The sequence below is a fragment of the Bombus fervidus genome, chromosome 6, assembly GCF_041682495.2.
Source record: "Bombus fervidus isolate BK054 chromosome 6, iyBomFerv1, whole genome shotgun sequence".
Classification (NCBI taxonomy): domain Eukaryota; kingdom Metazoa; phylum Arthropoda; class Insecta; order Hymenoptera; family Apidae; genus Bombus; species Bombus fervidus.
The window spans coordinates 17,212,841-18,115,424 of NC_091522.1; the positions used below are offsets into that span (position 1 = coordinate 17,212,841).

The window sequence follows — 902,584 nt, forward strand, 5'->3', positions numbered from 1 at the left end:
ACTCTATTTTTCATTATTCCATACTTGGGCTTTCTTATTTTTAAAAGTTTTCTTTCCTCCAGCACGCTTCGTTTAACCTTTGATCGCGCCACATTCTTCCCACGTAGCGACCAAAAATAGTCAACGTCATTTTTATACAGAACAATTTGCAGGCAGAATTGAAAGCAGATGTTAAACTTAAAGAGACAAAATTTTAATCGACCGGTGCATATTTCAGAAGATATTTCTAACGTTTTATGCGAACAAATTGTATTTAAATAAATTGCCAAATTATTATTTCGTAGAGTTGGTAGGGCGAGAACGGAGCGCGAAAACGAGGCAACTCGATACGCAGCTACAATCATGCTAATAGAGACGAAACCTGAAAAAGACGTGGTTGCGCAAGCAGGCGTGCGTTTCTTTGCTTTTACCGCGAAAAGGTTTCAACGTAGAGAAGCAGTAGGAAAGAAAGAATGTCGGCCCACCAGAAATTCACGTTCGTTTGCTTCTTTCGTGCCGTAAAATAAGTCACGGCATTTGCCTCGTGAAATATCCACGAAACAGCTTTCCACCCTCGCGTGTCCACGAAATATCAACTTTTTAAGGAGCGAACAGAAGTTAGAGAAGCGCGACTTTGGACACAGAGAAATATTCCGTTCTAACGTTATCTTCGTTCTAAAGTTAGTTAGTCCATGCAAATTGAAAAAAAGAAGAACGTTAATTTCGTAAACACAGTCGTTGAATCTGTCGCATTCAAGAAATCTTTCCTTTCTCAATGAATTATACGTATTATTATCCTTATAATATAACATAATTCTAAACGTAGAAATTTTATTCGATGAAACAATTCACGCGATTTAATCTTCTAATTATTGCAATTCTCTACCATCAAAACTCCTGCTCGTAATTTATATCAATATATGGATCCACAAAGTCGCTACGTGGTTACCGAGATTCCTTATTTTCTTAAAGGATTAAAATCTCTACCGGGGGAAATTATGTTCGGGATTTTCGGTGTTGAAACAGCGCATTTCCTTGCCCGTTCCAACTTTAATCTTACCGGCTACTGAGCAAGCCGATCCTCCTAATACATAATGGATCCCTAAGGCCTAAGGGTGAAGGTTCGTCCAATCGGATTAATGGCGTCGGCAGCACTTTTCCCGGCTAAATAATGCTACCGGGATTCGATGCATGCTGGCCCCTTCGTGGCCCGTTTCTCCGTCGAGTACACACAGATCAGTAGCATTCTCGAACACGTACACACCATCCCGCAATATCTCGAATTGCTCGTGATCGACCATCTTGCGGGTACCTTCGGTTGCTTCAACTTGCGTTTCCATGCTGATAGAGTAATCGTAGGAACTAGAAGTTCCTGGGTAAACCGAGGGAAACAGGGAATAGAAATGTATTTAATTCCTATCCGATTCGTCCTACAAGCAACTTCATACTTATTGTATATAAATAAATGTTTTAATTATCAAAAGCTATCTACGAGACGATGCTCCGCGGATAATATTTTATTTCGTCGTACATTACGTTTACAGAAGAACGTTGTCAACGAATCTGCAAGAGAGTCACGTCGTTTCAGAGGAAACGTTAACGTACAGGTACTTAATGCAATTGTCATGAAAACGAATATCAAATTTCTCAAGGTTAATACGTATAATACGAACAAGATATATGGAGCTTAATTTCTATAACACAACCACTTCCGTTTGTTCCGACCCATTGTTCGTACAAGAGAAACTCGTTTTCATCAGCTCGTTTCCAAGTTCTTTCGCCCATTATTACCGACAAACAAAGAAAAGACGATTCAACGAGTTGGGGGATGAGACCCCTGGGGACGTCTACTCGTGGCTCCGAAAAGAAGTAACTACCTATTTTCGTAACGATATTACTAACATTTATCTCAAGCCTGCCGGTTAGCAGTTTCGCGGGAAGATCGAGCTCATCCACGGCAGACAATTAACAAGGGCCAAGGATCTTCGATGTAGCTATTTCACGGGGCAGCGTAAGAGGCGTACACGGAGGGGTGGGTCGAGTCGAATAACGCCTACGCGGAGCCAGTAAATTACTCTTAACTTTTCCGAGGGTAAAAATTACAGAGTTATAAGGCCAGAAACCGAGAGGAGGGCTTAAAATTGCCCCGCGCACCCCTGCTGCCGCCTACCTTCATCACAGCCCCCGTGAGGAACCATAATTCTCGCGCTATCTACACCGAAACCGCTCCTTCTTGCCGGCTCACCAGGCTCACGGGAATCGCTCGTCATTTATTTATTTTCTCGTCCCTGCGGGACGCGACTATCAGAGAAATCCACCTAAGATAGACCTACCGGAAACGTGCAGCCTCAGTTCCGTCGAAATCTTAGAAACGATATCGGTACGGTTGATTCTGTCCAAGAGGCGAACCATGAATTTGTATAACATGAAACGACACGTGAAAAGGAAACAGAAATAGTATCTTCGAGATGTTGATGAGCGTATTATAAACATTTTTGATCCTCGAAGGCTATCATCGATGAGACTTTCCCCTAATATTACAGTTGCATGCTAATACGTAAGCATCGCAAACGGTAACTTTTGTACTTTTCATCTGATATACAGCAACAGTAAAATATTCATTGCATTGAGAAAATAAAACAATCGTACCTTTTTGGATAATTGTTGGAGAGATCCGGCGAAGATAAACTTACCGGAGATTATGTAAGTTGGATGTTCCAGCAAAGTCTCGGAAACGATGTCCCTGAAGTGGGAACGATATTGCGAAAGAGAAAGAAGAAGAGTATTCTTCAGGTGTCGTGTGCAACGTTTTCGGAAATTTTATAAACCGATTGATCTCGTACTTCTTTGTGCGTCTAGATTAATACGCGAAAGAGATTACTATGATCCTGGGGAAAGGGAAATTTAATCGGGAAAAGTTCGTAAGTTACGATATCGCGAGATAAAGGATGCTTCGTTTAGAGACTTTGTTTGGAAGCGTTAATAAATTTGTTAATTTCGCGGAATGAGAGCTCGCGACGCTAAGTAAGAAAAATGAGCCTGGCTATTCGCGGTACAGCGAACGCTCGAACGCACGCTAGAAAAAGGAAAAGAGTTGCTTGATTGTAGATTTTTGTAACTGGCATTTTTCGATTAGATAGTTAAACAGTATAATCAAAAGTTAATACATCTTTTTCAGGAAAGGTGTGAAAAAACACAACGATGAGATTAAAGGTTGTCCACTAATAAATAGAGATCTTTCATTTGGAAAAAGAAAACGCCTTCTATTGTCTCCAATTTCCTTGCTAAATGTTGAGATTGACTGATAGAAGAACGAGTGGATGAATTTGTAATAGAAAAATCTATATTGAAATAAGTAAAGGTATAAGTATAAGTACAGGTATAGTGTATGCTAATTCAGATCCTCACTCTTATAGTATTTATAATACAACAGGAACAAGAGTGATAGGGAGCATCTTCATATATTTATGGCAAAGGACATTACCAAAAAGTTAACCTTGTAGCTTTAGCGGAAGGCTACAAAAAACAGCAGTAGAAATCTACTTATAGCTCTTTTGTTTCTCAACCTTGTAATCCAAAATACAATTTATATTGAAGGGCACAATAACATGGACCTACAAAAAACAGCAATAGAAATCAACTGATAGCTTTTTTGTTTCTAGACCTTGTGATCCAAAACAAAATTTATATTGAAGGGCACAAAAAATAGATAAGAAATAGCAATAGAAATCTACTGATAGCTCTTTTGTTTCTCAACCTTGTGATCCAAAACAAAATTTGCATTGAAGGGCACAATAATATATAAGAAATAGCAATAGAGATCTACTGATAGCTTTTTTGTTTCTAGACCTTGTGATCCAAAACAAAATCTATATTGAAGGGCACAATAATATATAAGAAATAGCAATAGAAATCAACTGATAGCTTTTTTGTTTCTCAACCTTGTAATCCAAAACAAAATTTGCATTGAAGGGCACAATAATATATAAGAAATAGCAATAGAAATCTACTGATAGCTCTTTTATTTCTAGACCTTGTGATCCAAAACAAAATTTGTATTGAAGGGCACAATAATATATAGAAAATAGCAATAGAAATCTACTGATAGCTCTTTTGTTTCTAGACCTTGTAATCCAAAACAAAATTTGCATTGAAGGGCACAATAATATATAGGAAATAGCAATAGAAATCTACTGATAGCTCTTTTGTTTCTAGACCTTGTGATCCAGAACAAAATTTATATTGAAGGGCACAATAATATATAAGAAATAGCAATAGAAATCTACTGATAGCTCTTTTGTTTCTAGACCTTGTAATCCAAAACAAAATTTGTATTGAAGGGCACAATAATATGGACCTCTCCTTATTTCCAATTTTTTGTTTCACTAAATTCTATTCTCTTCGTAACAGCGGTCTCCAGGTCACAGATATACGAAAGAAAAAATGTAGACTTTTTCTTCAAGTAATTACTTCGACACTAAATAAACATATAAAAATAATACGAGGCAGAGTATAAAAATTGGTTTATAGATATTCAGTATTTATGGCTATATTTTTAAATTCGACAATTATAGTTAATTTTCCTATGCTTGTTTCGAAGAATTTCCCTGTGACGTGCGTTGTCATTTGTCGACCAAGTTGACGGTTTCCCTGCCGATAACTCTTTTTAATATTCGTGCGCCCATCCTCGAATGAAGTGTATTATTTCGCGATCGCCTAACGCGATATCGTATTATCACCATACACCTCACTGAATTGGCGATGAGTTTCAATGGAGTTACACTTTTTTGCCCGCAGGAAAACCGAATCGCTACGCCGGCTTCCAATTTGTATTCAACTTTCAACCGACAACGCACCCTTCACCACTGAAAACAAATGAAATGTTCCTGTTAATAAAACTTTAGAAAGAAAGTAATAACCATTGAAGCCACCAATCTTCATCCTGAAATCTCCTACGAATAGAAATCTCTAAGGGAATGTAACTAACTTTTCCACTCTGCCTCGTAGCTAATGGTAATTCTTTATTAAAGACCTCAATTATGTCATCGGACTATTTTTCTCGTCTCATAATACGTCTTTCAAAGACCATGCACGGCATATAAGTTAACCAACGCTAAAAAATGAACGAGGTTAAGTATTCACGAAATAGCGAACACTCAACTTCGCGAAGAAAGGACATTTTTTTCAAAACGCTTAACTCTACATAGAAATAGGGAGAAGGACATTTCTTAAAACTGTATGTTCAAATATCAAACAGCTAACTATGTTTCAAATTCATCAATGTGATAGAATTATCCATAATCTCGCGAAAGACATCAATTACTCAAAGTTTTTTCCCATCTCTGTGTACTCAACTGATCCAACGATACACCCTCCAAAGACTACGCAATAATAGAGCAACGCAACGCCTCTAATTGAATTTAGAAACATACGTTTCAGCCACGTCGTCGTACGTGCATTGAGTTTTCGTTCGCCCCATTGCATCTTCATTACATTCACGTTGAAAACTTTTTTCTTTTATTATTCAAGACCGGTTGGAAACTCGAGGATTCCCCGAGCGTTCAACCGCTGAACGTTCACGTCGCGCAAACTGCTCGTTTCCTCCCAGTTACGATTACAAACGTTTCATTAGCCCTCCGTTTCCAAGAAAGCTCAGCCGATCAGCCCCTCTAATCAGGAAAATCTCTATTCTTCGCGTACCGGCGGCCATCGTCGTGCACCCATCGCGTTACCAGTTTCTGGTCCACGTGTTTCCTACGGACTTCTCATCTTCGCGGAGAGAGACGAATATCGCTGGATATTCACAGAGAAAAAGCAGCCAGAGATAAAAAAAGGGCAGGTTTTACACGGCTAAAATCGTCCTTTAAATGTTAATTCGTCCATTTTCCTGGCTTGCCTGTTAGAATCCACGAAGAACCTTCGTCGAGCTGGTGTTGTTCCGAATAGTTTGCATGTCGAGCGAACAGGTTGAAGCAGGAGGCGGAAGTGAAACAGTGTCGCGAAGGATATCGAATTATACCTCGGCAATCTCGTAGGGTAAATTGCGGCCGTTCAAACTTAGAAACTTTACTAATTTACTCGAACTGTGCGAAAAGAATGATTTCTCTACGGAACAGGGGACAACTGTGGGAGATTGTTTGCATTGGGTGCACGAAAAATTTTCCAACAGATGACTGCTTTACATTGGGTCTTTCGGTCAAAGATTTTAGAAGGTGGGCTGCTCGTGACACAAATCCGACAGGAACTTTTACGAGAGAAATGACAATATTATTATTTTTTTTTCTTTTTTTTTCCTGGGGAAATACGCAAAGTATTTTCCCATGTTCTCTGGCGAATTATTAAAGAAGTAAAATGCTCTACACGATTTCTTTCCGAATATATCGTACGACCGTCGGATTAGAAATGCCATCTGCCTCTTTGGATTAAAGTAACTTTCTTAAGCTGTAATTGTTAACCGATGAACAGGAACGTAATGGCACTTTTTACCGTAACGTGTATATTGATCGCGTTGCGTAGGAAACTTCGTGTTCCCTAGCGTATTTTTCAAAGCGTACAAATCGATGAGAGAATTAATTGAACACTGCACGGTTTTTCTCGTTACTCGCATCCACTCTTTATCCCACGAAAAACGAGCTGATCCTACAAACAATTTCTACCTAAGGCGAGAGTGTCATCGGCAGATCGGCATGTAATCTGCTTGTAGAGAAAGAGACACAGAGCTCGGAGCTGCTATTACTCGTAAATATACGAGTCGCCGAACAAAATTGGTGAAAACGATTGTAATGGAAGGCGTGCGTACGCGAGTGAAAAGGGTGAACGAGCGACGATTCGAACGGAGAAAGAGGGACAAGCCGAAAGAAAAAAAGCAAACGGACAACCAAAAGGTAGGATGAAACAAAATGGACAAAAAAACGAAGGAAAGAGGAGTTGAAAAAAGGTAAAACAAAACAGGGCAGGGGGTGGGATATGTGCGTCGCTACCCTGTCCTTGTCGTGGCCGTGTTCGTTTAATTTCGATTCGATTTCCCAGCGTGGCGATGGTAAACGTGATGCAGAAGTGAAAAAAAAAAAAAAATTCTCGACATGGTTGCGTCGATGTCGATGAATGAACGAAAGGTACGAGTGTTGGTGCTTTATTCGGTCGCGATAAATGTCATAGCCGAGCGATGACGGTAACTAAACCGCGCAACTATTACTTTCGATATGGCTGCGTGTCGCCGTTTGAAAGGGTGGCTGTGCGATCGCAATTTGCTGGCCCGGAAACGTGACGATTTTCGATCGTTTCGTACTCGCGATGGACACGGAAGAAATTTGAAATTTCACGCGTCGATGCGGTACTTTTGGTTTAGGCAATCGTAGAACAGCGTGATTCGTCATTTGTAATAATAACGGTGTCAATCGGTATTGTACAAGAATCACGGAACCTAATGCTATAACGAACGTATTACAAACCAAGTGAATTGCATCTAAATACAGCACAAAGTACGAAAGCGATTTTTATATAAAGATCTTTTAATATAATGTAAAATAATCTATAAGGAGCGATATGAGAAAAGAGCGGTTCCGTGAAAGAATGTAAAGTCTCAAATTGCAAGATCCTTTTTTTTTTTTTTCAAATCGATCTCGTACGTAGAGGGTGAAACGAGGCCTCGAAGATTGAAAATTCTTCCGCTTTTACCTTCATAAATTTTAAACATCTCATGCATGAAGTACATCTTTTGAAGAAATTCATATTACCGAGCGAATCCACCGAACCTTCAAATTTCCCTGCTCTTCCGTCAATGTTCCAACCTTTGAATCAGGAATATTCAAACGATAACAATAGATCTGACCCCTCAGACCCATCGGTCGCAAACGGTAGATACATTTCATAGCTTCGGGTCTAATAACATAACTCACCGAAGACAGCATCGATTTCGGATACTTGGATAATGTGCGCCAGTAAGAAGAATCAATCGTCGGCGATGGCGTATCCAATCCGATCATCTCGATCGATTTCGCTCGTGCCCATAATTCTCTCGGAGTAGTCTTCGTATCTGTCGAAGAACTAGTAACAAACTTTTCTTCCCCTTAATTCACAGAAATAGATGCTACAATCTGCGACGAAGTAAGAGTATTATTAACGAATTTCTGATATAAGCCTCGCTCGATAAACGAAACGATCGAAAGTTTGAAAAGCTAATTTCTCGTCAGATAGCGATAAATCTTACGCTTTACAAAATTATTCCATTCTATTTAACAATATCCGAACGCAACAGAAAATACTAGAAAATAATCACGAGTGTCTTCACTGGTACCAAATGAAAAACAAAACACTGGCAAACGAAGAAATCGAGAAAGATTCTAACCGGTACGAAGAGGCTGTGCGAAAGAAAACAGCATAAATCTCTGTCTGAGTAAAGACGAGCTCGAAATGTTCAACGATCTTCGATTTATTTATTCGTGTCTCGTTAAAGTTATTCGACAAAGTTGCACGACTCGTTTCTATATAACTGATACCACGTAACCCGACCGAGGCGGCGACCACTTCGACACTTGGACGCGTTCGATGACCGAACAATGAAGCCGAGCACAAAGAGACTTCCCGTTCGAATTGACGGAATAGCACGATTCGATGGAGACCAGCGAGCGTGAATGAATTCCTTTCGAGTTCCGTGCCAAGGAGATAGTTCGCTCCGTTTCGATATCCGTTTCTTCAATCCGCGCTGCGAGGAAGACGCCACCCCGCGTTGTACTATTGGAAACCGGGACGTCCGCGACAGGATTCTTTGCCTCCTGGAATTTAACGGACACGGACGTGTCGATAGGGTACGCCGGCTGGGCTCGAAAGTAAAAGTTCAAAGCGAATAGGAATATGAAAGAGGAATTACCATACAGTATGATGTATCTTTCATAGCTTTGATCCTATGATGAATTTGCATATACACGAGTGATTATTTTGTAATAGTTTTTAATTCGTTGAAGATAGAATTTGTCGGAAGAGTGGGAGAATCTTCTAATTGAAGATGTCTGTAACAGAGAAACGTCATTAATTGGGAAGGATTTTGAGATAAATGATAGAATCGAGGAAGATTATTTGTAGATCTCGTACAGAATGCGACGATGGTTAAGGAACCAGTAAGAAAGTGTAATCACAAATCCTCTTTGATCTAATCATAATATTTCTTCTCTATGGAGAGGTGATCTTAAAGATACGTCTCGTCTAAAACCGTGATAAACTCGTTTCATTGTCTTCGCGTCTAGAATCGATTTTCCTAACTGTACCTACGTATTTATAAACACTGTGTGTAATTAATTACCCTCGTAATTAAAGAATCTTCGGAAAAGGACAATTCCCGAAAACAGTTACCAAAGCGAATCTCGATCTCGTAGTTGAAGCAAATCACCGTCATCGTTTTTATATTTTCCATTGACTATCCGCTAAAGCCTTCTATACATCTGTATACGCAGGGGTATCTGAAAGGTGTAATAAATTGGCCGACGATATAATCGGGAAATACATTGCTCGTGATAGATTAAGTACACGTTTCCACGGTCTCGACTCGCTATTGGCTTTCGTGCTGATAACACGCCGCAGACAACGATGATACGAACACCTTTCCAGGGCAGGAGGACTAGGTCGTGTTTAAACCAGGTTGCCAGTTTATTCCGACAATATATCGAAGTCGTAATCACGTCGATGCAGCAATGTCACGTTATCATTCGTATGCAATGATTCGTCACCAGTCACTCTGTCACATGGGACATTTCGTGCACATGACATTGCGAGTCGTTTCACGAAGAACGACGCCGATACAACCAACATCTAGCACGCAAACTCCCACATGGGTTTCATGATAATAAGAATCGTAATCTCACAATATTGACGCGAGTATGATCTATGACGATATTTCTCGAATTATGGTAACTGTACCCTTTGTCAACCTAATTTATTTTATCGATGACAATTATCGTTACAACACGGACCATTTTTTCCATTTTTTCTTCCATTTGATCGTCACCGTTTTCTATTTCCTTTGTAACAACTGATTTTTCCTCGCTTCCGACTTATTTGTTTATATGCAGATGAAGCTGCACGTGCGCAAATAAATGAATAAATAAATAAATAAATAAAATAAATTACGCTTTAACTTTTAGGTTGTTATTTTTCGATGATAAATATAATACGCGGAGAATTCTGCTGGTCTTTTCCATAGAATTTGTTGATACCATAGTTATCGATGATTTATGTATATTTATGTAAATTTTGAAATGTTGAAAAGAAACTACGTGATAAAATGGAAACGATATTGTGTCACATGATTTAGCGCGCGAAATATTTTCATTGGCAAGCATTTTTACGAGTTATATAGAAAATAGAAGTAGAAAGGAACGAGGGGAAACGATCGCAAAAATTCGAACTCGATCGATAACAAGCTTAACGGATGTGTAAACCGGTTAGCGAGAGAACAAAACACGTCTGAAAATGCGACAAGATTTAATGAAATCCGCGAAATAAAATAGCGCGCGCGTCCATCACCGAGGACAATCAAATTATATGCACACCGAATAGATGCTATAGATAATATATCACGAACGAAGCTGCAAGCTGTATCTTAAAATGTCGCGCGCGAACTTTATTTTCGTGTCTATCTCGTTCTCGTATGGTTTATAATTATCGTATGGTTAATGAAGGCTTATAATTGGATGATAATGTCTTTCATTTTCAGAGAAGACAAGTCGAAAAATAAGGTTACGCCATTGACGGTCAAGATCGTTCAAGGTCCACATGAGATCAGCAAACTTGAGTCATAGAAAGTCAAGATCATTTGATAGTCGCAGCGGTCATTGAGGTCGTGTTACTGATAGTGAAAGACATTCGAAAGTTGAAGGCATTGAAAGGACAGGAACGTTTGAACATCATAAAAGTCATTAAGATTGTCGTTTGGGAAAGTCAGAGTCGTTTGAAATCGATAGAGAATCGAGACTCTAATTGAAAAATCTGAACTGAGGGACGAAAAACTAGCCTAAAAGTGAAAATATTTTGCAGATTTATCCGATGCGACATTACGATATCGTTGCACGCTCGGCATCAACAAAATTTGATTTTCTTTCCCATGAATCGGCCAGTGATTGGCTAGCCAAGCAAGTTGTACTCGCTATTTCCCACACCGTGTGTAATTTGATTCGCAACATTCTATGCGGTCCATTGATAGTCTGTAGTTGAGGCCTCGCAGGCTTTCGACTTCTATACAATTCGATTCTCGTCGCGAGAGGCGATTCCCGGCGGCGTTTTGACGCCATTTCTGCCGGAACACCGTTTGACCCAAGACTCCCTCTCTCTTTCTCTCTCTCTCTCTCACACACCACACACACACACACACACTGTCTCTCTCTTTCTCTCTCCCTCTCTCTCTCTGCTCGTGTGTGTTCCGGTAACCGTAACAAACAACGTTAAGGGAAAGTGAAATTTCCTGGCTACAGAAATACCCGTGAACAAGCCGAAAATTTCATATAACTGGAGACTTTGATCGTTTTAAAGTTTGTTCACCAATACTCGATAGAAATTGCTGTATAACAGATACAAAATTGAAACAAAATAAATCAGTAGAGTATAATTTGTTTGTTTCCAAAAGAATTGCATTGTGTGGTGCAACGTAGCTACGTTACAATAAAAAATTTCTTTATAGTCAAAATAAGAATATTCATCAATGAGTACGACTTCGGAATAACTATTTATTTTCAGTGGAACGAATGATTAAACATAGGATAGTGACTTAGTGTGAGGGGCTGCGAAGGTCGTTTCTATCTCAAGTGCACCGAACTAAATTTCGTTTTCGTCGACCTCAGGATGTCAGTGACTCCTCGTCTAGAGACAGGGTTTCGACCTCACCGCGTGTATAGGCGAAGCGATGCCATGAACTAAAATTACAACCGCTCAGATATTTCATTGTCCTTCTATTAGTTAGCACTGAACGCCAAAAACGTCGTTCGAGCGAACATTGGACACGTACGCACCGTATAAAAACAAATATGATCTCAGATATTGCTATCGTATTTGACTATTTTAGCACTTGAATCCGGCTTCTTCTAGAATCACGTAATAATTCTTTAACATAAGAAATAAATATGTATGTTTCTCGAATCTTGAAAAAGTAAAAAAGCTGAGAACGAAACAATTTCTTGTAAGAATTGCAGAAGCCAAAAAAAAAAAAAAAAGACAAAGAACAACGAAGCTTCGTATATAGATTTCCTTCCTTTCGAGGAGACCATAAATTTTGAAAAACTCCTAGAAAGACACGGTCGGAATTCTGAGATTGGCAAATTCACGAGTGCTACGATTTAAAAATCGAATTAGCTTCGTCAGTTGATCGATCAACCTATTTCAACCCCTACAGATTCACCGTAGAACCGCCGTTAAAAGTGCTAAAAAACAATTAGCCCAAGTACTACAGCATTTACATGGAAGCAAGGAGACAAAGATAAACGAAGAAAAATGATTCATAGAACCGGTATGATAGCGGTGTAAACCAGAAGAGACGATAAGTCTCTGGCGAAGAGGAGCGACTCGTTATCAGTTCCGCGTCCGTGGGGAATGGTCGGATCCGATCTCCGGCGTCTGAAAACGAACTTGACCCGGTTAAAACCAGCTGCAGGAATATTTCGTGATGTACCTGTCGGGCGCAGGTAGAGCTCGAGCGGCTGCTCGCGACGAAGGTGAGGCCCGGCTAAAGTGCCGACGAGTGGGAAAGAGGGACGGCGACGTTACGTCGTAGGCGCGACTGAAACACGTTACTCCGCGAGAGACAAAGAGTGGGTCAAGTTCAGAGGAACGTGGATGGAGTAACAGTCGAGTGACTCTCGCTTTCATATTCCCCGTGGCGTACCGGCTGCTGTATGCACGTGTGCATGCGTGACCGCACACGCAGCGGATTTCGTCTGTATGCTCCGTGGTGAAACCAACCCTGAGAAGTGACTACCGAGCCAACGAAAAAGGATTGTTCTAGACCAAGGGCTGTTTTAGAAATTTCTCATTTTTTACCTTCCGTGACGATGATTTTACGATTTTTCCAACTGCGGATGGAAATGTGACGCATTTTTGATGGCTGGAAATATTCGGAATATTTTAAGACAATAATTTAAGGGCGAATAAGTTTGGAGATAAAATTTTCATAATTTCTAGTGGAATTTTAGGATGAATAGAGTATGGAAAACGTTAGGAAGTGTTTGAAAAATGTACTAGAGAAATTTGGTAAATTTGGAGAATAAATTAAACGAAAATAAAAAGAGACCACCGCTATTGTGAAAAATGGAATTACGCTCGATAAATTACTTTTCCAACGATTTACGTCGATATTCGTCGATAAATCGAAGAAAGATTATCTTCTAACTTCCTCTATCGCGAAGCTTCGTTATATCAAAAAGTTGTCAAATTCGTCTTAGTTAATCAGCAAAATTCCCTTAAGGAGTAATCAATTTCTCTGGCGATCGATTAAAACCGATTGGTGAGCGAAAGAAACGGTAGTTTGAAATCTCTTTTACCTCCTTATCTAACAAAAGACTTGCACTAGTTCACGGTGTAACTGCAACCATTAAAATATTAATCGCGACTAATTATCAAATATATTTGATTAAATTTTCAATTGTGAATCGTTGTGCGATTCGATCGTCCGGAATGGAACATACGTTATCGTTTGTACAAGCATGACAAGAAATGGTCCAAATTTTGCTTGGATCTAACGACGAGATTGTATCTACTAATGTTGCATCGTTCTACAGCGAAACGCACGCGGTCAACAGCTTCCATGCCCCCGATTATCCTGACCACCTGTCACAGTGATTATTCGTAGGCACATAATCCGATTGTCGTTTGTCGGCGATAACAACGTCGTGGAGAACGTATGCGTGCACGAAATACGATTACCCGCCATGAACAGCTTTAATTTTGATGTGATTACGTGAACGTTAGGACAACATAATGCTGGTATTATGTTGTTTGAACACGGAGGCTAGAAAATGTTTAACAAGGGCAAATAAATGGCAGAAGAAAAGGGACAAAGGCATTTTTGATATCTAAATATTCATCTAGTGGTACAACGGGTAATTAGTTAATTTTATCTAAGAATAAGCTAAGATTATGGAAAAGATTGTATTCTGTCATATAACGAGGTCGTGTCGATGTAGTAACAGATCTTAAAACATTAAGATTGGCATCATTTTCGAGAGTAGCGGAAAATTAAAAGAAACACGGACAAAAGCACTAGTTTGCCGACTTTGTTTCAAATATGAGACTCGTAGATCTTAATATTTCACATCGATCTTAATCTCGTTTCTCGAGTCTTGAGAGAAGGTATTTTCTACGTAATTACCTATTAAAGCGATGAATTATTTGTGGAATAATTTCATTATAGTATAAAAGTAAATAAACCACTATTTATAACACATATATATATATATGTAATGCATAACTTGAGGGGTAACCCTCAGGCCATTCATAATCTTTAAAGCTCATGTTTAAATACAAAGACTTCAAGACGCGTTTCTCTGTTTACTTACTACATATTAAAACACACGCCAGTCAAGTGTCATAAACCTTGACTCACAATCAGTATATCACTAGAATTTTCCTCGTTTTATGTCATCCTACGGATCCCACATACCGTAATAGAAAAATGTACCAAAAATCACTACGAATTTTACGATCGATTGTACGTTCAATTATACACCCGCAACTTTCGTAACTGCAAAAAGCTTTCATTCGTAACAATCAATGATACATCCTCTACTCATAAATTCATCGTGTCATTCGTTACTTTGCGGCTCAGAGAGAAACACAAATTTCCTATTCCGGGGAAAAAAATTCACAAACACGTATACTAAAAATATACGGACGCGCGTCAACTTTTTCCACGCGAAACAGATACCATTCTGAAAAATCTATATATATATATATATATATATGTGTGTGTATAAATGATAGTGCGCGTGAAAAATATATAGCGGGATGGCGAGTCCTTGACGGATGATAAAATCGCGGACTCAATGGCATCGTGATCGATACGCATCTGTCCCTTGGCCCTTGACCGACCAGTCGCCGAAAGACACACGTCGCCAGGCGTATTAAGTGTGAAGAAATCACCTTGAAAATCACATCGGGGCCGACTCGGCTTCGTACTCGCATTATCATTGGATTTCCGCCGCGACAATCGTATCGATAGACGGCCACGAGTCTCGGCTGCTCGATGTTCGAGCCTCCGAAAGGCGGGTGACGAGCAAAGGGGTGGTGGAAGGCGAGACAAAGAACGAAACTGAACGACGAGAAAGATGCAACCGTAACGAACCACGTATAAAGAAGCCCCGATACCCGGACACTGTGACACTTTTTCATTGTGCACCGGCAAACGATCACCGAAAATCGGAACAGACATGGTCCCGCGCAACGTTTCCGTCATTTTTTCGTCTCTCGTGTTCCTCGTCGCCGTTGTCGACTGTATCTCCAAGGAATACAATAATTGTGAGTAGTTTATGTTTGTTGCTACCGCGAAATTTTTTTTTTTTTTTTTTTTTCGAGCAACTAACTTAGGTTTATTTATGGTATAGTTAGGTTGATTTTAACAGAGGTATGTTACGAGGGAGCGAGATTGTTATCAATTTATTGGTTCGAATTTCAATGTTGAAAATTGATATCTAATCGTTAGAACTAATTGGGCGTTAAATGAGTTCTGTTCGTTAATTATCGGCTGAATATTCCGGTGATATTTGAAAGATATAAATATTAAGCAAAAATATAAAAGTAGGTAAATATAAAAAGTAGTTGGCAAGGTTTCTAAACACGGTATTAAATAAGAAACAGAAGCGAATAGGAAGCAAAAGAAAACGCTTGCGAATTACGACAGAACGCGGGAAGTTAATAAACCGAATTCAACGTCCGCCGTTGCTATATCGACTTTTTAAGTATTTGGAAACCACTATTTGAAAACCATTGACCGAGAAACACAGGCACCGTAACCCATAAAAGTAAATACATTTGTAAAAAGAAAAGCACATATGTAAAAGTTCAAATCAGACAACATAAAGTCCATTTAAATCTGTTTGCTCGATTTCATGCGCTGTTTACATTTTTATCGGGCATGTTTCACGAGCACCAAATATACAATACAATATTCGAATCAAGTTCTATGCAAACATGAAATTGCGATTGACTTCGTCAAGTTGCACACATCGAAAATAACCGAGGCTCCGAAAATCCGTATCGATCCGAGCGATATTTATTAAACGTAACAATTTTCCGCGACATTAGCCCCCGATCGGTAACCTATGCGTGAACGAAGGGGCAGGGCAGCGTAAATTGCAGTTACACGAAATGACAAGCTTAACATTGGATTTTCAGAGTCATTCATTACCAAATGGATGCAACGATGCACTTGTGCCGTTGCAACCCGGTCACGCGCGACTGCTCCTTAAAACGAATCGAATTCTAATTTAAATCCATTCGCCTTGAAATATTGCCGCCATGGAACTCTTTGAAAGACGGGGATTTCCATAATCTCGGACGTTCATAACCAGAACCGCGCCAACCATTGAAACACACTCTGTTCCGAATAATTTGAATCCTACGCGATAATCTTCGATAAACTATTCTCTCGGATACACGTAAATTAAAATGACTGTATTTACTTTGTAATTTTCAATACATAACAGTCCACAAGGAATCTATAATTTTACTTATAATCTCTAATTTCGATCATTCGTGATAACCGATAAGTTTACAATATTGATATTTCTCGCGATGTTTTGTTATTTTCCATGAAAGATAGCAGAAAAAGATGGGCATAGAACGCGGATATTTTGCCTGCTAACGTCGCTTATTCGCGACTTACGTATGCGGAAGGCAGGCACACACGGGCTGAATAGAAAAATGGGTGTATAACCTGGACGAAGGCCGACTGACTTAGACGGTGTACGACCTCGACCAGTTCGCTAGTTCGACAAATTTTCAACGGGCCAATGTATCCTCAACGATCGTTCGCGAGGTTCTTAACCTGACGAAGGTTGCGCCCGGGGCAACGCCGTTCGAAATTCAATTATTATCACGCGGGCCTACAATTTTCCAATTTCTCGCGACACACTGGCAACGTCAGGTTTATGCATTCGATGCATAACATTCGATGTACAGCCAGGGACAAATTAATGGCCCGTACGCACAGAAAGGTAATCACGTTAATGGGCACACGTGTAATTGCCGATAAATTAGAGAAACGAAAATTCATCGATTTTTGATTCGAACAATGGTATTATCGTGATGTAATGGCGAATAGTTGGGGGAGGTGAATAGTATGTCAAATGGCGTGCGTCATCTTGAAATTTTTCCTGAAATCAATCTCGAACGATCGTAGACGGTAATTAGGAAGCGCGTATGATTAATGGGCCCCGTGGCGCCTTGACCGCGAGATATCGAGTTGAAAATTGCTCTCTGACTCGTTGCCAACGTTCGTCATCTTATCACCATGGGGAATCAGATTTCGTTAGTACATACTTTTGCTACGTGAGGCAATGATAGAGAATTTGAAAATGCTCGCGGTATTTTTTGAGGAGAAGTTATTTTAATGACGAGCAATAGTATGTATCGAGTCGGTGTATGTGAGATGTACTTTCTTTGAAGTTTAGATTTGATAAGAGTTGATTAGCGTTGAAAAGAGTTTGTAACGAAGACATAAAAACCTCATTATCGGATACCATGAATAATTAGAATTCGTATGACATGTTATATGAACTCAAAGGCATTTCATACATTCCAATCTAATACAAATTGGAGATTAGAAGATGTAATTAAACATTTACTTAGATATTTAGGTATTTAAATAATAACAGATGTTTAAAAACATCGTACGATAGTATTTAAATTTACACGGACACAAGTATAATCACCTGTGTTCGATTATGAACTTCGATTACGCATTGTAGCGTTATTAAGAATAATAGTGCGGAATTTGGTTGCATATCGAAACGAGAATGATCCATTACGATGTAGAATCATAGCAACTTTCGCGATTCGAAATTCCGAAGATTCTCTCGATTTGCGGATCGGGAATAATATTAGCGAAATATTTCCATTGCGACTACGTAAATCATTTTCATAACCGTCCGGTTATAATGTCGACATGTATCGAGTGGCAAGATAAATTAATTATCAAGATAAATTGCCATCGATCTAGACAGCCTCGATTAATCCTTTACATTGCCATATATCTCATGCGACTCGACATTCGCGTTTTCTAGATACTATTGAATTTCGTGATCAGCGGAACAACGCGAGCCACAGGATCCCATGAAAATTTCGTATAACGTTGATAAAAATATTCCGATCGATTAAAATATCGGTCGTCACGTGACAAGTTCTAATCAGCCTGTTAAACGACGATCTCTTTCATCTTTTTTACACTCCTTTTTTTATGTAGCCAATTTTAACACGCCCGAGTTCACCATCGTGATACACGTCATTTACGTCACGAGCACGTTTTTCCATATTTATGGGACAAATAAAATACGTTATATGGACAGGACGCGGATAAAGTGGTAAACGGAATAACCATCGAGCGTAGTCTGAAAAAGTACCAAAGAAGCATCAAATATATTTTTGAAAGCTATTCTATCCGTTGGATACGTAATAAATAATCGTTAAAACCATAAAATTGTTCATTTCGTTTATTTGCCTTAAAATAACTTTTCAACGTTAATATATGTATATATGTATTCGATTTGTAGATAATCGTAAGTATACCATATCACGTAGTATTGTTCTAAGTATTACGATATTCTCCTAATCAACCCTATTCGTCGGAACCGCGCCGCATTTACCGAAAGAATGGCTGTCAAACTCACTCGAGCCATTCAAAACGCATTGGCAACAATTTAAATCGGCATGAAACCACTTGAAAGGGAAACCGGAAAAAAGAATCGAATCAAAGCAAACCGAAAGGGTTCCCTTTCTTCCCACGAGCCTCCGCGCCGCGATCCGGGTTTTTCCAGCCGTTAAAATAACCCCATCCGCTGCCACCTGCAGCCGCCGGAATCCACACAAAAGACTCGAGAAAGAATCTCCAACCTGTCCATTCGACCATCGTCGGATAGAAAGGGCAGAAGAGGAAGAGAAAAAAAAAAGAGGCCTAGCCCAAACTGTGAACGAAATCAGCGACAGGGAAGAGGAGGAGGTGGATAAACGAGCCGAAGGGGAAGTCGCCAATGGCGGGGGCGAAGGCATCAGCATATTATCATGACCATGTTCATAGCCTGCTTTTGACATATCTATTACGCGTTTCCGAATAGAGGTGACTTCGAATTCTATGCCTGTTCTCTGCCCACCGCCACCCCAACCCACCCCCTCCCTCTGTGCAACCTTCGTTCTCTGTCTTCTTCCCGTAATTCGGCTGACATCGAGGCGCACAGAGAAGAGAAGAGACATCGCGAGAGAGGGAGCGGAAGTAGAGAAAGGGGCTGGAAACTGCAGTGTCGAAGGGAGACCCCGAAACCAGAGTGGGTGGGATCGGTGGTGCAGACGTAGAGGTCCAATTAATCAGCCGAGGCGTGAAACGAGAGGGGAAACGCGAAGGGTAGGGAGTGATTCTGGTGGAGGGAGCGGAGGGATGTCGCAGGGATTGCGGTGACAGATCCGCCGTATCTATCCCTATCTGCTCGGGGCATTAAATTCGCGCGATGCCAGTAACGGTGCCGTCAACGGCTGGTTCCTCTTGAATCGGTTAACATTCCGCTGTACGCGCTGCTTCAGCTTTCAATTAAACGCTTGTACATCACTAGATGGACACGTCTCGTTCGCGGTTTTAACCCGACCCTCCCGCCGTCCAAATCCTGTCAGAGGATTTGAAGATGTTGCTCGTTTTATAGATTAGTTTTAGGAGAAAAGAGCGCATAGAAACAGATCGCTAGAGCGTACGAAGATTGAGATCCAGAATTTCTAGCGGAATTTTCGTTTCATGCGTGATTATCCGTTACTGCTATTACCATCGCTGTTGAAGGAAACTTTGGATACGAGTCTCGGACCATCCCTTATAGAGATTTTACGACGACAGCTATATCGTATCGCGAGGAGATATTTTCATACGGTGTTATATATGAAAAGAGGTATTTAAATATTCTCTTCGTGGTACTGCTCATTTGTGTCTTTTTTTTTTAGCTCGTAAATTTTTCAGGAATATTTCAGTAAATACAGTCCTGAATTAAGTGGTATAGAACACTTATTAGAATGATTTAAAACGAACAGAATCAATACACGGTGGATTTTCATCAAATTCAAAGAAACGAGATTTATAAATTCTCGACTCGCTTAATTGCTAAAATTATTTAGATTCGAATGACCATCCAACGATCCAATTAAACGATTTTTTTTTTTCTTCTTCCTACATACTATGTAAACGCATCCCATTTTCATAAAAGATGCGACCGAAACAGGATTTGGTTCGGCGTTAATGAACACCTCGCTTACCGGGTGATTATTTTTGATAAAAGTCGAAACGAACTTTCCTGGCGCTCTCGTGTACGAGCACGATTAATGAAAAAACCGGAGAAACCGTGAACTCGGGTTCTTCGATGGTCGCAACTTTTTCAGACCATTTTCCCTTTAATTGTAAATTGTTCTCGTAATTCCACTTAATTGCGACGAAGATGAGGTTTAGACTTTTTGATCCTTTTCTAATTTCGCGAATTATACGCACTCGGACGAAATATAGAAAGATGGAACGATCAAAAAAGACTTTTATCACTGAAATAAAAGAATGTCACCGAATGTTCACCGTGTTCTTGGATTTTGAAATATCAAAGAATAGCTTTTAAATCGTTCGTTAACTTTTGACAAAAATTCAAGAAATCAAGATGACTAAATTATTAATCACCATTTCATAGAAAATTTACCGAACTTCCCGTTCCATGTTCTTCTTTTTTCCATCCGACTGCAGTTGTTTTCTATCGGATGTTAACGAAGCAATACGATGTTTGCGATAACAGTCGCCGATGTCCCTTGCGGTCAAGGAAACATTGCCACACGCACGGCGAGACTCGTTGGAGGACAAAATGCAATTCCTCACGAATTCCCTTGGATGGTGAGCATAAGCAGAAAAGGCGGACACTTTTGCGGCGGTACCATACTTAATTCAAGATTCGTCCTGACTGCAGCCCATTGCCTGTGCTCGTGAGTATACTACGCATCCTTTATTCTACATACATACGCGAGTTTATTAATTAATCGACAATTTAATAAATAATTTAATGGGTTCGATATTTAGTTAATTATTAATTATGAAATTGTGAGATATTATGCAACAGGGTTTGTATATCACTGTTTCCACTGACTGAAATGTATGACTTAAATACAAATGCGCAGCAAATATACGCTGCATTTCATTCCACCATTTCGTGGCGTTATATTTGTTTTCAAACAATCACTTATTTATAGATAAATTGTCAATGAAACAAGCTTCGTTGTTATATTCAAATATTATGTCAAGTATTTCACACATATACCTAATGTTAAATGTACGAGTAAATGAAGTTTATTTCGCACTATATAAACTTGGCATTTTTAAATTAGAACAAACGAATATTTTCTACGTAAGAATTAATTTCTTTGAACGATACATCGATCGTTCGGAAATTCTGCGTTCGTCAGATTCCTTAAGATTTCTCGATATTATCGTCAGATTGGCTTCTTTTTAAATGATACAAATATTAAAACACAGAGAAAGAAAAAAGCACGAAGAATTATCGAGGAAGAAGATGATTATAGAAATAAAAATTCCATTCTTTTCAAACATGGAATTTTACTTTTAAAAGAACACTGTTGCCTAGAAGACTACCCAATATTCAATACCCTGAATATTTTTACAATATGGCTCGATTATTTATAAATTCAAAATAAATCGCTCGGTCCATTCGATTTAGAAACTCGTTTCCCCGACAGTTCGTAAAAAACAACGAAAAAAGGAGTACCTAAATTTCAAAGCATTACAATATCGATCGGCCGGATAGTTTATACCCCCATTCTTTGCAATAATGCCGGTGTACGCGGTGTTCGCGTAATCAATATGCAGGTTGCCATCGAAAATATTCATGGCAGAAAACCGACTGTTTCTTCATGGAAAGCTGCCCATTGTTCCCTGTAATCGAATCTACGAGCACCGCTATAGGGTGGAAGAGAAAAAGAGAGAGAGAGAGAGAGAGAGGGAGGGAGAAAAGAGAGAGAAAGAGAGATCTTATCGCGGAACGATATTCACAGTAGCGCCCGTGTGTGCCAAAATTTTCTACCGTTTTTGATATCGCTACTAAAATGTCAGCGAAACACAAGCAACCATCTTGTCCAACAAACCGTAGCTGTAATTATTCCGATCCGATCTCGACGATTGAATGGTGGTATTCGATAGCCGCGCGGTTAAACCTCGTCCACCGGAAACAGTATTCATTTTTCAGCATGCAAATGTATCGTTACGAATGCATTCGCCACGAGTATCGTAAAAACGGATATTCCGTAATACATAAATACGATAAAGTGCGATTCGTTCCTCAAATTTGCAGAATAATTAATGAAAGATAACGAGAACGAAGTAATAATTATTCGCGATTTCAATAAGAGCAACGGACAATTTTTTAACATAGTCCTTCGTGTTTCAATGTACTCGTACGAAAAACTTGTAAACCTTGGTTCGTGCCTTTCATACGAAATAAATCTCTGTGCTGATAAAGTCACGATAGTGAGCTTTGCGACCTCTAAAAAGCTGTAAGAGATGTAAGAGATCCTTCCTGATCGGTGGAAAACGTTTTTTCTGAGAACATAAAAACGCTTGTGCGACTTGGAACAAGTGCGTTGAAACGGAAGAAACTATGTTAAAAAATTATGTTATCGTAAGACGTCAGTTTTTATCAAGATAAAATTTTATAGCTCCATTTTGGATAATCTTTCATTCATCCTCGTAAGAACATTGGCCAACGACGAATAATCGGATTTGGAGCAATTGGAAAATGATTATAGAGGAAAATGTGTATGACAGAAAATCGTCTCGTTTGTATGTTTCTGTGAGTAACGAGTCGTACAAGCGAAAAATACCTCTATATTTCCAGGCGCGAAACTAAAGAGAAATTGAAGGGAAATATCACTCGAAAGTTCGACCCGAGTGGTTCAATTTTTTAAGAACGAAGTTGCCTCAAAAAAGCGCCGCAAGTTATTGCGTCATAATCCACTTAATCCATCCGTGCAATCTATGCAAATCTGTGCCAGATTTAAAAACCTAGAAATCCGCGTGTTGCGCGCGGCGGCGATTACGCTGTGTAGTTTGCAAAAATCATCACGCTCGGCGAAAGGATAAAAAGTTTAATGCGCGCCTCTCTAGAAATTACGTAACGTGTCAGGAAAAAGGAAAACAAAAAGAGGGGAATAAAAAGGAAGAAAAGAGAAAAGGGAATACTACGAAATTCCAACGTCGCGCTACACCTATTTTTATCGTGTCACTTTCCCGTGAAACATTCTCTCGTAGAAAAAAGATTACAAACGTTCAGAATCATCGTAACATAAAACGGATAAGATCGAACGAATTAAAGATAAATCGGAGTCGAACACGAAGGGAAATTTTCACCCAATTACGTATCGTAGTGACGTTTTACCAATGCGTACAAATTGACATAACGAATTAGTAATTAGCAACACTTGCTACTTTTATGACTGTAAATCTAAATAACGTACTTTACTCTTCGCTAGAAATACTATTACACGCGTTTGCTATTTAAATATCATTGACTGTACCAACGTCGAAAGTCTCTCCATCGATTTAATAGAATCTTCTGAATCTGCCTTATACTTTAAACAGCGAACAGTCTGAGAATAAAGAATTTGTTAATAATATAGATAATGAAATTAGATCTCGCGAAGAGCAAGCAGATATCCGAATACTTTCAAACCGCAATGTACATTTGTACGTGCATATAGATGCGTATAGAGGAATAATGAGTACGTGGTGAAATATCGAGGACCGTTAACAGGACAAACGTGTTTCTCTGACTTGCTGTCTGGCTTTGTGATTATCGAATGGCCGGATAAACGGCCAATCACTTCGTTAAAATTATATAAAACGACGGGACCGTGTGTCGTTTGCCGGTGTCCCGTCGTTCCCTGCGGTCGTATATGCACGCGGGACACGATATCGATGTTAATTGGAGCAACGATTACATTTTAAATGAAACCTCGAGCGTATTTTTCCGGCGAACGAGCGAGTCGAATGGAAACGCAAAGAGCGTTGTGTCAAGTTAAAAACTGCTGTGCCGCTATTTACTCGCGTAAACACTGTCGCCAAATAGAGTCAAGAGGCGGCCTTTTATTAAATGCCAGAGTGAAAAACGTTTCTGTCCTGGCTGGAGATGTGTGTTTGTGCGTGTTTGTGTGGATACGCGAATCAATCCTTCAACGGTTGCATAACACGACGTTCCTATCGTTTATACGAACGATTAACGGGACACGTTTAAAGGAAAATAATAACGTTACGAAGAATCGTTTCGATGGTGTACACTTATACGATTCAATAGAATTCTTGTCGAACGATTAACAAACTGATCGGCCAAACGAGATTATTTAAACGATCGATCGAATCGCTCGCGTTGTTAACAACGACCTTTTCCCCATATTCGCGGAATTGTCTGCGATTAATTATGCAATGGGTTATCGATGATATACCGCTCTTCGTTTGATCGGCACGTTGAATATATTTTGGTCTACATTTCGCGAATTATCGTTTTCGCGGAAAATACGTATTATATCGCGACGAGAATTTATCATAGAATTTGAAATATCAGCCGGTAAAATACAAAGAATAGAATTATAGCGACTATACGCGTAGATTGTAAATGTCGATATCGATTCGATCGGATTTTAAGAATCGATGTTTAAAGCACGGTATTATATGTTAAAATGAAAAGAAAAAAGGGTCGCGAAAAGGGGCAGAATGTGTCAGTGGTTCAATTTAAAAGTAATTTCCACGCTTCTCATTTAAAGGGAATCGCGCACGAAGCATCGTAATAGGATCCTGCAAACTCTTCCAATCACTGGCTAAAATCGAGAGAGGATTTCGAAAATATTCGTAATTCTTTTTTCTCACGGATACAGCGCGGAGATTTATGTGGAACAGCGTCCATGCAGGTGTAATTAAACGTCGAGACAGTGGTGTTGCGCGATGAAACGTGTAGGCGTTCTCTATCTTTGTCTTCGTCGAGTACATAACAGAAACAGAACGATACAGGGAGACACGGAGAAACAGACAGAGAGAGAGAGAGAGAGAGAGAGGGAGGGAGGGGAATGGAAAGAGAAAGAGAGAGAGAGAGGAGATGACGGAGGAAGGGGTTGAAACTGGACAGGGTGGCCATAGAGAGAATCCAACGGAGCTTCGGCGTTGTAAACCATGATTGCGTGTAGATTACAGACCACTCGGTAATTGCTAGCGGCCATGCAAAACGCATGACAAAATGTTACCAGCTAGCGCGAGATCGTGAAAATATATCCGACTCCGACCATTGTCCGCGTTTTCTTTATCGTTCACGGAAACGGCCGAAATAAATTTCGTTAATGCGGTTCTACGCGCGAAAGAGAATTATTTGTTAAGTTATCGCGAGAGAGAGAGAGAGAGAGAGAGAGAGAGAGAAAAGCAAGAAATAGGAAAAAATGGCCACAGACAGACCACAGAAGAATTTCAGATATGTAACGATACAAAGATCTGTTCGTCGTTATTTTTCATCGGAACATCGTGCAACAATATTTCGACGACGCTTCAAATAAAACTGTAAAAAAGTAAATAAATGGTAAGTTCGGTATTATCGACTAAATCGATACGAACAGAAACAAAGTTCACCGCGAAATACTCGGCAACCGTTCTCCTCGCGCACACCGGTTTACAAGCGAATTAACGGTACGATTAATGGCCGAGTTGCCAGTTAAAAAGGCCACTTCCCTTAACCGGTGGCGCGATTCAGCATTTAGCCAGCGGTGCATTTTAATTGGAAGGGGTGCGATGATAAGGGCAGGGAGTAACTACGATGATGCATCCGTGCTAAATCGTATAATCCGCAACGGGTGCCGGAACAATGGGACTGCCTCGACGAAGATGGAAGGGTCCATTAAAACAGAGGGTTGTCTTTGTAAAAAGAGACGAACCTTGAAACTTGCGAAACGACTCGAATGTGATTGCACCATCCGCGAGTCGGTGGAATCAAGGCAACGAAGAAACTGGGACGAGACATCTTCTCGTGCTCTCTCTCTCTCGTTTGTAGCAGAGGGTGGCGCGAAAACTGTTATAATTTCATTAATTATTCGGAAGCCGCATTGACCAATTAATTAAGCGAAACCGCTACGTTCGGAGGCCGTTCGAATACCAATATCGAAACGTTGCTACAGCGAGAAGCAAAACTTTCGGTTAAATAATCGCGAGCAAAGGCTACGAAGGAGTTGCTTCGTTACTTTAGAAACATCGAGAGGAATGAAAGAAATAGAAGAAACGTTAGTGGAAAAGAACGTAAAACGAAGAATATAGAATGCTGCCTTTATCTCGCACATTTATACCTCCTGGTTTCTCGCGCACTTAACTTTCACGATGATTACTTGCCGGCATCGTTACTGGACTTTGACTCCTTGCGGTCCGGAAACGGGCAGAATACCCAGCTATTTGTCCTACTTGGCCTACATGTATCCGTAATGCGTGTAAAGTGGAAGTTATAACTCGTCGTTTTTCAAAGGGGCGTTCTTTGGAAGCTTTAAAGCGTAAGGATTTACAGGATGCGAGTTTAAGGAAGTAGCGCGTAACGTGTACGTTTTGGTATAAGATATGGGACAAAATGGAAAACGTGCTTCCTTGGAACGCTTGGCAGTTATCATCGCGTTAAAGAGATTAAGAACAGTTAGGAAATAATTTACTAAGTATCGCGAGTATTTCGAATAATTTAAATAATTTTTGTGAATAGAACGAAGGAAATGGAACCGAAGCAAAGATTTATTTCACCTATTTGTTTCTCCGTTAAGAAATATCGTAACAAGCACTAGGCCGTTGCATCTACAATTTTTCATAGAAGCATCGTTTTCTCAGACCTCCGTGAAATTTCCCTTTTTCCTAAATAAAATATACTATATAAATATTACTCTCAAGGCAGTCTGTATCGACCATTCAACGGACGACAAATATCTTTTGCTTTTGATACAGAGGGAGTTCTATAATCCCCACCGGTCAATTAAGGATCAGTCTCGGCGAGTACAATCTGAAGGGGCCGGAAGTGCCAGCGTCGAAGGAAGAGAGAGTGACGAACGTTATCCTGCACCCTGGCCACAAGTGCGGAAAATACGTGGACGATATTGCCCTTCTGGAACTTGCAAGGCCAATCGCTTGGTCGGAGAGCGTGAAACCCGCCTGTTTACCTGTGGCCACAGGGAAACCAGGGTATAGCGCCTTCGGCGGGGAACTCGCCAAGGCTGCTGGATGGGGTTGGTTCGGCGAAGACAGGTCCAAATGTAAGTAAATAATTCCACTTCATCCCCTCTTTCTCGCCTCTTCCTTTTGCTCGGTAATTCGCTCGAGAACTGAGAGTCGTTGACGTTAATTACTTGGCGTTTCATCGGATTAATGGGATATAAAATCGACTGTAACTTGGCGAGAAAATCGCTGCTTCTGCTACCAGGCTGTTACAAAGTAGATTTTCCAGCGAACCAATGATTTTATCGGCGCATTAAATACGAACAAAGGGAGCAAAAATTTGTTACGTTGCTATAGTCTATTTGTTTTCGATAATGATATTGTAAGGGGCGCGGAAGTAGAACAGGTGTGCCACCGAAGTTTTCCACGAACGACTAAGTAAGCGAATTCTACCTTGGTCGAAATCGCGTTTCACCAAAGTTCCTGCTCGCTGCCCTAAATTAATGGCGCTAAGAGATCGAGTCGAACTTTCACCTAAAAGCGCCCTCGGTGAAATTTGCTCGATTCCGAACGCTTCCATGTTCGCGATACGCGTTCCAGAGCAATGGAAATTTTCTAAAGGGAACGCGGAAAAATATACCGATGGTTTGCTTGGTATTTTTATTGATATTGAAACTTGCTACGTTAAAACTTAGAGAATGAACAAAATTGATTTCAATCCCTTGCCTCGTAATATAAGATTACGGTCGTGACGTAGATTACGTCTAATTTAGTTTCTTAATTTTAGTTGTAATTTATCCAAGACCATTAACTACCCTTTAAATATGAAAATGTGTTATTATTTAATCGTTCTACGTACTTTTGGTTACTTTTATTATTTCTGAGATATCTATCGATATTACCACACCTCGTTTATAGAAAACTTGCTACGCTGATTACGTGTCATTTCAGTAAACTAACATTTTTAAATACGCGATGTTTTTTAAACTCTGACGCCAGTCTCGTGTCACTGAGAGTTTTCCTATCCTTCGATCTTCAAATATAGCTTCGCAATATTAAATATACGATCGATATGATACGTATGGCGACCAATGTAGCTTCTGCCAAGCAATAAATTTCCAATGATTAAAGCAATAAATAGTAAACTATGTCATATACATGTAGTCCAAAGACAAAAGAGCCAACCGAAAGCAAAGAGATAAACGTAGATTTCAAGCACTCGACGATCGTGTCCGATTAAAACCGATTCCACGTAGCCGCTTTATCAAAAGCTCGTTCTATTTTGTCTTGCAGATAAACGAGCGGACGTGTTGCAGAAAGTGGAGGTTCGCGTGATCGAGAACAACGTATGTCGCGAATGGTACGCGAGTCAAGGAAAGTCGACCCGCGTCGAGTCGAATCAAATGTGCGCTGGCCACGAAGAAGGTGGCCGCGACTCTTGCTGGGTAAGTGAAATCGTCTCGTATCGTCTCCTTATCGTCTCGTATCTATCCCTAGTTTATACGTAGAAAACTAGCTGCGTGTATCGATTTTTCGGCCATTCATGTGCAACTAGTTAAACAGAGGGTCGCGTGTCACTCGTTCGTATACGAAATTCACGCCCTGTCCAACAACCACGACACGAATTTCGATAAATATCCGGCTGCTCGCATAGATGCGTACGCAGGTTGAATTAACAGGCAGAGATTGGGCCGAGTCTCCGCCACCGGGCTGAATCGTTCGACCACAAAACAGCCAGAGGGACAGCGAAAAAGGAGAGCGGGAGAGATTGAAAACCGTCAAAAAATATGTTGACAAAATATTGCGGTCTGGTATGACGTAATTATCAGAACGGGTAACTGCGGGAAAAGTGGTACGCGCCGCTATTTCCAACTCGATACGTTTCATCGCGGATTTACGATTCTGTTCGCGGGTCATTTGACGGCCGCCTTCTACTTCGTTGAACAGGACCCTGTTATCGCGCTGCTTTACGTTTGGTCGGCCGTGATTATGCAATCGATGATTATCGTATGCTAAGACGACGCATTAAAATTACTCGTGCGACACGTAATTGTTAAACATAACGATTAAAAGATTTTCTGTATTGAACACACTGTGTCTATATCGAGGACATAGGCAAACGTTATCCTGACATGATAGAACGACATTGGGAAGAGAGAAATATTGTATTTCCTCTAGACATATGTAAATATAATTGTGTTTTCTCGTAGGCTGATAGTGGCGGACCTTTGATGATCGGAAGTCAAGCCGGTGGTAACATAATGGTGGTGGGGGTGGTCTCATCAGGAGTGGGTTGCGCTCGACCACGACTTCCGGGTGTATACACTAGAGTCTCGGAATACATACCCTGGATCACGCAACACGTACTACGATGAAACGAAACTCGAAGCTTTCCATTCGCTTCACTTTCCGCGAAACTGTCCGTATACACTTCGAAACGCATTTTCTCTTCGTGTATTTAAAGAGAAAGAACGAAGTATCATAAGATGATCGATCTTGTCAAATATGTAAAGTATTCTTTTCGTTGAAGAATTTTCGAAGCTAGAAACCAATGCTTGAATTAGTCTTAATGGAGATTCTTAAATTATTAAAAACTTACTTTAAAAGATAGATGTAGAAAACTAATATAAAGTATAAGACGTGATTTGTAATACAAATTTCGTTCATTGCAACAAGACTATAGATTTATAGAATAAAGTTGTTAATTAAATTTAGCGAAGCCATTGCTGTAAGCATAAATAATTTATGAAATTCGTCGCTTTATCTAGTCAATACTTGTATTACAATTATATCAGATAAGATATTATATATTATAATCAAACTGCCACGAGAGTATTGTAATTTAATAATATAATTAACACGTAATTATGTACAACATTTACATTTTAATACGAATTAATCTTCCAAATACATCATAATATATGTCATAAATTATATTCTTCTTTGTTTCCTTGGTCTTGGAGGGTTCCACGATACTCTAGTGTCGTCTGTGATAGAAGCAACTTGTAAGTTTGTTAGCTGAAGACCTTTTAGGGCACCCTGAATGGATGTAAAAATAATCATTGAAAGAATATACACGCAAAATGTTCAAAAGATTTGGGACAGGCCATTTTGCTTTTTTTGGAGGATACTGTACATTGTTAAAGGTTGACCTTACCTTTTTAAAACATTCTGTATATTTTGACAAAAAGATTTAATTTATGCATTTCACCTACCATTCTGCCGGGTCCAATTCCCTGTACTCTTAATCTGACTACTTTGATACCACTACTAAGAATACGCTATGAAAATATAAAGCACGTTAAAAGGACATAAAAAGTTACAAAAATTTGAGTAAACATAATATCAAGAAATTTTTCTTACCGTTCCAAATGTAACTGCAGCTTGTTGCGCCGCGATGTTAGTACCCTTCTTTGTATTTTTAAAACCTTCTATTCCAGCCGAATGTAACATCTTTCCCTTTCCTATAAAAATATCATTGATTACGATAGAATTATACAAATGATATCGATGAAACAATATTCCTATAATAAAACTTTCCTTTATAATCGGTAAGGGACATTATTGTGTTGTTAGGAGTTGACTTAATATTAATAATATGTAACTGATCGTATCTTATACCATCGAAAAGCTTATACGGTGTAGAAGTATCAGGAAATAACAAGTTTCTGAAATGGACATTTTGTAAACATTATATTAAACTGATATGCATAGCTATCTACAAGAAGATACAACATATTACGCAAAGCTATGATATAAATGTGGTGCTTATGCGGTATGAAATTAAATATTTACAATTCACTTGTACTAGTTATATCGGTTGTTTTTTCTCCTTCCATAATTACATGTTTCCCTCCATCATCAGATCTTACTTTTTTACTTCCAGCTCGAAATTCCCTCATAATATTTGAGGTTATGTGAACATCTCGAACATTAGTGAATTTCAAATACGATAATACCGTAAATTTCTCATTAGACAATATCGTACTTCTTGTTAAGGATCTTACTGCAAATTGCAAAGTGGACAGAATCATTTTTGTTTATGTATATACTCGCAATCCGAAACAAAACCAAACAATTGGCAAACTCTTCCTATCGGAGTAGTACATGCTATGCTACTGCTTACACTCTGTAGCTCGTTTCAACAAACTTAAAACTGAAATTATTTTAGAAAAACATTTATTCATATTTGGACATTAATTGAATATTTAACAAGAACAATTAATTCAACTGAATTTAATTGTTTTCAATGTAATCGATTCGTAAGAATTGATAAGCTCTTCAAAGTTACCAATAGAGCAATAAGATAAACAGGTTCGTTTTCTCTGACAGAGATAGCGCTTACATTAGGTTCGATGTATTTTAAGTAAAATAATATACAACTTTAATTTTGAATCCTACAGAAATGCTAAAAATGAAATTTGAAATTATTGAAATTCATATAGTCATTTGCTAATTGCTAAATATTTTTACATTTTCGATTACACCTGTTCCAAATTTATATCTTAAGACAAAATTTGAATTTTATAATTAGTAACTGTTATGAAATTATCTTAACTGATTACTGCTTAACTATTAAATACGATTGCTATAAAACTATATTACTATAACAAGCAAAATACCCAGACTGTCTAATTTTTATAAATTCAGTCGTAACATTTTCCTATACGCCTTCGACTAAATAACGGTTACTATTTCATATCTTTAAAAAGTAAGAAATCAATATTGAAAATCAATATTAGAGAAAAAATTTGTTAGCTATTCATATATCATAATCCTACCGGAAATATTAAGCATCGTTATAGTGGCATTCTTTATTTTATTAGTAAGTATTATTAAACTCTTTACATATTTTTGTCGTTATAATGAATAACTGATAGAACTCTTAACTTATGCATCCACTCATTCAAACACGCGTGATGGACCATTCCGTAATTACGTACTCAGTACTCACAACTATGTCACATGATCCTTGACAACTTATAAGATTAATGTCATCGTACAACAGCTTACAAAATTTAGTTTTAAATTCCTCTTCAGGTCAAATGAAATTCTAGAGAGAGAACAAGAGACTTGTCTTGCAATCCATTACTTTCTGATATAAAATTGTGTTATCTCTATACTGTAATGATAAACATAAGTTTTTTTTTTTTTTAAATTACTTCTATTTGTGGTGTATTAACACAAAAAGAAACATATCTTCTCAAACATTTCGAGCACTTAAAAAACCCTTATTACAGAATTCTTATATTTAAAACTTTGAATGATAAATTTGTATAGCACACACAATAAAACTTCATACTATATAGTTCTTACAATTGTCTAATTCATCCTTCAAATATTATTCACGAATTCTTAATTTTATTGTGACTAATTTAGAAAGATAACGAATTGTTCTTTTTGTTTATTCTTGTCTGAAATTACCTTTCTTAATCGACCGAATATTGTGATATATAACAGAAAAGATATATCATTTTTTCAACCTTAGCTGTACTTATTTACGTCGAAAATTACTTATACTGTAAAAACTTGTTAAATTTAGGATTCTCGTATAACAAACGAACAGTTTATAAAACATTGAGTTGCAGCTTTATTTTAGATACCATTATTACTTTGATATCTTACGACTTTTAAGCACTTTCCTTATTACACGTAATCTTATCACATACAACTATGTATGACTAAATACAATCTGTAACTTATTACATCTATCCATACAAATAATTTCTTTTGTGATAAATCTTTACAAGGTATATCACAAATTGTTTAAAAATGCCGTTAAACTTTTTTTGTTTGTTTCCTTGCAATACCGGTTGCAAATAAATACAGCCTACTAACAAAGGATGACATCAAGTGGCATTGATTTTCTTTCCCCGATCCTTCTGCTGGAGTAATAGTGGCTTATCTTGAGACCCGAGTCGCATAGTATCAAATGTAATGGCTTCAGGGTTCCAAGTAGAGCTACCGTTCGATTCATTCATATGATACAAATCGTTTACGTTTTTATTCAAATGCAGTAACGGTATATGTATTTATTATATTCTTGCCATGACGCTCTTTTATCATTTCCTCGCTCATTTCAGAGAAAAGCGCGGCATGAGCAGTAAATATATTCATAATGATCGTGTTATCCTCGACAAAAAACAATTTTGTAATAAAAATTTGAAATCGTATATCATAAGAAATAATTCTTAATTCGCGAACAGAATCAAACGTTTTACATACTCTTTTGTATCATATTCTCACATAAACGGTTTTTTCTATTTTTGTATTTTTTTTTTTTACGAAATTTATTTAGAATTTTTATCTACCTTCACAGTTTCTATAGGTCATGTACCAATTTTTACATTATTAGTTGTTACCATGCATTATGATTATTTATGATTTGTAAGACCAAGCACCTGTAGCATTTATTGTGGTGGAGGCAAGCTCGAACGCGTGTACGCGCGCGCGATACGAAAATTTCTCTCTTTTTTCCTCGAGAATTTTATTCGATCTTTTAATAAATTTAAAAATGATCATTTATCCCAATCGTTCACTACTACGATATGGTAACAATCGGTTATATTTGTAAGTAAATAATTCATTTCAAGAACTTTTCTTGGTGCAACATTATATGTATAAGAAAAATACTTTATATTATTCGTTATTTAAGTCTGAACAAAAATGTAATGTTTTCAATTTTATATAATACTATCAATAGTTAACATTTTTTTAAAGAAGTTGCATTTTAAAATTTGTTAATGTAACAGCCGTGAAGTAGAAGTAGACCCATAAATAAAATTTTGTATAAACAAAACATAAATGTTAGAAACCTTTCCCCCAGACAATGTTATTTAAACTACCTATAAACTATTTTCATTGCTAAAGTACTAGAACAAAAAAAAAAAAAAAAGAAAAGAAAAGTATTTATGTACTGAGAGAAAATTTTTAAATATACACATATGTGTATATACATACATACATATACACACACATATATATACATATATGTATATTTTTCATTTACTTATCATAGTTAAATACAACAAAAATTAATTAGTTTATCCAAAACTTATTTATCATTGAAGAGTAGGGAATATCAGAAAAGTGAAATTTAAACAAATGCTATATACGACATGTAGTTTTTAATTTACAAAATTTCTCTGTATGATTTGCAGATCATATATATTTATATACTATGAACCTATATATCTATATATGGTAATATTAATAGCATTATCATACAACTTTATGCAAACACACACATATACGTGTAACATCCTCTAAATTTGCTTAAACAATACTATTTCATGTATAATATGAATTAAACATCATATCTCGAATCCAGTTTAGTTTAGGAAATGATTTTACTTACATGTATACCTTAGAATATAGCGCACTCGCCAATATCAAATATAGCATGGTTGTTCCTTGTTATTATAAGATTATTTAATTCTGTTAAATGTTATCATATACTTAACATTAAAATTTATGTAATGATATCGATAAAAAACATATATAGAAATAAATGAAATTCTTTAATTCCTTTATATAGGACGTATTTTAACGTAAATCAAAATTTTAGCATACGCGTTATTACTGTATCAGTACCAAATAACACGTTTGGGAAACATCGTTATTAAAGAAATATTCGTTAAAACCACTGAATATCAATGTATAAATGTTATTTTATTCACTACATAAAATAGTATTGCTCAGCATGCATTCACCTGTTACTCATAACAGAAGTTTCAATTATTTTAAAATTGTATAACAGACAATCAGCGCGTTTCGGGCTTACCTCCTTTACAAGAATGTTATATTGTAAACTTGGCTTTAAAAAGTATATAATGTATATCCATCTTGATGGCAGCTGTGGTACATGTGGGAAACATCGCAGATCAAAGGATAGAATAGTCTGTGTAACAGAATGTTTCTTATTGAGATGTACAGAAAGCAGTTAACGAAGATGACTGGTAAATTCAGTCCTGCATCTCTTCTGGTATTTCGTGAGGATTAAGTATTCCTGGTACTGCCATTTGCTGTAACCTTTTTTCTTCTTGTGCCAATCTTAATGCAGTTTCTCTCTCTTCGAGATACAGATCTGAGTCGTCTTCTCCGGTGTATTCCTTTAGAAAACAATTTATTTATCTAATTATATATTTCTACTCAATTATTGTATGAATATAAACAAGCAATCATAAACAGGAAATATCACGCATAAAATAGCAACACTCACTCTAATTTCAACGAGGAAATCTCTAAGATGTTCTTTGAATGCTGGGATATCTTGATTAAGATTAAATAAACCTTGTACAGTTATTTTAATCTGATTATCAGTTAAATGTGGAAATGCTGTTTTAAGCAATCTTGCAACAAATTCTTGAACGTATAATGTGTTATCTGGTACAGGTCCCAATGGAACTTTGATTCGCCCAAGTTCAACCAATGAAAACATGTATGCCAGAATTGTAGCATGCATATTAAGGCCTAAATGATTATAACAAAAACGAAATTAATTATATCAAAATAAACTTTAATGATCATATTGGTATTGTTTGTATGTACATACCTGCTATGTGTGATGAATCTGTAACTACACTGAATATATGTTGCAGAATATCTGTAAAGTATGTCTGATAGAAGTTTTGAGCATCGGGAGCAGAAATTTCAATATTTTGTAAAAGTTGATACAATATTTGTAACCCTATATCTGCGACATTCCTCATTGTATGTTTGAATGCCCAGATTATAGAATCAAGTACAAGCTTAAATTGTGCTGGTGGAATTATAAGAAATGCAGAGAAACAAGAAACGTTCACTTCCTAAATTATAAAAATGTTCAAACTGTAATATTTAAATTACATAACAAAACGATTCGTGAGTAATGAATATTACATATAGTTACCTGTAAAAGTAAAAAGAAATTCGTTCTGTGTTCCGGAAATTCTTCAAAATCCTTATTTATCATTTCTAAAGTACATTCAAACACAGCATCAAATATTTTGGGTATTTCACTGGTAATGTAACATTCCAATTTATTTACGATAGTGGCTATAGCACTTAGCACCTCTGGTTCTCGAGCACAATGAACATTTGTTTTTTGATAATCCAATAAGACTGCATCCAATAAAGGTGGTAAAAAGCTATCTAAGACCTGATCATGATGTATACAATAAATTCAATTGTTTTGATGATACTAACAATCTTTAGAAGATATAACCATTAGATTAATAAAATTTTACCATTTGACGATCAGTTGTTCTGCTGACCCATTCTGAGATCAATTTTAGTGTTTCCTTCTTCACTACTCTCATACTTTTAATTAAAGATTGCTCCATTACTACCTCACCATTCAAAGCTATCGCTGCACTTATATTCTCACTCATAACCTGAAAAAGATGGTTAAACGCTAATATATATATATTTAAGTGTTCAATAAATTATTAAACAGTATTAATATACCTTATAAACGTTCAACATATCTAAATATATTCTTCCTAACTGTATCACGTATGGATGACCAAGTGCTTTACAAGCCCTTACATTTGTTTTCAAAATACTAGTAAGTTGTTTGATAGCTTCTTGATCTTTTAATACATCTACATTCTTAAATAAAATATTTTTTATTAAGTTAAGCAAGAATTGATTAGAAGAACATTAAGTTATAAAGTGTTTCTGATTTTTTAATACTTACTTTAGATGCTTGACTTATTATGTCATCCCACACTTGATTTGGTAAAAGCATATATCGTTCTATTAATTCTTCTTGCATTACTGTGTCTGTCTGTGCAAATATCATATACCCAACTGCTTCATAAAATGTATGTACCTATATTATAGCATGAACGTGTAAATAAAGAGAAAGTTGTATTCAATATACGTATCATCAATAAATATATTACAAATTTTTGCATGTAACATATATAACATAACTATTTCGTATGTTTTCGGTGATTTTACCTGCTGTGTTTGAAGATCACAAATGATACTACTAATAGTAGAAAGGATTTCTTCAATAAATGGTACCAATTCTCCTGTTTGCGGTGTAACGAAATGTCGCCTACATTTCAATGCTATTTTTATAAATGTATCACAGGCCATATCTTGTACACCATCATGAGTTTCTGTAAGAATATTTAAATTACTTAATATATTTTTGCATTGAATCTATAATGTTGTGGAATCGTTATACGATGTAGTATCCTTACCATGCATAAATTCAAATAGTTTATTTACAACAGTCTTTAAAAATTTCCAATGCGCTCTGAGAAATCTTGGATATTGCCCAACTACATACATAATATTACTAGCAATAATAGCTTTATTATCTTTCCCTTTCTTTTGCTCACAAAGACCAAGAAGATCTTTGATAACAGTTACCAAAAATCGTTTTTCATCCTCTTCATGCATTGCACCAGAAATGCTGCCTATTGCCCAGCATAACTAATAAAAAAATTGAAACTGTTAGTATACCTTGGTATTTTTATTATAAATGCTATAATAACATCTTAAACATATGTTTACCGCATTGAGATTTTTCCAAGACCATTCTGTTCCATTTACTTGGTTTTGTAGCTTCTCTGTCATTATTCTTTCAGTATCCATATAGTCAAGATGAGTAAGATACACAAGAGTTTCTCTCATATTTTTATATAAATTAATAGAATCAGTGTCTTTCATAAATTCTCTAACAACTTCCCCATTCTCATTTTCTACAACAAGAACTTCTTCTGGTTTAGCCATTCTGCTGATCATGATATATCGTACTTTAGTTAAAACCGGGCAATAGAATAATCTCCTAGATGGGAGAGTCATATTTTTAACCATAAATAACGGCGTTGGGGGAGCAAAAGGATTTGCTCTATATAAATCCATTGCTAGTGCATTCCAATATTCCAAACAGATCTTAAATATTTCAACTTCTTCAACCTCAGAAATTAAAACAAGGTAGTGCAATGCTTTGAGTAGTAATTCATTTAATTGCTTTTTTTCTATAAATTGCCCATGTTCTTTTAGGTATGTGCAAAGGAATATAGCTAAATTCTGAATGAAATTTTGTTCTTGATCTCCACCAGCTGCATATGCTTCGCGTATATTTGTATCAAGGGGTAGAATCTGTTCTAACTGTCGCATTACATTAACAAACAACATTACGAATACGTCGTCATAAGTTGTTACTGTAACACCAGCGATTTCAGTCAAGCATTTCAATGTTATGTTTCTGAATATTGGTACATTTAAGAACTGTGAAGAAAATAATAAAAATACTATAATATTAAATAACAAAAATTAATAGAAAAATATGTTATATTTACCTTGAATACTAAAGTACTGATTAATTTTGTTTCAAAAATATATCCCAAAGGAATCCAATTTAAAAACCTTAAAAGAGTTTCTAATGTAACTGCCACCAATTGGACATTCTGAGAATTATCCAATACAAACTGACAGAGATGAAAAATATGTGAGAATTCACTACACATTGTATCTTTCAAATGTTTTGCTTTTGTTTGTGTCATTTGTCCACTAGAAAAGTCAAATACTTCTTCCGATAATAATTTTAAAATTGCCATATTGTTTTGACAAAGACTTTCATTTGTTTTACTTGCTCCAACAATGTCACCAATGAAGGATTCCCAATTTTTTGGCCATTCACGTTTTAAAACCTGTAATAAATGTGATTTATTAAAATGAAATTTAAATAGTTTCTATATTCTTGTAACTTTAATTACTTACCTGAACTAAAATCATATTAAGTTTATTAAGATAAACTTTTGAAGCCTCCATTGTTTCTGGATCACTACTTGTCTTTATGATAAGACCTACAATATATTTTTTTATACCCTCGCACTGATTTCGTGGTAATACTTTCCATCGTGTCTTTATAACTTGTTCCAATATTTGTAGAGCATAATACTTTGTTTGTTGGTTCTGTACACATATAATTATACATAAATTAAATAACTTTCTACATATTTTTAAGAAATATTAGCTTTAATTAAAGAAATCCTTGCCTGTGAATATTCTAGAATAGTATCTACACGGGTCCATGCGTTTGGATGTTCTTTAAGTGTAGTTAATACTTCTTGTGCAACTCTTTGTTGCTCACCTATCCCAGTGTACATACAACCTACTATGTTATCAAGAAGTGTTATATCTAGCTTTTGATTGAAATCCAAAAGCTTAGATGCCTGTTCTGCTAGCGTTGCCATTATTTACTGTAATTATCCAATTTTCATACACTCTATCTGAAAATAATTAAATTTGATATATTTATTTGACTCATTAAAACTAGATATATACCGCATCAATAAAACACAAATATTACAAGACATCACGTTTCCAAAAAGGGGCTATTCCACAAATTAATGAATAGTTAAAGAAGCATAACTTAGTACAAAGTAAAAAAATAATTTTAGTATTAAGTTTAAAAGTATACTTAGCAACATAAACAATATTAACATTTACTGTTAATAGACAATGTACATCAAAAGACAGTGTGTTTCTTTCTTTAATATTTAATTATTTTTAACAAAATGCTTGTCATATGTTGTTACAATTTTACAAGCAGGAGTATTAGAATCCTATAGAAGATTGTATTATTAAGTACAATTGTTCTGCTTCTATGTGAAAACCAGTTATTTCTATTTATAAACAAGTCAAGTATATTGAAAGAATAGAACGTAATGTAAATAACGAAACTAAACAGAAGCAATAATAAAAAGGAAATCATTGTTAACGTGTAGCGAGGGAGGTCACCGCACTGCGACCGCTCGACCTAACCTACATTTGACAATCGCAAATAAGGTTATGTGAAAATTTATTGTGCGTAATGTTTGAAAATTTAGTGTAAAATGTATTTCATTTAATATATTCAATCAAGCGGAAATAAATGGTGACAGAGGTGTAAAATATTAATAGCAGATCATAGGAATTTGTAGATTTTTGTTATCCGGGTGCACTTTACTCATTGCGTCGTTGTTCAACGAATAAAGTTATCGTAAACGACGTTTGCACATACCGTATCAACTCCCACACATAGATTCTCAATTCGTAGGTAAAAAACACACGTTTCACACGAGTAATCACAATCTCTCGCAGTAAATCACAATCAGAAAAAGGCCAAACACACAACCGCTGATTCCCGCGCGCGACCAATTTCGTTCCTCGTTTCACAGACTCGCTGTTCCTCACCGTCTCTTTCTCTCTCTATCTTTCGCACGTTCTCTCGCTCGTCACTACTGCCTCTGCTCCGTTTGCGACGATCGCCAGTGAAGAGAGCTCCACTCATAAATGTACAATACCCACCGAGGCCGTTCTTCGTCGTAACTTTGTTTCTTAAATCTCATACAGAATTTCTTCGTTTTCCCCCCACATTCAATGAGAAATGTGTAAAATGGCAGCTTTACGTTGTCCTTAAATCCAACCTACAGATTTTCGAAAATAATAACAAAATGGCTGAACACGTTACGCGGACCATTGCGGAGAAACGAACATTTTCATTGGTCCCAACGATCTGTTTTGTCCAATCAGAAAAACTCTAGCGACTGTTTCTAAACGTCACAAATTACGTCACGTGATGTCATGCAACACGTGTTCTCCATTTTGACTTAAAATTTGGTATGAATAATGTTTCATATGAATGGTTAATGCGCATCTACATTTTGCTTCTTAGCTAAAGTTGTCAATACATGTTGACGTTTATGTATTTTCAATTTTTTGATATTCATAACGCATTATTAATGCAATAAGAACGGTGACATTTTATTGAATGTTTATTTACCACGAAATGTGAAGTCTTAGATGAAGAATCTCTGCGATTACTATCCTATTCACAAGCATATGACAGTTTGTGGTTTATTATCTTATTGTGAAGTGTCTCTTTCAAAATTTCAATATTCTAATCACCTGAGTAGCATTTGTAATATTAGAGTGATCAAAGTTTGAAATTATTCAAAACAAGCATATTAATGTAATTGATTAGATATGTCTTGTCAAATAAAGGGAATTGCAAATCTAACCAATACAAGCAATATTAAAGAATTACTTTTTGGAGATTCTATTAGAAGACGTGAGTTATTGTATTCTTTTGTTTTGTCTCCTAAAGGAATGGTAAATGTCAGTGTCAACATTTTTTAGATGACATTCCACAAGATGAATTACCACTACAAGACTGTTTTATATCATTATCATCAACTGGAGATGTTCTTGCTATGGCAAATAATACAAAGATGATTATATTAATTTGTACGTCTCATATTATTGAATTTTAAATAGTATATTTCTACTATGTAATATATACATAACTTGTTTAATAATGACAGTATATTGAACCTAGAATATTTAATTATTTATAATTAATATAATAATTTAATATTAGCAAGGTGGGATTCATTAGAACCAGATGAGGCAAAAAATAAATTTCATATGATATGGTATGGTGAAGTTGCAAAAAAAGATAAGTAAGTCTTTGTTATAATAATGTTATGTTAATTTTTATATCTTTTTAATATGATAAATTTCTTTGAAAATATGTCCATATATTGAAAGTGTTTTTTAGTGAATGGATAACATCCATAATCTGTTTACCATTATTGTCATTGGGAAAAGCTAGCAGCGGCACTAATCCAGATTGGACATGTATTATAGTTGGTTTTAATACTGGTTTTATCAAGTTTTACACAGAAGTAAGTCAAGTTTAACTACATGTGTGATAATCATTCAGAAAATGTAATCCTTACAGTTAGACTAAATTATAATAGAGATAAATATAAAGTTATTTATTTTTTATTTAGACAGGTGCATTATTATTTGGAGAACAATTGCATAATGAACCAGTTGTAGGATTAAAATGTCAATCTTTTCGTTCACCTAAACACGTAGGTGATATTGGTTTGGCTGAAGAAGTTCATGTGACATATAATAGCGTTGTGTGTGTCTTGCAAGGTTTTCCCTTGTTTTCCACATTAAGAGCATGTAGAAATTATTTAGCTAGAGGTATAGAAATTAAAATTATGCTATTATTCTATTGAAATTTAATATTTATAATAATACGTTTTTTTTTTTTTTTACTTAAAGTTCAAGCAAACTGTGATGACTTACCACCTATTACAAATTTATCATATAAGAAATGGGGTTATAAAAGCCAAGATATTGTAAATGATTCAGAAGTAATTGGTACTACTTCTGTAAATAGCTTTGATCATCTAATGACAGCTTCAATTTGTGGTGGATATAACGCATCTTATAGATCTAGTGCACCACAGCATAATTTAGTTCTTGTAACTGGTAAACGTCCATTTGTTGGTTTTCATTATGCCTTAGAAGGTGGTTCAGCTCCAGTTCTATCAGATGTTGCAATAGCAATGGCCAGCAAACTAGCAAATGCTATTGGAACTGCTGTTCCGTAAGTGTTGCATAATAAATTCATGTTATGCATTTATTGTCAAAAGGATATATCATCTGCAAAAAGAGATATAGTTAAACTACATTAATTGAATGTCACATACAATGTTTTAATAATTGAAATTTTAATTGTTAACCATGTCATTATAGATAGAGAGAGTTTTGCAATTATATATCATTTCTTTACTATTCTTTCTGTTTAGTTGGCTTCCTCTCAATTGGGGAAATTCAAAACATCAGGCATCGCTCGAAGCATCAAAAACTAGTACTCATGAACCAGTTGAACCAATGACTTGTAGGTTTGGCTTAAGTGATGTTATGAGAGAGGGTTATTCGATAATATCCAGTCCAAATAAAGCACTGTCAGTAATATTAGATGCAATGGGCAGAGTATTATTAGTAGATAACAGATATTGCATAGCTACAAGAATGTGGAAAGGTTATAGAGATGCACAATGTGGTTGGATTGAAGTGGAGGAAGAAAAACATTCTGGAATGCACAAAGCATTTACTAAGTTTAAACAGACTCCGCAATTACGTTCTGCTTTCTTTTTAGTTATTTATGCTCCAAAGAAAGGTGTAATAGACATATGGAGTACTCAACAAGGTCCTAAAATTACTACATTTACTGCTAGTAAACATGGACGGTGAGTAACTTTCTTTCTTAGACATTTCTATTGGCGACTGATGTAAAATTATTGGTTTAAGTGAGTGTTATTGTATAGATTACTTTATATCAATTATGGTCTTCTTGGTGTAAATGATAATGTACATCTATCAAAAAATAAACCACAATATTCGTGTGTATTTATGGATCCACTTGGAGGTCTGAAGGAAATTACAGTACCATTTCATTTTGCTCTTAATAGTAAAAATGGGAAGAGAGCGCGTGATATACATATACTTAAAAAATTGAAAACATTTTTACGAGAAGAAGACTTTGAACGTGAGAAATTAATATCAGAAATTGAGAGTGTATGTTCAGATTTGAAGAGTAATGAAATAAAAGTACAAACATTGGAAATGTTAATGTCAAATAAAAATATTATTCCCGATGCTTTACTCGCAGCTACAAATTGTTTTATCAAAAAACTAGATGAATATGGTACGTACATATTTATTATTAATACATAGTTCTATATAAGGTTTTATTCCGCCAAACTGTTATTTGAAATAATAAACACAATAAGTTTTATATTACAGAAAAAGAAGAAATGGAACCTACGACAAAAACACTTTATTTATTAACAACACAGTTACAGCAAATAATTAACTTTTATAAGCATATTAAATCTCAGTATGATACACCAGAGTATAATGTTTCTATAGATGATAATAATACGAGTTTACCTTTGACTTTGTTAACTACTGAAAAAGAAGTGCACAGAATTTTTGAATTGTTTAATAAAGTAAATAGTTACACGTGTTCAGATTCTAACACAGAATGTAGAGTAAAATTTAAAGAGGATGGAAGAATATTTTTAGATTTTTTATCTTGTTTCGAGTTTGGAACATCAGGATTTATAGATATTAAAAAAGATATAAAACCAGAAAAAGAACATCAGATTTGTAAGTATTTTAGTATATAATTTTAGGAATATATATTTTATTATTAATAATTAGGCTTTTTCTTTAGCTCAATTAATGTATAAAGGCTGCGTATATTCTTACGATAGAATTGAGACATGGAAAGAAGTCGCTAAGAGTAGTAACATTCAACCATTTGTTTTCATGAAATTTGCTTTAGTATACTGGCTCAATAAGAAACGGGACGTATCTTTAGAACTAGAGCTAAAACAATTTACGCAGCTCTTAAATGCTATTTGCTCAATAGCCAGTAAGTTCGGAGAATATATATCGTTAATAAGTCTAAATTCATGTTGTTATAAAATAAAGCTTATTTCTATACCTATATAGGTGTTAAAGAGATATGTGCAGAATATAATGAAATATCTTTGTGGTGGAAAAAGGTTCGTAATATTCTTTTGGATTCAACAAATCCATTTAATGCACTGACTGCTGCTTTGATGTGCAGAGCTGTTGCAATGTCTGTAGAAAAGTATAGAGAAAAGTGCAATAACAAAACTGAGGATAATAATGTTCAAGAAGAAAAAGGTATCAAAAATGAGAATGATTTGAAAGAGATAAAGCAGCATCAAGATTCTGTTAACAATTTAAAATCAGACGATGAAGCGTATAACTTGACAAATGAATGGGAAGATATTACTAAAGATACTTGTCAATTTACGTTGCTTATTGGAAATCTTGAGGATATTGCGATTTTAGATGCTATTGTAAGGTAATTAGTAATGAAATTTGTTTTTAAGTATCACAATGCTTATAAGATTTTAATTTCAGCCAAGAACCTCTATCAGATACTACAACGCAATTTTTTGCACTACCATTTGTAAAATTTGATATATCTTTAGGATCTGTTCTCTCAAAAGGGAAAGGTATTGTACCGTTGTAGTTACATGTTATAGTATCGTCAAAGAACGTATTTTTTATCTTATATCATTATAATTAGGTTCTGTATCGGAGATAGTTGCAAAATGGATTACTTCTACGGGTATTGATCCTTCTCAATTAGTAGATACAACAGATACGGAATTCGATCACACACGTTCAACAAATGATTCTTTAGAAGTACTGAATTCTTCAGACGAAGTTTGTAACGTCGATGATGTTTCACAACCTAATGTAGAAAAGCCTCTTTCAGAGTCTCTTGATACAGAAAGTGAAGAGAAAGATATTACAAATGCTAATAAATGTATTTTAGGTAAAGAAAAATAGCATCTTTGTATTAACATTTCTTAATGGTCTTTTGGATTGTATTATGTATTTTTCTTTTCGATTTTCAGAAAGAATTAAATTATTAAAAGGTCATTTTCCATACAGTTTGACAACTAGTGTTCTGCTAGCTAATATCTGTTGGGAATTTGCTATGTCGTGGAATAAAGATATTTCGCAATTGAAGTCGCTCGAAGCTGCATTATGTGTTTTACGACAAATACCAATGAAACGTATGAGGCATGGTGAGAGAGGATTCTGGAAATTATTCGTTTTATATATTATACGTTTTTGTTATTTTGTAAGTAAATTACTTCTTTGTTAGGTGTTTGTTGCTTATTATGGTCAGTTCATATAAAAAAACGAATGGAAGCAGTTGCAAAATTAATTAATAAGCTTGGAAAACTGCCAAAAGAGAGATTATGTATGCAGGAAATCGGTTTATCTGATGCTCAAGCAGTTATATTTCTACAAGATTGTGTCACATTTTTAGAAATATTCATCGATGTAAGTTTTTGATAGATCAATGCTTTGTATAATAGAAAGTTAACTAAAGCGATATAAATATATTTTATGTCATATTAGTCTGAAATGCTCGAAGTAGGACAGAATATTGTAATTAAATCGGAAGAACTATGGGAAGTATGCACTTCCGGCCCACAACCCTTTGCTGCATTAGCTATTTCTCAAGCACCTGCTTGGTACGATCTAATCATGTTACATCTACAATTAGCTAATGTCTTACATATGATAGCGCATTTTAATTTGAAAGTTCTAAAACCATTAAATAATTTGTTTGATTCTGTGGTGAGTAAATCAAAAGTATTGTTTATGAAATTTACATCTATATTTATAATTCTTATTCACGCTGAATTCTAAATATATAGGTACAGCCATACTTCTTTCAATCAATGGCAGACAAAGTAATGCTAACATGGTACAGAGACGATAAAAGAGATAATTTAAGAACCACATTTTTATGCCGAATAATTAATGCATCGATGGATTTTATCCATCAAGAAACAACAGATGGTAAAATGAGTAGTTCGATGCAAGCTATTCAATGGATGAATAAATGTCATACGTTAGCATCTATTTGGAAAATAAGTAACGATGAACTAAGGATACATCAAGTTTGTCAATTATATGTGATTGGTCTTGACCGACTAGCAGAGGAAGTAGGTATAAGCGGAATTACAATTTAATATATTCAATAGCATACTACAGAATAGAAAACATTTGTCATTTTGAGATAGGTTGTTACAGCTGTAAACGATGTTGAGAAATTAGCAGAAGATCTTTTACCGATTGCTGGAAGAAGATTGATGGCATATCTTTCAAAATCACCTGATCTTTTAGAGGAAGTTTCTCGTATAAGTCCAGCTCTTACTAAATACTTGGAAAGTCTTGTGAGTTCTACGTACCATAAAATTTATTTCGAACATTTTATTCCTAATAAATTTTAATATTAGTACAAATGAGATTACTATTTTTAGGATGTGCCGGACGTAATTTACACGAATTGTTCGAACGATGACACTATCGAATTGATACGACGAGTCTCAAGACATTTGCCCGAAACACACTCTAATTATCATCTTGCGCAATTAATGTTAGATGCGGTGTTTATTTACGAGGGAACGACATGATACTCAGATACTTAAGTAAAATTAAGATATTTAAGTAAATTAATTTGTTGTAGGGAATGAGTATAATAAATTTATCTGTGCTTTCTGTTTTTAATCCGTTGTATTGAATTTGATGTTTTAAGTAAATATAAAATATATTTGACATGTATCATTAACATCCCGTTACATCAGAGGTGCTTGAAACATTGAGATATAACACAGAGATATTTGACCACAACGAACTGTGACATAAATATGCATGTATGTTTATATGTCACATATAATGAATTAAAGAACAAATATTCTATAACTCTATGTATTTTTATTTAATTTGTTTTTCGTTAAAAATAACTGGATATTTAATTATTTCGAATGATACATCTTACAATTATTAAAATATCTTGTAATTTATATACACTAATGTTGCGTAGCTTTTTTCTATGAACAATTTCAGTACTTTGAACTATATGTTTTCATAAAGAATCATTTAATTATTTAAGCTTTTTAATTGTTCAAAATATACCGGTGCTTGTTACTTTTCGTGCCTTTAAGTACATTTTTCCGATTTAACTTCCAAAGAAACGTGACATTGAAAAGAAACAGTTTAATTAAAAACGTATTGCAAATCCCTTGTATTGTAGCCTACTAATGCCTTCCCAATTTGTAAATTCACAGCGATCAATCTGACTACCTGGACTTCCAACATTCGTTAGCCATTGTGACCTGAAATAAGAAAACTGATTATTAGTAGGAAAACGGTTTATCATGTATTTACATAATTTCTGATACAATTAGAAACTATTGTTTAAATTACTAATAAGGAGATTTATGTAATTTCTTCTCTTAACATTTGCAATCTGACAATTCTGGCTGCAACTTATTTACAAACAGGTGACAGATATCCGATTGTATTTCCGCTTGACATTTTCGTTTTTATTGTCTATTATTAGTTTTATGATGTTTGCGTATTTTATGATGATATTACGATTTTATCGCTATGCAATTCTTCTCGTCAAAGGAGAAGAGAAAAGCGAGTCTCGCTCTACTATTTTCGAGACAAAAGTTTATGTGAAAATTAAATTTTTTAATTAAAAACGTTAAATTGAATTAAGTTTACGACAACTGAATTTAACTTCTATATTTATCGTACAAAGTATTTAAGAAATATCAGTGTACGCAAGCTTAGATTAATCATTAATAAAGCCGTTAATATCGTCCGTTCTCTACACGCGTTGAAATCACTACAGTGTTCATTTCCGCGTCTGTTTCATAGAATGTTGAATTTGCAAAATTTCATCAAGCTATTTTAGGTCGACAAAATAGTAGAGCAAATTTCTTATAAATGATGTCTGTCAAATTAACGATCGCGTAAAATTGATTAGTAAATTAATTGTCGAATAGGAGGGAATTAAATGTGCAAATTGTATACGCAACTATCTTCGATAGTGACGAGTACAGTTTCGCACACTTCGCAATTATAATTAGCGGCTAATCAGACCGAGTTCAGATATTTTAAGCGGCTCTATCGAAGTAGGATCTTTAAAGTCGATCAGCTGTCCCGTGACAACAACAGTGACGAGCCATTGGCGCATTGACGATCCGATTTATCATCGATATTCTGAATTCAGCATTTCGTTTGTGAAACATTTACAAAGATTTAGACGAATTCTCGAACTGAACAAAAATTTGTTTCATTAAAAAAAAAAAAAACAGCTTTATGTTTTTGTTTTCGATTAAAATACGAGCGCACGACGATGTCAATTCAGTGAGATTTTATTACTCGAATCGATTTTCTTTTCCTTCTTGGCAAAAGAATTTCCCTATTATATAAATAACATTTGCGGCATACGAAGATAACGACAAACGAAGAAACAACGTATTTGAAACGAAGTTGCTGGACGAATTCCTTCTGGGGAGAAGCCAGAAATCAATGTTTCGTCCTCGACCGAGCTATTTTCTTTGACTTCAGGTTCACGAGCAGCGGAAATTCGACCGCGAAATCAGTCTCATGACATGTCTCTTAAAGTATATAAGTGCTTCGTGTCTACGTTCAAGTTTATATTTATTCGTACGACAACGGCAATGTTGTTCGTCCAAGAGAAATAATTTATCTTTCTAGTATCTAGTTCCTTCTCTCTCTCTCTACGCAATTGGCAAAATATATGGATCAGTAGGTCTGGCTCACTTCTCTAAATAACGATTACATCCTTCTCATCTTATTCTTTCTCTGGCGTTCCTTACGAAGAATTCGTTGCTCTTCTTTTATATCCTTATTAAGATGAACGATATCATCGCTGATATAACTTCTCGTTGGTCATCGTTGGTCTAATTTGTAAGTGAATTGCAAGTATCATTCAGTTATGATCGTTTCGGTGAAATCAACAGAATCAAACGATTAATACGTCCAATTTTGAGTGTTCTGAGAGAACATACTTCGCATCTGAGTCAGCATGTACTTTTACGGTATGTGCGTGATATCGAATTGAACGTGGGATGTCAATTAAAAATCCCCAAAGTTTGATCAAATAGCTTGCAGAATAATTCATGTATCTTTGCCTCGTGTTTTCCATATAACGAAAATATATTATTTGCCGAAGAATCTAACGCGATAGAAGCGGTTGGTTGACAATAGTCGGAAACCAGAGCGATTCGGCGATAACTCGCGAAGGAAAGAGACAACGACGCGGTCCGCGCTATTATTTCATTAGATCATTATTAAAGTCAGGCCCAACTACCTAATGACCGTTACTCGGCAATTTGCGGCTAAGGTCACGCGATTTTACGGGAGCACTGAATTCGTGAGCTTACGTTAGCGCGCGTGTGTCATCAATTCGCGGAACGAAGGAGAAGACGAAAGGAAGGTGAAAGGAAGAAAAAGACGAAAGAAAGGAAGATCGAGAGTTCGTATTCCTCTACACCTGATGCACAAAACGTTCTACGGAAGGAAGTTTAATCCAAACACTCACGAATTTCTTTCCATGTTTACCCCATGTCTTTCCATATAATTTCATTCTTTCGAAAATTTAAACTTTAAACTTGCGATTTAAATTGAACGTATGATATTATAACGAAGCTTTTGCATAACATTCGATTGTCATTATTCGTTCGTAACTGCAACTATTTAAACAAAAAAATACTAAAGATTCATTATTTCGAATAACAAGCATATCTGGGTTAATTCGATGAATTTATTCAGTCGTTCGAACGAACAAACGAACAAACGAGAGGAACGAAGCTCGGTTTTCCCTTCTTTCTACTTGTTTTCTTTCCGAGCGCAACGAAGAAAGCTAAGAGGGGGAATATGTTCTCTGCAAATTTGCCTTATTTTATCTCTCTTTCTTGATAATCAGAGGAACAGATAAATTCGAACAAAAATGAACTTTCACATTGTTTACCGATCGGCGCCACCGACGGTTTGTGCAAAAGCTTCGTGACAAGGAATCGCAACTTACATCTGATCGATGAGCGCACGTGGTCCCTGCATTTTTCCGAGTATCGTGCCGGACTTGGTGTTCTTCACCCAGCCGCAAATCCCCAGTTGCTGACATATGTCCCTCACGTACTTTGGGAAATAGACACCTGACGAAAAGTACGCACAGTTTAAATTATGTAACACGATGCGAAAGAAAGAAAATACAAAAAACAGATTCCATTATTTTTAGCTCTATTATACCGTCGACCCACTAATGTTCCTCATTTGCCGATGTCTCATCGACAATTATTCAATTGAAACCGAATTAGGCAGTGACAAGTCAAATTTTACAAGAATCTAGATATAACCTTGAACTTCCTTAAGAATATTAACAGCAAAGTAATGAACAAAATTGTCACCGTTCGAAGCAACAGAGATCTTTCGGATTCGTTTGTTAGTCGTCTCATTGAACCGAAGAGTACGAAGAAAATTCACGAATTTTCTCTCCTCTCCATATTAATTATCCATTGTTCCAGCGTCTGCTGTCTTACAATTGACATATCACTGCGTCCAACGCACATTTCTTTCGACCTTGACGTTCTATTCGTCGCAAGCCGTGGTCCCCGTAATCGTAGTAAAACAACGCGAGAAATATTCGACGAAAGTTTGGTTTTAAATGAAACAACATTAACCGAATACTCGTCGACCTGCTGGCCAATAAAACTACACTCTTACCCTGCACTTTGCCAAAGACCTCGAATTCAACGGAAAGTAAAGGTTCGTTGCAGAGAGGGTCGTCCGCTGCCATTTTACCAGGCGAAGGGGAAAAGTCGGGTCACCTTAGCTCCACTTCTTCGATTTGTGAAAATTCGAAACGTTCCCGGTACGCGATCAGCATACAGAAGACGCTCGTTGCTTGGCGAAGATTTCTTTTCGTTCTCTTTGACGGGCACTCTCTTCACCTTTCGCTGTGATACGACCTACCGACTGATTCTGATCATTGCACCACGGCGTCGCGACGCCTCAAATAGACTCCCCACCCTGTCGAGTAGAATCCAATTGCGATCGATCGAAAATCGATCAACCACGACCACTGATCATTGTTGTTACCGATGTGTATCGTCCTTCGACCGTCCACATCTTTTCTCGGGGACCCTTTTCTATATTTTTAATCGCCCTTCGCGTATTTTCTTTTTTAGTCGCTCATTCATAGTAGTACGCATAGTCTTCTTGGCAGATCGGCTCACGACTTGCTGGCGTTGTGATTTCATTTGAAAACGATTGAAAGAGGTGGAATTGTTCTATCACTTTTTCTCGTTACGATCAGTGTATCGTTATTTACCATTATTTATCAATAAAAATTTGTATTTCTCTCTGTATATGTGGTACCGCAATTAATTATATAGTATGGGTAAAGTAAGCGTCGTAAAAGTGTCTTCAGTTTAAAGGATACCATAACGGATGGGTCAAAGTCTGTTATAATAATGATATAAATAATATAAAGCCGAAGCTTTCGTAAGCTTAATTCTTTCTTTTTTATTTCAACGAATGTGGTAAAAGTCGCGTATACGAGCGTATAAATATATATGTGTATATCGTTGCTCCTGTCATATGAAACAGCCTGCAGAATCTTGCGATGGCAATATGCGTGTTTAGAGAACGATGTTCGAACGTTCGAGCGATAATTAACATTCCGATTCGTTGGCTTTTTTAATCGACCGCGATCGATTCCGATTTTCAGCGGGACGTCGGACTTCCGGTGCAACGGCTGGCACATTGTTCATTGTGAAAATATTAAATGTAGGCCAGGAGGGCAGCCGCTTATCGTCGAACTAGCCACTTCCCATCGATGTGCCAGCCGCCCATTGTCCCGTCATTATTCCAGTTAATTAATTATTAGTACGCCATGACGTCGTAATTGATGTACAAGAGCAAAATCTGCGGGGTGTACAGGATGCGGGGGAGAAGGTTATAACCCATTTATAATGATCGTATCCAGTCTATTACCATTGTCATCATCAAGGTCTCATCTAACGCTAGGATCACAAGCGTACGCTCTTGATAATCATTAGCGTTCGGACAAAGGTTAAATTCGATAATGCTCGATCGAATGGAGCATCGACGATGAGAGTGGCGACTAACGATGACTAGAAATCCTATGGAATCGACGCTGACGAACACTTTTCATCTTGTGATATTCTCTCGTTATTTATTTCAAATAATCACGAGTCCTTATTAACTAATCGTTTCACGTGAAATAAATCGGTTGAGTAAATTAATCGGGTCACGGATAGTTGAAACATTCGCTGATCAAAAACACGTTCGTTTAATCGTCCATCGATCTTTCATATTTCACTGTGTCATATCGATTTCACAATTACATTGTCACGAAAAAACGCACGATGGTTCGATCTCCGAACCAGCGTTCCAATCAAAGCGCACGGATTCGTTCCACGAAATCGTTCTAAATTTTTAATGAACCGTCGAGTAGTAATCACCGTGTACATGTTTCTATACGTGTGTATACACGTACCTTCTATCGCGTAAAACTTACGTTTAACGACACGCCTGTGTGTACGCTGTCGCGAACAAAGCAAGTTCAGTTTCGTCTCGTCGACGTCTCCGGATGCAGTCGCAGAGATCCGCGCTCGAAACATGCACGAAGTCAGAATTATATACGTTCGGTTTCTTGTACTTACACACCCACCTACCCACATACACATACACACACACATACACATGCATGTACATAGTCCCTTATATACATTAATCGTCACTCTTTCACAGTCATTCGCTGAATTCATTGCGCGAACTTGCCTGATTCCATTCTCTTTTCTTCCATATCGATTTACCTATTCGATTAACTTAAATCGCTGTTCTAAGCATCTATCTGCGTGTCTACCTACGTTTATCTGTCGAGCTATACGGCTATTTCACTACTCCTTGTGTTTATTCCATCGTCTACCTGTCTACTCGTTGATGCTTTACAAACCTCTCGACGACTTCAATACGAAGCCCGTGTATTCTGTTTGTGTTGGAAAAGTTTCCGTGACCCTGAACTTATCACTTAATACGATCACTGGCCGAGAGCACAAAATAGTATAAACCGATTCCTCTCAAAGTATGTTCCTTCCATAGCCGGTTTTTCTTTCTGTCTTTAGACATTGCACGAGGATCGGCGAGAGTATCTGAAAGGGAATTCAGTCGAATTCTTGGAGTCTTGTTTCCTCGGTGTTTATATTAGACGAGAGATTCAGGATTCGTTGGTAGAATAGTCGTGGCGGTGCTGTTCGATAGAAGCGCGCCATTTTCGGTGTCTTTGGTGTTTCCATCTGGTCGAGGCCGAAAGTCCTTCGAGGCAACCAGCAGGTTTCGTCGTCTCGCTTCCTTCTTCTCGCGTTCGACCTGCAAACAGACGATCGTTGTTCATTTAGACCGATGTATTGAAATCTATATATCTCAAGTGAACAATATATATAAGACTTTTGATTCTAAGTAAGTGGAAATGAAAGATAGTTGATCATTAATGCATCAGGAATGTAAATTGCAATTTTTTTCATTAATAAAATTGAAGTCTAAATAAAATCAAAACTAAGCGGACTCCATCTATGGGCTAACCTTGAAGAATAATCGAAGATAGTGGCAAGGAAATACGACGCATTTTCCGTCGTCCTCCTCGGCGTCGATGTAAACGCCGCGAACGAGGATGGAATTGCTGCAGTTGAGAAGTACGAGGAATACGAAGCACCCAACGTGGGTGATCCAGCAGGACAATTCTCGGTTGTCCGGGACCAGCCACAGATCCAATACGTTCCAGATGCCACGCCAAACATTCACCGTGCCCAGGAAGCTGAGCAGCAGGAAACCATCGGCAGCTATTAAACGGGCCCAGCCTTGAAGACGAGAACACGCGTACCGCATCAATGGTTGCAAGGAAAACGTCACCGTCACTATCACGTATCCGATGGCCTGCAATTGCACCCGACAATTGTTCAAATATATAATAAACAGAGAGAACCATTGGCAGTTGCAAATTATTCATTTTAGGTGTCCCGATTTACCAATTTGATAATATCCTTGATCAAAGTGACTCAGAATTATTTTAGATGAAACAATTGCCGAATGTTGTCTTTTATATTTTCAGCTCTTCCATTTGTATTACTTTTTTTATTTCATTGTTACGTCTTTGAAACCCATTTTTATATCTTTTCTTCACTTTGTGAATATTTTTTAGCGTATTCGATTTCTCTTCTCTTCGGCATGTTTCTTATTTCTTATTTCTTGCAATTCTGTATATAGAAATATAATGGTACAGTGAGAAGCGAATGAAATAAGATTTACGTTACTCGCAAGACGATATTCTTGTACAGGATTAGCTTGATCTTTCTCTGTTTCAATATATCTATCTTTTTATAAGGAAAAATTACAATTCGTCTTTTGACAAATCCTACGGTCGATTTTGTTCTGTTTGTCCGATGCGCTCGATCGACTTTGCCGAGAAAAGAGCTCGTCAATGACGTTTTCGTTCTCGTTGATCGGAGTTTTCAGCGAATCAACCGACGACAAATAGTTGGCCGCTGTTTCACGGTTTCGAAGCGGCATTACGAGCGAGTAAATGCGTGAATTGGATGACCCTCGCGCAATCATCGACCCTCTTGAGGATTTACATTATCGCCATCATCGTGCAAATCGTATCTGGTAGATTTCTCGTAAGGATTTCAAACGCGAATCGAGAATTTCACATTATTCGAAAAATTCTGCCAAATTTTTCAAATGGACTTCACCTACTCAAACTTTCATCCTACAATGTTTGGAAGGTTCATTGAATCAGTCATCAAACCGATATCGAGCATCGTCGAGTAAATACCATCGTGGTATTATCAATGATCGCGCACAAGCGTTTTTAAAAATAACAATAAGCTACTCTTATCTTTGTATTTTAAGCCGATGCGTTAACCTTCGATAAGCGTAACAAAACGGTTTATTTTCCTGTTCAGATTTGTTTCTCAAACTTCCTAAGAAATAGTTGCATCAGGAGAATAATCGTATCGAACGAACATCGATCGATCAACGAATATTTACATTCGAGGGCATTTTCACATTGTCCGGTTGAAAATAAATTTTTGCCGATTACCGGCCGGTATAACGCTCGTTTTCTATTTACCACCGTGCTATTTTATTATTTTGTTTTTATTATATAATTTTATTGCCACTCGACTACACGCGTAATCGGCACGATGGTGTAGAACAAGAGCGTCATACTGGTTGGCAATCAGCCAACGTTCATTTTCAATCGGACGATGAAAATCGAACGGCGAGAACCGGGCAATGTGAAAATACCCTAATGTTGATTTCGTACCGCAGATATTGATCTACTTTGAAATCGATCATTCATCCAGTAGCAGCAGTATCGATAAAGAAGAAGACTGGCGCCGTGGAATTTATTTATTTTTTTGCACGAATCTGGAATTACCGAAATCGATAAATTAAAAGCCAAAGTATTGCAATTCGATTTTATTTATTCCAAGTTATCCTACATCGTCAATCTTTCTCTCGATAACTCGAATTCATCGATGCCATACTATACATTGAACTGGTACAATTACCTGATTTCTAGACAAATCTTATCGTTCGCATCGGCCAGACGTATGTCGCGTCAGATTTCTTTCGAACACGTCGCGATCGCGTTTTTTATTCTCCGCCAATCATCCAGCGGGGAAAAGGTGGCAACAGTCGAATGTTATTGTTGTCGCGGAGGATACATGGCGCCAATTGAATATCATTTTGCAACCGAATAATTCCACGGGTTGTGAGCTTGTGCTCACAATGTCGAAATATTTATGTGGGCTCATCTGTGTTTGCCAACGTTGTAGAAAGAATTTCACGATCGTCGGTGTAGAAGAACAACGAAACTTAAACGACGAGTGATCGATGAACAATATGGCACGCGACACGATTGCGCAAAATCAAAGAGTAAGACTATGTCTACAGTGGACGCGTCTTCTGACTGTTGTCCTGGAGAAGTTTCTTACAGAATTGAACTATTACGAATGAAATTTTACAGGTCACAAATTAGTAATATCGATAGATTCTTTTCTATTTGATTCTTTCGTATCATTAAATTTACCTAATTACTTTGTTTAACGTAAAATTATAGAATCATAACTGAGAAATCTATAACCCACAATTTGTCACCTATCAATCTACTAATATTATTAGTTAGTAAACTATTGTACAAGAGGATTCAGAGTAATCAAATATACGCATTCCGATCTTCAGATGTTTCTTTCGTCGGAACACGCATCCACCTACTAGAGAGATACTACGAGGGTGCGCTCACACTATCGTTACATATCGTTAATACTTATTGATAAACTATATTTTCGTTGAGAATCTTGAAATATTGATAATATTGTTGATTGTCCGAAGGCACCCTGACAGAACCATTTCAATGGAGAATTTCGATAGGAATTTCGATGGGTACAGAACGGTTTAATCGCATCGAGTATAGGTCTCCGGCTGGAGATCAACGATCGTCATTATTGAAAAATTAAACAAATCCTCTCGTTGACCGCGTTCTCTCCGCAACGTATTCAGACAAGTAAATGCAGCCCGTAATAAAGTGTCTTTGCGAACACATACATACGTGAACAGTTTTGTCATGTGCCCTCGCAATCATACAATTGGCGAATATTCAATTATACAATCGGACCAACGGCGTGCCGCTCACCGCGCTCTGCGTAGGTGGCACGTTTCAAAATGTCGTTCAACACGTGATTGCTAATGACACCCGATGACACGCGTTCGTTCGATAGGACACTGCTTTATCGAATGTTTGTACGCGCACTGCATTTTCGCGGATTCACGCGATCCGAGGTGAATAGACTATCGTAACGCGGACAATCTTCAAGATGAGATCGAGTTTTCTTCGATTTCTTTTCAAGTCTTTGTTAACGGGCCATGTCGATTGATGTTTTGTGTTAAATAATCGCACTGAGATTTGTAAACATCAAGAGCTTTTTCACTTTCGTCAATTTAAGAAAAAGCGATTGACTTTTCGAATTAGTTTTCGAGAATGATTGCGCTAAGAAATTATTGTTCGTAATAAAAATGCTACGTTTCTATCGTTAAGAAGTTTCTTAAGTTCTAGGACCATATGAAAATATCGTTGTTTATACGTATGCGCAATGTGCAAAATTTGTTTGTTTCTTGATATAAAAATTCGAGAACCGTAACAGAGTTAAGATCACTTGTTATTTGTTAAAATAAAAAAGAGAGAAGAAGCAATAATAATACTCACGAGGGACCCGATCGCGGAATATTCTCGATCTTTGGGGAAAAGATAGAGGTCGAAAAGTATCCAGACACCTCTCCAAACGAACACAACCAACGTACCAACCACTCCAACGCTGAAGGCACAATCCAATAAGTACAACGACCAGTCTCTCGTGTTCTGCAATCAGACAACATAAATAATAGATAAACATCATTTGCAGGTGAAAAATCGGGAAATGTTTGAAGAGAGCGGGAACTATGATAAACAACGCATAGCTATTGCTAATCGCGTATCGTTTACGTCAAAGATTATTTATGGCAAAAATAGACTTCGTAGTTTATCCTACGAGATAAATATATAAGATTTTTGCGAAAATACTATATTTTTGAATTGAGTATCTTTTTCTAACAATAAACAAAATAATATGTAAAACTTCGTCTTTTGAAAATTTCATAATTTTGGTCCTACGACATACGATTATGAGATGTCTGATTTTTCAAAAACATATTCATATAGTCGTACTTCTAACGGAGTCATTTGTTTTAAGAAGTCTTAATTCTGAGAGGGAAAATTATAACAATTCGGCGAAGTTTGTGTAAAAATTACCTAATTAACTTGAGACGTATTATCTCCCTCTCGAGAGGGTTGTGATTCCATTTCCAAGCGCGAATGCGAACGAAATTTATTTGATGAAAGCTTATTATTATTTTATTCCCGATGTTTCTAGATTTTCCCGCCTATTTCCTTTAATCTTCCAAAATTATTCTAACGTTGTGTCAGTCGTCGTAAGATGAACTAGAAACATCGTTCGTACATGATTTCTTCACGCGGATCGCTAACTCACGCTTCCCTAAATTCACTGATTCATTGAACATTAAATTGCTGACACGTCGAAAAGGGATGGGGATATTGCTATGACATTGCAGTATTACGAGAAGTGAAAATTGTGGAAGGAGACGTTTAAAACAATATAAACTCAAGCATCAAAAACGATGTCTATCGAAATAATATCAGATAAAGGTGTAAAACAATGTCTATCTGAAAACGTCCAGCTTGATTTCTTAACGCGATGTATTTTAACTAAACCGTTCTTTGCTCGAACACTCTGCAATCTATCGTTCGATCCACGGTTCATTTTTGAGAAAGAGAATCATTTCGATAAATCGAAAGTACAAGAATTTTCCGGTCGACGAACCATTTGTGAGGTAAACTTTCATCGGAATGTATTATCGCCCGTCGACTTTTCGCGACACCCTTCTGTCCTCGATTTTTAAGTGACGGAGAGGATTCAACCGAGTGATAATTAATTCAAGATCATCCCGCTGTGTCTCTTCTTCGTTATCATCTTCGATAAATTATTTCTAGACATCGATAGAATAAAACAACGATCGATCAAAAGCCAAATCTAAGAAGAACTGTCTAACTAAAAAGAACTATCAGAATGTTTAAAAATTCCTCTCAAATCTTTAGAATATAAATACATAATATGCAACATATAGTATCGCTTAAAAATTCCAAGTTATAAAATCAGTTGCGTTCTATTCTCATTCTTTCATCCTCCATTCATCATTCGGCAAACTTTAGATAAATATTCCTTTAGAAAAATTTAGATAAAGAAAGACTCGTGTCAAAGATATGAAGTACAGACAGAAGCGTGTAATTCGTGTATCTTATCGTTTGATTCTCCATTCGAGTTTCGTTCGATCGAAGGAGAAAGGCTAAAACATCGAAAATTGCGGTTGCAGGCCGTGCTCGTGCGTGTGCAAACTGCACGGACGCGATGCTGTTCGAGTATTGGGAGAGTCAGCCGGAAACTGTGCTTATACCTTGCACATCGCATCGATGCCGTGCATCGCACGGCTCCAGCTTCACCGATGCGTCAAAACACGCTGTCTAGACCTCTTACGTTTCCTACTTAACATTTAGCCCCCTTTCGTTTTCAATGAAAAGCATCGGTGTTCGTGATCATTTTTGCCGAGACGAGGCGATTATTTGACAATTTTTGCGATCTTTTTAATTCGTTTATAAAACCGTAAGACATAACCGACTTAAGATTCAATCGATGAATATCTGAAGGATTGAGAATCGTACTAGTGTAAGACAGTCCATTGTTATTTTCCATAAAATAGTATTGTGCGTTTATCGTTTTAAAAGGTTCATTACATTTTTTTCAATGGAAGCGTGTCGAAGCAGAAAATAAAGTTATGACCAAAGCAGTGATTTTTATACGTTTATAGGTAACTCGAAAGTGAGGAAATGTTCAGAATGAACATAATATGCAAGAATAAAATGTTCAAAGTTTAATATTCGCTATAACATTTAGCGAGTAAAACAATGGTCTATATTTTAAATTATATTCTTAAAAATTTAGTTACATTACTATGATTTTCCAGCTTATCATAAGGAAAAACCATGTGTATGATGGCGTTTTATAACATTTACGTTAATCTCGATAGCGTAGCTATGAATATTCATATTTTCAAAAGACACGAATGATTCACGAGATTTCGTAGCCTTGCGGGTAATTTCATTCGGTCGCGTTACTCGTCACCCACAATAATATCGGTGAAACAGAATGATAGAATATGAAGATAATCGAAACAAAGCCAGAAGGGTATATAGCGTTCTCGTAACAAGAATAGAAAATTTAGAAATTGAACGCTCTGAGAATTCGAGAAATCAGAAAGACACATCGGGTCTTGTTTGTATCCTTATCGTAATTGATAGCGGTTTAAATTATCATTTGTATCATTTGTTCATACAAAAAGAATTGGAGGAAGCAATTGATACGTGAAAAACGAAAGAAGAATTGTCAGAAAGTATAATTTGTTTGCCTCGTAATTTCCGATAATTACTCTGCATCGCTTATTACATAAAGGATTGAAAGATAACGATCAGACTGCGGATTTTTTTGCATTTATAAGAAATTTGAAGATGCAAAATTGCACAGAGTGCACGTAGTACGGAAAAATACATGAAATATCCAAAGTATACTGCTTTTTATAATGCTTGGAAAGTTAAACAGTTTTCTCCCAGAGTTTTACCTTCTTAATCGTATTCTCAGAAATATAAATTTGCGTAAAAGTCCGTAGTCTACTAATAATCGAGAAAGATATCGCTACACGGAATGCGAAATCGAGTTTGTCTTTCGTGAGACGATATTTCATCAAAGTTCTATCGTAAAAGCTTCCTACAAACTTGATTCGAACTTTGCGTGAATTTCCGAGCGATCTATCGGACTCTTCCTCTTTCAGCTTCACGTTTCTACTTTACGTTTCTACGGTGTACGGACGATCAGTTACTTACGTTCACGCGAAACATGGTTTGCACTTCGAAGTATCCGGGACACGAGTCCAAGCAAAGGGTGAACGGTGGCGCGGAAATGTTCCTGATGGCACGCATGATCGCCAATGCTAGAAGACTAACGGCGGTGGTGGCGAAAACGGTGCTCGCTGTGTGTTCCGTGTACAGGTCGAGGGCCTGCCAGGCGCCACGCCATGCATTTACGCAGCAAAACCCGAATACGGCCGTGTAAAGTCTGGACCCGACGTAATACGACAATCTGTGTTTGTCCGGGTGTAAAAGCTCGTTCAGGACATTCTGAGAAACGTTGAACGCGAACAACCCTATGAAACCGATCACTATCGAGGTCAAGCTACTGAGAACCGGATCCTCCGGATAGACGTAGACGTCGCTCAAGCCCCAGGTACCTCTCCAGTAACCAACCACCGCCGGGGCGGCCACGGTAGCCGAGAACACAGTGTCCAAAATAGTGAGTATCGTGTAATGAAAACGACTCGATGACCGACCGCTTAGCCCGCTCGTCATACCGGTGCCACCGCGTAACTCGACCATTCTCATCCAATCCTGATCGAGCCTAGTCGCACCGCTCATCATGCATGATTCGAGGCTGTGATGGTACGCTCTCTTTGGTGGTGCACGCCTTCGGGTCGAGCTTTCGAAGAATTCCACCGAGAGCCTCTCATTATTCGACGAGAAAAGCTGTTCTTTGGTCTTCCAATTGAGCCTCGTTCAATCACGATCGTTGTCAAGTTCAATTCAAAACGGCGGCGACTACTCCCCGCGACGAGTCTCCAGACGGTGCTCAACGATCTCGAACGAACTCAGACAAACAACGATCACGTCTTCGACGTTGACGATTCCTTACCGACCGGTGTTCGGGTTTAATCTCACTGTTGATCCTTCGTCTCGGGTCGAGTCGACTATCTTAGCCATAACTCCACATTATTGCTTCTAACTACACGAGTATTCGAGGTTAGTCGAGATTCTGCTGTACGATTTCCGGCTTGACGATCAAGCTTTGCAGCGGATCTTTTTAAAGTAATACTGTCTCTGGATCGCAGTGATCATCCTATCGAAGAAGCTTCGTTTGTTGCTTGCACGAAATTCTCTAGGGAACGATTTTCTCGTACAGTAGATACAAAGTCGAAATAGATGTCGTAGTTTCCTCTCGACATTTTCAGACTTCCAGAAACTTTGACATCGCACAGAAACGCACCTGGTCTATTCCGAGATCGATGCCTATCGTAAATGATAAAAAAGAAACGGTAATTTTGGCAATATTCTCGATTCTCCACAATCTCGTTCGCGTAAAACGTCTCGCTTGCGTCTTCAAGCTTTCGTGTTATCGTTCACTTTCTCGAGGATCGCAATCGCAAGAGCGTAATACTTAGCCGTGGATGATGCACGGATGCACACGGGGCGAGATACGTGAGACCGTCAACCGACAGGTCGGGCTGCGGGTGAGTACTGACATCTGTTCAGTCACCGCTATCTTTTATCAAGTGCTAAGCACAGACCAACACTATCGCATTATCATGAACAGCTTCGTCACACGGGCCATGGCATAGAGAATAGTACGGTGCTCTGCTCTGCTCTCTTCCCTTCCTTCCTCCATCTCTCTCACAACCCCCCACCCATAGGTCGCTAAAGCTACGTGCACGCTTGATGAACGAACGCGGGTACGAGCTTTCGACACCCACCATCGACCAGTTCTAAGAAAGTTCAAAGGCATCGTTTCCTTTCCAAGGTCTCCCAGTGGGAAGAATCATTACGAAAATGTAAAAAATAACGCAAAGGTGAAAAAATATGGTACTAAATAGCTTGCATCGTATCAAATACCTTGTAATCGCAGATATCATCCTGCGTTATTTTGGATATCATGCATTTAACATAAATAAATGTATTCACTGTTCATTGTCTAACTATTCATATTCTGCCAGGTTATGTGATATAAAATATCATAGATCATCCCTTGCATTGTGACTACATTCGATCCTAATCTGCGATCAGAATGCAAAGGAAATGTTAGAAACTATGTACATAATTATCAACGATGATGTTTCTTCAACTGCTCTCTAGACTTTCATACGCTTGAAAATAGCGTCTTTTAAATGAAAAACGAGAAAGTTCGTTTGTTCTGGCCTGATCATCGTCTGGGTCCAATTTAGTATTCGTTTGTCAAGTACACGAGCTGCTTAATGACTCTCCCTATGCAGACACGAGTACACTCCATTATGAGATAAATTGAGAGCACCTCAACCAGTCTTCTTCCTTTTTTCTACGTGATTTGAAGATCATTTATGATTTTTTAAATCAAATGACATTCGATTTAAGCATCGACTTAAGATCGTCTTACTTTACTCGCCTTCTATTCGTAATTATTAATAACGCTTTACTAAAACATTTCATATACATGTTTATCCCTCGACCAAGTATCTTGAACGGCAATTAGCGGCTGTTAGTGTCATCAGACGATATCGCGGACTGGTAGCAAGGAGGAAATTTTAATTGAACCTGAACCGGTGTACTTTATCAGCCTACAGTATGGCAGTCACGTAAATCGTGATCGACGTATACGCGACAGTCAGGCGCTAATTAACAAATCCGGGAAACCCGGTGTTAACTGATAAGAAACAAGATAGTAGCCGAAGAGAAGAGCCCTGAACCACCTTGAAGCCTCATTTTTCTGAGTGGCGTTTCCTGTCTGCCAGTTTCATCGGGCTTTTGTCGAACGCATCGCTAATCGGCACCTTTTTGTACACCAATCAAGCTTGGATTACGACCATCTACCTTGACCTGTCATGTTCTTTTTTTTTTCCTTCGTGACAGCCTTTTGTCGAACGTTGAGAAAAAAATATTTCAGCGTCTACTCGGATCTCAGGCACCTACGACTCTGTATATCGATCGCCATTGTGATTCACAGAGATACGTTAGGATCGTCGTGCTTTTAATGGTCATTGCACAAGTAAGATCCTTATTTTTTAAATTGCCAATTAGCTCTTGTTCTCTGCCTTATTTTATTTTTCCTCTTGTTTCATTCAATGGATAGAATTATATTTTCTCTTGGAACGTAACACGTAAGAATGTTGTTCTTCAAACTGTTAATTGATTCTTTGTTTTGTGAAAAATGGCTATGGGTGCTCCTAGACTATCAATACATATATTTATAACATATATTGTCAATATTCTCAACTACAATTTCAGGATCTAATGTTAAAACCAACGTTGCTCTTCGTGTTTAATTAAGTTGTAAAATATCAGTCTAAAGTTCATGGGACGGGAACATTAGTCGATAGTATTTAATAACTTTCATGCTGATAATATTTTGCCTTGATTATTACAAGTCTTACTCCTCCATTTCAAGCCTATGAGATTCTTTGTTGCAATTCTTTCGTTCTACAAAGAAAAGCACACGATTTTCACGATTCAGAGGCGTCAATGAATAGATAACGTGCCTGTTAGATAACATGATAACTCTTATAGTCTAATAATATCTTTCTTTCGCCATATTAAAAGTTTGTACGTTGTGATACAAAGCTTAATACAAACCCGATAAGTGGGGCAATTTTTTTAATAGTAAATTTCATATTATCACGACTTATTTTTCTGTATCGTTATGTGATCGGTCAGTAGATAATCGAATCGAATCGGATCAGATCATTTATCATCGTTAATATAATAATCAAACACATCTTATATATTTGAATAATTAAAATACGTGTTTTATTCATACGTATTTTTGTATGATTCTTACAATTCACGAATCTTATCGTACGAATGATATTCACGGAATATTCCTAATGAAAATTCGGCTTTAGAACCGTTTGACAATCGATTGCGATACGAATTGCATACTTAAATGATACGGCATCGCAGATTTTGTTCGATCACTTTACCAATTGATAAGGTCTCTTCTCGTGAGGAGATATACAATCTGTGAAATAGAACTCTTGATGAACATTTATTTTTCTCATCGACTCTTGTACCGATATCCGTATCTAACAGCGATTGAAATATTTCCCAAAGTGCCAAGAAAAATCGTGAAATCTCTGCGATTCGGATTCCTCATCAAAATTTTTATTTACATAACTGGTCATCTATTACAATCTTTTTTATTTTCTTTGTACACATGTAACGATTGCTAGATCTTTCGTGTATCCTATCACGAGATATATCAATAATTCTACAATTTAAGTATATTTTTAATTAACTTACCAGCTTATACCTCGTTGGAAAACGAAAGACGAAGGCGAGTATGTCGACATTGATCACCGAAGGGATGGCTATAACATTACGAATTGATCGAAAGATCGCCAAAATTATCATTGGCACCAAAGTAGCGGTTACAGTTACCCTAAAGGAAATTGATAAAATTAACGAATATTAATAAAAAGAAATCAGGAATATTACTTTATTGTAAAAATATTAGGTCGTCCCAAAAGTTAGTTTCCTTTTATAAGAAGATAATAGATGCGCAAGATTTTTTATTTTATACTATTTTATTGAATCACGTATGATCCATTTTGTAGTAATAAGAACTAGAAGAAACTTTTGGGACAACCTAGTCAGTTCGATTAAATGGTTACGGTTTAGAAATAAGTCGTAATAATTAGAAGTTACAATATAGCTTCGATTAATCATATCTGGAAAATTAGCATGCTATCGTTAATGCTTTAACATCAATTTTGAGACATTACTCTTTATCATCATATTTCTACTTGCACGAGATGCACACTATCTTTAAAAGCGTTCACGATGAACATAAAGATTAGCATAGGAAATGAAAGTATCAAACACGATTAACAGACTATTTTTGTCGCGTCTCAATATACCCCAGCTACTTGCTAGTGATAAGATGCTCCATGTGATCCTCTAAAATGTAAATAAATTATTTTATCCTTCTCTGTACAGATCTACAATGTATAATGTCATTTCTTTTACTAATCTATCTTTATCTCCGTTGCTATCTTTTATTGATTAATTAATTTTTATCTATTTGAGAGACCGATTTGCCGAACTCGACTTTTAGAATTATCTTTTAAAATAAAATACGAGTTACCGATCTTACCAAATATCGTAAAAGAAGAAGTGGTCGAAAATAATCCAAGCACCCCTCCAGTGCATATTGCAGGAAATACCGAAGACGTATGTGTATAAAATTTGGATGATCTTGCAAAAGGTTCTATTCAGGCAATTTTTCCTTTTTGATATATCGAGCACACGATCGTGCAGAAAATTCTTCGTAATTGCAAAACACGTGTGTACCAGAATACCCAAGAGGAACGTGAACAATTCCGGGAACCTTAGAACATTTCAAAATCATAATTCTATACGTGCACTTTATTGTTATTTTTCTTTCAATTTTATTTCCGCGTGATTTAGACTATTACAGCGAGTCGTTTTAATTGAGAAAAATTGCTAACAGTTCTTCTGATCTATTCATAGATTTTTCGCATCGTTTATCACCGCAATAGTTAATAAGTATGTCTAGACGGAGCATAAATAAACTTACATATTCGCATAGATATCCATCAAGGTCCACGTTCCTCTCCAAAAACTGATGGTCATCGGAGTAATTAGAACGAGCGACAGAAAACTATCAATTATCGATAGAATTCGTTTCTGTTTGCTCAAACTTACATTTGAAAAATCGAGCTGACCGGAAAGGAATGAAATAAAAAAATCTGACAGGAATCAGAAGATGCAATAAGGAATTACCTTAAAAGTATTTTTTATTTCATCCTCGGCGTCCATTTTCGGCACTTCTGGCTTTTTCAATTCTTTCTCCTCGTTCGCTTCATCCTCGGTGTTACTCGATTCATCGTCGTCACTTTGCTTTATGATTTCGAGCTTTGGGACAGTAAAAGGAGAAGAGTCCTTTCGTCTCTCATTTAAAATCTTAAATCGTTCGCTGGTTACGTTTTCCAAAGAAACTTTCGATAAAACTTTCGACTCATCGTGATCGCGCCGTTTGAACACTTCAGGGATGTTGTTCAAGCTTTTTGTTTTTCTTCCATCCAAATTCGACATACCTACTATTCGGATTTTATTTTATCCGATTGTTTCTTCTACCTGACGACCAAAGATCAAAACGATTCGGAGGATGCGACGATTGAACCGCTTCTGCTCGCTTGTCGTATAACGATAAGTAAGCTAAGTGTAAAAGTATTCTTACGCAAACTAACGTTCCGTCAACACTAAAAGTGCCGTCGCCTTCGTTATCACTGGACACGACCTGAATGATAGCGTTCGCAAAATGTTGTCCAGTCTTTTTGCATTTTTCTCTCTCTCCCGAGCCTGTCAGCATTCGACGCAGCTGCGGATAGACTTCATTAGATTGATCCTGAGACGCAGATATCATCTAGCGAGAATTATCTCGATCTCGACTACAACTTTTTATAACGCACAGGCATACGTTGGTACATATGCAAACAGGAGAGGTAGAGAAATTAGTATCAAGAATGACAAAATTGTCCAAAATAGTCATAAGGATACAATTTCGTTTACGAGATATTCCAATTATTAATTTATTTTGTCACTTTTTTCTTATATTTATGTATATAAAATAAATGAAAACTAAGGAATTGAAATTAGGATGATAGTAATTATTTAAGAATATTTTTCTTAGCAATAAGTATAGCCAAACCTATGATCGATAGCGTACAAAGAAGCTTTTCTTTTTGTACGAGGATGTCAATGTTTAAAGGAAATCATTCACAGTATATAATTTATTTCTTTAAATGTTACAAAACATTAGACACCTTATTTCTTCTACCCTTGCGGCTAAACAAAGTGTCATTAACTTGAACGATTGCAAATGATCGAGGTATGTATGCATAAGATGCCCAATGAGATTAAGATCTTATTATACTTATTTCTATACATAATCGCGATGGAGAAAATATGGAATAATTTTTACAGACGGCGAGTATTGTAAGCGAGTGTACGTGATCTACTCGATCCTTAAATCATAGATGCATCGCGAATACGTCACTTGACTCGATCGCCTTGAAAAATTTTCGAAAGTTACTGACGGAAAGAAGGAATTTTCAAACTACTATAACGTTGCGTATTTTATTTATCGGTGGAAGAGAAAAATTTGTACGACGTTGCGAAACGTTTGAGCCATTTCTGTTGCAGTATAAACGCGTCTTGAGTATAATGAACTTGCAGGGTAGTTAACGCTGAGCGTCAACAGCAGACTTAAGCGGAGCTCGTATTCCAATTTATGCTCCTTTTAACGGCGCTTCTTCAGGCGCCACTGATAAAGTTAATTGTGGCGCCCGCGAGACTCGCGCTTTCTTTCAATCGTGATAATTTCATCCCAGAGATCATTGTTAATTACCGCGATGCCTTCGAACAAACTGCACTTGAATTCACGCGAAGGATACACGTGATCGCGAATGTTTGCTCTGTTACTTAGGCTCGTCGCTGGTTCAAGGTGAGTCAGGTGATAATCGGAGTGTTAATAAATGCGTGTTATAAATATCATGTAATCATTAATGAATCACGAAGCACATGACTTTGTTCCTTCTTTCGAGCAGAAATTAATTCTTTACATGAACGAATGGCTATTATTATTGGTTCCTCTCTTCATTTTCTTTTCCTTTTTATTTTTTTTTTTTGGAATTATTCATTGACCGTGATCTCAAAGAAGAAGCATTGATGCGTACAACGTCTTTATCTATGGATAATAACATCCCTGCGGTATTTGCAGAGGTTTCTTTATAAGTTGACGATGTTTTCGATTCGACAGACTTTAATTTTACGCACTCTTCTGACAATCTTAATCTTAAACGTCATGTGTGTAGCTGCATGGTAAGCGAGGATACAAATAGTTAGTTGTTTATAGTTAAATAATTCTTCGCTATAGTAAATTTCCTCGCAAGCTTTATTCGCGAATGCGTAAAATTGTATAGTATACGGTTAACAACGTAGTATTCTTTCTAGACATTGAAAATGGATTAATCCCATCGGAAGATAAATAGTGTTTGTAAAAGAAGGAGGAAAGAAATGAAGTCTCTATAGGTTTTAATTTATTATAATTATATTACATCGACAGATGTACACCGTCTTCGGAAAGCTCTGTCCTTATAAAAATACATAACAAAGCTCGGTCGCGCAGCAAGCAAGATATCGATAAATTAGGAAGCGAAACTAGCGGGCCGTTAAATACAGTCGTTCTCTTATTTTGTACCTCGAATAATAAACTCATGATCCTTTTGTGCGTATCCAAAAGTGTGTCGTTCTCGTTCGAAAAAGATACACCTCGTCTGAAGTGTCGTCAGTAATTTCATTATGCGATTTCGGTTATTATGCGATACGTCTGTTTCTTTTTTTTTCTTTTTCATTTTTCTTTTTATTCTATCCTTCCCTTCTTCGCTTTTTCCCTTATCCATTGTTTACCCTAAGAAATCGTAGAAAAAAGAACGGAAAGAAGAACAATTCGAAAACACCTCGATGATAATAATATATTATAATTAATTATTATGTTTGTCTCTATAGCGGTCGAGCTAGCACCAATGACTAATCGCGTTAATCGCGATCACGCTCTGAAATATCGGTCAGTGGACGTTTCGTTCTCGATATACAAAATCGAGCTTCGCTCTTTGCCTACTTTCCTTCGAGTTATAAATGCAACGTATAAAAAATAAAGTCGAACTGGTATTGTATGTAATATCACGCTATCATGGAATATATTCGTTAAGTAACATTTTTAACGTATGTCGACATCAATATGTTAAATAGTATTTAACGTAAGTATTACTTCAATACAATCTATACAATTTTAGAAGCGAGAGATGGAAATCAAGTTTTAAAAAAATTACAATTTGTTATTTAAAGTTTGTCTACGAGAAGGTCCAATTATATTACAAATTTTATACAAACGGAGAATATACAAATTTGTACGTCTAATACCAACGATGAATAAACGAATGAAAATCATCGAATTTTATATTAAGAGCAAATAAAAAGATCCAACGAAAGAACAACTGAATTATTCGTTAAATTTTCGAATAGCAAGCATCGTTGCTCGTACTGTCTTTAAACGTAGTCTTTCATTGGGACGTGGTCAGATCAAAGGCGCTATACTTGCTTTAATCCAACTAGATTTAAGGCCAAGAAATTTGGATTTCAGTTTAGTATATCCCAGCATGAGCCCTTTCAGTCTAGATTAGTTTATTACGTGTAAAATCATCGTCTATAGAAGAATGTGTAATTTTTTTTTTCTTTTTTCTCATCAAGATAGTCGAACATTATAGTTCTGCTTAAACGTTCGACCATCTCGAGGAGAATTGTGACGTACGAAAAAAAACAGATCTATTATTGATCTCTCTTATCGATTGCATCAATGGATCGCCATATGACAGACTAGTTAAGTAGGTACATATGTACGCAAATCGTGCGCGATCTCGCGTTTCCGCTTCCCGCGACTTCTTTGAATATTTCGGTTGAACATTCTTCTGGGCCCTACGAAATCGGTGTGTCCGAGATTAGGTTTCTTTATCATTAGATAGGAGGTGGCCCGTTCGGATAGACGACCATTGGCGTGAAGCTTCTGGCGAGGTTGTTCGACAGCATGCAGTTGTAGTCTTCTTCGGCGGATGGTACCAACGAGGCGACGCCGAGGAGCAGCAGCATCAGCGCCTGGATCGGCAAGGATACTCGCAATACTCGGCCCAGGAAACGGTATCCCCGAGATAATACCGTACGTTCGCCATCGTCACCACTGGAACACGCGCGTTTATTTCATATTTATTAGGATCTCAGTCGTGAGTTTTGGAAATGATACTTTATTTAAACAGACCATCGTTCGTGGCTGAAGAGTTGGCTAGTTAAAGGAATGCAGATTTCATTGATTCATAGCGTAATCTTAAAAATAGCGTAAGCGTATTTTTATCATCGAGATAGTGTCGTCTATGTCATTTACATTTATAGATTAAAAGGGAAGCACAAAAGATCGCAAGTCATCTTTTCAGCCACGAATAGTATCGGAAGTTAAATCTGTCTGAGCTTACGTTCTCCAAGTTTTCTGTTCGATGTCGACATATTAAGGTAACTTTATGGTTATTTGAATTTATTTTATATATGAATTTATGTATTACATGTAAATGCATAGAAATCGTGTTGGAGAACACAGCTCAGAATTTCAAACAGAAAATGAAGAAAACATACTTTGTGCCAGGTGCGTCGTGGGGCTGACGGGTTCCAGAGGCAGCTTCGTCGAGTAGCTACAATACAGTAAAAGAGAAAACACAAACAATAAGGTACTGTGCGTGTGAATGCTACTGTCACGGGACATGGAATAATAAAATTCCAACCAGGAACAACGTTACGTGATTTTAGGATATCTATTTTAATTTGCCTTGTATATCTTACACGATAAATATCATTGACAGTCTTCATCGTGTAAAATACAAATTGCGAATTAAAATGAAGTACGAAGAGAAGAACGTAGAATCATGTTTGATTCTTTCATCGCATCTATTTTTATCCAATCGGAAAAGATATGAAAGACATCATCAACGATGCTTTCATACATCAACTATTCATAGAACTGTTTCAGATGGTTCTATCATTTCGTATTCGATATTCGTTGGATCTTTATTGCAATCCGTGCCCCGTGTTTCAAGTATCGATTAACGTGATCCTACGACGTAAGTGCACATATAGCTACACTGAGGTCTAACATTTAAGAAGCGAGAACCATCGAGTTCCAGCAAGTAGCCTCAGAGTATCGACGTTCCCTGGAAATTTTTTTAACAAACTACTTCGTTTTTACAGAAATTAAATATCAAGAGTCTTCTATAGCAAGGACTTTGTTTCGTTTCGAATATTCAATTAAGGAAAGTGAGAAAGATACAAGACGAGGCTTACATCGTGAGAGAGGGAAGCAAGAGAAGATGTTGTGGCTGCGAGTCCAATATCTCGTGGGTCCATTCCCAAAGCTGCTCCTAATTTCAAGGCGTATATACCAGTCAGTCGGCGAAGGGACTGCAATCTGAGTCGCAATTCCTGTAGACGTGCTCTGGTTTCGCCTTTCTCGTCTAGTAATTGATTAGCCGAATCTTGAAGCGACAGAACTCGGGGCTCGCACCGCTCCAGATCGCTCCTTAATTCTCTGAAAAAAAAATTTTGTTTTAACTGCAGTCTCTTCTCGGATAGAATACGCGAAATAGTTACGTCTCTAATTATTCCGATATAGACGTTAATAGTTTGCAACAGTTTGTAATTATTGAAAAATATTTGTTTGATTAATTTGGTAGATGCTGGAACAATTGTAAATAAAGATGATAAGTGATAATACGAAGCAAAGAAAATCTGAAAAAATGAAAGGAACGTGACAAAATTTAGGTGTGCTATTTACTACTTTTTATCCATTTACTATATATACCATCTTACAGTTACGTAATCTTTTACGGGTATTGGAATGTAACATTCTTGAAACATACCTGAATTTATTGTACTTGGCGGTCATAATTTCCGGTGACTCGGTCAAGTCGACCGGTTCGCTGGCTCGTATACTAACTTCCGTTTTCTCCAACCAGGTAAGCAGTTCCTCTATAATACGATGGAATTGCTGGTTCGACATCAACGCAACTTGCAGCTGTTCCTGCCAATGTACAGTCACGTTGCACACCTTGTCCCATTTCGTGTTTGCGACGGTTAATCTGTCTCTGAGTTGCATCGCTCGACACAGTTGTTCCTCCGTGTGATCGGCTAAATGAGCGCCGACAGTGTTCAGACTGGCTAGAATACGCTTATGACTGTCCAAATTGAGTACAAATTCTTTGTGATCTTTTATGACATCCTCCAATTGTTCTATGTTGCTTGGTGGCGAATGTTGTTCACTTTGCGTGCCTTCTGCGAATTCCAGCCACTTTTCTAATCTCCAGAGATCGTTCTCCAATTGAGCCCAGTTACGACGCGAACATAAGGGACAGGTTAATCTACCATTATCGCTGTAATATACAAAATTTCATATTTTTTGCTGTCATATCTATATTTATATTTTCTTACGATTAGACGAAATTTTTGGAAAGTGAATTTTTTTGGCATGCTAATGTTCAGAGTTTACTATGAGAAAAACAGGTATGGAATGAGCGGAGATCGTTAACAACTGTTAATGAGAAACTGTTAGTGCGAAATGGGAACACTCACTGATCACAGGGAAAGGTGTAAACGTCAGAATTAGGTGACCTGCGCGCGAAAAATTTCCGGTTTAACATTCAATTGGTTTTGTTGAAACAGGTACAATAACGTCTAATGACAATGTCTATTATAGTAAAAGCAATTAGGTAGTTAATTATACGTGTTAAAGTAAATGATCTTACCTGAGTTCTCTGATTTGTTGTTCTCGTGTTCTCGCCAGGATTAACAGATTTTCGTATCTATTCGTCAACGCCGCTACTTCGTTCGCCTTGGCAACCTGCGCGTTTAATTTTCCATCCTCAATCAGCAACCCGTGCAAATGACGAACCAATTCGATCAACGATTGGCAGCTTCCAATTAGTTTACTCTGTTAAATAAAAAATATTTCAAACGTGATATTTCAGCAATTATATAGGTATAGCATGAATCAATTGCTACGATGTCTAGATTCTAGTTCTAACAATTAATCAACAAATATTTCAAACGAAATTTATTAATATTAAGCATCTAACAGCGTAGAGAAGCTTTTGGAATCTTTCTTACATAAAAAACTGGAGTCATCTTGTATTTTTTAAATGGCAATAATTTCAAGTTTGCCAATAATCAATAGATTCTTCACTAAACATCACTGAACTTTCATTTGAAACACTTTGTTATAAATTATTAATTGAATATCAATGGATATTTATTATTCTATCTATTACAGACGCTGGAATAATATCCAAACTTACGATATTCTTAGCAGTTGTGTTCAATCCAGGTCCAGCGACAGGATCCGACGTAACTGTTATTTCCAGCGTATCCAGTGCATCGTTGCACTCAATCAGAGCAGCTTCCAATTCTATCAGATAGGCATCGCTAGACGTCATCCTCACTATCCTTGGCAAAGTGTCCACTTGAACAGCAGTGTCCTGTTCGAATTTCAACGTCTCCACCTGCACAGCTTCGTCAACCTCCAACTTCTCCTGTCCCTCGATTTCCGCTCTCAACGAAGCCACTCTCTTCTTTATGTCTTTCCATAGCAGTTGATACTCGTCCACCAGGTCTTGGATAGTCGCCACGTCATCCGGATGACATTCTTGCATAAGCTTCAACGCCAACTCATCCGCTTTCTGCAATGTGAGGTTCTGCGTACGAAGCTCCTCCTCGATCTCGTTCAACTGCTGTAGTCTTCGACGTGTCGAGGATTTTTGTTCAAACGTAGCTAAATGTTGCGTCGTGGTCAGTCGAACGTCGACTTGCGTTAATCCGACGACCACCGCGCCGTGTACCGTGATGAAATCTTGATAAGTCTTGTGTCCCTGTTGGATCGCCAGTAGAATAGCGTTCGTTCGAGGTTTCAACGTTTTCCACTTATCGATAAGCCGTCTAGTCTCGCTGATAAGCGACTTTAGATTATCTGGTTCCAGACCTGTCCTAGCTAAACGACTAAAGTTTCGTTCGACTATCTTGATCACCGATTCGTGCGCCTGTATATCATCAAAAATGCTTCTAGCTCTCTCAATGGCTTTCTTCGGTTCTTCCTTGGAAACTTCATCCAGGTTGTTCTCTAATTCTGAAAGGGCCATGTCGATTTCTTCGAGCCAGTTCTCGTGTTCCGCTCTGATCTTCTCCAGTTCTTGAAGAATTTTCCATGCGAGAACGATCTTCCCTTTCCTCTCTGCAGATTTCACGCAGGTCGCTGTCCACCTACGCTCCAAATTTTCCATTCCATTCCTTACCGCGTCCGTGTCGAAGAAAGTCGTCCAACCGTCGCAATCGCTCAACAGAATTTCGCAGAGATTCAACACTTCGCCGATGTTTCCGCTTTCTGCCTCGATCGTCTTTTGAAGATGTTCGTGATCGTCGAGCTTATTGTCGATGCAGTCCTGAGTGATCTCCTCGATCACGAACGTCTCTGATAATTGAGACTCCACGTTGGCCAACCAGCTCCTTAACTCGTTTATCCTCTTCTCCAACGTATCTATAGTTCTCATCAAATCAACCAATTTACTGGCTTTAGATTTGCCCATAACCAGCAACCGTTCCCATCTCTCGATCACTTCATTTAGAGTTCGCTGTAGCCTTTCCTTTTCCTCTTCCTCGGCTACCTCTATCAGGTCCTGGCCAGTGTTCTGTATCCAGAAACGTTCTAGCTGTTTCAACGCGATATCCGCTTGCAGATCACACTCCAGTCTCTTCAGAATATCCCGAGGTTCGTTCGGCATCATTGTGTCACAGTTTTGAATTCTGATCTCAGTCTCGTCTATCCACGTAAGTAACCTGGCCGATCTATCCTTCCAACGATCGTAAAGGTCGCAACGTTCGTCCAGCCTACAAATAAGCAACGCGATCTGGTGTTCGAGGTCTCCGTGCTGCAACCGAAGGAGCGCCTGTTGTTGATTCAACGATTTCATATCGATAGGACTCAGACACTCTCTCAGCTGTTCTGTGATCGCAGACAGCGACTCTAAATCCGTGGTCATGCCAGCTAGTCTGTTTTGCAGTTGTTGAATAGATTCCAGCTGTTGCTTGGTATTCGACAAACTGGCAGGCTTCGCGTGGAACGCTGTGCTGAGAGTTTGACCAATTTCATAAAACGTTGTCTTGACGTGCTTCGCCTGTTCTTCGTATTCCGCATACAACTTTTGTATCCTCGGTATGTAGTCTCTCCAGATTTCGAGACTAGAACTAAGATTGGCGATCCTTTGAACGTGAGCTGTAAGTTCCATTCGAATGGACGTGGCTAGTGTCTGGTCACAGTTCACGAGCAAAGTTTCTTGTTGTTCTTGCAGAGACTCCAGTTGAGATTTGCCTTGCTCTATTTTATCCAGCAGCGCCTGTATCCTCTGAAGAATTTCGTTTAGCCTTTGTAGTTGGATGAATCGAAGGTGTAACTGGCTTCGTTCCCTTTCTATTTCCTTCAGCCAGGACAGCAATTTAGTTTGGTCCGATTTGTACCTGTCCCACGCAGCCAATCTGTTACCCACCGCCGTGTGTCTTTCCATAATTGCAGCCAACGTTTCATTGTGCAAATTCGTTAGGATGTTGAATTGTTCCGTTGTTGATAAGTTACTGCTCTCTTCCGATCGAACGCTGAGAATGAGATTCTGTTGGTCGGTCAGGAGATTTCGATGCACCTCGCACAGGTTTCTGTATTTCGATAAACCGTTGTAGTCCCCGGACACGTCGTTAGATAGGAAATCTTGCACGTCGGACAGATACTCCTGCCAGAGTTTCAGGGCAGTAGCACCATCCTGCGTTTTGACTAGATGAGCCGATAAACGGTGATACTGTTGGAAGGTTTCTCTGAAGACGTTCTGCCATCGTTGCAGTACCTCGACTACGGATAGTTCCTGCGTCGATACCTCCAGAGTGCGTTCTTTGATCGACTGTAGCTGTGGTTCTGTGCACGTGAGCGCGAGAAGATGGTTACGAAGGAGCTTCAACTGTTCCTTCGACTCGCCTTGGCTCACCGAAGTGAGGCTCTGCAAAAAGATAATAAATCTTGTTAAACACGTGATCGCTTCAGATAGGAGATTTATTTTGGCTAAAGAACCTTTTCTTCGAATACCAAATAATTGATTATCTTAGACAAAGAATAACTAACGTAGCAGAAGCTAAAACTTCCTAATATTTAGTCTCTTTACAACCATGTATTTGCTAAAAAGCAATAAACAATAACTTTAACCTTTATTCGGATACTTAACATGATCGATTTACTTTAGAACAAAACACCTAACGTACACAAAAGGCGACTAAATCTGACATATTAAAAAAAATAACGAGAGACGTTACTCCTCTTCCATTTAAACCTATCCATTTATTTTAAACGAAAGATAATTAGCGTAGGAAAAAGTAAATCTGCCTTCGATACACGAAATTCCGTAAATCTAAGCGAAACTGATTAAAAAAGCAGTCTTTCCGGTATAAGACGATCTCCCTCCCTAAATCAAGTGTGCTTCGCATCGTTGCTTGCTATTTTCCGATACCGCTTTTCCGGCTCTATTTCCTCGCGTCCTTGGGAATTTCCACCGACGAACGAAGAATCAGTATAAACTATCCAGAGTGAAATTCGATCGGAAACACAATCGAAGTCGCATACTCCTTGTACGTTAGGGGCAAAAGTTTCGCGTCGAGAGGGTGCACGTCCGGATTCAGCTGTTGCGGATTTCGTGACTGATGTAATTGCCACCCCGGGCTCAAGCCCTTCGGCCTTGACACAACAAAGTGTTTCGGAACTACCGCGATTAAAATATAAACGCGCGTGCGAGGTATAATGATCGAGGCCTGTGCCAAGCACCCGATAGCACGCCGGAAACTGACGGACGCGTATACAACGATATACGCCATTGACGCAGCCAGAGAAATCACCTTGACAGGCAGCCGCAGTTGCGATTCGTGGGTTCCTTTCAAAAAATTCCAAGCGAATTCAAATTACTCGAGACACAGGAGAATCGGCCAAGGTTCGTTCGAGAACTCGCTTCCTCTATCTATTAGGTTAGCCTTGTACGATAATAAAAATAGCCATCAGCAATATATTTTGTAACCAGTGTGCTCAAGTGTATTTTCGAGCCACTTGAAACATCGAGGGTTACATTGCCGTAAAATGTTACGTCGCAGGATTAACCGAAGAAAAAGATCGATATTTATCATTTTTTCTACTGGTTACCACGAGATAAATAGTTTTACTACGCATGGAAGAAAGTGGAATTTATAAGGTTTCGCTTGTACGTTCGAGCCGCGGTATCTTGTACTTCCATAAGAATCTGCAAAGGCCAGAATAAGAAGAGCATACGCTGCTCTTCAACGAGTACGAAGCTTACTACTTTAGAAACCTCGCTTCTCAGAAACGCGCCCCTGTGGAATTCAGACGGCGCGCCGCGATGCGCTGATTCACTTTCTGCGCGATCCATTGATCCCAAATTAACTGTTATTCGTAATATCAAGTCTATCGCTTCGGCATAATTCAATCTTCCGCTCTGATCATAAATTTCAAATTTTAACGAATTTTATGAATTTGAAACCTTAATTAATTGTCATAGTTGGAAACTCTTACAGACTTTTTAAATTTCAAATGCCGACAGACTCTTTAGACTTACAAATTTTTCATCGTCTTGAAGACTTGAAACATTGATTTGGTTTTGAAGATTTGATTGGAAACTGCAGCAAAATGTCTTACAAACTTACAACCAGCGCACTTACGAAGGAAAAGAAAAAGAAAAAGTCTGCAAATTGAAAGTGTTTATACTCGTTCTCCGATAAGATTCCGGCCGATTCGATTTCTGTTCGAATTCTAACGTTGTATCGAACAATGACCTCCGTTGAGGAAGAGTAGTTATGTCCCTAGCAGCGTCTGGCGCTAATTTAAATAAACACGTACTCGCTCACCGTACGATGTTAAGCGCACGTGTCAAGACGTTTTCCACCGATAACTATACCACGGGTTCAAAATATTTACAAATCTCGGATACCGAGCAAAGTCCCAAAAGTGATAATCGCATAAAAGGAATTTCACGGTTTAATCCAATCCATAACTTTTCATCTGTTTTGCAAACGCGTTTGAAGCGACAGATAAATTCAAAGCGTCTAATACTTCATGAATTATTCAGAGAGGTAATAGAACTTTAACCTGTCATCGTTAGATCATTTACATTCACGCAGCAGCTAAGCTTCAATTACATTGTAACGTATAACTTCATCAATTCGAACTTGATGGAGGAGAAAGTGTTCGATATATTTCAAGTTCGTGTAATAAGAATCCATCGATTTTTCTCGTCATGTGCTTCTAATTTTTCATTAAGATAATTTCCACGTTTAGTTCACAATCAAATAAGTGAATTCAGTCGGGTAAATAATCGTTTAATTGAGAATTAATTAAATATTTGATTCGAATGAATTAAACTCGTTAACCGAGGAAGATGAGTTAACTCCTTATTCGAATTCTCCATTTCCTAGCTATTACAATTTCTCTATTCATAGACCTCCGATGTTTAATACCTTCATCTCTGCCAGTAATAAATTATGTCGTATTTATATTTACGATTAATGCATGCTCCGACTGAAAGCGTTTTCTATGCGAAAAGGAGCTTGAAAGGTCCTCCTGATATCGCCATATTATAAAAATAAAACACTCGTTACGCTCTATCGATCGCGTTATGCAATCAAAGTGAGATTTACCTTGCAGTCTGCCATGAAACTAGGAAGCAAAGGACGAAACGAGTAAAAAAAAAAAAAAGAGAGGAGAAGATAGAAAACGTTTAGTCGAAGCAGGAAGTATATCACGAAAAAAAATAAATGCTTCACGAAAGGATTACGTAACAACTTGCCTGTTGGACCGAGTCCAGGAAATTTTTCGTCTGACATAAATCGCCACATGTGAGCTCCTGGTTGAGGGCACGGGCGTCTGCCGCATCCGCTAGACACGACAAAGTTTCACGGATGTCATCCAGACGCTGTCCGAGTGCCTCCACTTCGCAGTTCAACGGTCCACTCGCGTCCAGACCGACGTTCGACGCGATCTGCGCCACCAGCCCTTGAAGCTCCGCCAATCTCTCCTTGTGTTCCGCCATCGTTTCCTCGCAAATCTGTCAAAAAGTGAATAATACTCTTAGGTTGATATTTAGTTTCGATCGACAATCTTTAAATCAAAATTAAGGTTTCCTCCCCTCGGAGATGATTAACCCTTCTTTACCCATAGACAAGAGAGTACTGTTGCTTATTCCACGTTATCATTAAGATACCTCACGTGTTTGAACATGTACAACGTATTATGTAAAAGGAAAATAAAACGAAGTTCGTATGTGTTTTTAAGAGTGTAGTGACGTTCTGCGCTAGGGCATTCTAATCCCTATGCATCCTCGGGTGAGATACCACACGGTGTAATGTGCTTTGTGTAACGTTATAGAAGAAACATCTCGCGTTTAATATTCACAGTCAAATGTCATTTCATGTAAAGGAGGTATAAAAGAAAAAAAATTTGTGTTTTTAAAAGGTTAAAATATTCTGCATTTATCACTACGAATCCATTTGCATTCACGTACGAAATGTCTCATAACTCAATGTCATTGATGCAATTCTATAAACAAGATATCTCGCAAACTTATCGATGTACGCATGATATTTTTTAAGCATCACGTATCACAATGAGACGACACGTGATCCATTTCGTCAAGAGATAGTTGTAGAGTTATACGTACATTTGACAGATGCATTTCAGTTTCAGCGGAACAGCTCTGAGTGTTCGATGCTCTCGTTCGAGTTTCAAACGATCTTTTCTATATTTTTTTTTTCTTTTCTTACCGGCACGGTGAAGGAAAAGGTTTAAAGAAAACGACACTTCCGTACTGATTTTATTTAAATTTATCTCGTCGAGTTAGCGCTAATTGTAAACATGGTGATTAAAGTGTTTTAGTATCGAGCTGTTATGATAGTTTCGTGGTCGCAGCAGGATTCCAGAAACCTGTTAAATACGCGTCAAAGATAGGGGAGTTGTCTGTATGCTAGAAATAAACGCGTGTTATTGTTTGAGAAACGGAACCGGAGATAGCAAGCTGCGAGCGAACGCTTTTTGAAATTCATGGCAGCCATGAACACGCAGACATGTGTGAACGAGAATACGTGAATGGGGCGCGCAGAAATGAATGATTCGAATTAATAAACGAGAATAAGAGAAAAGAAAGGTATTGTGGAGAAATAAAAGGAGAAAAATCGACTTGCAATGACAAATGCGTGAAATAGTAGATGCGTTTCGGTCGAGTTTCCAGTCTGCGTTCAGTTTATTTTTGCCTACGTGCATTTTAAGTTAACGAAACGCGCATTCAGTTTCGCGTGTTACCTTCCTCGGATTATGAAAGCATTTTTTTACTTCGGTATCATTCGCGATTCTTCTTTATCCTTTTCTATATCAAAAACGTAAAAATAACGGTACACGATCGCTCGATAATAGCCGCACAACTGCATCTTTTGATAAGGAATAGTCAGAGTAGTAGGGACGTCGAATGCAAACTACAATTTACTAGATTAGCGCACAGTGTCATGCACGAAGACTCCGCAGAAATTCTATTCCAGTTCGTTGCATCACACGTGCGCCGGATTACACAGTTCCAACACAAAATTATCCCACGCCTCGAACCACGAACGTCATATATCGATGTCGATATAGACTGTATACTATAATTGAATCACGCTGAAACAACATATCTATATATATATATATATATATATAATTCAAGTAACGAATACAATGCATTATCTTCGTCTATCATCGTGTAAATTCTAATCAAATAAAAACAACTAAAATCTACGTATAAATTCAAGTATGCAATAGAAGCCAACGCTATAAGAACGATAAATTGCCGAAATTACGTAAATTTTATTCGAATAAGAACAACTAAAACGATTGTGTAAAATTTAATTAATAAAACCACCTGTATCACCATATAAATTCTTTAAACACGGTAAGACGTAAAAAATCGATAAACCGCACAGATTTATAAGAGAGCAGAACCGTCCTTCAACGAAGCCGGGCACGTCTGATATCGCAGAATCCCAATTCGATCGTACCTTTATCTCCTCGGGTGTGCACATGCTTCTTAATTTAGGTCACTGTTCATCGTTCCTATTTTTCACAGCACGTCACGCACAATTCACCCGCGGAGGGACAAGCCGACGGTAGAAGGAGCAAATCGGGCACGTGTCGTCGCGACATCGAGTATGCGGTTCGAATTTTCGATTAGCCGGAAACTGGACACGGTTCTTGGCCACCGTCGATGGTACGCGCATAATCGCGCGAATTGCTATGCTTGCGAAACGTGTTTACGAGCGATGTACGCTTATCGGTCGGTCTCTTGAAGAAACGATAATAATACACAGAGAAACGAGACGGATAGTGAACACACACAGAGACACGTCGACGATTATAGAATAGATGTGTGAAGAAACAAGCGTCTCGACGCTCTGGACCAGACTGGCGTCCTCGCTTCTTCGGGGATCGATGCGCATACCCTGAGACTCGAGTGGGGAGAGACTCTGTTGCCCCGTATTTCAACGACCTACCCTCGCAGCCACGTTTCGGCGCACTTGCGTAGGGTGAATCGTGCCTTCTACGTGCCGTTGTGCCGCACTAGGCGTGGTGGGGACGATGACACTACCCCGAGGCTCCCATTCAAGGGACGATGACGTTTTGGTCGCACTATCGCTTTGTCTGAAGTGTTTTTTTTTTTTTTTTTCATGGACGATGCAGGAGTAGAGTCATGGTTCTCCGGTTTCACTGTACTAAAGGGCAGATACCGACTTTGTCGGCGGCGGGAAGATGCTTTTTTATGATTTTAAGTGGATGAGATGATTGCTTGGTTATTGATCTTGTGTTTAGCGAGAGTAGATACCAGGTTCGGTATTGACTTTTGTATCAAACGGGTACCTATAAATACTCGACTGGGTACAGTAATAGAAATAATTAATAGATGTTTTTTCGTAGCTAAAGTGCGGTCAGAATAATTATTAATCATCCGAAGGAAAACAAAATAATAAGCGAAACGGAGGATAACAGAAAAAAAGCGTAATGTCGATGGGTGAAGATAGGTTAACAAATTTTAGCGGATACAGCATTTTCGGCTTATCTAGACCCAACAGATAGTTTGTCTTGTTCGACAGTGTGTACAAATGTTACCGTGTTTTGCTGATAAATATTATGTCATCGATATATGACGTGATAACGTTAATGGCCACTGCCAGCATAAATTGTCAAGCCTTTAAAGTAATAATATACGGGAGTAAACTGAGGATTCTACCGTTTAGTTTACTAACGTTCAAACGAAAAAAAAAAAAAAAAAAAAATATAAAGACGTTCGAAGACGTCCAAACATTTGCTCGGCTGTCTTTCTACATTCGTATTCGTCTAACAGCCTAATCCAACATTACGATAGATACGACCAGCTTTATCACATTTACCTTGCCAGTTGATTCCTCGTGGTTACTTGCGTTACCGGCAAAATTCATTAGCCGATGCCCATCGATGAGTCACAGAGATAAAAACAGTTTAACTCTCTGAATCGTTCTAAAGACAATAGAATCCCCAGTATAGAAATCGCAACAAAGGCTACATAAAATTTCGGTGGTGTTATCTGACAGTTTGAGCCAATTACGATTCCAAATTCGATGACTCGGACGCTAAATATAGATTTACAGAAACTTTCCACTTTCAGCTACTCTCTTTCTTTCTCTTCTAATCTCTTCGCGCTCCAATTTTTCATTTTCATGATAACGCTGTATCTCGTGTTTCCTCTCCTTTCAGATAAAATCCAAAGTATCATAAAATTCGAAAGAGTCGAGGCATGTGCCAATCGCGCGTGAACCGACCAATAAACTAACCAACCAGCTGTGCAAATTTCGTAAATAAAGAGACGTTCGCGCGTACCTTGATGTGTTTGACGGCCTCTTCAGGTGGCAGGTTGGCGACGCTGTCCATCTGTGTGTCCACCCAGGCCTTAACAGCGGCACTCGAGTCTTTGTACTGCTGCCACAATCTGCACGCGTGCTGATACTTGGTGCAAAGGGCATCTAATTCGGCCCTGGTGTCCTCCCAGGCTTGTACGGCCTCATTTACCGCTGCTTCGACCTTCTCGCGGACCTCTGCAGCGCAACCCTCCCGCAGAGGTTCGGCAGCCTCTCGCAATTCGCCAATGAGAACTTCTCGCGCGCCCAAATCACCGCTCAGACCCTGCAATAAGATAAAATATTTCCGTTCGTACACAACCCACGCATACACAAGTTTTTGCGTCCCGTTTCTCTTCCTCTCCTGTGCTCCTCCCGACGTGAATTCGGACATTGTCGGAGGAAGTTGCAAAAAGTCGACGAAAGATTTAGGAGAATTCTTTGATAACAAGTTCGGTGTAATTAGAACAGTTCATGAAATTCTAGCATTGCTTAGCTCAATGCTTTTTTACTTACAGAAGGTATGTACGTTTGTGTATGTAACTATTTTAAACAAACGTAATAATGTAATAACGTTCGAATATATAAAAATTGGAAATATTTTAGTTTCCTAATAAGTAAAATCTATCTTCTATGAGAGATCAATTACCAAGAATTATAGGACCCCTGTGTCCTCTTTTATTGTGCGATACACAATACGATTAAGCGCATTTGGTCGAGTTCCTTTAATCGATTTGTTTATCCGCGTTTCGCTCTACGGATCAAAGAAGCAAACTCGCGCAGAAAGGCTTCTTTTATCGGGCCGCTGGGGTTCAATGAAACTTTAATTGATTTTGTACGAACGATTAACTGTCTCTTTGTTGACTCTTACTCCTTACTTCTTCTTATAATGACCTCTATTTTCGATTTCCATATGTTAATATATCACGATGTAGCCAAGGATAACCGCGTTCGGTTAGTGATTTCATCGTATACGGGTTCTTCATATAAGATAAACATTCTAAGCAGGGAAAATACACTTTGCACGCGTTTCATGTATATTACTAATGATTAAAATTATCTTTGACGTACGTTCCGCGATATTTTACATCGATACGAGAAGGTTCGGTTTTATTCCTTTGCACCGCGTGGAATCGTGAAGTCGTTATATAACCTCGAGCACAGGAAGAGACTTTGCATATTGTTCCATTGTTTCTTGAGACGATTAATCGAACGATGAATGTATTGCTCTATGATCTCTTGGTTAATTGCGACCGTCGTAGCTATTAACTCGAGAGGCCTTTCAAACACGTTTCCTAATTCTCTTCGTCCACATAAAGTTATCCCTATTAGCATATTTTAGTCTCTTGGATATTTACAAAGAGATATTTGCAAAGAAAATAGTTGGAATTATCTAATTTACTGTATTAGAAATATTTTACCCTCTTTAAGTAAGTAAGTGTCCTATCTACTATTTCAAAACTGAAGAAGATCAAAGTTTTATAATTTTCTTTCCATCGTCCGTGTTTTTTAAAATTCAATTTCAAATATTTAATCATTACTTCCTAACAATCTATATGATATAACAATACTTAAAAGGTAGAAAACACAAAGACATTTTAATATTTCAACATAATACCTTGAAAAATGGAGTAACGCTAAATTGGACATCTAAACTAAGGATGGTAGGTTCTATAGGCTCAAGCCGGCTCCACAGAAGTTTCAACTCGTTAGAAAATTCTGGTTGCCCCAGTGCTCGTATTTCTCGAACGCAAAGAATACTACTGAGAGCGCGGGATATTCGCACGATCGTGGGATATCATTGGAATCGTTATAATATTCGAGCATATAACAATGTGTATATCGCCGTTGCTACTCAAAGAATGCACGTGCCAATTTCCTTTAAATATGCACTATAAATAATTTTGAGTCACGAGACTACGAGCACGTTTCGAAGCCTGTGTGGCTCGAATTCGGTCAGAACGTGGTTGGACTAATTTTGTGTCGTGTACTCGAGTTCGTTCACCTGGCTGACGGTTTTCCGGCGAAACCTTTTGGCGGAAATCGAATAGCCGCCAGTACATTTCTAGCGAAACCTCGTTTTACACCAGGCAACTTTTTCTTCGAATTCGTTCAACCAATTCTATAATTTTCTTCGCTTCATGTTCAACGAGGAATTTATTTTAAACTGTTACTTAAGTGAAGTAAAATTACCATAAGTTTTATTTAGCTGAGAATCTATGAGTTTCGTGAACAAATCGCATGAAACTGTAACGAAGGGGAATTTGTTCCAATTTAACGCTCGTAAAAACTTTTACTTTAGAATGTTTTGTCCTGGAATAATTTTAAGTCGTATGTTTCTACTTAGGAACTGGTATATGCCAATTTTTTTTTTTAATTGAAAAATGAAATGGAATTTCGTGACAGGAAAATAGCATCCCGAAACTCGTGTAACGTGCGATTAATTCGGATAATCGTGACTCGCTTCGTGTCTATTTCAAGCCGTCAAGTGCCACGGTGGCAGCCGATGGTGCACTTGTCGATTTTAACGAAGCTGATCGGTCGATTTTTCGCGAGCCGGAAGTTACTAAAATGCACCGGCCTGCTCTTGTGGGCGCGGTATTGCGATAACTAACGGAACAGGAAGTTGCGACTGGCCTGGAGCTTCCGCTTTATATGATATAGCCGACAAGAATAAAATTCCTCGAGTGTTTTATGACGTTATCAGCCGAGCGTCAAAAATAAAAGCGATCGAAGGAACATTGCATAACGAAAACGTAGTCGTGTTGAAACGCGAAGAAGACGATTTTTTATTAAAAATATCCGAAAGAAATATGAATTTTAAGCGGAGAAGATTTTTCGCGTGTCGTTTATTGGATAAAGAATCACAGTATCCTTCATTTGTAAAACTCCTTTCTCATATGTGAATATATTAATAATAATTATCTGCTTTTGTAGGACAAGCATCTCGAGATTAATCTCTGTATAAATAATTAACAAACAAACCGAGCTATTGCAAAAATATTCGCTTCCCCAATTAAAAAATTAATGAAAAAGGAAGAGAATCTTATCTAAAACGACTCATCTATAGCAAACAAAGCCATATGTGTGCCGTACGCGGAATAACAAACAGGAGGTCAAAAATGCGTGGTTGGGTGCGGTCGCTTGTTGTCGTTCTATTCGAATTTTGTAAATTCGTGGTAAAAATTTTGAAAGACAAACCTAATCGGAAACAAAAGTTAACGTACTGAGATCGTAAACATCGATTCCTTTACAAGCTAGGTAAATCCGCGCTTTTCCACATGGCATAGTTTACATACCGTATCACTGCGTCATACATCCTGGCCATCGTGCTCGTCTGTGTCATCCCTCGTATATAATTATATCAATGTGGATCAGCGAGCGTCTGCTGCATGCTCGTTTCCTTCATTTTTACTTCGACGTGCATCGCGTTTATTATGATTCACATCATGTTTATTACTTATAGCATTGCCATGGCAGAATTTTATTCTTACGTTGTTTCGGAGTATTACTGCACTTTCTTCTTTGATATTTGAATATTCGATAAGTGCAAGTTATAATTTACATTGCGAGTAAATATTTTAGGTCATCGATTATAATGTTCAAGTATAAAGAAGGAGTAGCAAAGAATCATTGATTCTTTCTATTAAATACTTCGTTCCTTTTCATTGTTTTTCAGAAAATATTAAACTTCTAATTAGACTATTGTAATTCACAATTCTAGTGTAAGAAAAATAATAAAAAAGATTTTAATTGAATTTTATAAACATTTCTCTCTTTTCGTTTGTCCTTCTTTATTTCTTGAATTGATTTTCTTTTATTCTTTGTAATTCAAATAATGTCACGTGGAATCGAAGAATTTCAGGCCGCGTCACCGTCGCACATGAAAAATGTAAATGAGAGATTTTACTCGCGATGACTCGATATCTGTTGTTCGTCAAGGACAATTCATTTGGCCGGACCTGTTGCCAATTAGCATTTAATCGTCAACGGACTTCTATCTGCGACTAATCGTTTCTAATTATTCAGACACGAAACATAAGCATTACACTGTTTGTTTCGACGAAACTAAAAATGACTTTCGAACACAGCTGTTAATTATGTTCCTTCTATAACGAGTCATCTCCGTTTTTTTGCATATTTGTATATACATTCTTCGACCTGGTTCGGTTTGTTTGTACAGGGAATTACGACACACGGGACACCACGAAGTGACAAAACATTACGAGTTCGCTGCTATCGTTTCACCGTTACGGTTCATCCCTCATCTTCAAAAATATCAAATACCGAAGAAAAATAAACAACAAAGAACTAACAACATACAAATAAAAAATATCCGTATGTTCTGAAGCGATAGTCGAACTCTACATTCCAACGTATTCGTACATATTCTAACGTAATAGTGAAACGAAGTTGAAGAAGAATTCGATGCGTCCTCGAGTTTTAATTGTTCCGATACTTTGCATTTTTATAAATATTCAATGCTTACTTCCGCTCAATCAACTCGACGTGTCCAGGCACAAGTATGCTCGACGGTTTCTTACGATCATCCGCGTCGATCGTTTCACCAATTTCTCACATGATTCGCGTTGCCACATTTTTAATATTTCTTACGTTTCATTTCGCGAACGTTAACGAAATTGTGGCGTTCGATGTTCGAGGACCTTCATAACGAGGAAGATCGTTTAATAAGAAAGAAAAAATGCACTCGCGTGTCACTTATGTCGCCAGTCACTGTACGAAGGAACGAGAACGTTTAAATACGCGCGCTCGACACGACCGCATCCACGGAACTCGTGTCACTGATACACGACCTCCGATAACACCGATCCCAGGCTTGTTACGCGCCTGCGCGCTCTGTGAATCGCGCCGCTTTCCTCGCACGTGGCGAAGGTTATCGGAGAGGAAAGTGCGTCTTCCGGTGAGAGCATCGATCGAAATGCTTCCGTACATCGTTTCATTTTAATCTCTAGAAACGCGTGCTTTTAATTTTCAGCCTGTTATAATTTGGAACATTTGAAGAATGGAACATTCGAAGTTTGACGTACAGCGAGAGCGTCAATCGATCGATAATCCGCGTTGGATAAGTGGATTTTAATTTTTGCGAATTCTCGCTTTATTTTTAAAAGTTTTACGTTTGAAATATTTGAAAGTCGATTGTCCGAATATTGGAATATTCGAAGATTGACTATCTATGTAGCAAATATATTTTAAGTAACTTTATCTTCAGCTTTTAAATCTTCCATATTTATTACGCCTTCCAGAATATCTTTTAATTTCTTCTTTTTTTTATTTTTGGAAATATCATATAGTAATCGATCAAAAGTGGATTACATAGATATATATTTTGCAACGAACAAAGTTTCCAATATTAGGTTTCCAGCCTTTATGCGAAACTTATTTTAGAATATTCATAGAAATGCTGTCTATATAGCAGAGTTACATACTAGTTTCTTCAATTGCGAACGATTGGAGGTGTCGAGGGCGCGCAAAAGCAGGCCGGTCGATACCATTCGGTTAGTTATTCAAACTTCTGCAAGTTTTAACGCATTCCGAGGCGCGAGAGACTTTCAAGGAATGTTCGAGCATACGAGCACCGGGGGCGTGTTATTGTAAATCTTGGATGCCTCGAAACGTTACATCGGGGGCCGTGAATCGACTCACGGTTTCGATTAGTATTCTTCCTTGATTAACGACAATTAGCTCGCGTGACGTAAGTACCCAACCCAGAACAACGTACTTACACAACGTACGATTACCTTTGGACGATCGACATAGAAGTTCAAACTTACCTCTAGCCTTTCGGTAGCTTTCAGTAGTCTTTCATAATCGACAGATCCTTGCACGGTTAACAATTCCATCATGTAGTCAGCCTCTTGAACCGATTGCTGTACCATCTCCAACTGTTTCTCAAATCTTTTCCATAGAGCGAGCCTGTTCTTCAACAACGTTAATAATCGCGAACATCTGGCTTCTAAGTCCGTATGAGTGTCTTGAAGGTTGGAAATGTCTCGTTCGACGCTGACTGGCGATACCGAGACTCTCATTACTGTGGGTAACGTGTGTAATAATTGTCTGAGGCCCATGATATCCTGCCATAAAATCGCCAGTTCGTCGGTGACAGTTTGACATCGATCCACAGCAGCTGCGACCACTTCGCTTCCCTGTTGTTCGCTTCCCTCGCATTGATCCAATATAGACGATTGCCGTTGATGGGCTTTTCTAACGCGACTAAGGCCACGCTGGATCGCCTGAAGCCTTTCTCTCAGCAACTGCGCTGCGTCTAACTCTTCGCTAATTTGGCTCTCTATTCTGCGAGCCGAAGACAGTAAAACACCGACCTTCTCGCTCTCCGCTACGGGAAGCAAGCCTAGGCGACCTAGCTCGTCTTGGATCAAGCAGATTCTATCGAATAAGACTGTCAAACGTTCGATGTATAGATCTAGTTCTTCTTCTGTCTTTAGAACACCGTGAAAACCATCGACGGTTATTCGTAATTCGTTTAGTTCTCGCTCGAGGAGTTTTAGTTTCTCGTTGGACGAAATGTCTTCGGAGGAAATGTTCCGAGTTACTTGTTCTTGAATGTCGTTTATTTTCTGCGAGACGTCGCTCCAACGATCTTGAACCTCACGATGGAACTGCCTTTGCAACATCTCGTCTGATAAGGGAATTATTCTCAGAGCTTTCTCGAAGCTATTGTTAGCTTCTTCGCGAATGTTGTTGTGCACCTCATATTGCGCCTTCAATTCCTAATAAGATGGAAACATTCGACGTGTAAAGAATTTCGACGTTTCAACTTTGGTTGTAGGAATTTGTAACAATTTTTTTAACTCAATTCTTGAAATATATTAATCGTTCGAACGATGTTTGATTATTACTTACCCAGAATTGGCGTATATGGCCTCCTGAAGGATCGCGGATACTGACCAATTCCTTCTCCACCGAGTTCATCCAATTCTCCAAACGGTTCATTAGTGCTTCCTGATTGCACCAACTTTCTCTAAATGCCAACAATTTCCTCAGCGACGATTCTACGTTATCCTGAAGCTTCACGATAACGTCCAAGGCTTCGCCATAACGATCTTCGGGATCTTCGATGTTCACCAATTCTTGAAGATTGCGTGCCACGTTCAGAAGCTGAATAAGCCGAGCGTGGTGTGTCGCAACGTCCATTGCCAGAGACTAGAAAAAAATTAAGTACGTATGTATCCGCCGTATCCTCTTCTCTCAGTGAAAATCGATACACGCTAAATATCCAATATCCGATACCATTATATAAAAAGTAGCTCAAATTAATTCATACAAGACTAAACTAAAATACGTGATATTTTTTATATCTGTGATTCTTTAAAAAGAAAATATTAATTTACCTGATATAAGGAGATGTACTGGTCATAATCAGACGACGTCACAGTCTGGAGATCAGGAACTCGTTGATGAGCAACTTGGAGCCATCCTCTCTCCTCTTTCACCCCTTGTTCCAGAAGAATCCACCTAGACGCAGCCAGAGCCATTTGCTGAGCTCTAGATGCAGCCTGATCTAGCAACGATATAGCTCTGCTATGCAGTTCTTCGTGAAGATCCGAATATTTAGTTCTGGTTTCTGGGTCCAAATTTCCTTCCAGCGACTCCAGAATTGCTCGACAATGGTTTAGATTCACGAAGAACTTCCTGTGCTTCTGCATCTCTTCTTGTAAATGTTCTAAACTCATCACCGAGATAGGACTCTCTAATAGATTCTCCGCGATTTCGGTGATCTGAGCGAATTCTCGAAGAGTTTGCTCGTACTCTTCAGCCAAGGCTAATAATTGGAGGAGACGTTCACGTTCGATGCATATTCCATGCTCGATTATTTTGGTCATCTCGTGAGCCGCATAGGTCTCTTCTGGAATATGTTTTCCAGGATAATCGCGCAGTAATTCGTGTGAAGTGGTAAGTAATGTTGCGGTCTTCCACATGTGACACCGGTTCATATTTTCCAGTTTGTCCAGCTCTTGTAGCTTCCATTTTGTGGATGCTTCGAGCTCGATGATTTCGTTCAGCAGTTTTCGTTGTTCCTCGATTAATCTATTAAAATAAAAGAAAAAGAAAAGAGAAGAACTTTAAACTTTGGATAAAAATTTAAAAGGAGGAAAGGTACTATTAACTTTGAATAAACATCTCACCTGTACATATTGTTCACTCCATTTACAAATTCATCCCACCTAGCGAGCTCACTCGTAAGGTGTTTCTCTCCATCATCGGTCGCGTCTTCGATCATTTTAACCTGAGTCATGAGAGCATTCAAACATTCCTGCAAGTTTTTCCTATCTTCCCCTGGATAACTGGTCTCCACTAATTTCCAAATATTATTAAGCTCCTGAATATTCTCTTCCACATTTTCCACTTCGTCCTTCAGTTCAACGTAAGTTTTATCATCGTGAGAGGGACCAGTAGGACACTCTTTGCTCAAGAAAATTCTGTATTCGATGGTCTCCAACCAAGTGGAAATCGTATCTACGATGACAACCAGAGTTTCTTCAACGGTGATCGCGTCTTTCTCTTGAGCAGCGTCCCTCAAGTGGGACAGTTCCTTCCTCACGTCTGCAGCTCGTTCTTCAGCTAGTTTCTCATTTGCCACTTTGTCCAGATGAGCTATATGAAGAATGTTTCCTAGATGACTCGGTTGTTTAGCGTTTCGAAGGCTCTGCATTCGATCAGAGATCGCTCTGGTTGTTTGATTGCTCTGAGTAATCTGATGTTGAGGTTCATATTCTGCTGTTTCAGCTAACAAGAAAGCTTTCGAACTCGCGCCCTTCTGTGGTATCGCGTGATGGGACAATTCCCACGAAGGTTGTTCCCTTCCTGGTGTTTTCGAAGATTCACTGATGATATCCGCGTAAGTTTTGATTCGTGGCCGGTCATCTTCCTGCAAAATTTCTACTGATTCTACAGGAGAAAATGGTTCTTCGGTCGTGTCCATTGGTTCAGGGGAAGGCATGTGTGAAACAATTGGCGCTTGTTGACCTTCTGCTTCATCTTTGACTACCGTCCATACATCTTGCGCGTCTTTAATTGCTATTGGTTCGACCATTGTCAATGATGTGCTTTGTATACTTTCTTCATCTACCTTTTCGTCCGGGACAATTTTAGTATCATCTTCGTCAAAGCCTCTTTCGAAGATACCAGGTTCGCCAGAGGCAGACTTTTCTTCACCCACGTTTCTCTTGGTAATATCGGAATAAGACAATCTTAGAGACACATCTCGCGATTCTACAGATTGTCCAAATATGGATTCCAGATCCTTTTCAGTCGTTGCGGACGTTTCGTTGGTCGTGTGTCTCCTCTTCCGTTTTTGCCTCCTGCTAACGCTGTCGTCTATCTTTCCTGCAGAGCTTAGATCCTCTGTAATAGTCGTATCTTGCGAACTATCAGTGAATTTACTCGCAGTATCGGTAGTAGTGTCGCTAGTTGGGAATTCTATGGTTGCCTGCAAACGGATTTTAAATTCAGCATCCGTAGTTTCGGTATCTTCCTTCGAAGGTGCTACCGATTCCTCAATTTCTGATTTCTCTATCTTTTCGGAGAGATTCTGTTCGTCCTTGAATTCCTCTTGAATAGTTTCTTTCATAACAGGTTCCGGTTCTGTTACTTCCTCGATCTTCGTATCCAGGTATGCTTTATATTCTTGTACTTGTACATCAGGTGCTACTGGAATTTCTGTAAGTTTTAGAGGCATCTTTACCTCTGCATCTACCACGTCCATCGTGGCTTCTATCACATTGCCTTCCTCGTCTTTAACCACTTCCTTTTCTTCTCGAGGTACTAGTAATACATCATTTGTTTGCTGTGAAACCGTCACCAACAACGGTTTCTCTTCTTCGACGCTCGTTTGCGCGCCATCTTCGCGAGTTTCGGGAATGATTTGTACACTTTCCTCGACTTGTGCCATCAATTCGCACGTCTTTATTTGTACTGAGGTGTCCAACGTCTTTATCTTTTCCGGTGTGACAGTCTGAGACTGTTCGTCCATCGATTGTTTCTTCTCTTCTAAACTAGTCTGAGAAGATAGTTCGCAAACCTCGACTTTTTCAGGGGAAAATGTAACTGGACTGGTCTGTATCATGATTTCTTGAGTTGGCTCGGCCAACATCGTCTGTGATTCAGTTTCTTGAGTGTCTGCCTGTCGCGGACTCTCTCCTGGGGTCGTTTGCGTTTCCATTATCTCGACGGAAGGATGCTCTATCAAATCCGCTTGGATATTAAAGTCCAACGTAACTATTTCTGGACTGGTTGGCTTGCTAGTTTGTGCTTCTGTTTCTATGGTCTTAGGTGCTTCGGGAGTCACAGTTTGAGTAGCTATTCCAGCTGAAATCTTCTCTTCAATTGGTGGTGGAGTGGTCTGCTGTTCGACAGCGACAACCATTTTGTCTGCTGTTTGTGTCTCTATCTCCATTGATGGCGCAGTTGGCGACGTTTGTGCCTCGATAGAAACTACATCCGTTCCTACGGTTTGAACCTGAATTTCTACAGTTTCGATTGGAACCGTGGCTTCTGTAATATCTTCGATCGGACTAGTTTGAACAGCATACTCTTCCATTCTCTTCTCAGGAGTTTCTATCGTTTGAGTGCTCGTTTCTTCTATCTGAGGTGGCTCTTCGGTAACAGCCTGAGCGCCAAAATCTGAAGCGGGTAACGGAGACGTTTGCATTTCAGAGTGTTGCGTAATCGATTTTTCAGGTTCCTTTTCTGGTATAGTTTGCATGCTAAAGTCCAAAACAGACAGCGGAGACGTTTGCATCTCTGCGTGAATTTCCGCCACTTTCGGTGTTTCAATCTTTTCCGAATCTTCGAGCGAAATTGAAGAAGTTTGCGCTTCTTCGTGAACTTTTACGATTTCTGGTGTCTTGGTCTCCTCTAATAAATGAGGCGAGGTTTGAATATAAATTTCTGATATCTCTTTTTCCTTTGGCGATGTAGCAACAGAAACGTTGGACGCTTGAGGAAGAGTCTGTGTGTCTGCCTCGTTCGATGTGACGACTGGAGCTTTGTCTTTATCTACGTCAACGTCTGCACGCTTCTTTTTCTTCTTTTTCTTCTTCGTAGCTTTCGCATACTCGCTCTCCATCGGCGTCAAATCATCCGTGAATTCTTCATCGTCAGAGCTAGTCTCTGGAAATTCCGTTTGCTCTTCGTCCTTGAAGCTTCGTATTCTCTGCTTCCTCTTCTTCTTCTTTTTCATCTTCATCATACTCTCGTCGTCCGGTGTTGTCGTCGATATCATCGTTCTGTCCGCCTCATAACCGTCTTCCCCTTCCGATGTTTCGTCTTTCGACAACATCTTTAGCTCCTTGGATTCGAACATCTTCGTGATATCAGGCTGTGGCGCTTCGCTGATATGTTTCGAAGAATCAGATAACGCGACGTCGATCTCTATGGACTCTGCAATATTGGATACCAGAGAAGCGCTCGATTTCGTCTCCATGGACGACATAGGTGACTTAACCTCTTCTTCGATCTTCTCAGCCAACGGTACAAATGTTTCTTCTTCAGGTTCTATCGCAGGTTCAGTCTGGTACTCGTCTTCTTTCTCTGACGTAATCACATTGTCGGAAGTTACTTCTTTTTCCGAACAGATAACAGACTTGTCAGTCTCCTCTTTCTCTGATGTAATAGTAAACTTATCCGAGGTAATCATTGTTCTTTCCGAGAGACCGACATACTTGTCCAAGCTGACAATCGTAGGCTCAGCAACCGGTGGAGAAGTTTGTACAATCTTGTCGTGAATAACTAATTTGCTCTCCTTGTCTGCAGGTAAACTGATGTTGACGTCTTCTTTCACCATACGATGAGGAGCTGCTTCCGGTTCAGCCTGACTCTTCACCTCCACCGTAGGCTGCATCTCTTCACCGTCCTTCTTCACAGCCAGAGATATCTCCACTTTATGGAAGATCGGTTTGTATTCCGGTTTCAGCGCTTCGTCCATGTAGTCGTCGACCGAATAATCGATCTCCGGAATGAACGAGTTCTTCACTATCTGCTGTTTCACGTGTATAGGTAAAATTTCCGATTCGTCGTGCCTCTCGCACTCCGTCGATGGAATCGTGGAAATTGCCCCTTCGATCTGTGTAGGTTGCACTTCTGAAACGTCAACTATCTTTTGTAGTTCCGTTGATGCAAATTCTAGCGACGATTCTGGTGCTCCTGTCGTCGCCGTTTCGATCGATGGCTTTTCCTCTAGTACATCTACGGTGCCTATAGTGTCATCGTGCTTTTCTACATCTACCGTGCGACCTTCTAGCTCGATACCGGGTGTTTCTCTGCTTACTGGTGCATCGACAGACTTACAGGTCGCTTTAGTGATGTCGTCCGATACGATCGACTCGATCGAAGACTTCGCTAACTCTTGCTGTACCTGTGTCTCGTGTATCTTGATCTCTCCGATTGGACTCTGCAATACAGCAGACACTTCAGCATCGATGAACGCCTGGCTGGCGGACGGAAGCAACTTTTTGTCTTTTACCTCGACCAGGAAGTGCTCCTGCTCGTACTTGTCCACTGGTTCAGGTTTCCTTTCAACGAATTCCAATTTTGAGCTCTTGTCATCAAGGTGAATTTGCGATAAAGATTCTTCAGGAGTTCGCGGAGATTGTTCCCTTCGAATATCCACTATCGAAGGTTCCACTTGACTCTTCAAAGTCTTCTCTCTTGGAATAGTTACGTCTACAACTTTTTCTTCCTTCTTCTCGGTTACTGGAATATCTTTTTTAATATCAATTAATGGCTTTTCTTCTGCTTCTATATATCCCGTGCTGGGGTGCATGTCTTTAGCAAATGCTCCAAAGAACGGTCCTTGCATGGGTGTGTCATCGGTTACGATCTCCAAATCTTTCTCTTCCACTTTCAAATCTTTCTCTTCTTTATCAGTGATTTCTTCAACCAAAACGCGTTCTGGTGTCTTCTCTTCACCTGTTGCTCCATCACTTCGAAACTGTCTCTGTTCCTCTTGTTTAATAACGTTGATGCTAATATGCGGAATATTCTTCTCATCGATCTCCACTTCTTCGGGCTCTTCTATGATCTCCTCGGTAGCAGTCTCTTTACCATCCACAATCGTAACTTTCCTAATAATCCTCCTAGTCTTTCTAATCACTCTTCTAGTAACTTGCTGTACCACAGCGTGCACGCTCGACGTTTGCGCCCGATATTCTCCACTTTCCATCAGCAGTCCCTCCTCGAAAGGTTGTGGACTGATGTCTCGAACGTGACCTTGGGTCACCATGTGCGTATACTGCGGCGCTAATTCGTATTCCTCCACCTTTACATCTTTATAAGGAGTGCCAGTAGTTACTTTTCCGCCATGGATCTGTTTCGTCGTGGTTTCTATCGTACCATCTGGCTTCGTAGTAGTCACCGTGACCTGTTGATCCTTCATGGTGGCCTCTGAGAAAGCTTGCACCACGGATGGCGCGTCTCCGATCGCCGTGGACGTGGATGACAAATGTTGTTGAGTGGTTTGTCTACTAGTCATCGTGGTTCGTCTCAATTTTCTTACAATTATTCTCTTCGAACCATCTTCGTCTACTACCACTTCGGTGGTCACGTCATCTGGTTCGACCAGGACAGTTTCGAATGATTGTGGAGCAGCGTGAACGATGTTCAACTCACTGGTGGTATTGTCAGTGTTCGTGGGATCTTGATATTTCATATCAACGACGATGTCCTCTGCCGTCGCTTCGGTATGTTCCTGATCGATTTCCTGAGTGGAAGCGGAAGGTACGTTCTTCGTGGCTATCTCGATCACATCGTGATCACCTTCTGTGGTTTTTAGAATCTTTATCGTTTCTTGGGTTTGAATGTTTTCGATGTTAGGGTGTGCTGTGTCCATGGTTTGCGTGGTCAAAGAATGACATTCTGTTGAAACTGGCATTTTATTTGTTGACGTTTGTTTGGTCAGTTGTTGTGGTTTCTCGACGATGTTCGCTAGTAGACTTTGTCCTGTTTGCAGGGAAACGTCGGCTAGGGATGGCATACTAGTTTCGAGGGACGAATGAATGGAGGGTGCCTGATCGAGGGTGGCATCATCTCGGTCTGACGTTTCGTCCGCTTGCGCCTCTTCATCGCAAACCTCCTGGAAAATTTAAGAAACGATTCTGGTTCAAGATACCTGTGTGATCATCCTGGACGCTGGTTCTTCGACTGCTGCAATGTTTTTCTAAATAATCTTTCACCGTAAATTTTATTTACTTTTCCTCGTATAATGATAGAACTATCTTTCAACCCTTAACTATATTACGAGCATTATTCTGCTAGATATTTGAAAAATGTTTAATTATGTGATGTAACGTACAATTTCACATTTAAATATTTTATTAGGAGCCACAGTAAAAAATTAACATATTTCTAATTGTATTATCTAGCAGTATTATATTTTTAATCGCACTCTAGCAATTAAGTGTTAAATATACGTTGATCATTGTATGTATGTAGTTTATTTTTATGGATGATGTGACTAAAGCGCTAACAATAAAGCTATTAAATTTTGCTACTTTGTTACTGCATATCTTGACATTTAGATTTCAAGTGTGAACCAGATATAATGGCAGATTTTATTGCGTCGTATTGTCCGAAAAGCCTATTGCACAACAGGACTGAAAGCAATGGCGTAAGTAACAGTGGATTCCACTGTGTCGTGGTAGCAAAATTTAACGCGCCTGTGTTAATGATGGCACTACGTTAATCACTGGCTTTTTACGCGGAAGACCACATTGATTATCCGATGATTGGATATCATTCGATTTATTCGATTTCGGTATAGCTGCACCTGCATGATGTCGGTGGAAACGAGGACGAAAGAATTATTTAGAAAACATGATCATCGAGGAGTAAGAACGAGAATATCTGCAGACAAGAACACTCCGCGTAACACTGTCGTATTTTTAGCTCACGTCCGACTTTATTTTAACGCGTTTATTTTGGGTACGCCAAGTGGTCTACGTATATGTGATATAAAGAAAAAAAGGAACCGGCGATTTATCTATCAAGAGAGAATCAAAACTTACGGTCGAGCAATTAATTAAAAAAAAAAAAAAAAGAAAAGAAAATATAAGAAAATAAAATAGCGATGCTGAATAGCGAAACAATTACAATTTTCACGAGACACTATTTTGAATACTTTTCTAATAGCAATATTGCGAACGAAAGACGTTTCGTCGTTATTTTACATATACACATATACAAGTGTCTACATGTACATAGAACTCGTAGAATTTCTTGGTGATATCCAGGGATAAATAAAAAAGGGGGGAGATGGGAATTAATGAGAATACTTTAATTACAGCATGAAAAAAATTACAGAGTAACTGTATTAACATTCCATAAACAAATGCTGCACCTATACAATTACATTCATTACCTTAAGCTAAAAGAAACGTAAAAAGTGCTAGTTTTATATATAAATAAATACACCGTGAAGTTGTGAGAAGAGTGAACGATGACAGTGCGATGAGCGTAAAATGACGGTGTAATGGCGGGCTGACAATCATAGTCATTTTTCATAAATAATAAAAAATTCTATATATTTTTAGTGGTTCAAGTTATTACGTCGACTAACACGCCTATGATATTTAACCCGCCATATTCGTTGCATATGATGAGAAGCTCAGGTGAGAAATAAACGCAATGACATAACGATAAATAAAAGTAGATGAAACGACAAGTGTACTAGAACCTTATCCTGTCATAATTTACCCATTAATAAATATCGTGCAAAATGATACGTGATACAACAAACATGAATTACTACGTTAAGAAGCAGAAAGGAAACAAAAAGAATGTTACATGCTTGACTATATCTATCACCCTATTACCATTATGTATTTACTAAAGTATAAGATACAGGCAGTATTATATGTATATGTATACCATTTCTTAATATATAATACATACTCTGTACACATCCTTATTATTCTTGTAGCAGATCTCTTGCGTCGACAAGAGACTGAATAATTCCTTTTATTTTATTCCCAATCCCAAAATAGACTAGAACTTGACTAGAAATCGATTAGAAATTTGACCAAAGTTTACCTATCTTTAAATTTTTAATTAATCGATGGCGCTACATTTATATGTCCGTATAAATATAATAAATAAAAATAAATCGTATGTATAAATATATATATAATAAATATTTGCTAAATATTCCTTTTCAATTTTTAATTTCTAATTTCATATTTCTCGATTCTCTGCTTCGATAATCCTGTTGCACGAAATATGTTAAATTGAAAAGTCATTCATAACGTTACGTCTATTCGTATAAATGTAAATAAGTATTATGTAATATGTAACGAATATTTGTTAAATAATTCTATTCAACTCTAGTTTCGTTTCTTTTTTCGTTTCAATTCTCTTTCATACTCCTAGAACTCTCTGTTTCTGTATCATCGTGTATTTCACGAGACTGTTGCGCGAAGACCAGCGAAGTTTGCGAAAGCCCCCGTGCATTGGAAAACGTTGGATACCTGCTGCCTTTGCTGCAGTCGCGACATCACTTCCAACAGCGCATTCTTCAGGACCTTTGCCAGCGTGCTGATTTCTGGCAACGATTCAAGCTCCGACACCCGTTGCGCGTGACTGCTCAGCTCGTCCTGTAAAGCCTGTCCCGGCACAGAGACACACAGACAGACGTTTTATATGCGTGATTCCGCATATCGTGGTTTCGTTTAAAAATAAATCGTGCACGCCGCCATTCTAAAACGGGGGATTACGAGATCGTCGACCAGGTCCGTGCGTTGTAAAAATCGCGATCAACTATCGTGTCTGATATTTGCGAATTTTTCTTGCCAATAGGAATAAAAACGAAGAATCGTGATATGAACATTCTGAGTGTATGAGATGCAAGCGATTTCGATTTGCATGATTTTTGGAAAAGAACAGAGGATCGAGAAATATTAGAACGATATTTGCGTTCATTGAGAATCAATAGAATTTTTGTAAACGCTCGCAAACACCTGTCGAATATTCTTCGATTCTCTGTGTACAATTCGAAGTGTCATCGTACCATCACCCACGAAGGCTGAAAATAAATTTAATTTCATATAAACGCACCTTGTTCGTGGTAGTCGGTTGTTGTTGCTTCATACCGGCTACGATATTCTTCAGCCAGCTATCCGTTTCATCCAAGAATTTCTTGTATTCGTGGATATCGTGGCCGCGTTGTTCTTGTTGGCCACGCGCTCTTTCCAAAGTAGCGCGTCCTTGTTCCGCTTGCGATAAAAGGGTGGCGATGCGAGACTGAACCTCTTCTAGACTCGATAGAAGCTTTTGTGCTTCCAAATCGGCTGGAATTTTACGCAATTCTTCTTCTAAATGACCCACTTCCTCGTCGTATCCTTGGAGCTCCGTTAGTAAATTCTGAAAATTATTTCGATAGTTCAAGTCGCGGAATAAATGAAATATCCGAATATACATCTGTGAAAATTTGAAATAAATATATAATAAAATAATTTTCTAGAAAGGAAGATATTGAAAAATATTATAAGATCGTTTTTTGTGCATAATCTCACCGTAATTGCAGACAGCATAGAGTCTATGCTATCTCGTGGCAAGTAAGTTCCCTTTAGGTTCGAAAGACTCAACTGTAAAACCATTAGGCGCTCCTGTATGATATCCTGTAATGTATTAATTAATGTATTAATGAACGTGAAGATTGATCGTGGCGAAGAAAATATGCCGTGCACGTCCGATACCAGTCTGTTAATCGATGGATTAGAGGAACTCGTCGAATTTGTAGCAAATCGTAACACGGGGGCACAGACAGAAAACACATAAATGTATCAAAAAATGCTGCAATTTTTTTTTATTTTAATGATTAAACAAATTTAGAAGATATAGCTATATTCATGCAGATTTGATAAAAGAATCAAGAAATTGTTATAACGCTATAGGGCGCTCTAATAATCGTGTTTATTATAGTATCGTGTAACATCGATCTTTTACATTGGACAAACTCTAAGAAATACTCTCTTAGGACTATAAGAGGGACAGCTGGCTAAAATAAAAAGGTTTAAAGAAATACACCATGTTACGTAATATTTTAAAAGGGATTTCTGTTGATCAAATACGTCGACGTAACGTGTCGTGTGACTACAAACTGCTTCCTTGAACAAGAATAAAGTTAATCGGTATTACAAAGAATAATTTTCTGTCAATGTTCTTTTCTTCCAAGTCGAATTTATCGCGAGATAAATTTTGAAAAGTTCTCGTGAACCGCAACGCAACCAGAAAATCAAGTAACGTTACTCTCGTGCATTAATAAAAATCAAAAAACTATAGCATGCAAATGAAGGAAGGAAACAAAGATCTAATATATGGTGATAGAGAGAAGCAACAGCAATGTAGCAGCATTAACAGTGGTAATTAACTATTAACAGCGGCTGTCAAAGTGAAAACGTACAGAGTCAGCGAGTAGAAAGAAGTATAATACGTTCGATGTATACACACGTCGAGAGACAAGTGAAAAAATGAAAAAAGAGAGAGAGAAAGAAAAAAAGACGTTAAAAAATTGAAAAAAAAAAAAGAAGAATAAAACCAACAACGAACGAAGACATAAGAAAACAGTAAAAAACACTTTACCAAGCACACACGCGCGCACACACTCATACGCGAGCTCGCGTGTCCTACATATAATACATATAGCCACACGCGAGTTCGCATAACACAACGGTAACAAGAACAACAAGAAACATAATGAACTCGTTCAAGCTCGATTGGGTGATGATCGAGCACAGCTTGTATTGTGATCGCACCTTGATCCCTCGTATCCTCTTTTCAGCCTCATCTTCAGTTACCCCCATCTCTCTCTCCGTCTCCACGATTGGAGTGCGCCGCTGCATCGATCCTTTTTCTCTACCTAAATGTTTCTTGGGATCTGGATCATGGTCAGGGATGCCTGGTGTCGGGGATAACTCACGTGGATCGGAATAAGTGGACTCTGATAGTTGATCCGGGCTCACGGTCTTGTAATCGAGTTTTAGGGGTTGTTCGCCAGAAGCGGATACTTCGACGGTGGACAGTGACAACAATTTTACATCTTCAGAATTTTCTGACGTTGTAGGAACGTCACGCTCCAACGACAGTTCGTCGAATTTGGAAATAGACTGGTCGTCCTTGTGATGGACAGAGGATAACTCAGAAAGTAGATTATCGGAGGGATATATTGGGTCTGACATTGGATTCTCGATCTTTTCCTGAACCAGTTCGGTGCACTGGTCCGTTCTCTGCTCGTTCTCGCTCGACAAGTAAGTACTGTAATCGCTCCAGCTACCTATACCACCTGGGAGATCGGCGATCAGACGTTCGGTATGTGGTCCACCCATGAAATAAGAATTCAAGGTACCACCATTACCACCGCGTTCGTTCAAATTACCACCGCCCTGATCCCCGTCGAAATCATCTTTATCGTTAGAATCGCGTTTGACATCGTCGGAAAGACTTTCCATCGGATAGTTAGCCAAATTTTCGAACAGGTAGCGTTCAGCCTCGTGATAGGGGTGTTTGTCCGGCCAAAAGCCGCTATCAAGAGAAAGGAATTTGGATCTACTGAGTTCTGACAGGGTTTTTAAGATCAGGGGAGTTTGTACGGGTTTTTTCTTCTCCGGACTTAGGACCAGAATTTCGTCGGCTATGTAGAATTGTACTTTTGGTTTCACGGGTTCCACCACGATATCTACCGTTTCTATTTCTGGTTCACTGGATATACATTTTTCGAATTCTTCTTCGGTTTCTAGTTGAGACTGAATCGATTCTATGGTTATGGGAGACTCAATTTTATGTAGTAATTTTTCTGTTGATATATCTCGTTGCGGAAGTTGATCGGTTTCTTGAATTATACTTTCGAGTTCTTTTACAATTCCTGATTGTACCTTTTCGATATCTTCTGTCTTCTTTTCTGTTACTTCCTTCTCAGTTTTGTCATCTTCTTCTGTTAGTTTACCATTCACTATTATTTCAGCAGGTTTGATGGTTCCTTCCGGTTTTGCCTCGGGTGGAACGACTTTATCTGTTTTAACTTCAGAAACATTGACTGGAATTTCCTCTTTGGAAATTACTGGTTCCTCTTCAGATATCTTTTTCTCGACATTTTTAGTTGTCTCTTCCTGTCTCTTATCTTTAATTTTCTTCGTTTTAGATTTTTCTTCTTTCGTAGATTTCTCTTCTGGAGGCTGAGCTTCTGGAATTTCTTCGGTTTTCTGTAGACGATCGACTTCTTCTTGGCTTTTGCCAGATATTTCTGTCTTCTCTTGTATAATTGTTTCTTTCAAAGCAACTTGTTCCTGCAAGACATCCTTCGCTTCTTTCTCGTCTTTCTTAATAACCTCCTCGATCCTTGGTTCATCGATCTCCAACTTATTCAATTGTGCACCTGATTCTATTTTCTCTTCAGGTATCGTCGCGTCTTTCTCTTGATCGACTGCTTCTTTTGGAGTTTCTGGAGTTGATGGAATAGTAGAACCTGTGCTTAATATTTCAATTTCTTTCTCATTCTTTGGCGATTGAAGTTCTTCATCCGTAGACTTCGTTGCCGCTTCTTGTTCTTCGCGTCTACCTTTCTTCGCCTGTTTGTTCTTACGTTTCGATTTTTCTTTCGAAGCTGACGTTGGTTCTTCTTTCTGTTTTATGTCTTTTTCAGTTTCATCCGTCACTAGTCCGGGTGTTTCAGTTTTATCCGCTTTAAATGTTTCAGCTTTATCTGTCTCTGGTTTAGGTATTTCAGATTTATCTATGTCTGGTTTGGGCGTTTCAGATTTATTTGTAACTAGTTCAGGTGTCTCCATTTTATCTTCAGCAAAGTTTTCTATTTTTCCTGAAACTTTTTCCTTTTCTTCAATTGGTTTCAAAAGTTTTGCTTCCTCTTTAGTTGGTTTTGTCTTTTCCTTGATTATCGGTTTAAGCATAGTTTCTGGAACAAGCTTTATTTCATCAGGAATCACCTCAGGGGTGATCGCGCTCAATTTCTTAATTTCTTGTAGTTTTTCATTAAGTTCTTTTTCTTGATTGGTTTCATCAGGTGAAATAGTTACTTCTTCTGGTTTTATTTCTTCCAGGGTTGTTGTTTCTTCTTCCTTTTCTGGAACAAACGTCTCAGATGTTTCTTTTTCTAATTTTTCTTCGCTGGTTGCTCGTGTAGTTGATTTTTCTTTCCTCTTTTGCTTTCGTTTCTCCTTCTTCGAAAGTTTCAACTTTTTGTCTGCATGAGCTTCATCTGTTACCTCTGCTGTTTCTGTTTTAGTGTCTACAATCATTTCTGCAACAGGCGTTTGCGGAGACTTAATTGGTTCTTCTTTATGTTTCTCCTCTGTTTCTTCCTTTGCAGATACTTCTTTTTTCTCTTCAGTAACATCTGATTTAGAATCAACTTCTTTCTTTTGACTTGCTTCACTTTCTTTTACTTCTTCCTTTACTTTTTCTACCGACATTTCTTTGATCTCAAGTTCAGATACTTTCTTCTCATCAGTTGATGTTTCAGTGATTCGTTCTGGTACCGTTTCTACTTTCTTTTCTTCAGATTTTTCTTTATGCTTCTTTGTGGGCGTTGATTTTTCAGGTTTTGTAATTTTTACTTCTTCTTCAATTACTTTAATTTCTTGAACCTTTGTTTCTTTTGCTGGTATTTCTTCTTTAATTTTAGATTCAGGTACCTTCGTTTCTTCAATCGATGTTTCGCTAATTCCTGATACTGTCTCTGCTTTCTTTTCTTTAGATTTTCCTTTGCGTTTTCTTGGAGACGTTGATTTTTCAGATTTAATTTCTTCGACAATCTCAGGTTTACTTTCAGTTTCAGATTTTGCAATTGCTGATGCTTCTTGAATTTCTTTAACTTCTTTAGTTTCTGGATCTTTCACAACTTCGTCTTCCGATTTCAGTTGTATTTCTGTTACCTGAACAACACCCGGCTGTTTAATTTGTTCTTTATGTTCTAGTTCTTCTTTGGGTTGGTCCTTATCAGATTTTCCTCTCTTTGATTTCTTACTCTTCTTTGAAGCAGCGATAGATTGTTCCTTCGTTTCTGCTTTTCTCCACTTATCTGCTGATTTAGAATTCTGTTTATCCATTTCGATTACTTTATCTACTTCTGGAGTTTCAGGCTTCACAACCTCTACTTCTTTCACTTTCTCATCAAGCTTTTCTTCAACTTTCTCTCCTGCCTTTTCTTTGCTTTCTTGGCTCAAATTAACTTCTTTCGTCTTCGATTTGCCCTCATGTTGCTTAGTATCTTTCTTTTCTGCCTGTTTCTGTGTCTTCTCTTCGACTAATGGCTCTATTCTTTCTTTCTCCATCTTCTTCACATTCTTTTCTTCGGTTTTACTCGTCTTTTCTTTATCTTTTTCTTTTTGAAGGTTTTCTCTATCCTTTTCCTGTTCATCTTTTGTCACCTGATTGCGATCTGCACTGCTCGATTTTGCTTCACCTCTCTTTTTCTTCGATTTTCCCTCCTTTCCTTTGTTTCCATCCTTTTTCTTCTGTTCCTCCACTTTTTGCGCGCCCACCTGCTTCTGTTCTTCTGCTAAAATTTCTTCAGGAACTATAGGCTTATCACTCGACTGTCTCGAGCTTGGTTCGTCTCGTCTGATGCTTCTGGATCGCGATCTCGATCGTCTAGATCGCAGTTCTTTTCGATTTACGAATTCCATAAAACCTTGTTCGTCGATTTCAACCACTTCTTCAATCGATACCGGCTCTGGAGCTTCTTCCACATGGATTTGTATTTGGGGATTTGGATTTTGTTCGGCAGTTTGTTGTTTTTTCATTATAATCTTTTCGCTAGTGGGTGATGAGAGTGGTTCCAGCGGTTCCGTGTGTTTGCTAACAATAGTAGCCCACGAATCCTTCATTTTCTGTGGCGTCTCGACTACTATCGCGCTTGGAATTGGCGACATGGAACTAGTTTCTTCCACCATTGCTTCTTTTTCAATTTCTTCCACCCACGAAGGTGACTCCATTTTGAAAACGTCTTGTTCAGTAATTAATTCGTTGAGCTTTTTATTTGTTGCTATTTCCTCAGGTTTGGATGTTTCTTTTCCAGCCTCTGGAGTTTCTGTGATTATTAATGATTTTTCAGATGTAATTGTTTCGACTTCCATTAGTTTATCCAAGCTTTGATCAGGCATAACAGGAATCGGTTTAAGTAACACAATATCTTCTTGATTCGATTGTGGAGAAGTTCCTTTGCTAGAAGCTGCTACTTGAGCGTATGATTTGTTAGAATCTTTCATATTGAATTCTAGTTCTTCAACTTTCTCAGGAATAACAGACTTCATATTTTCCTTCTCAGTTTCAATATCGACAGAAGACACTTTCGCTTCGGTAACGATCTTTTCTTGTTTCGTATCTTTCTTCTTTTGGTGTTTCTTATGCTGCGTTTGTGGACTTTGTGGTTCTTCAGGCACAGTTTCTGTTATCTGTGCTACTTTTCCTAATTCTGATGTTCCAGTTATCGATTCTTGAGGAGTTACTGTCACAGTTTGTACATTTTCTGCAGGAAGATCGCTCGTTCCTTTCATACCAACAACAGATGCCCATGATTTGGTGCATACCGGTTGAATTTCTTCCTTAGATATTTCCTTTATTTCTGATTGAGATTCTTCTTTCTTAGTTTCTTCCAAAGGAGCTTTAGTCGGTGTTTCTTGAGGAACCACTGCTGGGACTTCATTTGCCTTTTTCGATTTTCCATCACGTTTCTTCTTCGAGTCTGGTGAAGCAATTTCCTGTTCTTCTTGTTTCTTTGCATCTTTCTCTGGGGTAGACGTAGCTTTAATATCAGACTTTTCTTTAGGCTGTTTCTGTTTTCCTGACTTTGCCCTTCCTTCTTCTCTCCTAGGCTTATCCAAGGGTTTAGTTTTGCTTTCTATCGCTGAAGATTCAGGTGCGTTCGAATCTTTTATCTCTGGTACTTTGTCACTTATTGATTTTTCAGTTGCTGTTGATCCAGTCACGACACTAATAGATTCTTGCGGCAAGGCTTTTTCTTCTGTGCTTAACTTTTCTTCTCTCGTTATCTCTTTAACATCTTTCTTTTTAGGTTCTTTAGAAACTTTCTTCTTTCCAGAAACAGGCTTTTCAACCTTCTCACTTTCCTTCTCAATTTTCTCTTCAATTAGGATCTGAGATTCTGGAACAATTTCTTTCTTTCCATCCCGTTTCTCATGTTCCTTCTTATCTTTTTCTAATTTCGTTTCTTCTTTTACTTTCTCTACTTGAGAAGATTCGATTGCAGGTTTTACTACTTCTTCAATTTTTGGTTCCAATGTGATTAATGGTTCTTCTTTTGTAACATTCTTTTCTGTCTTCTCTTCTTCTTTTCGATCGATAATTTGAACCGCCGAAGGTTCGTCTATTTTTGTGACAAGTTGTTCCGTTGTCTGTGCCAACTCTGTCCCCTGTACAATCGCAATATCTTTCTTCTCAACTTCTTCAGTTTGTTTGAATGCCAATGAAGCTTCTTTAGTTTCTTCATGGATAATCATAGTAAGTTGTTCTACAGCCTTGGTTAATTCTGTAATATCGTTCTTTTCGACTACCTCAGGTTCTTTTACCGGTGATGTTATTTCCTTCTTTTCTTCTTTCTTAGACTTTGACTTCTCATCTTTCGGCTGCTTTTCTTTCTTCGATTTCTCTTTCGGTTTCTTATCAGATACTTGCTGCTCCTTCTTCCGTATCTCAGGTTCTTTACCATCCTCTTTATCTTCTACTTTTCCCTCGGCTGTACTCTGCTCCTTCTCTTTTTTCATCATGTCAAGCTCTTTATTCACATCCTCGATAAGAGCTGCCGTTTGATCCAAAATCATGTCCGTAGATTTAATCTCCGTGGTAATTTCCGCGATAGTTTTCTCTTTGTCAATGTCATTTTCTGAAATGTTTCGAGCATCTAATACCTCGGAAAGTTTTTTGTCTTCTTGAATTTGCATTGTTTCCTCCACAACTTCAACGCCTGTAAGATTAGATTCCTCCAAAGGAATTGCCATATCTTCTTTCTCTTTAGTCTGCTTAGATTTCACCCACTCGGATTCTAATTTGTAAAATGTGCTAATAGGATATTTCAGAGTTTCTTTGATAAGTGAAAGTTTTCTGCTTTCAGCTTCAGATTGCTCCGTGTCTTCTGACTTTTCTTCTTCTTCTTTATGCTCTTTCATAATCGATTCTTGAGCAATTCTTTCGATACTCTCCAATTTTGGAGTTGCAGGAGCAGGCACATTTTCTTCTATTACCTTTACTACTTTGAAACACCGATGGAAATTGATCTCTGCCTCGATGTAAGGACGATAATTGAACCAGTAGGGTTTGACCAAGTCTGTAAAGTAACTTGGGTAAATTTCTTTTGTGATAGGTTCAGACTCTTTAACCTTAGTAGGAACTTCTACTTGTTTTATTGACTCTGCAACCTGTGTCTTAATCTGACTCGCTTCATCCTCAATCTTTTGCTTTTCAGGTTTAGAATCTTCACCTTTAACAGAAACTTCTACTTGTTTTTTAGACTCTTGAACCTCTGTTTCGATCTGGCTTGGTTTATCTTCAACCTTTTGCTTTTCAGGTTTAGAATCTTCACCTTTAACTTTTACTAGTTTTTTAGTCTCTGCAACCTGTGTTTCGATCTGGCTTGGTTTATCTTCAACCTTTTGCTTCTCAGGTTTAGAATCTTCAGCTTTAACAGAAACTTCTACTTGTTTTTTAGACTCTGCAACCTGTGTTTCAATCTGGCTTGGTTTATCTTCAACCTTTTGCTTTTCAGGTTTAGAATCTTCACCTTTAACTTTTACTTGTTTTTTAGACTCTGCAACCTGTGTTTCGATCTGGCTTGGTTTATCTTCAACCTTTTTCTTTTCAGGTTTAGAATCTTCACCTTTAACAGAAACTTCTACTTGTTTTTTAGACTCTACAACCTGTGTTTCAATCTGACTTGGTTTATCTTCAACCTTTTGCTTTTCAGGTTTAGAATCTTCACCTTTAACAGAAACTTCTACTTGTTTTTTAGACTCTGCAACCTGTGTTTCAATCTGGCTTGGTTTATCTTGAACCTTTTTCTTTTCAATCTTAGAATCTTCACCTTTAACTTTTACTTGTTTTTTAGTCTCTGCAACCTGTGTTTCAATCTGGCTTGGTTTATCTTCAACCTTCTGCTTCTCAGGTTTAGAATCTTCACCTTTAACGTCTACTTGTTGTTTAGACTCTGCAACCTGTGTTTCAATCTGGCTTGGTTTATCTTCAACCTTTTGCTTCTCAGGTTTAGAATCTTCACCTTTAACTTCTACTTGTTTTTTAGACTCTGCAACCTGTGTTTCAATCTGGCTTGGTTTATCTTCAACCTTTTGCTTCTCAGGTTTAGAATCTTCACCTTTAACTTCTACTTGTTTTTTAGACTCTGCAACCTGTGTTTCAATCTGGCTTGGTTTATCTTCAACCTTTTGCTTTTCAGGTTTAGAATCTTCACCTTTAACAGAAACTTCTACCTGATCTTTAGTCTTTGCAACTTGTGTTTTAATCTGACTTGGCTTATCTTCAACCTTTTGTTTTTCAGGTTTAGAATCTTCACCTTTAACAGAAACTTCTACTTGTTTTTTCGACTTTGCAACTTGTGTTTCAATCTGGCTTGGTTTATCTTCAACCTTTTGCTTCTCAGGTTTAGAATCTTCACCTTTAACGTCTACTTGTTGTTTAGACTCTGCAACCTGTGTTTCAATCTGGCTTGGTTTATCTTCAACCTTTTGCTTCTCAGGTTTAGAATCTTCACCTTTAACTTCTACTTGTTTTTTAGACTCTGCAACCTGTGTTTCAATCTGGCTTGGTTTATCTTCAACCTTTTGCTTTTCAGGTTTAGAATCTTCACCTTTAACAGAAACTTCTACTTGTTTTTTAGACTCTTGAACCTCTGTTTCGATCTGGCTTGGTTTATCTTCAACCTTTTGCTTTTCAGGTTTAGAATCTTCACCTTTAACTTTTACTAGTTTTTTAGTCTCTGCAACCTGTGTTTCGATCTGGCTTGGTTTATCTTCAACCTTTTGCTTCTCAGGTTTAGAATCTTCAGCTTTAACAGAAACTTCTACTTGTTTTTTAGACTCTGCAACCTGTGTTTCAATCTGGCTTGGTTTATCTTCAACCTTTTGCTTTTCAGGTTTAGAATCTTCACCTTTAACTTTTACTTGTTTTTTAGACTCTGCAACCTGTGTTTCGATCTGGCTTGGTTTATCTTCAACCTTTTGCTTTTCAGGTTTAGAATCTTCACCTTTAACAGAAACTTCTACTTGTTTTTTAGTCTCTGCAACCTGTGTCTTAATCTGGCTTGGTTTATCTTCAACCTTTTTCTTTTCAGGTTTAGAATCTTCAGCTTTAACTTTTACTTGTTTTTTAGTCTCTGCAACCTGTGTTTCAATCTGGCTTGGTTTATCTTCAACCTTTTGCTTTTCTGATTTAGAATCTTCACCTTTAACAGAAACTTCTACTTGTTTTTTAGTCTCTGCAACCTGTGTTTTAATCTGGTTTGGTTTATCTTCAACCTTTTTCTTTTCAGGTTTAGAATCTTCAGCTTTAACAGAAACTTCTACTTGTTTTTTAGTCTCTGCAACCTGTGTTTCAATCTGGCTTGGTTTATCTTGAACCTTTTTCTTTTCAGTCTTAGAATCTTCACCTTTAACGGAAACTTCTACTTGTTTTTTAGTCTCTGCAACTTGTGTTTTAATCTGACTTGGCTTATCTTCAACCTTTTGTTTTTCAGTCTTAGAATCTTCACCTTTAACAGAAACTTCCACTTGTTTTTTAGACTCTGCAACCTGTGTTTCAATCTGGCTTGGTTTATCTTCAACCTTTTGCTTTTCAGGTTTAGAATCTTCACCTTTAACAGAAACTTCGACTTGCTTTTTAGAGTCTGCAACTTGTGTCTTAATCTGACTTGGTTTATCTTCAACCTTTTTCTTTTCAGGTTTAGAATCTTCACCTTTAACAGAAACTTGTACTTGTTTTCTAGACTCTGCAACCTGTGTTTCGATCTGGCTTGGTTTATTTTTAACCTTTTGCTTTTCAGGTTTAGGATCTTTACCTTTAACAGAAATTTCTACTTGTTTTTTAGACTCTGCAATCTGTGTTTCGATCTGACTTTGTTTATCTTCAATCTTTTGTTTTTCAGGTTTAGAATCTTCATCCTTAATAGAGACTTCTTGTTTTTCAGAGTCTACTATCTTCTCTTCAAGTAGAGCTGCTTTTTCTTTAACTTCTTCCGTTCTAGGTTTAGAATCATAAACTTCACGATGTTCCTCAGCGTCTCCTACCTTCTTTTCAACCGTACTTGTTTTATCTTCAATATTTTCCGTTTCCGACTTAGAAGCGTCAACAGGAACAGTTACAAGTTCGGGAATATATCTTGTATCAGGTGTCATATGTCTTACATGTGTAGGAAGAATACTTACTTCACGAGTGTCTAATTCCAATTCTAACGACATCATGCCCGTTCCTATTCCCTGTCCCTGTTCAATATCAGAAGAAGACCCTTCCGGTCCCGTACCCATCCTTCCTTTCTCTTGCACAATTTCACCTTCACTCTCTATCACTAACTCACCTGAATCTTTCGATTCTACACTTGCAGCTTCTCCGACAATCTTAACTTCCTCCTTAACCCTCATACTATCCTTTTTACCCTCAACTTCGTGCTTAGATTTATCCTGCAAAACCTTCGCGTCCTGTTCTTTCTCGAAATTATCCAACTCCCTCTCGTCTCTCGCGCTTCCTACAGATTTCGGAGTTCCAGAACGACCTCTCCTCCTATCCTGAACGCTACCGAACAGAATCGGCTGATCGTCTTTAACAAGATCGTCAAGATATACCGTGTAATCGGAAATTGATTTGTCAACGTCTGCTAACGTATCTAACGCTTTCCAGGGGATACCAACAGCTGAATCATCCGATACCCTAGCATATTCGGTGGTTGTTAGGCTACTCTCTACTGTTTCAGGACGCAGGGTGATTAATTCGGTGGGTTTGGAGCCTACGACCTTGGATGAGGGAATACTTTCTAAGTTCTCTACGATTTTTTCGATCGATGGCTTAGCTTCGACAGGTTCAGGCACGTTGCTGGTCACCGTGGTAACCGTCTTCTCGACCAACGACGATTTCCCTAATGAAGATGATTCTGTGGTTGGTGAAACAGTGGCTGAAACGTTTGCAGTTTTCTCGTTCTTTGAAAGAAGAGAATCTTCTTCTGTACTTGGATTTTCGATCAGTTCTTGCGAGCGAGATTCTGAATCGTCAGACTTTGTCACTGAAATTTTCTCGATCTCAATTGGTTTTTTAACGTGGCCTTGCTTTTTATCCCGAGACTCTGTCAGTGGAGTTACGAGTTTTAACGATGGTGTTTCCGTTGATTTTTCAGATTCTTCGATTGGTTTCGCGTCTGTGCTAGGTTTCTCAGTGATTATCGTTTGTTCTAGTTGTGGAGGTTCGACCACGATTTTGTCTTTACTGTCCTGTTTCTTTTTCTTTCTCTTGTCAGACTTTGGTGTGCTTGGTTGACTGGATTTGGCTTCTTCTTTGGACTCGACCCCGGAAGTGGGTGTGGTATTTTCGGTGACAGCCTTTTCCTTTGATTTCCCTTTCTTGGACTTTGATGGTGTTCCTGGAATTTCTTGGATTTCGGGTCTATCGGTTTTCGGTAATTCAGGCAGAAGAATTCCTTCTTCCTTTTTCACGTCACTAGTTTCAACTATCTCAGGTTCTTCTGGTTTCTTTACAGTTTCCTCCATCTTTTTGTCTATAAATATTTCGACGCCTTCTGTAGATTTTTCTCCAGTAATACTCTTATCGATATTAGGTTGTGCTTCAATTTTCTCTGTTACGCTAACAATATTTTCTTCCTTCTGGATCGCAGTAATCTTTTCTTCAACTCCGGTAATTCTCGTTTCTTCTATGGATATCAGTTTGCCATCGTTATCAATTTTACCATTCTTTTCTTCTAATTTAGCCGCTTCTGCTACTTCATTTTCTTTAGGTTTCTCCTTTTCTTCCACAGGCAACGCAGACTTTGAATCTTCTTCTTTCTTTGCTTTTGTCGGTGACTTTGACTTCTTTTGTCTTTTCTTATCAGATTGTCCTTTACTTGGCGCGACAGGTTCAGTTTTTAAATATTCCTTTTTCGATTGTTCCGTCACAATTTCTTCCTCTTTAATTGATTTCTCTTCGATAATTTGCTTATCGATGATCTTCTTTTCTTCTTTCTCAGACATCTTTATCGCTTCAGGCGCAGGCTTCTGACTAACATCCGGTTCTTTCTTCGATTTCTTTCCCTTCGATTTCGTCTGTTTCTCTAATTCAACTACCTTTTTCGCTTCCTCCTTTTGTACAGAATCTGGCTTCGATTCTTTCTTCGAATCTTTACTCTCAACCATTTGTTCCTCGCCAGATTTATTCTGTTTCTTCTCTCGTTTATTCGTTGATTTTTCGTCCACATTTTCCTGCACCATTGTTTCTGGTTTCGACTTATCACCTTCGCTGATCTCCATCGTAGATTCTATGACGCGAATCAACGCGCTAATTACCGTTTTCTGTTCTTCTTTAATATCTGCTTTCGGTTCTACTTCCGATACCGTACCCTCCTTCTTCTGTTCTTTCGTATCATCCTCCTTCCCTTTCTCTTTCTCAGCCGCTTTCTTATCTTTCTCGTCTTTTGGAGTTTTTACATTAACTTCCGCTTCAACTTCTTCCTTTTCATCCAATTTCACATCTTTTGTCACTTCTGATTTCTCTTCAGATTTCTTTTGTTTCGACTGTTCCACTTTCTTGTCTTCTTTCTGTTGGCTCTGTTTCTTCGATGTCTGGACTTTAGAAGTCTCCTGGTCGTTGCCTTGTTTCTGTTTCTTATTCTTTTTCGACTTCTCCTGTTCTTTCATCGGCTCTTTCTCTTTAGGCTCGCTTTGCACTTTGCTCCTAGATTCAACTTTAGTTTCAGGCGTTTTATCCGGTTTTACAGGCTTCGTAGCCTTTGTGTCTTCTTTCTTTATCTGCTCCAAATTTTGAACACTTTCACCTACATCTGGTTTTACGTGTTTCTGTTTCGGAGTTTCTACTTTATCTTCATCGGTTGTCTTCTTGATTTGCTCCGACCCCGCGTCAACCTTCGCGGGTTTGGTATCTTTATTAGATTTGTCCTTCGCTGCACCAGCTTGTTCCTTACCCTTTTGCTTCTTTTTCCACGGTTTCTCTTCCTTCGCGTCCACTTTCTTCGTTTCACTCGAGTCGATCTTCACATCAGATCTCTTCTCAGGTTCGTTCTTTCGACTTTCAACCTTCGTTGCTTTCTCTTCAGAAGCTTTAACGTCATCCTTCGCGGTCCTTTTCCCAGAATCTTTCTCCTCCTTGTTCTCTTTCGCATCGTCCTTCGATTTAACCTGTTCTTTCGCGTTAGACTGACCTACTCCAGTCTCCGATTCATCTTTAATCTTCTCCATCTTCGATTTACCCTGTTTCTTCCTCTCATTAGATTTCACGTTCTTCTTTTCGCTCTCCTCTTTGGGTTTTTCCACCGCAGCTTGAACCGTATCTTTCTTAGCCTGTTCCCTCGACTTATCCCTCTTTTTATGCTTATCCATATCCTCGATCTCCTTCAGGGCCTTCTCTATCTCGTCGTCCACCTTCTCCGGCTTCTTCTTCTTCGCCTTTCGTTTCTTCTCCTGAGACCTGCTCCTCTGTTGAACATCAACCTCCTTCTCCTCCTGAACATCCTTTTCATCCTGCTTGTGATCTTCCATCTTTTTCGTTTCTTCAGCATCTATCCTCTTTTCTGCTTTAACATCGTCCACTTGTTCCTTTCTAATCTCAACCTTGACACTCTTCGGGGTTACCTTCGGAGAAACCGTCAAATCTTCCACAGTAATTTCATCTTTGAATTCCAATACCTGTTTCTGTTGTTCCGTATTGGTCCTGATTTTCTCTTTCTGAGCTTTCTGAAATACTTCTGAAGCCTTTGGTTGCTCTGGTCCTCTGCGAGCCCTCTTCTCAGGAATCTTCGTCTTTGGCGACTCCTGGTGAGTCTTTCTCGTCTCCCTTCTCCTCGATATATCCCACGTACTTCCTGGCTTGCTTACGGTCGATTCTCGAGTCTGTCTGGCTTCCTGAGGAGGACTCGACTCGTGCACAGAGGATGTCGCCGAGTTTACCGGCGAGCGTGAACGCTCTTTCGCCTGTTTTGAGATTAAAGTCGTCGTTGTCGAGGATTGACCACTTGTAGTCGATGTCGGTTTAGAACCGAGACCCTGTGATAAAATCTGGGCGTACGAGAATGTCTTGCTCTCGCTCGAGGTAGTACTTTTCGTCCTAATAGGCGTACTTTCTACAAGTGGCGTAGAAACTTGTTGCACAGGTTGCTCGATTGTCTGCTGCATAGGCTGTTCCGGTTCTACTGGTTTCTCTGGTTCAGAAACCTCTTCCGCTTGAACAGCAGGTTGAACAGCAGCTTGAATATTTGACTGAACGACAGGCTCAACATCCGCAGGTTGTTGAGCTCTTGAAGGTAAACACTTCTCTTCAACGTTCTGCACAACTACAGGAGCAGTCTTTGGAGGGATCTTGAATTTGCTTTGATGCGGATGCCTTTGCGGATGTTTCTGCAATTGATTTTGCTGATAAATCTCTGGTTCAGGGATGTAGCTAGCCTGTGCCACGTACGGCTCCGATGGAAAGGCTATCTGACTTTCGGTGTAATGAGGAAGAGCCATTTGCTGAGGCGGTGCGGCTGGCATGTAGACGTAGGAACTTACTGGATAGGCGATCTGAGACCCGATGAAGCCAACCAATTCAGGAATAGCCGGATGAATATAGTTGTAGACCTCTGGAACTTGTTGCGCTGCAACTGGCGGTCTTGCAACATTTTCGTAACTTTTCTCATTCAATAAAACGTACTCGTCCATGCTTTCGTCCGTCCAACTGGTTTGAGCTTCGCTCGGTTCCTCAGAAGTTTTTACAGGAGACTCGACTTCAGGTACAACTTCGTGCACGACCTCAGCAGGCTGCTGTTGATAGCTCTCCACTGCTACGTCTTCGCTTGGTTCTTCCATAAAAGCATTTTCAGCCGTTGCTCCTTCCTTTGCTTCGACTTTGGGCACCTCGAATTCCATCTTCTCCGTTCGAACAGTTTCTACGGAAGATTCCTCGACCACGGTCTCTCCGACTTCTCTACCAACTACGTGAGCATCTTTGCAAGTCTCCACCGAAGGGCTGCGAGAATTCTGCCTGTTTCCACGAAGAATATCCGCGTAGGTAGTTGATCCAGGCATCCAAATGGGACTGGCAGACCTTCCTCTTCTCTCCACCTTAGGGGCCAGTGTGTTCTTAAGTACAAACTGTTCCTTCCTCTGTTCCACTACCGATCTAGAAGTGTCTGATCCAGAAATTTCATTGTCAGCCTCCGCGGACGAATTTCTTTCAGGAGATTCCCTAATAGGTCCGCGAACGTCCTTTCGCACGGAACCAGATCTTCTAGACTGATTTTTCAATCTAGAGTCCACTGAATCTACTTTAGAGACGCGTCTTCTAACCTCGGTTCTTACTTCAGGCTCCTTCTGTTCGCTCTGCTCTTCAGGTCTTGCCTGTTCTTCTTTCATCTTCGTCTCCGCTATTGCAGCATTTGGTGGAGTATTGTCGCCAGTTGATTCGATAACAGGTTGCTTCTGGGCTTCCACTGTTCTTGACAGTTGCACGGTAGGTTTGAGCACTTGAATCGAGAGGGGAACCGAAGAAACCTCGTCTCGGGGATTTCTAAAGGGGCTAGAACCCCTGGAGCTCGGACTTGTCCGACCTGCGGCGATGTCCGCGTACGAGATCTGATTGACGATCCTCGTCTCGTTGCTCTGTACATAGTACGGGTCCACGGCGTATATTTGATCCAGCACTATCTTCACGCGTTGCTTCCAATCGTCCATCCTTTGCTGCAGGCTCTGCTTTATCCGCCACGGAGGAACAGCCAAGGCACAACAATGGAATACACATACGTCAATTTTTCTGGGAGATTTTTCTATTTTTTTTTTTTTTTTTTTGTGTTGTTTTGCATTTTTTTTTTGTTTGTTTGATGTTTGTGGCAGGGGTGAACCAGATAAGATGTTAAAGTCGGTATGGAAATAATGGGAGATCGGGGTGGTTCTTTGTTAAATAATGTGGTCAGGGGCGCGATTAAGGGGTTGTTGGAAGATTAGAATTCCCTTTTGTCGGAGAGTTTTAGTATTATATGCGTGTATGCTAGATTAACGTTATGATCAGCGGTGGTGTAGCTCGCGAAGAAATACAAGATTGCTTGGCGATAAAGAGGACTCTTTATTCTCTCTTTTAAAACAATATACTGGTAAATTGGTTTTGTTACTTTTTTTTTTTTTTTTCTTTTATATGAACGCAACTCTGCTCTCTATGCCTGAACGAATAACACGTTTTAGGAAAAGTTTGCTCGATATAATGTAATATAGACAATATACGTATACATACATACATTCATATATATAATATAAAGTTCGCTAAAAAAGATCCTGAGGTATTAAAAATCGATCGGTTTCCATTCCGTGGACGAGGACGAACGTCGACAGTTTTACACGATAGGTCGAAGACTTCAGGATTCTTTGAAACTCGAAGAATTCGAATCTCTTCGATTCTGTCGCCATTTTCGTGTCGACGTACTCTTCGCTTCGGATATAGTGCGCGGAATCGAACCGGGTGAGAAAAGAACGCGAGGAACGACACTAATGGCTGTCAAAATCGTGATCACGTAGAATCGCGAGAACGTTGGACGATCTCAATCGACTGTAAACGACCAAACGTCATGGTCATGGATCTAACGGTTCTGGATCAGGCTTGCCGCGTTGCACGAGGATCTTCGATCTCTCGGTACGCGCCTGGATTTTGCTCTGCAACGACTTGATCTTCTCCCGACAGATCTACACGAACGAACAGAGCAAACGAAGAAACAACAACACGCCGAGCGATCGAGCGAGATGGACGAAAAATCGTGAACAAAATTTCGATCGAAAGAGAAGAGAGACAGAGATCCGAGAAACGAAAGAAAGGTGAGAACAAAGGAGAAGTAATTGAGACGATTAATAATCGTGTAGACGCCGCAGAACCCCAAAAGACGACGATGGCGAAGCAGAAACGATGGTCAGAAACGAAACGAAGAAGGTGGGACGTGGGACGTGAAACGGTGGATGGATTTTTGTATTTTTATAGGAGAGGCGGGAAAAAAGGTACAGCAAAGAAAATGTTCGTAAATCAAATAGCCGATGCGATGGATTAAAGACAAGTTAAACAAGAAAAAAGAGCGAACACAATGTGAAGTTAAATGAAAAAGAACCAGAAAGAGAAATGAAACGAATGAACATAAGAGAAATTATTGAGGTAAGTTCGACTGGTCTTTCGGAGCGTTGACTTGTGTTCGCTGTGTTCTCACAAGTCTCGGCGCGCGTTTTGGAGGTCACTTGATTTTCTTGCGTAATACATCTTTTTTTTTTTTTTTTTTTTCGCGTATAGATCGTGTTCGTTGTCGATCTTCGCGTTTCTCGACACGACAGGACGAACGCTCGCGTTGCGTATACATTCAATTCGTAACGTACAAGTTCAGCTGAGCGCTACTTTCGTGAACGACAGAAACTCGATCGAAAAAGCCTACTGTGAAACGGTGTGTGAAACAGACATTTCTGTGTGTGGTGGACGAAACGTTGCAAGACAATCGTTCGTTTCGTTTTTTTTTTACACATACTGATGCGACTTTTACATATCTTTGTGCGACTATTACAATTTTTCCTTCATATTCTATTTACTCTATGGATATAAATATATATATATATATATATACATGTATATATATATGTAATATATATAGAGTGCGGTGCAATTCGAAAAGATTCAGAATTGCGTTATTCTTGTAACACTCATTGATACATAGATAGTATAGACAAGTGAGATACGGCGAGAAAAGAAAAGTACAAATAAGATAGAAACACGTGACGTTATACAAAGAAAAGAGAAAACAAGCAAAATCAAGTAAACCCCATCACGAAACAACATATAGGTGTGTCATTAAGAGTATGGTGATGTATACATGGATCATGAGATACGAATAGAAAGTAGAGAAACAGACGAATAAACGCAGAGACGTGCGTGAACAGTGATGTATGACCGATTGATCTCTCAGTTACAAAAAGAACAGGTGAGATAAAAGTTTAGTCAAGAGCATGATACCAACCAATACCGCGTAACAGATGTACCACCACGATGATCAAAAGCATGCGAATACGCGAAATCGATTTTGATCGTTCGATCGTTATCTTAACGAAAGGACGATCAATTTTGTTGTATTAAAATTTCAACGAGAGCGCGTGGATTATCTTTTTCTTTCTATAGAAATTCGCAATTTTTGTTACAATGGAATCAGCATGATGTTGTTACGGATTAACTTATTTTTTCGAGAAAGATGTAAAGAAGTAGTAAGAAGAGAGAGAGAGAGACAGAGACAGAGAGACAGAGTTAAAGAAAGTCAGAGAAAGATGTGAATAGATGTTTAGCGATTGTTATATATGTTTCATGTTATTAACAGATGTTATATCGTTAAGCATTGGTGAATTGTTTAAGAAAAGCTTTGGAGAGGAAGGAAATAGAATTCTAATGATGCGTATGAAATGAAAATAAGGATATTGGCATGGAGGAATTTAAACGGAAACACCTTGATTGAAATTATAATCAGAAAAAGGTACGTCGACCTCTGTCTCTTCAAAATGGATTATCAAAATGTTTCCAAATTCTGATATGGATGTTACAAATTTATATTGGCCACTTCGCGTTAATCTATCAACTATATTTCAATAACAGAAATGAAAATATACATGGAACTGTAAGTCTCTTCGCAAATATCCGTAGCCAATAAAAATCTTATTTTACCTTGACGCGGTTAAGGAATTAATGTTGGCTCGATCGACGGTTAATTGTTAGTCACTTGAGAAATTAATATTTTGAGAGCAGGCATGGTGTCTCGAGAGCAGATGCCACAAAGAAGTCCGTGATTTATCGATGAGAAAACTACCCCCGACCACGAATTTAATACATATACGAATAAAAAAAAAAAAAAAAAAAGTAAAGAAGAAACAACTCGTTTCAAGGGAGAGATTCGAAAAGTACGCGATTATTATCCTGGTGGTGGTCTTCAGTTGGTATCGAGCAGATGCAAAAAATCAACTTGCTGCTTTAGCGCACTTGTGCAGGTGGTAAAAAGGTGGGATCAAGACAAACCTACCTGTTGCTCCTGTAACGCCTTCTCCTTATCGGCGGACAGGTACGTCGGGCTCAGTATTGTCCTCAGTTGCTGCTCCACCTGCATAATCTGTTGCCTCAACTGTTGTATCTCCTAGAACGACAAACGGACGTCAGCCGTATTCTTTTGGACGTCATTGAAACGATTGCTGATCCTCTTTATTTCTAGAAAACCCGGTACTATGATTCTACGTATACAGGTAATCTTTTTTTTTTTATAATTTGTAGATGAGGGAATAGTGTTGAAGATAGTTCAATGGTATAGCACGTTTATTTCTTTGAAGTTTCACCTTCCTGTAGGATATATCCGAAGGAATTATACGCAATTCTTCATCGGCGCAACAACGCACCTGTAAAATGGGACCGCACAATCCTTTTATACACGTAATTACATTCTTCTGATAGCGATACGCTTGCAGAATGCAATTACATCTTTTTTCTACAAGAGCATCGATGCACCTGAACAGAGTGTAATCGAATTTTCCATAGTGCAACAAATGCAACTGTGCACCTCGAAGCACCATCTATGTAAGAAGGTAACGCGTTAGAAAAATAAGGTTTGCTATACCCTTTAACCGTTTCACCACCATTATTTCATTTTTTCCATTTATCCTATCCGTTCGACTTACTTCAAACCGTGACAAAACTCTCTATATTCCGATTAAACTTACAAAGCTAATTTCCCATTCCCTAAAATTCTAACCGGATCAGCAATCAAGTTTCAAAAGAATACAGCTCCAGTCTAGAGCAACGAAAAAAAAAAAAAAGAAAAAAAAAGGAAACAATCCTCTGAGCAATTCTAACCTGTTGATATTGATCAATCTGAGCTAGACAAGCCTCTAATGCCGTAGTCTGTTCTCTCACATTGGTATTGAGATTGTCTAGCTCGGCCAACAGCTCGTCAACCGTTTCGCCGATTCGACTATCGCCACCAATCCCAGATCGGAAGTGAACCTGAAGTTTCTCCATCGACATACCAATTTTCGTTTTCTGTATCGCGATATCGCTCAGCATTTTTTCCCTTATACTATGTTGATCCCGTAATGGTTTCTTTTTGTTCTGCGGCGACTCGAGACTCTGTTTCGCTTTCTCGATCCACGTTCTCACTTCCTTCATCTTTCGCTCGCACTGCTCCCATTCTTCGCTAGTTTCTTGCAGCAGCGCGTTCTGAAACGAACAGTTTGAAACGATGTTCATCTTACGCACGTTCTTTCCACCCCTAACTAAATAAGATTCGCTGATCGATCGAGAAAAACCAACCCTTTCCAACAGTTGACCCTCTACTTGGACTTTAGCTTCTTCAGCTTCGAGTAGTTTCTCGGGCAAATCGCCCACGCTGCAAACCTGACCGATACTCTCCAGCTCCTTACCCATATCACTGAGATTCTTGTTGATCTGTTTGCAGCTCTTTACGGCTGTCTGCAAACCCACCCCGAATACGAAGATTAATAGAACGAACGGTTGACAGAAAGATAGGTACGAATACTGAACCGTGATTTCTCTATTCGTGGAATGAAACGCAAGGGAACGTGTGTTTTCGAAGAACTCTGGGTCTGCATAGCACGTATAGTCTGCATCGCTGTTACGATCGAAGCTTTCCGGTTGTATATCCTGTTCAATGGCAATTACACTCTGAAGTTATAATTTTGAAATATTGCTTTTTCAAGAATTGAATATTACAGTAATATACCAGTGATTGTGGCCACTTACAATGACTACAAAAAGTATATTTTCCAACGAAGCGTATCTACATTTTATTTCCAGTGATATCAAACCTTTGTAGTTATGCGAAAGTACTACTAAATAATACGAAATTTAATATACTTGGATCTAATTAATTAATATGTAAATATACTAAATACAATGGTGTATCGACGTTCCTTGTAACCATCGTACGTATATCAACTGTTCGACGATAGATAGTAGAACATTTAAGGGACGCTTCTATACAACAAAACCAGACGAAGGAACCGAACAAAGGCCAATCCCAAGAAAGAACCGAAAATAAATTCTAACTTGAGAAACCCACGTTCTCCTGGCTTTCTCCACTAGTCGAGAGGATCACGGTTCGATAGACGTGTTTCGGACGTACCGAATACTCGTGCAGCCTCTGCCTAGCCTGCACAAGGGTACTGAGCTTCAATGGCTCGACTAGGAACTGTCTCTTTTCTTCGGTCCATGCCTTAACGGCCTCGTACAACGTCAAAAATCTCTGCCAAGCGTCAATGGTATCAGCTACCACTTGCTTCCTCTCGTCCAGCCAGTTCCTAACTTGGTTCAACTGTTCAGTGACATTGTGAACGGTGCTGTCGATCAACTGTTTCTCAGTATCGTCCCTCGTATTCTCCGCAATGGTACGGCCGTTTCTCGTTAATCGTTCGAGCTTGTCGGTGATCGTGCCCAACTCGTCTTGCACCTGTTTCAATTGTTCCTTTAGAGGGGCAGGCTCGATGGATCTGTCTTGCACCTTCAATTCAGCTTGTCTGATCCACGTTTGAACCTCGTCGAGATCGGTTAAGTAATCCGACCTGACGGTTCTAGCCCGTTTCTGTTCCCTCTGTTTCTCCTCCATCGCTTGCGCCGTCGCTTCAGCGCAAAGTTCAAGGGCTGTCAGGTGTTGAGCAAGATCACTAGGGACCAGCTGCTGGCTAGCTTGGTACCGCGCCTTAGTGCTTCCTGAGAACTTTTTCGTGCTGTCGAGGAGCTGCTCGACAGCCCAGCGTAGCTCGTCAAGCTCCTCCTCGATCGCGTCCTGATCCGGACCGAAGACGTAAAGGTTCGAGGCGCGTTCTCGCGCCTCGTTCAAACGCTTCCTCAGCTGCTCGATCTCACGTTCGGTGCCTTCGAACGCCTCCAAGTCCTCGTCCGCCTTCTTGGATTTCGTCTGCAGGGAGTCGATGAGCCTACAAGGAGCACCGAATTCTTTCATTCTCCGATGATATTCCTCGCGTAAAAGTAATTGTATGCAACGATGTTTTAAACGCAATGCGAGGCTTTATCGTTTTTCTCGACGTTCCTTCGAGGTCGAGATTTGAACCGCGATGATCCCATTCCATTTACAGGTTTATCACGAAAAGATAATAAAATTTGTCCAACAGATTCGGGAAAAAAATGATTCCAGGCGAAAAGATTCGAAACATAACGATCCGAGCTGTGAAGACTTGAAATGAGATTCGAAGTGAAAAAATCCGCGATGAAACGATTCGATAAAAATACTCGAAACGGAAAGTACGCGTTACAAAAGAAAAATCCGAATGAAGCGGCGTAGAAACCAAGAGACGCAGACGTAAACCGTGAAATATCCTGGCGTCAAAGTAGCCTCGAACGTAAATGGCACCTCTTCGAAGGTCAAAGCTCGAGCTTTTACAAGTTTGGTGGCATCCGCCACTGCTTACGAAACGAAGAGATAGAAATGTAAATTACGAAAGAGCCTGGCGCCAAAGGAGTTCCTAGGCGATAGTAGCGTGTCTTCTAGGACTAAAATTCGAAACTTCGCAGCTTCGATAGCTTTTAATATCGCGTTGCACGAAGCGAAACGAAGTTGTCTAGAATCAAAAGAAGAAGTAACAGTAAGAAAGTTTGAAATAGCATGCCGTCAAACAAGCTTCGAACAGCAACAACTTACGCGTGTTCTCCGCAAGATACCGAGCAACGTACACGTTTACAAATACGCGTGTATTTTGTACACGATCCAGTCGGAAGTTAGAAGTGTTTACAGAGCCAAGGGAATACCAAGGTGACCGTCGGCGAGCCTGTGGTCGCTACCTTACTAACGGAAAACGACTTGCCCCTTAGCAGCGTGCTTGTGCACGGAGGCCAGGCGTAAAAATAGATTTTAGCATATTTCTCGTGGCCTACGAGTCTCCAATAATGCGTGCCAATGCGCGATCATCGCGCTCCTGTTCAGCCTACTTGTAGGCTAGAGGTTGACGAAGGAGTCACGAGACGAAGAAGAAAAGAAGGCGGAGGATACGCCGGTTCGATCGGTCAGAAGGAATTGTCCGAGGCAGAGGTGCGACGAAATTAGAATCGGAAATGCGTGTCGCTGGTTCAACTATGGTTGGCTTCGTTCCAGCCAGAGCGGAGGACGCTTTGGCTAAAAGTAGACGAACGATCCATGTGTGGTTGTGAGAGGAGTCTGTTGGTTACATGTCGGAACCGGAATTATTCTTTTATTGGAATTTCACACTTCGTTTTAGAATTGCTCTATCGTTGGTCGTGATATTAGATTTGAATTTATATCAAATTCCGTGAAGTATGATTTCTTAATTTCTTATATAATTGTACACGAGTTCGTTATAAAGTAACAGAATCAAAGTATCTTCGAGTCCACGTTTCTACGTAAAGTTACGCTGCACTCTATTGAAAAGGATTGGGAACACGATTTATATAATTTCTATCAAACGACAAACAAACGAGATTGAAATCTTATTACAAATCTTGTTCCTTAATTCCGGTTGATCGATTCGAACATTTGATTTTGTTATTTTCTAACAATCCGTGTATATATAAGGATTCAATTAGCTACTTGTCTTTTTCATTTTTTGGAACGTTTTATTTAATTTAGAAATTATTCTATAGTTACTGATAATTTAAACGCGTGATATAATATTTAAAACATTTTGTGAACGGAGAAATTGTTGATAGAGAAACGCCGATATAACAAAGTAGAATAGAGCAGTTTATAGAAGAGCAGATTGTTTTATTAGATCGCGGTACGAATTGCTTGAATTTGCTTCATTGTAGCTAAGAAGATCAAAGAATGTTTTGATAGAGAGCGGTGCCAAGATTTTTCATAAAAGATGACGACATCACTATAGGTGTATCGTGCTACGAGAAATGTCGAAATCAGTCATCGTCTCGTTTGGATTCGCCTCATGTCCGATTACGAACCGGTGCATCGTGTTTTCGTGATGTTTCACGTTGATCAACAATGATGTCAGCGTTAAGGATGCAATTTTGATTAGTCATTCAGGTTACTGTAATTGCAAGATGAGGTCTAATAAGAAATAAAATATGACATAGAAGCCTCTAGAAATCAGTCAAATTCATCTCGACGATTTGAATCGAAGCCACGATTTAGTAAGATATTTTCTAAAAGAAGAGGAAGAACTGACGACGCCATTGTATAAGTTGTTGCCAAATTATTCTTTGCTTGTCTTATTAACGGTGTATATAACAATCGTTCCAGAAAGCCCTAACGTCTGCAAGTATCAGCCCGGAAGCGGAATTTCAGAATACGCGGAGGGCTCGTGATGTCAATGTCAAGTTTCGTACGCGCAACGCGTTTCTTTTCCCACGATGACATCATCGTAGCTAATAATGAACGGCGTTTAACACAAGGTGCAATCACCAGCCGGCGGTCGTGGTATTTTCAAAACGGAACAGAAATTTACGAAACACGTTGCGCTCTGTATCGTCGCTGACTAATACGAGATTAAATAAGAAAAGAATAACAGCTTAATTAATTATTTTCATTCGATCTTTTTCACTTTTAATACGATAAATCAATACGATACGAAATTTCAAATAATCGAGATTTCTCTACGAACGAAGGAAAAATCGCAATTTATGCAAATCTGGTCATTTGAATTTTCTGAATTTGCGCGGCGCGGCGTTACGTAGAAACTGCACTTTGAAATATTTTCAAGACGATCGTTATCGCTCTTGAAACATCGTGGCCGGTAGCAAGTTCCGGAAGTATCTCGTGCACGTGATGCAATCCTTATGCGGGCATGAGACTCGATCCAATGTGCTCCAGCACAGAGATATTTCCGTAACACCGATCAAGCGATCCACTCTTTGCAGGATCTATCCACCATATTCCAACGAAGCACTATCCTCTTGAAATATTCTAACACCAAAGGACACTCGGACGAATCAAATAAAAGTCCCTATCCAAACTATCTAACTTTCTTAGAACGAAAAAAGGGAAGAGAAAGATCAAACGAAAATAGCCATCCCTGAAGAAACGCGTGAACGAATATCTATCGGCGATGAGATTCAACAGCAAAAAGGTGGTACGTGTATACCAAGTTCAGTAACAGTGGTGGATCCTCGTGATCGAATCGATAAATTTGTCAATCTCTCGACAAATCTCGTTCTTCGGTTTATCCCTGCCTGGCACGACGATCAGTCGTTCCTCTTTAAAACCGACTTCTTTAAGACGACGTTCGAATCGCGTGAGATATTTGAAAATCCGCCGTGAAATTAAATTCGGACAACAGTATGGCGCGGCACGATCAAGCTAAACAGCAGCGTTCGCGGTTCGAAACGTTATTAGAAGGGCGTAATAGCGTTAGCTTTGAATTTTCCTTTTGGCGAGGCGCCGCGACGCATGCGGCTTACGTTTAAACGCTCGCCAAGCCGGACAGGAACGAAAATCGACGACAGCCGAAAAGCGGCGCACGCCGCGCTGTTCCTAAGAATAATATAGCTCTCTCTCTGACTTTTTCTTCTTCCCATCTTCGTCTGCTTCGTTTTCCTACGCTTATCCATCGTGTTCGTCTTTTGGGGAGCAAAGACGCCTCGGGAGCAAGGCGAGTTCATTGGCTCGAAGATCTTTGCCATCGCGCTTGTTTCCTACTCTTTTTGGCACGTTGAACGAACCTTGTATGATTACAATGCGAATCGAAAGGTTGCATCGGATGTTGCAACACGCGAGGGAACAAAGATTTCCATCCGAATCAGAGACCTTCGCGAATCCCGTATTTAGCCTTTGGATAGAATTTTTATTGGTAGACTGTGTCAATCTTCGTACGTACATGTAGAATAGGGAACATTAAGAACGTAGAAACGTACAGAAAATTCAGAAGAAAATGCTCGTATTTAGAGGAAAAATATTCAAGAATTTCTATTTGGATTCTATTTCCTTGGTTCTATTCATAAAAATATGAATCTGTGTAAGTAAACGTGAAGAGTCTACTTAGAACTATTGAATTTTAACTATTGATTTAAGTAAATGAAAATCGGATGACATGGCGTGCTTTGTCTAACACTGCAGTTTAAATGTATTGCCGTTATTCGCTTCATTCGGGTCATACCAATTTTAAGTTTCACGACACGGTTAAGTAATTCTTCAGATTTATAAGGACTTGATCACGTCGATACTGTATATGATACATATATACTGGAATCTCGTATATTTTTATTCGTAAGCACAACTTCCTTGACGATACGAAGCAAACGACAGAATAAAGTATCATAAAAAAAGGCAAAAAACGACGATGGAACTTGCGAACCCTTATTATCAACCCTCGAAGCCACGGTACGAATCTACGATAAAAATAGTACTGCCAGCATCTAAAAATCGATCTGAAGCGATCTTGGAATATCTACGTGAGTCTATTAAAGAAGCTTTGTATCTAGCAACAAAAGATTAAATAAATCAAGGAAGATAATCAAACTGCGTATCAGTCACCTCTACGTTCATGGTAGAAACTTTACTTCTATTTTAAAGGTTGTTACGTAGTATCCAGTGATCCATCGGTATCATCGTTCAGAAACGAAGAAACGAAAAGAGCAAAGTAAACAATCACTGCTACACAATTTTCTGTAACACGACCGACACTCGATTCAGGAATATTTCTTTGTTACATTGCAACGACGGCAACGCCGAACAGACACGTGCTGCACCGAAACACGTTTCGTCGTTCCGCTTCGGTATCGATTGCTGATAGAGAGGCTACGAGGGCTAACGGTCATAATATTTAAGCCAATAACCGCGTACAATCCGATTATCCCGATAGACGACCGTAAAAATTTCATTGTTACGTACTGTCAATCGACATGCCGTGCTCGTTCACCATCAACGTGCGTCTACGCACTTGCCGGTCTGTTCCACTCTTGCACAACTTGACAGCGATACTCGTCAGACACTTTTATATATCCTTTGATTCGCTGTTTATCGTATGATAAACTTCGAATAAAATCCTCGACAAATACAATTCAAATAGAACACAATAAATTCACGTGTAATCACTTTTTCAAATTAAACCCACGATCCGAGTGTAGACACCAAAGTTACTGATTCAATCTTGCGCAAAATTTTGCAATTCGATTTATAGGCTTTATCATAATCTTTGCTATCGCAGGAAATATCCTTGGAATCGCGATCGATTTATACACTTTACTATGTCCTTTATAATAATCCTTGATAATCCTTGAAATCACGATCTTCTTCGACACGGTCGTATAACCACGGAACGTCAGGTTCGCGTAAACGACTCGGTATAATTGAGACTATCTGAGACGATAATTTAATAAGCGGTTGGTTGAAAGGACACGCGGACCAACCTCGACTACTTAACAACCACAAACTCTCTCGTCATGCTTTATTTCCAGTGTGCGGCGCCGCGTACGAATGGTAACTGACGTGTGCAAACCGTGCCGCGGATATTACGCCATGAAATTCAGAAACGGGCCAACGTGCCACCACGGCGGTCGCTTCACTTTTCCTCGTCAAATCTATATTTAGTGCAAATTCGATCGACAACCAAGCAGTCTGAGGGAGCGAGGGCCACGATTCGGTGCGGGGTTGGCGAATGCAACCCCTTTTCGAAACGAGAACATACCGCGGTGGCGTGCAAGGTCTTCCGAGCCGTCTCCCTTCCCTTCTCTCTCTCTCTCTCTTTCTCTCTTTCTCTCTCTCTCTCTCTCTCTCTTTATTTCTTTCTCTTTCTCTCGTTTGTTCTCCTCACGTGCGATTCTCGAATCGATGGGAATGCAGAGAGTCACGGATTACCTAATGTCACTCGATTAATGACCCGACGACGACGTCGTGCGAATTACTCGGGAAACGCGTTGCGCAATCTATTGAAACATGTTTACAAACAGCATCAGTGGAAATAGAACTGTCGTAGGCGTGATGAATCGTGGGCGTTTGTGCGTTTATGGGAAATTTGAACGTGTAAAGATTTGCCATTTATGTATTTTCATATATTTGAACCAATTTGTTGTATACTATTGGATCGTATAGCGAGATTGGAGGAAATAATCCGTCTTTATGTTTATACAGATCGTTTCGTTAAATATTTGTATTTTAGTCAGCTCTATTCGTTCGTGGAAGAAATTATTGATCGAATTAGTTAATATTCAAAGGATGAAACAGATTCTACTTAAAAAGTTCCACTCATTTTTATTCCTTTTTAATTATTTTCGAAGATTGAATCAACAGTGAAATATCAGTGAAGAAATCTGATCAGTTGATAGATACGTTTCAATTAGAACAGAAAATGAGAGTTACCGGCTGATTGAGATTAACTTCAGCAGCGATGATAATCACGAACCACATCATTCATTATTAATCGAGAAAAACCAGTTTTTTTAAAAGTCTATGGACTGAATGAAATACGATTCGGATAAGATCGGCATCTCCGGTCGGCTTATTTTATATTCGTTTCTGGATATTAATTTTATGATGCAATGCATATCGCGACACGTAGTGCACAACTTTTTCCAAGGCCTAATTACGTCATGGGACTAATTTGGCTATGACACAACACAGTAGGACACGTCATACATGCTAAATCGATACGTGTCGTAATCCATAAAGAATCTGCCGCTATCGAGAAACCGCAACTCTTGTCCTTTCCCTTCTTTCGACATCGTTTCTTTATTTCTTCGATTTTTGCTATTCCTCGGCAAAAATTTCAACGATTCGATCGCCTTTCGAACGATCGCCTTCCCGGTTGAATCAACGTTTCGAAATCGACTTCTTGATTTTATTTATCTTGAAGAAAGAAAGATCAGCGTGCGTAAGATGAACGAGCTTTTAACGCAGAAACTCAAATTCGCTATTTATAGATTGGTATGATATGAATAATAAATGAATTCTAACGATCGGTGGCTATAAATAAATTATCCTGAAAAGAGTATTATGTCAGAAAAGAATCGCAAGAATGTACATATATGATTAAATAATATATTGATATTCGATGCGAAGATAGCCTGAAACAAAATATATGAAAGGGTGGGGGAAGCAGACATTACCTAGCCCTTTCAAAGGGATGGTAATATGCATAAGCAGACATACACACATACACACGCATGCACATGCGTCGAAATTGCACACAATCGCACCGCATGATTCCTTCGTTGATGGTTCCGCAGTTTGGCGGAACACTGGATAATGATTTTTTCGAAGAAAATAGATAAATATGTAATTTTAACAGAATAATGACTTTAACAGAATAATGATAATTGATAACAGAAATTAAAATCTAATAATAATAAAAGCGGAGTAAAAAACGTAACTGATAATCGATGAATAGTAGATCTGTGTGAAATTATATTCTAGCAGATATAAGATAGTCTTCTAATAAGAACGGAAAATTACGAGAAACGAATGGAATGTAAACCGTATATAATAATCAACGCTTTGTGGAATAAATTTTAATAAATAAAAAGTTTAATAAATAAATAAAAAGTCGACTTCGAAAGAAACGCGTTCGCGTATCAAGAAATATATGATCCTCTGGTGACACCGATACAGTGTCCTTGGCAGTGCTTCTGGAACATCGCAACAACAAAAGAGCAGTTTCGACTCACGATTCGACGGAATTCTGCAACTTATTCAGCTTTTTCTCGAGCGCGTGGGCTGGTGCCTCTGTGAAGGCTGCCAGATACGCTAGAACAGGTCCTGATAGATCTTTCACTTCCTCTGCCATCGGTTTCAATTTCTCCGCTTCCGCTACCAGCTCCTGTACACAGTAAAAAACAAGATTAATAAAATTCACAAAGTAATACATATTTATATTTGTTTTATTTAAGGTCTCTGTACATATAAAATATCTTTTTGCGTTTTACCACATCATATTTTTATTACGCATTTGATTTCTAATTGAATTACTTTTATTCTAAAGAAAGTAAATAAAATTTCAAGATAAAATTCTACGATATCAAAATAATTTTCTTTTTATCACCATCCAATTATTAGAGAGATGTTATGCTTACATGTAAAGCCTTGATAACGTCTTGCAAGTGTTGTTTGGACCGAACTACGGTATCCAAAAGTTTGCTCTTCTCTTCGATGACATTTACACGAGCTTCAATGACAGACCATTGCGCCTCAAGATCTTCCCAATGTTTGGAGAGCGCCTCGAGAGCGTCTCTGCGACCCTCTAACCCGGAAACCAATTCTTTCCATTCCGTACTGATTTCAGCGATTTGTGTTTCTATCGTCTTTTTGTTATTAGCATCGGCCAATCGAAGCACTTCTTGACTGCGTTCGTTCAGAAGGTCCAATTCGAACTGTTGATTCTATACCAAAAAATACAAATTTGTTTCTTTCTAGTTATACGTGATAATACGGTATTCCTTAGTAAATGACCAGAAACATCGTCTAATTATCTCGTAATTGTAATTAACGACAAACAGACAGTACGACGATCATCGACTAACCTGTATATCATTGAGCGCGTGCGTGATCTTCTGGATGTTAAATTGCAATCCAGCCAGAGTCGTGACAGGTTCGTCAGTGAATCTACTCCTCGCGATCACAGCTCGAACTCGCTCGAGGGTTTGCGTGTAGTCTCTCCAGGTTTCAGCTCCTTGTTCCAATCTGGCACGTTGAGATTTTGCGGTGTTCAGCGTGTTCTTCAGTAATTGAGTGTGCTGCTGTTGTTCCGCGCTCAATTCTTCTTGCTCGGACGTAGTCAACGATGGCCAAATTTTGTCACCGGCTTGTTGTATTTGCTGAGACACCAGCTCGCGAATCGTCGGCTCGCTACTGAAGTAAATCTGCAAGAACGATTCATCGAAATAATACAGTAAAGAAGCGTAGCGAATAATTCGAATCACTTTGAACGTGATCCGATATTAATTCAAAGGTTTTGACAAATCTTGAACCATACGTTTCAGATATGATTTTGAAAACTTTTAAGGCATCAAACTATTTCATTTTAATCAAATTGTTCGATATATACGAACCTTGTGCTCCTCGAGATCGCTCAGGATATTCTCAAAATCGAGTCCATCTTTGTCGCTTTCCAGTCTAACCTCTGCTTCGCGAACCCAACTTCGAAGTTTCTCAGTAAGAGCAGCATACTCTTGTCTGAGTTTCATGTTAGTCTTCAAATAATTTTCACGTTCCTCCATTTCTCTTGGCAAGGAGGTCAACAGAGACACTGCCTCGCTGAGCATTTCTTTCAACGAACCAGGCATTCCTTCCTCGTGAGGCACAGAATTTTTCAAGTTTCTGATTCTGTCGAGATATTCATTGACAGCCTCGCATAATACGTTGTGATTCTTCAGTTCAGCTTCCACGCTGGTTGGATCTCTCTCCAGAAGAGGCCTAGATTTCACTTCTTTCTCTTTATCTTCCAACCAATCGAGAATTTCGGCCAGTTCGTTCGCGAGTCTCTTGTGTTCCGCCGCAGCTAATTCGTGTTGCTCCCTCTGGGTTTCCACGGCTCTTCTTAAACCTTGCAGTTGTTGCTTCAATGATTGTAACTGTTCCGTTATGTTGTTTCTATCCGCGGTCGAACCTTCTGCTGCGATTTGCTGACCCTTGTCAGTTGCGCTTGCGAGGGTCGCTTCGCATTCTTGGACCTTTAGAATGGCATCGTCGTATCTGAATAAAAATCGGAAACAGTCATGTTTAATTACGAAGGATAATCGACGCTGAAATAAAAGTTAGTAACATTGTTAAATATTTCTATGATAGACACTTTACAGCAGCCTGATGCGCTAATCAGAAATAACAAAACATTCATCAATTTTATAAATGTTTCAATTTTTCAAAATGTATAAAGATCAAAATGTACAACATTCGTTTCAAATGGCTGGATAAATAATACGAAGCACAAAATTTCCTACCTCTTGATCTTTTCTTCCGTGGTTTGACCCGAGTTCTCGATGTCTCGAACGATCTCCGTGTACTTAGCAATGAACGTCGTAATATCAGTGATCAGAGCGATGAACTGCTGTCGTAACAGAAGTAACTGGCGAAGTTTCGCAATTTGCGATTCTATAGCCTTTATGAGGTCGTCCTGTTGAGTCAATACCCCGTGAAGATCAGATACATTGACCGATTGGAGATCGGATAGTTTCGCCTTGTTTGCTTTCAAGTCGTTTAAGATCTTCTCGTACGCATTCAGCATAGCTTCCACGTCTTCGACGCGGGAACCGATCGGTTTATTAAGCTCGTGAAGCTCTTTCTGCACGTCTGTCATGTATTGAACCGCTTCGGCAATCCTTGCCAGTGATTCTTCGGCTTCGTCGATGCTCTTTTGAAGAGCCAGAGCTCTTTCATTTATGATACCAGCTACTCTACCGTGAGCCTCTTTCATATTTTGCAACTGCTCGTTTAGCTCGAGTTTGTCAGCGTCGCTCACGGTTGGGAGAATCGATTTTCCTTGCTGTATTAGCTTCTCGATGTCGTCCGCGTATTCCTTTGCCTCTTTCTTTAGACGATCGTACTGGAGAAATACGCGAGAAGTAGGAATTAATGGATGATGAAAAATTAGTTGGATGAATGGAGAACGAAAGTGAGATTATAATCCGAACAGTAATATAATAGAATTGAATTAGAATAGTAATCTCACGATTAGAATTTTGATCCTGCTTTTTATTACGATACTTCTGAAATTGCAAGCAAAGTTTTCATATATAGTTCCCTTTATGCTTGAATATTTAGATACAATAAATGGAAATACAAACGATTCTACGTTACAGAAAACAATGCAATCTACTGTCATTGTACGTCTATTGTGACACAACTCGTTACAGAAAGCTGTATCTTACCTTAGCCAGCTGTTCCCTTAAAATATCGATGCTAGAAGACCTCAGATCCGAAGATGTGGCCACTTCAGCTTCGTTGATCCATCTCTTACACTTGTCTATTTCATTTTCGAAGGCTTTTCGTCCTTGAAGAAGATCCGCGAGTGCTGCCTGCTTCTCTTGCGCTTCGCTCTTCAGCTCTTCATAATCCTTGCTCATTTCGTCCAAGATTTTTCCTAATTTCGCGCGATCCTCCTCGTTACATTCCTTCAATAGATTGTGCCCCTGCTTCAAAATATCATTCAGGTCCTTTTCACTGAAGGAATCGATGTCAGCTTCCAATTCTCCGTGCTGAATGATATCCTGTTCGACTTTCGACGCCTTCAAAGGCAGATAGCCACTCAGCTTCTTCAAGTTATTGCTCTTCGACTTGATCCAAGCCCGTGCTCGTTCCAGATCACCTTCGAACTTGCGTCGAGCGTCGGCTGCAGCCGTTGCACTGGAAATTCCTTCAGTTAAGATCGTACACAGTTGAGATTGTTCGCCACGCAAAGCTTTCGTTTCGTTTTCCAATTGTTGCTGTTCATTGGCCTCTAATTCGTTCTGCATGTTACCGACTCGTTTCTCCAGGGTATCGATCACCATTTGCTTCCCTTCTGCTTCCTTCAGCATCGCCTGAAATTTATCAGAAACGTATCGCTATGTTTCTTTGTATACGTAATGTTTTATAAAGATCGAGGAAAATTTATTTATCCTAACAAATTTTAAGTAGTAGAAGTATTATAATCGAAGAACTTGTTGCGAAATAGTAAATCGAACCTTTAACTCTAGTTCTTTGATTTATAAAATAAATACAAAGTTTATAATAATTCAACTACTCGACTAAAAAATGTAAGCTCTTTCGAAGAAATAAATTCTTTGAAATCTTAATATTCTTTCTGATCGAATTACCTTCAAAGCAAGGAGCTTCTCCTCCACCTGCTTGCTGTCAAATCCAACTGGATCAGAGACCTGGGCTTGCTGTTTCCTTTGCTGAATCCAATCACGATTCTCTTCGATCTCCTGCCTAGTTGCCTCGATTCCTTGAGCAGTCATGTCCAATACCTGCGCTTTCCTCTGCAGCTTCTTCGCTATGTCGGCGTATCTTCTTTCCACAGACTTAATTTGTTCTTCTATCTGTTGCGAATCCAAGTTGCTCACAGAATCCATCACTTGATCGCTCAACGTCTTCACCTCGTTCAACTTTCCAGGTCCCTGAGACTCGAACTCCGTCGTGATCTCTTTCACGCTAGCGATCTTTTGCCCGATAGTTTGTCCATTTCCTTTCTCGATAACGTCAACTTTCTTCGATAGGACATCCAACCAGGCTTGAATACTCTGCACCTGTGTTCTGTACTTTTGAATCAGATCCTGAGCAGCTTGTTTTCCGGCGATAGCATCCGTCAACTCTGCTTCCAGTTTGTTCAATCCTTCCTCGATGTCCTGATCGTCATCGTTCAGCGATAGTTCAGTTAACGCGTGAGTTCGACGTTCGCCAACGTTTCCAAGTAAGTCGTTCATTGCTTGTAACTCGGCGTGTGCAGCCTCGGATCTTAATTTCGCTGGCCGAGACTTCCATTCGGCGCACAGAGCTCTTTGTTGGTTTATCCAAGATCGAAGCACGTTCTTCTGACGAGTTTGTTCTTCTAGTTCGTTCAGAGCTTTCGTCACGTTCATCAAGTGTCCCTGAGCCTGAAACCACGATGTCGATCATGCAGTGTGGCTATTTCAACGTTTTACCATCAAATAAATTTTCATGATTATTTTTATGACTGTAAAACGGTACGTTTCATCGTTTATTATCGTTAAATTGATAATAACGAGCATATTTAACAAAAGGACGCATATTATTTTATTTCGTTTTCGCTAATACAATTTTTTTAATAGAAATCCTTAATGCAGAGGAAAAGAAAGTTATCGTGCAAAAGTTCGAAAAGTTTGATACGAAAATATGTGCATAAAAAATTCTTGAAACGAAAAGATTTAAAGAATACGATACCTGGTCGATCAGTTCCTCCAGTTTGTTCCTAACTTCCACTTCTCTCGGCGGAATCTGCACAGGTGGCGCATCCAGAGGACTTCCGGGTCTCGAGACGCAAGCGACCGCAGCTTCGCAAGCTTCGACAGCCAGAGCAAGCCTCGTTTTCTCGCCTTGTAACTTATTATGCAACGTGCGCGCATTTTCGAATCTCTGCTTCGCAATATCGAGAGTATCCAAAGGTGCCTCCATCTCTTGCGCTATTTCCGGCTCATACGCATCCAGATTCTTCATAATACTCTCCAAAGTGTTCTCATATTCCTGGAATTTGACCAACGATTCCGCCAATCGTTTCTTAATCTGCAACGCGGTATTCAATAGAGAATTGTAGCTCTCTTGAACATTTTGAAGTTGCGTTTCGATGATTGTTTTTATCTCAGGATTGGCAGCCACGTATCGACCGATCTGTCCATTTCCTTTCAATTTCAAATCGTCCAGCACACTCGTGTAATTTTCGATATCTGCAAGCAGAGTTTCGTGCTGTTTAATTTGCGATACCGTTTGCTCTTTGTTCGTGATGTACAGCGAATTGTGGGCCATTAGTTGGAAAGATATTTGCAACAGCCATTTCTCAGTCTCTTGCAAGGCTGCATGATAAGCGTTGTATTCCTCGATTTCATTTTCGATCAATCTCTTTCTTTCATCGACGTTCTCACTCAGATTCTGCCAACGTTTCGATAATTCTCTCGTACGATCCAGAGGCGTGTTCTTTTTCGCCAGTTTGGACAGTTCGTCAGCTTCTTCCAGCAGATGATCTAATTCGGTTTTCTTGCCGCGAACTTCCTCTTGGATGTGCTTGTAACGTTCCAGCATGGTTTTCATGTCACCGAATTCTCCCTTCGTGTCTGGAAGTTCTTGCATACTGTTCTCGGTCTCTTCCAACCAACGTTTCATCTTCCCGTGAGCTTCCGTGTGATCATCCCAACGGTGTAACAGAGACTTAAGCTGAGCTTGAACCGTGTTCAAATCGATGCTCAGTTGCTCCCAGCTGGAAAGAAGTCCCGCCATGTCTGATCTTAGTTGGTCTTGTTGCTCTGGCACTGCCGTGTCTATGGCTTTCGCGTACGCGTTTTGTAATGTTGAAAGTAGATGTTGACCCTCCGTGATTCTTGTTGCGACGATCTACAGACACAGAAAAATCAGACACAGGAAAAAGAAAAACAATTTAATATTCTTAAAAATCTGTTCGATCCTCTGAATCTTTTCATTTTTTAAAAAATCAACAACGATAAATAACTATTTTAATACAACTAAGGAGAGATTTCTTCTATTAAAAACGAAAGAAACTTCTATGTAAGAATTACAATGACAATTTAGTTTTGGCTATTTAAATATTGCGCATTACCTGCATTCCGTGCATCTGTAAATTTTGAGCGCATAAAAATCTATCGATAACATACCTTGATGGTTTCCAATTTATCCTTGGCCCACTCAGCATCCCCAACACCCATGCAATCCTGCACGGATCCTCGAGCAATACGCAGCCAATCTTCCATTTCCTTCTTCGCCTTCAAGAACTCGGTGTGATCCGATAAATTCTTCTCCACCCTGGAAACCAGTCCTTGCATATCCGTCAACAAGGACGTGTAAGCCGACTGCAATTGCACAGTCTTGTCACGAGCCCAACTACAAGCACTCATTTCCAACAAAGCTTCGCACTTGTCGTTCAAATCTTCCAAAACAGGCTTCTGTTGAACGGCTTCTTCCACGAGACTTTTGCACCGAATTAAATCCTCCGGGGTTTTATTCTCTTTCGATTGTTCGTCGTTCACCTTCTTCTGGAAATGATCTATCCATCGTTTCATGCTGTCCAACGCGGTTGTAAATTGAGACCAGCTGGAAATACAGTTGGACAAAGTCTTCTGGGACTCGTGACACTGTGCTTGCAAAGATTTCCAATTTGCTTGCAGCTGTTTCACGTCCTGTTTGATAGCTTCTTGACCTTCGGGACCTGTGCTGGCGATCACTCCGTCGCTCAATTGAATAACTTTCGAGATCAAGTTTTCTCCTTTGGGAAGAGAAGCGATGATCTGATTCACTTTGTTCTCCCGTTCGATGATCCGCTCCTTTTCACCGTGGGTGTCGCAGTTTTGCTGAAGTTCCAGTTTCGTGTGACGAACCCAATCCGCGGCTTCGTTGTGAGCTTGTTGCAGCTTCTCGTGATCGTTCACCTGCTCTTCTAAATTCTAAAAGCAGAAACAGGAAAGTTTATGGTATATTTATACGCAGATATGTGTGAAAGATTAATTGTAATTTCGATTACGCGTTTATATTAATATTCTCCATCTGTTATTTACGAGATTCGATTAAATCGAGGAAAATTCTTGTATGTTTCCATTTAAACTTCGAATTAAGATCCAAGATTTCATCGATTCAATTAATATTTATAATAATAATTAATGTTTAACACATTTAATAAATACGTACTCGAATTTTTTCAGCGATCAGCTTGGTCAATTCGTCGTACTTTGCGATGGTAGATTGATAAGGGCCAACGGGTATGCTAGAATCTTCAGCCAAACGAGCTTTCAATCGATCTACGGTTTCACCATGACCTTGAATATCCCTCTGAACCGTCTTATACTTTTCCAGCACCGCTCGTTTTTCACTGAGATCGTTCTTGTACATTTCACCCGGCTGAATCTTGCCCTCGATCTCATCGATCCAATCCGTAGTGAGTCGATGAATTTTGTTCAATTCTTCCAAAGCGCTTGCTCTTGCGGCAAGTTTCTGTCTTATGTCTTCCACGTTGACTAACAATTTCTCGAATTCCGTCTTGAGGTTTTCTGTGTCTTCTTGAATCTTTGCCGCACCATTTTGCTCTGTGTTCATAATCACCTTCTCCTTTAGTTCGAGAGCGTAACGCAGCTTGTTCTGGCCTTGTTCCAAGGTTTGTCTGATGGCCTTGCAAGTATGCAGCTTATTGTTCACCTCGGTTAATGTGCTTGGAATCTCCTTACATTCGCTCAGTTTGTCACGAGTTCGTTCGATCCAATCTTGACATTCTTGGTACAGCGTATTGTGCTGTTGATGTTCCTGTAGACGAAAAGATACGGAGGATTATTTAGGAATTTTGATTGCACTATCCTTGCGGTTGTACGATAGCAGTTACAGTATCAAATAAGATCATAATTAATCCGTTGTGTTCTTGGAAAGATAGCATAGTGAATTTTAATATTCAGCTTGAATATTCATGTTGAAGTGGTCACCACTTCTAAGAAAACTCTACATCTGATCTTGTTAGTTTTCTCAAGCACCGAAGCCATCGACAGCGTATAGAGAAAAGACTGGGACGAAGGCAGGCCATAAACGGTAGACAGGCGACGATGGCTTCGGGGCTTTCAGTCAGAGGGTAACACTGCTAGCGTGCGGATCTGGACCAGCTCAAATTATATTCCTACTCGTATTAAAATATATTTTCTACCTTACAATTTATCCACGAGTTCCTTTGCTCGCACATCTAATAACCTCAGCAATTCAAGTTTCGATTTTTATTAAAAAATATTAAAAGAAATTGTTTTGATAATTAGCTTGAAAATCTATCGAATATCGAACCGTAGAAAAAATTGTCGTATGAGCAAATAGCTTCAAGATTACTATAGAAGCTTATATTAAAAAGTAACAGCGAAGAACGTAGACTGCAGTACAAGGTAATGCAGAATAAAATTATTTGAGAATGCGACACTAAACTGTGCAGATCCTAATCTTTTTCAGATCCTAATTCTTCTTTTATCCTAATCTTTTAAGCATCCCTAACACTCAAAGTTCAGTAATGGGATATACCTGATAATGTAATTCCAGACGTCTCATTATTTCTTTAGCCAAAGATAGAAGCGCGTTATACTTGGTCGTCAATTGGGTGATAGCGTTCGAGATTCTGGTGTCTGCACAAGTTTCCAATAACATCTGAGCCTTCATGTTCAGTCGATCAAGTTCTCTTTGCCAGTCGAACAACGTCTGTAAATGGATCTGGAATTGTTCAAGAACATTCTTCTTTTCTTCCAAACTATCCTGAAGTTTGTTGAACGATTGCACCAATTGCTCGGTCTGCGTGAGCCACTCGGTAGCTTCTGAAAATTGGTCCTCGTACTCCGTCCATTTCACTATTCCTACTTCCAGTAAACTCTTCGTGTTGTTCAGCGAGTCTCTGTTAACAGAGATATAGAACTTTGGTATTTAAATAATTAATTCTGTACCGAACATTTAATCGGAGAATTTCTGATTTCTGATTATTTAATTATCGAACTTGTTGTTTATTATCAGCGATGTCAACGATGTCGATAAAGATAAAAGGAAAAAAGAAAAATGCAAGAAATATATTGAGAAAATTATGGGATACATATGATGCGATTGAAAGTACGTCATAAAAATATAAAAAATTCTGACAGTTCGAAACAGATCACGAAACTTACACGTAGCTATCGTACTCTTCCTGCAGCATCGCAACTTCCTCCTCGATGATCTCCTTGTCCTCCTCGTCGGCGATCTGACACGCCGCGTTCCCTTGTTCCAAAGCATGTTGCAATTTCTTCTGGCCTTCTGGCAGCTCGCTTTGCAGTACTTTCAACTGTGTAATCTTATTCGCCAACGATTCCTTATCCCCAGTAGGTTCTGAACATTTTCCAAGTCTCTCCTTAGCCGCTCTTATCCACTGAATAAATTCGTTTCCACTATCGATAAACGCCTGATGCTGTTCCACGGTTTCTTTTTGTTTCGCGTACAACTCCTGCGCTTGTTTGCTCAAGGTTTCGTATTTTATTGAAATTTCCGTGGCTGGTGTGGCCTGTCGAAGATCCTCGGCCTTCGTGGTAACCGATTGAATCATCGGCTCGAACGCCACTATATCCTGAACTATACTGTTCGTCTGTCTAAGATTCGCCTTCCTTTCTCCAATTGCCAAGGAACTCAAGCCAGCCAGACCTTTTCTAGCTTTCGACACCTTTTGTTCACAGACTTGTTGCAATTTAGCTTCCCTGTCGTTGATCCATTGTTGCAATTGCAAATACGACGAACTATAATCCGCCCATTGAAGCAGACTCGTCTCTAAACGCACTTTGGTCGTCGAAATCTTCTTCACTAGTCTCTCCCACGCATTTTGAATCTCCTTTAATTGAATGTTTATCTCTTCGCGACCGTCTGATCGAGTATTTCTCATTACTTTCTCTCCGCAGTTTACCGTCAGATGCACCAAGTTTTGTCCTTCCTCGCGTTTTCTTAATAATTCTTGAATGTTGTCTAATCTGTTTTGTAATTCTTCTCGACTGCTAGTGGACGCTGCTTCGGTCCCTTTGCGAATGATTTGCTTCGCGTTTTCGATCCAGGCACAAGTCTTGGCCAAATTAGCTACGTATTCTTCGTGCTGAGCCAAGTTAGTTTCGACTTTGTTCAGAACGTCTTTGGCCAGATTCACTTGAACCTGATAGCGAGAGTTTAAGTGACGAAGTTGGTTGTTTATGTAGGTGTCCAGGTTAGACGAAAGAAGACTGGATGCAGTCTTGTTGAATTTATCGATTTGTTCCTGTCTCTTTAATAGGTTTTCCAGTATTTCTTTTACTTCTTGTACTTGTTTCTTTTTCCCTGCTACGTCTGACAAGAGAGAATTCTTCTGCGCCTTTATGAGGATGTCGAACTGCTGTAGCCAATCGCTTATTCGCTCGTATTCGTCCTTGTAGTCTCTCCATTGACTCACGGTTTGTTCCAATTGATCCTTTTGTTGCTTAATTTCTGTGGAATTGAAAAAAATAAATCGTCCTTAATGTAACATGGTCTTAGAATTCTTAATATTTCAATCTCGCTTTAGTTTCTAAAAAAAAAAATCATTGAAATATAATTGGAACAAGAATTAAATATGAAAAATGTTTTGGAATGTAAAAAATTGTCTAACGATAGAAAATATGATTCGATGGAAAAAGATTGAACGAATGTGATAGTTCTGACGATTCGTCAGCGTTGCAACTAGCTTCGTCAAAAATCAGTTGCTACACCAAAGCTTCGATTCTAAGATTAAACTCCAGTGATACCAAAGTGTGAAAATCTTCGAATCTTTTAAAAATCTCTTAATAGACTTACCTCTGAAAAGCTCTTCGAAACTCTGAGTTAGAGCTTTCACCTCGTTCATTATAATCTCCTGACCCTGAGGACTCGTACTCGCGCAGACGACCTTGCCAGTATGCTGAAGATGTTCCACCAAGAGTTCACCCTGAGCCTTCTTATTCAACAAACTCTCCAATGGAGCCACAGCATTTTCAATAGCCAATTTATCGCTTAATGGCCTCTGTTTCATCGATGGAATCTTTTCACGAGCTCGACTCAACCAATTGATAATATCGTCGTGCGCTTCTTTGTACAATCTGTGATCCTTATATTGTTCTTCTCGCTCGGTTAACAACGATTTAATCTTCTCGAACAACGTGTCGAATCTGTTCAAGATGCTCTGTGCCTGGGATGCGGCTAGACCTTGAGGACCACTGGCGATCATTTCAGCCACCTTGATCTTCAGACTATCCACTTCGATATTCTCGCATCGAACTTTCTCTTCCAAGGCCTTGATACGTTCCAACTGACATCTCTTTTCAGACATTGTCGTTTGGAATGGCAAGAATTCGTTCAAAGCAGACTGCATATAATCAACAGTTTTATTCATCGATTGTATCTGTTCTAGAAGACCAGCCCACTTATTGATAGAATCGTCTAAGTTGGTCTTGGTCTCCAACATCTTCGAGGCTAGTGCGCTCCATTGTTCCTGTAATTTTCCAACAGCATCGTTGATAGCCTTGTGTCCAGTTGGTGCTGTGTTTGCTAAGACAGCTTGAGCTAGTTCTACGATCCCTTGAACCTTGGCGAATCCATCTTCCTTGTACAACAATAGATCTTGAATCACCTCCATCTTGTTCTCTAAATCTTTCTGAGAGGATGCACCCAGGTCAGAGCAGTAAGCTAGCTTCTTCCTAATGTCATCCAACCATCTGGTGCACTCTGCCACTTGATTGTCGAATTCTTGATGAGTGGTCACGTATTGGTGCCAACGACTGTTCAGATCTTTCACTTTGTTCGATATCTGTTGGTACTTGATGCTTAACTCTGACATATGTGTGGTACGAGACGTGATATTCTTGTGAAGCTGTTGAGCTTTCTCGGAGACAGCATCTATTTCCAGTTCTTTCGCGCGAACCTGTCCTTGGAGTGTGCGCAGAAGCTCCAATTGGTCCTTCTTCTCTTGCAAGGTAGCCTTCAAGTCTACCGCGTGAAGTTTGGTATCAGTTTCTCTCATCCAGGCGAGACATCGTTCTTTCGATGTTTCAAACTCGTTCCACTGTTGAAGCTTGTTTTCTAGACTCTCTATAGTAGACTTGACAGCGGTGACCAAACTTTCCCATTCTTGCTGCGAGGAGTCTATCTGCGAACGAATGTTAATCTGACCAGATTCCAAGGTTCCTGGAATCACCTTTTCCCCTAGGATTCTTATCTGTTGAACTCTTGGTTTGTCCTCTGGTAAACTCTGCAATAGATTCTTCAGTCGATCCAGGTTCGTGTGAAGGGACACTCGTTCTAATTCCGTGTCACCCCAAAGAATAACTGCATTGTGCGTCGCGTCTAACCACTCGTGAGTGTCGAGCACAGCCTTGCTGTACTGTTGGTGATCACTGACTATGCCTTCGTACTTTTCAACGAACGCAACAGCTCGTTTCAACACTGTAGCGTGTCTGTCGTTCAGTTTCTTCAGCGTCTGATGTATTTTGTCAGTAGAATCTGGTAAATTATCAGCTTTATCGCGAAGATCGAGCAAATCTTGTTGATGAGACTGAATATCGTGCAAGAACGAACGATAGATTTGCAACTGAGCTCGTTTCTCGTCCAGTGTGGTTTTTAATTCGATTTCTGGCTTTAGTTGAGTCTCGACAGTCTTCAGCCAGTTGTCGAATGACTCGTTGGACTCGTCGAATCCGGACCAACGTGAGATCTTCGATTGTAACTCTCGTTCGGTCGACGCGATGCTGTCGTACAGTTCTTCGAAGGCTTGTTGAAGATCTAACAATTGTTGACGAACGATCTCTCTGCCGTCCATGCCTGTGGTGTAGTATAGACGTTCTCCAGCTTCCACGGTGTTGTTTATTAAAAGAGTTGCCGAAGATTGACGAGCTAGAAGATCCTTCAGCGTTGCTACGTTCGAGGTTAGCTCTTGAAGAGTGCCGCTGAGATCGTCTTTGATGGATTGATAAGTAGTTCTGGTGTTTGCTAGCCATTCTGAACACTGTTTGTAGCGCTCCAGATAGGCTGCGTGGTCTGCCACTGCTTGTTCGCATTTCTTTACCAATTCCTGTGATTTTTTAAAGAATTGCCAGCTTTAAATTTGAACGATATTAATTATCGTGGAGGCGTTAGAATATTCTTAGTAGAGTGAGAAATGTTTGGGAATAGAGTGAATGATAAATATATTTGACTAAATTAGATGACATTTTTTCTCGATAAATCAGAATTTCTAATTAAATAATTGCTTCAAGAATTTCTATGAAATTAGAATTTTTAAATTCTTCATAGATTATTCACAGAATTCTAATCGCACAGATTATGGAACTACTTGTCGAAATTATAAGCTCTATAAAATAATTATACGTCTCTTGCGTGAACTTGTAAAAGACTTAAAAATTTCTAACAAAATTATTGATCAATAATTGAATTATTGTTTGTATAATTAAAGATAAATGTTACCTTATAATTATGAGTCTTAACATGTAATTTTTCATACTCACCTTAGCAGTCGCTTGAATAGATTGGAAACGCGAGGTGATCTGCTGAACGTTGGCTGAGAACCTTGTTTCCCCACTGATTTGCATCAATTCGGAAGATTCGTCGCTCATCTTGTCGAACTCGGCCTCGTTCTGTCGGAGATTCACGATCAACATCTATGGAACAGAAATCTCATTGGAATCCCACGACATTTCATATAGAAAGCTTTTATCTTTAAATTTCGTGTACTTTATCGAACAAACTAATTAAAACGTGTGTACTGATTAGGTAGCTTGCCGTCTTTCTGAAACTACCTTTAACTCACAGAGGTAACACGCATGTTTGTTTGTATGTTTGGGTATGTTCATGTACAGATGGTTAATGTGAATTCAATCAACTAGTCATGGATTTTTTCGCGTGCCATGACAACGCAATGTAGGGGCTTGGAAACACGATTCTTCGATCAAACGTACTCAAAACAACACGTTTGCATGCATCGAAGTAAAACAGGAGATAAGAAGACGATAGAAAATTTATGTGTGTTAAAGTATCTACTCGTAAGACGTTTAAGAAAAGACAAGTGTAAGTATGATAGTGTGAAAAGTGAGTGTACAGTGTATCGAGTTCTTGAAACTTACCCCAATGCTCTTATAAAATCATTTTCAATATACATACATATATATGTATATATGTATGTAATATTTTCGATTTACATCACACTAAACTAAATCGTTGAGAAAAGAAGAGAAGAAAAAGAAAGAGAGAAAAAAAGCAAAAAGAACGATTAGAATATAGAGAGAAAGAAGAAGAAGAAAAAGAGAAGGAGACAGTAACGAGAGACCAATTGACAAAAAAGCGTTCACAACCCTGATCGAACAAATTTTTTCGATGTTTCTCTTACTTGGTCCAGGTGGTCTCCTAGGGCCACCAGTTCCGTCACATCCGTGTCCCACGATAAGGCGGTTTTTTGCAGTGCCTAAGAAAGTTTTCCAAAATACAATGCCTGATCCTGTATACCACTTCATCTCTCTCGTATCTTTTCCTCTTCTTGATTAAAAATCAAAAAATCTCCGCACCGTTCGCGCGTTATTCGTAAAAAGAAACAGATCGCGTTCGTAGTGTGACTTTGCGCGATGAAAGTTAATTTTTCAACGAAACGTTGAACTAATCTTTTAATTAAAATAATCTGCTCTTACAGATGTAACCCTGTATGGTGTACATACGTTGCAAGATACAACTGTGGTCTCTATTCTAGATTATAAAATATTACCTGGTATTTCTCGAGTTGTTCCTGTTTCTCTTCAAGAGAGTTCTTTAGGGAGTAATTCTTCAAAGAGGACTCCGCTTCCGCCAACCAAGCTAATAAACGTTCCAAAGAATTTTCGTACTCGCTCCATTGCTGGATCCTCTCCTCGATGCATCGTATAATGTCGTTTACTGTAATGGCGAATTTCTTATGCTCGAATCTGTAACATAAATATTCATTTTACCAAGAAATTTTAACTCGTTTCATCTCATTTGAATCGAATACAGTTTACGATAAACTAATAAAATAAATCTTGCCTCAACGAAGCCAGGTCTCTTTCCATAGATTCTAACGATCTAGGCGATAAGTTGGATGCACTCTGAGCCACGTGTTCGCTAAGAATATCCAGTTTTAATTCTCCTTCCCTCTGGCCATCTTGAAGCTCCATGATCTTGGCCAGCTGAGCTTGGAGGGCAGCTTTATTGCCCGTGTAGTCGCTGTAATTGGTCAATTGTTCCCATTGTTGTTTCTGATAGTCTTGATAGGATTTCTGGAGATCGTAAAATTGTTGGAACGTGTCTAGGAGAGTCTCTAGGTTGACTATATTCTTTTGTGACATTTCAACCAAGTCCTCGTATCTTCCAGAAACCGAAGCAGCTTTCTGTTGAGCGTCTGATGGCGCCTGGACTGCATACGTCAGTGCATTTGCCTTTTCAGAGACACCCTCGATGATGCGTTTGTATGCCAGAATTTCCTGGTGCATTCCCTATAAAAGATAACAATATTTTATTATCGATAACAAGGCTTACCTTTTTCGCTTCTAAAACAAAACGAGAAAACAATTAAAAGTACCTTGCTCTTCAACAACTTGGATTTAATTTCCTGAAGAGAAGACCACGTGATCGTCGAGTCCTGTTTCACAGATCTCTCCATAGTGTCTAACCAAGCCAAAATCTGTTGCAAAGTTTCCTGATAATTGGTCCATTGCAAAGACTGAGCATCCTGTTTCTTCTGTTGCTCATCTATGCCTTCTACAAACTTATCCCATCGTTCTCGAGCCTGCCTTAGTTCGTGACGAATAAGTTCCCTTCCCTGGGCAGATGTGTCGGCAAGGATCCTCTCCCCAAACGATATCAAGCTTCCCAATCGATGTTCACCTTGCTCTTTCTCAGCTAACAATATCTGTAAACGAGAGACTCTCTCTTCGAGATTTCCACCTGCCTCGTCTTTCTTCAGACTGGCTAAACTTTGTTCCAATTGAGTCAGCCACGCATCCACAACCTTCAGTTTCTCTTCGTAAGCCCGATGATCGTCTAGGATACTCTGACACCTTGTCACTACTTCTTTGCTAAGCCCGTGCAATAGTTGGTATCTGAAATTTCCATTTGAACAATTTCATTGAAAATCTCGATTTTATCTTTTCGTAAAAATAAATAAATATATATATATATACGCGAAGATCTAGATTTAGAGACATTGAAAGATTTCGATTCTTGTCTGAACAGTTTTACCTATTGCTAATTTGCGAGATCATGGGTTTGATACGTTCAACGCCGCTCGCATGTAGCAGACTATGAGACTTGTCAACGAACTCGTCTATATTCGATTCTTCCTTCAATATGGCGTCACGCTTCTCTTTCAAAGCTTTCAAACGAGCCTCCTTGTCCTGCAAAGTAGGTTGTAATTGTTGGTCTCTGAAGGCAGCTTCCATCGTGCTGAACCATTTTGTATGCGTTTCCAATTTGTCTTCAAAGTCTTGCCATTTCTGAAGAGCTGTCTTTTGCTTCTCTTCCACAGATTCTACACGGCAAAAAGAAGGAAATGGAACAATCGTTTAAATTATACAAATCGTAAGAGTAAATATTATGGATAGAAGCATTTTATTTAAATTGCAAATACCTATTTCGCTTAAATATTGACGAAGGTTGCTTTCCAAAACGGTGATCTCTTTATTAATGGCGTCCCATCCTTTCGGCGCGGTTCTTTTAACAACCGTATCACTAAGTTCCTTCAACTTTCCAAGCTGTTCCGTTCCTTGCATCTGATCGTCCTTCAACGTCGCCAAAGTAGCTAATCTTCTAGAAATATCTGTCCTTTCTCCAGTGACATCGTTGCATTCCGCGAGCTTGTCTCTTTCGCCATTCAACCAGTCAGAGAAGTTCTTCACTTGCAGGTTAAATCTATGATGTTTCTCCACGCAATCTTCCAAATTTTCCAACAAATCTTTCGATTTCGCTACGATGTTATGGAACAATTGTTTAATAGAAGGTAGAAAGACGTTTAGAGAAGTGTCTTTGGTCTGATCCACCAACTGTTGAGCTTTATCGCAAACGGACTCTACTAGGGACTGGTGAGACATAATTTCTTGGTGCATAATCTTATGATTCTGTAACTGTGCTCGTTTTTCTTCCAAGGTACACTTTAATTCTGTGTGTTGATGCATGGCACGTTCCACGTCTCGAAGCCAGGCAGTCAATTGCTCGTGAGACAGAGAGAACTCGGCGAATTGCATCAGGCATTGGTCCAATTTCTGCGTAGTGTTTTGCAAATCTTCAGTGAATCCATCCCACAGAGTTCTCAAGTTTCTCAATTGTTGTCTGATGATCTCTCTACCATCGGGGGACGTATGAATATATAATTTCTCTCCGAGATCTACGACAGACTCGAATCTAGCGTTCTCCTTCGTTCTAGTATCACCAAGGTCACGAATGAGCTTCTGTCTACTTTGCAACACGGATAAATCGCCCACGATTTCGCTGTGCTTCTTCAATTCCGATTGAATGTCCGTGATCCATTGCAATAATTGATTGTATTTCACATTGAAGGTATTGTGCTCCTTTACGAACTGTTCGTACCGCATCACGGTTTCTTTTATCTGGTTCTTGATAGCCTGATACTTGGTAGATTGTCTGGAAGCTCTGGTGGCCAGGTCTGCTTCAGCCTCGATACTTTGACTCTTCTCAATGGCAGCGTTAAATTCAGCTCCTTTCGCGATAATGCTCTCTTCCAAGGACTTTAGCTTCTGTAAATGAGCCCTCTTTGCCTCCTCTGTACTCTTCAAACTTTGATCCTTCAATTGTGTCTCCATCTGCTTGATCCAGGCCTCCAGGTCTTCCACGATCTTCTCAAATTCCGACCACTGGTCGAACATATGCCTCAACTTGTCTCTAGAGGCTATGGATCTCTTCAGGAAATCTTCCCATATCTTTTTCTGTTGCTCAAAGTTAGACAGCAAAGCTGGATGACCTGGTAAAGAAGTTTGTTCAAGAACGATATTCAATTGTTCGTTACAGTCAGCCAGAGTTCGATCCCCTTCCGCCTTCAGTTGAAGAAGATTCTCTATAGCAGTGATTTTAGTCTCTGCCGTGTCTCGTTCCACCGAAAAGTCCTCGATTATAGGCGTTCCCTCGTTGATTACCGTATTGATCCAATCCCGAGTCTTCTCGAACGTCTGAAGATACGCTTCGTGGTTAGAAACGTATTTCTCCGCTATATTAATTCGTCCTTCGACTTCGTTAGACAGTTTTTCATGGGCTTCGATCACGTTGCCCAACATTTCACTAGCATCGTCGTCCGGAGCTGAGCTTAGTCTATCCTGGAGTTGTTGAAGAATATTCTTGTGCACGCTAACATCTTGTGCTACAGCTCTGTATAGGTGAAGAGTCAGCTTCTTCTCTTGTAAGGTTGGTAATAATTCCTGTTTCTCTCCTAATTTATTCTGTGCATCTACCAGCCACTGTTTCACTTGAGAGAATTTATCCTCGAACGAAGACCTGTGCATCATGTCGCTCTCTATTCTTTTATAAATCACATTAGCACGGTCCGCCATTGCGTCCACGCGGTTACGGAAGTTCCTCAACTCGGTTCTGATCATTTCTCTCTGGTCCGGTGTGACCCTGGCGAACAAAGTTTCGCCAGCTTCCGCGGTTTTGTTTAATATGGCTTGTCCAACTTCACGTCCTTCGGCAAAAGCTTTCAGTTCTTTCAAACGCGACTGATAGAAAGTTATAGGCTTTGGTCCGGTGATTTCGTCGAAGGCTTTCAAAGTTTTCTCGGCATTTTCGATCCAAGCTTCGAGTTTCTTCTTATTAGCAACATACTGATCCCTGTTCTCTTTTAACTCTTTAAGCCTGTCCAAATGTTGCGCCAGGAACTTCAACACGTAATCGTAACGTGTATTAAGATGGCTGATGTATTGATTCACTCGGGATTCAGAACTAACTCTGGTGATGTCTTCAGCCAGAGCAGTCAGGTCTTTCAGTTCACTTTGATACTCCATCACTGCCTTCTGTACTTGACTCATTTCCGCAATTTTCTGTTCGATATCGTCTAAATTAAGTAACGCAGAAGCTTCAGCTCTGATTCTGTTCTCGTTCTCCTTCAACCAGGACAGGACATTCTCCGATGTAAGTTCGTAACGTTGCCATAGAGCGATGTTTCGTTCTAGATCATTTTTGATCTTATTGTAACTACCCTTCAGGGATTCCAAGTCACTCTCCACCTTGTCACGTTCCGTTTTTAAACCGGTCATCGTTTCGGCGCTTTCAACAGATGCTAAAAGCTTCAAGGAGTTATCAGTGTCTTCTTTTCTAGCGGTGCAATCGGCAATTCCAGCTTCCACGTCCATCAGGGACGCCATTTTCACTTCTAGATTATAACGATCGCTACTTTGTTCAGGTTCGCACCATGCTACTTTTTCTTTGAGCGTCGCTACCATACGTTGAAGAGCACTGAACTTTTCGTGGTATAATTTAGTTAAGAAGGCTACCAACGTTGCTATCACTTTATTAGCATGACTGGCCACACCATCTCTTCGAAGCTGAAGAGCCTGCAATTCCTTTGGCAAACTCGACTTGGAAATGCTAGGATACTCCGTAGACATCTTCGTCAGTGTTTCTTCAACTTTAGACAGAGCGTAATCACATTCTTCCAATTCTGTTTTTAATTCCTGGCATTTATTGATACGACCAAGAATCTTGGTGTTTTCGCCGGTCAAATCATCGCATTTGATAATGTCTTCGCGAATTTTCGATATGGCGTCACCACATCTCTTCAGCTCCTGTCTAATCGCTCTTTCTCTTTCGTTCAACGTACAAGTCAAAGATTCCAGTTTATCCGCCGAACTTTTAACCACCTTGAACTGATCGTCCAACAATTTATGAAGAGAACTCAAAGTAGGAATATCGGAATCGTTGTTCGATTTTACTAATTGTTCAATTTTCGTGACGATGTTCTGATACAATTGTTGATAACCAGGCAGCTCCTCTCTGTATCTGATTAACCTGGCTTGACAATTTTCTGCGTCCATTAAACGCTCAAACGCAGTGGTCAAAGCGTCGTTGGTATTATTGAGCCACTTGATAAGTTCAGATTTCGATTCTTCTATTTGTTTCCAGATGATTACCTGAGTCTCGTAGGTTTGTAGTTTTTCACTGATATCGTTGAAAGTATCTTGGTATCGTTGTCGAACATCGGTTAAGTCGTTTTCGATCAGTTCAGAATTGAATCTAGGCATTAAAGAAGCTTCCTTCGTCAACTGTTGCGCCTTAGAATCCATTTTGTCTAAGAAATGTCTGCCTTTCTTCAGCATTTCCAAAGCTTTCTTGTGCTTCTCTAACGTGATATTCGCTTGAGTAACGTCATAAGAAACTCCTTTCACTGATTGATACAAGCTGGTAGCTTCTTTGATAGATTTTTCCACTTTCTCTTTAGCTTCTTCGTAATCTTTCCAGTCGGTGTTCATGTCAGCGTATTTCTTCCTTTGCTCTCGAAGAAGCTCGTTAACCTTCTCCCAATTAGCATCCACAGAAGATAAAACAACTTGAATATTGGTCGTCGATCTCTGGTCCTCTTTCATCAAGGAACTTCCTTCAAAATGAAGAATATCTTTCTCCTGTTCTCTCTTCTGATGCTCTTCGATTAATCGATCAATCGTCTCCACGGCAGGAGCCAACTGTTTGCATGAGTCAACGTTGTAAACCGTCTCTTGAAGAGAAGTTTGAGTGTTCAATATCTTCTCCGTGATAGTTTGTTGAAGTGTTCTGAAATTGTTCCACCTGGCGCCAAGATTCTCTAGTCTGTCACGTTTCGCGGATATCTCGTTCTGTAGAGCTAAGGCTTTGTTCTCTAAATCGTTTAACAAACCCGATGCGGACAGAGGTTTGCCCTGTTTGTCTCTGATCTGAATTCCAATGGCAGTGTCAGGTAAAACATGTTGTTTCCAAGTGTCTATCTTCTCGTATATAGTCTGCAATTCCGAGGAGAATCTCTCCAAATCAGCAATGGTAGGTTTTCTAGCCTCAGCTTCGTATTTACAGTGACTTAACTGAGCATTGGCGTCATTCAACCAACTCAACATTTCTATCCATTTCTCCAATCCCTTCTTCTTCTGTTGCAAGTCGTCGCCTAATGCTTTATACTTCTTCTCTAGATCTACGTAAGTGTCAACCAAAGCAGCTTTAGCTTTTATGGATCCTTTAGGACATATCACCTTTACCTCTTCGCAGATAGCTTCCAAACTGGGCTGTTTCTCGGAGTGTTCCTGGATGTACGCGTGCACAGCCTGAAGATTGGTATCAACGGTATCAACAGTTGCGTCGCTGATCTCAGCGACGTTCGATCTGAGTCGTGACATCCAGTTCTCCAGATCGGTGATCTTCATCTGGAATTCCTGGCGGGCTAACAGAGAATCAGAGACGCGATTGATCTGCAATCTGACCGTGTCAGCCAGCTTACTGACTCTGGATTTGATGTCTGATACACGAGCTTTCAAGTTGGTCGCTCCTTCCAAAGATAAGCCGTGACTAATATGATCAGACACTTGGGTCAACGATATCAATTGAGCTTGATGATCGGATATAGTCTTGTTGAAATCCTTCAATCGAGTCAGCTCTTTTTCTAAGACCGATACCTCCGGTGTTTCGGTGTTTGGTTCTATGAGAACGGTTCTCTCGGATTTTTCTAACCATTCGTTAAATTCTTTGATCTCGGATTCAAAGCTGTTCCACGAAGTGACTAGCTTGTCTAATTTCGTGGTTGTTTGGACTGCTACATCGTGTACCGCGTTCCAACGAGTGTGAACAGCGTCCACTTCGTCGGAGGCTGATGTTTTCCCTGATATTCGCTGGCTGACCAACGATAAATCTTGAATTTGAGGGAAGTGCTGTTGACATCGTGTTTCGAATGCTCTGGCGGTTTCTAACATTTGAGCTGCTTGCGGCAGAGTCGTAGGTTTGCTGCCTATGGTGGCTGCTTTTGACTCAGCTTCTTCGATCCAAGGTTTCAATTCTTTGATTCCTTTCTCGTACTCTTTCCAAGTTTCCAGATTCTGTACAGCGGTTTGACGTTGGGCCACGATACTCTTTTGAAGAGTTTCGATGCTTTTCTCGAGGCTTATGATGTCAGCGCGCAGCTGCTTTCCTGGACCACCAGTTTCACCTGAAAATGCAAATAAATTATTTCTAAATTATTTGTGACTATCTATTTTATACATAAATTAGTTTTAGAAAGAAAAACAGGGAAAGTTTATACAGAGTGCTTCAATTTTTTGCTACCAAATTTTTCGACATACTCTACGAGTATAAATGAGACAGTTGTTTGAAACTTTATTGAAACATGATAAAAATACGAAACACTATCATGAAATTTGAAAGAAAAGATATACCAAAAAATAATGAAACTTTCGTTCGTACCTTTCACCAGTTTCTCTGATTCCTCTTCGAGGAATTTCAACGTCCTGCTTCTCTCCTGAATATCTTTCTGCAAGATCTCAGTTCTATAAACCATTTCTTCGGGAGTGGTGGCCAAGTTTTCCGCATCTGCAATCGATTGAGGAGCACTTTGTTGCGTCCATAATTGCAACTCGTTCAATTTCGCCTGGAACTTGTTCCACCTAGTACTATGCTCCTGCAGATAAACAACCTTCTCCTGCACGGTCTTCAGAGTAGTCTCCACTCGTTTCTCAGTTTGGGTGATCTCTTTCTTCAGTACTTCCCTTCTTTCAGGTGGTGCAATCTCTGTCAAATGACTGTACGTCTCTTTCAGCTTCTTCATCATCTCTTCGCTAGATTTTCTCAATGTGGAGCTAAAGTCCTGCTTACTCTGAAGGTCGGATGATACTTGGGACGCTTCGTAATAGGTAGTCGACTCGATTTTTCTCAATTCTTCCTCAGCTTGCTCGATTAATCTCATGATCTCCTCTTTCTGTTGCAGGTAAGTATTCCACAACTTCTGCGAGCTCTTCAGAGACTTCAAGGTCTCCACGCTCTGGCCATAAGTATCATTCCAGCTTGATTCTAATTGCTGAACCTCCAAGGACACAAATGGAGGCGCGTGTTGGTCTTTCAAAAGATCTTTACCACGTTGAAGCATGCTCACGATATTTGATCTCTGTTGTTCCAACTGGTTCAAACGGCTTTCCTGATGAGTAACCGCGGTCTGCAAGGTCTCCGGGATTTCAGACACTACGTCGACCTTCGATTGATCTTTCACCTTGTGCAAAAGAGTGCACACCTCGCGCACTTCTTTTCTGTACGTGTAGCTTTTTGAATAGATATCGGTTTTCGTCATGGTGATTTCTATGGTTGGTATGAGGTTCTTATAACGAGTAATCAACTGTTCCAGACGGTTCTGCTCTGAAAGGGCTTCGTGATCTGAACGATTGGAAGTCAGGCTATCCAAGGTTTGCACCAACCATTTCATCTCTTCCCGCTTGCTGTCTGCTTCTCTACATATTTTCTGTTGAATAATTTGAAGAAATTTATTCTAATATGATACATTTATCTTGAATATTGTAACGTGAGGTTTTTATATTGAATTTTCATGGTGGAGTGTACGTGATCGTACTTACCGTTAAAACTTGAACCTACGTCCAGTGTAAGCAATACAAGAAGAGAATGAAGAAGAAATGTTTAAATACAACGTGTGTGGTGAATAAAAAATTGCATGCTTCGCGTTAACAATGCCTTGTAATGCACATATCTAAATTTTTATTATTATTTAAGAGTAAGAACAGGGATAATCCTTACCTGGAATACCGTTTTTTCTGTTTCGAATTCCTCCAGCGTATTCACCTCGTGCAGAATAGTCGCCAGGTTACTGTCTACATGGTCCATCCATCGTACCATCTCGTCGAATCTGAATCAACAATTCGTATATGAATAAAAATTTACAAAGATAGCAGAAACTCGTAAAAAAAAAGAGATCTGAATAAAAAAGATTCGTAAAAAGATAATTCGAAGAATGGAAATTCTTCAAATTTACTAGACGTCAACGATAGATGATCCACAGCCTTCACGATACTTACTTTTTCTTATAGGCAGCCCACTGCTCAGGCACTTGTTTCAATTGTTCCCTCAAACGTTCCACTCTCCGAGCGGAATCCTCCCACAGGCGTTCAGCGTGTTGTGCAGCCTCGGACAAGCTAGTATCGTTAGGTATCAACTGGCTATAAGCATTGCTGATCTTCTTCAAAGTCTGCAGGCACTTCTCTACTTCCAGAACTGTACCACGGTTCACGAAGAACTCTTTGTTCCTCTGCAGTATATTCTCAACGTTGTCATTCTTCATCAAAGCCTGCTGTTCCGAATTCACCTCCACCTCGATCTCCTTCAGGTACTGCAGGAACGTGGTTTCATCCAGGCGAAACTCGAGTCTCATTAAATGAAGAGGAGCGAACGTCAACACCTCCTTCCAACGTTTCTGAAGCGATTCGACAGCTTCCAAAATAGGAGCTTGCTTCTCAACAGGCAGAATATTCTTCAAGTCTTGTCCAGCGTTCACAAAATCTTGGATCCATTTCTCGTTTACATTGCTGAAGAAGTTCTTGTGATACTCTATAGATCGTCTATTATCGGTATGTTTGTCATTCATCATGGTCTCGGCGACCGACAGCCACTCACAGACCTGTCGTTCGCATTCTTTGAACCTGGTCCAGCATCTAACAGCTTCCTGAAGCCGTTGTTCCAATGCCTGAGCTGCTTGAGACACTCGATTGAACCGTTCGTTCAATTCTCTCAAGGTTCTGCCACCTTCTGCAGTAGCTACATCCGCGTGACTGTCCACAGACTTCACTATACTGGAGAACACTTTGTTCTTAGACTCCAGCATGGATTTATAGTAGAGAGTTCTCGAGAAGAAGGCTTTATGCCGCTCTAACTGAGCCAAAATATGCTCTCTACCACCTGATAAGTCGACGTTGGTCAACATTCTCTCTGCTTCGTCCAACCAGGCAGCTATTTCCTTCTGGCCAGCTTCTAGAGACTCCTGCTGAACCAGAAGTTGATGGTACAGGTGCAACTGCATCGGTATCAAGGCTCGTACTTTAACCAGCGCCTCCTTCTCTTTCTTCAGGGTGTTCATCATTTTGTCTACTTCGTCTCGAGATAAATCTTGAATGAGCGACTGGAATTTTTTGCTGATACTCTTGAAAAGATCTTCGATCCCTTCTACTTCATTATGGAAGACTTGCAGCTTCTCACCGTAGGCCTTGATCTTCTCTGTTGTGGTTAAATCAGTAGCTGATAACGCCAATTCAACGTTCCTCAGCCACTTTTGTAAAGTTTCCACGCCCTGTCTGTAGTCTTTTCTATTTCGTATCACGTCTCCAGCGTGCATGTACTGTTTCGCTTCCTGGAACAGCGAGTCCCATCTAGAAGCGAGACTCGTGTAACGTTGCTTCAATTGCAAAGCGACTGGTTCGTCGGATGTGGCGATCAAGAACGTCACTGTGTCCGACAATTGTTGGTGTTTGTCTTTCCACACGCTTATATCTTGGAAGAATTCCATTTTGTCCTCTTCGGGAAGGTTCAAGGCAGGTTCAGCACGGTTCAACCAAGTCACGAACTCATCGGAGATTATGTTCCAGCGACGCCAATAAGCTACCACTTCCTCAAGCATGCTTTGCACGCAACGCAGATCCATGGACACGCTTTTCCACTTGTCGCTGGTCTCTCGCATGAAACGATCGATGCTCGCTCTTTCTTCAGTGTCTAGGGCATAGCAAAACAGATATTTGTAGAGTAAACGTTTGTCCACGATAGGAATTTATAACGCTCAATTGGTATCGTTGAACCGTAGATGATCAACGATAATTTAAGATAATTATTATTTAATCTTAAGGTACTCCGTATTAATTTTATATCGTGTGTTTTACCAAATAAAGACTATCAATCGTGGCGACTTACGATCTAACGATTCTTATTAATATCTCTATTTAAACTCAAAAAATTTTTTTTAATTTATAGCAGAGCCAATGGTAGTCATTTTCTCTACTCTTAATTACAGACGCTAAACATCGGATCAGTAAATAAAATTAATTGAAAAAATTGAGAATTTGTAAATTTTAATGGACAAATATCGTCGCCTAAATCAATAAAATTACAGAGATCACCACTCACCTACGTCACCTTCGCGTTTGTAGTCCTCGACGACTTGTTGCATGTCCAGGTAGGCTTTCTGGAACTCCTGGAAAATTCTGTTTCGCGATACGAAGTTTCTATATTGCTCCAGCATCTGGTGCACGCTCTCTTCAGTATCGTATTTCACGCTCCAACTCTTCAACTTCGTTTCAACTAGGAACAAGAAAGCAATAAGGCAGCACTTATGCTCCAGGAACTTTAGTCGGATTCTACGTTTGGCGGCGCGACTCGCCAGGCTATCCAATCGGGTCGCTATTTCGTTCAATTGTTGAGGATGTACTTTCAACGCGGCCTCGCTACTTCTCGCCGCTTGAAATCGTTCCGTCATGGACGGAAGATCGAGGAAGAACTTTTTGTGCTCCTCGAGCTTATTCGAGATTATGTTGGCGGTTTCTTCCGTCATTTCCTCGGGGATGTCGTTGTCGGATAGCAGAAGGTCCTCTGCGCGACACAACCATCGCCCTACGACCCCTAATTCACCTGGCAAATAGGAGTCTAGGAGCCAGAGCCAGCGTAACATCTGCGAAATTGGAATAGAAAATATCTTTATATACAAGTTACGTTTATTAGTTAATTCTTTATAGGCAAACATATTTTTTCACACTCCACACATACATCGAATCATTGATATTTAAATTTTACTGTTTCGGGTTCCTAAAAAGTTTGAAAATCTTCCATTTATGATTTTTATCCATTCATGGAACAATCATTTATCGAGTAAAACATTAAAAGTTTATTTCAATATTAATAGAGTTTCTGAGCGAAACTTCACTTGGATCGTCAACGATGCAATTTGCCTATCGAGCAATAAATGTTCATAAATAAACACAGCGTTCTAATTTGTACAACAGAACTGATAATTTGTTAATCTCAAACTTTGATGATCGAACATGGTACACAGATGAACGTCATCAGACTGAGAGCTGCCAGTCGAAATTTTCATTGTTTCAACTGTTAAATCATCCCAATAGATTATTTATTATTTCATAAAATTTCAACTCACGAGCATCTCCAGGGTCTTCCACAGATCCTGCACGTGCTTCCATGAGTCCCGCGTGATGCTGATCATGCTAGGCGTCTCGACGAGACGCTGTAGCTTATTGTACACAACCCTCTGTTGCTCGACTTCTGCTTTCAACGCGGCGTACTCCTTCGAATATAAAATTCAAACAAAAAAACATCATTAAAACCGCTGTTCCTCGATTACTAAAATAATCGTACAGACATTAAAACATACATCATAACTCAACGGGGAGCTACCCATCTGTTCCAGGTATTTCAGCCTTTCGTACAGCCAACCAAGCAGATTATCGTACTCCTGCTGTACAGCCGCGAACGAATCGGAAGCGGCGGATCCTGGTTCCGGATATTTGTGTAAAAACTGAGCCACGTATGTCATGATAGATTTTTCATCGGGTTGGGGAACGTCGACGTCCTCGGGATCGAGAAGTCTGGCGATACCCAGCTCGGATTCGGCCACGTCGAACGCCGTTGCTAGACGAGCTCTGTTCGTTGCTTCTCTCATGGCCGCGATGTTCACCAAGTTCGCCTTGATAGCATCGATGATGGCCAGGAAGGCGTTGCCGTCACGCCAGCTTTCGCCGAAATCGCGTACTTGGATGTCCCTGTGTTGAGAAAAGTAACATTTACCTTTTGTACATTAGGAAATTATCGGTGTTGCGATATTAGCTCTGGTTTAATGGTGTTTTCGACGCTTTAATTCTGATTTTCTTTTTAATGGTAAAACTTTCAATGACTAGAGCATTAAACTAGTACCAAAGAGATCAACGCGAAAGATATATAAAAGGATATACATATTTTTTATTTACGTTTTACAAAAGAATCGTTCGCGTGGCTAGAGATGCACCATAAACAGGATAAAATTTGGATGAAAAATAACGAATTGGTCAGTTTAAATACTCTGCTAGTTCCAGCGATACATTTTTTAATAGTGTGTTAAAAGCGGTGGATTTCCTCGCGTGTCCCGTCTTTTGCAAATGCACAAATTACAAGCAATCTTATTATACACCAGGACATTAAATGACAAATAGCCAAATATAAAGATTATGTATAAAATACTGACTTTGGCAGAGCATTGGTGACCCACTGAAGCAGAGTCTTCCTCGCTCCCTGCTTCCATTTCTCGCTACTGATGCGTTTCCTCTCGCTGGTCGCGGATCCTTGGGTACTAAGACTCTCTAAACTGCTCTGACTACCCCACGTATGTCCAAGGTATTCCAAAGCTCTGGTATTTTCCTCGATCTAGAAAAACGCGCGATCAGTGGACCGCGGAATATGGAGTTCGAACAACAACCAACAAGGTTGGGCTATCGAGGGTGAGAACAGAAAAATTCACAAAGGGAAGGACTAGCGTGCGTACTAGGGTGATGCGTAAGATCATGTAGGTGCGTGCTAACTTAATATTCTCCTCTGTACACACAGACTTTTTCTACGGCTTTACTGTTCATATAAACATCGTATCAGGTTAGATGACAATCTTTTTTCTTTTCTTTTTTTTTTTTTTTTTTTGGTTCAGTTCTTTTTTTTTTTTTTAATTAGCTACTCACCTTCCTTCGATCCTTCGATCGTAGCTTGTTTTCATGGAATAAATACGGTTAGCAGAATGGAATGTAATTTCTTACTTCGCTCTTAACGAGGATTAATTTCGTTAATAATAAAAATTATCAACTTTAGGTGAAAAAAAAATTTGTTAAAAAAAAAAGGAACAGTGTGCTCGTATAAAGAATTATTCCTCTAAGATTTCACGAAGCAATTCGGTAGAAAAAAAAAAGTGATCGAACAACTTCGTGACACAAGCAAATTAATCCCCGCTGCAAACGATCGTCGCAGTGCTGCCGCGCGGATATCGTAACGCGTTTATGTAATTCGATGTTACATGTGGCACGGGCGTCTTATTTAAGCAACTACCGCATTCTAGTAATACGTGTGCGATTTTTTCAATAGCTTCGATTGTATTCGACTGTACAAATGGAAGAACGTCTACCTGGAAGTAAAGAATGATGGTCCATATCAAGCCTAACACTACGGGCGGTCGTCCGTCTACCAAATCGGACGAATTTATGTTCACCAGCTTGATCTGCAACAGAGAGTGACAAACGTATATTATACTAAACGCTTTCCACGCCATAGAATAATTTTCAATTTGAATTTTTTCAATCTTATATTTCAAGTTTCAGAATTCTAGTTTTGGATTTTCGAACAATGCGATTTCTCACCTTTTTGCTCTGTAAGAATTGAAGCGCTGTGTTTGCGTTGCTAAGAAAATGCGGTCTCTTCAGGTTTCGGCCCCTTTCCACCGGCTGCGAACAGACAAACGCGTTCCATACGAGCGTATTTTATCGATCGAGAGTTACAGAACAAGCGTTGCTGAAACTTACCAGCTTCTCGCCGGACAGAACTTCAAGCAATGCGAGTAGGCGGGTACCATCTTTCAGGTCCTCGATCAAATCGTCCACTCGAAGCGGTGGACTTCTCTGAAAGCGATTTCGATCATCGATACTCTCCTTTCTTGCTTCTCGACACTCGCAACGAAACTTGTACACGACAATCGAGAATGCATATACAAAAAATTCGAAAAACATCGTAAAATATATGGTTGCGAAGCATCCCTAACTGTATGAAAGAAAACGAAGTCGTTGCAATTATTCACGAGAAATTTTGTCGTAACTATAAATTCGAACGAAACGAACGACAATGAAATTTTACAAATTCACGTCGCGTTTCTGATTGAATTGGATTTCATTTCGTGACGAACGAATCTTCCTTACGGTTTTCGTGCGTGTATTTTTGAATAAATTAAAAATAGCACGACAGGTGAATCTTCCCTATTTCGATCAGAGGACAGCATCGAACGCAATGTCGTGCCGGTTCTGGGGCATGCACGTCCTCGAGTTCCGGGATTTCTAATTCAAGTTTCGAAGTATCCGGAAGTGCGGAAGTAGGGGAGCGATATCGAGACTCGCGAGCCAGGTACGAGTTATTCCACCGAACTTCTGATATTCGTGATGAGCAGTAATTTCAACGATGCATTATTATATAGAAGGGACGATAAAAAACGAAAAAAAGGCAAGAAACTTTGCGTAACATTCGGTGTATGGGAATTATTTACAGAGAAAGGGATCGTTTGCGGAAGAGAAACAGCCGCAAGGTTTTCTAGAGTTCTTCGTCCTGTCGCTTGGTTCCGGAAAGCTGTTTCTACGAGTTTTATCTGAATTTTTGCGTGCTTGTCCTTACCTTAGAAAGATAAGAATTGATCCAGTTGACAAAAGTTTTCTTCTGTACGCGTTCTTGTTCGTCTGAAAAGAAAAGAAGAGAATTTTTAACAAATTGATCACACAATCGTATTAAATCTACGCTTATCTTAAAACCAATTTGATATTTTCGTAATAGCGATCTTAATCGTCTGCTCCTCGTATCGATTAAATTTACGAAAGAATATTTTCCACGTCTCTCTATTATTTGCGATATGACGCTAGTAAGCTTGCGTCTAACTGTACGAGAAATTTCAGTTTGTTTGTTTCTAGTGAAAGAGGAGCTTGTAAATTTAACTATTTATCTCGAGGTAGTAGCAACTTTGTAGCATTATGCGAATTCGTTCTCAAGATGCGAATTAAATTAGCATCACGAGGGATAAACAAGCTTTGTTTATCAAAATAAACGTTGTTTATTAAATTAAGTTCGCGGTTTCGTTAAGCGTTGTTTTACAAATAATTCGACCAACGAGTCTGTTAATTGTTGATACAAGCAAAACATTGAAAATACTTTTGAAGAGAAAACAAGTGTTTTCAGAAACTAAAAAGTCTTCGTAGATCTGTCGTCATTGATATTCGAAACGTGCCGATTGTCTGGCTTCTCATTATCGTCTACTTAATCCCCTTAATGCCTTCTAAGATAAAATGAAAATTCTTCGCACGATTACATAAACGAATCGCATTAATTCTCGCAATAAGCGAGCATATACGAAAAAACTGGTTTTATCAAGTTTGAAAAATATCCTTTATATGTATCGTGATCTAGGTATCGTGACTGTTGTGGAATTTGCAATTCGAATACCGTATCGTTAAATAATCGATATTGGCCTGTGAAATCCAAGAATAATTATGACACGATATTCGACGAAATTCGTGATGGAGATGGCGAGAAAACATAGGCGATAATATTCGTACGCAGCGTTCGAATAAATGCTACGTACAGTCTTGTCATTACGTCATCGACAATTGCGGAGCCTCGTGATCGTTGCGTTGTGTGAACTGTAAATCGAGTTAGAAATCACGCTCTCAGCTTGAAATCGGTATTGCTCCAAGTATCGCATATAAACTGATCGAATCTTCCGTTAAATGGTTAATCGAAGAATAAAAACTGGCGATCAGAGCGGTATAGAGAAAGTATCGCTACGAAGTAGCTGAAACCAGTTTCCCACGTAGTAAATTTAGCCATGCGCGTATGCCGCGTCGAATAGACTGCTTTTATTGGCAGTAAACGTTCACGCTCTTACGTGGGCCTTTAAAATATCTTTCCAGGTAGCCCGAATCATGTATACGATAGAGTTTCATTCATTTCTAACTGAAAGAACCAATGTGCCGTTTTATTTTTTGCCAACCATTTACGTATGTTCTTTTTCCTATTAACAGCTGAGAAAGCACACGTTCATTCTCAATTACGTTAACCTTTGTGTCATTCCATTCCCATTTACGACGCTACCGCTAGAACTTTTTTTATCCAGATAACCAACGATGTAATGCTTTTTACAAAATTTACATACGGAACGATATGCTTGGATTTGTCTTATTATCCTTCCGTGTTCTAGAAAACGTAGGTAAAAGTACTACCGCGCTACTTACTTCGCAACATTGACGTTAAAATACCTTCGTTAAGGAAACGTATGTAGCCTACACGTGACATTGATAGGCTCCGTCTAGTAATATCTTGATTATATCTCACGACGTCTATTAGTTCGTAATTTAACAGCATTCTCGATTGCTTCTAATACTCTGAAACGTATTTTATTCTATGGAATATAAAAAATATCCAAAATCGAAGAATTTTATTTTTCTTCCGAACTCGCCACTTTCTAAGGATAGTTGTGAGAATTAATTAGTCGGTTAATATGTTACACGTTAATATCGTAAGCGATCGTGAAAGTGCAGAGAACTGTTGCAGAGTGGCTCGGAACAAGCAAAATTCGCGAATTCCCAGGGTTTCTAATTTTATGCACCCTTCGTCTCCGCACGAAAAACGTTCAGACCAAACCTAATTACGGTGTTCCCGCGAAAAACACCGTAATCTCTATCGTGAATCGTATTATAAATCACGTTTCAAGGGATGTATGGCTCTTATTTTGGGAACGAGCACGCTGGACGATGGATCGTTGGCGTCGATAAGCTCGCAAGAGGAAAAGTCGCTAGGGACCGAGGGTCAATTAAAAAGTGCTCACGCTGCACGTGCGTGCAAGACGAAGAAGCTCGTGTGTAGTCGCTGTTGGCACGCATACGTGATCTGCATACACAGTGCGTTCTGTCACTTCTCGCGACAGACGTGCTTATTACACGCTGCTTTGTTCCCCTTTCGCGTGTTCGTGCTATAGTCCGAAGAAAAGACTTTAGACGTACGAAGTCGGAGAAATATTTTCCTTGTATCCGCTATTCTATGTCAATAAAAATCTATTATCACATTGTCGTCAAATGCTTTTTATTCTTTTATGGCTGCGTGTTAACAAGTTCACGACGCGGATTTCAGTTGGCCTGTACTTTCACGTTATACATACGCCACGAGCTTTTACGTGTTTATGAGCAATTTAAAGATACAAAAACACATATTGCGCGTCTAATATACATGTAGTATATAGTAGTCGACATGATATTTAGTTAGTCTATGTCCTGCTTCTCTAATTCTGTTCATAAACGTATGAATTTTCATCGTATACGTACAATGTGGTTTTGCGTAAAACGCGAACCAAATGGCACGAAATGACGAAACAATATTTCACAATAATTCGTATCAGACACGTACGTAAAATTTTATGGTATAAAGACGAGTATTGCACGGTATCATGTACAGCGTTAAAGATCACGAATCCGCAATAAACATGCTAATGCGATATTTTAACAGGTAAATAATCTGAATATTCATATGACGTTCGAGTTCCATACTTTTACATTGTTGGATTTATGGTGGGGAGACGACCTCGAGCATCAAGTTCTTCGATCGAGGCTATAGAAATGTAGATCATGGTGGCCACTCGTGGGAAGCTATCGCATTGTTTGCTAATAGCTATTTCTTGTATCTTAACGTGATAGATGAGTCAGGGCTTTTAAATATGGTTGAGAGCACTCGCATATACATAATTCGACACTCGAATATCTCTACTCGCGACTATATCAACGTCCTATTATTATCGCGCGAACGATATTCTCATTGATGACACTTCGAGAGAAAGATGTAACTAGCGTTAAATGAAAGACGCTGTTTATGAGACTAACGGTACAATATATATCGCACGGTAACTTAAGAAAATGGCTGGATTGAGATCTACTGGAACATAGGATTCTATTATACGACAAAAGGAGCTACGTACATGTCGTATTTAAAAAATTACGATCAACCTATATTTTGTCAAAGTTGAGTGTATTGTACAGTGCGTGTTATTGTATCGTTGCTATATATTTATTGTTAAAAGAAAAATCGATCTCGAAACGATTAAAGCTCTGGACTATCTATTAGCCACGGCTGCTTTATTAATTCACACAGCATTGGGAAATTACAAGAGCACGTGATTGATGCACGCGTAATGCACCGTAAAATTACACGTTTCGCGGGAACGATGTAATTTAACCGTTCACCGTGACGGCTAGTTGATCGGAGACGAGAGCAAAAACTCGAGGATGGACCGAAGCAAGGCATCTACCCGGTGAAAAGAAATTGAAAGTAGAAAAGGAAAAGAGAATGAGTCGTAAGACCGAGTGTAAACAGGGAATTACGTTATTAGTTGTAAATTACGGGGATTTGACATTTTATTGGCGGCTTAATGGAACGATAATGGGAGCCGTGGCCATTGGCAGACGTGCGATAAATTTTAAAGAAATACGATTCGTACACTGGTACGCTCGAATATAACGTTCCTGCAGAGAATAAAAAAGAATCGAGGCTGTGTTCGCGTGCATCGTAAAATGGCGGTGTTTCTGGACGACGAAAACACGATTAATCCCCTCGTATTTTCAGGTCAGCATTCGTGAGACTTTTACCGTTGGTTGTATCGTCCCTAAGGTGCGGTCGCTTTTCACGAAAGAAATAATTCAATAGGCTGTGTCTGACTGAGCAAGTCACTCATCTACTGTGCGTCGCATGACGGACGTACAGATGTACTTATATGCTAATGATCATTAGGCGTGCAAGTAGTTGTGTTAGAAATACTTGTGCATAGTTCACCTTTAACCTTTTCATCGTCAAATTATTTGTCTGCGAATTTTCCATTCTGCTTATTGTATCATGAATAAGCAGTGTTCGTAGATGCATCTTTGAATGGAATACAAATTATCTGTAATTTGTAATGTAACGCTACAAAGTGTTAAAACATAAAATATATAAAATACGAGATATGAAATTGCATCAGCAACGAGCAAATTCCGACCTATCTTAAACTTGCGAAGACTCGTCGAACGGAACGTTGCAATCTGCTCGTTAAGTCCCTATTTTACAAGGCGAACGTGTCTCGACGCTAGATAACGGATATCAGACGTGCAACCATGTCACGTTTTACCAAACGTAATTAAACAGAAACAATCGACACGATCACGCCGAAGTCCGACAGAGGTGGTCATTCGATGTTCGTGACATTTCTTGCGTATATCATAGTTCCACGAATTCGTTAATAATGCCAGCTTGAAACTTGAAATTTCGAGAATTTTAATCGATAACGTTGGTTCGATCGTTTACAAAGGATTCGAGTGTAAATCAAATGTGTCAAAGTATTCGTAACTGATTTGCATTCGATGGAGATACTGGAAATTTTCTCTGTTGATATTTACATAGAGTCCAACCAATTAACAAAGCACTAAATTAAGCAATTCTCTTTCCAGAAATTCTTCTGCCTTTGTATCCGTGCTATCTCTTCATCTCTTCTCCTTTGCATCGACGAACGGCAGGTCTGACATTTCAAAATGATCTCAGCTTTCTTCCCTCTTTCCCTTCCCTTTTTTTTTTTTTTTTTTTTTTGCTTGGGAAGAAGCACACGCATAAGACGAGTCGCGCATATAAATTCGTATTTTTAGCGCTTTCGTTCAGCCTGCACAACGCAGAGATGTTGAAAGCAGAAGGCGAGAAAAGGACGAAGCGAGATCGGTGAAATGAGACAAATTCTCGTGGATGACCTCATATGCTTGATAGCGTCTGTGTCTCTCTTACGAGAGAGGGGGAATCGATCGAGCTTCCTTTTCCTTTTCGTGCGAATCACCTTGTTCCTTTCCTTCATTTCGATTTCGTAAAATCGATGGAGATTGACGTAAACTGCGTAGTTAATGAGCCCGATTCGTAGGTGTCCTTGAGAAGGAAGATAATCGACCTTTTTCTTCCGATTATATTAACTTTTCTCTATCTTCCTCTCTTTTCTCTTACTAAAGTCCAATCCTTTCAACTCGACGATTCTTTTCTTCTTTTTTCGTTTTATTCTCTCTATTCTCTATAATTCTTTGTTTGAGTTCAATTTAGTAACACAGATGGGTATTCATGATGGAGTAAGAATTCTATTTCGTATACTAAATTATGTTTCATCCAACGAGGAAGATAATAGATAGTTCTCTTTATTTCTCGTTTTAGATCGTGGCCTCCATTCTCTTTACTTGACTCCAATCTCTTGAAATTGACGAAGGTTCTCCGGTGCCGATCATCCGGTAATCCCAGTCCGTGTAACAGAAAATGCTTTTTGAAAAAGGGAAAATCGAGCAAGGCTGCTTTTTCCCCTCCTCGTCTCACCTTGTTCTCTTTTCCCGACTTGATTTCACAAGGCTCGAGCTTCTCATCACTCCGTCCAACTGCAATCTTATGAACTTGTCCGTTTTCTTGATCCTTTCGAAGAAGGATGTCTGCTTCATCGATCACTTTGTCCCATTTTCCAGTCTCGCATCTACTCTAACAGCTCGAATCTTTGAAATACTTTGTCCGATCTCTATATAAAACGTATTCTATGCCGATTCTGTTACGTCGTTTCGTACATTTTATCTTCTTTCATATATTTTGCCTGGAGTTTTGCACGAAGTTAGGAAAAAACATTATGAATTTAATCATCAATGTATTTCTAATCTCCATCGTTGCTTCTAATTTAAAAGCTTAATTAAATCTACTAATCAGGTAAATAGAAACACAACGTGGTTTTGATAGAAACGAGTTAATGGTAAACTAAGGAAACTTCTATATCTTAGGGTTGATTTCGCGTGGCAAGCTACTGTTGGTCGATGAAAGGAATCATACAGCCACTCTGTGTTTCCTATTTGCAAAGGATATCGAATTCATCGCGACGTACAAACGATACCCGTGACGAATCTACGATTTCCTTTGGTTCATCAGCCGTGTATTTCTGCGTATTTTTATTACACCGCGTTACTCTATATTTACACGGTTCTATGTCCCAGCAGATCATAAGGAATGAAACATAATATCTGAAGATAAAGAGTAACATTTCAATTTTGCCTCTCTTCTCTTATCACTTTGTCAGTCGCGCTTTTGTATCACAGATAATTCTGGTATAGATAGCAATCGAAAGTAACAACTATGAAAGATCGCATCGTATAATAGAAACACCAAGAAATATCGTAGAACTTTCTCAGACTGTCTGGGAGCTTATAAAAGTAGAAGAATTAAACTTAAAAATGAAAAAGAACAATTAATTACAAACGGCAATCTAACGTTTGTTTTCGTCATATTAGCAAAAGAAATTCACGATCGTTGAACAAGCATAATCACAAGACGGTGGTTGAGATAACGAAGCAAGACCTTGACATTCCCAGCGCGATAAGAGGATTGATCTATTATACAACTGAAACTGCAATGTATAAAGCTTAACCTCCGCATCGTGATACGTTGCACGTCTGTCGATGCTCAAACTCTTGAAAACGTTTCAAAAATACATTACGAAGAGATAAGCATCAAGGTGAAGTACGCCTAGTGATTCTTAACTTCCGTTTCTAGAGATGATTACCGTGGAAAATGGCTCGCGAGCTCGTTTCAGCAACAAGTTTACACAACGGGATAATAATGTTCGCTGCAACGACTTTCCTAAAGAGCCGCATTCGTAAGAACGCGAAAGCCTAACTTCCAATTATCGAATGCAACTGCACGCCATTTACTATGCATGCAGTTGCACACACGATGTGAGAGGTGTTCGAGGGTCAAAGTTTTGAGAGTTCCAGCCAATAACACTTTCCATCAATTCGTTCCAACTATGATATTACGATTTTCGAAAGGTTTCGTCGATCGACGAAAGCAACAAAAACAATCAGGAGGAAATATTAAGAATCTGTTCTTTCGGTTTTCGATATTTTCCATTCTCGAACTATTAAAGTAAAAAATTAATTTTCAATAATCAAAAGAGTCGGCTAAGAGAAACTAATTTATTATCAAAATGGTGACTTACTAGAGTAGAGAAAATATCAAATATCGTTTTCGTATAAATTTTCTATAGATTTCCATAATTCGAGAAATCCTATTCTTCCTGCAGTTTTCAATATCCGCTGCTCGATTTGTAAAACATTATTTTCCCAAGTAATTTTCCAGGCAACAGAATATTCTTCGTGGAAATAATACATTAAAAAATGAAACGATACGAAAGAATGGAATTTATGCCGGGTCATCACGATCGCACTCCGTTAAAAAAGAACGACCGTGTGTTTGTACGCGTGATTGTTTGTTAATTACTTCCTAATGAGAGTGCAGAGGGGATGAGGTAAGATCGCATGCCGCCAGCCGACCATGGTTGCTCGTCAAGCAAATTGGAGAAAATTCGTGGCGTGCGTGCCGACCGTGCTTCCACCGCTGAAATCCTTGCCGAAGTTGTCTTTCTGCGATTAATCCTCGTATGAAATCGACGTTCGTCCTCGAATGGCCTGTAAACTCGCTCGTACGCCAGTCGATTGAGGTCGAGTAGTAAGGGGAGCATTCGTTTTTTCTAACGAGATTCGCAAGGTTGAGACAACAGACAAAAAGAGAGCGAAAGAAGAAGACAGAGAAGCGAATCGCGTAATCGTTCCTCTCTTTTCTTGAAACTAACAACGTGTTTGGAATAAAAGTATCACGACTATAAATAGAGAACACGAGGCTGGTGGTTTGCAACTCTTGCACTATGATGTTTACCGCATCGGTAATTTATTAAAGTCTCGAGTAAATGACGTTTAGGAGTCTGAGCAATGTCATCGACGCGACGTTTTCGATCAGTTCCCTGCGACCACTAGAATCTTTCAGTAGATTCGTTCGGTTCTTGGTCGGACATCGAAACTTTAGATTGACACAGTAATCATTTATAGGGCTTAAATTAAATTAAATTGCATTTAACCGTTCAGTTCTGTTACGAGGTTTGGCATATCTCAAACGTTTTCAACGTTATCATAACTTCATTCTCAAGTATCGCATGATACTAATTGCAAGCGTCTCAATCCAAAAAGCGATCTAGTTACGGCGTTAGCCTTGTAGTTACGACCTACGCGTATCGATTAAAACTTTTTATAAGAAAAAGAATATTCAGACCATCCATTAGAGGGTTGATTCTGAGGGTTTCATTTTTATTACGTCAATGTTTATTAAAATTGCAAATTGTGCTTCTTAAATTACTGTGACTTAATAGAATAAATAAAGTAAGAATGACGTCATTATTGACGTTACCTTCTACTTATTTTACTTCAAAAAAGTGGCAGAAATTTTGTTTTTATTTTTCGATGATATTCGCGTCCCTAGCACGACATTTTCAATGATCGAGGGACGAATATAGAATATAGAGGTTGCAAGCTGTCATAATGGCTTAACCCTGTCCATCACGTGTCTCAGGGATAGGTAATCGCTTAACAGGAGGTACTTGGTCTATGTTTGGTCTAGTAACGAATACTCCATTCAATTTCCAAGATGTTGCGAGCTCATCGACGATAATTGCCAGGCGTTTCTGAATGAGAACGCACCTGCACGCCATGTGCGCGCAAAAATGGCACATCGCGAGTGTTACACCTAAAGTATTACGTTCTAAATATAAACTATCAAAGGCGATACTGTCGAATATATGACGCTGTTTTAAATTACCGCAGCAAGCAAAAAAGAAATTGAGATTTCAAGCGACCAGACGTTGGATCGTCTTTCGTACGAGTAAGTCAAAGTTTTCGATTACTAAATATTATTTCATTAATTCTTCCCTGAGTTTTATTAATTTTTACCATTTTCATATCTGGCACCTTCCGTCTTTTATTTTCGATTAACTCGAACGAAACGATCTATCTCTATCGATTTCGACGTCTATCGGATCGTTATCAAACCTATGGATCATCCACGATAATACGCGAATGTAAAATATCACTTGTACGACTTTGGATAAAAGAAAAAAGAAGAAACGAAATCCGATTACCACGAAGCCTAGAGAAACACGTTGTTCGTAGCATCTTGGATCGAATTTGTCTTTCATTCGCGATTAAAGCCCCGTAATATGAACGCCGGCTCGCTAGCAGATTATCGATCGACCCAATTGGATTGGCAGGTTGCGCCGATTCCTCATCAGGAAGTCCTTCCCCCTTGTTAAATCGCGCGCTCTGCAATTTCGCGCTTCTCGTTCGCCCGGTTCGGACGACTAACCAGCCTGGCTAGACGAAGATAAAGTTAGCGGATCTAGCTGCAGATAGAACGAGATGGTTGGTGTCTGTAGCAGGTAGACGAGATAGAACCGGTATCGAGAGAAACCGGACGGAAGCAGATAGATACGCCAGACACGATGAAAAGCAAAATAACGTTGTGTTGTAATCTGTTTCTTTTATTTGAAGTATAGTTGGTAAATCGGTTATTCATTTTGTAAAGGGATAATAACCGTGACCGTGAGACGTAAAATATTTTCTATATGGATTTGTATGGTGTATGATGTTTTATAGACGCTATAGTCGTTAAAGAAAAGAACAATACCGTACAATACCGAGAGGAACAAATTGTTGCTGCCGTGACGCTTGTTACGGGTTTCGATACGATAAAAAGAAAAACAATGTAATCTACTGCTCTTGATTTACCGTGTGATTCGTGCAATTTCTATTCGACGATGGTAATCTTTAAAATTTGTATAGAGAAGATGTCTATCTGGACTCGGATCGTTGGAATTATTAGTTCTCGAGTTGCTATTAGTTCTTACACTCTCTTGAGCTCTCGAGTTCTCTATAAGCTCGAAGCAATAAATTTGGAATATGAATTATATACGAATTGAGCGTACGAACGAAGAAGCGGAATGAGTCGCTTGAAGGAAATGTAAAGGTAACTTTGACGCCATCTTCACGCCTCCGCCAAAAAAGATTCCAAGCAAATGTATATAATAATGCGCGTCAGACGTGATGATGAAAGATATCTCGATTAATTTTAGATATCTTCGATTGCATCCGTTACGATCGAAAGCGCGGATAAGGATCTGCGATAATTTCAACAGTAACAACGAATAACCAAGGAAATTTGAGTAACAGAAATATGGAAAATATGCAGAATCTCCCCTTTCATTGAGCAACGTAAGAAGAAGAAGGGGATCGTAAAACGAGAGAAGGGGAAGAAGAATCGTAAAACGGAAGATTGCCTTAAAAACCAGACGTGGAAGAAAGTCGAGAACAGTCAAAATATGGCTGACAGAGAGAGAAAATATAGGATTGGGAAAGGTTGGAGAAGGAAGGACGGAGCAAAAGGTTCCAGACAAAGCGGGGTACGCTCGGAGCGTAGCCTTGAACTGACGCCCAATAACGTCATCGTTTACTATTAATACGAGTTACTATATTACGTTTTATACGCAACACAATGCTACGTTCGATCGTGTCAGATTCTGAAACACACTGCCTCGACATGAATCCTAACAATCGTTACGTGCATTTTTCATCGCGGATGACAAACGATCGTTTGTTCTTCGACAGCGAACCTCGTCGCTTTTACGCAACTGTCATTCATTCCGTTGGCCCAATTTATTACACCTGGCTTAAGGTGTCTATCATGAAATCCAACGTATCACGTTATCGAGCATTTCGTTATATCGATTTTATCTCTTCCAAGAATCGACGATTTCATTTTCAGCTTTCTTCGTTTGCTTATTGCTTTCATTTAATATTCCATGATTGGAAGACTTTCATTAGTTCTAAGTCCATATACTTAATGTTTCATCGATTACTCCAGCGGTTATCTTCTAAAGTACTATGCCACTGTGCTTGCTTTTCGCTCCAATATCTTCGGTTCAAGTTCATGTGTATTACTTTAATTTTCTTTACTATTTTAATCACGTTATTCACATCTCTAAATAACGTACAATCATAAACATAAATTCCATTTATGCGAACTGTATTTATTCAAATTTATCGTATTATTTATTTATTTATCGTCGAAGCTTAAATTATTGCCCGATTAGTCCGACTACTCACGCTGAATCTACTCGTCTGTACATTACAAACCGTAGGCAGAACTCCAGCGATTGTAAAAAATTCTGAAAAACAAACTTGTTTTCCTCGATTCTTCCTACGAAATTCGTATGTCAGGACTCGGCAGTCGTATAACGAACGATCGTTTGTCAGCGTAATATCGTAGATGCTGACGCAACATATTTTTTCTTTTTAAAACGCTTAGTCAAGTGAGCCACGCGATACCTCTGAATTCCAACAAGAGACGAGACTGAGATTCCGATTACTCGAAGGCCGATTCGATGAATGTCCGATTCGTACGTTGGCCAACGTGACGTGACGTAAGGATTTAATAAGTTAGGGGACCAGAGAACCGCGGGAGACCTTGACCTCGCTCTCACCGTCGTTCTTTTCTTAACGTGGCCGCTGTTCGCGTTATCCGACCGCCTACGATTCGATTCCCTCCTGCCGATCAAGGAAGACTATGTTCAATTAAATCGAACACTGTCCCGCTGTTTTCGCGCTCTCTGTACTTCTGACACGTGCAAATGTCGCCGACTATTTATACTATATTAGCTCGACGAGAAAAATTTTGTTCTTAATCGAAGGCTGAACCCGATAAGGAGATAATTGCTATTAAGCTCGCATAGACGTAATTCTTTATTTTATTGATTTTAAACATTTATTTTAAATAACGCATGGATAACATTAAAAAGATCTTTAATGGATGTAGAAATCTTCGTACACCTTATGAAAAGATCATCTCCGTTAGCAAATAAATATGTTGCATATAGTTATATCGCGTACTTTATTTCAACAATAATTTTTTAATTTCAATAAGATTTTCTTAATGTGCCATTTATAAAACGGAAAGTTTTAAAAGCGACTGCGTATCACGGAAAGTTTGAAAATATTCAATCGCTTTCGTATAAAATTTCGAATATTTTCTGTCGAATAAAGAACGGTTTGAAAGATGACTATGCATATTATAACAATCTGTTTCGCCGAATATGATAGCATGTAGTTAGGAGTGAAATCAGCGAAACCTAAATGAAAATGTCGACGAGTGTGAATTAAAGTTGAGTAGACGGCCAGGAAAGTTGTAAAAAAGTAATTTAACATGCCTGAATGTTCTGCTTGAGAAAAACGAGGAAAAAAGTAGAGCGAAGTTATCAGAAAAGTTTAGACGCAAGGTGTTTAGTAGCCGAATCAAACGTGAATAAGCAAAGCAAAGTTGCCGAAAATTTGAAGAGACACGGATACATTTTGGCACCGATACCAGTAAACGTTAGTCGCGATAGTCGCCATACGCGAATCGTTTTCTGGTTGATCGAGAAACAGGGCAACGAACCGGTCTATTCCTCACGAATGCAAATAAAACGAAGCTTGTTAGGTCAAGATAACGACTAGCGTCTCGTAAACGGAGCACAACCAATCAATGGCTATTCGATACCGCGACCGCAAACATTTTGCGGTTTTTTAATATTCAACCTCTGTACGGGATCTCAAATTTTACTTCGAATCATCAGAACGATGTTTCACTAGTTTTATTAATTTCGTTGATATCGATTGGCATTTGTGCCAGCAGCATTGTCAAAACGATCGGTTCGTATTTTTTCATAGAAATTTTATAGATATAAATTTTGTGGGATTTTTCAATCGTTTACGATTTCGTACAATTAAAAGCATGTATTTGGTAGATACATATAGAGTTCTAAGAGTTCTTTTTCTCGCGTATTTACCATTTTGATTTGGACAAAACTAGTCTGGATAGATTTTATATTTTAGTAGTTTAGTTTTAATGTTTGAATTGCAGACATCCTGTTCTTTACTTGTCGTTTTACAAGAAGTTCTTTGGACACTTTGTTCGAATAATGAATATATAGTGTGGGAAAGTTACAGCGAAATAGCTTGTATTGTTCTATTCTACATATTACGTATTTCGAATACCGGCGATGTCGACCGTGGCCATGAAAATATCGTCGACTTGTCGACAACCGATCTTTCCGGTTTATCCCACGTAGTGCGTAGTGTCGAGCGTGGGCAATGCGATTATCGAGCGTAAACCGCAAATTAACGTTATCGATCAACGATGACAATCGAGAAACACGGAACATGAAGCCCAGTACAGACGAACGACGTAACTTCCAAATCATTTACCCAGCAAGAATAAAAATTTCAGATAAAAAATGTAAATCTATGAAATTTCTGTAAAGAATAAAAAATTCACTATATAGACAAATCCAGTAGTTTTAATACCACAAATATAAATTTTCCAAATTGCAAAAAATCGCATCACCGCAAAATGGCAACGATGTATCAGAACTTGTTCGTTACATCGAGTTTCAAACGACTGGTTTAACCAGGTCTGACCCTTATGACTGCGTTCCGCGTTATCTATTTTAGACGTAAAACCAGTTAAGAACGTCTTTGCCTTATCTAATCCTCGCCGATTATTTCAAGTTCTTGCGACGACGAGGACCCGTCCTCGTTCCGTGTTCGCCACGGTTTCGTAAGAGTCGATCCGGTTGGTCGTGAACGTGTGTCGCCACCGAGAAAAGTACCACGAGGTCCCCATGAGGGAATTGCTAATATGGTACTTAACGGCCGCGAATAACTTATTGATCGCTGAGAAAGCCAGGTTCTTCGTCCGCGTCCCTTCCTTTCTGTTAAGCGAGAAACTCCGACGTAATTTGAAAAGAGGGCAGAAAATGGAAATTAGAAACTGAGCGACTGGAATCTTATTTTTCATGTTGAAATATCAGTGCATAATACGCTTAATTGGAAATTGTGATTACGTGACATTATCTAAAACGATGAACAGTAAGAAAATGTTCTTTAGGGGGAATAATGCAAATTTGAGATAATACGAAGTAAACTGATTTCAATAGGATTCAGCGGGTATTATGGTAACATTGATCCATTTCCGTAGGTGTTATGGTATTACAGTAACATCGATTGGTATTATGCAATTTATCAGGTAAATATTATCTAACGCGAGCCACAGTGAATTCTTCGCGTTTGGAACTACCTTCAAGAAAGATACCAGAAAATGTAGCTTTACGAAAGAGATCCAAATTGAATTAGATTTGGATTAAGCATTGTATTTTCATTACAAAAATTGAGTTTGGGTTAGTATCGAATTAAGTACGAATTAAAATAGTCGAGTACGTAGTAAAAGTTTATATTCATTTAGGGGTGAGTCGCGTATATTGGTTACAAAAATTTGATTTAGCTTAAGATCGTTTCATGTTCTAGTTGAGCTACCATATGTATCTTGATAATTAGGATTTAACTTAAATTGATAAACTACATATAGAAACACGTGTATCGTTGACAATTTGGTTCGAGTCAGATACGAATTAAACCGATTTCATACATACAAAGGGCAGATAAAATTCGATCGAATAAAGTTGTAACAAGGAGATTCGTCGATTTTTATTGCCGCACGCCTGGTAACCGTCGATTGTCAACGTAAGAAAGAATAAAAAGGACCTAGGGCGTCCTTTCAGACTGATGAGTAACGAATCGTCATCGTGTGTCGTCGGTGAATCTAGGTCAATGCGTAATTTTATTTTAATTTCCACGACGGGCGATCGATCATCGTCACCGGAAGGTATCAACCGTAGCGTTCAACTATCGGAGAACCGACAAAACTCATTTAAGTGTAAATAGATCGATCGTGGACCTCGAAGAAGTCGTTGATCAATTGAATCAACGGCCAATTAAACGAAGGATAATTTATCGAATAATAAGACAAAATGAAGAACAAATGACGGATAATTATACTAGGAATGTGTAAGAAAATGTAAGAACCTTGATCTTTATACGTTTATATCTTTTTAAGCAATCTTATCGTCTTTTTCTTATTGTTACTGTTATCTGATGCAACGTTCCTAGTATTGACCGGTGCTAACACTGAGCTAGACAAAGTCGGAGTTCTTTCCAGTCGCGACAGTGGCTCGTAAAGTTGGTGAGAGGCGGTGGAAGTTGTTCTTCCACCGAATCAAAGCGATTCGTGAGAGTTGTTGCGAAGAAACTCGAAAACACATCTAGCGTAGGTTCCATTATTACAACAATTTGCATTGTATAAATCATAATGACACGTCATATTTAGCGGAACAGAGAATCACAGAGTTACGTAAATTCGATAAGAGCCTCTGTTTTCGTTTCTCTAGAACGTGCGTAATATCACGATATTTGGAATGATTCCGCTATCCTTGACCTTATATACTAAGAAAATTAATTTTTACTTTGTTCACGACTAATTTAAGATAAGAATTAATTTAATTCTAGAATCAGCGTCTACTAAATCGGTATCTGTCGAATACTTTTCACTATATCAGGAACGTCTTCCTTCCATGATATAATCCTCATGCAAATTGTTTAAAGATTCTTCATATAGTAACTGGAATTCCAACCAAATATATACCTAATTCTTACAACAACTATGAAAAGGTTCCTCTGTTCGAAAATAATTACAAGATGTAAGAAAATCATTAAAGACCAATTATCCAATCGCATCCGAAATCAAACACACCCCGAAGGTGTGTGAACACCGGCAACACCCTCTTTCCCGATCGGAGTCAGCAAGAACAAAGAGCGGATCGAAGAAACGAAATGAATACCTTTAATCTCGGCGATGTGTGCATCGTACTCGCTCTTACTGCGCACATATTCGATCCTGGTGGCGACGTTCTGGAAACTCTGAGTACGATATTCCGCGTACCACTCGGACGGCGTTCGATCGTCCAGGCCCAGATGATGCTGAGGGCTACTGCTCTTCTTATGCGACAAACTCTCTTCGGATGGAAATCTCGTGAACGACGTGACCGAGCTTGATTTACTTCCATAATTCGGAGCACCGTGGCTATGACTCTGATAAGCCGAGTCCTCGAGGGCGTGTTCCTCGCTCGGTGTTCTGCTCGATTCGGCGAGTAGACCTCGTTGTTGCGAGCTAGACACACCGCTGCCGATCTCTTTCACGCTCTTTCGCACCGTGATCTTCTCAAATTTTACCACCTTCGAACCGTTCAATTCACCTTCTTCCACCAATCGTTCGAAGCTCTCCTCGAACGACGAATCGCTGGTTCTGGAGGATGGTCGCGAAGAAGGTCCGGACGAAGGTCTGGGATTCGTCGGCGATCTAAATTGTCCGGCATTTCGTCTAGCCTCTTTATCCTCGAACAGTTCGATGAAGAAGTTGACCCTATCGCGGAGACGGCCTCCACGTGGCGTGCTCGGGCTGCTAGGGCTACCCCGGCTGCCGGCTGGACTCGAGCTCTTCGGTGGTGTATGTGACATGACTCGTCACCTCGCTAACCACCACCGTGTCTCAAAGAGCTTTCTCGCCGATGATGTTCATGCGAGTATGTTCCCTTTACGGGCTAGCCAGCCCGAAAATTCATCGTGACGCGCGAGCACCGGCCTCGTACGTTTCCGGTTTCTACTCGTTTCACGGTCGAGCTGCGCTTCTGGACACCTGTTCTCCGCACACCACACCCTGCTACGCGCACCACCACGTATGTACATCGGCAGCACCCGCTGCGCCTCCCGTCTTCGTCGTCTCGCCGGTCAAAGCGAAAAACCTCACTGTGACACCTTTTCTCCTACTTTCTTTCTGTTTCGTTTTGTCTTAGTGGCGCGTGGCCACGCTCGTGTTTCCCACACGATCCTCTCCGTTCCACAGAAACGGATTGAATAATACTTACAAATGATCGTTACCTAGCTGTTGTTACCTCGTATATACGAAGAACGACACACGCGCGCATATCTGCCTGTTCACGGCGACTGTCTGATGTGCGATACGCGTCTATCGCTCACGGAATGCACTCCGGCCGCGCACCACGGCCGCCGGTTCGATATTGGTGCCTCTCGCTGGTCCCGACCTCTCGCCGGGTCCCCACCTCGTTTCGTCGTGCTGTGTGCCCTCCGTGCCCTCCTATACCCCCGGTCGTAACATTCTCCCTGCCTACGTTCCGCATTGCACGCTCACGAGGACATCCACCACGACCACCGACTCTACCGACGCCACGGCCGCGACGTCCACCAGAGGAGGAGATCGCGCACGATGACGAGGTCCATGACGATGCCACGAACCCATGCGCCACAAACCGACGCGTCGTCGTCGACGCCCTACCGACTTCTCTTCCTCTTCCTCCTTTCCTCTCTCGCGTTGTTCGCCCTCTCTCGTCTAACCTTCCTGATGCCAACGTCGATCGATGCTTTTATCCTGCGTCCTTCTCCTCCGCAGCCAGTTAAATGTCACTTCTCGCGCCACCGTTTGAACGTATTCTTTGACAGAATCCTGGTATCTTCGGTATTCCGAGTATGACACGCATCGACATACGTTTTTCGATTTTTGTATCGGACGAGCCTCTTAAAAAGATCGCCACCGCTGGGAATTGCGGTGGGTCTCAGAGTGGGAAACAAAGTCGAGTGGTTTGAGGTACGAAGAGAAAGATTCTGCGTTAGACATTCGACCTAGTCCTGTCTGATAATTTTCGTTGTAAATGTATCGGGTGACTGTTAAGAAATTATCTCTAATTAAGCAATATTTTTAATATATTTCTAATATTTTAATAATAGCAAAAGGAAGATGAGACAAAGTGAAATATCGTTTTATACGTATGCTACTAACAGCGTTCATTTATGATTATTTTAATAGATACGTTGAAAGAATTTATAAAGTTAGTCGATGGTGAAGTAAAATACTTTTAACGAGAAAACTTTGCGATATTTTAAAGTGTAGAATATTTACATTATAAATTTCAGAGGATAAAAGTATATAAGACAAGTTTACGCGAGGTAACGACACAATTTTCACATCCTACACTGTACAAAATCGGACCAAGTTCTATCACTTGGTATTTTGAAACAATGGTTCCACTGTTTCGAAACAATTGCCATTCACAACGTCGACAGCTACTCTTCCTCTCAGAAAGCTTTTAACACTTTGTAACAGAATTTACAACAAGGCTAGGTATACGTTTAATCTTTGATTGGTATGACGATGAAGAGAGAAAAAGGACAAGTGACGTAACCGTGGGAACTTACGGAAGAGAGTGGTCGTCCCTCGAGGCATAAAGAGATTTTAATTACACGTATATTCTTATAAAAACCTAGTTATACTTTTTATGAAAAAAAAAGTTCCTCGTTTCAAGTACTCGGTTCTTACTGTCGATGAACGAAAACAGGTTTGTAATTAATCTAATAAGCAGACCTAAATTATTTAGATACACCGTGTCAACGAATAGTTTAATTAAATGGTCATCGATAATGAGCGGATGTTTTGAACGTGCTGTCACTTGCCAAGAAGCTGTTGGCACTTTTGCAAGGGACTATCGGTGAGTGTCGTTCGCGAAACATTGAAGCAGCACTCCGATGCTATTAACGAATCGCAACAAGAGGTCCGCGATTCTATTTCCTTCGGTGACGAGGCGTGCGACAGACAATTTACATCGACTCTTTTTTTATTTTCAGACAAACGAGCAAAACCGAATTACCGACGACGAGAGAGTCACGTTTTTCCAAAGGAAATCGACGGAACGCCTACGCGATGCTAACTGTTTCGAGACTATCATCGATCTATATCAAAATTTTGGAAGAACAGAAATCAGAGAAGTAATAAATATTCGAGGACATACATCGCTATAACCGAGAATAACATGTTTTATCGATAATCCGATTCGAACCGGTTTCTCTTTCGCGTCTCTATTAATCCACAATTATATCTGTGATATCTACTGATAGAAAATGAACGTGTCGTAAAGTTTATATATAGAAAACGACGTAAGAATTCATAGAATTTCACAGAGTTTAGCCGATCATGAAACTAGTTCGCTTGACAAAACCGCATAAAGAACGAGCGATATCGTTGGTAGAATGTCGTAAGAAATGTAGTACGCGTCTTATCGATAGTTCATACTGTTCTACGAAACACCGACGCGTTATCCACATGTCATTGTTGCGTAACGCACGTGATAATCGTAACTAATAAACAAAACAGCAGGAATCGCAGTCTCTGGCTAATGCTTTACAAGCTTGTCGTATCGTTTCGATTTGTTTCATGACACGTGTTTGCACGATTCTCCTCTTTTTATCTCAATTATATCCATTCGATACAACGCAGACGCTGTAAAAATTTACATTCTGTCGCATGCTTGCGTTTCAAATTTTTCAATATCGTTCATTCTTTCCTCGATGTTGGAATTGTTTTTCGTGTTTAAACTATTCAGCTTAATCGTTGCCTGAAATACATGCTTATCAGAAAGTAACATCGAGAATATCGGTACTTGGTATCTTAGGCCGTTATACAGGCTACGTTAAGCTGGAACATTTTAATTTATTATAAAACGATTGTTGTATTAATGAACGATTTAATTTGAGGAACATTTTTTCAAAACACGTGTCTGTAATTACGAGAGTCGTTTGCGATTACTATTTAATTGTGTATCAAACACTTTCTTAACAAATATTGGCTGATTATATCGTTTTATCGGTAACAAACAAACATCTGTTTGATAAGAGAACGCGTACATGTAAACATAAAGAACATATCGTTGATAAACTTTCTTCATTGCGCAGGTTGTCTGAGAAATAACTACGCTGACTAATGGACGAACTAGACGCAAGTCGGAATACAAATTAGGAGACCACGCATATGCTTCGTTTAAACATATGGCTACGAATACTATGACATGGCCTACTACAGGTCGTTTCAGAAGAAATTACTCTGACAGAGTGTAAGTTACTGCGGAGATCTTTGCATAAATCGTTGCTCTTACCCGCTAATATACGTAAAATCGAATAAAATAGTCCATTGTACACGTAAACGTACAAAATTTAACAGAATCTTAAACTTTTTTATGACAATCGTAAAATTGCGGACAAGAAAATATCGTCTAAAAATTAAGATCTACGCTTACGAACCAAAAAACTGTCTGCTTCAAAATTTAGATAAATAAAAAATAATTCAAAGCTACGATTAAAAATTAACTCACTGCTTAACCAACGTAAACGTATTCCAAAATAAACTGACCCAAACTGAAATAAATTGATAAACAGACCGATACAGTGCGTCACTGCTACGTAATATCGTCCAAACATCGCGTGCCAACATAAGACGAGAGTGTAGATTTCATTCACAAATCATCAAAGTACAGTGAAACAAATGTTTCTGACGAAAGCATCCAGAGTACTGCTCTATCGTGACATTTACCATTTGCCAAATGATAGATTTTTGCGATCTTCCGATTGATCTGAATTTTGAGACAGAAAAATGTCAGCAGTAGCAATCATGAACGACCCGCGGCAGGTGCTTCGTCACACTTATAAATAGGCTGGACATCGTCGTCTATTCCTCCTACACGGTTCAACGTAGAAGTATGCAGATCACACGCGTACAGGGGCACCTGTGCGTGAACGATCAATAAAGACTGATCCATAACCTTTGCACGATGAATTTCATGAATCTAGTGTGCTCCAAAAGAGTTTGTACGCAAACCGATTCATACGCAAATTGCATTCTTGCCAATTTTTTGCGGTAGGTCCGGCACATGGTTCGAAATAAGCGAGTTAAAAAAGAATTTCATGTTCCAGAAGATTAACACTTTTTAAATGGGTTTTTAAATGTTCCAGGGCAATTTTTATTGCGAAGCACTCGTAATATTCCAGTAACTCGTAAATCTCAGAACTCGGCTAAGATCGATAGTTTGTAATATTATAATAATTTATAATATTTCTATGTTGAGATTTTGCGGAAACTTACTGACTCTTGAGATGAATTTGAATTCGGTAGTCGACTTTTCCGATATTTAATATCCTAATATTTTCCTATTTCAGTGTTTTATTAATCTGCTATTTCCATTTCTTTTACGCTGCAGTGCGGTAAACTTAACTAAGTCGACTTAATCGATTGCCAGACACAAGCGTGGTTTCGTTAAAAACGATACAGTCGATGATATAACTAAGCAGTGATTATTCGAACATTTCTTAGAAGCTCATTAAATTCATATATTCAACGCGCGCATAAATTTTATGTATCTTTCGTAAACGTTGGCAAAGTATCCATCGTGTTTCGAGTTTAGAATCGTTTTAGAGACAGACGGAATATGATAACACGCGTAAACGAATATTTCCAACTTCATAAAACGTGCGGCTTACTTGTTCCACGCACTTATCCAACAAAAAAAGCCACAAAAGGATAACGCATCATATGGTGAAATACGCGATTCCATTTGCGCAAGACGCAATAATAAACACTGGAATTGTTCGAATGAATTAGCGGTTTCCTGATAATTATTGTATTTACAAGTAGAACCGCAAGTTTCTCTCGTGATCCGCAGTAACAAGTTCCTTATACCGCCGTATAAATATTATTTGCGATGGGAGAAAATCATAGGAAACATGGATTATCAATAATTCTTAATCAACTTTATAGATTTCACTTTCCACGAGCGTTTTCCAAGGGTAATAAATAATCCATAAAGTTTCTCAATTGGCAATGGAATGTTCATTGATTTCGTGCTTGCCAAAAATATCGCTGAACATCGGCATTGGAACATCGGTTTTTCGTTAGATCATTGTCAATGTCTATCTTGAACGTTACGTTGCACAGAAGTAACGTTTCTTAGAGATAGCTGCCAATAAAAACGAATTTTCTTCGACGTGTTCCGAAGCATTTAATCTTAATCTGGCACTCGTATCGTTTTGTAGGAAACGTAATTTTTATAAAATTTTTATAAAAATTGTCTCGTCCAATGAAAAACTTCGCACGCCATAATTCTTCAAAATTCACTGGTTATACACAGCTACGTGATTAATACTAATTATTACTTGTAATTTATTATTTGTAATTATTATCTTAAACTTATCAAGTAAGAAAAGAGATAAATTTGCCATCGTCAGGAATTATCCTTAAGAACCGCGTAGAAACGTGCAAATATATACACTGTTGCTAAGAAATACTCACTTTGAAGCTGTTGTATCGTAGCCTGATACTCGGCAAGCTTCTCATCCACGTAATCTTGACTTTGGTTCGCTATTATCTCCGCGGTACTGGGTCCGCTGGACTCTTCTTCCGTTTGCGAGTGATCCAATGGCACTCCAACATATTCGTATTCACCGGGTCTGTATGTTCCAATCATGTATTCTGGTGGTCCGCTGACTAAGGGCGGTGTTGCGCCACTTTCCAACGAACTCTGTTAAAACGCACCAAAAAATGAGAACAGGAAAATATATGTACGTTACTTTATTACAAATACTGCTAATAAAATATAACAAAATTTTGTACGACAGACGTTCCAATTTTAAATTGAGCATTTTCTTAACAACATTAAAAATTGCCAAAATGAGAGGAAGATTAAAATATCAAAATTCGAGGGTAGTTTTCTAATACTTTCTTTCAATTTTTCCTATCCCTTGTCATTCTTCCCCTCATCTTTTATTCCTTCCCATTTCTTTTCTCTTTTCTTGTTGTTCGGACGATAAGGAAATAATAGAATAATTCAGAAAAAATCATTTTCTACTTCGAATAAATTACCACATAATTATTTTACAATACATCGTGCCGTGTATCTCTACTATGCATGTTCCCATACGTATTACTTTTCTTTTTAATGCCTAATTTAAATTATATGTAAATCGCGTATCTCGTTATTTTATCATCTTCCATTTCCACGTATTGCCACACGATCCGTATTCATCTTCCCTGTTCATCCCCTCTACTCGAACGTGAGAAACAGCGAAACAAACAATAGCGAGTTGTACAACAATGTTCGCGAATCTTTATCGAAAGAATATACGTAAATTCTGCCATGTTAGCGGTGCATTCACACCTGGCGCGTGTTTGAGAAAACCGGTCGTTGGAACTCGCCGCGGCCTACATTTTATTTAGGTGTTCCTATTTCGTCGTGTTGCCTCGGCCAGTCAGACAAGCGTTCGCGTGGGCGTGAAAAACGAACGGTACACGTGGCGAATTTTCACTGTGAAGCAGCCCGGATCTTCTTCGATACGCCTGGATGTTTCTTTGAGAAGCATTCGTAATGTAGGAAAACAAATAATCATACACATTTAAAAAATCTAACAATTACGATCGCATTCGCGTTAATGTATATATATATATATTCGGACACCCTGTAGAACAAAATAATCTATTTAAAATTGGAACGAACGATTTGATTTTTCTATTGAAGAGTCACAAGGATTAATTTACTAGACGACGCGTAAACAAAATTTGAGAAAATTGCAATTGGTCGGAATGGCGAAAAAAATAGTAAAGATCGCTTTTTTACAAATTTTTTATCCGAGTCTACAATGAAAATTTAAACGATACATGTTGTAATTTTGTTTTGTTATAATGTCGTTTAATAACGTTTAAATACATGTTGAAAATTAACCTACCAACCAACCGCTTGAAACTTGTGCAATGTTATTTGTTAAACGAGTTTTCAAAGTTGATAAAATTGTAGAACGAAACGACGAGTTAGAAAAGGCATTTCACTTGTCACGAAAGAACATCTATTCTCGAGACTAAGATCCCTCGAGAAATGCCGGACTTCTCTTTCTCGAGGAAGTTGACACGTGTTTCGTGCCGTCAGTATGATTTAACATGCAACGTTTCCTGTTTCGCCGACAATTTTGTACGGTGGTCTGTGTTTAGAACCAGCCGGTTAGCAGCTATCTATATGTTAACTGATCGGTACTGCCTATCCCAATGACTAATGGATCCAAGAATACGATAAATCTCATTGCTTTACTTTTCACAGAATCTCACGTTTCGACGATTGTTCTCGATTGTACGTTACTCGGCATTACCTCAGAGCATGTTATTCAACCAGAATACTGGCGAGAGTACCGAAAATACCAAGAACAGTATTTCCCCTGTTACGCACTAAATTCAAGATCGGTTCTGAACATTTTGAATGCCTAAAGGAAATTATTTTGATTCTTTTAACAACTTTTAATTTATTAACAACTGTAATTCTTTTAATCAATTATTTTAATTAAAAAATTAGTAAGGAAAAAGTTTAGCAAATCCATGAATTTTTTATTAAGCTGGTTAACTGATAATATGTAATACCCATGGTGAAGAAATTAAAAAATAATTTAATTGATTAAAATAATTAATAAGTAATTGATTAAATTAATTTAATTACTTTTTAATTTCTTTACTATGGGTATTACGTATTATCAGTTAACCAGCTTAATAAAAAATTCACGGATTTACTAAATTTTTTCCTTACTAATTTTTCAAGAATTAAATTCCACCTAAAATCTTCTATATTACACGATCGATTTCATAACCAATTTCCATCCAAATTCTCAGTACCACGAAATAAACTCTATTATCAATTCTCAATAGGCATTCTCAGTAAAGATCAATTGGACACAATAAATCCCACTAACGATATCCCAAAAATCGGTTTCAATCTAAAATTCTCAGCATCGATAAATCTGAGTGAGTAAATTTCATGAACGATTCCTAATTGTCGATAAATCCGATTTTGATACGGAATATTATTATAGCTCGTGGCACCATTTCAAAGAACAACGTACCTGCATCGGTATAAAAGGTCTAGGCGCTTGACTTCCTACTGGAATCGGTGAAGGCCACCTAGGTCTAGGGCACTGTATGTATCCTGTGGGCGATCCAAAAACAGGCGACATTCCAGGAGAAATCGGCATTCCAATCGGCACTGGGCTCATCGGGTGCCTCATTCCAGTATACGTCAAGGGCGACGCAGGATGAGCATGATGAACCGGGGTAGGTGGTCCTCGAGCTCGCTGAGGATGCGGCGAACCCGTGGGACTGTAAGGAGAAGGAGGTCTGTACTGGCCAGACACGTTCGGTCTGGGTGTCCAGCTACCCCCTGGTCCGGGTTTTCCATGGGGTTTCGACGGCGGCTGCGACATCTCTGGCTATTTCGAAGCTCCACGCGTCGCGCTTCGATCACCTAGCATCGCTGTAATGTGGTACAATGTTTCGTGGATGAGTAAACCGAGCATGTGCGTCATATGCAAAAATATAAAAAGTATGAGAAGCAAAGTACTAGTTGTCAAACGAAGCGGATTTTATTTGGCTTTCGCTTGGGACCGCTACGAAATCTACGAATTTAGAAACATGTCATTTTTATATTAGGTTGTCCGAAAAGTTTCTTTCGTTTCATAAAGCGATAATAGAAGAACAATTTCTGTTTTATATTATTTTATCGAGTCACGTACGATCCATTTCGTTCTATTTCTATTATTATGTTCGTGCATAATTCGATAAACTAATATAAAACAAAAAGCATTGTGCGTCTATTATTTCCTTACAAAACGAAAGACACTTTTCGGACGACCTGATACTACTCTTACGTGAGAAAGCTCTTTCGTTAAAAATCCGTCGACGTAAAGAAGATTGCTAATTAATTTCAAAATTTCAAATTGATAGTAAAATTGAGAAAATGATTCCAAATTTTTGATCTGCATTTACGTGTAAAAATATACACTCGCATAGATATCAGCAGTCTATTAACGAGCTCTCTCTTAATTAGAATTTATGGTAAATTGCACGTAGATAATAGAGAACTGATGGTTTTACATAATATTTAAAGAGTACTCCGATTCGTAGAAAATGAATCATAATTTTATTTCAAGCCAAAGAATAGTAAACTATGAAAGAACGCAACATCTAGTAGATAATATAGGGTACATTAAATTTATAGAAAATTATGTAGAATATTTTCAAAATGTATTAAATCCTGTCGATATATCGATTAGAATTAAAGAGATATCGTATGGAAGTTGGAGTGTCTTGGACGTGTAACGAGCTCTGGGTCGCCTAGTGGCAGTGAGTAGGCAGATTAGAATGGGCAATCGTCCAAAAATCTCTCGAAATAGGTGCTTCGATTGTCTGCCTACTCGCTGACTTCTGCACGTTAGCGCGTGAAAAATGTGTAATAGACAACTTGCGGCGCCATGCGTGGCATTACACAATGTAAAGGAGCGCGAAGTAGAAACAATGAAATTAAACGAGACCATTATCATCCCCGCTTCGTTCTATCTTCCTGTCGATGTAATTTTGCGTTTGTTCAACAGCAGAAAATTCTTTTTAAACGTCTTTTCGAACGACGCCAAGATCAAAGACCATTTTTACGAAAAGTCTTTACGAAGTAAAAGATAAAAATTTACCTAAATATTTGTAACCATGTTTTCGTTGTTAAAAATATTTTAAAGGAAGAACGAAGGCCGTTTACGGGTTCCCGAACGATACGTCTGACACCAAGGAGAATCATAGAATCATATGTCGGTCAATTATCGAAATATAAGGAAGTTAGAGTAGCGTGGCTGTACGGGTCGAAGGTCTAAAGGTTTTTGGCTGGATATCGAGTGTAGGCCGACTAAATATAATCAGAAATCTATTTTAGAACGATTCGAGCACTGGCCACAGACGTGTACGACAAGGCAAGTATATTTGCAACGACTGCGTCAGATATTTCAGAAAGTGACGCGAATATTAACACCTACAATTAGCTTCGCCGTGACACATGGTGCATGGCGCCATGGTTACGAATGGCGCCTCGTGTTATTCTAACTTTTCATTTATCAAAGAAAAAACGATCGCGTTCGATACATAAATTATCTTTACCTTAAAACGAGAGAAATGAAAAGTCACGGTATACGCTAATCGGATATTAACGTTCCGATTCGTAGAAACGTTTCGAGATTTTCTACTTAAAGGAACGATGGTCGTGACCTAATTTCGAGAATTCTAGCTATCTTCCTTTTGACACTGGCTTCTTTTTACGCCGGTGCGCGCATTACTTTAAACGTGGATCCATTTTCGGCGTTGTGAAAACAAATGAGAACGAGGCACGAAAGAAATTTATCGAACGTGGCGAGTTTTCCCTCAAAAGAAATAAACGCGCCTGGTCAAAGACACACGTCCATTTTGTTCTTGTTAAAGTTCACGAGCGCCATTACAAGGGGGATGTTGGACGCTCGTTCGGACGACCATACGTTCGAGTTCGTTCCACCGATTTTAATAAAGCATCGACTGAGGCTGGAGGAATCGACTGACGGTCTATTTATAAAACCTACCACTCGACGACGATAAACTGTATAGGTAGGTACGTACGTACGATAGCTAGGTGCACACGGATTCTTTCTTCAAACTGGATAAAAATACACATCGGAGTTATGATGTCAAGGAAAGACGAGAGCCTGATATTTTATCCGCGATTCGCGTGAAATACGTAAAAGATCTAACGTATATCTGATAGATAAGTTGACATTGAAACGACGAAGCGAATAAACACGGACGAAGAAGATACGTGGAGGAAAATTCGGGTTGAGATATTCGAAAATTAAAGGAAGTTGTAGAAGGCAAGAGACGTCGTAGTTATAATACAATGTTAGCTTGCTGGATCCTGGACCTCGGATGCTGCGTCCAAAAATAAGATTACTGCCGAATTAACGAACAGAAATAGTTTTCGTTCTGAACCGATGCTCCTGACACAGGTTGCTCGTACCGGTTATCCTCGATCGACGATAATCCTCCAAACTTTCCATCCAGTCGCGTACAATAGGATTAACGTGAAACTCTAAACGTTGCGAACCGACGATGATGATCTAGACGGAACTCGTCCGGGATTTTGAGAAAATCTTGTAATTACAAATGCATACCTTCGGCTTACGACTAATCAATGAAAAGTTTTTCATTCTACCTACGTATAAATCCTTTCCTTTTTGTCGTTAGTCGAACGATCGATCCTGTTTCGATCGTAGAATTTGAAATTGAGGTGATAATATCTTACAAGAAATTTGTACTACAAAAAGAACTGGAGTAGCGGAATTCTTTAAATAATTCACTAAATTAGCACGCACGAAAGAAGATCATCGTCCTCTTTTACGTCGAGCTTCTCGACAAGAAAACCGATAACGTTAAATCCAAGATTCCAACGAAATCTCTTAAGTTTTCCTTTAACATGCAAACCAATTAATAGAATATTAATAAAAATGAAAACGATACCGAAAAGACGTCGCACCGCAGACACGAGCGATCAACGAAATCCAATGCGAGGATTGTAAATCTGCAAAGTAGGCAAAAAGCACACGGTAATCGCGACGGTTCCGATAATATCGGAACGTGTATATTCGATCGATTTTCGTTCAAATCTCGATTCCTCGGACTCTCATCCGGCACGAGTCTCGCGTTCCACGATCTCGGGTCTCGAAACAACACGAGCTGAGCCGCAATGATCGAAGAGGATCGTCGCGGAAAATATGGCGCGTGATCGACGGAGATCGATCGGGTTCGATTTTTCGTAGTTCGGTCCACGACGAAGATCACGAAGAGACTAGTCGATCCGCTGGTTCATCGGTCCAGGAGCCGCTTACCGCGACATTTATATTTAACTTTGGCGTCGTTCGAGCTTTCGGCTTGGGATTACCGCTCGCGCGATTCCGCTTAACGTTCCTGTTCTACATTTCCTCGTCCCTGTACCTCGCTTTATGCCCTCGATGACGATTATCTCTCTTGCTTCCTCCACTATCTGTCGGCCGCTTTTTCCGTCGAGCTTCCGTTTTATTATCGGCGCTGAGGTAAGACCGCGAGAATCGTTCTTCTTTCTCTTCCTTCCCTCATTTTCTTTTCTCTCGGAAGATTTGGATCAGCTTGGAAAGCTTCTTGGACCTTCGGAATTTTCTTCAGTTTTGAGAAATAATCTTGACACTTTGGTGCGGATATTGGGAAAATATGATCGATGGAAATGTGAGTTTCAGCGTTTTACTTTTTATTTTCTTAGGGAAAACTGTGTGGCATCTTGAACGATGTACGTACTTACATACTCGTGTACGCGCGATAGAGTCGGTAATGATGAGAATGATATTACCACAGACGAGTATACAGGATAGAACTCTTGCATCACCGACGAGGTGTAGAATAGACGTGACATTTATTGCTTTTTCGTTTTCCATGTTTTGGGGATCGTCTCGCTTCACATACCATTTTCGTGTCGCATGCGACGTTACCGATTCGTTGTAGTACTTGGTTTGAATAGAAACTAAAGTCTAGTATGAAATTATAAATAAAATATAGAACAGGATATGCTGTAGTCGCAGCAAAGTATAGAATTCTTTATATTTTTACGATGCTTCAGAAAGCATTACACAGTACCAAAACAATAATAATGAAATGAATCGTATAATTAGTTTCAAACAAAATTGTAATTTTATATATTTGAAAAACGAAAATGTGAATCTTTTGATCTTCCTTACTCTCATCTTTGTATTCTCAAGTCAATTATTAATTATATATTAAGTACACGTAGCCTGACTCACAAACTCCTAACACGATTTATCGATAATGCAGATAGATTACAGCCAACGAGAAGAGCAAAACCATCATCAAGATCATGTTTCTGTGGATGTTAAGGAGAATAGGGTACAGCATATAGTGACATCAAATAGTGTTATATTTGATTCTCGAGTAATTATGTTTTCATAATCAGAGAGTACTATAAACTGTAACAATAAATTGAAATTCATCTGCTGCATGCTGACAATAACCATTTTCCAAAGTATTTCCCCATTTTTACAATGTTTCTATCCCAAATACAATAGAATAGATGAAGGATTTCGCGACAATTTGATAGCATGGCGGAAATTTCTTTGTAACAGTCCTCACGTATTGCAAAAATATATCCACGTCGCCTGTATTTCTGTTTGTCTCGAAGCTAGAGTTGCATAGCACCGAAACTAACCGTAACAAATCGTGTTCCTCGTCGAAAGAGGACTTCTAAGAGACGGAATTTTATTCTTTTAATGCTGCAACGAAATAGCATAGCAACTGATACTTCCTTCAGGCATATTTATTTGTTAATTTGAACAATCTTCATCTTCCGATCTCCTGCTAGGAGGATATAAATAAATAATCACATAAGTAATTATAATAAATAAACGAATGAATAAACTAAAAGCAATCTGGAGACCAAAAATATTTCCACGATGAGTGCCATCCGTATGTTTGAACATTCAATTGAATTGAATTATGAAAAATTAATCCATCCGTGTACAATATCGAGAAAAATACCAGAGTCATTGGAATAGACTCAAAGAACGAACTACGAATGGGTTGGTGAATTTCAGCTATTCAAGACATTTCGCAGGAGATCTGGATCAGTTCAGCCAAAAAAATCCACCTACATAATGCGTCGCGGCGTTCGTCTGGTTGCCTATGATTCGGAACAAAAAATAGCTATAATAATCACGATTGCCACTTACTCTTACATATTAAATAAAATTTCATTTAAAATTGTACGATGGATCCAATAATCCAGAAAGAAAAAACCAACGAGTAAGACAAAAAGTGCTATGAAAAATAGTTGTCTTTGCTCACAATTGGTGTTTTGCGAAAACTGCCTCGGCTTCTTCAGTGCGACCCAAATTTTAGCTAACTTTGTTATAGAAGTAAACGTTGTATCCATATAGATATCTGCCATAACGACGTCCAACAGCTTCTTCGATTGTTACATGATGTACAGCTGACATCGGGCACACTAAAAGCAGTGCTACAAGAAATAGCGTATATCAATAAAACAACGCAAAAACGAAAATACATGAAAATAACATGGAGACAATGTGATAAGTTATACGATTACATGATTCTATAATTTTCATACTACATAATTCGTAGCCAAAGGAAAGTAAGGAATTTTGATTGTTGAAGAAAGAATAAGGAATACGAGAATAGTAAGAACAATCAAATTCGAAAGATCATTTTGGAAGCCACGATAGAAATATGACTATACTATACCGCAACGTTTAATTTTTGCAAAATGTTATATTATATTTGCGCACTTTCTTCTGACAATATCATAAATCATCCTAAAAAACTTAGTAACATGAGTCACCCATGGCTACCGGTGCCAATCAATGTGTTAACGAAGAAGTACGCAGGATTAGTAAGACTACGTTTTTGTTCGCAGTCAGCGCTACGAAAATTCCGACAAACAGTATCGCTGTCACTTAAAACAATTTAAAAAAGAGCAGAAAGAGGGAAGGGTGCACGTATATCGATCTTCTTAACGTACTTATTCCAAGATCCATCATAAGAACGACGATCAGGTTCCTTTGATCGACGTTGATGTGCTCCATTAAGAAATCAGCCGATAATTGTTCCCTATCACGTTCGATCATCGGCAAATTACCGTGGTATCTCCCGTGATTCGGCAATTCGGTGACAAGAGAGTCAATTTTTCCTTTGTAATTGCTTCGAGGTCGGTTGATCTCGTTAGACTTGATTATGTTAAATTTAGTTCATCGAATCGCCATGTTGACGAACGTCTTGCGGAGAGGCGATGAACCTAAATGTAAACGAATTAAAAAAATCAGGGATAAAACGTAGCCATCATAAAAGCACTGTTTAAAATGTTGAAAACAAACTCATATGTGTGTATACATGTGTATATGATATGTGCATGACATATAAATGCAAGGAAAATTATGTAGATTAAGCAAAGTACGTACATACTGGAAATATTTATTCGAAAATGAAAGTTCTGATGAAAGAACGTTAATCTGCATTTTCAACTTATTTTCTCGTGTAAATTAACCCACTCTCGGTTTGTACAACTCTGAAAACTAAAAAATTACAAAACTAAAAAAATTACCAAAACTGAAACTTCGTATTTTCGGATCATTAACACCAAGCTTCGTTTCCATTGGACCGATTGAAAAAAACCGCCTAACAGGCGTCTACCTTAACCTTAACCTTCACAGGTATTGTTTTTGGTGGCAGTAGCGACAAACCGTCGACAAGCGTTTTTCTAATCAGCGCTCTCTGTCCTTGCCTTCTCTTTGGCGAACTTCGTTATGTCAGTCGAAGCTTTCCTTCTGTCAGAAAAACAAACCATGAGTCCAAACAATGTCAAAGCGTGACCTACCAAAACAAGAGAAAGAAAAGACTCGCTTACCCGATCTTTTTCTGACCAACCTCGTCCCTTAATTATAAGGTCGAATAGTGTTTTCAACCGATTGAATTTCAATCGATCTCGATCCTCTTCTCTTTGAAGTCGCGCTCGTTTATTAACCGATCCCATTCCAAAACGATGTTTCTCGCGCGAATCGATCAAAGACTGCTCTATACACCACGTACGTGGATTTACACCGGCTGAACGATTCTAGGTCTTCTGTGACTCGTCTCGGATTTTACACGACGAAAGTATTGATTTTATCGATAAAAATTGTTTGCGTATCAGTCGATAAAGCTGTTCGATATTATTATAGACGAAACTTCTATAAATACTACGTTCATTGGAACAATAGAATTAAATAGTTTGTGGATCGTGCTGAATGGATAAGGAAGAATTCATAAAATAGCAACGATTAGTGGGGCGTTATGACTATATGCAACTGTATATGCAGTTTTATTTAATATGCAAGAATAAATTGTAATCGTGATTATAATAGCTACTTTTTATTTGTAGAATCTTAGAAAGCAAGAACCACTCCTCTTGCGCAAATTAGCCGAAGACAAACGTCGCAACGCATTATGTACATAGATTACATTCGGCTGGACTAATCTAGATTTCTTGCGATACAGTATTTTAAATTACAGAAATCGCCTATCCATTCGTAGTTGTTTCGGGTCTTCGTTTTTGGCTCTGATTTTTTTCTTGATCCTCTACTCAGATTTTCAATCTTTCATAATTCAAATTGGCGTACGAAACGGCACATATCTCACTTACGATTGTTGTTGTTCGCGATCGTTTCCTCCGGACATGGCTTTCCTCTCGATTGTGAAACACGATCCTCCTTTTAATCCGAGGTTCGTTCTTGAAGTAACATTTTTATCGCCACGTTGAACATGAAGCGACATCTTTTTGCCAGAAAAACATCGGTCAAACGTACGACTCACGCGATTATCTCTGCTTTTTAAAACTGTTCCCTTTCTTCGTTCTTTCGAGCTTAAAATGACATCTGTACTATCAGCGGACAGTACTTTTCCATTAGTAATTGCCCTGTTTTCCTATTCATTCGGTGACAAAAGTGCTTTAGGTCGGATCTTCGCTTTTGGGAAGCACGCGCAATAAATCTTCTGATTTTGTGTTAAATTTATAATTAAAACATAAGCTGTTCAGTCTCGTTTCCTGTTCGATGTTATTCGACTGTTACGGGGAGACGCGCGCAAGTGTGGCTTGCTCCCTCGACGTTTATTTATATTTGTGAAAAGCAGTCTATGAACTATATTCTATAGATGAACGTTTGAAAACGCGTCGACTTACGTAAGCGACTCGCGTGCGGTCCGATAGAGGCGCGTGACTAGTTCGCTGTAGATTCGTAAAACTAGTTAAATTGTCGATCGACGCGATGTGCAAGATCGGAGCGCGAAATTCAAACGTTACGAGCACTTATCCCATGAAACAGTTCGCTCTTGTATCCGGTGACCGAGTTCCTGAATATATCGCGATTATCGAAAACATATCTTTCGTTTTTATTGCCCGCCTTGATTTCCTTCGCCTCGCTAAATCGACCCAGCTGTAACTTATCAAGCTAACGAAAACAAGAAAATACCTGAATCCCTGAAAGGCTGTGTCGCGTCATTTTTAACGATCAACAAATGGATCTTCTCGAGAATATCCGTGACCGATTTTTACCAGAGCACACGCGAATGAGAACGAGCTGTTCAAGTGATGAAATTTAGTTTAACCGGAGATTAATATAGTGTAATTAGAGTTATTTGTTACGTAGCTACAACGATTCTGTGATTAGATGCTATTTGTAGTTGTTAGATACCGTTATTAACTAATACGTATCCATAATTTTTATTCTAGTAATTTGTTGTAAGTAAAGTTTGGCTACTTTGGCAAGTTCTAAGTATTAGTTCTAAGTTGTTAGTATTTGTAGTAATATAGTAAAATGGATCATATATAATTTGATAAAATAATATAAAACAAAAACTTGCACCTATTATTTCTTTATAAGATATATGATATAAGGAAATTTTCGGAATAATTTAATAAAATAATAATTACAAACTTTAATAATATCATTGAAAAGATAAAAATGCAACGATATTGTTCCGTCCGCTGACTTTACATCAATCAGAATCCATCCCTCGAAGACAAACCATAAATTGTAGACAGGCAACGTGGGCTTCAGCGTTTTTCAGTCATAGAATAACACTGCTAGCGTGAGGATCTGAATCAGCTCATATTATATTCCAAACTTTGTATTTACACTTTGTATTTATTATAGTATATTACATATATAATTTATCCACGCGTTCCTTTGTATTCGCATACATCTAATAACCTCAACACTTATTGTTACTGTTCCATCAGATAAAAGATGGGAAGGTCGGGTTTTCCCATGTTCAACGGTCATGTCCACCCACAAGCGACCGATGGCGAGGCGACCAACAGCCAGCAGTAGTTCTCCTCTGCGGCAGCATCGTCACCGAACTTTTCTGGTTCGTCGTCCTTAGATCAGTCAACATTAATTTTCATCCTTAAATCAGTCATCTGTTTAACTTATATCAATACGCACCGAGCGTAACTGTCTATGTCTACAAATTGTTGGAATAAAGTGCACATTGTAACCTCTTACCTCAGTGTTATAATCAGTTCAACCAACTCTAATATCCTAAACGAAATAGGGGATCGATTATTTCGTGGCGTCGATTGTCTAATCGTAACGGGAATTTACAACTCCCATTGGCGCGCTTTCTCGCGATCGCATCTCTCCGCGAACGGTCAAACAGATATTAAGTATAAAATATATGTTACAGCCCTACATGATAAACCTCTCGTCAATACCAAACTTCCACATAATGAAAAAAATAAATTAAACTTTGTTAAACAACGGGCAATAGATCGATTGCGACGAATGCTCCACTGGCGCTGTAGTCTTCTTCCACACTGAATCGATAACGTCGCATGTAATACGAAAATGACATAGCGGTTCAGGCAGGTGACTTTCAACAGATGATAGTGCCCTCTGCATGGACGAATGACGAAGCTCTCTACTACAAATGATAAGTTACCCTATGATGATAAAAGTGAATACCTGATCTTTCTTAAAAAATGAATTTTTTATTATACTCATATTCCTATTTTTACTTAACCGCTTTAGTTTATACACCTTCGAACTCTTAGTGTATTGTTTATAAATTGCTTTCGATGTAACTTGCTTTGAATGTATCAGTGATTATAACTCCAATTTATATACAATATCTTTATAACTTTCACATTTAAAACGAAAATGAAAATGAGATTGTTCAATTGATGTTCATATAAAGCCACAAAAAAAAGTTGAAAATTTTGAAACTAAGAGGTCTTTTATCTTATAAATATATTCCTGCTTCCGAACAATGACAGTAATGTTAGCTAACACTTACAATAAACGTAATTGGAACACAGTGATCTTATTTGTTATCTACTTGTCCTTCATGATGTATCGATATAACCTACAACCCATAATGTTAACACTATTTGACTCTTCTTGTAAGCAAAATAGCAGAGTCCAAACTATAAAAAAATTACTAACACTATATATAGACATTATCGATCAATTGTGTCTAATGTAACGACTTGCAAATAATCATTGTTCGACCGTTCGCGGAGAGACGCGATCGCGAGGAAACGCGCCAACAGAAGTCGTAAATTTCCGTTACGATTATATAACCGACGCCGCGATGTGATCAATCCCCTATTTTATATAGGATAATAGAAGTGGTTGAACTAACTATAACATTGGATTAACAAGTTACAGTATACACTTTATTCCATCAACTTTGTAGACATAAATAGTTATGCGACGTGCGTATAAACGCATTATCAAAGACGTGTAAATACAATAGTAAGTTACAACTCATAACTTATCAACGGATGAAATACCAGTCAAGAGATGGTGACTGATCTAAGGACAATGAATCAGAGAAGTTCGGTGACGATGCTAGCGCAGAGGAGAACTATTGCTGGGTATTGGTCGCCTTACCATCGGTCGCTTGCGGTTAGACATGACCGTTGAACATGGGAAAACTCGACTTTCCCATCTTTTATCTGATGGATAATCCTAGAAAATGTCTCGATTTGAATATATTTTATAACGAATAAAGATCCTAACGGTAAAATGCAAATGCTTAGTTTTATTACAGTCCCTCAGTCCGACTCAGTGCGGTCCGACTAATTATATTTGCGCGATGAGTGGCCGCCTCGATCGAGGGATAGTTTCCGGATTATGAAAACAGTTAGAAAAAATTATTGAAATTGTAATGTCTGGAATGATCGTCTGGGTTTGTCATCCTCCGGCTTAAAAAAAAGCAAAAACACTTAAGGATGCTAAAAATAACACCCTCTCCCTCATTACGTCATGGATTAACAAAATTTTACGATCGTTTTACAATTACAATGCCAAGCTTTGTAAGTACAATCGTCAACACGGACGAACACCAAACAGTATCCTATACGATTTCAACTGTGTCGAATCAGCGTAACGCTTTTTAAACGACCTTGTACTTGACTCACCTAGTTTTGACTTACATTTAAAAAATGATTTCCACTTACTATTTTATACAATCATTCGATATGTAAGAAATATTAAATTTTCTTAAAAATGGCTTAAACATGAATGGAAAATTTGTGAAATAAGAACATCCTTTCAACTGGCTCATTAGCTCAGTTGGTTAGAGCGTCGTGCTAATAACGCGAAGGTCGCGGGTTCGATCCCCTCATGAGCCAAAATTTTTTTATTCCGCATTTTCATATTTTATACAAAAGCTCTTTCTAATCGACCATTTCATCTTGTTTATCGTTTCAATTATTCGGTTAATATGCACGTTATCAGCACATGAAACATCACGTGGATTTCCTTCCCAATCCAATAAGCAACGATAATTATCGACTACGTTTAAAAGACACGCGTAAAAGGGATTGAACAAATGTTATATCATCCTTATCACACTGATAAGATAATCCTAAATTTGAAGTATTAGTACTCATGTGAAATTCAGAAGCATCCATGAAGGCCAGCTACATTGATCAAGAGCTATCGAGTTGCTATCATTTGTCCAAGTTCTATCTTAAATCAACGAAAAGAAAAAACACCCAAGCCAAACACAGGATTTATTTTAATGTTAATGATCAAAATAAATACGATAATAAACGATTCGTTAACAATTCTTCATCTACAAAATCGATTCGACAAAACGCATCGATTATTCTCTAAGTTACGTTCTTGGAAGATGTCCTTTCCTTCGATGCGTTATTTGTCCGTAGATCGAATACAGTTAGCTGTGCCATATACAGTTGGTTGATGCAAAAAGTTGCAATATATGCGGCAAAATAAATTTCCACGATGAGCTATGGCAATTTCCAATGGTTCAGGGTTGCACATTCCGCGACACGTAACCCTTCTTCATTGAAAGGGTGTCGACCGTAATGCGCCTGCCCTCCACCGATGCATATGTATACAGTACATGTATCCGTATGCAACTAAGAAAGCACTATACCAGCACATTCCTGGAACTTATCGATTTGGCCGCAAGCTGAGCTTTCTTTGGCCAAATCTGACGTCACAGACGGCAGCTGATAGGCAGAATTCAACTCTGCACGACTCCCATTGGTCGACGAGCCGGTATAAACGATGCCTTCACAGTAACCTGTTCCAGTTGTGTTGTTGTTCACTCACTGTACACTTGGTAAGTACATTTTGCTCAGAATTCCATTGTTTTTCATTACTCCAACGATATTTATTTACTATTCTTTAAAAGGCTATTAATCTTGTCGGTTTTTAATGTTTTAAATAATTCATGAAAATTTTCGCGAATTTTGCAAAATTACTTAACCTTCGACGTAGTTTACCAGGTGATGTGACCTATCGTTGGCGTTCCATTTTATTCAAACATAGTTCTAATCTTCATCATAAATATTCAAGATTCATATTTAATTCCTTTTACGTTAGTATTGTACTGACTGTAAAGTTAAAAAAAAATATTCGCGTTAATAAGACAATCACGAGTATATCGACAAAGTATCGTCAGTGTTCGTCGTTCTTAAATATTCTGTCGAATAATAACAAAATCGATGGTCGCTTTGACGCAAAACCATCGAAAGAACTTGCTTTCGCTAAACCAGTTTCTAAGAAATTGCAGTCGCAGTTATCAAACTCTATGGTCGTTTACATAATGTAAGAACGTACGTTCGAAGGACAGGTGTTTCAAATTCCACTCGTTCGTTCCAATGCTAACAGTAATACGAATTAAAATTTCAATCAATATGTCATTAAAACGGATATAGTCGATTCGTGTTTCTGCAGTCTGTAACTGCAATGCATATGCGCGAGTAGTCAAAAGCCGGCAACATCGATTTGTCAAACTCCCACAGAACCACCTGCCACGAATTAGTGCATTTCCAGGAAAACTTTGCCAGCCTGCTCGTTCAAAAATAACTCGCCACAAAGAAATTGCAAGCGATCGTCAACGAAGTATACGATATTGGTACGCGAAAATGTTATCGGGCGCCATATTTGTTTGGGTGGTTCTTCTTGAGAACATAAAAATAATTATTAAATTGACGTTTTTTCTATCAATTTTTATTCCTCATTACTCGTGTAACATCGAAAGAGTCATAAACTGCGAATTATATTTTTTTTAAATAATCTTCGCCAAAGAATTTTAATTTTAATATAATATCGTTAAAAATTAAAATAGCCATGACTATATATAGTTTCGTGTTCCACGATGTCGAGACGCAAAAATATAAACATACTAATTGCGAGCTATTTTTCAGGAAAACTGGATTAAAAATTATCGTAGTAAAAATTAAATTTTCTTCTGTGCCAATTTTCTGCTGGTATTTATCGCTGAACGTCGAAAGAATACCTAAGTACAGTGACTGTGTTGACTTGATTGTGTACCAACGATTGCTATACCGCAACCGCGTTCGCGTCCAGGATAATCGATATACCCGGACCTTTCCAGCACCGGTATCCTCGTGCGCAAGGATATCTCGGTACTTTGCCTCTTCAAGGCTCGAAATCGTTAGAAAGGAAGATAGCATACACGAGATAAATCTTGTTTACATACTTGTTTCACAATTTGCGCTTGTTTATCATGTGATCGACCTAAGATCTACATAGAAGACCTTTTGAAATATGGACATTTAATTATTCAATAACGCAAACAAAAGCTATTTCAATTATCTCAACAAACATTTGCTTCGATACGTTACAAATTGTAATACGATTCAGAATTAAAAATTGATTAAAATTAATTGATTTTATTCGATAATAAAAATCAAAAATAAATTTAATTTATTTAATAAATTACATATATATATGTGTGTATATTATTTAATAAATTATATGTATATGTGTGTATATATACACATATATATATATGTAAGTGTGGTATATGAAAAATATGGGTGCAGCAACGGGTGCAGGCGCATGGCCGAAGTTTACTATCGATCGCATTGTTTGCAAGCGCCTTGCGTGGCCTTTCGACACAATAGAACGCGTCGATAAGTCGCATTCGCGATGGAGAAATCGTGGAATCGAGGGAGTGGAAGGAATCGAAGTTCGTAATAGAAATCGATGGCTAAAGGTTACAAGTGATTGTCAGAATTTATGATTTTGAATTTTAAATTACAAAACTCGCTGAAATTATTTCGACACCAAGACGATCTACTCTTCGATCTTCCTCCAGTAATATTTACTTGTAAATAAAATAAAATTCATATTTAGCGTAGATTTTTTAATCGATCGCTTAGAGTTTAAAAATCGCGAATTAAACGAATCGTTGATTATATAAACCGAATAGATTATAAAAAGGAAATCGTACGAGAGGTTGAGGTCCTTGACATCGAACAAGAACGACGCGAATACGACGAGCAAAGTACAGACGGGACCGAGTTCGGCTTAACTCGAGTCACAACTCGCGGACTTTGCCCCACAACTCGCCTCAGCAACGGTACTCCTTTCGTTTTTTGCCGTTTGGAAGTTTTAGGTCTGGCTACGCGCGAATAATCGACGGAGCAAAAAAGCCATCGCTTTGTCCGATCGTGTCAGAACGTTGCGCACGATACCTGCGACAAAACGTTTCGCTTTGGCAAAAATAGCTTCACGGTCGCAATAACGCGTTACGGATATAACTGGTTTCAACGTTGAAAACCGCGATCGAGTAGAGTCTACTCTCGTTTCTTCCATCGAAGGAAACAAAGGCAGGCCAACGGTTATACTAAACAAGCTAGATATATATGCTTTGTTCTAAATACAAGATCTAAAAGGTTATTAAACGAGATAAAGATTCGCGGCTTGTTCGTGCATACACACGCTGGCCGTTTTCCAATAGTTTTCTAAGCCATCTATTTTCGTGTCATTCGCTGCAAGTTACGTTTCCACTGTTCACGCGTGAGAACACCGTCATTGAGTGCGGAGTAACGTTACATAAAATTGAGTTGTTGGAAAAAGAGTTGACGTTCTCCGGATAATTATGACACAGGTGTACCGATAGGCTACGTTTACAGAGACTAAACAATCGGTTGTCCCATTTGCGAAGTCACGACGCGCTCGACCGAGCCGCGCGACGCGATATTCTATCGTGTTCGTATCCCGATAACAACGAATTAGTAGTTTCTCTGGTGCGTCGATGTTCGTCGAACGATCGTAGCTTCGCTCTGCTCGACCACTTTGTCGGCCGATGAACTTTTCTTATTTTCGTTAAACTCGTGGAGCGGTTGAGCGTCGATCGATAGACGGATAAAGATAATTTAGATCGATGTGCGTTGACTATCGACAAATTAACGAATTTCATCAAAGACCAACTTATCGATCGTTGTTTCTGCTTTGGTGTTTGTTACAGAAGAATAGTATGTATAAAGTACTTCACAATCAAGACATAAAACACGAGTGCTCGCGGTCAGGGGGACTGCACGCGTATCCTGATCATTTCAGGGAACCTAAAAAGCTCTACCTCTAAACCACAGCCGTTTACTAAATGATCATCTAAAGGTTCCTGTCCTCTGGTAGGACTTTGTATATAGTGTACATATCGCTTTTCTAACAGAGGATCTCGCTCAGATAAGCCGAGCAGACTCGAAGGATCGAAGATACAGTCACGCGGTGATTTAAAGGAGTCGAAAGAATTTGAAAATTTGCACTACTCGAATCCCATACATCCGACGCATTCATCAACCTAGACCGCACTGATCAGACTAAATAGCTAAAACGCGATAAAAGAGAAAATATTGGTGGAGAGAAAGAGAACGAAGAGAAGAACGAGCACGATGAAGCAACAAACGTCGGACGAATTCCCTTTATGGATGAAATTACTTTCTGCAGGCACAGCAGCCTGTATCGCTGATTTAGCGACGTTTCCTTTGGACACCGCCAAAGTCAGAATGCAGGTAATTAAATACGTATCGCGTTATTCCACGTTACTATCTAATATCGAACCTTTCGACGAACCTTGTGTTATGTACGTAGTTTTTCTCAAAGCATCGTCCAGCTGGTTCTGTTTTGCTTTTGCGAACAGGATGAGTCGACGATCGTGTCGACTCGTAAAAATTCGGTAGTGGTTGGAGCGTAGTCGAAGGAAAACCTATCTATCCGATGATGGAAAACGTAAGTGATACCCGCACGATTTTTGCAGATTGCCGGAGAAAGTCGTCCTCTTCTGTTGGCAACAACGGACGGCTCCATGCTCGCGGTTCGAAATACACAGCCAGGATTATTGAGGACAGTAGGAAACATCATCAGAGTGGAAGGAGCAAGGTAGGTTATTCACGATCCTATCCGTAACTTAAGACGAACAAGGGGTAGGTAAAAGCCTGATTACGATTACGATATTGATATAAGTATTAAATATCGTTAGCGTATATACGATTCTTCCGATTCGAATCAAAGTTTATATACGCCGGGCGATTCTTTACGCCCGCTCGAATGACTATTTGATCGCTTAATTACTTAAACTTAAAAAAGCAAAAAAAAAAAAAAAAGAGAAAAAGAGAAAAAAATTTCCGTACTGGCTGATCGTAGGGGCTGTTCGTTCGAGTAACTTGATGCTATCGTTGAATCAGTAGACCGCACATTAACTCTCTCTAAAATAGCTTCTTGGCATTCCATGACTCGAGAATATTTCCAATTCTCTGCACATGGCCCCGCGATTCCATTGCTCTTCCGATCTCGTTCTTTGCTAATTACTGACTCGATCGACGCCGTCGTCGTTGTCGTGCACTTTGCAGATCTAATTAGTATCGTTAAATTAGCATCGTATTATCGTGCGATCCTATGGTCGTACAGCGTCGTTCAATTCGCTGTACTTGACGAGACGAGTGAACGAGATAAGTATAAAAAATAGTCGGACGTTGCGCGCTATGAATCGTAGAATTCGAATTTTCCAAGCGCATCGACAACGACGAACGGGGATCGAAATAACATAATGGAAGTAACGAAATCGCGATTATACAAGTTTGACTAACCGCTGACGCACTGGCATTTTACTCCTCAGTTATCTTTTCTTATTTCTAACGCTAATTAGGTTGTTACTCTTGTTTTTTTTTTTTCTTTTTCTTTTCTACGTAGTTTCTATCTTATCGAGTGCCATTGACTTGTTCCTTGAACTGACAATCGAACGTTAGATAAAGTACTTGAAATATTGCAATTACGTTTATTAGACAAAAGAACGCGTCCATGGTGCTCTCCCTTTTATCACTCTATTTATTTTCTCTTTCGAGCACGAAATGCCTTTCAGATTTTTGTACGAAAATAACAATAAAGAAGGATTTTCATTTATTCGCATAAATAGCGAACATTGCTTCGTTGTATTCTAAATATTCGATAAGTATGTTATTATAGTAATACCGATAATAATCGTTCTTTAATGGCGGAAGTTCGATACAAAGGAAGGCATCGCGTGATCACTTCAGACTCCCCCTCTATGCGAATATATTTTTCTTCTCTTATCTTTTATTCTTATTTTTCTCTGCTTTCGTTTCTTTTGCCTTTGCTCAGCCGCAGTTTTCCCTTTTTCAACGATTTTTGAAAAAAAAAAGAAAAAAAAAAAAAAAGCGGAGCGGCGCCTCGCATGGTTGCGCTTCCACCGCGAATACGATTTGTCATAACCGTGTCCAGCTCTCTCAGCGCAAGCTCTCTCCCGGTTCTTTTAACTGATCTTTTCTCTCGTGCTCCTCAAATGTTATTCGTGAGAGACTCTATTGGCTTCCCTTCGCACGTTTCTTAGAGATTTTAACCCTAGAAAGACCAGCCTGATCATTTTGACCCATTACGTAAATCGACAAAAATTTCCGGTCTCCGCTATCAAGTATAATCGTTCTATTGTTTAGCTTTTTAATAAAAATGAACATGTCTTTTGTGTGTTTTCTTTCGTTGAAATAACAACAGATTATTAGAGAATTTGCTAAGAAGGAACATTAGAAATAGGAAATTCTGGTATTTCTAGCGTTATTACCGCGATACGAAAATCAATCTTGTTCTTTATTCACTGAATAAACAAGAAAGAGAGAGAGAGAGAGACTAAATCAAGCATTCGAGAATTTTAAAGTCAATTTTTAAACGAAGGGAAGCAAATTAGAGAAAGAGAGAGCGAGAGAGAGAGAGAGAAAAAAGAAATCGAGAAAAGTAAATATATAATAAATACAAACTTGTAAAAATAAAAGCAGAAAAGAAATAAAAATAAAAAAAAAAAAAATATGACCCTGGGCTACGTTTGAGGGTAAATTGTGAGGGCGGTGAGCTTGAGCGAGGGTGGTTACAGGAGCCTGTACGGAGGTCTGTCCGCGGGACTCCAGAGACAGATGTGTTTCGCCAGCATACGGTTGGGCCTCTACGACGGGGTGAAGTCACGCTACGCTGGAATCATCGACGGTACATCCAACAAACTCCTAACTTTTTGATTACGTAATCCTCCTATATGATATATAATCGAGTAGACACGCGAGCGCGTGCGAACATACGCTGCGCACGTGCTCCATCTCTCTGTTACACGAATGAGTAACACACGCGTAAGTAATGGCTGGTTGGTTGATAATCAGCCACCATCGGCTGCCGCGTGCTTTTTCTAAGAGATTATACAAGACAAAACGAGATAATATATATATATATATATACATATATGATAATAAATAATAAGCTGTAGCAATGTACCATATCGACTTACCCAGATTTTAATCGCTGACCGCGAATCGAAATGCAGCGCCTCGGACGTGACGTTGTTTCGTTTACGTTTCCTTTTTACTTTCTTTCTTTTTTTTTTTTTGTCTTTTTTTTCATATTCGAATCCATCGAATATCGAGTCTCGTTCCATCGTTGACGCGCGTCGTTTCCATCGATCGAAAGTTAACTATCGAAAGGGAAGTATAAGAGAGAGAAGAAAGAAGATTTAACGATAATGGCTGGAGGAATCGCTGCCTCGGATTGCCGTTTGTTTTTTTTTTTTTGCTTCTGTGCAAATTGGATCACTCGTGAAATAATCGTAACTTTATTAAATCTGTACCCTCTATTATCGCGTACGCTCGAAAATGGATCGATTCTTGTATCAAAATTATTCTACAATTATCGAACGCTATCTTTTTTTTTTTTTTTTCTTTCATATTGTTTCCCGAAATTTGGAAAGATATTTAAAAAACGCACAGTTTGATCTCTCGTAACCATCATACGACTATCGTGTGTATTTTTGCAATTCTTCTTTGAAGTTTCTATCTGTCGCGTGTAAACGAACTTTTATATATTTATCGATAGAAAAAAGGAGCATGTATGTTCTCTGGATATTTTTCATGTGTATACGCGTGGATATTCGCGGAATTTTAATCATGACTACTATTTCTATTTAAAACTAATCTTTCCTTAATGATAAAATATCTTGATTAAAAGCCGAACGATCGTAGCGGGAATTTCGAGTTTCGTCTTTGCTCTTCGTTGTCGCATGTTGTAAACGTTTCCTTGCGTAACTCGTCGACGTTATTGTAATCTTTTCACGGATCGATTTTCCAATTACTCGCATCAAGAGATTTGCTAAAACCGTGTAAATCGATGGTACAAAGTACTCGCGATCAACAACACCTTTCTATCGATGTATGTATAGATATCTTTGCCGAGAATAGTCCTGGTAACTGGAATAAATTTAAAAAATAACTTTAAACTAAATATAATCCTCGGTAGCTATTGATAGTTGATCTCGAGTATCTGCCCTCGAACATCTCGCGTCAATAATCGTCCCGATTCTTGTCGCAACATATTGTACTCCCGTTAACAAACGAAATCGTGATAATCGTTGAGAAAAAAAAAAGACCTCGTGATTTAGAAGAGTTTACTGTAACGTGAATATAATCAATGAGCTAATAAACGTGCTGTACCGCGCAGAGCGCGATCTGTCCCACCCTGCATCCTACTTTTTTCGATCTAAAACCGTGACACAGAACGTAAATAACGTACTCGAAACAATCCAGACACCGACACCGAACCTGGACCGCCTTTTCACTGTACTTTTTTGTCTTGGCAGGTAATAACAGGAGCGGATCGAAGAGTATTTCCGTACGAATCGCCGCTGGAATCACGACAGGCGCCATGGCGGTGCTCCTTGCTCAACCGACCGATGTCGTCAAGGTCCGCCTACAGGCTGGAAGTATTGGACGATCGGTGAGATACAGCTCAACCCTGCAAGCATACAGGAATATCGCTGCCGAGGAAGGAACGCGAGGCCTTTGGAAAGGTACCATCAGTACTTACGCTGCAAGCCCGTACCGTTTACACGCAGAAATATGATCCTCTTGCTTCGGGCCAAGAGTACAGATCCGTCGCAAATTGCCGAGCTTCTGGAAAATCACCGTTCGATGTTTATAAATCTCGAACCCTTTGCCTTGTAATTTCGTGTCACACTCGTCCTACGAATTACGTTATAAACATTGTATTTACGACGAAATTTATCTCCGATTTTCGTCAAGGTTCTCTAAGAACACAGTACAGTGGCTACAAAGGGTAAATGCAAATCCTGATAAAATACGCCTCATTGGAAAATACGAGTATGTGCCGAATCCCTATTGTAGCCATCGTGTACGTAGTTTATTATAGCCATTACCCTCTAATCTGATCTACGCAACTCCGCCGAGCCTCTAATCCGTACAAAGTAGAATAGGTATTCTCATAAGCAGACTCGGTCGAAACGGGAATCGTTTGGGATTCGCATGGATTATCAAACGTAATCCTTTTAATACGATCGTATTAGGGTCTAAACGGAAGATCCGTAACCTATCGCAATATTGTACTATTATCGTAAGAGAATTAAGAATCGGCTTGGCTAAATTTAACCACGTTTTCACGTTTAGGAACCATGCCCAACATCTCGAGAAACGCAATTGTGAACGTGGCGGAGATCGTCTGCTATGATATCATCAAGGAGTTCATCTTGGAGCGCAATTACCTGCGCGATGGAATCCCTTGTCATATAACGGCCGCCGTGGCGGCAGGATTGTGCACCACCTTGGCTGCTAGTCCTGTAGACGTGGTGAAGACTCGTTACATGAACAGCGCTCCTGGCGAATACAAAGGCGTGAAGGATTGCGCTGTTCGTATGATGTTGAAGGAAGGCCCATCCGCGTTCTACAAAGGCTTCACGCCCAGCTTCACGCGTTTAGTATCCTGGAACATCGTTCTATGGATCACTTACGAGCAGTTCAAGGTCTACGCGAAGAAGATGAACGGCGACCAGTGAGCACCGTAGCTGTCGCGTTCTACGTGCTCGATCGACCGACGTATCCGTCGATTCACAAGATATACACATACGAGCCGTGTTTTAATCAACTGCAGCTTCATAATCTGTATTCCGATCATGTAGCTTAGAGATGGGAGGATGTATTATCGTGTATTGGTTAGATTTGGTCGTTTCGAATAGAACTTATTGCCTGCCGTCGTTTGCAGTTACACTTACTAATATTAAATACGTTAATACTAAATATCGATGCTTACATACATACGTATAAGTTTCTCTCTAAGTAACTTAGATGATGCACGTTATTGATTCATTGAAAGTTACAATTACTTACTTTCTATCGATCGTTGGAATTGCCGGGTTTTTTCGATGAATTCGATAACGCTTAAGCACCTGTCTGTACAGGACAGTTTCTATCGCTAGCTTTTCTACCTAATGCGTATTCGTATGTAACGACTACTTGAAAAAGATTTTCTTGCCTATGCATACGTAGAGGGTGTGTTTACGATAGAAAAGCTATTACGCTGTGCTCTTTCGTAGGATATAATTGTTAGCGCGATGACAGATATTAAACTTTCTTTCTCTTTACTAAAAAAAAAAAAAAAACGTTAAGCGTAAGAAAGTTTAAGACACAATTTCGTTGATAGCTTACCGATAGCTTCGTTTGCAAACGACGACAGCCAATTCTCCCATCTATCGTTGTATTTTCACTTTTCTTTCCGTAGATAAGACCGCGCGTGCACTCCATATCGACATTTGATCAAATTGAAATCAACTCAAGTTGGCGATTTGACAAAACGGAGAAAACTTGTCCGTCCAAAATTATTTATAAAGTAATATGAATACCACGCGTATCGCAATTGGTCTATCTTGATTCAATTAATTCTAAAAAAGAACAAAAAAGGAAAAGAAAGAGAAATGCTCATTTTTCGACAAAATTTCGTCTTTAAACGAAGTGCACGTACGATCGAGAAGATCTTAGAAATCTCTCAATAATCCATAACGAAACATTTTTGGCTACGTAAGTCAGCTTTAGAGACAGTAGAACGATAGAGGAAAAAGAAATTTCTCCCTTCCCCTCCCCCACCCCCCCAGTGAATATTAGTATAAAATCGCGCGCATTACGATACGCCAGACAGACAATAAGATATCAAAATTGATTTTAACGCGTTTGCGACGTCTGTTAACGAAAGCTACACACACGCGCATACATACGCAAAACGATTATTCGACTGATTTCCGTTTCTAGACTCCAGGTTAATTCTTCGAGGCACGAATTAAACAGAGATCCTTTGCTAATATCTATCTATGTAATTGTAATTCGTTCTTCTAATATTTGCGTTATGCGGGATAATTTGTCGCAATCGTTGCTAGATATTTAAAGAAAAAAGTAGGGGCGGATAATTCACAATCTCGTTTGGGGTCAATTAATATTATACAGGGCACAATTTTTATCGAATTTCGATCGACGACTTGTAGTCTATTTTAAAGGCTATGTTATCATCTATTGATGTACGTTTCACATTAAAAAGCAATTCTTATCTTATTAATTCCGACTGTCTCATCCATCTACATCTTTTTTTTTTTTCTTTTCTATCCTTTTTTTCTCTTTCTCTGTTTTTCGTCTTTTTCGATTCACACTTGTTAACAAGTCTTATTATCCAACGATGAAACTTGTTTCTTGCTTTCACTTTATCCGTAAGGTTCGATCGTCTTTTTAACGTCACATCGATCTTCGTGAAATCCGTAACTGTAGCTTCAGTACCATACAGTATTAGTTGTTATTGTTACACTTGAATCTCGACCGATATCAATTGGATCAGTTCGTTACAATGAAATCATTTGATGAAACCTTCGATTGATCGACATTTCTCTTTCTACTGTATTATTGTAACTGTGTAACGAGAAATTTTACTGCCCTTGTATCGCGTAAAAAAAGCTGCAGAGTAGAAAGAACCGTAAGAAGTTTACCGATTTCAAGAAGAACGTGTTATTATCTGTATCGTATATGTACTTTATTAACTTTGTGAGTGTCTTTAATTCTTAACAACGTAAGATGTCACGATTGAACGCTGCTTCGTCAAGTTTTTTGCGTATGGAATGTTCTATCGTCTTCTAGGTCTTCGTTACGCTTCTTTCAAAACGTAGAAAAAGCCGAGCGGAGATACGAATTGAATGGCGTGTTGTAGAATTCAACGCCTAGATGTTCGATTAATGTTAAATTGACATGGTTCTATAATTTCGATGTGGTAGGTCGCAGCAGGCCAAACTATCTTTTATCACGCCCAACAGAATTAAACGAATCGACTGAATATTTCTACCACAAACTTGGATTTTACACGTTTCTAGCACGCTGAAGAACTGTACGAAATAGAAAAAGCTGTCTCTATTAATTCTTCGATTACGATTCGACGATTTTCTGCGCTCTCTTTCCGTCTCTCGATTCTTTTCTATCGCAGAAACAATTCGCAGCTTTTTCCGCTTGGTTTCTCTATTTTTTTTTTTTTTTTTTAACTCTCGATACGATTCGATTCGTTGCATGGAGCTTCGATCGCACACGATGCACCGTCGACAGCAACGTCTTTCGCCGCGTTAGAAAAATACACCGCTAGCCACTTTTTGTCTTCGCGCTTTCCGCAATTACCAGATTTGTCTAGTCTAAATTGTGGTATACTTTTAAGCACCGATCACACAGTATGTATCGCTTGTAAGCAGCTTGTATTAAAGGTTGAGCAATACGAATTCTAGAGGCCCGAATTTGGCAAACTTCGTGCGAAGATGCGTAGCGATATATGCGATTAACGACCTTGTAGAAGACTGAATCGATTAATTAAGGATTAGTGTAAAATACGAGTAAGAATGGGAGGATTTTCAGATGCTTGCGAGTTTCGGGTGAATACTTTTTAGCGAAATATTTACCGTATTATAAGTAAGCTTTATTTTCTATGATCACAATCGATAAAGTATCACATACAATTAATGTAAACAGCGAGGTACAGCATGAAAAGAAAATGGACTTTGCCTTTTAGAACACTCGCTTGATTTTTCGCTCAACTACTAAATCAGTTTGTCGGCGTTCGTTGAAAAAAGGACAATTCGCTTCGAGGATCTTTTATCTTTGAAATTAATTCGAATCGCTTCTCTGTAGATCCGCTTTAAGTCTTCTACCGGATTGGTTGCTCGTGACCTTGATTTCTCGCGTTTTGATCTCACGTTTGATCACGTTTGCTTTAGCGAACGAAGTTCTCAAATTCTGGTTAAGCGAACGTACTTTCGGTATCGGTGATGTTTAAGATGCTCAAATTTAATAGAAGTTTCAATTTACAAATGGCGACGCGTTCATTTTCGAGATTGTATACATTAAAACGGGGCTTCAGTTTCTAGATAGGATCTCCGTAGAAATAGCTTGACATTTGTTACGAGTTTAAATAAAAATTCTTCAAAGTGTACAGAATCTTTCCCCGGTGTTCTTACTTCTTTTATTATTCGGCAACAAAGAAACCTGCGCAACTTTCCGATCGACGAACGAAGAAACACCCGATCGTCGATAATCCCTGTCGATTCCATGAAATTCGAAATTTCGAAATATTCCTAAGTTTCAAAGTCGGACTCGTCCGATTCGCAACTGGACGAAATCTCATCCTCCATGCATCCTGATTCCTCGGGAATGCCTTCTCCCATGGGGATCCTAGAGAATAAAAAAGAAACGTCTTGACGCAAAAATGAAATAACGATATTTCAAGAAACGATTCGTTAGCGCGTTAATCAACGTGTTAGTAAATCGATCAGGCAAGATTTAATTCGTTAAAATGGAAATGTTAGTAACACGGAGAATAAATATTTTAGTAGAACGATCGATCGACGTTAATCGTGCGACGATCGTACGAACAACATTTCTACACGAATCTTGCCTCGGATCGTCTACTCGATCGTTCGTTACGCGATCGCAGCGATGTGATGCACCGCAGTCTTATCCTGAATACATTTAGGGAGAACCTTTCTGGATTTCCGTAAAATGCATTTTCGCGGGCAACAGTCTTCCACCAATGACCTGCGTTCAGAAATCCTTCTCATTATCCTCCTCGTCTTTCTATCGAACTCTTACAAACTTCCTATCGACAAATCTTAATTTCTATCTCTGCCAACTTACTTCTCGACGCTCCAATCCTCGGCACAGTCCTTCATCATCGACAGAGCCTGACAGAAATCTTGGCCGATCGCCTTCAAGTGTTTGGTATCTAGATGCAAGCCTGCCAACGTTCCTTGATCACATCCGCAGAAGCTGCTCTCCATGGTGTAGCTTCTATAGAAAATGAAAAAGACGCAGCGTTACTGGCAAATCGAGTCGTTGTTTTGGCAAGGTAAATCGGTAACGGTCTGCGCGTATACCTCGAAACACCTAACTGCCGCCATATGGCTACCCTAGCCGTGGACTCCTTGTTCCTTTCGACCTTGAACGAGCACAGTGGCAACGCGAACGCCGGAGATATTCTTTGCATGAGGTGCGGCAACATCTGAAACGCGTATCGCGAGAATAATCAAAGTTATACGAGTGCTCGCTCGTTATCTCATTTTTCCTCGTTTCCAGCAACATTTTAATTAAAAATTAACTGTCACGCGATCGTGGAAATTTAACGAGATCGACGAATAAAGGTAAAAAGTTGCATCACCTTCGTACAAACTAGTTCCAGCGGAACCTATATTTTCATGCACTGTATCTAAAATTGGAACACGAACGGAATCGATGTACCGATCCTGTTCGCTGTAAATTACATCGGGCGAAACTCGTTTCGCACTGATATTTCCCCACTCGCGAGCTTCGGAAACTGCTCCGCTCGTAAATTCGCTTCGATAGATCGCGCTAGATTACCGTTCGTACTTCTCGGTGCATGTAACCCGTATCTAAAAATAATACCCTAGTCTTCGTTCCTCTTTCGTCCCCTTACCAAATACTGCGCCGGCTGGTCCGGTTTCGCCCTGTCCGCGGCGCTCCAAGAACCCGACCTTGAGCAACCGAACAGAAACACGTTCTTCCTCCGTGAATGGCCGTGATAGTCGACGAAAACATAGGGAGGTCTTTGCAACACCCTCGTGCAGTACTCCATCAGGCCCTTCGTGTGATAGATCACCGGATGTAGTACCCGATTCGGATTGCTCCATCGTCTGTTCAAGTCTTCGTTCGTCAGCCCATAGCGATTACTATAATCGATCGAAAATAAACTCTTCGACGAGTTCTTCGTCCATCTTCCAAACAAATAAATAAATACTATCGTCGATCGTTCTCGTTACTATCATCGTATCGTGCGCGAACAACGTTGAAAATATCGAAATTAGTCGATACGAAACCAATAAACGTCTATTTATAACGCGAAAGAAATTTCTAAGAAGCACGGTTTTAGAATTTCCTGTCAGTTTGCACGTCGATGGTGCACGTCGAACCGAGAAGAAGGAGAAGGGCTGTGTTGTCAGAGATCGTCTTCATTTAAGGATTCAGCCGCGGTTAGAAGGACGTTTCCGGCGGCCGGAAGTCGGGCCGGAGGAAGTGACGCCTCCGCGTCGCGCATAGCTAATAGTGGGGTTATACCGTGGACCCCTGGCTTTATACAACCGAGACCGCCATTTCGCTTTTACCTGTCATCCTGAGATTGTTTCAAGATGTACGCGATGTTAGGTACTTGGAATACCAAATACATTTGTTCGTCTTAGCGAGACGCGTCTAAATCTTTCTTCCGCGCTAAAACGAACTTAGAACCTGTCCCGTTAAAATCCTCCGCTATTTCCAACAATATTTAACGCTGTAAAATTTCTATATTGATTTAAATCCGTGACGTAACTAGCTCGAGAGTAAAATACAAGTTTCTCTTAATAATTGCTAATTATTCGTTTCACGATCTCGAGGTTAACCAACCGCCCTTCCAAGAACTTGAACCTCTGTAAGAAGGGTAATATACCATCGGAGGAACATTGACTGGCGATAGAAATAATTAACAGGTTGCCGGTCACGATTACAAGAAGTCGCTCACCGTGGGATTAACAATCGCTACACGCGTACCCACGGACAGGAATCTTCGACCGTTCTTCCGATCGAGACATCGACCACGTAATACAAACATTAGCAATTTGACGCCTCGTAATCGCTTCCGGTCTTTAAGGTAGTACAGACGCACGTGACACGGACCCAAGATAACCACGTAACGATCGATATCTGGCATCGAGGCAGATGGCGACGAATAATAAGAATAATGGACGAGCGGTGACCGTGCACCTGCGGGATGATGTACGCGAAGACACGTTCCGTCGTGATCGTCCTCGTCCTCTTTGTCTTCGTCTTTGTCTTCGTCGTCGTGGTCGCGATGTCGAGGACGTTCACCGTCGAGAACATTCGCAGAAATCGTCGAAAAACAACAGTCATCGGAGATAATAGATTTCGTCCGGCGTGGAACGAGAGGGAACGGGAAAGGGTAGAGTGAAAAAGAGACACGTCCGACGAAAAAACCGGCAAGAATTACTCTCGGACGTGTATTAAAATGAAATCATCACTGACGAACTTCACCGTCGATGTAACTCGTTCGTCGTTAAAAACACGGAACTCTAATGGCTGTCGATTTCCTTGATTCCGTTATCCTCGGCTCTATTTCGAGGAATTCGAATTAGAAGAACAGGTAACATTAACCGAACGCTTCTTTCTTCCATTTCTTCAGTCGCGATAACGATTATAAACACGTCATTTTTATTTCTTTTTTTTTTTTTCGTCGGTAGTAAATCAACCGCGTGCCAAGTTAATTTATTATAATCATAAGCAGCGACTTCCTGGTAATTACAAATACCTATTCTATCGAAAGAAGAAAACGATTTCACGATGGGACAACGATGAATGTACTTATGTAGGAACAATTCAACGGCACAATTGGCGAATGAAATGGCGCGCAGTGGCGGCAATGTGCGAGCGACAATGAAGCAATTGTACAACGAACTTCTTCGCAGTTTTATTAGCCGACCGATGTAATGGCCAACATCAGTCTGTCCGTGCTAGCAAGCGATGTCAATGACTTGAACGGAGGAGCCTTGACCGCGAACTTCTCTCACCTTCTCAGAGATCCTGTACAAATTACACTTAACCGGCCACTCGTCTCGAACTGGCTGCGCGCATGAGATTTTCAAAGGTACCGCCATCAGCTTCGTACACCTGGACCCGTAAAAATATCGATGAATTACCCGCTCGTTGGATTACGATTAACGAGCACCGATCGCACGATTTATCGTCATTATTTAATCGATCGTAAATCACACAGTGTATCAACATCGTTTCGACTTTACTGTCATCTTCGTTCGATCTTGCTGGCTTCGCGAGTACACGCGCTTACTCGATACTCTTCGGAAATCGTGAACCAGACGCCGATATCGGCAACGATGCTACTGAACTGCGTTACCGATGCGGCGTGTTGCAACCGCGTTCTCGAGGATTACATCGAAAGTGGTTGCACGTGTTCTCTTTGATTTCACTCTCGGCAGAGCCGAACCTATTATCGTATCGCTAAGAGATTCGAAATGCGCGCAAATCGAGAAATTCACGGATGATGGAAAAGGTCTTGTTTTACAGGTTCCGTCTCTGTTTCTCGGTTTCTTTGCCGGATATTATATTATCGAGTAATTTCGAACATGACGTCAGGCTTATTTGCGTATTAACGGTGTACGGACGCGAAGTAAGGTGAATCGTTAATCCCGTTACGAGTAACTTTTGCCATTTCATCGGTGAACGATTCACAATCTTGTTTATCTTCGAGATGGATATATACAGCGTGGCCGGATTACGTCGTTCTAAGGAAAATACAGCCAGAAGTCACGATACTTCGGCGAACGAGGCGTCCGAGAGGGAAGACGAAGAAACGGACGCGAGGAAGAAAAATTCGTAGATCGTTCTTGCAATCGTAAAGCGAAATCCTTGGGTACCTTGGGAACGTTCGTTTCTTCGTGGTCGTCTTCCACGTATCACGCGTTTCTTCCGTGAACTTTACTACCAGCCTGCCCGGCTTCCCCTCTATCTTTGTTTCTATCTCTTCTCGCCTCGCGGCATTTTCTTCGAGGTTATCCCGGTGTTCGATCGTGTAACCACGCTCGTGAACTCCTTTTTTTTCCTTTCCCCGCAACCCAGCAAGAAATCTATTTCCTGCGTCGTTGAAATATGACCGTAACCGAGCTCGAACGCGATCGAACGCCGTTTCAAATCGCGTATTCGTTTGTGCGCGACTCTTTTATAAATCCTCGGACGATCGATGCCTGTTGCGACTTTCCTGCGATGATCGTTTCCACGATAACGTTCTCTGAGAAAAATCAACCGATGAATATACATAAGAGAAATCATGATCACGAACGAATAATTTCCGTTGCAACGGAATGGTACACGGTAAACACAAGAATGTACGTGCTAATGTTAAATTTGTCATGTGATACATCGTCTTTTAAACGTGCAAATTACCACTTGGTGCACCTTGTAGCTGCCGCGGTTATCACGAATGCCTTCGCGGGCGAGAATCGAGGGTCGCCAAGCCGCCATACATCGTTTCGCCCGCGGCAACAGAGAAACACACGCAAGCAAACGATACCAAGCAACGGCAAGAAGCTCGCGAGTATCTTTATAGCGTCACTGATACGAAAGGGACGTGTGACGTTCGTTTCAGGATCCTGGCCGGCCGAAGGGCTAAAGCGATCGCGCATTAGAATACTCGTGACCAGTCTCCGATTTGCATTCCTTCGCGAAACCAAGGCCTCTATCACTCCATCTCTCTCTTTCTTTCTTTATTTCTCTCCCTCCCTCCCTCCCTTCCCCCTCCCACCCTTCTCGCTCTCTCTCTCTCTCTCTCTCTTTTTCTCTCATTCTCATACTCGGTCTCTCTTTCTCCGCCTCTGAATCTCCTTTTTTTTTTTTTTCTTTCCCTCCTCTCTTTTCGTACCTTTTCTTCTTCTTTTTTCTTTGCTGGCGCGAGTCGAAGAACGGTCGAGAAAAGGGCGAGCATTCGCTGATGAATTCTCGGCTCGCTGACGTTTCTTCTACGCCCTGACCGATCGTTTCTTCGAAGCTGATGCGGCAAAAGCAGCCCTTACGTCGCGACGACGCGTCGGTCCCTTCCACAGGGAACGAAACGGAGGAATGTCCGTGCAGGTTTTTACTATAATGCGATTCGTCGCGGTGAACCTCGTTCCGCGGACCTCGTAAAATTCGCGTTTCACAACGTGTCACTCGCGCCACATAAATACAACCGCGTAAATATACCAGACGGGACGATGGATTCAGCCTGGATTAATAAAAGTCGAACCGGTGCATCGATTCTGCTACATTATCGACATGTTGGATCGAGAGGAAGATACATAAGGAAAACGCGCGATTCGCGCGACTGGTTCTTCCAGAGTTCGATGCACCTTCGGTTACAAGGATCGCCGATAGATTTTGCTGAATATTATGCAAAACTTCTTTCTTTAAAATCTTCGATCGTATCGATTTTATCGTCGAGTGAGATAAATCGGCCAGCATAATAAGAAAACGAGGAGTAGTTAACGGTATTTATCGATTCGAAAACGTTTTAAGCATCAAGGACGAGCGAGCAGGAAATTACTTCTAAATGGATACTCGGTCCGTGAAGGAACGAACAGAGCGATTTTATGCCAACGTCATTCGTGTCCCGTCATCGGATACCGATTTATTCGATCTCTAACTGCTCCCTCGCCGATGAATTCGACGATACAGTGCGAAATATTCGTCTGCCGAGTTCTTGTAGCTGGTCCAATAAATCCCGAGATTTAATTTCGCGATTCCGTTCTCGTGAACGAATGTCTCTGCGCCAACAGGCAATAGAATTCTCGCCTATCCGAATCGAGATTTAATTTAGAGGCTTGGCTGGCTGGTCCACGGGCATAGTTCCCTGGAATGCTTTCCGGTAACTACACGCAATACCGAGAATCTATACGAACCGGCTAAACAGAACCGAGTCTCGAAATTGGCTACGAGAGAAAAAAAAAAGGAAAAGGTAACAGACTCCTAACGAAGCGAATCTTTGACAGATGCCTGAAAAATGGACCAAATTGATAGCTTCTAATATTCGGGACACCGTATAGAAAGCGTCCATTGTGCTTTTTCAAAATATTCGATAGAATATTTTATCGAGAAGATTTTCCCTCTCCGGTATAGCAGTAGACGGTAGACATCGGTCCCCCACTATGTTAATAACGTAAATCACAACGCAGTAGTCCACGAATATAAATGAATTGCCCATAATGAAGAAGGAATGTAAATTCAGTCGTTCGCGTTGCTGAATCCAAGATGAACTTTATTATTTCCACCTGTTGATTAATTGATCGAAGCTAGGCAAACAGAGACAAATAAATACTTGTTCGAGAATGATTTTATCCTCGCCAAGGAATCTCGAATATTTCGTTTCACAGCGACGAAGACTTTCTACGTTTAACGTAACTGATAACTAAATTTTCCTAAGGAATTAAATCTTCAACTTACTTGAGAAATAATAAACGTGAAATATCCGCGTTAAAAAGAATTAACTTTGTTACCCGAGGATTAAATTTCCACTGTATCGGGGTGAAAATTGGTCCGAAAAATCGTCACGTGATAAGACTGCTAAAGACAGAGACAGAGAGAGAGAGAGAGAGAGAGAGAGAGAGAGAGAGAGGAAGAAAAAGAAGGTACAAGTAGAATTAGTAAGGTAACAGTACGGAGCAAAAGGAGAAAAAGTAAAAGTACGTAGGTATACAAAAGTGAAATGCAACTGTGTCGAGTATGCAAAACTAACTGTAACGGTAATGCGCGGAAACGCGAGCAACTAAAAGTACAAGTGCAAAGAAAAGGACGCCTCGGGACAAGCAACATCTGGGAACGTAAAAATAGACGATAACTCTGGTTGAGCAATATAGGGGCTTAACGCCCCTGGAGCGCCGTCTCCGACGCGAAAGCGAAGCCAAGGCATCGCTCGGCGACCTCCAAACGGAAAAAAAAAATCAACTAACTAACTAACTAAAACGACGCGACGGCCAGGCTTGTTTCGAGAACGTGTAACCGCAAGCAGAAGCAGAGGTTCACGGTTTCAGGTTCTAGGTCAGTCCTTCGAGCCCGGGGCACGTAACAGCGGCAAGAACAGGGGCCCAAGTAAAACGGTGGGTAGCAAGAGAAGCATTTAATGATCGTACGCCGCCACGGCTGTTATTATCATCCATTTCTGCGTTCTATCGGCGATCACATGCGCCGCGAGTCGTGATTCGTTCGTGGTTTCGTCGGGGACCCAGACACGGGGACAGTAAGAAAGAAGAGAAAAGGAAAAGAGAAAGACAGAGTCGAAGACCGCTGGTCCCGATACCAGGATGATTTAGGGAACGCCGTGGGATTACGTGTGTTCAACGACGAGTTTCGCTGTTTCCTACGGCGATTCACGAGACCGTGTAATCACATTACATCCTGGGGGAACAACATTGTCTAAATATATATACGCGAGACATCGTATGCATAACAAGACGTAGGTACGTAATCGATGAGCCGTGTACCGAAGATATCCTCGATAACCCGGCTCTCAGCTGCGTTCTCAACCCTTGTCCGTTGGACGATGATCGAATTTGATGCTCGTTACTTGATGGAATTCGCCGAGGAAACTGTCTACTCGTATTTTAAGTGGAAATTTCACAGGCTTCCTGTATTACAAGATAATGATTTTGCTTGCGATCGATTCGATAACGAACGATACGAGAGAATCTATCGCTGGACTAAACGTTGAAAACGTTGAAAGAGAAGATACGACGCGATATACAGATTGTTCCGATTGGCAACTGAATCACGGCTCTGAAGAACGAATCGAAGGAAAGAGTGTGCAAGGACGCTCGTCCCTTTCGTAGTGCCAAGTCGCCTGACCACTTTGCGCCGCTTTAATTGGATTCTCTAGGAAACCAGGAGAATCCTGGATACCCTATAAATAATCGAGGATTCGTATTCTCTGCTCAGGTAACGCGGTGTCCGTAAATCTACAGGAAGCGAGTGAAAGAAGCGCGATAAACCGAGTGGGGCTCTCGTCAGGAATTGCGGTAGTCGCGATATCCTTAGATAGAAAGAATATTCACGACGAAACGACGTCTTGCACTCTGACGCTCACTTTGTATATACATGAACAAACACACCGATAGATTTATCTCGCAGGTAGGAGACAGGATGATGAGGATCACTGTCCTAGAAGTATCAAAATGGAAGGAATCGACGGCGTCGAAGCCTTCGGGGCAGTATGGCTCCTTGGATCGTCTCGAGCGTCGAGGCTATTCGCGGGCTAAAACGGAGTTCGTTCCATGCCCGTGGAACGAATGAACGAAGGAGAAAGAAAACCTCGGAAGAAAAGGGACGGGGGGCTAAGTAGAGGAGAAGAGAGGAACTACTCTTCTCCTTAAGAAGTAGAGAGGAAGATGGAAAGAACGGGGGCCTTACATAGCGATTGCTGGCAGGGCCTGAAATAGACTTGAAGAATCCCCCGTAGCATCCTCACCTCTCTTTCTTCGCCTCCTCCACCACCACCGGCACCTCCTTCTTATCCTCCTCCTCCTTCTCCTCCTCCTCCTCCTCCTCATCCTCATCCTCCTTATACTTCTTCTAGTTCTTCTTCTTCTTCTTCTTCTTCTTCTTCTCCTTCTTCTTCTTCTTCGTTCAACAACAAGCGTTGCCTACAGCTCTCGAGAGTCTTCCTTTTCTTTACTTTTATTTTCGCAAAAAAGGACCAAGAATCCCTCTCGGCTTGGCTGTGAGAAGTTGTTCCTAGCATCTCGTTCACGCAGATAGGGCCAACACGAGGGAGAAACGGAGACGAACAAGACGAAGGAGGTGGTGGAGGATCGCTTGTTTATCCAGGATCGAGCTTCTGCTTTCGTTTCACCCACCGATATATGGCCACGAACAGAAACCCCCGTAGGCATTGCCAGACCTAAGTGCACTCCACGGCACAACGACTGCATTCCCATGGGAATACGTCGCCGAGACTCCGACCTGTTAAACTGACCTGCGCCAATGCACCAGCAAAGCGTGACCCACGCAACCAAGCGACAGGGTCGCACATACTAGATTCGATTTTAGCCGCCTGCTTATCCCCCGGTGAACAACCAACGATTATTTTCTCTTTTTGCTTCGTCGAGTGTCTCCGAACGGATAGGCTCGATTGTTGTTAACAAATCGTGCGATCGTAATAAACTGGAACCTCGTGGATGCGAACGTGTTGCGATTTATGTAAAATATAATGATAGCTTAAAATAACAACCGCCGATATTTTATAATAATAGAGTGTACTCTAAGAATAGGGAGCACGAGAATAGTCGGTAGAACTCTAAAACTAAACGAGAGATATTTTAAGGATCCGTATAATTCTAACTGCTCCCTCGTGTAATTACTCGTCTCTGTTTACGATCGACCTGACATTGGCCTCTCGTAATAAACTATACCTTCGGCAATTCTGTTCCATGACGTTCCTACCTGACGCAACCATATCGAATCTTTAAATAGATGATACGCGGCTCGTTATAAACGAACTGAAATCGACTCGTGTATCGTTTAACATAGAGATCGCGGTGCTTTCGTGCCAGCCATGGAGACAACGAGAAGAGGAACGCAGATCGAAAGAGACGCGGTGGGTCTCGAATGTCACGCGAGTTCCTTTTTGCTGGACTGGTCGCACACCGCGTAACAGAAATAACACGTCGAGTATAATGATCATCGATCCAGAGACGTTACAGGATATCGAATCGATCGGATACGGTCTGGACAAAGAGCAACTAAAAAACGAAGACAAAGTAGGTAGCTAAAGAAGATAAAAGAAAGACGAAGGAGAAGAAGAAGAAGAAGAAAATTCTCTGGTCAGGATTTTGCACTCCTTGTTGGTTCTCCGGTACCGGTTGCATATCGTAATCGAAGTAACTGGGCCTCAGTGGCGCGCGATCGTTTTGACGCGAGAAAAGCATACGATACATACAGCACGTATTCCAGAAGCAAGTGATCTCTCGTGCGAGAGAAGACGCGGTCAGAAATGAAGCCTACCTTGAGACAAGAGCCTTTTTGCTGCCGCTGAGAATACGCTGATGCCGCGAGCGTGGATCCACGACGAAAGCAACGCTAGCAAGAAATCTCTCGGCCAGACGAGATACGACTTCACTGTGTTAAGGGGTTAATATCGGTCTGGTGCATTAAGATGGGCATCGTTCTCATAAGAGTTCTCGAATGTTTCATTCGTATCTACGCGCCGTGGTATCGTAATGGTTAGTCGCAGCGGAGGCCGAGCGCGTAGATCGAAATAATTAATGTGGCGCGAGCGCGTTCGCGAAACGCGTGGACGCTTTTAAAATGGAATCCTCTATCCTCGTGACCGTAGGTACGCATTAAACTCGATAAAAATACGGGACTGGATGTATTTAAACGATTGTAAAGCGATTATGCGTTTTTCAGACGTTGAAGATACTTCCCTTAATGGGGCCCGGTCAATGCCGGCGGAGAAAAAACTAAGCACGGAAAGACCGAAGAATAAGAATAGACGGCGCCAAAGGCTTAACAAGGGAACCGGTTCAAAACCTCCTGCGCCAGTGTACTCCGACTTTCATGGAGATTCCACCGAGTCACTTCGACCACCGTGTGCAATATATCGAACGCCTGTACGATTCCCGTAATACCTAGCAGGTTACAATCGCAATCGTACGCTAGCCTCGTCGAGCAATTAACATCCTACGTCATATCTCGATGCCGTTTATATATAATTCTGTTTATATATAACTTGCGATAGACGTTGAATCGAACGTCTGTCCTATGGAGCATCGAAAGAGGGAAAAATGAAAAAAGGTATTTCCAACGAGGAAACGTTGCCAACCGACGTTCTCTCAAGGTTCTTCCAAGCTGTGATTTACATCCAAGTTGACTGGAATGATAATATCGTTAACGCATCCCGATCGTCGACATCGTCGTTCACGATGGAAAACAGTGATTTTGAGGGATGGTATGTGGCGCGTTCTCGCGAACCACGCTCAGAAATGAAGTCTACCTTGAGGTCGGTGTCTTTTTGCGCCAGCTCGTCGATACAATTCCATTCAGGACGATGAACATCGTGAAGTGACGCTAAAGCGAAATTCCATCCGCTACAACTACCAACGTAAAACAAACTATACGATGGGACAACGTTATTAATAGCGTCCACCGTCGAACCATCTTCCCGCTGTCTGTTAGACAGCTTCACGCCTCGTTCTCCGTTTCCTTGACAATCCAGGCTTCGCTACTTCGTTCGTAGCTCTCCAATCTCGTAGCGATTTAATCTCGTTTCAATTCTTTCACTTTCGTTTCGTTTACCCTCTTCCTACGACGTGTAGGCGCACGTTGAAAAAGAAAAGAGAATACTAATCGTATCTTACGCGTTAGTTGGATCGACGTTCGTCAGATTCCAGATCGAACCAATCATCGATAATTTCCAGTACACCGAATCGCTCAGAAATCTTCGCACCATAATGCGAGAACGAACGAGAATCTACATTCGGTGCATTGGTGGGCTAAAAAGTTCGGCCGAGAGAGCAAAGTTCGTGAGAGAAGAAACGTACGAGAGAGCGAAGCCGTGTCAACGAACGCACCGCGTCATCCTCTCTAACCCTCCGGCACCGACATCTATCGTGGTACCTCGTATTTTTTTCTGACCTTGTCACCTCGCAGGCTTTTTGCGCGGCCAAGTCGATTACATTTCGGATCGGTTCGTATCCCCCGTCGACGTCTCGAGCTATCCCGCTCTCTCGTGCCCGCTCGTCCCTTCGTGGGCTCCGCTCGTCCTGCTCTAGGTTAGCCAGTGAATCATCTTCAACGACCCCCTCCTCTGGGATCCGGGCAGAAGACTCTTAAGGGGCCCCACAGCGCAGCGCGAGGCCAGTCCGAGAACGCGACCCTAACACTAACATCCGGTGTATTCCGAGAGTCGGAAACGGAAACGGCTGCTTGATCGATTAATCGACACACGCCACCATGAAGATCGCTCTACTGTTGCTGCTCGTCGCGGCCTTCGCCTCAGGTTCGTACACTTTCTCGACATATCAGTCGTTATCGCTCGATTCGTTGAAAATTTACGTTCGATCTGAAAAACTCGCTTTCGAGAATCGAGAGACTAGAGAGGAATCTAATCTGGCTGTTGGAATTCGCTAGGAACAAGGTACATTGGCAGCAAGTTTGCTCGAACTTTCCGCAGTTTGACATTCAGATTTCGAATTCTGGTAGTCTCTTAATGATTCGTATCGTTGGAATAACGCCAAGTTTTTGTCCGGAGAATACCTCGACCCGCATCGATTCGTTTTCCAACTTCTCCTCTTTGTTCGATGCTTTCGTCCTCGCATTGTCGTTCCCTTGGAGAAAACGTCGACTGCGACGTCCGGTGCATTCAAACGTTGAAGAGGAAACTCGCGGTCGCTGATCACGCACGCGACTTCAAGATCACTCGTTCGTCATTCTGACTCGTTTCTTCGCGGTTCGTTATTCATGCTACGTTCGCCCAACGATTCTTTTTGTGCTCAACGGACGATACCGTGCACTCCAGACTTTAATTAACGACAAAAAGTCCATCCAATGTCACGATTCTTTGCTTGTATTTTCTACATTTGAATTTTTTTCTTTGACAAATATCTTCTTTTTTTTTTTTTTTTAATCGTCCTGAATTTTTATTTCACGTAACGCGTAATGATACTTGGCAAATTTCCACGCTCTTAAACTATCGTCATCGCGATCGCGTTAATTACCATACGATCGACGTGTAATTCGTGAATGAAATCGCGGCTCGTAGCGTCTAGCAGGCGTCTTCTTTCTAGAGAGCACTGGCGGCAGACGTCTCAAGGTCTTCGGGTCGTTTACCACCACCTGCGCCGCGGGCTTCACGAACCGGAGCATTTTTACGCGAAACGCACCCTTTCAATTTATCACGCGTCTTCTTTCTCAAGGCGCTTCGAATCATTTGCTTGTTCGTCTATTTCGTAATATGTGCCGTCAAAAATACTACTCTCTGTTCTTCGTTAAATCTTTGAAAAATCCAACACATATTTAAACGTCCATCGTGATTTCGAATTGCAATAAGAAGTTTTATAATTTAACGGAAATATCGGGAACATTAAACGTGGTCTACGTTCCTAAAGGAATTTTAGTACAATCTCGAGATCATTTTTGTACGCAAAAAGAGGGAACAGCTAGGACGAAGCTCGAACGAAATTTCTAGGCTTTGTATTAGTCGTCTGCAAACTATTTGGTGGCCTGAACCGGTCATAATTTATAAGTACAGTTAACCAAATAGACGTAGAAGGTCAATGAACTCGCACGGCATGTATCGTGTGAACACGGCACTTCTCACAAACTACACCGTCATTCTGCGAGTCTGGCTACAACGAACGGCGTCAATGATGTATACATATCCCAGAGTTAATAAATTAAAATCGCGATAGTAAATGATTTACGACGAGCGGGAGTGTGAGTTAAGCCGAACACAATCGACCTGTTCGATGCGACGTTGTAAACCGATGCTATATTTTTTAATAGGAGTATTCGTAACAAATTTTACGAAGCTTAATTAACGGGAAGGGAAGGGAAGGAAACGGAAGACAATGGTAGTTGATAGATCTAGATGGTTAGAATAGGCTGATTTAAAATGCAGAAAGGCTATAGAATTCGATGTGAATGGGAATGACGTTCGTTGGATACGTCGAGTACATTTTTCTTCCGCTTCGCGACATGCATCTCCGAATTAAACGAATAAAAAGTATTTATAATTGCTAGCAGATGTAACGGTTCACGCGACGATGCTAAAATGGAACACCGAGTAGATTAGAATTCACAGGATGATTTTTCCCGCGTCTGGTGCTGCCATTTGTGGCCTGGTCGGAAGTCAATGGCGGAGACGTGCCTCGATGAGATAATATGAGAACAAGAAAGGAATTTCCTTTTTTATTCATCAGCTGGCTCTGTCGGGGATGGGGTCGATCGATAGCTTTCTAGCGTTTGAATTACTGAAACATATGTTGATTTTCGAAAATAAACAGCATGTATCAATACATAATTTTGAATTCATTTAAATAAATTTAGCCGATGTATTCAAACATAATGAAATGCTACACAATTGGACAATTGTTAGGAATAAATTGCAGGGGATTGTGTGACACTTGGTAAACATTTAGCAGAAATATGTACCTAATATACTTTCTTTCGATAATTAATGAATATCTCTAACGAATAATAATAAGTTAATCGAAATGAATTTACAGCTCAAAGGATCACAACGATCCAGTTAGACGGTGTGCAATACTTCGTGTCAAGGATGAATCCCTACAGTCCCGAACTGAATTACTTCTTGGCCTACCAGTACTGTCGTTCATTGGGCTTGCAGTTGGCCTCTTTCGAGACTAAGGAAAAAGCCGACACGATGACGCAGTACTTGAAAAACGCCGGCTACGTTAAATACGACTTCTGGACATCCGGCAACAAGTTGGGCACGGACATGTTCCTCTGGATGAGCACAGGTCTTCCGTTCAATGCCACCTTCGACTACATGTTGAGGCGACCTGGCAACAGACCCGCTGACGTTCCACCCGGCACCGAACCTCAACGAGTGGCACGCGAAAGGTAATCATCAACTTGCACGTCAAACTTCCACTAAAATCAATTCATAGATTACTTCGTAACGACCTTTGGAATTAAGAACCTTATCCCACCCTCTAACCTTTCGAGATAATAGTTTACCAGATTGGAACGAACCTTCCAATCCTTTTAACGATCCTTCGTTCAAAAATCTCATCGGAATCGGAAATCACATAGACGAGGGACACGCACACGTACAAAGTAGCAAGCGTGACTTTTCCATTATGAGCTTTATCTCGGCGTGTAACCTTGCGAAACAATGATTTATCGGATTGGAACAAACCTCGTAACGATCCTTCGTTAAAAAAAAAAAAAAAAAAAACCTCGTCAGAACCGGAAATTACATAGACAAAAGACACGCATCCAGAAGGAAGCAATCGTCACGTTCTGTCTACAGAACCAGGCAAATAGAAACACAGCGAAGATTCTTTCGCGTCAAGGAAGAAGACAATAGGTCGAAGATCGATTCGTCGTCACGAACGATAATTATCGGCGTCCCTTCCGCGGCGCGCACGCGTCTCCACCCGGAAACGCGTGCATCGAATCGATAAACGGGTGCTGGGTGATTTAAATTCTAATCCGGAACTTGTTCGGTTCCAGCGGTGACAGCGGCAGCGCGGACGGATGCGTCGCGATGGCAGCGCCTACGTTAGCATGGGAAGCCCAGGATTGCACCTTGGTTAAGGACTTCATCTGCGAGCAAACAAGATGCTACTACTACAACTACGGCAGCATTCCAGTCTCTGCGACTCAGGGGTAAGAGGTGAGATAATACTTGTCACAAAAATACACAAAACCGCCGAGAATAAGAGAGAGAAAATGAGATAGGCAGATAGGCTATCAGAAGAGTTCAACCTGTACCAAGGTGAATCTCGATGGCGCACGGACAAAAAAATAGAAAACGGTGGGACAAACCGATAAGATATCAGCGAAAGAGACACGATAATTGGTCGGCCCATAGGCGTTTCTTGTAATCATGTATTTACGCCAAAGGGTTTTCAACGGTGATGATTTTTCAAGCGCGAACGATTTTATGGTACGACGAGGCTCCTTCGTATTTCGTATGCAAATTAATCGAGCGAACGCTTCGATACGAGCGCGTATTAATCGCGGACAAGATGTCTTTGTCTCATACGTTAATTAAATAGGCGGTCGTAGAGAGCCAGCGAGTCCACGGTGGCTAACGGTCTGGCAGGTTTTTTTCTCCGTGCGGTTATGAGTTATGAGAACTGATAAAAGGAGAACTGATAAATAACGCTTCACTGCGATAATGTAGTCTGAATGATTGTTAAGATAGATGGTACTTGGGAAACTGTGCGACATCCTTTGCTGTCGTTCGGACGTAAACTGCTTATCACTCGTGACGTTCCCGAACACGAGAACACAGCTTATAATTAATAACACATTCTCTCGCTTCTCGCAAATGTCAGACACTCGACGCATAATACACACACGCACGCACATACAGACAGACACGCAGAAACACAAGTCAATTTGAAAAAGCATGGACACTACTGATTATAAATTGATATTATCAACATTTTTCAATTTCAATATTCGATCTTACTAATATTAGCCTAAGCAGTGGTGCCAGACTTTTTCTATGTACTTTTTATGCTTTTAACATCATAGACGATACTAATACGAATTATCGCTAATATACGAGATATCCTCTCTAAACCTATCGCTTTGCCCTCGTGAACGAGACGACAACGTTCTCCTGAAACTAGTGCGCGATTTCCAGAAATCGCAGACCCTACATAACAACCACCTCGGCGCCAGCCAGTGACGACCAGGTCGACGAGCATGAGGAAAGCAACGCCAGCAAGAACGACGAGCAGAATGAGAGCAGCATCGACGAGAAGTTAACACCGGAAGAAGAGAGCTCTGTCGACGAGAAATTACCTGAAGACCCGGTCGTTAGCAGGCTGATTACCACGGCCGTTCCCGCGTCTGACAAGCAACAGCAACCCGCCTTATCACCGTCCACGTCTTCGCCAGTAATCACCGAGGATCACGAACAACCTAGCAACGCTGAATTGGACAACACCAGACCAGATCATCTTCCTGACATCACGAGCCTCTTTACCGACACTCCAGGTCCACAGGCCAGAAAAGACAGCGTATTCGATGGTCTTAAGACTCGCGAAGTTCATCGTTCCTCCTTACGTTCGGCCTCCGACATGAAAGTCGAACATCGAGAGTCACCGGATTATTTCGAGATGCATGGCGAAACCGAGTCGCCGAATAACGGTTTAGAAGACGCACACACGGTCGGTCCATACGACAGCGTCCAAGATTACTACGTGAACGACCAACCAGAGGCGGCTGAATCGTCGATGATGAAGGATCAAGACGACGACAGCAGCACGATCCTGCCAGAGGCGGAACCGGCCTACAGGTACAACATCAAAGTGCGCACCAACGGCAAAGTATTAGACCCTCCGTCCAAGTAACGCTTTACAATTTAGGCATCGTCGCGTTGTTCGTTAATAAGTGAAGAGCATAGGAGATTCTCGAGGAACTAGATGTATTAATGTACGTTATTTTAATGTTTATACAACGGACATCAGGCACGCGTACACGCGTGCGATCGAGCGATCCCATCGCAATCACGATGGGGCCGGTCGTTGCCATTCATCGCTCATCCATTCGTTCTGATTTCAATGAAATTTCCGGTTAGCGCTCGTCGGATTCTTTCACGCCGTTCGCAATCGTCGGGGTCTTTAGATCGACAGAAGGAAAACTTTCGAGATCAGATCTCGTCTCAAACAGAGATGTCTTGATACCGAACGAGGTTTCAAGAATGTTCGATTTGCTTTGACACTTAAACTAAGTTAACAGTTAATTTGCTCGAATACATACGTAAATTTGGAAGCAAGTCTTTTCCTTCTGGCGTCGATCTCCGACGATAGCCGACATCGTTCTCGCAAGGGCATTCATTCCACCCATTTCAATTCGATCCTTAATCAGTGGCACCGGCGGACATATTGCGCATCCGCGTGACAGGATCGGTCGCGCTCGATTCTTCTCTATCTCTTCAGCAGTCTTTTTTTTTTTTTTTTTTTATCGGAGCACGTATCCATTTAGCGCTATTTGACTCGTAGACATGGTAGATGATAATAAACACGAACGTGAGGACTCATCTGCGTGGGATCTCAGGCATTAAGCTGGTACAGGAGGAAACGCACGGTGAACTACATTATCGTTGTTCTTAAGGCTAACCGAATCGTCATTGGTGTAGGGTTGGGAGTCCGCCCGTGCCACGAATCTTCATGCATATCGATGTGTAATCATCTTAGTTAACGTTATTCGTACGTCTGCAAGATGAAACGTTTCGTAGCCGATCGGTTTGACTCGGATTTTCTCCTTGATAACGGTTAGAACGTCGATCTTAACCGTAATTTTAACGTTTGAACTAAAATTAGAGTATTCAGAGTCTCGAAGGATGCTAAATGGAAAAAGGTTACTCGAGGAACACGTACGAATCGCAACGTTTCGGTCATCCAGACATATGACAATCGGCATACGCGTAGATCAACATTCACGAGATGATTTTTCTTACTGCTACGATAGGTCATCGACGCATGGATCTTGAATATCATTGCGTAAACACGGCGCGAATGTGCAACTTGTGTAATTGAATATTAATAAAGGTACGAAACACACTCTTGTTGGTATCGTGTCGATCTTTGTCAACCTTTAACATAATTACCTTCTTAGAAATCACTTACCAACCGTTTACCACACCCTCGATGTTCAGCATTGGCACTATTTTGAATACATAATCGTCTCGTAAACTCGCTACGTAAGGGTTGTTGCTCAACAGCGCCTCTAACGTACCATCCATCACCCATGAAGCATTGCTTTCACCCGGATGAACTCTCGACGTTAGAAATATCACTTTACGGTTCTGGAGAATAAAGAGGAAACATGTTCCAATATCATTCCATTGACCCTTTCGCAGTGTAACATAACAAATATAATACCATAAATTTCATATATTTTAGATGTTATTGTACGTAACGAAACTATTAAAATTGATTGTCCGTGAAAAGTTGAAAATAGGAATTTTTATCGAAAGAAATTTTGACGATAATTATACGTCGAAATAAATATTTCCTAAGTCGTTCGTTCTGAATTCATCTTCGTTGTATCAAACAGCCTGTCAAAGAGTTAAAATTTCTATGTAATAAAATCAACGCCATTCGTCATCCATCACCTAACAAAATATTCTTTTCGATTCTTAAATTGTATACATATTTCCTCTTCGAAACTCACCTGTATAGGATTGCTCTTAGAATCCAAAGACGTAATAGTCAACAGAGGATTGTTGTTTCCATTTAACGTTTCGCAAAGAGTCTCCGCTCTGAAATACGTATTCGAAGGAACCCTCCTGGTCCACTTCCAAATATTAGTCATTAACAAACTGTACGTATAAGGGAAATGGTACGCCAGATAACAAACATCGTACGCATGAGGAAAGGCGACAGTGAACGACGTAGTCAAATAATTTTTCCCTTTGGTTGGACGTTGGTAACAGTTCCGATAGTAGCAGATATCAGCGCCTGTTCTCACCCAACCTGGTCTGCCTAACTGAGCTTCCGTCACGCTGAAGAGAATCGGTTTCATACCGAAATTGAACTGCGAGTTCGCCTTCTCGCAGTTGATGATGTTAAACGTATACAGCAGGTTCGCCTCCATGTTTGACACCTCGAAATAGAACCACTGATGCCTGGAGCCGCTGTTCACATCCGGCGTCAAGATTAGATCGTACTCTCTCGGGCCTATCTGCAAGGAAGCGGATTGGAAAGAAATGATGCAGATTTACCGCGAAACGAGAACCAACGGAAGTATCATTTTTTGGAAAATTAAATACACATTATCAGCCATGAGTACTATCGTATTTACACGTTACATTTATTGGAAAATTCCAGCGCGTTTTATTTTATTTAGTATTATAACGTACTCACCACTCATAAATTTGGAGAATATTAAGATACTAAGGAATACTGACTTCCGTACGTAAATAAATGTTTTATTCGTATTTTATATTATCGAAACGTTAATTAATATTACTAATACCCTTATTTCGAAAAAATATTTAGAAAAAAAGATTGTTCCGTGCAAAAAACGAGGCGTAGATGGCAATCGAAACTTTTGAGAAAATAAATAAGGTGTCCTAGTCGACCGATGTCCACAATAACGTCATGATACTTATGGCTGGCAGTGCAATTAAGATTGAATAATATGAAATATTCATAGAGTTGTACCTGAATAACTTTTCTCAGATTCCCGCTCTCGAATCTGGACTCGAAGTGCAACTGTTTGGTGTCGGAGCAACGTTTCCCTATCCTGTTCTCATCCCAGTTGCACAAATGATTATCAGCCGGTGTTTGCTCGTCGCTATTATTAGAAGCTAAAGCGTCAAGATCATAGACTACTTCTTGAACCAAGGTGCCACCGTGAAGACCTCGTTCCACGCACGTAAGAAGTTTCGATCGACAGACCTTCCTGTCTTTGTTGTTCAAAGGCTCGTCCTTCCCAAGACCATCGCCACCGATTAGATCCGGGTAAGCCACCTTCACGAAACCTATCACGCTCTTCACTCTGCTTGCTATCACGCAATAGGCCTGTTGATCCGACAAATTCGAAGACATGTCGCTAAAGATTTTGATCGCCGTGTCATTATTTGACGTTTGATTCTTTGTTATCCCTTCTTTCGTCGGATCCTTCGTGAACGTTTTTGTTTTGCTATTACATATTCTCGTGTCTGTTGCATCGATCAATTTCTCGGTTGAAGACTTTGCTACGCAAACTTGGTTCTGTAGGTTGCCTAATTCTTTGAAGAAAACGCCGTATCTAAACAATCAAGAGACATACAGGTTAATTAAACTTTCTCTCGATGAAAGCTTATCCCGAAAAACTGACTGTTAAAAATATTGTCGACGTACTCAGCCAGATCCTCCTCTGATCTTTGAGAAGTGAACACACCAGCGAAGAATTTGCTCTCGTCCACTTCGTCGGCTGCATTCATATTTTTCGCGTTCGTCCTTGAATTCTGACTTTCTTCTTCGTCTCCGGAATCAAGGTCACTGTACAGTCTTCCAAGAGACGCCACGCTACATGCCTGCGTAGAGACATTTTGCTCGTTGTAGATTACAGATGCTCGCTAAGGTTCGGTACTTAACATTTGACCTAAGACAGTTTCTTAGAAACCATTCCCGCGTCAAAAGGCAATTATACGATGTTTTATGATCCCGTGTGGCGCCTCGCAACCTTACGTTTCACTCGTTGCATCATTGTGACCGACAAAAATACGCACCTGGCTGTCGATGTCGCTGCCACTCTCGGCGCTATTCGGTCTAACGTTTGCTTCAGGTAGCACAAATCTGCAAAAGAGTTCGACATAGATTTACAAGGTTATTTAGAATCATGCTGCCTGTTGCCGGAGGATATCTGCGCAGAAATGTACACAATGCACATGACACACTGGATATTCAAGATATCCAAAGTAAAATTCTCGTCTTAATATTTAGTAAATCGATACACGAATCTCTACTTCTCTTCCAATCGCTTATCTTCCAGCTATTATCGTAACAAATAACATGCTTCTTCTACTATTAATAATGGATAACGTCAGATAGTTGAACCGTTAGCCCAGATCGACAATAAGCTACCGTCGTGAAAAAACCATTCGAGCTACGATCGAGCGTTGATCGATTTCGTGCGTCCTTGAATGTTTCGTTCACCTTGCCGGAGACATTTCGGGCACCGGCAACTCCTTCTTCTCCAGACATTGATTGATTATTCCGCATATACGTGACAGCAACGAATCGTATGCCTTATCCTCCGGACAGTTGCTGCAAAACCGGTACAGTAGTTGCAGACCATTGTTCGTCTTGATAGCTTTTCTGCCGGCTTCTGAAACGGGCAAAAAGAAGTCCCAACGTGTAATGGCGACGTAAAACCACCGCTTGTGGATATAACGTGAACATAAATTTACATGCGATATGTTTGTACTACAAGAAATGGCAAATAAGTCGTAAGAAAAGATAACTAGAGCCATTCGATGTCCTAACTAAGCTATAACTAACCGGTTCAAAAATAATTACACAAGAAGAAACGACTCCATTTAACGAGCTTTTGGTTATTCGAACAATCTTTCAGTTAATACTCGATTAAGTTGTTAATTAAGGCTGACATAACTCTAGGATATAATTTTAATTCTTTGCTTGTAAATCTTCTATCTTCTAACGCATAGTAGCATTTCTCTCGAAAACGAATTATATATTTATGCTTGTAAAGAATATAACTGACTTATCTGGAAGTCATTTGTTTTTATTAATTCTTAATTCAATAATTGTAAAAGGTTTTGGTTAACAGATTAAACGAATGCCTGACGATCGAACCTATGTGTCGTGAACGTAAAATGCTTATATGCACGAGAAAGCATAGATAGTGGAAGATAATCAGCGAGGTCCTGTTATTTAAATTTCAATTTGTTCGATGAATTTAAATAAATGAAAATCTAATCTAAATGTTTTGTATTTTTATTTAGGAATAACCCAAGAACACGATGATCGATGCTGAAAAGCGAATCACGTTAAACCATCGCACACGACTATACGTTCTATGCCCTACAGACTCAACTTCCGGCCGGCTGTTCTCGTAATTCGCAACGCTTAAAGGTCGGCACGAATAAACTCACTTATGACGCATAAGTGCTGCAACGTGATCAAGGCGCAATTGCAAATCTTCAGTCTCATCGGGCCGTCGAATCGTTCCCATCTTTCGAAAATCCTCATCAACAGATGCACAAGGCCCACCTTCACGAATTTCGTGCAACAAAGTTCTACGAACAAAACACACATGCTCGTGTAAGTAAGTTGTATATCGGTACTCGTTTAAATTCCGGCTAATTGCTAAAGTTCGATTCGCTGATGGGATCAGCTCGCGCGTCGCTAACGATAAACGAAAATAGTCTACGTACTGCTGGTTGTGAAATATTTGAAACACTCCAACAGCAATCTGAGTTTCAGATGCGGCATGTAACCAACGCATACGAACGTTTTCTCCAGTGTGCTGGAGATCCCGTCCTTCACCAACACTTGAAGAGAGATTGCTGAAAACCAATCGGATTTAAACAACTATAAACATAAAACGTTCGACAAGTTATAGATATTTCTGTGTAGAAAATATAGAAATATCTGTAAACTCTGAATTATAGAAATCTATTCATCTAGAGACAATTTACTCACAGTTCCTGGCCAGACACTTGACAGTCAACAACAACGGTAGTAGCGTTTTGCTGTTGTTGTAATGTTGCTTCAGGAGCGTGTGAAACAATTTTATCGTATTAAGCATCTTTATCTTTGACACGAACTTTTGGTCCCTTTGGGCTATCTATAAGTTTTATTTACAAAATTGAAAGAAGTTGAACGAAATTGTAAAAGAAACGACGATGTATTACCTGGCCCAAAAGCCAAAGCACCTCCTGCGTGAGCACTTCGCTCGAAATAGTGTCCGCGTGTTGCAGGTTAACTAAAAGCTTAATTAGAACTTGCGTGATTCCTAAATTGATCAGCTGCATCACTGCCATTCGGCTGCTGGATCCTGTAAAGGACAGCCAATTATCGTTTCAATTAACCATACGTCTTCGATAGCAATTATACTAAGTTTCCAAACTTTCTACAAATCTCTACTGGCAGATTTCCTTCAGAAACAATAACACCAACTCGTCGAAACTTAGAAATTGCAATTACTTGTGGCACTTTTGTTCTTGTTCCCTTTGGTCTTCCCCTTCGCGACTCGGGGTGATATGCATTCGTGTAGTATGCTGGCGATACTGCAGTTTATCACGTGATCCTTGCAGTTCTGTAACAAACCAACTTTATAATTCTTCCACGATTTATACTTAATGCATCTGGACTCGTTGTAATAGTAAAGGAAACGATCGAGAGATATTCGATACGCGCAGCAGGCCATGCAGATAATTATTCCTGCGATGCGTGCGTGCAATACTTAACAGAAAATGGAACGAACGGATTTCCAGTTTTGCATGCCGCAGGAAGCCCTGTCGACAAGACAGACAATGGGGACCGAGCTGGCTGATGCGACCTAACCACGCCATATCGTGCAAAATGTTAATCGTGACATGGTTATCCGCACGCTTAATTGGATCCACAAAGTGTCGATTAAATGTCGGGTTTCGCAAAAGCCAGGGCGTTCGGTCACGCCCCTTGAAAATCAGAAACGCGATTTCAAGTAAAAGTTCGCGCCTTCATCTTTGATCTAAGTGACGATCTAACAATGGGGATTGACAAAGTTTCGCTCCATAAGATAGAAGCTTTGAGACAGCGATCAATTAATCCTCCGTAGATAGTGTGCGTCGTTTACGCCTCAAAAATTCATCGCACGTAAATTCTTTCGAAGCGAATTTTTGCGAACGAAAATATGTTTGAACGCAAAGAGTTAAAAAAGTTACCCACCTCCAACGTTGTGATGAATATTTCCATCGCGCCGGAATTCTTGCGCCATAATTTCTCCAACGTGCGCTCACGTACCCGCCGATCTGGAAGATACCGATTCTTTAAACGTTTCAATACAATAGCTATAATTAGAATTTTACGAAATTTTCACGAGGAAAATCAGACCGTCTGTATTCTAAGATATTAGTATTATATTAGTCGATTTCCTGTTAATGAAACGACAAAGTACGACATACGTAAACCATAGATAAATCAATGTCCGCAACCACAAATAATCGAAGGAACAGATGCGATACCAAGCATACTGGACATTGACAAAATACATGGCTCCTATTTCAGACTTGACACGAAGCCAATTGCGACCAATGCCATGAACACTATCCATAAAAAAGCTGGATGTTACACACTAAGCTGTTGGCCTGAGAAAATATTCAACAATTAGCACAACATCTTCTCGATATAATCGATCGCTATTACATTTTTAACGTCTTCTCTGATCGAAAGCATTGCCTAATCAGAGATTCTTCGATTGTAACGTTTATAAAGCACCGTTTACGTATTTTGGAATTGCAGGTCTCGTAAGAATGTAAATAGATACTTACATTAAACAAGTGCACGAGCGTTTAGAGAAAAGAAGTCAGTTGAACGCGAGCCAGCTGAAAGAACCTAAGCAAACCAATTCGCAACCAGATTCTGGAAGTCCGTGTTATATATTTTCTCAAATAAAAAATTGCCGTAATTCGCTCTATGGAACTACGTATTGGAAGCAACCGTGAAATGACGATGCAGAATGTTGCAATAACAACCGAAACTTTTTCCAATGGAAAGTGTCTCGTTAGCCAAACGATGACTCAGTGCAACGACACTGCTTCCACGAGCTTTCGAACGTAAAGAAATATCGATCAACGAGACAACGAGTCCTTATCAAATTGGCACGACCGCGATTCTCTCGGAGACAGTCTAACATTGTACCGTACGGTTTGGATTACGTCCAAACGATCTATCAGCATTAAAGAAAACTCTTATGTAATCTAAAGCCGGCTTTTCGAAAATAACGAGTGACGGTCAGTGTATGACGTATGACTCTGCTTGGCACACCTGTTCGCCAATCCGTGGAATCCTTATCGTCACATCGACGCAATCGTAATCGTTTAAAAAAGAAATGGCTGCACGTAGACGATGTCGGTCGCGTGTGATGGAAATTCGCATAGGTGAAACTGGGTCTAAATTCATGTACTAATGAAACGCAGCGTTGATCGTTTGATAATATCGTAGCATGCATGGGAATATAATTGTGAACGCAGCGTGTTTATCTGGAATACATCGCGAAAATGCTTCATCATCGTTCCTCACGATATTGTTTTCTATTTTACTCTTCGTTATTTATGGCTTTCTGTCAATTTCTGATGTGTTTTAGCAGAACGATTTATTTGCGAATATAAAAGAAAAACTTCGGAAACAAGGATGGCAGCTGAAAAAAAATTGTTAGATTTTTATTTAGGAGCTTTTGCTCTTGTTTAATATTAACGTTCGTAAGGTAGTTGAAAGTAAATGATTTTTAGTGCGAATAATGAAAGTTCTACCGTATATTCGAAAGAGGCCTGAATTTAAATTCGACAGCCGGGTTCTTTCGTCAAGAATATGGTAATGTTCTTCATGCATTTTTCTACTCTTTTTGACCCGATCTTTTGACACGAAGGTTGTTCGCTTTACATCGAAAGAGTTCGTGCGAACGGGAATTACCAGGGAGCCGTTTGTTAGCGACGTAAAAAGGAATTGAGGACGAAAATTCGTGAGACGGGAACGTGTCGAGTGTTCCCGCTACTGACGAAAGGGCGGCCGTGCAAGCACCCCGACACGGTACGAATAATAAATTGTGCAAGTTTCTGGTGATTAGCCCGATGAAATAGAAGCCAACGTTCGCGGTAAAAATAGCAATTTAACGGCACGAGGCTCCGTCTTAAAGTGTCCAATCTGTTTCGAGTCGTTTAAAACTTTGCTACCGCATTCGAAACTCATTGCTCGGTGATCGTTCGCAATTCCGAAACGAATAAAACGAGAAACTGGTTTACAGGAGAAACGTACTCGTTTCAAAAAAATTTTTCCCTAGAAAAAGAAAGAAAGTGCTGTCCTATTTATACGTCGTTTAAATCCGCACGAAATCTTATTGTCGGACTTGTTAACGATGCAAAAATGTAATTTCCTGAATTGTGAAAGTCGTGAAATAGAATAAAGAGAAAATAAGAAACAATAGGTACATGTATGTGTAAGCATGGTTACCTGAAGACGTGACACGAGCATGAATCTTAGCTGCGATGTGCCTGAACGTATCGGCCTCCTGCGGCTTGGACACGCAATTTCGCAGCTTCTCCAACAACGCTTCGTTTATAGCCTCGTCCGCGCTTTTGTTGCTCGGTGACATCACACTAAACCACAAACAGCCGACAATCAAAGCTCAATTATCGGTCAGAGTAAAAGAAGAGCTACGAGCGTGAAAGGATTGCAAGTCAAACAGCACGCTTTATCTTGGCAAACCGATGTCGAACATGCAATCTCGTGCTACCAAAATGCTACGCATAACAAAGGGGGGATTGCACACAGTAGCAAGCAGAACGATGCAGATCGCACTGATCGTTTCGTTTTGAAAGAAAAATATTTTATAACCATTCGACGAGTTTTTATTTTCTCACGTGTCAATCGATCGAAAAAACTTTCTCTGGGTCTGTCGTCTATTTTTATTCACACGAAATAAAATAAAACGTTGTGTCTATCGTTCGTGTATCGACGAAAGAGAATAAAATTCATTATTATCATACTTAACTAATAGAACGTAGCGGCTCGTCCTACCGACGTCTACAATGTCCTTCGTATATCTGCGATGTAGAAACAAAAGAATCACGATTCTCTTTTCTATAAGAAAAAGAAAGAAAATGGGACAGACAGGTACGCGAGAAACGTAGTCATTCACGGTATCATCAATCGACTGTCCATTGGCGTTGCGCCAATTTCTCGCGCGTAATGCGCATTAGTCTCCTTTCACGTACGCCACGCTGTTAGCCAATGTCACAGAAATGAAAATCGAACGTCGGAAAGCGTCACCTCGAATTCAAGGTTAATTAACACGGCCAAATAACAAACGATGTTCGAAATAAATCGCGTGGAACGCGAAAAAAAGAAAGGAAAACGTGCGAACCCCCGAAGTCGTTCGTTATCGTTATGTATCGATAATTAATTGACTGCAATGGCCAATATCTACTTCCTCTCAGAACTTCCGCGATACCTTCGATGACACGAACTCTATTCTTCCTTTCTTCTCGAGTGTTAATCGCGATAGCGAGCGCTGCGTGTTTCTCGGATCAATTATCGACAGTTTTAAAAGTGTCAGTTACAGGATGGTAAATTCGATCGATAAGGAAGATTCGAAAGACTGGAATCGCGAATGTTTGCATTGAAAGAAAGTCGAAAGTATCGTGGAACTGGCCAGATTCTATGATTCTATAAGCAACAAGATTTAAATAAAGCTACGATAGAAAATACAAGTAACGAATGGATAGCAAGTTGTAATTCAATTAATAAATTATTTGGAAAGACTCGTCGACCACCTGCGTTTTTTATGACAGCTATCCGTCCACGTTTAAGAATATACATTGTACAGGATAATTAATTTCCTACGATATATACGGACCAATTATTGTCAACGATTTTATTGGACATTCGCGACAACATTATAATTTATTTGGCCGGAATCGTATCGCTATCCATGCCAATATTTTGCAATTAACCTTGCGAGACCAGCCAACCGACAATGAATCGCATTCTACCGGAACGTTTCGCTATTGTTTCTATCAAACAACCATTCCTTCCTCTTTGAATAAGACGATATTTCTCAAGGAAAATTGGAACTTGCTACTAAACGATTGCCCGATGTAGTAGTAGTAGAAATAATACGTATGTGTAATGTACGGTGAATGTAGGAAATATTCGCATAAACAACAGTTTACGAAACTCTGGTTTCTCAAGCAATTTTTATAAAATAACGAGCTTCCATATTTTTGAACATCGCTAGAACAGATATCGTACAATAAATTTCTGATAACGCGTTTTTATTCCTATCCTTCGATTGTAATTTTCAATAACGCTACAATTTGTGCGAGAGCTATTTATTATTAGACCGATAATTTATTTCCCTCGCACGTCGATTTTACAGACTTCTGACAAGACATATACACGTATGAACTCATCCTCTTATACAAATTGACCAAAGAACCATAATTTTACGAAACACTTTAAAATCTATCGATACACAAATACTTCCTGCATCCATTGTACACGAACGAAAAGAAGCGTGTAGCGAGGTGTGCATCGAAGCGTCTGCAAATGTGCGTTCGGAACGGGAACCGGAAACCTGACGCAGAGCGACGAGCACACGCACGAAACGCGGGGACAGGCGTTTTTGTTAGTGTGATGGCGATTTTTACTCTTCGTCCTGGGCATCCTGCGCGTCTCCATCAGCCTCGTGGCTTCTCTCCATCGGCCGCTGATTCTCCTTGTCACACTTCTCCGATGCACTTTTCATTTCTTCCTCTCGACGAAGCTGCCCCCTCTTTTACCTCCCTTCAATCGGAAGATAAGGCAAGAAAAGAGTCGTCGAGACGCGACACAACAACCAACGAAATAAAACAGCTAATTTATTTAATCGACGAACGTTCAAAACGATATTGATCGTTCTCTTATCAAAAGGCGACTTTACGATGAAACTCGAACGAATTTTATTTTACTCGATCTTCTATTTCTTTATTTCCTTCTTGATACGAGTTAACCCAAGGGGTAAATGATTTTTTAAAAGATAGTAACACGCAGTCACATTTTATTCTCCAGACTCGAAGATGTCCGGTGCGGCTTGATTTGAACCAGGTATCGTAGAAAGGAACAAGGATTCCGGCCAATGTTTTCCGTGAAATTCGCGAAACGATCCACGCGCTTTGCCACTCCGAGGCGGTTTGACGTTTCGCGCTGCCAAAACTATGTTTAAAAGCATAGCACGCACGCACGAGGCGGCTCTATTTATAGCGACGACCGCTTTCCGAAAACCGCGCCCCTTTTCTCATATTTTCGATTCCACCCTCCTCGATCGCACCCCTCGATCATTAAGCGGTGCATCATTGAACCTCGTGTCCTGAAGCGTGGAACACAACACGTTTCTACACGGTCATCGAAGATCCAGTAAATAATAACGTTTTCTCGCTGATTCGAGATTCGATAGATTCACTTCACTTTTATACGCACGTTGTAATTCATAAAAATGCGAAGAATACAAAATTCGCTAAATTGTGTAATTCACTATGTTGTGTACATTGAAATGGAGAATATTTTCGGGATTTTTTCAAGGAGATCACAACGAGCATTGTTTCGAAATCGGCAGATTTCAACGCGCACATAATATGTGGAAAGAGGGTTTGCAGATGACGCGACGATGAAAGATGGCAGGAACGAAATTTGCTTGCCAAAAGATGGATAATGTCTCCAAGCTTCCATCAGTGTTTTGTAAAGATCATCAGTTTATTAAGACGTGAGACAGTAAATTATGAGCAGCAGGTGACTTTGTACTTCGAGGAGCGAAGTATTTACGGCGCAAATATATCGGAACGATACAAGAAAATTTTCAAACGCGATCGGAGATCCTTAAATAAATCGTTATAATATGCGTCAAGACGTAGTCACCGAAAATAATTATGAACAAGTTTCTCACAATTTCGTGGAGATATTTCCCGGCGAACACAACGAAGATCTGCTTGTCTGGCGAATTTTCATTTCGGACTAAAGTCTGTCGAAATCAAGTACATCTATCGTACATTCTATCGCTTGAAATTCAACGATGACAAAACGAATAAAAAAACACGAAGAAGCACAAATACAGTACGATGATTCGATAGACGATTCATTGACCTAACCTTTTATCCTCTCGGAACTAACCTTTACCTGTTAGAAACAAACCGTTAGAAATTTATTTTTCCCTTTTCACGATCTCGAATTTAATAAATCTACGACGACACAAAAAGAACGACACGAAAATTCTCGACAAAATGCCACTGTTCGTCGTCGAGAAAAAAAAATCCTTTGAAAAACAGCTGGTCAAGAGCAGCATCGTGCAACGACACCGTTGGGTTATTAATAGTATGTAATTTCAGTGAACTCACGCTCGACGAGAAAACCGGGAAAAACCAAGGAAACGAAGGAAACAAAAGCGGAAAACCAGAAGAGGAGGCAGAAGATTGGAGAAAGAGTCGGCGAGGACGATCTTCGTCGACGAGCAACACGCACGATTTATCACGCAGCAAGGTGGTGGTTGGTCGGGAACACGACTCGATGCTTTAACCTCGCCTTCGAACACGATTCGAAGAACCACCGGCAACGAAGAGGTTGCCACTGATCACGGTGGTTGCCGAACGACCGTCACGGAAGCTAACGCGAAAGCAGGTGTATGCGGCACTTGTTGATAAACACGATAGCTCCCGCGGATTGATTAGTGCCCGTGCGAACTTCCACGAGCGCAGTCGACGCCTCACGAGCTTCTCTTCCTATCGATTTCCGAAAAGGCGCTTTCGTTCAAACTGGTCCATCAGCTGCTTGCTCGTGGTTCGCGCTGACATCTTTTTAATGCTCAAAATATTTCTATATGTTTGTTCTTAGTCGTGTATTTTTATAGGATTTCGTTATCGGTTGAGTAATTTAGATGAAAGAAGAATTTTCATAAAGTATTATTAAAGATGTCCGAGTTTTTATGTCACTTTAGGTTCTTGTATTTATTACTTGCGTTCGTATTTATATTTATTTTTCTTAGCGATTGCATCGAGGCCAATTTTTATTGCTTAACTGCGGAGATTTATAGAAATTCATATTTTTATAAGCACCGCTGAAAATGTAAGATTTAGAAAGACACTTTCATAACAAATATTCCGACATTTTATTATATACTTCCATTGCGATACTGCGACAGTTTATCGCAGTATCGTTTGAATAACATATCAATCTGTCAAATTTTATTTCTGTTTACTTGACGTTGGCGCGATCAAAGCATTCACAAAAATCGCCTAGTCGTTCTCAGCGATATATTAGCCATATCTTTATAATACGTGTTTTAATTATAAAGCGTGTCGTTTTTATTGCCACGCGGAGTCGTCGCTTTAAGCTATTCGAATAAATAAAATAAGCGCTGTGTGACCGAAGGACGTCTATCGTGCGATAGATTGCATCTAACGATTTCGAATGAACGTTTCGATCGATTGAAACGCATGAAACGCCTGTTTTAAATAATGTAACCTATCGAAGCATGACTTCTAGATGGACGATACGTACCTCGAAACGTCAGCGTAACATTTATCCTCATCGTGTTTACTCCCTTGATTGTCAATGCTGCACTTCTCGCTTCTGAGCCTCACCATCGGAAGTTGTCTTTTGCATTTTCGGCTAACCACTCTCGAGAGCCATCCTTCGGGAGCCATACTAGGACCGAGTCACGGTGAAGTTAAGCACTTCCGATTTCGCAAGTTCCGTCGAACGACCATGATTAAGCGATGATGAATCCCAACTCACTCCACGATTTTCCTAACGAAATTGTCACGCGTAATTAAGAAACGAGGTTACTTGCCAACTTTAACGAAAATGTCAAAAATTCTTTCGGCACGAATACCATGAAGTGCATCTCGAATTTCACGTCGACGTATAATTATCGCCTTCTCTCTTTAAATAACGTACCACGTTACGTACATGCTTTCTCAGAGACTTTTATTTTCATTAATTATAGTTTTATTTATCCCGTAATTAATCGAATTTATGTATTGCAAGCATTGAATTCGCGCATAACCTTGGGAAGAAATTCGATGCAATGATCGAAATCGAAGAAACGGAACGGTGACTGACACGGGAACATTAGAAATGTAAATTTGGGTGTCAAAGTCGCCAGGCCACACCCTTCATTCATATTCTAAACGGCAATTTGCCAACGTTAACCGGTTCATGTATGACTATCCTTTCACGATCTCGTCTTAGTCCTTCTAATCGAAACAATAAATAAACCTCGCGTTATGATACATCCTGTGCTCGATGTATGCATGTATCATATAGAAACCTGTTACCAAACGTGATACGTTTCAATAAATTCGCTATTTTCGTTTGTAGCTTTCGGGCATGTTATTTATAAGTTCATATCTTAACCTCGATAAAACAACATTGTCATAACTCTACCTATCGTAATGACAAACTCGAGAAACACACGCGAGATCATTTCGTGGAAAATGAGATTTTCTCAAGATTTGGTCAGATCTTGCATTGTCCTGAGTTATTTGGCAAGCTAACTAACAAAGATCGTTCATAGCGTCGTATTAATCGGTTCATCGTAGATCCTCAGGCAACGTCGAAAATATTTTGATCATTATGGAGCGCTTACGTCGTCGAAAAAAAGAATCACGAGCAAGTATCCCGTTGATCGTGACGAAGGACCGAGGAGAAACGACAGAAGAGCTATGCGTAGGAGCAAAGGAAAAAAACAATCACGGATGATATTCGACAGGGTGGGGGAGTTTGCTCTCCATGAAGAATATATAAATCGCGGGTAGGGCTGAAATTCCGGTTAGTACAAATAGTTTTGCGAGTCTATTGCGCGAAGCTGTGATCACACTATGCAGGTGAGTCTATTTCTGATCGTTCGTTTAAACATCGTTTCTCCAACTTTCCAATTTGAAGCACACCTACTTTACTTTTCCACGTTTCCAATATGAACAGTTTCTCATAATTTGCATTTCGGTAAACGGGAACGACGACAAATAGAATATTTCGTTCGATATATTCTTGTTCTTTCATTCGTATAAAATAAATTTAAGACGAAAAGGGTTGGAAATGGTAATAACACCAATGGCAGAGGAGATCCACTGTTTTTATGAATAATTCTCAAGACGCGACTAACCGTTACATCTGCGGAAAAAATCAGTTTCCGCGTTGCCTGTGAATCAGAATCATTGATATGCGGGCCACGCGATGCTGCGCATCGAGCCAAAGCTCGTATTATCAAAAGCGTCGGACGAGCTGTTTCTTTATTCGACACAGGATTCGTACGATCAATCTGCAGCTAACTACCGCATTGTTTCTCGTGTCATACGATTCGATATATCATTCTATAAATAAAAGAAACAATCGTTCTTTTTGAATTCGTCATGATTTTTTCACCGTCGTTTTTCAAGGTCTACGCCACGTTGCTTGCCTTCGCAGTAATCCTGGTCGTATCGATAGAGTCGAAACCAATCGGACTAAACTTGTACGTCAACGATCATCAAAACCCTTCTGAAGTCATCAGCGTATATCCGCAACTTCTGCAATACCAGAACTCTCCGTTTTACTATCAAAATGTAACGTGTCTCTTAAAACTTTTTAAAATTTCATCATTTTTTCTTTATTTCTGTAGATTCTTTTTTATCGCTGCTTTGTTTCTATAGGTTCCCGTAGATGTGAATGGTATTCCAGCTGCTGTCATCGCTTATGGAAAGCCTTCGATCTCCCATTTGCCTGCTTATAACATTTATTATAGCACCCCTGTACATGACTTCCGATTCCCACTGAATCCGGTAAAAACTAAAATTGTTTGACCGTTTGATATCTCTATTTTTATAGAAAATCAATTGTTTCAATAATAATAGCTTTGTGCGTGCGTTAGGCATTGAAAAAGTACGATCCATCTGATTTTTCATAGGTGTATCCGCTGTTAAAACCCATTCAACCGGGAGAACCGCCTAAACCAAACCCACCATCGACAACCACTATGAAGCCAGAGGATGAAAGCAACGAGGATGGCATCGAAAAATTGGACACGAAGATTGAACCGGAAAAAGAAATGAAGAAATCGAACGAGAGCGGGGAAGACATCGACGATGATAGCATTACCATTGAGTCGATATAAACTGCCGTGTATTACGTTTCACGCTTCATGCTAATTAAATGAAATATTTACACCTTTACACGTTACTTCCTTGTACTTACACGTTCATTTAGAAATTTAATAATTCAAGTTTCGGAGCTACGTACACCAGCGATCAAAAATTTGGTATCGTTTTTCCAATTCTACTTATATCGAATCATCTGCTAACATTAATACGAAATTAACTCTACAAATATTAATAATAACATTTTTCACTTTCATCAAACTGAGCCAACAAGCTACTAACGTAGCAGAATTCTTAGCCAGCTGCGCCTTAAATTCTTCGATTCTATGGAATAGTAATTTTGTGATAATTTAATAGTAATTTAAATCTACCGGCAGTGTTTAACAAAATATGTTCACGTTGAGAGCTGTAATTGTGTTACACGATACGATGAAAGCTAATGAACGTTTTGCATCATTGGCGCCAAGATCATAGGGTAGTCTCGTCGGAAGATAATCAATTAGTCTGCTTTCATCGGTTTGCGATAAATTTTATAAACATATTGTTATAATTAGATATTATTTTTGAGGAATCGAAACAATCGCGCATCCAGCAACGGAAAGGTCTCTCACCCCACGAACGGTAGATAAACTGAGGTCAAAGATGCGAAACGCTCTTCGGATTCCTTCATTTGCCTCGTTGGTACTAGGATCGTTCGCATCGGTCGTGAATATGACTCCGAAAACTGTTTGGTTGGTCGGTGCTCTGACGTTGACGCTTTTTGTGATTATCGAGTCGTCTACCATCAAGGAGACGAAAATTACGGAAGGAGACTATCAGGGATTAAAAACGTACGACGTTAAGGGGAAAGAAAAGAAACTAAAGCTGTGGAGATTCATGCTTATTAGTAGAAAGGACGCTGGTGACGACCTCGAAACGAAGATTAAACCGATTTTCAAGAAATACAAGATCACTCGGCTGCGAGTGGAGCCCTTTGGCAAGGAACAGTCCATCGAGAATGGGGAACATCTTTTAATCGGAGACAAAAGTGACGAAACACACAAGGACAGAGTAAAAAGAAACGCGACTGCGTTGAATGAGTTCAAAAGCGCGAAGAAAAGCCATAAAAAGTTGAAGCTGGCTCACGTTCAGGCTGGTTACAAGAATTGGAAGAATAAAGAACGCTCGAGCGATTCGAACGACGATAAACCCGTGGACAAGACAAAGAAAATCAGTCGACGTTACGTGAATTATTTCCCCAATAATAAAACAAATAGATCAAAACGTTACGCGGTGACTAAGGATTCGAAGGATGATAAATCGGAATATTACGCGCAAAGGAAGGCGGTTATGGACAGATTTCACGCTCGTCAAAGAGAAATAGCGGACAAGTACGCGAAGAAAACGTCCACGACTTCGAAGTATATGTATAAATACAATTTGGAGAAGAAAAACAACGTATCTTTACCTTCGTACGTGAAGATCGCGATAAATAATACCAATAAAAGCGAACAAGCAGTCAATAAGGCGAACAACAGTCTCCAGACCAGTACTTCCACTTCTTCTACGACACCGATTCGAGAACAAATCATAGAAACTACGACAGCAGCCTATCGTATTAACCGATCAAACCAATTTCAAACTACAGAAAATTCTCTAGAACGAGATGTCGACGAGGACTACGACGAAGACTCTGACTATCTGGAAGATAATAATGACTATCAGAAGACTAATGACACGAAACCAGTAAGTTATGCAATACATGTATTTATCAAAATTGTATATATTATGCTACAAAGACTTAACAGACTAAACTTAACAGGTTTAATATCCTATGCAAATAAACTATAAAAAAAAGGAAATAAAAGATTATGAGTAAATGTCTATCGTATGGTAGAGCTCAATTTATCTGAACTCACAATGGAGGAACAAACAATTGGTACAATAGGAATTCACACGTTTCTTTTACTAATTTTTCTTACCAATTATTTTTCATTCTCTATGCAACAGAGTTGAGGTTCACATAAGTGAATTCGGTAGCCAGAAACTTTAGTTAATCTGTCAACTAGATCGTTACTTAATTACAAATTTCTATAATCACAGAATATAATCACGGAAACTTGGATTTGCTTTTACCGAATACGAAACGACACTTGAACAGGTGAGATTTTGTTAGATAATGAAATTATTATGTCCAAGAAATTGACAATCTCACTTAATCTTTAACCAATGTTTGGTTAAAATTTTGTTCCGATAAATGGGATTCAGGTAAACGGAGTTTTACTGTATTTCTACAAATTTCTAATCAAACAATGAAAAATGTGTTCAGGACGATGACAAAAGCGGCGCGAAGTGGGGTAGTTGTACCGGTAATTTAGTATATCAGCATAACATAATCATCAGTGTACGCCAAGCGTTACAAACTGTCGCGGATATAACTACGTTGGTGGATGGACATCTTTGCATTACATGCATCAGAGTGGAATCATTGAATCGTAACAAGAGCGTCACGGTGAAACTGGAAGTGAATCGTAGAGAGGACGGCAGCCTTATCAACGCGAAGCTCAAGTTCAACGGCATCCATCTCGAGCAATTATCATATTCCGTGAGGATGTGGGCCGTCAACAAAATACAAAACAGTTGCAGCCACGTACCGTAATTTTATATTAAAACAAATGACCCATATAATACCCTCGTACATCAAATTCGTTGTTTCTTCTTAACCCTTTCGCTCCTGATATTGCATTAATATTTCATTAATTAAGCCTATCAGAAGTCAAACTAATCAACTGCATTCTCTATCAATTTCTTAATTTTATTCCATTACTATTCGATTCTCAAGAACCAGATGGCTTCCTGTCGTAAGTTCATTCATTGCAAGAAGAGCGCACAGAAAATAATAAATTCCAAGATAAATTGAAAAAAACAGAATTTGTACTTTGTACATCTGTACTTTGCAATTGATGAAGTTGATCAGTGTGACTTCTGAACGGTTCAATTGACTAAACGACGAATGTATTTGTTCTCAGTAAAACTACTCTGTTTTGGTATATGTTGTTTTTACAAAACCACCGGAAAAAGATGTGTTTCTATGGTCAATAAATAATAAAGAAAGCTTTTCTCGCGAGTAAAAAAAATTCGGTTCCAAAAAGTTTAACGTCATTCATCGCCCGTAAAATACATCGTTTCGTCCAAACACTATGAAATAATCAGTCTGACCATGACGGCGAATAAACGTAACTCGAAGAATCTTGACGGACGGGTTCCACTTCAGGAACTTTTGGGCACAGCTGTCGGAAGGGGTGGCGGTGGTACATCTGGTATTTTCTCTTTCTGTTCCTTTGCAGCGAGCTTCTTCTCTTCGTGGTAAGCTGGAAGCAGATGTTCAGAGAACCCGTTCTTCGGTGTGGTTGCTGGAATAGGTTCTAAAGTGCCATAGGGTTGATAGTCGACGTAGTAGGTCCCTGGGACCAGGTGAGGGTTGAATCCACTGTACGTGTAAAAATAGGGATCGTAGTATAACGATTGATAATTGGGATAGAAGCTTAGAGGTTCTTGTTCCCCGTTCTTGCTCTTAGGTTCTGACTTTAAACCTTTATTCTCTTCCGCACTTGGATTCGTTGCTTCTATTTTATCCTTCGCATCAGTTGGTTTCGACTGTTCGATAGTAGCGGTGGGTTCAGCGTGTACGTCAGGCTGATTGTATGATTTTAAAGGATTTTGAGGAAGATGAACGACTTCTGGTCCGGCAAGATGAGGCGCTATTTGCGTGTAATAAACCGGTGGCACGTATCCAACCGCTGTTCGATGGATTATCGGTTGAATCACTGGATATGCTCTGGACGGCGACAAGTTTTGATTACTTGTAATCACGGCGTTATACACTTTAGGAACCCGAAGGAGTCCTGGATTTCCTGAAGCCACGGTTATCAACGCGAAGACGACCAACAAATTCATCTGAAAATTATTAAACAGAATTAAAAGAACGGAAATTAATATTTAGTACGATACAACGTGTCAAAATTGACGGTATAATCGAAACAAATACCAAGTCCCGTAAGCTATCGTGTCACGGAGAGAATGATATAGTTCAAAGTCCCTGTTCGAGCACAACGTCGATAAATCTAGTGCAAGCACGCGTGTATACGTACGGTAAAACGACCCCAAAGTGACGTACGTGATAGTTGCAATTATCAACCGCGTTGATGCAAGAACAAAGCTATGCGAGAATGTCAGAATGTTATGAGGTGTTTTATTAATTCTCTCGCGATATAATACCACTGTATTCGAAGCTATCCTGTTTATATACACATATAGTCTAATAGCTTTGAGAATATGAAAAGATATAATATATAAAAAAAAAAAAAAAAAAAATTGTAATTTATAGATCGTAGCTACGAAGAACTAGTTTTGTAAGTGAAAAGATATACGAGTTTCTTAAAATTTATCCAGATATCTAGAAAGCAAGACTGACGATTTAACCGCGTGTCAACCAGCTGTCCATTGTTTCTCGAGAAATAACAGACATCCATGGATAAGAATCTCGCGTGTGCTTGCTCGAACGATCGCATACAAAAGAGGCGAGCTACACGTGCACGGAATAAAATCTCGACTGTTTTCTTTGTAGGTGTGTGCTAACAGTCGAGTTGTCGCACCTAGCAAAATTCTTGCGTTCCGTGAAGTTCAAATAATCGAGAGAAAAATAGATTTCAACAAGGAAAGCGGTTAACTACGAAAAATGAAAATTAAATCATCCATTTAGTAACTTTTATAATTGCAATAATTGTACGAAGAATGTCTTTGTAAATTCTATCGGAATTATTGACAGAAGGAAAATGCATAGAACGTCGATACCACATTGTAGACACGCGCTTCGCTGCAATGATTCATCTTATTAACATACGCGAATTTCTTCGAATTTCTTCCTTCCACGACGCGTTCTTTCATTCTTCGTCATAAAACGTGACTTTGAAGAGTCATAAAGAAGAAGAATCGTCAAATTTTTGTCACATAAATTCGAGTGTAACCAAAGATCAGTTGTCGATAATAAAATGAACGACTCTTACCTTTTACTCGATCCGTCTCCCTCTTGGTATACCTTCCCTACAGAGCAGCAAGGATCGTCGAGAAGCTGACACTAAGTAGCAAGAGAACTGCATGGAACCGTAGTATATATGGCCCATGGGGTCTCACAATCAGGGTTCAAGTCCTACCTCCCCCACTACATACCACTTAGCGAAAGTACTCCGCGATCGGTACTGTAATGTTCAACATCAGGCCCGTCTACATCAACCAGCGAACTGCAGAAGGACAAGCATTTACCATGCACAGGACCGCGATGCATGGTGCACGATTGATGGACGAACTGTGAACGTGGACGTGCATCGAACACGAAACGTTTAAAGATGCTCGAAACGGGGAATATATATATGTTTGAGAGATAAAACATTTTAATATTTAAATATTTGAAAGTTTGAGAATTAGAAAATTTGTAAATTTGTATATTTGGATATTTAAAAATTGGAATTTCTAAATATGTGAAAATTTAAATATTCGAATATTAGAAAGTTCGAGAATTTGAATATTTAAATATTTCAAAGTTTGTGTATTTGAACGTTTAATATTTGAAAGCTTGAAAATTTGAAAGTTTGAAAGTTCAAATATTTGGAGATTTTGTAATTTTCGAATTCGAAAAGTTGACAGAATATTGTACTTAAAAGCATTCTTCAGGGGTTTGGAAATTTGAAAATTTAAAAGTTTGAAAGTTCAAATATTTGGAGATTTTATAATTTTCGAATTCGAAAAATTGAAAGAATATTGCATTTAAAAGCATTCTTCAGGGGTTTGGAAATTTGAAAATTTGAAAGTTTGAAAGTTTGAAAGTTCAAATATTTGGTGATTTTGTAATTTTCGAATTCGAATATTGCACTTAAAAACATTCTTCAGAGGTTTGGAAATTTGAAAATTTGGAAGTTTGAAAGTACAAATATTTGGAGATTTTGTAATTTTCGAATTCGAAAAGTTGAAAGAATATTGCACTTAAAAGCATTCTTCAGGGGTTTGGAAATTTGAAAATTTGAAAGTTCGAAAGTTCAAATATTTGGAGATTTTATAATTTTCGAATTCGAAAAGTTGAAAGAATATTGCACTTAAAAACATTCTTCAGGGGTTTGGAAATTTGAAAATTTGAAAGTTTGAAAGTTCAAATATTTGGTGATTTTGTAATTTTCGAATTCGAATATTGTACTTAAAAACATTCTTCAGAGGTTTGGAAATTTGAAAATTTGAAAGTTTGAAAGTACAAATATTTGGAGATTTTGTAATTTTCGAATTCGGAAAGTTGAAAGAATATTGCACTTAAAAGCATTCTTCAGGGGTTTGGAAATTTGAAAATTTGAAAGTTTGAAAGTTCAAATATTTGAAGATTTTGTAATTTTCGAATTCGAAAAGTTGAAAGAATATTGCACTTAAAAACATTCTTCAGAGGTAAATAGATAAGAGTAATACAAGTATTAATATGTGCCACCCTGCAAGAAGTAAAATTTGTATTTTATAGAACAATAAATCGTATTAACGAACGACGATGGTTACCGATGATAAAAATGCTAGCAGTGAAATATTTCCTTTGACCAAGGCAAACGATTTACAGTTTCTGATAAGGATAACCGGCGTAGAAGTAATTACTAGGGGGATAATGACCCAAACACGTCTCATGGAAAGGGTACGGTCGATCTTTTCGTAACTGCTTGATTAATGACGTACGTGCGGATACTTAATTGTAGCTATGAGTATTTTTTCTGTCGCGTGGCTACGTCTCGAATGTTTCTTTTCAACAAATACTAACGATAGTTAAAAATAATATTTCACGTTACATAGGCCATTCGTTACGGAACAACCCGTACATTACGAGCGAATTAAAATGTTTCAAGAAAGAAGAAAAAAGAAATAAACGTAAGGACCTCGATCGTTGTTAGACACATGGATTGCCCGATTTAATGACACACACATATCGATTCGTGACAGTGACCGTACACGCTCGCGTATCACGAAATCAGCAACGAACTGACACGCGCTAATCATTCAATCTCCAATCGATCGTAAATGTCATTTATGACGAATAAAGGAATAATTCGTTCTCAAAGTTCATGAAAAAAAAGAAAGAAACCGAATGACTAACAAGATAAATGGTGAACGTTCAATGACACACATACACACTCCCGTTTACATAATACTCTCATTAATGAAAGGAAAATTAAAGGACATTCGGTGAAAAATATCAACGCTCGAGAAAATCGAGGTAAATGCATTGGTTCGAATATCTTATCTATATAACGTCTTCTCGTTTTTCAAAATGTATCGAAACGTTAAGCTGTTGAGACAGTTCATAGCGAAATTTATTATTTAGTAAAATTTATGATAAAATAATCTTCTTTCAATTCTATTAGAATCTGTCACACGACATATTGGTTGTGAAAAACGCTATGAACCGTCCTTGATGAACAACCTTTCCTTTTGCGTTTGCCTAAGAATTTTATGCCCTTTACCTTTTCGTTACAGATGTACTGCTACGAAATAAGAATCGAATGTTTTAAATTGAATAGAGAAAGTCAAAGATGTGGTACAAAGATGGCAAAATTATTAGTCCAGCTTTCTCGAATGTTTCAAAATGATAATTTCAACTAAGAAAGGGTCAACACGTGCCTCTGGAGCTCCTCGATTCTCACGTAGGCCACATGTTTATGTATAAAAATGCTGGCTGTGCACACGAGACGAACGTATAAACCAGCTCAGTGACGTAAGAATCAACGACGCTACTGTTACCGGATTCGAAAACGCGCGGATCTCTCGAAATTTTCGTGTTGCTCGCACTTTGCGAAACGTTGTTCCCGTTATATCAGTTTTACATGTCGGTTATACTCGTTCTACACGCGACAGCTATGGCGAAATCTTGGCAACGGCAGCGAAAGAATCGTGACAGGAGAAGAACTGAGCGAAGAATCAAGTCGTGTTTAAATGTTGATTCAAATAAACAGAAATACCGGTGTTTCGATAGAGACTGCTTTGTATTTCATTCCTAATCAATTGTGCGTATACTTGGCAATTCCAAGGTACATCGTAATCGTCGTATAAAAAGGGAATGATAAATTATACGGTACGAATAATGGTCCTAATAATCTGTATACCTAAATGAAGAAGTAGATAGCTAATTAGAGCGCTTTAAATTAAGGTACATAATAGAGTATTAACTTTACGACTACTTTTGATTTGATTGAACAATGTACAAAAAGTAGATACGTTTGTTCTCAACCGCGACCATTTATTCCATGGTCATTGTCCCAGGTATCATATCTATGTACAGATATCTATTAGGGGACTATAATTTTTTTCTTTTTTCTTTTTTTTTTTTTTTTTGAATCTACAATCTCTCATTGAATGCTCGAAATTACAATCATAAAGCTAACTCTGTACTTTCATAGAATTATCAAAGACTATCGTAACTCTTTCCATGCTTTGAATTTTCGAGCACGATGATGCATTTTTCAACAGTCTTCTGCAATTCAACCATCGACTTACCGAACCGTTATACCGTAGGAAATTTTAACATTGAAACTCAGAAGGATTTAAAGAGGTACGATCTCTAAGAATCGACGATTCAATTTGTCAAATAGACTCGATCGGAATGTAACACATTCTTCTGAGCAACAATATCGGGAAGTTCGGTAGCAATACGATGAAGATCAGCACCAAGGGCGACAGCAGCAGCAGAATACTGGCGTACACCACCAACCACCATACCGTCGATATTCCAAGAATTGGTTCCAGCATCGTGAGTCCCAATTGGCGATGTCAGGCACGCAGAAATTCTGAAGCATCTGTGGTTCGTTCAAGTAATTCCATTCCACGAAGACAATGCGTACTTGGAATCATAATCGATCGATATTCCTCCATGTATGATCGATTAATTGAAGAACTCCTAAAAAAAAAGAAAATCGTTAGTCATGAATTCAATCGGACGTTCTATAACATTACGTAGCTTATGTTCTCACATATACTCCGGTATTTTCTTTCCGATTGCGTAAGAATAAACGGCATATAAAACGTAAACGTTTGATAGTGTTTCTTCCGCGTTATACATATGCTATGAAACAAATGCTTTGAAATACACGGAAATTTTGGAAAACTTAGTATAGAAAATAAAACGTGGGAAATTTTCGAAAATCTTATTGCCACTATTACGAGACACGATTATCGCGATTTTATTGGTAAAATTTGAAACGAACGTGAAAACTTCGTTAAAATAATAAAAAAAATAAAATAATAAAAAAATAAATTAAAATAAAATTATGAAACTAGCTGATATATAATTATATAATGCATAATTAATTCTTCAAATACTTTCGCGAATCACTATGGCTTCTAGAAATCAATCTTCTCGTAATATAAAACATAAAAAAGTCATATTCTATGTTCTTAAGAATAATAAATAAATAATAAATAACTAATTCGAATTTTGTAACTGTAACACGAAAGACGATCAGCTATTCGTCCTAACGATTAGGATATTTTAATTTTTCTTCCTACCTCGTACTATCGTTTCAAGCGCCTATTTCAAGGCTACACTTCTTTATCCGTTGCATCATGGCGACGACGGGTTTTACTGAAAAGGTGAGCCAGTCTTCCGTACGATATACGGAACAATGGACGCTGGATTGCGCAGTAAACCGTTGACGATAAAACGTTACGAACCAATCGTATCGGTTATTTTTCCGCGCGGTTATCGAACGCGGTATTTGAGAAATAAAAGAATGGTGTTCGTAGTTGCATTTAAGCCTTTCCGCGCGATCGAGCTAGTTTATAGATGGTCGTCGATTACGCAACCAAAGTTCGTAACTGTTGTGTAATTCTTTCATTGTAATACCTCGAATTTCATGCATAGTGTTAATGAAACATAGAAAGTGAAGACTTCGGAGAGAAACATTACTTACAATATATACAATTATTTTTGTTAAAGGTAGAAAGTTTATTTGATAAAAAATTTTTGAATAATCATCGACTTTGAAAATTTTGGAAAAACCATCGCGAGTTTTAAAAATTTTTATAAATTTATTATAATAAATATCTATTAAATTTCTTTTATGTTAGATACTCTTCGCAATAATAATATCATTTTCTTTCTAAATTGCATAATTTTTCTATTATAATCTATTATTATTCGTTTCTTGTTTCACCCATGCAAATAAAAGAAATAGTAAAATAGAACGCGATAAAATTTTCAGAGAAAATTGATTTAATAATAATAATATATAATAAGTAAATTATAATAATAGGTAAATAATATATAAAAGAAAAGTATATTCAACTCGAAAATCATAATCCATCGTCTATGGAACACGCGCGCGTCGATACGCTCGTCCTTGTACGACAGAGTACGCGCGCGTTTTGATAGAGAGACCGGTTGGACAAGCCATGGCGATCAAGTCAGACGGTGTAAAAAAGCTTCGAAAAGAGACAGGAGACGAGAGCGCGAACGAACGATAAAAAGCTGCGCCGGTATCCAAAGGTAACGCATACACGACGTGCAAACGGGTTCGCTATCTCGGGGCGCTTGTGCGAGTGACCGTACCGCGGAAAGTGAAATTTTCGCTATTGCGTAATGCTAACATAATACTATTATCCGGTGTAGATCGTGAATACGTGGTTACGGACTGTGTCGCCATTAACGAAGATACCATTAACCTCGTTGAGATATTCTAATTTAATACCGAAACAACTCTGTGACTTCGTTTTCTGTTTATCAAAAATATTTCTACGATATTTTTATGATTCTCTGTGCCTCGAATAATTATAAAATAATTTATCGAATTAGTACATAAATTATGCAACGTACTGTTAGATAATTTACGTAATTAATTTCAATTTAAGTAGTTAACTTATTATGTAAATAATTGATTAGTCAAAAACTTATCGAACGAAATAGATTTCAAATCAAAGATCAAAAACCAATTTATGTTCAAGGTCTTTCGTAATTTGCGCAATATAATGTTGCAATCGATACTTATTCGCTACGTCAGCAAGGTACAATTTGAATGTTTACATGCTATTTTAACGTGTTCAAATTCTGCGCTATTAGGAAACAAGAGATCCGATCGTTAGTTAATTCGGGTTGATTATTGGTTTATATTGATTATAGCAACAGTATGGATACGATGCACGAACGACTTTCAGATTTTCGATCTTTTCTCCGATATCGCGGTGTCCTTGCCCCGTAAAAAGTTCACGAGGTACATGCATATCGAACGGAATGCATTTACCTCGTGCGTTTAACGTTCCTCGAGGAACCTCGTAAACACATAAAAATGGCCTCCATCGAATTTTTCTCTCTGAATAACCGTTATAAAACGTTTCAACAGTCTGACTATCGTATATCAAAAAAGAATTTAAACTGCACACCAAATTCCAAGAAAAATTCAGCACAGAACACAACTTTAATCCTTTGGAATGTTTGATCTTCCACTGTCAAATGCTAACAATCGCAAACTGTTAAACGATCGTAAATACGTGTCTAAATACGTCCTAAATACACAAGAATTCCAAAGAGCAAGATGTCTACCACGCTAAAAAGAACGTCAACAAAGATTTATGCACATCGATCGTTCCTTACCATTTCTCGATCCAGTACGATCCGCGTCACAGAAAATCGCCACCGACCGCCACACGACGATCCAATCAACGATATTCCAACGGTCCACAATGTGTCACCACGAATCTCGATCGCGATCTCCACGAATGCGCGACAGAATCGATGCGAAGAATCGTTTCTCGTATGCGTTCAGTCGCTTTCCGCGGACTGAGAGCACGCCAGGCTCCCATGCTTCGATGTCCCGGGTACTTTCCCTTTCTTTCGGCGCTTTGAAATCGACGTACACGAGTATAGTTGAGTCACCTGGTAACGCTTCGTCTGCATCAGATAGACGCGATTTGCCGAGGCCCCTCCGTCTTCGAACGTTCACGCGATCGTCCACCATTTTCGATGGCATTGACAACTTCCAACCGTCGACCTCGTCTTGTTTGTCTCACGGACACTACACCAGAGAGAGATTTACTCGAGCAGAATGAAAATATTGCGTCGGGTCAGTGGAGGGGTCGAACAACCTTCAAATTTCGTTCCTTTCTATCGTTTGTACATGTTTTCGCAAGGAAACTTGGTTATTGTGAATTCTGGTCTTTGATCTTTGATTTTTTATCAATATCTTTGAAAGTTAATTCTATTCAATTATTAAGTATTAATTTATTTTTCAATGATGAAGATGAATAAAAAGGTGAAAGAAATATTCGAGTTAAACTTTCTTATTTACTTGATTTCTATTATATATTCAAGTTTTCTTTCTTCTTCTCATTAATCAAATCGTTTAGATCAAAGAATCGTAACTAACCACAATCAGGTTTTACAGTAGTTCACACGAAAAATAATGCATGTAGAATGTGATATTTGAAATTTTGTTAGTATTACATTTGATTCGATAAGTGCACAAGTATACTTTAACTGCGTATTATTCACGGAATATAGTTCAATGCTCTTACACAAAGGAGGTCTTTCAGAGATTATTTTCTTAAGATCTGTTTAGCTCGCTGTAAGCTCTCACGATACACTAGCGCCGTATAGTAAGATCGAATCGAAGCTTTAATCCGCGGTTTTGCTTATCCTTCGAGTAGACGCTATCTTATCGGAGTACTATCGATTTGTCATGCTATTGTAGACATTTGTAAAGAAACGGTAGGATGGGAAAGGTAATGTATGTGTTTAAGACCCGCATGTTGTAAAATCATGAAATATCCTTAAACAAATTTTGGATTATTGCCACTCATAATTCTATATAGTATTCGATATTATATACCTAACCTCTCCTATACTCTATTGCACTCCATGTCAGCATATCAACCATATTGCTCAAATATTACGTAAAATGACCGATATTATAGTTTACTCGAACAGAATCTACGATTTTAAAATGATCGATGTGAATAGTTTAGTTTGAGATTGTTCTTTGTAAGAACGATTGTTGGTCCTGAAAAGGACCGATTTGTAAGTTTTATGTGGTGAGAGAAAGCAGTTTATGCCTTTTTCTCAGTTTTCTTAGGTAACAGTACCGCTTGGATATTTGGCAAAACACCACCTTGGGCGATAGTTACTCCAGACAAGAGTTTATTTAACTCTTCGTCATTCCTGATGGCAAGTTGTAAGTGTCTTGGAATAATCCTAGTCTTCTTGTTGTCTCTAGCTGCGTTACCAGCCAATTCCAAAACTTCAGCAGCCAAATATTCCATTACGGCCGCCAAGTAAACAGGTGCACCAGCACCAACGCGTTCTGCGTAATTTCCTTTGCGAAGTAGTCTATGAATACGACCAACGGGGAACTGCAAGCCTGCTCTATTCGAACGAGACTTCGCCTTTCCCTTGATTTTTCCACCTTTTCCACGTCCAGACATCTCTTCTGTCAAAGATTGTTTACACGAAAAACGAAAACAACGAAGAGTTCTCTTCCACACGTTGGTAGAATATGATGCCAAGCGTCGGAACAGCAGCCCTTTTATACCCGTTAAACCAGTCCAGCGGCGCACCAATCACGAGCCACGCTGCGCTTCTCGTTCTCTGATTGGTGCGCTGCTGCTACTCAACGTATGCGTTTACTTGTCCTGAATCATATTGTCATTGTTAACAAAAATATGACAATTGTAAATTAAATAAAAAGCATTGGTTAAAACGTGATTTTGCTTGTTTGTAAATCATGCTTTGATTGTTAATATAAATATGACAATTGTAAATTGAATAAAAAGCATTGGTTGAAACGTGATTTTGCTTGTTTGTAAATCATGCTTTGATTGTTAATATAAATATGACAATTGTAAATTTAATAAAAAATATTGATTGAAACGTGATATTGCTCGTCGTAAATCATGTTTGGATTGTTAATAGAAATATAACAATTGTAAACATAATAGAAAGCATTATTTGAAACGTAATATTTTGAATAAGAAAAAATAACAATACATATCGCATAATACAGTTTAATAGTAAAGAAGAATGAAAAATACGCGGCTTGTTTTAGCAAACTCCAAGAACTCCAAATTTCCATTAATATACATTCATGTAATCAAACGTCGTTTCATTTGACCGATTAGAATATCTTGTCGAGAATTCGAAAATTCTTTGAGTGGCATTATCGTGAAGTCCAAAAAGGTCAATCGAGTCTAGGAATGTACAAGGTTTTCAAGTGTTCATCGTTTTCGGCATTCGAGCAGATATAAAAAAGCAACTGATCTTAACACGCGAGTAAATATCACTAAAATACATTTTATATTACCAAGACAATATTTTTTTAATTTTTATGAGCATAAGATCATTCTGGGTAGTGAGTACGTAGTTAGTATGATATAATCTGTGACGTAATAATCTCTGGAATAAGCGGACACGAACGATTTCGTATTGAATACTATGTAAATTTTTTACTTACAAAAGAAAAACATACGAAGTGCAAAAGAAAATGTTAATGAAAAAGAAGATGATAAAGAAAATCGTTTGCATATGTATGAGAAGTTCAATACTTACATAAAATATATATGCTACATAATTACGTTGAATAATTTTGTGAATATTTTCGAAAGAATTCTATTGTTCTCCGGAAAAATTGTTATTGTAGAATAACTATCATGAATGCTAGAAATGAGTTTACATATTTTGGTATGCAGTTTTATAAATGAATATTTCTAAAAGAATTACTTCCTCATTGAAGCATTAATGACAGTGTTCCAAATTGAAACATGGGAATGAATATTATTCTTAAATCTTTGATTAATTTAACGGGTATATAACATTGTACATATTTCCTTAAATATTGGAGTAAAATCGGTTCATAATTTATCTTCATGAAGACACAATGCAATAAATTATATTACATTACTAATAAGATACATATAAACACACACATACACACACTCACTCACTCGCTCGCTCACTCACTCACTCACTGACTCACTCACTGACTCACTCGCTCACTCACTCACTCACTCACTCGCTCACTCACTCACTCACTCACTTTCTATATTCACCCAGAGTTTTGAATGTTAATTTAAAAATATTTACTCAGTGATTTCTTGAGTGAACCTGTTATTTGCTTTAACGTTTGTCTTTATCATAGCTAACAATAACCACAATAACCATGATAAATTCGTCTTATTTTAGAGCTAGAAGTAAAGGATATCCCCATTGAAAATATACTTAACATCCATTGTGAACTTTTCGCCCGCATATTCAGGTTTTTATACATCTTCGAGAAATACAGAACATTTCGTGTCCATAGCAATATTAAAAATGCATATTTCTCTGTTAAAGTGTATTTTGTATCCCGTTTCCTCTATTAACGGCACATACATATATATTTTTTTATAAATTGACATATAAATATGTTTATATTCTGTAACTAAGAACAGTTCAATAGTGCATGAGTGAAACAGAAAAGTGATCTGTACACACAGTCTGTAAAGAAAACTTTCAATCTTTCTCAAACGTGAAATAGCGTAAATTTTGGGATTGACAAAATTTATTTTTTTTATTTGGAAGTAATTTACAATCAATTCTTATTAAGAATTATAAGTAAATTATTCTGACGTGATACTGTAACGTGAATAATAAATGATTATCGTATGTTTGATTCTAGCTGAATCTAACTAGCTGAATTCTAGAGGGTAATGTCTAGGGATTGAAAAATTACATAATTCTTCATTCTTAAATAATTTTTAAATTTCAATAAGCTTAGAAAACTATCAATCTGAAAAGTTGAATGTATGGAGAAGCTTTATAGGTTAGGTTTTTCATTACAAATATGCAAGTCCAAAGAAACATTTTTATTTCTTTCGCAACACAAGCATAGATTCCGAAAGATAATTCAATAAAACTATATATATCTCGGTGATACCGCCACTTCAAAAGAGTATTAAAGCTTGTGACAAATAAAATCGGCGCAAAATATGTAAAGGATGAGCGATTGGGAAATTCACCAGTGCTCTATCAAATTTCACAGCGAATTCTTTGAAACAGAAAATTCCATCGTCGTAAATATTGTTGGTCCTGATAAGGACCGTTTGATTGTAAAGAGGTGCCTGCGGCAGGAGAAATTAACCACCAAACCCGTAGAGAGTTCTTCCTTGACGTTTCAAGGCGTAGACTACGTCCATAGCCGTCACGGTTTTCCTCTTGGCGTGTTCAGTGTAAGTTACAGCGTCTCGGATAACGTTTTCCAAGAACACCTTCAATACACCACGCGTTTCTTCGTAAATCAATCCAGAAATACGCTTCACACCGCCACGACGAGCAAGACGACGGATGGCTGGCTTGGTGATACCTTGGATGTTATCACGCAAAACCTTTCTATGACGCTTTGCTCCCCCTTTTCCCAATCCTTTTCCTCCCTTACCGCGACCAGTCATTATGCAACTTGATCAGTATCAAAGAAACAGCGACCACTGAGTGGATGTTTCACGACGCTGGCACCGTGCTTTTATGCTCACGGTCGCACAGATCCCCTTCCAGACCGACACTCGACCAATCAAAAGCCAGCAGCCGGTTGTTGCATCACATAAAAGTGGGAACTTTCAAGCAGGGAGAGTATTCCACGCTTTATCATAACGGTGAGCGCATCGCTATATTCTCCCGCGACTTAAAAAAATGGCTCGTACCAAGCAGACTGCTCGTAAATCAACTGGTGGAAAGGCTCCACGTAAGCAGTTGGCCACCAAGGCTGCTCGTAAGAGTGCCCCGGCTACCGGTGGAGTGAAGAAACCTCATCGCTACAGGCCTGGAACTGTCGCTCTTCGTGAAATCCGAAGATACCAAAAGAGCACCGAACTGCTGATCAGAAAGTTGCCATTCCAACGTCTGGTTCGTGAAATCGCTCAAGATTTCAAGACCGATCTGAGATTCCAGAGCTCCGCTGTCATGGCTTTGCAAGAAGCTAGCGAAGCTTATCTCGTTGGTCTTTTCGAAGATACCAATCTGTGCGCAATCCATGCTAAACGTGTTACCATCATGCCAAAAGACATTCAGTTGGCCCGCCGTATTCGAGGAGAGAGAGCCTAAACAATTAACCTAACCATTTCTTATCTAAACAATCGGTCCTTTTTAGGACCAAAATTCTCTTCAATATAGGAACTTTTCCAGGCTGCTTCCAATTTTCCACCGTACTCGTAAAATTTTTTACTACTTTCTCTTTCTCTAAAAGTTTTATATTATTACCGTAAAATACCATGTCGGACTATTCTATTCATAAGTTATTGTCGGGAAAGTAAAAAATTTCATATGAATGTCTCTTAACAGATATATCTCGTCTTATCTTTTCTGTTTACCGCATCAGAAGTACGATTAGATATTGAGAAAAAAACAGTATTCAATTCTGTCGATGGTTGCATTAAGTTTGTTCGATAAGTAATATAAAGAGTAATAATACACTTATATAATTTAAAGTGCAGAAGCATTTAGAATTTAGTTCTTTCAATAGAATATTTCACAACTAGAATTTTGAATAGACATATAAATTGATGCTGAAGTATTCTACTATCAGAATTTGAAATAGGCACGGTTCCCTATAAAGAACAAAACATCTATCCCATCTGTCCATCCTTTGTGCACGAAACAAAGGCATTCATTGTATCTGTGACTACCACTCCTTGAGGGATAATTTACTACTCATCCTAAACTTTCTAAAATTTTTTAAAATTACAGTTAGGTTCAATTTTTCACGAATACAAAGTTATGTCTCGCTTCGCACAATTTTAACTACGGTACCTTCTTAAGATTCTATAAATATCCTAATTGGAATACTTCTCGTGCGTAGTTTATTATTGACTGATTTTGCGATTTTCTGTTCCTAAGCTTCACTTTCAGATGATACACTGTATCTCAAGCTTTTTTCTTTAGCTTTCTCGACGTGACTTATAATTTCTAGAAACGCCTAAGACATGATTTAAAATGTACAGTATAAAATAGAGAATGTACCAAACATATAGCTAGCGATGTAGTAAACTAGATTATTGAATGATAGCACGAACTGTTCTTGAACTGAAAATATTTTAGAATCGTAGTTTTTTAGTGAAATCTTTTAAAGTATTATAAGGATACACGAAAAGGTTTACAGTGTCCGTTAAAGTACCGTTTGGTTTTCTGTATTTGTACTATGAGTCTTAGAAAGATAAAATAGTATGATTTATGCCTTCAGCCTTAAGTTAAGGGTATTATAAAGTATGCCCTCTATTTTCTTGAAAATGTTCGTAGACAGAAATATTTTGTTTGTAATTTATAATTCATTTTCATATGTGGAATAACCTCTTATTGATTGTTTAGTCATATCCGATCGGTAATTAGCCAAGTTCAACTATATATGACAAGTTTTCAAAATTGACTTCGTGAACGCATTGTTAAATGAAAAAATTTTTCTTTTTATATCATTGTATATATGGATCACCTCGTTCCCGCTTGAACACAATTTTCGAACACATCTTACATAAATAGAATTCTCCAGCTGTTTCACAATATGTGTAGCAAAATTTATGGTAAAAAGTTTCTTCTAAACTATGTACTTTTACTGATTGCTTCATGCTAAGATTAAAAAAAATATTAAACATTAGACGCATTCTACTAAATTATGAACGCAAAAGAATTCCTTCGTAATGAAATATTTTGTGGTCCTGAAAAGGACCATTTATAATTATGAGTATATTATTAAGCCTTCTTTTCGGTCTTCTTAGGCAGCAAAACTGCCTGGATATTCGGTAAGACACCACCTTGAGCGATGGTAACACCAGAGAGCAATTTATTCAATTCTTCGTCATTACGGATGGCGAGTTGAAGATGTCGTGGAATAATTCTCGTCTTCTTGTTATCACGAGCGGCATTTCCCGCCAATTCCAGTACTTCAGCCGCCAAGTACTCCATAACGGCCGCCAAGTACACAGGTGCCCCAGCACCAACGCGCTCAGCGTAATTTCCTTTACGAAGAAGCCTATGAATACGACCAACAGGGAATTGCAGGCCAGCTCTGTTCGAACGAGATTTTGCCTTTCCCTTGGCTTTTCCACCTTTACCGCGGCCAGACATGTTTTACGTTAAACTTGGAGTATCACAAATGCACTCCAACAGATGTGAGAGAGAAATATTCCGTTTTCTTTACAGCTCTGCCTTTATTAGGCCGACCGTTACGAACTCAAGCGGACCAATGGCGTGCGAGCTCGCACGCCATTGGTGCGCTGGTGTCGGCGTGTTTCTGGATATATAAGAAGCCATGATCGGAGTTCGACATTCAGTCTCGAATAGTCACAACTGTCGAGTGTACTTCAAGTCTACGAAGCAAGTTCGAAGATGCCACCGAAAGCTAGTGGAAAAGCTGTGAAGAAAGCTGGTAAAGCTCAAAAAAATATCAGTAAGTCTGATAAGAAGAAGAAGAGGAGGAGGAAGGAAAGCTATGCTATCTACATCTATAAAGTGTTGAAGCAGGTCCATCCTGATACTGGTATTTCCAGTAAAGCCATGAGCATCATGAACAGTTTCGTAAATGATGTTTTTGAGCGCATCGCTGCCGAAGCTTCACGCTTAGCACATTACAACAAGAGATCTACGATCACGTCTCGGGAAATTCAAACTGCTGTCAGGCTTTTGTTACCTGGTGAATTGGCTAAGCACGCCGTTTCTGAAGGAACTAAAGCTGTCACTAAGTATACCAGCTCAAAGTAAGCGGTGTAGCGCCCTGCAAAAATATAATCATCGGCCCTTTTCAGGGCCAACAATTTTATAATAACGTTAAACAACTTGGTTCATAACTGCATTATTTTGATATACTTTTCATAATAGTTTCGAATCATTCTGTACACTGTAATACAACGTAGAATATGGTAGCACGAATACATTTTGTTTATAAATATTTTTGTTATCCAATAATTTAGTGAGAAACTATTTTACGATTGTGTAGTATTTAATTTATAATTTTTCAAATGCAAGATTGCATTCGTATTCCAACCATGTCGTTTTAATAATATAATAAAAAGTTTGTAGAAAATATGCAGGCTATTTTTCTAATTGTTTTCCGCGGTGTTTTGCGACTGTTTGACTTGCGCAGTTCATATCTGAGAAACATTCAATGTGGCGATCAATGATGTAAATTTACTAAATATTTTACTTCTGAATACTTTTATGTTTTTAAGAAAAATTAGAAAATTCCGGTCAATAACTTTGAGAATATAAAGGAGTTAGCAGAGATATAAAAGTACTAAATTGACTATAATAAAAATAAATTCAATGGCAGTATTACTAGTACAATCAGTATACTATAATACCGAATTTTAGGTTAGAATTCTATTTTCTTACTCTCAACTATTACATGTTACTTTGATATGATAAAAATTATAACATACATACATATGCATGCATTTTATTTACATCCGTTAACGGGATCATTACCTATGCTGTACGAAGTTTACAGCAAAAACTTTTTCAAATAATCATACGTAAGAATTATTTTAATGAAGAGGAAAGAGAAACGTTGATTAATTCGTCATTTAGAACAATATTATAAATTATTAGAAAAGACTATCTTTTCTGCGCTTTAATCGTAATAGTTATCTTCGGAAGCGAAAGACCGACCACACCGAACGTGTTAAAAGTATGAAAATCACATGATATTCGGAATTATTAATTTTATTACAGTTTCCTACGTAGGAAATTGTTATATTAGTAGATAATGCTACTTATTTATAAAAGAGACACGTGTAACAAATTTCTTAGTTAATGGATGACATTTATTTACTATTAATACTTATTTTGAAAACAACATTGATGAACCATTATAGAAATGGCTTCCGTATAGATGGAGTCACAGACGTTTGCCAATACGAAATTTGATTGGTTCACTTAAGAAAAGACTATTTCTGAGGGAAGAATATAGCAACAAAATATTTTTAAATAATATATATTGCTTGAGAAATTATACGGTAAATATATATTGTTTAACCTATATTACTAGTACACCTGCTGTTACGCGTTACTTGTTTTTCAAAATTTTGGCAACCAAAGTAGAAATTTCTTACACCAGATGTCATAACATACAACCTTTCGCGTGCCCTCCATACTTAAATTTTTTGATGAACGGGCAAACTGATGTGCAGAAAGATAATGCATAAATAATAAGAAATAATAACACTTAAATATTAAACACTGTTATTACTGTTATTTAACGCATGGATAAATACTCAAGTTAGGGTTGTATTATCTTTTCCCAAATGATAGAATGCAGAAAATTCTTCATGAAATGCAACAAACGAATCAATGATGACGTGTCTTGTCGTTTACATGTCTCCCTCAAGTTCTGACTCAGATCATAAACTTTCTTATCATGTTTTATAAATAAAATACTTTTGAAAACATCTTTATTGTTGTTCCGAGTTGTTTGTTAACGTAATAACATTTGTTAATGTTCAAAGTAAAACATACTATGATACAAATTGTAACTGATATACCATATTTTTCTCAATAATACACTAACAGTTGAAAGCATAGAGCAATGGATACCATATGAATATCACGTAGTTATTATTCGCATTTTTAACGAAATGTTAATAGCAAAAAAATCGTTAAGTTTATACAAAAGAACTTCAAGATTTTTGTATTCTGTATAATGTACTATGTATAGTACTCTGTGGTAGAGCAAAAGACAAGACTTGCTAAGTATGTTTAAAATACATATATATGTGTGTGTGTGTGTGTGTGTGTGTATATATATATATATGTATGCATAGAGTATACTTGAATAAATATTAATTGAACTATTACATAAGTAGAAATATTTTTATAGCAAATATACTATATAGAATATACAACATGAAACAATAATACTTATGCTTTTCTATAGGAAAAAAATGTTATTCCATATAGAGCCGTTACGTTTTCGTATAAAATTGTGATTAAATTTCTCAGATGAAACTTAATTTATAGTAAAATGAATTACAAATGCAAAGTAAACGATTTCATGAAAATATTTTGATATTAGTATTTGCAACTCACATATTGAATGGTAGATTCCTTATACACGCTATCGCGATTCTCATCAAGGCAAGAATACCAAATAAAACAAGTTAAATAAAGACAAATGTCGTGAATCCTCATTTGAGAATACTAAAATTATGAAAGACATAATAAAAATTCATTCTAGGCATATAAACCGAATATTTCACACATCCATGGGAATTGATATTAATCCAACGATAGAACATTCGTGGTTCACGTTGTACATCACTAAGCGATCGAATATCAAGCAAGTTTTTTAACGATCCATTACAGGTAGGATAAAAATAATTGAATATAAATTAGCAGCAGTCCTTTTTTTATGATTTTCTATATAAGTATTATGCCAATTTTCATGTAAATGTTTAGATTTTTAACTTTTTCTATACGATGTCCTATCGCACCGAAAAGACGGACTTCGTCGAACGGCGCAATATTTCCGTTGAACAAGTAAATACAGCCGAAAATCAATAAACAAATAAAACTACAAACACGTAGCTATATATTTGCGCAACTATTGTTCATTAACATGCGTATAATATGGAAAAACAAAGGTTGAAAGTGAAGGTATATTTACCGCTTCTTCGCTGTCACGGAATCGCGGCATCCGACATATTGGGTGAGACTCTCTCCATGGTCCGCGCTTAAGAAAGAACACGCGCTGCCACGAAAGCTAACTATCATACCAAGAGCATCATTGTTGGTTTAGATACCTTCAGGCACTTCGTATAACAATTCGGTTTGTGTTAAAGTATTTCCACAAAAATGGAAGATAAAGCGAATTCTAATAGTACCGCAGTTGAGGCTGCCGAGAATCCATCTACGCCGGCAAAGAAGTCGTCTAAAAGTAAGTCGAAAACGCAACGTGAAAAGGCGTCTCATCCACCAACTTCAGAAATGGTCAACGCTGCCATTAAGGAGTTGAAGGATCGTAAAGGATCGTCTCTCCAAGCTATCAAAAAATACATTGCCTCCACTTACAAAGTCGACGGAGAGAAATTTGCCCCGTTCATTAAGAGGTACTTGAAATCTGCCGTGACATCTGGAACTGTCGTCCAAACAAAAGGCAAAGGAGCGTCTGGATCTTTCAAGTTATCTACTGGAAAAAGTGAGACTTCTAAGACCAAGAAGGTTCCTCACCCAGCCAAGAAAGCCGCACCAAAAAAGGTACAATCTGTCGAGAAGAAGACCGTCTCGAAGAAAACTGCTCCTGCTAAGAAGCCGGCATCGCCTAAAAAAGCTGCAGTTGAAAAGAAACCGGCACCAGCGAAGAAGAGTGCATCCAAGGTGGCCGTTGCAAAACCAAAAGCTGCCAGCGAAGCCAAGAGCATGTCGAAAGCTAAGAAGACCGCCAAAGCACCAGCGGCCAAGACTAAAACACCTAAACCCAAGAAAGCAGCTGCACCAAAAGCAGTTAAATCCCCAGCAAAAAAATAATTATTTTCAAATTACATTGCCCTTTAAATCCAAATGGCCCTTTTCAGGGCCACTAAATATTTTTTACAAGGAACAATCCCCGTTTTCTATCCATTAGAAACAAAATACCCATAAATTCTCATCGAGGTTTTTATCACAGTTAAAAATTTTATTCTGTTTATTGGTTTAAATATGAAAAAGTACATAACGGTATATATGTTGATTGATATATATTGATTCTTGAAAACATTGTTCATATACTTGATTTCATATGATTTCATATACTTCGTATTTCATGAACTTCTATAGACAACTTATAGACGTAACTATAAGTTATGTTTAGACCTTTGTCCAGAAGTACAAAAAAGGCAGTGAGTTTTAAACCATTATGTTTCCAACCATGCTGTATGATTGGTCAAGGTACTAGGGAATCTAACAGGGAAGCGCTGCTGCATAACCTCTCTACCCTGCACTATCGACCGGTTCCCGCCAAAACAGCAGACGTGGACACACCATGTGCTGCATATTAAGGTAGAAGCCAGCAGGTTTTTTCATAAAAAATAACGCAGAATTAATCACAAAAGTATATTACTATAGGACGTTACGCTTTTGTCCATGGACAATGACATTTATAACAATCGAACATTTTAAAAATTTTCTAATCACGATGATTAAATGTTAGATACTCATAAGACACAGAAAAGTTCTTTTTATATATAAATGATGCACACTATTTATTACATATCTAATTCTCAGACATGATTCGGATAAGACTGATGTCAGTATTTTTTTCAGACAAATACAATCAACGTGGTGAATGAGTGTAATGTAACTGCACTCTGAAGGGATACATTATCTTATCTAGATTATGCTACAAGGAATTAGAGAAGTGGACGTTTTAGATTTATACAAATATTTTATTTGTATAATTTTAATCTTTTTACTGCATTTCAATGAGGCAAATATAAACGTATTTTCTAAAAATAAATATTTATCAGTATGTAGATTCTGTCTCTATGTTTTAGTTTTTAATATATATTCGATAATAAAGTTGTAGAAGTCGAAAGCTAATTCATAACTTTATAACCTATAACTGCATGTTAGATATGAATAATATACTACCCATTCTTTTTATATTTATTGATTATAAAAAATCTGAATGCATTTTGGATGGTGTGGACAGGGAATGTTTGTCATATCGTCACCTAGAAGTTCTCACACGATTTGTGAGTAAAAGAGACTTCCTCGGACTATATAATGAGTATAACATAAAACACGTTTATTGCATTGACAACTTAACATTCGAGTCATTCATAAATGAATCGCGTAGTGAATATAAAGTATTTAGGTTTGATTATTTACGTTATATATTAATTGTTAGCATCAAACTTTTCTTTAATTATGAAATGGAAATCGCATGTTATGAGGTTATTTCAATACCATGACTTTTCGTATAATTTATAATATACATGTTTTTGCTACCGTTACGGGTTTCATAAGTAATGCAGAATACAGTGCTACCTTTCCTCAATCATGTCTTGGTTTGTCTAGTCTAATGCAGTGATATCTCAAGTCAAGACCTTATCGCGAACATTATTTAAGAAGAAAGTCTTTAGCTATTGTATTTCTTTTTATAAATATTTTTCAATTATAATCTACTTTTCTTGCGATGTTAAGCAGTGGAGCTAATATTTAAGAATTGGAATGGGTATTTACATTATCTTCGATAATGTACTAAAATTGAAAGTTTATAAGTTAAAAAGAGCATTCTACAGATATATTTTGGAATTGAACTTAGGAATTCAATTCTTCTATATTTTCCTTCCATATTCATTTGACACTTTGATGTCGTTCAGGTTATATAGTTGAAGTTTGGTTAGCCTGCCTATACATTAAACTTTTTTCTACTATCGTATCCCTTACCAATTCCAAACTGTATCAAATGTGATGACTCATACTTAATCCTGGTCTATACATGAAAACCAGTCCTCATTTCCGAGAACAAGTACCTACATATTGTTATCTGTTCAAAACTTTCTAGTTTAAAAATGGTTCCAAATGGCTAGCTAAATATCGAAGCAAACTCATTGGAACACAAATAGTCTTTTTACAGATTACAAAACCTTTTCAAACGAAAGTACTTCGTAGCTGTACATAATACACATTGGAATCGATATATGTATTTCTGAGCCTAACATCATAATCTCTGACAAAAAACAAGCCATGGAAGTAATGCAAAGCAAAACTTAGTGTTTTTATTCATTTTATTTCACCTGAATTCATAAAAATTTCAGGAATCTGTAAAAAGGATAAAAGGTTATGTTAGATAGAGGAGCTATAGACAAACATCGACGGAGGGTCATGTTACCTAACGCAAAAGGGGGCAGAGGCCTAACACAGATGTTGCCCATTCTGTGTGGGAAACAGTAGTATGTCCGCCTAAAACCTTTGGTAGAAAATTTCACTAATAATAAATATCCATAAGTCCAGAATCTTAATTTTAAGAAAAGCAGAAGCAAACACCTGAAATCTTAAGCCACGTGTATTATATTTTATACCGTTAGTTTTAAGAATAACAGGTCAAAGTATCGGAAATTGTACGGGGACCTTTTTCACGATGAAATAAAGTAATGATTATCTTAAGAACGCAGTCGAAAACCTCAAGTTCCTATATTGAAGAAAATTTTGGCCCTAAAAAGGGCCGATTGTTTATAGTAAAAGAACAGATAGGCTGTTTAGGCTCTCTCTCCTCGAATACGGCGGGCCAACTGAATGTCTTTTGGCATGATGGTAACACGTTTAGCATGGATTGCGCACAGATTGGTATCTTCGAAAAGACCAACGAGATAAGCTTCGCTAGCTTCTTGCAAAGCCATGACAGCAGAGCTCTGGAATCTCAGATCGGTCTTGAAATCTTGAGCGATTTCACGAACCAGACGTTGGAATGGCAACTTTCTGATCAGCAGTTCGGTGCTCTTTTGGTATCTTCGGATTTCACGAAGAGCGACAGTTCCAGGCCTGTAGCGATGAGGTTTCTTCACTCCACCGGTAGCCGGGGCACTCTTACGAGCAGCCTTGGTGGCCAACTGCTTACGTGGAGCCTTTCCACCAGTTGATTTACGAGCAGTCTGCTTGGTACGAGCCATTTTTTTTAAGTCGCGGGAGAATACAGCGATGCGTTCAACGTTATGACAAAGCGTAGAATACTCTCCCTGCTTGAAAGTTCCCACTTTTATGTGATGCAACAACCGGCTGCCGGCGTTTGATTGGTCGAGTGTCGGTCTGGAAGGGGAACTGTGCGACCGTTAGCACAACAAAGCTTCTATTCTATTTCTGCCTGTTTTATTTTATTTATATTCAGGCAAATGTACTTGTGGCTGTGATGGATTAAAAATTTTAACAAATGAATCTAAGTTTGAAAATATTTAAGAATAGATAATACCATTAAGAGTTGGTATAAGATTGGTATAAATACCTAGTACAAAAGGAAATCGTGTGACTTAATCAAAATAGTTATATCCATTAATGGAAAAAGGTAGTCTAATTTCAATCAGACATAAAAATCTATGTATTTACATATACATATAAAATATACATATAAAAATAATTACGCGTGGTTACAGTATCTGCAATTATATATATGAAGAGGCAGATGGCAGCATCGTAAATATTAAGATATACGTACAAGAATTAACTAGAAATACTCTAACTAGAAATCAGGATAAACTGATCCACTGACAAACTTCATAGTAAATAATAATGTTCGAATTTTCGTTTGAAACAATCAAACATATTCCTTATCATAATCACTTCCATTTGATTCAGGCTTGCAGGTTTTTGAAACATTTTCTTGTCTTTACTCGTGCTAAATTTAAAAACCTACTGGTCAAGCAATATTTAAACAATAATCTTCCAGGCATAATGTGAGTTTTAAAGGAAATTACAAATATCTCGGGCACCGCATTAATAATAACTAGGAGAAAAAGCACAAAAAGAAAAAAAAGAGTGACTGATACGTGCACATCGTATACATTCATATATTCATAGAATTCATTCGATGCAGAGCAGTGATTCGCAAGGGACATTTGGTTCTCAGTGGAATGGCAAACGGTGTGTTCATTGAACACACACTCGATACCGTTTCGGCATTACTGTATAAATACAATAAATACAAAATTCTTAGTAGTCTTTGCACCCATTAAAGAACAGAAAATTAAGTATGTGAGTTTCAAAAAACCATACCTTCAAGAAGCCCCTCTACCACAACAGAGCGGAAATGCCATAATCAAGTAATACAACGTAGCAGACAAGATGGAGAGCCATATAGAAAAAATTCAAGAAGCGTTCTACGTCCTTTAGTAATTCAACAAGAACTAATATCATTTTAACTTCAATGCTTAAATTTATGATTATGGAGTTAGAGTATCCTTCTAATCCATTCCGGCTATTTAGCAATTGTTTTAATATGCCAAATGACGTTTAGTTTAAAGATACAATACCCACAGTCAACGATCACAGACGGAAGTCACAGCCTGTTCACTTTTTATTTATTGTTTCAAGCTTAAATGTTTCCTCTTTTACACGGTACATTTCTGCAGTTGACGATAAAGCAATGTTTTAAGTTTCGTTAAAAATTAAACCTAATTTCGAGACAAAAATTTTACCAGGGTTAGGATAGAAGTAAAGGATGATTTTTTTAGGAAAGAGTAAAAGTAACCGGACAAAAACCGGATTTTGCATATAAAGGACGTGGAGCAGATGTTTGACGCAGATGTTCTGTTCTCTGTAGGGGACCGAAGTAGGGGATTTCATAAAAAATAAAAATGAATCGTAAAATATATTTGATTTGAACTACCTAAATTTCGATTTTTAAACAGAACATTGATTTTTCCGCTGCGTAATCTGCGTGCTAGTGTTCTTTTACCGAAATATTTTACCGATGATCATAGCCGTGCGGTGAACAGTCCCTCAGAAATCTCTTAATCATCAGTAAGTTAACTAATGATCCGGGAAACCTATGGGTCTTTTTCCAGTCATTATGATGTGCCTATTGGGTTTATTTCCACTGGTATCATTGCTCAGCACTTCAGCGAGTTGAATCATAAAAAAAGTTACTGGCTTTGACACTGTCCCGGAAAACTTCTTGACACATGTTTCTCATTAGATGATATATGTTTATTATATTTACCGAGCCTCTCTAAGGAGGATGTATTTTTCAACCAGTTGGGATGCCACGACAATCATTCCGATCCCGAAGCCAGGTAAAGATAGGCTCCTTATTGGTAATTTACAGGCCTATCAATTACAGTCTTTTGTCTGACCTATTAGAACTATTTGAGGATAATGTTTGTAATCCTCATGGGTATTGTGAGTGCGTATTCTCTGATGTCTATCTCATTCTAGAGTTTCATAATTTTAGAGTGGTCACCTTACAACAAATCAATAAATTGAGGAGAAGTTTAATTCTAAAAAAATTCACATTCAATGTAATATATGCGGCTTTCGACCGAAGTAGCTCCCCCTTGTATGCGATGCTGTTACTAGAAGAAGGCTTTTGATTGGCCGAACGCGGACTGGCGGGGGAGTGCGCAACCGTAAGCATAAAAGCACGGTGCCAGGAGCATCAAACATCCACTCAGTGGTCGCTGTTTCTCTGATACTGTTCAAGTTTCGCAATGACTGGTCGCGGTAAGGGAGGAAAAGGATTGGGAAAAGGAGGAGCAAAGCGCCATAGAAAGGTTTTGCGTGATAACATCCAAGGTATCACCAAGCCAGCCATCCGTCGTCTTGCTCGTCGTGGCGGTGTGAAGCGTATTTCTGGATTGATTTACGAAGAAACGCGTGGTGTATTGAAGGTGTTCTTGGAAAACGTTATCCGAGACGCCGTAACTTACACTGAACACGCCAAGAGGAAAACCGTGACGGCTATGGACGTAGTTTACGCCTTGAAACGTCAAGGAAGAACTCTTTATGGTTTTGGTGGTTAATTTCTCTTACTGCAACACCTCGTCTACAAACAAACGGCCCTTTTCAGGGCCAACAATATTTTCAACGATGGAATTTTCTATTTCAAAGAACTTCCTAATAAGATGTGTAAATCGATAAAGTAATGGTGAAAGACACAGAACCCATCATATAAATCTATGTTTACACCAAGGTTTCACCAAGTCTTAGATGCTTATCAACCCTTCAGGGAGTTTGCTTTTTAGATATTAAATGCTTGTTTTTTTGTCTGAAGTTATACATAGAGCACAGTGAAAACGGTTGAATGAGGTTATAAAGTTGAATATTGTAGTTATTTCAAAAGACTAATCAGTATTTATAGAGAAATACGAATCTCGAATCATATTAAAATCCATGCAATGTCAATTCCGAATTGTGTCCTTTATAATACATTGAAAAAGGTTTTTGTAACATCTAGTTTAAAGACTATAGTAGGTTCTAGAACAATATAATTTTAGGAACCCTTTTAATAATACAATATAATTTACTATAGAATAGATATATTATATAATAAAATTTCATATATTAACTAATTTTATATATTTTATATACTAAACATTTATATATTTATAAATTAATGCCATCTCACAAATGTTCTTTATGAGATTCAAAGTGCATGTAAAATATGTGCAAAGAATGTAGTTTTGATTGGTTGTTTTTGATAGATTCTCTACAATCGTAAGTGTCACGTATACAAGTAAATACATAAATGTGTGTCGGTGAGCGATACGAGCGTTACTTCCCGCCGTTCCATCTTTTGTCCCGTGTTGTCCCAAGAGACATCCTTATATCTCCATTTATGTGTTCATTAGTTTGTGTCATTTAATACATATGTACTTTAATTTACGATCTCATTATACTACACAGAATTACTTAGGTAAGTATAAATATTTATAAATAAAGTATTCTTATAATTTTATATCCTACGCGTTCAACCAATCAGAATATTTGTCCTTAAATTTTAGGTTAGTTCAAAGATTCCCATTTATGTGTTATGTCCCGCTTATATTCCCATTATTCTCCATCAAGATTTTATATACATTTATGACTATTTGTGTATAAATTATATGTATAAATTTATAACTGACAATGTAAAATGAGATAGCTGCAGTCATTTGAATATCGATATCTCGATACAAGTCGATTTGAACGAAAAGAAATGTTATCGATTGTTGTTTTCTATCTTGGATATGTTAGTGTTTGAATTATTTGAAGTATACATGTTGCTTGCTTGACAGTTAATAGGTTCTAATAAGTTCTAGCTATTATTGCATTTATTTTGGTGTATAATTTCTGTTTAACCCACATAGAACATCATACCTTAGAAGCATAATTTCGTACACTTTCTATGTAATATAGATTATATTTAAATTATTTTACGAGGTTAAGAAACCATATAGTGTTATTAATTTTGTATTGTTTTCTACAGCTTCTGTCTATAATAAGTAATTGTCTAAAATGTCAGATGACGAGGATTTGGTTTATGTTAAGAAGCAAAAGACTGTTCATTATGGATCCCTCGAAGAAGCAGAGCGTGCTAGATTGGTTGCTGCGGCTGAATCTTCTGAAGAAGAAAAAAGTATCACAAATTTGGGAGATAATGCTAATAATGCTACAACTACTTTGGGAAACATTCATATATCAAATGAATATATGGAACTCGAAGATGAGATGTCTAAAGATAGACAAGCTCTCTTAGAAGAATTTGAACGTAGAAAGAAAGCTCGTCAAATCAACGTGTCCACTGATGATTCCGAAGTAAAGAAAAATTTGAGACAATTGGATGAGCCTATTTGTCTTTTTGGTGAAGGACCTGCAGATAGGAGAACAAGACTGAGGGAATTATTGGCCAATTTGGGTGAAGATGCAATTAAAAAGAAACACGAAGAGGAGGAGAAACCGTCCCATCCGATTGAGAGAGACACAGAAACAACATGGTATCACGAAGGGCCAGAGTCACTCCAAATAGCACGTTCTTGGATTGCTAGTGAGCCTAAAATATATTGTTTCTAGTCTTTTTGTCTTTTATTGTTTATCTGTGTGATATTTTTATTTATTCAATAGCGTATTCATTGCCCAGAGCAAAGGCGAGATTGGGTAAGGCAAGGCAGGATTTGGAGTTGCCTACAGCTACGCGTACAGCACGCCGTCAAGAGCTTCTGAAAAAGTTACAAGCTTTGACAATTTATTGTTCTCAAATTGGAGATACTAGGCCAATTTCTTTCTGTCAGTTCAGTCCAAATTCCAAATTGCTCGCTACAGCTTCATGGTCAGGCTTGTGTAAAATATGGTCTGTACCTGACTGTACTTTGTTAAGAACACTTAAAGGACACACTTGTAATGTTGGCTGCATTGTTTTTCATCCAAAAGCTACTATTACTGAAGAGGTGGTAGGAGAAAAATCTGGACAGACTTGTGTGTTAGCATCTTGCGCTTCGGATGGTATATTTATTGTACCAAAATTTTATGATATACATGGTAAATACTATTCTAACATTCACTATGTGTATAGGAACAGTAAAGTTGTGGAGTGGTGGATCTGGGGAGGAACCCTTAGCTGAAGTCGAAGGACACGAACCGCACAGAGTTTCAAGGCTAGCTTTTCATCCATCTGGTAGATTTCTTGGGACATGTTGCTATGATGCATCTTGGAGACTTTGGGATTTGGAACAGCAAGCAGAAGTCTTACATCAGGAAGGTCATGCCAGAGCTGTGCATTGTATTAGGTAACATACCTAAAATTGTATATGTTTTCAATGACAAAAAACAATGTGTTAAAAACAATGTTGGTCTATAGTTTTCAAGGTGATGGTAGTGTAAGCGCCACAGGCGGTCATGACTCTTTCGGTCGTGTGTGGGATCTTCGCACAGGACGGTGCATTATGTTTATGGAGGGTCATTTGAAATCTATCTTTGGTATCGATTTCTCCCCGAATGGATTTCACATAGCAACAGCGAGCGAAGATAATACTTCTAAGATATGGGATTTACGAAAGAGATCTTGCGTGTATACGATACCTGCGCACACAAATTTACTATCAGACGTGAAATACCAAAGGATAGAAGGACAATACCTAGTCACAGCATCGTACGACAATACTGCGAAAATATGGTCAAATAAGACCTGGCAACCACTTAAAACGTTACCAGGTCACGATGGTAAAGTTATGTCCGTCGATATTTCTCCCGATCATAAATTCATCGGGACTAGTTCGTACGATCGAACGTTCAAATTATGGGCTCCCGAAAACATGTAACAAGACTCGATAGAATAAAGAATAATTTAAAGACAAACGAATTCAGGAAGACTACTTTATCGGCGCATACAGGAAGACTTCATTTTTGCATTATAAGAGAAGTAATAAACATATATTTTTATTATTTGTTCCACAAGTAGTATCATATGATAATCACATTTAGAAAGTATTATTATAGTGGTCATTTAAATCAATATATTTCGTTTACGGCCCTCGCAGGTATTAAGTCATCATAAGGATTGATTGTTATGGAACTGTGTTCTAAAAGACAGTTATTCTTTGAAGCGTTGTCAACAAAGGCGAATTGTTCTTTTGTAATATTGCATTTTTACATTTTCCTAAAGTATAATCTTACAAAATATTTACTGCTGACAACAGAATACAAATTTATAGGTTCTTCAACTACTCGTAAAATTATTCTTGTAATTACTTAGATTGGACTTTGTACTTAGTTTGATGTGCGATTGTAGTTTTACGTCATTATCGATAAACACAATCATACGCAATTACTGAAAGATATTTCTCCTTATTTATGTCGAACGTTACATTCGAGAACGATTTTGTTTTACATGTTTTTATCGATTGAAATGTTTAAATTTCGGAAGTTGAGGAATTCTTAATTGGTGTCTTACGGTTATTAATGGTTGAGGTAACTTAAAACGAATAAATGCAAGTTTACCAGTTGATAGTCGGTCGAGGAGTTTCGAATACAACCGGACGACCTCACTTTCACAAACACCGAAGTAACTGAGGACAAGAGGGTCTCTCTTGAGTTTTTACTTTATTTAATAAGTTTCACGATAACTTTCCAGTGTAATCAAGTGGATGTTTCTTTTCCGATAAGAATTGATTATGTATTTCCTATCCTTTTTTGTACCTTTTAATTCTCTTATAATCAGAAGGAAGAGTTACGAGGTAATAAAATGTAGAATACAAATACAAATTGATTGACAATATTAGTTGTATGTGATACATTGCTTTTATTTGTCGCCAGGTATTAATAATCTTTGGTTCGTTGAGAAAAAGGACGAAAGCTATATTATGACGGACAGTAATATATTTTGTTACGGCAATAACTTTTGCGAATGATACTTGCTTCAAGACGAAACTAGACATTCGTCTAATAAATGCAGTACTTTATGACAACTATTCTATAAAGATTGCCGTGTTTCTATTCATTATTTTATTAAGTATTTTGACAGCGTTATAATTATGTTAAAATAACAATGATCTAACAATAATGATGCTTTTATCAAATAGGAAGATCTTCGTGGAAGACAGATACCATTATGACTTGCGGAACCTTCTACGTTTCCACTTTGTTAAATTTTTAACTATCTGTGAACATTTAGCGACGAGTGATTGAAGAGAGGAGAAAAAGATGTTAGTTGATGGCAATCTAAATTGTTTTGTGAATAAAAATATGCCGGTCCTCTGATCTTTCCCTGGCATTTCTCCTTGATGTAAAATCCTCCGTGTCGCAGAAGCGAAGATTCCGACATCTTCAGACTGTTCGGATTTAATTCATGCAGATTCGTTGATGGGTAAAGATTGATGCAACCAAACTTTGTCGCCACCCTCTGCAAAATCAGCAGCTGCGTGGCCATCACCATGTAACACCCACTTTGTGGTCAACAGCCCGTCCACTCCCACCGGGCCACGTGCATGAATTCGCGCGGTGGAAATACCGACCTTAAAATAGTAAGAAATTGATATTTTGTTGAAATTTCAAAGTTGAATTTTAAAGATTTCGAATCTTTTAAATGTTTGAATTATTAAATTTTTGTATATGCAAGCTTTGAAATTTTATAACTGTAAAATTTTTCCACGCGTAAATTTTTTAATTTCTGAAGTTTCAATGTCAACGGCTCACCTCGGCACCCAAGCCGAATCTGTACCCATCGGAGAACCGGGTACTGGCATTGTGGAAAACGCAGGCACTGTCGACTTCCCTTCCGAAGTGAGAGGCACTTTGGCTGTTCTCGGTAACGATGGTATCTGTGTGCCCGCTGCCGTATTTGTGAATATGATTTATAGCATCGTCGATGTCTGTCACGACCTCGATCGCGCATTCAAGGGCTCCATACTCGGTCTTCATGCTTTTCGCAGCTGGTGGCCCGAACGTCAGTTGCTCTCTCAGTCTCGGCCCGGAATTCACTTTCACCTAAAATGTCAAGTACTTAGGTAAATCCAATAACAACGATTCCTGTGTTCCAGTATCGCACTAATCTCCTTACTCCTTCCTTCTGTAGCATGTTGCATACATCCGTGAAGAAACTACTTTTCATGTGACTTTCATGAATAAGCAACGTCTCCATAGCGTTACAAGCGGCAGGGTAATCACATTTCGAGTCCCTAATAATCTTCATAGCTTTCATCAGATCCGCATCCTTGTCCACGTATACGTGGCATATACCTTCCGCGTGACCTAACACGGGGATATGCTTCGATTGTTCCTGAATGCTACGAACGAGGTCAGAGCTACCTCGAGGAATCACCAAGTCTATGTGCTTGCCCATCGACAGAAGATCACCAACGTCCTCTCTGGTTGAGATGAGGGATATCGCGTTTGCAGCGCCGACGGTACTCAGTGCCTCCTTTACCAGCTCCATTAAATACCGATTGCTGTTGGCTGCTTCCTTGCCTCCTTTCAGAAGAAGACCATTGGCGCTGGACATTGCCAATGCCGCCACCTGAGGTAGACTGTCGGGTCTCGATTCGAATATCACTAGCAATACACCGATGGGAACAGTGATTTGCTTCAGTTCGAGACCTTCGGCCAGTCTCGTCCTCCTGAGAACGCGGCCGACGTTCGTTAAGGAGTCGTTGGCAATTTGCCGCAAACCAGAGCTCAGAGACTTCAGTTTGGCAGGCGTCAAGGAAAGTCGGGAGAGCAAAGCTTTCGCCAAGCCACTCTTCTCCGCTGCCTCGAGGTCCTTCGCGTTAGCACTTAAAATTTCCCTTTGACGGGATTCCAGGAGATCAGCCAACGTGTTGATACAGCTTGCTCGTTCCGCTGGTTCAAGGGCTTGCAGAATTCGACTCCCGGCGCGAGCTGGAAATTGTTATTTTTGGGTTTGAGGAAGATTTTCTTCCATAAATTGCGGTTAATATTACAAATCCCACGTTGAGAATCTTTTAGATGCAATCGCGTCTTAAGTGGATCTGATTTATAGACGAAGTTTGGCGTCATCAAGTATTTGACGTAGTTCGGTAGTTTCTCCTTTTCAAATACCTCGATTCTCTGCACGTTTTGTTTTCCGAGATTTCTTTTTAAATGTCTTTTACATCCTTCGTAATTCCCTTTTTCCCTTAATTCAATATTGTAAAAGAAAAGAAAAGAAAGAAAGTACATAACTACGTCCGTTGAATGGATAAAATTGATTATTCTTGAAAGAAATACAAGGGTCGAACGCGTTGGCTATTCGCAATCGAACGGTCGAACCGCAAAGGATATATTAAATAAGTTTTAATGGAATCCGACGGTAAAAATTACCCCAACTAGTAACGAGGATAGAAGAGACTTTGCTCGGAAAAGCTCTCGAGTTAAAGGAATATTTAACTACTTTTCTTTTCACTTACTTTTTCAATGGCCGGCCATGTTAACTAAAAGTTGTTCGGTTTGAATATACTTCCCCGAATAATGTGATATTTTTCTATATCTTAGGGGAGTGCGGTACGTGTCGCGGATAATTGTACAATGGCCACGATACCAGCAGCCGTAAGCCGTTTCATTTCTACATTCGATAATCGATGACCTATATTGCTATAGTCGGTAGAACAAAATGACGCTACTAACCGATCTCTCCACGAAAAAACTATTGCGTGCATAAACGTAACGATCTTTCTTGAATTATTTTTCCTTGAGACAGACAAACACTTTTTCACGATCGATGCTTCGCCGATTAAGTATGTCAAAATTCCTTAAGCAAATTCGAAAGTAACATTTACGAGAGTTATCTAAGCTACCTAGACGACTACCTAGTTCCTTTTATTTCATAAAGCACTCGAAAGGCATAAAAGTTCGCTGGAAAGTAAAAAAGCTTTTACCTTCTTCGGCAACAACCTCTACAGGTGCGAAAGTTTCGGTCGTCTGTGTGAAGAATGTACCGATCTTTCTTCCGGACAGAATATTCTTTATAGCCTTCTCCTGAGTTCCGTTACAGATCACAACGGAGACACCTCGATCCAGAGCCCAAAGCGCTGCATTAACTTTCGCGTCCATGCCACCGGTACCGACCTTTGACTTTTGTCCAAACTTGATGGTGTCCCTAAGGTCCATGCTAAATGTATGCAGCATCTTAGCGCCATCATGCCACGGAGGCAGATTGTAAATGCCATCGACGTCGCTCATTAAGATTAATAAGTCTGCCTGAATTTCAGCGGCCAGCATAGCGGCCAAGGAATCGTTGTCTTTGATGGAAATACCTCTTCTTCCTCCACTACCGGCTACTTCTTCGTCAACATGCGGTGGAGGTGAGACAGCGTCGTTGGTATTGATTATGGGAACGATGTTCAAGCTAAGTAATTCGCTCAGGGTGCTGAACAAATTCTTACGAGTTTCCTCGTTGTAGAAATCCGGTTTGGTGACTAATACCTGGGCCAGTTTCACTCCATATTGGGCGAACATGGCGTCGTACAACGACATCAGGCCTGATTGTCCCACTGCGGCTGCTGCTCTAGGTTCCAAAGGGGTGCCTGCGCGAACGTTAGATCGAAATTACAATGTGCGGTTAGTAGATCGTGTGTGGTACAACAAACGGCACTGTTAGGCGAACGGTTTTTGCTCGTTCTCTTGTAGCTCTCTGGAGTCCGTCCAAAATCAGTTGACCGCTCATCCTCGCGTATCGATACATTACGATTCGATTGCAGCAATTTTTCTCTTTTTAGAAGTTGGTATGCGATACGATAAATTCTTTTTGACGAGTTGTTAATTGGTACGAAACGGTTAATTGATTTTGGGTGAACCGCGGTATTATTATGAATTTAGAAACGGGATAAAATAAGAGCGATATCTTGATAATTTACGATGCTTTTGCAATTATTTTTTAACGTGTTTTTCTTGCCAAAACGAATTAGAAATGCTAGAGAAGGTGGACAACCATTGAACACTCAAACGTTTCCGTAGAAGTAACAAGAAACAAGGCGGCGTTATTTTCCAAGCAATTTCTGTCTATCGCGTTCGATCGCTGCTTTCCTCAAAAGGAGGAATTACCGCGAATGTTTTCCCGAGCAAATAGAATCTCGAAGGTATTACCAGTAAAAGAATTGGGCGGTTCGCGGTTGTTAGTTTAACCTACATAGGAAGACCGGACATTGTCAAGTTGCCGAGGAGCCCCTGTATATCCGGAAGTACCTCGGGGATGTTCCGACGGGTCCCCATCGTCGATGGTCTACAATTCGTATTTGCTACGAAATTTACGATCCCCTGTATCGACCTCCTTCACACGGCAGTCACGTGAATGCTGACGAGAAAAGAAATATCTCTACTACACCGTTAATACAAGCAAATAACAAGCGGAATGTTTCCTCCTAATGTACATTGCAAACACGTCGTTCGTCCTCTAGAGGAAAGAAGGAAATAAGCTCGTTCTCGGGCAACGTAATTTATTTAGCATTTTATTCCTTTTGTTCGCAAAGTTCTTAACGTTCGTATGACAACCGTGCAATTTGCTTTAAATGTCCCTTGTATTCTTTTTGAATATTTGTTCTTATACGTGCGTGCGTCTGTACGATCCTTACCGGATTAATTGTCACAACTGTGCTCACGTGGAAAAGCATTCAGCAGTTCTTACCAAGCAAGGAGATTGTACGTTTTCACTCGAAGCAGAGAATTTACATTCAGGCAATTTAATCGTCATAACTCGTCGGTATTATTCGGTCGATCGATTCACCGTGTACGACTAAAACACGAGAGGGCATTATTATTCTCGCGTTTCGTGTGACTCACATCGGCGACTCGCGTAATTGAGATTAATTAATAAAGAACGAATTAAGCGCGGAGATGAGCTTAAAAATATGGTAACTTAAGCAAATCCGAATACATTTTTGCTATACTCGAGACTCATTAGCGCGCGAGATATAAAGGATTACGAATGGAGGAAAGTACAATCGCGGTGAACGTATACCCTCATTTGTAGTTGGTTGATAATATTCTCAGAAGAAAATTCACGTTGAAACGATCGGTCTCGGCTTGAATTACGGCCGGATATCCGATTTGTGGTATAATATTATCGTCGAACGGCATATATTGTCCTTTATTGTAACGAATCGTTCATGAAGTTTCTCCGTTTTGTGCAACTATACAGTGAATTAGAATGGTCGATGAATTCCACGATCGAACAAAAGTTAGTATCGATTTACTTCGTCTGAGAAACATCCAACGAGTCCATTACGTAGAAAAGCGTACTAAATTTACTATTGGGAAAAAAGCGCCTCTAACTTAAACTTCCGTTAGTATATATATATTAGTATATTATGTACAAAGAAAGATGGAAGATTGTCTCTCAATATGTGACCGTGTCTTTACTTTCACGCGCAACTCGATATTTTATTTCGCGGCAGATACGAACGCTTAAAGACAAACGCGTGCGAAAGAAAGATTCTTATCAAACTGTAAATATATTTTCCTCCGAAAAGAGATTTTTTTGTCATAAGCGTTCTTCCTTCGAGCATGATCGCGCGTTTATAAGTGCAAACGATCGACGTATCATTATGTAGAATTATACCTGAACGTTTTCTCATGTGTCCTCCAGGACTCAGCGTTTCCCTCATCGATAAGGACATCAACAGTTCTTGGGCGAGCTTCTGTTTGCCGAATGCAACCGCACCGCTGGTTACCATAATACATTCACGACCTCCGTTTTGACACTCGGCTACCTGTTCCACTATGGACGCTAAGCGACCCAGTGCCAGTCCGTGTTCATCCTCCCTCGTGATCACGGCGCTGCCCAATTTCACCACCAAACGTCTTGTATACGTCAGCTGGCTGCGTTCGTTGAACATCGTTGGTTTACGAGGTCCCTCTACCGCCTGCAACTCCGTGTGTAAGTCTACTCGATTTCCCTTACAATGTTGATTCATTTTTTTTGAATCTTTTTAACGATAAGATTTTGTTTACGTACGTTGTATCCGTTTCATTTGGTTACGTGTAACTCGTCAGACGAGATTTCAAGCAACAAGAACCAACGTTTTTTACGTATCGTTCTTTTTGAAACATACGATGTAATACGTGTATCTCAAGACGCGATATTCATCAAGGACAGTCATTAAAATCTAAAGCAGAGATCTGTCCATTTGCAAATGAAAAGCCTCGAACGATTTCTATACCTTTTCCCAGGTTCGTAGCTACGACGCGGCATCGAGTTAATTTGCATCTATACTTTACCTAATTCCTCGTTGCATGAAACGCGCTTCATTTTATTCTTTTTTACGCGTAACCAGATGAAATCTACGCAATTATATAAAAGATGCCGACGATCTTTCAATTTTTTCTTTAAGCTGTCCGCGTCATCCATAATCGCGTGTATTTAAAATCGTTCGAGTTCTTGGCTGTTATCTTTGTGTGCAACGCTTCGATCGAGAACGAAAAATTCTCGGCTACCAATTTCTATTCGATTGCCACTCGACACACTTCCACGCGTACACGCGTAACCTCTTCTTAGGCCGATTTCTATCTGTTACATAAAATTACAGTTCTGATTACTCGTGTACCACCGAATTAAACGTCGAAAGAATTTTTGCGCGTCTGCTCAGGGATTTTTTCGAATTACGATAGAAGATACGCAAATGCAAAAAATGCAAAGATTAAAACAAAGAAATGGGGCAATATGCGTAGGTAAATATGCAATTTGTTCTTTTTACATCTGTATACATTTATTCAGCCAGTCTGCCTTTCATTTTGAGATTTTATTTTCAGTCGGACATTTAAATTCTCTAAGATTATGCAAATTTTTCTTCTTTTCTTCAGTGACGCATTGTCGATTCCGGATTCGTTCCGACGCAGATTCCGTTGGTTTCGCAAGCCAGAGATTGCCGATTGTGCGTTATAAATCACATCGTGCTCTCTTATCTTCGCTTCCCAAGACGCAATTCATTTTCAACTATAATCAATTCGTAATTCCTTACGTCGAACGGGATCTATGATACTGCGTGATCTAATAAAATTACTACATTTTTTATTCGCTTCGTTTCAATATATTCAATAGAATCGTAATATGTAGGACTAAATACGATACTAAGGATTCTATCGATTAAAACAGTATCGTCTTAGTTTAAAACGTACATGCGCCCTAGACGTTGATCGGAATCGACGACTTCCAAACTAAACTAAAACTAAAACGATATTAATTGTTCTAGTCAATATACAATTCTTAAACGTTCATAAGGATCAATTACTTCACAAAGAGTGCCTATTCTCTGGGTCTCAGTCGTAAGACAGTTTATGATTCGAGCTCATTGTTGAAACTACCTCTCTACCCTAATTTACGACCCCTCGAGCGCTGGTAGTAAGGATTTTTCCTGAATAGAAAGCCGAACGACCGTACCACGTGCCCCAAGTTTTACGTTCTTTTAGAAATGTCATTGGATTTTGACGAATCGTCATCTTGCTCGACCTGTTGACTTAACGGTCCACTGAAAACATCGATTCTTATCGTGGGCGGCGATGGAATCGATCTTGTCTTTGAAATACAAAAGAATGTGCACGCCATCCGAATTATCGACGATCGTTTCCCATTACCAGGCTGTTTGTATCGTGGCTGTATCGTGATTCAGTGGCAATTGATAAAACGCGATTCTTATCGGCTACTAGATGTCGTAGAGGAGGAAAGATGGATAAGGATTCCCTTGGAAAGTCCATTTGAAATATCTTCTTGACTGTTTTGATGCGAAGTAAACACGCGGTACGGTTGATGGTTGGTCGTTTTTCGATAAATCGGTTCAATACGACGATCCATCGTTTCTAAAAACGTTTGCCGAAATTTCGATGAACAAGAGAACGTGAAAATATTCCACGATCGAACCGTATATTGGATACATAAGTCAGACAGGAAGAACGGGATGTTGGAACTCATACAACGAGCGCAAATGTGAACGATATTTATAATCCGGTGATTGCGTGGCGTGCATGTGTATACGGAGATATCATTCGTATTATGTATTCGTGATAACGTTGCCGTTACATTTATGGCACTATAGGCAATTAAACTGGCGATCTTTACAATCGAACAATGCATTTTGCGTTTAAAAGCTCGTTTAACAGGTCCGTTGCTATTTGCTGTCAAAAAATTATCGAAATGCGGTTTCCACGATATATACGACATTACGTAGCATCTAAACGCGTTATTTATGACTCTGTTTCGATTCTATACGCGGTAAATAATTTTCGTTATTATCTCGTCGCGAAAATTATTACCGAATGATATGACACAGTGGAAAGTTTTGATGCGAGGTGGTGATTTCTTAATAAGAAAATTACATATAAAATTAACGAATAACTTTTAAAGCTACCACTGGTTTTTGAAAATATTTGAACATTTACCAGTGAAAATGTAGCTTGTATTTTCAGACTTGTCTCAAAGTTTATCCATACAATAGCGGTAGTCGAGCCTCGTAATAATGCTAATGAAATTTCAAGTTTCGTATAACAAACACAATACGTATATTTCTAAAAGCTTTTCATAAGTTTTCGAAATATTTTCATCAGCTTGTGTACATCAATACATATATATTTTACTATCGTTCTGATTGCACGAGCGTTGCACGTGTCTCTTTCCCCTTTCCTACAACTTTTTTCAAGATTTCGAAAAAACAATTGCCGACGCGCACGCCAGGTAACTTCAGATTGGTTGTTTTATTAATTACACCGGCAGACGACACAAAAGCTTTCCTCGAGTGGCAACGTTCGATTAAAAACACGGACGGCCGAGCGCGTTAAAAATTGAATCGACGGCATAGAAGTTGGCCAATCGTTCTTCTGGTCGGTCCCGGCTCCGATCGATCGACTCGCCGCGAAGAAATGAAAGGTGAAAATAAGAAAAATTGCACGTACTGCTTGCTTGGGCACCCTCTGCCCCGAAGAGGACGAAGCCAATCTCCTTGGAATACATCCAAGTTTACTGGATCTCAATAGTAACAATCTCGCGTACATGGTTGCTTCTGCAACTTCTTCGCTCTTTTGCTCACGTTGTCACCAACGCGACACTATTACGATTTTTCTAATCCAACGAACGTCACCTGATCACCCGTGCACCCTTTTCTCGACCGAAGAAAGGAAGGTTACCGATATAAAGAGAGAGGAATAGAAAAGAAGCGTGGATTCGTATTAAATAACAATCGGAAGATCGTGTCTCGGAATAGGAAATCTGATAATCCGCGAAGGGAAAATCTTGCGAGCAGTTCTTTCAGCGAGTTTCGCTTCGGATAATTTTTATGGTAAAAGAAGAAGATGAGAAAAGGAAAGAAAGAAATCGACGGGAGAGGACTACACTCGAGCATAGACCTCGGTAGCGAGGTAGAGCGGTCGCCACGATGGTCAACGACACACTACTACTTGCCGCTGTTGGAAATCGCGGTAGAAAACGACGTCGTCGTTATCGCGAACGAAGATTAGAAGCTTATCTTCGTACAAAAATGTGACGCGATGAGCTGGTGGGAAATGGAGTTTCTTTCGCGGGGAACTTGACGTTTCAGACGATGATCGACGTCGTTGTATCTTGCTTCGGAAAACCTCGACTCAATGGTAGCTGGCAAAGGCCTCGAAAAGTCCGCCTGTTCGCGCACCCTTTGTCCAACCAATTCGTATATGTAAAACATGTAAGATGTGCAGCGATGGTAGCGCGAGTTGGCGAACTTTGACCTGGCAATCGAAGCAAACAGAATCGCTATCTAACTCGCGTTCGACTCATACTTTTCAGAGTCGCGTCTCGGCATCGTATGCGCGCGATAGATTCGTATACGATAAACGGACGCTCGTGGATCGCGGCACATATGTATACGCGTAAACGAGAAAGACCGATTGCGAGTTCGACGTTTGTTTTCGTAGCCGTGGTAGATAGCTTATTTGCATTTGCTATTCGATAGAAACTCGTAACTCGTGGAGGAGCACGTTATCAGCGTGGCGAGAGATCGCGTCCACTAGGGAATTACAGTTTCTTTTCGAGATGGATGATGCGTTTTTATCCGATGTGAAATATGAGTGGTTAAGGTTGGAAAAAGTATACGAGTACGGAATGGGTGGATATGAAAAGCTAGCGGCGCGACGCGGCGTGGCGTTAACTCCATCTGTCCCTTCGATCACGCTGGGTTATACGTCTTCGCGCGTATATACGCGTGTTACGTGAACGCGAGAGGAGACGAAACACGTTCGATAAGGAGATATTTTTCAAGTACTCTCGTCGCGGTATCGTCAGATAGTGGATGAAACGTCAAGCTGCTCGTTTTCAGGAAAAACGCGTACTAAAACGCGAACGAAAAATATCGCGCTGGCTGTTTGCCTTCTTTTATCTGCGCTGGATGGAAAATTCGCTGCTACATTCATCTCGATGACGGAGGAGAGATATCGGTTTTGATGGTGCAAGGAAAAACTATACGAGGCAACGTAATTATGAAAATCGTATCGGAAATGCGAGTCACGGTGGGTCGGTTTCGAGCGGAACAGCATGAAATATTCCGTAGCTGTTTACGCGAAGGTATACAGTTTCAGTCGGTTGTACAGCGCGTAATTAAAATTCGCGCGAACAGCTGGAACGTTAGCTCGAAGACAATCGTATTCGCCGAGTTTCTAACTGTTCGTAATCCAACGTGATCGCTACCGCGACATCGAACAGATCTGCAAGAGAAAGTGCACAAAGTAAACGGCTGATCCTACAGATTTTCCTAGAAAAAAAGAAAAAAAGAAAAAAAGGGGACAGATCCGTGAGATCGAAATTCATTTTATTTGTTCCGATACCTCTGTCCTCTTTTTGTTCTCGCAACCTGAGCTTCGGGTAAAACCCGAAGCTGATAGAAAAATGTTTCATGAGAAATAAAAGATTCATCAGAGCTCTCGAATTCCGTATATTTGCATGTCGTGGAATTTGAAACTTTTTGTTCGCGTAGCATTCGTTTATAGATTTCCAGCGAACGAGAAACGAAACGATGGTTTATCGATATTCGTCGCGAACTTCGAGGTTGCCATGGAATACGAAGATTTCCCTTGGAAAATAAGTTTCACCCAATGTCTGAGACACGATCGTACAATAGTGTTATTCGTTGGCAGCCGGGGCGCGGAATCCTTTCATGGAAAACGTGGCTCTGAAAGATTCTCGGGACGGCGATGAAGTGGGGTTGCGGGCTGGTGAAAAGGGGCGGCAATGGATGACGAGACACATCGTTGGATACCGTAGCTCGGCAAAGAATATATCTCCTTACAATTTGTCGATATATACATAGTTAAAGTTTATTTTCCACGCCACGATAAGAGATTTCGTGTACCTATATAGGTTTTCCATGGTTGCAAACAATTTCCGGTCCAACGATGTTTCAACGACGAAAGATATATATTTTCCACGCCATTTGATACGTTTCGATCACTGATATCTTCCACGTTTCCAACTCTTTAAAATACTTATTGCTTCCATCCGAATGCATGCTTTTAATATTAATACAACTCGAATTTAAAACGTCCGACATATTGAATATTCATCGCGTCATTCGAACGTTAATTCGATCGACATGATTCTTGTGTACATATATTAAAACAGAGAAATATCGTTATAGAGCCAATTTCCACAGTGATCCAGACAAATTTAATCTTCGATTTCCATCGATACCGAATCGTTTAATTTCGATAAAAATGTCAAAACTGAATGGAATTACGGAAATGCAAGGAGACGATAAATATGTATAGAGATTTGTGTTCTCACGTATAATGCTGCAACGACGCTATATCGCTATATGTGGTACGTTTTAACAGAACGTTCGGCTCGTGTTCTCTTTCGATTGTCGCTCGTAAGGATCGCCGGCAACCCTAAATCATGTCAGCGTGCAATGCCGATCGAATATTCGTAGCAACGGTGCGCGGCTGTTTATCATTCTCACTGTCAAATTCATTGTTCCCCGTGAAATACTTATCCGTCATTCCCGACTACCATTTGACTCGACGAATTGCTTATATTTGACAAGATCCTCGCGTGCCTGTCTTCGATAGAGAGAATCGATCAATGAAAAACGAATTTAATTAACCGAGAGATTAGTTAATTAGTTAACAGAGACGTTAATTAGTCCGTTTGATAATCCAACGATAAGTTAAGTATTTCCGTAAACAGTTTGACACGCACGTCGCTCGTGATTGTATTTGCCGATACGAATAATTGATATCGGTTTGCCAGCATTTACGTTCTCTCTCGGATGTTCAATGGAGATGGAAAAATGATTTACACAGCAGAATTCTACGATTTTCGCTGAAAGATAGCTTGTCAAAGATAGTTTTTATCTTGCCGGAGAAGATCAAAGTTTAATATAGAGCAGATGGTTGAAGGAGAATTGGAAAATGGTTGACACTTTTAGGGGAAAATCTTCTCACGTAAAGACGGTGACAGACGGGAAGAAGAATCGAAAGGCGCCTTTATTCCCTTTGCCTATGATTTATATCGCGCCTGAAATATTACACCGAAAGTTGCGTTCGACAACATTGGTGTGAAAATACCAGAATGGAATGACAAATCGGCGGAGAAGCACGGGAAAGGAAGCGAGCAATCGCGAAGATACGCCACCGTCAGAAGCTTTACGTTCGATTATAACATACGGAAACGGAGGGATAGGATAGACGACTGGTATATAGATGATTCCCTTACATTGTCCGGAGATAGCTATTGAACCATTCTACTCGATTATGGCGTACGAAAACTCGAAGCTGTAAAGGAAAACTACGGATTATGAACAGAACAAAGAGGAGGGGAAAAAAGAGGTAAATAAAACAAGGTCGAACAAAAAGGATACGAAAAGAGCGAACGAAGCGATGGTGAGCCAGAAGGCAGCCCTTTGTTCATCATTTAAAACAAAGTAATTCGTAGTGGCGGAGAGTTTTGAAAGCTATTTAAAGTTAGCCGGGTTCGTTCGTTGTTTCGTCGTCAATGGACCACCGGTGAATTCACTTAAAATCAAGGAAACGTTGCTCGCAAGGGATAGTGGCCTCGCGATGCGTTTCTCTCTTCTTTCCAGTCGTACGTTTCGGTCCAGGAGGCAAAAATTGGCGCGAGTTCGTGAAATGTTCGTACGAAACAAAGGAGAAACGGGCGAGCTCCATAGTAAATCCTATCTCGATCGCATTGTTTCGTATCTCGAGTTGCTAAGAGGAGATCGTCGGAAAGCGGTATTTGTTTAGACGAAATTCCGTAACACAAAGAACAGGCCGAATGATCACGAGCAAAAAAGTACGCACGGACGAGCTCTTCGAATAAAACTCTTTTCATCCCCTATCCCTTGTATTTTCGTAGCCGCGGTATTCATCTTGTGCGCGCCTTCGATTCACGTAACAATCACGAAAGAACGTGACTAATATTTATCAGCGAAAGCGACAAAAGCGATACTAAAAATTATAGTAACGCTTTGCTAAGACGATGGTATTAGAACGAACGTAGATCTAATTCAGAGGTTTATCTTTTAAAACTTTCTCCTTTAACGCCGCTTAAGTCGATATCAACGCGTATTAATACCGATTTATCGCTGCAATTATCTACGTTTTCTGTCATTTCTGATCAGGTTTTATCGTTAGATTATTCCACATAGAAAATTAGACAACGATCATTGCGTTATCGTTTCTGATAAAATACACGATCGTTTGTATCGTAAAACACGTAAACTACATCATGGTATTTTCTTACGGTGGGATTATTTTAAGAAATATAGTTGTTTGACAAGTGTCCCATTTTCTCAGCGTGACGATGAAAGACGTCAGAACGTAGATGGCGAGGAATAAACAGGCTAGACGCGACCGTTCTTAAGAAAAACCGCCAAGCCATTTAGGATTACCAAGTGTACCCAAAAGCCATGCTAAAAGTTATATTTCATAGCCGGTAGTGCGCGCGCGTAATCGTCAGGAGCAATAAAGAAAGCAGCGACGAGACGAGGAGAGAAGAAGGAAAAACGAGGAGGACTACAAGCGGGAAAACGGAAGCGGTAAAACTGCAGCGAATCTTCGCGGCCCCTCGGCACGCAACAAAAGCCTCCGGAAATCCCTGCCGGAGCCAGGAGCGCGAGTAAGCAGGAGATTCATCGAATTAAACTTAACGAGAAGCGAGAGAGAAAGAAGGGCGGTTTAGCCACGCGTTTTAGAGAGATGGACTTCGAGGCGAGCGTGACATCGGACAAAAAACGTCCGTTTGGGAAAACGGACACGAGGGGACGGACAATGCCGGACGAAAAAAGGAAACGAGCGAAGAGGTGGCGAGAACGAAGCGTGCCTCGCCAGACGAACCGAGGTGAATAATAATAGGAGGAACGATGATACCGAAAAAGAAGAGAACAGGAGAGAAGAATAGAAAAGGAAGAAGGGGGGAGATGAAGTTAAAACGAAGCGATAAGGGTGAATAGTAAAGAGGTTGGCAAAAGGAGAAAACGAGGTGGAAGAAGAGACAGAGAAGAAAGTAGCAGGAACGAAATAGGAATCGCGGCAGAGAAAGCAGGAGTGAAAGGGAAAAGTAAAAAGGAAGGGAACGTTTTTCAGAAAATACCACCCCTCGCGCATCTTTTCCCCCTTCCCCTATGGTCTCTTCGTTTTTCCTCGGCTCGTTTTTCCCAATTCTGGCAGCTCCAAGAGAAGAGTTTTGTTGGACAGGATTCTCCGCGCATGTGCCACGGGGGTGGCAGCCTCGAGGACGTAACACAGGCCGTAGACAACGGGAGGAAGTAGGAAAGAATGCAAGTGGATGCAAGCCTGTACGAGGAAGAAGGACAAAGAGAAGGGGTGTGCACGCGGGATAGAGAGGGGGGAGGGTAATACGTGTGAGAGTACCCTGAAGAGTGGCGTCGGTAGTACGTGGTGGGAGGAGGGTAAGCGCGAGGGGTGAGAGGCAACCGTTCACGTCTTTTCGACGTCGACGCAACCCCGTTGGCGCAGAATAGCTGCTCAGTGCTCGTCGAACGGCGCTGTGTTGCGACGGGACCATGCCGCCGCGCCCTGCAGCACCGATCAACCGATCTCAGGTACGCGAGACTCATTATCATTGCCGAGATATCGATACACATATTTTTAGTATGACGTTTCTTCGGTTACACGGTTGCCGGTGTTTCGTTGCCCTTAGCGTGGTTAGTGGTTTGCCGGACGAAAACGTGTTCCCCGAAGATAGATCGCGTCTCATGGGAACGAGATAAATCTGTTTCGCGTGGCTTCCTATCGCCAGTTGTTCGCTCATCGATGATCTGTGTGACTGCGTGTGCCCGTCCGAAATAGAAAAACGTTCGGTCATCGTGATCACAAGTGCGAAAAGCTGGCATTCGTCTGATAATCGTTCGTTGTTTCGCTCCACTTTCTTTTACGATTTTGTGCGGTTTAGTGGCGTGGAGAAGGAAGCACGCGTTGCCGGAATGGTTTTTTGGTGAAACTTGTTGTTCGTCACGCTCGCATATCCTCGTGTGTCCACGAGGATCGATCGACGAATCGATCCGATTCGTGCGTCGGTCGTGTACCAACCTCCCATTGGAAAATAGTAAAGTTTCAGCAAAGTTTGATCCAAACGCGATAACACGTCCGCTTCCATAATTCCGTGGGATTCGTTATGGGGGTATGCGCAATCATCGATCAGCTATCGATTAATTATAAAAAAAGAAAAAGAAAAATGCGGAAAACCGGGAATTCTAGAGAGGAAATTATTATCGTAGGAGCCAGATACGTCTTCAGTCGGTGTCCTCGTTTTTCAAAGAAAACCACCCTTTTGTACTCTTCTTACTCGACATTTGACATTCGTGATATAATTCTACCGCCTTTTATCGACTATGCTCCCATCGATTCCGATCGTACGCGCGTATCGTTCTCATTTCCCTCGCTCAATCGTTCAAGTAGTCCAACGAGAACCGAGAACCTGACGTCTTAATCTATCGAATCTTCGCGGTATCACCAAAGGCAATCAGATACTTTTTGCAGAATACGTATGATGTAGTTCCTTGGGCAGTTTGCGGTTTCCGCTTACTCTCGTCTCGTTAGAGGTGTTTTGTATGCACGTACGCCGGGGCTACGTGTAAAATGATTAAAATCGTTCTATGTGTAGGTGCTCTTTCTCCGTGCGTGTATGCGTGCGTGTATGGCGAAGATCAAAGAAACGTTGAAGGGATTGTATGACGGATTTCCAGCGAATTCAAAAAGGGATGCTTTTGACGAAGGTGTCGCTTAGACGAGAGACGGTTTACCTCGTTTTCTCGCCAGTGGGGACCGATCTTTTTTCCTCCTCGTTTAACGATTTCTATGGCTTCGCGTATACCGCGTGACTAACTCTGTATTAAAAGGGAGTTGTCTATTAATTAAGATATACATACAGACTCGTATATACGCGGCAGTTATTATTGAAATATTTGTCTCGAGTTTGCCGGAGAATGGTTACATTATTGGCAGAAAGTTTCGTTGCCCATCCCATCACAATTTGCCTGAAGTAGGCAGTTTGCGTCTCAGTGGCCTGCGTTCGACGCTCTTGGCTTCCGGCGAAAAGTTAAATTAATGGAAAATGAAGGGAACAGAACTCATCGAAAAGTTGAAGTATTTAGTCGATCGGTTAAAGGTATTGGTTTTTCTTCGATTGGCCCGTAGAAGAAAAGGGGCTCACCTCTCTTTGATCGGCCGCCTAACTTTCTTACGTGAACGTTCTTACTCTTATCGGTTATAAATACACGGTCGTAGAAAAAGAAATCGTAAATAGAGTTCAGGTTAGTTAACGCAGAGTTAGCAGTTTGTTTGGACGATGAAACGGTTTTCTGGAACCGATCGATCGAATTATCGCAGACTGATCAAAAAGTTTCTTAAACGTTGCAACCATTTAATTCTACGGGAATGGCACTTTCTTCCCCAAGAACGCGATCCATATTCACGACGCATCGACGCGATAAAACCGGTTTATTTCATTCCTTTTTATCAGTGAGACAAATAACGATACGACGTAATAGAAATCAGAAATGCATTTTGGTCAAAACGATGATCGCGATAAAAAGACGAGTGCCTCTTCTCTTCGAATAATATACCTAACGTTGAAACGAAACGTAAAAGAGCACATCGTGGAAGATACGCGAGCTTTCAATACGTTTCGATCGTCTAGTTTCTTGCTTCCTCGTAACGAAACTGCACGAAGAATTTAGACTCGTAACCTGTTCTAAATTCATCGTTACTTTCGCACGACGATCTTTTCACGATGACGAAATAAAAAGCGACTACACGAAGAGAAACGGTGAAAAAGGAACACATGGAAAAAAAAAAGAGAAAATAGAAGAAAAACGAGCTAACAGCTTGCCGTGTTTCTTTTTCGCTTCGTTATGCTTTAGGGATGATGCACACGGTCGTGAGTATCCCGAGCGCGACGCAGAATAGATATTTCATTGTTACGGGTTGGGATATTTTTCGCTGACAGGAAATAATGCTCGCCCCGTCTTGTCTCGTTAGGAGAATTCCTGTAGCCGACTATTCTTGCGTGTCGCTCGTGCGCTGTCTTCGTGCCGCGCGACCGGATTAACGGTACAGAAAGAGCAGGTACTTTTCGGTTGGCCGGTCGCGGGAGGCTGTATTCCGTTTCGCGACGAAACAAAGTTCAGCTTGGCGCGACGTGCCGTCGCTTCGCTGCAGAAAAAGGGAGATAACGGACAGAGAAAGAGAGACGAAGAGACTTTCAGCCGATACGAAACTTCTGCTGGTCATTTGCGTGCCGGTTTGTCTTTCCAAGTTTTGCCACGCGAGCCAGAAGAAGGCAGTCGTATCGGTGAAAGAACTATATAGCAGGGGCTGATGTTCGACGGAACAGGAATCGTTGTACCTTTCGTCTGCTTTCAGCTTTTTTTTTACGACTCTTCGCTTACGAGTTCGATGCTTTTAAAAAAAGCTACTCATCGTTCACCCAATATCACAGAAATATTATTAATCGGTGCTAGTTTCGCGTGTATGGAAATTTGGGATGATAAATTGACTCGTGATATGTGAATATTTTTCCCGTTAAACCGCGTTCGCCGCAATCAGAGCACGAAGTTTAAATCACCGTCCTCCCTTAATACCTTCAGGGTTGTTTAATAATCATTTCCCTCGACGGTATTTAAGCGTACCGTAGGAGAATTTCGCACGACGTGAAATTTTCAATAGGTTCCACGATGAACCGCCAGTGTTTCATATCGTGGTGCCGGATTGCGCGCGTCCGTCGCGTCGTTAGGCTTCGATAAATATGTATTCGTCACCCCTCGACTCTCTCATTCTCTCTCTCTCTCTCTCTCTCTCTTTCTCTCTAGCTCTTTTCCTTTTTCTCTTCACTCTCGTTTTTTCTCCTCTCTTCATGCGAGAGGAGGTTTTGCACAAGTGTTCCGAGGTGTTGGTGAATTTTCGCCTTGCAAGGGGAGAGAACGGCATAGGTTATTGATTATCGTGAATGGTTTTATAAATAACCGATCGTGTAGGAGCAAGCCGCCGGACGACGCGTAAATATCGCGCTCGTCGGAGTGATTCTTTAAAATCGCCGCGCCGCGCCATTGTGGAAAAAGCTGGCTATCGGGCTACGAGATGAAATCCGGCCATACGTTTGATCGATATCCTCGTAATTCGCCTTGAATCCTCATTTTGCTTCTATTATCTGGCGAACAGCCGCCTGGGTATAAATACGTCAGGCTGTCGAGCCCTCGATAGACACTAGGGAAAACCTAAAAACCTGTTTTTACGTTGCCTGTTGTTTGCGCAACATCGTGGACAATATACAGAGCAGAGACAACATTCCGCTGTTTACACGGCTTATTTTCTGCCCATTCTTTTAAACTCGATCTTTCGCATTAACCGGCATGGCCACGATATTAAATTCTTTTACAGCGGCTGTTTTCTTGCTCTACCCGTGGCAACTATGTTTCCTCGGCGTACATAAATAGCGGCTACAGATTAAAAAGCATATTTTCTCTCTCGTTTCGTTTTCTTTGTCACGGGATAAGCTGACTGAATCTTTCCATTCTAATTTAATCGAGAGAGTGAATATCAATTTTTTATCAATTAACGGGACTGAAAGCCGTGAGCGCTTGTCGCTCAGGTATCCGCTCTTATTTACGTAACGAGTCGCGCTCTGTTAAATTTCCTGAGAAATAAGGACGTAAATAGTGTCGTGTTTTGCGTCAGTTAAAATAGCTTTAATAAGGTAAGTGGCAAGTCGAGTGTTTCATCGGCCGTTGCTAGATCATCGTCGATTGCACTCGAGCACGACCACTTTCGTACCATTGATTTTCACTCGATCTTCGGATTTGTGAAACCATTTAAATGGTATCGGACAAACACGTACTGTGTCCATCCTCCGAGGGTACCGAAATTGTCACGTTCCGTGGACAAACGCGTTGACACGACCTTTCCTCCGACTTATCAAACATCGAATCGGAATTAGTATTTTTCTCTGGTTGCACGACGATTCAGAAATAATCGATGCGACGTTAACGTAAATATTTGCCATCCGACGAAACTCATTTTTATCAATTCATATCGTATCCTCTTTATTCCTTTTCTCGCAATCGGTAAATCTATCGAATCGTTTATCCAATCTTACGAGACTAATTTCCTTTCTACTTAATCGAAAGAACAATATAGCAAAAAGATATGATCAAAGAAATCAACAAAGAATTTATTATGACGTTCAAGTATATCGTATAATAATAGCGAGGAAGAAGAGACGCGACCGTGGCGCGGTGACCGATCAGACGCGATCGCAATAACTCGCTCGAAGCCCCGCATTTTTCTATCGAAAAGTCAAAGGTACAATAGAAAGTCAATGATTTACCAAACTTTCGAGAGATGTATAAGTTTGCGTGACATTTTACCCGGTTATAAATGAAACGGAGTATCTAACAATTTGTACTTGTAAGCATGTCGATGGAACCACTCTTGTGAGTTTCTCTTCCGCCACGACAGAATTTCCAATAACGTTCCTTGTAAAGATAGAGATTAATAGTCGACGGTTTTGATCATGTTTCGTCTTTGTAACGGTATAAGATCACAAAAGCTAGCGGCGTTCTTCCTTTTTTTTTTCTTTTTTTTTTTTTTCTTTCGATTGGTGGCGTGGGATATGCAAATGGCGGTCGACGTAACCTTCCCACCCTAATTCAACAAGCGGTCGCATAAATTTCACGTAATGGCAACCAATTACGGGGTAATAGTGTGATCGTACCTAACACCTACTCTCGTGGACAGGCCATAAAAGCGAAACACGTGATTACACGGTTAAAGAAAAATTTACTCACGAAAAAGGAGCTGTGTGTTAATCTTCTCGAGCGAGGCGTTCCTCCTCACCGGAAATTCATTTTCTCTTGAACAGAAAGCTCTTTGCTCGGCGAGTTTCTTATTTATTTTCACTTAAGAAATGAATACGCGTCATACGCGATGAATTCTTCGCGTAGATCGTCGGTACATATTTTAAAAAGCGCTCGGTTCTTCCTCATCGTATTTAATTTTCTGCAAGGTATCGCGTCGAAGTTTGGTCGATATTCGACTTTCAATGGACGTTCCTATTTTTCGTCTTCTACCTCTTTCTTGTCTTCTCTTTTCCTTCCACTCTTTCTTCCGATAATTTCGTTCGAATCGTAAATGCAACGCTGCATAAGATTCCCGGACACTCTTTACGCTGATAATTCAGTCGCTTTAGAGCACCAATCGACCATACTGAAAGCGTACGTAAAATGATTAATTAGAGTGCGAAGAACCGTGACAGAAGCATGGAAGAACTGTCCGTCCCATTTTGGAGAAAGTTCCTTTTAATTAAAACGCGCGCTTCCACTGCTTGGCTGTTACTCTTTTTCTCGTCGCGTTTTTCATAATCGTCCACCAACGCGTGCAGGATTGTCGTCAGTTCGAAGAAACGGTTTTTTATTCTACTACGTTAATCGAATGTTTATTATTTCACGCGTTAAACTCGCTGCCATCGACATACGTCATGCGTATTTTAAAAATGTCACAATTCGCGATCGATGTAATTCGGTTCGGTGGTAGAAGAACATCAGAATCGTGAAAGAGAAATTTCAGAGGCTAAAAATGAAACATTACGAAAATTATATTCCACCATTGTTACTCAAAGCCTATTCTTTCGGTCAATCGTGCCTGCACTAAATAAATAGTTTCTTGTATTTCGAATAGATTTTTGTAACTTCTGAACTTCTTCACACGTGCGATATCGTACATTTTCCTTGTTCCATCGTCAGCTGTTTGTCTTCGACGAAAATCACCTAGAGAGTAGAAAAGAGGTTGAATTTTCATCGGATTCTTTTTACCAAGCTGCACTTTACCTCGTGAGTAAGAAATTTCCAAGAACTTACGCAAACGGGCTTGAAGCGTGTGCTCAACCGGCGATAACGCGATCGTTTAAGTCACCAGATGTATCTATCGTCGTCGACCGATTCGTTGAAAGCGAGTCATCTATTGTAATCACACGACGCGTGAAAAATCTCTTGAATCTAGCGGCAGCTGTCTCGCCGTTGCCTTGAAACATTCTTCCTTTCGATCGTTGAAATGTTCTCTTTCAGCCGCGCCCCGTCTTTCTCTTCGACACGCGATGCTTTCAACCTTCGCTTCTGCAAGATATTCCCAGAATGTACCGGTGCTCGTGTCGCGAACTCTCGGACTTTTCTAGAGGTTGCAAGTTTTCCACGTGCCGTCCCATAAATTCCCCATGGAATCGGTAATGCAAACGGAAACGCGTACCTATTGCGAATGACGGCAACTTCGATTCCAATATCATCCCTTAACGACCACACGAGCGCCACGTCCTTACGTATTCCGTTCAAGATATCTCGGTCTTGAAACCGTTGATTTTCCAGTTTCACGAATTATTTTGGGTGAAATTTTGCGAGATAGACGCGCGCTCGAGAAATAGAGCAGCTTCTATGCAGCAGGGGACACACGTACGTACACGATTTACGCACGGCTGATGACAATACGATGGAAAATTCGTGGCACGAGTATGGAGTGAAAGGGGGCCGTTGAAAAATCGATGGGACCATGGGGAAGAAAGGCTGACAGGTTGGGTCGAAAATGTTGCGGACACACTCGATTTGCCATTATCTCGGCACGGGGAGAAAATGTCACGCTCGATGCTCCCGTTATTGACGCGAAAGCCGTTCTTAATCGCGAATTTAACTTGTAGGAGAGGCCGGAGACCGAATACCAATCGCGTTCCATTTCCGTAAGTGCTTAATCGGTCGGAAATGAATCGCGATGTTCAATCTGTATCGAGACATCGAATCCCTCAAATATGCCCAAAGTATACTTTGACGGCGAATAGGATAATGGAAGGACATTGAAATCGATCATTCGGCTATAGCGAATTTCAACGAATTTGTAAATAACCTATCTATTTCCACGAAATTTCCTTTCAAAATTCCCATTTCGAACGTCTATTCGAAAATTCATATTTAAATTTCAAAATAGATACAAATTGAACACGCCGTGATGCGTTAAAGCAAATGTCAAGGGAATATCGGTTTGGAGGGATGTTTGCGGAAAAATTCATCTCAATATAGTCGCTTATCTGTCAGTGAACAGCCCAACTTTACTTTACGTATGTTAAGGAAACATTAATTTGTCTGCAAAAGTTTGTCTTTCATCGACGTTGCAGTATCGTATCGCAGTTGTCGATGCGTGCACGTCACCTTTGTCCTCGTCGATGCTTGTCGCCTTCGTTTTCGCGGTTGTCGAAGGAGTGCGCACTGGTTTCGTTGGTTTCTTGTAGCAACGGATGCACGAACGGCAGACTGGGATCTGGTTAGGACGCTGTTACGACGTACGAAACTTGCGGAGAAATTGCTCGATACCATCAGACGCGTCAACTCTCCGTTAACTTAAATATCAAACTTTCCCTATGATAACTCGCTGCTTTAACCTGATCGACGTACGCGCACGTGGTCCAACGGTGGCACGCGTCCTTCCTGCTTAACTTGTGCGTTGCTGCTTCGTTTGTGTGGCTACGTCAATTTCATTCATTAGTACTCGAGCCGACGAGTTCATAATTGCCAAACAGCTGCTGACCCGAGCATAGTTTCCGCGATGATTTTCCATCGTGTTTACCTGCGTAATTGACTGCAACGCGTCCTCTGACATATCAAAAGATTCGATTAACTACGTTTACCCCGTTTGTCGAAGGTTTGCCAGCTATTTAGAACGGCAATTTATTCCTTGCCTTGTTCCCGGCGAAATTAATTACCGTAGAAATCGGACAGAATAATTTCGAGTGTCTAAAATTACGCATTGAATACGGGAGAATTTGAACGAGGAGGAGAATTTGAGACGATTCTTCGTTCTGCAAAGTCACGAAGCTTCGTATAAGCGCGCATTGAATTTGCATAACTCGTTTTTGAATCTTCTCTCCTACGTTTCACCCTGTTGGTGGTGCGCAGCGTAAGAGAAGCGTAGCCAGCTACTGCTCGCTTTGACTTTGCAATTTGTTCGAAACTTGCGTCGTTCGAATCCTCGATGAGTTCCTATTTTTGACACACGGACTGCTCCATCTTAGTTGCTTCTCTCCCTTACACCTGGCGAGTCAAAGTTAAATCGCATCTACCCTTCCAGCGATGGTTGTTTGTAAATCGACGCTTTGAACTTGAGGCCGGAGTCGCCAGCTCGCCGACACGATACCAAAAGGCCTTTACGTAATTAGAGAGCGACGAAAGGAGCATCGCCTCGTCGCTTATCCGTGACAAGAGTTCTTTTCACATTTTCTCCCGCAGACTTATTCGAACATGTTTCTACGTTGCAACTTTCCTTCTCACTTTTTTCTAGCTTTATTATTTGAAAAACGCAGGAAAAAGTCAGGGTAAGTCGCGCTTCTCGGCTTTTCTGACATTTAAAAAACACTCTATACAAGACTCGTATCTCTGGACGTAACAAATCATCCCTTTTTAATTGTATTAAGTCAAAGCGACTATCTTTGATCACCAAATATCGTATTAGAAAATTAACAAAACTGTTTTTTCAGTCTTCGTTCGCTACTGATTGCGATCGTGTAGCGACACACGAGCTAGAGGACAATTCGAATCATGTTGTTGCTTTGCCCTCGGAGTATCAATATCGTTAGGAAACACGTAACGCAATAACAAATAAACTCCGGGCAAAACAATGTCGCTGCTACGTGCAACCGTCGAACAAAGACGAATTTGAATTTTCCGACTCTCCCCCGACCAGTATAAATAAACGGACGCGATTCTAAGCAGTTCAGCGTCTATCAGTTATCAACGAGTTATCAGCGATCTTATTTTGCCACTTATAAACTGTCTTAGCGAATGCGTTAGTACGAGCGTTTTTACGAACATTATCTGTACTTATTTATTTAACGTTTTAAATATACTCGACGGTTTCAACAGCGAGCAGTCTCGTCTAATAAATCTCACGATCAACCATCCTACACAGGTCCTCAACGATCGTGATGTTTGTCATGCACTTGCAACCTTATTAGACTTCACTAGCCTCGTCGTATCCGCGATTCGTTGTTCTAGCATTTTTTAATAAAAGTAAATCGACGGGTGCGTGGTCGCAATTGTGAGTTCGATTTCGCGGCGAATTTGCGACCCCGGCAATTATGAGATGTTTACCGCGTGGAATTATGGAATACGAAATAGTTTGCGTGCGCATGAGATTACAAGGATACTTTGCAAAATTAATGGCATGGAAATTAATTATTTCGCTCGTCTCGGTGAAACGAGTGATAAATGTCGAGTTTCGTCGAGTAGGCACCGCTTGAAACGCGTATCGCAAAACGCCTGGCTATATAACGTTTCGCCAAGTTTTCCTTTCTTGTCGAACTTTCGTCTCTTAACTGCCGTATTCGACGATACAGTCGACGTACCGCCAAATTTTCATCAAAAATGAGCAGAGTCGAGAACCAATCCTTTTACTGCAAATTAAATTATCTTCGCGTTATATTGTTTGCCGTGCAAATAGCCAGGAGGCTGCTCATTTTTGGCAACCGAATTATCTGGGCTTATTTCGCGCCGCGCGCCAGCCAGACTCGATTTGCGTTCGCGAAAACCTTCAATTACTTCGTTTCTCGAATTCTTCCGCAAATTAACTGATACCAGCGACTGATAGAAACGAAACGATTCGAACTCAACGCGGATCGGTCAAAATTTTACCAGTCTCTCTTAGAATGTATTTTGTTGGCCAGAGTATGAGAACGAGAGTTCTTCAATTGAATTTTCTTACCGCAGCTAGTGAATTTGTTTTACGACACGGTCGGGGATGTGAGTTATTTTTGACCGAGAACAAGCTTTAGAAAACTAGTTTGAATTTGCATTCGGAAGGAGAGCCAGGTCACGAGTTTCGTCATTTCGTCGTAATTGGACGACAGATTTAATTGCTCATCGTTTTCAATGAGTTAAAGAAGTGTTATAAATAATAAACAATATAAACTTCAAATAAGTGACATTAACCAGAAGTCAGAATGAAATACTCGGCGATAAACGCTTGTTATTATCTCATCAGCTGTTGTATACTTCCATAGGAACGTCAACAATCGTGTCCAATACAAATAGGCCTGCGGTGCTTTAACCGAAGGAAAGAAGGAAAGAGAAGGATGGAAAGAGAGGATACAAATAGACAAGTGCAACTCGTCTTGGACCTACTGGTGACTTCATCGACTACCTAGCAGACCCGTGCCTTAAACAATGGGATACTGGAAGCCAGGTCGGAGAATGTATTTGTAGGAAGGGATAATGAAGCAGGAGCTTTCGAGGATCGTGTTTTGTGTATCCATTTCTCTAATGGCTGGTGTAAATCCACCGCCACAAGCGCTTACCTTACCTTCTATTGCCGTAGCAACGTGTCACCAACGATCAGGATCCTACTAGCATCGAATGCTCCAAACTAGTCTAAATCCTTATATCCTTGTTTCGTTTATTTTTTCCCAACTGTTTATCCAGACAACGTTTCTTTCCCCTTGACAAACTGCTCTCCGGTACTCTGACGATGTCGTACGTGTCAAATTAGCCAAGGAACAACCAAGGTTTGTTTACGCGGAATTGCTTCGCCTCCGCACTGAAACTGTCAACTTGTATCTTTCCTCGAGTTGCATAGTTCGTTCGTCGAAATACGTTTCACTTTATGATTCGTGATTTTGCGAACATTGCATCCGAGAGAGAGAGAGAGAGAGAGAGAGAGAGAGAGAGAGAGAGAGAGAGGCCGTGTTCATTCCAGCGACTATAAAAATAGTGAGGACGAGCGAGTTTCAAGGACGCTGAGTCTGCCCACTTCCCTATTCGCCATAAAAGCCATAAAACTGTAACACCGTGCATCGAAATGGGTATCTTGCGCCGTTTCGTTGATTATCGATGTTTTTCACTAAACGTTTTTCGAAACGGCCGCTCCAACTGTCCGTGAATTAGCGTCGCTTTACTTAAGTTTGCTCGAGCTCGTTGAATTAGTAACGATCGACGAATCGTTCAGAGATCGGCCAGCGAGTTTCCAGCTCGTAATCAGGATCGAGAATGTTTAAGGCGGTGCCCAGGATTTGTTCGAGATAAGCTTCGCGAATATAAAGAGGAGGAGTTTATTCCGTGTATGTTATACGAAAGAATCGGAGAGATCGGCGGATAACGAACGCTGTAACCGATGAGACGCGCTTAAAGAAGGAAACTCATTACCGAAATAATCGCTTTAATTACTGGAACGCGTCTCGTTTAAACGGATATGCACCTTTCAAAGCACTGCGTGATTACGTTGCTTGTCTGGTTTAGTTTTCGCGATCACCGTTCATCTCGTATTTCTTCCTTCTTTTTCTTTTTCTTTCTCCTTTCAAGTTTCTCGGGTAATTTATTACGCGTTATTGTTCTTCGCCATACTTGCCAGTAATGACGTTATTTCATAGATTGTAGATGGTGATTAATGTAGGTTTATCGATGAAGATGGAAACCAGGTACCTCCTGCATCATCGGAAGTTTTTAACGTTAGCGATGTCTCGTAGGACAGAAGGAACATGAATTAGATTTACTTCCAGGCAAATGGAGGTTCATTCGCAAACCATTTTTCATGCAGACAGTGTGCTTTGTACAGTTGGGTCGAGTGTTAAATGGCAGTGTAATATATTTCACGATGGAACGTGAGAAACGTCAGGTTAAGCTTTTTTCCACACGAATCGAAGTCTGTTCCTTATGTTAAATGCACTTCCGCCAGTGAGAAAGATTAAATATCCGTTTAACGTACGATGCGAATGGATGGAAAAAGTTACTCGTCCGCATCAAACGTTCACAGACCAGAAAGACAAATTCTATTTAACTCGAATTAACGTGTCGATTAATTCGTCTTTCGAGTATACCCTGCACGATTTCTTCTCTCCGTCGTTTACAAGGAAAATCGTAACGCAATACCCGCGACAATTTTTTTTTCCACGTAAAAATGATCGATCGATCGATCGTATCTGTCCTTTTTCTTCCAACCTTTGCTTCTTTCCGCTCGACGAATCACACGTGTTCCAGAGGAAATTGCGAGGAAGAAACACGTAAACTAGTATCGTCACACAGATACATTTTTAGGACTCTCGAAAGCTGGTTTCATCTGGATCCATTATCAGACATACCTTGCTTGGCCAGCAGCAATGGCATTGTCGTGACATAGCGGACACGAGATAAGTAGCGACTGATAATGCGTGTAATACGCACACTCGAGCGAGAATAACGCTGTCAGTTGTTTCGATAAATATTAATTCCTATCGTTCTAATTTCTATTTAAGTTTGACGTATCTTGCTCGTGGCGTGTACACAGAAACGTAACGAGGAAGCTTAGAAATACGATAGCCGATCGATAAATTATTAACACATATGCGATCTTTCGAAATGTAAATTTTCATTAGATGTCGCGTCGTCGACGTAACCGATTTAATGGTTGAACGTTAAAGTGTGAAATCGAGTACCTAATTACGGCTTAGCAAGACACGTATCGGACATTAAGTAGTCAGGGTATGGCACGAGGGATTTGTCAGACGCAAGTAGCAATGAATCGTCAATGTCAGCCGACCGGAGGTTATAACGCTGGGATTCGCCAGATGGCAAACAGTAACGAGGAACGTATCGTGGCCTGTCGTTTCTAGTTAGCGTTCGTTTGCCATTAAACGATACTTTTGCAGCCGCGTATCGAAAATCCCTCGTTCGTGTCTAGCCACGATGGAAATTCAGTGTCGCCGCGGCGACGTCCGACGGAAAAGACTACAGCGCCCGATGTAATTACAAGCTCGCATCCGGTAATTTAAATTTCACCGGACAGGATTAACTGCAATTTAATTCCGTTAAAAAAGTACTTTGACGTAGTTGGTACCCGTGAGCCTTTACGATGTATTAAAACGAAGCTTTCCAAGCTCGACAGAAAATATTCATTTCCTATTTTTCAATCTCTCTCCGGGTTCGACTTATCGATATACCTCTTGATACTCGAATTAACAACGATTAGCTCTTTTTTTCATTTATAGAAAATTTATAGAAAATAGTAGGACCGTAGTTTCTTCTTTCGAAACATGCTCGTTTAATAATCGAGCCATACGTTCGATAAACATTCAATTCTTATTTCCATATTCCGAAAATTCTTTCCTATTTCGATAATATAATCTTTCCGTTACTTTTTAAACAGCGATTTTTCAGCCTCTCTGTTGCTTCGTAAACGCCATTTCGTAACGACTAACGAAATAACGATGTTTCTTTCGTGCACATAGCGTATTCTTATTTCGCGAATGTAAACTAAACAAGAAATATACGAAAAATATATTTATACAGCGATACCAGAGTAGGATTACTCGAAAGAAATACACGAGCTTGGGAATTTTGATAGGATGATACCAGACAAAAATCTATAAACCGGTAACAGCGAGCCGTGAAACGGTCGTGCTACTATTTTACGGACCCTTTGCAAAGAAATACGAGAGGAAGGTCGGTGGTGCTGTGAACGTCTGTTTTCTTTGGACGCACGCTCTATCGAACGAAAAATTGTTCCATCGGACTGAGAAATTGTATCGACAGGTTCGCGGGTATGTTCTCGCGTCCTTTAGCGAATTTCGACGGAGTCGACAGACTAAATGGAAAAGGATTTCAAATGGAATCAATGATGATCCTCTTCTCTTCGACTCTCGGATTTCACCTTTTTTCCCTTTCTCGTCGTATCGTAACCGTTGTTAACGAAGACGAATGGAAATTACGAGAAGAGGATTAGTGTTTCGCTAATCTTTTTCATTCTGAAGTATCGCTACAATCCTATTTACGTTCGATACGCGCTCCATCGAGCGCACGTCATTTTCTATTTAGATTCTTCCATAAATCATGTTCCTTCTTTATACTTTCAACGATTGAAACTCACGTTGTTTTATAGAAAATCGATGTGGAATATCGTAGCAAGGTTGCTTCTGTTTATAGTCGAACCATCGAAATCGATCGGCAAGTCACGAAACGCGTAATAAGACTCTGATCAATCTGTCTTTCGATGGAATTTTTCAATGAAAATATTTGAGGATTTGCGGTGTCCCGAGGGCGCTGTTTCGTCGTGTCTCTGGGTTTTCGTCGTAGAATTTTGGTGAAGAGCATCGGTATCCGTCGATATTCGTTGTGTGTGTGTGTGTGTACATTTACCAGCAAATATGTTTGAGGAACGAGACCCGAGAGAGAGTTGCGAACCGAGACACGCGGGAGACGATTGCGCGCTTCGGGAACGATGTTCGAATAGTAAACATCGAGTGAATTTAACCCTGCTAAGATAGCTACCTCTTCTCGTATCAATCTTATGTTGACAGGACACTCTTTGTTCTGATCGATCATTTGATCTATCATTTTCTATATTTTCATATTTTGTATATACATATATACGTCGAGTTCTCATTAGGGTTAGGGGCGTGTAACGAATCTTTCTTTGGATTAGACATTGTTGTTATACAAGAGCGAAGATATTTACTGATACAATTATGATTATGACAGAATTTGACAAGTAACCGTGGTAATTAGATACTCGGAATGTGAATGACAATGATCTTAGGCTCGATAACGAATCCACGGGCAACTGGGTAGCAAATGTGCTTTCTTCCAAAGTCCAAGTCGAACTGAACTCACTGATCCACGATTCAAGTGCAACTCAACTTACTCGTCCACAAGTGGAACTCAATTAACTTCTTTTGTCCAAGTCAAACTGCACTTATATACTCTTCTCCGCACCTCTCTGTACTCCTCGGGTCAACTATATTTTTAAGGAGAGCTATATACAATTACTCCATATCTCTGTTTGGTAAAAACGTCCATCCCGTGACCGTGGCTACGTCCAGCGACCCGTTGTGTCACTTCGAGCACAAGCCTATTGTCATAAATCTCAAGCACGCATAATCGGATTAAAGCATAAACAACTTCTTCAAAGTTTTATTATTCAAGTACCACTGTAATGAAAGGTTTAGACTAAAGTATTGAGGGTCGTCCCAAAAATTCCAGAAGAAAGGCCCCGATGTCCTTTCATCCCCGATATTTATTTGTCGGATTATCATTAGGTTTAGGGGCGTGTAACGAATCTTTCTTTGGATTAGACATTGTTGTTATACAAAAGCGAAGATATTTACTGGTACAATTATGATTAAGACAGAATTTGACAAGTAACCGTGGTAATTAGATACTCGGAATGTGAATGGCAATGATCTTAGACTCGCTAACGGATTCACGGTCAACGGGATGACGAATGCGATTTCTTCCACGGTCTAAGTCGAACTCAACTTACTGATGCACGATTCGGGTGTGACTCAACGTACTTGTCCACGGTACAAGTAGAACTTATCCGACTGAATCTCAGTCCAAGTGAAACTGCCCTTATATACTCCTCTCCGTACCTCTCTGTAACCTTCGAGTCAATCTTTATTTTTAAGAGCTATTTAATTACTGCATACCTCTGTTAGGTACCCATACTCAGATTAAATCATAAACAACAATTTCTCAGTTTTATTATTTAAATACAGCTATAATAAAAAGTCTGGACTAAAGTATCGGGGGTCTTCCCAAAAATTCCAAAAGGAGGGCCCCGATGTCCTTTCATCTATGTGTAAAAAATATAAGGTAAGATTACAGAGAAGGGCACACCTCACGGATTTCAATGACCTTTAAATAAATATGTACAAAGGACAACATTCTGAGCAATTTTTTCCTGTGACGAGTTATTCATAAAGATAGTTTTTGTACTTTTTCGTTGGGTTTGGGATTATTCCCGTCGTCACGTGATACGATGCCTTTACACGTCTCATGTTTATTAAACTTAATTCATTGATGTTAATCATCTGTAATATAAATAAAATAAGATAAGTCAATGAATTATAGGTTGGGTTAAATTAATATCACTTTTCTCACGGCAACCGGTAACGCTAGAGTGATTTACTGTTTACTTCGTGCGATTTTGTAACTGTATCGTAAATTTGATTACTATCGTTTATTATGATTTATATCGATAACTTTTCTCTGTTCTTAAGCTCTTCCTCTATAATTACGAAATATGATATTGTATTAATATTTTATCATATAATTTTATATATTCAACGTTTCGTGTATTATTATTTTGTTGGTTCTGTGTATCTTGTAGAAGTTACTATACGAATCCATTAAGGACTAACGAAGGAAATTAGTAACGCATATAAGTTGCATGTACGTAAGAGGATTTCCCACGATTAACGAACGAATATTGATTCATCGTATTATAAATATTTGAGTATCTTCGAATTTCCTAAATTTGTATCGTTCAGATAAAGGAAGAAATACCGTGGGAAGAGATATTAATGAAATCCTGGGAATTTCCCTTCGTAATCACGATATTAAGAAAGAGAGCTCGATAATTAAAATTGTGCGGAAAAATTACAAATGAAATATCGCGTTAACGCATCGCTGCACTTTAACCAGTTAATTCTATTATTTTTAACCAGTTTTCTTTCCATTCGTTCGGAGTTTATCATTCTCGGTATAGCCCTGACTTTCCATGAAAAAAAGTGGAAAAGGATTCGATATCGGAGATCCGTTTAACGTGACGAGGCAACCGTGAATCTCCAGATATCCTCTACCGATACGCTTCTTATCGCGATAAAACCGAGCTTCTGTTCTCCGTGTAAAATCATATACCGTCAAGGGAGACAGACACGGATCTACACGAAAAAGGGGAAAAGACGTAAAGGTTTTGTTGTTTACAGACTTTCCGATACGTATCCCGGTTTCCGCGTACAAACTCCTTTAACGAAATCCCACGACTGAATTCCGCTCGTGGTTGGAAGTTTCGTTCTCTCGTCCCTCGATACTTTCTTTCTCTCTTCTCTATCTATCTGTGGTTTGGTCTGACAGTGGGTGACTCCGAGCTTTTGCTCCGCACGATAGAAACTAAGGTGGAACGGAGGAAAAAACGAAGGCGTATCTCAGGGACTCGTAAATGGACGTCTTAGCTGCGTCGTCTCTACATTCACCGGTTTCATACTGTAAATAATAGATGCGATGCGATGCGCGCCTCGCGCCGTTATACCTTAACTCTTAGTTTTCAGTCGACGTTTCGTCTTCTTTCCTTTCGTGATTCCTCGTTTCTCTCGCCTTCATTTATCGTGCAACGCGTTTATTATTTCGTTTCGTTATTATTTCGTTCTCCCTCGACCTCGTTGTTCAAGAATTTTAAATCTCCATTCGATTCTTTTCTATTCGGTCGAAAATATCTTTCTTCGCTCTTGTCGTCTAAGAGAGCAGCTGTCTATTTCCAAAGTGGCAAATTTAACGCTTGTTTGGACGTTAACGCAATTTTATAACTTTATCAAATATCGATTCAGGCGTATGTTTCTTTGCAGCTCTTAATCTCCGATTAACCAGTCTGCGGTGTATCTTTAATACTTAATGGTTTATCAATTTAAGCTTGATAGTAATCGATGGTTTAAAACCGAATAATACAATAACGATTTTGTTGGAGAATCGAGCCGCTCACAGGCTGCGTTCATTACTTTTATAAATTAAAACGAATAGGATACTTTTTTTCAGATATTAAATATTATCCGTATACCTGGCAATTGTGAAATCGATGAATTTATTAAAAGTGGTATTAATCAATTTAGAGTAGCAGAGAGAATCAGTTAATTCTGGGCAAGCGAACAAATGATATTTCGTCCTATAATTTCTTCCAAAAGAATTGTTATTTACGCCGACAGATATTTCGAATATTCGACTGCGCGAATGATTGTTCGATACAGCAGAAACTTCGATAAATATCCTGAGATTTTTCAATATTTTTTCTAAGCTTAGAATAGGAACGAAATTAATCTTCGATCTACACGATTCTCTTCGTCTGCAAAGCGTTAGATTGGCATCCATGAAAGTAAAAGGACCGCGTACGAGTCGGACAGTTACTTAACAGAACAAAAGATTTTTAGATCGACTTAGAGCAGCGCGAGTTTGACAAATGGCACGTTGTAGAAACACCCTGGAAGAGGACAGGCCGCGATTCGTTTTCGGCTTCCTCTGCTTCCCATTAGGGCTGGTTCGTTCAATATCGGCGAACTCCGGGCCGAGAATTTCATTTTCCGGTGGAAGCTTGCCAGCAACACTCCGCCGCTCAATGTCGTGTGGCTTAAATGCACCCTCCATATCGTCTTCCACAGGTTTCTATCTTCTCTCTGTTCGCCCCTCTTTTCTCTCTGAAATCGAATCATCGAGAATCGTGGTAAGAATGATGAACTCTGCGAAAGTTCACTCCTCGGAACTTGTATATCAGGTGTCGATTTCAACATCGATACTTTTATTACTCGTCGAACAGCGTTCGTGTTTTCATTTTCCACGATTATCAAGTAAAATCGTGACTTTTATATCATCTTTATTGGCCCGTTAAGGCCGCACGAACCTGACCTCCGCGAGGCAACGTAAATAATGCATCAGGTTGGAAGTTTTCTGCGCGAATTTATCGCCGGTGTTGTTTGTAATTTCTTCTAATAGAGTTTGAGTGGAGGAGTTATTGCGTTCGGCGGCGAAAGCGGAGCTGTAATTGCATTGTTATTAACGTAGGTTGCGCGCAAGGAAATTGTGACGCTAATTGTTGCAAGGAAGGAGGCTTCGCTGATTTTGTAACAGATGCGCTGTATTAAACAACCAAGTGTAAAAACGACCACTTCGTTACTAACGTTTCTCTTTTTCTTCTCTTCTTTAGAGCCGAAACTGTGAATTCTTAAAGACAAAAAGACGGGAACGAAGAGACAAAGGGAAGAAAAAGGAAGATGTTTGGAGGCGTTGAAACGTGTCGTGTCATCAGACGAGGGGTCGTTATTGTTTCCACGTTTACACTGAATTACACACGCTATTGGAAGGGATTTCACGTGCGTTTACTCGAACGCGAAATATGCTGCCTTTAAAATCGTCAAACCGATTCCGTTCGCTCGGATGATCCAAACGTTTGTGGATTAAGGAAATCGTGAAGCTCTCGCCAACACGATCGCGATCCGTGTCTCGCTTCGTGAATAGATATTTTAACAGTGCGATGTGTCTATGATTTAATCCTACATAGACGAACATCGAATCTATTCCGATTCTTGCAAATATTTCACGCTTATTACTTTCTAATTTGTATGTTTTTTATGTTTACGTATTAGTATTCTATCAAACTATACATCAACGATTTTATATTTTACATTTAGTTATCGTACACTGGTAAAAATCCTTTACAGTCGCTCCTTTCTTTTATCTCTGCAAAGTAAAATGTTTCGACTCTGTGGCAACAACGATGCAACTTCCACCGAATGAGAGTATAATTCGTTCTGGATTCTACATTCTGCCGTATTAATTTATCATTATCGAAAATCTCGTGACAAAATTGTTGATTCGCGCGTTTCGGGATTAATAAAGGCGAGTTTAAAGAAGGAAAAATCTATAAAAGCGATGTCACTTAGCGTAATGGTTTTATTATGTTAGCGGAACCTTTCTTCTGTAGTCTTTCCATTTACAGCGCCATTGAAATCGTTTAAGCCATGAACGTTAATTCACGGGTAAGAGAAAAACGTTTAACAGAGATCCACTTTGACAGAAAGTTAATTTAATTTCGAGTTTGCACATCGTTCCGCTGTTGTATCTGTAGAGTCTGTGTCTAGTTTTTTTTTATCAGCGATGGTCGATAGGTAATTCGAGTCGCACCGACGACAAAGTTAAAACTAGCTCCCTAGGTAGAGGAATTTCTTTGTGTCGGTCAGTCAAATAACGATGGTCGCTCGATTCATTACGTCGTGCTTGGCGCGCTGATATTTCAGATATCAAAGGGAATTTGGAAATAAGAGGAACGTCTTACGAGCGAAACCGCGATGCACCTTCGAGCAGAATGTCGGTGACTCCCAAAGAGGATTTGAAAAACTTGCGCGGAGCCTTTTGATCTGTCGCGTCCGGGGAACGTTTGACATCGAACGAGTTCTTTTCTGCCTGAGAACCTTGCGTGAAATTTACCGAACGTTTTAATGGCGCCTGAAACGCCGCAGCAATATTGTTTTATATTATTCGAACAAAAAAAATTCGGTTCGATATTCGTCGCTTTTTTAACGCGGTCGGTTTGTTACGAAGCGTAATAAAGCGTTACAAAGAGAAAGAAAAATCGAAACGGAGAATTTTCTTCGATGATCGACAATGTCGATCTCTTTCGTTATAAATTCTCCAGATAGTAGATTATCGAAGAAATGGCACGAATCTAAAAGTTTGGTATTCTGTTCGTGGGTTATCAACACTGCGATCGACACGGCGATCAGCGAAACTGCTGCAATTTCGTGTGTTCTACACGCGCCACAAATTCGACAATACCAACGTGTCTGCATTATCCGAAAAATGGTAGGAACACGTGCGCGGACCACTCGACACGTTGCAGAGGTCAATGATCGTGTACGGGATATCGACCCGATCATCGACAACTTTGCTTTTATAATATTCGATCGAGGCAATGGAAAAATAATTGTTGATGAGTGGTCCGTGGACAAGATCGATAAACCATAATATTGCCTTTATGTCCTCGTCCGTGATAGTTTATCGGAATGTCGGTGCAATACTTTTCGCTTATAAACGTGCAAATTATGCTCATTTTGTTTAATGGGCGGATTATGCATTAGTAATCGAATATGTAAATCAAATACGTCGGGATCATTCGCGAAATTATGTTATCGACGTTCACCGCATCGATGCTATTCGTTTGAGACGGCTGCGTATTAATTAATAGCTTTTGCATGGTAAATGGACGATGGTAAATGGAAAGCGTAGCTTTTCTCGGCCGAATTTTTACAACGCCAACGTGCTACGACGATTTCTTCGTGAATTCAGTCGACTCGACGATTTTACGATAATTCGATCGGCAGTTCCGTTGATATACGACTGGCCGTAAAGAGACGCAAAACCAGCGACTTGCACGTGGAAAAATGTCCTCGATGATCGGGATATATGATCCTGGAATACGTAATCCTGTACGTATTGACGGATGGTTTGTCGAAGAATTTGAAATACCGTGCGTTTGTTAAATCGCCACTTCGTTGACTTTCACCGTTGGATCTTCGATCACATCGCATATTATACGCAAGCGTGGCGTGTTAGGAATCAATCTTTTACATCGAACAATCGCTCCATCAACCTTCACCCATTCTGTAAACTCGACGACATCTGAGATCTTCATTTCTATTGGCGCCGGTGTTCTCGGAACGTGTAGGTAAAGTAACTTGCTAACTTGGACGATTTCTACAACCATGATAATAATTAGGGATTCTGCAGTTCAAACAAGAAAGCTCGTACAATGATATTAATTATACGACATGGAGTTTCGTGGACGATCAACAAAGGGGCCGATGTTAATACGTGCAACGTCGCCTGGGAATTTCCACGAATTCTAGTTTCGTCCGCAATTCGCGAGAAGAGGACTACACGCTCTCTCCTCTGGTTTGTAGAAGGATCGGACAGTAGAATTTTCTGTTTATACGGTATTTCTAGCTGTGTGTATTCGGTTTGTTGATTCGAGCTGCTTCGACGCGGTCTCGTGGCGCATGCAAAAGCGTATCGACGCTCGTTTCGAGGTCCTTCTTAGTGCGCATTCTTCCGGAACTGGGTTAAGACTGGAATTAAATTTTCCGTTTGCGAAGGCGCGGCGGCCACGGCGAAATCCTGTTCGTTCGTATCGAAGCCGAAGGAGAAGCGAAATTTCCGAATTACTGGCGTAGAAACGCGGCTGCGCTGCAAAATACCCTCTTTCACTATCGGAACGTGCTTCCGGCCGACAAACCTGCCGCGATTAATCCGACCAAAATCGGCTAAACTTGACCCTGCGTCGTTCGCGGGACTGCAACCAGACGAAATTACGAATCGATGTTCTCGAGCAACGTAACAGCAACGGAGATTGTCCTTCTTACGCATCCACGGAGAGCCTTCTTACGTGTTAGAGATACAAGGTGCGATAGTTTTATGGCGATAAAGTTACGATTAGTCGTTGATGGGAGTGTAACTTAAGCGTTGGAATCAGCATTTCGGATTCGGTTAGCAATCAGAGTTGGAAGCAATCAGTTAGTCTGTACTTGGCAATCAAGTAGTATTCAGAGTGGTGTTAGTCGTTAGTTACTGATCAAGCAGGATTAACCGACCTAAGGGGAGTTCGTTAAGGCTTTAAACAAGCCTGGCTGATCGATCGTTTCATAAGTTTTAGCGGTTAAAAGATTTATTTCAATTATTCCTATCGTTCGTTATGTTTCAATTTCGGGATTGAACGTAAAAGATGAGAATACCTGTCGAAGGAAAGGAGGATCGATGGTCTGGCTTAAATAGAATGTGTATTGGCTGGGAATTAGAAGTGGCGCGATTGGCCAGGCATAAATCACCGCGTGTCATTTATACGTTTATCGAGTCAGTTTTTCTTTTATTTCGTTGTTAGCTCGACAGAACGCGTAAATCTAGTCGGTCGTCCATTAGACGGTTACGTTCTTCGATCGTTGCACTCTCCCCAGAGAGAAATTCGATACTACCTTGTTGGTATGATTACAAATACAAGAAAAAAGTATAATTACATCACCATAGTTAAACCATTTTCTTCGCAACGAAGATCCTCCAACGTCTTAATTTCTTCTGTTTCTCTTCTACACAGACGATATAATCTACGATAGAAATTGACGAACCGCCGTGGCTCGACGAGCCAACCGATCGAAGAGCTGATTACCGGAAACTGACGACCAAAAATGTGACGCGCGGCGTGCATACGACGGCCGAGCCTCGAACAGAGAAGACTGGACGACTATTGGCAGCCTGACGTTGGATCGACGGTGAGCGTTATCATCAGCAGTTATCGTATTTTTCTCCCTGTGAAAGTTACAAACTTCGTTAAATTGTCCGTCGTTTCTCTCAAAATAGCCTTTTCAACCGGCTTTCCGTTTTTCTATTTTCTATTTACGATTTTCACATATAAAAAGCTATCGATTCTTTCTATCGAATGTATTTTAGCGTGACTGATTCGATAATATATCGTATACTCCGCGTTATCGGTATCATCGTTGATACGCGAAAATTCCTACGTTTAGTCACTCGATGGAATCGCACGTGGGTATTTTTGGGCCATTTCATCGACTTTTATTTGCATCTTTCAAGGAATTTTTCACGAGAAGCATCTGGGGCGAGTATTTATACGCAACAAACGAATATACGTACAGCGTCGCAGCGTACAGATATATTGGAAATACGGGCGATCCACGATGAACCGTACAATTTGAAGTCTCACGATGTTCAAACAGCTTCGTCACGATCGCCACGCGTACGAAGGTCTTTAAAATAATTTTCCAATCAGCAAATACGCGTCGTTATTTTGCTTTCGTTGCAAATAGCAGCTTGATGGATTGTGTAATTTATCGCCGATCACCGTGTCACTGAATCCATAAAATATCGCGACATCTACTTTCTATTAAGCCTGTGGCAAAGGTCATAAATTGTGCGATTCTATTATAACGTCTACGTTCTCCAACCGAGAAAAGGAAATAGAGAGGAAAATTACCGTAAAACAATCATTCCATTGAAAGTTATATCTCCGTTGAATTTCGAACAATTTCAAACCATAGTTCCGCATCGTTACCTTCCAATTGTTTCAACGAATCACTTAATGCCATTAAAATAGTCAAGATGCTTCGAGCCAGAATTCTGGACACGCGACGATAACCAGAAATACTCTACGTACATCTTTTTAACGTACACGTAACGGGAATTGGTGTATCGATACGAAAGGACGGACGCTCGGTGATGCTGGTCCATCGCGTGTGTTCAATCCCATGGCTGCAAGTTTTTTAACGAGATGATTAATCACCGGGAGTTATTTCATCTCGTTGCAGCGGAAAACGCAGCTACTAACACGATGAACGTTTCAAACAAAAAAAAATTCGTTTGCCGCTCGATGTTCGGTTTGAAAAATTCTGCTGTTATACGGTCACAACGGTGGTCATTAATCGAAGTTGTAATTGGAGGTTTAATTCGTCACTTGGAGCGTGTATAATGGGGGGGGGGCACGGGGGCGGTGCATATTGGATGATTTAAATCGCAAAACACTCTTCACGGTAACCCCTTTATCCAACCCATTGTGTAGTCAATCGTTTATCTATGTTTTACGTACAATGCTTTTCTTTCAACACCTCCGTGTCATTTCGATTATCTCGTTTTCGATATTACACAGCTTCTACCGAGTTTTTGTCAGTTACTTCGGCGAACGTATACACGTTAACATTAGAAATGGCAAAATAGCAGAAACCAGCAATTTCCTCGAATTGCGATTCGAGTTATTTCTTTTCTTTTCTTTACGTTAGTTCCACTCTTTTATCTTTATATTTGGTACAACGTACTTGTAATCGGTAGCGTAAATATTCAATTGCCAATTAAATTTATAGGAATAATTTACACGGGACAATAAGGTTAATCGGAAGGAGTAAGAACGACGAGCCGAAAATTTGTCGAGAGCTTTCAGCTTTCTTCAACGCTAACGATTGATTTCCTCTTGAAATATATATATTTTTTTGTACAAAGGGTGGACGAAATAGTAGCGGTAACCACACGATCGAGTTTCTCTTAACGTGGCTCGACTAACGGCCTTCGAAAATTTCGGAACAGTCGAAACCGTGACCCGATTCACCGACGGAGTCGATGTAACGTTGAACGTACGAATGCTCTCTCATGTTCGAGTCAATTAAGCTCTATCGATTGCCTCGGCGACAAAGACAAACCCAGGACTGCTCGAACGGCTGCCGGTGTACTCTCCGTGGTCCAGGTCCGACGTTTATTGTTACTTTATTAACGGGCCGATCCTTGTCGAATTACGATATCGCCGATGGAAAATGTAGCCGTGCGGTCGATTGTCCTCGTAAAGATTCCACCTTCGTAAAGGCGTCCATAAGTTTACGCTGGTTTCGATTTGTCTATACCAAATAACAGACATCTGCTTTAAACAGCATCCACGATGTGTATAGAGCCGTCGACGTCGACTTCGAAACAATGGCGATTCGCAAAATGGTTTATCGCGACTGTGACAAATGGCGACCGTATTAATTAGCCGTCAGGACGGGGAATTAGGATTAGAGGAATGGGCGAACCCTCCAGAGGATTTGCATCTTAAGTTATAGCAACCTCGAACGAGCACGAAAGAACAGGAAATTAATGTGTTTTACGAGTTTGTAGATCTTTCGATTTGCCGGTTTACGACTATAGCGACGTGCAAGTTATTCGAGCTACGCAAGATTCAACGTCTAAACAATTCACTTTTGAATTTCGTACCGAATAGACAAACTTGGTGTACATTACGAGACACCATTGGTCTTTGACGTAACAACGAAAAGGTGAGAAAATATCGTGTACCTTTCATGTTGCGCGAGAGAAAAATATCGAAAACAAGAAAATATTTTGGAATACAACGATATTACACGCATAGGCACAAATACTCTTACACAGACATCCGCACAGGCATTTGAACAGGACACTTACGCAGGTCATACTCGTTACTGTATAGAGAGTGGGGTTCGAAGTATTTAAGGGATCATGGGTCACTACCTACGTCTAGTCCGAGAGTAACTGGCCGACTGTCAACAATCCACAAATTCTTTACCTGCATACGTTGTTAATTACACCATATCAGTCGCTTATATACATTTGGTTCCGCAGTTCTGTTTAATAAATATCACTGAATATTATTTTAACGTAAACATTGTGTCTTCCACGGATTATTAATCTTAACTTGTCAATGTACGCGATATGTTTTATTTTTTATTACAACACTGATCACGAGCTCGATAGATCGTCTTCAAATATGGATCGTTTCGAAATTGTTGGTAATCTTTGGCGAATCGCGCGTCGAATTGCTTGAGCTCGACTCCAATAATCCTGTCTTAACCTAGCGAGAACGAACGATGGAATTTAACAAATCTTTTTTTACCGTCCGACGAACGTCGATCGCGTTATAATTCTTCTACTCGCGAGGACGAAGAACCGCTTTAAGGTTGATCTTTAGCGTGAGCTTTATCGCAAAAAGCAATAAAGAAACCACGAACGGGTCAACGTATACACCATCTTTCTTCGTTTCGCCTGTTATTTTACCTCTCTTTGTCTATTCGAGGGTCGAGAAAGGCCTCACGGTCCTCCTTTACGTGTACACGTACGCCTGCTCTGTGAATGAGCGTATGCTCACCCCTCAAGCCTTGCCCCATTTTTGTCCTCGATGCATTCTAATTCTCGTTTCTGATTCCCGTCTTCATCTTCCGTTTCTTGATTCGTCGACTTTTCATTTTCCCGCGAGACGCCGCTTATCTGATTTAATATCCTTTTTCCTGGGATTAAACTCGAAGAAGTAATGGGGGGAGGAGGAGGAGGAAAGAAGAAGAGAAGGAAAAGGAGCCTGGGATAGGACGCTACGATGGGGATAAATTGAGTTTTTAAAGAAAATATGTGTATAAGATCAGGCAGGTCGGGGGTCGTTCCGACGAAGAAAGTGACGACGGATCGCTTCCGCGTAAACGTCCTTTCACAATACACGCCGTTCGACTGGTATTATTTTTCAATAAAATCGATGGCATCGTATCAATCTTCTTAGAAACTGAATCGTCGACGAACGAGTTGGTTTTTGGTTCGCGGCAAGCGGCGACTCTGCCTCGGTATCGCTGCTATTTCTTCCTTGTCTTCTCTTCTCGTGGTTTTGCGTGGTAAGAGAAAAGAAGAGAAAAAAGAAATAGAATGCTCATAATAGACACAACACAAGGGAGAAGCCAGTCCTAGAAGATCAGTGTATTAAAGCCTGCGCAGTGTAACTGGCAAAGCTTCCATTCTCTCGCGGATTCTTCTTCCATGCAGCCTGGTTATTTGGAAAACGTATCGTCTCTGGTCGACGAGACGCGGCAAATTTCTTTGCGTTTCGCGTAATATCGAAAGGTAGAGCCCGATTTGTAAGTCAGATTGCAGCTAAACGGAACTCTAACCGAGACGTAAGTGACGTAGGTAACGAAACACACCGATAACGAGTTGCTGTGTATACACGGTCTTTCTAAACTTATCGACCTGTACAATAAAATACGCAAGAGAAAGTCATCTTCTTGACGAAAGTAACGAGTACGTTTAAATGGAAGCGCAAAAGAACAAAGAGTGCAGACTCGAAAGACGAAAGCACCATTTTTCCACTTTTTCTCGGCTTGCCGTAAAAAATTCGCGTGCGTTGGACGAGTCGCGGGCGAAGAATACACAATTCGTCTGTACTGTCGGCCAGTGTTTTCACTGGCGAGAGAGTACCAGCGATGCTAACGTTGGCTGTTCCGGCGTCGCGTAATTGTAAAAGGAGAAACCGGTGTCGTCGAGAAGAAGAAAAGAAAAGATTATGGTTCGCGTCGCGGTGTGTAACGTTTCGCCCGCGTATCCTTCGAACGTAAACGTTTCATAAAAGTCACGTCGCTAGAAAATTCACGAAGTATGCTCCTTCCACCCGTGAAGACCCAAGAACTCCAACTACCATTGTATGCGACCGTTTCGTTCGTTTCCTCTTTCGTGCGTCCCTTTACGAGTTACGCCATATAAATAGGCGTCAAGGTAAACGAGCCGACGATATTCCCTTCTTTCGATTATTCGATTATAAGCAAAGGAATGGGGATTTTCTAGCATTTTTCGCGTATCTCTGGTCGTTGATAAATTTCTTGACTTTATGGAACAAATAAAAGAATTATTTATACGCGTAATTTTATTTGAATCTCTTGGGAGAATTTGTTAGAACATTTACGTCTATTCGCACGAGTCTGAGTCGTTTTTAACCAGAAAATTAAGCAATTTTAAATAATTTTCCATTTTTTCCACATTTTTGTTTAAATTTTGCTTGGCTTAAGAAAATCAAGAGTAACACGTAGCGATGAAAGTTATCGGACGATATTCTACAAACTTGCAACAGCTAGGAAGAATCTTTTTGGATTTTTTTAGAACACAGAAACCTAGAAAAAGACTGCGCGAACTTGAACGACCCAGTATGCAAACGATGTCAGTAAAAATAAGGTTGCAGACAGATGGTTAGAAGTCTCTTCGTTTATTAAAAGATTCAACTGCGGAAATTGGAAGCCTGTAACAGATTTAACTTTAAATGTTTTGTAATCCATGCTTTAGCGTTTTCTTTTTTTTATGGCGATAGAGAATTGTTACTTTATAAGCCACTTAAATTATCATTAAACGAACGTAGAAGTGCGTGACAAGTTAATTTATACAAATTACACAGAACTAAGTTTATGCTCAAATACTTTCCTCGGTGGAAGAACGTTCGTGTAATAATCCGACGACTGTTGATTGCCGGAAGTAAGACGGTAATTTGAAAGTTGTTGGAAAGTTTCTGTACATTTCCGATAACGAAATTTATCGCGACTGCGTGAGGAAATAGAACGAAGGAAACCGAGTCGAACCGATTCCTTAGGAGAACTTTTTCGCGGTACAAATAAACCGTTCGAACCCGAAACCGACATCACAGTTCGTTCGTTCGCACAAAATCAGATTCTCAATGACGTTAAATTGTCCTCCTCGACGTTGTTTCCGAGCTTCTTCGTTTCCTCTCGATACTTCGCCATGGTCAAAAGAAGATTCGATCGTGACTTTTCTTCTTTAATCGAACAGTTAGGTTTTTCGAGAGATAACATGGAAAAAAGATGATGGAGAATCACGATGAAACACAGGGGTTTTCTCCGTCTCGAGCAACGAACATGTCAGAGCCAAGTTGTCAGTGTTCGATCCAACGATCGTCCTTGATTCTTTCCTACTTTTCTCGGGGGACTCATTAAGCCAGTTTTGCTTTGCACGCGAGTTGCTCGCTTTAGATTATGCGATAATTAGCAAACTGGCCGAGTCCAGTACGGGTTTTCACACGAGCATGCAAACAGCTGCGCGATAGATTATGTAAGCGTTATCTAAAATTACGTTAAACAACGGTGTCAATCGCGCATGAATTTTTATAGCGATTTCGTTCACGGGTCGAGGGCTGCAACACCTATTAAGGATGTTTTAAGATCATCGGAAAGATTTATCGGAATGATTTATTACGTGTTATATTATATCGTAACCGAAGGATAGCGTTAAAGTTCCTGTCTTGTTAATCAACTAATTTCCCTAAGTAATTCCCGTTCGTATTCAAACGTTCTTCGACGAACCCTGAGGGCTTGATCGATTCAGGTCGAATATTACTTCTTCGTCTAAATATTTCACAAATTAATCTTAATCTAAATATTCGAATAGAGTGCAATCTCGTTACCAGTGGCAAAAAGAAATCTTTCTCTTTTCATCCTTGAACCTTGCGATTAGTATCGTATCTCGATGGACAAGGATTCGAGTTAAACGAAACCGTATCAGCCGCTCCGTGTTAATTAAATCGATAGTCGAAGGAATTTTTCTTCTCTTTTCTATAAACGAAACGTTTTTCGTTATAAATCATGAGCTTCGAGTTACGATCAATGGAAGCTCAGGATTCGCAATTATCCCTTTAGTGGGACGTTTATTGCTAGGCAAGAAACTGGCCGGAATTTGAAAAGTTTCGAGCAGTCCTTGAAAATTTCTAGCCCCTTTATCGTGCTCGGAGGTTGTGTGACCCTCAAGGAACAAGGGAGTACGTTCAAAAGTGCATGAATGCAGAAACATACTTGGCCGCGTCACGCCATGCCATGCCATATCACGCCAGGTTACGTGAAATGGAATGCTTTGATTACGCGAGCTTATCTCACGCCTCACGGACCTTTCGCTATTAAGGCTACACACTGCAACATCGCACGAGCCGCAGCATAATTAACGTATTATATAATTGTCATCCTTCGAAGAACATCAAAGATCATCGAGATTACAGAGGAGAAAGACACGAACGACACATCCTTCGCTGGAGCGTTGCGAAATGCACAGTGGAATGCGCGTTTAAAATAAACGTCGATCATCAAGCTACGAAACAACATCGAACAACATCGTTCGCTGTTGAAGTGGTCGCCACTTCTAAGAAAACTCTACATCTGGTCTGGTAGTTTTCTCAAGCACCGAAGCCATCGACAGCGCATAGACAAAAGACTGTGTCGAAGGCAAACCATAAACAGTAGATAGGCGACGTTGGTTTCAGGGTTTTTCAGTCTTAGGGTAACACAGCTCACATTGTATTCCAAACTTTGTACTTTCACTTTAATATTCATAATATAAATATATATATATTTTCTACCTTATAATTTATCCACGCGTTTCTTTGTATCCACATACATCCAATAACCTTACCATTCGCAAAGCATACTGTACTGCACTCACTGTTAATTTGTCTTTCTGCCTTAGCATCCCTTTTGTTCCTTTGTCCTAGTCCCACAACGCACGTGTTCCGCAACCGCTCGTGGCCAGAGTTACGTAGGCTTTTTCTACGAAACTATTCGATCGAAGGACCGACGACGCGTTGACGGGCCTCGGCTCTCTCGCGACGATGTTTATGATTTATCCGATATCTCTTAGGCCTTTTGTCCACGATACTACAATACCGAGTAGCTCTGTAAATTAGAAGGATGATTAACGAGCTTGCGAAGATTAAATAAGAAACAGGGATGATAGAGATAAAAATGATATAGATGTTACAAATAATTCTGGAATTTCTTCTTTTCAAATTTATTACTATTTATATCATCTTCTCGTGATAGGTCAATTTACGGAAATAGGTAATCCGTTTTCTCGCAAATTCAATATTCACCCGAATAACGAAATTGAGATTTTGACGAAAAGTGGAATTGATCGATTTCACTTCCGAGAGTCTCGAGTATTATAGAGACGCGTTTCTTACAAAACGAGAATTACACGTACAGAATTTTTGATTTTCTCGATATTCTTGAAAATTTTTCCACTTCTCTACTTCAAACATTTACGCGTTTGTTTTTCAACACGGTCTTTCGCCCTAATGTCTTTAAAAAGTTACGCTTCGTTTGCTACCTCTTGCATTAGAGCAAAAACCGTTTCAATGATATAAAAGTAGACGTGAAATTCAGTATACTTGGTATAAGCGATATAGGTAGGCCGTAAAATAGTAATGGTAAAAATTTCGATCCTCGAAACATGTAAACTATAACTCCGTACCGATTTTACGACGTCGGTATATCGCTCTCACGGACCATAACAGAGCGGATTTGTCTGACCTGGGTTACCAATCTTGTGCAGAAGGTTTCTCTTGCACGAACGTGCTGCTTTTCCTATGTTTAGCAACCGCGTGTTTTATGTCTGACTGTCCCTATTAAATCCACGAGGTCGTAAGAACCTGAACTTTAGGTTCAGAATGACCCGCAGGACCTCTCATTATTTTTGGCGAAGGGTTACTCGAAAACGGTAACGGTATTTGCAGATTCCCGTACAGACCCGTTTGTAAATGGTAGGACATTTCCAGATAGCGAGATTATTCTCGCAACCATTAGAAAACTATTCCAAAATTATTATCTGGTTTGAATCTTGTGGAAAGATGCACAGAAATTATCGAATCTTGCAAAAGTCACATAAGGGATTCATAGGTTCGACGTTATAATAAAAATCTCACCTTTATTTACGATAACTTTAATCAATTCTCACTATTATTGAATTAATTAAATATGTAGCAACAAATCCAGTCATATAACTTTCACGCTACGAAAACAAACTTGCCCACAAGTGACGATAAACGATATACCTTTACCAGATAAAGAGTCAGTCAGATATCTGGGTATGAATCTGGACAGAAGATCGACATGGAAACAACATATCTTGGATAAATCCAAACGACTCAAAGCAAAATTTAAAAAATTCTACCGGCTCGTCGGCCGACCTTCCAACTTAAACACGCAAAGTAAAATTACATTATACAAGGCCATATTAAAACCTGTTTGGACCTATGGAATTCAACTATGGGGAAAGCAAGTGATTCCAACATAGAAATTCTCCAACGATTCCAATCGAAAACCTTAAGATACCTAATAGACGCACTTTGGTACGTCACCAACGAAACGATACATCACCTCGAGATACCCACAGTCAAAGAAGAAATATCCAAATTCAGCAATAGACACAGCACAAGAGTTAACAACCACAAAACCCTCTAATTACTCGACTACACGACACGTCGGAAGAGATCCGCAGGCTAAAAAGACATTACACCTTAGAAGCACTAGATTAAAGTAGAATCAAACATACTATAAACACTTATTAATCGTGTCGTAGTACCACGCCAGATAAATTTACTTAAAATTCTCTACGAGAATTGATTGTAAATTAAACGCAAAAAAAAGAAGAAAAAATGTGTGGCGGCACACGAGCTACAGGACAATTCGAATCATGTTGTTTTTGTTGGAATACAACGATATTTCACGATAGGCACAATACCCTTACACAGACACCCACACAGGCATTTGAAGAGGACACTTACACAGGTCATACTCGTTACTGTATAGAGAGTGGGGTTCAAAGTATTTAAGGGATCATGGGTTACTACCTAAGTCTAGTCTGAGAGTAACCGGCCAACAATCAACAATTCTTCCATACGTTGTTAATTATATCACTCGCCTATATACATTTGGTTCTGTAATTCTGTTTGACAAACATCGCTGAATGTTATTTCAACACAAACATTGTCTTCCGCAGATTATTAATTTTAACTTCAAGATTAAATCCTAATAGTTTTACCTCGGAGTATCAACATCGTTAGGACACACATAATGTAATAATAAATAAAGTCCAGGCAAAACAATGTTATCGCTACGTGCAACCGTCAAACAAAGTCAAATTTAGATTTTCCGGTACTTCCCCGACCATTATAAATAGACGAACGCGATCGTAAGGTGATCAGTTTTTCAGTCTCAGTCTCGAGCGATTTTATTAGCGATCAATACACAGTCTTTAGCGAATCAGTTAGTACCGAGCGTCTTAGCGAACATTAAAATATATTTGACGGTTTCAACATCGAGTTATCTCGTTATTTAAACCACACGATCAAATCCTTCTCTACAAATATTCTTAATTTTCCTATCGTATTCGTACTTAAATAATTCCACGTTTTGGTTGAAATTTTAGGTAAGTTTTGCGAGTGTTGCAGCTGTTTCGAACAAAGCTTTTCGATGAGATTTAAATTTAGGGAATCGCGAGGACAGATACGTATAATTTTCAATTCATTATACTTCTCTCTCGTTATTTAGAGAAACAGCTTTTACTGATTATCATATAATTGTCTTGCCTAACTGCAAAATCATGGCTGGTTAATCGTTTAAACAGACTGTCATCTCTCGTACGAAACTAAACGTTGTGCGAAATTTACAGGGAATTAAAAAATTGTGCAGAATTTGCAGGAAACATATGAACGGAAGTGTACACAGCTACAAAAACTGTTAAATCTCGCTTTACCATCTCTAAACAGTCATTTCTATTCTGAATTTTGAAAATATTCCCTGAATATTGTTTCCACCGGCGAATCATGAATTTCTGCTGAATCTCGATTTCGTCGCCTTGTTTCCTATGATTTACATTTTTCATTGGATTCTTCGCGAGGTACAGAAAGATCCCGTGACGACGAAGGTTTTGCAACGTTGCCAAAGTCCAGAGTACAGGATCGCGAGTGTATCGGAACAAGAAAGTTCATTTTTGCCACGCTGCGTGATAAGACCAGGACGTCTGAACATCTGTGTCTCGCGACAGGGAATTGCGGTTGTTTTGCGCAGTTTATAATGTCCGTCAGAAGTTTGGAAGGATGTTTCAGCTGCTGGCTACGTGATTTACCGTACTTTTAACAAATTCCGCGTGTCACTTCCGCAACCAACTTTTACCCGTAGATAGCACGGAGAAAGAGGGAGAGAGGAAAAGAGAGAGAGAGAGAGAGAGAGAGGAATTCACGATGGCGTTGTACATCTGCCAAGACATCTTGATTCGAGCACATAAATACTAAAAATCTTGTTACCTCGTAGCGCTGGTAATAACGGGACGTTCCATAATTTTTTAGGAGCGCGTATCCTTCTTCGTAAAAAGGAGACGGAACGTTTCTGGAGGAAAAACCGAGGAAAACAGAGGGATACCGAATAAACAGAAAGTTTTTCTTTTTTTCCTCGCTTTAGAGGAAATGAATTCCAAACGATCCGATGAAAATCACCGACTGTTTCGAACGAATCGGCTAAACAGAGAGACCGGACTCGGCTCAGCAACTCCTCGCTCTTTAAAATTCGCCCCCGTAGTTTCCTCGTTACTTCCTCCGGACACTCATTATCGAGTCAATCGTAGACACGAGCATAGAGATAGTCTGGAAGTTTGTCACTCGAACAGATTATGCCAATGCAACGTCGTTAGAAACAACGTTTCGCTTGCTTAGGACGCATTGTTGCGATTAACTGGATTACTTTCTGTCTCATTCTCTTCGTCTATCACACTCCCTTTCCCTTGTTTTCCATGGCAAACACCACGATGGATACATCATTATGAACGAACAAATATATTTGTTTCAGGGCGATAAATCAACGCCAGTACCGCGCTACTGTCCGCAATGTTTAATTGGCTACGCTCTCGTTGTAATTTGTCAAATAGTTGTACGGCTGTAAAAGACTTTCGAAAGCTGGCGTTCGATATTATCCTGCGTTGTTTCACGCGATTCATGGAAAACCACGATCGGTCGATCGAACATGGCAACCGTAACGTTTCGTTTGCCTTTACGGTTACGTTGATATCGCGCAGCAAGTGTAGCCGAGAAAGGCGGACGTTTTATTTTCGACGCTACAGTATCGTAAATTCGTAGCTAAATTCTGAAAGCTTACGCACCTTCCACTTTGCTTCTAATCGGAAATCGCTATCGTTCCGCGCGATCCATGGAAAACCAAGATCGGTCGATCGAACATGGCAACCGTAACGTTTCGTTTGCCTTTATGGTTACATTGATATCGCGCAGCAAGTGTAGCCGAGAAAGGCGGACGTTTTATTTTCGACGCTACAGTATCGTAAATTCGTAGCTAAATTCTGAAAGCTTACGCACCTTCCACTTTGCTTCTAATCGGAAATCGCTATCGTTCCGCGCGATCCATGGAAAACCAAGATCGGTCGATCGAACATGGCAACCGTAACGTTTCGTTTGTCTTTACGGTTACATTGATATCGCGCAGCAAGTGTAGCCGAGAAAGGCGGACGTTTCATTTTCGACGCTACAGTATCGTAAATTCGTAGCCAAATTCTGAAGGCTTACGCACCTTCCATTTTGCTTCTAACCGGAAGTCGCTATCGTTCCAGGCGAAATCGTGCTCGGTTATGTTCGTAATCGTGTTCGCGTTTCGCAGATTGATATTTGGTCTGGGATAGGGAACGAGAGTAATAGCTGCTTTAGTTCTGATTGCAAGGATTATGCAAAGAGGATTTGATGGTCGTTTAGATGAATTAATTGAAGGGTTCAGGGAGCATGTGATACAGATGAGAAAATCTTGAATTTCAGCAACTGCGTGTTAAGTCGAATTCTCCGAGAACGTTTCTGACGGTTCTCTACATAGGAACTTTGAAAATTTATAATATTCGCTAAATTCAATTCGCTAAATAAATGCGCATGTTATATTGGCTATGCGAATATTTGCACACCGTTACGTTTATTGTAGCATTCACGTAATAATTAATCGGATCAAGGTATTTTTGAATCGTTTCGTAGTAAATACTTTTATGTAATTACAAAACAATTATATTATGAAAATTAACGTTTGAATCTAATAAAAATTTTTTTTTCTTTTTTTAATGATATAAATAGTTATCGCTTTTCCATCGAGCTTGCCAATCGGTACAATGGTCGCGTAGAAAATAATAAGCAAGATTTATCGGTTTGAAACAGCGTTCGCAATGGAGAGACAGTTCGTTCTCTACGTTAGGTAAAATTAAGGAAATTCGATCGCTGGAAGCTTGGAAAACGTCGCAACTGACGGATCCAATATAAATCAGATGATTTATAATTGTCTGTGATCTGTATCCCTCTCGTGATTCATTATTCATTATGTTGCCAGCTATATTTCGCATTGCTGTCGAAAACTTCTCGCGTAACAATTGTTATCGTCGACTAGGATCAAGCATAATAGCTACTCGTGCAATTCATTCGCCGAATATACGACCAATGTTTGCGCAATAGATGAAAAATTCAGACGCGCTTTGAACATTTCGATTTCTCTACTATGCGATACATTCCCATGCTAATTTCACCAATTTCGCATTGTATTATTCATTGTATGCAGAACGCGCCGCACCACCCGAAAATACTATCAAACGAAATAATATATCATTGTTCCAACGAAATGTTATAGGACCCATACAGGACCTATTTTCCGCTAGTTTTCCACAAACTTGCAATTAGCTTTGATTATAATCTGCAACCGTTATGAATCGTTGTAACGAAACGTTTCCATCGTTCGTGCTCTTCTTTTCGTTGTTTCAATTATTTCTGCGTGCCACCGACAACGATTTCTTCGGATCTTACAAAAATCCACGACCAGTCGAAGGCTTTGATCCTTAGCACTCCTACGTCGAGCGTGAGTCGACATCAGCTTTTTTTTTATCTCAGGAGCTCCTTTGTCGAATCCCAATCGACATCCTTTCAGTCCCACCTTTTTGTGTGAAACGTGCGAAACAAAGTCGGAATTGCATCCTGGAATTTTTTTTTTTTTTATTTGCGTTTACTTTACAATCAATTCTCGTTAGAGAATTTTAAGTAAATTTATCCGACGTGGTACTATGACACGATTAATAAGTGATTATAGTATGTTTGATTCTACTCGAATCTAGCGCTTAGGTCTAAGGTGTAATGTCTTTTTAGTCTGCGGATCTGTTCCGACGTGTCGACTAGTTGAGTAATTAGAGGGTTTTGGTGCTTGTTAACTCTTGTGCTATTGTTGAATTTAGATATTTCTTCTTTGACTGTGGGTATTTGGGAAATTGTTTCAAGATATATCATACGCTTTGTTACGTCCGGGGTCCCTCTATAAAATCAGGTCCCATGCCGCGAGCAAGAAGGCAGCAAGAAGTCTAGTTTTGCCTATTGCGGGGGGATGCGAGAGGGTCAATTTTTCTCACGTTCAGGTATCTTCCGTTGGCGGCTTTCTCTCGGGGGCGGTTATCACCCTTCCTCACTCACCAATCTGGAAGGTCAGCCAATTGACATCGAAGTCTATTTCCCTCATTCTCCTAATGAAAACTTGTCCTTAACAAATCAGCTCTTTTCGTGTCCTTGGACCCACCCATCGCTGGCTTTCCTCTGTCACAGCATCGTCACTAGGCTTCGCTGATTCTCTAACTTTCGAACAGTCAACATCTCTTTACCGCGTTTCTACCCTTAGTGTAATTTATACGTACCAACTCAGTATATACTAAATTGTAACTATTAAGTACATAATAAAGTGCGATAAAGAAAGAAGAAAGTTAATAGTTGTGTTTCGGCTCAGCCTTCTCATATTTTTATAATCTGAGTCGTGACTTGTGATTTTACGTGACAATTGCATCCTGGAAATTGTTTCAAGATATATCATACACTTTGTTACCAAAACCAGGCCCCATGCCGCGGGTAAAAAGGCAGCAAAAAGTCCACGTACGCTTACTGCGTACTCTCAATAGTCTTAAGGAACCCACCATAAATCTTGGTATTTTCATAGTTAAGGTCCTTCAGACTAAACAAGTATCTCTTATTTCTAGTGTTCCTTACATTTATTGTCTACTACGGGAAGATACGGGAAAGTTGGGTTTTCTCACGTTCGGTATCTTCCGCTAGAAAGTTTCTCTCGAGGGCGGCTAAGACCCTTCCTAGTCCACCAATCTTCTTATTATTCAATCAGAAGCAACGTCTATTGCCCTCACTTACCTGGCCAAAATTGTCATCAACAAATCCGATGGTCCCGCGCGTTAGACACACCATCCCTAGCTTCCCTCCGCCACAGCATCGTCACCCAACTTCACTGATTTTCCATCCTTCGATCAGTCAACGTCTCTTGACCGGGTCAACTTAACATATACATACACACCAGCGTAACTATCTTCATTACAAAGTTGTTGGAATAAACTGTAATTTATAATTTGCTATATCAGTGTCATATTTAATTTAAGTACTACTATTATCCTAACCGAAATAGGGGATCGATCATTTCGTGGCGCCGATCGTCTAATCGTAACGGGAATTTACGACACCCGTTGACGCGCTTCCTCTCGATCGCGTCTCTCCGCGAGTGGTCGAAACACAATGAAAAATTACAAAATACAACAGTGTGAATAAAAATGGTATTTGAGTGAATTTGCTTCTTCCTTTGTGTCGAAGTGGTCACCACTTCTAAGAAAATTCTACATCTGGTCTTTTTAGTTTTCTCGAGCACCGAAGCCATCGACAGCGTATAGCCTGGGACGAAGGCAGACCATAAACGGTAGACAAGCGACGATGGCTTCGGGGCTTTTAGTCATAGAGTAACACTGCTAGCGTGCGGATCTGGACCAGCTCAAATTATATTTCTACTTGTATTAAAATATATTTTCTACCTTACAATTCATCCACGCGTTCCTTTCTTCATACATCTAATAATCTCAACATTTTATTTATTTAAATCTTCTTATTTTTTAGTTAAAGTAAATTTCAAATAAAGAACTTAAAAAAGTTGCGAGCTACTGGTAACGAAATTGAAATAAAATTCAGAGTGCGAAGGGTTAAGATCGACAATAAAACGAGAAGTTGGTCGAGCGAACTTCGCGAATGGATCTTCCGTTCGGTTGGCGATCGATTCGAGAAGAATCGTAGCTGAAGAAGCAAGATGCCGAGTAAAACCGATGTTAGCGGTTGTCCGCAGAAATTGAAAATGGAACGAATCGGTGATGCACGGTGGGTGAACGAGAAAATGATCGTGAGAAAGTTTTAGTTGTCAAAGCTCCTCTTTAATCCCGAGATAATTGCACCTTCCGAGGACGACTTGCTCTATGAGACGCGACGTCGGATGCGTAGCACTCCATCAAAGTTCTTAGGACGACCGACTGTATTGAAATCGCATTGTCCGGGGATCTTCCTATTAATTCTATAGAATCTGTGAAATTTCGAGAGAAAGAAAGATCGAGAAACGTCTGGCTGCTATCGCGAAAGCGAAGTAAGACGTTAAAAGGTGGAAGCGTATCAAGCGATAGAAAGAAATTCTTCCAAGTGCCTGGCGATTCTGTCGGAGAAGTTACCGCAGACATCGTAGAATTTTTCTTTCCAGAAATTAACCTTCTCAAAAATTGGACAATTCCTCGCGATATTCTAGAGAGTAGTTGAAGGCTCGAATTACTATAATCGCTAGTTACGTGTTAGAACCACGTGGTAACGATGTGTAACAACTGTGTTATTCAACTGTGTGGAGTAAATGGAAAGTTAACACGGAACGCGTTATACTTAGAGACGATTATTTTCGTTTAAAAATACCGTTCGATGTTCGCGCGGGAAAAACAACGAAGCGACACCGTTTCGTGAATTTCATTCGCTTAATTTTATTATCCGATGCTCCGACGAAAATGCCAATAAAAATTAACTGGATTCGTTCGATTTGAGAAGAAACCGTTTGTAGCGACATGTCCTCGACGAAGAGCCGCGTTATCGGCTGAAACTGAACGAGCGTCTGTACGGGCCAATTTTGAAACTCGTTCCGGGGTCATTTTCACCCTTTCTATTCTCATGGTTTTCTGTATTTCGCGAGTCGTAGCGCGTTCGAGCGGAACCTTTGGGACAGAAAAGTTTCTCTTCCGTCGACTTAATTAACATTTCGCGCGTCATAAATGTCGAGCAACGAGGAACGTCTGGTTCCATCGGGACTCGCTGAAATTTTCCGCAACGAACGTTTTCGTGGCATCGGTGAATTTTTCCTTTGGCCCGTTCGATCTCGACTATAGCGAACATCCTTAAAATACTTTGAATCTTGTTTTAAATTCTAAGGTCGTTTTCGCGCAAACTCGTAAGGGGAATTTAAAGGAAAGATCGATGCGTAGCTGTGTTATCTGTGACCATTAAAATACATTAAACTCTAGGTTATTAGTTAGTGTGATTCTTTTAACATAGATAAATAAACGTTTTGCATAATTTATTCGTAAAAGTTTACCACGACCGTTTTCCGCATTACGGTGGAATATTCGTATTTATGTTTAATTCATGGACCGTTTTGTTCGATCAACTTCAACAAGTCTTTCGTCAATAACCTTGCTGCGTTAAATTCGCGTTAAATCGTCTAGGAATTCGAAACACACTAGTCAAATATTGGAACAGTAACAAACGAGCTTTAACGCGTAGTTGATCGTTCAATTATTCCGTATTATGATAGCGGTGTGTTGGTCGAGCTGCTTTCAAGGAGAGTCTAATTTAGACGTGCAGCTTTGAACGAAGCAATTAAGTGGATTAAAGACTGAGCGAAACGGCGATTATTTTATTACAGTTGATTAACCGGACACGAACGGACAGATAACGAGTAAAATCTTTCGCGAACATCGTGAAAACAGGATTGCTCAAGTCCCGATGAATTTGCCTTCTCGTTTATCAGGAAAGTTGCGTTCAGAATGTACTTTCGTGGTAAAATAAGAACATCGATCGGTGAGAAAACAACGGCGAATCCGATAATCGAGCAAAGGCAATCTTACAACTATCGTTAGTTCTTCTACTTGTAATTCGAATCAACTCGATCGAATCTTCTTCCGTAAATGGTTCGACGCGATTTCCTCGTTGATGTAACAAACCATGAAAATGGCAGGTGAGATCGAAACTATTCTCGATTAAATAACTTCGGAGAGTGCTATATGTGCGGCTTAATTACTCGCAGAGAATCACGAATTAAACGCAATCACACGCATGGAAAGTTTGCAGCGGTATCGTGCTTGATAATCTGATATCTATTAACGCTTCAATTACCATATTCGGGATTGCATTTACCCAATCGGTAAACAAATAATAGTGGCAGACACGCGATCCATCCTTTGATTCGAAGCTGTGCTCGCGAATCAAGTTTCCCTTGACGTGTCGTATTTGCATGTTGTTACCGCTTACATTTATGCGTGTCAATCTATTAATCATCGAACGATTTAGTTTCGCATAACGTTATGGATGCTTGCTTCGATATCTTTAACTCTTATACGATCGTAGAATACACATGGAAAGAAACACTAACGAAAGAAATACGAAGTGAATCTTTCATCCTTCTTTCATAGTCGTAATATTAGAAAACGGAATTTGATTGTGTAAATCGATCGAGAGAGGATTGAAAATGAAATGTTGCTTCGACGCAATGTTGTTTTCCAATGGGTTGATACAGCTTTTAGGTAGCCTCGGTAGGTAATGTCTATTCGAAGAAAATAATATTTTACACTAATGTTTAATGACGCAGTAATGTTCGTAATTGTGGAACTCGTGCTGCGAATTCTGAAAGACAAAATTATCGAAAGAAATACGAAGTGAATCTTTCATCCTTCTTTCATAGTCGCAATATTAAAAAACAGAATTTGATTGTGTAAATCGATCGAGAAATAATTGAAAATGAAATGTTGCTTCGTCGCAATGTTGTCTTCCAATGGGTTGATACAGCTTTTAGGTAGCCTCGGTAGGTAATGTCTATTCGAAGAAAATAATATTTTACACTAATGTTTAATCGACGCAGTAATGTTCGTAATTGTGGAACTCGTGCTGCGAATTCTGAAAGACAAAACTATCGAAAGAAATACGAAGTGAATCTTTTATCCTTCTTTCATAGTCATAATTGTTGAGAATTTTGGATCTTAATTGCCGAAATAATGGTATAGGAACACTAATTTTACACTTAGAATTTATATTAAGATAGTTATATATTTATTTGATAAACGATTTCAAAGATGTTCATCGATACACACTTGCACGCGTCTCGGCACTTTCTTTGTCACACCATCTTCCATAGCAGACTGTTAATTGAACAGTTTACATTCCTTTCTTTTCCAGTCGCCGCGCACACACATACTTCCACACACTCATATTCACATACGTGTGTCACTACTGCGCTGTTAATCTAGTGTAGCACACAAAATTATACATATCTCAATAATAATATTAGAAAACAGAATTTGATTGTGTAAATCGGACGAGAGAGAATTGAAAATCAAATGTTGTGTCGATGGGTTGATACAGCTTTTAGGTAGCCTTGGTAGATAATGTTTATTTGAAGAAAATAATATTTTACACAAATGTTTAATCGACGCAGTAATATTCGTAATTGTGGAACTCGTGCTGTGAATTCTGAAAGACAAAACTACCGAAAGAAATACGAAGTGAATCTTTCATCCTTCTTTCATAATCGTAATATTAGAAAACAGAATTTGATTGTGTAAATCGATCGAGAGAGAATTGAAAATGAAATGTTGCTTCGTCGCAATGTTGTTTTCCAATGGGTTGATACAGCTTTCAGGTAGCTTTGATAGATGTTTATTCGAAGGAAATAATATTTTACACTAATGTTTAATCGACGCAGTAATATTCGTAATTGTGGAACTCGTGCTGCGAATTCTGAAAGACAAAATTATCGAAAGAAATACGAAGTGAATCTTTCATCCATCTTTCATAGTCGTAATATTAGAAAACGAAATTTGATTGTGTAAATCGATCGAGAGAGAATTGAAAATGAAATGTTGCTTCGACGCAATGTTGTTTTCCAATGGGTTGATACAGCTTTCAAGTAACTTTGATAGATGTTTATTCGAAGAAAATAATATTTTACACAAATGTTTAATCGACGCAGTAATATTCGTAATTGTGGAACTCGTGCTGCGAATTCTGAAAGACAAAAGTATCGATTTTTTTACGATTCTTAAAACCCCATGAAGCCTCGAGTTTACGTTTTGTCTGGTCTGTGGTTTTATCCTGGTGGTAATATCAACGATGAAACGGGGCTATCGTTTCGGAAAGGTTACTCTTTTTTTGCCTACTTTTGAGAAAGAGTCTCAATGGCAGCTTTTAGAAGAAAATTATTAAAAGCCACGGATCCTTGTTCCCTTTTCTTGCACGCCTCCTGTTTCTAGGAAACTTGGCTGATCTCGCGTAATGGAACAAACAAGCGACTGTCTTGGTGAAAATGCTCTCGCGCGTTATTCTCTTTTGACAAAAGCAGACGAGAGATGAACGTAAAAAAGGAAAAGTACTATCTACCGTTGTATCTCTATCGGATGTCCTCGCGTTTCAAAATAATTTGACATTATTATCGTCATAAAGGAGTAACAATTTTAGCCGAACAAACGATTACATATGCATGGTATGCACGTGTAGCATTATACTCGAGCCAACGAACTTTATCAACTGTTTTAATTCGTGGCAAAAGCAGTGTTTTATATTCATCGGTGTAACGAGAGCGAGGACGAAATATGCTCGAATATTCTCTATATGATTAATTTTGATTTATAAGCATAACTGGAATGAAAATTTGCATTAAGTTATGAATAGAAATCTCTCTCTCTCTCTCTCTCTCTCTTGTTTCGAGCAATGATTAAACAGTCGAATAAGAATGAAATCGAGTAAAAATCTCTGCAATATCAATATTATCGGTATCATCGATTAAACCTTAATCGCTGGCGAATTAAATCGTAACGAAATTTATATTTCAACTCGACCAAGCCAATTACTCGCGCTTGCTCAAACGCTTATTTTCTTTCTCTTGCGTGCTGTTAAACCGAGGGACATCCAATTTTTCGATTACAACTCAATCTACAAGGATCGACCAGCTTTTACCAGCGGTGTAACAGCTTTCGCCGGAAATAATGAGTTTGCATGCAGATTATGATGCTCGTGACGCAACGTAACGATTCGAACGAGGTTACTCGTGGACGTTCCGCGTCCATGTTACCGTTGTGGTCTAGGTAGTTACTAGCCGTCCGAACCATTTACATCGGAAGTACAACGAGACGGTAAATTAGCGGCAAATCTAAAGTCGCGCGCGCGGTATTGGCGGATTACACGTGGAACGTGAGGGCACTGCTAATGGAACCACCCTCGTCGAAACTTTGTCGGCTCCCTGGCCAAAGTAAATTACGATCGGGTTCCACAGAAAGCCGTTTCGTTCAAACACTCGCGTGGTTTGCGTGTACCGCGTGTTCAGGTAGCACCGCACTGCGTTCACGGCTGCATAGATCGTTCTTATAGATTCGCCAATCCACATCCGATTTTATCGTCGAGCTATTACGAGTGCACCGTAGGAGAACGTTATACAGGGAGTTTTGATAGAGCTTCGGGAGATAGGGAAGGTGTAACGCTTTCACCGAGACTCCACGCAAAGATGCTAGTAACTGGGTTATGTACCGTGATAAAATATTAATAAACCTTGGGAGTTATAGTAGTCAAAGTATTTGAGATAGCGAAGGTAACGCGGAGCGCGGCAACTCTCGCTCGAATTCCAATTCTGCTGGCAGAATTATTTAGGAATATACGTCAGAGAATCGTTTGGAGTAAAGTAGAAAGCGAGGGGAAAGAGTCGTAAGCGGCAGACTACGTTCGAATCAAATTGATCCAGCTGTTGCTCGAATTTTAACTTTTTGTCACGAGGATGATTTAGAAGTATACAAGTGAGAAAATTGTTCGGGATAATAACACGAAACAAGGAGAAAGTAGAAGTTTGGACGTAGAAGCGGTAGACGCTCGAACCGAGTCAAGTAATATCTTTAACGCTGTGTAAAAGGAGGGATAGGTTTAAGCACCGATTTCAGAGAAACGTGTCTCCTAACTATACGAACCGAACTGGTTAGCAAGTTTCAGCGTTGCTAAAATAACAGCATTATCGTTTATGGTAAAACGTACTAAGCGTCATGGTGGTAAACCAAACAGTTTTGCCAAGTTTCGCACGATTTATCAACGACGAATTGTAACACGTACGAGACGCGCTTATAGCCGCTTAGTATTCCCTACGTTTCGCGATCTCTCGCGTTCAGTTCGTCTTTTTGCAAGATACTTGCACGTAGCGCACGATGCGCAGTCTCTGCCTCTTCAGCCTCTCATCTTCTCTTCTCGCGTAACCACAAATTTCCTCGTTTCTTTTTTCTTTCGTATTTCTTCCACTCGTTTATTTTATCTCCTATACAATTTTATCCTCTCCATTTATCTTTCAGATTCGTATCTGTCTATCGAACATGGGTCCTCGCTACTTGTAACGGTCGTTTGCTCGTGCTTCACAGTTCAATCGTTCCACCATTTATCACACCTGTCGTATCGTCACTCATTTCGTATCGGCACACATTTCTGTTCGCTCGATATCACGCGTTCCATCCTCCGCTCATTACGGATTTAATTACTTCCTCGAGCGTCCCTTCAGCCGACTCCACCGACGTCGATCGTGCGTCGTTCCCCGAAGGTGTCGTTGGATAGAACGCGTTACAGAGTCTCAACTTTTATCTTCCGATTTCTTCGGCAAACTTTGATTTGCTTTGTTGCCGGAAGTAAACGAGGCCTGGAGAAAAAGGGGAAAAGGAAAATCGCGAAAGGCGATCCATTCGATATAGAGATTCGTCTTTAGTTATTCCTCCTTCGATAAAATCAATTCGATCTCGCGAGAATATAATCGAATTAATCTTCATCGGACGTCAGTCTGACTTTAATTAAATGGTAAGACGACTCGCGGCTTCGACTTCACCTGCAATCGAGTTCCATGGCCGGCGAGCGGAGAGATCGATTCTCTTCCCTCTTTGGTAACGAGGCTAGAGAGAGGAAGAGAGAGAGAGAAAGAGAGAGAGAGAGAATACAAGAGTCGGCAGAGAGTATTAAAAATTACGAAGACAAGGAAGCGACGCGTCGTCCTGTTTGCACAGCACTTGGACTTGCTCGAAGTTCATTTCTCGCCGAGGAAAACGCCACCGGTCGACCGTTTCTTCTCTTCTTACCAAAGGAAAACGGGAATGTTAACGACAAAAAGTCTGCGCGCCATTCACGAGTGCAATTTCGATTAATCCCGACCACAGTGACGTACTAATATACAGAGTGGCTGGTAATTGGTGGTAGGACCGAGCAAAGTGCGATTCCCCGTGAGAAGATAAGTCGAAAACGTAAAAGAGAGAAACGATTTCACGAAAGCATCGCTCTTTTATCGCCCGATTTCCTACCAATTACCGAACATCCTGTATAATGCACATTTTCCATTTCCTCGTTGATGAAAGCGAAAGGGCGCGCAAACTCGAATCGATTGACATTTCCGTGCGAGGACGAACAAAAAGCTCCACGCTAACTGTGCACCATGCCTCGAAGATCTTCAAACAAGAACTCGAAGTTTATCGCTCGAGCGACTAACTCGCGCTCGATAATGGCATCGTTTCACCCTTCGAACTCGCAACCAAACGGTGTTTCGGATAAAAAGCTCGTCGAATCGAAATGTCTCTTACGTACGTTTCTCTATCTCTATGTATATAGCGAGAAAAAGGCGCTTGGTCGGATCGTTGATTCCGAGAAAGTAGAAACGGCTGTTTCGCTCGATCCGTTTTGTATTATCCGCCCGGCTCGCTACGAGGATTCCGACGATCCTCAAAAGCTAGTAGAACGAATTTCTTTATCCTTTCGGGTTCACGCTTCCATCCCGGTAAGACACGAATGCTCGATTTCACCTTCAATCTCGATTGCTTCTCTCTTGGAACATCGTGTCTTTATCGAGGCTAAAACGTTCATCGAGTAAACTGGTCTTTATCCTTTTAAAGATAAAAGGATAAAGACTCTGCTAACGACCTTTAGGGTGCACGAAGGATTTCCTGTCACACATTTGAAGCGTCGTACCTTTCGAAGCTCGGATTTGTCTAGCGAATATCATCTCGCAGATTATCGACCACATTAAAGAAAAAGAAAATTATACGTACATGTCGGATTATCATTAGGATTAGGGGCGTGTAACGAATCTTTCTTTGGATTAGACATCGTTGTTATACAAGAGCGAAGATATTTACTGGTACAATTATGATCATGACAGAATTTGACAAGTAACCGTGGTAATTAGATACTCGGAATGTGAATGACAATGATCTTAGGCTCGATAACGAATCCACGGGCAACTGGGTAGCAAATGTGCTTTCTTCCAAAGTCCAAGTCGAACTGAACTCACTGATCCACGATTCAAGTGCAACTCAACTTACTCGTCCACAAGTGGAACTCAATTAACTTCTTTTGTCCAAGTCAAACTGCACTTATATACTCTTCTCCGCACCTCTCTGTACTCCTCGGGTCAACTATATTTTTAAGGAGAGCTATATACAATTACTCCATATCTCTGTTTGGTAAAAACGTCCATCCCGTGACCGTGGCTACGTCCAGCGACCCGTTGTGTCACTTCGAGCACAAACCTATTGTCATAATTCTCAAGCACGCATAATCGGATTAAAGCATAAACAACTTCTTCAAAGTTTTATTATTCAAGTACCACTGTAATGAAAGGTCTAGACTAAAGTATTGAGGGTCTTCCCAAAAATTCCAGAAGAAAGGCCCCGATGTCCTTTCATCTCCGATATTTATTTGTCGGATTATCATTAGGTTTAGGGGCGTGTAACGAATCTTTCTTTGGATCAGACATTGTTGTTATACAAAAGCGAAGATATTTACTGGTACAATTATGATCATGACAGAATTTGACAAGTAACCGTGGTAATTAGATACTCGGAATGTGAATGACAATGATCTTAGACTCGCTAACGGATCCACGGTCAACGGGATGACGAATGCGATTTCTTCCACGGTCTAAGTCGAACTCAACTTACTGATGCACGATTCGGGTGTGACTCAACGTACTTGTCCACGGTACAAGTAGAACTTATCCGACTGAATCTCAGTCCAAGTGAAACTGCCCTTATATACTCCTCTCCGTACCTCTCTGTAACCTTCGAGTCAATCTTTATTTTTAAGAGCTATTTAATTACTTCATACTTCTGTTAGGTACCCATACTCAGATTAAATCATAAACAACAATTTCTCAGTTTTATCATTTAAATACAGATATAATAAAAAGTCTGAACAAAATATCGGGGGTCTTCCCAAAAATTCCAAAAGAAAGGCCCCGATGTCCTTTCATCTGCGACATATATATTCGATACTAAAAAGATTTATTACGACGAAACAGTCAAATTATCATTATCGGTGATGGCGAATGGTTAAAATGTTTCTCTCTTGTTCTTGCACGAGTTTCAACTTGAGAACAATAACGCGAAAGTAGCTGGAAACATAAATTTCTGATTTGCAGAAGATCAAAGGCATCGTCTATTCCATCTAGACGGTATCTCCGAGTACGGCAAATTATCTCGGTAGATGAAGAATATCCAACAACTTTGTACAATTCTGGGATAATACAGCTGTTTTAATTAAATTTTCCACGCTTGAAAGAAACCATATATATACGGCTGAAGCTTTATTTTATTAAAACCAACATCTCATATGCTCCAGCCTAATATGTACATTTTTGCGAGTGCTTCTAAACTCTCGAGAAACTTTGTTTACGCGCGACAGGTGGCGAGGAACGTGATCAGCGAACAAATTACGCGTTTCACTTTCACGTTCCTTTGTACCACGGCATGCGCATATGATGGACGCGTAACGAACACGGGAAGAAAATTTACCGAGGACACATAAATATGGAGGAAAATTCTAGATATGCCGTGTTTGGCGCCGCGAGATATCGGACGAGCGACGAACGGGACGCGCGTGTTCCAGCTTGCAGCTATTTTTATTCATTATTCTCGGTCTGTCAGCAGGTGTATTTGAGCGAAGGGAACAAGATTGGCGAGAGAATGAATCTCCGGCCCGTTTCAAATATCGATCGAAATGTAACACGCCACGGAATCTATTAACGTTTCCCTGGCAATATCGCATTCTCCATCTTAAAGAACAGATTGAATTCCGCGCGATTCCAGCAGACGAAGCGTGCTTTCATTTCGCCATGGATCATTGCTTACGATAATACGGTTCCCGAGCAACGAAACAACGAAGAATCGGAACATGAAATCGACAGAAATTAATCGTACTTTCTTTTTCGATGTCACGACCGTCTGGTTTTACACGTAGCACCTCTTTCGACAACGCTGACTCGAACATGAAATTCGATAAATTTTGCGATATAGAAAAATTACTGGCAAACCGATCCACATTGATAACGAACGAACGTGTTCGTTCGAATTTAAGGAGCAGGTGGCTCGAAGGAAAAAATTGGCTACAAGATTCTATGAAAATAGAAGACACGAAGTACGCTAATTATATACCTTCATAAAGGTGTAGCATCGTCTAAATATACAATACTTTCCCTCTCTCTCTCTTTCTCTCGGATTTTAATACCTCTTAGCATTTTTTCCAAGAAACTGTATCTCCTTGAACAAGCAGATTACTTATAGCTCCGAGATGCTTCGTTTTTTTCCCGCCGAGAGATACTCGGTATTTCCTTCTGCGGCGTAACGGGCAACGAACGAAGCGGTGGTAACGCGTTCTGTTTGAAAATTCTTATCGTTCCATGCGGTTAATTTAAATTTCTAATGACCGGTGGACGAAATATCGCACGTTCCGCGCGTGGTTCTATACTAACAGATAAATCGAACGGAGGGTGTGCGTTGGCGATAATTTAATGGTTAGCCAGCGTACAACCGCTTATGGCGAATAGTCGCGGAATTTGCTGCGTTCTAAACCGAAACGAATCACTCGACAAGGTACTTGTGAATTTCACGGTGCAACCGTCCTTGTAACCTTGGTGCTGGTGTAGCTACACAAGCCACGGGAAATAGCGGTGCGTTAAAACGAGCCGCGACAATCGTTTAATCCTCCCCTTAAATAGCTGCGTTCTCGCGTTTTCAGACCTTTTGTTTTCCAAGCTGATCATCCCGTGCGTGTGTATCTCTGGAACAATTTCCAGAGAAAATACCATTCAAAGTACGGTGTCTATCCCTTCTTTCTCTCGCCGTCTTCTTATCTCTTTGTTCGCCGAAGCTGCTATTTCGCCATCCTGTTACTCGCTTCTCTCTAGTTAATTGTTTCCCACCGGATTATTCTTTTTCGTTAACGAACGCTTCCTCGTTGAACGCGAGTTATCACGCGTTAAATCTCGTTCGCGTCCCCTGCTGAAACTTTGCTCGTTGATAGAAAGAAAGTGGTTATAAGTTGCCTGAGAAACGAACTCTCCAACTAGAGTCAGCCGGCAAATAGGCGAAGGAACGCGTTTGAAAGTTGCCGCCGGTGAAGCGATGCCAGCGTGAAACTAAGATATCTACGCGACGAAGGTTGAGACGCGCGGCAAGCTTACGCGAACCATCGGCGAAATTCTAGCGTCATCGATCAAGGATTATCTTCGTGCGGGCTTAGATCGCTTTGAACCATCGCGTGTAAAATCCTACGCCGCAGTACGGGAAGAAAAAACAAGCGAATGCAAACGACGAGACTCCATAAAAGGGAAAATACACTGCTGCCTGTGTCGGCGTTGCCAGGATTTACGGAGGCACTTAAAACCGCTGCCGTGTAGCTCTTTCCCGTTATTTTCTATATGGCCCTTCAAACGAAACGATTACTTTGAAACGCAACATTGAGTGCCGTTGTATCGCTCTTTTCAAAGGTAGCCAAAGCGTGTAGCCGAGCTCTTTGATCGACGACAGGAACGCAAGCAGTTGCAACGATTCTAGCGAGCAAACGATGCATTACGGTTTCTCAAACTAATTCTCAGCGAATGCTTCAACGATGCATCACGAGATCGATCTTAAACCTTACGATACGCTTACATCGGGCTATTTCTCGGTGTTGTGTGAAATTTCGCGCCAACGAGCAATTTGATTTTCATCGTTAACGTTTCCATGCAACTCGCTTGTCCTTTCGTAGCGCTATATTTTTAACGATAAAGCGTTAAAAAAAAAATTCTTCAACGGAACGGTGGAGGAAAGCTTTTGGAAAAGTAGTTCAGTTTTTAATCCTGTTAGCATAAGAGAGAGAAAGAAACATATACCCGAGGATATCATAAATTAGATCCTTTTCGCTATTACGAGTTTCACGGGTTAAAGAGATCCGCTGCTTCGCAACGAACGCCAACAATGGACGTTCCTTGTATAATCGTCGACGTTAACGAATGTCTATAAAAATACACGTATCTCGCACCAGAAACTTTACTTTTACGGTTCATTTCGCAGAATCGTTAATTTTATATTTCTACTCTCGCAAACGCTCCAAAATGCACACGAACGAGCGATGCTGAACATTAATCGATACGACGATTAACACGTTCGTCACCAAACTACGGTGACGCTCTTCTTGTTCGAGTTAATTAAATATACGATATTATATATACTTTTTATTAATTTATATTCTGGATAATGTATTGCATTATTCTATATCGCACGGTATTCGTTAAAACATTCCAAACACATTTGGGGCGATTTTGGGCACTTTGAACGATAGTTATAGACTCCGTCATCGCTATTCTCCTCGCTTTCAAATATGTTTTCACGCTGTTTACTGAACATTTTGAGGATGAAAAATCATCGATGTACGTCTCACAAGTATGCTTCTCGACTAAACGAAAGATCTGAGATAACTGGAAAGCTCATCGCTTTCTTCATTTCAGAAATAAATAATCTTTTCTTTACAATGAATCGAAGGCGATAAACGATGAATTCCTGCTTGTCGCTCTATTTACATTCTGCGTACCGGCGGTCGGATTTGGGCCCCTTCAGGAAACTTAGCCGAATCGCGCTGGGCGACGAACGTGTTAATCGAGCTCGCCTGGTAATTCGAAAAGACATCGTGCGAAACACACCGGTTTTACTTGTTTCTTTGATAAACGATCGTGAACCGATAACGCGATAGTGACAGGAATTTAACGTTGTTCACGCGAGAACGAGCTTGCACATCCTTGGTTAATCGTCAGACGGATACGATATCCGTTCTTCTTACGCTAACGAGAACCTATTGTTCCAGGGAGCAGGCTCGACAACATGAATTCGAGCGGGGAGTCAGGCGGCACGATGACCGAAGACTACGAGGTAACAGGCTGCGGCCCGCCGGAAGAGGAAACAGGATCAAACTTGCCAGTTTGGGAAGCCGCAGCTGCCTCTTTGACACTGGGCTTCCTCGTTCTAACCACGGTACTCGGCAACGCGTTGGTGATCCTCAGCGTGTTCACCTACAGACCTCTGCGAATCGTTCAGAACTTCTTCATCGTTTCGCTGGCGGTCGCCGATCTCGCGGTCGCCATCTTAGTGATGCCTTTCAACGTCGCCTATCTTCTTCTGGGCAAGTGGATCTTCGGTATACACCTTTGTAAATTGTGGTTAACCTGCGACGTGCTCTGTTGCACCGCAAGTATACTGAATCTGTGCGCGATCGCGCTCGATCGTTACTGGGCGATCACCGATCCTATCAATTACGCGCAGAAACGAACGCTGAAGAGAGTTCTAGCGACGATAGCGGGCGTGTGGATATTGTCCGGTGCGATCAGTTCGCCGCCTTTGGCTGGTTGGAACGACTGGCCCGAAGAATTGGAGCCAGGGACACCGTGTCAGTTGACCAGAAGACAGGGCTACGTGATTTACTCGTCGTTAGGCTCGTTCTTTATTCCTCTGTTATTGATGAGCCTGGTGTATCTCGAGATCTTCCTAGCAACGAGAAGAAGACTGAGAGAACGGGCCAGGCAAAGTAGAATAAACGCCGTGCAATCGACCAGACATCGCGAGGTAGACGACGCGGAAGAGTCTGTCAGTTCGGAAACTAACCATAACGAAAGATCGACGCCTCGATCGCACGCCAAACCATCGTTGATCGACGACGAACCGACCGAGGTAACGATAGGAGGTGGCGGCACAGTGACCACGTCCTCCTCCAGGAGGACAACCGGTGGCCGAGCACCGGCGACAACCACCACCGTGTATCAATTCATCGAGGAACGACAAAGAATCTCGTTGTCGAAGGAGAGACGAGCCGCGAGAACGCTGGGCGTGATCATGGGCGTTTTCGTCGTCTGCTGGCTACCGTTCTTCCTCATGTACGTGATCGTACCGTTCTGTCCGGCTTGTTGTCCATCGGACCGGATGGTCTACTTCATCACGTGGCTCGGTTACGTGAACAGCGCGCTGAATCCGCTCATCTACACGATCTTCAATCTTGACTATAGAAGAGCGTTCAGAAGGCTGCTACGCATTCGTTGAACCACGAACCGGCTGCTTAGTTCTATTCCGAGACTATGAGAGACATTGCTGTTCGTTCTCGTTGCCGTTACGCTCGCCGAGTACACCGCGAACGACGGCGAAACTTCGACCCGCTTGAGATTGTTCGTCGAGCAAGACGACAACAACCACGCGAACATCGCGGTTCGACTGGAGTTTTTCGGGACCGAGATCGAGGACGACGAAAGCGGACGAGCTGGTCGATCAGCCACGCTACCACGATCGTCGTTTCGCGTTTCGTTTCGCGCCACGAAACGGCATATGGTTTCGCGGTTCCAGGTCATGGAAAAATTCGAACGAAAACGTGTTTCGCGTTTTACTGGGTGAAAATCTATCGGTACATAGCGCGGAACGACGATGTATCGCGACGGCCGTGCACAATTTACAGACGTTGGATGAATTTTCAGTGGCACGAACGTCGATTTTATCGGGACGAGATAACGAGAGCGAAGCAAACTGCGAATTCGAATCGCGCGGCATAGATTAAGCGACCAAACGGCGAACGCGATAGTCTAATTTACCGACGATATTCTCGCAAAAGGTCGTTTCATTAAAGTTGTTCCATTAATTCTGCAAAGCGAGCGAGGGAACAAGGCGCGCGGATAAGGAATCTTAAGGAAATGAAATCTCCAAGCTGGATCGTCCCGCGATCGTTCGTTCTTTTCGTTGGGCGTCGTTACTTGGGTGCTTTAAGTCGTAGAATAAACTCGCAGTGGACCTTCGTTTCGCGAACAATCACAGCAGGAGAGGTACAGATCGACGAATTCGATCCGTTGAACGTTCGTTCGATCGGTCGGTCAGGCTCGTCCAAAACAGGTAGTCGATTCAATCCGATGCATTGAATAGGCAACGTTTTCAAGTAGTACGAGTCGCGCAGAGATTCGACCGCGGCGTCGAGTCGATCGTTCCATTTTCTATCGAGCCTCGTAAAATATCGCTCCCCTGGGAACAGAAGAATTTCAAGATGACCGATGAATCGATGGGAATACGAACCTTTCGAATTTCCTCTTCGCGCAACTTTCCAGCTTTTTCCTCGCGATACTCGCGGACAAAGAGTTGATATTCGTTTCGTATACGTTTTCTTCTCTCCTTTTTTCTCCGATTCGATCGAGTTTTAGAACAATACGAGAGACGGTGAAACGATGGATCGGGCGATGACGCGTCGATGAGAACCGAAACACGGCCAGTGCGTTCTTCTCGTTTGCCAATCTCAAAGAGATTCACGTTTACGAATAGAAATTTTCTACGAAATCGACCAAGACTCCAGTTAAGACGTTTAGAAGATAGAATATACGTATTCTAGGGTGGTATACGCGCTCCTAATGTAACTCACTTACCGAATGAGATCGTGCGCAAGGCGGATACAACCCGTTCGAGATTCTCTAGCGCTCTTTTAATAGCAGAAAACGAGCGGGGATTAATTCGCGGAACAATAGACACGGTTACCTTCCTCTTGGCCGATGATCGTTCTCTTAAATAGTCCTCGTAAAAAGAACGTTTTGTTTAAAGTCAGCTGCTTCGCTTCGTCCACGTTCAACCTTGTATTCTTCAAAGAATCTTCTGGACAAAGTGTCGCCGAGACTTCTAAATTCATGGTCGGACAGCCAATTGAAAATATCTCGAGACTCGACAGTTGCAACCGAATCGAGGTTGGACTTTTTTTTTTTTTTTTTAACTACGTCTTTAATTAGATAAGCAATTTTAAGTTATCAAGTTGAGGTAATTCTTTGTATCGGTGATAGTTTGCTATTAATTTTGAAAGGAAGCGTTCGATATGATCGAACAGGTTAATTTTTGTACCGATAGAAAAATCTCGCACATATATCCGTAGAATCGAGAAGGGAGTATGTGATGGACGAGTGGAGCTCGTTAGCCGAGTCGTTGTAACGAGATCAACGTGGTTGATTGTTGTCGATTTTTCTTGGAGCGTGGTCGAGGTTTCGAGGAAAAACTTTCACTGGAGCATCGATCCTCCCGGGAGGAGAAAAAAACGAAGAGTAAAGACTTTGGTATTTTCTTGGCAACGATAACGAGCGAGAGATGTCGCGTATTCTTAAATGTGCGGTAGACGTTACTCACTCCGTTCGTTATTAATCGCAAGTGTTATGGTTGTGAATATCGATAACGAAAGAAAGAATCCAAGTGCGAGAAGAAAAAGGTTACCGTTGAAAGAGAAGAAGGTGAAAAAAGCGTCGATTCGCTATCGACGAAGACGTCGTCGATTCGACGCGAAATTACGTTCGTAACACGTATAGACGCGCCGAAGGAAGAAATTATGCGACGCGAGTAGGAGAATGTTGCGGCGGTCTGCATGCGTCTGTGTATAAAAATTATATGTATGTCGCCTCCAGTCTTCTTTGCACGAGCAGCGATATCGAGCACACGAAACGGAAGAGCTCGTACGCGAAGGAAATCGAAAAAGTTGCCTCTTCGTGCCTCAATGTTCGCCGGTCCTTTAATTAAGTAAAAGCTCTGGCGCTCGTCGAGCGTGAAAAAGAAAGCCTCGTATACTCGATACATATCGATGGCTCGGACAGTATGAAATAACGATACGCGATCGTTTACCGAGCACAGCGATTCGTGGTATAATAATATAATGGTGCGCGCGAATCAGTTCGTTAATAGGACACGGGGAACAACGCGCGTCGCTGATGAAACACGGCATAACGTACCGTCGTATCGGCGAATGATTGAAGCGCGAGGAGTTAAATTAAAACGAGTCGTTACCGATCAACGAGGGAACAGGTGACACGTTTGCCGTCCCCTCGAGTGTCGCGCCAAATCGAATAAAGTAACACGAAAGTTAAAAAGGTATAGAATGAAGGGAAAAAGATTAAAAAAAAAAAAAAAAAAGAAAGAAGAGAGAAAAACACATGGCAAAAAAGAAAAGCATTAGCGGGGGACGTATGGTAGGTTACTGGTGTGAAAGGAGATCGCGCGAAAGGCTGGTTAATTCAAAAAACTCGACCTCGTCACCAGGGCGCTCTATAATAAGGTTGTGATAAGGTTGTGAGAACACGTTCGTAGCCGTGCTACGGACGCTACAAGATTTTTAATTATTAGGATAGACAAATGAATATTACTTTATTCGTGGCACTGTCCAAACGCGGCACGAATTCCTATCCAAGAGTGAATTAAGCGCGACTTTTCAACAGTTTTAATTGGACGTTGAATCCGATCCCAGATCTGCGTTTCTTTAATCCTTTGCGTGGATTTCCCTACGTTCCCGTTTCTTGCTTCGTTCTCTTCGCTTTGTCCTCTCCGTGTCATCCGATCGTCGTCAAGGTTACAGTCCTCCCTTCGTTCTCTTCCTCGCTTTCAAAAATCACAAATGTTTTCCTTCTCCTCTTCCGACTCTCTCGTTTTCTCTGTCTCGCGCTTTCTTTTCTTCCTTTCTTTTTTTTTTTTTCTTTATTTTATTTTATACGCGTTTGCTTTTTTTACGATAATAGGTTCTGGTAACGCGACAGTGAATATTACGAGAAGCTGACTCGATTTCCAGCAAAGCTGGACTTCACATTCTCTCGAAGTGCTCGTAAAATGCAAGCTATATCGCTCCCCTTCCATCCCTGTTAAACTCGGAAACGACGAGTCAGACTCGGTTATCGCAAATTTTCTCCATTACCACTTTCACGTCGATCGCATACACTCGAATCGTTGACCAGACGAAGAGCGAATTTCGCGAGCCACTGGTCACCGATGAGACCGTCGTTCCTTTGCTTTCTCTAATCAGCTATTCCGAGACAATTGCTCGCTGCTACGTTATTTCGACGAGATCGCCTCCTCTCTTCTCTTGTTAGCTACCTCATTTATGCAAGCTTTCGCATTATCTTTTTAATACTAGCGATATTATCTCGCTTATGATTCTTTTTTTCCAACGGAATATTCGACGGTAGAGCAACACGTGTTACAACGCGTTCGCATTTAAAAACGGCCGGCGATCAATGCGCGATACCCGCATCGTAAAAAGGAGCCATGGGAAATTTGTTCGCTGGTCGATCTTTCTATCGTTCGTTGTTCCATCGAAGAAGAACGAAAGAAATATGCCAAACGAGAGACGCGAGCAAAAAAAAAACAAATAAAAAACATGAGAATTGAAAAAAAAAAGTACATTTTATACAGCGTCCGGAAAATCGTATTTCCTGACTGACTGATGCGTACGGGACGTGTTTTATTTTTCACGGAAGGACGCGTTTTCACCGGTTATTTTTTCTTTTTTCTTCTCTCTTTTTTTTTTTTTTTTTTTTCGATTGCACGAAACGTTCGTTGCACGAAATACACGCGTGCCACGAGCAAACGTGGCTAGAATTAGCGTAATTACGCGTTGTTGGGCAATTAGAAAATTGTTTCGAACAATATCTACCCGTACCAATCGATTCGTTCTCGTCCGTTTCCATTTGTTTCTTCGTGTCCTTGCAGTTTGCGTGCCCTTTTACGCTTGTTTCGCTGATAGTCCGCGACAGGTGCGACGAATGGTACACTCTCTTCACTGTCTTGTCGAACAACCGAACTGCGCCCATAGAATTTCAAATTACTCGATCCCGTAATTCCTCTTCCCATTTGTTTTTCTTCGCCCGTCTTTTTTTCCTGAACGTTTCACCAGAATTATTCCATCGCGAAACGATGATCGCCAAACGAAATCAATTTCATTTCAACGTTTTCGTCCCAGTCCTGTCGACTAATTCGACGCAAACGGTGTGTTTCTTTCGTCGGTCGAAGGAATTAGAGTCCGTCCCCTGAATAATACTTTCGATCTCGAAACTTTTTACGTACGTATATATACGTTGCGATTACTTTCTAGAATCTACACGATTGTGTAACCGTATCGTTTAGACGAGAGGCGATCGTCTTCTAGCGGGAAAATGATCGAGGTCGTAAGATTTTGCTTGTCGTAAGGTCTCGCCGATCGTTCTTGGATGGGAAGTTCGGCAGTGCGTAGAAATATTATCGTACTACATGATATATTACATTAAAGCATTGCATTTACTTATACATCGGTATCAGCAGATTGATTTTCGAGAAACGTATCACGGATCGACGCGCAGGATAAATTCCTTCGTCCATTTCTCTTTCTTCTATATCTCTTTTCACCATTGACCTCTTTCCTCTTTGCCGATCGTGTATGCTTTGTAAAATCGACCAGCATACGGATATTTTTAAGAAATTCTGTCCGATTCGCGGCTTTTTTCCGCGACTGTTTTTTATACGTTCGCCACACGAAAACAAGCTGCAAATTGATCCGCGATATTCCATGACGATCTTATATATATATATATATATACATATAAATTATTACGTAAAATTGGGCCTGGTCGCCCGATCGAGAGAAACACTACGCTAGATACGTATAACATATACATAAATATATTATATATATATATACACATCTAGTTATTAAACTAATACTCCATTGGTTGTGATTTACAAGTATAGCAATACAGCTCGAGTCCGGCGAACCGATTCGCGCCATGGAGCTTCTCTCTCCGAACGAATTTATTACATTAAACGCGTGTCCCGGTGGAGCGAATTTTTCGAGGATTTTTAACGTCGAGCATAATTTTACAGACTTGTCTCCTAATTTAAGCCCGTGTTCGCAGTTTAAAAGTAGCCGGTAAACCATCCAAGTAATTTAAGACTACGCGTCGTTTAACGATAGCCATTCGTCTCGTACGTTTTCTGCATTTGTCATCTGTAAATCCGTTACAACGGAAAATAGAAAAATTCGTACGCTCGAAAAGCATGTACACTGTTCGTTATGCCGCGGATAACATTATAACGGAAACATCGTGCGACAAACGCGTACTCTAAATCAACGGATTTTTATCTGGCCTCCCGATGTTAATTAAATATTCACGAGGACACGCTGATGAAATAAAATCGTTGACGAAGTTAGCCCACCCTCCCGCCGCATTTCAAGCGTGTTCGTTTGCATGTAAAAATTTCGAAAATACCTCGAAACCTGGTTCTTGCTCTTTCGGTCACCGATCCCGCGACAAGCTTGCTTTCAAATCCGCTTGTTAAATTCTCGAAAAGCCGTTCGTTGCGGCTCGATTGTCGCGCAAATGTTTCTGGCAAACGGAGAATTTTCTCGCGTCAGTTAGCCCAAACTCGAGCATAGCGACCGATCGGGTGCTTCGAACGCGCTTACCGAATAATCGGCAACCTCTGCGTACGCGCGTGCTTTGATCAACGTCACTACCGCGAAAGTTTTAACGAACTTGAACGATTACATTCGTCGATACGAGTAAACGATGAATTTCGATCGTACGACGAGTCGCATCTAGTTTTATTTAAGACGAAGGGCAGAGGAGAAAAGGCTCCGATCGCGCCCCGGAAGCACGGACCATCGAGCGTTCATGCGAGCCTGCCGCTTGAGTGTGTAAATATTCAAACAATATCGGCGAAGAAGATACCAAAAAAATGCATTCGTGTACGTGTACGACTAGTATGTGGAGCGTAGCGTGAATGGTAAATCGATCGAAGCGATCGACGATTGTCTTCTCCAACGTGGGCAACCTTGTTAAACCGGAAGCGAAAAAATCACTGTCGATGCATCGGAGGACGCACGAAATTTCCACACGGATCCAGCGTGGCAATTTGTTAAACGTTTCACGTATATTCGATCTTCGTTATTGGCGCGTATTCACGACTTTGAAAAAGTAGAAGAAACGGAATAAAATAAAAGGAAAAAGCGGAGAAGAGACGCACAGAGTGGGAATTTTCAAGCTCGTACGAGATTCGTTACTTTCGGACCGAATACGCCTCTCTGTGTCATCCACCAAGCCCCAATATCGCAAAGTGCCCTTCCCGGTGAATCACTTTAATTATTTTCAAGCCGGAAGTCCCGCGTATCTAATTTCCATATTTCGTATTTCGCGTTTCACGTGGATTAACCCTGCACCACCGCCACCGTCATCACCCAAGTAGCGTATAGACAGCTCGACTATACGGTTCTCGTCCAATTTCACGACCTTTAAGCTTCGTTCGGATGCGCGATCCTTGAACAAACACGCGAAATGCGTCGGATCTAACCAGATTTGCTACCAAACTTTGTTCACAGTCTCTTTCCTCTATATTTCTTTTCTTTTTTTTCTTTTATTTTTTTACCACAGACGTCGTTACTTTGTCGATAGCCGTCTTATTTATTCGCGCGATTCTTCGTTATTCGTGCATTGCTCGTTCCTGTTTCATAGGAAATGGTGCGACCAATCATTCCTGGTATATCGCCGCATCGGAATATCCGTGTCATAATTATTCCGAGAATAAACGCGTTACATTTCCATAGCAATATTTTTAATCGCTGAAATACGCAAGGTTTAATTACACGGAAATTATGCGCGACAATTTTTTTAAAAGATCGTGCGTGGATAATAGGGGAAAAAATAGGCGAAACACGGTTGTTATCGTTGTCCATTGCGAACGGTTCTTGACTCGGGATTTTCGTGCGTCCGCCGTGTGAATGAAAAACGAGGAAGAAATAAAAAAGATACGGAACAAAAAATATGTATATATATACACACAAACACACACGCACACACACGCATACCAGTATATACCAGTAAAATGTGGAAACCCTTCTCGGATGTGATTAATCTCCTGAAAGCACTCCCCCCTCCTCCATTCTCCCGAGCACACGCTCGTCTATGTACATAGTCAAACGATTGTACGAAAAATCAAAAGTAAAGGTATCCTTGCGGTTGCGGCAGCTTTTCGGTCGCGGAATAAAACGAGGCTGCGCTCTATACCAGCGGCAGAAAGTTTGCGACTTTTGCGGTGTTTGTGCATGGTACACGGAATCTCAGTGGCTAAAGCAAACGGCCAACGAGTTTGTTCCACTCTCTCGCTATGTTTTTCTACGGGGCATTACAAATAAGTCGTACTTTATATCCTTCGTCGAACCTTATCGAAAGTAACACGTGTGCTAAATGATTTTACTTTCGATCGACCAAAGTACGCATCCAGACCCTTGGGCTGATTCATGGTACGTGAGTTTCGTCGAACAAGTACCCTTAGTCGAGTTTCTTTAGTCGGTTTAATAAAACGAGTCCGAAAACTTTTGACCGGAATTGCTTACTCGCAATTTGATTCGATCGTAATTTTAAAGAAACGAGCGGACACTCTCGAATTGCAGCACGCGTTAACAGCGACGATATCGTTCGACGGATACCAATAATTACGAAAGCGACGGTCAACCGAGTTTCAATAGAATCGGCGTGTTATTTGAAAATTTGCGTGCGCGTAATAATCGCGTCGCGAAAACCATAGATCGTAATTGGCAGCGTTTGAAAACAATGCGGTGCATTGGTCCGGCCGTTAATAATCGTGCGAATCGAATAATCTCATAGCATCACGGAAAAAGCAATCTTATCGGATAGCGGTGATAAAAATGCGATTCGATAAACATTCCTACCACATCATCGAGCGTCCGCTCGCTCGTACGTGACAATGGCTGATCGATATATCCCGAGCTCGCTCTAATATCCCATAGTGAGATTTCACGGCATACCCGACACTTTAACGTGCAATTTTATTCGAGCCTCGGGAATCACGTTTTCACGGATCTCGCGCGACGCTCGCCGAATCGGCCGGCAAATCGTCCGGCGGAATTATAGGGCCCTTCGGTTAGCCGCGGCTGCGTTTTCATCGCGTGTTCGTTGGCAACCGCGTTCAAATTTTTCCTTTGTAACGGAAATAAAGGAAACCGAAATCGTCCTATCGTGTCGAACTCGTGGCCGACAAAGCCACCGGGTTACGAGTTAGTTGGAATACCATTCTTGGTTCTAGAATTTCAATTAAGGAACACTATTCCACGTATTTGTATGCTTGCAGTTTCTCCGCACGCTTTACATTACGAGAATTTTCACGTGCAGTCAAATTTCATAACTCGGGTATTTTACGATTAATTCGAACGGAGTAATCTGTTGCACCGCCAGTACGCTAGGTGGGAATGATACAGCGCGATCGTAAATTAAAAGCTTAAAGAGGAACGCCTATCGATGGGGTGGCCGTTACGAAGCTTGGAAAAATGAAATTAAGATGGCAAGTAGAAATTATGTGCGGACGTTCTTTTATTAAACCTATAGGATATTACGGTTCTGTCGCTTCTTATTTAATAACCGGTAATTTAAATAGCTTAAAAATTGCCGCGTATATTTTCGAAAAGAAACTGCGTACCCTCGTTTCCCGAAAAATATTTCCGATTTTCACTCTCTCGCAGAGACTTTAGCTCTCTGCCTCGTTTTACGATATCTCGTTTCCACTTATACAGTTTTTTAAATGAAACGATACTCGAAAGGTATCTGAATTTTCATTCGATATCTCGTCGAGAAAGAGAAGAAAGTGGAAATATAAATTATTCGTATGGAAATTTGTCGTCAAAGGTCAACTACTTTTGATACGTAAATCGTCTACGAATTTATAGAAAAAGGTTGCGTTCGCGTGTGCTCGTAAATCAAACATCCCTTCCATTCAACTCGTCGAGTAACACGAACCCGATAACTCCCAGAACCAGCGTTTCGTTGCTTTCGGCAAATGACTCTGTTTGCTGGTAATCAAACGAATCAGTTGAAAAAGCATTGGAACGACGAAGCTTACAGCGTACGACTTTGGCGCAAGGAAACTTATCTATTCGTTTTTGGCCCTCTTTCATCCTCCTCTAGAAACGCATTAATTCGTGAAAATTTGATTTCGTTTATTTCGTTTATTTCGACATCGCCTTCGTTAAAATTTCATCTGGCCGACTTTGCACTCGTAGGAATTTTATCTCACCGACTTTGCCCTCATCGAAATTTCATCTCGTCCACTTTGCCTTGGTCTGGCGTGCGCGCCACAATTAACCAAGATACAAGATTAACTCGGAGCAACGAACATTTTTTAAAACGCCAGTGCCAATATTTGTGACGTTCTAACCAAGTCCAGCCGCGGCTTAGTCGATTCGTCTTGTTTGCTCTGCTCCGTTTCCTGGCCGAGTCCTTCCCTTTCTAAAATTTATTTTTCGCCGCGACTATTTTTATACGCAATATCGGTGTGTACACGCGTCAGATATATCTACCGCTGGAAATGCTGAAGCGGGAGAAAAGGGCGAAGCAGAGGGAAATAAAATGAACGACGCGGGAAAACGCAGTCGAAATATGCATGTAGATGACCAGAGGCAGGTTCAATGAAAAATACATGAGTGGCCTCCGAGGGAACTTCGTTATCCAGGTAAGTTGTAAAATCCACGCGAGCCGAGTGCCTATTAACGTCTCTGATTAATGTTTTATGCATAGCGTAGCCGCATTTTTTCGCCCACCTCTTCAAACGAATACTGTCGCTACTGTCCATTCCAACGACCGAAAACCATCCAATTTCATTTCTTCCCTTTGAATCGTCGTAATATCCAGCTTCGATCTCCTCCTTTGGTGGAAATCAGCCTCGTCTCGAGGGTTAAAGCGACGTTCGCACCTTTCGATATTTACGTCGGATCGTCGAACGTGTTTGTCACGCGTCTGCTTCTTCCGTGAGATCTACTGCCCATAGCATCGCGCATACACAAAGTACACGAAGACGTCTCAGCTTGCTCCCCGGAGTGCACGCGGGCCTTTGCAATTCCGCAAAATAATCGCAGATGCCGGTTCGCTCTCCCGGTGGACAAACAAACGCGGAGCTGTTTGTCGCGAAGGGCCCCTGAGGAAGCTGAAAGTAGCGGCCGGTTATTTCTGACCTCTGCTCCGAACAGTAGAAGAAACTAGCTCGTGCTACCTTGGATGCTTTCGCGTGGGCAAAAGAGACGGCGAAAATTTCGCAGACGACGAGAACGTAGCCGCACGATCGGCCATTGGACCATCGTATTTCTCGGCTGTCGCGCGATCATCCAGCCGAGGGTGCACGCGCGACTCGCGATAGGCAGACCAAGGCGCGCTTTTCTGCTGTCATCTTCGCGCACCCTGGCTTCCGTAATGAAACGTCCCCCTTCGACATCACGAGATCTAGGTAAGTGCTCTTTCACCTTCGTTCTCGGTGTCGATCGTTCTTATAACGCCCGTCGAAAGTGTCCTGACTGCGAGTCAGTGCGCCGAATACGGCACAGCCCAGTAATAACAGCGTATAGACCAGTTATAACTCGATCTTCACCCTCTTTTGCGCTATTTTTCTTTCTTCTTCCTTGTCGCGCCAATGTAGAGACACGTCGATCGTTATATCTTGTGCGTTTTTTAAATATACAGGGTATCGGAAAATACGTGGAAGATTTCTATAGGGTGTATTTTGGATAACGAAACCGCGAAGAAGATTCAGGTGCAAGTACGTCGTTCGAAGTTTATTTCTCAAGCTTCGAACAATTCTATTTTCCGCTATAAATGTACCGGTATCGCTCGTCTTTCTCACTCTACGATTCGTAAACCGAAATGTCGTATTACAAGGATCGATGAAATTGTTCGTAAGTGGAAGAACGAGCCTCGCGAACCACGTTTACCTACAAAAAGTTTCTTCCTTACGTTCGTATGTATAACACGATCCGATCAATATCCCGTAGACGTACGTACAAGACAGTCGTCTGAAAATATAGCAGCTTAGTTTGCACAGAAATATATCCAGTTGAGAACCGCTACGAAATAACAATAAATTACCGATACGATAGTGAATTAACGCAGGAAAGTAGCGGATAAACCAGGGTTTATCCGGATACCGAACTCGAGAGGGCCGCGACGCGCGAAGCGTGCAAGAATCGATCGATCGATGATAGCGGTTTATTAAATTTTTCGGTGCGTATAGGTGATCGCTCTATCGTTGATCTCGTATCTCGTTTGAAACTGATAACCGGTAGCCTAATATCCATCGAAGCTGCAATTATCGCGTAATATCGTTACATTACAACGATCGAACGACGCGCCACGTTTTAAAGATAAACCACCGCGATGTTTTTCAGCGTAGAATTTTCTGAAATTCGATTTTCTCGGTCCATCGATTTGCATGTAAATTGATGCGAGAATGCAAGGAGCTTGTATCCGTGTATCGTTCCTTGAGGCACGAATAGAACAACGAACCACCACGTTGCAACTGATCGCACGCTCGTAAATCGTTACGACCGCGTTGGGAACTAGGAAACGTTCGGTGGATCGTCAATTATCGTCCACTGGTATTATTAAATACTTGACATTCATGGGGTTGTACGACGGTGTATCAAGAACGTTTGATCGAAAATTATACCGCCTGACCGTTCGACTCACCGTACGCCACCCACTCGAACGACAGATTGTATTTCGATCGCTTATGGTTGCTTCTAGTTTAATGGATTCGCCACGAAATAGTTGTACGGTCGTTCTAGTACTTCACTAGCGGACCATTAATCATTTCCAATGGACCCGTGGGTTATCCGACTGTTAAAATTCTTCGCGAAATTCTCGACGATTCCGGTAAACGAGGAACTTTTTTTCCTTCCAGTGAAAGATCGGTACAACGGCCTTCGTGCGCAAAAAATTAAAGCTCATGTGTGTATTATTGCGATAATTGTTACTGGCAATAAGCACGCTATGGTTGTACCGATATCCTCTCGAACGTAACATTTCACAGTCGACGTAGTTCCCGCTGGGATTATGTAACTTTCATAAATCGTAGTAGATAAGCTGGAATAAGGAAACGGAATTTCTCTAAATGAAACATTCCCTCGATGGAAAATTAAAACGCGTAGCCATCGGTGTATCTTTAACTTAAAACTAAATTACAGTGGGAATTTGTCCAACCACGTTACAAAAATGAATATTTCAAGATTGAAGAATTCAAAGGGATTCAAAATTGAGCGATTTAATTGCTCGTGAAGATCAACGAACCGCGTCTTTGCAGACCCTCGATCACTCACGGCGTTTCTCTCGACGCGAACCGCAAATTTGCCGCGAAATCCTTGAAACATGGTCGGTGGCGATCATAAATCGCACGAACTTGATTCCGAACACGTAAAAACCAACTGCGATAATCATCAATTTTTACGTTCCATCCTTGCAAGATCTCTGTAATTCGTTTTCTCCTTTTTTTTACTTTATTCTCTAATTTCTTCGAAAGTTAAATTTCTTCGAAAATAATTCTTTTTATCGGACAGAAGGAAAAAATCCAGCGTCCAAATTGCAGCTAATTTGCTCGCGATAAGTAACTGGCCGATAATCGAGTCGGTTTCGATCGCGTACACGGTGCTTCTCGAGGTCGGTGTATCGCGTGCAAAAATCGGTCAAGCGACCGACGCTGGTCTCGCAACTGAAAGCTAAGCTTTCGCTTCGTTTCATTTGTTTTCGTCCGTTGGTTGCCACGGCCGTGATCCACTCAATTTTTCCTATCGACGCAGCTTCGTTCCCTTTCGATACTTTCTCGTCGAAATTTTCGATCGCAGATCGTCTCGCATTGCCGCGAAACGACGTTGAACTACCGCGAAAAATTTGCATGTCACGCGTCGCGTGCCGTCACCTCTCGTTATCTCGTAATTGACCAGTCGATCGTTAGTTTCCTCTCGTCACGTGTACATACATACACACGTGCAACGTTAAAACTTTCATTTCAACGTGTTATCGATATCTTTGTGACTGAAAATCGTGACCACTTGCGACGCACCATTTAACGAGATTGATTCTTTTCTTTTTTTCATTTTTTTTTTTTTTTTTTCTGGAAATCGTTCAAAGTGGTCATCGCTTCTAAGGAAACTCTACATCTGGTCTTTTAGTTTTCTCGAGCACCGAAGCCATCGACTGCGTATAGACAAACGATTGGGTCGAAGGCAAACCATAAACGGTACATAGGCAATATCCAAATTCAGCAATAGACACGGCACAAGAGTTAACAACCACCAAAACCCTCCAATTACTCGACTACTCGACACGTCGGAAGAGATCCGCAGGCTAAAAAGACATTACACCTTAGACCTAAGCGCTAGATTCGAGTAGAATCAAACATACTATAATCACTTATTAATCGTGTCGTAGTACCACGCCAGATAAATTTATTTAAAATTCTCTACGAGAATTGATTGTAAAATAAACGCAAATAAAAAAAGAAAAAAGTAGATAGGCGACGTTGGCTTCGGGGTTTTCAGTCATAGGATAACACTTCTAGATACCCTCTAATTAATCAACTACTCGACACGTCGGAAGAGATCCGCAGGCTAAAAAGACATTACACCTTAGACCTAAGCGCTAGATTCGAGTAGAATCAAACATACTATAATCACTTATTAATCCTGTCGTAGTACCACGCTAGATAAATTTACTTAAAATTCTCTACGAGAATTGATTGTAAAATAAACGCAAATAAAAAAAAAAAAAGTAGATAGGCGACGTTGGCTTCGGGGTTTTCAGTCATAGGATAACACTGCTAGCGTGCGGATCTGGATCAGCTCATATTATATTCCGATTTGTATTTACACTTTAGTTTTTAAAATATATATTTCCTACCTTACAATTTATCCACGCGTTCCTTTGTATTCGCATACATCTAATTACCTCAACAGTTAAAACGATCGATGGGAATTATTTTAATTTTAGTTAAGGATAAAGAAAAGAACAACAGACAAAGTTAGTTGATCGATGTACATGTAAATCGAAAATATCGGAATTTATGTATGCCTCGGCTACGTTACAACGCGATACGCGAAACTGATGAACAAACAAAAACGGCAAAAGGAAACAACCATTTTCCTCTGATTAACATTTACTTTTTTCGTTGCTCTGTTTGTTACATAGTTTGAAAAAATACTGCTGTGCATTCACGGAAGCACACACACGCACAAAACAGCATGAGAAACGTGCAAATATGCCATGTTATTGTCATTTTTCTGTTTTTATTTATTTTCTACGAGAAGTGTATCGCGTTGTCGCATAGAGACCTACTTTTTTTATTCTTCTATTTAACTGATAGCTGTACCAGCAATATTGAAGGCAGAGTATTAGAACAGCGAGCAATATACCGAGCAGGATTAGCAGGAATGTAACAGCCAAATTGTCGACGTCGAAGCCCGCGTTAAAATCCTTGTCAGCCGGGCAATTCGCTCTCGAAGGATTTTCGTCCCACCATTTCTTCTCCAGAGCGTTTAATCTCCGTTCAATCGCCAGCTTGGTAATCCTTTAATTAAACATTTATCGTTACGCACTAAATGGAGCTTCGAACGAACGAGCTAATGGCAGTCGTTTTCTTCCACTTGGAGATTATATCATGGTAATATCGTTAGCCCGAAAACGCGTAGTTAAATTTTACGACTACGAGAGACTAGGATTTGACCGTTGCGATATCGTACGAAACCGAACAGAACAAGGAAACGAAATCGATTTGGATCGTTAGACTCACGCGTCATTGAGCTTCGTTCTCAAAGGAGAGTCCCTCTGTACCGCAAAAGCGTACGGTTTCTTGCTAAACTCTTCCCCGATCTGTCTGAAGTCGCAATTCGTCAACATCAGATATTTTACGGTTATAGCTTCCGCTATAAAGGCGAACTCGTAAGTGCGGTTTGCTTCCCGCGTCATTTTCACCGCTTCTTCCACGCTCCCAACAAATCCCGTGTCTTTCATCCCAAGATACATCTTCGTGAACTTGTCCTCCAACGGATAATCCCACACGGCATAATCGGATCTGTTTGCTTCTGGTGTATTCTCGTCTAACGCCATACGTCTCCAGTTCCTATATATAGCAATTTTCATTTTACCATTGTGCAAGAACCGTTCGAATCGATGCTAACCCTGCCGCGTTACTTTCTAGCTCATTCTAGCTAACTGCTTGTAATCTCTGCAACGCGAAATGATACTTTAAACAAGACGCGAAAATACCGTTGCGTTGCTCGTTTCGATTCTACGTCGAAGCGTTAAAAATCGTTGTTCGTCGGAACGACAGCAAGATCGGAGTATAAAAATTGGAAGATCGCGGCAGGGTTAAGCGTGACTAGTCTAAAAGCAAGAAGCTTTCTTCGTCGGGCCGTAAGAAAGCAGCGACTGTATCGTAGATGAATAATTAATTATCAATCATGGGATAAATAATTTTAGTCCCGGAAGAGGATTCGTTTTTTAAATGGAAAATGGCACTAAAAGGCAAGAGCGTCTTACGTGTAGAACCATTCCTCCATCCTTCTCATTGCTAAGAAATATCTGAATGCCGAGGAATTGGCCACAGTGGAATACCGAACTCGATACTGCTTTCTAAGGTCGTCCATGGACTCGATGTTTCTCTCCAACCGTTCTAGAGTTTCATAGGCCGCGAGATTGGCAGAGTAAGCGGCGACCATGACGAAGCAAAACAGCCACCAGGTCCCGGCCACTATCTTCCCTGATAAATTTTTGGGCATTTCTCCTCCTCCGTGGGGAGTGATTGACGTGAACGCGAACCAGAAACACTCCTTCAACGAGGAGAATCGATCGTCCGCCTCGTTCCGATACTTTGCCCGATTGTTCCGGTAGCTAAAGGGCGAGTACCTCTCCAGACTATATAATAGAAATATCGTGAAGAGGAAAGCGAACGCAAAACCTATCCAGACATCGATCTCCAAGATCATTAGGAACCTGAGGAACGGGACTTGCCTCCTTTTCTTCAGCATCATTATCGTGAAACCGCTTGGTCTTTGGTACGGAACAGAGAAGTCGACTACCTGGATATCGTACCATTATACCACTAACTTTTACCAACTTTTTATCATCGAGAAGTTCGATCATCGGTTACTGGTTAGCTTATTGGTAAATCGATTGGAATTAAACAATTTTAAATTTTGAATTAAAAGTAATAGAATAATAATTTCAAGATAACTGCTTATTCGACGCAATGTGGTTTTCTCAAACTTTGTCTCTCGCTTACAACTTTTCAAAGATTCTCTCTCTCTCTCTCTCTCTTTTCGATCATACCGTGTTGGAGTACAACGATATTTCACGCATAGGCATAAGTACCCTTACACAGACACCCACACAGGCATTTGAACAGGACACTTACACAGGTCATACTCGTTACTGTATAGAGAGCGGGGATCAAAAGTGTTGAAGTGATCGCCACTTCTAAGAAAACTCTACATCTGGTCTTTGGTTTTCTCAAGCGCCGAGGCCATCGACAGCGCATAGACATCGAGGACAGACCGTAAGCGGTACATGTACGACGTTGACTTCAGGGTTCTTTTAGTCTACGAGTAACATTGCTGGCGTGCGGATCTGGACCAATTTACAATTTGTATTCCACACTTTGTACTTTAATATTCACGATATATATATACTTACGATACCTTACAATTTATCCACGCGTTTCTTTATATCCACCTACATCGAATAACCTTAACAAAAAGTATTTAAGAGATCATGGGTCACTGCCTAAGTCTAGTCTGAGAGTAACTGCACTCGGTAGTGATTCGCAAGAGACCCCGGGATGACCACCGTGGGGTTTTAGTCGGTAGGAGTCCGACACTACACGGTCGTTGCTACGCAGCGCCGAGTGTCCATGAGGATTTCCCCACGATAATAAAAAAAAAAAAAAAAGTCTGAGAGTAACTGGCCAACAATCAACAATTCTTGTATAATTGTTGTTAATTATATCGCTCGCTCATATACATGTGGTTCTGTAGTTCTGTTTAATAAACATCACTGAACTTATTATTTCAACATAAACATTGTGTCTTCCACAGATTATTAATCCTAATTTTGTTAAGGTTATTCGATGGATGTGGAAATCAAAGAAACGCGTGGGTAAATTGTAAGGTATTGAAAGTGTATATTTATTGCGAATGTAAAGTATAAAGTGTGGAATACAATGTAAGCTGGTCCGGATCCGCACGCTAGTGTCACGGATCCAATTTCTGTTTAGCACGTGCTACGCCAGACGCGATGGTCCTTGCGAGATTCCTCATAGTCTGGGCGTCAAAACCTATCCATTGTTACATTGACCCGCAACAGGCCTAAGGAGATACCGTAAACCGAATCTGTTCAGTTGCATTTCTCTTCGCATAAACATTTTCGGTTTACAGATGGTCCTCGTGTTTGTTGCACGCTCTTAACTATTACGGAAAAAGCGAGTGTCTGGCGAGATAACAGACTTTTCCCATGAACAAGGATGCTCATATCTGGTTTTCTTTCTCTTTACAACTTCATTTATTAACCAATGGGCATTTTCTACCGAAAAGTGTGGACGACGAATCCGCGTTCTGAGTTCAAAAGGGCACATCCACACCGAGGTTTCTTCCTTGATGGTACGAGCCAGGTCCGAACAGTTCTTCTTCCGATCTTTTGTAATAAAAAAACCTAACTGTGAAAAATAAACTTGATTTTATACCGAATCTTGTGCATTCACTTTAAAAATTACGCGACACTAGCAATGTTAGTCTGAGACTAAAAGAACGCTGAAGCCGACGTCGCACGTGTGCCGCTTATGGTCTGTCGTCGACGCATTCTTTTGTCCGTGCGCTACCGATGACCTCGGCGTTTGAGAAAACCGAAGACCAGATGTAGAGTTTTCCTAGAAGTGTCGATCACTTCAACAAATTTCAAGATTAAATTCTGAAGATGGAATCCCGCTGGGGGCAACCATCCACATGCTATATTTTATTCTTTAAGCTATAATATTTTACCAAATGTCCTTCTGGACAAATTGAAAAAATTTTAACAAATAATCAATAAAAAAAGAAAAAAAAAGAAAAAAGATTAAATTCTAACATACCGAATTCCTAAAGATCTCGCACGAAGAAATTTTCAAGTATTCTCCGAATCGCTTTTTAGTCGCTGCCAATATTCCGACGTAAACATTCGAACGATTTTGAAACGCTCATCATCGACGCGGAATTCCCATCGCGATATAAAATAGATATATCAAATATATGTCTATCTATCGTTGCGAGCGTTTCGTTCGTCGTTTAGGACACGAAAAGAAGTTTTATATTCTTTTTACGACGCAGTAAGGATCGATAAATACCTGAGCCCTGCTGGATGTGATCCATATGGGTCCGACAGCGATGTCCGACATATTGCTCGTTAACTCGTAGATCATACCGTTCCAAAGCCCAGTCTTCGGATCCAAATCCCCGTATTTTTCGTCGAAAGACTTTCTGATCGTGTAATCGAAACCCGCCAACGATCCAATGTCGTTCAGAAGATCGATGCAATATCCGTAAAAAGTGCCACTGGTATTATTGTACATGACATACGGTGGAGCGATTTCCGTTACCGCTCGATAGATCGGTCTGCTTCCGATGGTCATTTCTTACTTTTATCTACTTTTCTCTCGGCTTGGTTGCAGTTTTATGGCCGCGAGATACAGGCACCTATCTAATTTTGCAGAAAGATCGAACGACGTACATCCCTTTCGTTCTATAACCTCGTGAAAATCTTACGCTCTATCGCCGTTATATTCGGCTATTTGTTAGCGAAACGTTGCTTTCGATCGTAAAATAGAAGGTATTTTATAAGATGTTAAGAGAAAGAACAGTCGAGAGATCGATAGATTCGCGGTATTCCAGAAACAAAATGGAATAGAATTTTTAGTGTAAATAAAATAGAAAAATATTTCCTGGCCATGTGTCTCTATCGAATTCTTCCTATATTCAAGTTTTCGTGTCTTTGAAACAGGTAAAGAAAGTGTAAGTAAAGGAAAGTGTGAGAGTTTAAAAGCTCTAGTAGTAGTAAGTGGTCGCATATCCGGCACGTCTGACCAGTCGCCAACTTGTTCTACTTACACGCGACTACTGACACGCTTTCTCCGAAATAATCAACAGGCTAAATAGAGGATAGTCGATAATACGGTAAACACGGACACGTATCTGATACGATCTCTGTCTGTAATTGGATTTGTTACATTCAATTTGCAAAGCACGCCAGAGTATTAAGAAGGAAAACGCAAATGACAAAGTTCGTAGAAGTGGATTCGAGTGTCCGTTTCTCGAGAATCGAAACTGAGGCTTCCGTAAATTTGTTCGTGTCGCCGAGACGTCTTAGAATGTCAAATCCCTGTACTTAAGGCGCTATTAATCTTCGTAGCTCGGAAGCCTGACACTATACACGTACTCTGATCGCAATCGTGGACGACGAGCGACATCATAAATTTCGTGGTTAAAGCCGGTGCCGCGGTTTCGAGTAATTAATGCAACCGGTGATGGACACGCGGATAAATCTGTCCTTGCTAAGCTTTCGCCTTAGCCTTTCCGAAAAGCCTAGCCAAATATTTATACACCTTTAAATCTGTACGAATTGAAATCGAACAATTTAGAAGGAGAATTAATTGCGTTTATATTCGTCGAGATTATATTATTTAATTGTGAGTAATTATTTACAACCCTTGGCGATCGAATCAGGGATCGCACGTGTAATTTCGTAGTTGGATAATTCAAGGTGTTTCGCGTAATAACGAGAATAGAAACGCGCGATAGAACGATGTAGAATATCTTAATAATTGATCGATTTTGCTGTCATATACAGAGCTCGTTCGCGTTTTTCAATTTTAATAAAAAAAAAAAAAAAAAAGAAGAAAACGAAAAACATCGAAGATATTTACCGGTGTTAATTCGATGGCCAGGAATCGTATCACAGATCGAAAGAGAATATAACAAACGTTGGAATTCAGGGAAATTGGAACGTATCTGTGAGCGATCGGTCGAGTGGTAAATCTCGAGAGAAATAAGGGTGGCAAGAGTCGCGTACCATGCGATATAATTACGAATCTCATCGAGCCGCAAGCCAGATGACGATATCTATGGATCGGTTATTAATTCGTCGGCAACCTTTTGGCAGAGCCGATATCGAAATCGTGAATTTATTGCCGGTGGCAGCGTGCTACAACAAAGGCAGGCCAATTCGGCTTTGCCAGGAGAATTAACGACGTAAATTTATCGTCGTTGCAGCCGCGGTTAGATTCGCTTTCACTTCCCCATCCCCTTTTTTTTTACCGCCCCGAAATATCGTCATATTTGCGCGCGGTCCACGTTCCCGCGATTAATAACCCGGAAAACCACCGCGGCCCTCGAAAATTGGATTATGAATTTCCATCGCTGGGAAAGGAGAAAAGCTGCAAAAAGGCAAGGGAGGTCCGATAGAAGAGCGCGGCGGTATAACGAGGACGAAACGAAAAAGCGTGGAGACCGCGATCGCGTTCTCCTCGCCAAGCGAACTTTAATTGCCGCGAGTCACTGAATCCCGATAAAATAAACGAGAAAGCGCGGCGCGGTCGAAAAAGACCGGATCGTTTGATGCAATTCGTGGGAAATTAGCACCGATATCATCGCTGCGTTAAATCAGAAACTGTACCGGACCTCTTTCTCTCTCGTATTTCTTTCGATCACGTTGGAAAATCGCAAAATTTCGATACGTTTTTAACGTTCTCCGTTTCTTGCTTCGCGTTTCCTGATAAAAGGCAATTTTACGTTAGAAAGGCGATCGCTCGATCGCAGTTCATTAACGCGTTTAATCCCTGAACGACGGCGACAGATCGTACCCGCAAATTTTGGGAATCCTTGTGGAAAGCCGCTGCGTTGGTCGGAAACTTGCCGATGGCTGTAGGAAATTGTTGGCTCCAAACGACGACTGTAAATCTTCGAGAAGGCTGATTCTCGGCTTCGTTTACGTTTCTATATACTATGTAGCTAGTTGCCGCGGCAATGGCACACTGAAAGCTTGCCCGCTGCTTTTCCACCGTCTCTTTTCTCTCTCCTCCCTTTCGGTCTGTTCCTCGACTTTTCCCTCTCCTCCCTTTCGGTCTGTTCCTCGACTTTTCCCTCTCTGTCTCGCTTTTCGTCTCTCGGTCTCGCCCGCTCTTTCTTTTCTTCCCTTTTTTTTTTTTTTTTTTTTTTTACACAAAGTATTTCTTTTCTAACAATGCCGAGCACTATAGTTAGGCGCCGTATTGTAAAATCACCGGCGAGCTTTTTCCACGTATTCGCACGCAAATTGGAGCACCTTGACATGCACACACATAGGCACGTTTGTTGCTTGCCATTCTTCGATTTTCCCGACGTATGATATTGTCTCCGTGGCTGTGCGTCTGTTCGGAGCTAGTTGCACAGGGGAGAGACAAGGGGAGAGAAAGAGAGCGAAAAATCGAAGGAAAGAGGGAGACACGGACGAGAATGGAGTCCTTGACGAAATACCCTCGCCGTTCTACCTTCCAGTCGTCGAACGAATCCTCATTATCAAATGACGTTACTTTCGGGAAAGAGATAGGGAACGACGTTGAGAACTAGTAATTAGAATCTTCTTAGTCGAGTCACATTTGGTCCTTGCGAGCTTCTCGGTATCTCGTACGTTTCTCTCTCCCTCTCTCCATTTATCTATTTATCTATCTATCTCTTCTTTTTCTTTAATTAACGATAAACGATTCCTCCGTTGTTTTAAGACTCTCGTTAATGGCTCCGCTGAAACTTTCGAGTTGTATCTTCACGAAAATTTAAAATACACAGCCTCGCGAAAACGTTTGCAACTTGTACATACTTTGTATCTACACATTATGTGTATCGCGCAATTTCAATATATTTTGTATAAAACATAGGATACTAATATGGATGCATAGGACATATAATTTTCTATGATAAATATTGAAATACTTTCGTAAGCCAATGTATATCGAAACGTGGAGTTTTAACTGTTTATTTTTAATTAGCCGGAGATTAACTTCGCTGGTTCGTTTACGTAACATTCATTTCGCCAGATATTAACATATTCCAGCGCAATTTTCATTCGGTTAATTCCACGATAACGGCCAATGAGATGCGAATTTTCGATAAATAATTCTTTATGACGACAGCGATAGGGAGGAGAAGTATAATCAGGATGCATGTCAGTCGGGCCGCCAGTTTCATCGATAAAATTCACATATTTTCTATGAATATATATCCCTATCGGTGACACTTTGAACATATCGCTGCCACTCTAATCGAAATCGCTATATTAACTGGATAGCCGCTGGTCCCGATGCAATTCGTTTGCCTTCGACCATCGTTTATTCAACATCTCTGAATGGACGGAACGCGTAATTCTTTTAAACGAGAACTCTTTGGCCGACGAATTCTGCGAATTTCATGCAAAGTACCATAGCTAAAAGTGACTCGCCACGCCGTCGTACCACGAGAGTCAACGAAAAGTGCCAAACGAAGCGTGTCGATTTTTCCACTCATGGTACATGCATACCGACCAAATTTTTCTCAAATATCTGACTGCAAATGTAGGCGAATATGCTGTAGCGTCCCATTAAAAACACAGAAATTAACATTCAAGAATAATATTCGTAATTAACGTAACGAAATTCAATCTAACACCAGTCTAAGATCTGAATAATATTATATTATACTTCTCATCAAATATAACAATGTTTTACAATAGAAATTAAAACCAAGTAAAATAGCTATTTTGCAGAATATTTTCTATTTTCTAGAATCTATTTTCCTTTTTTTTTTTTTTTATTTGTTAAATAGGCAAGAGACTACAAGTTTTACGCGCGATAAATTGTGTCTGAGGACGAGGCAGTCTTCTTTTGGTGTGAAATAGCGTATTAATTTTACAACATTAACGCAGCTTTTAAAGAGACTATATTAAAAGTCATACAATCTGGCGAGTAAAAAATTGTAATCGAAATAACCATCGCTGCTGTGCTCTTGCCATCGCTCGCTCAATTGCCTCCGGAAAATGAAGCGCCCGTTATAGCGTCGATAAAGAAAACGACTTTCAACGCGTAAATTTTCCTCCTATGAAAGAAAAGATATTTTGTTAATGCTATGTGTAGATGTTAACTCAATCGATGAAACGTTCTGAGCAATACGCTCAGAACACGTTGGGTCAATCATTGAAATCTCTCCTCAATTATTTGTCATCATAGAAAGAAATTTTATTAAAAAGACGTAATCTCAAAATTTAAGACCGCGTTGAATGCCACGGGCGTCACCGGTGACCTCACAGTGAGATTCATTCATTAATGACGATTATACATCGTAACATTTATAATATTTCGAGTAAAACTCGAGTGGCGTTCAACGTGTTAATATAGTAAAGTAAGGAGAAAACTGAAACAAACCTTATGATCTTAAACTTCCTTTGCACGCACATCTTTCGTTTGTACGTCGAATACTACGCGATGCGTACTAACAGATGCAATCAAAAATCTGTAAATAGAAATTATATATAATCTCAAGTCCTAAATTTTGTATAATCGGTACATTGAGATTAATATTTCATCTTATATGATTTCTTGTTTGATTTTTAAGGATACGTAATGATTTTTGTGCAAATTTACTTTCCGTTTTTCAATACGTTTTATTCATTTCCTCAGCCAGGAACTGCTATAAGCGCCTGTAAACATAAAAAGTAATGTAAACATATTACATAAAAACAATGCATCGAGTTTTAACATAGAACGTAATAAATTAATGCACTTTATACATAGATTACGTGTGAGTCATATAAAATCAGTAATGTGATTGTAATTAAAAGTTCTTTCAGAATCTTAAAGTTCAAGAGTATATCTTGTCAGATATAAATAGCATTATTTATGTAAGTATAATTTCAGTTATCAGCCTAGATTTCAATAATGAACCCAGACAACCTTCGCTAAAGTTGGTATACGAGCATATTTTGGTTGTCAGAGGTAAAAACACCGTCTAGGCTGGACAATTTCCTCGTATTAATTAAGTTCCTACAGAATAATTATGTAACGGAACGATTAGATTTTCGTTGGAATTATATCGCTTGAAAATAAAGTCAGTCGTATATTGTCGGTCATATATACGGTATAATTAACAAAATAAACCACTTTGTATTATAATCTCCTATTTGTTTTCTAACTTTGAAGTCTAACGATGAATCCAATTTCGCTGGCAATGATTACAAATTATTATTAATTCCTTTAAAAATATAGAGTTGCTTAACGGCTGGAATATAATTTATATATTCGATATTGAATAAATAAAGATCAATATGTTTAAATATACGAAACGTCTGCGTTTTAAATATCCGACTAACGACAAAATATAGATTAAAATTATATAAATCACTTATATAAATATCCCACCCGAAGATTAAGACAGAATTATGCATAATAACACTTTGACAAAATCTACTCACCTCGTACCAGTAGTTTCAAGTACGCAAGCCTATCTTGTAATTGCAGACTCTCTTCTGTCAGAAATATAGATACATTGTAGACTTTACAATGTACGATGATCGTCTGAAACGCGTGCCCTGATCTACGCTGCGAGCGTCGACATTGAGGCTCTGCTCCATTTGGAGCAGAAAAGAATTTCATTCATTCTCTGAAAAAGAATTCCTTTCGCTCGGCGATTCCACGCGTTCGAGTTTACACATTCGTATTCTCTATTTCGTCACAACTTAGAAGCGGGACAAACGACGTTTTGTCGCGAGTACGAGCTGTATTTAATATTTAATAAAAACACGTAACGTCTGTGTAATAAGAGACAACGATAATACAGTGGGCACTGTACTGCGATCGATGAGTCGCCGTTACAAATCACGTAAATCGCGTGATAAGAGAAGACAAGATCGGTTATCATTGACATCGAGTTCGAGCTCCGCTGACAAACGTAAATATGTATGTACGATTGAAGCAGCTGCAATTGCTTAAACAGCTAGTGGAGCGTTCGCCGTCGTAATCGCTCTCGCCCTTCATCCTCGGAGACGAACACATAATCTTCGTGTTTGATCCGGCAAAAGTATAAATGCAGAGGTGAAGAAATGGTTAACAGGGCAAAATAGGAGCAAGGAAAATACATACAAATATGTACTCTTCTCTATCGTTCACCGTTATCCGTTGCTACATTTATATGTGTGATTCTTGCAGCCAATACACGTGCTGATCTTTGATTGTACCGGGTCTGTCAGAAGTAAGCGATTAAGATCCGCGTTCCTTTGCCTGGTCATTTTTCTCGTCTCTGCGAATACACTCGAAGGAACGAAATACCCAAAGTATTGGTTCAAGTAACGAGTGAACCAGCGACAGGATACAGTTGGAAATTAATAGCCAGATTTTGAAGCATCGTATCGCGTACACGCAGTATCGTCTAACGATGAGTACATGAATGTTCTCTCTTCGGTGCTCTCAATTCAGGAAGATAATCTGTAGATGGTGTGTTGTTTAATTGTTTAGATATAGGAATAAAAAATTATTACAGCTGAAGAGTACCGCCCTCGAATGACGATAATGTGATGTTAAAGGGTCGAGCGGCCACAAAGAGTACAATGGTGTTCGGAACAGCATTAATGGGTCGAGTGACCAAAAGAATATATAGGGTGTTCAAGGCCAGCACAATGGTGCTGTACCGAAAATTGTTCACAAGGACCATAACGATGCTACACCAGAAATAGTTCGTGATGGTTAACAACGGCTAAATTAACAATCCAGCCGCCGGATGATTAACAAGTAGTTAGGCGAGGATGTTATGTCCAGCTAACAATGTTTACAAAGTAACGATTATTATAATACGAGAATACAATAATAATAAATGAACTGAAAAACGATTGGAAATTTTTCAATCGCAATTTATATAATAGTTATATCGTAGGATTAAGATCAGATAGAGAGACAAAATATGGTTAAAGAATAATGCAAGTCATTTAAAATAGATTTTATGAAAATATATTTTTCTGTTTCATATTATATCTTTAATTAAACAAAATTTTCCGAAGGAAAGGTAAATATTATAGTTCGTATAAAAAGTGAATAGAAAAAATACAAAATATTTTCATAATAAAAATTTGTACTATAAACTCACATTATTAAAAGATTTATGTTGAAGATTTCCTGAAAGAAATGCGGCGATATTTAAAAATAATAGATTTTTAATAAAAACAGAATAGAGAGTTCCTTTATATTACATTCACCATGATTTTTAAATTCTCTCTAAGCAAATATACTTTTCATTATATTAAATTGCCTATAACTTTATTTAAAACGTCAATATGAAAATGTCAATTTACTGCCAAAACGAGGCAAGCAAATACGTTGCAAGCATTTTCATATAACAAAGTTTACTATCTTTTAATGATTAACATTTATCTCAAACGAATTCTCAAACGATTATAAAAAGAAAATTCATTTGAAAAGAGATATATTTTATAACGCTATTTAAGAAAAAAAAAAAAAAAAATAATACTGTTATTACTTTCTATTTTAATTATAATGTCCCTATTCTTTTAGGAAATTCACAACTCACATTTAAGTTAAAGAAATTTAACAGATATACCAATGTCAAAATACTTTCGCTTAATTATCACCTATATGTAGTACGATTGCGTGTACGTATCGTACGAATAGAAATAATGCACAAGGTAAAACAAAGAATCTTTGATACAGACACATATATACGTCCGTGCAATTTTATTTGTTCTTAAAAAGGTAAGTTACCAAATGACTTTGATATTGGTATCAGTCAATATTAAACGCACTTTTCGCTTATAAGCTAATTTCATATTTTTTTATAATCATAAAGAACAAAACCAAATATAAGATCAGAGTATATACTTTCACTTTGGAAATCTATCGAATCAAATGAAATGACAAACTATGAATGGTATTATAGTATATACTATGACAATACAGTAGCAATAAAAGTTAATATACATTATTTGTAATATTTACATATTGTTTCATGAAATAAAATCCTATGAGATTATACATTACTATCTATATGTTAGCATGGCAAAAATTTATGAAATAACACTGTTCTACTATTGACAACTTTGGGTTCAGTTTTCCACTATATGCGATTCTCTTCTTTAGACATCGGTGTTACTGGGAACTCAAGTTCTTTCTTTACCATTAAAAATGGTATGATTGTGTTTGCTAATCAATGTTTTGAACAGTATTTTGATTTCTTTTTTACAATTCAGTCAAAAAAATATCTGCCAGTCTTCGCAACTTGGTAATACACATATCAAATTGATGACAAATTAGTATTCTTTCAAATGGATATCCTTTATATTCGCATATTTATATTCGTAGAAGAATATATCTGCACTTCATCGGTTTCACAAAATCGAAAAATTTATCAATGATTCACAGAACATTGTATTAAGATTTGTTTAAATTAGAGAAATGGATGAAGTTAGAGCATTAAAAATGACTGTACGTTATACAAGGAGAACGATAACATTTCTAAAACAGAGATTTCAACTGTTTTCTCATCGTCGATAAGATATTTTAGATTTGCTTATTGAAGTAATGTTGAGAAACTATCTCGGCCCAGAGAATTTCAACCCTTTGAAACAATGCGGAGTGATTCATCCAAAGCAATGAAGAACGTAGATTCTATAATTTGAACGATCGTCCCGAAGACAACAATCTGTACTAAGCTTTTATTGCTGCTAGAATTTCCAATAAAACGGACATAGATTTTACACATTTGAAGACAAAATAATAAGATGAAATTAAAGAAAAAATTTTGTAAAGATGTAATGCTACTATTTTTATCGGAAAACGCTATGCTATGATATAAAATGTGAGAAAGATGATCGGTCGCAAACGTTGTTGGAAAAAATGACTGAAGACTACCAATACGAACTATCGATTCTTCTCAATCGATTAAAGAAATAGAAGTTATTTTAATTCTGCAATTTTTAATAGCGTCTCCTTTTATTAGGATAATCATTCTGACGATTACGATCATTTCCACCTTGCCAACGTCCACCAGCACTATTTCCACGACCACCACCTCTATTGCCACCCATATTGGCCCTCGTATCCCTCAAATCCATTTGACTACGATCATCGTTGTAAACCCCACGACTACCACGATCCATATTATTATAAGCATTCATAAATGTCTTTGGATCCTAATCATCGTTATAGAGAAAAATGAATTTAATTATTACGTGTAGAGTAAAAGCACAATAATATTTTAAGGTCAATGCAGTGGAAAGTTATGTGCCGACAATATCACCGAAATGCCAATGATTTTCATTTAATACGGTGAATAACGATGTTTTGTAAATTTTGGATGTACCATAAATACATTTCACGGTTCAGGGCGCCCATCCATGTTTGTCAGCAGCACAGGTCATCGTCAATTTTCGTCAAATCACATAGAAAAGAAAGGGGAAAACACAATGTTAGATGTTGTTTGCAGATGAAGAATGCTTGAATGCTTGTAAACTAAAAAAATCGATTCTATTTATTAAAACCTACGGATAAAAATTAGGATGTTCAGAAATTAGTGACGCACGATGTAGATAGAAATAAATGATCGCTGCTTAAACGTACCGAACTTGCAGTACAATCAAAAACTAAAAATTTTAAGCATAGAGAGAAGAATTCGTCCAATAAAACCTTAACCTATATATGCAACTTGTATGTTGCATTCATTATCTCTACATAGAATTAATAAAAATTCCCTAACATTTCTTCAAAATTTTATATATTTATTGCTTTCAAATATCCACGGTTAATTCCATAACATTGAATATTAATAAGTGTTCTACCATGATGAAATCTTCCAATGTGCGATAGATGCGTTAAAATATTTTTATTAGCATAGAATAAAACTTTTAGAGAAGCCGCGCCAAGTTTGAAAAAAATAAAAAATGTGACATATTTCAATAGTTGCTGGTTATAGATAATAGGAAACATGTCACTTGTATTCGTAATTAAAGCGAAGAGGCTTTAACAGAAATTGCACTATATATTATTATATGAATGTAGATAAAAGGTTTCAAATATAACATGTAATATGTTTTTCTTATTAGATAAATTAATTTAAAATTAAGTACTAATTTTACGTCGTAAGAAAATTAAGTAAAAAACTTGATTTTAGTATCCACTGATACACCTCTACGGGCCAATTAATTAATATTATTAGTGTGAGATATACATTTGATATTAAAATGATTTCGTTGCAGACATTAAAATCCTGTTGTATTGGAAAGCATGCTTCGTGAGAATACTCTTAAAGTCCTTTCATTTATGTTTTTTGCAAAAGTGTTCACTAATAATACTTTTTTACCGTGCAAGAACATAGTTCAATTTTTCAACAAAATTTTCCCGTATATAGATATAATAATGTTTCATAGTATCACCAGATGGAAATACACATAAATAAAATATCAAAGAAATGCTTTAAGAAAAAACAAATATTTTGTGAAAAATATATACAGGATGTTTCCAAGATCGTAAAATTGAGTAGACGCGTAGTTAAAAAATATTCAAACTCGATTTTCTCGAAAACGGAGCTCCGTGCAAACAAATTTTATTGTATATTTCCGACTTACTTTTACGTTAGGAATCGCTTTCTTTCCAGTCACGAATTCGGAAATACTCTGTATATATATATATAAAATGATAATTTAATGGGATACATTACCACTGGCATGTTGCTTCCACCTATAATAAAGTAAAATTTACAATTAATAATTTTAACAAATTATGGTGTAGAAATCTTATATGTAATAAAAACATACACATTTCATATTTCATAAACATTTTCTATTTCAAAAAGAACTAATTCAATTCAAATATATTAATAAATAAATATGCGTCAGGCTGAAAAAACATTACAATTTATAAAAAATGACATTTTCAGACTTACCATCAGGTTGTCCAAAACCATCGCGGTCGTTACTAATGGGATCATAACTTTTCCCTACTATTCCGCTTCCTCCGCCGCCTCTCATTGCTTGTCCCTTAAATAAAAAAGGAACGTAACTTTAAACATTAGTAAGAAACATGAATATTCTAATAACATTTCATATTCCGAAAACTCTATGATAATAATAATAAATGTTAATAATAAATAAAAGAAAATAAATACATTGTGAAATACATAAGAAATAAAAGTCTTATTATGCAAGCTGTACACCTATTTTCAAATAATTTTTTAATACGGAAATGTAAAAATATCATTTGTTATAGAAATTTTTTGTGATTTTGTTGAAGGTATGAAGTAATCACCTGCAAAAATAAATTATTTTCCTGTTGACGCCTATGCAGCTCCTCTTCTTGTCTTCTAATAGCCATTGCCATTTCTTCTTGCTGTCGCCTTCGTAACTCTTCCTCGCGTGTTCTTTGTTCTTCAGCCTGTCTTTCTTTCATTTCCCATTCTCTCTTTTGCCTCTCACGATCAGCCTCACGCATACGCAATTCTATAATCCACCAAAACCAATTTATAAGGACACATTGCTCGTGTTGTATGTATCAAAACAATATCTTTTAATGCTTTTAAATATCTACCTTCTCTTAAGCGTTTAGTTTCGAACTCGCATCGCTCAAACTCCATTTGAGCTTCCAATTTTTCTTCCTCGATTGCCATTTCTCTTTCTATTGCTTCTATTTTTTGTTTACGTAATTCATAAAGTTGTTTCCATCTTGTTCCATACTCATATTCAAAACTTCCTACTTCTGCAAATCTTGGACCAATTTCGCGAGCTTTAAAAAATTCAGTAGTTCGAGGTAAAGTTTTGTCTGGATAACCATCTATATCATCTTGTTGTTCAAATAATTCAACGATCACAGGTAACGGAGACCTATAATATAAATATCTCGTGTAAATCTTGAAGAACTTTCTGTATCTTATCTAATATAATTATTTTTAAAATAAGATTTTGTGTTCCAATCTTCAGCACACAATACAAACATCTGTTGTATCATGCTTCCTTTCGGAACTATTTTTCTTTCCCCCAATATGATTAATACTTAGGCACTTGTTGATAAGGAAAATACATCAAACAAGCGTGGCGTTGGGGTAACAGACTTTTCGAATTTTTACTTATATTGGAAACATACGCTGTTAGACGGTAGCATCCTTCTGTGCATTTCCGCAGAGCAAGTTGGGCTGAGTTCTTCTTGCAAAATTCTATAATTCCTTCTCCACTGGATTTCCCCTTTTTATCTACTATAACTATAGCACGTTCGATTTCACCAAAGACACTGAATGCTTTTTCAAGCAATTCATTTGAAATCCAAGGTGTAAGATTCTTAACTTTAATCGTTGCATCAAGAGGAGCAAATCGAACTTTAAGTGCACGTCCTTTAACCATTTTACGATCTAATTCATGTTTTGCTTTCTCAGCATTTACCCTGTAATCCTATAAAGAATAACGACAATTCTGTTGCAGTTTAACAATGTATATATGTATATAAATATGTATATAATATATGTATCATCATAAAGATAGCAGCCAAACATTATTATCATTTTTTATCGAACGGTAATTAATTTAATCATTTTGTTTATGTAAGAATATTATTAAAGTAAAAAAAAAAACTAAACTTATTGAACTTACCATTTTAACGAACGAAAAGTTTTTCTCTTTATTTAGAAAAAGTTCAGACGTTTCACCATATTGTTGAAACATTTGTTGGATCTCCTCTTCTGTAACATCATTTGTCAAGTTTCCAATATACAGACGATTACGACCACTGAATTTTTTTTCTGCAGTTTCTTGAGGTGGCAAATCATGCGTAGGTCCACTAATACTCATAATTCGCTCCATTACGCGATCCTAACCATAAAAATAAGAGCAATATTAATTATTTCTAATATATAGAAATTCTGGCAAAGAAAAGCAACATTTACTGATAGTAAATATAGCTCACTCATAGTAATAGAATTATTAACGTATAATACGCAAAATTTGAGATGCAACGATCTGAGAAATATTAACATAATCACTCAAGTACTTCTATATTTTATTTAAATTATATTTGCCACAGTAGAATATGCAGCGCTATACGTATATAAAACTTTATTGTTTTTGAAATATAATCAATTATGTGTACTGTATTACGCATCATTTTATAGCAAATATGGCGATAGAAACAAAAAATTTATTCTTTAAATGTATATAAAAAGAAATATATATAATTCTTACGGGTCCATCGCTATATCTGTTTCCTCCGCTCATTCCGCCACCGCGTCCACCAGAAAAACGTGTTCCTCCTCTTCGACCACGCGGACTGCGATTATCGCCCGGAGGATTCCGTTCCCGTGGATTTTCATTACTATTTTCTGTAGAAGCATTCTGAGGTTCTTGTATTACCTTAGGTATTTCAATTCCTGCCATCGTTCAAATGTTTCAAGCAATAATTATTAAGAATAAACTCCGTCGCGAAACAGTTCGACTCACTTTCGGCTTTCCGGCTAAATAAATCGTTCACTATGGCGTCTTAAAACGAAGTGGTAAGATTGGAGATCCACCAGTGGCAGCCAGAGGACAGAGGAACAATTCCCCTATATAGTTCCATTCTCGGTGCATTATGGGTACATTTCTCTAAGAACATGATTGGTTATTTCATTAATAGGAATTACATCTGATTGGTTAATTCAGACAGATAAAACATTTAATGGATGTATGATAGATGAGATTAACCGAAAGTAATATTTTAACACTAGTTGTTGCATAGAGGTATAAAGATAGAGTGTGCGAGCGAGTTGAAAAAGCGACATAGGAATAGAAAGAGAACGCTGCATTTATACGATAAATGAATATGGATTATGCTTTGCTTTGTGTTGTCGCAAATTTGTAACTCCATGCTATGGATATGAGAATATTTCTATGTTCATAATTCATGCACGCTCCCGTAGCGTTAATTTTAGGAATGTTACATACCACGAGTCCCAAAAATTATTGACTTCTTTTTGTAATCTTGTAGTTTTCGACGCGCAAGCTTTAAGGCGTGAAATCCGCTGTGAAATAAACAATTTTTTGTCATCATGTTTAAATATGTAGCTAAGTTTTCCCCGTTAAAGCAAAAGCTTACCAAGAACATATTCATCCACGAGTTTATCATTATCATACAAATTTTATGATGTTGTTCGTCATACACAACTATAATCGGAGTACGTACAGTTCCAGGTTTTTAAACTACAAAGATCAATAACGTTTTAACAACAGGATTTTGACGTTCAAAATCATCTTAGCAACGGTATGAAAAGAGAAACCTCAGCTTCGACCCGAAAACGGGCACTTAAAGCTACTCCTTGAAACGAACATTATCATTTACGTTCCCATTGTATATACTCAAGTGTACGCTGTAAATAGAATGTAACTATTGCAACTGTAGATAAAGATGGTTTCAGATACGTGTTCATACTTTCTACATTATCGACACTTAGTTAGCTCGTTGATCATTTCGGAGAAGCGCGCCAGCAGTCGCACGTAAGTAGGACAAGTCAGCTGTTGATCAGGCGCGGCAATTATAAGGCGCTGTTGTTACTACTAGAGTTTAAAAGTTTCATTTTTTCCTATGCTTGGTTATTGCTTTCTTTCAGAGTTACTAACATTTGACTGCCTACCTAAAAGCTATGAAAATTTTGATATTAATAGAAAGAATTCGATGGAGTACATTACCAGGGAACATCTAGGTATGTCAGAAACACCATTCTACTTTGTTTCTAAAATACTATAAATATATCACTTTCTGGACTATTCTTTCTTTAGTACCTTATAAAGTACCTTTTATTTCATAATCAAAAACAGTATATCACCAAGAAATATGTAACTGAATGTGGTCACGATAGAACGTAACATTTTTACGAGATTATAGAACCGGAAGATAGATAGATCAAAATTAGATCGATCTTATCTTGCAGACATAAAGCTGCAGCCATGCCAAGAGACAAACGGACAGAAGTAAGAAACGAGCAACAAATACAGACCGGTTCTATCAAGTGGTCACGATCGTTAGTGACAAAAATATCGATATCACATCAAACTGAAAGTTTCAACAATACACGTGTGAATGTATACACGACGAGATAAAACTAACGATCAGCCGGTCAATTACGAGATAACGGGGGCTGATAGCACGCGATGTGCGACACGCAAATTCTTCGCGGTAACTCACCATCGTACGCGTCTACTACTCCTTTCGCAGCAACGTAAGATGAACGACGATCGAAAATTTTGTCGAAAAACTAACGAAAGGGAACGAAAAGACAAGTTGCGTTGATAGGAAAAATTGATTGGGTCATCCCCGCGGCAACCAATGGCCAAACACAAATGAAATGGAGAGAAAGTCTGTCTATGGGTTTCGAGACTACCCTCAGTTGCTTGACCGATTTCCGCACGCGATATTCTCATCTCGAGACACATCGCGTACACGATCGAAACCAATCCGATTATCGGCCAGTTACTTATCATAAGGATATTAACTGCAATTTTAACGCTGTATTTCTTTCTTATACCCAATAATCATTTCGAATAACTTTCGAAAAAATTGGGGACTAATGTAAAAGAGAAAAGACGATTTTGTAACAGATTTTGTAACAGACAGCCTTGAAAACTGATTATTATTAGAGTTAGTTTTTGTGTATTCTCGAAATGAGGTTCGTGGTATTTACGATCGCCATGTATGGATTTCTCGGATTTTGCGGTGAATCTGCGGTTTACGCGCAGAGAAACGTCGTGGGCAATCGAGGATCTACAAAGACAAGAGCTGTTAATCTTTGTGAGTAATTAAATTTTCAATCTCTCAACTTTCAAATCTCAAAATTTTGTAAGTTAACTGTTCAGATCCGTTAAATTCCGACGATTTTAACTTTAACCTTTTCTTTACACTATCTTTCTTCCTAGATCTTATTAACGATGAAGCCAACAAAGTAGCAAACAGTAGCATAATAGCGGCGTTAGAGACAATCAAAGAAAAATACCCGAATTATTTGGGCGAGGTTTGGAGCATTCAAGTGAATGAATCTGACGTCAACGATACTCTCGATCGTATCTGCAAACCATGGGATTCGGCTGTAAAAGAAGGAGGAACCAGAGTTCCAGATTTAGTGATAGACACGACGACAGCCGGTTTAGGGGCCAAGATATCTAACTCATTCACAGCTGCTTTGGGAATCCCCACGTTATCCGCTCAATACGGTCAAGAAGGAGATCTTTTATACTGGAGGAACTTAAACACAGACCAGGAATCCTATTTGATTCAAGTGATGCCTCCGACAGATTTAATACCAGAAGTAATCAGACAATTGTGCATTCAGTTGAACATAACAAACGCTGCGATTCTGTACGATCATAATTTCGTCATGGATCATAAATATAAAAGTCTGTTGTTGAACGTGCCAACAAGACACGTGATCAACGAAGCTTCTCAGCAAGTAACAGAAATGAAAACACAGTTACCTCGCTTACGAGATTTGGATATAGTGAACTATTTCGTTCTTGGTGATGAACATACCATCAATATAGCTCTGGAAGCGGCAGAAGCTTTAAACTTTACTGGCAAAAAGTACGGTTGGTTTTTATTGACACCGAAACTTAACGTTTGGCCGAGATGCGAGTGTAGAAATATGAACATCCTCTTCATGAGGCCAGAATTTAACAAGAAAAGCCCAATAGATTCGTCTTTGTCAAAACCGGTTATTTCTTCCGCATTTTATTATGATTTAATACAATTAGGCGTCCGGGCAATGAAATCGGCCTTGGATGACGGGGAATGGCCAGTAGAACCTAAGCATATCACATGTGACGAATATGATAAAACTAATACCCCAGAAAGGAAGTTGAACTTTTTTAATAGGTTAAAGGAAACTTATAGAAACATGACACCGACTTATGCTGGAATTAAATGGGGATCGAAGAATGGAGAACACCAGGCCAAGTTCGAGATGTCCATTCTTTTAGTGGACATAAAAGATGGGATTGTTTCAAACACTATCGATAGTGGATCTTGGAACGCGAGCATTTCCGCACCATTGCAGGTAAGCTTGTGTAAACAGAATATCGATTTCTTCTCTCAATATCTTCCTTTCTTCGCGTTTACTTTTCTTCCTTGTTATTTTAAGCATTCATATTTAACTTCAATTTCTCTACGAGTTTCAAGTATCAAAATGTACGTCCGTTCAACATCCAGAAGATAGCGTAGAAAGTTCATCACGCGTGAAATTAATCAGACGAACTGATAAAGCGTGCACGTGATATTTCTAAGGAAGATTAGGTCAGTCTATTGATCAGTAAGAAAAAATTATGGTGTGTTTGAGTCACGCGACGATAGGAATCTGTTCGATAATCGAATGTCACGGCTCTAATGTAATATCGTGCAGAATTAATCACTACCGATTACATTACGATCAAATGAAATGGATCGAATTAAACAGAAATGAATGCTTCGTTAAATTTCTTCAAATTAAGAGTACTAAAATATCCTTATAGTTAAATTTTTCTACTTCAAGTTGACGAATTATAAAATGGAAATTTAATTTCTTAGTCGTGACCTCCATTCGGCTAGCCATCGCGATAGTTATGCCCCTGACATATAATCGTTATATTTATTTATCGTTATTACTGATAACGGCGCACGCTAATGGAAATAGTTCATGCAACTATATTTGTTTATCCAATGTGTAACGCGAAACCCTTCAACTACGTAATTGCAACTTGACACTCGCGAGTCATGCATCGAGTAGGTACTTATCCATTCGTTTCGAGATATCATCGTTACTTATCCTAATAAAAATACAATTGCAGTTTTATTCATCGAAGTCTTATTATCAGAGAAAACACGGTATCTTTACAGAACCATCGCAGTTCTGCAAAAGAATCCGGTCTCTTAATAATTCAATTTTTACGTTTATCTCTCTAATCGACCCAATTCGAATTTAATTGCATTTTCTCTAAAGATAACGAACAACGACGTGATGAATACCACAGCGGTGAAGAGCTACCGTGTAGTCACCATAATTCATCCGCCGTTTGTAATGTACAACGAAGAAAACGGCACGTATTACGGTTTCTGCATCGACTTGCTGGACGAGATTAAAGACACGGTAGGCTTTCAATACGAAATACGTGAAACGGAGGACAGACGATATGGAAGTTTAAATCCGAATGGGAGTTGGAACGGAATGATGAGAGAGCTGATCGACAAACGAGCCGATATCGCTCTAGGATCGGTCTGGGTCACGGCGGAAAGGGAGAGGGTGGTCGATTTCACGGTGCCTTATTACGATCTGGTCGGTCTGTCCATCATGATGTTGAAAACGAAAACAACCAGCTCGTTATTCAAATTCCTCACGGTATTGGAGAACGAGGTCTGGTTCTGTATCCTAGCCGCTTACCTCTTTACCAGCGTTTTGTTGTGGATCTTCGACCGTTGGTCTCCGTACAGCTATCAGAACAATCGAGAAAAGTACAAGAACGACGACGAAAAAAGAGAATTCAATTTAAGAGAGTGTTTCTGGTTTTGTATGACTTCCTTGACACCGCAGGGTGGCGGAGAGGCTCCGAAAAATCTTTCCGGACGGCTGGTCGCTGCTACTTGGTGGTTATTCGGATTTATAATCATCGCATCGTACACGGCGAATTTAGCCGCGTTTCTGACAGTGTCCAGGCTAGAAATTCCAATCGAAACGTTGGAGGATCTCAGTAAACAGTATAAGATCCAATATGCGCCGGTGATAAATTCTTCGGCTTATATTTACTTCAAGAGAATGGCTGCCATCGAATGGAAATTCTACGAGTAAGTAATCGAAGAGATCAGGATTACTTTCAAGGTTGTAAGTTGAATACTTTGAAGATCAAGGGACATGTACGTTTTAGCATCTGGAAGGAAATGAGTCTTAATGATAGTTTGTCAGATGTAGAGAGGGCAAACTTGGCAGTGTGGGATTACCCTGTCAGTGACAAATACACGAAAATGTTGCAAGCCATGGAAGAGGCTGGATTTCCAGCTTCCACCGAAGAAGCGCTACGACGAGTTCGGCGTCTTGATTCGAATAACGAGTTTGCTTATATAGAAGATTCAACGACCATTAAGTATCTTACTATGACGAACTGTGACCTGGTCCAAGTAGGCGAAGATTTTTCCAGGAAGCCTTACGCGATCGCCGTTCAACAGGGATCGCCATTGAAGGATCAGTTTAACAATGCGTATGTGTCTTTTGTCTACCTTAAATAACAAATTAATTACCGAGTAATTTAATTTCCTGTTGATGTAGAATTTTGATATTACTAAACAAGAGGAAATTGGAGAAATTAAAGGACACATGGTGGAAGAAGAACCCTGAGAGAAAAGATTGCGACGCAGAAAACAGTCAAAGTGACGGTATAAGCATCCAAAATATAGGAGGAGTATTCGTTGTTATATTTCTAGGTATTATTTTTGCTTGTTTCACTTTGGCCTTTGAATACTGGTACTATCGACACCGTACGAAGATCACCAAGATTAATCTAAACAGCACAACCAAAGGGAAAGTCACACAAGTAAAACCACTCAGATTCGACTTACAGCCGGCGCCTACGCACGGTTTTCAGAATAGCCAACTCAGACCAAGATTTTAAATGTGTCTGTGATAAAGAAAAAAAAAAAAAAAAGATATTCATGAATCGATCATCGTGTATTACAGATATATCACCTCAATGTTAATATTTACCGTTGGTTGATGTTCAATAAAAACATAAATAGACGATGGACAAAAATACTTAAACAATTAACAATTTTTTTATTACAGAAAAAAATCTGGACCAGAATTATAAATGACATAGAGCTTCAGCGTTTGCAATGCCTTTATTTGGTTACTCCCTTTGCGTACATTACTTCGCGCAGAGAATACATATTCGGATATTCTTTCGTTTCTTTTCCCTTATATTCCGTTCACTTTCTTCGCATCACAATTCACGTACATTGGTTGTTATTTTAACTAACCTTCCTCACGACGCCTTAACATATCACCATTTTTTTCTTCTTCTTCTTTTTTTTGTTTCTTTTTTTTTTTTTTTTTTTTTTTAAATAACGTTTTACTCACCCCTTTCCTTTCGCTCTAAAAGGCATTCGTTTTTCTTTTTTTTTTTTTTTCTCCTAATAACGTTACTCTCACGTTTTCGTCCGCTTATCCGCTTTTTCGCCGAGGTAGGCGTAGTATTTTGTTTTCAAGTTATACGGTTCTGTTTTTTTTTTTATATATATACATATATATTTTTTGTTTTTCCTCACATGTACGCTTTCAATAATATTTTCCGATATTCTCTCTGAGGGAGCATTGGAAAAGCATTGGATACTCTGGGTTTCTTTAAAACGTGGGATCTGGTGGATGATGGAATTGAGGGACAGGGTATTAATCATCTAGGATGTTAAATTATAATTAGGGGGATATAATTAAGATAATCCATTAATAGTTACGAAAAAAAACAACAAGAAAATAGAATAGTACTTCGATGGTTCTCGGTTTAATATCGTGCGGCACTTTTTTTTTTTATCCTTTTTATTTATACTTATAAGTACTCCGTCCTCGAATATTACTCTTTTGGCTTGCTCTTCTCTTTCTTTATTCTTTTCTTTAAATTAATTCCATTCTTTTTTTTGGCATTTTTTCTTTCTTAGTTACATTTTATTTTCATTTTTTTCTCTCTTTCCTGCAATGCATCAAATGCAAACACACAGTGAACGCCTGCACATCAGATGAGAAACAAAAAAAGGAAAACTGCACGCTACAATTCCTAGAAAAATCAGCGCACTAATTATATATATATATCTTTTTTTTTTTTTCGTTTTCGTTTCTTTCTCCTCGAAAAAATTCACATAAAATTATCAACAAGCTACAAACGAAATCTCATTGACTACTTCTCCATACTTCTCTCCTTTTTCATCGCATGCGCTCTCATCGTTGAACGCCGCGTAAACATATACACCTTTTTTTTTCTTTCTCTATTTCGTTCCGTTTCTCTTTCTGCTTTTTGTTTATCAAAGGATTAATAATAATTATCTAAATGAACGTTTAATATTCCTCTCGTCTCGCTTTGCTCGCGTTGCGACCATTATTTATTTATTTCTTTTAACTCTTTGTTCAACGACAACGGGGGATACATTTTTTTTTTTTTTTCATTTAACGGCACCATCTTGGATACATGCATAACAAATTCCACATGCCAAGAGGCCCCCCAATGTCATATTTTTACTTTTTCTCTTTTCTTTGTTAACAATTTGCGTCTTCGTCTTGAGAAAAAAAGTATAGCTACACCTCAAACTCTCCAGTCACAAAGCATTTGTAGCAGCTCATATCTATCCAGTTCATAAGGTCAACGGACGCAAAGTCGTCAGAGGCTGGCATCCGAAACTGCTACTGTGCCTTCTATCGGAAAAAACATATTAAATATGTAACGTTAATTGTAACTGCAGTAAATTCGACTAAGTACTTGGACCATATACACTCTACGTTACGCCAAATCGCGCGCTTCAAATAAAAACCCGATCGATGTAGTAATTGCATCGAGACCAATCTCTCAAGAAGTGTTTGCTCAATTAAACGTTCCTCTATTTCGTAACATGTACTACATATCACGTGATTGATTACGCGTATATAAGTACATATACATATACACGTACATACACCTCTTCCAATTTCAGGTTACATAACAACAAATATAACAAAAAAAAAATATTTCAACGTTCGTAGCTCGATTAACATAATACGTAACGTATAACAGTTTTCAATTTGACTGTTCAGCCAATAATCTTTGGTTTTATTGTATATCTGTACAACATTGTACACATTCGAACAAGTGAGAGAGGCCTTATTAGTTTGTGTATATTTTGTTATACTAGTACGGAATAACGGGGGTACATAACGTTTTTTTTTCGTTCGTATTTTCCAACACGATGACGGTTGACGAATAGTACAATGGAGCGTAATAAATCAAAACGAAAAAAAAAGAGAAAAAAACCAAAGCCTTCGGTACGTAGTATGATTTCCTTTTTATGTACACTTTATTACCTTTTCCTATCATTGTGCAGAGGTACATTAGATCGTACCCAATCCAACTGACCCAATGTATAGCAATCTTTCTCGATTTTCTCTTCTTCGCGAATAATAGTATCTTCCATTCCGATCGGAGTATAATGAAAATGATCCTGTTCGGAGAGAATTCTGCGTTTGACCGGAGATCGAATGGGCTCGGTTTGAACGCACTTGTCACATTGACGCACCCTGAATTTCAACGTTAAATTCGAAGATACTGGAGGAAGCGGTGAGTCATTCTCTCGATACTCCATGTAAGGACTCTCTCCACCAGGAAGATATAACAAGTTTCCTGACTCAGATCTGCGATACGCGACCCGCTCTAAAGTATTATTCACAGGAAATGTTGTCCCATCGGCCCACTGACCATCATCCTTTATTGGACGAAAGTGTGTCCGCGCGGAAGTGAGCAAATCCTCGTCCGGTTCTGGAAGGCTGTTTACCTTCAGGTTTGAACGAGTTTCTTTGCGTGTTCCAATGGGAGTTTTACGCGGTGCGACTGGAAAGAAGCAGCTACCTGTCTGAGGACTGTGGCCCAAGGTAGTTAAGTTACTACCTAGCCCTTTCCAGCACCATGATCCATCCATAGCTGAGTCAGACCAGATAACATTGCTCTCTGGAATGGTATATATCAAATGTTTATTTACCATTGATTTAGATGACAAAGTTAGCAACTAACTTTTGCATGTATATGAAACAAAAAATGAGAATAAAACATACATTGCAGTACGACACAGATATTCTACGTCTAACTTGATGTACTCTGTTATTTACTTACATGTCACAACGATCTCCTATCCGTTAGATATACTTAAGTCAGTATTACTATGTCGTGATACTGGTAAATTATATATACCTAAGATACTCACTTAATTTATTCTTGTTACTACATTCATCCGCATAATCTTCAATGCTGATTAAATCGATATCCCATGGAATGAGCGGCGAGTCGTCAACGATAGATTCCTGATACGGCGTGTCAGTAGCATAGCCATTGTCTGAGGTGGATACAGTAAAGATTGTCTCGGTAGTGTCTGTCGGCCAAAGGGGTCCTGAAGGAATAGAAAGCGTAGGTGCTGCCCAAATCGAAGCCGTGTCCTGTGCATTGCCTGGTCCTGAATCCCAAAGTGCTTCCAAGCTCTCGTCAAATTTTGCTTGTAACTGTGCCAATCGAAGTTTATCTAATTCCAATTCTAGCTCTTTTTCCCTCTCACGTTCCATTGATTTAGCAAATCCAAAACTTTGCTTTTCTTCTGCTCTGCGTGAATCGATACTCTATAACAAGTAGATCAACTAGTCAATGATTCTTCTTGATAATATATTACGATACTTGACTTAATCTTGGATACTTACGATGGACATTTTAGTTTTCTTATTGCGAGATTTACTAGCGTTCTTATTGTTGTTGTAGTTGACTCCGTTGATTTTGTTATTATTGTTGTTATTATTTCCAAAATTCCTATCTTTCCTCTGAGAAAATTTCTTCAAGGTCGTAGGTTGCAAAGCAGGAAATGCCGCGTAATATCTGAGAGCTCTGTCGCGAGGTGTAAGCGACTCTAGATTTGTTTTGTTTTCACCATCGGACTTCTTGAAATCTTCTTCCTTTTCATCTGAACCACTTCCTTCTAGGTCTCGAAGTTTCATACATAATTCGTCGACCAGCGTTTCCACCCCACACTTCTATAGAATAAAATATATTGTTGATACATGTAAAAAGATGTTTAAAGTATGAAATGATAATAACAATTACAATTACGCACATTATCAGCAGCACTTGTTAAACATTGCACAACAGCACGTCTTTGTTCTGTGTCTCCTCGCGTGGGCAGTTTTGCTTTAGGTCGGGCCCGAATGCGACGTCCTCCGTTTCTACCTGTACCAACTGCTTCTTCTGGAGGGCTTAGGGCCGAGTCGGGGCAGCGCAGTAGGCTGAGTACAAATCGCGAGTACGCAACGGGGTCGATTCCCAGTGCGTCCAAGCGTGCCTCAAGCCACTGGCGCAACTCCTCCTCGGCCCTAGTACCAAACACTTCACCTCCTCCAGGGGACGTCGCTATCCCAACCAGGTGCAGTGCTGGATTCCTCATTTCCTTTTAATAAAGCTCCTCCTAGACCCAGGAACTTTCACAGACTTCACTACCTCCAGGGTGATCATCTTCTCTCCTTGAAAAGCAAATCAATTTTAACAGTTGTATACTAAATGTTGGTGTAATGAAGATTAATGAAAAAGCTAGTAACAAATCAAATTACCTATTTATAATAGAGTTACAGTATTATATTATTGTCCTTTAATGTTTCAATTTTACTGAATCCACCACCTTGACATTTACTAGATTAATAAATGTTCTTTTGTTTCTTGTTACTTGTTTTTTTTCTCTTTTAGTTTCGTTGCCCACAATCAATGGTGGTACTTCCTGAGATTTCAGTTACGTGGATATTAAAAATTATTTAGTTCTTGTGCACAGGTGGTGGATATCTTGTGGAAATGAGGCTGGCAGGTCTTAGCGAAGGATAACAAATATAGTCTCCTCCCCATTTTGACACTGAAATTTTATAATTCCCAAATTATCACTTTAGACATTCTGAATGCAAATAATATTTCATGCAAATAAAGAAATACATGTTATTTCTTTTTCATTATTCTCATTTATTTATACGATAGAAAATATAATTCTTCATTTTACATTACATGTATTAAAAACTCCATGTTATACATATATAGCAAACTTAAATTTATACAAGACTTCATAACTGAACTATAAAATATTGTTATCACATTTCTTACATAAGCAACACTAACCGGTAATTGTATAAAACTTTCACTTTCATATAATCTAAATAAGTATTAGTGCCAATACATTAATAGCTCATATATCATCCTATAAACATATAAAGTAATACAAAAATAAAACAATGTTCATTGAAACAAAGTTCTGTCAATAATAAATCTCACTTTCACTAACTTAGACTAATTTGACTAACTTAGTCTCTTGTAATAACGAGCGTTACCAAATGATACATATCACATACTACAAAAAAATAAAAAGTAAAATGAGTCATAGATATTTAAACACAATAGAACAGAAATTGGTGACTAAGGTTAGTTTCCATATAAAATATCAAAGTATGGCTGAAAGATTTATTCTCTTTATTTCATAGATATAATATAATACAAAATATATTAAATGTCTAAAGCAAACTGATTTCTTAACCATAAGTAGGAACAATATTTACTCCAGAATAGACACAAAACATTTAATATGAAATTTTGTTTATTTTACTATAATACAAAGTCAAACGTATATTCCTACTCTAAATTTTTAAATGTCACGTTTCGTAACACGTTCATTTAAATTTTAGAGTATTGGAAAATTTTTATGTAAAATACAGTTAGTAATCTAAGACGCAGTTAGAATCGTACGTTCATGTATTAGAGACTATTAAATCACGTTGCACGGATCGTGGAGCTAAAATACATGTTCCACATCGTGGTCAGGAGATGAGCTATCATAGTGTGTACGCAAATAAAAACAAGCTACAGAATCTACCAGGACGAATCGACACTTTTATCAATGTTGTCAAAAACGTTTATCATTGGGTTACGCGGGTACAGGAATTCGAGCATGATAGGATAAAATTTTCGAGTTTTCCACGTATTATCAACCAGCCTCGTCCACTTGATAGGTGTCTCTCGTACTGATGCACAAAAACAAACCGTAAATTCGTGTGCATAATGCTGCAGCTTGACTGTCTACCAATTGTTGGCAAAGGTATTCGTTCGAGCAATGCGAATAACCTTGCAGATTGCGCTATGCATTTTGTCTGAGTCATAGTTCTCTCGTCAAGAGAATGAGCAACTGTATGACGTTACAAAATAACAACAAACCTACCTTCATACACAACGCACTGTCAACTCGTGACAAGCATGGTAGCTAGTTCGATCATGATCAACAAAAATTTGGAAATTTTGACGTACCTGCATGCCTCGAGAGATGATTTTCACCCCGGCCTCTTCTACACACCCCACTCAGAGAAAAACATGGCGGCTACTAAAAGCTTCACTGCCCCTCCCCCTACCTGGTGCTAGCAATTGCACAGTTCTTGCACAAGATTCCATGGTCTGTTCAGAAATGAATCTCCTATCGATGATAAACATGTGATTTCTTTAGTTAAGTTCTGTTTTGTTAGTCATGTTCAGAAAAATATAAATTTTCATAAACATTCATAGTCTAATTATCTGACTTCATTTCGTACTTCATTTTTGAGGTTTTACTTGTTATGGTTCATTGTAAATAAATATATATTTTATACATATTATTGTCATATTATCAATGGTACATGACACATAGCACTAGAGATGATACGTGTAATCTCAATTCATCAAACCCATTTAAATACCTTCGATGAGAATTAATATTTCACTCTTTGATATTAAATTGATAATAAGATAAGGATAAAATTTAAGGAAGATATATGTACATAAAATATAAAATATATTATACATTTAAAAGTAAAATAATATTAAATTAATTATAGTTTATGTATTTATTAAATCATTTAATAATAAATATTTTATAAAGAGAAGTTCATGCGTTTTCATTTATGTAACTAACTTGCATTAGAAATGCTACCTGTATATTCCTAAACGGTAAGAATACGTTATAAATAAACAAAAACTATTTTTCTGGAGAAATTATGATGTATATTTCATTACAAATATACTTCTAAAAAAAGAATATATTGAAAAAAGTAATCCTAAATCCGTATTAACGGAGATATTAATTATTACACTAAAAATAGTGATATACTAGTTCAACAACTAGCTGATCTTTGTTCTCTCATCACCATGTTCAAGTCGGAAAATGTATGACGGTGAGGTATTTTACCACATTGCAGTTAAAAACGGCATCGAAAGATTACAAAAATTACAAACAAAATATTGTAGTACAAGATGAATTCTTTAATTCATACAAAAAGGATGGTATCTGGCCACAGAATAGCAATTCGCCGTATGTACAATTATTTTTATTCGATAATAAATTGAATAATAATTTAACATTTTTTAATACATATATTCTAGATTGTACACACTATGTTTATGTAACAGGCGAATTTGTAGTTAAAGCTATTAATATCGGTGACAAATTAACATAAATTTTCCACTTTACATTGACATTTTGTTAATGATCTATCTAATTATTCCGATTGTAGGTTATGTTGTGAAATAGATACTACATCGATATTATTACAACATATATATTATTGAAACTGATGAATATTAAAATATCTTGAATTATACTCGTGCCTTGCTTCTTCTTACATCTAAATGCTTTATAAAGTGTATTTATTACAGAATATTACTGCTTTAAACCGTGGTATAATACCAATCAAATAAATGGTAACTTAGCATTTATTTATATGGGTAGAAGAGATACCAGGAATAATATTTTATTATTGCATTCAACGATAACAAAGAACTGCAATAGTAATAAATTGTCATATGTACAGTCTCGTTCATTACATATTACACCAACTTGGTATGGTCAAGAATCATCTTCCAAAGTGGAAGACACTGTAAAAAATATCAAAGAACAAAAAGAAATAAAAAATAAAGCACAAGGATCTATTGTTCAGAGTGGTTCAAAATCAGTGGAAAAAGCAGAAAAGCTAACTGTATGGCAAAAGGTCAAAGGAGAAGTTATACATTATTATCATGGATTTAGGTTGTTAGGTCTTGATATGAAAATTTCAGCAAAACTGATATGGAGAATTTTGAAGGGTAAAGAACTCAGTAGAAGAGAACATAGACTTGTAAGTTACGGATTGTGTATAATTATAAATGATAGTTATATGTTATATTCATTCAATTATTTTAATGATTTATTTAACTTAATCATTTTTAGCTTATAAAAACAACAGGGGATGTCTTCAGACTTATTCCTTTCTCTGTTTTTATTATTGTACCCTTCATGGAATTTTTACTTCCAATTGTTATTAAATTTTTCCCTGGTTTATTACCATCTACTTTCCAAACAGCAACAGAGAAAGAGGATAAATTAAAACAAGCATTGAAGGTATCATCTCTATAATATTTAGTAACAATTCTCCTCTTAATAAGTTGCATATGTATATAATTTTCTGAATTTTAGATGAAAATTGAAGTGGCAAAATTTCTGCAAAAGACATTGGATGATATGGCAGTACAGTCACCTGGTTATAAATCGAAAAGAGCCAAAGAATTTGCTGAATTTTTTTATAAAGTACGGTCGTCTGGTGCTGTAGCCTCTAACGAAGAAATTATGCAATTCAGTAAACTTTTCGAAGACGAGATTACATTAGATTCTCTTACTCGACCACAATTAGTTGCATTATGTAGAGTACTAGATGTACAAACTCTTGGAACATCAAACTTTTTACGATTTTTACTTAGAATGAGACTTAGAAGTCTCACTGCGGATGATAAAGTAATTATTATGTATATGCATATAATAAGCTTTTTCGGAAATAGTAATTAATGTTAATATGATAATAATTAATACTTATCTTTACAGCTAATTGAAAAAGAAGGTATAGACTCACTTACTAGAACTGAATTACAACAAGCGTGTAGGGCCCGCGGAATGCGAGCGTACGGATTACCAGATAGCAAGTTAAAGGAACAATTGTCTCAATGGTTAGACTTAAGTCTAAATAAAAAAGTTCCACCTTCGTTACTGCTTCTTTCACGCGCGCTTATGGTCCCCGAAACGATACCTATGTCAGACAAATTAAAGGCTACCATATCTGCTCTTCCTGATACTGTTGTTGCACGTACCCAAGGTGCAATAGGAGAGAAAGAGGGTAAGATGGACCATAAAACGAATATTGAAATTATTAAAATGGAGGAACGTAAAATCGAAGAGGAGCGGCAAGAGAAAGAACCGGAAACCATCACTGTTGCTTTCCAAAACCCTAAAACCGACGAGATTACAAATTCGGATGTAAAAGTAATAGAACAGGCTTTAGATTCTCTGGGGAAGGTATGTGAAAATTATTTTTTATGGTAGTATTAGATTAGTAGTTTTTATTCCTATTTTTGAAAGATAACTGTGTATCCAATTTTATAAAGGATAAGAAAATGTCTGTTGAAAAAGAAGAATTGAAAGAGCTGAAGGAAGAAATGGCAGAGTACCAAGAAGATATCAAAGAACTTTATGAAATAAAAGCAGCTGCTAAAGGCCAAGAAGATATAGAAAATATTAAGGTATCCAAAGGTGCTACACGTTTGTTTAAGAAAGTGAATAAGATGATTAATAAGATGGATGCAGTCTTAACACAACTTGAATCTGAAAAACAAATGAAAGAATTACAAAAGGATACTGTTGGCGAAGAGGAAACTACTGTTTCAAAAACTGCCGAAGAATTAGTTAAGATAGATGAATTAATTTCAGTAATTAAAAAGATTCAAAATGTACCTGATCAGCATCGATTACAACGCATAACCGAAATTCTAGCAAAAATTGACGACGATAGGGACGGATCTATAAAAATTGAAGACGTCTTAAAGGTATAATATATAATATAAAATAAATAATTGAATAACGAAAATTTATACTAATTGCATATCGTAATTTTAAGGTGGTGGAATTAATTGGTAAGGAAGATATTAAGTTAACTAAAAGGCAAGTAGATGAATTGCTTGAATTGATTGATAAAGAAGAAATCTTGGAAGAGAAGGGGCAGGCCGACAAAACAGTACAAAAAGATGCAAGTGAACTTAAAGATGGAAATTGTACTCAAACAAAATATGTTCCACCTAAATCACCAGTTCCTGCTACACCAGTGACGACTGAGAAGAGTTTCGGCAAAGAAGAATTAGAAGAAACTGTTGAAGATTCGAATAAAAGTTTTGCTGCACATTCATCCGAAAAAGAAAGAGAGAAGTCAGCTGCAGTTTTTAAGAGTAATTCCAATTCTGACCCAGTCAGAAATCCTCCGTTAAGTCCCGGTGTTCCACCACCTGAAAAAAAAGCGGAAGGCTCCAAACAGCTGTAATAACCGCACAAACAAATATGATTAATGTATGTAATTATGAATACAACCTTTTTATTGGGTACTAATTTAGAAAGCAATTATATTTTCATCTTTAGATTATGTTTCTACCTCCATAGTACGATATTACTATACATTTTTTTTTTTTTTTGTAAACGAACTTTTAAAGTAAAAAGTGTTTGTAACGTTGTAAGTTGTTGTAAATGTAGTAACGCACTTTATGTTAAATGTTACTGTTGCATGCATGTCTTTAGATTTAAAACATTTGATTAAGGATAAACAAAATATTACTATAATTTTTATATTTATGAAACTAAAACAGATTTTGAATTCTGAAGACTGTGATGCATTTAATGGCATCAATATATTATTTGTTTTATGAATTTTCTAGGCAACACGTGCTGGACACAAAAGCTACATCTTGTATGTAAACTTTCAATGTAAAAAAAATGCTTTTTGAAATTGTATGTTATGATGATGTTACTAATATTGATGATTAGTAATGAAATACGATAGAAATATACAGCTTTTATTTCAATAAAACCTAATTACAAAATACTGTAATAGCATAAAGGGATCATTCCGTTTCTTCAACTATTGATTATTACGGAATTATAATCCGTAAACAATAGGTCACTTCTTTTGTTGTATAACAGCTTCTTAATCAAGGTTAAAACAAGATGTACATTTATAAATAAAATAATTAATTACTAAGTATACAACAGAGAACTAGTGGTTACCTGTACGTTCCGATTACATAAAGATGCAATTATATAATAAAGTATACAATATTTTAAAAAGTACTATATATTATATGAAAAATTCAATAATAAGTACTATATATTATATATATTATATAAGATATATATATAATATATATCTATTGTCATGTAACAATTATTTTATTTCAGGAAAAACACGAATGGTAATGATGTCCAGGGCAAAATTATTGACTTCTTTACTTTAGTATATCAAACTGCTAGTTTATGTAATAAAAGCATTTCTGTATATAAGTTACAGCAATTTTTTAAAATTTAAGTCAATAATCATATTTACATATTTATCATTGTTATATTAATATATATCTTTCACTCACATTTTTATTACATTTATTTAGTATTTTATGCTTTATATGAGTTATAGAAAATTGTATATGTATATTAAAAAAAAAGTCAGATAAATTTATATATATGAATATAAGAGATATTTATTATGATTTCTTTTCTCTTTCAAATATCGATGTTTTACATTTTTAATTTGCAATTATTTAATTTTTTTAAATCCACTTGATTTTGTACATTATTATTTAACTTTAGATATATATAAATCCTTCTATCTTTAGATATAATTTTTACTTATAATATAATTTTCATAAAATCTTAATCATACATAGTCAAGATATCTTAAAATTACTATAATAATGTGAATTTTACATAAACTACTTGGTCAATGAATAAGACATTAAAGGTATCATTATATATCATAAATCACTTACATTTGTTCATTTTATTGTATATTTGATTCGAGCATAGTTTAAAAATTTATTTGTAAAGAAATAATATTACATATATGATAAATATTTCAGCATTTTATCTTCATTCTAATGTTTGTAAATAAATTAAAAATAATAAAATGTAATGAAGATTTTTACATACATATATACGATACTAGCCATGTAAGAAGACAGAGTGAATACTTTGTACTACCGGTTACCTCGCTACTCGCGAAAGAGGTGCAGGTTTTCTGTATATTTAACCATAATGACTGCGTTAAGTGGTTTTATGGAATTTTTTCAAAAAGGGAAGGTGAATGTAAATTTCTGTTTATGTTACATTCTTTTAAAATATAATAAAAATTCTAACCTGATATTACCGATCAATTTTTATACTTAAATGCATTTTATTTAAACTACGTAAAGTTATTAAAACTTTATAAAGTTTCTTACATAGAGTCTTGTGAATTAAATTTTAATCCATATCTTTCGCTTTATTCATTGTATAGGTATTTAAAAATAAATTTATTTAATAATGGATTTTTAATTATTTGACATTTCAGACATTTAGGCCAAAAAAAAAATTTGCTCATGGCACATTACGATATTCTTTGCATAAACAAGCACAAGCTTCATTGAATTCAGGAATTAATTTGAGATCTGTTGTGAAATTACCACCAGGAGAAGATCTGAACGATTGGATTGCAGTTCATGGTATTTGAAATTTTTTATTAATCTTACTATCTATTATATAACAAAAAGGCTTAAAAGGTCATAATCTTTATAAATAATAATATAATTTCAGTGGTAGACTTTTTTAATAGAATAAATCTGATATATGGTACCGTATCTGAATATTGTGATTCTGCGTCTTGTCCAACAATGAGTGGCGGAGCTCGTTTTGAATACTTATGGGCAGATGGTGAAAAATATAAAAAACCTACTGCACTGCCAGCACCACAATATGTTAGCCTTCTTATGGATTGGATTGAAGCACAAATTAATAATGAAACCATTTTTCCTGTATCAACAGGTATAAAGTTTTAAAAAATTTTAATATTCGGTAATTTGATAACTTATATATGTAACAATTTCTTTTTAGATGTACCATTTCCAAAAACATTTGTACCACTCTGTAGAAAAATTTTGACACGTTTGTTCAGAGTTTTTGTCCACGTCTATATACATCATTTTGATCGTATTGTAGCAATAGGAGCAGTAAGTTTCATGTACATGCTCAATAAATGTTATCATATTAAAATGTAATTTAAAATATTTCTATTTTAGGAAGCACATGTAAATACATGTTACAAACACTTTTACTATTTTGTAACAGAATTTGAATTAATAAATACAAAAGAATTAGAACCATTGGCTGAAATGACTGCTAAAGTTTGCAAGGATACTGCATCACCAACACAAGCAACAGCACCATCAAGTAATGCTAGATAGTTGTAAGCTTAATAAATGCATGAGGTCATAACCAAATTAGAATGAAACAAATTTTCTTTAATGTAAGTAAAATAGATAATGACTATACAATTTTATTGCCTTTCAAAAAGTATTACAAAATTTTTATTAGTAGGATACCACAGGATAATATTATTTTTTTTGCAATTTACAGAATCAAAGAATTTCAACAAATGCTTTATTGTGTACAGTGTTTAAGTTCTTTAACTATAATATTGGAAATATTTTATATCTTCCCGCTTTGGGATATCTTATTAATGTAACTATATCTCTCTCTCCCTGGTTAGCCATATTAAATGTGTAACAAATGAAACAATTAGATTTTGAAAATCTATACTTTTTGTGGGTAAATAGTTACAGCAATTATTACAATAATTAATTGTAACAGTAAGTAATTAATGTATAAACATACAAGGTATGTTTTTACAATTGTATGTTTTAAAATTAGTTTATATATCATTAAATGTACAGATTAACACTTGTATTCAAGTAATTTTATACGTCGAGTTTTATAAATAGACTCATAATTTTATAAATAGATTATTTATGATACATATTAATTTTATAAACAGATTGTATTTATAAAATTATTTTATAAAATATATATTTGTATATATAATTTTGCGCCATTAAGATGTTTGTGTAATATTCTTATATATTTCATTAAAAATTAAAAACATTTTCTATGAATAACACTGTACTAATAATAAAAATAGATAACATCGCATATTGTAAAAAAAAAAAAGAAAAAAAAAAGAGTACAAATTTAAAAATTAATAAAACACAATAAACCAATTTCCATGATAAAAACTTGCTCACTGTTTATAAATAACTTAAAATGGATTATGACTATTTGAAATAATTTCATTTATTATATACAATTTTCGTTTACTGCAGATTATAAGTCAAGAAATAAACTTTTCGTGGATAAATTTATTGTTATATTGTAGCCAGATAATACATGATTTGGAAATGTACTATTTATTCACCAGGATTAAAATAAGACTATAAAATATCATATTAAAGATTAAATACAACCTTTCTTTATGTAGCTTCAATAATAATTTTATATTATAGTTATGATTATATTTTTTAGTTACAAATAGTTTGAATTTTTATAGTCTCACTTTAATTCAAATTCCTTTGCTAAAATCTGTGTTACTTATAACTTGTTCTAAATTTATTGATGGTAACATGTTTACACTCGTAATCTATACATGCCGGAACGAATGACATTATAATCTTGTAAGTTTTCGACTGGTCCAACCGCTGCAATTACTGGACACTGATCATAAATGTATTTCATGCCAATATCGTGAATATTTGAGGCAGTTATGCTCTGAAAATAATTTTATTGATATGAGAATTGTATTTAAAACATTAAAAATATGTGAATGTTACTTACATTTATCCTAGCTTCAAGTTCGTGAAGTGGTATGCGCCTGTTATAACAAAGCATTTGCCGGCCGATGTCTTCACAAATTGCAGTTGTTCCATCCAATTGAAGGAGCATATTTGTTTTAAGAATGTTTTTCGCGCGTTCTACTTCTTTTTCAGTCACTGACGTGCATAATCGCATCCATTCACGTTGTACATTAAGTACAAACCATTCAATTTCCATTGGGTCAGAAACAAAGTATACACCCCAAAGTCCTGTGTCCTATAAAGAAGATATGTCATATTAACACATGATTAATGTACAATATTATATACATATATAGTAATATAAATTGATAACAAGTACTTGGTAACAAGTATTGAAGCTTTGATAACTATGGCATAATCCATCAGTTGCAGAAGCTTCAGCCAAGTAACTTATATTGTTTACACCTCCTCCTTGGCTACGGTCCCATGCTCCCATAAGGGTATTTGCAACCATAAGAGGAATATTATCTGGATCAGTCCAACCAGCACCTTCAACAGCAATAGCAACATGTGCGAGAGGTATACTATCATCACGAACCCTTATTTCTGATCCTGTGTAACGGCATGGTTCTAACACAGGAGGAATTTCATCATAGAATGGCCCTTTCATTTGGCCAAAATGCTTCTGAGCTAAATCTACTAGTTGATTATGATTTACACCACCTGCGCCAGCTAAAATGAACCTGTGAAGATATTTTAATAATTTTTAAATATATATATATGTATAATAAAATTATCTTATAGATAGTTGTAATTACCTAGGTGGACCATAGTAATGCTTAACATAATTAACAAGATCGTTTCTTGTAATACTTTTAATATTTTTAGTAGGGCCAAGAATCGTTCTTCCTAAAGCTGTGCCTTGATACGCACTAGCATGTAAATGGTCAAAAACAACTTCCTGCAGATTTGTTTCAACTTCTTGCATTTCTCTCAAAATAACACCACGTTCTCTTTCGATTTCACTTTCACCAAGCTTAGAATTTTGAATGATATCACTCAAAATTTCAACAGCTTTTGGAACATCGTCTGCTAAACATTTAGCATAAAATACTGTTTGTTCCCTGCTTGTATATGCATTTAAATGAGCACCCATGTTCTCAATTTCTAATTCTAAATCAGTTTGTGAACGTTTAGTAGTGCCCTGTTTGTAATTACATTTTCATTTTGATTGTCATTTTTAACATTTTATTTCAAGTAAACTTGAACACCACTACTTACTTTAAAAGCCATGTGTTCCATAAAGTGGGCAACTCCATTAATTTCATCGGTTTCATAGCGACTGCCAGCATCAATCCATAATCCCACTGTAGCTGTTGGTGCACCACTGTCTTCAGTAGCAATTCTCATACCACAATCTAAAGTTGTAACTTGTGTTGGTGGTTGATTCACTAATATTTCTTTTAATGATGCCGATGTAGATCGCCATTGCTTTGGTACCTGATATAAATATAACTATAGACATATAACAAAGAAAACTAAAAGGACAAAAGTGTAAAAGATTAATTTCCTTTTATGCTGGTTTATTTTATTTAAAAAATATACCAATATTAATAATCTTGGCAAAACTAATTTTATAGGCTGAAATAATAACTAAAAGATTGTACAAACTGTAAATTTGATAACATTATAAATTATTGAAATGAAATTGATGTGATCATTGTAATAATATAGAAAACGATATCTGTCAAAATTAAAGTTCTCTCTGTTTACGACACCGTTGTGTAAGATGAATTAAGGTTATGATAGCTTGATACAAGTATTTCTATATATATCATAGAACACGGTTTACTGAATTCTATTTGTTATTCATTAATAATAATTCATCATATTTCTTTTGTTTCTACAAACATTTAAAAAGTTCATTCTTATTACGTAAGCAGTAAATGGATTCAATGGTTCCTCAGCTTGAGAAAATCATATTGAATTGAACGTAAAGTTCGAGAAATTATTCCTGTACCACTTAATAATAATAGCAATGTTATGATAGAACTTGAATTTTAGTACCTTTACAAGGCTGGTTTTGTTAGAATAAGCCCGCAATGCGGAACTTACTTTAAGCAGACGAGTCGCCATTTCTTCAAGTCTTTACAACTGTACGACCTTGCGACGAGTATGGTGGTAGAGTTCGAACTGATGCTTAGAGGAGTATAGTTTCGACACACTTTTTGATATTATATATATATAAATAAATGTTGATGATACAATACATCAAAATCCATATCTATTATGATAACAATCCAATTGTACAAAGTTTCATATAGTGTAAAATTGATATAAAATCGATTCTTTTAAAATAGAGAATACTGAGGAGATTATTACTTGATTACATTTTATAAAATCTTTGTAATACTTTTATTTTTTAACATACATGTCCGACATGAGAGAAGAAAATATAATCATATTAAATATTACATATTAACAATACATTACGGAGTAAATATAAAAAAGTGCATGTTTCGTACTCGATCGTGAACTTTATGCGATACTGATGTAGGGAATTTCGTTACATTGAAATAATTCCCTATCCTCGTCCCGCCATTAGTACCTACTGTGAATTCGAAAACCGGTACGATTGTTAAATATCCTACAGTTGTAAATATTTTCTATCTGAATGAAATACGTAGTCTTGCATAAACGTTTTTAGATCTTTAAGTCTATGTTTCAAAATGGATACCATAAACAATAGCAATGAGAATTTAGAGCAATCTATTCAAATGCTTAATCAAGAAAACGCTCAACGAAGGTCATTTTTGAGGTTAAGTGGAAAAAGCACACCTTCTAAAAGACTATCATTACAAAACACTAATTATTTACGAAAAGATGTGGATGATTCTCATAACTTCAATGACATCAATAGCTCAAGAATGTCGGGCAAATCCTACCTTCATTCAAGATTAATTAAGGCTCATGATCTTTTGGATATTGATACTTCATTAACGCTTGCTCCTCATGAAGTACGAGATATAATGGCTGCTTCAGAAAAAAGTGAATTTACCTTGAGAGAAATGATGGAAGATAGTAGTGCGACTGGCATGATTTTAAAAGCAAGAGAACCTTGGAGAGATGTTATGTCTAAACTCTTCTATGATTTCTTACATAGTTTACAGGCAAACTTTTCAGAGGCACAGGTATTTGATACTATCGCCGATTTTATACAAAACTGCACAGACACGTTAGATATAATGAGAGGTACATAGAAAATTATAGTGTATGTATTGACTTTGTACTTTAGTATTATATTTTTCATATAATTATATATTTTTTATCTTTTAGGTATGCAGTCAAAAGTAGAAACTACTGAAATATCAGAAGATGAAATTTCTTTAGAAAATGAAAGGAACACATGGAGACTTATTTATTGTTTATACCAAAATAGAATAAATAGTCTCAATTTTCCTACTCCAGGCGAAAATAATATATACATATCAGAAAAAGTTGTAATAGATAATTTGTTTAAAACTGAAAGTTACATTAGAGAATACCAGTTAATAATTGACTGGTTGGAGAAAAATGCATTAGACCAAGCGGATAAATATCCAATCACTGAACATTTCACAGATAAAACAATCGCATGGGAAAATACCGTGAGACAATTATTAATGTATAAAGACAAAGAACAAATTCCATTTCGTTCATCTAGACCATTGGTATCATCTCTAGATCCGGATGCTCCGATAAGAGAAGGAAAACCTCTACATGATTTAGACAAGGAAGATGACGCAAGGCTGGAGAAGAGAATGTTCATAGAGGTACAAGATGTTTAATAAAGAATTAATCGAAAAATATTTAAAAAATGTAATATATAAAATATATTTTATTTAAATAGGTTCGCTGCGGTCGACTCCAAAAAGCACAAGCATTAGCTCAATACTGTGGGCAACCTTGGCGAGCTGCTTGTCTGTTGGGATGGATACCTCATCATGATCCTAACTATCAAAACCCATTATCTGATTCTAAATTACCTATCGAAGGAAATCCTAATAGAAGTCTTTGGAAATTATGCGCTTGGGAACTTTCTCAGGAAAGGCGTGTAGGTAATGGTTGTTTTACTATTTGTTCTATTAAATATGGCTTACCACAAGCTGCATGTTATAATCAAAATTTTTCCGCGTTCAGGTCAATTTTATCGCACCATTTATGCCAGTCTTTGTGGAAATGTTCAACAAATGCTGCAAGTGGCGTCTTCTTGGCAAGATGCACTATGGGCTTATATGAAAACGCTGTTAGACATTAAAGTAGAAAGGGAAGTGAGAGATCTAGTGGCAAAAAGTTTTACAGACATGCCTGACGATTATTGGAAAAATGAGATCTCGTTAAAAGATGTATTTAAAGAACTTCACGCATCGAAAAACCCTGATATTCGAGCACAATCGAATAAACCCGATCACCTTATTCAGAAATATCTGATACTGGATCAAATACCAAAATTAATGGAAGAAATAGAGGAAATGATATGTTCGAAGTCTTGCGATCCTCACTTCTTAAGGTTTTTAGCGCATCTGATATATTTCTTTCGCCAAATTGGTAAAAATGCAAAAGATAAAATTGGAGATAAAGTTCTGTTGGCATATGTTCGCGTTTTAATTGAAATGGATGATCCAATTTTGATCGCCTTCTATACAGCTATGTTACCTCAAGAACTTCAAATAACAAATTATGCCAGTTATTTGGAGACTATAAAAGATTATGAACAACGGAAAAAATGCTTAGCTGCAGCAGAAGATGCTAATCTAAACGTAGAGGCAATTACGAAACTAGTAGTAGAAAGTATACGTTCTAAAAACATCGACGTCGATCCCACTGATTTGAAAGGTACTATGACTGACGCGGACGTTGACAAAATTAATGCTCTGGATTGGTTAATATTTTATCAAAGTCAACGGGAAGAAGCATTGTCGCAAACTAATGCTCTTATAAGATATTTTCTGACAAATGAAAAAATTGACGCTGCTAGAAAAGCTTTTAATAAGGTACGAAGTTGAACGATTCCTTACTTTTTAAATGTTTCTCCAGTTGTTTTTAATCGATGATTTTTTTGCTTGTCAAATTTTATAGATTCCAGTAGATTCCATTGAAACTATTATGGCTGAATATCCAACGCTAGAAGGTACTTTAACAAATCTCACGATGACAAATAATCTGTCGAAAAGAGCGTCTTCAACGATTCGGGAATACCTTTGTTATAAAACTTATCTTGATGCCCAAGAAGGTTTCGCCGAATGGTTTTCTCATTATCATCATGGAAAACCTACGCCGTTGGAAGAGTTACCCGCATATGCGACGTTCACCGAGAAAGTCGCGCATGAACATAAAAAGTCACAATACAACATAGAAATGGAAAGGTGGAAGTCTACGATGCAACATCATACGAAGGTTCGTGAAATAAAATTTATCATATTAATACGAAATAAAGATTGTTAAGTATTTTTAATATTATTAATCTTATAGGCAGTGAAACAATTATTGTTTAACGTATTGTTATTCCCGGATGGGGGTTGGTTGGTTGATTCAAATAACAATAACGGCGAATCATGTACTCCTGAAGAAGCGGCCCGCGAGCATCAAATGGAAAAGTTACGGGAACTTTGTATTCCAAAAGTTACGCTTCTTTTACATTCTGTGATGACCGAAATGAATGAACACGCTGAATGTATACAATTGGCAGACATTCTTGCCTCTGAACAGTATCAACTTCATAAGGTACATGCTGATACTATATATCACCGTCTGTACACGATCAATATGTACTAAAACCGAAAGGTGAAATAATCGATACTTTTAATTTATTTCAGGTGTTCCAAAAAGGAAGACTTCGCGAAGTGTTTAAGAAAATCTGCGAATCTTCTCTCGTCTTAATGGATCAAAAGAAAGATCCTTGGGGATACCCGAAATAAATCTAGCAAAATTAAATAAATAACTAAGGAATATATTTAATCGTATATGTAACAACGAAACAACGTATTGGAATTTTAATATTGAAAAAATGTATAGAGAATTTCTTTAGCTTTTTTATAAAACCAGTTTATTGTCAACCACAAGAAGTGAATATAAAATTTGATACAATGTTCAATAATTCATAATCATAATATATTATATACTTCATGATTATTTAGATGCTCCTTTTACCCAATCATTAATAAATGTAGCGCTGTCAAAGCTGTAGATTTAACGCGTGAAATATTGCGGAGAAATTCAGGGTCAATGAAGGACATACATTATCCTGAGATATTTTCATTCGAATAATAATAATAATCATCGTAATTCCACCATCTTTTTCTATAGTTTAGTCACTTCTAAATCTCATACACATCGTTGGTATCATTCGGACGTGGATCTGCGTATAGTGGATAAATACATACAAAAGTGTTTATTTGTATATAGAATTTGAAAGGAAACCTTTTCAAAGGTTTTATGTATCGAACGAAAAAGTAAGAATCATGATAAAGAACGAAGGTGGTCGTGATGCGTGATGTACATTGGAATTGTCACTATTTCTATATTCATAGGGTGTTGATACTTTTTGCCGGTAAGAGCAGTCTTTTCATAACATTTTTTTTTTTTTTTTTTTTTTTTTTTTTTTTTTGAGAGCATTTTTCTCTCTATGTGGTTTGATGCGTACATTTGCTGTCTTATTTTCCTCTTTATTTCCGTAAAAAAAAAAGAGACCAAGAAAAAGAAAGAAAAAAAAAAATGAACCGATATTATAAACGAACCATCGTCTATTCTCGTACAATGTATAGACTATATCAAGAAAGTTAACATTGCACGGAAATGTCTTCTTCGTTCGTAGCTGAATCAGAGGATCAAGTAGGCTTTCGTAGATTACTTGTAATTATTCACCAATGAATCGAAACTAGAAAGATATGTATATCACGGAATAATTGACCAAAATATACACGTTTACTCCATGTTTATCCGAATTACTTTCATTTCATATTTTAGAGTTCTTAGCCAGTACGTAGAATTTCAAAACGTGAAATTATTTATACATATTTGGTGGACAGTTATTGAAAAAATTTACTATATTCAAATTCGATCGTTAGTTTGATAATTAAATAAAGTTTGATTTGATAGTACGTTTCGCAAATTGTTGAACTTATTTCAGAAAGCTACAATGCTCTTATTAAATCGATCGATTAACCTCAAATGTATTAGTAATCTCGCACAAAACAATTTTTATAGCACCGAAGTCAGAGAAATAACTGTTCGAAGATTTTAAAAGGAATGTATATGTTCGATGATGCAATGCGAATAGTTGTAGCGTCGTGAAACAAGTTGTTCGAGCATTTATATTTTCACAATATCTGTTCTCGCTCGATGATACATAAATCTATTAGGTGCAGAATCAATTTCACCACGAGTAAGATTCTTGGATCGAAAACAGACGAAAATAAGATGAAAAGAAACGACGACACGTGCAACATTATACACATACATGGCTTAAAATGCACTACACTGCATTGACATCGAAATTCAAACTCGTATACATGTTTGTATGCAGTTAGGCTTACACTCTGCACCAGAGCGTTTTATTTTCGCATTCAAGATGGCCATAAACTTCAGACACGTGCGAGTAGTTCGGTGTTCGGTAAACGCAATCAACGATTACATTACGTTAAAAACGTTTAAATTAAGCTGGTATTCCAACTATTTAGATACTTTCGTTTCTCTTTCTTCTTTTTTTTCTTTTTTTGTCTTTGAATAACATAAAACACAATGCACGATTAAATTACGAAAAAATTCGATATGTTCTTAAAACCATGTTCGCACGTGTCTCGTAAAAACACGAGGACCTTGACAATTGAATCGACTTTACAGTAATACGAGTACACGATTAATAGAGTTACTTTGTTGATTAGTCTAGTCTAACACGTAAACGTTGAAAAAAACGGTTGACAATTGTTTTACCATTTCTCGATAATTCTACGTTATATTTTTTACTTTTTTGTTCACGCGAGAGCTGGATAAATTCGCCGAAACATTTCGCATACTTTCCAGAATCAGGTTCGTTTTCGTTTCTTCCTCTTCTCGACACGTTTCTCGGATAGAGTAGTTGATAAATATTTTACTTCTTTTTTTTTTTTTCTTTATTTTCGTTTCTTCGTTTAAACTTTCACGAGCTATGTCATCCTCTACGAGACCTACTAATTACTAACGGGTGGGTGTCAGCATGTTCGAAAACGACTTATCTACGGATAGTTGGATATGGATTTCACGAATTTTTCTCTCCTTCGACTCTTCGCACTCGCGTCCGGCCATTCTACTACTTTCGATCGGATTTTTAAACACGGCTTCTCCTCGACGCGTTCTCTCTTAACGATAAAACATCGTAGTAGCACTCGCCCAATGATACTCGTCGTTCAAAAATATAGATCCTTAGAATTTGTTAAACACAACTGAGGACGGTCTATCGTAATAAATCAATTCTTTCTTATCGACACCACTTTGTACGTTGTTCGTATCGCGCTGGCGAATAAAATCCTTCTGAATGTTTTGCGACTCTTAAACTCGATACCCGTACGCGTCCTCCATCTTTCTTTACTTCTTTACACGTACGTCACACACGTAGACGTACTTTATCAGCGAAAGCAAGAAAGCAGACTGTCTCGCAAGAGCGCGAAGAGCCGAAGCATCGATATACCGTTTCTCCCTTTTTTTCTCTCGCTCTCGACGCCGTGTTCTTAAGTGTGAAAATATATTCTACGACAAGGATAAGATTCACAAAGATATCCACTTTTAAAAGCCTTCCAGTTCTCTTCGCGATACATCGTCGAAACAAGAAGACCTTTGTCGTTACATACATATTGACAGTGTTATACATCCGTTCGATCGATCCACGCTATTAAAATCGCTAGTTCGAACGTTCTTCTTTACTTATCTCTACGGTTCGTTCGCCACTCGTCCAATCTTTCCCATTATTAATTCCGATCGATCTCGATTCTTCGATTTGCGAAAAATCAAAGACACAAACGCGGATCTCGAGGACGCTCGACAATTTCCATCTAATTTCCTTACGTTCCAATTCAAAACGACGGTCCGCTGTTGCCTTTTCTTTTATCGAATAAAACACTAATCGAGAACGTTTCGTCTCGAACCTTCCGAGCCTTACATTAGGGATATGTTCGTAGGGATATGTGAGCGGGTATAGTAGAAGGAAAAAACTGGGTATAACAAATAGAGAAGTTTGTCGAAACTATCAGCCAAGAAAGGATTACACAAGGAGGAACGCGCTTGAATATCGAATCGAGCGCCAACGGTATAGATCGATGAGATTCTATCGGTCTCTTAGGTTCTTCTTTTTCGCTTAAATTCCTCGAGTTAATCGATTCTTGGATTCGTCGATTTGCACGAGAGGATCGACGCTTATGGAAGGAAAGTTACACGAGTAAAACGCTATTTGAACTACGATACGAGAGACACAAAATGTAAACGTGTCTACCTGCTATAAGATAATCGCTAACGATTCGAAATTCACGCTTCGAACGTCGCGCATTGGAAACCAAGCCATCGTTTCGTCGATCCGAACGACGGCCGATCGACCTCGATTCTCTTCTCTCATATCTTCTTCTTACGTCGATTTTAAATTACATTTCGATACGGCGAGAAAAGAAGGTTTTCGCTTAACTTCTAAACTATCGTATTTTTCTTTTTTTTTTTCCTTTTCTCCTCTTTCTCCTTAACTGCTAACAACTTGAGGGACATCGCTCGGGCTGCTCCGTGAATATTCTACGGGACAAAGTGAAAACGAGAGACAAAGAGAGAGAAATAGTGGCGTAGAAGGTGCACATATACACGAAAGAGACGGACAGAGAGAAAAAGAGAGGAGAGGAGAGGAGAGGAGAGGAGAGGAGAGGAGAGACGAGATTATTAAAAAGAGAAGATCTTTACATTCCTATCTAAAACTTTCGTTCGTTCTGTACACTCGTTTACAGCTAGTAGCTTAATGCCGGCGGAACTGTGCGCCGTTTAAATTCTCTTTTTCTACACTTACACCTCGAATAATTGATCCGTACAGATATATATTTGTCTTCTAACGAATGGCGTCCGCTGTCCTACGATCGTGCGTTTTCTTCGCGCGGCCATTCCTTCGACGAATGACCGTATCCGTTGTCCGATCTAATAACCGACAAACGCGATCGATTATCATCGGACGTTTGTACTTGAAAGGATCGAGCGTGATTATTGTCGGAATTTGAAAATTTAGAACAGTAAACCGTATCCACGAATATAGTCGAGCGTTACTTTCGATCGTCGTGATCGTCGTTCGGATACGTTTTACCATCCCCTCCATAAAATATAGAACTCTTTGGTCGCGATTAAACGCGTTATCGTCCGAGTAACATTGGCGAACGAACGATCGATCCTTACGGTTTCAACAGCTCGTTTATTGTCTCGAGTAAAAGCAGGAAACGCGGGACAGCAAGTTTCGTCGAGTCCGGCGTCTTTCGAAACGTTCCTTTCTCTTCCGGCTCGCGCGTAAATCGCCTGCATTCATCGGAGCAGCCCCTCTGAATTTCCGATCCGGCAAGTCGGTATCATATTATTGTCGTTCACAGAAGTAGGAGTTTTATATCCGCTTACGTGCTACGATCCGCCTCGCTCTCTCGAAGGACTCGCTTAGAAAGAAGAGTAACAGATACGATAAGGGAGAAGGGACGAAGAAAAGCAGTGAGACGAGGAAGAAGAACGAAAATGGCGACGAGGATGCGTTATTCTAAGGTGTACAGACCCGAAGAAAATCATGTGCAATCGTGTGTGGTATTCTCTGGAGGATCGCCGTCGAGCATCGCCGGAAATACTGCAATCCAGACGCGTTGAATCGACACGGCGATCAAACGAATCTTCGGCTTCGTCTTATGGTCGCTTAATTAACTTTACAAACGCGTGTAATACGTAGTATCCTTATCCTTGACACTGTCGTTTCTTTCACGCATCTCGTTTAAAAGCTCGAGCAACGATGTCCAACGTGCGTATTCGTTGCTTGTTTACACGTGTTGCTCGAAGAGGAGCCGATCCTTTCGTCTATCGTAAATCCAAGGTAGAGCAGAACGGTATAAACTGTTGTGCTAGGCATTTGTCCAATTGTCATTTTGCCATTTTGGTTATCGCGATTGATAAGCGCGGACGAATACAAACTGGACAACGTTGACAGCTAAACGATGTAAATTTCCGAATTTTCTTTCATATTTATGCATGTAGTACCTCGTATAATGTATGTATGTTTAATATATATATATATATATATCTGTGTGTGCGTGTGTGTGTTTTTGTGTATGTATATATATATATAATGTTTATGTTAGGTATGAATGCATATGTAATTAAATACAGGCTGGTCTTCGTGCGTTAAGCAATCGTTAATTGCAAAGAATTTTGTTGGCTGCTGGCAATTTTGAGGACACCCCGTTACTTAGAATCTGGACACTGCATAGTTTTTATTATTCACGTTTAAAAAGAGGGAGAGATATATCGTTCTTTTTTTCCTTTCTTTTTTTTTTTGCTACCTCGTTAATCTCTACGTTTCTAGAGTGATTATGTATTTTTCTGATTTCTTGGTTGCACGACATCTCATTCCTTGCACGTATCACGCTACCTGTTCGCTCGTCGTTACGGTCTTTGCGAATTGATTTCGATCGAATTTCTCCGGTTAAAACAGACCAAACTGCTTCGCTTAGTATACACTTGCGAAACGAAACATCAATATTCGATTCTACTATGAATTGACCACGTACGGATACGTTCAACGCGCAAGAAACCAGCTCCTAAGTACTACAGGGTATCTCTTGTCCGAGTGGTTCCTAATTCGTGTAATTAGAGAAGTTCATTATCTGTACCCAAGGCACATTTTATACTTTCATTCCGTTTTAGGAAGGTCCACTCTATAGTATGTACATATTATAGCATTGTTACACGTATAGGGGATAGTTTGCAACTGTATCACCCTTAAATTATATAATGTCTGACGTTACCTTGTACATATTTCCCCGTTTTTTTTTTTTTTTTTCTTCAGCGATTCCTTCATCGTTTACTACCCTACGTATTATTGTCAAGTCGACAGCATTTATAAATGTATATCTTAAGTACTACTCGATCTTTAATGTTACATTATACTCAACTATAGCTTTGTGCAAAATTTACATTGTACATGTACCACGGATACTTTCCCCGTTCTTTCGTTTATCACCGATATACGCGTCGATCTACACCGATCGATTCTGCTCGCTAAATTATAATATCCCTCCCTGTACCCACGATAAACAATACAAGTTTCACGTTATTGTCAGAAATTATCCACGTTTATACCCCGCTCCCGAATTATTATTATTGTCAGAAATTATTCTCGCTCTCCTTTTCCTAAGTAGTCTCTTAAATTCTTAAACGTTAAAAATCACCTCGAATCTCGTTCTCCTCAAGTGCCGTGTTAATACGTGTATGCATGTATGTATATAATATATATATATAATTATATATATATATGTATATATAAATATAAATATACATATACATATACATATATATATATATAGTATAATATGAAATATTGAATCTGATAGAGATCTTAAAAATATTCTGCTAATCTTTTACGTACGATTAAACCTTACGAGCTAAGTACTTTCTTACAACCTTGTATCGTGTTCAGCAGATTTTAACAATCGCCTTTTTTTGTTTTTGTTTTATCACCGTCGTTACCTACGCGAGTTTCCTTCGAATTCGAATTTACCTTTTCCTTCGTCTCGTTTTGTTTCAGATTTAGCCTTGCGATCGCACGTACGCTCGTAACTCCTCGCGTATGTTTCAGGCAATGTTTAAGGGTTAATTCATCTTATGAATTGTAACATACCGACGACGAACGTCGTTGTGACCATCGACAGTAACGGCACGGCCGCGTGTGCGCTGTTGACAACGTTTATCTTCCAGCCCAGGTTATTGTGCGTGTAACACTGCGGAGACAAATTGTTCTCGTTGAATAACGTTCTTTATTCGTGACACGATCATAGCAAAAGAATCGATCTTGCGTATATACGATGTCAATTGTATCTTTGTGAATCGTACCTGATAATAGACCAAATCCGGTGTATCTTCAGCCACGGTCCAAACAAGTTTAGCGGGCTCACCCTTGTCGCACTCTAGTCTAAGGGTTTCAAAGAAATTCTCAAAAGTTTCCATATCCGCGCTCATGTCTACCGTCTTGTGAACCCATTCGCAGTAACGACCAGCCGCCGTGGGATAAGGATATCCGTCCGTGTCGTATTTTACTCCAGCAAACACTCTCTGTGCCCTTTGCTCTGTCTCGGTCTTTTGACCGAATCCACCCTCTGGACTGTCGGTGATATAAAATGGATGGTACCTACAGGAAAGAAATCCAGTTCTTGCATTCTACGCGAAGCAGAAACTTATCGTTTCGCGGGTAATTTCGAAGAGAAACGATTCGTAAAACAATGGCTTCGACGATACGTTCTAAAATTCAATGGAAAATTCTAATCGAATGGCAGTGAACGATGTATGCCGGCGCTACGAATTTCCTATAATTATCGTACATCGAACGAGCTGCGAAATCAAGCAAACAGAATACGAAGCGGACTATTAATAGTTTGAAATTTCAACTCGCCTTGCTGGATTAGCCGGATCGTTCCCACCTTCGACTATGAACGTGTACGTCTGTCCTCTCTCCACTGTGATTTCAGGGATCAGCAAGTCGTTGATGTACCACGCGATTCCCCAAGCAGGTTGTCCTACGTTTTAATCCCTGATCATTACGATATTCGAACAACGCGACACGAACGTATATAAAGAGGATAAACTCTCTAACACTCGTTTTAAAAGTTCTCCAACGAACGTAGCGTACAAGGAAGGATACCTGTGATCCTCGTGTATCCTCTTTTCCCACCAGCGGGTCCGATCCTCGTGCTGAAGGTAGTTTCGTTGGTGATTACGGCTGCTGGCCAGGGTTCGATGTCAGACATGTCCGGGAGGTTGTAGAGAGAATTTGTACACTCGTGCACGTTCCTCGACGTAAAATCAATACGAATGTCCTCGTTCGTCCTGTCGAAGCTGTGATGAGCATTGGCTTCTCCTCTCATATTCAGAGGTCCTATCGCCGCGATTACGCTCGTCTCCGTGTTTGGGATCATCCTGTCCTTTACCGGCTCGTTCGTGCTCATAGGTCTCATGTAAGTAACTGAAATGTCGATGGCGAACGTTACATAACGCCATGTGATCTTCGATGACGAAGGAGATAAATAAATTTAACATACTTGTATCTAATTAATTACGTACGTATATAAATACTACGATAAATGCAAATGCTTTTCGCGATCACGGAAAAAGTAATTTCTTACCTGTCGTTACGCCGTTCTTTCGTTCTCCGTGCACAAGAACGGCGTCGTTCTTCCCTCCGACCCTTTCATCGGGACACACACCCTTCTTGCCGTCGCATTGAGCGTAATCCGACAAATAATAGTCGACCGCGATGAATTTACCGGTCCTGTTGTCGTAAGCGACCACAACCACGTCGCCACCGATCATTTCGGGCTTTCCTTCGCGACCGGATAAACCGAACGCAACGTACTGGTCCTCGTTGATCCGGCCGGACACTCTGATCTGGATATCGTCTCCTATCATCTCCCATTGGACCTGTACACGGCCCTCCATTATCTCTTTGCAGTTGGTCAGCTCGAGTTTCGACAGAGGCGGCGTTTCCTTGTCCGGTGGTGGCGGCGTGCTGCTTGTCTGCAAAAACAACGCAAGTTTTTGCTTTTTATATAGGTGCCACGCTTGTATTTAAAACGGATGATCGTTTCTGACACGTGGAAATCGTCTGTTTGATAGACTCTACGTTACTTACAGGATCGTACCACCAAGGCGGCTATCCCGATAAAAATACATTTCGTTAATGAAATGTCAGTAACTTTTTTTCTTTTAACAGGTGCATGAATACTAAGAAATGAAATTCAGTTTGTTCGCGAACAGTTCGTTTCCAGTTACCGCGATCTTTGTCTGTCCAAGAGCCGGTGGAACGTCCAGGTCCTTCGGGATCATAACGTGTCCAAAGTTGTGCTTAAACTGAACGCACCAAACCGACAGCCAGTCGATGTCGTGCACGGTCAAGTTAGCCGGCAAAACGATTTCAATGTCCGCTCCTTGATAACCGCTTAATGGCGCCAAGCTGTAAAATACAAATGCTCGTTTTTTATTCGTAACGCGCCAAGTCTAAAGGAACGTTCGAACGGATAGAATAGATCGAGTACGATGTACCTTTGTCTCTCGCTTGGTACTTTGATGCCAAACGTGTTGGGCTCCGAGCCGTTTCCAACCCAGAAATAAGCGTCAGGACCGGCGCCGTCGTAATGCAGATTCGGGATGTAAATAGTTTTGCAATCTAAGATGGTGATGTTGCCGCTACGGAGGCCGTGCGCCAACCTCGAGAATTCAGGCAGCACTCTGGCCTTCGGCGCTTTCAGGTTCGCCGGGATGAAAACGTCTCCGAAGTTCACCTGCGGCAAATTAGACGTAAGTTTGATCCGATCCAACATTTGCACCGATGAAACGGAACCCAGCGATGGAACAGCGTCGACGCGTAACGTGACAATTTCCAGCAAACGTATTTTTAAAGTTGAGGTTTCTCCAAGTTGCACGGGACATTGCATTCTTCGACTTTTCTAATCTTCTTCTTGAAGAAATCTCTTCGAGTCTCGCGTGGCATCAAGTTCCGCGAGAAAGTTGAGCGATTCGAAGGTTCGATTTCCCTGTCGAAGGTAAAGGATCAAGAGGGCAAAGAGAGAGAGAGAGAGAGAGAAAGAGAGAGATTTCCGGCGTCGAACAGGAACCGTCTCATCAAGCTGTCTTTCAGAGACCGCATATTTACACCCTGCCAGTCGAAAAAGTCGATCTATCATTCCTTACCCCCTGTTGAAGCTGACGTATCGATAGGGTCTGGTTTGGGGTCGTTTATATTCTAAGTTCCGTCAAACGTCTGAATAAGCGAGACGAGGAAAGCACAGGAGTGGAATAACGATAGAAAGAAAAAGAGAGGAACGCGATTGGAGAGGTAGAGGTTTAAAGGGCGAGAGAGAGAGACAGAGAAAGAGAGTGAGAGAGAAGAGGAGCGGGGGACGGAGAACCGGCGAAAGTAGAAAAAGAAAGATCTCGAGCGGGACCTCGTAAAATCCGAGAAACGGATTCCACCCCGTATACAGGGTGATCTACTCGCTTATCCCCCGGGGAACGTTTTATGGGAGAAAATTCAGCGCTCGCGACGATTTCTCAACTCATTCCGTAACCCTGGACAAATCTATTTCGCGTACGATACAGTTTTATACACTTCCTCTTTTCCCCCTTTCATTCTCCGCTCTTTTTTCCTCTACTCTTTTTTTTTCTCCCATTTTTACGCCGTCTTTAAGTCATTTATATATTTAGAAAACGTTTGCTAGCCTTTTTGTTCTAGATCGATCGAGATACTCTGCAATATTTATATCTACAGCGAGTTATTTCGTTTTCGGCCATTTTATTCGATCCGAACGTGCCAATTTTGTTTCGACTATTTAAGGATTTTTCAATAGGTTCAAGCATCTACTTGCACGTGTGATTGGCGTAGACCGATTAACCGGCTCTGTCGGCCGCTATTTTTCTATTGTCTTTTTTATCGACTCCTCGAGAAGTGTGCCAAGAGTGGAAGATTGAAAAGTCGGTGAATATCTTCGACGTCTTCGATATTCCGCTCAAGGCTACTGTATACGTGGCCTGATTCCGCCCGTTTCGAGATGTTCTTTGGAACCGACTCGCAGACTTTTGTCTACAAAGAAATCGATACGCGCGATACCTTGAACCGACGATATGAGTTTTCCATATCAGGGTCGCCGGATTCGTTAAATTATTTGCTTTTCCCTCTCGACAAGCTTTTCGAGTCACGGAAAAACGTCGCTCAAATTGGGCCGAGAAATTTCCAGGAGAACCACTCTCTCGGTAACTTTGTCTTTTTTCTTGTCTCGGCAACTCGATCCATCGATAAACGGCGCGGAAAATTTCGAACAGCAATTCCTCGGGAATTGTTCTTTTACTTTCGTCTTGAGCGGATTGTACGAGCCTCTTCGAAGCGTGAAATTTCGCAAACTTAAAAATTCGTCTATTCCCTTGCAGACCGATTTCTAATTAAAACACAACGTACGACGATCCTGACGACGATTCTTTAGTCGTTTTCTTCGCAACGCTCCTTCCTCGTAATCTTATTTTCGCGGTTACTTTCCCAATACCAACCGACGATGATAACACGAATTCTCTTGCACGACAAGTACGCGTCACTGACTCGAACCAGGGTAGATACATCCAGGTAGCGTCGAATTTCGAAGGAAAAATCGCAGGTGAAAACGCGTGTGAATGGGACTGGAACTTGGGCGAAGGATCGACTAGTCGATTACTGGATTAATAATTTTCCGGCGAGGCAGGAAGTTGGCGAGCAAAAGAATTTCGTCGTTGATCGAACCGGCACGCTTCAAAAGGCGACAGCAACGAGACGGCGCGGCGTCGCTTTTAAAAATTAATCTTCCACCGATGTACACTCCTTTCGGCCATTCAACCGGCAAATTAACGTTCACCTTTATTTTTAAAGTTCAACGTGATCGGAGAACGGTGAAGGAAATTAAACATTTGGACGGACCAATTGGAAACGACGGAACAAAACGGATGCGAAACTTTTCGCCATTGTCTACAAAGTTTTCGCCGGCATTACGTCGGCGCCCGGAAAGCAAAGTAGCTCCCTTTGAGTTCTCCCAAGTCCGCACTTCGTCGAATACTAATTCCATCGTTAATAATAATGATTATCGGCAAGCCGGGCCCGACGTTTCCCTTCCCGCTGGCTGAGTTTGAAATTTGCACGCGCATTAATCCCATTTCGTTTAAGGGCTCGTCAATCATATCCACCCTCTGCGAGTGGCTATGTGCTCGCGTATACGCAGACAGTGCGATAGACAGAGACAGCGAGAGACAGAGAGAGAAAGAGAGAAAGGGAGAGAGAGAGAGGAGCGGAGATGCTGGCTACCAATGAACTAGAACTCGAGCTTAATGGTGTTTTGAGTGGGCGAGATCTTCTGAAAATTGGTGCTTACGCGAGTATGCGAGTCGAGGGTCCACCCGAGTTTGCACGTTGGGTCCCCGGATGAATGAATTACTCGTCGATTAATTCGTTATTACTCGACGTACTCGATACCGTACGATGTTGTTCAAACATACACGAGGGAGAAGATAATTCCGAAAACAATTTAAAGTGCCTACGTGTAAAGCGTTTTACTCGAAAGAAATTCCATTGAAAAAGGGACAAGGGTTGTGTAACTTTGGTATTCACGTTACGATTAATTACGTTGTAAATTTGCGAAATTGTGGGTGGTATGATACGAAATGTTCGAATTTGACAGCACCCACGCGTCTTCCTCCGATATTCAACGACAACCCTTCGCATTAAATACAGACATCGTCCAACGAATACCTTTTATTTACTTGTTACGATCGCCCACGCGATTCCACGACCTTCCTCGAAACGTTACACCTTCGATTAAAACGAACTTGCTCGATATTTTTCGCCAACCATTCGCTTTGCCTCTTTCACGCGAGATCCATTCGCCCGTCCATACCGGACAGTTTACGCGCTAAAACTTTTCATCTCGCTTTCCAACATCGATTTTTCCCTGGAAGCCATCACGCGGTCTCCGTACAAATGCCATTGTTTTCGCGATCATCGAACGGATCGCGTGCCGCGTACGGTATCATCCGCAGCCAATAATTAATCGCTCCTTATCGAACTAGCTTCTGGTAAACTTTCGATTCGAATGAAATTTCACGTTTCCCTTTACGTCGAACTTTTTTCATTATCAGATAAGAATCGCTAATATCTGACTAGACCCGTGTTTCTGCTGATAATCGTCGATCGAAAGTTCGATAAATAATTTCCTTGAAAATGATCCGAATGTTATTACTCGGAATTCTATTCGATCGGAGGAATAAAATTTCCGGTAAATTGAAGTCGCGCGAAAGGAAGACACCGGCAGTTTATAAATCGGGATACGATGGTCAGAAGGGGTCCTGGTCGATCCGATACCTTTGATCTGGTCGTTATAGGCCGGTGGAAGTTTCACCGAGGGTTACTGCAGCCCCTAATAGACTGTTTATCTCGTAAGCTGGGATTTAGATTCGAATCGGGTTCTATTATACGAGTCTTGAGTCTATGTATGCGCCATGCGCGCACCCGTGCGTAAATCTCTTTAAATCTAATGTCTTCCGCCTAACACGGAGAACGTTTTTCGGTGCCAAGTGGCAATGGATATAAATTATAAAACAATCGCGATCGCGCGTTACACGAATGTAGAGGATTCGAAGGTTCGAAGATTTGAAGATTTAAAACGTCGGATTATACCTGTTCAGAGAGAACACAAGACTTGCGAATAAATTCACCGCGACCATTTTTCTTACGTTATTTTCGAAAAAAACGTGACCAAGCCTCCGGTCGGTTGATTTGGATTAAGATCCGTGCCGCCCCATGAACACAATTCACGGGGGTGGTCCCCGTGGACGGGCGCGATACGGCCGATGCTGATATACTCGTTATAACCAAGGCGGGTGCCCGAACAGTCGATATTCAATCAAATAAATCCCCCTAACAAACTGGAGAGTCAGAGATAGCATCAAGAAACAATCCCGGGGAAAGGGAGGCGACTACGCGACGAACTAAAGGACGAACGGATCTAATAATCTGCCCTTGTAACTGAAAAATATCGTCTCTGCGTTGCTTTCTCCTTCGCTTTTACATTCGCCAATTATTATTATACTTTGATCTCTTTAATCTTTCAGAGAGAAATTGCCCGAATGGATTCTCGTTAATTTACAATAATTTGAAGAAACAATCCAAGTGTTGGTAAAATTCAGATAGAAACTCTAGAACGACTAAGAAAGAATGCAAATAACGTTGTATCAAAATTTCGATCCAAAAATAATATAACAACTGCTTCTGCTAATACAAGTAAACATAAAGTTAGTAAAATTATCGTAATAAAAATTGACCAGGGAAATAAATTAATCTAATCGTAACTTACCGAAGCTACCACGTGTCTGATACAGCGATACACACATCGATTCTATCTTTTTCGTCTCTCCTCCTAAAGCTTTCATCCGTGTTTGTCGATCTCTTAGCGATAATCTCAGCAATGGAGGTTAATAATTAGAAAGGAAAGAAAGAAACGGGATGACAATACATCCGAATCTAAGAGATTCCGAACAGATCATAACCGTATATTATTTTAGCACCTTATCAGCTCCGTATCGTCCCTAGACAGGCAGGCGTTCCCCTTCGGGATTGGTCACCCCCTGTTGCGAGGCGCACGTTCTTACGGAAATTGAGACATCGAGCCTCGTTAGGCTCGATAGCAACGCCCCTTATCCCTGTTCTTCATCGAACGAGAGCGAACGCACGTTATGTTGCACTTTACTGCTACCGGGCCAGCGATTCTAGTCTGTCGCGATTATCGTTCAACGTCGTGCCAACAGACGATTAAATTGATAACGCAGTCACGACGTTGTCTCAACGTCTAGACGATCTCACGACGTCCGAGATTTCCCGGCTAATCTTTGGATCGAAGAAAGCCGTGGATTCGGATGTTTGCGAGAAAAGTATCGAAATATGAAATATTTTCAAGCGAGGTAAATAATTAGGTACAAGGTAGGACGAAGACGATTGGATTCGAAGGTCAAGCGTAGATGGACGAAGGATACAGCATGGAGCAAGGTCAGGAAGTACGATCGCATTTGTACGAGGCTCTCGTGAAATTCCGATCCTGGCAATTGGCCGAACCTTGGAAATCGGAGCTAAAAAGGACCGCTTCTATCAAGCAGCGTCCGTTGGATTTAAAGCAGATGATAAATTAAAAGAGACTCCCCTCCTCGTAATTCCTCTATATCTTAGCCGGCGGATTTAATGGAACTTTTTTTAATCGAAACTTTATACTAACCGGGGATAAGCTCCCGTTAAATACGTTTCACTAGTCTAATTACATGGATTTCTCGCGTCACTTCGAACTTCTTTCCGACCGAGCTGTTTCCACGCGCGCCGCCTGGGGACTGATAAACTCGCCAACGTAATTGCTCCACGCTCTGTACGATATTACTCGTTATTTATATATTTCCACGAACTCGTTTCCTATTTAACTAATACGTTTTTATTAACGGAAAGGATTCGTGAAATATCAAAAAAAAAAAGAAGGAGAAAAAAGAAGAAGAAAGAATAGCAAATAACGCGATAAAATATTTACGTTAAACGTCTCTACGCTACGAAAGTCTGCGAGAAATCTCGATTACGCGAGCGTACCGATCTAGGGCACACGGTCCAGGTTCGTTCGCGAAATCCTTGGAAATTTAATTACACCTCGGTGCCGGAGGTTATCAGAAAGTGGCGTGTCGCGTGATTTCTGAATAGGGCCGACCAATTGCCAAGGTATACAGCGTCGCCGGCGGAGCAACATCAGCAGCGGATTCCCTCCCTGTTCTGCACGGAATGACGAAACTTTCCCGGCTGCAGGAGGACCGGTGGGCGGTCCTCCGGGATACCTGGAACTTTCGCAAGCTCCCGTCCAATCGGCGTGTCGGGAGCGAGAAAGATATATAGAGGGGAAGCGGATGACAGAGGGTGCGAAGGAGAGGCGAACGAGCCAGAGAATCGGCCAGAAAGGGAGAAGCCGTTGGAAAAGAGACGGATGAGAGACCGCGAGAAACCGACGAGCGGGGTGAATGAGCGAAAAAGGGAGAGACAACGATGGAAGAACTACGGGGCAAAGCGAGAAAGAGATCGGTGAACCGATACGTTAGGAGGAGAGAGGAGGCTAGTCGAGGAGGAAGAGACGAGTTACAGGGTAAGAAAAGCGAGAAGAAAATTATAGAAAGAAAGATAGAAAGGAATAGTTAGGAGTAGTAGAAAGATAGAAAGCTGGAAGAATGGCCCGGAGAACGATGGATAACGGGTAAAAGAAATATCTGCCAACGGACCTGCAGGTAGAAGGAAATGGAAGTAGGGGTGAAAATGGAGGAGACAAGACGGAATTCGCTCGCTCGTTCCGCAACGAAAAATGATAACTTTTGTTCAAGTACGTCGCTGGTCAGACGCGAGATACTAACTTCGTTCCACTTCGCCTCGTTCCACTCATTTTGCTTCTACCGCTTTCGCCAACCAACGCGCTACCGACCCGCTCTCTTTCTGCACCATCGCCAGCCAACCACTCTGCCCGGTATTTCATTTCCACGTCTACTCGTGTGTACTCGACCACTTATGTGTATCCGAATGCTGCCTGCGCAGATACTGTTCATATGTACCGTGGAAATGCATGGTCGGTAACCCCTTCCACCCCCGCCGGCCCCGCCAGCAGGGGGGTTACTTAGACGGTAAAAAAGTTCGTGGCTGCAGGTGTTTCGTACTCGTGTTAATTTTGCCCTTTTCTAGGTGTCGTTCGTTTTTTGCAACGCGCGACGGCGTTCGCGTTTCTCGTTAATATATCGTTCTATTTTTAACGACGAGTAGAGTGGGCGGAGAAAAGGCAGGCAGGCAGGGAAACACAAAAGATAACCGCTTAAACTTGGTCGATTAGCTTGACCGCGTTAAAATTTCGATGGCGTACCGATTTTTTTCAGACGGAAGGGTAAGTTTATAGGTTTGGCGAGATTCCAACGGTACTTGCCGCACGATGTACGCGTGTATAGCCTTATATATGCGTGACTGCAGCACCGTCATGCACCTGATGCACCGTTGTGGCTGCTTTGAAACGTGTGCCGAGCTTTGGGGTGGCTTCAAAATGGCGTCCTGTTACAATACACGCCACCCGGTTCGGTTCATAGGCCGCGTTACGCCATTACAAACGAGTTTTCTTCCTAAAAACGTGCAATCACGTAATCCTATGTCTGTCACGAATCCTACCACAGCTTCTAAAACTATCATCCTCGGTGAAGATCCTCGTCTCATGGAATAAGTAATCGCGCGTTGCCAGCAAGATGTAACGGGTGAGAGTAGGATTCATTCTCTTTTAATGCCTTTGCCGGCGTTTGTGCTTTATCGGTCGGTATCGATAGTGGGTTTCTGAAACGAGCACCAACGAGACGGCTTTTGCCTTTCGGTTGCGTCGTTGGAAAAATCCTTAACGATGGCAGCTAGCGATGCCACGATATTGTCCCTTTAAAATTCAAAGAGCCATCGTTCCTTTCTCAAGCTTCGATCGAGGGTATCTTCGATCTTCCGAAGCGAGCGGTTGATCCTCGCCACTCGACCGCCTAGCCATCGGCCGAGTCTCCTCAAAATGGCGGCCCTTTGAAGCGACCAGGAAGTCGCGACGCCGCAGACAAGGGTAATGACCATCGTACCGAGAGTACTATCGCTTCAAAGAGGAAAAAAGGAAAGCCAACGAAAGAAACGAAGGCATTGGGACGGAAAAGAAACGAAGTTCACAGCGAGAGAGAGAGAGAGAGAGAGCGAATCTGTGGATGGGAATGAGAACGAGGAAACGATGACGAAACTAAATAATTTTTCCAAAAAGTACTGTCGAGAGGAACGGGGAGGGGGGGTCTTTGCAGATACAACGGTACAAAAGGTGGAAGCGGAAGCAAACGCGTGAATAGCGGCGGCAAGAATTTTGGAGGGAAAGAGGAAGCGAAACGGAGACAGAGAAGAGTTAGGAGACTTAGGACAGAAGGGAAGAGAGAGAGAGAGAGAGAGAGAGAGAGAGAGGATGAGGATAGAGGGCAGAAGGGAGGGAAGATAGAGACGAAGAGAAAGGGGGAGAGCATCCTCGGTTAGCAGCCGGCAGCCAGTCAGCCAGCCCCGGCCAACATCGACCCGGCGAGCTGCTTTCTGCCCATGCGCAACGATCTTACCCAGGACTAGCGATGGGCCCGATCCAATTCTCGACTTACAACTTTGCGTTACTTTTACAAAACGATAACTGCCCGAGTTACCGACGGGTTAAAGCTGGTCTTGCGAATGGGTCGATTGGTATATCACCGGTAAGCGCTGGTAATTTACTTGCCAAAATCGCATTCGGGATGCGTAGCACGTTAACGAGTCTACCAACTAATGTATCGTTAACGAGGTAAATTATTCTAAAATTAAGAAATTATCGTAGGAAAGAATCTGCAAAACAAAGTTTTATTCAGCCTGGTTGAATATTACCACGAGTTTTTTAGCTACGATAACGCTGATACGATGAAATTAAAACAGAACCACTTTTATACGCGCATTGCTGTTTTCCCCGCGGTTTTTAAGCTTTTCGAGTGGAATTTTTATATTTAACAGGAACATTGTTTCCTTCGCTTTCGAGTGATTCTATTATAAGAGGCGGTATTAAAACCAACGTGAAAATATTTTGGTGGCTTCGAGACCGGCAAACGTTGTTCCCTGTATTTTGTAAATGTTTCATTTTTTCTTTTTTTTTTTTTTTTTCGCGCCATCGATACGCGTACACCGATATGTATTTAACGATCGTGTCAGCGGTAAAATATTTGAAGACGATATTACCAGTTTCCGATCGACGATTAGCGTCGACCGGCTGGAAAGAGCGAAACTGGAATGCCATGGAGTGTTTTCCGAGAAGTCCTTCAACGTGGTTGGAAAACATTTGTCGCTCCGGCACAATAAATACTGTCAATGCAAACGATTTATACGAGAGCTTTTGCTCATGTTTTCGCCCCGCTTTTCCCCACACATTTTTCCCTCGCAAAGACTGCGTAATCTGTGACAATATTTTTTCAATAAACAAGCGCTACATACGTATATATTTTTCATCTTCGTTCGAGATTGATATTTTTTCAGTTTCGTAATTCCAACGAAACAAAAGATACGACCGTAATACGCGTTACATAACGTTAGAAATATTTTTCCGCAAAGACGCAATAGTTGACAACGGAGGTAGACTGGTTGAGAATCGTATTCCGTAAACGGAACGCGATTCTCGTATTTACAACCCGTTTGAAACGGTTATTAATCGACGTTCTAGCGGGCTAGGATCGTCCACTTGGTGCCACAAACAGTCCTACTTCATCATCCCACCCCGAAAACTATAAGGCGTTTAATTAACTCCCAGTGTTCGTGGAAAGAGACGGAGAATTTAAATGCAAATGCCGTGACACGCCCACAGGACGACCCTTTCTTCTTCCGGTTAAAACACAACCATCGCCGAAAACCGGTGGTTGGAGCGATACCCCAGCTGATAGAATTTAAATGCGTCACCGATCTATAATTTGTCGTTTAGAGGATCGATTTGGAATATCTTAGAATCGACCAAATCGACTGTATTACGCTTTAACTTATTTCAAATAAATTAAACGAAACGTATATTCCAACGCGATTCCAATTGCGTAATCGTCCATCGTTGTCTATTATCGTACGTCAGGTAATCGCACGAGAGGTACGGAGAAAGATTAAATACCTGTAACGCGAACCGTGCATGTTCATAATGGCGGAAAGCACGTACGAGCGTTCAGCGGTGAAGCTATTCCGCTTTATTTTCTTTCGTTTTCTTCTGATTTTTCCTCGCACGCAGCGTGAAGTGGGCAACGCGTGTCGCAGTAGTTGCTGTCGTTCACTGGTCAGACCGATACGTACGACAGACTCTACGATTTGTTATCCGTCGATTTCTCTTCTCATTACACGTCTACCCTCTGATCGAATTAAGTTTACGAATTAAGGCATCGCAGCAGCATATACTTCAAATATATTTCAAGGACGAACAAAGTATCTTCCACCGGAATTCTTTCTTTTCTTTTTCTTCGCTGCTCTTTCACGGTGGTCGAATAGAGTTTGCCACGGGTCACCAAAGGAATACACTACCGAAAAGCGGTTCCAAGACGAAGAAAGAAAGGCGCGGATCGAGATGAAAGACCGATCAACGGCTTGAACGTTTTGGATTGCCCGAGGAAGCCCCGCGGATAAGGTCCCGGCAGTCAGAGGCTTCCCCCAATCGCGTGCAAAAGTGGCGAGACCGTTTTGGACGTTGGTCTGCCCGGCAAGGGGAGATGGAAGCTGGAAAAAAATTACTAAATCCTATCTGAATCAGTGGTCCATTGAACGGCGGTTTGATATCGAGCAAGGATATCTGCTGGAGTTCTTTTGAAAAGGAACCCAAGCATCGCGCAGCGATAGCGGTGTATCTATAGATGGAACGAGAACAGGAGGGGAAAAGGAAAAGCGGAACAAGAAGAAGGCTTATTCCAACAATACATCCTTCGACATAACGCGAGGGTGTACCGACTGACAGACAGCTCCTGTCTACCGGATACCCAAGCAAAACCTACCCCTGTTGTGTGTATCGGTCAGCCCCTTCGAGAGATCGGTATACCCCACCAGCCGTTTCATATCTTCAGCGAATCGCGAATAAATGGAAGAGCACCGTATCGAAGAAACCAAAGCCCTTCCGGGGATCGCGTTTTTGCGGATTTTTCGTTGTATCGAGACGCCGTCGAATAGACACCGTCTATCGGAGGAAGATACATTCGCGCGTTTCAGCGATCGTTCCAATCGCGTGTAGCGGTCGCTACGGCAAAAGCCGTTGTTTTAAAGATGCTAATTTTCTTAAACTTTGTCAGGGTGTTGACCTTAGCGCGGGAAACCGAGTATATCCGATTCTTCATTTCTATCTTTCTTTTAAGATTTTCTTTTTATTAAAGTTATTCAAGTTTCAAACTTACCTATGCACTTGTCGGACAAGAGGAAAATTTCGATCGCTCTACGTAACATAGAAACGGGAGAATATTTTCCACTGTATTTAAATGTTACTTCCATGACAAACAGATCTTTTCGCAAACGACGTTTCAATTTTTTCCAGGCAACCTTTCGCGAAATGGTAGAACAGCCTTTTCTATATTCCTATCGCAAAATCACGATCGTACATTCATCGTGTTCCCCTTAGACGACTGGTCTGGCTTCTACTCACGTTCCTGATCGGTGCACTCAAAACGAGAGAGAGCGAGAGAGAGGAATCGATTTATACCAAAGGACTCGACGATCACTTACTGGGCGGATCGTAACGGGACACCCTGTAGAATGGAGCATAGGCGGCGGACAGCGCGTTTTGCGGTGACAGAGCGTGTCTGATGGAGGGTTGTCACGGTATGGGAGCACCCCTCAGACTTCGATATTAAAGCCCTCCTAATATAAGAGCAAAAGCTCCGCTCTCTACCGTCGATATGCTCGTTTCAAACCTTTTCCCTCTCCCTCGGATATTTCCAACAAGCGATACTGACTTTCGTGCGACCGACCGGACGACTCTGGATCTGTGGGTAAGCGAGTGGGCGTGCAAGAGGGTGAATCGTGAAAAGGATAGACAGATTTGTTAAGCTTCGCGATGTTTCTGTCGAACCGCGCAAGAAGCGTATCGCGGTAAGGAAATGCGCGGAGAAAAATCGCGAGCTTGGCGAAATTACAATTATTCCGGATTACTATGATCGTTAACGTCGGATAATCGGCGAACCTCGAGTGCGCGAGTTCTACGAGAAAATGTAAATTTCTCCGAAAACTAGATGCTTTTTATGCCAATCCCATAAACTGATGTGAGTCTGTGAAAATTCACGAAAGCAAAGTCGAAAGCAGAAAAGTAGTACCGGAAGAAATAGAAAAAGCGAAGAGAACCGGGGATGGGAGAGAGACGACTTAAATGCGTGCTTTAGGTGCGTGCACGCAGCGAACTATGCTGCTTCGTTCTCGCGTATGTGTATGTGCGAAAACGCGTGCACGCCCCTGATCTCGGCTTCCGTATCCATCTCACACGCACCATTGACCACGAATGCATGTCCGATAGGGCGGCCCATGCACCTCCTCAAAAATCAAGTTATCTCCATTCTCCGCGCATCGTGGGGTTTCGAATAAAACGTCGCGCGACGGGGGTGGCTCCGTGCCACGACCACGTTCTCTGCGCCGCGACCAAGAAGCCGAGTATGTCGCACAAATTTATTGGAAATGCCGTACACCAGATTACAGAGGATCGTCGTTCTATCATCGGATTCAACGAGACAAGGGAATTTATACGGGGAGAAAGGAGACGAGGAGTAAAGTTTAAGATTTCTTAGAATAGATTCTCGACGCAGCGAATATTCTCGTGAAAAGATACTTTCTATATACATATACGACTACGTATAAATACGATACACATAGATACATGTATAGGTATGTATCTAGACACAGACACAGACGGTAAATAGAACACACAGAAAGAAAGGAAAGGTTGGAGTTGACTTACGGTAAATCGACGACACCAAACGCTCAGCCATTTGATGTCCCGTATCCGTTTCCCGTTAGGCAGCTTCAGAATGATGTCCGTATAGTTGTACAATTTGAGCACCACCGGGTCACTGAGCGCAACAAGAAGAAAAAGGTTTGAAGGATCCAGCGTATTGTAGCCCTCGTAACTATCCTAATAGCAATACCGCGCTTTTTGTCGACCAGTTTTTCACCGACGAGATCGTACATCGACTGGCCGGGCAACGCGTCGACGATTTTGGCAAACAAGCGTGTATCGATCGTGCTCGCGAACATTCGAGAAGACGAGGAGAGCCGGTCGAACCAGGAACAAATACTTCTAATACCGTCCTCTAATAATCTCCGTTCAATTGGATCCGTTTAAGCGAGACATCGTTATTGTGCGCGGCGATCTCTCGCGACTTGAAAGGCTCGCAGAGTGGGTGGAAAAGGAGGCCGAGCCGGTCTCAGACGGTGTCAACTTTTCTCACCGAATTTCAACGAACGGAACACAGAGACAAGTAACGGAGAGTCGAAACGTAATAAAGTGCTCGCGTGGACGAAATCCGAACGAGATGGCCGTATAATTCCCGTTTTATTAACTGCACCCCCGCAATCCGTTCGCCCGGCCTTCCGTCTGTTTCAACCCCCGCCCTATCCTCTCCCCTTTCACCGCCTGTCCCTTCGACGCACGCAACAAGCTCTTTGAGTTTCGTTTCATCCCTTGGTTACGGTATGCCGTTTGCGTCCCCCTTTTCTTTTTTTCCCCTTCTTCTCGGCGTTCCTATCAGGCGTCAACCCTGACCGCATACGCAACTTTGTTCCACGCTTCTTTGTCGCTTTTCGTCTTTTCTTCGTTCGTGCGAGAACCAGCGTATTCGGTTTGCCTCTCGAACGTAAAAGAATGACGACACAACGTTGAGATTTCCGTAGGAATAGAACGACAATGATAGAAATATGCGTGTGAAAATTACGCGCGAAGAAAGAATTTCATTCCTACCTGCCCTCCTTTATTTCCGGATACGGGACGATGTAACCCTGTGGGGTGGGCGTGGAGCTATTGCCCACCCAGAAGTACGCGTCCGGTCCGGTACCATCGTAACAGAATCCTTTTATGAATATCGTCGTGTCGTCCACGGCGTACACGTCTCCTTTGATTCCATGTGCGTAGTTCTTCAACGAGCCGATTAATTTGCCGTAGTAGTTGGGTCCGTTGTTTGCATGACCTGTAACAAATCGTTTTATCAATTAACGTAAACGGTAGACTATTAAAACATTAACGTAAGCAATGCTATCGCTCGGTGTGTCGCGCGTTCCATTAATATTTTTTATCTTTCGAACTCGAAGAGAATACACGGTAAGGCTCCTCCGTTTATGGTAACGAAATTTTATTCAACGCTCGAGCTGCTATCGCGCGAACGAGAAATACAAGTGGAGAAAATCGGTAAACCCATGTTGCGTGATTTCCAATACGATTAACTGTTTGCCCCCGACAAATGCGGATAAATGCAGTTTTCTACCCTGTGATAGTTTAATTAAATGATTGTTATTCGCATAAGGTTCTAACGTAACGTCGAACATATGGAGCGAACTGGAGCCTAAACGAGCGAGACCGCGAAAAGAAGCGGCGGCGGCGGCGGCGGCGGCGGCGGCGGTCGGGACTTGGAGGCGTGCTACGTTCACGGTTGCAAAAGGGGGAAGTACGGTTTCACCCTCGTGATATAGGTTGGACGCATCACCGCCCCGATACAAAAGCGTCGACGGACCAGCCGGCCGTGCCGCGATTTGCATGAATTTCATTTCATTTGCTCGACAGGCCCCATAAAGTTGGACGAGCGAATAGATCGGAAGAGCCGCCGCGGTAGTAAAGATCATCGGTGGATCGTTTGTACGAGGGAACGGATTCAGACGCGCGAACCGATCGTCTTCGAGCGTTTTCTCGCTTTCGGATTAGCGGTTGCGTTTAACAGTCTGAAGCGTGAAATCGAGGGAAACGGATTCCGCGAGATTGCTCGCGATGGATAGGATTTATTTCCGGTTTTATTGGCGCTCCTGCAAAGACCGTACTATCCGCGATCGGTTGCCAGGGATAGGGGGGAATTCGATTTGCACGGAGTAATCTTTTCTCGTCACGCGGATCGCGTATTATTGTATTTTGTAAGCGCGGTAATTAGACTGCTTTTGATGACACAGCTTTTATCAGCTTCTGTGTTTTACTTTACCAAGATAACCAAGGGAATGGAGATACTTAGACAGAGATACGATTCATTCTTTAAATATTCTTCTTCGCCTGTGTTGAAGTGGTCGCCACTTCTAAGAAAACTCTACATCTGGTCTTTAGTTTTCTCAAGCTCTGAAGCCATCGACAGAGCATAGACAAAAGACTGCGTCCAAGGCAAACCATAAACGGTACACATGCAACGTTGTCTTCAGGGTTTTTCAGTCATAGGGTAACGCTGCTAGCGTGTGGATCTGGACCAGCTCAATTATATTTCGAACTTTGTACTTACACTTTAATATTCAAAATACATATATATATGTAAACTCCCTAGAGTTCACGTGGAATAGGGACTCTTTTTGTTTTACGGGTAGCACGACTTTCTTTGTTTCACGGACAGAGCGACCTTCTTATGTTTTACGGACAACCATTTTTGAGAGACACTCATTTCCCAAACGGACGGACAGAGAGCAACATCAGAGACAGTACAAGATCACAGAATAATTATTTAAAATTTTAAAGACCGACGGAGAAAGATCGGTAGCTCAGAACGTTGAAAATCGATTCTCGATTTTCAGGTAAACATTGTACAGAACTTGTTATTTCTCGTTTATGTAATTTATTGTTATCTATCGTTATAGACGGATATCAATTGTTGTTTATTTTTGTATTTTATCTAATTACTTTCACGATAAAACTCGATTTTCAGACTTCAGAATCGATCACCTGAATTATCTTAAGATTTACGATCTTACATATATTTTCTATCTTACAATTTATCCACGCGTTCCTTTGTATTCACATACATCCAATAACCTTAACAGCCTGTATCGCATTTTAGGATTTCTCACGTAGAATTCTGGAATTCTATCTTTCAAAACCTTTTTCTCGTTGTCTTCTTTGCTTCAGGTGTATCGTATAATATTTTCCATGTTGCACGCACTGTACATTTTTGCTTACTTTAATTTCCCGTAAACATTCGTAATAACGCCAATAACGTAAAAATGCTCGAATAATATTTCCAACGACGAACATTCTTTCGAAAACATTTTTCCTCGTTTTAAAGTATTTTAAGGTATTTTAGGATATTTTAGAAAAACCGAAGCATAGATTTGGGTGCTGTCCGAGTAGAGCTAAAAGAAAGCATCGGTCGTTGATATTTTTTAGGCGAAAAAACCGATACTCTACAAATCTTATTTCATGCACACCGAATGCACGAATTTCTCTTCAAATCTCGTCGCAATCGGCTTAATAGTTCGATCGGAATTTTGGATTTAGGGCATACGCACACACGCCTTCGCGTGTACCTATATTTTTACCAAGCGGATAAATCGCCGCTGTCGGTTACAATCTCGCTACAAAAGGTAATAAACAATTTGATATTTTAAATAACCGAATTCGATGCTGAAAAACGACTTTGATCGTTTATCTACGATATTTTTCCGACAAATATTCCACCCGATGAAACTAGACGCAAGAAAATCCCATCGAAGTTGGGCATTTTATTAAAAACAGTAGCTTTCTGTTACATTTCGTCAAATCCGTTTCCCCGCTAATATTATAAACCGACACGCTAAACGCTTTATTTATCATCGCTATGTTTCCACGCGTTGTAACAACTCGATATTAATAGAATTTCTAATACCCGAAATGCACGTTCCGATGAATTAAACATTGCACATCCCATTAATAATAATAATGTATCTCGCAAACCGTTTAACGAGCCGATACTTGGATTAGGTTCGATGCAGGTCAACGACTCTCGTACGCGCGATATCGCTGCGAACAAAAGTCGCTCGTCTGCATCGAGTCTCGAACCGTATACCTTTTTCCCCTGCCAACTCGTTCTCCGGCGGTCGAAAAAGACGTAATTCGGCACGATCGTACGTATAATTCTTAACCGCCATGAAGCTCCCTCTTCAATTAAATCCCATTGAACGTCCAACTTAGTGGCGCGTGATTTTTGCTGGGAACGAAATACCATCACCGTCGCCCAGGGATAATTAACACGTCGTTGGCGCGCACCGGTGCGGCGTTGGACCGAAACGCAGACTCGAGGCTTTTAGTCCACCCTCGATTCCCATTCACCCCGTTCGCTCGCGGTTGTATCGGTGAACGTCGAGGTTCCGGCTACCGTTCTTCTCGATCCGTCCTCCTCCTCGTCGTCGTTGTCGTCGACGTAGTGTGTCTACACCCCATCGCTATAGCAGGATATTATGGTGATGCGACAATGAACGCAGTGATCGCTATCTGGCCGGTATTGGGGGATGTCAACCCTCGCTGTGCGCTCGCGAAATCGGCTATGGAATGACGTGGACGGAAAGAGGGGCAAAAGTAGAAAAGTACAAGAGCAAAAAGAATAGAAAGCACAGCGAATAGAAAGGACGAGAGAGAGAGGGAGGAAAGGAGGGAATCCGAACGGAGGGGTAGAGATATAGAAGCGTCTTGGGATAGAGAGAAGCGAGAGAGAATATCTACTAGTAAACAGGAGCGCACACTGGTACACAAGTACGTCCACAGGCAAAGAGAGATTATGTAGGTGCGTGCCTACGCGCCACCACCTAAACTACCCCCGACTGGTGCTTAAACTGCCTCCCCTTTTATTATGGGCCGCGACGGTTATTGGATTGTACCGTGCTATTTGTTGGCTGCCACGCTAATGGATCCATAATCACCGGGACGAATTAACGCAATGCGACGACGCGACGCCTCGCCTACGACTCGGTGCTACTTTTAAACACCGAGCGTCGCTTCTTCCTACCCGTTGACTCGGTCAGCCGGTTCTCCTTTCAACGTACTCGACACGTGTACTCGTCGTTAATCGGTGGATTCACGTTCGATTACCCGCTACCCACTGTCCGTCATCCTCGAACATCGAGCGGATGTATCGACGCGTGTATCGTGTATCGTTCGCGTCTTCGTAGATACTCCGCAAGACGATGGCTGTGAATCGCGAGCGACGCTTCAACGGAATCTGCGACTACGTGTCCTGAGAGGTTCGTCCGAAAGCAGGATATGATCTGAGAGTGGTGAAGGGAGTACGGTCAACATTTGAACCGAGTAAACATGGGCCGACCGTGCTTCTTCCCTTCGTTCTTCCCCGCATTCTGGCTCCGTCCTGCTATTCGCAACCGTCGATGAGACCCCGAATCGCGCATAGGTTCTTCGAATAGTCTCTCCTCTCTGGCACACGTCAGTCTTATAACTCGGCTTTCACGGGCTACTGTGGGGAATACCTTAGCCCCGGGGCAACGTAGCACAAAGCATATTGCATGTGCCCCAAATACACAATCGCAGCCGGCTGGCTGGGCTGGGAGCGTCAGGATTCGTTAGCTTCTGGCGCCGATGGTCTTTGCTCTTTCGATCGGATTCAGCGGATCCACCGCTCGCCTCCGGGCACGCGTTTAATGAGGATAGTCGTAAAAAATTCACTCGTTATCTTGCCACGTCGCGCGATAGTACGGTTCGCGCGACGCACCGCCAACGACCATGAAATAGAAGAATCGTAACGTTTCTCTTTCCTTTCGAATCTTCCTCCTTCCTTTCCACTATTACAAAATCCTGAACGACATTATACCGGTTTCTATTTACGGAACCGATCGGTCGATCGATCGATGATAGAAACAGCGCGTGTATTTCAACGATTCGATAGAAGTTTCTATCGACCTCCTGTTTACGAGAATAAGCGACAAGTTCGTCCACGCTCTACGTTCCAACCTGGAGCTAATTAATTAGAAGCAAATGTTTTTTTAGTCGCGGCGAGAACTCGATTGTTTTTATGGTTTCGGCCACGCATTTAACCAGAAAAGTCTCGAGAAATTCTCTTGTTACCTCGCTCTTAAAGAAACCGCGTCGCGCCTTCCCGCGGCTTATGTTCTTCGCTTCGTTCCCACTGGAAAACCAGTCTATCTGTTCGCCTCGGTGTATTTACTTTAAATCGTAACGCAATAACGCTGGAGAAATCATCTTTCTGGCTGTGATTTCGCGATGCCTCGCTCAACCAGCTACGATCTATCTATCGATAGATCACTTTCGTAATAAAACGTATCCGTGTCGATCACTGATATAAGCTAATTGGAGAATCAATTAGCGACCAATGCCTCTTTGTTCTTTCGCAGAAATCGATCACGTTTCGTGTCCTACGATTATACGAACAGGAGAAAAACCCGTTTCGTTTCTCACATACCACGCGTTTATAAACTTGAGGTAAAACGAAGGTAAAATGAAAACAGGATACGACAGGTGCGTGGTTTTATTCAAGATCCCAAGATAACGAGCCAATTTATACGCTGTAAGATCATCCTGTCTTACCGCCGTCGTTCCAATCGACAGACTCGTCCTATCGTTAACTTTTTTTCATCGCGGTAAGCGTTACGCGTAAACAGTTCCGTCTGTTACGTAACCACCCACGTAGCGATGAATTTAAATTTAAAGTTTCAATTAGCGCTCGTTCGAAGCGCAACCGCGACGCAACGTTGCGTCAAGTATTCTCGTCTTGATTTTGTAACGATTCTGCCGTTTCGTGAGACCGATTTGACCCGTTCAAATAACACCGGATAATCAGACCACAAAAAATAAATACGATCCGATTTTACATGCGGGCCAGCCAGCCAGCCAACCAGTCGTTTCGCTACCGGTTCGCTGGGTAGCTGACTAGACCTACAAACGCGTGAACTTTCACTTTCGTGCGAAAGAACGGCCAATCTCGTTCGACGATAAACGAGACACCGTGAGATCGTGGAGAGAGCCGCAGCAACAGATACGACTACCGCGTCGCGATGGGAACACATCGATTTATGGCTCGATAGTATCGGTTTTCACCTTATGTCACATAGGCGTGCAGCAATTACCACAAGCGAGAATATTTCCTTTTCCAATAAATAACGAGTTACGTTCTAAAAATTATTTTTTTTACGCGTCGCAATTGTATTCTTCGGTTCGTTCTCTGTCCTAAGGAAATGTCTTAGATCCGAGGAAAATATAACGAGAATAGAATTGATACGATATTTCCAGAGAAATAGGGAAATTTATATACCAAAGACACGTTTCAGAAGCGACGAAAGAAGCAGCGATTAAATTAATCGAACGACGATCAACCGTTTGCAAAGTTATCTATCCGGTGAAATCGGACGTGAACGAAACGGCGAAGAAAAAAAGTTGGTCGGAAGAAAAACTGGTGGAAGGAGCAAGCGAAGAGGAGTGAAAATCGTCGGAAGCGATGATCCTAATGACGAAGTGTACGCGCGCTGCCGAAGTGCTTCCGTCGAATCAAGCCCGTCGTGGAACGATTTTATCGGGCACGCGTTAGAGCAGAAGTGGCGGTGCAAGTTTTCGAGCAAGCTCGATGTTCCATTGTCCTCGAGAGGAGAAAGTGGCGTGGACGAAGAAGGTTATGAGTGCATGGAAGAGAAAGAGAGAAAGAGAGAAAGAGAGAAGGTGGTTGGAGAAGCCGGTGACTTAAGACGTTAACGAGACTAACCGGATTCATCGCTAGGCGAAGGGCTGGATCTTGCGCGAGAAGGGTGAAGAAAGGAGAGTGCCGGGTGGCACTGATTTTAATCAAGATATGGCCTGGCAGCAGCCAGCGGCGGATCAAGCGAGCCAGAGCTTATCGATTTTCTAAGTGCTCCCGACCGAGAGAGCGTGTCGTCTGCGACACTAGCTGAGAATTTGAAAATAGCGAAACAAGAGAACCGGAGGCGTCGCCTTTCGGAGACTCGACAACCGGATATTCAACGATTTCGTAGAATATTCGATTACTCTACAGGCATTCGTTCGTCGTCCGATTAGTGAGACAGACGACGTCGATATCTGCCTTATTTCTGAGCGAATCGTTTCGTAAACTAACAAGTTTCCTCTAGACGTTTTTAGAATTATTCAAACATCCTGTTGTACCTGTATCCTGTTCGTATAAATATTCATACCGTCGCTTGGGATTTTATAAGCCAGCTTACCTCTAAGTTTCCGTGATACGATTAAAAGCGAATCATACGGAGGATCGACAGAGGAAGAGAAAGGGATTTCACCCGTTTTGCGATCCGAGATAGGAAGATCGTCGAAACGAACGCGTTCGTTCGAGCGAATGCGCGTGCAACGATTACGCAACATAGCGGATCGTTAAGTTGCCACGTAGACGAGCCACATTTTTCTTAACTGGACTTATTCTTAACTGGAGAAACAAAGATAGTCGTATGATCGCAACGGATAAGAGTCGCTCGTCCGCATTTTAGACTAACGTTTTAAACGATCCGCTCTTCCATAACCGAAACATTCGCCGAATCATCGTCGTTTTTTCCTAATCTGATTTTTTTTCTTTTTTACTTTCTTCTTGTCGCTCGTTAAAATCTAGTTCTCGATTTTTCCAACGTCTTTGAAGATAGAGATATTCCCTTAAAAGGGCGTTCGCTCTAATCCGTGGATATTCTTTCGACGCGCACCGGTTAATCCGGATAATTGTCGCAGACAAGGCAATCCCTTAATTGATCGGGCCAGACAGCCTCTGTCCGTCTCCGAGGAAGAATACGAATGATATTTTTTGCCGTTTGCCCGTTAAGAGATTAAAGCCAAGGGGTCGGTCGCTTCGTTTTAGAGTCATTATACTCACGGGAGAGGGGAAGCGCCGGGGAGATGCGGGCAAGAGAGGAAGAAAGAGCGCGACAAAGAGACGAATAAACGAAGACCGACTTAGCAAAAGCAACTATGCTCGGGAAAATTCTAAAACGTGACGAACACGCAAATAAAGAAAGAGGGAAGTACGGAAAGAGGGAGCGCCGAGAAGAAGGTAAAACCGATGCAAAATTAAACCGAAATAAACGGAAACGAAAGAAAGGGACGACGAAAGGATTAGGTGAATCGAACGGAGCAAGAAAGAAGAGATAGATATGAAACTCGGCATCGATTCAAAGAAGACGCGGAAGAAGGAAAGGGAGAAGAAGGAAGAGCGTATGCAGGCTGGGGGATAAAAAGAGAAGAAGAGAAGAGAGCTGGAGAGAAAGGGAGCGAACGGAGAGAACACGCTGAGCTTGCAAAAAGGGTGCCTGGTGATGCGTACCATAGCTACCTCGACAAATGCATTAAGACCACCCTCCACCCTCCTCTCTTGGCGATATCGAACTGACTGTGCGACTCGCTCCGTAGTCAGGATACACCTCGATTTCTCGCACCTCGTTTACTATAAGAGTCTAACCGGTGCCGTAGTCTACGAGTATTTTCACGCCTTTCGATACACCCGGCGTTCAAGTGGTAAAAACATCGCGAAATACCTTTGACGAGAACAGGTTAACTTTCCAGTGAAAAGAAACGGGATTCCAGGGAAATAGAACTCGTGCCCTGTGGACTGTCTGCTGGGCTCAAGGTGATCGACAAACACGGCCGGTGTAGAAAATAAAGGCACGGCTTACGGATAAAACGAATCCTCCTGGATAAGATGTTTCTTTGTTCGACGTCCACGTGGACGATTCTTTTCGTTTATCTTTACTTTTCTCTTCTATTTGGACACATTCCTTCCGTTTATTTCGCCCACTTGTTTACGCTTCCATTTCGATGGATGGAGTTTGTCGCTGGTTACGATTTACGCCGAGTAATAATGGAATACTATCTTCGATCGAATAACCGCTCGTTAAAACCTGGCTTAGGGTAATGGTAACTAGGAAGGGGACTCTATCCGTTAGATATTATCTCGGATGGTCTTTTGAGCGACTCGAATGGGGGACGAGCGCAAGGGTGGACAGGTAACGTGACAGCCGTCCTATTTAGCGTGCACGTAATACTATACGTTGTTCCGAAAAGTTCCTTCTCGTTGGATAAATGTATTTCGTAAAATAGATGCTTCCTAAAATGGTAGATAATAAATTTTACTATTGCTTTTTTTTTTTATCAAAGATGACTTAAATCGAATTTTAATGGTCGTGACCCGAGGGATCAGCGTTTCGCGACTCGTGCGTTCGGAACGCCCGACACGGTCTGATACGAGTGCATGTGACAAATGTTCCTGGCTGACACCATTATCGTGGAGCAGCGACGGTGACCGTGTCATCGGTCAGAAGACGATTCACGGTCGACTCCCTCCGTTTCGAAGCTACAATTCCCACGAAATTCGTGTTACGACGTAGGGCCGCTGGAAGCGGGACGTGCATACATAGATACATACATGCACGCGTAGCTAGCACCTCATTCCAATCGATATGCGACGACACCCCCATGGGGAGACATTCATATCGCAGTGGAACTCAAACACGGACCAGAGACACGCCACTGTAATATCGTCCCCTTCGGCCGACTTGATCACTGTGCCATCGATATCGGAATATTTGGATGCCAATTTCGATCACGATCTCCACCGCTTTCTATTTGATTGCTCCAAGAGGCAAGTGATTACACTCGCTCGAGACGATCAAAGTGTTTCGTTCGATTTTGATTTTATTTTTATTTGACTGTGAAGCGAAAGAAAGGTAAAAGAAGGCGCGTGTTTGGGGATGAGTTTTCCAATACACGCGTATATCTCACTTTATAAAGTCGTAGGCATAGAAGCACTAGGTGTTGTAACGAGAAAGACAGCGATACGGTCGATAATGACTCCGTGTCAGAGCACGTGTCAGCCGTTCGTCTAATAGCACATTATGCATCCGCAAGACGTGCAAATTACACCCGGCTCCGATACGGTCGACAAGACGAAGCCAATGAAATACGCCGTTCCCGCTTAGTTAACGCGATGCATCTGTGCCTTCGTCAACGCATACGGGTAAAGGACACGAATACGGTAAAAGGAAATATTTCGTTAGATCGAGAAAATTCGGCCCAACTAACGGCACAGACGTTGATTCCAGTTCAACGTCTTTCTCTTCGGTTCACGTTGGCCGATATCGATCGATACCATTCCGAGGAATTAGAATCGGCCATAGATAAGAAGAACGACCGGTGAAAAATTCGGATAATATCGCGTAAAAAAGGGGGCCGTGTGCGCGCATCGTGTACGATCGCAGATCTCGACAGGCAATACGGTTCCATTAGTTAAATTGTTTCCCTGATACGCCCGCGTTCTTTGACTACGGCCTTTCATTCCGTTTTGCTGGTCGGATAGGCCCAGCTACGATGCAATTCCGGGTTATTCTCTCCCCGAAGGAGTCGATAAGAAAATAGTATGAAAGAAGAAAAGGGGATCCCCAGGGAAGACGGGTGATCATTTGATTGCGGATAGATTAAGGTACAGGGGTTGTACTGTCTGACAATGCAAACCGAACGTTTTATATCGGACCACCGGTTAATGCGGCAGACTGATCCAACAATGGAATCGAATTTTTTCTTTTTCTCTAATCGAAAGTAGAAAGAGGCCGAGAAATAGCAGAAAAGGAGCTGGACGAAAGATTATCAAAGTTCCAGTTTCGACGCGAGTAAAACGATCTCGTTGCGAATAGGATTTAGATGTGTCATCCTTCGGTCGTCGATCGATATCTCGCTATCGCGCCATCGGTCGCATGTGGGACCGTTAATCGATCACAAATATCACCGACCGAGAGAAATCCCTTTAGTTAAAGTCTCGAATTGGCCGTTTACATCTATTAACACCGAACCGCCAACTTCGAGGGTGGTCGCCGTTTGCTCGCCGTTTCGAAAGCATCGTGTAACCGGCTCCGTTGGGAGCCACACATCTGCCGAACAAGCAACAAGTATACTATACACGCATTAAATGTACACCCGTTACCGACTCCAATTACTCCGAGTAGCCTGTCGCTGCGTCGCACGTGCACATGTGATCCTCTATCTTCGATTGCGCGCCTCCCTTCGATTACCGTCGAATTTTAATTACGGGGATGCGTCAGTTCGTTCGGTCTTGCTCGGTGCTAACTTTCTATACTCGCCGCTTTATTAACCATAGAACGAACCCTCCTTTTAAGACTGGCGACGATAAGAATTTTAATTCTCTGTAAGACTCTACTGCGAGGCTCTCGATCAGAGTATATATCGATTTTAAAATAATGCTTCTGTCGAACTGATTTTTATTTAAAGTTTACTGTGTAAACTTAAGTACTAAGAATAAACCAGAGATGCAGGTTTACCGCTAATGAAGCATTATGTGGGATTACGTCGGTATCCAAGAGCGCCATAATTTTCTATATAATTCAGATCATGGACGAAAGAATGACGCGACGTCGCATTCCAGGACTCTTGTAGCAACGACTGATCGGGTACCAGGTATACGATTCATTTGTGTCAAGGTATAGTAACAATTACGAGAACGAGCATCGTAAATACGTATCTACATCTACGTACACGTAGATTTAGACCGAGACAAGAAAGAAATTCCGATAGAAATCGTCGAAATTTATTTTCGAACAGTCTCGGTGTTGGAACAGAGTATCGCAGTTTTATTCGATAATTCGCGAGAATTCCTCTATATAGTACGTTTCGTAACGCGCGAAAAATTGGGAACATAAGAAACGATACTGAAATTTCGTTACGAGTCGCGTATAATGATCTCCGGTAATGGGCGCGTTCCACGACACATCTGTGTCATCTATGGAAGGAACAAGCGCACGATTACGTTGATGCACGCGCGTCAGGCTCGCATGCAAGGAAAATTGCAAAGCGTCCGATGTTTCAGAAAAATATAGGAATCTTGTTCGATCCGATATACTCGGGAAATTATCATCCTTCATAAATTTTTCACGCCGAACATGGCTAAACCGATTCGTTTCTTGCACACGGACGATTATAACGAAACAAACTGTAACGTACTGTATGAATGAACAAATCGGAAATACGAACGAATAAAGCAACGCCTAGAACAAATCACTCGTGATTCGAAGCAATATCGAGAAGAAAACCCATAACTAACATTCTACTACTTTCGTTATAATTTCGATAGAATTTTATTAACAACTGTTAAGGTTATTTGATGTATGTGGATACAAAGAAACGCGTGGGTAAATCGTAAGTATATGTATATTGCGAATATTAAAGTACAAAGTGTGGAATACAATGTGAACTGGTCCAGATCCGCACGCTAGCAGCGTTACCCTGAGATTGAAAAAAAACCCTGAAGCCAACGTCGCATATGTATCGCTTATGGTCTCTCCTCGACGCAATCTTTTGTCTATGCACTGTCGATGGCTTCGGTGCTTGAGAAAACCGAAGACCAGATGTAGAGTTTTCTTAGAAGTGACGACCACTTCAACAGCAACAAATATGGAAAGTTATCTTAGAATATTCTATACTTCGTATACTCTGCGCTTTAATAATTCCACGGGGTTAGATATTGGGGTACTCTATCGGTAAATGCTCCTCAGAAGAATCGAAAGTTTCAAAATGTATAGAAATAATCGTAACTACAAGGTTTATTTAGAGCGTCCGGCTGACCTATTCCACTTCCATAGTGGCGCGGCAATGGTGGGGTGCTCTTTCGTACGCTTCACGGTGGGGACTCCGGTGTCTGATTGTGAGCGGCGAGCGCTGAAACGACGCCCCTCATACTACCGTCGAGTATCACGGAGGGGACGCCGTGGTTGAGCGCCGCGTCGAAACGACGCTCCCCACCCTGTCTGTGTGCACTCTGGTAGGAGCTACTTAAGTTTCAGGGTGCAGGGCGCTCTGCGGTTCACTCTCGTTCCGGCGATCGAGTGGAAAGCAGAGTGCATTTCTATTCTTTTTACTTTATTATCGGTCTATTATTTCGTAGCTTGTATCGCGATTACGCGACACATCGATATTCCGTCTTTTATCATCGATAAGTGTCAATTGTATCCGTAATGGAAGTAAAACTCCTTCGTTTTTAAATGGTAGATAAACGAATGATAAATTTCATTCCCTAAATATCAAATCAAATTTAATCTTTTCCAATCATTTTTCTGTAGTATTCTAGTCATCGCGTATCGTTTAAAAAGTATTTCACGAGCATGTAATATTTCGTATGGAATAATAACTCGTCGAATCGAATGGAATCGTAGACGCGATACAATCTCGATCGAAGAAAAGGAATAAAGATCGTGCGTCCCTGATATGCATCGAACGCACACGAACGCGCCCGATTTTCCAGCGATATACATATATGCAGTACTCGCCTTTTATGCATATGGGCGACTGGTCCGTAAACGCGCACGCGTACCACGAGTTTACATACTACACACGTGTTACTATAGATGTTACTACGGCGAGTACTCTGTAATCTGACACAGAGTACGGAGATTGAACCCGACTGAGCGGGACTCGTTGAACCGGAAGTAATCCCGCGGGGAAGCAAGAAAAAAAAAAAAGGGAAAAAATTGCTCGATTACTTTTGCAACGAACGGCCGCGTAACCTCGCAATCGCAACGTCCGACGAATGCCTGTTTTCGTTCGCGATTTCCATCTCCGCGAGTCTTCGCGTCTCCTTCGAACCGAACCGCGTTCCTCTAGACGTCTCCCGACCTATTCTCCCTAATATGCGAAAGTACATTTGAATTTCGTTTCCCAGCGAATCGAAATAATATATATGGAATGTAGCTCGATGGCTCTACAAACGTCACTGCAATCACAGACGAGAAATAACGCATCGTCGTGACGAAATAACAAATTTCCAGCGAATATATAATATTTTCTATAAGATATTCAGGCTAGCGCGCGTGTCTACCGACTCGTCTTACCGCCGACTAAACTCCGTACGAGAAAAACGAAATGGAAGGAAGAAAAATGTGAGTAAAAGCGTGCTGGAAAAGTCGATGGATTACACGTGATACGCATCGCGTTACCACGCTCGTGACAAGTATGTCCGGTAATCTGTAAGCTTGTGGATTGGACACGATCGAGCCTGGCTGCTGACCCGGAAGTAATCCCTGACAAAGAAGGTAAAAAATGTTGCTCCGCTGGTTGTACGGTGGATATTCGTATTACCGCTGCCTGTATAGATGCTACACTCGAGGGACCTTATGGGTTATTTCAGATGGACGTACCACGAGGGTATTGTCCGATTCAAGATTCGTCGAGTACCGAACGAGCACTCGAACCGAGCTTTATTGGAAGCTACATGAGCGCGCCCTGTTCTATCTCCGTGTATGCCGACGTACAAGGTGTCCCGGAAATCGAGTATGTTTCTCAGACTTTTCGTGCTACGAGAAACGAGTTACGTTTCCGTAGCGAATTTCGTAAACGGAAGATCGTCACGCACAGCGTTACGAAGAAATAATTTTCGATACTTGTGCAACGTACCTTGTAGCTTTGTACGGCGGCTGCTATCGTCGCTTTAGACATTGCGAAAGTATACGACGTATTTATGGTACACCTTATAAGTTCACGACGAAGAAAGGAAGCAAACAGAGCCTTTGAGCGAAGCTAGTTGGTCGTTAACGAGAATTTTCAGGCAGAAATTCGAGAAAAATATTTCATTTCTAGAGCAAGTGGCTGTCTTTTAACGTTCAAACGAAATATTATTACGAAGATGCTTTTCATTATCGTGGAAAGCAATTTGCAGGCGAAATATCTACCGTGTAAAATGCGGTTGTAAGACACGCGCGAGCCCACGAAGAGAGCGTCCACGAATAAATATCCGATCGGGTTCTAATCCCAAGGTAAAATTTTGTCGAGAGGGCATGATTGACCTTGGGACGCGTGAGAAGCCTTTCGAATTATCCGTAGGAAGTAGGTCAAACGTTAAACGTTCAACCGTGTGTGCCTGTACGCAAAGAAATAGAGCAAATATCGCGCTCTGTAATCAATTAACGATCCCAGTGCGAATCGATATACGGCTGCGAAACGATATATATCCCTTTTATACCAGTTGAACGCAACTCATTAAACCAGCTTCCAGTTTATCTTGAAATCTCGCGTAATTTTTCTCACTGAATTTACGCTTCCTCCTCCGCTGAAATTATTTCCGTTATAGAGACCGAGCTCGAAGAGAGAGAGAGAGAGAGAGAGAGAGGCAGAAAGAAAAGAATTAAACGAATAAGAGGGGAAAAAAAAGGAAAAAGAAAACGTCTCTAATCCTCTTCTCCGTTTAATCCTTTTCCAGACGGCGGAAGGAAGAAGGAAAAAGAATATCGTCCGGTGAGAGAAAACACGGTGAATTTCGAAAAGCGCGAACCGTCCCGCGTTTTTACCCCCACGAAAAATGCTCCCTCGGACCGTGCATGGGGAAACGATAATCCAGATAAGCCGCTAAATGCTGGCAATTTGAGCGGCGGGATCTCCAGAAACAATACTCCGTACTTGAAACCGACTAATGCCAAGTAACAGAGACCCCTGCCTGTTCCTTATATACCGGGTGTCCTTCCCGGATCCTTCTCTTCCGTTCTATCGTTTACGACGTTGATCGTGATTCGCGGCGAGTACACGGAAATTACAGCGCCGTTTCTCGCATCCTCGCAATAGCGTTACAAAAGTTTCACGCGAATGAGAGAATTCTTACAGAATGTAATTGAATTTCAGAATCTATCGTACCTCGATTATTCGAGGTGCGAAATTAAATTCACATTTACGAGCAGGAATAAAGATAACGATACGTCGCTAAATAGAGAACCGAGAATGGCAGCAAGAGAAGATAAAAACGGTCGGACAGAGAGGGAAGAAAAATGACGAGCGAAAAATGGAGTAACAAGGAAACGCGTGGGATAAAATAAGGAAGAGAGAAATAGAAACACGACGAGAGGAGGAGTATCGAGGGAGATGAATACGAAAACAAGGAAGGATAGAAAGAGAGAGAGAGAGAGAGAGAGAAGAGCCAGTGATGCGGAGTGAAAGTCCTCGAGTAAAAACCAGGCCAGGGCTTCGTATCTCGACGCGAACACACCAGGTCCATTATGCAATTACGGCGACGCATTTGCTGCCGCCTTTCCACCATTGCCTCGGTCCTGCTGTGCCACGTCCTCGTTTTCCTTAGCAATTTACCTTCTAAATCGCTCAAAGTTTTGAAATTACCATAACCATCCTAGCGTCCGATAAGCGAACGTTACTCCCGTTGCTACAATTAACTTTAAGTCCTGTTTTAATCCTAGAGTCTTTGAGCGACCAGCCTCCGTATCGCCATCGGTCGATCAACGACGATTTCACACGGTTTTTTCTATCGGCAATTCTCGATGATTTGTGGCGGGAACGCGAAACAGAGGCGGAGAAAGGTTGGCAGAAACGCTGGATCGACGGATGTTGGTAACATCGAAATGCTTTTTGAAGTGAACAGAGCTCGGATAGCGAAAGGCAAACGCGTCGCGATTCGTGTTTCGAATATCGTGGCTGCGGTATGAACACGTGTTACGTAGTCGGCCGTTCTAGTTGGTTGTATTTGTACCGGAAAAATGGCAAGCTGTTAAAGCGGTTACCAAAGAAACTAAAATTTTCATCCTTATTATTATTATTAAACACAAAATGCGTATAATAACATTCCACGGAGATAATATTTGTAAGCATAATCAAGACATACGATCTAAACGTTATCGTACGGAGTATCTTGTCTAGGCTATGCTTCAGAAATTCTTCGAGACACGAAGAATCAAGCTATCTTCGCTTTTAATTAATCGAGTGTACGCGTGGAATTTTTCTCTGATAATAAACCAGAGTCTCATGAACCGGAGGGTGGCCAATTTTCATTAATTCCCCCTCTTATCTGCAAGCCTTTGAAATATAATTTTGACGTTCTATGGACGCGAAACACAACGATCGGTGAAGGAAGGACGTGTTTTTCGAAAATTGACAAGATTCGCGACACGAGGATTCAACTACGAGACACAGGCGGACAGACGCATGCACACAGAGGAAGAAATAGTAGTTTTATTAAGCAAAATGACTTACTAAAGTGTGACGCGGTGTAGGCGAACAAAAGCAGTCCGGAAATGAGTCGCAGTGACGTCGCATCCATTTTTCGGTTCCGGCTTCTGTTGGCCCGAGTCCTCTTCTCTCCCGCTTATCGCTCACGCGGATGATGGCACATGTATACACACACGAACCACACGCGCGCACTTACTTTTGATCTGGAAATTCGAAAGGAACACTGTGAAGCCTCGACTATCCTCGCCAGAGTTTTCTCCGCGGGATTATTTTTTTCTTTGCTCCCTCTCTCTCTCTCTCTCTCTCTCCCTCTTTCCTTCTTTTTTCTCCCTTTTTTTCCGCGTGCTTCGAGCCGTCGCGGTCAGAAAATCTTTGTTTTTTAGAACGCACGGTGAGCACGCCGCTTGAAGATCCTTGAGAACCTTACGCCGCGGGAACCATGAAACGACACTGTGTCTCGGACAAAGGCTTTAAAGAGCTTTATGATCGCGTACTTACTCGTCCAGGATTATTTATGTACCTCGAATCGTTGTATCTAACCGCGTCAGGATACGTTAATAGAGAGAATGAAATTAATTCTTCGCGAAATTCGAAGAACAGTTTAAAATTGTTTAAAATTCGTTCAACGATTCCGAAGCAAATATATTCGATCGTCGTTTAAACGACGTTTCACGATCGAGATTCGGAATAACCAGGTTGAACGAGCAACTTACCAACGACAAAGAGGATAAAAGTGCTATCGAACATCGAATGAAATGCCGCGTGCGAGTAATTGGGGAAAGAAACTAAGCAAAACGAATTGTACCAACACTCGAATCGATCGGTCGGAAGAAGCTCGGTGAAAAAGTGAACGAGAGGCGACGGACTCCTGTAGAACGTGTTGACTATTGACCGAGACAACGTCGACTGAGCAGAAATTTGCCATCGGTCTGCCGGCACACCTTTCCCGTACCGGCTGGCGAGTTTGAAAAAAACAGCCGTACAGTCTACACGACCTCGAGAGAGTCCACGAAACGCGCCGGTACTTTCTATCAGCGGCCGACAAATATTTTCCTCCGAACGAGTCTACCGACTCCAGCCGTCCATTCTCTCTTTTTAACTCATTTTGTTTTTCTCTTTGCTGTCGAACGGTTCGATAGAATCGTAAGAAACTACGGATTTCACGTTGAATTTCGCGTTGTCACAACGGCTGTAACGTCTTTTCTTCAGCCAGCAAATTGCGCTCGAAAGGAAATGCGCGTTTTACTCTTACGCTTACCTTAATTTCTATTCATCGTATTAATACGTAGAAAGATACGTTGCACCGACGGAACAAACAAAAGGCCACGTAATCATACTGCGTGGAACTTTAATTTTCAGATCGTAGGAATTATTTTCAAGTAGTGCGATAGTAAATAAATATGAATCGATCAGGAAGATTTCACTACGCGAATGCGATAAACGTAGCTTAGCGAAGCAAACAGGAGGAGAGAGTAAGATACGCGACGCGATGCGTCGAGCAATTAAAATGCCATCGGTGTGTTCGTGTCAGAGTTCATTCACACGTTGCATCTTTAATTACTCTGTTGGCCATCTAGCGAATACCAAAGGAGAGATGGACAGGAAGTAAGCTGCACACGTACTGGTACGCCAAGCCCGTACACCGTTGTTGTTCCAATGTGTATGCAATGTTTGGTTGCAACATTGCTCGGCAATGTTTTCGATAATTGCATTCCTTCGCAATCGCGCGATACGAGCCGATGGAAAGTAGAAATGTATCGTGCTAGGTCAAGTCGAACGCGCCATCTTCCGCCAACGTTTAAACACGATCGCTGATGAAATTGTATCGTGATTTATTCTCGTACGATTGTTACCACGATTGTACGTCGTAGAACGAATATTTGAAAACGTTTTCGAAAGGATACAGTTGCCGGTAAAAATGAAATCGCGCGATTCACGTACGTTTTTGACGCTCTACGTTTTCCACGCTTTCACCGCGGCATTATTTCTCTACCGATAACTGATAACTTATTATTAACGTATCTATCGTACAACGCACTATACCGTTGTATATCACCGTGGCCGTAATCTCTTTGTATCGGACGAGAGCACACGAAAATCGACCGGCGTTTTCACATCGGACGAAGAAGCAAATTTCATTCGGCGCACGATTCGCGGTCGAGTTGCTCGAAATGCGATACTCGTTATTTCACCGACCATTCACCGGATATTTTTCGATCTATCGATTCCAAAGGATCCGTTCTAGATGTACATTCGTGTACGACGATATATTGAAATATTATTCGACCGTTTTTCATTTTATCTACCAATACTTTCAAGGTAATACGTCACTGGAAATACACTGAAACTTTCCCTTCCGCGTTAACAACCTCGCACTTTCGCGGTTTTGGCACTGAACCCGAAATTCCAGCGCTTCCAATCGTTGCTCGTAGAAATCGCTGCGGCTTACCAAGCAGCGTGTTTCTTATTCTCTGATAAATCTTTGCAAAGAACCAATACGCGTTACGATACGACGAGCTTTGTTTTTCGAGACAAACGAACTGCTGGCGTAGCAGCGGTGGCGTCTTGCGCTAGAAAATCCACGCAAAAACCGTCAGAATGGATACGTCGAGCAACTCGGCGAGTATCACCAGAGTGAAGACGAAGAGGCTCGACGAATCGTCACGGTCGAAACAGATTCCAAAACAGATTCACCAGCATCTCCCTCGGCGAATCTGTGACAACGAGGAACAGCGGCGTGACAACGATACCGAGGGACGAACGATCGAATCGTCGACGATTTGGCAAATATCTGAAAGCGCTGGAGCACGAACGTTCCGGTGCAGGTATCGCGAAAAGGGCTAACCTGTTCGGATACGCTGGGCGCAGCGCAGCGCGGCAGAGAGAGCAGGGAGAGCCCGCGCTAAGCTCACTCGCACCGGGTGCGTAGAGCGCGCGTTTTCGGACGTGGAAGGACTGACTGGGGTTACGCACGTAGCGTACACGGGTCCAGGACATGTATTGGCGGCCAGGGAGGCTCCACCTATCGCGTGCCAGAGTGGGAGGATACGGGGACGACCTCGAGCTTGCGCCCTCGGACGGACCTCCGTTCGAAGCACAACCCCTTCCTTGGCTTTTTCCCAACTTTCGAGCTTGCGGTGCACCCCCGCGCCATGCCACCCGAGTCCACCCCACCGCCGCCTTCCTCTCGGCCCTGCTAACCCCGCGGAACCTACCAGCCAACGTAGTCACCATTACCCACGCCGGTTCTGCGCCCAATCTCACCCCACCCCGGCTGGATACCTAAAGAGCTCTAGTCTAACGCGGCTACGACCGCCGCTAGCGATGGGACCAATACACTCGCGTCCACTTATCGATACCGATTCGCGGACGTTGTCGATCGTTATCGCGATCGGTTCCCTTCGATCCGATTACGATCCGAAGGGCAAACGACGTAAGAGAGTCGCGATACCGGGAAGGGACGAGGGTTGCGCTGGAGAACGCGAGACGAGTGAACGATCGCGAGGAAGCGCGCAAGATCGTTTCAGATTCTTTAGAACGAAATAAAAAGGACGAAAGCAAGGACGAGAGCGGAACGTTCGCTCGTTAGTGCCGACGTAGTAGGAAATACCGTATAGTCAGTCCGTTGGCCGCTCGCACGTACTATCGGATCGCAACTGAGCTCGTGTCTCGCACGATTTGGCAAACGTTGTAACTGTGACGAACGGTGCCGCTTCCACGTACGTCATAACGTTCCGAATATTCGACACCTACGTTCATTCGGAGATAGGTTAAAGTTCGTTCGAAGGACTACAGATCGTCCTACGTGAAACCTACGCGCAACGCTTCCGTCAAGATACGTACGATAAAGGGCAAGTCAGAAATACCAGTTCTGAAATATCGACGCCTTCGTTAGAGACAGACGTAGACGAAATTTAGACCAGGAGAAACGGACCGCAGGCACGCCGAGGATCTCGCCGCGGTATCAGGAAGAAAAGTCAGGCAGAAGGGGATGCAATTGCAGCTGCGGGTCGTGTCTTCTTGTAACGAATCGCGGTTAGAAGGTTCGTTGTTCCACTGACACGTTGGAGTCGACTCGGCTCTCCTCGTCGTCTCGCTCCTCGATACGTATCGCGCTTATACACCGATCCCTCTGTCCCACCCCCTCTTTCACCCGCTACCCTCGCCAGTGTTTTGTGTTCTTAGCCGGCTCACAGCCTTTAATGAATGTAATACGATTTCGTTGTCGCGGCAAAGAATTCGAAATCAGCTCAACGGCTTTATCTGTCTCCCCGACCGTGTTGGTTTGCTCGTGGAATGAAAATAGAGGAAGCGAGAGGGAAATTAAATAGGAGAGAAGGACGCGTGAATGGGGAAGGCGAAACAAAGTTGAGACAATGGCAGGGTAATAATTGCGATTCGTTTAAGGCAGTAACAAGGACTAATGATAGAAATATGAAATAAAGTAAATATGAAAAAAGTAACGAGCGAGAGAATGGAGCGCGGTACGGTAGAAAATAGAATAAAACCAAATTGGAACATAAATAAAGAGATAATCGACGCGAAGTAAAGTTGCTCGATTGCCAATGTTTCGAGTAAAGTTCATACACGCGCCACCGATATCCCTTTCGATCGCTTCAAACCTATTCATCGACAATTTTCCTTTTCAACCAAATTCTTCCATCTTTTTATCCCCATCTTTTTCGCGCTGCCTCTGCCGAAATCGTGAATTTTCACTCTCGATGCCGGTGGTTCTTGATCGGGAACAAGCGAAACGTTCGTTCGGAATTTGACGATTCGCGATCAAACTAAAACAACGGCGAAAGCATTCGATCATTGCCCGAACTCGTTATTCGAAGTGTGCTTAAGCGGACAAATCTCGGTTTTTCTTTACGCTCGGATAACTCTGCGCAATATGCTCATCAGCTGGTACATTACGAGTCGATCGAGCATCGATGATCATCTACCGGTTAATTAAAAACGTTCCAGGATGTAAGAAGCGGATCGCTGTTTCGTCGTTTCGTTGTCGCAGTTCCGGCCATCTCCGACGATACGTTTTGCACGATCACACGGCACGCTATTGCCAGCTTTCGCCGATCGTTCGTGCGAGCTTCGAGCGTGTCCGTAACGCGCGGCTCCCGTGGTCGATGAAATCGTTGCTTTTAACGCGACTCCACGATCATTTTCGATCGCAACCATTTTTTCCCTTTTCTTTTTTCCTCTTTTTTTATCATCCGCCGGGGAATCGGTTACGACGTCCGCGAGTAGACGTCGAATTAATCAACGGTACTCTACGCGACAAACAGAACGCAGTGCGTAAAACCAGTCGATTCTATTAATAATCTACCGCGATAGTTGATTGCAGCGAATTTAAATCTATCGTTCTGATTTTGTTATCTATATCGAGGAAAGGTAAATTTTGTTTCTTAAGAAATTTAACTTGTTCATTTCCCTGGTCGATCAGATAAAGATCGATAATCGCGCGTAACGGGGCGCATTTGTTGTTTGGGAAAACAGAGCGAGACAATAACTTCGATCGAGCATTCCGTCGGACAGAAACGAATATCGAGTGGCCGCATCAGGGGAACGACGACGTTGACAGGTTCGTTAAAATCTAGCACGTCCCGTCTGCTTTCAATCGGCCGGGTCCGATTTAATTAAATATATATCGTTATCGAACAATGACAGGTAATAAGGGCGTAACGTAATTTCTAGAAGGACTCGTCGATGCGTATTTTCACGGCAACCGTCAAATATCATCCGAGTGGATCCACTTTGATTGACACCGAATCGAACGGTTTAATTCCATTTCGGAATATACACGCGGAAAAGGAGATGAGCCACGTTTCGAAATCCCATCGTCGGATCGATCCGCTCCTAGATCGCTTCCGATCAAACGATGCCTCGACGCGATCCTACGTGCGTCAAGCGTCCAGGGAATTTGAAATAAAATTGATACGAGGTAAACGTACGATCGTGGAATTTTGCAAGAGACTCGACGCGAATCCAAAGGAAATTCATACTTAAAAAGAAATGCTCGAAATACGTAGAGACGGTTTCGTACGGAGAGACAGGCAAATGTAAGAAATTTGTCAGCGGCGAGAATGTTAAGATCCATCGATAAAACGATCCCTCGGAGAGAGGGTAGCGATGGCTTTCGTTTCTCGCATTATTTCCAATTCGACTCACAGAAAGCGCGGCGCGTGATTTGCTCTTAGCGAGATCGAACTCGGCTCGCTCGTACGTCTTAGTCAGCTGTGTGCGCGAAACGCATTGGCAACGCGGAAATATGACGGTATTTCAATGAGAAATGTGCCACCTCTTTCCCCACTCGCTAACTTGTACAGGGTGTTTCGAAATAAATGATAAACTCGGACGGTTCACCGTGAAGGCAGAAAGATCAAAAATTTCGATCGTTTTCCAAAGATTAAAATCTTTTTTTCGAAACACACAAACACACAGACCGCGAATGTTTATGCAAATTTCTATACATCCGATTAAATAATACATATGCATCTACACGGCATTTTGTACTTTTAAATTTCACGTAAACGCAAAAACATTCGCAGTCGACTCAGAAACTACAGCGACGGTAATTCCACTATTACGCGGAGCGAACGCGAGTACGCACCCTCGTACTATCAAAGTCGATTTTCTCGAAAACGATGGCTCACGCGTAAAACTTTTATCCCACACTCGTGGTTTATTTTTTCATGCAGAATCGCCCGGTTGTACAATCTATTACCGTACATCCTCTACGCCCGCGTTTCAACAGCTCGCCCATCCGATTCGTTCCTGCGACAGCTTTCAAAGCTCTCTACTCCTCTTTCTCTTCCTCTCTGCTCCTCTTCCACGCGAATACCTGCCTACGTGAATGCGTACTTTCAAAGAGAGAAAGAGAGAGAGAGAGAGACTCAAAGTCCGAGTTTCCTGAAGCTTCACGCAGCGAGGCGTCCTTTTTGAGCTTTTGCACTTTGACTACTTGAATTCAGCGCGCGGCAAAAGGATGCAGCCACTGCGCTGGCTAAATCCGCTGCCAGGATGCTATCGAATATCTAGGATTTTGGAGGAGCGAGTCGAAATTACTAGCGCTTTTTGTTTCGCCGTGTGTTCAACGGTTACGACCGTACTAATGAAAGCACCAACGTCGCTCGTGAATGTCGATGCTTCAAAGAAAAGATGTTTAGGATCGTTGGCAAATAGTTTCCAAATTTCCTAGCGGTATAGACGTATCCTATCGAATAATTTCATTTCGATACGAAGAAAAAAACGGATTTTTTTCTTGCCAAGTTTTTCTCTTCCCATTAATCACCTTTTCCTTTGCATTCGATCTTCAAACGTTTCGCGTTTCTCCGTATAATATCATCATAATGGAATCGCGACAACTTTTGCGCGGGAAATTGTCGCAGGACCGATCGTGCATCGATAAATAAGCAGCCTCTCGATTCCCACAACCGACCAAGCAACGTTTCGTAAATTCGTTCCCGTCAAGGGGAAATCGTATCATCGTCTCGCCGTTGTCTGTATCGGTTCCGAAGAAACATAATAACGCATCTACTCCCTATTTTTCCTCCTTTCTTCTCGTTCTAAACTCGTTTGCGTGACTTTGCTTCGCCCCGAGAGAGGAAGCAAACTCGTTCGTGCGACGTAAGAAAGGACGAAGCTGAATTTCAAATTACTCGTTCGAGCCGCGACATTCCTCTCAAGAATACGCTTGTCCTCGTCGAAGAACTCCTGACGAGGCTGGAACGTTTTCCCGGTCCTAGACTTTCGATAGTTCTACGCGAACAGCAACGCGCGAATCGAGGCTAGTCGAAAGTTCCTCGACGTTCCTCCGCAAGAGATAGAAAAAGAATAATTTCTGCAGCGATGGTTTTTCCAAGCTTGCAACAGCCAGTGTATGGAAATGAAGAGGAAAGGTGGGAAAATTCTCGGGGGGTAAGATAAACCGGCGAAAGTCGTTGTCTCGAAGAGCGGTGGTCGCGATAACGGAACGATAGGGATGAAAATCGAAGGACACGCGGTACGACGCCGCGTCACCGGCAAATTCACCACAGGCTTTCGGCCACTCACGCGCGAATATATCACGGTATCGAGGCCCGTTTCCAGGCGTACGAGGCATAAATAGCGCGGCGCCTATGGAAAATAAAATTCTATCTCTCCGATTCACGCGTCATCGTCCACCCCTCTCCGAACCGACGACGACGGGGAGTTCTTTTCCCGATCGAGAATCCGTAAAACCAGCCTGGTTTCGTGGACGACGATACGGCCGCGCGTCCTTGGGGGTAAGTCGAGCGATACTCCGATAAAACCGAGCCGATTCAGGATGGACGAGAAGAAGAGAAAGAAGAAGAGATAATGGGGCCACGTGGAAGGTGTCGCCAGCCAAGGCGGGGAGGTTGAACGAGAGCAGGTGTAAGAGAGACACAATTAAAAAAAAAGCTGGAGCCACGCTTTTGTCCGTAGTCAGCCGGCACACGAGCTTTCGCGTTTCTCGCACACACGTCGCTTCCTTGAAAAGCTCTCTCTGTCGCCCATCGTCGCACACACGCAACCACGTACCATCCCTTGGCTGCCTTCCATCCCTCCATCGGTCTACCGTCCCTTCTCCAACCTTTGTCTTATTTACTTCTGCCTCGGTCCTTTTTTCCTCTCGCTCCCTTCGATCGCGTCGACGACCACCGCCAAACCTCGCGTATACGTATATCTGGAGTATCGCCGCGCGATTTCCGAACCGCTCGCGCGAAAGAACGATTCGAAAATGATATTTTACTTCGTTTTTCATTCTTTGTTTCTTCTTTTTTTTTTTCTTTTTTCTTTCTCTCGTTGCGGGAGGAAATGAGGCGGCTTTTATGTCGGTGGAGCTCTATGGAGACGCGAAATCGGTCGCGATCCGCAACGAGAAGGGCGCCTTTCTTTCGAGGGATGGCGACTATATAGTCGCTTACGGTACGATGGAAATTTAACGGGTGAACGAAGAGTTTGGAAAATGAAGCGCGCGAGCAACGGATGAAGATTCGTTACTGCCTTAAATTATTCGAGCAATAAGTAACGAAACGCTTGAAACGAAGTTGTCGAAGGGTTTCTTTGTACACAAAGGAGCTGAAACTCGATACCCGCATTCCTTTCCCGAGTTCCTTTCCGGAGTTACGCTCCGAGTCCGAGGCCGTGCATCATGTTGGAAGTTTAATATCTTCCCTTCGCAAACAACGTTTGAAGCTCGCCGTGTGCCACGTGACCACTGTATTTGTGTAACAGACCGTAGACAATGTAACTGACCAAATATTTTATCTCGTCGAAAACGAAAGTAAAATAGGTACAGGCTCTTTCGAATCTTCGATGGCCCCCGTCAAACGTGCAAATTTTCTTCAAAAGAAATTCTTTTTCCAAGAGATCGCTATCTCGTATCTGCGTCTCTTTGCATATGCGCGTGTACATACTAGTTTCTCCTAATTAAAACAAGAAACGATCTTTCAACGTCGAAATACTCGTGCGGCAAATTTTGTATTTTCCAAACGTTGGAATACGACGATATTTCACGCATAGGCGCAAATACTCCTACACAGACACCCACACAGGCGTTCGAACAGGACACTTACACAGGTCGTACTCGTTATTGTATAGAGAGTGGGGCTCAAAATATTTAAGAGAGTAACTAGTCAGGTTCTATAGTTCTGTTTAATAAATATCACCGAATATTATTTTAACATAAACATTCTGTCTTCCAAATAAGATTATTAATCTTAACTTTAAGATTAAATTCTAACACCAAATATTTTTTCACGATTTTTCGTTATCCCCGTTAACGGCCGATTCCCGTCGATTCTATTCGTTCGTGTTAATTGCGAGTCATTAATTATATCGGCAAACGCGAATTCGTACATACGTAGGACACGCAAACGGAACATGTACGTACGAAGGACGAGCGGAAGAGGTGACGGTCAGCATTAAACAGATAATTAAATGGAAGACAATGGGCATTCCAATCAAAATTCAAGGCAGACAGCATTGTGCCACGGCCTTGTATTCCGTTCCCTTTTCTTTTCTCTCAGTTTATCATAAATGAGCGCGTTCTTCTCGCAATTAAGATGTCCGGACAATTTTGCAAAACCAGGGACTCGTTCGAACGAACCCCTGTTATTAAAAATAAAAAATAAAATAAAGCAAAAGTAAGTACGATAGGTGCACCATAGAAACGAATTTCTTTTAATCATCGTACGTCTCTTTTCATAGTCGTTCTCTCTTTATTTGAAAAAAAAAAAAAATTTATCGTCGCGCTATGCTAATTGACACGGTTTAAAACGATCCCCGTTAGGTATTTATTACGGATTTGTCTTATCGTTAGAAAATAATTCGAACCGGTCGGGTAATTGCTAGAGCCGCGGGCGAGAACTAAAGCTAACAAGCTATCGGGAGAAGTAGAAGGATTTAAATGTACCGCGGAAATTGAAACCTCGTGACATCCTGTCGTAATGAGAGAACAATGTCTGGAGAAACAAAGACGAGTAACAATTGCCACGGTGTCTATCTCTCCGCGAGAATTATACTCTGTCAACTGTTGGCCAGAAAATGAAGTCACGTCGGTGTCGAATAGCGTCGATCGAATTTTCCAATAAATTCCGAATGTTCCGACCGTCGTCTTGCGCACCAAGGAACACAATTATCCGTGTTCGATCATTGCCACGATAAAATCTACTTTTCTAAAGATACATTCCCCTAATTGTCACTCGTCAAACATATAATTCGATCGCAGCCACAGGCTAAACGCACCCCCGTTTAACGTTAGAGGGAACGATACGAGATCGATCGTTGGCTTAAATCCGCCTACTTTGATCGCGAAACTTTATACCTTGGTTGAATCTATCTCGATTCTATGTAAAATTTTGTACAAAATTCCCGAAAAGCTGAAAATCGAAATGTATCTTTCTACGAAAATAAAAATTCCTCTGCGAGCGGCTTCGAAACGTCGAACGTTACGAACGTTAGTTACGAAGAAGCGGAAGAAACATATAGAGATATAGAAATAACGATGATAGAGAGGCGAGAATCGTACGGTTATTTATCGTCGCATCAACGTCCAAAGTGAAAAGATCGCTGTGGCTAATTAATTATCCGAACGGCAAGGTAATTCGCAGTACTTGGTCGGCCCATTAATGCAAGCATGCAGTTCGAAGGGTCGTAACTGCTCGCCTAGTTACATAAGTAGGTGCAAGGCAGGAGGCAGCAGGCTGGAGGCGAGATCGTAGGTTTATTGATTCGGTTTTCTCTCGCGGTAGAGTTTTTTCCCTCTCCCACCCCTAGATCCACCCAGTCCTTATCCTACCCGTTGCTTTCTGTTGCACTCCCACCCAAGCATCACGACGTTGGAAGTAGGACGCAACCTTCAGGGGCTCTTTCCTTTCCCGTACGACCCTGGCTGACCCAAAACGCTATCAAATTAGTTCCGGTGTATCAGCAATGGTCCTGCTATACTCTTTCGTCGTCGTTCGAACACGACCATGGACGCTCTTCGCTTGCCGGAATAATCCTAACGATCGACTTTGTCCAACAAGTAACCTTGTCTTTCCGTCTTGTTAACGGTTCGCTAGAAATCTTTTTCTCTTTCCGTTTCGTTCCTTTTCCTATGGGCGAACATTTGCAAGGAAGAATTCCTTCGACGATACGCGAACGAGCATATAGCATAGGCCGAACGAACGAGAACCGAGAGAACTTTAATAAGCGATCACGGATATTTTTATCGTTCGACGATATTCACATAGCAAATTTAATAGCCCTATTATCCTGACGATACAATGGCATTATACAGCTCGAGCCTTCCTCGCATAACAATCCAACGTTATAAGGAAGATTTCTCTTTCGGAACATTGCCGTAATACGACGCCTTACTTCCATTCACCGTGCAGCCTATTCTGTCTTGCGAGCGAGTTATTAGACCCGGTCGTTCCATTTCGAGAACAGTTTGATTAACGATTTTCGTCGCGGCTCCGATATAACGACCAGCGATCCTGCAACACGATGCCGTCGTAATTTTCATCGTAAATATCACCGTGGCTCTCTTCTCTTCTATTCTCTTCTATTCTCTTCTATTCTTCTTTTCTTATCGCACCCGGAAATACATTCGAAACGTTCGTGTTTACTCTTCTTACTCGCGCTCACTGGCAACGCTTCATGAATAATAATGCACCGAGTCGACTTAAATTCGAACGCCGGTCGAACCGACTGCCAACGATGCAACCGGAAACGACGTTTAAGCCGCGAGGGTGAAACCGGAAAAACCGGACCGGAGCGGATAAAGATCCTGCCACGTCACCACGCCAACCGACGTAACATAATATTAGCAATCCGCCGCGAAAGCTTTAGAAACCGGATAAAGCGGAACTCTAACATACGATTAATCATCCGCTATCCTCTTCTATACGCTATATTCTTCGTTATTCTTTTCGCGAACGAGAAATTTAAGAAACAAAAGGACAACCGTCTTTATCCATCGCGGATAGACGATTATTCCGGATGACTTTCAATGGCTGCGCTGAATCGTTACTCGAATAATCAGCGCCGCCACGAATAAACAAACTTTCCACGATGATGTGAGTGAATAATATGGCTAAGTAGTTGTCAGCGAGATTCGGAGAAAAGTTGCACGATATTCGAGACGCGGCATCTTTCATTTCCCGTTGAATCCTAAGAATCTTAGTTACTCTAAGAAGCTTTTATCATGCGAATCTTCCCTATAGGGAGTATAGAAGCGTAACCGAAGGTATTTTGGTTGGCTTGATATTCTCAATGATATCGTGCGCGCGTTCAAAGTCAAAGATACTATTTGCTTTGGCCGCTTTGCTTTCTTCGGGATCGTCCAAAGCGAAACGGCGTACAAATAGAATAAAATTAAAAGAATTTACCAGAGTTTCGCGTCGCGAGCGAATCGTAATTATCGCGCGAATCTTCGAACAGTTTGGAACGACCAAATTTGGAAAGAGAACCGTCGCAATTGTTTCACGAGGAAAACGAGCTGGTTTCTTAACCATTTGGCTTCGGCCAAGGATCAGAAACGAGGATGATAAATCTCTGGCGATTCGCGCAACCCGAGACAACGATGGAAAACGTTCGATAGAATTTATACGTATCCCCTCGAAGAACAGCTTGTTCCAATGGCAGCAAAATTCCGTTCGATAGGAAGAAGAAGCTTGACCCAGGCGCGTCCGATATTCCGACGTTTTCTCAACTTTCGACGCGCTGCAATGTAATCAGCTTCGAGCGTTCTTGCCATCGAAAGGGGAAGAAGAGGAGCAGGAAGAAGCGTCGACGTCGGGAATACGTCGAGCCAAGATACGATGTTAATGTCCACCTACGTTGCCGTTTCGAAAGGTCAAGCAGGAAAGGACCCCTCAAACGCTTTGACGTAGCGTCGACCAAAGTTGATTAACCCAGCCTCGTTTTCTGCAAATTTACGTCGCGCGTTACGTAAAACGTGGTTCGATCGTGATTTCTTTTTCGATTCAGGATTCCAGTTCGCGTTACTTCGTTGTAGAATCAGAGAAATAATTCGACCGATCGAAAATTATTGTCGAAGATGGTTGTTGAAAAAATCGAGGGGAAAAATATACGAACAGATCGATAAATAGGACGATATACGGTATGTGAGAACGATACCTAACGCAACAGCCTCTTTAAACTCTCCTTTGCAGTCTGCGAAAGACGCGCGACCCTTAAATTGCATTTGAATAAAGCAATTTGTGCACGCAGCGTAATTCAATTCGGCCTTCTTGCTAGTTTTCGCTACGCGAAAGCACCGATAAATCAACCAGTTGCGCCGCTCATCGGGCCGAGCACACCCCTGCGATATAACCATATGGCTTAATTTCGTTCGTTTCGCTCTGCAATTCCCACCACCGGCGAAAAAAGAGGAACGCCTTGCGTCCAAATCGTACCAACTACTCCATACGTTTAACAGACTCGATCGCTTTGCTCTCGACGCCGATACCTGATCCTCTCTATTCGTTCGATAATAATAATAATTATTATTATTATTGCCATATTAAGAGGGATACAATAAACGTTTCGACGAATAAAAACACCATCTACGTGTGTATCGTGCTGAAATATGCATGTTTAAACGAAAACATCCAAAATTGCGTTGTACAGACTGGCGCGACAAACAGAGCGCAATAGCGTGGAACGGTCTAGGGCAACGCGAAATTCCAAATCGCATAAAATCAATAAACGATTACGGTAGGACTCCGTATAACGCGGTACTCGTACAACTCGATCTCGAAGATAATTTGCAAAATAGCGAAAGCGAAATACGGAAATTACGCTTAAGGAAGCGTTCGAGGAATTCGTATAACACGGCACGAACGTGTTTACCGCGTAATAAGGATCCTACCGTGACTCTTACGGATCTCGTGGTGTTATGCGAATTTTCCCAAATTCGCCGATTAATACCGCGTCTTTGAAATTTCCAGCGAACGAGAACGCCCGTCTCGTAACAAACGTTTGAACGAGGACAAAGTTGGACAGACGCGTCACCTCGAAGGCCGTCTAGAAGAAAACGGCGTGGAGAAATCAATAAACCAAATCCCCCGAAGCTAACGAGATCCAAAATTATAACATCATCCATGGCCTGTGCCTGTTAACCGTGAAACGCGTGCTCGCTTTCTCTTGTGTCCGCGATCAAACGAGCCACGGTGGTTTGCGTGTTATCGGTAGTAGGCTATCGAATTAGAGAACAGGGGAGGGACGGCGCAATTAATCGGCAATCGCGTTCGATCGCCTCCGTTCAACGAGATCTCGCGTCCACATCGCGCGTATACCTGGAACAGTTCACTTTCGATACGGTCTTTCTATCGTCTCGTATCTCATCGTGTAACGACACGATGAAACGACTCGACTTGATCAGGAAAATGTAAAGGAGCGACGCGGTTTCCGCTGGTCGAGAAACTTCCGTTGGGACGCATCTCGCGAGAGGAAGCATAGGATAAAAACGAAACGCACAGGTGGTACAGATCAAGGCAGGTGAGACAGCTATATGCTATGGAACAGCGCTAAAGAAAAGACACCGAGCAGCCAAAAAATGAAAAACATTGCAGTCGTGTACACGTATGTATATATAGAGAGTGGCTCGGTGGCCAGGACTAGCTCAATTTCAGCTTATTAAATAGTTTCAACGAGACTTACGAGAGAAGGAAAGGCTGACGTTTTCCTTAGTTAGGAGATTTTTTACTCTACGCATCTTCTACGGATAGTAAAAATGTTATTTACTGCCTTTAAAACCTATAGCTTACGTTGAACATAGTCGTGAAAAGATTACCCGAAACATATGTCGTTGTTCCGAGATGCGATCAACTATTTGTAGCAAATTCTTAACCAAATATTAAAATCAATTATTAAATTACTCGTTCTTCCTTATTTTATCTTTCTTTTTACGAAAAGCCAGCTAATCGATGTTATATTCGTTATTTAAAAAAAAAAAAAAAGATGTTATTTCGTTACGAATAAAAATCAATAGAAAACATAAAAAGAAACATTAGACGTTAAGATGGAGTGTAAGACAAGGTTCGTAGTTGCTTCGGGTCGCGTAAAAGTTCGCTGAAACTATTTACTTCCGGTTACGTAGCTGATAATCGAACTAATCCTTGATGCATCGGGAGCATTGTGTACATCGATACACGATATATACACGTTGTATGCGTATCACGAGGTACAATCGCGAAGGGGGGGATGTACGTGGTACACTGTTCGAGAACATCTATTCAGCCGAACATCTATAAAAACACCAGATAAAGAGAAAGAAACAGAGATAGATATATAGAAATACAGGTACTAGAAGAGAGAAAGAGAGACAGCCATCTCACCGCCCGCCACAGCTCAAAGCACTCACGAAATATTCACGGGGGAGCACGACAAAAGAGGGCCACCGTCGGCTCTGCTTTTTCCGCGAATATTTTACTCTATAACTCGGGGATATACGTTATAAGGCTACGTGTTTTTATAACCTAAAAAAGCGATCGCACTGCTCCGTATTGTTCGATGCGATGTACCCGGACCGGTGAACGCCGTGGTGCCACCTGACAGACTCCGGGAAATTTGAGAAAACAGGATTTCCTTCGGCCCATGCGCGAGAACTTTAATCGAATTTTGGCTTGCAGTGCCGACAACGGACGCGTCTTCGCCTCACTGCACACGAGTATGTGATTCCAAGTTCAAATTTTTCCCTCCCGTTATATCGAAACCTATCGAACGAGTACCGAATCCAAGCTAACTTTCTCAAGTAGCGTTACGCACATTATCCTTTCTAATGATTACGTTTCGGGCTAACGAGTAGCTAAATAGCAAAGTTTTTGTTTAAAAAAACAGTTCGCTTGCGCGGTACGTTTCAAGCGCATGACGAATGACGACACTTTCCACAGCGGTGGATACGAAATTTACGACCTTCGGTATAGAGTCACGAAACACATCCCTTTGCTTTTTGTTTGTTAACTTAATTCGTGTCTTTTTGCCATAAATAACGTGGTTCGTTAAATTCGCTTACCTTCTTTCTCGCCTCGAACACATTTCCTTTTTGTGCAAAAATGTCTTGTAAAATTAACGCTACACCGCATACAACATACTCGCGCGCTAAATGACCTGTGACTGATCACTGGAGCCGCGCGACGACAAAAGTATGTATTTGGCGACATCTGTCGACCAACGTTCGAAGTAATTGAAATTTGAACTAATTAAGACTTAAATGCGATACAATTATTTTATGCGATTAATATCGTAATGTTATCGGTCATAATTCTTGCTAGATACTGAACAAATATTTTTACTGTTTTATATTTGAAATAATTGTACGTACATCCATTATGTAAAAATCGAATACCTAACTTATATTTTTTAAAAAATAAAAAGGAATATTTATGGTTGTTTCTTTATTAAAAAATATAGGTAGTAATATCGTACTTGAACGAATAATCTTAGCATTCTTGAAAATTAAAAACAATTGCGTTGATACTACGGTATATATAAATATCACGTGGTGTCCAGCAGAACGGCAGAACAGCTCCTCAGTCCGTGACAATGGCTGCTCCGACCAAAAAACGTGACCAACGAGTTTTCCCACTTTCCAGGGACGATGATCAAAGTTCGTCAAGTAGTGAGAATAACGAGAAGGAACCATTGGAAGAAGAGGTAAGGAATTTGAGTGAAAAAAATCAATATAATATGTGATTAGTCGGTCTTAACCCTACTTTCGAGCACGCGGTCGTTGATTCACATTTATTTGAATGCTGTCTTTGAGACAATTGACATTCATCGAAAATGAAACGTAATAATTAAGTACGCGTATAATCTTTAACAATTGCGAAAATCATTCGTATAACTGTCATAACCAACAAAGTGCCAATTCCATGGAAGCATTGTTAAGCAAATACAGTGTTGTCTTACGATTTATGTTTCAATAGCGTGTGTCATAAGCAACGACATGGTCGGTCTCGCGTCAAGTCGTTTGACAGTTTGGCTGAGCGCTCGAAGTTGTGCAAATTGCACATCTCTTTTGATATATAAATGCATGCGTAAGGTACAACTAATTTTATTTTGCAAGATGTTCGATAAATAATTGCTACCGATTGATCATCGAACAGGAAAGATTTATTATCTTGAAGTAAATAATAAATCAATAACATCGATGTACCACGTCTCTCGAGCGTTTTGTTGATGTTTGGTACTATCGATGTACCACGTCCCTCACACGTGTTGTTTATGTTCGGCCCGATCGACGTACCACGTCTATAACACGACCTCGCAGGTTAAGGTTAATGACAAGACATCTTTAATTTGTGATAAAAATTACTTATAATCAAAGAAAATGTGAATTTATTTCGAATTGTATTCTGTAATTGAGTTAAGTATATTTTTTAAATTTCGTATTTCACAATTAATATGTCATAATACAAAATATTAAATATAAATAAACGTTAAAGTATAAAATTCTTTTTTATATTTAGGGAATGGAAATTCAAGTAGACTTTGAAGGAAGATATCCAGTGGATCCGGATTATCATGGCATTAAGACCTTGCTACAACAATTGTTTTTGAAAGCTCATGTTGATTTAGGTGGTCTGGCAGATTTAATAATCCGTGAAAACTACGTAGGATCGGTTGTCAAGCAATCGGCGGATTTGGAGGAATCGGACGACGAAGATACCGATGTCAACGACGTGTTTGGTATTACTACAGTAATTAATTTATCTCCTAAACAGGTAAATATATTGTATATAATGTCGTTTAATTAGTACAAAAGTCATTCGGTGATGCGCAAGTTGCTTTATTTCAGAATTATCCTTGTATACAACAACTCAGAGAATTACTGACGCAAATGGCAAAGGAACATGCAACCGACACAGTAGATACTATGATAAAAAATCTTCTTGAAAACGAGACGGAAGTATTAGGTTTATTGATCAACGAAAGATTTGTTAATATCCCAGCACAGATATCCGTGCCACTTTTGGAAAATTTAATGTCCGATATAAAAAAGGCAAATAACAAGAAGATGCCCTTCAATTTTTCATATTATATATTAATTTGTAAATTCTATAAAACAAAAAGACCGGAACTAGTTAAAAGACCAAAAAGTAAAAAGAAAGATAATACGTGTGAACCGGTTATTGTATGGAGCAATCCAGAGGAAGAAATTTTTGCACAGGAAGCAACAATAAGTTTTGAATTTTCAGTAGAGAAAGAATCAGACAGCGCTGTATCTGGAACATGGACCGAGTCCGACGATGAAATGATACCTTACAGGAGAGTGCTTCTCTTCGAAGCTTTCAGATTACAATCAATTATCGATAGAATAAAAAGTGAAGTACCTTAATCAATTTGAAGGACTAACGTTAATTCATCTCATATTCCTAAGAAAAAGAAAGAACAAGCACCTTCCTTTTGTATACTAAAGGAAGGTATGCGCTTTCGAAAGTTGGTTTCTTTGACAATCTATTGTACAACGAACTACTATGTTTTACATGTAATCAGCTTTTTATAATACACCTTTTCGTACTGCTTACTGCAAACTGTCTCCTGTCACTTGCCCTGTTAACCATCTGTTATTCGTTCTCTTTATATCTAAATGTACACGAATATTTAGATCTTTCATGGACCGTCAATATAGTCAACTACGTTTAGTGGTAGAAAATTTATTTTCCATCTAAATAAATAATATAAACATTCATGTAGAACAGATCTTTGTTTAAAAAAATACGCGTCGCGATTAATGTCCGAACAATGGCACGTAACTCGTGCCTGAGGCGTACAAATTTTTTGCATATTACCAACAGCATCTACTTTTATGTCGATGAGTCTGTTGATTTCAACGATTGCTTCATCGGTTTGGCTCTTCTTCTCATGGTACCCAAAATATTTAACATTTCCGAGACAGCGGGCGGCGCGCTTTCCGCTTCCTGTCGTCTTTTTCTCTCCTCTTCCCTTTGTTTCTGCAACGAATCGTTTCACTTGAGAAACGTAATTTACGTATAGAAAAATAATGTCCACGATTGCATAAACTTACATCCGTTTGCTTCAACGTGAAACGTCCACCTTTTATTTGGTTGATAATGTCGTCGATAGCTGGAACGATTAAAAAATAAAGATAACGCACGATATTAGCACAGTTGCTCAACCACCTGCAAAATCTAAAACATAATTACCAGGCTGTTGCGCAACCGTCGGTGTTTTTTTCGTGATTCCAAGCATGTTCTCCATGTCAGTCACCGCGTTTCGTTCCGAATTAATTTTTTCTTTCGTCAGCAATTTTATCGACGATTGTCCACCGTTGTTGAACATCGGCGGCGGCGGAGGTGGAGGTAAAGGGGGCGGTGGTGGCCTGGAAAGCTTTTCTTCCAGCTCACTGATCTTCGCCTTCAAAGTTTGAACCATTCCTTCCAGAGTTTCCACCGACTTTTCCGCCCTTTCTGCCCTTTGCGTTACGACTTCCAACTCTGACTCGGCCAGCTTTAACTTTTCCTCTACTATTTCGAACTCGACGTTCGACTCTTTCTCCTCCAACTTCTCCTCCAGCATCTGTATGTGAGAAGCATGGTTCTGTTGCTCTTCCTCCAATAATCTCTTCAAAGACTCCACCTCTTGTAGAACGGTTAATAATCTTCCATTAGGGTCATCGCCAACTTCAGCCATTAGGAGTGCGCTCTGATGAGCCAGCACGTTTCTTTCCTTTTGTACCTGTTAAAAGTACGATACAGAATGTCTGTTATCAATTTTTATGCATAATTCTTCTGCCTCGAGAGCCGTTCGACTCGGTCCTTACGCCAGATGGTTCATCGTCTTTCCCACTACGTGGCCAGATCCTTCTAGGACATTTTTATCGTCCTACAAGTGCCACGGAGTATAACGACATCGAACCATTGCTAAGAATCAATTAGAAAAACGTCGCTCTCTTTATAAGTACGAAGATCCGAAACTAGAACATGGTACCCAAGCTTGGCAATGCATACCGGTAGCCTACCTCTACAGAAGACGCGCGATTGCCTTGAAACAGCCATTTTAAAGGCATCTTACCCTTTCGGCCTCTATCTTCATAATCTTCGCGTTTTCTCTCTCGCGATCGCATTGAGCTTTCAACGCCTGCACCTCCTCCGCAACCATCTTCGTCACCCTCTCCATGTTTTCTTTTTGCACCTTCATCTCGTTCACCTTCTCTTCACCTAATTGGAAAATTTCATTATTATATATTATTACACGAACGTTGGAGAATCGTACAGATATTTCCAGTTACATTTTCGTCTGAGAGTTCTCTCCTCGTCCAACTGCGTGGTCAAATGCGTCACTTGTTCTTGAGCTTCAAACTCTTGAAGACGCGCGGAATGCAACTCCGTCTGAAGTCTCGCTATCTCTTTACTTAATTCTGCGAATTACCCGCTCTTATAAGTAACTTGCATAATTAACGGTGAAATTGTAAGCTACTAATCTCTGTTTATACCTTTCACCGTTTCTCTCAACTGATCAAGATCTTCGAAATTCGAGTCAACTTCGTCTGCTATCTCAAGGTCTAGAGAGCCTTCCGGATTCGATTGCAGCAATTTTTGAGCGATGATCTGCGACCTTCTCTTTAGTTCGCGATTTTGTCTGTACCACTGAAAACGATTTTAATTTATACGATAAATATATGCATAGAATTGCCTGCCCAGTTGCAACCTTGGAAACAGATTTTTCCTCTTATGCGATATTAAGCGTAATAATAAAGATTATACGGAAGAATAAAATACACGAGCTCTGTATCACGGCATCTACAATTATAAAAACGAAATGGATTGTTTTAGATTTACCTGCGATGCTTGTTGCATGGCTTTATGCATAGCGCCTGTCTCAGTTTCGTATTGATGCTTCAGTTGTTCGTATTCTTTGCATACCGCTTCGGATACTGTAAGAAAATTAAGGAATTCGTTAAATAAAAATAACGAACGTCGGAAAAGGTTCGTGGAATGTATAAACGACTACCTGTTCGCAACTTTTGAAGTCTCTGTTCTTTTTCTTGGACTTGCGACTGCAAAGTGCTATTTTGTCTCTGTAGTTGTTGATATTTCTTCTCCAAGTCGGCATGTTCCTTGCTTGCTGCGATAAAAAACGTTTATTAAAACTTTAATAGTTTAATTGCAAATGTACTCGTCGATACAGACGTCACGATACTCAGGTGATATTTTATTCCGATTAATCTATAATTTCATCGCGTATGGCCAATGACTAAGAAACGTCATAGAATTCGTTTCGCGTGCACGAGTGAATCACGACCGAACAACGTTTAAGTTGTATGATTGTCGGATGATTGGCCATGAACTACAACCATGCATCAGCCACTTCCCTCTCCCTATACGTATCATGCATTGCTCTTATTTTACGTAAGTCCATTACACCTTGATCTTTCTTGCAATAACAGATTAATCGATTCGAAGAAACGAAGTTGCTGTTAGAAATTGATCGCGTAAAAGTGAGAAATATCTATACGAAACACGTGTTAAAGAAAAAAAAAAAAAAAAGAAAAAAGTTCCCGAAAGATGTACAAAGGAAAGTTGTAACTACAACCGGCGCCGTTCCATATTTACCAACCTCCTATCCCAACTGTTTAATCGAATTGATGTTCGCAAGCGGAGAGAAGAAGCCGTGTTTCGTCACTTCGTTAATGACGACTAATGGAATCATAATAAAGTTCTCTAACGACTTTAGGCGGCCCATACAAACGCTCATTACGCCGCGAAACTTATTACTAATTATTAATTACCGGCCTCGCTCTTCTGTAGCAACAATTTCCTCCTCTTCTCCGATTCCTCGTATTTGCTCTTCCACTTGCTCTCCAGGCTATTGCTCCTGTTCAATTTCGCGACACCGACCAGCTCGTTCGTCTTGCAGTTAGTAGTAGCGTGGAAAGCAAGTTTCTCAGTCTCGGAGTTGCGCATCTCGATGCTCGAGCTCGACAAATTATTGTTCCTCGATCGTTGCTGCTGAACGGAAGCGTCGAGCTTCTCGAAGGACGCCCTTTGAGCAGCCACCGACACTCCTCTGTGCGACAGCTTTTCGAAGGACCCCCTGCGGGATGGGGGACACCTTTCTTGGGCTTTAATTGCATTCGATATCCTCGGCACCGGAATGTGCGAATGAATTACACTCGAGGATGTCCTCGTTGGCTCGGTGTTCAAGACGATGTTCAGTTCCGTTTTATTCATGTCGCCTCTGCGAACAGACGATATATTTGCTTTCGTGAGAGCCTTGCTTTTCCGTCTCCTTCATCGACCTTGTACGAAATGGTTATAACACTGTACGAAATTTCACGCTTATATCCCGCGAGTCTCGAAATTCATCGATGATATATCATAGGTATATTCGAAAGACGTTGATCAAAGAACGAACGATATTGATCTATGCATATCGCAACGTGAAAGGGTATTCCTATCGAAGCGTACTCAAACGGTAGAGGGTTAATAACATCGTTTTCTAAAAATACTCATATCGGTCGCACCCCCTGCGGCCACAAGGCGCGTTAGAAATAGCCGGCTCTGTCAAAATGTATTCGTGACTAATCTCGATTCCACGAATCTCGAAGTACCCGGTATGGAAAGATAAGGTGCTTTCCGAGCCGCCACGCGAACTTACCGGGAAATGATAAACGCGTTACGTCCGACGAATCCAGAATCAAGTTACCGGTAATTGTGAAGTCTCAGTTGGTTCGGCGAGTCTAACGTTTCTCTTACGGAGGTTCTCGATAATAAACGATCGGCCAGGAAAATCACGTATCGTGCCGGTTCCAGGCAGTTTCGTAGCGCGTCGATCAGCGTGAATCGATGAAACGCAATACCGATGTCAATCGTAATCGGACGAGCCGCCGTTGTCGCGATGACCACTCCTCGAATTTTAAACGTTATTTCTGTGATATATTACGTCACCGTCCAATTGGTCCCTATCATCGTTACCGACATTGTTGCCCGTCGGACAGATGCAACCGTCGAACGAATTTCCGCCGTATTACTTTGTTTATGCCAGCTTGATTTAACGGTCACGCGTGAAAACGAGAAACAAAGAAACGCGTCGTATTCACTTAGGCGTCCAACGTTCCAACGCGAGACTACGAGGACACGTGTTGTTAGACTCGGTGGGAGCCAGCTAGATCTCCCGCAAACATTTCAAAGTTGATTCGTTGGAATGCACGAGCGACTGTTGCTCGTGAGGACGATCGTTCGTGTCAGTGCGAGCCACGTCATTCTAGAAAATCCGATCTTTCGATAAATGGCTTAGGTTAACGACCACCGGAATCCAAAAGCTTTTGAGTCATTTGCGTGGTCGTTACGGAAGTGCTCGATCGTTATAGATCGCGATTAGTCCAACGTTATTTCTTATCTCGTTACGGCCTTGCTTATCGCTATTCCAAAGTATCTAACTGTAAGAAAACGTATGACGATGTACAAATACTTGGACGAATTCGGCTACCGTTTACGAGTTAGAAACGACGATGACGCCTTCCTTCCGACCAACGCTTTATCTACCACGCACCGCAAAATCTGTCTCGCAGACGTCCTCGCCGTTTTATGGCAATACCAAAGATTTCGTCGGCGTTTTTACACCAAGCCCAACTATTTTTAATTCAAGCTTCGCGTCCCGTGAACCCGACAACGACGACGGACGCGGCATATATCGAGGAAGAGCGAAATGATAATTCGAAACGTGTCGTGTCATGCAAGCATCGATGCAGCGGGTCGACGGTCACGTAGATCGTTGCACTTTTCCGTGCGTATATGCCACTTGCAATTCAATTGATCACCTTGCTGGTATCGTTTCACCATTTACGTTGGTCGATTGATAAAGGAACGACGATCAGTTTTGACGCCTTTGTCCATGGATCTGGACTAGGATCGATTTCTGTGCGCGCAGATATACGACGAGACTGTGGTAAGAGGCAAAGTTTTCCAAGAGCACGATTGTCGGTCAAGAAAGCACGTCGGACGTAATTTTACGGTTACACGTACGAATGGCAGCATCACCTGCCGCATTGCCTCTACGGGAAGTCTATGAAGTCCTTTCACTTTTCCTGTTTCGCGCTGGTGGATGTTGAATGCTGTCAAACGGTGTTCTTTGCACCGTGCATACTTTCGTTCGACGCAATTTCCCGCATTCTTTTTATCAAAAACAAACGTTCACGATTACGTATGTTGCTTTGCAACGAAATTACGAGGTACGCGATGCAAGAGGAGAAGAACGAACGCAAAGACAAAAACGGAATAAACTGTGCGACTAGAAACTTACGATTTATAATTGGCAAGTTCGACACCGATATACCGATCGATATATCACAATCGGGCACGTAGCTGCATTTTTATAAACCGATCGAACGACGATGAAAAGAATATCACTGTGCAACGAAGAATACGTTGATGGAACCTATGGTCAGACGAGCGAGGAAGCGAAGAACGACAGAAAAGAAGAACGAAGATGCGCGTTCTTCGACGTTCGCGCGCATACTGCTCGCACGGCTGACCGTAATGTCACGTTATCTCAAGAGGTACCAGACGACTCGAAAGAGCCCGAGATTGCGTGCCCTTCCTTTAATGAAAGCCGTCGGTGTGTGCGTTAGTGGCCGCAAGGTTTTCTCATTGTCAGCGAAAAATCGCGCCTCGTACGCCATACTTCTTTCGTTTACGCACAATTTCGCGATATATTTCGAAAGAAATGCCAATTGCCCGGCTTCGGTTAGCCCGATAAAAGGACGATCTATTTTTTCCCCCTTTTTTATTTCTCTTGTACTTATTTACGCGCCGGTTTTCTTATATTATCGTAATATATCGAGCCTCGCGTTATTTCAATTAATCTATTAATTGTTCTTGTTATCTCGTAAAGTGCCAACAAAGATGGCTGTTCACCGATGTTTCTTTAATGCCAATAAAAGGAACGAAGAAACGTTTCCTCGTGTAATTGGCCTCTTCTTGCGCCTCGATTGCATCGAGTAGCTGGCTTTAATAACGCGTTATCACCGAATCTGTCAGCCGTGAAAGACTCTTGAGAATATAGATATATACATATGCCTACGATCAAAAATTTCCCCAAGAGAATGTGCAACGGCACGCGTCTCTGCTTCACACGTAACGTTGCTTAATGATCGAAATAATCATCGAATTCGTTTACCAGAATTTGCTCGAGTTATCGACATTGACAAACACCAAATGTGTACTTTATACATACCGCGACGAATAACAGATTTCGGTGCTCTTCGAGCAGCAGGTTTCATAAATTTTACCCGAAGACTACGATTGATAAAATTATGAGGATTAATTCAAGGATACGAGGCAATAAAGAAGACATTTCTTTACTCGAGCGTATCGCTAATCTTCCGTTTCGACGCACGGGTTTTGCCTCTTGAGCTTCGATTTAATTGGTCGGCAATGCAGATGCAGATGCAGATGCAGATGCAGATGCAGATATCATGCACTAGTTGTCAAAGTATGCATAAGTCAGGTACATTAGTTAAACGATACAATGATCTCGGTTGCCCTGCGATACGCTTGTTTTTTCTGTCACGCAGCTGCATGCATACTTGCGAAAAAAACTGTACAAACATAGATACAGCGTCTACATACATACGTGGACTTGAGTCATGATTTCTGAATAATCGTCGAAGCCGAGTCTTTGTCTCGGTTCGGTTGCTATGAAAGCGCGTCGACGCCTTCGAGACTCGAACCGATGTAAATGCGAGAGAATTAAACACGTTCGTTTGATACAATCGACCCCGCGTTTTTTTTCGTTTTTGTCACCGATAAACTTGCCTCGAAAAAAACATCTCTCGTGGGTTCCAGTTCGGAGAATCTGTACTTATCGTCGAATTTTCGAAGAAGCTCGTTCGCGTCGTTTAAAAATGATTTACATCGATCGTAGCGTTTATTTTTATACCTAAAATGTTAGGAGGAAAATGACTGGCTCGAGATAGCTTTCCATTCCTCCGTGCACGTTTATTGATCGCTGACTGCGCAACGTCGAGGATCTACCGCGCAGGAACGGCGTAATTCAAAATCCGACTTTCTCTTCAAACACTGGCAATAATATTTTCTCGGGAGGACAAATATTTTCCCTCTTATGTGTCGTATCTTGTTCAGAGAATATGTACTATTTGTTTTTCGGAAGAACGATCTTTACTCCTGTACTTTTAACGATAAATCGTTTAACCTATTCGCGTGTATGGATCGTACGAAAGACGCAACGACGATAATTAAATTTCGAGTACAATCGGGATATAAAATTGGTTACGATAAACGTTGGAACAAGTTGGAATCGCTAAGGTCGCAAAAACGCGCGTTATTCCAAGCGCGTGGTTTAAACTTCCGTAGAGTGGCATCATTAAACAGCTTTATTGTCTAGAATTATTCCCCTACTCTCGTCATAACTAAAGAGATGTGAGTCACGTTCATTAAGTATATAACGGGTGGTCATGCACAGTTCGCGGAAACTGGAAACGAGATAAAGGACTAGGATTTAAGATTTCGCTACTAAGGATTCGATTACACGGCTGTGAGCCTCTCCGGTTTCGCTCGTCTTTGATTCTTTTCTTGTTAAACGTACGAGAACTCTATTTTCGTTCTTAGTTTCACGCCCTTCGTTCTGCGTTTTATGCGCCTAATCAATGCACCTATTTTCTCCGTAAATTAAACGAACACATCGAGTACTTTGTTCACACATATGTTACTCGATGATAAATAAAAAAGAATGTTTAAAGAACCGAAGTGAAATTGCGACGTAAGAGTGTGCCAGGGGCATGCCTTGATTCAACATCATCGCAAATTATCATGCCTCTGCTGGATCTCATTAAGTAAATTCGATGCAGAATGACGAGCTGTTATTTATAGGTCAAGCTCGTGACAGTGGCAGCCCTGATTTCGTATCTTTTCTTCTCACGAAATTTCACGATGCGTAAATATAAATTATTCGTTTATAATACTTTGTCAATAATAATATATGTATATGTACGTAGTTCGTTCTAGAAGATATTGAGATGATGTTTATCAAATTATATTTATTGTCTCTTGATTATCTTGTAGATACATTATTGTAAACTGTAAAGTTTTATAAAATTTGTAATAATCAGTAGTTAAGTGTAACGAATCTTGCAAGTATTCTGTGCAGTGAAGAACATGAATGTATATAGTTTAGGGAATATTTCTCTTATTTTCGATATCGTGATATCCAATCGCATAAAAATACACATTGTAAAGTCCGAAATGTCCCTACGATATTTCAATTTCAATTTAAATGAGATATATATATATATAAATGTTTGAATTATAAGTTAAACAATCCAACAGGATAAATGTACCAATATAAAATATCTTGTAACAATTTATATTTATCATAGCGTTTATCATCGTATACAGTTGCCTAGCCTGCTCCTTGATAGCGTTTATCACTATATAGCAGTAACAAAGATTTATTATTTCTATCCTTCTGTCATTAATCTGTGATAAGGAAAAGAACTGGTGTCATGTCTTTGCAAATGCAATTAATTAGATAATATCACATTATTTTCCGATGACAAATCCATATTATGTAAGTTCAACTTGAACGAGCTTAAAAACAACATAACGTTGCTTTACAAGTACAAGTGCCGACATTCATTGGAAAGAACAATCGACTCGTGTTATAAATAATAATAACTTTGATTAAACAGAAGTAATAATAAAGTGACTCGATCTTGATGTTCTGCTGGACTGACAATCATGACACGACTAGGAGGCAGAGCCTCTTTAATGATCACCGTAATGATCAGTTTTACTCTGCTGATTGTTATTTATCATATTCTCGATAATGAGGTCAAGGACATCACGAACAATAAATTAAATCCACAGTTCAAGATCGAAGAGGTTTATCCATTGAGCGACCTGACCGAGAATCCTCTGAGCATTGCCAGAAAAAAACAAATAGAGGCTCAAATAATGGGAAAATTGAAAAGCGGAGGAGGAAAGCTATTCAACGATATTAATTATGAAAGATTGCACGCAGAAACAGTTCCCTTGTTTAAGGGACATAAAATCGTGCATTTAGATTTAAAAGGAGCTCCTCCAAAGGCAAGTTATTACAAGTACCTGCTAAATTTGCTCAAAAATTTAGGTGCCACTGGTATACTTATAGAATACGAAGATATGTTTCCTTTTGAAGGATCGATACAAAATATCAGTGCAGGAAATTGCTATACCAGGAACGACATTGCAAAAATTCAAAAGATAGCCAGTAAGAATAAGCTTATAGTCATACCATTGATTCAAACTTTCGGTCATATGGAATTTGTTCTCAAGTTAGATCAATATAAAGACTATAGAGAAGTTTCAAGGTACCCGCAAGTTTTATGCCCTACTTACAACAAAACTCTGCCATTGATATACGAAATGATAGACCAAATAGTAGAAGCACATCCTGATATAAAGCATTTGCACATCGGAGCTGATGAAGTTTATCAGATAGGAGAATGTTCTAGATGCTTAGATACAATGGTTAAAAGACAGTGGGGCAAGAAACAATTATTTTTGGATCATGTTTCAAAAGTGGCAAAATATATCAAAAATAAGTATCCAGATCTTGTTGTTCTTATGTGGGACGACGAATTTAGAGAAATATCATCCGATGAGATAATAGACAGAGGCTTGCATTTAATGGTAGAACCTGTTGTTTGGAAATATACCACCGATCCTGGAGCATCATTGACAGATCAATTGTGGAAAAACTATGCATCGGTTTGGAAAGATATTTGGATCGCTACAGCTTTTAAAGGTGCTACTGCTCCAGATAGATATTACACCGATATTGGTTATCATATGGAAAACCATCAGCGTTGGTTGGAGATTATCAATAAATACTCCACTGAAATTAAATTTAAGGGTGCGATCTTAACAGGGTGGCAAAGATACGATCACTTTAGCGTACTGTGCGAACTTCTGCCATCTGCTATACCCTCGCTTGCTGTAAATTTAGCCATTCTGCAAGCTCCAGATTTATGTAGATTTCCGATAGAAGTACCTACTTCGGTATTACAGGCGCTAGAGTGCGAGGGCATCATTTCTCTAAGTATTCCGGAACCTCAATATGGTTGGACCAGATGTAGTTATCACGGTGTATCTATTTATGCTGCTATATTGCGGCTGTATTCTTTGACTCAAGCAGTTAGTAAAATGGAAGAGGATAACACATTTAAGGGATGGTTGAAACCGTACAATTTAAAATATTCTTTTTCAAATCCTAGTCACGTAGAAAGAGCGGTTGCAGAACTGGATAAATACAAGACGGACATAAAGTATATTGAAAAAGAAATAAGAACAGCTATGGAAAACATATATGACAATTATACTATACAAGAATGGATAGAAACATATATCGCTCCTTTGAACGAGAAATTCACTCGACTGTGGCAGGCTAAAGAAAAGATTTTAGAAAAGAACGTATGGCCAAGAAGACCGCTAACAAAACCTATCTTATAGTTTAATGAATGAATAGTTTCCATAACGTGTAATATGAGACTGAAGATCGCACTAGAGTAAAAAAAGAAGCGATGTATTAATCGAGACACTTAGAATCTTTGTTTTATAAAGAGACGAGTAATCGATGGTATATAAAGTTTACCAAAACTATAATTTTGCACGTTATATGTCTAAAATATATAGAATATGCTCTATATCTCAATTCAAGCGGGTGATCAAATTCTATCGACTGCACCGTCCGTAAATTAGTTTTCTTTTTTTCCTTTTTTGTATCGTCTAACAAACATTCGATCGAACACTTGAAAACTGATCTTAATTCGTGCACTCGCAGAGTGAACTAATTAGAGTTTTTCAACTAACACTTCTAGAATATGGATTTAAAATTTGAATTTGTAATATCGTATATATTTTCGATGTTAATTTAAAAATTGATCCTAAAATTGATTAATTATCCTATCCTCTGAATTGCTACGTCACTAATTCCTAATGAAAAGGGCTCCACTAACTTAGTCGCTATTTATTAACATGTTTTACCGTTTAATACTTCCGACGTGCATCTTACATTTATGTTATTCAAAGCTAATTGTTCTAAGAATACGCACATACCGCGATCTCGCTCATTCTTGTTTGTTAAATGACGTGTTCTTCCGTTGTATGCATTCTGTTTTGTATATTTGTTTTCTTTTTTTTTTTGCATATAGTTTTGCATGATTAGTGCCATTAACAATTAGGTATAGGAAAGAACCTGTGAATCAACGATTTATAAAAATAGAGATACATCTGCGAGTTGTTTAATATGGACGAACGAGCTTTCTCTCGCTCTTCAAAACTCGAATAAAAATTGATTCGTTTACTATCCTGTTTTACTTAATCTTACGATGTTTAAATGCGATTATAGAGCTTCTCATTTATCCCGTGATTTCTTCACGGATTAACTCTCAATATCAAACGATCTTTTCTCACCAGCATTTATACATGTATGATAAAGTTACCGAAGACTCGAATACAAATCTATGGCATGTACTCTATCAACAGTGTATGTACATCACTGTAACGAACGATGCTACTATTATTGTAAAAGTATTTTTAACATTGTTACGTCGATCCATATTAACATTATTACCGCAAGTAGTAAGATTTTATCAATAAATAAATTTGTTTTTAAATCTACTACGAAGACACCAGTGGTTTATTGCATTGGCCCCTCAAAGTATAAGTAATCTCTTATGTACGGTAAGAAAGTAGCGAAAAATATTCGTACGGACGTCTTATGTACAGGTGAACCGTCCTTGACGTTCGATAAAAATATTGTATTGCAAAAACCACTTCTCGTTACGGTAATTTTCACTGTAGCAGGCAAACTGACGACTTTGAACCAGGTAAATGAGGATGAAATGGTATTTGAGTTTGCTTTTTCGTGGGAATCCTTTTCACGACCTTGTGAATGGTGCTCATGTCCACCGTGTCGCCTATTTCTGCAATTATTATGGGCTTGTGGTAGTCCTGATCTGTTTTCGTTAATCGGACACCCAAAATTTGCGCGGCTAAGGTCACTATACACAAAGAAACCTGAAATGAAAACCAGTTCTTTTTAAAAGGAAGTACAGGATATTGCTCCTCTTATTGTTTAAAGAATATTTTACCGCTTCACCGGTTCTAGCGGAAACATCGTGAGACGGAAATCCATTGTCTGCGGCGAATTTGTGTGTTCGATCCTTTTTCACCGTCCTCTGATGTTCCATGTCGCATTTGTTACCAACTACGGCCATCAGCGGTGTTTCCTCGTAGTTATCGCTCAATTTTCTGATTTTATCTATCCATTCTTCTAGAACTTCGAAACTGAAGCTATTAGTGACGTCGTAGACTAAAAGGATTATCTGAAAAATATTGTTTTTCCTCCTGTAGAAGAACAGCTGATCTAGATTTATTTTTTTTTTTTTTTTTTTTTTTTCTTGTAAAATGATGTTTCGACTGAAACGTATGTCGGATGCATTCCGTTTTCTTACATGAGCACCGAAGACGTATTTGTCCAGCATGTTTCCGTGTAACGCAAGACCGCCGACATCCCATAAATGTAGATTAACGTTTTTATAAAAACCGACGCTGACGTTCTTCAGGAAGAAGTCGATTCCAGACGTTGGCGTGTACTGTCTCGTGAACTCGTTATTGCAAAATTTCTGAGCGATGCTCGTCTAAACAGGGATCCTTGAATTTCAGTTATCCAGAATTGCTATTCTATCGTTACGACGAGAGAGAGAAAGAGAGAAGCTATCGTCCTTTTCCAATGAAAGAACAGCTTTTCAGTTTCAAGAAACGAAAATAAAGATATTCTAAAATAAATCATCGACTGTCAATCAATATACTCAGTAATCTTAATAACTAAGGTTTTTTTAATCAGTAGAGCGTTACCCGGGCATTCGATCGTAACACGGAATTTCTACGTCGATCGAAACTCGCGTGTTATGCTTACCTACTAATTAATAGCTAGAAGTTGTTCGAGAACTAGAAGTTGTTCCTGTTATCGAGCAAAAGAATTTTGACGAAGAGAAGAATTCAAGACAGACGTGAAACGGCTCGAGTCACGAATATCTAATTTTGCTCGAACTACGCGTAGACTGTAGACTCTAATTACTGAAGATTTATCGCTGACAGTGTATGACACTTGGAGCGACGAAGATGTCAAAATGGTTATTACCGATAAAGTAAAGCGCAATAAACATAAAACATTCTATACTTGCGAAAGTACGTTTAATCGTGGCACTGACCACGCTTCGCACGGAGGAAATAAATCGATACGTTGCTTGGTTCTTCGAAGCTCAGGCACTCTGAACTCGAAACAATTTAATCATATACATCGACGTTTCGTATGTGTATACCTTTCCAAAAATTGACGATCGAAATTAAAATCGATACTTTGTTACTTTCGCATTAACGCAAAAACAAATGACTAGAAAAAGTACACTATCGCTTGGGACTCGGATTACGCTTCCGGTTAAACGCCGGCAACATTAGAAAACTCACTTTGCCGGATCCAGAGTCACCGACCAGCACGATCTTCAGCTTCTTTACCAGTAGGTCCTCCTCGACGTCAGACATTGGGGAAGATCGGGATAAAAGGAGCACGAAAGGAAGAAACGCGACGATCGACGGAAAGTTTCGGGAATCATGCGAAAAGTCGTGTCGGCCACGACGGTTCTGCGTCGACTATAATGCCATATATAAACGAAGGGTCTGGCATGTGGCTAGAGAATGAAATCGAGCGAATCGACCGACCGACCGGCCGTGGCCAGTGCGACGTCGTCGTCGTCTACACGGCTGCATGAATAAATTAGCGAATAATCGATACGGACAGCTATGGTGCGTACCTCTGTCTCTCGTCCATATTATACTTGACAAACTTTTTCCAATGACGATCTTTCGATTAATTATGAATACCCTGTGACGCAATGGTTCGAGGTCTTGTACTTGTACGTGTCAAGGTTTTTCGTAATAATTCTCATTGATTACGTAGTTAGTCTTTTTCCCGTTCTTTGTTTTCCTTTTCCTTTTTCTTTTGCTGGTATATATGTATAGTACATAGGTAACGATACGGTAATATCAAACGGTTCGAGATTCAAGGGTCGAAGTAATTCGTTCGCTCACGCTATGCGCTTGAAAATAGTGTAAAAAAATATGCATCTGTCTTTCATGGGCAGGAGTAAGTACTTGAGTAATCGCAGGTAGATTCGTTGTTCGATCGTAATTGTCGTTGTTCGCTAGCTGAAACAAGACATTTATTGCAAATTATACGTTCCATAATATCTGTCTCAGCGTCTACTCTTAATCATTTCATGTATTACCTTCTTGATATGCTTTTTCGTTGTATTTTATGGAAGAATTTATGTATGAACAAATACTTATATCGTAATAGTTAATTAAAAATCAAATCCTTATAATTTGCTAAGAGGTAGTAATTAGACACGCGGCAGCACGTTGTCGTACGAACGACCGTCAGTCTGTCGGCGCGTTCAAAGTTGGCCTTTACTATTTCATAGTATCTTCCATCGCTGCAAGCGCATCGATTTTACAATTATACAGTGTATTTTATTTATTGCCCGACTTCAAATATGATTATCCGGTTATGCGATTACCTCAAGCTTAAGCACCGTAATTTAATGCATTTTACACGTAGTATATCTATAGCCTTCTGACTTTTATCGGAGAATCGGAGATTCTCGGGATCCCAGCGGAGTTCCAACCGCTCTAAATTTGGACAATTGTTAGCAATTCCGTCCATCAACTGATCCACGTGAATATTCACGCCCAATCTCTCCTGTGTTCCCATTACAAGAATTCTAAAATAAGAAACAGGAATTTCAAAGATATCTTGTCGTAGTATATTAAAGATATTAAAGATCTAAAAATATATTTTACTTGGCATTGGTCAATATGGGTAATACACTCTGCCATAGTTGATCGGTGATGTGAGGCATGCCGAATAAGGCGAGCCCCCAGAGTTGATGACCGTATCTCGACAAGAATTTATGCAGACCATCGTCGGTCAGGTTATCGGAACTGTCCAGATCTAGAGCGATCAGGTTGCGAGGATTGCCGAGTTCAGCCCAGGCTTTTAACACGCTATCGTTAAAGCCGTTCAGCTGACCAGCGCTCAGGAAACGAAGGCCTGGAATTCTGGTCAACATGTCGATCAGACATTCCGTTGACAGGTCCGTCCCGGTAACGTCCAACTCCTGGATGCTCGACTTTTCCCATTCAACTTGCATCACGTATTCGCTCTGGAGATCTGAAAAAGGTTTGTAATACTTCGAGTTTCGTATAATCGAAGGTAAGATAGCACGTTGACGAATATTTAGTTACTTGTTCCCTGCATGAGGAGACACTTTAATCTCCTGCTCCTTTGAAATAGAGTCTTCATGGTTGAGCCAGTGACTTTGGCACAGAAATTCACGGCCAAACATTCGAGCTGGATGCAATTGGAAGAAAATGCGTCGATGTGTGAATCGTCTACGAAATTGATCCCATATAAATTAATTACTCGCAAATTAGGAGTCGCTGATTTCAATTTGTGCACATTTATCACTTCGTAGATTTCTTCCTCCTCCTCTTCCACCTTCTCGTACGTTCCTATAAGATTCTAGATGTAATTGGTTTCTCGTTGAAACAGGTGGTACGATAAGCATTCGCTTGGATCTCAAGGTAGACACGAACCTATAAGGTGAAGGATCTCCAAGCCGTTGATAAAATTGTAAATTTTTCTCATAAAGCCCTCCATGAAGATTACCTCTGACAGGCAGATGCACATGTACTTGAGTTTAGTCGGGAAGGCTTGCATCTCCGAAAAATCGTGCAGCTGCATGGCAGTGGAGAAATCGAGAAGCATGTGAGTCAAATTTGGACATTTATTCGCCAATTCGTGAAGAACCGTGTGGGTGATCAATTCGATCGGCAATTCGATGTACCTCAGCGAAGCTCCAAAACGCGTGCTGTCGATCAGAGAAAGTTATTTTAATATCTTACGGCTGCGTGAATCCACCATATCGCTACCGTTTACGCGTTATATCTTGGCAAGTAAGAAGAAGCTGATTCTGGCGCGAACCTCGGACGCGAACGTTACCTGCCAACATTATATCGAGCAAGTATCTACTACCTGATCAAGTGCAGCAGATTGTCCAAAGAATTCACGTGCAATCCACTGATTTCCGGTCGCAGGGATACGTGTTTCCATAATCGCGTGTCGTACGCGATTTGCCGCCATCTCTTGCACACACGTGCTACCCTGCATATTTCGCGATGAGACAGATAACTGAAGACGTTTAGCAATACCTTGTCTGGCAGCTTTTCTATCGTCTAAAAAAAAAGAAAAAAAAAAAAAAAAAAAAAAATGAAAGAACAATAATCCTTAGTACGAGACGCGTTAAACGATTCGACAGCTGCGTGGAATTAAAAAAGCAAACTCGAGTTGACGTCTTTCGTCACATCCTTGGTAAAGTTGATCACTTACTGTCCCAGCGAAGCGACTTTTAACCACACCGCCCTCGGAAACGAACATCTGAGACGTTTCCACGGCGATCTGACCCCAGACATCGACACCCCCGAGATCCATCTTGTTATTTTCTCAAAACGTACTCGAGGCACAAAATTGCTTTCCCTTTGGAAAGATATTGTCACAGAGTTTATACTTCGACCGACAGGATGTTGATCTATCCGATCCGATGAACCTTTAATCCACGTGCGGCGAATATGAACTTTGCACCGCGCGGAAAATTACCGATACGTAAAGAAAAACGAGAATATTTATTGAACGACGAAGGAGGTTGGTGAAAATCGCGGCACACGGCAGATTTCAAGGAATCAGAAGTTCTAAGTCTTCGACGGGGATTTCTAATCGGATCGCGCCTGCGCGTCGTCCTAAATATAAGACTTGGAAGACCCGTCTCCGCTTTAATTTTAAACTCGTCACCTGCAGCCAAGGTACATTTCCTTGTGTTTCCCGTAAACGTCAGATTTTGGGCGAAGTTTAGCAAATATCCGCGAGTCTCGCTGCAACTATCGTTCGAAACTCGTTGCGCGTGTTCGTTGATAATAAAAGAGATTGCGGAAATGCTTGTACAGTTTACTCGCGACATAATGTCGATGAAAATTGTTTTTACTTCTCTTTAAAATCGACGCAAGAAAATCGGGAATTTATTTGCTGATAAATTTACGTTTACCAAAATTTCACCTCTTTTTTTTCTGGTTTTCTTCCTTTTTTTTTTTTTATTTCAGCGGACGTCGTAAAATACTTGACCACTGATTTTTTTTGTCCCATCGAAGAGGGTCATAGGCTTTTTAGAAATCTGCCAGAACGGCCTGGTTGATGTAAGACTTGGAACTTATCCGACACGAGACTTAACAAAACACGTGGTATTTACACGAAGATATATGTACTACAAGAAAATGTTCTTTTTTTTTTTTTTTTTTTTTTTAATAATCCGAGTCTTTGTTTGTCGATAAAACACTTGGACTCTGTTACCTGATTATCGATGTCATTGGTTTGGGATATTAAAAAATCGAGTACTTCGATCAAATAGCAAGATGGATAAAAACGTCGCTCTAATGTTATTAAACGATACATCTGTTTTTTTTCTTTTTTTTTATTTTTTAACGATCAACATTTGTCGCTGAACTCACAAGTTCAGCTTCTATCGCAAGAAATCTCGCGTGTCACATGATGCGATAACGAATTTCATAGCTGCAATCGATAACGTCACCGCTTAGATGGTTTCATCCGGTACAAATAGGATCTTTTTATTTTCAAATAAGCGCAAAGTTATTACGCAATACTAAGATGAACGCTCTTGAGCGAACAAATTGTTAGCTGCCCAGCTGAACGTTCAAAATTGAATCAAAACTTTTCCATAGATTGATATTTTAACAGAATAGTTACCACGCTCGACGCGATTCTTTTCCGATGAATGCTACGACCGACATCCTCTCTAGATATAGCATTCGTGGCGAATTCCACGTCCAGCTGATGCCAGGTGCTCATCGTTGGAAATGCAATTAATTATACTGTGCTGTACGATCGATCTGTACGAAAAATCACTTTGAACCACACTTTTCTCGATCTACACCGTGAATTATTGAAACCGTGTCATATGCAGAAATGTCGCGAAACAGTTCAACGTTCCTTCGTTCATGTCAATATATTTTACGGGCACTCGAGTCGCCGCGAGTTCAGAAACGGTACCGAGCCGGCAACCAATTTGTCAGGAGTTCGTCGGCTGACTGGACGATGCTAGGACTCATTTCAAGCTGAGTGGTAGCTTAATTAGTTATAAATAAAGGCAAGCAGTCAGACAGGCAGACATCAGGCAAAGATAAGAATAGATAGAACGCACTTGTATGTACATCCTACCAATACGATCTAAAGAAGTCCATCTTCTACGTGTCATAATTCTGATTTGCAAGTTGTATATATAAAAAAGCACGATATTGCAGATGTTCTTCTAAACGGTGCAAGCAGAATGCAAGATTGTTATTGCGACAACGTTTAAGAAATTTTGTTACGAGAAAGAAATCTAACGTCTGTTTTGATGATTTACCGTATTCGATCGTTTTATAACCTCCTTCTTATCGTCGTCAAAGTTGTTGAGCTGTTGAAGTGCAGCTTCTACGCTCAGTACGTTCCAGTTAGACATTCTTCGTGCATCCATAGCGATGATATATCGATTGATCGAGAACGGATTTAGATATCAAGAAAATAAGGTTTATATGGCTATACATGTATCTCCGTACGAAAACAGCACACTCTAACATTACACTATTTACTGAAAACGCTACGAAAGAACGAATAAAAACTTTACACTTTCACCATATCCTTTGCGATTTAGTTTAACGTGTAACGACACTCGAGCAAACGATAGGAAATCGTAGAATGATATCTCACAAAAACGATTTGTGCATCACGAGTACACGGAAAAATACGAATTTTGGTAAATAAGATTGAGATTGCGTACGTTCTCCTTCGTAGATACTTTCTGACAGAGGAGGGAAGAGTAAGCCATCGTTTAATGACGTCCTTCCTTCGATTTACGAAAAATGCGTTGACGTTTGGATTACATAATTATCTTACGACTGTGATCTTGTCGAAGTAATCCTTTTTCTTTGTTATTTTAAATACTTATCGTTGGTTAGTCGGAACGCATGTAACCCTCGATGCTTGTCGAAAATCAACCTAGTCGACCATTGTGATGTTCTTATGCTAAGCACCCTACGTTCTAGATCGGAGGTGAAAAATGTAACTAAAATAATCTTAACTTTCTGTCGTTCCCTAAAATAGACTCGCTGGAGAGCTGTGCCACGCAAGGATGCACAGCCAACAGAGGGCCGTCATGGTACATTGCGGGACTTTTCGAAAATTCAACAACAAAAAACATGTTGAATTCCATTTCGGATTATTCAGATAACCCTTCCATTGTATTTACTTTTAGTCGCAGTTAGACCACGAAGAAATGCAACAACCTTTGATTCTATAAATGTTTGATCTGTAAAACACAGATCGTTTCATTGTCCAGTATGTACTTTAACAAAAAGAATCGATTTGGCAGACGAATAAAGAGCGTTAATGATGACTCATAAAAAATATAAATTTATATTATTTTTATTTTTTTATAATATACCGTAAGAATATTGCGAATGACAAACGCCCTGTATGCGTGACAGTTGTTGAATATCTTTTTGATTGCAGGCCAAATAGGTAGCATTTGGCTCGGCGCCATTAGCAATTTGATTAATTAAGGCCACATAATGTACGAACACTGACAGTGACTTACAAGATCTTGCACGATGTACACTAACCATGTTCAGTTTGTTTATAATTTTTTATCGACATAAATATTTTCTTCCAGCGGACGTGTCTCTAAATGATTCATTATGATTCCCAAATATCAAGAAAACAAAATATCACAATATTCCGTAAAACTTTTCTTGACTATTTCAAATTATCGAAAAGTAGAAAAATAACGAGAAAGATAGAAATTTATAGATTTATTAAGTTTCTATATGCGTATGTTTGCAGTTCAAAAATAAAGATGGCGTTAAAAGTTCTACGTTACCAACTGTAGGTTTCGATCGAAGAACATGCACTTGTTGTCAAACATTTTTGTATAAATATATGTACGTACATAAATAATAGTTTGCAACTTGCTATATGAATATTATTAGATATATATATGCATATAACAATTTAAGATACATGAAGTACAACTTGTAGATGGATTGAGATTTTTTAATAATGTGTACTTCTACGAACAATCGCGCGTTTTACCGGATGGAAATCTCATTTTTCATTTAATCTAGTCTTTGCATATGACTGCACAATAGCAATATGTTATCAGTCACGTTCATTCTTTCCGCTCTTTGCTTTCGTATTTATTAAACTTATCAGTAATAACAGTTGACAGGCAATTGTTATCTAGCAGTAGAGAAAAGTGTATATTTATACGTTAACCGATCATCGAAATGACGATCGTGAAAGTGGGGTTTCGCAATAGATCGCAATATTTATTTCGCTATATTGCAAAAAAGATAATCTGAAGAGCATTATGCGTTTAATTTTATCTGCGAAAGATGCCACGTCGTATAATTACGTACGTTGATAGTATTTAAAAATCGAATATTCTTTTTATCTTGACAACGATGCAATCGAAATATGTAGACATCTATTGATAAATAATACGGGGAAGTAATGCGATAAAAGTACCAAATATGTATCTTGATGCAATGAAATTAGTTGTCACATGGAGGCCATTTTGCGTAAAATTGGAATGTTAAATTAAATCTATGTACTCTAAAATTTCAATGAAGTACTTTACATATTTCAAATGCAAAAAATTCTAAAGCTTTCATCTCTCTTATAGTTGTACGTAATTGTTTCGGTACTAAAAGTCGTATTTCAATTTACTTCGCATTTAATTTACATGTAATATCTGTAATCTATACTATACATGTACATACAGTATATATATGCATGCATATCTAAAGATTTGCAAGGAAGTACAGCAGCGCCTCTATGAACTTCGATAGTGATAAAAATGAATTTTCCTTTTCCTTTTTCGTGTACTCTTTTCAAAACATTTTCTTGGAATAAGCAATTAATTGTCTCGTCGTTGAATTGCGTTGAGTTTATTTTCATCGATTTAAATTCATCTCGATTGTTTTTCCATTTGCTTTTTCTCTTTTCCTCTTCTATCCTTTGTTTATCTTTTTCATACGCGGCAGACATGTTTTTCGCTTCTGTTTCGTACGTAGAGCAATCTGGTGGAGTGTTTTAGTAGCTATAAAAAGGATTGCTTTCCTTACAACACTCATTGGCCGTTGCATCGTTGTGGTGAATGGGTGATATAACGCATTGTTTCTTGTTTAGCAAAATAATCTGAGGGTACAAAAAAGGACAGAGTAACAACATTGCGATTCTATTCGTTGATCGGTGAGTGTCACACTCGTTGAGTTCTCGTACTACCAGTTCGAGACGTATATAACCAAAAATATAGGAACCGAAGAGTCGCAACTTTTCGCGAGTACATATGTTCCAAGCATATACTGTGTGCTGTTGTGTAATCGTGTTTATCAGCTGTGGCGGTAAAGGTGACCACTTCACTCCGTCAGTGATTCAAATTTCCACAGAGTATTGAGTACCCTGATTAAAGACGTAACAAGGTAAGAAGACCAAGAGACAAGATTGCATTTTGCTGCTGATATTCTAAGGCGAACGTCAATCTGCATTATACCCTGATTTTACTGGCATGAAAGACTATCGTGACAAATGCGAATCGGATAAGAAGCTACATATTGAAGAAAGAGAAAAGAAGTAGGAGAAGAAGGCGTACAGAGAAATACATCGTCGGACAGAGTCATTTTGATATCTGTCATTGAAGGACCGATCTCGCAGCTCTTATCCCCGCATCGTGGCAGTATGAAATAACAAGAGGCTTGATTTGATCGACAAAATCGACGACGTTAGTAGAGGCGGCGACTGTCTGATTCGTAGCGTCCGTACTCAGTCCTCAGTGTAGGCTAGTCGGGCGCACAGTTGTCGTTGTCTCGACGATCTCCGAATGCTCGTTTTTTCTTGGTAAATCTTTTTCTGAACAACTGACGTTTCATTGCTCGAGATATTCTTCAAACATCAGTGTTATTTCTACACATTTAACCAGTGAAAAAATACAAGTATTTTCTTAGAGGTATTCGGCAGAGGTTATCTTTAAATAAACAAACCTCGAAAGTAGAAATTTCTTGTGATTTTTATTTAGTACATTTCCAACGAACTTCGATAAAGATCGTAACATCAAAGAGAAACCCGAAGGATCAAGAAGATCGAGAAAAGACAAGTGTTTTTTTTTGACAAGTTCGGTCTTCGATACACGACGCACAAATATGGCGGCAGACACGTACATGCATCAGAACTGTACCTATTCTATCGGATTTTTGTATGAAATGATCACAGAAGAGATGTGGACGCCATGGAAGGCGACGATGGAATATTTCGATTACACACCATGGCTATTTTCTTTGCTTGGAAGTACCCTGATTGGACTGACTGGTATTTTCCCCCTATTTATCATCCCCATTGGAGAAGGTGCCAACCTAAGAAGTGGAGGTAATATTTTTCTTCAATAGCACGTAATCGATCCCCCTTTTCCTTTGTTGTCATGTTATTTTCTTTAATCAGCATGAACCTATTAAATGATTTATATGGAATCATGATGTTTTCCTGCTGTGAGGCGTTCCGATTATCGCTAAAGGAGGTTATGTATACAGTGTACTTTCATTTTACCGCGCACGCGGGAGATTCACAATAGGTTTAATACAGGCGATCTGTACCAACGAAGTAATTTGTTATTTTATAGCACGATGTCTATGGTTAATGCAATGCTTTTACTTTTTTTTATTTTAAACTTTACGTAGAGTCTTCTTTTTACATATATAAATGACATGCGCGCATAAATTTACAGTAACAAATGAAGTTCTTCAAGCGTGATCTTTGAATCACGTTTTATTTGCTGGAAGATTAGATTATTAATAAAAACTAACGAAATTAGCCATTTCTTTTTAATGAAATTCTAAGAAGTTATCTAATCAATCTTTCCCGTACTAACTCGCAATAAAATATTATAAATAAAGGTGGTAAGGGTGTACGTAAGTGGTTTACCGCGTGGACGTAGGATGATATTTTCCTTTAAGATTCAATGATCATTTGCAGAAGTAGCAAATCGTTTTGTAGAATGTTCGTTGCAAATAACCATCAAAACCTGTTAGAAAAATATTGCCCAATATCAATAAGTCGTGTACCGTTTAAAATATATTTATCTTTACTTTTTAGTGATCGCTGCTGTTAGAATGTTTTCCACCAAACTTTAGTGTAATATATCATGTAACCCCGATAATGTCAGTATACTACGCAGCTATCTGACAAGAATACGAGATTGTTGTATTCGAGGTAAGATAAACGCAAATATATACGTATTTACACGAAAGCGATTTCGTTACGTTTTTTAGACCCTAAGTTATGGATTGCAGATATATCGTTAATAGTGTAAATATCGAAACAATAATACATTTCACAGATTTAAAATTCTTACTTCTCTAGTACGGATGTTTATGAAATTATAAATAATTGTATGATCTTTTTTCCAGTGTATTCTTTAAATAGTCCGCGAACAGAGAATAGCGTATACATTTGCAAGAGATTGCGTCAGATTAACAGTTATATTTCTTACTCTTCAACCGTGTTAATGCTCGACAGTATGGTCAGTATCCTGTTTACCGTAATGTATGAAAGTAAGATCGTTTACCATTGATTTTACTAGAAACGTGTGCTCGATCGAATCGAATCGAAGAGAATTATTCGAAAGACAAGAAAAACACGCTCATTACACGCTTTCTTCCTATTCTATTCATTTAATCGTTTAGTTCTTCTAGGAATAAAAAGATAACGGTGTTTCAACAGGAAGATTACGCAAATTGTTGGAGATTAACGTCGTTGTGTATCTCTTAGCGATTGCTTGTAACGTCTCCATGCTGTTCGTTCTTACTTAGAAAAAAATTTTGTCATGTTCCTCGAAAACTACGATACCACGATAGACGAGGTAAAAATAATGACGCGTTATTACCTAGAGTAGAAAGAATTCTTCCCGGTGCTCGAAAAGAAACGTATTCGGCCACGTGCAAAGAATCCGCTGCGTAATACTGCGCATATTGTTTACCCAGCCGTCCGATGCATCGTGCCAAAGGCTTCTCTCGAAACATAATCTTGTCTCTCTCGGTGGAGTGCTACAAACTGCGCCAGAATACTTGTCCTTCTTCGAATCGCATGCAGTTGATACGCTGTCGGAGTCGAAAGATAATTTGTATATTTGAATCACTTTCTTTTGTTTCTACGTAAAACGTTTTGTATTTTGCATTCGTAATAGATTCCATTGAGTATTAAAAATATCACAAAGATAGGATTGTGGTCAACCCGATGATAGATTTAGGATTCACGATGGAATAGCGGATCGTGCACCCAAAGAAAGCGTCTGTCATAACCGGTCAGGGAAAAAACGACGAGACTTCGCTTCGACCTGATGTCAGTGGCCGAGGATTAGTTCCGATCTGCGAAACGAGAGATATATTTTCTAGTGTTATCACATGTCGGAGAGAGTAGCAGTCGCTGTTTCGTCTCGTTACGTAGTGATACCAAGTGAAACGAGGGAAATGCAGACAGGATAGTCCATTGTGCGTACGAACACGTTAACGGAATTCGTGGTCCGTGTATTAACAGGCGCGATGACTCTTGTTCCACGCCAATGTGAACAGATAAGGTCATGGAACTTGCGTGGACATGGCATGCATCGTAGTAATGAAATTTGTAAACTAGAAAACAAAGCGGGCAATGCAAATGTGATCTCGTATATATTCGACAAATTTTCATTTCATGTTCATTTTCGGAGGCGAATATCGAAAAAAAGTAAACCTTTTTATTTAACCTTTCATCGGCAAATTCTTCAAATTTTCCTATTCGGGTGGGATTTTTTTCCTTTTTGTCTGTTCTTTTAATTGATTTTTATATTATGATAAAGTAATCAAGTAGTTGAAAATATATAACAAACGAGGAATTACTAATTTGAAAATTTCACTTTCAACAAATAGAATAGGCTTCCAAAAATCGACTAGGGGACGTAAAGGTAAAAGGTCGAATCGAAGCAATGACGGCAGAAGTGCTCGGATCGAGCGAACATGTAAAGTGCACGTGTGTGAATGGCTTACCGTGGTACACACTTTACGCCGAAGGTCGTGGAACCTGTTGGACACAGTGGAGAATACGAATGAAATTTCCAATTCCTCCGTGGGTGGAATGCACGTTGTATATATGTGTAACGTCGTTTTAACCGGTAGAAAGAATTCAAGGACACGAGGTAGTTGAGGCAGATGGTCTTCCATGCAATTTCGACGCCACTTCGCAGGTTATTATGTGAAAATTAGTATTATTTTAACGTTAACCGCGTACGAAATAGATTTCTTTAACTTGTCGTTTATGCAAATTTATTTCTTGTTCGCATAAAGATTACGTTGGCGCTACGAGCAAGTTTTGAAATCTTTTGTTGGATCAATCCGTTAACGTTTCTTCTACAATGGTGACCCGTCAACTCGTATCTCCTGTTTGTTTTTACATGAAAACTTGCTATTTGAGAATGCAGGGGACCGACCTTTGTGTTACAAAGGGCATTCCAGAGCCTCCTATCGAAGAAAGACCGGACCAGCTGTTGCAACTGACTTTCATCGACCATCTTCCATTATGCATGGGTACAAAAAAGAGAAACTATAAAAATTAATCGATACGCTACCGTATTTTATCCGTTGCAAAACTAGTTGACAATAATTCCAAGGCAGTTTTCACTGTTACGCTTTCATTGTTCGCGGTTTGACGATGTGTCTCGCAGGAAATTCACGACTTGCAGGGTCTTCGCAGTGTTCTAGAATTTACTTGCAAAACACGATCAATAGCCGTAGGTCCATTTAAACGGTAAATTACAAGTAGCGAAACTGAATTTAAATTGTTTCCTGTAACGCGACTGTGACTCTCCGAGCCGTACAGTTTCTCGCAACGAAGCGAATTGTTATTCTCGTTTATGACTCGAACGAGATATTTCTTCTTCCTTTTCTCCCATATCTCATCGCGAGGTACGTGAATAATACGTCTGTTTGTTCTTGGCCAGTTTAAACATCGCTTTTAGTCATCGACATTCGAGAGTTTGTCCTCTTTCTTGTTGTTTCGTTCGTAGCGGCGTGCAGGGGTCGAGAAAAGCCATTTACATTGCGAAACTGCAAATCGACGATGCAAGGTTGTGCAAGCCGATTTTCTGCCGTTCAACGATCCGATTGCATCCTCGTTTGCGCGTATCCTCTCGAACCTTCGATCTTTCGTTATGAACGGCATTCCTATCGCGGATTCCGTTACCGATACGATCGTTCTTTTATACTTCTACCGACTATTATCGTTCTGATGCTACAGTCTTATCGATTACATCTAAATACTAGCAATTTCAAAATACGAATTTAAATCGTTGTCTTCGAGTTAGTAACATATATTTAGACCTATTAAAAGTTTGGATGAAAAAGGCCGTCCGAAGCCTTGAGGAATTAACGCGTTTAAGTCTACATCGTCATTACTCCATTTAGAACGGAACGATTGTTACGGACAAATCTGGAAATGATAGCGTGGATGGCGCGCGAAACGAAACAGCTTCCCTCGTTTTAACCGAGAGAACGACTGTTCTCGAACGAATCTATTATCGAGCGTGTCTCGCTGCTCTGCTCCACGATTTGCGTTCACAGATGCTTCTCCATTTCTCTTTCGCTCAACCCGCGATCACGATTAGATTGTGACAGGCGGTTCGTTCGTGGACGAACAACTTCAGCTGCATCGAATCGCGCGTTTAATTTCTTTGAACGCTTCTACACGCCATCCGATCGATTTTTCTATTTTAGAATCACGCGACACACGTACCGCGATTCCTTGTAAATATATTATATACTATATAATTTCGCGCGTAGGATCACATTTGACCACGTTTCTTGGCACAATTCACGCGAAGAACGTGGCCAAATTTTTCTTTCCTTGCGCTAAATATTTTCTTACGCACGGTCTCTCTGTTTCATGCTTGGATTCCGTGTGCTCAATATCTTGTTAGTCAATTAATTATTCCATTGCGGACAATTAGAGTATTGCGTTTTAAACGATTCGTTAGATAATTAGTACCATGCTCTGCCAGTGCTCTACATAGCGACGATGATGCTCTAATATCGTTCACAACCGCGTATAGCTTGTTATCGGACGTTTTTCCTGTGCATTAATGTAGTTATCAGGATCGTTTTGGTAACAACGCGTCATCGCGTCTATTTCGCTTAATTTTGGACCAAATTAGACAAGGCTATTCGACGCGTATTTAATTTTGCAACCTGCAACGGACGATTCTCGTAGACTCGTGTCCGAGCTAAACACGAATCCGCAAACTGTATTTTCTTAGGAAAGCGTTCTCTCTGCGGTTTCTGGGAACGACCAATTTTGAGAATTGCCACCCAGATGAGATAATTCTGCGGTCCCTGCCGAATAAAATGATACACAGTTATTGCGTTATAAACATTTAAAGAACGCCTAACACGCAGCATTTTTCAGTTTAATACATTTTTCTTAATACATTTTTCAGTTGTTTAGAATACTAAAGGAGAAAATCAAACTAGATATTTTTGCTAAGAAAAGCATCGGGAGAAACTAGAATATCACTGTTGAACCGTGTTATCGACCATCTTCTTGCGACGCGATGTTTTTATCAATTATCCTTCGATATTTATGCACGCTAGGTACTGTTGCTCCATGCAATTATCCTCGTAATGGCAAGAACGCGGAGAACGAGAAAGAAGTATTTCGCGCGTTCAGGCAACAAGGTACCTAATCGTTTGAAATTGCAATAGCAGAGTTTGTCACGTGTTCAGAGAATACAGCGATTACTTTTCAAAGTGTAATTAACCCCCTATCGTGTGTTTCAGATAACTTCGTCGATATATAGCGTTTTGAAAATCAGCGAAAGACCTGTCGCTGATCTTGCGTAACTATCGGCAGATATGATTTATTCGATACGGAGCAATGAAAAATAAAAGGAAACAATGAACGTCAATGTTCTATTGATCGATTCCCGATACGGTATCGAATTATCTAGTTGATAACTTTGTAGCGACATTGTAGTTATTGTATCGCGTGCCAACATGTTTGCTCTTCGCTCATAACGTTTGTTCTAAATTGCGTCACTTATCCCGTCGATTTTATTTCTATGAAGAAGTACAGTTTTTGCAATGAAAACATTGCAATTTCGATCACGCTACTGCAATTTTACATTCACGTTTTCCCTCGAAGAACATAACGATGACTAAATTCGTAAAACCACGATCGATATTCTAATCTATGCAAATTCTCCATATTCCTGGTAAATACATCGAATTCCTACTAGCAATTTGCAACATCGTATCGGTATTTCGTCATGAAAAAGGCGCGACGTGATTCTCAAACGATTCTAAGAATTTCTCGTAAACTCGCAGAGGTAGAACCGACGAATACTCATTATCGCGCGATGTAATTCGCAATTCGAAAGATAATACGCATCATCGTCATCGTTCGACAGTTGAATTTTCGATCGTTCGCGTCCGCGATGTCGCAGAAGCGCGCCAACGGGAGTCGTTAATTCCCGTTACGATTCGTTCGATCGATTCCTTGTTTCTTTTGGAATAATAAGGGTGGTTGAGTAAATATAACTCTGATCTTAACAGATCATATGATATATTTAAAGATCCAACAACTTCAGTGTGATACAACGTTATGTATGGATTGTGTGTATACAATGGTATGTATGTATGTATGGATGTGATGAAGTATCTTCTGTTCCTCGAATTGATGAATTCCGTTCCTCGGGCTGTCTTGTAACTCGCACCGGTGTTAAACTAACTATTCGCTCTTGTGTTATTACGGAGGAAAGCTCGGTATGGGTGTGCCCTTCGAACGAAGGACTCGGATTCGTTGTTCCTACTTTTCGTTAGTAAAGCGTGGGTAACGATCTGCGCTACCCATTGGCTAGAATCCACGTTAATTACTCGAAACAGGGGAGAGAAGCCTCCTACCAACGTGGCTTGCGGGTGACTTTGTTCATGGGAAAAACTAGCTTTTTCGTTAGGCATTATTTGCTTTTCCCATTAGGTACCTACTCGCTTTTCTCCGTTGTGTTTAAGAGCAACTGATAAACCCAAGGACTGTCTTAAGTACCAGCCATAAAAGGAAAATACTTACAGGATCGAAGGTTCCGTTAAAAAGATTCTGTTTATGGCGGTTCCTTAGGTTTATTACGGTGCGTGGACCTTTGATGGTCAGACCATGAAGGACAGAGTATTGACGGTTCCGCGCGACGTAACAGCAGTTTATCGAGAGATTGGAGTTGCTAGATTTGAGTAATGAAATCGCAGTCAAACAACGTCAGTAGAAATTTGTAGAGATTGTACGTGTATATAAATTCCGGGAAATTCCGTTGACTCTTAAAGTTTATGGTTTATCTCTCTCTCTTTCTCTCTCTTTCTCTCTGATTTCGCTATCATTGCGTGTTTCAAAATTGGAATATCGCGACTGTGGTAGAGCAACGTCGTATATATCGCTTGGCATTACGTAGATCATAATCTTCTTGAGCGACGCTCAATTGATTTTTTCGTGTACACGGTGATTCGGAAGTTGCTTTAATTCAAAACGAATTGTAATGTAGATTCTGTTGGAGAAATGATAAAATGATAGAAAGTGGTTTTCTACCTCTGGTGGTGTTCGATGCTATCGGCGCAAAATGGAGGTCAGCCGTTAAATAATTTGCACGTGGTGGTTGAGCGATTATTTAGAAATATGCGAGTTGCGTAACGTGCGAAAACAAGCTCGCGTTACTCGACATCGTTCGTTTAATTGGTCGTTATTATAAAGGAAACGGGGAAATGGTTTTGTCGTTGTAACGATCGTTTGTCAGGAGCTCTTCGTCGTCAATTTTATTACTAACGACTTATTGTTCCCATGGTCGATTGCGAAACCGTGTTATGGCAACCCTTTTACGATTATGGTGGCTATCGAAGATGCTATAACTTTTTTCTTGGTTGATCGATGGGCGTTTAGTTCTAGCGAGCGCGACATACGTGTAATATATTGTATGTAAATGCTCGTTCGCTTTAAATGCAACTGAGAGACGTATGATCTATCGAACCGATGTATTGATTACGAGGACGATGCAAGGTTCGCGTTGCCAACGAGAGAATTACTCGAAAACTAAATTTGCCATCGAAAAGGTCTAAACACGCGAGTTATATTTGTGAAGTCGTATGTCAGAAAAACGACGATACTGCTTCTATTAACCCTTGATCGGTAAATTTTTCAAGATACGCCTATTTGTTAGTTCGCTTATCGCTACGGCAAATGTTCTTGATCTCTGTGGACACGTTTTACAATTTTGTAAACTCGAACATGTTAGACGCGTAAATTGACAGTCCGTAGCGGTACACATCTACGTAACAAGGAGAATTTTCCGTAGCAGATCACTGTATCTAGTAGGCTCCAAAGTTTATTGATCGCTTTAAACGAAATAAGCGTTTATCGCGTAAAATAATTAGCGCTACAATAGTACCACTTAACGAATGCTATTCGTGACAAAGGCTAATTAATAAAAAATATGCATATCGATTATCGTGAAAGCAGGCTCGTTAATTGTTGCATATTATCGTTATCGTTGTTTGCATATTTTTCCTGGCACTTCGTTACAAAAACAGGAATACAGATATTTTGGAGTGAAATTGTTAAGATAATTTGAATTTGAATATTTGAAAAACTCAGGTTGTTTATCGAGGCCAGTGTGCTCCATTATTTTTCACAAGAAGTGGAGCAAAGTCTATCGAATAATTATCTCGTCTCCGATGAAACGATGAAATTATTTCCACTCAATTTTTAATAAAGATTACAACTTCTTGAACGCCTATTATTACGATTAAATAAAACGGTTAGACCCCCGCCTATTCTTTTAGGGAACAAAGATAATAACACGCTTTACGTAACCTACGATGAAATGAGATGTACCGTCAGATGGCGAATTATAGTCGAAAAAGAGCTGAAGAATAATTGAATTCGGATATTGTTTTATTATTATTTATTTTAATTTAATATTATTATTTTCAAAGTATAATTGGCTATGTGGCAAAATGAGATATCGTCCGATTAAATTTCACCTGTTGTACGTTTTCCTAATCGAAAATTCAGATAACTCGATATTCTATACATATTTTTGTATCGAGTTCGCTCATTCTAGATTATCGTTGATTACTGAAAAGAAAGAAGATAAGGGTCAAATCGTATTTTAACGAAAGTATCGATGCCCATAAAGAAACTCGGTGAATGGTAAAATTGTTAATATCGCGCGATTTAACTTTAAATTTATCGGCTTCGTACAGGAAAGGCCGACCATCCATCCGTGCACAGACGCGTCTGTGCGTAGGAGGATAGTTAGTTGGAACAATTTTCTAGAACATCTTCGATCTGTTAAGTACAACCTTCTGCGCTTTTTCATACGATGACGTGTAATTGTTTTCCTTATCCTGTACCATGTTCTATCTATAATTTTATCAATTTTTCCGCAAAACTTATACGATAATAATTATAACGATAAATTATATCGATCGATATAAAAATAATTCGTAAATGTTGCTTCTTTTTCTAGAACCTTCTTTAAGAACGCCGACCCTGTTTATGTTACAGACAGTGCTAATACACTGAAAGTATTGCTGAGCTTCGCAGTCGGTGGCCTTCTGGGCGACGTCTTCCTGCATCTGCTACCGGAAACATGGGCGAACAGCTCTTTGAACAAAGGTACGAAAATACTACAGAAAGGAAATGAAAAGAATCAGTGGTGCCAGCTGCAGTCTTGGCAGATAATAAAAAACTATCATCAACCGGTGGCTCGTTCTTGCTTTAGCGATTCATACGAGATAACGAGCGAACCAATCACGAAGCTCGCACGAACAAACTTGGAACGGAATTCTCCTCTATCCTTTTTCATTCTTCGAGTTCGGAGAATCCTGAAAGTTGTCAGAATTGAATACGAAGTGTTCGAAACGAAAATAACGTATATTTTCTAACACCCCCCCCCCTTCGCCCTAAAACTTTCTCCAACTTTTTATTCGATCGAACGTGTTGCGATCTTTCGAACACGTTCAACTATAATTGGCAAATTCGAATTGCTACGAAATCTACACCATCACACGCGAAACTTATCGTTAATGTACAAAGAACGACGACGTTTCTAGGGTGATCTAATTTATACGTCATTGAGGAAACATTACCTAATGCACAATGTGTACTATAGCGTTATGTAATGAGAAAGTTACAAGGGGTAAGAGCCTTGAACGATTCTATTCGGGAAGACCCGCGAGTTTATCGTGTGGTGCTAGCGTTAGCTAAAAGGAAGAAGTTTCAAAAAAAATATACGAGAATAGTGTCAAAGATTAAGTCGAGGTCGTTAAAGAATCGATCGATCGACGCAACATTCATGCATCGAGCGTGAAACTCGACTGATCTCGCTATGTCGTTTAATCGTAAAGTATATGTATATACATATATATGCAATTCGCATGCACAGACACACGGACTTGACAGCTGGTTTTATCGATCTTTCCTCTGTAAAAATTTGGTCTGTCGTATAACACGAAAGAAGCATTAAAGATTTCGAGATGATTCTTGCTAAAAATAGACGAATCTCGTCTTTTGATTCGCCATTTTTGTGACAGTGTATTTTTGGTTTTACAATACGACTCGTATTGAATAAGCAGCAATACAAATTTCAATCGAAGATCATATATTTAAATTACGGACCACTTTGGCCTCAGGCTGCAATTCATCATATTAGATCTATGCTAAGCATGACTCGAGGCGATCCTTCACCTCCGTTGACTGCTTTATGAGCGATTCAAACGGCATTCTCAAACCCTATTGTATTTCAGTTGCGGATTTCAATTGCCAGCTGTCCTCTCCTAAATGAAACTGGCTCGTTTCTAGTCTACCTACAATTTCTCAGTTACCTTGGCCATCTTTTTCTCTTACAGAATGACTGTGTGTCGTCCTCTTTAAGATTTAGAATCGCTTTACAGGTATCTGTGCAAGTCACGTCGTTTTGTTTCAGCAGCGAATAATGGACATCCGTCGATGACGTGCGGTCTATGGGTACTAGGAGGCTTCTTGGTATTCGTCATAGTGGAGAAACTGTTTGCTTTCGAGCAAGAAGCTGAAATCGAGGATACGTCCATAAATAACACAGAACCGAGCGAAAAAGCTAGCACTGAAACTGAAAAGGAAATGGAGAATAACAACTGTATTAATTTGATCGGAAGCAATCCGAAAAACGGTTTTTCAAAGCGACTTCCCAACGAATTTTCGAAAGCCATTAACGAGGTGATACATCGATTCTAAAATAACGTATGATTGAAATATATCGTTCTTGAACACGATACTGATACAAGTATTTCAAATTATTCTTACAGTTGCGGCCCTTCTTAGAAAAGAAAAGCGGATACTCCGAACTACAAAATGATTTCAAAGATAACCGTAAGAACGGCTTCGTTAGCAACGGCATGAAGCCAGTATTAATGTGCAACGAGTTGTCGAATACCCTGAAAGGTTTGTCGCTGGACGAGGCAAAAGATTGTTTGAAGAAATTTGCGAAGAACGCTAATGGTTTTTCAACCGAGCTGTCGAAAATTTATTTAAAAAAAGACAAAGCGGGCAAAGCTTCTAGCGATGAACGGACTGTTGCGAAACAAAAGTCCAAGCATATAACTGGCTATCTTAATCTGATAGCCAACATCATAGATAACTTTACTCATGGATTGGCTGTAGGCGGTTCTTTCCTCGTATCCTTCCGTTTGGGTGCACTCACCACGTTTGCTATTCTCATACACGAGATTCCGCACGAGGTTGGTGATTTCGCAATCTTATTACGCAGTGGATTCAACAGATGGGATGCTGCGCGGGCGCAGCTTCTCACAGCTAGTGGTGGCATTTTTGGAGCCATGTCCGCGATAATTTTCTCTGGCGGTGAAGTAGGTAAGTATCTCGCTTCTTTAAAATTGTAAGGAAAACGGCTTAAGAATTTCTTCGCTCGATGAATATACATCTTCGAGATTTATGACTATTGTATTTGTTTAGGAGCGAAAACAGGTTGGATATTGCCCTTCACCGCGGGTGGCTTCCTTCATATCAGCATGGTCACCATTTTACCCGAACTGCTTAAGGAAACTACTAGTCCTAAAGAATCTTTGAAACAAATAGTCGCGTTACTCTTTGGTATTGCCATTATGGCATTTTTGACGATTCTTTTCGATTAATAGAGTTACTCGGTTTAGCAGTAGTATTAAAGTACTACTTGTCGACTATATATCGACACGTGTCGAGACAAGTCATTCGAATTTGCCATAAGAAATTCTGCCGCGTAATACTTGTTGCTCAATGATGGTGCATCCACGCCGGGAGACAGAGGAAATGAAGAACGACGGTTAACGACTGACCAAATTCATGTAGAAATTACTTTTTTTACTGATTTTAGTTTCATATAAAACTTCATAGTCATCTGTATATTTGAAATACGTTCACGTTCAGATAATTCGATAAATAAAAATAACGTCGATCTCCTTCTGCGGTAATTAATGTTCTTCTGATAGCGAGAGACAAAGAAAACAGGGATATCTGTACAAGTTACTTTTATATTTTTCGATCGTTTATCGGGGATCGTATTATCGGCAATTCGGTATTATCCATCTATATTGTTGCATTAAGGGATACTCTGTTACAAACCTGGCATAGTTTATACATAAATATACGTATGTTCCTCCATAAACAATCGAAAACTTGTTGCATGAAACGTCATTCCGTTTCTATGATATCGACTTACTTTGCACTTAAACTTCGTTATCTAGGCGTTACACTGTGAAACCAGTATTGACGTGTAATTGACTTTCACGTTGTAAAACATCATCGTGTACATAATGTCTATGCTTCCTCTATGTTTACTGTTAAAAAAAATTGAAACTAAAACAAAAAAAAGATTGTAAATTACGCAAAAAGAAAAATAGTATATTTTGTGGGTACATCTATCGGTTTGTTCGATCATTCCGACAAATGTATATTTTCAGTTCCTAATGTATTGAACTATCTTATTGCGAAAGGAGGAAATAACATATTCCTGATGATGAACAATATGCGAAAGATATTATGTAAAATCTGTAAAATTGGTATGTAGATATAGAGTCATTGTATTTAATAAAATTTGAAAGATTACGTAAACTCAAGTATTTTAGAGAAGTTTACGAATTAGATGAGTTATCGAACGGAGATTACATCTATCTATTCTCCATGGTCTCGTGTATTATCTAAAGGTGCTGGTTTTATAAACCGAACAAAACGCAATCCTTGTACTTAAAGGATTATTCTTTTACAACAGAAACCTTGATACATGAGCGTCGTTTTTAAGCACATGTAAATAGAAATCCGGAATTACGAAGCTAGTTTAATCAGCGATTTGGCAAGTATATTTTCTATAAACTATGACTTCACGAACAAACTGTTCGTATGTAATCGCTATTATTTGTAAATAAAGTATTTTATTCTATGATATATATTTTTGAACAATTTTTTTTCTATAAAACAACACAAATGTGAACAGTAAAAAATAATTTATTAAATAATCTTCTTAAAACATAAAAAGACATGACACTTTCATTTACATTTACTGGATGGGTAACTCAGATTTCTTACATGTTATATGTACAGAATAATTTTCTAATTTGCATATATACACACACGCTTTTCTTATGATACATTGTACATCCATCCACTAAAACCTGTAATAATTTGATAACAATGTTTGTGAAATATCCACGGTCAGTATCCAAAATATTTATGCCAACGATTTTCTTCATCGCATATGAAAACTTTGTACAATTATATCTACACAACACGAAATAAATACTGGAGCTCAGTCATTACGAACATTTAATTTTATCTTCCCTTCCTCTCTATAACTCATCGTGGGTAGTTTCGAGTGTTTGAAGCATGCCTATTAGTACGTTTAAATCATGATGCAAATCCAGTATGTGCTGTATAATAGGAAGAAATTCGTCTTTATGTATTCTCCACTTGTCGATACAAATGGGAGCAGCAGTGATCATACTATCAGAAATAGTTTTAAGGAATTCATAATTAGTTCTCAACAAATCACTAAGATCAATTTTGAAGCTTGTTATCATTAGATTGCTTAAGCGATCGCAATATGAATATTTTAATAATTTTCTCTCGATATCGGCGGCGGAATATGCTTTTACTCTTAGTTCTTGTTGCGTAACATCGGTGATGTATTCTATATGCTGTCTCTCTACAATTAAATCATTGATTAATTTCATAACTTTCATTTGTACTTGTAATTGTCCATCGACTAAAATTTGTCCAAATATTTCTATTCCTCCATGATCGACCCACACTTTTTGTGCTATTGGAAACTGCCTTATCAGAGCACCCAAAGCAAAGAGACATCTTGACCTCAAGTCTGTTTTACTACTTGTAGACAATATATGTAAAAGTTTTTGAACAAGATCATTCTCCAGTGCTTTTAATTGTACTTTAGGATTAGATTGGACAGCTGCACCCAGAAGTCTCAAAGCTTCGATCTTTATTTCGTTGTTTGTTCCATTGAGGCACGGAGATATAATTTTATTCATACTGCGATTGAGAAATCATGAGAAAATGGCTCTGATGTTAATATTTCGTTAGAAAAAAAAATTATTTTTATACATACCCTTCCATATCAGCAAAAGCTTTGGCATTATCAATGTGATGAAGCAGGTATTCTAAATTATACAAAATATCTAAAATTCTTTCTATTTCTGCAGTTGTTAAAATTCCCATAGTGACTCTTTTTTTATAAGCTTGAAACTTTTTAATGTAGCTACTTAACAAATCCGAATCGCTAACAGTAATGTTTATTTCAATTGATTTAAATTCTTTCTTCAAAGCTTCATAATCTCTAAATTTTTGCCGTATCTTTTTTGAGTGTTCAATCTAGAAATATTTATAAATGATTTAAACAAATTCGTTATACGTTATACAGAGACTATAGTTAAAAGTAGTTACATCTATTTCTGGAAAATCTTCACCCTCTTGTTTCATTTTTTTCAATCTATCTTTCAATTCTTCGATCGAGTAATTAAACAAGTCATTCTTTTCTGCTGATACATGATCTTTTTCTTCAAGGATTGCTTTCTCAGGATGCAATACCAAAGAATTTGTATTCATACTGCTCAAATTTTTGTTCGAATCTTCTTCTTCTTCTTCTTCTTCTAAATCGTTATCGTCCATTAATTTAGCTTCTGTTACTCCAGTTTGAAAATTGTGTCGAACATGTAATCCTGGAGGTACAGGTACGCCTAACGAATTAAATGAATTAAAAGGAGAATTAATATAACAAGAACATAAATTGATATCTTTTTTATGAATGAATAATTAAATTATTAAATTAAAAAATGAAGTAAATGACCAGTCTATTTGCACCTTTAAATAAAATTCTCTATACGTCACTGTGGTATAAGTTATAAAATATCGTATCTGAATAAATTGCAGAAATTTGAAACAATAATAAATAAGAAGTTTACATAAAAATTTTTTGTAAACTTAACGGTCCTGCACGTAGGAAAATGGCCTGAATGCTACAGACATATTGTCTCGAAGAAACCGCGATGTCAAGTTTGACTGACGTGGTCTTAGGAAGAGAACAATCAGTTGCGTAAAAAAGTAGTCCCAGAATTGTACGTAGAACGAAATTAAATAAATGTTTGCTTACCTTTTTTCACAGTTTGCCATTCTCGAGTTGGTACAAATTTCGTTACATTTTTCTCAAGGACTCCGAGAACTACCGGTAACAAAAGTAAACAAGTTAGAATAATCGTATTGGGTTGCATTCTCATCTTTTCCTGTGGTTAACCGCGGGCTACGACTTTTCTCAAGATACGGCAATGACTTTTCATAAAATTATTAAAATTTTTTTAATGATATTTTGTTAACTGTATTACAGAAAATTTTCAATTTTCCTACGAGTCTCTTTCATCGCGCTTTTGTTCAATTTAAGTATTATTCACGTGTTGCGTCCGATATTTATTCAGTTAGTGTGTCAATGTTAGTTTTATGTCTTGCCACCAGGGCCTACGTAGACCAATAGTCGTTCAGTACGACGTTGCCAAATTTTTCATTCAAATTATATTACTGTATATTAGTCGTTTTTAAATAATTACTTGAGATTGGTATATATAACAGACAAAGTATTTTGGTACTTTTCAAAAACATACATTCGTAAATATGTAATACTAAATTTCTTTATTATTTTCTTAGAGAAAAAGGCTTGAAAGTAATCATATAGTTGTATATTTCAGTGTTTTGAAGGAGAAGTAATATTTTACTAAAAATTCAATAATTAAATCTTCCATGTTTACATCAAATAGGGATTAACGTATATCAGCATGTACTTATATATATATATAACCTTCTGTTTAGGAATAATATATATGCTTAATTTTTTGTTATCTTGCGAGAGATTCTTACATTTATCGGCCAAGAATAATGATAAAAAGAGTGAACTTGAACAGTTACATTTTTCATTCGACTCGTTTCTTTCATAACCGGCAGAATATTGGCGTCGTTGGGGAGGGGTAAATAATACCCGTCGAAAAGTCTTCAGTGTAGTTCGTGATATTAGATGGCAACGCTGTTGATGATAGTTGAAAGTACATCGACCAATCAAAGAGAAGAACGTATTCTAGGCGCGCAAGGCTGAGTACGTGAAACTCATTTGCTACGCGTTCGTCTAGCACGTGCGACCACTGTTCTTCGCGCAGCGAACGTTGTGCGCGCGGCGTCTTTGGCTTCTCTACTCTCGTTCGGCACGCACACTCCAACGGGTTGCTTCTATACTTCTACTAACGAGAATCCTTTAATATCAAGTCGATCGTCATGGCAGAAGAGTATCTTTATGGTAAATATTAGAAGCTGTGTTATCGGAAACGTTGTGGCTCCTTTATTTTATGGAGCACGCTATTACTTTCGTCGTCATTGGCCATTCGACGCGAGCGGTATTATGGTCGAGACGCCGGCTGGTTTTCGGCCATTGTGACGAGGAGACCCCATTGTCCCCTAAAGAGCTAACGAACTTGATTTTTTTTATCAAACTATGGTACAACGGCAAGCATTTACGATATTCCGTGTGCGTACTTTTGTGATTTCTGTGTCCAGGAATTACCCTCGAAGGACTGAATTCTAGCGAGGTATGGGATCCAGAGCATAAAAACGACGACGCAGACGGAACAAACCAACATTTCGGTGCCGATCAGAAGCTGATCATAAAAATGGTAAGTAAAAAATATCGATAGAAATTCACTGGAAATTTGTGTTATATATATATATTTTTTATTGCTGCTTGATACATTATATACGTTTCGTTTGCTTTTCGTCATGTTCGGTTAGGAGTAACGGATTTTCATTAACGCGCGATTTCATCGAGAACGGCCCTTTTATTCGATTTGCGATGTATATCTCTGATTTATTTCCATACGAAGTTGCTGTATTTTTACGAACTCGCCAATATTTCGTATATGTATCTATTAACCGTGTAAAAATATATGACCAATATTTGGCGTCACTAGCAATCATGATTTTTCGAGCGCTTTCATCACTTCTTGTTAGGTTTGCGCGCGAATTTTTAATCGTAATACGAAATTAACATGCTGCTCTTTATTATAGCCTCCATTCTTTGTTTTCACGCGCTAGAACCCTCTTTTTGTTTCCGAATTTTCGAGAAACGAAAGCAATGAAGATTTGTGATCTTGATGTTTGTTCCGTGAATGTATATTATTTACATATATTTTAATATAAAAATATTCGCTAATTATAGATAAACGATACAACGTTTATAAACGTATGTAAATTAAGAATGTTTGCCAAGATTTTTTTTTTTTATAGAAGTGTTCATAACTGTTCATAGTAGTCATATTTTACAATTGATTAGGATAAAGATTTTATTTCTACATAAATGGGATTCCTTTCATAAATTTGTGTAATAATTGTGGTTCTTGTTGACATTGCCTTATATAAAACACTGTTATTTCTATATACATGCATATGTATATATATATATATATATTTTTGTTATGTATCTTATAGGCTCTGCTAGGTCCAGAGGCTAAACCCGGCGAACTTAATGTATTACAAGTTGAAGCAATGGGGCTAAAAGGACCCATCAAAACGCCAATTGCTCTGCTGGAGATGGGGAAAACTGCACAGATCATTCTGGATCTCAGTTTTCCTGACCCTCCAGTCACATTTACTTTGGTTAAAGGAAGTGGTCCTGTTCACATAGTAGGACATAATCTACTTGGTAAGAATGAATATTGTCTATTGCCATATCGAATTTAGGATACTTTTTATAGCAAAAATTTAACGTCTTATTTGTACAATTAAATTTCTAATAAAACGCATGTTAAGGTATGGATTATCCTTTTTCCGAGTAATCAATTGTATTAAATTTAAACATTATATAGAGAAGGGCGATAATTGCAACTGGACGCCTTTTAACAGTTGTGATAATGACAATATAGCAAATTTAGATGGAAACTCGAACTGCAAAAGTATTTGTACAAGATCTTCAAACGTTAAATTTATGGAAATACATATTTCACAGCTCTTTTATCTAGTTATGATAATTGTTTTACAATAATTTGTCAAGAACATTTTGTTTGTTTTCTTATAAAATGCATATGAGATTAAAGATGTTGAAATAAACCATACCATATTAATTTGGATTTTTCAGGTACACACATGGAGGAGTTTGATGATATGGATGATGAAATGGAGGAGGAGAACATCGATGATGACGATGATGATAAGGTATAGAAATCATAATGATTAATCTAGAGTAACGATATAGATAATATGTACATATTAAAAGTTGTTGAAAAAATTACAATTAAAGAAAAGATTGTATTAATAACTGACATTCTAATTAGGCTTGCATAAGATCTTTTTGAGAATTGATATGTGGAAAATGCGGAATATTTTCGACTGAAGCAATTATATATAAATAGATCAACTTGATATTAGCAGTCCTTGTTATGCTTTTATTATGTATATTACCAGAAGTGATAGTATTTCATTTTCTATATACTAGGAATACAAATTTCAGGCACCGCAAAAGAAAAGAAAGCATTCTGCAGAGGGTAAAAAAAATGGCACGAAGCGTGCCAAGATGGATGAAGCTGTAGACAAATAGAGTCCTAATATTAAAATGCTGCTATTCAAACATCCTCGAAAAACAAGTTTTACCAAGAGTATTTTAAAATCCCATTATATGACTTAAAATTTCCCCGGGGGTGCGGGGGGAGGGCGGGAGGGCACTGAAGATTGAGGAATAAATGAAAGTCGTGGATATAACTTTCTGCGTTTGTATTTTCACTCCATGTGTCTTTTCTTTTTTTCCATAATAAATCATCCCATTTTGAAATAGTTGCTTTTATTCCTTACTTATCATGTTTCCTCCTTTTTCCATTTTTTGTGTTCAGATTATAATTTTAATATTATAGGAACAGGAAATGTATTAGAATGTCAGTAAACAATACAATCTCTTATAAAACGGAATTTCGCATCTAGGTTTCCATTTTAATGTAACACCAGTACTTGAAACTTTGCAAAATATTTGCATAGTTATATTCTATTTGTTACTTTAACATGTTAGGAGCCAGAAGACGAGGAAGACGATGAAGATGAACCCAAGAAGAAGAATGCCAAATTAACAACTGCAGCCAAATACAAAAATCAAGCTAATAAGAACAAGAAAAAATAAGCACGAGCCTTATTACTATGGAAACAACAAACTTTTAAGTTAGGCTAAGCGTAAGTCCATCAATATCATCCGCATTTGTGCGAATCTAGTATCGTTTCACCAGATTATCAGACGACAACGTTGCCTTCCACGTTTCTACAACACAACTGGACCAATGAATACTATTATAAAATATTACGCTATGTACGAAGAATAATGTCGCATTTCTTTGATGTATAAACATTTTAATTATGTCGTATGTCTGTCTGGACAGAAAGTGGGATTTATTTTAACAATATTTTCCCCAAAATGCCTTAGAGGAATGACCCGTATTAAACAAACTCTATGGGATATTAAGAATGTGAATCAAAAATTATTTTTTTGACAAAATTTTATGGAGTTGAAAGTTCAGAGGGCATTCTTCTGAGAGCCAATTGTATCCATTAACTTGTTTTATTTTGTTACGAGGGGGGGGGGGATTACTAAAGAAAAAACAAAAAAACAAAAAAGTGTGTAAGATGATGTAAAAAAAAAAAATGTGAATTTTTAAAAGCAAATGTGAAAAAAAAAATATTTGGCCCAGTTGTTGTTAATAAAATTAGTGGAAAGCACGGACGGACCCACAGTGAGGTGTATTCGTATTGTTTCCTTTTTGTCTTCTCCGATGCCGTGTTCACACATCGATACTTCCAGTGATGCGAAGATACACTATTCTAACGTAGTAATGTAAACTCGATTCACAGAAAAAAGAAAAAAAAAAAATGAATTACTATGCTCCTTAAGGGAAAACAGAAACAAATTTCGAAGATAACGTTCCAGTGTAATTTATTATTTTCGTGTGTACAAGATGGGGAAAGGGTAATAGTCATAGAACCCTTATGCTAGAATGTTATTGATTGTAAAGAGGATAAAAAAAATGAGATCAGGATTTTAAAAAAGAAACATAGTTACGAGTCATCTCGATATTCATTCCATTTGATGAAAGATAACAGAAGAGGGGATTACATAGGTGTACTACACAATGTGATGCTCTTACATCAGTGTCATATGCGATAAAAGCATATGTAATGCGTGCATAAGACACGCCCATACGATTGATAAGTAGTCTGTACACCTATTTTGTACATATACGATACAATAAAAAATTTCACAACTTTTAATCAGTATCGCACGATGTAATCTTTATTTAGACGCCTTTCCTGATTGTACAAGAAAAATGATGTATTCGTAGTTTGTAGAGTTTTATGACATCCAAGCGTTTGTCATTTGTTAGTACAATCAAAGATATCTAATAATTTAGTGAAAATGATTTTTCGTCATTATGTGAAGAACAGAAATTGCCTGTTTATAAAATTCTCGAGGAAATAAATACAAGCATCATGTTAATGATTTTTAATTTATAAGAGGTATATCAGTTTATCTTGTTAGAAGAGTCCCGTGACAGTCTACAAACGAACAGAACCTAAAAATTTTATAGATTACTATATAACTAAATTTTTTAACATACTAAGGTAAGTGGAAACATCATCAATGAAATTAACAATACGAAACATTTTGATGTGATGTAGTTGAAGGTGAAGAAAATTTTACCGCTGATCGCTAGCACGTAATATTCGCTATTATGATATGCAGAATATTAGTTGTAAAAACGGCTTGAACAGGGGTACAGACGCGAAGATTTTTCACTCAAGTAGACAATGTCAAGTAGCCAGCGAGAAATTAACAAGTCTATATCAACAAGTACGTTGAATACGAGTCATTTCATATGGATATTGAATCAGTGGTCCTAATATATATATATATATATATATGTTTGAAAGGTGGCAGATCTGAAGGAAACAGTTATATCATTAGAAAATATAATACAATTAAAGGATGTTCAGTTGCAAAATATGCAACGAGATAATGGTCGACTATCGGCTGAATTGAAGAAACAACAAAGATACGCGAGGAACCTGAAACGTAAGACTTTGGAAATTTGATTCGAGTTCATCGCGATTCTTAAATGTATCGACTTAATTTCAGAGCAGTTGGACGATGAAAGATTCCTCTATCAGAGAGAAAAGGATTTCTTTGACAGTGAAATGCAACGACAAAAAGTACGACGTGGTGCCTCGAAATTATCTCAACGAAGAAAAGAATTAGAATTAGTACGAGAATGTTTGGAAGATGAGAATAAATCGCTGCGAGAAGAATTAAACGAGAAAGTGGAGACAACGTACAATTTGTGTATAAAGTTTTTGCGAATGAAATATGCTAAGGATTCGTTGAGGGAGAAATTCGATCAATTATTGAAGGAGCATCTAGGAGTAATGTCGGATATGATGGAGAAATTAGACGAAGCAAGAGAAGAACTCAATATAATCGTCTCCGAAAAATTTCAAGACCCTTTACCTTTGAGCAAAGCAAAATTTTTGCAGGTGAATTTCATAAAAATGCAATTGATCCTAACCATTTCTCAATTGTATAATGTTTTATTGTTTTTTCTTTTTTTTTTTTTTTAATATAAAAAGAAATCATTGTTTATTGCGTGGACTCTCAGGTGGTGCAACGAAACGCTCGACTAGTTCACGAAAATGCTACGCTCAAAGTGCAAATACAACAATTGACGTTAAACATTGAAAGATTAAATAACTGTATGCAAAAAACGAAGTCAGTGAACGTAGACGCAAAAATTATTGCCAAACTAGCAACGCAAAATAAAAAAAGACGTGGCAAAGAATTTACAAAATGGCTACCGTTTCAGTAAGATCATACGTTTCGTAATAGATGTCAGTATATTATCCGCTGTTTTTAAAATACATTTTTCTATCTTCTTTTAACGTTTTCCTTCTTGCATCCTATTCTTCTTTACCACGAAAATTGATCGGACGTATTTATTTTTTCCTAGTTTGTATGAAAACGAAGTTGACAAAACTTTGTCCCTTACTAAGTCGTCGAATACTGAAAATCCCGTTGATTACTCTGGAGATGCGAAATTGGCGTCGAAATTTCGATCGAACGATATAAAAAAGTACGCGACTGCAGCGGTACACGACATTCAAACCGAAGAAACACGGAAATTGCGAACGGAACGTGCACACAGCGCACCAGAAATTCGACTAGCGAAAGCACAACCAAGCTCGTCGGCGAATATTTGGGCATAGCTTTTGGTCGAATGCGGCATGCCTCAACGAATACTTAGGACTACGAATCTAGGATGTTGTTGTAAAAATGTAAATGTTATAATTATCTTTTTTATATTTATTTTCTATTTTCGTTAAAAACATATCGACTGTAGAATATAAAATGCGATGTATCAACCGTAGATTAAGTGGCGTGAAAGTAAACTGTTTAAACGTTGTCCCACTAGAGGGCGAGTTCGGTATGAAACGATCAGTTTTATTTGTTCGGGACCGCGTTAAAGTCGTTGTGTCTTAGTCGACTGTGTAATTTTGTGATAAAAATAATTTCAACAACCTTGGAAGACGAAAATGCTGCGGCAGAACGACGACGCGAAACTTCCGGTTCAAGAAAAACTACTGCATCGAAATAACGTTCTAAATCTTCCTTTTCTGGTAAGTAAAATAATTTGTGTAATCTGTACATACACGGAACGGATAAATCGAACGAAATCAATGGTGAACATCGATCGATGCAAATGCGAGGTAGTAATTACTTAGCACGGTAAATCGTTTACGGATAATTCTATAGTCAATACGGGCAATGAAAGCGAAGCTTAAGAATCATGAAATTAGCTGATCTCGTAAATTCGTAATACGATATTCGAATTCTTGATCGCAATAACCTTTAAGATACGGTACGCAGCGCCACCTGAGTATTAAAAATTTACGACGCGGAATATCGCGCAACGTTTTATTTCGAAACGACGATACATAATCGGAATCGTTAAAGAGAGACGATTTCTAGGGATAAAAAATTCTTCTTACTGGGACAAATAAAATATACCGATATGGAATAAATAAAAAGGGATAAGGGGAATAAGATTCGATATTATTTAAAGGAATTAAAACGCGATAGCTACTGTCACGATATTCGCGGCACTCGTCGATAACGAGAAAAGTAAAGTCGTGACGAGAAATCGGCAGGGTCTCGATACTTATAAACGTCGTTACGACAGAAAGCCAGTGATTACGTTAGAACGACGAGAATTGCCGGTGTGTGTACGAGGGTGTGGGTAAGAAGGCAGAGGAGAGGACCGCGGGTAGCTTTGTCTCGTTTCATCTCGTCGGTTCTCGTGCGGCGAGGAGCCGGTTCGAGGCGAAGCCGGGTTTTAACGATCGGTCATTAAGTCGCGAAGAAAATTGAGACGTCCACCTCTCGGTGAGCTCATACCCAATTGAGTAGCGGCCTTAATACCCCTTATGTATTATCCGGTAGGCGAAGCACCTTGTTAAACGGATCCGCCATTTCTTCTTCTCACTTCGTGTTTTTCCACGGTGATCGTGGCTCGATCGAAAACTCGACACTGCCGTAACAGTTCTTCGCTCTCGTTTCTTTCCTTTTCCTCCATACTTTGTCCACGACGATTTCAATTTCCCTTTTCGCGTTTTATTTCCAATTGCCAACTTGCGAATTATCCATCTGTCCCTTATTATCGGATACATAGATCTCGGTGTGAATTTCAATTTCAACCAACGAACGATTCATCAACAACGAACTATTTCCTCCGGCTTCTCCTACGATAGAAAATAGAAACGCAGAGATCCGTATATATTTCGATTTTCCTCATAAATATGTAATAATAATAAGGACGATAGATTCGAACAACGAGGAATTCGGTAACGCGTGTTTAATCGTCACGCGACACCTCTTTTCCCGCTGTGTCAGATCTTTGAGTAATGGCCTCTTGGAGAATGCGAACGTCGATCCTGATTACCGATTCCCGATCCTGTTCCGTTTCTGATTGCGGGTATTAGCGCGTACGCCGGTTATCGTTCATCGGACGTCATGCACGGTACGAACCCGGCATAAATGTGCCGCGAAAGACAGTCTGTTAGATCCACGAAGGATTTCGATACACGTCGATCAATCGTGCACGATCGATAAGCCCACCGCTTCCACATTGTTTCAAAGCTTTCCGGCTCGGTTGTCTCGCGAAAAGTCTGCTTTTAACGTTTCAAGCTGGCGCGCGTGTTGCACATTTTTATTCTCTCTATTATTTAAACAATTTTTTTCCCCGATACCGGAATACCGTATCTTTCGTGTCGCGGAATAAATCGCTCGGCTAAATTGAAAAAAACTATTCGTTACGACCAAGTTTTTCGTTCTTCCGATTTTTTGCTTCTTTTTTCGCCCACAAAACGGTTTTCTACTTTCTATTCTTTGTTACGTGGCGGTTAAATACGTATCTCGATACTTGGGTAGTTGGAAGAAAAGCTGTTTAAACGCAGAGTTACAAGCTTCTTAGAGATAGCTTCGTGACAAATCAATGGCGCAACGTTCGCCACAATCGGCAGATATTTTCGAAACGTTCGAGACTCTTAAAATCGTTCCTCCGTTGTTCGCGAAACACGGAAAATACGATCCGTTAGGTTGCATTCGACGGTCGAATGGGAATTTCCTACGCGTGAAACAGTCTGCAAATTGGTACGTTTACCGCGCGCAGAGTCTAGGTGATAGCGTAACGAATTCAGAAGCGTAAAAGCGTCTTGGTGGCGAGATGCATTAGCGAGGGGCATCCGTTATCGGCGATCGGGCGCCTCGGAACAGGGTGAAACCGGTATAAATATGCCGTCAAAGGACAAGTAAGATGACAGCTGCCGTACATACGTAATATTTCATCGTTAACAAGCGGACAACGAGCGGACTCCGGCCGGTTATGCCATCCATTGTCGAAGATTACATCGTTATTTCATTGTTTTACCGGCCGATTCAAATTCGCTTTTTGCTGCCCGCCTCGTGCAGCGTACACGAATCAATATGTTCCGTAATAATCGAGTTATCGCGGGACGCAACGTTTTCCTTTCGCTGCAAGGGAGAAGAAGGTCTGTTTTCTGTCCCGTGGCGTCTCTTTCTCTTCTCAATTGCCCCTCGATTATATTTAAAAAACAATTTTCACGCCTTGGTCGATAATTTCTTTTCCATAGGACCGAGCTTTTAAAAAGTCCTTAATCGCGTCGGACTAATCGTTGCCGCGCAACGTTTCAACGAGCGCCCTGACGCTACTCGCAAAGCCGAGAAAAATACGCTGCGAATGAAAGATCGCGTAAACCTAGGCACGTGCATAAAGTCGTAAACCTAATCCGGACTAACTAACTAACAACTAGAAACGCATCTTGGTACGATCCCGTTTATGGAAGCACGCGGCAGAAGATCGGAAGCACTTTCCTACAAACCTATCTCGCGATCTAGGCGATAGCGATCGATCCAAGCGACGCGGATCGTCGCTGTGTCCAAGTGGCCGCGGTACCGTCCGATTTTCTGCGAACGATCGCGAGTCGAAATTAATTAGGGGCCTCGCAGGAAGCTCGCTCGCTGCCGAAGGATATCGAGCGTCGAAGGGTGGCGGGGAGCAGGCCAATCGTGCGCCTTCATTGCCCTCGACGCGTTTCAGGCCGTGAGCGTTAATTGGCCGGACCAATTAATTCCAACAAGTTCGCTCGATGCGATTAGTGCGCGTACGTGCTGGTGTTTGTGCGACCTGTACACACGTGTACCTTTAACGTGGTGTCGGGGCACACACACGTACGCCTATGCAGGTCGTATTCTTTCGTCTCGTTCCCTCTTAATTCTTCGTTTTTCTCCGTTCTCCTCTCTCTGTTCGCGGTAACAAGCGAACACCGATCTGCCCCCGGAAAACGAAGAACCTGTTCCACACGCGGCGGAGGTTTCTCGCATTCTCGGCTGCTCCGCGACACCAGATACCGTCGTTGTTCTCCCGTGCCTTCGGGGAACAGGAATCGGACGCAATAACGAAAACACAAATTACGGGAGCACCGAGCGCCGATCGTCTCGCCACGATAATCTTACCCCGCGCCGGCCGGTGGTCGCGTTCCATTTTTTAAATTGTTTCTTCCTTTCCTCGGACCTTGCGCCATCGACCACCGTCTTTCCTGCTGTTTGAAATTTTATCGACGTCCGATTGCCTGCTTTCTAGTGGATGGTGTCGAGCGGTTCTCGCCCGGATTAACCATAATTACGTAATTTGTTATCTTCCCTTGTTAGGAGACCCCCGAGTCGTAGCTTTTTATTCGTCAAGTACAAAATTCTACGATAATTTTAACTCGATACCGACTCTTCGTCTTTCGACCACGCAACTTTTCATCGATACGCGACTCTTCGTCTTTCGACCACGCAACTTTTCATCGATACGCGACTCTTTTGCTTCGAAATCTCGCCATATTACTTCTCGTTTCGTCTCCTTTTCCGAAAATCGAGTCTTTCGGCAACGAGCGAAAAATCACAGGCGCACGATCTAGGAACGACGAATCCCTCGGCGAGTTCTCGACGAAAGGGACTGCAACTTTCGCGAAAATACGAATCGACTGACGGAGGAGCGGTAGTCGCGTTCGAGAATTTATCACGTCGGCTCTCGCCTCGTCGCTTGGCTATCGGCGGTGATCTCGATCCTCGCTGATAAAATATCTTCGTCGTGCTCGTTTGGACCGACCTCTCGCCTCGTTCTGTCCGAGACTTGATCGCTGCATCAAGTACGCCAACGTATGCGTAGCTTCGCTCGAGATCGCGCGAACGACGGGATAAAGTTGAGAGGTGCGTGTATATCGCGTTTCCGCGTTTGCGAAGACACGCGTAATTGGTCGAACCTGTGGCATTCGAGCTATTCGCTGAGCTGTTCGCTCTCGAGCCGTGTAATTAGTACCGAGGAGTCGTTCTTTTCTTTCTAAAAGACTCGTCGTCTTTTGCCTTTTGCAAAGACGCAAGTAGTTTCCATTGGACGATCCATCGACGAACTGTACGGCGTGTTGGAATACATCGATATTACACGCATAGGCACAAATACTTTTACACAGACTCGTTACTGCATAGAGAGTGGGATTAAAAATATTTAAGGGAGTAACTAGTCCGAGAGTAACTGGCCAACGATTAACGATTCTTGCATACTTTGTTAATTATATCACTCGCTTATATACATTTGCTTCTAGTAGTTCTGTTTAATAAATATCACCGAATATTATTTTAACATAAACATCGTGTCTTCCACGGATTATTAATCTTAACTTTGAGATTAAATTCTAACACGGCGAATCTCTGCGAAAGAGGCGAAAGCAAGAGAAACAGAGACGCGAATCGGTGCGAACGCGCAGAAAAAATTCTATCCTCGATCCGCTAATCGATCGACAAACTGTTGTACGATGAATCGTGTTGTAAAATAGCAGGGGGGGGGGGAAAGAAAGTGGGAAGAAGAAACGAGTGGCGTTTGAGAGAATACGCGCGGCAACGGCGTGGAAAAGGGTCTGTCGGAAACGTCGTATATGTATCGTGAATTTCTCGGAGCTCGGAGCACCGCCGTTCAAAATTAGACTCGGGGCGCGTGTATACCTTGCGTCCGGAAAGTCCACCTATGAGTCTAAAAGGTCCAGCGGAGCTACGGTGGAGAGAAGGTAAGCCGGAGGTTGATTTATCGGCCAATTAGTCCAGCGTACCGGGTGCGCTTCTCTGCTGCGTCTCACCTTCGCCAGATGATATCCCGGCAAAGACCGGCGCACGGGTTAAAACGTTCGCTAGCCATCGAGAGCAACGAAGATGCCACACGCCAGAAGCGGGGAAGGGAAGCGTGCAGTGCCGTAACTACGAGATCCTTCAAAATGGAATCCTTTTCAGGGAGGGAACGCGTCCCCCGGCTCTGCCAAGAAGAAATTCAATTACGCTTCTCGACGATTTATGCGACGGGTTTTGTCCTCGTGATGAGATGTTCATTGTGTTTCCTAGCGTTTTGTTTCTTTTTCCTTTCTTTTCTCTTTTTTGGATAATCAGACGGGACGGTGGTTTAGGCTTTCGCGTATCCGATCCACCGGATTAAATGGATACGAGTTCTTTCTTTTCGATTTTCGTTCGTTCTCGGCTCTCGAGCGATACCGAGCGGCGGATTCTTTGCTCGTTTGTTTCTTAATCGATCGATCGACGAAAAACGGTGGCGAAAACATAAAAGCCACGATGACGGTATGATTTAGCGATAGGAAGAGTCGCAAGATTCACGTAGTACGTGTTTTAGCCGCTCGTTCGGACTGGCATATCTTTGTATCTTAAGTCGTACAAGTTTCGTTTCACGTTTGAATCTTTGAAAGAATTCATAGCGCAAGACTATCCGCTTAGAATTACAAGAATAAATCCGTTTAAGTTCGGCAAATCCATCGAGTAACTTTCTTCGAACGATAGCGAGTCTTTGCCGATGTTTGTGTCGCCCCAGGAAAAACACAAATCTCGTTATTACGAATCATTTTCTACGGAGATTGGCGTATATTTGTCCAGGCTTGCGTACCGAATATCCGAGAATTTACTACCTGTTTGGAAAACCTAATCGCGACGACACGTGCACCACCGACGGTACACGCGTAAATCGTTAACCGTAGAGCGGAACAAGGGCGCGACCGCGAACGATCCAAAGCAAAACAGATGGTACGGCTGTTCGCGAGGCGTCGTGGGAACGACGATATTTGTTTGACACGAGATACGAGATCTCTTCGTTCTCCTCTTCTTTTTTTTCCACGCTGTTTCACCGTTCTGCTGTCGCGTACGACTCCATTAGGCTTCGGGATCTATCCCAATCTGCGGTCTGCGGTTAATGGTACAAGCATCCGTTCGAGTTGCATCGCGCGAGCCTCCGTTCTGTCCCGGCCTATCTGTTCGTGGCGTTTGTCACCGCGGGGCCGTTTAAACGTTCAGCATCGTCGTCTCCGGGGGCGAAAATAGACGGCCGGCCGGCTGCTCTCGCCGCTTCTCTCTTTCGAGAGCGAGAAAGAGGCCGTTCCCAGAAAAATGCCTGACGCTCGAAGAAACAAGATTAAAAGGCGCTCGCGGTGCGCCGACCACCGCGTTCCTACACATCGGCGGCGCGACGCGAATCTCCAGGATCCGCGCGAAACTCCGAGTCCTGTCTCGCCGGCGACTCGATCTCAGCTTTTTCGAACGTTTCTTAAAAAAAAAAAAACTGCTTGCGGATCTTTGAAAATAAATTGAAAACGGTATTCGTGTCGGTCAGATTCCTAGCTCTTTGGGTTGTTTCGTTCGCGGAACGGTGGTTCGAAGTAGATCGGCGAACGAGTAGAAATATTTGGAAGCGAGTTAAAAGAAGTTCGAAGTAGTCGAGCAGCAAAGTATACGATAAGCGAATTTTAGGATTCTAATCGCGTTGGTAAAAAAGTGGCTGGAGGTCGATCGGCAAACGGACGTGGAACTGGTCTCGAAGAAATATTTGCGAGTGATTTGGAAAGCTCGAGGTAAATAGATCGTAAGTCCTTGGACTGTAGGATTTGTACGTACATCGGTGGAAGATGTCGCGAGTGTTAGACCGACTCGTGGTAAAAAACGTTACTAATCCGCAGGATACTACGTTTCCGTTCGTTCGAACTTTGATCATTTCTACGTCTTATCTTCGCACGTATCCTCGAACGAGAGACGATAGTAAATTAATAACTCGGCAAGACTTTGTTCCTCTGATTTCGTAGCGACAGAAGGTTGCAACGCGCGTTTCTTCCTGTCCAACGGTATGAAAATGCAAATTGTGAGAAACGAAAGGAGAGAAACCTCGAACCTTGCCCCCGGCGCAGATATCGCGACGTTATTATGCTCGATCTCGTCCGTTATATTGCGAAAATGAAAAACGCGCGACCACGTTGGAATCGTACGACCGTTTATCCGCGAAATATATTCGTCAGCGCCGAAGACAATTACGTCGAACGGATTTGCGGTCGCGGATCATCCCCGTGAGGCTGCCACGGCTCCGCGCCTTTCCTGATAACGGTATTTCATCTTAAGAACCCCCGTCGTATCGCGAAACGTCTTGCATATCCCTCTTTATGTACGAAAAGTGCTTTAAAGCGGCTCGTGAATCAACCGGCGCGAAAATACGACTAGCCATCTCGAAACCGAGTTTCCCTAGCTCGCTCCTTCTCCTTAACGCGATATTGTGTTAACTCGCGGCTTGATAAATTGCCTCGTCGCTCCCCCTTTTTTTCTTCTTTCGTGCAATTCAATGTCGCTTTTGCGTATCTTTAAACGTGGTCTATTAAACGTAGACTCGTTCTCCGTGTTACGTATTATTACAAAGCGACGCGAGTATATCTTTCTTTGGGAAACGAATTAGGTACAAGAACGTTCGTACGGACGGCGTAAAATGTAACGTTTGTGTTTGTCCAGGAAATACTTTTGCGAATTTCGAAGCGGTTATGGAAGTTTGCGATAGTTCGATAGCTTCGAACGACGACTGCTCGTTGCGGTGTCTCCGTGCGGTGTAGCTCCCAGACGATCGTTGTTACTTATTGTTAGAATTTAATCTTAAAGTTAAGATTAATAATCCGTGGAAGACACGATGTTTATGTTGAAATAATATTCAGTGATGTTTATTATTTTATTTATTAAACAGAACTACAAAACCAGATGTATATAGGCGAGTGATATAATTAACAAAGTATGCAAGAATCGTTGATCGTTGGCCAGTTACTCTCAGACTAGTTACTCTCCTAAATATTTTGAGCCCCACTCTCTATACAGTAACGAGTATGATGGGTATCTGTGTAAATTTGTGCCTATGCGTGAAATATCGTTGTATTCCGACACTTATGCCACGTGTCTCTTTGATATCTTCATAATAATCTTAATAAAGATAAACCATAGCGCTCAGATCAATTTGTATCATTTTTCTTCTCTCGGACTTTAACACCGTGCGAACCAAAGATCAGAGACTTCCAATTATTCGAACTTTGTCGAATCCCTAAGTATCAGGTCGTCTGAGAAGTTTCTTTCGTTTTATAAGGAAGTAATGGATGCGCGACATGTTCCGTTTTATATTATTTTATCGAATTACGTACGATCCATTTTGTTCTATCGAGATAAAGATCGCAACGTTTGACGGATTTTCGGACATCCTAATACTAGGAAGAGCGAAAATCCTTCCAAACGAAGATCGAATACGATGAAATGGAGTTTAATTCCACTTTGTAGCCGATTCGAAGCTTCAAGCGATCGGTTAGAGAGAGTTTTGAGAGGTCGTGCGAGCAACGAGCCAACGATCGTGGCGAGCTCGTTAGCCGTGTGACGAGTGCAAGGAACGATTTCTTTCCGCGAATTCTCGCGTGTCTACGGGTCGATTCGCGGCGCGATGACACGCGCGTTAGCTAATGCCCGCGGTAACACGACACGAGTTCTTTCTGCTGTTCGTGATTTCCATTCTCTTTTTCGTGTCCCTGTAACGGTGGCCCCTGGTGGCCGAGCCCGTTCTCCGTCGTAGCTACGTGATGACTCGCCTTTGCCACCATTAGATCTGCCGACTCGAATTTCAGTTGCACCGCTGAGAAACGGAACGACCCCGTTCGCCTTGTACCGTTGCACGCTCCAATCCTGTCCGATTTCCACTTCGGTTTCTATTCGCTAGAGCTGCACGCTTTTGCAATTACTTTTTCGCCTCGCTAGAATTACGGTGGAACGCCGTTCGTTCGTACCAAATTTTAGTTAGTCGAATTCGTTTATGCGGACGCGAATTACTATTTTACGTATCGGCGAACAGCAACGGTTACTGTCGTCCCTCGACGGGTTTCTATAAAAGTGGGGTTCCACCGTACGTTTTCGAGACATGGAGGAACGTCGAAGTTGGAAGGTAATTTAAAAACGAACACGTAACGAAGAGGTAACGTTCGAAATTGCCGCGCGTTAAACGTAGTTGATCAGAGGCGAAAGAATCGTTTGTAAAGTTTGGATCGTTATGGCGTCGCATGTCACATATACGACACCGTTTCAAGCTCGTAGTCGGGGATAACCACGTTGCAAGAGGTTTACGATTTTACTTTATTGCCTTGACGATGCATTGTCAAAATGTGTTATGACCGCGATGTATAGAGCGTAGTTTAATATCCTGTCTGCATTTAATCGTAGCGGTATTAGAGTACGGCTACGGGTGGTCCCATTAACTGTCCACCAGGCTGAAGCGGCTTTACTTTACCTTCCTCGAATATATCCGACCTGTATTTACGTTATTAGTTCACCGTAACATCATCAAGATTTTTCCCGGCCGCGAAATTGCCGATTAACGCTTCAAAACTTTAAGCCCTTCCCCCGGGCCAACGAAATTAAATGGAACAATGAACCCCGGCAATCTCGTTCACTCAACCCCTTTATCCTGTTCCTTGCGTTCAATTCACCGGTGTTGTTGATAAAGCTTGCGTTTAACTATTTTTTCCTTCGCAATTTCTCTATGGTAATCTTACTTTCCAAGTAAAAAAGCTTCAAGTTTTCCTCTACTTCGATACTTCAGGCGTTAAGTAGCGCAACGTAGTAAACTTTCGCTAGCGTTTTATCAACGAGGCACACCGGTTATCAACGAGAAATCTTAATTTATCTACGTAAGACTGAAACTTACGTAATTCGTCGTCGATCAACGATCGACGGGTTTGCAGCGGTAAGGAGGCAGCAAGCTCGAATATCTGAATTTTATTTATAGCGCGAGAAAATTTCGCTTAGTTTAGCGCTACCTGTATGTAGCGAGTCGTAGTTCTGTTACAAGGCGTTGAAAGATTCGAGGATTCTATGGGAATTTGGTGGGAGAAAGGTTAAAGGAAGGTGGTGGGGGATCGTTCCCTGGTGACCTTGAGCTACCAATCGATTCGAAACGAGCCGTAGCTTCGGCAACGCGATCACGTTCCAATAAGAATCGCCGCCTTTTTAACGTCTTTTTGACACAGACTTTTTCTACGGTAGCCCGGTGCGTGACGTTAAGTAGTCATAGTCAATGGCAACTCAAAGTGAAAGTCGTCCATTATGGAGGGGACGTTGAAATTGCAATAAGTTTCGTTTCATCGGGCCGAAACGATCGCCGCAGTTTCGGATTTACGATCTAAACGACGCGGTTCGCGCTCTCGTCACTCGTTACGACGGACCCGATATTAACGCCGGCATCGATAACAAATTAATAAAATTAATTATTCGCAAGCAGCGATATGTTCAGCTAGTACGACATTTTCTATTGATTATTCGTACCTTTTCATCCAGTCGACGGTTTTAACACGAATTACATCTTCGTTGATTATTCGATCTGACGATTATTGCTGCTCATAAATTATTTTACGTATTAAAAAGTGATACGAGCTAGTCGCAAGTCCAAGTGGTTAGCCAATTCTCTGGAGATTTAATAATTTCGCCGATCGTTTCGCGAGAGTTTTATAATTTTATAAATCCTAGTATTGAAGTTCGCGATTATCTATTTAATTTTCCAAAAAAAAAAAAAAAAAAAAAAAAAAGAAAAAGAAAGAAAAAAGAACAAATTTACTCCAACGATCGAAAGGATCCAGGAACGAACGAATCAAACGGGAAATAGCCTTTGCTAAGCGATGCTAAAAAAAAGGAAAAGTTTCGGTTTAAAGACGTTGCCACAGCTTTGTCCGCTCAGCCGGTACAGCGCTACGAGCTTGCAAGTGCTTCGGCCATACTTTCGAGCATGATTCGCACACCGTAAATACGTGCACGGGCTGTCTCCGAATGTAGGATACGCGAACGACGATGAAGAGGACGAGACAGAGATTTCGCTGGAGCACTATGTCTCGGTCGTAAAATGCGGGCCCGCGGGTTAAATTTGTATTTGTAGAGTCGAGAGAGAGAGAGAGAGAGAGGCAACGTGGCGGCTCGTGTACCATTTCGCCGTCCGGTGTGTTTGGTCACGGGACGTGTTTACTCTTTCTTTGACACACGCCACTGGTTAAATAGCGGTTGACTGCGCTGTCAATTTTCGGAATAGTAATTGCCCAATTAAGCACCGGCTGGCTCTGCCGCAGCCCTCGTAAAATAGAAGAATCGAGTCGCAATTTTAGACGGCAAAACGGCTCTCGTGTGCCACATTGTGCGCGTGATTCGGCTTTTCAATACCCTGGTCGACGTTTACGACCTTATTTTGTAACGCGCCCCGGCCCCTTTTCGATCCAGCTCAACCTGAATATGCAACAATTTTGCCTTACGAATTTCCTGTTATTTTTACGACGAAAGAGATTTACGAACGTTTTGTTCTTCTCGATCGATATCAGCGATCCTGCATCGACACCTAAATCTCTATGTGACATTCCACCTTTTTCAACGGAGAATGCAAAGTAAGTTTACAACGTACTTTGCGTAAGCTTACTCGATCGCGAGCTTTTCAGATCTCGGATCTTAAATTTCCGTCGAATCGGACGAATTTTACAAATTATAGATTCCGGCGAGTAGCATACGATCGATAACTTTCAATTCGACTCCATAAAATTCCGTGATCGATCGAGCGATATTATCCATCGATAGTCGGACAGTTTACATTTGTCTGAAAATACCTACCTTCATTTTCGTTATCGATTTTCTCCCAAATTTCCAATCCTCTTTTCCTTCTACAATTATAAGCATTCGAGAAGGAAACGAGAAGGAGTCGACGAAGGAGGAGGAAGGTTTCGGTTAAAGAAGAAAAAAAAAAAAAAGAAGGAATAAAAAAAACGATGGAGCGAGATGCTTCGAACAATGGAAATTTCCAATGTTAATTCCACCGGTGAATCGATGGAAATCGCATGCAACGCGAAGGAATTTATTTAACTGTGAACTGTCTGATGCGCGAGTGAGATTCTACGCCAAGGGACAAATAACGTGGATATTGTTTTCTAAATCAACGCGCGACTCCGCATGCATATGCATAGCTGCAGCTACACGGCTAAAGAAGGAACGAATGGGTCGGTCGGTCCGTGTCCAGACAACAATCGGTAAATTTGATAAATATTCATCGGCGGAAGTGTTTGGCAATCGTTCGACCCTGAATTTGAACTAAACTCGTTAGATCGAATTCGTGTATGACTATTCCGTGACATCGGCGTAACGATTGTTTCGCTCGTTAGCCCTGAAAACTATACGGAAAATCCTATCGGAAAATTACATAAACTACGTATTTTTTCAGTCGCACAAATTTTTCACCAAAAATTCATCATCGACAGCTGAGAATGATTCTTCGTGAAACATTCTTCTTCTGTACTTGTTGTTATAAAAAATTCACCGTATTTTTTGAAATCACCGCAACGTATCACGATAGAGAATAAGGCAGTAACTTATTTTCCGATTATGAAATCAAAAAACAGATACCGCCAAGTGTCGAAATACGTGACTAAATCGAAATTCCCAACATCTCGACGTACCATTGCGACTACTAGTGGGCGATTCGTGTTTAATCACCGTCGAGAACGATATTTCCTCGACGATCTGTTACGCTTGGCGGAGAAATCACAGGTGCGTGGGGCACCTACCCTCGCTCGTGCGTCCCATCGTCCGCCCGTGGCCAGGATTACGCAAGATAAACGCTTTTAATTATTTTTCCCCACCGTGCTCGAGGAAGCCTAAAATCCCTTCGGCAAACACGAGTAATACGAATCAACCCCCGACAGGATGCAGCCCTTCGCTCTACCCACCTCTTCGTCTCTCTCTTCCTCTGGCGCGCGTGTAACTGCGTCTCGCAGAGCTTTGTGCGTGTGTACGCACGCGCGCGTAATATCTGCAGCGGCGTATCCATTCAGTACACAAATTCGAGTGCCTGTTTTGTAGGTGTATGTTTGTACGGTGGGGAAATCGTATTGGCATGGTCCTTAGAAAGTCGCTTGTTCTTGTATCAACTCTGACAGGTCCGTAGGTAGTTTCGCGTCGTTTCACGTGGTATGCTTTACGCGAGACGAAAGCTCGACCGCTTTAATAAAAATCGTGTCGCAGGAACGACGTAGACGGTGTTCGAAAACGGTCGTGAAACGGCAAACGCCGTTGATCGAACACGAAGGTTTGCGAATTTCTTTGGCTACCGGTCGAGCTACGCCACTGCTCCGGAGGTTGCAAGGGATGCGAAGAAGGAGCAGAAGAAGAACCGGAGGGAGGTAGCGGTGGATAGAGCGCAAGGTACACGCGTGGAGGGAGAGAGAAAGTGGGTCTTTTAACAGGCCATTATTGTGTGTCGGGGACATTTTCCCGGGCCATTATTGTATCTGACGATAAGTCGGGAGATAACCGAGCCGACCGGGTTTCCTGACGTCCCCTGTCGTTCTCGCAGGCGGCGTGTGCGCGAGAAAATCGGTATTACCATCGAGATTCGATCGATGACTAAGCGTTGTTTGTTAAGTGGGTCTCGCTGGGACCGTCGTTGCCCGACCCCCTCCTTCTTTCACTTTTTCCTCCATCTTCGAGTGCATAGAGCAACGGTAGATATCGTCCTTGCGCCTAACTATATAAGCAATTTTCAAGAAAAAAAAAAAAAAAAAAAAAAAGAAACGACCAACGATAGGATAGGAGTAAGTTCTAAGTTGACCGGTTTAACGCCAAGACGAGTTCACGGAACGTCGAGGGATTCCGTGAGTTCAATTAGAGCGCAACGTCCCGTCAAGGTCCGACGATCTTAATTAGCCCCCGATGTCTAAGGTGGTCCGGCTAACCGTAGATTAGGAAACGTCGATAGGGGTCTTAATAACAAGCGACATTATCCCCGCGACTCATAACTCTGCGGTACGGTTAGCAAGCGATCGCGGACCGGGAGAGCGAGAGCGAGAGCGAGAGCGAGAGAGCGAGAGAGAGAAAGAGAGAGAGAGAGAGAGAGAGAGAACGGCGCGTTGCACGGCGAACAAAAAGAGAACGGTGCCGGAACAAGGAGGTGGAAAGGGATTCGGGGGGCTGCCCTTCAATTATCGAGCGGGGCTCGCCTCACGGCGGCCATGTTGCACGATCCAACGATGTCCAGCTTCGGTGTCTATTCTGGACACCCGTTCAGGACTCGGCCGGACTGGCAGCGGACTCCAGCCAGGACTATTGCATATGTATTATATGCGATTGTGTTCCGAGAAACTTGTGGCCGACATACGAGGACTCTGTTGGCCGCTCTCTCCTTCCTGCTCGGGCCAGCTTCGCGGGATAACGCTCTTCCTCCGTCTTCAGAGAACTCTACCAGAGTCACTTTGCACCTGGCTCGTGTTCACTCGTTGGCAGCTCTCGTTTCGAGCGAACGCCACACGATATCGTCTATCCCCTTCCATCTTCCTCGTAATCTTCCTTTTTTCGCCCTCTGTTTGTTCTATCCTCCCATTCTCTGCTCCCCTTGCTCCTCGTCCTGCCTTTCTTCCTTCTTTCTCCGTTCCTCCGTTTCTGCTCGATCGTTGCTTCCTTTCAACGGAGGGATGAAGGCAAGTACAAGAACGAGGCGAGCTCGTCCATCTTGCCGCGCGATCGTGCGACCACTGTCGACACAACCACGGCAAATTCGATTCGGGATGGTTTTTTCTGCGACCATGATTAGGAGCGTACTTGGGGGATGTTGGTCGGACACGATTCTCCTTTACGTTTCTACTATGGCGGACGATATCGTATTAATCTCTTTAACGTTTGTTATTTCTCATCGTCGTTCTATCTTTTGCTTGGTCTATTATTCTGCTTACTTTTATACGTTATGTATCTTATACGTTATGAGTACACATTTACGTCTATGTTTCTAATTAATCTTCTTCCATCTACGATAGTCGCCACTTTGTAATCCGCGTAGTAACGAATTTTACTTGTCTACGATTCAGGAAAATTCCAGAAATATCGCGATATTTACGAAACGACCCGATAGTTTCGTTTCGATTAATTTCATTTAACATTCGACTTAATTATGACGCGAACGACGATATACGATTTCCAGTCGCGTCCTTTTGACCATTGACATATTATCATCAGTGTCAATGCCTGCCCCGATTGTTCCGAAGCATTGACCCTTCGTTCGCGGTTAAGTGATTGTATTCCAAATGTTTTCGTTATACCGGCATTCTAATCGATTCGATAATCGGTTTACAATCGCCGGAAGTATTACGTTTCGATCGCTCGCTCGACTATGTAAATATTTCCATCGATGTCTTTAATTTCGTCGATGAATGCCCATAATTCACGTTTATAACAAACTGGTATTTTACTGTCACGGTTATTTCTTTACTAGTTCCTACTAAAAATGCATGGACGATGGATGAAAAATAGAAAAGTTGGTCGCTATTTCCTCTACTGTTCGACGCTGTTTGTTATCGCGTCCTTGTTGTTTTGCTCGAAAAGAAGTAATTATAAGCGGAACCCTAATTAACCTCGATAACTGACTTTATCATCGTTGCCGTGAAAAATTTTTTTGTACGATCCAAATTAATGATTCATCGATTATTCATTGACGCTATTGCGACTCGTATCGTTGCGATCGTCGCTTTCACGAAACAGAGGCGATCGAGCATTAAGCAAATTCGGTTAATAAAATCGTTATACACTGTTAGAATTTAATCTTAAAGTTAAGATTAATAATCCGTGCAAGACACGATGTTTATGTTGAAATAATATTCAGTGATGTTTATTAAACAGAATTACGGAACCTGATGTATATAAGCGAGTGATATAATTAACAAAGTATGTAAGAATCGTTGATCGTTGGCCAGTTACTCTCAGACTAGTTACTCTCTTAAATATTTTGAGCCCCACTCTCTATACGGTAACGAGTATGATCTGTGTAAGTGTCCTGTTCAAACGTCTGTGTGGATGTCTGTGAAAGGGTACTTATACCTATGCGTGAAATATCGTTGTATTCCAATATACACAGAATTTTATAGAAGAACGTCGTTAACAAATTGTCGAATCTCCATTGACGTGGAAAAAAGAACCTTAAGATTTGGAGAAGAGATTAAGAATATTACTTAAAAATAAATTTGTTATAAATTTCGAGTAAATGGATGGAAAGAACGGAGGCGCCACAGGAATTTAGAGAGTTTAGAATCACGGCCCGTGAAAAATTCAGCTCCGAAGAAAACACCTGAGTCGGTTTCGTGGTATCGGCTCCAAGTCGCGAACAAAGGAAAAGTCGTAAGTCAGAGAGACGGCAGACGGTTCCCGCGTCATTTGTCATCGGACCGAAACGCAATTGTTCGCCAGCTTCGGCCGCCATCTTGCCGGCCACCCTCCCGATACCTAATAGACCACCCTACGCATTCAGCGAACCCGAGGTGATAAATCGTGAAATAATCTCGTTCGGGTCGCATTATGTCGGATTTATAAACGGCCAGAAAGAGAGCTCCGGCTCACTGGCCCGTGAGGCTGTTTCATTTTTCGCTTCCTCGACCTTCCGTCGCCTTCGACCCGATCGAGTGTCTGTCACGACTTCGATCCTAATGACCGCATTATGGGCACCGTCCTCGGGTAATGTTTCGGTAATATTTCCAGGGGAAAAAGTTCTACGGTTCGCTCGGCCGGTGATTTTTCCATCCCGATTAGCTTCGCTTCGATGCTCTACCGAAGTCTATTTCGAAGATTTCGTTTATAGCGTTGCTGTTCTGCCAAACGTTTGGAGAAAATTTGCAAAGGGTTAACCTTTCTACATAATACGGCTAGGGACTTGGATGCAAGATGACTAAGGATTTTTAAGAACACGGTTCGACGGCGAACGTCGAGGAGATTTTCTCGAGAAGACTAATTGCTTTGTCAGGTTAAATCGGGAAAATTAATAGCGTCAACATGCCAAATCTTTCCTTTGTACTTCGAGATCTTTTCTACTTCGAGGATCATCAATGTACTTTCGAGCGAACCTCTTCGCTCATGCTCTTTGACAAATATATCACACCAACGTGAGAAGCCTCCTGGTAAAATATTTCTGCGAGTCTGTTCGCTAGCGAGGGACTCGTTCGCGAAATTTCGTTCTTCGAGAAGAAAGAGTCGACACAGCGTCACAGAGTATATCGAATAGCTATGACAGGCGATCTTCTCGTCGCCTTTCAGCGATGACTTCATTAACCGTTGCCGCAAGAACGAGCGACAACACGATGCCCCTTCTAGCGTGAATGCCAGTTCCTTTCAGCGGCTAGAGATTTTGGAAAATCATCGCGAGACGAAAATGTCGGTCGGAACGAGGCTTTGTCCGGGATTTCACGGGACGAATTCATTCAGGAAAGTTTTTCAGCGTGAATGGCCACTCCAGTCACGGTTATGATCTCTCGAGAGCATCGATTCTGCAGCTCCAGTGGACGTAAGTATATAATCGAAAGTGTGCCGATGCACGAACGATTTCGTCGTAGTGGCGGCAACGTCGTTTATGCGAAATCGTTCTCGAGAGCGTCGTTTCCTTCGTTTCGGAGGTCCGCTGCGATCCGAACAGGCTCTGCTATTCCATCGGACACAAAGCAATCCCTAAGAACGATAAGCCTTTTTTTATATCATTGTTTTGTGAATTATTTTCACGACGTAGATTCGATCGTATCCGAATACGAAGAGAGACGATGGATGGGAAAAGATGGAAATATTTTTTTTTTTTACGTCGCTGGAAAAACAATAGGTGGAATTAATATTTAATTCTGGTTAAATCAGGAATTTCGGCCATTTCGCGATGATATTACTGGAAGTGTCTCTCGACTCGTTTGAGGAAAAAATATGAGTAACAGCTCCCGGTAATGGCCTCGTAAAGAGAGCTTTACAGTATCGTAACTTTCGAATCGGGTAGTTCGCGCGACCGAGTCGTAAAAAGCCTATTATCTAAGGGTTCGCGCGGTTGTACCGAGTTTGATAATAAATCTGATATAATTATTCCGCTCGCATCGCCGGCTTTTACCGTCCGGTTAAATTAACTTCTTTCTTCCTCTCGTTATTTCGTGCGAATAAAACGATCGTCCAATAAATCGCCGATATTCTTTCCCCTTCGTCTTCGTTAATTAAAACTGAAACTAAAAAAAAAAAAAAAAAAATAGGAGAGGAAGGGAATAAGAAACAAATAAAAAAAAAAAGAAAGAGGAGAAGAAAGATATAACAACTATCGACAGAAGCACGAAAGGAAAAAAGATTCTCGCGAGTCTATATCGATCCTCGCCTTCTTGCCGGAAATTCGCGGTACGTCCATCCCTCGATCTCTTTCTCTCTAAACAAACTCGGCAAAAAGGAAACAGGGGAAAAAAAAAACAGCAACAACAACAAGAAAAGAAAAAAAGAAAAGAGGATACAGAGAAAAAAATAAAAGAATATTCGTCGAATGCCCGTTTGGAAGCAGCGACCATGCCGATATCCGTTCGCTTCTGCGACGGAATAAGCGAAAAGCGTTTTACACAGAGAGACAGAACTCGAGGGGATGGCCTCGCCGAGATTTCGCTCGAAAATAGCACAATAGCTCATCTCCCGGCGTTGATACGGAGCCCTCCTATGGTACTCTGACTTATCGAGTGAGGCATATTTAATTTCCGTTCAACGCTGCCGCTCACCCCTCTGCCTCACCCCTGTTCGCCACCCGTCCCCGATGTCACCCCCATCGCCACCCACACACGCGTGCATCCGCCGCACTCGTTCGTGTGTTCACCGACAACGACGCGTTTGCACGCCCATTCACACCTACTCGCGCCACCCAAACCTCCCTTCTCCGTTGCCAACCCCCCTTATCTGCTCTTTTCCAATAAGGCTTCCTACTACGGAATTACCCCTTTCGCTACGCGACACAATGTTCGCTTTCTGCGGGACATTACGCCGTGTCTTTTACCTTCGACCACTTTATCGTTCCTCCTCGTATCGGCTGTTGGCTGTTTCTACCCTCTTCTTTGTCTCTCGTTGACGATACGTCGCGTCGCGCGATCGCTTTCTTCGATTACGTTCGACCAACGTGTAATTTTAGAAATTAATTTTTCACTTTGCTCGCGTCTCCACGAACGGTTGACATTTAGGTAACAGATATCGCGCTCGGGTTTCAAACGAAAATGTCACGAGGCTTTTTATAATCGCGCAATGACGACTGTCGTCAGAAACGAAGGAAGGATCGTTTCTAAATAACGCACCATTGAATAACGTCGCGAGCCTGAATTTCCCTGTTGCCTGCTCAAGTTTTTATAACAATTGTCCGCCGGTCGATTGTTCCTTAATGAATAAAAGCACGCATAATGCCGGCTCGCGGCCATCGAGCAGATACGTTCGCAGCTCATTTCCGTCTCGCCGCGAGTATTCCTCATTAGCTGTTGCGCGTTTAAATGTCACGTTCCTTGACGTATGCGCTTTTTCAGTCGCCTAGCGATAAGAAAGCGTTTAGCGGGGACGTCTCGTTCGCGAACGAGCTTCGACCAGTAGTGGTCGGACAGCCGCGATCTATTACTCAAGCGAGGATAGAAACTGGCGCAGGCGACGTTTCCAAACGGCTTCTGCGAATATAATTTCGATAGTTTCGATCGTCGAACGTAAGCGCAACCGATTATCGTCACGTTTCCGAGCAGACGTTTCCGATCCAAATAACTCGAATCGTCGCTCGACTCGTTTCCACGTTTTCAAGGAAATTGCCTGGATCGAAAATTGCCGAAAAAGTCGGATCGTCGGAAATTCGAATCTCGTGCACCGACGATACATTTCCAGCCGTTGGAAACGTTGCATGCACCGTGAGAAAAATTACGCGAGTAGACGCGATTCTACGCGGAACAGCAGAAATCACGAGGGTGAATACCGCCCCGAGTTTTTGATATCCATTCCTCGATACATCACACTTAATCACAGTCATAAGTCTCGCGGGACTCACCCCCTCCCATATTTCCCTCTCTGGCTACCAGATTTCCCCTGGTTAAACCACGGTAAACCATACATAATAGGCAAACAGAGAACGTATGGGGTCCATCGTCGTGCCGCTTGACTTTTCGTATGTAATGCCGGCTTTTATGGGGTGCATAAAACGCTGGTAAAGATATGTCACGAGTAGCTGTTGGCGCACGAACCGCGACGTACGTTCCAGGGTGGACAATAGTTTCCCGGAGATTTCACCCCTAAGGATCTTGTCCACAGATCGTTGGATGGCCGAGATTCAATTTAGGAACGCGCAACATTAAACGCTTATTTATATCGTCGACCAGTTTTTATGGACCCTTCTGTATCTACGAATTGAAATGTCCCGGGGGTTGGTTGCTGTTATCGGTATGCATACAGTATCAACTTGATCGAGTTTATAGCGTTGTTTCAAGTGGCTGCCTATCTACCTGCATTTATCGTTATCGTTTCTTTAAGCGCTATTTAATCTTTCGTTATCGCCTTCGTTTCATCCACTCTTAAATTCCTTTACAATTATCGCGTGGAATTTGTCCACGTTATTCTATTTTCTATAAATATTTTATCATTTTCTTTTTACGGTTACCGTGTTTCGTCTAATAACGCGAATCGTATCGGCTCTATGGATCGTAAAGTTCATTAACGGTAGTCGATTAAACGGCGAGAAATTCCAACGACAGTTGCGCGACGAAACGCACGATTGTACGCCGGTTTTCTCGAGGAACGTTCGCGTTCCCGTTCCATTGTGCGACTATTCCTGAAGCAGCTCCTTTTTCCTTTGTCTCCGTGGAACAAGTTGGTAATTAATTTTTGCGAATTACTCGACAGTCGACGTGCTGCCACCGGTATACGCGCCACCGAAGCACTATCTTTCCCCGTTCTCGTCGCACTTCTCTCCGCGCTTCTCTCCGCAATAGCGATGGATTCAAGGTGTCGATATTTCCTTCTTCTTTCCGCCATTTCATACAAACATCTCTTTTCTTTACACGATCGACGAATAATTATAGCAAAATTAGCCGTGCAACGTATGTCTAAAGTGCGATCGAAACGCAATTCTTCGTATCTTAAAGGGACAGATATTTCAATTCGTCGTTTCACGAAATCAACGAGAATCAGCTGGAAAAATAATGCGGTAAAAATATGTTACGTCAAGAATCGCCGTAAGAAATTTCCCGAAGGAACAAAACAGCGTGGAAGAGAAGTAAAATTTGTTTGGGCCCGGTCGAGGTTCGCGTCCATCGCGACGCCGGTCGTCGAGGCGGTCGGCCGCGTCTCCGGCGCGCCCCTTCCGCGGCGTGCAGCCCCTTTCCCCGTTTCAGCACAACTCAATTTCTCGTTTCATTCTCCAGGCACGGTGCTATCTCGTTCGCCCGCCTGAGTTCCCCCGACGGCCGCGTATAATACGCCACCTACCCAGTTATAATAATGGCACGGAGGGGTTGGCACCGACACCACCGACGCCGCCGCTACCGCCGCCGCCGGCTCTCGCGGCTATGCCAGAGCACTGGTATTGGTTGATATTTCCAACAGTTATGTAATTTCCTGGGTATTGTCGGGGCTCCAGAGAGCTCGTAGCTACTCTCTACTGCCTCTGCTCTCGACTATCGTCCCCGCAGACGCGGTCGACGAAAAGGAAAGAGAAGGAGGCAAGTACAGCCGAGTCGAGACGAAGAACAGACGAAGAAAGGGATACCGAGAGATCCGTGCGAACGACGAGGAAACGACACGGTAACGGAACGAGACGAGAATACGGACGAACGAGGCTGCCAGCCAACGGCAGAGAAGGGAGACAAAAGGCGACGCGAGAGAAGAAGCTGGAAGAATGGTGCGCCGGCAACAGCCACCACAGCCACGACTACGAGCTAGCGACCTCTCGTTTTATGCCCTCCTCCGCCTAACAGAACGTATACGACTCTGTTCGAGGTCGGTGTTGTTGCTGATATTGCTACCGCTCGAAGAGAGGATTCTTTGGACGGCGAAAGATCACGGCGCACAGGACAGACATCTCCGCGTGGCTGTCACGGCCGGCCACGGGGATCGTAGATAGGAATGTATGGAGCGACGAGTGGTTACTCGGTGTCACGGTGATCATGGATACTGTCACCGGTCGCTGCTAATTTGCACGAATGTCGCAGATCCGGATTCTTCGAACGTTCCGCTTCGGCTGCCTAGCCGCCGTTTCTACGAACGGGAGCTTCGTGGCTCGAGCCACCGGTTCTTTCTCCTACGACTTTGCCGTCTTTCGGAATCTCTTCTTCCTCGTCCGGCCGATAGACCGAGCGAACAGTACTTTTCTTTTCCAGTTTAGAATCGAAGGTGAAAATCGGCTCGATGAAATTCCAACGGGACGAAGAAACTCGCGGAAACGCAGCTTTCGCAAAAACGACTCGTAAACTTCTAGACGTCGGTTGGTCGCGGCGATACTGTCAACCCTGGTGCGAACAGTTTCGAAAAAGACTCGGCCTCGATGGAAAAACCAAGTCCGGAATTCCTCGGGCGAGAACGCAGTTTATGCCGTCCCTTTTATATCCACTTCATACCGCGCGATGCTTCTTCTCCCATCGCCTGACTCCGAAATTAGGAGTCGAACGATTCCGCCGGCAGAAAAAGCCGCTTCGGCCGCCACACACAATAGAGAATCGTCGCACGTGAGATGGTTCGTTGAAAGCCTCCGTAGAAACTACCCTCTATCTCGCGCCTTTTGCCCTCCACCCCCGCCTCCTCGTCACCACCCTTTTGCGATCCACCGAGCACCAAGCGATGCCGCTTACGTGCGATAAGGTTCGTATCGGCAACAACGTCACGACGTTGCTACCCGGTAATTTCCTGCGTTTTATGGCCCGCTTAAGGAGCATCGGGACGCCCGATCGTGAGAATTAGGACGGCCATCGTACGTAATATGCGATCTCGTGTTAAGCGCACCGAAGATCCTCTTCGTCTTCGACGAGTCGACGAGGGATTCGACTTTGAGCACGTTATTCCGTGACGATATATTTTTATTCGATGTCACTAGGACGTTGCGTTCTTTTCGCGCACGATGCCGTAGAAATATTTTCAGCAGATCTCAACCGTTATCCGTTGTGACAAATGACCGGTACCACGACTCTCGTTGGAACATGCGAAGATCTTTCTTCAAAGATCGAACCGATTTTTGTTTTCGACCGAGTTGGTCGCCACGTTAGATTTTCTTCCGTATGTCTATGTATCGCGACGATATGGCAAAGAAGAAATTGTAAATTCTAGGGAACGGTATTTGTCGGACGATCGCCTTGTCAATTTTTCGTTTGACAAAGTTGATCGGCGTGAGGCCTGCCAGTCGACCGGTGAGCAATCTACGTCTTCCGTTGAAATTTGCCTAAACGTAAATCCGGAACTCCGGTGTCCAAGCGAAACGACTTTCCTACGAAAAAATATTCTTTACGACGATGGTACACGCGAAAGCCAAAGAGAAGGCGGATCGCGAAGGCGGCCATCGAACGGTCGCGTACCATCGGCTCGGCTGTTAATTCGCCGTGGTAATTAAACCGGCGCGTTATTAGCGACAGCTCGATGAAACGTGTCTGGCTTGCGCGGGGGCAGCGCGGCAGGGTAAAACGCTGCGAGGAGAAAATGCTACTCGCTTGGTTCGATACGCGCGCGCGAGAGACAGCCGCAGGCCCACAGTTATCGGGCGAGTAACACGGCGAGAGTTCTGCGGCAATGGCGCGGCGACGCGTAGTTTAATTAACAATGAGCACGTCCCCGCGACGTCAAGCTGAATCCCGGACAATGAGAAGTTGTCAGCGCTGCCTCCGGGTAGGGGCCCGACCGGAGGAAGGGGCTGGTATTCGTTGAACACACGGCTACACTGTACACGATAACGCCCCGACGACGACGTTTTGTCCCCGACCAGCCTGCTTTTCGCCACCCGCAAGGGTATTATTGACCAATTATTTGCGACATCGCGCCCAAACACCTCCTTCGCTACCCCTAGCCAAGCTTGTTCGTGGCTTGTTCGATCTCTCCGACTTTTCCAACGAATTTCTTGCCACCTTCCGCTCAACGAAAATCGCTAAGTCGAAAAATATCTCCTCTCGTGACGAATCAGACTGTTTTCTAAATAGTTTTCACGCGTCGACTGCCAAATCCATTCGAACGATGGTCGTCAAATATCTTTGTCTTCGCTCTTCATACAACGACTAAATGCTAAAAGCGTACAGATGTTTCTGGTGGAAGCAACATCGACGTTTATTTCATTTCTCGTTCGTTATACTACTTTGATTTGGATCAACTTCGTGGCTGATCGTTACAGTCGCACGCTACGTCTTTCGCTAGTTGTTTGGTGGTTAGTTTCGCTGACGATATTTCTTTTCTTGAAATAGGAAGAACGAAACTGACGCAGAAACTTGGTAAACCGAAACTGCAACTACGGAGTAACGCGACGTAACCCGTGCTGTCCAACGTGGCTGTATACAGGTTTGTTTTGTTATTTTCGAACAATCGTTAGGATTGCAAGTCCCATCGTTGTACACCGAACAAATCTCTTTCGAGATTTCGAGGCTTCCATACAGAAGAAACGAAATCAACCACGTATATTTAGACACGTCGTTACGATTCGATGGACCTAACGTTGGCGTTGACGTTCGTCGTTGACGTCGAGCGTCGATCACGACAAGTTTAACGTTAAGCGTAAAGGTATTCCTCTTCTTTAATTTTCACGTTATCGTTTCCACGACCATTTCGTTTATCCTCGCGAATTACGGTATTTGTCTCTATCAGACTTTCTATCGTATTCGCGTTGTTCTTCTCGTTTCATAAACTTTTTTAATAACAGCACGTATTATCGGTAATGTAAGTTGGCGGTAATGGTAAGGCGAGCGCATCGCTAATTTGAAGACGGTGGGGCAGTTTCGTCGTCAGGGTTGGAACGTTTGCCTCGGTGCGGCCAGTTTTTGCGTCAGTGACACCGAAGTCTCGAGGCTGACTCGTCGGTTAATATTGACTGGCAGCGGTTACGCGTGCGCCAAAGTGGTTGCTTGCCCGAACAACCCACCCATTTTAACTCGCATCCCCTGAAACGTCGGCCACCCCACGAGCCGTCCTCGCGATCGCTCATGGCGCGTGCTTTTCCACCTTCCATCGCAATCTCGTGCTGTGATACGCGTTTTTGTCGTAATTCACTTGCCCCCATACAGCGTTATATAGCGTTTCAGCCACTTCTTCGTACAAACACCGTGACGGCACCGTAAATTAACGGAAATTGAAATCTCTGATCGTGGAACGTGCTTTTCCTCCAGCGTAAGCGATCGAACGGAAAGTGACGAAAGTACGAATACAGAGGGATCTTTCTCTGGTCGGTCGTAATTTGTCGGACAATCGCATAATCGACGCGTCGATTTGCATAGCGTCGCGTCGTACAATTATATTACACTCCTGACGTCATATCTATCCGTGTTTCCGGCCAAACACGAAGTTACTATTCTCGATGGCACAATTAACCGGCAATGCGCAAATGTTCCAAAGTAGCAACGCGTCTAAACAATCCTGTTATCTCAGCACGTCCCCGTTGCAAACTCGGCCAGGTCGTAGGCAACGTTGCGAAATTCAAGCGGACTGCAGCTTCGAACAGTTAACGTTACGATAAGCACCGTGGAGCAATTGCGATAACTGCCAAACGACGGTACGCTCTCTTGTTTATTACGCGTCAAATTTTTCCCCAGTATCCTCTCTTCGTCTCTTCGAATTAGGAAAATAGTAAGACGTAGTTTGTACGGTTATTAGCGGTAGCACCGTAAATCTGTCTATCGAGATCCGACAGAGATATTCTTTACCGCTTCGTTTTCCGCCGTCCGTGTTTACAGCGTTTCGTTGAATCATCGTCGGATTCTGCGACGCGTTCGCGTGGTTGCTTCGTATCGTCGCGAACCCTTCGTTGTAAATAAATCGTACACGATGCCGGCCGAGGAGCAGGAACGAACAGATTCTCGTTATTTTGCATTGTTTCCACGCGAGAGCGGCCAGGCAATGGCAAACAAGATAGGCACGCGGTAGATAAGTTTGAAGCACGGGTATTTGTAGCGGGATACGTGTCGGGTAAATACAACGATATTCGAAATGTCAGAAGTGCAGTCACGTTTGCGCACTCGCCTTAAACGTGAGATATGGTCGGGCTAATGTGAGATTAAGTTGCTCTCCTATTTCGAAAGGCAACATTTGTACGGTGAAAAGGCGACCGCTGTAAAATGCCACCCTGTAAAAGCGACCGAGTGTCTTTGTGGCTGGTTTTTCGAATCGTCGTCACGGATTAACGCAGCTCGTCCAAAAACCATTTCCATCGCAAATTACGCTTTCAACGGTCGTCGTAGCAAAGGGCAACGAAAAATTAAAATACGTTCGGGACAGGACGCGGAGACAATTAGAGCGTCGACGAGGTCTAATCGACTTTTCCACGAGGTGTCGCCGCGTCGTTTCACCACCCGCGTCCAACTCGGTGGCCCGAAATTCCTCGTCCCCTTCCTTCCACAGAGTATTCGCATTCAACTGTCGTCGTTTCGTAATAATTGCTACCGATTCCCAACCGCCATGCTGCATTTCCAGCTTTTTACCTCCAAGATCCCCTCTCTTTCGCCGCGATCTCCCACCCCTTCCTTTCTCTTTCCTGCTCGCACACGTTCGCGTCTTTTTTCTCTCTTCCTCCTTCCTCTCTTCCCCTTCGTTCCTCCTCCTTCGCGTTCCGCGTCCCCTGTTCGTACAACTTTCCTCCGTTCCTCTCGCTCTCTGTCGCCCCTCGCTAGGTGCATCGGCGTTTCCTTTTCGCCGTCAGCCGTCCTTCTCTTCGCGGGAACATCTTCTATTTGCCTCTGTCCTGCTTCCCCTTCTTTTTCCCTCCGACGCCCCTCTTCCATCACCCCTCTCGTTGTTCGCGTCCTCGTTTAATCTACACCCCCTATTCTACCACCTCCTCCTCCTCCACCACCTCCTCCTCCTGCACGCATGGCTTTTCTGCGACGCTCTGTCCTTCTTCGACGCGCGTGCACGTTGCGCCCGTACGAGCAGCCTGTATTCGCGAAGGTTTCCTCGTGTGCGCCGCGCACAAGCTCGCACGCACACACGTACGCTGTACGCGGTCCTCACGGAGAATCTTCCCTCTCCGTTGCACCCCCGGCTGGGTAACATGGCCGCTTCAGTGGCGCAATTAGAGGAAGCCTGCGCGTGTGCACGCCGGCTACAATATCATTAAGATACGGTCCCTCCCCCTTTGCCTCGTCTGCCTCGCTCTTTCACCTTCTTCCTCTTTATTCGACCCACGAAGCGGTTCGTTCGCTCGTTTTTACCCTTTTGCACCTCGAACTCGCCTTTCCTCTTTCTTCCGTTCGGCCCGACACTTTCCCTCTTTGCCGCGTCGTCCTTGTCCGTTGGCTGCGACGATCAAGGGGGATGGGCCGAGAGAAATGGCCCGACGAGGAAGACACCGACGAAGATAATTGCTTAATTGTCAACCCCCGGTCCCGGTCCACTCGTTTCGCGAATCTCCGCGTCACGCTTCGACCAACCGGCCGCACAATCGCCTCTATTTACTCGTGCTTCGCTCCGATTTCGTCTTCGAATTAATCTTACCTCGCGAGCTATCCGCCCAGACCTACGGGTAATTAATCGTTGCGTAATAGTACGGCGAATTGGATTTCCCCGATGGTATAACTCGTCTCTCTGGTTCTCTACGCTTTGCAAGCTGTTGCGTTCACCGAGGTATCGTACGAGGCGGATCGCTTTACGAGCCTAAGCGTGCAACGACGCGGTCGCGATCCTTCCAACCGTCATGCCGAGCAACTCGGTGAAATCGAGTTGTATCATTCACGACGCGACAGACAAAGACGAGTGATTTCGCCGTTAGAGGCGCGAAGCTGCGAAAATCGTAACAACGTCGTGTCGTTCGTTTCGTATCGAATGAAACGTTGTACGTTTAATTGGCGTTTGAGGATATTTCGAAACCCTCTTCTGTTTACCGAAAACCCGAAAACCTCGCAGCTCGAGGAACAACGGAGCGTCGGTTTCCTTTTGTCGGATCGTCTTCCAGGATCCTCTGCTTCCCCCTTCCACCCTGCCTCTCCTCCTCCCTTCCCGGCAAGCTTGTCTCGACGAAGCTTTATTCTCCCTTTCTCGGGCAGGCTCGTCGATCCTGGGCCACGAGGACCACCCCTTGGTGAAACGTTGGTTTCGCGTCCACGGCGAGGGAGGGTCGGAAGGGCCAAGGGGGAGGCAGCGTATCCGCGGTTCGCCGGTATAAATCCTTATAAATTGACAAAAAACCGGGGATATCAGCTGGCGAGATCTCGTGGTAACCCACTCGAGAGAGGGCTCCCTTAGTTGCCCATGCTAAAACAAAAGGCGGCGACCCACCTCGCGGCACATACTTCTGGACACACGCACATACAAAAGCTGGCCCGCGACAGCCGTGTTCCACGAAACACGTGTGCACGCGTTCCGTTTTCAGCGTTCGTGCACGACCTGTGCGCGACTTCCAGAGGCCAGACATTTTCGCACGTTTTACTTTATCTTCGAACGTACGTCGAACGTACCTATCTAATTAGCAGGCACCGTTAGATTTCGTTTCCGCTAGAATTTTTTCTTACAATTCCTTAAAAAGTTTGGACAACATTTTCGAAGAACTGTCGCAATTCCATCGATCTGATCGATCTCTAAAAATTTATATCGTACGTGCATATTTCGCGTGGATCAGCTTTTTTTACGCTATACTCTCGATAACGTTAACAATTTGATATCCGATTAAACTACCCTTTTACGGATCACCCCTGTTGAGTGGGCGAATCGAAAATTCTTCTTGCCTTTAATCGGTCGCGTTTCAATTCCAGGTAGATGTACCAGCGACTATATCCCGCAACAGTTTTTACGATAACTGAAAGTAATTTTAATTTATTTCCGCTTGAAGCGTTGCATCCCAAGAACCTAGGCGAAACGAGTATCGTACGCCATATTCAAAGGCACTTGTACGGTGCGTTGTTCTGTTGTCGGTGACGTTTTTTCCCCGGTCCATCCCTCTTGAGACCGGTCGAGTACCGCCATTAGCATGATACTCGCGCACTCTCCAGAGTGGGACCTTTCCTGTGGACGAGTTAACGAACCACGAACAATTAACGAGTTTTCGCGCTAGCTTCTACGAATGGCAAACGACCGGTGTGCTCGTACGTGGTCACGGTGTTCACGTTTGACTCGAAGCACCGGTGAAAGGTTCGCGTTATTAAGTAAGATATCAACGATGCATTTCGCTGATACCACCAGGCCGCCTCCGTCCTGTGGGACTGTTATGATCGATACGCTTCCGGGGAAACGGAGATTTCACGGGGACTACGTATCTCGCTTGGCTCGACGATGTTTCCATTTTGTTCCGGCAGCTTAGTCTCCTCAAACGGCAGCGCATAAAAGAAACGTAACGTGCATCGTTAGCCGAGTCTCTTGGACGCTCGATGTCGCAGGATTTCTAGGTAAATTAAGATACCGAATACAAATTATGGTACCGAGTATCTTCGATCCGTCTTCTTTGTCTCCATATCGTCGTCTTTTTTATTTCGATAAAATCGATCGGTCGAACTTACTTAACTCGCCACTTAATCCAATTAATCGAGCCTTTAGCTATTGTTTTTGCTCACGTAATAGGCAAAAATTTGCACTGATACTACGACTATCGATTCCCGCCAGAATGTTGGCTTTCGGACTTGTTCTCTTACAATTCCGAAACGCGTACAGACGTTCGTAGCGAAACGAACGCTGACTCTTCGTTACTAATTTCGTTCCTGGCATAGGAATACGATTTCTATATTAATTCTATCGTCTTAATTATATTCTACAAATTGAAGTTTCTTTCCAACGAATGATACTTGTACGAAGAGCGAACAGTTACGGTAGCAATCAGGGAGCTATCGTGTACGGCCCTGAACGTCCGGGGAACGAGCCCGAAGAAGGGAAGCGACCGATCGGGACCCGAGTGGTTCTTGCTGGTGAGCGCTCGCCTTACGCCCGAGCGTGGAGAGTAAGACAGTGGCCACGAAATAAGAAACCGGTTGGGACCCAATTTACTTAACAACGGCCGAGAATCCAACACTTACGGATGTCCGCCGTTGCGCTCGCGCGCTCGCCACTCTCTCACGGCCACTGTGTACGTCGTAGGGGGTAAATTTGTGTGGGTTCGCTGAGCGCCATTACCAGCCAGATTACAACCACCGCTGCGGCCGATCGTCGCTGACATCGCCTGTAACTGTTATTACCGCGCTATTAACAATGCGGTTTGCCGTTGTTGCTCCGCTGTCCGATGCATTGTCCCCGTGTTTGCGCGCCGGAGGACTCGCGTCCCCGGCGATTTACGGGTTCTGCATTGGCGAAATTTCAAAGACCACGTCGATGGAAAACCGTGGAAACGATGGTACTCCGTTCAGGCATTTTTCCCCTCCGACGATCGAGTAGAGGCGCATCTTCTCTTTAGCGAAATTACGAGCTGTTGTTGTTCGTTGTTGTTGTAGCGTTACTCTCGTCGCACAGAAACCATGTTCGTTAATTTCATAAATAAAAACGGACAGACGATCACAAACTTTGTTTCGAAAAATTTCCCTTGGAATTTACAATTGCTCGCGTTATCTCTTCGCGATATGTAAATGAAAATAAGACTTTTTTTCACCGCGCGCTGATCATGATTTTTCGACTTTCCAACGGAAACTCCGCGTTTCGTTCCAACTAGAAACCGTAATTACTACGGAGGAGCTCGTGGCGAAATTTTTTCAACGACGATTAATTCGCGGAGTCGCTTCTACGCGGAACGATCGCTATTACCGGAACTTCGCCATTGATGTTACCACGAGCAGCGCGGCTGCTATTGGCATACCGGCTATTAATATTGTCACGTTCACCGACGCCACACATTCTCCACCTGTGACTACGTTCGCCACCAACACCACCATCGGCCAGACCACGGCCATCCCTTTCTCGACGCTACCAGGCATCGGCGCGTCGTGTCATCACCGATTTTCACAACCACCAGCGTGTCGTGGCCGCGAGGGGCCGTGTACGGTAGCCAGCTACTAATTTCGACTTCATCGGTCGAGATAAGGCCGGAATTTTTGCCACTGCGAGCAAACCCGAGCCGGCGCTAACACGAACTCCAAGGAGAGTCCTTAATTTTCGGATCCGGTCGGATTCGTGCGGCCGTTTCCAGCCTGGTAATTAGTAAATCCTATTTTTATTTCATATCGTATCGCGGTTTTAGAGGACCGACGAGTTTCTATGAAGTTATTAAGTGGTTTCTGGTTTTAGAGACCGATGGGATCCCGTTGCACGCTCGTAAAATTCATTTTTTATCCGACCGATCTTTCCCTCGAATTAGCTTTTCTTCGTTCGGCGACCAGTTAATAAAAACTCCAAGTATCAGTCGCGTTGAAAATCCAAGGTAGCTGTAAACCGAACGATCTTTACGATGCGTCGATAGAAATTCAGCCAGAGAACTCGATATTTGTGTCGTTGATCTTCTCTCTCTCTCTCCCTCTCTTTTGTTTCGTGTATTTTGACGAAATAATCGATGATCGACAACTGGAGGATTTTTATTCGCGCGAGAAGAGTCGCGATTCGTTTTATCGATCGTTGGCAACGACTGGTCTAACTACTTGTAATTTAAAAGGCCGCGCGCGAGTAAAAAATAAACGAGCGTATTAAGCGTGATTATTTTATCGGTAGCTTAGGCGCGCCACTGCACCCGGGTATTCCCTCTAATTGCGAGCATAATTTCCGCTTTTTACTCGGTTCACCTCGAGCGGTCGTTCACCAGTCGCACGGTCCGATCGCCGGCTAACTAATTTCGATCCCATCGATGAAGATAAGCCTGGAATTTTTGTCAATGTCGCTTTCGAATCGTGAATTTCTTCATTTTCGCGTCTCTCGTATCCTCGAGTGAAAATTCCAGCTATCTGGATCGTTAGGCGCGAACCGAAATTAGCGAGTAACGTTGTTTGTCCGAGTTCGTCTTGGCATCCTGAATCGTCGTCGATGGAAGCTCGCGATCTTGATACCGGCTGCAAAATATCTTCTCGTCTCGTGACATTGGCTTGTAATCGACGTTTTCAAGTAGCTGTAACGATTTTCACTTGGGTAATCTACACGATTACCAAACAACGACAGTATCTACTTGGACAACTCGTGTAACTCGTATCGTTAATGCCGACGAGATCGCGATGAACGTGAATTTATCGCTTCTTTATCTTCGCATGTTCTCTTCAAAGAAAGACACACTTAGCTTCGTCTTACCTTTTGTAATCAGAAATATAGGATACGCGAATTTGTTCGTCGATCGGGAGTGACGTATTTACAAATCGGATCATACAAGAGTATCGCGAGACGAAGAAAACAAACAGGATATGCAGAGGCCAAGAAAGTGAAACGAAATTTCTACCATTTGCATATCGATTCCGGCTATAATTCTAACGTGTAATAATTCTCGAGTACACGTTGGATCGGAACGTTGAAAAAGTGTCTGTGAAATAGCGACGTGACTCGACACGATGTTCATGAAAACCAAGTACAGAGATCTCAAAGCGATTTCACCTAGTCTTCGGTGAGGAGAACCGACTTTCTAACCTCGCTGAATTCTGCGCTCTGCGCCGAACCCCTGCCCCTCCATCCCGTCAGCTCAACGACAGACCTCGTCGAAAGCGTTCGTAACCTCTGCTCCGAATGGCGACGACGACGCGACGCCGTGACCATCTCCTAGAACGGAGGTTGGCAGTCAGCGACAGCTTCCAGGACCCAATCCCGATCCAATTTGATGCACAGTAGCTCGGTCGAGATAGCAGCGGCTCAGGGGCACCGGGAGTAAATGGTAAATAACTTAGCCGTCCGAACACGGGCGGGAAGAGAGCCTAATTAAACGATGTACAATTTATAACACCAGCCAGAAGGTCTAATGGCTCGCGTTCCTGGAAACCCGCTACCTCGAGCATAGGACCACACCTAGCCGGGCCTACGGCACCGGAGATTGTCATCGCGTCTACCGGAATGACGACGACGACGACGACGACGCCGCCGCCGCCGCCGCTGCCGCGTTCACCGATCGACCACGATGCCATCGCTTGTTCTGCGATGGTACGCGCGCGATCAGAACGCCCCGTTCTTTCATTCCTGTTACGTATAATTCTTTGGATTACTTGGAATTCCTTTTTTCGGTCGAGGATTGGAGCGTGCTCGAGGAATTTTTTGTGGAGTATGTTTAGGAATGCGGTAGGTTTGTGTTACAATTGAAAATAATTCTGTCCTATTAGAAGAAACCATCAAAGGGGAATTTTAAGGGCTAAGAATGGAAAATTACAGGAATAACATCTGATCGTTACTTTCTCCGGTTTATCTCTTTATCGGGAATACTTAGACGCGTTTACCAAGCGATATTTTCGTAAGCTTTCAAGTAGACGTTCGCCGTTGCTGGAAAAATTTCTTCCACTCGTGTCTCACTTTTGAAATACACGATATAAAAATAAGGATGAAGTTCACCTCGATGAAGTTGGTGAAAGTTATCGACGTGTCTGACAATTTCTTGCAGACAAGTTACCAACTAAATTGAAAATTTGTTTGCAACCATTTACTCGATCGGTTTTAAAGTACACTATAATTCTTTTCTTTTTTTTTTTTTATCAGAGTAACGACGTCTCGTCATGTACGAATTTGATTATTCTACGGGAAGTTGAAGATCGAATTTTAAAATGTCGATCCTTGTACGCAACTTTATTCTTAATATATTCGCGGGTGTTTCATCAACGTCTGGATATATCAAAAATCATCGCGGCACAATACCAACAACAGGCACGAACAAGAACGTGCTTACTTCCTATTGGAAACTCTTCGTGCGCAACTTGGTAAGAACGATCTTGGAGGTTGTTCCGGGGCGCGAGTAAAAGTACGGCTATTTAGATGTCCATTGCTGGAGGGAACGGTTCTCGAAACGTCGGCATACGCTTATCGGATTCCAATTAAGCGCGCGATCGACCGTTCTTCCCGTAAACGGTTACACCTGTGTGGCGACCGCGCGCGGAAGTGATCGCTGTGAAGCAAGAAATAATTAGAGCTTTCGGCCCGGCCAAAGGGGAAGTCGTCCAAGTGTAGGAAGTTCCTTAATGACCTCTGTTTACACGTATATACGCGAATGTACGTCGCCACACGATTGCCTCGAGCAACGATAACTCGAAACTGGAATATCCACGCTGCATGAAAGTGTGAATCGTACACGGCTCTCGACACGAATCGCGTTCATTTTCTTGCGTCTTCGCGCGATACCCACTCGTCTTGCAACTTCCAGTTGTCCTTGCCTCGTGTTTGCTTGTCCCCTTCGATTGCATTTATCTTTCGTTTCTAGTTTCTCTTTGCATTGCAAGCGCTCTTATATATCATTTAGGATGTAGGATAGGAATTCTTATCGGTAGGTACTATCCTCAGAAGGGTGGAAAGGATGGAAAGGGTGAAAGATTAACTATTTCGAGAAATAAAGCGCGATAAAAGTACGAAATTATTCTCAACGACGTTGATCTAAACACGCGTTTCCTACAGGATATTTTATCTTTTATTAAGGCCGTGATTCTATCTCTCGTACGTATCCATCGTTTTGTTACTCGTATTCTATTGTCATGACGTATTAAAGGCAACTTTATTATTATTATTATTATTATCGTTATTATTAAGGAGAACGGACGAACGACGGGTGGCACGGTAATTGTCCAATTTGCTCGACTGATCGCGAGAATCCGAGCGACTCCTGTTACTTGTAAATTATCGAAATGCGATCTGAAGTCTCGCGCAATCCGCGTTGATCTAGTCTGCGAGCAAAACCCGGCAGATTATCGAAGCCACGAAGATAGAACCGTCGCGACGTGGTAAATCCAAGATTGAAAGCCCTTATCGGCGCACGACTTAATTCGCGGCTCGATATTCGTAGCTCGGGCAAAAGCGTACGTGCAATTAATCGGCGCGGAAACGGTGGCACGCATATCTAATTGGACGGCAACGGATGCGTGTAGTTCACCATCGACAAGTCGATTCGCGCTGATACCTCGTGTTACCTGTAACGTGAAATTAACGCCACCGACGCTCGTTAACGTTTCAAACCGACCAACGATCGCGTGTACCGACCGCGTAAATGCTACTCGAAACCTGGTCGAAAGTGAACGAAGACACCGTGCGACGACAAAAAATTCGGAAGAAAAAAAAAAAAAAAAGAAAAGAAAAAAGAAACGTTGAATCGGCGAAATAAAGGTTTAAGGAGAAGTGTTTTATAAAGTCTAGAAAGCGAGAGCAAGAGAAACGGACGGGATCGAGAGCATTGTCGGGGGTAATGCGGCATAAAAGAGATAAAGTACGTTTAATATCGTTTAAACAGTTATGGTCGCCGATTACGCCTGGACGTCGAGCTCCTGCGCATTTTGTATACAAATGTTCGCCGTTGAAACGTCCGCTGAAACGTAGATGCCTGGAACCTCGGGTTAACGTCCCGCTTGCTTAATAACGCGTTATCGAGAGAACGAGCTAAAACCGTGAAGAGCAAGGGGGACCGGTTGAAAGTGTACGGTGACCGTCGTAACGATAACCCCGCAGGGTAAGCGGTAATTACGGGAAACGTTCGAAAATTTTACTCTAATCGCGATAACGCGTCCGATTTTTCCTCCAACGAGGTTCCTTCACGCGCTCGCAGTCGTAAAACGTTAGGATCGTTGTCGATCGCAAAGACGGTGGAAGCGTAGATTTTTGATCGCTGTATAGACGAAACACGATTCGACCGATCGCCGAAAATTCTCCCGGATCTATCGAACGGGTTCGAAGGCAGGTCGAAAAATGCGGCACGATACGATCTTGAATTACTTTCGGGCGCTGATTCAATTTATACGAAACAGTATTTAAAGGCCATAAAAATCGGGAAGGCTGGTCTACGCGGGGCTTGAATATTCATAGCTCGGTCATAAACAGCCAAATAAATTGGAGAGAACCGAGAGTGTGTAACGCTAAACGGTTACACACGGTGAATTAACGGCTGACCGGGGACAAAGATTTACGAGACGTTGAATCGAACAAATTAACGGAAATGAGGAGAGAAGAAGCGGGAAAAGCAGACAAACCTCGATAATGGTGGGGAGAATAGGAGCCTCTTCCTCTTTAAGGAAGGCGAAAAAGAACTGGCGACGAGAATAACGAAAAATACAACAAGTCCAAGCGATATACCGGTCGAAGAAGGCTCGGTTCATGGTGGTTCGATTCGAATCGGCCAGTCCGTCCGCAAGCGGAATCGGGTTAACGTCCGTGTTATTTTTGCTGCGAGCTGTCAACCCGAGAATCCTTGCGCTAACAAGGTGCCGCACCGGTCGAGTAACCGAGTCCGTTTTTATCAATGGCCCTTTGGGAAGTGGCGGATGCTCGGTCCTTCGTAGCGACGATCTAACGAGGGCCCGGCTTTTTGCGCATTAAAATATCGACTAATTGCCCCAGGATTCTGGCGACGTTTTTGCAACATTTCCTGCGTATACCCGCGTGCCCCTGCCCACGAACGTGATCGGCCCACCGAATATTTCCCGAATCTCGAATTCGCCCCTGAAATTGCCACTCGAACATTTTTCTTCTTTTTTTTTTTTGCTCTTTTCGCTAAATGATAAGCTTCTATAAGATATCTGTTCCAGGAACGTCGCTTCTTCTTGCTCTCCTTAGCCTTTAATTCGTTATTTTTGATTCGCAGAGTCGCAGTACCAATTATCCGTGTTCGCGATATTTAAGCGAACGAATCGTTGATCGGTAGAGTTCATTGGAAACGTACCCATAAAATCTGAACGTTCGACCTTCATAATTTGTTTAATTTTTCATCGTTCGAACTGTTGCACTTTTCTGTTTCTTAATTGCCTTTTACACGTATCTTTTGGTAATATAAAGACGCGCCACTATTAGCGTTATTTCGTTCGTATATCGCGGAGGCACTCGCTCGCCCCTGTTGCGGTTGCAGGCATTTTAATCACGACACTTTCCTTCGTTAATGTTCATCCGTAGCGACGCTCGAGATATATGGAGTTAACGAGCCACGCGTTATTCAATCCGTTGATCCGCAGCACCGCGTGCTGGACATTTTTCTCACCGCTGCTGATGATAATTCCGATTCGATCTACGAGTTTAACGAGGTCGTCGGATTCCACGGAATTTTTCGAGCTTCCCATATACTTCGTTCATCTCCTATTGTACAAAGTTTCTCGTCGCGTTTCCCAACGTCCAAAATCCCAATCGTGATCCAATAAAAATCTCTTATTAAAAATTTTATCGTGAAATTTATCGCATAGCGATCGCAACAAATGTTTGCGCGTATTCTCACGTTTCGTAGTATCGATCTTTCGTAATAACGCGGAAGTGCCAGCGACTCGTACGAAATTTAACGCGCTTCGACCTAATCAATCGCCTGCAAATACTTTTCGTAGTCATATCGTGTACTCTTTTCCGATCTATAAAATTCTTTCAACTCGACGACTCCCCTGTTAGAGAAACGACATCGTTCGATAAACTTCGATATTCCCTATACCAGGAATTCTTTTAAATAACGAATTGTAAAGAAACGCCGCAATTATATAACGATCCAAGGCAATTTAGCAAAAGGGAACGAACGCATTACCATACTTGTCTGCGCGGCGTCGCATCCGAAAAATGCCGGTCATTCGTGGAATCCGACCGATCACCGCGATTAAGAAATACGTTCGCGCAGGCTTCGCCAATTAATACAATTTCATAACGTTCAGATCGAACGTTTTTCTCGCGACGAACCGACTGGCGAACCGCGACGATTCGCGGTGTTACGTTCTATTTACGAAACCGGTCGCGATCCACCGAGAAAAGAACGATATTAACCTTCGTGACGTCCCTTAAAAACGCAACGGCCAGCTCGTATCTGTCTCGCGTAGCTCGGATTCTTCGTCGATCCGCGTTTCGTTATTACAGGGAATTCCGCAGGCATCGCCGTTTTGTCGCGTGTTACGCGAACCGGCAAACGCATAGTCGTTCGTTACGCTGATCGCGTTCTGCGTTTCACGCGTTACAAATGGGACCGGCTTTTTGCCGTCCACTGTATCCGATTTGTCTTACGAACGAGATAAGAGGGCCTGGACGTTGGCGTTAATCGTACTTTATACTAAAACTGTTCTTTCGCGAACGAGAAACATACGATGGATTGAGAATTTTAAGGTAGTTGCCCAAATGTCCAGGCGCATTAGGTTCGACTTGATAACCTGAACTAAGCGGTTCAGCTTATCGTAGAAAGCTCTACGGGTATATAGGTTGAAAGAAGTATACACGCGCATGGTACTTTGTCTAATTTTGTATAGACTTTTCTTTAAATCGTTTCCCGAAAGATTGGATATTTCAAGGTTGTTTAAGTTGGCATTTACGGTACGAATCCTTCGCACAGTCGGAATATAGAAATAAAGAAGTTGCGTCTATGCAGACGGTGTACAGTCTTCCGTTTAATTTCAGCGTATACACTCTTCTGCCAAATAGGCAATAATAACTTGCCGGTAAAATTGCAGCTTCGAGTAAGTACCTTTCGAGCTACACCTCGGCAAACGTTAAGCGACACCAATTTCCGTAGTCCCTTAATGACCATATCGAGGAAGTCTCGTACACTCGTTCAATTTCCAATTTTTCTCTTTTCCTCGGTACGAGTAAATAGCCTACGCAGCGTTTCGCGGACAAACGCTACTCGAACGTTCCTTCTTTACCGTTGCACGAGTCCAGGCGTCGACAGAACGTGGCAGAAGGAAGCGACGACGCTGGAAATCTGCGGGACGCTCGGTTCAATTTGTACAAAGGTGCGCGTGGTCCCGGCCGGCTAATTGCCTCTCGAATGCCGGGAGTAGTTCGCGGAGAAACACCTATTTAAACTAGCATTCCGCAGCGACGATCGTCTTGCGCCGGAGAACGGAGAAGGCAAAAAGAAGCGAACGTCCGGTGTCGGAGGAGGCGTGCCGTCGGCGACGATAATTGAATGGCCGGCCGGACGCTGCCGTATCTGACAAATTATTGCCGATCGACCAGACCACGCGAATGCCTGGCCCGCTCGTTTTTCGCTCAACGATCCCGCTGAATTTATAATTTTCACCGCGCGGAGACCAGCGGCTCTCTTAATCGGCGAATTTGTTGCGGGACGACTCGTCGAGCTGGCTCGGCTTGCATCGAGCGGCGCGATAAGTCCGATCGTTTGCGTCAGCGGCTACCTCTACATACTTGCATCCTGATTCCCAGAAGTAATTTTTGGTTAATAAGAGAACGTTGTTTCTCGATGCTACTACGAGCCGGCCAGATACAGCGGTAGCGGTCGAAGGATCTTGATTTCGAGCAGAAAACATGCCACGGTGATTTCTTCGTTCGCTGTATCTTTTATCTTTTTTCTCTTGGTCCTTAGACGATGGTTACAGACTGAGCCGATAGATGCTTGTTGCCACGAATACGTCGAATTAATAATTTCAATGGTTTTAACAGGTTTCTAACGATTCTTTAGGTTCGTCTAATTTGTCAGAGTCGTCTTCGAAGCATTGGAACAGGTATTTACCGTAAGCGTGTTACGCGTGCTCCTTCGAAGGCAAATGGAAGGAGAAATTATCGAACCAACAAGGCGTCGGAAGATTTCACGGGAATCAACGCGAAAGCGTAATCTCATTACGGCGCGTATCAACGAGCGGAAACAGATAGGTGTGGAGGAGGGGGTGGGCGAGGGAAGGGAGAACGGGCGGAGGAGATAACCGGAATCGTGACAAATTGTCAACCGTACGGCGACGCGAAGCACGTTGATCGTTTCTTTTTCGGCGTGTTAGAGAGTTCGGCACCGTAAAAAGCCTGCTGATCCGAAAATTTATAAGTTTTTAGGGAACCGTTTTATGGGTAGTTAGAAAGTTGTAATTTAGTTAACGAGGTAACCTCCAATTGCATTATGCGGAGATAATTTTTAATTTTATACCCGATGTATTAAAGTTCGACATCGACGTTCCCGCCATGAATAAATTTCATTGGGTGCAAGCTGAAACGGTTTGGAGAGCGAGAAAGAGAGAGAGAGAGAGAGAGAGAGAGGCTCGATCTTAACGCCCGCCTGTCGAGCAGTGTAATAAAAGATTTTATTACCGAACGCCATTTCCCTGGAACACCGGAATAAGAATTCACCGACGTTCTCGCGCTACCGGCAGATGGAGAAATTTCAGGAGGATTCCTGAAATTCTCGCCACCCTGTAATCGTTCCACCGTTCAAAGCCAATTCTCCACTCGTCACCGAAATCGATAGCAACGCGCGCGATATTCGTTTTCGTCTCGTCGATGTTCGTAACGATAAAAACGAGACAAGCCTCGGGTGTTATCGGGATCGGTGATCTTGATTCCAAACGGAATAGTACCTTCCTCATCGGGCAACCACGTTCGTTTCTTTCTTTCCTCTTTCTCTACTCGAAAACCTACTCGAAGTTGCTTCTTAAAATTATAAAGACGCTGTTAACGAATACTTTATCTTCGTTGCTTGAAAATTCAAGATCGTCGGATAGTCCGTGAGATCTCATCGTGCTCCTTCGTTCCATCAGATATGGAAGAAAAGACCAGATGTTTCTCCCGTCGCGTTTCCTAATTTAACGACTATTTACGATTTTTATTGTCCCCTTTATTCGAATGTAAATTACAAGCTTCGAAGCGGTAGCTGTGCCGCGCATCGATCACCGAGTCGATCGTTAAACCCGTTAAAACCGTGACTAGACGCTCGTACGTCATCGCGGAACGACACGCTGTTGGAATTAGCCGACGAGCCGCGAATCTTAGTGGACGAGCGACGACCGGTCGTCACCGATCTGGTTCTATCGTTTTCGTGCGCGTAAGAACAGCCATCAGCTCGTACCTAATTAGGAGCACGTATCCGTGCGCGGTTTTTGAACGCGTCCGCTGGTCTCGTGGACGCTGTGCGGCGTTTGCATCGACCGCGAGACTTTCTTGCCGGGCGACTTTCTCGCCGTAAACGCAACTCGTCCTCTACCCGGCCGGCTTCGTAAATTTCCTACGAAGTCGGAAACGGGATTTCGTCTCGATTCATCTTGCCGGCAATTACCGGCAACGGCACATGATCCGCGTACCTGCCTAGCGAACCGCTCGATTTATGGGAAACGCGTGTAAGCTTCGGGAGAAACGATTACTTTACTTGCGCGCGCTTCCATCGAAAGCCGAACTTGACATGGCGATCGTTCTACGGACGATCGATACCCGACAGCGTTTTCTTCCTTTTTCCCCTAACTCTTTCCACTCTTGCTCTCCCTTCTTTCCTCCCCTGTCACCGACGTACGTGCCAGCGGTACCGAAGCTTCCCAGCGACCACGAGGAAACTCGGTGTACCTTGCTGCTTCGATACGTTTGATCTCCGGCAGATAGAACCGATTAGGCTCGTCGTGATTCTCTAGTGGGAAGATTCCTTCGGTGGCCTGCTGTTGGCTTAAAAAGCCCTTTCACGCGGTGAATTATGCGTCAAGATCTGTGCTAGACTCTCGAGTTATCGCGTTGTAAGAGCGTTTCCAATCAAACGGGTCTCCGGTCAGCGTAGCTCGTACGAAATCAATCGTTAGCCAAGGTCGCTCGGCCCGCTCCGTCGTTTTGCACCTCGTAATAAATTCATACTACCGTTCCATAAAAAACCAACGGCCAATTTAACCCTTCAACGTGTCTACGTGGAAGACACGCCCGAAAAGGTAAACACGGTCGGAAGGTATTTCGATCAAAGTATCGGCTAGAGGGTCGGTAGAAAGGAAGCTTTCCTTCCTCGAATCCACGGTCCCTTTTTCTTCCTCCTTAATTCCCTTCTGCGGGACACGAATCCGAGCATCGGTACACCCGTCGAAACAGTGGCTGGCTCCCAATTAGGAACCCTCTTTTAAGTAATGCCCGCGATCTCTTCGCTCCGTCCTCGTCGTCCCAACGACCGCCACCTAGCTGTCCTCGTCCCGCTCGACCGGCCACTGGCACGATTGACTTTCCGCGGCATCCTCGTCTTTCTCTTGTATAAATTAGTCCCAGCCGCCACATAATGGCGTGTCGATGCGCTACTGTCCCCCGGCTAGCATTGCCTTTTTAATTCTCTTTTTCCCTCGTGCTCGGGTAACTCCCTCTTTCTCCATCCTTCCCGTTCTATCTACGTCTTCTTCTGCTTGGTCGGCCTTTCTCCGCGTCTCCTCCTCGTCGTACGCACGCAACCGAGGATCACGGTGTCTCCGTCGCGTTTCAGGACGGCCTCTCTCCGAGAGAGGCCCCGAGAGATCCACTCGCCGCTTCTCGCTCCCGCTTCGTTTCGCCGTGCTCGTCCGACCAGCCGCTTAATTTACGACCAATTAATTTGGATAAACTGAACGAGGGGAGGCCTGCTTTCGATGCACGCGTTAACCGTGAATTTTTTCCCCCCTCCTTGGCTACCTTCCGGTCCAGAGGCTAGCGCTTGGCCCCAGTTCTTACCCTTTTCGGGTGTAGACGACGAATCCTGATGAAAACCAGCGAACACGATGCTCATACGCATTTCACGCTTGTAATTCCGCAGCTCGTACGCCCCGGCTTTCGCACGCTCGCTACGGGTCGTCGTTAAAACCAAATGATATTTCGCCTTCGTTTTAATCTTAATTGGAGGCAAGCACGTATATTCCAAACGAACGAACGATTTACGCACTTTTGCTTTTTGTTTAAATTCCATCTTTTTCGCACGAGTCCCTCGCTCCTCCTAATCGCACGCCAACACGCTTCGCGAAATTCAGCGAAAACCTGACGCGTATCGGTGGTCGTTTCGCCGGGTCCATCGTATCCGTTTGAAATCCGTGCCGGTTGAAATTCTCGATGGACGCGCGAGATCCAGGCTTCTCATTGTGCGATGCGTGGAACACGGTTAGGGAAGGAATCGTGGCGGGAACGCGACAGACGGAAAAGAAGAGTAGTCGGTCGTAGAGACGGTTCGAGAGAGAGAGAGAGAGAGAGAGAGAGAGAGAGAGAGAGAGAGAGAGTGAGAGAAGAGAAGACGGTGAGGAGCGGTAGCACGGAGCGGACACATCGAAGGGGCTCTCTCGATGTCGTCGACAGGCCTGCTTGGTATTCCGTTCTCGTCCGGAGGCATAATTGGCCGCCAACTGGCGACGCTCCTCCGGGTATCGCGAAGACAAGAAATTATTCTTTAATTAATTGTCAGCGCTCAATGTGACCGCATGCGTAGGATCGGTCGGCCTCGTACATAAATTTCATCTATATGGGAGCGCCGATCGGTGCGCGTGTAACAGAGACTCTCCTGTGGCATAGAGGGATCCGGTGAAACGGAGGCCAACAGCGGACATCGAGCAGCGAGAAAGAAAAGGAGCGCGCGACGTTAAACAAAGAGGGGCAATCGAGAGAGCTTCCGATCCGCGGAGGTAGCAAATACCTGGCGCCTGTTTGTAAACCCTTTAACGGTAAATCGTCGTTCTAGAGGGTCGATGTTTGCGCGTTTGCTCGCCTTCCTTTTCACCTCCTTCGGCCACTCGTTGTTATCGTCGTCATCGTTTCCTCCGTATATCTCTGCGAATGCTCACGTAGGTGATCTTCCACCAAGATGCAGTTGCGTATAAAGAGGGGAAAGTCGGTTCGGCGTGACAACGTCCGCCTCGCTCGTACTTTGTGCCCTCCAGTCACGCTACTGACGAATACTCTGTCTCTGACGATGCGTGTCTCTGCGATTCGCCAAGGTTTACTCGTAGTTTCGCGTCGCGCGATTGCCATCGACGTTGCTAGCAATTAAAATACCACGAATTTGCGTTCGGTCGTGTACTTTTTCAAGGGGGCCGTATAGAAACGAGAGGAGAACGCGAGATACGCAAAGGTTGGACCGAGACTCGGATCGTAAAACAGCGACAACTTCCGGCGATTTGACCGTTTCTAATAACCCGTATATCAGCGGCTCCGCTAGAAACAATTAGGCTACTGGTCTCGAACGAAAGGACGACAGTTACGAGCGGCCGAGGGATTCAAAGAAGGCGGCGAACTTCTTTGATCGGACGTGCCAGTGGAACGGATCCGCCGGCCTTCTCGTTTTAGTTCGAGAAGGTGGCTCCGCTGACTCTACCCCGTTCTTGTAGATAGGCAACGTGGACCCGTAAGTATACGCGAATGCACGCATTGGCGTCGACTCGTAACCCAAACGTCGAATTTCCGTTTGAATCCGTTTGCCTCTGTTTTTTCCAAATTCCCGTCTCTTTATGGATACGAACACCACTTCGTCTTATCTTACGACGCGTTAATTTCCTGCTGAACATCTTCTTACTCGAGAGAGTAAGTTCGTACGCGAGATAAAGAGTTCGGCAATCGTTCAGGATTTTTAACGATATGGAATATTTCGATAAAGAAGCGAACGACGGGAGAAATCGATTCTAATTGGACGGTCGATATCCGTATCGAAGAGAAATGGAAGGTGGTCGAAGACGCTCATGGACAGATTATTCGAGACAGGTGCATACACAGGGGCTGGGGTCCGCGTAGATACGCGGCGGCGTCACGTGTGCGTGGGTCTCTCGTACGTATACATATATTTTATAATTAGCCGGAGGATCCGCGCGATAAATCAACGCGCCGCCCGGGCTTAAGACTTAATTAAAAATTTAGTCAAAAACCAATTAGCGGCTACGCCGGATTAACATATTTCTAATTATCTGGCGGACACTTTCGGCCGCCCTATACCGTTGCCTCGACTACTTGCCATATACGAGACCGTCGCTCTCCTCACCGATGACTTTGCGATACATTTCGTTGCGCCCGACGGAGCCCCCTTTTTTTTTCTTTCATTTCTCTTTTCTCCTCGTTTCTTTCATTTTTATTTTTTCCCCTCGTCTTTCGTTCCCTCCGTTCCATAAGATATACATAATACTTCTTTCAACGAAGGATCACGCTTGACTAAGAGACGAGGTCGTTGCCACGATCCTCTCTCTCTCTCTCTCTCTCTCTCTCTCTCTCTCACTTCTACGGATTATTCTTTTCTTTTTACTCTTTTATTTTCTCCCGTTCAATCGTACGTAATGACGATCGATCCAGGTTCGATGACTCTCTCCTCCACTTACCTTTTGCTCTTGGTCGCGTATCCTGAAAGCCACGGAAGATTACTTAAGGATCTCGCGTTTCGTTTCGATTTCACGAGTCACTCCTCGATCGATCCGCGAAATAACGCGACAACCTTCGAAGATTTATTACGGTTGGATAAACGCAAGAGTAATCGATAACAAGTCGACGTAAATACTGAAATCATTTTTATTTCGCTATGGTATACTTCCATGGATAAATTATCATGTTACATTTATACAGAGCGCTTAGGTACATCCGTGACCTCGTCGCGTTCGCAGTATGCTCGCGATACATTCGTCGATCTCGAATCGATCGCGGATGCCATCGGAATTTACGCTTTTCCTCGTCCTTTGGACGTCGCGTGAAACAGAAAAAATATCCCGTTTAACGCTCGCATTTACCGAATCTAGCGAAGAATTTGGCTAGGCAAACGCGCGGACTTCTACGTACCTTTTAGAAAAAAGAGAATTTATTTGTTACATCACACCGGTTGCCGCGTTCAGCGGAGAATATTGAAGATCGCGTGTCAAGTCTCTAATTTCGAATCTCTGTGCGCGTACCTCGATGAAAGACCGATTAAACGAACGAGACGTCCGACCTGTCGAACTTCTCGACTCGGTTCGATGCGATCGTTAAAGAACGATTTGCGAGCGGGAATTCTAGCTGAGCTGTTCTAGAGTGGAGTCATCGGCTACGTAGCGTATTTCTCTCTTCTTCTTTTTCTTCGACCTAATCGATTATCTCACCCGTAAATTTCCCTCCGGGGGATAAACGAGCCGAAGGAGCGGGTTAATTGAAACGGCGGAGTCGCGATCGCAACGTCGTCGAGAGTCGCTTCTCGTTTTGTTCTTTTCGTCGATCGCCTCCGGTTTTCGTCGCATTCTCTCTCTTCGCGAAATCGGAAGCCGAACGTCCTGTACATGCGTCGATATATTAATATTTATATATACATACGTACACTTACGCGATTCGATACACGTCTATTTACAATATATACATCGGTTTCGTACGATTTTTTTTTCATTGTGAGATCAAACGCCTTGAAAATGCTTTCTAAATGCCGTCGCGTCACGATCGTACGGACCAGCCTCTCGACTATTCGATCACGTTCGTCGTCGTATTTGTAAATTCATCCGTGTCTGTTTCGCGTGCAATGAAACGATTTCGAGGCGAAGAAACGGCCGAACGTAGAAAAATAAAAGAGAAACGAAAGGCAGCGAGTTCGATGCCACGTTTTCAAAGACTTTTCCCCGACTCTGGCGAATGATCGCGGCAGTAAAAGTCACCGTCGATTTATCGTTTCGCGACCGAAGCCGAAAACATTTCGTCGTGTCGCTTCCTACGACGAACGAACACCGGCGTTCTCGTATCGCGTGTTATAAACTCGCGCCGACCTCGCGTACAATTTCCTTCGCGTCCGTACCAGATCGTTCACTTATCGTCACTGGGATAGGTTTCGCAGATTCGATGGAAGCGAAATCTCCGATTTCTCCGAGGTTCTCCAACGGTGATGAGTTTGAAGATCGCGCTTTTCACCCGACCGGTGGTTATCGGTTTGTTTTCCTCTTCCTGGCGATAGACCGTAAAGTCTTTTTTGGAACGTGCAGCTTCCGCTTAATTATCGCGGTACGTCGTTCGCGATAGCACCCTTTCACGTTCTCTCGTTTCTTTCTTTCGCTATTTTGCTCGCGATCACAAATCACTGAATATTTATTACCACAAATTCGAAAAGCCTACGTTCGAAGCTCCTGCTGGATTTATTTCACCCGATTTTCTCACCCCTTTCTTTTCATTCTCCAACACCGATCGCGCCTCGAAAAAATAATTTCTCTGCTTTCCCGAATCTCGAAACGTTAACACCAATTCTCCAAACCCATCACCATCTTCCAAACCACCACAGATTCCTCTCTGGTCCTCGTTTCTTCCACCTCTTAGCCGTACAGCGATTCCATGGTCGCTTCCAACGAATCTCGCAGTTGTCGTTTTTTTTTTTTTTTTCAAAACGAAGTCGACGAGCCGCCAGGCTATGGTCCAGTCGATTCCGCGAGTTGTTCGAGTTCGATCGAATCTCGCAACGCGTTTCTTGTCGTTCAGCAGTCCGGATGAGGCAGACTGGCCAGGATTCGAGCGACTTGAGTTCGCGCAGCTCGACTCTGCCTTATTAAGGTCTGTGTCCAGGGGGCCCCATGAACATGGCTGCCGCGGCTGCGACATGGGTGTGCCTAGCCATGGCCGCCGCGATGAAGGGAGGCACTCCTGGTGTTCCAGGAGGCCCCACTCCGGAGAACATCAGGCCAGAGCCAAAACTCGGGTGCAACAAGGGCCTCGCGGAAAGCCTCAGCTTCTCGATTTCTGCTTCCTGCAGGCGCTTCGCCTTCGCTCGCCTGTTTTGGAACCAAATTTTCACCTGCAACAGAGGAAACTCGTGAAGGGTTAAATCTGGTTACCGAGGGTCTCGAGAACCGATCGTTTCGCGCTATCGTTGCTGTTGAGGTTATTAGATGTGTGAACAAAGAAACGTGTGGATAGATTGTAAGGTAGAAAATATAATTTAATATCGAAGTGTAAATATAAGTAGGAATATATATGTAAGCTGGTCTAGATCCGCACGCTAGCAGTGTTACCCTATGACTAAAGGAACGCCGAAAAAAACGAGTTTTCTCAGAGGTATCGATCACTTCAACAGTTGCGAAGAAGTTGTCTTTGTTAAAAGATAAACCCAAGTATTCGTCGGTTCTTACTGGCTCCGCGATATCCTCTTGTAACCTAGTCGGACATTCGCGAGATCTCAGAGCCGAACGATACGTCCGTTAGATCGCGTAATTTGTACAAATAAAGCGCTCTCGATCCTTGTGTTATTTCTCTACAAGACGACCGTGTTCTTCTCTTCGGATTTGAAGATCGATTACTATTACTCACGAAAACTACGAATAAAAACTACCCCTTCGAAACTAGTCGAGGAATGTTTCGTTGCACGGACAACGACGTAATAATCGCACAAAGTAAAAATTCTCGACGAGCGATCGTCGCTGCGCTCGGTTCTCAAAATTTCTTCTACGAAGCGTCACCGGCATCACCTCGAGCTATTATCCGGTATATAGCAGTAACCGTGATCAACACCCAAGACGCTACTTACTTTCGACCGATAATTTACTTGCACCGCTGGACGATCTCTAATTTCCAAGATGGATTTTCGTCGAACCTCGTCCCCGTACTCGTAGACGACTGGTCTACGGAAGCTTGGCGCGACTTGCCGCTAAAGTAGAAAACGGCCGCGGTGGACGGACACAGGCGGGAGGAGCGCGCCGATACGCGCGGCCGCGTAATTAAATAATTACGCTATCGATCAAGCGTGTGGTACGTAAGCGGTCTAACAAGGGACGCGACGGGATCGAGCTGAACGGCGAGTAGAGAAAATAGGTGCACCACGGTACTGCATGAACGGCTATTTAGCGCGTAATTAGCCGGCTCAAATTGGTGAAAGCAGCCGGTCGTACGGAGCGGCCTGTCTGTTGGAATTCGTCGATGTAGTTGGAAACTTGCTACGTGGAAAAATATGCGGCTCGAATTCGCGGCTCGAAACCCTTCTCTCGGCCGGTTAATTGTGTTTGCACAGTCGCCGGCCAATTTTTCTGTTTGGACAGATGCGGCCGCCGCTGTAGCCGCGTCGCGAATCATCGAATTACGACACGCTGTCCGACCATCGGTCCTCCGGCGTTTAGCGTCTGTTTTTAGTCCCAAGTACGAGTAATCGATCGTGATTTCCCTGTGGGAATCGTCCACTGGAAAATTTTGCGTTCTCGTTGGTCGCGTCAGCGACTGGTTAAAGAACATATGCACGGTCGTCACGATGTTATTAATCGCACCAGCGATATATAAAGAATCGTATATCGTTCAAGTCCGAGTTACTTTTGTCGATACCTTGGCTCAAACGTGCTGGTAAAAGGTTTATAATTGGAATGGGTTTAGGTACACCGATAGATAGAAAAGGAGAAAGACGACGCGTGTTCGAGATGGAAGGATTTCGATGAAACGGTCGGACGAACAATGGATCGTTCGAATTAAACGGAAATTATTCGAAAGATTCGTTGGAATCCTAACTGTTAAAGTATCAAGGTTGTTGGAAGAACGCTTCATCCAGCGAGTTAATCCATCATCCGAACGCTAATGTCCTAGTAGCTGCATGCGTAACAACGACGATCTTCCTATTATCGTCGTTATTATTCTCGTTACCACTATTTTTATCGAGCGTAATGCGCAGCGACTACGTTAGCTCCCCGGGGAATTAGCATTAAACACCCTGGAGCACGCGTAACGAGTTCAAGGAGCCGTAATCTGATCGCTAAAGCTGGTATAATGTTGCGGAGTTTAAGGGTAAATAAGAATGCAGATGCGAGAAAGAAAGAGAAAAGAAAAAACGATATAAATCGCGTAACTCTTTAATAAATCAGCCACGATGTCGGACACGTTAGGCGTATGTACGTAACTCAAGCCTGGCGGAGGATACTCTCGTCGCTTAGAAAGTAGAAATCTCGCATCGCGTGACAATGTGCAATCAAATCGTTACTAGTTCCCCGAAGGAGGAAAGACATATTGCGATATTCCGCGTGGTTTTTCTCTTCAGCGACGACTTCCTGTTTTTCACGGTTAGCCTAACGCTTTACCATCGGCGGTTCGCGCGCTCAATTTTCCAGGCACGGGAATAGTAGCACCGCCTCTGCGTTTTCTATTCCGTGTCTACAATTATCCTCCCTTTGCTCGATCACCGTGACGAAGGATTAAAGTCGATCCTTCGACCAGAGAAACCGAACAGGTTAAATCTCGATCGTTGTCCTCTGTTCGTAACACGTAGGCGACTGGATCGAATCGATCCATAACGGATCATTTTCCAAAGACACGAACGACAACGCCAAATCGTTCGCTTCGAGAAGGATCGATCCTTCGAACGGAGAAAACGTCGCTATTGCGTTGTAACCGCGCGAATATCGCAACCGAAATCGCGGACATACCTCTTCGTCGCGACTGAATAACGAGAGGAGAGTGCCGGCAGGGTGGCGATCCGAGACTGTTTCGGAAGGACGAGGAAGACAAGAGGCGACGGAACGATCGTAGCTTATCTAAGCAAACGAACAGGACGAGGCTTCGTTTCGTCCGATGCATCGTAATGAATACGCAAAGTGTATTCGAACACGCTAGCCGAGCGAACGATAATAGCCCGATGGCGATCGTCTTTTTGGTCTGGCTGCTACACGTGTTGCGGGACAACGAACGTCTAGCTGGCGTTAACGCGGCTGATTAATTTTATTACGACTTACCTCGTTCCCAGGATTTTTCTCCCATCGTTATACAAACGACCGTTAAACGAATCGAGTCGGTCGGCCGCGAGATTACGATTCGCCTGACAAATTTCTGTCTCGTAAGACACGATCAATTTCAAACATACTTACACCGGCGATGATTAGCGGCTTAGTACCGTGGTTAATTAATATACCGCCAGAGCGTGTATTTCGTTATCATCAGCGAAGGAAACAGTTCACCGCGTTTAATACAAATTAGTAGTAGAAACAGAACGTTAGGGTCAGACAGCTAATCACCGTGCTCTCGCTACCCCAGCGTATCGATAAAAACACTTTTCAATGTTCCAGTCGAGTTTTCGTTATTCCTAAGCAATTTTACAAGGTGCACATAGCAAATGAACCAACGTATCAACTTTACGAGTCTCTACAAGCAGGTGAATTTATAGATCCGGTCAAGCCGTGGTATAGTTACGCGTGCACATGGTAAGTCCTTCTTAGTATCGCAATTATATCGCCTACGATGTACAGTTGTTCGTGAAAGTATCCTAACACTCCTAGAAACACTTTTTACGAATATGTTGCGCGCGTTATATAAAACATTTTGAAACTTGGTCGACGCAAAGTTTGAAAGAAATTACGCCTGAAGCGAGCGATCGTGTGTCGCAAAAACGCACGGAAACTGTAAAAAAAAAAAAAAAAAAAGACCGAAACGAATTCGTCTATGTATTTTGATTCGCCACGGTGTCGCGCGTACGTACGACGATGCATAGAAAAGACGGAGAAAACAATTGGGGCCGGTCGATCCGTTACCGGCGGCATTTAAAAGCGTCTTCTGTCCGTTGCGCGCCAAATGAGCGCCGATCATTTCGTCTGATACAAAAATTACGTATAATATCATTTCATTACGTTCAATTTAATTAACGTCAATCATGTTAATTGCCAGCCGACTCCGTAGAAGGGTGTGTAATTACCCGCCTCGATGTGATGTATCTGATGCGCGAGAACCAGACAAGAATTTGCTCATTTCGATCGCGACCTGGCCGGCCAATTACGAAACAAAGAAGAACGAATGAACCGGCCGTAAGAGAGGGAAATAAAATAGCATCGCGAGAAACTACAGGGAGACGAACAAATGTACTTAAAGGACGGACGAATCGTAAGTTCGCGGGACGGGCTTTCCAACGAAATGAGCCTCTTGTTGCGTGCGAGCCACTCTTTTTTGCGACTTTCTCTATTTACGCGTTTCCCAGAATAGCTTCTTAGCCTCTTACAAGCTCGAGTTCTACGTATTTCAGGCTACGATATTTCCAAGTATCTAATATCTGGCTGAACGATCGATTAAATCTGTTCGCAGTGTAACTCCCGTTTACTCGCAGCTCGTTCATACGAACAAATTAACGCTCATCTTCGGCCGAACTTTTGTTATTCGAACTTGCGAACCGCCGTTGCATAGAGTTGCACGTGTATCTCTGTATTAACGATCGTTCGTTCGAGCGTTGTTCGTAGATTGCGCGTGTGTCATAAAGGGACAAAATGCACAGACGTGCTCAACATCGGTTTTCCGTGTATTATCTCGTATCGTTGGAACTAATAAGAGGAGATAGCCGGTAAATCTTCGTCTTCTCCCCAGACACGTTTAGTTAAACCGTGTTTTACTATACACATTTTCAAAACCTAATAGTCAATTTCCATATTGGTACTTGAGCATCCGTTATTTACTTTCGACCACTCAACGAGGACATACAAATTTACGATCGTTTGATTATCTCCGCCGAAGTACGTAATTTCTTCGAGCAATACTCTACGCAGTATACTAACTAAACGCGCAGGATTTCTTCACGTCCGTGTTACACGCGTTTGCAAAGCCGCGCGCAAAACGCTTCTCCTCTAATGGCTAATTGTTCGCGGCGGTTAGAAGCTTAATGGCAAACTCTTTCGACGAGTCTCACCTGCGTTTCCGTGAGGTGAAGGGACGACGAGAATTCCGCTCGTTCGGCGATGGTTAGGTACTGCTTTTCGCGAAATTTTTTCTCCAGGGAGAGCAGCTGCTGCGTGGTGAACGGTGTCCTCGGCTTGCGATTTGGCTTGTGCTTCCTCAGGGTGCACCTGACTGGCCCTGGCCCCGGTCCTGGCAGCCTCAGGTCGCCTGCAACAGATCCGAAAAACTGCCGATCAGTGACAAAACACGATCGGATGGGGACTGGTTCTCCCAGCATCGTCCGCTCTGGCGAATTAGAAATTTATTCGAAGAAAGTCGAGGATCTTTTACAAGATCCGTGGAACAGGGTGTCGTCGAAGAGAGCATCGAACATTTTCAAAGATACTTGCGCGAAGAATCGAAGAATTAATTAATGTTCCAGGTAGGTAGACTAATTACGTAATCTGCCGAAGCAAAGGTAGCGAAACACGGCAGTTTAAGAGGCAACGTAATAAACTGACGATGTCCACGAGCGCAATAGCGCAGCGCTCGCTCGATCGCTACACGAGAGAATATGTCTACACGCGGAATAATTAACACGAACGATCACATCGGCAAAGCGAATTAAGATATCGACGGCGCGGAACCGTAGAGTATTTTTTGGTGATGCGATAGTTGAGGTAATTATTGTCGTACTATCGAGGCTGATAAATTAACGTTCGATATCGCGGTTACCGACGCACGGGCAAAGACGATGCAAAGAAGAGAGAAGGGAAGTTGCAATTATACCATTATTTTCGTCGTCTTTCTCCTTGCCACTCGTTAATGATAAATGCATTTACGGATATTCACGCTTACTTACTAGACCGCTATTTATATACAACCGACGCGAACACACGTTTCTTCCGTCCGTCTCTTCCTTCGGGCGGCTCTCGATCGATTAAAAATGCATTATGTCGGTCGATCGAAGCAGCGAAAGGAAGATCGTCCATGCTACATATATATAAATATATATTTATTTATATTTGTATATATTTATATATATATGTGTGTGTGTGTTTATCGTTTATTATGTCATCGAACGCGATAGAAACGAGAGAGACGCTCTCGAATATCCGATATCGTTACAAAGTTCGTAATATTAATCACGTCTGCGCAGATTTGTTCGGATGGTACGAAATTATCGTCACGTTATTCCCGTGTATGCGTTGCATAATAATTATCCGCGAGCCACCGATAACGTTCACCGGCGGCCGTTAATTAGCGCGCGCGCGCACGACCCTTTCAACTAAAACGCGCTAAACTTTTACCGGTTTCCTTTCTTTACCGATTTCAATTCGGTTCGTCGAGAACGATTTTACGCGATTTCGTTGTTTCAACACCTTAAGTTTGGTCCTTGGCTTCGAAGTATCGACGCTCGCACGAAATGGCAAGATCATCCTCTTTTGGATGTCGTCGGGGAAATCGGCGTGCGCGAGTGTTCGACAAATTCACCTCAGGTTCGACACGAACCAAGTACAGAACGCCAACCGGACTTTCATCGACGACAAGAAACTCACGGGAAAGAAAAAGACAAAGAGACAGAAACGATCGAGATGGCAGCGCGAAAATCCAGCCTCGTTTCGCGTTAACGATCGCGTTCACATAAATTAGCCGGTCGTCGATCGTGCGTGCGCACGCGCGTTTCTCCGCGACCAACGTCGACCGTTCGTCGTTAATCTCCAATTTACAGAAGCGAACCCGGGCACGTTCGACCGCCGTGGCAACGGTTCGGCCACCGATCGATAAAATTGAATCGTAAAGAGGAAAAAAAAAATCGTTTCCCCGTTACGCTCGCGTTTCGTTCAACGCGGTGATTATTCTCGCGTCGATGCTGCCGTTCGACGATTAACTCGTACGCGTGTCATTAGCCGATCCTTCCTTCGGTCCGCTCTCGTTTTGCTACGGATTCTTTCTCCGCCAGAGGACGACTGTCTCGTCGTTCGTGGTGTTTTAAACGAACCAGCGAGCTTCCAGCATCCTTGTACGTTTCAACGTAGGAATACTCGTTGCGATCGAACGTTTATAACGTCTGCCGGTTCTACGGCAAAGAAACTAATTACTACTCGTTTACCTGAAAGCTCCAGCCACTCTGTAAAAACTACCGTTCTACCGTTACCTCGTTCGTCGATTCATTTTTACGATGCAATTTTCACCATGGACAAGGCGACATTAAGGGGACACAATTCGCCGCATCGCTTCACCGGTATACTCGATTATCGTTAACGGTACGAAGAAAGAAAGCGTCGTTAGCGATCGTCCGTCGTCGATCGGTAGGTACAACTATCGGTATAGCATGGGGAAGGTGAATCGGTAGAGTACTGTGGCGTGTGGACGATTTCGTTGGTCGGCCTCGGTGACAAAAAGCCACTGTTCGGTCGAGGACCGGGTCGAAAGGATGACGATTTCGTGGCAAGCAGCGGGGCAACGGCGAATTCCACGCGCTAATTAACGATCGGCCAGGGACAAAAAGCAGGGAACGGGCTGGCGGCATTGTCCAGCGGATCTGTCGCGACATCGGTATTACGTCTTCCATTCTGGTTGGCGTTGCCCGTTTCACCGCTATCGACCAGCCTGCTTGGCTAGTCCGCTCACATAACCGATCAATATGTTCCTCTTAGAGGCTAATTAATTTCTGCTAATTAAACGCTCGCTAGGATCACCGAGGAAATATATCTTGCGGCCTGACTTTCCGCGGAGCGCGTGGACAAAGCACCTGCGCCTGTCCCTGGCCAGCCTGGCGGAACTTTTGCACTCTTTCCTTTCGTGTTCTCGCGTTTGTGCGCGAGTTTGGCTTGGCATTGTCTCTCGGCACCACGTGGGACACGCAAGTTTCAATGGGCGATTGCATCGGCCGCTTGCGACACTTGGCCGCTGAGAGGCGTTCGCAACGGCGTTGCTCCAACAAACGTTCCAGGATATTCGAAAGGAATAGCTTTCGCGAAAAGAAGCTTCGAGCATAGATTATTGCGAATATTCGCGTGGCTGTGTTCCCGCGGCAGAAAAAGCCAATTAGAAATCTATAGCGCGTGAAAAGCTCTACTCGTCCGGGAAACAACTTCGATCTGCGAACGATGTTAATCGACCAACGATAGCGTAATTCCCAGTTCCGATAAGACAAGCGACTGCGATCGCTTCGCTTTTTGTGCCTCGTAATTGGAACTGCGATGGAAGAAAGCAATTAGTCGTGGCCGACGTAAAGATCGAGTAAAATCAAGTGGTCGTAATTAACGGTTGCTCGAACGTATGTACCTACTATATTCGATATTTAACGGTTTAGAACATTTTACAACACAACACGAGAAAGTTGCCCTTATAATAATATCACTTTTTCCTTTCTTACCTTTTTACCGATAACCTCGTGTCACGGGCAGCCGTATAAAACGTTCGTTATTAATTATCGAGATTTATCGCGAATCATTTGTATCGCGAGCTTCTTCTCCGTACATCTCACGCATTATCTACTCGCGAGGGAAAGAGTAATGAATTCCCAATGATGTTGCTCCATCGCGGCGGCAATAAATTCTTTGCCGGGTAAAATAGTCGCTGATGAAACGCAGAACGAAACGGGTTTCATCTTTTGCTCTCTGTCGACGCTCGCGATATCGCGCTGACAATTCGCGTATCGCCGCCAGTTACGTCTCTTACTAATCACCGGCCCCTCGTTCAATATGTTTCTTACGAACGACAATTAATTTCTGCTAATTAAATGTTCGCATAATTTATGATCGATACGTGGCAGCGTATACGCGCGAACGTTCTCCGCGGAGAATCCAGATATTCGTCGACTCTCGGCCAACAACGAGACAAAGTTTCCGACTCTTTCGCAAATAAGACGAACCTCCGACTCCAACCGACCAATTAAACTTTTACTCCTTCTCTGCTGCAATAAGTTGCACCCGATTACTAATTTGCCCGCTTTCTACGATTAATTGCGGATCATAAGCTGCCGGAATAGCAAGCGTGCGTTGTTCTTCCTATATAATTTTCTTTTATCGTTCAATCTTCTACCAGTTTCCGTGTTATGGCAACATCACTTTTTGCGACGTCTCTATCCTCCAGCAAACTCTACGTTAAACACTTTGACGTTAATTTTTCACCTAAATATCAGGTTGTAACAAGTAGTTGAGAAATATTATAGAAACGTTAGTCGTGTTACTTGCGTTAGCTGCAACGAACGAACACCGTACAAGTACCCGTGTATAATTTCATATAATTTACTAAAAGCTCGATAACGTGCACGTTGTTTTCCGCGAAAAAGACGATAAGATAACAAAATAATCGTTCCTTCGATTGCCTCGTCGAACAAGACACGAATACCTAAGGAAAATTGAATTATTCAATCTGCTGGAGATTCGAAATTAACGAGACATCGATCGACGCGCGATGAAACGCACCACAATCGGAAGAGAAATCCTTCGAGTCGCGAGCACGCGTCTCCGTGAATCGGCGATTCCAGTCGCGCAACAGATCGATATGTTCTTCTTGCTAGCCAATTAATTCTCGTTAATTACCACATGCTACGTAGGGACTAACGAGGCTAGATGCGTCAGGCGTGTACGATCGCATTGTTTCGTCCGCTCGTTGTCGTTCGTTGTCGAATATTGCCGTATCGTTTCACCGAGGAATCGCGCGCGGACCGCGCTGCGCTAGACCCAGCCACGCGCTCGAACTGCGCTAATTAAACGCGTTAATAACGATCTCCGTGCACGCGGATCGTTCGTTTGCTGCGCCGCATAATTAACGATAAAAATCGGCATGAATGGAATATCGATCGAGTCAGAGAACGATACTTCCGTTGGCGTTGCGTGTTCGGTACGTTGGTTAACAGCGGCAGCAGTTTCGTTCTAACGAATTTTAGAAACGATAGTTGTTACGTAGTTGGGAAAGAAAATATATATAGCGACGTTTAGGAAATATTACAGGGTAACGTGTTTCGTATCGTTCTATCGAGTAAGATTCTCTCTGTCAAAAATTTCCCAGTTTCTGCGATGAATTCTCTAAAATAGGTTCTACCGGGTTTTCTTTTTTTTTTTTTAATAAGAGAAAAATTTCGCAAAGATCGGAATAAACGATAGTTGTACAAATTCTTGGTTGACGGATAGAGTTGGACGTTCTACCTAAAGTTCAACATCTTTCGTTCGTTTTTTATCGAGATATAAGGTCGACGGATGTCTCTGTACGATTTATTTAGTTTATTCGACTATGCGGTGAATGTGGATACAGTAATCCCATGAGAAGCCGGCGAAATGCTAATTCATCGTGTTATCGAATAGCGAGCCACCGTTTCTCTCAAATTCTCCATGAATCTGAAAGCAGCTTCCATAAAAATCCTTCGAACAGGTGTGCACCATTTATCCTACCTCGGCGTGTCCGGCGGAGTTACTTATCTACCATCGGCGGTATCTAACTCAACGTATCCAACAGCCGCCGAATTGTACAAAACGTTGCAAATGAATGTGATTCATTAGCGTCCGATTCCACGCTGTAATTCGTTTCTCTGTCATCTTCAATAGCCTCGAATACGAGAATCGCAGAGAAAAAGCACGTTAACTGTGTTTTTCCTCGTGTTCGTGCATTTTAGCGTCGCATTGTCATCGAGCAAAAGAATTTTAGTATCGCGCAATTGAAAACGAAAACAACTTGTAAGTCACAGAGATGTCGTGCTTTCGAGAGGAGTCGAAGAAATTTTGTAATTAACCAGACAAGCAGATTAATAATTTCGAAGGGGACGAAAAAACACACGTTCAAGCGCAACATCGAACAAAAAGGTAACTAACGCAGGATCGATCGACGACGCGACGTACCGAGTTTTGAAATTGCTGTCCTGTAAAAAATGAGAAACGTGGCTTATTACGTCCTTCCCTCTCCTCTTCGTATCGCATCTGCGCCTCGTTATCGTTGCATCTCTTCGATTCTTAGAAACGTCCTGTTAAAAAACCTGAACGGCTGCAAAGAATACGCAAAGATATCGAGACGCTTTGAAAGAATGTCGCTGGTTGATTACCAATAAACGGGAAGAAAGGGCTCGTTTCACGGCAATTAACGCGCCAAGGGGTGGATTTTCTTGGGCCGGCTTGCGGAAAAACCGCGGCGGACCGTCGGCGGTGCTCGTTTCCCCGACGAAACGCTATGTGGACGGTAATTACGCTCGGGCAGGAATGATGAATTGTTCGAAATATTTTGTGGAACATCATCGGGGACGAGCGTCGTTAATTCATTCCTGGACACGGAGGCCAGCAGATAAATGCGTACAGGCCGACGGTGGCGTTCGAGCGTTATAAATGACGTCCGTATTCATAATTTTCGAAACGCCACCGCCCAGTGACAGGCCTACGGATTATCTATCGGCTGGACGAGGCTAGTATCACACACACCCTCCCCCCTCGCTCCCCCTGCCTTTCTGATAACCAGCCTAACTCTCTCTGATGAGCTTTCCATCGTCCAACTTTTCGGTCACGCCTGCCATCCTTCGTACGATTCTACGACGTTTCCACGAACCGATCGCGATTAACGCCATCGAGAATAGAGTTCGAAAGTTGGATTTTTACAGAACAGAGACTTCGAAGGTTATGGTCGAAGTTTCGCGCGTCACTCTGCGAGTAGTATCGGAAAGGCAAAAACGGCCGAAGCTAGGTGAAAGCAGGGCAATTAGAATTTGCAACACGACTCCTCGCGGTCTAGCTAAGTTTTTGCGTGGCACTCGAAACGAAGGCACTCCATTCACAGCTGACGGCAATGCGTTTTTCTCCGCTGAATATTTCGTCGGCACGCAACGGCATTCGCGTTTCTATCGTTCGACGATGACCACCGACGAATTTAGCCGAGAACGAGTTCGCTTTGCTAGTAGCAATTTGCCCGACCGACGAAAGATTCGATACTCCGCGAAAGCTACGAACGTACGCAGCCGCTCGCAAGTTCGCAACGACATTTTAACAGATGGTGCAACGGGAACGTTGAACGTTCGCGAGATAATATTCATACACCTCGCACGCCTCTCGCTTCATCAACTTGCCGATCCATCTAATCGCCATTCCACTGCACGCCAGATTGCAACGTCTACTAAAAAACCGAAGGAGAAATGGTAACGAACGAATCTCGGCGTAGAACAGCCATCTGCTAAAGGCAGCTAACTACCGAAAGCATCCTAATGTCTGGCTTCTGTGGATCGTGCCACGACACCCTCGAAATTCCACGTCGAACCGTCGTCACCCACGACTAGCGTCGTACGCGTTCGAAAAACTCGTTCACCTCGAAGAGATGCCGTCTAATCAGTGGCCATCCACCGAGACAGCGAAGGAACGGGAAAGACTGCGTTAATCAGCGTCGAGGAAATTCGAAACGGATCAGCTTCGCCGGAGCTCGGTCGAGAGACGCGGGTAATTGGTCTCGCGCTGCAAAGCGAAGGAAAAAGATCTCGCAGGGGGCGATAGAAGGGAGAAAAAGAGACGGAGGAAATATCGTGACCAATATAGAGAAGGAGAAGAGCGTAGAGAAAGAGGAGACAGAAGCGAGCGGTTTGTCGTTATTATTCGCAAAAAGCGCGAGTGGATGAGGTTGGTCAGGAAGCTGGGTGTGCCAGGGCGAACCTAACAAGGGCAGTTTTTAGACCGACTTGAATGCATTATGGATGGCCGGCGTTATGTATGACTCTATCATGCTCCTCGGACCTCGAGAACTACCGAGTACATCTCCCTGTGTCCATCCCCTGTCTTCAGCGTTCGGTGGTAACCACACTACCCGAGACAAGTACTTCTCTTCCATACGTACTCGTTCGCGTTCCTTCCTCGACATTTTTCTACCAGCCTCTAACGACCTTCGAGATTTCTTTCTTGGAAACGACGCGTGTTTCCCACTACCGTACCGTTTGTAATTTCGCTGGCGAAAACTACGGAACTGCGCTTCCCTCGAGTCCCTGTTTTGCATGATTTTTCGATTTTTGCACAGACCGTCGGGATTCGGATAAAAGAGACAACCAACGAGAGCGTAGTATATCTCCTTTTTATTTATATATTTTATTTTATAGGTTCGTGGAAGATCGTTTAAATAAACGTTTATCGAGGGGAGGTGGCAACAGTTTTAATCGGAGGTTGAAACTCTGAAGAAACTTGACGCGCGGCTGTTATCGATCTGAGAGCTTGCGAAATTTTAATTTACGAGACATGAAACGAGAGTAAAGACCTTTTAGCGTAAAGAAGAGAACCTGTGGGACTTTGATCCCGAATTCTCTAAACGAAGCTAATTCAGCAGGGGTAAAAATTTTAATTGGAGCTAGGCAGAATTACCAGACTTTAAAGCGGTTGACACAAAGCTGTCATCGACAAGGTGAAATTGTCAATTACGTGTAAGAATCGACGTGGATGTCAGAATCAGGAGCGAAGGCATTGCTACGGTGCGTTTCCGCGAGTAGAGCGATTCATGGATCGAAACGGGTAGCCAGCTAGTTTAATTGACCGATTATTTCGCGTGGTTGACGTATTCCACGCCCTAGCTCGACAGGAAACAAAAGTAATTCCAGTCGATCGGTGATTTACTCGATCGCCATAGTCCTCTAACGTCGAGGACCGATTTTTTCCCCGAGCAAATCGTTTCGTCGAAATCGTTGCGACACTAGACGTCACCGATACCGACGCGATTAATAGTTTTCCCTGGATACACGGACGCGCTGTTATCCGCCAACTTTCAAATACATATTCCGTTTCGCTTCGTAAACAACGATTCTCGTTTCTCATCCGCGTCAGGATGAAAACGAACGCTCAACCAGGAAACGAAGGATGGAAGGTGCGTCTAATAGCCTGGGTAGTTGGTATCAAAGAATCGCGAATTGTTAATCATCGTCATTGTTCGAGCGACATTAACGCAACAAAGTCGAGAAACTGGAAACCATTGTCGTTAGACCTTTGGCGTGAAGATAATGAATGCAATTCAGAAAAATGCGTCTCTGCATTATCCATATTGCGTCGCATATCGCGATACGAAAACCAAACGTAAAAGATTCGTTACGTTCAATCATCGTGTTTGCCGTGACCGCGTCATCTGCTCGTTAATAAATCATTTTTCCGTCGAATTTAACAATCTCGCGATACTCGATTCAAAGTCTGCGATATCGTTTACTTTCGTTGGCGGATATCGGCTTTCAACGCGTACGTATCGTTGCCAAAAAGGCGAAATTTCTGGCGCGTCTTAAAGCCACGTAGAATCGCCGAGGAAAAACCTACTATAAATCCGCGAGCGAACTCGGTACGCAACGTGGTCTCTTCTCGAGGTGAAAAGGCTTTTCTAGCCTAACAACTTCCGAGTTCCAGAGTTGAATTACGTAGCCGTAGCCGGAGAAGCGGACCAGTGGCGAACGCTTTAGCACGTAATTCCGATAATAACCGGGTTCTCGCGTGACCGGCAACGCTAATATCGAGCGTTATGGGGCTGCGTGTTACGAGTGTCGTGGCCTGTGCCACCGGCACCCGGCGTACTCCTTCCTAATCATCAACATTGTAACCTGGGACTGCCGCGCGGCTCGCAACCCACCGCCGATAGGCGAAAAAGAAACGAGAATAACGATTTACGGAGGCAAGTTAGTTACGCCGTACCCGTAAATCGGCTTGATAAGTAGCGTGTACCCGGCCCTCGGCTAATATTCCACCGGCGAACCGCGCGATGTGGCTTTGATGCCGGAGAATAATGGGCTGCGCGCGCGCGCCAGCCGCGAATCGATGCTCCTTTCTACGGTTCGCCTGAATTTCAAGCGGTTTCACGCCAACCGGTTTCCCATTTTCTTCCGTTTATACCATTTAGGAGGCGGGCTTTGTTATTTCTCAGATTCGCTCGTGTATTTCTAACGTCGTGGTACAGGTTGGTTCAGGAGCCGAGATCGTAATAGCAAGATCGTGTTAGCAGCATGTAGCGAGAGCAAGCGAGTTTCTTCGAGTAGGATGCACGCGCGTCGGCTCTGTTTCGATAAGGATACCACGGTGGATTATACGCGTCTCGTTTTTACAACCGACGATTAAACGCGCTCTTAAGGGACTCTTTTATTGCGAATAATCTGTACGAAGGGATCAATTCGGCTGTAAAATTGCGCGCGCAATTACGGCCGACTCGAGCGCGAGATGTGGGACGCGCGATAGCGGTTCCATCGCTTATTTTATAATAAGCGGCTTCCGTCTCTCTGGCGGACTCGAACACGTTGCCTCTTGGGCCTGCCTTTTAAATCACGGGCCTCGCTCGCTCGCTCGCTCGCTCTCGTGTCTTTCGTTTCGAACGAAACTTCGATTCGTTCGTCGATCGCGCGCCGTTCGATCCGGCGATTCTGTTCCGGATCGGCAAGTGGCACCGTCCTCGGCACGGAAACGCATGGATGGAAACGGAGCGGATCGGAAGGTCGGACAGAAGAAAGAAAGGTACTTACCGTTCGGACTAGTTGGCCCACCGTGAGGCGTGTAAAGATGTCCGTGAGGATTGTGCGGGTGCGGAGGTGGGGGTAGCCACGCGAAGCCCGCGAGAGAATGCGGAAATCCCGCAGGATTCCAGCCGGGTGCACCGGGTGCACCGGCGAGGTAAGGCGGTCCTTGAGACGGCCTCTGAACTCCTGGATGAATCGGTTGAGGCACTACCGGACTCGACTTCTCCTCCTTCTCTTGATTGTTGTCCAGCTCTCTGTCCAGCTCGCAGTCCGAGTCCATCACGTTTAAATCCTCCGACTGTCCCACGCTTCTGATCTCTTGATCCTCCAGATCCAAATGATCGGTGGTCCTGTCGCCTTCCAGCGAACGATTCGCCTCGGAGTCGCTTCTATCGTCCATGATCTCTCGTCTACTGACCGGCGACACGGATCGCGGACCAGCGATCCTGTCCATCCTCTCGTCCTCCTCTTGGCCGCGTTCCCTCTGAATCATAGATTCGGCGATCCTGTTGGCCGGCGAACTGGCGGACAATCGCCGATCGTCTCGATCCCTCTGAACCTCCTGGTCTATTCTGATCGGCGACGAAGACTTGTCGTGACTGGCCGTTCTCGAGAAATCCTTCACGGTGAGAATCTCCTGCCGACCAGCCGACGGATGATCCTGATCCAGTCTGCTCGACGGATGATGATGATGATGATGATGATTCGCGAACGCCAGCCCGTGTGGACTCAACCTCGCTAGTAACTCTCTACTCTGAAGTCTCTGCTGTTCGAGAAGCAACTCGCGATACCTCGCTTCCACGTCTACGTTTTTCTCGGTATCCATCCGATCGTCGCTCTCTCGTCGAGCGAACGCGCCACCGCTGACACCGGTCTTCTTCATGTCGCTCAGCAGGGAGTCCACGCTGAAGCTGATCTTGCCGCTTCGTGGCTTCAAGTTGGACGACGCGGACGTCGAAGTTGCCATATCGACGTCCTCGCAGAGGCGATCGTTTCCGGTTCCTTGGCCCGTCACCACGCCCTCGCTGTTACTCATGCCGATTATCCTTTTTTCCTTCTTATTCGTATCGCACGAGAACGAGGATCGTGGGATCAGGTTGTCGATCGAGAGGTTCTCGACAAGTTACCAGGCTATGAATTTTGTCGTGGCGCCTATCCTCGGTCGAAGCACGAGCTTCCTAAGTGTCTCTGCAAGACCTCGCCATCGATCACTTAACGCACATCGTAATTTTCACTCGGCTATCTTCTCGACGTCACTAGCAGCTAACGAGCGGACGTTCGTGTTACTCGCCACCGCTTTATCCTTGGAAACCGTTCGTCTTCTACCGGCACGAGTATCGTCCACCGACCTACGACGTCGTGGTCATCGTTCTCCGTTTTCCTCGCTTCTGCACGCTTATCGACGCGAACTGCCGAACGTCAGTGCGACGTCCAAGGGACAACCGTCATCGTAGCAGTTTATCGACTCGCAATTAGTTCGATACCGAGCAGCAGCATCATCGGCAATGTTCACGGGCTGGCATTCGACGAACGACTCCCAAGCCCGTTATTCTCAGAAGCCGCCGCATCGTCGTGGACCGACCGAGCCGGCGCGAGCGGATCCCCCCATTAAAGTCACAACAGTTTCTTTACGAGATCGGCATGACGATTCGATTTCTCCCGGTCTTTCTGCTCAAGCAGCCAACGACATTATCGTTACCGACTGTTACGGTTCTTCCTTCGATCCACTTTTCGGTATCGATTCGACGGAACGTGCGACGCGTCAATACATATCGATCTGTGTTTCCGACGCTCGCAGTCTCTCGCGCGAGTACAGTTGCGAAACGACGTTGAATCGCAAGAGCCAAGAACCAGGCGCACTTCTCAACTTCGTATCTCTGGTTGACAGAGTTCCGTCGAACGATTCCGTTCAACGATCAACTACAACAGGCGATGCAATTTCCCAGGTAACCGAAGCTCGTAACCGAAGCTAGGATCCGCGTATCGTCCCCGTCGCACTCTCACAATCCGATGTCACAACGTTCGGCTACGCGCGGGGGGTGTGCAGAGCGTAATCTGCGTAATCTGCCGCGTGGTGGCCAGTGCTGGCGCGGAAACGACACTGATTACCAGTTCGGCTGCGGCTGCGGCCTGCCGAGACGTCCTCTCTCTTCTCGGTGGCGGCCGGCGTCGCGGTGCTTGCCGCCGTGGCGCGCCGCCCCCGCGGAACCCGTGCAACCGGTACCGTGTCCTATCCTCGGCCAATGCGAACCACTCCAGTCACACCACAGCCCTAACCCGGACCCCTGTTCGGTGGGCGTGTTTGTACCGCGCGACTCGGCCAATCCAACACCAGTTTCAACGTCGCCTTCGAGTTCTTCTCCCGCTTCGGCATCGGGGAAATCGAGTTGGCCCCTCGCGTTCCCATCGTCTGGCAGATGGCGTTGCTTGGATCGAGAACGTGGTGGCGCTTGATGCGCGTCGTCGCGCGTGGGGATGAAAACGAGCGAGTGGACGAGCGTGGGGGAAGGTCGGCTCGAAGGGGCTGAAGCGGAACGACGCGGGGTCCGGGATGACGAGGCGACTGCTCGGGGAACGTGACGACTCCTAATTGTCTAATTCCCGGGCGCGATGCGCGAATTGATTGGCAATCCCCGCGTGCGTCTGTGTCGGTACCTGTGCGTGAGCACGCGTGTACGCGCGCGCACGTTTCCTCCTCGTTTCCCACGTCGCGTCGTCGCGTCGTCGTGGCTACGCGGCCGCTTGACGAGATAATGACGCTGTCGGGATACCTTGGTCGAGCTGCTGCAACGGGCAGGATCATTTTTTCTGCGGAAATTTCGCGATCTCTGGACTTGCACGTACGAGGGTGTATGTACGAGGCAGGGGTGGTTCGCGTTGTACCAGGCTACGATAGACGACGGTATCGAACGGGTCGGTGATTGATGGAAATTGGAAGTTTGATTGGCAGGTTTTTGACGTGCTTGTTGTGGATTCCCAACTGACTGGCCGTTGAAGACGGGAAATGACGGACCGAGTACAGCGGCGGTCCACGAGGGTGCACGTTAAACGCGCAGGATAGCGAGATAAGATTCTCCGGGTTAGCTTCTAGTTTTTATTCCCGTCAGATCGAAGCCTCGCTATTGATATCGCGCCGGTACAACGAGCGACTTTGCAACTTCGTTATCGAAGGGCCGAAAATCCGCACCGAAAGCTTACATCAAAGACCATCGTAATGACATGCCACGGAACGCAAAATTAATTGCCTCCCGTAACGAGTGAATCCTCGTCAAAGGGGCATTAGGCCGGCGAATCCCCGGATACGCGGTCGACTGGCCTTTCGCGGAATCTTCGCGATGTTGTTGTATACCGGCCGAACAATATTTTAGGATTAAACTAATCCGATCGGCAGGTTGCCGGTGATAGTCCTGGGTGACAGCCAAAAGCCGCAATGTCCCGTGGGAGAATCACGTGGAAGAAAGAGGAGCAGAACTTTCCCGTCACACCGAGACAAGCCGATTAACCAAAATCTTGTTAGAACTGCGCGACAGGAAGCTCGTGGGGTGTCGTTCGGTTGCGAGCCAACGAAAACGAAGGATCATTACTGGAAGGATGTTCGCGCGAAACTTTACCAAGCTTCCTCTTCAAAACCATCGTCGATTTTCTCGACAATTTTTTCCAGTAGACGTTATAATTTTACACTTTCGACGAAAGCTTCGCTTTCCTGCGAAACGAATCGCAATCGCGGATAGTTACACGAAATCGTCGTCGATGCGCCGGAATTCCATGACCCTGATAGCAACGACGATATCGTTCCCCAGCGGCAATAACGAGGAAGATTTTTTCCAATTACCGACGTCATCGTCGCCGTCGTTATTGTCGTCCTTCGGCTGCGAATCGACGATTCACGGAGGATTAAGCTCGGACGTCCCTCGGTTCCTATCGAAAACGAGCAGAACGAGAACATCCCTCCGCGTACCATCGTCCTCCCTCTCCCGTTGGCCTTCCGCGAAGGAGGAGTTAGCTGCTCGTTTCGGGACATTTCCAAAGCCGTTTGCACATTAGCGGGGAATAAACGACACCGAAATATAGCGCGGATGCGCGATCGCCATAATAGGAGCGCCGAGTAGTCTATTAAGCGTCCTCAAAACCAGTTAGTGAGTCGGCAATCCAGTTTAGGTACAAAATGGCTGTCGTTTAGCGAGGATTAATGGTCTCGGGAGTGCCTCGGGGCAGCATAATGGGGCAGATGCGTCCTGGATGAGGGGGAACCATCCCCCTCCACCTTTCCCCGTCTCGTCCCTTCTCCGTCGCTCCCGTATCGCGACACAACCACCCCGCTGGCCTAGCCTCCCTTACTCCACCCCTCTGCTAACCTCATTATATACACCTATCTGGCTACGGGGTCCATTATGCCCTTTTTGTGCTTTCCTTTCGTACGCCGGAATAAATACACGCGTTTCCTCTGCGTTCGCGTACCTTCGTACGCGTTCGTATACGTATATAGCCCTGTTGCTTATGGTCGTGTTGGTTATGGCCGTGCGGTAGAACACGGTGCACCGTGTGCAAGGGCAAAGTGTGGTAGCAACGGGGGGAGTCGGCTCTCATATTTGGGCCTCGAAGCGCCGTTTAGTTTGGCGTTTCATGGTTGAGCGACTCCCCTAGCTGCGCCGCTGCCTCTCTCGCTACCAAACCTCGTCTCTCGTTTCGACGTCCTGGGAGCAAAGCAGTCGTTTCGAAATCGACTTCGCGACACGGCTCTCCCCTTTCTTCTTCCACCTCGCGCGCTCGTGCTCGCGTTCCTCGCGTCCCGTTCGAATCACGTCGCTTTTGTCGACGCGCGCCGTTGACAGAGATTTAGAGAACCACGTTCCAACTGGTCGATGCCACTGTTTTGAGTCTCCGATCGATCGTACGGTCTCGACAACGAACAGGAACACGATTTCCTTCGCCGTTTTCGTTGTCCTGTTTTAAACGTTACCGCGAGACATCGCTACTTTTTGCAACAACGTTACAACGTAGTTTGACAATTTTTTGCAAGAGTATTTGCGGCGATCGTCGCGTCCCGCGGCGTCGCTCCTTTAATCCGGTTGTCTCTCGGGACACAGCCCGAAATTCGCACCACGCCTACAGTTTAACGAGATAATACCAGCCGTTTAAAAGGTACAATAGAATTTTAAATACCTGGCCCTTTGTCCGGCCAGGGACCAGCAGTAACCGGACTTTCCGCAGGTGACTAACTTACTCCGCCTCGTTCTCTTCTTCGACGCTTTTCTAATTCGCGTGCACGTCGCTGGGATTTGCGTCTTCCGCGAAAAAAAAAAAAAAAACGTCTCTTTCAACGGCCGAGTAACCGTAAAATAAATTTCGAAATTCAACTATTCCAACATTTTAACGTTCGGACATTCTAATTAAAAATTTTCGAATTAATACCGAGAGACTTGATAACGTATTCTTACAGTTTTCCTTTTTTTTTCTTTTTTTTTTTTAATAGATCGATCGTATGAGCAAAGGCCTCTAATTTTTTTATCTCGGGACACGGACAGACTCGACGACTCGTGAAACGCTTAAGTCGGGTTCCGATGTTTTCAGATAGGCCGATACAGAAGAACCCAAAGAGGATTTCCAGTGGGCGTACATACTATAGACAGAGTTATCCGACGCGTCGGACAAAACGCTCTCGCGTACCTTGGAAAATCCTAAAATAATCAAACATAGGTTGCAACGGTCGGCTCATCCTGCAAACAGGATTAGGACGAGACGCAGGATGGATCGTCGAGGGTTGACCGGTCGAAAGCCGCCGCTCTACCTGTTCCGAACAGAAACTTGACTTTACGGACTTGCACGTTTCAACCCCTCTCCGTTCATCCTTTGCTAAAAATTTGTTTCTCCGACATGGGGTTGTTTGTACGCGAGAAAATTGTTTTCTTATCTGGACGCGGAACGATTCGCCACGTTCGTACGATTGTTCGTCAAACGATGCCGTGTTTGACCGTGTCAAATATTTTCGAACTGTTTGCAAAGTACCATTAGGACGTTAGGTGTGTTAAAAGCGATACAAAAGCGATCAAAGTTGCAGTTAAAATTCCGATCGTTGAACGAACGACGAAAAAGAGGTCGGATGATGATGACGGATTCTTTCGCCAACAGGATGATAAATTTCAATTTGCTGGCCGAATCTCTGTCTATGCGCTACGAAACGTATCTCGAGTCGCGCGAATTGAATTTAGCCTGCGTGCAACTGGTCCGAGCGTGGAGAAAGAATATCTCGTAGAAGCCAGACAGAGAGAAGAGAAGAGGAGGAAAGAAAAAAGGAATCGTCACGCGTACTTGATCGCTTCGAGGTATAAAAGGGGATGATTTGTAACCGGTCATTGTTCGAGCAACGGCCAATGACTGGCCGGCGTATCTCGTATCGAGCCAATCGCGCGAGCGAGAGAACCTAACGAGAGGATCCGCTTTCAGACGCACGAGTGCAAGTCGTGGAGATACATAGTCGGGGGGTGTCGAGACCCCCTCGTAACCCTCGTGCATCTCTCTCCCTCTATCTTTCTCTCGCTCGTTCGCTCTCTTCACGAAACCAGATGCTATCCCGCAGGCTAACGCGGCGCAACGGCCTCCATTATGTTTGTTTATTTATTATTAATAGGAAATTCATAACAATCACATAATAGGAGTCCGCGTATAATGGGTTTTTGTCCGTAAACTGGTTGGCCGTGGCACAGGATCCCGCGCGTCGTCACGCTCGAGCTACTCCCCGTTGCACAATGCACGAGCTTTTCCCGGATATTCTCCACGCCTCTTTGAAAAATCCACCGAGTCACCGTGTATAACTCGAGGAGACGACGAATTTCCTTTATTCGTAGTTTTATTTGGCCGCGGTGCGCCGTCTCTCTATCCAACGTTCCGCCAGGAAATTAATCGGCCCGGACGTATCGCGCTTCTGTCGCTCTCGACAGTTTCTCCGTACTTTCCCTTCCACTTGCTCGACACGGGGTGGAGTATAAATAACCGTCATCCAGGGGAAAGGTGGCTCGTCCGAGTCCCTTTTAGCGCGAAGCTCTGGATTCGATAAAAACGAGCCGGCGTCCGCTGTCCGCGTGAATCAAAATCGAGCCCCGATAAAGACAGTCGATCACCGGCCGCCGCGCTACGCCGCGTCGCGACATCCCCCGCGAGCCATGTCCGAATTGAAAAGCGTTTTCGATTCGGGACCGTGTCGAAAAAACGACGAGAAAAAGCTCGTCCAACGAACGAACGAACGAATGAACGAACGAGCGAGCGAGCGAGCGAACGAACGAACGAACGGAAGGGAGCAGACCGAAAAAGAGAACGTGCCGGAAAAATGGGTGGTATCGAAAAATGGCGCTCGAAACGAGGACTCGACGCGCGATTTTGCGCGTTCTCCCTCGTTCCATGGCCGCTGTGATCCGACCAGCCATCCCTCTCTCCAAACCTCTCCCCCTTCGTGCCACCCCTCTTTCACCCTTCTCTTCTTGCCTGCCCTGCTGCTCCTCTTCGCTCTTCCATCGCGGCGTTGATGTGAACTCAAGGGTGCAAATTCCCGCTCGTTCGAAATTCAGGACAGGAAATTAGACGGGCGTCTCCCTCCCATAGAAATACCCGCGAAGCGTGAGAGATACGAGGGAGGTACGGCGAGCAACTCCCGTCCGCCCGCGTCGCCCGGTGTCGTATCGTGCTAACAGCCTAGCCCTCCTTTGCTTCGACGTCACCGATCACCCACCCCCGCCCACCCTCTTCGTCTTCAATCCGCCGCGAACGCGTACATCCTTTCAATAGGCGGTGGATAAGTTGATGTAATAAGAGCGTCGGTTCTTCGTGCCCTTTTACGAACCCACCCTCGCGCCAACACGGAGTAGACAATTTTTCGACGACCGGCGTAAGCTGATTCGCAAGCCGATACGAGAACGTTTTGCGGCAACTCAGGTAAATAGAACGTGCCAAGATATGTTTCAGTTGCTGGTTGATTTATTACGATAGACGCCAGGATGGCGCTCTTCCTTTTCCATGTGTTTCTCTCGAGTTTTCGCGAGCCGCGCTTTCCTGCTCGTTACGCTGTTGAAATTTAGCCGATTCGTTACGGATTTCAGCCGATTTTATCGCCTACGAACAAGACTCGCGTATTCGAATTTTAGATCTCGTTGTCCACGGTCGTTCCAACGATACACCTTTTGCGTTATATCCCACTTCTGTACGAAAGGCGACACGCACGATTCTTTATTGGATCGACGAACACTGTTTTCATCGAATCGTCGATTAGAAAGCACACGCGTCACAAATTTCAATTATTCGATCGATATCCATCGTCGACGATCGCAGTCGTTCGTGCAATTATCGCCAACAGCGTATATCTAGCGAAATCGCGTAGTAGCGGAACAAATTCTACGCAGAACGTCCGACATCATCCCATCAACACGATCGAGTTTTGTTTTCCGCGTTTCTGCTCGATCTTCTCGCTACGGTTCCCGTCTCTCGCGCGTATCCCGCCCATTTTCTTCTCTTTCTTCCTTTCTAATTCGAAATCCCCGTGACAAGTTTTGACAGGGTGGTCCGGTTCATCTGATCTCGGGATTAGGTCAAGACCTTGACAGGTTGCCAAGAGGATTGCCTGTGTTTGGTCTTTCGAGTCACTGTCACTTCGTCACCTCGTTTTCTCCTTCTTTCTACTCTTTTCCGAATTCCTCGTCCCAAAAGTTTCGTTGTTGGCCAGTTTGCAAACTACAGGTAGGTCTCCAGGACTCGTCGTCGACTCACCATGACTTAAGTCGTGATCGTTGTTTTACACGCGCGTGCTCCTCCTGCTCTGTCCTATAATCCAATTTGCAAAATGCACCGACCGTTACCTTGTTTTCAGATGAACAGGCTGAGATACCGGGGGCGGGTCACCGTAGCTTTTCTGCGAATGTAACGGTACCTCTGATTATGCAGGTGATTTTCTTTTTTATGAACACACCGTTATTCTTTCACGGATCGTTCTCGCTAGGAGTTAATAACAAACAAAACATTTAAATATTTGTACGATGAATGTTGTTACGAGCACTCGATACACTTAGCGTGGAATGTCAATGTACATCCACCGTGGCATAAAATTAAGACGACGCGTGGCCTTTATCTGACCTCTCTTGCACAATTCAACTATTGTTCCTTACTAGTTACGAGCTACTCTCGTATTGCAAACGAAATTTTACGTATTGCATCACCTCGAATAAAATTTGACCAGGTATCCTGTTTAAAGCGAAACGGTAAAATATCAGTCTAATAATTCGTAACTTGTTAATTCGCTAATAATGCCAGCTGATAAATTCTTACGCAATTAAAATTGAATAAATAAAGGAAGAGGATGCACCGAAATAATAGCGCATAGCGAATAAAGAAACACGCGAGAGCCGCGTTCAGAAAGAAGCAATCTCTCAACGATATTACCAAATATTATCAAAAAGTAGCTTGTTATATCGTCCGATTACGTTACAGTACACGGCTATTAAGCTTCTCCACGCAACAATCGACGAAGAGGCTCTGCTCGAGATGGAGCGGAGTGTGAATAATCGATTATCCCCGCGTTTCGTAGATTTGTCTATTCATGCTTATTGGAATATCGACGAGTAATGGAATTATTCGTGCCGCGTTGCCAAAACTGATAGGCGAAACGAAGTTGGGAGCACTCAAGGAAATTGAATGGGGCGTTATTCCATCAAAGGCTCGTTAGAAAATCACAGCTGGCGGTTTAGCGATCCAGCGATGGCTTCATTCGAGGGTCGACATTGATCCCTGTCGATATATGACACCCCGCGTCGCGTGTTCCACGAAAATATTACTCAAATCTCAGGAAACAGAGTCGTAAAACGGTAATCCTTCGTCTTTGTCTCTTTTACTCAGCCTCTATCGGTTTCCATCGATATCGAATCTCAAAGGAACACCGATCAGCGTGCACGACGTTCGAGTGGAAAAATTATTACAACGTCACCTGCAATACCTTCGGTCTTGCAAGAATTATGCGAACGTTTCTATTTGTCAGCCTCGAGTATTTGGGTTGTACGAATCGGATCGTTGATCCAATCAGTTTCTTCCTTTCTAGATACATCGATTTGCTTGTTTCGGTCTACGCTTCAATGACGTTTAAATTACTATTTCGTAACCTCGAACGAAGCTTCGACGACTTTTAATCGATCTTCGAGCGATCCAGAACGGTGTTCGAACGACTTTCGACTTTGGAATGCTCGTGAATAACGTTGGAACGAATTTCGAAGGATTTTCAAACATTTTTCGAAGCAAGTTCGATTCTTCGATAATCTTCGTATGATTTTCCAACGATACGCCGATAATGGAGTGGCCTATGCTTCGTATAAGGTGCGAACGTTTAGTTACATCACGACACGATAGCTCGCACGAAAGTACTTAATAAAATTATCTGAAACGGTCGGGGGCAAATTTAAGTGGTGTGACGGCGAGCTCTATGTTTCCGCGAATATCGTGCTCGCCGTGGGCAATAAAAACGCAATTTAGGCGGCAACCTGCAATTTCCTTCGCTATAAACTCTCCCCGTTTCTTCTGCGTGATTTCTAATCGCGTCGACGCTTTATTCGATCCAATGTTTCTCCCGTTCAATTACCGTCACTCTGCACCTCGTACATTCACGGAAGCAACTACAGATTACTCAAAATATAGCAAAAGTATAAGCTAATTTGTGTCTGTGGAGTTTGCGTACATTTTCGTTCCTCGTTCCACAATTTCGTCGTAGATTCGCCGTTGGACAGTCCTACGAATAAGACAAACGGTGTAATCCTTTCATCTGTCAGTCGAGACGTCTTGCAATCGTTAAGAGACGTTGATCGACGACGAACGACGAAGAACGTAGATATTCGGGTGCGGTGAGACGATAACAACGTCAGGCAACGTGCAGTCGATATAATTAACGACGATTATATCTAAAACGCGTTCGCTAGGCCTTGTCCCTGCAATTTCTAAACGTTACACTTTTAATCAGCGCGTCATGGAACACCGACCAACCGTGTCGCGGCGTACAATGGACGATGGTCCGGGCAAACGCTCAGGAAGGGTGGCCTGCGTATTGTGCGTTGATTTAAGGATGTACGATCGTTGACAGTGCTTCCCATCTGTGATTCCGATGAAATTGACGCCGATTAAGGAGCCATTCGATCACGCTTCCGCATAGGAGCCTATAAATATCATCGTAAATGGTCGAATCGAGTAGTTTATAGCGAATTAATAATCGTCCCGGGGTGTTTAACCTTTCCTCCAACGCGTGTCCAAGCTTTTCGTAACGAGGATACAGGTTCGAATCCGATTTTTGTCCTTCTTCGTTTATCGTACGATGTTGTACGGAATAAAGTTCAGCGGTAATCGAGGCATTCTCCTTTTCGATCGTTTCGTCTCTTAGCTTAAGCCAATAGTTTTGGCTAACGTGCTCGTGTGGTTCGATAGTTCAATCGCGCAACTCGATGTATCCCTTTCTAAGAAAAAGAGATTTCTACGAATAGCGAAAATCTGACGCCGATGGAAATTCGAAAAGATTTTGGTTTTGTATCTTTTCGACGTACGTTTCTATCGTGGCTTTGCGATATCGAAGTAAATACGTGTATCTGGGTGAATCCTTTTCGAGAAAATGTTCGATAAGAAATCGACATAATATTAAATTTGAACTAAGTATTTCTATGTAGGCCTTATCGAAATCGAGTCAGACAGCGAGCAAATATACATATCACGAAAGCAACGAGCCCAATAAATCCGTATCCTTATCAAGCCAGCTGTAATTAAGAAAGAGTATGAACTTTGACCGACGATCGACATGCATCGTATCGTTATGCATGAGCACACCCGATATGTCCGTAATCGTGTCTATTTAGGTACTAACACTTTAATTCCGATACAATGAACGCATTCACGGATACTCGACGCGTTCAGGCCAAAGCGGGGAGAAACCTGGGAAATCATACCAGTCAGGCTAAACGTATGAAAGCTGGTTACATGTTGCCAATTGTATCCAATTTCATTGGTCTGTTAAATGGAGTGATCGAAGTATTTACATGTTTAATATGCTAGATAAAATATCGTAAGCTTTTTCGAAGATTCTTGGAACAGCGACGGAGGATCGATGACGTTTTATTTGAAATTGCAGAAACTATCAGACGAACTACCAATCTTCTTTCAAACACAAATTTTCCAACTTCTTCCTTGGGGAGGATTTATCGACGCGTGATTCTCCAACTCACTGTTCTTCGACTTTGTTCCGGAGAGACGAATCGGAGAGTCCGAAAGAGTCGAATAAAAATCTAAAAGAAACCTTTTTCGTTTTCATCGATGAGTATCTACTCCCATTACTCGATGAGTAATCCTAACGTCCCACGTTGAATCCGAAATCTTTCGATTTTAAGTGGCAAGTGCGTCCTGTAAAAATCGATTTAACGCACGTCAAAAATCACGAAAATTGTTTCAACACAGAATCCATCGAAACCGATGCTGCCTTATCATTTGCTAAACTCCATCGTTCTGCTGACTTTTTTAACTTAACAATCCCATATCGAATTACTTCAACGAAGACTCCATCGGAAATAATTTATTCGTTTACCAATTTCATTGCTACGTTCCCTTCAATTTCTTTCATTTTACTAATAGCCAATATCGAACCCAAAATCCTTTGACTTCAAATACATTCAGCGAATATCGATCCGAGCGTAGTTCCTATCCTTTGAAAGGCCGTCATCGAGAAGCCGGGAAATCGTTCCAACGAAACGACCAGATTCGTTTTCCAGTTGTTCCAGCAGGAAAGCGACAGCAAAGTCTGTTCCGTTTGCAGGGGGTTGACCAGGGATGCATTTCGGGTTCCGCAGACGGTCGAATTTCATCTAAGAAGGCCGACACGTCGCCAGGGCGTGGCAAAGCCGCGTTTTTCGAGTGGAACGAGCGGCGCGAATTCCTTTTTGTCTATTCTCTGCTATCCTTTGATTCTCTTCGCCGACGTTTCCCCTTCTCTCTTTGCTCGAATTTTCCTCGTGCCCCCTTTTGGTCAGCTCTTCGGTTCCGATCGGCAATTTGCATGGGCAACACAGTGGCAATTAGTCATGGCGGTGTCATTGTTCCGAATTCGATACCGGTATCCGCTCGGCAACGAGGCGCCAGTTTTCTAATTAGCACCAACGAACGAAATAGACCAAGAGGCAGTCGGTCTGTAAAAGAAATATAATTTTCTCTGGATAGAATAACGAACAGGGCCATTATTTGTTAGGAATTTGTTGCAACACGAACACGAGATGTTCTCTGGTTCTGAGACGGAGAAGCTTTGTATGTTTCTCTCACTCGAGAGATTATCTGGGATATCCGCGTAAAACAATGAGAACGTATATTTTAAAATTAAAATTTATTTTTATATTATATACATATTATGTACATAAAGGATACATTTTGAGTAAAAATTTGCGATATACCGGGTGTCTACCGCAACTGGTTCAAGAAGTCACCACGGTTAAAACGTACACGATAGAGATAGATCACGTTAGGAAAAATCTATTGAGATATGTATAATTTTGTGTGCTAGACTAGATTGGCCGCGTAGTAGTAGTAGTAGTGACACGTATGTGAATATGAGTGTATGGAAGTATGTGTGTGCACACTGTCTCGAAAAACAGATGAATGTAACTGTTTCGTTGGCAGTCTGAAGTACAGAAGATGGTGAGAAAAAGAGAGTGCTGAGGCGCGTGCAAATGTGTATCGACGAAGATCATGGAAATCGTTTAACAAACAAATCTAAAACTATTTTAATATGAATTCTAAGTGTAACTGTTGGAATACAACGATATTTCACGCATAGGCACAAATACTCTTACACAGACACCCAAACAGGACACTTACACAGGTCATACTCGTTACTGTATAGAGAGCGGGGCTCAAAATATTTAAGGATCATGGGTCACTATCTACGTTTAGTCTGAGAGTAACTGACCAACTGTCAACAAAACGTTGTTAATTATATCACTTGTTTATATACATTTGCTTCTGTAGTTCTGTTTAATAAATATCTTAACTTTAAGATTCTTAATCTTAAGATTAAGATTAAATTCTAACAGTAACCTTGGTGTTCCTTTACTTTTATTTCGGCAATTAAGATTTTCGGCACAATTTTCAACAAAATCAAATGATTTCGAGCGATGCATCGTTTTTGGTCCGAATACTTTCATACCTGTTTTGTGGAAAATTAAAAAATCTATCGAACGTACAGTTGGATTTAAAAAAGGAGAAATGCCACGTACCACGCGATGCACCGCTCGAAATCGTCTAATTTTTCCAAACGAAAGCTTTTCTATGTTCTATCGTTCCGAAGCTGTGGCTTGGCCCAGTTGCCTGGAATACCTCGTATCGTACACGCTAGCGAACTATCGACGATCAAAGTGTAAAAGTATCAGGGAAATAAAAACGAAGGATTCGTGAAAAATATGCAAAGCACAGAGGAGCAGTGCAAGCGAGCTTTTATCCCGTGTACGTACAATTTTGTATAATATCGCGTACGATGGTAAATCTATTTTGTTTTGTCGTTACTGAATTCTATGCCCGTACAACGGAAGATGTTTGTTTGGCCGATCGTTCTTTTCGAAGAAATTGTGCATTATATAATTAACCTTATCGAAGTTTTAATATCAGAAACCGTAAGTCACGTAAGTTGTTAGGAATAATTTCTATGGGATTTCGTAAATGGCGTTACGCCAGCAAAATCTTGTTGAACACACAATGCGTTGGCGGGATCCAGCTCGGCTGTGTATGTTTGGCAGATTATGAAATATTTACTCGAACGCGAGCTCGTTTATTGGTATCTGCACGATCCAATTACTTTTTTCTTCTCTGGCTGTTTGCGAACGCTGATTAGCATTCCGATATATCGCGGTTGTGTATATTCCAGTGGCATGCATATCGCGTTAATTACACAGAAGATAACGTCTCCCTGGGCATTCACATCGATTTCGTGGCTGTGGAAAAAGTTGCTTGATTTATGAATCGGCCGTCTAATTATTAATTAAACCGTTATACACTGTCGATTATGAGAATCGCGCGTGTCGCGCCAAGTCCAATCGCGGGTCAACCAAATTTCGCCGAAACGATACGATTTTTTTCTTCCAGATAAAGAACAATAAAAAACGTTCAACGAGTTTCGTAACAACGTATCGAGAGATACAAATTCTCCGACTATCGGTCGATTATCTGTCACAGTTATTATTCGGCAATTTTTTCTCCGAAAATATGGTTCGTCAGAAAGACATCAAAGTCTGACGTGTCTTCCGAGCAAAAAAAAAAAAAAAAAGAAAAGAAACGGGTTAAGGTCATCTCCTCCCTCCAATGAAGTTACGCTCTTAATATCCAGTTTGCGTCATCAGCAATTAGTTCACGTCAGAAATTCGTCAAGCCGATCTAGCCTTCGAACTCTGTTGTAATTCGTGTTATCGCGACAAGCTGTTACACCGAAGCCTCCATGCTTGCTCATTGTTCGCTTTTCACCGCTGGAATTCAACGAAATATTCCAATGAATAAATCGACACGCTGGAAAATTATACTTTTTGCTGCTTCCTTTTCTCTTTTTTTTTTTATTCAAACGGTAAATCGTTCGTGAATGAACGGTGAATGTTCGGTAAACTGCAGCGAGTGTAAACGAACCGTTCGAGATGTGTACGTAGCACGTAACGAGTGGAAACGGAATCGTAGCTCGTGACACGGGATAGAAAGAGGGAATCAGAAGAGAAAAGGATCGGAAGAACGCTTAATAAAAGCGCTACATGGTGATAACTTCTCGATAATACGTTGTAATTAGTCACTGCCAATTAACAGCTGCTCAAACGGAAAACAACTGAGCTCGTTAGCGATATTCGGTAGAATCCGCCCTCCCCGGCAAATCCGTTTTAGCGCTGTACATTTTTTCAGCTCGAGTCCTTTTCGCGACTTTTGCGAAATTGCGACGAGATTATTAAACGAGACGATCGCTCCCTCTTTATCGCCGTGTATTTATAAACCAGTTCGAACCGCGCGAACAACGATCGATTAACTGGATTCGTGCAACGTGACGAATAAAAAAGAAGAAAAAATACCATCGGAAAGATCAAGGGAAATAATTATGATCGTCGCTAGAGAGCTTTGACGGAGAGTCCTAATTCGCGCGTATCGATACTTTGCACGCGGTAATACTAACCTGATAGTTACGGAATTAGTATCGCGTAACAGGTTCTCAAAGATTCAAATACAAATAGACGTCTATCGGTTTCGATTTAAAGAGAAAAATAAAGAAAAAGAAACGAAGCAGCGGCAAAGAAAACAACGCGAGGATAAGAAGAAGAACCGAAAAAGATACGCGAGTGGTTCGAGGCGTTACGAGCAAAGTAGAGGAAGAGATAGAAGAAGGGTGAAGAAGAATAAAGTCTTTTTCATCTTTCTTCGTTTGTTTCGCGCCGTCTGTCGGGGGGTAGTCGGATGCTATAATTAGAGGCCGACAGAGATAACGCTTACCGCCGTCCATCCGCAACAAAACAAGTTTTTGCAAATCATTAACGTATAATTTTAATTGCTGACGTTGACGAGCGGGGAATTAATTACCGCCGAGTGCAAAATGAATTTCGCTGTGCGCGCGCGCGCGCGTGCCTGTACCGCTTCGCTAGTCTATGCATGCTTTTCTCGAACGGCAGCGTGCAGGTGTGTATAGTCTATAATCGCCACCGTACTCCAACGACGTTGTTCGTCCGTTTGGTTATCTTGTTTTCAACTAATTGTACGTGGCATAGTTCAGATCGCGATAACCACCGTACCGTCGTTCTTCTTCTGCCTCAAAAGGAATTTCCGAGGGGATCGTTCATTCCACAAAACGCCTGCTACTCTTTATTACCTCGTTTTCCGTAACAGATTGGCGTTGAAAGCGTAGAATTTAGAACGATCGTCGTTTCGTTGAAACTTTCCTGGAAAATGGATATTTCGGTTTTTATATATCGCGAAAACTTGCGAACCAACGAACGTAGATGTTGGAAGAAGAGATTTAGGTGCGAACCGCTCAGAGTTGGAATTATTACGCGTTATATCGGTCTCCAATTAGCGATAGGCTTGTCTCGAATATCTCGTCGCGATCCGACTGTTATAAGTTAAATTATGCATACTTTATAATACGATGTAGTAAACACGATATCTGCCTATTCTTAGAATTCACACTGGCGGTTTCAACAACACGCGGAGATAAAGTAGATTTCTGACATAAGACGCGATATATCTCGTAAATCGTACGGTCTTCGGCGACCTCTCCTCTGTTATGGAATAACAAGGGAACTCGTCGAACGAGCAACGTCCACGAAAGAAAAGATCGTGCCATAGAAATAATTCTCGTTAAGCCACCAAGAGTCGTCCTGCAGAGATTTCCACTATCCTCGCCCTGTTCAAGATTCGCTTGACAAAAGATGAATCCTTTTCGACAGCTACGCGAGATACGTGAAAAGTTTCTCTGTCTCGGCTATATCCCGATCCGTTTGAAACCAATCGGCGCGTCGTTTCTCGACGTTCGATGCGACGTACCGCGGTTTTATTCCTGAAAAATAGCAAACGCACTCGGAACTATTTCGCGAAGATCATCGGGCAAGCCGAAACGCGGTCGCATTTTTATGGTCCATGGAGCAATCTTGCGCGGTGACTTCTGAGACTGGTGTGGTCAGAGTGCCTTCGACATGTCGAACATTCGCAGATGACGATCTAACGAGAGGAGAGAGGCACGGTGGATGGTGGTGAGCCGGCTGCTCGAGAAAACGAGTGCCAAAAAAGATCCTCAAAGGGATCCTACGCTAATTATAGGTTCGTCGGTTGGTTCACGATTGTTTGAACGTGTCAGCCCCTTGTTTGCGGGTTGTTAAAGGACCCCCGTACCTTTCTCCCCGTGGTTTCCTCGTAACCGTAAATTTCTTACCTATTTTCCTACGTCTCCGCCTTCTGCCTTTTCTTTTTTTATCCCTCGCGCGCTCCTCGAATCTCGCGATAAATATACACCAGCGTTTTTCCACTTGAAAAATGACTATACTCTGCGAGTGTTCGAGTGAAAGGGGCAATTATCGAGTGGCGATCACGGAATCGGGGATCCGTTCGGTGGTCGTGTAGAATCTCGGAGTGGCGAGCCGTACGAGTTTGCTTGACAATAAACGCGGTGTACGTTGCATTAATCAGTGACAGACCGGCCTCTGGCGAAAGATATATGGGCCGAATAATTTTTCGTGGTCAGAATCCTCGGAAGAAACTCGTCGTTTCACGCTCTCTGGTCGGAAAGCGGACAGTCGGTCAAACGTCAGCGAGAGGCCCGGGAATAAGCCTAGTACGATAATAAGGATACTGTGTCATTTATAACTGCCTACTAATTTGTAGTATAAACGACGTACACGTGCAGGTCGATAATCGTGGCCCGCGTGTATGTAAGAGCGCGTGCGTATTTACCTGGTGACCCTCCGAGCGGAGCTTAATCGTCCTCAGGGCCGCATTCGTCGTCTCAAATCGCTTTCAGCTTCGAACGCCTCTCTTGCTGAAAATTTCACCGAATGTTGTTTTCGTTTCCAACGATATTTCATCACGCAATTCGATAATCGTCGTAAGCAGTTGCGCGCAAAAAGATTGGAATGTTTACGGGAGGCAATCGTATTAGCTGGATCACGTGGTATGTATTATTAATCACAGCGTAGAAAACATTTTTTTAACTCCACGATAACTACTCTAATACCGTACTCCTATCTACTCTACGTTTCGTAATAAATAATTAATAATCAATTAGATGCAATAATTGCCGCGCTTTTCTTTCATATTCCTCCTCTCTTATTTCGCTTTATCCTTTTTATCTAACATCAAAGGCCTTACACGTAGTCATCGATAAACAAATAAATAAAAAACGATTTTAATCTTCCATCGTGACTGATAATTTTCAATCGTGAAAATGTACTTCTCGCGTTCCGAGTAGCTCGAAGAATCTCGAACAAAATATTCCACGCGATTTTCCGTATCCGTAGCACCCGGTGTACGAACGTTTCCAAACTCGACTAGGAAATTACGGCTAGGAGAGATAGGAGAATACGTCCCTGGGATACGTTAGCCAGGTTGGTCCATTAGTAAACGGTCTTTGGAAAGGAGCTTTGCGCCGTTTCGAAAGCGAGAGGCAAACGGCGCGGTCGGATGGAGGCGAGTCCTCGGAGAACGAGAGAGCCCGAGGAGCAGTCAGGCACCGCACGAGTCGGATTTATGAATTGCCCAAATAATTTATTAAGCGTAATTTTCAATGGGGCCCAAATTGAATCTGATTTAAGTACAATGCGGCATTGTAGACGGGCTGGCCGGCCTGGCTCAAGCAGAATGCGCGCCTTGATTCGAGAACGCGCGGACTTAAGAGAAGGTGCTAACTAGTCTCTGAACGGGCCTCGACTTTCTCCCTCTGTCCCGGGCGACGCTCTATCCACCGCCTCCTCTTCCTTCTCCTCCTCTTCCGCCTTCCTTCGGTTTTTATCTTCTTCTACCAAGCGCCGTGTTATTTCCTCTCGTCTCGATCGTTTCTTCTGCTCGTTCGAGAACGAGACACGGCCACACGTCCCGAAGGATTTCGATTTTCCTGGCCAACGCGTTCGTCGGAGAGAGACCTGACGTCAGCACGGACGCGCACGAAGAATGCCCTTTGATTGGGCCACGAATGCGGCTATCAATGGCTAATGAGCTCGCGACCTTGATACACGGCCGCCCAGCGCGGTGAATAGAGAAATTAATTTCGAAGGTTCATCGACACGCGGCAGCGTACGATGATTTAATATCTCACGATGCTCGCCCGAAAGCTGCGGTAGTTGCCTTTCTCCTCCTTTTTCCCTCTATTCCTTTCCCTACCTCTATTACTTCCCTGCTATCTACACGCTCCTTTGGTTTCGACTTTCGCTTCGTTTCTTCGTGCGATAATTAGTCGATGGTAAAAATGAAGTTTGATTTTATTAGAGGTTTATCGAGATCGATCTGCCTTCTTCCCCTCCTACTTATCGCGATCAGGATCATCGTGAATCTTCGACCGCCGCGCCGCGGCGATGACCTCAGCACGAATACACGAAGAATGCCTTTTGATTGGAACACGAATTTCGGTATCAATGCTAATGACCTTGCCGTGGTCCCGCTTAATTGGATCCGTCAAACGGACGGTCTTCTTGGAAGTTCGATGTCTCGCGATGATGCAACCGATGATCCCAGCTTGCATCTCGCCAACTTACCCTTCTTTGAACCGAGTTCGCTGCGTGCCTTTCGCTCGATCGCACCACCAGAGAAGCAAGCGTCTTTTTTCTTCATGACTTTCTAACTCGTACGTAACAATTGTTTGGCGTCGAGTCGGTTCCATCTTGCGTATGTTTTAGAAATAATCATCCTCTCGGGTAAACGACGTAGTAGCGAGGTGCAACGACCTTGCACCGATGTACATCGGACCGCACGTATCGCAAGGGACCACCCATCGTTACTGAATTGTTGACAGTTCCAAGAATTTGCCGAGCGATCGTTCGGTACCGAGCTCGTGTCGTCGCTGTCCCGCTACATTTCGCTGCAATTATTCGCTCGTGTTTGCCTTTGGCTCGCGTTCAACTACGAAATTGCAATTGCACTTTCAGTTTTCCTCAACCACGACGTCTAACCCTGCGGGCTGTTAAATGCTGTAACGTAACCAATCTTCAATCTACACGTATATAATTCTATAAATATTATTCCCGTGCTCTCCTCGAGCGCCATACAAAGGAAAGAAAAATGCGGTTTGTGGTAAAGTAATCGGAAAAAGGTAATTTCGAGTCGAGCACAGCGGGATTGTCCGGCGACCATCTTTCAAACTAGAATTCAATTGCATCACGCCGCGTTATCCCGGGAGGTACCAATCAAACGGCTGTAGTCTTGTGTGTGGCCCTCCAGCCACGAGGTTCCCGAACGAGAAAATGACTATGCCCGAGCGAAGAGAGAGAGAGAGAAAGAGAGAGAGAGAGAGAGAGGAAGGTGTTTGTACGTTGAGAGACACATTTATGGCCCAATCAACAGTGTATTCAAACATAGTCACACCTCCTTGCAAAGGGACGACGTACAGCCACGACGAAAAGCATCCAGCTTGCACGGCTACCTCCACAGTTCTGCACGAGCTGCTAGGAGAATGGAAGATCGATTTCTGATTGTCTATGTCCCATAAGAACTCGTTATTTCGTCATTAACGAACGATCGGACACTTCGAAGTTTAAGTGTTAGAATTTAATCTTGAAGTTAAGATTAATAATCTGTGGAAGACACGATGTTTATGTTGAAATAATATTCAGCGATATTTATTAAACAGAACCACAGAATCTGATGTATATAAGCGAGTGATATAATTAACAACGTTTTGTTGACAGTTGGCCAGTTACTCTCGGACTAGACGTAGGTAGTGACCCATGATCCCTTAAATACTTTGAACCACACTCTCTATACGGTAACGAGTATGACCTGTGTAAGTGTCCTGTTCAAACGCCTGTGTAGGTGTCTGTGTAAGGGTATTTGTGCCTATGCGTGTAATATCGTTGTATTGCAACATTAAGCTTGAAACGACGAGCTTCAAAAATCCAAATAAAGCGTATGAAAGTGAATGTGATTTGGAAAAGATGAGGAATATTTTTAGAACGTTCTGTTTACAAGCGATAGTAGTAGCTTTTAGACTTTCTGAAAGAAGAATAGTTTTTGCTCTTTTTGTTACGATACCGCCAACAGTTTACGGGGTAAATAGTTTTGAAAACATGCGAAGAGAATCGACGATTCTAGGAATTTTCGAAATCGCGGAGCATCGATCATCGTAACGCGCGATTTTCCTCAGGTACAGCCGTGCCTGACTCTTTGCCGACTGATTCCCAGAATCAATGGAGCGACGTGAACGCGGTAAGCATTTTTCTACCCACGCACGCGCATCGCTCGAATTTTTCTCGCTGGCTTCGACGAAAAATTCGCTATATAATATTAATTTGATAATTCGAGCTGCACTTTCCAACTATATTTAATAAAACGCTTAGACAAATCTAACCTTTATCCGTGCATATGAATTCTTGAATTTTAAGTTTTCCATTCTTGTTACAATACAACGATATTTCACGCATAGGCATAAGTACCCTTACACAAACACCCACACAGGCGTTTGAACAGGACACTTGCACAGGTCATACTCGTTACCGTATAGAGAGTGGGGTTCAAAGTATTTAAGGGATCATGGGTCACTACCTACGTCTAGTCCGAGAGTAACTGGCCAACTGTCAACAAAACGTTGTTAATTATATCACTCGCTTATATACATCAGATTCTGTAGTTCTGTTTAATAAACGTCACTGAATATTGTTTCAACATAAACATCGTGTCTTCCACAGATTATTAATCTTAACTTGAAGATTAAATTCTAACAATTCTACATCGAACAACGTCCCCATATCTACGAAGTAATTCGATCGGAAGATCTGTTCGTTCAGCTCGGTAGATATTCCGCAAAGCACGAACAGCGTGTTTAAACGCTTCGTACTTATCTTTTCCAACCGTTTCCACGTTCCACGCCACGATGATTCCATCGAATCGATGCACGAGTCACAATCAGTAACTCGAAACGAGAAAACTCTGGCTGCTTGAAAATTCCACTACCTTAATCCGGGGTCGAATGAAAATTACACGGAAGCAAATAATCCTAATAACGTATCTCAACAAACACGAATCGTGGAGTGGGCACGAAGAAAGAAGGAGAAAGAAGGGAAAAATTACGTTGGCCGTGCGAGCGCACGCCGTCCATGAAAATTATACGACGGTAAATCAACGGAAGCCAGGAATCGTCGTCCCGGCTTGTTAATCCTAATCTGCATTTTTATTCTCCAGAGAAACCACCCATATCGTTTTGGCTGGTGAAGATAGAGAGAGAGATAGAGAGAGAGAGAGAGATAGGGAGAGAGAGAGAGAGAGAGAGAAAAAGAAGGGCTGCCTTCATGGCGGTGAGAGACGCTTTTCGTAGCGGGCTCGTATTTTCAAAGCACTTTAGAACCATTTAGCTGAATGCACGCCGGAGTTTATGGGGGACCACTGATGGCGTGGGGTTCGCTCTTCAGCCACCTCTCACAAAGGGGGCCACGGGGCCAGGTGTCGGATCGTCCGCCACCATTACCGAACTGTATATCACTCTTCCAAGCCCTCCAACCACTATATCGCCTTCTATTTCACCGACGACGTTCGATTCCCATAGAACGAGTTGCAAGTCTCCTTAATTGCGCTCATTAACCTGTTGAGCGGATCATCCTCTTCGTTCGATCGGTTGCCTTTCTAGCGAACAGTAGGGGACTTCCATTGATTTTTAGCGGAATATCGTAATAGAGTTTTTCTCAGTTGTTCATCTTCTGTACTTTAATCTTGTTAATCCTGGTTAGAGAATTGAAGCGTTTACAGGAATAAGAAGGCAGCAGACTGTGGTCACAAAATATATCGCTGCATGGTCTCGGTTTCCATTAGAGTATTTTTTCATCATTTTCGTTCTCATAGTATGCGTCATATTTGTATAATCGAACCATTTGGATCTAATCGACGTGCATATAATTTTTCTAGCCATCGTAGATCGTATTTGTTAGAAGAGAAAGAAAGTTACAGGTTTCATGCACGAAGCTACGAAGGTATATTATCGATCGACTATAAATTCACAGCAAGTTTGAAAAAATGATTCGATCGTGATTAATTTTAAATTGGTGTTTGCTGGCTTACTCGCGTTACATGCGGCCCTCCGGTCGTTAAGCTAGTCAAATACTTTTCGTTTGACATATGGATACGTGATTTTAAACGTTATAATAGCGTTATAGGAGTTCGTAATACCTTTTAACACGATATACCAAGCCATAATTTCCCCTTAAAGTGATCTATCAGGATTCCAAAGAAGAAAAAAAAAGAGGATCACGGCCCATTACACAGAACAAATGGCAGCTTAAGTGGCCATCGGATCTCTACAAAACGACGAGATAACTCGTTCTCCCTGCCGCGTTAATCCCATCTTTACGAGAATAAATTAGTTTATACCGAGTCAGTGGATCGAAAAGAGTGGCAAAGAAAGCAGGGAAATTAATGCGTCGCGGGACCACGACGTATCGAGATTCCTCGAGGATGTTTTTCGAGATTTCGTTCCCTTTATGCCTTTTCCGCGGCGGCCCATCAAACCGCTCGTTAGCTGACAAACGCCGCGTTAATACGAACGACGAGCCCTGGGACCCGTTGATTCCGAGTCACTCGCCTGGAAGAATACCGGTATTTAAGAACGTCTTGTGACTCTTGCTGCGGGCTGTTTTATTAAAACGTTCATCCTCGATCGCATGCTTTCGACGTTCGAACGTCGCGAGCAACGTCGGTCTTGACACGTCACGTGAGAAATGACTCGTTTGGAGAAGTTTCGAGCAGGGAGATCCTGGACGTGGATGTGGAAGAACGACACGCGATATACATATGTATGCACGTGTAGAGATAAAGAAAAAGAATCGCTCAATATCGGTTACGTCGCTTTCTAGCACAGCCTACGAAGAAAATTTTTTCACCGGAAAGTCTGTTGTCACGGTCTTGCTCGAAGAAAAAGATCACGGAGCTTGACATCGCTACTAAACTCTACACATTCGGAGACAAATTTCGCGTAACGAGAAGAAATTTTGACTTCGTACAAACAATAGTAAATTCTATCGTAAATTTAGAAAACAGCGTGTGTAACGTCGTCTACTCTTCGATCTACAGAGCTGATCAGCGTGGCTTGTGAATGACTCGTATCACGTAGAAATCAAAACGAGTGTCTTAAATACGATCGTGATTCCCGGACAAGAAGTGAAAAATTCCAAGGGAAGCGATCGGGCTCCATTACGATAATGCGTTCCGGATCCATTTCAGACTCGATGATTTTACGAAGGTTTCTTTCTGGAAAAGCGGCGGGGAAGAGAGGAAGTTCCGAGCACCTGCTCGGGCTGCGGGTTCGGGTTGTCGGACTCAATTTCACTCTTTTCAAGGGGTCGACAATCGGAGCCACTCGAGGGAGGAAAGTGACACCACGGCCGCATCCTCTTTCGAGAGCTTTACAAGGATTTAAACAACTTCGAATGGAGCACGGTTCGAGCCGAGTAGCACAATGCCACCGCCGGATCTTTTACAACTGGATCCTTTACACCAGCGACGCGAATCCACCATTCAGACATCTCCTATTCGACACAGTCCTCGAGACAAGGACGCTTCGCGCCTCTCACAGACCACACGTTTGGTTCATTAAAGTCCTGGAAATGATACTTCGCTTCTTTCAATTTCGCTGACCGTCCCTCGCACTGGGATCGTTTCGAGAGTCTACGATTTTGCCTTTAGACGGACCAGTGTCAAGTTTTTTCGACTCTTTAGGTTTATTGCTTTGGAACACGTGGCTTTGTTAACGGAGCTACGTTCGACAGATCGAGATCCAAGTAGGAGATACGTTTACATTTTTTCAGACTTGCGTCGACCTGCTCGGAAAATCCGTGAAATCGGTATTTTCTCGAATATCTTTTTTCCGTGAATCGCGTCGAGTAGCCTAGTGATCGTCTACTCGAAACGTTTCATCGCGTTCCACGATGAATTCTTCCAAATTGTTTTCTAGCTGTTTCGCGTTCTGTTTCTCGTTGTATTTAATGTTCGACCAGGGACAGCGTTCGGCCGAACGTAGAATCTTTCATTGTTCGGCGAAGATTTATGATAAATGATCTTCTTCCATTCGAGCCAAATAGGTATACGATAGAAGTTGGCGTCAATCGTCAGAAAGCTTACAAAGTTTCTACAAACGAATTGCACATTAACTTCCACAATAAAACGCTTTAAGGCGTACGAACCTCTACGCAGGTGGAGTAATTCTTCGGAGAAAGGAAAAATAACAGTGGGCCTATTCTTTACGAAAATTTTCCAATGGTATCCATCGCAGAAATCACGCAAAGGTGTCCTCGATACCAAAGGAAACAGTAAGCTATAGTCACGATTCTTTCGGTCGTATCGACTTCATCTTTAGCGGAACGTGCACGAGGCACACAATTCGTTTTCGTGGCGTTGAATGGCGTTAGAGAGGAAAACGGTCCGTGGAAGGGCCTCACGCCCTCGACAATACGGCAATCTCGACCGGCCGAGAAGTCAAGAAGAGAAAGAGAGAAAGAAAAAGAGGAAGACGACGACAACGAGGAGGAAGAAGGAGGCCGGATAAAGGTAAAGCCGGAGTCGATTCGTTCTGCGCCCATTGTCAACCAGTTGAAGGATCAGTTTTTGACCGAAACGCTAGAAAATGGCCCCGTTGCCCCCTTCTTTTTCGCGGCTTGCCGTGCCTCGCATAATTGCGATTTAAGAGGCACGGGACAGCTGCGGCCAGGTGACAATGCCGCAGCCACTCGAGACGGACAATCGAACAATTTGGACCCCGCTGACGCTTGTCCGTAAAAATCGTGCGAAAGATTTTCCTCCGAAATATTCTCCGCTATGTTCGGGATCCGTAGGATTTTTGGCACTGGAATTCCTTGTAATTGCTTCGCTAGCCACGGCGATAGTTTTCATTGTCTGAAATAAAACGATAAACGACGCTTGAACATTTCACGCGTATATATTTAATATCGGTAACTTTATTTCAGCATAATTATTTCCAAGTGGCACTCTGTAACGTTGCACCCGTACATTTTCTACAATTACTGTCCGACGTTTGCATCGTTCAAACTAACATGGTAAATCACGTTTTATGCGATTCCACGCGCATACGTTTGTAACGTTTCCGGGAATTTTTCACGAAGCATGGAAGATTGCACGTATCACGAAGCAGAAAAAAATTCGTTCCTAAGGTAGTGAAAAAGATCTACGAAGCTTGCTCCGAACAAAGGTATCGCGAGCAGCGTCGGCGCTCATAGCGGCCCCGCGTCGATTATATAATTGCCACGATCAATCTCCATCATTCGTGAGGCTAAAGGAGGGAGGTCGGTATTCCTCGTTCGGCATTCACGGTCAATCCAGCCGCTTATTTCGAGACGGGAGGCGCGAGCCGTCAGACGTTCACGACCCACCTAGTCAATTAAGAAGACAGCCGATCTATTAGGGGATGCCCGTCTCCTCGCTCCATCCTCCCTTTCCTTTCTCCTTCTTCGCGACGCTCTTTTTGCTCCTAGTCTTCTTTCCCGCTTTTCTGCCGGCTGTCTCGCGATGAAATAAGAGAAACAGAAGGTGGAGCAGGAGGAAAATTGGGCGTCGAGAGGAGAAAGATCGCGACGGAACATGGAACACGAATTAATCGAAGAGAAACGGTACTGTCGACGTTTCTGTCGTCGTTAAGTCGTCTTCGATACGACCGCTATAAGAGACGACAATTTTGGATATTAATTTTGACCAACAATGGTGCAAAGTTTTTACGGTAATTAAAGAACAATGTCGATTCCTGTTTTCTTCGTTGATTTAACTTTGTTGATCTTAGGAGAGACGAGTCGGTCAACGCTGACTTTGTTCGTCGATGATTAAAGATACGGTGATCGGTTTATACACCTCGAGAGGTGTAACTCATCGCGCACTTACGGCCCGTTCAATTAAGAGGACAGCCGGTCTGGTCTATCGGAGAATGCCTGTCGTTCTCACCTCGCTCTCTTTATTATTTTATTCTCCGAGTTATTTCGTTCTCTTTGAAAACAACTTGCTCCCACAAACTTCTATTCGTTTATTACTGGCGAAAAGAGGGGTTAGAATAGCAAAACCAGTAAACGATACCCTTTACGCTCTACCTCCGCAAAACAAATAGAAAAAAGGGTTAAAAAACGGAAAGGGAAGTAGGAAGAAGACGGACGACTTAACGCGTGAAAACAGGGCCGCGTAACAGCAAACACGAGGCCGCAGAACAGCCAAGCATCGAGAAGAGACTCTTCGGTTCGGCAAGATGACGTACGGTGGTCCACGGTGGTGGCTTCTATTTTCGTTGGGCGCGTTTCAAGGGGGAAGCCGACATGTGCTCGATATTTAGGCACCGGCCCGTCTTCTCTCGTCTACGGCCTCGGATTCTCTCGTTCCACGCACGACATCCACCAATGCCTTCTGTCCTTCGCTCTCTTTCACGTCTTCGTTTGCCACGTCAGATTCTGTCGTTGTTCCGCTTCCTCGTCCCTCCTTTCGAGACACTCCACCTAACGGGGTATTTAGTTCCACGCCGTTATAAATTACGTATCATTCGCTTTCCAAACTGACATCGTGGCACGCGCTCCCGGAATGCGAATACCAGCTCAACCTCCCTCGTTATCCTTTTTCTCCTCCTCCTTCTGTCTTCTCGTTCGTCGCCTCGTTCCTCCTCTGCTCTCGGTCACTTAACTCCCCGTTCCGTGATTTAAGCCGCGATCTTCTGGTAAAACGCGATTCCCTTCTTGCACCACGACACAATTTCGTTTCTTCGATGCTTTACGAAGAAGATGTCGCAACGTGTTCTTCTCTCCAGCTTTCTGTTTCTGATTTATCCTTGATCCGCGCTGTCGCGATCGAAGGAGAAAGGGATGTTTCGGACCTCTTTTAGAGAATAGCGAAGACACAGGGTTGTTCTCTGCGTTTCAGGGCTAACGGAGTTTACACGGAGAGTATTTATTTACGAAAAAGGTTGCCATCGAGGGTCGATCGTGGAGGGGCTGAGAAATTTCGCCGGCGACGTCATGCATACGTCCCCTCGTGCCACGCCACCTAATTCTAAACACGTGTTCACTCACCGTTTCCAAGAAGTATTCCTCGTCGACGTTGCGGGCCAGGTTTACGATCGCCGCGAATTGTCGGCGGAACTGCGCGACGAATCATCTGCGTACGCGTTGCACGTGATCGAACGCGAAACAAAGGCGACCGTTTTTGACCGTTTCCTGAACCCTTTCGACGTCTAAAAATATTTGAAAATTCGCCTTCCTCCGTGTTACGAGCATCCACAAAAACTTTCAGCTACCATCGAATAACAATAACGACCGAATAAATAATAATAGTCGGCCAGATAAATTCGTTTATCTTCCCTGCGATTATACTCGCTGCAAATATTCACTTTCGCTCTATCGATGGATAGAGTTCATCCGAGCATATTTTCTCTATAACCTACAGTTTCTCGTCTAAATAATAGGAACTTGCGTTCAAATAAGCGAATGCCATTAAAGGAATATATAAATTCCTTTCTAATTTTCATCGTGAGATCTTCGTATCATCTATAAACACGCGTTACCGTACGCAATATCTTTTTTCTGCTCTTTTTATTTTTACATAAATTCAGCCTGAAAATCCATCAAGCGTTCGATCATCCAGCTGGAGTAATCAACAAACCGCGCGGAACGCGCGCTTGAGTGGACCGCAAATAAAACGTCGCGAAGGGGTGGACACGAAGAACGGGAACGGGAGTGTCGAACAGGAAGAAAAGGAAGAAGGAGGAGTGCACCGGGGCAGATATCAATTCTCTTTACGCGGCAAAACGGTGGCAGCTCCACTAATAGACCGAAAGATTCTCATCTGTTTAACGCGCGAGCTCGAGACTCTCTCGCTTGGCAGTTTGTTCGCGAAGGGAAGAAGGCAAAGAAGGAAAAGGAGGCGAGAGTCCGTGAGACTCGCCGCAAGCTGACGCAGCGAAGACAAAGGGAGATGGCAAGAGCAGCGCGTAGGGAAGCGGAGCGAGAGAAAAAAAATATATCGTCTCGTTGCCGAGATGCCAGAAGCGAGACGCATACCTCTTAATTGGAACGCTTTGCTCGGCCTAAGCGATTTGGCCGGATTTCGAAGGAAATGGGCGTTTAAGTGCGCCCGAAAACCATTTACAACGGTCGACATTAGCGCGTCCTGCTTCGAGCAACAGCCAGGTCGACACGTTTCGTTATATGGACTCCTTCGTTTCTGCATATACACGTTGCATATTCTTTTCTCTCTTTCCTTTTTGCTACGGAATGGTTTAATCGTTCGGAAATTTGTTCGCGTGCCATTTCCACGCGAAATTCTAGAACGGTTTACAGCGTTGTTCTGCTAACAGTCCATTCAAGTTAGCATCTTATCTGCTCGGCCAGATCAACACGTTTCGTTATTTGGACTTTTCGACTTTTTCGAAGACGAGCTTGTGCGTCGATTTGATACGAAATCGTAAAATGCTTCGCTAGCTAATAGAATCGGAAAGTTGGTATAGAAGTCGGTTCCAAGAATTGGCGGGGCTACTGGGATGGTCAGTTAACGCGAAACTGTGCCATACGTCCATAGGAAATTTTCCCAAGTTTCTAGACCGCTGTTGCGCATCAAACAGTTCTAAACGCGGTGGTTGGACGGAACGATTCTTGAGGGGGGACTCGTAAAAATTGTCGGCGACCTCTCTGTTCCGTCGCGGCCATTAGCGGTCGTAAAATGTTCTTCGAGAGGCTTATTTGGTCGCTCGGGCGACGGATTCATGCGCGCGTTTTCCCGAAATAAACGAATCGACGGGGTTTCCGACTGTCACGAATCCCGTCGTCGAAAATATTAAGATTCCAGGCTACAATGTCGGCCTAATGGAAGCGGAGGAACGGGTGGCGAACGCGAGGGGGTGGAAGAGAGGCCATGCCAGGCGTAAAAAAGGCGGGAGAGCTCTTTTAACAACCAGACTCATTAGGAGCATACTGCTCGCTTTTTACACCGAGACATTTGTAAGCAATACAGACTTCAAAAAACAAACTTTCCTGTCGCAGCCACAGCAGCCGGACACTTTGGTTTGCTCTCTTTTCGCCATTCGCGTTTCCATCTCCCGCTCGCTCTCTTCGCTCTTTCCGTTGTTCGCGGAAGTTTCAGGCTATCTGCTAGAATCTTAATAGCCAAGTGGATAATCTAGAGTTTCTTACTTTCGCTTTCTGTTGATTTTATGTCTCCTAAATTTGTCAATGGCAACGGCTTGGATCGAAAATGTACGAGGACCAAGAAATTGCTAAGACCGCAGGTTATTACGAGCAATCGCTGCTCCTGGTTGCATAGTATCGTACGCGAGGTTCCTTCTTTTTGTTACCAATGGCACGGACGCGCCTATCGTTCTTTTACGTGTTAAATTATTATACAGATACGTTAATAAGCCACTTAGTTCGTTAAAGTCAGTCGCTTTATTTTCTTTAGCAAACTGACTTAATCCAAATTAAATTAAATATCAAGAGCAACTATATTTTATTATTGCGTAAAACTAGCGTTTGTCATTGTAGAAGCCTCTTTCTAAATACGTATCGTTCTATTCGTAACTCGAACGCTTCTCGCACCTACGGTACCGATCCTTTTAACCATTTTATCACAATCCTATGTACTTGGTTTTCTCTCGTTGCAATATTTTTTGCTTTGTTCGAATATCTTTTATTCTTCGGAATATATTCTTTTTCTTACTCGTTGGTTAACAGGGTATTAAAGTCAGGAGTCATAGATTCGCACGACGGGGAAGAATCGCCGTGAGATTCCCCGCTGACTGTCGAACGTTCGTTGGGTCATTGGTATCGCGATATCGATGATTATGTCATTATCGCGAGGATTTTATCGAGGCCCGCGTCTCGACAACTTATCCCGTTGGGAGTTTAGCGCCTGTAAAGTCGGCGAGCTTATTACCATAATCGAGATAAACGGTAGATAAACTCGTGTCATCGCCATAATTCCTTTGATAAAACGGCGGGATGGTTCGGGTCCCGGTGGCATTTTAATGAATTTTTACGGAAAGATAAATGCGACTGAATTAATAAGGTTATCGCCGTAAACTTCGTAATCGCTGTTATAAATTCCCTCTACCAACTTCTCCTTCCTTCCGCGCTGTCCCGTGTGTGCCGTGTGTTCCTCTGCTCTGATTTTCCGTCACGATGCGAACGAAGAAATCTGGTTTCGTTATTATACACCATCTCGATGAAATGACTTTTCGAATGATTTCATGCGATCGCTATCCAGAAGAAGTTACAAGATACGCGCATTCAGCCTGTCAGCAAGTTGCACAAACGATACTAGTAAGCTGTAAAATATTAGAAATATCGAGAATATTTTAATGCATTGGAGAAAGAAAAGAGAGAAATAAGATTGAAGAGCGAAATAACGAGACAGTTGTCGAACACGAGTGTAATGATTAGGAAGGCGCGCGACACCCCCGAAACATATGTTCTTCTCGGCCAACGCTTCCTGTCGTTAAACGTCTACGTAACTACTCGCGTTTACGCGTGGCCCTCCCTTTCGTCTGTGTTCGTGGCATGTTCGAACAGTCTGCGAATTAACGATGACGAACGAGCGCGCGTTTAGCAATCACGAGAATTTCTACAAATACTTGCTTCTCTTTCATCGATCACCGTTTCCTCGCAGTCGAACCTCGTTCGAAAGAACAGCTCGAAAAATATTTAAATAACGGCTAATTTTCTTTACGATCGTAAAACATCGATGTACTTTACCAAGTTCCATAAGTGTAAATTCGAAGCAGAATAAATATTATTTCGATTTCCTATCGAGACGTCAAACGCGAAACAAATTATTGGTAACGCAAACACTATTATCCAACGTTCCCAGGCAGGCTCGTTCATTAATAACAATCACGATGTATCAGCGACGGTGGCGTGGAGCGATTTTTCATAAGGCAGCCGGTCGCTTGACACCTCTAATTAGCGGACAACTCTCGCGGAGCGGTGTGCAGAAGCGCGACGCTTTATGCGAGCAGCCGTTCTCCCGCAAATGAGAGTAGAATAGCACGCGTGTCCCGCTGCCACGGTGGAAAAAGATTCGAAACGAGGCTTTAAGAGACGCACGGCGACCATTCATCTCCGAAACGTCCAAGCTAAACATAGGCTTTCGAAACGAGCCGAGAGACGCGTCTCACGATCGTACATCGTCGCGTATCTCGCGCCGATAATCAGCCAGACTAGCGTTATTCCGTGTTCGAGATGTGTCGCACTCGCGTCGATTAATATTGGTATCCAAAGATTTTCGAAGCTACGAACCTTCGAGACGAAGATTTTGAAAGTCGAAAGCTATGCGAAACGAATTCAAAGCGGACCACTCGATGAGAATCGAATTTTTTAATTTTTGGAGTCTTCGATCTCGCGCACAAGTTTCGAGTTTACGGTCGATCGAAAAAACGCAGCAGCGAATCTTTGCCTCGAATGTTAGAAATCTTCGAGGCGATAGAAATGTTCCCATCTTAGAATTTAATCTTAAAGTTAAGATTAATAATCTGTAGAAGACACGATGTTTATGTTGAAATAATATTCAGTGATGTTTATTAAACAGAACTACGGAACCAAATGTATATAAGCGACTGATATAATTAACAAAGTATGTAAAATTCGTCGATTGTTGGCCAGTTACTCTCTTAAATATTTTGAGCCCCACCACTCTCTATACAGTAACGAGTATGACTTGTGTAAGTGTCCTGTTCAAATGCCTGTGTGGGTGTCTGTGTAAGAATATTTGTGCCTATGCGTGAAATATCGTTGTATTCCAACATCAATTTGTACGGCAGTACCAATGTTTGTCCCAAAAGCTCCTAGAAAATATTCCTCGTGTGATTCTGAAGCCTATAATTTGCGAAATTATTATCCCCTCGCAAAAAGAAACTCTTCTCCCACTCGCATCCTAGGTTCTGCCTTAATAACCTCTCTGTTTAATTTTCAACGTGACTTAATAGTCGCTACGTAGTAAACAGCAGCAGAGAGCGCAAATTATCAAGTCGTCGTAGTCGGAGGAGCGACCGAAAGGGAAGGAAAAGAAGAAAAGTAGCGATCGAGCGATCCGAAGAGAATAAAAACGGATTCGAATGCCAGCCACGATACGAGCTGGCAAACGTAGCGAGGAAATTAACGCTAATGCGACACGATCTAGCTCGACCATGGCGGTTTTTATTCGCGACCTCGGGGACGGCTAACAAGCCAAGGGACCCGTGAGTTTCGCTAAATCACCGGAGCCGAGTTTCCCCGTTGCGCTTTCCTTTTCCCTCGCAATTAACACTTCATTACCACCGCTCGTTTCCCGTGAAATCCGAATGTCTCGATGATCTATATTAAACCCGTCGTCCCCCTCGATGCCACGAAAAGAACGGAACACGTCCCTCGAGCGAGAGTTTATCGCGAGTTTCGCTCGTGTTCGTCGTTTTATCGGTCGGTTTTGGTGTCGACGTTTATTTTGCGGGTGCTGCTTTCTACTCCCGGATTGAAGATACCAACCAAGAATATAGAACGTAATTTCTTCGACGGATTTCCACTCGAATATAATTCTTTTTTCAAGCAATTATCGAGTGCCGTATAAATCAACGTTAAAATTGGTACCGCGATTCGAGTCACAGACGTTATTAACTGGTTATTGTTTCAGAATTTTGGTAATATTCAGTTTATAAAATGAATTTCCATTCGAACAAAATTCTTAAAGATACGCATCGAGAATCGCGTGAATCAACGTTCAGAGTTCGATTTTATCGATCGCTGCGAATAATTCGGATATGTAACTTTATACGCACGTGCGATATCTATCGGATATTACGTCGAACAACGTCGTCGATCGTATTTTCGAGCAACCGGATGCGACATTTCGACGATTGTCAGGAGAATTGTCGAATGTACAGAATGTGGCAATCGGTGTTCTCCGAGTCACGAGCAGAAAAATCAGGCGAGTGCACACATCATGGTTGATGGGCCCTAAACGCTCCGAGTGCTAATTACGACGCCTCGTGACAGGTGCAATTTGCGACACGACTGTCCATGAAATTCGCGAAACACGAGGCGGTTGTTACAGCTGCGACCGCTACGCCCTCGTAAACGTGTTTACGAAAACGCGACGGCTCGTACGTCAACCTGGTCGTTAGCACCGCGTAATTGCCTGTGCCGCGATTAATACGTATAGCGAATCGTTCGCGCGCCACTTCTTACATTTATCCTCTACTTAGAACCTTTCGGATAGAATGTTTCTTTTTGCGTACAGTTGATTGGACGTGGAGATGCGTGTGTTGCATTCTTGGCGCGGATGCACGGAACGTGATTAGTAGAAGGAGAAGAAATAAAAGAGTATTTCCGCGGACGCTCGATAACGTAGTATAGAAGCGTGTTACGATATATATAGGGTGTCGATTTCTTGATTAACCACTTGATATTTAAAATCTCAGACAAACGTCCCGAAATCCAATTAGACGAAATCCCTTGTTTCTCGAATTGACAAAAGTTATAAACTTTTAGATATTTTTCTTCAATGTCTATTTTCTTCGGCAATCTCGTACATACAGTGCTGTGAATAACCATAGACTACGCATCGTTTCTTCGTTATTTTCAAGAAAGATTTTCGATTACGACTGGATTTTGTTACGTGAAATTGTCGTCGGGAAGAGTAAAGTGTACGTTGAAGGATATCAGGAGACGTTGCACAGCGAATTATTGCCTTTTATAAAATAGAAATAGAAGACAAGAAGACGATGTTTCGACAGGACGATACTCCTTTCCATACAGCCACCGCTACAAAAACGTGGTTTCAAAATTTCGAAGCGGAATTACTGCCATGGACAATACCGAGGCCTGATCTGAAACCGATCGAGAACCTATGGGGCACTCTGGCAAGAGAAGTTTACGATCAGGAGAAGCCACATACAGAAAATATCGTTGAACTTAAAACAGGAATAGAATCTGCGTGGGCGGATATCCAAAACGAAACTTTAAACGAGCGAGATAGAGGTAATAAAAAATGAAGGAAAACCTATCGAATATCGACCGATAACGTAACAAAATTAACCGAGTTTATATTTTTTTCACATCGAAAGATACAATTTCAGGCGATAATTTAATTTTCTCCAGAAAACTTCGGAAGAAGACAATTTTTGTTCGTCGTACCTTTCGCTTCGTTTTATATCGTAACACGGACTTGCTTACGTGCAAACGATTTTATCAATTTTCGTTTCAATGTTATAAGAAATCACAAAATGGGATTTATAATCGTTGGCTCACGCTGTATTCTCCAATTTGTCTCGTATCGCTGGCTCGTTCTATAAAAAGCTGTTTGATAGAAGTGCTTCTTCAAAAACAAATTACAAAATCAGAGACATAACACTTCGACGTTCTGCTCGAAGAGCAGAGGAGGAGGAGGAAGACGATAATCACTATGGCGTTGCAGAGTGATTCGAGCTAAATCGAGGCGGAATCGTCGGAAACGGGGATCGGGGACGCGAGTTTTTCGTCGATTCTCGTGAACGGCAGCAATTTTCTGGTCGCTTGTCGGCACCGTTTATATTTAATGCTTTAATCTGGCCGGGCGTCGGCCGATCTAAACACGCGATAAATCTCATAGCCGAGGACGCCTTAAAAAGCGGCAACAAAACCTCTTCACCAAGCGGAAGCGTTAAGTGGCCTCGCGGAGAGCCTCGCGCGCGCTTCCGTGCCCGCCTATTAACGTCCCGCCTAAACGCTCTACTTACGAGAGAGAGTAGACATCCTCTCCTCAACGATATTAATGATTTCCCAAAACTCTCGAGCCGTGTGAAAACTCCTCCACTGTCGATCAAAACCTAGCCGCTCTCCTTTCACCACTGCACGCTGTTCGAGATCTTTGGAACTGCCTCTCGCAGCTGCACTCGCGGCTCACAATGACTTTCCTCGGTTATATCGAGCGAGCGTTTATGGCCCGAGAACGGACCAGAATGAAGAAAGAACAGTTCTGAAAAATTGGATATATTTCTCCAGGAATTCTCATATACGAAGCATCGGCAGGTTCGACGTTCTTACGGATCTACGTGGAATTGCAGGAGAAAGTTCGTAGATTCTGCGCCAACATATACGTTCTCCGATAAAATCGATGTTTTATAAAATCTACGATGCTTTAAATTAGCGATCCGATCGTGAATTTTAACGTTTCCGTCCTCATTACTCAACACTTTCGTCCTTCGTTTCTTTTCCTACTATCTTTCGACAATAAACAATCAGGCGATTTTTCGAGAATCGTTCAACGGTATCGTTTTCATCGTCATTTTCATCGAACGATCAATATTAATATTCGCGTATCGTTCGTCGGTGCTGACAACGTGTCAAGAAACTGATATTCGTACGACTTTCTTTGCTCGAGTATCAACGGCTAATACTTTTCATACGTTTTTTTTTTTTTTTCTACGCAACTGCTCTTAGCCTCGTTTCGATAAAAAGGAACAAAACGTTGTCCATCGTGCACACCACTCGGTGGAATTGTCCACTCGAAACTCAGCTCAGCGCCATGATCACGAGTTCCCAGGAAGAGCGAGCGGAAGCGAGCAGAAACAAATGAACTATTAGGAGCTCTCGTAGAAGCCACGATATAGAGAGGGCGGGAAGCAGGTCCCCCAGTTAAGGACTAACAAGTATACACTCGGTGTGCAGCGAGCTACAGATCTCTGGGTATATACTTGTTAGCCGTCGTGTTGGCTGATAGGCGCCGCTCTAACTAGCCACGCATGGCGAGCACGTGTGGAGGTGTCGACTGCCCTAACGCCCTCCGCGCGACCCTTTTCCTCGACCGTGACCCTCCCCCTTTTCTCCAGCCCTCTTTCTCCTTCGTATTCTTTCTCTTTCGTCTCCTCGTCTCTTCTCATTCCTTCCACGACTTCTCCTTTTCCTGCGGTGCTTCCGCCGACGCGAGACGCTCCATTTCACGCGGCATGAAATCCCAGCGAAAATATTTGGGCGCCTCGTGCAATTGGCCGCGACTCCTTTAAACATTCCCCCGAAAGGAATTTTAATTTTCTTTTTTGCTTGGCTTTTCGTTTCTGTGCTATGATAGTGGATAATTTGTCTCGTTTAATCATACGGTACGATGCACCGAGTTTCATCTTCCTCTTTCTCCCTTTTCTTCTAAATTGCATACTTGTGCGAATAATATCCATATAAATAGCGCGCGTCCGCCTTTAATGTCGCAAAGATTCACAGAGAACGAGCAATGATTTGACAGCGTATCTTCGTTTGTCTCGTTAAGTTGTACGGTACGATACATCGGATTGAATCTCCTTTTTTGTTTTGCTGATTCTCTGATTTCTCTTTGAATTTAGTGTCGATGGACGAGCAATTTTATACCAATACTTATGCATAAAATACAGCGTTACAAGACAAGGCTACGCACGCTCAATTATATCTCGATAATTTCCGCGACTAATAGCTAATTACGTACACTGCACGTTCAATTACGCGTTAAACGATTAATTTTACAAATCCACCGAGCCATTTAATTCACCTTCCAACTAACGTCCATTCTCACCCTTCGTTCGCCGCGAATCGAACTAACGAGAGGAAAGTTCTCGAATCGAAGATGACGATGCACGAACGATACGCGAAAAGATTACGTTTCTCCAATGACGAATAGTCGGAATAACAAACGTCTTAAACCACTTAACCGAGGATTTCCAACGGCTCTTTGATGTTTCGCGCACGAGGGTCCGCAGTGATTTTCCACGGGGTTGTATTCTAATTTCACGATGGTAGTCGCGATGGAATTGACCGCGACGCAGGTGGGTCGTTGGCCAAGAGCAAAGACAATTGCCGAGCCGCTCGGGGATCAGCCGCGTCGCGAAAGCGGCTTACCAGGGAGAAAATGAAATTTAATTAACTGGAAACGACGCGGAATCGCCGCTCGTCACGTGGCGCTCGCGTGAGCCACGACGCCTACGCGTCATGGACTGGTATTCTTTCAGCAGCGGCTAAATGTAACTGCAGCTTTTAGACAGACGTTATTTTCGTTCGTCCGAGATAAATTAAATATTCGCGTGGGTGATATTGTTGAACATTTTTACTAATTAATTAATCCGTTCGACGATGATCTCTAATTAACGAGATTTTCTCTAACTGGAAAGGAATCAAGAAGCGGATATCATCGGCCTTTAATGAATCCAACGAGTCAGATGTAAAAAGAAATTGCTCCAAAGAGTAGAAAGAGCAAAACTGTTCTATTAGTTAAAGCAAATGATCGAATTATGCGTCAGACAGTTCCGCGATATCCTTAAATCCACCTCTCTTCCAAACGATATTTTTTTATCCATGAAGATTTCTTCTAAAATTTTGTCATCTGCCATCGATCCGCTATAAAATTTTCTGAAATACAAAATCGCGAAAAAACAACGATACTAAAGGGACGCGAAAGCCGGAGGTCGATCTGTGTGTGCGATTTAACGTGAAATGGCCTGCGTCGAGCGCGAGGGACGGCAGGGGCGGAAAAACAAAGGAGGGTGGCGTGGGGGCGGCAAGGGTGGTAGGCCGGAGTGAAATCGACGAGGGTTGGGAGAACGGGAAGACGGATGGGACGCGCGGGTTCGCCAATACAAAAAGGGAACCTGGAGATTATGATCTTCCATTCGTTCGCTCGTTCCAATTATTTTGTCCAATTAAAATATCGATTTTCTCCCCCCCCCCCCTGTCGTGGCTCTGCCTGCGAGTACGTTCGCCTTTTACCGTGTCGTCGTCCTCCCCTTACCCCTCGTCTGCCTCCCCACCCCTTGCATTCTACCCCATGTTCGCAGACAACCCCCGATCAGAGGCGAAAGCGAATTTTTCGGCGCCCCACGCCAAATAAATCGACGTTTCTTCTCGTTTCACGATCGCAAGATTCGAATTTGTTTTCTCAATGATTTCTCTCGTTCGTTCGATGGTTTTCTTTGAACGAAACGTTTGACGACGTTTCGTAAAAGAACATTATTATGAAGCGAATCACGATTGGCGGTTTAAAGCGTGGCGATGTTTATGGCTTTTTAATTATACACGCCACGAGTGCTTTCAGTCGATATCAAAATCGAACGACCTTATCTTTCGTAGAAGCGACGGACGAAGACCTCGAAGTTTCTGTAGACACCTGGAACGAAACAACTGTATTTCTTTCGACACACTAATTTTTAATTGGATAAATATTTATGAAGTTACACAAGTGATTTTACCTTAGTGTTTGTTCGTACACCGAACAATAAGAAGTGTACACAACCTTGACGTATTGAATGCTACCGAGGATAAATGGAGCTCGAACGTTTTCTTTTGCCACCCTGATTATTTGCGTCATTACCATTCGTGACGTTAATAAATTTCGAGTCTATTGATTTTAATACAAATAAATACAAAGATAATATATCCTTTAGAAGTCGGAGATATTGCAAGTGCTCTAAGCAAAATATAAAATATTCGATAATGTTTTGAGGCTTCGCTAAACTTTCCGAGCTTATCGAGAGGCGAAGAATCCTGATCAGCGTATTTCAATGACTCCCGATGAAATAGGCTGATAGAATTTGTCGAAACGATCGGCCAGGCAAATGTTTTCGAGGGCAAATCGATCACGAGCGTTTCGCGAATTGCAGACCGGCTCTCGGTTTCTTTGTTTTTTCCGGGAAGAAATTATCCCTCTAAACGGCTATTAGACACGACCGGCGTGTGGAAGTTCTCTGAGAATAGACGATCTAATTCGGTGAACGGGAGGAAGGGAGAAACGGAGAAAGCTCCGTCGGATGGTGCGAAAGAAAGAGGTGGGGGATGAAGGGCTGGAGGGGTTGGAGACGGACCACCGTGATTGCAATTTTAACGCCAATTTGACTTGAATCTCTTCTGCGCGAAAGAAATAGTGTTTTCATGCTCAATATAGCGGCGTGCTAATAATTAACGGCCACACCGTGCCACTTTGTCGTTTAAACGTAAAGGGTGTCCCAATCGTATCGATTCAGCAAGTTCCACCGTTTCTTCGAAATACGTAATATTATTCCAAGCTGATATCGAGTTATTTTATATTACGCTAATTCTACATCTTTTGATTTAATTCTATCCACTTGCTATTCTTCAAAATATTATATCTTATATCCGATGTTCGAATGTACGATGTAGGTTTCACCAGTTATCTCGATTCACAGCTTATCGAAATTTTTCCTTTCTAACAGACCTCCCCAAATACCCTTACGACGTCGATCCAAACAGAAACGATTCAGTTATCCGTCTTTCTTTAAATTTCGTCTAAAATACGAAACTCCGGATCTGCTGAAACGCGCATGCACGCGGCAACGGTCCCGGGAAAGATCAAGCGAAACTGGACGACACACCGTGTACGTGTACCGAGCGGGTCTTGCGGAGCTAGCGGGTGGTCCTCATTATGTCGGCTTCCCCACCGCTCAGCCGTCCTATCTATTTAACGTATCGTTTGCCTTGGTAACCATCCAAATTGGCCCATCCCTCTCTATGCGCTGCCAGCCACCATCTCTCCCGATCTCACTCGTGTTCTCCTTAATTATTCGCTAGCCGATGTTTAATAACGCCACCGTTGCGCGTTTCTCGCCAACGCTCTTCGACCCGATCCTTAATAGAAAACACTCGTTTCCTGCGAACGGTGACGTCGAGTCGCTCCTCGATGATCGACTATGCGAAGACCAGGGACGATGTTCCGTTTATAGTTTACAGGGACGATTAACGAGGGAAGATTTTAGAAGAAATCGTTGTTTCGCAGAAATTAAGAGATATTTTATCGAAATTTATATATTTCTGAAGAATAGGCGAGGAAGAAGGTCTTTTATCTAGTAAATGTTACAACGACATTTACGTTGGCTATTTTGTAGGCCTCTGCATCTTTGAATTTCTCACAAACGTATAAACACGCGTAAGTCTAATTATAGATTCGGCGGAAATTTCGATAATATCGTTTCTTCGCTGAAAGCTCTCGTTCGTTCGGCAAACCGTTGGAAGTATTCGCGTCAATCTCGGTTATTCGAGATCCGGCATTTCCCGTCCCAGCTACAATTCCATCGAGACAGAATTAATTCATCGTTACAGGAAGCTTGTACGTGTGTTGGTTTCTTCGGAACCGCGTTTAATTTCAGAATTTCAATAGCCGCGTGATCGACGTGGGCCCTGCCGCTTCTTGCTACCCACGGTTAACCAGAAGCAACGTGGTGGTTAAGATACCGATACGAGGCCGATGAATTCGAAAGTCAATGGCCCGTAAACTTTAATGGCTGTTGTTAACGAAAGACATCTCATTTCGCTTTGTTAAATCGTTTTACGATCTCCTTTGGCGAAATGGTGATTTCTTCGTGACCAACTATCGCGTTGTATTACAAAGTTTCTAGAAATCTGCAAGTTTTCCCGAGTTTATCGTACACGCCGAAGTCACAACACGCTGTATTGCAGAATCTAGTCCCGATACAGAGCGGACGAAGCTTTCGTAAATTCGATAAGCTATAACTGACCGATAACGCGCGCGTAAACCGATTTCCCAGCTGGGAACCGCGTTGGAGGCCGATCTGTCCAGGTCGAAACTATGTACAATTACCGTTTTAATCTGCAGTTTCGAGGGCCATAAATATCCGCGGAGCCGCTCATCGACACCGACAAAGAGAACGCGGCAGAGATGCCGGCAGGGAAGTTTGCGCGAGCAAATTTATTGCCGCGGCCGATTCCACGCGGACCAAGCGTCTATGAGCTTTTATTCCGCCGCGGTATCGACAGCCTCGATCGGCGTTCTTCTCTGGTCGCGCCGGGCTTTTCGGCCGAGTCACCGTGACAATTAATCGCCGTCGTGCTTCGTTCCTCCGGTATTCGCGTTTCGAGCAAAAATATAAAGGAGATTTTCCGTGATTTTTAACGTTACTCTGCCTGGTTTTTTGTTGGCCGATGGTAATCTGTAGATTGAAAACCGTGGAAACAAAGCAAGGGGAGGATGAAGAACCGAAGCGATTTTTACTACGGAGCTTTTCGCCTTTCTAACCGAGTATATTATCGCGTGTTTTACTCCAACATACCGAGATAAACCATTCAAACGTTACCGCAAAACAAATGGATTAATTTAATGAAAACACATTGAGGATAACGTAGTTGCGCTCGGTCTGACCATAATCGGGTTAAATCTACTGTAATGTAATCAAACCGTTCTATGATTTAACCGCGGACTGGCGCCATCTAATATCGAATTTATCCGCGTAAATACAATCTACAAATCCATCGTCGCTCCGTTTGCGCCAAGGGAAACGATCGCGCCAAAAACGGTCATATCCGATGGGAAAAATACAGCAAGCTTCCTAAAACGTTTTCCTACGGTCCAGTTCTTGCAACAACGTTACGGAAGACAACGCGGATAGAAGCGAAACGGAATCGTTTCCATCGATCCCTGACGAAGATATCGATCCCCTTTGGCGGGCGGATGAAGTGGCAGCGCGAGACGGCGGAAGTTCGCGCGATGAAATTTACGGCTGCAGCCAATTCCGCGCAAATGGAAGAGCATCTATGAGGTTTTATTCGGCCTGGTTATCGCTGCCACCTATCGGCAGGCATTTGTTTTTGCTTATCGGCGGGGCTACGTCAAGCCCGTGTAGGGGGAGGCCACCGTAAATATGACGGACGGATGCGACGATGGGATCTCAGCGGCGTCAGAACAAACGAGCGCCACGGACCCGAGGCCCCGAAAGTCTCGTACTCGGCTCGATCGAGGGGGATGAACGACCAAGAGACCTCCAGCGCCGACACGGCTCCCCGTTCGACTCCGAATCGATATACCTGGCTGCGCGAACAAACGAAATCTACCAGGAGAAAGGGCTGCTCGAACCAGCACTATCTTCCAGTTCTTTCCTTTCTTCGTCCCCTTTCTCACGTCTATACGCTCCTCTTATACGCATCTCCGCTCTTTCGACAGTTTCTTCCCCGTGTTTCTACTACTACGTTTCCCCTTCGTGTTCCCTCGTTAGAACGATTAAAGAATCTGTATTACGCGAACGACGCGCGACGGAGCCGTAGTCGTTCGATTATACCGTTTGATCAGTCGGAGCGTGATCGATCACGGTGAAAGACGGTCGTTACTTCCACCTGAGATTTCGAAACGTCAGAACGTATCAATAACAACGCGATGATCGAAAGCACTCGAGGCGAGCCTACATTTTTCCTCTCTTAATCACCGACCCTAATTGGTCAATTACGCTCATTACCGTCTCCTACGGTAGAAAGGCGAGTCGAACGATAAAATCACTTTTCTCTCTCTCTCTCTCTCTCTCTTTATATCGATATCTCTATCTCTTTCCTTCACTCTCCTTCTCTCACCCTCTCTCTCCATCTCGTCCGTGTGCATCAGCAGAGGAGGTAGCTCCCCACCAGAGAACCGTATCCATGGGTAATCCCTGCCTGCCGTGCCTCCCCTGAAACCGAGCTGGACGTAGTTGCAAGAGAGAAACTTATCCCTGGCAGGGAAAAATCCGCGGGTCTATAGCTCTGGTTCGACTCCGTTTCACGGTAAAGGAACCCGGCCATGGAGGCGGAGCGAGCAGAGCCATGCCCCTTCTGCCGCCTCGAGGCCTCGCCCACTTTTGAATTTCCCCTTTCTCGCATTTTCGTCCCCTCCTCGAACCATCGTTCCTGCTCTCGCAACGTCTCTTTTCAAACAACGGCTGGGTCTCCCACTAACCGAGGCGCCTCCACCCGCAAAACGAAAAAGTCCGAACGCCGCAGTCGACGATGGTCAAAGTCAGTCGACACGGAGAGCTCGAGTCGAGTAGAGGCTAGTCCAGGTTAGCTGGCCGTGAGATCCATCGATCCGTCGATCCTCGGCTCACCTGTCAAACGCGTCAACGCATCCTTCTTCACGCGTTTCCGTGATTATACTTGGAGAATTGTCGTCGAGTGTGACTCGAAGATCATCGGATAGCCACATTTTCGATCGCTTCATTTTCTTCGACGTTGAGTCGTGTCGATGAGATTGTGTGGAATCAGTGACAGAGACATTTCGTTGAATCACGGACATTCGCACTTTATTTCTCCTCTTGCATCAGTGACAAGATACACGACAAAGGTATCGGCAAGATGAGAGCATAGAAGATCGAACAAGATTTAATCAGAGTGATTCAGTGAAGAGATATAGATTTACAGAGGTGTTCAATCGCGGTCTAAGAATGACAGTACTAAGGATGACCTCCCCGGTGACGCCTCCATCGAGCAGTCCAGGTTCCCACGAGGCCCAGGCGCCCCAGCCGACTTCGAAACCGGTGCATCGATTGAGCTTTTCCGTCGCGGCCTTGTTAGCCGACACTAAAAAGTCGGACTCCTCCAGACAAGAAACGTCCTCCGTATCACCCAGATCATCACCCTTGGCCTCTTACTCTCCTGTGAGACAGGAGAACCTACCGGTCAGTCCGAACTCCGCGTTACAAAAACATCCAGGTGATTACAGATCGAGATACCTGTCGGTGTCTCCGAGCGTCCAGGAACATAGACAAATCGCATACGGCTCCCTGGACGCGAGGACGCTAACCAGGTTTCCCGAGATCGAGGTGGACAGGGTAGAATCCCCCGGTCAACGCTCCAGAACGCTGGATTACGCGGTTCGAACATCCACGGACTCCGGATCCACGTCGGAAGTGGCACCGTGTTCCTCGTCTCCCAAAGTCGTCACAGTCGGTCACACGGATTTCGGTCCTCAATCTCCTAGAAGCAGCTCTCACGAAGCCAGGTCCAGGTGTTCGGAACCGGAAGACATCGAGGAAGAGGACGAGAACAGTTTAGTCGACGTGGAGGACCTACAGCATCAGCATCAGGGAAGCAGTCCGACGCCGGTCAGACCGACTCCAGCGTATATCGGAGGATTTTCCAGTTTGGGCAGCATCTCTGGCATTCCAGCCGGGCTACATCCCGCGGTTTGGGGTGGCGGACATCAGGGTGCAGCGGCAGCAGCAGCAGCCGCCGCCGCCGCCGCTGCCACAGCGAGCTTCTTCCCCTCGCACTTCTCTCATCACGCGCCATTAAACGGTGAGTACCATCCTGAGCGTTTACCTTCTGTTTTTACCCGTTGCACTGTTTTACCAGTGTCGTTTGCCATTTGCTAAACCGACGACAACCGTGTACGGCGCGTCTTTGAACCGCTGGCCGACCGCCAATCGGCTCCGCGTTGCGTTTTTTCCTTTTCGTCGTCCGAGACAAGGCTCGATTGTAAAGTAGCAAGTGTCGCGGAGTAAAGAGAACCGAATGCGATAGTGGCTTGTTCAATGGAGCCGACGGCTTCGACATTCTTCGCTTTCCTCGGTTGTTCGCGGATAAAATTAGTCCCGGTGCAACGGAAGTCCCTCCTCGTGCCTCCGATCTGTCACCGATTCCTTTCCATCTTCTATTTTTGCGTGCACCGAAATTCTGATTGGGACAGTGTTTCGAGGGAGAGCGCGGTGTACAGGGCGTTACAAGACGATTACACTCTGGCGATTCGGGACGAACTTGGAAACTTTCGGTATCATGGAACGGGCTTGATTCCTACATCCTCTTGACCCAATGTCCTTCGTATCGACAGTTCGAAATGAAATTATTTCCTATTTAGTTAAAACAATCGATCGTCGTTTATCATCGGAGAAAGACGAGAAAATTTTGCGATACCGTGATTGGGTCGAATTTGGGAGTACATACAGGCCTGAAGTTAAAGAGCTTAAGAAAATGTTCAAATATGGGATTGAAAGACAAGATTTATAGGTTTCGATAAAATACCGTTCGAGGTATCAGAGTAACTTTAAAAAAGCTTTAGATATAAATTAAGTATGATTCACGGAGCCTGATGATATTATACCTCCACAAGCGGTTGAATTAACTTGCATTTGGTTAAAAAATCAGATAGGGTATCTATCTACACATGTATATATCTACATACGTATAATAAATTATCGATGCTATTTAACAAATACCATAAAGTTGCTACGACTCGATCGACGTTGAACCGAGTGAATTAAAATACCGAGAGTGAAAAAACGACAAAGAGAAACGGTCTAATTGATAAATTGAGACACACGATATCGTCGCGAGGACGTTATTAGCGATCGAAACATCCGGCTGGAAAGAGACAGCCACCTAAAATCACCGCAAAAGGAATGCAGTTCTCGGAACGCGCGCGCAGATGACTCGTCGCGATTGAATCATCGTTAACACTAATTATTGAGGTCGCGGCTTGATAATTGCGCGGAGCTCTCGTTAAAGAGGCAATCAAAGTTTTCTCGCTTCGTCAGAGCGCCGCCACGCAGACAGAAAAGAGGGAACAGAGGGCCGGTTCTTGTCGAGCTCGTGGAATCCGGACGACAGACAATAGGCGATTATTACAAAAAGGTGTTGCAACTGCAAATCGTCGTTGATCGAATGGAAAACTACTTTTTCCATCGTCTTTAATCTATTATTTCTCTTTTTATTTTTTCATTTTGGGTATATCTTGAATTTCAATTAACCGATCTCGAGAATTTGATGAAATCATAGTACGTTAGAATTGATCGATAATCGCGTGATTAACAAAGGATAAAAGATCGCGTTCAGTTTTTGTTAGAAATAGTTTTACAAAATTAGATGCGATATACCAAATATAGCTATTCTTAATTGAAATATTCTATTTAGCCATTTTTCATTTTTCTTTCCTATCTTTTCTTTCAACCTTCGAGCTAGGATACAAACTGTTATGCAAACTGTTACAAAACGACGACCGAATACGTACATCGAATAAAAGGAAGAAAGTCAAAGTCGGCACAAAAAGATAATACCTGGCCATGTTTAAAAATGACGGATGAAACGTTTTAACTAACAAAGGCAGAATAAATCAACGTATTTTCCTAATATCGATATTAAAGTACGGCAATAAACATAGAAATTAGAAGTAGAAAGATACAATGTTACCTTTAGTACAGGGATTTGCTCTCTCCGTGTCAATTTATAGATCATTGTTGCGCTCAATTGTGGCACGATTTAGGGCGGTTCGCGAGCAAAGTACAATCGACCATAATCGAGGCTCGGCAAACGAGCCTGGGGGAAGCAGCGTGATTTTGAAATATGGCCTCTTAGAGAGAGGGTGTTTCTCTGGATTGCGTAACCCTTCAAACTTTGCTTCACCGCTCTCTACTTTAACTACCAACCAGAAGGGGTTGAAAACAAGCGTCCCTAATTATTCTCTCCGATATCGATATCGAACAATGTATAAACTCGTATCCTGTTTCAGCTGTAGAAATAATTTCGAGGAAAAATACCTCGTAAATAAATTAGAAGCAATTGCGCGAGGGAATTAAACCGAACAAACGTCGAGTCGTCTAAATTAATTGCCCTTTCGTTAGAGAAGCTGATTCATTCGGACAGCGAAGATAAATATACTCGATTTCGAGGTACGTTGCTTAGAATTTCGATTTCTAATAAAACTTACGAGAGCACGTTTATGCTCGTTTATCGATCGAGTCGACTAATAAGAGCGCATAGAAATCGTGGCCCGCGGAAGCGTTGCGCAACGCGACAAAGAGCGCTCGATCGGACGAGCTGAATTTTGCCTCGTCTTTTTCCCGTCGCGATCGTCCTCTTCCCCTTGTACAGATACCCAGGTATCTCCTCGAGATCAGCTAATTATTTCAGTAATTTGCATGAAAATCTATCGAAAGTCTACGTTCTTTACCACCGTGTCCGCGTTCGATTCTCAATACCGATTCGCATTCAATTCGATTTTCTTCTTCGTCAATTCCACGCTCTGTAATCGCTTCCATTACGATTGTAAAGCTCACTTCGCAATTGCGAATATCCTACAAAGACTCGTTCGAAACATTTCCTACCTGAAATCGAAACAAATCTTTTTCAACTATTTGTGTCGTTATTTGGATCACACATCTGAAATATTATATCCCATCCCATGTTCCACATCCTATATCTCATATCCCACATCCTACGTAATGTATCCTGCCACTAATACTCTATCTTTCATATCCTGTTTCGAAAGCAATCTACATAAAGGCAGGATTGCTCGAGTCAACTAAGGACCAACGTTTTAATCAAACTTGTAATGGTCGAATTACAAGATATCGTTAATCTTTAAACGATATAATATACCTACAATTATATATTGTAATAAAACTTAATTAAAAATAATATAATAATGTAATAACGAAAGAACGAGAAAATATCGTGCACCGTATAGGTACAGCGATAGGATCGGGGAAATTAAAAGGCAGATTATCACGAGTCGTAGAATCGGTTATTTTTTAATTAAAAATTGTTGAAATACGGAAAGAAGGGATTTGAATATCGTACGATATGCCAATTTCCGTGACCGATCGACAGAATGGAATCGCATCGAGATTCCAAGAGAACCCACTACACCGAATCGTTACGCAACGGTCGACAAAGGATACTCAAGTACGAAACCTTCCCCGTTCTAGATCGTTTCGCGGAATCCTCGGCGTATCTCCGCGAGATCAGCTAATTATTTCGAATGCGCATCCTCGATCGAGTGGATTAAAATCGGTTATCGGGGTTTCTGCACGGGTTTTAGGCCGGAAACCGACGGATCCTCGAATACAGAGACTAATTGGGACCCTTGGAGAGTCGTAGCGAGAGAGAAAGGCAGAAAGAAAGGCGAAGTGGGTGGCGAAGGGGGAGGATCGGCGCACAAAGGACGAGTCCTGTTCGTCAGAGTGGTTGTCTTGGAATCGCAAAAGCCTCGTTCGCGAATACCGAAGCGGGAAGGACGCGGTTCCGCGCGGAGGAGGGAAAGGAGGAGAAGGTGGAGTCTCGGTCTCTCCGTGGAAAATTTGAAATTCAGAAGCGACGAGAGCAGAACGACGAGAACGATCTTCCTGCCCTTTTGTCTCGTCTCGAGAGATCGCTCGTTTCCAGAGCCGTTCACCTCCGCTCTACAAATCTGTCAATTGTCTCGAGACAAATCTCGGGGAATATAACCGATATGTTTCGACACGAGCCTTCCTCCTCCTCTCTCGCTCTCTCTCCGTTCCTCCTCGAGTTTCTGATAAGATGTTCCGTTGTTTCGTCGCGTTCGATCGTCGTCGACTTGTTGTACCGGTTGCGACAACTGTTGCTTGATTCCACGACATCGTCGGAGATTTTCGAGGGTGATTCCGTTGGATTTTCGACCATTGTTTCGGATTGTATACGGTTTGTATACCCGTACGCCCAGACCGTTAAAAATTAATCAAGTACTATATATAACCTACCGTTTAATTCATCTACCGATCCTCGTAGCATAGCCTTGATCGTACAAGATCTGGTTCGACCACCGTCCCAGTCCATTAAATAATCGATCAGCAAGCAAAACCATCCAAACCGCCGGACAAGTTTAACAAATGCCAAGTATCGCCGAAACGCGCGAATTTCCGCGCAAAACGCGGTATACGGCTACGTGTGCCGGAACATTAACATCGTAATTGTCCGGAGGTGATGCAATCGAGAGGTCTAACCTCGCGTACAGCGACTCGGGGCGAATTATTCGGGCAAACGGTCGATTATCGGTGTACACCTTTCTCCGTGGGACGATATATCGACGCTAATGAATACAAGCGATAGCGTTAAAGGAGCGATTCGCGGCCGGAATCTTGCGGTCGGCCGGCAAAAAGGTAATGAGGCCAGTTTGCGGCGCCGTTCCGACGGGAAAATTATGAATTGACCCCTAAAAAGTCGCGTTCGCTTTCCTGCCGTGCTCCCCGGATGGATGCAGAACCGGTGGCAAAAACAGGACGTTGCGGTCGGCCGGGGTTCGACTCGGTTCGTTCTAACCCGCGAAACACGTTCCCCACGCTCGTTGCCTTTCTTCTCTCTTCTACTCGGGCTCTGCTTCGGGAGTGACGATGAATGACGACGACGATGGATGATCCTCGAGCGGAACACGCTTTCGGTTGCAGAGAACGGAGAACCGGCCAAGATCAAGTGCAACCTGAGGAAACACAAGCCGAACCGGAAGCCGAGGACGCCTTTCACCACGCAACAATTGCTCGCGCTCGAGAAGAAGTTCACCGAAAGGCAATACCTCAGTGTCGCCGAGAGGGCCGAGTTCTCCTCCTCTCTTCATCTCACCGAGACCCAGGTGACATTCTTTCCGTCCTTTTATTTCTTCTTACGTCTGTATCGTATCTTTTGCTTTCGTTTTTTGAAATCGGCGATGTAGATTTCTAGAAACCTACGGTTTCCAAATATTTTTCTCTTTAAAACAATCGACCAAAGTTTGCCAGACAGCGTTTAACTAGAGATTACTTTTTATTATTTTATCGACGTTGATCAGAGTATCGTATCGGCGAAGTATATTTTACGCGGTACCTGTTACTCCTTGCTGATTAACATTTAGTAATTCTTCCATCATATTTATCTCGTTCAGATTCGAAGTTTCTTCCATTTTGATATTAACGATTCGCAGAATAATAATTTTTGTATTCACCAAATTTTCTACATTCGTAACAAAACCATCTGTTATATTTTTCCCGATTATTTTGTTTCTACATTAACGATTCTATTCTCTCGACGCGATAAATCCATCGTCTTTCGCGTACCAAAAACTGCAGCTTTCTTCCAACGTTTGTTCTCGACAACGGCATTCTCGCATCGCTTCGCGAACGCAATCCCGTGACTCAACGCGAGCATTCGCCCTCGCTGTATTCGTGACATCTTACGAGACATACGTAACGTGTTAACACAGGGATCGACTCGAAACTCGGCTCCCCTTTTTCCCACATCGACCGGTTCACGAATCAAGAGTCCAGTTTTGAACCGATCTTGGACCGATGTTGGACAGATGCAGGGTAATTAGCGCGCGATATTTTCGACGCTGGCGAATAACGCAGAGATTTTATTAATAGACTACAAATTACTCGAAACGCACGATGACCGACCAATTATCTCAGACCGCGGTCTTGCTTTCCACTGTACCCAAGAGTAGTTTCGCCAGTGCGTTTGTCAACGAGGCAATTCGTCCACTATACTCTATACTTGTTACGGAGACCTACAGCCTCCCGACAAATTTCTTCCGTCTTTGTCATAGGCTCGTTCAACGCTTTTCTTTTTTCTCTCGAACCCGATCGAATGCCGCGTAAGTAATATCGATCCATAACATCCAAATTTCGTTTCTTTCTTCCACAAACAAAAAGATTTTCAATTAGAAGTTGCGCGTATTAACGATTCTCTCGTACTTCAATTGTGAGTGAATTTAAGAAATTTTCGAATAATACAAAACGCGACTCGTTTGAAAATAATCGCAATCGTAGCGCGATCGAGTAATCTTGAAATACTTTAAGCATCGTGTGTTTATCGACAATCCACCAATCGTCAAATCTATCGTCTATGTATAATACAGTAAATATACGCTTGGGAAGCGTACCGCTTTCATCGTCGTCGCCTATTTACCACGGTAACTACACCGCTGCGTCTTAACTCGCTTTTTTTGCTTAACCATTCCGGGATCGTCTGACCAATCACTCCGAAACCGCAACGAAAACCACTGGACAAAATCGTCGAGCCGTTAGGGCTCGGTATAAAGCAGTCAGCGAGTAACAAACGCGAACCGGTTCATTGTTGCAGGTGAAGATCTGGTTCCAAAATCGTCGCGCGAAGGCGAAGCGTATGCAGGAAGCGGAGATCGAGAAATTGCGGATGTGCGCGGTCAGGCAGCAGCACACGACGCTGTACGGCTCTCATCCGGGACTCTTGGCTCCGGCTAGTCTGTATCCCGTCGGAATGCTGTCTCATCCCGGTTTAACGCCTCATCATCCGATCTCTCAGCACTCGTCCAGAGAATGAAAGCGACAGGAGGAGCCAGAGACTCGCCACGATCGGTAGTGAACCGACCTGTCCTCGATCCAACGATCGATTCTCCCGCGAAACTGTTTCTGGATCCGTTTGCAACGGAACGAAGAACGAAGAGTGAATGAATCTGTGAGTTTTGAGATGTCGGAGGAAAAACAAGAGAAACGGACGAAACTGTCGTGAAATAAAATTCACAGAGTATGGAAGAACGGAAGAAGAGAATGATCAACGAGAAGTCGAATTCGTGCGAGACGAATCCACGTGTTTCGATGAGAAAGTGATTCAGAGCGTAGAGAAGTGCTCGATCGCAAATTAGAAGCATCGACAAGAAGACAATAGCTTCGAAGTGAAATACCTTTATGAGAAGTCTAACCAAAGCGGAACGCGTCTCCGAGAAGAGAAATACGATTCTGGATGAATTTGTGGACTCTCTCTTCGCGATCGAATCGTCCAAGTAATGAACTTGTCTAGTGAAAGATGAGAGAGAGAGAGAGAGAGAGAGAGAGAGACCCAAAGAACAAAACGTCACTTCTATGGGGAGCCATAGCGTATCGTGAATTTGTGCCAATATCAGACATGCTCCCGTGTCTTGTACATAGAGTGTAAATAATCGTTCTCCGGTTGAAAGTTTACGTAGCCTTGTAAATAGGATGTTCGCAAGATGAACGATAGTTCTAATCTGCAAGGATCGGTGGATCGAAGCCGCCGAGACCTGTTTTCCAATTTTGTATAAATGTAAAACCGTCGCCGAGAGAGTAGCAGAGTTTATTTAATAAACACACAGTATAGAATTAACGCCTGTTGTACCTCACTTAATTCCTAGCTGGTATCGTCGTCGATCCTTCTTAAGCGAAAATATCAAGTCCTACGCTTCGACTTTTATAGAACGGTCTAAATTTCGCCCCACTTCGTTTCACGAATAAATTAACATCGATCATTGCCTTTAATTGAATTTCAACGGATGAAAAAGCCCCTATGGTTCGTGCATATCCATACGTACAACGTCGTTAAATCGATAAAAATGAGAGAACGATGGGCGGATCGCTAATTACAAAAGTCGATGCGACTTTTCAGATAATCGTTCCTATGCATGCCGTCGACGATTAGAAAGTAGAAATAAATTGCCGCTGCCAATTAAACGATCCGATGATCTCTACGACCCGATGATCGATAAATCGAACGAGTTTATTTGGCGGCCGATAGACCATAATCCGCTTTAACGTTCGGATAACGTTGGATTTATGGTCGCATAAATGACAACGGGCTTTTAGAAGCCCGTACGTTCGCGCATAAACCGCCGATCGGTTTTACGGATGCGGAGAGATCGATGTTAGACGGAACGAAGAAATGCCACGAGATCGGAATAGAGTCCGGAGAGGGAGACATGGGAACCGTGTCTACCTTAGTTAGATTACCGGTCGTTTTTCGAAATTTTTCTACGAATTACAGCAGAAAATATCGGGCTGATCAATTTACCGTCGTCGGATCGGTCGAACTCGATTCGTTGTTCGTTACCGGACGCTTTGCGGCGAATTAAAGCTATTCAACCGACAGGAAACTTGTTTAAGCGGCGATGAGGCAATCAAAGGAGAAGCTCGAGCAACTTTCTTCGACCTCCTCTAACAAGTTCGGCAATCATCGGCTACTAATCAACTACAATCCTCCCAATTCACACGGAATCCCCTCTCCGCGGCTCTATAGGCAATGGCGTGAGTCATATTTCACGAAATCACGATGTATCGTCTTCAATGTCTTCCAATCTTCCCGAAGAAAGATGTTTCTGTTGATTCGATCGTTTATCTAAACCTTCGTCGGATACGGTATTCCTTTTTTATACGATCTCGAATTAATAAAGATTTTTTGTCGAGAATTACGACCTTCTCCGGACGCGGCGAAGAACGTCTTGGAGATTTACTAACTGGACCTTAGACAAAAATTCGAAACGGTCGCTCGGTCTTGACCAGATCGTTTTATTATACATTCTGATAAAAAGTGTCACATCTATCTCCTCAACTTCACATTCGGTAGAATACTTTTTGATCCTATCGATGTCTTTAGCATTTACCATAGTAATCGGCAAAAGCATATGATTCTAAACGGCTTTTAAATACCTGTTCTAGAGATTTCCATCTGCTACTCCTTGGTCCATTCGTTATAAAAACCTTTTACAAATTTCTACAAATTTCTTCATTAAGAAGATGCTACTTGGTCGTATCTTCTGCATTTATTATATCAACAAGAGCACCAATTACCGACGACCTTGAACTATACCTTCCACCTCGGTCTCCCAACTTTCTCTCCTTATCGACAGAAATCTTCTCCAAATTTCATCTTTAACAAACTTGCCGTCACATACCTCTTATCTTGCCTATCGCGAGAAGAACGTACGCGTCTCGCGTCTCTCCGTTCATCGACAAAAATCTTCTCCAAATTTCCACCAGCTTCGTCCTTTTTTCAGTGAAATTGCTCTTGCGATACGCCCACGCAGACACAGAGGTCGTAAAGTAGAAACTTAAAAGAAGCTCACGATCGGGAGCAGCGGTCCGGACACGGGGTACGTTCCACGGGCACGAAGTTCCGATGGCAATCTTCGTGGGGTGAACGCGTCTTCCTTTACCCCGTTGTTCCCTCCTCCTACAACGGTGTCCAACTGGTGGCACTCTCGCGTCTCGGCGATTACGTCGCGACGATTACGCGGTAGCCGAGAATGGCGTCTCTGTGCGTACATGTCGCGGGAATAAATTAGCCGTGGCAATTAGTTTCGGAATCGACCCGCCCCGGGCGGCCGGCGCCACCATCTTGATTGCACCCGTGGAGAACCTTTAAAGACAGTAGCCAGCACTGTTTGCCGAAAGGCTCGAGAGCGTCGTTCGCGCGGCCTAATTAGCGATGCCCACCGAGATATCGTCGACGTACGCTAATAATACCGAGCATAAATATTCCGAATTTTTTCGTCTGGTGGCCCGTCCGCTTCTCCATCCTCAACCGCCACCCTTTCTTCTTCTTCCTTTTTCTCTTCTTCGTATTCTCTCCTCTTTCTACGATCTTTTCTACGGTCCTCCTACCCTTCAGCTTGGTGTTCGCTAATTTCTTATTGTCGCTGTCTTATCAGCTGGACGATAAGTCTTTCCACTTTTTCATTTTTTTTTTTTTTTTTTTTTTTTCGTTGAGTGGATGACCTCTCTTCGGTGCACTGAAAATCGACAGGCTGAAAATCGTGGTATTGCGTTTAGTCACGTATTTCGGTTCTTTCGAGCATCGTCGCTTCGATCTAACTATTTGAAAAAATACGATGTACTTCGAACGACGATAAGCGTACGATACAGTGTCATGGAAAATAATATCGAACATAGTTATAATTTTCTAGCCAAGTTTATTTGGAACTTGTTCCTTGGATTTTCTTCGTGTATGAACAAGTATCGAAAACGAAAGTGGAGATGTGGGCTTGTTCCGTGTAGATATCGCGTGGGTTTCGTCGACTAGTTAACGCCAGTTTAAAAACATACTAATTGCTCGTCCGGTTGTTCCTTTCTCGACCAGCATCCTTCGTCATAAGCCGTTTTCGACCGTTAGTTTCCTTGGTGTAATTTCCCTTTTAACGACGCCCCGATGGGAAATCTTCGCCCTTATCCATCGATGTTGAACGCGTGCTTTCGCCTCTAATCGAATAATTAAATACTTCCGTCGATTCTTTGAAGTTGAACGAATCTAACTTAGATAAATCGTATTAACTCCGACGAATATCAGGGTTGTTCTACGACGATTTTATCGCTCTACAAGAATCTAGAAAACGAAATTGGCTGTTGTCGAAGAACAGAGACGATCTAAAGCAAAGTAAATCAGGTTAATTGGATCGAAAGGATGTCGAGCAACTTAACTTGTATCAAGATAATTTATAACTTAATCTGAAGTCACGAATCAATTTAGGGTCGTAGAAATTTGAAGAGATTTCAAACCAACTAATTAAGTTCACGCTGTCGAAGAACTGTTTTTCGAGAGAAACTTAAGAAGCGACTTAATCGATCAGAACAAAGGCTGAAAATGTTGGAGAATTCCACACTTTCGATTCAAATTCTACGAGGATCGATCACAGAACCATACATAACGAGTTAAACTCTGCGAAAGAGGTTTCAAGTTGTTTGAAATCAAGTTTCTAGAATCGAAACGATCGAACTAGTCTGGACGAAACTCAAAGCATCGAAGAATGTCAAACCTTGAATTCAAGTCGCTCTAGCAAAGTTAAGATCGAGCGTAGAAACTCGAAATGATTTTTCAGATTACTAAATAACAAACTCACAGTGTTCGAGAGGTTTCAAATTCCTCGAACCCGTTTGCTTCAATTTGAATAAGATTCAAGACGCTGGGTAATTTCAAAACCTCGCGTTTGCCACCTCCTCCAAATCAGGAATCGTCCGCTGCACGAAGGAGAAACACGCGTATCCGTTGGTATCGCTGCGTCGTTATCGGAACTGCTCCGTTTCCAGCGACTCGACTCCCGCTTTCTGCTCGGTACGCTTGAATTTTAATCGCGTAATTAGTCGCCGGTCACCAGGCGACCGTTCGCCTCTTCGCCGGTTCTTTTGCTCACTGTTTCATGTACAGAGATAACATCGGTCAGATAATATCGCCTAAGCTACCGGTCCGCTTGTTAGACCTAACTGTGCGACTCCGTAATCCGTTCACGTTAATGCCGCATTATCTCGACTGCCGTGAATGGACGAGCCAGAGAAAAATCGACCTACCTACGCGTCCGATCGATAAGCAAATAGTCAGAGGGAATTTCGTCCGTTTCTGTCGTTACAGGTGCGCGTGATCTTCTCGATTAATTAGCCAATCTCCCGTTCCTGATCCCGCGAGAAGAACCCTTTCTGATTGTCACGCTCTCCGCGATGATCGACGATCGTCTCTCGCTCGTTCGCGCTTAGATCAAAGGGCGCTTCGTGTGGGACACGCGTTGGAAATTTTGCAGCTTGCCACGCAGATTTAGCGGTAAGGTCTAACGATTCTCAATTTTCCGTGAGCCTTCGTGCAACGAACGAAGCGTCCGGAATTTTCATCGATAAGAAGATATCGAGATGTAGGTATTTTTGAGCAAGAAAATCATTTCTAGTCGCGGTGATTCGTATTGCAATTGGTGGTAAGAATTAGTGGAAAGAGTAACGTTAATAATCGGTTTTGTATACTCTTCCCCTTTGCTATGCTTCGAGTATTAATTTTTTAGCAAGTTAGATTGCGTTGAATAATGCTGTAGTTATGTTTTAAACTATTTGAACTCCTTGATAAACCTCAATGTCGTCTTTCTGATATTATATGGAATGCTTCGAAGCGAGAGCGCTTTCAGTAAACTGCACGGATTCGCGCGTATTACGATACTCTTATTGTTTTCTAGTTTCTAAAGTGTCACCGTAAATTTTCTCGTAAATGCTATTACGTACAAGATATATGATATTGCATGTGATACCAATTTAAATAAGTAATTAAAATAAGTAAATAGGAATTTTATTTTATCTTATTATCTCGTTTCGCATATACGCGGAAGAATTTTAAGCTCGAAATCAATTTTTAGAGTTAAAAATTTGTTGATTCCTGTCCCTGTTCGTTTGACGTGGTTCAAGGAGTCTCATCGAACGAGATTATTTTCGTAACGAGATAAGGAACAGCCAGAGATCTCGAAGCTGGTCAGTTCGTTGGCCTCGAGGAGCGTTATCCGGCAGACATCTCCGCTGGAAAATCATCGTTCGGATGTTTTATCGGTACGCAGCATCAATGCCTCGGTTTTCCACGGACTTAATAAACGATGCAAGCTGGCCGCCACAAAATTTATTGTAATACAGGTCACGGCGGACCCGAGATTCCAAGAATTCGACGACGTCGTACGATAACTCTAGCTCGAACGCCAGATGCCCCATCGCGATTCGAGTAATCACGTAATTACGCCACTAGGATTCGAGGAACTTTCACGTTAATAGATTGACCCTGTTACGATCCTTAAATTTCCCAATTTCAATAAACCACCACTTTCGTTTCGACGAAGTTTTAAATGTTTTAAAAATAAAAATAATTTTAGCACGAGCATCTTTTTTGTATTTTACGAGTGATTGGTTTGTTCGAGTTCAAATTCGGAAAATTTAAACGATCATTTCTTTAGACGAGCCACTCCGTTCGAGCACGATGCTGACAGATTAAAAAACTCAAGATTGCCACAGATACAACTTCGTTCGATTATTTATTTCTCTACGGTTATTTATTTTGTATTTGATACATGTTTTCAGTGTTGAAAGCGTTCGGGAAATTACCGTGATTAATCGAACGCACGACGTTCTCTTTAATCGAAGACGGACGAAAATTCTAACTCGTTTTCTGCTTTCCAGCTCGAAGAAGCATAAGTAGAGCAGACTACGTTACGTCGTATCCAATTTCCGCTTTACATGACGAAACACGTAAGTATTCTATCTCGAATTCCATTCGATCTTTGTTGAACAATTGGCAACAAAGTTCGAAAGGAACGAGGTTAAAAATTCGAAAATACCAACGTGTTATAGATGGAACGATTCGTTGGTACAAACTCATTCATATTCGTCCGAGTTTCTTGGAAATGGAACAATGCCGGCAGCTCGGCGAGCGCACGCAGAGCAAATAAAACATCGTCTGTCGTCGAATTAAAGGCGCCTGCCCCAGGGAGCAAGGCTTAATGACCGATTAAAGGCGGCGTTATGCAACGAAATTAATTATCTGCCGATAAATTTCGGACTCCGTGAGAGGATGTATTAATGATCGCGATAAAGCGCGTGGCAGAAAACACGCGAGGATACAGATTGCAGATTATTTCGCCGATATACTCTCCGTGTACGTGTACGTGTACACGTGGAACCTCTGATGAATCCGTTCATGGATAACCGTCCGGATTTTTAAACCGATTCCATCGCTTAATCGCCACTCTGACAGTCTGCATTCGCAGTGCGTCGCGTCGCATCGCTGTGAAAATGCGACCATATATTCCGAGTGCCAAGAATCGTTTCTTTACACGTTTGTACAGCCCGTTCATTGAAAATTTTTGGCTCAATCAAATAACACTGCGAGAATAAAATAATTTTTGTAGCATGTTGATCATTATTCAGGGACTCCGCGGACTCTACGTATCTCGCGGACGATTAATCGGAAATTTTCCAACAATTGAAGCAACGATGATTTTACAAAACTAAATTGCAAAAGTGGTTTTCATTGCAGGTAAAGTATTTCGTTATTCGAAATTTTTAATAGCGGTTCTTCGATTCCTTAAATTTCAAAGTTTCTTGATGTCCTTCCCTTTCTAGCGGATCTAAACGGACGTCCGTATATTTCGCAGAATTTTATATCAATTTGTCAGCGCAGTACGTGTATAACGTCAGAATTGAGAAAGCAAATAATCTCGATGCAATATGACGTTGCAATGATCACGCTGCTTTCCACGCTATCTAGTCTAAACAGAAATCGGGAAAAAAGAAAAAAGGAAATAAAGATAGAAGCTATGTTTTTCTATGAATAGCTCACAAAAACCAGTGCCGTTTAGCTGACCTATCGACCGGAATAAGAATAAGCGAAAGAGTGCATGATCGTCGTTTAAAAACAGCAACATTTAGTTGCAACTTAATTGAGAGTTACAGAGAAAATAAGAAAAGTCCGATAACCGAACAGGACTGGTTTCACAACGTTGTCTCGTCGAAACGACGGCTTTTACGGCCGATTACGTAACACTCGTCCAATTGTAAATCTCCGAATAATTAGCCGCGTTCATCGGTCCGAGTAGAAAGCTGATTTTTCCCTTCGTCGTTGACCGTTAGAGTCGTGTTCGTCGTCAGAGACTCTCTTGCGGATTGCACGAATTGGCCTGCGCTAATTATTATCGATTAACGACGGACACGGCAGAGAGATTCACGCTAAGAAAGCGCGAATGGCGACGAGGTAAGGAGCAAAAAGTTAATCAATATTTTGATCGGTTGTCGACGGTCCACGTTCAACGAAAGTCGTAGAGAAAGAGCCTCGAGAAGAGAAAAAAGAAAAAAGGGAAGAGAAAAAGGATATCGAAAGGAAGGCGAAAACGAGATATAAAGAGCAGAAGGAATTCCTTTCGGCAAGTGGATATTGCTAATTCGTTATGTAACACGTGTTTTTCTGTCACTTATGACAGTCGCCGATAGCGATATCAATTCCAGCTCATTTGCCGGCTTGCTCGCTAATTATCCGCTTACGTTAATTATGGTATAAGCAATTTCGCCGAACGATTGCGAAGCGTTCGTGGAAACGCGCGCTCCTATTTAGCTGACGAACGCTTAAAACGAAGCGACCGAAGTCGAAGTCTTCTTTGCCTTGTCGAAGATTCAGGCTCAGGGAGTCGAGTCTGAATTTGTACGAAAATTTATTCGCGAGACGCTCGTCCGGCTCGTAACGACGCAACAGGGCCGCCTTCCTTTTAATCGACGCTTAATGGATGCAAATTTCATTCGGACGCGAAAGTTAGTCGCTCGCGGAGCAAAGCGAGCGAAGAATCGACGATCGACGATCGGTCCATCCAAAGGGGGGAGCTGCTCCAAGGGAATCCGGCGCCATTAAAGCAAATTTCCGTAATACTTTTCCAGTGAAAGTGATTCGAACGGAATCGTCCCTCGGCGTCCGATGCCGCCACGATCATCGTTGAATTTAATTATCACGACGGTTCGTGCGAACGTTCGTCCAGTTGGCTGAAAAGTTTGCTAGAATCGTCGATGGAACAGGACTGTTCCCTTAAACCCTATCATCTTCTCCTTTCGTTATCTTTCCTTCCTTCGAGAGATTAAATCTCGGAAGATCTTTGCGCGTGATTGATTGGAGATAAATTATTACGTTTACATTTAAACGTAACGACGTAAGATCGATTTACTTCGTGCACCTGCTTCCCCCTTTCACCTTCAACAAAAAAATTCGCAAATTATTCTTGCGCGCTCGATCTACTAAAAATGCGCTACAAAGGATGCACACCAGACATTAATGCCTGGTCCCTAAAAAGTACGTAATACGCAAGATCGAAATCTGTTGAGGGAGGCAAAAAACAGGAGCGTCTTTGGAAAAGACACGCGACGATGCAATTAGCGCGCGAGCGATCGGCATCTTGGCCGGGGAACGAGTATAATTCACGGTCGAAAATCGCAGATTACCGAGGCGAAATCGCGAGGCCTTCCGCGAGAGACATCGTGGCGAGCGACGCGAGTCATTTATCAGCCGCGAACGATTCAATCGCGGGCCTTGAATTAACGTTAACTTCAACACGGCATCCGAATCGATCTCCGTGTTAATTAATATTCCTCGCGAGCGGCGAGCGGCGAGCGGTGTCGAAGAAAAAGAGAAAATCGAAACGACGAAGAGTGGAGGGAACGGTTGTGAGAAAGAGGCAAGCTACGTAGAAAGAAACGAGAGGATGTTAGTTAATCCTAAACCGGTTATAAACGCGTTTGGTCATCGTGATATCGTTGACTTACTAATTGCGTGGATAAAAGACAAATATATTTCTTGGAGAAAGAGAGAAGAAGCACGATCGACTTAGGGGTTAATCGTCGACCCAGAGCTATCGCGAAAATCGTTTTCGCATGGAAAGCAATCGGTCAGGGCTCCTATCGTACGGAATCTAATTACCCTATGTAAATAGGTTTCGGTCGATCCCTACGGTCTGACTTCGATTAACACTGACTTTTGTACGTGCGCCATTGTGAAACATACCGGAAACGAGGATATCGGTAGCGGTAGTAGTATCGAGTTAAATGTACGTAAAAGAGTTTAAATTGTTGCATAGAAAGAAAGTACAAAGCTTCCGAAGATTTCCGGATTCGGCAATCTTTTCCGTGGTCAAATGCTTCAACGTATCTGAGCAATGACTATCGTAATTTTATAACAATATTCGTAACGATACTAGATAGTAATAGAAACTCTTCTTTTCGTCCATCGAATAATTATCGAGATAATTATCGATTTCATCAACGATTCTAACTTACGTTAGAGTGGTCCATCTCGCTCGTAGTGGCATGGGAAAGATGACTCGTCAGTTGGAATATTATTTCGCACTTTCTCAGGTTATTTATGAAAATATTACGTCGATATCCTTACATACTTTAGAAAAAGTCGTGCAAACTCGCGAGGATGGTGTTTGATTTTCCTAAAATATTCGATTTTCAAACATCTTTAAAAACGTGGTCCGTCTCTGCCGGACTTGCGCTAAAGCAAAAATGTTCCGCTTCTGCTCTAGATTATTCGTACGATTAAAACCAATAAATATATACATTAGACGCAATTTAAAAAATTCCTGGATCAATTAATACATCTCTTAAAAACGATGTACATTTTGACAGGCGACACCTTGTATCTCTAACGGACACCGTAAATAAAAGATACTTACGCGGAACAATGATATTTTCGGAGAGAACGTTTATCGCTGGCCGATTCTGATACCCACGACTGGTAGAAATTCTGAGACGATCTTCGATCTTCGTTAAGCTAGCCAGCCGATCGTCCAATGAATCCGTCGATATAACGTGCCGAGGGAACTTTCTATCGGACCATTTACGCGACGTAACATCGTGCCGTAATTTCGCGCAATTTATTCGATGGCAAGGGCGCTCGGTGAATTGTTACTCATGCACCGCCTAAGTGTGCGCAAAGTGGTAGCTCGTGTAGTTGGTCCGTAGGTGGCCGATACGAAAGCACGCTCGTATCGTAAAGCACACGACATTATTGTTTCTCAGCTCGAAGACTGGCGCTGATCACCCTTGCGAGATGGCAGATTTCTTCTCAGACCTTTCGACAGCGAACGGTGGAAGATCGTTACGAGAGGGAGAAATTGAAACTGTTGCGTTAGAAGAAATCTAGATTTCCTTTATCGCGTAAGATCATATAGATCATTGCGATGGAGATGTATTTACAATGTGCGCGCGTTAAAGAATCTCTCTGATAATAGAATTGCAGGATTTCGTTGATAGGTGATACGTCAAACTATTGGAAAGTTGTTACGTTCACGATCGTTTGAAACACAGCGATAGGTGTAAATTAATTATCTTCGTCTTTAGGGCCGCTATAAATTAAAGCTAAAGGATACGTATATCGTTCGTGATTTTTATTCCTCGACGATAACAGAATAAATTAGAGTAATAAAAGCTGGATTAGCCCTAAGCTTGTATAACGTGACATCGATAGAAATCTCATCAACACCGCCAAGAAAATGAAAAGGAACTGAATTACGACCTGCTCCTCGTATGATACACGCGTGTCCCAGTGAAAAGAAAATAGGGAGAAAAGGACGAAGAAAGAGTCTCGGCTTTTATACAACACAGAAAAAAAGCGGTAAAAGAGCGATGACTTCATCGTGGCTGAATGCAACGTGAAAAGTGGCCGCCGATAGTAAAGCGAGTTAACCTGAAAAGCCCGCGAGAGAGTGCGTTTCCAGGGTTATTGTGACTCGAGGAGGGAAAAAGAAGGGAAAACACGATCTATTGAAGGAATTTCGAGGCACGACCCAGTTCGAATTTCTGAATGCGTTCGCAGGCCGTGTTCCAAGGGGTTCGAAACGTCTTACTCCTCGGAATGAAAGCTCGAGTCTATCGCGCTGCTATATTAACACCGTCGAGCAGATTGTTCGATGAAAAAAGAGAAACGTCGAAGGGATGGAACGCGGAGGTGCGGAAAGGTCAAGCTGAATGCACGTCTCGATGGATCCGTTGTAGTTACTCGCTCGACCGAGATTCTCCCGAGTATCTTCACGCTCGATCTCGAGCTTAATTTCTGGACCCATCGATGAGATCTTTCTCACGGTGGTTTTGAGTTACGTCGCAAAATTCGCAGAGAAACAGTGTGTCGTTGATAGAGAATCGTTTGTTTTCGTAATACTTCCAACTGGTAATATTAACCGCTTCCTGCCCAGGGAAATGGAAACTCTGTTCCACATAGGAAGGACGTTCGCTATCCACACGACTATCTTAAACTTAACACACGCGCTAATCGAATTACCGAAAAGCCATATTGATAGATAATTTCGCAAATTTCGAAGTAGAAAAAACCGACAAAGTTGTAGAATGGTTCTTTCTAACGCATCTTGAAATTCACTACCGGGTAATACAACTCTCTTGCGACAAACGAATTTGGAAGAACAAGTAAGTAAGTTATTCGTTTTTTTTGGGAAAGAGAGCAACGATAATGTTCGTAAATAATTGTGCAAGTAACAGATAGTACAATAGAAGACTTAATCGATCGTAGAAACGTGCAGGGCGATTCGAAAATTTCGTATGAAATCACGATATGAATTTCAAGTTCATCCGATTCGAAACATCTTCCATTCGAATCTACCATTCGCTTTAACAACCATTCGCAACGACTTCATTTCCAACCCAAACGGCAGCTCAATCTCCATTATTATCCATTATCAGCCAGAATCCCCACGAGGTTGCAAGAAGATCGTCAGATAAGGAGAGATTATTTATCGCGCGTTTCCTCGGCGGTGGCTCGCCTATTACGAGAGTTATAAGAGAGAGAGAGAGAGAGAGAGAGAGAGAGAGAGAGAGAGAGAGAGAGAGAGAGAAGGAGGGAGGGGAAAAAACAGGTTAAATTAAAAATTTGTTAAGAAAGACTCGTAATTACCCAGGCTGCCGGCCTCGGGAGGCGGGTTCACTCGTTTTTCGCCGATAATGTCAGCGAACCACCAGGCTCCGGCCATTTTCTCCGTGCCAACCCTTGGCGGAGGTGGCCGAAGGCGGTCGCCCTTGTACGCCGTTTATATCTGATTGTCCCTCGGGGCTGATGTAATTAAACTCGAACCAAAATTGTCCGCCGCGACGGCGAAACTTCTGTCCTCTCCTCACTTACAAACGAACCGGCCAACGCTTCCATTCAGCCATTACACGGCCCTGTTCGACGATCGAACCAAGGAAAAATCGAAGGTTCGTCTCGTCCACGTTGGTACGACGTTGAACAAACGATGGTGGGGATGATCCGGATTAACTTCATGGACCGAAATTTTCTATTCTTATATCTTTTACCGTAGACAGAATGAATTCGACTAGGCGTGAAGAATGTGTCACGCTGTTATGGTCAGACGCGAGGTAAATGCTTCAAACTTTCAAATTTTAGAAAAGACGAACCTTCCTTCGAGAGAGTTGACAGTACGAGAACTATAGAAAATTCAAACGAATCAATCCTACGTTTTCTTTATTGTTATAGGTATTTAAAAGAAGCCAAATGGATCTTCGAAATCGTAAATTAACCCTCTAAACAGACTACGATGATCGAAAACAATTCAACTCTGAGAAGAATTCTTATGCACGATTTCCAAAGGATGCACGAGTCTTCCGGGGGTAAGAAGAAACGTGGCGTGTAGTAAAGCAAGGAAGAAAGGGTAAATTACAGGGGCGATTCCGGCGTCAGGACAAAACTATTCCGGCCTCGCGACGTTCTACAATAATTAACGCCATTATAGCATTTAATTGCCGCGAGTGGCAAGACCACCCTTCTCGCCCACCGCCATCTTGTTTTTCCCTGTCTCCCTCCCTTTACGGCCGTTCTGTCGGAGGGTGGAAGCGCAAAATGGCGGTTAATCCCGTCGGGGGCGGCTATTTAAATTCCGCTCCGCTTCGAGCCTCCTGCGAACCCGTTTACGCTTTCGCCTGGGATCAAGCAACTCGGACCAAGTTGTTCCCTCTTCGCTTAATCCTTCCTGCAGGCTGACTTTCTCTCTGAAATTCGGTCCATGGTACGCGTACTTACTTCGCGAGACACAAGATTTTCGGTCTGTGTAATTCGGCTATGCAAATTTCCCGGTGAAATCGTGGAAAAAGAAGATGGAATTGTACAACTTCCGACGGTGAATCTTATAATTACTCGTTCAGATTTCTGTTCTCGATATCTCGCTACGTTGTGAAAGGTACCGTATACCTTTCCTCTGTACCTACTCCAACGATATTTTCTGGGTAGAAGGCTTCATTGAAGTTTTATCCGAGAACCGGCTTCTTCGCGGGTACGAAGATGCGCAATTCTTCGATATATTGTATTCCGAAGTGTGTTGCGAAACGTGTTTAATCCCCTCGTCTTATAACCTCGTGTCGCACTTCGCAGTGTGCGTCGTGGATCTCGAAGACAACGAGGACATCTTGTTGCATCGAAGTTCAGATTACTAAATACGAATCGCGTACGATGTTTCCGAACTAATACGAAATCTCTGACGCATGTATCCATGAAAAATTATCGTTAGACAAGGTATCAATAACCTAATCATCCTCTGCATCATCCTCGTCATTTACTGAAATTCAGCATCGTACGAAGTTTCTCTTTGTCACGTTTTACAATTTCATGCAAAATCCACTCGACAACTTTTCTCGACAACCAACTTGACACGTCCTTTCGAAACTCTAATACCTCTCGAACCAACCGCTTTCCTGTCTGACTAACGCCTCGCGTAAAACGAGGCTCGGCGTCCGCGTGCTTGTCGTAAATAGTCGCTTTCACGGGGGAATATTCTCGCAAGAATATCGCGCGTATCCTTTAGCAGAGAGGGCAAGGATCGTGCGCCAGTTTTTCTGCGCCGAACCCTTCGGTCTCGACATTTTGACCCGCTGCAGCTCGAACACGGCGGAACGCGCGCGTGTGCCGGAGCATCGTGGTGCACGTGTGCCCGTGATCGCACACGATCCCACACACCGTATCTCGAAGAGCAAAGGAAAGAGAAAGAGAGAAAACTCGTGAGATATTTATGCGTCGCATTGTCTCTCACCGATAAGTTTCGCCGCGGCAGGACGAGGCCTACGACGACAACTTCATTCGTGCGGGCCCCTCCGAGTTATGAACCACCGGCCCCGGATCGTATATACGCCGCGGTTCCGCGCCGAGCCAAGCCGGCCCGGCTTTGTGCACGAGTGCACACGTCGATGCACACGCGTGTCCCTCCACGACGCACCACCCGGATGCTCGTCCCACATGTATTCCGCGAACTTGACGAAGCCGGCTAAGAAATATCTGTACAGATGCATCTCCAAGTTGCCTTATTATTTCTTAGAGCGCTCACAGTTTCTGCGAAATTATAATCGAGTTTGATGAAATCGGGATTTCACAGATACATTATGTAACGTGCGATAGAGCGGAAGAGGAAAGATCGAGAATATACAGGCTGGTAGAGAAGAAAGATTTAAGATTTTGTTATAACAATCATGACGCACGAACTATGATGGTACAAAGCTCAACGAGATTCGACGGAACGGTTTCCCGTTGATTCCTTTGGAATTTTTCTCGCTAGAAGAACAAAGTAGTGGAACGACTACGACGGAGGGATAGAAAATACGTGTCGTGTAACGTAATATAGAAGGAACACATAATCCGTAGATATCGTAATCGATTTAGCGTTAAAACAAAAGGAAGGCAGATCGAACGTTTTCCCGAACGTGGAAACAAACTCCTTTCTCTTTCAAGCACGTCGTAATGTCACGATACCTATCGTGCCCTATCGGTTCCCGTAGCATTCCCCGTCAAGTATTTCCTCGGGAGAAAAGTATCGTCATAGAGGGTGAAAATCATGAGCAACGGAATCAAACAAAGGAACGTTCGCCGCAAGAGTAATTCCATCGCGTTCGGTTCGGTCCCGCGATTATCGCTATCTCGACTCTCGTAGAACGAGATTCTGTTTGGCTGGAAGAGATCGATCGTCCCGCGCGTCATTTGTCATCGTATTCCGTCGTATCTGGCTGTGGAGAGACGAGCCAGAGGGGCCACGATGACTATGGTAACCGACTATAGACGCGACAAGGGGCGAAAGGGGCGGAGGGTTGTCACACGTGGCGTCGATAGCGTTAAAACGATGTATCGGTGGGCGATCTAAAATCATCGGACAATGACGCGCTAACTGGATAACTAGCGGGGACCTCCTTATCTCGAGGAACGATAAGCGTTCGTACGAACCCTCCCCGACCTTCGTCATATTACATTAGCGCCCATAGAATAATGTATCGAGGGGGTGTCAACCCTGTAAACGGGCCTCTACCCTCGCCAGGAACGACTGTACGACTATATTCACATGGTAATGCGAGCGGAGCGCGATATCTCGCGCGACGAGGGTGAAGCGTTATTAACAATTTGGCCTATCGGGAATCGGACGCTCTCTCTGTTTCGTGAGCGTGCACGCCTCGCGTCGCGCTACCCTTTCCACGAGCCAACTCTCAGGACCCTTCCTTCGAACCTGCGAACGACTGTCGAGATCCTGTCGACCAGATATCGCGAAGCTTCTTTCACGCTGTCGTCTGACGGAGTCCACGTTGCTGAGTCCAAAATAAGCTGCTTGAGTTCGTAGAGAAGCAAACACGTAGGTTGAATATTTATCCAAGGAGAAAGAGCAACGGTAAATTCTAAAAGATTCTACGTGCATTTCTTTTAGAAAATTAAGCACAGAACCCGCTATTTATCTGAATAGTCGGGGATGAACAGTTATTGCAGTAAACGGAGTTCACGTACGTACAGTGGCTACAAAAAGTACCCGCATACCGTTCTATTGCTACTCTGATTAATTAGGTCCAAGTGATTGGCGTACAAAAGTTTGGTACTATGAAGATAAAATTCAGAAACTGATAAAAAAGACTTGGTTTGAAAATGGGGATACTGTAACAGGAGTTCTCGCTAGCTACGATTTTACATGTCCGCGTAATACATCGATTCGACTGAATTTTCAAAGAACTTCCAAACACGCTGTCCTCCAAAACGTACTCACGCACTTCATCGTTCCAGTCCATCGTCGTCAAAGAGTTACGTTCATCCAGTTATGACATCCATAGTTGGACGTTCATCGATTGTATACAGGTGATCTGTATAAATATCGATAGCGAACGAAGGTAGCGTCGGAGACGAGGTGAAAAGAAAAAGCCAGGTCGAGGTATCAGACCGCGGAAAGAATCAGGGTGGCCCAATATGGCTCCAGCGTTTCTCGTTGGCCTGGAGAAGAGGTCTCCGGTTCCCTGTCCGGCGAGAGAGGGAGCCGACGAGTTAAGGAGCGTATAAACCGACCATTAGTATCGCTCGGCCACTGTCCATTGTTTCGTTGTTTGCTGAAACAATTGACGGGGGCCAGCCGGTGTGTTCGGTCATCTCGTTAGCGCTGCGCTTCCACACAGGACAGCATTGTTCGTCGCTCTGTTCGTCGCCGGGCCGGTTAACACCCGCGGAAAAATCCTAACGAGCTCTCTCTTTCTCCTTCCCTTCTCTCCTTTCTCGTTCTCGTCTACGTTTTATCTTCGCGGCTGTTTGCCGCGCACCTCGCCGCGTTTAACACCTCCGCTCGCTTTTCGAGCGTAGCCTTCCCCTTGTTTCGCGAGGCAAACCGAGTGAACGCTGCGGTAATTGTCACGATAACGCACCGCGTCAGTCGTTTCTTTCGCTGAATCTTTTAGGCTATTTTCGGTGTTTGGATATTCCGTTAATGATTCGCGTCTGCGAGCGCCGCTTTCGCGAACAGCTGAGTGAACGTTGCTTTTTCTTCAACCAATCTTCACCCTCGATGACGAACTCTCGAACGAAACTCTCCATCGTCCCTTTGGATGTCCTTCTTACAGAGTAGGTGTCATTCCGTTGCTGATTTCTAAAACATAGCTTCCTGCGTTTATCATTATGCGTTGACAGAGAAGAAACCTATAACATACGATAGTCGATTACAAAACTAGGGCGATAATTCGTTCAAAAATTGAAACGCGCGCGCGTAATTAAATCAAGGCTCTAAAAATTTTAACTCATAGCACCACGATCCTCGATACGTTTCCACGCGCATCACGGAAGTTGGCAAATTTCCTAGAATCCCCATATACTTGCGATTATTCTCATTCTCGCGCTTCGTGAACGCTCTGAAGCGACTAAGAACGCGTCTGCGCGAAGCATTACGGTCGTTCTCGCACGCAGCTGATGGTCGCAGCGGCTTCGGCAACAGATATTTCCCAGAGGCAACGGATATTAATCAGCTACGGACTGCCTGTTTTAACAAGTAGAACGGCAACCGAAGAATATTGACTGCGAAGTGTCGTTGGTACAAGCAATTAATAAATTCCAAAGGCATCCGGGTGAAGAGAATGTTTTCGCTCGCTAGCAAACGACAGCCAGGCGGCAATTACCGGCGATGCTCGAGCAGAAAAGGCGCGTTCGGTACGCGCCGCGGCCACCGGTTAACGGAAGGTGAGAATTAACGACGACCACCGAGAGGCGATACCGTTTCCGTACCGCGTCGCTGCGGAAGAACAGTAAGCACAATTCATTGGCAGCCTGCTTCGATGGTTCGTTTGTGAAGGCCGTGCAGAGAAACGCGCGGCTCGTTGGAGGTATCGCGGTAAGAAGTTGAAGATCCGCCGGACGATTTGAGGAAACCGAGCTTTGGCATATCGAAAACCACGTATATAACTTGTTAAATCTTACAAACCCCCGTATCACGTCGTTGCGATGCATTCCTCTTGGCAATTTGTTTTTCCAATAAGAACACAGCAGAACTCCGCGCTTAGGGCAACCTGCGAAAAATATTGCCAGTGTCATAATTGTCACGAAATCGCCAATCCGTTCTTCTTAGCTAGCAAGCAATTTATCCATTTTAAGAGAATCAAAGTTCTATTAGTATCATCTTTATCTTTGTTTTCCTTCGTTCAATTTAAAACATCGAATGATTATTTCATATCCGGAGTGGGAGAACGATATAAGGGTGCGTAGAAAACAGGGGGTGGAAGAAAGAGGGGCTAGACGCGAACGAAATAGGAAAGGGGAGGTTAGAAATAGGAGCTAACCGAGCGTGAGAGATTAACCCCTCTAACAGCGGCCGCCCAGTATATCAAGGCGCGTGATAAAACGCCGCCGGCCTCTGGCTGTGTGTTGCCACCCCTAACTGCCTCTATTGACTACCAGAATCCAATATATTCTACTCCAACGGCGGAGAAAACCGACTGGGAGGCGCCGGAATTTCATACATCTTCTTTCGACGATCCATCGCTTGGGGTGAGACCGATATCCCTCCCCTCCACCCCCTCCCAAGTCCTTCCGCCTGCGTTCGTTGTGTACTTTTCACCCCTCCACCGCAACCCCGTCAGTTCTCACGGATGCTACGATAAAACCACGATCATTCTGGATTCAACTCGTCCACCCTCGAATCGAAGACGATCGCCGTCACTCTATCGTTGCTTGCGTTTATTTCGATTTTAGTGCGGGGTGGCTGTGAAGCGTAATGGCATGCTAAGCGAGTCGGGCAATGGGTTGCGCTAATTTCGACGTTTGGAATTATCTTATGGATGTTCGTTTTTACGGTAGATAGTAGTAATTTTTTAAAGGGTCAAGGGGATGTATTAATTAAATATATCGCGTATTCACAAATTGTACAACACTACATGTACATGTACATGTCTACCATAATACTATTTGCGAAATATTTTATAGTAGTTTTTAATAAATCTTATTTCTTACTGCATGTTTCGTTTATCGGCCACGTAAAAGAGGAAGTCTATCGCTTGATGGATGCGTGACGCGAGAAACGGTCATTTACTAGTTGCATGGATTTCGCGAACGCTGTACCGACACGATGATCGATTAATCTCCTTTCGTCAAACTTAATGGTCGGTTAAACAACGTTCCCGGTCGATCACACAAAAATTCATAGTTACCCTGTTTCGACGAGAGAACGGAAACAATTGGATGCGTCGGAGGGATCGGATGTCGGTGATCCTGTCAGAGTGGCGGAAGACAAATCCAAGTTTCAGCGCGATGTAAACGGGAACGAAGGCGAGTAACACGGGATCCAGGCCAGCCTAATGCCTAAATATCCTAATAGCTGCGTAAACAAGGGGGTTCGCTTTGAAGTCGAGCGCGATTCCGAATTTTTCGAAAAGATCCGAGCGGAAACGCCGACTTCGGAGTTTAACTTGTAAGCGGATAACGTTGAGTCAACGGCTTATTGTTTCAGCAGGGTTTCTGGATTTCGACCACTTCGAGAGTTATCGATGGGGTTGTGTTTGCCCAGTTGGACCAATAAGCGGGACCCATCTTTGGGTAACATGCTCCATTTTTCTCGAAAAACCTTCCAATACCAATAAATATATTTATCGAATTATCGTCCGGTTACCATATTACGATTTTACTTCCTGCGCAACTTTGAGTAATCGAATTAATATTATCCACCGTTTGCAAACATTTTCCGTTTTTTTTTTCTTTTTTTTTTTTTTATTAAAATTGAGAGGAACGAGCGAACTTTGTTTTATATCCTTGTCATTTCGAATTTTTACCTTCAAACTTGATGACGTAGGTGGTCGAGAATTTAACTCCGAGGCTATTCAAATCGGTCGAATCGCTTGACGACAGCAATACAAGGATGTTCTTCGATGAAAGGAACTCTGTGGTATGTCGTGTACGCGATTTAGAGAATTAAAATTTTCGCATGTAATCCTAATTCGATCGCTAGTATAGCTCGTGTCTGATTTTATTTCTTCGATAACGATATTCCTGCGACGTAACACGTGTTTCGTTCGATTCATCAAGCCATCAACAATCGCAACGACTGTGCAAACACATTAAGAATTCATTGTCGTTTTCATTATCACGTTATAACAATATCCTGTTCTATTCCGCTAGCTACACAGTAGCTTTCCTCTAGCAATTTCACAAAGATTTATGAGATCGGTAACAGTCTCGTAAAAGGAACAAAAGACGAATTCTGTCTTAGGAAGCCATTACAAATTAATTTATGACGCTTTTTGCACAACTCGGCTCACTATTGCGCAACCAGTCCACGTTAATTTGTCATAAACAATAGCGCCCATTGTCCGGGCCTCGAACCGCTCCGGTACAATTCTCATAAATACGCGACTCGGCGCCGAATGGCCATTGTGCGAAGGCCTCAGACGAACCACGGCATCTAATTGACACGGTTCGGCTCGATTATCGGCCGCGTATTGCCACACTCGCGATGCAAGTGCATTCGATTAACTCAAGGTGGTCCACCGTCGACCCCATTAAAACCATTTCCAACGATTTCGCTCGATCGTTCGTTATTAAGAAAAAGCATTTGCTTTTTTCTCCTTGCCAGTCTCGGGGACAGTTTTTTTAACGCGATCGAAGCTTAGTTTTCTTCCATAATTACGTTTTTGTCGCAGGATATGGATATCTCATGGTAGCGATTGTTTCTCCAACGCGAATATTCTCGTGTGATTACTCTGTTAAAATTTACGCTAAAGGTACGGTTTATGCTAGAAGACAAGACAGAGTTGTAGGCGATACGCTTAGGTATAGGTGTTAGAATGTTATTGGGGTATAAAGACAGCGTCTAACGCCACTATTAAGCTCGACTCGAAACAATATCGTCTTGGTAATCGTTACGTTCTCGAACTAGAAACTGAGCTCATCGTAACAATTGCAACTAATCAGAATACAGGCGACATATGCTTTTCTACGATACAGCGTCCTATTTGTATAATTGAAAAAAGCCACGCAAAAATAAATTCCGAAAGGTCAGCCTCCTACGTTTGAAAAATCAAAGGAAGACGTCAAAAGTGCCTTGGACCTTTTTTTCCCCAAAAAAGGATACCAAGAAGAAGCTGTACGAGCTCTGTTGGACAAAGAAGGAATCGAATTAGCCAGCGATTCGCGGCCGTAATACCCAGGGACGTTGAGGGCGTGAAAAAAGCGAGTAAGGCGATGCTGAAGTAAAATAACAGGGTAGAGAGGCTGGCAGAAGCGGCGGGACAGATAAAGGGCATTTTATCTCGTGGAATAACCGTGAACTCTTCCTCATTTCGTCCCTGTTCGTTCCTCCCTTATTTCTCGCCTCTTACATCCAACCTACTTCCTTCTCTTTCATCCTCACACTCTTCCTTCCTCTTTTTCAACCTTCATCCCCTTCCACGGTGGTCGTTTCGCCTTTCTCTTTTTTTTTTTATCCGGACCGTTCGCGCTATCCACGTCGAATCTTTCAATAAAAAATTTTGTAGCCCCGCGGAGTCAGCGCCATTTTGCGAGTTTAAATGGAAATCCGGACGGGAGAGTGGCAGGGAGGCCGGCGAGCACTCTTAGCATGCAAATTAAAGTGCTGCCATTTGAATGCGAATAAAACGCCCTCGAGAGCGCGCGCTCGAGGCCAGAAAGAGAGAGGACGAGAGAAAAACCGATCGAGCAAGAGGGATAGTCGAATGCAGGGGGAAAGAGAGAGGTTACGCTAAGAGAGACAGAGCGAAGAGAGGGGAAGAGAGACGAGGTTGACAGATCGCGCGACAGAGGTGCTTACGTGGTCGAGAGGAAATTTCGAAAAGAATCCTTCTTCCACCCTCGACGGAGTTACGCCCCTTTGGAAATATGGCGCCTTCGGGACTTCCTGCTACTCTCGATTCAACCTCGTTTCCAACATTTTCCAGGCAACCAACGAGACCTCCTCTTACGCTGAATTTCAACGCAGGTTTCTCTGTCCTACGATTTGTTATCGTACGCAATATCGCAACGGCGCCATTATGAATTATGAGACTCGTGGTTGTTTCCAATGCAATTTTCTCGCGTTTGGTAGAACTTTGTCTCCGTAGTTTGTTGCGTAGTTCGCAACACGTCCAATCCTAGATCTCGTGGACTTCCGCGAGAGACGTTTCCAGGTTACAGAATCCGGTGCACATCCCACGCAGAGTGCCTACGAGACCGGAAATTGCGGTAAACGCCTGCCTCACGACTCGTTCTTCCGTTTCAGAAACACCGATGTGTTTTTGAATTTCCCAATGATCGCGGAGTTGAAACTACTACGTACGATACATGCTCCATACACCTGTGTTACCGCCTAATTCGTTAGTAATTTCCATATTCTGGTCATAAATAAAATAAATTGTAAAGATTCATTTGGTCGCGCAACGATAAAGAATCGAGGGATAGAACGAAAGACGTAACAGCCGTTCCACAAATCACGATTATATTCATGGAGCAGCTCGTTTTCGAAGGTCTCCGTATGAGAACCGCTTTTCTCGCTTTGGTTATTACCCGGAGCATCTCTTATAGCAACGCGAGCCCCCCAGCCGGGCGACAGTTATGAAATTTCTTTAGAATTATTTCGCTCCCGCCTAATGCCGGCCACACCGTGGAAGTTCACTGGAATAAGAAATAATATTTTCTCGGTCCCTGCCGGTTTTCCGTGGCTTTCCTCTGCCCGTAGCGGCCGGGAAGCGGCCAGGCTGCAGGATTTAATGCGGCTTTATGAAAACCATCGCGAGAAGTCTTAATTGCAGCCGCGGAGAGCGAAAAATTATGCGCCCTTATAAAAACTCTCTGGCCTTTCCTTGTCTTTTCTCGTTCCCTCTGTAGGGTCGCCTTGTGTACGTGGATGTTAACGCGAATATTAACGCAGATACTAAAATTTATTCTCTGGTCGATGAATCGTCACCTCTCTTCCGAAATTTTCCTCTTCGACCAGTTAATATTTTATTCTTTACTGTTGATTCGACGTAAAGTAAATACATAGTAAAACGGAATTTTTTTAAAATGAAATCAATAGGCCGCGTACAAGTTGCACGTTTTCTCGGGAAACGGCAGGAATTTTCCAGAACGTTCACCCGGCAACATTCATAAAAGCCACGACCGCTTGTTGAAGTTTAAAATCTACTTACGACCAAGGGCAATATTCTCGAGTACTCCGCTGCCTCTGATTTATACATGCTCCGGGTTAAATTTATCGCGAACGTAACTCCTATTAAGAGGCACCTTCCCTTCGCGCCTATCCTGTCACATAGAGCAGTCCATCTACCTCGTCCATTCCGCCACGATCTACGTATCCATCAACTCAGACATCTATAACTAGACCCTCTTAACCGAGGGTTAAATTACTGTCGCGTCGTTCCAAATAAAACCCAATAACCTACTCGTCTTTCTTCTTCCCTTTGAAAAAAAAAAAAAAATGTAAATCAAGTGGAATCTGCGAGATTTTCCGCTCCAGTTCCGTGAACGACGAAGGAAACAACGAAACATTGTCGATTCGGGAGAAATTTCGAAGTCTATCGGAAGCGAGGAGGCGCATCTCTCGCCTGGCTCCCGTGGGGATGGCACACGAGCGATTCGTACGCTCCTCGATGGCGCGATCCCGAGGCTGAAACGCGTTTGCGATTCGACGAAGGCACTTAAGACGACGAGAAAAATCGTTTTATAAATTCCATTCGGCTGCCGGTTGCATTTCCCTTCTGTCCTGGCTGGCTCTCCTTCCATGCTGCCTCATTTCCCAGCGCCGTTTCTCTCTTTCGGCTGCAATCCACGGCCTATTCGCTCGATCTCCTCCATTCCGTTTTTCGTTATCGCGTCCAATTCCGGCGTTCGAGATATCTACCCGGCGATAAGACCGAGCGGAATTTAAATAAAGCGAATCAATATTCAAATCCGCCGCCCTCGCGACCTCCCGCCGCCCCCCGTCGCCCGCCACAGCCGCCGCCAACGCTATCGTCCTTTCCTTCTTTCTTTCCTTATTTATTTCCCTGTCTAAGCGCGCTTTCCACGTCGGTTTATATCGACGGTCTCATTTATTCGGAGTCCCTTTGTCGAACGAGCCGATCTCCTTTTTCCCGCTCTTCCCTCCCCCGTAGATCCCTTCCACCCTTTCTCGGATCCAATAGGTCAAATGATTGGTTTGTACTCGCCCAATCGGGTCCCTGTTCCAACGAGCCTCGAGACCTTCGAACAACGGAAACTATATCACCGAGGATCGTTATACTTCTTCCTACGAAGATTGATGCCTTCCAATTACCGTGGTGCAAGTATTCTTTTGCCGGTAGAATCGTAAGACGTTTTAGAACGAAACTGAAACGTTTAATTCTTAATTGCTCAAGTAGGTTAATCGATTAAGTAAGACTCGATTAGTGAACAATGATCCGCGGCGAATGAAATAGTAACAACAGTCCTAATACATTATAATACATTATAATTTCCTTTGGTTACGATTTACATACGAATTAAATCCTCTAGAAATACCTTAACAGCGTGGAATTAGACTAGAAGAATCGTGGTAGTCGGGAAAACTCGCGGACAAGATCATCGGCTACGCGTATCCTCCACGTGTATTCTCATTTCAGTCAATTTTCAAACACGGAATCTCAAAACTTAATACCGTAAGAATAGCTCACTCGTCGATCATCGTGAACCATCTATCTGAGCTATATTTTGGCAAGCAGCAATCCCTACTCTCCTCTCTCTCTCTCTCTCTCTCTCTCTCTCTGGAAAGGTCTCACTGACCGTGTACGATCCATCTTCCTGATACTCGGAATACTGGCGCGCGAGAAATCTGGCATAACCATAAAATGACGAGGGCCAGTGGGCATTTAACGGGTTCTCTAGAGGAGGCCACAGTGAGACCGATGGTAAGCACGGTAGCCAGAATTTAGCGTAATTCAGCGATTTCTGTGCAAACGGATCTTCTATTCCGATAGCGGACGGAGAACTGTGCTGGACGACGGTCATCCCGGATCCGCGGAGGCTGCTCTCAGCTTTATCCCCGAAGGCGGCGCGATTGAATTTTATCTGCCGGTTCCGCCGTTACGTGTGTATATCGGAAATACACCATGGCGACATGTAAATCCGGGAATACGTCGTTGGACGGCTGCCGTTGCGTTAAACAATGCCTTTTGTTTCAAACACACCCCTTGGGTCCGTGCTGAACCCACCACGGCTATCGAGGCAAAATCCCTCGACTGTATTTGACTTTCGATGCTGAACTCGTTGCAACTTTTAGACATCTCGGTTCTCACGACACTCACGATCTCTCCACTTTAATAGGTGGTTGTTGATTCTAAAAATTGTGATCTCGTTCGGTCCCCTCCGAACGATTAAAGGGTTCTACGAAAGAAAATGTGTATACACAGTGCGAACGATTAGCGAACTGCTACTACGAATGATTCCGTCGCAGCTATTATCTGTCTGTTATTCGTGTATCCGCACTGAGAGCAAATTTTTCAAAGATTCGTGTCTAGCCCAGGATCCAGATCGATTAGACGGTCCCCGTTAATTCTCAAGCTTTGAATTAATCACCCGCTGTTAAAGACACAGTGAATCGATGGTCACGTGTCCCGTGATCGATCTTCGTCGACGATTAATGCGTGCTAGCGGAGGCAGCGCGGCCGAAAAGAAATGTCAAAGGGCGGGGAGAAATGGAATTAACCCGTGGGCGGCATGATTGATAGGATTAATAACGCGGCGTGGGGCGAGCCCTACGCCAAACCGATAAAACACCGTCAAAGACGGAATACTTTAACCCCGGATTAATAGGCCTGTAAACGGCGCAATGATTTCCATTAATATTCATGGACTAGCGACGCGAAACGCGCGTATGATTTATAGCGTTTAATTTTCGCGCTCTGCGACACGCGCGCCTTCCCAATTTACCATGATACACTACCCTTGAATCCTGTCGTGGATCGGGAAAAATCGATTGGAGTTTCGTGGAAAATAACCAGGCCATTTTGAAACTAAACAATTGTCACGAGAGCCAACAATTTCGTTGTTAAATTCTTCTTAATTAAATATTTATGGAAATATTGTACATCGACTCGCAAAAGCATTTCAACGCTTACATACAGAAAACTTTCGTATCTATGTTGAGCGTATTATATAAAATATAGAAAAACATATTATATAGAACATAAAACGACACCGCTAATGAAATTTCAAAATGTTTCGTACAACACACGTAATACATGTATTCGTAAAAGGCGTCTACGAGTGTTCGAAAGCTTTCGCCAGGCTGCGTAGATATAGAAAAAGGAACGACGGTGTATTTAAAAGTAAAAAGGGTTCGAAAAAAACATTGTGTATTCTGTTTGGAACGAAAATAAGGCCGATCCGTTGGTTGCTATTCTGGTACGCGAGAAACAGGCGACGACAGGAAGCTCTGCGTCGTATCAACCCTTCTCCAGGTGCAGAAACCACCGATGACGTTGACCAAACATTTTCGAAAAGACGTCCATGCGTAAAGCTACTCAAGAGGCGTCGGCGGCGCCTTTGCAAAACTCGGGACTGGCTGGTTTCCCAAAGGAACCGCTACACGCTGGTAATACGATCTTACGACAACCTAGCAAGAATTCTACCAGACAAAAGAGCTGTGCACATTCGAAAACCTCCACAAATTGACCCACGACTAAATTCTACGTTTCATCCATTAACGATTTATCGTTGTTGAAGATTCGTGAAATAAAATTCCCGATCTATTTCGTTTCGTTTCGTCCGACAGGACCCGAGCACAGACTCGTTTTATCCGCTAAATGTTGCAACGAGTGCTATATTCCGAGCATTTTATATATTTTCGCGTATTACGTGCATTTTTTTTTGTCGTTAAATAAACGCATAAGCAACTTGCACCGTGAATTTCGCGGTTCATTTGGTCGAAAGCATCTATGAAATTTTGCGAACTGGAAAAAGAAAACTTTAAAATCGGTCAATTCGAAAGGTCTAGCAATTCTAGCATTCGATTACCGAACATTGGCCAAATTTCTTAATCAAGAATTCCCTAGTGTTCGTTGCCCTGGCAATCTCTGTGTCGGAAATATCAACCCTCGTTTCGTCGAACCGTCGCGAAAGAGGGAAGGGAGGTCTCGACAAGGGAACGTCCGCATTGCGCAGCCTCTGGCATTCTTTATCGTTAAACGTTGTAACGCGCGGATGACAGAGGGGTTCCAGAGGCGGGAAACCAAAGTGGGAGAGGAGAACGTGGCGTGTGGAGGCAGCGGAAAATCGGGGGATCGAGGGCGGCGGTGGAGGGAGGATCGAGAATTCAAATACCGGCGCCATTAAACTGAATAACGAGGAGTGCTGCCGTTCGAAATATGAACACGGCTATGATTTGCGGCCTCGTAAACCCGTTCATAACGAATAATAATGTCACCGGGCGCGCGGTGCCCGGTCGGCCGAGGCCGCGACTCGGGGGCGTGTTCTCCCACCTGGAAATCCACCTACAATATCGCCAAGACTTTTTTCATGTCTCATAACGCCTCGACGCCTGAAATTAAATAATAAAATATACGGAACGGGAGGTAAGAACGCAGAAGGAAAACGTCGGTTACGTCGTTAATTCGCACTTACTTCCCCTTCTTCCACCGCTCTCTTTTTCCTTGGTGGTACGGACTTCCGGTTGCTTGGCGAATTCATTTCCCCCGTCCGACGAAATTCCCCAATTCAGAGATTGCTTCAGATATCTAGATGCTTCGAATGGAATTCGGTGGCTGTTGAATCTCGAAACGGAACTTCAAACGCATCGGAACGCGTCGAATCGAATTTTTATCGTACGTTTGTCAATGAGGTTGAAGAAAATTCTAACGACTACAACGTTTGCGAACCGTGTCTCCTTGTTGAAACGCGTTACGGATGATTTCACGAAAAATAATCACACCAGTTCACGAGTGTTCATCAAGCTGCCACACCTGTCACTGATAACGCTTCGATACCTTCGATTTATCATATCGCTCAGCGTGAGACATTCGGCAAATTCGGTATTTCTCACTCGGCCAGAGAGAATTCCGTACCGATGCCGGTTAAAGACGAATGCGACGAAGACGTTGATGCGTTACAGAGCAGGTTTGTCCGCTTCGCAGGTTAACGAGGATCGCTTTAAGCCGGAAGATAAGCGAGGCAGGTGCGTCGCGACGAATTTCAATAAATACTTACGCGCTCCTCTGTTCCGCGAACGACGATATCGCGGCTCGATCGGAAAACACGGAGCCAATCGAGCGGATAAACTCGATCGCTCGGCGATCCCGGAGTACAACATCTTTATCGGCCGATACCGCTCGCAAATTGCCAAGTTTAGCACACGCCCGATCTGAATAACGTATAGTAATTTACTTGCCCGGCTGACACGCGAATATGAGCGTTCTCTTATCGACTAATTATACCGGTTAGTCGGAGGAAAGGACCCCCGAGCCCGTGTATCGACCATCAGCAATTTTTCAACGATGACAACAAGCTGATAAGAAGAACCGCACGGACAAGTAGATTAAGCCAATAAACGTCGAAGGTAATATAATATTTCGAAGGAGCAAATGACGGTGCAAGTTGAAAATCATGGAAAATATTTCCTGTTTACTCGTATTATCGTTTACTCCCGTTTACTATAATGGAAAACATTCGAGCATCGATTAACAGAGTCCGAGGAATATTCATGACAGAAAAGAGGCTTGATCGACATATCGCGAGAGAGATTCTTTCATCGGACATTCTTCCCGAACGCGGCTGTATCAACGTATATCTCACAATGTACGTATCGTCTTACGTATCGGACGCTACGAGGCGAGTAGAACAAATGGCTCTATCGTATCGAGTTTAGATTCCTTCGTTAGTCGAGATGCAAATCGAGTTTCAAGTAGTTGAACGTTGCAAGTTGTGATAACGCGACAATAACAAACTGGTAGCAACGCACGCGTTTACAAAGTTATGTATTCCGTTTATAGACTACCGGCAGTAACTGGCGTCTCTTGCACTCGTGGCTGGCCCGTTGGGACCTCTCCTATATACACCTAATAATGAAGATGTTGTTTTAATTGCCGGCTCGCGTGAGCATCCCGCTAATTAACGCACTCGCCACCGGTGACTACTACGGTACACTCCTCTTGACTCCACTCCCTTTTCCTCCGCGCGTTCTCCTCTTCGTTCGGCCACCGGTTTACACGACTCCTCTCGATGGATACACCGACGACTCTGATTGGCGTAGAACGCCTCGCATAGTCGCTTCAACCCTTAACACTTTTCTTCGCGTTCGCGTAAATTCGCGTAAATTTCTTCTTCTTGTTTTTACATTTTTTCCTCGGTCCGTTTAAACTTGTTATGACGTTTAAAATAAAAGAAAAAAGAAAAAAAGAAGTGGCAAAATAAGATCACGATAAACGAAGTTAGACATTAGAATTTGAAATGGGCAGAGATTCGTTCGGAATAAGATGGCAATCTAACGAAATACGGCCGGCTCGCATGGAAGAATGCAAGTGAGAAACAGGTGATAACGCGTGTAAGAAATTGCATTTTTTCTTCGTGTTACGAAACGCGAGAGGCTCCGCTTTTTCTTCCTTTTTTGTAATTACCTTGCTTTTCTCGTCTCGTTTTATATTATTTCATTCTCTTCCTTTTTTTTTCTTTTTTTCTTTTTTTTTGCTTTTTTCTTGTTCCTAATGAATTGCAGCGCGGCTCCGCTTTGGAACGTTCCGTGCACAGGGAAAGAAAGAGAAAAAAGAGAGGGGGAAGAGAGAAGAAAATATCGTTAGCGCTTCCCCCGACGATGCTGAAATTGAGTGGTAATTTACGGCGACGCCGTTGTTAATGAAAACGTGGCGAGCGTGATATTACGCGGGCTATTTAAAAATAAATTAATCGAATACATAATTCCGCGTTTATTACCGTCGCTGAAAAACACCGCATCAAGATACCGTGACACGCCGTATCGCCGCCAACCCGCTGAATACATCTCCATTTTTACATGCAATTACAGCCCGTGCAACATTAACGATCCGCTGGCTCCATTGTCGAATCGTTACTGGCGACAATTTTCACGATCCTTTTCTCACGTGAATTTCCCTCCTTCTCTTTTCTTTCTTTCTCCTTTTTCTACCTTTTGCGTGTAATCGCAACGTAGAAATGACAATCAGCATCGACTAATTGTAACTATAAATTTCTCTCAACGGGGCACAAAACTCGCCTTCGTTCCGTTTCGTGACTTCGTCTGTGACGAGTTTGTTCTCAATTACTAGGGAATCATCTTCTCACGGAATAAACATATCGTTACTTAATGTTCTCCTGGCGGCGTTCGCGAAACAAGAAACGAAACGCAAGAAGAAAAGGAACGAAACGAAAGAAAAACCGACTCAGCGAGCTGGTTGAAAAACAAAAGAACAAAAGAGGGAAGAATGAAAAAGGGGGAGAAAAAAGAGGAAGAAAAGAGAGGGAAAGGGGGGAGCGCAGAGGGGAATAAGATCGAGCGTAATGAAACTCGCGCGTTCGCCAAAGAAACAGACGGACCGCGGTAGTGGTATCATTCGTCAAGTCTTAATTTCTCAATGAATCAGGCCCGTCTAATTAAGGAGCTTCGGCGGAGTCGAGCATGGATGGGCATTAGCATCCAGCGGGTCTGTAATTTGTGCCTCTCTTAATTAAATCATCCGTTAGCCAAACGGGCCCCACTCTCTTCTCTCTCGAAGAACAGAGTCCTCTTCGCAGTCCTGTCCGCTCCTCTCTGTCCCTCTACCCTTTCCCTCTTTCGTACTCTTCTTTCTTTCCCTTTTTTTCTTCTCTAGAAGGAACTTCCTCTCTTCACGAGAGCTGGTTCTCCTCTTCTTCTCCACCATCCTCGAACCGTACCACCGTTTTCGGCCCCACCTTTGTTTTTCCCCGTTCTTCTCCACTCTCTCCTGCAAGATCCGTGCAGACCTTCCTCGTCGCTCTTTTTTGCCCGACTCTTTTTTTCAGGAGAATGCAAACAAATTTTATGGGCTGCGCCACGAGGACGCGCACCGTCGCCTTCTAGCATCTTTCTTCTCCTTTTTTCAGTCTCGTGAACTTTACGGATCTTCTCGTCTCTGTCCTTTCCGGCCGCTTCGATTTACACGCTCCAATTTTTCCATAAGAACCGTCTACAAATACGTGAAAAATATTTAATTCTCGGATAAATAAAATTTATCCTCTCCTTCCTACCAACCCTTTCATTCTTCGTTACTTTTCTTTCCTCTCTTGCCTGGGATATCATTCTCTTTCTTTTACCTTCTACATTCCTTGATATTGACACGAGTGTTCGTCGTCGACTAAATCGAATATTATTTTCATTTCGATACGATCCTTCCTTTATATATTATATTTACTTCGTCTCTGCGTCGCCATTCGTTTTACGATAGTTGGTCCCCGAATATTTTGAACGTTTTACGCAATTAACCACTCAGCCCGTTCGGTTCGAGCCGCACTGAATCCGCGATCTTTAGTGTGCCGGGCATCCGTAAAATTCGGCGAATTTGCATCGACGCGAGATACGAAATCTCGTCGGCCGGTCTACGCGGCCACTGTTCGTGCCGATAATGGCGGCCGATCGCCGATTACCAGCCCCTATTACTTCATTAAGCTCGCCGACACGTAAATTCCTTGTCGCGACTTTAAATACTAACGAGCGAACCAGCCGATGCTCCCGGATGAACAGTTGTTCCGGCGATTACTTCCAGCCGATCGTCGGCCCAAACCCTCTTCCCTTTTTCGATCCTGTTCCTCTAATTGCCTGCAGACAATCGAACTTTTCCTCCTTTCTAATAACAAAATTATTTCTGCGTTAATATCGATGCAAGAATTACGTTGTTCCGTACAGCCAACACGATCATTTGTATAAATAATTTTTAGATATTTTACTCGTTACTTTCACCCTTGGTACTTTTGACCCAGAGTCACTCTACCAATTTTTTCACAACTAAACAATTCTCCGTTACATATATTCCCCATATACCATGTTCCTTCTATTTTATAAATTGTACATTCCACAATTTTTACTTTATAGATTCTAAATTTTGCGTTATTATCTTAATACTTACGATTATACGGTATTTGTCCAGCATTTTTTTCGTCCGAAAGAACGAGATTCAACCGAGTTTCCGTCGACTATTTTAATAGCGACGTGACGGGAAGGGAAGGGAAGAAAGGAGGCTTGGAAAGGGTCATCTTTGCGATCTTTTGCATCGAGGCGTACGAGGTGCGGGGGATAGCATAGGGTAGGCTCGATACGTTGCAAGGCCTTCCGCGTATATCGAAGATCGGGACAAAAGTTAGCCAGGGACACGAAGGAGACAGGCGGCAACAATGCCATGGCCCCCCGCGCTTCGAGCTCTAATATATTGCCGTTGGTCGCTTCGTAGCAAAAGTATTGGACCTTGTTAGGCCTACCTGTATAAGGGCCTGTGTAGGTCCATCCCTGCTCGTTCCCGTACGCACAGCCCTTTCCCTGACTCGGGGAATTTTAATGCGAAAAATTGGTTCCGCCTCCGGTTTTTTCGTTACGCCGAGGGATTCGATTTAACGTCGGCCGATTCTACGTCTCCAACTAGGTGTATTAATTCGTATACGCCTATCATCTTTCCAAGGGAACCGTTTCAAACGGTTCCATGATTTAAAAGCATCTTGCGATCGTTGCTCGTAAAATATTTGATATTCTTCGGATTATTGATGCCTATTTTTTGAGAACTATCCCTAAACAGCGATATAAGATATGTTTAATTTAGAACCAAGGTAAAGAGGAACTTTCTTCGAGGAAATTTATTAACCTGGTAAGATCTCGGATACAATTTTTACCAATAAAGTTAACCATAGTAAATCGTGCGAAGCAAAGTTTCATCGCTCTCGCGTCAATCTCGCGTTTCGTATATTTTCCACGGCTTAATAAAAAAAAATTGAATAAAGAAAAAATCTAACGATTACCCGTATTCGGGGTCGTGTACACATTCTTAGACGAGAAAACTCCGCGAGATCCAGTAGCAATCTCGATTATTCGACCAAGCTGGAGATCTATTAATCTTGATGAGCCACACGTACCCCGCGGGAATCCAGGCCGGCTTACCATCCGTGGCTAATAAAAATCGGTGGTAATCTTCCGCCGGTTTGACCAGCCAACACGACGATAAACAAACTAATAAAGCAACCCTCCGAGCTGGACGATTATCGTCGCCGTGAACGTGCTGCCTTTCCAAAATAGAAACCGAAATTTTCGACTGTATTTTTAATAAACCGACGGTACGGGGCGGTGGTGGTACGAAGCCACCCTCGAAGAACGATTATTCCATTGCCACGGGCTGGTGGGAAACGTATACAACGAAATCGTCGCGTGTAATCTCTCGGCCTGTAATAACATTCCTCGATTTGCATACGGGCGGAGGTTAAGTCATGAATTTATTGCCACCCCGTGTGTGCACGCGTGCTATACCAAACGTACATCGATGTGTGGGCATGGGTAGATTGGCACGCGTGCGCGAGTATTAACCTGACACGCGTAATATGCGTGTCCGTTACCGTACACCTATATCGGGACCGATTATTAATTTCTGCGGACGCTGGAGGGGACGTCGCCGAACAAGGGGTGCTGGGATATTGCGCGATATTATATGATAATGAGGCGTGGTTAATCGATAGGGGATTCGTACGGATAACGCCTATCAACGAGCAAATTCCGACAGTTATCGTGCAATTCGTGCAATTCATTTTACGTATAACTTGTTTGCAAAGATCGCGTTGTAATTTTTTTTAACGTTTTAGTACCATCGCATTCAGTCACGCAAACTTATGTATTTGTATATTCGTTAGACGTACTTACACCATATCGGACCTCATCGAAGAAACGTGAAATCGAAAAGACTTTTACTTCTACATTCGTCTTCGATAACGCGAACGAACGCGCGTCGTATAAATAACGTGTGCACTTATATCGGACGCTGTCGAAAAGTTTCCATTGTAATCCGACGACCTTCATTCATCCACACATTTTTTCCCCGACAAAATTCATAGCAACTCAAACAAAGAGGGTTTGAGACCCTCCTTCACCAAAAAATCCCATCATTTTCAAAATTTCCCAGTGGCGCTGTTTTTCACCGATCATTACCCGTCATCGTCGTGCGAAAAGCAAACACTACGGATGATTTTTACGACTGGAAACGAACCGTCGGACCAGCAAACGTATCATCGAAATCCGACGTTTTAATCGTGTTTACCGGAGCTTTAACTACGGATTAACTTCTGCGGCTACTTTCAGCTCCCCGCGGTGAGAAACGGGATTCACGGTGGGGCAGTCAGTTCTTTCAACCCCTCGTCGGGACGATGAGGGAGGAGAGCATATGCCACGAGACACGGGGATAACGATGCCATAGAAAAAGTACGCGGTACGTTACCGGTGTTTAACGCGCGTGCGAGTTTCGAGTATTCGAGGACCGAGGGTGAAGAGACAGACGTCATAGCCCGCCAATTGACTTCTATTGTCGCGCGAATGCCACGCGTGGTATTTTCGGCGCGACCGGCATCGAGACTCTGTGCCTTTGTTCGTCAATCGCGATTTTACGATACACCGGTTGCCGATCGACTCGTCGCGCAATTCCAAGCGTTCGATATCATGGTGGCTGGAATGGCTCGAGGAATCCGCGTGTCCATTAACGAGATATGCTGACCGGTGAATGGCTATTAATGGGTTCGATTCAGACTCGCATCTTGCTCTGTTCTTGTCTTTCAGCAGCGTATTCGAACTAACTATTAACAGGTTTGATTCAGACGTTCCCAATGAGGAATTCTTTCACCGTCTATCCTTGTTCAACGGAAGAACACGGTACCTGCCTAATTTCTATCATTTACCCGTTATGATCTCTTACATTTCATCGAAACAATTTTCCTTTCCACCTTCTGACACTTCTCCCCTCGATCTCGTGGATAATTATCTCTTCACTCGAAAAGCTGATAAAACGGACAGCTTCAACGAGCGTGAAATATCGAAAGCAAAGACGCAAAGAGATCCTGAGAGCTTCCAGTCGAGTCGTAAATACATGCTCGGCATTCGATGATTTCTCGACCATTCTCCAGGAGTGTGAAGTGTTTCCGGTGACGAAGAGCAGCGATAAATCGATGAAAAATCACCGGGAACAGGCACTTTACGCCACCGGGTTTTCACCGATCTACTTTTTTTTTTTCCGTTTCCACTCGAGGATCGTGGTGTATCACGTGCAGCCGACAGAACGTCGCTCGAGCGCCTCGTTAATTATTCCTCTTAACGGTAAGCCGATTTCACGCTTTGTACCGCGCCGACTCGCGAACACGGGACCCCCGATGGCCGGGACAAAAGGGAGAAATTGAAAAACGACGTCCGCCTACATTACGAAGAGCGGTTATGCGTGTATCCGCCGGCTCGACGCGGTGCTTCGTCGCTTAAGAGACTCTTCAGCACACGATCTCCTCTCCTTGTGAATTATAAGTTGAACTACACGCAGTTTACTACGTGTAGGATAAATATTGACTATCGATTCGGTGCAACTGGTTTAGCTTCGATAGCGTTTGCTCGAGCGAAAGGAATTTATCGCGAAGTTGTATACTTCAGAGCGAATCGATGCAACGAATCGTACGACGTTTTAATTCTCCTTGTTAAAAAAGATTTTAAATTAGAATCTTTCTATTAAGAGAACATTATGTATACTTTCCTATGGCTGAAGCAAGTTGGTTGTAACGGATCGTCGATAATTCCGACAGAAGGAGAATACCTTCTTACTTACTGCAATTAACATTTATTAGATCGACGTTTTTCAACTTTCGTCTCTGTCTCAACTACGAAACTCTATGATTTTGTACTCTGAGATATCAATAAAATTACTAGCGATGTATTGATGTAAATTTGGACGGCTCGTAGCATCTATCGCGCTATAACTACAGTTCGTCGAAAATTAGTCTCTTCTGGTACTGGTTGCTAAACAAAATGAACTAAAACGTCACCACCTGCGATCTTCTTTCGAATCCCTCGATCCTCTCAACGATCCCGTACAAACAACCAATCATCGATTACCAACGAGCAAGAAAACCACCTCTGTCGTTGTACAGGCATGAAAACGCATTTTATTCGACACGGAACGATCACGAGGTGGCAAGAACACGCAGTAAAAATAAGCAGCATGCGCAGAAGGGTTAAGAATGACTCGTCGATGCGTTTTCGAGGCCGTGACTCTTCTCTCTTTTCAGGCAGAGAAAGAGAAGGTGAGAGGTGAAACGAGCGAGAAGAGACTGCGAGTATGGGGATACAGGTGGGGTTAATGCGGCTAATAAGAGAGAAAACAAAAGGCGAACCAAGACGAAGCCACAGAGCCGGCATGCGCGTCCGTACTAATTACGAGGAGCATTGGCGCGGGCCCTCCGAGAGAAAATTAAGTAGGCTTAATTAAACCGGGGCTAACAATATGTATTTAAATTGGCCGGAGCGTCTTCAATCCATTCTGCCACGGCACGCAATGCGTGTTCGCGTAAATAGAGCCGCCGGGCTTCGTTATTTCAATGAGATATTCCTGAGCAGATTGACGATTGAAAAGCTGAAACCTTTGAAGACGATGAAACAAGGGGGACATTGTCTTTGCTCGATCTTTTATCGAGCTTTCTCGATGCGTCACACTTCTAGCCGATCATTTTGCTCGAAATTTTTCTACCGTCTTTTTCCTTTTGCTTTTGAGAAACGCCGAGGGGAAAAAGAGGATCGTTCCTCGAAGGAAATTTCCATCGAAACGCAGTTGGCGTTTAATAAAATGATCATTAAGAAACGCTTTACGAGAGTCACAGACGCAGCGGCGTGACGAGCCGTGACGAATACACACGTAAAGAGGCTAACGATCGAAACAGACGGGCATGATGCATCGGTTTCGACAGTGTTAGCACTTGTCATTTCAACCGGTTCTAATAAAGTCCCTGAGCAAAGCGAGCCAACGCCTTTGAAACTTTACGTTCCATCGATGTCTTAATTATCGCGTCGCGCATACCCTGCCTCGTAAATAGCCGCCAGTGAGGTCTTAATTAAGCAGCGCGGATTCATTAATCCACCGCTAACTCGATAACGGCACACGGTCATCCTATTTGCAGTCTCGCGTAATTCGTCGATTCATTGTCGTCTATTTGAAAGCGAGCCACCCCGAAATCAAGCGAACAGGAGCAACCACGGCAGTTCTCCGATTACAAGATTCGCCGATCCCGTGACCACGCGTTTTCCACTTTCTCAACAACCCTGAGGTCTCATTAACGGGCGAGTAGAAGGGCGGGGTGCGCAAAGGGAAAAAGAAAAGGAACCCGGACGACGGCGTAAGATTCTGTAGGGCCAAGATTCGCGGCGCGGCGTTGGCCAAAGATCCAACCTAATAGAGTCGTAGCCGGTACAGTCGCTGTCAGAAGCGGTGGTCGACCGCCACAAATCATAAGATTAGAATTTTAAATTCGCCGCGGACGCGTCGGGCCAGGGCTCTGGTTTGGCCACGTGGTACGATCCGCGTGGTTGGATTCCCTCGAAATCTCGATTCACGATCTCTTGGTTACACTGGCGGCGTGCAGGGAGAGAGAGAGAGAGAGACCCACGTCTCACGGAGGTAAACTCCGCGCTGGCGGCCGAATAAAAATCGAACGGGCCGCACGGAATTTGAATAACGACCATTGTACGCAGGACTCGCGAGGCCGACCCCATTCGACGACCATCCCGGACCGGTCCGTTTCGCGAACCCTCCGATGGATTGGCGACTTTTATTCTCAAACGATCCCCCTTCGTCCCACTCTGGTAATCTTTTCATGTCAAGCGCGCTTTATCTCCGGTCCTCTTGGCTCTCGTGGCTGCGATCGATGAAAGGTTTTGCAGTGTCGTATGTTCTGGAACTGGTGTGGTCGAACTGAGAGGAGAATTAGCGAGGAAACGTTGTAACGAAACTTCGTATCAGTTGGTCTGAAATACAGAGAAACGCGTGGAAAGTGATCGAGTAGCGTGATCACGCACCGAAACGGTTTCCCAAGAATGCTCGCCTTTTCCAGTCATCGTTACCGCTACGGTCCGGCTAATTACGACATTAACATCGACTCGATCCAGCGATAGATCGTCGGAAGAAGGAGGATAGAAGAAGGATGGAGGAGAAGCGAGGCAGGTCACAGCGTGGCAAAGCAGGCGAGCAGGCTGGTGCGTGTAACGATGGCATGCCCCACGTGTCCAATCAGCGTGTTTCTTTGCCGAGGCCACCACGGGCCGCCGGTGCAGCGGAACCCTTGCTGGCGATCCCACAACGAGGGATAAAAGAAAAGCCTAATCAGCATGCGTCCCGTCCAGCCAATTAGAAATACTCTGTTTTACCGACTGTCACCGTGGATCGCGTATTGAGTTGTATCGGCCGAGTTATGTTCGCTTCGTTAGTCACCGATCCCCGAGCCACCGCACCCGTTCGATCCCTCTCTTCCATCGAATCCAAGTCCACCGGCGACCATCTCTTCGTCCTTCTTTCTTCACCAGGACTTTTTCCCCTCCGCCTCTTCGTCCCACGGAGAGATCGACGTACACATCGACGACATCGGCGCACACCCACACGAACGATCAACACACAGGGCACAAGGATCTCTCCCTCCGTACGGTGGATTCTGTATGGGCCGGTGCTTGATTTACGGCCAACGAGACTCGGGTCTCGGGAGCGGAGCTCTCTCGGTAGTAAGAGAGGACTGCTAATAGTCCCTTCCATGGGCTGCGCTGCGCCTGGCCCGCAAATATTCCGCTCTCTAATTGGAATTGATTAGGAGGGGCCCCGGACTCGTTCGCGGAATAAAGACGGAATTGCTGCCCGGCCAACCGGTGTCTCTTTTCTCTCTTACGCGCCTTCTCTCGTTCCGTTTCTCTCCCCTGCAGCCAAGAAAAAATCCGGCCAGACGAGCGCAACGATCCGGCAGGCCGTCGCTGCGTCCATGTCGCGAACCAGGGTGCACAGGCCCCAGCACCCTATTAACTGCTCCCAGTCCACGCAAAAATCACCCGTTCCCTGTCCGCGCATGGAATTTCACAAGGATATCGTTATTCGCGCTGTCTATCCTTCGACGGTGCAATTAGCGGATGACATCCTACTCGGCCGTAATACGTTGTTTCTTTCTACGTATTTGGCTTCTTCGCGGTTTCACGAAGTATTCCATCCATCCATCCATCCATCCATCCATCCATCCGTCCGTCCGTCCGTCCATTCATCTATCGACGAAGCGATTAATACGATAATACATATCCCAAGCGAAAGTCTGCGATCTACGTACGTTCGATGTCTGAATTCTGTCGGAGAATTTTCCCGGGGAAACTCTGCAACATCGTCTCGCAGAGGTCGATCGGTCTCTCGCCAAACGGACGGCGTATTACGAACGAAATCAGAGGGCAGAGAATCCAGCCCGAAGAAATATGCAAATGACGCAGTTCGAGCCTGATCGAGGTACTTCTCTTCTCTCCCATAGCGCGAACGAGAAGATCCCTTACCCAGGATCCCTCCTCCTCTCCTTTCGCATCTTCCTCCGTCTTCGCGCGAGCAACCCGTCTCTTGCCCGGGGACGTCGTCGGGACCGTCTCATTTTATTTTCGCGTCCGAGGCGCGCTCGTTTGCTATCTCAGTTCAACGCTAACGAGCCTGTTAGCAGCAATTATTCTAATTAATATCTCCCCCACTCGACGACGAGCGGAGCGGAACAGGGAACGGTGCTACGCTCGCGTTTCGCCGTCCGTCTTTCTCCAACAGTCGACAACCCTTCGAACGTTTCTCGGGCTCGTTCTTCTCGCGGCCGGCACGGCCCTCGTTCCGAGGCGGACGCGACAGAACCAGAAGCAAGGCGCGAGCGAAACGAGGACGGAACGAGACGAGCATCACCGAGCTTTACGATGCTCCTCAGCGAGGTTTTTGCGTTCGCCGCGTGATTGGCTATTACCGTCTCCTTCCTCGTCGGTTATATAGCGCGCGGAGCGGCGCAGGATTGAGTCCTCTTCGCCTTCTCCTCCTCCTTTTGTCTCTTCCTACCGTGCCATTCTCTTCTCGCTGTAGAGAACCAGCCTCGAGAGCGCCTCTCGCCCGTAAACCGTTCTGCTTCTTCTTCGTCTTGTCCTTCTTCCGCTTCTGCATCCTCTTTTCTTTCGTCTCTTCCTTCCTCCTAACCTACGAAGCTCTACAAAACGGGACACATTCGCGACGGCCGAAAGGAGAAAGCAGAAGAAGAGGCAGCCCCCTTCCGGCTCTGCCTCTAATTGTGTTTGCTCTCGCGTTTAAGGCTTTTTTCGAGAGTCGTCGCCGCCGTCGTCGTCGCCGCCGCCGCCGTTGCTGCCGCCGTTGCTGCCGCCACGTTCCCTTGGTTCGCGAGGCGAGTCGTTATATAGCCTGGCCAGGGTTCAACGTCGGGGTCGCCGCTCATTCGTGCCTCCTCTCTCTTCTCCTCCGTTCATTCTCGATCCCTCGATCCCTGGCACGCAGCCTGCGTCTCTGCTCCACGAATTCGACGTGAAATTGCCAGCTCGACTGGAATTTATATAGCCTTCGGCCATTTCCTCCTTCGACGTCTCTATTCTTCTCCGTGCGCATCTACGAGGCAACGGGCAGGAACGATATCTGTACGCTTTGGGATTTTTATTACTTTTCCACGAACTTTTCGAGCTCTACGTTTCTTCCTCTAGCTTCCATCTACACCCATCACGATATTTCGCTCTTCCTTTTTATCATCCATAAGGAAATCAGATCCGTTCGTTCACGTTGGAGAATCGAACGAGCGATCGAAGAACGTTCGCTACCGTAATACGGCGAGTTAATGGAGAAGGAAATGGGTCCCCGACGCGGAACGCCGCGCTACGCCAATGATCCTTATCGAAGCTGGTACTGGAAGCGCCGGCTACCCGAACGGAAGCTCAATTGCATCGTGGACGGGGCTCGTCCGCAAACGATACGACCGGCACGTAGCCAATGCGATTGAAGCTAATTTGAAATTTTAAAGCCGGGACCCGGCTTAGGGTCGGCGAAATAAAAGAAGGGGCGCGGGGGAGGAGGAAAGCGGCCTGGGCCGGGAGATCGAAGAAACGAAAAGGTGCGCTCCGCTCGGCGGACTCGGTGGAGTCGGAGAGAAGAATGGCCCCGCGAGACCACGAGAAACAACCGGAAAGAGAACGAACGAGACGGAGCAAAGGTACAGAAGAGGGATAAAGGGAGAAAAGGGAGGATGAAAGTGGGTGTAGGTTCTGCGGCTGACCGCAGACAGATACTAGAAGGACGGAGAAGAAAGGAGCACTGTGGCCGAGACAGAGAAACAGACTGAATTATCGTGATATTTAAATTAACAAATGACATTCTGCATTACCATAGCCTGTCCGCGGCTCGCCCCCTATTGTACCAGCTTCGAATTCCCCGACCGTGGTCCAGGGACGAAGACGTCTAGCCAAAACGACGCGACCGTCCGGCTCCCTTCCATCTAATGCCTCGATCTTTGAATTCGGCGATCGCTACACTTGTATCCGTGATTTCTTCGATCCTGTAATATTCATAAAATTATATTTCAAGCTATGAATTTACCAATGCGAGTTCGTAGAACGCGATACGCTAGATGCTCGTACGAAGCAACGAAAACGATGCTACTCTACTCTTACTCTCGTAGAACACGTTGAAATATTTGTATTTATGGAACGCTGTTAATAGCTCAATTTCTCAATAACAGCGATATTAACAACTGTACGCGAACGAACGAACGTAACGGCGTTGATTTAATTTTCAAACACTCCGGTATCTCTCGATCGACGTTCGCGATTATCGATCGTCCGTGTCTTTTACGTGGTCCCTTCTCCGAGAAACGAAGTTTACTACCGAATCGAGCGATTTCTGCCAGCGAGATACCAGCTTTTTCGCTCGGATTTAACGAGCGCGCGGCTCCCTACCGGACCGTATCTCAGAGCAAGTACCCTAAACAGCTAATAATCCTGGTCGCGGGTCGGCCATCAAAGTCGTGATCGGCAAGGGATCGAAAGCAAAACGGATCGTTCCAAGTAATTACAGACCGATGCGAGACCTGCTTGGTTTTAATGCCAACGATGAAGTAATTATCGACCGAGATCGGCTACCGTTCAGCGCGAACAAAATTTGATCTATTCGCCATTTAGGTTGGATTCAATCGGCAATAACGCAAGACAAACAAAATTCGACCATCGAACGATTATGGTCCTGTAACGTGCAGCGCCCTTCCACCATTTAGATAGAGAGCATATCTCTCAGGATGCTGTCCAGATAAAAAATATGCACCTAAAAGTATTTCAATAAACGAACCCTATAAAAAGGCGTGGCAAGTGAGACTTCGTCTCACGCGTATCTCTTAACATCATCATCCTGTAATACGATTATCGCGATATTACTCGTAACCGTCTTAAATAATAATTTTCAATGGGGGAAATGCACTTGGGTGAAATTTCACCCACGATAGCTTTTCGCGATAGCTTCTAAAAGATTCCCTCCTCGATCCTTGGCTCGCGGCAACACCTCGTAGTTTAAGATGTCTATCGACGTATCGCCCGAGTATCGAGCCCACAGCCACGGATTTCGAGCATAGCATAGACGACCAAAGGACGCCGAGTTGCTTCGATCAAAGGGCGAAGCGGAATGAATCTTCGGCATGGAAAAGACTTTCGACAGAAGTTTAACATACGGCTGCGGCTGTCGAGACTAGGCTGCTGCGAAACGAGTTAAATGGACCTATCTACCATGCTCGTAGATTCTGCGGAGGAAACGTGTCCTTGGCGTTGGTAGCTCGGCGCATAAACTCGGTCGGGTTGCTCCCTGGCCAGGCCGACACGGTGGCTCTCTCGCGGTTGCCCACGTTGCAGCCACGTGAACAAAGGGTGGATACACCTACATACGTTCTCACCACGGATTCGCCGGGACAAAACAAACCCGACACACCGCGACAACGACGACGACAACGACGACGACGACAAAGACGACGACGACGACGACGATGACGACGACGGTGACGACGACGATGACGGCGACGATGACGTTCCCCTTCGTTCGTCGGTGTTCTTCACGACGTTCGGGTGGTGACCGTGCGAGCAAAGGAGGACGAGGCAGAAGCCTTTCGAAGACGACCACGAACGACGACTAACAACAGGAAGAAGAGGATGAAGCGAAAAGTCGTGGCGCTCGGCGAAGAGGCGAAGGAAAGAAGGAAAGAAGGAAAGGAACGGAAAGTTGGCAACGCTAGAAAAGAGAAAGAGTCGAGGCGAGTGAGTAAACAGAGAGAGGAAAAGTATCCGAAGAGTCGACGAAAGGAAACACTGGCCTCGGTAGAAGGAGACGGGATGGAAGAGAAGGAAAAAGACGACGAAGAGAAGGAGGAAAGATGAAAAGAGAAGAGAGAGGAGGGAAAAGGAGCGCGGTGGTTGCGCTCCACACCGTGGTGTATACCGAACTGAAAGATCTGGTCGTTGAGATAGCGGGGTGATCTGTGAGGCCCGGTGTGTGGTACCCCTTTCGCGAGCTGCTGCACGCTTTCGCAAAGGGGGCTGCTACGATCGAAAGGGGCCATCGAACGTAACCGTGAACAGGGAACGGGAGAAGGAGAGCGGAAAGACACGGTGAGCACACCGGCGCGGTGCAGGGAGGCGGAGGTAAGCGAGGATCCTTTCAGGAGGAGGCGGAGTGTGTGTGCAGCTTACGTAGCCTCGCGGACCCTCCAAGGAGCTCTCTGGGATTGAGACGTTGTGGCCTCTTTGTACCAGCCGTGATGCTTTCGGAGCACCGTATTTACGAGTAACGCCGTGTAACCGTGCGCTTGCCAACCGACCGCCCTCCCAATCCCTTTTCTTTTCCCTCCTCCCTCGCTATTTCTTTCCTTCTTCCGTTTGTTTCCGTTCGTACGCCTCTTTCGATCTTGACTCGGTCGACTATTTCACGGACCTCTCTGTCTTTCTGCGCGCTCAGAACGCGGTGCACATTTGAATTCCAAGAAAACGTACCCACCTCGCGATGGCGAACACTGGATGTAAGCCGTGTTAGTTTTCGGTGGTCAATGCTGGACAAGATTTCGCCATTCAATTTTGTTTCAAGCAGATTTTTAACGACCAAACGATGCGTCGATCGATCGTGGTACCGATATCGTAAAGATAGCCGCGCAAGTCCAGAAAATCCGAAAGAAATAAGGAATAACCGTGGAGACATCGAAGCGAACAAAAGTAGTTGATTTTCGAGACTGACGCGGGTAAGCCAAGAGGAAAGTCTGATCGCGTTACTTGGCCGTTACTTTCCCGTGGAAAAAGCTCCGATTGAGATATCGCGGTTCATCAGCTTACCAAAAGGCGGATATCAATCTACCTCAGCGCTCCGGGTCCGGGAAGGAAAATTGAAGATTGAGACATCGCCGGTTCGCTGTATCGGCCATGATGCCTTCGAGGCACCATATTTACGAGCGCCGCTGAATAAACGAACGCTCGCGAGCTCTCTCTCTCTCTCTCTCTCTCTCTCTCTCTCTCTCTCTCTCTCGTCCATCTCTCTTTCTCTATCCTGTCTGGTTCGTTCCCCGGTGGATCGAGGCAGGCTGCGCCACTAGATCGCGGCGCATTTGAATTCGAAGGAAATGTACGATCGGTTAGACGGCGAGGACCGTAAGTCGTTCCATCGTGACGAAGAAACGAGGGCCTGAACGCTGCTTGACGCCGATGCTTCCCGGACTATGTCGGCGTTTTTAATGCGCCGTCGATCCGTACGAATAAATCGTCGATCCACGGTCCATAGCCGCCGGTACACACCGATATACCGCGATATCTAACGGTTAATTAATACGTTCTGCTTGTCGGCCACGACTCCGCTTCTGCTCTTGCTCTCCTCTTCCGTTCTCCTTCTCTCTTTCACTTTGTGTCTTCCTCGTAAATACGTTCGTGTATCCGTGCGAGAATTAATTTCGCGCATGACGAGGATGCTAATGCGTTTCGTATTTGTAGCGGTGTCATTTATGCAAATGATCGTTCGACAAGAGTTTGGTTATTAGTTTCAGCTATTGGTTGTCGGGTTTTGTGTTGCGTTTTATCGTCTGTTGAATAGTTCTCGTGTGTCTTTCGTATTTCGTCTCGATAAAGCTAGGAAAAAACAATTCGGCTGGAAATTTAGTCGAAAGTCGAAAGGGGAGACGTTTAAACGAATGACGCGTGGGTTAGAAACAGTGCACGACTTTTATCACCGGTAGGAGTGCCGTTTCGTTGCGTCGACAGGGTGTGCTCAACGATGATTTAGAATTCTTAAGATTAACGCATTTTCGCGGGATCCTATCAATAGAACCGCGTCACGCCCCTCGTCGGTCGTCGACTGGCAAAGATTCCTAAAAACTTGACCGTCGTTTTCACCGGAACATGCTGTAGTAAATCTCTCCAGAAATATCGAACAATACCGTAACTGTATTCGGCGGGTTTTGCTAATGATTCACGCTTAATATTCAAGCGCGCCAACACCAGCTTCAAACGATAAGCGAAATAACGAACTCGAAAGATACCGATCGTTTCGCTTTAAGTCCTAATCTAACTACAATCCATCCACCAACTCACCCTTCCCGAAAACAATATACCCCGTAAGAGGATCGAATTAGCTTCTTTACGTTCAACGCAAAAATCCTTCCTTAATTAATCGACCGGTGACACAATCGAGCTTTTCGTCGACAGAACGAAACGAGACGAACATCGATGATCGACATCGGTCGTAAACGAACCACCATAGCCCGGAGGATTAATCATTCTTTCTGCGTGAACCCCGTTTCCAACGATGGAGAACGATCTGCTCAGGGGTGGCCCGAGCGGATCGGTCTCCTATCTTCGATATCGCCGCTCGATCGGACGAGCGGTCGCCTTTGACGCGAATGACTGGCTCTAATCCGCTAACATAGACAAACAAATGACAATGGAGATCGGTTATCTCGAGCCGAGTTCCCGATGTCGTAGATAGGGTTGCAGGAAAGGGCCGACCGGTCCAATTCCACCGTCCGATGCACGATTTTCGGACAGGTGGCACGTACGATCGATGCTACTCTCTAATGACCGATACTCCGTGCTAATTGGCAGAGATCCAATGGCGACAGGAATTTATCGTCGAGGCCAGGGAGTCGAGTGTAAAGTCGCGCTCTAAAACTCTAAAGGGACTCTAAAGGAAACTCTAAGGGCCGATGTATGTATTAGCCCTTTGTGGGCATAACTTTCCACGAAAAGACGACAATTTTGATATAAAGCACATTAAGTAGAATAGTTAGCTGTTTTAGTAAACTCGATTTACCGTTTTCGTGATAATCCTTAGAAGTAGGAATGTTCGGTGATTTACGCAAAATTGTTAGACGATACAACTTTTGCGTTCTGCGAGTTAGAGGTAACATTAGAGATAAGATTAAAGGTAAGACTATCGCAATCCATCCGCGACACTTTGCCGTTCCAACGAAAACTCTATCTTTCTCAAGCTAAACGATCAATCGTCTTCATCCATTTTTCTACATAGCATCACGCAAAATTCCATTTTGAATTCTCACAATAAGCGACATCCTTCATTTTCCTCGATTTCTTGGATATTTACGTTCGTTACTACGTAGTCGCATTCTACGTTTCAGATAGCTGGAAACGAAAATTCGGATCTGCAATTTATTCGGAAACAGAGGCGTAGAGACGGTACAGGTCGGAGGGGTTAACGCCGTAAAGCGGGCCGAGGCCGCAGAAGCGTGCCAGGCGCGGAGAAATCGATGCGAACGAGGAAACATGGTTCGTGGAACGGATCATCCGACCCGCGACCACGATATTAAATTATCGAATGAGCCGCGAGACCACGAATCGTCTCAACATGCACGAAAACGGCTCTGAAACTCCGTTTCCAAAGCAGCCGTCAACTTTTAGGCGGATACCTGCGAGAGGTGCCATAAAGCATTCCGCTTCGATCCTCCGGAGCAGAAATATTTCCACAACCATGGTACCTGTTCTACAAGAGGGAACCGAGGAAAAACCGAGGCAAACAAAGGGAATTATTTAAACGATGACAAACGACGCTCGACCAAGTTCTCCAGCAGGATCGAGCCGAAAAAAATTGAATTTTCCCGCTCCACCCCCTGGTGCGAGGTAGAAAATACAAATTACCAGGTCGGGAATAAACGTCGTCGGTTTCACGTTCGACACCGCGACGCGGAGGTCGTCGCGATCACGTTAAAAAACGATTTTTCTCCTCGTTGCCGGGCATTGTCCAAAGTCCTCGTCGTTCCTACCTGTTTCACGGATTGCTTCTCAGCGAGGAGACGCGATGAACGCGTAACCGGTCGTCCGGAAAATTCTCCAGACGTGATCGACTCCCACGCGAAGAAACGTCGTGGACACGATTTCATTAAGGACTCGTCTCGGGGGATTCACCTACCGGGTTTCTCATGAATCGAACTATATTATTACAGTTTTCGGCGTAGCTGATTCCAGGCACAAAAACGTAACAAAGAACGAGTCCAGGTCAAGAGAGGAGTCACTGTCGAGTCACCTGCTTCTTTTGTATTCTTCGAGGGTTTCACGGAAACCTCTAATCGACTGTAAAAGAGAGTCACTCCAAAAGCAGCCACTTCAGAGCACCGGTTTGATTTACTGGCGAAACACGCGTCGTCCCATGGCCCCGAGTCGATCGTAACGAGAGCGTGAAGGTGGAGACCAAACGGTACGTACGACTTTCGTGGAACTCGACGACTACCTGATGTTCGATCAATTATAAATATACGCCTGACGAGGTGTTCGGGGAACGTTTCGCAGTTAATAACCCCCATTAGAACGAGCGTAAAATCGAATGCATTGGTTTACGTCGACGATTCGCTTATCATTCTTATTTTAAGACAGCCTTAAAGTAAATCGCCGATTTATAGAACTCGATTGCCACGACCTGAAGGAACCCACTGACACCGGAGAGCAACATTAACGAATACTTAACGTAAAAACTTTATGCTGGTAGTTAGGTAAGTTAATATTTTAACGAATGCAAGTATAAGAAATGGGATGTAGATTTGTTTCATCCTTGGAATATTATACCGTATAACGCTCTACACCACTGATATTCTTTACAGCTCTGGATATTACGCGCACGAAATTTCTCATAAATAAATGCGTAAACATTGACGGTCTAGAGAAAATGTTACAAGAGTCCGTCAGTGTTTGGCCGGCTGATCGACACCCCGATCTCTACTGCGCCTCGATTCAGACGTCTTGTTCCACGCGACACTCGCCACGATTTCGCCGACAACCGGTAGAAAAATCAAAAGAGGGAGACGCGCTATCGTTCGAGAAGCGAAAGTTCCAAGAAGAGGGAAGAAGAGTAAGAGTGTCGAAGGCGAGGAGGACGCAAACGCGCGCGGTTTGCGCCGCTTTCTCGCATTCGGCAATCAATAACGAGCCTGTATGACAGGCGACGCACACGGCTCGTTTCCGAGAGCGTGGCTCCGCGACGAGATCGTGGGCCCCGTGCAGGTGTTGGTGCCCTGAACAGGGCACCGGTCGCGGAGCCGACAAAGGGCCCGGCAATGGGCGAACTGCATTCGGCATTTGTTTCTGGGGATACTTAGATCGTAATCTCGCCGGGGTTCTGACTTCGGTGGTAGTTATACGCGCCGTGTCTACCTCTCCTTCTCTATCCCTTCTTGAATACGTGAACAGACCCCGCCCCTTTCATCCTTTTATTCGCAGCTTCTTCGAAGAATCGCTACGAGATCGATAACGATCGAGGGAATAACGACGGTGATGGAAATCGAGGAGCAAAGTGGAAATTTCGGGGTTGCGTTCGAGTTTCGAGATCATTCGCAGAGCTTTTGGGTTCGGTTCTTGCGAGTTTCTAACCCCTCGAGTCCAAAGTCAGTCCACAGCAGCCGTAGCAACGATGACGGATATAATCGGATTATGAAAATTTCTTGCGTATCTCAATGTTTTTGCGTTGGATACGGTGACGGACGAGATTGCGCCGTGTTGAAATCTCGAACAGTATCATCTCATATTAACCTGCTCGTCCAAACTAATCTTCTTCCGTTCGATAATAATCTCAATCCTGCAGTTAGTTGTAGTCCACTTAGTTGTTACAACGTGCATCATACACGCTGATGGCGGAAGATTCGTGCGATCGTAGAGTACGCTTTCAGCGATGAACCGTGACGCTCGAGGAGTTAAGAACGTAAGAAAGTTTGTTAACTACAAACGAGACAAGAATACCGCTATATTTAAGTTCAACGCTATCCAAAAACTACATGGTGTCGTTTATGAGTAATTAACCTGTTGATTGAAAAATCATTTACTAAACAGAAACTTCTATCGACTTGGAATTATAATGGAATTAATAAAGTCAGATTAGCTCCTTAGGTTGACTCGGTTCTGCAAACGTAAATACTTAGCAACTTGTTTCCAGGGTTTCGAAGCAGAGGAATTATTAGGCGCGGAAGGCGAACAATCCGATCGTGAGCGAAGAATAAATTTCCTATGGTGAACAGGTTAATTACTCGAAAGAAATATATTATTTAGCGAAAGACGAAGATTCCATTATTCGCTATTCGCCTTGACCATTGCTCTGGTAATATCGGACGAAACGTTCTCAACGATCGAAAATCAGATTAATCGAAGATTCGCCACGAACAAGCAAAACATGACACGCTAGCGTGCGAGCGTTTTATGGGAAGTAGAAAGGTGGAATTTTCGCGCGACCCAACCGCGTCCCCGATCGAGTAGAGATAGAAACACGGCCGAGGTGAAATCCCCTCGCACACCGGCCAAGGAGGTTTACGGGTGCCCTGCGCACCACTCATTAAGCATGGTAATGCTCGTTCACCTTGCAGATGGTGATCGGTAGGTACCTACTAATTACCCAAGGCTCGTTCTACCGATGCTGTTAGGACGAGACCGTACGGGAACAAAGATTTCGGGCCCACCAACGCGCGAGATCGACTAATTAATTCTTCTGCGAGTGCACACGAGCCGGCGTTGCCCTCTCCGTGCCACGAGCGAGCCTCTGCCCGTGTCTATCGAGAACCTTCGATCGCCCTCCCGACTCGTGGAATCTCCTTGAATTTCACGCGTTCCGATTAACGCTATCTGCGTGAATACAGGGCGCTGCGATCAACGTTATCGCGGTACGTTTAAAAGTATTCCGTGCAAATACAAGTTATAAACACATAAATACGAACACAGGATCCGACCAAGATTTCTCATAATTTGCGATAAATGATCGTGACGCGTCGTTTCCAATCGACCATTATGTAAAGAATGCATTCGTGTTCTTCAAGTTTCTACCAGCTACTCGATCAAGCAAAAGTAAAGTTTCCAACGCGTAGATTCAAATTGATTATGACCTCCTCCATGACTCCATGACGTTACGTAGTATTTTCGCGTAAGATGCTTCGACGTATCTACACCACAGAAATCTCCCGTTAGGGAACGATCGATCAAAGATCGAACGTATCTTACGAGTCGCTCGCCCGCTCTTTCGCTCCGACTCCTTCCAGAAGCTTTGCTTCTGTCCGATCGGGCTGTACCTCGGCGAAGCACCTCGGAAGACGATCTTTCCAATTGCGTCATCGTCAGCGTAACAGACGTGAATGTTTTCGAAACGGTCGTGTCTGTCCCCCCCACCAGGCGTCAAACGGAAAAGGCGGACACGGTGAAAGATTCGCGTCGGCGGCAATAATTATCCGGCAAGGGTCAAGTGGCGAGTGTCGGCCTGGGCCGTGAAGAAGGCCGCGCGCGCTGATAATTGACGTGGCAGATCGTCTCTGTGCCACGGCGCAGACGGACGGACCAAACGAGCGAAAGAGAGAAGGACGGGACGATCCGGAGCTGACCGTGAGTCGAAGCGGAGAGCTCGACTAAATGGCCGTGCGATGTTCGAGCGCGGCCTGAAAAGACATTCGTATCAATTATGGGAGGTAAAGTTTCAGTGCCCCGCTAAGGAGTCCGCCGCGGAGACAGAGCAGCGCCTTTCGAGCCAACTGGCCCGCTATATATTACCCAGCAGGGGTCCATCTTACCCCCTCCAATGGTGCACGCTGCCCTAACCTGCGCCCTCCAAGAAGAACGCCGTCTATTCTCCTTCATCCACCTCCTTATTCTCCTCGATCCTCTCCTCGCCCCCTCCTCACCCTCTCACTCTCACTCTCACTCTCTCTCCTTTTCTATCCTCTTTTTTCTTCTTCCGACGCATTTCTACCTCTTTCGTCCGTTCGTTCGTGAACCGTGTTTCTTCTGGCCGGTTTCTAGTACAAATTAAATTAATTTTCAAGGGGCCGACATTATTCTCTTATGAATTCCACATAGGGGCCGGGGCCCGTGACCCGTGGAATGGAGATGTTTTCACGTGCCGCTCACGCTCACGGGACGCTCGGCTACACCCTGGCCCGGCCGCCCATTAGTAAAACCCGCTTTCTTTCCTCGCTTTCTTTATACCTTGTTCATGAGCTCTATCTGCGCCACGGATCTCTCCCACGTCCATATTGCACGGGGATGGTCACATTGGCGATAGTGCCTTCTACCATTTTCACCAGCTTTCAACGCGGTGCGACACGTGAATAATTTTCCTTACGAAGTAAATTCTTTTCGATCGTCTGGAAAACACTTGCAGCGTAGCCTGCGTGCCACGACGTATGTCTGCCCAAAAAATCTCTTACCAGGGCAGCCTCCTATCTAGGGCAGAACCTATCGTTCACAGCTTTCCACGAACAATTTCAAACCTCATCGACTGCGCAACCTCCCATTCGGCGCAGTCTCGTTCCGAGCGTAGAAAAACAAGAGGAAAAAGCAAGCTAGAAGAATTAATTTCAGCTCAATTTCCGATATCGGCCGTGCCTCGCCGTTGAATCGTCGAGAAGTCTGGCTTGAAATCTCGTCTACGACCGAACGACGGGGTCAAACGTCGCGATAAGACGACCCAACGTGCTGCCAACGCCGAGACGATAAGCAATTTGTAACGTTCGGTCGAAACGGTAAAAAAATAAAGAGCGAGGAAACGGGGGGAAAAAGAAAAGGAACGGCGGACCAGAGACGCGGGAAGGAGAGCGGAGGGTACAGAGGAAAAAAAGGAACCGTTCGGTTGGCAGCGACGTCGGCGAACAGATATGGAGCGTCACGGCCCCGTCGGCTCTTGCCGTGATGAAACATAAATGTTACTCCCGCTTGTGTAATTCATGTCTAAACTATTTAGATAAGCCGTTATCGCGTACAAACGAGCCACAAACTTGAACCTCCACGCTCTCGCCACCCACCCTACGACGCTAGCCCCCCTTTTCTGCCCTCTGTTATCCGCGTTTGCGTAATCTCGATCCTCCTTCTATGCGGCCGTCATCGTTTCCCTCGCAGCTCCGTTGAATCGCGTCCGACGATTGTTTCGTCGTTACAGCCAGATTAGTTTCATCGTCGCACATCATCGACCAACGAGGAGAACTCTTCAGCAGCTTCTAAAGCGTTTCATCTCGCTTTGATCTCGAGCATGCGTTTATTAAGAATCTGTATCCAATCGAACGTGAAGAAAGAGCAGACAGGCTTTATTATATTCGTGTTTATTACGTTGCAAGTTGGATAGATAATTTGAACTCGATACGCGTTATTTCAAGCGTCGTCGGGGTAAGAAACCAAGGGAACCTCTTTGTCACGCTGATGATTTCGTTGTGCAACGCGCGCCGAGTTATCGCGATCGAATGAATTTAGAAGCTGTTGCCAAAGCAACGTTATTTCCGTGCGTATGAATAGCTGCTCTGAACTATCGCAGCTTCCGACCGTCGACCGTAATCGACTCGATGTTAGATACCCTTTTGATCGCGTCGTTATTCCGAGAAAAGTGTTCCATTTATTAATTGCGGCTGTACAAATTAAAATCAACATCTACCACGAAAAAACAACACATAAACAACACTCGGATAAGTAGTACTTAGGATCCTAAAATCCGTCGATCGTCACAACGAATTGACAGAAAGCAACCGATCTATGGTAATCGTTTTAAACAAACTAGCCCCGCTTTCTCTTCGAGCGTGTCGACTAGCGCGATCGAACGCCACGAAGAACAACGATCTTGTTAATTTCCGGCCGATGAGACGGAAACTTAATTAACTATCTAATAGGAATAGAGGAGGCGAGCGTTGAAGGAAACGCTTGTAAGCCGTACGGTAAGAAAACCACGAAATGATGCGAATCAAATCTTACGCCTCGGTAGACGTTAATTACATAGTAACGTGACCGAGGCGCAAGGCCACAAAAACGATTTCGAACGAGCCAACAGCGATTTCCAGATTACGAGCGCGAACGAAAACGAGTTCTACAGCGATTAATCATAGATCGATTTCCTTGCCGCTCGGCCACCGCTCCTAGTAATATTTAACGTAGTCACCGCGGTGCAACGCGGAAAGAAATCGAATTACACATCAACGATCTATCGATCTATCGATCGTTGTCGCTGTTCCACGCCGATATCCATGTAATTGCCAGCATTTTATTTGTCCCGTTGATAATTAATTGGGAAACATTGATTAGAGAATTAGTTAACTCGCGGTTATCGTCGCATAGTTTGTAGTTTCGACCGATAAGAGTAGATAGATAAATTGGAAAATTAATACAGGAAGAACGTTCGAGATAAGCATGGTATAACTGTTGCTAAACAAACTGGAACGACGCGAGCGTTGCATTATTAAAAAAGGATTTAACGCTTTCAAAGTTTTCTCGTCGACGCGATAAGATTCGAGCTAATCGATAAACGGGGACAATTTTATTATATCCGGATGCGAACAGTGAGTTTCGGATGCCGACAAAGCGAGTTTGGCTATCTAAAAACGTCGAGGAACGATGCCAGTTCGAGGCTGCATTATTAAAGATGAGCTCGTAACAATATCGAACCGGCAGACAAATTGGACCACCCTGGGCCTACCCCCTGGTGCACACGACGCGCTGTCCAAAACAAAAACCATCACCGAAGCTACCAGCTGAGATATCAAGATAACGACGATCCCGACAGAGAAGCTTGTCTTGTACGCGAGGAATTCGACTACACGATATTTTCGAGGATTCGATCGACCGTCGCGTCGCGTCCATCGATACACGCTACCCTGTAAGAGAATTCGTTCCGATTCTTCGACTTGCAGCTGCGAGAGAATTACCGAAGCACTCTTCGATGCAACGGAGAATCGTGAAATTCAGTCTTTCCATTGTAAACAAAAATATGCTTGACGAATAACAATTTTGCGTATAGACGAGATATCGATTAATCCTTGTTCATCCCTTACATCGACTCGATATATAATTCTATCTAATTTTCAAGCGAAAAAATTTGCAAATCTGTACGACTATCGTGGCCTTTTATCGTAACGATAGTCGAACGCCAAGAGGCAAATTAATTAAGTTGAGAAAATGAGGGGACTTGGAAATAAAGCCTGTCCGTAGTTTGCCAACTTAGTTTCGCGTATAAGCATCGAAGAAGTTGGTACGATATTGCCACGAGCTACGAGGACGCTTATTAATCGGCGTAGCTAGAGCTCGATCACCTTGCGCAAATTACCCAGAAGCCTCGAATCACCTTAACCGGTAAACGAGACGCTAGAGATCCTGACGCGTTTCGCTGGCCGCGCACGTTCATCAGAAAACGCAGTCGGTGTTGATTTATTCTGAAACGCGCGTTGATCACCGTCCACGCACACGAGACACCTTCGCAAATTACGGAGGATCCCTTAATGATTCTCGGTGCACGCTCGGGGACCCTCGCAATCTCCCCTGATGACAGAAAGGTAGAACAGAAAAGAATGTTAATCTCCTATTCTCTACAGCAGCGTCCCGATTTTTTGCCCTGCTCCCAGCTCGCCCCTTCTGGCCTTATTTTTCGTGATTTATGACGCTTGGAAACGCGGGTCCGACTTTTTCTAGGCCGGTCAGCCTCTGGAACGGTCTAAAGGTCCCGGCTAATTTCGTAATACACCGATTCGTGGCCGCTGCTCGAAATTCATTAACGTCCGATAACCGATTGAGATATCGCCGCCAACGTTTTCCCTCGTTAACGATCTCGCCCTGTCGACCCGTGGGCCGATCGTTTTTCTTCAACGATAATCCTGCTTATTGAATTTCTCCGCATCTCTCACCCTTTCCCCCCACCCCTGCTTTATTTATGGGACATCCTGTCCCCGAGATTTAGTGATCGCTGACACGGATATCGTTTTCGGCTGCCGCGTACGATTGCCACGCATTATGAATCACATGGATTCTTTTTTTCCTCCGATTCGATATTCTCTTCTTTGGGAAGTTGGTAAATTAGCTGCAAAAATACGACGATAACTTTTTCATTTTTACAAGATGCGCCAATTGTCTCGTTAAGGATTCTGTCCGATTTGATAATTACAATAACGGTTTAATTTAACACCAATCGGGATACCGTAAGGTTTGTTCGTTAATTTTTGATGATTCAGGGGGTTGAAGAGTCGTTGGAAGAAAGAGGGTGTCGCCATCTGGTCGAACAACGGCGAACGCTATTGAGAGAACGACCGACGAACGATATCTTTTGAAATACGTATTGTCGTCGGTAAAATAGGTTTCTCTGTTCTGTTCACAACGTTGACTTTGGAAAACGTAAAAGGCGATCGTGTATCCTCGGTAGATAAGTCGACGAACTATCGCGCCTAAGCGACGATTTCCACTGGTAAGTTACTGCTCGAGCAAAGTGTACTCACGAAATGACGAGACGTAAACGTATGTAAAAACAACTACCATATACCTACGTACAAAATCTTCTCGAAACTTAAAAAATAAAATTGGCTAACGCGATCGATCCCCGCTCAACATCCGATATAATTCGCATTATATTTGTAATACTTTATTCGATGTAACCAAGTTTGAACCAATTTTAATCATGGCAAATGCGAAAGATTACTATCTCGACCGTATTATCCGGATAATCCCAAGTATCCGAAGCATTCAAACCACTTTAAGGGACCAATGAAAGTTGACTCTAAAAGGGATCGGAGTTTGTTGACACGAAGTTCCAGTAAGGTAATCCAGGGATCGGAGATATCCTCAAGTGGCACCATAGACACGCTTCCCTGCTTCTTTTTTCCTTACAGAAAGAAACAGTCGGAACGTGTCTTAATTTGACGTAAAGTTTATTAACGACACTTTGACGTTCTGTCCTTCCACTTAAAAGTTTACAGATTTTTTCAAGAAAGCAGAGACAAGATAGCGCTCTCGGTTCTATCCATCTTCCGCCAGGACGTAGCTTCGAAAAAACTCTCGTTAATTTATATCGGCTTGCGTCAAATAAATTTACGCGAAAATTATACAAATTTCACGTAAAATATCTGCGTAGAAAAGACACGACGCTTCATTTCTCGAAGTAGAAATCGCACGATCCGCTTGTTGGAAACTCTATTCGCTTGTAAATCGCATCGCATCGCTGCAAAGGAACAATGGCGATAATACCGCACCCGCGTGTCCGACGTCGAGAATACGGCGATCTCGCGTCGTGACGTTGACCAGAGCACGTGGATCGCTCTTGTCTTAGCGTTTAAGTATCGAACAACAAATAGAAGACGTCGGCCGGCTATCCAATTACCCGGTTGTTCGCTACCGATGCCAGCAACGTTCGTGGTTATAAATAAGCTACGCGTAACGCGTCTCGCCTCAACCGGCAATTAACCCATCGAATTATTACCCGCGTAATTAGTAATTAACAGGTCGTCCTTCGACCCTCGTAAAATCACAATTATTTCGAAGAATTAATCGCGGCAAAAATCGACGCCAAGATCGATAAGATACGAACGAAAGGACGCGAGGAATTTAAAGGAGCGTGAGCCGATCGATTTGTCGCAGGTTTGGAAAGAGCAGTCTCTCTAGGCTTAACGAGAGACGGAAAAGGCGCGGAAAGAAGAGGGAGAAGAAAAGGCGCAGGAAGGAACGAGTGGCCAAGCTGTATCATCGAGGCGAAGTTTCTGGCAAACGTGGCTGCGTTTTCGGTTGCAACGCAGAAAATAAAAGGAGGGATGCGCCCGTCTAGACATCCAGATCCACGCAATTGTCTGGCCCACTCGTGAGAAAACTTCCTAACGCGCCTAACTTCAAAAATCCCATTTCTGGACTCTTCCGACACAATAGAGCGACTGCAATAGAGTGACCCTCTCTCTTGACAAACGGTTGGTCTTTGCCTCCGTTTCCTCGATTTCTCAGCGTTTGCCAAACGACGCTTGAAATTAATTAACAGACTTGGATTCGATGGATCGCGAGAATCCGTCTGGACGATTGTGGCTAGACGAACGAATAAATAAATATTTCTCTGTACCGCTTGCGCTTGCTGAAATTTTTACTGGATAAAGACGATCTGGTACTACGAATAATTAACTCACCAACTGATTTATAAACTGAGAAAACCGAGCACAAAGTTCGAAAGGTTTGACGTTACCGAATGGAATTGCGAGTTAAAAGAACCGGATGTTTGTCGCTTTCTAAGTAGAATTTTCTTCGTGTTATTATAAATTTGTCTTCTGTGTAACAATCGAACATACGCAGAATGGTCAATTACATTTTTTTGCAAAATAGAGTCGAAACAGTTGAAAATTAGAGAAAGAATTGATCCGATACGCATCTATGCACTTGGATCGTTGCAATGAAAAGAGGGACAGTTTTTCGGTTTCCCGCGAGATAGGCCACGAATATATCGCGATCATTCTCGTTTTTCCTTGCCCACAGGTGACGATAAACGATATACCTATTCCAGATAAAGAGTCGGTCAGATATCTGGCCATGATTCTGGACAGAAGATCGACATGGAAACAACATATCTTGGATAAATCCAAACGACTCGAAGTAAAATTTAAAAAATTCTACCGGCTCGTCGGCCGACCTTCCAACTTAAACACGCAAAGTAAAATTACACTATACAAAGCCATATTAAAATCTGTTTGGACCTATGGAATCCAACTATGGGGAACAGCAAGTAATTCCAACATAGAAACTCTCCGACGATTCCAATCGAAAACCTTAAGATCCCTAATAAACGCACCTTGGTGCGTCACCAGCGAAACGATACATCACGACCTCGAGATACCCACAGTCAAAGAAGAATTATCCAAATTCAGCGATAGACGTAGCATAAAAGTTAACAACCACCAAAACCCTCTAATTACTCGACTACTCGACACGTTGGAACAGATCCGCAGATTAAAAAGACGTTACACCTTAGATCTAAGCGCTAGATTCAAATAGAATCAAACATACTATAAACACTTATTAGCCGTGCCATAGTACCACGCCAGATAAATTTACTTAAAATTCTCTAAGGAGAACTGATTGTAAAATAAACGCAGATTAAAAAAAAATAATTCTCGTTTTTCGTTCCGATAGCTTCGATATCAAACGCAATTCTTGACGGACGAACGACAAGACGGACGAAGAGGAAGAAACCTTCCGGTAATTCTCATTGCCGAATGACGACCGTGTTACGGTAATTATACGTAATTTTTCACGGTCGTCGGTACGAAACATATGGACGATAAAAACGCTTCTTCCGGTGTGGAATCGACCTGTCGCGCTTGTCTACCGATGGTGTTGTCTCGTTGCTGGTCGCGTAAGGGAGGGATAAGGAAGAGAAAGAGCAGATCCTGGAAACACGGGCCCTCATGGGCGGCATCCGACCCCCCACGATCCAGGAGGCTAGACGATACGGCAACGTGCGCTACGGGATTTTTCTATAAACTGTACACGGATAGTTGGCCATCGTGGAGGCCGCATGCGGCTATTTAGACGAGAGGCGACGGCACAAAGGACCCTTTTGTACGGGCCAACACGGCCAGCCCGTGTTGCAACTGGACACCACATTGCAGCAGAGAAGAGAGCTTCTCGATTGCAAAGCCTCGTTACGCGAGCACGATTCCGCGCGAGGAAGGAACCACTTGTCCTGTCCTGCGCGTGGAAATTGTTTCCCGTTTTCCGGCACCATCGCTAATTACACGCGAGACAAATTTTCGTCGATAAACACTGAAAGATCGAAGGCTGGAGACGACGAGTTCGAAGCATCGTATTTCATCGCTGTTCCGTATCCTATATTTTATACATATACGGAGATCAGCGATGACGTTTATCGCGTAAAAGACGCGAAGAAGTAAGAAGAATTCTCGCGATACGAAGCAACGTAACATTATTAAATGGTAAAAGTATTTAGAAGCTACGAAGAAAGAATGTCACCGAGCCTGCCATTTACTCGAACAGACGCGATCGTTCAATTTTCCATAGCGATCTTTCGATTCTACCATAAACGAACTACAAATGAACACGTTACGAATAACATTATGAATAACGACTCTATACTCTCGCGTCGATCTTGCGTCAATTTCATCGGATCGAACAAGACTTAATTCATTAGAATCTGCACATACACGTTACGAGTACATACACCTAACCGATCAACTCGTATCAGATTTCATTCAGTTTCAATTCCCGTAAAGTTGCCCGTTGTTCACCCAACGTTGTTCTCCTTTACGTTTCAGCGATATATTCAAATATCGTACATGCAAATGTATATTTAAAAATCACGTTGAGAGACCTTAGAAAGTTAGAAACCGACAGGGCAAACGAAGCGGGTGCATTTAAGGTTGTCGCGTCGAGTAGGCAAAGATCGGAGAGCGTAGTAGAAAAGGAATGGCCGAGATTTTCCAGATCTTTCCGGGGAAAAAGTGCACGGTCTATGGAGAATTGTTTAAAAATCGAGCGACTTTGGGGCGCGGTGGCTTCACACGACGCAAGCTCTCCAGACGCCGGCGCCGCTTTCCCACAATTAAGAAGGCGCCTCGGTATCTCTTGGCGCCTACCATGCATCACACGGCCACACATTCACGCACGCACGCACGCACGCACGCACGCACGCGCCGTCTCCGTGTAATTCCGCGTACTTTCCACGCGTAGAATAATAAACAGCCGTCTCGGTTGGCAAGGGTTGTCGGTGGTTGCTATTCGTTCGCGAATTAACAACGAATTCCGGAGCCTCTTAAACGAGACACCATTGATGTTCAATAGCTCTTTTGCAAAAGTCGCAAGCGCAGAGTGTTCGGCAACGAACGTTTCTCGATCGACGATTTTTTCCAACAGCGTGAAATTGCGCGTTTACGCGACACGACGGATCAGATCCGCAGGCTAAAAAGACGTTACCCTATAGATTTAAGCATTGGATTCAACTAGAATCAAACGTACGATAAACACTTATTAAACGCGACATAGTACCACGCCAGAATAATTTACTTATAATTCTCAATGAGAATTGATCGTAAAATTCTTCCAAATAAAAAAAAAAAAAAGAATTTTTTGATCGTAGAAAATTTTGCAGTTTCTTGACGAGAGGAAAAATTTGAGACATAACGCGCGGAGTAATTAATTTCTCACAGTCGGCGATTTTGCCGAAAACAGAGGCATAAATTGTTAATTGGCAAAGCGTCGTCGGTGACTGTTTTTCGTTTGCGAATCAGCGACGAGTGCAACGAGGCAGCGTCGAAACGAAAGATCTACTTTGGAAGAATTTTAAACGCAAACTTCTCGGAAATCTTGTCGAGAATATCATCGATGATCCGTAGGATACTAGACGATAGGAACGAAGAGTACGATTACGTTTTTCAAATCCATCGACAAGCGCGAGAGGTTTGCAAGGAAAAAATATACAAGACTGGATGGTGTGTTGTTTCGAGAATTACACAAAGGACCAGGTAGACCGAGCGAGACTCGAACAGAGCGATTTTTCGAATTCCAAATCTTTAGGACATAAAGCGTCAAGGGTTCGGTGTGTTCTGAAAGACGCGTCTGGTGTATGTTACTTTCGACTCGTCGATGTCGCGGACTCGAGGATGAACCACGAGGATCTCGTCCTGCCGTCGCATCGGCCAAGAAAAATGAATTGTTTTGTTTTCATTTCCAAGCCCGTTCCAAACCCGTTCCAAGCCCACCAGCGATCCCATCGTGAAATCGATACCCCGTGATCGCTATAACTTGTCACGTTTCTGACACCCCTGATGAGTTTCGTTCCTTTAAAAATTTGACAGATATCGTAGCTGCAAAAGAAGAAAAAAGAAGAAGAAGAAGATGAGGAAGAAGAAGAAAGAGAAGAAGAAAAATACAAGCAGAAACTTTCGAGAATGGATAAAGATTTGTGATTCGATCCAAACGTCTTTCAAAGACGCGATTAATTACCAATAAATTTCTGATTTATGCGGCACTTTTGGTTGATGGATTTGAGTTGCGGGGTAGGGGGATCACTGGTGAGACGGTAGAAGGCGGTAATCACGCGAATCGAGATTTAATCGCCAGTTTTAGAAGCCTCGTTCACGGTATGTCTGGATTGGTTCGATTGTTGGAGCATAGGCGGGCCTTCGGTCTTCTCCTCCGCCCCAACGTTAGTCGCCGCGTTATGGCTGACCCACGGCAAAAACCGATTTGCCATCTCCTTGATCGACCCCGCACTTCCGATCCTCGTAATTATCACGCGACGCGAGGATCGGTCGAATTTTTTTCACTTAACCGAGCTCCGACCTATTCCGTGCCCCGATACTTTGCGTACAGACGGGGAAAACACGCTGCATGGAATTCGACGTTACCGCGCGTCATCGACGGTCGATAGCTTGTCGTACAAGATGCTTTTGTATAAACGTTTGCCAACAACACGAACTCGGTAATCGTACTTAACTCCGAAACTGTATTTAGGTGGTCATAGATACCCGACTCCGAATGACATTCGGGAATCTCGTAAAAAGCACATAAAAAAAGAAACGACCAACCATCGAAGCTCGCCCCTAAAGCCTCTCTTCTATAGAAACATTGCCTAAACAAGTAGGAAAAAGGGCTGGAAATATCAGAGACTACCGTATACGATCGATCATTAAAAGCACACCGAAACTCGTTAAAAGAGACGAACGGGAGGGAAGCAATTAACTCGATTTCGTGCATCCTAAACTTCATCCCCGACTTATGCAGTTGTGAAAAAAAAAAAAAAAGAAACAAGAAGGATAGTTTCCCTTTCGTCGACTATCGCAAACTGCCTGCAAATTATTCATCGACCCAAAGACAAATTAAAATCTCCAATCGGAGGACGCGACCACCCCGTAGAACCGATGTTTGCGCTGCTCTACGAGGCTCACAGACGTGGTGGGAGTGTGCTGGTAAAAATCAGCCGCGCTCGCACGCACACCCACCTCCTGTTCCTGTGTGTGGACCACGGAGGAGAAACCAACACTTGACTCCCTCTGTCAGAGCAAGTCGCATTGTGCGTCTGCCCTCCGGCCTGACCGTTCAACCGTGGCCATCATCCCCCGAGAAGACGATCCGCGGGCGTTCGATGCGGTGCTCGCGCGTGTCCACGGTTCCAACGAGTCGCTCGAAATCTTTACAGTTTCGTTCGACAGCCCTTGCCGGTAACGATATCCTTTCGCGACGTTTCAAACGCGATTAACCCCGCACCACAGACGAGAAAGTTGGCTCGAGTTGTCATCGGAGATTACCGTTAGTTGAAGTGGACGACGGTTGAAGAGTCGGTGGTTGGAAGCTGCGGAATTATCGTTGTTCGAGCACGTCGTCCGAATGTCGTAAAACGTTTTTTAGCGAGTTTCATGGCTGAATACCGGGCTTCTTCTAAACGGAGATCGCGCGAGTTCTTCGAGTGGCACTGTTCTTTTGGAGGACAACGATGAAATCGTAGAATTTGTCGTCGACGAGCAACAACGAAACGAGGATTTTGGTACAGGTCGCGCGTGTGTTCGAAAAGTGACTCTTTGCACGATAAAAGCATCGGAAAGTGAAGTTTGTCGTTCGAGTATTTGCAAGAGTCGTCAACATTGCTCGAGAATGCGTTAGAATGTTGCCTTCCTCGGTTTCCGGAACCCCGTTCAGCGTCCGCGACATTCTCAGCGAGGATCAGCAGCTTGGAATCATGGATTGCTACCCGTCTGTCCACCATCAACATCAGCTTCAACAACAACACGTGCCTCAGGAATATTACGGTTATAATATCGTGCCGGACAACAACTGGGACGTGGAAAAGTTCAAGGAACAATCGATGCCGAGTTATCCTCACTATCCTGACTTGAGTCACGTTCATCAGTTGAATCAGATCGCTGCTCCGTACCAGGATCCACCGGTTACAGAGGACGGTGCGTAAGATCGATGTATATCGTGGCCGATGTTTTGTCTTCGCTTCGCGATGCTCCGATCTTTTATCATCCGTTCGATCCATTTTCTAGCCATACAGTATCGGCAATGTTTTACAGGTAACGTGGTTACATCGAGCAAGACGGAGCTGCGAAAGAGTCAGTCCGGCAAGAGGACAAAGAGGAAGCCGAGGGTGCTATTTTCCCAAGTAAGTAATAATAGTAACGATCACGGACGTAATTTTTAACGATAATTTTAACATAATAATTTAAGCATAATTGTTACGATACTTCAAACAATTAAATTTCCCAACAAGACTCTTTTCGCTACCATAATCCTCCTGCTAGATGCAGTTTCGTTCGTGCTTCCAGCCCTATTCGAACGTTCTGTTAATCTCGACTGAAAACTACCACCGATTTCTTACAGAACCAAGTGTACGAGCTGGAACAGCGATTCAAGCAGCAACGATACCTAAGCGCCCCAGAAAGGGAACTACTGGCTCAGACTCTGAAACTCACCAGTACCCAGGTGAAGATCTGGTTTCAGAACCGACGGTACAAGAACAAACGCGCGAGGTTAGAGGACGCGGAGAAACTTCAAGCTCAGAACGCGAAGAACCAGTCTCTGAAGAAGATCCACGTGCCGGTATTGATCAGAGACGGTAAACCGAACATCCAGGAATCCTACAATCCTTCGTACTGGTCCAACATCAGGCCAGAGCTCGGCGTTTCGATGCAACCCGACTTTCGAATGAACGAAATTCGACCGAGCCCCGAATTCAGATCGACGAACGACATGAGGATGGACACGAATATCAGTCCCGAGTTTAAGACAGAAATCGGCGCCGATGTCGCCGGAAAATCGAGTTTGAACGGAGAGATACAAGCCGCCAGACAACACGTTCTCGTTACCACGGATTTCCGAAATAATTTGTCGACGGATCCTCGAGCTACCGTGCACGATTGTCACAGGCAAATGAAAGGGAACGCGAGTGGCAACGAAGCGGCGCCGTATCCAGATTTGAAAAATATTTCCACGGAGAGCAAGATCATGGTGAGCGACGGTAGACCGGTGATGGACGTCTCCAGCAGCGATTACGGATTCTCCAATTACTTGGGTCCGGCTAACTATCAGATGCAGTACGTCAATTACATGGAACAGGTGCCTATGGACCAGAATCTACAACGATTGTGGTAGGAGAAGATTTCGAGATTTCAATGTTCTACGCTGTGTTCTCTGTTATGTATCAACCGTGTCGTTGAATCTCTGATCGAGTTAACATACAGTAAGTTTACGTTGGTAGAAAAATCGAAGCAATTTTTCGAAAGGACACGGTTGAGCACGTGGAGAGATTGGAAAAGCCGTATTCCATGAAATTTAGAAGATTTTGCGGTTCAAACGAAAGTGTTTTACGACTTAGGGTTCCGCTTTCGATTCGAGTGCGTCGCGGCCAAAGCTTAGATATTAGGAAATTGTTCGATATCGTAAGAGAATCGAGATATTTCGAGTATTATTTTTGTAATCGATGGTTTCGGCCTTCCGTCGCTTGTATCGCTAATCTTTTAGACTTCAAGTGTAAGTTACGTTCGTTAAAGTCAAATTTCTAATACTTCGATAGTCGAAAAGCGAGATAAATAGAAAAATAAAAAACAGAAAGTCGGACGATTTATCCGAAAATGTCCAACGTCGTTTGCGAGAATGACGGTTGACAAAAGATGGAGAATCGCGTGACAACGTTACCAAACAGGTAGCCAAAGAACAATCGTGGCTGGTGCATCTTTCGATCACCGCGATTGCGATAGTTTTAAGTTCGACATAGTTAGACTGTAAGGCCTACAGGCAGCTGTATTTCATTTTCTTCTTGTTTCTCCTCCTTGGTTCTCTTGTAGTTAGGTAAGATACTCTCCCCTTCGAAATAGTAACGCGCCGCTCAAGAAGCCCGAACGGAAATTGCTTCAAGTGGCTTTTGCGGAAACATCAGTTACCTCGTATTCCGCAGACCCCGCCTTTCTCGTAATTCTGTTTCTCTTTTCTTTTTTCTTTTTGTCTCTTTGCTCTTGGCAATTCGGTTCTCTAATCCGTCGAATACGTTTACAACCGGAGAAATCGCGAGAACTTTACTTCGATTATCGCGCATCGAATGTTTCTTTCGGTGGAAAATCTGCGATACTAAGCCGCACTTTTGTACCAACGTTCACGATTGATTACGGAAACAAGGATACGAGAAAATAAATAAAACGAAAGAAACGACTAAATCCTGGAATCGTTTTACTTCACCTTAGCCACCGTTCCCAAAGTAAAATGCTCCCTTTCTAAAAATATCGACACGTCAAAAGCGTTCCTCTTGTCCTATTAAAAAATTCCGACATCGCGAGATCGATCGATCGATCCTCGCAGAAGTTGTGCCAAATTTCAACGCGAATCTTTCTATACGCGCGGTTACAGCGTTTCGCCGCGAGAAACATCGTCTAGGTCGATAAAACAAAAATATGGCGAAATGGCATTTATAAATAGGTGAGTTCTGACAGCTTGAGCGAAGCCATGGGTTAGCTTTTAGGTTATCGCGCGAGCACGACGGGTCATCTGGCAGTCAAGTGCCTTCACATAGACGATTCATCGTCGGCGTAATCGTTGTTCATGGTGCTACCGCCGCCATAAAGGACCATGGGAACAAGCTGATAAAAATGTCGCTGCCGATGTTTCAGCCGGATCGCGTGGCCTTTCCCATATACGGCCTTTTCACCTTCCACGACTAGCCCCAGACACCACCCTTCCGAAACGGAGAGTCGACTCCGCCTCTGGCCGCACCTGCGAAGCACCTGCCCGCACTTGTTCCTCGAGATCGACTTCCGTTCGGCGGACGTGTTCCAGATACGTTTCGTCAGGCATCCGCCTACGCGTTAATTTTCATTCGATAACGAACAAATCGTACGACGAATAGGATTGGGATATTCGCGCGAAAGGTATTCGTTATTGCTTGTAACATTAAACGCGGTGGGTTTGATCTGTATAATACGATTCTAAAATGATTAAGTATCTGCGAAAATACGAGAGATTCGAAAAAACGTTGTGAACGAAAGTTGGACGGATTAGTTAGAACAGAACGTTCAGATGGACGGAGCTTGAAGATTCTTGGCAAGATCGAGCTCTGAAATGTCTTTCGTTGCTCGTTGCGGCTCTCGTGTTTTTCGTACAAGCCATCTTTTTCGGACACTCGTCTACTTTTAAAATTACGACGACTGCCTTCCACATGCACGCCTATCCATCCATCTATCTATCTGTATCAATCGGAAACTGCGTCGTGGTGGTTTTTGATTCGATTAATAAAAAATAAAAATATAGCAGAATCGAGCAATTTGCGAACCAAATGGAATTCCTTCCGCGTTGCCAGCCTGAATTCTGAAAGCCCCCATTAGGAGGAGATCGTGTGTATTCGCATAATCAATCACCGCACGTTAAACTTCGAAACCCGATCCTATTTGCCTACGAACGGATAGAAAGCATCGTGGTTCGGTGAATATCCACCGAACGCGAAAGGGAACACAAAATGTTGATGCTGTTCAAATAAAGACGGGAGTGCATATGCATAGAACGCGCGGCGAATCGTTTGCATTTATTTAGAGACGACCGCGTTTATCCTCGACTCATTAATCACGTCCTATCTATCGTATTTCTTTCCTTCTGCTAACTTCGATCGAGTATATTATTTCAACGAATATCGAGCCGACGATTAAAAGAATGTGTAATTGCTTGGAGTAGAATTCTATTCGTAAACGAGTGGAATTCAAAGATCGTTCTGGTACCAAGTTGAAGTACTTCTGGATGGATAATGAAGTACGAACGCGCATTTTAACGATGCGAAATATGACGTCACTGACAGCTAATTATAGCGATGACGCTCGTAAATCGAATGGCACGGACAATTTTCTACTTTTTATCCTTACTTCGAAATATATTTTGTTACATCGACGTGTTAAAATGTCTAAAAAACGTTTCTGCGATTCTCTCTACGTTCCATTTCATACATAATTCTTTGTGCAAATCGTTCGTAGATAATCTGTTATACCGATGAAGGATAAGCCAACTTCTCGTACTATAGACATCTGTATAATCGGTCGAAAGTACAGCAGGAACGCTCCGAGATCACGGACGAGATACAGACGAAACATTAACATTGACTAAATATAGAATAGGCCTGACATTCGATGCTTCTTCGTGTTCCATATGTTCGCGTCTATCCTGCCTTTGGTCAACGGTCGCATTTCTATCCTCGGTCAATATCGGAGACGTTCGTCTTATCGACCGCGGTAAAAGTATTTCAAAGTTATTTCATCGAGTTCCCTTTCCAGCGCACTCTATGTCGTTCGCTCGAAAAGAACAACCTGATGTATTTTGTTAATATACAAATCGAATCGATCTATCACGAAACTACTCTGTTCAATTTCATTGCCTTTTAATGTTGGACCATCAAAGCGTAGTTTGATAGATTATTTGTTACATTTTCAATTTTGCCATTAATCCGAACGATTGACGAATAATTAATCGGCGTTCATTCTTTAATCACCGGTCGTATTACGGAGGAAATTTTGAGTCATCGGAAATAGCCTGGCTGTCATTCGTCTTTGAAATGCTCATTAATGCTAGAATCGGCGGCTACAAACGGCCGAAAATAGTACCGATAAACTAGCCAATCCGCAAACTACCGGAACCATTAAAAGAACAGGAGTTTCTGCTGTCATCTCGCCGTGGCACAGCAATCAACTCGCCTAACAAGCAATATAACGTGTCCTGATTCTTGGATTTTGGTTCGGTTATCCAAATATTAGTACGTACATCTTCCACAAAAAGAACCTGTGCGATCTTCGAACGATAAACCAATCGGTCTAAATCGATCCCTCGATTAGAAAAGGTTCCAAGCGCGATATAAATACCGCGAATAGAAGAAAGAACTGAAAAGTCGACATTCCATCTGGCAAGAGAGATCTCCGTCTCATCGAACCTAACGCGAACTTTTCGAAAGCTTTTTGGAAAAACAACCGCGGAACGTTACGAAACAAAAAAGCGTCGAGTTTACGGGCAGAATCTCGGCAGAAAAGATTCATTGAGCAATTTCCTCGGCTTAAGGGGCGAGACGTAAGGGGTGGCGAGAGAACGCAGGACTCAAAGGTAAACGCAGAGAGGATGAAACGGGAGGAAGAAGTAAATGAGCGAGAGGCAGTGGCGGCAGCGTATACTAAGCACTAATATTACATCTCTGGACTGACAGACGTGCGGACTTTAAAACCCAAGACTAACAAACAGTTAGCAGTCATCCGGTCTTCTTGTTTTTATATTCTTATGCCCGCCCATAGAGCACACGCATTGCCCCCTCTCTCCCTCTCTCACTCACTCTCTCTCTCTCTTTCTTTTTCCCTCTCTTCTTCTCCCTTTCAGCTCGCAGAGATCTTCGTTACTTTTCGTGTCGTCGAATGCCAGTTAAACGCCATCCACGAATTTCCTGTCTGATGTTCGAGGAACCAGCATCTATATTCTGCCCTTGGCGTTTCGCGTTTCGCGTTTCGCGTTTCTCCACCCTTCCGCAAACCGTCCACATCTCAACTTCGGCGATCTAACTTCGTACTTTGGCAAACACGACCAGATCTCGTTCGGATCTTTAGCGATCGAGACGTCTTTACCGATCCGCGAGATCCGCTATTTATAAAACGCGCGCGGTTACCGCGTTGGAAACAACGACTTCGGAACGGTCAGGATCGCAGCGATGAAAAGTGGCTGGAGGAGTTTCCACGGATCGGAGGTTGCTCGATCAGAGCGGCCAAGGCGAAAGGAAATATCCAAGTGGAACTCGTAAGAAGGCGAATCGCGGGGGCGAAGGTAACGGTGTTCGTTCGACGCGGGTAAGGAGGGGTTTGAGGGCAGGGGGAGGAGAAGGAGGTGGGAAGGGATGGCTGTTCTCGTTCGAGGGTAACTGAAATAAGGTATAATTTTCCGCGCCAATTAAGGTCTTTAAGAATTGCGACCAATTGAGCGGGAGGGTCAGGGCTTAGCTCTAGGGGAGAGATGTACCGACGAAGTCCCCCCTATAATTTATTATTGATTAGATCGAATCGAGAAAAAGAGAGCCGCGACCGTACGAAAGACCGTAGTCCGTCTTCGAGATCGCCGTCTTCGAGACGGCACGTTCTCTCTGTCTATCTTCTCTCTTTGCGAGCCTGGAATGGCTAATAGGGAAATGGCGGACGTCGTTTTTCCGGTTTGATTACCCGTCACCTGCTAATTGCCGATCCCTGTGCGCCGATCGATCCCGCAGAAATACTTGTCACGAGGGTGCCACTTTTAAGAACAGGGACGAGCTCGTCGACTTTTCGCGCGACTTTTCCTGCGCAATCTCTCGTTACCCGCGATAACTCGTGATACACGAATCGTACTCGTGATCGTGATCTTCGTAGATCGATCGACATGTATGTAGCAGACGATCACTTTCACGCTTTGATCGTAAATTAAAGAATAAAAGTCATCTATGCGTCCTTCGAACGCGTTCTTTCTCATAACTTTTCAAAGGACAGATATTTCTAATAATTTCGCTCTTGATAAGTAAGAATACGATCCGTCCGAAAACGATTAGTTACAGAATTTTTTTTCTTTTTTTTTTTATCGAAATGAAACGAACCAACGAGGAGAATTCCAAGAAATATCGCGGAAGGAACGTGGAATTATTTCCTCGTCGATATCTGGAACGCGCGAGGCCATCATCGGATCAAGTGAGGCGTGATCCACGCTCCTGTGGTTCACACTTAATTAAACCTCCATAGGAACTCGGCTGATAGCACGTGGCGGACAATGCTGCAAGTCTTTAGCGGCGATTGTTATGTAAAGCACACCCTATATATGCACCGCTCGTCTCCTCTCGACTCGATACGAGACGAGAAGTACGTACGAACCGTAACCGTCTCTATCTACCCACATCCACAGCCAGAGTAACTTTTTGAAAGCGTTAGACACGATTCACGAACGACCAATTGCTTGGATTTCTCACCTGTGAAATACCGATTTTATATTGAAAGAGCCGAGTCTCCAAGTAGCTGCAACGGTCGAGAGAAACAGGACACGCGTCACCGTTGCAGAAATACCGACAACTTGGTTTTAAGATAATCGAGTCTGCCAAGATTGCGATGTACAGTCGGACGCATACGACGATCAATTTAATAATATCTTGGCAATTCCATTTCTTCTGAATTTTGTCGAAGGATCGTTGGAAAATGTACAGTAAAAAGTATTTCACGATCGAATACGATCGAACAATCGCGTTCGAATTGACTCTGAAGCACCTTAATTAGAACTGCGATTTCTACGGAAATATTTTCCGACGCGATCACGGACAAACGTCGTTTTCGATGAAAACTAAACGTCTGGAGTATCGCAATGCTTTCGAATTACCTCGATCTTACAAGTATCTATATAAAAGCGAACACCAGCCCGGTCCTTAAGTTCAACCCTTCGAACGGAGCGCACGTTTGGTGGTTCGTCAAGCTCAAGGATAATCAAAATTTCCCAGCAGCCTGCACAATGAAACGAGAACTACTTGGAGAAAGTAGCTTTACTTTCGCGAAACGAGGACGCGATACCTGAAAGAGTTTCGCTTGGTCGCAACCCTTCGCCACCACCCCCGTCACCCCCGTCGCGGCGGCCGTGAAAAAAAGCGGCGGAGGATCCCACTCCGAGAGCTGATCTCTCGTCACCTCTAGGCTGAAGAGCTTCTAGGAATCGTCGATTGGCTCCTGGGGAAAAGCGACAACGCGGCCAAAGTCGTGGATTGGTCGTAGGGCGAGGCTTGCGTCGTGACGGAAGCCTCGTCGGGCGTCCCGCTTCCAACCTGGACCTCGTTTAAAGCTCCACCTACGCCACAACCCGCGAAACTCGAATTTAACCTACACCACGAGCTCGTTTAAGCCGGCGAACGACGTTATCGTCGCGAATTTCGGGGTTGGAGCGAAAGGGTTGGAAACGAGACTGGAGAGAAAATAAACGAATCTGTGGTGGGAAATGCGATAGAATTTTATAACAGATCGCGGCGGTCTTGAAAAAGTGCTGAAACAACATCGAATGGTCTACTAGCAAAGAATTAAAGATCACGCTCTCTGCTAACTGCGCGATCTTCTTCGAGCAAGGTCTGTAGTGACACGGTTTATTCCACTGTACTGGTACCAACCTACGACGAAAGGAAGTTATAAAAGCTGGTAAATAGGATACGTTGATAAAGCTTGCGGACCAGTTAAGCTCACGATCCAGATTAATCTCAAATACCGTCGATACAATTGTCAAATCACGCGACAACCTTCGAAAAGACCGATCGACCATTCACCCCTAGGAAGGATTTCGTTGCCGCTTCCCGTTAATCGGTTAAACGTTCTAGGATCACCGAAGAGACACGTAAAAGCCGTGTCCTGAGCCTGGAACTCGATGGACAAGGAAGAACGAGTCTCTCGTCACCGATCGACGAGAGTGGAGGGATGTTTGGCTGGTGGGGGTGGCTGGCATAGAAGGGGAAGATGGCGGGCGTGGGTGGAAGGGAAGAAGGAAGCTGGCGGCGAAGTGGCCGCGGACTAATTCGAAAAATAAGTCTACACGAGCGACAAGCACACTTGACCGAAGCACGCTCGCCGCGGAAGGGTGCACGCGGCCCTCTCGAGCGCTGCCGAGTGACAATTAATAAACGCGTCGCGTCGTTTCAGCGCGATTCTTCCTCCTCCGTACGAGAATCTGGCCAACGGGTCGGCCAGTCGAGTCGTGGCTACCATCGAGCGTGGGCTGGATAGAAAAACCCTCGATTCGAGTCGGTGACGAGGGTTTGCCGAATAGAGGATCGAACGAAAGAGAATAGAGATCGATCGGGCGCTGGACCGCTGTTCGACAAAGGAATAAATCGAGGTAGTGAACGATGTCGGAGAAACGTGGCCGATGAAAGTGCGAAGAGGATGTGAAACGATGGACATCGAAGGAATACGATCGTCCAACTTGTGAAAATATAATATAGGTAAAAGACAAAGTGTGCGGGAAATTGAGAGACTTTTCTGGTATCAAGGTTCGAACAGAGCTGTCTGCGGAAAATCGAGCTCGATACGAGAAAGTAGAAGAGATGTCGGATATCGTGGAAGACGATAAACGGAGCGAAGCTTCCCCGAAACCGTCTCAATTAACTCCCTTCAGTATCGCCGATATCCTCAGTAGAAGAACCTCGTACGCGGAACGACGACCTTCGGAGTCGGAAGAAGCGCAAGCTGTAGCATCGTTCGCGAGGAAATCCCATCAACGTGACTACGATTGTTTGGAGAACGGCCATAGGGAAATTCGATCGGAGGATCGTAATCAGATGGCCAGATTCTCGAGGCTACCTTCGCCGGATCTCAACGTGGCCCGCGAACTGGACATCCTAACGAGGAACCTGGTCCACGCGAATATCTCCAACTTTGGAAATATTCCACACTTGGCTCAGGGAACGTTCAAGCATCTGGAGAGCCTGGGCAACATGGGTGGTTATCAGCCGGTGAAGGATTCGAGGGATTCTTCGCAGAGGCAACAGGACGAGGCGTTGGACATGAGCAAGAATAAATATTTGGGTGAGCGTTGACAATCGCAACGATACTATTCTCTATCGGACGATTCTTAACCGTGAGAACGAAAGCTGGCCGTTCAACGTACGTACGATCGGATACGTACGGACTTGTTTCGCGCGATCTCGTAGAGAATTTACGAAACGAAAAGTCGTTAAAATTTTCCACGTCGAATCTTCTCTTGGCCTCTAACGACGGGTTAACTAGAGGTAAAATTACGAGGTCTGCGATCGGCTCGCTCTGTCTATCGATGGCCTGATAGCCTGATAGAACTGAATGAACCGGAGGAGAGTAGGGAGTCGGTTCCACTTAGAGTGAAAATCCCGAGGCCGCTTCCCTTCTGGGTGATCGTGTGTCTGCCACGAGGATGCGGACTTAAGAGATCATTTAGGTCTCCGGTATCCTTGTAACAGGCGAGCTTTCAAGGGTTTTTTAAGTTAACCCGAGCGCAGATAACGTGATCGAATGTAATTTTAGTAGCATAAGTGGTGCTCGACTACGGCAGACGTCACAAGTGGACGGCCACTCTGCTTCTTGCACTTGTTCGATCTCTGGCCACACTGTTGCTCTGTCTTGGATCCTCAACGATCCGTGGATCACGGCAAAAAACAAATTTAGATCAAGGTTACCTAGATCGATTCTAAAGAAATCGCTTTTTCTACCGTTCGCTTCCACTTCTTCATCCTTCGAGACTCGTCGTCGTCGTCGTCGAATACGTCCGACGACCCAAAGCGTCAACGATCGCTCGATCGCAACGTTCCTTCTCGATTCGCCAACATTTTGCGTAATTAAAATACAGCGAGATAACGAGAGACCGGTAATTAAGTAATTCCTACCTAAAGCTGTTTCGTAGGCGACGATTCGTCGCTTGTTCGCCGCTCGAGAGGGTTGGCGAGAAGCAGGCACGACCTGGCACCGTTTCAAGTCTCACTCACGAAATTACGGAGTCCCCTGATTTCCGCCACCATGCTTTCGAATCACTTAATACGGTAATGGATAGGATATTCTTCTGGCACTTTCTTAACGAAACCTCGTCCCAAGTAAAACAACTCCACCCCCTTCGATATTAATATTAAACCGTCGAATCATCGTCGGACGTAGACGGAGCAGCTTGTTCCAGTCATCTTCGATACCTTGCGATACCTTTCGATACCTACAATTGTAAATCTTGCGCAAGATAACCAAGTTTGTCGAGCATTATGAGACGCGAAGAGCGTGTAATACAACGAACTCTTATATCTCGTTTCATTTATCGCGAGAGTCAAGTTTGTGTAAAGAATTCATCGAAACGTCCAGGTCTACGATTCGCCGGGCAAAATGGGGATATAACGTTTCGTTTGATCGAGGTTTAACGTGACCATATCAATTTATTTGAAAACGATGAGCGGCCGCTTCGGAGAAGGTGCACACGAAGGGTCATCTCTCGATGTAATCGGAGTGAGAGCAAACGGCACTTGCTGCTCTCGAACACTCACGATGTGGGACGCGTAGGAGATGTTTGACGAGCGTCAGAGGAGGGACGCATTAGCCGGACGAGATGGCACAGAGTTGACGTCGAAAGTGATCAAATATAGATCTCTCTAAATGCTTCGAGTCCCCCCATCGGGCAGGCTACTGCCGATAAACATTGACGCAGGACCCGGGCTACGGACGAAATAATTATGATGTCACACGAAACTGATTTTTCAGCCTGTATTTTTCTCCGAGATTTCAGGCTTCTCTCTTTCTTCGTCTTGGCTCGTTTCGACGTTCGTTCCGCGTTTGCCGGATACATCGGAACGGTGTTTTTTATTCTTCGAGCAACGTACGACTTCTTCCGTATTCGATCGCTACTTTGTTTCTTCTTTCTATTTTCTCGGTCTTTCTACAGCGGCCGATGAAAATCGGTGCAAATTACTCGGTACGATCGGTCGGCTTTGCGCGTAACGATGTTAAGGGACCAACTGCCAGCTGGAAAAACTATGCGAAAAAAGTTCGAATCTTTGGAAACTCGTAACTTTTACGATTCGGTGAAAATTTGTATCGCCGAGACAGAAGCAAACGCGATAGCTACCTTCGCTAATTTATCTACCTAGCTGTTCTTCCTAATCGTTATTCTCGGTCTGATCTTCGACTGTATCGTATACAAACCGCTACGCCTTCACCCTCGTCTCCTCGTACCATACGCTCAATGTCTCCTTTGTCTACACCCCTTTCCCCTAAAGTGCATTTTCAACGCAATCGCCAAAACACGCAACGCCCCACTGATAAATGATAAAACTGCCGAAAGAAAGCCGTTTCAAGGTAGCGCATAAAATCCAACAATAGCCCGAATTCCCAGCTAAAAGTTTATTCCTTGGCTCGAAGCTCGAGGAACAGAATGACCGTCGGCAAGGGAGTAGAATTTTCGTGGAGCCAAGGGGAACGCGATCGCACTCCATTGCAACCGGTTAAACTTAGAGGAGAATTACCGTGGAACAGCAGCGTAAACATGTCGGAGTAGCGAGTGCACGTGTTAATGTTTGAACGAGACATCAAAAGCTGGCGGAACTCTCTCCGATCGTTTGCCGCTTCTATGGCTGCTGTCCGTGGATGGTTACTCGTTCGTTTCTCTATCCAACGTTTCCTCTCTCTCTCTTTCTCTCTCTCTCTCTCTCTCTCTCTCTCCTCTCGTCGTTGTGTAGTGGAAACGTTTGATTTATGATCGCGATAGATCATCCTTTCCCGATCCACGCGTTTGTTTACACGCAAATTTGGAGAAGCTCCATCGTGAATTTCTGTCTGTAACTCGAGTTTGTTTCTAACTAGAACGATCAACCGGCCGATATCCTCGCCAATATCCTCGAGTTCGATGATCATCGTCGCAGGTTTTTAACGCTTGTGATTTTGCAGAGGACGGGGAGGAAGACATGTTCGAGGCGCAGAATCACGGACAGAATCTGCAGAGCAGGAAGAAACGTAGCAGGGCGGCCTTCTCTCACGCCCAGGTTTACGAATTGGAGAGAAGATTCGCGGCGCAGAAATACTTGTCGGGGCCCGAGCGAGCGGACCTTGCGCGAGGACTCAAGCTGACCGAGACTCAAGTCAAGATTTGGTTCCAAAACAGACGGTACGATGATACAGCGTGGTCGATAGACCGCGGATATTTATGCATTTATGATAGATTTAACGGATGCAAATAATATGCGCCGTTAAAACGGTTAAAAGGGCGAAACAAATCTTTGTTTAGATAGAAACGTGAATTTGCATAAACATCCGTGGTCGAACAGTTAATTTCTCGTCTTTCAACGCGAATCGTACATTTCATTCTACTCTGCTCCGAAACCAAACGACCGATTCGATCGTAATCGCGCCTTCGAATCGGACAAATACGAATTCGAGTATCATAGAATGTTAATTAATTTGCAATTTGTCGATGGTTCAGGTACAAGACCAAAAGACGACAGCAGCAGGAGCTAGGCGCGCTGGTTAATTCCGGAAACGCGAGGCGCGTGGCGGTACGAGTGCTCGTGCATCCGGACGAGCATCTGAGGGGATTGCCACTTCGTGGTTCCGGGCAACTTCCCGGGCAAATGTCAGCCCCGCAAATTCATCCGGCGAACAAAGCGCTCGGCGGTTTCCCGTACTACTGTCTCCCCTATCATCCCTTGCTATGCCCGCCCCTTCACTCCACTCACATTCAGGTGCAAAACACGATCGCGCCGGACCTCGACCCGAGCCAGCTGGCGAAACTCAACGACGAGAAGTAAAGCGAAAATTTCGCCATTTCGCTAGGATCGAAAACGAAAGCGTCGTTGGTCGGTCGATCGATTCGGTCGACCGCGGCTTCCAGCTACCATCGAGTCGTCCGGCGTTCATCGTGCACACCTATCGCGTTATCCTTACCGAATCAAAGTTTCCAAAGAAGTTTTAGATCGTGTAATTCTCGGATCGCGATTAAACTAGTCCGTTTCAAAGTGCTCGATTCTCTCGCTACCTTTTTTATCGATATTCTACTCGATCGGCGAAAGAATAGATCTACGGAAGGCTGTTTGACAACGGTTATTGGTTTTTGTCGCTGTACTTATTCATTCACCTTGTACAGTTTTAATCCGGTCGTCGTTAAACCAGTCCACCTTCCGACGTTCTACGCGAATCGAAAAATGTCATCGTCTGAATGAGACTACACACGATCGCAATATAAATCTAAATAGCCGACGTTCTCATTCTCCCCGAATGGATACGAAGCAAAGCTCGTAATTACAGTGACTCGCGCTACCTACTACGAAGCGATGGTTAATGATCAAACGAGCACGTTATCGATTAATCCGCGTAGTGTCCGAGAAATTTACTGTACGCGTTAATTATAAATTTTCTTATAGATATATCAGAGTCTAGGACGAAGGTCGTGTAAATTAGCGTGTAAATAACTGTATAAAATGGAATCTCGAACGGCATCGGTGAGTGGAGTATTTATTTATTCTGAAGCCGCACGTAACGATAGAAATCTATCGCTCCATACGGCTATCACGGAAACCACGATTAACATCGTTTAATAGTTATACCTCCAAATTCCACCAACTTCTTTTTTAGTGTTCAAACGTGTCGCTGTATTCTGTTTTGTTACTTTGTTTGTACTTAACCAACGTAATTTCCTCGATATCGGAACTGCGTCAAACGCTGTTAAATTTATAAATTTTTCGATAGAGAGAGAGAGAGTGTGTGTGTGTGTGTGTGTGCGCGCGCGCGTGTGTGTGAGAGATAGAGAGAGAGAGAGAGAGGGAGACAGAAAGTTCAACAAAAGAGGAAATAAAGTAGAAACATTTAAGAAACAAGCACGTGCAATAAAGTCGATCGACACTGACGACACCGATTAATTAATTATAGTCACCGTAATGTAAGACGCGCGTCGAGCCAACGCTCCGATTGTTTCTGCGTACGTACATATGTGATCAGACAGATCTATTCGAAATATACGTGGTTCATTAAAAAGAGAGAACAAGCGTATCTTCTTGCCTGCAACACCCTCCTTGACGAGTCACTCTCTCGAATGTCTACACGTCGAAGCTCCATGAGATCGTAAAAACTTGACGTGCTTGACCCGAGACATCTTCCAAAGAAGTAGCTCCTTTTTTCTGGGCCGCTGCTTGCGATCTCGTTTATGCTCGTACGTTCCTGAGAGCAGCGTTAAAACGTCGGCATTTTTTTACTCCTTGCACGAGAGCCCGCAGTTAGCCGTTTAATTGTTGGAAAAATAAAGAAACATTAGAAACGATTTACTCTTCGAAACCAAACTTCTTTTTACGATTCTCAAAGTCGCTGGAAGACAACGACTGGAGAATTTTTTGCACGAATCGGAGAGTCCTTGTTAAAAGCGTAGAGAATCGTCGACAGCCATGTGGAGGAAGCTTGTGTTTTGTCGGTTCTAACAGACGTATAATTGGAAATTGCATCGGAGAGGTTTCACGGGCAAACGGTACGCGTATCCGGCTTGACCGGCTTGACCAGAACGGTTCGGCAACTCGATATCGGTAACGAGAACGGAACAAGCGTCGATTAATCTGCGCTCGCGAAAAATCACCGCGCTATCAGCCCTCGGATGGAAGGGACTTTCCCATAAGAATTTTAATAGCTTCGTCTGGGTGGGCCCGGCAGACATCAGATATGTTTATTCAGACGCGGAGACGAGCAGACTTAACCGACGGACGAAGGAAAAAAGCTAGATCTGACACTCATCTGTTATAAACAAAGGAGTTACATTATCCTGCCCCAAAGGGTCTTTGCGGCTCGTTCTCCTCGATCTGCACGAAAATGGAGTGGATGTTCAAAAGCAAAACGCCGCTACCATGCCGGCCACTATTTTGAAAGCCGTTACGCGCGAAGACTTCTTACGTTAATTTGGAAAATCGTAGAACCAAAGGGAGAGAACGGAATATTTTTCCACGAAAGAAGCACGACCGTGTCCGGAGCTTAACTCGCTCGAGACTTTCATTCGCGAATCGCGATAAAAACTCGAACAATCGTCCGTGTAGCGAGCAAATGGAGACAAGACTCCTGTCGCGTAACACCACGCCTTTATGCGTGGTTTTTTCTTTCGAACGAATGGCAGCAATAGCCAACACCGAGCCGACGGCGACCATCGTAAAACAGAGAGAAAAGAATGGGAGGAATTTCGCTGTAATTAAATCGTCCAGCCGCGAGACCATCAATGACAAAGTTGACTCGCAGCAACGACTCGGCATCGGTTCGTAAGATGGATTTTATAGTCGTTTCTGCAGTCCATTACTGCTACGTTTATATAGTCTTCTAAACATTCGAAAGCCATAATGCTCTCGCGTTAAACGAAGCCTTGTGCTGACACGCGATCGTAACTAGTGGCCCCAACTATTCGGGATTACTTGTGGTTTCCATTAAGAAATTAACGCGGTCCATTGTATTAGACGGAATAATCAACCTTCGAGACGATCCAAATCGAATGACCTATTTTTGATGTTGCTCGTTTCGATTTTCGAGGGAAACGCGCCACGAGAATATTCGTTACGCAACGCATCGCCGACTAAACACTCTATTATTCGTGCGATTTTTTCCGAGTTTTCCTGATAAATGTGAAAGATACCGTGAAATCTCGAGGGACGTTCATCGAGAGGAGCAAAGTACTCCGCGTTACTCCGCGCGACGAAGAAAAGGATAGGATGTTATCGCGAACGCCACGGAAGCTCGAAACAATTCGCAACATTCTAGGAAAGAACAACAAATATTCTTCCTACGAAGCGCGCGTATACTTACGTCGAATTCTACCACGAACTCGAAACGACTGTTCAAATTCCTCGATTCACAGCCTCGGAAATAGAGAGGAGACTTAAAAACAAGATCGCGATTCTACGCGAAATTATGCTGCACCAAATTCTGCAAGAATCACAACTCGCGATCGTCCTCGGCTTCTCTCGACTCGCAAATTCCACGATACGGATTAACATCGACTCTCGCGTTAGTCGCACCAGATTCTGTACGATTGTTCAACGGAGGCCGAGCACTGGAGCACTTCGCTCTGGAATTTCCTTGATCCGCTATAGAGTAGAACGAGCGAACGAGTAAAATGTGAAGAGAGAGCGAGAGAGAGAGAGAGAGAGAGAGAGAGAGAGAGGGTAGGAGAGAGAAAAACAGGACGAGGATTCGAAACAGGAGTACGTCGTCGGTCTAACGACACCGGTGGCGAACTTCTCTCTCCCGAAACAAGAAAGGGACGATTTGACGCTCAATCAACCGACGAAAGCTAATTTTCATTAGCTGTTAATAGCGCTGAACGGTCTTCCGGCTGTCCGACCGTGCGCCGCGCGGCCCCTTTTCACCCCTTTCAACCCCTTTCCCTGGCCTCCGTTCCGACGTTTTCGACCGTCTGCGAACGAAGTAGTCGAGACTCTCCGCGTCGAGGTTAATTCGGAAAGGCGCAAACCGTTTTAAAAATATCACCGTCACGAGTTCGTTAGCGCTACAGACGGAGGGTAATTAGACTCGCTGCAAGTAGATCGCAAAAGACGAGTACCAGCGTGAGAAGAATACCGTTTCGTTATCTAGTGCCGGTATCACCGAAGATAACGGCCGACCATACATTTTCGTTGCAACGAAATGGAAGCTCAGAGTTCGGTTAGCAACGATTTTCAAAGGGTTTCGCGAGGGAGAATTTATTTGGCTAGATGGTAGCTATTATCAATTTCATACGAACCATTTCAGGACGGAACAAAAAATTGCGCTTTTTTGTGGGGGCGAGCAAGCCGCCTCTTACAATAGCCACGAAACAGGAATTTAAAAGTATAATCGACACCGTGCAATCCCTGCGAAATACTTTTCAAACCTTCCTCGCGTTCAAATATCTTTTTACGTGGCGCGAGAAATCGTCGAAAACCGAAAGATCAAACGATATACTTACCGATCGATCGAAGAACAATCATTTAAAAAACGATGTTCCTCGAGGTAACAATTACGTTACAACGACCTAATAAAGATGTTTCTGGACCGTCCTCGTAATTTGTACGAGAATAGGGGAACTTGTCACCGCGTTTTCAGCGCACTCGACGAAAAGGAATCGCAGTCCCCTTTAACCTCTTCAATAGTCCGCGTGACACTCCGGTTCCTGGGTTTCCTTGGCAACCGTCCCGATTGAAACGCGTGTCAGAAGTCACGAGGTCTGTGTGTAAGAGAGATGAAAAAAGGAAGGCGAGAGGCCGCGGCCGGAGAGACGACAAGTGGCGGCAGAAAATCTCAAACTTCGAACCGGCAATTCCATTCGCCTTGCGAGCAGGCCGCGTGCTTGAATAAAAATCAGCCTGACCTCCTCCTGTCGGAGGACCGCTGTGTCGGACGATTGCCTCGAGCAACGTGTCACTTTCTTAACTCCGTCTTCGCACGCCAACAACACAACTCTTGTAATTACGTCTATACGCAACTCGTACAACGGCTCATATTTTTCATCTCACGAGCTACCAAAAAAAGAAACGACCACGTACTTCTCGATTTCTAACTGAAAAGTAGTACGAACATCGTGTGGTCATCTTCTTCTCCATTTTCATATTAAAAAAAAAAAAAAACACGTATTTTAAGAAAAGTCCAAATTTTTAATATCTACGATACCAAGTATCGAAGGTAAAGTATCGACGATTAAACCAGCCCTCTCGTCTATTCGTCATTCGCCGCGAAAACGACAAACTTTATCGTGGAACGTCAGAGGATGGAAGCCACGGAGTTCCGTCAGAGGGACGGAATTTCAAGTAACGAGACGCGTGTTCTAAATTGGCGGTCGGATCGAGACGACGAGAGAAAGAATCGGTCAAAGAGCGTACGGATCATCGAGCGTACTACGACGATGCTCGCTCCGGTTGCACGAACGAAGGAGTCGTCCGAGAAACTACGAAGGAAACTGTTCCCTCCGGCTTTTCCGGCATTTCAAAGAAGCAATTTACCGATTTTTCGTGGCGAAGCGACGTCGAGGAAAATTGGCGCACGACCGGCCAATCAACAGCGTTTCATGCAGCTCCGCGGCTACGAGTTCGGAAAATTCTTTCGCTCGACTTTTCCCTCTTTTTCCTCTTTTCCCTCTTTTCCTCTACGCTCCTCTTCCCTGACACAGCAGCCTCGAAAGCGTCCACTTCTCGTTGGTAATTTTGTTGAGAATTAAGCGACGATTTCTAGAGAGAGGAAGCCTGGCCTTTGGAAAATTGAAAACTTCCCCGCTGATTCGTGGCAAATTCAGTGGTTAAATTTTCAAATCTTTTTATCTCTTTTATCTACGACTTTGATCCTTCGTCGAAGAAACGTCGAGGATATCGCAAAAACCTAGCGAGAAGAACGATCCTTTGGAATTACGCTGAAAATCTTATTTTTCGTGCATTGTTCGTACTTTTTGAACAAATCGTTATTTCCGAAACGTCCGTCCCTCTCTAGGACTCGATCCACGATCAACTTCGTTTTATTTTCCGTGTCGTCCTAATCCAAATAATTAGTTAGTCACCTAAATGTTTCCAACCCCACGTATGCCGTCGTTGATTCCCCATCTTCTTAGCTCTCTCCTTCCGCCTAATCCAGTTCGTATTATTAGGAACATGGCTAGTTGACCGTATCGGAAGAATGCGGTCAAAGGTATCAATCGAAGTGCGCCGGTGGCGGAGCAACCTCGATCGGGGCTACTTTATAAAAACCGTTCATCAATAGGTCTGGGTTAGGTGGCCACCTATAAATAGGTCTCAAATTACTCTCGCGAGGGTTCGCGTTAGACGGCGGGAGCCGGTGTTTTAGCAGCCATTTTGGAAAAATAAACGACATAGCCGCGTAGGAAACAGATGACTCGGGCTGCGGATGCCAGCCTCGTCGCCGGAGTGACAGCCGCCGCTCACTCGATTGTTTTTCAGTTTACGTTAACGTTTCGTTTTCCTTTCGATACGGTCGTTGAACGAGAGCCACCGGCGTGCTCGCCCTTTTATTGCCGTTCCCGCGGATATATCGGGCTCCTCGAGCCCGCTTTCGACCGAATTATTTGATTTTATGAGAGATCTCGCTCACACGCGTTCGCGCAAGTCGCACGCAGAAATCGCGGCAAAAGCAAACGGATAGCGAGCCGTGTTTTTGCTAACCCTTTCGTCTTCGCCACTGCGACAAAACGGCATCGAACGATGCTCGACGACGAACCGTCGTTTCTTCGTTCCGTGTGCGTGATTTCGACGAATTAAACGATTCACACAGATGTGTTAATTATTACTCTGAAAATCGTGGTAACGTATTCGCGACGATGCCTTCAACGAATAAAAAATTTATTATTTATACGAATTTATGTCGAAGGAGACTCGATTCGACGAACGTTGTCAAAAATTAGAATCGTCTTACCGATCAACGAAAATGAACGAGAATTTTATGTTTTACGTTTTTGGGGATTAGATATTATCCCATTCTGTTACCTCGATTGAAATCTCACGATTACGTTTATTTCGAATTCCAACCGTTAACGACGTTGCGATCTTATTCTATAGCCGGCCGATAACATTGGAAACGTGGCAGAACAGCGTATCGGACGTAGGTAAAACACTCGCGTCGCGGTAATCTTTGAATAATCGTCTACGGACCAAGTAGATTTCTGTAAGAGTTGGGCAACTGTGGAAAGTACGAGCGACGTCGATAAACTAGAAAACGTCTTGGTCGCAGCTGTCGCGAGGTTTACGCTTACAGGGTAGCCGGTAGATGACGAAGTAATTCTCCCAGCCTATTTCACCCTTTCACCCTACTACTAGAACGAATCGTAATGGCCCATAAATCCTGGCTTTTTTTCGTAGGCACCGCTTCTTTTTTCTCGTTTTCGACGGAGCGAGTGTGAATAATCGAAGAATTATCTCTCCGGCTCGCAATTAGGCCACCACGGAAGAAGTCTTTTTCCCGGAGCTATCGCCTCGAAACCGATTCTCCCTTCCGAGCCGATCGTTCGCGTAATAACCTGCGCAAGCTTGCGAATTATCTATCACCCTTTTTTACCTACCTTTTTTACCCTTATTAGATATATACACAGAGCAAAGAAAAATTAAGTCGTCGGTTTATCTACGATGTCCTCAACTTCGTGTTATCTGGTAGAACGAGAAAAAAGAAAAGAAAAAAGGACGCAAATAAATCGGAAAACCGATACTTCGAAAAATCTGCTATCTACCCGTCGTCCGAAAAACGCGTACGTCTCTTTCAGAGACGATGAAAAATTCCACGAGTTAATTAAATAACGACCGGTTAGGCAGCATGCAATTAGTCGATAAGAGGATGGACAAAAATGGCCAAGATCAAACCCGTGGTAACGTTCGGGAGAAAGAAAAAGAAGCTATAGCAAGCAATTACTCGGTTTAGTTAAGTGGCCACGAGGATCCGGTATCTGCGAGGAATCTGCGTAGCAGAATAGGAAGTGGTTCGTCGATAGGTGAAGGATCCTCGCACCTTCGGTCAGGCCGGTCGTGCAGACCGCTAATTTTCCTAATAGATTAAGCATCGGAAGAGGTTGTCATTTGGCTGGCACGCTAAGTGAGCTCGGGCAGCGTGCACCATTGTTTCACAAACAAAAGACGGCCGCTTTGCGAGTCATGGCGGCGTTCTTTGAACGCCCCTCGGCCAATCGGCGGCCGCCTTTAGCGGGCGCCAAGTACAAAAGAAACCGGCCGGGGATGATTGAGATTTTCTATGTGAATCGCTCGTCGGTGATTTCTATGCCAACTACGTGTGCTTCGCGCGATAGAATCGGATGGGAAACACCGCGACAGATTGGAAATAATTGCGGCGAATAAAGGAGAGAAATGGCACGGAGATTGATGAACGTTAGGAAAGTGGTGAAAAAAGACCACCTCGAGGAGATCGAGATCGCGTCGTTGCGTAAGCTACAACCTGATAAACCACTACCCTCTCGAAATGCTAGTCGGTCGCGAAGGACAAGAAACGTGCCACCAACGCGATCAGCCCGACAAATACGAACTTACCGTGTTTCGCCAGCGAACCACCACCTTTTTTTATCCGAGGATCGATCGAATACAAAGGAAACCGAACGACGATTCTATTCGCGATTCGCAGCAATAGAACGTTGCGCGCTGCAGGTAGCGTATCGATGAAAAAGAAGGGTTTACAGTTACGAGGCAGAATTTTCGAGACTTTTGTCGGTGGAATAAGATCCTTCACCGATAGCTAGATCTAGAAAAAGATATATCGGGAAGGGGGGGGGGCAGAGTATCGTCGTACTCGACCTATCTTATTCCCGAAACACTGGTAGAATCTGTAGGAAAAGAAACCACGACCAGGATTCAGCCGCGTCATCGACGGTTCCTTTGGTTGGCCAGTTTTTCAAGCTCGCCCACCATCAGCCTTAAAGGAGGTCCTGAGATCGCTAATTGATTAATCATCGTCCTCCTCCTATCCAGCTCTCTCCGTTCCTCTCCGCTTTTATTCCTTTTGTCCGTCGTCGTGAACCCACATCAGCTTGTCCTTGAACAAGAATCAAGGACGATCGTGCAAAAACATGGCGTCATCCTTGCCCTGGAAAACGTCCGCTCCTTTGAACTCGGTCAACGATGCGACAACATCCGGTAGCGATCGACGAGCGCTGGAAAGAAAATCGGCTACAGAAATTCCGGGATACGCGGTCGCCTACCTCCGCGATGTACCTCCACGACGCGTGATCGACGTATACCATTGAATTTTCATCGGGCTATAACGGAGGCGAGGCAAATGGCGCGCGAGCTGCCGGCAACGAGCAACGATTTGCATTTTAAATCGGGCCAGAACGCGCGCCAACAGGCCCAGCCACTCTGCAATTAGCACGATAAGATTTACAGCTTCGTGCAGCGGCGATGTCTCGCCGCGGATCTTCTCGCGTTGCTTCTCGCGCGGAAAACGCGACTTTATCAGCAACCAGAAGATAAAATTCCACCACCGATCCGATGATTACGTGGCGAAGCAACGCGATCTATCTGGATAATTAGCGAATGTATCATACATTGTGATGACGGGAGGGCGGGAGGGAGAAGCTTAGGACGACGCGAGGGAAAGAGAGACGCGTATTTTTCTTTCGGAGCGGAAGAAAGGAAGACCGGTCCCGCCGCGCCGGTCCGTTTTAAAGGGACTTTGAATTTACGCGCGCATAAATTTCGGGTCTAGCTTGCAGCTAGCGAACGACTCGTTCTTGCGTTTCGTTATGTTTCCGTTTGCGGCTACCGCGTTTGTGGGTTTCGGAAATTTACCTCTACCTTCTTCCAAGTTCTTCAGGTAGTTCTAAAATCGTGTCTCGAAAGGTGCTACTAAAATACGACGTGCCTGAGAAAGCCGGCATGTCCTATAGTTTCTGGAACTCAAAGTTTTTCCGAGTATTTCCGAATAATTTTCCAACGTTCGAACGATCGATCGACTGAACGGCAAAGAGAGTTTCTCGTTTTCGAGAAACGATCGTTGACGAGCAAACGGAGCGTTCGATTCCGCTCGTTCGTGGCTTCGAGAGACACGCGGTGGTAACGGGCCGACGAGTAACAGCTTCAAGAGCTAATTAAATCAAAGGTTGCCGCCGCGGCTCGGTAATAAAAGTAAGAACACGTCTAGGGATATGCATTATAGGTGGACGTAGCAATCAAATAAAAAGCTTTCAGGACGGAGATAAACACAATAGGCTGTTCGGTGTTCCCCGACCTGCCGATCCTCCGACCTGTCGTAAAAACGAAGATTCTTTTAATTAACGTTAAAAGGGAATCTGGAAATCGTGAGGTCGCGTAGGAAAGAAGGCAAAAATCCGGATACAACGTTCCAATTCTAAATTTCTATTTCTCCGTAATAGCAAAAACGTAATTTGCCGAAGCTATTAAAAGTCAAAGTTGGTCGATCGTTGCACGACGACGATACTCTCTTCGTCTTCGTTTTGTAAACAACTCAATCTCACGAAATATGCAGAGCCGCGTGGCTAGGCAAATAGCCTGCTGCTGTATTCGGGCTTTATAGAGATTCTCGGTCCACTCCATCAAAGATACTGTCGCTAACGGTGTCCTGCGTGGCTTTGCGTCACCTCGAATTCGTCCATCCATCTCCGACTATGCGCGCTCGTCCCTGGCGTTATCTTCCTCCGACCGTAACGTACGTCGCGTTCGTTTCGCGTCTCGCTGTCGCGTTACATCGAATCCTTCGGATCTTTCGAATCTCGGAGTTTGATCGTTGGTCCAACCGCGTTGAAAGGGCCTGGAAATCTGCCGGTGAGACAAAAGGGAGACGAACGAGGTGCAACAATCTGTCACGATGTTTGTCACAGGCGACAACGGCGCGATATTTGCCAAGGCAAAAACGAAAGAATCTGTTAACGACTTTGAAGAACGAGACTCGATGGTGGAACGTTGGCGGGCCTTAAACTTCTGATAAGCGCAAAAAACGGACTAATTTCGTGTCGTACAAAACATCTGTAAAACCAACATCTTTAACGTCTTAAACGCGCCTAAATTTTCTCGTTGACCTCTTTTTACTTTACGAATAAAGTAGCGAGCCGTCGAGGAACATCGTGGCTGCTTTTTCTCCAAGAAAAGCTCAAATACGAAACGCGAATAGGGTGCGCGATTCCATCCGCGCGTATTTCTTCTAAAAAGCCGCGTAGAGAGATGTTCGCGGAGCAAACGGCGTTCGTCTCTATTTAACAGGAAAATTTTTTTGGCGATGTCGCGATTCTGCTCGGGCACTCCCAAGTCATAGTCGTTCGCAGGGCCGTACCTGGCGAGCGACGATGACGCCTGAGCGTGGCTTTTCGCAGAAACAGCCTGATACAGACGTACGCGCAGCTTCCAGAATTCCCGTCTCGACGATTTCCGCAGAACATCGTATGGGGAGCCGACGTTGCCGAGCTAAACGGACCGATCTCCCCCTCTGAACGACCGTGAGTGAAACCGTATTCTCGGTGTCTCTCAGAAAATAACGTTTAAATGTCCATCTTGAAAGATCGTCGGAAGAGGAGAAGAAAAAGAGCGAAGCTTTGGCGAAAATTATAGCACGTTAAAGCATAGAAGAATAAGTTTGAAGTGGACAAGAGTGTGGAGAGGTACGGTGATTTTCTGAAATTTGTGGCCACCGTTCAGAAATCACCGAGCTCGTGCAAAGTACCACGGTTCTAGGCGAACGTGTCGAACAAGAGGAAGGGGGGAGGGGGCCAGTTCGATAGACGATAATTAACCGAGCTACCGAAAACGAGCTGATTATACAAATACCGTTGTTTCTAGAGAAAAGGTATTGTTCGAGGGTGCTACCGAACAGACCTTTCGACGACCGTTCGTGGCGTTCGACGACGCGTATCGACACCGATAGACGTCGTCGCGCGTTCGCGCTTCTTGTTCGCTAAACGGTACTACAGTCGCTGGATCGTTTTGTCAATATACTATGTCAATACGCTTCTTTCATTTGGATAATAGAACGACCGACGACGTATTCGTTAGCAACGTAAATTTAGAATTTCAAAACGGAAGATTCCAACCGCTCTGTCGAGTCCCGATGCTCGACGATCCTGATCCAATATCGTAGCGATATGCCTGTGACCGAGAAACCAGTGTATCGAAATATTCAGAATATGCAACGGGTAAGCAGCGGAGACGAAAGAGCGCAGGGTCAAAGGTCAACGTGGTCGCGGAAAAGGACGAGACGGAAGAGCAAGAGGGGAGAAAGAGCAGGACGAACGGGAATAAAGACACGCAGAGGCGAAGAGGAGGAACAGGGAGGAAAAAGAGGATGCCACTCGCGGACTTACGAGCCCTCGACTGACTGCGGCCTCGGACTAATGATCGAAGAAAGGAGCCGCCTAAACGACCCGTGTCCTCGGGTGTTAGGCTCTCCTTTGGCCGAGATTCACCGAGGAGTCCCGGGGGTTCCCTCGTTACCGACTGCCAAACTCGGCCGCGTTTCCCACCGATGCGACGGGATTAACTTTTATGTCTTTACGAATCCCAATTCATTTTACGATCGAATAACGCTCTTAAGACCATAGAGGGGTTTAATCGGAAACCAAGGACGATGATCGTTGCTCGAAGGGTTAGAGCGTTTTCTAAGTAGGATGCTTTCGACGTCGCTCGATTGCCACCAGTTGTGTACGCGATAACGCGCAATCTTTATGTTCGAGCATAATTGATCCGACAAGCTGCTGTAAAATTAGTCGAACGCTGGGGCTGATTCTGTCTTTTCTCGTATTTCGAAGATAAAAAGCGCGTTTTGAATCGTTTCGCAAATCGTTTTACAAAGAACAGCTTGTACGCGTTTCTAGATTCCGCCTTTGAAATTTGAAGCGCGGTTGTTTCCAAAATTGTTCGTCGAGAGACGTCGGGCTATTTCGCGAATATCGATAGCCAAGCCGATCCTCTGGATATCAACGTTGGATCGATTGGAAGAGGAGTTGCCGGAGTAAGCATCCCGGTCGAAACGGCCACGAAATTCCGCTCTCGACGCGATTAACCGACGCGGACGCGTGAAATAATAGACGTATAATTTCTCGAGTCGTATCAACTTCAGCCCTCGTTGGCCACGACTGACGAGAAAACAAACGATACGAATTGCAAACGCGATAAAAACGTCAAATCGAAAATGCTGCTTAAAAATCAGGCTGGTCGTGTGTGATTCATTCGCGAGGTCGGATCGCAGAAATCATCGATCGTTACTACGCAGGAACCGAGGGGACATGCGAGCGGCGCGGGCGAGGTATAAGAGTGGCCGCTTTCGAACGGTACAGGTGTATTTACACGCATACGTCCGACGATTAACCAAACGAGACAAGGGTCTCCCGTATCGAACACTATCTACCCAATATCGAAACATCGCTGAGCGATTTCGTCCGTCGTGTTCGTCTCTCACCTTCGTCCGTCTCCTTTAACCTCACGCTCCGCTCCAACTCGCCATCTTCGTCTCGACTCCAACGAGACAGCCCGCTGTCATCTTTATCTCGCCAACACCTTGTACGTATATACCGGTCCTTGTCCTACCAATAGGTCAAGCGCATGCGTATTATCTCTAACCCGTTCTCTCTTCCCCTACTCCAATCATCCCTACCATTCATCCCCTGGAACTTTCTGTCCTTTACGCGCTCGCGTCCCGCGCATGGCGCGTGTAATTTTCACGTAGCCTCATCTTCGTCTGCAGTTCGCGTCCTCCTCTATACGCTGCCTAATCGCGTACATCTATCTTCGTCCAACGGCAGCAGCAGCCGGACGAGCGAGCCGACGCGATCGTTCGCTCTTTCTCGAGCCCGTGTCGGCGCGGATGAAGGAGAGCGGCACCCTTTGAAGTCCAGTTGGGAGCCAATTACACGAGTCACACAGGGCCGCACGCACCGCGTCTCTACCGCACCGAAAATATTATTGCGCCCGCGCCTCATAGATCGATTAAAACCGAAAATTATGATTGTGGCCGCGCGGAACGAAAGCTGGAAAAAGGGGGCCGCCGGTGCGGTTCTATGCCCGTGGAGGGGATTAAGCGCTTAAATTAATTAACGATCGAGCTGCTCGGGGCCGGCACGGAAGCAGATGGACGTCGGGATCGATTCGTGGATTATTGTACACGGCCGCCGGATTTTTCACCGCCGCTCCGCTACCCGGTCGTTTTCTATATATTTTATCGCGTCTCGCAGTCCGAGATCCGTGACCAAGTTAGAACACGCGGGCATAAAGACGATTAATAAGCACGAACGCTGCCGTACTTCATTAGCTAATTGCGTTTCGCGATATTTTCACCCCGGGGACACAGGCGTTCGTACGGCGCCGATTAATTTCCCGCCGATTCGTCAGCGAGGAAACCAACTTGGCTGCTTTCTCACCTGGCTAATAACGCCGCGTTCGATCGATTACCAGTTGGATTACGTTGATTTTACACGTTTTACAAGCCCATCGACCGCTACACGAATTAGAAACGCGTAACAATACCTTTTTCTGATCAATTACGACGCCATTGAAACGCGATACAGCTTCCGTCCGACGTCGATTAATCTTTCTCTCAACGAGAGATTCAAATCGAAGAATCTTGTCTCTTCTCGCGCCAACGACCGTTAAAATTACACGAACGTTTCCTTCGATCCGACAATGTCATTCGGACGTTGCGTCGCGTTACATCGCAAAATTAAAACCATCGCGTACAGTTGCCCGTTCGTTACATCCCATTACAACCATTCGCTTCGCGTTTTTCAAATTCCAGTCGCTATATCGCGTCGTCGCGAAATTTCAGCCATCAACGAATCCAGTTGTTGATTATCGGTTCGATCGCGACCGATCGATGGCTCTTTCGACGAAGATCGCCGATATCTATGCCCGTATCGACGACTAATTGGAGCAACAGTCCCTTACATGCTCGTTATATCGAACATCCACGTACCGTTCCGTAATAAAGAATCCTTGTCTAAGCAGTAAGTAGTTTCTTTTCTTCATCCACTGGTGGACAATGAAGATTCTCGCGTAGCTCGAATTCCACCTCGACCAAGGCCGTGTAACACGGTCGACGACATTGTAACCACGAATTAATTATACGATATTCGCGAACGGAAATAAAATCAGAGAACAAGAAGGGTGCACCCTCCCGCGTCGACCTGCGCTCTCCCTGATTCATTTGCCCGCGTCATGCAACTTTGTGATTCGTCCTCGAGCGCATTCCTGGCGCTCCCGTCTACCGTTCCCGCGAAAAGAACACCCAAACGTTTAAGCACTTCGATCCGCTGCCTCCGCAAGTGTAACAAGTGTTTTAAATTCCTTCGAAACCATCCAATCGGCTAGCTTCGTATTAGCTGCTTCCTATTTCCGTGCCTTAGTTGTTGCTTAGAGTTCACGACGTTGCCCGTTATCCACGTGTCTCCTGTTTCCAACGTTTCATTCGCAGATTTTTTCACGATCGTTCGTTCTTCGACGAACGACCAGGCTGTTCGGAGATGCACGTAACGCGCCTAAGATTTTCTATACGGTATACGCGTACGTTGCATTTCTACCGATTTCCAGCCGTGAATCAAATTCCTGCAACTTTGACGCAACGGTTAACGACAACGACAAACAAACGAACGAGCTTTCGCGCCGAAAGGCGACCAACCGTTTACGATTCGCCGCTCGCAAAACGATAGACGTTGCTGCGTTCGCAGATCCGATGGCACGCACGCTCTAATTTTGAACTATGGTCGTTCGTGGAAGAAATGTTTGATGGTAGGCCAGGGTTTACCGGATAGGCTGAATCACCGTTCGGGCACATCGCCGCGCAATAATCGTAATGAACGACAAATATTCATCGCGGTCGTATTTCAATTAGTTGCTACGGGCGGATAACAGCCGCGATCCGCGATCCGATCTATGACCGGTTGCTCGCTTCTTGGTCTAGAAAGCGACTCGTGGCACGAGACCAATGATTTAGAAAGTACGTAACTCGTTCACCGATAATTGTGACCGTAATTACGGCACGTATTAGCGTGCTTTGCATGTGGTAATTTCTGTTTGGTCGATTCAATTTGTTACGCGATACCTGTTCCAGTAATTAATCGTCCAAAGTAGAGGTTATTTGTATCATATTTAAATTTATATCGATAGCCGTGATAAAATTATCGTCGGATATAGAATAATTGGCCGAGTCGTTGTTATCTCGATCCTCCAACGATATCAGAGCGAATTATCGGTAGCCATAAAGGTGTTCGGATGTTAATGGCAGACCGACTGACGAGGAATTTCCAGTTTACGTTCCCCTTCGAACGAGTTCTTCTTAACAGCAATAATTGTGTTTCGTGCAAAGAAGCCTCGCTTGTCCGCACGATAAACGACGCGGCGGACGAGTTACGTTTGCTTTCGATACACGAAGCGTCGATTCTTAAAATAACCTTCGCTCCAGTCACACCCAAGGCCTTCGTACATCCGACTCGAAATCGCGGTGAATGAAAAACGACAATGGAAATCCGCTTTGAAACCGTGTAAAATTCGCGATCAAGCCCGTTCGATCGCGCGTCGAAACCCAGACCCCGACTATGTCCCTGAAAACGGAACCACCCAAATGGATTGCACGGGTCATCTGGCGTCAAATAAATCCACGAGTCCGGTGGGTGGCGCGAACGCGACCGTGCCGATCTCGCCCGTGCGTTGCACATGGTTCATCGAGATATACGACGTAAACTCTTTCTTCCCCCATTTCACTACCTCTCACCCTCTTTAATCCTCTGTCTGTCGTGGTTCCGTGGGTCGGGTTCGCTCCTCTTCCTCTCGTGGGCCTCGTGGTCCCAGGAAGGACCACCCACCCAACCTATACTTAGCGAGGTGTCGGCAAATTGAGCTATAGATGCCGAGGGTAATGCAACAGAGGGGTGTCCGGCCATTCGTCGAGGGTGGGGGGTGCACACGGTGTGGACCAGCATCGTCGATACCATCCGGCGCGAGGTTATTAGGGGCCTGGACGGCCTGGCCGGGCGGTACACGCTGCCACCACTAATTTCTTACAGCACCTGGTCTGTTCTTTTACCGCAAAAGACCGAGTCTGCCTTTTCACAGGATTTCGAGACGATCGCTAGTCCCTTCGACACCGGTACCTGTCTGTCCCTATTGCCTTATTGCCCGGTGATGAGAAGCTCTTTCTCTTTCGCCGTCTATCCGCTTCTTTTCACGCCGTTATGGCAGGAAATATTTTGTAGGACGCGTGTTGCGTCGGTAAGCTGCCGGATATCTACATCGACGGCGATAAATCACGAACAACCAAAAACTGGTAATAGGTGGAAGCATTCGTAATACGTTCTCGTATGATTAACGAGCTGCTCGCGCAGATTATTTCAAATCTATTATTGCCAAGTCGAAGGTAAATCGAACCTTGGAGAATCTTCGTTCAAGTCGAGGCGTTTCCGGGGCGTCGAGAGGCGAAGAAACGGTTTCGCTCGGAACGATTAGCGTGGATAATGTTGCGGTCGGGAGACCGCAGCTTTTCCGGCATCGGGTCGTCGATGTTTGTATGATAATAACGAAGGTGTGGAGAAACTCGAGAGGCACTTGGGGTGAAATCGAGAAACGACCAGTGTCTTCGCCGTGTAGCGTATGGTAAGTCGGCAAGGAGGCTGGACGTAGAGCACCGAGAGACCAACACCTCGAGAAAGAGAACGCACGATACCGAGGACGAGGACGATAGAAGGGAAAGGGTAAAGAAGAAGAGGAAGACGATGAAGAGGATGAAGAAGCGAAGAAGAAGGCGAAGAAGAAGAAGAAAACAGGTTGTAAGAGGAAGAGAGAGAGAGAGAGAGAGAGAGAGGTGGAAGGAGTCGACGAAGGAAGAGGGAGAAAGAGGGGAAGAAAAGCGGTCCTTTTGATGGAGCCTTTGTCGGGTCTCGCGGCGCTCGGCGATTTGCAACTAAAATCGCCCCGTTCGCTTCGCAATCCTCACCCTCGCAGTGATTTGCTGCGAATTTATTAATGCGACCATCGGTGTGGGTCCATGCGGTGCTTCTCTTTCGCAAATGTACATACATTTCGACATTGTGGATAATCCTCGTAACCTTCGAGTATACCAGTTCTCGAGGACTCGTCGTACTCCTCCGTTGAAAGAAGCCCCATCTTTTCTCTCGAGACGCGAAATTCCGATGCGATAAATCGGTCCATTCGTCGTCGTTGGACTGTGACGACGGGTCTGCGTCGCGAATAAGCTCGGAATCGACTGACCGATTGACCATCGAGCGGCTCTCTGTGATCGAACGTTTCTCCGTCTGGCTATCCCCTTCGCGCACTCGCGAATTTCCACGGCAACGTGTAACACCGTGCAAAAGTTAAGCAGAAGGACCACTCCGCCTCTCGACACAATGTTGCCGGCCGGTCGGCGTATCTCTCGCGGACCCCGCGGAGATTGCATGTCCCAGGCGTTACACGCGCGGCCCGACGCGCACACGGAGAAGAAAAGAGCGTGTGGATGATCGTCGAACCACATAGCCGGCCGAACACGAGCGTGGAAATATGAATAATATAGAGGCGAGGGACAGGAGAGAAGGAGCGAGAGAAGGAGCGGACGACGGCGTCCGAGGAGAAACGAAGGGAACGAAGAAGGAGAAAGACGGTGAAAGCGACGGTGGAAGAAGGACGAAGGAGAAGGTGGAGGCTGGTAGGCAGAGGCGAAGAGAAGGAAGAGAGCAGCGGTAAAGGAGCGCGGGTAGAGACCACCCCGTGGCTTGTCGGCTCGTTTGATCTTCTCCCACCCCGGTCATCCTCCTGCACCCCCTTCCGTTCCTTCCACCCTACCTTCCTCTGCCTCTCGCCGTGCCGCGTATCGTTCTTTCTCGCTTCTCGGTTGCTCGTGCTCCGAGTGCTGGCCTGTTCCATCGCTACGATTTCGATGTCGCCATCTCTCTCTCTCTCTCTCTGCCGCGCTCTCCTCACGAAGAGGTTCTTCTTCACCGCGGTGATTTCTCGTTTCTCCGTCCGATCAGCAGGTTCCGTCTTTCTCCGGTCCCTTCTCTGTTCTCTGTTCTCTGGTCTCGTGGTCTCTCACCTGCGGAGAAGAGGCGTCCGACACGTCAGAATCACACCTTCTACGACTACCCGCTCACTAATAATCCGAACCCCCGTGTGCTGTGATGCCGTGTTCCCGGGATCCGTGGAATTCTCTGTGTCCGAACCCATGGCCGGCTTTCGTCTCCTCGCAATCGTCCACCGATTCCAGCCCCGAATCTCCGTACAATTCTACTTCGCACTCGCGTCCTCTCTTCCTCTTCTCCGACGATTAAATCGTACGACGTAATTGTTTCTCGCGTTAGTCGGACACCTGTCTTCTTCCAACGTTTCCTCTTTAATCCGTTTATCGTACGAGAAAGGTAAAAAGGAAGGGGTTGAAAATGGCGTCGCATGTACACGTACTCTTGGCATTGAAACGAAGCATCGGTCATTAGGTATCATTTTTCAGCGCTAATTGGGCCGACCGTTCGAAATATCACCAGCTACGCTTCGAGATATCGGAATCCGATAGAGCCGAAGGTAAAGAACGGCAAAATCTCTTCGAGGGAAATCCATGGCACGAATATCGGATATCGTTCTGCAGACCGTTGTAGCCTGGGCGTTAGTCGAACGCGCTACTTAATTATCCCGCGGCCTCTAATCTGCCTGCGCCGACACACACGCCACGCTATGCACCTAGTAGACGCTGCCGCGGCCGAACCTACTATAGACGTCGACGAACCTAAATCTCTGGGTTAACCGGCCCCGACCAACGGTGCTTCTACTTTCCAACTGTCGTAGATTATGACATTTTCTACGATTCAGCCGACGTTCGTCGACCTTTCGATCGCTCGTACCTTGGACAGCCTGTATCTTCCGTTAAATAGCGCAGAACCCAGGACGTACGATCGTACGTTTCCGTTCTATCGCGCCCGATCCAATTACATCGAAATATTCACGTTCCCTCGCGTCGACGATGACCTCGACCCTTCTTCCTGCGAGAGAACGAACGGAAGACGGCTAGGCGAGTCTCAAGAGGCGGGAGGATCGAGGACGAAGAAAGAGTCGCATCAGGAGGAGGCCGCGAAACGCCACCGATAAATTTCTCTGGAAACTGGAATGCCCGGGACCACCTCCACGCTTACGAGTTGCAACACTTCTGGCCGCGCTGATCGGACAAACTGCCGGCCGGCCGGTGATCTATAGTGATGTCCCGGCCTCGCTTGGTACAATAACCGAGGTGAGAGCGAGAGTGTAGGGGATCCAGAGGTCTGTAATCAGCAGCCGAGCCGCTGGCAGACCCTGCCGCCTGGTCCTGGGCCTCCTTACCATTAACCTATCCGGTACCCGTTCCGTTCCGTCAACCTGACGTCATCGTGATCCCTGATCATTCTATACGCGCGTATCCTCGCCGCGTGAAACGACCTGTACATCGATCCTGTGCAACTTTCCTGCCTCCTAGGTATCCTCCTAGGACTAGTTTAGGTCGTTGCGACGATGATTCCACCGGTGATTGATGTGATTGTCTATGACTTGGTTAATTGCTTTCGCTCCAAAACGAGCAAACTCGAGGATGTTGATATATCTTTGCGGTTTCGATGCAATAGCGTAAGGCCATCGACCACTGAAGGGTAGAATTTCTAACAAAGAAACTCAAACACGACGTTATATATGAAAATCATGGGATCGCGGAAACATACTCAAGGACGTTATCCTTTAAACGGACGAAAATTGTAAATTTATCAAATTCCTACGAAAAGTCGATGATTGAGTTCTAACGTCGAACGAAAAGCGCGTATATATGTATAAATAAGCAGCGAATGAAGAATTAAATCTTTGCTCTTCGTATTGCAAATTGATTTCGTCCGAATCGACACGCGTTATATACCGTCGGTCTCGAGACAAGTGAACTGGTTTCGTACGTAACGCGTTATTTTTCGTTTCGACCACGAAACAAATTGTTTAATTTTAAGATCGCCGCTTTACACCAACCATCGACGGGACATGCGATCCGTATGGAAAAGTCGAGCGAAAACGGCGCAGTATAAAACGTGTTAACGATCGTTCCGTTCGTCGAATACCAGTACGAGGTGTCGGTTAACAGCATTTGAAACGCAAAGTTGTATCGCTTCGAGCGTTTATGCAGTGAAACGAGTAAAATCCATTCGTTCGTTCGTTTATGAGTTAATGCGTTTCCGTTCGATAGGTTAGGAGCTCACGAGGGAAAAGTAGCCGTTGATTCGCCTCGTCCGTTCTTCGATACGTTATATCGTACGCTCCACATCGAGGACAATGGGGAAAATAGATTATTTCGATCGGAGTATATTTTACGGACATGTGGTGCGTCTAACGCCGATACCGATATACCACCGTCGTCGTAATTAGCGGTCATCGAGGACTCGTTCCGTCGGACAGACTGTTTACCGGGAATGATCGAACGGGTAATCAGAACGGATGATTGACGGGTCTGATTTTGACGTTTACAGGCTGTCAGGCGAATGAAATCGACGTCAGACTTCCGCTAGGCAACTTTATCATTTATTATTCCAGTCTACCGGCTTTCCCTGTTATTATTCCGACCGTGCACTGTCGACGATTTCGAGTATCGGCCGATACACGTTTTCTAACGTCGATACGCACGGGATCGTTCGGCTAACGGCGACCGTGGCGAACGATAGACGCGTCGGACGGATCTAGTTAGCGGCGTTCATGGGCTATCGAAGCCGACTGAACCGGTGTCCAACGCGTTTATTAAATGGTTTAATTTGCTAGCGACCGCCGCACGAGCACAGAGGATATTAATGACATATACACGGAAAATTGCACGGTACATGACTAACCGGCGGCGACTCGCGACTTAGAAAACAAACGCGACCCGTTTCGACACTGGCGCGCACGCCGATCTCCAAGGCGGACAACACCGTCGACCACCTCCTATAATAGAGCCCCGTACGAATATCGAGACTAATTCCCGCCAACCGTTCATTTAACTGTCAAACGATGATTAATCGAGCGAACATGGCCAAACGATTGACCCGGCGAAACTGGCCAACCGATTAAATCGTTGGACCCGTTAACGGCGCGCGACCGATACCGTGCTATCATTTACGTCGCTTCGACGTCCTGCAGCTTCCACCTGCTTCCTTATTCGCCGCGTAACACGGAAGGAGTTACGTAATCTGTCGTGTTTATCTCGTTGCCTCTTCGCTATTGCATTATAAACGTCTGGCTTTTGATTTAGAAAAATTCATCGACCGTATTTCTATTATTAAGAAAAAAAAAAAAAAAACAACCCAGAGTCATCCATCTTTTAATCGTACAATTCTTTAAACCTTCAAGGTTTCGACACGATCCTCTTATCCCTCGAACATCCTCGTCAGATACTTTACACGACGATCGTGCAATTTTCTCAGAAATGTCTCTGCTCTAAGCATCTTCCAAGAACGATAATACTAGAGCGAATTACGCGATTTTTGTCGAGACACGAGATGTTACGCGATCGCGGTGAATCGGTCGTGCGTTGATTTTCGTGTGGATCGCACGATACCAAGAGTTTGTTAGTGTCCGGACTGTTGAATATCATGGCTTTTTAGCCTGCAGGTGTCATTAGGGCGAGGACGAACGGACGGACGCTGATTGGTCTCGGCCGATCGCCTTCGGGGACACCGGCTCATCAGCTGTCCCGTTCGCGCCGCCGCCGCCGCCGTCGCCGCCACGGACGAAGACGACGACGACGACGACGTCGCGACGACGAATCATCGTTTCTGTTACGTCTATGCCGATTCCGTAGTATTCGATCCCGATTCCGTAGTATTCGATCCCGATTCCGTAGTATTACGCAGGAGAGGAAAAAACTTGTCGCTCGATCGTCCGACTACCGAATATAGAGATAGTTTCGTGTTTTTTAAAGCGTTCAGCTCTCGCGGATCTGACTAGACGATAGATCAGACGAGATAGACTCTCGCACAGTTCGGTGAACAGAGATTTAATTAAATGTTAGTTTCCGTGATGCGCGTACGTAAAGATATGGATACGGTAGCTCTTGTAGATCGAGCTTTTTTATCTTGTTCGAATTACAAAGACGTTGTTAGCATTCACGGCCAGTCTTGCTTCGTTAAACTCTGACAGATTTGGACTCTTATCCCGTTCAGTGGGTAGAGAATTTACTAGAATCCAATTTCCGTGTGCGTTAAGGGATCGTTCATAGAGTTTGACGCGAGGTTTCGTCGACGTTGGTCCCTCGTGGATTCTGCGTTCTTATCTCGTTGAAAGCGCAAAGATTTCGTTAGTATGCCAGTTAGCCTCGTCCACGTCCATCACGGAGGCGTAGATCGAAAAGGGGCCACCGAATCGTAGTTCGCGAGTTCTCGTTAGCGTGGCTAGTTTCGCCCCGAAAAAAAGTCCACCTTCCGTGTAAATGAAACTCGTTGGCGAGGAGGAAGATCAAAGACCCCGGCAGGTAGAGAGGGTTCCTTCACGAGCACAGAGCAGTCGGTCTACGGGGAATCTAAAAAACGGCTGGAAAAAAGAAGGGCCGAGAAAACGACAACGAAGGATGGGGGCAGGAGGGAAGAAGAGGAAGAAGAAGAAGAAGAAGAAGAAGAAGAAGAAGAAGAAGAAAATGAAGAAGAAGAAGAAGTGGAAGAAGAAAGCGGCTGAAGGAGGAAGGAAAGATTTGGGCGCGCAACGAGCGACCATCCGGCGGATATCGTATTAACGAGGCCCGTTGATGGGTCCAGCCTAGATTCACGCTGTCTAATTACATCGTGGACCGAGGGAAACTCGTTCCTCGCGTGCTGAAGCGGATCACGTCGAAATTATGGATCTGCCGCGCGCGGGGCCACGACTGACTGACGCATGACTGGCTGCAGGTTAAGCGAGTCAACGAGTAAATGAGTCCGAATTACGTGGGCGTGTCAATGCCAGAGAAATGATCTTCTGCCCTGGCCGTGCCGCAGGAATTCCCTTTGCTTCGAGGATTATGCAAAAGCGCCAATCGCTTTCAACAAAGTACCGATCACCGATTTCCGAGTTATTTGGACTCCGTTTGTGTCCGTCTGCCTCCATTTTCGCATTACGATACCACCGGTCGCGGTATACTAATTGGAACATTTATATCGACCATTCGAAGAAAATGAATATAAAAACATCGTATCTCTGAGTAGGTTAGACCCGTTCCCGTGTCCTTGAGAGATTAAACGAATCGTCGGACAAACTGTAACGTATCTCAGCGTTGAATCGCTGATCGCCAATTTACGAAAAACCCTACGAAAGACGAAGCCTCTTTTCAAGGACCAATTTGCATCGCGGTTCTCGTAGCTGGAAGCGTGAATAAATCGTAAAAGGAGAAAGGACAAGCAAGGTAATTTCACAACGGTGCAAATAAACGGGGGTGGTCGCGTGACACGATTAATTATCTGCGAAGGATTGTTTGCTCTTCTTATCGGTCCTCCGTTCGATAACGCGTGTATCCGGCTCGATAATGCCGGCTCAACGTCGTTTTATTTTCCAACGATGTCATTCTCGTTTCGGCCGGACCCGCGGACAATAAGCGAAATTACGTTGATGTACCGGTTGGATATCGGTTGAGTTATTGGTGTATCGGCTATATCGAGAAAATTGGCGGTGGTCATCATCGCCATTATGAATTCTTTATTTGGATGTTGCGGCGCTTGAATTACAGGGCGGTGTGGGCTACCTTGCTTACTGCTTCATACGTGGACTCGTCGATACCAGCGACGGCTACGAACCGACAACGCCACGTTTCATTCGAACCAGCGCGCGACTCCTTCTAAATCGAATCACCACTGTCGTTCCGTTCGAACGAATAGCATCTTTGATTACGCGTCCATCGTCGTCTTTTATCGACCAGTCGAACGTCTACGTCAGTAAATAATCGACACTTATCAACGACCGGATACGCAGTGAATTCGCGGAAAATTTAAACGACTCGAGCTTTTCCAAACGCTAAATAAATCTTCTATTCCAAGCAGAGTCAAAGCGCGTACGCGCATACTTGGAAAAGTAGTAATCAGATTTCTTCGCCTTTTCCTTCTCCCTTGCCCTTTCCTTCTTTCACCGATTCTTCTCGCTTTCCTAGTTTTTGCCGCGTTTTACGTAACCGCATCGCGAAAGTCTATATTGCGGGGAGAACGTCTCGAAGCGGTATCGTCGTTGCACACGAGGCGAGCCAAGCGAAACGTGTAATCAGCGTGTATATGCTCATCGCAAGTAATCACACCTCTAATAGACATCCTAGATTCAGCCTCGATTAATCGATCAACGACGGCGGTAACGACGCGTGTTTTATATCGAGATAATGACGACAGGCTAATGACGGGCTCATTAACGAGACTCGATATAAAATGGTTCCGTTTAGCATCAGATATTCCGCTAACAGGAAGTAGGTCGGTAATACGCGCTTCGGGTATCTTGTCGTATATCTCTCTTGTTTGGGCAGAGACGGGGAAGAGACGATCGAGGTAAAGAGGGGAGAAAAGAGAGAGAGAGAGAGAGAGAGCCGTTGCCAATGTCTGATTAGCTCTTCTATTTACGAGGCAGAAGCTAACGGCGCGACATGCGAATCGCCATTAAAACCAGACTGTGTATTAAAAATTCGATCGTTTGTTCACGGCTGTCGACCTTCTCACGCATCGTGTTCGATAACGTGACAGTTTTCACGATCCATCCGCGTTTCATTAATGTTTTCAGAATCTTTGACGAGAAAACGAGATACGTGACTTTTCATACATAAACTTTGAACGTAAAAGCGCGCAACTGATTCGAAATGGCTTGGAATCAACGAATCTCGTAGAAAAAGTTTATTTTTCGAAGTCGCGATATTGCCTTTAGGTTTGGAATTATAATCTAATGCATATAACTTGCTTTGGAATTTTGCAAGTTTCCGTGTAAACGGAGTTTGGCTCGGTTATGACGAGTACCAGACTTTCCGCGAACGAATTCGGATCGCGAAATGACTTACTTCATCTTAATAAATTACTGCTTCGAGTAAACCCTGTGAATAACATCAAAAAGATTCTCGGAAGGGCCGCGTGTATCGCGCTATTTCCGGACAATAATTCTCATCCTCGTGTAGCCCTTTCAAAGCGTCGAATGTCTCTGCGAAACTTTCTACGGCGTACTCGTATTAACTTGTAGCAGTAACTCGCAATTGTAGCTAACGTAATCCCACTAGACGATTTCTAAAGTTGTTCGATCGTTTCGTCTATCGTCTATCTTGGTAGTCGCTTTGCGTATTGTCTCGTTTTGCGAACAATGAGTTGAAATAAATCGTCCATCTGATGGTCTGTATCGCCTCGGAAGACTTACCCTTCCGCTGTTTTCTATCCCATTCGGAGAGCGAATCGGATCGGTAAGGGGGAGGCGATGGGACCAGGAACAGGACACAATTATTCCTCGCCTTTATTTTAAATGTCTTCGTTTATTTCGACTCACTATACACGCTACTAAGATTCCGTTCACACACACGCACTCTCTGCTTCCCTTTCACGCGTCTATCACCTCGCAGACCATCAAGCGCGATACGGATTTACATCTTACGCGATCATAAAGCTCACTAATTAAACTGTTGACCAGGTATATTGCAGTATCCCATCTATCGTTTATAAATCTCTTTCCATTTATTTATTTATCTATTTATTTATATTCGTTTGTCCTGTTGTCTCCCTTTCCGTTTATTCTAATCATGCTCGACAAATCTATCTCGTTTATGCGTAATATTATCGGAGGAGGAGGGCGGGGAGAGGGATGAACGATGTATATATATAATATATATAGCTTATGTACAACGACGAGCACTTCACGATCTGTACGGCTCTCTTTTATAATTTATACGCTATAATAATTACTTAATAACTTACGTAAATCGCCGATGCTTCCTCCGGTTTACTTTTGGCTTTTTTTTTTTTTTTTATTCACCACGGTTATCTTCTTTCGCTTTTCCGCAAATAAATACAATATGGTACAGGTGTCCGCAGAACGGTCGCAGCAGTTCGTCCTAGATATTCGCTAAAGGAAACATTGACATTCGTTCGACGTTTCCTACAGGATACGTACTTTTCTCTCTTTCGTATAACGTGGATTACACTTTGCTCACGCGCTTCCCTTCTAACGCTTTGCCATAAGAATCCACGTAAAACACCCGATAAAATAGGGTGGTCCGATCGCGACTGTAACGTGAAAAACCTCGTCCGGTTTCATCGACGGGGCTTAACTGTGAATATTTGGCAGTCTTTAATTTACAAAACATTTTACAGCGATCGATACGTCGCTACCTCCGAAAGGATCATCCATTCGGTGTCCCCATCCTCACACGTCGACACGATCGTTTTGGACCGGATCACCAACGACGCCTATTATCCGTCTTATTAGACCGTTGCAGACTTTTGCAGACTTTACTCAGTCTTTGTACATGTTCTCGACGAAGAAACGTCACGGTCGACCTTATCTCCGCGAACAAATTCCATTTCTTCCAACCCTATACAATCACGCCAAAACGGCTTCGTCTTCGTCCGTTCTCCGCGATACGTTGCCGAAGAAGACGCTTTCTTTGTACTATGCCTTGTCCTTCCGTCCCTACGCATCGATTACGATACACCCGAAAGACACGCTGTCGCGACGATCACGGCCGATCTATACGATAATCTCGATCGAGCCCGTATTTTCCTCGAGCTCTCTCATAGCAAGCAGGTAATGAACTGCGAAAGTCCTACTCGTAACCCTATCGAGTCGGAGCACGTAGAAAAGAAGGTTCGACTCGACCTTTGCGTAACCTGCCACAGGTCGCGTTAGAGAAACACAGGGAACGCTTTCAACGATCGATCGATTATCCTCCTTGATTACTCTCGGCAGACGGCTGCGTTCGCGAGCCTCTAGTTGCAAGAAATCGCGGTTTTTCCTCAACGACGAGCATCGAGGCGTCTCGTTCCCTACGACTTCTCGTCCATACTGCTCGGCAGAGGTCGTTTCTTCAAGATCCCAAGATCCTGGACGTTCTCCAAGAAAGTCTTGTGATGTTGCGCGACCAACAGCGGGTTCACCGTCTGCACGTCCTTCTTCAGTTCCTCCATGTCCCTCTTCAACTTCGCTCGTCTGTTCTGGAACCACGTGATTACCTGAGCGTTGCTCAAACCCAACTGCGTGGCGATCTCGTCTCTGTCGGCCGGGCTCAAGTACTTCTGGTACAGGAATCGTTTCTCCAACTCGAAGATCTGCTGATTGGTGAACGCCGTTCGACTCTTGCGCTTCTTCTTCGGCTGCTGCCGGTTGTTGAACAGGTTTAGGTGGTTCGCTTGCTCTGCAACAAATACGGTTCGACAGATGGTTAGACGAGACGTGTTCGTTGCAACGGGTTCGACGCGTTCATCGCGTTAATAGAATCGATTCCCGTTGATAAGAGTTTCAAGTACCAACGAGTTGCGATTACGTGTCACGTGATCGTTCCCACGTTTCTCGTCCGGCGGCTCAAGGTAAAGAAACGTGATTGCGGAAACGTGTGCGCGGAGAAATAAGGTAGAACCAATCGATTCGAGGCATGCGTGACTTCTTGTCGGCGAATCCCATCGAATCGAGGACGTTAATGATTTCTATTCCATATCGTTAGCAACAGATGTGGGTAGTCATCGCGTCGACTACGATCAAAAAATTCTTTCGCCTAATAGAAAATATCGAGTTAGAAACATCGAACAAGTCCCTTCGACTGTACGGACACGTAGAGCAATCGTTTCCAACGCTTCGAAAGCTCTGAAAGCTTTCGCGTTTTAAGACGTACGAATTCGGAGTGTTGGAAACGGAGCGTCCCGCTGGCATACGGTGCGTCCCATCATAAATAAATACGTCCTGAAATTCGAGGGCCGATTCTTTCTAGTCCTCTTTCTAATATCGAAATTTCTTAATCTCCGAACGAGACGGCTAGAGGAGAAATGCAAAACGAATCGGACATGGTCGGGCGTGTTTGAACGCCCGGCACCTAGAACAGGGTCCCTTCTCCCGCACGGTGTTGCTCCACTCAGCTTCCACGGCCACAAATCAGATGCATTTTCGTGCGGTGGTAGGGATCTCTCCATAAAAATCGTATTACCTATTCGTCACGCTGTTCAGAGGACGGGATTCCAGCGGAGCTTCTCGTCCACCGGATGTTGGAATTTTCGTTGCTTTCGGCCGTGGTATCCTCGACGAAACGATTCCGATTTGACGGACGCGGACGATACGAACCGAGATGCGCGGTTAATACGATAATTGTTCGAGCGTTCGTGTTATAGAGTTGCTTTCAGAATTACAGAGATTCGGTATTAATATTTTTCTCGTAGCCTTTCTTTCGTATCTAGCGTTTCGAAATTGGCGTCGATCTAGAAACAGAAAATCGAGAAACCATCCGCGGCTGACTTTATCGTCGGGCAAACGCCGTTTGTAAGTCTCGCGATACCGCCGACGGTTAACGTCCACATGCCGTCCACTTTGAGTCGAGCTGTACTTTCCTAAACGATAAAGTCGTTTGAACAGTTCATCGCGCGCTCGTTTTTAGCGACACGCTCGCAATTTTTTCCATCCATTTCGGCGATCCCTCAAGGAGGGTACACAGGAAGCCGAACGCGGCGGGAAACGGTGGCGAGATTAGCGACGGCCGTTTTCGCGATGGCGTTAGCCATTAGGAAATAATCGAACCGAGCGACGAAAAAGAGAGGCGGCCGATGAGTCGTGGACAAGGTAGCCGCGGAGTCTCTACAGGATCAAAGAACGCCGCCATCGGTCACACCTGCGCAACCCGACTGTACAGTCCAGCTTGAAAACTACCTCGCCGATCAACGATCGGCCTTGCTTCGTAAGCGTTCGCCTCAAGGATGCAACCTTCCGTCATTCTTTCGCCGTCGTTTTAAACGCGCGATATCTTCACCCCTTAACTCTCGTATCTTTGTTTCTTAGCCAATCGAACACAAATTTTCGTAACCAGAGAAAACTCTGTATTTAATCGTTCGTCCGTCGAGTTTATCGACGCGACGAATTACGTTTTAACGAATCGGTGATCTATCGGAGGTATATTTTGTTCTCGAGGAGGGGATTTTAATAGAACGATCTCCAATCCGTTTGATCCAAAGTAATTGGAAAATCGGTGTCCGAATAAATCGCGACTCGAAACGAAAGATACGTTTCGCGAAGCGTGTAATTCGAACGAACGAACGAACGTTGACAACCGCCCGAGGAAGCGGACGGTAGATTCTTCCGCTTAAGAACGCGATTTCGATCCTTTAATTGTAAATTACCGGGTTAATGGCTCTCGATCGCCACGCGTTCGCGATTCGGTCGAGCATCTCTGTGGACTTTCGCCGCCACGTATCCACGCCAAGTTATCGGCACCTATCGACCAAGATAATATCTATTACGATGTCTATTACCGACGGAAACTGCTTTCGTAACGGTTGCCCCCCAAGCGCGCAAGAAGAAGCGCTTTTCTATCCGCTTTTCTCGGTTTTATCCGCGCTTGTTTTTCCTCCGGCACGGTGGACACGTTCGACTACTTTTCTAAACCACACCCGGAAACTACTTAATTACCAGTAGGATAGCAGAGCGTTTAGCGTTCACCGAAAGTGTTATTACATCGCCGTAAAGCATGCAGATTCACCGTTTTAATGCCTCCGGTGATCGAGTCCGTTTCTTGCGCCTTCTTTTTTTCCTTCTTTTTTATTGCTCGGAGAACTCTTCCCTTACAATCCAAGGAATTGTCTAATTGTAAGCGTCTAACGCGCTGGCTCGCTACAAGTGGCAGTGCTAATTACGCTCGTACCAGCTCGTTTACCTCGAAAATTACATCGTCTCGCCGCTACTTTATCATCTGACGGCTGTTTAAGGAGAAGCTGCCGCAAAAATGCTCCGCATCCATCGTAAAGATTAACGTTTTGCCTCGGTTTACGAGTTGCTTCTTGTCGCTGTCGTTGTCGTCGTCGTTTTCCATTTAGAAGCAATCTTTTTTTCTATACTACCCTCGCTTCGTTTTCCCCTTTCTCGGTATCTGCCATCCGAACGTGACGTAAGCGAGCGCGGTTTTTCTTTTCGGGTACGCCGCGTTTCGAGCGAGAAAAGTGCACGATAATTTTGTCGTCCCGTCGTCATACACTTTGTCTGTTGCGCGGGGCTCGAATCTCTCGAAGCAGAATCCAGAAATACAACGATGGCAGACGATGGTCGAGGAAAGAGAAGCGACGGAGAAGCGACGGAGAAGCGACGGAGAACGGAAGAAACGAGAGAGCTCGCAGAGATATTAGTTTCTGCGGTTGACTCGCCGCGGAGATTTAATTCGTTTGATGTTCACGAATTCGCCGCTTCGTCCTTTCGCAATGCTTCTCTTTCTCTGTATCTTGCCGTTATTGTTGTTGCCGTTGCTGCTGCTGCTGCTCCATGATTCCCCTCCTCTCCCTGTCCCGTATATTTTCTCACCTTTCTTTGTCATTATGTGGTACTTTGTATTTCGTCCGCACCCTCTTCTCGCTTCTGCATCATCCCTCTTTACGGACAGCTAAAGACAGAATCTTACGCGGACTCGTACTCAGCTCCTTTAGTCGTGTCAGCGATGACATGCATTGCGCGTATTCTATACATTTGTATCTTTATCAAATTACGCTTTGTTTCTTGATCTATCGATTCTAATTCGATAGCGCGAGTTCAAATTCTGAGAATTTTAATTCATTTCGTGGAATGCGGTAATTTATAATTTCGTTTCATCGCTATCAGGAATATAAGAAAAGGAGCAAAAGAAGCGACGTTGGCTGATAAGAAAAGGATCGACGAGGCGTCGGGCGACCCTCGTCGCTTCCGATACCGTCGATCACAGAAAAAGGAGAAGACGATCGGACCACCTGCCGCACTCTCTAGCTAGGTGGACCACAGGTGGCCAGCAACGGTCGTTCGATTAACACGGTGACTCTGCCGAAATCGCGCTTCATTACGAGACCTGTTATCCCTGTCCATTCTCCCTTGTTTCTCCGAAACGAGTGAAACGAGCGAAACGAGCGAAACGAGCGAAAGGGGCGATGGATCGTCGACGATGTTTCATAAAAGAGGCAATAGGAGAAGGGAAAAATGGAAAAACGAGGAAACTATTCGAAAGACGCGAGGACCGTAGACGTTACGGGCGTCGATTCAAAGTTGCAAAGCGGTCGTGCGTCATTAACTTCCAAGTTTCCTCCTTGGTCGGTATCTCTCCGTCGATTACAACCGCGAATATATTAAAAGCAGCGGCGTCATTCGTCTCGCGTCCTGTCCGCCATTAATAAGCTATCAACGTAAATTTTATTTTAACGCGTTAATCCGCAGACGTACGACGGCCCTTCAAGCGGAAGTCATCGCGTTGGCACTCGATGCCGCGGTGGCAGCCGAGTTTCCGCACGCCAATTGGCGTGTCCGTTCGCTGTTGATACCGTGCCGATAGAGTACAAGCGATGGAGATAGCCTACCTGTACAGGGAGCAGTTGGAATTTCACCTTTGGATCCGTTTCTTCCCCCCCCCCCTCCTTTTTTTTCAACTACTGACGTTTTTTGTCACATGTTCAGGCGTCTCGTGTGCTTAACCGCCTCGTACGCCGCGTTCCACCGGCAATGGGATGTACGATCGATACTGTCGGTGGCCTGTGTCAGAGGTCGATTCGCGCGTGCTGCCGTAAATTTCGTGACTTTTTATGGGCCGCTGAACGACCGCGAAATGAAACGACGGTGACGCGTGACGAGCCGAAGACCGACAACCGTCGCCTCGTTTTTTTATTTTCCCGTGGCTCGTGCGAGAATTTGAATTTCACGAAGATGAAAGAAAATCGAGCAAAGTCGGGAAAACCTACGTTACTATTGTAAAAATAGAATTATCATAGAATAGGTTTCGAATCGTACGAAAGTTTTATTACGGCAGAACGGTGCGTGGGTTAATGAAATTAGCGGACTGAGAAACGAAATTATAAATCGCGCGTTAATTACGGTGTAGAAACCAGCCTGCCTTAACGAACGGCACGCATAAAAAGTTGGATAATAAATGTCAGCAGGAACCCTGATGCAATCACTGAAGGATATCTTGCGATCGGTACATATATCCGAACGAACGTGGCCTCGTGAAAACGCGGCTGGCTAACAGGGACGAAAGCGTTCGGCGGCCATTTTGGTTCCGCTCCAACAGGAACCGCTCGAGTAGAATAGGCATCGAAGCCGAGAGACGATTTTCAAACGATCGGCTACCGATCCAATAAATTATTCGCTAACGGTTTCTCGTTAACTGACTTTTGATACGGTCAAACCGTGAACACGGTTCCCTCGCTTAGGAAAATTCGATCGATCCGCTCACTCATCCTACTAATAATTTCTCCGAATGTCGCTTACCGATCGGTACGTTTCATTGTTGAAAGTACGCAGCAGAGGAGATGGAATGAAAAACGGAAACCGGGTCATCTGACGAGTAATCCGAAGGGTAATCCGAAGGAAATACGAAAGATCGCGCGAATTATCGAGATCGTTCTGAACAAAGTCCGGAGCATGCTTGGAAAAGTAGCTTTTGATTTCCACGAGAGAAGAGTTTCGTAAGAAAGAAGAAACTACGCGCGACCAACGTCGACTAACGAGCGTGTATTATCGTTCCGTGTGGGACGATACGCGTGAAACGCTTTCTCGCTCCTTGTACTCGAACGAACGAGCGTTGTTGCGTTTCCTTCTGTTCAACATTCGACAAAAGATCCTTGCGATATTCGGCCGCGTAAAAATTATTACGTTTTTCGGCTATACGCGGAAGAACGTTAATACTAACCGCGTTTTTCCTCTGTCTGTCTGTCTGTTTATCTCTCTCTAACTCTGGCCAATACTTACAGCGAAAGAGAATCTGTTTCACCACTCTCTATAAAATACATAGTAATCTATATTGATTTTGAAACGTCGTAATGTCGATAATCGTTGGCTGAGAATCCGCTCTTGCTCGAATGCCTATAACGCGTTTCTACCGCGTTCGTTAACTAGAAAAAGAAGAGAATATCGAACGAAGGGAGCTTCGTGAACCGTTCGACGTGTAGTTATTCGAGATACTAACGTATATACGAGCTGGGCGGTTAAGAGCGATCACAAAGAAAGTAGAAGCGTGTATAATGCGGAATTATCGAGTGGCAGACAGGTATGCTGGAAGAACGACCTGCCTGCAAGCCCATCGACGTGATTTTTGGAGCGAGACGAAAAACTAGCCGACCGGTTAGCGGCATGAATCGCGAGACAAGAAGGACAGGGTATAAAAAGAGGAAGGGAAACAGCCTACGGATCCGATAATAACCGATGCGTTGCTCCATCGAACGAGGCTACTTCCACGATCTCATAAATTTATTGTATCGTGATAAGTGGAAAATTCGAAGGTATCTTAATCGATCATTAACCGATTTATCCGCTGAATCCCTGTCACGGTATCGTCGGCCGTTCTCTAGATAAGACCATTCAACCTTTTATTCCTGTTGCGTGTTTACGTTTGTACGGTACATATATCGCGTGGAAGAAAAGTACAACTTCGAGCCTGAACACAGGTATTCCAAATTTGATATCCTAAAACATCGATACCTTTCGATTCTACCTTCGATATCACCAAGTATTAAGATCAAAGTTGCATCGTCGCAAGATCGATTCAGAATTCGAGAGAGAGGTGAAAGGCAGCCACCACCCCCGTCGACTATTCGATCCCCAAACCCGACCCTGTGTACCAACGGCTGCGAAGGAAACGTTTCGCGAGTGTCCTATAAATAAGACAGAGGCTGTCCGGTGACGGGCTAACATCCGAGGCATCGCCGGTATCAAAATACTCGTTAGAAAAGCTCGCCGGTGGCACGCGTCGCCGCTTCCCCGAATATTTTGCTAATAGGTCGTTCGCTCGTGACTCGAGAGGACGCCACGAAGGATATACGTAAAGGGGACACGTAAAAAGAGGCGGGACAGCGACACCGTGGAGCAATTTGGATGTGTCTTCCGTCGGTCGACGGTCATTTGTCTCCCAGCGGCAACCATGCGCGTCCTTTCTCGTTCTCGTTCTCTCTCTTCTCTCCTCTCCTCTCCTCTTCTCTCCTCTCCTCTCCTCTCCTCTCCTCTTCTCTTCTCTTCTCTCCTCTCCTCTCTTTATTCTCTTTCTCTCGCTTCTCCAGCTCTACCACGATTCTCCGTCTGTCGACCGTGTTTCCCGTCTTTTTCCATCTCTCGAGCTGCCGGGAACTTCCTTCCCTCCCCCGGCTAACCCGAGGGGCTTTGCCCACATGTCAACGATATATTTTCTGCCGGCCCACAAATCGTTTAGCGGGTAATTTTGAAATTGGAACACTTATTTAGTCGTTTAGGCCCAAGGGCAGAACCGCAGAACACCGTCGGAGATTTATCGTTTGATTTTTCGCCGGTTTATAAATGCCATTTTCTTCCTCGCTCCCTTTTCCTTTCTCTTTCCTTCGTGCCGTTTCTTGTTTCGAGATTCGCTTCACGCTTACGCCCCGTGTCTTTGAAGTTGACGAAACGAATCGTCGGTTTGCCGATGATGTAGTACGAGAACGTCGCTTCTTTCGTTCGTAGATTCTGGTAATTTCTGGGTAAATTGAATGGGTTCGCGGTAAAAATACTTTCCTCGGTGTGATGCAAATTGACACGTCAAACGAGTTATTCCGTGCCAGCTGACTCCTTCTTCGATTTATCGATCCCGACACCTCACCTACATCCTCCGGTTCATCAATATTCATCGTTCCTTCCCTTGTCGGATTAACGGACGGGGTATTCGCAACATCTTTGTGATTTACCGCGTTACTTTTGCCCCTGTTCCGTGTTAAAATTTATCACTCGTAGCCTTTTCCTCGAACGATTCGCAAGATCGGTGGCTAGACGAGCAAACATCGATTCTTTTCGTCGGTTGATTTCCCAATAGGAGATTTAATCAGCCAGACCGTTGCCATTTCGATAGCAGCAGAGGGAAAATGGCCAACGTCGAATCGATCGCGGACGATACGAGGTGGACAAGCAAAGAGATAGGGGGGAAAAAAAGAGAGCGGGCAAAGAGAGCGAAAGGCGGAGCAGGAAATAAGTATGGCCGCCATTTTGGGTAAGATTTGTCTTCATTAGGACTTCCTGCGGCGCCGTTAACGTCCCACCTGGTGTTACAAGGTGTTGAACCACTCGAAGCAGTGATATTAGCGACTGATGAAACGATATTGCTCCTGATGGGTGGTCCCTCTTCACGGAGCCGTTGATGAAGACGCCAACAGTTGGCTCTCCTTCGTCTTCTTCGTAGCCGGGCTTACGACCTGCCTGAACCGACTTATTTGCCCCCGTCGTCCTAGCTTTACCCGCCGTGTCGTGCAGAATAGATATGTTTTCGTCGCGCGTGCCTCGCGTTCGCCCTTCTCGTACCAACCTTTTGCCGATCGTTTAAACTCGTTTTCCCGGTAACGTTCTCGCGACTTTCCAATGAATTCGTATTCTAATAAAACTGCGAATCTTCGAATTTGAGCGAAAGTTTACGCGAAAGTGCACGCGACGCTGATCCGAAAGCGGAATAATGCCGAAACGAACGCGCATCTCGCGTCGTTGCTTGCTCTACTTAGTAACCTCGAGCAACCAATTAATTTTAGACAGTCGAGATCAAGCAACGCGCTATCTCGTCCATTCACCGTCGCGAGAAACAGCAAAACGAAACGCGATTCTCGTCTCTAATTAAATCGTATTACCAAGCCTATGAATGAATAACGGTTACGGTAAAGAGCGTTCGACGACGAGAGACACGATGTTTAGAGGGGGTTGGCCTCGCTCAACATAATTCTTCGAACGCGTCGCGCCCGATGCAAGTAGCAACGTAACGTTCCACGACGAGACATCTCTTTCTCGTCTCTTGAAATAACAGACGTTTCAAGAGCCGTTTGGCCGCGGTGCGATGATCCTATTAAAACGGACTTCTTTCTCAGATCTCCATCTTGCACCATCTTGCTTCATCTTTGTGACGAGCGTCGCGCGTTCACCCTCTCTCTCTCTCTCCGCCGTTTCTATTTCCGGCGCCAGTCCCCTTTCGCCCGCTTTTACCGGCTTTCAAATCGTCCCAAGACAGTCCCTCGATTCACGTGCCGCTGATTAGCGTAATTATCACAGGCATTCCTCCTACCGTTGGGCTCTCGATTCTACGTCACGTGAAAATTGACGCACTTTCATCTCAACCGCAATTTCTTGATCGAACGCGCTCGATCACGGTCTTGTAACACTCGCAGAGTCTCGTATCGTACGTTATATTCCGAGTATACTACGACATAATCCCCAGGTTTTTGCTATACGACTCAACGTTAGTCTTCATCGGGCTGGAAATTCGCACGGAAAACAAGCGAGAAGGCAGAGGCTACCTCGTTTACGCGAGTTCAACTATCGGTCCGGCGATCACCGGCGCAAGAAGCGAACGCTTTCTACGCAACGGTAAACACAGGATCGCCGGAAGCAGAAAAGCAAGAGCCAGCCACAGACCGTGTTTTTCATTGGCGTATTTAAAATGCGCGCTCGTCCGCACCTCGTCGAGGGACGCTCGTCTCGTCGCGGCTACTGACAGGACGTCGTCTCCCGGTCATTAGTTACGGCGTCGTCACTTCTGCAATTAGAAGCCACTAAGCATTTTTTCTCTCTTCCCTTCGCGCGGTCTGCACGCGTACCCGTGTGTGCGTAAACACGCGTGCGCCTTCCGAGCGCGAGCGCGTTTACGAGCCTGCTCCTGGCAAGAGAGTCAACACGCCGGCATCGCGTTCCCAAGAGGATCCTCCCGCGACAATGCGTCGCGTCGTAGGTAGCGCGTTAACGTAGCCACCGTAGGTACTTACGTTCGAAAACGTTCCCATTAAACGACGGGGAACAACCCTGAGACAGACAGGTTTCGCCTTTCGCGAGCCGACCAAAAGTAGATCGCGTTCCTTTCCCCCTTCTTCTTTTCGTTTTTCGCGTTATTTCAGTTATTCGGCACGAACGGTACAAAGTAAAATTTGAACTACGAGTGTCTGGAACGCCTCCTTTTCGAGAAATTTTCAACAAATTTTCTCGAAGATATTGTTAAAGAATAAAACATTAACTTCTACCTCTCGATGGCGTAAACTCTTAATTCTAGAATAAACAATCCTTAGCATATAGGAGCTAGTAATTTCTATGCTTATCCTACAATTTCCACTCTATACGCATCTCCGATATCTCGGTGAATCGGCTCTTACCATGTAGCGTCTGGGTGTTAATTAACACGAGTTAAACGATCCGTGTCAGCGACTGCGGCAGCGTCGTTGACAGACAGACCGAACGATTTCCGTATCTCTCAGCGGTCGGGAAAATCGCGTCAACGTACGAGCGCGATTACAAGGCTCAACCTCGTTTTCACCGGACGCATTCAACTCCGGAAACTGGCCGCGATTCCCCCGAGTCCAATATCCAACCGGAGGTTCGACAGTTTACACGGTATTGAGTAACAACGCTCGTAGGCCAACGCTCCTTCTCGGAAAACAATTTCTGTCATCAGGGTTGCATTCCAACGGTTCTACGAACGTAGGCTTCGCAGTCGCCTCGTGAGGATAGACCGACGCTTTCGCCCGTATAAATCAGCGCTCGTCGTGACCGTCGAGATATCTTGGGAAAGCTGCTTCCCTAGAGCTTGGTCGTTCCTTTCGAGGGCAACGAGAAAATCAGAGGACAACAACGTTTCCTTCTCGAAAAAGAAAAAAAAAAAAAGAAGAAAAAACCAGTAACATCATCGTCCGGGTGATCGGAATTAACCGATAGATTGGATCAGCCTGGTTTCTCGAGGCGTCCGGAGAGAAAACAATTTTGTTATTTTTTATTCGGCCGGTGGTGGTTCTTGACACGTACCAACTAGTTAGAAGGGGGGCACGATACGGCAACTGGCGATCGCCGCAAACGGCAGCAAGGGCGGAAAGTGGCGTGATGAGTACCGAAGGGCGGTGGCTATCGACTAGACAAATGATAGAGCGGTGTTTTCGATAAACTACAAACAACCACAGACCAGCCTAAACAGCGTGCACGAATATGAAATAATTTCCCTCTCGATTGATATGTTAATTACACGCCAACAATCAACCCAGAAAATTAATACTCCGATCGTTCCCTACGATCGATCCTCGACCCCTTCCTATACGCGTTTCCCGACACTTTTCTCGCCATAGTAATTACCACGATTCCTCTAGCAACGCTTTGAACTTAATCGTTTTCCCTACGGTGTAGCTGTCTCGGGTGTTTTTACACCGGATTCGCTTGCATCCAGCAAACGTTTCGCTCGCTTCCAATACAATTTTCAACGCGTTCGAAGATCGACGAGGATTAAAGAATTTTCAACTAAAAATTCTTCAACGAAGAGAATGGTAAAGTCAAATGCAAATATCTCTCAAACGTAAAACCGATCACGGATCGTCCCGCCTTTTTCTCGATCGCGTAGACGTCGTCGTTTAGACCGAACCAGAGAGATCAGGCAAGATTCAGGCGAGAGAAAAGCGGGGAAGAAAGAAAAGTAGGAAAAGACGAGCAAAAAATATACGGCTGGCAACTATGTAATTATCGTTTGGAATATTGCCATGCGGCAACCGATCGACGCTCGAGACCCTGGTTTTGCCTAATGGAATGACGAATTAAAAGCGCGATCGAATCCGGCGAATTAGCCTGGCGGTCGATGTAATTAACAAGGGTCTCTCTCTCGCGCTCCTTCATTTGCCCTCGTTAACGTGTCGTTGGCCGTAAATCCGTTCGAATCAGCTACTGTTAATTTCCTCCGTACCGTACAAACCGAGCGTTCCCGTTCCTTCGATTCTCGAAACTTTCAAAGTTAAATTATGATCCAACGTTCGATTAAGGCGACGTCGTATCAAGCAACACCGTCGAATTACCGCGATTGTAATCGCGTTCCACTGGAAATCCAACCTGTCTTTGCCCGTTTCCTTCTAGCAGACGAGCTCGAAGTTAAAGGAAAAGTCGAATCGTCGTTACAAGGTAGAAAGAGCGGCCGATGCTTGTCGATTTTTAATGGGCCTTCCGAGAAGACGCCGCGCCGCAACGAATCGGTACAGCCAATCACCGTGAAACGATCGACCGACACGGCTCGCGACTAGCCATCTAGTAATATATACGCTCACGACGCGAGAGAACATCGTCGATAATAGTTACGACAGCGGTTGAAAGTCGCGTTAGTCAGCCGCAGCCAGAAAAACCAGATCGATTTCGCTGAGTTACGAGTTTGTTAGTCGGGCTGGCCGGTTATATCGCTCGATCGATCTCGCGACTTTTCAATATCGCATCGGAGATTCAATGAAATCGGTATGATTCAAACGCGACGAATCCCGACCTCGTCGCGTCGTTCATTCTGATTTTAATGGATGGCATTAGCATCGATGGATGTCCTTCGAAATTAAGGAACAACGTATCCACCGACGGGACGCGAACGATTCGCGAACGAGCTCCTAAATCTGCCTCGCAGCCGTTTCTCCTCTCTTTTCTCTCCAAATCGATCGAATGCTTCGAATCGAAGGATAGCGCGATACGGCAACGAAAGCATCCGGGAGTGGCAGTGAAAGGATCAAAGTGTCTCGAAGAGATTTCCCGGCATAATCCACTCGTCAGAGCAACGTTGAACTACGCGCGATACTCGATAGTCGATAGTTTGACGCAGTTATATTAATACCATCGGGCATCTCAGCGGTCTGTCGACCTAAGAAAAGCTCTGACGGACAAATGATTCTATTTAATGACTCGCGCTATTAACGCACCTGCGGGAATTAAATCGCCAAATAAAAACTGCTTTTCGCTCGGGACGAGCGTTAGTCACGAGAAGGAAAAAAAGAAAAAGAAGAAAAAAAAGGAAGGTGAAAAGAAGGAAAAAGGAAAAAGAATTCATCGAAGAGGATCAATCAATTACGGATTTGTACCACTCAATAACGCGTCTTTTATCTTGGCGATTGTGCGTGAATAAAATTATCGATAAGTACTCCGATGATTAATCGACGGTATTATTGTTAATTACCATTCTAATGAGTGATTGATCGAGGGAACGACACCTGCGATTAGTTACACATCGAACAATTAATTACAGGGACAGAGAGAGAGAGAGAGAGAAAGAGAGAGAGAGAGAGCGGAGGTGGGGCGAGGACGACACTTGTGGCTGAGTTTCGCCGGAGTCATTCCACCGTCCATTTTTATTAAGAAACAATACGATTGTTTCGATTCGCGATTCTTCCGTTTCGATGATCGCTTAACTATCGGTTCCTTCTTTCACCGGGCCAGCGGTTCTTTCTCTCTCGACGGGCGGTAAGTAAACGATGAAAAAGAGGACAATAAACGAGAATAGAATGAAAACGCGAAGCGTCTACGGAACGGATCGTCGATGATCCGATTCTATGAGATCCGATCCGGCACCGGTTCGACACGCTTCGTTGATGGAAAGGAAAACAAGACAATAGAACACGGTCTTTGATCAGCTTCTTAATTTCCCGTCCGAATCGATTGTCGTGGATCGCTCCTTTGCCTCTTTGTCCGAAAAGACCGAACCTATACCCTTCACCCATCCTTCCACCCCCGCCGAATTAATTCGCATTGTAAAAACAGTTGCGGACCGGAGGGTTCTTCTCGCGAGCGAACCTTGCAAAAAATCGTGCGGAAACTTTTCAAGATCGCCGCCTTTTGGCGCGATTGGAGCACTTGCGAGTACAGTTCGCGTCGATTTAAAGGATCAGACGGGAGAAAGACATCGAGTATATTCGAAACGCGTAAAAATAACGATATCCTCTTACGAGAATGAAATTACTATTGGCAAAGCAAGAAAATTTAACACAACGTAGACATTTGGTTCGTTTTAGCGTTAACGTTTCAGCGTTAACGTTTTAGCTTTAACGTCGCTGCTACGGATGATACAGTACTTGGTACTTGCCTAGTCTTGCGACAATTCCGACTCGAGCAACGATACCCTGAAACCGGCAATAAAGAGAAATCGCCGAGGTCTGCGGAGAAGGGAGGAACAGTGGAAGAGAGGCGAAAAGACAGGTTCCAGTTCCTCCTGTAAACTGCCTCTTTCGTTCTCGGCCGATCCGCCATTTAGTTTAGTCGTTGTTCCGTATAAGGCGGCGATCGACGATGAACGACAACCGACTAAGCCTAATTAACAGCCATCTAGTATCGCCTCGTGTAAATTCACCCGGTGGCTATTAGCGACGATACTTTCCAACTTCTCCGCCAATCAAGAAAACAACCACTGGAATATCGCAAGACTCGCAAGGCATCGTGGCTGCAAATTACTAGAAATACGTTTACGTTGGTTAACCGAGTCTCCTAGCGAAGCGTTTAACTCGAATAGCGCCCGGTTAATCGTGGCAAAACTATGGGCAAAGGTATGGGCAAAGGCACGGGCAAAGACATGGTCAAAGGCAGCTGTGTCAACGGACGTTAAACGAATTCGATGTTAACGCGTTTATTCTTTCGATCGGTATTTGAGAAGGGTGCGAGATTCTGCTTCCACAAACACGTCTAATCCTTTAGGGTATAAAAAGATCCATGTTTTCTCACTAAATAGCGGCTAATTAGATCGCTTGATACGAAGCGAAAAATAGAAACACAATGGCGGCTGTTCACCGGAGCACGATGTTGTCACGGGTTGTAATTAAGCACCGCGGCTTTGTAAAACTCGCGCGGTGGCTTTGTATAGTAGTTATCATCGATATCGATCTTCCCGTGGGTGGCGCTTATTGCCATGGTGTCGCGCAGAGTTATTAAATACACGCGGTACGACAACCGATATTAAATCGTCAATGCGACGCGTGATTTATGGCGTCGCGTGAGAAACCACCGCCAATACGCCAGTGCAGCAAATAGAGGATAAATCTGTCATGTTCTATTGTTGGAAATTGCCAATGAGAAGTGCCGGATAGAAGCGATCGCAAAGAACGGCTAATGAATAATTAATTATCCAGACACTTGTCGTTTTTCTGAGAGCCAGACGTGAAAATCGACTATGTCCGAGCCGAAATACAGCCCAACGCCGTTTCGAATAGCGTCGAATACGTCAATCCAAAGACCCCGTTAGAAAATATCCTTCGTATTCGCGATGACATTTATCCCAAAAGACGAGCATTTCCACGGCGAAAAGATCGGTCTTTCATACGCGTTTCGTAACCCGGTCTCTCTACGTCCAGTCGTCATTAAACGTAATTGGTGAGATCGATCGATCAATTGCACGCGGACAAGTTGGCGCGATAGCTGGCAGAGCCAAGTGCATCTCAACTTCGTCCACTTCGTCCACTTCGTCGATATTATACGTCGACCCTCGTCGATCGGAGAAACGAACGAGCCCCTGTGCGATTCGTTCCAAAGGTCGCGCGCGCCTGCGGCTGCTGGAAAATCTAGTCGAAACGATCCTGTCGACGATCGTTGCGCAACGGGCCGCGTAATTGGAAGCATCTCCGTCGATCGATCAGGGTAATCGCGAGATGGAACGTGCCGGTGCACCGTGTCAAACGTCGCCACCTGTACGCGTAGCTAAGCCGATTGCGTTTTCACCCAAGCTTTCCTTCGCTTTTCGATCGAGTCGTTCGCTCGTGAGAGTCGGCCGCGACTAATCGCGCAGATGTTTACAGGCAAATCGATATAGGTGCCTAGGATCACGAGTTTGTTGAAAACTCGTGTGCTAAGCAGATGTCGCGGTAGGTGTTCTTGGCTGCTTCCTCGCAAGTTCTCCATTAGACGAGCTGCAAGATTCGAGTAAACCGAGATGGTTTACAACGACGCGCGGAGATTGTTTTTCCAAGCTTTGATCGTTTCGACTGTAAACTCTGCTCGTTTCTTACATTATCTTCCGATCGATACCGTTCTTCCACTTGACATAGACTTGGCGTTTCTTTGCCATTCCTTTCGCGCAATCTTATTTCTCCGACTCCGACGATAGAATAAACATCGCGTGCGAAACCTGTCATCAGTTTCGAATAGATTGGACAGAGAATTACGAATCGCCGAGTCTAAGAATCGTTTTAATATGGTTACTACGTATTTAGCGAGCAAAGTATCGGTAAAGGTTAACGTTAGAAGGGGAAGGTTTCCTCGCATGTTTTCTGCTGTCGTAGTATACGAGTTTCGATAGGTCGCGTTATATACGAGATACGTAGAATTTGCGAATACGGCTGTCTTTACATCCAATAACGGCGACAAGGGGACTCTCTGTTCGGTGAACGCTTGGCGAAGCTTATCAAGAATTCCGCAATTGAGCGTCATCTATTATTTCCAGCGCAAGTGGTAAAACGGCGAAATAACCGGGTATACTGTAGCTAAAATGACAGGACGTAGGTCGATTGATACACTGTACACTGTGCACCAATTGCCCCTTTTTTAAACAATGGGAAAGCGAGACTCGAATCGCTAGAGAAAACCAGCATCGCTGCGCTTTGGGAAACTTTTTCTCTCGGTTTTCGATGAAACCGACGACCGATTAAAAGAATCGTTCGGCGAGCAAAGAAACGATCGACGAGCGTCGTTTATCGAGCCAGAGAGAAACGACTGTCGGACGGTATTAGTGACGCGGGTGTCGGAAGAATAAAAGCGGAGACTACTACGTTCGAAACTATTGTCCGGAACGATGTTTGCCTTTAAGTAATGGGCCATAAAAGTACGCAAATCGAGCGTGCTACAGGAAACAAAAACGTCAGATATTTTAACGCGTTGCAATCTCACGAGCCGACGATGTTTCGCCGATACACTCCATGGTATATATCCACGACTAAACAGCTTTCGAAAAGCCAGCGTCGTATACGCTGGTAGCAACAAGATTTCTCGAGCACATCGCCCTACCTCGAGGAATCGATTCGCTCGTGGCGCGTTTTTTCCAACGACAAAAAGCTCCGGATCTTATTGTACAGTTTGCGCGAGCAATAGCGAGAAAGTAACGATATACGCGACCTTTCGCGGCGTGCGTCAATTATTGGCACGCAATACCCTCTCTAGGGCAAAGTATTTTTCCATTAAGCCTCGTACGGTACAAGCTGTTCGTCCAAGATCGCGTTTTGACGTTTCTCTTCGTTTTTTTCTTTCTTCTCTCTCTCTCTCTCTCTCTCTCTCTCTCTATAGTGATTTAAACGTTCTGATAAATCACGCTTCGAACTACGTTCCCTGTAGGGTAGTTGCCGACCGATCAATTCCAACGCCCGACGGCCATTTTTCGTCCATGGTCGATCAACACCGGTAGCGTTGTAATTAAAATCCATCCTTCCAGAGAAGAAACGGCGAATAATCGGAAAAACATCGATCGATCGGTGTGTCGAAACGATTTTGGCGCAACTCTATTCCGCGCATAATAGAGTATAACGCTTAGATAGGTACTTCCATATCATTAAACCGCCGTGTTCATTCACACGGAGACGGAAAAAATCTGTAGCCAAGAAGAATCGACTAATGGACATTAGCAGGTGTTTATTTCCAAGAGAGTGAGCGCGTTCTAGCTCGTCATGCAGCAGGCGCGCGTGTCTAATTTACATGGAATGTAGTCGAAAGGTTCGAGAGTCGTCGTTTACTGCCGCTCGGGCTACTTTTATTGGCCACCTTTCTTATTTCCTCTCTTTTTTTAATTGTTTCTTTTTTTTCTCCCCCGTATCTCGGCCTAGAGTTTCGCTCGAGCTTCTGTGGAAGACGAAAATATTTTCTCTGCGGGACCAACGCCGACCTACAAATCTCTCGTCGTGTCGGGATACTCGCGCGAACAACTTCATTCCTTCGAGCTTCCGTGGAATGCGAGCCGAAACGTTTGTTGCCGGTGGCCATTCGGCGGAACTGCGAAATCTATGAGTGTGCATGCACGCGTTCTCCTCGTTTACCCTTTGAACTCTTGCAAGATGAGGGTTGCCCGATGATCTATCGCGAGGTCATTACGACGACCGTTGCTCCGTTGTCGGGGAACGGCCGACTCTAGATCCCGACTACCGACAATACGAAACGTGTTTCTCGGTTATGAAGCACTTCACCGGCGTAAAATTCAAATCTAAATTCACATTTAAATTCAAATTTGAGCTTTCAGATTCAAGCGGTTTCAAATGGGGGTTTATTAGCGAAACTCTGGCCCTTAATCGTCCAATTACGAACGAAAATGCTAATTGCAGCAAGTAAAAACGCGTGTCGAGCGTGGTAACGGACGTTTGCCGATTCGTCTGGCTTTTTCTTCAGTCATGTTCCGCCAGGACGTTTTTCTTTTCCGTGACGTTCCCTACCAACGATAACGTCCGGCGCGCGAGTATTCATAAAGCGGCACGAGTAATTAAGTAATGACTGCAAGAGGATTGGAGCGCGGCTAACACGCTGGTCGCGTCGCGGACCGATGACACCGGCGACGCGGTGATAAAAGATTTTCTTGTCCCCCGCGTGAATTACGATGCAACGCGGCTCCCGCTGCTTTTCCCCGACTTTGCTCGTTCCTAATTACCGCGCCTCGACTAACGATACTCGCGTGTCCCACCGCATCACCGTCTTTCTCGCTCCTCTTTTCTCTCGCGTTTGTCCCCGTTCTCGCGGATAACGCTCGTCGATGCACGCTTCGATCGTTGCCACACGAGAACCGCGCCACCTTCGACGACTTTTGCTCCGTACAACCTCGTTTAACGCGTAAACGCAGCCACGGATATCGCTGGAAAATGGAACAGAAGGTATACGAATGCTGCGACGACTGATCTATCGAACGAAAGGTCTAACGGACGATCGAAAAATCGAGCCAATTCGAAACTTCAAGGCCGATTCAATCGTATCCTATCGAACGATTATGCCGTCGATTATTACGAGAGTTTCTTTCAAAATTTCGTTGGCTTTTAATTCGTCCGTCGCGTACGAGTCGTTGAACGAATGGTCAACTCGATTTCCACGCGTATACACGGCAAACCTGTTAACCGTCATAGTCGATGCTGGCTCTATGTAATTCCTTTTCCTCTCTGTTTTATCCTTCTTTATCTTTGTGTAAAATTTCTGACGTTAACTCTTTCAAATTATTAACCGACCTGATACTTATCTCGGAGAGGAGAAGAAAAAACGCAAACGGTGGCAAGATAGAAAAGATGCACCATGTGCGAAGGGAACGGAAGGGAACGAATACTTTGGGATCGGTGCGATGATCGATTAAGGAACCCGATGCTTTATTTGCATCATTGACGTCTAAATTGGACGCATGAATGGAGGTCGCCCGCGGCGAACAGGCTAGCGGCATGGCACCATGTTCAAGCTCACGGAGCAACAGCCGTAGACCAGAGGCCGAGATAAGTCATCAAACAAGCCGCCCGCGCGGCTATCTGCTCGTGATTCGAAGCAGAGGCCTGGTTCGTCCCCGAGACACTTCTGCTTATCGGTCGAAGCACGAAAATGGCCGCTCCTGGTACCGAAACAGCTTTCGAGCGATCGCTAATCTGTCATCGGGACGTGTTCCAACTAACAATTTCCTCGGGGTACTCGAAAATTCCAAATCGAAACTAGCGTTCCCACTTTTCGATAGAAACGTCCTTTCGAGAACGTATTACGTGCTACGTCTGTCAAGGAAAACCAGGATACGTTGCGCGCTTAACAATGGAAAGTCCGTGTACGGCGTCTTACCAACGCCGCAATGTTTAACCGCTTATGTAAAAGGCGCGTTTCGCAGAGCATTAAAGCTCGCTAACGTGAAATCCGTTATGCCACCAGTTAGGTACAAACCTCTCGAACCAAACTCTGCTCCGTCGTGCTCGGCGCGTTTCTATTTGTCGCTTGCTTCGACGTAAGTAGTTGGAATTAACGGATTATAAACGAAACAACGCAAAAACAGTTGGATTTTTGTGAAAAAGCCAAGGCTCGAGTTCAAGGTATCGATGACGCCGATGACGCCGATGACGCGAATCGAGCCTCGATTCGTTCTATTATTTCACAGTCTATCCGCCCTAGTCGTTTTCTCGCTCGACCAACAGATTGAGCGGGCTTAATCGGCCGTGAAAAGAGCAAATCGTTTCGCGCGATTATCCGCCACATTGTCTCTGTCTGGTCCCCTCTCGCGATCTCCCTTTTAGTCGGTTTCCTCGAGCATCCCCTCCGATCCACGGTGTCGTTCGCTATTTATCCGGCTCTCCGCTTCCAACCCCTGTATCCAGCCGCGAGAAGCACCAACCACCGTGTTTCACCGGGGTTGCGACGTTAATCGTTTCGCGCTGAAAGGTGTAACCGATTCGTAACGGCCGTAAGATCCACGAGAGCGGCACAGTAAATTCGAAAAGCCGGCTGAATACTCTCGCTGGAACGAAGGGTGCGATGTATCGGCGAGGGTGTCGTTTAATTATTCTCTCAGAGAACCCGACAATTTTCCGTTTTACCGACTCTGTGCAACGAATCTCGATAGACACGGAGGAAACTAACTAACAGCGGGGAAAGTTAGGAAAATATTTCTCTTCGACGATATCCGCGAGTCGGGGATCGTTTCGCTAACCTTTCTATGGTAAGAACGCATCTCTTTGCATCTCTCGGAGAAAACGCTTCTTCGACTCTGTGCGAACGAAAGAGCGTACGGACGAAAAAATGATCGCGCACAATGTACGTACTTCTTTAAACGCGTAGAACCGTTTTGGTCGACGCGCGAACCAGTGGAGATACGGTCGCGGCGTCCCGTCACAGCGAAGTTTAATTATCTTCCAGGAATTTAGTAATTTTCCGTTTTACCGTGTTTCCAGTCGCGCGTTGTTTCTCAGTTTCAAACGATATCGTTCGCCTCGTTGTATCGCCGCCCGAGTCTCCCGACGTACCGTACGTAGATTTCAATTTGCGCTTTGGGAGATGTTGCAAGGACAACGAAATACTAGCCGTAAAAAGAAAGGGAAGAAGAGGGAAAAAATGAAGGCTAAAGAAGGGCGGAGGGGAGGGGGAGAAAAAACTTCCTCCCCAGAAGATTCCAGATAACGGTACAAACAAGCGTTTTAAACGCCCAAGGGCGCCATTTAATTATTCCACAGGAATTCAGCAATTTCCCGTTTTATCGCCGCGCGGTATCGCTCTCGACGTTCACGGAGGGTTTCTTCGAGAAAACAGGAAACGGCCAGCGGCATTTTCGCTCGAACCTATCGGGATGATCGGAAGAGGAGAGGAGCGACGTTTATTCCTCGCGACCATCGAGTCCCGTATAGAAGCGTCCCGAAAAGTGGTTTTTCCAGCGATGTAACACAATAGCCTTGCCCGCGTGAAATAAATGGACCGATTTATGAGCCCCCACCGGCAGAGTTCGCTTAATAAAATCTCAGCTATGTCGATACATTTTCCTCGAGCATTCGACCAACCTCCCGTACAAAGAGGTTATCGCTCGAGATGGCTATTGGATATCGAGAGGATCGGTTAACGTGCAGCGTGTAAACCTGATTCTTTTTTACTGCGAGGATATGGCGAGTGTGGTACGATCGTGGAGAGGTTTGCGGTGGATGCAACGCGCGTTTGAAATTCGTCGAATAGTTCAAGCATTTCGCGAGCGTAAGTGGTAATAATATGGGCCAAGCTGATCGTATTACAAAAGGTTATCGAAGTTGAACGTCGTAGCGAAACACGAAATTAATTTTAATGTCGCGTCGTACGCCATGAACTTTTCGCGCTATGCACCGAACACGTGACGAGCGACGTTCAAGAATAGTTGCGCGCATAGAGAAGATACCGTCGATACGTAGTACCTACGCCGCGAAAAAGCTATACACAACTATTTCCGAGGGTTTTTACCACATCTCTTGTGTAGAGAAAAACTCGTGTACACACGTCGATCTTTCGTGTATTCCCTTTCGTTCCGTGGAAAAGTGCGAGGATATAACACAACCTTCATTGCCACCGAATGCATAACACCGATCGGCCTTGTTCGCGTTTTGCCACAACTTCGGGTTATGTATTTACAATGAAAACAGACAACTATGCCCTCTTTTCAACATTGTACGATCTCATTATCCATAGAAAACGTAATCTTCGTTTCAACCTTATTGCAAACTTTCCGCGCGACTCTTTATTTAGCCGATCATTGTCTCGGAAAAGTCAAAGATAAAATATTCAATGGCTGGCAAATACAAAGTTCAAATGTTTGCTCTTGCGCGATAACTCTCGTTTAAAAAGGAAAACCACGATCGTCTTTTTAAAACAATCCAAATATTTGCTCTTCCATTCACTCGGCTCGTACGCGATACAAATGACCGATGATGAAAGAAGAGCAAAATAGAAACGAAAGAAACGGCGAAGAAATTTTTCAGAAAAGCGAGTAGAATCGTGTAAAGGCTTTCTGCTCGTTCGCGTTAGCCGCGCTATCGCCCAATGACCGCGGCGTATTCACCCCGGAACGACGTGCCTCCCTCTTTCCCTCTCTTTGGCCGCTCCTTTCCCCATTCCCCGACTCGACTCGTCTGTCGCTCGGTACGCGCCAAAAGCCAACCTTCACCCCGCTGGCGATCAACCATTTGTCACCAGGCCGCTGGATTTCCCATTTTCCGGCCGATTTCCCCGCGACGACATCGCTACCAACCCCTTGTCGCCGCCATCGTCACCTCTGCGCGTTCTCCCTTCGACGTGCCTCGTGTCTTCCCTCCTCGTCCCTCGAATCGCCCGGTAACGCCTTCGTCCTTGGTGCCGCGCGGATTTTCGGGATCGAGGCGACGCGACGAACGCGATAGAACGAGACACGGCGTAGCCTATTTCGCTGACATTCGCTGCTACTAACGCGACAACGCCGGCGTTATTCACAACCCTCCGTGCTCTCGGCCAGAAGCTCATTTTCGCGGTACGCCTCCGATCTTCCAGCCCTACCGGGCTCGGGGCTGGATCGTTTGTTTTCCACGCGAGCGACATTGTCATTGTCACTGTCGACGAATCGATACGAGCGAGCCCTACCTACGGATACCGACCAACGAGCTTCGCTTCACGCTTCTCATTCCTGCGAGTCGATGGTTTTTTAAATCGTTAGTTTATGATCGTTTTTATCACACTTTCTCCTTTCCTATTCTAAACTTGACTTGGCTTTTACGTCGTTCGTATCAGCACGTTGGTAAAAAAAAGCTCGCGTTTTTAAACGGTCGATCGACGAACATCGCGAAAGAAATTTTCTAAATTTTCTTCCGCCATTTGGCTTTCGTGATTCGTCATACTCGTATCGTAAAAATTTGTCTTCGCCCTCGAGGAAATACCGTCCCCCCCTCTCTCTCTCTCTCTCTCTCTTAATTAAAAAGCAGCTGTCAACTTTCTTCTTGTCAGTGGTTTCTTATCGCGATTGTTCGTATTCGAACAAACGAGCGTCTTTTTAACGCCAAACGAACGCGACGACGCTCCTTTCTCCCCGAAGCGTGACGTATCGGAAGCGAATCGTGAAATCGGCTCGCGAAACCATTTGACCGCGTTATCGCCGCTATTACCCGATATGAAAACATAATATCGGCTGCGTGGGGTAACGATCACGACACGGCATATCCGCGTAATGAGGATCGCGTGTGCACCCTGCTCCGTGCACCTCGACGATGCTCGAGTGTCGGCGGCTACCGAAGGTTGCTACCAACATTTTCCTTGTCTTCTGTTACCTTCTCTCTACCCCTTCCGGCCCGCCTCCACTAAACCCACCCCACGCAGTATCTCCTGCAATATCCGCTCTTTAAGGGTGAAACGCGATACCGCGCGCGCGGTTCGTTCGATATCTCGTTATAATGTGGCAACAGCTAACACTCGTTAACCCCCGCAGGGGAAACCTTGCTCTAGTTCAATCATGTAACAGTATCCGCGTCCTAATGCGCGCTCGAATTTTACTCGTGCTCGAAACGACGGAGTTCTAGACCGTCGGAGTTTCGTTCTCTCTTCGCCGTACCGGCAAGGATTTCGCTGCTTCCATCGCTCCTTTCGTTTCTCGCTTCATTTCATCGGCGCGTTAACGAGTCTCCATCGATTTGACTAGCTGCTATCTCGCGATACCGATCATCCAACGTCGGTTTACGGTCCGACGTATTTTTCATAGCTGAACGACCGCGCTTTTTGCAAGTTTCTCCATTCCGCTGGCCGATTACGCGATTATATAAACCGTACTAACTTCCTTCGAGACGAACGACTCGCGTCTATGAAATCGTTTATGGCAAAAAGATCGCATAGATGGTCGTAAATAGCGAGGTAAGCTTAGAGGGGAAAAAATGCTCCTGACATCGTCACCTTTCTCTACTTTTCAGTACACGGAGTCGATCAGCGTCGTGACTTTTCAGCAGGCCATTTATCAGACCGTGTCTCGTCGCGCGAAATTTAATATTCCCTGCTGCAACCTGTTTGCTGCTTTCCGTCGTGAGGCCTGCTGACCGTGGATGACAGAAACGTCGATAACGGTTGCAACCCGACGATTCGACGTTGCACCAGTATCGCCCAGTTTTTTGCTCGCGATCGTTAAAAATTTTCACCGGTCTTAACGACCTCAAATTACAAGCCACCGGGCAAGCGGTAGCTCTGCTCTCCTCGCCGGGTCTGTTATTGTTCGCAACGTGTCCAACGACAGCCGCGAGATTCGCCGCGATTTAATTGCATTTGATTTGCCCTTTACGTGAAATACCGATTATTCATTATCCGCGTATGCCCCGCGGCGAATAAATCATCCCGCGGATCGGCCATAAACCCGCGCGCAATAATTACTCCGATTAATTTTAATCGCGATACACGCGATTATCGTTAATACGACGATTCATTACTGTTAATAGTTGGCCGGTAGTCGAGCATGCCTGACTTTTTTTTTCCCCGGCCTTTTTATTATTAATTGCAACATTATAAAGCCACCGGATGGAAAACTCCGCGTAATACTCCGCTCTCGAACGTCTCCTCGGCCTGCTATAGCCGTGTGCTTCTATACCGAACACGATCCGGTGCATACATACTCGTGTACAATGCTCGTGTAAGACACGAGACTTTAGCAAGTAGGTGTTCGTTATTTATTTCAGCCACGCTTCGGACGAGCCGGGGTCGCTCGATCGTTTGTCCATAAGATCGAGGTAAGTAGACTGGTTAATGTAAGCATAATGTACAAATAGCTCGGCTACCAGTGTGGCGTTATAACCACCGGAATAAGAGAATCGTCGATTAACCGGCCAGACCGTTATGCCGCTGCTTGCCCGTCTTTAACCCCTTTGCGTCCACCAACGAGATATCTTACGATTTCAATTTCGCTCGTACGACCAATATTTACACCAACGTCGCTTCTTAACGAACACGCTACACCTACGTTTGGTCTATAGAGTCGTAAAAATGAAACTGCCTCGTGAATATACGCGATATTTCCCGTCTACGGATACGCAAGGATTAGATTCGATCGATGCGAAATAACGCAACGAGCTTTTGCCTGTCCATTTATTTAATATTACGGAGGAAACTGTTCAAACAATAAACGGGCCACGCGTCTACTCGAGTAAATCGCGAAGAATCGCGAATTCCAGGAATCTGCCAAAAAAGTAACGAATCACCGGTGAAAGTAACGGAGCGAAGCCTCGTTAATCACCGCGGCTGGTTGGCTGGCTGGTTGGCTGGCACGTTTTCACGAACGAGCGAAATCAATTGAAACGATCGCGAAGAGGCATTACCGGCTCGGCCACTTGGCTTCTCCGGCGACGTCTTAAAAATCGCCCGGTGAGATTTCGCGATTAGACGACCAACCGCTCTCCTCGCGGTTCTTCTCGCGGTTTCCCCTGGCGGTTTCGCTGTGCGAATATTCGCCGTGGCCGACGTACTCGGTTCCCGGACTGTCCAATTAAAGAATGCGAAACGCCCGACGTTCGTGTCTGTGGGACATTAATCCAGAGCAAACATGGCCGTTCTGGGCTCGCGTATCGAGCAAGGCTATCGCGTCTAATGCGCTAATGACTCCGGGATCGATTAGCCTCCACGCTCGTCGTCTTATTTCCGCGTGTCTCGCCGCTTCTTCGTCAACGTGGTCGTCTCGCCGCGTGTTTCCATATCTCCACCGCCACGCTCTCCGAGGTGATCCCTCGCTCTTTTCGCCCACACCGAAGATACTCTGCGTAATTCTACGCTATGTGCGACAGGTATAACGCGTAAATATACTTTTTTCCTCTATCGAACGCGACCAACGGTATACCGTCGTGAGAAGCTTAATGGTCGACACTTTGGACATTGCTCGGGGTAAACACGCGAATTTGTCGTGTCTTACGTAACTTTCGATGAAGAGGAGTACAGACTTTGGGATACGTACGACGCGAGAAACGTCCGACCACGATCGTTCAAAGTAGAATCAGAGGAAAAATTGATTTAACGAGAGTCGGTAACGATACACCCGTTATCGATTACATGGACGAAAGTTTGAACGCGTCGGGGATTTCTGCCAGTACGTTGCGTCGATCGATGCCACTACCACCATCCACCGCGATAGTCGTCCGAGAGTGCACTTTTGTTTCCAAGAGGAAATGCAATTTCGTGGCTGAGAATGTAGAAATATCGTTGTGGCGCGAAAAAACGCGCGCAAGATTCAGACGTTCAAGAGGCATACTTTATAGTTTGGAGCACGAGCTACGAGTCGTTGCTGCCTAGCTACGAGCATGATAAATAACACCGCGTTACAGGCATAAAGAAACGCGCGTATCGATAAACGTAATTGGTTTTCACGCAAGGAAAGAGCTTCTCAGTGGAACTCGAACGCGTCCAACGAAGTAAAATTGCGACGAAATTGCGTCCAGCTCGACCGGACACGTGCTTTCAGACGACGACATTCTATTTACGCGATTTACAGCGGCGCGTCTATCGCCTTTGCGGCGACGCTGTGACATCGTTTGCCTCGTGAATTATATCTCGAGCGACGAACAACTTGTCCAAGATAGCTACTATTTAAAAAGGTTAAGCTTGGTCGCGAGTGTGAAATAGCGTGTATTATTCATGAGATTCGGTTAATACGCCTGCCGTTTTCATTGCACGGAACTTTCCAAGGAAATAGCGAATTATAAGAAGGCCTGTACGATGAATTTCTGATAAGCGCAACGGTTAATTATACAGGAGCAACCTCGTTTCGCTAAACAGTCTAGGGAGTGGATCGAGGAAGGGAACGAGAGTACCGCCACCCATTTCTTTTCTTTCGCTATCCGTTGATAAAAAGTAAGCGATTGCGAAGCGCACGGCATCGAAGAATCAACAATAGACGCTAATACGCCGTAGATCTTGGCGGTCTCGTTGCCGTGCAGCCGAAATTACGGCCGGGCCGGAAGTCGTTCGATCCCGGTCGAGATAGGATCGTTTGCATACGCCGTTGGTCGATACGCAGGCGAAAAAAAACCGCGTTTCTTTGGCGATTCGAGGCGACCCTGGGTTTTGTTTCACTTAGCACCTCCGCACGGTGAGGAATTAGCACGACCGTAAAGTTTCGTGGAAGGCGCACCGCGAACGTCCGCCGAGTGCCGTGCGATTTGCATGCGAAACGAAAATAAAACGAGAAACAGAAGGTAGAAAAAGGTAGGGGAAGAAACAGAATGAAGAAAACGTGAGAGGAGAGTAGCGGTCTGAGAGGGGAGTGGGAGGAAAGGAAGCAAGAGGAAGGGGCAGGAGAGAATGGAGGAAAAAGGAGAAGAAAGGAGAGAAGAAAGGAGAGAAGAAAGGAGAGAAAAAGGGAGAGGAAAAAAGGAGAGGAAAAAAGGAGAAGCACGAAGCAACGCCAATTCACCGGGGGCCTAATTACATTAGAATAGGCGTATTTGAGCCGAAAGGATGGTTTCCTCGAAATCGATGCGTTCGGTGGCCAATTTCACGACCGCTTCACGTCTTCATTCTGTCGCGTCTCGCCTCTCGTTGCCCCTCGGACCGTCTGTTCGGACGGGCTATCTAACAAGCATCGGAACATCAACGGCGAACGGGGACGAGGAAGGTTCTCGAACGGAAGTCTCGAATTCGAAACAACGAAGAAGGGCCCGGCGAGCACAGGCGAGCACAGACGAGCGCGAACGAGCACGCGGTGGTTCGACGCGAGTCTTCTAAAAGGCTTTTATGGCTCTATTCTACGTCGTTCTTTCTCTTCCTCCCTTTCTCCCTCCCTCCCTTCCGCCCTTTTTCCTCTTTTCGTCTCAGTTCGTGTCCGCTCGCCGCGTTTCGCAGCCGTTTCCAACTCTTCTCTTTTCCATCTCCCTTTACGCTCTTTCCGTTTCAGCTCGGTGTTCGTCGCCGTTCTGCGGTGTTCCCCGGCAGCCGGACCGGCTTTTTCGTTCGTACACGCTGCACGGCTACCAGCCCGACGGCCCAGAGAGAGCGCACCACACGAAGCAGAGAGGCAAAAAGGAGCCGCTGCTGCGGGCAGCATCTCGCCATCTCTGACAATCAGCTCTCGCCCCTGTCGAAAAATACGTGACACGCGAAAATCAATTTCAACGGTGGTTGCCCCGTCGTCCCCGGGCCGTAAAACCTATTATAGAAGCCTTCGCAACGTTCGTCCTTCCTCGCTCGCTTCTTCGTTCGCGGCTCGGCGCGAATCTCCGCCGCCTCTCTTTCTCCCCGGCGAAGGACAACGGAGCCGCGATATCGGACAGAGCCGACGATTCCGGACGATGGCCGTATTAAATTCCAATTTTACATTCGACGCGTGCACAGGCGCGTCGTGCGTCGTGCGTCGATAGAGCGATCAAACGACCTCGGTGCACCGAGAGGAATACGAGTGTTCGTTCGCCACGTGAAAAGATTTACACGCTGCCCATTCCACGTTCGCTTCGACGCGTGGCCTTGTCTGCGTACAAGACGCGCAGAATTTCTTTCAACATGGAGCGCGCGAGGGTGGTAGGACGTGCGCGCGTAAGCAGAGGTATCACCTTGCGAGTTCGAAGAATAAAACGAAATTACGCGGTGCTTTATTTCGCCGCTTTATTCCTTCGTACAAGCCCGCGTCCTCGACTCTCTCGCCCGACAACTTCCACCGAGACGACTCAAGGAAACGAATGGGCAGGATCAACCGGCGAAAACAGGCAATAAAGCCGGCGAGAGCTCAATAAAAATCGGGCGAATCGAAACGTCGTTCGTCGCGTGATCCGTGTGAAATTTATTTCTATTTGTCGTTGTTGGAGGGTCGTCGATGATCGTCCCCCACCCCTACCGCACGCCACGAAATCCCTCAGCGCGGATCGTGTCGTCGCGTCGCCACGGGAGCGATTTTCCTCGGGCACGCGTCTCGCAGTTTTGCGGCCGAGCCACGACGTGCGAGACGACTGAGAAGCAGGCAACTACACGAGGGACGGTAGACGGCGGGGAAACGGGTCGGAGTGATTATTGGACGCGGGGATCCACGAGCAAACTGAGACGGATCGATCGCATAAATCTCCCGGCACGGCGTAATATAAAGCCGAAGGCGGCCGGGGCTGGACGAGCATCCAACGACTGGCATAAATACGACTTAGCGAGTCGCGATCTCCGCCGACTAATTGAGAATTATTCGGCCGCAATAGCGTCCAACTTGCACACCGCTTCCCCGCTAATTTCGCTGAGTTATCGGAGGAAATCTTGTCCGGAGGAACGCACCGAGATTACGCGGCCCCCTTCCCTCGCCCTTCGCCCCTCGCTCCTCTCCCCGCTACCCTTTCCCCTAATGAAATTGCTCAAACATAACGCACCGGTGAATCACGTTCCTCCGGAATTTGAAGGAGATTCGGCTTTCGCTCGGTAGCAGTCCCCCGGCGATGGTAGATTCCAACAAATTTTCTCGAAAATGTGTTGGACGACGATGCACCGTAGCGTTAAATAACGTCGAGCCACGAAGACTCCGAGGTATGACAGAAATATGTAATTGAATCGTAATTTATTGCTTTCGAAAGGAAACAGAAATACGAAGGATCGTACGCGTCGTACGTATTTCAGAAGCAGATAACGTAAGCAATCGACGGAAGAATGTCGCGTAATTGTACGTTTCTCGGTGGAGACATCGCAGGATGTTGAAAGTTCGTGCACCCGTCCCAACAATCGAAACGTTTAAAACGAAATTTAAGGAGTCCTCGATACAAGAGGGTAAGAAGGAAATTCTTTTAATTTTCAACGAGGGACACACCGAGTTTCCGTACGTGCGGGAGCTTCACCCTTTCCCTCCGGCTAAAATGATATCATTAACATCGCTTTACGTCCAATTTGACCGGCCGTGACGTTTTATTACAACTTCGTACCCGGTCATTTGGCTAGCACGACAGTTACCCTGTAATACGAAGTTGCACGAACCGCGACAGCGTCATAATTTCCAGCTGAGTCGATCGCAGCCTTCTTGCGTGCATTAATAGGTCGCACTCGCTGCTGCGTATACTCTGCTTGCCTCGATTAGAGCGGACAGCACCCGCCGACCGTGTATGTATACACGAAATGAATCGAAACCGCCGTTATTTCTCAGCTACCGTGCCATCTGTCCGCGGCAATTGCGCCTGGTGCCACGATTTTACTTGCTTATTGCCGCCCCAAGATTTCCGCACCATGTGTTTCTTTATCCCTTTTTACGCGGCTCTGCGAAAGAAAAATATATACCAAGCCAAGATGCAGAAAAAGGCGAAGCAAAGGAGTACCCTCCACGCTGTTCACTCGCGTATCCTCCAATTCTTTCGTTCTTGTTCTACGATGTTTCTCGAAATAAGTACCCACTTATTTCCGAGTCTCGTTCGACCGATCTTACGAAAGTATACGAACGAGAATCGTTTTGCGATCGTCCTTTCGATACGACGACGAACGTATCTGGGTCAACGAGCATTTTCCCACTCTAAAACGTTTCTCGACTTACGTAACTCGATGGCAGACCTCGACGTGAAAGAAAAACGCGAGATAACGCGCAACAAGACTCCCGTTTTCGGTTAGAGGCTGTAAGAATCAGCGTGTCAGAGCGCATGAGAAGAGTCGGGTGTCTTCGAAAAGACAGCGCACACTTGTTCGAAAACCGAATGGTCACTTAACGCAGCGGGGGTGCCTGCTTGTCGAGTAAAAAGTTCTGCCGGCATCCGGAGTCTCTCTCTTTCCTTCTCGCCCAAGAGGGGGTGGGGTGGGCGGCTGGTGTTTTGTTTGTTCGGCAAACTGTCACAACAACTCGAAACGAACGACCCACCCTCTTTTTTATCTTCCCTCCGTCTTCTTTTTCTTTCTACCTCTCCCCGGTCCTCTCTCTTTCCTTCTTATTTAACCTCGAGGATCCGGAAACTCGAGTGGCCCTTTAACGTGACTAATACGCGTGTCTCCTTAGTCGCTTGGAAAAGAAAACGCACGACAGGTTCGAGGACCGATCGCACGGTCCTCCACCACTCGACCGCGTTTCGACTAGCTAAACGAAGCGAAAAGAAAGAGACTCGTGGATGTAGCTTTGACAAGCAACGTTGCATAAGAATCGCATCGATATCGTCCAACCATCTTTCCATGGTCTATTCGCAAATTTCTATTCGTCTACGATCAGTCGTATAATTTCACTTTGACAGTTTCTCAAATTTACCAATATTCCCTTCCTTTTCCCGTAAACGACAGATTTAGAGAATATATAGAAAAACTTGGTAGAAATTTCGCCTATACGAGAGGTAACCTGGGTTGTCAAACGTTCGTACGGTTCGGACGGTTTGAAAAGCTTTCGACAACTTTGCGTAGCGGCTTTCTTCGCCACGAAGCAACAGCACCAAAGACCATACCTCCGTAAGAAGCTTACGTTAGGTAGCTTCAACCACGATCCATAAAAATACGTCGATATCTCTGTATACTTAGTCGAAACCTAAGACTGCGCAAGACTGTGCAAGGGACCACACAAGCGCGCGGCACTATTCTTACAACCCTTTCCTTCCTTTCACCTTCGCAGGACCCAGAAACTCGAGTATCCCTTTAACGCGGCTAACGGGTACTTGTACCGATTGGGAAAATAAAACCACGACGTATTTGTCGCGATCGAGCCTCCGAGAGTCGCATGACGTTAACCCGTCGAATCTGAGGAATTGCGCAAGCGTTATCGGTGAAATGGCGCTAACGGGACCAAGGATAAATAGGCTCGACTACGCGTAGGTGCCACGTTTAATTATAGAATCGTCCACGCCGCGTAAATATTTTCATCGCTTCGTCCGGCTCTATGTTAATCGCGAGACACGGTCAGCCCCGTTATTATGACTGATAATTTCAGCCGCGACTATGTTACGCGGCGAGAGCGACGTCGGTGCTTCGCTTAATTACCAGCATGATCGTTTGTCGTTGCAACGAGCGGCTACGCGGACGCGTGCCAATCAGAACGCGCGGATGGTAAACAGACGCGCTGGAAAAAGGGGAGCTAGACTAATTGACGTGTAATTGATAACCGAAAGACCGCTTGGTTAACCATCCATCGACTCTACAACGAAGATCGTACAATCGCGAGATTAACAGACAAAGCGTACGGTGTACGTAACGAACTACTAACTAATTAAATTCTTTCAACTACAGAATCGCACGTAATATCGGATCGTTGTACGGGAGGAGAGTAGACGCGATACAGACAATTTTTCATCTCTTGTAAAAATGTTTCTACCATAATATATAACATATACAGCGGTTACTTTGCGTATTACACGATTCTCGTGACTCTATTACGAATCGGCATTGCTATCGTACACCAGAAAATTTGTTTACTATTGCCGATTATCTTTCTCGAGCTTCGAGTCTTGGATATCCTACTGCTTCGTGGCTAATTTCGCTACTACCGCTATCAACGCTATCGGGAAAACGATTAACAAAATACTAGACCGATCGTTCACCGCAAACTAGAGCAACACGAGCGCGTTTTCATCGAGAGGGTTCGATGCTGCTGTTTCCTCGTTCGAGGTTCCAGACAAACCTGTTATACACTACTCCGATCGTTACCCGACAACGTGGTATCTTTTGTTCGCGCTGTTCGATGCGCTGTTCGATACGCAGCTCGCAGGTTAGAAGCCCGTCGTAGTCGTTACGCTCGATTGTCCCGCGAACTGGGTTCGGCTGCAAAAAACGAGAAAATCCGAGCCAGCGCGAGATGCGACCTGTTTACGATGCACGGCGGTGCGGTCGATTTTGCGGGCTGTCGCGCGTAGAAATCGTTAGATCGTTCGAGTCAAGCAGACGGGGTAAAAAGCCGCCTCGAGTGTTATATGCGTGTTCCGCGAACGAGGGAACGCTTCCAACGTTCGACGGACGACGCGCGCGCGAGAAAACGAAAAAATCCACTCCGGGCGGGCGGTAATTTGAGGTAAACACGAAAACGCGAAACGATCGCGCGAGCCGAAGCAGGTAACCGATAAAAACACGCAAACCGGACCGGGGATCGTTGCACACCGGACGGACAGATACAATTTGCCGATCGATTCCTCGTTTGTGCGTTAAACCAGCCGAATCGGCGTCGGTCTAACGCCGCTTATTAAACGAAAGCGAACGCCTGCTTCCTTTCCCAGCGACGCCTACTTTTTATCCAGGAAAACTACTCCGCTCTTACGCAGTTTCTCCCTTCTGCTCTTTTTTCTTTCTCCTTTCTTTTTTTATTCTATTATTTTATCGCGAATAATATATTTTTTTATAGCGAGAAGATGCTCGTAAAAGGATACTTGAGAGGTGGTAGGTAATAAACAGGAAGCAGCGACGAAATGTAAATGGTATGACGTTCTGTCAACGCTTTACGAGTTGAGCCCGAAAAATGACGAAGATTCTGCAAGGAATCGAAAGGTGCACGACGTGTGTACAGAGTGATCTTCTACGGACGACCGAGAGGTAAATTTTTCGATATCGCAATTTTGTATCGTTGAAGCAATTACTTCGAGGAAAACTTTACATCTTTTCTTCTGACACCGCTGTTACGAAGAAAATAGAATTTAGTGAAGCAAAAAATTAGAGACAAGAAAAGGTCCGTATTATTGCGCCCTCGAATATGAACGTTGTTTTGGGTTACAAGGTCTAGAAACAAAATAGCTATAAGTAGATCTCTATTGCTGTTTCTTGTTGCCCTCGGCTAGAGCTACGCACCAAGGTTAACCTTTTTGGTAATGTCCTTTGCTATAAACGCATGAACCTGCTCCCTATCACATTCTATCGTATCGTAACACCGAGAGAGTGAGAATCTGAATCGGCATTACACTCTACCTATACCTGTTTCAATATATTTTTGTTGAAAATTGTGGATCTTCGAAGCCGAAATAATGTTATAGGAACACTAAATTTATATCGAGGATTAATATTAAAATAATAATATATTTATTTCATGGACGATTTCTCATATATTCATCGATACACACTTGCACGCGTCTCAGCACTTTCTTCTATACCCGACTGTTAACCGACTGAACAATTTACATTCCTTTGTTTTCGAGACGCTGCGCACACACACATACTGATATTCACATAGAAGTATCTCTACTACGCATTTAACCCAGTTCAGCACAGAAAATTATACATATCTCAACAATTTTTCTATTAGAAATTCATCCACTCGTTCATCTATCGGTCAACCTCAACGTGTATAATTTGTAATAAAACGGATCGATTCGAAAGAAACGCTTGTCGACACGTAATGAGGCGTACCGGGGTATACTTTGTACCCGGAGATACTATCGGAAGAAGTCAGCCCCAGCTTCCGGAATCAGCTTACGTACGGTAGCGTTGCCGATAATTGACCCGTAGTTTCGACAATGCAGCTGCAACGATCTACTTGGCCCGTACAGCGGCCGATGAGAACGTAAGGTCGCTCTTACCCGACTCTTTCTCCAATCGAAGACCATCTCATGTTCCGGAAAGCAAATTTTATCGAAGTCGCGTAAACGGTTCGGCCGATCGCTGATAAGGCGAGGTACATGAAGTGGGCTATACGAACGAAAGCGAGGGTTCCAAGCGGACAGACAGAGTGGCCCAAGCATGACGAGGGCATATATCGTCGAGAATCTAACGACTGGGTACCGTCGTAAATCGATACCTGCCTCGATTCCCGTACAGGGCAGCGTCCAAGCTTACCGCGCGGGACGGACGAAGAACAACAAACAGCCAGAGAGAAAGGAAGGACGCGTCTGGATCGAGGGAAAACGAAGGGGACGAAGAGAGAGAGAGAGAAAGAGAGGGCGAGATAAGAACGCCGCGTAAGTATAGAGAGCATAATAATCAGAAGTAAATTGCGGATACGTGAGGCTACCGTGTTGTAGGGGCCTCGGGCCTCGCTGACCGCGTCTCTCTGTTCCTTCGGTTCTTCTCTTATTTCGTCGATGTGTTCGATCCCATACACGCGCCAATGGCTCACCCATACGCCTCTACGAAAATACGTTGGAACGTACGTACGTATAAATTTCTATGGATATCGAGAGATGCGTTGGTACGCGTGGAACGTAGCAGGACGCGGCAGATACGTACGATCGGGAATACCTAACCCGGCGGTAATCTAATTTGAATCCCTGAAGCTCAGACTTCGCCAGTAATGGAACACGTATCGAATAATATTACGAGCGATTCGATTCGATATCATTTGTAATTCTGGTCCCGAGACCGCAAGCGGGCTTCTCTCCGAGAAGGCAACCTCGACCGGCCTGCCTGACTGCCGCGCTCGCTGGCTCCGATCGGCTCTCGTGTGAACAACGCGTTTTATGCGTATTCCGGGTGGTACGGGGTAAAGAAGGGGACGAATCGCGTCGTGTTCACCCGCAAAAACCTTCCACGGACGATCTCGCGCCGACGATCAAACCCCCAGCAGACTCGCCACCAGCCTATGGGATAATGGAGATGATCGAATTCCATCGGGAGCCCGGTACGGCACGTGAGAAATCGACAAGACGCGGTGCGTACGGTTGTAGTTTCGCGAAATCGGAGATACCTTATATTACGTTATATTCGTCGATATTTTGGAAAATACCTGTATGTACGCGCGCGTATTAAACACGATCTCTCTACGGTATCAATAAGTTGGTTTTTCTTTTAAACAACACGGATAAAATAATTTGTCGTGGAAGATGACCGAGTTTGATTAATTTCGGCTAGTTTTCAATACGCGTGCGGCCAATCACGGAACCTCGTAATGGCCCCTGTAGCTGTTGCCTCTTTGCCTAATGTTAGCCCTTTTAAAGAACGTATCATAAATTGCGTAAAGCGAAGGCGCACCGGCTTTTATACCACGTTGCCCGAGGCGAACCGTTCCCCTTCTACTTTGCCGCCTTTCTCTCCTCCAGCGCGATCCAAAGACGCCCTTGCGCGCCGTTAAAAAGTGGCATTTCGGACGAAATATAAAATTGATAAAACCCACACCATACTCCCGGCGGCGTAAATCTGCGATTCCCAACGAATCTTCGTTAAAGAGCGATTCCTTCGTTATCGAAGCATCGTTGGATTACGAGATTTCTAGATAAATTAACCTTCTCACGAGAATCAATCATAGCCGATGCATATTTCTCACGCGGTGTCGGTATTCTCTTACGTGCCGATACCGACACTAGCGATCGAAGCGCGGTATTTCAGACGATTCGACTCTGGAGCAATTCCTTTCTCTTCTTCTCCGACATCAACTCGTGACTGTGAGTTATTATAAAAATTCGAATACAAAAGTCCCAAGATTTAGAAAACTTTCGTTCCTTTCAATCTTTTCACGTCGCTATCGATAAGGGCCACGAAACGCATCGACTCGATCGCGGTGGTATCGTATACGACGTAAAAGACGCGACGACGATGTCTCTTTGTTGAAATGTTTCGCATATTGGCCGCCGCGATCGCCGCCGCCGCCGCCGCCGCCGTCGGAAGTACCGGCTCGCGTTTTCTGTATCACGCTATATGCAAATGAGACATATGCTCTCGCCGCGCCACATAATAAATTACTCGTGTAGAGATCGCCGGTGTATAGGTGGGCCTAAAATTACGTACTGGTCCTGCCAGGGACACACACGGATGAACGAGGCCAGACCCCGACCGAAACGTGTAACGAGCTATGGTATCCGTGTGCGCGCGACCATCCACGTCTGGTCGTCTTACGGCTTATGGGATAATACGTGCCTCTTACGCGCCCCTCGAACGTAATGCCAAACTGTCCTTTCGTCAGGGAACGGGCTCTCCCTTTTATTTCTTCTTCTGTTGCTCTTTTTTCTCTCCTCTTCCTCTTCCCTTTTAAACCCGACTATATCGGGCTACGTTCGTCGTGAAATTTTTTCTTCCTACGCCACCGGTACTACCGCCACCGTACGCACGGGGTAATTGGTCGAGAGGAACGGAAGTGCGGCATGAAAATGATGAACGACGTCTTGATGCCCGAACAATCCGGCTGTCTAAGGACGCGGCATCGTTTCCTTGTCATTAACGCGCCACCAACGTGTCAAGGAATATTGAAATCTCCAAGGATATCGGCCGTTTGCTTCTTCTTACCGCTCTCGTTTATCGCGATACGCGCGTTTCTCGTATTCTTACGCTGCGTCGTGACCGACAGAGGCAAGATATACGTAGGCTGCGTTTCAAGGAAACGAAACAATGCAACGTTTGGCCACGTATCTGGAAGAATCGGTTCTCTCCTGTGGCAGCTGCGATAAGAGTTTCTGGAGAAGCGGTTGGAAATCCGCTTTAGGCCACCCCCGAATAGCAAGTTGCTTGTTTACGTGACCAGGCTTTCGAGAAAAAAAAGATCGTTTCCTTTTCTCGTGCAAACACGGCGGCAACGCGTAACACAAGCCAACGGCGTTGTAAAACAATTTGCCGAGGCTATGGCAAACAATGGACGATCACGAGGATGGTCGTTTGAAGGGACTCGGAGAGATTTCAAGGTCCACGGAAAGGGTGGCTTCCGTCCGTAATTTTTCGTTTCATAAAACCCTTAATTTTACGATGATTATTGCGAGTTTCTCCGTCCGTTTCGGCGATTTTAATCCCGCCGACGATGCCAAGTTCAATCTGCGAGGCACCGTAGGTCTCGGTCTGGGTTACGGAAAACTGGGTTTTACGATCCGACGTCTCCGAAACGAAAAAGGGCTGGGAAAAGGGCACGTGTTTGCGCATCTACGCTTCCATGTCGGATGGCTTTGTTGCTGCAGGTAATTGGATTACAGAAAGATTACAGCACAGGACGCCGCACAGTCTCTCTGTTTGCGTTGTAGATTTCCCAAGATATTTCTTTCGGAGCAAGACTCTCGTGTTTATTGCATCTTCGATGAAATTACAATTCCATTAGGACCTCGAGTGCCTGGATCGGATGTTCCGACGATCGGACGAGAGTACAACTTTTACAACCCATCGTTTTTCGTCGATACTCGCGCCCCCTTTAAACCTACGCCGACAAAGGGGATCCAAAACAAACTCATTCATGGGGAAATCGTTCCAACTCGCAAGACAAACGTGTACAATTCCAGGTTTAGCCGCGTCTATTCGAGGTTAACGATCCAAGATGACTCATGGATCATTCCGTTTCCCTTTAGCGAGATACGGAATACGCAACGTCCGATATCGTCAATGGTGCACGAGGTTCGCACACGATGCGTACCATCGTCCAGCCTGTCCCTCGTGTACTATCAATCGTGGCCGTCAACTGGTCGTCTCGAGATTAATACTTCCGCGTCTCCGGGAATCGACGCGCGAAACAAGCCCAACATCAACGATATCGACTACCGTTTCGTTTCGAGTACGAGCCAACGCGTAAAATCCAAGCCACGGTGAAAAATGTCATCGTCGTTCAATTACGACGCATCTTGCAACAGACGGTAAGAGCAGCTACTAATATTAGTAGCGTTCGCAGAAGCCTGCTTCTGGAAAGTAGCACTTGGTATGTGCTCGACGACGCTCGTGTGCGCGCTTTTCTCTCGTCTCTAAATACCGTAACAGCCTATCCAACGAAGCGGTGCCTCCACCGGCTTCGTCTAAACTACTTACATATTCGCTCTAATCGTTCGATATCCGCTCGCTCGCCAAACAAACAAATCTCCTCTGTCTATTATCTAAGACTTGCTCCGCCCGCATCGACCATCTTTCGACGAGCGGATATATTTCGTCGTTCCAACGAGAACAATACGAAGGATTTATATTGCACGCGCATTGTCACAGACGACGGATGACGAATAGATCGAGTATTCGCGTTGTACGAAGATCAACCGTGTTCCGGTGGTTCCGGGACGAACGCATTGTGCCGAAACGCGCATTCGTTCGAGACGACCATGGGTGATTAATATTTTTGATAACAGCGAATGTTTGCGGATGAGAAGGGGGTAAGAGAGCGAATTCGTAGGTTACAAGGCGAAGAGGATTCGATTGGTCGCGTCGTAGGAAACGATAATAATAGCAAAGTATCGTCGGTGGTATCGGCGAAAGAAACGAAAGAAGCGAACGTACGGCGGTTATCGAGGTTCGGCGAGAACATCCATCAAAATTAAGGTCCGCATTCATCGATGATGCCACGATGGGAACACAAAAGAGGGCTTCCACCATTAATAAAGAAACCGTCCATTCGATTCTATTAAGAGTCGTTGGCTCGACGCGGAATTTGCATGTGCGAATGAATCGTGCTAGGCATTGTTTCATAGGTTACACCGGGATATCGTGACGATACGTATATCGCGACTGAAATACGACACACGTAATCAGTTGCTCCATCATGCTTCCGTAATAATTCCTATTTTCGCCGCGTGCACGATACGCGTTCAACGATTCTCTTTCCGAATAAATTCCGTCAAGTGGCGATACAGGTAGATATAGCTGGTGTGCTAGTCGGTGACGACAGCTTACGCAACGCGTGAAAATCGAAGCCTGTTACGAAAATGCTCACCTTGACTATGCTCGCCGGCGTCGAACGTTTTGCTGGTCATTTGGAACAACGCGTCCAGAGGACTTCCCTGTCCCGTTGTCCTTTTCCCGTGATGTCCGCTCTGAGAACCGTGTTGCTGAGACGTTTTCCTCTTGAACTGTTGCTGCTGTTGTTGCTGCTGTAACACCGGATGATGCAGTCCAGGATGCATACCGTGGTGCAAACTATGGTGATGATGATGACCCAGTGGATCGGGACTTCCGGAATCGGAGACGGAGCTCCTTCCGGACGAGGACGAGCTGCTAAGAGGTGGTTCGCTGATGGAGCCCGACATAGACGCCAGGGACATACCCATCAAAGAAAGATCCCTCGGCGTCGTGGAATGGTTGTGATGATGATGCAGATGATGCTGATGATGAGGCTGCTGCTGCTGTTGCTGCTGCTGCTGCTGCTGTTGGAGATGATGACGGTGGTGGTGGTGGTGGTGGTGGTGGTGGTTGAGATTCGACTCGACCGTGTCCCACGGACGTACGATTTTCGCCTTTGGCCGATGCGATAAAATGTCCAGGATGCTGAAAGATTTTACCCCTCGTTCGTTCGTGTCTCGATCCCTGTCATCTTCCTCGTCCGAGTGCTGCATCTGCACCATTTTTAGCCGTTTCAAGGGTTTGAAGTAATCGTCCGCAGCACCGGCCGCCGAGGCACCGTTACTGCTAGTCCTGCTATTCGCTTCCTCGTCGTCCTCGTCGTCCTCTTCCTCGTCTCTCAACGTAGTCACGGAATCGCCACCGCTGCTCTCGTGGGTGCGCAGGCCTCTTCCGTTTGACATTCTGTAATCACCACCGCGAGAATAACTGTCCTCGTCGTCGATCACGGAATCTCTCGGGTAACTCCTTCGCGGGCTCAGTCTCTCCGCGTACTCCTCCCTCGATTGGGACAACCTCTCGTCCTCGTCGGCGCTGGGAGCGACGACGACGAGAGGCAAGGGACTCGGGCAACCCACCGAGATCTCGTCCTCGTCGTCCTGAACGTCGCCTCGGCCGGGAGAAGCTCGGCAAGGTGTCCGTCGGTGAGCCGGCGATCCTAGGCAGCCCGGCGTCGTGGCGCTGGAAGACACCGTCGTCGACGGCGACATAGTGTACGATTCTGTCATTTCCGTGGTGCACATCCCTGACGGACGATCGTCGGATCCTTGTGACGCGCGGCCGATTCTTCGGAACGACGTAAGGAGCCGACGAGACGAACGATCGCAGGATCGTTTCAATCGACGGTCAACGGTTCACACGCTACACCCATACGCGAAACGACAACATTCGCGAGTTTCTCAAAATCCATCGACACTGAAATTTCGTCGAGCACTTGGCCGCATTTTCGCGCTAGATTCTCCGACCAAGTCGTCGAGAGTCTCGTTCAGACCGGCTGCTGGTCCTCTCCGATCCAACGAGTCATCGTGTGCTTTTCGTACGAGGCAACCACGACCGCCGCTCCACTTTCCGACGCAATTTCTGCTTTCAACGATGCACCGTCATTGTAATTCCCGCTGATCGTCCTCAGTCATCGTTTCAACGGTCCCTCTTACATCACGGCAACCTCCTACGACTCCCACCGTACCGTCCGTCGTTGCGTACCTGTCATCCTTGGATCCTCGTCGAAACGATCTTCCTTTCCAATCGATTCTCGCACGATTACCAGGACACGAACGAGAAAACGGAGCGATCCAATGACACGTACGAAGATTCGTCCGATCCCGAGGCACTCAGGCACCACCGTCTTCGCAGTCGAGCATCGTGTCTTTCGATCGTCTTGTTCGGTCCACGGTTCACACTTTGCTGTCGTTCGCTTCAAAACGAGTCCACTCCAAAACGAGTCTGCTCCGAAACAAACGCGGAGCGTTGCCTGTCGCTAGAAACGGTATTTCACACGCGCGTAACGCTGTCGGACGTATCGATAGCGACACTATCACGGCCTCGTAGCACACAACGATCCGAATAGTCCGATGATCCGGTGGTCAGACGCGAGCATATCGAACGTCGGTTCCGTAGACGCGGACGAAACGTCAATACGTGGATGGTAAACGAGCTACGGGATTTCGTGGCTCGCTATCAGGCCAGGCCAAGCCAGTGACTCGAAATGGTACGGGGACGGGGATCTCGGGCCGGTGTTCCTGCAGGGGCAGGCACTTGGCTCTCGACCGCCTCGAACACGACCGGAGGAGGGAGCACGATCGTTCGAATCCCCTACTACGTCTGGTCGGTTTGTGCACCACCTCTGCCGATGGGACGTTCCTAGTCGGTCTTGCATGGGCGGCCTCAGGGTTAGTCCTGCCTATCCAAACCCCCGGTCAGGCCTAACCGTATCCCCTTAGACACGGCAAAATGACGCTGCTTCGATGGAATTTTTACGAGACGTACTTAACGTCCTGTGGCGCTGCTCCACCAGCCTTAACGTACCCCGGCCCTTTCGTCCTTCCTTCCTTCTTTCTTTCTCTTCCTCTTTCGCCACTTCGTCCCTCCCTCGGCTCGCGTCCTCCTTCTTCCTCCACGACACGCAGCACGTAGCGCTCTTTCCTCCTTTCCGGCTCTTTCTTCTCTCTCCTTTCTCCTCATTGTCTCTTTCTTTCTTCGTCCAAGTTGACTGCGAACGTGGGATTGACCCTCCACGACGAAAAGCTCGCCTAACGAGGCCCACCGTGATTTCATCCCACCCGGACTGCCGATATCCAAGTTCCGCTCGGCCGCCACTCGCGGACCACCGCTTACCAAATAGCGCGATTTCCAAACTCGCGTTCGACCACGTTCTTCTTTCGCTGGCCATCGTCCTCCATTCTCTCTTCTTTCCTTTCTTTTTTTCCTCTTTACTTCCTTTATACGTCGCATCGTCCGTGTATAGTCCGATTCTTATCCGAGTTTCTCCGATGTTGCTTCGTTCATCGACGCGTGAACGGACACTGTTGCCACGATGCGAAACGTCCTTTATTACCACATACGTATCGCTTTATCGCTATTACTCCAACTTCGATACAAAGTGCTTGTCACAGTCGATCACGGTAATGGCAGAGCAATCCCGTTCCATTTGATCCATCGATAACAAAATCTACGTACACGCGCGTACATTTTCTCTGGTAAGAAAACAGAAGCAAGAAATCGGGATCGTCGAGGAAGAAATTCGTTTCTACGAAGGCCGACCTTGACGAAGCTCGATACGATCGCAGCTCGTATTTACTTCTTTTATGGATGTTTGTTCCTCCTCCGTAGCGTTGTCTATCCAAATCGAGGTTTCAGCCATCGACGATGATCGGTCGGGACAAGCGGAAGTCACCCGCGGTGCTCGATGGCGAACATGTTTCCGGAATCATTGGGAACGATCGTCGTGTAGGGTCGGTCGAAACAGGGAGGGGCGGGGCGAGGGGGAGGAGAGGAATGGAAGGAATCGTCGACCGAATAACGTCGTTTCGAGCCGCGCTCGTCCGGAACGAGTCTAGAAAGGTATCTCGCGACTATTACATACAGACTATTATCCGCGATCGGTGCTGAGAATCGATTCACTCGCCATGTAATTGTAGCAATCTGGTCGACAACTAGCAGCCGACACGACACGAAAATATCCATCAAGCCTCTTGCCAGAGAAGATCGAATTTTGCCCCCTTGACCGCTTCACAGTTCGCTAGAGAGGACCTGTGTATTTTTCGTCTCTCTCCTCTTCTCTCTGCCTCTCTTTCTCTTTTCGTCTCTATCTTAGGAACACAGTTGCGTGACTTTGGAGTTTCACAGTGAACGCCTCGGTCTTCGTAAATTAATTTCCATTCGGATGGGCAAGTTTTTGAAACGGAATTCGAGCGCAAAATTTGGTTAGATCAACGCGTTTTAAAAGTCATTTGCAGAGATTGTCCGCATACCTTGACCGCGAATATCGTATACGAACTGCTACTACATCATAGGTCGCGAAAGCTCCGCAAATCTTGCTCCATACGCGAACAATGTTCGCAAACTTCTACCGCTTTAGGGTTCGCGCACCCCGTCATTCTCAAAGATAAACTAACTCACAACCCAATGAAATCGACCCGTTTTTTTCGTTGCGTAGCTTCTCAAAGCGTAATACAAGCCTTACGTTTACGTAATTCCTGTAACAAGATACAAACCGATACTACGGTTTTTCCTGTGGACTTACGTAAGAGATATACTCGTTGTTTCGAGCGTAGCGGACGAGTGGAAATCGCGACAACGATCAAAGATCAACGCGTAACTGGGAATCGCGAGCCTCTTAGGAGGCTCCGATTTGGCAAAGACCAAGACGGGAAGGACTAAGAGGCACGGAGAAGAGATAGCGCAGTGCAGTTGGAGCAGCAAAGGCATACCGAACCGGAGCAACGGTCCGTCCGGTCCTTTTTCTTCTCGTCTCTCCGGCCTTCCCGTCGGCTTTTCTATCCCGATACAAAGAGGCGCGAGCGAGCCTAATTATTATGATAGCTCGCCACTGGATTCTGTCGGTCCCTTTGATCTACCGCCGTTTAGCATGATCCCCCGATATTTAGGTAGGGCCCATTGTGTCCTGTCGGTGGAAGGGGATACCTCGTGCAGCGAATCGTTATGGTGGGGTTGGTCAGAGGACCACGAACTTGGAACGGTCCTCGCTCGTTCTCTCCCTACCTCTCTCTCTCTCCCTCTCTGGGACTCTCTGGGACGCGATAAACTATTCATCAATGAGCGGCTTTTTTCACAGAAATTTACACTTTCGTCCAACTTGCTTCCCTCCTTCGATCGTAGACCACACGCGTGCGCCGCCAAGAACCTCGTAAATTCAAAGACGAATCGATTCTCCGATATTTCTTCGGTGATTACCTTATCGATCCCCCAGTGTACGTAGGTATTTAGCTTGTCGCCAGATCGGATGAAAAATTTACTTGCGCGATACCTGTGGATAATTCGATGAAGAAATAAAGAGACAACGATCCAGCCGGATAATTTGCAGCGTGTGACGGAAGGACTCGCGAGGAAACCTCTCGGTTCGACGTAGCTTCGACGAGTACTTAATGAAAGGTTATTTATGCGCTAACGGATAATGTTATTTATCCGCCGACCAGCAATCGCGTTGGATACGCGTAGTCTATGCACGACGAATTCGTTGGTCGAATAAATAAGCAGCCACGAGTAGACCTTTCGCAACGTCCTCGAGTGTTTCGCGGTTCTAACAGAACCGGTGCATAACTCTGACTTTTCTACGCCACGAATTCCTGACATTTATGGGAATGTTAGCGGGTCGATACGGACGTTACCGAGATTCCGAACGAGTTCGAGTCTTGAATGTCACTCAGCTATCCGTACGCCGTTCTGTATCAACGATTAAAGCAACAAATCTTTCTTCTCGTTCTGAAACGCAGATGTTCCAAAAACATTTTTTTCCTATGGAAGAATCGAAATCCGTGTCTGATTAACACGCCTCTTGCGACTTAATAAGTCGTTAAGCACGCGAAACGAGGCGGGTTCGCAACTACCGATAAAATTACCATTACTACCAGCAGAGAAATCCAGTAGGTGCTTCGTAGCGCACGCACACCGGCTTCCCGAGGCAAGGAAAAAATGACTTTACATCGGGTCTACGTTTAACGAAATACCGCACACCGTGCTGCCACTCGTACGAGTAAAGCGACGTGACGAGCACTAATAACTATCCAGTACGCCGTCATTCTTATCGAGTCGTTCCATCAAAACCGAGGTTCTCTCTTTCAGCTGATATAATGGACACCTATACTTAACGGTAATTGCCGCGTGCATCTCGTCGTAATAACGAACCGGTGAACAACTCGCGCGGCCCACGGCGGAGGAACGCTTGTTTGCTTGGCCTTCCCTCGAGGCCTTGCCTCCGCTTCAAATCAAACAGAATTTAAAAGAACCTTTCGTCGTACGCTTCATCCTCCGTCATCCGTACAAGCGTAAAGTCCCTTTCGTTCCACCGGCGAAATCCACCGTCTTCTTAAGCGAATGAAATTTCAAAGCACGATGTCTCTTTCCAGGGAATGTGCTGCGAACGAGCTTTTCCGCAAATTACAGTTTCCACGATCAAAGCTGCCGAGTAAGGGCAAATATTCGCTTCGTATCGTCTTTGTCCGTCTATCGTTCTTCGAACGCTCGAACGATCACTGCCCAGATAGACAATTGGTCGATTCTCTCTGGCTCGTAGGTATAGTATAACTGCTGCACAAACGCGTCTCGTAGCAGGACGAACGAATCGCACAAAGGGCTGCACCCGTGAATAACATTAGTCTAAACATGGTTCGGTGTTCGGACGGCGAGGCTTGGTCTTAATCAAAGGCATCGAACAGCGCGGCGTGACGACGCCCGCTAATAACGTGTATACGACGTCTTCGCCGCGCTATCGACCTGTTCCATCACGTTCTGTGTCCTCTCCGCGTTAGACGCGATACGTGTACTTAGCCATAATTGACGAGAGCCGGGGACGAGTCACGCGAACCCGCTCTCCGACAGCAGTTTAACGTGGCTTTGGCGCATGTGCGTTCTCCTCTCGTTGCACCGCTCGCTTGTTCCCTCCGGACCGCTGCCACCGCCACCGTCACCGTCATCCTCGCCGTCATCCTCGTCGTCGTCCTCGCCGTCGTCCTCGCCGTCGTCCTCACCGTCGTCCTCACCGTCGTCACCATTGTCGCCGTCCGCGTCGTCGTCCACGTCGTCGTCGTCGTTGTCGTCGTCGTTGTCGTCGCAAGGGGTAGGGAGCCTATCTATTTTCCCCTTCTACGCGCCTCCGGCATGTACTCACCAGCATCGGGAACATGCCGTTGAATTAACCCCACCCGCGTCCATCGTACAGCCCTCAACACGCCCTCGTGCGTTTCGTTGTCTCTCTCCTGTTCAAGGTTATCCTGCCTGTTCCTGGTACCACCACCCTTCTGCGCTCGTTCGGCTCCGTGCCGCTTCCGTTCCAGTCCACGCCTCTGCCCCGTTCTGATTGGCGAACGAGTTTCGACGCGCCGCGACGCTGATCCCCGGGACCGATTTATATCTCGCGGCTGTTCGCCGCCGCCACCACTGCCACCATCACCACCCCTCTTCATCGCGAAATTTTTATGTCCAACGGGGGTTGCGCCAACGCTTCGCCGCGTCTCACCACCCTACGCTACACGCCTATTTTTCTCATCTACGCGCCAGACTCCTACTACCTCTGACGAAATTACGTGGCCAGGCACTGATTTAACGAGCTTTCCTCCGAGATTGCTGATGGATCTGTCTCCGTGGACGAAAACGCGCGTCGAAAGCACGAACCAACCAAGAGGGTGGAGAGAGAGAGCGGAAATGAAAATCGCTGGATAGAACGCCTCGTCGACGTCTGATACGACGAAACGATCGTCGAAATCGAATCGCTGCGCCGTCGTGTCGTGCGCGTTATTTATTTATTTAGTAGGTTCCGAGCTCACCTTTTGCGGTACAAAGAAGAAAAGGGTTTATGACATCGAATGGTAGGTGTATAGCAAAGAATACGGAAAGAATATAAATACACGAGCGAAAATGTGTAAAAATAGCACAGAGTTAAGAGTTAAATAATTGCAAAGCTGACCGCGTCTTAATTTACTATAAGGTACAGAGAAGAGATCGATACCATCACTGTCACGAGACGCGAATTTCAACTCTGTCGACTGTCGTTCCGACGAAACTGCGGAAACGCTACTTTCGATAGAATGCGAAGAAGTGGTGCAAAGGGTCGCTTTTGTGGCTGATCGAGGTAAATAGGTACCGCCGAACGACCAGGAGTCCTTCGAAGCTGGCCGATGACCGCGACCAATCGAACAAACGACCGGTCATCGTTAACCCCTGCGGAGGTGTCGGAACTTCGAAGCATCTCTTAATAGGCACGCGACCCCGTGCAACGAAGATGGCTGCTCTTCGACTGCGAGGCGGATGGGTGACGATCGAAGCAGCTTTTCTATTTGAATCGGCTGTGAGGAAGAGGTTCGTTCTCCAGATAAAGTCGAACAAAATAAAAAGAAAAAAGACGACTCCGGATCAAAGTGGAAACTACGACGACGTTTCGAATTTGTTAAATCGAACGAGAGCTTCGGTTTGAAGAAGGAATCGTTGATCGATTACGTTGAAGCGAAATTGATATAATCGCGCTATTTAGAATTAATACGGTGGTATTTCGAGATGTTAAAGAATTTTAATTTCTGATAGACTATGTTTTAAGAGAAGATTTCTAGCCTGGCACGAATTCGATCAGCCACTTTTCCTTAATGCACGAAGCCATTTCGCTGACACGGCCAGACAATTCCGGGAGCCAGAGTTTTCGCTTTGTCGATAGACTAATGACACCGTCGAGGGCGTTTAAACCAAACTTGCTAGTCTTCCGGTTCTACACGCTCCTTACACGCTCCGGCGGAAAGGGAATTCGTGTTCTATCGCTCGGAAATGATTCGATATAGCTCCGGAGAACGTCTGACCCGGCGGAGCAGCTAGGGTGCTGACAAATCGAGTCTCGTCTCGGTCACCGTGAAACTCCTTCGAGATTCTTTTCGTTCGCTCTACGATCGATACCGTCTTTTATCGACGAATCTTCGACTCTCGAAAACCGATTATACGTTAAAACCGTACGTATTACTATTATTACTATTAAATGGAAAGATTCCCCTTGCAACCGCCGCCAAATCCACTCGCTCTATCTTTGAAATTCACCCCGAAATGCCAAAAGTGTCAGAGCTTGTTCCGTTTAGAGAAGAATCGGGCCAATCAGCTTTCATTCTCCTCGTCTCTCGTCGATTCCACGGCCACTCGTCTCGCTATTATTAATTTCCATAGGGTTTCCCACAGATTCGCAGAGCTTCGTAGGCGCGACGAATCACCGCCAGCTTGCGACATGTAAATCGAAAATTCGACGATGAACTCGAGGAACTCGTTCCGTCTCGTTTCACCACTATCCGTGACTGTTTCTCCACGATTCCGCCTGTCTCTCTTCACCTTCGTATTCTATGGCAGTTAGACACGCTTGCCTACTTCGGGCAGTATCTATGGGTGGGCCCAACGATGGCGTTCGACGCCTACAGCCGTGTTTCACCGGAGAAAGAGCCCAGGTAGAGACGCGAACACGGACATCGCTCGAGCTCTCCGCAGGCGTTTATTTGCAAGCGTGACTCTGGGTCCGATCGATTCGCGATACTCCGAAACGCTCGCCGCTCTCTTCCACTCGCTCCTACCGTACGAACGACTCGTCAAACACGCGCTCTCTTTTCGTTCGCACGTACAAACAACGATTTTTGCGCGGTACTGCTCCGCGAAGGCGAACAAAGTTGCCCGGTTTCGGAATCTTACCCCGTTTTTTGTCTTAGCGGAGACTCCTAGAACGATATCAGAGCGTTGTTGCGTCGAAGCATTACGCAATCGAAGATCGTCCACGTTTCGAGATCGATCGACGCGCGGAGACCTGTACGGTAAATATCGTTTCTGTAACCTGAAACTGTTTCAAAATTGCTGGATATCGGTTAGCCAGGAGAACCATGTAAATTTCGAAAAAGCTGATTCAGACAAGGAGAAATGAGAAACGATAGAGAAAGAAGAGGAGAGAGACACGCGCGGGACGATAGTCAAAGCTCGTAATAAAGGACGTCTACCATGAAGAAGATAGTAAACGGGTACCGTATCAGTCACGCCCATCGATACTAATAAATCGCCGTGGCTGCTACCGACCGATCTATTCTACCGAAACGACCGAAAGTCGTGACACGAGTGGAAGCGATCGGCCAATCAACGATTCTCGACGGTTTTATTCCCTATGTTCGAGACGTCGCCTCGAGGCGACGCATTTAAATTATAAATTATATAAGAATCGGCGAGGTACCCGTGTTAGAAAGCATGCCAACCAACGGCCAACGACTCCAAACTATTCCAATAGTACGAATTTTAATCTCTACGCTCGTCCAAAGCGAACGTATCAATCTCGCCGAAAAGCGATCATCGTCCGTCCATGCTGAAGAACGGTCGTTTCCTCGTCGGGCAAAAAACTTAAACGTCCTCCATTTTCGAACAGTTTAAGTTGCCCCTTCCTCGAATGCATCGAATGAAGCTGTCGACGGGCACACCGTAACCAATACACGCACACGTACTCGCGATATATAAGTCATTCCTCGCAATTTGACGCGTAGTTCGAGCCGCTTGCCCCGAGGGGAGCCGGATACTTCATCATGCTGAGTTACATAAATCTCTTCATCGAATGACCCTAATAATTGGCAGAGGGATATCGATGGCGGTCCTGTCCTTCCGGAAAAGGCATTGTCGGCCTAGTTCGGGGCGGGTTTACAGAGAAAAGGACGAGTGTGTTCTATTCTCTATTCCGGTGGTCCCTGTTTGCGCCGACTTGGCTATCGTATTTCCTTCTCGCGTTAACGCGTCCAACTTGCCATCGATATTATTCGTACAGTTATAGTTTTATACAGTTACACGTATTATTTAGATAGTTGAAAGGATTCGAGGGATTTGGAAGTGGCCCGGGATCGCTCATCGGAGAGACAAGCGTCGTTCTTCGTTGAGAGAAATCGTGGATGCTCGCGATATTTTCGTCGTCAGGTAGCGGTCGATATTAACCGCAGTTCACTGTGCGCTCACTGCTCGGTTGCCATACGACGTCGTAAATTCCTCGTGTATTTCCTGTTGCGGTTACCGCTGCGTTTTCAGCCGGCGCAGTTGCAGCCGAGGTAACATGGCGACGTGTAGAGTGATCCGGCTAATCGACAGGGATACGATTTTCAAAATTACCCTTTCAACAGAAGAAGCTCGTAACGTTCGGCAATAAACATCTCTTTTTTTACTTGCTGCGCGTAAAGACGATCCGCCGTTCATTGGCGTTTCTCTTTTCATTCATCGTTGCTGAGAAACGCGAGAGTCGAAGCCTCGCGGAATCAAACGGACGACGTCATCGAGTGAAAGACGGCTTTGAATCGGCATCGCTCCGTCTCATCGTAAAACCGAAAAAGGACATCTTAGAGGCAAATTTAAGAGCGCAATTTCGACGCAAAGTAGCGCGTGGCGACTGGTGACAAGAGGCCTCGTACTCTGGCTTACGAGCGGAGCCGCATTCAGCTCGTAATTGTAAGGCTCAGGGTGGTCAAACATTCGAGATGTCTCGGTCGTACAAGAGCCAGCGGCGCAGCCCTGCCAGTCAATTCCAACTCCATTTAGGCTCCATTTAGCTCGAATCAGTTTCACTAACCACTTTTCGAGAGGGGAGGCGGCTTTGCTCTCTCTTTCCACGCAGACCATTCACGGGCCGATTCACGTTGTGGATTTTCGTCAACCATCGACGCCAACCTCGAACGCTCTTTTGTACGGCGACTCGTCCGTGACGTTCCATCAATTTTCCGTTGCGGCTCGCGCCTCGCGCCGTCCCTTTCCCCGCTCGTTTCACACAATCGAACCGAAGGGTCGCTCGTCGATCGTGCTACGCGACCAACCAGGCCTCTGCCGACCTCTCCGAGTTAGTCGAGCCAACAACGACATCGGCGTGAATTCGTCATGCTCAGAGAGCGTGATTCGTCCTCGCCAGCCACTGAATAGTCGTTGATGACTTGATATTTCGAACGTGCACGGAACGACGACTCTAGGCGCCCGTATTACCCGCCAGTCGTTTTGTTCGCGCCTCTTTTTTCACTCATCGAGGCAAGAGGAAAAGAGAGTGCCGAGACGTTTTAACGTAGATTAAAACGACGCGTTACAACGGGCAGATTTCAATTTGGCCGCATCAGGGCCGGAACGCCACCGGCATGACGCGATCAACTTCCGTTGTTTAGGACGCGGCGATAGATCCCCGTGGGAACGAATTTTCCAACCAGCTAATATCTTTTCTCCAACGACTACTCCGTGTTCCGATACTCTGCCTCCTTTTCTTCTTTTCGTTGTCCTTGTTCTGTATTACGCGTAGTAACGTGGAACAAAGATTGTCCCTTCGATAGAAGGAAAGAGGAGAATTTCGTAATGCCGGGAAAATGCTAGAGAACGCGTTTCGCGAAACGCTCGGTGGACAAGCCGAGCGGGGATTTTCGTAGATGCGCGGCCGGCCGACCTATGCCGTTCTACGCAGCACCGTTGAAAAGGTATTACACTTTAGTGGTACACAAGTTAAAGTAAGTATATAAAAGCAATTCGTGTGTGGCCCGGAGATGGCCGGTTCTTCACCTCGCGAACGAGAAGTCGGTTCCCTTTGATGTTCTGCCTACCCGCGTCTGGTGGGAGTCGCTTCTCCCGTCTCCTGCCCCCACCCCGCAACCCTTCGTTCAATCCCTTTACCCGCCACGCTAACTTCTCTTCCCTGCTTCCTTCTCTCGCACTACATCCCGTCTTCGTCGCCCTTGCGAGTTCTTTTCCACCACGCTCTCCTCGTACATTTCCTTCATCGACGTTTTTACACCTTCAACACACGCCTCGCGATGTGCTTACGCTTTATGCTCGGCTACCTGAGATCGTGACCGCGATACGTCTGATAAGAAATCGTGGAATTCCTCTTTCTTCGAATTACACGAGCGTAACGAATCGATCAAAGTTTGCTCGTTGAAAGTTCGATAATATGGTGCGAGGAGAAATCATCGACGCACCAGCTGACAACGGTCGATTTAATTAACGGCCATTATGGCACGTCGTTGTGATCGTCCCGAGCACGTTCCATTACCGCTTTGACATTTAATAAATGCGCTCACGGCACACAGCACACGTGCAAGCATCGGCCAAGAAGCGAAGTTGTCGACGCTCTAATCGTTGCATTATATTTAGACGCGAGCCCACGCCAAATCACCGGTGATTAATGGAACGTTACGACACTCGTGAACGATAACAAAACGATAAAGGCCGTGCCGGAGCCGCGGGATCGTTCCATCTACGCGTTTTCTTTTCTACCTCCGGCCTCTAGCGACTCGTAGTTCCAGTCCTCGCTAATTCTACGAGCCAATATACAAACAGTCGTTGGAATAAGTACGTCGTTGTCGGACGTAGAATCGGCTGGTATTATCGACCGATCGATCGGCCACGTGCCCAACGAACGACCGCTAAACGGCGTACAGCGAATCGCCAAATGTATCCAGCTCGGATAGGAATATCCGAGCATCTATCCGAGACGGTGAATACTCGATCCGCCAAAGATGGGAAATAAAGGAAAGAAAAACGAGCAAATGGAAAAGCGTTAACGGGAGAACAGTCGAATCCGTAAAGTAAACTTCAACTTGATCGCATCGACGGTGTGTACGCATCGCGTTGAATCGCGTTTCAAGTCTTGCTTTATCGCGGTTTGTATCAACGCAAAGTCGACTAATTACGCAAGCGCGCCTGATCGTGAATCAAGCCGGTCGCCGACGATCGCGCGTACCAAAGGTGAAATTAAAAATTATCTACGAATTAATTAGCGCGAACGCGAAGAGAGAGAGAGGCCGCGTTAACGAAGCGTGTCAGCGTTTGTCTATCGCGAGCACGGTACCGCTTCGCGTTGCGCCCGAGGACAGAACGCGGCGCGGCGCCGCGAGAGATTCGAGAGATACCCCGAGGGAGGGTTCTGCTTTGCTTTCAGAATTCCAGCGTAACGTGAAATTAAGAATTACACAAGCAATTACCTTGGTCGGTTAAAAGCCTAACGTGGTGTATCATCTTCCAATTACGCGGCTCGCACGCGGCTCGCAAACTCTCCGATGCGCTTCGCGCTCGCGCATACTCGCCCCGGATACCGTTATAGTTTCACGGCGAAACGACGAGGGCCGCGCGATTACACGAACTATCGAAAGATTGATTATACGGCGGAGAGTCTTTACGAGAAACTTTTGCACCGGACCGAACGTTCTCGACGGTTCGTTCGTTCGTTTGTCCGTCCAGTCGTAGTCGAGGCTGTAGTTACGAGTTCTGAGAACTCGATCACGAACCAACAACTCCAAACAGTCACGGACTATCAAACTGATTCAACATTGGCGCGAGCAGACGAGAGAGAGAGAGAGAGAGAGAGAGAGTGCGCGCGCGCGCGCTGCCAGCTGTTTTATTCCGATAGTTTGCAAGTTGCTCGGAGCGGTGTAACACCCACGCGGCCCGCCGCGACAGCTCGATCGATGATAAATCGTCGCTCGACCACGAAAACCAATCTCGTTCCGGATTCTATGTTCCTCTCTCGTTTCTTCCGCGGTCGTTATTCCAACGAGACCATCTCTACGTTTCGATTCCTACGCGCGACAAAATTCACTTGGATCCTTGCAAGAATAATTATTTCATTCCGATTTTACCATTGAAAACTGAAATTATTTTTACCATGCTTTGATTCGCACATTTCCCATCCGCGTATAATATTCTTATCTCTCGCGTGAATTAGAAAAATCAACGTCTCTCTACGTAAACCTCTCGTTTCGTCGTGTCGCAAACGAAACCGAACGATCGATAGATCCATCTAGCCCGAGTTCGTTCCCCCGAGAGTCAAACTAATAGACGATCCTTTCACGGACGAAATCGCTCAGTCCTTCGACGAAACTGCGCAACAATTATACGCGCGGCACGAAAAGTTTCCGCCAAGTACGGATAATAACCGGCGGCCTGCTATCTGCATCTCCGACCGACGCTCTTGCACGTCCATCAGGATCCTACGGTGGCATCTCGTACACGGAACATTTCCAACAATTTACCTCGGATGAGACAAACTTCGTGCCGTCTTCCAGTAGCGGGAACCTCGACCGTTCTAATGACATTTTCTAATCTCGATTGCGCGTTCGTGTCGACCACTCATACACTCGAGCGCAATCGGCACGAGACTAAAGAAAGAGAGAAACGAATGACACGAGATTCGAGATGCGGGGAACGAGCAAGAGGCAATCGAGGTGTATTATAATCGACGGCTCGCAACACCGTGTATCCGATTTTTTCCGCGGATTAATTGCCACCGACGCGGCTTTTTCGTCATTAAAATGATATTATACCTGGAAACGCGGACGGCGGACAATTTACATGCGGGGTGGCGCGGACACGATAATGGAGAGAGAAGCAGCGCGAGCGCAAGGGGAGGAAAGCTGTACGAGACGTTACGGGATTTCGTTGATTATCTCGGATCGCCTCCGTGTGGATCAACGTAGATGCCGATTTCCATGCCAGACACGGACCATCTCGGATCGTTTTAATTACGTTGTTCGCGTTTCCTAGAGACGCGGCGAAGCTTCTGTCGCCGAAAGAGAGAAACCAACTTGTGGCGTACAATCGAATTAGTTTGTTCGTACGACGAGAATTATATCGATTCTCGACGCCGCTCGAGATTGTGGTTAACCACGAGCGTGTCTCGAGTCATAGATTCACCGTTGTATTTCTCGTTCCGTCTATAAGATCGTTTAGAGTTTCTATCGCGGTCGTCTTGCTTATAGTCTGCCGTGGATTTCTCTAATAACTCTTACGAGTTTCCGTATCAAGTATTCGCAGGAGGGTGAGAGAAAGTAGAATTAACCGTCTGGCCTCGGACTGTTTCTTAAGATTCTTCGGGAACACGACCATTCTTGCCAAACTTGAAACGAAACTTGATCGTCGAAACAGAGAGGACAGGAGAACGTAACGTTACGAGTCGCGTTAGGAAAACTCAATCATTTCCTCGGAATAGTTTTCCTTAAGATTGCTAGAGAACGGAATACGATTCCAGGTAATAAACGTTCCACGAAATAAAAGTTAGCCGTCGAAGAAGAGAGAAGAGAGAAGATAGAAGAATCGTAGCGTTACTAGTTCGTGTCAGAAACAAATTCCGCCGATGCAGATGAGTTGCAGTGGCAATCAACCGAGTCTGGCTTAAACCTCTTTTTCGATTCGGCTTAACAACGGTAATCTAGCCGCTGCCAATTTCCACCACCTACGGACGCCATTTGCGGCTCGCATTTTACCGATTCTCGTCACGAGAGCGTCGCGCCGCGTCGCGTCGCGTCGTACCAACTTCACGCGGCATCGCGAGAATCGTACCGTGGCGTATTTCCAACATCGACAACGACTTTCCCGATCCGAAGACAGCGTTGATCGGACCGAACGCCCTAATAAATAGCGAGTTTTCGCGTACGATAAACGCGACTGGTCGCTGGCGGCGCGTTCGGAATCGACCTATCGAAAGAGAAAGCAGGAAGAATAATAGGCTGAGGACAGATATCTACGATGCACGTGTATTTCCTACTAACTACGAATTACTATAACGCAATCGGGTCGCGGCTGAAAACCATAATTTCATCGTAACGTGGGTGTATCCTCGTAAATAGGCTCCGCGAGTCATCGATAAAGTACACAAGAGCGGCGTATTGTGTTACGCGATCGCCGTTCTACCTGACGGTGTGCCGTTGTCGCTAAATGTAAATTATCCGTTTGCGATATTCACGACTTCCCGTAAGTTACGGTATCGCCGTTCTCCGCGCATGTGCCGCCTTCCGACTCGTTGTCGCGTTTCTCTCGTTCCATCGTTCGTCACGCAGCAAAAGGAAGACGACAACGAAGGAAATCCCGTAGATACGACTTAGGAATATGGTAAGGCGAGGGTTCGATCCACGCCGTCGATTAACCACGAACGATCCAATCGCGAATCGTCGCACCAAAATGGCGACTCGATGTACCACCTTAACGTATCGCCCTGTTCTCGTATACGTATCTGACGCGAGTGTACGGGGCCAAGCCTATAGATAAAGAGGCTAACAACCCTCGTTGTTTAGTGCTGCACGGCATGGAACGCAACATGGCCGACATCGTAGACGCATCAAATATTCAAGAAATCGAGCCCTGTCCCATTTGCCACCCTCATCTACCTACCTACTAGTTTCTTCCAATACTTTTGATAAAACCCGGTTGCTCTCCGCGTCTCTCGTTTCATTCGGTGCCACTTTTTATCCACAAGGAACGCGTAAACGATTCGAAAAGCTACGATCTACGATTCTCACATTCTCAGGCGAATCGAAAGCATCGACGATTCGTCGAGGGTTTGGACTTTGGCTAGGAATAAGAACAACGACGAGATCCTAAAGTGTTTCTCGCGACGAGTAAAAATCGTTATGAAAGCGGAAATTAAACGACATAGGAAACGATAAGCGGGAGACAGACAGGTTGCGGGGTTGCACCGCGTCCGCCATCTCGCAAGCTGCTGCACAACGCTGTCATTTGCAGCGTAATTGCCTTCCGGTTACACACATCGAGCTCTGCGTTCGATCCGACACTTTGTTTCATTTTGCTGACGGTCTCGCAGCTTCGTGCAAACAAACAGACGGCACCCAACACTGCCGACAATTACCACGTTGCCCATTGTGTCGCGTAAACGCTCCAACAACTTTAATAAACGGGAACCGTTCCAATGGCCATCCTTTTGCTTAACCGCCGCGCCTCCTCCAATATCTTTCACCCGATATTAAGTAACGATGTTACGCGTTCGCGTGCGTGCCTGCACAACGATCGGTTGAAAGGTTGAATATGAAAATTGCTCGTCCTCTGGCTCGATTCATCAGAGAATGATAAATGAAAATGGTACTACTTGCTCGTTTATCTAGACAACGGCTTCCAGTATAGTTAGTCTCGTTAATCTATGAACGACGCAAAGCTTTTCTGCTTATCTACGTCACCGTCGACGAATGAGCCGCCTAGCCTGCTTACGAGCTTACGAGTACTTTGCGTGCACGCGGGTAATCGGTCTGCTATCATTAACACCGGAATGTCAGTCACGTAGGTTTGTCGAACGATCGCGGCTTTCTAGTAATCGTCGCGGTTCGCAATGGCGGGGACTGGACACCGACGACTGACGACCGACGATTGACGGTGTAGCGAGTTAAACAGGATTACGGTTACGAACGTAATTCGATAAAATTACGCGCAGCTATCTGATTCGTGATTAGATGGACACGGAGATCCGAGGAAAAGGCTATTACGCTTCGACCAACGTTTCCGTTTCATCCGGTAATCTCCATCTAACGGCTAAAACGAAGCACAATTCTTCCGCAATTTCCTGTTAAACGTTTAATTACGAATTCTTCCACTTCCGAGGTCAATTACAACGAAGAAACACACCCATATTGTTCGTCCGTTTCTTCAATTTTCGTTAACCATTACACGCTGTTACGAATTTTTAAACGTTAAATCTAAAGACACAATTGCAACGACCTTCTACGATTTTTACGACGATCTTTATTGCCAACAACTCGTATATCCTTCTGCTAACTTTAACCATATAACGACACCATCTCCACGATCCTCGGTTAAGACCACGGTACAAACGCGAGCCAAGAAACAATGGTGCTTCGAAATCCTCCACTCCGTTCTGGTTTGCTCTCGTCTGCGACGTCGCTCGGCCATTCGCAATTCATATCATCGAGATCACGCGTACTTCGTAAAAGGAATTTAACCTAAATTTCTGCGTTTCATCTCCTACAAAGTCCCGAAAACGACCAACGATTGCCGTTAACCGCGATTGCAGGCAGGCCAATTCGAATACCAACCGGGTATAACCGCTGCTCGAGCGAATAAATAAATACGTTTCTTCCCACACGAGACACGTACGTACATCGGAAGAAAAATGTGGAAGGTCCGTCCGTGGCATTATTGGATCTCAAATTTCAAGTTGATGGCTTTAAGCTTTAGATTATTCGACCAACGTTCGCAACATCTATGGTCTAGTAGCGCCAGACCAGAATCGACCGTATCTACTGCGAGTTCTGGTCGATCGCGTGCACGCCAACAATTTTAGATTTGCGTCTTCCGCGCGATCAAAACTTTTCAAATTAACGGAGACATCATCGATCAGCAAACGTTTGCCTCGCGTCGGACGTACTGTCGCACTCGCTCGACTTACGCGATTAAATATGTAAGCTGTCGTATAGTAGCGAGCGGCTGCGATTGACGTTTCGAAGGAACGACTGTTGCGCTTTAAAGAAAATCATTACGCATCGAGCAGACGATATGCGGAATATCAACAATTTGTTCAGTCTGGAACAGCGGTAGAAATCTCGGATGCCGCGTGTGAATTAAGAAACCGCGACTGTTTCCGATGCGAGTTACGAACCAGACCTCCAACGACACGGATGGTTCTTTAATTCCTAGGATTAAGGTCTAGAACGTCGAAAATCACCGGCTAATGCATTTCCCTCCATTAGCCAGCCGGTGCAACGGCGTTGCCTTCAAAATGGCGCCTAATGTCCTAAAGACCCGTCCCCACGATTCTTTTGTTGCCGTCGTGGGTATGTCTTAATACGTACCAATTTGTACGTTATTTGCCGGTACGCACAACCGGCTAAATGGTCCCAGAAACGTCGCTCGTTCGTGACCAGGCAGAACCCTTCTGTTTGCGATAAACGAAAGAAACGAAAACGTACGCACAAAGAAGCTCGTAACCATCCACCCTGTCCTCCCGTGGAAAACAGTCTCACGACTTTTACACACTTTTGCGCACCACTTTGTGCCCCGGCTATCATTAGCCGGGGCGCAACATCCAAGTGCGTGCAAACAACGTTACCTGGAAAATGTCGGTGACTCATGGTGTGTGCGTGACAACACGCACGCACGCACCTACACGCCAAATTTTTCTGTGTCAACGAGACGCGCTCGCGTGAAAACAGCCAGCGCGTTCGTCCCGTACCGCTCGCACACTCGTTACCTCGAGCAAGTCCGGCTCGTACGTAAGCCTCCTCTGCAATTTTAATAACCACATCCTTCGGCCTTCTCGAAAGATGGCGGATCATTCGAAGACAGAGTGCCCCGCCGCTCGAAGAAACCCTCCCCCCGTCGCGAGGCGACCGCGACGCGACGTTCTCTCCGCAACTCGGTACGACGCGTTACGTCACCGGCTATTGCCAAGGAAAATCGAGCCGAGTTTAATATCGCTTCCGACCACAGGAAAGAAAGGCCGTTGCCGTTACGCGAAAGGTGCCGGCGTGCCGCGACCACGGCCACGGGGGTACACGTCCTTCCTCCCATAATGAACTCGTCGACACTCCATTTGCATTCGGTACGCACCGAAAATTGCCTCCGCCATGTGCGCCATATGCGCCTTCGTGGCCGCTTTCAATCTCGAGATGACGAGTAGGTACTCGATATTATGTACTCGACGAGTTCAAGTAACGCGTTCGCCGTTGATTATTCCACAAATTGAAACTCGTGTGCGAAACGTAATTCCACGAGAATCGCGCAAAAAGGTTAATCTCGCTTCGTCCAACTATAAACGAGATCATGCTCGTTCGAAACAATCGTTCGCGCAACAACTCTAAGGGGTTGCTCCACGACTATAGATACGTCGAGGTAGCTCGAGTTACAATCGGAAAGACCTCGAAATCATACGCCACGACTATTTGCGCGATAAACTAGCTATCAAACTCGACCGAAACCTGCCATTACTCTGCTACCTCGTATTTCGTAACTATTATAAAACGATTACTCTCGAACGGTTAAACTAAACCCAAGTCGAGGAAACGCGGAAAAAACGCTGTCCGATTCGTCGGCATTCCAACGCACGGTTGCTTCGTTACTGTCGCTTCTCGATACCTCTCGATTCGTTATAAATACCACGGTAATTACCACGTGCGTAGGCGAAATGTCAGAACCCGAAGGTAAAGACCATCTGGAAAGAATTTTTTTTTTCATCGCTATACGTAGTAGCTTCCGCATCCCCGTGCGTTTCAATTAAGACGTTACTTTCGAGGGCAGAGTAATTCGCCGCGAAGGCGAACGTCAATAACCGGTATAGAGACAACAATTGCGTGGTCGAGGCGAGCGCCGAGATAAAATAAAAGGACGTTGTTCCGGCCGAGACGAGCAATCGAGAAAGAAAACGAGGAGAATTAGTTCGGCGGTGTTCGGTCGCTTGGCTTCTCACCCACGGGATACCGTTCAGACACTCTACAGTGTATGGTGATTCGTTAAAAATTTGAATAGCTCGAGCTCGGATTCTCGATCGAACCGTGAAACGGATTAGCCGTGTCAGACCCCATAAAGGAGTCCTCTGTTACGCGCGTCCGAGTCAAAGATCGTCGTCGGTCGGTGTGTACGCGATCCTCCTTTTCATCACGATCCACCGTAAACTCTTAACCGATCAACGACAGAAAGAGGGTTTCGTACGATAGCGCGTCTGCGGTGAAACGAGTCGAGTCGAGTCGAGTCGAGTCGAAGCGCAGAGCGACTAGATAAAATGATAAAATGACGCCGGATAAAAGACAAACGACGCCAAGGAAATTAGGTGAAGTTGACGCGAGTCGCTCGTTCGATATCGGCAACCTATCGGGGTAGCAGGTTTTACGAAGAGGACGCGCGCGTGATGGGATAGGAAGTTCCTCGTTCATCAGCAAGGTTTGTCGGATGATCAATTGGATATTGCCGGTCGGTGTGTGTCTCGCTCGGCTTCCACGGACTTCTCCGTTCCTCTCGCCTGGCCCATTAGCCCCGAGACGCGGGGATCGGATAATTAGCGAAGCATTCGTCCGATTCTTACCTCCTTCTCCCGGTCTGACTTCTTCCTCTCTCTCTCTCTCTCCCCCGTTGCGCAGGCCAGCAGAGAGTCCTTAATAATTGTAACTGGACACGGAGCCAGCAGCCTCGCCTATCGCCGTGCCTCTTCTTCGCTCTTTCCGCTCTCTCTCTCTCTCTCTCTTTCTCTCTCGCCTCCTCTATCACCCTCTATACTGCCTCTCCCTCGCACCAGATCTATCCTTCCGTCCGCTTCACTCGCACGCTCTTCCTCGCTGACTGTCTTCCCGGGCGCGCTGCCCACTTTACAATACACTTTGTCCATCTGCCTTTTAAGGAGTGAAAAAATGAAAAAAGGGGGCGTGGCCAGGGAGATCAAAGGGTGCCGCCGCTGGTACCTCCGCGAAAGCGAGAGCGAGAGGGCAGGCTGCGGGGGAGAGAGACGAGATCGGACGAGACATACAACCACGGTGGTATGCACGCCACACGCTACGCTCGCCGCTACGCGTTACTAAGCCGCACACCGCGCGCTCCTCTAAACTGCAATACGCTATTCTCTATATCGTCGTCGCCGCATCCTCTTTGACGTCTTCTTTCTTTTTCGACCTTCTTCTTCATCCCCCTTGCGACTCCTCGCGAATCCTCCTCCAGCACAATGCCGCGCGCATGCTTGCTCTCACGAAATCACGCTTTTGAGAGCACCATGCACGCCACTCTCGTGGTTTGCATAGAACCATCTCGCGATTTCTTTCCTTTTTTCCTCCTTTCTTCCTTTCTTTCTTTCTTTCTTTCTTTCTTTCTTTCTTTCTTTCTTTCTTGCTTGCTTGCTGGCTGGCTGGCTGGCTGACTGACTGACTGACTGACTGACTGACTGACTGACTGACTGGCTTGCTTCTTTCTTCTGACTTTCTATTTTTGTCAAAGTTTCGTAGTTTACGTGAGTTTGGTTCATTTTCGGTCCGGGAAACGGCAACGCGTTCCGTTCTCACTTTCGGGTCCATCTGTCTCGCGTATAGACATCTTATTATGTCGTTTGTGCTTTGTGCGCTGGCAGTCGTGTTCTTCGCCGTCGTCGCCGTTGCATGTCGGACGGCAATCTTCTAGGCTCGTTAAAAGCACCGGCTATCGGGCAAATAAATTTTTACGTCGACGATTCTGGACGATGTAACCGAGCTAAACGTTACAACGTGTTGTTGCCGTTGCGATATCGGCTCGCAATATTACAGCCGTGGAACGATGCCAAAGAAATTCGCGCTCGTCGGGGGTGCGCGGGATCGATAGCGGCATAGATGCGTGGACGTTTTTAAAATCGACGCAACGAGGTCGTTCGAGTTTCTGTCATTTTTCGTTTCACTTTGTCGTTAAAACAACCTTAAACACTTTGCTTTATTACGCTTGACTTATGCATTGCGCTCCAAGAATATCGCGGCCTTCTACGTTTTAAACGGGAAAAAACAAAGTACGAGGGACCGAGGCTAAATTATACGTACGTACGTACTTTGATCTTGATATTTGCAATCTCTGTTCGAATTACTTACTTAATTACGAATATTATGAAACCTACTTCTCGCGTCACGAGCAAAGATAAAAGAAGAAAACTAACATGGTAGACTGATGAAAATGCATCAAATGTTTCTCGGCCTTTGCGACATCGAAACTTAGCCAGCTTCCACTCGAAAAACGACTATCCTTCTCGCACCTGCAAATTGATTCGGCAATTCGATGCTTAGGTATCGCGACCCGTGAAACAGCGAAGAACCGATAAAGTCGAGCATGCTGGTCCAACGATCCGCTAATGAATTCCCTGGCGCTGTTTGCCGGCTACTTATTCGGAGCATCGAATATACCGCGTCCCGGGTAATTGGTTGATAAAACCCCGGAAGGCAGCTCTCTTTTCGCCGTGATTAATTGCACCCTCGAGCGAATCTGCTCTTATTTTCAAAGTCGAACCCCCGACTCACCTACCCTATCCCCGACCATGTTCGCAATTAGTCCCTCTTTATCGCGTTGCGTCATTCGGCCAATGTGTCGGGAAAGACGCCGGCCAGAAAACGTTTATCGTTTAATAACATTGCCGCAGGAAATTTGTAAAAAATGCCGCTGCACGCCATGAACGATCTTTTGATTTCGCGTACACGTTCGTCCCTTCTGCAAAGTATGTCGAAGAGTTATTTCGGGTTCGCGATTCGCGTTGCAACGAAACTTTACGAAACCTTCCAAAACTGGGACGAAAGTACGAAGGATAACTGGCGAGTACGGATGATTTTTCGTCGCGAGATTAATTCGTTTTTGCGGTTGTTCCAAGAGTAACTGCCGATGCGAGCGTGTTCTAATTGCGAGTTATTCTAACGCGTGGAGAAAAACGGATCGATTGGCGCGATAGAATCGTTCGAACGGAACGACTTCGTTAAAGGTTTTTGTTTCGGAGCTCGAGAAGACAATGGGAAGGAAGCCGAAGCAGAACTTTGGGAAAAGGTGGCTCCCGGATCGTTACCTACACGGCGATGCTAGTCTAATAAATAACGACACAGCGGATCCATGATCCGACCTTCGGTATCTCTTTTGACGTGGAAGCGAATCGGTGGAATAAATCAGCGGTGGCGAGAATTGTCTGGTTGGAGTTTCGAAGAACGAAAATGAGTTGGAACGGATGTCGTCGGACGCGATTTGGAAACGGCGCGAGCCAAATCCACGGAATCGATTCTTCACACCGGAATCACGTGTTCCTTCGTCGACGTGAAATAACCAACAGAAAGATCGACAAAGAGGGAAAAGAAAGAGTGGAAATTCGCACTTGATTCGTGAATGTCCGAACCGAGGGAAGGTCGGTGGGCGTACGCGAAAAAGGGGAAAGGGCCGGGGCGGTTATAAGCGTTCAAATTGCAAAATTGCGGCGGCATTGTGCGGTGATCGCACGGTCCGAACTGTCTCGAAGCTTTTCGACGTTTATGACGCCGCTTGATTTACGATTTATTTATGCCACGGACTCGTCTTTGTAATAATAATAATACCAGGTACCCGCGCCACGGAAAGGACCATCGAGAAGAAGTTGGCTGCCTCTCTTACGAACAAACGACAGCCATTTTAAGAGGCCCTTAACTCTTTAGTGTTCTCGGGAAGAGCGGCAATCTCCATATAAAATTCGATTCCCGCCGCTGCGCTGCGCCCAGAGGTCTACGCGCGGTCCCGAGAGTTGGACCAGGAAGCGGGGGCGTGTCTCCCTTTCAATGCATAAAAGTTGTAGGTACTAAGTAGAGTTTTAACAATGTGTTTAAATCCTTTCGTTATGTCTTTGCCCCGGTAAACGCGACCAATCTCCAAAGCGACAAAGCTGCTCTCTCGCAGACCGTCGCTCACCAGTGCGAATAGGCGAAAAAACCGCGACTTTATTTTTCAAGAATTTCTGCTTCCGTCTTTAAACCTTCGCGTAATCGTTCCATATCGTTATCCGTTACGTATTTTACTGCTTTAAGGTGGCACTCTTTTTATTACCAATATTTCTACCATTATCGCTCGACTTAAAATTTGTCAGAGCTTATCGAACGAACCTCGATATAAACACGAAAATACAGGTAGGCCACGCTTTATCGCGCCACACGCAAAGACAAAAGCAACACGCGTTTTCCTATCGAAAAAGATAGGCGACCAGGCGAATTTCCTTCGTCCTCGAGACGATTCTCGTCCGTAACTCGGATACGACCAAACGTCGCAGATGCGACTCGTTAATCTTTTTACCGCGCGATAAACACGCGCATACGGATCAACGAGAAAAAGAAGGAAAGCCGCTGTACGCCGTTGAGTGGAGCTCGCGGTGCAACAGAAACGGCTCGACAAACTATAAAGCGAACTGCCGTTTGTATACGATTATTACTGCTCAGGTGTCACTACCGTTTGCACGCGGCCCGGTAATGTGCCATTCACGTATGCCTAAGTGAAGAATGATATTGCCAGCGTGCGTTGTGTGACGTTTCGCGAAACCATACAACGGTCGCGGACAAGCGCTAAGCAATTGCAAATGAGCGACACACGGTGGTTCGCTAGCCGGTCGTCGACGCGTTTTCAACCAAACGTTCTATCAACGTTAACCGCAAACAGTATCTGGCGAAAATTTAATTAAAAGGTCGAAATCAAAAACCAAGAAGATAATATTCGTTTCGAGAATACATTCGACCTTTGCCTTTTCTGCCATTTTAGCGTTACACGATTAACGATAAAAAATATTTTCGTAATTAAAAGTAGCAGCCGTACGATGAAAGAAATACTGGCTGGTTGTTTTTAAACAGCAACGAAATCCACGTTTCGCGTAAAATGAAATTTCACGCGTTCCGATCACTCTGCATCGATTATCCGTCAGCAGTGTTAGAAAGGCAAATCGAAAACGGTTAGAAATTGTAAGGGTTCGAAGGAGCAATGGTGGTATGGATTCATCGAAGAAAATAAGAGGGAAGAGTTTGTATCCGCTTCTTTGCTAAAACACCTGACAGACACAGCTGATCACTCTTTGATAAAAAGCCCGAAAAAAGGAAAGAGACGCGTAACCGCAAAGAGCTGGATGTTCCCCCTGAGACAATGCCACTACGCTTTATACGAAGATGCTACTACGACTAAGGAACGATGGTTTAGAATGGGTCTCAACGTTTGACGAAATACACCATTATCTTTAAAATCACCATTCTCGAATCTTTTAAATTTCGAATTTGAAAGAAAACAATTTTGACTATATTCGGTTGGAGCCTGCCTATTTTTACAATCCTCGATGGAAAGCTTCGTTCATCAACGTTTCACGCTACGAACTTAACCCGAAGCGGTGAACGTGCAGCGGCCAATTAAATTCGTTCCTCGCGATTCGGGCCTCGTTACCAAACTCGTGGCCCGATGTCTGGGGTAGATAATATCTCCAAGACACTTTTCTCGTGCGCGCATGCCACCAATTAAACGTTTCGCATAAACTAACCAACAGCCGACAAACGGTCGTGTGTGGCCTAAAATTTCGATTCGTCGACTCATAACGTCGCTTTCGATCTTGGATACGATCGTTTTCAAAACACGTTACGTTACGAATTACATTACGAGATACAAATATAAACATATTTCGTCGATAATTGCAGAGCGCTGGCAGAAAACGCTGTAAAAGCCGGTTTTTTCAAGAGGAAAAGAAGCCCCGTGCGTTAACGCGGTATACATTCGTGAAAAAGGAAAGTTTTGGTTACGTTCGTTCGGACAAACGGCAGAGACAAAAGTCAAAAAACAATCAGCTAACGTTTATTCGTACTTGTATCGCGTAGAAGTCACATTGTGGCTCTATCTTGTAGAATTACTCGACCATTTAGAAGCGGAAATTGCGCTTAAATACTATATATCTTAAGTTTTCTACGAGAACTGTCGTATTTTCAACGCGTACGACCCTTCGACGCGAAATAAAGGAACAGGGTTCCTTGTAAGGTTGGTGCGTTTACAAGTCAAGAACGACGATATTATTTGCCCGTTGACGAACTCATTGGCTACAAAATAACGCTACCGGTCACAATGTCCTCTCTTCGGAAAGAACGAACGTGGCCAAGTCCTCAAGGAGCTACGCTTCGGTGCGTTCCTTAACAATACGCTAAAGACGTACTCGTAGGCGGTCATTTTTTCCATATCAGACCGCCTCCTTCTTCCTCGCCATTTTTATTACCGCCACGGTAGTTACATTTCGCAGAACATGCCGGTCTACTTCATTGTATATACACCGTGAACTGTACGATACCGCGAGGGTCTCTCTCTTTCTCGGTTCGGGTGAATCGATCCGTTTCAATTACCCTCGCAGAACGTCCTCCTATTGTAACTTGCGTGGCGAGAGGATGGTGCAAAGCTGAACATTATTTTCTTTTATTCATGAAACTCGGCAGAACGTTGCTTTCCTATTTCTCCAGATAATTTAAGACCCACGTAATCGAATCGTAACCGAATCGTAACCGAATCGTAACCGAGTCGTAAACGTTCGTAGTTACGTTAGAAAACTTTGCTATTTCATCCAGGCGATCGATCCTCGCCATTTATATCATTGCGATTCTTCGTCATACGATTCATCGTAAATAAATGTCCATCTAACGAACGTAGTTGAATTATTTCAGGGCAGATTAAACGAATCTTCCCACGCTACGTACAGTTTCGTTTAAGAAGACGGGAGGAGCGAACCGATGTTTAATGAGGCTAGTTTACATTTGGCTAAATGTTCGCATGGCGCGCGTATCTTGGCGCAAATTTCGCTTTGCAATTTAGCAACGTTTCGGCAAAATGAGCAGAACGCGGCACGGTTGGCGCGGCGTCAAGCGCTTGTTATTAATACGCGAGTCGTCGCTCGCCAAAAGCCCAGTGGTTCTCCTATTTTTTTTTTTTTTTTTCCCCTCGGCACGGTGTATTCTCCAAGGAAAACCAACCACGAGAGGCCCGGCCTGCATCGCGGTGGAAAAAGGCGAGGCAAGGACGCTATCGGTGCACCTGTCGCTCCTAAATCTTGCTACTTAAGACTGCCAAGTGTCACGGTCATTTCTCACCCTTTCGTCTTCGGCATTGCACTTAATTGGCTAGCGCGTGCTTGCGTGTTTCCACGTCCGATGCGGCATGCGTGCGCGTGTCTACTCCGAATTAGTCTCAGCTCGGAGCCTAGCATTTTCACGATACTCGATACGAGATTAAATTAAACGCGGCTTTAAACCATTCGTCGTTCGTTCGGGATGCTTGCTTTCGCTAGGACGACGAAGTTCGTCTTCGATTTTGATCATAGGCGAGAAAATGTTACTTAGAAATTAAACTCAATAAGCGTTTAAAAACGATCGCGATAATATTCGTCGTTGATCGGATAGAAAGACTGGACGCGGTGGAACAGCATCCGCCAGTCTTCGAATCTAACACGCGTTTAACGTGTCTCGGCTTTGGCATTGCGCTTCGTGTTTTCGCGCGTAATTGGTTCGCGTGTACTGGCCAACTCGCTATTTCCAACCATCGTACTCGTTAGTTTATTACTAGTCGTTTTATTCTCGCGGTGCTGAACTTGCGTCCGTGTTCAGAGTTCTTATCGAGGTGAGATTCTCGCGCTCGTTAAACGAAACTCGTTCGATTTCGAAGCCAACGATGGAAGCATCGGCCCGTTCCGATGGTCGAGCAATTACTCGAGAAAGCAGAGGATCGTCCTGCTGCCAAATAAGCGATAACAAATGGCTCACAGCTTCGTTAAGTCGACCGGATAGATCCGTTTCAATAAACGTATTTTACGACATCGTTACCATGTAGTGGAAACATAAGTCATCGTCGAGCGTTCGCCATCCTTCCCAACCTCCCACTCGTTGCACCACGACGAACCGCCGCCAAACGTTCAGAGACGGACGAATCTCGATCAAGTCGTCAACCGTGACGATAACGACGAAGAAAAATCGCTCCGGGAAGGTATCACCTCCGCCATCTTCTCTATCGTGATCGAGTAATCGTTCCTGTCCTCCTCGATACGCAGATCGGTTCGCAAGGATTGCCCTTGATATCCGTTGAGCTTAAAGCGGAGACTTTATTAATTATTAATTCCCGAGAGACGGACACACGTTCGAGAGAGCATTCGGTCGTCGAGGCTCGTGTCCATTGGCAGCAAGAGGAGCACTGCTTCCAAGTAATAATCTCGACTATTCCCATCGGGCGGCCGCGGTCGAAAAGATCCGCCGCCGCGACGGCCAGATCCAAGATGGTGGGTGCGCGATGCGAAAAGGCACTACGTCGAAATGTACGCAATTTAATAAGGAACGTAGTTTATGAGGCGGCGCGGGAGCCACGCGGCAAGCTGTTACAACCGAGATTTAACAGCTACGACGAAGACGCGGCTCGTCTCCTCGTGCGCGTTTCCCCCTTCTACCTTCTTCTTTCTGGTGTTACGCGGTTCGTCCGTCCGCTGCACGGTCCATCGAGGGCGACGTTTCACGGCGTAAGCCGGTCGGCTTAATGTTGTTTTAATTAAGTAGGCGGTTAGCCGAAAAGAACTCTGTACTTCCAGGCTCTCTCTTCTGCTCTTTCGGCTCTTTCCCTCGCGCGTACGCGTATCTCTCCATCGCCGTCTCGTCGTCTCTCCGTCTCTCCGTCTTTCTTTCTCTATTTCGAGAGGTGCGGCAGAAGCTAGTCCCCGCATGTGTTCCTCGTATGTTCAGACGTGATGGACGATTTCGCTTGACTAATCGCCGTCTTTTTAACCATACTCCCTCCCTCGCCCTCTCCCACCCGTTCGACCCCTTTGTGGCCTGCGCACCGTCGTACCGTCGCGTCGTCGAGAAAGTCGCGATTCCGCTCGGCATTAACGAACTCGCGGCGAACGCGTCGGATGCGTGGTAACGATCTCACGGGACCATGAAACAACGAACCGCGTATGCATGCTACCGGTAATTCCATTCCGTTTAAACCGTACTGTGATTAAACGTTACCGTTTCGATGCAAAGAGGATAAACATAGACTACTATCGGGCAAAGGTACGACGCGCGGTTAATTTTCAACGCGCATCTCGCGACCGATCGCGTTCGCGTGTCTGAATTTCGTGTCTCTGGCTGCTAGCTTCCATCTATCCGCGCGCGATAATGCCTCGCTAAAAAGCAACTAGTTTCGCGCGCGATCGCACATCGATGGCTGCTTAACAACCTGTCTACCACTTCGATCGCTACAAATCTAGAATCTCTCGTCTCGTCGATCCATCGATCCGAGCGGAGATCAACGCAAGAGCGAAACGAAGGAGCGATTCGCGTTCCTCTAAATAAGAGATTTTAACGAAATCCGTTCCGAGTTTTCGTTAGCTCGCCTGGGTATTTCGACGATATCGCTAGCCCAATTTTACTTACTTTGTCCGTGTTGCCCTTGGCTTCCCGTTTTAAACGCGTCGAAAGAGGAAACGACGCGTAGGAAAAAATTAATAAAGTTGCGCCAGACATGGAAAAACGAAATATTTGAATCGGCTGTTAAACCGGCAATTTAAGCACGATGAAACCGAACCCAACCAAGAATACACTCTCAATGGGTCCGTGCTAAATTACGTTCCACAATGGCGTTCAACCTCTTCCTACTCGATACGCCGTATGCTCGAGGACACGCAATCATTAGAAATTACAAATTAGCGAGTAATGAAGCGAGAAATAATGCTGTTGCGAGTCTGTCCGTGTACGATGTACATTCTATTTACGTATTCACTGTAAAAACTTCCGTGATTAATGTTTCAGAGGAAATTACAGTTAGGATAATAGGATGGCTTCCGACGTGATAGGTAGTTGGCGCAAACGAAGCTGCGCGTATCTAATATATCATGTTGCTAATTAGATACATTGTTATCGTTATACACGGTCGAGCCATTGATCGCGAATCATAAAAAAAAAAAACAACGCATCCAGAGGTTATTTAAATTACAAAGTTAATATTCATGCGCGCGAATTTTATGGGTTTTCTTATGCGCGCTCCTAAATGCGACGGTGGAGCCATCTGCCGTTCGTGGAAAGTAAACTGTCCGAGTAAGCATATACCGTTCGAGCTTCCAAACGAATCTCCATTGATAATCGACGCGGTCGAATATATTTTTTCCTAAGCGAAAAGCCGGTAACTTTTATATTTTACCATCGACTAAGTATCTCGCCGGTGACTTTATCGTGATTTTATTACTAAGCGCAGGATAGTCTTGACGTTAAATTGGTTCTGAAATACCGACCTTGGAAAAAATCAGAGAGTTCTACACGCCCTCTACGATTTACAACGTCGCGACCATTGTAATTACGCGTATCAAAGAGCAGAGATACAACCCGTCCTCCGCTTATTCGAACGAAACTTCAGCTAGCACACCGTTAAATAAACTTCGTCGAATTCGTTTGTTCGAACGTGAAATATCGCTGTATGAACGAGAAATCGCAAGTACATAGCAAAGACTATGTACCTATATGTTTACCTATATGAAAATCTACAATTTAGAAGGAAAAGGGATGGGATATTATACGCGTACGATATCGTACGGAATGATATGTCTTCTTTCGTTGGTTTCCCAATGGTATCCGAAAGAAACTCAAACTGCGAAAAATTTAAGAAAATTCTACCACATACAGTTTTAATTCACAGCAGATAAAGCTGGAAAACCGCTTCGTGATTATCAGCTCGTGATTATTAACAGGTAACGACCATTATAATTTAACAACAAGATTAATAATACCAATATCTCTAATTCGCTGTATTCGACAGTGATTTACAGGTTGTGATTGAAACGATATTTGTGTGAATTTATTTTTTATAATTTAAATTTATAGCGAATGGATTAAGTACTAAAACGACGCGATTCCACAGCCTAACCACACACACCGTGTGGAAAGTACATCGTGCGCGATACGCTAACGCGTCGTCAGTCGCTTGGAAATTGTTATAAAATCAATGGTCATCGTACCCGTTGCCCTTCTCTCAACCCAGTAGCACCTGGGCACGTGAGCGAGATCCTGGCAACGGACACGAAAAGGGTTAAATCTGAAAATCCTAACTAAAAACAAGGTATTAGCGCATCTATTTTGTCTTTAACGGGCTAATCTTTCTTCATTCTGCATCTTCGAATTTTATCTCAATTAGTAACACTGTGTATGCTTTACTTCGTTAATTTAATAAATTACCACAATACTAATAATACTGAATTTATTTAGACTCTATGAATTATTGAAATTCTATTACAAAAGAGACAAATTCAGGATAAATAAGAAATTTATTTGATAATTGACTGAAACAATCTCGGGCAATCCCTTTGTCAAAGCACATTATCGAAAATGCGAAAGCAACGTTCAAAACTTGTTGCTTCGATTTCAAAATTTGCCTGTCGCGAAATTTCTTCTTGCGCATAAAATTTCATACGTTTTTATACGGCAGAATTCAACTTTAATATCTCTATATGTATATTTTAAATTAATACTCGAATTCAAAAACGAATGGCAAACGATTAAGTCCGTTGAAACGATGAAAAAACATCGGAGAACGGTAGGTGAAAATAAAAGATGACTTGTTATCATTATCAATAGATACGCGATAATTGCAATTTTGCACGCAACAAAGTCGAAGGGTATCCGACCTCGTCACTACGAATTATTTCATTAAGCCGTTGCAATTTCTTTTTGTAAATATATATTTTTAATACATTCCGACTTTAAAAATAATTATAGCGAACACACCTTTAATCACAAATATTCAAATTAATTGTTAATATAATATCGTTTGTACCAGTCGATATCATTAGCAATATTGCTAATACAAAATTTGTCAGTTTCATGCGATTAATATAAAAAGAAAAACACGATGCGCAAGAAGATCTATCCTCGACTAATAAATAATACACAGAAAAAGAAAATGTTACTACTCGCGGGTATTTACCATACCCGCGATTACTCTGCTCGCAAAAAATTCTACGTAATACAACCAATCACCCGTGTCGATTCGGATCTTTCGTCCTACGACATGATCGAGCGACCGGAGGAACAAAAATGCATGCGACTCACGATAAGATGCGAGGAACGTGGTCATCGATGCTGCGATAGCCCAGGGAAAGTCATCGTGAAGACCGTCATCGAGGAAGAGCCTTGCAATTCCATCGTGGAAAAAACTGTAACAATGCATGGAAAATCATAATTTACTCTTAAATATGACGTTAATTAATTAGAAAATTTGAAGTAATGGAAGATTAATCTCAAGGACTAGAATTAATTAGAAACTAGAATTAAATGAAGTACAGATTACAAGATTACTTACATTCTTGGCTTTTGAAGCCCCACTAGGTCCTTTTTAGGAAACAGCAGGAACAGAATAGAGTGATAAACCTTTAACAAAATATGACTTATTATACATATATGAATGATATATCCGTGAATAAAATTTTTAAAAATTAAGTGATGATTCACCAAAAAATTTGAAATAACGTGATATGGAACTCTATGAAAACTTTGAACTTTAATAATAATAGAAAGACTAAATTGCTAGTAAACTCTAATTACTCCAACAATTGAAACTCTGATATTAAATTTAAAAATCAAACTTATTTTTTAATTATGAATAATTAAAGTAGAATAATCAAAGGAATAAAATTAATTGGAACACGATATGCAAAGATCCTTACACGTTTAGTTTCGAAGTATCACTGCGTCCTTTCCGAAGCACAAGAAAAAGCAGAAGTTACGAAAAACTGAAACAAAACATGTGAAATATTATTTGTTCTTAAAAATATATCCTTCGTCGTTTAAAGAATCTAAGCTAATGAAAAATAAAACTCTATTCTATATTTCTAAACTCTAATCTAAATCTAAATCTCTGTTCGAAATTTTAATAATAATAAAAATTGAGACTCTGTTAAAATCCAATTACTATAAAAATAGGAACGCTAAAGTAACAATTTCTAACCTAGGAATGTTGATAATCTAATCGTTTGCGAAGCATGCTAAACGCGGCGTCCATTTCGTATCAGTTCGAATTATCGATTATTAATCGCCTATGGCGTCTGTGATGTGAACCCCTATTCTTTCAGTCCCGTGACCGGCCAATAATCTATACAAGAGAAAACCAGAGCAATCTCAAATAAATGTATAACAAAACCAATAATTTACAATATCGAAGCCAGTTATAACGAAACAAAGTAATAACAGGACCCAAATTCTGGCTCAAAGACCGGTAATACGAACTATCGATGATTGTAATTTGTTAAATACGCGATCAACGATGAAAGTAAAACAAGATTTCGGATACTACTTTAATTTTACTAAAATTATAATCAATAAGCGGTTAAATACGAACGTACTATTTGTATGTAGCAGATAGAAGCGTAGAAATGTTGATAAAGTCGAAACGAAGGTACTAACAAGGACAGGGTAACGCTCGACGAGACGAATTTTCGCTCCACGATTTTCAAGAGTACGTCACCTCACGGCACGTTTCTCCGCGAAACTACGACTTTCCAATGTTTCGCACCAATAGGAACGCTCGATTCGACGTGACAATATATTTTGCCAATAGGAACGCACAATTTCGTTTGACGATATTCTGCGCCAATAGGCACGCTCGATTTGACTTCGCGATACATCGCGCAAATAGGAGCGCACAATTTTCGTATATACAAGCGCGCGCAAACTTAGTGTATTCAAACAGCGAGATCGATGAAATTGAGGAATAGGAAACATATTTAAGACAATGTTCGGTAACGATTACGATTCACGTGTTACACGAACGAAGTTGCTATTATTACATAAAATATGGTACGTTACTTTACGTGTTGGTATGTTACTACTTATTATTACATAAAAATCGAAAATTGCTCTATCCTGCTTTATAAGTGTCTCTATTAAAGACAAACGTAATCCTTAAAAATTATTAATAACTAGTAGTTTAGAATAATCCTGGCGAATCGATAGCAAAACTATCGTAAAAAGAGAAATTTCTTTAATTGAAAATAATTTATCGTTATTTACTTTGCTACTAATTGATGTTATAGGTCATAGAATTTTTATTTCGTAATACGAGAGAGGAATTTCTACTATTTTTAACCCTACTTTATACGTGTCATCGTTCAAAAATATAGTAAACGATTAATTTCTCTTTCTTAGGCAACTTACAACTAACTTCGTTATTGCGTGATTTCGTCGTTCTTATGCTTGTCTATGTCGGATAGAATAGTAGATCTGAACTTTTCCACAGAATTGTACAATTAAATAGATTCTTGTAGCGTGAAAATACGTCCTTGTCTATATCAATGTGTAACCAAACAGGGCAGATCCCTAATTTCATAGGTTCTTGTACATGCTAATGTCAATTGAACTCGGCATTTGGCCACATGGTGCAGCACCTGTACCGTGAAACAACTAGATCTACGGGCGTGAGCATTGTCATTTCCTTTTTAATGGAAGCATTAAAAAGAGGAGAATCGAAAATCAATAATATCTTATTGTCGACGATATCGTCATTATCGACAACGGTAATGTTCAACGTCTATATAAATCTGTACGGTTCTTGAAGCTTACGTTATTACATGCCGATATCGAGAGTTACAAAATATTAAGCTATATTTTCAAATAAAGATATAGACCATAGTCGAGTAATATCAAACTATATTTAAATAAATAATTGTATCCTATAGCATATTACACAATCATAGTCTAATCGTGTTTCCTATTCAAATTCATTTGAAATTCAATCACCGACATTATCCCATTATATTTGCAAAAATGCAAATGGTATTCGTTGTATTAATGAATTATTTATCCCGCGTAATACGTAACAATAAATTTATAACATCGTTCGAACATTATGATATCAATTAAGAGCACATTAAATATATGTACTTACTACATCGAAATTTTGAACTGTAGCGAAATAGATCGACATTATGCAGGAAATCGTTCGACTTGACCATTTACTGGCGACGAAGTACGATCCGATAAGCTGCTAATTCGTAATTTCACAAATACAGAAAGCACGAAATAAACAGAAACGTTGCTCTTGTTTGGCGCCATTTTGCGAAAACATACGAATAAAATTTCAATCTACAATAGCATAATACAGACTTGCTTTATTTCGTTGTTCCGCGTCAATTTATTAACGACTTTCTTAGAAATACATCGAATAACTACATTAGGATAACTACGAACAAAGGGACGATAAAATATCGCTGAATTTATCGGTAGACGAAACGTTAGAAAAATTTTCCCGAAATTAGTCCGATACGTACAGCTAGGCGATTGGAATCGTAGATACGGTAGTGAAGACGATGGACGCGCCTGCGCATTGTCGCGATCGCTTGCCACTACAATGTCGGACGTCGAGCGTTCGGTAGTAAGACGGTCTCTTGCGTTTTTCGCGATTTCCTAAGTGAAATTTCGCGGCCGTGTCGTTTCTATTCGTAACCGATATTATAATATGATCGTGTAACCGATCGTCCGCGACGAACCGCCGTTAGAAGCATCGTAGCTTGTGCCAGTCGGAAAGATGGGTGAGTAAAAGGCGGAAACCAAGTGGTGAATGCCGGCTAGCTTTTCTCTCTCTCCGCGGCTTCGCTATTCTCGGCGAACGCGTGTGCGTGGCTCGTGTGCTTCCCGTTGCCAAAGAGTTGGAAACCGTGTGTGTGCGGGGTACGCCCCTGTATCGTGCGGTTTCCTTCTGATTTTCACGGTCTTTTCCTCGTGATGAACACGTCGAATGTTTTCTGAAAGGATCGTATCTCTAAACTCACTCGGGGGGGCTATAAATAGGTGGATCCATCGGTTTGACGTTTCCTAGGGTGAGCCCCCCCTCCGACATTCGTACCTCCACCGACTGTTTCTCCTGTTCATTTTGTTTTCCCGCTATTTGAGAGTGACCTGCATTCTCGAATGCTGCTGGCTCGTATCCGATCTTCATCTAGGGTTGCCACCTTTACAGCGATTTTCACGGGAAAGCCCGCTTCTCTTTTCTCCTAGTCACTTCACTTTTTTCCACGAGCTTCATTGATTTAACAGAGGCAGAAAAACAAAGTAACGCATCGTGTGCCATTCAGCCTTTTCAACGTGCCATAACTGTTGCGTAATCCCGCGCGTTTAGAATACAAATGTTAATTTCTGCGATTCCCCGTCTCTTCTACGTTCAATATACACGAGAGTTTCTCGCAAAATACATGGAATTATTTCAAGGAAATAATCTATAGCGTGGTTGGTTCGCGTAAGACTTTTCAACTCTGCAAGCTATTCTCGCGAACCTAGCATATATATACAATAGGCAAGTCGAGATTGTTTCTTTCCGAACGACGTAAAAGCGTTCTTTTCGTTGATCGTCCGAAGCATAAAATATGGACTCGAGTCGAATTTTGTCCGTAGTCCGTGTGCGTGTAGCAGCAATTGCAGGACGGAATCTGAGGACGCCACGCTCGTAAATTTGCTCACGCAATTATGCGTTCTACCCACGCAACCGTACCTCGCACGATGCGCCGTGTGTGCGCTTCAATGCCTATGCAACGTCGAGAGGAGTAGCGACGTACCGCAACGCGAATTTCACGAGCTCTACAGTACTGCATTCTGCGACAAAGGCTACGCTACTGCCCATTATTTTTTTCTCGTCTTTCGTATTATTTCGATGCTACTCTATTCAGTTTCACTTCCTCCGTATATTTAAATACACCGATTTCAATTTATTCCATCGTTTACTATGTAAACGGGTCAACGAGGGGGGCTTATCGTTCGTTAAACATCGAATTGAATATCAATCCTGTACATACGAGGCAAATATAGCGGCGCGCTTAACGAATCGTCCCGCTTTTTCTAAAGTAATATGTAGCGTGGCGTCGCGCGCGTCCATTGCCTTTAAATATTGACTTCCCTCGAGTATAATCGCTATATTATCTGTGCCGCAGGAAATTACACTCGCCATTAACGTGCTTAAATTTCGTCGCATACTTGGCATATTTCGACGTCGTTACATGGCTATCTTTATCGCGTACTATATGCCCTACGTATAGCACACCGTCGAGAATATAGCGTATAATTAGAAATAATTCACGTTCAGATCGATCCTCGTATGGAACGACTCAGGTCGATCACCCTGAATTAGTTGGCCCTTTCCGCAGATATCGAGCTACGTTTCATCTCGCGCAACTCCCCTTTTCGCGTCTATTCCAATCAAGTGTTAAATAATACGCCGATCGACGAGTAGTATTGATTTTTCTTTTCTTTTGCGTCCCTTGTATATTGACATACATATGGTACAAGGGTCCTATCCACGGAGAATGTCGTTAACTCCGTTGTCGGCTTTCGGTGAAACTGCAAGCGCTGCAGATCGATAACCGCCCCCTCGTGCCCGATTCACGCTGCGCCAGTAACCGGAAGGGACAATCCCGTCGAGTGAAATGCATCGAAATTGGCGTGGTCGTGCGCCCTTTTTAACGCGAGCGGTAGATACCGTGGATCTTGCACCAACGACGACTGAAAATCTGAATGCGTCGGATCCGTGCCACGTGGAGTCGTGCAACTCTTGGAATCTTATCGCGGGGTCGTAATAAACGGTAAATAATCGACGAGGAAGTGGTTAAACGCGAACAAGTTGATCGAAACTACGGAATAAAGCCGTTTTTATACCGAGATTACGTTCTTGTTGAGAAACCTGATTCGAAAATAGAGCAAGTATGGTTGCAACAATGTTTCTATCCGAAGAAAGAGAAAGATCTTTGCTGCTGCGGTTACGCGAGTTACGTGTCGGGTGCGTTCGAGGGAATCTAATTTATACAGGGTGACCCAATTTTTAGCGATTCCTATAAATCATCGTGTAGATAGTTTAAGAATTGCGGATAAAAGGAAAGTAACGTTTTAGGAAATCTAGTATTTCGTCGGACTTTGTTTACAGCTTCTAACGGAAAGTCGCAGATTCGAAAGAATTTCATCTACCTCGAATAAAGGGCATTCACCCAAACCCTCGGTCCTTTTTCTCCAATACCTGCGAATCGATATTCTACCTACCTCTAGTCGTATTCTGGAAAGATTACCGGTAGGTGGAGGTCCTTCGAGGAAGTCACCGGAGTGGATGTAACGTAACTCCTTGATTACACAAGCTGTGGATTGCGACGAAATATTGTTTATTATCCCATAAGCAGATATGGTTACGTCTGAATATTAATTCGTCACGTTCGTCTGCGATTCTCCTTGTTGCCCGTGTCAAATGGTAGGAAAAAATACGTCCTCTTTTTCTACAAGCATCTCTAGATACTATATTAAAATTCCTAGAGTATATATTTCCTTTTTATCGAGAAGTCGCTAATAACCGTTGCAAGTTACTAGAATCTCCGACACGAGCAAAATCGATGTTAAATGTCAGGGCACACGGCCGAGAGGCTTGCTGGAAACAACCGTTGAAAAAGCAGGAGAAAGCAGGAGCGTATACGTCGAAGCGAGAACAAACGAAAGTTGTCTTCCGAAGCTCGATTCTCTACTCTCGCTGCGTCGATCGATTAAACATGCCAATTAAAATATATAATTTCCAGATACCTGTATTCCGATAGAAACTTATTTTTAAGCCAGAGCTTGATCAACCGGTCGATCGCAAAATTACCAGAATGACACGCGTATTACGAAGAAATCGAGAAAAATAATTTATCGCGTACGAACGATGTACGAACGATGTACGAACGAGGTACGAACCAGTTAGGACGAGATGCGAATGCTGCTCGGTTTGCGGAGGGTTAACGCGTATCAAATTCGCGAAACACAGAAAGAAAGAAAGAAAGAAAGAAAGTCAGGCGAGTCTTTGACTTGCTACTTAATTGTCTTATCATGGAAACAAGTTGAGCGTGACAAAATGGTAACGCACGAAGGACTTAAGTCTTCTTAAACGGATTGACGTTCTCTATGTACGTACGTAGGCTCTTCTGTACGATCTTCTCGCGCGTTGTTTAGCCCGTTGAAAGCATTATAAAGTCGATGAGATAACGGAGACGTTATTGTGTAGAGATTTCCGACGTCTTGCCTTTTCGCGAACACAAGTGCACGCGCGATAACGTATCGAACGACGATCAGAGCTACGAATAGAAAAAATAATGGCGGAACAAGGACGGACCGGTCGTCGGAAGCGCGGCCTTTCGATAACGTCCGAATACCAGGTAAGAAAGGAGGTTTAAAAAGCCGCTACCCGACTCGGTCACGCAGGTATCGACACTCGACGCGCATCACGCTCTGCCGTCTTATTTTTCTCTCTCGTTTCGCGTTTCTTCGATTCGTTGCACGATACCAGCCGTCACGCGTTCCTGATCCGCGCCCTGATCGATCACGCCCCGCTCATCTTTCATTCACGCGCTTCGTTCTTTCTCTCTCTTTTTGCTCTATCAGCAGAATTTTTGTACATTCAAATCGTTTCTCTTCTCGCGAAAATTCCTTAGATTTATCTTTACATTATAGCTATGTGTATATCGTTACATACATTACAGATTCACAGGCGACTCAAAAGGCGATAGAGAGAATTTTCTAAGCGTAGTTTGAAATTCGCGGTGTACGAATATAGACGCGTAGTCTCTTCCCACCTTTCGTAATGGTTCTCGTTACGTCCGGTGACTGTTTACATAAACCAGAATCCATCCCTCGGTCGAGACTGCAGCTAGCTTTGCAAATAAAATTAGTCAGCAATAGTCCTAAGGAACTGTCGTAAATTTAAGCGCTTTTACTTTACCATCGGTGCCCTTAAGTGCTATAAAACATCTTCAAGTCGAGACGTTCCCTAGGGTTATCGTTCGATCGAGTAGAAAATGGGAAAAGCTGGTTTTTGGGTAAGCAACGCCCTTCGATAGTTTTCCTCCGGGACAACGTCGTCACCGAACTTCGTTGGATTTTCATTCTTTGACCAGTCGCTATCTCGATTGGTTTTCCGTTCATTGATCGGTCATCGTCTTAACTTGTTACTTACACTTTGCTGAGAATACATCTACACGCACCACGCGTAACTACTTATATCTACAAGATTGTTAGAATAAACTGTATATTTTAATCTGTTAACTAAGTGTTATCGTCGGCTCGATCACCTCTATTATCCTAACCGAAATAGAGGAGATCGACAGAATCGTCGCGTCGATTACCAAATCGTAACGGGAATTTACGACTCTCGTTTCTTCGCGCTTCCCCGCGAAACGGTCGAACGGTCTCGTTGCATCGAGACACCCTGTATTTATGTGTATCACTCTATAAATGAATGTACAGCGTACACACGTGGCGCGTGCGGGAACGTACACAGGTGTTCGATGACTATAATCAAGCGTCGCAAGCTGCTTCAGTTTACAAGCGAAACGTACTTCATCGTCGAAGTACCGAACCTTTTCCTTTATGACTAATCCGTTAATTTTAATCGTTCGAACGATCGATGAACGTAGCGCGCCAATCGTCGTCGAATACAGAACGCAAAAATCGAAAAAGACATTTAACAGGTATATGTACATCTAAATCCTATATTTGCAATTGCCATTGCGTAAATTTAATATTTGATCGCAAGGTATTTATTAATAACGCGTATACGTGCCTGCAACGCATACCAGTACTATCTGAAAGCAGATAAGCCCTGGTCGGTATAGAATTCCCTCTTGTTGCATATACATCTGGTAATGTAATAACACGGTCGCGTAATTGATTTCGAGATAAAGCACGATCGTATCGTGCGCCGGCTATGGCCAACCATTCGGATCTCGTTTTCATCCTTGATCGCGTTTCTTCTCCGAAATGGAGATCGATCGACCGAAAGGTTAAAAATTGGGCCTATCAAAGCGACCGAATCATCGTGGAATTTCGTTGATCTTAAGCAACTATCGAGAATCGACAACTTTATCGTCCGACAATGAATATTTGTCGCGTATGGCAGCCGATTGCCGATGCTTGAAATTGCACGTGCAAGTTTCTGCTTGTTTCTCGGTAAAGAAATGTAAATAGGAATTTATGCAAGCTCTCTTGCGTGTTCGTTCGTTGGTCCTCGACCTAATGACACCGCTCTCCGCGTCGCCCGTATAGTTCTGTCGTTACCATACGTGACTCGATGCTACAAATAGTACCGAGAAACGTGAATGAGAACTGCAAAGTAAGATTATCATATTTTCCAGTCCTACCGTTAATTATTTCAAGAGGACGCGACGCTGGTTATTATTCCGCTGCTATGCCAGCACGTAGGATTTATTTTCCCAGCTTGATTACGTTCCGTGATACGCCGCGTACCTTGATGATCCTCGCATGTACGCATCGTGCAGACTCGTTGCTTCTTCGGCAGTCGAAAAGGCGATTAGGATTTTTTTTAAGCACTCGATCACAGTGTCGTCGTAATCGTATCCGTTATCCTCGTTTATCCCTTAAAACGCTACAATTGCCCACCCGTACAAGGAGCTATGGCAAGTTATTTTAAAGAAAGAATGAAATAGAGACGCGCGATGCGAGATACTCCGGTTTTGAAATAACCCGGGAGGTATCGCCCGATTAAATATACCTGCAGGCTGACTGGAAACAGCTCGCGTTCCATTAATAAGCCTTCCTTTGCAAATAATCTGCGCTTTGGAGCTCGCGGATGATTTTACGTTTCGTACTTCCGCCGCTACGCGATATCGAAAGTTAGCATCTACGAATATATGTATACGTAGATGTTTAAAATTTAAAGCAGTACGAACAGAGGCATCCAGTTCTCCGTTAAAAGCGATCTTTGCTTTTAAATCATTTTCTTGGAAACGCGTCGACAGGCAAGGAAGACAAGAAATATGGAAACACCACCGAATTACATAACGGTCACCGGGTTTCGTCGGTGTCCGAGCAAAGACTTCCATTTACGGCTGGACGCACGAATTAATCGGCGAGATCGACGCATCGATACACGGATATTTTCGGCGTGGATCGAGAAGCCGAGATCGTCGATGTGCACGCGTGCAATCACGGCGGAGGGACGGCCGTGAAAAGTAAACGTCAGTCTTGCCGCAGTCGGTTGACAATCGGAACTCGACGCACGAATCTCAGCGCCTCCGGTCTCGATCGCTCTCCGCCGCCGCCGCCGTTCTCGTCAGTCAGTCGGCGATCGGCGCTCGTACTGTTGGTTTCGTACGCTTCGGTGACTCCAAATCTGCTACATCGATCGCGATCGCTACCCGTCGTACGCGCGAATCTTTCAAAGTGTCGCCGAGTGTCTCGAAATTGTAAATTTTTCGTTCGAAAGTTCTTCTGTCCCTCTTTGTATTCGTTATTTGCCTTTTCTCCTCGGGGTGATCGTATCGAGGAGTTTGATAGATCCTTCGCTGCTTCCAATCGTGATACGGATCGATTATCTTATCGCGGCCCGACGAGAGACGAGAAGAGGAGAAGGTGTAGATCGCCTTGTGGGATTATCGCGAATATTACGCGATCGTCGCGACCAGCCGATATAATGAAGTCGAAGACGAGCGAGAATTTTATTGCGAGTGAAAGTAACGGGGTCAAGAAGGACCAGCAACTGAAGCAGAAACAGCTCAAGAGTGGTAAGAGGTTGTTCTCGCGTCGAATAAAAACTGCAAACCGAGACGATCACGCTTGAAAATGACGCCGAGTTATATTTAACGGTAGGAAAAAAACGCGTGCAGTGGGTGTTTGGAATCAAGCCGTTTTGCCTTCGCGATCCTTCGGTTGTATCGAGCAGCGGTGTTCTTCCGCTCTGATTAAATTGAAAAGATCGAAAACGTTACGCACTCCCACTCCCTATCTAGATATTATTCCGCAAATATTTACGTTGGCACAAGCAAATACAATATACTTGCAAGAAGACTTTCGTGAGCGTTGACTCGGTTGTTGCCTTACGATCTAACTCCAGAGTTCAGCAAAAGAACCTTGAATATCTCGTTAATCGATCAACCACGATAGGCAGATGTAATTGCGTCGATTCGCAAAATCGCACGTAACGCTCGACCACCTTGTCACGTCATTCGCGACTCTTAGATAACGCCGAGAAGGTTTTGTTTTTGATGGAAAATGTTCAAATTTGAAATCGGCAACGACTGGATACTAAACGCGATAGCGACCGTACGATTAGATAATGCGACGAATAGCCAAGTAGAACAGTCGCCGATCTTGAAAAAGGAAGGGAAACGATAATGGCCATTCGTATAATCGACGTTTTCCTTCGAGTTTGCTGGCTGACACGCGAAAAGTTCATCGGTACGGTCCCTTTCTTTCCGCCGTTTCCTCGAACGGTTCGTCACGATTTTCTCCCTCCGATGTTCGTGACGTGACCAGCAAAAAGAACGTGACTGTTCGGACACGATCGATGCATCTTTAAGCAGAGAACGCCGATGAAAAGCCCCGAGAAAGGAACAACAACTTTCTCGCTACTCGCGCAAAGATAAATAATCCCGTGTTTCGAGATCTTTTCCTTCCGTCGAAATTCATCTCGCGAATTTTAATATTCCTTCGCGTTTATTTTTGCATCCACTCGTCGAACATTCTCTCGTTAAAAATGTTAACGTAAAATGGGTTCCCGTGTTGCACGGTGTTTCCCACGTGTGAAGCACGGTTCGATATCATCTAAGCGCGTAATTGTTTCTCATTGATTAGAAATTAATGGAAATCAGAGAAAGACGAGAAAGCTGCACCACGTGACTCCTTCGCATCGTGGCTAGTAATTATCGCGATATCGTTTCGCTAATCGCTCGGCAACGCCTCGATGAAAGTTAAGTGGCCGTTGTATACAGGCCACTTTGTAATTCAATTCTTCGTGCATTTGTTTCTCGTGGGCTACCGCCCGATCATGTTCGATACATTATTAAATAGTTGTAACACACAGTCACGATGCGGTTAATTGCACACAAAAGATGCATCGCATCCTGTTGCATAAGCAACGAACGATTACGGTGTTTCGCTACGCGATGCGTCGTTTTAATTACTTCAGGTTACGGCGAACGTGCATCGACATCGGTATACCGCTACTATGTTTCTTTGTTCTTTTGGAAACGCGATTTTCAATTTTGCTACTTGTATCTGTCGGAAATTTCAAAACTGGATATTGATGATAACGCTTTGGACTATTATCGAATCGTAACGAACGATTTAGTGGCACATGGTTGGTACTGTTCGATAGGCTGCGCAAAAATACCGATAACCGTAGAACGAGCATTTAAAAGCCTTTGATAAGGTGGAATCACCGCGACGGAATCTTAGTCTGTACGTAATCGTAGTAACGGTTGGAAAATAGCGCGATTATACGGACCAAGAAATTCGTAAGTCGAATCTTTCTAATAACTCTTCTATGTTTTGCTATCGAACGACAACGCTGTGCTATGTTCGTCTAACTCGTGCCGTTTGGTAGCTTTCCGTGATATTCGACGAAAATTTGCAAGTTCGTTTCTGTTACGCGAAAACGATGCGTAGTTATTGATCGTAATTCGTAAGATCCATTAGATACGTTCGATCGTTGGTCGATTCGTGTGTGACCCAGAGTGCATTAGGAGAAAGAGCCGGCCACTTAGGGGTCGTCGTGTTTGACCCCACTTTACGACATCCTATTTAGACCACTTATGAATCATATTAACATACCGAAGCGGAGAGGAACGTACGTGGAACGGGTTACGCTCTGGATGATGGATTGCCATTACGAGCTGAATCGTGCGACATCGTGGAGCGAGCGAAACCGGTTTCCTCCTGCGTCAAGGGGAAAATATCCGCGCGGTTTTCAGTGATTTCGTCGATCACAGTAACGTTATCTAACATCGTGGAACGGTGAATTGGCAGTGTAATATCGAACGAAGAACGGACGCTACTGCCGAGTTCAAAATTCCTTTTCCTCCGGACGCGTACATCCGTGGCTTTAAGGGATCGATTAATTTCCTCGAGACGAGAGAACAATCAGGGCACTCGTCTTACTTCGTTTCATTATTGCTGCGACCCGCTTTAAGGGATGAACCAAGGGGTGAAAGGCGGTAAAGTCCTATGGTTTGTTTAAAGTAACCCTTGTTACAAAAATGGATACAAGGGAATTGATCGGCTGCCACTTATACGAACCTTTCTGTAGCCTTTATGTCGTCGTCCGTCCCTTACAAGTACACGAACACCACCAACGCGCTCGCGCGTCTTAATGAGATTAAATAGATTCTAAACCAGTCCGTGTATTTATACCTCAGCGGAGCAAGATTCGTTAAGGAGAACCGAGTACCACGTTGAACGAGTAACGTAACGGAAATATAGCACACGAGCAGGTCTTTGACCCGCGGAATTAATAAACAAGAAATTTAGGATCGGGTTTTCGGTAACCTGGAAACACGGTTTCGCCCGACATCCCATTTAAACGAGCTTATGAATCGTATTAACGCGATGAGGTGTACGTGGGACGACGCGTGTGTGGGTGAACCGCAATTGCGTAACTTTTCCTTTTTTCCAGATCCGTGTTTCGTCGTTTCGAACACCGTAATTATTTACGTCGATGAATTCCCATCGTGCTAGAACGTTTAACGAGATGTCCGAAAGAGCTCGGCGGTGAATAACGTAGAAAAATTTCAAGGCACGAACGGTGTTCCGTAGGTGTCGTAGATCGTAGAATCGTCGTTCGTTAGAAATTCTGGCCTCCTCCTACGAACTCTTACCGGATTGCGTGCGATTAACGCGTTGGATTGCACGCCAGAAATGTCTGCGGGGACTATCGAGCCTTGTTTCTACACGGCGCGTACAAATGGCACGCGCGTTCGCCATTGCAGGAACGTCACACGCGAGAATCGTGACAGGTCGGGGAAATGGATAAACGCGCTCCATTTTTGCCAAAGCGATCGTCGCTTTCGACTATTTCTCCTCCATCTTATCGTTGCTTATCGCCGCTTTGGCTTAGAATCGGAACGAGGTCGTTCGAGATTACGGAATTTCTTGCTCGTGCGCTGGTATGCGTAGCTTGCGCTAGCTGGTCTATCCAATTATTCTAATCAATTGTTCTACTATTATAGCGTTTTGAAATAGTTCTACCAAGTATAAATGTGTCGAAGGTGGTCTCTTGCGTATATCTGACAGAGCATCGGCCTCGTTACTAACAGTCGGTGCAAATAGTAAATAAGACCAAAGGCCTTCCACGATCCTCACGACGATATCACAATGATACTGTACAGTTTGTATTCGTCGTTCTTCCCGTCATTTCGTTCTCCGCGACCGCCATCCTGACTAATCGTAATCAGCCACTAATAGTTTCACGGCTACAATCGAACAGACCTCCGTAGAAGTTCTGTAAAAATTACGACCGGATTGTTGGTAAAAAATATTTTAGGATCGTTCCAACGAGTAACAGCTAGCACGTGCTAAAAGGTTAAATCAATGGATTCTACGGGGTTGCTATTCGCGCGATCTTGTACCGGACTTCCTGCGACGAGTAACTTTTAATCCTACACGAGCAGTTTTTAACCCTACACGAGCAGTGGATCGAAAGTTAGCGTAAATTTAAGGCGCCAGTGACGCGTGGTCGTCGAGGGTGTGCCGTTTCGACGGAGCAAACTCTGTTTATTCTATACAGAACACGCCTCGTATCGAAGTTTCTCGCTAACAATGAGTTTCATGGCGGACTCGCGATATCGTATCGTATCGTATCGTATCGTATCGATGTGGAAATTGCAGCCAAATTGTTGCCAAATGGAAGCAAATAGAGAATCCCCGTCTGTGAAACCGCAAATAATTTCTGGCGAAATTGTTCCTTGACTCTGTGCACTTTAACTATCACCGAGCAGAGCAGGTAGATGAAAATTGCTCGTCATCGAGCACTCCTATAGACAGTAAAAATCGCTCGCGGAAAATACAGCCGCGTGAGAATTGCTTTTAACTCACGTGACAGCACGGTGACGTCAAATATACGAACGGCGAGTCGGCGTGATGTCATCGCGTATTTTTAAATTTGTCGCCGTGTGAACGTGGTAAACACGGATTTTTGACAATCGTACGTATTTTTGGATCTACATTATCGCCATCGATAAAAAGAGTGGAAAGAATTTTGCAATTTCAATTATATTATATTAATGGCAGGAGTTACGTCCGAACGCTTATCTTATCTCGATTTTTCGATAAATACTTTGATAAATAAACGATTCGGTCTGACTCGCGATTCGACCATATCGTTCCGTTTGAACGTATCCATGATTTGGCGATTCAGCTCGGTGTCACCATGGCTAAACGAGACTAAACGAGACGAGCGAGAAAGCTTGATTTATACGTCCGGAAAACGAGACTGATCGTCTCGCCGTAGCGAAAAAATGTCACGTATCTCCTGACAAATCGACTTTGAACAGTGTAAAGTCTTTGATACACTCGGCACGATGTAATTATTTGGCTCGCGTATACGTATAGGCTGGTTCAGAAGTTATCTAAATTTAGCTTGGAAAGCTATTTTGTACATTTACCACAAGCACGCTCGTTAGGTTCTATTTTCCAAGTTTGCAAAATGTTACACGTTGCATTGCACGAGGTAACGGCAATAAACTATTCTTATCTTCGTACGTTCTACGTATTTCCACACACGAAAATATAATTTCCTCGAGTCGTTATATCGCGTGAAAGCTCGTACCTACGCGACCAATTAAAATTGGACCTTCCGTTCGTCTCCGATGACCACCGAAATCCGGCGATCCCATCTTTGAATCATCTCGTATTTTCGTTCGGATGATGGCATCGCCTTCGCCGTCGGTAGACACGGGAGTTTCATACGTGAAATCGCAGCCACGTTTTTTTTCACCAAAGAAAAGAGACCCAAGTATCCATCGATCCATCGAGAAAGCGAATTACGAAATAATGGAGTTGCGCGACCGCCAACTGTTCCACCATACTCAACGGAAATGAGGTTGTTTGCATAACGATCGATCGGCTCCGAACGACGAGATAAACCAGTGTTCCTTCTTTTCCGATCGATGAATCTCGAGTCTCGTCGCAGTCTCGTTTCTTTCTCCTACGTAACAATATTCCAATTCGTAGATAGATGGAGATAATTGATGAACGCGCGTACACGAAGAAAGGAGGAACGAGGGATTTCTTCGCGTTCGAAACAACTTAACGAAGAAACGGCTTCTGACGGGGGACTGAATCATTGAATTAGTAGAACCGGATTCTCTCGTACACATGGGAAAGTTCTTCCACCGGTTCATCATCGAGGCTGTCACGCAAACCTCGAAGCTCTATATCCGATCTAACCAAGATTAATCCCAGATTGGCATCTTTGGATCATAGAGTCGATTCCCCGTAATTCGAATCAAGTTATATACTCGGTTGTCCTTGGCTTTGGTTTATTTAGTATCCTGCGTCTCGCGTGACGAGAACCATGCATGGAATTTACCGTATAAACTATAAAATACGAATGAAGAGCAAACAAAGTCCAACATAAAGTATCGTGATTTAACAATGCCGATCAAGGATCGACTATTAGGAGAGCGTTTCCAAGGTAAACCTTAGAGATCGCTCGGATTTACTGGATGTACGTTAATTGAATGATCGTTGCGTTTCCCGAGGCGAGAAAGGAACGTTTCATTTCACCGCGAGGAAGCCGTGAACGACGGAGAAAAAGTTGCGGCGTGAGTCAGCCCGCCGCTCGGACTGGTCGTGTGACGATCGTACTGTTATTTCCTTTAACGCGTTTGCCGGTCGTTCTACTAGCCGAGCAAAGAGGTACTTACTTTACGTTCGTGGTTGTCTTCTCGCTAGTCATCGTCGTATACGGAGCTGGGAGCCGGATATTAAAAAGGAAAAAGGAAAGAGTCGATCGTTGCGTAACCAGGTATATCTCAAGTTGTACGTATATCTGTTATTTTATCCTTTGTCTTGCTCGATGACAACGCAGACGCGGGGGATAGATCGCGTCGTTACATCAAGGGTGGCTAGTTTTAGCTTGTCCAAACATCGAGTCGGAGGTTCACGCCTTAGGAGAAACGCGGCGCTACGTTGAAATAAACTCGAGCAATTGGCACCACACGCAGGATGTTGGAAGGTGTAGCGTTATAAAGAAATTTATTTTTAGCTTGCTAGGAAACTTGGTATATATTACTTTAAGAATACCGTAGGAAGCGCAGGAAAGATATCGCGGTACGGATAAAATAAAGTAATTAGAATTATACGAACGATAAAGCGGAGATACTACGATAATAGTTTGTTCGTGATTCGTTCAACGTGGCACTTTTTTTTTTTCAGACTCTGTTCTCTGTGAACTTTGACTCTCACTTCCAACTTCCACGATTCCCGCTGACACACGACGCGCGTGCAACTAGAAAGACATCCAGCACTTGCTTTATGCGCGTTTCTTAAATCGCTCGTCGATCGTTTCCGATAGTCTGTCATAAGCGTTCTCTCAGTCTTCCTTCGTTCGTTCGAATTCTCATTCCTACGATACCGAGAACTGAAACAAACTCCTACTTATATCGAAATCTCGAAACTCGTCGACTCTGGACTCCGGAGAATGTGGTAATATACCGAAAACCTCGAAGTTTATATCGTCGAGGACGCGATACTACGTTAGAAACTCCTCGATCCAGACCACAAGGGAATGTAATAATACCTGAGAAACTGTAAGACTTGATTTACGGAGAACACTGTGTCCAAGGATGTCCTAGATTCGGTTTACAGCAGGAGATCGTAACATCTCGACACCTTACGACCTTCGTAAATTACTCGCGTCAATGGCGTCTAACTTTTCCCGGTTAATCTGCTCCGTGAGACCGCTTATAAGCTTTACGTAATCGAACCGTGCACATCCGAGTATTTACTCTCTAGGTCAGCACAGGTCATACCGATATAAAAACTCTGGTCGAGTGGTACGAACGTAAGCGTATCGTTACGCGATCAGCGATCCCCGTTCCCTTTCCTCCTTCCTTCCAAGAAAACTTTCTTCTTAATCGTTTTATCGAGAGGTTTCATCGGTCGAACGTTGTCTTGACGCGCGGCCAAGTATCTGCCACGTCGTTTAAACGTTAATTACGATCGACGCGAGGTACACAGTGATTGGTACGATCGCCGTTAAACAGCGTATCGAGCGAGCGTCCAATTAACGTAAAAACCGGGCGGCCGTGCCGTTTTTGCGTTACCAAGCACGTGGATAATCGAAAAGCAGACGCGAAACACACCGAAATGTCCATTAACCCAATGGAAAGTGGCAGACGTTGAAAATTATTGCGAAAGATCTTTGCATCGTGCAGGTTTTATCGTACGCAACGCAACGATTCGATCGTGCGACGACGGAATCGTTCTTTCCAATCGGCATAGTCTTGACGACGACAAATTCACGACCACGTTCGAAACTACAGCTGGCCCGACCGCTTCCAACGCTGGTAAAAGAGTCAGACCTTCACCCGGATTCGATACGCGGCTCGCGTGTAAGCGTAAGCACTCTGACAAGTGCTCGAGCCGCCTTTTTCTTCGTCCCCCTCCATCTTCTCCGCCTTTTTTGTTTTCGTTGTTCTCTCGCTTTTTTCTCCATTTTTTTTCCTCTCGCTCGTCGTGTCGCTTCGCAGACGACACGTTGACGCACGCGGTAAGCAGGCTTTGAGTCACGCTTTAGAAGTTGAACGACGAACGGATTACGCGTGTAACGCGCCATATTCGAGCGATACGTGCGTCGCGTGTCGATTGAACCCAACTCCATTGAATGAGCCGACCCGCCAGGAACACGATCGTCTTACGAGTTTCGTGAATCGATCATGCTCCGGTGTGTGCGCGGGTGAAACAACGGGTAGCTTGACCGATCCGACTGAAAATTCATGAGAGACGCGGCAACTTACCTTTGTAGATCACGACAGACCTGTCCGTTAGTTTTTGAAATAATTAGAGGAGAAAGAGGCGGTAATTGTCCGTGTGAAGTTAGGCCGGTAGAAAGGTAAAAGAGAAATCGCGCTCGATCGCGGGAGATAAATGGAATTTCGAGACGCGCAACATTTCGTTTGAAATTTTCATCGTTCTCACAGCTGTTCTCCATCGTTTGATTATTTGATCGTTGCGAATTGACGATGCTGGCATAAATGTTGAAAAGATTGGTATATAGGACGTTTGTATCGCGCAAGAATATCACTGCTATTACCATGATCCAATTAGAGAGCTGCCGTTCGCGAACGATAAGAATCAAAAGCTTGTTTTTAAAGAAACAGTCGATGCAACGAGAACGTTTCCGCTTCCTAGAAACAAGTTACGGTAGAGGATGTAAAACCCACGAGCAGTTCCACTCCATTTGCTATTAATCGGCGTGACTGCTAAATTTCAAAGCTATCCCTTTCGAGTCTGGACAAAGTGGTCGGTCAAATTTCTTCGTAAAGAACGCGACTATTATTCGGACAGAAATGAATAAAACGAAAGAGTACCCGTTTGTGCGCGACTTTTATCCCCGACGAGTGAAAGACCGACAGTCGTAGATAAAAGTTCGGGCTGGGAAGAGATATCTTTTCTCCTCGCGGAAACAATGCGTTCAAGAAATTAACCGTCGACGATAACGAGACCAGACCAGTCTGGATTCGAAGCACGGAGAGACTTTAATACATAGCGTATATAGGTCGTTCGCTGGAGATCGGTTGAAAGAGACGATCGTTGCACGTGGCGCGAGCTCGTTATGGTTATGGTGTTCATCGAACTAAGATCGACAAATTAAGTTGGCGGCTCAACGTTAACCCTAATAAACGCGGTCACAGAACAACAACCGTATCACCCTTCGCGGCACTTTGCGATCGCGATAAAAATACCCGGCAATCGGCTTGTCAGACATCAACCCGTTAGTCATTTCGCGCGATTAACCATCCGACGTTGAATGCAGAAACGAGCGAATGTAGAAATAGTTTGTTTTTAATTTGCCGGATTTATAGCGTACACCCTGATTATCGTGGAAAATGGTTCCAGCATACAACGAGCTACGTACGGTTCGAGTTCCTAGAACTCGATTGCTTTGTACACGCAATACGGACCTTTTTCTCTTTCACCGTCGTGAATCCAGTTTTAAAGTATTGGTTGCGAATAAAGAGCGATTCTAGAAATGCGAGTGGAGATTCGAATGCACGATGTTACGTACAAAGATCGAATCTCGTACGTGAGAATTCTTTAAGAGCGCAGCATGATGGGAAAGAGTCAGAATTGTTGGAGAGTTGTCAGAATGTCGTCGAACGGGCGTCGTGCGAACAGCAACTTCGTAGTCGCATAGTGAACGCTAGCAAAGAAAATTTCATTTGGTTGCGAATTCTCAACTAACTGACGGTCAGTGAGGTTGCAACTGATCGATTGATATCGCGAACCTTGAACGAGATTTAACGCTCAACGTGGAGGTAAATTAAAGATGCGGAGTAGTATTATGTTCAGTTAATTTATTTGCACTGTGTAATATAACACGAAGAGTATGACGATCTGACGGAGACTATTGCAAAACTTCTTCAAGAAGCTTAGCATGGTCCTTATATACTAATTCTCGGTCCCTGGGTTTTCCTTCTTACCATGGCTTTTACGGGATGGGGATCTATTCCTTCCGATCCTGCAATTGTGTACCCTCGTGAACGCATATCCTCTGGTATTGCTGACTGACGCGGGATGTTTACTTTAGAGCGAACTCATCGGGCACTTAGGCTGTTAATTAGCCTCTTGACAAGGTCCTCGTCGTAAGGTTTAAAACTTGGCAGGTAGAAAATTCGCACTTACCCAAAAGAGGCAGGTGCGCTGTCCGAGTCAAACGGACGGCCACTCGAAATCCCGAACATCATCCACCGATGCCGTTACGCTTTAAACGATTCGTTGTATCCTGTATCTCGTATAAAATCGCACCGTTCTTTTTCATTACAGGTAAAACATTCTGTCAGTCTTGCAAGAAGAAGTGCAGCGGGGAGGTGCTACGAGTGCAGGACAAGTATTTCCACATAGGGTGTTTCAAGTGTGCTCAGTGCAACGCGAGCTTGGCACAAGGTGGCTTTTTCGCGCGCGAGGGCTCTTACTACTGCACCAAGGTACTGGAACGTACGAAAAAGAAACCAAGGCGACGATAAGAATGACGTAGAAAGCGAGAGGACCGCGATTATATAGAGCGCGTAACTCGAAACGCGATAAATAGAGACTGTTTTACTTTCTTTTCTTGTTTCTCGTAGTTTCGCCTCGAAATATTTGACAAAGAAGAAAAGGACGAAACAGTCGCGGTATATCGCGTTACGGAACGTTGCAGAAATTCCCAATAAAATCTCCGCGTAAGATTCGCTAAAAGCTGTTCGTTCGTTCGGAGTATTTATCTTGGCAAATACGCAAATAAAGCATCGCGTCCGGTGCGACGACGAATTTCGGTACGATGTCTGCTGAATAGTCGGTAACGGACTCGTGTGGGTTTGTTAATTTTTCAGGATTACAGAGAACGTTGGGGGACAAAGTGCGCAGGTTGCGGAGAATACGTGGAGGGCGACGTGGTCACCGCGGGGGACAAGCACGCTTTCCATCCGAATTGTTTCCATTGCCAGCGGTGTAGGCAACCGTTACTCGGCCAAGGGACCAAGGTGTCCCTCGTTCAAGGTGAGCTTCCTTCCAGGATCAGCGAAACGGTCACACCTCGTAAGGAGTGCGAGGCTCGAGTTCGTTGCTATTCGATCGGCGCAATTGGAGTACCGGTAAACCTGTTAAAGCAAATTACCACTTAGGTGTATATCGCCATCGAACGAGGCTACGCGCGCGTGGCCTTGTAACGATTACGCGGCGAACGCTTAAAAATATGCGTGCGTCGAAACGAGCGTATCGCGAGTTAAACTTGCCCCGTTTCGCTTCTCCCCGTTGTTATCCCGTGCAAATATTTATGCGCATCCTTTACCATTGCTTTATCGATCTGGCTGGTCGAGGATGCCGATAAAGCTGCGTATTTTTAGAGCACTAGTTCCACAAATACACGCACGAAGCTTCGATTCTCTGTTTCGTTTTCCGACCTTTCAACTCCACCGATTAGAAGCGCATAGAGCGCGTTCAGAGAAAATTGGTCCTCGAAAGAACACGAGAAAACGCGTTTATCGATCATCGTGAGAACTTATCGTTCGTAAGATCGTAAGATCGATCGTAACGATGGACGGCGACCAAGTACGGTCGGCTATTTATATACGCGAAAATACGTAAATCGAACGACTAAACAAACCACGAATGCTTCTTCTCCGCGAGTTGACGTTACGCCGCGTTGCTTGTACGCGTACAAACGATGAATCAGCCGCGAAGATACGGCGTGCATGATCGTTGATTCGTGTTCGTTTCTCGAATAAAAGACAATAGAGCGTATGCGTCAGCGAGTCGGTCGTTCGCGGTCAGATCGTCGACCGGATCTGTCCAATCTCGACTAACCGAGCGTTATCTATAGGTCAAGCTCTGTGTCATCGATGCGTCGGTATCCCGGTTCGAGAGGCCTCGACGCCGGTCGGCAATAGCTCCGCTACCAGAGGATCCGGAGACGGGCCCTCCGACCCCGGTGCCTGCGCTGGTTGCGGAAACCAATTACGGGAAGGTCAAGCTTTGGTCGCTCTCGATCGACAGTGGCACGTATGGTGCTTCAAGTGTCACACCTGTGACACCGTGCTTCACGGAGAATACATGGGAAAGTGAGTGGGAAAATTGCTTATCCGTTTCTCATCCCTCAAACACCTACTTTACATTTCATATCTCCGATTTGGTATTCTACGATGACTTCGATCGTATCGAGAGATTTCTAATTGGAGATCGTAGAGCTTTCGTAAAATTTTCATCGAATAAATAGGTGTAGTTTATATATACGTGTAAACATAGCTAGGTGAAAAAGAAACTGGAGAAAGCACGATTTAGAAAAGAGCTCGAACAGCGTTGAAATTTCGCTGGTTTTTGATAGCCAGAGTAAATTGCCGGGCATCGATATTTACCAAATGCGCGAGATTAGGATCGGAGAAAGCTGGTCACCGGTCGAACGTTAGGTAACCCAGTTTATCCAGATCATCCGCCAAACACAGATACCGGTACCAACGAAATTCCTTCGCTTTGATTAACAGAGATGGAGTGCCTTACTGCGAGAAGGATTATCAGAAGCAGTTCGGCGTGAAATGTGCCTACTGCAACCGTTACATCAGCGGAAAGGTGTTACAGGCCGGAGACAATCATCACTTCCATCCGACCTGCGCTCGTTGCACCAAGTGTGGCGATCCTTTCGGCGATGGAGAGGAAATGTATTTGCAGGGTGCAGCTATATGGCATCCCCGTTGCGGTCCGGGTCCTAGCGGTCCGAACGGTATCGTGAATGGTCACGGCGAAGCTCACACGCCGCAGCATCGAGAGTCGGAACGGATTTCCAGCAGCGCTTCGGAGATGCAGGTAAGACCGCGAGAATCCAAGGGTTGGAAGAAGCGAAAAGTTCAAGACCGTCGGACGTGTTTCGCTATTTTCATCGAGATGACGATCGCTTTCGATCGATCGTTAAGAAAATAGGATCGAGGTTTCCGAGTTTTACCTTGTCGTAACCGCGAATCGATCGTTAAATTGGAACTGGCGAGAACTGTGTATTGTTTCTGTAAAATATTGTATAATACGTGTATATTCGTTGTTACTGCGTATTCGTTTGTGTATAGATGGTGGTCGGTCCGTTTGTTTCGTCGTTTTATCGTTGTCCGTCTTGATCACTGAGCAGCGATTCTTTTGCCATTCATTTTTCATGGAATCATTCACGCGTCATTGAACTTGGTAGAAGAAGCGCACTCCATTAGCATTTTCCGTGCGGATGTAATATCTAACGTCGCCCGCTTCTATACGTTACTTTATAACGCCGTGATCAATCGCCGCATATAACATTCATTTCGAACGTCGATATTCGTAATTGCACGCCACACTACGTCCGCCAATTGCATTTTTTCCTCGTTCAATTGCATCGTACACCGTTGAACGACCTAAATCGTGTCCGTGCGCATACTTGGATTTTGAAGTTTGCTATATCCGATTGTAGAGAAGACAAAAACGTAACCAAAAGAGGAGGAAGTATGTTGCCTTCGAGCCGTTTCTGGCCTGAAAAAACATGAAACACGAAGTTCAGCTTGCATCGTGCTTATATTTGAACTGTTGTACAACACGTATTTCACGCGAGACGTTTTTTGCTGCTCGGTTAATTTTTCTGTTCGTTATACACAGCCACTTAGAGTAGATCATTCTAGAACCTAAAGTATCTATCTTTTTTTTACTCGTAACCAGCTTTGTGTATAGCTTCGTTTCCATTTTATTCGACGATATATATATATATACGTGTTACGTGGCTTTTAACATGCATTTGTTTCCTTAACATGTACTTTTGCCGCACGCTTCGATGTCCTAAGTTTTATATACATACATATGTGTGTGTGTGTGTATATATGTATTTGTATATATATACACACATGTATAAGTACATACATCAACAGTTTACTATATGATTTTTTATCTTTTTTATTATTTTTCATTTTTATTATTATTGCTTTCTTAATTGTTGTTTCCTTTTTTTTTTTTGGCACGGTCATTGTGTATAGTTTTCATTGCGGTCACGCACGCCAAGCCTGAACGGATCACTCTGCAGCCCTTACAGCAGCCTCAGTCGCAAGGTATGCCATGTATCTCCTAGCCTAGCACAAGTACTCTCTCAAGAGACACCTTCGATTATTTAATAAATACTACTTTAAAACGGTTCGTAGATCTCCGCGATTTCATCCTGTAACGGTTAGTTTCGTTAAGGGTTTTTGAAACCTTTCTTCGCTGGTGGTGGATGGTGTAGCGCCCTCGAAAATTTTCCATTACTCGGTCGTCTTTTTTTCTTTAAAACGATCTTGAGTAACTACGATACGACTTTGGATAAACCTTCCAGCGGCAATGCATAATTTCCAACTAACCTTGTATCGCTCCTCTGCCCAGCCTTCGAACGATATTAGAGTGTCTCGAATATAACGGGGCTTTTAGTCAACAGAGATACTACGTTTCATCGAAAACCTTTCAAGATGACGTCATTATGTCAATTTATTCGCAAATCCTTGACGAAGCTGGCGTATGCGATCATACAAGGTTTTTCAGTGGTATTCCTAGCAGCGGGTTATCTTGAGAGAGAATCGAAGCGCGTTAAGTTTTTATCTTCATTTGCCGAGTAAATAGCTGAAAATTAGCCGTATGAGAGACGCTTTACGATCCATCGAACAGAGAGAACGAGTTTAGCCGTGATAATATACGTTAATTGCCTCAGTATTATCCTGCGCGAACTGGCAGTCCTGGACTGATATTGCGAGAGTACGGACGTGGTCCATCCGAAGACGTGTCTAGGATTTATACTTATTCGTACTTGACCGAAACGCCGAGCCAAGGGTACTTGAGACGTCCGATACAGCCGTACGACAAACCACCGACTAGCCCACACTTTCATAGACCTAGCTGTAAGTACCTATATTTCTTTCTCTTAAGATCGAATGAAACGAAATTCTACTGCGAACGAGAAAAAGAAAGGATAATCGATTCTCTGGCGCAGCCTAGTGAAATATAGAAATTGGATCGCGGACGATATACACGCGTCGCTAAAACGTGTCGTCGTTTTATTTCAGCGTCACGTTCGATAAGAAGCAGTGGCGGACGCAGCAGCCGATCTGGAATGCGCGCTCTGGTCGATGCTCTCAGCGAGACCAGGCCCAAGTCACCGGCCAGTCAAGTAGATAATGACGAGCCAATAGAGCTAGCGCATTATCCGGACGCCATGAAACCTCCTCCTGGAACCAAACCGCCGATCGAAAGAGACGATTTCCCTGCCCCGCCTTATCCCTATACAGATCCTGAGAGACGTAGGCGATGGTCCGACACTTACAAGGTATTACCACGAATGTCGCTTACTTTGTAAGCTTTCTATTTCGTATTTTATTCTCGATTCGACGTTTCCATCCACGATTTCAGGGTGTACCTGCATCGGACGACGAGGACGAGGTGGACAACAAGACGTATATAAAAGAGGTGGAGGAGAAGCTAAAGAAAGAACAGGACGAGCTAAGTAAAATTGACACTGGAATAGCGAAGGTGTTCTTGCAAGATCGTGAAAAGGATCGGGAAAATTTGAGACACAAGGCCGCGAACGTCGATCCAAGAAACGCATCGAGAACTCCATCGGCTGCCAGAGAACCGACTTACAGATTGCGATACGAGAGTCCGGTTGGCGCTTGTAAGTTATCACGATTCACTTTTTAGCCTCTCTGTCTGCCCCGGTGCTCGTACTTAAATTGTATAAATGTTTTCGCGTAGCGCCATCGAGAAATATAGATCACGCCCGACCGTGGGAAGACGACGATGGTTTCAGTTACAGATCGAGTGTAGGACCCAGCTATAACGGTAAGCTTCTTTCAGATTCATATTGAATCTGGTCGTCATTAAATATTTATATATATATATATATACATATATATCTCATGATCGTTTCATTAACATTAAGTGATAATCTCATCTCATACATGTCCACACGTTCGCACATAACACTAACATTTACCACTCTACCGTTTAATGCAACATCGGCTCGTTAGATTTCGAGGCGATAGCGGGGGTGGGGCCAGCGAAAAAAGATCGTTCCTTTCGTATTACTAAAAAAAAAAAAAAAGAAAGAAGGATAGAAAGATGTAGAACAAAAGAATAAAAAAAAAATTTCTCTATCGTGGATCGCAACGTAGCAACGTGCGAATCTTGCAGTGGGAAGGGGAGATGATGCTCGATTAACGAACGATAACACGCAGTACGTGTAAACTACTCGAGCAGGAGTTTATAAGTTAAGTGGCATAGCACCAAATACCACAGCACACACTGGGCGTCCATTAACGTGACAGGTGATGTATTTATTCCGCTTCTGCATGTGGTCGGCATATTACCTTCGATGTGCTTGCCTCTTCTTATCTCTCTCGATTATCTCTCCATACGCCAATTCGAGTAACGGAAATAGTGTGCGTGAAAAGTTCATCCTCTTTCAAGTAGCGTAATATCGATTCCCATTATTTCATACGTGATCATTCACCGATGTTTACATCTACGTATACCATAACCTAGTCAACATTTTTGCTATTCCTCTCTTCCCCCTTCTGGCATGGTAATATCTATTACAGATTCCACTCTTGGCAACTTCATTCATTCATACACAAACACATATCGCTCCAAACTTCATACTCTTTCTCTCTCTCTCTCTCTCTATCTCTCTATCATACCTTTTTGGAATGTTTTTTTTTTCTTTTTTTTTTTTCTGTTTTTTTTTTTTTTTTTTTAATTACTACACAATGTTGGAAGATAATCGTAATATACGCTCAGTACGCTATTGTACAATATCGTGCTATATACATATATGTACGTATATTTGCGTGTACATATTTTCGTTTGGGCGCATGAAAGTTGTATCTCTTCAGCATTGCATTACTTTGTATCGCTTTGCGTACAGGAAAAGGAATATTATCGTTACAGTACGTATACTTTTCGATAGTAGGCTGACGTATTTTTGCGAGATATTTTAGCCTGGTTGAACTGGCAATATCTTCCAATGTTGGGACATTCAAAGAAAAGTCGATAGGATTTATCGCTATCTACGTTAGCCAACACCGCTACCTGTATCATCGTGTCTCTATTTGTGTTTTTGTGTTTGTGTTGTGTTTGCGTGGGCGGCAGTTGGGAGGTCATCGGCACGTTCCCCGGCTCCCAGAAACTATCCACCCCTTGGTACTCAACGCGCCTTCACTCTTCCAAACGCCGCTAGGCACTATCATTCGGTGAGTCCGAGAACTTTCCAATTTACCTACCGTTGATCTCAAGTCAAGTCCAAAATTAGCGTACACCGTAAAGAAAGGAACAGAGATTCTCTTTCTCTTGTCTGACAACGTGACAGCGTACTGCGAGCGAATTTCATTGGTCTGAGATTCGTTTTTTCAGCGAATCGCGAAAAGAGAAAAAGAAAAAAAAAGAAGAACGTACGAGACTTCTTAAGAGCAGCCGTCGCGTAAGAAAGATCGAGAGAAAAACGCTTTGAACCGACGCGATGATTCGTTGACTTGTCTTCACGGGAGGCATGCTTTTTGTTCTCTTAAGCTTATTTGAAGAAACATACGTTGATCGTACTTGTACTACACATAGGTGCTGGCTTCTTCGTACATACGTATTATATATTTTGTGTGTGTATGTGTGTATATGTATATATATATATATGTATACACACGTACGTACAACATATATATTTATATATACATATTCTTTTTAATCTTTTTTCGTTGTACACACGTACGTGATACCTTGCACAGTATCGAACGAGAAATAACGCTTGTGCACTTTGAACATCGGGTACGTTCCACCATTTTGCCGTGGAGATGCGATATAAACAGGTCGACAAAACTTGAAGTTAAAACTCGAACGAAGAGGGTACTACTTATCTTTACATAGTAGCAAGATTTCTTTACTTTTTTTTTCCTCTCTCTCTCTCTCTCTCTCTCTTTTCTCTTCTACCTTCGACGATTTTCTTTTCTATGTCTGCCCTTAAAAGGAAGATCGTCAAAGACAAACTTCGATCCTCTTGTTCGCGAAGCGAGATAAAACGTATATAAGATAACAGAGTAGAGTGAAATCCCTCGATGATTCAATCTTGTACACGAGCGGAACCGAGACAACCTGTGTAATTATTTTAATTATACACAGAATGTGTGTTTTTCTTACCCTTTTTTTTTCTTTTTTTTTTCTTTTTATTTTTCTTAATGAAAACCCCCCTTAATGAAACGTATTTTTTGGCGAACGTTGGGCATTCGTATGGGAATGAACGATTCCATTATTCCCGTTGACACTAATCAGTAATACTGTCGATTGACTGATTTGAAACCAGTTGTGAGCTCCCTTCGGCACATCCCGAAGCCAGGGTACGGTCTGGCACCGCGAAGTCACACCTTCTCCTCGACCGGCGGTTCTGTATCTGCTCTCCCTGTAAGTCTTGCACCGCGTCACAATCGACGACCAAACAAAAAAATCTTCTTGCACCGTTGTTGCTGATATTTACAAAATAATAAAGAATGAAAAAAATAAAAAAAGATCTATATATATATATGCTGTAGAGATAATGATACACGTTTTAATTATCGTATCCGTTGACTAAATCACGGATCCCTGTGCCTCGGTTGTTTCTAAGATTTACGCTTTTCTGTCGTCTAGGGTGATTATTCGTTCAGTGGGATGGGAGACAAGACGCACAGCACTGATTTCTCGTCTGGCAAATCAGATAGTGAGTAAACCCAGAAAGGAAACCAATCACACGTAACACATACGCAAACACACACACGCGCACACACACATACACACACGGTTATCTTGCAGTTCTCTTTCTCGAAAGTACAATCGAACTTTTCAGTTTGTACATGCTTTTTTTAAATTTTTCATTTTTACTTCTCCTTTCTTTTAATTCACGAGTAGAAAGAGCTCGTGAGAATGACTATTTTGTTCTCGATTATTCTACCTGATTATACGGCTTTAATATCCGAGCATGCTTTACTAATGCATCATTGCTCTATCATAGACACTATCTCTTCTTTTTTCTATCTTGATTTAATCATTACGCCTGAGTATCACGATTCGAACGGTACGATTCCGTGTTAGATTAAAGATTGCATAATAAGATTTGTTTGATCCATTAACCAGAGGAGTTCATAGTGTGCCCAAATGACAGTACCTCCTATTCGCCAATAACGTGACTTAATGACACGATAACTCTTTGATCATCGACAGCTGGTCATATCGTGTAGCTTAGATACTGAATTCAAATCATATGTATAATATAATCATCGAACATTCGCTTATAGTTATTTGATCGATTCGATCGTATTCCCGATCGCATTCCTCGAAAGTTCAACTGGTTTCGTTAACCCGTTGACGTAACGTTATCTCTTACGTTTTCCAGTTTTCTTTTTCCATCGATACGGAATACGATCGATCGGTCGATCGATAGAAAGAAAAGATTGTACTTAACATATCGAAATGGTTTGTGCAATATGGTTTGACATGGTTTTCTTTCCCATTTTTCCCCCAATTTTAGTATCGACAGGCAGCATCACGGATGTGGATCGACGGGCATTGGTATGTACCACAGCCCCATACTACTCCCGGCGAATTAGCATGGTTTGTAGCTTGTTTTGCATATGAATTATATTTAACAGCATATTACCACAGCCGCGCATTAATCGTAATATTAAACACTTTCGTGAGTTCTCGTGACACGGATGGTTTGCGTAGAACTGAGAAATCGAGCGTCGGCAAAATCGTTCGACTAGACCGATCGGATTAAACGTGTTTGTACATAACGAGCACTGCCGGTTTGTTTATATATGTATGATATAACGTTTGTACATACTAGTCTGTACATTGATCTACGCATGCACATGCTGTATATTTGCTGCGATATTCTTTTTTTAATCGATCCTTTTTTTTTTTTGCATCTTTTTGTACAAGTTTTTTTTTTTCTCGCCTTGGCATATTTGAAGTTTGCATTTGATTTCGTATCTTGCGAAAGAATCGGACACGATCGCGAGATTTTAGCTGAACGTTCGCAATGTCTTAGCGTAGACCGAAGGCTGAGTCGGCTTGCTCATTCCGTAGACCGATAGATTCGCGACATATACGTAGTTCGTTATTTTCTTTTATCATTTCCTTGTGATAACACCGATGTGAGTATCGTGTGCGATGATCGTGATCCTCGAACGCGTGTACGAGTTTCGAAAATAGATGAAATCTCGAATAACGCTAACGAGACTGACGCGTGGTTGCGCTGTTCTCACGATTTGACTGCATATTCTGCATCCATGGCATAATTTTTGCGTACGTGACGGAAAACGGAACTATACGCCTAAACTGAAATTAACGTGCACGAGTTTGTGCGTGTGTGGCACGTGCCCGGATCGCTTTCTTGTCTTTCTGGTCTGTCGAAAGTATTTGAAAAAGTAAAAGAACAAATCGTGCAACAATCGTATCGACTAGTTTAATGCACGTGCACGCAACGATTTCCTATCGAAAAGCAACGAATCAAAGAATTAATCCGTAAAATGCCAGTTCCTATCGTTCGTTTCAGTCTAGCCATGTGATCATAGTTCTGTGGTCTGTCCCGTGTTAAGTTGTGTCGAATCAGTCATTAACAAACGCGGTGTTTTGCCAACTTTTTTGTTGCTGCGATATATTGACTCTTGTAACGTGCAACAATAGTTCCGTTGCAGAGATGAAAGATTCTCGCAAATGTTTTTAGAGCGTATACGTTTCCCTCTCTCTCTCTCTCTTTTCTTTCTTTTTTTTTCTTTTTTTTTTTTTAACCGTATCGATTCAAGCAGAAAGTCAAAATTGAAATTTCATGCGAGAAGCTTTTGAACGGCTGCACCGCTATTAACGCTCATCACACGTCATAATGAATCGCGTTACAACGAAATTAACGATCGAATGGTGCTTCAGAATGATGGTGGAATGCTGCCATCATCTACCACGTATACAGGTGGCCTAGGTTCGGTAGTCGGAAGTCACGGGGGCCATCACGTAAGGAGATCACTGCCAGATATGGGAACAGCGCCGTCCGAACCACCGAAACTCTACCCTTACCACTTGCTTGTCATCACCAACTACAGGCTGCCCGCTGACGTGGATCGTTGCAATCTCGAAGTGAGTTATTAAAACATTTAATTATAACCGCTGAGTCTAGGACGACGCTAGAATAACGTTCGAATTTCTTTGCAATAAATTCCTCTCTTATTTCGTAAAAAAAAAAAAAAAGTAAAGTATAGGACCTAGAGAAATTGGTCGATGAATGGACCAAATGGTCGAAACTGACGGTACGAATAGAGATGATTATTTTACTGATGTTTAATTGTGTTTTCCAGCGGCACCTTTCTGACGCGGAATTCGAGGCAGTTCTTCAATTTACTCGTGCCGAGTTCTATAGACTACCGCAATGGCGTCGTAACGAAATTAAAAGACGAGCCCGGCTGTTTTAACCGGCAACAACCACGCTACGTGTTCTACTTATTACCTTCATCGTGTCACGACTGTGTTATCGTGTTATAGAGTGTACATTCCTTCAGCGTGATAGGTGTATAACGAGAGAGAAGAAAATGAGGAACACACGTTCGGGGAACCAACGATCCGTACTGGTCTTCGATCACGAACATCGATATCAAATCATCGTCATCGTCGTGGATGAAAAATGATCGAGAGAATCTCGATCGTAGCCTCATACACTCACAAAGAAACGTATAGATGCATACACACGCGTATAAACATGCGTTCGTCGTTCACACGACGACGCAAACTCATAGACACAAAGGAGCGCACTACAATTCGATGTCAATTTTGTTCTCTCAGCAACGAATCCACAGGCAGCTTGACTCTAATCATTGACAAACTACTTCATCACCCTGTGACTTCGGTGCTTCTTTCGGGACAATCGTCGCTGTTCATAAGAATAAGGGAGAAAAATATGTTTATCCGTTTCTGTGCTTAATAAAAAAAGACCTGCCGTAAATACAAGTCGAAGACGAAACGGAGAATGGAAACAAGTCGAAACCTTCAAACGCTTGATCCGACATTATTAACGAAGGAAGGTCGTACATCGACTGCTACTGTTATCGATGATCGTTTCAGAGGGAACGATTTTGAGAAAGAGGAAGCTGTCATCCTGTATCTAACATGTACACTTTCATGACCATGAATTTCACGGTTTGAAAAGTGAAAACGGTAGATGGGTAATAATTTTAGCGAAGTAGCTGGAATATAAGAGTGACAAACATCGTCCGAGGTTTTATCATTTAACAGGAACATCGTCTTGTAACTTAGAGTTTTTCCCACGAATGTCGACGTATAAAAATAGCGCGGCGGGAAGATGTGCAAGATTTAAAGCGAATAAAAGCCGGAGAAATGGTAACACTATGTAGCTGACATACATACGTTGTTGTAAATAAACGAACGAACCAGAAAGGATGAAAGAAGCAACGGAAGTACGAGGAAGTATATATATGTATACATACTTATATATGTGTATATATATATATATACGTTCACATACGTATATACACCATTTTGAGAATTCGCTTGAATCACAGAACACATTTACTATTTGCAAAAGGTTATAACACAAACGCGCTGCCTGCTATCATAGGAGCTATCACTATTATTATTATTATTATTATAATTATTATTATTATTAATTTTTAACTATTATTATTATTATATTTTACTATAAGCAACATGAAAAATTTAAGATACATATAAGTAGATAGAAAGTTCAGCTTGCCGGATGACGTAATTATCAACGTATTTAAATATTATCGTCAATTTTGCATGTTGTTTCGCTATTTCAACACATGCGCGCAGACGACGTATCTGTTGGCAAACTACTCTACATAGATATAAGATTTTCCTTAACTCGATTTCCCTCGACTTGTATCGACGATACACGAAAAAGCGTTCTGCAGTACGGGCGATTAGAGATATATATCGCGAACGTATCTATGTGTATTCGAATAAACGAAAATTATGAAGAAACGGGAAGATAAAAAAAAAAGGGGAAAAAAAATAACATTTATCACAGCCAGTTGTTCTACCTTATGCGAGTATGTCAGGCGGCAAGCTGAAGACGCGAAAGAAAAGGTGTGCGTACGTTGAAATGCAACTGTTAAATTCGATTCAACGGGATACAAATTCTCGTACGATTTCGCGAAGCGTGACGTATATCAGAACCGGTCGCAACTATACAACGTAATGAAAAACGTAATGAAAAACGTAAGAAAAAAAAAAGAAGAAATAACGATGGGGTGCGTTTTCGATCTGGCGGGAAAAACATACACGCGGGGATGTGCGTCCTTTGAACGAGCTGAAAATTACATTTTATTCTACATTTCGTCTCGCCCTGAGTCATACGTGCCTATATATATATATAAATCGGCGGAGATTTCTGAACACGTGAAGTCGTGAGAGAGCACTTTCGATAAAGTACGCGTTGCGTGTTCTTCTCGCGGCTTCGTTACGAGAAGATGGGAACGTGCTCCATGATCTTGTGCAATGCGACTTTGCGAACTCGTCAGACGAAGAGAAAAAAAAACAAAAAATTTAAGGAGAAAAGTAATCATCATGTATTCTGCGTGAAAGAATATATCATTCGTGCGTATATTTAGCAGAGCAAACGAAAAGGGACAGGAACAGAGAGTTCTCTTATTCGCGTGATATCGTTTCTCGTTTCCTAGTTAGTCCGCTTTTGTACACACTTTCAGAACCAATAAACTGCAATATTCCTCTTTTATTTGCAATGTTTTATCGATAGAAGCCAAATTTCGATCGTTACTCGAGGATACTTTCGTTTGTTTCGTCGATCGTGCATCATTTTTTACGTTTTTTCATTTCGTTTTCTTTTCTCGCTTCTGTTTACTTTCTTTCTATTTTCTTCGTCCTATTGCGTTTTTTCCGGCTCGTTTTTAATCGAACAAGAGTCATACGTTAATGATATATTTTAATTTAAGACCGCTGTCAGATCATGGTGCACCGTGTCGTATATTACCGTGCAATGCGAACCAATGTATATTTCTGTTGTATAGAGCACATTGCTTCCGCTAGTCCCTCGAGTTAAACGAACGCAAACCTACGCCTAGTATTCACGCGTCTCTTGGCATTCTCATCGATGCATTCAACGACGCGATCCAACCTTTGCTCGTATCACTTGCGTACTTTCCACGTCTCGTCGTTGTCAAAGTGATGCGTTACAAACGTGTGTGGTTATCGATCCGTTATTGTACAAGATTTTCTTCGAACGATTCTTTTTTCTCGAAAACTTTTACTCTTACTTTTTATTAAAAACCGCATGGAAAATTATACATTACGATATATCATATAAACGATTCGTCGTTCGCACTTTGGTTCCTAGTAATTTCTTCGCCTTACATAATACACTTCTGTCGACCGTATTTCTTATTACTATCTCATGAAATAAATAAATCACTTGTCCCAGCGTTGCCTTTCGCAATCTGACGTGTTCTTTTATTATCCACTGTCTTCTATTATTCCAGCGGAAAATCTAAGAAACGTTCGATTTCTCTCGAAGAATAACGAAGCCCTCCAAAACGCTGGACAACGCCTCGTATTCGTCTAGAGCAAGTTCTGCTCTTTCTCCGGAGGAAAGCAACGTTGGTGTCGTGTGAACGTATCCACCAGAGATGGATTTAGGATTGCCAGCTTTGCCCACGATGTCTACAGCTTTTCCAACCCTCACAGACACCGGTAGACTCTGATCAAGATACAATCCGATCGGTCTCCAATGTTCCCGTAGCGTTAAATTATCTTTACCTACGAGGAAAATGGTCAGAACGTACCTGTAAATTTTCATCCAAGGTGACCAACCATCTAGGTTCCATTGCAAGCGCCAGACAATACATCAAATAATGAGATTTCGATAGGATCAGATTTTGACAATCGAGAAACGCCACCAGGACTACCAGTAATCCGGCTAAGGCGACCTTGTCCAACACCTTGGAAGCGTATCGCAAAGGAGATATAGACAACGTACCCTGATAAACAAGTTTCTATTTAGTAAACCGATCGATTTAATTCGTCGATTAAGATCGATACAATTTATAATCGTTCTTTTTTACTTTGCCAAGATGGACCAAGCCTTGGGAAATTCGAACGAGGAATAGGTGCGTGGGATTCTTCGCGTGGTAACAGGCTAATTGCCTCAGCATAGTGGCGAGACGCGCGTTATTCGTCCCAGCACCGACAAGACCGAGAGCAAAGATCGCATTGTTAGCTACGTCAGAATCGTTGTCGTGGCTGTATTTGTTCAGTACATCCAAGACCGACAAGTCTGGATTCGACAAAAACGATAAACCTAGAGCGAGCGGCATTGCGCGTCTCGCAGCTGTGGGACCGTATCTTCCTATCTGAAAAACGATCGTTCGTGCAAACAGACCGATCACTTTTATTCGTGTTTATGGACCGTTTATCACCTGTCCGAAGATCCTCGAGTCCTCTTTTCCTTCTCCTAACCCAACGGCAGCGACACCCAAGGTAGCTATGGCCTGCGTCGATCCAATATCCCTGAGCAGTACCCAAGAAATTGTAGAAAAGTGGCGGTAGATATTAACGATAGATAAACGTGCGATTACTTTGATCCTGCATGCTTCTCTTCTAATTTCTCTTTTGTTCTCTTCTCAGAAAGTTCGACGATTCGAGACCTTTGATCGCAGCAACAGCTCGTAGGACTGTTAACCGGGGTGACGGGAACGCCTTCGCCGTTCGCCGGTTCCGAACAAATTCGTAATAATCCTTGAACGATCAATACATCTCCTGTACCGGCATATGCACACACCTGAGACCAATGAAACATTTTCGAATCCCGAAGATTATAATATTTATTCAGGATTGTATGCTCATAGAGCATTTTGTCAAAGAAGAAAGCATTGCCTCCAGCATAGTCTGTGCAGCGAGTTTGTAAGGATCAGGTAGGACTTCGAGAGCAGCCGAAGGTGCGTCTATGATGTCGCGGCAACCCATGTAGATCATGCCCAGCGCCAGCGGTAGAAATCTAGAAAAACAAGATCAAACGAACACCCTCCTGCATAGTCGTGAAACGTATTCGATAGATATACTTCTGTCTCTAACCTGGAGTAGGTACTAGACAGCTTTTGAGGTGTAAGCTCTATCAATCTCTGCAAAAGCGTCGACGAAGCTTCGGCGTCGGTAGAGCCAACGTTTATCAAACCTATCGCGATTGCTCCGAGAGACACGATTTCCATGGTACCTAAAAATTGTCCATCTCGAAAATATCTCGTACTGGGAGTTAATCGTCGTAAACGTACTTGCTTCGTCTACCAATACTCCTGTTAAAAGTTCCGTAACATCGGACCTCTGCGAGCCAGCGTAGGCCAAACCCAGTCCTAAAACCGCTCCGATTCTCAGTGTAACGTTTTCGGAATACACGTAGTCGCTGAGGAGCGCCAACGCTGGATCGCATTCGTTGCGAACGCCACAGTTAACCAAACCTATCGCGAGTAAAGCGCCTGCTTTGATGTTGTGATCGTTGGTGTAGAGATACCTGCGAAGTAAACGTATCTTAGTCCGCGGGCGTTTGTCTATAAATCATAGTTCCATTACGATAAGAGACGCGATTCACTTGTCGATCGGTACCAGACCACCGTCTACGTCCCACATGTGTATCAGTCCCAAAGAAGCGGTTGCCGAGAGCATTCCGTGCTCCTGTCAAACAGTTTTCTTCGATTTAAGCTGTTTCGAAAGTTTCTATTTCAAAAATCTCTGATATTTATACGAAAACCTTATTTTTATAAACCCAGCAATCGGCGGTGTTCGCCATCAGTTTGTCCTGACCGAAGCCAGCGTGAACGAAACCGGAAACGAACGTAGCTGCTAGATTGGCCCTGGCTGAATCGTACTCCGCTCGTCTCAGGGTATTAGTTTCTAGCCAGGTTTTGTAAATGTCATCCGGATGTTTGGGTTCCAGAATGTCGAGTTCCCTCGCGAGCAAATGGTAATGATTATTGACGTGACCGTTGCTTAAGATAGCTTCGATATCCTTGGCATCGCCTCCTTCGTAATCCTTCTTCAATGGATTCTCCTGAAGAGCGATAAATTATGCGAATGGACAACAATGGTCACGCGAATAACTCGCGTAGAAACCGATGAATTACCCTTTGTCTCACGAGTATAAATGACAATTGTTTTCGCATTAAATCGTCAGGGCAGGTGGTGAGACATTTGTGCACAAGATCCGAGTCTCCCAATTGAAGGGCTACTAACATTGCTTTGCAATATTCTTGGAATCGTAGATAATGGTCGACCACGGTCTGCAATATTTGTCTTCTTTCGATATCCTCGCTGACCGTTCGAAAGAGGTTAAAAAACGGGATAAAGTTGATTAAATTTATTTGGTTGTCGTTTCGGAAAATTCACCTGTAGACCGCGCAACTCTCCAGATACCGACAAACCCTCTCAAAATTCGTATTATCCAAACTTTCGTTTAAAAAGTTCAATTGATCGATCTCCAAACATAGATCGCATCCAGGTATTTCGGCGTTGTGCTTCATGTCGAATTTTATGATACCGTTCACCAAAGGAGTAAGCTGTGCTCTACCATAAAGAGAAGGAAACAAACGAATAAAAGATTCCATTTCGTTTCTTATAATCCATTCGTTTTATATATCATTGGTATTATCGCGTTTCTTCGTACGTAAAAATACCTGATACGGTCCTCGTCCTTTACAGGAGCGTTCGTCCACTCGTCCACGATTTCAGCTTCGAGCTGTCTGACGTATTCGTGACCCCACTCACCAGGGTTCGTCACTTCACCATCGGTGCAATATCGCAGACATTCCTTGGAACCAGGCGTGGCCCCAGCCATCGATAATACGCTCAATACTTCCGCGAATTGCCGTTTCACGTCCCTCCTTCGAATCTTTTTATGCGCGTTTTTCATATCATTGTACGAGCTCTTCAAATACTTGAGGGGTTTTGGTACGGAAGTCATCGACGTTGTCGAGGTTTGCATCAACAATCGAAGTTGACTCAGGGATATCAACATCGCGTCTTCGTCTTTCCCCTCGAATTTTAATTAAAAAATGCGATCGACGTGACACCGAAGATTTGAGTTAGGTAACGATTGGATTTGAATTTGAAATTGCTTTAGCAGCTAACGCTTTATGTAATGTAATTACACGCGTATCTATGACAGTTATTAGGTTAAGAAAGTGAATCGCATATAGCGTTATTATTACCATCAATACGTCGACCAACTGGTACAGCTCTTCTTGCAACCGTGCGTCTTCCTCGTTCTAACAAACGTTTCCTTGATTAGAAATGAGTGAAAATCTTGGTATTTTTTTTATCAATATGGTTACCATTTCCGACTCCTTTCGCGAACCGAGTTTAGCCATCGTTGCAGTTTGCAAAATCTCAGTGAATCCTTCTTAACGGAAAATTATTTTTTACATCGACGAGATTCGTGAAAATATTTGATGACGCTTTCTCGACTCTTCGTGTAACAGATTCGATTCTCTTTTTTTTTTTTTTTTTTCGTTTGTCAGTTACACAGAGTAACCAAGGCCCTGCGAACCTCTCGAATTTCAATCTTCGCGTCTGACACAAACAGACTCGTACTACTAAAACAGTGGAAAAGATGGGATACAAGATTGAAAGGTACAAGAAAGAAAGAAAAAAGGAAGAGAAAGATTTCGCCTGTTACTTAGCGAGTAATACTTTAAAGTTATAATTTATTTAGTTGTAACAAAAGTATCGTAATTACACTATACGTTTAATGCGTAACAATACGTACATACGTACATATATACAGTTGCATAGGATATATATATATATATATATACATATATATATACACAGTATCGTCGATAAGAAGTTCCTAAACTTGATTTCCTTTGTACCCTGATTATTTATTTAAACGTTATCACATTCTCTCATTGCTTCGTACACGATATTCCACGTGATCGTCATACTCTATTTTAAAAATCTACTTTGCTGACAATCGCGTGGAAAATCGTTATCGTTCGATCTGTCTAATCGCTTCGAAGGCCTCGCGAACAATGCGCGTACTTCAATCATTTTTTCTTTTTTTCCTCCGTGAACAGTACAATTTCCTCTAAACATGACGTTACTTAAATTAAAAAACGAAGATAATAACACGTTCTGCGAGCGCTTCTCTTCTCGATCCAAGTGGAAATTCCATACACCGGGTAATTCGAACGTCACTTGGCCGCGGTTCTTTTTTTTTTCCTGCCATATTCTTTTCTTTCTTAATCGAGTGTTTTAAATTACTTTTTACACGCGCGTACAATCGGGTCATCTTAAGCATATCTTAGGAAAAGTCTTATTGCTCTTTGAAATAGAGGAACGTTTCAGGAATGATTCTACAACGTCTAGATCCGTTTTCATCCGTTTCCGTTAGATCGGAACGAAGAACAAACGCATCGGAAGTCATCGTTGCGTACAGATTCGCGCGAAGGAAAATTAGTTTCTATCAATGACGACGATTTCGCATCCTAGACAGGTTTACCATGGACGATATGTTTCGTCCCATACTCGGACAATTCTGACTGACCTCGATGAAATCCGATCGAGGCGCTCGACTTTTCATCGCGACGAATGTGCACGCAACGACCGACTTCGATCGTTGATCGTCGTACACGCGGTCGGTTATTCATTCTCCCTTCGTTATTTCCGGTATCTTTCTTTTTCTTTGTTTCGCTAACGCATCAAACAATAACCGCGTTTCATCCGCGCGAATACCTTGTCCCTATTACGCATCACGTTAGAAAGAGAATAATTTTTCTTCTCTTTCGATTTTCTGATTTTTTCGCGCGTATCGTTCGATAGGTACATCGTGCTACGCTCGATGAATCGTTTTCTACCCGAAAGATATGTCCAGCTCGATTAACCGCTACTCGTCGATACTTCTCGTTTCTCCGACCGTATACCTTGAGTATCGCGACCTTGTTAGAACAGTATATATTTGGCAAATCTTTAAGGCTATCGCGTAAATGCAAATACGATTGTCGTTCCTAATCGTTAAGAAGAAGAAAAAAAAAAAAAGAGTGTTGCGCACACGCGTATCGCCGATGCGTGAAGGATATCTCTTCGAGGAAAATTCTTGCGATCTTTTTCATACTATAATCCGAAACGAACGATTCAACGAAACCGGTGTTAATTGAAGTGAGATATAAGCAAGTACATCCGTTGCTAGATCGTACGAATAACAGAAAACGAACTCTATCGATACTTGAATAAAAAGGTTACGTTACGAGTTACGATAGAAAATGCCGTTTATAACCAGGGAGGGAAATTCGTCGAAGAAAGAAACGAAATACCAAAGGAAGAACGATCTATCAACGCCACCGCACGAAAAAAAAAGGAAAGAAATAGGAAATGTGTGCGCTAGCGTTAAAACGTGTCATCGACTTCGCTCGGTTTTGCTCGCTGCTACGGAAACACGTTGTCGTCTGGTTTCTCGGTCACAGAAAAAATTATGCATCGGCCTTCCTAAGAACGGGACGAGAGGTGTCCAAAGTATAGCGCAATAATTTCAAGAAATAATTTTCCGTAGAATAATCTTCTCTCAAGTTTCGTCGTTGCATTTGGAAGTCTATTCTTAATTACAAGGATAAAGATGACGAGAAACTAGGAGGAACGCGAGTCTTCACCAACGTTCCAACGATCGCGTGCAAAATAGGAATGTGCTCTCTCTCTCTCTCTCTCTCTCTCCCTATCTGATCGTTCGTTACAACAAGATTCGTTTCTCTAATTAATCTCCCTACGTCCTCCCTAAACGCAATTAACGCGTCTCGGTCGTGGAAACCCCACGACTCGGTTGTGAGCGCCCAAATACCGACTGTGCGTCGTTTTCTTCTCTTTCGGTTTTATTCCGCCCGAAGCGCACGAGCACACCGCTCGTCTCGGATACAGATCGATCGTATTCGCGGAATTCCCGCGTGCAAATCGCTCGTCCGCTCCGCTTTACAATCGTACGATTTCGCGACTGCATCGAAGAACGATCGTCGAAGACTCCGTTTCTCGTCTCTCCGTCATCTTTTTCGCGATTCTACGAAACCTACGCGATCGAAAACGGAATACATATCGGTGCGATTGTTCGATGGTCGGTGTAGCGGATCTCGTCCTCGCGTCTATACGTATCTAACGCGACGTTGAGTTATTAAATATTACGGTACTTGGAAGGATCGGATAAAATCTTACGTACAAAGGAAACGACACGTACGTTAAACGGCTAAGGTTTGTCAAAAAATAAATACATTCGTTAACTACTATCGCGCGTACGAGGCGAGAAACGCGCAGTTGGCGAGTACCGTTCGTTGGCTGAGAGCTGTTCGTTCCTCGGCAGATGGAAAAAGTAGACGTTATTCGTTCCATCGCTCGACGTCTCTACCTTGTTTACGTATCGTTTGAACAGATTATAGAACGAAATAGGACACTCGTTCGAATCTCTGTCGCGTTTCCCTTGTCGTTTTTTACGATCGTTAACAATTATATCGCATCGAACGCGCGCCGACGTCTTATCACATACGCGTATACCTAAGACCTAAAAATCACGAGCGTTGTCGTTCCGGCCCGTACCTACGATTCTAACGATAAAAAAAAGAAAATAGTATCCGATCGTGGCGTGTCGCGAGGATCCAGAATCGCGATCCATGGTCTTTGGCAGTATAAAGGCGCGCTTAACGTATATACGTATATAGAAATAGGAAGAGCAAGAATCGTTCGACGGTTACGATCGGTCCGATACGCGAACGAGGGTGAAATCGAAGCTCGAGATCGTTCTCGAGTCACCCGAAACCGCAATACTGTTTTCACTGTTTACTCGAGCCTCCGAACTCGGGTATCTCCGAACGGTCGACGCCGCTCAACACGTCTTGAATCTGTTGCAGGCTCTTTCCCTTCGTCTCCGGTAATATCAGCACCGTGAACAACACGCTCGCCACGCAGAATACGGCAAAGATCCAGAACAAGGCGAATTGGCCGAATACATCCTGCAGATTGTTGGCGAACTTGGTGATGAAGAAAGAGACCAACCAGCACACGCACACGGTGATTCCGGAAGCCTTCGATTTCACGTTCGATGCGAACATCTCACCCATCACGGTCCATGGGAGAGGACCCCAGCCTATGCAATATACCGCGATGAAGATGACCAGCGACACTATAGGAAGCCACGATATGGCGCTAACGTCCGATTTTGAAACATCTTGCAGGAACATGTACAGACCAAGGGCGATCTGGAAATCAAACACATATAGGCTATAAATAGGAGATATTTTGTTGGAACGACGCGAAAGGTACGCGTGACGGACCATTTGGTAAGAAAGATACTCGGCGCGGCAATGCTTCGCTTGCTTCGAACAAACTTTGACTCTAATCGTTCGGACGGCACGCGTCCGACGATGCCTGCAAGGCGGGAAAAACAATTCGCGATCGACCGATCGATGTATCAAAAGATCAGCGCTGTCGGTAATTAACCGCATTCCAGACATTTCCGGACACGTCTCGTGTCTCAGCAACGCTCGATACCCCGCGATCAACTTCTTTTTCTCGTCGTTTTTTTTTTCTTACCTTCGTCATCCGTTCACCGTTATTACGAAATTCAGAAAACAGCGTTACGGCTGGCGAAGCAACGATCGATCCTGCGTACGCGTGCACGTAACGAGGCATTGACATTGATCGCGGCCGCGGATCGGTGCAACAATCTACGGCTATGGATAATTAACTGCTCGACCTCACGATTCCAGATGCGTGAAGTCATCGAAACAACCGACGATTTCCGTGTCGACGCGTCGCTTCTTTCTGTTTACGGAAATTTTCTTCCAGGCACGCGTTGCCAACGATTACGTTAAACGGTAAACGAGGAGTAATTTTATTAATTAATTGATTCAAATTATCGATACCTATATCCGTATAGTTCGAGGTTCAGCGAGTCGACCGACGTTGGAAACGAACGCTCGTTCCGTTTAAAAAAAAAAAAAGCAATCAAGGATTCGTTGGCCGTGGTAAATCGGTAGGATGTCGAGAACGCGTACAAGCGTAAGAAAAGCCTCGATAAACGTGCATGAAAAATCACTCGTACCGCGTTATAAAAAATTCAGCCGGCCATTCATCGTCGACAGCGACTTTATCGGAGCGCGTCAAATATATTTTCGATAATCGAAGATATATTCCCTTTGTTATTCCCTTTGTTTCGCATAAAAATTGGATGGAGAATCGAGCGACGAAGGTGGATCACTGGGGCGACCGGTGAAGAAAAGAGCGAACGAAGGTCGTGCGTTCGTGTTGCGATGGAATGCGACGCGCATCAGAAGTACATCTACACACGATCGCGAGGTTACATAAATCGATTTGAATAGGCGTCGCAAGGCCGCGATCGATTTGTTGTCGCTATTTTGCAATACCTGCGAAACGTACGCGATGGACAGTGGATCAAGGCCACGGAAAAGCGCATTCGATACGCGACACAACGACAAATCGTTGCAAATTCTCCACGAGGTTCGTATAATCTCTCTCTCTCTCTCTCTCCCCTTTGTTTCGACGACTCCGAATTTTTCAAATTGCAATCGTGATTCAAAACGATGGAACGTACGTTCCGTAGATACGTTCCGGTTGTTTATGCAACTTGTCGATGATACTAATTAACCGATAATGTAATTTTAAAAGAGCTGTCAATCTATCGTGGAAACAATGGGACTTGTCATTGAGATGAGAGATAAGACTGATTGTATATGTCGTCTCTCTGACACGAAGAACAATAGTTTCGACTTGCAAGAGATGTAGATGGTCCGCGTGACATTGGAATTTTTCCAAACAAATCACGATCTTGGAACGTTTCGAAATGAAATCGCTATCGATCGTTATCATCGTATAGGAGAAGTCGATCGAGCGCCGGCTAAATTCTATCCGCGAATCTCCGCGGCATCGTTGATATTCCAAGTGGAGGAGTAGTGGGAACCATGGCGCAGGTACTTATGAAATACCGCGAAAATTGCTCGTCACGTAACTCGATTAGGTAACTGATCGAAAAACGTGGTTATGTGACCGTCGAAACGCATCGTCACCGACGAGTCGTTTTATAATCGAGGTGGCCACGGAGCGAAAGCGAAACTCGGAGTTCGCGTTATGCTGCCTGCAACGACGATCGATCACGTTTCGTACGTTTCGAACGATCGCGGAATAATTCGTTCGCCATTAACCGATGCTGCCGGGCGTAAAAGTAGTCTTTACGAAATATCGTTACGACACCAGAGGGTACGAGACCTGGTTAGCGTCCGGAGGATCGTACCTCTCGCTCGCGGCTGTCCTTTGATTCCACGTGCACGCGTTATCGGGGACAATCGATAGAAACGTTGCAATTTTATATTTCCACCTCGCGAGGACTAACGTCTCCATCGCCTTGTTTTTCGACGAACAAGACTCGCGCGGCAAGATCGTAAAGAAATACATCGATCTTAATTGGGACGAAAGCAATACGATAACGCGATAGCAAGGGAACGATAGTACGATCTTTGTACGGTACGATCGCTACTTCCGTAGAGCAACGTAGCTATGCAACTGGAATGTAACGCGATAAATTTACACGATAAACATGGATTTCAGAAATAATTCACTTACCAAGGAGACAATCTCGCCAACGCCGGAGGTAATGAGCAGCAATCTTCTACCAAGTCTGTCGACGATCACCGGCGTGACCCCGGAAGCAACCACTTGCACGCTACCGACGATCAGAGTCGATATGGAGTCGGGTAGCGCACTGTGCGCAGCCTGGAAGATGGATCCCATATAGAAGAGGACCACGTTGATACCACTGCACTGTTGGAACGTCACGAGCAAGCACGTATATATCAATGCTTTAAGGTTCGCCTTCACGTTGAATAAATCGCCGATTTTCGCCTTGCTCTTGAACGCTTCGTCGATGGCAGCCTAAATACCAAACAGATTACGATCGATCATTTATTTATTCGAACCATATCGCAAACGCCAAAGTTAGTTGCTTTTCGTGCCAAAAAATCGAATCATCGTCCGTCGATAAATCAAAGAAAAATTTGTATTTAGAGCGTGATGAACAAGTTGCGCGCTACTTGTCGCGAAGAATGTGAAAAAGTTGAAGGAAAACGATGGGAGAGGAGATCGAAGAAACGATGGACGACGAAACAGAAATATCGGTTCGGCGATCTATCGATCGACATCTATCGCAAATTCATAGAATTTTAATAACGCGGCCGCAGAAATCGAAAGATCGAACGTCGATACGCGTAAACGCGACGCGTTAGTCATCTTGGACTGCGTTAGACTACGCAATGAGGCATACTCGATAGCGTATAGAGGCACGTTGGAGGTTGCAGGAACGCTCCTCCGCGTTGCCATCATTGACGGATCAAGGAACGACCTTACCCCCGGCCTCGTTAAGCGAACGCTAGCCGAACGTCGCACTGATACGATGTCGCGCCGCTCACCCACGCTTTACCACGCGATCGGTCTTATCGTAGCGCTCCTCTTATCGACTCTCGCTCCCCGCATCGATTTTTGGTAAAATTCCTGTGTTTATGCGAGACCTTGTTATCAATCTTTCCGATTCTTCTTCTTTCGTCATATAAAACTCTGTTTATATTTATCGTTTGCTAGTTCCCCGTTGCTTTTATAAACGATACCGTACGAACGTTATTCGTTCGTGTCTATTTCTGCGTTATCACGCCGTTCAATTCGGATTACGATTATTCCCGACACAACCGCCTGGTCGCTTTAACGCAACGGAAACGATCTCGAGGCCTCGTTCAATTTCGTCTCGCGTAACGACGGTCATCTTCGTCGGTGTTACGACATTCGGGCACGTGCTTCGTATGTACGAGCTTCTCTCGCGATCAACGTGACCTTTCGGACGCGTGCAGACGGAAATTGTTCTAGTCTCGAAAGCGCATGGAAATAGCGAGGATCGCGCGGAAATAGGAATAGGAATTCAACGGACAACGATCGTTTCCCAACTACTCTCGAGTCGTATTTTTTTTTTTTTTTATTAATTTTCCACATTACATACCTGCATTTCGTCCGCTTCCTTTTGCACGCTAGCGGGAGACTTGCATCGTAACCAGGCCAAAGCTTTGATCGCTTCTTCTCTCTTGTTGATCTTCAGCAAATGATACGGCGATTCGGGCATCATGAAGAAACAAGCGACGAATACGACGGGTATAATGCCGCAGAGTATGGCAAACGTCAGATACGATACGAACGGCCCGATGCAGTACGCATATAGGAGACCGAAACTGACGAACAGTTGCAAGAAGGATCCTAGAGCACCTCTGACGGACGTCTACGTAATTGCAAACAGAATGGAATATCGATTAAACGCGTTATAACGAAGGACTCGGATTAGAACGAGTAGGTGCGACGTTTACCTCGGCGATTTCGCCGCAGTACATAGGAACGACCGTGAAAGCGAACGACAAGGCGATACCGAGAATTATTCGTGCCGCGTACAATTGGTACACGACGCCAGCTGTTGCGATTAGGATCCAACCGATCAGAAATGGTACCGAGCTGAGTAGCAGCGTGTTCTTCCTACCGCATCTGCGAACCGATTAAATCAGATTAGACGAACCGTCTTGCAGGAACAACGTATTTGCGTTTACGTATTTACGACGGTGCGCGAATTTCGAGCTTCGAGCGTCTATACGCGCGATAATTCCGGCGAAAGACGTTCGTAGCTCGATCAGTCACGTGGTCAAGGCTGCGAGTAGAAAGCCTTGGCCAAGTATAACGCTCCTTAGAACGTGCTAGGCCTATCAACCAGTACACGCGATAATAAATAATACGATTGTTCCGTAGAAATCGCGTTATACCTCTCCGCTAAATATCCAGCTGCGAAACTTCCAACCACCGCTCCCACGGAGACCAACGAGCCGATCCAAGAGTTTTCATCCGGGGTGATCTTTCTGCCGAGAGGATTGTCGGTCACTTCACCCTGCAACCTAGGTAATATCGGACTGGTCCATCCTAACAGAGCACCGGCTGCAACGCAGCACAAATTTGCTGAAATCATAACGTTCGTTGTTATTAATCTCTTCGTCCATTTGGTGGAACGGTATCCGCGCAAGAAAATGACACGACATATTCGAAAACGGCACAGACGGTTAGTTAGCCTAGTTCGACGCGATCCAAGATGTACGATCAACCGACGATCTCCTTCGAGTATATATTTTCCGCGTGCGCGATAGTCACGGTTAAGTTGCGTCTGCTGGCAGAGCGACCGCTGGTCACGTTTCTCGATTCGGTGTGCGACATACGAAGGACCAGAACGACCTAATAGATTTACGTAAGAGAGAAAGGGACGGAGATGAGGCGATGCGAACGACTTTTGATTTGGTCGCGACTCTTCGCTACCGAATCGCCAGAGTCGTGGAACAATTTGCTAACGGCGCCATCGATAACGGTTCGCACGACGGATAAACTCTAATCGGAGAACGTCTTCGTGCCCGCCCAGTTCAAATTCTCTACGAAATTACTTTTTCGTCTTTCTACGAAGTCAACGATCCTTCCGAGTTATCCGCTTTGAATCGTACGTACCGCCACTTTCACTCTCTTCTAATCGCTCGTTAAACGTCTTCTACGAAACGAGAAAAACAATTAAATCGATACGCCATGGTAATGTGATTTTAACGCCGGATCCGTCTATTATGTTAATCATCGTTCGTACTATCGCTTTCGATTATCTGCTCGTCTTCGACGCCTTCCGTGTCTGCCCCCCTCCCACCACCACCACTCTCAATTGTTTCTATTCTCGGTATTTTCCTCCATCTTTTCCCAGTTCTCTTTTTCCCCTTTGGCGTTCGACGCGAAAAATTCGATCGTCGATACGCGAAATCGAATATCTCTGATCGGTCACAACGGTCGATCACCGGTAGAGCGAACCGATAGGAAAGAATCGAATCGTCGACGCGAGTGTATCTCGCGTCTGACTCTCTGTCCTCGTTGCAGAGATGATATCATCGAGGATAACATAAATCAGGAATGTTCCGTCGTGTTATGCACGTTCGAAAGCGTCCGATGTCTATCGCAATACTAAACTTTACTACTTACGTACACGGCCTAGCTTAAACCTACGTTTATTGACGTAATTTGTTTCGTCCATTGTGGGACTTTGGTATTTTCGAAGATAAAGCCTCCGATAGTTTGAAACCGCAGAACTTAATCTATTCCTCGACAATATAGTTCCATTAAGTCTTTGATAAGACAATTGGAGGCTCTTGTTAGCGAATAACAGCGAGCATTTTCATAGCCAAAATGTAATGCGATAGCTTGTATCTTCCAATTTGCTTTTCCGCCGAAACGCGACACGAGGATCGGTAGTTCGAATGGCGTTTCGCATGATCGGCAATTTCAAAGACGACGCTCAAGAATCTCGGCACACCTGCCCATACAAAGATACGGGAACCTGATGTTCAGTGGAGCACGGTGTTCTTGAATGGCAGAAGATGGACGGAATTGAACGAGACTACGTTAAAGCAGACTGATTAATCGAATTAGACTGGTTAAGGTAATCGGCGGATGAATAGTTTAAGTCTTTATCCAGCGAAACGCTCTGAAATCCAAGATAGCAAAAGTTTCTTGTTGAAACGATGCAGGTATTCCGCGCTATTGTACGCAATTGAAACGGACATGGAACGTCGGAATATCGCCGGTAGAACGAAATAAGATAACTTTTTCCAGGAAATCGAAGAAAATGTCAAACTAGACAGAGTTACGCGATTCGATGATTCGCGATTACGTTCGAATTTACGTAACGAAAGGGGTAGATAAGAGTGGAGAGTAAGCTACTCGTGGCGTAATAAACTTTCGAACGGCATGGTATTCCGAAGTGGCGATCGAACGTAAAGAACGAAGGAGTCCGAGTACGATCGTCGTACGACACGTTAAACGTTGCAGCCGAGAGCAATGCAACAGGTTTACATAATCGCCGCGGAATCGCTCTTATATCATCCGATCGCGTGCGACATTGCAACGCGAAATAAAAATAACCAGGCGTGTTCCTCGCGACGAATGGTTGCGCTGGTCGCCGCGTGAAAAATCTCTCGTCGGGATATCGATATCGGACATCGTCGACTCGTTTGTTCGCTACTGTGTTCGAATTCTTGAATCTCTAGTAATCAAGAAACGAGATAATCGATGTTTGCGTTCTTCTTGCGCAAAGTATCTGCCGTTCTTCTGCCAAAGCATCGAAGATATCGTTGTTTATTGGAAAACGCGTAGATGGAAAGGACACGACTCGAACACGATTGATTCTTCGAAGGGGATAAACGCGGAAAGAAAGAAAGCGTTATCGATCAGCAGATTACCGCAACCTCGGTAATCGTTATAAATCGTTTTAATCGTCGTGTAAATGGATCGATCGACTTCTTCCGTTCTACAGCCGCGAGAAACGTGCAACGAAACAACAAAGAAACTTCACCATTGAAACGTTTAATTACCATAATATCGCGAGCGGAGACGATATTCTGCCGGAAGCGGCGTTCAGATCGTCAGGAATTATCGTATCAACGAGTCCATCGAATCTCGTATTTTAATAAAAATAATTAACGATACGATCGGATACTCTACCACGTGTTTCCCTCTCCGATATTCGTCGTAAAAGAAAAGTGAAAAGAAATTCGATCTTTTCGATCGATCCCAAACGAATTTATCGATTACTTGATTTGAACAGATGTCTCGCCAATTGGCCTGCCTGCCAATTAGCATTGCCATCCGCGACATTTGCAGACACGCGACGAAACAATTCGTTCTATCGACTTCTTTAAACGACGATGACTTAATCGAAACGCTCTGTCAAACATTTCGATCGTCATTGAAAGGTGAATAAATAGTTTTCGTCGGCGATTACGAAAGAGAAAGAAATCGATTCGTTTGCTTTCGATCGTCGCGATTCGCCATCCGTCGTACTTTGTCTATTTCCTTGGAACCTGGATTTTTCAACCGATAAACTTAACGGAAACGATATCATCGATGTACAGAATGATCGCAAGCTGTCATTAACGTAGTAAATCTTTCGTTTGTTGCTACGTGGTAAATCTGCGCTCTGGCAAACATAGATATCGATTCGGATACTCGTTTATAGACGCAATCGCGTTCCACCGCTGTATACATTAAATTCATACGGTACTACGGATTACGGTAAATTGTCACGCACTTGAAAATCTTTATCGTTCTTCCCTAATCGCTGTATCATACGAATGATTCACGACTCGCGCATGCTTCTCGTATCCACTGGCAATTCGAAATGGTCGAATTTTCATTTCCCATGATCTTTTCGTTTCTCGTCGTCGACTCTTCGATCGAATCGAAATGACGTCGACGATACGTCGCGAGCCATTTATCGTCGCTTTTCTTGTCCAGGGACGAGAAGGCCGCTATCAGGCGACAGTGGAGAAACGATGGTCGTTGGTGCGCGATTTATCGATAACGAAGCTCCTAGGGGCGACTAGAAACTACGTCGTTGTAAATTTATGCGATTAGACAAGAGTGGAGTCGTGATTACCGTTGAATGGCAAAACAGTAGCCGGCGCTAAAGAAAAACAGAAGCAGAAGGGGTATTGAAACATAGGAAATTTTCAAGTCGATAAGAATTCTCATGAACTTGAGAACGTTGCGTTATCAAGTTGTACGATATGCTTCGATGAAGTATTCGACGACGAAAGAAACCGTTTTTTTCCTTGCTTCGAAGAGGGGTGGAAATACCTATGCGTCGAGTTGTCACGTGTATCAATTACAGCTAGATAATACGTAAGCTAACTTTGTTAACTCCTGTGTCGTAAAAAAAAGATAAAAGAACGGCGATTAATAGTCGAAACGATAGGCGTAACGTCACCGCTACTACAACCAACTCTCTATCATGAAACTTGCAAATTCAGCGATGTTTCTACCGTTTCTTCGCTACATTTTGCATATCCAATTAAGCGTGTTTACAAATTGCGCAAACGCGGATTTCCATTCGTTTTTCCGCGATACAATTCTAGATCTTTCGAGGGATTTTTTTCCACATTCGAAGCTTCCGACTCGCAAACATCGTCGTCGTCTAAGCAGAGATGGTGTTAAACAGCCGTGAAACTAATGTTTTCAAACATTCGTCAACGCATTGCTGGCTTGAAACGCGACGCACAATTCCCATCGCGAATAACTCGGTGGGTGTCGATCGACGAATCGTCTCGCCAGACCGCGAATAAACCGTCGCTTCCGTCGTGGCACGGCCGCAGGAAACGGACCGCGATGCGAATTTTCGTTCTTCGCGCGATACTCTCCCTCTCTGTGATCCTCTATTACGTGTAATTGCACGTATACGTTAATTCGTTACTCCTAAATTGCCAGGACAAACTGAACGTGCATAAATATCGTACGTCTCGCGTGAAAATCGTATTACCTGTTGGCAATAATAATTATTATAATAGGTGTTGGCATAGAAAGTTCTGAACGACGATCGCGGAAAAACAGGAAATTATCTCGATGGCGGCATTAGAAAGTTGGCCGTTTCTCACGCGAGAGCCTCTGATTGTCGCGTATTTTTAATTAAAAAAAAAAACAGTCGCGATAATGAGCGGGTAGAAAGCAAGAAAGTATGGAGCAGTGATCGTAACCAACCGGTACCTTTAATAACGACGAAGCGGAACGCGGTAAACTCTCATTCGTGAATAAGCAAGATCGTCGAATAAATGGAAAATACGAGCAATTTAAATTGCCAATCTTTCGTCAAAGTTATTTACGAATAAGCGAAAGTTTCTGGCGGCAGGAGAAATTGCTTAAGCGCGACGTTGTTTCGATATCGTTGGAATACGTCATCGATGGGTGGATCCGTACAGACTCGGCGTTTTCACGCAACTCGATTAAAACGCGAAACGCGAGATTATCGTAGATTTATCGTCGTCGGCCTTGTTATTCCGTTCTTTCCATTATTCTTCGGTCTTGCGAAATCTTTTTCCTACAAAAATAGCGCGGGAAAATATAAATATTTTTATTCGCGGAGGCTCGATCGGACGAATTCAACGCGCTTTGATATCGAAAGATGTTTGACCAGCCTCCCTTGACGCGGTGCTCTTTCGTCGCGATAACGCACAAATCTTTCGCAAATTATCTAAATCCACTTCGATATTGACTTTTCACCTTTCGCCGACGTTCGTCTTGATCCTCGCTCAATTAACCAGATAACGCTATCGATGAATTTAAAAGAAACTTGCGAAAAATCCTAATTCCATCGACAGAGATTCTGGGGCAAAATCGGTATTCCGCTTATTTTTGCACGATAGAGGATAGATCAAGCGAAGATCAAGCGAAAACTACTATCTAGTGGCTATTAGATTTATCGTGTTATCGGTTCCAGGTGATAACGAGAAAATCACGACTACCAGAAATATAGTTATCGTGGATATTTTTTTCACGATCGAAAAGTATTATTCGTTGGAATTTCGCTCGAGTTCGAAGATGGTCGATTTGTCATTCGATATCTTTTACGACATCATCGATGCGTTTTAAGACTGTAATTATATTTTAAGGAGAACGTCTCGTTACGAGATTCGAGGGATCGCGTTCTCGACGTTCGGTGTCGAGACTCTATCGAGAAAACGTACGTAGCGCGCAGCTATTCCGTTTTCTGATAAACGTTCGCGATCTTTGACACTAAGAGGATATCGCTATTCGAATGTTTAACAATAACGAGAGATAAGAGTTTATAAGGTAACGAGGAAATTGTTGGAATACACGTGGCACGATGCGCGCCTCTGGTCGAGCAAGATTCGTCGCGTCGAACGGGCAATTGGCGTCGCGTCGAGGGAACCGCGTGACAGAGCATAACACAAAGTAGGTAAATATCGTATCGAAAGTGACAGAGCATACGATCAAATTAATCTACGTATACCTGGCCTATCGAACCTATTAAAATTCCAGATATTACGTACTCGATCGTCTCGAGATTTGAAAATAATCGCGATTAAAAGCTCTAGAATTACGTTTGGTACTTAAGATTTCACGATAAGGTGTCGTTCGTAAGCTTTTTTCGCGATTCCTTCGACTGGAACTGCGCACGATTCCCTCGAAGTTAACGATTCGAAGGCGGCAAATTTGGGAAATATGGCGCGAATCGAAGCTAATCTGGAAAACTTGGACAAACTGGTCGGAATTCGCAGATCGGTCCTGCGAACGAAGCTCGATGCTTCGCAAGTTTTCTAAACTAGGTTTTCGTAAAATTTTCTATTCGGTAACGATGATTTGCCGCTTTTGCTGCAACCTTCGAGAAATAGTAAATCATAATTATTCGTAACGCTCTAGAGATAATTGATCTATTTTTTCGAATGCTAATAAGGGTGAACCAGTAGACTATGTATACTAATAAGCAGAATCGTATTTATTCCGATGAACGATTACGCAAGCAAGTACGCTTTTTTAACCAGACCACTATCTTGCTATAATTACGTCTTTATCGAGCCAACTGACACTATCATTATTTTTAACGAATCGTCGCGGTAGCTCGTCATACATCTGGCGTAGATCCTCTACGATCGACCGGTAGTTACTAGTTGGACAAGGCGCAAATGCCGTAGTCGACCGATCGATTTTTTGTTTTCGCGTTCTCAACTAATCTTCGATAATCGATGCATTATCTTGAAATCCGTTATGTAAAACTCTGCGTTCGGATAAGATAAAAGCGCGTGGACAGGGACGAGGAAAAAGGCTTTTAGAGCTTAGCCGTCGCGATCGAGCGATTTTATTCGACGCGAAGAATCGATTTGTTCGATGCAGAGACGCGACCATCGCGTCGCACGAATTTTCCCGAGCGCGTACGTCGCCGCGTAAATCTTTGCGGAAGGCGGTAAAAATTACTTTAACGATCGCTTCGTCTTTCGCGCGGATTACGAAATGAAATTTAACGACTTTGTCGAAACGAAGGACGCGCGTCTCGTTTCTTCGAGATAAACGCGAGCCACGGCCGTCGTCCACGTCGCGCAGGAGAGCCTCGATCTCTCGAATTTACCACGGTGTTGCTGCGACGCGTGCCCGTTACGATCGCTGCAACTTCGTAGCAATTTCCAAACGATTCGATTTTTCCTAAGACGTTGCACGCGTCTCTACCCACGTAGAAGGAACGAAGGCTATGCCTTCGACTTTCGTAGGAAAGTGGATAAACTCGCACACGGATGGTTAAAATCGAACGACGTGGGCGGACAAACCCTCGTAGGTCAATATTCACGCGTGAAAAAGGGCCGTTCGTCACCGTTTAAATCCAGTTTCGGTTGAAAAATTTCCAGCGATATTCGAGGGGACGATTGCAAGATTTACGTGGAAATTTATCTTTGAAATATTCGGCACGTTTGACTCTTATGACGCGAACGAGATAATCGATACGTATGGTATAGGAAGAGGGCGAACCTTTTACGAGATTTATATCGGCGGAACGATGGACGCGAGGGAACGTGATCGAGAATATGGTCGAACGAAATGCAAAGAGTGTCGCGTGCAGGACAATGGGTTTACGTGGGAGCAAGAGTCGCGAGGAGAGGTTCGTGTCCTCGAACGGTCACGAATATCAAACGATTCGCATCCGGCGTCCGTCCAAATTGAATCACGCCCGGTGAAGATTCCAATCAACTCAAACTACATCCTCGTTAGTCACAACATCGTAACAATTCGGTCATCCGATACGTAAAACCTCGAAACAAATCGCGTCGTCTCCAAACGTTTCCAGCTTCTTTCGTGCGACATTTTTGTCCGTGATTTTTCAAGCTTCTTCAAAGACGAGAAAATCTTTGTCCGAGACAGCTACTGTCGTTCCTTGACGCGATCTCTCGTCATTCGACGAATTTACGACGAAAATCGTTCGAACTTTAGGCTAACTCGCGATTACTCTAGATTCAGCTTTCTGTTGCGATCGTTTCGAGCTCGCGAAACGAAACCGAACGTTGCACCAGTTACATATTCGTTTCCTTGAAAGAAAAATCCGTTCGAGACACGAACGCCAAATCGCTCGTGTATATTCGTCGAATTGACGCACGAATCGATACTGCGTGTTCGTGTTTCTCTTCCACTTTGTTCCAACTTTGAACCAGCGTCGACTTTGCCGCGTCCCCTCTCCGTTTTCTAGTTTCGTTTCTTTCGTTTATCGCGCCACGCTATTTCCTTCGCGCCTGTCACCTACGAGAGCCGCGTTAAAGATAAACGGCGTTATTTTCAGTCAAGGCATACCGATTTTCTTCCTTGACACTCGTACGGTGCTATTCGAGGTCTTCCTTCTTCGATCTGTTCTTTTTGTCTTTTTTCTTTTTTTCTTTTTCTTTTTTCTTTTTGTCGCCTAAGAGATGACATTTCGATATATTTAGAAAGATAGTCTCGAAATATACCGAGAGAAAGGCGAAGAGGAACGCGAAAGAGAAAAGAAAAACTATGGACTGTCGATGTCGTCGACTGGCTGGATCAGAGTAACGCTAATAGTTGTTATTTCTCGTTCGAGTCTGACAAACGTCGAACGTTTGTCCGACTTTACATCGCTCGTTACGAGAGGCGGGTGGAATTCGTCGATTCAAAGTGCAATAGAAGAAGGAGGGCGTGTAGGATGAGTCACGGGAATTCAGATTATTTCGAGCGAACGTTTTCCGCTTGAAAACACGGAAACGGTACGATATTCGTTGGACAACGTGGACTATCCGAATACGTATATCCACGATGAGTTTATGGAAACGCGAGAGATTCGACGAGTAACCGTGACACTCCGCTTGGTCCGTGAAACACGTGGATGCCACCGTTCGGTCGCCGACAACGCGTTATCTCGTTTTTAACGGTCCGATCCACGTAACTCGACGTTCGACGAGATCTATTCCTCGTTGAGGCATACGATTTCGAGAGAATCTCTACGTCCGCCTACGCGCACGATCGCGGTCGGGAAGAAAACGAAGCGATCGAGGATCGAAGGAGCACGCTCGGTTGCAGAGTCTCGTGATACTCTCGTAAATTTGGACTCTTGAACGATCCACGCGTCGTTTCAAACGGAAGCAAAAGTGCGACGTCGAGAGTCGTGGAATTGCGATATTGTTCGTCCGTGCTCGATCGCAAATTGATATTTGCTTAGCTGTCTGGTATAATGCACGCCGGATTATTATAGAAAGGATAGGACTCTGGGCAATTTCGTGGCGCGCTGCCTAGCAAAGTATCGTTCGCTTTAATCGAGAAAAATTATACGCGTCGTCGTGATCTACCGAGAACCAAAAGGCTTTGATAGCTACCATAGCGGTAACGATAGTACGAATCTTTACGGAAAGACACACGCTCGAGAAAGAATATATCCGTGGCATGACGTCGCGTATTCTTGCGACAAAGTTGGAGCGCGCGCGTTTCCAGCCAACGTCGCTTTAAAACGCACGCGACCAGCGAAAACGCGCTCTCGTCCGATCGTCTGTTTACATCGCTTCCTTGTTTTGCGCACGAACACGTAAATTTACTTTTGTTTGTCCGCCGATATGTATAATGCGCTATACTTTACGCGATCGTTTTGCTCGAACGTCAGCGATTAAGCAAGAAAATCGTTTGCTTGTTACGCTGTTATTTCGTTTGGGCTATTCGTTAATTACGGCAATCGCGATCATCAAGCGAGGAATCGACGGTTTCGCCACCTGTGCGTGAAATATCTCTGAAGAAAATTTCATCCGTTTCGATATTCTTTCTCGCGCGTTACACGCGAACGCGTTACACCGTGTGTCATCGTGGTATCGCGGTATAGCACGATAATAAGTCAATTACGACTCAATTCGCCCGTTTAACATTACGACGGCGAAACATTCAGAAACTAGCGATAAGAACTAATTTCATAAAGTAACTGTCGCTTCGATTCTGCTCGACGAAGATCGCGATTCTTTCTCTTCTTGCCAGAAGAATCGGAGAATCATCGCGAAGCACGAAAGTTCGTTCTTCCCGAAGCGTTGTACGATCAAAGGCGAATCGGTCAACGGTTAACGGAGAATTATACGTCGAACGAATTTTTCATAGCTGTTCGTTAGTGGAATCGAGTCTGTTGAATTTATCTAATCCGTATCTTGGAAATCTTGCGTCGTACGGACATTATCGACGTTCGACGGACTCGTTGATTCGGTAAATTTCTTTCCGGTGGCGTCGAATTTACCGAATAAACTTTTCCACGAGTATGTAAAACTCTACGAACGATACGATACCTCGCCGCTTTCAAACTTTAAATACCGCGATTCGTTCGCTTGAAAATTCCAGTTAACTTTGAAAATATCGAGCTTTTAACGTTCGCATCAAATAATTACAGATAATTATTAGGCTGCTTATCGGTGAAAAGTTTCCAAATTGGACGACCACGTCGCGATCTCGTACATGCGCGTTCCATCGAACGATTTTCGAAAGAGATCCCTCAACAGCGGCGCGTCGTGCGAGAATGGAACGCTTGCCAACGGAAAAGGTGGCCAACAACGCGCGTCTTCGGGGTCGCTAAACTCAGGCTGACGGACGGCTTCGTCGATAGATGCGATTCCCCGAGAGTCCTGGCACGCGGATCGAACGTCCGCGTTTAGCCATTGAGAAAAAGGGTTGGAACTTACCCGCTGCAGCGGCGAGGTATTGAAGCAACGTCGAGCCCTTCTCCGTCATTTCTGCGGCAGGACACTTGTCGTGGTCACCGATCGTACGATACTTGGGTAAGCTACCACCAAACTTTATGGGATATTTTCCAAGGGTGGGTGAATAGTACACCGTCGAAGTGCAACTCGTTGGTACAGGGCTATAGGCATACTCTTTATAGCGCCCCTCTATTTCCTCCTGGACGTGGGTGGGGGCCATTTCTCTCTCCTTTTCTGTTTCTCCCTCTCTCCTTGCGCGTCGCCTCAGCCCAACACTGTCTCTCGCGCGTACACGGCCCCGTTCGATAAGCCCCGCTCCACCTCCTCTCCCTTCCCTCGTGCTTCCTCCTTCCTGCGAAACGAGCTTCGTCGGTTCGTCCTACTCTCGCACGCTTCTCGATTCTCCCTCCAGCTAGCGACGACCAGCAGTCTCCTTCTCCGGCTGAAATTCCAACAACCGTAACAATACCGTGAGTTTTCGACCCTGCGGCCAGCTACGGATCGTGCCAAGGTCGCACGATCGTCGGTCGATACGGTCGACCGACGGGGTTGAAAAGCCAACAGGCGCCAAACGGCGCCGATCGTTTCGCTTTTTCACCGCCACGGATAGTCGTGCCGCTATTCCCGCGGTTATCGAGCGTGTTAAACGGGCTTATACGAAAGTCTGGATCGGACGATTACTTCGCTCGTAAGGCTGAAGACGCTTTTAGACGCGTTAACGTTAGCGTCAACGTTAGCGTCAACGTTAGCGTCGCGAGACGGAAGGTCAGGGTCGAGCAACCCGCAACGGCCCGACGCGATTCGTTTCTCGTCCGACCGAGTTAACGATCGTCCTACGTTCCATCGCGGATTCCATCGCCTCGTCGATCGTTACGTTATATCATATAATTATAATTACAGACCATTTTTTTCTTCGCGTTCGTTATCGCATCTACGAACGTCGAGCGTATCTCGTCGATCCACGCAGCTGTCCGAGAGAAATTTTATCATTGGAAAGAAACGAGCTCGCTCGCGTAAGAAACAGAGCCGAGATTGGGCGTGTTTCTCGGTCGTTCGAAACGCGGTATAAAATCGCCATACAAAGACGAGAAAATGACTTTTCGATCGTTTTCGTTTCGCGCTTTTGCAGGATAATCCACCGAACGGAAACTCGAGCTAGCTTCGATCAACCAAATTAGCCGGAACAGGCTAAAAATTTATATCTTCGTGTCTTTCTTTACCATTTCGATGGAAATTTTTCTAAGCAAATCTAAAAAAATGCCGCGATAGACGCGTAGAAACTTTGCTCGTCCTTCTCCGTATATCGCTGTTCGACGATCGCGATTGTTCTCCGTATCTGCATTATCTAACGTATCGCGTTTTTCTTCGGGTTTCGAGACGTTTGTTGCGATCGAAGGAATACGTGTGTGGCGAATTAAGTCGGTCGGCAGCGGCGGTTAAAAAGACTTTACCCTTCGCTTATTACGCGCCCCTAGCATCGGCACAGAAAATCAATACCAAATCGGACTGGTCGAGCTACTGGCGTGCACGTGTACCAGCTGGCAGCTGCACTCGTGCGAAAGGGTTGGACGTGAGCTAAAGGGGATGGAAATGCGAATGCCAACGTTCGACGTGGCAATACACACGCTGTCACAAACAGGTTCGAAGGAAACGATCCGACTCGAGTCGCGCTGCTGCCTATATGCTAATGTACGAATGCGAATACAAGCAGGGTGGATGTAAATCGACGATGGAAGAGAAGAGAACAACGGTCGCGTATGAATTTCATTAGCCACGTTGAACGATCGTTCACGTATCGCTATTAAATAAATAACGACGCGTTCCTTTATATCGTTTATATAATCTTTCGACGATGAATTACGTCAATGATCGCAATTTGCGGGATATCGAACTTTACTTTATCTTTGACCGACGAACGAGCCGACTCGAGTTCGCGACCGTCCAAGACGACTGCGTGTCTTTGCTACTTCCGCCTCCTACGCGTCTATCCATGCGCGTTTCAGTTTCATTCACGCTCGCAATGATCGTTCCGCTCGTCGATTTTCATTCATGCGCCACGCGAACACTCCGCAGCGTACTACGGCGATTTTCCTAGTACGCGAAGCACGTTACATTCGTCTCACGTACAAACTTTTCTCGTACTCGTGCCGATCGTTACGATCGTTCAACGAGATCGAAGGAAGATCGAGGCGAGATGCTGCGTGTCGCACTGTGTAACGCTCGCAGTGTAAGGCTCGAAAAAAGAAGAAAGAAAGAAAAGAAAGGAAAGAGAAAGTCTATAAACGTAAAGAACAGCGTTCTGACGATAGTTTGTTTTAAAAACGAGGCGAGTTCCGTCCGATGTTTATCCGAACGATCGATAAAGATAAAAAAGGAAAAGCATCGGAGCGCCGTGATTAAACGAGCGGTCTCCTCTGCTCGTACGTTCGGAACCTGGGGCCGAGTTAATTGATTTCTAGAATCTCGGGATTACCGAAGGTTGCATCGATCGGAGTGCTTGCAACGAGAAGTGCTTGTTACAAGAGCCGGAAGCGTTTTTTCATTAAAAATCCGCTCCGTTAGTTCCTATCTCGACAAAGAGTCGAGAGAAACGAAGATTTTATTATAAAATCTGAAGCAAGTTCTCTAAAAGAAAAGGAAAAAAAAAAAAATACGAATATTTTAATATATTCGTGAAAAGTTAGACGAATAGATCGCGTGTTTTTATTCGAAATTTTATGAATTTTTCTTTACCCATTTCTCGTAGAATTCAAAACAGAAACTCGTTCCATTCTTTAAATATTACGACAGGTGTTTCGTACGTCGTTGCGTATTACGCGTAGCCTGAAAATTTTCTAAAATTTTTCATGCGTACGTACACATAATACGTCTAGATAAAACGATAAATATTTTTAGAATATAAGCAGGGAACACGTAACATACGTAATATCGTACGTTACATGCACGATGTAACGATAACGAGTACGCGTAACGCGTGTCCTCTTCGTTCGAATGCCGGCGCGCGACTGCCGCAATTCGGAAATCCCCTCCGATTCGATGCCTCTAAGCAGACGCGTCGCCGCGTTCTCGGTTTTCGCGTCGTTGAAATCAATTTTCAGTAATATAATTATTTTAGTTACACGAAATCGTATTAAGCAACAACATCGACGTCGATATCGTCTGTTCCTGAAATAAACATTCTACCGGTATTTGCAACGCATACGCAATGCTAAAACATTACATAATTTATTTCTTTTTCTTAGTTATTTTTTTACACGACGATGTCTTAATTGCACGATAATTAGACAAAGACCGGCATAACGTACAATTACAACGATACTTGGAACGTCGCTAGTAGAACGGAGTATCGTATATTTACAAGACAGGCGCGTCTCTCGAAGAAAAGGTAGATACGCGATTAGATCGTCTGTTTTCATTTTTCTCTGTTTTCTCATTTTTCATACGCCCACTCGCGATATGTATAACGCTTCGCGAGCAAACATAACTGTAATAACATCGATGGTGTTTACAAGAATACGCGTGACGCTTTCGTACAAGTATTTTCGATATCGATCGATCTCTATCTCGGCAGCGTTGCTGTCCTTTCGCGTGTATTTGTTTAAATACCTTCGACGACAAATATTTTTCGACTCGCGATACTAGCTTTAATTCGAAATATTCGTTCCGAGATAATTCCACGCCGATTATCGAAATTATCAAAATGCTGCGAGTGCTCGAAGGAGGGCAATTAAAAGCTCTCGGTTAATTTCCAAATGTCCGGTATCGTTTCCACCACTACTACCATCCGCCCTATCTATCTCGTTCCAAGAAGTTTTTTCAGCGTTACGCGACTACCATCGCGATACCACTTAAATGGAAATGCAAAAGAAAATCGCGAATTATGTTCGAGAGATTATCTACGACTCGAGAACCACTTATTTGTCACGGCCATTATCTGCTACCGAAAAAATGTTATCGGCCGATAAGATGGAGAGGAAACCGCGTACGAGAAGACGCGTGAAAAAAAGATTCGTGGGTGGAATATTTGGTCAACGATGACGAAATCGGGCCCGTGTTTCACGTTCGAATTCGTTAGCTCGGATCGGTGAATCGCCTTCTATGATCGGAACGACTGCCGAAACTTGCGCGAGAGATTATTTCTACCCGCTGATCGATCGTCCTCTCTTGCGGATAGAGGTGAAAAAAAAAAAAAAAAAAAAATATAGCGATTTGTTACCGGCAAGTTGCACGATACTCTAATGGCAAAAACCCGATATGTTCTATTTTTTCGAAAGCGTTCGATCTTGTATTTAATCTGGACGCTGTATTTCGTATCTTCTTTCGTTTATTTGCAGCCGATATTAACGTGTTTCGCGAAGACGAGGGTTCGACAGAAGATAATCGAGGATTACTTATACGTATTGCGAAAGCGTACGTCGAAGAAGATATTTTACAATTACGAATTTGATTATCTACTATCGTACGCGTTCGAGTACTTATTTAGCCTTAAAACACAAGCGCGTCGTTAAATTACTGACCGATCGAAGATTCGTTCGTTGCCGTTGCTGTGAATCGAATTCGAAGCAACGAAGGGAAATCTTCCCTTTTTCTTCGACTTTTGACTTTCTTTTGACTCGGCGAATTTGGTCGACGGTTCGCACGTCGAAATCGACGGATCGTTGGCTGACGCAAACCTCTGGATATAGGTGGAGTATCGTTGGAAAAGCGAATGACTCCGAGTCGTTGCAAGTAATTCCACGACCACGTTGATCAAAGCAGGACGCCAGGGGCGAGGCACGTCGTCGATCCTGAATCGTTGTACCGCGCGATCTATTTCGTTCTGTAATCGTTACGTTATCGCAAACTACGTGACTAATTACGAATCGATTCGAGGAAGACGATGTTCGAAGACGATCGGTGCTATAGTTCTGACGCTTCGCGATCTGCTACGTTTCCGTTGGTTTATCGTTCGTGTCTTCCGTTTGCATAGGTATATCGACGGTAGACGGTACGATTAAACGACGATATAGACACGTCAGGAAAAGAAAGAATCTTCCGAGTAATCGGCATGTATGTTCGCAGGGTTCAACGGTCGCGATTTTTTTTTTTTTTTTTTTTTTTTTACAAACGATCGCAGGTTTCTACGAATATCGGACACTGCTCGGAAATGAAATTCTCGTACGATGGAATAAAAGCGACACGAGAACGTCGATCATACGTCGATCGTTCTGAAACTCGCTTGGACGCGGAGTAACGCGAAGCAACGAGTTTTCCTTCAAAGTTCTCGTACCGACGATCGTCGAATCACCGGAACCTTCGTTTTGCAACTTTTCGTCGCTCGATCGTAAACTCTTGAAGAATGTGACGGATAAAAACGTCCTTCGACGATCGTTCGTCCTCGATTTCGGGGACGCCGATGGGATTAGAGTTATCGGTTCCCGTAGATTTCCTGGCCACTAGAAAGTCCATTTTTCGTCGGATCCAGGCTTGCTCGGAAATCGATAAATCTTCCACCTTCGAGTCTCCCATCGTCGCTATGTATTTCTACGTGCAGAGAAGAAACGCAACGTCGCGATAGTCGACTCGATCACCGAAATTCGGGAAAGGAATTCGAGAAAGGAAGATACGACGCGAGATTAAACGCGAGTTTAGCTGGAAACGAGAGAAAGCGAAAGAACGATCCACTTACCGGCAAGGTGCGCGCACTTCGTCGAAACGGTATTTTCCCTAAGAAGCACCTATGGTATAGAGACACTCGATAATCGTTATACAACGAACTCGAACCGTTTTTTATCCGAGAACGTGTATCGTCGGACACGCACGGATAAACTTCAGTATGCGCCCGTTTCTCCGCGCAAGAGTCCGCGGAATATAGCCGTCTCTGTGGCTGACCCTCGATAACGCCACTTCAACTGAGCGCAGATCGAGGATTAAACGCTAATTAACGTCTCGTCGTTCGGCTAATTCGCCCCACTCGAAAAGGTAAATATGGCACGAAGATGGTTGCGACGGTCTAAAATAGGACAGGATGATCCATTTGGCGAGATAGCACCTTGCGTCATGTATTTTTAATTACGCACGCACGAAGAAATTTCGTTACACAGCAGAGGCGGATGATACCGGCGTTGAATCTCGTGACACGGCGCGTCTTCTCCTCTCCTTGCGATCGGTATTTTACGTATGCACGTCGAGAGACGCAATCCTTGAAACATCGGTAGAATTTCGTTTTGCAATTCGTTCGAACGATATCGCGCGTGTCGCGGCAGAAGCTTATTTGTAGCTCTATTATTTAAAAAGAAAAAAGAAGGGAACGAAGGATAGATGAAACGTGTTTACTTTGATAAAAATAAAGTCTAGTTATCGCCTGCGCGTAACGTCGTGAAATTCGACGTCGTACAACGACCATTTAATCCACAGTCCCAAATCGCTCGATCGTTTCTTACCTTTTCCGATCGGCGCTAAAATCAGCCGCTAAAAATACGGTGTTTATTGCCTCGCACCGTATCGTTAATGTACAACCATTTTCACCATTATCATCCTAAATTAGAACGGAATATCGAAGAAACGTAATCTTATCGATAATTGTATCGAATTTCGACCTCGATCCAAAACCAATTTCGGCGAGGAAGTAAACGAACGAATGTACGAAACGGCTGGCAGATCGTAATCGAATCGAGATCGTTAAACGCGAACCACGCATGTTGACACGAATTCTGCCGATCAATAACTACGAAAACAAAATCATCGTATCAATCATAGTAGATCAAAACGCGCGTTTTGTTTTGAAATTAATGGATTAATCCGTGTCGACCACTCGTAACAAGCGATTTTCGACGACGGATTTTAACGCGATATGGTTGTTTAAATTTGTAAAACGGCTCGCGCTACGAATTTCTTTGTACAAATAAGCGAGATAACATTGTCTGCAGATAAAATCGATCGCGTCCATCGTATCATGATCGAAAAAGTTTCGGGAGCATCGTTTGGATTTAAAATTTCCAACGACCAAGACGACGAAGACGATGAATAATCGACAACCGCGAGTTTCGTTCGAACGCAAACCTATCGCACGAGCCAAGCGAATCGTTGCAACCGTTTCCCGCTCTCTTCGCCTCTACGTATCACAGTCGTCGGTGAATTCGAGCTTTCCATTTGATTCGAAACGAGCTTATCTGCGCGTTAGTCATAGTCGCGCTAAAGTCGTCGAATACCTATTTAAGATCATAAGATGTTAGATTTGGAATAGGTTTTACTAGCTTTCGAAATACGCTCGAGCGTTTCGACCGCCATACAACGCCGACTCGAAAGAAAAAGGATCGAACGACGAAATCTAAAATCTCAAACTGAAAACATCACGCTAAGTTCGATGGCCGCTCGGCGGCGATTGTACGATCTAATCTACGGATCGAGAAATGTCTCTAAGACGTTGAAAATTGCACGAAAAGGCGGGCGCTTACGGACGTCGATCGATACGCGCGAACCTTGCCTCGTAATCAACGAACTTAGGCGAATGGTAAAAGCGACGCGACGCCGATGAATCGTCCGTCGCCGTTTACTCTTTGTCCTTGCTCGAGACGTCGCTAGAGTCCCCCGTACGACGATCGATCGGCTATATTCAGCCGCCAAACGATTTAAGAAATTTTTCCTATCGTTCGACGAGAGACTCGTGCCAAGGATTACGTTGGCCAGCAAAGTGCCGACAAGCTCGCACGATCGCGAAACGATAAACGTAGGTAGATTCGACGATGCGTCGAAATTCGAGTCTCGAGTAAACGAAACGGTCGAATCTCGGGAAAACGAAGAGCATCTCTACTTACGTTTCTTTGACGTCGACAGCGTTTGGTTCACCGGCTAACGTTAGCGAACGAGAGAGAGAAAGAGAAAGAGAGAGAGTCGAGGAAAGAGGAGATTGCTCACTCGAGAAAAACTTCTTATCGTTGCCAGCGATTAAATCTCCTGCCATGTTCGGGCCTTTTTCGAATAATCGTAAAGAGGATCGCGTTTTCCGACCGCTGCGTCGTCCAGCTGGAGACACAACGTGGGTCCGTGAACGTTGACTCGATGACAACGAGCTTCGATATCGCCTTCCTTATCCTCTTTGTATTCATGAAAATTTGTTCTTTAGGAAGAAATAACGTACGACGATGAGACGACGAAAGCACCGTCAGAGGGGTGAATAAATTAGAAGGGAATTAAGGGAAGTTATAACGAGACTGTGAACTCGAGAGTATAATAGAACAGGTAGACGAAGTTCCGTGGATCCTGCTGCATATTAAACGATATATTCACCAAGCAGCCAGTATCTATATCCAGTTTTCCACTCTTCCAAAATTTTAATCGTACTTTCTATCGAATCGATAACTTCCTAAACTCGTATCTTCGTAATTATTCTCGCTTTTCGTTAAACGCTCCGTGCGTTATAAATCGCTAAACGCCGATCGGTGCTAAACGATAATTTATTCGCTAGACGATGTTAAACGATTTTCGGTAACACGCTCGACGAGCTAATCGAACGTTTCGCGTACTCTCGACTCGTAAATTGATTTCGTTTCCGTGTATTGGAAAAATATTTCGAAAAATTAATGGGTCCCGGTTTTCATGGTCGGATGGTAACCGTGACTACCGTGCTATTTACGACGGGCAGCGACATAGGACGATAGATCGAAAAGTTTCTGCAACAGAATTTGCATAAACAGCTCCGTGGTCGGGAAAACTTCCTCTCCGTTGACTTTCTCGCGAAAGTTGTCGCAAATATCCGCGGCCCTGCCGTCCTGCGAATTACGATACAGCGTGATAAGCTTGCATACGAGAGCAACGAGGTTCGCTCGGCGTTGCGCGAAACACGTGAATTTCGATAATTAACAGTTACCTCGTATCTAGCGAAGAACGTTGGATCGATACGATATTGCTTTTTTAGTCCTTCGAGTACTTTGGCGTCGAGTGTCGATAAATCGACGATTCGATCGCGATAAAAAATGAGGCTGAAAAGATTGTAATAATAACTGCGAAGTAACAAAGCACGAGCTGATTCGAACAAAGAAAATAAAGCTACGTAAGTGGCAAGTGGCAATTATCGCAGGAATCGACGTATCTCGTCTCCCTTCCTCTCCAACCAAGTTTCGTCGAATTCTTTCTTTCGTTGGATCGAGAAAGCTTCTTCGCTCGTTTGAAAAAGACGAGGATCTTCGAATTACTCGAACTGTTTTTAACGAGAAAGCGTTATATCGCGAATCGCGAAACAAAGTTGGACTTTATTCCTTCTGCCTTCTCGTAGCCACTTTTTTCGAGGCGGATACCTATCCGTTTACGTGCATTTAGAACGCAAACGGTGCCCTCGACCGTTTCAGAACCGAACGAAGACGATACCTTCAAGTTGATCGATACACTCGCATTTTCTTGCGACCGCGTTTTTTCATTCGCAGTTATCGTTCGAGTCGACGATTACTCCATTAACGTGCGTCTTGGACGAGACGAGCGTTTAAACGACTTTTTGCTTCAACGAAGAGCGCAATAAGGAAGATACCGGAGGACGACAGAAAAGACCGTTTAATTTTAAAAATAAAGTCTTTTAAAGAGGTATAGCTTTTAACGACGTATCACAGTTTGCGTTTCATGTAATATTAACCTAGCTCGATGGAATATTTAGCGAATAATTTAAAAATCGCCACGTTACTTAAGAAGCTTGAAACTTTAGAATCGAATATTTACGCGAAAGCAAGAACGCTTATTCCCTGGAAAGGAAATTGCCTCTACGTAAAATACTCGCGGCGGAGCGCGTTTCTTTAAGAAAGCGATTCTCCGATTTCTATTCTCGAATTAAGAATTCCGTGTTCCAAAGCGATCTCGAAAAAATCCGCCGAAAGTCTCGACCGATCGAACACGCGCGAAACACTTGACCCGAAAATTTCGTCGCGTCAAACTCTCGATGCTTCTCGAGTACGTGTACTCGATCACGTACAATTCCATGGAGGTACCTCGTACCTCCGCATACCCGTTCGATTCGCATCACGAAATTTCGCGGCAGCTCGATCTTGAATTCAAATCTAATACAAACTCGATCGAAAGTTAGTCCAAAACTAAGCCAAAGGTGATCTAAAGTCAGCCCGATGCGAAACATACTTACGATCGGGTTACACGGACGGCTATACGGACAAGGAAACCGAACGTTTCGGCGTTTGCTCCTTTTTCGACACGCGCAAGCTCGATCGCCGCTACATATATAAGCTGCGGTTAACGAATCCGCGTGTGCGAAAATCGTCACGTTGCGCGGAAAGTTTCTTCGTTGTTTGGTCTCTTTTCATTGGCAACGATCGTCGGACGAAGGTGGACTCGTGACCGCGCATGATTATTAAGGTAGGTTGATCTTTTCGGGGATTTCTTTGAAAAGAACAAAGAGGAGAGGAAGGAATAATAGCGAAGGAAGCGAAGAATAGCAAGGTGAAAGTAAGGGGAATCCAGGTACCGAATACCTGAGTCACTCGGGGACTCCTTCGATTCGGTAATCCCAACTAAAACGCTGTTAAACGTTACGGGACTGGTTTTGACAACCGACGTTTCTCGTAACTGACGTTACACCATCGAAACTATTCCGGATCTCTTCAAGGATTCTCGTCGAAAGACGCTACTACGTTCGATATACGTCGTATACAGCGGCGTTGCTTCGTACTTATCGGAATAAAATACCGAAATCGATTTCGATCGTCGGAGCGCGGCAACGAAACGAGTTAAAGTCCGGTAGAGACATTTTAATTGGTCGATCGAAGGTACTTTGTCGCAGCGATGTTCCAACGTCAAATACGTACGTCGAATAGCATGGAACAGAAGCGGTGAACATTTAGGAACATCGTTAAGGTCGCGTATCAGGACGCCTCGTAGCTCAAATAGCCCGACAACGCGTAAAGCGCGGAGCGGAAAATTTCTCGATGATACGCTTTCTCTAGGAAACCGAAACTAGTTTTAGTTTTCAGGCGCGATCGGTAGTCGGCGTACGCGATAACGTCGACCACTGGTCACCGCCAACTTCGATAACGATAACTCGCGATCGGCTTCCTTTGCTCTTCTTCGTTTACGGTTTTCATTGGAAAATTTCGATCGTCGCCGTTACGTCGCCGTGCGAATCGCAACGACCGTGGATCGTGCAACGTTCGATACGTTTAACGTTCGCATCGCGGTTTCACCGCGCGAAACTAATAAACGTGTTGCTGTAATCGTGTCAATAGGTGCTAAAAATCGCAAAATTGCGAGCGTAAACTATATCTCGCGATCGAGGAACGCGAAACGCCAACATCGAGTAAAGTAGGCGATCGATGGTTTCTCGACTTTTCGTCGTGACTCTGATTGCTTGGAATATTTGCACAGACACGGAGGCAATTGCACGGACTAACGGGACGATCGTCGAGTATCTGACGTCATTATCCAACTTTCTCGAGTACCGCGAACAACCTTGCTTCGAAAGAAAAGTGGCCGCCGTTCGATTCGTCGAGATATAATTACGTCACACGCGTTTTCGAATTTTTTTTTTCTACCGTGATTATCTATACATCTAGCCGTGATTGCGTTTTAACGACATCGAAAATTACTCGATTTAACGATCGTTGTATGAAAATATTCGCGAGCATATCCGTGATTTCGTTTGTTTATTTTGATTACGTTGGTTGGCGGCGATTAACTCGCAATTATCCTTTTTCCGTTTTCCGCCACAGAAGCAAGACCGACGCGGATACAACGAGGAGGAACGATCACGAAGGATAGCGTGCATACGAGTTTAACGTTTAACGCTTTATTGTACGCAGCGTGATTATCATCTTACATTTTTAATATTATAAATCTTCTTATACGTAAGAAGGTAAAAAAGTCGAAAAAATAAGTGAATCGTGACGTCGAGTTTGATTTTTTCTAACGGACATCTCTTTCTTTATGACGGCCATGAGAGTGACGTGATGTACGATTCGTTGATACGATCGTGTCGGAAAATGTATCGTAAAGGAGGAAAAAGGAGAAATGGGAGAGAGCGAGAGAAACAGACGCTATAACGAATTACGCGTCGATCGGTCGATTACCAGACTAGACGATAGCCTCGCGGCAGTTATCGTGGTTATCGGCACGAGACACTCGTCCCGCGGTCGCCGTATCCATATCCTCGAGAAATCGAGGAAAATGTAAAATAAAAGACGATAGCGCGAGATACGTGGAACGCCCGGCGATGCAACGGTGAATCTTTCCATTGTGAACGTCATCCAGATAATCGTTCACTCGCGATAACGATGTCGGGCGTGGGCACGTTCCTCGACCGCGGGATCGACATTACGAAATTAAACGACCGAAAAACGAGAAACTCGGTGTTGCTCTTTCTCGCTGGGGTCACAGCGAATCGTCGCGACTGATTTGCCTGAACGAAAATAAATCGTTTGCGAGAACAACGATCAAATATGAATCGACGATGGAGCACCGTATCGAACGGATACGCTTTCATACGGGCAATAAATACAGGGACGTGATAAAAATTGCAAGAGACGAAGCGTCGATGGTTGGCAGAGGCGACGTCGGAGCTTTTCGGACGTCGGTAATTCGATAGAATAAAAATTACGGTTGTATAACGGACAAACAGCGTCTCGTAAAGCCGAGGGCGTATCCGATCGATCGCGTTTTCCACGTTCGTTTCGCGCGAAAGCGTCTCCGGCACTTGGTCGCGTCTCTTACCGATAGCACCGGACGATCGGTCGATCGATCAAATAATCAAATCGATCGGATTCGAGATGTTACGAGACTCCGTACCGTTTCGTTCGCGATTTTGTCGGAGAAATAATAACAAATCGATTTTAGGCCACGGTCGTGCGCGATCGATAAACGAGATCGACGATGATACGACGACGTGATCCGATCGACGTTTAAAAGCAATGGGAAATACGATTCGAACGCTTCGAGTGGATGAATGTACGAAAAGGTTGGAAATATTTTTCTAACGTTAAGATCGTTATCGAAGATCGCTTTCAGGCGATAGTTTTCATCCGTTGAACCGATTTATCCACGCTAGGGCCACCTTGAAGTTCGTCGTGGATCTGTTGGTAGGTTTTGCCCTTGGTTTCCGGGACCAAGACGTGCGTAAACGCCGTGGCGCAAGCCATCACCACGGCAAAGATCCAGAACGTCATGTCGGCACCTAACTCCTTGTTCATCATCGGGAACGTTTTTGTTACGATGAACACCAACGTCCAGTTTACCATGACCGCGACGCTGGAGGCGACCGCTTTTGTTTCCGTGGCGAACAGCTCACCCATCAACATCCATGGTATCGGACCCAATCTAAAAATAACAGATCCATTTCATCGGACCGATATTCGTCGCGAGAACGTTCGATCCGAACTCGTCCAATTAGAAATCGACTTACCCGATGGAGAAGGCGATCGTGAAGACGATCAGAGAGACCAGCGGCAACCAGCCTAGCGAGCTGACGTCGTTTCCACCGTCTTTCTGCTGGAAGTAATATCCAAGCGCGATCAGGCTGACCGATATAACGCTGGTGGAAATCATGAGCAGCGGTTTCCTTCCCGCTCTATCCACGATCAACGCCGCCACGCCTGACATTACCAACTGCGCATAGAACAACGTTTACACCGTCAACGTCTCTGGCGAACGGATCGCTTCGTTAATTTGCGGCTGGAACGCGATTACCGAAGAACCGTATTTCCAGTTTCCGAAGAGTCGTACGATTCGAAGATCGATCGAAGGAATACGTTGAAGCGAACAAACCTGAACTAACGCGACGAGAATGGACGACAGTTCCGGCGCCATCGAGCTTCCGGATGCCTCGAAGATCATCACCGTGTAGAAGATGACGGCGTTTACGCCGGAAGCCTGCTGAAAGAACATCATACCGAAGGAAGCGATCATAGCCTTCTTGTTAACCGGGTCTTTCGCCATGTCGGAGAGGCTGGGCTTCTTGCCCGTGTTCGCCTCTGCTTCCTTTTGCATCTCGTTCAGTTCCTGTTTGGGATCGTAGTTCTCTCCTCTGAGTACCGACAACGCCGACGTGGCTTCTTGCTTTCTGTTTTGATTCTAAAAGTATCGACGGATCGTTGGTCAAAGTCGACGGTGTCGTCAAACGTAAGCCGTAAAACCTACGACGATAGAAATTCTTCGTTACTAACCACCAACCAGACAGGAGATTCGGGCATCCAATAGAAGGTAGCCAAGAAGAAAACGACGATAAGAGCGCACACAAGGGCCAACATGGTGTAGTTGAGAACGCTTCCGAGGATAAACGCGGCGAAAATTCCAACGGTGAGAAACAGCTGAAATAGCGCGCCCAGCGTTCCTCTGGTCGAGACTTCGGAGATTTCGGAGATGTAGGTCGGTCCGAGGACGCATCCTGCGCCAACGGCGATACCGACCAAAAATCTGGCGATGTAAAGAAGCTTCGCTTCGGTGGCGACAAGGATGATACCCCAGGAGAGCAAGAATGGAACGGATAGCAGAAGAAGAGACTTTTTTCGTCCCATTTTGTCCGCCATCGGTCCCGAACCTAGAGCACCGGCGATGGCTCCCAGTGCGAGTAGAGAGCTGATCCAGGAACCCTGTTCCTTGGTGATGATCAGCCACGAATCGGCTGCGTACAGCTGTGGAAGCACCGGTGAGGTCCATGCCAGAGCCGTGCCCACACCGACCACCAGTATACACGCTAGAAAATAAACAGACTCCCGTTGAAACGACTGCAAACTTTTCAAAAAATTCTTCAAAACCGTCTGACCGATTTTTACTTGCAACTTCTATGTTTCGCTAACGCTCGTCGATCGATCTGCCAATTTACGTAACTACGCGATTATCTGCCGATAATTGTACGTTCTATCGACTCTCGTGTATTACACGTATATTCAATTATAAAATTACGTCACATCAAGGGACGACGAGGCACGACGAGATAACGTCGAGCAGTTGCCAGAAAATTCGTACGGCGAATATGTCGCGAATACGAAGAAGGCGACTCGTGCGTGTAAAATAAAATAATCGTGATAATCGATCGACTTTACAACGGGCATCGGACATCGAAGAAACGCGTTGTTCCGACCGGACGATTTTCAGGATATCTTCGAGTCGCAAATCGCTGACTCCGCGGAACGGTAACTTCGTTGTCTCGCGATCGGTTTCAACGAGAACGTGTGTTTTTCCAATCTACTTTTTATCAGTATCGCGTCATTTTTTCCACGAGCGTACACAACAATCGATTTTAAAGTAAGTTAGTTCGAAGCAAACAAAAATCGAAGGTAAATGGAACGATAAAAACGCGCAGCTTTAGAATCTTGAAATTTTTTTAATGGAAAGTTTCAAAAACGGTCGAAAGAAATAGCTGACGCGTACGTTAGTACGTTCCTTTTATAATTTACAATAATTTTATAATTATACTACAAACTAGCTTCGTTAATTACATCGACGCTCCGACGAGACTGTCAGATTCCCTTATCGATTATCCTACTCTCGTTCCATCGAAACGTTTGGCGTCTCGATAAACTTTGAGTTACGACGACGAGCATAACGAAGCTGCGAGAAATTGTAAAAGAAGAAGAAAACGGAAAAGGTTAAGGTGGATTGGCCGTTTCCGTGGAAATACCGGAAATAGAAGCGAGGTACTGCCACAGCTTCCTGCTCTCCTGGCGGACGGCCGCGTCATTAATCATTCCCGTGCCTTCCATTTCCTTCGAATTAGCGTTCCCCTGGTCGATCGGTGAATCTGCACTCGAAGAACGCCACGTACCACCACCAGACCGAGACGATTTACTGAAAAATCAGCGATTCGACGATTGAGCGGCCGTTCGACCGTATCGAATCGTAATCGGTGACGAGCTTTTTCCTTTACCTCCACTCTCTCTCTCTCTCTCTCTCTCCCTCTCTCGATTCTGTCTTTTTGCCTCTCTGCTGCGAGAAAATTCGAATCTTTCAACGTGGAAAACGAGCACCGTTTATCGATGTTGGAATCGACGCGACGAACACTTTAGGTAAACCGCATATTTCGGATAGAGCAGAGACGATCGAGTGAAACCGAATGATCTCGGTGACAGCGAGGGGCCAGCATATATCGCACCCGCCACTATCTGTCCATCATTATCGCTAGTCTCGTTTATTATCGCTTATAATCGAAAGAAAGAAAAAAAAAAAAAAGCGTCGTAGAAATCACGACGAGGTATCGATGTTTACAAGGAATCGGAGCGTTAGGACGGGTTACGTTCGTTGATTTCGAAGAACTGAAATTTCTGTCAGAAAGTTTCTGCTATCGATACTTATTTTTTTTTTTTTTTTCTTATACGCCAATTGGCCAGAAAGAAAGATTTTTAAGAAATAATTAAGAGCCGGTGGTGCGCTTCTCGCTTAATTTCGCTATTACCTTCTATATTATTACGTTCAATTTTCAGAGAAACGTCGTGCGAGATCGTGCAGGTGAACATTTCACGGTAGTCTCGTGAAATTTCCTCCGTGTTCCATTATACGCAAAATATCCGCTGTTTCGAAACATCAACCGTTGACGAGCAACGTTTATTTAGGTATAAGGGTAACGATACCCTTTATGGAAACTTCTGCTTGGATTCGTTGGAAACACGACGTTGGATCGATGGATTATACTATCGTGCCATTGGTTAACCGGCGTACGATGTAATTCGCAATTTCATTTGCATTCGACGAACAAACGCGTACGTACACGGTTCATCGATACGTACAGAGTATATTCGACTCTCAGTTTGACCAGGGGATTCCAATTAAATTCCGATTTAACTAAAAGCGTACGATTCGAAAAACATACAACATTAGCCGAATGATAATTACCAATGCAGCGGCAGGTTACTCGTCGATATCCGTTCGTATCGATCGTGATCAAAGCGACGATCGTTTCAGTTGCATCGCACAACGTGTTTATCATTTTCGTCCTTCTCGTGCTCTTGATCCGAAAAAACTTTCTACGCTTATCTTCTTCTTTTTACGGCTAATAGAGATTCTTCCCTCTTCGATCGATGAAATCGTGTTTCGTTTCATCGATCGTTAGAATATCAAACATAGTTACCATGTCGTTTAAGTCGCCGATTTTCTATAAGCCTGCGTTTAATTTCCACTAATCCGAGTAAATCGATCGGTAAACAATTTTTAAACACGCCTCTTCTATCGATTCTTTTAATCAAAATCCTCGTAGCTCGGATCAACGTTATCTCTCGGTCGTGTTTCCAATCGTCGTCGATCTAATCGCAATTCGAACATCGTGTTTCTCGCAACTTTTTCCCTGCCTCTCATTTTCGCCAACGTTCCTAATCTTTTCGCGATTAACGTTAAGACCGTACCAGGCCGAAACTCAAATCTTCACCGGTGGAATCTCAATTTTCGAATTATTTCGAAATATATTGTCATGGTCGATATTCGAAACAACTTTTTCCCATACACGTAGCCGTCTTTGATTTACGTTCAACATTGTCGTACGTATTATTCGATGATTCTTTTTATACATTTTCGTTCCGTAAACATCTTTTCAATAACGGCGTGTATATTTGCCAGCCCCCACACCGATGATAATCTTAAAATTAAATTTGAATAACGTTCTTAAAATTTTCTGGTCGGGAGACAAGAAACGGCTGTAAGAATTTCAGCCCCTTGGCGCGTTTAAACGCACGAAGCGAAACGAGCGAGGTTCTTACGCCGGAAGGAACTCTGAAAATAGAAAATTTACAGAGTTGGTTGTTGCGAAAATCTGAACATCCAGCCTGGACGTAATTGCAGGAAAATTCGAAACGGAGAGGTAGACGATGGCGATTACCCGAGGCGGAATCTCGGCCTGGCCACAACGTGGCCGTTACACGTAGGGATTATAATTGCGACGAACGGTGACCGCCGCAGTCCTCGTTATTCGGCAATTATAAATTGGTTCGCTGGCACGTGTACCAATGACGAGCGATACGTTATCTCCGTAGATCGAGGTTGGTCGAGCCACCGCAGGAATTTAATTATTCGAACGATGCTCGTCAACGCGGACGTGCTCGGCTTCCGGATACCGGTGGAAATTAACGGGAAGACGTAATTCTCGGGACCGTTTTACGATAAAGTTCATTTCGAAGAAAACGATTATAGCCGAGAAAAGGAGAAACGGGCAAAGTAAATTGTTCGATGGATGTTTCGTCGGTGACGAAAACGGCGCGTAAACGTAAGCGTAAACCCGGTATCGATATCTGAAAACGGCGTTCTAATCGAAATATAATTGGAGCGTTATAATCGGCCCAAACACGGACAAAAGCAATTAAATGGGTCGATTTATCAAGCGGTTCGATTTGATTTCATCGGTTAGACCGTGCTTACTTCACCGTCGAATTACCGTTATCGGCTTCTCACGATGCTCGTAAATCGTAAATGAAGAACCTACGTCGCACCTTGGCTACGAATCGTCGCCGTTACTCGATATTTATTCCCTTTTCTCGGGTGGATCTGCAAAAAAATAAAACAAATAAACGGCAGCGAAGCAAATAAGAAAAATAAGACGCTTCGATGTAATCGGACGACTCTGATCGTCCAGCGACGAACGAGGAAGTCGGTAGCGAACGGTGAAATCGCGAATGATATACGAGCAGCGCGATAAATCAAACGGTTGACAATGAAACTTTATCTTAATTCGTTTGGAATTCGTTAAAAGAAGGAGGAAAGAGCACCGTCGATAAATCTCGGTTTGATCCCAAACGATAACAAACACTTGCTCGCACCGTTTGCGATCTTTATCTCGGCGATGATACGGCCGAAGAAAAGAAAAGAAAAGAAACTACCGAAGGCAAACTTTCCAAGATAAACCGACAACTTATCAGCGACACCAGATTTTCCCTCCGTGATTAAACGTTCAACCATGATCTTGCTTTAAACTATAATACACGGTAGCCGCTACGATCTGCTCACGATCTAAATTAAAGCACCCTGCAGCGACGTCGATCGATCAGCCGACAGAGCCGCGTCGATCGTTTCGCATTTGCTTTCGCTAGCGTAGAATCGAGCCAAGGCTAAAGATCGAAGACTCGCGAATTTATTTTCATTTATTTTTACCTCTCGTAACATCAACCGCGGAGCTTCGTACATACGTATTATTCTACTAACATACGTATAAATAAATTGGTAACAAACTACTCTGAGAACGTAATAGACTCGCGAATTATGCTCTTAAACGTACGCTATTACAGGAAAATCCGGAAATCGAAGATTTAAACGATTTTGAAATGGAACGAACTGCGGTAACCGTTACCGTTAAGTTCACCTTCGCCGGATCTCACCTTGTCGCTTTAAAAAAAAAACTGTAAAAACTGGTTTCCGATTTCGGTTTCCGATCGGATCCATCGGTCTCGTTACGAGATTTTTGCCAGAAAATTTGCATCGAAGCGCGATAAAGCTTCGCGATACAATAATTAGATGGCAACGTCCTCCAGAAAAGTACTCGGCTATCGATCGAGTTTGCGATCGATCGCGAACGCCCGATCACGAAATACGTTTGCAATACGAATAGAAATTTTCCTCGTTATCGCTGACACCGTCTTGCCGCGAATCTTTCTTCGTTCGCGTCGATTTATTATTTGCAATTTTATGGAGAGGCGACGGAACGATCGATCCCGGTACGATGCAACAGCTTTCCATCTCGGAGTTCGTGTTCGCTAACTCGGAATTTATTGCGAACGAACGACCGGCCAGTTTTTATTGCCTTGTTGCACGCTTCCAGGGAAAACCGTGTTACTTCGTAGGCTGACCCACTTGCCGGTGATCGATTCGGATCGCGTGCCGCAACGAGGTAACGAAAAATCAAAATGAGAAGTAGCGCGTGGTCTGGCGGAAAGTTAATTAATTAAAACGCGGCAGAGGCAACGAGGATGACGTCGACGAGATAGAACCTCTTTCGTTCTACGTTTCCTACGTGGCTAATGAAAAAGAATTATACGTCGAACGACACGATCCGAGCTGACACGGATGATGCTGCATCCGACAGCAATTTTCTCCGCTTCTGTCGCGAGAGACAACGTATAAAATCGCACGACGATCCACGACGTAGATAAATGTATAATAATACGGTGAGCGATAAGGAAACTTTAATGAAACAACCGGCAAAACGCCTTTTCCCTCTGACAAGTGTTTCATCAAGGTGACGGATCGCTGGAACGTTCCACGTTTTCCGAGGAAATTTCTCGCAATGAGAATTTCTCTTCCCGAAATTTCTTCCCGAAATCTTGTTTGCGCGCGAACTTGGAGAGAAATTCTGTTTGCCTTCCTCCCAACGATTACAAATTGTTCATAAAGCACACGGAGCACACTGTCGTTAAAGAAGAATGGTGGAAAATGACCATCGCGATTCTCGTAACCTTCGATCCGTGTTTTCAACGAATCGAAAACCTTCCACGTCGAATCGTAATCGTTCCTTCGGTGAAAAAGAGATCGCTGGATAAAGTCAAGTATACCGTTTCCAAGACGAGCGTACGTACGAGAATTGCAAACCGTAGAGATATTCACGCGCTACGTCGTTCTATCTTCTTCGTGGAACGCTCGAGGCGATCATCGCGTCCAGACGATTCGTCCATGGAAATGCGGTGCGGTGGAAGATTTGTCGATAAATTGCCATATTTTCTTCGATACGTTTGCCGCGTACGATAGAAGCTCGGTACTCGAACGTGCAAAAAGAGTACGATACAAGTAGTATCTCTGTTGACTTTACTTTAGTGGTTTGCTACTTTCCTATTAGAACGGACCTTGTAAACTTTTCCCACGGAAGACAAAGAAGCGAGAATTCGCGTGATTCTAGCCGTAGAATGGAGCAATTAGCGCCGTCTATCGAACGAGATTTTCCACGAGTAGCGCAGGTGGGGGTTAAGAAGCTTAACGAAGAGCGTAATTTTTCAAAATTACTAATTTTATTTTAAAAAACAAAAATACACTTTTCTTCATTGGAATATAAAAAAACACGAATTTCCAAAATATCTACGTGTATTCTTCTCCGAAAGAATTCGTCCGCTTCTCTCGGAACGAAATAACACGCGTTACAAACATCCTGTGTTCTCGGGGTGCTTTCGGGGTGAGAAAAAAGAAAACAGCTGAGAAGGACGCATCGTTCGACTGGACGATCAGGGAGGCGGTGATTGGCAGACCTCTGATAACGTAAGTACAAACGAGCGAAACCCGTACAAGTGCGTATACGAGTGCGTACGTGCGTCTATGTGTTCGATAATCGCGAGCGCAACTCGTAATTGTCGACCAGACTGACGATAGCGACGGGTCATAGGTCGTAAGGCGTATTATCGTATACCGTTTACAGTGGTTGAATATCGGACCGACTGTCGTATCTGTTCGAATACAAGCCGAACATCGCGAACAACGAACGATCCGTTTCCCTCGATCGAAACCATCGGACGAGACGTCGGTCAAAAATAAATTGCCATTTGCTCAATACCGGTGGCCATGACCAAACGACCGATAAACCCTGCTAAGTTTATCGCGAGAACAGCGTAATTAAGTATCGCGCTCCCTGTAATCGGCTATCGCTTTGCCGAATGCGCCACGCTGGACGCGTTCGTGCCACCGGATTTCCTCTGCTCCTACGGTGGTCCTCGCAAGAGGCGTAAGAGATCGTTTCGACTCGAAGACCGTTCCCGTCAACGTAGAATTTTTTCATCTCTCGAAACGGCAAATTTCTCGAGATACGCGAAGGTCTTTCGTAGAAAATGACAAAAGGTGGCCAACGACCGTATCCCTATCCTAAGAGAAAATAGAACAAAAGCGATCGCTTGCTCGTGGGTCGGAGAATAAGCCGTAGGCCAAGAACGGTAAGGACCATCGTGAAAAATCAATAAAGAAAGCGAGCAGATGGCAATTTTGAGCTGGAATATGATTGGTGTCGAGTAACTCGGAAACCCTGCCCGCTCTCGCCCCCGCCCAACGATAAAGAACCTACTTTATCCTGGTCGTAAAAGCAACGACTGCTGGGATCCTACGAAAGACTCGATAAAGGGGCACGGTGTAGAGCCCTTGGTAAGGAGCAGAGGACAACCAGTTTATCGTATCCTAGTATAGCTTAGTTAAGTATCGACTTACGTGCTAATAAGGCCCGTGGTGTAGGTAATCAAATCCATTATCACTGTGACAGCGCTCGTTAAATCGCGAGTAACGATCGTTTTTTGGTGGGTACTAGTAGATCACGATGCTGTCGATCTTTGACAAAATAAAGTCTACGTTATTCGTAAAACGTGCCAGTATCGTCCTCGTCCGACACTGGCTCGACGTTACGTTAAAACGAATCTACGCTAAAATACGAAAATACCAAACTAAATACACCTGTTTCTCTCGATTCTTTCCCTTCGTTCGCCGTACAGCAAAACGCGTACCAGCTTGTTCGCACCAAAAACGACGATCGATCGTTGAATCGTAGGTCGGAAAGGAGGTTCGACGCCGGAGACTCTGGTCGATCAGCGTCGTTGTGGATAACTATACTTGGGGGAAATAACCGTTGACTCAGTCTTTGTCGCGAAAAAAAAAGATAAACGAAGAAGAGGAAACGGGGCTGGTCTATTCGTCGATAACTAGACGCGTATCGATGTATTTAAACGGACGAAAACGAAAAGTCTTGGCCGTTCTACGATCCGACACGCACACGCGCGGTAAGAAACATATTTTTGTAGAAAATAAAAGATACGTTCGATGACGGAGTTCGTGTCCCCGTTTGTTTCGACGACGAAATCAGAACCGTTTCAACGACCCAGATTTCGTTCGATCGTCGAAGGAAAGTCACGAACGCCGTTCCGCGAACAATTTTTCATTCACTCGAAAGATATTTCTCATCGTTGTTGGAGCTCGCGTTTGTCTTAAAAAAAAAAAAAAAAAAAACGCACGAAGGAACGTACAACGGTCCTGTGTCGATGGAAAGCAAGCCTAGTCAAGCAAGTTCAAATCTTAAGCAACGCGTTGTACAAGAAGATCAAGTTGCCAGTGTCGGTCGTGTACATCAGCTTGTATCGTCTGCTAGTCATCTTATCGATCAGGCTTTTCGTCTCGGTTTCGCTATGATGAGGACTCCAACGGATAGACACTACGGATATCCTGGTCGTTTCCCAGGGGATCGTATCCAGAACCTGCACAAACACGATCAGCGTGAAAAGAAAATATTTTCTTTGAACGGTAACGATTCACGCTGGACGATGGAAAGGTTAAGGAACAGACCCCGTCGTACGAAAACGGGAGAAAATATCATAAAACGTATTGGATACGGAATTTCACAAAATCCCCAACGACAGTTACCTGACTGTCTTGCGCATCCGGACTATCTAGACTCAGGTAATCCAAGGTAGTGGCGCTGTACGCCAATAAAACGCTGTACAAAGGGAAGCATTTCAATCTCGTGGTCGGCAAACCCTCGTCCGACGACACAAGGCTATTCGGTCCTTCGCCTAACTTGGTAACTTGAACCTCGGATTCTTGATGATAGGTAATCTGAAATTCGAACGAGCTCGCATAGAGACAAAAGTCTCGTTACAGGCAGATAATTAGCGCGATTTAAAGAACATTTCGAATATACGCTCACTTCTTTGGTATCCTTGTCGGTACTGAGGCAAGCGTGAAGAACTCTGGTCTTTGGATTTCTGGTGCTTCTGTGCGCCTCGAAGAAGCTTCTGGGATCGGTCAGGATCAGAACGCCTCTCCAACTTAAGTTACGTTCCAACCAACCCGTACTGGAAATGGCACCTGTCTGTAAAAGGAAATAATTCGTATAATTCTTAAATAAATCTCGCGATAAGATATTATCTACGTGTCCGAGTTCTAGACAGGCGATTTTGCTCTACCTATTTCTTTCTCTATCGTCGCGCGTGCTTACGACTTTTTGCCAGTGAAAATCGTAATAAAAATACCTCGGACGTAAAAAGTTGATAAAAACAAAAGAAACGAATAAAGCCGCATCGACGCGTTCAAATCCTTTTCAGGCTCTTTTATCGTCAACCTAAAGCCTTGTTTTAGCGGTAGTTCTATTCGACGGAAATTCGATTAGTTGTCGAGTGCTCTGACTGAAATTTCGACTCGATAAATACAGTGCCGTTTAAATATACGCGCTACTTAAATATTATTCTAGTTAGCCGAGTGGCGAATCAAAATATCGCGTTAAAAAAGACGAAGCTCGACGGGGAAACAAATTTTCCTACTTTTACTAATATTCGCTGCTTGTTAAAACTCGGGAGGAAATCAACCTTGGAGATAAATTAGCCGACGGCACTCGTGGCCGTCGTCGCCCAAACGAACGAGAAGATCTCTCCTTACCCTGCTGATGTACTCCACGTACACGCCCTCGCGTTTTCCCTCGGTCAGACCCGCCACGTACCTCTCCTCCGTGGTTTGAGTGACGTTCAACGGATCCTGCTGCGTCGTTGGTTTCAATTGAACTTCTCTGATGTACGCGACTAATTCAGGATTGTCCATCGAGACGCTGTTCAACACGTAGTCCCTGGTCATGTTGGCGTCGAACGCCTGCCTCCTGCAACGAGACGTCCGCTTTAACGCAAGTACACGTCGACGGCCGAGCTCTTATTAAGCCCGGTATGTACACACGTGGTTGATGAACCGTTTCTCGTTTAGGCTGTGTGTATGTAGCATCGACGCGCGTTCCAACGTCTCTGCCTATACCCGCGTCTGTTTATCGGGGAAGCGACGGCACCGGGCGTCGAATCTTGAAAATCAAAGTCTTCGTAAAAAGTGGTCGAACGTATCATCGTTAGACGGGTTCGTTGGATTCTTGCGCGGAAGTCGAGGGCACGAGTCTCGGTTCGTACATGTCAGATTTAGCGTAAAATCTGATTTGCTGCAACTCGGAGATCCGACGATGAATCGCGATTCGCGTGGGTTACGTTATTCGCGTCATCCGCATCTATCTTTATTTTACCGTTGTTACGTTCCGTCGTTGCATCGAGTCGAGTCGACGATAAAACGACCCGAGTATACGTACACGATCGCGAAGAATGCCATCTGTTTAATATGCAAATATTTTCGAGTACGACGGAGCTACGTAACTCGTGAACGCTCGAGATTAAAATTCAAACGAGTACAGCGAATTAATTACGTTGATTGATTAATAACGTTCGATATTAATAGCGATTCTGTTCGAAGTAAACGTTGAACGTTCTTTCTTTGAAAGACCCGTGTCGAGCAGCCTTTGTCACGAGGGTCCGAGGGAAAGGATAATCGTCTCGAGTGACCTAGTAATTAACTTCGTTTAACAATCGTATTTCTTTAACGCGACTGGCAACGTGCTCTTTGTAGATGTCGAGAGACAAGGGACTAGCTGTTTCATGCGTTTCGAACGATATTGACTACTCGCGAGGTATCAAAGGTATTTTTTTTTTTTTATCTACTCTCGCATTTACACGTTAATGTTACTTTTTATATCGAAAACGATGCAACGTCGTCAAAATGAAACGACGTAATTAATCGAATCTCGCTCGAAGGCAAACAACTTATACATCGCGTTTGTAAAGTATATTCTTTTCCTTTTCTTTTTTTTCTTTTTTCTTCTTCTTTTTTCTTTCTTTTTTTTGCCTGCGAGAGGAATCGCGTCATAAAAGTATAAATTACGAGCCAAATTACACAAATATCTCGTCAATCGGCGTTAATAACAGTTGAAACGATCTTTATCAATTACCCGGATTACCCGTGCTTTGTCGCTCGAATCTCGATGGAAGTCTGCGATCAAATATTTAACTTTCTACGATAAACGAGCTCGAAAAATTGCCGGACGACCGGTCGGTTTCGCGATGGACCAACACGCGTGCGTAATTGTGGTGGACATCGATCGAAATCAACGATACGGTTCGCAATTTGTCGTTCGTTTTTCCCTGATTGCCATAAATTGACACGCGAATTGCTGTAAATTTCAACGAACGGGATACGGAACATTGAAAGAGAGAAAAAGAAAGAGAGAGAGGGGGGGGTATGATGGAGCGACAGAGTTTTCTCTCTTTTACGGTGTTGTAAAATTTGTACGCCGGTATATGTACGCTTTTAAGGTACGGGACAACGAGGGTACAAAAGGAACCGTACTTAAATTTTAAAGATCAACTTTCATATTTCTTAAACGTACTAAACGGAGCGATAAACGAAATTAAAGCATTCGCAGAAAACCGGCAACTACCGGATACTCTTTTCCTCCTGTTTTTAGCTTCGTTTACGAAGAAACTTACCTCAAGGCCGCGGCCTCGCTCCAAACCAGGAGCAAGGACATGGCAGTGGAAAAAGCGGCAAGAAACGCCAAGCAGGAGGCCACTCTTCTCCACCAGCTTTTCTTGTAGTTCGCAATCGTGCTCCCTGACAGAGTCGATCCCGTGGGTGGCTGTAGAACACCGGTGACCGGGGGCATCCCTGTAGGAGCCATTCTGCAAGCATAAGACCGTTTACCCTCGAAAGCTCCATTATATCGTACCGTAACGCAAAAAAAAAAAAATCTTGCGAAAGGATGAAAACGCGCTTACGAACGATCGTTTGCTAGAAAATATATTCTCGAATCGTACTTGCGATCGAAGAAGGTACGTTTAATCGGAAAAATCGAGTCGGCTGAGAGGAAGAGTTCGATCGAATCGAGCGAACGGTCCGTACGTGTTGATAATTCAACGTCGTAAACCGTGGTATAATTCGATGCTTATTTCGTACCTAGGCAGAGGGACGATTCGTCGAATCGTACGCGTGGCGGTTCGTAAAAATTTTACGTCCCTTTGAATTCTACGAGAGTTTACCGTCGTAAACGATCCCGCCGTAGACTCCGCGGCGTCGACCTTTCGGTTTGTCATTTCGTATCTACGGAACGAACGACCGAAGGAAGCCTCGAGGACTTCGATTTCACTCGATCTTCGCCAAGCCTCTATTTAAGGAGTACTGTTTGAAATTCGTTTGCCGTTTTCTTTCTAAATCTACCTATTCTTTATCGTTCCAACTTCCAAGGATTTTTCCAGACGAATTTAAAAGGAACATAAGTCTATATAACGCGGGATGATGCAACGAGGGCAGAAATAGCGAATAGAAAGAAATAGAAAACAGAAAATAGAAGAAGATGCGAAAGCGAAGAAAGAGCAGGATAACCTTTCGACGAAGTCTCTCGACACGCTCTATCGATCTAGTCTACAGAGTTACACAGCCACTTGCGAACCACTCGCAACGAGTCGATTCCGCCGCACGCGTGCTGCCTTACGTTAGTTCGGATCGCGATACGATCGTCGCGTGCACGAAGCTTCCTTGCAATTTGACTTAATGCCGTGTTTAAATTCACCGAGGAACCAGCTGCTTGCATAGCTACGTACCTCGCTGCGCCGTAATAACCGGATAACGGGCACGAGATCCTGTTGCAATTCGAATTCGAAAGGGAACTCGATCCGAGCGCGTGCGAAAGGACGAGAACTAACCGAGGAGAAGGTAAGATTCTCGACGAGTTGACTCATTCGCCGCGTTATATCCGTGGTAAGCAAAGTATTCTGTCTTTTCGTAATTCCAGTTATTACCGTAACGTCAAGCTCAACGACTTTAAAACGAGAATCGTTTTTAAGAGTGGAAAATTCTAACCGGTTCTACTCTTATAGAAATCGTTCTATCCGTCGGACAAGTAAATTCAAAGTAAATTTACCCTGCAAACGTAGCACGATGTATCTACGTCTCGAGTACAATCGCCGTACAGCTCGGTCCCCTTCGCTTTTTTCATTCTCCGTCGCGGCGACGAGTGTCGTTTGCTTGGCGTTTCACGCGATCCAGCGTGCCTCGAACGATCGTTATAACTGCTAGCCTAGCTCGGAATATCGTCGCAAGACGTACCCAGTCGACACACGCCATAGTCGTAAATATGATCCGAAGAATCGTCTCGCTGAACAAAACTGCGATCGATGGGCAATCGCGTTTACCGACTACGCACGAGTGTACATAGTCGACGCGGACGTGGCCAGACGATCTACACCGGAGGATATTCATCTACACGGAAGTGAAATCGACTTTTTCGATCGAGATTCGAGACGATCCGGTTTGTGATGTCATCCGTGTTACGCTCACCGTGCGAATAGCTAAACTTTCACACGATGCCGTAACGCAACCGCATCTTTTAGCTGATGCAACTATCTTTCCCTTGCAACGTGGCCCCGTTTCTCCATCGATCCAGGTGATATCACGATGTAATATCGTTACGACTTTGACACAAGGCGCTATAGAGCCATTGTAACTGCAGGAAAATGACGATCAATTCGTTCCATCCTGCGACGTACGCAAAATCACGCGATATTTTCGTCGGCGAAGCTTACGACGGACAAGCCTTTGGCCATTGAATACGAAGAAAAGTAAAAGATTCCGAGGTTATCGTCCAAGAAACTAACAATTTCGCTCCTCGCTCGCGATCTCGTTACGGATTTTGCCAATGGAAATCTCGCGTGTCGTTGTGCAAATATTTGTACGGAGAAATCGGTTTGTACAAAATCGGGGGAATTTGATTTACCGTCGAAACGATCAACCAAGACCCAGAAATCCGAAGGGACGACGGCAACGATACGCTTGGTTATCGGTTGGCATTTCTTCCTGGCGATGTTCCGTTCCTTCGTAACGGATTACGCGTCTCGTTTACTCCATTCGGACTTCGTTTCAGAAATCTTCTTCTCGTCTCTTCGAGCGAAAGCACCGAGGGAAGGACGACGGCCGGTCGAAGCGAGCCTCGTTACGCGGAAGGATGTTGACGCGGAAACGGTGTTACCTCGCGTTGCAAAATCAAAGAGACTAACGGAGGGAAAGTAAGTCGCGAGGTAAGCGACGAACGTTTCCTATTGTTCGAACGGACTGGAAAGTCGTCGTAGGCAATTCGACGGAGACCGGAACACGGAACAAACTGAATTTTTAAATCTGTTATTTTAGAAGGAAGCGCGTCTTGGAAGACCACGGAACTCTAGCGAATATTACAAAAGTTACGTTCCTTCCACCGCAGAAGACTTCCAACTACCAGACCTTCCGTATTGCGGCGATCGCGAAACAGAAGCGCGGACATTCGAGTAACCGTGCGCTTTCTAAGCGAGTTTCTGCAACTCCGGTAGCCACCGATCCGGCCGAACTTCCGCGTATCTATCCACGCGCGAATCTTCGAATACGACATTCCGTTGGAAGAATACCACCCCTTCCGTATCTGCGAAAGCCACGTATTTCGATATTTGCGAGTAAACCATGTTTCATACCGACTTTGTTTCATACGAAAGACGATAGAAATAAATTTATTTTCACCTGATTTATTCTAACCTACGTTTCGTATCGTCAACATTCGACAAGATATCTCGCGCGTCGTTTCATCGCATATACGCTTCGGTTTGACAGGATAAGACGAATCGATTCAAAGCAAAACCACGCGCTTTGTCGCGGCCTGATTTCCACAACGCGACGGTAGTTTACGCGTCAGAGAGCGTTTTACGCGTCGAACGCCCCCTAAATTAAACGACCCAATTTTATTGCCGAAGCTCAAGTGCCTCGCTTCGATTTTCGCGCCTCCGTTTCTTCGTTCCGATCGTCGATGGGCACACCGAGTACCGAGTTGTAGCGCTTAGGACGATGGCGAAAGACGCGAATGGACGGAACGTAAAAGGTGGACGAGACTGGGAGCGACAGATCGCACGGAGCTGTATGCTTCGATCGTCGGGTCGATCAGTCGGACTACGATCGTTACTCCGTCGGAGAGGTATAAGCAAATACCCAGCATGTATCCAGGTCTGTTCGAATAGCGTTAGCAACGTGCATCGATCCGACGTACGCGAAACCCAAATTGTTTCCGCCGTGATAGTCGCGTGGCAAAAAAGAGACGAAGATACGCGGAACGCGGTCGATCGCAGACAGAGTCTTTCGATGGTCGAGCGTTGTCGAAACGCGTGCGAAAGTCGACGTCCATTCGCGGAATTGGCGCGATTGCGACGAAAATTGGAGCGGCGACATTTCGATTATCAACGCGTCGTGGAAAACTCGATTTTCCAAAGTATCGCGGGGATGTTGCGCGGCAAATTTGCCGAGCTCGATTCACCCGTACGAACGCGTGACCGTATTCGATTGCTGTTACGCGCGCATAATATCCGATCAGAGATGACGTTTTGCTACCGCGCTTTACAAACGCGATAATAACGATCGCGACGGTAACTTTATCAAGCCTGTTCGCGCCTAAGTTAATCGTAAATGGGAATTTTGCAACTCGCGTAGATAGCTGGCGACAAATTACGTAGATTCGAAGCGTTAGACGCGCGTCCGGCTTTTCACTGCTACGTCTGCTGACCTTGGAAAAGATCGCCAGACGTAGATCGGACGACAGAGCGATAGCCGAAAATTTCTAACATACGTTTCGTGACGCGCGCTACGATAACGGCGAACGATAAATACGAAATCTGAAACGATACGGAAAATTCACTTTAGAGGACCCTTTCGTACTACGTTATCGTTGGAGAGAGAAAAAAGAAATTTATTCGAGCACGAAGAAGGCTCTATCCTACAACGGAGCAACTCCATCGGGAAGAAAACGTCGAACAACGACGATTATTTTTCCCATTTGCCCCTTTCTATTTGGCCGGCTCGTTCCCGATTGACTTTTTGCGCGTATTGGCCAATTCCAATGGATCGATGGCCGTCGAACCGAGTCACGAAATACTTACGAATTTCTTCGCGAGGGCAGATATCGGGAAAAAGGAGGTTTTTTGCGATTTTGCCCGGCAATGGTATGGACGTAAGCTCCGTTCATCGCGACCGGCGTAAACTCCATTTCACGGTTGTCCGCGCTCAAAACGATAATGTCGCGTCGAAGATAGTAATAAATAGAAATTTGGAAATCGGACAGGCGCAAAACGCGTCGATTGAAAAACCCGTCTAAGGCGAAGACTACGAGGAACATTTGGCGCCATTTCTCATCCAGAGATCGTTCCTCCACCGAAACGATTAGTTAAGCGCGACGCAGAGAGAAATAAAATGATGGTAGAACGAACAAATTGGAAGGAAATTGTTCATGCAAAGAGGAAAATCGTTTGAGAAGCACGGGAATAAGAATGGGAATTTACGAACTGGAAGATCTCGTTGTAAATATTCGAGCGAAAAGTTCGAGCTTAAAAAGAAGCAAGAATAAGATAAGGTAAAAGCGGCTTATTATTGTCGATAATTGTAATAAAGAGATATTTGTGCGAGTAAACGATATATCGGTATGGTACGTCGGTACGTTGATAAAGGAAGGACGTAACGGAACTTTGTTTACTCGAAAGGAAGCAGCGAACAAAACAGAGTCAGGAAAAAACGACGTCGACGTCAGTGAAAACGCGGCTCTCTACGATATCGCTCGTCTCCGTTCCAGTCTCTGAATCGTGCGTATAACGCGCATAAACCGAAAACAAGGATGTCGAAGTTAGCCTGGAAACGCGAACTAGTCGACGAAGCATCGGAGCGATTTAATATCGAGCGGAAACCAGCGTAGATCGTAGACGAAAGGCGGCGGACAAAGAGCCGAGACGCGCGCACATCGTCGACAAGTTTCTCCGACTCTGCGAAATTTCCTACAGTTGGCCGATGTATATGAACTACGTACTTGGCTTTCACGGGTTCCATGCCGGTCCAGAATAATTCGCCTGGCGGAAAGGAAGGTTCAACGGCGTACAACATTCACGTGGCTCGTGTCTCGCATCCCGTCCGTGACGCGACCGTCGCCCGGAAGACATCGACCAGGCTGTATCACCAGGCCGACCTCCTGCACATCCTCCTCCGTCGATGCCTCCGCGTCTCGCCAACACTGCACTCGGCCGGTCGGATTACGTTTTTCTTCGCACAAGATTCGCACGTTGAAACGATCGTCGATAAAAGCGAGTAGAAGCGTGTCTGCTCGTTTCGTCGCTCGTCCAGATTCTCTCTCTCTCTCTCTGTTTACAAACCGTCGGATTTTCCGACGACGCACGGGCAAAAACGTCGCCCGTGACTCTTCTTTTTCCCTTTCTCTCGCAAATCGAAAATTCACGAAATCCTGAAATACCTCCGCCGATCGTACTTGGAACGCGTCGTTTCACTTGTTCGTCACATCGATCATCGGCCAACGGTACTGCAACTACCGTCTCGATCGGAGTGAAAACCGCGTCGTTAGAAACCGGCCCTTACGAACGTTCCCCTCGATCCTTGTACAGTCACGTAACTTTCTTCTACGTATTATAATATACGTATACGCGCGACCGTATCGACGAGCGCGGATTCGAGCAGCGTCGAGGTCGAAGGAGTCGCGGGAACAAAGAGAAACGGCGTTTTTTAAGGCGGCGAAGAGAGCAGCACGGGTCCGTAAGCGGAATCACCGAAGGAGACGCGAAGGAACGCGCTTGTGTACGAAAGTTGATTAGCGCTCGGTGTGCCGTAGAAGGGACGGGAAGCAACGAGCGTGTGTTGTCGTCGAATGTCGCACTGCAGAGCGGCACACGATCCACAGCCGTCCCTGTCGCTTCTTCCCTCCTTATTTTCCTTTCTTTCTTTCGTTCTCTTTCTCTCCTCGACTCTCTTTCCCCCCTGTTGCCTTTTACTCGGTCTCGCTCTCTTCGCCCCCCCCTATCTCGCTCTCTCTCTCTCTCTCTTTCTCTCTCTGCCGTCGTCGTCAATCCTCTCCCACTCGCGCGCGTTTCGCCGGCCGTGCGTCCCGATTCCCGGTGCAGACACACGACGACCACGACAACGACAACGACCACGACCACGACCACGACCGCGATGACGATCGGTAAGTTTCGCTGACTAACGGCTAGAGAAACTCGCCAAAAGCCGCGCGTCGCTTCTCTTCTGTCTTTTATGGCGTGTTCTCCTCTCGAAGAAACACGCGGCCGTCGCTGCGTGCGATCGACGAGACACGATGATTCCTTTCGTTCGCACGGAGAAGGAAATGCAAGCGTATATGCCCGTCCCGTGGCGAGAGCCGACTGCCCTCCAGCACCTGGAACGGCTGACGGTAACCGGGTACAATGCCTCCTATATCGAGTGTCCTTCTTTAAACACCAGCCCGCCATCCGTGTCCTCCTCGTCTATCCCCTTCAATCTCGCCGTCCCTCTCGCTCGCTTTTACGAGGACATTCCGTGCTCTCCGCTCTCCTATTAACGACCAGGTAGAAGCCAGTGGTTCTCAATAATCCCATACGACGTTTCTCCTACGGTGTTCTTCGGTTCTATGCAAGTACGTAGGTAAATACGTATCTGCTACACCCAACATCGAATTCCCTCTTCGTTGCCTTCTATCCGCACGGGGTAGCCACCACACTCCGGTGTAGCTCGTGTCGAAGGGTCACGCGGCCAGCCTCTACGCCGTTGGTCATCGCGTTCTACGCCTCGTTCCACGTACATGTCCGGTAGCGTTCTAAAGGCGTTATCGATCCTGCAACTCGTGCTCGTAGCCGCCTTTGTGTTACACGCTCGACGGCCGCAATCCCGACCGTCGCGCCGACGAGAACGGTCGCTCGGTTTCTTGATCGATCGGATAGGAACGTGTCTCGTGGCTTTGCCAACGATCGTTAACGCTTTCGAGTAACGATAGAGAGACCTGTGTGCAGGCAGGCACCGATTCGATCCCAGTCCGATCGGCGATGTTTCTCTCTGCGGTTCGATTCGTCTACGAATCCAGGCTCGAATCGTTCTTCGAAAGACGAAACCAAGCTCGAACGATCGCTTCGACGAAAGATCGTTTCGATGGGATCGCGCGAGAGTTTCGGTTAATGGAAGGTTGAAACAGTTTTTCGTGATTTTCCTTGTACCTTTGACGTTGTAAGGAGAACACTATAGAGACGGTACGTCCACTTTGGGGTCGTAGGGTTTGCGGTTGTGGAATATTAAGTTACTCCGATGGAAGAGCAAGTTTGGCATTCAGCATTTTAGCTCGGCGTTTATTTTTTACGCTATAATATCCCTTTTAAGAGTAACTTTTCTGGATAATGGAAAGATAACAGTTTTTCTTTTTTTTTTTTTTTTTTTAAGAACGTTTCGTTCGGCGTACGTACGTCCGTGAATTCTCCTTGTACGTTAAATAGCAAAGCTCCGAGACTAAATTTCGTTTTTTCAAGCAACACTCGAAGGACTCTTTTACTCTCTACCGTACCATCTTCGTTTTGTAAATAAAGCTTCTGAATAAACGGACGCGCTTCTCGAACATCCCGTAGAAGTACGTTTGCCCGCTGCTAGACTTACGATTTAAATCGTCCGGAAGAAATACACGTAGAAGGGCGTTTAAGAGACGGTGTTTCTCGAGTCGAACGTCCCGAGAAGTGGCTTCGTTTTCAGATCGATTTGACCGAAGAAACATCTCGCCGCAAGTCTCTGTTTCCTCCGAACGGAGGATATCCATCGAGGCACGGTTCCGATGCATTCCGACTCGAAGCATTTTTATCGAAACGCGGCTGTACCTTTCGAACGGTATTTCGATAAAAGCCATTTCTCACGAGTCGGAGACTATTCTAAATTAACCATCCCGGTTGATTGAACGGGAGAGGAACGGCCACCTTCACCGAGTTCCACTCGAGGCGTAACTGCAAAAATAAATGGGCCGCGCCGTAAATAATTTCTCGGCCGCAGACTCCTCTTTAAAATAGAAACCTTCTTCGGGTCCTTGCTGTGCAACACCGTCTTTTATACCGATGTACAGCGCGTTTCAAAAGTTGCAACATCTTCTCGGAAAATGCCTCAAAGGTGGATGCAAGGCTCGATGAGAGATAGGAAACTCGGCCGCTATTCGACAAAAAGATAGGAAAACGAAATTTATACCGAAAGTCCTAAGAGCTATCGTTTATTCGACGATGACAAACCGGTGGAACGCGCAGGGCTCGCGGCTAATCCATGGAACACCTGGTAACCCTAACGAAGAAACGCGTCTCTGGTGAAATCTGAAATTCTTCTACGTACGTTCGCTCATCGAATAACCGCGTACAACGGAAGGTTAAATAAAGATCTATCGCCTCGAAGAACCCATCTTTAACGCGTCCACCGCGTGCTTGTCGTTCCTAGTTGACACATTGCCCTTTCACCGTGTAGAATACGAATTATTTGACTTTATATACACGTATATGAAGATTACGCGTCAGCTTCGGAATATCGGAATATCCGGAGAAGGAAGGAAAAAGGCAGCCAGAGGTTAATCGCGAGAACAACATTTCGTGGAAATAACGGTTTAATCGTTGGCAGAGGTAGCCGAAGCACGATGTTCATCGAGGCACGACGAAAAGAGGGTGCGAGTTATGCGCGCGAGCATGCACGTCGAAGAGGAAAAGTCACGCGTTCCACAACGTGAAAACAACGGGCGATCGAAGTGAAAGGAAGAAACAACGTCGTCGAGTATGGACGACCGCGTGGGCGTATGTAAAACGCGAATTACCATTGACCGGACAGGACACGCGTCAGCCGCGTGTGTACGTAAACGGAAGCGGCAACGGCAGCTGCGACAACAACGAGAAAGTTGGACGTCGAGCTTCGATACCTTCGACCAGATTCCCCGTTTCGATGAAACCGAACAGAAGCAAACGTTTCTTAGATGTTGTTCGTCGTAGCGTGGAAACGCCTGGCTCGTCTCAACGCCGCTCGAACGTCGCTCGAACACCACCGTTGCCTCATCCCGCGTTTCCATCGTCCTTTCCACGTCGTACGAGAAAGCGAAAAACCAAGCAGCGAGATCTCCGGACCGGACAATAGCCGCTGCGATAACGAGAGAAAAATATGGTCGCTGTTACGCCTTTCAGCGTCTTAACAACTCCTTCTCGCGACCACGGAACGAACAATGAAATACGGTTGCGCTTTCATCCAGGCTTTTTCTTATTATCGAAAGAAAATATATTATTTTATGACAGGAGAATATATAGCCTTAACGACGACGTTGGTGTTAAGGATAATGATGGAAAAAAGACTGAACTCGAATTAGCCTTCGACTCGAACATCGAATATTTCATTCTGAGAGATAAGGTCGTAGGTAAAATTACTTTTTGTCGTTTATTAACGGCCAGAATTTTTTTTTTTTTTTATTCTTCTTTCCACCAGTATCTTGCTCTCTTTTCTTGTCCAGATAGGCAAACCTCGAACGTAACGCCGCGTCAGGTTAAAACCTATGCGAATGATATATCGCGACTGGAAAACGAGAGAGATTCGTTTCGATGGTTTATGACGTTGAAACAAAAGCGACGAATAATCGTTCCCGTCGCGTTTTTAAGCGGAACAGTCCGATGAAAACCGAACGAACGAGTCGTGTCGTTCTATCGTAGGTAGCTCAGCCTCGGTCCGATATCGAGGATGCAGATGGGATCGAAGAAAGAACAGGGTCCGGTAAGAGCGTTCGATTCTTCGGCGAGTTATCCGGCTTCGAAACTTATTAAGACCGACGTCTTGCTGCTGCTGCTACGCGTTTCGAATTCTTATTCGGTTATTTGGATTTATAGTAATCTTCGGCGTTATTCTCTATCGTACGCTCTTTATTTTCGGTTCTATTCAATTTTTCAGTCACTTTCATCCTCAATGGATATTTCTGCGAGTTAGCACGATCGGTGGAGGAAATATAATTGAAGTGTCGCGAAAGAGGCCAAAGGAAGTATATAGCTGTGAATTAATGCAGCGGTGCTACCAATTGATGCAGCGACGCTCAGGGCCGCAGCAATATTTTATCATTTTCTTTATATA

General features: G+C 42.6%; 55 protein-coding genes, 5 long non-coding RNA genes and 1 other non-coding gene across 140 annotated transcripts; 31 read left to right on the plus strand and 30 right to left on the minus strand.

Annotated features, from left to right (window-relative positions):
- The first annotated feature begins 15,344 nt into the window (after window positions 1-15,344).
- Window positions 15,345-30,139, plus strand: LOC139988496 (clotting factor G beta subunit). Its single transcript, XM_072006038.1, has 5 exons — window positions 15,345-15,471; window positions 20,976-21,159; window positions 27,194-27,498; window positions 28,694-28,845; window positions 29,611-30,139. The coding sequence occupies exons 1-5, from the start codon at window positions 15,384-15,386 to the stop codon at window positions 29,773-29,775; spliced, it is 894 nt and encodes a 297-aa protein (XP_071862139.1). The 5' UTR covers window positions 15,345-15,383; the 3' UTR covers window positions 29,776-30,139.
- A 94-nt stretch (window positions 30,140-30,233) lies between these two features.
- Window positions 30,234-31,704, minus strand: Mrps11 (mitochondrial ribosomal protein S11). The gene is made up of 5 exons (XM_072006044.1): window positions 31,196-31,704; window positions 30,918-31,068; window positions 30,764-30,853; window positions 30,616-30,681; window positions 30,234-30,439 (listed from the first exon to the last, which is right to left on the minus strand). The coding sequence occupies exons 1-5, from the start codon at window positions 31,432-31,434 to the stop codon at window positions 30,332-30,334; spliced, it is 654 nt and encodes a 217-aa protein (XP_071862145.1). The 5' UTR covers window positions 31,435-31,704; the 3' UTR covers window positions 30,234-30,331.
- Window positions 31,705-32,199: 495 nt separating this feature from the next.
- On the minus strand, window positions 32,200-40,835 carry Emb (exportin-1 emb). 5 transcript variants are annotated; one of them, XM_072006018.1, is made up of 14 exons: window positions 40,694-40,835; window positions 39,400-39,633; window positions 39,122-39,316; window positions 38,701-39,051; window positions 37,910-38,629; window positions 37,594-37,828; window positions 37,346-37,509; window positions 37,080-37,214; window positions 36,848-36,991; window positions 36,628-36,774; window positions 36,291-36,539; window positions 35,955-36,207; window positions 35,622-35,872; window positions 32,200-35,511 (listed from the first exon to the last, which is right to left on the minus strand). In XM_072006018.1, exons 2-14 carry the CDS (start codon window positions 39,595-39,597, stop codon window positions 35,365-35,367), a joined length of 3,189 nt encoding a protein of 1,062 aa, XP_071862119.1. In that variant the 5' UTR covers window positions 39,598-39,633; window positions 40,694-40,835; the 3' UTR covers window positions 32,200-35,364. The 5 variants fall into 5 exon arrangements, with proteins under 5 accessions (XP_071862119.1, XP_071862118.1, XP_071862117.1 ...); XM_072006017.1 differs by having other exon boundaries at window positions 39,400-39,629; window positions 40,580-40,788; XM_072006016.1 differs by having other exon boundaries at window positions 40,580-40,788.
- Window positions 40,836-40,990: 155 nt separating this feature from the next.
- Rab3-gap (Rab3 GTPase activating protein) lies at window positions 40,991-47,518 on the plus strand. 2 transcript variants are annotated; one of them, XM_072006004.1, is made up of 19 exons: window positions 40,991-41,456; window positions 41,525-41,632; window positions 41,766-41,847; window positions 41,946-42,072; window positions 42,181-42,382; window positions 42,464-42,791; window positions 42,994-43,437; window positions 43,516-43,895; window positions 43,994-44,359; window positions 44,427-44,627; window positions 44,708-45,089; window positions 45,149-45,243; window positions 45,318-45,569; window positions 45,652-45,825; window positions 45,906-46,087; window positions 46,166-46,387; window positions 46,468-46,758; window positions 46,837-46,989; window positions 47,077-47,518. In XM_072006004.1, exons 1-19 carry the CDS (start codon window positions 41,372-41,374, stop codon window positions 47,227-47,229), a joined length of 4,227 nt encoding a protein of 1,408 aa, XP_071862105.1. In that variant the 5' UTR covers window positions 40,991-41,371; the 3' UTR covers window positions 47,230-47,518. The 2 variants fall into 2 exon arrangements, with proteins under 2 accessions (XP_071862105.1, XP_071862106.1); XM_072006005.1 differs by lacking the exon at window positions 40,991-41,456 and having other exon boundaries at window positions 41,936-42,072.
- Window positions 47,078-51,913, minus strand: LOC139988500 (acylphosphatase-2). Its single transcript, XM_072006043.1, has 3 exons — window positions 51,356-51,913; window positions 50,661-50,787; window positions 47,078-47,931 (listed from the first exon to the last, which is right to left on the minus strand). Exons 1-3 carry the CDS (start codon window positions 51,426-51,428, stop codon window positions 47,817-47,819), a joined length of 315 nt encoding a protein of 104 aa, XP_071862144.1. The 5' UTR covers window positions 51,429-51,913; the 3' UTR covers window positions 47,078-47,816.
- A 218-nt stretch (window positions 51,914-52,131) lies between these two features.
- LOC139988493 (uncharacterized) lies at window positions 52,132-62,709 on the minus strand. The gene is made up of 4 exons (XM_072006033.1): window positions 61,203-62,709; window positions 57,921-58,073; window positions 54,239-54,589; window positions 52,132-54,025 (listed from the first exon to the last, which is right to left on the minus strand). The coding sequence occupies exons 1-4, from the start codon at window positions 61,791-61,793 to the stop codon at window positions 53,861-53,863; spliced, it is 1,260 nt and encodes a 419-aa protein (XP_071862134.1). The 5' UTR covers window positions 61,794-62,709; the 3' UTR covers window positions 52,132-53,860.
- Window positions 62,710-65,143: 2,434 nt separating this feature from the next.
- LOC139988497 (uncharacterized) lies at window positions 65,144-69,067 on the minus strand. Its single transcript, XM_072006039.1, has 5 exons — window positions 66,918-69,067; window positions 66,712-66,854; window positions 66,268-66,501; window positions 65,415-65,553; window positions 65,144-65,248 (listed from the first exon to the last, which is right to left on the minus strand). The coding sequence occupies exons 1-5, from the start codon at window positions 67,227-67,229 to the stop codon at window positions 65,198-65,200; spliced, it is 879 nt and encodes a 292-aa protein (XP_071862140.1). The 5' UTR covers window positions 67,230-69,067; the 3' UTR covers window positions 65,144-65,197.
- A 146-nt stretch (window positions 69,068-69,213) lies between these two features.
- Window positions 69,214-179,745, minus strand: Msp300 (Muscle-specific protein 300 kDa). 19 transcript variants are annotated; one of them, XM_072005992.1, is made up of 58 exons: window positions 178,484-179,691; window positions 162,502-162,563; window positions 161,646-161,741; window positions 161,484-161,567; window positions 161,252-161,344; window positions 160,331-160,509; window positions 159,485-159,872; window positions 159,251-159,397; window positions 158,227-158,767; window positions 156,135-157,818; window positions 155,857-155,965; window positions 154,522-155,566; window positions 148,730-154,267; window positions 148,342-148,630; window positions 147,683-148,202; window positions 147,148-147,596; window positions 146,855-147,050; window positions 146,486-146,560; window positions 145,608-145,760; window positions 142,927-145,174; window positions 141,270-142,581; window positions 140,641-141,004; window positions 139,285-139,893; window positions 138,258-139,043; window positions 136,819-137,979; window positions 135,732-136,511; window positions 134,805-135,455; window positions 133,878-134,479; window positions 132,990-133,632; window positions 132,462-132,800; window positions 132,015-132,320; window positions 131,610-131,761; window positions 123,154-123,964; window positions 122,322-122,480; window positions 121,866-122,228; window positions 121,045-121,155; window positions 111,497-117,715; window positions 111,362-111,394; window positions 111,158-111,259; window positions 110,543-111,061; window positions 110,168-110,248; window positions 102,551-109,783; window positions 101,309-101,413; window positions 100,851-101,156; window positions 100,265-100,399; window positions 91,931-97,875; window positions 91,136-91,832; window positions 90,648-90,947; window positions 89,558-90,514; window positions 83,749-84,051; window positions 79,661-79,918; window positions 74,084-76,819; window positions 73,535-73,719; window positions 73,362-73,400; window positions 72,653-73,162; window positions 72,078-72,321; window positions 71,376-71,431; window positions 69,214-70,929 (listed from the first exon to the last, which is right to left on the minus strand). In XM_072005992.1, the coding sequence occupies exons 1-58, from the start codon at window positions 179,157-179,159 to the stop codon at window positions 70,710-70,712; spliced, it is 50,904 nt and encodes a 16,967-aa protein (XP_071862093.1). In that variant the 5' UTR covers window positions 179,160-179,691; the 3' UTR covers window positions 69,214-70,709. The 19 variants fall into 19 exon arrangements, with proteins under 19 accessions (XP_071862093.1, XP_071862091.1, XP_071862090.1 ...); XM_072005990.1 differs by having other exon boundaries at window positions 102,551-109,530; window positions 109,627-109,783; window positions 110,543-111,123; window positions 111,220-111,394; XM_072005989.1 differs by having other exon boundaries at window positions 102,551-109,285; window positions 109,382-109,783; window positions 110,543-111,123; window positions 111,220-111,394.
- On the plus strand, window positions 71,330-72,254 carry LOC139988505 (uncharacterized). Its single transcript, XR_011800149.1, has 2 exons — window positions 71,330-71,467; window positions 71,985-72,254. It is a non-coding gene; the product is annotated as an uncharacterized lncRNA (long non-coding RNA).
- Window positions 179,746-179,752: 7 nt separating the features above from the next.
- LOC139988503 (uncharacterized) lies at window positions 179,753-187,476 on the plus strand. 3 transcript variants are annotated; one of them, XR_012453382.1, is made up of 4 exons: window positions 179,753-181,201; window positions 181,338-181,478; window positions 182,442-182,599; window positions 187,383-187,476. XR_012453382.1 is itself a non-coding variant. In XM_074111796.1 (3 exons), the coding sequence occupies exons 1-3, from the start codon at window positions 181,239-181,241 to the stop codon at window positions 182,455-182,457; spliced, it is 183 nt and encodes a 60-aa protein (XP_073967897.1). In that variant the 5' UTR covers window positions 179,753-181,238; the 3' UTR covers window positions 182,458-182,926. The 3 variants fall into 3 exon arrangements, 2 of the variants coding, with proteins under 2 accessions (XP_073967897.1, XP_073967896.1); XM_074111796.1 differs by lacking the exon at window positions 187,383-187,476 and having other exon boundaries at window positions 179,753-181,264; window positions 182,442-182,926; XM_074111795.1 differs by lacking the exon at window positions 187,383-187,476 and having other exon boundaries at window positions 182,442-182,926.
- LOC141445782 (uncharacterized) lies at window positions 184,759-187,769 on the minus strand. The gene is made up of 2 exons (XM_074111794.1): window positions 187,413-187,769; window positions 184,759-185,056 (listed from the first exon to the last, which is right to left on the minus strand). Exons 1-2 carry the CDS (start codon window positions 187,767-187,769, stop codon window positions 184,760-184,762), a joined length of 654 nt encoding a protein of 217 aa, XP_073967895.1. The 3' UTR covers window position 184,759.
- Window positions 187,770-199,505: 11,736 nt separating this feature from the next.
- Trnai-aau (transfer RNA isoleucine (anticodon AAU)) lies at window positions 199,506-199,579 on the plus strand. The gene has a single exon. It is a non-coding gene; the product is annotated as a tRNA-Ile (tRNA).
- An 810-nt stretch (window positions 199,580-200,389) lies between these two features.
- On the plus strand, window positions 200,390-209,780 carry LOC139988495 (dicarboxylate carrier UCP2). Its single transcript, XM_072006037.1, has 6 exons — window positions 200,390-200,538; window positions 203,701-204,244; window positions 204,490-204,611; window positions 206,614-206,723; window positions 208,357-208,566; window positions 209,180-209,780. Exons 2-6 carry the CDS (start codon window positions 204,125-204,127, stop codon window positions 209,563-209,565), a joined length of 948 nt encoding a protein of 315 aa, XP_071862138.1. The 5' UTR covers window positions 200,390-200,538; window positions 203,701-204,124; the 3' UTR covers window positions 209,566-209,780.
- Window positions 209,781-210,206: 426 nt separating this feature from the next.
- Window positions 210,207-245,225, minus strand: LOC139988483 (cytosolic carboxypeptidase 1). 11 transcript variants are annotated; one of them, XM_072006013.1, is made up of 20 exons: window positions 242,187-242,941; window positions 240,528-240,581; window positions 239,989-240,133; window positions 237,709-237,791; window positions 236,983-237,094; window positions 236,691-236,833; window positions 236,479-236,623; window positions 236,211-236,342; window positions 235,929-236,072; window positions 234,970-235,141; window positions 234,543-234,609; window positions 234,172-234,347; window positions 233,491-234,079; window positions 232,499-233,008; window positions 231,952-232,130; window positions 214,509-214,761; window positions 213,952-214,076; window positions 213,713-213,865; window positions 213,474-213,628; window positions 210,207-213,250 (listed from the first exon to the last, which is right to left on the minus strand). In XM_072006013.1, the coding sequence occupies exons 3-19, from the start codon at window positions 240,128-240,130 to the stop codon at window positions 213,499-213,501; spliced, it is 3,255 nt and encodes a 1,084-aa protein (XP_071862114.1). In that variant the 5' UTR covers window positions 240,131-240,133; window positions 240,528-240,581; window positions 242,187-242,941; the 3' UTR covers window positions 210,207-213,250; window positions 213,474-213,498. The 11 variants fall into 11 exon arrangements, 8 of the variants coding, with proteins under 8 accessions (XP_071862114.1, XP_071862115.1, XP_071862109.1 ...); XM_072006014.1 differs by having other exon boundaries at window positions 240,528-240,618; XM_072006008.1 differs by lacking the exons at window positions 240,528-240,581; window positions 242,187-242,941 and adding an exon at window positions 245,065-245,225 and having other exon boundaries at window positions 213,474-213,613; window positions 239,989-240,134.
- Nw (narrow) lies at window positions 225,458-231,885 on the plus strand. 2 transcript variants are annotated; one of them, XM_072006031.1, is made up of 4 exons: window positions 225,458-225,617; window positions 227,845-228,202; window positions 228,818-228,973; window positions 229,962-231,885. In XM_072006031.1, the coding sequence occupies exons 1-4, from the start codon at window positions 225,572-225,574 to the stop codon at window positions 230,671-230,673; spliced, it is 1,272 nt and encodes a 423-aa protein (XP_071862132.1). In that variant the 5' UTR covers window positions 225,458-225,571; the 3' UTR covers window positions 230,674-231,885. The 2 variants fall into 2 exon arrangements, with proteins under 2 accessions (XP_071862132.1, XP_071862133.1); XM_072006032.1 differs by having other exon boundaries at window positions 228,818-228,980; window positions 229,962-230,102.
- Window positions 227,894-228,822, minus strand: LOC139988506 (uncharacterized). The gene is made up of 2 exons (XR_011800150.1): window positions 228,300-228,822; window positions 227,894-228,232 (listed from the first exon to the last, which is right to left on the minus strand). It is a non-coding gene; the product is annotated as an uncharacterized lncRNA (long non-coding RNA).
- On the plus strand, window positions 233,651-236,388 carry LOC139988504 (uncharacterized). Its single transcript, XR_011800148.1, has 3 exons — window positions 233,651-233,790; window positions 235,779-236,097; window positions 236,260-236,388. It is a non-coding gene; the product is annotated as an uncharacterized lncRNA (long non-coding RNA).
- A 1,146-nt stretch (window positions 245,226-246,371) lies between the features above and the next one.
- Window positions 246,372-247,722, plus strand: LOC139988499 (uncharacterized). Its single transcript, XM_072006041.1, has 4 exons — window positions 246,372-246,392; window positions 246,945-247,109; window positions 247,197-247,325; window positions 247,451-247,722. The coding sequence occupies exons 1-4, from the start codon at window positions 246,387-246,389 to the stop codon at window positions 247,655-247,657; spliced, it is 507 nt and encodes a 168-aa protein (XP_071862142.1). The 5' UTR covers window positions 246,372-246,386; the 3' UTR covers window positions 247,658-247,722.
- A 608-nt stretch (window positions 247,723-248,330) lies between these two features.
- On the plus strand, window positions 248,331-250,278 carry LOC139988491 (uncharacterized). Its single transcript, XM_072006030.1, has 2 exons — window positions 248,331-249,365; window positions 249,949-250,278. Exons 1-2 carry the CDS (start codon window positions 248,352-248,354, stop codon window positions 250,276-250,278), a joined length of 1,344 nt encoding a protein of 447 aa, XP_071862131.1. The 5' UTR covers window positions 248,331-248,351.
- On the minus strand, window positions 250,269-253,202 carry LOC139988498 (uncharacterized). Its single transcript, XM_072006040.1, has 2 exons — window positions 252,686-253,202; window positions 250,269-251,576 (listed from the first exon to the last, which is right to left on the minus strand). The coding sequence occupies exon 2, from the start codon at window positions 251,574-251,576 to the stop codon at window positions 250,890-250,892; it is 687 nt and encodes a 228-aa protein (XP_071862141.1). The 5' UTR covers window positions 252,686-253,202; the 3' UTR covers window positions 250,269-250,889.
- A 2,461-nt stretch (window positions 253,203-255,663) lies between these two features.
- LOC139987927 (histone H2A) lies at window positions 255,664-261,107 on the minus strand. The gene is made up of 2 exons (XM_072004748.1): window positions 259,282-261,107; window positions 255,664-256,593 (listed from the first exon to the last, which is right to left on the minus strand). The coding sequence occupies exon 1, from the start codon at window positions 261,105-261,107 to the stop codon at window positions 260,733-260,735; it is 375 nt and encodes a 124-aa protein (XP_071860849.1). The 3' UTR covers window positions 255,664-256,593; window positions 259,282-260,732.
- LOC139987928 (uncharacterized) lies at window positions 259,620-261,353 on the plus strand. The gene is made up of 2 exons (XR_011799981.1): window positions 259,620-259,750; window positions 260,750-261,353. It is a non-coding gene; the product is annotated as an uncharacterized lncRNA (long non-coding RNA).
- A 2,383-nt stretch (window positions 261,354-263,736) lies between these two features.
- LOC139988042 (histone H4) lies at window positions 263,737-264,164 on the minus strand. Its single transcript, XM_072004963.1, has one exon. The coding sequence runs from the start codon at window positions 264,102-264,104 to the stop codon at window positions 263,793-263,795; it is 312 nt and encodes a 103-aa protein (XP_071861064.1). The 5' UTR covers window positions 264,105-264,164; the 3' UTR covers window positions 263,737-263,792.
- A 145-nt stretch (window positions 264,165-264,309) lies between these two features.
- Window positions 264,310-264,823, plus strand: LOC139988039 (histone H3). The gene has a single exon (XM_072004959.1). It carries the CDS (start codon window positions 264,343-264,345, stop codon window positions 264,751-264,753), a length of 411 nt encoding a protein of 136 aa, XP_071861060.1. The 5' UTR covers window positions 264,310-264,342; the 3' UTR covers window positions 264,754-264,823.
- A 1,524-nt stretch (window positions 264,824-266,347) lies between these two features.
- On the minus strand, window positions 266,348-266,840 carry LOC139987991 (histone H2A). The gene has a single exon (XM_072004867.1). It carries the CDS (start codon window positions 266,764-266,766, stop codon window positions 266,392-266,394), a length of 375 nt encoding a protein of 124 aa, XP_071860968.1. The 5' UTR covers window positions 266,767-266,840; the 3' UTR covers window positions 266,348-266,391.
- Window positions 266,841-266,962: 122 nt separating this feature from the next.
- On the plus strand, window positions 266,963-267,452 carry LOC139987992 (histone H2B). The gene has a single exon (XM_072004868.1). It carries the CDS (start codon window positions 267,028-267,030, stop codon window positions 267,397-267,399), a length of 372 nt encoding a protein of 123 aa, XP_071860969.1. The 5' UTR covers window positions 266,963-267,027; the 3' UTR covers window positions 267,400-267,452.
- Window positions 267,453-270,385: 2,933 nt separating this feature from the next.
- On the plus strand, window positions 270,386-271,215 carry LOC139987943 (uncharacterized). Its single transcript, XM_072004773.1, has one exon. The coding sequence runs from the start codon at window positions 270,487-270,489 to the stop codon at window positions 271,156-271,158; it is 672 nt and encodes a 223-aa protein (XP_071860874.1). The 5' UTR covers window positions 270,386-270,486; the 3' UTR covers window positions 271,159-271,215.
- A 2,605-nt stretch (window positions 271,216-273,820) lies between these two features.
- On the minus strand, window positions 273,821-274,347 carry LOC139988060 (histone H3). The gene has a single exon (XM_072004997.1). The coding sequence runs from the start codon at window positions 274,281-274,283 to the stop codon at window positions 273,873-273,875; it is 411 nt and encodes a 136-aa protein (XP_071861098.1). The 5' UTR covers window positions 274,284-274,347; the 3' UTR covers window positions 273,821-273,872.
- A 2,389-nt stretch (window positions 274,348-276,736) lies between these two features.
- LOC139988078 (histone H4) lies at window positions 276,737-277,180 on the plus strand. The gene has a single exon (XM_072005046.1). It carries the CDS (start codon window positions 276,813-276,815, stop codon window positions 277,122-277,124), a length of 312 nt encoding a protein of 103 aa, XP_071861147.1. The 5' UTR covers window positions 276,737-276,812; the 3' UTR covers window positions 277,125-277,180.
- Window positions 277,181-277,913: 733 nt separating this feature from the next.
- U4-u6-60k (U4-U6 small nuclear riboprotein factor 60K) lies at window positions 277,914-280,438 on the plus strand. 2 transcript variants are annotated; one of them, XM_072006028.1, is made up of 5 exons: window positions 277,914-278,017; window positions 278,570-279,127; window positions 279,205-279,582; window positions 279,653-279,866; window positions 279,938-280,438. In XM_072006028.1, exons 2-5 carry the CDS (start codon window positions 278,599-278,601, stop codon window positions 280,395-280,397), a joined length of 1,581 nt encoding a protein of 526 aa, XP_071862129.1. In that variant the 5' UTR covers window positions 277,914-278,017; window positions 278,570-278,598; the 3' UTR covers window positions 280,398-280,438. The 2 variants fall into 2 exon arrangements, with proteins under 2 accessions (XP_071862129.1, XP_071862128.1); XM_072006027.1 differs by lacking the exon at window positions 277,914-278,017 and adding an exon at window positions 278,147-278,490.
- A 915-nt stretch (window positions 280,439-281,353) lies between these two features.
- P5cs (Delta[1]-pyrroline-5-carboxylate synthase) lies at window positions 281,354-291,279 on the minus strand. Of its 2 annotated transcripts, none has more exons than XM_072006021.1 (6): window positions 290,449-291,279; window positions 287,126-287,462; window positions 284,448-285,095; window positions 282,635-283,452; window positions 282,271-282,561; window positions 281,354-282,089 (listed from the first exon to the last, which is right to left on the minus strand). In XM_072006021.1, the coding sequence occupies exons 1-6, from the start codon at window positions 290,545-290,547 to the stop codon at window positions 281,922-281,924; spliced, it is 2,361 nt and encodes a 786-aa protein (XP_071862122.1). In that variant the 5' UTR covers window positions 290,548-291,279; the 3' UTR covers window positions 281,354-281,921. The 2 variants fall into 2 exon arrangements, with proteins under 2 accessions (XP_071862122.1, XP_071862123.1); XM_072006022.1 differs by having other exon boundaries at window positions 287,126-287,429; window positions 290,449-291,270.
- Window positions 291,280-294,942: 3,663 nt separating this feature from the next.
- Oct-tyrr (Octopamine-Tyramine receptor) lies at window positions 294,943-354,066 on the plus strand. 2 transcript variants are annotated; one of them, XM_072006035.1, is made up of 3 exons: window positions 294,951-296,582; window positions 319,657-319,831; window positions 348,907-354,066. In XM_072006035.1, exon 3 carries the CDS (start codon window positions 348,924-348,926, stop codon window positions 350,130-350,132), a length of 1,209 nt encoding a protein of 402 aa, XP_071862136.1. In that variant the 5' UTR covers window positions 294,951-296,582; window positions 319,657-319,831; window positions 348,907-348,923; the 3' UTR covers window positions 350,133-354,066. The 2 variants fall into 2 exon arrangements, with proteins under 2 accessions (XP_071862137.1, XP_071862136.1); XM_072006036.1 differs by lacking the exon at window positions 319,657-319,831 and having other exon boundaries at window positions 294,943-296,582.
- Window positions 354,067-364,563: 10,497 nt separating this feature from the next.
- LOC139988061 (ionotropic receptor 25a-like) lies at window positions 364,564-371,782 on the minus strand. 2 transcript variants are annotated; one of them, XM_072004999.1, is made up of 5 exons: window positions 371,544-371,782; window positions 369,033-369,381; window positions 366,200-366,738; window positions 365,451-365,780; window positions 364,564-365,228 (listed from the first exon to the last, which is right to left on the minus strand). In XM_072004999.1, the coding sequence occupies exons 2-5, from the start codon at window positions 369,315-369,317 to the stop codon at window positions 364,952-364,954; spliced, it is 1,431 nt and encodes a 476-aa protein (XP_071861100.1). In that variant the 5' UTR covers window positions 369,318-369,381; window positions 371,544-371,782; the 3' UTR covers window positions 364,564-364,951. The 2 variants fall into 2 exon arrangements, with proteins under 2 accessions (XP_071861100.1, XP_071861099.1); XM_072004998.1 differs by lacking the exon at window positions 371,544-371,782 and having other exon boundaries at window positions 369,033-370,717.
- Window positions 371,783-373,611: 1,829 nt separating this feature from the next.
- Window positions 373,612-383,259, minus strand: LOC139988490 (hrp65 protein-like). Of its 6 annotated transcripts, XR_011800142.1 has the most exons (11): window positions 382,910-383,258; window positions 382,322-382,540; window positions 381,822-382,123; window positions 381,270-381,562; window positions 380,991-381,181; window positions 380,629-380,722; window positions 380,404-380,423; window positions 375,158-375,981; window positions 374,331-374,386; window positions 374,112-374,199; window positions 373,612-373,785 (listed from the first exon to the last, which is right to left on the minus strand). XR_011800142.1 is itself a non-coding variant. In XM_072006029.1 (8 exons), exons 1-8 carry the CDS (start codon window positions 383,099-383,101, stop codon window positions 378,665-378,667), a joined length of 1,527 nt encoding a protein of 508 aa, XP_071862130.1. In that variant the 5' UTR covers window positions 383,102-383,259; the 3' UTR covers window positions 376,670-378,664. The 6 variants fall into 6 exon arrangements, 1 of the variants encoding a protein (XP_071862130.1); XR_011800140.1 differs by lacking the exon at window positions 375,158-375,981 and having other exon boundaries at window positions 374,335-374,386; XR_011800139.1 differs by lacking the exon at window positions 375,158-375,981.
- Window positions 383,260-384,535: 1,276 nt separating this feature from the next.
- Window positions 384,536-389,740, plus strand: Ir25a (ionotropic receptor 25a). The gene is made up of 5 exons (XM_072006020.1): window positions 384,536-385,487; window positions 385,613-386,745; window positions 387,664-388,502; window positions 388,583-388,912; window positions 388,981-389,740. Exons 1-5 carry the CDS (start codon window positions 385,361-385,363, stop codon window positions 389,321-389,323), a joined length of 2,772 nt encoding a protein of 923 aa, XP_071862121.1. The 5' UTR covers window positions 384,536-385,360; the 3' UTR covers window positions 389,324-389,740.
- LOC139988488 (uncharacterized) lies at window positions 389,531-395,890 on the minus strand. 3 transcript variants are annotated; one of them, XM_072006026.1, is made up of 7 exons: window positions 395,753-395,890; window positions 394,027-394,319; window positions 393,537-393,939; window positions 393,130-393,453; window positions 392,646-393,051; window positions 391,753-392,392; window positions 389,531-391,110 (listed from the first exon to the last, which is right to left on the minus strand). In XM_072006026.1, exons 3-7 carry the CDS (start codon window positions 393,861-393,863, stop codon window positions 391,050-391,052), a joined length of 1,758 nt encoding a protein of 585 aa, XP_071862127.1. In that variant the 5' UTR covers window positions 393,864-393,939; window positions 394,027-394,319; window positions 395,753-395,890; the 3' UTR covers window positions 389,531-391,049. The 3 variants fall into 3 exon arrangements, with proteins under 3 accessions (XP_071862127.1, XP_071862124.1, XP_071862126.1); XM_072006023.1 differs by having other exon boundaries at window positions 393,130-393,456; XM_072006025.1 differs by lacking the exon at window positions 394,027-394,319 and having other exon boundaries at window positions 393,130-393,456; window positions 395,753-395,868.
- Window positions 395,891-396,565: 675 nt separating this feature from the next.
- Letm1 (Leucine zipper and EF-hand containing transmembrane protein 1) lies at window positions 396,566-400,607 on the plus strand. The gene is made up of 7 exons (XM_072004655.1): window positions 396,566-396,785; window positions 397,130-397,587; window positions 397,680-397,850; window positions 397,926-398,240; window positions 398,328-398,795; window positions 398,885-399,322; window positions 399,394-400,607. Exons 1-7 carry the CDS (start codon window positions 396,728-396,730, stop codon window positions 399,808-399,810), a joined length of 2,325 nt encoding a protein of 774 aa, XP_071860756.1. The 5' UTR covers window positions 396,566-396,727; the 3' UTR covers window positions 399,811-400,607.
- A 727-nt stretch (window positions 400,608-401,334) lies between these two features.
- On the plus strand, window positions 401,335-403,388 carry Mob3 (MOB kinase activator 3). Of its 3 annotated transcripts, none has more exons than XM_072004690.1 (6): window positions 401,336-401,618; window positions 401,863-402,013; window positions 402,105-402,332; window positions 402,402-402,517; window positions 402,587-402,813; window positions 402,924-403,388. In XM_072004690.1, exons 1-5 carry the CDS (start codon window positions 401,568-401,570, stop codon window positions 402,749-402,751), a joined length of 711 nt encoding a protein of 236 aa, XP_071860791.1. In that variant the 5' UTR covers window positions 401,336-401,567; the 3' UTR covers window positions 402,752-402,813; window positions 402,924-403,388. The 3 variants fall into 3 exon arrangements, with proteins under 3 accessions (XP_071860792.1, XP_071860791.1, XP_071860793.1); XM_072004692.1 differs by having other exon boundaries at window positions 401,347-401,612; XM_072004691.1 differs by having other exon boundaries at window positions 401,335-401,618; window positions 402,587-403,388.
- A 533-nt stretch (window positions 403,389-403,921) lies between these two features.
- Uqcr-c1 (Ubiquinol-cytochrome c reductase core protein 1) lies at window positions 403,922-406,345 on the minus strand. The gene is made up of 6 exons (XM_072004678.1): window positions 406,202-406,345; window positions 405,416-405,634; window positions 404,953-405,338; window positions 404,514-404,877; window positions 404,175-404,429; window positions 403,922-404,108 (listed from the first exon to the last, which is right to left on the minus strand). The coding sequence occupies exons 1-6, from the start codon at window positions 406,268-406,270 to the stop codon at window positions 403,968-403,970; spliced, it is 1,434 nt and encodes a 477-aa protein (XP_071860779.1). The 5' UTR covers window positions 406,271-406,345; the 3' UTR covers window positions 403,922-403,967.
- Window positions 406,346-406,724: 379 nt separating this feature from the next.
- Window positions 406,725-410,305, plus strand: Nup107 (nuclear pore complex protein Nup107). 2 transcript variants are annotated; one of them, XM_072004637.1, is made up of 7 exons: window positions 406,725-407,386; window positions 407,471-407,946; window positions 408,024-408,231; window positions 408,314-409,167; window positions 409,253-409,570; window positions 409,646-409,897; window positions 409,990-410,305. In XM_072004637.1, the coding sequence occupies exons 1-7, from the start codon at window positions 406,864-406,866 to the stop codon at window positions 410,089-410,091; spliced, it is 2,733 nt and encodes a 910-aa protein (XP_071860738.1). In that variant the 5' UTR covers window positions 406,725-406,863; the 3' UTR covers window positions 410,092-410,305. The 2 variants fall into 2 exon arrangements, with proteins under 2 accessions (XP_071860738.1, XP_071860739.1); XM_072004638.1 differs by having other exon boundaries at window positions 407,284-407,405.
- A 1,235-nt stretch (window positions 410,306-411,540) lies between these two features.
- Window positions 411,541-466,997, minus strand: LOC139987885 (protein Skeletor, isoforms B/C). 7 transcript variants are annotated; one of them, XM_072004659.1, is made up of 12 exons: window positions 466,898-466,997; window positions 450,415-450,593; window positions 433,444-433,669; window positions 432,445-432,556; window positions 419,453-419,691; window positions 419,183-419,363; window positions 419,043-419,063; window positions 418,537-418,927; window positions 418,056-418,376; window positions 417,807-417,930; window positions 417,251-417,545; window positions 411,541-417,138 (listed from the first exon to the last, which is right to left on the minus strand). In XM_072004659.1, exons 2-12 carry the CDS (start codon window positions 450,479-450,481, stop codon window positions 417,016-417,018), a joined length of 2,100 nt encoding a protein of 699 aa, XP_071860760.1. In that variant the 5' UTR covers window positions 450,482-450,593; window positions 466,898-466,997; the 3' UTR covers window positions 411,541-417,015. The 7 variants fall into 7 exon arrangements, with proteins under 7 accessions (XP_071860760.1, XP_071860763.1, XP_071860759.1 ...); XM_072004662.1 differs by lacking the exon at window positions 466,898-466,997 and adding an exon at window positions 466,362-466,382; XM_072004658.1 differs by lacking the exon at window positions 466,898-466,997 and adding an exon at window positions 453,236-453,366.
- A 381-nt stretch (window positions 466,998-467,378) lies between these two features.
- On the plus strand, window positions 467,379-469,418 carry LOC139987896 (protein BCCIP homolog). The gene is made up of 3 exons (XM_072004689.1): window positions 467,379-467,538; window positions 468,354-468,608; window positions 468,683-469,418. The coding sequence occupies exons 1-3, from the start codon at window positions 467,428-467,430 to the stop codon at window positions 469,220-469,222; spliced, it is 906 nt and encodes a 301-aa protein (XP_071860790.1). The 5' UTR covers window positions 467,379-467,427; the 3' UTR covers window positions 469,223-469,418.
- Window positions 469,419-469,525: 107 nt separating this feature from the next.
- Window positions 469,526-475,389, minus strand: LOC139987886 (uncharacterized). Its single transcript, XM_072004664.1, has 10 exons — window positions 475,150-475,389; window positions 472,637-473,085; window positions 471,859-471,972; window positions 471,687-471,781; window positions 471,341-471,494; window positions 471,137-471,265; window positions 470,920-471,065; window positions 470,052-470,583; window positions 469,913-469,971; window positions 469,526-469,838 (listed from the first exon to the last, which is right to left on the minus strand). The coding sequence occupies exons 2-10, from the start codon at window positions 473,076-473,078 to the stop codon at window positions 469,692-469,694; spliced, it is 1,818 nt and encodes a 605-aa protein (XP_071860765.1). The 5' UTR covers window positions 473,079-473,085; window positions 475,150-475,389; the 3' UTR covers window positions 469,526-469,691.
- Window positions 475,390-478,187: 2,798 nt separating this feature from the next.
- Window positions 478,188-481,526, plus strand: LOC139987887 (hexosaminidase D). Its single transcript, XM_072004666.1, has 2 exons — window positions 478,188-478,434; window positions 478,556-481,526. Exon 2 carries the CDS (start codon window positions 478,605-478,607, stop codon window positions 480,354-480,356), a length of 1,752 nt encoding a protein of 583 aa, XP_071860767.1. The 5' UTR covers window positions 478,188-478,434; window positions 478,556-478,604; the 3' UTR covers window positions 480,357-481,526.
- On the minus strand, window positions 481,021-484,277 carry LOC139988626 (ras-related protein Rab-28). 2 transcript variants are annotated; one of them, XM_074111752.1, is made up of 5 exons: window positions 484,196-484,277; window positions 483,999-484,115; window positions 482,363-482,548; window positions 482,000-482,233; window positions 481,021-481,925 (listed from the first exon to the last, which is right to left on the minus strand). In XM_074111752.1, exons 2-5 carry the CDS (start codon window positions 484,032-484,034, stop codon window positions 481,701-481,703), a joined length of 681 nt encoding a protein of 226 aa, XP_073967853.1. In that variant the 5' UTR covers window positions 484,035-484,115; window positions 484,196-484,277; the 3' UTR covers window positions 481,021-481,700. The 2 variants fall into 2 exon arrangements, with proteins under 2 accessions (XP_073967853.1, XP_071862374.1); XM_072006273.2 differs by having other exon boundaries at window positions 483,378-484,115; window positions 484,196-484,217.
- Fipoq (F-box/LRR-repeat protein FipoQ) lies at window positions 484,222-489,144 on the minus strand. 4 transcript variants are annotated; one of them, XM_072004669.2, is made up of 8 exons: window positions 488,855-489,144; window positions 488,441-488,674; window positions 486,004-486,203; window positions 485,565-485,839; window positions 485,214-485,480; window positions 484,770-485,139; window positions 484,487-484,690; window positions 484,222-484,402 (listed from the first exon to the last, which is right to left on the minus strand). In XM_072004669.2, exons 2-8 carry the CDS (start codon window positions 488,549-488,551, stop codon window positions 484,267-484,269), a joined length of 1,563 nt encoding a protein of 520 aa, XP_071860770.1. In that variant the 5' UTR covers window positions 488,552-488,674; window positions 488,855-489,144; the 3' UTR covers window positions 484,222-484,266. The 4 variants fall into 4 exon arrangements, with proteins under 4 accessions (XP_071860770.1, XP_071860769.1, XP_071860777.1 ...); XM_072004668.2 differs by having other exon boundaries at window positions 488,441-489,144; XM_072004676.2 differs by lacking the exons at window positions 488,441-488,674; window positions 488,855-489,144 and adding an exon at window positions 487,783-488,290.
- Window positions 489,145-491,183: 2,039 nt separating this feature from the next.
- Zip99c (Zinc transporter Zip99C) lies at window positions 491,184-505,601 on the plus strand. 3 transcript variants are annotated; one of them, XM_072004684.1, is made up of 5 exons: window positions 491,184-492,495; window positions 501,694-501,804; window positions 503,117-503,382; window positions 503,472-504,033; window positions 504,136-505,601. In XM_072004684.1, the coding sequence occupies exons 1-5, from the start codon at window positions 492,273-492,275 to the stop codon at window positions 504,312-504,314; spliced, it is 1,341 nt and encodes a 446-aa protein (XP_071860785.1). In that variant the 5' UTR covers window positions 491,184-492,272; the 3' UTR covers window positions 504,315-505,601. The 3 variants fall into 3 exon arrangements, with proteins under 3 accessions (XP_071860785.1, XP_071860784.1, XP_071860786.1); XM_072004683.1 differs by having other exon boundaries at window positions 491,185-492,495; window positions 503,114-503,382; XM_072004685.1 differs by lacking the exon at window positions 491,184-492,495 and adding an exon at window positions 495,066-495,340 and having other exon boundaries at window positions 503,114-503,382.
- Window positions 505,602-505,641: 40 nt separating this feature from the next.
- On the minus strand, window positions 505,642-508,157 carry Sil1 (Sil1 nucleotide exchange factor). Of its 2 annotated transcripts, none has more exons than XM_072004682.1 (4): window positions 507,818-508,157; window positions 507,112-507,386; window positions 506,777-507,039; window positions 505,642-506,700 (listed from the first exon to the last, which is right to left on the minus strand). In XM_072004682.1, exons 1-4 carry the CDS (start codon window positions 507,939-507,941, stop codon window positions 506,001-506,003), a joined length of 1,362 nt encoding a protein of 453 aa, XP_071860783.1. In that variant the 5' UTR covers window positions 507,942-508,157; the 3' UTR covers window positions 505,642-506,000. The 2 variants fall into 2 exon arrangements, with proteins under 2 accessions (XP_071860783.1, XP_071860782.1); XM_072004681.1 differs by having other exon boundaries at window positions 507,112-507,404; window positions 507,818-508,156.
- A 646-nt stretch (window positions 508,158-508,803) lies between these two features.
- Window positions 508,804-513,006, plus strand: LOC139987898 (nucleoplasmin-like protein). Of its 2 annotated transcripts, none has more exons than XM_072004694.1 (5): window positions 508,804-509,002; window positions 509,260-509,375; window positions 510,187-510,400; window positions 510,833-510,909; window positions 511,205-511,522. In XM_072004694.1, exons 1-5 carry the CDS (start codon window positions 508,981-508,983, stop codon window positions 511,289-511,291), a joined length of 516 nt encoding a protein of 171 aa, XP_071860795.1. In that variant the 5' UTR covers window positions 508,804-508,980; the 3' UTR covers window positions 511,292-511,522. The 2 variants fall into 2 exon arrangements, with proteins under 2 accessions (XP_071860795.1, XP_071860794.1); XM_072004693.1 differs by lacking the exon at window positions 511,205-511,522 and adding an exon at window positions 511,754-513,006 and having other exon boundaries at window positions 508,805-509,002.
- Window positions 513,007-513,149: 143 nt separating this feature from the next.
- Window positions 513,150-515,189, plus strand: LOC139987895 (uncharacterized). 2 transcript variants are annotated; one of them, XM_072004686.1, is made up of 6 exons: window positions 513,150-513,351; window positions 513,409-513,580; window positions 513,661-513,802; window positions 513,866-514,260; window positions 514,383-514,585; window positions 514,731-515,189. In XM_072004686.1, exons 2-6 carry the CDS (start codon window positions 513,467-513,469, stop codon window positions 514,984-514,986), a joined length of 1,110 nt encoding a protein of 369 aa, XP_071860787.1. In that variant the 5' UTR covers window positions 513,150-513,351; window positions 513,409-513,466; the 3' UTR covers window positions 514,987-515,189. The 2 variants fall into 2 exon arrangements, with proteins under 2 accessions (XP_071860787.1, XP_071860788.1); XM_072004687.1 differs by having other exon boundaries at window positions 513,661-513,786; window positions 513,871-514,260.
- A 45,626-nt stretch (window positions 515,190-560,815) lies between these two features.
- Msx (homeobox protein Msx) lies at window positions 560,816-579,417 on the minus strand. The gene is made up of 3 exons (XM_072004738.1): window positions 578,307-579,417; window positions 567,894-568,090; window positions 560,816-563,054 (listed from the first exon to the last, which is right to left on the minus strand). Exons 1-3 carry the CDS (start codon window positions 579,334-579,336, stop codon window positions 562,809-562,811), a joined length of 1,473 nt encoding a protein of 490 aa, XP_071860839.1. The 5' UTR covers window positions 579,337-579,417; the 3' UTR covers window positions 560,816-562,808.
- A 43,228-nt stretch (window positions 579,418-622,645) lies between these two features.
- LOC139987877 (uncharacterized) lies at window positions 622,646-631,555 on the plus strand. Its single transcript, XM_072004626.1, has 3 exons — window positions 622,646-623,989; window positions 628,870-629,051; window positions 630,536-631,555. Exons 1-3 carry the CDS (start codon window positions 623,137-623,139, stop codon window positions 630,752-630,754), a joined length of 1,254 nt encoding a protein of 417 aa, XP_071860727.1. The 5' UTR covers window positions 622,646-623,136; the 3' UTR covers window positions 630,755-631,555.
- Window positions 631,556-677,837: 46,282 nt separating this feature from the next.
- LOC139988096 (uncharacterized) lies at window positions 677,838-680,083 on the plus strand. The gene is made up of 3 exons (XR_011800030.1): window positions 677,838-678,915; window positions 679,118-679,207; window positions 679,316-680,083. It is a non-coding gene; the product is annotated as an uncharacterized lncRNA (long non-coding RNA).
- A 13,146-nt stretch (window positions 680,084-693,229) lies between these two features.
- LOC139988035 (homeobox protein Nkx-2.5) lies at window positions 693,230-696,616 on the plus strand. The gene is made up of 3 exons (XM_072004952.1): window positions 693,230-694,363; window positions 694,481-694,569; window positions 694,788-696,616. Exons 1-3 carry the CDS (start codon window positions 694,069-694,071, stop codon window positions 695,556-695,558), a joined length of 1,155 nt encoding a protein of 384 aa, XP_071861053.1. The 5' UTR covers window positions 693,230-694,068; the 3' UTR covers window positions 695,559-696,616.
- A 6,340-nt stretch (window positions 696,617-702,956) lies between these two features.
- LOC139988038 (uncharacterized) lies at window positions 702,957-708,117 on the plus strand. The gene is made up of 3 exons (XM_072004958.1): window positions 702,957-703,975; window positions 706,841-707,057; window positions 707,373-708,117. The coding sequence occupies exons 1-3, from the start codon at window positions 703,495-703,497 to the stop codon at window positions 707,695-707,697; spliced, it is 1,023 nt and encodes a 340-aa protein (XP_071861059.1). The 5' UTR covers window positions 702,957-703,494; the 3' UTR covers window positions 707,698-708,117.
- A 25,653-nt stretch (window positions 708,118-733,770) lies between these two features.
- On the minus strand, window positions 733,771-778,907 carry LOC139987890 (uncharacterized). Its single transcript, XM_072004677.1, has 2 exons — window positions 775,028-778,907; window positions 733,771-735,661 (listed from the first exon to the last, which is right to left on the minus strand). Exons 1-2 carry the CDS (start codon window positions 776,172-776,174, stop codon window positions 735,294-735,296), a joined length of 1,515 nt encoding a protein of 504 aa, XP_071860778.1. The 5' UTR covers window positions 776,175-778,907; the 3' UTR covers window positions 733,771-735,293.
- Window positions 778,908-811,218: 32,311 nt separating this feature from the next.
- On the plus strand, window positions 811,219-841,573 carry Unc-115a (actin binding LIM protein Uncoordinated 115a). Of its 15 annotated transcripts, XM_072004654.1 has the most exons (16): window positions 817,954-818,374; window positions 828,636-828,796; window positions 829,181-829,346; window positions 830,170-830,407; window positions 830,828-831,146; window positions 832,325-832,396; window positions 833,026-833,212; window positions 833,378-833,637; window positions 833,721-833,982; window positions 834,063-834,149; window positions 835,458-835,562; window positions 836,656-836,753; window positions 836,979-837,048; window positions 837,856-837,896; window positions 839,256-839,459; window positions 839,678-841,573. In XM_072004654.1, the coding sequence occupies exons 1-16, from the start codon at window positions 818,284-818,286 to the stop codon at window positions 839,789-839,791; spliced, it is 2,475 nt and encodes an 824-aa protein (XP_071860755.1). In that variant the 5' UTR covers window positions 817,954-818,283; the 3' UTR covers window positions 839,792-841,573. The 15 variants fall into 15 exon arrangements, 14 of the variants coding, with proteins under 14 accessions (XP_071860746.1, XP_071860752.1, XP_071860750.1 ...); XM_072004645.1 differs by lacking the exons at window positions 817,954-818,374; window positions 836,656-836,753 and adding an exon at window positions 811,219-811,384 and having other exon boundaries at window positions 835,458-835,558; window positions 837,856-837,938; XM_072004642.1 differs by lacking the exon at window positions 836,656-836,753 and having other exon boundaries at window positions 818,099-818,374; window positions 835,458-835,558.
- A 1,044-nt stretch (window positions 841,574-842,617) lies between these two features.
- Window positions 842,618-848,624, minus strand: LOC139987899 (26S proteasome non-ATPase regulatory subunit 2). Its single transcript, XM_072004695.1, has 13 exons — window positions 846,035-848,624; window positions 845,748-845,924; window positions 845,486-845,672; window positions 845,113-845,412; window positions 844,954-845,036; window positions 844,640-844,875; window positions 844,443-844,581; window positions 844,245-844,365; window positions 843,947-844,149; window positions 843,788-843,878; window positions 843,434-843,721; window positions 843,155-843,349; window positions 842,618-843,069 (listed from the first exon to the last, which is right to left on the minus strand). The coding sequence occupies exons 1-13, from the start codon at window positions 846,373-846,375 to the stop codon at window positions 842,860-842,862; spliced, it is 2,571 nt and encodes an 856-aa protein (XP_071860796.1). The 5' UTR covers window positions 846,376-848,624; the 3' UTR covers window positions 842,618-842,859.
- A 578-nt stretch (window positions 848,625-849,202) lies between these two features.
- Window positions 849,203-871,816, minus strand: LOC139987888 (facilitated trehalose transporter Tret1). Its single transcript, XM_072004667.1, has 7 exons — window positions 871,623-871,816; window positions 865,937-866,396; window positions 855,194-855,383; window positions 854,750-854,921; window positions 854,392-854,664; window positions 852,972-853,280; window positions 849,203-850,591 (listed from the first exon to the last, which is right to left on the minus strand). The coding sequence occupies exons 2-7, from the start codon at window positions 866,172-866,174 to the stop codon at window positions 850,166-850,168; spliced, it is 1,608 nt and encodes a 535-aa protein (XP_071860768.1). The 5' UTR covers window positions 866,175-866,396; window positions 871,623-871,816; the 3' UTR covers window positions 849,203-850,165.
- Window positions 871,817-877,708: 5,892 nt separating this feature from the next.
- LOC139987892 (facilitated trehalose transporter Tret1) lies at window positions 877,709-881,987 on the minus strand. The gene is made up of 5 exons (XM_072004680.1): window positions 881,538-881,987; window positions 880,081-880,610; window positions 879,683-879,988; window positions 879,321-879,523; window positions 877,709-879,235 (listed from the first exon to the last, which is right to left on the minus strand). Exons 1-5 carry the CDS (start codon window positions 881,617-881,619, stop codon window positions 878,923-878,925), a joined length of 1,434 nt encoding a protein of 477 aa, XP_071860781.1. The 5' UTR covers window positions 881,620-881,987; the 3' UTR covers window positions 877,709-878,922.
- Window positions 881,988-886,811: 4,824 nt separating this feature from the next.
- On the minus strand, window positions 886,812-898,124 carry LOC139988080 (protein Star). Its single transcript, XM_072005047.1, has 6 exons — window positions 897,504-898,124; window positions 892,132-892,323; window positions 890,219-890,432; window positions 889,491-889,655; window positions 889,208-889,399; window positions 886,812-889,041 (listed from the first exon to the last, which is right to left on the minus strand). Exons 1-6 carry the CDS (start codon window positions 897,575-897,577, stop codon window positions 888,856-888,858), a joined length of 1,023 nt encoding a protein of 340 aa, XP_071861148.1. The 5' UTR covers window positions 897,578-898,124; the 3' UTR covers window positions 886,812-888,855.
- Window positions 898,125-902,584: the final 4,460 nt, after the last annotated feature.

Coding starts and splice junctions, on each gene's coding strand:
- LOC139987895 (XM_072004686.1), top strand. CDS start 513,467: ATGCAGAATATTAGTTGTAAAAACGGCTTGAACAGGGGTACAGACGCG. Junction 513,581..513,660: donor TAACAAGTCTATATCAACAA/GTACGTTGAATA, acceptor TATGTTTGAAAG/GTGGCAGATCTGAAGGAAAC. Junction 513,803..513,865: donor ATACGCGAGGAACCTGAAAC/GTAAGACTTTGG, acceptor ACTTAATTTCAG/AGCAGTTGGACGATGAAAGA.
- Unc-115a (XM_072004654.1), top strand. CDS start 818,284: ATGAAGTCGAAGACGAGCGAGAATTTTATTGCGAGTGAAAGTAACGGG. Junction 828,797..829,180: donor GCTCTTACTACTGCACCAAG/GTACTGGAACGT, acceptor TTAATTTTTCAG/GATTACAGAGAACGTTGGGG. Junction 837,049..837,855: donor CTCGTCTGGCAAATCAGATA/GTGAGTAAACCC, acceptor CCCCAATTTTAG/TATCGACAGGCAGCATCACG.
- LOC139987943 (XM_072004773.1), top strand. CDS start 270,487: ATGGAAGATAAAGCGAATTCTAATAGTACCGCAGTTGAGGCTGCCGAG.
- LOC139988488 (XM_072006023.1), bottom strand. CDS start 393,863: ATGAGGAATCCAGCACTGCACCTGGTTGGGATAGCGACGTCCCCTGGA. Junction 392,393..392,645: donor TAGTAACAAGAATAAATTAA/GTGAGTATCTTA, acceptor ATACCATTCCAG/AGAGCAATGTTATCTGGTCT. Junction 391,111..391,752: donor CTGCACAATGATAGGAAAAG/GTAATAAAGTGT, acceptor TTTTTCCGATAG/AAGGCACAGTAGCAGTTTCG.
- LOC139987898 (XM_072004693.1), top strand. CDS start 508,981: ATGGCAGAAGAGTATCTTTATG. Junction 509,003..509,259: donor GGCAGAAGAGTATCTTTATG/GTAAATATTAGA, acceptor TTCTGTGTCCAG/GAATTACCCTCGAAGGACTG. Junction 509,376..510,186: donor AGAAGCTGATCATAAAAATG/GTAAGTAAAAAA, acceptor TGTATCTTATAG/GCTCTGCTAGGTCCAGAGGC.
- LOC139988497 (XM_072006039.1), bottom strand. CDS start 67,229: ATGTCGAATTTGGATGGAAGAAAAACAAAAAGCTTGAACAACATCCCT. Junction 65,554..66,267: donor TTCTTCTTTTACGATATTTG/GTAAGATCGGTA, acceptor AATTTCCTTTAG/GGTAACTGTAACCGCTACTT. Junction 65,249..65,414: donor TTCCAACGAGGTATAAGCTG/GTAAGTTAATTA, acceptor TCCGAATCGCAG/AGATTTCACGATTTTTCTTG.
- Msp300 (XM_072005982.1), bottom strand. CDS start 179,159: ATGTCACATACACCACCGAAGAGCTCGAGTCCAGCCGGCAGCCGGGGT. Junction 117,716..121,044: donor AGGCGTTACAGGAGCAACAG/GTAGGTTTGTCT, acceptor TGGCGGATAAAG/CAGAGCCTGCAGCAAAGGAT. Junction 84,052..89,557: donor AAGCTACCGAAAGGCTAGAG/GTAAGTTTGAAC, acceptor ATCTTATTGCAG/GGTCTGAGCGGTGATTTGGG.
- LOC139988039 (XM_072004959.1), top strand. CDS start 264,343: ATGGCTCGTACCAAGCAGACTGCTCGTAAATCAACTGGTGGAAAGGCT.
- LOC139988060 (XM_072004997.1), bottom strand. CDS start 274,283: ATGGCTCGTACCAAGCAGACTGCTCGTAAATCAACTGGTGGAAAGGCT.
- LOC139988499 (XM_072006041.1), top strand. Junction 247,110..247,196: donor CTCCGTTTTACTATCAAAAT/GTAACGTGTCTC, acceptor TTGTTTCTATAG/GTTCCCGTAGATGTGAATGG. Junction 247,326..247,450: donor TCCGATTCCCACTGAATCCG/GTAAAAACTAAA, acceptor GATTTTTCATAG/GTGTATCCGCTGTTAAAACC.
- Nw (XM_072006031.1), top strand. CDS start 225,572: ATGAAGATCGCTCTACTGTTGCTGCTCGTCGCGGCCTTCGCCTCAG. Junction 228,203..228,817: donor CAACGAGTGGCACGCGAAAG/GTAATCATCAAC, acceptor GTTCGGTTCCAG/CGGTGACAGCGGCAGCGCGG. Junction 228,974..229,961: donor CCAGTCTCTGCGACTCAGGG/GTAAGAGGTGAG, acceptor CGCGATTTCCAG/AAATCGCAGACCCTACATAA.
- LOC139988038 (XM_072004958.1), top strand. CDS start 703,495: ATGTCGGATATCGTGGAAGACGATAAACGGAGCGAAGCTTCCCCGAAA. Junction 703,976..706,840: donor GAGCAAGAATAAATATTTGG/GTGAGCGTTGAC, acceptor GTGATTTTGCAG/AGGACGGGGAGGAAGACATG. Junction 707,058..707,372: donor ATTTGGTTCCAAAACAGACG/GTACGATGATAC, acceptor TCGATGGTTCAG/GTACAAGACCAAAAGACGAC.
- LOC139988493 (XM_072006033.1), bottom strand. CDS start 61,793: ATGATGAGCGGTGCGACTAGGCTCGATCAGGATTGGATGAGAATGGTC. Junction 58,074..61,202: donor AAACCATGTTTCGCGTGAAC/GTAAGTAACTGA, acceptor GTCTGATTGCAG/AACACGAGAGACTGGTCGTT. Junction 54,590..57,920: donor ATTCCGCGATCGGGTCCCTC/GTGAGTATTATT, acceptor GTGCAATTGCAG/GCCATCGGATACGTGATAGT.
- LOC139988498 (XM_072006040.1), bottom strand. CDS start 251,576: ATGAATTTGTTGGTCGTCTTCGCGTTGATAACCGTGGCTTCAGGAAAT.
- Sil1 (XM_072004681.1), bottom strand. CDS start 507,941: ATGAGAATGCAACCCAATACGATTATTCTAACTTGTTTACTTTTGTTA. Junction 507,405..507,817: donor ATGGCAAACTGTGAAAAAAG/GTAAGCAAACAT, acceptor TTAATTCGTTAG/GCGTACCTGTACCTCCAGGA. Junction 506,701..506,776: donor GCTTTTGCTGATATGGAAGG/GTATGTATAAAA, acceptor TCTCAATCGCAG/TATGAATAAAATTATATCTC.
- Mrps11 (XM_072006044.1), bottom strand. CDS start 31,434: ATGATTCTGTCCACTTTGCAATTTGCAGTAAGATCCTTAACAAGAAGT. Junction 30,854..30,917: donor AGTTTTATTATAGGAATATT/GTTTCATCGATA, acceptor GGAAAGGGAAAG/ATGTTACATTCGGCTGGAAT. Junction 30,682..30,763: donor CTGCAGTTACATTTGGAACG/GTAAGAAAAATT, acceptor ATATTTTCATAG/CGTATTCTTAGTAGTGGTAT.
- LOC139988483 (XM_072006007.1), bottom strand. CDS start 245,210: ATGGCTCCCGAAGGATGGCTCTCGAGAGTGGTTAGCCGAAAATGCAAA. Junction 236,073..236,210: donor CAAATATTTCACAACCAGCA/GTACGTAGACTA, acceptor TTTTGTTCGTAG/AACTTTGTTGCACGAAATTC. Junction 213,866..213,951: donor CGGCAGTTAGGTGTTTCGAG/GTATACGCGCAG, acceptor CATTTTCTATAG/AAGCTACACCATGGAGAGCA.
- LOC139987885 (XM_072004659.1), bottom strand. CDS start 450,481: ATGGATGCGACGTCACTGCGACTCATTTCCGGACTGCTTTTGTTCGCC. Junction 419,364..419,452: donor GTACCAAGCGAGAGACAAAG/GTACATCGTACT, acceptor TGTATTTTACAG/CTTGGCGCCATTAAGCGGTT. Junction 417,931..418,055: donor AGGATACACGAGGATCACAG/GTATCCTTCCTT, acceptor ATTAAAACGTAG/GACAACCTGCTTGGGGAATC.
- LOC139987896 (XM_072004689.1), top strand. CDS start 467,428: ATGGCTGCTCCGACCAAAAAACGTGACCAACGAGTTTTCCCACTTTCC. Junction 467,539..468,353: donor AGGAACCATTGGAAGAAGAG/GTAAGGAATTTG, acceptor TTTTATATTTAG/GGAATGGAAATTCAAGTAGA. Junction 468,609..468,682: donor TTAATTTATCTCCTAAACAG/GTAAATATATTG, acceptor GCTTTATTTCAG/AATTATCCTTGTATACAACA.
- Fipoq (XM_072004669.2), bottom strand. CDS start 488,551: ATGGATGCACGAAGAATGTCTAACTGGAACGTACTGAGCGTAGAAGCT. Junction 485,481..485,564: donor GGAGATCCTTCACCTTATAG/GTTCGTGTCTAC, acceptor AGAATCTTATAG/GAACGTACGAGAAGGTGGAA. Junction 484,691..484,769: donor CCCATATTGACCAATGCCAA/GTAAAATATATT, acceptor TTCTTATTTTAG/AATTCTTGTAATGGGAACAC.
- Mob3 (XM_072004691.1), top strand. CDS start 401,568: ATGACTGCGTTAAGTGGTTTTATGGAATTTTTTCAAAAAGGGAAGGTG. Junction 401,619..401,862: donor TTCAAAAAGGGAAGGTGAAT/GTAAATTTCTGT, acceptor TTGACATTTCAG/ACATTTAGGCCAAAAAAAAA. Junction 402,518..402,586: donor GTATTGTAGCAATAGGAGCA/GTAAGTTTCATG, acceptor TTTCTATTTTAG/GAAGCACATGTAAATACATG.
- LOC139988626 (XM_072006273.2), bottom strand. CDS start 483,452: ATGTCTGACGTCGAGGAGGACCTACTGGTAAAGAAGCTGAAGATCGTG. Junction 482,234..482,362: donor AATACGTCTTCGGTGCTCAT/GTAAGAAAACGG, acceptor AATATTTTTCAG/ATAATCCTTTTAGTCTACGA. Junction 481,926..481,999: donor CCGCTAGAACCGGTGAAGCG/GTAAAATATTCT, acceptor TTTTCATTTCAG/GTTTCTTTGTGTATAGTGAC.
- LOC139987899 (XM_072004695.1), bottom strand. CDS start 846,375: ATGTTGATATCCCTGAGTCAACTTCGATTGTTGATGCAAACCTCGACA. Junction 844,366..844,442: donor CTGTCTAGTACCTACTCCAG/GTTAGAGACAGA, acceptor TTGTTTTTCTAG/ATTTCTACCGCTGGCGCTGG. Junction 843,070..843,154: donor CCTTGGATGAAAATTTACAG/GTACGTTCTGAC, acceptor TATCTTGATCAG/AGTCTACCGGTGTCTGTGAG.
- LOC139987927 (XM_072004748.1), bottom strand. CDS start 261,107: ATGTCTGGACGTGGAAAAGGTGGAAAAATCAAGGGAAAGGCGAAGTCT.
- LOC139988491 (XM_072006030.1), top strand. CDS start 248,352: ATGACTCCGAAAACTGTTTGGTTGGTCGGTGCTCTGACGTTGACGCTT. Junction 249,366..249,948: donor AGACTAATGACACGAAACCA/GTAAGTTATGCA, acceptor AAATGTGTTCAG/GACGATGACAAAAGCGGCGC.
- LOC141445782 (XM_074111794.1), bottom strand. CDS start 187,769: ATGTCGCAGCCGCCGTCGAAACCCCATGGAAAACCCGGACCAGGGGGT. Junction 185,057..187,412: donor GACCTTTTATACCGATGCAG/GTACGTTGTTCT, acceptor GCGTTTTAACAG/AGTTCGTTGGAAAGTGGCGC.
- LOC139988061 (XM_072004999.1), bottom strand. CDS start 369,317: ATGACCATCGGAAGCAGACCGATCTATCGAGCGGTAACGGAAATCGCT. Junction 366,739..369,032: donor TCACATCCAGCAGGGCTCAG/GTATTTATCGAT, acceptor TACGATATCCAG/GTAGTCGACTTCTCTGTTCC. Junction 365,781..366,199: donor ATGGAGGAATGGTTCTACAC/GTAAGACGCTCT, acceptor TGCTATATATAG/GAACTGGAGACGTATGGCGT.
- LOC139988500 (XM_072006043.1), bottom strand. CDS start 51,428: ATGGCAGCGGACGACCCTCTCTGCAACGAACCTTTACTTTCCGTTGAA. Junction 50,788..51,355: donor GGTCTTTGGCAAAGTGCAGG/GTAAGAGTGTAG, acceptor ACTTTTCGTCAG/GTGTCTATTTCCCAAAGTAC. Junction 47,932..50,660: donor CGTGCGCTCATCGATCAGAT/GTAAGTTGCGAT, acceptor TTCTTATTTCAG/GTCACAATGGCTAACGAATG.
- LOC139987890 (XM_072004677.1), bottom strand. CDS start 776,174: ATGTGCACCACGGAAATGACAGAATCGTACACTATGTCGCCGTCGACG. Junction 735,662..775,027: donor CGCCGGCGAGCATAGTCAAG/GTGAGCATTTTC, acceptor TATTTGTTGCAG/AGCAAGCGAACCACCTAAAC.
- Nup107 (XM_072004637.1), top strand. CDS start 406,864: ATGGATACCATAAACAATAGCAATGAGAATTTAGAGCAATCTATTCAA. Junction 407,387..407,470: donor CACGTTAGATATAATGAGAG/GTACATAGAAAA, acceptor TTTATCTTTTAG/GTATGCAGTCAAAAGTAGAA. Junction 409,571..409,645: donor CGATGCAACATCATACGAAG/GTTCGTGAAATA, acceptor TTAATCTTATAG/GCAGTGAAACAATTATTGTT.
- LOC139987887 (XM_072004666.1), top strand. CDS start 478,605: ATGACACGACTAGGAGGCAGAGCCTCTTTAATGATCACCGTAATGATC.
- Letm1 (XM_072004655.1), top strand. CDS start 396,728: ATGAATTCTTTAATTCATACAAAAAGGATGGTATCTGGCCACAGAATA. Junction 397,588..397,679: donor GTAGAAGAGAACATAGACTT/GTAAGTTACGGA, acceptor AATCATTTTTAG/CTTATAAAAACAACAGGGGA. Junction 397,851..397,925: donor AATTAAAACAAGCATTGAAG/GTATCATCTCTA, acceptor TCTGAATTTTAG/ATGAAAATTGAAGTGGCAAA.
- U4-u6-60k (XM_072006028.1), top strand. CDS start 278,599: ATGTCAGATGACGAGGATTTGGTTTATGTTAAGAAGCAAAAGACTGTT. Junction 279,583..279,652: donor AGCATCTTGCGCTTCGGATG/GTATATTTATTG, acceptor CTATGTGTATAG/GAACAGTAAAGTTGTGGAGT. Junction 279,867..279,937: donor AGAGCTGTGCATTGTATTAG/GTAACATACCTA, acceptor GTTGGTCTATAG/TTTTCAAGGTGATGGTAGTG.
- Rab3-gap (XM_072006004.1), top strand. CDS start 41,372: ATGTCTTGTCAAATAAAGGGAATTGCAAATCTAACCAATACAAGCAAT. Junction 45,826..45,905: donor AATGAAACGTATGAGGCATG/GTGAGAGAGGAT, acceptor CTTCTTTGTTAG/GTGTTTGTTGCTTATTATGG. Junction 46,759..46,836: donor TTGACCGACTAGCAGAGGAA/GTAGGTATAAGC, acceptor ATTTTGAGATAG/GTTGTTACAGCTGTAAACGA.
- LOC139988078 (XM_072005046.1), top strand. CDS start 276,813: ATGACTGGTCGCGGTAAGGGAGGAAAAGGATTGGGAAAAGGAGGAGCA.
- LOC139988035 (XM_072004952.1), top strand. CDS start 694,069: ATGTTGCCTTCCTCGGTTTCCGGAACCCCGTTCAGCGTCCGCGACATT. Junction 694,364..694,480: donor TCCACCGGTTACAGAGGACG/GTGCGTAAGATC, acceptor AATGTTTTACAG/GTAACGTGGTTACATCGAGC. Junction 694,570..694,787: donor CGAGGGTGCTATTTTCCCAA/GTAAGTAATAAT, acceptor GATTTCTTACAG/AACCAAGTGTACGAGCTGGA.
- LOC139988503 (XM_074111795.1), top strand. CDS start 181,038: ATGAACGAAAACAGGTTTGTAATTAATCTAATAAGCAGACCTAAATTA. Junction 181,202..181,337: donor ACTTTTGCAAGGGACTATCG/GTGAGTGTCGTT, acceptor TTTTATTTTCAG/ACAAACGAGCAAAACCGAAT.
- Ir25a (XM_072006020.1), top strand. CDS start 385,361: ATGAGGTTCGTGGTATTTACGATCGCCATGTATGGATTTCTCGGATTT. Junction 385,488..385,612: donor GACAAGAGCTGTTAATCTTT/GTGAGTAATTAA, acceptor CTTTCTTCCTAG/ATCTTATTAACGATGAAGCC. Junction 386,746..387,663: donor GCATTTCCGCACCATTGCAG/GTAAGCTTGTGT, acceptor TTTTCTCTAAAG/ATAACGAACAACGACGTGAT.
- LOC139987877 (XM_072004626.1), top strand. CDS start 623,137: ATGACAGTACTAAGGATGACCTCCCCGGTGACGCCTCCATCGAGCAGT. Junction 623,990..628,869: donor TCATCACGCGCCATTAAACG/GTGAGTACCATC, acceptor TTTCGGTTGCAG/AGAACGGAGAACCGGCCAAG. Junction 629,052..630,535: donor TTCATCTCACCGAGACCCAG/GTGACATTCTTT, acceptor TCATTGTTGCAG/GTGAAGATCTGGTTCCAAAA.
- LOC139988495 (XM_072006037.1), top strand. CDS start 204,125: ATGAAGCAACAAACGTCGGACGAATTCCCTTTATGGATGAAATTACTT. Junction 204,612..206,613: donor ATCAGAGTGGAAGGAGCAAG/GTAGGTTATTCA, acceptor GGGTGGTTACAG/GAGCCTGTACGGAGGTCTGT. Junction 206,724..208,356: donor CTACGCTGGAATCATCGACG/GTACATCCAACA, acceptor TTGTCTTGGCAG/GTAATAACAGGAGCGGATCG.
- LOC139987888 (XM_072004667.1), bottom strand. CDS start 866,174: ATGGCCCCCACCCACGTCCAGGAGGAAATAGAGGGGCGCTATAAAGAG. Junction 854,665..854,749: donor ACTGCGGCGAAATCGCCGAG/GTAAACGTCGCA, acceptor GCAATTACGTAG/ACGTCCGTCAGAGGTGCTCT. Junction 850,592..852,971: donor TTGGCGAGATTGTCTCCTTG/GTAAGTGAATTA, acceptor TTTGATTTCCAG/ATCGCCCTTGGTCTGTACAT.
- LOC139987992 (XM_072004868.1), top strand. CDS start 267,028: ATGCCACCGAAAGCTAGTGGAAAAGCTGTGAAGAAAGCTGGTAAAGCT.
- Msx (XM_072004738.1), bottom strand. CDS start 579,336: ATGAGTAACAGCGAGGGCGTGGTGACGGGCCAAGGAACCGGAAACGAT. Junction 568,091..578,306: donor TGGGCCAACTAGTCCGAACG/GTAAGTACCTTT, acceptor GATCTGTTGCAG/GCGACCTGAGGCTGCCAGGA. Junction 563,055..567,893: donor TTCACCTCACGGAAACGCAG/GTGAGACTCGTC, acceptor CCTCTGTTGCAG/GTGAAAATTTGGTTCCAAAA.
- LOC139987892 (XM_072004680.1), bottom strand. CDS start 881,619: ATGGAAGGCACGGGAATGATTAATGACGCGGCCGTCCGCCAGGAGAGC. Junction 879,989..880,080: donor AATCTCCTGTCTGGTTGGTG/GTTAGTAACGAA, acceptor CGATACTTTTAG/AATCAAAACAGAAAGCAAGA. Junction 879,524..879,682: donor TTCTCGTCGCGTTAGTTCAG/GTTTGTTCGCTT, acceptor TTCTATGCGCAG/TTGGTAATGTCAGGCGTGGC.
- LOC139987886 (XM_072004664.1), bottom strand. CDS start 473,078: ATGAATAAAACGGAACTGAACATCGTCTTGAACACCGAGCCAACGAGG. Junction 471,266..471,340: donor GTTGAGAGAAACGGTGAAAG/GTATAAACAGAG, acceptor GGTAATTCGCAG/AATTAAGTAAAGAGATAGCG. Junction 471,066..471,136: donor GAGAACTCTCAGACGAAAAT/GTAACTGGAAAT, acceptor TTTTCCAATTAG/GTGAAGAGAAGGTGAACGAG.
- Emb (XM_072006018.1), bottom strand. CDS start 39,597: ATGGCAACGCTAGCAGAACAGGCATCTAAGCTTTTGGATTTCAATCAA. Junction 39,052..39,121: donor TTAATATGATTTTAGTTCAG/GTAAGTAATTAA, acceptor CATTTATTACAG/GTTTTAAAACGTGAATGGCC. Junction 37,215..37,345: donor GTGATCTTCAAACACAGCAG/GTAAAATCACCG, acceptor GCTATAATATAG/GTACATACATTTTATGAAGC.
- Oct-tyrr (XM_072006036.1), top strand. CDS start 348,924: ATGAATTCGAGCGGGGAGTCAGGCGGCACGATGACCGAAGACTACGAG.
- Zip99c (XM_072004683.1), top strand. CDS start 492,273: ATGGCGGCAGACACGTACATGCATCAGAACTGTACCTATTCTATCGGA. Junction 492,496..501,693: donor TGCCAACCTAAGAAGTGGAG/GTAATATTTTTC, acceptor TTTATGTTACAG/ACAGTGCTAATACACTGAAA. Junction 501,805..503,113: donor GAACAGCTCTTTGAACAAAG/GTACGAAAATAC, acceptor GTTTTGTTTCAG/CAGCGAATAATGGACATCCG.
- Uqcr-c1 (XM_072004678.1), bottom strand. CDS start 406,270: ATGGCGACTCGTCTGCTTAAAGTAAGTTCCGCATTGCGGGCTTATTCT. Junction 404,878..404,952: donor CATTACTATGGTCCACCTAG/GTAATTACAACT, acceptor ATATCTTCACAG/GTTCATTTTAGCTGGCGCAG. Junction 404,109..404,174: donor AACTTGAAGCTAGGATAAAT/GTAAGTAACATT, acceptor AATTATTTTCAG/AGCATAACTGCCTCAAATAT.
- LOC139988490 (XM_072006029.1), bottom strand. CDS start 383,101: ATGGCAGGAATTGAAATACCTAAGGTAATACAAGAACCTCAGAATGCT. Junction 382,124..382,321: donor ACTTTTCGTTCGTTAAAATG/GTAAGTTCAATA, acceptor TATTCTTTATAG/GATTACAGGGTAAATGCTGA. Junction 381,182..381,269: donor AACTAAACGCTTAAGAGAAG/GTAGATATTTAA, acceptor GGTGGATTATAG/AATTGCGTATGCGTGAGGCT.
- P5cs (XM_072006021.1), bottom strand. CDS start 290,547: ATGTACGCGAGATTGTTACTATTGAGATCCAGTAAACTTGGATGTATT. Junction 285,096..287,125: donor ACACATGAGAAAACGTTCAG/GTATAATTCTAC, acceptor ACGTTCGCGCAG/GCACCCCTTTGGAACCTAGA. Junction 282,562..282,634: donor ACATGCTACAGAAGGAAGGA/GTAAGGAGATTA, acceptor TTGACATTTTAG/GTGAAAGTGAATTCCGGGCC.
- LOC139987991 (XM_072004867.1), bottom strand. CDS start 266,766: ATGTCTGGCCGCGGTAAAGGTGGAAAAGCCAAGGGAAAGGCAAAATCT.
- LOC139988042 (XM_072004963.1), bottom strand. CDS start 264,104: ATGACTGGTCGCGGTAAGGGAGGAAAAGGATTGGGAAAAGGGGGAGCA.
- LOC139988080 (XM_072005047.1), bottom strand. CDS start 897,577: ATGTTGTACGCCGTTGAACCTTCCTTTCCGCCAGGCGAATTATTCTGG. Junction 889,656..890,218: donor ACGTGGAGTACATCAGCAGG/GTAAGGAGAGAT, acceptor TTCCTTTTACAG/ACAGGTGCCATTTCCAGTAC. Junction 889,042..889,207: donor CGGATGCGCAAGACAGTCAG/GTAACTGTCGTT, acceptor GTGTTTGTGCAG/GTTCTGGATACGATCCCCTG.
- LOC139988496 (XM_072006038.1), top strand. CDS start 15,384: ATGGTCCCGCGCAACGTTTCCGTCATTTTTTCGTCTCTCGTGTTCCTC. Junction 21,160..27,193: donor GCAGCCCATTGCCTGTGCTC/GTGAGTATACTA, acceptor CTTTTGATACAG/AGGGAGTTCTATAATCCCCA. Junction 28,846..29,610: donor GTGGCCGCGACTCTTGCTGG/GTAAGTGAAATC, acceptor GTTTTCTCGTAG/GCTGATAGTGGCGGACCTTT.